Below are 1,090,000 nucleotides of genomic sequence, written 5' to 3' on the forward strand. Positions count from 1 at the left end.
GATTAACTTTAAAACACAAGTGTTTTTTAACCAAACATCTCCTGATGAACCAGAGGAGGAAATGATCTTCCTTCACTCTGGTGTCCACACACATTCGCCCCCGAGGATTGTTTTCTTCCAATTTCTGACTGAGCCGATGAAGCATTACGCTCACCTGATGAAAGGGTGCGTGGGTTTTGTTTTGATACCTTTTGAAGACACTGGTAGAAGTTACTGTGTGTGTGTGTGTGTGTGTGTGTGTGTAATTAGACTATGATCCCTTTATTAAGAAGTCCATTGATATCAGTGGAGCTCTGACTTCAAACCGCAGTCTTTACAAAGAGAGCAGTGAGGTATGAAATCACTCTGCAGCAAGTGTGAGGACAAAGTCGTCACTGTACGAACCTGTAACTGCAGACAGTGCTGGGGTTTTCTCAACCCATCAGTAACCTGGTAAAATAGTCATAACTTTTGTCCGTGCAGCCACAGTAACACAGAGATTTATTTTACTGTTGATTTTGTTTTATAAAAGCTCACCTTGTCCCACTGCCTCTCTCGGTCCAGCGTGATAACTATCATGGCGGGATTCACCAGGTAGCCGTTACTGTTGAAGGAGAAGTCGTTGTGTTCCCAGGTTACGTTCAACATGTGCCTGCCAGGAAACATAGAAAGAGATTGTCAGTTCATATGACCAACAATTCTGCAACTTTTTGTGATGAAAAACAATCGACACTGCATCCTTGTAAACTGGACTTATCGGATCACAAATTCTGTCAGTGGAAACCTTTCCTGCTCATATTTCCTTCTATTTTCCTTCCTGAGACTGTTTGGGTCTTTTTTCCTTTGGTGTTTATTAGATCAAACAGCTAATTAGAGGCAGGTAATGTGGGGACAGAGTGAAAGTGACCATGACAATGCACTGAATCATGCCAAGAATCATTCCTCCATCTGACTCTGAGTGGTGCTCCTGCTCTTCCAATAGGCTATACGAATAAATTTAAGGATACTTAATCTTGCATAAAAGTACAAGTGGATGTAGAAAGCCTGAATACTGGGGAAACACAAGGATGAGTGATAAGTGAAATTGCAGAGATTCAGAGATATTTAACATACTAAATGAAATGCATTCATGTATGGATAAAGACTTTCGAGGTTTTGTTGAATGCTGGAGAACAAAACATCCATTAGTGATTTTAAACTCTGTTTGCAAAGTCTTTTACTTTGAAAATCAGGGTTTTCACAGGCCTGTGCCTGTTTATCTTAAATGGATTTGCGTTAAACCTCCAAGATGCAGATCCAAATTATGGAAGACCAAAACTGTCAAAATTAAAAATCAATAAAAGTAAAAATAAAAACAAAAATAAGAAATAAATCTTAAAATTAAATACAAAAAGATATGAGTAAATGGAAGTAAAAAAATGAATAAATAAAAGTAAAAATAAAAAAATAAAAAACAAAAATAAATAGAAAAATAAATCTTTAAATAGAATTGAATATCAATTATTTAAATAAAAGAATTCTGCCCTTTTATATATTTATCTATCTATTTATTTATTTATTTGCAATGCTGCTGACAATGTGAACACAAAAGTTGTTCATTCAAATAAGGGGTGGTCCTAAGTGTGTCTTGGGTTGAACTGTTAGCCTTCTGGTCTAAGTAAGTGCAGAAATTGACTGGATGTGCCTGCCAACAGCCACTTTAAGAGAAAACAACACTTATCTTTTCAACGCTCCACGAGGCGTTTGTTTCCAACTGCAGGGGACATTGTATGGCCAATGCACATCTACCACAACACTAAACTAGAGTAGAAGAAGTTGTTTACACTGTTTACAACACTGCTATATCGTATGTGTTGTATTAATGATGCTACAGTTTTCAATCTGCCAGAAAAGCCTTAAAAGTAGCTGGACTTTTAGTCTTGTTATTCACTTGTTGATCTTTTAGCTTGTTTGGTGTTCGTTAAAAGTCCCTTATTTTTACCTCTCAGCATCTAAACTGTCTTGCTAACATGGTTTAAAAAATTTTCACTAAGGCCTTGTACACACCTAGCCAGGTATTTTCAAAAACGAATATCTCCCCATTAGTTTTTAAAAATACTTTCGTACACATGCAGCAGGCAAATCCACAGGTGAGAGTGGTTCAAATCATGCCAAACACATAATGAGCAGTGCCTTTTTGACATAAAACCCGTCATCCAATCGGAAAGAAACCCGTCATTCAGCTGTGATGTTGGAGAACCAAAAACTCTGCTCTCTAGCATCTGCAGGAAACCACAAAACCAGAGTTTTCCAAAATCTTTACTTCGGCTGAAGTTTTTAGAAAACATTGTTTCAGTGACTTAAAGCTGCAGTTTTGTGTTTACCAAACACCCGGCTGCGTGTGGACATGACCTTAATACTGGCTGTCTAATTGTTGCAGAGTGCAGAGGAATGAAAAGGTGGAAAAACACCTCAAAAAGCAAGCACTTCAGAAGAAGCTGTGCCTGTACATGACACACATTACATAGAATCTGTACCTGAAGCACAGGAAGCAAATGTTTAAGTGTTGCAGCTGCAGCTTCTACAGCACATCTTGAGCGTTACATCAGAATTTGAGAGACATTTCTTCTCTCTTGTCTTTCGTATAGAACTGGACTCTCCTTGTTAAAGCTGCGTTTTCCCAGGAGGTGGGCGACAAAAACTTTGCAGACGCTCTTTAGCCTCCACACTCTGGGGGCTGCTAGACGAGGTCATGACTAAAGAAAATGTGGGGCCTGCTTTATGTGTGCATATTTATGTAGATATTTGTGCAAAAAGCATTCATGTTTCAGACAGATCACAAGACCTGTTTTAAACTGGAACAAATGTCTCAAACAGGAACATACCATCAGTTCCATCGTTTTCTAAAAACACGACACAACAGGGACAGAAAACACTTCCCTGTCTCCTTTCATTCCTCCATTTCATTCCTCACATCCTGTTTTATTAAACCTGCGGAGCTGCTCTTTCACCTCAGCTGTCATACCAGCCGAGGTGATGAAAGCCTACAGGGAGGAGAATAGCCTTCAGCTCTGTCTGTGTGAAAAGCCTATTTAATCTGATAATCTGCAATAATCCCATTAACAGGTGAGCTGACTCATTATCAAAGCTTGTTTGAAAAGATCTCCAATCAGAAGCGGCCCAGTCTGAGAACCGAGGGGGATGTTAATGTTTGAAGTGGAGAAAGAGGAGAGATAGTGGACTATAAAGTTAATAGAAAGTGCTCTGTTCTGTCAGCCTGACCTTCATTGTTCTGAAAAGGAGCTGCTGCTGCTGCTTAAATCATGCCTGCTGGCTTTAGAAAGTCTAAAAGGAGGGGTTTCACAGAATCAAAGCCGGAGATAACGTTCCAGATCTCCTCTTTTTCACTGATCATTTTGGGCTTTTGAAAAGCAAAAGTTGTCTCAGTGTAACACAGATATTTGCACACAACTCATCCATCCTCCTGATGGCCTTCCTTTATGTCGGCCAAAACCTAAAGCTGGAGCACTTTTTGTTCTGGCTAGAAAAAAAAGTGCCTTTGCTCCATGTTCTGTGACACTGATGGCTCTTTTGGGCGTGCTTAAATTAGGAGAAGTCCCACCTTCACACTCGCTTGCTGACAGTCTGCAGGATATAGCCCCGAGCAGAGGGGGAGGTAGATGGCAGCGAGCACGGGACACAGTTTGGCGAAGTGACAGGCGCCGTAAAATGTTCTTCAAAACACCAAACAGATGGGAAGTCATGAATAAATAAACGGCTCTTAACCTCTTTTGGCCGGGAAGTGAGAGCTGTTGCTGTGTGTGGATGTGATTTATCAGTCATTAAAGACAACAGTTATTCCCACTTTGATCCCTGCTTGTTCAAAACAAGGATAGGTCAGACCTAAGAAATAAATAAATAAAAACTCCACTGATATAAGTCATAGCGGCACTGGCTGTTCAAACACTTTTACACACTCACAGGGATAATGTTTAGGAAACTCAACTAGCAGATTATTTTTACAATGCTGGACTGAATTTTGTCATCTGACATCTTTTCTCTTTTTAAGGTATTTTTTACCTCCCCCAAGGAGGTTATATGTTTTAACAAACAGATCTTGATGAAATTTTCGGGAAATGTTCAAGATGGGTAAGGAAGAAGTGATTTAATTTTGGAGGTGATCTGGATCATTGTTTGGATCCAGGAATTTTTTTTAAGGATTCTTTATCATTGTGAGATAGGGCCGCTTTCACCATATGTGTATATGTATATGTATATAACTCCATGACAAACAGTGAGATTGCTTTGCAAAACAATACAAGACAAGGTCTCCATAATTTCTGACAGATGTAAAAGTACGACCCAGATCCTGCCAATATTTTGGATACTGAGATCCAGAATATGAAATATATGCTGGGTCAGGAAACAAATTATTGTACAAACCTGCAACTAACACCAAATTGCAGCAGACAGTCTGCTGAAAGGAAGTATAACATTAAAGTAGGACTGCTAGGACAAGTGTTGTGTGAGGATAACAATATGCTTGGCGGATGTCTGTGCTCTCTGAGCTTCTAATTTCAGACTTTTACACTTTTATTTGTAGACGATAGGTAGAAAAGCAGGAAACTGTGAGAGAAGAGAAGGAATGACATCCAGGAAAGGGGCCCCAGGTTGGAAGCAACCCAGGCTGCTTTATGGGCTTTGGGACACCACGGGAATGACAATATCACCCATGATGTTGGGGGTTTTTTTGTACTCAAGTTGAATACGATTTGATTTTGACTTTTTTTTTTTTTCGAGTCAACAGGCGGTTCAGGTAGTTACTGTGCTCGACTTTCCGTCCCGCTTGATTTTCCCTGAGGTTAGCCAATGCGTCACAGCCCCGGCATCAGACAAAAATAGAATTGTGCCGTATCTGCTGCAACCTGCCGGAGCAGGGATGCAGTCTGAGTTGACACATTAATTGAATAGAAAATTTATCTGATATTATGCTGTGACGTAGCGGAGCCAGACCAGGAACCAGATTTGGGCCGTAAGTGTCAGAAACAAATGTGAAACAACAGATCAAAAGGAAATCACCTCTAAGATGCTTAAATTAATTTAAGTTTAAGAGTGTTTTTTTTTTTTATAACTCTTTGCATAGTCACTCTCTTTAAGCCAACACTCTGAGACAATTAAATCACAATACGCCTGCTTGAATATTTGCATTTTCCACAACTTATGCACACAAACAAAATGAGGCATATTTACCCTCTATGATCTACAGTGTTTGTTGTTAAGGAATCTGAAGATTCGTTGGAAACTTTGAATATGTGGAAAACTGTTTTTTCCAGTCTTCACAGACAAAAACAGCAACGTTATTCTTCTTTGTAAATGTTTCCAGACATGATGAAAATCAGAGCTTTGCTTTGATTTGACTCATTTGCCCTGAAGATGAGGCCGCTCAGGGATACATCTGAATGACTCAGTCCTTTTGTTTGTCCTTTTTGTTTCTTTAAGTCACATAAACTGAGATTTAATAACACTCTGGGGTCCCATCTCAAACAAATTATCCACCGTGCGTTCTTTAGCACGTCTAATGAGACACCACAGAGTAAACATGAGACCGACTTAAGGAGGAGTCTGTTTTCAGTTTTTACCATCAGCATCATTAACATTAAGCCCAAGCAAAGTTCCTCTTCCACAGGGAGCGCTTCCACCCTGTAACTCAGTCTGGGGTCCCTGGGGGCTGTTTTTTCTAAATATGAGCCTGGATAACAACTCGCCGTGCATGTGTGTGGGTGCTTTTGAATGAATATTAGGGATGAGGAAACCTGCCAGTTAACAAGCATTTGCAAAGAAAAGGACAAACAAATCATCAACAACAAATTTGTTCATGTCCTAGTTGCCAGAAAAGCAGCGATATGAAATAGCTGAATAGTTGTCGCCCTGGTCTGGCCCTTAGGTGCCAGAATTTTGTGGACAACAGGTGAATGCAAAGTTTTTCTCTGCTCCCCCACACTGGCTCACCTGAACAGCGTGTCGTTCGAGATGATGGGTTTAACTGGATTGTGACAGTCACTGTGGCCCTCAGGAACAAAGCCTCTCTGTTTCCTGAAGCTCTGCACACCTTTCACCACAATGGCCACCCCGTCTCTCACCCTCTTCCTCAAACTCATCCTCCAGCGATCCGTGATGATGCTGATCAGCCCCACAGGGAAGCTGTCAGGCGGGGGGATGTCCGGGTTCCCCACTGCCAGGCTGGGGATAATCCAGATGTAACCTGGCCCTACTAATCCGGCCTCGGTCGCCATGCTGAAGAGGTACTGAGCCTCTTCGTGGGAGCAGTACACTAAGAGCACCTGGGCATCAATCTGCTGCAGCAGCCTCCGCGCTCTGATGTCATTCATGCCGTCGGCTGACATGTCAAAGGTCAGGATGTCCTGCAGATCCCACATGAAGTAGCTGGTGTCTGTGAAAGACTTGATGTAATCCACGTAGGTTTCGTAGCCCGGGTAGAGGCTGGTGATGACCACAAAGCTGTCCCAGTTGTACTCTTCCATCACTTTGAACATGCCGTTGATCTGCTGCTCGATGGAGGAGCCCAGCTGGAGAAAGTTGGAACCTACACCCTGGAGGAAAACACAGATGGGTCAGCATAAAAGTCTTAACTCGACATCTTAATTTTGCAGGATGGACTCTGCACTTAATCAAACCTCAGTAATGCCGGGAAAAAAAACAGTTTTTTCAGTGTACACAATCATTAGAATCACTTTAGTAAAATGTTTTAATCAAAAGATTCTTTCACCGAATCATTCAGTACGTATTCCCAGCTCTGCCTGCGAATCAGAATTTAACAAGCGAAAATATGGCCGAATGTTAAGTTCTGCGATCCGAATGAGAACAGCCGGTTAGCTGAGAATTCGGACGTATAACGCTACAGTTTGCAAACAGTAAGCTGCTTAAACAATCACATTTATTTTACCGGACTGTTCTGTTTACTACATTCAGTCCACAGATCACTCACTGAATGACTGACAGCGAGAGACTCGGGGATGGAGCTTCCATTTCATATGTTTATTCAGTGAATGACTGATGATGAAAGTGTAAGACTGCATTGGACTGAGGTTGTTTAGTTCATTCAGTGAGTGAACAAACCTTTCCACTCGGTCAGTGAGTGATTTGTGTCGGAGCTCCCGTTCACTATGTTTACTGAACTGAGAGGAATTTGTTCATTACACACACTGACTGTCTAAAAGTGCGATACTGCCAGTCCTCCGCGTCAGTCACAGACACTGAGCTGAGCAAAACATGATCTGTTGAGATCGATTTTAATAGATGTTAAAGGCCCATTTATGCTCAATGTTACATACAGGTATGGACAGAGACTTCTGTCCATGCTCTGTGTTCATTTCGTCTGTATTTCTGCATGTTTCTATGAAGCTTACAGATACGGACCAAACGGAGCAGTACCACTGGAAACCGTGGGGTGCCTCAGTTTTTGTCCTTTATGCAACAGTTATATTAGCAAGACCTCCTCTGCAGTCGCCATGTTTTTTTGCGTTTCATCGTCATAAACTTTTGACTCTGGGCTGCCCCCTGGTGGACGTATTGGTTAACTGCAATGCTAACGTAAAGGACGTATAGAAGTATATGAGCAGTGACGGTAACAACGTTTGAAAAGGACGGACATTTCCATACATAGAGGGAGTATAAAAGTTTTATATATAAGTCATTTGCAAACCGAAAGCAGCTATAAAAAGCACATACATTTCGCAACACCTAATGTTTAATAATAACATTTGCTACTTCCTCAGATTTGGAGACATGACAGGGAGATGTAGAGGTAGGCTAGAGTGACACAATGCTCCCAACCAACTCCAACCCGTTTGTCCAGTCAGAAGCTGAAGCTGACAAATGAATCTTTTCAGTAAGTGATTCAGTACAGTTGGTTCACCCTGATGATTCGTTCGTTTTGAACTAATCGTTCACTAACAACACATCCAGTACAACACAGATAAATCCCTCATAGGCTGTGTGGTGCAGCTCTGACAGAAGCTAAGTGCTCCTGCTCCCTTGGCTCTTCTGGGGGGGGGGCTTTCGAGCTCATTCATCACTTAGACTCACACGTCTCACTTTTTGCCGCGCAAACAACTGCCGTCATCCGTACTTGCAAATTCAGAGGGATAGCGCTATCAGCGTGGCTGGCGCCTGCTCTGTTTTACATCTGTCTTTTCTGCAAATGTGACCTTGAGAGAGAGGAACCGGGATGCTTCTCCATTTAACTGTTAGAAAAAGATGAAGAGGAGGGAAGGGAGACTTTGTAGCCTCTTGTTGTGTTGTACTGTAAATTTTGAACGCAAAAAGCTCTTAAAAGTATAAAAACAGCAAAGAGATAAGAGGGGGGATGAGACGTCGTCTCTTTGTGGTTTTTACTCCAGCTCATAATCATAATCAAGGTGACAGTGATAGATTGGTGCTCCTCTGCGTATGAAGCCATTAGTTTCATCAGAGATTATTTATTCTCCGGCACATTCCAATTACCCCTCTTTGTCTTTACTGTGCCATGCCGCTCTGCAAAACAAACATCATTGTCTAACGGTGAATCACTGGAGGAGCTCCACATCAATGTGAAGCTGTGTGTGAAGTAATTAGGCCGTGATGTGCTAATAAAGGTTTATTGTTCTTTCAGAGCTTTAATGGTGAACATTATTTATCTTAAAATGACTTTAAAATCATTTTCCGTATGTGATGTGGGTTGAAATCTCACTTTGGACTCTCTTCCTCGCCCCCCTCGTCCTCCCCTCTCTGGAGAAAACACTCCACCATGCTGATCTGCTGGCCCCCTCAGAGCGGAGGATTTGAAGGGGTCAGGTACCCAGAGACGGCATACATGCCTGTGATCTTATTCAGCCTGTCTCCCTGCTGTCCTTGGGAGAAGTTCAGTGCTCTTGTGATGTATGAGCTTCTCACAGTTTCAGACGTCATGGTTAAATCCTCTGACTTTGTGTTTCTGACTGTAACCGCGCTCACGCCCCCGAAAACATTCCTTTTGTTCTGTCGGCTTGTGTCTCTCATCACTGCTCTTGTTTTCTCAGACTTCTCCTCTTGTATCCTTATAACGTTAACTCTTCTGTCCTCATAAGGATTCTTGAAGTTTGGCTCTATCTTTAAAGGTTCTGAGGAGCAGTACAACCCTAGCTTCAAGTCAACTCAACTCAAAAAATGTATCAATGATGATAGCGCAAAAACCTGAAGTCTTTCATTATTTTGCAAAATTAACGCAGAATATTTTGAAAATCAGAATTAGAAAAAATATTCTTAAGATTTTTTTCAAAGCAAATCACAGAGTTGTTTGTATAGTTTCATAAAAAGACATTTTGAAAGCCATCCTCTGCAGCAGGATTGGGACTGTTCCTCCAGACACCGTCTTTTTTCCTGTGTCTAATCAACATCCACCTATGACGTCCACAGTACCTCCCCACCCACAGAGAGATGTTAAAGAGGTCCTTTCACCATCATTTTGGAAATAGTCTAATTTTAAACATTGGCTTTGAATAGATGCTGCGTTTTGTTTGTTTACATTTCCTGGAAACATATAACCCCTTTGTATCTGCTAGGGATGGGTACCTTTCACATTTGAAATGATTTGGTGCTGATGCCTGGTACCTGGCAATTAGCACCGGTACTCAACAGGACCAATTTTCTGTACTTTTTTGTGTTTATGTGTTAAAAAATATACAATTTTTGAATTTAACATATTCATTCTTCAATATTTAACCTTGCAATGCTGTGTTCATGTTCAGCATGGAAATCGCCTACTCTTCCACTCCCTCACAGTCACAAGGATGCATTTAGGTACCCAAACATGGTACCTTTTAATTTTCCGTGAATTGGTACACGGCACTTTTTACAGATTTTGGTTGGTACCCTATTCGATACCCATCCCTACTATCTGCAGCTGAGAAAATAAAATGAAGCTACTGGAAAATGAAGCAGTATGCCACCTTCTGAGACTGGGGCTACAGTTCTGCTATAAATGAGAGGCAGTATAAAAACAATAAGAATGCCTAAAATGGCCACAGTGGCGGTAGTAGGGAGGATAGCTCAGTTCATAGACTTGACTTTGTAACTGGAGGATGCTGTTTCAAGGCATGGACAAAGATTTTAAAAGTCTTATGGCACAGTGGGTAGATCTTACACAGAGGTACTGTGGACATCATGAATGATTGTTCAGTAGTCGGGGAATGGCATTGTCTGGAGAAACAGTCTGCACCCTCAGGAGACCAAAGTAAAACGTCCAAAAATGACTGTAAATTTTTTTCGGTGAGAATTTTCGAAGTTAAAAACTATTAGTACGATTTTTTTTTAAATAAACAGGAACTTTTAAGGACTTTATATCAACTGCATTTACCTGGTCTTATACAAATAAATATTGAAAATTAAGTTGTAAATTGATATTTGGAGAATTTTTTCCTGAGTCTAACTGCAATGAGTGTAGCCATAAATATAGGCAAACATACATGCAAATATGCCTGACACAGATCTTCTGGACTTTTCTGGACTGGAATACAGAAATGTGGTCTTGATGGAAATGCTGTAGGCTACTGAAGTAGTGACTGATGATGGCCAAATGTGAATTTATAATCAATCATGTTTTTTTTTTTTTTTTTTTTTTTTTAACTAAAATCATTTTGGAAAACCTCCTTCAAGTTGAAAACAAGAAAAAAAAAAAAACTTTTGAAATTTCCTGGGAATTTTTAGAGAACTCGTTCACACTGACGGCAACAAAATCCTGAAAATTCCCAATATTCCTCAGCTAAAACTCCCATGGAAATTTTCAGGAAATCATTCTGACATTCAGGGAAATTTTCCACCCCTTTGCAACCCTATGCAGGATTGGGACCACAGTTGTGGCCAAAATGATCAAACACTTCAAGTATTTAAGCTGTTTCAGTTGTTGTTGTTGTTGTTTTTTAATGGCTAACTTGGCAACTTTCTGTTAAATATCTGGTTCATTCAATCAAAACCCAAAGCTCATAGTTATTTGGTCTTACCAACACTATTCCTTCCTGGTGTTAAGTTATCTGCATCTTTACTAGAAATCATTCATAGCTCAGGATCAGGGACGGGCTGTGGACTGAGATGGATTAGACTGCAGTGGGGTCCAGGCGGCTGCCTGCATACATCCATACTGTGTGCAGGGATTTATGCAGGTTAGTCACGGAGAAGCGTGTGAAGATGGTATAAATCTACTCATTTTCTCCTTCCCCTCACTGTCCCACAGCTAATCTGTCAGAGTTATTGCCCTTATTTCTGCTCGTGCTGCTGCCTTCCTGCATCTGCAACAAGCCTCAATCGCTTCATTCCCCAACAGGTACTGAGGTGTCAGAGTGTGTGTGTGTGTGTGTGTGTGTGTGTGTGTGTGTGTGTGTGTGTGTGTGTGTGTGTGTGTGTGTGTGTATGCTTTGAACATGGGAACTAGCCTGAGGGTATAGTCAGAGTAAAGCCTCCTGCAAACTCCAATCTCAACAGCTCAATTAGCGCTGAGCAGACTGATACGCAGTCCAAATGAGCCTGGGGCATTACCACAGGCTCGGCTGCAGCTCAAAGGCTGAAGTCGGTGTGCAGAGCATGTACAGTCGGAGCCAAGGCATATGTTTGCAGGGTATGAAATCAAACCAACAGTCACAGACGGTTACACAGAATGTGGAATGAATTCTGCACAAAGAACTGTGTCCTCAGTCAGAGTCAAATGCAGACAGCAGCTAAGGGTAAAAACTATTCACACCCCTTGGTCCACATGGTCTCTTAGAGGTGATGCAAAAGCTCGGCATCACTCCAAAAAGAAAACTTTGTTCTCATATTTTCACTGTCGAGATAATGAGTATAAATATAAAATGTAAAAATGCAACTAACTTATTTTTCAAATTATCCCACTTTTGATGCGAAAAATTTAAGCAGCTTGTCTTTTTCATCTGCTTTCTAGGTTATTACAATAGAGTTATGAGCTGAAACTTCACCCTAAAATAAAAGATTCCCTTGAAGTTGATTTTTGGACCTTCATTGAGCTAAATACTGAATGCCAAGGTATTCCTCCGCAGTAATAAAGTGAGACACAGAGAAATCCTCTAAATCCTAATGACGTAGATACAGAACAGCTGGGATACTAAAGAGATTGGAGAAATCTCCACCGCTTCCCAAATCTCCATCATCTGACAATAAAATCTGATCATATCCCCCCAAACTATAAATACGACATGTCAGATTAGAACCTAGGGTGTTTGAAAATGGGACCACGACTCGAGCAGGCAGTAAGCTGGAGTTTCTCAATGTTGTCCACAGAAGCTCATAGAAATAGTCAACAGTCCCAAAGAAGATTACAACCATTGAGTTGAAAGCTTAGCTTCTCAAGGCTGAGATTACATTCACAGGGGTTAAATATACCAAACGCACGCTGCTTTACAAACAGATACAGGGACTGAAGAGTCAGGCTTCCTTTTTTCAACCCTTCCTTTTGAAGCATTTTCCCAGGAGTGCTGTGAGCAGTTGCAGTTTATAGTTGACTGACTGACTGACTGACTGAGAGCCAACCAGATTAGATTGAAGATGCTTTCACTCTGGTCCAGTTCAAGATGAGTGTAAACCGGTGATTATCTCCACAGCAGATGTTTACATCAGTGCTGCAGCTATGACACTGAAACTGACACTTGCTTTTAACTCACAGAACCAACACACAACAGTCTGACTGTCCACCTGAAGGTTATCTCAATGACTCAGGTGCGACTCTATTCATAAATCTGGGAATCGTCCAAAATGTGACGGGAACAAGATGAAATCAGGAGCGAAGCTGCAGTAACATCATGTTTTTCAGTCAGTGCGTCGTGACAGTGGAGGAGAATTAGCTGTACGGGTGAGGGGTGTACGGTGCCCTCTGTCACATGACTGAGCTGCAGCCTTTCTGGAGTGACTTCTGGCCACGGCTCTTTGCTGCGACATATGTCTGCCTCCGCTGCGCAGCAGGGCATGCCCTGGCACCACCTTCTTGTGCTGCTGACGTCACACAGATCCTGCTCAGCAACCAGGAATGGACACAAAGCTCCCGGGACATTTTCCACTTCAGTAAAACTACTACACTGTATGTAAGGTGTGGAAAAACAGACTGGAGCAGTATGCGAATGAAAGCATGGGAGTTATTTCTGCTTCTGACTGATAAGAGTTTGGAAATCATGCTGTTTTTGCAGCTTAAGGTGGCTGTGAGGAGTTTGACAGTGATCTTTAAAAAGTCTCCCTTCTAGATATATGCCTGATCGTAATCCACACTTAAAAATGAGATTTTCAGCGCCAATATTGCTGGTTACAGGTTACTTTAAATTGTTACTTCTTAGCTTCCAGCTCGGGTAGACCAGGACCGGATTGATTTACAGTACGTTATGTCAACACCACGCCGGCTGACAAAGTTAAGTAGTGAGAGGAGATAAAACACAGAGATCTGTGTTTTCTCTGCTAAAAATATTTTCTTTGACTAATTTTGTAGTGATGGTGGACACTGGAGCCTGACTGGCGGACATAAAAAGGAAAGAAGGGCAGAATAAAGCTAAGTGGGAGAGTGATACAGCCCGAGCTAAAGGCTAATTAGCATAAGCATGGGCTGAATCACTCTATAACACAGGAGCTAAACTTTTTGTGATAGTGTTCATTCCAACCCACAGTTAGCAGTTATTCTGCAGTGGTCTGTTCAAACTTGAGAGTCTATCAATAAAATGAAGAGTGAGGCTAAGTTAGCTCTGCTTGGTAGATGACTAGCAGGACATAGCTAACCAAACGTCTTAGAGCACTGCACTGCCAGCTGCGCTAAATACAAACGGCTACTAAACTACTTACAAACTGTCAGTGTTCACTTGTTGCCACATTAGCCTACAGATATGTTGGAGCACCGGGCTGCTGTGTCACTACGTATAGCCGGCTTGATGTCACGTTTCAAACCGTAGCACTACATAACTGTACTAATAAGTCCCTTACCTCAGCGTGTTGTATCCAGTAAAAAAATTTCCTGAACAAATTTTTTTTTTTGATCTGATCTCCATTTAATTCCAAAACAAACACACGCCCCACTAAAAGTAATTTACAACAGAGTGTGGAGACACAAAGCCAGAAGGTGGTGAGGGAGTGCAATTAAAACAGCTCCTCCCCATAGCATCTTTAAAAAGGATAAATTAAAAAAAAAAATCACAGTTAAGAAGCATTGTCCATTCACAGTTAGAAATTCATAATCAGTTTCAGATAAGAATTGGTTCCATTAACAACCTTCAGTTTTGTGCTCACTTAGGTCCTTAGTGCACACATCATACATCATGAGAAGGAGGCAGCGAACAACGACAACTAAGGAAGTAAAGTGTTGCGATGACTATGGGTCCCCTCATCTGTCGACTTGTGTTCAGTCCGGCATGTAGCAGCACTGCAAACAGCTACAAGATGGAGGAGTTCCCGCGCTTTGCACCCAAAGGCGAGCCTCTCTTCAATCATTTTGGTCTGCAAAACCTCAAACCTGTTCCTTCTGGTCCTGCTCGGTTCATCATCTTGGTATTTTTTTGTCATAAAGATACTGAGCATCTTTTTAAGAGTTAACAGGATGTTTTAATAAAGTATCGCGGCTTCCTGTCCAGCTTAATGTGCTCTGTGCAAATTGATGAGTCATTGCTCCAGCATCAGGCGGAAATAGAAGTCTTTTTATTTGCTCTAAAAGACTCCGACATGCAGCCGACTTAAAATGACACCTGTCAGATCTGGTGCCATGATGGAGCACAGAGGAACCAGGTGTGATCATGACGAACAGGAGACAGAAGTTGCCAATTGTGGCTTAGTTTTGGGTGGAGACACAAGCAACACGCTGCACCGTTAAACGATACAGCAACAACGTTAAATATGAGGAGTCCAAAGTGTTACAGCCTAAATGCACCAGATTTACCTCTGATCCAGCTCCGCCCCATCATGGCACCACATCAGATGGATTTGATGTTCAAGTCAATGTGTCAACTCTTTCTGGATCTTTTCTGTTGTGGTCCAGCTGCGTCCCTGCTCCGGCAGGTAGCAGCACATATGCAACAATCCTATTTTTGCCAGATGTCTGAACTGTGAGGCATCAATTTACCATAAGGCTGATTGAGCGGGGCCAGAAGTTGTGCTCGTAAACCCCCTAAAAAGAGCCAGTGACTTTCAAAATAAAACAAACCACGTCCAAAGAAGATTGTGTTTATTTTGACTACAACAACAAACAGACATAATGAGCAGAGCCAGAGCAGGAGTTAACAGGTTTGACGTTTTATGGCCCAAAATGAATGAAAAGAAGCTCATCGATGGAGTGACCCCAGCTGTCTGACCGGTGCTGCTACGTGTTGGACTGAACACGCAGCTGGGGTGAGTTGACGCACACAGTGAACGCGCAATGAAGCGGAGCCTGACCAAAGACACATCTGGCGTATTCCTGGCGTTAGATGCTCTATGCCTCCTGTGTTTCACTTCAAAGAGTGACCCTGTTTTCTGGTGAATGTGTCAGTGGTGGTTTGAACAGCAATGACGCGCGTTTCATCCAAACAGATGAGAGGAGGCAACGTTTAAAGACCCCTGAGCGGACTATTTTCTCTTCCACAGACTTCATGCTGCTTCGCTGCCTTCATTCATTTACTTTACGTATGAAGCCAAACTTCCCCTGCTGTGCCATTCAACTGACATGTTTATATATAACCCCAGACCAACTCCATTTAACCAGGAGCCTTCTTGCTGTGAGGCGACAGCGCTAACCACTGCACACCATGCTGGATTCACCCTGTTAATTGTTGCATCCTGAGTCAGGTCAGGAGGTATAAAGAGCAAGGGAGGTAAACAAACAGTCTGTACCCAGATTCTGTGTCACACTGAAACTCAGCGTTGGAGCTTTTCAGTGCAGGATTAAGTAGCGGTGATGTCAGGATCTGTTTCTAGATTCTTCCCTTCTTCTTTTTTTTTTTACAAAAACTGCAACTGAGATTGGATGACTGGTGAGACTTGGAGGGTATTTTTTCAGATTCGCTGGATGTGACAGATAAAATCAGCTAGTTTGTTAAACCTGTGGTTGCTCCGTCAACCTGCTCCGTCACACAGCCTGTAACTATGTTAACTGTCTTGTCTTTCTCCCCTTGACTTGCTCTGTGTGTCTGCACTTCCCCTGTCTGACTCTCGACAGGTGACACCATTACTGTGCTGCTGGTTTTAAGATGCAGCAGGTGGAGGCAAGTGAGCCGAGGTTTGTAAAAGCAAACAGGAGAAAAAAGGAGCTGCTCCAGTTCTGAGAGAGAGCCCCGGGCTCATGTTCTCGCTCAGACAATCAGGGTCTGCTTGTGTCAGACTCAGATTTGAGCTCACTTACAGCTTCTTACCTCAGAGGATGTGATCTGTCGCACGGCTCAGTGCACACTCCAGCAGATGCCTTCACTTTCAGGTCAGGATATTAAGATAAAAGCGTAATGAGGGAACATTTATGATACTCAACGTCTGTTGAGGGATTTAGGAACTACAACAACCCCCTTGAGTGTGAAAATACTTTTGAAAGACATCACTGGATGTCTTTTTGTTGAAAGTCAAAAGTTTTTTTTATTAAAGTGTGAGCATCTCCTGCTTCAGTAGTGTTCAGCTTTGTGAATACAGGAGCAAATAATGGATCTAGGGATTTTCTGGTTCCAGTTTCATCCACTCATGTTCTACTTTAATGTCTCCTATTTCTCAACACCCAATCTCTTTTGCTTCTCAAGTTGCTAGTCCTGCTGTCAACTGGAGCAATGCATGAAAACAAAAACCCCTCGAAAAGCCATAGGGTGTCTCCTCAAGGCTTCATTATGGTCAGAAGTCGATGGGTGCCAATATTGCATGATTGATATAACAAGGCTGACTGAAGAAGGAAGCATGACAGGCGCAGTGTGGTGTGAAGAAAACCTTTGAATCTGTCATTTGTCTCTCTTTTAGTAGGATGTTTCAGTGGCAAATGTTGATGGCAGCAGATTATAAAAGGCTTGTAAATCTTTGTTCAAAGCTCAACACATCCTTCTTGAAAGCGGTGATAAGTGATGTATCCCCGTGGAGGACTCTGTGTCTCTGTATTTGCAAAGAATACACCATATTTTAGCTTGTAACTTGGGTACAGGCTCGGCTTTCTCTGTGCTTTGCAAACATTCCAGTCATTAGTTTCAGCCATAACCACAGCGATTGATTTACCAACTGTTTGTACGTTAAACAGATCTACGGGAACCCATTGATCTGCTGACGGCAGTGAAGTACAGAGCTTTGATTTCTTTTCCACCTGAAGTTGATGTATGGCTGCTAGCTTGAATGAGTTCTGAGTCTCTACATGCTTACCTTGGTTTTTATCTTAACATTAATTTATCACCATCTCAACTTTAGCATCTCGTTTCATTCCTTTTTGAAAAACAAAGAGGATAATGGCTCCTCGACTGCTCTCAATCAACAAACTAAAATGTCACGGGAACAGGGATTGGTTTATCACCTCTTTCAGGGCTGTCACTTTCAGAAAGATCAAAGTGGGCTTTCAGTAATATAAATGAAAAATGAATGAGCTCCTTTGCTTTGTTGACTACCCTTGATAGAGTCCCATAAATCAAGCGACGGGAGCTGTTCCTGTTTATTGAAGAGAGGGTTGGACAAAATCATCTATGGGTATCGGGTAAAAAGCTGTCATTTGCACCTTAATACATTTACAACTTCTGAATATTTGTAAAGAACAAAGAGCAGGATAAAGTTGTATACTTCACAGACACGACTGGCTTGGAAATAAATGTATTTTGGTCAAAACTGAAGTACCAAAAGAGCGATTTAAAGTCAGTGGGCAGATCCTAACCCTCAGACCTGAACACTAACAAACACATTGAGACAGTTACAAAGACAGCCTATTATCACTTAAAGAATGTGTGGAGGATTAAAGGACTGCTCCGTGCATTCATCTTTAGTAGGCTTGATGACTGTCTCAGTGTCTTGACAGGACTCCCTAAAAAATCAGTCAGACAGCTGCAGCTGGTTCAGGACGCCGCTGCTTGAGTCCTCACCAAGCTCCGCAACAAAACGCAACAAAACTTTTGCATTTCACCCTAAAGCTGTTATCGTGTAAATGGCTCCTAAGACCAAGAAAGTAGATCACATCAGTCCAGTTCTGAGGTCTCTACACCGGCTCCCTGTTTGTCAGAGGGTAGACTTTAAAACACTCCTGCTGGTTTACAAAGCAATGAATGGATTAGGGCCAAAATATGTCAATGATCTTCTAATCCAGTATGAAGCATCAAGCCGCTCTGGTCATCTGGTACAGGTCTGTTTTAGTCCTGAGAGGCAGAACCAAACATGGAGAAGCAGCTTTTAGCTCTTATGCTCCAAATATCTTACTGCAAAAAACATCAGGTTTGCTAAAACTCTCAGCTCCGTTAAATCCAAGTCAAAGACACACCTTTTTACGGCTGCCTTTTCTTAGAGATTTTTAACAAATTATTTCTATACTTTTTTTTAAAACTGCATAACTCTGCACTGTGATTTTATTCGTACATCTTAAAATCTATTTTAACCTTAATTTTTTCTATTTTTTTTGTATTTAATTGTTTTAATCTGCCTTTTAATTGTTTTTTTTTAATATGTTTTGCTGATTTGTATCTCTGTAAAGCACTTTGAATTGCCCTGCTATAATGTGCTATATAAGTACACTTGCCTGCCTGCTCAAAGTGGGGGTTGCAACTTTCCAAAATCAAATACTATTCACAACTGCATGTTTCATGCTTTATTTTCAAGATATAAACAGAAAGAAGGTTTAAACTTGATACAAAACCATGCTAACACAACACATTTAATCGGTTTTCCACATTTCTTTGTTGAAGACTACTGAGGAGACCAAGCCTGGATAACGATAGTATCAATGGAGGCAGATTAATTTAGGAAACACGGCAGTGTGTGTACAAAGGTAGACAAGTTTTCTACTTATCAGCTAAATTAAGTATCTTGGTACTTTTTTAAAATATGTTTGTGTGTTTTGGATTGGTCTAGTATTTCTACGGCAGGTGGTCTCTGGCATCACAGTTTTGGGGTCAAGGGCTGAAAAGTTTTGAAACCCAAGGGTTAAACATCCCAGTTTTGCATTCATGTCGTTTAAATGGTGAACAATGTTATTAGATTTCTTTATTTGGAAGAGTGAGTGGCTGGAAACTTCTAGCTTGATGCAGATTTTAACCCATTAAAGTTAATTTCCTTCAACAGAGCCCCACATACAAAAAAAAGACAGATGCACCTTGCTTCACTCAAAATTCTCAACAGGCTGGTTTTTGTGTTCTGGATTTGGGTTTTAACATCATGCTGTACTCTACTTCATCAGTGTTTACAATCAACAATTGTGAAATTTTAGCTTTTGGAGACATCAACAAATGCAACACAACATAAAACAACAAAAACAGTACAAGCCAAAGAAGCAAAAACACAAAAAACACTCAGGGAAGATTTGTTTCATGTTTAGAAATTGTGAAATTAAAAAAAAGCTTTATCATGGAGCGATGGAGGGAGGTCTTTTGGGACCTGTGTGTAGTCTGAGATTACTTCTGTTTCCAGCTGGGTCTACCATATTAATTATACATGCCCTTACTGTCCTATACGACACTTTTAACGTGTTCACTTCACAGAATATATGCATGCTCTTAACTTCCCTCACTGGCTAATTACTGATGAAGAGCAGTCATTCATTTTAATGGCTGTCAGCCTTTGTAATTACGCTCATTTCTTATAACATGTGTTTATTGGGAAATTTATGATGATTGAGTTGCTGTTACTGTCCTCACGTTCCAATAGTCAGAGTGTAAATGAGCTGCGGGGAGCATTAACGTCTGAATGACATCTTCTTTATTACCCCGAGGAGCCATGCTGATGGTGATATCCCCCTGCATGTTTTCTGGAATGAGTGAAGCTGACAGGCGAGCCGGCTACAAATCACAGGAACTTTGGGGACGATCAAAGTCGAGCGAGTGTCCTCTTGTCTTCACAAAAAGTGCAAAAAAAAAAAAGAGAAGAAGACTCCTCTTCAGCACATCTACTCACAGACTGTCTTTCTGTGGAAATTTCCTAGAGAGAAACCTATACAGTCAACTTTCCCCGTATTCCCAACATGTTATGTTGTTTTTGAGGCTGAGCTGTCGTCTTCTGCCGTAAAATGTCACCAATAAAAAGTCGTCCTAGAGGGATTACTGTGGGTCTGTGTGGCTGAGCCTTTTTTTAGTGAATGGTGATGCCCTTGTAGATGGATCATTGCTCCTAAATCCTGCAGCTTCACCTCTAAAAGCAGTTTGATGGTTTTTATGTGTCACAAGCATCCCCTGAGCCGTTTACCTTATCTGAGAGGTAACAGCATCGAGGCTCTTACAAAGCAAAATGGATCTGCAGTGAATAGCAACAACTATGAGCCTGATTTTACTTTAATGTTTATTTTTTCTTTTGCAGCCATTGCAACTGTAGCTCTTTCCCATTCAGTTTTTTTTCCTGCAGCAATGCCTCCTTAAAATGACAAATCCTTCCGGTCCATCTTTCTATTGCTGATTATTACTGATGTATCTGATACTCAAATTACAGCGCATGTGGCCTGATGCGATTTCTGCGTCTGACATATTAATCTGCAAACATTTTGATAATTGATTAGATCCGTTGCACTAAGAGTTGTGAATATCACTCACTTTGCTGCCAGATCTGCTTGAACAGATTAATTAAATAATGTAAAGACAGATCAAACCATCTGTCTAACTTCAGTGAAAGTGTGCCGACTTTGACACCTGGAGACAAATGGTGCAAACAAAATCTATAAGTCAACACTACATGGCACTGATGTATGATATGATGGTTATTGTGGTGATATCTCCAGGGTCAACAAACAGGTTTTTAATTATTTTGGCCGTAGCTGCTCATTTAATCTTTCAACATCACAACAGACTCCTGATCCACATAGGTGAGTCTCATTGTTTACCTCTGAGTTACACGTTTAGTAATTTCCTGCAAAGCACCATCCGGGGGCCAAAGAATACGTTTCCACCTCACCATCCTCTCTAGTTTTAAATCACTTACTGGATGGCTTAAACTGTTTTTGGCTGAAGGAATTAAGTTGTTCTATAAAGGTTTCAGGGAAACATCCAACAGCAGCTCAGTTCACAGCCCCCTCTGGCAAAATCCTAATAGTCCATTAATAATGTCATTGAAAAATACTGAATTACAAATGTTTGCATCCATGCCTGCTTATAACAAACTAAAATGTTCACTGCCTGGTAAAAACAAACGATCAAACAAAAAAACAATCAGCGAGGCAAACCTGAAAAAAAAAGGCTTCAATTTGCCAGGGAGATTGGACTCTGGAGCAATGGAAGAAGGTCATGTGGTCTGATGGGTCCAGATTGACCCTGTTCCAGAGTTATGGGCCATCAGGGTAAGAAGAGAGGCCGATGAAGTGATCACCCATCATGCCTAGTGCCTCCTGTCCAAGCCTGTGGGGGCAGTGCTATGATCTGGGGTTGCTGCAGTTGGTCAGGTCTAGGTTCAGCAACAGCCTGTGCTCAAAGAATGAGGTCAGCTGACTACCTGAAGATACTGAATAACCATCAGTGGAGTTTTTCTTCCCTGATGGCACGGCCATTTTCCAAGATGACGATGCCAGGATTCATTGGGCTCAGATTGTGAAAGAGTGGTTCAGGGAGCATGAGACATCATTTTTCACACATGGATTGCCCCCCACAGAGTCCAGACCTTAACCCTATTGAGAATCTTTGGGATGTGCTGGAGAAGGCTTTGCACTCTACCATCACCAATGAAAGATCTTGGTGAAAAATTAATGCAAACTGGATGGAAATAAATCTTGGGACATTGCAGAAGTGTATTGAAACAATGCCACATCGAACATGTGCCTGTCCAATGAATATTAGAGTGTGTGACCTTTTTTTTAGTGGCAACGTTTTTTTTTTTGGCCGGGCAGTGTATTGACACATGTTTATGACAAAGTAAATTTAATTAATATCAATTCCCAAAAATTTACGAAACTTGTCATGGAAAGTTTCCAACTTTGAAATTTGGCAACCCCAATTGCAGTTCCGCTTGCAGGCCCTGCAAATATTACGAAAAAAAGCAAGAGAAACAACAAACTTTTGAAGGTTGACTGCTTTAAACAGTAATCATATTGGTCTTGGTCTCCTGGTCTCACTGTAAGACTTTTGTTTGGATGAAGAAAATATCAGATCTTGATTTTCCTTCTTGTAATTTTGTGTATTAACCCGATATTTAATGGCATTTTGAAGTTTCTTTTACGCCATTTTCTAATTTTCTTTTACCTCATTGATGTCCCAGGTAGTTGAAGTGGAGAAGTGGCAGTCAGTATACTAAGTCTTAAAGTGATGACTAAGCAGTGTATATGAAGAAGCCACACAGGATATAAAATAGATACGTTTGCTCCACCTCCACCAATAAATGAGGTGGACCATTTAATTTTTCTGTTGGTCTAAAAAGAAGAGGCTGTCCCTCAGCCTCATGGCTCTGTTTTCACACTTTTCTACTTCCTGCCAGAGGGTAAGCATGAAAAATCTGAGGGTCTGATAAAGCTGAAGGCTCCTTCATAGATTCCCTGATGACACCGCTGTCCTGATTCAAATCAGAGCAGAAACTTGGGAGCCTGCTCTTTCACTGATGTATCACTGTCCCTGCTTGTATGACACAATACTCTGCAAGTTTTTGCTAATGTGCTCAGACTGATCTTTCTGCAAGCTTCAGATCCCGTCTGTGACTCCTGAAACTCTGAACTGACAGCAAACAGGAATGACAGGCTCAAAAGATAAAAAGCTCTTGGCTTGCTCCTTTTGGAGCTCGACAGTGAGCCTGTCATTCAGCCCATAACATTAGGAGAATTACCCTGATTTACAGCCAATCTCTGGTGCTCCAGGAGCAGATAATCTGTATTCACACTGTCATTTCTCCTGTGTATTACTTTCTGTTCAGACGCTGACTGTGAATGATATCGATAAAATGATCTGAAGATTTAATCAGGCTCCTTAGAGGCATTATTTACCCAAAGTGCACCTCTCAGAGTTCTTGCCTCTGACTCACCAGGCTCACATTTTATGATCAAGCACGATGCAGCTTGAATGCCTGAAATGTTGTTTCTCTGAATTTATTAGGAGTCAAAGAGGGAGTCCAGTATTTCTTGTTTCACCACTGTCAGGTGTTTATGGTTTCAGTGTCAAACAGCACACATCGTCAACTTGATCCTGCTTTGAATTATCCCAACACGAGCAGAAACCAGAGGCCTTCTGCAAAGCATTTCTTGTTCTTGTCACTGGAATCTGGCAATTTTGAGGATTGCAAAGCAGCCAACGGTGGTTTCTGGCCTGAAAACAAATTTCTTTGACAAAAAGGTCGATATTTTCATGTTTGTTTTTCACTTTAATGCATGCTGCCGTGTTGACATTTCACAAGTGTCTGAGGAGAGCTGTAAATAATGATGAAGAGGAGAATTTGAACTTTGATATGACATGAGTAAAATCTATCAAAGGCAAAGACAACTGAGGCCACTGACCTTGTACGGCAAGACTACAGCCGATCCTCCACTGATGCCCACAATAGGCACAGCCGTCTGAGTGGAAATGAAGTCCAAGATCTGTGCCACGGCCTCTGAGCCAACATTGTCTTCAAACACCACGCCATGGACGCGGTTGGTGGAGAGGGTGTCGCAGATCCGGGTGAGCAGTGCGCGCGGGTTGGTGTTGTTGACCAGCACTGTGATGGGGTTCACCTCCAGAGGAAGGTCCATGAAGTTCTCCCGACTTAACCTCCCTTTAATCTCCGTCTGGTAGGCTGAGCCGCTGAACACCACCGCTACGTTCACGGAGGGCATCGGGTTCCCAAACGGCCTTCCTGAGCAGCCGGGGAGGGCGCAGAACAGAAGCAGCAGTAGAAGCAGCGGCGGCGGCCACCACGGGGAGTCGCTCAAGCAGCCTAGACGAACGCCCATCTCAGTCACCTACTGCCTGAAGGGAGGGGACAGAGAGGGAAGGTATTCACATATTAGAAAAGTATGAGAGTACTCAGATGCCACTGCTGGGCAGGCGACCAAAACACAGTTTGTTTAGTGACGGCTTATTTTGATTAATGACGTTTTAGCCTCATCTCTGCTCAGTGTGCTGGTCAGCCTGCCATAACCAAGACAGCGTAAGAGCCCATTAACTGAGGCCAGGGTTGTATTTTTAGAGTGTGTCAGCGTGCAGCATGAGGCTGTGGCCAGGCTGTTGCGTCTTAGGGTGGCAGCTGCCACCCTGCTGCTGTTGTATTATTCTGTCCAAACCAACAGATGGTGTCCAGTGTTTAATGCAACAAATGGAGAACAAGAGGATTTATCATTTTCCTCTCGTGACATTACTTTTGATGCTGTTGCTTAATTTTTTCAGCAGCCTAAAGCATTCAGACATAATCTGCCAAAGTTCTGCATGCATGGTTTTTGGCTACAATTAATTGACATGCATAGTCTCATTATTATGATTTGTAAGCTGTTTGGGAAATTGTTCTTCTCTGGTTTTGACATTTCAATTATGCAAACAGCAAAGTCTGTATTTACAAAGGCATTCAAATCCTCGAGTCAGCCTTTGAAGAAAATCAAAGCGTTTTGTGCTGCATTGCATCACTAATGGACTGGACAGGAACCAGCACCTCTCAGCCAGACTCTCTTAATTTCTTCCAAAACCCTCTAATTGCTTTGCTTTCTGCCCCGCTGAAGGTAATGGAGGAGAAACCTCGTCGATGTCAAACCCTGTAGAGTCGTTTTAGCAGTCATGTTGTAACCAGTCGCTGGTTTGTGTTGAGCTGTCAGACGGACTTAGGCTCTTTGTCAAATCTGTCACAGTTGTGTTAGTGGCCCTGAGGGAGAGCAGCACACTGGTCCCCTGCCACAGTGATCTGATCCACCATGTGATGGAATCCCAGTGGGGTGAATATATTGTAATCCCTTGGTAATCCCTGCCAGGCGTCATGGCCTACAGCTTGATTGTAGTGTATAAACTTATCAAGAGATTTGGATAGTGCACGGGCTCAGCGTGGCTGTGTGGGACTCTGCAGAGATCTATGTAACAGCGTGGAAGCATTAGAAACTAGACAACACCTGCACTGTGATGCTTCGTTTACCTCCTCCACTCATCCTGTGATCATTTCCCCATCCACGTGCTAAATAAAGGCCATGTGCTGTGTCCTACATGTGATTCTCCAGGAAGTGTCTCATCAATCTTTTTAAAAATTGATTGCCCCCCTGCTGGGAGAGGGCATTCGCCACATTCCTCTCAATGACATTAGCCATGTTTCAGCAGCGACAGCAGCAGTCTACTTTAGGGTTAATGCCTTCGACAGGGAGAAACGTACGTGGTCAAAATGCTCAAAAGCTTCGACCTTCCACGTGTTTAATCAAGGCGAGGAAAGAGCTGAGGCAGATATATGAAGGTCAAAGACTGGATACAGAATTACACCAAACAGGGAATGAGTCATCAATAACTCTGTGGCACGGCTTTGTATTGTCAACATGCCTTCTAATGCCAAGGCGAGGAAATAACAAGAAAAAAGCACTTAGGATTACAGGAGCTTCCAATACACCTTATCTGATGTTTAGATTGTGGACAGTGGTGGCAGCTTTGTGACGCAGCTGAATTGCAGATTGGCTCCGTAGATGTGCTTGGCACTGACCCTTTAAATTTAAAAAGTCAGCTCAAACTGTACACAGCACCGCGACATAAAGGAAAGAAGCTTTTCATCTGTCTTTGCCTAAATCCTCCAAAAACGTATCTGTGTATACAACCGCTGAAGGCACTGCTCTGATGTCGGGGATCAAAAGTGGCTGTGGATGGTTGGTTTGGGAGATTTCACGACAGAGTGGGAACATTTATCCTGAATTATCACGGCACTGTCTGTTTGGCTCTGGAGCGTTTTGAGGCAGATATAAGGAACATCCTATTGATGTTTGCATCATGATGCTGCTACAAACTGAAGTCAGCATGAACCACGTCGGTGATGAAATCAATTAAGAGGAAAACTCCTCCTGTGTGATATGATCTGATGCAAGATTCTCATTTTTTATACTGTAACACTGAATTACACAACATTTATTGAGTTAACTATCAAGAATAAAAAGGACAGAAAAACATACATGACAAGGAACATCTTATACTGACAGATTCAGATCCTGGAGGCCAATACTAAATTAACAAAAACAACAATAATAATAGTAAAACCTGTAACCTCAATCTTCATTTTATTGATAGACTCTCAAGTTTGAACAGACCACTGCAGAATAACTGCTGACTGTGGGTTGGAATGAACATTATCAGAAATAGTTTAGCTCCCGTGTTATAGAGTGATACAGCCCAAGCTAAAGGCTAATTAGCCGATTAGAGTGTATCACTCTCCCGTTTGCCTTCCTTCTGCTCTTCTGTCCTTTTTCTGTCTGACAGTTAGGCTCCAGTGTCCACAATCACTACAAAATTAGTCACAGAAATCGTTTTCAGCAGAGAAAAAAACACATCTCTGTGTTTTATCTCTTCTCTCTACCAAACCTCGTCAGCTGGCGTGGTGTTGTCATAGAGACCTAGACGTGCAGTAAATCAATCCGGTCCTGGACGACCCCAACTCAAAGTGAAGAAGTAGCAATTTAAAATAACCTGTAACCAGCTATATTGGCGTTGATAATCTCATTTTGAAGTGTGGATTACGGTCAAGCATATATCTAGAAGGGAGACTTTTTCAAGATCATTTAAACTCCTCACAGCCCCTTTAAAAAAATGTCCAAATTTCTTTGATAAGCATACACTTGAACTCTCAAACACATTAAATTAGAGTCATAGTCCTTCTGCTCATTTAGCTGGCAACGCTCTGGTTTTAGAGTTTTTCAATCTAAAACAATACTTTAACTGAAAACTTCTTTTTTGTTTTGTTTTTTTATTTTATTTGTTAATTTTTTTTTTTTGCTCCAGTATCAGCCATGAGGAAAAAAATATGTTAAAAGAAAATTAAAGAAAATTGTACAAAAACTCAGTCAACAGAAATTACCATTATCATCACTAATAATCTCTTTTTTCTTCTCTGTCTTTCTTTTTTTGAAAGGGTTAAAAGTTGGTATGTTGACTTAAAATCTTGCCTAAAAGAGGGTTATTGTTATCATCATCATGCTTAATATAGTCTCTCTGATAGCTCTGTGTCACATGATGTTAGGCTCATCTAACTCTACTTGTTACAGGTGGCTGTCTCTGTCTCTGAAACCCCTCATCCAGCCTCTGTCTGAACACTTTATTTCAGCTACTGTCTAACTTTGAGGTCGCTCTGCAACAAAAGACATAACACAAAGATCTTAGCACCTATAAATATAGTCATGTTGCACATCAGATTAAACAGAAGGAACTCGGCTACAAACAAGTCATTCTTCAGCTGAACTTCCTGTTGGTTTGAGTTATTACTCTGAAACAGTGACATAAATACCGATACTGATACCTCTAAACATGTTTCTCAAGTGTTCCCTTTATTATGATGACAGAATAAGTCGAACAGACCTTGTAGATGCATAGATCTACTCTTTTTAGTTTGGTTGCTTTGCTTTTTGAACAAGGCATTCAGAGAATGAAACTTTGCTCAGGTTAAGTGTTGAAATCGAACATTTCTACACAACAATGTACAAGATAGAAAAAAGCCCAAACCACCTCTTTGACTTAACATTGTTTGAGACTTTCATAGAGTGCTGTTTAAACAATCTTGTCCCCTGAACATGTGTATTTAAGCACACAATGCTGCTTTATCTCCCAGTGACAGACTGAGAGCTAAAGTGTTCTCAAAGCTTCCTTCAAAGTTAGGAAACAACAAAAGCAATGAAACTGAAAATAATGTTGATGATGTGAGAAATAGTCCACTTAGAGATTCGATTTAATTAGACTCAATGTGAGACAACATTTGGAAGTCTTTCAGTGGCAGACTTTGTGTTTTCTGTCTGTGCTGTTGTTTGACTAACAAACATTTAAGATGTGCTTATCCCCCTCTAGTGGGTGACATATGGTGGAAGCTTTTCTTCTTCAGAATTAGCTTTCATTCAAGAGGTCTGCATTCAAAATAACCGCTCAGGCGTTATCACAGCGGCGCATAATTTCCTTTCCCGTGCTTTATTCACATTACTGAGGCGTGGACGTTTTGATAAAGTGAACAGGTAATAATGCAAATATCTAGAGCTGCTCGCTCAGCCTGTTATCTGCCGCTGTAAGTTGAATAATGTCGATAAGGTGAATTGAATTTTCTGCTCACACTGACACTTCTTACTCAGTATGTATTGCCTTTGCAGATGTGGTGATGAGAATAACACACCTGGTGGAGAGTATTATATATAGTGTAATCTCACACATTGTTTCTTTTATTTATAGCTTCCAGTTTACTTTCTTATTCTGTGCTGCATGTCTTTCCTCCAGGAAATCCTAACCCCACGTTTTCCTTTGGGCAACTTGTCAGCTGTGATTGGTTTGTTTAAATGAGACCTTTTCTAAATCCTTGTTTTAGACCCACTCCTTTGCAGGGTTAAAGGGATATTCCAGTGTTTTAAGTCTTACTTTTTACATACTTCAGGGTCTAAATGATGAATCATCCATTGCAGTGCAGCAAGACTGTAATCCCTTTGGGCAAATGTGCCTGATCAAAGTACATCTAGTGAAAGTGCTTGTTTTTGTAGCTGGCAGGCTCAGTTTGTCACTCAAAGTGATGACAGTATTATGGAGGGGTTCCCAACAGAGAGACGAAAAAAAAAGGCCTTTTTTTCAGAGTAAGAGCTTTCTATGAATAGAAAAGGTGGATCTACTGAAAGCTAGTCAGCCTCTTTTTCCAAATAGTGATTTGGAAAGCTTTTTTTTTTGTATGTGTAGATTTTATTGTCCATCTGGTAGATCTCTTTTTTGGACCACTAAATCTGCATTCAGACCCAAAGTATATATGATATTAATAACACAACTACCACTCTTCAGTATTTGCTTCTGCCCTGCCCTGAATTCCTCACTGTATAATGCTACTTCCTGTGTCTCACTTTGTTCAGCTCTTTATTTCCTAATATTCATCAGAGAAATCTCAGAAGAAGGGTGGACTAACTGCCCTCAAGTTGCTGCAGAGGTGTCAAGCCCACAGACTGATTTTCTGATCTGGCTCATTACTGTGACACCGCAGTGTTAAATACTTCAGGCGTAGAGCGAGGTCTTGTCATTGCAGTGTTTAATGACAGCTTTTATATTCTGGGCATGACGCCTCTCCTGCAGCTGTTTGACAACGTGCACCTGTCCAGTCTTCTGCTGTGTGATCAATACACCCGTGCATGCATACGTGCGTGTGCAGCTTGCAGCATTTGTCTCTCGAGTACTGATAAACTTGTCCACTTGACAATCAAAGCACGACACAGCTTCATGCTCCAACAGAGATTTATCAGTCTGTGACCTTCATTGATCTGTATTAGTAAATGTTTCCATAAACTCAGATCTCTCTTGCGCAACAGTGCTCTGTAGTTATCAAGCCTTGATAGAAGATACTTCACTTTAACCTATTAAACAAATGAGAGAGCAGAATTAACCCAAACTGGGCCTGTTGTGGCCCAGTTGCTGTATCACTATACAGAATGAATGCTGTATCAGTCTTATCTTTAGAGCTTTATTTAACATCTATGAACTAATTTCATCACAAATATCTGGAAAAGATGTCACAATGAAAAACTTGTGATGCAGAATGTAAAAGTGCAGCTCTGCCAGAAAGTCAACACAAAAAAGAAAGCAGCTAAGTCCTGCCCACAGATGTGCTGAGCCAATCACATTACGTATAGTCATTCCCATGCACTCAGACATTCTCTGCCTGGATGTCCACTGAAATGCATTGCAGAAATTCACTTTTATGAAAATTTTCTGGGATTCTAAGTTTGAAAATGGTAAACAGTGTTCATGAAGGACCTGCAACTTCAACACAAAGTATCCCTTTTCTAAGCTACATCTCAACCGAGAAAAGTGTCTCCTTTGGATAAAGTTGTGCTAAATGTCTACATCTGTTCCTGGGTAAGTCATAATTGTATTTCAGGCAACATATCGTCACTCTACTGTAACAAAATATAAAGTTATCTCAAATGCTAGATCCACCAATGCAGTCTGACAGACGGTTTGGGATTTAACGTTAGCTCCCAGCTGTATCATCATATCACTTTGTTTGATAGGGAGTTCATTGGCCTATTTTGTTCAAGTTTTTGTACTTTGGTTATTGCTAATAATTGTTAGCTGTAGTCTAAAGGACGCTAGTAAAACTAACTTTAACTGACGGGGCTTAACTTACCCATAGTAGCCGAGATAATAAAGGTTGGTAACGCTATGCTGAATGATTCAATGTGATTCAATTACTGTAGCACCAAACTATAAGAGACAAACTCATGGTAAAGATGGTAAAAAGGCTGTGATATTTATTTTTTTATTATTTGTTTGCACTGGGACTCAAAAACGTTAGCTTGTGACTGAAGATGTTTATCAACCTACTCAACAATAAAATGATTAATAAATCCCTCCAAGGCGTAGTCTGGACCTTTTTGGTGACTTCTAGATGTTATGTGATCTTTCTGTGGCCAAAAATCATTGATATTATCCTGTAAAAAAACTCCTTCTGTGACACCTGCTACAGCGCCTGCTGCTGAAAATTCATTGTTGCTGTAAGTGTGTGGAGCGGGGCTTGGCTTGGCTTAGCCATGTCAGTACATATGTATTCCAAAGTAATCCCAAAGACATATGTTCTTCTTCTGATGACACACAGATGGATTATATTAAGAATTGATTGTTTTTCAAATTATATGTAGTAAGAACCATATATTTATAATATGTATATTCTTTTTGTTTCCACCTGTATGAATATGTTTAACTAAGCTGTGGTTAAAATAAAATAAAGCCCCTCTAAGCTCCTTAAATCCACAGGCATTTAACTAATCTGAATCATGGGCATCATCCAGGCCAGTGCAAGCAAAATGAGTCAACCAAGCCCAGAAAAAAAAGCTGCCTCCAAAAATACACACCATTTGACACAGTTGGAGTGTGTCCACAGGTCACAGATAATGTCAAACCAAACTTATTTTGTGTCCACTTTCCTTTAGGGCTGAGCTACATCCACAGTGTCCCCCTCTCTGCTGGTTTAAATGTGATTTGTCTCAGGAATCTTTGACTCACCTCTTATAAACAGCACAATATCTGGAGCCATAATCATAGATCAGAGATATATCTGCCAAGCATCTGTTTACTGACCCTCCCTGCAGGTCCTGACCCATCATTTGGGGAATGATGAGTCAGAGCATCTTAAGATGGATTATGGTTATAAATAAGACTGCATCAATTTGCTTTCCCTGTTGTCATGGACATTTGCTCAGGCAAATTGAAACCCAATGCCTAATCTTTTTTATAGTGTATCTGTGAATATTTGTGTTTAGCCTATAGTTGCAATAGACTGAAAAAAAAGCAGAGACTCTGATCATTATCGCTGTGTTAGAGCTGCATTCAAACACATTGGGACAATATATAACAGTCTTTCCAGCAACATTAAAACAACCAAAAAGAAACTGCTGAGACTTAAGTAGAGGCACGGTGGTGAAGTGGTTAGTGCTGGTGCCTCACAAATTGTAAGTTCTTGGTTTTGGAGTTTGAGTATTTTTTTTTCCCACAGTCTGTGCTTTTAAGGTTAATTGCTTACTTTCATTTCCCAGTGGATGTGAGTGTGAACAGTTGTCTCTCTCTTAAAACAACCATTTCTTGACAGGACAAGCAGTAACTGGTAGATGACAATAAAATCACAGTCCAGGTTTACATTTCTGTGTATTCTGAAAAACAACTTTGAAAAAATTTGTAGCCCTAGTTTCAATCTGTCAATTCAAAACCAGTTCACAGGACTGGAACTTGGCACTTCAGCTTAAAACCACAAGTATGAGGTCCTCGACATGACCTGCCTTGTATAAATCTCCAGCCCACTCGGTGAAGATAATTTTCTTTTTGTTTAAAAAATGGCCTCACAAAACAGTGTGAAACTGCTCTTGAAACAAAACTTTGTTGTGTTTTTCTTCTTTGTCAAATTTATTTGTGGGGTACACTCAAGTGGCAATCTAGGAATATAAGTCAATGCGGAAGGGCTAAAATCTGTTGTTTCTCGAGTGTCCACTTGAAGCTGGCTCCAGAAGTACTGGAAGTCACATACACACTAAGCCAAAAAAGCAGAAATTAATCTATTTACAGCCTGGTTCAAAAAACGTCTCCTGTCCGCAGTACAGAGGATATTAAGATCACAAGCTCCCCCAATCAAAGGCATAGCTCAGGTCACATGACCGACAGGTGCCCTATAGCTGTACAAGAAGCCCCTGCCACTACCAATATGGCCGCTATAGCCGATGTGTTTCATTTACCGTTTCAGAAACAGACATCGGGGAGACAAAATCCATGTTTTATACAGTCTATGGGTACACTGTGTGGCGCTACTATGCTGTCACACTATTATGAAGTTGACGTGCTCTTCTCGACATTCGACTGCACGCCACTGAGAAGAGCACAGTTGGCTGAGGAAACGCAAACAGGATCAGGCTTTACCAGTTGACCCGTACCTAACTGTACTGCTTGATACTGGACCACTCTTTATAGTAAATAAATGAATAAACAAGTTTTTTTTTTTCCATAGCAGCAGTAATCATCACAATCACAATCACTACAAAAATTAAAAAATTAAAAAATAAATAAAATAAACGAGCCTAGGGATGCTGAACCCTTGTTTTCTAGAAGTGTGAAAAAATACTCATATGGCATTATATCACGATACTTTGACCTGTGATAAAATATTGATATTTCAACACTTAATATCAATGTATTTGTTAAAATAAAAAATCATACTCTAGGTGAGTTGGAAGTACAATATGTCATCCACACCTCCTCTGTGGTAGGCGGCGCTGAGGAGCTACTCAGTTGTATGTTGCACATATAGTGTATAATAAATATAGTATCAAAGTATATTCAAAGTATTTTATCCCTAAACTTGATGATATGGGTTTTGGTAGCATTAACATCAGTGTTTTCTCTCTGTTCTTAAGTCAAAATCAAATTAAGTTTAATATTTAAAGTTTAGTAGACTCATAAAATAATAATCATAGTCATAGCGTTTATCAATTTCACCAACTGACCACATCTTTCCTAAATTGTTTCTTTGCAGCATTAGTTTAATGTTGATGCACTTTAAGTTAAGTGTATCTATGAAACACTGCATCTGATTTTCTTTGTTTTAACTGCAACAAAATAGAAAAGCTGTTTTTAATCGAATATCACTTTATGACACACTATTGTGATGTCGTAGTTCTAATTGTATCACGACCCAAGTATCGGAATGTGTATCGTATCGTAAGGTTCTTGCCAAAACTCCCCCTCTGTTTCAGCTCTGTTACTTCAGTAAGTACTTTACACTTTAATTTATTCAAATGATTGATTAGAAATAACCAAAATTGTCAGTTTTTTGTTGAATAATCACAGTATTCCAACAAATTTGAGAACAGCTATGGCCTGACCTTGGTATGGAACATCTCTGTTGCTGTTAATGTCTTGGGCTGACCCTCACAATGTGAATTACCGTATTTGTCGAGGAGAGCTGTCCCACACTGCGGAGAGACTCTGATTGCAAACGACAGAAAAATAAAGACCCGCCATAATGTGATTAGTGTTGGAAGAGTCACAAAATCAACTCATTCCAAAGAGCAAACAGCCAATCTTGGACATTATGAAAATGTTTTGGGCAGAAATGAAAAACTAAATGGTTGTTGGGAGCTTTATGATGCACTGTGAAACAGACTTACTCCAGAAAAAGTGTGTGTTTACAAACATGAACAGCTGGTGCTATATCTCCTAAAGTCAAGGGTACGAATTTACAACATGGAAATTAACTTTCAACCTCTGCATAAAGCCATAATATGTGTCTTATAATGCCAATTCTTGCATAGCAGAAGAATTACACACAACACATTCACATCAACAGTACAAGCTGTTACATTTGGTCATGATAATTTGATTAGTCCAGGATTCCAGAGTCCTGTACCGTCTGACCCCTGACCATCTTTCCAGAGAGAGTCCCCTCACTGACCACCCCTAAAACTGTCTGTTGATTTACTGCTGCACTCTTTATGGTATTTTTTACCTCACAGTCGTGTGATAAATGGCTGCATCATGCTGTCATATTAAACAGTCCGGGGCTTGGCTGGTGCCCAGCAGCTGTGCTGATGGAGGTGCACCAAAAGTGATACCACAAGAGAAGCTCTTACATGATTTATATGTTTGTTCTAACCCCTGGGGACAAAGGTATATCAAGATTCAGCCAGAGATTGGATTCTGTCACAGACCTCCTGCCCATGGCACTGCAGACATATTTAATACATGTACACCCCTACATTAACTGTACACGACAGGTGATTGATCTGCTTTGAGATGAAAACCTGTCCAGGTGAAATCCCAATAAATCTGATGTGATCTTTACGGCTGTGTCTGAGGTAAAAGTGAAGAGGAGTCTAAAATGACATGTACATTTTCACACACTGCAAGAAGAATCAGTTGAAGGGCATTTCTGCTTTGACTGGTGTGTCTATGCATTAACGGATTTAAATATTCAGGAGTGAAGTGGAGCTGAACTGAGCAGTTGGATTTTCTGACTCTATAGAATCGGGAGCGGCGTGATCAGCAGGTTTTAAATGCCACAGCAGATGGAAAGAGATGTAGTTGTGCTTTATTGTGGTTCTATCATTGAAAGCCCGGCGGAGATAAAGCTCCTGTAGCATGTGTAGCCTGACATGGTGAGTTTGATAATGCAGAGGAAGCATCGGCACCACTCAAAGATTCAAATTCAAGGACAGGATTTTTTCACCCAAGGACACTGTGCTTGATTTTCATTGGACAGATGTTTGATGTATCTCTCTCCTGTTTGCTGTGTCACATTTATGGTGAGTGCGACACTTAATCAGACGGTGTTGGCTTTGTAGGCCTGCCGTGCAGTGAGATCGAACAGATTGTATGTGCAAGTGTTTGGAGGGTAATAATCTTTGGGAGGCAGCAGATTACAATGGCGTTGCAAATGTAATCCATTTTGCTATAACACATGGATAGATGCGTACCTGAGGCTTACCGGCCCTGACGCAGCCTCCTGGGATCAGTATTACTCTGACCTACAGACAGACCCGGCTTCAAACAGCAGTGACAGGTGACGTCAAGGTTACAAAAAGTCAGACTGTCAGCCTTTGGCGGCCCACTCTCACAGGCTCATGTGTGTCTGTATGTGGAGCAGGGATCAGTGTAAGACCCTGTTTAAGCTGAAACCATGGTTGCCCGTGCAGAACCAGACCACCCCCCGCTCTACCCCGCCATCGGTCCAGCTGTCACAGCCTGCTCTCCCTGTTGACTCGGTGGCTGCCCACACATACAGCTGATCTCTGACATACACACACACATGCACATGCTCTAATCCACATATGAGCATACCACTTTGCTTTTAATCTACCCTCTGTGTGTGTTTGTGTGTGAGTATGTGTGAGTGTGTGTTGTCCTATACTGCTCTAAATTGCAGTGTTTTCTTTCTGTCTCTGCTGCTAATGTGTTTAAAGCAGACATGTAACTAATCGAACCAGCCGCATAAATCAATTTAAAACTTGTGCTGTGTGGTTTTTTGGGGTGCATGGTGTTTATAGATTTGTTATCCAAGGATCTTTGGATGTGGCTTCATAATATTCATCATTAGTGCAGAGAAGAGAAGATACAGAGCTAAACGCAAGGTTTATTATTTCGACTAAAGGGCGAAATCAATGTTAAGCTGTATCACAATAGTCATCTAAGGCTTAGATTTCCCTAACAAACTGAAAATGTGATCCAGCTCTTTTCTTTCTCAGATAACAGAAACTTGGACTTCATGAGAAGTCCAAGTTTCTGTTACCTGGATTTCCATGTACTTATTTCAGCATCTTTTCGTAATCAACATGTCAAAATTTGGCGTCTTACTGTGTTTTCAAAACAGTTTTTAGAACCAGTTGATCATGACTTTGAGCCGACACTTACTAACCCCTAATTCACACATACAGCTTGAGCGCTGTGCCACCACGGTTTTGGGCATGCGCCAGTTCATACTGGATGTATCTTTGGAGCGCCATGCAGTGCTGGGCAGCACAGGATACCCGCGATCACCGGAGGATCACATGTTTCTGCAGGAATCACACCCATGACAATGCACTTGCATGGTGATTGATTAGTATGTTAAACTCACCTGGCTCTGCCAAACTCCAGCAATTTTAGTCCATGCCTTTTTTTCTTTTCTGTTTGTGTCCTTACAGAATGTGTGGTGTCGTATAGAATTATGAAGTTTTTCACCCCCAGGATTAGCTTTTCCGTGTCCATAATGTTGGATTCCTTTGGCTCTGACCTGCTGGATACTTCTGGCAATGTGCCAGTGATGTAGTTTCAGTAAACAAGGATGAGATTTGCTCTATCAGCAGTCAGAACATGGTGCTTTATCTTGAAATGACCGGATAGACTGATTGTTTTTGTGTCTGTTTGACTGTTTGGTACAATCTGCTCGACAGAAATTGACGCCTGTCTGCAACGCACTCCAGCCAAAATAAACTTGCAGCGTAACAGCACAGTTGTTGGTGCTCATGCCACCTGCGGACCACGGCACCTGCTGTGTGAATGCAATGATTGACTAGAGTGGTTTTCAAAGTATGGTGTAGTGCGCCGTGTGCCCCTGAATCAGGGGCATGGACTGTATAAAACTTAGACGTAGTCTCCCTGACGTCACCCGTCTGTTTCTGACACAGAACATGAAGCAAATTGGGAATTGCGGCCATATTGGAAGTGAAAAGGGCTTCGTGTACAGATATAGTGCGCCTGTCAGTCACGTGACCTGACCTGTGCCTTTGATTGGGGTAGCTCATGATCTTAATATCTTCTAAACTGCCGAGTTAGGAAAAGATTCACTTCCCGTACAGTGTGTGCCAATAAAAAAATTGTTGATTCAGACATGGGACGTTTTATGAACCAGGCTGTAAATAGGTTAAATTCTGCTGAGAAATTGGCTTTTTTTGACTTGCTGTGTGTGTAACTTCTGTTACTTCAGGAGCCAGTCTCAAGTGGACACTCGAAACAGCAGATTTTAGCACTCCCGCATTGTCTCATATTCTTAGACTGGAGGTTGCCGCTTGATCAGGGGAGATTAGAGAGATGAATGATAACTCAGATCAGATGAAAAGTATCTGGAGAGCTGTGACTAACCTAGCTGAAAAGTCATTAATGTGGGCATTTGTCAGCTTTAGCTACCTGAAGCAGTAGTTCACTTGGTGCAGACTATCTACTGTATATTAACCAGATTAGGTGCAGCAAATCACTGGTGTGTATCAAGTTTTAATTGGCAGTAGATTTTGAAACAGGACAGGGTTGAAAGCTCATTCTTTTTGCTTATAAAATCTGGGGAGTCAAACTTTCATATTGTGTTGTCAACATTTCCCAGAGCACTGTTTCCTTCCACTAATGTGCAGAAATTCTTACATTTACATTTCATCCATGACATTTCTGTACATGGAAAAATATGTGTTAAATTTTCTTTGTTTTTATGATTTATTGCACTTTTAAGCAGTTTACTTCGTTAGTGTGGACACAAGTATGTGCCTTTTATTAAAATTTGGAATAAAGGGGTTGCATTGATGTAAAGTTTAAAAATAGTGCAAAAAATAACACTACAGCATGTTAAAATGTTAAGATATACTCTGGCTGGTAGGTTATACAGGGTTAAATGGACACTTCACCTCCATGCTCCTAAATGCTTCTTTGTACGGATGCCTCCCGGACGCCTCCCTGGTGAGGTGTTCAGGGCACGTCCCACCGGGAGGAGACCCCGGGGCAGACCCAGGACACGCTGGGGAGACTACGTCTCTCGGCTGGCCTGGGAACGTCTTGGGATCCCCCCGGAAGAGCTGGCCGAAGTGGCTAGGGAGAGGGAAGTCTGGGCATCCCTGCTTAAGCTGCTGCCCCCGCGACCCGACCCCGGATAAGCGGAAGAAGATGGATGGATGGATGGATGGACTTACATCCCACTGCTTCGACGAACCAAAACGTTCATTTATCTCACCAAGAAAGCGTTAAAGATCCCTTAGATTGTTTAAGTCCAAAGCAGAACCTGTGGTTCCTGTTAGAGGTGTCCCAGTCTGATATTGATATCGGATATCGGTCCAATATCAGCAAAAAATCAAATATTGGTATCGTAGCGGAATGCCTCTAAAATCTCCGATATAAGCAGTCCATTCCAGACCCTGCTCCTGCTGTTTTTATTTGATTTATTTAGGTTATTTTCTGGGTCTTCAAATGTATTCTTTATTCAATTACTAGTATATTCTTATGTTTAATGTTAAAATTTCTGTTACCCATTGGTTAATGATAAATGGGTCAGTTTTTCCTCATACCTACTGTTGCTGAGTACTGTTCTTTGTTTGAATAACATCACTTAATCAAGCCTTTTCTAACATGACAGAAATACTACAAAATAAGTTTAAAAAAAGTATGCATGTTTAATGCTGATATCGTATCGGATTAATATTGGTGTTGGTCAATACTCAATGCTGCAGTATCAAAATCGTATCGGATGTGAAAATGTAATATCGGGACATCCCTAATTCCTGTGTTTGTTTGAAACTTTCTTTGTGTTTTCTCTTGGCAGGCCACCCTAGAAGACTACAGAGGCCTGTGTTTGTCAACACAGCTCTCAATCAGTAGTCTTTTTCAAACTCAAATAATCAAAACTTGACATTTTAGAAAAATTAACTCTTGGTCATAATTCACCACAATCAGAGTCAAACCTTGTTTGACGAAAATTCCAATGTGCATTTTTATTGCAAAGTGTGACCCATGCCCCTTCAGATATAACCTGTACTGCATCAAGTCAGTAGGGGGAGCTCCAGGTCTTTTGGCCTCACAGTCCTTGAACATGTAGTGTCCATTTAACATAGAAAGGCCATTGGTTTTATAGGGCTGTGCTTAATGCAGATGCACTATGCAGATAGAGAGATGACCCTGAGCTTCAAGTTTAAGTGACACATTTGCTAAAAAACAAACAGATTTTGAGCTTTTATCTCCTCTTTTAAAGGAAAAGATTTCATCATCTCTGTGTAGTTGCAATAATTATGCTCCTGGGGGTAAAACTGAAACACATACACATGAAGCTTAAGAAAAATGTTGGTATAGGTGAATAGATCATTTTTGCTGGTTGGATAACTAGCAGGTGGTGAAACTGTTAAACCTGGGCTACAGACGGACCCAGTCCCTCTAATTGCATCTCAAAGATGTAAAACTGCTCCACAGAAAGCAATCAGAGCATGCCATAAACAACTCTGACTCTTATATTTTTTTCTGTAAATGATGTATTGATCTTTGCTGCAACAGAAAGTAAAAACAATCCTTCATTTCTGCACAGGGGGTTTTATGCAGCTCCTGACACCAGTTTGGTGCCAAAGGTTGTTGTCTCTTATTAAAGCGTTTCTTAAGGTCTGCTGAGCATGTTGGCTGAATTTGTGAGGTGTTAACAGAGAGTGACAAGAGGCACAAGAGAAAAAGGGGGAGAAGGAAGGCAGAAAAAAAAAAGAAGCAGTCACATGATTCTGCAACAATCGGAGCTACCAGGACGCCTTGTGTCACTTATAGTTAGACTGTCCGGATGGTGTCCCACCTGATTTCTTTAGATTCATCACGCAAAGTCAAACAGCTCTCTGTGTTTGGACGCTGAGATGTCTCCTCACCCGAAGTCACACCACAGGCTCGGTTTGTAAGGTTATCATCATTTTTCATGAAGACGCTCCCCGCCGTGTCACCGCTCAGGCTTAATTGTGAAAAATTACGCACACATGCATCTTTGAATAGACTACAATTAGGCTAATCAATTTCCTGTATTACAAACTGCACATGCACCCATGTATGCAGCACATGCACAGGTTAGTGCGAGTATTCACAAGCGGCAGCAGAATGACAAGAGAGGAGAGACAGCCCCCCCATCCAGCCCGTGGCGTGTCAGTTTTCCTTCTCAACAGGGACAGGACGTAAGACGAGGTGCAAGCGACGCTGTGCCATGAATATAAATGGGCCTCAAGTCTCTGTTGTGCCCGTGAGCGCAGCCATAAACTCTGAGAGGGAGAGCAACACGTCCTGTCAGAGTTCCTCTGCCCCGAGTTTAAGATCTCATCAGATAGCTTGCATAGTCAGAGAGCACCCTGAAGACTCTTGCACCTGCAGTATCACGACACAGATCTGTGCTCCAGCCTTAAAAGTGGCCCTGTCAGGTGTCTATAAATTGGCGGGAAAAAGGCATCACGTGGAGATGCAGCATTGCCTGATTCAGGAGGAAATTTACTACTCCTCTTCCATGACCTTGGATATATTGCTCAGATATCCTGCATGCTCTGCCACTCCCCCTGCTGTAAATGTTTTACTGCCCTGCATGCTCGTGACTGGCTGTCAATCAGAGCAATATCCATCTGAAACAGTTGTCTGTGCGTTTATTCTATGTTGTTTAATCTCTTTGCCCAGCTCCCTCCCTTGTATCCCTCCTTCTGTCTGTCCTGTGTCCTGCCATCCTCCTCCCCCTCTCCTCTCTCCGTCTGCAGTGACGGTGGTGATGGCGTGTGTTCTGATTTTTTAACAATTGATTAAGCAGATCGCTTCTAAGTGTTCGTGGAAGAGCTGGACAGCTGACAAAGCAGCCGCTAACCCTGAGATATAAAACTCAGAGGTCATTTCTAGCTGCCTGGAGGCTACAAATACATGCAAAGATGTTCCAGCCTCACGTGCCACAGAGTGCAGAGTGGGCCCCTCAATTTTCTAAAGGAGCCTTAAAATAGATTAATCATCCTAATGGTTGGTTTTGGCTTTGACAAGAATGATGTTTGTGTTCCGCTTACTGCGTATGTTTCTGAACCAGTGGGGCAGCAACCAACGTATTTCACCATAATTCATATAAATCCTCTTTAATTATGACCCACTAAGAACACAGGATCTGGAGTGAAACCACACCAATTGTCCAGTTTGAAGGGAATGAGATGATAAAGGTGAGGTGAGGCAATGCAGGAAGTCTGTGTCCCCAAGTGAAATGCCATGTTTTGAGGGAGACCCCCATCGTAATGACCTTAAGCACATTACATGGATTAAAAATGGATCACTGACAAAGCATAATGTTAAACAGCAGATCAGCAAATGAGGACTTCAAACAAATCACCTCAGCCTGCTCGTTTCAGTTAAGCAGTTTTGGTTTTGGCTTGTGATCTAAAAGGAGAAAAAGATGGATGGACACTCGGGAGACGTGGAGGGATGTGGGGCAGAAGCTTTGTTCCTAAATATAAGTACGATTAACAACGCCTGCACGAACATGTCCTGTGGACGGGATGTTATATCTAACCGCAGCTGTTCTGGGCTTTTTGAGAGGCTTGTTCACAATCTATTCAAAACATTTGTAATCCTACTTAAGCAGCTGTAACTGATAATATACATCATTTATCTGCACTCAACATGCCTGATGCCACAGAGTCTTTCTTTATACTTTCATACTCCAAGGTCTAACTTTTAGTCCTGTTTGCATTGTCATCAGGATGTCATAAAGTCACCACAGGAACGAATGGACTTGATTAAGAAGGAACTTAGACACATCTTGGTGACTGTGTTTTTCTCTCTACTAATTCAACACTGTTTAAAAAGGGCTGTTAACCTACAGTCAATGCTATAGCCAGTCTATTTCCATTATGCTACCGTCATTACTAACATCACCATACCTCTGCCATTAGCCTTATCTTTGAAGAGTCATTGAAATGTCATTTCATTTTTTTCTTTGAACTGACTGCTATAGATGAAATTCTGGTTCTGAAAGTAGTACAAAAACAAACTTAGGCCTACAAAGTACTGAAAAAGTTCTCAGTAGCACATTCAACTAAACCAAGAGAAGAGCTTGTGTCAGAGTCTCTTGAAATGATCCAAAGTATGTTGCATACCTGGGGACGTCCAATCATTACAAACAGGACCATCAGTCCCAGTGTACCATAATGGAACAGCCCATTTGGCCGTAGCATTAGGCTCATGCATGACTGCCAAAAGTTGGCCAATTTACTAATTGTGTAATTAAAGTGAGGCAGGTGCAAAACGTCACATGTCCAGGGAACTTTCTGGAAAATTTGCTATCAAACAAATTCCAACAGTGCACACATACCCTGTATAAACAGCAATAAACAGGAAAAATGACTTGTTGCTCTATAAACTCTATAAACTTGCTCCCTAAATATCTGTTCTCTTTGCATATTTCGTCCCCAAACGGGACAAAATCATGAACTCAACGTCAGCCGTCTTAAAAACAGCTCAGCAGTTCAGTCATTCTGCTATTAGTTTCTGTAATGGTGTGGTCCACCACTATTTAATTTGATGCTCTGCTAGGGTGTTAGCCTGGCAGATGTATACTGCTAATCTATTTTTTTTTTACCATGAGTACAAACGGCCTGTTTTCATTGCTAATAGCTGGGTGTGCTGACAGGCCCTGCTGGCTTGCTGCTTGTAAAGTCACCTTTGACAAGTAACTAGGGCTCAACACTAACTTTTTCACTGGTTGCCCTGGTGCAAGCAACTTTCTTAGTTGCTAGCACCAACATATGATTTGTTGGCACCTTTTTTTTGGTTGGGGAGTTATGATACTGCTTAATATTTTGCTTTAAATATCAGGTTTATCTGCTACTGGCTGACAAAACAGGTTATTTTTTTTATATGATTTTAAAAGAAGCCTACAAAAATGCTTTTTAAATATAAGCAAAGCGTAACTACAGACATGCATGTGTCTACACGTCAGGGTTATTTTTGGAGAAAAAAACATTTTCACTGAAATGAAAATTAAATTGTGGCTTTACATAAAACGCTCATTAACTGAAATGGTAACGTAAGCTCAAAAAACTAAGATAACGTAAAATTATATAGAAAATGTTTTTTTCTTGTCTTTTTCACTCTGTCAACTACATAAGCTCACAATTTTTTTTTTTAACCAATACTCCCAATTTGAGAGGTCTCTCCCACTTTTTAACTCTTTCTCTAGGTGTTCTCCTGACGTGTGTTTCTCCTACCTATCCCCCATTTTACATATGGTCCCATAATCTCAAATATTTTTTAAAACTTAAATCAAATCCTCTATTTTTGCCTCCTATTGAAAGCTCCATTAACCACCCCCCCCCCCCATCCCAGTTGATTTGAGCCAAAGGGCGACTTTAAACCACCATGTCTTAAACAGTGGCCATGATAGAGGAAGCATTAAAGCACATGCTCTGGCACGAACGCGACCAGATGAAAAAATCTTACTCCCACACGCTACAAAAAGGCGGCATATGTGACCATTTTGGTCACAGTATCGAACCCTGAGTATTGAGTAACCAAAAAAAAAAACAAGAAAACAAGAAAAAAAAAGGGAATAGTTGCAGTTGTTAACCAATGACAACATATGCATTACTACAAACTCTTACCAAAAAGTTTATAAAGCTTTAATATTCTCATGTCTACATATTGTGCCTTTGACAGTTTCACAGAATGAGGCTCAATTTGGTGGTCAGTTGGAAACCCTTAGAGCTTTTTATCTGTGTTCTTGTAGGCATAAATGAAAAAGATGCAAACCCTTGCATACTTTTTAACTGGTGGAAGATATGTGACCAAGCATGTTTCTGTTCTGGACCTGTATCAAGTGGACAGCACTGACTGATGATGAAGATGAGTGAAATATTGTTCTACTTTGTGGGGGGAAATGTAGTCATCCTTATATGAGAAACAATTTATGAAATTCAGGACTGACCCACTCAGTTAGTATATGTATTGAGACCTAAGGTGGATACGAAAGCAGACGTGGGTGTGTAGTGGAGCGTGTGTGTGTGTGTGTGAAAACATGGTGTATGGGTATACGGGGGATTAGTAGAGCATCTGTTTGATCTAAAACAAATCTGCTCAATCAGAGAACACATCGGTCGTGTTATTGATCAGGCCTGACGTCCACTTCACAGCCTTCCGTCATCGCCGAACGTGAGTCACCCTGTGTGTATGTGTGTGTCTGTGTAAGATGGACTGAGATTCTTTTCCTCTTGTCTCATCTTGGCCTCGGCAGGCACAATCCTGTGCGGATTTACATATGTTTATGCCACACACACACACATGCATACCAGTACATCCAATTACAGAGGCTAGATATGGTTGGCATAACATAATGAGCAGCCATTTTTCACCTGCCTAACTGGTGCCACACTGTTCACACTGGCTCATTCTGCACCCTCATGCATCCTCAGGTGGAGCACATGGTGGTAAAACACGTTTTATCTGCACAGGGTAAAACCAGCAGAGGGGCTGAGTCTGTCTAAGTTTAAAACCAACAGGAGACATTTATGACCCTTGCCAATGCTTGATGTATTCAAAACCAATGACTTTGTATCTCAGTTTAAAGACACGTTAAAGCATTTATACCAGTCTCTGAGCTTGTGAAACAATTGAACAGACATTGAGGGCATGTCGACCCTTTGAATCAGTTTCCAGTGAAAGAGGTGTGAATGAGACGGGCTCAGAACTTAATAAGATTCCAATCTGAGCTATAGGACAGGTCCCAGTGGATCCCTTCTCTCACTGTGCTGCTGTCGCCTCTGATGTAAACCAATCAAATACCTGAGCCTGCGCCTTCTGCTGCCACGTGACCTCATTGTCACTCTCATCCCTCCAACCAACGGGTTTCAGCGTGACAGGCTTCTGACGGAATAATCTGAACGTGCTTTGAGATAAAGAGACAGTCATTGAGTCAGATACAGTCGAGGGTTACGGATGACTTCCTCCTGTGTTCAGACGCATTCCTGACACCTGGTAATGAGGAAACATGTCGCTGATAAGCAGCTGTGTCTGCACGTTGTTACGCTCTGCAGCTGATGTTCTGGTGATCCTGTGAAAGCATTGATATGAAATTGTTCTCGCTCTGCTGCTTGTGGTTTCTGTTATCTGTTGATTTATTGCCTCTGTGTGGTTGTTACTCTGGGGTAACTAAAAAGGTAGTTTCAGTATTTCTCTCTTTCGCCATTTTTATCATACTTCTGTCTTATATCATTTATAAGACAATCTTTTGGGTGTAAATGATACTTGTTGATTTTCAAAACTACAAACTACAAACTAGCTTGAGTGACCTCATGATAATCTCTGAAACAAACTAAATCCTGGTCAGAGGACGTCTATTGAGAGCATTTGCTTTAGAAGGATGTGTTTAAGACAAATAACGTAGGTAAGATAAGTAATGTAACATTCCTTGTTGTTGAAACAAATGCAATAAATACTCTTGAAGTCTTCAAAATCTTAACTAGGAAACAAGGACAAAAACATAATATTTTCCTTGGAAGAAATTGGAGTTGTTGGTCAGTTCTTCCTCAGTCCTTGAGTGTTTTTCTCTCTGTTTCATTGGTGCAAATGACACAAATGTGGCAGTACTAATAGCTTCAACTCTCTGGAATCCAAAGCTCTTTTTGCTCCATCCCCTGATTTGAGATTTTTATGTGTTTTTTTTGGATACAGAAACAGGAATAAAATGCAGCTTGCGAGTGGGTGAGGAAGTGAAGTTATTTGGTAAATTGAGAAAAACCTTAGTTCATCACTTCAGTCCAGCTTTCAGTTAAACTTTAGTATAGCAAGCCTAATTCCATGATATCATGAAGCTTAGCTTTGTGACTGACTGGAGTGAAGTTCCCCTCTTTCTTGCAAAATTTGCATATTAAACAACTCATGAATTAAGCAAGGTATTTATGGTAATAAACCCACTGAACATAAAACATTTGCTTGTTAGTGTATGTGTGAATTATCTGTCTCCATGTCTTAATCATAGACTGTATAAAACATGGACATAGTCTCCCCGATGTCACCCGTCTGTTTCTGTAACAGTAAATGAAGCACATTGGCTATAGCGGCCATATTGGTAGTGGCAAGGGCTTCTTGTACAGCTATAGGGCGCCTGTCGGTCATGTGACCTGAGCTGTACCTTTGATTGGGGGAGCTAGCAATCTTAATATCCTCTGAACTGCCAAGTTAGGAGACGTTTTTTGAACCAGGCTGTAAATAGGTTAATTTCTGCTTTGAAAACAGCTTTTTTTTGGCTTGGTGTGTTTGTGACTCCCGGTACTTCCGGAGCCAGCCTCAAGCGAACACTTGAGAAACATCAGATTTTGGCACTTCAGCATTGTCTCATATTCTTAGACCGGAGGTTGCCGCTCGGTCTCAATCAAGGGATGGAGCGCTTTTGCTGCCACCTACTGGCAGAACAAGAGTCAATGAAGGCCTGAGGGTGTAAACGAGATGGCTAAGACCACAAAAATATGACTGATCAAGAGTTTTAACACACATGGGTCATCTTTAAATTTTCTTTATATTGTTTTCGCTCTTGTAAAAATTAGTTTAGCTTGTTAAAAAATATTTTACGTTTAATTTTTACAGTGTATCAGACTGATAAGATAATAATCATAGTCATGTCTTGTGCAATATTAGATTTTTTATGAGTAACATTGGTTACACCGAGTGACTTTTATCAGTTTCACCAACTGACCACGTCTTTCATCAGATAATTTTTTTTTTGCAACATCAGTTTAATGTCGCAGTAGCTTAAGTGACAAACTCGACACTTTATGTTTGTGTATTTGTGAAACACTGCATCTGAATGTATTAATTTTAACCACAATAAAATGGAAAAGCTGTTTGCAATCAAATAGTTTACCATGTATAATATCCCAATATATCACAATATTGTGTTATTATCATATGGTGGCACAAGTATCGTGATGTGTATCATATCGTGAGGTTCTAGTCAAAACTCATCCCTACAAGGGAGCTGGGTGGCACCCTGACGCCCTCTATTGACCAAGCACCAGAAATGATCTTTACAGTTGACTAACAACTACCGCTCTTAATACACTTTTTTTTTTTACCCTTTGAATGATAGTCTGAGGCTGGTAGTGGCAGAAAAAAAGATATCTAGGGGTCTTTAATTAGCACATTGACTTCCCTGCAGTTATTACAGCCTCTTTCTTTGCCACTGGATAAAGTCAACCATAGAAGCAAAACTTGTGTTTTTGTAATTTAGACTGAAAAACATGAGAAATGAGACACAGGTTTAAAAATGTAATAATTCTCCTTGAAAGGTCACACAGCTTTTACCTCAGCACAGGTAAAATTTCATTCATCTACTCTACCTGTCAGTCACTTCCAGCTCCTCTCAGACAGAACTGAGCTTTCAGTTTACCAATTCAGCTCTCTCTCTGTTCATAAAAAAGAAGAACTGCTCTGTATTCAAGCCACAGAAGTGTCGAATGGATCCTTCAATAATTACAGGAACCTCTTATTCTCTCATCCTGGAAAGTCACTCTTCAGTGGCAGTTCAATTTCCCATGCAGCAGCATAAGCAGCAGAGGCATCCCAGGTCTGGTGGGCAGGTATCAAAGCCCCTTTCAGATGCTCTAACTATTTACAATGACGCATCGATCTGCTCTGTTTAATCCCACCGGCAGCCCGCTGAGTTAAAGCAACAGTTACAGCCTCCGTACACACACAAATACACGCACACACACTTAAAAACAAACACAGCAAGCCGTCTGATCCCCCTCTAACAAGGATGCTGCTTTTGATCGGATCCTCTGTGCTCTGATAATTTCTCTATTGGCAGTTAGAGGAGAGCAGAGGGAGGAAGAAGAGGCAGGGGGTGGGCTTTAAAACTAAAACACACCTTCAAAGACCAGAAAAAGAAGCTGTAAGCATTCTCAGACTTGGTCACATAAGTTAAAGAGAACATTTTAGGGGCTAATTCTGGGATAGCAGGTACAAAATGTGATTGATGAAACCTCAAAGTGACAGATGAAGGTGATCCATTACCTGTGTCGGCAATCCACATCCAGCCCTGTCTCGTTACCACTCATCCTGCGTCCACAGATTCACTTGTCCTGTTCCTGTTGTCTTTCCCCCCTCCCCACTTCTTTTTCTTCCTTTTCTCTCTCCTCTTTTGGCCCTCTTATCCCTTTTTTCCTCTCCTCCCCTTCCTCCCTTCCTCTTCCTCTCCCCTGCACTTGTTTGAGTCTATTTCAGTGGCAGCAACAGAGGAGCCCGCTGCGACTGTGGCATGGTTTCCAGCACTTTGGCAGAAGGTCACATTATCCCTCGCCGGTAAAAAAAAAAAAAAAAAAAAAAAAAAGGGGGGAGGATGGCTGGAGTGATGGAGGGAGATAGGAGTGAGCAGGTGCCAAAGGAGAAGAAGAGCCCGAAAGACTACAAATAATCAAACTGAGGCTGTTTGCACTCGCTCTGGTGCTCTTTGCCAAATGTTCCACGTTAAAACTGATGTTGAGACGCCTCCATCAGAAGATTTTCAGGTAAGATGTCCCAGAATGCTTTGAGCTGAAGCCTTTGAGTGTGCATACTCTGTGTGTGAAGTATTTGTTTTTTAAGGTCTTCAGCAGATGCTCACCTCTGGGGAAAAGATAAATCCTCTCTTGGCTGGAGAATGAGACTTCACAAAAACTGCCAGAAACTTACAGTGTGTAATAAATCAGTGCAAAAAACAAATCCTCACACATCACGCTCTTCAGTTTGTGGCTCAGAAAGACACATACGCTCCTCATCTTTGGCCGTGACACCTGTCCACTCTCAGAGTCCCATCAATCACAGATTCTGTAGGGTGACCCTCGTCTTCTTCCCACAGCCGCCTGTCTTCACCCTTCTCTGATTTGAGCCGCGCTCTTGTGGCCGCTCCATGAAAATAGGACTGAAGATGTTATCCAGCTGCCCGGGACGAGGGTATCAGCGGCCGGCGACAGATGGTGGGACAGATGCAAGTCAGCCGCTGGAGTTAGTGTCTTGTAAAATGTCTGTTTTCAGTGCCTGAGCTCCCCTTCAAACACACCTTGTTTGTTGTTCTCTCCAGTTAACTGCACTTGTTGTCCTGTTTATCTCTCTTCCTACCTGAGCCCCTCCTTCCTTCATCAGCAGAGCTCTCACTCTGGATCCTCTGACCAGCTGTAATCCTGATTCCTCCACTCGGTGTCACAGGAAGGGCTTGTGAGCTCTAATCATTATGTAGTAAGGATTTATCCTCTCATTCTCCCTCACTCACTCCCTCCCTCCCGTCCTCTCACTTTCCCTCCCTCCCTCCAGTTTATTTCCCTCCCTCTTCTGTCGGCGTACCGGCCGCCTTACAACTCCAACATACTACAGCCTCTTTTTCTTTTTTTCTTTAACCTCAGCAGCGTGATGCATCATCCCTCCTCACTCTTCTCAGAGACCCTTTCATTTGTCAACTCATTTTCTGGTGTTTTTGGCATCTCTCGCTCTGCTCTGTGTCTTGTCAGTCTTGCTGCAGCTCACATCAACAGGTTTGTCCTTGAAATGCTCTCTGGGACAAGCAGAGTCAGTGCTCGCCTTTTCCTGCCTATTATCTCTCTGAAAAATGAGCTGTGATTGTCTCTCAGCTTACAGTATGGATGAACACATTTATAAGCATTGGATGCGCAAAATTTGTGGATACATTTCAGGGGAAATTAATTCCTAGGCCTAATTTTGACATTTATAGAAAGTAGCTATAAAAAGGTGGATGTTTTCCACCAGTGAGTTGTGACTCTGATCTTCTTGTGGTGAAAAGGAAAAAAATAATCCTGCTCATTTCCTAAACCGACGCCAATATTCAGCATTTTGAGGCATATCCGCGTTGGCCTTTTTTTTTTTTTTAATCTAACGGCCTATAACAAATCAATTTAAAAGTGTTATTTTGACTCTAATGCAGCCGTGCCACTGTCTGCAGTCACTACTCAGTCCCCAGCACTGTCCCACTCGCAGTACCATCTGATTGGTTAAAAGCAGAGAAATGACTCAGGTACCAGCCAATCAGCAGTCAAAGCTGTGGATGCGCTCCCCCTCCGTCTCTCACACTTTCACACACAAACACACTCACACAATTGAAAGGAGTGAGTTTTTACGGAGTTGACGGGAGAGCAGATACATGTTTCGAAACGTTAAGCTAAAGCTGTGGTCTACGATCTAAAACCCAGTTTGGCTGATGAGACACATTTGAAAAACGCAGCCTCACTCACTCCCCCCCTCCGTGTTCCAAGATCCCGCCCCTCAGCTCGTATCGCCCTTCTTCGCCTCCTAACAACACGCCCCCTCCAGAGCAAGAAGCCAGCCAACAGAAAATGTAACAAGCACAACAATCATCCTCCTTGCAACACACAGTGGTAGCTTTTTCAATTGGACCGGCGCAATCATAACCATAAATTAGCCGGCGAAGCAGGTCTGGCCACTGCCAGCTGATCAGAGCAGAGCCGACTGTGGGCGAGGCTTTACTTTTCTCCGCGTGTCTTCAACAGCTCAGTTTACAATGCTAAAGATGTGTGGCTAACTTATGCTAAAATCTATTGATAGAGCCGACCTGTTCCAACCAGCAGCGTTCAGTCATTAGCCAGTACAGGCACAGACTAACCAGAGTTATTCAGCTGACATCTCCCACTGTGGTAAACAAAGTCATTACCTGTTCAACAGAAACTCAGCTGTCTCAGCGTCAGTCTTCAGTCCCAAATCCCTCTGCAGCTTTTTCCACCGGCCGTACATTTCTGTAATATTCAGTCTCTGTTGGCAACTGTATCGCTCATCATTCTTCCTTGCTTCAGCCTTTTCCTTGAAACATATTTGTTTTCTTCCTTTCCCTGTGGAGGGTAACAGTAACAGCTTCCTGGTTTCGGTCTTCTCTGGCTCCTTGACGTTTCAGTAGCTGAGCAGCTAGCTGACGTGAGAGGGGTAGTGGGGAAGGACGAGGTGGGACCATAGGCAGGGTGGTGCGGAGCAGGGGAGACAGAGGATTGGATGGACTAACGCTCATATCCGAAATGAGGGAAACGGCAGTTCAGATTGGTCAATTATTAAGCCGTTTTGCAGCTGCTGTACTGAATGGATTGTATTGCGTAGATAGGACCATCGGACCATAATGGCCTCAAAACGATGTTATTGATGATTACCTAGCAAATCGTAGACTATAGCTTTCAGTCAGCAGACTCTCTCGAAATAGTAATAAACAACCCGTTTATGACTCACAACTACTAGTTATGTGTCTGTGAGCCCAGTAATGTTATGTAAACTCAAGCGGCATCTCTGCTCACTGGCATTCCCTCCAGACGTGTCAGTTATTCACTCGAAACCAAGCAGCAACCTCCGGTCTAAGAATATGAGACAATGTGGTCGTGCTGAAACCTGCTGTTTCACAAGTGTCCACTTGAGGCTAGCTCAGGAGGTCGCTTACACACCAAGCCAAAAAAAGCTGTTTTAACAGCATAAATTAACCTATTTACAGCCTGGTTCAAAAAATGTCTCCTGTCTGAGTCGCTAATTTCACTATTGGTACACACTGTACTAGGATGAATTTTTTTCTAACTCCGCGGTTTAGAGGATATTGAGATCGGGAGCTTGCCCAATCAGAGGCACAGCTCAGGGTCACGTGACTGTGTGTGTGTGTGAGAAAGAGAGAGATAGAGAAAGAAAACCTACTGAACTCCATTCTGTCCTCCCTGAACGTGGAAGCCCAGCTCGGCATATCACTGAACAGTTCTTAGTGAAATGAGAGACCGCTGTAATTGATTTGGTCATTTATTAAGACTGAACACGCACAGAGGCACGAAGGCACAAAACAACAGATACAAAACGATACACACAACCTAATTAAGTAATACAATTTGGAAAAAAAACAAGGCCAGCCCCCTCTAAAATAATAAATGACAATTTATTTATTTATTTATTTTTTCAAAACTTTGACCAAAACAAAATGGTAAATCACACAAAGTGGACACTCCTCAGGCTCTATTTAAGAGAGTCTAGGGGCAAATAACTGCACAGAGTACATTTTTCTTTGTTTGTTTTTTCATCATTCCTAATGCTCTAAACTTACCAGTCCAAAGGTAAATAACCCCTAATGAATTGTATTAAAGTGATTTTCCATATTCATACAATTTGAAATTCAAACCGAACTAACTCCTTTGTTTTTTTTTACCCCCCCCCCCCATAAGATAAATAAACATAAAAATAAAAATAGAAATAAAAAATAAAGCATTAAAGGGGCACAGGAACAAGGTTCTATTAAGTCAAGGGTAAAATTACCCCTTAAAGAAATAAGAAAAGTTTGGGGTTAAAATTATGAAAAAAGAGGGAAAGTGTTAGTCCTTTGACTTTTTCAAATTTTATAAATTAGGAAAAATGCAAAAATGTAATTCTTTGGGGCCTAGTTTTCCCTGGACTGTATTCTTTTTTTCTTTCTAGTCTTTTTTTTTGTGGAGATTTTGAAGATTTCAAAAAACACAGCAGTCACACTTACACACACACACACACACACACACACACACACACACACACACACACACACACACACACACACACACACACACACACACAACAAAAAACAAAAAGACAAACAGACAAACAGACAAAAAAAAACAAGGCCAACGCCATTTTTTTACAACATATTTTAATGAAACATTGAATGCTGAAAATAAAAAGAATTGGGACAGTCTAATGGCTCTCATAAAGACAACTTATGGGTAAAAAAAAACACAAAGGGATCATATTTGGTGTTTTTTTTCTTTTATTTTTTCATAATTAGGTGTTTTTCAACATTCAGAAAATTTTGAAATGTCACAGTATTTTCCTTTTAACCACATCTTCTCCCATTATAAAAAATATAAATATTTTACTGCTTACTTAAGCTTCTCCACAAAACCAACTTAGCTTTGTTGTCTTTAGGCCAATAAATATCTGAAGTTGAATTCTTTAAAAGGTCAGGCTGGTATTCAGGGTATGCAGCAGCACTGAGACAACCCTGGCTGTAACAGACCAGTGCAGGCTGTCGGCAGGTGACTCATGTCTGCCCCTTCTTTTCTCAAACTCATCACAGACTGCCTGAGGCTATTTAAGCTCCATGCTTCTGTTTGGGTCAGGACGTGAGCCCCCCCTGGAGTTCAAGGACTAGAAATACGTCTGCTGATCTGCACAATGAATCATGGATGAAAAGCGACCATACCTCTACTTTCAATACTTTTTCTTTAATACTGAACATGTAGAGTTTCAGTGTCTACTCTGATTTTACCTCTTCCTGGTGCCTGAACAAATCACTTTGTGATCACCCATTGATGCGCTTCCAGTTCACATTTGCATGAATATCATTGCCAGGCTGCAAACAATCCCAGTCACGAGGACAATTGCGAACTATAGCAGAGCACAAGAAGCCATTAATCTTAATTCTTCCTCCTGTGGATGCATCCCTCAAAAAATGAATCCCTTCTCTCAGGCAGAAGGACATCAGTGTGACTTTATGAGCCTGTCAGGGCTGCACTGAGAGATGTGTCAGCAAGGCCGTATTTGTTTCTCTGCAGCTGATGGTGGAGGCAGGTCTGCATGACCCGATCGATTGCCATACCACAATAAATGTCCATGAATCCCCTGCCTGTGATCAACAGCATATAGAGTTGGCTTTCCTCGATCGATGGATGATCGATAAGGCAAACAGATGGGACTGTAAAGCATGGGGCAATTACATGTCAGCTGCTGTTGGGATGGTTTCAGGTTTGTGCAGCATGTGGTAGGAGATAACAGGAACAGCTGCATGATGTCAGCGAAGGTGGGTCACATGGTACAACAACACACTGACCCACAGATCATGCTGCTTCTTATCCGGCCCTCTTACCCAAAGTTAGACTCTCTTATTTTGTAGAAATGCGTGAGGAACACAAAGCCTCAGCAGATTAAGGCTTATCTAAAATTTATCTGAGGCTTTGTGTAAGAAAAAAAAACGTAATCTGTTGACCTGTTTAGATTTCTGTCTTTTAAATACGTCTTGATGTTTTGCTTGTACTGAACGACCCAGTAGTGAAATGAGGGTTTTATGGGGTTATACTTTGGTCTATTGAAGCAGGATGTTTACAACCTACACTGCAATAAATGAAATGGCAGACCAAGGCAGAGGTAGACCGGCAATTCCTGTCAAAGAATATGCATCTTTCGCATCTCAGTCTTAGACTCCTGAGAAATATGAAAAACTAGAAAAGCACTCAGAGAGCGCAGTCCTCCGCCAAGCATATTGTTATTGTGACACAACACTCTAGTCCTACTTTAATGTTATACTCCCTTTCAACAGACTGTCTGCTACAATTTGGTGTTAGTTGCAGGTTTGTACGATAAATTGTTACCTGACAGTGTTGCACAGATTTCATATTCTGGATCTTAGTATCCAGAATATTTCCAAGATCTGGATTGTACTTTTACATCTGTCAGAAATTATGGTGACCTTGTCTTGTACTGTTTTGCAAAGCAATCCGACCATTTATGGTGGAGTTATATCCACATATGGTGAAGACGGCCCTATCTCACAATGATAAAGAATCGTTCAAAAAAGTCCTCGATCCAGACGGTGATCCAGATCACTTCCAAAATTTAATCACTTCTTCCTTGTCCCATTTTGAACATTTCCTGTAAATTTCGTCAAGATCCATTAGTTACTTTTTGACTTTTGTTGTTCACAGTAACCTCCTTGGCGGAGGCAGGAATAAAAATTACAACCTGACATCAACACTTCACCTATGTCCCAATATTTTTTAAAATCCTTACAGAGAAAGGATTTGCTGGTAAGTGAAGAACATTATTTTGTCATTCTCTGATCCATTCTCCATTATTTGAACCCACTTGCACTCCTCTGCCGTCTAACCCTGCAATGACTGGGCTCTGCAGACTGACACACTCTGTTGCTGTAGGCTGGCAGTCACAGAAAACTGAAGGGCTTTGCCAAGCAGGTGGGCAGAGCGAGGAGGAAGTAACACATGTCCGGGGTGGCAGCAGAGGGGAAAGGCCGGCATATGCTCTCTCTTTGTGGCCTGGCTCGTCCCGCTTCGCTGGACAATATGGCAGAGGAGCACATCTGACCCAAAATAATACCCTCACAGACGGGTACCCAAACGTCACGTCAGCCGTCGCCTTGTCTCAAACTGATAGCATTTTACAAACACACTTGTGTTTCTCTCTGGGTTTTCCTGGAGCTGTTTCAGAAGTGTTTCTGGGACTGAGGGTGAGTAAAAAACAGCGAGGCAAAAGGCCAAACTTGGCTTTTGTAGATCCCAAGAGAGAGGCCACATTTATCCCCGTCGTCTCCAAGTATTGAGCGACAACATCTCAGCTTTCACCCCAACACTGAGGTTTCTCTGTTGCTTGTCAGAGCTCTCCGCTATCACCCTGGTTCTGACAACAGAAAACAAATTCAGATTAAGAAATACTCATTTCAGACGTCCTTTGCTGATGGATAGTGATCATATGTCTTAATCTCTCCTCTTTCCAAGAACAAACAGCCTGTTTTCCGCTGACAGTATGTGTGGTTGGTGTTTAATTATAGAAGCTGATAAGTTAGTATTGGTTTGGCTTTTCCAGTGTTTGTGAATGTAAAAAAGGCTCAATTTCAAAGGTTCCTGCCGTTGAGGTTACGCATGATCATTTTTCTTACTGTTGAAAGGAAATGGTGTTTTAAATTTATCTCCAAGTGACAATTTTACTAAAAAGGAGCGGGTACTCTGTAACCGTGTGCTCAGTTATTTTCCTCAACTGCCGCCTTTTGCAAATAAAGAGGGTACTTTGCAGATATTATTTACCACTTAAAGCAATGCTTTAATTCTCTGACACACGATTATTTCAATTACCTTTTCACATTCCCAGCATGTTTGTTGACTGGAGAAGAAGATGACCAGGATGCATCCAAGTTCTCAGTTAACTCAGATTTGTCGATCACAGCAAGCCAAAAATGTGCCACAGAGTTTTGGGTTCTTCTTTAACTCTCCCTATCGTCGCTGATTCAAGTCTCGAAGCCTTCCTTCAGAGAGGAACTTTGGGTCACTCCCCCATGAACCCTCTTATAGTTGAAGATCCGCCTGTTGTAGACATTCAGTTTCTGATCTGAAATGTTGTCATTATCAGGTTGAGCCAGTGATGTCTGCTCTCATTCTCCAACATCGTAGAATTGTTGTCTCCTCCCAAGGTACTTTATGTCCTACTCCCCTTGAACTCGAGGCCTGCAGCTGCATCTCCCAAGTTTCACATCAGCACACACACAAATTCTCAAAAACAGCAGTTATATTAAGCCGTTATTTGCTGAAAACTCAACAGAGATACTCAGCAGTTATTTGATAAGTATATGGGCAAACAAGATTAATCATTTACTTTTAAAACAAAACCTTTTCTGTTGATGGTGTCCATTCTTCCTTGGTACTGAGTGATCTGTAATCTCTCAGGAGCTCTCAACCTTCTGCAAGTACACATATTATCACATGGCTGCAATAAGCACAAATGAATATAAGAACTGTGAGAGTAACATCTTCCTTCACTGTACAGAGTGGGACATAGCCAAATGATGAAAAAGTCATTGATTATTTAAAGGGCAACTCTGTTTTTTTTTACACCTGGACCTTGTTTATAGGTGTGTGCATGCTCATATACTCACTCAGACAAACATCGTGCAGCTCAGAGTCCTTCAGAAGTTATTTAGATCCAACCGATTTTAGCCGCACTTAGCGGGGGCCACGGCAAGGGAGCTTCAGCGCAGGACATAATCTCTGCAAAATCGCTCATTTTGGCTATATTTTTTCATCCATCGCCAGTGTTATCATAAAGTCAGCTCGTCTACCATCTTCAGACTACGACTTCGATTTTGACGGTTGTCCTTACTGGTTTGAGCCTGAGTACACGGGCGAGGAGCTCCATGAAAGAAGGATGCAGAGGGAGAGAGACGAAGAGCTGGCTCGAGAAAAACAAACAGGAACACGTCCACGACTCAATGCAAACTGGTGGTGCCCTTGTGGACAGTGTTCGCCTATGGCAACAGAAGAGGAGTGTGTTTGTGATAACAATGGATAGCGATGGATGAAAAAATAAAGCCGAAATGAGCGACTTTGCAGAGATTATGTCCCGCGCTGAAGCTCCCTTGCTGTGGCCCTCGCTAAGTGCGGCTAAAATCGGTTGGATCTAAATAACTTCTGAAGGACTCCGAGCTGCACGATGTTTGTCTGAGTGAGTATATGAGCATGCACACACCTATAAATAAGGTCCAGGTGTCAAAAAAACGGAGTTGCCCTTTAACCCAAACCCCAACTCCAGTCCATAACCCTAAAGCTAATCCTGCATCCTAGAGCTTGGAAAACTAGTGTTTAAAGTGATCACATCTCAGCTTTATCTGTGTCACATGGAGGAGTTTTGGAGAAGGAAAAAGAAAATCCCAAAGCGGTTGCAGATACCAATTCAAAATGAATGTTAGCTGTACCTTCATTTTCATTCTGCTCTTCAACCCTTTGTTTACCACCCAGAAGCACCCAAAGCTACATCCTCTACCTACGCGGCGTGTCGCTGTGAATGCAGAGTGCTCTGGGCATCCTAAGGCTGTCTCGTGTTCCCGTCCAGCCGCCAGCAGTGTTTTCGGTCAGGGCCTGAGAGCCTGGACACAACCTGTCATGCCATTAAGCATCTGTGCTCTCTGGGAACTCATGCCAGGCTTGGACCTGTTGCCTGACGGATGAAGCAGTGACTGTAAACAACTCAACATCACTGCTGAGGCCCTTCATCTGTGTTTCTCCGTTTCCTGCTGTGTGCTGCCAAATAGTAAGATTTGATTACACTTAAAACAAAGCAACTTTTTGTTTTTACATATCTATCTACCAGTGTGCACAAATAAAAGAATACAGAGATGTTTCATTCAGGTCTTAAAACCAGAAAGTGATGTTCTCATGTGCGTTCTGCAACTACACCAGGTGGCAGACTGTTACTGCAGCTTGTAAAGGTGAAATAAAACTTTAAAATGCAGGAGAGTGAAGTACTTTTTTTGCAGATTTTTTGCACTGAAGTCTGATGTAAAGCCTCAAATAGGGATGCACTGATACCAATCCTGGTATTGGGTATCGGTCGGCGCTCTTGGCTACTTGATTTAAGAGGTTACCTTTGATGCACTTTCTTTTTCTTTTCTTTCTTTTTTTTGCTGCATTACCAGTCTACAGGGTATAAAAATTGACAATTGAATAGAAAACCTGTACATTCTGAAGCTTTGTTTTTACCAATGCTGCTAAACATTTAGATATTTTGTAGTTTAAATAAATAATAACTTCAGTTATTCCATCTACTCATATTTTTGCCTTTTACCCCCAAAATTACCAGTCTTATCCCATATTAGGGCATGCAGGTTATAATTTAACACTGGTATCGGATTGGAATAGGTATCAACCCATACCCAAAGCCCAGGTGTCAGTATCGGTATCGGAACCACAGCAAAACACCCAGAGTCCAAGTTTAAATATGTTCTTAATCTGTAATCTGTGGAAGAAAATAAAGATTGAATAGTGATTTCAGCAAGATGTTACAGGGTTATGTCTGCATATATTGTCATGCTCAGACAACATTTCCAGAGCCTCCAGTGTCTTATCTCGCTCCTTAAGCTCTGATTAGTTGGTAGTTGACTACAACAACGAAAACAATCTCACAGTCAGGCTAAAGATGTCAGACTGAGCAGCGTCCCATGTGTCAACAGCCTCAGAGGTCTGATTGAGGACGCTCTCTGCAGGCGAGCCGCTCTTGTTAGCACCATCCCTGAGACTTCACACACATGCTGCGGCCGAGAAGTGTGTCCTCAGCACCTGCCCTGACTGCGCTCCCATTGTCAGTGTGTCAGCACCCTCTACAGGTCGTACAGAGGTATAACTTTACACACACTCAAACGGTGGTGAAAAAAAAACACAACACAATTTGGGAAATTTTCAAATATATTCCATAATTTACTGTGCTCTGCATGCAGGACATCCACCTGCATGGTCTTTTCTTGGATTTGATGCTGCAAGTGCATCCCTGCCAACCAGTCCTCTAATCCACAGGGTGAGTAAAAATGGATTTGGCTGAAACAGACACTCAGTAAGCTGGCTTAAACCATAAGGCATGATGGTCCACAACACAGATTCTCTCATGTGTATCCTCGTTTTTCACAGGTCGTGCTCTCTCTGCTCTGCAGGTCTAATTGTAATCTGAAATAAGATTTAGAGAGCAACATTGTCTCCATAGAGGAGCACCATATGAATCACACAATAACAGCCAGCATGGGTGGACAAGGCAGGTCGTTTGCACAATTAAACGACACCTAGAGGAATCTTTTCATTATCTAACTGACTGGATGTGTCAAACCTCCTAATAATGATTTGAAACGCAGCATTAGTGCACATGTTTGTGCAGGCTGGAGGCTGTCAGAATGAGCGAGTGTTTCCTGGCACGGCGTCCTCTCCTGCCTACATCTCCAGAGGCCTCGGACAACAGACGGATCACAGCGTAGCCACATTTTGAAATCCGGTGTGCAGATGGACACCAGTAGTGGTTCTAAATCCTGTGCTGGGTAACAGGGAGGGAGAGGGCAGAGCAGAGTTAGACGGATGCATCACTGTGCAGCATTAGGAGAATATGTGGACGATAATTATTGGCTAGCTGCCTTCAGGTTCACACTTGAGTGTGTCTACCCTCTGAGGAGCGCATTCAAAGAACTCTGAAGTACCACATGCACCTCTAAACAGGCGTCAGAGGAAAGACTGGGTCATTATCTCACTTTGTGTGATATTCTGCTGAAGCTGCACTCCTCCAGTTACATAACTCCGCCCATCGTGGCCTGGAACGAATCAGGTTAATTTTAGGAGTGGGTTAAAAAAAAAAAAAAATCTTATAGCTGCAGGAAGGAAATCTAAGGACTTCTGTTTTTAGCTTTCTTATGAAGTGTGCATGAAAGAAGGAATAACGAGTCCAAGTTTGGTTCCACTTGATTTTGGAACTCATTAGGTTTTCTCTGTGAAATTTTCTTTAATTAGTCTTTCTAAGAAAGTTTTTAGGGATTTTCTCAGATGACGACTTTACGTTTCTTTTTAAATGGTGTTTTTTTCAAACCTCTAATTTCTCAACTGTTTCTGTTTGTTCCTTTTGAAATAAAAGTTTTTCTACTTTTCTTCCTCTTTGTTTCCCTAAAGTTTCGGCTCTTTTCACATTTTATTTTATATTTTAGAGCCAAAAGATGATTGGATATTCCCTTAAAAGGATGCTGTGTGGTTTTATAGTGAAAACTTTGTGCTGCTCTGTCATTAATCTCAAGCTTTTCTAAACCCATTATTTTCCTCCTCCTTTTTTTTCTTCGCTCAGCTTCATTTCCTCCTTTCTCTCCTGCCCATGATTCGCAGCCTCGTGCCAACAAAGTGAGTTGTCTAATGCCCGGCTCTCAGATCACCCAATTCCCCTGTCTGACCTTGCATTACCCACAATGCTTCGGGTCATCAGCGGCATGCTCGCCTAATTCCACAAATTGTGGCCGGGGCTCCTGTTCTGTTGAGCCCAGCACTTTAGTTTCCATTTTTAGCGCTGCAGCTTTTCAGGATTCTTCTCATTATTTTCCCTAATAGGCTGAAGGAGGGAAGGTGAGTTTCAGCCTGGCCGGGTTCCTAATGACGGCACCTCCACACTGTTGTAATGGGTATTAAACCACAATCATATTAAGCTGTCCAGAGGAAAGTGAGTGTCACACAGGACGGTATTTCTCTTTGCCTGTGTGCTTCATGTTTGAGGAGAAAAGCACTCTGCTGACAGTGCTGATCACACAGCGTCTGTAAAGGTGGGCCTGCAGCGTGTCCTCCTGACAGGACAGTCAGTCACTTCATTTAAGAGCGCTTCCTATTGGTTCAAAGCAGTACACCTGAGAGCAACAGTTTCAGCTTTTTATGTAAGAAATGAGACAGGCTGTCTGGGTTTGCTGCTTCTACTGATAAGAAAATAATAATATCCTGTAATATTTAAAAATGACAAAAACATGATCATGATCACCAAGATCACGATCTGCCTATTAAACTAAACAGGCATATTTGATTTAATAACAATTGGAACACAAACCTTTAATATAGTATAAATGAAAAGGAAACAGATTCTGGTAGTACTTTGAAATGTGCAGGAAAGTACGGAACTACAGATCTTGTTTATTTATTCATGCATCAATTCCTGAATAGTCATGTAGCGTCAACTGAAAAAAAAATGCTGGAGGTTACCTTTAAACATATGCACAAAGACAAAATAGAAGCTGAGTATTAACTGAAGGTTACCTGGAGGACACTGAGGTTAACTTTAAAACATTTGCTATTGGATAACTCAAAAGTGTTGAGTGTACCCTGGAACTGGTACATAATGTCCTCTTGAAACATGAAGAAAGGAAAAAAAAATCAACAGTTGCCAGCAATACTTTGTAACATAAACTGAAGAGTAGCTTGAAACAAATAGATAAGCATGTCTTTAAAAATTGTCAGCCTTATAGCATAAATACCTAGGGCAATACATTTAAATAAAACAAAATAAATAAGGAATCTAAAAAAAAGAGGATCCCTAAAAGTTGAAGATCAACATAGTCAAGTACAACAAGATACAACAAGAGTGTTAAAATATGAGAGTACCTCTAACCAATCTTTCAAATGGTGATTTGGAGTTATTTTAATCAACAAACGATATCTTAAGTCAGAAGCTATAGGTATCTTTAGCCGCATTTCCACAAGGCAGACCAGTTCGGTTATGTATATGGTATTAGCTAACACATTTTAAAATATTTACAATCACATCTACAATAAGACTAAAGTGTGAAATTGTGGAAAACATGTATAATGGTTTGCATGCTGTTCTGGGGTCCTTTAAAAGATATAAGACTGAATTTGTAATCAAATCTGCTAAGTTGTCTAAAAAGTATGGAGATAATTTTGTTTCTTTATTATTCAATCAAAAAGAATAGATTTGAAACCAAAAAAGAGATTTTTAATCAAGAGACAATAAGTAGGAAATGAAAAAAAAAAGTTGAGATCAAAACAGAGCAGGTTGCAATTGAAAAAAAAAGTTGAGATCAAAATACAACAGTTTGCATTTGAAAAAAAAAAAAGTTGAGATCAAAACACAACAGGATGCGATTGAAAAATAAAACTGAGAACCTATTTCTTTCCATTTTGCTTATAAATCAGCCCCCTTTGCTTTCAAGTTGAAAACCTTCTCTTGCAAATCATTCCTTTAGTTTGCAAACTCCAAAGTTTTGCTTGCGAATTCTACTGCACTTACTGGGCAGGGCCTACGCTGGTGGATGAGAGAATAGTTTCTATTGGTTGGTTTGACCTGGCTTTACTGAGTGCGAGTGCCGGCTACCACTTCCATATACAACGCCTGGAGGTAAGTTGATAGCCTCTGGCTAGAGTCCGCCGTACACTCACAAAAACAACAACAATATAATGAATTATAATGCCCTACTGCTGCAAGCACGCTAATTAGCATGATTGTCTCTGCTTGTCACGGCCTGAGCATAGTAACATTAGCTAAGATAGTGAGTGATTAAAACACTGTTCCACGGTACACGCGGTGGCATGGTTCCTACACAACAGTACAGGGTTTCTCCCAGTGTATTATAAGCCTGGCGGGCCCGCCAGGCTTTACCTGCCCCCCCACGACAGGCTAAGCTTTTTAATTCACTTTTGGCACTCCATTAACACATGATCTGGTGTCTTTTTCATCACCTGACAACGTTACAACTTCGTTGAGCAGAGTCGCGCCTAACTGATTGTAGTTGAGATATTGCATTAAAAACTTACCTCAGAATCAAACATCGCTGCAGAAGTTATGTTGCTTGTTGTTGTGAAGCCTTTGAGTGTTCCAAATACTCCTGACTGCAGTCTTCAGACCGAGGCATGCCAGTCAGGGGCTTCCCGAGTGTTTTGATACCGGCAGGTATTGTGTCGCGTTCGCACGCGTTCTTGTGGGGCCAGATTTGCGTATGGGCGTGATGTCAGAGAACTCAGGACGCGAGGGGCTGTGCTGGGTTTCATATCGCCATCTTACATGGGTCAAATCCGTCAAATCGCCATCTTACCTGGGTAATCCTGCCTGCAGCACCTTTAAAACAGGGGCAAAATGTTTTTTTTTTAACATGAAAAAAACGAAAGGATTGAAACAATCATTTAAAGATACTTTGTGATATAAACGTGAACAATCATAGGGTGTTTTTAGATATAAAATAATTACATTTTGCGAAAAATGGGCTTGCTGCACGGTTAGAGCTGCAGCCTCACAGCAAGAAGGTTGCTGGTTCGGTACCCAGCTTGGCCGATAGGCCTTTTTGTGTGGAGTTTGCATGTTCTCTCTGGGTACTCCGGCTTCCTCCCACAGTCTAAAAACATGTTCACCAGGTTAACTGAGCACTCTAAATTGTCCCTAGCTGTGAGTCTGTCTGTCTGTGTCAGCCCTGTGATTGACTGGCGCCCAGTCCAGGGTGTACCCCGCCTCTCGCCCATTGACAGCTGGGATAGGCTCCAGCCACCCGTGACCCTGAACAGGAAAAGCAGAAAATGAATGAATGAAAATATGGGTAAAAAGGGGTATCAAAAAACATATACCCCAGGTAGTGTTGGAATATAAGCAAATTATACACTAAAGAAGATACTGGAGATTACCAAAAACTTGATACCCAGAAAGTGTTACTTGGTGTTGCTTTTTGAAGCAAAAGGGACACTGATTAATACAGACACTGATTAAAAAAATCTTTTCCTGTAGACCTGTAACTGTAAATACCATAATACCACTTCACCTTATTTAAATTCTCATGCAGGCCTGATACCACAGCCTCGACAGCACTCACAATAAAACTTCTCACTATAAAACTTTTTAAACTCCTCTCAGAGTTCGTCACCACATCACAGGCGGCTCCCTGCTGGTGTCAGATTTGTTACAGCATCACTTTAGAATACTCAGCCTAACTTCACACAGCCGGAGAGAGCCTCAAGTTGAAAGTCTTACGAAGATCCCAAACTTTCGAAAGATGTCAAGCTGAATTTGAATGAACATTTCAATCTTACAGTGTTCCTGTTCCCTATATGGACAAACCCTGACGTTCTTAATCAGCCTGATGGGGTAATAAAACTTTTATTTTTCAGGTTATTTGCTGCTGCGCTTTTTGAAAATGCAAAATAATGTGAGTGAACAATCCTCCTCTTCAATTCAAAAATTCAAAAAGGTAACAACTTGAGCTTTCATTTAACTCCTGACCTTGTTTTCACTTCATGTCCAGATTTTGATTTATAACCATTTGTCTCCCCCTTGTGAACAGTGAGGGTAATTACAGCTTGTGAGACCATATTCGATGATCTACAGCATGCCGTGGAAGGAGCACAAAATCATTCTTTCTTCTCAAAGAAACAAACATGAACAAAAAGAGTGAGGTCACCGTGTTTGAGAGAGTCCCTCCTGATGTTTCTTCTTTAAAATCCACTCAGCATTCACTCCGAGTTCAAAGTAAAACTTCTCAGAGCCATGTGAGTGAATTTGGCTGCAGATGGCACTTAGCCGGACGAAGTGCTGTGGTGTTAGCAGCAGATGGTGGAGTGCCGAGCTGATGGATGCTCCCTCTAAAGCTCCAGACAAGAAACCTGCTGCTCCTCCTCCGTCTGAGTTACTCTGAGAGTCTGTGGCTCCGAAACATCGTTAAAGCATTAAAACTTTTTTTTCTTTTCTTAATTTGCACCTGATTTCCTGAATGATGCACACCCATTCTTGGCCTTTAGCTTTAACACACTTTCTCGGAATGTGTACACAAGATACGAGTAAAAGGGTTAAAAACACATGTAGAAACAGTTAAAAAAAAAAAAAAAGACATGAGAGCATCTGTCTGTGTGGTAAGTCAGATATTCGTTTTCCTCTCAAACATGAGGAGATAAACATCCTCAGTCCCTCTCCTGTGACGCCTGAGATAAACTGGCGCTGGACCAAACTGAAAATGAAACCGTGTCATCAGCTGCCCTGGATTTACAAGTCATCCGCCTCATGAATCATTTTTGTTAATTTTATTTGCTGCCAAAATTACACGAGAGAATCCTGTCGCCAATGTACAATGTTTTTCCAATTGGAGAAGCCTAATTTTGATGCAAAGGCAGGGTCTGGTGCATTGGTCAGGGAAAAATGTCTACAGGCAAAACAGCAGGAAGAGTCTTGAAGGGTGGAGTATTCAAGTGAAGAATCGTCTCGATATCAGGTGCTTCAGAATTTGTTCCTTGTTCCATGCTGAGTTCTGGGGAATTTTTAAAGGCACAGCTGAACAGGACCCTCTGCTTTGGATCTTGAAATATCTGGAATACAAATAAAATGGTAAGGACAACACAGTTAAGGAATCTAGATGGTTGTTAGACAAAAACTGCAGCTACATAGCAGGTTTCAGGTAAGAAGACCTACCACTGGGTCCTCTTGGGAGAAAAAAAAACAGTACAGAAGACAACTAGCTGTAGGTCTGGAATAACATCATTCTCGTTAGAAGCAAAGGCCTCTGTGTCCTCCCTTGATGGATCAACATTGTACAAAAAATATACAAGAAAAAAAAAATAAAATCCAGCTACTATAAAAAAGACAACAACAATATCAGGAGTAAACCGTCTGATTTTGCCATTTAAGCATCTACTTTCTAAAAAACGTGTTTCAGGTCCAATTTTCGGATAACCGCAGCTTTGTGCAGGCTTTTTTCTTGGGAAATTAGGCCTGTTTTTAGCCTCTCATTGAATGGGCCATAACTCCACAAAACATAGCCCGAGGGCTCCTAAACTTCTAGGGTGTGTCCGTGAGGTTCCCAGGAGCGTCCCCAGTGGGTTTTCTCAAGACCAGGTTCGGGGTCCAATTTTCAGGAAATCACAGTTTTGTGCAGGCTGTTTTTCTTGGGAAATTAGGCCTGTATTCAGCCCCTCATTAAAATGGCTGTAACTCCACAAAACGTAGCTTGAGGGCTCAAAAAATTCAAGGTTGCGTCCGTCAGGTCCCCAGGGGTGTCCCCAGTTGATTTTCCAAGAACAAGGTTTGGGGTCCAATATTCAGAAAGTTGCAGTTTTGTGTGGGCTTTTTTTCCAGGGAAATTAGGCCTGAATTTAGCCACTTACCAAACGGGCTGTAACTCCACAAAACGTAGCTCGAGGGCTCCTAAACTTCTGAGAAAACCCCCGCTCCCAGGAGCGTCCCCAGTGGGTTTTCTCAAGACCAGGTTCGGGGTCCAATTTTCAGGAAATCACAGTTTTGTGCAGGCTGTTTTTCTTGGGAAATTAGGCCTGTATTCAGCCTCTCACCAAACGAGCTGAAACTCCACAAAATGTAGCCCGAGGGCTCCGAAACTTCTAGGGCCTTCGTCAGGTCCCTAGGAGTTTCCCCAGTGGGTTTTCTCAGAACCGGGTTTCGGGGTCCAATTCTCGGAAAATAGCAGTTTTTTGCGGGCTTTTGCCGGACCCAAAACCCGGTTCTGAGAAAACCCACTGGGGACGCTCCTAGGGACCTCATGGACACACCCCAGAAGTTTCAGAGCCATCGGGCTACGTTTTGTGGAGTTACTGCCCATTTGGTGGAAGGCTAAAAACAGGCCTAATTTCCTAAGAAAAACAGCCCGCACAAAACTGTGTTTTTCCGAAAGTTGGACCCAAAACCCGGTTCTGAGAAAACCCACTGGGGACGCCCCGAGGGACCTCATGGACGCACCCTAGAAGTTTTGGAGCCATCGGGCTACGAAGCACCGTAGAAGCATTTCCTCCCCTGTCTACTTCCAGAAAGAGAGCTTCCACAACTGCTTCTGCCAAAGCTCAGTCCTGTCTGTCTGTCCGTCTTACTGCCTTATTTGCTTCTCTTTACAAACTAGTCATGTACCCTGTCCCACATCTTTTCTTTCCATTCATTGCATTTTAAAAACCTATGAGGAAAAATAGAAACAGACCCCTATAGGCTGTGTTTTATATTCAAACAAAAGCAAGTTGACACTGTATAGCCAGCATGTTCATGTTACATGTCATTTATGTCAACGGAGCACAAAACAGCTTTTTCATCATTTCATCATTTGTAAAATACTTAAATAAATGCAACATTTCGAATTAAATGTTAAGCAGCCATTATAAGCTGACACTGGTCATTTGTAGACGCCATGAGATATAAAACGTTTATGTTTGCTTGGTACCCATAGCTTATAGCAAAAAGATCTCCTATGTGAGTTAGAAAATCACTGTAATACTTATTTTAGAAAAAGGATTTCACTGTCCAATACTGATGATTATCCTCCTATTATCCTTACTTGGCTCAATTTTCTGTGAGACACTCCAGATAACTGTCTGATTTTGCTGTTTGAGCATCTAGTTTCGATTTAAATTTTCCCCTTCTTCTGCAGTGATTCTTTTTCTTTTCCCAGTAAAATGTTTTCCAGCTCTTTGTGGTACATAGCGCCAACCACTGTACAGGAGGGACTTAGCAATCGTAGGTGTCACACAATGCAAGTGGCTCCTTTCAAAAATCAATATGGGATGGGGTCCAATCAGATTTCAGGGGGGTCCAGTGCTACCCGTGCCACCCCTCTAACGCCGCTCCTGGTCGGATTGATAGCGGCTACAAATATTTGAGCTGTGTTTTCCTGTAACACGGACACATGCTCCGTTTTGTCAGCCCCCCCTCCACAAGATGTGCTGTGACTTGATATATCGGGTCTCTTAGCCCCTTGGCTCAAATCCAAGGCCCATTTGTACAGATGGGATTTTACGTGGGGCCATTTTAGCAAAGCACCCTCCCCATAAAGCCAAAGTGTCTCATCGCTTCATAATTGTGTGATTATGGTCAATTGCTGTAGATGGGTTGACAGATTCTATTGAAACCCAACAGATGCTTTTGTCATATTTTAGATCCCTGTCTGACCTTAATCAAGCATTACATGTATGAATAAAACAGGGTGGATAATATTTCACTCAGGAGGAGAATCAGGTGTCTAACAGAGGAGACTCTCAGCCAGGGAGGGAAGATGAAAACACTTCAGTGAGGGGCGGTCAAGCCTCTGAGACCTCCTGCACAAATGAAGCAGGGATGCACAGTGCCACCAAGAGGGGAGGATATAGAACTACAGCATCTAAAAGAGGAAGCATCTACTGAGAGGATTTTATTTGCAAAATTAGCAAAAGTAATAACTGACTACATTTTCCTTCCATCATCTAAAAATATCCAAAATGCTTCAATAACTCATGGTACAACTTCAAACAGGACCTGAATGTTAAAACGAAACCCCTGGGCCAAAGAATATTTTCAGGAAAGCAAAGACAAATAAGTCCAGGCAGGAAACCTCAGGTCTAAAAATATGAAGCTGATGCCCAGACTGAAACTGCAGTTCCTTGAGTGTCCACTTAGGCTGGCTGCAGAAGCACAAGAACAACACATACACACCCATTCAGACAAGCTGATCTTTACAGCAGAAATAAACATGTTAACAGGCTGGTTCAGAAAATGGTTTAGGACTGAGCTCATTTCCAACACATGCTGTACGCATGCTGAATAGGCATCATTTCCAGGTTCTTTCATCAATTTTAAAAATGCCTTTAAAGGAGGAGTTTGAAAGTGATCTTGAAAGTTTGTCAGACAGAAAAAGTACAGAAAAGCAGAAGAAAGCTTAACGGGAGAGTAATACAGCCCGAGCTAAAGGCTAGCTCAGGGGCTAAACTGTTTGTGATAATGTTCATTCCAACCCACAGTCAGCAGTTATTCTGCAGTGGTCTGTTCAAACTTGAGTCTATCAATAAAATGAAGAGTGAGGTTACGTTAACTCTGCTTGCTAGATGACTGGCAGGACATAGCTAACCAGGATTTACTAACGTTACACATAACAGACATGTCTTAGAGCACTGGGCTGCCAGCTGCACTACATACAGACAGCTACTAAACTACTTACAAACTGACAGTGTTTACTTGTTGTCACTTTAGCCTACAGATACATCGGAGCACTGGGCTGCTGATGTTGGTAACATATAGCCGGCTGCTTATACATTTGCTTGATGTCACATTTCAGACCATAGCTCTACGTAACTGTACTAATAAATACCTTACCTTGGTGAGTTGTATCCAGAAAAAAATTGTCTTGAATAAAGAAAATTTGTTTTGATCTGATCTCCATTTAATTCCAAAAAAAAACACATGCCTCAAAAGTATTTTACAACAGTGTGTGGGGACTCCAGGCCACAAGGTGGCGAGGGAGTGCAATTAATACAGATTCTCTTCATAGCATCTTAAAGGGCCTTTTTCAAACCGCCCCAACACACCCCCCTCCATGACGGAGTGCACTCCATCACAGAGTCACACTCGCAGCTGAATGAAGTTCACTTCATCAGGGCGTAGGGTATAAATACAGCTTTGGGACAGAAACTTCTCTCTCTCAGATAAAAGATATACAAAGAAAAAAAGAAAATAAAAACATAGAAAAGACAATAGGAACTTACTTACTAACCTCTTTGGCTGCATTTCTTTTTTTATTTGAGAGTTTTTCATGTTTCACTCTCGCTTGATTGAACTCTTTTGTTTTTGTGACAGTCCCTGTAAATTTAAAACACTCAAATAAACATGAACTGTCTGAACAAATTCAAGGCAGGCCTTAACCAATGACATGTACATCTAAAGTTGTGAACATGTGCATGACAATCATTAAATATTTGTGTTAGTTTAACAGTGTTTGTGCAGGCACATATGCGTAAAACTTACATTTGTACGCTGCTTCCTCCATGGCTGACACAGGACACAATTTGGCGCTGCATGTGTTCAGCGAGTCGGCATCCGTGCAGCCACTACCCCTCCCTGCGGATCAGTTTGGGGTGGCCCGGTTTGAAAAAGGCCCTAAGGGTCTGAGGATTTGGGCACCTTAAAGTGTATGTTAAGTGCTACATGTATGGCTGTTTTTTAAAGACATCCCATAGCGCAAGCTTCAGTGAAAACACATTATAACGTAGCTTACAGTGATGACTCAAGGCCAACTTTGTTCTCCTGGCTGAAAATAAGCTCACAATCACTGGGATTATAAATGGAGTAGAAGATGTTGGTATGACGGGAACAGGGGACATGAACAGCCTGTACTTCTGAAACATTTAAAGTATCAAGAAGTGTTTGTGACACGCTGCCACAGCAAAAGCTTTGACTTTAGTTTTCTTCAGAACTGAGTCTGAACTTTTTCCATTTCAACCCTGATTGTGATCGCTCAATCTCAGAGATGAAAGTCTGAGCTAAAATGCTGATTTTGTTGTTTTTGAGCGCAAAGCCTCAAGCTGTAAAACAATCCCAGTTGTAAGAAAAGGATGCATGACGTGCTCACGTATTGCAGCGACCACATTGAGTGCATTCTGATGCGGCACAGAGCTGACACAAAAACACAACAGTGTTTTCTGGCATGTCAATTTTTCTTTTCTGCTTTTTGGAGAGCTGTGACAAAAAAAATCCCATCTCCCATTGTTTGTAGAGGCTCAAAGGATTAAACAAAGTCAACAGTGATGGAAAGGCACTGATCTTGTGAAGTATTTACATTTGTGTTTTCTGCTTCCCCCTGAAGGCGTGCGTCTGTATCTCTCCTCTCTCTGCTGCTCGCTCAGAGTCTGTCTTTGCTCCGGTTAGGTAAATGGCGGCCTCGGCAACAGACAGGTGCTCTCCATCTTGTAAATCCAGAGGGGGTTTGGCTTAAGACAAATGGGTCTGAGAGTGTCTTCCCGCCCCGTTCCACCTGGCTCATCTCATACTGTGTTGCAGTGATGTTGTGTTGTGGGATTTGTAGTCCCAGTCCGCCCCAACAAGCACGCAGCAGCTCATCACTCACCACAAAACAGCGCTGAGACAGGGAGGCTGAAGTAGACAAGTTTATTAATGATAATAATGAGGATGATGAGGATGATGATAATATTAATAATTAGTCATAATTATAATAACGTTAATGTCATAATAAATAGAACTCTTCATCTGAAGCACGTAAAGAGAAGCATACAGAAAGAGAAAAAACAAAAACACAAAGTTCAGAGTACAGAGCCAGAGGAGGGGGGCAGGGACTTCTAGAGACATTTTTAACCTTTCAATATATCCATTTAATTTTTTAACATTTTTAAACTTTATTTAACTGGAACATTTACAAAAAGGAGAAAGAGATAGATTTTAGAAAATCCTTATAAATAAATTTTGTCATTATTAGAACAAAATACAAGATTTTGGGGAGTCAGAGGATGTTTTTTTATTTTCCCCCCAGACGGATGGGGAAGGAGGTGAGGAGGGTGAGGATAGGGTGAGGGTTTATTATGTACAGAACACCAGGAATACAAAAGGGGCCAGTCGACTCACACTAGAAGGCAAAGAGGGAGGGTGGGGGGAAGAGGGAGGAGGGTGTAGGGAGATCAGGGGGAGGGGTGAGGGGTGGGGGGGGGGCATCCTGCGAGTGTCACAGCTCAAGCAGTTGTGCTCAGGAAGATCAGGACCAGTTCATTACACTGAAGGCATCTGAAAGAAGGAAAGGGGGAGGGAGGGAGGGGGGAAAGGAGGGCGGCTGTAACCCTGCTCCCTGCTCCATCCCGCTGCTGAGGAGCAGGCTGGAGCTTCAGATGGCGTCTGAGGAGGCAGAGCTTCTTTGGTAAAGGGAATAAACTCAGTGGCTTGAGAGCAGAGACACACAGCCACAGTTCTGTGAGACCATAATCTACCTGGACGAACTAAAAACGCCTCAAACAATAATAATAATAATAATAATAATAATAGATATATAAATTAATAAAAAAAAAAAGCAAGATCCATGGTTTACCGTTAATACTATAGGTAGACAAATGGATAATAAATCAGCTGTGTCTGACACTATAACATTTTGTTATTGTTCACTACAAATCCCATGAGACTTAGTAAAAGGAAGAAGCCTCAAAGGAGAATAGGTTATCCTTTTTTTCCGTTTAATATGAGAAATAATACACTGGAGTTAAAACAAACTTAATGTAATGCTCATTTAAGGTGGGCGCTTTCAGCAGTTTTTGTACTGTTAATGTCCAGTAGGTGGCAGCGAACACATTACACTTACACACCTTTAAAGAAAATGATATGGCCAATGCAGTTAAGTTAAATTTAAGCACCCAAACTACTTTGTCGGCTTAGAAAAAAGATGCTGGTATGGGTTAATACAGATTTGTTTGCTGACTAACTCAAATGTAAACATCAGTTATATTTGATGGTAATGGTTTAAAAATTAAACTTCGACTTTTGGTTTCGTTCTGGAGTCAAACGCAAACTTTAACTTTCCAGTTTAATCAGAAATCACAGAAAATGACTCAAAACTCCTTTCCTGCAATCCCTGCTTCAACCGCAAGAGGTCAGCGTTAAACCATAAGAGCAGTTATTGTTTATAATTTCTTTTTTCCTGAATACAAACCACAGGGTTTTGTACTTTGAGCTGACAATGACGACTTTTTTTAAAAAGATTTTTGGTTAATTTTTTTCTCTACCAAAAACTACAAAAAGTTACTAAATCATTAACCATTGCAGTTTGTTGTTGTGTTTGGTTTGGGAGTGACTGGAAACAATAAAAGCGTTACGTCACCAGTTTTATGGATACATACAGCACACATAATGTTCTTTCTAAAAAATACAATTAATTACAATTAAATTATAAATTTACTTTGAGAAAAAAAAAGCATAATAAAGGAAAAGATGTACTGATATGCTTGCCTTTGTGTGCAGGAGCGCTGCAGGGGAAAAAAACAGCACGTTGTCCTAACTCTTATTTTGCTCATTTGGTGTTATGCATAAGTCATTTTTTTTATCAATAACTGCTGATTAAATTAACATAAAGCTATTTTCACCACTTAAAACAGTAACACTGCACGCTGACTCTAGATACTGCTACTAACTTCACTACTAGTACAACTAATATAACAAAAATAAACGTAATAATAACCTTACTGCAGATTAACTTGCTACCTTATGTGCATCAGCGATAACAGTGTCACCAAATCTTTGAGCTTCAACCACTGACGTCTTTAGACATGCTACAGACTAAACTCTGGCTTCGACAACGAAAAGGTGTTAAATTGCAACAGTAGCGTCCAACAATAAAGATACCCTAAAAAAAACTCACTTAAACAGCATACTTGGATTGATCCGCCACGGGGTAGTCCCTTCAAATACACGATTTACTTCAGTTTGAGAGTTCGTTCAAAAGCAGAATTTCTAAGTGGACCTATAGTTTTTTTTATGCTAGTTGGTCTTTGTATATGTGTATTTATAAGAAAAACATGGAGTAACAAAAGCCTTATTGCCTATGGTTGTATGAACTACTCGATTTCTAAAAAAGGAGATAACAGTAGCCGAGCACGTATGACATCATATCTGTTTTGGTTGTGAAGTGCATAGATTGTTCAGTGGATGAAATCAAATCAGGACCAAACTTAAATGCATCTAATTATAAAATCAAATGAAATCAAAACTGTGCTTTTCATCTCTTCATCTCACTCTTTTCCTCCTCTCCCCAGAGCAGCTCTGCCTCCCAGGAAGTTCCCGTCAAAGTAAAACTCCAGCCTTCTCCTGAGTCGTTTCTGACCCACCACGAGTCTGTAAGTAGGCCAGGTGGATCACGTGACTCTCAGAATCAAACCCACAGGTATAAAAATGCTAAGCCTGCATATGATCGCTGCATGGGAGAACAAATGACCGACTTTACCCCAATTAGACTTCACAACAGTTAGTTGCCATGATATAGATACTCTTTGTTATATATGAGAAGCTGTGTACAGATGAACAGAGGTCGTGTGGGTAGGAGCCCTGATTCAGAACATTTTTTTAACCTGAAATAAGATGAAGTTACTCAAGAGTTGTGAGGTGAGATTTACTGTACAGGATATTAACAGTACACACTGTAGTTTTGTACAGGAAGTCAGGAGCTTAACCGAGTGTTTCCCTCTTGAAGCAATTCACACAAAACCACTACTAGCTAAGTAGTGTACCCTGAACTCTCAAACAAAGTTGTGCTTCACCTGAACCTGCTTGCCCCTTCAGAAAAAAAGAGAACAGAAAATTTAAAAAAAAGAAAAAGTTTCTTTTCAGGGCCAGCAGGTTTTTTTTCCAATATGCAATAAAACAGCCCGCCCACCAGGGTCAGCATGAGAACAGCAGTTCACAAAGCGAGGCTGCTGCAGGAAGCTTGGCTTCATCAGTGCGGGGCTCGTTAGATTAGAACAGCGAGCTCTTCCTCCTCAGCGGTGATGAGCGAATGAAATCTGGGTCACGTCAATACACATCCGGGCTCCGCCGTCATCACAGAGTCTCACTGTCTCCTGATCAAAGAGCACTGAGACTGTGTGTTCAAATCATACTTTGGTTCAAGTAAGAAAAGAAAAATCAATATTCATAAACTTTTTATCTGACACCCACAACACCTAGCGCTAATTAGCAAGTCTTCCCAGCTCCAATGAAGGGCCGTATTACCAATTCTTTTCCTGAAGTGTTGGGGTAAAAGGAGGATGATGTTTGGCTTCTGATGGGGAAAAATGTGTAAGTCTGCAAGTGTTTGTGTGTGTTTGTTTATGTGGTAAAGGGGGGTTTGGAGGGAGATCAGTTCACACTATCACCATCACACTTTCAATCATATAACACATGATCACATGTTACAGTAAATATCAGGGACATATTTAGTTGGAGGGGGGGGGTCTGATATCTATGTTTGGGGGCCAGAGGCTTTCCTGCCCACCCCCTCTACTCCCTGACATCACCACAGCCCATATAATAGATATGTATATATATTTATATACAGAAAAAGAATACATACTTATTGGACACCCTAGACATTAATGTACATTCAAAGAACTGAACCAACATTCTTGTTTAAACACGTTTACAGTGACTCTCCTGATATAAAGAATTTTTCGCTTCCACCAAATCATTTTTTTTCCTCTTTAAAAGTTTTCAGTGCTGCATAAAAAACAAAACTTAAACACACAAATAAATATTCTCAGAATACATTGACAAAAGAAATCGACATATTTCAGCCCTCGTCCCTTGTTACCGTTGGATGGGCACTACTGTATTTCTATAATGTTTATCTAGCGACATAGTCTATATGCCTCAGGCTTGTGTTTTGGTTATGCACCTGCTGATGTAGTACAATGGGATTATTCGGTTATAATTCAATTTGTTACATGGTCGTTGATGAGTTATTCTCGTCAGGGTGGAAACGTGCATCCTTGGTAGTTGTACGCACCTTGTTTTTCACGTTGGTCTGAAAGTTTATCCGTCGGTGCAGAGTGACACGAAGGCTTGGGCTCGGAGTCTGGCAGGTGAGTAAAGTCGGCGACTTCTGCGCCGTTTTTCTCTAAGTAGTCCGTAGTCTTTGACCTCTGCTGGGGCGTGGAGAGGGGCAGACCGGGGAGGCTCGGCTGTATACCGTCTCACCGTCCCGCCGTGGCTCACCCCCCCACTCCCCAACGCTGTAAACCAGTGACGCTGCCCATTGGGGAGGGCGGGGATGCCCAATGGTGCTGCCAGGAGAAAGTGACATCACGACAGTATCCACAAGGGACGCTGCTAACAGTAGGCGCTGCCGGTCAGTGACACCGCAACAGGGAGGGAAGGTGCGACATCACAGGCCCGGAGAAGGAAGTAAGTGAGGGCGTTAGGAAGGAGGTCAGGGGAGGTTGGAAGGAAGAAGGCGAAGCAGTGAGACCAGGAGGCTGACCTTTGACTCCACCGGAAGTACAGCGTAGAAAGTGCGTCTGCCTGGATGCCGAGCTCTCCCTGCCACCTTTCTGTTTGTTTGTTTGTTTGTTTTTTTTACACAACCTCGGCGACAGAGCAGTGTGCCATAGAGAGAGGAGGGGGAGCTCCTCCCTCCTCCTTCCTGCATACCACAAAATCAGCATCAAGGGCCAACTGTTCATCTCCCTTACCAAAAAACATAAAAACAGATTTGTACATATATACTGCTTTATACACACTTTTTACCATTGTAAATCACAAAAGTATAGAAAAATAAAATGTTTTATAATAACGGGACACTTTTCATTCTCTCTCTGTCTTTTTCTACCCGGCAAAAAGGTGGTCCCTGGTGGAAACTGGCTCACTCCGTCTGTCAAGTTTGTGGCTGGTTTGACACCGCTGCTGCGGCGCCACTTTGTACGCCTCCCGTCATTCCCTCACCAGCCTCAGTAGAGGGACTCCTTCTCGTCTTCTTCTTGTGTTATTTTCTTAAAGCTAGTTCTCCTCTCTTCGTTGTTTTCATCTGTGATGTCCATCAATACTGAGTACAGCTCTTCCTTTTGTATTTACTGGAAACAGGGGGAGAAAAGCGGGGAGACTGGTAAATATGCAGAAGGTGATGTTTCTGATAGGCATACAAAATGAGAAGTGCAAGTTTCTCCACAAGTTTTCAGGAGTTTTACAGAAAGAAGAGGCAGGAAAACAGTCCTTTGAAAATAAAAATGTATGGGATAATGTTTTTAGGAAGTTCCCCGGCCTCAAATTCTACATAATTCACATTTTTACAAGACAGGAAAAGTTCACGTCGCATGGATGAGTCAAACACAGCTAAAAGGAAACGATTCTCAAACTCAGCTGCATAAAGTTTGAGCAGCGAGAGACAACAGCTTCATTCACTTTTCATCCTCTCCTTGTATAATGCGACATAACAGAAGCAAGAGCAGAGGCCTCACGCCTGCCAAAGCTAGCACTACCACTCTCCCCAGAATAAAGATCAGAGCGCGCTGTAATCGTACCAGTGGAGATCGGCACTTTGACGCTGCAAAGAGGAGAGGCTCTGAGTAATGGGGCTGGATAGATGGGGGAGAATGAAGTGGGTGTGTGAGTGTGTGTGGGGGTGTTGGGGGCAGGCGAGGCAAGGCGATGTGAGCGTCCCGGGACCCTCGTCGTGACAGATGCTCGCTAATTCAGAGTGATCCCCAGCAGCTCCACGGAGCCTCGAAAGAAAAAAAATAAATTAAGAAATGAAAGAAGAGGCTTTAATTTGCCTTTGTAGTGAGTTTCTCTCCACCCCCACCCAACTTCCAGTCCAGAGAGACAAACACTCCACCCCGTGGCTTGCTCAATCAGCGTCCACCCTGTCCCCCTCTTGTTTCTGTTCGCATCCAGGAACTGCCCTCAACACCTCCCCTATCTATTCTATACCTCAGCTTTACTGAGGCCTCACCAGGGACCCACTATACAAAAATATCCACATGCAGCCTTATAGCTCAGCAGGGAGGGAGCACAATAGCGCTGCAGCTACATATAGTCCTCTCTGACAGGCAGCGCAGAGCTCAAAGGGCTGCAGAGACAAATATATTAATCACCCACGGACGTGAAGGAATCAGGGGAGGATTAGCTCAGGTATCAGAGCCTCTGCTGCTCTCAGTTTGTTAAACAAGTCTGTCTTTAGTAATTAAAAGTTGAGCCCATTAAAAGGCTGGGTCACCCAGATACTAGGAGCGGCGATGTTCTACTTAGACTGAGCAGTTTATAGCCAGACGGAGAATTATAGGCCTATGTCACAGACTGGATGAAACATGGGTATAGTCCCAGTGGTGTCATCTGTTGGTTTACTCAGGAGCTAATTCTGATTTTCTTCAAATCGGCTTTGTGCACAATTCTAACAAGTTTTCCAACTCATAGAAGAAAACTTCTGATGGCATCTTCTTTTTTTTTAGCAATCCTGACTGAAAATAGTAAATAACAGGATGCTGATGTAGCCTTGTGGTCATGAGGATAGCCCCCAAGTGGATGGCCCAGGCTCGATACAACCTCTGCCACCTTAACCTCTTTCCTGCTCTGTCCACTGTCCTGTAATGTAACACGAAAAGTAACCTCGAGAAAAATGAATAAATAAATAAAGAAAGAAAGAAAGAAAGAAAGAAAAATAAAAAATAAAAAAAATAAACCCCCTTATAACTCTCATGTAATAAATAAATAAATAAATATATACATAAATAAATTATAAACAAAAAAATAAAAATAAAAAATAAAAAACACATCACATATTATTTAACAAACACACAAAAAACATACATTTACGGTTTCACATTGGGCTAGTACATCTTTGTTTCCCCCTATAAAGCTGCTGTGTTTGACTCATCCATCATCACTTCCTTAAACCACACTTGTCTTCATCACTGAAATGCTTTCTCTGGTCATTCCTACTATGGCCACTAGTAGCCACTGTTGTTCCAATTTTGAATATCTTTTCTTTTTAAAGATTTATTTCCATCAGTCTGCGCCTGCCCGCCGATATCTATTTCAAACTGATACATTTGTTGCAGTACAGCCATCGTTTTTTACTGACATTTCTGATAAAATACGAACATACGATCAAAATGCTAAAACTGATTATGAACTTCTGATTTCTTGTATACAGTAAGTGGTAGACTCACTGGCCTAATTTTTCTATTTCAGATCTGTTCTACACCTTTATGAATTCAAATGTGGACAACACTTCATCAGGGCAATTGTAGAAAAACAGAAACATTAAAAGTAATATAAACTAAATAAATTGTGAGGAAATTAAAATAAAATAAAATAAAATAAAATAAATGAAATAAAATAAAATAAAATGAAAAAAATAAAATAAAATAATGAGAATAAACCATTGCAAGTTTGTATGGAAAGTACAATTTTTTCAGCAAAAAGTCTTAGATAAAAGTTTTTGTCCTCACTTAGACTCCTTTAAATTTGTTCCCCATGAATTTGCAACCTCTTCCTCACAAATTTGTGCCTTTAACTTCTGAATGTTACTCTTCTTTTCAGGCCCAATTCTTAAATTTATTTTTTTCAACAACTGCCCTGAAACAGCATTGTAAGAATTCAAATGTTTTTGTTAAGTTCAGGTTTTCAAACTGACAAAGTCTTTTTTTCTGTCATTGTGGTGTTCCCACTCTGCTCAAAACAACACAGACAGAAAGAGAAAATGCTATAAAGTAAAACAAATAATCACACGTTCCCCAAAAACAAACCCAAAACAAAATACAACAACTGAGGAAGAGATAAATCCCCCGAAACATCACCAACATCCATGTGTGAAAACAGACATGATGTTCATATAAGTGCTTTATTCTGACACTCAAAACAATCAGAGGTTACTTATAAGTCACATACTGACAACAAAAGAAATCATGAGTAACTGAAAGGTCATGATATTATACTTAAAGCTATGAAACGAATCCAAAAGAAAAGTACTTTACACCTTTCAGACAATATATTCTCAATATAGAAAGTACATACAGTTCAAGAACAAGTTCAGCTGAATGTAAAATACACAGATAACCCCACTTCATATAGGAATACATATAAAACAGTTACTCAGAGAGTTGCGATATAGTGTGTGTGTGTGTGTGTGTGTATATACATTTAAATGTATTTACAGGACCTGTAACTTTTTTGCTTGGTTCTCTTTTGTACAAATCTTTTCGGTGGTTTAATAAATGCACCTGCCAGCTTATCAGGGCTTACTGAATACTTGTATTAAATATAAATAATGGATAAAGACTATTTTCTGCAGATATGTAAACATTTCTCGATACGGCTATTACAAACTAACAAATGTTTGAATCAAATAGAGGTCTGGTTGCATATTAAGCTGGTAATGGAATACAACAAAAGCAAACTCAAATATTAAAGTTTCTTTTATAAATTCACATTTAAAATTACTTTTGACTCACTGTTAGCATAAATAAACGGCTCAGACCTCTACGATATTGACTACCAGAGTATTTACACACTGTGTCTTTGACATTTAAGCCTTGATAAGCTGACACTAAAACAGTTAAACAATGCTTATTTTAAACTTTTTTTAAATATGTAAACTCTAGACAATCCGTGCAGGCTGATCTCAGACCTGTCCCTGTAATAACATGACCGCAGGAGACGTGAGCAGAGAGTAAGAGCGTGCAGCCACCATCAGGCTCCTTTTCTGTGAAGTTCACTTTCTTTTCCATTAAAGTGAAGCGCTCAACTTTTAGTTTTTGGAACAACTTAGAGCACAAAATTGCATTTTCATAATAAAACTTAGAGTTCAGGAACTAATCAGGAACTAATGAAAATGTTACAAGTCTGTTGGCTAGACTCATCAGGTAACTCAGTATGTGAGGATGAGATCTTGCAGATAGCTGCAGTTCAGTGAAATCACTGAGGAAATGCACATGTGCATAACGCAAGGGTTTACAATCATTTTGGACACTTTTTGTGCATAAAACTCAAAAATTCTTCCTTCAATCCAAATTTTTTTAAATTTCAAAACTCCACTTTTGTCCTTTGGACACCAGAGTGATCTGCAACATGACTTAAAAATGTTCAATATTCCTTATTTAACATATGTTGTCAACTTCTGAGCACATCATAAAAATATGTGCCAGCATTTTACTCTTTAGTGTGTCAGACTCATTTAAGACTTGTTTGTCTAAGAGTTGGGACACACCCGGCACTGTTCAAGCAGGCTAGAGACGGCCCAGAGGGATGCTGACCCCCTTTAAATCTGACTGGTCATCCCTGTTACCGAACCAAAATCCTGAACCATGATTGGCTATTTGTTTGGTCAAAGACAGGATCTACGTTTCAGACAAAGCGGGCTATGTTCCAACAAGCTTCCCGTAGCTTGAAAACTGTGGTTAACCATCCAGTAAATAAGAGTTTAGCAGCTAAACTCAGGTGTGGTGCTAGAGGGAGCTACACATATGCACAGAAAGTGCACATTGTGGACTTTGCTGGGAATCACCGTGTCACTTATATTCTGGATTTTACGGTTATATCAGTTTGTGCTGAAAGATGTTATTTCAGTTTAAATTGGTTTAAGGACTGACGGTTTGAACATTTGGTGATAAGGCGGTCATCTCAGTATTATAATGTTTTAAATTATTCTTTGAATAACAGATAACTTATTTGATATGGTGCAGTGAAGGATTTCCTGTAACAATGATGAAAACTGAGCTATATCTCATTGCCTACAGTAACAGAATCTACATGTATGGACTCATAACTCACAACAGTTTCTTGCACACGATCAGCCCTTTAGTATTGAAGCACAGGTGTTCAGTAGTAAGTAAGAGCAAATAGAAGAAAGGGATTGTTCATAATTTTGGGATCAGAGGTTAACTGTGGTCATGTTATCACAGGAAAAAGGAGTGGATCATGTTAAACTTTTAGCTTACGGCAAACTACACTGTGTCAGCCAACTGCATTCACTTCTTATTTCTCTCTTCTCCCTCAAACACATGAGCAGACACACCATCACACATTCTAATGCATATACTGTATATATATATATAGCACACAGGCGAACACACTCACACACATTCAGATCAGAAAACTAAATCAGTTTCATTCCAGCCAGAGTGATCACTAACTGAACACCCACACATGTTCTCCTCTTTGAAAATGATAAAAATAATATCAAATGTCCTTTAGACTCATATAAAAACCCCAAATGGTGCGCACGTATGAGCATAGAAAAGGAAGAACAATGTTTCTTTACCCACATGAAGTTTTCTTTGTCTCATAAGATTATTTTTTTGATATACATTACTTTATATCATTTTTAACATTTCGACTAAACATAACTAGCTGTATATGATACTTTTATAAATATTTTACATCTCTAAAAGTATTCAAAAACAAAGAAGAAAATAAATAAAAGTGCAACAAAAAGGCTTTTTTTCTTTAGACCACAAACACGTCTGTGAGTACATGTAAATAAAATATTATTGGCAATAGCTTTGAGTCATTAGCTGCACTGAAATCTGGACGGCTTGTTGCAGCTACACACTGATTTTCTCCTCCACCTCACGTAGCACAAAGTTGTAATAGAAGCCAACCACTGCTGCACTCTGCACACATTTACATAATGTCCTAACTCCTGGGTGCTTTTATATAATATCTGCTGTACTCGTGAGTGTATATAGCTGAAATGTTTTATACAGTATATGTCTACATAGATATAATACAGTAGTTTTAATAAGAACAACAGTACAGACTCATTTTATCACCCCCTCTTGGGGTCTCTGCGTAAATGAAAATCAGCTTGTGTTGCAAAGAGGACAAAAACCTGCTGGTTGTGTTGGAAATAAAGTTATCCTGCCTGCTGAGAAGTGAAGAGCACTGTTTTTTTTCTACTTTGTGAGTTTCTGTTAGCTTATCCTGAGGTAAAACATTTTGTGCAATGCTTGAAAAAGAGACCGGTGACTGGTAGCAGAAAGAGCCCTCTGTCAGGTTCACCCACTTTAGTGCTGTGTCATTAGTGTGTGTGTGTGTGTAAGTTAATGTGGAAAATATGAAGTGTTACAGTGCAACGTGAGTGCAGTCTATCTGCCGGCGTGTATTAGTGAGGAAACGCAACCGTGTCTCCTGCAAATTCAGCTCGTATGCAACTATTAGCATTTAGCTTTTACATTTAAGGGGAATTATGCAAAATTCTGTACTCTGGGATATTATCCTTTGAGTAAATATTTGCAAATGGAGTGTCTGAAGTGTGAAAATCATAAAAACCCTCAAAAACAAAGGTGGAGTCTGCTCACTTACAGTTCAAGCAAACAAATTCAGTGACGAATCGGTAATTGACGTTTATGGGGCTAAAAATGTATCATCAAGCCATTTGATTCAAATGTCTTCCGATGTGAACACAATCCCAATCAGACTAAAATCTATATAAAATTTTCATCATAGCACCTGTGATAAACTTCCTGTCTGTGTCAACTTTGACGACTCCTGTTGACGAAGTCGTAGCATGTGTCCTTACACTGTTTTTATCCTGTGCTCTTCTATGTCAGAGTTTTTATCCTCCTTTTAAAAAGTTTTGAAAAAATATCACTGACTTTAAATCTTGCTGGTAAATTGTACCTGTAAACATGGGTCTTGCACCCATACCTGCACTCTAAACTGCTGCTGCACTGGTTATCTCTTTTGATTTTACAGATTCCATGTGATTTAACTTGAAAATGTCACTGCTAACTTTTTACTTGCATGACAGATAATACTTATTCCTTAAAAGTGCTCTGGTTGTACTCATATCAACTGCAACATGATTGTTTCCAAGACAGTAACATCCCCTTTTTAACATCAGGATCTTGCAGAATAGTTGCATTTAAAGTCACGTAGATTTGCAGGAGACAGGGCTGGGATAAGAGTATTGTGAGTCCAGAACAGAAACCTGACCTTTATGACCCTTTAACTCTGCATGCTGTCAAACCACATAGTACAGCTGCTAAGGCTCCACTGCAAGTGCACAACAGTTGGACACTCCAATGTTTAAAGGAAAACAAAAGCAGTCAGAGCAGCGCCGCCTTTGAACTAAGAATCACCAAGGCATGCTGATCAGCCGAGGACTGACCTCTTTATTTCTGCATGTTAAACAGATGATAAACAAAGTACTTAACAGGGATGGATTATTGACCAGTGCGGCCCTGATCGGACCTCTTGTGTATTTGTGTTTGTCAGGTTAATGTGAATACCATTAAAAAGCCCTGGTATATTCTCATTCAGATGACAGCAGCTGCATACACACACCTCTGAGCATGCATCATGCGTGCTGCAGTAGGCTCACATTGGTTATGGTGACACAGCACCCAGATACAGCAATCAAGATAATGCACATGTGCATAAAACTTTCCAAAAGAAAAGCACAAAATGAATACAAAACAAGAGCAGAACAATGATGACATCAAATAGGTTGTTGTAGAAATATCGGCTTGAGAGGGTGTCGGAGGGGCAGGGTGGGGTGGGGGGCTCGGGTTGGGGACCTGGAAGCTTTTAGTTTGATTTAGCTCTCCACCGAGGACCGGCTTGTTTTGTGTTTGTATTTCTTTTTTCTTTTTTAAAGATTGTTTTTTTTGTTTGTTTGTTGGGGAAATGTCTCTGTCTTTTCTCGCTTTTTTTCTTTCTTTTAGTAGGGAGTGAAGCGACTGTACCCTCCTCTGTATAGGCTAGCCTGCAACATCAAAGATGAAAAAGTACCAATCAGTATTCAGGCGACAGCTTTAGTCTCTTTCTCTTTCTCCACAAATCTCCTTCCTTCTTTTCATGCAGTTATTGTTTTCCTATTAGAGCCTCCATATAAGGGTTGCAACTTTGATTTATTTCAGCCAATCGTCAGTGTGTGTTAGGAACAGGGTCATCAGAAGTTAAGGTGGATTGGTCGACATGGAGCTTAATTAGGGCAGAAAGAAAGAACATTTCTTGGAATAAAATTTCTTAGGCTTACACATTTCTTTTAATTAATTACAATAAGAAATAAATTAAATAAAAAAGTTCTTTGTGCTTTTTTTTCTTTGAGGGAACCATTCCTTTTCAGGCTACACAATATCAGAGATTCAACTAAAGCAGCATAAGTTCAGAGAGGTTTAATCACAGCTCCTTTTCATGTCTAGCGGAGGTGTCTGCACCTTTCTGGAGGGGGCGAACCACCACAGGATATTAGCCCTTAGATTTAGCACCATGCTCAAGATATCTAGGGCAGACACACACGGAATAAAGCATGCAAGTGGGCCTGTGCATGCACACCTGCACATGCACACACACTCACACAGAACTCCTCTCATCTTTCTGTGGCTCTGCTGCAATTAAGAATTCAGACAAACTCCAAAGGCTACTGAATGTCTTCAAAGGCTAATTTTGCCTAATTTCAGGGAGCCCTCTCCCTGGTACGAAACTTTCATCCATGTGAGATGCTTCTCTACACTAGGAGTGAGTAAAGAGAATTTCCAACCTCAGAGGAACTAATTATTGTATAGCTTTTAAATGCAAAGATGACTCCTCTCTGCTGGAGAACCATTAATCAAATATGATTAAAGAATTAAAAACCAAACTGCTCTTCTCTCTTCAGCTTGAGAGTTGATTCAGCGTTGGCCTCAGAACAGCCCTGCTCTCAGCGGCCTCACCATTTGTTCAACACCACGCACACACATACACACATACACACACACCCTCTGGAGTCTGTGTTAACTCCCTGAGCTCCCAACACACACAACATTAGCTCTGATATTTTTAGGGGCCAATTCCTGTCTTCTACTTTGATCGAGAGGACGAGCAAAGTGTCAGAGAAATGGAAGGAAATTTGGAGGAAAAAGAAGAAAGTATAAAAAACATTCAAGCACATTTTTAATTAAGTAAATGAAGAGGAAAAAGAAATGTCTTAATTAATGAAAGCTTTTAGCTAGCAGCTGCACCGGGGAACTGTACGCTTTATGTTGTTGAAAAATCGCATGCATGCCGGAATGGTAAATTTGAGTCATTTCTCAAGCAGAGAGCACGCCTCGCTTCAAGCTTCAAGCTGTGGGCAGGAGGAGGGAGGGCGAGACAACTCCCTTCCTCCGTCTTGCTCTCCCTTTTATGTCCCACGGCACACTGCTGCATGCGTTTGATGGTCCTTAATCTCGAGGTTTTGGCCTGTGAGCCTGGTCCCAACCCCTTGTCATCATCAAAACAAAAAGCAAAGAGAAACTCTCTCTCTGTTTTAAAAAAAGATGCCCTTTTATTTATTCACTTTTTCATCTTTGATGTAACAGTAGCTGCAAAAGCTAGCTAAAAACAGACATTAACAATTCAACGTCATCCCTTCAAGTTTGGTTTGTCTGAATGGGGAAAAAATAAAGATGAGCCAGCTCACTCACAGCGAGTTGAGGGATGTTGAATGAACGGAAAGCTTCTTGGAAATGTTATGTAAGATGAAAGTTTGGTTACAAAAAAAAAAAAAGAAAGACAAGAAAATACACTGCAGTAATCACTCATTCTCATTTCAGGAAGAACGCAAATGAATATTTCATGGGGTGAGCTTGCATGGCATCACACAAGTTTGTTGCACTAAATGTTTGAGCCAATTTCCACATGCTGGGTGTTTTTCAGTACTGCTCAGCGCCACTAGGGTGTGCCAGAGAGCATGGCAAAACTTAATCAATTAATGAATAGATACATAAATAAAAACCAGTGACTGCTGCAGCCTCTGGTCTTTATTTTTGGAGTGTGTTTGTGTGTGTGTGTGTTTGAGTGTGTGAGTGTGCTGGCTGGTGTTGTGAGGGTGCAGGCGGTTTCACACACTTACCATAGTCCCCACACTGTATGTGGCAGCAGGGCCAATCGTGTGGTGGTAGGGGTCTGCTGTTGCATAGACTCTGCCATAGCTGCACAACAGGAGGCACAGAGAGAACACACTCATTGATCTATCATTGACAAGGAGAGCAGAACATTTATGCATGCTTGTTTAATGCTCAGGCCCTCGAGTCAACTCTTTCAAGTCTCTAACACAATCAATTATTTCCCTCCTCGGCCTCCTGGGCTTCCTGCATTATACAAGGTGGTTCAAAAAGGGGAGTTCAAAGGTTGGTGAATTATACTTGTCTTCTCATTGTCATCTTGATTGGCTGAATGGAATAAGTAATGAGCGCAGAGAGAGAAAGAATGCTGCAGAGAGGGAACAAATTTGGTGCTGGAGGGCTCGGTCTCTCACCCTGTTCCTGTTTACCCAGGCTGCACACTGGGCTCACGCCCCCTGTCTTTTCATTGTTGCTGGTTTGGAACTAATCCTTCCAATTTCCTTCTGAGACAGGACAAGATGTGTCTGCCTTATTTATTTATTTATTCGACTTCACATATTCCTCTATTTACTTTGCTTTTTTCCCCCTCAATGCTCGCTTGCAAATGAGGGTCTGCACGGAGCAGATAAGGCACAACCAGCCAAGGACTGAGGGCACCAAATCAACCAGGAATAAAAAAAAAAAAAGGAGAAAAGGAAGTGGAGACAGAGGAAGAAATTCCCCTATAGGATGCTACAACACATACATGCTGTTTGCGTGAGCTGCACGGAGTTTTATAAAATCTAAATCTGGCTCGGTCCATTTAAGACCAGCAACTCCCAAGGTCAGTGAGCAGGACGTGAAATGGGAAAGGGCTGCCTCGGCTCCTTGGGGAGGGAGCTGGTGCCATGAGATGGTCAGGGGGAAGTCTCCGTGGTCCTCTTATCTTCTGTGAGCACTGAACCCCACAGGCCCACTAAGGCTAATATATCTACAAAATGACTCTCACCAGAGTGGCACCACTGACAACCAGCAGGTCAAACCATCCCGTGCAATGTCACAGAGCCTCCATGGAGCTGATTGGACGTCAGCAGGGACTCGACAATGTGACTGGCTTCCTGAGACGGGCAAGCTGCTTCTAAAACATAAGCTAGCAGTTCCTTGGTGTTAAATGAAGGTCCAGTTCACTGCCAGGGGACTGCAGGCAACTTTTTTTCGAACACACCGAGCTGACTTTGGTCAAATTTGTTGCTGTAAGTATTGTATTTATGCAAAAAACAAAAAATAAAACAAGGTACAGTTGTAACTTTCCAGATACAGTTCAAGGCATTTTGCAGGGTGGGAAGTGAAGTCATCAGGATAAGCAACTAAATATGTCATGAATAGATGCTAAGCTAAAGGTTTTACTCAGACTGTTGATCCATGGAAGTTTTGTATTTTAGCTTTTTGCAGTGTCAGAAACATGAATAACGTAGCCAAAGCTACTGACAAACTTTTCTTCTCCTGAAAAAGCCTCAGAATAGTCGTCAAAATGGTCAAACTGCCACTTTCTTTCACCAGCAGCGGCTTCTTCAATGCATCACATGCATCAAAATAAACTTTGTTCAGTTATTGTTCAGTTTCTCCAAAGGCTTTGGTACCGAGCCTGTAAGCACTGCAGGCTTTTGAGATAATAAGTGTTTCATATTTTCGTCAGTTTCACACGCCTTTCACAAGCCATGTGACCTTATTTTCTGATTGGCTGACGGCTCCACAGCTAAGTCTGATAAGGTATTGCTGAAACAATACCAACAAACTCCTATTGATCCAATGGGCACGACCGCTTATTCAAAAGGAAGCAAACAGACAAAGCACAGCAAACAACTTGGAGGCGAATTACATTAAATCTCAGAGAAAAGTATAGGCAAGAGAAACAGGAATTAAATCACTCGCTGAGAGAAAAAAAAAGCCGCTGTCCAATTTCTGCTCTCGCCGAGCACGGCTGCTCATAATTCGAGCCGCGGTGAGGCCTGATAAATCTTACATTATCGATATGATCTTCAGGCTCTCAGGCAGGGTGTACGTTATCACAAGTGACATGCTCAATCCTTCCCAGATTAGATTCCCAAACCAGCCCACATCCCCGGCTGACAACGGCTTTCAGGGGCCGAAATGAATCAGGGCCGCCTCCTCAAACGGAGCACACCTGAAGCAGAGTGACATCACTCAGAAGTGATAGAGTCCCTGCCGGTCCATCTCTCCCCCTCCCTACCTCCCCTTCCACAGACCTGAGGCCATTCATAAATACCGCAGTGATATACCCACTCTCCCATCACAAGCAGAGAGTCACGACATATATCATTGCTTTTCTCATCCAGTGCAACAAGGTTAGTCCTTTTTTTTCTGCCTTCTTTAGCTCCAAGCTAAAAAGAATATGGCGGTTTGTCTAATAGATAACTGGAGAGGAAGAAAAACCCATGAAGCCTTTGGAAAGTAGAGACATTTCTTGGCAAAGCATCGCCCATTTGGTTTTAAGACATCCTCCATTAACAACTCGCCAAGACGTTTCAAAACGTACTCCTTTACCTTTAGTTTTCCTATTCTGCTAACAGTTCAATCTTGTATTTTGTCTCTTTTCTCTGCTTCTCCAGATCAAAGTTGATTTAATTAATATTTATAATTTGGCAGTATATTTCTGTCGTTTTTTTTTTTTTTTTTTAATGCTCATTGCCCGTTTTAAGCGTCAGCAAATACTGAAGCCGAGACTTTTGCTCATTATGCTTTGATTCAGGATAGTTTCTGTTTTATGAAACTTATTTTGTCTTCTGATGGAATTGTGGATGTGACACCCAATAGTTAAAAAATAATACAAATATGAGTCCAAACCAACAAACACTGATTTGACTGATCACATCTTTAATGCAGGACGTGACTTTGAGAGTGCTGCGGTCACATTTTCAGTCCTATAATGACTCTTGCTGTTAAACAATGCAGTACTCACAATTCCTGTTTTTCTTTTTCTGACATCACCAAAGCTATTTCTTGACAGTGTCCTGGTTGAATCCCTGCAAGTTTTGGTGAGCCAATCAAGCAACTGGTGCCCAAAAGACCCAAAAAAGTGACAGATATAGACGACTAAAAAAATCAAGGGTTGTGGAAGGAAAAATCCTTTTTTGAGATGATGGCAGAAAAGATGTCTGCACATCTGCTTATTAAATGACTTTACAACGTAGCTTTGAAAGTGGCGTCTTGAAGTCAACATGTCATCACGTGGTTTGTTGTTGTATGACTTATTCTGCAACATAAATAAAACTTTTAAGGTGTGTGCATGAGGTAAAATGATTCTTTTTGGTTGGTTAAATATTAATCCAAAATGTGTTTATCTATAGGGATTCTTTCATGACAGTTCTTGGAAAAAATGTGACATATCAGTAATTTTAAAGCCAAGTGATATAAAAGCAAGCCCTAAACTGAAAAGGCTGAAACTCCCCTGTAATGTATCTTAAAAAGAGGATTACATAGTGACTTCTTTCAGTTTCTCATAATCAAGATTCAAACTCACCTGTCACTGTAAGCAGCGGTGGTGGTGGGCTGGGCAAATCTGTATGCTGCATATCCACCCTGTAAAAATACCACAGAGTTAATCAATGATTAAACTCAACCTGCACACAGAAAGGTTACACCTCAGAGACACAGACAAACAACAACGCAGACACACAGCTTTAAATTGCCTTAATAGTTAAATGTCACTGCACAGTATGGTGATCATCAGCTCACTTTCCCAAACTGCAGGCTCCCTACCAGACACCAGAGGGTGCTGTTTGATATATGGAGTATGAAGCCAGAGGTGGCAAACGGGGATTGACTGATGTTCCGAGAGGCTCGTCCAAGTAGCAGCAACAGCAGAACGGAGGCCATGTGAGGCAACTCCCCAAATTTAACCCATTTTTAGATTGAGGAGGTTCTGCTGCTTCATTATTGAAGAGACCCTTTTTACTTTTACACGACCCCCCTGGCTCACAAATGAAGTAAGAAGGCGGAAGACGGTCGGACCGTTGGGGAGTCAAGACTGCTGTATTCATTTGGCAGAGTGGGGAAGGAATTAAAGACCTCATTTTGGAGTGCTGCTATTACTCTCTTTGAAAAATGAAGCTGTTCTCCCACTGTTTTTCTATTAGTGCCAGTGGAGTGTGTGCCCATCTGCGTCCATACGTCGGGATAGGTGGCTTTTAATAATGCATGTTTTCATTCATTTTTAAACTCAGGGGGGATGACGTCCAATGGAGAGGCAAACGATGTGATGGTCGTAGCTGTGGCTGCACCTGAAATCAGGTCAGGGGCCACAGCAATTGAATCACTCTCACTGGATTCCCCACAAGGTTTTCCACAGAGACAGGAAGTCAGGCAGATGACTTCCTGTGGGACAGCCATGCCTTGGGACTGCACTGATTACAGTGACAGCCTGAACAAACACAGACCAATAAATCACTCTCCCACATTGTCAAATCCTGCACACAACAGTGCAGCACATTTGTTATTTTGTCGTGAGGAGTGTGTGTGTTTGTGCACTCAGATATGTGTGCAGTCATGTGTGTTTCTATATGTGGATGCATGCATGCAGATGTATCTAGAATATGTTTATAGATGCATGCATCCCTTTCTGTTAATGTGTTAGCAGGTGATGTATTTCTAAAAGGAAGCTTCCACACATCAGGTGCTCAGTTCTGACAGCTCGCCAGTGTCCACTGAATGATTGTGGAGGACACTGAGGGCTAAGGGACGGCTTCCTCTTGGTCACCTGAGACATTCACCCACTCTAAGCCAGTCTGAAGCAGTGCAGCGGCCAGTGCCAGAACTAATGGCAGCAAAGCGCCAGGGGCTGGCACGACATGTTGAGTGATGGGCCGACCTGGCCAGGCCTTGGTCGAGGGACATGGGGGTAGCAGGACTTAGCTGGAGGTGGCTGAATGAGCATGAGAGACAAACAATACCACTCAGAGCACAGCCCGGGTCTCGTCTTCGGTGGTGGATGTCACTACAATAAAAACCGGTGAAATACAGTCCTATCATGAGGGCTGGTGTGTAAGTCATATATCACGGGGGCTCAGCGTTTCATTACCAGACACTGGTTGTCACCAGGGTGAAAGTGAGAGGCAACTGTCATCACTTCTGCACCCCCGTCATCTTGCTATCAATGCAGAGAAAAAAGCAGCAGAATCAAAGGAACAAATTACATCCTCCTACAAATGTTTGGACTAATGTCAAAGTGGGGCAGCGTGGTAATTTCAGCATTATCTCCGCGGCGTCCCTGCTTTTCTCTGTCAAGGGCGACGTGCAGCAAGGCCAGCCCCTGATGTGACCCTGCCTGCACGGACAGCTCCAGAGGGATGGCTAATCCCTTTATCGGCTGCCGCTCCTCTTATCTCCCACATGGTTATGGCTGGGAGGAGCTGGCTCCACTCAGGCCTGTGCAGACCCCCTTGGGGCAGGCAGGGATATCCCAGCCAGACCCTCTGAGTGTACACAAATACAAAACATGAGAGTGGAGGAAAGAGGTATCAGGAATAGGGGGGGAAATGGAGGGCTGCAGAAGACAAGCCACCTCAAAAACCCAGACTAATCTAAAGTAAGAAATGACCTAACTTGACACGGGACACTGAGCCTGGGTTTGCCTCTTTGCCAAAGTCTGAGATCATAGGAAGAGAGGAGGGAGGAGCTGAGGGGGTTTTAAATTTTGTTGTTGGGTTTCTTGGCACAGCAGACAGAGGCCTAATCGACGCCGGCTTGGCAGCGGTGCTGAGAGAACGCTGGGGGCTGAGGAGATCACGTTTTTGTCTCCAGGGCTGAGCTTTTGTCTGCTTTACTTCTGTTTCATCTAAGCAGGAACGAGGAACAGCAAACTGTACTTACATAGATCTCTGCACCATAGAAGCCATCCTGGTACACCACCCTGTGAAATCAGAGGACAGGAAAGGAGCATTAGTTGATTTGGCGTAAACACTGCCCTGCTGAATCCCAGCCTTTCTGGTTTGTCCCTCCTTTTTGGACCATTTGCTGGTCTGTGGGGTCAGCTCTTAGCAGCTTTAGTGTACTCTAGCACAAATAATGAATGACACATTAAAGCGAAAAGTGCAACCGTTTCACATCCCAGTCCAATTTTCTGCTCTGGTAAAATTGTTTGTCTTTCCAGTTGCTGCAGTGTTGTCGAGAGGGCTGGCGGTGCTGGTGATGGGGAGGAGGGGACAAAGGAAGGAGCTCTGTCACATGGCCCCGCTATATAAATCAACCAGCTGCCATTGGTAGCAAAGGCCCCGGAGTGGGAGGGAGGGGAAAGGGGACGTGGGATTTCTAGTCCAGGCTTCAGCGCCGAGTCTCCCTGCAGTAAGACGGATCCTGATCTAATCACAGATAGACAGCTATACTGGGCCCCCGGCCGGCCTCCGTCAGACCTCTCCCACGGCCACACAGACCACTGCTGATAAGAGACGAGTGTGAGGCAGGGCTGCACAAAGCCAGGAGATCAGCATAGGCCCTGGTCACAGTCCAGTGAGATCTGCCCAGTAATACGCTATCTCAGCTCCGTACAGCTCTCCCTGTGGCTTTGTTAGCTCCCCTTTTGTCAATAGACAATGTACAAATAAGGACGGGCAGAGTGAGGGCATGTACATACCTAGATACAAACAGCGATTTCACTCCCTCAAGACATCTCTGGGAAATATACAGAGTAAATGGAGTGCAGCACCTTAAGACCAGTGCTATTATTTTGAAGATATGAGAATGTTTCAACGTAAATGAAACAAAACCTGCAATGTGTGGTTGAGTCCTTTGTTGTTATTTGTTTTTTAAAACAACAACAACAACAACAACAACAACAACAACAACAACAACAACAACAACAACAACAACAACAACAACAACAACAAAAACAACAACAACAACAACAACAACAACAACAACAACAACAACAAGAACAACAACAAAACAATAAATTATTAGTTAATACTCAATAAAACCCATAATAAGATTGTCTCCTGAATTAACTTCTGCATGCATCCGGTCCTTATACAATCTTACATTTTCTATAGTAAACTTGTGCTTGAATTGTGGTTCAGGTTGGGAAAACTGTCAGTTTGGTGGGTAGGAGCACCAATACACTTGGTTCAGTTAGGATAAACAACTATGTTGCAGGTTTTTGGACAGGCAACTTAAAGGTTGCTATGGAGGTATGATGTTCATGATACTTTTGTGTTCCCAGAGGATTCAAAAACACAATAAATCATCTTCCCTTTTCTGTAACTACACCAGTTTGGTTGCAGATTTTCAGATAAAAATGGGGACTGGGCAGAGCCAGACCATTTTGACTAGGATGGCCAAACTGGGGCACTTACAAATCAAACTTAAACTACTGATTTGAAAGTATTCCAAAGAAGTTTTAGTATATCCAATTTTTTTTTTTTTCAAAGCCAATACACTTCTTATCTCAACAGATTTTTGTTTTAAATCACAATTTGTGCTTTCAGCCTGTTGCAACACCCTCCAAATAGTTGATTTAACCCAAGATCCACCTCTGAAAAGGTAAGTAGCCAATCATTGCTGAGGGTGACCACTGGGTTAACAGGGACCATGGCCTTCTCCCGGCTATATCCCTGAACAGGGTCATCACAAGATGGAGCACAAAGGATTTATCATGTAATATTTTGGTGAAGACCTGCCAAATTTAACAACTTGATGCCTGGTGCTCCCAGCTCTAAATCTCTAGCCAGACTCTTCTCCTCTGTTGTGCCCAAATGGTGGAATGAATTACCTAACTCTATCCACAGTGTCCCTTTCCACTTTAAGAGATGTCTGAAGACTCATCCGTTCAGGGAACATCAAGCACTTAATCTGACTTGTCTCCTATTTGTCCTCAGGGGTACAATGAGCCAGAAGGTCTCAGACCCAGCTCTTAGTGAATTTTCTGCACTAACTACTGAATGTTGTTGTAGGTTGAAGTATATTTTTGCAGCAATTGATTGTGGTTAGTTGGCTAGATTATTCTACATGAATGAAAAAAAAAAAAAACTGCACTTGATAGCAGCACCATTAGCCAATAGCACTTTGTCGCACTTTGTCGCACTAATAAAGTTTTCCTTCTGTCTAAATTCTTGCCTGTGTTGTGCATTGCTTTGGACAAAAGTGTCTGCTAAATGAAACTGTAGAACTTGTGATGTCACTTGTGTGTACAGTTGTAGATCATCCATAACAATAAGTGGCATGAAAACAACAAAAATCGTCATCTGTCTGAGGTGTTTATTGTTGAATTCCACAATGAGTTTAGAGATTTGGCACTCACGCTCCGTAAGCTGGGATGGGTGGTGGCGGTGGAGCTGTGCGGAATGTGTTGTACACAGCCCGTCCCCGACCTCGCAAGTGGGCACCCCTATAGGCCACCGTAGCGCCTGTGGCAGGGTAGGGAAACCCTGTTACTATGCAAAAGACAAAAAAGAAAAAAAAAACAGGAGAGAAGAGAAAATGACTTTCACAGAACATCCTCCACTTGGCATTGCTTACCTTATGACAGAATACATTAGAGAGAGACGTGTGGCACTGCTTTCCCTATGACAGAATGCATTATGGGGACGACAAGGAAACAATAGATTTAATCTTTTCTAGGTGCGCCTCATCGAGCACTCTCCCCTTTCCCAGCTCGCTGCTTTGTGCCGTACTCAGCAAGGATCCACATTTGCTGTACGCATCCTTCCCTGATGCCTGGCGAGGGGCAGCCTTGAAGCAGAGGCAGGTAATGGATGCAATACCACTAGTTTCGCACCACAGCTTTCGCATAGTTGAGACACAATGGGCTGGCAGTGAGGAGAACTGTGGCAGGGTGGACTTGGGGAGAGGTAGAGGGCGTTTCTAGGTGTTGAATTAAACGGGAGGTGAACATAGCAGAACAACCAGACCAGACATGCAGATCCCAGCCCCGGGGGGAAATGGAGCAGATGGGCTGGACAGCCAAGGCCCAAACCTCAGAATGACCCCTATCCAGAAACCCATCTGGGACCGTCTTTAGCCAGTCACACAGGTACATGTGTCCTCTGCTGACGGCCACCAGTGAATCAAAGAGGGAGAGTTGGGATGAAAGACGTCAGGGTGAGTATGAGGGCTGGTGTGATGGTGCGACAAAGTGTCCGCGGTCACAGATTAGAAGACAGACCATGTGATCTGCAGCTCACTACTTAACCTTCAGTCAGTCCAGAGGCTGTCTGATTGCACGTTGTGGAGGTGAATACAAACACACGATCCAACACATGATTAAGTTGGCTCCCCTCTTTCAGCAATCGAAATTCCCTCACATCCTGTTCCCTCTGTTCTCCCTTCCCCCAGCCCTGGCCCATCACAACACACTCATCCCCATTATTCTTCATCCCCAGCACGCCCCCTCATCACCCTCCACTCGCCTTATTCTCCTTTATTCATTTCCATGACATGTTTTGTATGAATTCATCACAGACCGCTTCGGTTTGTCCAATCAGAGATCACTCTGACGTGGCGCTGTGGAGTTTCTGTCTGGTCGTGCTTGGATAGATGGGTGGGGGGTTGAGTATCATAGGTTAATAACATGTATCAAATGTGTTTCATATGAACACACTTCCTATGAGGAGACAACAGGCAGTCCCTCGCAATCCCAGATAAACTGGTTTGCAATAAAAACACACGTTAGCGTGTATCTTATCAGTGGTGTGTAGGTTTTTGCCAGGGGGGGAGTGGCGGCCTGGCGTTAGCGTGCCATATGTAGCATTCACCCTGCAGGTGCACGAGGCCAGTGAGCATCCTAATGAACGATGCACACCCTAGCCCCGCTGCTTCAATAAAGCTGACAAGGAGACAGATTAGTGGTGCTTTTAAAAACACAGAGAGCCAGGTTTAATGTCTTCTGCCATTAACATCACGCTCCATTAGTGGGTTCACACACATATTCAAAGTCTGCGTCTCATTTGGCCAGGTAACGCCTACACACTCGCAACACCAAGGTGCATGGCGCTTTGTTTGCTGCCAACATACCAATAGAGTGTCTGGACTCGCCGGGTGCCCCCTTTCCCCCAAGTGATTTATAATGCTGACCTTGACATTTAAATTAGTCTCTTTTTTTGGAGCACTGGACATCTGAGCGCGGTTGCTAAAGGGCAAAAACAATCCCCTTTGATGGTTTTCATGGTGTGTATTTTCCCTTCTTCTTAACAAATCACCGCTATTTCTGGGCCCCAGAGAGTCCAATTGCCTTTTCCTTTATTTTTAGAAAATTTGTATGCCATATGCATACAGTGATGTATGTGAATGTAAACTTATAATGAGTTGGCGATAGGCTACACTGCTTCAATAATAACCCATAAATCAAAGGCACTGTCACACCTTGGTAAGCCTGTGAAAAGCAACAACAGCCCCCGTGTACGAGAGCACAAACCTGGTCTAGCCACCAAAGTCAAACACCTTTTTCCGGGAGGTGGGCGCCGGAGAAAATATGAGTTATGCGCTGGAGGGCGACGGGGTCACGCTGCACCTCATATGTCATATGTGTCAACCTGAGAGAAGCTCAATACCTGCAGAGCCAGTTGGACCCGAGGTAATCCAGCTCTGTGCCAATGATGGGGTCATAACCAGCTCCCATAAAGAAAGATCTGATTTTCCACAAGGTTGATCTCTCTAATACTTCCTGCTCAAATACATCGGGCAACGAGCACTTAATCCACGCACTGGGGACCAAAAACAGCTTAATCTAATCAAGAGTCTGGAGCTTAATTATCCCCCTAACATACACTCCAACAATGAAAGGATCTGTCTACATATATTAAGATGGCAATTAGCCTTTCTTTTCTGTCATTTACACAGCTGCTAGCTTTTCACGTCAAGTCCTCAACGAAACTGCACCTAAAACACAAACTGGTGAGTTAAAGTACTCCCCTCCTGCTTACTTATGAATAAGCTGCAGAGGAGAGCCTCTCTGTGTTTGCCTGAGGGGACACACCATATGAAGGGATCTCTAAATGGCAGCTGTCCATGGTGCTGAAAACAGTCAACATGGAGATGAAGCCAGAAAAGTTTGGCAATTATTGTGGAATCTAGCTTTAGAATGCAAAATGTGTTGTGCACAGATCTGCCTCGGGATCTCTTACTATTATTTCTTTAATCTGAAGCAGACATGCACGGAAATATGTGAACAAACTGGGGCCCCTTACATTTACAGATGCTCACAGAAACATGTGCATACAAGCTATTTTGTCTATACACAGTAATCTTGTAGCAGCTAGAGCCTTAATTTATTCTGCAGTGGAAACCTAAGGCTCGGCTCTTTCATGTTATGCTGCTATATGGAAAGTGCATTGATGATGTCACTATATAATGTTTGCTATTTAAGACTTGGCGATTTTAAAAGACTGCTGGTGGCTACACTAAGAATTGCTTTATGGCTGTTTGTTTATGAAACTAAAGGAAAAATGTCCCAAATGTTGTACTTTAAAAAGCTTGTTTCTGCCACAAACTGTTTATGGACAATGGTTTTTGGAAGCGATTTTGGGACATCCCAATGATTTCCAAAACAGAGTTGTGTCTGTTTTCAATGTCATTACTGATTTTTGAGCTTGAGATTTCTCTAGATTCTCTGATTCTTTTAATGATATTATGTTCTGTAGACAATAAAATCCACTAATTCTTATTTTGTTCACTGGAATATTGTTTTAAAATTGCGTAACATTGAGCTCACGCAGTCTCTCAAAGAGAGGAAAACCTCTTCCCATCTTACCATCTCAGACATAAAACAATACTAGGGATGTTCAATAAGACTTTTTTTTCCAGACCAATAACAGAACAAGTACTCCCTCTTAGACACAAAAAATCCCCCATGAGTTTATTTGTTTTTGATAAATAAACAAAAGTGCAAAATAATAAATAAATAACAAACATCAGAGTTTTTTTTTTCCAAATAAACTGAAGTGCAAAATAAAAAATTTAAATGTTAACTCTTCCTGGTTCATTCATATTGTCTGAACAGGACCTGGCGCACATTAGCTGTGGTGTCCACCTGAAGCAATGTGGCCCCAACTACTGGTGAGAAGGACTTAACACCAGATTTTTTTGCTTTGAGTATCCACTGCTGGTATCGGCAGCCTTTATGAATACAGATACCTTGAAATAAGGCTGGTACCAGCCCGATACCAATGCCTGGTATCGGTACTCGCCCATCCCTAAACAATACAAGTTTTTAGTTTTAGTGGTCTGGACAATTGCCAAAAATTTGTGAAATGTATGGTTTTAATGATTTAAAAACTGTAAAAATCCATTTCTATAATCATCAACTTTAATAATTATTTTGTATTGGTATTAAATAGCTTAGGTTATACAGACTTCAAATACAGAAAGCATTTGAAGGTACTTCAAGACATGTTTGAGGGGTTGAAATGTAATTTCAGCATTTTTCTAACAATTTACATATATAAAGAGTGAGCCTGTGTTACATTGCTTCTCTTTATCTTCATTACCAAGCACATAAATAGACCAAAGAATCATATCAGGTGCTGGTTTTTGTCTGGATCCAGGGTGGAGCAGATTCTGGGGTTCGCTTACAGAAGTTTTCATGTAAACCAGATCAGCCCCGCAGGAAAGGAGGACAAAGGTGAGCGCTGACACTGGATGCCTACCAGCTCTCACACACCATGATTTGTGCCATTGCCATGTTTTATTGCCAATCCCTCCATTTGACTGGGAACCCAATCACCTTGCTCCTCTTTCCTGCACCATGACCCCCCCACCCTTCTTCCTCCTACAGGGCTCTGGGGGAGGTTTGGATGTTCAGTGGCAGCAGAGGACATGGCGCCACCTGCCTGTACCCTACAAACTACTCCTCCCACCCCCTCCTCCAATAGGTAGGAGGAGCCAATCTACCCTGGAAGAGGTTAAGAGCGGGGAGCCGGCATGAGGCTCTCATCCGTCATTCTCCTGAATGGGTTTTGAGGACAATAAACCTGTAGCGCCAGGACGAATGGAGACGAAGTGTGCTGTCACTGAGCCAGGATTTATGGCTCCCAATTTCACTGATCTCCCGCACAGAAATGAGGACTGATAAACAGTGATTAATCGCCTTTATATCCCATTTTACTCCCACCAAAAGTATATTAACTGTAGCTATAATGATTTTGGAATACATCCTGAATCTGGCAAACCTCATTTTTGTGTTTTCTTTTCCTGGTAAATGGAGGAACATACAAATCAAAGGCATGCTCTGTTTTTTTTTTCTGTTTCTTTTGTTTGGGGCTACCTTTTTCTGCTCATCAGGGCGGGTTCTGTTTCAAAAATGTATCTCTTATTTATGTTTCCCATCTTCCCAGCTGGCAAGCATATGTTGTCGTTTAGGCTTGGCAAACTCCAGTGCCATGTCAAGACGACTTGAAAAATTAGCAGCCAATAAATCACCCAACCCCTCCTGCTTCCCCTGCCTGGAGTGGTGGACCACACTCCCTCTGATTTATGAGATGATTTGGGAAGTGTGTGAGTTTGTGTGAGCGTGTGTGCATGTGTGTGAGTGTGACAGGGAGAAAGTGCGCATGGAAAAGAGGACTTGTATTAGTGTCTGTGTTCTACATAGGTTATCTATTTATGTGTGCTGGAATGCTTTGGTGTGGGTGTGAAAACAGGGCAGGGAACGGTGTTATGTGTTCATATAGGTCAGTGAAATGTTTCCTGATACAAGTGAAGACCTACCTAACAGGAAACTTAGACTTTAGCCCTTTAAAAAAACTGGTGGCTACAAGACTTTTTTTTCATAGAGTTATATATTTGTATCTAGAAATGTCTCTGTCCTGTCTTTAAAGAACGAAGAAGAATGAACACTGCATTTCTGATGAACACTATTACCAAGATAGAGCTTATCTTTAAAATTATACTTTTCTTCAATCAAGACAACTTTTTACAGGATGCAGAGTAATGAGGTCATGCACTGATTTCTAGCTTTCATTTATTTAATTTCTATTCATTCACAGGATCTAACACTTTGGACTAGGAATGCACCAATATGAAAATTTTGGCCCATACCGATATCCAACATAAATTTTGCTGTTATGGCCGATAACTGATATTTACAGATATTGATAAAGGGAAAAAACAAAACAAAACAAAACAAAACAAAAAAAACAATCTGAAATGATGTGTCGCAGTAGCTCAGAGAAAAAGAGAAGCCCAATCATGAGAAAAGACGGCCATGGAGATGTCAAAGGATGCAGTGCCCGGGATGAACGTGATCAAAAAAGTACGTTTTGTCTGTTTTTTGGATCAAAAGCAGGAAGAGAGACATAAAAAAGAAAGTACACTCTTCTTAGGTTGTTTTGGTGTTTACGTAGTCATAAAAAACAATATTAATGGGTCTTGAAAGATCATTCAAGATGCTCTGAAAATGCCGGCAACTGATGAGTGAATATCGTCCGATACCGATATTGATACCGATATATCGTGCATCCCTACTTAGACCTCAAAGAATATCGAAGCATTCACACATAAGCATAAACATCGTGCTGTTTTAGCTCTACATATATGTTAAGTTTCAATCAAAACCTTGACAGAGAATTTACACCTGTCAGCTAATCCATATACCGACTTGATGTTACAGTGAAAACTCCTCACTGTGTCTTTAAAACCACCAGGATGGATTTGAAAACACTTATTTCACCCAGTGGATTGTTGGGGTTGCTGGTCAGCGCCATGCTCAGTTACTCTCTGTTGTGTTTCGCTGGATTAGCACTTATTTCCAAAAACACTAGAGTTGCACAACAATCCAAAAACCTAACCAGTCGAGGCGGCAGAGGTCAACCCTCCAATGTTCTCTTCAAAGTAAAATCGATGTTTTTGTCGATGGAGTCTGGTAGGTCTGAAGAGGTAATGCTTTAGACTTATGTGAACTAAGACTGAGTTCTCCTTTATTGTCTAGGTTTCTGATTTAGTGAAAACTCCACCTGGCTAAGGCATAATGTATACATACTGTATATAAGCATAAGTGATGAGTGTGTGCATGAGTGTTTGTCAGTGTGTGTAATTATCAGGGGAAGATGTCGAAACCAATGGAGTGTTCGGCGGGGGAGGAGGAGGAGGATTGGAGGGAAGGAAAGAGGAGGCATGGAGCGGGTGAGGGGTTGGGGATGAAATAAAAATGATAGATGACTGCTTTCTGTCATGGACAGTTATTTAGAGGTTCGCCGTAAAGCTGTCCGGGGAATGAACAGATTTTAGTCTAATGAGCAGAAAGGAAAGCCGTTAAAGTGGCGCGATGTGCTCAGCACTTCTTCCAAATGAAATAGTACCATTTCCCCCTCATTAAAATGCAAAGGGTTCATATAACATACAGCAATAAAGCTGGCATGTCGAGGCAGAGAGAGATAGGGAAAACCCCACTGAGCTCATCTCATTCCTCCATTACTGAGACCAGAAGGAATAGCGGCCTTCGACAGGGTAGGTGCCAACAATATCGCTCACTCAATCTCCCTTATTCGGTTAGCTCTGTAAAAGTCAATCTGGCGCACTTGGCAAATCCATCCACAGCAGCAGCCTCCACAATCTGATAAGAGTTGCAGGGGCGCTTGCTCTTGAAATCATTTTTTTTTTCAGCTTTACAGTTGCACACAGCGCAAACAATGGCTCAGGCTCCCTCAGCCACTCAGAGAAGCTTGGATCATCCACTGCTTATCTGGGGCGCTCTTAGATTCACTTTGATTCAAGGGGAATTTCATGTTCAGTAGGTGCAGGATGAGCCCGATTGTAGAATTTCAGGGGTCAGATTGGGATTGGCTGCGGCTGATAGTGGCCTCAGGTACAGAGCGGTACATGTGGTGTTAGGCTGAGAGACACTCAGAATTCTGACTTCAGGGGCTGCAGGTCTCTTACCAGCATACAGTTCAGGACCATAGACAGCTCCTACCACTGGATTCAGCTTCCAGCCTGGTGAAGAAAAACAATCAGGACACAAAAAGAACAGCGTGAAAAGGTTTTCTTTGGTCTTAAGAAACTCTGAGGCACAACACTGGATTGTTAACCATAGTGCGAGTCTTCAAGTTTGACATTTTTTTTCCATTTACTCTTTGTGTTTTGGGGCCAGAGGAGAAAATATTAAGATGAGGGGTATCACAAGAGAGGTGCAAAACTAATTACACCCCATCTGGGGGCTTAATTTATAAAATGAACAACATATTGCTGATGAAAAAGTGACTGACAGAATAAATCATTAGAAAAAAAGAGACTTCTATACTCAAAATTATTTGTTAGACTCTCCCCCTGCTGGACACTTAAACACTAGCACGTGGTCTACTTCTAATACACAGTGGCTGTTGTCCAAACTGCATACTATACAAGCACCACCTACTATTTTGGCTGAAATTAAGTATGTAGTAGGTAGTATGTGAAAAATTGCAAAATCTTCAGTATGCCAAAAATCCCTAGATGTCCTACCAGGGCTGGACAATTAATCGGATTTTAATCGTGATTTCAATTTTGCCATCTGACAATCATAAAAACAATATAATTGAAGAAAAACAATTAATATGCCACACAGTGTAGATGTATGCAAGTTCCTGTGCTTCATAGCTCTTCTGTGTTCCATGTGCAGCCACAGCGAGTGTGTGTGACTTATGTGTATCAATAATACTGTACGTGCCACTTGCTGGTTCTTTAAAATTGTGTTTAAATCAGTACTGAAGTTTTTGAATAAATGAATAATTGTGTATATTAATCATGATTTCAATATCACTTAAAATAATCGGGATTCTTATTCTTACCATAATCGCCCAGCCCTATGTCCTACTGACCCAGAAAATTTCTCAGGATGCAAGAGACCAGTCTACCTGGCGCACTGTTTCCCATGATGCACGCCGCTAACACTGTTTGTTGATGCGGGTGACAGGTTTTGGTGAATTACTGCCATCTACTGGAATGAGTCAGTACTATAACTACAATACAACAACATTGAAGTTTGTGAGATAGAAGTGACGTAATGCAAAGGAATCACTGGTAAATCTTGTCACTTCTAGTTGTGAAAGAGGTGTTTACTTCTACAAATTCATTAAAGCCCATTTAAACCAACAGTTACCTTTTTTTAACCATACATAGATTATATATTATATATATATATATATATATATATATATATATATATATATATATATATATATATATATATATATATATATATATATATATAAAATAAACATAAAATTATAAAAAATCATAAAAAATCGATCCCTTCCAGATTTATTTTCAGTAAACAGAAAACCATTTGGTGTAAGATAAAAAATCAAACATGATGTTTCTGCTGTGGTATGATTAACAAAATAACTAAAATGTCACGATCTACCCAGAGTTTGTTTGTTCATTTTTAATAAAGGTGAAAAAAAAATCATTATCTGTAGCTGTAGCCTTCCGAAACTTGACACCAGAGTAGTATACTACAAAACAGACCCAACAGAACCGTCATACTACATACTACATACTACATGCTAAAGCAGTCGACAGTGTGTAGTAGGTGGTTTGGAAAACAGCCAGTCTATTTGTTTCCACTTACCATTCGTGTAAGGATTGGCCACTTTTTTGTTTGTCATCACTCGTGCTGTTGCGTTGTTCACCTGTTTGAAGCATTCAAACACACATCTTAGTATCACTGAGCCGCCACTTTAAATATCAGAACGGCTAAGGTGGGAGGAAAGCAGGCAGCAAACCGAGACAAATAAGGACAGATTCATAAAATAGCAGACCAATTAAAAATGATCATGTCAAATGTTTGGTTCACCTTTTTAGAAATTTATTCATCATTCTCAATTTTCTGACAGTTAACTAAATTACTGCTAAGAGGGGGAAAAGCATGCACCAATTACCCAGAGGTATGGACAAAAAAAAGCACATCCTCCAAATTCAGTAATTGCTTGGATAAACAAATGGATTCCAAAAGAAAAACACAGACAGTGCTTTGATTTTCTTCTATTGACCCGATGAGAATGACTGAGTGGAGGGGATCCGCTCGTCGTAAACAAGAGCAGAATAAGAGCAGGCAACACTAAACGATGGTGACAGGGGGATGCAGGTCTTCTCAGATTAGACAGGAACCCAGAGGATGATGGCATGCATTCATTCTGCATTGTCAGGTAATGATGGACAACTGGCGTGTCCAGGTTGACATGTCTGGATCCCACATTCTACTGAGAGCAAGTTAGATGCACCATTATGCATGCATGCATCCAGGGATGCAGATATTTACACACACACACACACGTACACACTCACACACTCCGCAGCCGCATGCTAATTCATGGCTTTAAAGGTACATTTAGGAGGCAGCAGGCAGGAAGTTTAGAACGATGTGGGGAAAAGAGGAAAAATGAAAGCACCTCTATTTTGCGTCCCTCTACGATTGTACCGTTTAGTTTCTCCCGTGCACGATCAGCATCTGTGCTTGTTTCAAAAGTTACAAACCCAAAGCCCTGAGAGTGCCACGTTAGCCACCAGCAGAAGAAAAAGGAGAAAGAAAGGGTGCACACACACACACACACACATGTTCATACACACACACAAAGAAAGAGGAAAGAAAAAAGAGAAGGGAAAGAGAGGTGAGAAGACAGGAATAGGTGTGCAGCAGCAGCAGTGGCGGCAGAGTCGAGTTGTAAGCAGCCAGATTAATTAGAGGCAGTTAGTGAGGCGTCAGGAAACAGCAAACAGAGAGATCCAAGGAGGAGAGAGGATAACGGTGACATGACCTCGCACAACAACACCAACAAACCTGCCTGCTTTACCCAATTAAACAGCACAGCTCTGGTGCCATGGGTGAATGTCAGGGAAGCAGCGGATGCAAAACACTGTTAGCTGCCATAATAGTCGTATAATTATCTACACAACTTCAGCAGCTTGGCCGCTCAAACGCCCACACCCCCCCACCCTCCTCTGTCTCCTTTGAAAAAGTGGGCAACAGCAGAGGGAGAGTCTGCAGAGACAGACTTGATCTCTGACTATTTCTAATCCACTGCTCTAATAAGTAGGACATTTTTATGGAGGCAAAATTACACCGGCCCATTGATGCGAAACAGTGAATGGTGTCACTGCAAATACCATCCTCTGTGATAGAGAAGAGCAGGATATTGCCTTAAAACCTCAACCAAAATATACCCAACTCAAGCTCTCATTTCCATCCCCCCAGCTCTCCGTCTCCCTGGCTCCCCTGGGGGGTTTGTCACTTCCTTGAGTTATGTGGACTGGGATGCTGGACCTGAGCTTTATAGTGGAAGCATTATGATATTCTGGCTAAACAAGTCCCATTCCTTTGGTTTCTATATATACTTATAGAGGCATGAGCAGAGGGGGGAGAAGCAGCTTGGCCGGCCCTGCCTGATAATTGCTTGAGGATGTAATACATGTGAGAGATGGCAAGCGGCGTGATCTGGTATGCATGTGCAGGATCTCTGGAGCTGCTATTCCTAGCATAAATAACATGGGACCTGTCCTTGGGGAAAGAGAGATAAAGAAATAAATTCAAAAAAGGAATTGAGGGCAAAATTAATCCTTTGGACATTCACCCGGCTGTGGTTACCCTCTCTATCTTTTTTTTCTTTATCATGCACAAATAATTAGCTTACAAGAGGGGAGAGAGGGGCCACCATTTTTCAAAGGAGACAAACATATTGAATGCAAATTGCCAAAGCTTCATAGGAAATAGATTGTTTATTAATGGCCTGGTCGGTTCATTATGTAGCACGCAGGGTGAGGGAGAGAAAGAGGGGCATCATGGGTAATGGCTTTGTGGGGCACAAACAATAAATGCTTGTTACGGCGAAGGAGGCAGGTTTATCCGGTGCTCAATCTTGTCTGGCAGAGGGAGGCTGAGTGCAGCGGCGTCGCCAGGTTCCAGGCTCCCCGCGTGCCTGTATACCAACCCAAACTACTCCCAGGTATGAATGGGAATCAATAGTATTCATGCCTCAACACCCGAGCCGGGGATGCTGTCTCTTTTATGAATGGAAAGCTGTGGAGCTTAGTACACTCTATTAAGTGAACAGCTGGATGGGTAGCACTCGGCTGTTCACACCACCGCAGGCTTCACCTGTCCATGGTAGGTGGGTAGGAGACAGATATCACAGAAGAGCAGAAGAGATGTTTTATCGTAGCTTGTTGGTGTTCTGGTTTTGGGGATTAAGATTTTCTTCGAAACATATGCAAAGCACACACATGTTAAGAGATGTGCAAAAATCTTTGTGAGATTAGTAGAACTTGATTTTAAAAATTCACATTTTATTTTTTGCTCAAGTTGAGTCTGTCCACACTCTTTGAAACTTGAAATTCAAAACCTCTAACAAACAAAACAAAATCTTTTTTTTTTCATTTTGTCATGAATCACCACTTAAATACCAGAAATACTACAGATTTATCCTGTATCTTACCAAAATCTTACATACACATGTACACAGCAGATGGACTCATATGGCTGCTGATTTTGGATGTTTTCCATACAAAATAAAATTAACCTTTACATGTTAATTTGGCACTAAAGTGATGGTGCAAAGGTACCCAGAAGGTTGGTAAAAGAACATTTCACATAATACAATTCTAAGCCACAGTACCATGGCAGAATCTTGGTGGCTGCCATTCAATTTTGATTTAGTCTAATTTATTAAAATGTCCAAATAACTTGTTCTCATGTTTATTACTTTTCCAAGCGACATCAGACTGAGTCTGTTGTACAATATGGTGTCAAATAATAACTTATCTGAATCTTTAATCATCCACCAATGCCCAGGTCTGTCACTATGGCATCTACTTGAGTGGAGAAATGTAAATTTTGTTCAGTCTAACACATAAACCTCAGCTCCTCTGGATGTCTACCTTCAAAAGCCCAGCTAAAAATATGTCTACATTTTTTCATATGACACAAATTGAATCCAACTGAACAAGAAAACTAGATGGTAACATGAACTCTTGTCAGATCAGTACTTTGAAACTGGACAGTCCATCAGTGTGTAAGAAGTTTTCACCAATCCAGGGAGCTACAGACGAGTGCACTTGGATCTTTAACGCTAAGATCAGTAAACGATTTGGTGAATCTTTGCATCTCTAATTGAGCAGCTTTTTGAGCTTCTACAAGAAATACGATTAGATATATCTGTCACTCGAGGATCAATGAGCAGACAGAGATAATTAAGATATGTTGAGTCTTTTTTATAGGTTTTGTTGATGCTCTCTTGTTCTTCAAAATAACAAATGAAGTCAGTGTGAATGACTGACAGCTTTACATTTTTGATATAACACATAAACCATGTCCTTTTTGTTTGAGGCTTGAATTATAATGTAAAAGTCAAGTAAAAAATCCTTTTGACTGAATTACTTGTTTGGAAAACATCCCAAAGCCTTAATTTTACCTGAATAATGCTATATGAAAAAACAAAACGGTAGTGGCTGAACAACACAGGCTTCAAAGAGAACCGTGGTCCCTAAACAAGCAGTTTAAATTCCATAAGCTGGAGGACCTGCAGCCGGCTGCTGGATTAAGTGAATTGTGAAACAGCTCAATAATGAATTGATTGACAGGGCTAATGATTCACAACTTGGGTTAGAGCTGCAACAACAAAAACAATGGGGAGGAGGGGAGAACGGGAAAAGGAGAGGCAAGGTGGATGCAGCTCTCCAGGACCAGGCTTAGGGACCACTATTCTCAGCCAATGTACACACTACACTAATGCCATCATTAGGAAACAGAAGAAGTACATGGTAATGAAGCAGCTGGCGTTCTAGTTCACTTACCTTGGATCCCCGCTCATTAAAGATAATCTCCACATCTAAAATCTTTCCAAATTGCTGCAGAGAGAAAAGAGAAAGAGAAAAGAAGAAGCAGGCAGAGATGGAGTTAGAAAAGCCTTCCTGGCTGTGAATTCATGAGAAGAACGACTGGAGAAAGACAAACCATTAAGGCAATATGGAAATGTTACTTTTGTGAGGAAATGGCGGTCAATTTGCATTTGTTAGCTCTGCAAACAGTTCTTGAAGCTTGCTGGCACGCTTTAAAAAGAGGACTACTGCCGCTTTAATGCATTTCTGTGGTTCTATCGATACTATATGAAACAAGATCACAGGATCCGGAAAAACATCGGGTCTTTGATTACATATCAGCATCTCTGATGTTTGTTTGCTCACTTGTTTTCACGCAGAAGAAGAAACGGAGATTACATTTTGATGTTGTCTTCAGATATTGAACCCCTTCACCTTCGCGCTCACCTGGGGACTTCTGGAAGTCTCCCGAGCATAAAGCTGAGCTCTTACTCGTGGAAAGTTTGCTGGATCTGTTCCGAATATACCGCTTTTTTCTATTCTTTTATTTTCCTTTCTGTCTCATCTTTATTCTCTCTTCCGCTCTTTCTTTGTGTGCTCTCACAGTCAACAGGACCTAAGGGCCAGTCCCCGGGGGTTAACATGCTCCAGCCCTTTCGATTTAACAGGCCTGCCTTCGGATCATTAGAAAACAGAGGAATGAAAGTAAACTGTAAGTTCCTCTAATGAGTGGAGTGAGAGCGACTTTTAATTGCTGTCTACAATGGCCGTATTATTTCATTAAAAGTAATTACCCTGTCAAGCGGTCCGCGTCGCCTTCATTTCAGCACAACAGGGAAGAAATGGGCCTTCCATGTGGTCGACGCTCAATGGGAATGGATGGATCGTTTGACTGAGCCTCTAATAGGGGTGAGGAGGAGCTGGCTATTATCTGGCTCGAGTGGAAGGAGTGGGCTTGGGGTGAGGGTCCACGGGTTAGAGGAAAAACACATGTTCTTTGTACTTGAAGTGGTCTGCAGTAACCTCAACACAACAAGTTGAAGAGTAACCCTGCTATTATCAACCCAAGCACTATTTGCTTTGATTTGTTTCTGGATTTTAATGAGAAATAGCTGCAAAATTCAGCACGTTGTGATGCTGAGTGCCATAATTTATTCTTTCCTTGGATGCAAAAGTGCAACTGTCTTGAACCTTATTTATGCCTTTACTGTGTTTAAAAATAAAAAGGTTTAACAGTCTGGAGACGGTATAATTAATGGATGTAGTCTCTCTGATGTCACCCATTTGTCTCTGAAACTGACTTTTACAGCAAATTGGCTATGGCAGCCATATTGAAAGTGACGAGTACAGCTATAGGAGGCTGATCAGTCACATGAGCAGAGCCGTGCCTCTAATTGGGCTTGTGATCATAATATTCTCTGAACTGACGAGTTAGAAAAAATTTCCCCCTGCACAGTGTGTCAGACATTTTTTTAAATGAGGCTGTAAATTATGGATGGGTACCGAATTAGGTACTTTTATGGGTACCGACCGAATTCCTTCAAAGTACCGGGTACTGATTCATGAAAAAATCAAAAGGTACCAAAAGGCAGCTAAACACATCCTTGTGACTGTGAGGGTATGGAAGAGGGTGTAGGAGTAGGGGATTTTCCATGCTGGACACGAACACAGCATTATAAGGTCATGTATTGAAGAGTAAATATGTTAAATTAAAAAAAAAACAACAACATTTTATTATGGAATAGACTCATATTTTTTTACCACATGAACACAAAAAACACCAAAAATTGGTACCATTACGTACCAATACCCGTTGCCAGGTACAGGGCATAGGTACTGTATCGGTTTAAATGTGGAAGGTACCAATCCCTACGGTATATAGGTTAATTTCTTTTTTGAAAACAGCTTTTTTGGCTTGGTGTGTATGTGACCTCTGCTACTTCCGGAGCCAGCCTCAAATGGACACTCAAGAAACAGCACATTTTAGCACTTCCATATTGTCTCATATTCTTACAGTGGAGTTTGCTGCTTGATACGAACGTTGAACAATCCCTCTACTAGAGGGTGCCCAGCTGGATTGTAGCAATCATCATGTATATTTACAGTTCCTCAACAAATTACTCGCTCTTTTCTCAAAAATGTACCCCATTTTCTTAAGTATCTGTCACATTTGTTTGACACTGCCTTCGTCAGAGCAAATATGCCCCCACCAAATAATAATGGCAGTATTTATGATTCTGAAAACCCATCTTGTTCATAAACAAAAAGGTCTGTCTCTTTAGGTGTTAGACTTTGGGCCGTCTAATTGCTTTACTGTATCTGTAAATAAAAGCCACAAAGACCCCTAAATATTCTCGAGTCGGGTAGAGGTTTAAAAAGAAAGAAAGAAATACCTTCCCCTTTAAAAGAGAAAACATCTTGGTAATCTAAAATCCTCCTCTGTTTCAGCAGGGGGCATCTCCTCCCCTATACATCTGTTCTGGAAAAGAGATTCCATAGATCCCGTATCCACACATCTGCCTCATATGGCGCTCAGCTTCATTGATTCGAATGGGAAGCGCCGGCTAAATCACACACACAGGCATTTATATCCCAGCGTGATGCCCCTTTCTCGCCTGAGATGACAATGCTTTCCCCACGCAATGTGCAGATGCTAATTGTTTTAACCGAGCGTAATGGGCTTGTGGCGTCGATTAATTAGTTTCAGAGGAAGTCGTCTTTGTGGATTTCCACATGGCGCAGGGGACTGCTCGCTGCTCACCAGTGATCTCATGCACCGCTATCCCCACCCACCCACTCACACACACACACACACACACACACACACACACACACACACACACACACACACACAACCACACACACACACACACACACACACACACACACACACACACACACACACACACACACACACACACACACACACAAAAATACACACACAGGGAAACAGCTGCCTCAGCAGCACCGATAAACAATAGCTTCAATGGGAGGAGTCTCCAGAGGGAGGACAAGCGAGACTGACGTCACCTGAGAGGCTGCAGCTACATCAAGCATCCAATAAGTGTTAGAAATTTAACAAAGCAACATGGAAATAAAAAGCAACATGAGTTCTCACAAGTTGGGGCACGGTTTCAAGATCATTTAAAGGTTTTTGTTCCATCCAAGAAATCAGTTTGTTTTTGTTTTACAAAGCTTTCATTTCACTGTCCTCGGTAGAGAATTCTTCAAAGAATTCTGACTTGAAATTTGTAAAATAAGGTCAGTGGCTCAAGGCTTCAACAAACCTTGAATAAATCTGTTTTGCTCCTCATAGTCCTTTCTTTAGCCTGGTTTATAGGGGTGGGAGAAAAAATCTCGAAATAAGATGTATCGGGATGTTTTGTTTGGCAATATCAAAATCAGAATTCTTTTTTTTTTTTTTTCAAATTTAAATTCTTCATTTCAGCCTTTGTTTATATACTGGATGGAAAAACGTTACTACTTCCCTCCAGCAGAGGGTGAAATGTTTCTCTCTGACTCACATGATGTGCATTTACGGGAAAATATGGCTCTTGTTATAGTCTGTAGACATTATCATCATCATCTAACTTTTTCACATGGTCTGGTGTTGGAAAAAGCAAACTAAAAATCGCAAAAATGGCAAATATCGAAGAATAGCAATTAAAATTGAATCAGCACCCCAAAAATCAGAACAGAATCAAACCGGGAGAATAGCATATCGTCCCAGTCCTACTGGTTGATACTTCTGCGATGACCCCATGTTGTAGTAGCAAACACAATCGTAAGCACGACTTACTTCTGCATTAATATTACTGTGATGCCTAGCTGTGCAATACTTTTCCGAAACACAGGGAAGCAGTGTAGTCTGTACGATCTTCAGATTGCCTGTCCTGCTATGTTTTCTGCTTATACACAGAATTCTGAATGCATCTTGTTATTAGAAGCCGATAGATTTTGTTGTTTATCCTGCAGCAACTACTACCAGAAAGGACAGGGATGAGATTTCAGGGGGAGATGAGTCCGTCAACAACCTTGGTAATAATGTTAACACAGAAAACATGATCTTGATCAACAGACCAATCACAGGGCTTATGGTCCACACGGTTTCATGGCAAAGTTACATTTGGAAGGAAATACACGTCAGACTTAGTGAGTCAGCTTCTGCTTCAGAAAAGGGCTGCGCAGTTTCAGGGCTCAACTGTGGAGCTGCTAGTGATATAAAATCAAGACTTAGCTCTTTGAACGAAGGGGCTTCACTTTGGACTGTGGAGCTAACACGGAGGGGGTCACCTGGCAACTAGCTCAGTAAAGGTGTTGCTGTTGCTTGGTTCGGTGCATTGTGAGATTAGAATTGCCCGTCTTGGAAGTGGACAAGGTTTGTTTCATTCACATAGTCTGTTCCCACCACTATATTCACTGGGGGTAGGAGAAAAAAAATGTAGTATCATAGTATCTGGATTTTTTGTTTAACAATTTTAAATCGTGAATTTTTGTTATTTATTTTTTTTTTTTTCCAAATTTAAGTTTTAGTCTTTCTTTATAAGCTTGGTTACAGAAAAGTTGAGATGTCAGATACCCTGAACAAATCCTACAAACTAACTCACATGTGATGCTCATGTTTTGAGAAAATATGGCTCCAGATATAGTCAGTAAACATCATCATCCAGCTTTTTCACTTGGTCTGGTGTTCAAAAAAGGGAACTAAAAAGTCACAAAAATCTGAATATTAAAATTGAATCAGCACCTCAAAAACATTAAAGAATCAAATCCAGAGAAAAGCTTAAAGCCCTTATATTCCCATCCTTTACATCTACGAAGGGAAAAGTAATGGAAGTGCATTTCTTCATGTTTGAAGTGCAGCGCCAGTGACCAAGCTGCAATGTTTACATCTTGGTAAGGCAGAGGAAATCAAGAACAACAAAGACACTATCGTACATCAAGGTCAACAATATGATTAGCAACTCAGTAGAAAGGGTCCTTTTCATTCACTATAATCTTGCTGCCTTTGTCCTGAATGAAATCACAACATACAGTCTCTGATGCCTCGCAAAGCAAAAGCAACAAACAAGTTGAAGGCCACAGTGCCTCCACCTTTAATCAGTCGGAATATCTTTTAGCTTTTAGAAACCTATAATTATGAAACAGCAGCCGCGTGTACTCAAACAGCAGAGCTCCAGTGTGGAGCAGCAGTGAGTGTGACAGCAGGGTGGGGGCTGGGAGGAGGGCAGAGGTCCTGATTGCTCTGGGGAGCGATGTAAGAGCCCTCACATGCTCCGGGAGAAGCACGCTGAAGAACCCGGTCGCACAAACGAGGGCACCCTCCAGCAGCGCAGCCCGGGCGCCGCACAGAGCTCGTTCGCACTTGGAGTGTTTTCATTTCCTCCACACTTGCGAGCTCTTAGAGATCACAGTTTCTAATTACTGATTAAGGTCCGCTGTGGTCGCCCTAATGAGCCCTTCATTCAGCGCCTCGTTAAAGGCTCACAGGTTGCTCCACACCCTTAATCCTGCAGTGTGCGGGGAGTGTATCGGGCCCTCCCTTCTTGTTTTAGGGTGCTGGCTTTGACACCAGGATACTCCTCGCCATGTAGGAGCAGATGGAGCTCCCGGCGGGGCTTTGCTCTGCTGTCAGGTCTTCTTGAGTGGGCTGTGCAGCACCTTCACTCCCCTGCTCCTCCGTCTTCCTGCCTGCATGTCTGCGGGTTTCACTCATGCGCAGCAGTAATGGCATATTGAGCCGTCGGCGCTCCAGAAGCCATTAGAGCTGGAGGGATGAGGCTATGCACACGCTGATCACACAAAGACTCATTGTGGAGGGCATGTCAGAGGGTGGAGAACACCGGCTATCTCTTTGCCAAGCTTTACCAAAAACAATCAGTCCCACATTTGTCTATCTGCTACGCCAACCGACAAGAAGGGCAGGGCATGTAAGAGGAGGGAAGGGGCACCATGTGGGTGCGTAGGGTGATTGAGGGGGACTGGGTGGGCTGTGATCAATTCTGTATTGTATATCTGCATGCGGCGGCCAGGCACACAAAGCCTCCGAGCTAATTACGGAGGCGATTTGGATTCCACACGACCTGCACCGGAGCTGGGAACAATAAAGCCAACAATCAGAGAGAGAAAGAGCAGCTATGTTGTCTGCAATTTATAAAGCCCCAGCCAGGCCTCTGGAGTAATTAATATCATCAGCTGGATGTTGTCTTCATAACGATGAGAATTAACGCCTCTGGCTTCTAATGGTCCAATTAGCTCATAACATTTAAAGTACATTTTTGGCAATCGTCTCCATTCACATCCATTATGGTTATTGAATTGGGGATGTTTGGTTCAATTCTTATTGAGGCTTTTGTGAGACACAAGGGTGAGCTGTTGAACTATTCATTGCCTCATTAATTGGGCAAGAGACGGGGAGAGGAAGAGAGGATTTCAGGAGAGGACCTCGAGTATGCTGACATGTAATCTGATTGCAGCAGACTGCTCTGTTTGTTTATAACGCTGTGAAGGTAAGCAGGAGGAATAAATCCCACCATCTCTATACGGGCTAACAAAGTTTAATGATGATCTTGGAGCATCTTATGAAATGTTTCATGTCAAGAACAAAGAGATCTGATGGAATACTTTGGTTTATGCAATGACTATGATGGGAAAAATGAAATCAGTTATTTGTTATTTTGCTGGAAGAATGTCCGGTTAAGTTTTTTTTTATTTTTTATATCATCTAAGTGCCTCAAATTGCTACGTTCAGAGGTTAACACTGAGTCCCCCAAAGGTTAACACTGCAGCCATAACCTCCTGTTTTGGGGAGGGGTAAAAACGCTTCGAAACCTTTTGTCCTCATCATTTATTTTGACCCCAAAATAGAATCAACAGCCCCCCAGACTCATAAACACCAGAATAACCCTTTAACTATGCTGCCTTTGTTCTGTAATAAAACCCCACTGCTTGTTATCCCTGAAGCTTAATAAGCCAAATATGCTACTTCATTATGGTGCAATAATTCTTTGATGTTAGCTATGATCTGCTTTGTTGCAAGTGAGGTGGGGCTGTTCTCATATGAAGCTCTGCAGGATACTTTTTACCACATTTCCTCAGTGCGCAATTTGATTTTTATGACTGGTTTGGTTTGGTCACCTGGCTTTTTGATCATGCATTGTGATAAAAGACGTTATTAATTCTACAGACCAGTTACGAGCAAGATAAGATCGACAGTATGATACTCACCCCAAACATTTGCCTTAGGTCGGGGTCCCGGAAGCGGAAGGGAATGTTGGAGACATGTAACCTTTTGGGTTGCTGCTTCTCTGAAGAGTCTGAGTGCTGGAGCTGGAGCTGCTGAGAGCCCTCTGTTTGCGTCACATCATCTGTCTGCCGGAGGAAACAAACAGAGAAGAGACACAAGCTGCTCATTAGCTGCTACAGTATACAGTACCTCCCGGCCCTGAAGTACGAGAACAGGGGGTTTGAAACAGGAGGGGTAGCGGGGTGCAGGGTGGGGTGGGAGGCCTGTCTAACTAACTTACTCAGCGTCTGCCATTTTTCAATCTGGCGAGAAAGCCAAAGCGATAAACAGCCGATGACTTATAGTGTCAAACCTGAGGTTGTGCATTACAAATCCACTTATTAATCTCTTGCACTTAGCTCTTGAGCAACAGGGAAGATTGAAGGTGCTGACAAAAAGGCGTGGATATAGATCCTACAGAGCCCTGACATGTCTAGACTAAAGACACATTATTGGTGACGTTTGCACACAGCCATCAGTGAGCAAGGCCCAAAGCCCTCAGCGTTGTTGTTCCCATCATTATGCGAATGCTATGCTGACATTTCTATATAAATGACGTGTCTGATGTCAGTGACAAATCCCACTTGTTTCTCTCTGTGACATTGCTGATTGATTTCTTGGAGGGTGCAGCCTGTCTGTTTAGAAGGACCTCGTTTTGGAGGCAGTTTAGTAGTTCAGTTTCTTTTTCTGAAAACAAAACATTTTGGTTAATAGCACAGCTTATCCTTTACTCTTATACACTCACTGGCCACTTCATTATGCACACCTGTCCAACTGCTCTTTAACGCACATTTCTAACCAGCCAATCACATGACAGCAACTCAATGCATTTAGGCATGTAGACATGGTCAAGACGATCTGCTGCAGTTCAAACCGAGCATCAGAATGAGGAAGAAAGGTGATTTAAGTGACTTTGAACGTGGCATGGTTGTTGGTGCCAGACGGGCTGGTCTGAGTATTTCAGAAACTGCTGATCTTCTGGGATTTTAACCCACAACCATCTCTAGGGTTTACAGAGAATGGTCCCAAAAAGAGAAAATATCCAGTGAGCAGCAGTTCTGTGGGCCAAAATGCCTTGTTGATGCCAGAGGTCAGAGGAGAATAGACAGACTGGTTGGAGCTGATAGAAAGGCAACAGTAACTCAAATAACCACTGGTTACAACCGAGGTCTGCAGAAGAGCATCTCTGAACAGAAGAGCATCTTAGCTGACCCTCCTGTCAGCTAAGAACAGGAAACTGAGGCTTCAATTCACACAGGCTCGCCAAAACTGGACACGAAGATTTGAAAAACGTTGCCTGGTCTGATGAGTCTGGATTTTTGCTCAACATTCAGATGGTAGGGTCAGAATTTGCCGTCAACAACATGAAAGCATGGATCCATCCTGCCTTGTATCAATGGTTCAGGCTGCTGCTGGTGGTGTAAAGGTGTGGGGGATATTTTCTTGGCTCACTTTGGGCCCCTTAGTACCAACTGAGCATGGTTTAAAGTCCACAGCCTACCTGAGTATTGTTGCTGACCATGTCCATCCCTTTATGAGCACAGTGTACCCATCTTCTGATGGATACTTCCAGCAGGATAACGCTGCATGTCATAAAGCTGGAATCATCTCGGACTGGTTTCTTGAACATCACTGTACTCAAATGGCCTCCACAGTCCCCAGATCTCAATCCAATAGAGCTCCTTTGGGATGTGGTGGAACGGGAGGTTCTCATCATAGATGTTCAGCCGACAAATCTGCAGCAACTGTGTGATGCTATCATGCCAATATGGACCAAACTCTGAGGGATGTTTCCAGTACCTTGTTGAATCTATACCACGGAAGATTAAGGCAGTTCTGAAGGCAAAATGGGGTCTAACCCGGTACTAGCAAGGTGTACCTAATAAAATGGCCGGTGAGTGTATTTGAAAAACACTTTTTAGTCATGCAGATCATCAATCCTGATCATAGACCCAGTGGGAAAATGTTTCCTGAGGTTACAAATGAAGCCTACAGAAGTCTTATTTTCTCATAGACTTGTGAACAGATTTTCTTTTCAACAGGTGGAGTAACCCCCTGCTGGCAGTTAGAAAAAAAAGGCCTTTTAAAGTTGTGTCCACACCTTGTGCACAGTTTTATGATTAAACAGTGACAGCTTTGTTTTTCTGGAGGGGAACCTCCACTCTGAAAAAGCACACAAATGATTAAAACAGACAAAAATGAATCCTGGTTTAGTGACTCAGAAGGCAGACTAAATAAAGAAACACTGAGCGGAGGGAGAGACTGAGGAACGACAGAGAGGAAGCGGCAGATATTGAGCACAAAAGCTGTTTGAATGTGATATGTAAACTGTGAGGTCTCCTGGGAAGTGCTCTCTGAGCACAGCAAACACACTATACACTGGCTGGGAAGTCACAGACACAGACACAATCTTGTTCTGAGATTCAGACGTGGAAAGGGAGGAGGTTGTTACCAGAGTGCAAACGGTTCAGATGACACACACTTGTGCACACACACACGCGGTGATAACCCTCGCCCTGCTCAGAGGCTGTCAGATGGCTGCAGGCCACTCTTAGTGATACATTTCCCACCATTTAGGAAATGGGGTAGGGATTTATTCATTATAATTCATCATCACAGTATTATCATTATCATCATGATCGTAATGATGATCGCCTTTATTATTCTCATTATCATAATCACAATCTCCACTGTAATGGCCGTCATTTATTTGGTTTTTATGGCCCATTCCGAGACGGTGACATACATTGTTAGCAGTGACAGTTGTTTGATTCAAGGTCCCACTTTGTCTCCCCCTGCAGCCGCACAGGTAGGCCGGTGGCAGCCTCCTCAGTCCCCATCTGGGCTCTGAAGGCTTCCAGACCACAGGTTAACAAGTGGCGAAGGACACAGACGCTGGGAAGCGCAGCGAGCAGGCCAGCCCGGCTGGTGAGGAGTGGATTTGTGACGGAGAAAGTCGGGTGGTGGGGTCTTAACTCTGCCGTGTCCTCGCGTGCTGGAGGTTAATAGCCTGAGTAGCCATGTTGGGCCCTGGGGGTGACACATTGCAGACAGATGCTGGGACCGTGGAGGGTGACAAGGTACCAGAGCCCCGTGGGTCAATCTGTTTCATCGGTCACACATGACACTATCGACCTTTAGCGTATGTTGCCAGACTACAGAGCACGGCTGTCCTCCAGCTCTGTCTGTCCGCCTTTTTATCACGGCAGGCGAGGTTGTTTGCAAACATCCAGATTAACTTTCAGTCGGTGCTCAGACAGACCGGCAGCTCGCTGACATCAGGGGCAAATACACATACGGAGAACACAAATACTGAATTGCTGACTCCCGTGCATTCCCAGACTGCACCCTACTAACTCAATAACTTGGAGTGTCACTGAGATCTGGAACGCCTGCCTGTGCGCACCGTTCCCGAGGCTCCAGCCCGCCCGCCTGCCTGGCTGTGAGATGGTGGTGTTGCAGTGGAAAATAATTACCTCTGTATTACCATAGGAGGCCACCTTCAGTGGCACTTTACTGTCCCGACAGCTGCTGTCACAAAGAGGAGGAGGAGGAGGAGGAGGTGGGATGCAAAACATGCCGTCACCGCTGAAGCCAGCAAACCAGAGAGTGAGAGAACTGTCAACTCCGGCAACTCTCCGGCTTCCTGTTCAGTCATTTCTCTAAAAGACTCCCTCGCTGTTATTTGCAAATCGCCTGCAAAGTGCTCTGCTCAGCACTTTCCCCCTCCTCGCAGAGTGGCATTACAAGAGCATAATTGAAACTATCTGATTGGAATGCTGCCAAGCAGGTAGATTACATCCGATTAAATAGTGGGGGGATACTGAGTCTTCGCTCTCAAGAATTATAATGCCTGAGCTGTAATTCATTATTTTTTTCCTCCAGGTCCTCCGCTGTTTGTTTTTGTTCTCTAAAGAAGCTGCAAATACTTCCCCTCCATCACCTGGGAGAGCCGCGGTGCACGGAGAGGGAGGCTGCTCCCTCCTCCTTCACCTGATTCACATAAAGTGACAGACGGGAGAGGAGTTATCCTGGGTGACGGCTGGAGTCCGATGCAAAGTGTGCACAGAGAACGTTGAGGTTTTACTATTGTCTGGTGGTGTCGGTGCAAAGGATGAGAAACTGTACTGTTCTTGGATAAAGAATAATACAAACATAAAAGCCGAAAGAGTCAGTTTGCTGAAAATGTTCCCATTTAACGTCCATCCTTTCCAAGAGGAGAAGAGGAACTGTTTTAAACCATATCAACACGGAAATGTGTTCCCAACATTCAACACTTCCTATACTGCACTCCCACAGGAAAGGAAGGCAAACAAACCGTTAGTGTCTCAAGAAATAAGATAAGAATGCAATGAACATTTTTAAAGTGCCCACAAAATTAGGTACACTACTCATGTGAGATGAGACATGACATATTCTCTGAAAAAAGGGCTCATCAGAAAATTTTCTGTACCTGTTTGGTATTGTTGTGTTTTGCAGTGACGTCAAATGTCTGCATCTGAGTTTCTGGGTTTGAGCAGTTTTACATTCCACATTTTCTACATTCAGCAGTGCAAGAGGTGGTTGAAACGACTGAAAAGTTATTCAAATATAGATAAAAACACACTATTTCATATTATTCTGTTTTATTCATTCATTATTGAACAGTTGTTTCCTGGAACGGGATTCTAATCCATTATCATATGTTTTATTGGCTGTGCTTTGTCTCTTTTTTGTGTTTCCTGTCTGTGACTTTGTGTTCTTGCTGCTGCCTGTCTTGGCCAGGTCTTCCTTGAAAAAGAGGTTTTTAATCTCAATGGGACCGACCTGGTTAAAAAAAGGTTAAATAATGTATCTTTTTTCCTTCTTGTAGTGATTTAACAACCCACATTGCTGCTGTTAAGGCCTCTGCACAATGAGCCATTTTTTGCATCTGAAAATGACGCAGGTTATAAAAAGAAACTCGATATCATGCTATGTTAATCATGTTTGCACACTTACACTTTCGTCTGTCGTTGTTTTTTAACAGGTTTGACTTTTTAAGTTTTTTCGCATCTGCCAGCTTGTTTCCAGGGTTTGTGACTATTCAGCAACACCATAGGTTGCTTGTAATGTCACATTTTTACATTTTTGGATGCATTTTCTATTTTATTATTATATTATATTTTGGGCTGTTTATATGATGAATGAATACCTACGTGTGTATGTTTGTGTGTGGTGACCTTAAACATACTGCTAGCCACTGCTCAGTTCTTTAACCAGCAGGTGAAACTCTTATTGCTCTGGTCTCATTTTCAGGAGTGGATGAACCCAGTGTTTTCTTTTTCTTTTCTCAAGTAGTAAAAGAACCACAAAAACATTGTCACTGCTTGATGATTCCTCTCAACTTTTCTTGTTCTATGAAAAATAGTGAAAATGAATGCATTGGATTCAGTGTGAAAGGTGTCTTTGCCTGACGTTTTTTCAGCAGATTAAGGATCCAAAAAAAGTGATTTAGTTTTTTTTTTTTTTTTTTTTGTTGCTATTTTTTCTGTCAAATTTTTGATTCGCTTATTAGCCTCTGGTACCATTATTTAAGAGGCCATGGGCTGAATTTGGCAACCCCATATGCCAGACAGCTGAGGTTGGACTCAACAAGTTAATAGACAGGTTTGGGGAGTAATGGATTACAAGTGATGAAGGATTAACTGTAATCTGTTACAGTACAGAAAAAAAATATGTCTCAGATTACAGGTATATGTGATAAAAAATAGGGATTCTTTGGTGGGATTACATTTTTAAATCAAACAGGAAACGTTTGCTTTATTAAAGCATTTTTTTTTTTATCAACTTTGTAAACAATACTGTTTTGTGGGCAAATGCTTGGATAATTTGGAATCAGTAGGTGTACGTTACTGATTAGATTCATCTTGTCTTCTCAGAAACATAATGGACTGGGATAAATCAACAATAATCGGAGCAGAAAACAACAAATACAAAAGATGGATAAAAGAATCAATGGAGATCAGGAAGCGGGGAAAGGACACCATCAACAGGGATGAAGGAGCCTTCCAGCTCTCGCACACCTGGGACACACTTCTCCAGAGGCCGTCAGGCAACAGGGGGCGTAGCTGGCGGGACAGATCGCGTGATCAATCTGTCCCGCCAGCTACCACTAGAAACAGCTGATAAAAAGACACACCACAGCTGTCAGGATGACAGCTTCTGAAGAAGACGGCATTGTTCGTTGAAACATGTCAAGGTAACCATACCTTTTTTGTCTTTAAATAAGTACACTAAAAAATTCAGTAGGTGTACGGCCTGAATTCGCTTATCATTTTAATTTTCTTTTTTCCCTATTAAAATTCAGTCCATGGACACCTGATTTGTTAAAAGTGTAAAAGGAGATTTTATCGTTGTATGCTCCTCTAACGAATACACCAAGCAGATGACATATTGTCTATTATCTCTATTGTCTTGTAGAGAATGTTTGGTGTTGAAGCAATCCAGAAGCAACTAGAAAAGCACTTAAAGAGCGCAGACCTCCTCCACGCACACGAGTGTCACACAACACTTAAGGTCCTACTTTAATGTTATACTCCCTTTCAGCAGACTGTTTGCTACAATTTGGTGTCAGTTGCAGGTTTGTATGCTAATTTGTTTCCTGACAGTGTGAAAAATTATGATGATCCAGAACACATTTCAGATTTCAGATCTTAGTATCCAGAATATTTCCAGGATCTGGATCTTACTTTTACATCTGTCAGAAATTATGGTGACCTTTTCTTGTATAGTTCTGTAAAGCAATCCAACCATTTATCGTGGAGTTATATGTACATATGGTGAACGGCCCTATCTCACAATGATAAAGAATCCTTTAAAGAAATCCTGGATCTTGGAGGTGATCCGGATCACCTCTAAAATTTAATCTTCTCTTCCTTATCACATTTTGAACCCAGCCCTCACAGACCAACGTCTGTCGTTAGTTTGGTAGTTATCTCTTTAGAGGTTCTGATTACTGTTATGTCCACACTGCAGCACTGGTTAATACATTCCTTCATTTCCAAAAAGCAAATGCTGCAGATTCTTTAAACTCCACCCCTCGTTTCCCCAGGACTCATCTGAGCACAAACTGTGGATTCATTCAGTCTTGACTCAGCTTATGAGAGACAACAGTGTGTTTGTGTGTGTTTGTGCTTATATATAATATAATGTTTGTAGTAGCCTCCTCGTGTCTTCTGTGCATCCCTGTGTGTGTGTGTGTGTGTGTGTGTGTGTGTGTGTGTGTGTGTGTGTGTGTGTGTACATGTTATCACAGTCCCCCAGAATGCCCTTTGGAGAGTCTTCATGCTGCTGCAAAAATCTGGAATTGAGTGCTGCCCTAACGCCACAGCCTTAATTTGTTATCTGAAAAGAGAATGATTACTCATGAAATTCAACCAAACCTCAGACTATTTGAACCCAGCCAGATAACGAGCTCAGTTTTTTTTAACTTTTCTTCTCCAGTAGAGCTCACTGGCAGCCCTCTGCTCCCCTCATCTCTAAGGATTTGGAGAAAAAGTTGGGGTCTCTGTGTCTCTCCTCCTCAAGCCGCCTGCTTTCAAGTCAGCTTGTTTGAACACCAGGTCCCAGAGGTCGCACTCTGGACAGCGCCACCTTTCCCAGTAAAGACGCAGCAGACTGGTAGACACAGACAGAAACAGAGAGAGGAGGAGAAGAGAAGAGAGTCCCTGCACCTCATTAAAACATACACACTCTCCGCTCTCTGCAGGGAATACACACAGAATCCATACGTTTCACTGAATTTTCACTTTCTCTTGACTCTTTTTAAGTCTTTAAATCGAGAAGATGTGCAGAGCAAAGCGTCATCGTGGGGAAGAGGAGCTGAGCGCAGCAGAGTTGAGCCACGGGAGGGAGGAGGGTGAGTGTGACGGGGGAGAGTTGCTGATCTGCTTCCTCAATCTGTGTTTCTGCAGGGTGCCCTAATCAAAGGCACCCGGGCCCGTCTGTGGAACCCAGAGCAAACAGGCTGGGCCTGTCATTAAAGCCGGGGAACACAGCGGTGGGCGACACTACAGCAGCGGCCCCTGAGGATTAGACTCTGTGTTTACACCCCACTAATCTCATCCCTCTGTCCTCAGCGAGGGGAAAGAAAAAAACGGGCAGCAGAGAGTGGATGCAGAGAATGACGATGGAGGAGAGCAGGGATGGAGCGCAGAAAAGGAAAGCAAGGCGAGCTCTCATCTCTCTGTGGCTACCATCTCTGGGCCTTCTTCACAGCGGGTGAGCACATGAAATGAAATCAAATGTAGAGAGAAAGAGAGGGGAGACGGTGGGAGATAGCGAGCAGAGGAGTGGTGTACAGCGTCTGAGGAGGAGGGGGATGAACCTCCTGCCAAGTCTCTGCTCACTTTAAACTCTCTTGTGTGTCAGCCATTACTGTAAGTGCGGCGAATGACTGTGGAGCAGTTGGAGAGCGTCACACAAATCTTCAAATCAAACATTGCTACATTATAGGCAGATGATAATACGCAACGCTTCCGCTCTGCTTGTGCTTCATAAGCACTTTTCTGCCGCCAAACGTTCTCAGCCGTGCAGTAATTGTGAGGCTCAGAGAATGGAGATATTAACAACGCTCTTTATGAGTGACCCAGATCCGTCTCAGGAGCGCCGTGGCCTCGCCGTGACCCCACCCAGCAGGTGTTTTCATGCTAAAGGAGAGACGAAGGTCTGAAGGTCTTATTTTTTCATCTCTGCCTGCATTATCTGTCTTCTGAAACGCGCCTCTAAAGTTTGCAGCTAAGTCGTCCCTCTTTTTATCTACATCTTCCTCTTGTGAAGGTAAATCCCAGGTCGAGGCATTCCATATAAAAGTATCAGCACACAAGGATGAAATGTTTAATGTATAATTTAGAATTTCACTCACTTCCAAGCCCTCTATCTCGACACACAGCATCGCCAGGGGTTTGTTTCCCACTTGGAGTGCCAATACTTTAAATATATGCACTCGTATGGAGAGAGGGGGAAAACAGAAGGACAACACGGCCAGGGACAGTCACACATGGAGTCAGAGTGGAGCCATATATGAGAACAGGAGTGAGACAGGGAAGGATGGATAGGAATATTTAAAGGACTTGTGTCATAACAAGTAAAAAGTATAAAGAAAATTAAGGAGACTTTAAAACATGAAACAGAAACATCCAAAGTAATTCAGTGACCTAAGAGGGCTTTCACTTTCAGTTCAACCTCAACCTTTTATTTTTGACAAAAGCCTTTTTGTGAAGAAGCACAGGGAGGAAAAGCAATCATAAAATATTTCTGAGTTGCTTCTGACTCATTTCCCCAGTGTTATTGAATTAAAGGCAGCTAAATAAAATGAATGCTTCACCTGAATTTGGACATTTGTGAAATTTTAAACCAAAGATTTTCTTTTATCTTCAAAAATAAACAGTCTTGACTTTACACTGTAAAACTTTAAAAACCTATCAAGGGTTTTTGTCTTATTCTAAGTAAAAAATGTCTTATTACAATTGATTTGAGCCGCATTCAACTAACTAGTCTAGAAAAAAAAGTTTTATTTCAAGTAACTTAAAGACAAAAATGAGGTCTGAAATGAAAAAAAAAATCTGCCAATGTAACGAGAGAAAAGTGACTTGTATTACGACATTAATCTAGTTTCAAGCAAATTTTATTGTTCCACTGGCTGTCTTTTTTTTCTTTTTAACTTTTTACAAGAAACTTAGACTTAAAACAATAAATTTTTCGGGAGTGATCAGTTATATGTGGCTCATAACAAGTGTAATAAGATTTTTGTTACTTAAAATTAGACAAAAACACTTGATAAGATATTATTTTGTTGCAGTGTAGCAAACAATACTTCATCTTCATCACCATGAAACTACCACAAAACCCAGGAAACAAGTTTTTTATCAAGATACAAGATTTAAAATTTCTGATTCTAAGCATCAAAATATGAAAATACCAGACCAGTCCACCCCCCTTTCTTTGCACAACAATGAGAAAATTTTCTTCTCCCAGGAATAAAACAACACAAAACAAAACCCTGGTTTGTACAGGTATGTCAAGTTCAGTTGCAAAAAAATCACCAATCACCATAACACGCCAAAATTTCACTGAGTTTTCTGTCTATATTGGTCTAAATGTTCGGAAAAAAGGTGGACTTTCCTTTTGCTCAAGGGCTGAAGCTTTTGTTGTTTTGATATGGCAGACACTGACAAGCATCAGAAAAAACCTGACTAAGGGAGCACCAAAAACAAGCAGAAGTACAATACACAATTCAGACTTTCTATCAAACTGCTGTGAAATAACATGTTCTTTTAAATTCTTACATTTCAAATCAAACATTTAAGAGAAGGTAGCTTTCAACTTTTACTCCTAACTCATGATAAGATCAAAGGTCTGAGAAACAGAAAGGTAAAATAATGGTAATAATGTGTTTTACTTGCTGACAGCGTGTTGGGAACAGTGTTTGCAGGTGATGGAGGACACTGACCGGTGCGGTCGTGGTGGCGGTGATGGCAGGCGTGCTGTTGTCAGTGCCAGCCGGCTCGCTGTGCGTCTGTGTGGGCGTGTAGAGGGTCATGGCGTGCTCGGGAACCCGGCTCTGCCCGGTGTAGTCCTGTGTCGGAAGCGGGTGCGGTGCCGCGAACTCTGCGGGGATGCCATTCTGTGGGGGAGGGGGGTACTGGGCTGGGGTGTACGGCTGGGCCATCGCTTCTGGGGGGTTGGTGGCCTCTTGGTTACCCTGAAAAACACACAAGAAGAAGAAGCAGGTGTTGAGAGGAAGATCGGATGCTTTGTTAGATTGTACAAGCAGCATGAAAAGACGATGGAGTCACGCTGTGCGAGTTGTCCTGCAGACCAACTAAGTCAAAGGAAACAGCCATCACACCCAAGCTCAGCTCACATTAGAGAGGTCCTTGATCACTGCTAATGAACAGAGTTTATGTTGTAGAGCAGGGCTCACTGTTGGAGGGGCAAGAGTCAGGGGGAATCTCAATTGCACTCATGGCAAGGCACAAGAGGAAAGATCAATTAATTGATAAAATTTTGATTAAGGCCTTTGATTTCAATGACAGGTCTGTTTAAGTAACAGCTGCTTTCTCTCCAGGCCTCACTATCTTATTTTTAATACAAACCCTGCCTCACATTAGGAACTTCCTGCTGCTGGGTCCCCTTGCGCTAGTGGCAGTCTCTGTGTCTACACCCCTCAATGTTATTTATTTTTTTTTAAATGAGGTTTCAATAGAATGAGGCCATACAAAAGAAATAAAACATAAAACTATATTTTTCACAAGTTTCCCATGAGAGAAAACTTTTCTGAGTATTTTCAAATCCTATGTATTGTCTGCTATTGTGTCCTATTTTGTTTTAGATTGTGTCATATATCATGTACTCATAAGCTTTCCACTCATGCACAGCGTGCTGTAAAAATAGAATCAAAAGAAGAAACCTGTTATTGCTGGCTTTTATTCCATTATGTACTGATTTTCATCACAAAATAATAATTAAATTCTTAATAAAGCTTGCAATGCAGCGCTACATGTCCCCTGAACTATGCTCTGACTGCACAAATTAAGCTAGCAACTACTCCAGTCGACACTCATGAATCTGCAGTCTATCCTGAAAAACACACACTAGAACACATTAAACACAACTGTGCCGATACATTCCTGCTCCTCTTAACTCAGAAAGCTCACCAACAATGTTTAATTTATATATCTTACATATTATTCTTTAGCTGTAAACAGGAGAAACGAGAGCAAAAGAAGGACATTGTTGCTAGCTATTTCAAAATACAATAAGCAGCCTTAAGCAACAAGCTCCCTCTGCTGGATAAGACAGGAAGTGCAATGTAACACCAACAAAACTCAGACAAAACTAATCAATCACTGATGTGCATTTACATTCTAAGCATAGTAGGAAGAATAACCATTTCAAAACTGAACACTTTTTTAAGTAGAATTCCAGCACATAAACTGTTTAAATGAATTCAATTATATCCTATTGCATCATACCTCATTGTACTGCAGACTGCATTGCAGCACATTATCACTTGTATTGTTTTGCATCTCTCTTTAGATTTTGTTTTTGTTTCATTTCAACGTTTTCTTTCAAGTTCGTTTTACTTTTAATTTTTTTTTCAAAACAACTTTTCTAGTTTAGATTTGTTTTTACATTTTTTAGAAGGCTTGGAGTTCGTTGTTTTTTTTATATATGGGGTAGTTGTCATGGGTTAGATTCAAGTGTGTCAGAAAGAGCATTGTGTTACTCTGAACATCATATCTTTTAAAGAAGTTTATACACTTTAGAAAGAAGAATAACCAACTACATAAAACAATTAAATGTCTCAGTGACTGTTACCCTGTCTGGCCACTGGGCAGAAAGTGAATGAGAAAATAGTGAGTTATGTGTGTGATAAATTGACAAAGATGAAGTCCAAGCATCATTTTCTCGTAATTTTATTTAACAATTTTATAAAGCTTTGTCGTTTTTTTTTTTTTTGTTTTTTTTAATTTTACTTAACAAGTTTTTTTCTCCTTTTGTTTTTATCATATTAGTTTCCGTTAACTTTAATAACTTTGTTTTGTATCCCATAGCATCCCATCACATTGTATTGTTGTGTCGTTTTGCATCACAATATATTATATCACATTGCATTGTATCATATTGTGTTTTTATGTATCATATGGGATTGCATCACACTGTATGAAATGGTATAATATTATGTGTCGTGTTATGTTGTATAATTTCATAAACCATCATAATGTTTCAAGTGGGTGCGTTTTGGGTGATAATGCAAGGTAAATTATTTTTTTGTTTGTTTAAATACCATTTTATTTTATACCATATTGTATTGGACTCTATTGTGTTATATATTGCTCCACATGGATTTAGTCTAATTTAAAAAAAAGAAGTCTTTTTCAAATTGTATTTTTTACCCTTTCGATATTAGAATCAAAAAGCATAGCAAGTATTTCAGAACACGACTTGAAATCTTGTCAGTTGTTTGTTTTGCCACTTGTCTGTTTGAAGTTACACTTGGAGACACAATTTAGTCACTTCTCAACAAAGAATGAAACCAAAGCTATCTTGATTCATATATCTCTCGTCTTGTTTTCTTTTCCACTGAGGTCTTGAACCTCAGTAGATCCCACAATATTTGATATCCACACCACATATGTTTTTTATTCTTTGCTCCTGACTTAAGTGATAAATGGCCCTTTGCAATGAAGCAGCTTCACAGATCCTTTGTCTCGTGTGGATGCTCGAGATGATGAGCTACAGAAATAATGGACTTTTCTGGCTGGTGCACATTGTTAAACTCAGTAATGGCCAGACTTACAGAAGTGCATGTCTTATTGTTGCGACTGCACTACGGCTCTGTGAATCCCAACTAATGAGCAGAACAGTGAGATCAGTGCTGCTGGAGCGGATATCCATCCCAACATTAAAAACACAGAGGAAAAGGTGAGACAATAACACCGAAATCCAATAACAGCCCCCTGCAAATACCCTCAATCAAATTTAAAGATACAGATCATGCGAGCTCAATGCATAACTCTTTGGATAACAGTGAGGGAGGAAAAAGCACACAATAGCTGCCAGAAGTAAGGGTTTATGATTGGAGAAAAACAATAACAGTAAACAGATAGAGAAGTTTCTGTCTCTTCCTTTACAAGCTGGCTGGGGATGGTGAGATAGGAGATAAATGTGTTTTATTCCTTTTTGCTGCTGTGGTGTTTGGCTTCTTGCTGCAGATTTGCACAGAAGGCTCTATATGGGCAGCAGGAAGGCTGAGGTTTTAATGAGAGAGCCGAGCAACACTGTGCTGTAAATGTAGTGGAAATAATTCTACTCTGACGTGTTGGCAAACAAACCTCGGCCTTAGCTGTGCTCCACCAATTAAGGAAATGCTCCATTATCTAAATGAAAAAAGCGAGAAGCCTTGAGAGAAGAGATGGATTGACCAGCTTCCTGAAGCCTGCAGGGCCTCGAGGCTGCTCCTGCTATACGAGCGGACCCTCACTCCTGCCTGACCTAATCCCCCTTCTCTTTTTCATTATACTGTATTTCTATCTCCTCTGTCTCTTTTTCAATTCCTCCGCCTCCCTTTTCCCTTTCATGCTCATCTCTCCCTCCCCCCTCTTTTTATGCAGAAACTTTTTTAATCTCTACCCCTGTGCTCCACTTTCCTCTCCCTCCAGTCATGGCATTATATAACACACTTGCATTGCGGGGCATCCTAATTCAAGGAAGCTCTTGATGTTGGCAATTTTCTACTTCTAAGCGCCCATTTTTACAGGAGAATGGGGTTGGTTACCTAAAAAAAGACGCACCTCCTGGTATGACAGCTGAAAGTACAACCAGATCCCGTGTCCTCCTTTTTAACTATCCTGTGCAAACCATCAACACGCCCATGCTCCACAGTCCAGCAGAGACAGAAAGCTCAGCAGCCTGGGAACACGAAGGTGCTGTGTTCGACTGTTTGTACATCAAACACTGGTCATGTCATTAAGGAGATCAAAGCGCCAGTTATGTCTTTTAGTTAGCCACTGTCAGAATCACTGCCCACGGCTTTGATTGGTGTTTTTAAAGATTTGCTGAGGAATTACTCAGCGTGTTTGCAAGCCTTCTGATACAGGGCAGAAACATGGTGCAAACAGAAAAAGTCTGGAGTCAGAATTCAGGGTAAAGTTTTATCCATTTTTTTTTTAGCTACACTCTGCTAGCATTCCTTATCTGTTTTTGAAAAGAAAATTCTTTCTTGTTCAATGAAACAGAAACACTGATACAGGAAAGGTCTCTTAATGAATGAGAGGTAAAGCAACGCAGGGTCATACTTTAAAAGTATAAAACGATACAACCATTACACAGGGTCCCACAGCAATGAGGTCAAGCTTGGCTTGTCAATCCTAAAACTGAATGAGGACCAGAAGTCAAAGGCTGAGGAACATTATTTTGGTGTTTGAAATGGTGTCAAACTCCCTGTTATTGCATCTTGACTTCAGTGTTTTTATTGTCATAATTTTAGATGAGGCAACTTAAGTGTCACACTGCTAACACTAAAATCTGATCAAGTGTTTTTATCTTATTTTCAGAAGAAAATATTTTTTTTAGACTTAATATTAGCCACATTCAACTAACTAGTCCAGAAAATTATCTTTTTTCAAGTTACTCAAAGACAAAAATGAGGTCTGAATTGCTTGGAAGTAGTAAAAAAAAATCTGTCAATGGAACAAGAGAAAAGTTACTCATAATCAGATATTGTTTTAGTTTCAAGCTTTTTTTTTTTTGTGCAAATTTTCCTAGTTCCATTTGCAGATTCTTTTTTACTTGTTAGAAGCTATTCAGACCCAATTTTTCTATTTAAATAACTTGAAACAAGACATTTTTCTGGACTGGCCAGTTAAATGTGGCTCATATCGAGTATAACAAGACAAGAAAAAAAAACAATCGTTAAGATTTCAGACATCATGACTATGTGGTGTCGTAGGCGCCATGGTAATGAAGCTAGGTCAGAAGAACTCAAGACTCCTGTTATAATATATCACATGAGCTAAATTCAGTCAGACAGCTCATGTTTGAATTGTTTATTGCAGCAGCGAATACATGTCACATGTTTGGGTGCCCAGGCTCTGACCTCATCACTCCTTGCAGATACGTTGACATGGGGACACCGAGGAGTGATGAGCTAAACAAACTGAACACAACCCCAACCCGAAGCCCACAGGTAGATACTGGGGTGGCGGTGGGGATGAACCAACATACAGCAATACAAATGCAGAGCAGCAGAGGCACTGACAGGCAGAGGAAGCGGTGAGAGACTTTCCAGTTTAAATAGACCGCAAAGAGAGGCAGAGGGCGTTACTGGAAGACGGTAATGATGAGTGGGACATGGGATAAGCCAATAGCAGTGCAGCTCGAGTCGTCTGCTTAAACTAGCTCACAGGCGTTGATATATTTCTGTTTATTGTGTAACATATATGACAATTATTAGAAGTCATTTTCTACTGAAAATAAGATAAAAACACTTGATTAGATTGCAGTTTTTTCCAGTGTGTCAAATGCTGTACAAATCAAAGATGCTTTGCAAAAAAAAAAAACAACTACACCAAAGAAAAAGCATGAAAGAAAACACTATGTCATGAATGCAAAAAGCCACAACAGAAGTTAACAGATGTCAATTTAACCGGTTTCTGACCCAATAACCCAATAGACACAAAAGTTATGGAACTGAGTTATATATTGTTTTTGATCAGCAAAGCAACTCGTGCAGAGACTTCAAGAAAAATACACATATTCTATCAGTTTAACATAAGGACAGGAAGATAAAAGGTGGCAATTAAATCATACATCTAAAGAACTGTCATACTGAACGGCACCTGTTGTTCCTGACAAAAAAGTACAAAGTGCTGAAAACCTTAAGCAACCACTCAAAGGAGGAGTTCAACTGCTAAATCAAAAATGGTGATGTACAATGAAATAAAGATGAAGGTCTACTGTTTCTATTATCTGTGATTCCTTGTGGATATATATTTGACCCAAATCCAGCTTGGTGGTTCATGCAAAGGTGTTCTGGAAGTCAGAGACCAGAATGAGTTTTCTGCACATGGTAGACTAACTTAGCTAAAGCAAAATGTAAGACTCACGTACACACACATCCCAAAGACTGTCAGAAAGGACAGAAAACACCAAGGATTCAAGTCTTCATTTCAACAGGAGGACATAAAAACACTTCATTCTGTTTGTTTTGTCTCTGAGTAAGTTTTTGGAGATCTTCTGTTCCCGGTTTCTTGTTTGCTGCTCTCTCTGCCTTCTATTTGACACTTCCTTAGTTTAGGGAAATCTATGCTTTAGTTTACTTTCCTCACTTGTTCTTGAGCCACTGTTCTGTTCTGTTCTTTTTTCACGCCTCGCTTCTGCATTAGTCATGACACGTCCTATTAAACTTGTTAAGTCATCGTCTGCCTCCGAGTGCCTCTCCGTGCTCGGGTCAGAATATGAATCGCTGCGATCACAGGGCGCACGGGCCAGTGTATCTGTGTCAGGTCTGCTGCTATTTGAGCCTTGAACAAGCGCAAAGGAGTGAGACCGAGCCAAGTGACACACAAACAGGATAACAGCCCGAAGCTGAAGTTTTGGAGAAAGAGAACTGCCAGAGTGTTGTAGCACCATGTCGTTGCTGTTTCAAAGGGCAGCAAGGCAAAAAGCAAGGAGGCGGGGAGTACAGGCCTCATTAGCGAAACACAAAGTAACACTGGCTCTCGTATGATCTTCGCCTTCCTCTGATGTATGTGACAAACGGGTTATTCGACTGGAAATGAACTGAGAGAAGAAAAAAGGCCCATGCAAATCAGGGGAGTTGTGCTCGTCCCAGTGCGACCACGTGCCCTTTTCGCTGCGGCTGAATCGCCGTCATCAAGATAATCCATGGTGCCTAATGAAAAGCCCTTCATGGCGGAGCAGTCAGGTACACAGCACATCTCATTCCGCTGAAAGAGATTGCTGTTCATTATGACTGAGAAGGAGCGCTACAAATTGTTCTTATATTGGGACGCTTGTGAGTGTTTCTCTACCTGCAGGCCGGTTTATGGGAGAGGAGCGGGTCCCTGTGCGGCACTTTAAAGCCCCCCTTACATGGCCTGCTGCCACAAGCCGCCCAAAACCTCGTCTCTGCGGACATGATGACGAAGACAACCAGAGAAAGAGCAGCTTTTATCGATCGTCAAGCCTTTCCATTCCTCTTTCCCTCCTTCACCCTTTCTCCTCCTATTACTGAAGAGCACAATAAAAAAAAAAAAAAAAAACACTGGCTCTAATCTTAAGCTCCCTCCTTGTGTAAAATTGGATTGGAAACCCTTACTTAAGGAGATCACTTTTGGAGCAGAGTTTTTGTTTTTACAGTCAGCATCAGGAGCCAAGGAGGTCAGGGAGGCCTTGTGGCGATGCCCACTGCTGAGGCTGCCAGTCTGAGAGAAACTCCCAGCATTCAAAGAGAGACGGACCAGTGTGGACGGTGGAGGCTTTATTCCATCTCAGCAGGTACAACCACTTGGCAGCTCGCCAGTGATTTCGTGATCCTCTTTAGCAGCGCTGGGAGGGGACGGTGTTGAGAGGCCAAGAGGAGATGGGGCTGTGCAAATACAGGAGCTGTTAGGAGGAACTCATATCGGCAGAGTGCTGCACTGACTCATACGTGCGATGGAGGGTCAAAGAGCACCGCCAAGGCAAAATACGGCAGGCGACTAATTGCGTTGCATTGAATCCGGAGGGAAATCACTCAAATGGGAGCAGGCTGATCAATCTCAGGCAATCTCAGCCGTGATGGAGTGGGCAGCTTTATGGCTTCAGCTCACTCACATGCAGCGGGGATCATTTTTCAGCTATGGCCTTCCTGCTTTGCATCGTCCCAACTGTACCACACTAATAGTCTCAAGCTGGATTCTTTACGCTAAGCAATTCAAACAGATTTATGAAGAGCTGTGCAGCGTTTCCACACAGAAGTTAAATGTTGACTTAACATAAAGCATCGCTGTCTCAGTCCTTCACCGCAAATGTACACAAGCAACTTGCTTTGTCAGATAACACATGACATAACGCTTTCTCATTTCAATCCTGAGCTCTCTCCGCGCCCGAGAACTGTTTGCGTCTCCTCCAAAGCATCACGCCGTTCTCTCTAGAACAACGCTCATTTGGTTTTAATGACCGCCTGACAGCGACGGTGGCAAACTTGTGACAAATCCCGCTGGGCCGTCACAGCACAAACCCGAGCTGAGTTTTTAGTGAAAAGTGTAATGCAGCTCAGCAGAGGCCAATGCGCGGCAATCAGTTGATGCAACACAAACGAAACACTGAGTGGTTTTCAGGCAGCTGCATGAAAGCCTCTTGTTGTCCCCGGCTCGGCTGCTGCTGATGCTCGGTTAATTGTAGCCCCGCGCGCAGACAGGCGGGCAGGCGAAAAAAAGACGGCCCGAGATGATTTCCACAGGCAACTGGCATTCATTTTGTCTTGGAGGCGCATAAATAAAGGGCTGTCTAGCCAGGTCCATTTTAATTAGGCGAGCCACATGATCTAACTCCAAGTCTCTCTGTTAACACTCACCAGAGGCTGCAGCATGTGTTAATTACAACCACATGCCACACAGTGGATCCAAGGTGAGCCAGAAAAAGAGCAACTCAAAGGGGTAAACAACAAGAGCAAAACACAAAACACCTTCAACCGAGTTTCTCATGATGAGGCACATATTTGGAGCTGCTCCCCTCCCCCAGTCAACCAATTACAGCACAGAGAGAAAGAGGGAAGATGTTGAGAAGCAGTCCAATTTAATGCAGATTCACAACACACCCCCACTGCAACCAAACCCCCGCTTTCCTCCCCATTACAGAAGGTTTATGATTTCAAATAGGCCGGGGGATAGGGTTATTGTTTTGTCTCACATTTCCTCCCTTTGCAAACTCCCGTCTCTCAATTTTTCCACCTCATTTGTGAAGAAATCAATTCATGAAAATAAACACTCGCAGTCTTCACTCTACGTCCGGTTCAATTTAGATTTGGTGCATGTTTCTGCTGCTCTTTTTTTTCTCCCTCCCCTCCAAGAGGCTTAATCGCTTTCACATGTCACATATGTTTCATCCCCTCTAACGTGATTTTTCCTCGTTATTGGGAGCAGTTACTTGCTCCACGGGCCTTGCGTGGAGGTATTAGAAAGAGAGTTCATTTTCCTCAATCCCTTGCTGATTTCTTCATTATGTTGCAGCGGAGGCGCCGTGCACGGATCCCGGTACTGAGATGGGACCGCTCTTAGCGATGCGACTGCGAGTGTTACTATACCTCAGAGACGCCGGAGCACCACTTAATAAACAGAGTAGACAGAGGATCACTTTGAACTCCTGTGACATGTAATGAACCTGTCTGTCTCAGCCGCAGCTCTGTCTTGGCTCGGGCTCTGCATGGTAAAAAATGCAGATAAATAAATAAACAAAGAAGACATCAGAATAAGCCTGGAGGCCCTGTGAAAAAGCCATCAGTTACACATGGTTAGACTCATAGCATTTTGCCAACGCCATAAGAGGAGATAATTGTCTGTTTCAGTGCTGTTGCCTCTTTTGTTGCATAACAGATATTTACATCTGGGACTAATTACTCCAGACTGGGTGTCAAAATTCGGATTAACTTGTGGGAAGCATCCAGTTTGGTGTTTACACTCATTTATTAGTGAGCACAGACTCTGTGCTGCTTTGACCCCCCGTCAAAAACACACCAAAGAACTTTTTCATCTACTTTTCTCCTCTTCTTTTTTTTTTGTTCTTCTGAAGTTGTCAGAACAAAGTGATATTGACACTTATTCTATTAAAAGTCCACACAAACCCAACGACTCCTTTGAGATTGCTATTGATCACCAGGATAAAGGCCTGGACGATGTGGAAACTGATAACAGGAGCGTGAGGTGTTCTGTCATTCTTGTCATACCTACCTGTAACGTACGTGCAGCCCACACAAACACACAGCTAACAATTCAAGATCACTTTAAAGTTCTGACCCTGATTCTATCAGCAGTTTGCAGCAGATTCTCAAATATCAACAATATGTCACGTCTGTCAAACTCAAACCAAGTCCAAACGGTGAATAAGAAATTGAACGTTAATGCAGGAAAACTTTTGTTTTAGCTTGGAGTGTGTGAGTAATTTGTTGTGTTCATGTTGTTGAACTTAAAGAAAGACTATTTCCGTCTGTTTATTTTCATTCTTTATTTTAGCACAAATGAAAATAGACCTTCTGTGTTGTGCTCCGGCTGTGCACTGAATTGTTTCTGCAAAGGTTCCCAGAAGGCAGATTTCTTTAACGGCACTGTGAGGACTTTATAATCCACGATTCAAAATGAGGTTATCAGCACCAAAACTGTTCATTTCTAAATGCTATATCTCAGTATCTGTGGTTGGGGTTGGAGTTTCTGGGGGAACACAAATCCATTTACATCTATGGTACCATAGCAAGACATACACGTACCTACAGTGAAACATGTCGACTTGTCTTTGCATATTGCAAAAAAAAACAAAAAAAAAACAAATGCATGAACTGCTAAGGGTCACGTCTTTATGACAATTGGTGATGGTACTCATGGGAAAGTGAGTCTTATTGTCTTGTTGAGAAACAACAGTGCACTTGTTGTCTGCTTGGGTGACCAGGTGCTTACAATCCAAATGTGGGACAAGGGGTGTGTTTGTGCGGGACGATGTGGGACAATGGGACACATTACTTCAATGCTGAATTGGGGCTAAATTTCTAAATCATGTCTAACCCTGAAACATTAATATTTCTATTGAGACCAAACTTAGACTTAGAGGAATAACAACAATTTGATTTGAGTGCACACAGTATGCACATTTATGGTTTGTTTTTTCTCCCTTTAATTGAATTTTTCCAATTCAAAGGGCAAGCAAATGCATTTGTCACAGGAAAATAACACTCATAAAACTATTAAAATATCTACTTCTAAAAATTCAAAAAAGAAACAACAAGTTTCTCAGAGCTTGTGAAAAATTGTGACTGTATACATTTAGAGTATTGGCTATTTTTTCACGTTCAGTGTATGTTCTCAACTCTTAAAAGTTGACTAATCTATGCGCAATAACACCAAAAGGCACAATATCTTAACTTTCTGCACCGTTTCTTGTAGGTTTTACATCATGACGTGAATACTGGATCAAGTTCCCAAAACACTTGCTATGAATCGCCGTGCACTGGTTTTGATCTTAAATAAACATGTTACCAACTCCTTTTTTCCCTGAAGATTCATGTTTTCCCACCAAAATCTGCAATTTGGTGTCCGAGGCTTAAACCTTTGTTTTCGTGTCAGTGGGCGGAGGTAAGGAGGGCGCAGGTGACAGGTGGATGAACTCCTGACGCCACGTGTACGTTGATATTCATTGACAGTGGACACAGGCAATGGTGATAGTCCTCTTCCAGCTTTTGGATGAAAATTATGCTTTCACAAAGGAGACTGTCGCACTTTGGAGAGCAACGTTGCTCTGACGTGGGAGAAGTGATACAAATGACGTGCAGTCCCGCACAAAGCGGGACACCTGGTCATCCTATTGCCTACAGACATTATGAATTCAGAGAGCCTAACCAGCAGCATCTAAACGTAACTGCATCGACAGAATCAGACACAATCCAAAAAGTAAAAAAAGGAGAGTTTAGGGTTAAACAAAACTTAAATAATGATCATTAAGATTCAGACTTGAACTCCGGTCATGGGAACTTGACTCAGACTCAGACTCTTCCTCAGCATCTCAGACTCCACTTGAACACCGAGAGCCCAGACTTCGCACGGACTCAAGATTTAGTGACCCGACTGCAAAACCGATCTCCAGTCCAGAAACACAACTTAAAATTCTCGGTTAGCGCTGAAACCACTTCCTCACGCTCCTCTTCAGACTACAAATGAGCCGTTTGAAATTCTAGTGGGGATAAAAAAATGCCAACATTTGTTTTAGAATCAGCTGATTGTCATGTTAATTCAGCTTTTTTCTTTTTTTTTCCCCAGAAGCATGCTGGGATTATGATACGGGGGCCAGAGTTCCTCGTGGGGACAAAATGCCATTACTTAAGCATGCAGGAATCTCGACACGACATTCGTTGACCGCTGTGACAATGGCAAACATATGCAAATGAAGGAGAGTGCCACTGTCATTATGACCCTGTCACGGAGACTGACACCTCCCACTGGACCCTGAGTGTGTTCGGAAAAGAGAAAAACGGGAGATAAACGGAGGAGACGACGAGCGGATTCCACGAGAACAGGTGTAACGTGTTGTTTTTGTTATCGTCACTCTCTCTGCGCTCTCATGTCTCTCTTTGTAATTTATTCCTTTGGCCTATTTGCCTCTCTGAGTCTTTCCCTTTTTTCCTCGCTCCGCAGCGGGGGGGGAGGGACAGGTTTACATGGGCGGGATTCTTTGAAGTGAAAATGCCGACTACTCCCTGCTGTAGCCAAAGCTCATCTAATCAGGGGCTAATTCCAGTTATTAAGATTTGAGAGATAACTTTGATTCATCACAGTCCATCTACCCCTATCGGTTAATCACTGTCGCGCTAAGCTCTTTTTTAGTCATCCTTTTGTTTCCACTCCCTCTGGCACAAGGAGAGGGAAGGGAGATAGAAGAGAAGGGAAAGAGAGAAGATATTAACAATATTAATGACCCGTGATCCTCGTCTCCTTAATGAGAAGGGTTATTAACTGTGATTATCCATGATGAAATGGTGGTAATTCTTGAAAGCTTGAGAAAACTTGTACGATCGCTTGTCTGCTGATTTGCTCCTGTGATGTTTAAGAAAGAAGAAGGTGATAGAGATGAGAAAGAAAGGAGGAGAACATGAGGATGAAGAGGCAGGAGCGGCTTGGGGAAACAGAGATGCTCGCAGCAGGAAGCCGGGAGGCATTTTTAATTTTTTTTTTTTCTTTTTTTTGGAGGCTACTGCGAGCATCTCCGGTCCCAGTGCTGCCTCTGCATTTCAGATGCTTAAAATCTGTCTTCACAGAGTTTGATCCAAACTCTGGAGTGCGCCCCCCCTCCTCCTAAAAACCCCTCAGCGCTCCAGCGCCTCCAACTTTCTCTCTCTGACTCGTCTCCTGCGGTGGCTAACGAGAAGGCCAGCGCTCGCACCCCGCCGCCCGTCTGCTGGTTGACACTGCTGAATGGCTGTTCCAGCACCTATGCCGCTCTCACCAGATTCCCTGATACAGCATTTCCCTCATTCGCCCCTTTTTTCATTCCAATTATAGGAAGTTGCATGCTTGTGGAGTCCCTGTCGGCTCCATATGATTCCCTCAACGGATTGGAGTGTGTCTGTGTGGAGGGGGCTGTCTGGTGAATCATTGATGTGCAGTCAGACTGTTTCATTGCAGATCTGTGTGTGCATGTGTGTGTGTGTGTGTGTGTGTGGGGGGGGGAAGACGGGGTTTAGCAGCAGACAGATAACAATCCTGAATTATGCATGTCCGTCCCTTGTGAGGAGGCGAGGCTGGGCGGGAGAGGGGGGAGGGGGGGCGGTGGCGACAGAGATGAGCCACAGTCTCTCATCCCCGGGGACAAATTTGGATAGAAAAGAGCTACAGTAGGTGTGGAGAAGTCGGGGACCACCATGAGCGCTACCTGACCACTTCAGATGCTCCTCTTTAGCTCCTCGAACTCCTCAAACTGTGACGACTACACACACACACACACACATACACACACACACACTCCCCTCTGTGCTGCTCAGGAAATCAGCTCAGTAAACAGCCCTGTTATGAAGCCTGATCTGGGGTAATAACGCTAATGGGCCGGAGTGGCAGATTTGCCAACTTATTTGTTGGATGCTCCTTTTAAAAGTGTCTCTGGGAATTTAACGCCTGGACCACACGAAACACTATCACCCTCCTGAAATTACACTGTATCACAGAAACACCTGCTGGGCCCATTTTAGATAATAATCCCATTTCTACATGCCAGTGCGGCTCTCAGACGGGAGAAATTGGATTGTTTGCATTACTGACCTGTGGAGCAAGGCAGTCTGGGAGAAAGCAACAGCCTTGAGGCTTTATTAGATTCAATCGGTCTTTCATAAACAAAATCTTACTTTTCAAAAAAAGAACAAAAAACGTCTAAATGTGGATAAGGCAGCACTTTGTGGACACACTCCATTTATTCACTCCAATTAAATCTCTTTAATTGGATTGAGGGCTGGCACCTGGTTTACACTCTGTCAACCACGCAATCCACAATAATTGATGCTAGAGCCGTGGCATGTGTGTGTGTGAGTGTGTGTGTGCATGCGTGGGATGTGTAGCGACGGGGGAGGGATTTAGAGCATGTCTCACTACTCCACAATCTCACCGTGATCAATTTATCAATGGCCCACCTCGCTGTCCAGCGGCGTCCACGGCTCTGAGATGGGAAATGCCTCAACATACAGCTACACAATCAGACACACAGATACACACTGATACACACTACAGTGTTTGAAGGAGCACTCATATCCTTCAAGTAACTGAAAGTCCCCAACATGAGGGTGTAAAAATAAGAGCTCCTTACTGGAACTTACCCATTTTTTTTCTATTGCAAATTCCATACTCTTTTATTTTTCTACTTCAACCTTATCCAAAATGTTTTCAAAGTGCATATGATGATCTCCACCTTACAGAAAAGGTAAGAAGGCCTCAGTTTGAGAGGTTAGAACCAAGATTCCTAAACTTAAAAGCCTGTGACCCTCAACATAGCGCTGCCAGAGACTGACAACCCCCTGCTGTGGGACTACATCAGTAGACCGATCCAAAATCAAACAAAAATGAAAAAATAAAAGGCCTAGGACACTAAATGTAAGCCAAAAAGTGAAACAATCTGAATACCTATGCTCATATTGTTGTGTTTCATGAACCAATCTGCATTTTGAGGTAAAAAAAAATGCAGGTTTTTTACTATGGCAAACAAAATGTGCAGTTGTAAACAAATTTTTGATGTTGGAAGGTGTTTTGTGACCCCGGTGGGGGTGCTGGCCTTGACTTTTGGAATCCCCAGTTTAGGTTGCATGCCCCATAAGTCAAGGCCATGCAGACTGTTCAGAGTCAGCTCCCAGCTTTGACTCTTTGCTGCACATCAACACTATTTTTCATTGGGCTGCAAATAATGATTATTTATAATTGACCAATTGATTGATACATTTTAGGATTAGCTAATTATTACTTGGCAGACTTTTTTGGACCCCTGTTTCCTACTTATGCATGCAAATGCATGTTTTAAGCACTCATGCATTGATGTAGCGCTGCCATGGAAGGAGAGTTTGACATCACAGTTTACAGTAAATATATTTCACCCGTTTGTTTTTTAGGAAATGTTATTTCCTCCATGCTCGCCGTCATAATTCATGTGAACTTCTGTTTCTGTGCATATTGTAAACAGTGATACTGTCCCCTCCTGCAGAGAGGGGGTGGAGTTTAAAAAATCCTAGTGCTCTTTGCTGAAAAAAAAAAAAAAAAAAAAAAGTTAAATCTGTAATTTAACAGTCTGGTTTTGTTTTCTTTTTTTGATTGTATGAAAAATGGCAAAGCATGTATGATCCAACAAGTTTTTATTTTTTGTCATTTTCTTTTAAATTCCTCAAATGAACATTTTCATTAATCAATCAGGTACAGATGAGTTTTAACCAGCTGGTATTTGATTTTATCACTTACAAAAACAATAATATGATGCATTTCATAGTCCATGATTATTAAATTACCCAAATTTTTGTCTCCCTGTATAGTCTACCTTCTTTTGGCTATGTGATCAGAATAAGGCAGATAAACACCCAATTTAGTTTTAATTTGCCAGACTTTGGTGCCTTTAACAAGTGCTGTAACCTCTTTATGATTCAGAATCAACACTGATTTCTATGTTTTCATCAGAAAACAATCCTAGGTCTGGATTTGAAAGGATGTCATGGAGTTAGTGCAGCAGAGCGTGCATCATGGTCACACATTACAAACCTCTCAGGACCGTCTGCAGCACAGCGCCACAGCTGAGCAGACTGCAGCTTTTCTACACTTTGTGATTTTATGCATTGATGTTGGAGTAATGTTTAAAAACAGCCTATAGGAAAGGATTATCCTTTGGCAAGCTCAGAAATTTGCAGCCAGAATATTGGATTATATATATATATATATATATATATATATATATATATATATATATATATATATATATATATATTAATCATTATTCGGTAACACTTTACTTTAGAGGTCCGCAAATTTCAGCACACTTAGGTAATAATTAGACAAAGTTTTTTTTTCTTATTTCTTTGAAATTAGCACATAACTTTTTTAAATAATGTCAACATTTATTGTTGCAAGTCACAATTGGTAGGTTACTGTTTTTTTTTCAGTTTCTTTGAAATTTACCCCAAATTCCAAGGGAAGAAGGTGTGACGATTATCAAATTATCAATTCATTTAAAATTAAAACACAACCCATCACAACTTTCTTTTAGAAGTATCCCAACGTTTCTGCTATTTCCTGAGACGCAGGTGATAAATAGCTACTTAGTTCTTGAAAACAGAAGTTTGGTTCATTGTTTCCTCTGATAATTACATTAGAAATGTTAAGTGAATAATTCAGCTTCCCAATAAGCAGTTGATAGTTAGCTATTTGTTATTTAATTTCACCAAGTTCTTTAGTACTGAGTTTGTTGATATGCATAACTGAGATCAGATGTGAAATGATAAACTTTTATGATTAGGCCTATACTGTTCAACATGATACAACTGAAGGCTTCAAATGTGATATTCACCAAGAGTGGGGTTGTAACTTGGCCTTACCTGATTGTGATAGACACTGGGAGTACAGGCACGCTGTAAATTAGAATCTGGCCAGAAGTTATGTGCTAATTTCAACGAAATAAGAAAAAAAACTTTGTCTAATTATTACCTAAGTGCCATGAAATTTGCTGACCTCTAAAGTAAAGTGTTACCCATTAATCTAGGCCCCAAAGAATTGTCTCCATGTTGGACCTTGCTTAACTATCTTAAAAGGAAAAAAAACCCTCACATATCAAGATTGAAACATATCTTAAAAAGTGACACTCTTACAGCATTAAATAAGCGTTTAGTTTGTAATGGAATGATGTGAAACCTACAGGATCAATGAATGAAGTCACCAAACACTGTATTGTTCTGCATCAGGAGTTTAAAGCTGAGCAGCTGCTCCACCATAGAAAGATACACACTCCTTCTCATGTATGCACATCTAAAACTCACACATATGCTAATGTAGCACATTTACATCCATAGTTAGGAGCTCTCATACATAGGTGAATATGCACACCTCCAGAACTTGGATCCCCTCCTGAACGCAAACACTCGCCCAGAATACAAATGGTGTGCGCCCACACGAGGAAACACGCTGAGATACAAATCCAGGAGATGCATCACGGGCGCGCTGACAGCACCTTTAAGACACTTTGAGAAACACCCGGCTCCTGAATACGGAGCTCCACCGCCGCCGTACAAATGGAGGGAGGCAGAGACAGAGCGAGCAGGAGGCCAAGGGAGACCCGACACAGTAAATAAAAATACAATTTCCTCCAGTGACATGCCCATTCTGTTGGAAGCCTGACTCTAATTATTCTAAGCACTTTGAGGGATGGCTTTCCACTGCATTAATCTACACATCCCACTAGCCCATCCACAGTCGATGCACTTTTAACTACCTAAGGACGCCCCGAAACTCTTCTGAAAACCTCGGGAGGAGGAGATTGACTTTGTACAGTGATGGGGTAAAGTGCTTTGCCTGACTGAATCTTTCTCTAAATCTCACAGCACAACACCGCGCAACAATTTTCATTTTCAATTTCAAACAGCACATCTCTCCCCCTTCAACCCAACTCCTAAAAAAGATCAGATTTCGGGAAAAAAAAAAAAAGGAAGGGATGTACGTGCGGCTCGAAATAAGTCGGTGAATTCTCATTACGCGGCGTGTGTGTGAGAGTGTGCTTGTTTTCCTCTGGGCAGGAAAGCACTCGTAGCTCATTTGGAGCAGAGATTAATCGATAAATCACCAGGGACCATCAATCAATCAATGAGCCTATCAATACTCGCAGGATGAGGCTCCTCCCACTGTGAGAGGCCATCTTTGCTAAGAATATGTCGAGCAAATGGGCTTTTAACATAATAGCTCTGTCCACTTGTGCTGAGTGCAAGATTGATGCCCTGCAATGTTTACATGTTGACACAAGCTGTAATAGTGATACACAGCAGGTCTTGTGTTTACATGTAAAATAATCAGCACACACACGCACACACAGACTGATCTCATTCTGGTCATGTTTATCAAAATCCAAACAACATCAAACCATCTTTGAATCCTCTCTGTGCTCTGATCGAGTCTGTACGCTTAGCTTTACTGCTCTGTGATAACTTCTCTGTATAAACATCTTCCTCCCTCAGAGGAGAGATGAAAAAAGAGGGATACAGGAGCAGAAAAACGGATGCAGAAATATCTCTCTCTTAATTAATCATCACTCATCTTTAAGTAAAAACGTTGTGGTAACTGCTTCTTTTTTTTTTTTTACCTCAGACTCGGTGACAAGAGGCCACGCTGCAAGCCGCATTATGAGGAGAGTGACATTTTGATGTGAACTGCAGGGCAACAACTCTCTGTGTTCAATATGCTCTTGACAAAACCCGAAACAAGGAAGAGGTTGCGATGGAAAGTGGCATTTTTACTGTTAAAAGAGGGGACAGGTGATATTCTGTTAATGTCAGCGAATCCCACGAAAGGGCCGAGAAGAAAACTGGATTGATCTCACTAACAAGCAGCGACAGGGTGCACAGGCTCACACACACACACACTTTTTCTGTAACTACAAACACTTACTGAGGCACCAGATGTGGATTACCACGACAACGACAGAAATCTCACACTTACTCCTTTTTGAAAAACACTAACTGTTGCAGGAAGTGACATGTTTTGGCAAAACTCAACAGTATCTGTGCGACATATTTACAGCTCAATATATGTAGCAAAAGACCTGATTACCTGATCATGTGACATGATGTACACAAAAGACAAGCTAATACTCATCTTGAGATATCTTGCAAAACTCTAGGAAGTAAGTAATCTGCAAGATCCCACCATCGTATGTGAGAAATATGATGATACAAAGCTCACTAGTCATGCAATCACAGGAGCAAGATGCTTTGGGCTTCACCAGTCAGTGTAACATCCAACACACAGTTGCACCAGTTTTTGGTGCAGAAAAAATCTATGAGGTGCCAGTTTGGCCTCAAACACCCAATTAAAAAAGGCCATAGTCACCATGCAAATGAAAAAAGACATATACCCCCTGAAAATGGCATGCTATCATATTTTTGCAAAAACAATACATTACTGCAAACGAGTAAAGGAGGTCAAAGAGCTGAATGAGGATCACTTTTCAAGGCATGTCAAACTAGACATGCTCCAATCAATCGGTGCTGATTTCCTTAATTTTGGGGGATTGATGATCGGCCCATCCTTACATATGAAGCTGATATACCTCCGGGAAGGTCTGACAACCAGCCATTGTTGCTTTTTGCTCAGGGACCTTAAACACAGAACACTTTATTGGTTGTATAAGATTTTATTGTTTCACAGGTATTGTTCAATGATTGGAACACTGTCAGTTATAAAAAAATAAAATAAAAATCTGTATTCGCCAAATGCTGTATCCGCAGGTCAGGCATTTTAAAGATCTGTGATCGGTGCACCCCTTGTCAAAAATAAACTATGCTGCTCTTGTTGTCTTTGTTTTCTGTGCTAAAATTAAGATAAGATAAAATACATCTTCATTTATCCCACAACATGGAAATCTATATTGTTACAGCAGCAAATTTGAAAGTGTATAGTGAAAAACATTATATATATATATATATATATATATATATATATATATATATATATATATATATATATATATATATATATATATATATATATATATAAATATATATATATATATATATATATATATATATATATATAAATATATAAATATATATATATATATATATATATATATATATATATATATATATATATATATATAACATTAAGGTAAAACTCTTCTCAAAAATAGAAGACATAAATAAAATATATCAACAAAGAACTGTCAAAGATTGGACAACAGAGAGCACAGAAGTAAGAGTGCTGACTCTGTCACTGTTTTCTAGAACATAACCTAACTTAAAGTGGTTTCTTTTCTTTTGTAACATTTGCAACACCACCTCCCCCCTAAAAAAAAAGAAAAATTCTTTGAAATTGAGTGCACAAAGAGATAATATTATGAGAGATAGACAACTAAAATTTCAGTGTCTGGTGGAAGGATTCAAGTTTTTGATATCACTGGAAGCAGAAACCTTAATTTTCTTCTCCTGTACATAATTCCTCACTGCGAGGGTTGAGAGTTGGCAGGTAAATTAACTTCCCTCTAAGTTACCATCCTCAAAACCACGTGCCCTTCAGCCAAGCACTTATCCCTTAAACCCAGCCGCTTGTTAGCCATCAGCAGAAAAAAGCCAGACTGCGCTGAGAGCCAACATGCTGTGTGAGGGAGAGCTCTGCAGGGCGACACCTGAGAAGAGGAGGGTGCACACTCAGCAAACAGGTGGGGATGAATGAACAAACAAGGGACTGGAGAGATTTATATAGATGTACAAAGAAAAGAAGAAAGGGACATCACAACTGTTGGGGAGCTTTGGCGTCAGGAACAAAACTATTGATGTACAATGTGGAAACAGATGCAGCTGCTTCCTTCATTACAACTTCAGACAGTTTGGATGCTGAAAATCAGAAAATGAGCTGTTTACAAGGGTAAAACTGGCAGAAAGGGTGGCATTAATCCATATAATAAGTGTAGATAATGGTATGGTAGAATGAGATTTGTCATTAATCTCTTTCTTCTTTTTTAAAGTGGAATAAGAAGAAATCAGCAAAAACTCTGGATCCACACCCAAAACTAATCACTCAAGATTTGGCTCCTTTCTAAGCTTTCACCAAATCCTCCTGATTTCTTTAGACACTTTGTCCAACTGGCCAAGAACCAGAACGACCACCAAATTGGACTTTAAAAAAAAGAGGATCTGCGACTTGAGGATCAGGACCCTTATCAGTTTAATTGAACACAAGTTTTTGTCCAAATGCACTAAGCCTGCATCATGCCAGACAAGCCCGTCTAATGGCATCCAGTGTTTTTTAAAGGCTGGATGTGGTTGTGTACACCGATGTGTGTGTGTGTGTGTGTGTGTGTGTGAATACAGTGCTGCTATGTGGCAGCTGACACAATGGAAACAGATTGCTGTGGTCGCTGTGCAGCTCTCCATCACATCGCAGCAGATAGAGGGAGCGTGGGGCCTAAGGGTCAGCGCAGCGGCTGCCTGCAGACACAAGGCACCGGGCCCGGCCATTACTGTTAGCTAATTGGAGTTTTCCTCGGGGTCAGGCTAGCCATCTGTGGTGCCTTTACCACCGAAGACCCCCGCTCAAACCACCCCCGAATCATTTTTAACACTGTGTTACTGCTTGACGTGACTCTCTTTCTTTCTTTCCCCCCTTTAAGGATGGGGAGGTGTGTGTGTGTGAGCATGTGAAGAAGGGAGAGGGATTAAGGGAAGAGTGTGATCTCCCTCCACCGAAGCTGGTTAATAGGAAAAGTCTCTGTCTCCTCTGTGCACCATTCATCATGTCAAATGGTAATATCTTTAAAGGTCAGGCCGAGTCATAAAGAAAAAAGAGCCTTGGCTAAACTTTCCCTGGGATTTCCAGAGGTCTAATCACCAATCACCAAATCTGAAGTGTCTCTTTTGATTGGCTTTTGATGGCCTGGTTTCAAAGTGAATCATTATGCAGAAAAGGGGGCGTTAACAGGACCAGTGGCTAATTCTTACACAGCAACATGAATAAAATCCTCCGCCTGGAATTTACCAGCTTGGGGAAAAAAAAAAGAGATATAGAGAAAAACTGCAGGCGCGTGATTTATCCAGCTGGAAAGCAGCAGGGCGCGCACAAAAGGAAGCGAAACAGCTAGATAAAATAGAAGAAGAAGAGGTGGAAGGAAATAAAAGCGAGGCTGAGGAGCTAAAGACTGCTACTGTCTGACAAGTGTCACACTTGCGCTTCGATCCAGCCTTCCTCCTGCGCTAATGACTGTCAACACGACAAGCAGGGCCGTCTGAAGGGGGAGAAAATTACTCGCTGAAAAGCAATTGACTGACCCCCATCATTTCTCAGGGAACCAGTGACCTGTGAATATTTCATTATGGGGAAAGTCGTGAGGCCCATATAAATGGGGGGCGGGGGGTGTTGATCTGTCGAGCTGAGCCGTCCCAGGAAGGAAGCTGCGGGCAGACCTGCCGAGCCGCCTTTTCAACATTTTCTCCCACAATGCATTAAGAAAGAAAAGAAGCGAAAGGAGTCTGTTTGGAATTTTCGACAGATGGAGCAGAGAGATGAGAAAGATGTTTCCTTTATCAGACTCTGGAGTGAGGATTTGAAGGGGAGAAAAAAACAAAAAAAAAACAGAGATGTTCTGTAGGTGTGGGTCAGAGCGAGCCATTCTTTTACCCTCTGTGCGACATTCGTCTTACATTGAGAAACATCAGAGGCCTCGGAATCGAGAGGGGCAGGAAGAGAAAAGAGAAGACGAGAAAGATGAAAGAAAATCAATCCCTCGGCAAGCCTGATTGATCGGTGGAGTTTTGGACAATTTCATCAGGAGACTCCACTAACCAGAGATGACACGACCCATATTGGAGGGAGAACGCATTGTGGAGATTAATACCCGCATTAGAGGCATCAGGTCGGATAAACGCGGGCTCTGGCAGTAAATACACTGGGCCCGCGTGCCCCCTCAATGACGACTTAATGCCAGAAAAATCCTCGCAACCCACACTTTACTTTTCAAACTTTGACTGGACGGGATAATTGAGTCAATTAGGAGCACCTTAATCCGTGGAAGGGATCTTCAAAAGAAAAATATACAGTCAAGGTTTGAGTTTGGTCTTAAGGATATAAATAAAGAGAGCTTTGAGATTGTCTCTGTTTATCCAACGATGGAGGGAAAGAGCAGGAGGATTATACCTGATCTCATCCAGGAAGCTCATGTTACATATTAACTTCCTCTCTTCACTCTTCTGCTCAAACTTTAATTCATCTTTTTGGTGGGAATAACAGCTTTTTTCGTAATTACCTTGTGACAGTTAAGTATTCGTCAACACTGAAGGAATTGCTAAGTTTCGTGTGAGCCGTGAAGAGATCAGGGATAATATCAGGCCTGGATTTAATTAGATAAGAGCAGGAGGATGGGGATAGTGTAATTTTCTGGTCATTCTGACATTTCTCTTTAGTCTAAGACAGGTGTGGAGGAGAAAAAAAAACAGGTCTGATTCCGCAGCCTGGGAGGATGAGATTTGGAGATATGAGTTCCTGAGAAATTTACTCTCATCTGGACACAAGTCTGTGCATTTTATTCAGGGTTGTATTGATGGATAGCAAAAGTTTTTTGCAAAGAATAAAATGACAGCATGTAAGAATGTAAAGATATGTTCAAATGGCTCAGACTTGGTTTGGTGTGTCATAAAGAGTTTACCCTTTGAACCCTGGCCTCCAAGAAAAATGACACACTCACATCCAAAAGAGTATATCTGTTCATCTATGAGATCTATTTAAATCATTCTGGTGTCATAATGAAGGGAAAACTTCTGAATTAAGTTAAACTACAAACTCAAAAACAAACATGGGGACTGTGGAGAGGTATCGCTCACGTACCTCCTGCATAAAAGACAAAACTGAAGACACAAGTTTTCGCCAACTTGCAAGGTTTTCACTTAAGAAAGTTTGACCACTGTTATTTCTTCTTTGTGTCTCACTAGAGCTGCATATCAGGTGGGAACAGCAATACTGCCCAAAGGTTTCCGGTGGTACTGCTCTATTTGGTCTGTATCCATGAGCTTTATGGATTTGTGCAGAAATATGGACAAAATAAATGCAGAGCAAATAGAAGGCTCCGCCCGAATCTATAGCCGTTTTTTTCTGTATATGATGAAGAGAAATAATTTGAATAGTTTGACATGAAGCACAGCAAAACAAGGCGTCTTGTGGCAGCAGCAGCCAGCATGACGCAGTCTAACATTAAACTCAGATATATCTCAGAAGATGCCCACCTCTCAAATGTTGGTGGTTTATAGACAATCCAAATGTAGTTTTATGAAATGTAACCAGTGTTGGGAAAATTACTTAAAAAAGTCATTAGTTACAGTTACTCGTTACTTTCCCAAAAAAAGTAACTGAGTTAGTAATTGAATTACTCATTCATAAATGTAAGTCGTTACGAGGAAAAGTAATTTTTGTGTTACTTTTTTGAAAGACTTTTTGAGCAGGTTTTGCTCTGGGACATGTTCACATGTATGTTCTTGACTTTTCATCTTTGACGGTGAAGTGGTGTCTGTTTACTCCCATCCTGAAAACGCCAGTTCTTACCCCACGGATCGTACTGGACTTGTGCATTTCAAATTCACAGCTCTTGCGTCTGGCTGAGCAAGCCAGGTCAGATAAACCTGCCAACACTCCCGATTTAGATGGGAGTCTCCCGCTTTTTCGCCCTGTCTCTGGCTTCACTCCTGACTCTTAATTTCTACCAATCAACCCCTTTGTGGTCCTGTCATTTCAAATATTTTTTCAAGTCAAAACAAGTCAGCTTCTTGTGCCTTACATCCAAACCTTGAAAAGCATCCACCCCTTACCCTGGAGTTGGTTTGACCCAAAGACACTGCAGGTGCAGGAGACTCTCTCTGACTTCGGGTTACACACAGACACACACATGTGGCTGTTTGATCATTGGCCTTAAATCAAATTAAACATAATTATCCAACAACAAAATTGTGGCTAGTGAAAATGCTGAGTGGCTTGTAACTCTGGGAAACCACTAGCCACAGTGGCTGGTAAGCAAAAAAGTTAATGTCAAGCCCTGGTAACTAGATATACTTTGGTTTTGTTTGTGCACTTGACAGAACATTTAGAACATGCTAGGGGTTGTATGAAATTGGACTTCCAGCCATAATTGGACACAGGGCCTGACTTTGGACAGGCCTGCTATAGAGACTCAATGAGCTCCTCACATCATCTAAATTTCCCTCTAATCCACCTCAGTGAAAAACAAGTTTCTCGCTCTATGCCGTGTATGTCAAACCACCGGAGGGAGGAAACAGACGGGGTGAATGAGGGGGGAAGTGCAGAGGGACAGAGGGAATAGTGCTGATCGAGCAGATCGGGCAAGAAAGCATGAAATACTACATTACAGGGGGAAAAGGACAAAAGCAGCCACCAGGGCCTGATCATGTAGGCCTGACAGGGTGGCAGGGGGTGGAAGTAATCGAGGGTCACACAGGCCAGATGACTGATCGCGCGACGGCGGGCAAAGTGACAATTTTTGTGGATGGTAAATATTTCAACAGTGCTCGGGCGCGCCGTGGAGGTCAGGCAAGCTCCATTTTAAAAACACAATAGACAGACACCTTTAATAAAACATCCCACGCAAACACACACAAACACACACACACACACACACAAACACACACACACACACAAACACACACACACACACACACACACAAGAAAGTCTGAGTTTTCTCTCTCAAACACTTAATGGCCAGGAGAAGTTTCCCTAAGAAAAAGGATGAAATCTGATCTTTGCTCATAAGCAGGTGTGGAGACGTGACCGTGACTGTCTGTGACATTTCACAATGATCCACTTTTCACACATTTTAATGCAACAAAAAGGCCTCCTCAGTCCCTGCCTCGTATCTGGTTTAAAAGCTAAACCTTTAAGAGCACGCCATCCTTTTTTTTTTTTTTTTTACCCTTAAGTGCACCGCCGAGGAGAGGAGAGGAAAAAAATAGAATTTACAACATAAAGCTCGCTGCAGCTCATCAGACTGGCGTCCGTCCAGATGAGAACTGGAGTGTCTCACTGATGTACAGCGCCGTGTCGGTGTGACGCTGCACATGGATCTCATCCACGTTTCCCTGGCTGAACATCACTTGCGACGGCTCCTGAGGACTCATCCAACTCAATGCTTTGTAAACTACCCAGAATGCCCCTGTTCTCTTTGTCCGTCAGCACAGGTAGCTCGTCAAAGTAGAGAGTGACGACAGAGTCTGAACCTGATCCAAACCCCCCCCGCACACCCCCCCACACACACCGAGGCAGCTCCTGTTAACTTGGCAGCGTATGTCGGTGGCCACTCAGTGGGGTTGGGAAAGCGATGTTCCTCCTCTTGCTCCCCATCTTCACTTAGTCGTTGATAAGGCAGCTGGGGTGGGGGTTGTTACAGTGTCAGAGATGGGATTGGCCTCCCGTCCACTGTTTTACATTCCTGCATGTCTGCAGGAAAGTTGATTAAAGCCGGGGCGCAGATGTGAACTCCTCACCTGCTCATCCTTTCATCACTGTTGGGGTGGGGCCTCCTGCCCTGCCTCGCTGTGCTGTGTATGCACCCAGATTATGACCATGAAGGCTGCGTTACTGGGCCCTCAAAGGGTAATCAGACGCTCAGGGTGGGTGGGGATAGTGTGGCCTGGGTGTGGGTGGTTGCAAAGAGCTGGATGGTGGGTGCTCATTTATCAAACACCTCCAGGATAACCTCCCTTCTCTTTCTTTCTCCTCCATCAAAAAGTGTGCCGTGCATTAAAAAATCCTTTGCTTTGAGCCTGAACCTGTGCTTTTCACAGCTCTGTCCTTGTGGCAAATTAGCACTCATAATGAGCTGGAATCCAGTCCTTCATACTGCCATTAAAAAGGGCCCTTGGGTTCTAGGTAGACTCTGTGACAAGAAGCATTGGAGTATTAAAGCAGTGAAATGCATACCCTGGACCTCAAGCATGTACCGGCTGAACTCCTGACCCACACATCCCATCTACATCTCACATCGGGCACCTCTGACACGGTTCCTCAGAGCTGTGTTTCCTGATCCCAGAACCCATTCACCCATTTACCCATTTTGAAACAATGAAATAACCACAATGACTCCTCAGACCGGATTCAATAGGTACTTCAAGAAAAGGGAAACCTGCTGGGATTGGCTTAAATGATGAAAACTATTGTGCGCAGACAGAATCAATCGGAGCTTTTCAGCGTAATTCGATTCTATTCACAAAGGGGCTCGGGAGGCAATCTTAAAATGGAAATGCCACTTTGCTTGGAAGAGATGAAGAAAAAGAAGGATAGTTTGCATGGCAAGACACCATCTCCTACACCTTTCAATCATGTCGGTTTGTGTCTTACAAACCGCTGAGGAGAGCAACACAACTCGACGTAAGTGGGTTATCATTATCAGCTAAATAATTAGGCTATTGTGGGAGGGATGCATCACACCTCTTCTCTTACATCCACCACAAAGACGCCGCGGTTCTGCTTACATTCTCCAAAACCGCAGTCCTGTAGAGGCACAATACAGAGTCAAGGCGTCAGATCAAGTGTGAAAAAGCTCGCAGTGTCTGTTTTTGTGGGACTTTTTCAGGTAGTGACAGCAGCCAGAGTGCCTCACAGGTATTTACCGTAAGGGGCTGTGTTACATATGGTTGCATAAGATATAAAAATGTGACATCCTCGGAATAACAGCATGTTGTTATCTAATCACGGCAGAGCAACAAATTGGTTCATTCAGCTGCTTTGATCAAAGATGACCAGAGGGCAGCGACAGCACGAAAATAAAAGCAACTTTTTTGGTGCCTGAGTCAAAAACAGCACTCTTGTAATTTTTTGTTTGCACCTTCAGTCAAGCTTGTGGACAAACTCCACGAACACCTCATCATGAACAAGAGGATCCTGCAGAAAAACAGCTGAATGAAAGAGCAGGAGACGAACAAACATCCTTCTCCAGCGTCAATCCAGCAGAGGGTGGCTTATCTCTCTGGCCGGTAAAGTGCGGCTGAGGCTCCGGTCAGCATCCTTAACCGCTATCTGTCACTCTAACTTCCTCCTCCCTCTGCTGCTCTGGGACCAGTTCAGTTTCAACCTGGCTGTGGTCGGAGACGGACAGGATGGGGGAGCCGGGGAGTTGGACTGAGAGTGTTGGCCGTGCAGGAGGGAGAGGAGGGGAGACATTGTTAGAGGCTAACCCATGGGGCTGTTCTGTTCAGGGGCCCGTCCTCTCCCTCTCTGTCTGACTTGGCAGGAGAGGAGGCAGCGTCTCCTGCATCTTTAATGAAGGCGGTCGACGCCCTGTACAGCAGCGCCCGGCAGCCAAAGTCTCTCCTGCTGCCTGCCACCGGCCTGGAAGTTAGAAAGAGAGCTGATGTAGTGTATACCCACACTATGGTAATGACAAAGGTAAAGCTGGGCCTCACTCCACTTTGGCAGTGCATGCTGTATAATCAGGCATGACGAATGGAACAAGGGGAGAGATGGAGAGGCCTGCTAACTTTGGGCTGGCAAACGCTGGGCTCCATTGTGAAGTTTACGAGTAATAAAGAAGGAATTCTCAAAGAGAATCCATCAAAACTTCTGAACATGAAAGCTGCTGTCTGTGTCTATAATCTCAGCTAAGCAGCGCTGAAGAACAATGAACTAATTAAAGGGTACTTTTTTCAAAATTCAAGTTTGATTGAATCCTGGATAACATGCATCTCAAAGAGAGATGGAAGCTCTGTCAGAGTCTGTTTACTGTAAAATGCATGATGGAGACAGACAGAGGGAAAAAAAACTACCTCTCTTCTCCTTTCATCTACAGTGAAGACAACCATGTCACTATTGTTGCCTCCTCAGATTTCCTGATCAAAGTGCCTTAGTTCAGTTCCAAGCCTTCAAATCACATCCATACTTCATTCCCAGAGTTCAACTTTCCTTTGGCGCAATCGATACTTCTTTTTGATTTCTGCTGAAAATTGCCTCTTCTCAGAAGTCTCAGCGAGCAGATGACAGAAACATATAAACAGTATTTAGAGGCCCAACCTGTTATTCAGAGATAAACACTGGGTAGCCCCAATAAAACATCCCAACCCGGGGACAGGGAGCTATCTATCCTGGGGCCCAATGTGAAACATCACGCTGACAAAATGTGGGACTGCAAGGTCTTGTCGAACATCACAGTTTGTCAACATTAACTTGATTAATTTTGGTTTCAAACATAGGGGGAACTCGAAGAGTGTTTAGAGTCATAAATAGCAACTTTCAGGGAGTAGAGGGTGGGTTTGTAACCTGAAGTTACCTTTAAGAAGCAGAGACCAGAACTTGGAGACATATTTGAGTCGTTCAACACAGAATTTAGCATTTAAAGCACACTGGGCATTTAAGTTTGAAAGGTACACGCTAGGGTTATTATCTATCTATCTATCTATCTATCTATCTATCTATCTATCTATCTATCTATCTATCTATCTATCTATCTATCTATCTATCTATCTATCTATGACTAGATACGATTAAAATCAAAACCTTTGGAGAAGTTTATGCAGCTTTTCTTTAACACTTAAAAGACAACAGGGAGGAACAGTCTCTGATTGTGTGACATTGTGTGATTTCTCGATTTTTAATGAACAACTTTGGAAATATAAGACAGAATGAAAGAGCCTAACAGAATGGAGATAAACACGCAACACTTAAGTCCTACTTTAATGTTATACTCCCTTTCAGCAGACTGTCTGCTACAATTTGGTGTTAGTTGCAGGTTTGTATGATAATTTGTTACCTGACAGTGTTGAAAATGATGATGACCCAGTACATATTTCATATTCTGGATCTTAGTATCCAGAATATTGGCAGGATCTGTCAGAAATTATTCTTTCTAACTCAGCCGTTCAGAGGATATTAAGATTGCGAGCTCGCCCAATCAGAGCCACAGCTCAGGGTCACGTGACCGACGGGTAGTTGTACGCGAAGCCAGTTCCCCTACTAATATGGCCACTATAGCCCATGTGCTTCATTTCCCATTTCAGAAACAGACGGGTGACATCGAGGGGACTACGTCTATGTTTTATACAGTCTATGGGTAAGACACAATTATGGTCCAGGACGAATTAGCTTAAGATGACGGTTACCAATGCAGCAGAGACTTTAAACAACTGTCATGAAACTGAAACTAGGTATCAAAGAGATGGTGAGACAAAAAATGTATTCCTAAAAATGCAAACAGTCAGAAAAATATGAACATGAACATCCATGTGCCTCTTTTCTAAGATATCAACAGGATCTGATTTGTGAGTATGTTACTGAAAACAGATTGGTATTCCCCTTTTTGGAGCCTCATAAAGCTTTATGACCTACAATTCCAAGTCCGCCAGAGCGTATCTTTACAGATTTACATGTTGTAGTGTCGTCTTTATTTATTTATTTTTTTGCATAAATCTTTGCTATACATTAATACAGCCTCTACATGTCAAACTTTAATAAAATTTACAGACTTATGTCCAGACTCAGCAAATGAATTGCTAAAAGCGCTAAAAATACAAGCTAAAAAGACAAAAATAACATTCATGAAAGAAAAAAATTACACACATTTTTTAAATGCAGAAATGTCATAGCTGCATCCCTCAGAAATGTATATATACAAGGACTTGCTCTGCAGCGGGCAGTAAGCTTTATGCAAACGTGGGTTTGTTTACCTCAGCGACAGATGGACTGGACATGACAGTATACTTTATGCTATGTGTCGATTCAGAGAATGCCATTAAATATTTTATCTCACACCACCTGTTTTTAGAACGCAGCGCTTGGGCAATCAACCTGAGAATGCTGCCCCACATCTCACAGACGTGCGTTTGCATGGTCAGCAGAGTGAAACCATAGACTGTGAAAAAACAAGTGGACGCAGACACCATGATTTTAAAGACGAGGTTTTAGAAAACATTTGAAATCCCGGTGGTTTTGGAGCCACAGCCCAAAGAAAGTCCTGATTACTTCGTTACAAAATCATTTGGAATGAGAGATGGGGTTAAATTCGTATAGACTTTGATGAAAATTTACATTTCCCTGCAACCCCTACTGGTCATACCAAAAACTGCAGGTTTAAGGATTCAAAACCTGGAAGCTAAGTTCATTTGCACATGCAGACCATGGACTAAACCCACCATTGGATGGGAAATAAAGATAGCATAAAAAATCAAGTCTGTTCCCTTCTTTAGGCTTTAAAACAGACACGTTGATAAAAGAGGAAGAACATTTTTGTGCAAAATAAGCACGAAAAACATGGCGTGTACACCGATTCACTCCTTGGAGTAAACAGAGAGATTTGAAAAGGGACGTTTTTGCAACAGTTGACAAAGTGCTTGTCAGTTCTATTCAAATGTGGGATAGCAGAGAGGACTCAATGCTAATCGACACATGAATGAAGCCAGGGAGGCGAGCTTATTCAGGAAGTGAACCACTGAAGCCCTCCACTCCCAGAATAGCCTCCAGCTTTACTGTATCTCTGGCTCTTTGTTAGCGCCTCGCCTCTAGCCTCAGCCTGCTGCATTTGTGCAACAGTGACAACAAAACACTTGTTTTTAGAGGGAAGAGCCTGAATCTGATTCAACTTCAGAGGATTAGAGTAACAATGGGGAGCTCAAGCACTCACGCTTGCATTCAAACACACACACACACACACACACACACACACACACACACACTCACACATGCAGGAGCAGTCCCTGCCCAAGCGGGAATGAACTGCTCCAGAAAGGCCAGGGCCTTGGCAAGGTAATTAACTGAGGGTGCTTGTTTCACATGGCAGAGTCCATTAAGTGCCATGTCACACTGATGTCAGGGTAAAGGTAGTGCAAGCGTGCACACACACACTCACACACACACTGCTTTCATATGGGGGCAAGATCGTCTGAGGTGGAGATACTGAAGTGAGAACGACAGAGGAAAAGAAGTGGCTGTGGCTTCTCCAGGGCTCTCAAAACCGATCCCTCCCTAATCAGCAACCCCGCTCCCCCTCCAGGTCCAGAGATCGATCGGCTGCAATCCCGCCCCAGCACTGTGATGAGGAGCAAGGGGAGAGTGGATGTGTTACCCCGACATATACCCCTCTAATTGCCCTGCCTGGGTTACCACCAGCTTGCAAAATGGCCCCCGCACCAACCACTGGAGCAACAATTCTGCTGGCAGAGCTTGAAAACGGGCCCGGACGTAAGCCCATTAGGCACGGATGACCACACCAGGCTCTCCAAGAGCAGAGGGAGGGCGGGATCGGTGGGAAGAGCTGCATTAGCTGAGGGAGGAAGTGGGCACACTCATCCCCACAACCACAACAGTGAACAAACCGCGAGGGCACCGCACACCTGAGAGCGTGTGCCTCACAAGTACGAGCACACACACACACATACACACACACATACACACACACACACACACACACACACACACACACACACACACACACACACACACACACACACACACACACACACAAGCATATACCTTTCTGTGCTTCTCGGGGTAGTGGCTCATCTCAGATAACATTGTCCCCACTGAAGAGACTTCCACACAAGCTAAGTGAGGTTTATCTCCCACTTAACAGATGAGCCAAAGGAAACAAGAGAGGCACTCAGGGACTGAAGGAGGAGAGAGGGGACAAAGTGGAGGTAGGAGCAGAGAGAGACAAAGCAACAAAGAGGCTAAGCATTAAAGAATCAAGCTACAGAGGCAAGGATGTGCGAGCGAAGGAGATGCAAAGAGGACAATCCTTGAAGGTAGATTTCCTGAGTGCTCTCAAAACGATGATCACCCTGAGCATTGCCTTAAACTTGATTGCATTGAGGGTGTGTATGTGGAAGCAGTAGACTGTGGCGGAGCGCGGTGACGGATGGATGCACGCCCACAGCCCTATGAGCTGCCGTTACGCTGCCCAGAGCAGCACTGCAATTAAAGGAGTAAAGGCCTGGATGCTAAGACCGGAGGAGCAGGGGCCACAGAGCTTTGGATGGCGAGTGCTGAACTGAGCACTGTGCTGATTTGTGCACTGACTGTCCCCGAGAATAGGGCCATGTATTTTTAATCAATGTCAAAGTGATGAAGTGTGTGTTTGCCTCAAAAAATCCCTTGACAAACACAAATAGAGAAAGACAAACTCCCCAAGGGGCCCGTTTGTGCACGCACACACACACAGATATAGAGCAGAGTGGTGCAAAAACCGGACAGAACAATCTCGTAACTGACCCAGAAGGTTCTTCCATCTTACTTTTAGGAACCACTTGATATGAAAACTATTTACTTGTTAGTAATGCATAAAAATACTTTCAGAAAACAGCCTGATTTCAAATGCAATTAACATTTTTAATAACAGTAAATACCGCTGGACTAAGTGGTTGGCTGGCCGATAATTAGAAATTGGCGGATCCATGGCCATCCCTCAAGACAGACACATGCTGACTTTTCTGCAGGTTATCTGGTATTGGGAATCATTCCTGAAGCATAAACAAGCCAGGGAGATAGGCTGGCTACCCTCCAACAGCCTGTCTCCTCAATTTTACAGGCTTCTTTTCCCCTTTCAGCCAATTCAGCCCCAAATATCGATCAGGAGAGAGCGTGCAGAGAAGAGAGGGAGAGAAATTGAAAGAAAGAGATGGGTGGAAAAAAACAGAGAAAGGGGGAAACGAAGAGATGGTAAGGGGTGAAGGGGGGAGAGTCGGAAATGGAGGCCAAAGAGGTGAGGTATGTGGGTGAGTTGCAAAAAGGCAGAAAGTTTCTGAGTGAATTCTAAGCACACAGACGGACGACTTGAGTAAAAGAGGGTATGAGGGGAGGAGGGCATGATGCAATAAAAGAGGTGTCTAAAGCCAGGTCCTCTTTAATATGTGGGCAGAGGAGGATGCTTTGGTGTGTACAGAATCAGCAAGACTGAACAAATCTGTTTAAGGTTCTAACCACCAAAATACACCAGATGCGTCTCTGGTCTGGCTCTGCTCTGTCACGGCACGAAGTCAGATAGGTTTCCATTTAAGTCAGTGTGTCAACTCACTCTGGATTTGCTCCGTTAGGGTTTGGCTGCTTCCCTGCTCCGGCAGGCTGCAGCATATATGCAACAGTACTACTTTTGCTGGACGCTGGACTGGGATGCTTCAAGTCAGGGCAGATTGAGGAAGTTGTGCATGGAAGAAGAGCCAGTGATTGTCAAAATAAAACTGAGTCAAAACCAGATCATATCCAGCTTGACAACAACAAACGGACATAATTAGCGGAGCCAGACCAGGGGTCAACAGGTTTTAGAGCTCGACATGAATGAGAAGAGGAACATTACTGGAGTTGGAAGTACAGGAATTCCTCGGTCTTGGGACTTCAGCTGTCCGTCAGTCCTGCAAGGTACCAGATTGAACGGTAGTTTGTATAAAACATGGAGGTAGTCTTCACAATGTCATCAGTCTGTTTCTGAGACTGTTAAAAGAAGCCAATCCGCGGACGCAGCCACATTTGCCATAGCGCCAGCTATGAGCTTCCTTTTGACCATCAGTCACGTGACCTGAGCTGTGCCTCTGATTGGACAAACAAACTATCCTACAGTGTGCGCCAATAGTGAAATCAGCATTTTAGACCTAAGCCGTTTTTGAACCAGGCTGTAAATCTGTTTTTCAACGCTGTAAAAGTCAGTTGTTATGGCTGGGTGTGTACGTGACTTCTGGTCTTTCTGCAACCAGCCCCAAGCAGATTCTCTATCAACACCAACTTTTAGCACTTCAGCATAGGCTTCATTTTTACTTACTGGATGTTGCCCCTTGGATTGGAAACACAGTTGGTGTGACTTAACCCAAGCCATCAATACACAACTGAGCAAAGCAAAACCATCTGATGTATTCCTGACTGGACAAATTGTGGCAGACTTTAATCCGCAAGATGAGGGTTTGAATCCTATACCTGATCGTCCACTTTAAGCTACAATTCTAGGCCCATGAAGTTTTACCCACATTATAGAGGATGAAAAAGTGTAACAGTGCTGAAAATAACAGCAATCAAAGGCTATCTTTGGCTTCTGCGCGACCAGCCATCAGTATGTGTTGGTATTTGTTTGTATTGAAAAAAAGATGAGATCATGTTTGTGTCCCAGTCTCTCATACAGAAAGCAGTGGCACTGTAATCAGATCATTGAGCCACAGACCACTGACCTAAGGAGAATGCTCAGTGATCCCTGACTGAAATGCAGAGCATTAAGGAAGCTTCTGGATGATTGCTCGTGAATTATAGGACCACAGAACATGAGCAGGCGGGCTCTTGGGCGTAAATGAAGCCATGACCACAATTCTGTGATACATTATTCTCATAAGTTCCGTCGGCTTTTATCGGACTCTTAACAGTCCTGCCCTCTGTTTGGACTCCACTGTGCGGAGTAGAATCTAACGAGGAGCTTCGAGGGTTTGATACAATTACAAGAAAATTATTTAACACACTTAGAGAGGCAAAGCAAAGCGCCTCATGAAAAGAACCAATTCTGCGTGCTTCTCAAAGAAGCGCCAAATTGGGGATGATCCTTGACCCTACAGCACAGCCAATCAGTGACAGAGCAGCCTCCAGAAGCAAGAGGGGGTGGATGAGTGAAAAGGGGGCCAGTCAAAAGGCAGCTGAACATAGTTTTACACACTATAAAATATGCATTTGCTAAGTGGTACAGCATTTTGCCCTTTGAGAGGTTCATGCATTGTTTAGGCAGCGGGGCGCAGGGGGAGGAGGCCGGATGGTGGCGGAGGAAGTGCTCAGTAATGGGGCCAAACAGGAGTGCTGATTTATGTGCTCAGTCGCCTAGGTAAAAAAGAAACAGGATAAAAAAATAAATAAATAAGAGGAGTGTTTCTGGAGTTGTCACCAGCAGCCTGGCTTCTCTGCAGTGCACCGTGTTTGTCCTGAGTATTAGCTGGTGGTTCTGTCATGATGCTAAAAGCTCAACAATGATGGAGTTGTGTTTTTAATTGCGTGTGGTCTGAACTGTCAGCAGTGACCGAGTGTTTTGGTAAAGAAGCAGACGCTGGGCTGCAGAGCCACATCCAGCAGCACTGACTGATCTTTGGTATGTGACAGCCACACAGCCTCCCTGTCTGCTGTACAACGTGACGCAAAGCCTGTGATACCGCCATTAATTTATCATGAGATTAAAAAAAGGCAAACCCATCTTCTCATCCGTCTGGCTCGTTTGCATTTGCAGCTCCATAAACCGAAAAAACTTCAGCTGGTAAGAGATCATAACAGGCCGGGGCTGATGGATCCTGATCTGTGTTACCTCCGACTGTCTGTGCACCACATGCCTCAGGCCTGTTCTGCAGCAGCCCCTCCCTGCATCCCACATTCACAACAATAGCACACGCTAATGCACAGCCAAAAGTGGTCACCATATTCCTGGCAAACACAGCCCAATCTTTAACCTCTTTACAGTGCACATGATATACTTTGCAAGCAGGGGCCAAGGGTTTATCCATTATGAATGAACCCATATTACTCCAGGCATTAGCAATGTATGAGCTGGGCTTTAGAAACACAAGGTCTGGGGTTTTTCTGCTTGCCTCCCTGCCACTCCTTCCTTCCTTCTCTCCTTCCACGCTGTGTTCTTCCCTTCCTAGCCACGTGCTGCTGCTCTCACATCGCCTCCCATGGATTCCCTGACTCCTGCCTGACAACTCGTCTCGGCCGAGCCCCGCCTGTCTGATCAGGAGCTCCGCGAAAACGGAGGGAGTTTGAGGAGGCAGGGCCACGCCCGGAGGCTGAAGCCCTCTACTGATCCTAGCTTGGCTTGCATCTCTTGCTCAACACCGCTAACCCAGCCGACCCTCGCCGCTGCTCCATCTCTGTGTTGCCCTGTCTGCCTCAGTCTGAATTTAATGCATCTTCTGCCTCCGTGATACTATCTGATTTCTCAAAGCCAGGCAACTCAAACTTTAATGAAATGCAAGCATAAAGAAAAACACATCAAGGCAGAATATAGTATTGTGCTTTTCTTTCTATTGACGTAGCTTAAAGCTTCTGGTGCATTTTTCATGAATCTATCAATTTGTTTTGCTATGCTGATGTGCAGATGTTTTTTATGTGCTTGTGGGCAGAGCTTTTGCGCGTCACACGTATGCAAAAACTACAAAAACGTCCTCATCTCTGAGCACAACAGATCAAGACGCAAGCTCTGCAGAGTAGGTATGGAGAAAGTCCTCACAGCCGAGTCTGGGACTCCCAAGGGCTGCAGCCCTCCTCTCTCAACCCCCCACTGTGGGACAACGAGATTACAACAGTCCGTTGGGAGCACCCTGCTCCCAGTAGGAGCCCCAACCCTCCTGCTGGGAGCATATGAGACAGAGGCACTTCAGATTCTGCTCCGGCTTTAACATGGGCCAGCCTCATGGAGATTACGTCTCACTTTTGAATGCACAAAATAACACACTGCAGCCATTAACCTCTGGTTTATTCCTGCTGGCATTACGACAACGCTGCTGCAATGTGATTACCAGCTAACACAGTTTGAACGATGTGGATTTATGTGGTTTCAAAGCCCATTAATGATTCCAAATGTACAGAATGTTATTAGCTCCAAGGTAAAATATGAGCACTTGTCTTGTGTTGTCCCTGTGTAAAAAGGAAATTAACATAGTTTCAGCTGTGTTTCAGCCACAACAAATAGCGTAGGACAGGAAGGAGTGCGGTGAGCAGCCGAGCGGCAAGAGGCCTGGACAAGGCCTATTATGACAGGAAGCCCGACTCATCAGCCATTCAGGGCGCTGTAAGAGGAGACATAAATCAATGGTGTGCCAATTATGACACCACACTGAGCCGTGTGAGTGCAGGGAATTAGCCGCACAAATCTCAGTATCAGGTTCAGTTAGATGGGCCGCTCTGGAGAGGGGAGGGAATGCCAAAGAAGCACCACAGGGAGGACAGAAGAGGAGCAAGGAGAGGAGAGGAGCAGGAGTAAACGCTGAAACGTGAGGCAACTTATTACAGTTGATAAGGAAATGCATTCCTGTTTATCTCTTTTGTTCTTTTCCAGCCCATAAAATCAGAGCAGTCTGTGGGAGGGAGGAAGTTGGAAAGACTCTGCAAGACCCATTATCGAGTCTGTGTCGAAGCAGCGAGGAAGCCAAAGCATCTGAGGTGAAAACTGTTAGACTGCAGTCGCCACACATCAAGCATGCTCCTCATATTTCATTCCCTCACACTAAGATTTCTCTCTTAAGAACATTAAACTCCACCTGACACCTCCCCCTCCACTCAAACACACTTACACACACTGGCAGAGTGCAATCAAGCAGGCATCTCGGGCAGTCTTGGGGAAGCTGGGAGTGTGGGTTTGAGGCAGGCAGCAGGAGCATTCAGCTGGGCTTGAACACGATGCCTCGACACCACTGAACACACAGCTGTATCCCAGAACTTAGATTCTGATTAAATGGAAACAGAACAGCCCATTAAAGTCATTAACATACATCTAGAGTATGCATGGGGGGATGTGCACCGAAGGGTGTGCATGCACAGTAATGTAGCGCATATATTAAGAAAAGATCCGCTGATAGAACTTGAAAGAGCATATCTTGCAAAAGCTTATATATATTATTTATCAGTCAGACATCAAAAAGGAGACTCTGTAATGACCTTTTTAATTCATATGCAAAGGTAATGCAGATCCTGAAACTGAAATCCTCCAAAAGGATTGTGCACAAGAGGCTGTGACATGGCTGCAGCAGCTTGTACGTTTAATTTAACGTCACACTGTGGTACAGCTTTATCTCCTAAATGAACATGCGGCACATATGCTGCTTTTAATCTCTGAGATTAAGATGTGGGAGTTGTGCTGGGATAAATGCATGAACTATAGAGGAAAGTTACATTTTTAAAAGCCCCGACAACAAAATATCTTTCTTGTAGAAATTCAATTCAGTTCAAAGACGACAACCAAATTTTGCAATACTGGAAGAAGAACATTGTTTTAGGGTGAGGGCTACAATTAGTAGGAGGAAGAAATGTATATATTTTTTCACTGAACAACACTGAAACATAAATCAACAAATAATTAGAATAAAATTAAAAAATTAACTATCTTATTCAGATTCTTCCCCTATAAATCTTCAAAATCTGACATTTAACTCTAATTTTCTAACTTCCTTTCAGAAACTCCCTAAAGTCGTCACATACTTTTTGATTCTGCACAAAAATTTCAGGCCTACAGCTCAAAGTAACAAGAGGGGCTGCTCCCATAGGGGGCACTGTGGAGCACACTGGATTCATAATTTTGAAATTTGAGGTTAAAGATGCAGACACTAATAAAATAATAGTAATCACAAAGGTTTCAAGAGGGCCACACCTGCGTTCGGGCTTGGGCCCTAACTACGGCCTTGTAAACATGTAACCCCCCATTCCCCCAAAATTGATTTTGTACATATGCAGCGGGCAAATCCGCAAATAACTGCAGCTTGAGGCATGCCAAACCCATATTAGGCATAGTTTTCTAGACATAAAACCTGTGCCAGCCAATCAGAATGAAGCACCATCATTCAGCTGTGATGTTGGAGAACCAAAAAACTCTGCTTCCTGGCGTCTACACAAAACCATGAAACCAGAGTTTTTCAAAATCCCCACTTTTGGACGGAGTTTCCACAAAACATAGTTTTTAGTGACGTTAAGCTGTGGTTTCCTGTGGATGACAGGTGTTAGCGTATGAAAATATATGTGGTTTACCAGATAACCCCGCTACGTGTGGTCATGGCCTAGATCTCAATAAACTGCACCACCAAGAGTCCTCGACTCCATGTTTATTTTAAAAATTTAATTACTTCAGAATGATGCTTTTTGATTTTTTTATTACTTTTTTTTTTTTTTGCGCAGGATTTTATTTATCTCAATCCTGGTCTGCTCCCTGCACAGTTGACGAGGGTGCTAACTCAGTGAGCATAGGGCTCACAAAATTAGTTTATAGTTTGAAATGGCTTTTTTTTTTTTTTTTCACTTCAAAGAAACTTCAACCACAATATATTGTTTTAGTTTTGTGTGTATTGGCAATCAGCGCCCTTGGTTGTTAGAACGTAAGATCTATCTCAATTAAGATGGACGAGCTGGCGGCGCTAACCCATACTGGCAGAGTAGCATCGTGCTATTCACAGACATGGCAAACAGAGTTAACACCGGACACCACATTGGAAGGATTTCACCTTCAAAGGAGACTGAACAGACAGTTGAGCACCTTGTGGAGGTGGTGGATGAGAATGATGGCCAAGCTGTCGTCTCTGATGGACAATATTTTTTTGGTGATCCTTAACATATTGGTCTATCTCATCTTTAAACAGAATGCGACTTTGAGCATCTTTAGTCTCTCATGAAATTTGATTTGAGGAATCTGGGGCTCAGACTAGTGATGTTGGAAAGGTTGCGAGACAAACCTGAGATTTAAAGTGTCCCTTTTAATGCATTCACCTCCTCTTTGATAACTCTTAGTATTCAAAATTGGAAATAAAAACATGACCGGATGTATGGATGCATTGCTGGATGTCTAGAAGCAGTGATCAAGTGTCTCAGAGAAGAAAAAGGAACAAACATCACAGAGTGTGAAGTGAAATAAAGACAGGTTGTTAGAGATGAAGATGTATAACCTCTCTGATAACTCATCACCTCCACAGTCCGCTCGCCGTGGAGCAGCAGGAGCAGCACGAGTGTCACTCTGGACTGAGAGTTATTTGATATCCCCACTGAGCCGCTCAGGTCGCACTCCTCTGCCGAGTGTGTGAGCATGTGTGTGTGTGTGTGTGTGTGTGTGGGAGTCATCCAACATCAAGGTTTGTTGCCTGCGATCCCTGCTGATTTTGGTTTCCGTTCATTGGCTGATAAATCAGGAATGTTTTAATTGTACTCTGACCTTGATGAAATGAATGGACATCATTTATCAATTAGGAGAGCAATGGGGTGATGTAGGTGAGGAGGTGTGTGCTGACAGAATTATTTCTCATCTCCTCTTTGAGCTCGCTCAGCCTCCCTCTGTTCTCTACACCTTTACAAGAGCTGAAACAATTTTCATCTCGCAGTGATGACTTTTTCTTTCTTTTATTATTCTCATTACATCCCCCCTGCTCATAAAATCCCTCCCTTTGGTACAATCCTCAGCTGTTTACCCAGAATAATTCAGAAGGAAAAATATAAAGGAGGAAATGTAAAAAAACGAAGAGGGAGCTGGTATGACCGGACTAATCTGTGCGTGGGTTGTTTCAGTGTTCTTGCACAGTATGGCTTTTCATGACACAAACATCAAATCCCCCTGAGAATACAGCTGCCACGATGAGATGTGTTTTTATGGGGATTTAGGCTCCGGAAGAGAGATTTGAGTATTACCTATTGTCAAAAATGTGCAATGTGGGGAGAGCTGTAGCGACAGAGGATGAGGATATTAAACAGGCCTGTTAATGTTTTACACAGTGTTGTTGATGCTCCTGCAGACCTGTAAAGCCCCCACAGTAACTCTTGGTGTGGAGTGGTTAAGGAGGCTCATGTGGGAGGAGGTAGGTAAAGTGAAGACAGTCCCGCTCTTACGCTCATCAGCTGTTTTCCTCCAGCGCGCATCGTTTTTCATCCCTCACAAAAGAGTCAGTGAGCCCTGTCTTTAACCAGCTAACAACAGCCCGGTCTACCCTTTAGTTCTCCAGACATCTAACGCTGGCGGCGTCCATTTCAGCCAGGCGCTGGAGCCAGCTTTCTAACCTGGAGTGCCGCGCGGCATCATAACCACAGAGACGTGTGACCACGAGCCAGAGAGGCCCAGTGCCGACCTTTTGAATGGTGGGCTGCCATTCTCAAACACCGGGCCCTCAGATTGACTTCGCCCTCAGCCAGATAAGAGAGCCTGCTCATGTGTGAACAGCCCGGACTGCCTGCATGGGTTGCCAGATCCAAATGCCCTGCAGGACTGAGGGAGCATTTTACAGCCTGTTTAACAGTAACTTCAAAAATCCCCCTCGTCCCATTTTTTTTCCTGCACACAGAGATTTCTCAGACATCAGGCCTTGCTTGCTGATTGCCTCTGAACGGGGTGTTGATTAAAAAGTCAGCATTGTTCGGGCTTTCTTGTTTTCTCTTTCTTGTGGATCCTGGGAGTACAAACAGCTCGATAGGCTGCGTGTGAAAGTCTTCGGGCCTTGTGTCTGACGAGGGACCCGCGGTGAGAGAGAAAGGGGCCTGCCTGCCCAGCTTTTGGAATCCAATAAAGTGCTTTATTCCAGGGCTGAGGCCGACGTGAGGCTAATCTTTGATCTGAACTGGAAGCCGAGGGCTCGAGAGTGGGCCACGCTGCCCGATTATTTATGGGAACTTCAAAGGTTCCGCTGATCACACTTGTGTCTCTTATCTAGCAAGCGAGAAACAGCCACAACAACAAAAAGTGACTTTGTGAGGAGGAGTGGAATTCCGAGCACGGAGCGAAAGGTAGGATAAAGGCGTGAGCGTTTGAAATAGAAGGGGGAAGGGTTCGGCGGTGCTCTGTGGGGAGATCTCCAGATTAGAAGTGATCAGGCCGATGTATATGGGCCATCTGCCTGGGAATGTGCCTCTGGCTGCGTCCGAGAGAGACAATCGGACCCGAAGAGGAGAATAAGTGCTCCTCTCTTCCTCCTGTTCCCATGGAGGAGCAGAGAGTCAGGAAACCCCACTCCCCTCCCTCCATCCCTCTCTCCACTATCACCACCACCACCTCCACATCACATCAGAAATGTGACTGGCCTCAAACTGCTGACTTGCTCACAGTCCATTGAGTTTCCTCTCCTTATCAAATTACAGCCACCTCAATAACCCACTCGCTGCAGCACGCCGGAAGAAATGAGGTTTTCTCCAGCGCCCGCCCCTGGCACTGCACTCTTTCCCTCGCTTTTTTCTGCTCTCACATTTTTCTTTCAAAAACAGCAGACATGGCGAGGAAGAGGGTGGGGGTGTAAGAGAGCAGGGGTGGCTGATGCGAACGTTGGCGTGTATTTTTCGAGTAGAAATGTTTCATACGAGCGTGAACGAGAGGAGGGGGGGGCTGTCCGGATGAACATTGCTGATTTGCAGACATGGACCGATGTCCAGATGGCAGGCGGCCTTCCGGGACTGTTTTTTACTTCCACCTCAACAACTGCTCAGTCGCAGCAGCTCCACACAGACCCCTGCTCAATCCTAGCATCAGCATCCCCGGGTCACTTCTCCTCTGAGCTACCGGTCACTGGGAAGCGGTGCTGTACCCCCTCCAACAGGAGAACTCACAGCACGTCTGGAAAATGACACAGGCTCATCACCTGCGATGAGAGAGCTTCAGGGAGCCGACCAAACGGAGCAAGCAAGGTCATCCGTCTCATTTTGTGAGCCAAGCTGCAGTTATTACAAAGTCAAAATGAAAAGCCTCATCCCCAGGTCAGCTGTCTGACAGGTGATAGATGTCATTTAACCTTCCCAGCTGCTGGTTACTGGTTTAGACACCAAAGTAAATAACACAGGGAAAGGAAAGTTGAAAACATCTCTTCTAGGCCCCAAATCCATCTTCTCTGGTTTGAAATCACTGCCTTGGAAGAGGAGTTGCTGATTTATTTTTAACGTCAGCAGCGTTGATGTTTTTGAGGTGGTAATTGCAGCCGCATTAATGCATGCAAATGAGAGTTCAGGATAAATTTACAGAAACCTGAACACCCCTACACACTACTCCTCCAATGTGAATTAACATCAATATTTATCTTAGTTCTATTATCCAATTCTTACCTCATTCACATGCTAATTGCTACAATTACCATTAAATAAGGGCCCCGGTTCAGAGGAAATAACCTGCTGCTGAGCACTTGAATTACTGACTCGTCACCTGTGCATTCACTCAAACACACACGCACACACACACCTACACAGAAGCACAGACAAGAGAATAAAGAGAGGCTATGTTAACATCTGCCTCGTGGTGGGTTTTTAAAGCCCAAAACACCTGACAAAACTACAACAAAACATATTTTTGGAAACCTATCCTGTTAGGACCGTCATGCTGCGTTCTCTGACACGAGGTGACAGCGAAAAACAACTGATTGGAAGCAGGAAGAGCCCAAATTGAGAATGAATGCTCATGTATAATGATTGGATAGGGAGCCCGTGGAGGGTTAAACATGAAAGCCCAGCACGAGTGCCAGCACCAGTTACCTGCAGAGCCGCAGCCGACGTGCTCTGCCTTCACCTGTTTTATTGGAGACGACGCCGGCGTGTCAGTGACAGCCAATGTCCAAGTTGAGCGGGAGTAGATTAGATTAACTCCCCTGTGAAAGAGCCTTGTCTGCTTCCATTGTGCATCCTGTCTAGTTAAAACGACACAGGTATGCCACGGCAATAAGCAGGTGCGCTGACATCAGAGTCGTGTTGGGAATACTGGCTCTGATTGGAAAACCTATCGAGTATTTCTCAAACACAAACACAGCGGCTGACGAGCAGCTTCTAAAACCTCCTGAGGAAGACCAGGATCGAGTCAGTGATTCTTCACCAGACTCCAAACCCCAGTCCTGAACCACTCATGAGCCACGCCTCATTATTGCTGCGTACTTCTGAAACTGATCTTGATAATCAAGTGAAAGTAACTGCCTTCATTTCTGCTGCAGCAGAAAGCTCAGGCCTCCATCCTTCGGGTCATCACTTCGTATGTGTATTGATGACCTCACCACGCTACAATACATGTGGTATGAAATTGTAAAAATGCAGAGGCAGCAGGACGCTGACTGGATCTAGGGAAGATGAAGTCATGGAGTGCACAGCTCTGTTAAAACAGTTATTCTTTCCGGCAAATGTATGGAGGAGAGATGAGAAAATGCAAGACAAGGCCGACCAGAGCCACAAAATCAATCTTTCACTCTCACAACAGGTAAAGTAGGAAAGTTATCACACCGTTCAAGTATTTAAAGACACATTTAATATATGGCATAAAGTCATCAAAGCAACTCTCAAATGTTGCTGGATCTCTATCAGATAACTCAATGTCTCCATTGTTCATATCAAATGATGGGGCAGTATAAACATTTTTACATAAGTAAAGCTATTGGACAAGGCTAATGTTATTTATTTTTGGTGAATTAGTGATGAGCAGATTCGCAGCACTTTGGAACACTTTACAGCAGTAAAAGGAGGCCCTGCAAGCACAAACGTGATGACACAAAAAACATAAACCCTGTGACTCCAGTGATTTTACTGACTCCTAAAACTCTTCTTTATTATTCCTCAAACTCACCCTGACTTTGCTTAAAGTTTTGATATTCTTGCTCCTGGATTACCATATCAGTTTACTGGGTTTAGAAAAAGGATTAAGGATCATCTGAACAGCCCTTGTTTTTTTTTTTTTTTTTTTTTTTTTTTTTTTTTTTTTGTAAAACAACCGAATGCCGCTCATTTGCCAAGGAAGTTGTGTTTTTGGGAGAGTTGGTTTGTCTGTGAACAAGACAACTCAAAACTTAACAAACAGATCTTGAAGAAATTTTCAGGAAATGTTCAAAATGGGATAAGGAAGAAGTCATTACATTTTGGAAGTGATCTGGATTACCATCTGGATCTAGGACTTTTTTTTTTAAAGGAATTGCAAAACAGTACAAGACAAGGTCACCATATTTTTTGACAGATGTAAAAGTATGATCCAGATCCTGGCAATATTCTGGATACTAAGACCCAGAACATGAAATATTATTGTACACTATCATACAAACCTGCAACTAACACCAAATTGTAGCAGACAGTCTGCTGAAAGGGAGTATAACATTAAAGCAGGACCAAAGTGTTGGTGACAATCTCAATAGGTCTGCGCTCTCTGAGTACTTTTATAGTTAATTTATTTCTCGTTATCATCTTATGCCCCATCCTTAACATGAAACTTTTTTATGCTGCCGTCAGGGCACCCTCAGAAAAGAGATTCTGTATCTCAGTGGGGAAATACTTGGTAAAACAAAGGGTTAAAGAAATACAAATTAGAGGATACAGGACTGAATTGTATAAATTAATCTGAAATGTCATAATCTTTGCAGTTTGCTTGACATTTTCTGAGAAAGGTATAAAACTGTATGACAGTTTGCTCGGCTTGTTGTATCATGTTTCATTTGTTCATTTGTTTTTCTTTTGCAAATTGCACAGTTCTTGACATTCTTTTCAGTGCACTACTTTAATATTTTTAATTTTTAGTTTATTTTAACTTATGTGTATATACTTTTTTATTCTTCTCTGTACATAGCTTTTTATTACTATTATTATCTTTTTTTTTTTACTACTTAAGCCCCATTTCTTTCCAATTTTGTAATAACAAGTGTGTGTTTATAACAGTTGGACAGAGAGAGTGTGGTTTACCAGAGTCAAATTCCTTGTATTCTTGAGATACTTGATTCAGGTGATTCTGATTCTGAATCTGATTCTGAATCTGAGATGTCCAGCAAGTGGTTTCAAAAATGCAGGTGTTAAGTTAAAATATTATTAGTGGGGAAAAGGGAAAGGTAGATAAGTGTCACTTGTATAGAAGTGGTATCGTAAGCCGGGGAAGCACATACATGGAGAAAAGCTGTGGGCCTAAAACTGACCCCTGAGGAACACCACGACTAAAATCAAACTGGTGATTGGGAAATGATCTAACAGAAAATGTATTTAACTGGCTTTTTTACAGTCAGATTTATTCATTTTATCAAATTTGTATAAACTGTTTCTATATTTGATTTATTTTTGATGCAGTCATAATATTTTATCAGCTATATCTACCGCCTTAGTCAAAACCAGAGGAATAAAACATCTTAGAATACTTGAAAATATCATGTCACAGTGAGTTTGTAGGTTCAAAGTGTGCAGCACCCTGTAAAGACCTCCATTTTGAAGCTCAACATGGTGGAAGTGAGCCGGTGTTGCTGAAAATAAGCCTCGCAGGGAGTCAGGACTGGAGGCACTCCTGCAGCCTAAAGAGAGGCCTGAAAGCTAGCCGGATAGAGACACAGAGACGGCTACTAACTGAGTTGTAAACTTCTATTGCCCTGGGGCTGCAGTCATACTCTGCTCATCGAATCAGCCTCGAACGCAGGAGAGAGGATTCAGAGCTCGTCAAGGAAACCAAAAAATAAAAACAGAAAGAGGATGTGTACGCAGAGAGAAAACATGGACAATGCAAACTAAAAAAAAAAAAAAAAAAGTTTAGAGAATCAAATCCTCCTCCAAGGACCTATATCAATGCGAGGCAAACTTTACGAGACTTTCACTGCAGCAGTGCACAGAAAAAAAAAACTGACCTTAGCAGCTGATCCCACAATGCTTCCTTCACTTTTTTTGGTCTCCTGGTTTTTGCACATTCAGAGCAATCAAACAGAAATATGCATGAAGAATGATTACCAATGTCAGGGCTGTCTTTCCCTTTGGCCTGGCCTCGTGCTCATACAGCACAATCAGGGGAGCAGATGACCTTTGCTGATGGTGGAATACCTCATCAGCAAGGCCTCTCGGTTGTAAAAAAAAAAAAAAAAAAAGTAGACACTTTGGCCAAGATCTATTCGTTTGCTCTTTTATCTGTGATAATCCTGACAGAACAAATAATATCCAGGCAAAAAATAAAGAGTGAAGAAATTATCATAATCATTCAAAGTGATGCTTTGGGAGTGAAAGTGAGAATAAATTCTGTTTGGATAAATCGACTGCACTTGCAGGGCTGAAGAGAGTGAATGAAGGGCTGTGGAGTGGATGGATACCATGGAAGCAGTGTCTGTCTTACGCACACAAACCTCCCTCGTAAATTATCTTGAGCGATGTAGAATTTATGAGGCAGAGATATCTCACTGTCGGCCTATCATTTCCATGGCTCTGTCACCGTAATTCTCTCCAAAACTGCCCAAACCCATAGATAAAAACGGCCACTGCTGCAGCTACAGATGAAAAAGCAGAGGAGGCAGCAAAAAAACGACAGACAGGAAGAACGAAACAGGGAGGGGGTTGTGGGTGAAGTAAGTGGATGAGGAGGTCTTTTTTTCAGACTCAAGCACACATTACGTCTGGGTAAAGCGATGTGTAAATATGCAGAAGTGGAGTAAAGGAGAGGACAAGTGTGACAATTAGAATTTGCTCTGTTTACGTTGCGTGAAATCAAGTGTCGGGGGAATCTGTTGAATTGGAAGATGAGTCAAATTGCCAGGCGTACTCTGCTTACATCTTTACCTCGAGCTGGCGCGGCTCCTCATCCTCCACAATAGCTTTTACCGTTTTTGAAATATGTGTTTGTGTTTCTCTGTGTCAGTGGGAGTGTGTGTGTGTGTGTGTGTGTGTGTGTGTGAAGAGATTTGGGGGAGCTTTTAGAGCGCTATCATAGAGTAGGTGGAGGACAGTGGAGTGTATCAGAGAGGGCAGTCCGCACATGCTGCCCTGTGAGATTGGATTCTCACCCGTGAAATGTAAGCACACAGAAAAACGCTCTTGCCGCAACAACCTCCTATTTACACAGCAATTTTCCACTCGCTCGCGACAGAGCTAAATCGCATTTGTCTCCCTTCGCCGTTGATACCACGCTGCCCTGGAATTCCATTCATATCCAGTTAATTAGCACGTCCTCTCCCGGCACCAGAAAGAGCAATCATTGGACACAAAATGTGCGGAGTAATTTATTACACTTTATTACAGTTCACTGAGGAAGCCAGAGAGTGCTGGATATTAGAGTGATTACTTGTGTTTGTGCTGATAGCAGTCTGTGTGACAGGAAGAGAAAAAGTTATTTACCAAAAACAGCTGGACGGATAAATTAGACCCTTTTCTCTACATGACAGTATCTCCCTCCACGCTGCTGTTTCAACATTTCTGGGTGAAAAGCGGCGTCTCTCAAGCTTTACTCCCTCCTTTGAAAACGTTAATTGCTATTCATTACTCGCTATTGCTGAATGATAACAATGTTGGGAGTTACAATTCTGAGTCATTAAATTAGAAGCGAGGGGATGAATAGGAGGAGTGGGCAACAGAAACGCTCGTCCCTGCTGAGATGTAACAGTGTGTTAGCGTTTAAAGGGTCGTTTTGCCAAAAATTAGGGAGAAAATAATCACATTTTCTGGGAAATGTGGACAGCTTTTTCAGAGTTTTCCCTCAGCCTTGCGACAGTGGGTACAATTTAATTTGTTATGGTCAAAGTTTGGAAAAGAAAAAAAAAACACCTCACTGCTGAAATAGTTCCTCCAGGAAAGCTTTGTATGTGTGGATAATTTACAGAGCACACTGTCAACAGATTTGACAGGGACTATATCTTCTGCAGAAAGTAGTTCCACTGATTACTGTTAACACGAAGGCACCACATATGAGATTTTATTCAACTTTTATTGCACTGCCTCAGGGGCGGCAATCTCAAGACTTCTTTTTTTTTTTAATTCCAAAGCTGGACAAATAAAAACAAAAATATCTGGACGGTGTTGAAAAAAGTGAAAATCTGTTGCAGGAACGTCTGCACATGCTCAGTTAGAAATCCTGTTGAATCTAAAGTTTGTCTGGTTTACTGCATGGGATAGTTGCACTGCAGCGTGCATCCTTGAGCATTCTGCATCCAGATTTTGTGATTTGAAACTCTTTGCCAGCTGGACATCCGGAACAGCCAGTGTTGTGTGAATTATTCTTTATTTTGTTAAATCTTCCTTAACCTCTCAGGACTAAATATCAACAGCCTGTGATTGCTGCAGGAAAACGCCACCTACAATAAAATAAAATAAAATCCAGACCTCTAGCAGCTGCAAACAAACACACCTGCTCATGAGTAAAACACACAAAAGCAGTTTCTTCATCAACTGGCCACACTTGCACCTGTCTCCACACACACCAATGCACAGTCGGAGGTGGATGCACGAGCCTGCGGAGGCTGTAATCTGTAATTTGTAAGTTCCATTTGTTTTTAACACACACCAAAGCAGCGCTCCTGTGGGACCTAATAAAACCTCATAAGCACACGGAGAGGAAGCCCGAGGCGCTGCTCTTTCCCACAGATCTCACCTTGATAGATGATTTTAGAAAAACACAGAGGCGTGCTCCACTAACAAAGTGCTGAGAGAAAAAGTAGTGATATTTAGACTCTGCTTCTGAGGAGAGGATAAATGAGGGAGAAGATGAAGAGGAGGAGGTGGTGGGCTCTGATTTGGGCTAAATTACACAAGCTTCTCTCCTTTCTTACCCAAAGCAGAGTTATCATTTAGATACCTGTTTGGTTGCCTGTGAAGGGGAATAAAAAATAAAAAAAAACGCAAGCCAGAGCAGTTTTTCCCCCTCCTGCTGCTCATGCAACACAGAGCTGAGATAAACCAAAACCAAGAGCTCGTTTTTAACTCTTGAGTCCATCGAGGATCATTTGTCTCACAGACTTAAAGGGAGTGGCCTGTGCTGGAATCACAGCCATCACTTCTATTACTTCTCTTAAAACAAACCATAACAGGCGATGCTGGACCCCCACCTCTGCAATCTGGGAATAATAATAATGATAATAAAAAGGCTCATTTAATCTGGAGAAACAAAAACAATTATGAATCCACCTGAGTGGAGGTCATCTCCTCTCCCCTCCAGGTTTCATAAGAATACCTGTAGACATTTTTTTCTTCCAAGGAGAACTTGAAATCAATTTCAAGCACCATTTAATTTTATACACCCGTACATGCTGACCCACAACAGCATAGTTCAAATATTGATCTTCTTAAGCGAGTGACCCATGGTGCTTCTTAGTAGTCATACAATCTGTATGGTCTCTGTAAGCAGATCAGAAACAGGAGGAAAAGTGACTTCTCTCACTTCTCAGTCCTCTTTTTTCCTTCCCTCACACTTGTTTCCCGTGCAACGCGCCTGCTGCTCCGATGAAGACGGATAATGACCTTTTGAAAAACAAAATTTCAGCGTTTGCCTGCAGATCTATTTGTCAGCAGTGTGTCTTCTAGCGGCGGAGAGAAAACACGCTTGCAGGAGCACAAGGAGGAGCGGTGATAATGCTTTGCTGTTCACCGCTGCCATTAAGCCGCTGGTGATAAAAAGGTGCAGTGCTTTTAATGGCTTGTGATAGCTTCTTTTTGCTTTCACTTGTACGGCCACTCTGTTAACTCAGCACACAGGCTAATACGTCTCATTTGAGAGGATCCCACGGAGAGGAGAATGCTTGAAGGACAGTATGAAAGTGACACTACATTATAAACATACTAATCACAGCTGGCTGGGATACTGCAGTAAAGAAATAATTGGACTCAAGCTGCTCTGGCTGCTTGAGCATTTCAGAGTGCCATTTGCAGGAAGAGAAAACCTCGGGACAGATTCTAGTCTGAGGGTTGCTACAGTGAGATTACCCTCCTGTTAGTGTACACATGTTGTGTTGTGCATCTATCCCCTCCTCCTGGTCTGCGTTTGGCCTAAAGGAGCACTCGAGCGGACTGAGCAGCAGAGATTTCCAAGCCAAGCGGACATTCCTGAGCGGCAATAAAAGGCCGGGCTGGAAAATAAGGCCACTGCATTGCAGAGTGTCAACATCCCTGTGTGACCAGCGGCCTTCAGCTGAACCTTTTCATCTCTGAGAATTAACACATCTCATAATACTTTAGTTATGGAGGAATCCAGTCAGAGCAGAGCTTCTAGTGCCATCAACAACATGTCCACAACAAGCTAAGAGTAATGTATGGAAACACAAAGCATCAAAAATAAAAATAGTGAAGCCATTTTTTTTTTTTTTTGGCTAACAGGTGATAAAACATGTTTTGCCACATGGGAAAAAAAAAAAAATAAGTATTGGATTTTTTTGTTTGTTGTGATTTTTAAGATTCAGACTGTTTTTTCTTTTCCTTTTTTTTTTTTAAAAAGAAAAGTAAAGATTGTTTATTGCAGGTGAAGAAAATGAAGCTCAAATTGCTTTATAAATGATTTTAATTGGCAACTTTTGATTTTTTTCCCGTGTTTGTTGTTGTAATTAACATGTTTTCCACTAGGGGCTGCAGTGCAACACTAACTTTTAAACAATTTTCAAAAGCAATATTAAAAAATAAATAAAAGCGGCTACACAACAATTTTTTTCCCCAATTTTGAATTAAAAAACGTTTTATGAGGCCAAATTAAGGCCACATTTAACTGACAAAATTCATACGCAGCTTATTTTAATATATGACGAGCTTAAAATGGGACCTAAATAGCTTGCAATGGGTTAAAAAACGCAATTTCGGTTCAAAAAGCTACTGTAATATGTTTTTAGCATGCAAGCCCACTCCGAAGGTTGAAGTCAGTTTTATCAAACTGTGTTTTTCTTCTTTTAATCATTTCTGTTCATATTTTGTGGACTCAAACATCAACAACAAGCTGCTCAGCAATTTCCGTTCGTTACATGGAATTGAAAGATCTACAAAAAAAAAATAAAAATAAAAAAAAATCATGAACTTTATCTAAAACTACCATCTGGAATTTGAGACCTGTTCCAGGAAACAAAATAAACCTTTTTCAGACATTTATGATCTTAAATTTCAACAGACTTTTAAGACTTTCAAGGACTTGCAGGAAGCCTTAAAACTGGCCCTGGATGTATTTCAGAGTGGGGCCTCCACAAGCCAATGGTTAGTATCTGTTAAAAAGTTGTTTCCTGAATCTTTTAGCAAGGTTTGATCAAATTTAAAAGATTTTGGCATGGGTTTAAAAATGCCTTATAGGTTTGGACGACTGTCCAGTTTTTATGACTTTTTGGAAAAAAACTAAGTGTTTCACTGGAGAAAGTTGGCGTTGTATCAAACACCAGCAAGGCATCATAAAGGTGGTTTTAATTTGAGTTTTAATGCAGTGAAGTCATCACCATAGCTGATCAAATATTAATACATATGTAAGTGACAAAAACTGAGCACAAACTGTAAGGAAACAAGAGTCAATGGCAGATAAAGCTGTTTGGCATTGACAGAGAAGAAGCTCTGCTGCTCATCCCACAAACACGTTCCCCACCAACGTGGCTCCATTTAAAAGTGAAATAAAGAAGCTTTCCAACAGGAAAAGTTTTTTTTCTCTACTTGATAAAAATTCCACCTTAAAAAAAAAAGTTGTGTCTTCATTGTGAGCCGAGTACATGTGCGACTGCAGCCTTGTTCCCCAGAAGTGGAGTATATTAGCATCAGCAGCACAGTGAATGCTAATTTAGCCACACTATAGGTCCAGAATATAGACAGCAGCACTACAGGCTAACGCTCCACATTAATGACTGGGGGATATTTAGCATTATTGGCAAAATGTAAATACACATTTATTGATGCAGTGCATGGCAGCGTGCATGCAAAGCCTGCGAGCCTCCACCTTAAGATGACAGGAAGTCATATACATGTGTACGCTCAGAGTATGATTAAAAACACGAGCACACCCCCGCTGGAAAAAGCTTTGTTGGTGTGTAAATCTCCTGCACTGTGCCATTCTTCTGTACAGGGAACAAATTTAATTTTGTTCCATTTACAAAGGTCTAGTGGAGTAAGACGGTGGGTAGCCTTAAGAAAAACACACACACACACACACACACACACACACACACACACACACTAGTCAGGCTGACTGTGAAGTCTCTGTGAAGAACAAGGCAGCACTCGCTCACACACCAAATGAAATTTCAAAATAAACGACTGAGCTGTGATTTACAATTCTCCTCCGGGCCAGGAGAAAAGTGAGAAAACATTTCAATCAGTCCCTCCGCCTTTGTTATGCCGCTATGAATCAGCTGTTTAAGGGACAAAAACAGCTGAACGGCGGTGAGAGGAGGACTCCAAATGATTTCACACACACAGCATATTGAAAGGTATATTCCAGAGCTTATGAAATTGAGTTTTAAGTTTGTTTTTTTTTATTTGTGCCTGATTGAATCTGAGTGAATTGTGCTGGGATAAATTGACTGAAAAACAACAAAGCTGGCATTGCTTTATGTTCTAATGGAAATATCTGAAATACAGCGTTTACCAATAACAGCACAACAGACAGAATCAGATAGCTTGTGATGTGACAAATGCCTTAACAATAGGATCTGGATTTGAATTACAAGTGGATAAAGTAAAGGCAGGAGTTTCTCTACACTCTCTGGCTGATAATAGTTCCACTAAGAGACTCAAACAAACGGAGCTGCTTTCAGGCAGAAACCAGAGAGAAGCCTGGAGATCAACGGAGCAAATGAAAGCAGGAACGAACAATTAGCCAAGGCCGAACAGCAGACAGCTTTAAATATTTCAACTTCTGCTTTATTCTGTGGAAGAATACATCATCAGCTTGAATGCAGAGCCTTAAATATTCAAGTGCAACAACACACCGTCTCTGATTCAAACATAAACAGAGAGGAAATCTGCTTTAACTGGCCCTCAATGACACCAAGTCTCATTCAACTGCTTTTTCTCATGAAGAGGTTTGTTCCTAAAACTTTTCTTATCTGTGATTGATTGTTTTAAAAGCATTAAAAGCATATGATAAATGGCCTAGACTTTGAGACAGCTTTCTTGGTGCTGAGTGGCGTTTGTTTTAGATAACAAAGTGTTGAATTTATATTTCAAACTTTGGTTAAAACTTGTAAAAATATCAGAATCAGCTTATGCAAGCCTACAAGAATAAAGCTTTTAGTATTAACCTAAAAGATATGGACCTGATTTTTACCAAACTAACCTAATTTTCCCACTGATCCATCACGTGGCTGCTTGTTTTTCAAAACAAAACTGCTATCAAGTTGAATCAGTTATGGACTTTAGAAAGCTGTTATTTTACTTTATCTTTACATGACAGCCTTCCCTGAACAACTGATACTGTAAGTTTTTGTTTATGTCCACATCTGGTGTTATAAAATCTGGCCAAAATTAAGACATGTGATGCATTTTCTCTCCACTGCAAGCAGCATTTCCCCCAAGTGAAGAGTTCTCAAGTATATTTTTAACAAAGCCCAAAGAGAAGGTTTTGATTTGTGTGTTATACTAATTCATTCTGTGTGCTCTTACATGGGCAATAAAGTGGCGTATACCTGGGCTATCTTGGAACATAAAGCTCAAGCTTCACACTCCTGACGTCATGAGTGAAGACAACCCGGATGTTTACCACAAGACAGCTTGAAAAAAAAAAATAAAAAATAAAAAAAGGGAAAGAGATTTAAGGAAAATATTGACATGATGTCAATGAATGGGGCTTAGCTTGGGTGGGAATCGAACATAAAATGAAATGTTTATTAATGCTCATTGAATAATCTAACAAGTTGAATTCTCTTCTCCATCAGGAGAACCACAACACCATGGGGATAAGTTTTCATTTTCTGAACAACTTTATGATTTTCTTTTCCTTTTTGTGTCTCAGTCCAAGGGATGGGTACCGAATTAGGTACTTTTATAGGTACCGACCAATAACTGTCTCAAGTACCACGTACCGATTGACATAAAAAGAAAAGGAACCATGTTTAGGTACCTAAATGCATCCTTGTGACTGTGAGGGAGGGGAAGAGCTGGACATGAACACAGCATTGCAAGGTTACATACTGAAGAATAGATATGTTAAATTGATTTTTTTTAATACTTTATTATTAAACAAATTGATATTTTTTACCACGAAAACACAAAAAAAGTACCAAAAATTGGTTCTCGCTGAGAACCGGTACCAATTGCCAGGTACCAGGCATCAGTACCATATCGTTTCAAATGTATAAGGTACCCATCCCTGCTCAGTCCTGATAAAATGATAGAAATCTTTTAAAAGTGCTCATACCCTAGAAATATATATATTTTTTAAATGTAGGCTTTTACTGAAGTGGATGATCTTGATTTGGAACCAAAAAATGTGACGCAGCATAAAGGAAAGAAAATAAACATATTTTAAATCTAACACTAACACATAACCAAAACTAACACTTACATTAAAAAGCTTCAGCTTTCTCTGTATATTTCACATCTCAAATATACAGTCTCACTGATTGGAATGTGCATTCATTTCTTTCACATGATTGCGAAATTACATTTAGCCAGCAAACATTTCTTAAGGACTACTTCAGCGGCGGATTAATCCACATTCAAGTGGAAAGCTGTCTGTGTGACTGAGTCTGAATAAAGTACAGAGTGTTTAAGGTAATGAAGGAATAAATCGCAAGGTTCAACAGCACATGCTCATGTGTTCAAGGTTTGATAATAAGAAAATAAAACACCAGCCCATTCCTTTGAGGGTGATGGGAGCATTTACACGCTGGGAGCCTAATGGCAGATCAAAATGAGCCGTTGTGTGTTAACCTTTCTCCCCAGAGGTCAGCAGGAGGAGGGGGTTAGCATGAAGGGGGTGAGGGTCTCTCTGAGTTCCATTTGTAGCCCAGAGAGGCCGTGGCTCATTTCTCAAACTCATCTCCGATGCCCACACAGCGGCCTAACGAGAGCCCATGTAGGGACAAAAACCTATTAGGCCTCCCCAGTTACAGACAGCATCTCCATTTACAGCTGTCAATAGTACAGCTTGGCCTACAATAATTATCCCCCAGGAAGGAGCCGTCTCTGTGCGGCTCGCATTAGTCCGTCCCCGGGAGACCGCCCAACCTGAATCCTTCGATATCTAAAGTCCCTGTGAATAGCAGCGCTCTGGGAGGCAGGATCAAGGCCTGAACCGAGGGGGAAGTGTGTCACGAGTATTCCCAGTCCTCTTCTCTCTGCATCCCTGTGTGTGTGTGTGTGTGTGTGTGTGTGTGTGTGTGTGAGGAGGGAAGGTTCCAGCACAGTCGCAGACAAGAGATCAGCGTGAACAGAGAAGGAGGTGGAGGAGGAGGCCCTGAAACCAGAGAGCCCGGGCGATTCCTCCCAGGATCCACCGACATAAAAGGATCGTCTCCTCGAGGTGACCTAACCATTTAGAATGATACCAGAGCCGTGTACAGTTAAGGGGGGAAATTCAAAACAGCCCGACCGACAAAGCCACAAAAAAGAAATCAATAGATGCAACAATAACAATAGACATCAGCGCAGCCGAATGCCATGATAGAAAATCCAATTACAAATCAAAGAGAGGCAATTTTAGAAAACGGCAGATCTTAAGATAAGTCCGAGGCAACGACAGCGAGAAAGATGTGACATGAAGACAATAACAACTGCTGCTTTTTCCTCTTTAGACGTAACTAACACCCTGCTTCCCACCCAACAGCATCGTCTTAGATAATAGAGTTACATTTACGAGCGCTGCCATATGCCCACCCAGTGCCTGGTAAATAGAAAATCCATGAGATGCCATGTTTTTATGGCTCTGAAGACAGCTACTAACTACCATGAGCCAACCTGAGCTCCCCCCGTCAGCTTCGGTTTGTGCCATAAATATATTTATACTTTAATACGGGCCTACAGCGGTGAGCATTGCGTCCCGTAAAAGCCTCACCACACTGTAATTCATAACTCCCTCAATATCCAGAACCATAACTCACAAAACGAGCCCCTACACTACAAATTGGTGGAAGGAGAGAAGTGACATCATGCTGCAGAGGAATGGAGCAGGTACCCCCCGAGCATGGGGCGCAGGGACGGCCTTTTAGCTGCCGTGTGACACCTCGTCTTCTTTTTTTGTAATCAGAAGCCCACAGTTCTCCCTCCACGCGGCGGGGAGTCTCTCCTCGTGTTAATGAAAACAAACATTTAGCCAGGATTTAGACGCGCCGCTGCCGACTACAAAGAGCATCAAAGCAAACACACCCAAACAGGGCTGCACACAAATAAAGGAAGGTATGCTTGGGTAATCTTTTATGTAATAAACTCCTGTCTTCCTGTGATATCATGCAGCGCCATGTTCACACATAATAAGCAAAGCTGTTCAGAGCCCAACTTAATACAGTGTCTTATTTGAAATGCAAACAAACTGCGAGGCAGAGGCTATCACCTCAATCTATTCCCCTTCTGTTCTCTGGCTGTCATCTCACACGAGCCCACGCTGCAGCCCTGCACCGAGGTGGCAGGAGGGGGGGAGGTGGGAAACAGGGGCAAGCATCCTACGAAGGATGTAGGAAGGTAGGGAGGAGAGAAAGAGGAGGGGGAGGAGGGGGGTGGTGGCCACAGTGTGATTCAGAGGGTTGTTTCCCCTCGCAGCGCTGCAGGGCGAGGATTTACCGCAAAGAGAGAAAAAAAGAGAAAGGAACAAAAGCTGCTGATACATTAAAGGGATTTGAAACAAAAAGGGATGTTTCATGAAAATAGCACACAGGAAGTGTCAATTTCAGCTCCGGCTTGGACTTCTGTTCAAGCAACGCACACACACAGGTGCACACGCTCAAGAGGCTTACTGGCCGCTCTGAGGATTTGGATGTAACAAGGATGTAGTGGCAGGTAAAACCACATAAACTCTGTTTGCTCACATTTCCACTGCAGTTCTGGAAGCTTTGCAGGAAATTTTAGTGCTGTCATCAAAATGTTTTTAATCTTTAGACAGCAGGAAAAATGATGTACTGTTCAGTAAAATGATTGAGTAATTACTCTGAGATCGACACACGCAGTGCTTCACTTTTAAAAACACACACTCTGAGATGAGTTTGTGGAGGTGGTGTTTTGGTGGCACCTGGTGGTCCACACCCCCCTTTCCCTCACCCAGGCAGAGAGTTGCCTGCTCTGGACAGATGGGTGGGAGGAGGTGAGGGCCATTACCGTGATGGTGGGGGAGAAAAAAAGGGGGAGGAGTGGGACTCCAAATGAGAAAGCAGGAGTTTCCACCGCGAGCGCCGTTATTTCCCCTCAATCAGCTGCAGTAACACACTCTGTTTACTGCAACACATGCTGCTGGTAGTAAAAACAGAATTGGATGCTCGACCCCCCTCCCACCCCACACACACACCCACAATGAACACACATCCACAGCCTGGATGTTGTGAGTGAAAGCACGTGGATAATTCAGCTGGAGTCACCTTGTTACTTTTTTTTTTTTTTTTTCATCTCCTCTGCTTCAGAAAATTGGAGTCTTCGGGTTTCACAAAAACAAGAGGATCAGTGACAGAATCAATTTCCAAAGGAGGAGGAAACAAACCTTAAAGATGCAAAAATCAATGTTCATTTGCAGAAATGTATAATTATTCTAAGCATTAGAAAAATGAAGGGGTGTGAAAAAGATTAAAGCACCCGCTGTGGGCCTTCTCATAAACAATCCTCAGCATTAAAGAAGCTTTTTATGAGTTTAACAGGGTGGAAAAACAGAGCAGATTTTTAATTTTGTCATTCAAAACACTTTAAACAGACAGATATGAGGATTAGAGACTATAAATTTAAATTCAGACACAGTTTTAGATTTGTCTCCGCATTACAAAACTAAATTGCAATCAAAGTGCAGCTGGAGAGAGATTTTTTAGCATAATTTAAACACCAGGAATGAAACGTATAATTTCCTCTATTTGCTGTTTAAGTCCCAGAGGCCTCACAGCTTGTAAAAAACTTTCCACCAGATGAGACTGGAGATCATGTGTAAATGTTTCAAGAGCTGCTTCCTGTCAGAGTCAGGCTAGGTAACAGAATTTTGCAGAACATTTCAGTGTCTGGGTAAAGGTGGGAAAAGTCAAAGGAAATACGTGAGAGCTGTTTTTGTTTCATGAAGGAAGTGAAGTGGAATGACTAGGATGTAGGAGCCCAACAAAAGTGAAAACGTTTCCAAACAGAATGAGTCATGAAGTGATTGAGAGTCCTAATTTACAGCTTTAATTTCTCTGTGACAAAAAAAGAGAAGAGTGGATGAAATTGAAAGAGGTGGACCCCGTCTAATCACCCTCCGAGGCGCAGAGACTGGGTGAGGGTCAAGGGTTAGAGGGGGTGAAAGCACTCAGGGTAACAGCACAAAAGCCAGCGCGATGCTATCACGTGCCGCCCGAGAAGCGCGCGGAGGAATGGAGAAGGCACGAGACGAGCGCGAGAGCGGGAGGGAGAGAGAAAGGGAGAGGAGGGAGGGAGGGAGCGAGGGATGGGGAGGGAGACCGAGCAAGCTTCATTCAGTCTTACCTCGGGCAGGTAGAGGAACGCGGGGGGACACTGGAGCGAGTGAGGTAGCATCCCGGAGCTGGAGAGCAGCAGGCAGCCGGAGTTGGCCATGGAGCTGAGCGCGGGGTGACGGGACGCTTTGCGCATTTAGCAGGAGATCCTTTCCGCTCTACTCTTCCTCTCTCTACTCTTCCTCACTCACTCTGGCTCTCCGATCACTTCCTTTCTTCCTTTAAAATGTCCTTTATGATGGCTTTTGTGTCTCTATTGAGGATGGAGCAGGGATGCGAGCGGTGCGCAGACAATGTGCATGTCCACCTTTATCACTAATGCTCTCTCTGTATCTCTCTCTCTCTCTCTCTCTCTCTCTCTCTCTCTCCCTCTCTCTCTTAGTATCCGTGGCGCGACTCTGTTTACTTTGAGCGTGATAAAAGCCAACATAAGCATTCAGACACAGAAGGGGAGGTTCTGTGCAAGCTAAGGAGGAGGAGGAGGAGGAAGAAGAGGAGGAGGGGTTGTGGAGCTGACAGGGGGTTGGGTGGGTTAGGGTGGGGTTATAAAAGTGGTGGTAGCACTGGGGGTGTGGGGATGTGGGGGTTACTGATGAAGTCCCCGATGGATTCATACATCAAACGGGGCGGCTGAATAACAGAGGGGATGTGAATGACATTAGAACAGCTGATCCTGGGCATTAGCACCTCGCGGGACACTGCACGCTGCCTTTTAATTGCAGGCCCCCCCACCCTGCAAACACACACATAAACACACACACCCCCTTGGTGGCCCACCACCACCACCACCACCACTTCCCTCTTTGCCTTGTGTGCGCTCAAGGACACATACTGTACAGCACGTCTAACGGATTCACCTGGAGAAGAAGCATCAAAACAAAAGAGGAGCTTCTATCAGCACAGATCCCCAAGTCCTGATGTGCATCCAGCCATGCGTGCTCCATAGCACACGCTAAACTGTATGACCAAAAACAAGCTTCCTTTCGATGTACATCTCTGATTGAGTCTGTTTGATCCAGCTTTAAAAGACGCAGACAAAGAGAATGCCCAAGATGCATCAGTGGTTACATCACAGCAGCCAGGTGGGTGTGGAGACTCAATCACCTTAAAGTTGAAGGAAAACGCGAGGAATAGATCTTTAATCTCATCCGACACAGCCTTGGCTTCAAAGGCTTGATGCCTCAGCACACCCTGGTGGAACATGGGTCATCACCGGGGTACTGCACAGCAGGGTCCTGAACACTTCTGGACCTAGGACTTCTGTCCACAAACCTAGTTTGACCCAACTTTTAAAAAATACATACACATGACACGTTCAAGCCTGAAATATCCCAGACTTCACTCTGCGGTGCATGTTTCTCTGACCAGTTATTAAAACTGATGTGCTCTAAAAGATCCCTGTCTTAAAGGAGTAAAACTGCACAAGTTTGACAAGAAACTCGACAGTTTTTACTGCTCTGTCCTCTTTGACTTCCACCAAGAACACAAACGCTGCGAGAGTCAGTCAAAGGGTTTTCCTAATTTGCCTCCACCTTGCTGATCTTGAGTCGGGCTATTCATCACAGAGTTACACAACCCCCTCAGTGCTTATTCATTTCTTACTAAATCACAAGTTCTTCTTCTTGGATCAACTTTGTTATTACTCACACTGATTACCAGAGCCGGGACTCATCAGCTGAATGAAAACCAAACCCAGACTTTGTGAGAAAACACAGAGGTGAAAGAGTGCAGGCTGTAAAGGTGTAGGTAGATCTGTTAGTGTGCCCATCATCCCAGTTCAGACGTGTTTGTGCACATATAAGTCACAAATCGCCATCTCTACGATACACTTCTTCTATTTTTAGAAGCTTTAGCGTGATGCTTTCTCGTGCCGTGTGGGATGGCCTGCGGGAATTTAAAAGGATGGATGCACAATGATCAAATCAAAAGATGCATTTCTACAAGATGGTCTTCATCTATCCTCAGCTGATGGTCCAGAGCTCACAAACATCTAAAGCTATGCTTTCTGATGCATCTTGAACTAAAAACAAGTTATAAAATGGGATCACTGGGAGGTAGAAGCAGGAATCATTTTTATGCACGACTGAGGAGGGATGCTTCCACAAAAAGCAACAATTATAAATGGAACCGACATGACTGGGTGGACTCTGAAAAGTTGCTTCTGCAAGTTGAATGCATGCATATGAGTCTTCCACTCCTGAAAATTCAATAAAATTTTCCAGGTTTTTCTTCACCCTGACTTTTTAAAGACTTTTTAAGGCAGCACTGAGGTAAAAATTTGAACAAGTCAAGATGGGTCAAGGTGTGAATGCAGCACGTTAAAGTCTGAAAAATTTACAGCAATCGAGTGACAAATAAGTGGATATTGTGACCAAGGCAGGGCTGGTACAATCTTTGTGCAGGAAACAAAACTGCCTCTCAATAACCGACACGTGAAAACAACGATTATGAATACTTCAGGGACATCTTTAGAAATTTTCTGGATTTTTTTTGAGAAATGAATGTGTGAAACATGGACAATGGGTCCTACCAAGGACAGAAACTTTTGATATCCCTTATGTGTTCAGGACAAAAAGATACCACCTTAAATAAAAGCATATTGTACACCATGTTCTCTCACCTGAAGTCGAATTAAACCCTGATCTCCTGGGTGATTGTCAGAGCAGTCCTCCCGCTGCTACCCTAAAGAGACTTTTGCTCACTTGTTACTACATCACCTAATGTTTAAGGAACATCAGAGCGACAATTTAGTGTCTGGAAGTCTCCTTTAAGTTGTGCCCGGACTGTCCGTTTTTGAAGCACTGGCCGAATGTCTGAACCGCTGTATTTGACAAGGTAGAAATGAGAACTGTCTGTATTGCAGAGCTTACTTAAAATTGGCACATTACCTGAGATCACACCTTTAAAGTTTGGTGCACTGAAAGAAATGTGGAAAAGTAAACACAAGCACAGGAGGAGATAAAGTCTCTGCAGATTGAATTATTCCAAGTAGCAGCAGCAGGTGAACAAATGACCTGTAATTACAAAAAAAAAAAAAAAAAAAGAAAAGGCAACTGTTATTCAATTAAAAGCTCCCCTCCTCAAAGAAATATCTTTTTTGTCTTTAAGAGTCTCATTCCTGCAGAATTTTCTTGACAGATTGATGCAACGATCAGTCATCCCAGATATCTGACGTAGCTTAAAGGCTGAACGGTTTGGCATTGCCGTCTAAAGACAGAAATCCATCTCCCTGTCTCTCCTCTCTGTGTGTTTTTCTGTCTCGCTCTTTTGCCCCCTCCCTACTTTTTTTTTTTTTTTTTTGCTCATTCTGTCTGTCTCACCCAGTTAATAATTCAAATGAGCACTGCCAGATCACTCCCTTCAAAGGGAGTTGCTGGAATGTTCTCAACAGTGCCTTTTTCTTTTTGTCATGTGAAATCAAAGCCCCTGAAACGCCGTGGAGAAATCCTCAGTTAACTCCCCACACTGCTGCTCTGCCAATTAAAGAAAGATCAACAACTGCTGCGATCACCAAAAGAAGAAGAAAACAGTGATCTTAATCATTATCATCCTCATCATCAGTTTTGTCACTGTCGCCCTTTGTCTTTCTCTATTTCTTCCTAGCGGCGCCATCACCACATCGCGGTGGCAGCCCTGTAATAATCAGCATAATCATTATTACCACAATCACCATCATCATCACTGTCACTGTCGAGTCTTGTCATGTCTGTCTTCTGGGCCTGTAATGCTAGTCCGCTATGATTCATCCTCTGGGACTGGACTTATAAATGTCTGACTGTGAATATGTGCAGATGTTTGGATTTTCACCTGATTCGAAGCGTCTTTGTAATCTGTTTTTAATCTCCATTCTGCAACACATGCAGTATTACCTCTGGGTGTGTGGCAGCTTTAGCCTGATGAAGATGTGCTATTTGAATGTGCTCCTCCAGAAAAGGTTGAAAGCAGCAGTTCTTGCAGTAAAAAGCCATCACATGCACAGGGAGCCACGTCAGCAATAATCAAAGGCAATACAAGCGGCGACTAATGGGGCCCAAACGATTGTCCGTGCATTCCTCTTCTCTGTTTATCGTATGACCGCTGATCAATAACATGCACTTGCACTAATCTTCATAAGAGATGACTGTTTATTTCCCTTAACTCCCATTACTCTGACAGTGGGAGAAAGATACACATCCTTCAATGAAGAGTTGTGTAAAATAATCCAGTAAAAACAGCGTCTAGCATTTCTTGGAGTCACAGCGGTTTCATGCATTAAAAATTAAAAAACAAAAAAATGTCAGTCTTACTATAGGTTATGTTAGGTTTTATATGCCCTTAAGAGGCTTCCTACACATTCACTCTCTTTACAACCAATCAAAAACTTTCTCACAGGAGCTTTAATGACTCCACTTAACGCTGTTCTGATTTAATTGTCAAACATACAACAATTACTTGACTCTCTTTTCAAACTCAAAGTCTGTACAACTTTTTTGCACGATTTGCATTTGTCATGTTTTATTCAAGTGTTAAATTGAATTCTTTGCGAGTATTCTTTCCACAGCCTGTTTCCGAAGGCCTCTCATGGCCGTGAATAAGGTTCTGTTACAGGGAAAATACATTTACATTCCTTTAAAATTAATTTATCGCCTCTAAGTATAGAAATTTAAATACATTGAGTCTAAAATGACTGATAACCGTCTAAAACACCCAAATGTGTGCTCAGTGTTTAATATTGCAATGTGAAGCACCTAAAGCTGGTTAAACTCTCCAGATTCTCTAAGAAGCATTGAGGACAATAACTCAGTGTCCTCACTTGTAGCAACAGGCCTGCTTTCAATTAATTTGTAACTATAGCTGTGAGAGAAAGGGAGAAATGTTGTCTCCTCCAATGCAGTGGAAAGAAGTTAGCAGAAACTGTACAAATCAAGTCAAATATCACAAGACAGAAGAGTGGCTGGACTGTGTCTGCACTTTGCTATGGACACAGCTCCCCCATCAGGAGGAACACTGGAGCTTAGACAACTCAAGGATGTCAGAGTAAGATGTGTGAAGTGATAAACAAGGGCTTAAATGCACAACATTTTTATGGAAGTAACTCTGATACTCTTTCATCTGTCACAGAGGTGGAAGGGGATATCCAAGAGTGGGCCTCAACCAGCCAAAAACCAACAGTCAAAATCAGTCCTGGTTGAACTTTCAGTAAGAAAACACATCTGCTAACAGGAAAGTAACAGCCACTGTAGATGAACACCAAAATCCTACAGTAGGAATGAACGGTTCGAGGGCTTTTTGACCAGAGGGTCCAGGAACCTTTAAGTTTCCGATAGATCATTCTCAAGAACTGTATGGTTCCTGTTGCCTATTGTACGTCTGTGTTTCCAACACAGGTTAAAGACCAAGTCGGATTATACAAATCAGTCCAGGAACGTATGGAGAAAAAGATTCATGTAATTGTTTTGCAGCACAAGACCAGTAGATGGCAGTAAGACAGCGATAAAAGCCAAAAACAACATCATAGAAGGAGACAGACTGGCTGACATTGATACGTGTAGGAGGGCTGCATTGATTAGTCAACAAAATTTATCACGTTGACTATAAGTATTCACTGACGCATCGTGTTAATGTTTTTTTTATATTGGTGAAATCAAAGACCAGCTGGGAAAAAACTCTACTTGCAGTTCACTACAGGAAGTGTTGGGGGCAGTATTGCTCCAACTGTTTATGTTACACATTAAAACAGGGAAGAAGAAGTTAGCATAAGTTATGGTGGAGAGTACAGAGAATACTTAAAAAAGCTGACCTAAGGCTCCTGGAAAAAAATATCAGGAAAATAACAAAATAAAATAAAATCTGGTGAAACACAGTAAGTTCAGACTGTGTGAAGTGAAACTCTTTGGCAGCACAACAGCAATGCACTAACACCTGAAGCGTGCGTGTAAAAAAGAAAAAAAATCAATAGTTTAGTCGGCATAAAAAATGATGATTGGTTGGAGTCCTAATGTGCATCACTTCTGTTAGCCTGTTAGCATGGAGTATACTCAGCCTGTGTTGGTTTTGGTCATGATTTGAAGCTGTTAAAAAAAACACCGGACTGCTCTGGCATCTAAAGCATGAAGACAGCAGAGAACAACCTGTGCTTTTGCTAAAGTCATGTGACCACTGAACGACAACTGAGAATTTTAACTACTTCCATCCCTGAAAATGAAACAACTTATTGCTGATAATTCAGTGTAACTCCTGGATCACTTAAGGTAAACCTCTTCAAATGCTCAGTGGGTTCATAGATTCTGAATTTGAACTTTCCACTTCAGTTTAAAAAAGAAACAAAACAATTCCATTAGATGAATGAATTGACTTTTGCAAAGTGACAGTCCTGGTGTGGGATATAATTATCCCATCTGAGCCACTGATGTGATCAGTCGAGCAGCAGAAGACACCATAGAGAGCCCTACTGGGAGCTGTTTGGTTCCCCTTACCGCCCCCACCCACCCTGATGGACGCACAACCCGGACCTCATGAGGCCTACTCTGCAGAAAACAAAGCAGCTCTGTTTGGTGCTCCTGGATTTCGTTGAGAAGCAGCGAGGCCTTTGGAGGAGCACCCTTGAAGTGCCCCTCTGACAGCCTTCCTCATTATCTGGCATCTCCAGAGTGCCAGCCAACCCCGCTATAGAAGAGGGGCACAAGGACGCCTCCATCAGCCCGCCCCCGAGAGCACCCAGAGAGGGGAGGGTTGTGCTCCCTCTAAAGGTCCACTGATTATATCTCAGGCCCAGAGCTTCAGGGATCCCCACTAATTAAAGGTTGTGTCATATCTGTTAAAGATAACAAACCTATGTTGGGTCCGTCTTACAGACTCCCCTCCCCGTCGGTATTTGCGTTCTCCAGCAGCATGTCAGGTTGCAGGCTTGGTCTGAGTGTAAGGCTGACCAGTTTTCTGCACCCAGGGGAGACAGTTCCTGTTTAACCTGCCCTCACCCATCTCAGCGTGCCAGCAGTGCTGTGGAGGCATCAGGGATCTTTTGTCTAGAGGCATAATTAAAGCTCTCGTTCATTATTTCTTCACTTTGAGCGCAGATCTGAGTAATTAGGAGGCAGTGCCACGGGGTGGGAGTGGGGGAGCAATCATGGGGGCACATACACATAAAATGAAAAACACAATCACACTTCTGAACATGTAGGAGAAAGTGTGCCTGAACACACACTCGAATGAAAAAAAAAAGAAGAAGCCCTTGTTCAATCTCAGCACTAAATGAGCTGCATTCATCTCCCACCTATCTTTGGATGCCAATATCTGGCACCGAGTGAAGTATGCTTTTTCTCTCCTCACAGCTGTCATGTACTAATGCATTGATTAAAAATTTTGATTAAATGGACAGTTAAAGGGAGGAACTGCAAGAGTGATCTGCGATCCATGCTGCAATTGAACGCTGGGATGGGATGCTGGGGCCCTGGCTTTTGCTGCGTATGGAGCTCAGGCACTTGCTTCTCCTAATGGATTTTGAAACAGAGCTTGGCTTTTATATGGTGTCATTCATCCTCATATGTTTTCGCCTGCCGCGTCTCAAAATCACTGCTTCTTTATGGCGAACTAATGCACCCGGTGCTAAGATCAGCAGGTTGGCTCTGGCCATCGCTCACCGAGCTCCGGCCAGATATGAGGACGTTTCGAAAGCTTCCATCGGAGGAGGCAGAGCAGAAACCGCGAGGTACTGACTCTGCCTCCCACACTGTCATACATCAACCCTGTACACACACACACAGGCACACACACTCTCACTCACCGACCACTGCTCCTGCTGCTGCTCTGTCAAGGAGGGAAAGGAGGGGGTGATGGAGCTTTATGGCAGCGGACAGTCAACGTCAATACGTCAATACATACCACCCTCTTATCCAAAGGTCTGCTTCACTTGTAGGTGTGCAACGCTGAGGCCAGAGGGTGTGTGATAGTCCAGAGTGGTGGGTGGAAGACAGGGGAGGGTTTTGTTGGGGGCATGGTGTGAGACAACAAACTGTGGCGATGGCTCACGCCCAGTAAGCCCTCTAGGCCGACGGAGGCTATGATAGAGAGGGAGCTGACAGAGCAGAGGGACGGCCAAGCATGGAAATCACATCAGATCAATGATGAAAAATTCAGTGGTGGCAAGAGTCGCTCTCGGGGATGATGTCACATGGTCAGAGGAAGTGAGTGAGTCCTGGATTTACATGGGGAGGCCAGTATGGCAGCTGGTGGAATCGTATCTGTGCAGTTTTTCTTCTGGAGTTGAAGCTGAAACTTAGAATTAAGCTAAGAGGATAGAAGAGACAAAAGGCCTTCAGAGCTTTATCCCCTTGTTTGTGCTGTCCATCCATCCATTTATCTATCCATTAATCCATCCATCCATTTATCCATCCATCCATCCATCCATCCATCCATCCATCCATCCTTCAATACTTCTACTGGTCTCAAGTTTGTCTACTACTTTCTTTAAGGTTATCTTTGCTCCTATGTTCCTCTAAATCCTCAACCTGGACAACTAAGCAATTTAGACTCAAAACCAATCTTCACCTTACCCTAATGTCTCACTCAACTCTAAACACTCTGCTTGTTGGAGTCAAAATCATCTTATAACTTCACTTTGTAGTGACCCCAAGATAATAATAATTGTCTTCTTTGTCTTCAATCAGTTTATTTTTATAACCTGAAAGTGGAAAGGCACCCACACACAACCACAACTAAGTTGTTCTGTTACCTTGCTAAGTTGCTGATCGATAAGTCAGACCAGTGGTCTAAAATCCGCCCCTGAGGGTCTAGTGTTACCGCTTTCCTTCTCAGCTACCTTTTTAATTGTATTCACCTGTTGTCCCAAGTCTAAATCAGCCCCTGATCCACAGCTTGAGTGGATTCTACCTGGTAGCAGAGGAAACCAGCAGTGCAGGACTGAGTGAGAAGATACCCGACAGCATGTGCAGCCTGACAGGCACATTACACATATCAGGCGGTTCTTTACAGCCAAAATGTCCCTCAATTCAAATCTATCAAAAGCAATCATTTTCAAAATCCACCATCCCTGTGCATTTCAGATTTCATTGACGTTCTGTCAAAAAATAAAAAAGCAACCCTAACCATAATGGCTGCTGCCCAAAGCGAAGTCAATTACACAGATTGGTGCGGTGACATAAAGTGTATTCCATTTGGGAGCAGATTGGTCATGCCCAGTAATGTTCCCTTCCAGCAGCCATACCTTTGACCATTACTCTAAACAGGCAGTTGGGGAACCAGAGACCTATTTCCCACAGCCGAGAACGCCGGTGTCTCCCAGAGAGGTCAGGGGTTCACACTGCTGCTACCAGGCTCTCATATTTAGCAGCGGCGAGTGAGAAATGGTACATCAATACTTCTACGCGCATGGGGCCATAGCAGCACTAGCACACACATATCATATCAGAATGGAGCGTCAGCCGGGCCCGGAGGTGTCGTGAAATGTGTGAATATATGTGCGTCCACAGCGGCACGACTATCAGCATCTGAAACACGTTGACAACCAATGTTCGATTGTTGGATTTAAAAATGTATCGGTGTACTTACAGTCAAACCTGATTTAAAAATCAATGACGGGGGCCTTTGTGGAACATTGGTAACCTCTAATTCAAGTTTGTGGTCATGTGTCTCCATCTTATGCCTTATCTTTACTTCTTTATTTAATCAATATCTTCTGTAGCCAATAGTCAAGGACGAGCTAGAGGTCTACACCAGAGATTTAGCTCAAGTCTGATGGCTGAAAATATGTGCAAAGACTACACATTACCTGGTCCTGGATCAAAACAGCTGCTTCTCCTCATAGCATCCAATCCAATATCCAGGAAAGTGTTAGAAGTCCAAGAAAAATCCCAGGCAGTAAGGCACAAGCTTCAAAACAGTAACAATGCTTTTGTTTTGAAGGCAAAGTCATGTTGACCCTAAAAACTCACCATCAGTAAGTCAAACAGATGCGAGAAAGCAGTAATCCCTTTCAAAATGGGCTCCCCAGACAGGACAGTTCCACCTAGACTTAGAGTTGTGGCCTGTAGGTGGTGTCAGGAGTTATATAGGTTCATGGTTCATATGTATAAATTTATATAACTACTGGCTCTACATCTATATACATACCCTTGAATACAACAACACTCTGAACACACATAACAAATGACACAGGTAACAGGAAACTCAACTGTCAACCCCCAACTGAAACAACAGCTCAGCTGTCAAGGGTCAGGGTGTTAAGTAGCCTTCAATATATAACTCCAAAAAGCCTGCTTCTGCACCTTTATTATATATATATATATATATATATATATATATATATATATATATATATATATATATATATATATATGTGTGTGTGTGTGTGTGTGTGTGTGTATGTATATTTGTCCCAAAACACTAAGAAGTGTGTTTTTATTAGGGTTGCAACTAACAATTATTTTAGCAATATATTACTCTGGCGATTATATTTACAAATAACCGATAAAGGAAAAAAATGACACAAATGACATCAACGTTATGTCACTTAAAGGATCAACAGTATGGCCAAAATAACAGAAAATACATTATAATGTCATTAGATAAAGAACTTAGTGGGCTATAAAGGCAAATAAACAAAAATGTGTCCTCAATCTTTTTACCTGCAGGTCAAACAGTTCACCCTCTCTGCCCTTCCACTGTCCGTAGCAGCTAATGCTAATGCTAACGTTAGTTTAATGAACTCCTCATGGTTTTAAAACAGGGCGACAATTTAATAAAAAGACAAAACGAGTCCCAGAAGACATACCATGCGTTTCAGAACATATAAAAGGAGTGTATGTGGGATTTTGTAGCTCTTCACCTTGCTGTTGATGAGCTCAACATATTTAAAGTTTCCGTTTTTCAATGCAGTCGTACTACTGTGCCATGTAAGGTCATTTTTGCAAATGTTGAAATCAACACCCTGGGATTTTTTGGACGAACGGCTTTCTCCGGCTCTGCCGTTCTTCACGTTTACTCATTTCCCTCACCTGCCGGATCGGTTTCTCCTTCACCACGCGGATCTGTTTACAAGTGGGGCATACAGCCCTGCAGCCCAGGTAATCTACACTCCAGTCAAGTAGGTGGCGGTAATGCACCTTCAGCTAGTTGCCAACTGCTAAATAATTTGACCTAAAGGAATAAGAAAAACAAACTGAATACGAGTGAATATAGTAGTGGCGCAGCACAGTGCATCGATTATGGCTTGCAGCCCTAGTTTTTAGGGTCAACATGTCTATGCTGTTAAAATAAAGGAATTTCTACCATAGATTTTTTCCTGGATTTCTACTGCATGTATCCTTGCCCACCTTTCGGAGTCCAGAAAGTGCCTGTCCTCCATTTTTAATCCAAGAAAGTGTTTTTATGCTACTTTATGCAACTATTTGCAAATGCCACAAACATAAAAAGGGTCCTGAGATCATCCTCACTTCATCATCCATTTCAAGCGGTCCAGCTCATTTTCTTTCATACAGTAGAGTATCAGAGACTTACTTTGTAAGATGCAATAAAAAGATAGTTAATGAAGCTAAATGACAAACAAAATTTCATTACTTTTACAACAAGGGAGCATAAGTAAATTCAATAAAGACTTTTAAAAATATCCAAATCCACCCAATCCTGGCGTCCATACAACCGATGGAGCGGCTTTATTGAATCATGGGGAGTTTAGAGGTTCATCAATGTCCCGCCCCATGCTCCATCCATAACCCTGAACAATTCCTCAAGCCCAAACTTCAAATAAAGGCTAAAGAGACTGAAAGTGACCCAGCTTCTCCATCACAGCCTGGAGGCTCTTGTTTTTGCAGAGGCTAAATCAATGCCTTCCTTTGAATCACTTTGTTCCAAAAGGCCTTTTCATAAATCTGCTGCTGAATGTTTTATGTAGAATATTTTTCCTCTCTGTGTCTTTTTTTTGTTCCATTGCCTGCATGGTAAGCGCTCGTGTTTTGTGAAGTAGTACTCAAATAGAAGCTCTAAATATAAAGTTTGTGTGGGTGCGTGCCTCTGTCCCAAACCCGATGTGTTTCCCTCAGTGTTTGGGTGTTTGTATCTCTGTTGGTGTTTCTCAGGCTGCTGTGGATGTGTTTTCTTTTTTTTGGTGTAGAAACCTGCTGGGCTATAAAACCCTCCTGCGTAGCATGAAGTGCCCCGAGCGTCGGCTGTTGTTACCTAAGATCCAACTCTGCCCTCTGACCATATCACCGGCAGCACACAACAACAACAACCCCGCCACCTCCTGCATTCATCCCATTCCTCCGCCATCAAAACATAGCTACGGGGACTCTCACGCTGATACAGATTTTCCACGGACATCTGCCCCGGAACGATGGCGGCTTGAAGAGAAAGGGCTTAGGAAATTCTGCCCAAAGGAGGAGGAAGAAATGTGGGTGTAATATCTGAGAGTGGGAATGTAATATCATACTGAACCAAAATGCAGCGATCCCTGCTCAATATTTTAAAACATGTCTGCTTTTAATGCCATCCTGTTGGGTGTATAATACCAATGGTTCCTATGGAAAATGTTAAACTCTGCAAGGCGCACATCTGAGAGAAAGGAAATTACAAACATACATATATATACATATGAAGGTGTCACAGGTAAATGTTGGAGCACAGCACCCTCAGTGAGAGGGATTGTTTTTCCTGGTCATGCGTGTCCATTGTGATCAGTCATGCTCATGTTGCTGTATTACTTCCTGTGACGCCTGCTCGCTCTTTCCCTAATGCTTCTTTTTCTACAGTCTCTAAATGCTATCTGTCAGTAGGTGTTGCAGGACTGATAGAGGCTCGTCTGTTGCCTTTCTCATTACAGCGGGGGAGACAAAACCCAGCGAGCGCAGTAACCTTTCATGGAGACAGAGGGAGGGAGGCATCCACACAGAGCCAGCACCTCCGTCTACTTGACATAACCCTATTACCGCTTCCTTAATTTGTCCCGCCGTGACAAGTCACAGCCAAAGAAACGGTTAAAAGAATGAGTGAACAAAAGCTGCATTGCATTATGGGGGTGGAGGCGGCGAGGGGTGGAAAACAATGGGGAGGAAGAGCTGATGCATCAGCCATATTGGATCATTTCTAAAACGCCACACATTATTTGGAGGTGGGCCCACATATACTCGACTTAAGCGATCGCTCCATGTCGCCACTCCTCTTCAGATTTTGTTGTTCATTACTTAACTTTTTGCATGCGTACAAAGGAAGCTCATCAACCAGGACTTAATCAAAAGAGTTTCTCAGCAGCTTTTATTTTAAAGCTCAGCTAAGGTGATCATGTTTTATTCTGTTTGGCCTTGTTTCCCTTTGAGAACTTCAACTTTTGTTAAATGCAGTAATGTGTCTTCCCTCATTTAATATTTACACCAACACCAAGGTTCTGAAGAAACCTTCAGTGCCTCGTCTTTGTTTCCTAAATCTGTTTGTACTAAATATGATCAAAGCTCCGCGCAGGCAGAGTGTACCCTCAACATGAAAATGACAACGTCTCAAAAATAACTAAATGACTGGCAAAATGAGTAACAGCTTCAAAATGGCTGATAATAAGAGCCGCTGAAGTATGAGCTCAGTGGAAAGTGCCAGACACTCAGACAAATGTGACACTAAATCCGGCATTTGGCACATCCTAAGTAAACAAAAGTGTTGATAAAAGGAAGCCAAAGCAATCTTCCATTGTGTGCAAAATTTACAACAAAAAAAGGAGAAAGAAAAAAGGCTTTTCTGTTTCTGTGGCAGCCCCACGTTTCCTCACTGGGAGCTCCTCCATGGAAAGACAGTCACAGCTCTCTGTAATCACACATAAGCTGTGACATGTTGAATATCCACTGTAACAATCTGGATCCCAAACTGATGAACGAAGGACTGGATCAACCTAAATACAGCTCCTGAAATAACCACATGCTTCCTATTTTAAACACTCCCGGGTGTCATGAACAGCTGTGATTGGAGTTGGACAGTGACTAAACAACGTACCATCATCCTTAATGAGATATCACGCACTAATTTATGCATAATGATATGAACATCCAAAGGGTTTTCCTGGTCACAGAGTGATAAAAAAAACCCTTCTTTGAGTATTTTCAAGGTATCATAACACACCATTTTAAGGCTTCTCCAAGCTTCTGAATTGAGGTACCCTCTAAGCTGCTCTTGTGTGACTGATTTTCCTGGGTACTGAATTAGGTATTTTTATAGGTACCGTCCAAATTCTGTCAAAAATACTGGGTACCGATTCACGTAAAATCAAAAGGTACCATGTTTAGGTACCTAAATGCATCCCTGTGACTGTAAGGGAGAGGAAGAGCAGGCAATTTTCCATGCTGACCATGAACACAGCAATATGTCAAAATGAAAAGAATTCACATTTCATTATTAAACAAATTGATATTTTTTACCACATGAACACAGACAAAAGTACAGAAAACTGATACCGTTGAGTACCGATACCGATTGCCAGGTACCGGGTATCGGTATAGTATCATTTCAAATGAGAAAGGTACCCACCACTATTCTCAGGTACCATCACACACCTGTAAGGGACCCTTTCAGTTCAAAGTTTTAACCTATTTTTGCACATCCCTTATGTTGTTTCAAGGTACCTTGACACCCTTTCTTTCTACTTTTGGTTGCTATTTTGAGGTATCTTTCAGCAGCTGTTTTGTGCTTCACCTTTTCAGGCTTTTTTTTTATAACTGTCTTTTAAAAGCTTAATAGCCACTGTATCAGGGTACCCCTTAGTTGCTTTTTCGTAATCTGTTTTCTGTTCATATAGCCCCATTATTGTTCTGTTTTTCAAGGTATCTTTGCACATCTTTTAAGGCACCCTCAAGTTGCTGTTTCGAAGTACCTTTCAGTTATGGTTTTGTAATCTGTTTCTTTACAGTCTATAACTATTTTTTTTGTCCTTTTAAGGTTTTTTTGATGCACCTTTACAAGACACCTGTTTAATGCTGTTTTGCAGTACCTATTAGCTGATCTGTTTTCTGTCTCCCATGCATTGTTTGATCCATAAACATCCTTCATCTGTTCAGCTTTTTTTAGTTTGCATTTGTAACTTTATTTGAGTGTCTCTTGTAAAAGGTACACAGCTTAAAGACCACTGTATTACGGTACCATTGGCTTCTGTTTTCCATCTGTCCTGTATTGTTTGCTTCATGTATGCCCACCATCTATTCATCCCCCTTTTAGGATTTTTTGTGGACCTTCATAAGGGGCCTGTACCATGCTGTTAGATCCCCCCTGCATCATTTGCCTCATTTATATTGATATATAGAGCTCCCATGCCATCATCCTTAGTTCATATACAGACCTCAAAACTGGCTTTTAGTGACATGGATAAGTTGGCTAACTTGGCACTATGTCCTGGCCAATAGAAAAAACAGTGAAAAAACAGAGCGAAAAAAAAAAAAAAAAGCTCAGGTTATATGTTTTCTTCTCATTACTAGTCAGAACCTCTGATTATAAGTTATGAAAGTAGTTACTTTGGTGGTTGTTAAAGAGTTTTTTAAAAGTTATAAATTCACCTGGTAATGATGTATTTGTTTGGGCCTATTTTTAGCAGTGGATGGAGCTAGGATTAGTCGTATTTGTTGGCACTGTGTGAAATAAGATATCTTTCTCTCAGTAAAGTAAAATTCTGAATGCAGATCTCTTTCTCGTACTCTCTACTTTTTGGCTCTGCTTTTCCTCCGTAAAAGAGGTAAAATAAGTCGTCTCCCATCCAGAGCTTTATGCATCACACAGCAGACACCGTGCTGTGTTTGGAATTCTTATTTCAGGAGAAAACAAACCAAAACAAAACATAGAAGGCAAAACAGAGAGTAGTAATGAGCTTTTTGGCTAAACAAACAAACTTCAGTGGACCAGGGTTGACCTTCTCCTTTTCTTATTCCAAGTCCACTTTAAATCTGGACTTTTGTGAGTGCTTGTCTTGCCTTTAATGATGAAAAGAAGCACAAAGTGGGGATAAACACATTAAAGTGTTGTTCAGGGAGAGGATATCAGAAAGATTAGGTTTTCAACAGTCAACAGGCGCACCTCAGGGGGTCGTGACCCCTTGTGTTGGTGGCTCAGGCTGATCTCTCTCCTTCTCTCTGGCCTCTGATCTGGGCTGCAGCAGCAGCAGCAGCAGCCATGGGTGTAGGTTCAACGCCTGAACGCGGGAGCTGTCTATGTAGAGAGATTAAAGGGCCTGTATTGATCCACAAGTGCTCATGCATTTTGCATGAGGAAGACATTGTCAAAGCAGCATCTCAGATTTAAAAAAAAAAAAAAAAAAAAAAAAACAGTAGAGGGAGAGTTTTGGAAAATCTGCTGAACTCTGTGAAAAATCTTAATGTTGAAGTGTCGTGCATGTAAACTTCGTTTTTATATATTGGATTGCCCGTGAACTTTAATTGACCTGTGATATTACTCGTTTTTCATTTCTTCCTTCATCTCACCTCCAATGCCATCACCTCCTCTACTCCCCCTCCGTTTTTTGAGTTTTATTGTTGGAGTCAGAATGAGGAAAACACCCCCCACCCCCTGCGCCCCCCAAATAAAACCCAAAACAAAACAGAAGAAAAAAGGAAAACTGGCAGCCAGAGACTGTCTAATGGCGGCAGTGAGTCCATTGGAGAATTCTCAAGTAGAGTGTGAATTATTTAGGACGTGTGGCTAGTGTGCAGAGCATGAAGCCACTCCACCCGGCAACTGCCAGGCAGAGTGGCCCAGAGAATTCAGCGTGCAACAAACATCCGTCTGTCTGAGGTCTTTATTTCTCCTCTTCAACCTCAGTTTAGAGGAGTGAGAGACGAGATTTGTGCTTACACCTGTCAGGCTCCAAACATGGAATCTACAGAAAAATTGGAGCAAATTTCCTTTTCTCATTTTGCACAAAAAAAGTGTAAAAATCGAGCCAACTTGACCCATTTGCGGATTCCAGATGATGCAGCTCATGAAGCATCATCAACATTTTATGCAGGTCATCATGCATGTTTCAAACCTTCCTGGGCTGTACAGCAGACTCAGAGGGCCTCCTTATCCTGCAAGCACATGTCAATCTCACCTGAACGACCCCGATAACAAGACAAAAGCAATCAATCTCTGATATTGGCCGGGTTGGGAGAGACGGGGATAACACAGGCGCTATCAGCGAACGCCAACAAAGACGGAGATTTTCTGCGCGCAGATGATTAGAAACACGGGGGCTGCTGTGACACGCTGATCTGCGGCGCTTTAAACAGAGGCGGCTGTCATCGCTGGCAAATGATGACGCTGAGCGCCGATAGACGAGATGTGATCTAGGTGTGGATGTGTGTGTGTGTGTGTGAGGCTCACAGGGGCTGTGTTGGTGAAAAAAACAGTGAAAACGCAGATATACAAACTCTACATGAGCACAGCTGTTTGGATTAACTTAGTCACTTATGAGAAAGTCGAAAGAAGATGAGAGTTGAATCTTTTCATCTCTGCTAAAATCCTGAAGATGAGAAATGAAACCACTGAAATGAAACTGTAGCGCTAAAATTCCGACATCCAAACGATCTCATTCAGTAGATTCCAGTAAGACTTTCCATAACTGCATGGCTGTGAAAAACACTTGATTCTGATTGGTCCAAACCTAATTACAAAAACAAAACCATCCAAATCAATTCACAGAGTTGTTGCACATGTTTCATTTCTGCCTGTTGACCGTGCAGCATTAGCTTCTGTTAGCATTCTATGCTATGAAAAATTTCGAGGATACAGCGGAGGAAGGTTAAAGACACAAGGAGCTAAAGGAAACTGACTAAATTGACAAAAGTGGAATATGAAATGTGATTTGGCAGTTTTGAAGGACTGGTTAAAAAGACAGAAGATGTTTCAGTGAGAGAAATTCTTAATCAGATGTTGCAGTCAGACTTTTCTGCAAGAATAAAGTCCAGTTTGATGAAAATTCAGCCCCCAACCTCCTTTTTAGTTGCATGAATAAATCATCTTTAAATCAAAAATCTGCTGTTACAACCTGCTCATTTATCACAAGTCCCTTAAGGGAAGGCGTTGAAAGCATTTAAACTCACAAAACACTCCAAAATACATGGATTGGTCAGAACACATGTCTGTAATAATGCAGAACTATCTGCTATTATGCATGTTCCTGGTCGGAGAATGACCGGAAGAATTTGCGTTTTTGGTGAAAGCAAAGAAGCAACTAGGAGTCTGTAAACAATGGTGGTCTGGACTCAAACTCATTCTAACTTAGTGGAGGTTCTGTGTTTGTTCAACCCCTCCATTACCAAGGTCCTCCTGGCTCTGCAAACTATACGGCCTAAAACAAAGGCTTAATACTAATTGATTGTAATGCATTTTATTCGAAAATGTGTATAAACTAACACAGAAAAGAGAAAATCAAGGATAACTTTTTTGATATCCTGTGATTTTTTTTAGGGGGAAACAATGTCAGACTTGGTCCCAAAGTGATAAGTTAAAAGAGTTAGTTTTTACTTCCGCCAAGGAGGTCATGTTTTTGGGAGAGTTTGTCTGTTTGTCTGTGAACAACATAACTCAAAAAGTAACAAACAGATATTGATGAAATTTTCAGGAAATGTTCTAAATGGGATAAGGAAGAAGTCATTCAATTGCGGAGGTAATCTGGATCACCACCTGGATGCGGGATATTTTTTAAGGGATTCTTTAATATTGTGAGATAGGGCCATTTTTACCATATGTGTACATAACTCCACCATAAATGCTTGGATTGCTTTGCAAAACAACACAAGACAAGGTCACCATAATTTCTGACAGATGTAAAAGTACGACCCAGATCCTGGCAATATTCTGGATACTAAGATCTGAAATATGAAATATGTACTGGGTCATCATAATTTTCAACACTGTCAGGTAACATATTATTGTACAAACCTGTAACTAACACCAAATTGTAGCAGACAGTCTGCTGAAAGGGAGTATAACATTAAAGTAGGACTAAAGTGCTTGGCCGATGTCTGCACTCTTTGATTGCTTTTCTAGTTTATTTCTGATTTTCTGGTGCATGCCGGGAATTTTGGACAAACAAAAATCTCTCTCCCTATATATATTTATATATATATATATGAAGAAATGCAATATCTTTTCTAAGTAGAGCCTTTCAATGAGGATTGAAGCAGCACCCAGCTACAGATTGATGACCTGATGATAAATCAGCAATCATTATTTCGTTCCTCAGTTTTCAGCTGCACATTTGATCACTTATCCAACATATAATTAAAACTAAAGATCACACAGTGCACCATCACAGCCATAACTACACGCACACACAGACATCTGCCCCCTGACTGCATATGCAGAGTGTGTAAGAGGAATTTTCCAACATCAAAAATCAAAGCATTTAAGTAGATTGTACACAAGCACGTCTTGGAAGCTTGATCTTACTAATCTACAAATGGCTTCTTGTTATTAAACTGCTAATTCAGAGGATTAAAGGATCCATGAGAACACAATCCCCTTTACTTCCTTTCCAGGGTATGCTGAAGGTGGCTTAAATATTAATTAAGCACACACACACATGTTCGCCCATATGCACACACACACAGCAGAGTGTGTGTACACACTCGTCTGCTCAGGATTAACTGCAGAATGTATATCCGGGACTTTCTGAGTTCCTTTTGTCTCATTTTGTCAAACAGCGTCCCCGCTTTCAGCCTGAAAACTCCAATTCTCATCAACAGAAACACACACACGCACACACACACACAGGCCTATTTTCACATCCCCCAAAACTACACTTATAAATTCCTTTCTTTCTTTTTTAGGATGCTCAGTACTGTCATCTCTGCACTTCTCTCCTCTCAAGTCAACGAATAAACCTAATTTCACTTCTTTTTCTGACATCATGGACCAAAGTGAGGAAACAGACACGAGTTACAGTGAATATATGAAGTATAATAGAAAAAATAAACCTGAAATGAAATTCGACAAACTGAAAGCTCAGAATTCTGACCCTAAACTTTTTTTTGTCACTTATCTTTTTTATTTCGTTGTATGGTTTGTTTTCCAACCAATTGGAAACACATTTTGTTTGCGATACTATCGCGACATGAATTCATGAGGAAATATTTTGTGCAGAATCTCAACCTGAGCCAAAAGTTGAACTTTTTTTTCCATCCGTGCACTCAAACTTTCTCTTTTCAAAAAGATAAAACAATCTTAATCTTTTTTATTGTGCTCTTTCTCTAACATAAAAAAAGACTGGAGCTAAAAAATGTTTTCATTCTGTGAGCCAAGGTTATGCCAGCTCCATTAAAAAGTACTGTAAATTGTTTGAGTTCCTTCTCCTCCTGATTTATTTCTTGTTTCCACATCATTCAAACGGCACAGATCTCATCTTTTTGATTGAACCGGTTATGTATGGCACATTATACATTATATATAGTGCATTAAGACTGACAGTGATAATACATTTTGACATGCTTGCCTTGCTGAAGCTGCACAAACTGCTGATATGCTGGATTTACAAGGTGTATCACTGCGCCCACATTAAATGAAAAGTTAAATTATGAACCAATCTATTTCTGATTTTAACAACATCCTCCAACGACACATTATTTTAAGTGTTCCTGTAAAAAAGCCATTATGAATATAAAACAGCTCAAATTATTGTAATATCTTGATGAAAAGGAAAAGTTCATCTCCTCCAATCTCTCCTGGTCTTAAAACCAGACAGTAAATTGACATCAAGTGTCAGCCGTGTAAAAGTCAAAGAGTCAAATCTGCGCCATAACCCAGAGAGAATGTACAGGGGGCAGCATGAAAAACTACTCACGGCAGATCACATTACCTGCCTTTTTCACTGAAATAAGCAGTGTAATTTATCCTGACCTTTTTAGATTACTATGAATGTGCTGTCGGTGTAATTTTAACTGAAGTCCTCAGCAGCTTTGCTGGTCTGGAAACACCAGCTATGAAACCCGAGGATCCAGCTGCTGATGGGATCAATGGGCTGATGCCACCAATACAGTAATGATACAATAGCAAACAAATATGAGGGGCTGCCTGACATTCACAGCCATTAGCATGTCACTGCAGGGAGATGGCTCTCTAAAACATGTAAGAAAGCTTGAACTGAGGGGAAAATAGTTAAATAAGCTCATAATAAAATGAAAATGTCACTTGTGCAAACAGGCACGTGAAAACAGAGTATGAATTACGCTGGTATACCCCTAAATAAAGCAGTACAACAAGCATATTTAGCGTAGCACAAGCACTGCTTTGATTTTTCCAGGAATGAATGACAGAAAGACTTTGGTCAATATAGGAATGCGCAAAAAGGCCGATTTTGTCATCATTCAAGGGATGGGGCTAAATGAAATACCATTGCTATCAAAATCATACTCCCTATTTTGTTCTTACCACTTTATTTTTCTTAATTTTACAACATTTGTAGAAGTTATAAAACAAGCTTAACACGTCGTCACCCAAGTATTATACAGGCCACCTGGACTTTTGGGTAGTTTTGGCCATAAAAGAGTCAGAGGTCATATCCAGGAAGCTTGACTTCTCTTTTTTGAGGAACCATTCAATTTTTTTCCCTTGCCCAAGTAGTTGAAGAGTTACGGTAATTTACAGAGACGTTTGTAAATGGCCGTAGTAGCTTTACTTTGTTTACAGCTCAATAAGATCTAGGGATGTCCAGATCCCAGTCCAAACGATGGGATTAGAGACCATTCAGAATTCTTCAGCTGATTGGTGATCAGCACTGGATTGGATTTTTTAAAAGGGAAGTAATGTTGTAATTTTTTCATCAATTCTGTGGGAAAGAAGTCTAGTTCATGCCTAATATTAACGTTTGTTGTTGCCGTGCTCCACCATCATAAATCATATACTGTCTCATGAGAGTTTACCTTAGTCACACAGGTATCATACAGGCAACCTGGATCTTTTTATTATTATTTTTTTTTTGGTGCAGAAATCTTTCTGAGAAAACTCATCTCTTCTTTCAGGAAATATATGAATTATTTTGCTTGCCCAAATAGGAGAAGTGTTAACGTATTTTAGGAAACATTGGGACATTGTTGCATGTGGATTCTATGCAGTACCTTAATAGCCCTTAATACTTTTTTTTCTAAGGAGCTGTTTGAATTTTCCCACTTGCCTAAATAGTTGAGTAGTTCTGTCTAATGATGTGGCCTAATATATCATGTTGTGGAAGTGCTAAAATCTGCAGTGACTCAAGCGTCAACTTGGTGCTGGCCGCAGAAAACACTGGAAACCATATAAACACCAAGCATAAGAAGCCACATTTTTACAGCATTAAAACAAGAAATGTTTTGGGTTTTAGGTATCTCACTTTAAACTTATGGGCATGGCATGTCTTTGTTGAATCACATTGAAATCAACAAAGAAATAACAGAGATGGATGATTAGTCCTGACTTTCACAAAAAATCGAGATCAACTTGGTGCAGAAAGAAGGGATTTTCAGAAAGACTCATTTCTCTGCCAAACATGTACAAGTCAATACTCTGAGATGCAACAGACTTGTACAACAACTCTTAAGACTCATGGGTGTGGAGTGGTCCTTACATTACTTTGCTTTACTGTGAGGCAGATGGAGAAATATATGATTTCTTCATACAGGAGATATGAAATTGTATTTGCTTGTGTTGATTACATTACTTTAAAAGGCTGATAAGTCAATTTAAAATCCAACTTCTCTGTCAGACAAAATAAAAGCACAGACTGGCGCTTGGATTTCCTGTTTTGCATCCAGGAGAAATCCCTTCGTTTTGTCACCATCACCGTCATCATCATCATCATTATGAGGAGAGATTCGCCCTCAGCCACTGTGTTCCTCACTGCTTTAAGTGACGCTAATAACAAAAGTAGAATCCTATTTGAGCTGTGACAAGTGTTTCAGGATTAGAATTTCATTCCTAATGGCTTCTCTGGTAACGCTTTAATTCACTACCTATGTGATATCAATTCCATTATAATCTCATTAAGCTGTTGCACACCGAGGTGATTTCGAATGAATGTGAAACAGCCAACCGTACGCTCCCCTCTAATTGAGCAATACTTTTTATTCATTATTATTGCCCATTATTAAATTAATGAACTTAATGGACTTATTTTCCAAATTGCAAAAGACCCCTGGCAACATGTTTTTAATTCCATTAGCAGACGTATTGAATGAAAAAATAAAAGGGGGAGATACACAGAGGTGTGTGGGGTAATTAGCCTACTGCTGTGACGGATCATCAGCGGCACAGTTTCTCCTCTCACACTGAGGGGAGTTTGTCCATCTTGTCCTGAGTCTCTGGTGACAAAACTCACCTTCACACACTCTTCACAAACTCACATTTCATGCTCTGCTCTAAAATATTTCATAGATAGGAGTAGCTTCTGTGTAAACTTGGTACATTCAGGAAAAGTAGGAGGAACAGATTGTTTTAAAAACAAGACCTCTGATGATTTCAGCTGCTTCTCTACGATAATCCAGAAAGAAAGAGGCAGCACTTTTAAAGTTTGGGGCTTTTCTGTTGTTTGATTCATATTCAACAAACATCTGCAGAATGTGGTGAGGCTGCATCACATTCATACATTTCCTCTTTTTCACAGTTTATGTATACAGATAGGAGGGAGAAACCCAGTCAATGCAAAAGTGTGCAGACATTCACAGATTGCAAATGAGCAGCTGCATACAGTGAAGCAGGGATGCACATTTTAAATGGGCCCCAAACTGAGACACTTTGCACCTTTTTTTGTTTGGCTTGTTGCATTTGCTTCATCATCCTTTTTTGGGGGCACATTAAGACGTATTTAGAAGACTTTAAGCTCCTGTAGGATTTTGCAAATCCTTGTATCTGCAGGCTGCTCTCCGAGCTTTCATGTTCCAAATTATTAATTATGGCACTGAGATTAATCATGTCCTAAATTATGTGTACAGTTACATTTTCTGTCAAGTGTACATTCAAATCCAAAGTATATCAAGTAACGTCTCACTAAACTGAATTTGAACGGTCCATAGGCTACCTGTACAAAGCTAAAGCTCTGTACATTATGCAGAAACTCAACAACTCTTACAGTTAAAGATGTATAGAAATAGATCAGGTTAGAAGGTTAGAAATATGTTTGCTGAAAACATGGTTTGCAGGTCAAAAAAAGTCTTCAAAACAAAATCCTGATCCTGACATAAAAAGGCGCTGACACATTTTGCCCATATCGCCCTCTAATGGAGACTATTTTCCTTGGTCAGATGATTGCTGATGTTTATGAAGCACGTAACACTGCAGAAAACTGACCACTTATCTGATATCAAGAGACACCTGAGGGACAGGTGAGGTTTTATTTCATAGTTCTGTAACGACGGCACAAGGATGTTTGATGTCACCCCGCTCTCTTCACTGGCTTCCAGAGGCAGCTCAAAACAAATTCAAAGCTCTTCTTCTGGCTTACAAAACACTGACAAGAACAGCTCCTGCCTACCTGGGGTTCCTCATCCAGGTCTACACTCCCGCTCACCCACTGCGCTCTGCTTGTGAAAGACGCCTGGTGCTCCCAGCCCAGCGCGGCTCCAAATCTCTAGCCAGACTCTTCTCCTCTGTTGTGCCCAAACGGTGGAATGAATAACCTAACTCTTAACGATCCGCAGAGTCCCTTTCTACTTTAAAGAGATGTCTGAAGACTCGTCTGTTTAGGGAACACTTAGGCACTTAAGCTGACCCTTCCCCTTTTTGTCCTCAGGGTTTTCTACGTTATTCAAAATAAATAAATGAATAAAAAATCCTGCATCAATGGCAGCACCTGCAGCCAAATTCTTGCTTGTGTTGTTTGTTGCTTTGGACAAAAGCGTCTGTTAAATGAAACTGTAGAACTATACTCAGTGACTGATATTTCACGGAAAATCAAATGTTCATGTTGGTATTATTTTACGATTACTTTCCTGATTTAGAGTCAAAAATCTTCTTTCCTTCAAGTCAAGTTTTTTTGAGTCTGCAAAGGTTTGTCTTTTTAATTGATTTCCTAAATATGTTTTCACATTAACAAAGGAATCCCCCTGCATTGTGCAGCAGCAATGCGCTACTTTACATTTTTTCACGCTGTGTGCAGCTTTATTTTCCTACACTGCTTCATAAATAATGTTAATGTTTGCATTCAGCCTGCGACTTGACTCTCTCTGAGCCTCTAATCTGTCACCCTTCGGTATTAAGACACATTGTACATGGCAGTACACCATATTTGAATATTGTATTGTAAGCTGAACTAAACATTACCTGAATAATATATGAAATAGATTTTCTGAAATGAGATCTTTTCAGTAACCAGAGGCCGCCACGCAAAATTGCCCAGAAGATGAAAGCTGCTGCGGATCTGCATAACTGAGCGGCCGATCGATACGTCTCAAAGTAAAATGGCAAGTCTTGATAAGGTTATTGAATTTTCTTTTTAATTAAAAAGCATACAACTGTGCTCCTCTGTCAAATACCACGGCGCTGCTGATGAGGAGGAGAGGAGGAGAGGGTTGTCCTTGTTTATAGGTTCATCAGGGTTTGGAAAACAGAGCGTGTTTGTCTCTGTCGTGTGTCAGGAAGAAGCTCTCAAACCACAAACACTCACTTACACATTAACTCTCACTACACTTTGTTTGTGAGCTATAAAATGATCAGTGTTATTTATCTGCTCGTGCAACATCATCACCATTTCATGTTTTCTATTAAAGCAAAACGACTCTGATCCAGATCTTCCCCCCAGAAAATGATACAACACTAAAGCATCCATATGCCAGCGCTGTTATGCAACATGTGAGACATTTATCCTTTTTGTTTAATGTAAACGTCCAAAAGTGGCACACTCTCTTCCCATATTCCAGTCATGAAAATGCATAATTTAAAAGAGCTGAGACCAAGCTGCTCCTCAGCGGCGCAGAGCGAGCGCTGCATCGTATCAGTGTGAACATCAGTGGAGAGAAAACTGTGCTCCCCGGAGAGAGTGCCATTACATTCAATCGTCAACCGCTGGATAAAACTCATTTCACTCTGCACAGTGTCTGAATGGCTCTATACATTCTGCAGAGGCCACGATGTGATAGCACAGCATGTCACAACCACACTAAAGGGATTTTAAAGCAGGTTAGTGCACTGCAACAAAAGCCAGCGCACAAAAAGCCACAGAGCTGCTGGGGCAGAACGGCGGCCAGCAGCAGGCCTGGAGGACCCGCGGGTGAACAAACGGGACAGAGCCTCTGCTTGTAGAGAGGCCCGAACTAAGTTGTTGACAGCAAGATAATGTCAGCTGCTATTTTTAGATGAATGAAAGCAGCTTTGGGTGAAGTGAGCCTGTTTTAAATATTCATTCCTTGCCTCTATTTAGCACCATCACTGTGCACCTGAAGAGACATTCAACATTTCCTCAGTCTGCTGCTTTGGAGTCACTGCTTTTATTTACATGCTTCCTGTGCAGTCACTTCATGCACTGAGGAACTATTTTAACCACCATTTATCTATAAAAATAGTTCTGTGTATATTAACTTCTCACTAGTATCACTTAAAATAATGCAAAACATCTGACCTAATAACACCTTAGACCATGTTTGATGTCATTTCTCCTTATATCCAAGTACTTTGAACTATAATTGAACGTCAGTGGTTGTTAGTTTACACCCATCACTTTGCTGTGACTTGGTTCATTAACAGTTCTGTCACAATGGAAAGTCATAACTGACAAAATACTGCAAAGATTACCTAATAGGTGAGTGAAAAAGTTTTGCCATCTCAGATGCAGAGTAAACATGGCGTTTAAATCTTATTATTTTGAAAACAAATGCCTCAGCACTTCCAAAATATGGACCATTTCATGGATATTTTCAAGGCAGAGTTTGTGCTTATTTTTTATGCATATCCCTGCAAAAGTCAAGCTGTTTCACTCATAAAAGATCATAATTGTTCTTTAACCATTTACAAAAAAGGGCACCACTTACTACCGTATTTTTATAAATACAACACCCCCCACTTTTTCAAGACTAATTCTTTGAAAAGACCTTTGAAGACGAAATCTGAACAGAATCACACACACATTAAATGCAGTGAAAAACCTTTTGATAATCAAATGGAGTAAAATCTGATCACTTGTGTTAATGATTTGTTGCATCACTACTTTAAAGAGGGGTATGATTCATCCCAATGTTGTAAACGTGGATAAAAAGTAACAATGCAGGATGTTTATACTAAATGTGTGGATAAATGTTGCATGAATCCCTGAATCTATCTGTAAACATTGCCACCAAGACAGGCCCCTAGAAGCCTGGCCAATCAGAGAGAATGGGCTCTGTAGAGCAGGGATCCTTAAAGAGACAGCAGCTAAATGAAGCATTTCAGACAGAGGCTGAAATAAGCGTTTTCTAAATCACCAGCAGTAGAAAAACTGTGATTTATCTGGCTCGAGATGAGATAAAGATGCTACAGGGGCACCAGAGGGACAAAATAAAGACTTGAAAAAAGCACAATACCTCCTCTTTAACACTGCCAATCCAAAAGAGTTGGGTCACTCTTTATTTAGGATGTCTGCATGTGCTGTTAGATAGATTTATTAAACAAAAAAATGAGTTAAAACAGAGACGCTGTAAAGAAAGAAGCTACATTTTTAGATATCTATAGAAGGAGAAGGATCTATATTTATCCATAGATGGATTTATGTGTGTACTGGGGATACAATGACATCCGTGTCACATTATACAGTATTTTAACTGAGAATTATTTATCAGCAGGGGCTCACTCATCTTCACGGCCTGAACCTTTGTGCTCTGCTGAATATTTCCGTTTCTAGTCGAAGCTTAAAGAGGAGCTTTGGCCGGCTCACACCGGGCAGCCAAACAGACACAGAGAGCTCCAAACATACAGCAGGTTGGTTATATAATGATCATGAAAAGTACATGAGAAAAAGCCCCCCCAACAAACACACTCTAAATCACACAGACAGGAGTGTGCACCAACATGTAGAAGCACATAAAACACACACACACGCACACATACACACACACGCTCACACGGGCTGACAGGGAGAGAGGCTAAACCTGACACGAGGTGAGATGAAGTAGCATATCTCATCATCGCTGAGCCGGCTGTGTCTGACCCCCAGGATGGAGGTAGGCTCGGGGCATGGCCTCAGGACCCAGGCAGCCAGAGCGAGCGGGGCCTCCGCCGAGACTTATAAAGTCCCCGCTACAATTTACTGGGGAGGCTCAAATTGTGGTGTCCAGTGGCCACAGCGCGGCCCTGCTGTCACCGCCACTCTTATTTGCTTCATTCCCTTTGACACTTCCTCTCGATTAGGGTCATAAATCCCATGAAATCGGTCAATAACCTATAACACTAATGTCACTCTGCTGCCATTAATTTTAAAGCCGGTGTGCCACATTGTTTCTTAACCCCTTTTTACGTGACAGGGGGGTTTATACTCCCCGGGATTGATTGAGAATAGTATATAACGGGGTTTGAATGGAGCCTTTGCAACCATAAAGTTAAACACATGTATGAAAAGCAGCAGCTGATATGACGAAATACAAAATGCACAATGCTGGATTACGTCTTTCTAACACCTTCATTCAAAACACATTTCTTCACTTTGCTTCAAGTCAGTAGCTGTTCTCAGAAACCATTTTTTTAGTGTGCTGACCAATCAGAATCAAGTATTAAACACAGAAAAAGTTAGGAAGACTGAAAAGAAATTGAGGTTGTACTAACCCCAACTTTCAAACACACAAGTTAAAGGTTTTGTGAGGACTAGCTTTTTTTGACTCCATTTCCACCAAGCAATCAAAGTTTGGATCAGTACAGTTTGGCACGGGTTGGATCAATAAAGCCTAATCCTGTTTGTGTTTCAACAGCCAACCGTGTCCTTCTTGGTAGGCAGCATGTAAGCCAGATGCTGATAGCCATGTTACATACACAAGCATGGCAGCACAGCAGTTTGACACTGAGTACCCTGCGAATAAATCCAAAGAAGAAGGCAAACGCAACTTAGTAAGCAAAGACAACGATGTAAGACATGCAGCATTTTGTTTTCTTAGTGATTGGCATGTGGCTCTTACTTACAATGTGCAATTATGTGTTGTTATTTATTACCCTGGTCACATGGGAAAGACCGATTATTTTGACCAATCACCCAACTGCAGTGTTTCTAGCTCCACCTTCAGTGGTCAGGATTCACTAATGTTACACGTTACAGACATGTCCTAGAGCGCCAGGCTGTCAGCTGTGCTAAATATAGACAGCCACTAAACTACTTACTGACAGTGTTCACTTGTTGTCACATTCGCCTACAGATACGTCAGACCACAAGGCTGCCGATAGCACTACATATAGCCGGCTGCTACAATGTTTGCTTGATGACACGTTTCAGACCATAGTGCAATGTAACTGTACCAATAAATACCTTACTTCAGCATGTTGTAAAATGTTGTCTTGAACAAAGAAAATTAGTTTTGATCCCATCTCCATTTAATTCCAAAACAAACACATCACTAAAAGAAATTTACAACAGTGTGCAGAGACTCCGGGTCACAAGGTGGCCTCCTCATAGCATCTTTAATGCTACTTTTCTTTGCTGCTCACTTGATCAAATCTCCTCTCACCCCTGAACTTTGATGATTGGCGAAGTGTCATCAAAGGGACTTTGGTGCCGTGAATTGATTAATGTTCTCCAACCCAAACACAAATACTTGGAATTAGCATTTAGAGATGTCCGATTTTGGCTCTGATAATTCCAGTCTAAATCATGGCTTTTGAAAAGGCAAATATCTAAAAGTGAGACTAACACAAGATCACTTCTAATGTCCTCACTGGACCTTTAGAGTCTGTGATTTCTTACATTTTCTCCTCTCACCTCCCGTAACTTCATCTCCAACTTTAATCCTTTTACTCCATAAAGTTTTACATCTATAAAAGCGGGTGTCAAACGTTTATTACACTAACCACAAATCCAATGATTTGTGTTTCTGAATTTTAAACACTTCATGATTCTATTTGAGAAAGTGAGTATAAAACTCCTCAAATTACATTTGTTGCAGTGAGAGAAACAGAGAGAAAGGAGTAGACGTGGATTTCTTATCATGCGTGGCAGCTTGCCAGTGGAAATGTTGCTGCCGCTCTCACCGGGGCTTCTCCTCCAATCTTTTCCTTATGTGAGAGCTGACACTTCGGGGCATATCTATGGCACAGGCGTGTTAGCGATGCACGCGCCTTCTGCTGCAACGCTCGCTGAGGAGAGGATGAAGAACTGCCATGAGAGACTTCTAGAGTTACTGGCAGGCGCAACAGGCCGACCGCAGAAAGTTAAATAAATAAATAAATAAATAAATAAATGAGAGCGTTGGAAATAATTACAACAACATGGCGTTTCAGTCAGACTTCTGTTAAAGTGCTTCTGAGGTGGAAGAGGAAACTTCTGTAAATGACTCGGTGCTGAGAGAAGCCGTTTCTCTCCGTACATCAGCTGAAGGGGGACGTTTTGAGGCCACAGCGCCACATTCCCAAGACTTCAATGACACACGCTATGATCCTCAAACTTACTTGTTGTTCTACTGTCAACGCTCAAATGACGCCTTCTGTTTTCTATTTTTAGACTTGGGGACGTCATGAAATTTGGGGCACAGTCTTTGAACCTCTGCTCCAAATTCAGATCATTTGTTGCAGAAGTCTTAATATTGAATCCTCAGTCGGGTGTAAAGTGTCTGCTTCACTTTACTTTAAAACATTATTCTGCATAATCACACATCCAGCTGTGTGTGATTCACCGGTGACAGTATCTGGCAAGTTGGCGTGCGCTGGCAACTTTCCATCCTACTACTCCACCGGCTCTTCTTTTCCTCCTCATTGTTTTGCTGTTTCCAGCCTTTATTCTCTCCTGAAGAGAGGAAGAGGAGGCTTTAAACAACACCGCCGCAGTTAATCATTAAATCGGACTTTTATTCTCGCCTCCTCTGGAATGGCTGGAGTTGAATTGACACGCAGCGGGCGAGGCAAAATGGCCGCTCGTGGTAACAGCTCACAAGCCCCTGGACAACCTGAGGCATGGCCATCCAATCCCACATCATTAAGGCTGGAGTCCTTTATTGTGTTGGAGGCATTAAATGGTGCGCTGGCTATAGCCCTGAAGTCACACTCCACTAGGAGAAAACAGCAGAAAAATAACGGCACAGCTGGATAATGACTTTTCCCTGGGAGGCTGACCATGTGTACAAAAGCGCTAATGATAGCAGGTGCAATAAGCGAGCGCAAGGCTTTTACTGCGTCCGGATCTATTTTCCTCCTGCTAAACTCGCCAGTGATTTCCCCCGTGTAGGTGTCTTTCTGTAGTTTAAGAACACCTCCCCCCTCCTCTCCTCCTCCTTCCCCTCCATCCCTCTCTTTCCTCCTGTATCTAATCTCTTTATCAGCTGTGCGGCTAATATCAAAGAGGACTGTGGTGTGAAAATCCTGCAAGTAAAACCTGCTGTCAGAGCCTAATCACAATTAGCTGGGCTCTAGACCCATTAGCCCCAAGGGGGAGAGACCAAAAGCTGACAGAATTATTGTTACTTCTACTACTAAGCTGCTGATTGTTAATGATCCCACAAAGAGAAGGAAAAGGAGCTAAATCAGTCTCATTCATCCCGACGTTTTCCTGTGAATTCATCCTGGATGTCGTCAGATTTAAGCTGTAAACATATACACTCTCTGGCCTGATGAAGTTGCCGCCCTCTGATTGGTGTTAGTGGATAAACAGATAACACATTTCCTGGATGTTCTCGACTCTGCTGCTTCCTTTAGCCCAGCTTTGCGGCAGAGCTCTTACATCAGCTCTGCTACAAAGGCATGTGTGCCTTCCAGATTATAAAACATTGAGCTGGAAGAAGTTAATGACTGATTGCAACAGCCGCTCCGGAAACTTGTAAGACCAAAAAAAAAAAAAAAAAAAGGAGAGCAACAACTCCCGGACAAAACAACAGCGTGCACGTGACAAACCCTGGAGTGAATCACCTGCAGTGAGAGCTTTCAAAGAGGAGCCTCACATTTGATGTTAAGCCCCCAAACTGTTCTGACTGTCGGAAGACTTGCCGGGGGAGATAGAAATGTCTAAAGTTATTACAGCAGTCAGGTAAAGTGTGTGGCAACGCGGCCCTGTAATGGGGGTGGAAAGCCGGCCAGCAGCAGCTAATGAAGGCGTCTCGGGGAGTACTAAAGAGTCTACGTGACACTACTCCTGATGCGCCTGTCTGAGGACACAGATCAATTAATACATTAACAAACGATCGCAAGCACTTCATCTGGCAATATGAAACCAGCGGCCTGGACGCGCTGCCCTCCCGCCCAGAATGGCTGATCAGCTCTGCCTCTGCTCACCCTCCGCCATGAATTTCAACATCGTCTCCGCCTGGGTTTGTAATGTCTCACCAGAGGCATGCATTGTAACCCAAACACATGCTGCACATGTATGCGCTGTGCAATAAGGGCAGATGCAGGAGCCCTTCCAGCTATTCGTTATCGCCGCAGAAACCTACAGATACAATTTGCAGTATAATGCTCCATATATGACTGGATCACAGCAGCTCTGATTGAGCGTCTGCCTAAAGGGAATCCACTCCCACTTACGACCACAGATCCAAAGCCTCAAACTGAGTCTTTCCTGTTTTTTAACTCCTCTTCTTTGGACTCTGTGTTCTCCTCTGATAAAAACAAAGCATTAATGCAGGCCAAACACACCATGTGAGCAGCCTGCGGCACACTTGAGTGCGTTGGTCGGGGAAGTCTAACGTAAACCATTGCTCCTTGCCATGCCATATATATCCAGTCTCCCCATTACCACCATCTCCACTCGACAGCGAGGGCCCTGCACTGCTAAATTATTCATCACACTGAGGGGAGGACAGAAGCATGCATGGTTTCTCCACTCCATGCCTCTTCCCTTTTTCTCCCTGGCTCTAATGCAAAGGAACAGCCGGGGTGGAGAGAATGATATACAGGCCCGTCTCTCCATCACTGTGTGGCCATCGCAGGAGATGTCACCTCCACTTCCTACAATTACCTCAGCAGTTGAGGTTGGGTTTGGGTTGCTCTGTGGCAGACCAGACGGTCGCTGGCTCACCCGCTGTGCATTCAGGGGAAGAAAGGTGGTTGGCACCCAGGGGCCCCATGCATAACGTGGGACGTCTTTGTATACACATTCATCTATATCAGTGGGCAATAGGGAAATGTAAGCCAAAGGTAATTGCCCCGGATAAGAACATCTGCTTGGTGAATAAATATTCTAATGAGGGGAGCTTGCAGGTTCCCCAGACTGATGCACGGCTGACAGGCCTCCGGAGGGACGGCAGGTAATGCACACCACCTGCAGTTCAAACAGGAGGCGGTCCCACCCTCCTCTCACAGCTAAATGCTGGTCCACACACACACGCACACATGCTGCCACCCACGCGCTGTGGGTGATACCAGGGATGAGTGGTAAATCATTGATCATGCACTGGTTGTGATGTTCTCGAGACCGACAAGTGCAATGTGAGACTCTTGCAGCTCTCGTCTCTGCTGCTGGAGAGGTGCTGAGCTGAGGCGAAACACAGGAATCCTGCACAAAATGAATTTCTTCTGCTTTCAAATATCTTCTCAGACAATCAGTTAAATCTAGACCGTCCCCACTCAACGTTTTAGGAGTTACAACATGTGACTTCTACAACACAAAGACAGGGAGATATGACTAGATTTAAAATATAATAAGAAAATGTAGTTTAACAGAAACATTACTCCATGTTTGCATCAATCACTTGGATTTGATCATTATCTTTGCAATAGTATACGTTTCATGTTTGTGCATCTCAAATCAGACCACTGATGAACCCAAACCAGTATAACAAAACATAATATCCAAGAAATACTTCTCAGACTTTCCCCTTCTCTAGAGAAAATGAGCCCAACCTCTAAATAAATAACTATACAATTAAAAATGACAACTAAAACTATAACAAAAAATACTAAAATAAAAATAAACAAATCACCAGAAGATTCATTTGAAGCTATAATTTTTTTGGAATGGCTCTGGCAAAAAAAAAAAAAAAAAAAAAAAACAGGTAAATTTACAAATACACATAAGACAGAATTATTAACTTCACAGTTCCAGTCAGAGAGACATTCATGTATGTTTGAAGGAAAGCAGGATCCAAAATTAGCAGCCAGCACTTGGTGGATTCGGATTAAGAAACGTGTTTGCACCACCGATTGCCCTAGGTGAGAAGTTTAAGAAAATCAAGTTGCAATTCCTTGATTGACCACTCATATGTGTTAGTGCTGTTGCTACTTGACTTTTTCATAGAGTGTCTGTGCTAGCATAATAAGATGCAAATAAAAACAAATCAAAACAAAATAAAAACACTCACCACAAAGATTTCTGCTATGTGTATTGCACATTGCTGGACTTATTTAATATATTATTGCTTACTTTATGCATAACTTATTGCATTTATTGCTTATTTTGTTACCCTTTTCTATTTCATTCCTCTTTTTACCTCTTACTGCTGCACTGGGTGATGAGAAACTGGTGATTTCTGCCAGAGATTAACAAAGTTTATCTGATTCTAGAGTCTAAAACGATGAGCATCCAGGTCGGTTTTATTGTTCCTACATTGTATTAACATCTTATAAAGACATGCCTTACTTCAGTGACAACACAGGCAAAAACACTGTGTGTACAACAGGACATCAAAGGTCACAAGTTTTTAAGCAACGACTCATCACTGCTTGCTCTATTTTCATGTAGGGTGTCTTCCCTGTTGTCACGCAAACCAAAACATTTGTAAGTGCGGGTCAGTCCTGAGGGTCAGGACTGAACTTGGCAAAGAATCTACAGAAAGACTTGAAACTTTGCAAATTGTGCTCTCTGGATTCTTTTCAGTGGATCATGAATGATTTGGAGGCAGATGCATCTGTTTGCATACATGTTGTGTTGGGTGTATGATGTGTATTTGTTTCTGTTGCAGCTTTGTGAATGTGCTTCTGCCTGTCTTGGCCAGGAAAAATATTTTCTAATCACAAGTCGAGTCTTTTCCTGGTTAAAGTTCAGATCAAAAAAAAAAAGAAAAAAGGAAAAGGGATTCTTAAGGTAATCCCGAATATTCAAATTTTTATTTACACATTTTGATTCAACTTTAAGTCTTAAGTAATAAAGCAAAGTTATTCTTATCAGTATCTTTAGCCGGTAATCAACTGAATGCTATAAAATGTACTTTACAATCTTAACTTTCAGATTTATTATTCTGATAAACAAGCCTGACAGTCTGAAATCAGACATTGAAATGCCTTTTCTGACAAATATAATGTTTATTTGTAGCTTTTCTAAAGGATAACACCGTTACACATAAAGAAAAATACATGCATATGCAAAATGTCCAATCTGAGTTCACGTGCTGCGCAGTTATTTCAAGACTTTCTGGAATATTTGGACATCCAGTGATTCCTGGTTAATGTGACAGCGTTTGCATTTTTTAGGAGTTCCATTTTGGTTTCTTTCTCTGTCTCTTTAAAGAAGTTTCAGCTCACACACTCCCACACACACACACACACACACACACACACACACTGTGCTGCAGGGTTTTATTATGTGGTGCCATGACGTCAGTTTGTTAGCTGCACCTGAACGCCGAGCATGTTGGTGGCAGCTAAAACTCAAAGTTTAGAGTCAAACTCAGAGGTATTTTAACTTTGTTTGAAGAGGAGTGTAAATTTCTCTGGACTTAAAAAGTAAAACGCCACGTTCGAAAGCACAGAGATGTTTTTATTTCTTTTGAACGACAGTGTGGAAATAGCGCAAAATTTTGAAATGTGTGCTTTAACTTTAATCACATGGCGATGACACTGACTCTGGTAACAAAAACTGTTTCATGACTGAAAAACTTGAATTCTTTAAGAATAAAAATACAACAAAAAGAAATATTTGAAAATCATTAATGCCCTTTTTTTTGAAAATCCCAGCTGTCATGCTAACACGGCTGAAGGTGGAGGACAAGTTTTATATGCAGCTAACAGTAGTTGTGTTTTGAATGTAGAGCAAAAGTAACACCAAAAACTAAAACCTTAAAATAATCTTGGCCCTAGAAGAGTTTTTATTAGGAGTAAAATGTTTTTGTGTCATGGTATGAGGATGTTTTATGGCTGGTTGAAATAATAGTCGCGATGTTGATCCAACATTTTATTCTGGTGTTTATCTATATTTGTTTGAATACTGTAAACAGAGCATTTCTCCATAACCATCATGAAATAATAAGAGCTGAGGAGCCTGCAGGGCTGCAGACTAAACCTCACGTATGTCTCTGTCTGAGTGGTCATGGCTCAGACCGGCTGCAGGGAGAATCAGAGCTGAAGCCGGAGGTGGAAAAAAGGTGAGCAGCATCCTCAGCGCTCGCCTTCAAAGAGGCCGGAAAACAGCGCTGAGCCTCTCTCGATCAGCATCAAGGCCCGGGAGGCGTCGCAAGACAAGTATCAGGGAGGCCTCTGAAAACACACACCACACGCTGGATTGTTTTCTTTTAGTTGTGATATTATTTGGAAATCGTACACTCCTCCTGTCACTTCCACTCTGCTCACGAAACAAACTTTTCTTCTCTTCAAAGTGCGGCTCGTTTTCTCCACTTAGAGTAACTTTTAGCCCCAAAACATCCTCTCTCCCTCTGGTTATCTGAGCTACAAATCGATACCCAGCTCCGCTCCATTCAGAGCATGCTTAACATGGCTTTGTGATTCACGGTTTGCTCTCTCAGAAAAGTGGCCTTCGTATTAAGACACATAATGGAATCGTTCAGGTAAAATAACTCCTCGCCACCCCTCCAAAAAGAGAGAAAAAGAGGCTCTTTCCTCTGAAATCTGAACTGCTGCACACACTCACACACATCCGTAACTGCATTACAGCACTAACTGCTAAACTGTGGATATGCTGGGAAATATGTGTTACATTGGAGAGTAATTTCATTCACTTTGTGTTTCTGTAAATGCAAAAAAGCAGCGAGCGCAGGGTGGGTGTTGTAGAGAGAAAAACAAACCACCGAGGAGACAAAACCAATCTGACTAATCGCACAAAATCTCAAACAGAATTAATCAGCAGCTCCTGGTTAACAATCTGTAATCATCCTCATTCTGTGTCTAACGCTGCTTAATTTATGGTAAAACAGAAAATGTTACACAGGCTCCGATTGGCCGACAGAAACACCATCACAGACAAAAAAAAGAGATTCAAAATGTGTCCCCAGAAGACCCCAAGCCGTTCCCTTCCAGACGTTAAATCAGAGGGATGTAGTTTCAAATGACAGGCAGGTTGCATGCTGGGTAGTTTAGGTGTCAGAGGAAGTTGAGTAAGAGGAGTTGTAAAGGTATTAGTGTGGGTAAGAATCACAGAGCGGCGTCCTCGCTGCTTGAGATAAATCCGAGCACGCAGGCCTCTGTAGCATCTGGCTGCAGCATCCAGCATCAATAAAGACGTAGGAATATAACGGCTGTGTTCATGCAGGGGGGAGGCGTGACCCCCACCACCTTAAACACACACACACACACACACACACACACACACACACACACACACACACACACACACACACACACACACACACACACACACACACACACACACACACACACACAGAGGATTTACAGGCTCAGGCTTTGTTTTTGTGGTACTCACCCAAAAGTACATCATCATGGTGGAAGCGGGACGGGTGTCAGCAGGCGGGCAGCTGGAAGCAGAAAAAGGCCGAGCACTGGGACCAGTCCAGCCAGTCAAGAGGAGTCCGAACGTGTGGGCAGAGAGCTCACTGGTCCCTGTTCCTGTGAGGCTGCAGCCTGCCCTCTAAACTGTTCAATGGGGCTTGACTTCAGGTTTCCCACCTTCTCCTTCCTCTTCTTCTTTTTTCTTCTTCTGCTTCTTTCTTTCAGTTAATATTTAAAGCCTCCACTCCTTTCTTTTCTTCTTCTTTTTTCTTCTTCAGCACAGAAAGCAGAAAAAGGGGTAGAAACAAGAAAAAAAGACAGAGCCAGGGAGGTGTTGTAACCTCTTTTTTCTTTTGACACTCTTCCACTCCACTTGCCTCTCCAACGCCACTCACTTCGAGACTCTCCCTCTGTCTCTCTCAGCTCTCTCCCTCTCCCCCTCTCTGTCTCAGCCCCCCCACCCCGTGCCGTCTCTTATTGGTGAATGTGAAATCAGTCGGTACGGCGCCGAGGCTCAACTAGAGCAGCAGCAGCAGCAGCAGCAGCCCGCGCGCTTGACAGCTGCCTCCAGCGTTCCTCCACCGGAGCCGTGTTGCTCTGCATAGAGGAGAGCGCCGAACAAACCGGGATCCTGCAGACGGTACTGTAAAATTCAGTGTCCCGGGGAGGGAGGGGGGGAGGGAGGGGAGGCAGGAAGCTGGTGGGGAGGAGGAGGAGGAGGGTGGGAGGGGGGCACTTGTGTTGATGATGCTGGTGAAAGTGGAGGACTAAAAGATTGCTCCTCTTTCTTCTTGTTGCTGCCAGTGAGCAAGATGTTGCAAGAGAAGTTGTGGCAGTTTTACTTCACTGAAGAGAAGAAGAAGACAATGCAGAAGACGTAGAAGAGGAAGAGGGAAGGTGTGTGAGTTAGTGTGTGTGTGTGTGTGTGTGGGAGATCACAGAGTAAACCTTCAGGCAGTTGGGAATCACTTCTTTTTCCACTTTTAGCCGCTGATGCTCTCCGTCACTGTGTGTTTTCTCTTTCAAGCACCCAGACTCTCGGGTTAGTGAGCAGATTTGGATTAAAATCAAAGATCCTCAGTGGCAGATCAGAGGCCACATGAAGTTGAAACACCTTTGTGTGCCAGGCTCTATTACATTACAAGCTTTAGCGTGTTTTCCATCTGGCGGCTGCAGTGGAGGAAACCAGGCGCAGGAGGGGAGGGGAGGTGGAGGAGAGGGGAGGGGGTTTGGCTATCTTTTAGACAGCACTGTAACAATGAGCCTGCCTCAGCAATTTTCAAAACATATCATCAATAAGCGACTGGGAGCATCGCGCTTTTAAATATTAACCCTGTGTGGACCACAGAGGGGAGGGGGGAGGCTGTGGAGAGCTGGAGCGGTTTTTGCGGCGTCCTCCGGTGCTGGATCATCCAATAAAAGATGTCCTGGGGGATGAGCTAATTTACTGTAGGATCCTAAAGAACATTTGCCAGCTATAGAGAACATTGGCGTAATGAACAGAGCAGATACGTTCAGGTTATGTTACCCATCAGTAATTGCCACATAAGGAGGCTGAGTTAAATTTGCAGCTGGCTTTTTGAGCGAATTGATACACGAGGGGCCTCGTTCATATGGCGTAACTGTCATCTTGAATTTATCACCAGTTTTATTTTTCCCGCCTCCTCCTCCTCCAGGAAGCACGTGAGCGCTAAATGTGTGGCACAAAGAATCCCAACTTTTTAAAATAAGTCACGATTTAGGCCTTCCTCTCCCTCTCTGTCACATCACAATCCAGCCTTTCTGTCATGTCACACACACACACTCACACACACACACACACACAATCTCCTCCGCGCACATACAAGACCTCCGTATCTTTAAACATGTCCACCAGAACCCAATGAATTTACATTAGCAATCACAGAGTGGGTAACCGCCCCCACTCCTCCATCAATCTCTGATGGGAAATAAAAATGAAATGCACTTCTCAGGCAACTTGGATTAAGGATCACGCTTTTATCAAATACTAAAGTCTATTTCAAGTCCTGTTCATAAATAACTGAGGGGGAGAGAAAGAGGGAGGGGAAGAAAAAGGGTGGAACACAAAAAAAGGAAAAATAAACCAGAGGGGAAGGTGCAGACAGGAAGACGGGGGCGGTGTGGGTGCAGGCAGAGAGCATCATGGTCTTGGAGCTAAGGGCACTTGGGGTTGGAGGGATTAGGAAATAAGGTAGAAAATAAGAATCTGAGGGTATTTCAGCTTCATTTAATCCCCACGACTCCTTTCCAGGAATCTCCTTCAATTACAGATGAAAAATGGAGCTCTGCTGAAGATGGCGTAGCTCGGGGTGCAGACCCAGTTCTCCCTGCTTCCTGTCTCCTTCTCCCACACTGCTCGCTGAGGATGCGAGTGGCTTTCCCGACCATTTAGATTTCCCACCATAGTCTAGACACTCCCCAGAGACTCTGCCATCCATTATAAAGATAGAGCTTTCAAAGAGAAGAGGAAGTGAAGGCCTCACACAGCGCACGCTCTTCCTAAAATGTCTCCGACTCTCACAGATTCCAGATCTGTTGTCTTAATATTTTATGATGATCTCACCTCTCCTCTGTAGAGCGCTGCTGCTTACAGAACATCTCCTGTCAAACTGCACTCACGTCTCTGTCATTACAGCGACTCCAGAGGAGACAATGAGCCGCACTTCCCTCGAGTTCTCACTTCACGCCGAATCCCAGCGGACTCCTGGGTTATAGTTACGGCTGGCTCGACCTCTCGTCCTCATTCATCAAACACTCAGCCCCGCGCCGGCTGGCCTCAGCTGGCAGGAGAGCCGATTGGTCAGTGTAAGGGCAGGAGGAGAAGCCGCTCCATCCTGAGTCTATTTGAGGTTTCTCTTCTCTAATCACACACTTCACTTTATGGAGTGACCTGTTTTACAACTGGCTGACGAGGATCCTCGGCTGTGTTCATCAGCTCCACAGGTAGGTATTGACATTTCTACGCTAAATACAGCACACGGTGAAAGTGAGGCCGTGCAGAGAGATGGAGATTCAGTCCTGGAACAGGAAGACCATCCACCGCTCTCTGTCTCTCTTATCACATAAAAATACAGATGTTTGGATAAACTTTAGTATTTCTGCAGTTCTTTGCTGATGCTAATCTTAAAAATGAACACCTGAGCTGAGTTTGAGGTGTGCATGGAGACTTTTTACCATCCAAAAAAAAATTTCAAGCTGAATTTAAGTATCTCCATCTATTAGCATCAGTGCTCATATCTCAAATGGTGTAAAAACACAGGGGGGGATAGCACTGACTGCAGGCTAAATTGAACCCATTACATCTGCAGATGAAAAGGTGATTCCCATATAATTTAAAGAAACATATACAAGCTGCTACAAGCTACAAAATCTTACTTTCAGCTTTATTTTCATTAAATAAAAGTTAAGAAATCCAAAACATGTTAAGTGGAAGCAGAGGCTTAGACACAGGGGGTAAAATTTGCTTCAAGAAGAAGCAAAGCGAGAAGCAGAGGAAGTTGGGCAAGAAGAAATGCGAGGAGAAGCATTTGAAAATGTTCAGGAAAAAGCAAAGAAGGGAGAACAAGACAAACAGGAAGAGGCACTAAAAGCACAAGATGAGGCACGAGAGGAAAGAAGAGGCACGATGAGAAGCATAAGGAGAAGTATAAGGAATAAGCGCAGGAAGAGGCAGAAATCAGAGAGAGTGAGAATTAAAATGAGGTGGGAGAAGCACAGGAATATACAGAAGAAGAAGAGGCTCAAAAGGCACAAGATTGAGCACAAGAAGAAGCATTAGAAGAAACAGGAACAAACTCAAGAAGCACATTTGAAAATGCAAGGGAAAAAAGCAAAGGTGGGAGAATAAGACAAAGCGAGAAGGTACACTGAAAGCACAAGATGAGGCACAAGAGGAGGAACAAAAAAAGGCAAAAGGAGAAGCACAGAGAGAAGTGTAAGGAAGGAGCACGAATCAGGCAGAGGCACAGGAAAAAAAGAGACGAGAGAAAAGGCACAAGATTAAGCATTGGGAGAAACAGGAAAGAGCACAAGTAGCACACGAAGAACTGCATGGAGAAGCAAAGGAAGAAGCAAAAAGAAAAAGCACACAACAACACACAAGAAGGTACACAGGAAGAGGCGCAGAAAGAGGAGCAATATTGAGCAGAGAGAGACACTTAAAGCACAAGATGAGGCAAAAGAAGAGGCACAGGAAGAAGCACCAGAAAAAGGAAGAAGAAAGAAAGGAAGAAGAAACATGGGAATATACACAATAGGCGATATACACAGAGGCATAAAAAAACAGGAAAAAACACAAGATTCACAAAAAGTAAAAGAAGAAACACATAATGATGCACAGAAAAAAGCAAAGGAAGAACAAGATGAGGCAGGAAGAAGCATTTAAAGCACAAGAAGAGGAACAAGAAAAAGAGAAAGAAGCACAAAAGGCACAAGATGAAGCAGAGGGAGAAGCATAAGAAGAAGCAGGAAAAAGCAAAAAAAGTATGTCACGTGTTGGAATAGGGTTGGGTTTATTCTAGCTTCAACAAGTGTTTGCATATTGCTCCTCTTGACTTCTACATATGACCTGAGGCATGTTGTTAGGGCTGGAGTTGCACAGCCAAGGAGAAAGAGATAAAAAAAACGCAGAAGGAGGAGAGGCAGTCAAATGCTGCAATCATCTTCTCACAGAGTGAAAACAAGAAAGGCCTGTTTACATCTCTGCACACAGCACAAGACAGAACACAAGCTGAGTATGTGAGCTGGGTTAACCAGTTCAAACTCAAAAACTCCTAAAGATCTCTAAATCTGCACAGAAACCCAAGATTTAAACATCTTATGAGCTTGATGTCTGCTGTACTGAACCGTCTGACCTGACCAGAAGAGTATCTTGTTTCTGATGCTTTGTATGATGGGAAAGCTGTGAGAATAAACACAGGGGGAGCAGGTAGACTCAGGATGGATGGATCTACTTGAACGCACCACTTTTTAGGTTTTTCATTTCGTGAAATGAAATAAAATTGGGTGATAAGTTAGCGGCAGTAACAAAGAAGAAATTACGTTAGGCCATCCAGACGTCCCTCGAGACAATAAATATGTGTAATATAAGAGTAGGAAGACCTGTTTTACGTAGTAATTTCTTTAGTCTGCATATTTAGCCTTAAAAAGCATAATGTTTTGTTCCTCAGCCCTGGAAGACATCATTAAACATCATTTGTAAGCATGCATTACTCTGTACGCTGCAAACCGCCCATCTGCTGACTTTGGAGCTCACTGTCGGGGAGACAATAAATCTATCGTAAGGCTCCATATGAAGAATCCAGCGATAGTAACACCACCATGTCGGCATACATGGAGTATGTTAAACGCAGCCGTATGCACAGACTGTATGTAGTGTTAATAATGCAGTGTTTACACCCTGGCATTAAGCAGCCAGTGCTGGCCCAGGGCTCTGCAGTAATTAGGAGCTGTATGTTGGGGATGTGAAGGCTTGCTGTGTGTCATGCTGATACCACTGGAGTGTCGGCAGCAGCAGCACAGCGAGCTACACTGGGCCACACCTTTGTGTCCCCGCAGGAAGTGACACCTTTTTGTTTCGACAAGTGCTCCGGCGGCTTCTGAGCTCAGTCGGCTGCAGGTGGAAGCTGTGGCCTTTGTCATTTTATCAGATCAAGGCATAATGTTTACGCCTTCAGTATGAATGTCTGAGGGGGTGGGACGAGGATATCTAACTTGTGTTGTAGCTTACTTGTTAAGAGGCATTACAGGGACAAGACAGATCACTGTGAGCTGGTCAAAATCGCAATGCATTGTGCTAGAGGTGGGCGGATTGATCCAAATATAGATAATCTCGATACCAACATTTGAAGTGATATCGAATGATACCAGTGTAAAAACAGTGATACTCTAGTTTAATTTTTTCTCCAGCATCGACTGACTGCTGCGGTTTTATAAAAGTGGTGACCTGACATTGTCTGTGCCGCTGTGTCACAGCACAGAGCAGCACACTCCCCCCCCCCCCCCCCCCCCCCCCTGTATTTTGCTGTTGCACCGTCATGTGACTCAGGGAAACAAGCAAGAACACTCAAAAGTTTGTTTGAAAATTTTCACAACATTTATTCTATCTTTATACTGAATCATTTTCAGAAAATGAGTGCAATAATGGGAGAACAATCTTCTTCTTTTTTTGTTTTGTATTGTAGTCTTCAACTCTGTACCTCAAAATATCTTATTTTAATTTTACCTTAAAGTGATATTTTTTTGCACTTTATTTTCTTAAGAAAAGAATTCCTTGCGTATGTTGCAATGTTTGGGGAAAATTTGTTTGTTGTTGTCTGTTCTATTGTTTCCGAACATAAATGTTTACCATGACACGTAAGTATTTTGCAATCACTTTTAAACTTTGCCCAAATTCTGTCCTAGGTTTTAACATTATAATCAAAAGAAAACATCACTGAAACACCTAAAGGTAAGCAGTTTGATACATCAGCCTCAAATATTAAAAAGTATCGACATCAGTATCGGTATCGGTATCAGTATCGGTATCAGTATCGGTATCAGTATCAGTATCAGCGATACTAGCCCTGTATTTACTTGGTTTTGGATCAATACCAAAATTCCAAGTATCTCCAACCTCTACATTGTACACCAAAATGACACAGTGAGTCACCAATGCCACTTTACGATGCTGTTCTACATTTGCAAGGTGAGGAGGGCTCAAAGACTGGTGGATGTAGGACATATGAGGGATGGGCCATGTCCACACATAGCCGGGTAAATCAAAAAACGAGTGTCCCCACCCTTGTTCATTTTTAACAATACTTTCGTCCACACACAGCAGGTGAGTCCGCCAATAAGTGTGGCTCAAAGCAAGCTGAACCCATAATGGGCAGTGTTTTCCAGACGCAAAACCTCTGCCAGCCAATCAGAATGAGCCCCCTCCATTCCGCTGTGACATTTGAGAACCTAAAACTCTGTTTGCCGGCGTCCACACAAATCGAGAAGCCAGAGTTTTCTAAAATCTTCACTTTGGCCGGAGTTTTCAGGGAACATTGTTTTCAGAGACGCAAAGCTGCAGTTTCGTGTGGATGACGGGCGTTAATGTATAAAAATATATGCAGTTTCCCAAAGACATGGCCACGTGTGGACATGGCCATGAAGATCCTAAAGAACTTTCAAAGTATTGTATGTATTGTATTGTAACAAAAAAAGACAGAAAAAAAACTGTACAAGCTTCTGCCTGATTAAAGGAAACTACTGTGTTATCATTTGTTTACCAGCTGAAGCGTGCTCTGTGCCTGCATCCTTAAGTCGACTCCTGGATTCATCAGTGATTCAGTGTTATACGTTTAATTACACATTTTCACAGCACATGCAAAAAGCTTGTCCAAGATGCACAAAACAGAGCCAGTAGCTTTTCCATTTGCAGACAAGCAAACCCAACTGGATTCCTAACAGGCTCTTGCATCTCCGTTTGACATTAATTGATAATCAAACAAGCCTTCACATTAGACATTTATGAGATCAGCTGAATTATCTATTTAATGTAACCCAATTATATGCAACCCTTGTGCACCAATCAACAGTAATTCCCGGCTCATAAATGACAGCCACAGAGACAGATTTAATCAATAATAAACATTGATGAAAACTTGCGACCCGCTTCGAAAGAGGGTAATTAACAGGAAGAAAAAAAGTGCTGTGCTGAATTTTCCCTTTCTTTCACAAAACGACTCGGTGATGCTCGCAGTTTAGCTTTCAAAAGAATCTCTTCAAGCACAAAATCCTGCACAAGTGAGTGTATGTAAAACAAACTTCCAATTTCCCTCTGACGATAACGGACATTTATCATTAATTCTTAACACAGCTGCTCTTGCTCTTAATTAAGCTCTTATAATTTTTTAAGCTGTTGCCTTTAAAAACAAGAATCCATGAATGTTAAAGTGGGTCAAACTAAACACCAGTTCAGCTTCAGTGTGTAAGAAACAAATGCAAGAATATTTTCTCTCGGCTCGAGATGACACATCTTCAATACTCCTCACATGAGATTTATGTTTCTGGATCTTGAGCCAGGAAAAGCATGATATGAAATGAGATCCCAAAAACTGGTGGGGATCCCGAGTCTCGCGTCCATGCAGAGCTCTGTCACACTTTGCTCGCTGAGTATAACTTCAACTAACACATGTCAAAAGAGGAGGCATCAAACGCGGCCCATTAGAGACTTGGGGGAATTCTACTCATGAAGCATGTTTGGGTTCAACAAAAGCTCTTCTGACAAAATGAAGGTGGGTGTGCACACCAGGGCCCACTGCTCTTACCAGTCTTGTAAAGAGGGGCACTCCCAAATGCCAGAGGTGGTCGTTCAGCAGTCCGCTGTACACCACGTTCCCGAAGACAGCAATGCTTCCTGACTTACACAACGTGTTTCCTAGAGGGAGAAGAAGAAACAAAGGCAGGCGTCATTTCAACAGACAGGAAGCAGCCAGGGGGCAAGTGCATGCTGCAAGACACTGAACTCTGAGGGGGGAAAAAGGCAATCAGAGGAAATAATGGTGAATGCATCATCGATTCTTATAAATATTGATTTCAGAGGTTTATTGACCTTAAATGCAGTGACAAATACAGATAGGTAGCTTGTCTGCGATCAATAAAGCTGCACAACCGAGTCAGGTTGATCCAAAACACAGAACGGTTTATCTACATGGCCAAATAAAGAGGGAATACAGAGATGGAGATCATGTTCTGAGGCACACAAACAAAAGTGTTGCATGTACCAGATCACTTACAGCTGCTTATTACAGAGAAAGTGCAAAAGAAAAGACTCAACAGAGCTTACAGAAGTGTTTCTCTGCACTTAGATATCATTTTAAAGTAGAGCATGTAGCTAGTTCTGTTAGCGCTACAAGCTAACAGAGTTTTCAGCCAATAATCCATCAAAAGGTATAAGAAGGGATGAGATCACACTGAATAACTTGGCTAAAGGTATAAAACACACATGAAACACACTATTGTGCACAGATAATTCAACACAGGCAGATAGACTTAGTTTGTGTTGCTAATGTTAGCATGGCTAAAACAACCCACCTTTGGCCCAGCTATACAAGTCCCTGCAAACTGAAATGTGTCTATTGCATAGACCTAGTGCTACAAGCAAGGGCGGACTGGCCATCGGGAGCACCGGGAGGTTTCCCGGTGGGCCGCTGCCTCAGTGGGCCGGTACGACCGGTGACCTCCACCCCCCGACAGCGGCGGCCGTCATCGGGCAGAAACATCCGTTGACATACAGACCTGCAGCACCGGCTGTCGTCGGGCTGAACCGATCGTTCAGTCGTTCATAGACCCCCCATAGGGGGGGGGGGGGGGGGGGGTGTTACGCGTCCCGTTGTTTTGGGCTGGACCGAGTTAAAGTCCAGGGCTGATTTTCAGTCCCAGTCCGCCACTGGCTACAAGATGCCATCTGTGACCTGTGCTTGTTTACATCCAGGTACTCCGCCATTATAGATTTAAGGCAGAAGACATTATGGGAAGCTACAGTCCCTGGTAGTGACAGGTTGCCGTACTACAGTCAACAGAATTGTGTAATCAGATTTCTCGATGCACATATCCTTGAATAAAAGATCAATAAAGGATGGTTTAAAAATGATTAAACCATTTACTAATTTTCTAATCGTGAAAATTGGGTATGCACGATATTGGATTTTTTTTGCTGATATCTGATATTTTAAGACTCATTTAGCCGATTACTGATACCAATATGTTTTTTCTGCACAGCTTATTGCTGAGATCTTACTCTCTTCTGTATTGGAAAGAAAGTATAGTTTTATTTTTGCATACTCTTATCACATTTGCTATGTAATATTCATTTTTTTTTAGCAAAATTTGAAAACAACTTAAAATTTGATGTTCATTTATTTATGAAAATTGATTTCAAACTATATACACTTTTTACTTTTGTTTTCTTAAATACTGCTGTGACTCCTGAATTTCCCCTCGGGTATAAATAAATAAAGTATTTTCTATTCTATTCTATTCTATTCTATTCTATTCTATTCTATTCTATTCTATTCTATTCTATAACAACACAGTTCTATGTAAAACTTGAATGATGCTCTCCCTGAGACTAGACAACAATTCCAACAACCACAGTAAACAACCTCTCTTCGACATGTGAAAAATCACAAAAAGTGCAAAGATTATAAGCACCTTTGATTCCCTAACAGACCATGAATGAATAGGTGGGCTCCTCGACACTACACTGCACAACTCTATGAGCTACAGTAGGTGATGTGAAAATGATAGAAAAGAAATACAAAAGATGTTAGCAGCAGTTTCAGTTCATGGCATGTGGCTGGGCATTTAACCAAGTAAGCAGCAGCTCAATATTTTATCGATTTATATTTCATTTTAAGCCAAAGTTGTCCAACCAATATCGATAACACGCCAATATTATCATACATCCCTCTGAAAAATCTTTGTTTTAAAACTATTTTGAAAACAAAACGGTGAACAAAATATTTCAGAGACTTTTGATTTAAATTTTCTGAGTTCCTTGCAAATTTTTGTTTATCGATTAAAGAAATGCAGAGACTGCATAATAAAGTTACTTTCTGTACAGTGAGTATAGTAAATTTTGCTCAAGCTATTCATTTAATGTCACATTAAAGAAGACTTTACGTTTAGGATCTCCCTCAGGCAGGAGGAATCATCTAGAATTGGAAGAAATTCAATACCTCATTAAAATTGTAGGAGATAACACTGCCTCGTATTGATTAAATGAGAATTTACAGATTTTTAGAAAACGAACTGGAGAAATATTTTTATTTATGTATTTTTGCTTCATATGTTAAAGTTAACCCCACATACACCACAAAGACCCCAGTAAACATCGGTTTCTGCTTAACACTGACTCTAAGTATGAACTAGTTTACAATCAAAGGTGGTTTAAACTTGACTGCATAAATAGTTGTGAGATCATATTCAAGGCAGTAACTCACACACACCACCGCAGTAAAATGTATAGCATCAGCTCTCCTATAGAAGTGCTGTCCACTGCCTCTGAGCCTCAGCACCCTCTCAAAGACACTCTTAATTAGCTCGGTGCCAATGAGCTGGCCTCACAAACAAAAACACATGCATGTGTGTGCCCACACACATGCGTCCCCAAGAGTGTGATGTACTGCACGCAGGCGTCCCCATGTATGTGATGAATGCAGCTTATGGAGCAGGCAGCACAGCAAACACAGGTCCCCATTGTAATTTCTGCACAAAGGAACGCTGCAAAGGCACACCAGGGGTGGAGTGAAGCAGTGCTGACAAGCAGCACATGCATTATTTAAAAACAAAAGTAAAAAATGCCCATTAAAGTGTCAGTGGTGCTTTCGGCAGTGCTGGCTTGGGCGCGGTGTGCGTATTACTGTTATTAATGGGCCAGGCGTGGGGGGCATTTCTTCAGTGTGATTGCTCTGCTGCTGTTGCTATCCGTGGTTCAAGCCTCTCCCTGCTTCTTTTTCTCTCCTCTCCTTCTGCATATGTGTTCGAGGAGGAGGCGCAGATAAAGAGCATGATACAGACAGAGACGAAGGGACACTGCAAGACCTCGAGTGCACAGTCAATGAGCTCCTACAGCTAATATCATTTCCCATTATTGAATGCATATTAAGGCAGAGAGACAGAGACCTCGTCAGACGAATAGGAGCAGCAGTGCTTATATCAAATTCTGACCCGCCGTCACGACAACTTCGAAAAAATGCTGGGAATGTAGTCAGCATATTGAGAATAAGTGCACACAGTTTTTCTTTGCAGTTTAAGATCAAGGGCTATACATTACAGCTCCTGACACAGCAGAATGAGGTCATTGTGCATGTTGTAATTACAGCTGGGTAAACACTCTGCTCCCCGCTGCAACACTGAGAGAGCATGCAGGACTAATAAAGAAAAAAAGAGGGCGCAAAGCGATGCCTTTTGATCTCTCTGCGAGCTGTATCGGAAAATATTTAATCAGCAGGAATAAATAAATTGAACAAAATGATCATTTGTGTTTGTTAAGATCAATTGGAGAGCGATGACGTACATTAGAATCAATGCTCTGGGTGTTTACTGACTGAGGCTGCAGAGACTCTTCCCTGACCTGCTCCTCTATAGGCAGTTTGTTGCTGTTATTAATGGTGTTTACATGCAGTGAACAGAGCATGTCATCTCATTTTCTATATTTGCCTGTTGGAAATGTCACACACAGGAGACAGCTTAATTTTCCCCCTCACAAACTCTGAGTGTTTTCTTGAATTATTGTTTTTGTTACGTTGATAAAAGTTTTTGCTGCATGTTTTGCACCACCTGAGCATTAAAAACAGTTTAACCCAACCTAGAGTGGTGTTGTGCTACCGATTGTTTCTCAATAAAGCGTCTTTCTTTGGTAGTTAATCCAGTTTTTTTTAGGACCCCTCTCAGCACTTGGGTGTTCTCTCATCTGCAGACTCGACAGCATCGAGCCCAGCCTCTGATTAATTATTAATTGTGTGATTAAAGTGTGCAGCAGTGTGGGTGTGTGGGTGCAGGAATGCAACCTGCAGTGTGCTGTGTGTTATCTACAACTTTTTACTCCACTGATTTTTTCAGGTTTCAGAACAAGGCATTTAACTGAAGGCATCAGATTATTTAATATGTCAAATCATCGAGCATGTACAATACCTATGAGAGCAGAAGAACGGGAGGAGAGGGTATTGTTTTATTAAGTGAGTGATGCCTGGTTGAGTCTGGCTCAATTTTCCCATGGCTGCGAGTCAGAGCTTCTCTTTTTATTTTACCTCACTGCAGACATACGTGGAGTTCTGCTGATGTAGATTTCAAGGCCGATGTTCAAGTTTGGACCTACTCATAAATTATTCTAAATGTCAATATCTAACCTTAAACTTTACACTGTTTCAAACTTTGCAACTGAAGAAAACACACAGACGTCAAGAGCTCTTAACAGACAATATCTCTGCATCACAGGAGCCTATATTATATTTAATGCAGCAGCTGAACTGCAAAACAAGTGACTGAAAGAACTGACGAGTTTGAGAGGTCTGCAGATGATGGCTACACTATAACAGTTTGCAATCCAAGTATTTTTCTTTAATACCTGCAGTAAATTACAAGGGGAAAGTTTTTTCTAAGCAAAGGATTGTGGGGAAAAAAATAGAGTAAGGATACTGAAAATGAAGATTGAGTAATAAACTGTATGACAAACACTTTCAGTTTGTGTCAACATCTGTTTGACAATTTTTTATTAGCATGTTTTCTGGACTATAAGTCACCCTGGGGTACAGGTTAAATTAGCCAAAAAATGCATCATGCAGAAGAAAAAAGCGACACTGCACTACAAGTCACATGATTTTAGAATACAGTACAATTACAATTACAGTATTTCCAGAGAGAACTATTTACATACGACTTTGATAAGTCAGTATTTGTATATAAGGAGGTTTAAATATTTTTCCTACAGCACCTAACATCTGTGACCATTGTTAGGTTTCTGTTTTTCTTCTCTACGTGTGCTCCTCTCACTAACTTTGCCCATGCGTACTCTGCCCCTCCCCCTTCCTCCTGCTCTACTGTGAGTGTTGTCGGTTGGACCGGTGCAGTGTAAGCTTGAATGGGCCCATGTTCTCACTTTAAATAAATTACAGGAGGTTTGACACTAGTTTGTAAAAATAAAAAATCAATACATCAGGATTTTTTGTTTGACGAGATCAAAATCATGATTCTTTATTGTATTTTTTATTTTTATTTTTTAATTCAAATCATTCATTTCAGTCTTTGTTTATAAACTGGATTAGAAAAAAAAAAGTTACCACTTCTCTCCAGCAGAGGGTGAAATGTTTCTGTCTGACTCACGTGATGTGCATTTTATGGAAAAATAAGGCTACTTAAGCCGCGTTTCCACCAAGCAGTCCGGGTCGGTTCGTCTCGGTACGGTGCGCTTTTAGCGGCGTTTCCACGGACTCATCCCGGGACGCATCCCTAAAAACCGAGACGAGCCGTCCCACTTTTTTGGGACCCTTTCGTATGGGTGCCAGACTGAACCGATCCGCTCTCGGGAGGTGGAGCAACACACTGCAGACGGTTGATTGGTCAAAAGAATCATCACTCACCCCGACAGCGGCTGCATTTCTCCTGGCGGCTCACAGACTTCTCTGAAACAAAGCTTGATTGCACTTTGTAACAGAGAGTTACATGAAAATCACAGAGAGGACGAAATGCTGCATGTCTTCCATCCGTGCTCTTTGTTTACTGTGTCGCGTTTTCTTCTTTGTTGGATTTAATCGCGGGGTAAGCTGCTACGGCGTCGCGCTATTGTTTACCAGCTGTGGCTTCCGGCATGCTGCTTACACGCCGCCCACCAAGAGAGGGCACAGTTTGCTGTGGAAACGCAAACGGGATGAGACTTTACTGTCCCAAACTGTACTGAACCGACCCGTACTGCTTGGTGGAAACGCAGCTTTGTACAGTCTGTAGACATTAGCATCATCATTTAACATTTTCACATGGTCTAGTGTTAAAAAAGCAAACCAAAAATAGCAAAAAATGAAAATATCGAAGAATCAGAATTTGAATCGAATTGGTGCCCCAAAAGCATATCGGAATCGAATCGTGAGAATAGCATATTGTCCCAGCCCTGCTGGTTTGTGACTGAATCTGTCTACAACGGAGAACACAGGAGACATGAGTGAACTTTTATTTCTCTCAATCAGGCTATCACAGGCTCTAAACATCCGGAGCTGTCAGGCTGTACAAGCTGGAGATGCAGAGCCTCCATCGCCCCACAGCGCCATCGGAACCGTAAAGATAATTCCTCACTAATATTCTCATGTATGAATTTATCCATCTTTTCCCATACAAGTATCAAATAATGGCACCTGATTTATTATATTCATTTATCATATTGATATATAAGTTGCAGGAGCAGCCAAAATGGAGCGAGCCTGCAAGCTAGTTGAGGCAGACAACTCAGGCTGCGCTATGCACATATCACATGTCCCACTTGTCATAACCACCTTTCACTCAGATCCTCTGCCTCTCAATTTGGCGGTCTATTTGAACTCTCCCATCCCTCTCTGCCTGTCAATGCCTGTGCTGCCCTGCATCTGTATTGCTGCATCTTCTTTTGACCCTATCGCCATACCAGCAACCACCTGCAGGCTCCAGTGGGGGATTGTGTTCTGTATATTTCCCTCATCACTCCTCAATGTTGCTATGTAAACTTATCTGCGAGGATGAGGCCCGAGCCTGGGCGCCAAATATAAAAATGTTTTCCACTAAAATAACAAATCAAATGTGAGGTGTCTGAATTAACTATGAAAACGAGTGTGACCTATAATCAGGAAAACATGGTATTTATAATATTTTTTTGTATCTAAAATTTTGCCCTTCCTTTTTTAACAGCAAAACATGAGAGGAACAGGAAATACTTGAAGTACAGAGTTATCCAAAGCTATTACAAGACTATAGTCTTTGTGTATGAGGCTCCTTTAAACATCAACCCAACCTTGGACCACATTTTTGACTGATTTTGGTGATGAAATAACGTATTATTGGGGGTGCACAGAACTGAGAAGCTCTAACAACATAACAATGAGCATCAAACTTGCTGCTTGAGATCCACAATATTTGTTGTTTTCCTCACCAAGAGGCTTAAATTTGACTCCAAATGTCTTTTTATATTACAGACAGTTTCCCTTGGATGTCTAAGGGGAGGTAAAAACTAAATTCATTCCTCACATTGCTTCCTTAAAGCCACCAGACTGTACTAAAGCAGCTCCAGACTTGCTGTTTTACTGCTGCCTAAACCGGTTAGCTTTGTTTTGGATCCCGACTAACCATTAAAACACCAGAGTCCCACTATTAAATTATTAACCAATCGCGTCGTAATTTTTCATGCAGTGTGCCAACTATTTCCACTTTTTAACAACTCAAGTGAAGAAGCAGGGCGAGGAAATATTGCAGTTTTGTTGTCCTTATTTTGGGGTCACGGACACATTTGGATTCTTGTAAATTCTTCTAAAGAGTAGCTCCACCTGTTTTGTGATGAAGACGCTAAGAGCTGCTCCACAGTCTAATCTTTGATGCTTTCTGTTCACAGCCTGCTAAATTTAAAGAAGGAAACCACAGGAGTGTGGAGCTGGCTTTACAGGTGACTGTGGTGATTTGGATGCATGTATTAGTGTGTGCTGCCCCCCGGCCTCCTGCTCTCCAGCCCCACCCCTGGCTCTGTGCCGCTGGAGGCTGATAGCTTTAAGCATTTAAACTCCAGAATGTGCAGCTCACTTCTAGCAACGAGGCACATTGCTGCAATGCAATAAGGGAAAACAACACTTTTAATAATTCAGGCCCTGAGACCGTGAGGGGGGTGAGGTGGAGGGTGGGGAGCGGGGGGATGGGTGGAGAGAAGACGTCTTAAAGTACCGCAGAATGGCTCATTTAGCTCCTGCTACGCATTATTAAAGTTGTATCGAACCCCCTCCTGGGTCTTTCCCAAAGTTTTTTTTTTTTTCATTTTCCTTTCCTCTTCCCCAAAAGCCTGCGAGGTAACCAATAACAGCTAGCAACATTTATAAACGACAGAGTATCCTGCACCTTAGAGGAGGAGGTAAATAATGGTGTAGCTCTTAATCTCTCTTTCTCCCTGTCCTCCCCGCTCACTAGTCCTCCGGTCCGAAATTTGTCAGTGCTTTATCCTGTTTGAAGCGTTATACACAGCCCTTTGCTGTCCAGATTATTTTCTGCCTGAGCTAAACCCACGATGCATAAAAAATGTGGGGAATGAACCTTGTATGGAATCAAATTGAGTAATAAAATCGTGTTCGCTGTGGCACTGATGGACGCATGATGGTACCGTTAAGGACGTGTTCAAAGGTACTGTAAATTGCCTTGGAGCCTGACGGCACTTTCCTGAGCAAAGAAAGAGGATATGAGGAGGGGATACAGAGGAAACACTAGTATAAGCTGATTTAATCACACCTTGTCATACTCAGACAACATGCAGACACAAAAGGTTAATCTGACCTGCATTTCAAACAAGAAGCAGATGATAACTCTTCAGCATCATGTTTACATACTCCAAATAATTATCTCTATGGGGAGAAAAGTCCTCTTAATCCACACTGTGGCTGCCTGGAAGCATGTTTCTGTGTATAAAAAATTCTGTATCATCTTGTTTTGGCTGCCAATGGTTGTTTCATGATGCTAACACTTAGAGATATGTTCAAACCAGGACTCCATGTTTTGGAGTCGACATCTGAGAAGAGTGTAACAAAAATCTACCTCATGTTTTCACAAATGTTTCTGAAAACTTTGTAACCTCCACTACGAGTAAATTGAGATGTTCTGTCTATGAGAAGGTCTTTACCAGCTACAAATCATGAAAGCATGTTAGGGTTGGGGTTTGCATAGGGATTGGGGTTAGAGTTATTTTTCGTAGAGTCTTGCCACCTGACTTTTAGAATAAAATAAATAAATAAATTAAAAAAAAAAAAAAAATTAAATTAATATCATTTTTAAACTCCAACATCAGCCTCCCCCTTCCTTGTGAAAATCTGACATTTCAAAGATACCGTGTAAGGTTTTCAGCCCCGCAGCAACAAATTACAATTATTATAATTTATGATTAGTGCTTACATTGCACAATACAATGAAAAAAAAAGGAGTAAAGGCCTATTAAAACGTCCATTTAGGATATATACACCATAAACTGCTGCAGAGATCTTAAATCAAAGTGTGCTGAGCTGTGAGAGACGCAGAGACAGAAGACAGGAGGTCAGGAGAGAGGAAGACAGGGGGTGTCAGGCGCGTTATGATTGGCTGATATATGGGTCTTTAATGAGAAATTAAAGTGGACGAGTGAGTGTTTTTCATGTTGAAAACTGATGGATGTAAAAGAGATGAAATATTCATTGTAGTATAAAAAGGTTGATGCTTATAGGTCGCTTTCTTTTAATTGATTACAATGCAAATAATGACAAAGATAACTTCATTCAGCACCAAGATTCAATATTTTGGAAATGTTTGTTTTCTTTCACCCATTTAGAAAACGGGCATTATTTTTTCTGTGCAATAAATATGAGACTGTAGAAGTCAACAAGCATAGGATTAGAAAAGGGGGGCCAATACAAAAGCTTTACTCTATCACCTGACTTCTAGACAACTTAGCCCCAGTTATATGTACAAAAACACTGTGCAATTCTAAGCTAGAAAGCTGCTAGCAGTTGCTTCATGTTCAATAAACAAAGGCAAAACAACAAGTTTCCCTCCAAGGGGAACCATACTTTCAAAGATAAATGATTTTATTTAGCATCTTTTAGCCTCTTAGCTTATCCATCTGGCTTCTATGATTTGAAAGATTTCAGCTACAAAAAAAATAAATAAATAAAAATAAAATAAAATACATATATACAGGCAAATATACAAAAAAAGGCTAATATTTGTGTTTATTGAAAGCAGCAAGCTACAGTTTTGGATATGAAAACTTTGCTTAAAATGTGCTTAAATTGTTGCTGTCAGTCAGCTGGCTACAAACCTGTCTCAACTTTGCCTCTCTGCTTTTTTCTAAGCAGACTGGGTGAGGTTAGTCAGCATTTTCAGTATGGCAACCAAACTTAAGGGTGACATCACCATGACTACCACCATGTTTATACAGTCTGTGGTTTACACATGTGCCTTAACATATTTGATAATCAATCTATGCCGCTACCATCATGGTGGAGAAAGAGCAGCAGACTGATCTACAATGTTTGGAAGCTGTATTTGTTACTTCTAATCTATCAACCTCATTTTCAGCAGATTCAGCCTGAAAAGGAAGCTCTCCACCTCATAACTGGAGTCTGATAGTGAGCTTTACACATCAAAGAATACCAGTAAAGCCAGCCAGTTATCCATCGGCCCAAGCGTCAGACAAACCAGTCAGCCAGGAGCTCCATTTCCCGCTGAGTGTCAGACTCTGACGTTCTTCCTGCTTCTACCATCCAAGCTGACTAAACACAGCCCCTGTTTTCTTCAAAGCTATGCAAATTAGCCACGTTGCTAAGTGGATTCCTCTTTTTTTCTGCTGCGAAGCCGGGGGGCCGATTAGGGCCAATTTCTATCTACAGAATGTATACACACCTACATACAGTAGAGAGCAGAACTCCCTGTGGGGGATTCTCTGTGGTCTTTCCTTTCTCATAACACGAGCCCGCTTTAATAGAGCGGTTGTTGAATTTAAAGTGAAAATAATGTGCTTTTCTCTGCTGCAAGGAAATTAAAAAGGGCAAAAAAAAGACAACAGAGGGGGGAGGGAGCTTATAAAGATCAAAACAGCAGAGGCACAGAGCAGCAGAATAACACAGTTGTTCTTTCCAAACACAAGGTGGACAAAATTATGTGGACAACCCTCTGCACCTTTTGTGCTTTTGGCACACTCTGTGAAATATGGATATGATGCCAGGGAATACATTATATTTATTGTTTTGAGTCATCAAACAGGATGTTGCTGTTCAGGCTGGAATTAGAAAATAAATACATGTGACAGGATGTAGATTTTGGTTGACAAACACACGTTGAGTTTTTTTATACTAATGTGTAATCATAATAATGTGGCTTAAGTGTTTCTGCAGGCAGCCCCTAGTGGACACTTAAAGAACTACAGCTAAAAACTCTTGGGCTTTAACAAGGCTCAACCATAGACTGTAAAAAAAAAAAGGAAGTCATCTTGCTCAGCTTGTAGTGAGGTGGCCACGAAAACTGCTCCCCCTGGTGGCTGGCGGCAGTATAGGTCAAAAAAATCCAACTCCCCAGTCATTCCAGATGAGCTGTGGTCAAACTTTAAATAATTAATACACCTCGTAGAAATGTTTCTCACGTCTGGTAGTTCTGGTGATTTGAATATATCATTTGGCTGCCTTGTATTCAAGTCCTCTTTTTTCTGAGGAGTTTCATTGTCATTAGTTATAAGAGGTTAAAAACAAGGTTTTCTGCATATTTAATGATGATTGACAGCTGCCGTTCTTGTGTATTTTTTGGGGGAACTGTAAAATATATAGGGAGGTACAGTCAAGAAGTGATTAGACTCTCGAAAGAAAACGGCTCCACTCAGATTATCCCAGAAACCCTAACAGTCTCTACTGCGCTGACTCGACACCTGTGATAGGGGTATTTTGGCTTCAAAACCATACAATCGTAAATGGCAGAGCCACACTGTCCACTCTATTTACATTGTATGGGCTTAACTCAAACAATTTTAATGCATCAGAAGTCTCTCCAAACAGTATTGATCTGCAGGTTTGTGTTGTGTGATGTCCTCTTTGATTGTTCGCCTTGCATCTTTGCGCTCCGACTTTATATGTAATAATTTTAGATTAATGCATGTTTTAAACATGTAATTCCTCATTAGTGTCAATAGTTTGCATGTTTCTGATTACTTGTTGTGCGTTCCAAACAGGATTCTTTGTCTCTTTGTCCTTGCTTCCCTTCATTTGAAGCTCCATCTCTCAGAAAAGTCGCTACTCATTCTCTTTAGTCTTTCCTCATTAGTGCCCAGGCCTGTTCACTTACAGTGGACAGATTAATAAGTCATTCACTCTGGGTTATATTCACCATGTGCAGGCTGGGCTGCATAGAGTGGGAGAGGTGTGGAGGGTAACTCAAATGAGCATCAGTCCTGGAAGGTGTGTGAATGTGTGTGTGTGTGTGTGTGTGTGTGTGTGTGTGTGTGTGTGTGTGTGTGTGTGTGTGTGTGTGTGTGTGTGACAGGAGGAGGGGTGAATCTGTAGACATCACCATCATTATAATAATAATTATCATTGGTGAAAGAAAAGAGTTGTTTTTTTTTCTGTTGTGGAAGCACACTAAAAACAGCAACCCTATTTACTACAGCCATTTCCATTTCTTCTTATCGTTATCTCTTCATTATCATTATCACCATTACGATCGGTCACAGCATTATTATCCTAATTGTTCTCAGCATCATCGCAACATACTGCAGCTAATGACAACCCCAAGATGTGCAGAGAAGTGTGTTCCTTTTTTTTTATAATGCCGGAATAAATAATGCAAATGCAAAAACGACCAATGAAAATGCTCTGAACTGCCCATCTGGCTGGAGATGTTCTGCAGAAACAAACAGGAGGATAGAAACCAAAAGCTGTTTTGATGTCTCAGTCTGGATGTGCGCTGGCTACGAGCGGGGGCCTCAGGATTCCATCAGACTATTGATTGTTAGCAACGCTCCAGTCCTACTTTACCACCCTTATAAACAATCTCTCTGTCAAGCACACTATAGGGCAACAAATGATCTTATTTCATAGATTTTTGGATTTGACTGATGAATTATTCATTGCTGTTCTACCCTTGGTGCAGGAGAAAAAGGGGGCAGGGGGTGTTGGAAAGGAAAGACAAAGGCATGTATTGTGCTCCAGCCTGTGTACATGGATGGTTTCTCCAACAAAAGGGATTTTTTTTTCTTTTTTCTTTTTTCCCGCCTCTAACCTACATCAGCCGTGCTTTGTCAACATCAGCTGAGTGAGAACTCCCAGGGGCCGACAAATCTCCTGTAATCTTCTAGACCTCCCCTCCATGTCCGGCGCTGTTGCTTCCTGTAACCCTCTAAGTGTTATTGAGTCTGCAAACTCTGAAAAATTGTTATCAATTTGGATCCAGTCCAGCACCTGTGAGAGGCACAGTGTGGCTGATTTGTTTTTTGTTTTTCTAACAATGGCTTAAGCACCATGCACTCTTGGCCCAGGTGATGGGGACAATGGTGACAGTAAAGCTATAAAGAAAGATGCTCGCAGGTGGTAAAAATTACACAGTTTATATTTTGTTTGGTAATGTTTATCTACAGGGGTCAATTTACTGCTATTTTGATAGAGGTGCGTGTCTGTTTGGGGACAAAACAGAAGTGCAAATATCTTTAAAAAAAACATCATTGCAAGAATATGATGAAATTCTAAAAAAAAGAGAAAAAAAGAGAAAATGGCCCAAATTAAAGTCTAAAGGAAAGATATTCAGATATTAACTAAGAGTTCCAGACATCACAAGGTAAAATCCCTTACCAAATAGAAATCTACCTTAATCCTGCAAATCTATGCTTAAGCTACTAAAGTTTGTCCTTCTGACTTCTGAGTCAGGATCCTTAATTTCTGGACAAATACCAAACACCTCCCCCTGTATCAAGTCTTTGACTTTAAAATTGCTGTTGAACATCTATTTTTAGGTTCCTTGGGAAGAAATACCACAAAAGGCAGCTTTAGCAAGTAGAAAAACATACATTTGTGTGGATAGTCATATCATTTTTTTTAAAGCATATGCTTGATTTGCAGTTTATCAAAATTGTGAAAGCCTGGGGATCTCATTGAAAACTTATTTTCACTGGGACACTAAATGCCAAGTCACAGCAAGTTCCCAATCAATATGAAGCAAATGGAAATGTTAGCAGTTGGTTCGAAGTTCCTTAAAAATGTGTTTTTTAGCTAACGGCAGAAACTAGCTTAAGTCCTAAGAGACTAAATTTCTGGTTTCAAGTTTAAACTTCTCTGATCGTAGAAAAATTTCTTCCATTTTCGAGATTAAAACCCTACAAAAACTTGCTGCCATGCAAGATGCTATCTGTTGTACATGCTTGTTTATATCGAGGTAGTTAATTCAGCATTAGCCATGGCCTAGTCTAGTCAACACAAACACAACAATTTCCAGCACTTTTGGTCTATAGTTGTGTGATTTGCTGAAATACACAAGAGGAAAAGCAGGGATGTTACAATAACTTAAGGACAAAGTTCTGAACTATCAAAAAGTTTTTGTTTCAATCTTCCACCAGAGGCTGAGATATAAAGATTGTAGTGAACTTTGACAACTGATTTTTTTGTTTTTGTTTTAGATATCGTGCACTATATATGCTTAAATCTTTAAGGGTGTTTTAGCAGGCGTCTTAGGTCAAAAAGGGTAAAATGCTGAAAGTAAGAAAAAACACACTGTTGTACGAGATGCTATCTGTTGTATGTGCTTGTTTATATCCAGGTAGTCAATTTAGCATCAGCCATAGTCTTTTCTAGTCAACATTAACACATCATTTTCCACCATTTTTGGACTACAGATATAAAATTACAGATTATTTGCAGTCTAAGTAAGGGGCCAAGTAAGAGGGTGGGGACATTTTTTTTGTTTGGTTGACAGATACTCTAAGATGAATGATGCTGTTCAAAAAACTATGATTATAAATGTAAATATTGCCTCTACAAGCTTGGTTAGGATTCGAGTATAACAGTTTGTTTTTGTTTTCTTTTTGGATTGTTTGCAAAAGGCTCAAGTTCTATGATCTGACTTTCTGTTTTCTGTTGATATTTTTCAATCCTTTGCTTATTATTTTCTTTGATATTTTTCAAAATTAACATTTTTCATTAATCAATCAACTAGTTAGTGACACATTTTTAGCCGCTAAAAGCTAGGAGCTGACCTATGTGCTTAAGGTTTTTAGCTTTTGCCAGCAGTTAAAAGAGACCGGGAAGCTCATTCTCACATCTGGGTTTAGAGCCTGATGGTGTTGATGGTGTAAATTCTTTACCTGAAAATTAAGACTCACAGAAGGGTCACTTAAATATCAAAGCAGATTTAGTCAGACTGACCTCATATCATATCATATCATATCAAACCAGAGCTATACAGGGTTCAACCCAACCAAGAGGCACAAGCAAACACTTCACAACAGCTGATTTTCCATCTGAACGTATTTAGCTACTTACTACACAAACACATAACAATACAGCTTCTTTGTGCATGCAACAACACCGGCTGGAATATTAACTTTAATGTCATTCTCTCTCGTCTGTGAGGCAGAGGCTGAATAATGTAGCAGTGGTAGCTCACTTCCTAAAAAATGGCCAGAATCACAGGGAATAATGATTGTTGCATTGCGCTTGGCATTTCAGTTGTATCCAGTATCGGACCAAGGCGCTCTCAATTGCACCCTGGGGGCTGAGGCTCGCTAACTGAAGAGAAACCAGGTCAACTGATAGGGGAATTGTGCCATTATCTTTATATGTGCATGCTGCAGATACAGTGGCACAGCTCTCACTAGCAGATCGCTACATTTTACAGAGCAATCAGGGCCGGTTATCGACGCATGGGCAGCAGGGCTAAACTACAGTAATCCACTTCATGTTTACTAATGAACCGCCATTTAGCGAGGCAGCCCCGTTCTGCATCAGGCTGATGTCAGGGCGGGGCCAACACTTGGGTGAATTCACAGAAGGGAGAAAGTGAGAGCCTGAGGGGTGAGCGGCAGCCTCCTGGACTTGACATCCCATCATGGGTGGGGGGGTGGGGGGGCTCGCTGGCCGGGCCGCTTGCTGGCGATGCAGAGTCTGTTTGTTGTGCATCCATCAACCCCGGTGTCCTGCCCAGGAGCCGATCGATAGCCAACACAAAAGCTCATTGATGACAGACAGCTCTTGACAAACATATAGCATTTTTTCTGTCTAGTATAGCAATAATCTCCAAGGTCACTGTGAGACATTCAATGGCAGTTGGGGTGCGAGGAGCTCATACCAAGTCTTCTCTGTGTCTTTTCACGTGAGGGAACAAAAAAAAGGTTGATGCATTTTAAGTCAGTGCTGAAAGCTCTTGGCACATTGTTATCCAGCTGTAGACAGAGAGAATAAAAGCTCAGGCTCCTGACAAGAAGTGAAGCTTCCCTGACATGTCCCTGACTGACAGCAAAAGCCCCTAAGGACACGTAACGAACCTGGAACTTAATGGGGTAATGGCGGACCAAATTAGTGGTTGGTCATGGTCAGCACAAGCTCAGATAAAAGCAGCAGTTAATATTTTAAGGTTTTGTTCAAATGAGGAATGTGAACGCTCTGTTTGCCTCTTGCAGAAGTTAGTTTGTGTGACAGCTGAGAAGATGGACAGCCACGCATACAAGCACACACACACACACACATGCACACACACACATGCAGACTACAGGTGTGTTAGGGCACAGACTTGGAGTTATAATAGGAGGGCCAGGCTCCCCCCCCCAGGCCATCCTGCCAGCTGGCCAGACTGAGTGTGAGTGATGCCCAAGCGAGGCAGCCCCATTAGGGAAGTGCTGGTGGTGAGTGCAGGATAGCTCAGGTAATTAAAGCCAAACCAAAGCAGGCAGGCGAGGCGGGGGCTCCCAGATTTATGTGGCTGAGTAATGCACATACTGAAGGCAGCTCGCCATCCAAAGGCCTCCCTCACTCACAAACAGTCTCGAGAGGCATTAGCTCCCTCACCACTCTGATGCAGCCTATTACTCCTGCTCTCTCCATCTTGTTCTTCGGTTTTGTTTTGGATCTGTGCTCCACTCGGAGAACCTATCTAATAAAACATCCACTTCCACACGGTTAAGACTAGATTTGTTTTTTCTTAATAGTCTGACATTATTAGCCAACCTTTCCCTTGATTGAATTTGAGACGCTGGGTTGAATAATGGATGGAGGAATTCTGAATTTCTGAATTTCTTTGAGCCTTTTGTTTCAGTGTGAAACAAAAAAAAGCCACAAACAGTGTCTGTTTGTTCATCTGTTTGTCTGTGAACAACTTAACTCAAAAAGTAACGGACAGATCTTGATGAAATTTTCAGGAAACAGTCAAAATGTGATAAGAAAGAAGTGATTAAATTTTGGAGATGATCCAGATCAGCATCTGGATCCTGGCTTTTTTTTTAAAAGGATTCTTTATCATTGTTAGATTGGGCCGTTTTCATCATATGTGTATATAACTTCACTATAAATGGTCAGATTGCTTTGCAAAACAACACAAGATAAGGTCACCATAATTTCTGACAGATGTTAAAGTACGTTCCAATTCCTGCCATTATTCTGGATACTAAGATCTGGAATATGAAATATGTACTGGGTCATCATAATTTTCAACACTGTCAGGAAACAAATTATCATACAAACCTGCAACTAACACCTAATTGTAGCAGACAGTCTGCTGAAAGGGAGTATAACATTAAAGTAGGACTAAAGTGATAATCACAATATGCTTGGTGGAGGTTCGCACTCTGAGTGCTTTTCTAGTTTATTTTATTTATTTATTTATTTTTTTTGGTTTCTTGAACTCAACCAAGTATTTTTTGTTCCTGAACCTAATGAGTGTGTTTCATTAACCAAGAGCAAGAAGAAATACCCTTTGAGAGAGGGGCCCTTAAAGGATTGGGACCTGTCATTTCTGCGGTATCCTGTAAACCAGGAAGGGGGAGTACACTGCTTTAGTGTGGCTGCTGTAAAGTGTTGTGATACACTGATTTGGATTTGGTGGCATTTGGATAAAACCTACATGCATCTCTTACTCCAAAGACTCTCTTACATTCATTGGCCACTGTCTACAGTGCGACCAGTCACCTGAGACCAGGCTTTTGGCTGACTGTTATGAACAGCTGTACAAAGATATCTTAACAAGAGATCTACAAAACTGTTGACGGCTTGTCAATTTTTTTTTTTTTTTTTAATTAATTAATTAATTAATTAATTTATTTATTTATTTATTTCAGCCAATGTAATGGACTGCAGTATTTCGCACTTTTGCATGCATACAATTAAACAGATTTTCATAATGTTTGGTCAAGTTTACCCAAACTGCAGAGATTACCATTACAGTTGAGGCCAAAACTATTAGCCCCTCTTATAAAATCAGACAAAACTCCTGATTTCTCCATGGAAATGACCATAAAAAACAAGTGTTCAAAGTGTATCTGTTTCCAAAATAACGAATACATAATTTCCATTAAGTTAGTTTAAGATATTTTATTGATGCACTGAGTTGAAACAGAAAAAACAGCAAAAATGAGATGTCCAAAATGATTAGCTTCCCGGCCGTTAATAGCCAATAGTGTACTCTTTCTGTGCCACAACTGACTGCAACCTCTCATAGTAGTTCTTTACTAGGTTGGCACAGGTCTCCTGAGGGAATTTTGCTCATTCTTCCATTGCAAATTGTTCCAGCTGGTCCAAATTTTGTGGTTTCCGAACATGGATATTCACTTTGAGCACCTGCCACAGATTCTCAAAAGGATTGAGATCCCCTGTGTGAGTCACTCCAGGACCTTGGTGTTAGTGTCCTTTGGGAACTGTTGAACCAACTTTGATGAAAGCTTTGAGTCAATGTCTTTTTGGAAGACCTAGCGACGACCTAAGCCTAGACTATGGGCAGATTTCTTCATGTTATCCCTCAGAATCTCAACATAACTTTCTTTGTTCATGATGCCATGCACCTGAACAAGGTTCCCTATACTCAAGGCTGCAAAACAGCCCCACAGCATGATGTTCCCACCACCATGTTTGACTGTGGGAACTGTGTTCTTAGGGTTGAAGGCCTCTCCTTTTCTTCACCAAATATAAGCTACATCCTTGTGCTCAAACAGTCCCAGTTTAGTCTCATCAGCATCAAGCTACTAAAAAGCACTTGTGAATGTTTGATTATATCAAGTTTCATCAATGCTGCAAACACTGGGCAGCATTTTAGAAAAAAGTTACATAATTCCTGGGGGGCTAATAATTTTGGCCTCAACTGTTTGTTTGGTGAAGAAAAGGAGAGGGCTGCAACCTGAAGAACTTCAACTGTAAATTAAGACTGGATGCAGCATTTATGCATATATACCTTTAAGACTGGATGAAATAGGTAGACCAATTCAGACAGTGTCATCATTTTTAAGACATGTGACAAGTAAGATGTGCTGTGATTTGCTGAAATACACCAGGGGCAAAAAAAAGGATGTTCCAATAAATGAAGGACAAAGTGTGAACTGTCAAAAAGTTTTGGTTTAAATCTGCTCCAGAGGCTAAGACATAAATATTTTTGTAAACTTTGACAACTCAGATTATTTTTCCCAGAAAACCTTTAGATTTTCAGAGATTGTACACATCTTATGCTTAAGTCTTGCAGGGCCTTTTTAGCAGACGTCTTAGGTCTGAAAGGGTTAAATGCTAAAAAGTAAGAACTCCTCAATAATGTCCTCTGTTACGTTTCATCAGGGATACCGATACATTCTTTCGAGACCTTGTCAATAGATTCCACACATTCTTATCAGTATGGCAGCATTGCACAGAAGCATTCCTATCTCGTGTTCTTCCAGGAATGGACTGTATTTCTCCCTGCTAAGTGAAATGTTATCCTGTCCAGGCAATGCAACAAATAATTATCCACCTCAAAGCCAACTAACCACTGAACCCTGGGCTGATAGCGGATCACTCGTCCCTATCCTTCGTATGAACCCTGCTTGATCTTTACACTGGATTAAACTGACAAATTTAGAGTCGAGCCAGTTTAAGCGCAACTATGATGTTCGCAGCACCTTGTCACATTCCCCTGACATCAATTAGCATGATGTTGAACATTCTGGAAATGATAACAGCGTGTCTGAGGCGGAAACACACTTCTGAAGTCAAGAATGTCAGGAAGCTGTCAGAATAAAATCTTAAAGATGAAGCTCTCAGAGGGAACCGACCACACTGTGCGTTGAGGTTTTTGGTCGATCTCACCTGTCAGGCGGTACATCACTTACTTATGTGGGGCCTTGTTAGCTGTCTGATGATGGGAATAGCTTCAGACTACCTGCTACAGCTGATCAGCTTATTTCTGATCATTACATAGGTCGGATAGAGAATGGACCAGCTCGGATATTTAACCAGAGAGGCAGAGATCAGGAGTGACTGTAAGAAGGAGTACAGTGAATCCAGCCGGCCGTCAGATCACATTTCAATCCCTGCTCCACAGATGGAAAGATAGCTCTGGACGCACAGACGTATCAGATGGACAATGCTTAGATTGTCAAACAGAAAAACAGATCAGCGGGAGAGCGACGAGACGAGCCAATGAGAGAGAAGCCAGATGGGCAGACAGGCGTAGAGTAAATCATGGAGGAGCTCCTGAATGCCGGGGCGGGATGGAGGATGGCAGCACCGGTTGGGAAGAGTTAGCCACAGTGTGCTCCAGCTAGCATTATCAATGCTGACAGGCAGACAACCCGTTTATAAGGAAAGGAAAAAAAGCATCAAGGAAATCCTGCTCTTGTCTATCCCCAATTGAATTACTGCCTTGATCTAAAGATGGGAGGGCTGAGGTGGGGTGAGGAGGGGGGGTAATATTCTTTGACGAGAAGGGCCGCTCCAGAAAATGTACAGTGCGTCCCCGAGGGCTCACATCTCACAACTTTGCTCATCTATTTTTATTTGTTCCTCGTGCCTGTAGTTAATGCAGTGCTGCAGCCCACAAAATGGAGAAAGGAAGGAAAGGGGGGGAGGAAGGAATAGGGAGGGGGGGTAACGAGATGCACTGCTGGGAAGGAGCAGGGCGTAGATCGCATGACCCCTGCGATGTTGTTGGAATACTAATGTCGCACAAAGTTCCCCTGCAAAACACGAAGGAACAAAGTGCATGAGTGAGTTTGGAAAACACACAACACACTCAGGTGTATAAGCACTGGAGCACGTGAAGAGATCTGTGCACAACAGCATCCCCCCTCTTCCTCAGAAATGGTGAAGTCGCAGGAAGCCTGAAGGGGGGATATGGCCCTCAAATGAGACCCTCTGGGCTTCTGGAGATGACAGGAATTTGGATGAGACGCCTGGTCCTGTTCCATCCAATTTAACAGAAAACACTATCTACTTTGGATGATTTTATGTACTAGAACTTACATCTGTGGTAACAACACTACTGTCTCCAGTGGAAGTTAAAATGTAAACACAGAGAAAAAGTTAGGCCACTCTGTTTCAAAGTATTTGGAGGAGAAGCCAGAGGGTGGTGCTCCTGAAATGTCGATAATAATCTCATATTACAAAGGAAAGCAGTGTGAACAATGATATGAGTGCTGTAGATTAAGTAGAAGTTAAAGGCAGCCTTCAGACTGTGATGGATGCTTACAGTAGTGAGTTAACAAGTTATTTAACCCTATAGAGCCCAGCGCAGGGCAGGCACTACATTTTCATCTGGGGCAGATTTGAAACCAGACGAGATAGATCAATCATTCTTTTTGCATATAAAATCTGGGAAGTTAAATTTATATTTCACAGATTTAACACATCTCAGAGCACTTTTTCATTGCAATGATGGGTTTGTAAAAATTACACAATGAAGCGTACATAACAAAAATTTCCATAGACAAGACCAGGGGTATTTGCAGCACTTTCTAGACTGAAATATGCAGTGAAGTTTGAAGTCATTTGTATTCCTCTATTCTGAAGTTTCAACTCAGCGCAATATATATATATATATATATATATATATATATATATATATATATATATATATATATATATATATATATATATATATATATATTCTATCTTTGAAAGCAATTTTTATGGATGACTGTAGGCTTGTACATGTGTTCACAAGTATCTGGCACACTTAGATATTTGATTGCATTACTATAAATACTTTGTTTTGATGTTATTGTTGTCTCTTTGCAAATGTTGCACTGATTTTATTTCCTTCCCCCTTTTTTTAAGGTTACAAAAATCACTATATCTGACAAAACTATAAAGTTAAGCCAAAAGTTGTGTACAAACAAGTTTTCCTGTGATTCCAAACGACAATTTTCTTATCTGTTTTTTAACTTTTAAGGGACTGTGAGGACTATCTGTTTTAATTGGATTGCAGTGACGCATATGATCCAGAATTGTGCACAAACTGTTGTGATGATTTGACTCTTAAGGTGTATGGGTTTTTTTTTTTGGTTGTTTTGTTTGTTTTTAGAAATGAAAGTAGATTGGGTCTTTATTTTAACCCTACTTTTCTTTGTTCAAGACAACTTGAAGTGATGTATTTACTAACAGTTACGTAGCACTACGGTTTGAAACACAACAACAAGCAAACTTTGCATGTTTATACCGTAGTTTAGTGGCCGGCTACATATTTAGCCTTACTCAAAGCCCAGTGCTTTGAGATGTGTCCGTAATGCGTAATGTTAGTGAATCCCGGTCATGTCCTGCCAGTCATCTACCAAGTAGAGCTGACGTAACCTCAATTTTCATTTTATTGATCGACTCTCAAGTTTGAACAGACCACTGCAGAATAACTGCTGCATGTGGGTTGGAATGAACATTATCACAAACAGTTTAGGCTGTGTCTTAGCCAATGCTCTATCACTTCCTGTTCAGCTTTCTTCTGCTCTTCTGTCCTTTTTCTGTCTGACAGCACAGCTCCTGTGTCCACCTTCACTACAAAATTAATCCAAGAAATTGTTTTCAGCAGAGAAAAACACAGATCTATCTCCTCACTGCTAAACTCCGTCAGCTGGCGTGGTGTTGTCATAAAGACTTCGCCATGCTGTAAATAAGTCTAGTGCTGTCTGACCTGGTTCAGAGAGCTAAGAAATAAAATTTAGAAATAACTTATTTTGGTGCTGGTAATCTAAATTTAAACTATGGATTGGACATATATCTAAAAGTGAGACTTTTTCCCAGTCTCTTTAAGCTTTTTATTGTAGTAGTTAAGACATAAGTCTATATGTGCTATTTAAACTTGAGATACAAGGGATATGCTGATGGAGAGCAAATTTAAATTATTTAAAAATAGAAATGCTCCACAGTATGGAACAGTGTAAAAATATGTCATGGTGGACTTGGACAATGTTTGTCTAAAAGGGTGAAGAGGGGTTAAAGGGAGTTTCTCTCGTTTTAAACACAGGTACTGCTTTGGTTGGTTTGCAGGGCCCAGAGAGGCCTCTGGTAGCTGCAACCAAAAATAAACTTAACAATTCCAATAATAACTGTTTAGAAATTATTAGAGATAATATCATAAAACCTTGGCTAAAAAAAATAAATCAAAGAAAGCACTAAAAGGGTTTGCTTATGGAGGCCAATAAAAGTACGCCACCAGTGCTGCTGACAGCGGGCTTTTTGTGTCGTTGCACCTCAGAGCTCACTGCGTTAGCCCTCAGAGAGAATGATGCTCCAGCAGAAACTGTTGCACAACTGCCGATACGTCCCCCCAGTCGTCATTAAGCCAGAAATAGGAAATGATGCATAAGTACGGAGGATTTACTGTCACATGCAGTACGGCTGTCATCACACAGAGGTGCATCATGATGATCTACGCCTCCAATCCTCCGTTTCTGCTGAATGTCTTTATAACTCTGCATTAACCCAAATCCCTGGCTGGCACTGGGAGGTGTCAGTGGGGGTTTGAAGGTGGGGTACTTCCTCAGTCACACCTGACTATTACACTTGCTTCTCAACTTAATGGCACTTCCAGGCAACCTGGATGTCTTGGTCGGGATCATTTTCTTGATAAAATGCTCAACTTAGGAAGCTCCTGCAATATTTTTCCGACGACCTGTGCAGGAGTGTGTTTGGTTGAAAAACCAACGCCAGCAAAAGGAAGCCACACAATGGCTCTCATTATTATCTATTTCTTCTTACTCAACACCCCGGCTGGTATCAGTAGGTGACACAGCTTGAGATATATAACAATAACAAGGCTGCTTTAAAGAGCGAGGAAGCCCCTTGCAAACAGGGAGAAGACGCATTGAATAAATACAACTCCCGTTCATTTATATTTCAGATATTAAGAAATATATAGACTCTGTGATGTGACTGTAGCCATTAACACAAAGATACTAAGTCATTAATCTGGATGGACAATTTGGAATGAGCTAATTGAGCACATGCTGCTTAGCTAATCCCACGCATTCCTGTACACCATTGATTTCATTTGACCATTATCGTCCGAGGTTGTGACCAAAATTAGATGCAGCCTGGCTAATTATCTGACAGTCGGCAGCTAATTATCCGGCTGTAGCGAGACACAGGGACAAGAGAGGGAAGAGACAAACCTCCCACCATCTCGTGTAAGCTTGCAAACTAGTCATCTGCAAGAGTTGTGATAGGGACCACAGCACAGAGAGGAGGGAGGGAGGGAGGGGGGGGATCAGGGTTTGGTGAGTCCATGTGAGACGCAAGAGTGGAAGTAAACCAAAAATAAATCTGGCTAAACAACAAACCAGGAGGAAAAAAGAAAAAAAGATGAGGAGTGATGCCTGGCCTGATTCTCATCTGATGAAAATTATCTCCATCATTCACCTGACGGCAGGAGGACTCCGCAGACCGAGCCAGCAGACCGTAACACACACTGTGTCGTCAGTCAGCCAAACAAATGACTGCAAGATAACACATAATAGCAAATTAGCAGTGGAGCTGCTACCCGCGGATCAAATGCTGTTTGGTCTTTTTCTTGGCTGACAGTCATGAGGAGATGACAGCGCCGACGTGGAGGGCAGGAGGGGACGGGGGAGGTAAGTGTTGGAAGATAACTCCTGGGGGTCAGGGGTCAGAGAGACGAACCTGCTTCATACACTAATTACCCAGGAGGCTACGCCCAAGCCTGATGCTCACACACAGGGATGAGCTTCAGTGCACATACACACACACATACACACACTGAGACAGAAGTAAGATTTTCATATTACTGTCTTAACGGTGATGAAGTGTCTCTTTAGGCGACTTATGTTGAGCGTTTGAGCAAAGTGACTGATCGATCAAACAAAGCAAGATCCTCAAATCTGAAGATGGGCTGTTATTTTGCATCAATTTGACTTTAATTGCTTTGATTTCTGGACAAAAAGGACATTTAAAAATGTCAACTCAACAACCAGACGTGGTCAAATTAGGCCTGGTCATTACAGCAACTGCCCTTTGTCCAATTATCAAGCCTCATCCTTTCTTCACTTCAGCTGTGCTTAGCCAACAAAGGTAAAAAAAAATATGACACAGAATTTTAAAAAATGAAAATAAAAAACCCCTCTTTACACTCTTACAGTAAACAAACCACAGGCATTCATAAAGCACCCTATATAATTCGAATAAACCTCCCATGTGTTACTGCACGCCTGACCCCGGAAGTACTCTGACAGGAAGCCCCCAGCAGGCACAGGTTGCCGATGGGCTCGGCCGCCTGGCTCTCAGTAAACAATTGGCGTGTTTGTGTGAGCGATGGGCACATCGTTTGTTTTGCTAATGGGTGTTTTTCTCCTTCACACTCCGCGGGGAGTGCTGTCTAATGAGCCGCCCACCCGCGCTTTCCCTCCTGCAGCCCCTGTGCCCTGAGTGTGCGGCTTTAACCCTGGTGCAGAGGAGGATGGATCACAGGGGCTGGGGCTACTTATACACTCAAACACATTTTTATATACACATATAAGACAAAAACAGGAGACACATACTCAGCTCAGCTAAACACACACGCAAAGGAAGAGAGACTGATCTAAAAATACACTTTATGGAATATGTTACACATCTTTAATAATTTATAAGCAAATGTGGAAAACATACCCACGTGAATATCCTGTGTAGCTATTCCCAAGCTAATGCACAGAAATCTTTGCTAACACATGTGGACATTGTGAACCGACAAGAAGTTGGTTGCTCAGCTGTACCGCTCTCTAATGCACCAGAGAGGACATTAAATATACATGTGAACCTATGAAGCCAGGGCATTGGCTCCTTGGTAACATATCACACAGGGGGATGTCACGCAAAGGCTGCGGATGATGAAGGAGGAGCAGTGATCAAAGCCCTGGCCTATATGTAAGTGCGCATGTTTATGTGCAGCCATTAACGCTGCCTCTGATTGGATAATGTGTATTTTTCACGGCATCAAGCTGGATGTGCTTTTAAGAAAGATAATGAGTATTAAACACAGTGACCCAACGTAAAACTGAAACGGCTGCATCACCGTGCCTGGAGGCTGTAACAACGTGTCCGTGGGTGCATCAATCAATCACTGTGTCATCGTCTGGGCTTTTGCTCGTCTATGATTTATATGCAAGCTTGCAGCTCTTTTCAACACAACCTGTGAGGATCCATGCAGAAAGTCTGCCTTTAAAAAAAGCTTGAAGAGGTTCACACCTTTTCCTCATAAAGAAGCAGCAATGAAAATTCTACATTCATGGGAAAAGTGCCCCTTATTCTGATGCAAACAACTCTGGTTCCTGTATAAGCACATACAAGATGGTTTGCAGCACGGTCATCTAATTGCAGCTGTAAGGCAGCTCTTTCTGCAGAAATATTTCACCGAGCACTTGGAGAAAGCATCAGAGTGAGAGCTCTAGGCTCTACTGCATCGCCATTTCTCACAGCTTTTAGCCCATTGTAGTTTTTGCTCTGTGTGCTGGAATACAGCCGGAAAATATATCAGAGGCCTGTGCAACTTTCCGAAACACTCGACACCGTTACGGCATATGGTACCAAAATATACGATGTAGGGATAAATCAGAGTAATTTAGAGAAAAACCCAAAAAGATATCTTAGCACATTTCTGGGGTGATTAGGTGTAAAATGAAAAAGTCTTCTCCTTATATGTTTGACTTCCTTCTGCCTTAGTTACACCGTCTGTGCAGGCAACATACTGCCATAAAATAGCATTACTGTAAACATGTTCCATGTATGATGGCATATGGATGCCCGCGTCACCACCTAAGGCATAGGTTTTGATGTGCACGCCATCCTATATTCAGATTAGTGTGACATCATATAAAATGCATTTAGATTTGCTAACCATCTGGAGGGAGGCTGAAACAGGTGTTCCTCCAGAGTGGAGGCGCTCCTTCAACCCAAATCTCTGCATCGATGAGAAAACACATCAATAGTGAACAGCACATAGGAGTGCAACAATCCTACCGTCCCTCATGCAGAAGTAAATCCTCCTCCGCCTCGCTTTAAATGAACGCTCCTGCAGAGATATTATGCTTCTATTCTCTCCTCTAAATGTGATGTTTTTATTCAACCCCAATATCTGTGCTTCTCAGAATAATCTCAAACGAGACAGATTCAGCATCAATACCAAAAGACACTGGCGCTTGAAATAAATTACATATTGGAGTCAGTTATTGTAGCAGAGTGGAGATAGTTCATCCCACTCAGTTCGCTCCCAGGGTGTCTATATTCACATGTCAGATGATGAACCCCGCCGAAGCCACCACAGATGAGGTGTCGCAGACAGACAGGGGCAAAGTGCTGTGGGAAAGAAGACGAAGAAGGAACAGCTTTCCAGGGAGTGCTGAGGGTATATGGGCCTTCTGTAAAACGGTGGCACAAAGGAAAGGCAGAACTCTTTTTTTCTTCGACCATATGCTCCTGTTCTGCTCAGGAGCTCGCCTGAATGGGATATGAGGTCCGGAGACACTGCTGGTCCAAGCCTAGCAGGTGTGCTGCCGAGGCTTTCAATCACACACACATACACACAGACACACACACCGGTGCAGATATATACTGCTGTTTACACTCCGCAGAGTCGTAACGCAACAGCTCTCAAAGTAGCAGCTGCCCAGATTGGCCATCTTGAGTTGGGACGTTGCATACTTACACTCTTAAGCAATTTCAAGTCTGTAAAATGAAAGTTTTACGACTATGACCGTTTGAGACGACATCAGCGGAGTAATATAAGATGGCTGTCAGAGCTGCAGCTGTGTCGGGAAGCAATATGGTTCATCCAATCAGCATGGAGTCTGATGATAGGAATAAAGGACACATGTGTAGTCCAACACTTTGGTCTTTACTCAGTTTTTGTTTCGTAACTGTCACTCACTTTGTCTTTACATTTCATAAAGATGATTGGTCTAATGCTGGTCTAACTCCAAAGACATTAAAGCCTTGTTTTCACCAAACCCTGTTTGTTAGATGGCCTGTAAGCCAGATGCTCATAGCCGCGTCAGCTACGTAATAGCGTGATGGCATAGCAGTGTGACACAGTGTAACCCGCTTATAAATCCAACAATGAAGAAAAACGTGACACAATTTTGTTTAGACAGCAGTTTTACTGTGCTTCAAGTCACCATTTCTCAAACAAAAAAAAAAAAGTTATCTTCACAAAGTCAGCTGGAGATTCAAACATGGCAGGGTTATGTGTTGTTCTTTATTACCGCTGTGACACAGGACGGAACAATTCTTTCAACCAATCAACAAACTGTTTTGTTATTCTTGCTACGTCTTCTTGGGGTCAAATCAGTAAGCCTGGCACCCTGACAGAAGGTTAAAAGTGTGACGGGTATGGGTTTTACTCAAAGGAAATGTCACATACTATTTGCTGTGCCGGGACGAACTGAACTGAACTGAACCACTTGGTGGAAACAGGGTTTAAAGTGATACTCCAGGATGGAACAAGTTGGGTCCTATCACAAGGTTTAGGGCAGAAATTACCCCTACAGCAGTGATTTTGTGCAGCAGAAACCGCTCGCACCAAACACGGAGGGATCTGTTATACAGGAAACAACAAAACAGGTAGAAATGCCGGAGGTTGGACTCTGGGTGTTCACTGGGACACAGTAACCCTTTCCCAATTGAAACAACTGTGCAAAAATGTAATGTCCGTGTCTAAAACCCTCTAAAAGCATGCTTGTACTTACTGTAGAAGTGACTATTTTACCCTGTTAAGTAGGGGAGGAAAATTTCAAGAATATTCAAAATTGGAAACTTTCCATGGGAATTTTCAGGAATGTACAATCACTACAGTTACCTGGTCATATGCATGTATTAATATTAGTCATTTTGGTTTGTTGTGAGCAGACATGCATGCAAACATGTCCAATGCTATAGTTTTAAACAACATCATAAATGAATTTTTATTCCTGAGTCTAACTGTCATGAATGTAGGCATAAATCTTTGCTGTAGCTAGCCTCTAAAACTTGTCACATTTTGTGTGAACTCCTTAAAGTTAAACCACACCATCAGTTATATATTTACCTCAGCACTATCATGAAAACTCACTCTGGCATGACTTCTAGACCCCAAATCCAGAAATGTGGTCTAAATGGAAATGCAGTACATTAGTGAATCGGTTTCTGTTGTTTTTTTTGTTTGTTTTTGTTGTTTAGGTGGAACTTTAGTTTTATGTTTGTGAATCGTTTTGCTATTTGTTTTTCTCCAAGACTGATCCAACAGGAGGTTACTAGGCACGCTGGCCAAATGTTACTTCTTTTGTGAGTGTTTTATCAAATGTTTAGTTAATGTTTTGTAAGAGAAGGGGCAGATGCACTACAATTATTCTTCTTTCTGCTCCTTTTCATTCAGTTCAGATTTTTTTTTAATGTGTATTGCATGTATATATTTATATATTTATATATAACAACATGAATGAAATAAAGATCAACTATAAACTATTAGCTATAAACTATCGAACGTGCTGGAAATTGCTAGCTCATGTGAATCATGGTACATTGTTGAATTAGCCTTTAGTCATGATGATTCAACCAAGATCCCATTTGAAAACCTTGTTCAAGGTGATCAGAAGAAAAAAATAAATCCATAATTATCCAGATTTTTTTTAGGAAAATTAATTTAAGTTGACAGCAACAAAACCCTGATAAATTACAATATCCCTGAACTAAAACACTCGTGGAAATTTTTAGGACACTGTCTTGAAATTTATCACTCTTTTGCAACCCTATCCTTCAGCCAAGGTACTGTAACCAAAGCACGCTCAGTGGTAGAACAACTTTGCTTAACTTTGCTTAACTAAAAAAGAAGATATAGTTTGAGAAACCAGCGGTCATCTGTAGTAAACTTGCACTAGTTGAAAGTTAGTTAGTGGTGGACAATGGATTCGCAAAAGACATACTAGCTTGTTACACTAACCCAGATAATGCGATGACTTGAGCCACTGAGGACAAAGACAAAGCTAGAGGCCAAGTCTTAGCAAAATCGTCATCGAAATGAGAACTTTTTTTTTTTCTTCAAGATTGGGTCAAACATTACTCTTTCCAAGTCTCTAATTAAACTGATCTTTTGGTAAGACTTGGCTCGAGATGTTGAGGAAATCAAGCTCTCTCTTAAACTCGTGAATACAGCCACTCTCACACATTCCTACTCCAAATACCTGCAGCCAAGCGCACACATCCAACTTGAACATTCAGGTACATACACACACCAAAACTCACACATCCATTAATGCATCCCTCCCCTTCCTTCTACTGAGGCTCCAGTATTAGTGAAACCCCAGTCTGCTGGCAGCCCTATCCATCATCGCACCACGCTAGACAGACAACAGAGCACACCCTCACGCAGCCCACGGTACCGCATTTGCATTTGACCACCTTCATTAAATTCAGCAAAGGTAAGACTAATTTAGACTCTTGGAGGCAACTTGATCTATCTATCTATCCCAAGTTTTTGTCCTCTAATAGAATTAAAAGTAAAGGTCATGAGCAGTGTATTAGTTTTGATGATTGAATTAGTTACTTCATCTCTGTGGCTCTGCAGCATACGCTGACATCTCAATAATGGGGAAACTGGAGGTTTTCTGTTTATGCTGTCACATGAAACCTGAGGTTGGCATGCAAAATTAACCAGGCAATTCACTTCATTTATTAACCAGGTAATTATCTCCAAACAGTGGGTCCTCTTGAACGATGGTTAGTATCATCCAACAGATAATCATCCCGGGTGGGATTTTTTTCTTTTTCTGCCTCTGGCTGTGAAACTTCAATGAATCAAAACACAGAGACAGATTAGATTCTGTTCTCTGTAAGAGTTGTTTTGAAGTAAAAAATCATTACTTCTTTATACTCCTTTATGAATGTGTGATATAGGTTCTTTCACATTACAGAGGAGGGTCACAGTAAGCGTATGTAATATTCCACGGCCTTGAGGTCTTCTTCCATAATGTGGATTTCTCCTGTTGAATCTATATGATCTAGAAAACCAGTTAATACATTTTTCATATATGTGACCTGTTATTTCATAATCCAGGAGTAAAGTTCTGAATTTTTGGTGCTGATCCAAACTTTTCTTTTTTCGAAGATTTCTCAACATGGCATTAAACACTTGGCACATGTGCGGTATCACATGTTGTGTACATGTCTTACAAAGTGCGGCACCATGTTTTGAATCAGTCTGTTATATTATTTTAGAAATGTTCTAGCTCAATCTGCCATTTGCATAAAATAAGTCTTTGACAGAAAGCCAACTCTCGTCTGTTTATAAGAATCAGCCGGGGGAGGACCACGTCCTCGTGGCTGTACTCTCAGCTGACCTTCTGATCTTCGACTACATCTCACACTACTTTTGTCCTCCTGTTTGTATTACTAGGTGGTGTACTCCTGCACCAACCACTAACAGCTTGGGGCAATGTGAATGCAGCGCGCCAAACAGCAGCCCAGAACTTGCATGCTCGCATCATAGGAGCGTGTTCTCAGTCCTCTGTTGGCCTCTGGCCCGACTAACTCCTGGCTGCTGCTCCGACCAGGCTCTCCACAAAGACCGTGAGACATCTCCTTCGCTGTGCAGCGGAAAGTAGTGTTCATTTAATCTCACATATGCTGAGCAGTGGGGCTGTTAACAGAATCTCTTCAATCCCTCCCCCTGTGTACGAGAGCCTGCAGGTAAATGAAAACTAAATTTATCTGTAACTCAACTAACTGAGACAAACTATTATTTGTCTCATAACTGATGCTGAAAGGGAGCGTTTCAGCTATTATTAAGTCTTTGCCAAATGTTTACGTCATTTAGTGTCTTAATGACTCAGCACAAAAAGTTCTGGAATTGCTCCAGATCATTTTTTCAGTCAGCAGACGTGAAACAAGCTCACAGTAATCCTCTGCTGCAAATGATCCAGCTTCATTTATGTCCAATAGAATTCTTTGCCACGGACAGGCTCAGATTATTATTCCAACAGTGTTTTTTTTTTATTTATTTTTATTTTTATTTTTTCCTGAGGAACGGTGAACACGCTCCTATGATGAACACCTCCAGTGTTTCCTCAGCAGGGGGCTGCCTGCACTGGGGGCCGCTGTTGGCTCTGGCTGGGATGTCTCTGTCTGTGGCGGGCGTCGTCTTGGCCAGGTGGGGGTCTGCAGCAGCGTGTTGCTGCAGTGGGCCCCTTGCTGGTCCTGTAGCGAGGCATGCCCGGGTGGAGGCGTCCTGGCTTTAGACTGTGGACGCCGCCCAGTGCAGTCGGCCTCCTGGCGTTTCCTGACCTGGCTCCTCTGTACTCAGCCACACGATTTTTTATCTACACATTTAAAATCATGTATTGTGTGTGCATATGTATGTGTGTGTGTGTGTGTGTGTGTGTGTGAGTGTGTGTATATATGTGTGTGTGTGTGTGGGTGGGTGGTGCTTTGGGGTGGAGTTTGAATGGGGGGGCGGGGACTGTTTTTTTTTTTTTTTTTACATGTATAGCACTTTGTGCTGCATTTCTTTTAATGTATGAAAAGTGCTTTATAAATAAACTTGATTTGATTTGAACCGAATCGCTCAGTTTTTGACTCATGAACATGAATGTAAGCAAAGTTCACTCCTGGGGCAGTCAACGGCTGCTAATGATCCAGGTAACGGGACGTGCCGAGCACTGTGATCTACGACAACAGATCTTCTGATTTACTACAGCTACTACGACACCTCTTTGAGCATTTAGCGTGGCTCATCCCACAGACAATTCACATAATATGGTCACGTTTTTTCTTATGGCTGGGATGATACGCTATTCTATTGATTCGATTTGATTTTACAAATTTTGGGGTGCTGATTAGTTTGCTTTTTTGAACACCAGACCATGTGACAAAGTTAAATGATGATGATAACATCTACATCAGGAGCCACGTCAGTCAGAGAGAATCATTTCAGCCTCTGCTGGAAAAAAGTGGAAACTTTTTTCCAATCAGGTTTATAATCAAAGACTGAAATTAAGAATTTAAATTTGAAAAACAGAAAAAAAAATCCTTCTTGACAAATAATCCTGATTCTAATGTTGTCAAACAAAAAATCCTGATACATCGTTTTTCTGTCTGTGGTGCTGACAGCATACAGGGATTCATATGTTGGGGGAATTAGCTCGAGGGATATGGATTGAAGCACAGATGACTCTACTAAAAAATAGAACTTGTAGCAAAAAAATGAACATGAACTAGTTCATTTTAATTGGTGTGAACTGAACTTTGAGCTGGCACAACACTGCAAGCCCCTGGGTGGCATCCCTTACATGTGTCCCTAATGATTAAGGTGTAACCATTACAGCCTGTTTCCCAGCTCATGCAAGACACTGAAGCTGTTATGCAGCTTAACTCACCTGTTCCAACCCCCCCTCAAAATTTAACTATATTAAATGAAATTTACATGAGCTTGAAAATAGCTCTTATGGACTTCATACAGATAAAAAACTCGTGCACACTCTGAGGCTGCGTCAATCACTCTCTAATAATTTCATTTTCATTCCTCAGGGAAACAGAAATCAAGTCGCTGGCTGACAGTGAGCTCTGGCTCAAGCTGTTCAATAACTGTATGTGTGCTCGACAAGCTGCGAGTTTTCACAGCGACTTCTCCAGAAGCCACGAGAGGCAGTTAGAAATGACAATCAGATATAAAAAAGAATCTCGGCGTCTTCACTTTGAGTTTAAAACTTTCCATTACACATCAGTGTCGTCATGAGAGAGAGCAAACTCACTGAGGTAACTCTGCAGTTTCATTCTTTATTGATTTTGTCTTTGGTGATAAGAGGTCATCGCTGTTTTGTTTGAGTAACACCAGGTCTTGATCCATAAAGGTTTAGTGACTGTTAGCGTTCCTGGATTCTGTTGAAAATAATCCAAGAGAACATATATACACGGTGCCATTCGTCAAAAAAAAAGAAAGAAAAAGAAAAACAGGGGGGGCAGCAATTGAGGTCTAATTCTTTTTAAAGCTAACTGTAGGCCCCCTTGAGTTCGAAACAGTTGAACATGCATCTTTAATGCAGACTAAAAGACATGAAACATTTAACCCTTTATTGCTGAACGTATCATTTTTTAATACTTGAGTTTCAAAGACCTTGATTGCATTAAGATGTTAAATAATTTCCACAAAAACCTGTCAAAAAATGAAAAATTATCCTTCTACTACAGGCAGCTGATATTATATTTTGGCTCTTTTCAAAATAGATGCTCTCATGAAATCATCCAAACACTTTTTTTTTTTTTTTCAAGAAAATCGTTGCTAATTTTCAGGAAATTGCAGGACGAATAATAAAAATTGTTACCTTTTTTAATGTAAGTATTTAATGGGTCAAAAGATTTAATATTTATGGGCGTGGATGGCCTAGCAGTCTAGGTCATACCCCATGTGGTTTTAATCTCGAGCGGGTGGCCCGGGCTTGAATCAAGCCTGTGGCCTGTTTCCCACATGTCGTTCCCCACTGTCGTCTTGTTTCCTTCCTTATCCACTGTCCTGTCGTCTCTAAAAAAGGCACAAAGAAGCCTGAAAAAAAAAAAGATAAAAAATGAAAAAAAATAAAAAAAAATTAAAAGAAATAATCTTAAAACTTCTCTAAAAAAGTTGCAAAATGATAAAGCAATATTTTCATTATCATCTCAGTTTGAAAAATAAAACAAATTCTGGCTTTTTTTTTTTTTTTTTTGATGCGTCAGGCTTTACAGAGTTAATTCCCTGCAGCATCCACATCTGCAATGTGGGAGATGTCCTCATTAAGTTTCAGGACCATGGATAGCGACCGATTACGTCTACATGCCTGCAAACAGTTTGGTTCAGGTGAAAGTTTGTGCCAGCAATGTAGGCGATACATGTAAGAGAACTCTGTCACAACCTGCCTGTTATTGTAACTGGTTTTTAATCATTGACATCATTGACAGGGTAGTCCCACCTGAGGATGACATTCAGGATAAAGGAGCTGTTGTTCTCCTCCATCCCCCTAATCAAATCGCACCCTGCATGCATCCTTATGTATGTTTCATTACATCAGTAATGTGCCAGACTTTTGTCCAACACTCATCTCAAGTCCTGAAAATGTCAACAACTTTGCTTCCCTTTGATGCATCCTTTTAAATACCAATCTGGCGAAGAGATACAGATCTAAAAAGCTTTAAACTAATAACACAGTGAAACATTTGAAGAATGTAGAGCCATTGAATAATGCAAACAATGATCAGATGGTAATCAACCAAGTGAAAACATTTAACATTGTACAAATACGAGGCTTAAACAGATAGTCTTCACTTAATTGTTGAATGTGTGATTGTTCCAGCTGTTGTGGCTTGATTTGGTTGTGAAAGCGTTTCCCGTCACAGAGTAAGATACAGATGTAACTCCTCTCTCCCTCTGCAGACTCAGTTGTGCATACAGTTTATATTTCAGATTTAAATGAGCGAGAGAAAGCAAAAGGGAATAAGACAAGGTCGCTAGCTGACTTATCACTTGTCTCATTACTCGAAACAGCGACTGTCAGCACCTGCACATCTTTCCTCCTGGTCCAGTACGTATCCGCACTCCAGCAGAAAGGGGATCAGTGGAACAAGGAAGCTAAATAACTCATTCTGCTCGGGGTCATTTTTTACAACACTGATGTCACTTCTGCTGAGCTCAATTAGCAGAAAAGGAACTCAAATGTGTACGACTGTGTCTGTGTGAGTGTGAAAAGATAGTGGAGGATATTTTTACAGGCTCATAATAGCAGTGAAGATATTTTAAACTCTTTTTGAGGATACCGAGGACACAGAGTACATTAGCGAGTATCAACCACCAATGATGGGTTATAAGTGAAAGCCAATTATCTCAGCATGGTGCACATTACTGTACCGATGAGCAGCTCGGCCTCTGAAAGTTCTGTCAAGGTTAAAAAACAATGGTTCAACCTTTCACACGCCGAAAGAATGAGACGGCAAACAAAAGGAGTTCAACAGGGAGACACGCAGAATGCCAAAGAAGGAAGAGGAAAAATCTGAGGGGAAGAGAAAGATGAGGGAGGGAGAGACAGACAGAGCGCCAGAGTGAGAAGGAGCAAACACAAAAGTGTGGCCCTCCTGGGTTGGATGCTGACACCGGTGAGGGATTACTGAGGGGAGGAGCGCGGGCCATATGGCTGCATGGCAAAGTGGAACCCACGGGGAGGCAGCGGGCACATTAGCTTGCACGGGGCCCTCCATCGCTTCCTCTGCACTGCGGTTTGCGGGACGCACAGGAACATTGACAATGACATCAGGCTCTCCCACCTCTGTGATGGCTCCTGGATCCCAGCTGACACCGCTGGCAAAAGGCCAGGAGGAGAAAAATCACCTGCTCCGCCCTGCGAGCACAGAGTTACTTATGCCACTCAATAATGACCCGGGGAACACTGCAAAAACAACAAGCTCGACGGTCATGGGAAAGCTGAGACTGAAGGCGTTCACCCGGCGCTCTGTATCACTGGCCCCTTTCAAACAACAGAGGAGAGAGTCATAATAGCACCACGTTTCACACCAAAAGCGCCACTGTCGTTAAATCAATAAGTCATTACCTTTAATGGGATAAGCACTTTGAAAACTAATTGAAAACAGCTCCATTTACTCCAGCCAGGCCCTTAATGCAAACAATACTGTTGTTGCAGCGAAAAAAACAAAGAAAAAAACAGAAGAAAGGAGCGGGGAGAAACACAAAGGGTGCAGCCAGAAATCCAGTGTCTGATAATTTGGTCAACTTTGTAATACACCCCTCTTAAAATCCATTACAGCCATTTAACCCTCATCACATTTTGAGAAGGACTGTAAACACCAAAGGAGACAAACCAAACAAGGGCTGACACAAACCAGCAGTGCCATCCACAGCCGTGAGCCGGCACATGTTCCTTCCTCTTGTAGGAGACATATTCTGGAGTTCAGCGTGGATCTGAAACTTCTTACTTAGTCAGGTAATATGATTAAGCCTGAGTGGTTCTTAAGTGATTTGTTTTTCCAACATTTCACAAACAGACTGATCTCCCTTCTCAGAAATGTGTCAACAATTTGACTGTTTCACTAGTGCTCCAAACTGCAACCGAGCAATAGTGAGCATCTAAAATGTGTTGTGGCAGGTTTGCAGAGTATTGATTTATATTAGAGAAAATGACTGTGCATTCAATTCCAATCAAAAGCCTCGGTGGCAGGCAGCCAGTTCTGTTACTGGGTGAAAGACACTGTATTAAATGTAAAGCAAATTGAATGCGCAAAAGCCAAATATAAACCTTGGCAAGTGGAGCCTAATCAGAAATGGATTCTCATCAACACAATTACTAAGAGGGAGCGTCACTTGGCTTTTTCATCATACGTACATATTATCTATCTTCCTTTGTTATAAATTTATAACATTTAAACTATTAATATTTTAAATTGGTTCAATAAAAGACAAACAGTTACAGCATGGCACAATGAAAAATGCATATGACTTGGTGGCACATTCTTTTTTTTAAACCAGGCTTTGTTACTACGGAAACAATGCAAAAGTCTTTTGCATGCGTCCTCTGCTTGGCTTGTGGTTGGAGCCTAAAGATTAGTAAAAAAAAAAACAAAAAAAACAAAGCACCCTCTCCTAAAGTTTACTAGTTTACAGCTTGTTACACAAATTTAACCTCCTGTGAGGAAGTTTTTGCAAGTGTTGGTTTTGGCGCCCCTTGTGAACACGTTATATCTATCCCAATGGTACGGTCTAGCAAAAGCTTCTATACAATTATAATAAAATAAACCACTATATATGGTAAAACTAGGGCAGAACAACTTTGGAAAATAATCTAATTGCAATTTTTTTGGACCAAAATTGCGACCGCGATTTAGCGTTTGATTTTTTGGGGGGAAGGTTATCTTCTGCATTGTTCCCTAAACACAAGCTTTACTACGTTCTATAGTATGACCAACACGACAAAGGATACTGTTGACGTTTAAATGAGTCTTTCCTTCTCTTTCTAACTGAAATGAATAGATGTACTGTATGGATCTCTGTAGCTCACAAGGTTTTTGCCAGAAAAAAACAGCAAATTGACTTTTGCTGGTTTTAAGGAAGAACAAGTAAAGGTTACTGTATTTCCTCCAGGTGTGTGCATGAAACTTTTTTTTTTTCCCCCAATTTCAGCCTTTGCGATTTGAAAATTGCCTTCCATTACATTGCGATGTCGGTTTTAAATAAATTAACTGTTCGGCCCTTGTAAAAACTGATGGCATGTGACACACAGACTAACATCACCAAGAAAATTGATTAATATGACACCCTACCAAGTCTAAAAACAAAGAAACAGAGTTTAGTTATCTAAGAGTGTTTTGAAAATGATGTTGAAACTTAAATAAACCCTGCTAAGGACAAACTAAGTGCGCCTCTTTTCTAGATTTTAAGATAAATTTATCCTAACACAATCTGGTTTCTGTTAACTTTATTCATATACTTTTATCCTAGATATGTAATAAAATGTGCATGCTGCTTCACTAAAACACTAATTTCACCCGAATACTGTTTTTATTTTCTAAACAAAGTGGATTTGGTGTCCAAATAAGCAGTTATTGACAGTGGCCAATTTTGAGTAGCTACCAGAGGAAAAAGGTTTTAACTCTGTTCGTACATGGAGACTTCCAGTGCATTCTGCAATGTGCAGTTTCTACGCAGATGTGTAGCTTCTTTCTATTACCATCTTTCCCATATGGTGTTTTAGCCCAGCCTGGAGTATCATTGTTCCTAGCGTGTTGTTTTCAGTGTAAAGTCCTTTCAATCACCACAAGGTTGACTTACTTTTTACTTATTATACAATCATTTTGATCAAGTGAAGTATTAAAAAACAGTAAAGGGCAAAAGTTGCACCACTAGACTGGTCCACCTCAACTCTACCATATGATACTATAACACAGTGGGATACTTCATAGTGTAGAATTGGCTGCTCTGAGGTAAAGGAGGCAGAGAAATGTATATTTAGTTGCATCTAGTACCTAAACGTAACTACAGTCATCACAAGTACAGTTCTGCCACACACGTAATCCATTTGTGTAAGTGTAAACAATCAGTGGTGTGTACAGTTGGTCTGATAACTAGGTTAGCTATTAGGCTGTCGGAGGAAAAGATGATCGTGCTGACAGTCCAAGTCTGAAGATTAGTTAACAGGTGGGAGTCCTGACCCCTGCCACATACACACATACAAACACTCCCTCTATCCCCGCTTTCTTTTTTCACACTTGGAAGAATGACATATCCACATAAATGGGTGAATAAAAGAACGAGGGCACCATCTGGTTGATCCCGGTGCTAATGGAGCAGCTCAATTACGCTTTGACTTTCAGTGGACTGACCGGGACAGCGCACTAATGTTGCTGTGTGCTGTTTGTGTTTAACATCAGACACTGAGTGGACATGTTGGATCGCTGGAAGGCAAAAGTACTTTTAGAGGCTTCTGCCAACAATGTGTCAGTGGTGCTCTGCCATCCAGGAACCACTTCCTGTTGTCTTGGAGTTCCTCAGGAAACACAAAATGGAGGGACAGCAGTGTGAGCGGAGGAGTGGTGGAGGGGGTGATTCGACACTTGTTGTTCTATCCTTGAACGAGGTGCTCAAGCTAAATTGGCTGCGCAAATGGCTAATGTGTATAATGGAATTGAGAGTTGCCCTGCATAAGGGCGTCTGCTAAGCAAATAAATAATTTAATGCAAATCCCAGCATCGTGCCTCCTGCCAATTAAGCTAACCTGTTTTAGCTGTAAGTGATTTTATTACATTAGCATGCCGTAGCTCTGACTGCATTAGGGAGGGTTTAATCAGTCTGTAATCAAATTAGAGCACAAGACAGAAGGAGGAAGTGCCATGCTTCCTAAAAGCACCTTGCTTGCGCACCTGCAGGTCTCATCTGAGAAATCTAGATTTAAGATGCTTTTTTACATATGTAGCATCATGTTACATGCATGCATATACTTTGTGCTGGAGTGTAAAGGCATATTAGTTCACTTGGACTGTTACTGCATTGTATGCTGGGAAGAAGGTTTCAGTGGCAGCTTTCACACCACAAATAAGACACCTGGATGTTTATGAAGAGCTCTTTTATTATTCAGGTGACATGCATAAAGGAATCGATCAGAAATTCTCCTCCTTTTGTTTTTCAGCACTATGTGGACGGCTAACTACATGTCATCTTATCCCTGTTGATGTTCCCTGTCACATTCAATAAAGCATCACCAACAAGCAAACTGCATTACCAGCCTGATTAACATAACATGCTCATGCAATCATCCACGTTGCTCATCAAGCTGACCAGAGGAAAGGCACCCAGAGATGATCTATGGCTACTTCTCACACAGCGTTTCAGAAATGCACAGTGAGGTAGCTGCTGTGCTTAAGCTGTCAAGGAGCAGCTTCGCAAAGCCTGACAAATCTGCCTCGCTGAGAGTGAGCGCTCAGAAGGCGCTGCCAAAACTGATACCCTCATTGCCTTGTTTTCCAGCTTTTGTTTTTCCTGTGCTTATTGGAGGCTGGGGTTGGTGGGGGGACGTAGGAGTGATAGTAGGAGGGGGGTAGCAACATGAGAAATGTGTTTGCCCTGAAGGCAAAGTGCAGAGAACAGTCTTTAAAGATTCTCCAAGCTGACAGATGGTGGTGATGGCTGACAGACAATGTCTCACATGAAGGAGGGCTGCCGGAGACAAGTTCACTCATGATCGCCTTACGTTCCCATCATCCTCGGATCAAAATAAATAATAAATAAATAAATAAATGAAAACATAGCATAGCCCTTCCCAACGAGATGTGCAGAACCATACATCAAACACATGTGCAGACGGTCCACTCCAATGCGTTTCCATACATTAGTGTTGTCAAGGATACTAAACCAAGACCAAGACAGGCGTAATAAGACCAAGTCAAAACTAGGACTAGGATGAGTCCATTACGTTATGACACCAGCCATAAAATGTGAACAATGTAAACCATGGATGTATGTAAAACTGGATACAGTCGCTTTACTTTAAACACTTAAATGGTGATTAGATGCATTGTTTTCAAAAAAGAAGAGCAGCATTAAGGACAACCTGATCCCCTTCACCTCTGACTGTTGAAACTGTGACAAAAACATAACGTCTGATAGGATCCTAAATTCCTGAACACCAAAATGAAAATGCTAGTTTCCATCTCAGGCTGGTCCAATAATGACGGCTACCACACAGATGTGAGAGCAGCCTGAGGAGCTATTTGGCCCCTGACCGTCTCTAATTCAGAAAAGTGGAGCAGCATCCTGTTCTCAATCCAGATGAGCATGAGGTTTCAGTGAGAGAAATATCAGGGAATACTCTACAAGATGATCAGGACAATTCAAACACTTCTGACAAGAGTCAATAATATTCCGATTTTATGATGGTTCAGTGGAATATGTTAGATTTTCGATACTGTGAAGTTTCTTAAAGTGATTCTACCTCTTCTGATGTGCTCAGAAATCAAGCTGCCAAGATTTGAAATCGTAGACATTAAACATGTTAAGTACTCAGGTTACGTTTGCCTCAAACAATTGTGCTACAAAACTCCAAATAAATACATTAACTCATTCCAATAAAAAAGAAAGAAAAGAAAAAACATGCCTTGGCAAAAGTCATGTCTTTACAGCAGTGGGTGATGGTGCTCATGGGAAATGGCGTCTTCATCCCAGAGAAAAAACACTACTCAATGTAGACACTTAATCGACATATAACTGCCAAGAGGCAGGGTCATGATTTTGGACCAGTCAATTGATCCTTATTTTTTGTGACTAATAGGGATCATTTCAGGTAAATAATAAAGAGATTTCTTCCTCCTGTCATATCTCATAACATCTCAGACGCCAATAGATTTCAGTAATGAAGACAAGCTGTAAGGAGTGAGTATAATAGAAAACAATGGGCTCTGTTGTCAGAGCTACTATCATGACTTTTTCAGAAGTATGTCAAAGCAAAGAAATCTTCTGGCCCGACCCGATCAAGGTCAGCGTTAAGCCTCATGTGTACATTACTGTAGGCAAACATTAGCGTGATGTCATACATTTTTACATGCACTTACTCATGCACCCAGCCCTCTCCACCCCTGCAGCCTCTCTCATGAATTATGGCCTCGCAGTTTGAGAAGTCATTGACAGGAAGGCCAAGCAGGAGTGGAGGAGGAGAAAGAGGAGGAGGTGGAGGAGGAGGTGGAGGGAAGTGAGGGGAGAAAAAAAAAGAAAATCAATCGGAAGCGTCTCAATTAATCTGGCGAGTGGCGGATTGATTGCAGCCCTAAACTGGGTAAACAGGATTGTCTATTTAAGGGCCATGATCCCTTAATCATCACTTTAGCTCAAATAGACCAGGATCGCCACATCTGCTGGCCTGGCCGGATGCAGATGCCAGGGCCTCGCCTTTCGACTTCAGCCCACGCCCCCTCCTCCCCTTTGCACCGCTCCCTCTTGTCCCTCTTTACTCCTCTTCACCTGTGATGGACGGACAAGGCGCATGTGGCCTGGAGCGCTGTAGCCCCCAAATTGCCACCGTGGGACCGCTCTGAATGGTCCAACCTGAACCCTGACCAATGTGCAAGCTGGGGCCCCTGGTTTGTGGCTGTGCTGAAATGGCTGCTATCGGGTTTGAATACAAAACACAGCATTATGACTTGCTCAGTTCGCCATGAGGACCGTATTATAAGGCTGTGAGCGAGGTGGATGGAGGTGGAGGAGGAAGCGGAAGGGATGGGGGGTTGTGAGAGCCCGTACCAAAGGCCCAGGCTCTCGGAGCATAACATGAATTACAATAGGGAATGTTTTACGGCAGGATGCAGAGTGTAGAGGACCTGAGGGTGCAGAGATGCAGCTCTGAGAAGATGGCTGAGCCCAGATGAATGGTATACCTCAGTGCGAGAGTTGTCATCACCATACGGGAATATCACTGTTTCCCCGCCTCCTCCCTGCCTCTGTCTCTTATTGTCTAGAGTGCCGGAGTTGCCCGAGCTCCATTCTCTAGAGCCTGATTGAAGAGGCTCTCCTCTCCTCCTCACCGGTTTGATTTACTTAGGCTATCTGTGGGAATTGGGCTGGAAGCTTCCTTATTAAGAGGAGACTGTCTGAAGGGTCCACTGACTGATTGGGCAATTGAAGGCGAGGCACGTGAGCAGAGATACAACAGCGATCGCTATCCCCATAACACACACACGCACAAATGCATACAAACACCCCAGTGGTTTATGTATGAGGTCTAGCAAGCACATGTCTGTCACAATTCTTGGTAGCCAGCTTCAGCCCAGTAAACCGCTTGGATCTATCTCTATAAAAGGCCCTTAAATCGCTCCCCGGTGGTGAGTAGCTGCATTCAGCGGCTGCTCCCACGGATCCTGTACACGCACCGACACACTTGTGAGGAAAAAGGGAAAACAAAGAGGAGATCAAATCGTGAGGCTGAAGATAGAAAAGACAAAACCTGCCTCGTCTGTATGATGCTGGCTGTAATGACAGCTCGTCATTTACATTTTAGACACAGACACAGTCCTTTGGAAAAAAAAAAAAAAAAAACAGCCTCACATGGTGGGCAACACGGGCTCAAAGAGGGGGAACAATGCTGGAGGCAGCCTGAACACACAGATCCCCTTTTCTTTTTTTCTTTTTTTTTTTCCTAAAGTCACCCAGCCCTGCGGTCACACGGACGAGCCGGCATGAATAGCAAATTCCACCACTCTCACTTCATCTGAGAGACAAAAATACAGCCAGAGAAGAAGAAGAAATCTGGTTATGAAACGGGTGGAGGGAGCGGGGAACGCATTCATCAAATTATCCCTACCCATTGACGGCTGTCTGTGCCCAGAGGCCCGTCCTCTCCCATATGCGCTGAATACATTTGCGCCAAAGACACCTCTTTAAACAAAACTGCTTCCTTCCTTTACACCGACGCCCGACGTCTTGAACGCACGATTCGCAAGACCTGCTCGATGACCTCAATTTGCTTCAGTCTCTGTATCTGTAATAGCCCATCTGTTTCTTCCGACTCATAAGCAAACCGCCGTCTTCACAATCTAATATCAGAGCACTTATTTCAGACACAACAGATAGATATGGATTGCAGCAGTAACTGTGATTGTGTTTTCCTTGAGTCTAAAAGAGCAATGAAGCTATAAATAAGAATTCAAAGCAGATCAGACTCGATGCTTTCTGTGGCAAATTAAGAAATGGAGGTGACATATCGTGAGGGAGGACCGCCGAAATCTCAACTTCCTCTGATGTTTCCATGATAACAGACAAACGCTGTTTTATCACGCATCCATTGCATGACAGAGCACGGCCAGGGAGCATTCATATGCAGCCGTATATGCCTGGTAAAGATTAGCCTTCATCTTAATCAATTCTGTAAATTATTTCATCATTCAGGGGAAATCACATCAATACAGCCTGGATGTATATTTTTTCAGCAGGTCGCTTGCTATTCTGTTTACAGAATGTGTTCGTGTCATGAATATTTATATCTCCTGCTGATGAATAATGTTGTCTGTTTATCCCAATGAAAAGGATTGTAATGATCAAACAAAATTACCATTTATGACAGTTATGGTTCCCTACCAAGAGCGTGTGAATTATTAATGAGTACCATTGATTGTTGGGCCTAAAGAAGGTGAGCTGGGTGATTCCATAAGTGCCACGGTGTAGATTGGTCCGTTAGCTCTGGCTCTGTTTCCTCACTCCATCTCATCCTCCATTTGTACCTTTCGCCAGTGCGACCAGGGCAGGGTCTTTCCAGTAATTCCATTACTGCCGCTACTATGGCATCCCATCATCCCGCAGGACAACTTAGAGACCACTTAGAGACTTGCGCACGTTTAGCTGTGTTACAGTAATGCTGCCAACCGGGCAACAAGCTCTATCTATCTCCAGCTAACAAACAGGAGCTGCAGAGTGTGGACGGGTTGAGTGTAGGAGACACAAGTGGGATAAAAGTGTTCAGAGAAAAATTATTAAAAAGTGAGGAAAGCATACAGCTCGATTTCTCAACAATTATTAGAAAATAACGCAAAGAAAAAAACAGTTCAAAGTTTTGCTTATCAGCTGCTCGGCCTGAACCCAAGTCGAATATCAACACCAAACCTCAGCAAAATGTTCAAAATGTGAGGTAAAATAATCCCAGGATGAGACTGCAGGCTGCTCCAAACAGCTTTTTGCAAAGTCATGCAAGAGTTATGGAAGAGAGAAATGAGATTTGCTCAAATCACGCCATGACTGATTGGTGAATCTTGTTAAAGCTGCCAAATAAACAGAAACAGCTCTGGTTTTGCTCCTGATGATTCTTTTGATTTTGATTTTGGGATAGTTTTACTTTGGGTTCCCCTCCTCACACAACCATTGGTTTGAGGACTTGAAACCCTCCAGTTGCTGAGTAGGAAAACTGCCTAACCACAGCCAGAGAATATCTGGATACAGTGTCTTTAGCACGGATACCTCCGAACATGAACCCTCGGCCTTCCAAATAAGAGACGATGATCCTATCACTGAGCCACAGCCACGTACAATAACATGTCTTATAATTTGTCATTTTCTCTATACCAGGGGTCGCCAACCTTTTTTTAGGATGTGGCCTACTTTCAAACAATAAGACAAGTTGTAAGTTACTTCTAGTCCCATTGGTTACTTATTTATTCATTTTTTGCTGGGTACATGTTTGGCACCTTCCCATGGGCTTACCTTTAATATGATGTCCAACACTGCATGCACTCGACCAGGGCCTTGAAAATTTTCCTTTTTGTTTTGCTTTTTTTTAGGGGGGGTGTGGGTGGGTGGGGTGGGGGGTTACACCTGGTTCACGTAACGCTTATCTGCAGACAGTAGACTAGCTTTAATAACAGTAAAAGAAAATTCAAATATGTAAAGATAGTTCTGTTCATATTGTGTTTGAAAGCAATAGTTGCTGGCTGTTGAGTCCACACACTTGTCACTGCTCTTTAGGACAGGTAATAGAGTCATCGATTCAAACGTGATTGGCTGATAGTCTTTGGGGTGTGGGGCAGGGGAGGTTGGATAGATCTAAAGTTGTAGTCAGTAGACAAAGTTTGCTTTAAATCTTTGTATTTTTTTCCTTATTATTATCTCTTTTTTGAGCTGTTTATTGAGGGCCTGTTGGAGACCACCACTGTTCAAAAATGCAACAGTGGAGGAGGCTTTTGGAGTGGTTTTTTTTTTTTTTTTTTTCAATAGTGCACACAGGAAGTGGTGAAATGTGCCAAACTCTGCTCTGTGGAGTGATTTGATAAGATATGTTTGAGCTGGTTGCCCCCGGTCATCTTGCTGTTACACGGTCATGACCAATCAGAATCAAGTGATAAGAAAGAAAGCAGAATGTCAAAAAATAGTAATACACCATTCACAAAATGAATCAAAACAATTAAAATATAAATCACCACAACATTTTATTTCTCGATACTTAAGGAATGACAGAAACCATTTCTCTGTGGGTTGTGTTGAATTTCTTCCCACAGTGAAACAAACTAAAAATTAATTATCCAGTTTATAGTTAACTGATTAGTTTCCAGGTGATATACAACAACACAGAGCCACAGTGCAGAACCCAGCACAGGACCTATCAGAGGATAATGGTTTATTTTAGTGCTGTGATGGCTCAGTGGATTAGAGTGTGACCACAGCAGACTCTGTGATGGGCTGAGGAAGTGTACACACACACACACACACACACACACACACACACACACACACTGGGCTCACTGCTGTACTCAACAGATTAGCAGCCTTTGTTACACAAGTGGTGTTTTCTGAGAAAGGACAGGGTGTCTGAGAGGTTGGCTGAGAAGAGTGTGTGTGTGAAACAGAAACACACACAACAAACTGAGTGGTTCAGGCCAGGATCTCATCGCCACCAGCCCACTTTAGAGACTTGATTCTTCCTCCATCTTCCAGGCTCGAACCAAGTCATCTTTCCCAGACTGCCTCGGCTTATCACCCTCACTCATCTCCACCTACGCCAGGAAGGGTAAACCGGGCCGGAGGAGGGGGTCAAGCGTGGGCTCACCCAATAAACCCGCCCCCCCCCTAATCACCCTTCTCTCACTCCTCCCTTCCATCCCTCCATCTCGGAGCCAGAGTGCATAAATCTGCTCCTCTTGACAGCTGCAATCAACAAGGGCCGTAGTGAACCATGCGTAATGGGCGGTTAAGACAGGGGCGTAGGGGAGCGGCAGAATTTACAGCAACAATTATAGCCCCCATACAACGAGATGCCTGGGGGCGGGAGCAGCTCAGGAAGGGAATGGTGGGTTTAAGTGAGACGCAGGTATGTTCTTGTAGAGCTGGCCACTCACTTATAGCACTTGTTTTGCAGTGAAGGTGGAAAACTAGCTCAGAAGTAACGCGTAAAGTGATAAATGATGATGAAACTGAGACTTGGACAAGCCTTTTCTGCATATTTCAGATTTTTTTTGTTCTTGCAACATCTCATAACTTCCTCTGCATGTTCACTGTACCAAGTGTCACATGAAAAATGTGAAGCTTTTTTATATTTGTTTGCCTGACCTGCTCCCCCTAATTCATGTATCTGCGGCCCTCTCTGCATCCATCCATAACAAATGCCACTATACACCGTTGGACATGACCTGCAGATATATGTGTCTGTGTGTGTGTATGTGTGTGTGTGTGTTACCGACGGATGCTTTTAACGATCAGTCATTTTAATCAACACGTGACCTTTTAAAAGCCATTATGACAAACAGATCAGCCATGAAAGCCGGTGACCTGGTGTGTGGCCCCCGGACGTCAGGCCGCTGCTTCCCAACATGATCCCTCCCCCCTTCTGCCATCTCAGACAAATACATGCTCAGGGAGTGAAAGCAGAGCCAGGGAAGATGAGTGAAAACAAAGCAGCCATCTTTACAATGAAGGGGAGGAAGAAGTGGTAAAAAAGGACAGTTCCTCTGGTGGCCACTTGAGGCTGGCTGCAAAAGCAACCAATCCACTTTAATCTTAGCTTTTTGCAGAGCTATATGCTGCAATTTCTGGTATCCTATTCAGGATCTTGTTTCTTTGTGGTGTTGCAACAGGTTTATAAATGGTACCTTGACTTTTTCTTGCTCAATTTTTTGCTTGAGTTAGAGATTAAATTGGAGTAACCAGTCAGCTTTGGATGCCACAGAATGCCACAGCAAATGCGACAGTGAATTCCACAACATCCGCCCAGCATCCTGCGTCTCACTTTTAGCAGTTAGCTCACAGTGGAAGCATCAAGACTGCGCTAGCAGTTGTGCTTGCAGTTATTTTGCAAAACTTTCAGACTTAACGCCTCTTGAAACACCCAGAAATAAAGTTGCATCTGGGCTTTCGAGTGCACCATTGAATAACATTTGCCTGACTTGTTTCAGAAAAGAAACCAGCCAATAAGCTTCAGTTATTCAGTTGAGCTTTTCTCCTTCAGCTCCGTCAGGATTTTAAAGTCATCTGATCTCCAAGGTAAACGCTGATCATTATACTTAATAAAGATAGTTTTTTTTCCGTACGTTGTGTGTTCAAATAATATGCATTATTTATACAAACATTTTTTCTTATTTAAAAACATGTAACAAAAAGAAACTGCTGTGTCTTTTGGCAGCTGGAATGGTTTAATGGCATTTCAATTCATTCCAGTGGGGAAAATTGATTTCACATACAAGTTATTTGTGTTATGAGCTCTGTCAGGGAACGAAATAAACTCGTAAGCCAAGGCACAACTATACATGTACCACCAAACTGGTTTTGTCTTCAGTGATATTTTTATTAATTTTGCTCCTGTGTTTGTCTGGAGATCCTCCATGTAACCATGGCTGCATTGTTTAGTTGAGAAATCAGCTGATAGCAGCCTTTAGCATGTCAATGCTAACTGGTGCAAGGCCTGATGTTTCCCCACAAGGTGAGGAGAAGGATGTAATGGTTCTCAGGTGTGAGCTAAGAAGTGACGACATGAACCTGTCCCATCCGTCGTTATTGGGAACCGAAGATCCATCTCCAATAAGATGGACAAGCTAGCTGTGCTAACCAAGCAACAGAGGGAATACCAGAAGGCAGAGTCACAGAGTCATGCACAGACATGGCTAACAAAGCTAAAACTGGACATGAATGCCCCATTGGAAGAGCTTCACCTGCGGTGAGCAGACAGGATCCAGGAGACAGAGACTGAACAGACTGCTGAAGAAGCTCAGTCCTGGACCCTGTGGAGGTGGAGGCTGGCTGAACTGGACAATGATGGACAAGCTGTCAGCATCTATTTTCTTATGGACCTTTTGCACTTTCTATACACTTTCTTACTTTTGTTTTCTTGACTGCTGCTGTGACTCCTCCTGAATTTCCCCTCAAGGATAAATAAAGTATTTCCTTTTCTACTCTATTCTATTCTATTCTTTAATGCAAAGTAGAATGTCCTCACATGACAGGTTCAGCTTAAATTGATTAATAAATAACATTCAAATGCACAGAAAAGTACTAATAGCCTATTGTAATTATAAGTACCTCCTCTAGTGATGCAAATATCCAGTTATGGCTAAGAGGGCTCAGTTCAGTTATGGGTGGGATACGAGGGGGCCCATGCCACCTCTATCTCCCCCCTCTCTGGACACGTCTGTTGCTCCATGCAGTGTTGATGGTCTTATTTATTTCATAATAATCAGTTTATGAAAGGCTGGAAGCAAACCTCGTGCATTTATTTAAGTCTGAATGGAACCACTCTGTTTTCCTAAAAGCATACACCAGGAACTGTGACCAGCCTTACCTTTATGATATCATCTTTTATTGCACGGGAGCAGACGTGAAGTAAAGTGAAATAAAATACCTTCTAATTAGTGATTCAGTGTGCAAATTCATTTAGCATGAATGTGTGAAGAAACTAACAATATCAGGGTTCAATTTCAAATCTAATTTTTCTGCTCTACGGATTAAATTACTGAACTGAAGAGGGGGGCTGGTGCTGGTTGGAGGGGGGATAAATACTTGGTCATTACTTCTAAACAAGGACTGAGATTCATTAGGATTCAGGGGGAAAAAACGAGAGAGGGAAAAAGTTTAGATAAACTTTAGGGGAGAAAAGAGAAATTGTAATTAGACATGAAAAATATTCCCAATAATCAAATCACATTTTGTACTCGGGGCTTTGAAATTAAATTAACTGAGTTCATATACTGGTATATCTCTCAGCCACTTTCTTCACTCTAAAATGTGTTGCCGGAACACCAGTCCCCAGAGACTGGATAGGAATCTAATTAACTAAGATCAATATTACTCAGAATTTTCTCTGTCTTTCCAGCTCTCCAGCTACTTGTGTCTCCTTTGTCTTGCCAGTCTGAGGCTCAGAGGAGTTTTATTTCTGCAAATATTCTCACTTTGAAGAGGTCAGCATGTGAGCCAGTGACTCTGTCTTGGGGTATGCAAACGTCAAATTAAATCCTTGTTTTTTTCTGCCATAAAATGTGAACGAAGGGTGTGTTGACAAGGAAATGTATATCCTTTCTTTAACAAGGTTATGCAATTACATGACATAAATACATGTCTTATTACTACAATTAAATTTTTCTAATCCCAAACATCCTCATTTTTCAAAGTCTTGCAACAAATCTTCCCAAATATCTGCATGTTTTTGACTATACATCTGCCAGTTTATGTATTTGTTGTCTGTCTGAGAAAACTCCAGCGCCAGTCTGAGTAACATCTTGATTCTTACACCAAGCTCTTAGTGGGGGTAAAGTTCCCCAGCTGTTTTGCACTGCCAGCGCACTCTCAGTTAAAGCACACATGTGATGACTCTGATCTCCAGATATACTTTAATCTGCTTGTTAATAGAGAACTGATGAGTTAACATATGTTGTGGTCAAAAACTTCAACACTCAGTGTCACTTTTGTTGTCATACAAGAGCTGTGGATTAATTTTCACCTGTCAAAATGCTTTGTCATATTTTTTTATCTTTTTCATGCAGTTAACAGAGGTTATTTCCAGCTGTTGGTCTTCAGAGACAAGACAGGAAGCACTGGAACGGATACTGCGTTTAAGCAACAGTAAGGAATTTTTGACTGGATGTGGAACAGATTGAAATTACTACTGATACCACAGCAAGCTAGATCACAAGTTATAAGATTACTTTTTTTTATTTTTATTTTTAACCAAGATAGGTGATCACACATGCACACAACAATCAGCAAAATGACAAGATGCATATTTTTGTCCACAGGGGGGCCCCAAAATGAACACAGACTAAAAGTTCCTTCAAGGATTGATGCATTGATCCTCCAGAAAATGTGATTTCTGATACAACATTTCGCTTTGTAAGAGCATCAAGTCAAAAGTTACAGCTTTAGGCAGGCAGTTTAAATGCACGGTTTTGGTAAGACTTTGCACAAGCGGCAACCTCCGGTCTAGGAATATGAGACAATGCGCGGGTGCTAAAAAATCTGCTGTCTCTCGAGTGTTCGCTTGAGGCTGGATGTGGAAGAAGATGAAGTCACAAACACACCAAGCCAAAAAAAGTCATTTTCAAAGCAGAAATTAACCTATTTACAGCCTGGTTCACGAAACATCTCCTGTCTGAGTAGCTAATTTTACTAATAGCACCCACTGTAGAGGGGGTGAATTTTTTTCTAACTCAGCCGTTCGGAGGATATTAAGATCCCGAGCTCCCCCAATGAGAGGCACAGCTCAGGGTCACGTGACCCACAGGCGCCCTATGTCTGTAGGCGAAGCCCTTGCCACTACCAATATGGCCGCTATAGCCGATGTGCTTTATTTTCCGTTTCAGAAACAGACAGGTGACATCGCCGAGACTACGTCCATGTTTTGTACAGCCTATGACTTTGCACCATGACTAAAAACACAACTTCTGAAAAGATGGTGCAAACATATACAGCTCTCTAGTCTTTCTGCAATATCAAAAAGAAAAAAAAAAAACATTCAGGAAGCTAGGAATCATTTTTGAATTTTGACAGTTGTACAAACATCCACAACTAAGCTCATTCAAAGACTGATGGGTCGTCACGATAACTCAAACAACACTGACATAGTAAGAGGAATCCAGCACTCTTCTTCAAGCGTTGATGATGATGTAACATCAGTTTGATGGTATCATAACGATCACCACAGAGGATAACATTGTTTTAGCTTCCACTAAAGCTGAACAAAATTTCACAGTGAACAGAAAACAAGGTTTCTAAACCGAATTTCATTTCGTGAACCAGATGAAGGTAGAACTGTAAAGAGAAAAACAGTGCAGCTTTTGAAATGCGATCAACTGTTGCAGACGATATGATATGACCGACTTTTTTCATCGTGGAGAAGAAACTTGTTTGTCTTCAGACGGAAAGATTGGATATTGTGTTGAGTTTGTTATCTTTAAAAAAAGATCAGAATGAGAATACTCATTTCCATGCCAGCACATCCAACGCAGAATGATGCAAGATGCTCCTGCTTTCACATTTAATCCAAAAGGTGCTCCTTCTTTTTGTGGAAAGACCTGTGTTTCTAGGTTCACATCTTTTGAAGTGGATGTGGGTAAACAATCCGATGTGTTAAAGAGTGATGACCGGATGACTACAACCTGGCAGAGCACTATCGCAGAGGAAAGCCAAAGCTGCTGATTCAGGTGAAAGACGTGAGATTTGGTGCAGGGAGAATAAGATCCCTCAGCCATATGCCGTGTACAGATCAGTGGTTGGCCTTTTCCTCTCACGACGGTTCAGATTAATTACGATCATCACGTCTTGAGTCTGGGCCCCATAAATCACGCTGACTTTAAAATAATGTAGTAAAATAATATTCCATATATGGCATCAGTGGAAATTCAACACCATTATCGCCCATCTTCAGAGACGTGGCAGAATTAGATAAAATGTGAGACTCCTTTATAAAATCTTGTCTCTACACTGGAGCATAAATAATTACATTTCTAGTAAATGGCTGGAGGTTGAGAGCCACTCAAAGCAGCACGACACAGCCGCATGGACACGGAAAGTTCATATAAAGTATAAAGTGAGGCTGTGTGAAGCCAGAGCACCCCCACCCCACCCCAAACAACGCGGGCGCCCACTGAGCATAAATCCGCTCCGAGGAAATCTACAAGGCTGTCTATCAGCAAGATAAGTTGGACTGGACACAAATCCTCTCAGTCATAAATCTGCAAAGGCATATAGGGACAGCCCCTCAATCAAAAGTCAGCGCCCGTCAACATGTCCCCCCCAGGTGACTGCACCGCTTACATGAGTGTGTATGTATATCACAAATACTGCAAATACTACCACCCAGCAGCCCGGCAGCCACTTTCCCGGCGGACAGGTATGGATGCTGACACTATTGACATGACGTGGCCCTGAAGTCCCAGAAGATGATGGAGCTCAATACCAAAGACGGGAAACCTGCTACGTGTTTGGAAATGGTTCTGTTGTTAAATCGTTTTAGGTCTCAATGACTTAAAGGTGTTAAAGCTATAGAAATGCTCTTTTGAAACCTGAAACCTCCTCAAAGTCCCTGGTGGACTTCAGAATTCCCATTAAACCTTAAGGTCATGTTTTGCGGTTGCTGTTAAGGTATCAAGAAACTCTCTAACCAGGTTAAAGAACCAACAGTTTAACCTGATATGTGTTTCTGTACCATGCTAAGCAAGTTTTCTGAGCCTTATTGGATTATGGTGTTGTTTCCTAACACATGAATTCATTTCATCATGGTTTAATTCATGTTTCTTCATTCACCGTTCTTTAAATTAATAATTCAGTCAGAGTCACATTTTCTCTCTCAGATTGTGAAATCCTGTCTGAAACTATGAGCTTTTCCTTCATTAGTCTTGGAGTCCTTATTAAGATTTTGAGAGCGCGTTTCCTTTAAGCCTCAAACAGCGGTTCAGGCGTCTGCTGCAGAGGAGACAGCGTAATACCTACAATGTAACAAACAGGAAATGTTTGCTGTCTGCTTCATTTCAGAAACACTGATGCCGCCCGGGGAAAACTGAATGCAAGCAATGTTTGTGTATGTGGTGTACACAGGTCTAACACAATATTGCATTATGTTTTCCGAGCAAATAACTGGATTTGGAATGAGATCCTCCACATTTTACACATGTTATGATGAGCATAAAAATCCCTTTTGACTGGTGTTCCATAATGTGGTCCACTGTAAATGGTGCAGAGACCTGTTATGATGTTATTCCTTCATCATGACTGTGATTTTAAATAGCACTGTGAAAAACGTCACACTGTTGCCATTCAGTTATGGTACAAATACCATTTAAGGTTTAGCTTCGATTATGATATTTAACACATAAACCCTTAGTAATTTAACATTCTAAGCTATTAGGTCACCTCAAATAGTTATTTAGTGTGAAAGGGGTACCTTAAAAAGGATTCAAAGAGAACTTGAAATAGTCTGAAATATGCCACAGATATGATACTAATGGATACCTTAACAAAAATTTAAAGGTGTCTAATGAACAAAAAAAAAAAAAAGAAATAAAAACAACAGCTTTTGGTCTTTGAAACACACCATAACATTTAGTGAAGATGCAGTGGGCCAAAAAGAAAGGTGAGAGAGGTATTTTATTTTCATCAGAGGTACACTTCAACTATGAGAGACTAAATGAGAAAAAAAAAATCCAGGAAATTACATAGTAGGAATTTTTAAATAATATATTTTTAAACTATGGTGGAAAATAAGTATTTGGTCACCCACAAACAAGCAGGATTTCTGGCTCTCACAGACCTGTAACTTTTTTCTTTAAGAAGCTCTTCTGTCCTCCACTCGTTACCTGTATTAATGGGTTATTAATTAGAGGAGAACTTCAAAACCAGTGGCTGACTAAATACATTTTTGCCTCACTGTAGGTGTTTTAGGGTACCTTGAAAATAGAAGGTTATTTATACTAATGAGTGTGAACTAACAGATACTAAGGGTACCTTAAAACAGTAGTCCAAGGTGCCTTAAAGCATACATCATACGCTACTGTAAACTCATACTTGAGGGTACCATGGCACAGCTGGGAATGGGACACTTGAAGTAAATCTAACTTAAACCAAAAACGAAACAAAAAAAACAAAGAAGGGAAAAAACTAAAAAGAGAGATTTAATGATGTGTTTAAGCAGACACTACAAACTTCATTAAATAAATACTAAAGAGTGCAATGGAAGAGATACTACAGGAAACTTTGTAGCGCAAGACCCTCTAACGAGTCCTTCAATCATGAGACAGGGCACCATGAAACAGTCACTAAGCTGCGCTAAGCAGCAGATATGTACCTCATTGTACCTTAAATTAGATTTTAAAAAAAAGCAATCTTAAAGCAGACTTATGTCAAATTAGTACCAACGGATGCAGTGTAATAGATAGTAAAGGGTACCTTAAACAATAATCCGGGGTACCTTAAAGCAGACATCACAAACTACTGTAAACTCACACTCGCAGATACCACACAATGAATGCTAACAGGGAATTTGAAGCAAATGTTGCTTAAAAACAAAAAGGGTACCTTGAAAAAGAGACTAAATGATGTGTTAAAGAAGACGCTAAAAGCTACCTTTAACAAACACTAAAGAGTGGAAGAGATACTAAAGAGAACTTGTAAGAGCCTCTACAGTGTCCATCAATCAAATGCTGAAAAGTACCTTAAAACAGATGATGGATGCAATTGAGTGGATACTGAGGGATCAACTTTCATATTTTGCTTAACACCTTTTTTTGATTCTGACTTTGGTTCGCAGCATTTACATTTTGAGGACAGTAACAATGAGACGGTTATCATTTTACTCCTGGTGTGATCCAAATAAACCAGGCACCCTGTTTTTTTTTTTTTTCATTACAGCAGAGTAGCTTATCATTTCCCCTTGTCCTCTGGAGACTATAGTTTTAACTGTTGAATAGGAAAAAAAACTAAGTCCAGCTCAACACCCACATGTCCTCTCCATCTGTAAATCTTCTCAGCATCTCAAACGACAGATAAAACCAAGGAGGCATCAAACTCGCTGTCAGAGAGCCAGTGGCCACTCAGATCTGCTTTCAGGCCATTGTTCTGAGAGACACTCTTTATTTCTGGATCACAATCCTTGCCCCCACCACCCGCCCCTTAACTGGCTCACTCTCTTCACAGAGCAGTTCTGTGCGTTCAGCACATTTCAGCACAGTGGATATTTGAAATGTCAGGACATTTACTCTGCTTATGTGTGGTGGATCTGAACTTCCATACTGCTAGGCACAATTCCTGAACCGGCCACATGTATTATTCATTCGGGGATGTATACAGTGGCTGGTGCACTTGACTTTGTCAATGTTCTGTAAACACATGCACTAAATTATTGAGGTTTGTAAAGGAGGGCCTGTTGCCGGGCCTGGTGGGCCTGGTGCCATGACAGGTTGGATGGGCAGTAACGAGGAGCTGTGTAAGCACCCAACAGATTTAAAAAAAAAAAAAAAAAAAAAAGCATTAAAAATGTATGAATCCCCATCTCCCTCTGGTCGTCCCACCACCCACAGCCTCCGCTCACCCCCCTGCAACAAGATACACCTGCCAATTCCCTCCTGTCACCTGTCTGAGCCACATCACTGTCACCTCCATCGGCTGGGGATGGATAAAGGCGACTGTCACTGTCAGCTGTTTGATTCTGATACCAGGGGTCATTACACTAACAGTGATGTTCACGACAAACACCCTGAGGGCTAATGACAGTGCAGTAAAGAGCTAAAATAAAAAAACAACAACAAAAATCCTTTCGGCCTCATGTGAACTGTCTGGATGATGGTTTTCTGACAAGTGTTTGTTGAATGGTTCCTCGATATGTTTATTCTAATGGTACACAATCCAATAGGTAGTAATTTCCTGATGGTCTAATTGGTCCCGGGGGGAGTTTTCTCTTCATCTTTTATGAGGAGACCCCCAAGACCTTAGCTTTATTGGATTTATGACAGCAGAGAGAGAAAAGATACTACAGGTATAATTTATTAACAGTTTCTCCTTTTTTTAATTGAGCTGCTCACTGCAAGATGCAAAAAGAGACAATCCAGTTTGAGTCTCAATAAATTCAAACAGCAACCAAAATACTGACATATGTAGAAAGAGATACAGAAATGAAGGTTGTTACCAGCTCCTAAAAAACACACACTGCACCACTTTCCTTCTGTGAATGTTAATATTGGTGGTTTTGTGTATCAGTCATATCACACACTCAAAAAGAAGTTGGTCCAAAGTCCTCCTCAATGGATCGATAAGTTGGTTTTAAACATCAACAAATCACTAATTCCTTTAACTGTTGAAGCGTCTCTAAGTCAGACTAAGCCGTCAATAGCTGAACCTACCTGTCAGAGAACTTTGAAGTTAAGCGCGCTCACTCAATTCCCACCATGAATCTCCGCCTGTGTTAACCCTCATAAATAAAACAACAGCACAATCACAGACTCTACCTTAACCTCTCCCATTGACAATTTCTGAACACCAGCCCAGCTCATCTCCCACAAGTCCCTGCTTCCTCGGCCGCTCATTGGCCCCTGGTATGCATGCTTGAGGACCGAAAGGCAAAAGTCAAAGCAATTAGAAAAGCATCTCCTCCCCTAAAGAGCGAGGTTGATCTGCAGCACCATGACCGGTCCCTGAGGTGTGCCGTTTAAAGCTGAGACACCATAAGCTGGGACACAGTTAGGCGCTGCCATTAAGGCTATCTGTTGTGTAAAAGGATGGTCATCATAATTTATGTGTTTTTAAGCTGCAGTTGAGTACTTTTCCACATCCATCTTGGCGCACATTAGAATTTCAAAAGCATCTGTGAATCAGGGCTGGAGACCGGCTGAGATGATTGCAGTGGTTTTCTATAGTCTCCTGTGGTGCTCTCCCTGACCCCGAGTCTGTAATCTATATTTTCAGAATAATACAGAGAACCGGAGATGTTCAAGGGCATAACCCTCTAATCTACTCCACTTGCCATGTACTTGGAATGTCCACAACCGCTCTCGAGCTCAGGGAAGTAAAAGCTGCTTTTAAAAAAAAAAGCGACTCCTCTTTCACAGCAGCAGAATGAGAATGTGACAGAATGCAAATGTCCACCAGTTTCATCATGCGACGAGTACCTCTTACAGAAAAGAAGAAGACATATGCACACATTGCGTGTGACAGGAGCAAACACGAGGCGTGAGACGGACAAACACAGAGCATATGCTCCTTCCACAATGATCAGTGACCTCCCAGGATCGCAACACAGTGCTAAATGAGCAACTTTCCTCTGTGGAGTAGTCAATAACCACACAGCCACAACGATCGTGTCAGCGTCCAGCCTGGCCAACATCCCCCATAATTAATTAGTTCATGTCTCCTCCGCTCAGAGAGGGGGGAGAAAGAAGAGAGGGGGAGACAGCACAAGGCATATGTACTCATCCATTACATGTGCTATCCAGGGGTCAGTGGCCCTGGCAGGAGCAGTCGGCAAGAACGCCTGCAGACTTCAACCCAGGCCCATTTTAGAAAATTGCCTTTTGGGTTAAAGAATCGTGCCTCTTGGCTGCTGTGTCAGTCAAAGACAATTTGATTAATATCAATCAGCATTAGAAGACAGCAGATCTATATGCTGGAGGACAACTTGTCCAGAAGCAGCAGGTCTGAGCGGGGTCTCTGGGCTCGGGATGTTTGGACTGAAGCAGCCAACCGACCCCTCCAGTCTCACAGAGCAGGCCTCTGCTTTTCCATCTCTGTCTCAGTTTTTCTCTTCTCTCTCAACTCCAATCAGCCTTGCCTATCCCCACATCACCATCCCGTCATCTCCACCAACACTGATCCCACCGCCCCTGCACAATACCCCCCCCATTCCTTCCCCCAGACCATCTCTGAGAGTCTCATATGTGAAAAACAAGCCCCATCACTGGGTTGTGTGTGAGTGTGTGCGGGGGGGGGGGGGGGGGGGGGGGAATCAATCTCTGTTCGCTCCGTGGATTCCCTGACCGTCAGATACGGAGAGGAGGGAGGAGGGTGAGGAAGAGGAGGTGGGTATTCTGCACATCAGTCTTCCCTTCGGTCACATGCTGCCTTTTTGACTTTGTGCTGAGTCAGGATAAACACCAAAGACAAAAGCCGACCCCCTCGATCACAGAGCATTCCCTTTATCGATTCCCACCGCAGCCACCCTCTGCGTCCGAACGCTGTGGAGGAGCGCAGCACATCTGTATCAATCTGTATATTCCTATAAGTCTGCACTTTGAGCATCTGCGTTGTCTGTGTGGGGTAGCATTTTAATCAAGGCCTGCACATCAGATTAATGGAGAAATTTGATAAACGTCTTCTATTCGCGAGCCGAATTTTGCAAACTCAGGACTTCAGCTCGGAGCAATGGGAAATGAAGAATTAAAGCGGAGATGAGAGAATGAGATGTTTGAGGTCATCTCTTTAAAAAATGACTTTTAATCAGAATTAAAACCGTCTGCAATATCCCAGTGATGATTTCATTACCGGGGAATCAAGATGTCATCCATTTTGAGGACAGGACGTCAGAAGTTTCGGGGAATGGATCATGAGTGGCTTTGCAGAATTTGGAGCTGCAGCTAGCAGAACGAGTCAAAGTCGTCAAGACGGGCGGGAAAAGCCTTGTAAAGTATTCAGGTTTTATGTTTTCGCTCTGCAAAGTGAGTCCTCCCACGTGTATTTTTTTAATGAGCGTAAAATTTCCCCAACAAAACTTGATTGACGTCCCTTTAACTAGCAGGGTTTAGATAATGCACAGAAATTGAAATCAGGAGCCGTATCTGTATAAACTTGTAAAACTCAGTGCATTTGCATGTTCTGAATAATAAAACTGCACCGTGACCAACAGCAGTGTAAGTCAAATGTGAGGCGAACATGTGAGGAAAAAAACCTCCATTTATCATCAACGTCCCCACACAACATAGAGAGGATGACAAAGTTTCAGAAGACAAATAGACGGGTTGTTTTTTCACTCTCTTTTGACATTGTCACAAAGGGAGAAATATATTGATGGTGAAATTATTCGATTTATTAAGTAATCTCTGTGAGGCAGGGCTTCAATCGTACGCCGGTTCTGCAGACGACCAAAGTGGCACTTTGCGGGCACATTGAACCTTGTCACCGCTAAGCGAGGCTGACACATTGGGAGATGAAAGTCTTGTCATTCATTTACCCGTGACAACCTGTGTATGCTAATGTCCGAGCATCTTTAGCTCAAGAGAGAGGACAGTTCTGCTCAGGCCTGGAGGGGGGTTCTACACCAGGGGGGTGTAGAGTGCAGCCATGATCCAGCATGTGGATCACAATGGCGACATCTACTAAATACTTGTGCACAATATGCAACACCAAATCTTTGTCATGACCATAGACTGTATATAGAGTGGACAGCGAGGCTTCACCATTTACCATTGTACGGGTTGGAAGCCAAAATACCCCCGTCAGAAGCACAGTCATTGGCAGCAGTTGTGCAGCCAGGGTCTGCGCAGTAGAGACTGTGAGGGATTCTGGGAGAATCTGAGTGGAGCCGGGTGACAAAAATAGTTTTTTTTTTTTTTTCTTACGAGAGTCTTATGCCTTCTTGGCTCTCCCTCCCGACATATTTTTACAATCCCTGAAAAAATACACTAGAAGGGATGTAAATGTGATGTAAAATCTTGTTTTTAACCTCGTATAACGAATGAAAATGAAACTCTTCAGAAAAAAGGGGACTTGAATACAAGGCAACCGAGTGGTATCTTCAAATCACCCCAACAATCAGACGTGAGAAACATTTCTACGAGGTGTATTCATTTTTTTAAGTTTGGCCACAGCCCATCTGGAAGGACTGGAGAAATTGATTTTTTTACCTATACTGCAGCCAGCCACCAGGGGGAGCAGTTTTTGTGGCAACCTCACTTCCAGCTCAGCAAGATGACGTCCCTTTTTTTTTTTCAGTTAATGGTTATGACTCACGCTGCAAACATATCTCCAGCTCATTTGTCAGCATGTAAATGTTGATGGACACAGGTGTGTTGAACTTAGTTTTTGCATGCAGGGTACAATTCCAGTTAAAAAACAAAGAGGAACTTGCAGCTTTGGTGGAAGTGTTATCATGACAGATGCTAATGCAGCTAGATGGATTTAATACCAGGGAATTGGTATCAGGCTGATACCAGCCTTTTTTCCAGGTATTGGTACGTGTGAATGCTGCCGATGCCAGCAGCCGATACTCAAGGCAAGTAAGTCGAGCAAGTCCCCTAGCTTTACTACCACTTGCTGATGTTCAACACCGTGGCAAATGTGTGTCAGGTCCTGTTTAGACAACACAAATGAACCAGGGAGAGTTAACAGTTAAACTGTTTTATTTCACATTTCAGTTTATTTAAAAAAAAATACTTAAACTCTGACAGTTGTTTGTTTCATCTTGACATAAAGGTAGAGTGATTGTGCTGTCCTAGATCAAAATGATCTGTTACTTCCAATTTAAATTTTGAAGAGCAGCAAATCTGACACAACACCACCTACATTTTCAGAAAAAATGTTTATTTTCTCTTATTCTCTCACTGCTTTCACGTGTAAATATTTCTACATTTTTGTCTCCATACAGCACAGATTCTAATGTTGCAGAACACTGAGAGGCTGCTAAGGCTCGACAAGTGGAGACAACTAAACCTGATTGAACTAAGGCTCTCAATGAATGTTATATGTGAGGATTCACTGATGCTTCAATGCTGTTATTGTTGGGAAGTCCAACCTTTCACATCATCTCAGAAGAAATGTAGCAACACTTGTTTGATGAAGAGAAACATTCAATACAGCCACCTCAGCCAGCCCGTCACCTGGCAACCAAGCTAAAGCTAAATTCTTCAGATGCTGCGCATCAATAGGATTCGCCTTTGAGCGGTATTGACATACAATTAGCTTTTCAAGTATTCACAGGGGCTATTTAGAGGGCAATAATTGCATAGTATGGATCTCTGTTTGTTCAGTGAATTCATTGAGTGGATTGATAAATTCAGTGGGTGGATGAAGTATTTAGTGATTCATGTGAAATCCATCACAGATGGTGATTTTTTTATTTTTTATTTTTAACAGAATTACATTTGCCCCCCTTCTTCTAAAGATTACATCACGAGAAATTCATTAAGAGTTCAATTATCCGAGTGTGTTTTTTTCCCAACTATTCAGCGTGTTTAAAAAGCAGAGTTGGAAGAGGAAAATGTTGAGCATACATTATGTTGATTGAGCACATCTGTTAAGGCAGTGGGACATGGGAGGGGACTCTGAGCCGATGCAGATGACAGATTTTCTGGCTAATTTCACAGAAGATTATGGCCATCAGTGTTTTTCTCATTTCCATTATATAACTGTGCAGTTGTTGCTGATTTTAGTCCCCATGCTTTTTGAAAGTGGTGCTCTGTGATCAGCCAAAACTGTTCAATTTGTTCAAAGTTTTCTTTCTTTATTTTTTCCAATAGACCTGGATGGGCTGGAATTGCTAGGGAGATGGAATTCTTGGCCTATACTACAGTCAGTCACTAGGGGGAGCAGTTTTTGCAGTTTCCGAACCAGGCAAGATGACGCCTTTTTTTTTTTTTTATTATTTATTTTATGTTTCAGTCTATGGTTGGAACTCTGTTTTATTATCTTATTTATTACCTCCATATGCTTTTCTTAGCTTTCTATTTTCATTTTTACATTTTATTTTATCCCAAGTGTTTCCTCTTTGAGTCCCTAATGTTTGGTTTTCGCAGCTTAGCTCTTGTGTCTATTGTGTCTTTTTTTTTTTTTTATTAGAAAGTTTCCCTGAGCTGTTTTTGCATTGTAGCGATAGCTGGGGGGAAAAATGGATCTTATGACTCATTTATCTACTCTTTCATTATCCTACTTTATTAACATTAATTTTTATTTATACCAAGCACTAATTCTTATATAAAGTGTGTGTTATTCTATTTTATCTTTTTTTTAATCTTTTTGTATCTTATTATCTTGTGTTATGTTGAAACAAAGTTCCTGTAGTTGCGAAACATATATTTGGGGTACCATCTTTTTTTTTTGTGACTAAAAATATTGTTTGACAATTGGTACCTTAAATATTTTAAATCTAAAAGATGGACGTAAATTTGTTTGAAGCAACAAGAGGCAATAGGGAACCAGCACAAGCATGTGGATACTAACATGCAAGGAGGACTGAAGACTGCTGGTGCTAGCTCTGCTAATGCTAGCCACACTCAGTACAGCTATTTGGCAATATTAACCTTCAGATTTCATGTTTAGCTGGGTAAAAAAAAAAAAAGGTGTGTCTTCTGACCTTCATACTTGTCTGTTTACAACAAAAGTTCAATTAGTTCGCACCACAATGAGATGAGTTACATCTAAACATCCACACTCAGCTACTAAAAGTTAGCACTGTGTTGAATCCCAGGTTTGAACATCCTTTTGAACAATCCAACACCACATTCCTTTAACTGTAACAGCTCTCCAATTACCGGCTTAGATCGACCCAGTTAATAAAACAGTCCATTTGATCTGCTGAACCCCCGCTCGTGTTTTGGCTCTGAGCTACAGTGTGTTGTTGATGCTGTGATCAGATGTATCCAGGCAGACACCTGACATGATAGTGTTACTTCCACAGCAGCTGTCACTGCGCTCTGTCAGTGATTGACTCGCACCAGATCTGCTTTGGTATTAATATTTCATCTCTCACTTAATAGAAAAACAGATGTTCTGCAGCCGTGTACACTGGGAAATAAGCCGGTGGTAATGTATGCATTACTTACAGCCAGCTAACTAAATTTAGAATGAAATATGCATCTGACAGATGCCTCACAATCAAGTTCCAAAAGCCTATAATGGGATATCGACAGATTTCATTTATGCAGGGCAGACTGACCTCATTGAGGGAACTAATAAAACTTTTGGTACATTCAACCGGAAAGATGCCCTGGCTGTATTTCAGTCTTAGGCAGCTCTCTGGGTGCCCTTTAAAGCATTGACCTCTTCACAGAGTGAGGGCTCCTATGTGATTAATACTGCTAGGCATTTATTGGCACGCAAGGCACTTTTACCAATAGGTCACCTGCTTGACCTCAGCGCGAGCACGGGGATCGAAACCTACTGGACAGGAAGCAAAATGGCTTAAGGTGGTAACAACAGGCAAAATATTAAAACAGGCAAAGTCATAACCACACCACTCATATAAAGCTACATACACACACACACACAAACACACACATACACAGATCCTTAGTCTCTATCACATTCACCAAGACCCACCCACACAACACACACAGCCCGGGGCATAAAAGGTTTCTGCGGCCAGAGCACAAACAAACTCATTTGTAACCTGCCATGACACACACACATGCAAGACTACACACATACACACACACACAGAACAGAAAAGCCAAGTAACATTATCCCCCAGTGCAGCTAGATGGATCAGACTGTTTATCAGAGGCTCTCCACCAGCACACTGTAAGAAGGATCATAATGTCAGCAATCGATTCCGCGACAATCAATACAGATACCTATTCAGATACCCATTGATGCAGTTTAACAGGGATATTAGTCCAAGCGCAGGTAAATGTCAAGAGTTCTGCTAAACAGTGTTTCTTGGTAATAACTGGATTGAAAGGTGGCTAAATGACACTGGGCTGTTACACAGAGTGAGTTTAAGTGAACTGAAACGCTGCTCCGAGGAAGAGAATAGAAGTTTGAGACCGTTTTGTTTCTGTGTCAGGTCAACAAGCTTCTTAAAATAGGATACAATTTGTCTTACATAAAGTAGGATAGATGGAGCATCAGAATAAGAATAACAAGTAACCGAGGAACGGCTCTGCAACACAACAACATACGCACACTCCGGTTTATCAGCAGTAAATAGCTGGTGCCATGTTCCCATGCTCCTTAATCATACTGATGCATGTACACAAACACACAATACCATAAAGGCATGTGCACACACACCCACACACACTCTTCTTCTCTATCTTCCACAAGCAGTCGAGCGGCGAGCACGCGCGGCACACTCATTCGCACATATTTTTTTCCGGGACCAAAGGAAGAGCTGACTGCAACATTTTTCTCCACTTCAAAAAAGTAGCCAGTGTCAAAATGATAAATGAGGGATCATGAGGGAGAGCGTGCATACTTACATTAGACTGCACAAGAGCTTCAAGAGCTGCAACAGCACGGACCAGCGCGGGTTTCAGATGGTTTCTGCACAGCTTTGAGGCTACTGTTGTTACACAGAAAGAGTCGACATGCAAATTACATGCCACGGTGATGATTAGCAATGAAATTACTATCAACATAACAATAACATTTTCGACACAACGGGCTCGCAGGGTGTGTGACCTGACATTACGAGCAGCAGGCTGAGGGGGGTGTTGTGTTCCTTATACAGGTGTTGGCTGGTAAAAGGTTGATTGCTAATTTCCCGGAGGTGAACACAGCTCACAGATGTGTGCGGAGAACATCTGATCAGGCCTTCAGACTGCTGATGCAGGGCGGCGTGGGGATATTTTCAAACATCATTTATAACATCATTTCAGCATCAGTTACAAAATGGCGTCAGGAAGATTGATGTGTGGCGAGAGCTGGTTAATATGCGTGATTGGAATGATACACAAACCGTTCTGTTTGTTGTTGTTGTTGTGAGAGTGACGGCGCACATACTGAAGAGACAAGCTCTTGGATTTAAAGGATCAACATTAATTCCAATGGCGGCAGTATTGACATCGAGGCAGTTCTGTCTCAGGCTTTTTGAAATGATTACAAATGTGCACATGGGAACAAGTCTACATTTGTTATCTTTGAATTCAATGCAGGTTTATGTTTTGACTTTATCTGAACATTTAGTCCTGATCAGACTGTTTTCATCCTCTGTCTGGATTCATTTTTTATTATTTGTATGTAAGCTGTGTAATCTTGAGTCAATATGGACACATTTCAGAAATATTAACAATCTAAGCAGGGTACCCAATATGCTGGAAAAAATGTAGCCTGACCTAAAAAAAACACATTATTTTATATTAAACTTGTTAAAAAGATGGAGACAGATGCCAAAAAGGACAAAGAGGGTACCTTAAAACAGACATAGAACACTGAGTCTCTGAGGGAAACATTTTAAAACAAGGGACCCTTAGTGGACATATCGAAGTCTTGAATCAGATACCACAGGGTACCTAATAACATAAATCTTTGTAAGGGGTACCTTAATAAAGACATTATTTCCATTAAGCTTTTAAGTAGTGTTTTTTAATGCTGCAGGGATTGTGCAATATTTATGTGGTTTTCTTTCTTTTATAGCTGGGTATGTACAATATGTGTATAATGTGCAATTTCTGTATGTGCAATACTGGTGATGTGCAATTCTGTGCTGTTCATTTCATCAGATTCTGGAGACAGAGAAATTTCCATAGGGGGAAAATGAAGTATTTCGTATCGTATCGTATCGTATCGTATCGTATCGTATCGTATCGTATCGTATCGTATCGCATCAATATAGGTATGGATTAGAGATAGACCAATATGAATTTTTCCAGGCCAATACCGACTGTTTGTAGTCAAGGAGGCTGATATTTGAAGCTGATATTAATTTGCGGTCAAAGTGAAAATATTGGTGTCAAAATTTTGAACAATACAAACTCCAACACTTGACTTTATTCAAATACCTTTAAACATGAGTTTATTAAACAGCTCCTAGGCTTAGCAGCATGTTTTATAAAGTTAAATTAAAACTTAAAAAAAAAAAAAAAGTAAAGTTTTCTACAGTAAATAAAGTTTTCCAACATAACCGCAATAACTTTAATGACTGCACTGCTGATTGGCTGTTTCCCAAGCCATGGCTCTGCTTGTAACCAATCAGATGGTACTGTGGGTGGGACAGTACTGGGGATTGAGTAAAGGATGGCGGAACGGCTGCATCAGAGCTGCAACAACGCAGTTTTAAATTTGTTTCTTACCCGCCGTCAGATTAAAAAAAGACCAATGCCGATATGCCTCAAAATCGACCCTGATAACTGGCCTGGCCGATAATTGGTCCATCCTTTGTATGGATAAGTGGCTTGAACCAGACATTATTAGGAGTTTGAGAGGTACCCAAAAGCGGCAGCTCAAGGGTACCCTGACAAATACTGCAGTAAAACTTAAAATAGACCTTAGAACATTATGAACAGCCTGCTAAGGGGTACCTTAGAACAGACAGCGAAGGGAACATTATATGAGGCATGAGGTATTATACTACCTCAAAAGGCGGCTACTCAAAAAAGTGGCATAATTCTAAAAATATACAACACAAGGAAGGAAATGCTGAAGCTTAAAGGTGCCTCAAAATTGAAACTTGGGGTACCTCGAAATAGATGCTAGAGGCCACTTGGACACAGACCTAACTTTCTGTTATGGTTATTGAAAATATACCAAACAGAAGCTGTGGGTAACCTTAGAGGAACATTTTTAAAAGGTACCTAAATCAGAAGCTTAAGTGCTCTTTAAAACAAACACCAAAGGGGACCTTAACTTCATTGCTGAAGTGTGACCTGGAACATTTTATGGATCATAACTTGGATAACTCTCCAGACAGATGCTTACCAGTGCTTACCAGTGTGGTTATGATGCTTACCACTAAGAGGAAACTAGCAGCAAATGGAAACTTTCAACTGTGTTAGAATTTATGAAAAACTACCCTCAAACAAAAGACACTTTGTGCTCCTCTTAGGGTTGTGCACATTCATCATTTGTATCACACTGACCACATATTGCAGATACTGAGGCTCGATAAAGTGTTGTCTAGGTTTCTTGCAGTTTGCCTTGTAGTCATGTTTTTATGTCTTGATTAGAGAGGAACTCAATCAGGCACCCAGAGGCTGTAAATACCATCACAAGGTTTGCTTAGAACGGAACTGTAGCACTTCTCCAGATAACAAGAGGAAAGAAAGCTGTTGCAAAGTTACTGCATGGGCACTGCCCAGCACAGCCCGGATCAATTACAATGTAATTACAATAGCAGACAGAAATACAACCTGGGTCTGTGCTCTGTCTGCACTGATAACTGATAGATAAGCACCTGAGGGATGGCTGAGAGAAGCACCTGGCCAGAAACACATCTCAATGCTGTCAATAAATTACTCTACTGGGACTGTTCTTTCCTGGGTAAGGCTACACGATCAGCGGCCACCAGCCTCATCCCCACCTCCTGAGCAGTCCATCTAGCTGTCCACTGGGAACGGCAAGTGGGAGAAAAAAGCGGCAGATTCGGATACTGCGGTAGAAAAAGGTCTCGCTTTCCACCGTTCCACCACCAACACCGCACGCTCTCACTTTCAACGAGCCCTCCGGTAACCTCGCGAGTCGCTGCAATTTCAAAACTCTGATCAACCCTTTCCTTATCAAGAGGCACTCAGAGCTAAAATGTGTGACACTCGCGCAGATGTGGCAGTGATCTGCGGTCAAAAGGATGAGTGGAAGAGCAAATTTCACTGCAGAGAGTGTACAAAGACAAAGAGATCAGCGATAAGACAGAGAAGTGCACCCATATCGACTGCTGTCAGTTAGGAGCATGTTAAGGAGTGTATTAAGGATTAGAGGGGATTAGTCATATCAGATCACTAGAGGGTTATCAGTGGTCGCAGCTCCACAAAGAGGAGCTCCCAGCCGCTCTGAAACAAGCACTCCACCATCCTCGTATAAGTCTTAATATTAACCCATTAAGTTGGACGATTTATGAGTTTGGAAAAACAATTAAGCCAGGGATTTTTATTAGGAGCTTGATTGAGTGCCTCCTCCCCGATGTCTCGACTCTACCAAACTTTACCCCCTCAGGAGAGCAGGGGCTCGCTCCAAATATTGCCGTGATTTAAGATGCAAAACCAACACACATTAAAACAGCTCAGAGCTTATTCCATGTGCGCTTCCACACAAAACCAATTTAGTTTCCATTGATCGCTTTTCAAGCAATTAGATTTCCATTGATGGAAAAAGTAGAGGCTGCTTGTATGAGGTGGGGAGGGTCAGTGGTTGGGCCCTGTGATTTGCACGTTTACTCAGGCCGCTTGACCACCTCCCTTAACCCCCCTGACAGATCCCGAGCTCCCTCCCTCCTCCCCCTCCACGTCCCCAGCTTCCGGACAACAAATAATTCACCCAGCAGGAAAAAATGCCTGGCGTCAGATTATATATCCGTCTTTATTTCCGATATTGCCTCTTTGTTTCTGCAAACTTGGCTGATTTTCTAAATTGTGGAGTATTGACTGTTTCAGGGCCTGACCAAGCGAGTCTGATGTAACACACTGGAGGTAATGATATCCCAGCGACGGGAGAGGCAGTGGCTGGGGCAGCACTGGACGTTGGCCAGGCACTGTAACCATTAGTCTCCTCAGGAGCAGGAGTCTGTTCTGTTCCAGGGCTCACCGTCAGGACACATGGTAACCCAACTCAACTGGAGAAACCACCAGAACCCCGTTCACATGCCCGCCACTGACAGAGATGTCATCAACAATTACTTCCACTCATACAGGCAAGGTCAGCCCTCGTCTTCCTGCAGAAATCCTCGACATACCTTTACCCAAGCTGTCACACTGCAAGTGCTTTTTTAAAGTGAACAATTCCTTATTCAGAATACATTGTAAAGGTGAAAGGGTGAGAAGTAGATTCAAGGTATAAAATAGGAACACTGAATGCCATTAATGTGAAAGTAGGGAGTAATTCCCAGCGTGTTCCCAGAGGAAATCCACCTTTCGCCAATGCCTGGGGATTTTGACAAATGCCTTTCTCAACAGCAGCAAAGGAGACAAATGTTACATTTAAACAGAAATACTTAATTTCCGCTTTTGGTGACTTGCAGCGGATATCATTAATCAACAGAGGCCTACCACGCTCAGTGAGCCTGCTAAGAACCAGATGATCGCCCTCTTCCACTCAATCCATCAAGTATGATTGGAGAAAGAAAAGGTTCAAAAATTTTGAGTTGCACCCACGCAGGAAGAGTAATTACCCTTGTGCCAGTCGCTGAGGTGTTCCCGTGACACCTCGACCCTCTGTTTATCATGCACCAGATTACTCATGGGGTTGTCAGCGCGGCGTGACAGAACCAGCACCTCCACCTATGTTCCCCTCACTCACTGCACCCGGGGAAGACAAATATGACGTACGAGTGCCCTGAACTTTTAACGAGCAAACTTATCTCATGGATCCAGAAAACATAATGCCCTTCATGTTTGGAGGGATCAGAAAAAAACAGGAAGGAATGGATTTGAAGGATGATATCTCTTCTCCATCTGTAAAGACCAATCTGTTGATTTTGGTCATTATCTTGCTCTGTCACATCAACCAATTGTTGTGCCTCCAGGGTATTACTCACTGTCTGCTTTATGATAATATGCATTGAAAAGGGGTTTTAAAGGTGCTATGTGCAGCATTTTGAACATCTATACATCACTGTCAAATTAATTGTGATACATTTGTTTACCTCACTTTCAAACAAATGAGACCATTACAGCCTCCAGCTCATTGAAGTGTTTGTGGTAGTGGTTCAGAAAGTTGAGCACAGTACTTTCTGAGAATATTTACTCTTTAGGATATTTTTCCTATTAAAAATGAAAAAAAAAAAATGAAATTATCACTTTTTTATTGTTTGATGGTAAAACAGTTGATAAACTTAATTTTTATATATATATATATATATATATATATATATATATATATATATATATATATATATATATATATATATATATATATAACAAACAATATATAAATAACAATTTAATTTATAACAAAGTCAAAAAGGTCCAGAGACCCAACTAATTAATTTAGAGGGCTGTAAAAATTCAATTCAACTGTAAATAATAAACATATTGATAAATAAATATGAATAAACATGCTTATTTGGGATTTTTGGCTGACAGCCTCAAGTGGACACTCAAAGAGCTGCAGTGTTTTTCACTACTACACTGACTTCTTCTTTTTAAAGAGCGGGTATTGTACTTTTTTGTGTTTTATAATTTAACTATGGTACCCCTGTATCCCATTTCCAATATGAAAAAAATAGAAATTAACAATCTGTTTCTCTCTTACTGGAGTTTTAGGAAACACTTATTTCAGCCTCTTTCTGTAACAAATGGTTTCCTTAAAGCCCTGTTTCTGTAACGGCATGTGGCGTGACGGCACAGTGTACACCGCCAATAAATCCAACGAAGAAGAAAAACGAGACACAGTTAACCAAGAGAAATGGTGGAGGACATCCAGAATTTTGTCTTGACTGTAATAGACATTTTCCAAACAAAAAGAGTTTTCTTCAGAAAGTTGGCTAGAGATTTAAACATGGCAAGTTTATGTGTTATTATTTATTACCCCTGTTGCACAGGAAATGACGATTTTTCTAGCGACACGTTTTGGGGTATGTCTGGCACCCTAACAGAATGGCACCAAAAAGTGGGATGGTAAAGGTCGTGTTTTTGGAGATCAGTCCCAGTTTTAGTAAATGCCACAAAATGCGTGCCATACTGAGACAAACTTAACTGAACCTCTTGGAGTAAACAAGGCTTAGGACTCCTCACTTCACTTTTCCCTTTGATTGGAGAGGCCTCTGGAGGCTTGTTGGGGCAGAGCTAAGGTCTGACCTTGGTGTCCATGGTTTGCCCCTCTTACAAGCAACCTCGAACTTATGATGATTTCATGCAACTTTTAGAACAGTGTTTGATCGGTTTACAGATAGATTCAGAGATTTATGAATGAATCTGCACACGTGGAGTATATACCTGCAGCACGGGTCGAGTATCAAAGATAGAAGTGAAAGTGGTAGAAACCAATGGTTGCAACAAAAGGGCTGATTGAATAAAGCCCACTGACACGATTTAACTTAAAAAAAAAATTCAATGTTAACATGACAAACTATGCAAATACACAGCCTAGAATAGCTGTTTGATCATTTACAGAGTACATAAAATGGGAGCAAACTCCTAACAAGCTGCTGGTTATGCACAAGAGTCCATTAAAGGGGAAAAATAAGCCTGGTCAAATCACAACTCTCAACAAAACTAGAACTTTTTACTTTTTTGAAACATCTTTGACCTGTTTTCTGAAAAATCAGCATAACAGAATCACAAAAATGAGGCCAGCGATGTGAATCAGGCCACAGTTTTTGCACAATGTTTTATATCCCACACTGGTTTCTTACAGTTTAGGTTGTTAGATTTAATGTGCATTAATTAAATGAAGTTTACCTTTAACGTCAGAGATATATAAACTTAGTGTAGCATTTAAAGTGTCCAAACAGGAGGTGAGTCAGAGCAGGATGGCCGTGCAGAGGCAATAACAGTAAAGCAAACAGGCTGCTGCCTTTGCACCACTGCCTCTTGCCTCCCCAGTGATACATGCCAGAGATAACAGCTTAATTTCAACCTCAGCACTTTTACTGCACTGTCCGAGGCATTCACTGCATCAATGTATCAATGTACCGCCATGCTAGTCACTCTCCACTGCGACAACTAACAATTTTTCCATGATGGAAGCTTTCAGAAAGGTGCCACGATTTAGCTCACACACAGGCCGCCCTCCTCTGATGGCTTTGGTCTTGGGAGACTCTGCTGGCTGTTTGTTTCTCGGAGAACAGGTCACAGGGCAGACTTTTGATTGAATCCCCCACACTGTGACTGGTGAAGGGGGCGGAATCGTTCTTGATTCTGCTGCAGAGGCTCCTTCCTTCTGAAAAACATTTCCTCCTTCCCTTTGAAAAGCAGCTGCTGGAGCTACTTCAAGTGTTTGAGATAAAAAATGACAACATGAAGAAAAAAAAAAGGAACTAAACGACGAGACTGAAATTCTTTATCTGAAGAGCTCTTGGTGTCTGAGTCCAGTAAATCATGCCAGAGGAAGGGGAGAGGTTGTTTTTCACGTTTAATGAGCATGATCAGATCCATAAAATGATATATTATGTACTTTTACAAAGTCTACAAAAAATGAGTCAAGTTCCTGTTTAATCAGAAATGTAAGACTCTTTTTCTTTAGTTTTTAATCAGTGGCTCCAAAAAGAGTAAGGGGGAGGGAGATAGTGCTGAAATCCACTTTTTTATAGTCACATTGGTGCTCAGAATTCAGCGTCTTCATAAAAGGATAATTCTCACACGACTCTGCAGAGAGCTGACATGTCAGCTCCCTAAACACACGTTTCATAAACATGTGTTTTTGCTAAATTTAATCTCCAAATCGTATAAACTGTAGCCTCACACACACAAACAACGCTCCAACTGAGACTATTCTCAGAGCAATTAAAATTTAAAACGTGCTAAGATAGATTACACTCATTGCAAATCCTCTTGTCAATTCACATTCATTCTCCCGCTCCCTGTGAAGCAGGGAACCCTGCACCCTGCTGGCTGGGGTTTCCCCCTTGAAAGCCCTGGATCCACAGAGCCGTGACCCTGTGTGTCACAGGCGGCACGGCAAGCGTGCCGGACAGTCATTAACACTGACACAACAGAGGCTGGACTGCGCCCGCCTGGAGCGCCGAAGCCATCGAGGAATCCGGGAACCAGAGGATATCCACCTTGTTGGGGGCGTCACGGTGAAAAATCGGTCACATCATGCATCACCTGGAGCTGTAGGGGGGGCGCGGAGGGGCAGCTTTTAAAAGGGCAAACATGAGTTGAATGAAGAAAACGCTCTGTAGCATATCTCTCTGCCCTCTGATACAAAACATGAGGAAAATATTTGCTTTCAGCTGCTTGGATTGTTAAGATTTCAACCACAGGAAGGCCTTTGTCATGGAACATATAACATGAAACGACATGCTCTTTTCAGCGCTCCCCACGCTCACCGTCCTCTGTTATGACAGCACATCCTCTCCCTCTTAGCTTGAGCATCTTACACATGAGTAATGATCCTCCAACTTAAAAATAACACCACTATCCTACGCTACATAGGGTGAGCTGCTGCAGCGCAATGCATGCATGTCTCCTGTTATCCATAGAGAAGGGCAAAATGAAATGTGCTTTTTATCATGTACCATGAAGGCTCCTCATGCTGTCCCTCCCCCTCTTCACTCATATCCCCGTTGAAACTCCCGTCAAAAAAATATTGGCAAATGTTGTAATTACGTGCCGAGTATCTGCGCCTTACATGGCTCCAGGCTGGGAGCGGTCCCGGGCCTGATATTTCAGCTTTATCATATTTTAGTTTTATTTGAGGATGGTGGCAGCACCGTGCCTCCAGTCAGCCATAATTGAAATGAGGGAAGGAAGATGTAGAGGCTGTGTGCCCCACTCCTTGTAATCAAGCCCTTAGTCCTGTGTGCTTTGCCATTTTTCAAAGTGAAATATCCTCGCAATCTTTGTAGTAATACGCAGCGAGTCCTCTTCATGCCTTCGCCTGTGGGTAATTAGGCATGAGAAAGTGTACTTTTTACATGCAGAAAAGAGCCATGCATCGGGAACGCCGAGGCCACAAACCAGGCCTCAGATGCTGCAAAATCCACTGGAAGCATTGGATAAAATTTATGATCACATACAGAACAACATCAGGCTGGTTTGTTGCTAATTTATTATTATTTTTTGTGGAAGGCATGCAGCGTGACATCAGTATGCAGCCAGCGGTGCTATCTGTTTCCTGCTCTCGCCATACATGTGAGCGTCGTGTGTTCGGGAGGCGAACGGTGGAAAAGTGAAGCCGGGGGACCCATGGAGAAGTTGATGTATGATCCCTGGTGGCTGAGCTTGTTTGAAGCGTGGAGCTGGGCAGGTGATTCGAAGGCGCCGGCTCTTTAAACAGCGTAATGAGCCAGAGAGGACGCGGCAAACCCTCCCCTTCCCCGATCCAACACCCTATCCCTCCTCTACGTTATATCAGGTCGAAATGATAAGAAACAATTTTTAAAACAGAATAAATCATACTCTATTGAAAAGATAGGCTCAAATTATCAACACAGTTTCAATACAAATGATTGAATTCACCACTATGATGCAGCAACGCGGGAGATTTTTTGCTCTCACCTCAAGTTTTACTTCCTCCCATCATCTAAATTAGCCTTTGACTAATTTTGAAAAGTGTTCTGGTGTAAAGCCACATTTACTGAGTGGTCCTCATCACTTTTTCAGCAGTAAATAAGTTGTGATAAATCCTCTTTAGGCTACCTGCCCAGTGCCAAACAGCAGACAGGAAACAGCCAGAAAGTGGCTGGTCAAAATCAGGGATTGACAACTTGTGTTGAAAGAGGAACCAAGGTACGGAATTTGGTTCATATAAACAAAACAAATAGGCATAGTTACAACAAACTGCAAGAAAATAGAAGCTGATTTTCACATTTTCTAAATCCCAAACAGTAATTTTCTTCCGTGCATCATCTTCCTATATGAAGGTAAAAATTTAGGCTGACTGAAATTGCACCAGTAATTTCTCTAAAGCCGGTTTCCACTAAATGGTCCAGTATGGTTCAGTGTGGTTTGGTATGGGTCGGATCAGTAAAGCCTGATCCACAGCCCACCGTGCCAGTCTTGTGAGTGGTGTCTAAGGGGCCGTCTACACAACAATGGTTTTAAGGTGAAACACAAAAGTTTTGCTGTTTTTCAGCATTTCAGCCGACATAAAATGCAAACTTTTGAAAACGGCCTCCAGAGTGGGACGCTCCTGACACCCTTGCAGTGTAAACAGTAGGCCAGTTTTTTCAGTGGAAACGCTGATATCACGCCCCGCCTCGCGCAAGCGCATACAACAGGACAACAGTTCCGTTGTTATGATCGATGCGATGTACCGTGTTGTGCTTGTGCTGCTAAATCTGCTGTATCTGCCGACTGTCATTCAACAAAATGTGCATCTGCCGCACCACTATTGCTTAGTATTCCCTGATACACCAGATGATTGGCTCAACTCTACCTCTTGGAGATCTCCCAAAGCGGCTTCTGGACTTGACAGTTATAGCGTCGACTACAGGCCTGGCATGCTTACTACAGCTTTTTCAGTTCCTCTCTATTTCCATGTAAACACAGATTGTTTTCACTGCGTTTTAACGTTTTCAGATGAAACGTTGTTGTGTAAACGGGGTCTAAGTTGGATAACGATAGCCACATCAGCTACATAGTAGCTTGACAGCATAGCAGCATGACACAGTGTACCCACTAATAAATCTGATAAAGAAGAAGAATGAGACTCCGTAGGAGGAAGGAACTTCAGGAAGTTATGATTCTTTCGACCAATCAACAAACTGCAGTGTTTCTAGCTCCATATTTTGGGGTCTGATTGGTATGTCTTGCACCCCAGCAGAGAGTACCAAAAAGAGGGATGGTATGAGTTGGTAACTTGGGGATCTGTTCCAGTTTTAGTCAAAGGAAAAGCCACAAAACGCATCCTGTACCAAGACAAATGGAACTGAACAGCTTGGTATAAACGGGGCTTTACACATCCAGATCATGCAACTCTGCATCAGTTTTCTTTTGCATGTTAATCAGCTCCAAACTGGTCCAGACATTCAGCGCATGCTCCACATCTTGCATGCTGGGCTTTGACCTGGAAGTCCAACAGCATGAATGTTCGGAGGGAAGCCGGGTGTAAACAAATGCTCGACAGAAGAGGATAAAGAGAGGAAGTAAACAAGATGACGCTGTCAAATGCAAGAGCGTATAAAAGCTGAAGAGCTAAAGTGATCAGTGATGTTTTTGTGTGTGACTGAAAAGGTCAAAGGTGAACAAGAAGAAGAAGAAGGTTCAACTTAAAGGCTCCTACCGCCACCTACAGAATCAGAGGTGGACTTACTTTTGTCAATGAATTGACAACAGTAGCTTGACTTATCTCAGAAACATTACAAACAGATTCATTTACAAGTCAAAACAGTTTGAAAAAGAGGAAAGATGTTTAAAAAGTGATAATTTCTCCAAAAGGGAACGTGTTTAAACATTTTAAAAAGCAAAAGCACAAAAAGAAGCAGAGTCTAGGTGTTTGCTGCTACACCTGCTTCTTCTTCTTTCTTCTGCAGAAGTTCAAAAGTTAGTTCACGCCTGTGCTAACATTAGCACAATGGAAGCAGGCTGTTACAGTTTTTCTGGCAAAGGCCCGCAGTGTGGGGATTAAACACAGTGGTCACAGGGGGCCTCCTACAAGTTATGCTTGCTGGACACCAAATAACATTTTGTGCAGTGCGATGTTTGTCCTAGGAGTCTTGAAGTTAATTCCTATTGTCCACATTTAAGTGGCTTGATGTTTATGTTTTGTGTTTGGGATTTTAAATTCCCAGTGTCCTCTGTCTGGCCGTCTGTCTCTGGCAACACTATCTTTGTGCATTGTTACAGACAAACACACCAACAGGTACACACACAGAGGGATGTCAGAGCGTGAGGGTAAAATATGACAAACAGAAAGTTAGCACAGATACTAAATGTGTTTACATGAAATAAGCACGCTTCCTGAAACTGGTCCTCATGCACAATTCACCGTGTGTCTGTTTGCAGACATATTTCTTGCACTGAAACAAAGACAAGGGGGAGCACGGGAGAAGAGAGACGGGGGAAGAGAGACAGGCTACGAGCGTCTTCGCAGCATTTCATTGCAGCTGATAATATATAAATGCATGCACACATGGATGCTGCTTGTAAATGAATAAACACATACATCAATTTCAAAATCCAACACATTTGAAATTCAAATGCAGCAGCGTCTTTTTTTTTTTTTTTTTTTTTTTTTTACGATATGTCTCATTTCTCTTGTGGAGATATAAAAGGAGAGGGCTGAGAGGAAAAATTAGAGGGGTGGGAGAGAACAAACGCTGTATGGAATTTGAGATTATGTATTTGGTTTGTGTGTCTCCCTCCTGTTTAAATCAAAGGTGTGGGGGCCGCGCAGCCCTGGGCTTGTTGCTGGTGACAGTTTCAGTGTTTCTAGACTTCTCTCCTCCCCCTTTTCAGTCCTGAATTGAGAAGCGGGGTGGAACGGGGGTGTGGGCTTCTGGCGGTGGGTGAATTAAATAGTCACTCTCTCCTTCCCTCCCTCTCTCTGTGTTTCTCCCTCTCTCTCGTACTTTCTCTTTTTTTCAGTGGCGTTTAAAATCAATTCATTCAGTGGACTGCTGACACAGCCCGGCCCAGAGAGCCCAGGATTTATGGCTCCCTCTAATGGGCATGCTCTGAACCAAAGCCCTGCCGTCAGCACAATCCTGCCAGCCACCCGTCCGCCCCACTCCCTCACTCCATCTCGCTTTTAAAGACGCAGGCACCCCACCTCTTCCTCCCTCTGCCCCTTCCCCCTCCTCTCTTTTCCTCATCATCCCTGTAGTGGTTATCCAGGGGGGTATCGGAAACACTATCTGGAGAGTTTGGCACAAAAAACTACAAAGAAAAAGCAGTATGTGACACTTGTTGTCTTTTCTTGTTAACACTTGTGCTTTCCTTGTATTTAGGCTCTAATAATGGTGGATTTCAGAGTCAGATGTTACTGTTAAATAAGACAGTATATGATTTTAAAGAGTTAGGGTGTCTGCTGTATCACAAATTTCCACATGTTGGAGAATAAATGACTTATAGAAGTTAGAGTAAGTTTTGGAATAGCCCCTGCAGATGCAGATAAATCTCTTGAGGGAAACACATCTGATCAAGTTTCATCCTCTAAAAGTTCTTTCTTTGTCTCTGACAGCCTCATATTGTTGTTTGAAGTGTCTGACAACATCACAGGGACAGACTCTTTCTTTGAAATCAGAAATCACTCATCTCAAGCAGTGAGTGAGTTTTAAGAGAATAATCACCTGATCCCTCCTTTCATCACCTATCTGCATTTTTTTCCTGTTCAGCCAGTGTCAGTTAATTAGTCACGTCCTGAATTTCCATAGTTAAAAGTTACAAAAGGATCATTTCCCCAATGTGTGTTCTTCAAAAATAAATTGGGCACTAATCCAACACAAGACGGACTTACAAGTTCAAGACAGTTCGATGTTACTCTCTGGGAAAACCAGGATTTCATGATAGCCAAGACATTAAACAAACATCATGCTGAACTCTATGGATAATGAAATTTTGACATTTATAAGAAAAGGACGGGAAAGGGTGCTAGCATCTGGTAAGAAGTCCTGGCTCACCAAAAACATCTTGCTATGCCAAGAGGATAAATTTAGAAGTGAGCATTTTTGAAGAAAGACACAAGGCAGAAGCTGTTTTCTACATTAGTGTGTCCAGGTGTCCCTCCTAAATTCTAACTGGCCACTGGCCCAAGGCCCTCCGTAGACTGTTTAATTTTCGGATGTCATTTATTTTAAAGCCAATCATCAGTAGGTGCAATACTGGACATGCTGAACTCATCCTCACTTTGTGTGAGTTAGGATGAGGTAAAGAGGTGGACCTTTAGCCTCTTCACAGATAGCTACGTGGTACCTACCTGTCAGTCCAGTCAGACATGCCCTACCAAGGGAAGAATAATGGGTTATAAAAAAAAAATTACTCATTGTACAGTGTGTGTAAAGAAATTAGATATTCAGACATTTTTTTAATTCAATGGGGCTATTAACTTGGTTTTTTTTTGCTGTAAAGATTGGCTCATTTGAATGAGTGTGTTTGTGTTTTTGGTGTTTCTGCAGCCAGCCTCTAGTGGATGCTTAAAGAACTGCAGTTTTTAGTACTTCTGAAATAGATTCATAGTTTAAGCCACTTGGATGCCACCCCAAAGTAAAAAGCTTTATCATTGGCTAAATGTCTTCTCAGATGAAGTTTTTAGACAGTGTTCAAACAAACTGCTGATGGCTTTCTTTCTTTTCTTTTTTTTGTTTTTGGTACATTTAACTGTAGCTTATAAACAAATGGTTACACTTTCATTTATCTATTTATTTATTTAAATATTTAATTATTTATTTATCTACCCATCTAAATTTATTGCAAGATGAAAAAAAATGCAGTTGTTTGCAATATTCTAAGTTGTCAAACTGTGATTTTAAACAGTAATCTATTTTATTTATGTTACAGTATGTTCAGAGTTCCATTCTCTGTTGTCAAAAAAATGTACACAGAAATATAAAATCTATACAGTTCATACACCGTACACTTCCTGCCCACTGTATGAGCTGGAACCAGTTGGGCTTGTGATCTGTGATGTATCTCGCGTCCCACTAAAAAAAGACCTTACCTCCACTTAAAAGACGATCTCAGTCTGTGTCCTCTCCTCAAACACTTAAGTTAACCATTTGAGCCTGTCACTAGAAAAAGTGAGTACTTTAAGAGGACATTTCAGCCATTACAAGCCATTTCGTGGCTCCAGACTAAAGTAATATCCCCAAAACTCAGAAACTTTCTTCTCCTTTTAATCATTTTAGACTTCAACATTTATTTAAGTTGAAAAATAATGAAACAAGGTTTGTGTTTCAGTGGCTGAAGTCTCTCTGAAATGTTTCTCTTATTTTCTCTCTGAGGTGCTTGAAAAAGATTTTCTCACACAGAGAACTAGTTTTAATACCCCCCTCCTTTCTGCTATTAACTGAAACAGCAGGAGGGAGGAAGAGGATGACTGTATGGCTCTGTCAGCTTCAAAATAAAACTCAATCTTCATGCGTTTTTTTATTGTTGTGGGCAGGGATTTGATGTTAAATGTTTTCTTATGATTATTAAAAATCCAAGGAGCACCTCCCTGAGCTATATGTAATATCTCTCTATCCATTACCTCGGGTGACTAGTGGAGCTTCCTCAGGTCCTGGGAGTGTATATATATTCATATATTCATGACCAAGTCTAGTGTCACAGGATCTGAAACAATTTATGGCGCAAGAGGAGGGAAAAAAAGGTGATTGAAAACACTCGGCTCTGAGCCCAGCCAGTGTAAAGATATATAAGAAGGATCATGGCCTGAATTGTGATGACAACATGAAGTCACTCCTGCGAGTCACTTTGAGCAAGTTAGCGAGTCTATCGTCTGACTGAATGTGTTTCTGTATCATATTTATGTCTGCGACGCAGCTGTGTACACTCAGAGAAATGTGCTGCGCTGCTGTTGACCCTGTTATATCCTCAGGCAACCTGGCAATTTGCAGACAAATACAGACCTTTACTTCAGCCCCGGAGCCGTAACGTACATCCTTATCAGATATTCCGGCTCTGCTCTGCGGTCTGTCAAGGAGTTATGGGCCCTGAATTAGCCTCCCATTACAGCAAGGCTCCGCTCCCCCTAAAGTTAACCATAACTGACCATTTGGCGTGGCTTCATTATAAAGCCATGCATGTAAAATCAAGTCATGGTCCCCAGCCGTCACATTCGATTTCAAAATACAATCACAGCAACCCATCGTTGAATCTCCATCTTTCTCTCTTACTTAAGTTCAACCCTCTCCTTGTTTCATAAAATATGATCTGATTAAAATAGATTACACACCTTGTTAGCAGAGCGTTTCATATTTGATACAGCTTAGCTTTAAGACGGGCAACCTCCTTCATGATTCAAAGGGATTGTGGCCTTGTTCTCTGGCCTATTTGTTTAATAAGCTTTGCTACATCAGTGGGCCTTTTAAGCGAACACAAGCCCCCGCAGCAAAGGCAAAAGATCAATACCCACACCTGTAAAGAAAAGAGAAAAAAACTACAGGAATCTCGGCCAAGGATTTTCTCCTTCCAAGGAACACAAGGCCGGATAATCGGCCACAATCGCACTGTATAGGAGAGGAAATCCAAAAACAGGAAGCAGCTTTTATGAGCTGACCTGTAGGGAGAGCTACAGGTCAGCTGTGAAATATTCAGCAGCTTAAACTGAAGCTTTGCCAATGTCTCGATCATAGGAGACTATGTTATGCTAATGGGGTATTATAAACAGAAGAAGAAAGGCAGAGTCTTTGAGGGCAAATTAATTCATTATAATCCTCACCTCGTCTGCTGACTGATGGAGGACCCCTCGTGTAATCGCTGATGAAGGGGTGGGGTGGGGGGGCTTCCACAGTAGGAGGAAGCTCAGATGTGGGAATAATACCAGGTCATATCGCCTCAGAATGAAAATAATACTCCCTCCATTTAGCGTGAACAAAAGTCCATGTAAGAGGGTAAAATGTAATGCCGTGCTTGAGGAATGTAATTATCATTTAGCGAGTCCATGAGCTGTGTTTGACAGGGCCTGAACTGCGTGAAAAACTCATTTTCATTTTTCTTATTATATCATGATTATATAAACAGTCTTAACCAGTGGCCACAGCAGCAGCAAATTATTCCAAATTAGCCCCATATTGCCAGTTTTTCCGCAGCGGCGAATGAACAAGCTGGAGAACTCCAGTGTTTGTTCCATAAATCAAGCCAAATGCTGCACCTGTTGAGAATGTAAATAGCTGGGGCTATTTGATTAAACTCTTACATCAAAACATTTGAAGAGCCCCCCTCTCTGTTTCGCTTGCTCTTTTGTTGTTTATCCTCCTGTTTTCTTCTCCGCATTAAGTTTGTTCTCCCTCCTCCTACACCCACTGCAAGCAGAGTTTCAATGGGCGGTGACGGGGGAGACATAACACCCACCAGCTATATGTGGGGGCACGGGAGGTCCATCATTACCAAGCCGCAGTGGTGATCACGGCAATAATATAGAACTATAACCGAGCAATTAGACTAATGGAAAACGTCCCTATTTCTCCCGGTGTGCTGCAGCGAGATGCGCAGCGTGCCCCGCGGGCCCCCCCTGGAGATGAGGCTGGAGATGTGAAGTGGAGAGGAGGTAATGGCGGAGGCCCATTGATCCTCACTGCCACCTGCTATATGGCTCCGCTGAGGACGGGAGGGGAGGCAGAGGACTCCATCTGGGGAGAGATCATGCTGGCTCCTGGGCTCTCAGGCATATGGATAAGAGTCTTTCTCTAGTCTTCCGCTACTTAACCAGCACACATTAGCACAATATGGCCGGATAGGGGAGAGTAAGGCGTGCATACATACAGGCTATATTACAGTAACGGTGCGTCCACAGCGAGAGGGCGTGAAGCAGTTTCCTCAGACTCTGGAGCACCTCGAGTGAGGCCGGGTGAGAAGAGGAGCGCTCAAATAGCCGGGCTGAAATTTGAGTCTCGCTTCCAAATGAATCGTGCATGAGAGAGTGGATCTATCACGAAACGTTTACTCGAAGGTGCTGCAGACGCACACAGCCCTCTCCAGGTATGTTGCACCTCTATGGACTCAATTCCAGCATTTACTAAAGTTTAACCGACACTGACCTCCAGAAAACATGGAAACTATTCACTTTGACTAACAGGAGCAGACGCTGAAAGCCCGACACAATACTCATCTGCACACACAAAGTAAAGTGATGCCAAAAACAATACTTTCCAGGTTGCCACTTCAGTTTAAGAATATTATTCACTAAAAGAAGCTTGTGAGTGAAATCCCTGGAAAAGTAGAACATGCATCTGCAGATTTGATTCATTTCATAAATATGTCTACTTTGAATGTTGTGGATAAGGTTTGGGGGATTCAAGAGGCGAGAAATCGAAGAACTGAAACATTCAGAGTGAGTTGATCTCCTCTTCATCTCAGCGTTTTATCTTCTGCTGCCTTTATAACCAGAACAACCATAAGCCATGAATGGAATAAACTTTTGCACCAATGCGCATGCCAAAGAAACTAATATTGACTCAGTTGCGCTAGTTGTTAAAAAGAAAAGGCTCATGCAGAAAAACAGTGATCACAGAACTCGACAAACAGCCATGATGAGATGAAAGGTCTGTTGAGAGTCTTACCTGCCCAGCTGGGGGTCTCCATGTACAGGTAAAGCCGGTCGGGCTGAAGCTGGGTCACTCGACTCGCTGCTGCTGCCACAGGTGCTGCTGAATCCTGCAGAGAGGGGATAAAAAAAAGGAGGATTTCTGTTAGAAACAGGGAAACAGAATTATCCTGTAGTCACACGTGCGGGGCACCCACACTCTCCAGGAGGCTGAGGGACACAAAGAGCAGATTTTTGAACCCTCACTTTTCTCACACTGCAAAAAAACAGAATCTTAGTAAGTGTTTTGTCTTGTTTTCAGTAGAAAATGTCTTTTTAGACTTTATGTGAGCAACACTCACATGACTAGTCCAGAAAAATGTTTTATTTGAGGTTATTTAAAGACTAAAATGAGGTTTGAATTGCTTGAAGCAAGTTAAAAAAATCTGCCAATTGAACAAGAGAAAACATACTCGTATTAAGACATTATTCTAGTTTTAAGCATTTTTTCAGCAAAATGTTCTTATTCCATTGGCAGATTCCTTGTTACAAGCAATTCAGACTCATTCTTGTCTTTAAACAACTTGAAAAATGTAATTTTTCTAGACTGATGAGTTAAATGTAGCTCTACCAAGTGTAATAGGACATTTTTTTACTGAAATTAAGACACAAACACTTGATAAGATTTCAGTTTTTTGCAGTGCTCCCTCGGTTATTAATCTTCATTAAGCTCCAGGTGTGGGTGTTCTAGGCCTTGTACATACGAAGCCTGGTATGTTCAAAAACAAATATCCCCCTCATACATTTTCAAAAATACTTTTGTCCATACACCGGGAAAATCTGCTTGTGAGTGCCGCTCAAAGAACACCAAACCATATTGTGTAATAACCGTATTTGCTATCCAATTTGGATGAGCCCCATTCATTTGCGGAACCAAAACCTCTGTTCCCCAGTCTTTACACAAAACCACAAAACCTTGGCTTTCCAAAATCTTCACTTTGGACAAAGTTTTCAGACCCAAAAATGCAGTTTGGTGTGGACGACGACAGGCCCAAATACCTGGCAACGTGGGGACAGGGCATTGGCCCATCTGGGAGAGCAGAGCTCCATTCTGATCGGTACAACAGTGAAATACAAATACAACACTTAAATGTCAGAAACTTCAAAACTCTGTTATTCAGAGCTCAAAGTGATGTCTTTTTCTTTTGTGCTCCAAAATTCACCCCAGATCTCAGCTCTAAGACACCTCATTTGATCCAACAACAACAAAAAAAGCAGATAATGCATGTTTCAAAGCTACTGTAATGTGTTTTTTTTTTCCGTTGGTTATGAAACTGAATGATATTATTATAAATATTTCTTTATATTTTCCAGTAAGACAAAAAACTCAAACAGCAGTTATAAGGTAAATTACATCTTTAATAGTTGCTATTTTAATGTCTCAGAATAGTTGCTTTGGGCCAGGTTTTTTTGTTTTTGATTTTGTTTTTTTTCAAACAGTAAAAACTGTCAATGAGCAATACAATGGAGCATTCAAAAAAAAAAAAAAAACTCCTTGCAAGGTCAGCAAAAGACAAAAAATTATAGCTGTATCCACATGGGGGCACCAAAATCAGTACAAATCTGAAGTTTCTACCAGGAGCTTTTAAAAACCGGGAGGCTCAGCTTCCATTTAAAATATGATAATCCCTGAGAAGGTTCGATAAATGTGATTATATCCTACGTCAAAATGTTAAGTATAAGTTGAAATCAAGATGCAGTTATCCTAGCTTAGCATGAAGTCTGTGAACTATATCCAGTGATGGGATCTACACATTGAAACTACATCTATAAAAATAATGCATCTTTTCTCTGTCACTTTTGTGCAGCTTCCTTCGAATATGGGCAGCAGGGTTTAGTTTATGAATGCAAGTTGTTTGTTTTAGTCTCAAATCAGCATAAAAAAATGCTGTCTGTTGAATCAAAGAGCATTAACAGCAAGTTATTCTTTCGATTTAAGCGACTGTAAGTAATCTGAATTCAAAAAAGAATCCCTCAAGTCTGTTTCCAAATTAGGTTTTGAACAAAGAAATGATGCTGGTGCTTTTTGTTATTAGATTTCAATCCTGAACATATGGACTAAGTTCATTTTCATTAAATCCAGAGAGGTGTTATTACATTTATAGAATAAAATTATCTTTAATTTCTGCTACAGAGGGAGTGACTGAATGATTGCGCCTAAATGTGCATCTGCATCACTGTCTGAGAGACATCTAATCTGGTAAGCGAACATAAAGCCCGTCGTATACAGTCGTACGTCTGTTCCCTGGCCATGCATATGGTGCATATATTTGCAGCGTGTTTATGCCTCAGTGTGTGGCTGCTCTCATACAGCGGCGGCGTTTCTGCTGACTGCTGTATCTGGTGCAGGCCTCCGGTTGGCTGTTGCCCAGAAGCCCAGCCGGTGAACCGCGGAGAAAGCGCATTGATTTCATCCCAGCAGAAATCCCTTCTCCCCGGATCCCGCCTCCCTTCCCCGCCCAGCACCTGATTAAGCATTTGCAGGGAGCCATGCCAACACAATTTGTCATTTATCAAAAGTAATTAAAAGCAATTTCTTTTCTCTTGTTGATTGGGAATTGACTAATTGTTGAGTCTGTGAAAACCGGGGAATAAATAAAACAGGGAAGGATGAATTTTACATAAACTCGGAGGAAAACATAAATGCTGTAAAACGAGGGCCAGACATCTGGCTCTGTGATTTCTCTCTACATGATTATGACTGGGAAAGCGAAACAGTTGTTTAGCTCACTCTGATATACAGCCCATAGGCAGTAAATAATATATTAGAAACAGCATATTGACTAGCTGACTTAAGAGGGTGTTTTCACTTCATGTTGTGTGAACACAAGAGTGGGAGGAAAATACAAACAGTGGTTGTTAACAGAAAATGAGAAAAAGCAGCTCCCACTTGTGCAAAAAAAAGAGACTGGAGCCGGTAAATATGAAGGTCTCATTCTGAGAGGAAGAGGAGGAAGAGGAGGAGAGCAAAGCTGAAGCCATCCTACAGCAGAGGTTACAGTATCCAATGAAACCAAGCAATACCGTTTCAACATTATCGGTAACAACCTCTGAATGCACCATTACCTTCTATAAGGGCAGAATGAAATGTCAGAATTGATTCGAGAGGGGAGGGTTGAGATATAAGTGGGCAGCTAAGGTGGCCATTTTGTTTCAGCGGCCCTTTATTTGGTGTCCCTGGATCATTAGCAGACGACGAAAAAAAAGAAAAAAAGGAGCTGGAGGAACATGAAGGAGGTGTGGGCGGCCATCACGGGAGTCTCCGGTGACAGCAGGTGAAATGGAAACTGCAGAAAACCCCAAACACACACACACACACACACACATTCAAAACCAAAAAAAAAAAAGAGGAGAAATCAAAGAAAAAAAAAAAAGGCACGCGGAAACGCCAGAGGAGTCGTTTAAATTTCCCACCACTTCGTAAATAACTTTAGCTGCACAAATACCTGGCTTTGCTCTGAGCGGATAAAAAAAAAATTCCAAGCCAACAATTTATTCTCTGCCAACAAATGGAGCCGTTGCTTCAATGAGACGATTTGAATATCCCTTTGAAGGCTGCAGATGGACAAGCAACGCTATCATTGCCTGGGAATACAGAAATAATTGGGCAACGGTGGGAGAAGCCGACATAGAACGTCTCTGCTGAGACACAGCCCTGCTCGGAATATCTAATTGAAGCTCTCACTCTCTCCTGCCTTTTGTTTACATTCCCATTCATCATAAAAAACTCAATTACTTATGTTCTCTAACATGTATGGTTATTAATGTTCTAATTATGCTTCTCCTCTCTAATCTTTCGCCTCGCAATTTGGGTGATATATGTCGAAACAGCAGCGCCGGTCTCCTGGATGTGGAAGCTGAATTAGGAATGTACGTGCAATAACACACCTTCTCCTGGGAGCCATCTGACGAAGACAGGAAGCTTGTCATGGTTTGTCTATACATGGAGTTTTATGCCAGCTCAGTGAGCGCGTCTCGTAATATACCGCCGCCGTTCGACAAGTAGGAAGTTGACTAATCAGCTCTGGTAACTTCGGGGCAAGATGTAGCATGGGAAAGCTGACAAGCACAGAGGAAAAAACAAAGCAAACTACCTCTGGCCAGCTCTTCTTATTCTTCTTGTGAGAGGCTATAGGTATGACAGCTTTAGAGGGGTGAAATAATGTCGGTGAGAGCCTTGAGGAGCCCCTGCAGAGAGGCTGAGAGGGTCCTGTACTGCCTCAAGCAATGAGTGTTCTTCAAGGCTTTTTCCTCAGAGCACTTTTACAAGAGCACAAATTAGGTGTAAGGAATGGCTGTGTGTGTAGGCAGCCACACACACACACACACACACACACACACACACACACACACACACACACACACACACACACACACACTGCAAAGAGGGGGGAAAATAAAAAAAGGGGCAGAAACTTGGATGACAGTGAAGAAACGGAGGGCGTCGTAAAGTGCGGAAAATAAGCTCTCACTTTCAAACGTTTACGGCGGCTCAAATATCTGATGATACCTCTCATAGCTTTTAATCTTTAATGTGAAAAATTAATCATCCCATTCATTATTTTAATAGCTGTCATTTTTCTCTCCCCAAAGTGATGATTTATAACCATTAAGCCCTGCGTAGGCTTGTGTGAGAGGGATTTATCGTAATGTTTGCACCAGGTAGCCTCCAACCATATTTCATTACTCTGACAAGCCATTAAAATGCCCTGGTGATTAAACAACAGCTCTGAGGTCAGCGTGTATGCCTGTTTCTTTACCCATGCAGGAGCACAGCGGTGCAGGCAGGCGGGGACTCGTAGCCCAACAAAGCCCTCTTCTCCCCCTGGTTCCCCAGACCTGCGATTGCAGTTATAGATCTCTATCTGTTGAGCTGTGAGAGGGCAACCAGGGCGTGTGAGAATAATGTCCATGCACAGGAGATACGATGAAATGAAGTTAAGAATGGGGCTATTATGCTTTTTTTCCCCTCAGAGGTTTGACACTGTGATAACTGTGCACTTAGAGGAAAAACTCCAGCCTCACTTACACTGAAATCCATCTGTGTGAGGTGTTCACAGTGTTCCAGGAGTTATTTTGTGATCATGTAATCTGCCTCTGGTCGGCCCACTTTACTCTCTTCTACCTTTTATTTCAGGTATCAACTCCCTGCTGAAGTCCTGCCATAGTGCGCGAGTCCAGGAATCAAGTCTGAGTTGAGTCATGGGTTTCAGGACCTGTGACTCAACTTGGACTTAAGCACTGATGTGTCAGACTTGGACTCTGATTAGTGTGCCATGTCTTGGAAAATGTAAAGGAGGACTCAAACGTTTCATGTTGAAGGCCTAATAAATCATACAGTTTCAGAAGCGTGTTCTGCTGCATGTGTGGTCAGACGCCATACTAAGCCATTTGCACACCAGACGCGTATTTTTCGCTCAACCATTTTGCATGTTGTTGTTGTTTTTTTTTTAACCTACTGTTTTTCATTGCAAGCTTTCACACCAGCAACCTTTTATTTTTTTCGTACCAAGGTTGATTTTTCCAGTTTCACTTGCGTCGAGTACAAATCCAGCCAATCAAAACACTTATTGTTGACACGTCACATACCAAAACATTCAACGTAGCAGAACGCATGATTATGGTCATGTTCCAGGGTTAGCACCTGGTTGGCACCTGGTTCTTTACAACAAAGGACATAAAAACTACAAAGACAATGATTATAAAGAAAACATTTGGAGGCTGCAGAGATTGAGGTCATGTCCACACGTAGCCGGGTATTTTCAAAAACAAGTATCCCCCCTCATTCTTTTACAATACTTTTGTCCACACGCAGCGGGCAAATCCGCAGATAAGTGTGGCTCAAGGCATGTCAAACCCATATTTGTCATGTTTTCCAGACGTAAAACCTGTGCCAACCAATCAGACGTTTGAGAACCGAAAACTCGGTTCCTCAGCATCCACATGAGACCATGAAACCAGAGTTTTACAAAATCTTCACTTTGGTCAGAGTTTTCAGAAAACATTGTTCTTAGTGACGTAAAGCTGCAGTTTTGTGTGAATAACATGCATAAACATATCCAAATAATGTATGCAGTTTCCCCAAATACCCAGCTACCTGTGGAATGTGACACCTTCAATTTTTTTCGCTATTTATTTGCATCACTGTTGGGGTGCAAAGGCCTTTAGAAGACAGGACAAGCTCAGAGTCCTGTCACAGGCGTCTTTTCAGGATGCACCCAAAAAGTTGAACAGCTTGCTCAAGTTTGCCTACTTGGACTGTTGTTTACGTCAGTCTATCGTAAACATTTGCTTCTAATGCCAGAGTTTACCTGATGCGTCTCAAGTCTGGGTCCAAAGCGGATTAGATAAGCTTCCATTCAAGTCAATGTGTCAAATCTAGATGGGGTTCAACTTGACTAAAACAACAAACTGACACAACGAGGGCAGCGGGGCCAGGAGTCAACAGGTCTGAGGTTTAACAGCCCAACATGAATGAGGAGGGGATCATAAATGGAGAAGGAAGCACAGGAACTCCTCATTCTCATGACCTCAGCTGTTTGGTTTACTGCGAGGTGACTGAGCTCAGACTGAACACACAGCCAGAGTACTTCTGGTGTAAAATTTAAAATGAGTTTAAAATGATAAATCAGGTAAAACTCAAATTAATAACAGTTGGGCTGCAGGTATTCTTGAGTTGAAGTCATAGGCTGTATAAAACTCTGGACGTAGCCTCCACAAGGTCTGTTCCTGAAAGAATGAAATAAAGCCAATCCGTGGGCGCAGCCACATTTGATATGATAAAAGTGGTGAGTTTCTTTTTGAACAGCTACAGGGCGCCCATCAGTCACGTGACATGAGAAGTGTCTCTGATTGGATAATCAAATGATTCTTATAACTACTAAACCGCAGAGTTAGAAAAAATGTACTCACAGTACAGTGTGTGCCGATGGTGAAATCAGTGTTTTTGACCTAAGCCATTTTTTTAACCAGGCTGTAGATTTTTTTTTTTTTTAATGCCATAAAACTCTGTTTTATGGCTGGGTAGGCTTCATTTTTACTAATCAGGGGTCGCCAATTGGTTGCAGTCCATCTCTGCCAAGTGGCGACCTGTCTAAGTGTGCAGCTGCAGTTCATTGAACGTCGACGTGAGACTGGCTGCAGAAACACCAGAAACTACATACACACACATTCAAAAAGCTGATCTCCACAGAAAAATCAACATATGTACAGCATGGTTCAAAAACAGTTTGGATCTGAACAGCTATTTTTTGTTACCTTTTGTTTTGAAGTTTTTTTTACTTACAAATGTCTTGACTGTCAAGTGGACACCCTGTAGCTGTCTGCAATGAGGCTAACTGGACATACTCCTGGTAAGATGTTAAATGTGGACAGATGAAAATATAACGGCCGAAAACTTTGTGGATGAAGTATCAGAAAGAGGAAATGCCCTCTATCTGTGTGTGTTGACGTTTGATTGACACCAGTATGTGCTCACATTGCTTCATCTCCACTGTTTTCTATCGGTGTAGTAAACTGAGACACCTTTACCACACTTCTGACTGTTTCACTGCATTTGTCAGTTTTATTTATGTCTCTCTCACACCGGGAACCTTCCCGTGTTGCAGTCTGACGCCTGTGTGAGATAATAGTCATAGAAAGAAGTCTAAAATCCCAAAACCTGACATCAGTCTCTGAATTTTGGACAGTAGGAGTTAGTTTCCTTTTTCACAGTCACATTTAAACATTCTGACATTTATATTACAGAAGCCAGACTAGAAAAGGAGACGTATGGCCCAACACAAGGCACACAGTTTTGATAGTAAGTGTTGGAGTTTTACGTGTGAAAGAAATTGGTTGGTGTTTTGTGGGTTGGCATACACAGATGTTACTTGAGAAGTAGCCAAAGAAACAGCAGCCGGCAACACAAAATGGATCCACGGTCAATCCCAGCGGAGGAAGCTGGCTGAACAGCCGGCCAGGGAGCAGGGGGAGGATTTAACTCCCCTGCATGTATGTTCATGTCTAATGTCCTGAGTCCAATGGGCTGGATTGATCACCGATGCCACATCTGACAGTGACTGACAGCGCCTGTAATTGCTATGTTAGCTTTGGGAGAGCAGCGAACTGCCATGACGGGGCGGTGTAGATGAAACACACCGGCCTTTTTTCTATCACATACAAATTCAGCTGTAAAAGTTACAGTACACAATGCTCACGGCTGTGCATGTCGGTGAGCTGTGTGATGAATGCGTGTGATCAGCGTCATGTGTGGTGTGATGGTGCCATGAAAGAAACACCTGCTGTGAATCAGGATTGTGTGACTGCACTGAAAAAAACGGAAGTCTTATCAAGTGTTTTTGTCTTATTTTCAGTAAAACATGCCCTTTTAGACTTAGTATACGGTACATTCACCTGACCAGTCCAGAAAAATGTATTGTTTTAAGTTTTTTGAAGACAGAATTAGGTCTGAATTGCTTGTAACAAGTTAAAAAAAAAAAAAAAACTGCAGATGAAACATGACAAAAGTTTCTTGTATTAAAGAGGCTGTGAGGAGTTGGAAAGTGATCTTGAAAAAGTCTCCCTTCTAGATATATGCCTGATCCTAATCCACACTTTAAAAATAGATTATCAGCACCAATATTCCTGGTTACAGGTTGTTTTAAATTGCTACTTCTTAGTTTCCATTATTTGATTTACAGCACGCCTAGGTCTCTATGACAAGGATTTGGTTGACTATTTTTGTAGTGATGGTGGACACTTGAGCCTAACTGTCGACAGAAAAAGGACAGAAGAGCAGGAGAAAGCTAAACAGGAGAGAGATACAGCCGGAGCTAAAGGCTAATTAGACTTAGCAGTTATTCAGTTATTGCTTATTCAGTTATGCAGTTATTCTGTAGTGGTCTGTTCAAACTTGAGAGTCTATCAATAAAATGAAGAGTGAGGTTATGTTAGCTCTGCTTGGTAGATGACTGGCAGGACATAGCTAACCAGGATTTATGAACGTTTCACATTACAGACACGTCTTAGAGCACTGCACTGCCAGCTGCACTAAATATAAATGGCTACTGAACTCCTTACACAGTGACTGTGTTTACTTGTTGTCACGTTAGCCCACAGATACGTCCGAGCACTAGGCTAACTTGTAGCCAGCTGCTACAACATTTGCTTGATGTCAAATGTCAAACTGTAGCACTGTGTAACTGTACTGATAAACATCTTACCTCAGCACATTGTATCCAGTAAAAAGCTGTCTTGAACAAAGAACATTTGTTTTGATCCAATCTCTATTTAATTCCAAAACAAACACATGCCTCACTTAAAGTAATTTACAATAGTGAGCGAAAACTCCAGGCCACAAGGTGTCGAGGGAGTGCAATTAAAACAGATCCTCCTCAAAGCATCTTTAAGACATTATTCTGGTTTTCAGCAAATTTTTGAGCATTTTTTTCCCGTTCCATTGTAAGCAATTTAGACCTAATTTTTTGTCTTAAATAACAAGATGTTTTTCTGGACTGATAAGCTGAATGGCTTATAACAAGTATAACAAGACAGTTTTTACTAGAAATAAGACAAAAAAAACTTTTTTACAGCGTGATTTAGCGGGGACTTTGTTTTCAGATTTGTTAAATGGAGACTATAGTTATCTCCAACCTGTCCTGACTAAAACTTGTGCAAACCCTGCAAACAACAACTGACCTACAGATCTTCGGCTCCCTAAGTCAGCTCTTCTTGATCTTAAAAGGAATTTCACAACATTTTTCAGCACATAGAAGCCCTAACATGGTCTTGTTATGCTTCACATCCCTGAGTTCTCCATCCCTATTCTTCCTCCAGGCTGCCACGATCAATCGAAAGGTATCCCCGGTTTAAAAGTTGATTCCCTGCTAACCAAGAATAAACGTTTCGCTGGATTTTTGGATCATTTGGTCATCTTTGTGAGTTATCAGTTAAGGAAAAAGCTACAACCAGGTTGGGATTCTTACTGTGAACTCATCCTCTTCTTTAGGGCACAAGAATCAGTTTTTAATTGCTCATTTTCTTCATTGTTAAAATATAATTGAAGGTCTAAATGACTTTCCCACCTCCAGTTTTTACTTAAGTCAACTCCAATGAACAAAAAAGCTCAGATACTTTCATCTCTCCTAGTTACGATTGGTTAAAGCGTATTAAACAGCCGCAGCAGATAGATATATTGGGGTTGAGATGGGATTCCAGTCTGTGCCAGATTCTAACAACTCAGCGTTGTTAACATTTACAGCTCCTGTTCCTGAGGGAGGGAAGTGATCATCAGTAGAAATCGCTCTCGTAGATTTGAAAGCCCAAACTGGAAATTGGGACATATACTGTAGGCCATGATTTCTACAATTTTATTTCTTCCCACCACCGCCGCCGCCTGGATCCACTGTGGATGAATGTTATAACATCCTGTTTGGCTGCCTCTGCTCGCTGGGCCCATCCAACAGTTGCCACTGCGACAGAACAAAAGCTGCAGAGGGGGAAATTTGCATTCTAATGTGTCTAACGTCTCGTGTTTGTTTTGTCCCCGATGAGAGGCAAACAAAAAATGGTGCTAATTTGTAATAGGTATCAAAAATCCCAGCATTAAAAAGTTAATTACCGCAGCAAATACAGCGGTTGTAAATGGGAGATAATGCTATTTCTGCAAATGATTGTGGTTTCCGCCAACCAGAAAAATAATATTTAGTATCCAGCTGTACTTCTGGATGCAAAAAGAGAGCAAGGAGGAGGAGTAGGAGGAGAAGGAGGGGGGAAGGTACTTATAATTCAGAATATTTTTTTCTGCAACTTAGCAAGTTTTTCATCTATCAGCAAGGCACATTAAATCCCAGCTGGTCAGATGCTAGACTCCTGATGCTCGGCTTTAGACTTGAAACAAACTACTGCTGAAATGAAAGCAGTTTTCAGAGCAGAGGAAATTCGACTCCTACAAGAGTCTATTAAAAATACATGTTCAAATGAATCTTGGTGCGGATGACAAGTTTTACCATATTCTTCTTGAACTTTTAATGTGGAAAGCCGCGACTTCAAAGAGAAAAATTAAATATTAAGGCTATTATCTAAGCTGTTCCCAATATTATTCAAGCTTAGGTTATTTATATAGTACAGTAATAATTATGTTATATAAGCCAGATTTCATTTCAGAGTCAACATAATGATCAAGAGGTGGCTGGTTTGTAAGTTTGCTACTAAGAGGAGTAACCTCATTTATATATCTGCTGCAGTTTACTCAACAAGATTATGTAGATTTACTGTAGCAGTCCTAGGTGGATTTTGTTAATGTAAATATGTTTATAATTTAGGACTGCGGGGAAATAGATCATTTTTAATACTGGGTGTATATAAGTTCCACTTTTGGCACAGGACGGCGCACACTCAACATATTTTTTTGTAACTGTGTGAAAAAAACAAGCACGAAACCGTGAATTATTATGTGCACTGAATGAGAAGAATCCCAGTAAATCTGGAGCTACCTAACCCGGATCACCACTGTTTACCCACCGGTGAGACAGTAAATACTCTGGCTGACATTTGAGGGAGGTTAGTGTGCGCAGAGAGCCGAGTGGAAGTGGAGGCTCAGATGAATTTGTCTGACAAATGCTCCTGGAGTATGTGTTGTCGACAGTGCTTCAGCAAGGCCCTGGACTGGGATTTGAGTCTGACTGAAGCCAAGCAAAGCATGCCAGATCACTAATTGCACAATTTAAAACCAAAGTCCCTGGCAGCTTGTCATTTGAAATGGAGAGAAGAGCCATTGCTTAATCAGCGAGCTCAACATAGATCTGCAAAGCTCTCCACCGAGGAGCCCCCCAGACGTACATGGCTGAAGCTCAGTGTCAGCCCGCCAAAGCAAAGACAAAGCGATTGGCTGGCTGCTGCCGCTGCAAATGAAACGTTTTATGATCCGCCGCATTCCTGTGATTGGTTGATTGAATCACTGTGCATCAAATGTTGGTGTGCTGACAATGATTTCATTTTCATTTAATTGACCAATATATGAGCAGTCAACTGTTGCTCCCAGTTGGTGGTGATGAAGTTCACAGCAGCGCTTTGATGTCCCCTAAAGGCATCAGACAACTGTCTGAACATTATGTAGTTTTAACAGCACGTCTGCTTCCACTTTAATTTGGACTTCAGAGTTTCTCTAAAGTCATTTTACTAAATATTAGTTCATTCCTCTTCAAAGTTTATACTGTTACCAAAAAAAAAACAAAAAAAACACCAACGGGTACCTGAAGACAGATAATAGAGAAAGTAGAGGGTGCATTATCACACACAAAAATGAACACCTTCTTCAAACATTGCTAAGAGTACTTTGAAACAAAAACTGGACATTTGATTACCTCCACCAAGGAAGTTATATTTTTGGGAGAGTTTGCGAGTTTGTCTATGAACAACATAACTCAAAAAGTAACAAACACATCCTGATAGAGATTTTCAGGAAATGTTCAAAATGGGATAAGGAAGAAGTGATTACATTTTGGAGATGATTCGGATAATTTTCAACACTGTCAGGTAACAAATTATCGTACAAACCTGCAACTAAATTGTATCAGACAGTCTGCTGAAAGGGAGTATAACATTAAAGTAGGACTCAAGTGTTGTGTGACAATCACAATATGCTCAGCAGAGGTCTGCGCTCTCTGAGTGCTTTTCTAGTTTCAGTTTTGGAACTTAAAGACAAACCTTAGTTATATGTTAAACCTAAGATAGGAATCTTAAACAGACACCAAAGTAAGACTTGACACAAACACCATAGGTACCCTAAAACAGTAAAACATAGCCTGTCAGTTAAGAGAGCTTTTAAATGGACACATACAGTATCTTCAACTGGGAAACCAAGGTACCTCAAAACATACAATAGGTTATTCTGAATGTCGTTTGAGAAACGGACAATGGTGAGGGCCTTCAAAAGGGGTACTTAGAACTATACTCAAGTATTAGAGACCATCATTGCTCAGATTAAAGTTAGAGGGTACTTTAACACACAAAATAGAGATAAACCTTCCAAAAAGAATACAAAAGGTACCTCAAAAGAAACTTGTGACATCTAACGTATTATAAACTTCTTAGGGGTTCATTGACACATAGCAGAGCATATATAAGAAAAAAGGGAAACTTAAAACAAGCATATCCTTTGATAAGTTTCACCTTTCAGTAGAGTTGGGACGTTATGCTTTTCTCGCGATTCAGTTCTATTCAGATTTTTGGGGCCGGTTTTTAGATATTGCCTTGAGAAATAGAAATTACGATGATAATGTCTACAGACTATATCAGGAGACATATTTTCCCATAAAATGCACATTACTTGAGTCAGAGAGAAATATTTCACTATCTGCTGGAGAAAAGTGATGTGTTTTATTCCAATCCAGTTTATAAACAAAGGCTGAAATGAGGAATTTTCATTTGAAATAAAAAAATCTTTTTTTTTTTTTTTGATAAAGAATCCCAAATTTTGATATTGCCAAACAAAAAATTCACGTTTTGATTTTCATTTTTTTTTCTCCCACCCCTACCTTTCAAGGTACCATTCAGCATTTCAGTTAAAGTTGACATGAATCAGAGGGTAACATAACCTAAGTGGTGAAAGGTTCTTATACACGACCTCAGAATGTTCTCTGAAAACAGATAGTGATCGGAACAAATGCGTAAGAATACCTTCCAACAAAGCTAAAGCCCACTTAAGACTAATGCCACAGGGTTCCTTGAAACAGACACAAGGTGAGCTTTTGAATTGTATTGGGTTTGATGTCTGTGTTCATTATTTTGATGAGTCTAAAACTGTATGAATTGGTGACTCCATACAGTTGAATGAGCAACAATCATATGTTCACTTCGAAAGAAATCAAACTTAAATCTCTGGTAGCATATTACATCATTCAGACCTCTGCAGTGCACAATAAGCCTCAATCTGCATATTCTAATTCTACGCCATGAATTTCCCAGGACCTTCCAGCCCTCAATAAAACATCTATAGAAATACATGTTTGAAACAGGCTGCAACACAGCAAGCTATGTTAAAAATACCAGTCTCCTCTTGACTAAATCTCTTTATGGCATGATGTTTCAGAAAACAACAAAACATCAGCAGCTGAACTCCTTAGAAAAGAAACACCAAAAGGAAAGACATCCTTCAGTCCTCATAATACATAATAAAATATCTATTTTACTGCTGCTGCAACGTAACTCTACGGGGCATTAAATTCTCCATTTCCTGTTATAGCTATGTTACAGGTTCAGGCAATTCTCCTCTGGCTATTGGGAGGAGCTGTAAACATTATTACTATTGAGGCCGGGTTGTATTTTGGTGAGAACATTAGCAAAGAGGCGAGTTACTCATCGCCCCAGCGACATGAAACTGAAGTGGAGTTTTTTTTTTTTTTTTTTTTTTTGTCTGGCCTAACGAGAAAGAATGCACACACACATGTACACACACGCAGCATCAGGGAGGCAGCAGCTCACAGAGGAAGGGGTGGAGCTGCACACACACAAACACACACACACTCACACAGATGCACAAAGTCAGAAAAAAAAAAAGAGAAAATAAAAAACACTGCCCTGAAGTCAATTCCACACTCAAGCAACATCCGTCTCTGATCTGGGAGCGTTCTTGCAGTGGCGGCACAACAAGAGTGATGCGGCACTGAGGGCCATGAATTAAAAAGTCAATATGTAAAACCATAGAGGGATGCCATTTTGAAAAAGTGTTCCATCAATGGAAATCATATTAACATGATAAAGGGCAGATTGGGAGGCAGGGGCATTGATTCAGATGCCGCGCTGCTGCCCTGCCACGTCCACCTCAAACATGTTAATGAATTGTGCTGCAAAAAGAGAAGGAATGAAACAGAAATGGGGGGTGGATGGGGTAACATGAGGCGAGAGGCTTGCTTTAAAGCAACAGGAGGTGGTTTTGGGAGCAGGTCAGTGGAGTCCTGGTGAGCTGCACCTCTGGGTGCTGTATCAGTGAGAGTCTCAGGACTGTTGTCTGAAGATGAACTTTTGATGAGGATAGGTGGCAGACTTGCAGAGTTGTTTTTCAGGCAAGTTGGGAGTGGGTCCAATTAGAAAGAAGCCTGGGAGAGGGAGATGAAGTACTATAATGCCACCCAGAGACCAAGAGTGCGAGAGCAGAGAGCGCGGAGGATTCACCCCCTGTTGACCATGACTACAGACACATAGCCTGGGGGAGGGAGCATCCAAGGCTTCACACTCACACACACAGGAAAAGAGAACGCGAGAGCAAGAGAGAGGGAGTGACATGAAAGCAACAAGGCAGCGCTGCGAGGCCAAACAGATGAATTACTTATCAAAGACGCGCACAGCAGACCAGCTATGAGGCTGCAACACACAGACAGCTGGGGCATTATCAATTCACCTTCAATTAGCTGTCCTTGGCACTGCCTGCCAACTGGACCTGGAGTATCAGTACATTCACAACACACAAGCTAATACAACCCAAAAAACAAACAGATCAGGTGGATTCTTCTGAGGCGTTCAATTAAAAGTGTGTTAAAAAAAGAAAAGAGGCACAATTTCTATAAAAGGATGAAAGCAGAAGGATTATTTTCAATGCCACAGGAGGGGGAGAAGAAACAGAAAATGAGGGTTGGAGAGGGGGAAAAAAGGAAAAGCGCTCCTTCTTTGGAGTCTGATGGCACAGCACCTTTGTTAAATATGAACTAATTAAGTGGAAAAATGAAAGTGTTTCATCTTCATTAGCATCAGACAATAGGACTATGAAACATAATTGGGAGTAGTTCCACTTTAATAGAATGAACAGAAGTCATTTGGTATTGAAATGTGCAGGGTGATTTAGCCAAAAGAAAGTGTATTATTAGATTTAATAGAATACCTACACATGATCAATGCTCAGAGCACAGGTGGTAGTTTGTCTCGGGTTCTTCAAATGATTAGGCCAACAGAATAATGGCCAGCCGAAATCACGCTGCTCTCGCGCATTGATTACAAGGAGCAGCCCATTTTTCATGAAGTGGAGCTACACACACCATTTATTAAGCCTTTACACGTGTGACATAACAACTGGTGGGTGCTGAGCTTACCTTGCAGACTGGATTTGGTGGAAACAGGAGGCAGGCTTAGAGGCTGAGGATGATGATGGATTGCTTAAAGGAGCACATTCAGAATAGCTGATACAAAAAGAAAGTAAAAACATTTAGCTATGTTTAATTATTCAAAGAGTCATCATAAAAGATTTTGTTTGATGTGGGAGAAAATTAATTTTGAAGATACTATGAGGAGGATCTGTTTTAATTGCACTTCCTCGCCACCTTGTGGCCCGGAGTCTCCACACACTGTCATAAATTACTTTAAGTGAAGCATTTTATTTTTTTTTTAAGAATTAAATGGAGATCAGATCACAACAAAATTTCTTTGTTCAAGACAACGTTTTACTGGATACAACACGCCGAGGCCAGTACGGTTATGTAGCATTACAGTTTGAAACGTGACATCAAGCAAATGTTGTAGCAGCTGGCTATATGTTAGCCCGGTGCTCTGACGTATCTGTAGGCTAACATGACAACAAGTAAACACTGTCAGTTTGTATGTAGTTTAGTAGCCGTTTATATTTAGCAGCTGGCAGCCCTGTGCTCTAAGGCATGTCTGTAATGAGTAATATCAGAAAACCCTGGTTAGCTATATCCTGCCAGTCATCTACCAATCAGAACTAACGTAACCTCACTCTTCATTTTATTGATAGACTCTCAAGTTTGAACAGACCACTGCAGAATAACTAACTGAAAGCTAATCAGCCTTTAGCTCAGTATCACTGTATCACTCTCCCGTTTAGCTTTCTTCTACTCTTCTGTCCTTTTCCTGTCCGACAGTTAGGCTCCTGTGTCCACCATCGCTACAAAATTAATCTCTTGTGTTTTATCTCTTCTCACTATTAAATTTTGTCAGCCAGTGTGGTGTTGTCATAGAGACCTAGACGTGCAGTGGCTCGATCCGGTCATGGACCACCCGAACTGGAATCTAAGAAGTAGCAATTTAAAATGACCTGTAACCAGCAATATTGGTGCTGACAATCTCATTTTAAAGTGTAGATTACGATCAGGCATATATCTCATAGGGAGACTTTTTAAAGATCATTTTCAAACTCCTCACAGCTCCTTTAATGCTAAATACACATTTAACTTATGTTTTAAAAAAAAAAACTCTGCGTCTGTTTTGAGGTACCCCTTAGCTGCTGCTGGACCTTTAGAGGGCTCAAAGTGTAGATTTTTTTTCCACAGGACTGTCTTCTGAGTCAGTGTGACTAAGGTTACAAGGGTCGCAGTTGATTTTCCTCATACATAGGCTTGAATTGTGTATAATTTCAAGGTGCCAAACCCAAGCCTTAGATGGTTACAGTGACCAAGGTGTTTAAAGACTTGAGGACATGTGTCTACAGGCATGCCAAAACCCAGATACCCCGACTTAGAGCTTGCAAGAACAGGAACTCATGCAGTCTGTGCCCCTCGCCCCCCAAAGAGGCTTAGTGCGCAGAAGCAAAATGGTCATTTTTGAAAAACATGAGCGCATCACAGAGCCTGGCCGTATTGAAACAGCAGTCTTGAGAAACAGTGGGTCTTTATCACTTCAAAGGCTGACATCCCTCCGGCGTCTCGGGGAAGCCGTGACTGGCACTCGTACAGCCCTCTTTCTGCTGCATTTGTCCAATCTTAGAAAGCCCAGAGTCAGGAAACACAAGGTCTTTTCAAAGTTAGTCAACAGGCCTTTGAAGCGCAGCCAACGGAGTCAGCAACCCAGCGACAAGGTGCCGAGCCATTATCATTCAATAGACAGCCGGGATTTTGCATATTTAACAGGAAATTTCACTTTGCTTTTTTGACACGGGGCATTATGCATCCTCTGTACATAAAATCCATCAGCACCTTGCCAATTGTGTTTGTGCTTTTTCCCATTTGGCTGGGGAAATGTGTTTCTCTTGCAGTGCACACTACATTCAAAACATGCAATAGAATTAAATTATATGTCTTTTTGGACAAATAAATTGGTCCACGCATTCAAGGCAAACTGTTTTACCAATTCATTTATTCACTTTGTTATCCCGTTTGCTTTGGAGCTGATATAACCACCGGGCAGAAAAGTCCTAAACTCTGACATTTGTAACCTTTGCTTGTTTGTCAAAGTATGCATGAAAAAAAGAGCTAAGTTTAGATTTCTCCTAACGAAGGAGCTAAACAGAGGTTATAGTGACGATGAAGCAGCCAGTGAAAATCAAGGGATGCCGTGTCTGCAGGACTTGGCTGTTAGTCCTGTGGAATCAAAGAGTGAACGCCTGTTTGTAGACTAACCATGTTTGGAATGATGTATAACAGCAATAAGAAAAGTCAATCGAGGGGGGAAAAGGGATGCTAGTTCCACATGCAAGACGGCAACAGCAGCACAGAGCGTGTACCAGAACGAAAGCTTCTGTTTTCAGAGACTCTGTGAGCTAATGGACATCCCCAAACACTTTCTCTGGAGTTAAATATCGAAGCCATGTGCCGTCCTCTCATGAGTTGGTGCTTCTCCTTTGGGATGGATAAAACGAGGAAAGCCAAACTTGAACATCACAGATATTTTTTGGTCTATTTTACCACCAAAACTCGTCTTTCATAAGCGTTTCATTATTTTAAACTATTCAGAATAAACTCAATCCACAAAACAACCCACTCTTGGCATTTATTATTTGGAGTCCCGGGCATCATGTTGTCTCTATGGTGTCTTTTGGAACTTTGGTGTCCCTCGGCAGTCTAACAGTCACAGTAATAGCCGCAGCGTTCTCGCCCTCTGGGATTTGCTCTGATGACCCAACTCAAGTGCATCCATTCCTAATGAGCAGCAAGCCGGTGCCCGTCTCCTCCTGTGGGCTGTCAGCTGTCTGTCCCCTGGTACAGAGGGAGAGGAGAGCACCCAGAGACCCCTCGGCTCTCCCTCAGCTCCCCCCAGAAGGGCGACTTCGCAGGACGGGGTCCCATGGCGAGCTGCTAATGATCCATATGATGGCCTGGGCCAGCCATTGTTTGGGCTACATTACCCAGAGAGGGACAAACAATCGTTCGCAGTGTCACTTGATAATGGCCCAAAAAGCAAATCTCACAGACCTTCATTCTTCACAAGGGTAATTAATTCGCCGCTGTGCTGGGATGCTTCGCCTCTTCCAGCTCCTCTCACACTGCCCCCACTATACTCTCGCAAAGATTTCCAATTGTTTTGCAGACAATGGTTTCAGAAGGCAGTAAAAGAGCATTGATCTGAGGGCTATTTGCAAATACCCGTCTCCATACAGAGAAATGCATCTTACTGTGTTGCGTTAAGCAATTCCACATTTTAATGGGTGGACTATTGATGGTTGATGCCAAAAGAGTATGGTATTGACGCACTCAAACACATCCACAATGAGGTCTGGAGGGGATAGCACCAGCTCAGCACAATAAATAAAGGAAGGAGCATCAAACTGGGGAGGAGGGATTGCATAACGTTGCAGAGCCCTCATAAAAAAGTTACTATAATGTGTGTCATGATTGACTTTTATGATCAATGCTGCTGCTCATCCTAAAGTCTGCAGCAGCACAGCTCCCAGTAGGCGACTGCAGATCTATACCTCTCAGGGTGGAATACATAGTAATTACAATTGCCGATCAGCTACATGTGCATTATTAGACGTAATTAGGTGTTGATTAAAATTGGAACATTACTTGTGATAGTTCCAATGAGGGTGATAATAGCAGGGCCGAAAGATTGGACTTATACATCTCCATTCATCATTTGAAAATATACAGAGTGCATAACAAAAAGCACTCCCTCCCCCTGTTTCTGTTTCACCAATAAATCCCACGCACTGAGAGAAATGAATGATTTTTCGACAAAACAGAGACAGCACAAGACAAGACAAATGTCTGTGCTTACATCAAATGTTCCCAGATACGAAACAATCCAACCACACCAATAAAGCAATCAATGCTAACCTAATCTCTGCAGCCTCAGCGGCACTTGCTTGCCATTTCTTAGCCCCAAAATGAAGAGGAAAGGAGAGCCCGAAAGGCATAAATAAATAAACCTCAAACCGCTCATGTTCTATCGCTGCCGCTGAGGAAGGAGGGGGGACACAAAGAGCCATCACACATCTACAGTATATAAAGCTCATTTTGAGCAGTGGCGTGGCTTTATTGGAGCGCAGAGGTGAATTACAAACACAGTCGCTTTCAAATTTGGTTAAAGGAGAGCGATGGAGGAGGAAGGGAGGCTGAGGATGAGTCATCTCTGCCGGTCTGGTTGCCCTCACTCCTCCAGCGAGGGGCCAGCAGGGTGGGGTGGGGGCGCGCTTTTCTTTCTTCCACCAGAGCCCGGCCCAGTCAAAGGTGCTTTCGGGGGTGGGGGATAAGCTGGGCACTGTGTCTCAAATGGGGACACTCGAGTGGGTAAAGCCTATCTTAAAGAGCGCTGCGCCTTTTTCCCCCACTGTGACTCTTCATACCTCCACCCAAGCAGAACTAAGGGCGCCGCTCGCTGAGATACAAAAGGGACAAAATCACTCTTTTACACTTCCACACTCCCGTCTCTGCATACCCGTGTGTGCATGTACTGTACACACACACGCACACACACACACACACACACACACACACCCAGGCACAAGACTGCTCCCTTCTGGTCACACCATGTGGCTACATCGCTTCCCCCACAAGCCTATCGTCACATCACTTCAGGGTGAAACGTGGATGGATATTGTCCAGATGCAGTTGTAATTTCACTAATGCTCACTCAAATGTCAATGGGGTCCGGTGACAAAGGATTCTTAATCCCTCATATGAATTTAGCACCCGAAGGCAGAACAAGAAGAGGCGGTGTGTGTGGCGAATGCATGAGGGGGCATACATTACACACGACTTGTCTCTGGCCTTAATGGGAGTGTTCAGTGAATTCAGCTGATATTTAAATCATCGCGCAGTAAGAGGAGAGAGAACGCCGAGAATGATGAGTGTGTCGAACTATTGAACTTTCCTTTATTCACCTGTCCCTGCCCGGAAACGTCCACTGCGAGTAAATGCAGATTTGTTGCCATTTGAGCCCAAATCTGCACACCACACAAACACAACCGTCCCATCAAGCTAAATCACCTAATCGGGGCAGGAACAGAGAAGAGCTTCCTCCTCGTCTCCTAAGTGAGATGCTGTACTTTCACTCTATTTGCCCAAATCATACTCTTGCTGTCTGTAGAGCTGCCTTGTCCTTAGGAAGTGATGAATCAAAAGTGAAAGCTAAAACTGCTGCAATTTCACTTTTTTTTGCCCTTTCTGTGCCAGAAAAACCTGGAAAAGTTGAAACCTGACGATGTATTTCAGAAACTGCATGACAGAGTGTTGGGCTGCAGGTTTGAGCCCCATTGCTCCATTAAAAAACAGCTTGCAGAGCCTGACCACTGCAGTCACAAACGTTATATACCTCAGGAGTTTGATTGTTTCATCAAACAGCTGAAGACTGATCTGATCAAGACTGGTTCACTCTGTTTCCTCACTATTGTGTCTGGCAACAGTGTGTTAAAGCCATCTCCATATTAAATTTGGCAGCACTGTGGGAAATTTTATTTGACATGCTGACTGACAAGAAGTTGTGTTATTCCTAAAAATGAAAAAAAAAAAAAAAAAGAAAAAAAAAAAGTTTTAATTCTCAAGTTTGAGCATTTTTGATATATAAACTTTGTTGAAAAATAAAAGTAAAAATAAAATAAAACAGAAAAGAACAATACCTGCAGTGACAGAAAATGTGAAAAATTTATTGAATTAAAAATAAATAAATAAACAAAAATCAATATGACGTCCTGAAGTGGGATTATTCTGTAAAATGGAACCATGTGGCACATTTGAAATGATGTTGAATTAGTTAAAGAAAAAAAAAAAAGTTTTTTTTTTTCACTTTCTCTTTATGTTTTGGGAACGGTTAACAATATTTCCCTAATTTGAAAATCCTTCCTCAAACGTGTCTTTTTCTTTACCTGTTGTTAAACCCTAGAAGCAAAACTTTCCTTATGATTCCTGATGTTTCAGTTTTTATTCACGACATTTAAACTTTACTCTTTGACAAACACAAACAAGACAAAAACCCTGGATTATTTTTTATCTTTTTTTCTGAAATTAAGGAGATTTCAAGCCTGGACGGCTGCTGCCCTGGAGGTCGTTTCATTCAAAAGAAACATTGTCTATAAAATGCAAAACATCTCCAGACGCAGGTAAACATTTTGGTTTGGGAAATTAAAAAAGCGTGCGGTACTGGTGTGTGTTTGTTAGTTTTTAAGTGTTTTTTTGGTTTGTTTGTTTGTTTATTTGTTTTTAACATTTTTTTTTATTTTTACTGAATTTGGTCTTCTCCATCTTGCAAAATATTTTTCTGCTCTGCTTTCTGAAACCTGTCTTTGACCTTCACAGTGTTTTGTGTGTGTGTGTGTGTGTGTGTGTGTGTGTGTGTGTGTGTGTGTGTGTGTGAATTGCTTTTGCATTTCATGAATTTTTTTCTTTCATTTCATCAGATATGTGTGGTAAAACATTTTCTTATCCATCTAATATTTTGAATACACTTTTTTTTCAAGCTGGTGATATATTTGTTCAGTTGACCTTCAGGGCCAGCAGTGTGATGAACAATCAGATCTTTTTTTTTTTCCTGTTTATTTCTGTTTAAAGATGTCTGCTTTCCAAAGTTCAGATGTTCCAAATAGTTGCTGTTTAAGTCTGTTGGAGTTAAATTTTGAGAATGTTCACGTCCTTTCATTGTGAGCCTGTCAACACATCCACCCGTCACATTTGAGGGATCACTTTCATGAACAGCAGGATTCATGTTAAGCTCTCTTACAGCCTGACATTTAGTTATTTCTCTTATTGCTTTGAGCATGAATTACCTTCATGCTCACTCTCATCACACACACACACACACACACACACACACACACACACACACACACACTAACACACACAGGGACCATTGTTTCCCCGTAGTGCTGGCCCTCATCAGAAGGGACAGCTCCTGCAGTTTCGGCACCAATAATTACTTGACTTCATGTCATAATCAAATCCCTTTAATAATGGGAACAATTCAGCGATTGCCTGCCATAATCAAATTAGCCCGAGTCTTTTTGGATTTTCAATTATCTCCAGTCGGCGGAGCACTTTATCCGGGGCTCTGGCTGCGGCTCTGGCTGGGGGAGCTGCGCGCTGCACCGGGGCTGACAGCAGCAGTCTCACAATTACAATGAGGCCCAGGCTAATGTGATGACAAGATCGCCTGCCTGCCTTACTTAGCCTTTCATTTGTGCTGGGTCTCCTCAGCGTCCCTGGTCTTATCATCGTGTCCGTGTACCTGCTCTGCTCAGCCCCAAAACACACCGCTCCTCCTCCTCCTCTTCCTCTTCTACTTGGCTGTCTCTTTACGGAGAGGCCAGGTAGCACTGAAGCTGTGTCCCTCCAACGTTTACTCCTCGACACTTTGGAAAGAAAGGGTTTGTTGAACAGGAGTCTTTTTATTCACACAGCTCTACACATGCACACTCAGGGACTGCTCTGTGCAGCTGCAGCCTTCTTCTGTTTGCCACCAGCTTTGAAGTGAAGTCAAGCCTTTGACACTGGCAGCCACCGGTGGGGCGAATGGTACCGTACCAATAAGGGAGAGTTAGCACACAGTGCTAGCAGCAATATGGCAGTGGGGTGAAGCTCTTCAGTAAAATGAAATCTGTTGGGGTCTAAGAGATGTTTCACCTTTTGAAGAGCTCCACATTGACTAAATTTGACTATTGGATGCATTCATGACATGGAAAGACTGTAATTTTATTTAATCCAAGTAATGTTTACCTCCGCCAAAGTGGTTATGTTTATTTGTCTGTGGAGGACATAACTCAATAAGTAACAAACTGATCTTGATAAAATTTTCAGGAAATGTTCAAAATGAGATAAGAAAGACGTGATTAAATTTTGGAGGTGATCCGGATCACCGTCTGGATCCAGGATGTTTTTAAAGGATTCTTTATCATTGTGAAATATGGCCATTTTCACCATATGTGTATGTAACTCCACCATAAATGGTCTGATTGCGTTGCAAAACAATACAAGACAAAGTCCCCATAATTTCTGACAGATGTAAAAGAACGATCTAGATCCTAACAATATTCTGGATACTAAGATCTGGAATATGAAATATGTACTGAGTCATCATAATTTTCAACACTGTCCGGTAAAAAATCATCGTACATACCTGCAACTAACACCAAATTGTAGCAGACAGTCTGCTGAAAGGGAGTATAACATTAAAGTAGGACTAAAGTGTTGCATGAGAATCACAATATGCTTGGTGGAAAGAAATCTTTCCATGTCCTTCAAATACCTTTTTTGCCACAACTCTCTGGACCCTCTTTATCACTCAATCCTCCAAATAAAGAATAATTGCAACATAAACTTTCCCCCAGGAGCACAGCAAGTTGGCGTTTTTAAAACTCGCTACTCATAACAGAGAAGAAAACCCTGTTACAGACTGAATCTACCACCATAGAAATGTTATATTCTTCCGTCCAAATCTCCAGACGACTTTCTTCTTGACTTTATTTGTTGGTATATTTATGAAAAAGTCCCTCATGGCTCCCAAACTGTTTATTTATGAACGTTTGAATCCACTTTTGACTGTCTTATTGAGCAGAACTTGGCCCACACACTGAGAGCTGAGACATCATCTTAATTAGCTCCTGTGTGTACGGTGTCATGTTTGATGTGACCTCTGACCTCTTCGGTGCTGATTTACCCGCTAACTGCAGCGCTAAAGTGGTGAGAGGCTAAAATTAAAATCTCCCTGCATGTCAAAGGAAACACAACAGAGTCTCTGGACTCCTGCGGGGCTGCCGGTTGCTGCAGACGTCAGGGAAGCTGACAACACGGCACTTAGTGCTGTGTTAAAACACTAATGGGCAGTGACATCACAATGTTTTACTTCTCTTTTAGCTCAAACAATCTGAAAGAGAAGCTTTGAAGATGACCACACTGTTGTAGATGGACGTAATCTCCTTAATCAACATGGTCAAACACAAGATCATAGGTTCTGTGGGTGAATGGTATCAAATTGGTTGGCAGAGAGTGGTTAACATTAGCAGAGATAGCACAACAAGTCATCAGTCCTACAGCCAACAAAAAACTACCTCCTTTTCTCTCAATCAATTTACTGAGGTACTTTGACTTACCATGTTCCAACTAACCATATCTCTGACAATTTTTGGCTCTGTGTTGAGAGCTTAAACCGTAGTTACAGGCCAGCTTCTGCTGCTCCACCGCTGGCGCAACATCCACCCAGCATCCTGTGTCTCATCTGTTTATTTTAAGTGGCTCACTCACAGTGTGAGAAATTTCACATTTCTTCTTTTGCAAAACTTTCATACTTTATTCAAAAGAAACACCCAGAAACCCCCCAACAGGACATGTGAAGGCTATTTAATGTCACTAGCCAAACTCATTTTGGAAACATTCTGAAAGGGAGGATGAAACAAACTGAAAACACCTGCAGATGAAAGTGAGGAAGCATGGCGATAAGGGCAAAAATCAGCCAATAAGATTCAGTTATTCAGTTCAGCCTTTCTTCTCCACCTTCATCAGCATCAATGTTCCTCACTTCTAAGTAAATATTCTTATCTAAAAACATGTAACGAAACAAATTGTGTAGTGATTTTGGTGATCCAGAATGGATCAATGGAATTTCAATTAACTTCAAGGTAGCCCTTTATTATAGAGGTCCACACATTTCATCGCACTTAGGTAATAATTAGACAAAGTTTTTTTCATATTTCTTTAAAATTACCCTCGAAATTTCATGAGAATTTGGTGAAAATTAGCACATAACTTCTGGCCAGATTCTGTTTTGGAGTGTGCCTGTACTCGCAGTGTCTATCACAATCAGGTAAGGCCAATTTACAACCCCACTCTTGGTGAACATCACATCTGAAGCCCTCAGTTGTATTATGTAAAACATGATCTCAGTTATGCATATCCACAAACTGGGTACTAAAGAACTTTGTGAAATTAAACAACAGATAGGTAACTATCAACTGCTTGTTGGGAAATTGAATTATTCACTGAACATTTCAAAGATAATTATCAGAGGAAACAATGAACCTAACTTCTGTATTCAAGAACTAAGCAGCTGTTTATCACCTGGTTCTCTGAAAACAACAGAAACGTTGGGATACTTCCAAAAACATTTTGTGGTGGGTTGTGGTTCAATCTGATATAAATCATTTGCTAATCGTCACCTTCTTGGAGTAAATTTCAAAGAAACTGGAAAAAGAACACTTACCTACCAATTGTGACTTGGGATAATAAATTTGCACAAGTTATGTGCTAATTTTAAAGAAATAAGAGATGAAACTTGCGGACCTCTAAGGTAAAGTGTTACCGATTTCAATGGGGAAAGCTGATTTGACATACGTGTCATATTGGTTCTGTTACAGAATGAGTCAAACTTATAAGTTAAAGCCCAACTGGACTGAATAACTCCTGCACCTAAGAGACAAGATACATGTCAGCTGCATCTGTTTACATCTGGGTAGTAGAGTACTGCAGTGATATAACTGTCGTCCTACCAGAGGTGCATCTTCGTCTACTGGAGATAACTTTGCTACAACTTAGACACCAAGTTTCCTTCACATCTCAGGCCTAAAATGATGAAAGAAATGTGACTTAAATGTTTGCAGAGGAGTAATCCAAGTGTGTACTAGCAAAGAACACAGCATTCCTTCATCCCAGGTTAACAGTTGAAGGAATTTTGAACTCAATCTGGAAACCCCCAGTATATCACAAGTTCTTACATGATACCACTGAAGAAGGAAAACCAAGTAAAGCACCTTTGGTAGCAAACAAAAAAAGCTTTGAAGGCACTGAGAAGACTGTTTGCCATTTACTGCAGTAACACCTGTGGCTGGAATCTGTGTTTTTCCAGGATAAGGATATCATCCACTTTTGTAGCAGTGTGAGGCATGCCAAGGTGTTGGTTTGTTTGGAAGGGAAAATCCGACTAGACTACAGATACTGAAAAATGGCAATCAGAATAAAGGAAACAAAATTTGGTTCGCAGCCAATGAAATTAAAGGCAAAACAAAAACCATCTCTGCTTTTTCATGCTCTATGACTTTCTTTTGTTGCTATGCTTCACGCAATTTAATAATAACCAAGAGGGTGCAAGTCTTTGGAAACACCTCATAGATTTATAATTTAATGCATAAGAATAATTTCATACTTTTCCTAAAGCAGCAGCTGTCTGGAGGTTTTTTTTTTTTTCTTTTTTTACACAGAAACCCAAATCAGAGGAAAACTGTGCACAAAGGGATCTATCTTTAGCAGCAGATTTGTCCACAGCTCGTTGTATATTTGTATGTGATTGATTTAAAATAAGCCAGAATGTGTGTGTGCTCATGGGAAAAACAGGAACATGTGGACAGTGTGACTCACTGATGTGTTTTAAATAGTTTCTGGACAATAACAAAGCTCCATGGCCCCGAGGAAGGAGATAACACACACATCGTACTTGTTAGCAGGATGTATTCATTGTTGCTTTTTGTCTGTCACAGGATTTGTTGTCAGCACAAAAAAAAAGTGTGGAGCATCACCAGGCTAAAACTAAAGGATCTTGTCGCCGTTTGCGAGAAGCCTGATTGATGTCTCTGCGATGTAAAGCGCCGCGCCTAAAGGCATGTCAAAAGTAGAGGAATTCATTCTCTCCCCCTACCTGTCTGTCTGAAGCTTCAAAGCAGCAGTTTACAGTCACGGGCCTGCAAAACGCAACAATGCACAATCAAACATTTCCATAATTTAAACATTATGTTTTAATCATGTAGTGTTGTGAAAAGGACAAACGGTTAAGTACAGTCATCTCCCTGTTTACTGTAAATATTCATCATCTCTTTTTCACTCATTGACAGTTTCACTGAAGTGATTATCCACCCCTGTAGAGCTTTTTCCTCTCCTCCTGAATGTTCTCTATTTGAATATTATTCCATAATCAGCACAACATGTTGCTGCCTGTCTGTGTTTACATCACTGATTTGCATTCAAATCATATTTCCTCTTTCTCTCCCCAAGCATGCTCAAGTGCAGATGCTCCAGAGGTAACTGGGAAAAGGTTGCTTGTGCCAAATATACTGTAGGAATAAATAAACACTTTATCAGTGCATGAAAAAAAGAAGAAAAACCTATGTACGGGGGAGGAGCGGGAGCAAAAAAGGAGGGAAAAGACGCCATTGTCCTCTTTGGAAACGAGCAGTGTGAGAAATGATAATTAACCGGTAATTAATTTGGTGGTCTTTATCTCAGAGCAATGTGTGCTCTGTGAAAGATTAGGGAGCTTTTTAATAAGCGGCATAGAGTTTGATTCTGCCTATTTCCTCCCGCAACAAATAAGCTCCGTGTTTGTTTATTCCAGACAGGCAGCTGGCAGAGAGCGGCTGATACATTCACAGGAAGGCTTTCCCGGTTTATTCTCAGTCTGCTGCTGCCGCTGACGGAGGCCTGGAAGCCTCCATGTGTTGTGCACATGACATCAGAACAGCCCTGATAATCACACATGAATGAATGAGCTCTTTTTTTGTCCCAGCTCCTGCAGATTTTGGGGGTTTTAAAAGAATAAAATTGTGTCAAAATTAAATTTTGTCTTTTTTTCCACTTGGGATGCCAAAACTCAGATCTTTGACATTTCTTCTTCACTTTCTGGAACATTTTCAAACTCTGTGCAGTGAAGACTTATTCCCCAATTCAGCTCACACACCCCACAAAAAACTATAGTTCACCTGCAAAAAGCTGTGACTCACCTGTGACCGTGACTCACCTCAAAATGAGGGATTTTTGCTATGTGAATAAGTCAGTGCCACGGCAGGCTGCACAATGCATCCATCCTAATCCGGCTCTAAGCTCCTACAATAAAAACGTCAGAAAAGTCTGATTTCATTGCAATGCATAAGAAAATTTGTTTTATGTAAACAGATAATGCTTCCTCTCTCAGAGTGTGTGTATTTGAAGAAGTGGAAACCTCCATCTTGCACGAAGGCAGACTGTAAACAGGGTTGGTACCTTTGGTGTCCTCATCAGAATCTCTCAGTTATCATGAAAATGTTGCAGAATAATGAAACTCTGAGGTCTTAGTGTAGTGTAGTGCAAAGATAAGTCTCTTAAAATGTGTGTCCTTCATTTTATACCACTGGATGATTTTGTCACACCGCTCTGTGAACGACTGTGTGGTTAAATAATACTAAATCAATCATTTCACACGGTTTTAATGCCCTAACTAATTGTTTAATAAAACAAGTCTTTTTAACCATGTTTGTTTCTCTTTTCATATTCATACTGATCATTTTGCATGTGTCCCTGAAATTGCTGCCCATCCTGTCATTATGGGGTAACTGCCCCTTTGAGAAACCCTCAGATGTTTTTATTGACATAACCACCAGCTAGTTGTCTTTCTTCGATGAAGGCTTCAACTGTGGCTGGTTGCAGAGTTACTATTTACACTTGTGTTTTGTAATTTTTTAACATATTATGTGTAGCTGGATGTTGTGAGGCTCAACATGTCCAGTTTTTCTTTGCAAAATATCAGCATATATATGTGTGTGTGTGTGTGTGTGTATATATATATATATATATATATATATATATATATATATATATATATATATATATATATATATATTCAATATATATATATATATATATATATATATATATATATATATATATATATATATATATATATATATATATAAATGTATACTTTCAGAAAATTTTAAATATATCTGTCAAACAGTTCACACTCAGCTTGCTAAGTGCACCATGTTGCTAAGTGAGTGAAGAATGTCCACTCTGTCACCAGGCCTAAGGGGGATGAATTTTTTTCTAACTGGGCAGCTCAGAGGTTATTAAGATTGCGAGCTCGCCCAATCAGAGGCACAGCTCAGGTCACATGACTGACAGGTGCCCTATAGATGTACGCAAAGCCCTTGCCACTACCAATATGGCCGCAATAGCTTTATTTTCCATTTCAGAAACAGACGGGTGATGCCGGGGAGACTACATCCATGTTTTATACAATCTGTGGGTACAGCATGCATTTTAAGGCATTTCCATTGACTAAAACCAGGACAGGTCCCCAAATTACCAACCTGTACTGTCCCACTTTTTGATACCCTTTTGTTTGGGCACAAGACATTGATCTGACCCCAGAAGGTGGAGCTAGAAACACTGCAGTTCATTAATTGGTCAAGAAAATCGTCACCTCCTGTGTGACAGTGGTAATAAAGAACAAAACATAACTCTTCCACGTTTAAATTATCAGGTGACTTCATGAAGATTTGATTGACTTGATTTTTTCTAAAAATGGTATTAGGAAGGAGGTGTCTTCCATCCTTGCTTTTTGTTTTCTGTGATGTGTTTTTCTTCTTCGCTGGATTCACTAGCAGGGTACACTGTGTCATGCTGCTGTTCCGTCATGCTATTACATAAATAGGGATGGGTACCAAATAAGGTACTTCTAAAGGTACCGACCAAATTCTGTCAAATGTATTGGGTACCAATTCACAAAAGATCGAAAGGTACCATGTTTAGGTACCTGAATGCATCCTCATGACTGTGAGGGAGTGGAAAAGTAGGCAATTTTTCATGCTGGACATGAGTTTGTATATCAAAGAATAGATATGTAAAATTGAAAAACTTGTACATTTTACTATTGAACAAATTGGTATTTTTCTCCCACATAAACACAGAAAGTACCGAAAATTGGTACTGTTGAGCACCAATGCCGATTGCCAGGTACCATGCATAAGTACCGTATCGTTTCAAATATTAAAAGTACCCATCCCTATACATAACTGATGCGGCATCCAGCATCCTGCTTGCACACTGCTCAACAAGAAGGGCATGGTTCGGTGTGGAAATGCAAACAGGATCAGATATTGACCGATCCAACCAGTACCAAACTGGACTGACCTATGTAGGACTGCTTGGTGGAAATGGAGCTTTAGATGTAAGTCAATTTATGAAAGTGTGGAAGCTTGACCAGTATTTGGAAGTTCAAAAAGCCCTTTACATTGCTACTGACCAAGCGGACTTAAAAAAAAAAGTGAGCTTTGCATTAAAAATGGTCAGCATTTATCTACAGATACAAAAAGATGAAATTCAAACACATTTAGGAGTATAAAGAGAGGAAATTAAATCTACTACAATCCCAAAGACATATTCTGACTCTGTTTTACTAAATAGTGCTTAAACATTTGAAAGAATTGCTGTTTCTGTTATGTTTGAAGACTGTTTTCAGCCGTCATCTGAAAATTACACAAACCCAAAGCAAACAAACTGCCACATTTTCTGGTTTCTGTTGTATTTAATTGAATGTATTCAAGTTTGGAATTGTTGAGTACACAAGATGACCAATTTGAAGATCAAACTTTAGACCTTGAAGGGCTCTGATTGGTACTTTTGGGAGTTCTCTCACATTTTTGTACAAAAGAAGCAACAGATTATGAAAAGAACTTGTAACTGAAGCTCTGGTGGCCTTGATTTGATTACGTCACAAAAGGTAAAAACTCCATTCAATAACTTCCATCACATAGAAGTTGATTTATTGAAGTGCTACTTTGATTTCATTTTGTTACAGCCAGTTTTTAAGGAGTGCACCTGGTTTCTTAATTTCTTGAGTCTGCTTCAGTGCAAAAAAATATTTTGTGTGAAAACCATCATTCAGATTTTTAGACTTTTTGAAGATGATTATTGCCTTTAATTCATGTACATTTAGATTTGTGTGTGTGTGTGTGCCTATATTGTTAATTTATTTTTTAATTTGTTTTTTTGTTTATTTATTTATCAAGCCAGTGCCATTTGTAAGGTGAATAATCCCTAAATAAATCAAACAGAATTAGAAAAATGCTTTTAATCCAACTATGTAAACATCTCTGAGTAATTTCCTGCTGAAAATCTGTTTTTCCCACGCAGGAAAAAAAGATGAATAAGAAAGGATATGAGATAATTTCATTACCGTATTATTTCCGTATTATTTCCTTTGCAATACAAATCAACACAATGTGTTTATTGTATTAAATTAATGAAAAGAAAGCACACACACAAAAGCTCAAGAGTGCAGGAGAGAAACACACGCTTCATTCCTTCACACACGGTTCACAGTGGTGCAAACCCAGAGCACTGCTGCCATCTACTGGCCGAGACTGACATCAGATTTGCAGCCAAGTGATGAGAGGACAGTCGATCAGAGCAGCATCGAGCAGATACTTCACATGAAGAGATAGAGATTTGGGCCCAGAGATGTCAATTCTAAATATCTAAAGAGCAGATTGCAGAAATTATTTAATTAATCTGGTAAAAGTTGAAACAGTCATTAAAGAATGTGTGGATGAGCGCACAAACTGAAGCAAAGCATCCATCCATCTCTGGACAACTCCTCAGTCTACAGTGAAAACCTGCTGCAGACTCAACATCCAGAGGGAAAATAAGGGATTCATTTCTCACGTTGCAGTCCTACCTCTGTCCACCAGATGTCCCTGTGCAGACAGAAATGCCACCGACTCTCACCACCTCTCTGTCCTCAGCCGACCCCTTCCAAAAAATGCAGCAACAAACCACCCCGGCTCACCCCCTGCCTCCCAATACCCATCAGCCCCTGCAGCATCAGCGGAGGAACGGCATCATGTCACCTGTCTGAACCCTGCAGAGGAAACAGATCCAGCCGGTTAAACAGGAGTTAAATCCTCCCGAGGAGAAGAAAAAGAAGAGGAAGAAGAAGAGGAGCATCTCCTGGATTAGATTTAACGCTGCTGCACACGCTCATAGGGGCCGTGTCCAAAACGCCACACAAATCCTCACAATTTCCCATCGTACGTCCTTCAACCGAATGACCTAAATCAATTGTCAGCACCTCACGACGGGGTGAGCGCCCCCTACTGGAGCTTGACCTTAACACTCCAGCCTGTAGTTCAAAGAAAGCAGACGAAAAAAATAAAAAAGATTAAATTAGACCGCTCGCTCACAGTCGGCGTGTGAATAATGAATAGGAGATGAACACTGCTCTAAACAATAGACGCCCTGGTGGCCGTTTCTGCAGCTGTTCCAATCTCTCCCAGCATGCACTTCACTCCTGGGCAGTCCGTGCCTTTATAGCCACTAATACAGTAGCAGAGAGAGGCCGCACCTGCTGTCCCTGCGGCTGCCCCGGGCCCTCCACCAGCACCAGCACACAGCCAATAAAAGAAATATGAGCAGGATGTAGCAGGAGGGCAAACATTCCCACACAAAGACACACTTACACACACACTTACACACACAGACACACTCCCTCTATGAAGAATGAGGATATACGAGCACACAAAATCCAACTCTATTTGTCTCCGCTACCCCCTCCCTCCATCTCCATCCTCTCCCTCTACACTCGCTCTTCATCTCCCCACGGCAGAACTGACTAAAAGTAATTATACATGTTTAATAACTTCAAGGACTATAAAAACCGCTGTCGGGGGGCGAGGAGGTCCAGTTTAACGACGGTGATAAAAATGAGGGTAAGGAAGAGGGGACAGAGGAGGAGGGGGAGGGTGACGGTTAGAGAACGAAGTCCTGGGAAAATATCCAGGGAGTTACACCAGCATGAAAAGTAGTTCAGGCCCATTTCGGCGCCAAGTGTAAACCCTGCTGGCATTAACTGAGCTGAGTGGCTCCCAGTCAGAGGCCGGTGTCTTCTGTGTTACCCACAATCCTCCTCTTTGCTGTCTACCAGTAAAGCCGTGCCCGTATTCCTCCGGGGTATCATCTTTAAAAGTCAAACAGACAATGGTGATGAGGGAAAAACCTGTTTCAAAGGCGCTGAAGTGAAGCAAATCTCTTGTAGCTCCGCATCCTGACGGAGTCAGACACTCGTGGGCTGGGCTTGTATTAGTTTGAATTCTGGGAGTGTGGGATTGACGAGACAAAGCTACGCTGTCTGCTGTGTGAGAACACAGGGCGGTGAAGGAGAGATCCGGCTCCTTCCTTTCTTTCTTTTTTTTTTTTGCTATAGACACTGAGTGATCCCGGGGTTAGTTCTGAATTCCTCTGCCTGCTCTGACTGACTGTGGTTCTGCCTATTTGGTGTGCAGCACAGCATGAAAATCCCCAGAATAACCCCCCGGTTCACTCATTCCCACAGCAGCCCCGGCACAGAGAAGACTCGCCGTGTTGTGGGGCGAAAGAAACACACATCAGAACACGCTGCTCATCTTCTTCTACTGACCTTGGCTGGGTTTCATTTTGTGCTTTCGTTTTGTTTCCACTGTAACTTCCTGATCATCGAATTATTGGAGAAAGTGTAGGTTTTTCTCACTCTGCTCTGACTGTTCGCAGGAATTCCTTATGAAAAGGAACAGAAGGTCTGCTGGGTTCACGCTGCCTCTGCTCTTCCTCGCCCCAGGCCGCAGCGTCCTGCGCTTATGTATTCTTTCCTAACTTCCTGACCTTGTCCAGGTCCAGGTGAGTGCGGATGGGTTCAGTCGACCCAGATGCCCGGCAGGTCTGTTTGGCCCGGGCCGAGCGGAGGCGCCCGCTGCCCCGCTGAGGGCGTGGGCGAAGAGTGTGAGGGACGCTGGGAGGAAGAGGAGGAGGAGGAAGAGAGGACATTCCTTGGCCTCAGGTGAAGCTGGGCGCAGTGCCGCAGTGCCGGACACACACTGAGAGCAGGAATATATAAACACACTGAGCTGCAAGCTGCACCCGCTGACACACACGCACACACACACACACACACACACACACACACACACACACACAATAGAGTCAAGAAAACATGCACAGGCATGCATATGCACAATGAGCTGCTTGGATACTCATTCAAATCATATTCATAACCAGGCTGAATGTAAACAAACAAATTGAGTAACATACGCACGTCTGGCATCAAAACACACAACCTCAGAGTGTGTACACAGGTATTATTCTCTGTATTTATATCACAAATAAAACACCAACACACACTTGGCTATTACAGCACTCTGCCGTCCTCCTGCTGCTACTTCCGGTAACAACAGCCAAGGCCCCGCTCTAAAGAAAGAGCAGAGCCATGGATCAGGAGCTGCACGCCTGCCAACACACCAGCAGCACCCCCCTTCCCTACAGGACCATACTGCCCCACACATAAACCCACTCAGCTCCAGCAGCAGAGCACAAAAGGATGTGGGAAGACTGTGGCAGGTGTCCCGAAGTGGAGTGGACACACATGCACGACAGAATATTTTGCTGATACCAACACAAAGCAGAGAACAGAAGAAGACGTAGGAGCACACGTTGCACATCGACATCCAACACTTGTCCAAAAGAAAGAAAAAAAAAAGTCCAAGAAGAAAAAATACTCCTCCAGATTCTTATTTCTGTCAGGCTGGGAAAGCCTCTGAAACAGAAGTGGGATCATCTCAGGACAACGCTTACTCAATGATAATAAAACTAGCATTCAAGATCTTCAGGTCAATAGTTTTGGGAGATTTAGAAAACTTCTAATGGGCTCTCGTAAAGACAAGCCCACGAGGACAACTTTGGAGTTTGACTTCACTTTTTAACTTCTTTTAGTCTTAGTTTTCAATTAACAGCTCACTCCCTGATCCGTGTTCAGTTTTCAAAGCTCCCATGTAGCCCGTTCTCACCATTTACAAGCAGCTGTTGTCATGAGGAAACTCAGAAAAAGCTGCCAGGCTCCAAACAGCAGTAAAAGACAGAGACAGAGAGCCATCACGGAGCAGCAGAGGAGCTTGATGTTCCAGAGTCTGAAATCCACTCAGGTACGCATGAGCAACAGGTGCTCCAATGCTAACGCCTCAGAATGCTAACTAACATTAAGTAAGTCTGTGTATTCTTCCAGACACCCCAGGAACTGGCTTCAACTTTGGGTACATTCTTCAACATTCATTTATTTTATCATCAGTAAAATCAGAGCTTTGAAGGTTTCTTTCATTTCAAGGGATCAAGGATATCTTTGTTATCCCTGAGAGGCAATTTGTTTCACAGCCAGCGGTACACAACAACACACTGAAGACAAAAATACATGGGACACAAAATAACACCTTCAGCTGAATGAAAAGACAAAGACTGAGAATCATAACTGAGTGGTTTAAAAAGCAGCAGAAAGTCAGGATGTTTCAAAATGAATATTTTCCTTTTTTTTGTCTGGACATCATTCGAATACTGAAAGCTGACGAGTTAAAAGGTAAGAGAGCGCTCAGATTTATTCAGCATTCCGCTCATATTAGCAGAGCTAGCACCCCGAGCTTTTGGGCCTCTGTGGTTATAAACCAGTTTAACCAGACAAGACATGTTTAACTTCATCTTCATTTTCTAGATCAAAACAGTTGATGCTATATGTCACCTGTGCTTGTTTACATCTGGGTAGTAGAGCATCATGGTGGTGGGGTAACTGCACTACAGCTAAGACACAACATATAGCCAGCCATTCAAGCCTTCACTAATAAATATATCAATCATTGGATTCACTGATTGACACTCTGTTTGATGGCCGGATGTGGTTTATTGACTAAACTCACACTCTTATCTCCGTTCAGGGCTTGTTTGGTTCATTTAGGATCATTTTGGTCTTTTTAAAAGTCCTGAGTTTAAATTCATCAGTTGAGTCTTTGAGAGTGGTTCCAGTTTTTCTCATCTGTGTTTACATCTGGAGGTAAAATTCACCCACAGAGCTTCTTTTGACAAATGAATCTTTTTTTTTTTTCTTTTTGGTTGTTGTTGCAGTGCAGCTCAAGTGTCGGCTCATTTCAGCGGCTCCCTCTTTCTTGTCCTTTTACTTTTTATTCCCCTTTTTTGTTGATCTTTGCATTTGGAATCTGTCATTACTTTTTAATGTCTCGTTTGTTGACCACAGACATCAAACGGGTTATCTTTGCAGCTTAGACTGTATAAAACATGGACGTAGCCTCCACAATGTCACCCGTCTGTTCCTGAAACAATGAAATGAAGCCAATCCACAGACGAGTTTCCTTTCGAACAGGGGGCCCGCAAGTCACGTGACCTGAACTGTGTCTCTGATTGGACAATCAAATGATCCTAATAACTTATAAACCGCAGAGTTGGAAAAAAAATCACTCACCATACAGTGTGTGCCGAGAGCGTTTTTACCAAAGCCATTTTTTGAACCAGGCTGTAAATATGTTTTAATGCTGTAAAAGTCTGTTTTCATGGCTGGCTTCATTTTTACTGACTGGATGATGCCCTTGGTTTACGGTGGTGTTTTTTACTACTTTTTCCCCCCATGTTCGTCAAAGCATCCTACATATAACCATGGTCATATTGTTTACACACAAGATCAGCTGTTGGCAGCCTGCAGCATGTCAATGCTAATCAAAAGGGAAGTTTAAAATACTTCTTTGGAAATTCATTCTTTGACATTTTAGCACATGGAATGTTGTACAGTTTCTCGTCTTGCGGGTCTTGATACTGCATCAAAATGTCTTCACTAAGTGTAACATGTAACATGACGATTAAATGACTCGAGACAGGAGACTCGGCAAAATTAAGATTTGTCTTTCTCTGAGGGGGTCTCCAGAATTTGGAGGAGACCAAACCGGAGCTAAAAACTAGCCAAATATAGGACTTCACGTTGGTAGGTGAACATGAAATAGGGTGATAATACCGCTTTGTGACAGAGAAGAGTGTTTGTTCTTATTAATAGAAAAGTTTGTTAATAAAATCAGCTTTCTAGGAAAACTGTTGAAATTGGTGACCTAGTTTTTTTGAGGAAAATAAAGTTTAACTTTGAGTAACACATTCATTACAGATATTCTGTCATGAATTCTTTGCATGTGTGTTTTCTATAATTCCCTGGCTTGGATTGAGTGTAATTTATCAAAAACAAGGAGCCTTATGTCCCTCCTACCACAGCAAGGCTCAACTGTGGGTTCAAAACTTTGGGTTAAGAAATAACTCGGAGAAGCACCTGTCAAAGAAATATCTGTGCATAAATATCTGCCAATCTGACAGGTAAACAATAAACCATATTTCACCAACATTTACAACTAATCATTCTATACTTAAACTCTGTATTTCTTTATCACATGTAGACTCAGTTGGCTGTATCAGAGCTGACTTTAATGAGGGTTTGTGTTCAGTCGGAGCAGACATAGAGAAAAACAAACACGCCCTGACACAAACACCGCCGTGCCCGCTGAGTGACAGAGGAGAGGGATCTGTCGAGGAGACGTTGCCTTGGCCTCGGACGATGGCTTCCCCTCCAGAGCCGCGGGAGACAGGAGACTCAGCACCGGCTGGCTTCGGGTTAGCTCCATTTGGCAACCACCAGGCCGAGCTGGCCTCGGCGTGTTCACAAACGAGCGTGGAAGGGCAAGGTGATGATGTGTGCGCCACAGCAAAGCCAGCGGAGTCATTATGAGGATCCATCATGACTTATTATCACCGCAACTGATCATATCGTACACACGCATGGTTGTTCTCTTCTTGGATGACAGCCTCTTATTTTCTCAGAGCAAACGCTGATAGAAATAAGAGGCTTGTTGTCGCCTGAGCCCGCCCCCGCAGCCCCCAACCCGGCCCGAACAGGAGAAACATGCGCTAAAGCTGCACGCCTGCTCCTTTGATGACAATGACCTCAACAACTCAGCCGCTTTTATTCGGGGAAGCTTTCAGGAAGTGTCTTTTTGACAGGATGACACGCTGCCGCGCCTCGTCATGAAAGACAATTCCAATCAGAGCTACACTCAGATAGCGCCATTCACAAACCAGGAACAATAGAATAACTGAAGTCTATCATGTCCTGCCATGTAAAACAACCTTTGGGCTAATTGTTCCCAATTAGGTTGCTGACACAAAGGGAGGCTGACAAGCACACAGGTGCCTGTCTGTGTGACAATCTCTCAGAGGGGGTTTATGCCAGCTACTTAAGCTTTGTTAGTGTCACACGGCTCTCAGTGCATCTCAGCACATCAAACCCGAGCCTGAGAAAGAGACACAGAAAAAGGAAACAAAGTTGTGTGATTTATAATGAAACAAAAAGGAAAGGAGGAGGAAGAGGAGCCGCAAGGACTTTTTCTTTCTCTCGGTTTCTTTTTCCAAAACATGTTGATAGAGCAGAGTGAATTATTCAGGGTGTCAGCCTGACTTCTAGCTGGGATGCAGCTGCTATGTACTTTAGCTTCGGGGCTCAGGGAAAGTTTGTGGTGATTCGGACAAGAAGTGGAGAAGTAACTCCTGTAAGAAAGAAGCTCACTGTACCGCTCACTGTATCTGTGTCTAAAGAAAGTCCAAATGTATTCACAACGTGTCTCCTTTCATGCTCAAATTTACCTGCTACAGGTTCCCAGGTTAGTAAATGTGCTGCAGGGCCTCCATAGACCCCAGATTCTGCCATCCAAATTCACATTAAACGCGGAGCTGACAGCAGACCGCACTCTGCAGCTTCATTATTTGTTCAGAGACCACAAATCCAACCAGCGCTCTTGTTCTGACAAACAGTTTTTACATGTGACATAGCCTCCGGTTTTCAGTGTCAGGCCTTTTGTGGTTATTTAACTAAACACACTTTATCCAAGACTCTGTAACATTTGAGAGGAACGTTTACAGAACAGTACTAACATCTACAATGTACAAGAAGACTGAAATGAGACACTGAAAACAGATTTCAGGATCGGGTCTCTAATTCTTTCAAATCTAAAGATCCTTTGGTTAAAGAGTTTAAGAGTCACAGAGACTGAGAATTGATTCTAGAGACCAGAACTGAATTTTCTGACGTTTTTCCCACCATTCATCGTAGACTTATAGCTATGGTTGATTTATATTTCATTCATGTTGTTATATAAAAAGATGTATACTTGCAATATAAATATAAAGGAAAAAATCTAAAATGAATGAAAAAGAGCAGAAAAAATAAAAATCTTATTGCGTTTGCCTCTTCTCTCACAAAACGTTAACTAAACACTTGACAAAACACACACAAACCAAGGGATACTATTTGGCCAGTATGCAATATTAAGCTTCTATTGGATTACTCTTGGAGCAAAATGAAAAGCAAAAGAATTCTCAAACATAAACTAAAGTTTCACCAGAACAAAGAAAAACAAAACAGAACAAAACAAATAAAAAACCAAAACAAATTAAAAAAAAAAAACAAACAAATAGGGTTTAGTTTGTCGGAACTTCCCTGTATTTGTCCAACGTGTTGTTTTTGGAAAGTTTTATGCTACTTTGCAGAACTCCACCAGTTTCTGATCTTGTTGTCTTCTCTGCTTGTTTTTGCATGTGAAACCACCTGACTCCATGCAATCTGAGCATATTACGTAGAAGTTAAAGCTGATAAATTTAGCGCAGTAGCTGATTATCTTAGAGTTGATGCAGAAGGAGAAAAAGAGCTAAGTTGGGGAATATAATGTGTGGTTGATGTATCTGCCAAGTAGCCCAACCTGCATTGTTTCGAGGTGTTGTTACAATTTGAGAATGTGCACATCAAGCTAGTTTTTCTGCATAGGTTTAGGACCTATGGGATCCTACGTGCAGCAGGTTCAAAACTGGAGCTTAATAGTTGAACTGCACTGGTGGAGGCTAAGTCATGCCTACGAGAAATTAAGATGATGCAGAAGTGTTTAAAACTGCAGTTCCATCATCGTCTACTTGAGGCTGGCAGAAACCACATACACACATCAAGACACCCTCCCCACCCCACCAAGATATATCCTGACAGCATGAACTACAGTTTAGAAGATTTTAAGAATGAAGTGTTGCATGATCAGAGGCAGAGCTGATCAGATTGATGGGTGGGAACACTGTAGCTGTTAGCAAGAAAGCTAAAAGCCGCTTTACTTCACACCACCTCAACCGTAGCTAGGATTGCACATGTCGATGACAGGGTTCAAAACTCAGCTTCAGAAACAGATTGGGGACATCAGGGAAACTACGTCTGCATTGTAGAGTTTGTGGTCCTTAGCTAGGTTAGCATCCTAACTTAGACTTAGCTCGCAGGAACCACACACACACATTAGCATCTATTTATAGCAGTGGTTCAACTTAGGACACAAAGTTTCTAAATGAAACTACACAAGATCACACCATTCATAGAAAGTATAGCATCATATGTGCATTGAGATTTAAAGTTGGGAATTTTTGGAAATGCAGAAAAAAAATCAAATTTACCCAGAATGCACTGCAGCTCTTCAAGACAACCAAGAAATTTAAATTCACATGAAGTTTTACTTTGTTAAATGTCATCGGAATGTCAAGATGAGAAAAAGACTGAGTCTGACCTCAGGTCTGATGACAGACTGCCACAAATCCAGCAGGACTCTCGTAATGAAGATACAAACACAAGCTACGAAGCAACTCTGAGTTATGTTATCAAAAGCTAGTCTTTGACAATTCAACTCTAACTGGCTTGTCCCGAGAAAAATTGGAGGCACAGCATGTTCACAGCAGAAAAAACGACTCAAAGATGTTGAAACAGTAAAGAGAAAAACAATCAATTTAGTCCCAAAAACAGCTGACAGCTTTGCCACAGTAACGCTGAAGTCTACCATCAATGATTTGATGCATCTAAGAGACAAAATCAACTCCTTTCCCATCATAACTTCCCATAAATTGTTTAAAGCCATAAATCTTTTCTCCACATCCACTCAAACATGTGTCTTGTAGCTGTTTTGTGTTTTCTGCAACACGATGCATCAATGTTGAAAACTTCTCTTTCAAAGTCGTCAGAAACCTCTCATCCCTGAACTCTCCTCCTCCTCAAAAAACTCCCATCTCCCAATTTGAATATTGACTTGACATGATGAGACCTTCCCCTTGAATCCGCTCAGCAGACACAAACTGGTGCCATTCATCACTAAAGAGGAGATATAAAACGAAGGCTGACATCTAAATGATTCCGCCCAATCCCCCATATTTCACAGGAGGCCTGCTAATATCAGTGTTGACATTTAAATGAACATTCTCATCTTCAGGAAGGTCTAATTTGATCAATGCAAAACTCCAAAAAGAGGAACCTCCGCTTCACACACACACACACACACACACGGAAACACACACCCTTGCACACAGTGATGTGCATCTCCGGGTACATCTGTCACCTTCATGAAAGGAGACCTCCCGGTGACCTGGCCCCCATAAAGACAAGTCGCTGCTCACCAATTCACCGCAGGCTGCCTGCATCTGAGCCTCATCCGCCACCAACGCCGCTTTCATCCAGCAAGGCTGCAGGCAGCAGGAACACACAATACAGCAGCTTCACAGAGACATGTGACGGCAGACAGAGACAAGTACACAGAGATATGAACAAAACGCTTTCCGCTGCAGCCATGGTGGCACAAACTGAGATAAAAATCCCGCAATTCTGCAATAAGCCTCCCCCAAACCTACGACTTAATCTCAATATTTATCCCAAAAGGTGTGATTTAACGAGGCCACTGTGGTGCAGTATTTCTCCTTCGCCGTCTGCAACTTTCCACTTATTTTCCCAAATGAGCCACTACACAGGAAATGATGAAATCTCCTGATAATGTCATCCGTGATGCACAGAGAAGAAAACAGAAGAAACTGGAAAGCATCCCCCTAGAGAAGATCGACAAGGCTAAATTATACAGTAATAATTCACATTCGGATGATACACTCTGTTTAAATCGTCTGCATTATTCACAGCCTCCAACCTCTCCCCGTCTTTCTCCATTATATTACTCCTTCCTTTGTCATGTAGCAGATGGACCTTGAAACCTTTGACGTTACACACTTTCAATAACCCACGGTGCTTTTTTACATCAGTCACAAAGCTTCACAAATTTTACACAACCCAGCCACCTTTCATTCATCTAATGAAGAACAATAAAGCAGAAACAGACAGTTTTAGCCCAATGATGTCATTGTTTATGTTTTCTGCAGGGATTTAATGTTAGCTAGGTTAGCATAACAACCTAGCAGGCTTCGAGCTAAGCCTTCCTGACTGTAGCTCACTGGAGCAGCCTGTCATAGAGCAAACTCTGGACTTCATTTCACAAACACGCTGAAGAAAAGATTCTTTTGAAAACATTTTTCATGTATTTATTTTCTTATTGGCTGTGATGATTCAGAATCTACCAACACCCAAGAACTTTTAAAATATGTTTGACTACTGACATTACGGGGCAAAATTAGAGTACATTGTGTATCCTTCATCCTGAACTTGTATATACAAACCACATAATGTGATTTAAATTAACTGTTTTCATCACACACTGCATGGTCTCAGCTGAAATTGTCAGTGTTCTAGTAACAATTTTGGGAAACCAACATTATGATTATAAAAAAGAGAGAGATTTAATCTTTCAGTGTGCAGAATACCCCCCCCCCAAAAAAAAATAAATAAATAAATAAAAAAATAAAAAATAATAATAAAGATAATTAATAAAAAATAAATAAAATGAAACATAATAATAATAAAAAGAGGTCATTTAAATTACAACTATTTAAAACTCAATAAAGACACAGCCCCTCCTCTCCTGCTGGTTTAGCATCTACCTGGTTTGCCTCTTCCTGTTTTGTGCTGGAGGGAGTGCACCAACTGGCTCCTAACTTTATCAGAATATAGTGACAAGAAAAGTCTGAAAAGTCTGACTCAATCAAACCTGTGACTGAGTTCCTTGACCACCTTTCGATAGACATTTTTTTAACTTTTATTTACTACTTTCATACAAAACCTAGACAGTGTGTGCTGTGCTCAGTGGTGGAATCTTTGTCTCTCATCGGAAGTTTGGGGCTCGATTCCAGCTCCTGGGGTGTCCTAGTTGTCCTTGAGTAAGACACATAGGGGCTGTTTACACGACAACGGTTTTATGTAAAATGCAAAAGTTTTGTTGCATTTCAGCCTTTTGAAACAAACTTTTGGAAACGGCCTCCAGAGTGGAATTTTTCTGTAACGCTGCTGACACCATTGCTGTGTAAACAGTAAGCCGGTGTTTTCAGTGGAAACACTGACGTCAAGCTCCATCTTGCACAAGCATATACAGTAGTCCAACAGTACTGTTGTTACCATTGTTGTGAACTACTGTGTTGTGCTTGTGCTGCTCAATCTGCTGAACCTGCTGACTGTCTTTAACAAAATGTACATCTGTTGCTGCACTTTTGCACTTACTATTCCCCAATACACCAGATGATTGGCTCAACTCTACTTCGGTGGAGATCTCCCAAAAGTGGCTTCTGGACAAAACAGTTATAGCACCAACTACACGTTGTCAAGTAAACGGGGCCTGAACCTCACACTGCTCCCACTGTTGGGTAGTGGTATGTGGATGGGTATGAATGTGTTAGCTCAAACTGATGGTTCCCCGCAATAGAAGTCTCCACCATCAGTGTATGAAAGTGGTGTGGATGGGTAAGACTAAAGATATAAAGCACTTTGAGTGGCCAGAAAGACTAGAGGAGCTAGATAAGTACATGTCCATTTACCATGAAGTCAACGAGCAGCCAAATCAGACTCGATATCAGTGTTTGCATAATGAAGGGGCATGAATTTGGTTAAATGAGTGACCAACAAATTGCAGGGAAACTTTGTATTTGGTCACCAGTAATGTAGGAATATATAGCTTATGTATGCATGTTTTTTTTTATTAACAGTGTTATAAAAATGTGCTTTACTAACTTTGTTGTAAAGATATGCTCATTGTGTTGGTATGCATTGCAAGACATATGGAGCACTCAGAGTAGGGAGTGACAGCATGTGAAGTTAATATTTTAGCCCAAAAATAAAAATAATCAGTTGTGTGTGTGTAACTCTAATAATTCAAGTTATTAATTTTCTTTTGTAGAGGTAAGGAATATGTTTCACTTAAAGCAGTTAAGACAAAGGAGCAGAACATAGGAAGATATGTGTAAAAGTTTCTCTGCAGATAAGTGAAAGAGGGCTGATCACCCACCTTGATGAATGCCAGTCGCAGATTGCAGACAGAGACAGAGGACGGCCAATAAGAGGGGAGGCAACACCTGAAGAGCTAATGAGAAGACGACTCAACCTGCATTTTTTTTAGTACTATCTGTTAGTTTATAAGGGTTCAAGGGACAGGAGAGAGGGCTCAGAACTCATGAATTAACCACTGAGCAAATGGTGTCAGGGCTGTTTAATCTGAACCCAGAGATCTCTGTAAAACCATATTTTTGACGTATTGTTAACAAATTTGTGTTCAGCTGAGAACCAGAAGGCCTCCTGATGTTTCTTCCCCATCAACAAATTGCACGGAAAGAGGTGAGAGGAGTGTGGAGTCAGAATAATGAATATTAAGGTATTTTGGTCGGACAGACAGCACTTCATTTCCGTCAGTAACTCCCCCTTGACACTGAAGTTGTTTCAAGATTGATGAAGCCTAAGGCAGCCATGAAAGTAAAATAAAGAAGAAAGCTTGTTGTTGATGTTTTGATCATCTACTTCGAGCAGTTATTTGGAGGAAAACAGGAATCGACACCCAAAAAGAAAAAAAATAATCTGCTTTTTGGAGGATGAGGTGATGCTGAGTCTGACTCTTGCATTCTTTAAAACATGTATATTTTCTCTACCTTGGAGATGAAGGTAGATAGTCACCACCTCAACACCAGACCTGACCTGAGAACACATGGTTTGGGATCCTCTATTCTTCATCCTTCATCAGAGGTGTTTCTAAATGACTTAATTTCTGGAGCTGGTTTTTGAGACAAGGTTGTAAAGTGTAGAGCTCAACATGACTTGTTCTCGTCATCGCTCAACTGCTGTTTAATCTGACAGATCAAACAGTTTGAAAAGATTAGTCGATTTAGTGAACAGCTAAAGTCGTCCCATTAATGCTCAGAAAGTGAGGAGTAAATTGGATAAAAAGTGCATAATGCTTTAAATCTCTCAGTGAGATATAAACTGCAATAAAGAGTGAAATGATGTTAGAAAAGTTTGTGCTGCAAATGGTGTTTTCAGTGGATTTTATCATGATTTAATGACCTTTATGCATACACAGTCTCATAAAAAAGCCAGAGCACTTCACAGAAATACTAAAAAAAGAATGACTTGAATTATAAATCAAAGAAAATAACATAATCTGCCTTAAATTTATTCCCTTCCTCTTTGTTCATGCTCCCCCTGCGTGTAATAACAAACAAGAAAAAGCTGCCGTGTCTTCTATCACTGGATACAAAAGCCTGTTTCCTAAATATAACATGTATCTGCAGGAACAGCTCACCCTGCCTCACCTCACGCACAGCCAGACACACAAACAGAGCCACACACACATCAATCGACAGCGTATCAACACCCACTGCGGCCTCCCGCCTGCTTATGAGAATGTGTCACCTCTTGTGGCACCCGGAGCAGATAGCAGGAGGCCAAACCAGAGTGTTTAACTCGGGCTGCGCTGAATGGCTGTAGGTCACCACTGTATCATCTCCTTGCCGCACACACACACGAGCTGCCAGGTGGCTTTTATTTGACTTTAATGTGGAGAAATATTAGATTTTTCCTGGGCTGGCTAAATCCTCCCCCTGGGCTCGCAGATAGCCCTGAGAAAAGCGTACACAGAAGACGGGTCAATAAGAGCCCTGATGCCAAATCTCCTTAAACTCACTCTTTATTCATGAATATGTGCTGAAACAATCTTTTGGAGGTATTAGGGAGTTTGTGAACAGAGTACAGGCCTCTTTAATCCACTTTGGTTAACACTTTGGACTGAAATTCAAACATGCTCACTCCTGCACTTCGAGTCCGTAAGGAGGATAAATGGTGTGCTACCTTTGGCCACGCCGGCTGTGGAGGCAATGTTTTTACTTTTTTTAATCATCACTGTGTTATTGTTGGAGTAATTAGACGACCTACTGCTGGTGTAATTACTGCAAACAAATGAGACTATGGCTGCTATGATACAGAGGCTCTAACTCATGTTCTTTTTTTCAAAACTCATTTTTAATAGATCTTTTCTTTGCATCATTAAAAAACAATACAGGTTTTCTGGCCTTTATCTAAACGTATTGATACAAATACAGCAGTAATTATCATACATATATATGATTTTAGGCTTCTATGGCCTCTCATGAAAGACCTTGAAGGCAAAGTAAGAAAAATAAAGCAGCTGATTAAACATTCTCTGTCCTCTTGTCTGATGTATGGAAGAGTAGAAAATAAAACTGTGTGCATAAAATTAAAAGACCTTTTTTTTTTTCCCTGTCTAAAAACCATCTAGATACATTTTTAAGTGTGAACAATAAAATAATTCCAACAGCTAATTGCTTTGAATCACATTTAAACTCCATTATTATACTTGAATAATGCATTACATTTTTGAAAAATAGTTTTAATGACCTCAGAGTGCAAATATCATTCAATTATAGAAAAGTTAACCTGCTAGTCTCAGACCTTAATTGTATCAGTTCTTTTATTTGATTCTTTTTTTTTTTATTGCAGTTTGCATTATAAAGTGTTTTAAACTGTGATAAGCTTTTTTTTTAATTTGATTTAAGACTTTTTCAATATATATATATATATATATATATATATATATATATATATATATATATATATATATATATATATATATATATATATATATATATATATATCATTTTAGTTTTGTGGGGGGAAAAAAGGAAACCCAGAATTTTATAAGCATCTGATTTAGCAGGATATATAATAACAAACAAACAAACAAACAAATAAATAAATAAATAAATAAATACAAATATAAAAAGACAGAAAAGAAAAGAAAAGAAAAGAAAAGAAAAGAAAAGAAAAGAAAAGAAAAGAAGAGAAAATAGGATTAAATCAACTTTGTAAAAACAGGTGAAAATAAAGTGAAAATGCTGTTGTCATGATACTGACATTAGCCACAAGGGGCAAAATCGTAAGGCAAAATCAATCTCAATGCAAAAAATTCTCAATGAAAAAAAAACTGTTTGGACCAGAGTGTAGAAATTAATCTCCAGACTGTGTTTTCCCCCTTCAGGCCTCCATATCTCCTATTTAAATCAGAACTTTTTGCTCTTCCATACGAGTCCAATAAGAAAACACAGGTCGGCTCATATCCTCAGTCGTCTAAGCGAATGCCCCCACAGTTCACAGATTGGCCTGGTGTTTGCGAAAATTGATTCTCAGATGGTGTTTTCTGAACTCAAATCTTGAGTCCAAACTTTCAGCTTCACTCCTGTAACAATAGCACAATGTAAAAATGCGGAGGAGGCTGTCAGTCTTCTCTGCACACCGCCTGCTTTCCCTCCATTGTTTAATAAGGAGTCATAGCTCATGCAGTAATAAGTCTTAATGTCAAAATAATGCACGAAGAACCTTTTAAGCACAATCTCTCCTAATCAGAGCAGAATGGCTCCTGTGACAGGATTGGACACAGGTTTGGTTTGATTCCAGAAATAAAGAATTATTGCATTAAACTAAATACAGTGCCGTCATGAACACCTGTATTTAAAAAAGGAAACATAAAGAGTGAAGAGAGGAAAAGACCCAGGCTCAGCTGCAGAAACAATCAGTCTTCATTAGGAGACAATCCAAGAAGAGATACTTGGCTGATTACGCCGATTGATTGACAACTTATCTCTGGAAAATGCACAACAATAATACAACAATGAGTAATCACCTCAACAGGAAAACACTCACAGACTTCAATTTAATTTAAAACTGGAGAAATAATGATTCTCGTGCTAAAAGTAGGTCCAATTAGCGGGTGACGTGACTGAGAAGATGGAGTGGAAGGTTTTGCGACCTGTGTTTATTGGTTTAGTTCAGTTAAGTTTAAGTGCTTACAGTTAACAGTAACTCTTCCTTGTTTATGTCTGCTGTGTCGATTTGTTTGTCTTTGCACTGGAAGTTATGTTAAAGCAGAGTTAGATCCAGTACATGGGCTCAAAGTTCACCAAATAAAAATCAGATTGTGACTTGGATGAGTTTCTTATGCTGCTCCAACTTTCTGGATATCTAAAGAGGCTTTTTTTGGCAAAACTGCTGACATTCAACAACTTCCGAAATTGTTACGCTGCCCCCAGTGGCCAAAAAAAAAAAAAAAAAAAAATCTGGTTGTAACAAAGAGTCTTAACAATGTGTCCTGATATCTTCAAACAGTGTGCAAAATTAGAGAAGCACAACACAAATATATCTGTTTAAAATGAAGAAAATTGGCCGTCAGCAAATGTCTCATATTTACGGAAGCCTCAGAAGGTCTTGGTTAAATATGTTTCACTTTCTCAAGATAATGAGTTCATTCCAGCTATTTTCTCAGGATCTCAAATCATTTTTCTCATTATCTCAAGAAAGTAGATCTTGCTTTCTTAATTAAGAAGGCTAACATATCCTTTCTTCAAGGAAACAAGACAATTTCCTGGTGATATATGAATCAAATCAGGAGGTAGTTGATTGTCATTCTCCAGAGGAAAATGTGCCGAGCTGCATCTGAAGCTGCCCACGTGATCGAGGTAAGAAGCCTATTTCTGTGCGGGGGTTGTGCTTTTTCTATTTTATGAAAAGCACAAAGAGATTGTGAATAATAAATGATCACGTTATCAGAATCAGAATCAAGTCTTTATTGCCAAGTCCATTCACACATGAAAGGAATTTTTGACTTGGTGTTGTTGCTTAACAATTATCACTGAAATTACATGAGACTAGCAACCACAGAATTAGAAGTTGTAGACTCTATAAAACAGAATATAAAAAAGCTTTAGATATTAAGTATAAAATAAAGAAAAATGTAAGAAAATTAAAGAACATAAAAACTGAAAAGCACAAAATATAGAAGGTGCAAATTATCTGAAGAAAGAAAAATATTGTCTTGCAATGCTGAGCTGACCTTGAGAAAACAGCTGACATTAACCCTCAAAAATGTAGAAAAGTGTGTTCAATCATGACCTCACAGGGCTTCCGTACATAATCACTATATCCGCAGTTAACCAGTTTTGCCCCACTAGCAACAATTGTCGCCGAAGTGTATCACTGTCATTTTCTACTCACAATAAAAAATTTCAGCATTACTAATTCAACTTTCTACTTATATCCTAATAGACAACTTAGAGAAAGATTTTGATTTAGCAAAAATAGTTGTTGAGTGTTTCCTGTCACATGACATCATCAGCTACCTGCTCCTTCCAGCAGAAGACATGGTGGATACCAGTCATGCTGGAAAGAAGCAGTTTTCATAAATTTCTTATAATGTTCCCCCAAGCATATTTTTCATTACTTAAATAGTCAAGTCTCTAGAGCAGAGGTGGCCAACCAGTCAGAGACCAAAAGCAACAAAAATGACTGTGGTGCCATGGTGAGCCACATCACACACGTGGTCTTACAAACACACTTCCTCTCACACATAAACAAAATGACATAAAATGAAAATCAATACATTTATAACTTTCAAAGCGAGATTTATTGTGTTTGTGAGTGTGTTTAAATTTGTACCAGAGAAGAGAAACTGAAACTTAAGTATCAATCTGTACACCTAATCATTGAACAACACTGATCCCATGGCATCAATACATCAATATTTTAGATTGATCGGCACACCACTACTCTTAACTATATGTATTTATTTTTAGGAATGGATCAAAGAGCCACACGCTGAAAGGCAAAGAGCCACATGAGGATCCCGAGCCACATGTTGGCCACCCCTGCTCGAGAGTAACCTCCACCAAAAAAAATTGTATTTCTGAGATAAATATTGTTTTGTTCATGGGCTTATTTCTGTGAGTGGCAATAAAAGTTGTTGACACATAGCTGGTCAAATACAACTGTCTGCAACATTGCTTATATTACCTATTAGGTGCAATTTTCTTGACAGACAAGTACTCACCATAGCCAATGTCCACACCAAACACCCTCCACACACACCCTACCTTTAAAAAAAAAATATTATGACTATATTATTATTTTTTAAATAACTTTATTAATTCTATCATTATTATTTATATATAATTATAAGGTGACCAAGTGACAAGCTGTGTGGCCACTGGCAAAACATATGAAATGGAAAAATAAAAAATACATAACATGATTCAGAGGGACTCAACTAATAAAATTATGCACAACTCTGAAAAAAAATGGGCATAAATGGGTTAAGGATACGTGATTTGCAAGTTTTAAACCATGTTTAATGACTAAATTATTGGAGTTATGATAAAAGAACATATCATCAAACACAAACAACAAATGTCTGAGACAACTCTGATGTAAAGACATGAGTCTTTACTGATATTTTCAGATCAACTTGTGCTTTTTGTGTTGCTCTTTTTCTTCTAATGCTCAATATTTTTGAATTTCATACAAAGAAACATTAATGATCAACTTAAAAGGAAGGCTCACAGCCTTCTCTATGTACTCAGGTGACTCCTGATATGTATATTATACTGCCTGGCAAGAAAATATGACTATTGTCCCTAGCCATAACATATTCATGTTTAATGCTGTTTTTAGACTTTATCATACTACAACTCATACAAGCAGCATGTGTCACCTCACTAACAGTTTATCCAGCACATTTTGTCGGCCCATCCCCCAGCAAACACCCAGCAGCCTGTGTGCAGCATTTAGACGAGCACAGCAGCACAGTGGAGCATTAATTAAGCCTGAGCATATGCACTGCAGGCCTCTGTTAATGTAAATACACTGTCAGACTGAGGTGTGCGGGGTGTGGCTGCTAATGTGAGTGAGTGTCTGTGGGTGGGAGCACATGTGTGTGTGAGTTCATACTTGCACACACACATAGACACAAACACACGGATACACACGCATGCAGGGAATCTCATATTGTAGTGATTGTACTCAGTGACCTCAGGACTCCGACGCCCCGCCCCCTCCCTGTGTGTGTGTGTGTGTGTCTATCAGCCAGCTCGGCGCATCTTTCTGTGTGTTTTACACTCATAATAAAATGCTCCATCCTGCTCCTACACACTCCTCCTCCCCCTCCACACGTTCCCCTAATGAGATAAATTAGCGCCTTGCAACAGATGCATGGAATATACACTAATGGCCACCATCTGTCACTCATCTCCGGGAGATGGAGTGAGAACGCCGTGCTAAATCCGATCACAAGCCCCTGGCAGAGCCCCACCGCGGCGAGGAGGAGGAAGAGAGACGGAGAGCGAGGAAGACAAAGAGGGAGAGATGAAGAGTACAGTACAGAGCCAGGAGGGGGTGGCAGTGTGGGGGTTTGGTGCAGACTGGACCGAGGAGCTGTACAGTAAGTGGTGGAGAGGCGTTGGCGCTTTGGTACAGCGGGTTAGACCTGTCGGTGATTCAGCGAGCACAACGAGATCTGAAAAAGTGTGGAAGGGGGGGTCGTCGGGCTCCCTCTGGTCACAGAAAACAAAGATGCTGGATTGTTCTTTTTTAACTTGTTTGGAGTTTCTTTTGAACTGATGTGCTCAGGAAGGTCCTGCTGCTTTCGCCCCGCTAATATGCTCGAGTGTGGTGAGCCAAAGGAGGCCACAGAGGAGATCTTTGGACTGGAGCACTTTCTCATCCATTTAGGGAAAGCTCCATCGTCTTCTTTTAGTGAGCCCCTCTTAAATTCAGTTGTTGCATGCATTCAATGAGTAGTAAAGGCTACAGGACGCCTTCTCTTGAGCCTCATGCCTCAAAACTAGATCATTTTTATTCTTTTACATAACTAAAAATCTGTTTTACTTGAAACCAGCAACAAGAAACACAAATTGATCACTTTGCAGCCTGTTTTCTGAACTTTTCTCTGTTTTTAACACTTGAAGGAATTTAAATGGTTCAAAAAGCTGGAAGCAGGGAGAAGAAAACTAAAAAATCTCTCCTGTGCATTTCTGACACAGAAATCTAACTCCGATTTCAAAAAAACATTATTTTTAAAGGATAAGCTCCTGAATTAATTAAAGATCTGCTAATTCTGACCTGGAGTCACTCAGGTCTTCACTATAAAAAATCCTTATCTCTTAACATTTCTCATGAGGGGGTCAAACTAGCACCAAGTTCTGGCAAATAAGGCCAGATACTTCCTCTGGCTATGCCCCTTTAAAAGCTGCCTCTATAACAGTACGCCATCCTTGCTGGGGATGTCCTGAACAGTGTTTTCCAGCAGACAACACTGCAGCTGGCCAACTGGCACCAGAGGAGGTGCCACTAGCTAAAATGCCAAAGCAGGAAACAACAGCTCACCTGTTAAAGATCTGGGGTTTCTGGCTACAGTGTGTTTCTCTCCACAAAAACACAATCCTTCAGGAAGCAGGAAGCTTTTCTGTGATAAGGTAGCACTGACATGTTGTTGTTTTTACTGTGCCAAATCTGAACTGAGGAGGAACGGTCGCTTGTAAGATGCTCTCATGTGCTTGGTAGCAAAAGTCTTACGTTAAAATTTTCAGTTTTCAGAGGTTTTGACACCAAACTGGACTCAAAGTGAGACTGGATTAAAACACTTTCCTGAGGTGAAGTGAAAAAAAAGTTAAGGTAAACATGTGTGCAACGCTTTAACAACCAAATTGATTCCTCTTTAATTTCACACATTAACAGTGATATCACCTCTGACTGTAAAAACATGAGTTAAAGCCTGGACTGGCTTCCACAGGAGCCCTTAAGTAATGCAAATGGTCTTTTCTGAGAGTGCAGGTTTCTGGGAGCAGCACGGCTTTGCACTTCAGTTCAATGTCAGAATGAGCAGGGAGGAAATTGTGTGCAAGAGAAGACTTAAGCACCTCTGCAAAGAGCTTAAGTAGCAGTCTGGATTGCACCATTTATGCATAGGGTACCTAAAAATCACTCAGAGAAAAAACGTCTCAACGTCAACTCTCACTCTGGGATCCATCACAGATATTCTAATAGAGCTTCCCCGTGACGGCCGGTAATTCCCTCAGCAGCGCTCGCCGTCAGAGCGGCGAGCTGCCGCAGAGCAGACGGACACTCTGACAACCTGCTGCTGGTGTACCTGCGCCGAAAAAGTCAGCTTTTCATATCTAATGTCGCCGTGACACTTCCTCTGTGCAAATAGCCACAAATCCATTTATAGAATGTAATCAGAAAATGATATATTCCAGCCACTACGCCAGCCGCACTGTACATTAGCATGCGGCTTATGATGAAAGTGAAGGGGAACAATGAGAAACAAAAAAGGGGCGATGAAAAGGCAGATGAGCTACGTATCTCTGGAAGCAGGAGAATGAATCACCCAGGGAGCTTCCCTGTACAGCTTCCATGAGAACAAATGGACTAAAGCCAGCAACAATTAATCACTATTTGCATGGTGTTGGCCATAATTCTTTTTTTTAACTGGTTTAACTAATGACAACATGTGGAAATTAATTACTTGTAGAGAAGGAAGAGTTGGGGCCAGTAGAGAGAGAAAAAAAGGCTCGAAATAATGAAACTAAGACCAAAATATTTGTTCAGCACAGCAGGAGTTTAATCCGAAAGAAATTAGATTCAATTCAAGTTTAAATGATGAGCTCAGAGGAACTGTTTCTTTGAAGCTTTTTTTTTTTTTTGTTAAACAGACTCAGTGTGCACTGGACAGAACCACTCATCCCTATAAAGTTCACCAATCCAACAATCATACCGCATCAACATTTCCACTGAAGGCTTCACATAAAAAGTAACTGGCCTCATAAAAGCGATGTCAAATACGCCCAACCTCTCATAAAAGCACTGATCAAATTCTCAGACAAAACTATAAATGGCATCTGTAGAGAAAAATAAAATACTGCACTTTATAGAGCAGAGCCGGGCTGCTTTAGTGCATTTTTTTACAGCTTGATGGGTAGACCCTATGACATGCGTTTGATCACTAATAGCAACCACACAAACACACCGCAGCCTTGACCATGAGATGCACAAAAATCCAATCCATACATCATGTTTACATCTTTATGACGCATGAACTTTGACCCCTTGTATTCACTTTAAAGACAGTGTTTTATCAAGGCGTGAATGTGCTGAAGCTTGAGTTAATCAGGAGTTCACCTCTCAGTTTGGGTTTGAAGTTTGTTCATTATGCTCTAATACACCCAGACTAAGCTTTGTCTGGATGAGGATGAAGTGTCACCCAGTGGTGACCACTGTGGCAGTGCCAGACACTGCCGTACCCCAAGCGGCCACTTGAGGCTGGCTTCTAAAGTGAGTTAAACCCCATGTGGCCCCCCTGTCTGAAATGTTAACCTTGCTGACTGGAAAAAACATGTCCAGAGGTTTTGATCTCATTTGCTAATTTCTATTCAACAGACAGAAGACTGTCTGTATCTGGAGCCATATTCACCATTGAGCATGAATGGGTCTTTAGAGCTCATAATCATATTAATGAAAAAAAAAAAAAAAAAAAAAATTGAATTGTTTGAAAAAAATCATTGGTTTCTCTGTGTTTCATTACTACTAAATTTAGATTATTACACATGTAAAGTCAGTAATATAGACTGGAGGAACTAGAAAAAAATTGACCCCCTGTACAGTGTGTGCCAATAGTAAAATTAATGATTCAGACAGGAGATGTTTGTTGAACCAGGCTGTAAATACATACATTTTTGCTTTGGAAAAGGCTTTTTTTGGCTTGGTGTATGTGACCTCTGGTACTTCTGGAGGCAGCCTCAGGCGGAAACTCAAGAAACAGCAGATTTTAGCACTTCTGCATCGTCTCATATCCTTAGACCGGAGGTTGCCCCTTTGCCAGTAATCATAATCCCAACTAAACAGGGCTTAAGGTATTAAATCAATCAATCAATCAATCTTTATTTGTATAGCGCCAAATCATAACAAACGTTATTTCAAGACACTTTGCAAAAACATTTCCAGGTTGAGACCTGTTTATAAAAAGAGCATCCAAGAAATTAAAGTTTTTTGATCTTTGAGTAAAATTCAAGTTTGTTTATCCTTTGTTTTCAGTCTCGATGGTTACTGCTTACACATATAAAACTATCTCCTAGACAGAGATGTCTTGGCTAACTGAGGTACCCAAACTGCACTACCTATACTGTCCACTTGAGGCTGTCCCCAAAAGTGAGTCAATTGCCTTTAGGCTCCACATTAAAAAGTCCAACTTCACAGCCCACACTGACTGGTTTGAGACTGGTTCACATTTTCTGTGTTTATACTGCTTCTATATTATGAAAATCTGTACAGTGATTCATTTTCATTCAGAGTGCTTATGTATATATTTCATTTTACTCTTCTACTGACTCTGTCAATTGGTGCTGTTAACATAACAATTTCCCAGTTTGGGATCAATAAAGTAATTCTATTCTATTCTGTCCTATATTCAATCTTTTTTAACTCATCTTTTTGAGATTGATTTAAGGGTCAAATTTACGATTAACAAGGAATGAGTGTGTCATTGTAAAACAGACTGGAGACATCTAGGCGGCCTCATCCACCCGGGTTTAGTTTCCCTCAGCACTGTGTTTATAGACTGAGCTGCACCTAGCATGCAGATAATGACTGGTGTGTTTGGCGCAACCTGTTTATATTAAGCCCTGCTTAAATCTTCATCTGGTAAACACTTGAATTATGAGTAAGCTTGGTTTAAGCTGATAATAGGTGAGCAATCAGTCAGAGTATATTAATGGAATAAAGTGGCCCTGCAGAGAAGTGTGAGGCTTTTTTTATCGAGCATATTTTCCCGAGCTTAATAAAGCATCAGTCTGTCTTCTCTCAGCTGATTAGTAAGACTGGTGAGCAGCCACGTCCTTTCAACACACTGTTTCATTTTGTTTTGTGATTGGCTCCTGATTAGTTGGATGTAATTGGATTTTTTTTTTCTTTTTCTGTCTTTCCTTTTCCTTTTTTCCCCTTTAAAGACCTTTGAGACCTCTCAGTGATAAAGGGCTATGGAGATAAATGTCCTTGAACTTTAACTTGAACTTTGTCTGCCTCTCTGTCTTCTTTCTCCCCCCTCCGTCTCTCACTCCATCTTGCTTTGCCTCATTTACATGGCCTGGGCTGCAGAGCTCTAACAATCCATTAGCTCTGCGAGGATGTTGAGGGGATCCATGCAAATAAGTGTGAAATTACACTCTAATCAGTCATGTAAATCGCACTGGTTCTCAATCTGGGCATCATTATTGCTTTGTACTTGTTTAGGAAATGGTGTGCGGGCGATGGGTGAGGTTTAGGAAGAGAGACAGAGCGAGAACAGGGGGGAAAAAAAGACAATAACAGACGAGTTTGACATGGAGGATATGAAAAACACTCGAGAAAGCTTCAATTTTTCATTCACCCAGAAATGATTTTCCTTGTCGGATTTAGACTTTGAGATTCAAACCATGATCCAAATTGTTCGGCAATACAAGATTTCAAGCACAAAGGCTTTCTGCACCTTCTTTGATAGAAATAAGAAGAGAGTGAGGAGATATTTTGGTTACAATTTGGAAAAGCAACTGCAGTTTTGTAGCAGTGTTAATTCATGTAAGCTTATTTATAAAAAAATAAAATAAAATAAATACTTGGGTAAAGTTTGCTTCACTTCTACTAACTTTACTCTTGCTGTTTCTACAAGTGGTAGATGGTCAGCATTTGGCCCTCAGTTGTTAAAGTGAAAAATAGGAATTTCAAGGAAAGACTAAGAAGCAATAAACTGGCAGGATTGTGGTGCAATGATCTACTGTATTTTTCATCAAGACTAGTATTTGTAAAATGCCTCTCTGCAGCAAAGTGATGGCACGTCATGTGACACAACATATAAGCCAATCACAGGTACAGGAGCGTGGAACAATCAAGGCCAAACTTCTCTTTCCTTTGTGATTGCTAAGATGAAGGCAAAGAGATGTACAGTGAAGCTTCTGGGTGTGAAGGAGTGGAGCAATCTTGTGACATGAATGAGGTGTTACATCATTGATGCCTACAGAACGGACCAGACGAAAGGCGGCTGTGGCTTTCTATCAGCTTGATCCAGGCAGGTAAATGCTGAAGTGTCCTTGAGCAAGACACTGAACCCCCAAATTGTACCTGCTGTTGTTCATAATCCCCATAAAACAATCAACCACCAATTTCCAGTCGGGGTAAAAAGCATGATTGTGTCAGGATTGATGTAAATCAGTGGTCCCCAATCTATGGCCTGGGGGCCTGATACGGCCTGCCTCCACATTTTGCCCGGCCCCCTAAACAATAGCATCATGTTCTGTATTTTTTTATTCTGGCCACGTGATCGAGACTTACACATGCATAGAACGTAACTCTCTATTCCACCCTTCTGCAGTTTGGGCCCTATCTGAAACCCCTCCCTAAAAAAAAAAATAAATAAATAAATCCACAGCGAAGTTAACAAAAGACAGAGTTGCAAACAGTGGTGTCTTCAAGAAAGTTAATATTTCATGGTCTTTATTTCTGTGAAAAACCTAATAAGGGTTATTTATTTATTATTTATTTCATAAATAGTGTTATATATTTCATTAACAGAGCTATTTAATTTCTGATTTTTTTCTGTCAAGATCCCAGAAAGGGTCATTAATGTTTGGTTATGTGTGGCTTTCTGGGAAACAATAAATATTTACGTTTGGACACCTCTGCGATTGTCACACTTGTTTTTTTTTTTTACAAACTGACCCTGGCCCCCCATCAGAATAGGGGAAAGTTGTTTGGCCCAGACGGGAAAAAGTTTGGGGACCCTTGATGTAAATCATTGTTGGTGGTGGCAGTGCAGGATGACAGCCTTGGTGGTCGAGGACCCTCCCCTTGTAAGAACATAAAAAGCTCATTTTAAAGGCTGATTTATGCTTGATATGTCGGCAGGGTCCACAAATGACATCATTTTGGCACGTACGCCCCGTCATGCAGTCCCTTTCATGCAGGATGATTTGCGCCTTGCACACTCGAAAATTTCTAACCTGCCAAACGCAGACAATTTGGAAGAACAGGATCTCCTAGTAGTAGTACAGGAATATAGGCTTCTGTATGACTCTTCACACAGAGATCACCGTGATAACTGAGTGGTAAATAATTCATGGCGTGAAATTGCAGCCACTCCCGGCAGAGAAGAGAAATCTGTTAAAATAACCTGGAAAAATCTCCAGGACAGATATGTCATACTGTAAACAAAGGCAAACTTCTTAGATTCTCAATCAGTACTCTGGTAGACATAAGTTTGTGATACACCGCCCCCTGCAGTTTGGGAATAGACACCAACGGACGCAACACAGGGAGTTAAAAAGCATAAAAGCCTTGTGCGTTCTCTTGCACAGATCTTGTGCGTCTGATTTCCACTTGTCACCTTTGCGCAGAAAGCACAACACAGCCTCAAGGTGTCACAAAGGTTACAATACACTCATCGAAACAAATCTATCACACACCAGTTCCACCAAATGTGCTCTTTCTTGGCCAATCCAAGCAGAGCGAGGCGAAACAACACCTTTACTAGTGTATACCTTTTTGCATCAAGCTCCTAAAACACATAGAAAGCATCAGTTTATGTTTTAGTTGTGCATGTTTTTCATCACATTAAATACGTAGCCTGTTGGAGTTGCTTTGGTTACACAGAAAATTTCTGTAAGTAGGATAAATTCATTCATTTTCAGATGGTTTGACTCCTGCTCCTTGACTTGAATGTTGTCAGCTGAGAATCCCCAAAGAGGCGCAAGGCCATTGAGCCACTTGATGTTGGATTAAGAAGCCTGAACTGCAGTAAATATGTCCTTTAACAAAAAGGAATAACATTGACTCCATATGACAGGCAGTGGTTCAGTTTGTGGAGAATCAACGCGGATGTGAAGCCGGATCCAAGCGAGCTTGTTGAAGTCATCGCACAGACAAGATTTATTGTGTCTCCTGTTGAATCCCACAAGCTGTAGCACAACATACCGCCCCGTTTGTGTGTGTGAGCACTTGTATGTACATGTGTGAGTGTGTCAGCATATGCATGTCGACAAGCTGGGGGAAGGAGCGAGAAAGCAAAGCACGAGAGGAGCAGCACGACGAGGGATCAGGATTTTGGCTCAAATACAATCTGCGGAGGAGTCACTCAATGAGCTGACAGCCGTCAGTGAATCCTGGTGGGGAGAGGAGGGCTGAGCCACTGTGGTCAAACACACACACTCTCTCTCACACACACACGCGCGCTCACAAACACAAACACAGAGAGACTCCATCAGCACCGGGGAGCTCAAACAGACAGATGGGCTAATTCGTGACTGACTGTGTGTTATGAAACATTATCTCTGTGTCAGTGAAATCAAAATAACATTTTGGGTGTAAACGCCGCGCTTGTAACTGCCAACAGAACACCACATGGCCGTGATGGATGCATATGGACCGTGATGCATGGCCTCGGAAAAATGGTTTGTTGCTAAACTGCTGCAAACGCTGTTTATGGAGTCATCTGGGGTGAACTGCGTGCAGCCGTATATGTTTGCCAATCGTAGCTCCACCTGCCAGTCGCCAAATTAAGCCATCGAATCAATTTCAAGAGTGTGCAGGAAAAAGAAGCCCATTACAGGCATTGGATTTTATTTGCTCTCTATTCAAAATTAAAGGCTATTGACGGATTGTTTTGTTCTCTTACAGCCACTCCACGCGTAGAGTGGGGATAGGTGGTTGCATTTTAATGGCCTGCCCCTTTAACGTTGGGTTTCTGAGCCACTTGATAATCCTCCCCTCGCTGGGTGTTTGTGTATGCGGGGAGTGTATTGTGGCTAACTGAACCTGGCTCGCTGCTCTCCGCGGATGTTTTGTTGTCAAATAATGGGAGAGTGATGGGGTCCTACCCCGCTGCGAGCCACCGCAAAGATTAGACAGATCTTCACACTGGACGATTGGTGAAATTTATCACTGTCACTGGGTGCCAATCCAGACTGCTCCCCCCACCACACCCCCCACCTACACTGTTTGTGGTGGTTTCTCATTTGGAACCTGCAAACCAGTTGTCATGTGTACTTTCCACTCCAATAGTGATAGCTTTAAGCAGCGCCTCGAAAATCACCCTCTGCTTCATGCTCCCCTGCACAAATGCTCATCACTTTCTCTGTCTGGCCTGCATGAGGAATTCTGGTGCTGGTGTGAATGTGTGCAAGCAACATGTGATATGTGACAGGTAGGCTTGTAACACCTTTACCTTTTTTCACTTATCAGAGCCCTTTGCTGTCAATTCTTCATCGAAAAGCAGAAAAAAAAATTGAAACATGCTGAATTATCGATGAAATTTGTATACAATTAGCACAGCTTTTGTTCTCCAAAAAGATGCACTTTCTATGTTTAGTCAAACTAGAAAATAACACCTAATCTTGAATTGTAAAGTGTAATCACTGTAAGAAGCCAGCATAAGTAACTCACTAACTTTGAATGTTATACAGCTTCCTGAAAACGTGCAGACTTGCACCAGGAAAGCAGATTCTTTCCTTCCTTCAGTGAGTGGAGAGGCCACGTTTCTCAGCCTGCAGATTTTGATCCCTTTCGAAGCGCTGCTCTGAATTAGCATGCAGAAGAGAGCGCTGAAAGGTGCTCTGGCCCTTAACTCAATCTCTCTCTCCCTCCCTCTCCATCACTCCCCCCCTCTGCTCTTCCTCAGGTAAAAGTAATGGATTGTAGCTGGCTCTGGCCCTCCGTCCTGTCGCGTCACGCCTGCTAGCCAGCCCAGCCAGCCGGCCCGGGCGGGGAGGCCAAGAGCTGTAGGCTCTGTTATTTAGCGTCCATTCCTCCACAGTCACACTCGCTAACTCTGAGGCCAGCTGTCCAAGCACACCAGGCCTCGAGGATGGCAGCGCCGCCTTAACTGAGAGGTGACACCCCCCTCCACGTTCTTTAACAGATTGCCACCTCAGGCCAGCATATATCTGAATACCAATGAAGAGGAAAAAACTCCTTACTGCAGCAACAGACAGGAACACTGAGGTAAAGTTAGAGAGACGTATGTTCTAATAAACAATACAGAGACTTGCCGGAGAAACTTTCCTATACCACACGAGGTTCAAATATAAAGATATGTGTGCTTCTCCAGACTGATATCTTTCATTCCTGTTTGCCGTCCTTTTCTGTTCGTGCCTCGAACAAATTTCCGAATCCCAAGGTGACATTTCCAAAAGTCATGTTTTATCTGACCAACAGTCCAAAACCGAAAATTACCATTTTAATTATATAAAACAAAGAAGAGCGGAAAAATCAGAGAAGTGAATGAAAATGAGTAAATAGTGTGAACTGCAACATTAAACTTGTAGCAATGGAGCTTTACCAGTTCAGAGCTCTAACGCTGTACCTCATGTCTCATGAAATATATGGTATCCTCAATGTATAGTTTAGTCTCTCATCAAGAGGAGATGCTGGGAGGATATGCTCACAAAATGCTTCGGCAGAGGACTTTGTCTTTCACCTGAAAGTGTGTTATGATTTAGGGTGGTGGGGGCTGATCAGAGAGGGTCCACTGAAGGGGACACAGAGACCTGCATTTTACTTTTTGATTTTTTGACTTCAAAGCAGCTGAAGTGTTTTGTCGAAAACAACATTTTGACCTTGCATGAGATGGGAGTTGCAGGTCTACCTCTGACTTTGGTGTCAGACACAAACTTAAAAACGAGTATGCTAACCCACAGGTTCTGTAATGTAACCATTTAGACACCACAGAGAAGGGGATTTGAAGCCACATATGTCTACTGCTAAATCAGCATTACTTGGCAGAACACGAGGGTTGCTGAGCTACCGCTGCCTCTTTATCACTGTTTTTTTTTTGTTTGTTTGTTTTTGTTTTGTTTTACTGAGTGAATTTTGTGTTATAGATTTTAAGTTCTGATCTGTTTTTTTTTTTCTCTCTGTGAAAAGAGATGCAGTCAGAAAATTGGTAGACAACCAATCCCTAGGTTCAGGGTGGGAAATAACCCTGCACTTTATTTCAGCTGATCTTTTACCTTCATCTCGTTTTTCATGTTTCTGTGTGATATTGTGTCTGATTTTTTTTTTTTTAAACATTGTATCTTGTTTATTTATTTTTATTGAAAAAAGACTATCGATTCCCTGGTCCTGTGATGAAAAGTATTGTTTGGTGAATATAAAGGGACAGTGACCCTTCAACCCTACAGAGCCCAGCATAGCACTGGTGCTACAGTTTACAAACAAAGTTTGGAATGGCTCTGGATTTTAAACCAGATAGATGGATCTTTCTCTTTGCATATAAAATCTGGGCAGTTACACTTTCATATTGTAGTTTCAGCATGTTGTGGTGCACTGGTTCTTTTCATGAATGTGTTTATAGAAATTCAGTAAAAAAAAAACAAAAAAAAAAAAAAAAAACAAACCCTGATTAAATCATCCCTAATACATGTCACAACTTATTTTACATTTACAATTTTTGGGGATACATCCATGACATTTCACAGCATTTAGTAAAAAAAAATGTGGCAAATGTTCATGTTGTCCATGTTCATCTGGTCAATCTGGACATAAGTCTTTACATTTTATTAAAGTTTGGGATATAAAGGTTGATATACAGCAGAAGTTTTAAGCAAAGAGGAACACTACAGAATGTAAAAATGTAAAGATATGCGCCGGCAGACTTAGTATGGTAGGCCGTTAGGGGTTAAAGCTCCTGTGAGGTGTTTTCCTCAGGTTATAAAAAAGACAGAAATAGGCAGCTATTTTTCTTTATAAGCAACAAAAGCAAACACAAACATGACAAATTGTATCTATAGTGCTATTTTTTGTGCTTACAAAATGACAAAAGTAGCTAGTTAATGATAAATGAGATGGCCTTAAAGAAAGAAGGATGAGGTGTTTTTCTTTTTCTTTTTCTTTTTTTTTCAGAATTTTTCACTGAAACAAGAAAATACTTTGTCCACAGAGGGCGCCAGAATCGGCACAAACTAAGTTTCTTAGTTTGAGCTTTAACATAAAATTTTCTCTCTCTGGGGTGAAGAGATCTTATTGGAAGGTTTTTAGACAGACAGAAACAAAAGCTCTAAGTAGTAACATACGTTGGCACATTTGTCTTTATGAAGCTGATGAAGCTCCCCTTGATTTTTAACTTTTCAAATGTTTGCTAAAATTTTTTGGGATGACAACTACCAAAAGTAATTATATGAAAGGTGACAGCAGAACTCTTCTGCCTCCATATGGCCAGCAAATCTATTAATACCACTCTGAATTGCTCATTTCTGCACGAAGATGTATAAGCATTCATTTAAACACAAACGTCAACCTGTCCAGTCCTGTCTCGGGGAGCCAAAGGTGGTCTCTGTGTAATTGGTCCTGACAGTCACCCGGCACTCACACTGCAGCGGCTCGCTGTTGACGGGTATGTAGATGTCGGAGTCAGTATATGTATGGTGCAATGTGCAAGTCGGGGTGAATATTGATGTACAATCAGTGCTGGAGTCCCTCCCTGAACTGACAGCTGTCTGTGAATCCTAGTGAAGAGAAGCCCAAGCCAGAGCGCTTAATGAATGTGAGCTGCCATGAGCTCCGGGTCTCAACCAAAACAGACGAGAGCTCCACACACACACGCACACACACACACATACACACACACACACATACACGCACACACACACACAAACCCCAGCATGAACTGGATCACAACAATAGCCAAAATGTAAGAGACCACCTCATTTGAAAAGAATCCTTTGTGCTACTTAATAACAATTAGAAAAAGTGCTCCAGCCGTGAGTCATGTTAGGTTGAATGCCAGTGAGCAGCAGCGTGTCATCAACAAAAAAAAGTCTGGCAACCAGCACTTATGTGACTTTCAGAGTTACATATCAGTTCCAAAGAGGACAAATCGTGCCCACGTAACAAGTGCATCAGTTATGAAAACACACACACTAAATGATTAATATCTCAAGGACTGGAAAATGAACAAAACATCTGACTCCAACCAGAAGACAGACACAGGCGGAAAACAAGACTTTGACAATCATAACGTTTCTTCCTCAGCAGACGGTTATTAAAAAGTGCTAATTGGAACGGAAATCTACAATCATCCTCCTGTATAGAAACATTTGTTCTTTTTCTAACATAATACAGCAGCACAGCGGCACACCGAGTAAGAAACACCATTTAAATCTGTTTCACAGCTGGAAAGCATTTGGATAAAACAAACAAGCTGCAATGCTGTTTTTCTATAATGGCTTTGAATGGCCTATATTATTAATGTCTTTAGTCTCAGGGGCTTTGGATGGCACAGCCTCTGCGTAAACACAATATTTAAGTACAAATACGTTTTATACACAGAACAGAGACGCTTCCTTTGAGTTATGATTCCACTGTAAACTGATGAAGAAGAGTTTTTGCATTACAAGATTCTCTTTCCGCACACAAAGTCCAAGCATGGCGACTTCTGTTTGAGCAGTGAGGCGTGACGGAAAAGATGAAGGTTTCTACAGCAATGGTTATTCTGCTAATTAAAAAAGGATCAGGCCTGATGCTGGATCCTGGGTTGCAGAGGGGTGGAAGTTTCCTGAAAATGATCATGGGAATTTTAGCTCAACAATGTTAGAATTTTTTAGGGTTTTTGTGCTGTCAACTTAGATTTTTTTAACAACAAAACAAAACAAACAAACAAAACATCTGATAGCAGAAAAAAAAAATCTTTATTTTACATCATTCATGTTTTTTTGTTGTTCTGTGAAAGAGACAAAGTTCAACAACTTTTAAAACTAACTGGTATCATTCATACATGATGTATCAGGCATATTTGACTCCGCCAAGGAGTTTATGTTTGATGAAAGGTTATGTTATGTATGAAATTTTCAGGAAATGTACAAAATGGGATAAGGAAGAAGTGATTGAATTTTGGAGGTGATCCAGATCACCGTCTGGATCCAATATTTTTTTTCAAAGGATTCTTTATCAATGTGAGATAGGGCTGTTTTCCCCAAACCTGTATATAACTCCACCATAAATGGTCCGATTGCTTTGCAAAACAATACAGGACAAGGTCACCTTAATTTCCGACAGATGTAAAAGTACAATCCAGATCCTGGCAATATTCTGGATACTAAGATCCAGAATATGAAATATGTACTGGATTATCATAATTTTCAACACTGTCAGGTAACAAATTATCGTACAAACCTGCAACTAACACCAAATTGTAGCAGACAGTCTGCTGAAAGGAAGTATAACGTTAAAGTAGGACTAAAGTGTTAGCTTTACACATGACAGACTCAGTCAGAGGAAATTCTCTATAAATCCATTTGTAAAGTATTTGAAAATACTGCATTAGACATGTTAGCATGCATGTCTGCTTATAAAAAATAATAATAAAAAAAATAACATTTACACATGTATATGACCAGGTTAATACGGTTTATAAAAATTCCTAAAAAATATCTGTTCATTTCCAAAAATTCCCATGGGGAAAGTATCGAAATTTTAAAATTTCTGGAATCCTGAAAGACATATTTAACCTCACGTTCATACAGCATTGAACTGCCCACGTAGAAAATTACCTAATAGGTTTGTTTTTGTTAATGGATATTGTGTTCTTTCTTTTCAGGTTTCAGAGTGAAAGAGAAAAGTCTTACTTACTTACTTTTTACAAATGTTTCGAGGTCTAAGGCTGTCGTGGTAATCACAAAATAATACATCCAATATGTCCACCAAAACAGCCTGCAGCTACCGTCTTTTAAGTCACTAGACCACATTGTTGAAAAACAATACCTCTACAGGAGTTCCTCATCTAACTATCCCTCACTCATTTCCTAAATGACTTTTGCCTGTCACTAATTATCTATGACAAAATCTCACAACAAAAAAGATTAAAGCAGCAGCAGAACAGCAACTCATGTGGATTTCATGGTTACATAACTTTTCTAGATGGAGTCTGGTGGTTTTGTAAGAAATCTTTTTCTTCTAGACAAAAAAGAAACAAAAAGATCTCATGTTGATAAAAAGGTTTGTCTCTGTGGGTTTTGGTGTTTTCATGACAGAAACAAAGACATAAGGAGGACATCAAGGTGCATCAGCTTCATTCTAAGCAGCAGTACCAAAACTTTGATAAGAGTTCTTTGATTTACATTTAACAAGCCAACACATACTGACACAGGAGATGGTGGTCTGCAAACTGCCTCTGCATACAAGGGAGAAGAACAAAACACAAGCTGATGAGAGAGTAAACACACCATGACTAGCGTGAATGTTTGTCACTGTCAGAGAAGGATGACATGGCTACAAGTATTTAGAGAGGAGAAATAAAAAAGTCCTTGACTCTGAAAGCAACAAATCTTTCAAATAACCCAATGATGAAAAGAGGAAATTCAAAGGAGTAGAATGTAGAAAGTTTCATCAACAAACCCAAAACTAAATAAAAGTCTCTGAACTTTCTGAGGTAGGGCTTCATCCTGAGTTTCCTGAGACTTTACAAGTCGCAGATTTTTGTAAGAATTGGTAATTCTAGGATAACTGTGTATGTAAATCTTAGCACGCTAAATCTAAGCTTTTCTTACCCTCGGATGTGCAGAAACAACACATTTAAAAATCTCATCTGTATCAGCCATCCAGTGCAGGTGTGTCCCTATTTTTGACTGTAGTGCAAAAAAAAAAAAAAAAAAAAAAGAGCAATGTTAAATGAGTATAACAGTGGTCTTATAAACGATTACTTATAGGATGCAGGTGCATTTGCAGCACCTTTACTTGCACAACATATCTGAAACCAGAACAAAAAATACTCCCTGAATCCAACACAGCAGATTCCTCCCATTTCCTCTGAAACCAACTCCAGGGAAATGTCTCTGCTCACTTAAGGTGACAAACAAAAGCACAGTCCATTAGAAGGAGCACGCAGAGACATAGTGCAGCATTAACAAATGTAATCGTGTTGAGCGGCACATGTATTCCTTCGTTTCTCCTTCCACTGCTCTATAAAAGGCCACAGTCACGCAGCTGCAATCATATCACAAGACAAAATGAGTTTGAAGAGCTTGCTGTGTGTTTCTGCCTTCCACGCTGCCTTAACTTCTGCTCTGACTCCTCGCTGCCAGCAGAATTAAACCATAGTGTGCAGTAATGGCAAAAAGTGAAAACAGTCCCCATTAAATGCAATAATAAGCTGTGGGTGATAATAAAACCACGTTCAGGAAAATTCACAATACATGTGTCGTTCAACAAGATGTATTAGTTCAGGTAGTAATTTGTCCCTGCAAGCTGTTGTTTTAATGGATTTTCAGAGACAAACTTCCGGAAGCGATGGCAAACGTGCATTAGAAAAGACAGTATGAGCTCCGGAGTGGGACATTAGTGGTTTCAGATGTTTCCCGAGCAATAATAGCTAAAGCACAACAAAATGCATCATCTCATAAACAACAGGAAGTGAGCTCCACATCCAGAGAAAAGCTGGCTGCTGTACATCTTAGCTTCACTCATCCATTTATTCTGTTTGTACAAAAACACATTGCAGATTGGCCTGTTTGCTAAACATGGGTGCTGTGTACAGATTACTGGCATCATCTTACAGGAGGCACCTCTGCCAACATTCACAGTTTCTGCAGCATCAGTCCTCAGATGCTGTGAGTGGCCGAGATCATCGACGGGATAAAAAGTGAAGGCAGGGCAAGGTAGAAAACTATTCAATGTAAAAAACAAACACTAAAAATGCTCTATTCGGGGCCAAAACATGCTTCAGTTCCCCCTGGGAGCCAAAACATCCTACAGTGCCTTCTCAGGAGCCAAACCCCAAATCCCTACATGATTCTTCAAACCTTCACACATTTAGGGTGTATTCACACCTGTTGCTTGGTTGCCTTGTTCCAGTTCAGGGGCAAAAATTGATACAACTGTCGTGGTTGTCACTTTGTTTGTTTGTGTTCACAAGGCAAAAGTGTTTTGAGGTCCAAAGTTGTAAACAAATGCCACGCATGATCCATTTTTTTTCTCTCATTGGTCAGAAAGCACACCCGGAAGGCGGGGAGTTTCCTTATCGTCATTCATTCATGTTCTTATCCCCTTTCCACAGGGAACAAAAACAGCTATGGAGCATCGACAAAGTGTGTGGCTAGTTAGCATTGCTGTGTTTATTTTGGCTAACAGTGTGCGCTATATGATCAACAAATCAAGTTTTTTGAAGAGTCCTGGCTCCAGTATGGCATTTGCATAAGGCGCTTTGTTTCTTTACTGCTCCTGCACGTGAGCCCACGACTCATTTTCCTCAGTTTTTCAGCCTTCTCTTCTTTTGCTGCTGTGGTTGATTCTTCTTCTTCTCCTTCTTCTTCTTCTACTGTTTTGACTGTGCAGTTGTCAGGCTCATTTCTGCCCCCAACACTACAGTGTGAGCCACAGTTATGAGACACTTGTGCCTGTAGAGATGGGTACCTTTCACATTTGAAACGATATGGTACCGATGCCCGGAACCTGGCAATCACTACTGGTACTCAACAGTACCATTTTTTTTGTACTTTTTTTGTGTTTATGTGGTAAAATATATATATTTTACATATATATTTACATATTTTAATAATAAAGTATATGTGTTTTTTCAATTTAAAATATTAATTTTTCAAAATATAACCTTGCCATGCTGTGTTCATGTCCATCATGGAAAATCGCCTACTCTTCCACTTCCTCACAGTCACAAGGATGCATTAAGGTACCTTAGAATGATAACTTTTGATTTTACGTGAATGGGTGCCCAGTATTTTTAACAGAATTCCATCGGTACCTATAAAACTACCTAATTCAGTACCCATCCCTATGTGCCGGTTGCTGGGGCAGTTGTGTTCTCACACTGCAAAAAACTGAAATCTTATCAAGTATTTTTGTCTTTTTTTCAGTAAGAATTGTCTTATTATACTCAATATGAGCCACTTTCAACTTATCAATCCAGAAAAATGTCTTGTTTCAAGTTATCAGAGTACAAAAATGAGGTTTGAATTGCTTGTAACCAGTAAAAAAATCTGCCAATGGAACAAGAAAAAATTGCTTGAAAATTTATTTGAGACTAGAACAATGTCTTAATACAAGTAACTTTTCTCTTGTTCCATTGGCAGATTTTTTTACTGGTTACGAGCAATTCAGACCTCATTTTTGTCCTTAAATAACTTTAAACAAGACATTTTTCTGGATTGGTCATGTGAGTTTGGCTCATATTGAGTCTAAAAAGGAATTTTCTACTGACAATAAGACAAAAACACTCGATAAGATTTCAGTTTTTGCAGTGCACTGCAATGGAACCACTACGAGGCTCAAATGGAAGCGAGCAAAGACACCTGTTTTTGGCGATCTTGGCCCGCTTGTTTTGTCCCACATCCAAGCGCGATTGCTGTGTTCACATATGTCCAAATGAAACCGGTGTTTCGGGGGGACTGCTCACCCAAACAATCAAAGTGTGAATACACCCTTAGAGTGTGTGTTGTGCACTCCGCAACAAACCACACACTAGCCAACTCTTCAACAGAGTATCAGCTTCGTCACGCTCAATATTCCAAATCTTGTGTAGTAAAATGTGACTTCTGTGTAAACAAACAAGACAGACGAATGTGAGAAAGCAGTGATGGTTGTTTTTGGCCTCTTCAATTTCAAGTAAAAAAAAACAACAAAAAAAACCCCTCAAAATACATAAAAATGATCATAGAAAAAGTAGTGGAGACGACATGGATATGTGGTGTATGCATTACAGTGCAAGTTGGTGGTGAGTAAAGTCGTAACAAGTATTACAGATAGATTTCTTACTTCCTCTTTGGTCAGTCAGCTGAGTCAGCTCGCGTCTTGATCGGCTTTGCTCTGGTACATGTGCCATTACACAATGTGTGTGCCCCACACACTACAGGATTTCTAGTCGCAAATATTTAACATGTTCGTTATCTACAATCTCACAATCCAAGGCCTTCTGAGCGGCTCAGACTGGACAAAATCACACTTAACACACTTCACACCACAGGAAAATCACAGATGATGTCATTTGCAGACATCAGACAATCGGGCCATTGCTGGCTTTCATTGTAAGGTGGAGATCAGAACAAAAATCAGGGGGGCAAAAAAAGATGGCAAAGTGCCTTCCTGGGTGGAAAAATACGCTGTATGTGCCTTTTTTCATTTCGCCCTGCCCTTCAAAAAGTCTGTGCACGTCACTGTTGTAAGCTGAAGACCAGTGGGCTCAAAGAATGACTCTGTGGCCTCCAATTACTACAAAGAAATGTCTTTTTATTCCACTATTATCATTCACAGGGTTATTCTTCTCTATGATCAGGAAATGTGACATGCAGAGGTGCTGCAGATGAGGACTAGCTCTGTGCTAACTCTGAAAAAATTCAAAAAAATAGTGACTTTCATTCTCCACATGCATGCAAAGTGAAAAGATAAAGTATGTGTAGCAACAGCATCACACAAGAGGGGTTAAAAGGACAAGTCAGGCGTCCGTCGTGCAGTGACCTCCTCCATCTGGAACTTAACGCTGCAGCTTAAACTTCCCATCCCTCCAAATCTGTCCCTCCTCCACTTCACCGCCATTTTTCCCCTCAAATTGCCCGATACGCAGGCAGCAATGACAGTCATCTCAGAATGTCATCTGCGCGAACAATTAACAGAGCAGCAAAAATGTGAGGTCAGATATAATTAACATATGTGCTGCTCAGCTATAATTGCTCAAGTCTAAAGCAAGTAATTAAATCATTCAAAGTGAGCCATGCAGACAATGACTGACTGAGTTTCTCCACATCTGCTGGAGGAGGAGGAGAAGGGGGGGACACGCAGGGAGCTGGAACGCTCTGCTCCTCTCCGTCACACCACCCATGGGACCCCCCGCCACATATTCACAGCACACAAAATAAAGGAGCTATAGACGCTAGCTGGGAATGCTACGTGTACCTCGAAGGAGAAACTGTGCCCAATCGCACAAGCCTGAAGAGATCCTTCATCTCTACCTTGATCTGAGGAATCACAGAAGTTCAGTCTCACGCTTTAGGTGCTTCTAATTGACGGCGTAGAGACTGGCTCATTATGATACATGCGTCGGGCTGGCCTGTCAGACCAAAGGAGGTGGAGGGGAGCCGCATTAAGCGAGTGGCAGGAGCATTATCAGTCTACATTTCACAGGTGTCAGTGGGGACTTGTCCCCGTTTCGTCCTCTGGGTGTCATTTATTAAAAGAAGGAATGAAAGGGATGTTTAAGGTGGAGACACAGGCTTGCTTGGACAGGGATTATGCATTCTTATAGGAAGAAAAATTGCATTTGAACCTCTGATACAAATCCAGGCTGCGGGGTTTTTCATTTATTTATTGTCCTTGCAGCTGTTCGTGGTTACATAGACCCAGCATGCTAAGTATTTCACCAGTTTCTGGACAAATCACCCAACTAAGGACTTGTCCAGCTCAGTCTGGATGTCACAGCTGTATAACATTCCTCTGAATTCCTCCAATCTGTGGGTTTGTGCGCTATGCTTCTGACAACAAACATGACAGGAATCTGTGTAGTTGGAAACTGTTTGACACTTCTGACCTTTTCCAAAGGGAAGAAACTGGAAGGCAGAAAACTAGAGGAGGTAACAAGGTAATCTTACAAGAAAGACTTCAAATTAAATGACAAAATATGTTGTTTGTAACTGCCCTACAGGACAACACGAAGATTGAATCTGGTCTGAGGCTGCTGTGGAGAATATTTGCTCAGATTTTTGCATAAAACTGACAAACTATGATCAGAGAGAGATTGTGAGCTGAGCTGTAAGATTACACATCTACAGTTGAGATAAACCCTTTGGCTGTGCCACCATGTCACTTCAACAGACTTACACATTTGTTCTCAAAGGCAAAACACTTCCCATTTCCAGCATCCACTTTAAATATCTTATTTTAACCAGGGGGTCCACTGTTTTCTTTTTTCTTAATACTGTAGGTTTGGTATTTATTTCACGTGCCTTTGCACTAAAACTAATTGCATATGATACAAAAAGAACCTGCTGTTTTAGCTGCACTTGGTAAAAAGCCACCAGGAAGGGAAATGTGTCATGTTACGTTCAGAACATTTTAGTGTGAATAAACATGATTCAGCGCTGAGTGAAGCTGTGTTTTGTGGTCTTTGATAACAGGCACTCATTCAGTTTATGGGTTAACTATCACCAGTTTGCACCTGGATGTGGATTCATGAGCTTTTACCTGCAGTCGTCAAACAGTGGAAGAAAAAACAAGGGGAAGAGAGAAATGAATGGTTCACACCTTTTTGACCATCCGTGTTATTTTCGTCATTTTCATTCACAATTTTGCTTCAGTACCGTATTTGTTCAGAGCACAGTTGAGATATCTGGACTCTGTGATCTACACACGTCATATTTACAGTAAGTTGCATTAAATGTTGAAACATTTTAATTTTAACTGTCTTTGGCGTTGGGGATCTATTTCTTCTCTAACTCCATAAACTACAAGACTCGTATGTCTTACCTATACTGCAGGGCTTTGTCATCTGAACTCAAACATGTTTCAATTGAGCAGAAACCTCTGGTGCAATAATAAAAAGGAACAAATAAAACAACAACAGAGAATGCTGTTCCTTTGGTGTCCACTAGAGGCTGGTTCCAAAAATCAGAGAAACCCCATTAGAGTCTATATCATGATACCTTTTCTTACTGCAGAATTAAACTTGCTTATCTGTTTGCAAAAAATATGTTATTAGTCTTTAGGCCTCTTTTTTTTTTAAATAATATTTCTAAACAACTTTTGGTTGGCACTGTGACTGTTTTCCACCAGGCTTTGCTCAACCCAAAACTCCACCTCTGCTTCCTAGTCTGGGTCATCTTCAAGTCAGTTGAAGTCAACATTTCCAATATGAAGGTTGGCTTCATGCTGCCTCTTAAAAAAAAAGAAAAAAAGGGGTGGGGGGGTGGGGTGGGGTGGGGGGTCCCATGTTTTTGGTAGACTTTGGCCTTTGCTGAAGTAACTAAAGCAAACATTTTTGTGGCAAGATGAAAATATTTTGAAAACTTGTTCCCATTTGTGTTTATCAAATAGGAGTCATGAACAAGACCATGCCCATCCAACCTGTGTACAATGCTAACAACTACGGACCCACCGCCCACGCCACCTTCTCGTTATTTCTGCAGCGAAGCTTCCTGGTGTGACCGAGCTCTAAAAAAGATAAATTCATACATTGAGGGATCTGGGAGTCTCCAGTCCAGCAAACTTGAATATCTTTGGACCATGAGGGCAGACTGGGGCCCCCAGGGGAGACCCACACAGGCGAGAAGAGCGCTCAGCTTGCACACGGGAAAGGGAGGGCCACTGAGCCCTTCCTGAGGATTTGTTTCTGTCAAATGAAGAAAGGCGCTTGCAACTTTTGACATTATGTTCTCAGTGGACCACGGATGAGGTCAGAAGCAGTATATCATCTTTTTTTTTCCTCTCCTTTTCCTTTGGTGAGACCAGGCGACAGAGTGCCCATGTCTTCTTTCCATAACAAACCAATATGCTTTCAACCTGTCTGCCCTCAGAACTGAGGCCTTCCAGAGCAAATTCACAACACTTTGCGTGCACTCTGTTCTTGACATTTAAAACCACATGAAAATGAAAATGGATCCCAATTAGAGCCGCAGGAAGCACAAGACCCTCGTGGTTCTCTTAGTAACCAGCTGGTTTAAACATTTCCCCCCATGAAATGCCTTGGAAATTGACCTTCTCGTTCTGAGAGTGGCGATAAAAGCAGCCTTTGAGTGGCCTCAGATCAAGCTATTTTGATAGTCGTGTGTGTGTGTGAGGATGAAAATGTGAGAGTAAGGAATAAGGCATGGTAAAAAGGAGCATAATCACAGAGCGCATTACTGCAGAGGTAGTGCCGCGCACTCAAACGCTCCACATACTCTCAGTGAAGTAACATGACATTAACCACCGGGTATTAATGTAAATCACAGGAGTGGAAGACGCTAATAGCCCCTTTAGGACAGGTGATTATTATTGAGGTGATTGACATTGTGTACTGAATAAAGTCTAAAAATATAAGAAATAATGTGAGTACATCCTACAGAGCTCTGACATAAACATTCAGCAGTGCTGTAACAGGCGAACGTGAAAGGAGGGAGGGGGACCAAAGAGATGCTATATTTAAACTTGAGGGTGCAGAGGCAGGGATGTCGGTCGGATCACCTGTTGAAAAGCATTCATTTCAACAGGGGAACAAAGGTCAGCATCCTTGCTCGAGCTTTGATTGGCAGGCGGGGGAGCTCGATGCCCACAGCAGCGGCCCAGCGGAGCAGCCAACGGTGGCGTGTGGCTTGGCTGGGCCACATTTCTGACTCAATGCTGACTAACTGAGTGTGTCTGCTGACAGTGTGTCTGACTGATAGGATCACCCCGGGAGGCTCTTCCAGGGCCTTTACAAAGTGTCTCTGATAGGCCAGGCCCGTAGCACTCGCCGCGAGGGCCCGCCGACAAATTAAATTTAAGCCCTGCTAATGCAGAGCGTAATCATAGAGTGAGGTGGTGATAAATTTTTCAGCGGGGTTACCGTGGGCGCAGCAGCAGCAGCGGCGGTGTAGAATCCGAGATGGCAAAAGAGAGGAGGAGCAGCAGAGGGAGAAATAGTCGAATGTGACCTCAGCTTGGCTCTGAAAAAAATCATGCACTCAGAAGCCAAGGACTCGTATGAAAGAACAACAATAACACGCCATTATGAGATGTAACATTTTTTCTGCAACGACCCGCGTTTCCAGGGGGAAATTTGAAAGAAAAGCAATTTCACATTAAACTATCTGACACAATGCAGGTCTGTGGAGTAGAGGAGAGGAGAGAGGAGAGGAGGGGAGGCAGATAGAGAGGAGCGTGTGTGTGAATGGTTGGAGGGGTGGCGGCAGCGGTGCTGCTAGTGGTGGTGGTGTTCAGGAGCTTTCCTAACAGCCATTGGCCGACTGGAGCGAGACACACACATTCCCCTCTGCAGAGTTAAAAGGGATGGAGTGGATGAAATTTCAAAGCCTCCCCTGCAGACACACCACTCTGCTTTGCACACATCAGCACTGAGATGTTCAAATATTCAACTCTGTCGTTCCAGCCTGGTTCCATCTCCTGTACGCTAATATCAGACATGGCTCTGCTGCGATTAATGAGAAACCCCCCCCCCTTTAAAAATGTGCACACTTTCCAAACACTGCTTTTTTCCTATGATGCTAAAAACTGCCCTTGATTAAAAACGGTGTCTCTGAGTCGTATATACTTCCTGTGATTACTTGCTGCAGGCTGTACAAGGAAGTGAAAGTCACAGGGAGATAAGAAGGGAAGTGGCAGACGTTCACCTATTAAACTCCATTCACTTATTACGGCCGACAATGCCGTTCTTATTAAGCGGGCACATTGACATCGTTATGAGACACATTTCAGCAGCGTAACAAAAAGAGACAAACTCTGCTGCCCTTGTAGAGACAATAGGGAGCCCTCAGAGCTGCAGCATGTTCAGCTCATCCCTCCTCCGCTTTTTATTTCCCTGACTTGACAGCCTTGATTTGACCACTTGCCTCCTTTTCTTTACGAGCATCTCTCACAGCGAACATCTGCCGGCGTCTGTGCAATATAACAAACGTGCCTTAATTATATTCCAACATACTAAATCAGGAGATAATCCCGAGATCTCTTTTTGGTTGTTTTGCCTTGTTTTCCTTTTTTTTTTTTTTCTTTTTATGTTGGCAACATCTTTGTTGCTAAGCAGTCGTTGCTGTGGTGATTTTGCGCTGCACTTCCCAGAGATCACAAGTCGGTCAAAAGAGTGTGGCCAAAACGGTGACGTCTTCCTCTGTGAATCTGATGAAAGGGAACTTTGACTCTTTTTTTCTTTTCCTGTGTTGACTTGAGTGCTTCACATCCTGTTTATTCTCTCATCACTTCATGTGCATCAAAGGACACAGCAAATTTTTAAAAATGCAGCATACTTTCAGATAAATAAAAAGGTGAGAGGAGAGGGGGAAAAAAGCCATGGTGTTTTGTTATAATGATAAGGCTTTATTAATAAAGCACCTTTCACACAGGTAGAAGAGCTCAAAGTGATTTCAAAGCAACAAAAGTGACACGAGGAAATAAATTGGAGTGCAAATACTGCAGGAAAAACCTAAGAAAAGAGTTTTACAAACAAAATAAGCTCCAAGGAGCAGAGACGCTTGTGCTATGAACAAAAATATGCAGATTTCCAACAAGAAGAAGAAAGTTGTTTTCTTTTTACCACAAAACTTAGTGTATGAGACACTTTTACTCTTTGTTTTGTTATTTAAAAATTGGGCTGTGTCATTAACTACTGGTATAACTTCAGAGATTAGTTTTTCATTCTGTTACAAGACTCCATTCAGAAGGTGGTGCTCGCATTGCGTGATTATATCATGATTGCACATTTAAAGTAACAGATTTAAAGAAACAGGAAAGTATTTATACAAACCCTTCAGTTGGTAAACTTGCTCTGTTTCAACGCAAATCTCAAAGAAACTACTTAACAATTTGCTGCACTCAACTGCTTAGCTGTTAGATGGTTTTAGGAGGAGCTACGCGTCTGCACAGAAACTGCTCATTGCTGAGTGATGAAAGTTCTCACACGGGAACAGAGATTAAACCTTTTCACCCCAAACAGTGTTACTTATATTCAAAGTTTTATGGTAAAGTGGTCACACAGTTTGCATCTTTTCCAGCTTTATAGGAAGCCACGTACTTTCTGTTCTGAGTTTTAAAAGTGTTGAGCAGAGATAGCCAGGACTCAAGAGGCCAAGGCAGATTATAAAACACCAAAGAACTGGTGATGTAGAACAATCAACAACAATTAAGAGCTCAGTAAAAAGGAGGAGTTGAAAATCAATCCTAAAAGACAGAGAAAGCCATCGCAGGTCAGATCAAACTTGGCTCTTTCTTTCTTCTTCTTGTTTAAAGCCTGGCAGCAGAGTCCTGAATTAATTGTAATGTTTTAATAGTTTGGTTTGGCAGCATGTGAAAAGATCATCACAGAAGTCTCATCTGTTTGAAAGACAAAAACAGGTTTCACAGACACGTCTGGATGGAAAGAGCTGAACCTTGCTGGTGTATAGAAAACTACCCATGCCTCTGATTTAACCTGCAGGCCAACAGGCCGTAACGTTGGACATAATATCATACCTCGTGAGATGGATGTGAGGAAATAGCTCAACTTTGCTGACACATCTCTGAGCTTCTTTTCATTCCTTCCTGACCGGAGATGTCTTACAATAGCAGGAGTCAGGTTCACCTATCGACTGGTCGACCATCATCACTACCACCATCATCACCCAACCCCCCGGTCGTCCACTGGTGTATATACTCAGACGCACCTTCAGAATCACTGTCACCTCTCTGAGTAATTACAGCGATTAATGCACGGACAGAGCTCGCCTCTGGCTCCGGACACTCTATCAAGACTCCTGCGGTAATGGATGAAAGTAGATTCTTAATAGAGAATCCATAGTGTCTTAACCAACTGAGGAGGAAAAAACCTTAATGTGTACCTTTTTGATCAGGACTGACTTTACCCACAGTCCTCTTGGGGAGATCATTTACCAGCCTTGAAACAAGAGAGAAAGCGGTCAGGTTCGTGTGCCCTTGTCGCTGCGCTGACCTCTAAAAATGGACAACAAAGATCATATCACGACACCAATCCGAGCGCCAACAGCCTTTGCACAAATTGATTTAGCCACCCAGAACTCACTCCCATCTCAATGAGGTGGCAGGATGCTCGCAGCATATATCACTGTCACACAAGCACCCTCCAGTGAAATGTGATTTTTATCTTTATGAGCCTTTCCCCCCACTTTTCGGTACGGCATGTAGCGGGCTTGTGATAAGTGATGAGAAATAAAGGGTTGGCACATTACACTAATACAGGTGCTCCGTGTGCATATGGGTGCTATCACATGGGGGGAGAATGACATTGTTGCCGTCCTGTGCATTGTAAAAGCGGCTGGTGTGGCAGCAGGGGGCCTGTGGTATATTGCTCATAGATCACTAACGTGTGGGTGAGAGTTGTCACCAACCAGCGCCTGGCTGCGAAGCACAACATAGTTTATGGCAACACAACCGCGAGACGTAAGCATGAATTGTGGCCCAGGCAACAATGAGGAAAAGTGCACTAAAAATAGATGATAAGCTCTTTTTTTTGTGCGCTCGCCCCAGAAACAATGGCTCCTTTTGATTCTTCATGTGCTCAAACCGCTGTAGAAAGGATAAGGAAGCTGCGTGTTACGTCTGAACGGGCCTGTAGTAAAAGATCTGGATAAATACAGCTCAGCTTACCTGAGACGCACCCTCGCTGAAGGCTGCAAAGACACGATAAATGTTGCACTTTCAAGTGTCTTAATGCACTGAGATAGTCTGGGCTTTCTCCCTTCTTTCCAACTGACAACCTCTGTTACTCAGTTAATTACAGCCAACTGCAACACAGCACTGTGTCAATTATCATGTGCTTTAGCTCCCTCTCCCAATGGATATTTTTACCGCCTGGATCTCGCTGGTAAAGTTTCTACCTTCTTTTATTACTATTCCGCCCAGGTCTCCAGGCTGAATTACATTCGGCAGACAGAGCTGTAAAAACAGAAGGGATTTAGATTGGTGGAGGGTAACCTAATCTTCCGTAATTGGGGGAATGGTTCTCATTTATATCAGCCTACTTTAGAAAGCAAGCTCATCGGCAGGCTGCGATCATCCCAGGCATTTCACTCCAACGATTCATTTTCATAAAGGCCGGGGAACGGGGAGGGTTAGCACGCCACTGCTACCAACACATATTAAAGCTAATCATCATTAATCAAAGCACTACTCTTACCGCGCAGGTCGCGGAAATCAACATACACAACATAAACGCCGCTCAGAGATCCCTCATGTGCCGGTGCTGCTGAAGTGCTGCGAAATAACACATTCTGGGCTTTCTCGAAATGGAACTAAAATGGTAATCCTCTGCCAGGCGAAACGTTCTCGCCTCGCCAGATGCTTAGTTCTGAAATTTGCCTAATTGCCACGCTCAGATCAATCCCTTTAACTCTGCCAAATGAATCTGCCAAAGTGTGTTCCGAGCGTTTTTGTTGGCCCAATATGCTTTTTTCTCTTACAAAGAATCGTGGTTTTCGTCATATCCCCTGAAAAGTCAGAGTTTTATTTATTTATTTATTTTTATTTATTTATTTTTGTTGGTGACATATCCGCACAGCCGGATGCATGTTCAACCCCTGCTGACCTGGGTGCCCATTAGCAATGGCGTTGCAGTGGGGGCACCGGGTCTATCCATCTCTGCCTACACACACACACGCTCAGAGTACGCCCACTCTTCATATGGCTCAGACACATCGCGTGGGCGGACTAAATGTGGCCCTTTGATCAAAGGGCAGCGTGTGGGAACGGACACTGACTTACTGACCTCTAATCACTCACTCACACACACACACACACACACACACACACACACACACACACACACACACACACACACACTATACATTTAATGATACACTCTGTACTCATTACTCTTTATGCATGAGGAAGCACAAGTTAAAATGTTCCCTTCTCCAAGTAAACAAACTCTTACAGCCACACACACACACACACACACACACACTCACACATGAGAACAAATAAATGAAAAAGGCTAATTTGTGCAGCTGCTACTGAAGTCATTAAAACTAAACACATATTATGAATGGCACACACATATGCTTAGCACATCTTGGCGTAGGTACGAACCAAGACAAACATCCCTCAACGGCTGATCTCCCATCTGCACAGGATGAGGCTCGCACCATCACAAGGGATCTGTGTTTAATATAAGAGCTCTTATTCCAGGAGGATGAGATGTCAGTTAAAAACAGGACAGAAGACAGAGGAGAGGAGCCTCTGGACGAGTAAATATAGAAAGTGACGGATGAATCAGAAGTTTAGTCAACAGAGAAAACCTTGGTTCCAGCTGCCCGGCTGTCTGATGAGCCACTCCATGCTTGTCAACAACATCGCCTATCATTCTCACACAACTATCTACTCACAAAACCAAGACCCGCCCCCTTTATCCCTTCGGCGATTCCTCCATCCTCCGAGAGAAACACCTCTGAAAGCAGAACGGGATGCTCGCAGCAGCAGCAGCAGCAGAAGCAGCAGTAATCTCTCTCCCCCCTTGTCTCCCTTTTCCCCCCTTCGTGGTTCCCTTTCCCTCCTCTCTCTTCTTCCTTTTTGTCCCCACTTCTTCTCCTTACATACCGGCACTGCTGCTGCTACCGCCGCCGCGTTTGGCGCCATGGATGAAAACATGAAAGAGGCAAAAAGCTATGAAAAAAAAAGGAGCGACAGAGACAAACCGACGCTGGAGAAATTAGCATCAGAATACTCACAGTTGTTGTTGCTGAAGGAGCGCGGGGATGGGGAGCGCGGCAACCAGTCCCTCCGTCAGATACAACCTGCACACACGAGATTGAAGAGGGAGGGAAAAAAAAGAAAACTAGGCTGTGAGAGCGGCAAAGAGGGGAGAGGAGGAAGAGGAGGAGGAGGAGAGAAGAGCAGGACACGGAGGAGGAGAAGAAGAAGAAGAGGGAGGAGGAGAGAGCAGAGCATCCAATGCACAGAGCCCAAATAAAGAAATAAAGGATTCCTTGAGGAATGTGTGTGTGTGTGTGTTGTGTGTTTGGGCAGTGATGGTGTGTGTTGTTATGAGTGAGGAGGGGGTTGAGGAGGTAGGTTGTCTTTGGGAAATATAAAACACACACACACACACTCACATGCGGGGTTGCACTTGGGTGCGCAATCACATCTGACAGGTCTGATCTGCGGTCCACCTACCTCCTTATCGCTACCTCACTCTTCCACAGCTCCCTGTCTCCCCCTCTCTCATGCTATCTCTCACTGGCTTGCTCTCTTTCTCTCTCTGTTGCTCACACTGATGCCTGAGATTCAGCCGCTACAGGGGAGCTATATCGCCCTCATCGCTGTGTGTTACAGGAAAGGAGGGGATGGCACCGTCGGATCTCCCAGCCGCCTACGCCACCCGGCCCAGCACCCCCAACGACAACCACTAACCACGCGCTCGCTGCTTTCCCACCTTAAAATGTACGGAGGAGAGAACGCTTCAACTGAATGAGAGTAATCCCAGCGGTATTGAGGCAATTACAAAGGCTGCTGGCGCTGTTTTCTGCTTTTTTCGTCCTGCCTGTCCTCTCGCAGGCCGGTGGAGGGGTCTATTTCTCCTCTCTTTCAGTTTCTCTGAGCTTCACACATATGCCACTATTAATGAAGCTTCTGTCCGTTCAGCTGTTTGGGTCGGATCACTTCTTGCGTCTCTACTTGCTTGAGCAGCTGCTCAATAAACGCTTCTGTAAATGTAAAAAAAGTTGTGCACAAATTTGCACGAGTGATCCGATAAATGTCCAATGCACTGTCATCTTCAGGTCAGACCTCTGTCAGGCCTTTGCTCTTTGTTCTGCTTTGTTTGACCAAATCTCTCTTGGGACATCATCACCAGGGATGGGTTCTGGATTAGGTAGTTCTAAAGGTACCAACTGAATCCTGTCTGTAGTACCATGTAACAATTCACTTAAAATCAAAAGGTACCATGTTAAGGTACCTGAGGACATCCTTGTGACTGTGAGGGAGTGGAGAAGAGAGAAGACGCTCTTCCATGCTGGACATGAACACAACTTTGAAAGTTCATATATTGAGAAAAGGTGTTACAATGAAAAACCGTGAGATTTTATTTAAAAACAAATTCATATTTATTTCGACATAAACACACACAAAACTATTGAAAATTGGTACCGTTGAGCACTGATACCAATTGCCAGCTACTGTTGTTTCAAATCTAAAAAGTACCTTTCCCTAATCGTCACTGAATGTGCATCTAGTGCAAACTGGTATAGGATGTCCTGTAGGTGCATTTACAATGACAGGATGTAGATGGCCCCAAAAAGCTCTTCAACACTGACTCCAAACTCCAGCTTACACAGCCTGACAGCTACCAAGAGGTAAAATATATTAATCCTCCAGCCTTATCGGGTCTTGCAAGGTTAGAACTGTGTACCATGGCACGGCACAGCACAGAACAACCCAAACATTTGAAGCGGAGCTTTAATAACCAACTTTTAGCTTCTGCTTTTTCATGCATCCTGCTCCAGTGTTTTTTGTTCCCCCCTTGAAAAGCCAGCAGTACATATATCACCAAAACGAAGAGCTGTAAGTCAAACACCTCTAATCAGGTAGCCCTCCCTCCTTCCCCTCCACCCCCGCACATCGCATCCCTCCAGCCACTACTGCACTTTATCTCCCCTCAATTAACATCTTCTGAGCGAGCCTCTATTATCTTAACCACACAGAGCGGAGAGGTCCTCCGAGGAGACGCCGTGGAGGACGGCTGAGCTGTGGACAGAGGGCTCCCAGCCCCTGCTGCCGCTGCTTCAATTCACAGGCCTAATTAAAGCCCGAGTCAGACATGACAAACTGCGAGCGGAGGTGCTACAGAAACAAACACCGGCAGGAGCGCTGCCTGCGCGGGTGCATGTAGCCCCGAGGATTCTCTTTGTGAGGATTATCTGCCAGAAAACAGGCACGTTCACGTCAACGTCATGACAGCATCATCTAAATCTCCTCTGACTGTTTGATCGAGTTTATTTTCTACCTTGTGTATCGGCATCTCCACAGTGTCATTGCATCCTCTATAAATCACTCTCCATGTGAGCAAGGCGTAGAGTGAGACAGAGACAATGGGATCTCTGTTAAATATCCATGATACAAAATGTTGACGTCACGCTCCTATATGGCTAATTTCTGTTCCATATAATGCCCCTTGTACCCTTTTTCATTTGTTTGCTTTGCCCTCCCAATCTCGCCCTATGAAGCCATCAAACCACCCATTAAGCCATCACACTGCCCTCTTTGTCCTTGCTCCCCCGTCTGACAACAACAGCGAGCGCCGGTGTCCACCCCTGCACTCTCGCACTGAGGTATCCTGGCTGTTTGGCCAGCCCTGCCGCCCACTTTGGCTCAAGCCAGACTATTAAGACTATTCTATTACTGTTGGGTTAACCTGTCACGCTTGGCTGTGGCTCTCTTTATTGTGCGGCCGCTCTGAAAGGGCAGGGGATAAAACTCTATCAGCAGGACAAACGACCATGCATGCCGACATTCATCAGACGCCCGGGGTTTTCCCCTCGCGGACGCTGTTCATTGCAACCTCTTCAACTCCTTGAGGGTATAGCCTTCGCTTCTCCTGAAAATGTAGGCTCCCAGGGGCCAACCCGCCTAGCTGAGGATGGACGGAGTGGCATCTTTGGTCACATAACATTTCCGTCCTTAATCATGACTCTGGGAATAGCAGTTCCATCAGGGCTGAAGGCACTAATGTATTGACTAAGATCAGGTAGTGCAGCAGGCAGTGTGAGGAAGTGATTAAGAAAGCAGGCTAGTGATCAGCAGATGACAGGGGTCAATCCCCTGTTGGGCAATTGGGTAGTGGCCTTGGGCAAGGTACTTAGCCCCCAACACACCAGCTAGACACTCAACTGTGAGAGTGGATAAAATGTCAAATCCAACTTCACCCTTTGCAAAAGGTTCAAAGCAAGGAGATGACAGTGAACGCTTTGGTTATTAAAAAATTCATATCGTAATGAAACAGCCGTGTTCCATCTTCACACATCCCCCTCCAGCAAACACGCCGCTCCTTTTTTCATGGGATCCATCAAGGGAGGGCCACAATTAAGTGACTAATTTGATTAGGAGATAATGTGAGTCCCACTTAATGGAAAGGACAGACTTCACAACACAGGCAGATTAGTTTGGTGGATGCCTGCTTATTAATTAAGACAGCCCTCAGTGCCCATATTAAGTCAAATGCACAGATGCAGCTTTAATGGGTCAGGGTTTGCAAAAGTAAGACAAATGGAAACGTGGAAAAAGAAACAGAAGCTCGTAAAGCTGGAAATGACCACAGATTCTGTTAATTAAATTTGAAATATTTGGGTGTACACTTGCACTATTTACCCATTCATAATGTAATAGGTAGCAGGGCTGCTTGTTGAAAATGCCAAAGTACTTCTCATCTCAGATTTCAGTGCGCTGCGGCTGAGCTTCCACTGTGTGTCATTGCACACCATAGCAACAGCAAGTCATTATATTCCTCCAAATTATACCTCTCTCTGGCTGTCATTCACTTTTTGTCTCCGATACGACATAAGCCCTTCAGAAGAACTGCAGCTTTTCATTTATGATTTCATCTGCATGCTGAGACACAACTACAACCACAGCTCCGTCCCTCAGAAGTTTTCTTATAAACATACGGTGAATAATTCATTAATAAACTAGTTTAATGTTTGAGCAAAAAGCAAATAAATGGGGCCAATTTTCTCTTCTGTAAACTGAGGTTTGGGCTGGATTCTTGCTTTGACTGAGTGGCTAAAAGGGTAATGCTGGTATATCTTATCTGAAACCTTATTTCTTCCATTATTTTGTTATCTGTATTAATGAACAGCCATGGAAATATGTCACATTTTATTCTTTCAGGGAAAATGTCCCTGACTAGAATACATCCAAGCTTTAGATCCTGAAAGCATGGCAGAAGAACCCTGCAGTAGTTTATAATTAGTATCACATTCTGGCAAAAGCAGACAATTAAGTGTCTTTTATTGTCGGCAAAAGGACGTGCCCATCTTGTAGAGCGTAACTGGTGTCGATGTCAGGTGCTACTATGAACAGCGTGGGCCCATTACTGAAAAAACGTAATGTGTTACTCATTACTGTTTTTACAGTAACATTTCTTTACTTATTACTCCCTGCTATCAGCAATATATTACCTTACTGATTGTATTACTTTTCTTTACACACACAAAAAATTGGTAACTGCCTTTTTCCCCATTAATCTGAATTTGAACATGGCCTCTGTTTTAATGTTATCAGTGAAATTGCCAGCTGGTAAGTTTTTTTCTGCCACCTTTAAATGCATCAGTTACAGGCTACATTAAATACACATCTGGTTCGACCAAGGACAAGAGACAATTTTTGAAATCTAGTCTAAGATGACTTAAGTTAAAGGGACTGTGAGGAGTTTTTTAGTTGATCTTGAAAAAGTCTCCCTTCTAGATACATTGGATCGTAATATACAACTTAAAATGAGATTATCAGCACCAAAAAAGGTTATCCCTCAATGCTACTGCTCAGATCCCTGATTAGGTTGGGCAGGACCAGATTGATTTACGGCATGTTTAAGTCTCTATGAGAACACCACACTGGCTGAAGAGGTTTAGAAGTGAGAAGAGACTTCTATGTTTTTCTCTGCTGAGGACAATTTCTTGGATTAATTCTGTAGTGATGGTGGACACAGGAGCCTAACTGTCAGGAAAAAGAACAGAAGAGCAGAAGAAAGCCAAACGGGGGAGTGATGAAGCATGAGCTAAAGGCTAAGACACGGGCCAAACTATTTGTTATAATATGTGTTCCAACCCACGTCTAGCAGTTATTCTGCAGTGGTCTGTTCAAACTTGAGAGATTCACTAGCGTTAAACACTGGGGACATGTCTCGGAGCGCCGGACAGTGATGAGTGTTAAATTTAGCCGGCTACTAAACTACAGTGCAAACTGACAAAGTTTGCTTGTGGTCATGTTTCTAACCGTAGCTCTGCGTCACTGTTGACAAATACCTTACTGTGTAAAGCTGTATCCTGTAAAAAAATATTTTGAACAAAGCAAAGTAGTGTTAAAAAATCTGATCTCCATTTATTTTTCAAAACAACACATGGGTTGTTGAGAGTCATGTCTTCACGCCAGTGTGCGTGAGACTCTGCGCCAAAGGTGTCCTCTTCAAACAGATAGACCTCAGTCCTTTTAAAAGGTACCCAGTACTGGGACACAGTTCACATCCGACGGCGATGTTGCTGTCATCTTTCATCTTGATGAAACTAAAGTGATGGACATATTTCTGAACGCTAATGTGTAATGCTCATAGACTGTATAAGATGGACATAAACTCCCGACATCACCTGCATGTTTCTGAAACGGAAAATGAAGCAAACCGGGAATCTTAGCCATATTGGAAGTGGCAAGGGCTTCGCGTACAGCTATAGGACGCCTTTCAGTCACATGACCTGAGCTGTGCCTCTGATTGGGTGAGCTTGTGATATTAATATCCTCTGAAACACAAAGTTAGAAAAAAAAAATCACCCCCTGTACAGTGTGTGCCAATAGTAAACCAGGCAATTCAGACAGGAAACGTTTTTTGAACCAGGCTGTAAATAGGTTAATTTCTGCTTTCTTCCCTACACTGAATTTATGAGTCACAGCTCCGCATCCGTCATAAATAGGATGGTTGCACATTACCTGCAACACCACGGAGCAGCCACGCAGACATACTGCAACAGAAAGGACCCAGTGTGAGTTAACACATTGATTTGAATGAAACCTATTTGCTCTACTTGCCGTAATTGAACGGAAACACACAGCAGACGCGTCTGGCATATTTTAGCTGTGCAGCAATGAACTTTAAAAAAATAATAATTGGAAAAAAAAAAACCCAGTAAATTCTTCTTACAGCACACCAAGAGGTTCAATTTGTAACTGCACACCAACTTAGAACAAATATCCTTCTCTGTAGGGAGACTGTTAGTGTTATATTTAAAGCAATTCAAGGCTGTCAGTGTATGAAAAAAAAATCCCTTCCAGAGGAGGTATTTCAGCACAAGGCAATCTTCAAAACTTTCTGCTCTGTCAGTGCTTTAAAATCCAAAAATATGCTCAGCTATGCCCAGGTTGTTAAGGTGGTAATTTCTTTAAACTCAGAGGACTGCACATGTGGAGTCCAGGGGTCTTGAATCAAAATAAAACTTTGCACCACAGTTATTTTCTTCCTGTCACCTCATGTGATATATCTTCCTGATGTCCAAGAGATTTTGTTTGTGGCTCACACTCTACACACCCCAACAGTTACCCACTGTACATTGACAATCAGCCAGACAGATCTCAAGTGCAACCATTTCTGAGCCCCCCCCAGACCCCTCAGGAAAAGGTTAAAACCACAACCGAAAGCATGAGAGATTACTGTATTTGCGCGCAGTCCTTGAAGTTGTGCTTGGCGTCTGGCTGGCGTGCTCAGCGGCTGCGGTGCTTTGTCATTCCGTGCACATCGCGCACTCCCAAGCGCTCTATTTACGGTGGCCGAATCCCTGCTGCGTGGAGCGGGAAGGGTATAATCTCCCAGCGGTATTCTGGGTGGTGAATCTGCCAGTGTTGTCTGTGCATACCAATGGCAACCTCACCTCTGTGTAAGGAGTTATGATGTATAAAGGAAGTGTGAAGGGAAAAAAAAATGCATGCCAGGATATGATGCGTCAAGATGTTGCAGGGGGAGACAGAGGTGTCTGGAAACCCTGGGTGGAGAGATGCATTCACATCACTCCCATCAACACCACCAGCGCCAGTGTTACGACTTTGGTGGGCTGCTCCTTAGCGCTCACACTGTGCTCTATTCAATCAAGGCAGCCATGTAAAACAGCCACAGCTACGTTGTGTTGATGCACGCAGCCACCTGCAGACACGTGGCTCATTCTGAGGGCTACGAAACAACGAGATGCAATTTCATTTGACAAGTGGAACATTTCTGTGAAATAAGAGGTTATGGAGGTTTAGGTTCAACCGCATTGAAACCTTTTGTTTTTGATTTACACAGAAAAGATGAAGAGACCACACATGGCTCTGGGGAACTCTTTAGAAAGCGCGCACGCCACAGACATGAAGCTTCCACACTCACACACATGGTATGATAAAGCCCCAGAGCAAAGATGCGTAATGAAGCCACACGAGGGGCTACTGTCTGCTGAGTGAGGTGTCAGGTGACTTCCCTCTTGGCGATGTATGCGTCTCATTGGTATGTGCGACACGATGAGGCCTTGGCTCTCTTCTGATTATGATGTCTGCTGAGAGCCGGGCCAGCCCAGGGTGAGAGCCAAACCGACGAGGCTGAGATGGAGGGAAGATTCAGAGAGCCTCTGTTCTCTCACCAGGGGATCCCCCACATCATTTAGCGCCTCATGCAGATCGCTGCTAGTGGCAACACAGCCCTCTGGGCCCAAGGAATTAATGTACCAAGCAATGGCAGAAGTGATTTATTAAAATAACACACCCTGATGGGAGAGAAGAGCCAGGGTTGCTCTTTCTCAGTCATCCCCACATGCCGCAGAGGGAGGAAATGGAATCATATAGGTGCTGTGCTGAAAAGCAGCAGAGGGGAGACTGAGAGAAAGTGGACAGCTACTACACAAATTGTGCGACAGTCCTCGCTGTCATTGCTTATTTATTTACCCTCTTTCCATTTGAGTCAGGCCTTGTATTAAATTGATCCCTCCTGCCGCGTTTTGCCTTGTTGAACAAGTGCAAAGCCCCGTTAAGTGTCTGTGAAAGGCTGGTGATTGTGTTTGCGGGGCCCCGGGTGCGCCTCAGCCGTCCGCTCCCCTCTATCTCCCCCGGACAGACGGGATTAGAAGCTGGAAGAGGGGCTGAATGACCCTCTGGAGGGGACGGGAGACAGGCAGGCAGTGAGCAGCTTGATTCAGGGAGCTCACACACACATAAACACACACACCAACAAATACAAGGCTTTGCATGCTCCTGCACACACATTCTCTTAGCCTTATGCGCATGAAGTGTTTAAGGTTGAGCTTAGCTTGCTCCCCAGACAGATGCAAGCGGCTCGGACACGTGCAGAGGTAGACGCGCATTAATCTATGAGCTCACACGTTAGCTACTGTACAAGCAGGGAAACAGATCCTGGCTCAGATATTTCACTGCTCTGACTGTTTCTTCCATTAAACCATCTTCATGTGTGTAAATTTCCTCTGACCTCAGCCCTGAATGGTGCGGTGGAGCAGTGGGGTACTGAATGAAAGGAGCTGATATGATTCCCTACTAGAGCTGCTGATGCATATGCACAGTCAGACATGGAGTTGTACACAGGAGGTCTCAAATTTACATACATTTACATGTTAGACATTTAGCTAATATCCAGAGTGGCTTACAGGGAAGTGCAGAGTTATTCTCAATGACTTCAAACAGTGACAATAAGAGAGCAAAGGTTGGGAAGGAGCAGAGAGAAAGGGAAAACCTTGAATTGCATGGGTGCCAAGGACAAAATGAGTCCAATAATTTCAAATTTTATAATCTGTAAAGTATCTTTCTTTGTGATATTACATGTAAAAGTGAAGCTTATTTAAGTTTGTGGTATGGTGGCCCATAAGGATACTAGGGGTGGGTGATATAGCCTCAAAATTATATCTTGATATTTTAATGAATCATTCACTACTACTGCACAAGCTTGAAATATAAACAGGAAGTAGGTTAGATCCAGAGGAAATCTGATGTTTTGGAGAAGGAAAAGTTCATCTTGGAGGTGAAAAACTTCATAATTCTATACGACACAACACAGTCTTTCTAAAAAGACACCAACAGAAAGGAGAAGGCATGGACTGAAGGTGGTGAAGTTTTTTTGGGGGGGCAGATGACGCTCCAGAGAAGCATCCAGTTTAAATTGGTACGCACCCAAAGCCCGCGAAACTGCACTGTGCGCCGCTCAGCTTTATGTGTGAATTAGGGGCAATGCTGATATATGGTACGGACGTTTGGCTCAACCACACGTCCATCGTAGAGGCAAAAAATCCACTGATATTAGCAAAGCTTTCATGTCCTCCTCACGTCTGGTTGTATTCAGCTGTGTGTTTCAGCTTTAGGTGCTGGAACATGTTTGTGGTGTTGCCACGCTTTGCAGTAATAGTTCTTCTGCACATTTTGCATTTAATGTGTTTTGCTGCATGTCTGATCTTTGGTCGGCCAAACAACCTCCATCATCAGGTAGCTCCTCTTTTAGGCACTAAATCCTCATGCGACGACTAAGTTGATGCTGCCATGCGACTTATTCTGTGGCTGGTATCAAAGTGGACGTGACTGCCTGAGCAGAGGCAGACACTGAGCAGCCTGCACAGTCCAACAGTCCTCCTTAGTGGAGGTTTATTTACGACAATTCAAAAATGAAGTCAGCACACTAAATGTCCTTTAGTAATCGATCGGTGCCGATTTCCTTAATTTTGGGAGATCGGTGATCGGTCATCGGACTATCCTTACATATGAAACTGATCTTATATACCTCCGGGAAGTCTGACAGCCAGCCTTTGTTGTTTTTTGAGACCTAAAACTCAGGACACTTTATTGGTTGTTTTAGTTAAAGTATAAAGATGTTATTGTTTCAAAGGCATTGTTCAATCGTTTTCAATAAAATAATATTGGAAGATTAAAGGCATATTCTGTCAATTTTAAAAAATAAAAATCGGTATCGGCCCAATTCAAAATCAGCAGGTCAGGCTTTTTAAAGATTGATTGACATCAGAGAGCATCATAGGTCATTGCGTCTCTGCACTGTAAATATCGCGAAATGACAAATGTAAATCGTCAAAAAAATTATACCAATATTATCGTAGATGATTTGATATGGCAAACCCTAAAGGATACTCTTGCATAAGAGCGAGTTTCCATGCTTCTGTGATTGAATACGCAGCTTGTTTCTCTTTAAAGCTGTTGCACATCAGTTTTCATCTGTCACACGTTGTAGTTCATCTACTTTCCTGTCCCTTTGTGAAGTCATTGTGTAAATGGGATCTTCAGCAGAGCAGATTTTTTTTGGGGGGTGGCGGTAAAATCAGGAATGAATGCTTCAGGAGTCTGGGATTTGAAGTGTTCCTCCTTGAAGAAAAATGGACTCTGAGAAAAAAAAATGACCCAAAAAAACAAAACTGTATTCTGCACCTCAGGTTTTCAAGATGGGTGCTGCACGCATCTCCCATCTGCTCTACAAGCCCAGACTGCCGCCCCTCTGGAGGTGTTACTCTACGCCCCCCTCCCCTGCCAAAGCTCCGGAGCAGCTCTCATTCACATAAAAAGGAGCGCGCTTTGAATCTATTCAGATCAGATGATTACGATGCCGGGCACCTTCCTCGGCGGGGCAGATAAGTGGAGGGGCTCCGTTCGACATTTACATCTCATACACCTCATCAAACACCAGGTCTTTGTAGTCAGGTGTTACATTTGAATAAAGCAAAGTTAGAATTTTTAAGCAGCGTGAAAATTCATCAAACCCTCCTGGCCAGTGAGGCCCTTGTCTCTCCCGGCAAATAACTCTTGGTTACCTTATTCAAACTGAAAGTGGCAGGGCTCAAATCAAATCAAGTCAAATCAAATTGTGCTCGGATGAAAAAGTGAAGGGGGGAAGGTGGAGAAGAGGAGAGGGGAGAAAAGGGCTCAAATTTTCTCAGGGAGTTCACGTCGGCTCTAACCTTTAATAGCGGTGTGGCAATTTACTTAATAAAAGGGGGAATTTACAAAAAAACAGCTTTATGGGAAGGTAAAGAAGTCGGCGCTGAGAATACAAAGATCGGTGAAACCTTGCAGGGTTTTGTACACAAGGCTCTCCACACTGTGACCTTTCTCTGTGTCACAGATTGTCTGATAAAGGAAATATGAAAGCAAGTGTTTATCTAAAGACCTGAATAGGACAAAGGGAACCTCAAACTCATGCTGAGGGAACCCATAAAGAGCACTTACTGAGAATATGTTGTTCAATGACATGCCGTTGTGTTATATAAGCGTTTTCTGTAGCATGAACGGATCCAGACAGAAGAGAAGCCGAACGCAGACAAAGCCCGATGAGGAAGGCAGACTCAAAGAGCAAGAGGCAACCTCGATTCAGACTGCCTTCTTCTGCCTTCAGCTTGAACTTTTGTGGCAAAGATGAAATGAAATAACAATGGGTTACCATAGCAATAACAGTGGAGCACATAACTAAGTAGTATGAGAGATGGGGCGCTGCTCGCAGAGGAGGGGAGGGAGGGGGCATCCAGCTTTTATCTGTCAGCCGCAATCCTCCATCATCAAAGCTCTTCTCCACTTTCAGTGCCAAAACTGAAAGACACCAGTGGATCATTAGTCTCCAGTGAAGAAGACAGTCATTTATCCGATGTGTGTTTTTTTCCCTTTTTTTCCTGCAAAAGTTGAGAGTGAAAGAGCTTTTTTTCCCCCGTTTGAGTTAGAAGAAGAGCGAAAAAAAATGAAGAGAAAGAGAGTAAGTCAATTTCTCTGGGCACTAACCGAGCTCCCTTTGGGCTACCTGTGCAGGTACCAAGCCTGGGGTCTGACGGGCTCCTCTCTCTGTGAAGCCGCAGCCCTTTGCAGCACATCAATACGCTGAACTTTTCCTGCCGAGTACCTGGGCTCTCCTGCATGACCCACTCCTTCCTTTATCTATTCTGTTTAAAGATACCGGTTTGCGGAGAGAGAAGGAGCTTGATTACCTCCTGGGACAACCTCGCTCCTCTTTAAGTTTGCCGAGTGAGAAAGTCCTCAGAAGTTTGTTGACAGATCTCTGCGGCGGCAGGAGGGGAGCCATGGACACGGTAACCTTGTCTCTCCAAAGGACAAACGCAGAGTTTTGAAGAGATCAGGCAGGAGGGGTTTTGTTTATGGAGGAGACGGTTAGAGAGTGTGTGACGTATAGTCCCACACACAGAGCTTTCTTGTTGTTTTATGATTAAACTAACTGTCCATTCCTGTTTGGAGAATCCAAACAAAAGGAGTGAGACTAGCTTTAATTCTTTTCCTGAATTTATAAATCCTGACGTTACGTGTTCCTGCAGTCAAACAGAAATCTTTGACCCTATATTTCCAAACCTCTGACCATACTGTTTCTGAAGTAGAGGAACATTTAAGTGGTGTAAAACTCACTCAAAGAATTCAGCATTCAGATGATTTAGCCTCTGTGTTTATAAAAACATTCCTGTTGTGAATCTTTTGACAACATTTTCAAAACAGGAACGCTTAAAGGAGCCTTCAGGAAGGAAAAACTATGCTGGAGTAACTCGGCATTCAGGGAATTCCTCACGCATGGTAACAGAGAAATGCTTCTGACATCTCTGCAGATGGTTTATCAGAAAGCTCTCTTTATGTTTCTTTAAAGGAATGCATAAAATGATCCTTTGATGGACGGACACTCTCTAGCAAGATGCTAACACTCTATTTTTGACCCAGAGGAGTAATGTAAGACCTCAAACTGGAGGTTGTCAGTATCATTGTGTCATAAGTTCTATTGAAAGGATTTTTCAGGATTTTTATTTAGATCAGGCACTCTTGTTAAACAGCCCATGGTCCTTAACACATGCAAAGTTGCAGGTTGTATTTACGGCTTTTAGTGTGCCAGGCAAGAAAGATGGAGAAAGAAAAGAAAAACTAACAAAATCCTGATAACAGGAACAACATTCATTAACATTTTCATGAACAGAGATGAAAAAATAAATAAATGAAAATTTAAAAAATAAGGCTGAACACGATAATATTAGCTAAAACTGTTGTTCATGTTCACAGGTGCAGCATGCACCCTGTTTGTCACACCCTACGATCTGTCTCACACGTACCGCAAAGAGTGAAATAGTATCTCCATCTCTCTGAAACAGAAGTTAAAAGCCTTTTTAAAGAGCTTGTTCCAGATTCCTTTCTTAAACATCAAGACAGCTAGACACACAGAATAGCCTCTAAAAGTCTAGTATGAGTATGTTTCGTACTTTGAATTTAGATTCCCCCCCCCCCCCCCCCCCCTTGAAATAACCTTACACTTTTTGGAGAAGGTGAATCCGTCTTTAAAGTTTCCAGGTGCTGACTACAGACAAACAAATGTTTGGATTTTGTATCCCACAGGTGACAAAAAATCCAAACATCCCGCTGAATGTCTTACAGCCACATTGTTCTCCTGCTCAGGTTTGTGTTATTGTTTCCCTCTAAATTCGGATTTATTTGTTCATTTATGGTGCTGAAGGACACACAGCAGCTCTTCACTTTTGTAGCTTGTGGTTTGTTTTCTCCTACAGCGATCTGGTGTCTTTATGGAATGCTAACTGTATCGAATGAAAATGACCTGAACCGTTTTAATATTGTACTTTTACATTGTGTCTTAGATATGTTTTTATGTATGACATGTTTTGTATTTTAGCGCTGTCTGTCTCTTATGCTAGACAGCCAAAGTCAATTTTCCACTTTGGTTGACAATAAAGAAAATTCTATTCTATTCTATTCGATCTTAGGGGTCCATCACCATGTTTCTTTTGTGAAAAGGTGTGGTCATTTATCTTTTTCACAGCAGTGCCAACCCCTCAGTCGAGGGAGTCACTATCAAATGTCCCAGAAGTTGCTTTAAGTTGCTAAATTACGTCATAGCCCATAGGCAATGGATGAAAAAATACAGCCGAAATGAGCGATTTTGCAGAGATTATGTCCCGCGCTCCCGACTCCGAGCTGCACGATGTTTGTCTGAGTGAGTATATGAGCATGCACACACCTATAAATAAGGTCCAGGTGTCAAAAAACCGGAGTTGCCCTTTAAGTAAAGACTGAAATCAAGACTTTAAATTAAAAAAAAAACAAAAACTGATTTTGGTATTGTCACACAAAAATATCCCAAATCCTGAAATGTTGATTTTCGATGTTTTTCTCCCACCTCTAGTTGTAACCTTTGACATTAGCAGTGAATGTGTTTGTGAAGAAATCAGGCATAAGCAGCCTTACTAATAATTTCATGAGGTTACCATTGATTCTTGATTACTGTTGGTGTTAAAAAGTTGTTTTTTTTTTGTTTTTTTTTTTGTTTATCATTTGTTTATCACAGACACAGGTTGTTGATCAAAAAGCCTGTTCCAGGATTTTTTACTCAAAGCACAAAGCAGCAACTTCACTGGAGTTTACTGGTGAACAACTTTGCATTGCAGCCGCTCTGTGCTCAGACTGGAGTGTGTTTGGACATGATGATGAATACACCATACATCCAGTCAGGCCTGTATAATGGATCCATGTGTCAGGGTGTGACTTGAAGGTGTTTCCCGAGGAGTGCTGCGTGTCTCCTGGCCTTTATGAGCTCCGTTTGCTTGTGTAAGTGTGTGTGTGCGTGTGGCTTTGTTGCTGCTGGGCTCCACAGGTACACAGGCCATCGATCACACGGCACGGCCATTATACACAGGCAGGGGTGGAGGTGGATAATGCTCCCACTGCTGCCACCGCTGGGGCCTCGACCGCTCGCGGGTCAAGCGTTCGGCTGGCCAACGGTAATCAAGCTAACAGCGGGCCGCCTGTCTGCGTGACAGATAACGTCACCGGCTCTCATCTGTACACACCAGCACGCAAATGCACCCACGACACATGCCCACACAGCCTACGATCTGCTGCTGTGGTGTTAAAGTTTAGAGAGGAACAGCTTTAGGCTAAAATATGGCAAACATTACTTTCACGGACATCTTTGCTAGCTCCACACTGCACAAGGTCATGAACTCTGGATCTCTGCTGCCAACAGCACGCAGCGATCATTTTTGGCAACATGTAGAAAATTCAGAGTCAAGGTGAGTTTCACACCAAGACTTTGAATTTTTGATCCTACTTTTTATCTGCCAGCTTTCAAGAAGAAATTGTCAGAATGTGTGTTTTCATCCAAAGCACTTAAGAGATGCCCCTGGTTAGTTTTGTGACGACTCGCTGCTTCATACCACTGACGATTTTTTTTTCCTGAGGAGAGGATTTAAGATCCCTCAAGAAACTGAGGTTCAAGGTAACATCACTTTCATTCTGCGCAGGTAAAAGTAATATCTGATATTTTTGAATTACAAACAAGACAACATTTAAACACAAGACTAAACATCTAAACATTTAACATCAATCATAAAGAAGGAGAGAAACTTAAAAATTATTTATTCTACTTAAAAAAAATGACTAATATGTCATTTTTACCAGATTTCGGAGCTCCAGATGCTTTAATGCTGTTATGAGAAGTATTGTTTCTTGCATGTGTTAAGCATTTTGGCTCATATCTGGACCTGTGTGCCAAGTTTTATTTACTTTTATGCTCTGAAAAGCAGATTTCCTGGTAGGAGGAGAAAGATGGAGAAATGGAAATTAGCAGAAAAAAAGCATCTGCAGGAGGCAAGAAAGCAGCCCAGCCAATTCTGATATTACTCAACTGACAAGGATCCATGTTTCCAAAGATGACAGTATTTCAATCTAAATTTGACCCGAAATGCCAAAAAACAAAAGAAGGATCATAGTTTGAGCTGCCCCTACATGGCGGCTGAGAAATCCAGTTCACTTCATTCCCTTTTGATGAATCAATTAATCCTAAAATCTAAATCTAAAATATGCTATCAAGTCTTGTTCATAGAGAAGTTCTCTGATTTTTTTCTTTTCTAAATTATTCCCTGAGACAAAAACATCTCTACAGCATGGAGGCATTAACTCTAGCACATAGCAGGATAAACTCAGTGCTGGTTTGAGTCTCTTCAGGGATTTGTTTGTGAATCCAAAAAAGAAAAAAAAAGATGAAATAACACCAGCATGATCCTTTAAAGCTGCTCTATGAGGTATTTCTGCAATAATACACTAACCTCATTAACTTCAAACCAGGAAATGAGGCAGAAACAAAGACGAGTGTTCTGCTCCTAATTGTGAGAGGAGCCGAGGAGAGTTAAATATAAAACTGTCTCTTAAACAGCAGCGAGCTCTCAGAGGTTCACAGCTGGGCTCACCCCTGACGGCTCCACCTGTTTAACACCTCCGCCCTCACATCTCAAACTGACACTCAGGACCAAAAAGTGAGCATTTAGCCTGTTTGGTAAAATGATGCATTGAAGAGAAGTGTAAATGATCAGTTACATCCTGCAGCTGTTTGCTATTTCTCATTTGCAGAACTGCACGCTGGAAAATATTTGTAGCACAATTAAAATGAAGAATGCAGGAGCGCTGTTAGGGAGGGTACAGTCAGCAACCACTAACCCTTAAACCTGCAGACTTAGTGTGATATAAGTTGTCTTAAGTTTATTTTTCATGAGTATTCACATAGGATATTGGAAAGCAAAGTTTTGCTGCAGCTGGAGGCCGACACCCACACAATAAGAGGCAATCCTGAGAGTTGGAAAATAAGGAAAGCGTGGGAGTCCAAAAAAACTGCTGTACCCTGAGTGTCCACTTGAGGCTAGCTCCAAAATCTCAGAAGATGCCATTAAACTCATGTTAAGACGCCTGTTTGCACAGCAGAGCATATTTGCAAAACTAGAGACACAGCGGAGATGACAAAGGCCTTTTCCTCTGAGCGTCCAAAGCATGCTGTACCTCATATAGACAGATTATTTGTTTATAAACAATGCCAGATGCGCGCTCAACTTGGGTGCAGAAGCACTGCGAGTATAATGGTTTGTCAACTGACGTGGAGGAGTTAACCACCAAAAAACACATTTTTAAACTAAATATCATCACTATGACAGATGATAAACAGCTCCCAGGTTTGTAAAATAGCAGTGAGTGGACAGAAGAGATCAGCGAGTGGACAGATATTAAGGTGGACAGACGTTTTTAGTGGAGAAATCCGGCATGTATCCAGGGAGCAATTTAAACACACAACTGTCACTCGATGCTCATGACTGAATTATCCATGGACACTTACCAGACTGTGACATATCAGGACATAAACATGTGTCAATAAATCAGAAATCCTCCCAGACCAAAAAAGCACACAGACTACTGAGTCTGAGACATGGATCATTATAAAGAACCAGAAAACTACATCCAGCAGACGTCGCTGGTGTTTCAGTGTAAGGTGTGACCCTGTTAACTGGCTACTCTCTGCCATTAATCACTGATACTGTTGACTGAGAGTCACCAGTTAGCATGGTCGCCATTAACTCCAAAACACCGGTTGCTCTGTGACGGTCAAAACTTGATAGTTGTTGGCTCCATTGTATAGTATTGTTTCTAAAAACTGACGACAGAACAATCGTACATTTTTTTGTGCTGATAACAGGATGAATTTAGTGTTTAAAAAACACGTATTGGTCTGAATGAAAGGAATTTAACGCTGCTTCTGCGGTCAAGATGTGTGCGCATCTTTATGATGACGTAGACTGATAATCCCTCTATAGATCTTAATTTAAGAAGAATTCAAACTGGATTATGCAAACAGTGATCTGATCTCCTCCAGGTACTTCACTTTAAGAGAGTTAACTCAAACATAACTGTATTTGTTATATATTTTAATGCACTAAAGTAGTCTACATCCACACAAGCCTTCACATCACCATCTCCTCCATGGAGGAAAAAAAAGAAAAAACATCTGCTGCTCGAGCTCGCCAAATGGCAGGTGGAAGGCCGAGCGGAAGGAAGGAAGCAGGTGAGACACAGACAGGGGAAAGGAGACAGAGAGAGAAGGAGACAGAAATAGAGGAGAGCAGATAAAGAGAGGGGAGAGGATGTGGTGAGGAAGCGGAGCGTAGTAGAGCCGGCCGCTGGGACTGTGAGGAATGAGCTGGCTGTGCTATAGGAGGCCTTAATGAGCATTCTCTCTAAACCCTGGAGAGTCTCTCTGCGGCTCTCACCCAATCTCTGTCTTTTCTCACAGCCAACGAGGTACAGACACGAAAAGATGGCTGCACGGTGCCGTATGAGCCGAATCACACAGAATGTAAAGACAGACTCTCTTAAACCTGCCTGAGGAAACAATCAGACGGAGAGAGATGCTCGAAGTGATGATACAATGGAATGAAAAGACATCAGGACTTCATCACATCTAGGGATGCACCGATATGAAAATTTTGGCCGATACCGATATCAGATATTAATTTTGCTGTTATGGCTGATAACGGATATTTACTAATATCTATATTGGTAAAAAAAAGAAACAAAACAAAAACAATCTAGAGAGAAAGAGTGGCTCGATCGTGAGAAAAGATGAACGGGGGGGGGGGGATCCCGGGATGGATGTAATCAAAAAACTACGTTTTGTCTGTTTTTTGGATCAAAAACAGGAAGCTAGACATAAAAGAAAAGAGTCCACTCTTCATAGGAAGTTTTGATGTTTACATAGTCATAGAAAACAATATTATTTGGTCTTGAAAGATCGTTCAAGATACTCTGAAAATGAGTAAATATCGGCTAATTTTTATGCATCGGCCGATGCTGATATTGGCACAAGTCAGATCTGTCCTGTCCAAAAAGAGCTTCCCTGCGAGTCCGTGTGAAAATCTCAAACATATGGAAAATAATTTGAGAAGTGTTCATCGTTATTCAAAAAATGACTCTCTAATACCCCGTTTCTTTCTGAATTGGCCTGGTTGTAATTCATTGTCACCTCTGCAGGCCACACACTCACATCATCCAAACCCTCTGTCATAATGAAACAACATTAACAGGCTTCACTCCTCTCCTCTTCTGCAGCCTAATATCTCACTCTGTTTCATATCCATTGCGTCAAATTGGTGCGGTGCAGTCAGCGTGGGTCCTAATAAACCAATAAACACCTCTGAACCAAAGGAGAAGAATGACCGCTGTGTTCTGATAATGACCACTTTATGCATTAGCTAAACACCTGTAGTAATAATGACTTCCTACTGTAGGTCTGCCTCTCTCTACAGAAAAACGTGCCCTTGGTTCTATCACTTATCACTACTTCCAGCTGTAGATGAGGGGACCCATGTAAGCCTCAGAGTGTAAAGCCCCAGGTTTCTTCTTTCATCCAGACCCCTTTAAAAAACAAGCCTTTTGCTGAATGACAAGGTATCTGCCGATCCTGAATTATAGCCTGACGCATGCGGGCCTGAAAAATGGAAAAATGATGAACAACAGGGCAAGAAAAAAATTCATCGGGAACAAGTTGGCAAGCTGACGGGGACAGCTGTAAATCTGGCTGTGAGACAGGGCAGGAGATGAGGCAGGAAGGAGCGTAGGAGTATCTATTGTGTTTGTTTTCTGTTTTATTGCGTGCAGTGGGGACAAAGAGAAGGCCATCTTTATTTAACAAAGTGATTAGACCTCTCTGTTGCCTCTGAGTAGCTATAAGGCCACTGCCCCCGAGCCCAACAGACCTTGGAAACCATCAAGAGTCTCCGAACGACTCACTCTCATTAACTATTAACCAGCGACTCGGGCCTTAAATCATCTCGCTGATCCCCAGCCTGCTGACCCCGCCGTGGATGGCGGAGCGGCGTTTCATCAGAGCTTGCCCACCGGACACCCTGCTGATTTAATGGGCTACAATTACACCGCTTCTGACACAATATACGGCAAACATTTATAGATTTCCCTCCCACCAACTCCACAGCTAGCAGCACCAGATCTCTTTTTTTTCTTTCTGCACCAACCTGCTTGACAAGCAGAGAGTCTGAATGACTAAATTACATGCTGTGGATTCAGCTTTGCACTGACCTGGAGGCCTGTACATATGGTTAATGCTGCATTGCCGGAGGCAACTGTACCTCATATACAGAGCATATACAGTAGGCCATCCTATACTTATAATGTGCAGCTGTTTATTATTTATTTCAAAGCCTCCTGGAGGGGCTCTGAAGATACCTGCTCACTCATCGGTTGTTTAAGAAACAACCGATGTAATGAGGACTAGCCGTCACACTGGAACCATATGGCTGGCCTGCTATTTATGTACATCTGGTCTGATTAAGTCAGGTCTAGGGGCCCCAGAGTACAGCAGTTAGTTGATGGTGACTGGAATGGGCTACTAGGACGCCACCAAGCCCAATCAAGCGCAACGGAGAAAGAATTAGACAACAGCCCCCTGAGAACCGTGCCTTGTTTCTTCCTTTTTGGTTCTTCCCTTAAAGACGACATGCTAATTTGGATCCAAGTATAAGTGGATCACAACTGAGATAGAGCTCTGGGTCTTCATCAATCATACAGATGATGTTTATTGATTCCGTCCAGACTCATTATGACATCCCAGAGCCGCCTCGCTGCTAACATGTGGCATCATAGTTGGTGTTGTTTGGGGCCAGAGATAGATGATGCTGGGAGAAAGACGGATGTGGTGGATTTGAGTCATAGAGCTGCAGTGGCTGAAAGATATCCACCAAAATATCATTTACATTAACCAATCATGCAAAAAAAAAAAAAAAGACTTGTTTAGACAAAGAAGAGGATGATTGTCTGCTCTAAGTACAGACACCACAGATATACCTACCAAAGACAGTACTTAAGTGTTCTGAATAATTTATATCTATAACTATACCTTTATCTATACAATGATGATGATGATGATGATGATGATGATGATGATGATGATGATGATGATGATTTGATTTATTTCGGTCATGTCAGCACACTTATACAATATCACACATTTTCAATAGATCATATTGTACATGTCCGAAAGGGAAGATGGGAGAAGCAGAGCTTATCTAGTCCCGTCCCCATTTCCTCAATATTTAGTCTCCTCTTTTTCACATATCATCAGATTATTATGAATTTTGATTCCATTTACAGACGTATGACATAATTCTTGATTGTCTTTTAGTGTCCATATTTGATCGTTAATGTCCATCACTTGTCTTATGATGCGAGGCAACTGGACAAACTGGTGAAAGGTTGGGCTCACTGCTGGCTGTGGTTGAGAGATGTAAACAGAAGAAGGTTAAGGCTATTCTAAATTACAATGACCATCTACTTCACAACATCTTTGCTGGCCAGAGAAACAGAGGCAGTGGCCGGCTCATCTTTCTGCACTGCAGGACTAAGAGATACAAAACATCATTCATCTCTATAAGCCATTGGGCTTCATGGCGAACGAATGGGAGATGAGCCGACAGACACCTGAATTTCTTGTTTTATGCATTTTTTTTTAATGATTTAATTTGCCAAACACCTGGATTTCCCTTTAGGAATTAGAAAGGTGCATTCTATTCTATTCTATTCCATAAGGTTGGGTTTTATTTTGAAACTTTGAATCTGTTCAAGTCTTAGACTTTAACAGTGATAAACATTATTCCAGACATAAAGGGAGGTCTAAAATTTCCCTGCATGAAAAGAACATAAGAACATAATCTAAACTTTTGGTCTGATAGAACTGCAGACGCAGCCACATTCGCTATGACGCCAGTTGTGAATTTTTCTTCGAGCAGCTATGGGGCGCCCGGCAGTCACGTGACCTGAGCTGTGCTTCTGATTGGAAAATCAAACGATCCTGACAACTTCTAAACCGCAGAGATAGAAAAAGATTCACTCACCGTACAGTGTGTGCTGATGGTTTGATCAGTGTTTTAGACCCAAGCTGTTTTTTTAACCAGCCTGTAAATATGCTTTCTAATGCCGTAAAAGTCAGTTTTTATGACTGGGTGTGTACGTGACTTCTGGTCTTTCTGCAGCCAGCCTCAAGCGGATTCTCCACAAACAGCGACTTTTAGCACTTCTGCGTAGGCTTCATTTTTACTAACCAGATGATGCCCCTTGGATAGAACTGAAATTTATGTCTCCACTTGATTTTGTCTGTGATATGTGATTATCCGCACCTTTAAGAAGAATCTTTATTTTCATTTTATACGTAATATGTCCTTTTTTTTCTCGGATTGACTGTTACTTATTATTATTACAGACTATTATTCTATTTCATGTCTTTTTTATTGTTTCTTACTATACAATTTCTTGTTGCTGCTGTAACTCTGTAAACCTCTGTGTTGTGGGATGAATAAAAGAGTATCTTATCTTATCTCATATCATTTTATAAATAACTACAGAGTACTGTCTTTTTCATTGCAAAACTAGCTGTATCAAGAGGATTTTTGAAGATAATGGGACCAAATATGAAAACATGTTAAAGGAACAGAGCAGTTAAAATCATAAATATGTACATTTTCTATGTATCTCTATCTCTCTTCTAAAGCATGGAAAGAGTTAATTAAGATACCTTGGGAACAACAAAAAGTGGCTGTTTTCCTGACAGGTGATGTCAATGACATCTCCTTGAAATGTCCCTGACCCCGAAAACAGACAAAGACACTCACACACACACACGCACAGACACACACAACCCATTACCCTCTAACATACTAATCTTGTCGTGTCACTGGCTTTTCTCTGAAGGTCATCTCAGTGAAATGAATGTCTCCTGGGGTGAGACAGCACACTGGAGTTGTGCTTATCAACGGCCTTTTCTTGGAGAAGGAGGGGAGGCAGAGAGATAAAATAATCACTTTGATGATCTGAATTCATTTGGACTTCATAATTTAGTCTGACGTCAAGTTTTTATTGGTTAATTTATGTTTCAGAGAGGATTTGTGATTTCTTTTTATAGATTAGTTGACAAATCTTCTGTCACACCATCCTATTTCAAAAAAATAAAGTTGAAGTTACCTGTTCTGAAAAAAAAAGACACTGTGCTCATTACTTATTCTGGATTATATCAAAGTAAAACACGTTGGCGACAGTTCAGATGTCAGAAACCAGGCTGAGATATAATTTCATTACTGTTCAGAAAAACAATATCATAAAGGCAGAAGCCTAAAATCCCCAACGAGAAAAAACACTCCCGAAGCAAGATAAAAACGAGGAGAGAAGATTACATAATGAAGCCGTTTTACATCACGAGGCTTCAGAAAAACGCACTCAGTGAAATTGGTGGTTATCATGCTCTGCACATTAAAGTATTCCTCAACCAGTGATTTCATCCCTGCCTGTAGAGCTTTTTACCGGTATTATATCGGGCAGGAAGAAAGAGAAATCCATCAGATCGCTTTCGAGGATGTAAAGCAGAAATCAGCTCATCAGAGAAAAGTGAGCCTCTTTTCTGTCAGAAAAAAAGAAAAAAAAAACAATCTGAGTAATGTCAGAGTAATAAAGGAGGGAAATGACGGTCACCACTGCATTACCCACTGACTGGCTTCGGCTCTGTCGACACAGAGGAAAAGCCTCAGAAAGAGTTAATGATTCAGACGGGATCCTGGTGGGAGGAAACCTGCTGGGTACACCGGCCTGTAGGAGTTGGCCTCCAGGCACGTAGGAGGCCTTTTGTGGCAAACACAAGGCCTGAATCCACCACACCACCGCACAGTGACAGGAAGAGGGGAAGAGATGAGATAGCGGGCTTGTCCTCCTACTCTGTGCCTCCTGAGATGAGTGTGTGGTGGCGGTGTATGTGCTTACACCTTCTATGGGCTGCTTTATATATACACCATGTATATACTGTAACGTCTACTGTAAACAGAGTGCCCCTGCACAAACACAGCGTGTGTATGTTGTATAATATTACTTTGAGGTTTTGTTTGCTCGCTCTCTGGGTTTTTGTTTGGTGGATGTTTTGGGAGCAGAGCAGTGTGGAGGCGACCGCGGAGTTCTCCACGGCTCAGGGCTGGCCTTTGGACCAGGCGTGCGGTGTAGGCTCGCTGACAGGAATGGGACTGTTGCACTTCACAGCTCCCTGTGACCCTCACCCTGCCACACACACACACACACACACACACACACACACACACTCACAAACCTAGAGAAGAAGTGTGTTCGTCTTGGCCCCTTGATTTAGCTCTGTGGGTGGCAGCAGCCAGGAGACAGGGATGTAAAAGGAATAGAAAATGGCCTGACGTTTCTGTCATACGTTTTTGAATTTCACAAACCCTTGCCACTGGGTATGAAACCTTTGTCTAAGTTCTTTGGACTTGTGGCACGCTGAATATCATTTCAAAAGTATTTCAATACCAAAGCCAAGCAGAGTTCCAGCATAACACCAAAATCCCCACTTTCGTTATTAAACTTTGAGTGACAATATATAAAACTTCTGGAAAAAATACCTAAAAACTACCTTAAGACAGACCCTTTAACATCTTAAGACCCAAGCTTTTGTATGGTGTGCAATTTTTAATTGATCTTGCTATTCAGAATAAGTAAGACGGTTAAATAAAAAGGTTTAATAAAAAGACCTAATAAGTAAAATAACTAAGCTAGGTCATTGTACAGGAAGTTTGATTATTTGTGTTATGAGTTCTCTTTTAGTTGTTTGTTAGTAGTGTTCATTGATTTTTTATTTCACCAAAAGATGATGTGGGCAGTGTCCTTAATGTGGCTTATTTGTCAAAGATTAAAATAATGAAGTATCATAGGTCTGAGAGGCAGAAATGTAATGTTCACATATGTTGACGCTGGGTCTTAAGAGGTTAGGTACCTGAAAGCATAAGAAACCTAAAAGACATTAAAGGGTACATAAAGCCAGAGGCTAGCCAGAAAACAGATAAAACCCAGCATGAGAGGATACTTCAGAACAGATGCTTAGAATTGTATAAATGTTGGCTTTAGGGAGACGACAGCTACTAAAAGGGTACCTAAAAACCGACGCTCACATGTTATTGAAAATATCTTAAAACTTGAGTAGTGGGTACCTTAAAACAGATGACTAAGGTTGACTTCACAGAAAATTACCTTGTGATGACACTAAGTAGATGTGTGGATGTGTTCAGGTAACTCAGGACAGAACACATTGGGCTTAGACAAGGTGTACAAGAGCTCTCTCAGATTCTTAAGTGTACCTCAGAACAGCTTCTACATGGAACCTGAGAGTAATGGCTAAGAAAAGTCTTGGCAGTCACTGGAAGGTTTCTTTGACATCAAAGAATACTGATGTCAGGTTTAAGGGTTCCTTAAACCAGGTGATACATTTAGGGTTCCTTGAAACAGACACTAAGGCCCAGTTTACACAACATCTTTTCATCCAAAAATGCTAAAAAAGCAGTGAAAAAATCTGTGTTAACACCGAGGGACTGAAAACACTGTAGTAAGCATGCCAGGCCTTCAGTTGGTGCTATAACTGTATTGTCCAGGAGCCACCTTAGAGAGATCTCCACCATGGCCCGCCTCCGTCATCGTGAAGCATCTGTTTACATGAAGCGCTATCTCATCAGAGTCAGCACAATGACGCACAGAGAGCACTGCTGCAACTTTTGGACCAATGGTGAGTCGTTTTTGCCCGACACAGCCCTCTAACACCCCCGCTTTGTTTAAAATGATTGTCGAGAGATGCGCTCGCGGCAATCATATGTCATGGATCGCACGCGCTGTCCGCGTGCTTGTGCTCATGCATGAAGTAAACCGTGCCGAAGCCCACCTCTCCGAAACGTGCCAAAGCACTTAAGTGAATCGTGCTTGAGCACGGCACGGTTGCGGTCACACTGGCCTTTCCAAACGTGCTTTAGGGCTGAAGCGTGCTTAGGCAGGGCATGGTTGGCCAGTGTGACCGCGTCCTAAGTGCAAAAGTGGAACAACAGATGCACATTTTTTTGAAAGACAGTCAGCAGATTGAGCAGCACAAGCACAACATGGTCGTAACAAGGGTACTGTTGGACTATTGTATATGTGCTAGCACCAAGTGGACTTAGCACAGTGTGACGTCAGTTTTTCCACTGAAAACGATGGCTTACTGTTTACACGGTAACAGTGTTGGCAGCGTTTCAGAAAAATTCCACTCTGGTGGCCGTTTTCAAAAGTTAGCATTTTGGGTTGGCTGAAACGGCATTTTCATGTAAAGGCGAGGCAGAAACGCAACAAAATTTTTGCATTACCCCCTAAACAGCCCCTTACTTGTAAGGAATCCTGCCCCACAAAGCTTTGACTATTTTGAAGTGGGGTGTTTACGGATAGTAGATAAGTGGCATCTGGAGACATGATGTGAAAGCACTGCACACATGAGGGAGGAACATTCAGAATATTGTAATCAACAAGTTTGGTACAAAAAAAAAATAATCTTGAGCTGAATGGGAGAGTAATACCAGCCAGAGGTGTTTGACAATCTTCAGTACTCTGTGCTATCAGCACATTTTGATCACAGACCTTAAGTCTTGGCAGAATCTAAAAACAAAGTTATTGGATTTTGTTTAGCACCTGTGTTCTGAGGCAAGTGGAGAAAACTCCAAACAAAAAGCAAACAACTTGTTTACAGAGCTAATAAGCCCATAAAAAGTCCTTAAAATATGCTCCGTGGCAATGATTGGAGGACGCACTTAAACTGTTCAAAATTTAGTTCATATGAGATCAGAGTTTTGCCAAGAAATGCAGCACTTTTGGTTCCTGATAAGGTGGAGCAAACAATCAGAGCATCGGCTCAGTTTTTATGTCTGAGATTGTCTGCACTCACTCTGTTTCATTTCCACTCAAACGCTAAGGGAACTTGTTTTTCCCATACCATCCATTCATAAATTATACCCTTGGTTGCAATTGTTTTCATAACCCAGATGTGTTATATACTTGATTTGCATGTACAGCCCCATGATTCTCTGTTCTTTCATTTTCTGAGCTAGTCAGAGTAGAAAAGCCTCTGAAACCAAATTCTGATGCAAGCATACTTGAACCCTCCATTCAAGTGTGCAGTACACAATTTCACATTGCACTGTTGCACAATACTTCATCACAACAAAGGACTCAAAGAGGCAGGCTGCCTCATGCTTCCTTACAAGCCTGAATCTCTCAGGTTTGTTTAGTGCTAGGACTATTATTTACATGCTCTGAATGGTCGGACAGTTATTTTTCTCCAGTTGCTGTTACAATAGGCCCAGGGAAGTGGTAGGTGGCAGTCCCACGCATGGTTTTTAAGGCCTGCTTGCTCATTAAAGTTATATTACAGTGACTGGAGGCTGTTTATTTTGACAATAAGCTTTCCCAGGATTTGTTTAAGTTGTTTTACATTGGTGAGACAGAACCGTGTTTCTGTTTCTGAAGGAAATCAAAGAACAGCCAAGTGGATGTCTTGAAGTTGAGGCACTTTTAACAAAAAGAAAACATGTTTGCTTGAAAAAGACCCAAGCAAAATTAGAGCAGTGTTCCTCAAAGGGGTCACCAGGGGAACAGCAGTCTAAAGGATTGAAATTACAGGATATAAATAGAAAAATGGAAACTAAAGAAGATTATAAAGTTTGGATCATTGTCATAGATTCTTTATTACATTCAGTTGCATATGTTGATAGCTCTTTGTGCACTTTCAGCTGTATAATTTTTTAAGGGACAATCCAAAAAACTCGAGATTTACAGCATCTTACTTATATTAGCCAGCAAAGGCTAAAACTAAGGAATGTCTAGCAGTTTAAGCTGCCAGTTGTCCCCCCTGAGTGAACAGAATCGAAAATAACGGAATGACAGGTGAAAGACATTGCTTTCAATGTCTTAAAAAGTACAGGGGATGAAGCTGGATACTGCCCAATGGATGAGCTTGCTGAATGTAATAATGTTGCTGTTTCCATCAATAAGACCACAAAGGAACTCTGGATTCTGAGTAACATTTTCACATTTAAAGATTTCCTCTTTCTGACTGGCAAACGAAGGCATCATTATGTCTCCTGTCCACCAGTGACAGAGCCATTCTCCCTCCTGAAGTGTCGGCTGACATGCAGGTCCAATGCCAGCTATGACAGAAATAACTTGGAAACATCTGAGGACACTGAACCCGAGCCTACTCCTACTTGAGTTGCAACAGACGTTTCTATTAAAAACTCAAAACTGACTACCAATGCACAACTTTTAAATATGTACCTACTGACATCTGTAAAAAGAATAGCCAATCACTATGTTGTACTGGGGAAAGGGATGGCTTTCAGATCATCTGGTACAGAAGGAACGCCCAACACAAGGGTTGAAAAGAAGCTTGCTGCCGCCTTGGAGAGGAGCTTTTTGGAACTTTGGGGGGGAGGGTTTTTAGGCTGTTAGAGGCCTAGGAAGATGAAGTTAGTTGATTCTCAGCAGACCTCTGACCTCACTTTGTTCAAGATGGCTTGTTTTGAATAAAGTTTTTTGGATTCAGGCTGACTGATCTCCTTGGCTGATTGGACTCTGCGTCTTCTCCCTCAATAGTCTAAGATCAAGGTATTAGAAATTCAGTTACAAAGTGTTTAGACCGAGGAATTAGTGGCCCATCCTGACAAGGCCTGCAGAAGGCCCGAAGCACCGCAAAATTTACTGCAGTTTCACGAGGTGCCGATGCTCAGCGAGGTCAGGTCAAGTCCAACACATCAGGGTCCAACACAAACTTATCAGCCATCAGGGTGAGCAGTCTTGCATCTGTGCATTGCACCTTTAAACATCTTTACAATGATCTCAACTCACATTTGTTTCAGCAGATACACAAGTAAGAGTCGGTGAGACTGTTTGCTTTCACCATCTTTGCATTGCAATTTGTATTCTGACACCATCAAAGAGTCGACTGCTTGGCACAAAACACTGAGAACTCACAAGCAAATTTTAAGTTTTTGCAGTTTACCGTGTGGATCCTGCACCACCTCATTTCTCCTCCCTGGAACTTGCAGCTTCAATTCGATTGAGTGGATGTGCCAAGCAAGTGGTCTGCAGGTTTGAAAAACGTCTGCAGAAAGGTGGGCTCTCAGCTAATTTAATGACACCTTACAGGTCTGTCCACCCAATCTCGAGTCGCAAACCGCTCTGGCATCCTGGCAATCAATTTTCAATTGGTTGAAGAAACATTTTTTCCCCCTTAAATGTTATTTGGGTGGAAAAACAGAGGTGAACATTACCTTGGCTGTTTCGATGTTGGTTCAGGAGATATGGTGCAAAATAAATGTGTTGTTCGGTGATGGCTGCATTTCTCAAATAATTAAAGCTAAGAATCCACACACCAAGTTGAATTCTCTGGGAGCAAATCATCCCAGCTGTTTTTATTACATTGCGTCATGTATATTTCATAATAAGTTCAGTTCTGAATAACAACCAGCCAGCTCCCTTTTTCCAACCTTAAAAAAGCTCCCTCACCATTTGAGTCAATAAGAAAACAGAAAAAGCACATCTCTTATTAAAAATGTACCAACTTTTCTCTATCACCTGCCACGGGCCTATTAAATAAACTGCAGTGGTGCAGCCATGACAACACACACAAACAGGCTGCCAGACCTGCCTCCCTTCCCTCCTCTTCCCTTCTCTCTGACAGCTGGCCTGAAATGACAATTTTAAATGTAAAAGATTTGGAAAATCACTTAAATCTGATTACCTATCACCTGCAAATCACCACACGGGGAAATTTTATCGACCAAGGAGACTGAGAGAGGAAGTAAAAATACATCTAGTGCACATATTTTGACAAATGTGATGATAAATGGAAGTTAACTGGTGGAGGGAAAATAAGTGTAAGAGAGCGGCTGCCTGCTGCTCTCTTTTTTTTGAGGGAAAAATGTTTTCAAAGATATTAACACTATCCATCACTTATGTGTCACCATTACTCATGCATGATCCATCAATCAGATTAGCTATCATGCAGCTTCTATAATAATGTTTACTGATGGTGCTCCCAGAAGGAGAAATATATACTATCCTTTATCAGAGGGCGTTAAAAAAGTACAGAAGCAGCAGAAAAAAAAACACATCAGTTCAGATGGTGGACCAACTTGGTTTGTGTTTGTGTTCATGTATCTACCTGATGGGGATCACTGTCTCTAATTATTCTCAAAACATCGAGGTTCTGCACTCTTCCATCCTTCAGATGGGGTCCAATCAGTGCTGCCAGGAGGCTCAAATAATTGCACAGGCGTTTGACTTCAGCAGGCTGCCCCTGACAGTCAAGGTTCCTTCTTCTTTTGTTTGTTTGATTTGTTCGGCTTTTCATCTCGTCCTTCCTCGGTAACCAAAAGCTGCAGAATAACGCCAAGCTGTGTAGTTCTTTTTTATTCAGAGATTATGAATGAAATGTTATTAGGCATTTTGATTTTCACAAATTTCTAAATGACATTCAGGCCAGCCTTGGCAGAGTTATTCAGGAGGCAGCTGTACCTTCAGAGTCAGAACACAAAGGACGAGCAACCGTTTGTGTTCTGTGACTTTGTGGAGAAATCAAACCTGAATTTGTTCAGATTGTGAAAGCAAGTTGTTATCGATTGATGGATCTGATTCTTCCAAAAATTCTTTGAAGGAAAAAAGTAAACTTAAGACTCCAACTCCAATCATTTAAATACAGAAGATATCTTTATTAATCAAAAAAATAAAGTAATGCTTCTGTGGGGCTTTTACTATTTATGTCGACTTCGGCCCCTGGAGAGCTACTTTGATCAAATTGTACCATTTTCGCATTGTATCATATGATTAAATGGTATGTTGCACTGTGTCACACTGTATTGTACAACAGGCTATCACATCATAACATGTTGTGTCGTCTTGTGTTGTGTCATAACATGTCTGACCTAATCCACCCCCACAGCCTGCCCCTTAGTATTTGCTCCTCTGACAGTAACCTCCTCACCCTGCTGTATAGAACCAAGAACCGAACCTGGGGTGACAGAGCCTTCACCGACCTTACCACATTTAAATCCCAGCTCAAAATGTATGATTTTAGAAATGCTTTTAACTGTTGATGCTATAATCATTGTATTATCACCTTCGCCACTGATGTTATGTTTTTGGGAGAGTTTGTCTGTCTGTTTGTGATCAGCATAACTCAAAACGTTACAAACTGATCTTGATGAAATTTTCAGGAAATGTACAAAATGGGATAAAGAAGAAGTTATTAAATTTTAGAGGTGATCTGGATCACCGTGTGGATCCAGAACTGTTTTTTTTAAAGGATTCCTCATCATTGTGAGATAGGGCCATTTTCACCATATGTGTACATAACTCCTTGATAAATGGTCGGATTGCTTTGCAAAACAATACAAGACAAGGTCACGATCATTTTTGACAGATGTAAAAGTATAATCCAGATCCTGCAAATATTCTGGAATATGAAATGTGTACTGGGTCATCATTATTTTCAACACTGTCAGGTAACAAATTATGATACAAACCTACAGCTAACACCAAATTGTAGCAGACAGTCTGCTGAAAGGGAGTATAACATTTAAGTGGGACGACAGTGTTGCGTCACGATCACAACATGCTTGGCGGAGGTCTGCGCTCTCGGAGTGCTTTTCTAGTTGTATTTTGTTCATAATTTGTCATTTTATATATGTAATATTGCACCCCATCATTTCACGCTGTGCCATAACCTCTCATATAGTTGTTTTGTGCCTTGTTGTATCATACTACACCATATTGTATCTTACTGTCAAATCACACTGTACCATACCCTGTCGTATCATATTGTGAATTGCCTATAATTTCGTGATAATTCCATGTTGTACGATGTCCTACCATATTGTTACATGTTGTACCATACCCTGTCTTTGTATCCTATTGTATCTTATTGTAGCACAGTAGATCAAATTTCATCCTACCATTCCTATCATACTGTACATAACATCACTAATCATGACATCAGTAACAATACACATAAATACTGTACTGACCCAAAAATAGGGGGAGGTGGTTTCTTGAAAATAATTTGAAAAAGTGGGGTTGTCTTATAACCAGCATCTAACAATTGACATGCTGATAGTTCTCTGGTTGCTACAAGACCTACAGGGTCAGGTTAGTATAACAATCACTATAGTTTCATATTTTAACCTATTTTGCTTTTCTTTGTGTCTTCCTCTATCCCACTTTCTTAGCTTGTCCAGTTTAGGCAGATGACTTTTACTAATTTGTCTGTTTTTGTTCCAGATTTCCACCCGCTAAGGTTACGTTTTATTCTTATTCTTCATTCCAGGGCTGCCTCATTTAGCCCTTTCCATGGCTGATTACTGCTGATTTTATGTAAGTAATTTAACAAAGAGTTCATTATGGTTTTGTTTTGTTTTGTCTTGTTTTTTTTTTTTTGTTTGTTTTGTTTTGTTTTTTCTTTTGAAGTGCCAAGAGACTGATTTGGTTATGGTTTAACACTTCATGACAGAGAAAAAAGATCAGTTGATGGATTAATGAGTGTAGGGAACATGGAGAAGTCTGTAAGGATGGTAGTGTGGTGTCGGGTGTAAAGACCCTGGTTAATTGTGCGGCTGGTCTGATGAAAAGTTCAGTCCACATGTTAGAGAGGCAGCTGTTTGTAGCAACAGCTGAGTGGGGCAGGTGGTATTTTAGTCAGAAAACACTTTGAAACAGTTGACTGGTCGGAGTGAGGATGTCACCGACTGGCGCCGTATCAGCCTGTTCCACAACTCATTAGTCAAGGTACAGAGACCAGCCAAACAGCTGTGGAACATTTTAATTCCAGCCCCAAATCAGCGGCTTGGACCTGCGCTGCTGCTTTCAATGACCTCCCGCCAGCTTCCGCCGCCGAAAACTAACACTCATACAAACATGACTCTACAGTGAATAATTCTCCTGTCCCTCATTTCCCTTCAGCTCTATCCCCCGCCATCCTCCTCACCCCCCGCACCCCCTGCTTATTCCAGCAGCTACTTCCACAGCCCAAGGCCACGGTGTTGATATTGCTTACCCAAGTCCCAATGAGCTAATTAAGGGGGCTGTTTCTAAAGTGCTCTTGCGTTTTGTTTATTTGTGTATCACCGGAGCCCCACAAATTACACAGACCAAAGGCTTGTCTGAACTTTTAATCTAATCACGCCTACCGCAAGACCCGGTTTCCTGGTGTCAGTTTGCCTTAATGAGGCCCGGTCTGAGCCGTGGCCATTAGTGGAGCTCAGTAGTGGAACAGTACCACGACGAGACAGGCCTCGGCACAATGCTGCCACGGAGCCTAATCCCCGGTTGCTCCCTGTGGACCTGCAGCCATGAAGCGGGTTGTAAAACCCCCACCTGTGTGAAACATGGCTGACATCTGAAAACATACTGTATCTGGGTTGAGAATTAAGAGATAAATGCATGAAACGCCGCACTTAAACAACCTAAAAACGACTGACAGGTGTGGCGTGAATACATTATTGGGCCATTTCCTTGCAGAGTAGGTGCTCAGGCATCACGCTGGGTTTAGACACTATCATTCCATCACTGAGTGCAGAAACTGTTGTGTTTAAACACATATTTATGCAGTGGTGTTTATTATCACAGAAAACATGATGGTTTGATGTCACTTCTCTTTTATATCAGCTTGTATTCTGTGAGCTAACAGTATTTTGCCTTGGACAGTTGCACTAACATCCCCATTAGAACAATAATCGTGTGAAGAAGGTCCCTACACTCTTCATTTTCCATGTAACTTTCATTAATTCAGACTCTGAGAGAATTTAGTGCACTTTCCCATTTCCAATTTGGAGTGCTTTGAATTCAGCTCACTGCACCCGTTTCTGTGTCATCAGCCCACTCAGAGCCTGAATAATTCATAACAATATTTATTAGCACTCTGAGGTACAATTAGATGAATTGGGATTAAGAATTGGCTTGTCTGTGGAAGAGAAAGTAGAGCAGCTCTGCCGATGGATTTGGGCAGGCGTAGCTCTGAAACATTATCAAAATAAAGCCAAGCGGATTAATTCCCTTTCTCTACTGTTTCTTTTCCCCTGTTTTACTCCCTCTTGTGTTTAAAAGAACATACTTAATATTCCATCTGCAAGAGTAAATCAGAGATGACAAGTTAAAATGAGGGCTGTGCAGGGGCAGCATGTCTTCACTTACACTCCAGTTCTTCAGTCACATGTATATAAAGATTTTTTTTACCAAAATCCATCCAGAAAGGGGCTGACCTTTTTTTATATATTTATATATATATTTGAGGCTTAAGTTTACATTGCTTTCCCGAGTGACCTCAGGAAACTTCTGTATCAGACTAAAAGTTGTGTATTTGGAAGGTTTCTGTATTACTCAATTATCTTTTTACTCCAAAAAAGGAAACAAAAGTGAAGTTTGGTCAAGAAAAACAAGTCGAGTCAAAGTCAAATAGATTGTCTGTGTTGGTTTTAGGGTTTTACTTTGATACGATCTCTGACAGTTCACAAACATTGTGACAATGATACTCTTAATCCACTCTCATTAAGCATGTACAGATTTAAGGTTCGGTTAAGTTGATAGAGCTCTATCCACAGAAATCTTAAAACATGTTTCTTTTCTTTCCATTTAGGCCGTTTGTCCACACCAGAGACATGGAGACATGGAGCTGGGGTTGAATTACTAAAAATAACTGCGATTCTAAAAGTTTTCACTTGAGGCTGGCTCTGAAAGTACTGGAACCTGCATATACAAAACCAAAAAGACTTATTTTTTTACAGTAAAAATAAAGACTTTTACAACCTGGTCAAAAAAAATAACTTCAGTCTGATTTTCTCGTTTCTCTGACAGCACACACTCTTTGTTAGAACCCAGTAGCTGACAAGATCTTGAAGAAACTTGTTGAAATAATGAGGTTGTCATGTAAGGATCTCCTCTCGCTGGCCAATCAGAATGAAGGGGTTTCTTGAGCTGGGAGCCTAAGGCCCTATTTACATGACAACGTTTTACCTTCAAATGCAAAAAACAAACAAGCAAGAAAAAAAGTCAGTTGAAAACAATCAAACAATCAAAAACTCTGTAGTATGCATGCCAGGCCTGTATTTGGTGATATCATAGACTATATATAAAGTGGACAGTGTGGCTCCGTTTTTTTACCATTGTACGGTTTTGAAGCCAAAATTCCCCCGTCACAGGCGCAGCCATTGGCAGCAGTTGTGCAGCCAGAGTCTGCGCAGTAGAGACTGTGAAGGATTCTGGGAGAATCTGAGTACAACTGGGTGACAAAAATAATATATTGATATTTTTTTCTTTCGTGAGTCTAATCACTTCTTGACTCTACCACCCGACCTATTTTACAATCCCCGAAAAAAACAATACACAAGATTGGCAGCTGTCAATCATCGTTAAACATGACATGAAGCCTTGTTTTTAAACCTCTTCTAACTAATGAAAATGAAACATTTCCGAAAAAAGAGGACTTAAATACAAGGCAGCTAAATGATATCTTCTAATCACCACAACAATAGGACGTGAGAAACATTTCTATGAGGTGTATTTATTTTTTAAAAGTTTGACCACAGCGCATCTGGAATAAATGGAGAGTCGGATTTTTTTTAACTATACTGCTTCCAGCCTCCAGGAGGAGCAGTTTTTGTGGCAACCTCACTTCAAGATGCACAGTCTGTTGAACGACAGTCAGCAGTTGAAGTAGATTCAGCAGTAGAAATACAACACAGCAGTCTGTCATTGTTAGTGTTGTAACAACTGCAACATATTGTACAGTTGTATGGGCATAGGCTAAGCAGAGCATGATGTCAGCGTTTCCACTGAAAACTCTGGCTTGCTCTTTACACGGCAACAGTAGCTCTGGCGTTCCAGAAAAAATTCACTCAGGAGAAAAGTGGTGGAGAAATTTTCAAAAGTATCTGTTTTTAGATGGGCTAAAATGCCTTTTCCATTTAAACAAGAAGCAAAAACGGAATAATAGCTTTGCATTTCATGCTAAATTCGTTTTTGTGTGAACACCCCCTTAAAGAGACAGCAACGAACATGAGGTGCTACGGACAGAGGTTGAAATAAAGGTTTATTAAAACACCAGGGAGAGAAGAATGTCACAAATATAAACTGCCACAAAAACAGGCTCCTTTAACATTAGTTTACCTGCATTTTCAGCATTCATCCCATAATTCCTAAGGCTGTTTACACCAGCCATCATTTCTCACTGAGACAAATGTTATTGAAACACCTAATCCTTCTTATAAGTGCAACAGGTCAAGCAGCGTTTAAAGGCTAATTACACAGTGTGTTATTCCTCAGTTATGTTGCACTGCAACAGTGACTGAATGTCACATCGTTCTTTTAATTCTGGAAAAAAATAAATAAATAAAAAATGCTTTTTATTATAAAATACTTTGCATATTTACTCTATAAATATTTTCAGCCATTGTTGCAAAAACAACAATAATATTTCCCTTTTTTGGATTAGCAAAAGTGAAGCTTTCTGTGCATCAGTGGTCTGCATTACTCTGTGTTTATGTAGATTAATTCTGTAACTCTAAGAACTACCCAGAGAGAATTAAATAGATTCATAGCATAGCTCCCTGATTACCTGAGTCACCTCCTCCCTCCTCAGGTCACCACAGCGTCCACATCACTGACTCATCTTCTGCACTAACAAATTGTAAATGTACCTTATGTAAGACCAAGGCGGAAATGGAGAATCTATGAATTATAGTTCCAACTCTAAACTCATTATCTCAGCGTGTGCAAATAGAAAATGAAGCTGTGACAAAGTTAATCATGCTGTGCTGGAGAGAGGATCGGAGGTTTCTATGAAAAATGTTGACCTTAACGTGTGACCCGTCTACTCGGCTCAATTGTTTTTTTTTCTCTGCTTCTTTTTTTTCTCCCTCATCCCCAATTAAAGCAGCTTCAGTCTGCCCATCTCCGTAACGGATGAAGCCAGCAGTTCTTGAACTCTGCGTTAATTAAACATAAGTGCACGTCTCAGTGTAACTTATGGTGGTTCAGAGTCCCCCACGTCTGTCCACTTAATACCCTTAACTCCTCGGGGTCACCACGTCTCTGCACGTCATCACAAACAAGGACAAATCTCTTAAGTTTTATTAAAAAAGACTCACTTTTAAGGATGTATCTGGAAGCTTGTATGCAACACCCGAAGCTCAGCAGAGGCAAGGGCCAATTTATTTGATGTGTGTGTGTGTGTATGTGTGTGTGTGGGCAACAAGCTGACTGTGCTGTCAATTAAAAATCCTCGGGCTCATCCTGGGAGTTGAGCTCATTAGGATTCATCCACGGCTAACTTTTATCCTTTATTTTAAACATTTTAGGTATTAACTTGTGCCTGTGTTGATAAAGTAAAGGTGTTTCAGGAGATGACTCACACACACACACACACACACACAGTGAGCTGACTGAAATGTGTGTGTGGTGCATAAATCCTGTAGCATGCGGTGGCTAAACTCAACTTTATGGCTGAGCTGGTAAATTCTGAACAAATACAGCTGCTAACAGCGTCAAACAGGTTATCCCAGCGTGACTAAGAGTGCTCAGGCCTTCCTGACTGTGCTGAACGGCATTGTGGGTATTATTTCTGTTGTTATCTCAGAATAACAGGAGAACAAATGATGTTACTACCTTCGATTGTGCTCACGAGATGTTCTGTAGAAATGTTTCTGGTGCATTTAACACTTCAGATAAAGGGCATTTTGCAGGTTAAAGACAACTGTTAAGAAATTGATGGGAAAACAACTTTAAAATAAATATTATCCTGAGAGAAATTCCTAAATTAATAAACCACAGGGGTCTCCTGGAGACCTCATAGTACACGTTTTTGTACTTCCCCATTACAAACCGGCATTTGAACATGACGTCACAATCGGGAGTCCCGCTGCTTCTGCCTCTGTTTAACATTAAAAAACATGGATCAGACTGTCACTCCTGTCACTCCTGTCAATGAAGAGGAAGGAAATCTCAATTCCTATACATGTGATGGTCCTCAGGGTTATAATTATGAGCCTGTTAGGAAAGATAGAGACTGGGACATGGAACGGAGCAGGTGTCCTGGTGAGTGCTGTAAGCTAGTGCTATGTAGCGTAATGCTGTGTTTACATCAGTGTATTTAAAGTTCGAAATCACTGACTTAAAGACTAAGTAGTACATGCAAGTGGTGATTATAGAGCAACACGCTTTGAGCCATCGTGATAAAGCCCGTAGAGATAAAGACAGAGAGGTCTATCAGAGGTCTATCGACTAATCTAGAGTCAGAAAAATAAGATTTAGCTACAGTGCTTTACTGCAGTTGTCTGACTGGATAGCAGCCGCATCAGTCTCACCTGGCTCTATCCCCTCCTGAACTCCATCCACTTAATAAAATAGACTCCATCATATCAATCTTCCTGTCCAAGAATGGACACCATGAACGACTGCGTTTTTTGTGGTCGATGCAGCAATAAAGTCCCATCTTGTCAGTTGCACAAAACGAATCCGAGCACAAAAGCTAACTGAGGTGGACTCGTTGTCCCGTTCACATACTTACAAACGCATTTGAATCATCTTAATGGAAGGTCAAATTAAATAATACTTTGGAAGAAACACAATAAACACGACCCAAAATGCCGTCACATTAGCTCAAAGCAGAGTAAGAGAATGCGAGTCCCTATTCTCACGTCAAATGATGCGATGTTGAAAAAAAAGCATGTTAAACAGACACTTCTTTCTCTAAATTTGTGCCTTTTTTGAATAACATACAAAATCAGTGATTAAACTTTTCTACTGCCATTATCAGACCATGATAAGTGTTAATTAAAAATATTAGTAATGAGAACCTGCAATATGCCCTTTAATGCTGCTGTAATTAACGAAGAATAAAACTTAAGTTCAAGGCCACAAATCAACAACTCCAGCAGGTATCTGTTTTATTTGATCTGTTTTATAAAAAAAACACCAGTGGACTCTAACCCGTCTGGCTGTGTCGGGGCTCCAGCAGGCCATGGAGGTGTGCAGCTCTTTGTTATCAATGGAACAGTGGTAGGTAAACACAAGATAAAGGGGCTGAGTGAGGCTCTGCCATGTCTGTTTTCCCATCGTGTCAGTTAGAATGACTCAAGCCATTAAGGCAGTTACCACAACATGCTGACAACATGTTTGGATGCCACCTGGACCCAGATGTGCCTCAGCGGTGGGTAAATGGAGAGAATGATGGAGAGGAAGTTTAGGGGCCATGTCGGCGCTAGCATATGCCCCAACCTGCAAGTCCTATTACTCTTCCTTTGATAGTCCCTGCCTCGCTCGCAGCGAGACACAGAGACAATCATCCATTGTTATTCTTTATGAAGAGAAGACAAAAAGCCACAATAAAGAGAAAAAAGGTGAAGTCTTGGCAACTCTCCTGCATTTTTTCCCTGTGTTGTCTTTTGATGTGCACGGCGGATTGAAAAGCCTAAGGTATTGTTGACGGCTGCCCTTTCCCGTGCCTGAATACCAGGAACATATTTTCATACAGTGTCCGTGGTTCAATGAAAGTGATCACTCGGGAGGCGGGTTTTGTTTGCGCAGACAATCACTGGGTCTGTGTGGAGCAGACAGGGGACATCGGGATCATAAAGAACAGAGCAGCGATGAGCACAGAGACAACAAAAGCCCTCTCACGCTCTTATTCCATCTGTGGCCATACACAAAAAAAGAAAGAAAAACAATGGAAGATGAATCCAATCACTGCGTCGGAGAGAATCATCCGTAATATTCAAGTCCATGTCACTCAATCTCATCTGTGATACCCGCAGATGAGCCTCTCCGCCTGCCTCCGCCTTAGTCACTTTCTCTCTCTGTCTGTCTCGTGTTAAGCAGGAGGGTATAAAGCAATTACAGACCAAGGTCTTCACTCGGTTGGGGATTCTTTCATCCCATAAAGTTTTACTACAAAGACTGACAGTGACCTTCATGGGGTCAGAGTCGGGCAAGAGGCATCCAGTGTCTATTTAAACCACTCTTTATGGAGCCTTCACAAAAGGTTTAGTGGAAGAACACGATTTAGATAATGCTGTTGATAAAGTAAAGGGACATCAGTGTTACTGCACAAACTCAATGTTGGGCTTCCACGACTTCTTTACTTATGAGGACATCTTTAAAAGGGCGGCTGTGGCTCGGAGATAGAGTTGGTCAGTCAGTTAAAAGAGCTTGGAGCTTAATTGTAATTTGCAGAAAATATGCGACAGAAAGAAGGTCTAAGGATATTCAAAGAATTTTATCATGCAGAAACATAAGATATTGTGCGATTTCAAAATGCAGCAACTGTAGAGCAAAGGTAAAATTTCTTAGCAACAGCAGGGACAAGCTATGTATGTATGTACACATCACATCAATCCACCAAACAGGACTCTACCTGTTGACACTGTGACAAAATCGTTGGCATTCTGAAGTGCTCAACAGTTCTTGTATTTCTTGTGAAAGCAGCCTGAGGAGCTACCAGAGTCCAACCATCTCCTAAACATTCTGTCCTGCAATCCGGACACCATCAGCAGAGCAGTCTAAGCTGATAGTGTAAGAATACATGGCTTATGTACGCGTGCTCCACTAACCTTGTTGTACAGATGTGCAGGACACCTGGGAGGTTATAGAGCACACGACAAGGATGAGACATGATCACAATTTAAGTTAATTCTTATGCCAGATAATAAAAGGAGTTGACCTTGTATAACTCAATTCAGTAGTTTACTTTTTTAGACTTTTGGTGTATGTTTTATTTGAAGTGAAGAAAATAAATAAAGTGAGAGTGAGATGTGAATCTAACAGTTTCTCCTGCAGATAGTGATCAACATCTCTTGTGAATGAAAGCCTCAAATTGCATGGGACAGAGAACAACCTGCAACCAATGAGAGTGGTGACAACATCCGAAGAGCCAATGAGAAGATGACTCCATGGACATCCTTAGAACTAACTCTCTCAGCTTTATAAAGGTTCAAGGGAGAGAAAAGGGGGTTTGAGCTTCATGAACTGACTCAGCACATGTTGTCGTCAAGGATATACATATTCCTGACATATTGTTAATAAATTTAAATTTATCTGAGGATCAGTATGCCTCCTGTTCTTCCTTTCCTGTCTAACAATCTACACGGAAAGAGGTGAGAGGAGTATGGAGTCGGATTAGTAAATTTTAAGTTACGCTGGTTAGACAGATAGCACCTCATTCGATCAGTAGTGATAACAACAATGTTCAAAGCTGTGATTTTTGCATCATTTATATTTGGAGGTGAGTCAAAGTTATTTTTTTTAAAGGAAGGAGAGTTGAATGAGGGTAGAAATGTCAACAGAGATACTCCTAATAACGCTGTTTGATGTCACCTTCAATGGAAATGTTCACTTTAATATGCAACTGTATGACTAATTAGAAATCAGCTGTTGGTTTAACTAGATGTTCTTTGTTTTGTTTTGTTTTTGTTTTGTTTTTGTTTTTTTTGCTTTTTTTTAAGCATTTACAGATCAATGACTTATTTTTTGTCTTCAAGCTTTTTCAGTTGTGTGGATTTTTGATGCTGTGTAGAAAAAGTGGAACCTTGAAAAAATAATAATAAAAAACATAAATATGTTGTATTTTAATAGTCTTTTGCACCATCATTACTATAGATAAAATGAACTTATCCTCTATGGTAGTATTTGCTTTGGAGTTGAACAGGACAATCAAAATAAATCCATGTTTGAGAAAGGTTTGTTTCCCATTATGAGAAAGATATTTTCCTGTGGTTTAACTTAATCACTGTCTCTCTGCAGAAATAAGAGTGAAACAAACAGCTGTGGTGTGAGAGAGAGGCCCAAACGTCGCTGTATCTCTATCACAGTGTTCTTAATGTCATTGGCGGAGACACAGCCCCCTGTGACTGCCGTGATGCTGCTGCACTTAAAAGAGGTTTAGAGCACAAATCAATCACTGTAGCCTGACAAATGAAAAGTATCACAAACTTAGACTTTTAATCTGCCAAACAATCTGGGCTAGGTCACCTTTCTGATTTGGGGAAGATTTTGTCACTTTTTCAATCTACCCAACAGGCTATCTTCATCTTTCCCCCCAACACGAGGCCAGTGGGGGCTTGTTTCCCAGCGCCGGGCCACCCAGGGGAAATGTAATTCCCTTCCTCTGGTCTTCCAGGGGAGTGAGGACTAGAAAAGGGAAAAGGAGGAGGAGGAGGGAGGCTGCCTGGCTCCCTGATTAGGAGCTGAGGAGGTGACTGGCTTGTTGCCGGTGTGGTTTCACACCCCCCGTGCATGTTTAAGGTGATCAGAAAGCCGGCTGTGGTGCTCACGCCGCGCTACATAAAGCAAAACAAATGACCAGCTGTGAGTCGCAGGTAAGGTGGGGCGAACATCAAACGCTCGCAGCCCTTCCTCCGCCTCCCCCACCTGCTGCCGTGGCTCACCCTCCCTCCCCCCTGTGCCTGCCTGCAGGGCAGTGGCAGTGTATAATGGAGAAGGGGGGTTAGAGAACAGGGACCCCACTCTGTCCATTACTCATAAGAGTCCTGGTGTTTCCAATCCCCATTCACAATAGGGTTTTTGAGTGATCACACAGCAAACACAGTGATCACATACTGGAGTGATTTAAGTGCACTGTGAGGGGGGCCTGGCTGGGGGCAACCTCTGCTCCTGTAACCTTTAGCAGCACAGCTCCGACTCCTGCACACTGTAGCTCCATTAATGGATGATCTTTGAATCTTTGTTTCCACCTTAAGGCTTTCTCACACCTCTATTTCTTCATCCCCTTCTCCTTCTTAAATTTAGATTAGAATCTCTCTCCAATCCTCCTGAGTCATATTGCCACAGCTTTGGCCACTAAAATAAATATTTTCCTCGTAAAATATTCCTTCCCCTCAGTGACTCACGCTATTAGCTTCAAATTTTAACCAGAAGAGTGAAATTGCAGCTCCAAGTGGCCAAAAAAAGTTCCTTTAACAGGGAGTCCGAGGTCGCTCTTAGATGGGACAAGGAGCTCAGACATTAAGGAGGTGCTTGTAGTTGAACCAGCACTACTTAGTCATGAAAGAGGCCACTTAGTGGATTGGGAGGCTGATTAAGAAGGCTTTTGGTGGAGGTATTAGGGGGAAATGTGAGTGCTTCAACAGGACCTCACACCACATCCACAGCAACAAAATCAGAATTGGATGGTTTGTGACTCATTCCAACTCTAGAAAATTGTCCAAAGGCAACATGTCATATACTGAATATTGAATTTGATGCAGCCACAAATTTTGAAAGTTGGAGCAGAAACAGGGTGAAAGATGTAGTGCGTTGGTGAAAGTGACAAACCAAAGTTTCTGATTAAAAAAAAGACATTGGGCAAAAATCTGATTTCAGCTGTTTGCTACTTTTTACAAATGGGATTTATGAGGATTTTAAACTAACTGACCAAAAAAATAGAAAGGAAACAATGTCTACAGCATACTGATTCACTCAGTGCAACAAAAACCCATTTGATCAAGATTATAAATAAATTATTTTTCATACACTTTGACTTGATATTTCACAATAAACAACTTATTTCATCAGTACTCGTATAAAATCACAGATCTTCGCACATCTACTCCTCGGGCAAGTGCATCTGATGAAGACAAAAAAGTCCAAATTTACCAGAACAAAACAAAAAATCCTGCAAACAGGCCAACTTTCTGAGAGAAAAAAACTTTATTGCAATGTTTCAGTCACAGCCCGATATCAAGCAAATGTTTGTGCTGACCAACAAAGCCATCTTAAATAGGAGTGGCTGTCTGGCTTCAACCAATCGCTTCTCTGCATGTAAAATGTTTGAAAAGTGAGAATGGGGCGAGCCCGCGAGCTAGTTCAGGCAGTCAACTCGAGCAGCACTGCTATACACATACCACGTGTCTCACACGTCATAACCATCTTGCAATCACACTCTCTCAATTGGGCGGTCTATTTAAACCGGGAGTCTCTCATCCCTCTCTGCCTGTCAATGCCTTGGCTGCCCTGCGTTTGTAATGCTGCATGTTTCTTTGCCCCCACCACCACCCCAGCAACCACCTGCAGGCTCCGGGGGGATTATGTTCAGTATGTTTTGCTCATCACTCCTCAATGTCACCATGTAAATTTATTGTGAGGGGTGATGAGGCCGGAGCCTGGACGCCAAACATAAAATATATTTGCTGCTAAATAAACAATTCAAACGTGAGTTGTCTGACTGAAATACCATTACGGCAATGAGAATTCATTGATAAAATACAAAACATCCTCGGGATCCTCAAAGAACGGCCATTTTTTCGTGAGGGCTCATTGGTCAGTGGGCGGGGTTTTTATAGTCCGCGAGTTCAATCTGGAACCTAACCTGCCCTGGAGCAGGTTAGCCGTTCAGCATATGTTGCCATGGAGGCTCGCCTCGCTGAGGAGTGATCCCGTGTCGTAGAACAGGGAATCCTGAACCTATTCTCAAAGCTACCTTGCTAGGCAGTAACCCTGCTTCATAGAACAGGGCCCTGGAGGAACATCTTCCAGCTAACTTGGTAAATTGGGAACTGATTAGTAACAGGAAAAGGTAAAATATGAGACAGTGGGTGCATCTCAATGCAGTAATTTCGTGCCTCCTCTCCTCTCTCCTCCACAGCACCGGAAGTACTTTGAGTCTGAGTCGCCATTTTGAAGACTGAAGCAATAATTGTGCTTGGAGGAAAGAGGAGAGAGGATGGAGGAGACTGATTGGAGGAGCTTTGATCGAGGAAACACGAGAGCTGGCACAACAGAGTTCAATGAGAGATAAAGACTAGCTGAGGACAGGCACTGGAGATTGTTCAAAACGGATCATAAAGCTGGCAATAAAGTGTTTGTTGTGAGTTTAAAGCAGAAAATACTGAACAGAACCATCATCAAATCAATATAACGAAGGATTAATACCGCAAACTTAAATCTAATAAAATTTTCCTTTATTACAATAAACTAGGTTATATTAATAAGTTTCAGAGTTCACCATCAGATGAGCTCTTGATAAAGGCTAAATAATTCATAAATAATCTAACAATCACGTATTTTACTGCTAAAATGATCCATGTACTTCTAAGCAGCACACAAAATAAACAGAGCAAGCTTTCTTCATGGTAACATGTTTTTTTTAAACAGGTTAAAGGAACAGACAAATCACTGTTACTGTTTATATTTTATTAGTGTTATTACAGCGCACATGTGCAGACACACAAACAGCTGTTAGAGCTGACTGACAGATGATCCAGAGGTGATCAGCTGATGCTGTCATCACTGAAACAAGTCACTTCATGTGACGCTCCGGAGGAAAGGACGTCTCATTGCTCTAAAAACAAATCTCCTCCATCCTCTCTCCTCTCTTCATTTCCTTGCATTTCTCTCATGCATCTCTGGTGGGAGGGGCTAAGACGCAAGTGAACATTGCAAGTGGAAGAAGGAAGGAAGGAAGGAAGGATGGAACTTTGGAGCTTTGAGACACACCCAGAGAGTGGCCGAGAGGGAAAGGTTCAACCCTCTGTGACAGAATAGTTCAACAATCTGGAAGGGAAGTGTACATTGGGAGCTGGATGCTAACGCAAGGAAGGGCAACTCTAATCTCTCCAAGGAGGCTGCCACCTCGGTAAAAGTAAGCGTAGCAAATAGATGAAATTGTGTGCATCATTTAAGAATTTTACAAATAAGAAAATTATTGGAAACTTGACTCAACTGCCCATTGAAAATATGCAATAACAGTTAACCTTAAGCTTGCAGGAGCAGCATGTTTGGGTGCAACAAGTTTGCTTCACTGTTCCATGAGAAATGATGAAGTTGAATGTGCAAACTCTGAACTTCCAACACAAACATTTTGTCTTTTGTCCAGCAGACAGATGAATTAAATCTATCACTGGCTGCAAGAAATTATAAACTTACCCATGTTTGTTTTTGAATCCAAAGAAAAAGTGAGAGAGTTGGAATGAGGCTCGGGGAAATCGTTGGCTCTTGTATGCACAAATTGTTTTGTGAATAATATCAACGGGACCAAAAAAAGCTGTGTCAAAAAATGAAATCATGATAAAGAAAGTAGACCCCGATTGAAGCCTATCTCATAAACATCCTCTCGTCATGCAGAGCCATGTCGCTGATGTTTTTAAATCTGTCATCATCACAGTCTTCCCTGTAAGTAAGTGCATGTCTCAAGACGACGATTCCTCGGCAAGCCTCTCACCGATTAATCCGGCAGATTCTCCTTCAATATCCAATGGCACCAATACATTTTAATGCAGCCTGAGATCTGGGGATGAGACCTGTCCTTAAAACCTCCCTCTCCCTCCAGGCTTAAAGGAATGCGTGTCCTCTCTCGGTGTAATTGAAAAAGATGGATCTCACCAAGTGTTTCACCGACGCAGCGGGGAGGAATTGGATTGGGAAATGTGTTCTGTATCATATTGCTATGTATGTGTTCGCCAGCGGCTCGCACACAGTTGGTGAGAGCAACGTGTTGGGCTGCCTGCACTGAAAGGCAGCAAAACAGAGAAGGAAGACATTTGCAATTTTATTACTACTTTAATGGCTTTCTCTATCATTCAGGAATTGCACTTTCTAATGCATTGGGCTCATAAATACAAGGTTCAATAGACAGCCGCTCTGCTCTCCTCATTATTCATACATTCAAACAAATTAGAACAGAAGGTTGAATAACATATGCTGTCCGTTTCCGACGTGACACCATCAGAGTTTGATCATGCATACAATCTAATCGTCGGCATAGGACGGAATGTAATCTCTAAAGCTCTCTCACACACATGTCTCTAGAAATACTAATCATTATGATGTCACACACACATAGCTTGGAGTGATTATGGAGAGTCTCAGGTGAAAACTGGACCAACTGCTCCGCCCACATTGTTATAAATCAGAGTAATATGGCAGCAAAAAGGACTAAACCCCCACATTTGTGAAGTTTTGCCAATTCAGGTTCACTGGTGTCAGTCTGAGCTTTCAGGAATAATCTCTACCAATTACGGGTAATAAAAGCATTCAGTTTGATTTCCACTGATGGTTCACACAGGGACAGTTAGACAAGAAAGGGAGATAAACACTCCCACTTATTTCTGATAAAAAAAGATAAAACGATTATTGCCTTTTTGATGATACCGAGAATGCCATTATTGAGTTCAGAGATAATCAAACGTAGCCTGCAAAATAAAATAAATTTAAAAAAAAGAGTGTGCACTACTTAAATGGGATTTAATGGGAAAGATGCAATTGCAGACTCTGGATCCAAAACATGGAGTCAAACTACAGTTGCATTGCAAAAACTGGTACCACTTTTGTATTTACTACACACTCTTTAGCATTAGTTAATTATTACTTAATAGTTAACTCACCATCTGTAAAGCATTGTTCATATATTAATCCTCATTTCAGTCAGTAACACTTTTGTCATACATTAAACCATTTGTTGCCAAATGGATACAGTTAGAATTGGCGTTACAGCTCTGCTTTTCAGAGTACTCCCTGGGTTAGCCGAGTAGCCTGCTTGAGCTTTCCAGGAAGTGCATAGCAAACCCCCATATGTACATACAGATTATAAGTATGCATGAATATCAATTGGATACATACAGATTCTTAAAAAGAGGAGGATGGGGTGGAGGAGGAATTACTAAAGCTGTGTTCAACGTTTGATCTTAAAAAAGGTTAAAACGCAATAAAAAAAATCTGCGTTTACATGGAAACGCTGAGGGACTGAAAATGCTGTAGTTAGCATGCCAGGCCTGCAGGTGGTGCTATAACTGTCTTGTCCAGAAGTAGCTTCTGGGAGATCTCCACAGAAGTAGAGTTGAGCCGATCATCTGGTGAATTGGGGACTACAAGTGCAAAAGTAGAGCGACAGATGCACGTTTTGTATGAAAACAGTACTGTGTGTGATGTCAGCGTTTTCAGTTTCCACTGAAATTGCTGGCTTACTTTATACATGTCAATGGTGTCAGCAGCGTTTCAGTAAAATCCGGAGACGATTTTAAAAAGTTTGTGTTTTAGGTCGGATGAAATGCCGTTTCCCTGTTAACGGGAGGCTGAAACGCAACAAAACTTTTGCATTTCACCCTTAAACCATTGTCATTTAAATGGACCCTAAGACAGCAGCAGCTGGGTAGCATAAAGGTAGAAGGGATAAGACAGAGTGATGATGTGATGTAAATACGCCGCCTTGTTGTTAGACACACAGTGTGGTTGGTTGAGAGGGGTTAGAGATTGAGCATGGGCGTATGACTTCTGTGTCCTGCATGAAGTTATGCTATCTCCTTTTATTATCATTTCCAAACAGAGTTATAAATGTTTTATTACTGATAAAATGACCTTCTATGATGTGTTCACTAACTCTTTGTTCATACTTAATAAATGATGGATTCACCAGTGACAAATGAGCTGTATGGTCATAATGGACCAGCTATTAACGACACATAAATCTAACATGTAATAAGAGTTAGTGAAAACCTAATTAATAAGTCATCGTAAAGCATGATTAATCAAGGTTGTCATAAGGACTCTGTTTTTTCTGAGTTTAGTGAGCTGGTCTAAAGTAAAGACTACTTTCTTTATAAAGCATTTATTAATGAGGTTTAAGACCAGCAGCACCCTCAAAATATAGAAGATACATATTTAATTTTAACAGAATTATATATATATATATATATATATATATATATATATATATATATATATATATATATATATATATATATATATATATATATGTACAAATTAACATTTAAACACTGATTGTATAAAATAATTTGTAAGTGACATGAATTATACGACACAGTAAATTTCACAATTTTCTAGGTCAATATCTGGTTCATAGTGACCATTCAAGTTCATTTGTAATTAGTGAATCCATCATTAATACAGTATGAACAAAGAGTTAATTAACTGATCATAAAGGGTTATGACAATCAATAATAAAACATTTATAACAGTGTAAAATCTATGAGCAATGCTTTACAGATGATGATTGAGGTATTAACTTATTCTTAACTAATGTTAAAAATTGTGTAGTTATTGTAAAGTGTTACCCAAAAACTACAACTTTACAGAGTCTATTTTTTCTAATCTCTGGTCAGAAAATGTCAACAAACTTAACTCAAGTCACCTTGACTTGTCAAGTCCTAGAGTAATCTTGGTTTCAAGATCAAAAGTTTAAAAAGGTTTAAGGTGGCCATATTTTATGCATTTTAGGTAATTCGAAGCAATTTTGTCCTCTTCAATCGAGGCATTTGTTTTACTTTGCCACAGATGAATGCTTCTAAAAAATGTGTAGTGAAGAGAAAAGAAGAGATACATTTTGAGCCTGCACTCTTTGAATACACCAACAGACACACTGTGTATCATCCATACTAAAAAGCTGCAGAGAAATAAGCTCTAAATTGTCACGGTATAAATGAGCTCCGTGGCAGCAATGACACTTCAACCTGACTCGGTCAGGAAGGAAAGAAAGAAAGAAAAAAACAATTTCCTCTAGCTTTACACCACATCCACCAGCACTTCCTTGTGGGAGGATAAACTTACTTTTTGGCAAGTAAGCAGGGCTAAATTTGAGCCCAAGTCTTCAGCTGGTGGTAGCATGCAGACAATTAGGCGCTAATAGGATGCCAAGCGGAGATGCCGTGCTTTCAGAAGATGCAAAAAGAAAGTCTGACCTGTGGGCTGGCTGACCCCCCCTCCCCTTTTCCCCCACCACCCTCGACGCCACCTCGCTCCTGTCTTTCAAGTATAAACTGTTTTCATAAAGTAAAGCTCCATGGCCAGCCAACTGGAAGGAAGGAGGATGTCAGGGGAGAGAAGAAATCAAGACGTGGTGATAAAAGAGAAAAAGATCAAGTGTGGATAAAAGAGATCAGCTTATCCGTCTGACTAAAATCGAGTGACAGCCAAAGACAGAGGATATGAGACAGGAAAGGCTGGAGGAAGACAACAAAATGACTCTGAACTAAATAAAAAAAAAGAGAAAAAAAGAAAAAAAAACTGCAGTGCAGAAATGGGCACATTATAAGATGGATGGCAAATTGAACGACTCCAAATGGACTCATAACACGTCTGCTGTAGCTGCTGCATGAAATCATGTTCTGAAAATGGGCCCAGTTAGATTTTAACACTTTCCTCTGAGTTTGACTTTAATCAGTTGTTGTGAATTTTACTTTGAATGCTGACAGGACACAGAAAGAGCTTTACGGTGTTAGATTATTCTGTAACTGATCACATAGGTTGTTTTTCCAACTCTCAGATATGACTCACACAGATTTAATCTAACCAATAGCAGGTATGTATCCTCATACTGACGTGATGTGTCATAAATGTAGCTTTAATGTGAATCTGACCACTGCCAAATGAGTAAAGAAAGTGTATTTACATGAGTTTTTCAAAATTTGTAATGATATGGGTGAACAATTTAGTCAGATATTCTGGGGCCTGACCGCATAGGGATCTGTAAGTGGGTGTGAGAGTCTTAAACTGGACTCTTAGAGAAACACAGAGGCCTTGAAGGAGTCTACTATAAGTATTTGGGTGAAGTGTGACCTTTTGTTTGACTTTGTGACTACTCTGGCTGCAGAATTTAAGCAAAACTTGGGGGCTTTGCTGGGTTTAAATGAGAAATTAAGTTGCAAGACATCTGAGATTACATATGACACATCAAATATGATTGATAAGACAAAGGGAAAAGGCCCCAGGACAGATCCCTGGGGTACACCACAACCCATATACATTTACTGTAATCTACAAATTTGAGGTATGTAATACTCAATGGTTTCACAGTATGTTATAAAAAATAAAGCTGACAGTGATTGGTAATGGATTTTAAGAGTGGGTACTTTTAAAATCTTGCTTACACTAGTTTCGTCATCACTTGCTTGTGGTTTCATGAAATCTCTCTGCTTTGTCCCTTTCAGAAGTGAGCACCTGACTAAAAACTGGTACTATGCTATGCTGTTACAGACACAATCATAGTGGTGTCTGCTTGTGTCAGATAATCCTAAAATAGCTTCAATGTTTGATTTATGTTTCATGCAATGAGAAAGAATTGAATTGGTCAACACAACGCCGTGTTTTTCTCACAGAAGCAGGATTTTTTTGCACAGCTGCAATCATCAGAAAACCAAAACAGCCCCAGCTCTTTCCAGCATGTTGTACAACATGAATCCTAGGTACAGCGCTACAGCAGCAGCTATCATTAGACAGTAAAAGTGTCATGGGGAGCCTGGAAATGGAGTGCATCTAATCAGGGCAAAGGAAAGAGTCCCTTCCTCCAGCCTCCCAGAGGAGGCAGCTGTTCCCAGGCCCTCCACCACTTGTTCATTAATTACTCTGAATTAATGCTTTTCTGCCGCTGAGAATAAATAAAAAGATTGTGGTTAGGCCTCGCTAATCAAGACTGGCTTTTATTAAATACTGTGAAAATGTCAGCTGGTTGTGGCTCAATTGGAAGAGAACAATCTGATCCGGCTGCACTCCAATCACACGTTGTGTCTTGCTGGTCAGGGCTAAATTGCCAGCACCTGTTTCACAAGGCCACAAGATGTATTGTCTTTGTCCAAAGAGTGGGGGGGCAGTGGTTTGTATCCCGAGCCAACCTTCAGTCAGCCTGTCGGCGAGTTCAGCCTCTCAGGAATCTACATCAAATACGACTATTGACTGCCGGCGCTCGCAATGTTCCACCAGAGAAGCCCTTTGTTTGGTCAGTTTTCTCTGTGTCTGCTTGATCCAATACGCCTGAGACTCAGTCAACCTCAGGACCAGACTATCAGGGTTTTTCTCTAAAATGTGGTCCTTGTTGTGACTAGAACTACTCGTAGTAGTTCTTTCCTCTGATCAGTCAGATAAATGTTTTAAGGTGTTTATGAAACGTTCATTTTCCAAAACCATGATTAAAAAACTAAAGCCATGAAATAAAGTATAAGCTTGTGTTTAGTCCAAACCAGCAGGCTGTTTCACATTGTGCTCAAAAGGAAGAAATACAAGTTTAATTGGATGGTACAGGGTTAAACAAATGCTGAACAAAAGTCAGATTTTATGAGCTTGAGCCTATTTGTGTCGATATAATACAGTTACAATCTCAGACACTGCCAGTACAAGCCTAAAACACACCAAGTGAAGCTGTAACAGCAAAAAGACAACAAGAACAAATGAGGAAAGAAAAAAACATGTTAATTCTACTTTCAGAAGTCGCAGTCTAACTTCAAAATCTCATTCCCAGTAAAACCTGCTCTTCTATAAACTTGTTTGTGTTGTCTAATCGTCCAAGTTAAGATTCCACCACGAACGCACACGAGGACGGGAGATGGATGAGGATAAATCAGACAGCAACTCGACTGATGAGAACAAATGAGGAGCTTGGTGATTCATCGTGAGAATGACACATCACATCCAAAACAGTCTATAATACAGAGCCGCTTCAAACAGATGGGAGAAAGAACAGCTGTGTGCTTTAATTGGTCACACATGCGGTATCAAGCACGCAGCCCATCTCAAACTGTAAGGATGCTACTCTCTGTTCAATTTTCTCCAAGAGAACTTGGAAGCGAGGTTTGCCACAAGGACACAAACAAACACTGACTTGGCTTTCTTGTATTTGATGCTCCCCCCTCTGTATACACACACCAAGAGAACAATACATGCTTCCTGTTCTGGGGCTGTGAAGCAATCTGTCTGTGCAATGAAAAAACTTCTGTAGATTTACCACCAAATGTAACCATGAGAGGCTGAGGCGGGTTTTACGGCGGCAGAGGAGACGATGAAAAAAAAGTATCATTCTGGGTGTGCAACAAGTGAGAGCGAGACTTTAGAGACACACGGTATTCAAGGAAATAAAACAATATAATCATTAAATTAAAACCCCTTAATGTCCTTCAAATGTCACAAGTTTTAGTTCAAAGGAAAACTTGTTATCAGAAGCTTTTAGTAGAATGTTGATTAATCAGAATGTACACCCCTGAAACAGACAACCCTCTTTCTTCATGTAAATACTTTCTGAAAATCATTTAAACCACCATCGTCCTGTTTCTACAGTTGTAAAGAAGGAACAAACTAAGGGTTATTGGCATTTTTGTATCTAGAGATTTTTTTGCTGAAAATGCACCAGTTAGAAGGGGAGGAAGATGAGGAAAATGGTACAGTTTTTGTAAAAGCACCACAAATTGGAAATGATACTTAATGTGCACTCAGGAGCTTTTTGTCCAGAGAAATCATAGACTGCATAAAACATGGATGTAGTCTCCCCCACGTCACCCGACTGTGTCTGAAACGAAAAATGAAGCACATCGGCCATATTGGTAGTGGTAGTGGCAATGGCGCCGTGTACAGCTATAGGGTGCTTGACGGTCACGTGACCCTGAGCTGTGCCTCTGATTGGGCGAGCTTGCGATCTTACTATCCTCTGAACAGCCGAATTACAAAAAAATTCACCCCCTGTACAGTGTGTGCCGATAATAAAATTAGGGATTCAGACAGGAGACATTTTTCTGAACCAAGCTGTAAATAGGTTAATTCCTGCTTTGAAAACAGCTTTTTTTGGCTTGGTGTGTATGTGACTACAGGTACAGCCTCAAGCGGACATTCGAGAAACAGCAGATTTTAGCACTTCCACAGTGTCTCATATTCCTAGACCAGAGGTTGCCACTTGAGAAAAAGCCACTGTCGCTTCAGGAATCTTACCACAATTAGGGATGGGTACCGAATTTGGTACTTTTATAGGTACTGACAAAACTTTGTCTGTAGTACCAAGTACCGACTCATGTGAAATCAAACAGTACCATGTTTTGGTGCCCAACACATCCTTGTGACTGTGCGGGAGTGGGAATTTTCCAAGCTGGACATGAACATAGCACTGCAAGTTTATCTATTGGGAAATAAATATTTTTTTAATTGTAACACTTTGAGATTTTATTATCAAACAAATGTATATTCATTGCCACACAAGCATACACAAAAAGTACAGAAAATTGGTACCTCTGAGTACTGATACTAATTGCTAAGTACCAGGCATTGGTACCATATCATTACCAAGGAGGTTGTGTTTTGGGGAGTGTTTGTCTGCCTACTTGTTTGTCTGTGGACATCATAACTCTAAAAGTAACCAACGGATCTAGATCAAATTTTCAGGTTATGATCGAAATTGGATGAGGAAGAAGTGATTAAATTTTGGAAGTGATCCTTGGAAGTCATCACCGTCTGGATCCAGGAATTTTTAAAGGATGCTTTATCATTGTGAGATAGGGCCGTTTTCATACGTGTATATAACTTCACCATAAATGGTCAAATTGCTTTGCAAAACAATAAAAGACAAGGTCGCCATAATTTCTGACAGATGTTAAAGTATGATCCAGATCCTGGCAATATTCTGGATACTAAAATCTGTACTGGGTCATCATAATTTTTTAACAAATTATCATACAAAGCTGCAACTAACACCAAATTGTAGCCGACAGTCTGCTGGAAGGGAGTATAACATTAAAGTAGGACTAAAGTATTGGTGACAATCACAATATGCTTAGTGGAGGTTTGTGCTCTCTGAGTGCTTTTCGAGTTTCAAATGTGATGGGTACAATGGGTACACATCCCTAACAACAACAGCCAATGAAATACATTGGCTGTTGATAGGGAAGTACATACAAGGACTGAGCAACTGACTCTCTACCAAGCAACTGTCAACTTTAGCTTTCCAGGCTAACTGTTCACATTAAAGGTGCACACACTTCAGCAACTTCTTTTTTTAACAACTGGCAGGCGAGCAGAGAGGATGTGTTCAAATGATTCTTAAAAAGTTAACATGAATGATCCGGTCAATAAATGATCTCAGCAGAGCCAGCAGGATGTGTGGAAGTTGCCAAGATCTCCTTGTTCAACATTTGGCAGATATTTCTTGCCCTCATCTTTCCAGTCGATATCTACACAAGGGTATCTTGGCAACGAAATCCATACAGGAAAAGTTTTGTCAGGAAAGAAATGTAAGGTCAGGTTTGGGTGAATTAAGAGCTTTGGTTTGGATACATAAAGGTGTAATTTGAAAGGTCTGCATGACAGAGCTGTTAGTTATTCTATCTGATCAAAACAAAGTTTGAAATTCAAAAAGCTCCAAAGAAAGCCAAAATGAAACCTGAATTTATTACACAACCCTTGCCTCATCACATAACTGAGGTATGGAGCATTTTACCACTTTACTTTTTTGGGAGCTTTGATGACACTTTCGGGCATCACTCTCAGTGAAGTGTTTGCAGAAATGCTTCTCTGCAGAAACACAGTTCTTAGTTTCATAACAGGCTGACTCCATCTCTGAACCTGCACGGAGATAACTGTTGAGTAACTAGTGATACAGGCAGAAAAAACTCACTTTGAAGTAGCCTTGGTTACTTTGACAGTTTGGTCGGCTGATAGTAAATTGCTTAAAGCTCAACGCAAACAAAGCATTATGCAAAATGCATGCAATTAATCACCAAGAGGGCGGTTCATATTTTTATGATTATTAATGGCCTTTGCCATGCTGTGGGGTCATCTCACCTCTCTGAAATATTTACATCATAAACAGCATGAATTATGGGGGTTGCAGGAAGGGCGCTGCTTTAAAATACAGTTTCCTTTATTTTTATCAGCTGGGGCGTTTAGGAAACTGGTCATCCGCAGAGCTCTACATGCAAATGAGATGCTCCCTTTTGGGTCACGTGACGCCTGAAGGACGTTGTTAGGATTCAGAAGTCCTTTTGGTCAGTCAGCATGGTGGGAGAAGTGAAGGGAGAGTATCGCTCCCAGCTCATTAGCCACAGTACGAGATCAATATGATAATTCAGTGATGGAGATGTAAATCAAAAATAAAAGTTAGGTTTTTAAAGCTCTGTGAATAACAAGCAGGGCGGGCTGGGCGCTCGCTCCACACATCGTTGCTACCTCTTGACCTTTTGTAGCTGTAAACTTTTTCCACGGTGGTATAATGAAACAAGTTTACTAAATCCAAACAGCTGTAGGGAGCGCTTTTAAATTGCTGTCAGTAAAATATACAGAACAATACAGCTGGCAGCAGGATTTCTGAAGCTTTCATAGATATCATTTGGCAGCGAAAGTTTGTTAATTAATGCTTGTAGCTGGCTGGTATTCTCTCTGAACACCGAGACAGGTGTTTACAGGATTTCTAAGCTGAAATGTTCTGCGGTAAGTTTGTCAAACTTGAAACAATTGCTGTGAAGGTTTGTGATGCTCTGGTTGTTCAAATTCAGACTGATAGTGTTGAATTTAATGTTTACAAAACACTTCCTCTGCAGAGAGTGTGCCATACACTGCCTGCCAACTCTGTTTTTTAAACTTAAATCTATTTTGTGTAAACATTATTTTAATTCATGCATGGCAGGATGTTACTAATGCACAAAAACATTCTGAGGTTTGACATTTTGACCCTTTTATTTGCACAAATCACACACTCCAAGGAGCATATTATTCTATGAAAGTTTATTTGCCAGTTGTACAAATTTGGGATGAATTCATCAAATATTTGATTCCCTTTTAGATGTTGTTATGAATTATTTTTGAGGCATGTTTTAGATAGATAGTAATTGATTTAACTTTAATATATTCTTTTAGTTTGTCAAAGAACAAAGAAGGAAAACATTGCATTTCACTTTGTGAACACGTACTTAACTAAATACTAGTTAACTCATTGGATACCACATATTTTCACCAGAGTTTGCTGCTAATGTGAAATCAGGCTTGGGGAGCAACAAGTACATGTAATGGCCAAGTGGTAACCTCCGGTCTAAGAATATGAGACAATGCGGAAGTGCTAAAATCTGTCTGGTTCAAAAAACGTCTCCTGTGTGTGTGTCGCTAATTTTACTACCCACACCCACTGTTCAGAGGGTGATTTTTTTTCTAACTCGGCTTTTAAGAGGATTTTAAGATTCCAAGCTCGCCCAATCAGAGGCACAGCTCAGGGTCACATGACTGATAGGCGCCCTATAGCTGTACGCGAAGCCCTTGCCACTACCAATATGGCCGCTATAGCCGATATGCTTAATTTTTCGTTTTAGACTAAGACAGGTGACGTCGGGGAGACTACATCCATGTTTTATACAGTCTATGGTAATGGCGTTATGTAATAAGGAGACCAAAAATAATTAACTGTAATCTGTTACAGTACAGAACAAAAAATGTTATCAGATTACAGGAGTATTTGGTAAAACAGGGATTTTTTTAGCAGAATTACACAAGATGTACTACAATGCAGCAGACGCATACACAGTGGGCACTTGCGACACTTAACTGCGCAACACCACAACAAACCAACATGTTCAGTGATCACCCACATAGCCTCGAGTCGTATGCAAACATAATGTAAGCTAGGGTCATTTGTCATTATGGCCACTACTCGGCAAACTGTGGCATCATTTGAGATTAAAACAAAAAGGGGGAACAACATTACAATACAGTGCAAACTATCATCCAGGAACTCCATGTCCGACTTAAAGAAACATCTACAGGTACGAAGACAAACTGCTAACGTTTGCTGGAACACACAGATATCCAGTAAGCTTAAGTTCAGGTTCGTTGGCTTGCTAACCTGTCGATATCCACTGTACTGTGTGGACACTCCTTTTCAAAAATTCAGTTCACAAACACCTGATTTGTTAAAAAATAATGTGGGTTATCTTAGTCTATGTGTTCAACTGAAACAGCATTTCCTGCTTGCAGTGTAAAAGGAGATTTTATCGTTTGTTTCCCGCAATAAATACAGTGAGCAGACGACATATCTTTTATACTCTCTTGTCTTTATGTTCATGTTTAGTATTACAATAATCCAAAAGCAGATAAAAGTAATCAGGTACATTACTTTAATATTGTGATACTTAGAGTAAGTTTCTGATTACATTTTTTACCAGGTAACTTGTAAATGTACTGGATTACATTTTTAAAGTAACCCTCCCAACCCTGTGTGAAATACAAGTACACTTACATGAACAAGAGACTGAAAAGTGGAAGTCAGCTTACGAGAGATTTAAAACCTGCAATCTGTCTAACTGCCAGCAGGGGAAGACCCATCCGACTATTACAAAGTCTAAGTCAAAAAAAGTCATCAGGTCTTTGATTTAAGAATTTTCCTGAAGAGTATGTGAGAGTCTTCTTCAACATTAACAGGACAATAACTTACTCATAGGGTAGACCCAGGGCTTTACTACTGTGTATTAACTCAAAAGTGGTTTAAAAAAAGATGGTAGGCAGGTTTCTATAGGTTTGTTTTATATCTGATTTGAAGCTTTTAAAGCAGAAAACACGAGTAAATTACTCAGGGTTGCACATTGCTATCCAAGCTAGCACTAACATTAACTGACTGCTGAGCATTTGTTAAAACATAGCCCCTCTCCAGCTCCCCTTCTCCTCGAAATATGGTCACTTTGGGATCCAAAAATCCAAGATGGCACTGGTTAAACATGCCAGATAGGAGGCTTCAAAATAGCAGGACACAAACCAATTTATCAGACTAAATAATGCAGTAAATCAGAGTGAGTTCAGCCCGATTATGAGGAGAGTCTCATCCCGGCTGTGGCAAACATGCCATTAGTTTATATTCCGACATTAGCAGATATGGAGAAACCTGGCAGATATTTTGGCCTCTGTGCTTTGGCAAAATATTTAGCTAAAGCACAGAGGCCAAGGCACAGCCACAGATTCTAACACATAATGCAGCTCCAGCGCGTCAATGTGTCTGCTTCAAAACACGGGCACTATTTAATTAGCCTGGATGTGATTCTTCACAATATGTTTGAAGCAAATCAGACATATTCCCTCAGTTCCTTTTTGTTCTATTCTATTCCTTTTGAAAGTCTGTAAACGCTGCTGCTGCTGTTGTGTGCTTAACCGCAGCCAGTTTTCAGAGACGGGAAATCGTCCTTGGAGCAGATCATCAGGAGAGAGAAAGAGCGAGGATGCCTCCACCTCCTGTTGTTTGTCCGGGATGCCAAGCTCATGCTCAGCATGCCAGGCCCCATGCGGCCGCTCAGGCCGGCCCGGAAAAGACAGAGCTCTTGGAAGACTCGGGTCTACTCAGAGCCAACACCGTGCTCATGCCAGGCAGAGCAACTGTGGCCAGCGTCTGCTAGTGCATCTCTCCCCTTTGCCCGACGGCACACGGCGGACCTCAGGGGAAAGGATGCAACCATCAGGGGACCACTAGTCCATCCGGGCCAGGCTGGAGGACAGGCCCCGTGTGGCAGAGAGTGGGAGGTTTGTTGCTGTTACTGGAAAAACAGCCAGCAGCCTGGTGTCTTGGTTTACTTTCTTTCTGTTGATGTCTAATTTAAGCCAAAGCGTCTCCCCTCTGCCTTTAAAGCTATGGTCTACGATTTTACTGCTTGGGAATTAATAAAAACACAATTTATGAGACTGTTAGGGTCAGATGGTCCAATCCACGCAATATAAAAAGCAAAAAGAACGAAAAAATCCATTCAGTAGATCAGATGCAAAACAGCATAATAATTGACCAATCTGAACCGCCGTTCCCCTCATTTCGGATTTGTGCGTGAGTCCATCCAATCCTCTGTCTCCCCTGCTCCGCTCCACCCTGCCTATGGTCCCGCCTCATCCTTCCCCACTACCCTGCTCACGTCAGCTAGCTGCTCAGCTACTGAAGCATCATGGAGTCGGAGAAGACTGAAACTAGGAAGCTGTTACTGTGACCCTCCACAGCGAAGGGAAGAAAACGAAAAAGTTTCGAAGAAAAGGCAGAAGCAAGAAAGAATTATGAGTGATACAGATGCCAACATAGACTGAATATTGGAGAAATGTACGACTGGTGGAAAAAGCTCCTGGGGGATTTCAGACTGAAGACTGACGCTGAGACAGCTGAATTTCTGTTGAACAAGTAATGACTTTGTTTCCTACAGTGGGAGATGTCAGCTGAATAACTCTGGTTAGTCTGTGCCTTAACTGGCTAATGACTGAATGACAAATGACTGTTGCTGGTCGGAACGGGTCGGCTCTGTCAATAGATTCAAGCACAAGTTAGCCACACATCTTTGGCATTGTAAACTGAGCTGGTGAAGACACGCAGAGAAAGGTAAAGCCTCGCCCACAGTCGGCTCTGCTCTGTTCAGCTAGCAGTGGCAATGCCAGACCCACTTCGCCCCGCTAATTTATGGTTTTAATCGTGATCCAGTTGAAAAAGCTCCCACCATGTGTTAAAGGGGATGACTGTTGTGTTCATTACATTTTCTGCCGGCTGGCTTCTTGCTCTGTCGGAGGGGGCGTGTTGTTCGGAGGCGAGGTAGGGCTATATGAGCTGGGGGCGGGATCTTGGAACACTGGGGGGGGGCACTTACAGCATAGAGATACAGTCCAATTAATTGTAATTCCATTGAGGCTAGGGGTAACTGGTGTTTCACCACATTTCCCAGAAACCCCAGCATTCCTGCCACACAGTTGATATTTGCTCCTTAAGTGTTTGTTTCATGTTTCTATTCACTGAGAGATGCATGCTGGACACTTCATCTATTTCCTCAACCTCCCAGCAAGAAACTGCTTATTTCTGATCACAATAAATGAACCTCTGATGATTATTAATTATTTTCCTTCTGCATACTGCTGTTTTAAGGTACCCTCAAGCAGCTTTGTAAACAGGTGAAGCATCTGCGTGGGTGTAATTTCCAGATTCAAATGTAGCACTTTTCCGAGATAAACTGCACACAGATAATGGCAAAAGCCTGCAAGGTTAACATCTGCATCTGAGCTTTATGTATGCAAGATGAACATTTAATGAGTTTTTATTCACCAGAGAAACATGTCAAGTCAAAATAAGATCAATGTCTTCCTGTACACCTGCTTTTTTAAACACACAGAAGCAGAGACGGGCTGAGAGAGACGGAGAGAAGGAACTGATGCAACCAGCCTGGGAATCCTGTGATTATTCAGTACAAAAGCATTAAAATGTGGGTGTTTTCTACTGAGGACGCTTTTAAAATATGCATACATTTATATTTCTATCATGGAGTCGATCTTGTGGGTGATGAGAGCGCTGCAATTTATGTGGCTGAGATGGAAAAAAAAAAAAAAAGAGAGAGAGACTGAGAGGATGTGTGACATGAAAACTAGCCGCTTTTAGCTGCTGCTCTGAATTCAGAATTAGTGGGTGCATTTTGAGGAAATCCTGATGAGAAGAGGAGTGAACGGAGCCCGCATGCAATCACTCTTTCTGCAGCTGGCTGACGCCGCTGACGCTCTCAGCAGGCGTTACACAATATCTCAGCTGTGACCTGCATGCACCTGAGTGAGGGACCGGAGGACTGCAAAGCAACAGGCGAAAACACAGGGTTGAATTAAGTTTCTGCTTGACACACAGTGTGATATCTCTGTCTTTCGGCATGTTATTTTCACTATTTGTTTTATTTAATGGCGGTACAGTCGGAGGCAGATCAGGTTGCCACGCTGCTTTTGAATGATAGTACTGCAGTATCATGCTTCACATCGACTCATTCTCAAAGAGAGTAAGTATTTTTTTATTGATCGCCTTTTCTTTATAAACAAAGATGATATATAGGCCTAGTAATGGGGGGATTAAATTACATGCCTTGGAAATAAGCCGGATCAATGAAAAAAAGTAATTTAGCACAATTCAGTTCAATTTGTTAGAGAGCTCCTGCGCCGCGTGCGTGCGTGTCTGAGTTAGCAGGTTGAGGTGAAATGTCACAGACGGTGATTGAGCCAAGCTTCAAACTATTTCCCCGCTTTACATCATTTCCCCCCTCACGTTATCAACGCAATCCGACAGTTTGAAAGTTTGTAGAAGTTAAACTAGTCGACGGGAAAACCACTGATACTGCAGTAATGTTGTATCACTCGACAGACAGTTGCAGCTGTTGATGAAACCCTCACATCATCATGTTCGGCGTGTGGGAGGAGGGCTGGAATTAACATAACGGAAGAGCAGGAACAGATTCTCAACACATACTAACCAGGTGTATATGAATGCTGCTGGAATGAACCCCCCCTCCTCCTCATCCACGTCCCCCATCCTCATCAGCTAAACCAAATGCTGTGGCTCTCTCATTTGGGGCATTTGTTTGCATGTGTGAAAAATAATGGCGGCAGGAGCAGGTGGAATATTGCTTCGGCAGCTAACCCATATGGATGCAAAAAGCTGCTTGCCAAGTCCAAACTCCACTTTTACAAGCACATCTGGAGCAGAATCACCATATTAATTGCCAGTTAATGTGTTTACACACAGCAAGGATTAATCCCTGAGAGAAGTTGGTTGACCCGGGTCACACGGTCAGCGGGAGGGTTGTGTTTTTCTGGGTGGGGAAACTGTGGGGAGAGGTGTCGAGCCAAATATGTGGACAAAGGCACATCCATAAGCTGAATGTGGCAGCTGAAAGCCATCTGTCAGGCTGCTTTTCTGGTATTTTGACAGCACTTATGTCAATATTCTTCGATGGCTGCAAACAGCTGAATGACAGTAAAAGTTCACGCGGGGATTTACGAGGCTGCACCTGCATTTTTTATTGTTTATTTTGGATGTGTGTTCGCAGCAGACGAGAGATGAAGTGTTAAATGATGGAGAAGCCCAGGAACATTTCAAGGATGACAGATATGTGTCAGGTTAGAGCTGATGCTTTCTATACCAACAAAATGTCTAGACTCTTCTCCAGACTCTTCTCCAGACAACTGAGATGCCACCTTGTCCACAAGTCATGCAAACCATTTGCATCACATATTTATATTTCAAAATAATTTCCTGGTTTGTGTGAAGGAAACCTTAAAGAGTCTGTGAGGAGTTTGAAAGGGATCTTGAAAAAGTCTCCCTTCGAGATATATGCCGGATCATAATCAACACTTTACACTTACAGGTTATTTTAAATTGCTACTTCTTAGCTTCCAGTTTGGGTCGTCCAGGACCGGATTGATTTACGGCACATCTAGGTCTCTATGACAACACCAGGCTGGCTGACCAAGTTTATTAGTGAGAAGAGATAAAACACAGTGATCTGTGTTTTTCTCTGCTGAAGAAAAGTTTCTCTAATTATTTTTGTAGTGATGGTGGACACAGCAGCCAAACTGTCAGACAGAAAAAGGACAGAAGAGCAGAAGAAAGCTTAACTGCAGAGTGACACAGCCAGAGCTAAAGGCTAATTAGCCTTTAGCTCTGGCTGTAACACTCTTTAATACAGGGGATAAGCTAGCCAGCTGACCAGGATTTACTAACGTTACACATTACAGACTTGTCTCAGAGCACCGGGCTGCCAGCTGTGCTAAATATAAACGGCTACTAAACTACTTACAAACTGACAGTGTTTACTTGTTGTCACATTAGCCTACAGATATGACGGAGCAGCAGGCTGGCAATGTCGCTGACATATAACCAGCTTGATGTCACGTTTCAAACCATAGTGCTACATAACTCTACTGATAAATACCTAACCTCAGCACGTTATATCCAGTAAAAAGTTTTCTTGAACAAATAAAATTTGTTTCTATCCAATCTCCATTTAATCCCAAAACAAACACACACCTCACTAAAAGTAGTTTACGACAGTGTGCGGAGACTCCGAGCCACAAGGTGGTGAGGAAGTGCGACTAAAACAGATCCTCCTCATAACATCTTTAACTTAGAGATTTAAGTCAAGGGCAGTAGGATATTGTTGGACAGTGAAGAAAGGGAGATGAGAGATGTGCTGGTCACCTTCAATTCCAAAATAAAGACAGGAAGAAACAGATATTTCACCGTGTTTGGCTAAGACAAGAGCAGACATACTGCTACTCCTTAATCCGCATGTTTTTATTCCAAAAATGTTTCTTTTAACACAATTTGAAGATTTATTTACTAAGTGCACATTTGATTTTTACCAATGCTAGTCTCAGTCAAGTAAATGGCATCCAAGCTGTAACCCTTACCCCTTTAAAGGACCTTGAATGCATCACTGCCAGCCCTCTGAGCCCGCTCCATCTGATAGCAGCGCTCGGTGGCCCCTCAGCCTCCGTCCCCTCCCTCTTCATCCAGGAGATAGCCCTGTGTCTCTGAGGGTCCGCTTTAGAAGGACCTTCTAATGAGAGATTTACTGTATGGAGATAATTATGGGGGAAGGCAACATCTCGCTCAGGCCTAATGAGTAAGATAAGAGCTCTTCAGTGGTTGTTCAAGCAGCACCCTCCGCCTCCCGACCTGTCACAGTATGGAGCTTCTAGTGGTCACACACAATCAGCTAGGAAAACACTAAGGGCACGCATACACGCGTGACAAGTGCTGACACTTGGCAGGCTCGTTCTCACACTCACATATCTATAGGAATCCAGAATAATCTGGTGACTCGCAGGTTCAAGGACTTATCACATATTTACAATGTTTACAGAGAGAAGAGGGCACTAGATATTTGTGCTTATTGTGATATTGTCTGTGAATGTTTCCTGTACCACTTCACAAACACCAGAGTCATTCATCATGTGGAAAAGTGAATGGAATCACATAAATGCATCTTCTCTCAGAGTTGCATTCACCCTCTCAGACTTATTTTTTTTAAGTGATAAACCAGGAGTTAAATATTACCAAATTTATCATTTTGAGCCCAAACAACAGACCTTGGTAGATGCAATGAAGTAAAGTAGAGTGGTTTCCCCTGTAACCATCTAAATGATTCTGAATTTATTTTTTCCCTTCATAATTTAAAACCATTTTGAGATTTTAAACATGTCAGAACAAAGCCTGTCGTTGGAAAACAAATCTGTAGATATATAAGTGCAGTTCCTCAAATGTCCATCAAGGGTCAACTGCAAAAGCAAAGGAGACCCAATTAAAGCCAGTTTTTATTCATTCATTCATTTGTGGTAGAATGTTTTGGTCATAGTTAGACTAAGATTGATGCAACATTTGAATAAATAAGGAAGTAGCTGGGGAGACATAAATGCTTCAAAAACCATAGCCTGTATAACAAATGGATGTAGTCTACACTACATCACCTGTCCATTTCTGAAACTGAGTTTTGAAGCAAATTGGCTGGCGCGGCCATATTGGCTATGACACAGGCTTTAAGTCTCCACACTAACCGCTTTAGGGTGTCCACCAGTCACGTGAGCTGTGTCTCTGATAGGAGGTACCCACAATCTTAATATCTCCATTTAATACCTTGAAGCGCGCCGATACAGAAATTCAGATGGGAAACTTTTTTTTTTTTTTTTTTTTACCAGGCTGTAAATAAGTTTATTTATGTTGTGCACACGTCTTTTTTTGGCTTGGTGTGTATGTCACTTCCAGTACACCTGGAGCCAGCCTCAAGTGGACACTTGCATTGTCTCATATTTTTGGACCTGTACCCGTAGGAGTTCCAACTTTTTGCCACCCAGTAGCCAGAAGCACAGTGACTGCTCTCTGTTTGCTTTAGCTTCACTAAAAATTGGTTGGGGGCAAGCATTTCCAAAATTATGACTTCTAATGCTTCTTTACAAACCACAAGGTAATCTCACTGAAACTGCATCCATGTCACATTTGGTCAAGAGTAAAAGTACTTTGATTATTGTGCTATTGTGCATTTCAAGACTAAATGGTAAGGTAGGGGCTTTCCATTTAACATCATCATAGATGCATTTAAAGGGATATTTCAGTATTTTAAAGTGGGGTTGTAAAAGTTTCATCTCACTAGTGATTTTATTAGCATCAACAGACGCTGATCAACTTGGATCCCTAAATGAAAACCTGTCAGGAGGAACAGCTCACAGGTTAGGCTACAGGTTTCTGTCGACGAGGCCAACACAGAGATGCTCCTCTGCAGGCTGTAAAGAGACAAATTACAACCAAACTAATTCATGAGTGATTCTTACCAAGGCAATGACATGCTATGGACAAACATGGGGATGTTTGCGAGCTAGAGTTTACAGAGGTAAAGGCGACTCCATGCACCAAAGGAGAAAGAAGAGAAACTTCTATGCTAACTGGAGAGATGGAGAAACCATAAGTTCATTGATGGTGCAGGTGTGTAAATAGCAAACCAATTCCCTAACATCATCAGGGTAAAATTAACGTATCTCATGACAGTTTTAACCCAGCTTGGGGTCTCGATTTGTGGGTAAACAATCCAATAATTGGCAAATCTGGTGCCATAAGCGGCAAAAAGTCACAAAGATCATGGGGCCCTACTTTCATGATCTGTAAATAAAATACTTCCTGTCAAGGCCAAAGTTTGTGACCAACTTTTAAAAAAAATACTAAATTATTCCTTTAAAGCATAAAAAGTATCAAACATCATGATTAAATAGAACAATTCCTTGTTGTGTATCTAGCTTCAGTCTTTTTCAGGACAGGCTTGTTTCTCTAATGTATTGGAAAACAGAATCCCTTCAAAGATCTTGTGAGAACGGTGCCAGATGTGCAGAACACAAACACATCACTGTCCTGCACTGAACCATGTTTCTGTGTTATTTCATCCAGAGGAGCATTTCTTCTAAATCAAAGCAGAGAGGACAAAAACACAGCTCCCTGATACCTCTGCCATCCTCTGAAGCAGCCACCTGGCCGATTAAGGGGAAAATGAGTGAACAGAATCAGAAACGCGTGCTCTTGTTTATTGCTTTAGAGAGTGAGCTGGCGAGGAGGCAGCCATTGTGTGATGATGAGAGTGGCCCCTCTGGAGACGGGCGTTCACACACTGGCGAAGGAGCTAATACAGACTTTCATTAGGAGGCACACTTCAACACACTGTCATAGTATTTACAGTCTCACACTGGGGAAACAAATAAACTGCGTGATTAACAAGTTTTCCTGATGCCTGGCGCTTCGCTGTGCGCGCATCGGAGTGCCACCTCGCCGACTTAATGATTCTTAATGGTTTCTTAATGACTTCTTAATGACTTCATCAGGAAGATCCTGCAACAGCACATTCTGACAAGCGGGAGCCTCCCCTCGAGACCCGGGATCACACCACAGCGCGAACCCTCTCTTCACTTTTCTGCTCAAATAACACACACTTTAAATCTGCTTATCTGAGGCAGCATCTCCGACTCGGATGACACAAGCATTTGATCCGCGGTTAACTACGGGGATACGTGATGTAATGTGATGTGAAAGCGTTCGAGCTGATGTGAGGAAACGCACTAAAAGGCGAACGGGAATGTCCACCTTAGTTGTGGGCAAACGCAGTCACATCAAACTAATCTCAGAACATTGGAGTGACATCTAGTGTTGTGTAACCAGAATTAAACTGCATTGTGTGAGGCTATCTAGGAAAGCCATTTGGTAGCATTCAGAGCAAAGCTGGGACTGTGATGCAAGAGCAAAGGGAACAAAACAAATGGGCCTGAAGAGCAGAGTAATTGTAGAATTTCCTTACAGCAGAAGGAAGGAAAAGATGGCACAAAAAAAAAAATCTGTGGTCAAAAGTGAAAAAATCCTTCAAACATTTAATAACAGACTCTTCTGGGTCACATCATTGTCAGTAAGTGGGAGCTCAGGGCCTTCTCTTGTCAAGCATGTTCAACAGGACAAAATGAAAAGTTCGCCTTTCTCTGAACTAAATTGATTAGTCAACCAGCCAATTAGAACGGTTGTGAAACAGCCTGCATGAAAACAGTGAAAAGTGAGGAAAAGTTATGCAGAAATGAAGCACATCTAAGAGTCATTTCATGCACACACACAGTCTCTCACACACATTTAACAAGTGGTTAACAAATGGTATTAGCAGAGAAGCGTGACTGCATGGCAAATTACACCTGTCCTGATGGATGTCCCCTTTACAGCCGGTGGAAGCAGCGCAGAGGGGCCATGGAGAACGGACACAGCTTCAACCAAACACTGAAAAAAAAATGAAGCACAGCCGGCCATGTGTCACCACTTGGCAGGGGCGGGCGGGAGGGGTGTGTCGCCCAGAAGCTAATACCCAAAACACAGAGAGACACCGGCTTCAATTAATCCACAGCAATCAGGAGGACGGGAGATTTACAATTAATCTTTCAATACTTTTCAAACCCGAAACGACTGTTGTTCAGCCTTCACTGCCAGGCACCGAGGCATCGTCATCACACTTGTTCCCTGGACGTGCCATGAATCATGTTTCCACCAAGACTAGTTGTGTTAAAAAAGTTAAACAGCTATGTTTTTGAATCTGATGTGTTCTTCCATTTTAGGTAACAGCATTTGACATTTATAGATAAATTCCTCACAAGTGCCCAATGTGGTCTTGGTTCAATACTGGAGATGATTTGCATATTTAAAACGCAGACTACATACATTAAAGATAAATTAAATTACTGTCACAGCATATATTTACATTTCAACATGCTTTAGTGTCATTTTTTTGCGTAAAACGTTTGCTGTGCATCAATACAGCCCTTCTATCCCAAGCTTTAATAAAATGTACAGACTGAGGGCAATATCCAGTAAGTAAAATGAAGCCTATGCTTCAGTGCTAAAAGTCGCTGTTCGTCAAGAATCTGCTTGAGGTTGTCTGCAAAAAGAACGGAAAGAACATACACACCCAGCCATAAAAACAGACTTTTACGGCATTAAAAAGCATATTTACAGCCTGGTTCAAAAAATGGCTTGGGTCTAAAAGGCAGATGTACTATTGGCACACTGTACAGTGAGGATTTTTTTTCCATCTCTGTGGTTTAGAAGTGGTTTAGGATCGTTTGATTTTCCAATTAGAGGCACAGCTCAGGTCACATGACCGCCGGGCGCCCTGTAACTGCTCAAAGAAAAACTCACAGCTGGCGTCACAGCAAATGTGGCTGAGTCCACAGATTGGCTTCATTTCATGGTTTCAGAAACAGATGAGTGACGTCGTGGAGGCTTCGTCCATGTTTTATACAGTCTATGGTACAGACTCATGACCAGACTAATTGAGATATTTGCTAAAAAGTCCAATAATCCATAAAAGAATGAAAACACGACATATATTTTTCTAAATACAGACATTTGATGGCTGTTTCCCACAAAAATATAAATGTAAAAAAAAACATACTGAACTTGTGTTCAATTTAGGAAGCGATGTGAACCACCAGAGCCTGGATCGTTATGGTTTTGTTGTTGACACGCTATACTGAATTTCTGCAAACACATTAGTGGAAGGAAACAGTGTCTCAGAAATGTCGGGGTAATATGAAAGTGTAACTCTCCAGATTTTATGAGCAAAAATAATGATCCATCCATCTTATCTGGTTTCAAACCAGCTGCCAATATGGTGGGCTCTGTAGGGCTAAGAAGGAAAGCGTTATTTTCTTCTGCCGGCAACAATGCAAACAAGTAGATTTTAAACTCTGTTGCTAATGTTGATTAGCTGTAAGATCTTCTATTGAGTCATAACTGGCGATCACAATCACAAAAAAGAAATTAATCAACTAAAAAGAATAGGATCAGATTTTAACTTTTGATTTCACCCCTGGAAACAACCCTACCCTGCTGGGGGATGGGTTTTGGATCCCACAGGCAGCCAAACTCATCCTCCTGCCAAATATCCTGCAGCTACAAAGTTCTCCCCCTCGGCTTTGTGCTTTTAAGTTTAAGTAAATTTCACTGTAAACAGATATTTCAGTTCAGACTGCTCTGCAGTGTTGTAGCTAGTAAAGATAATAAAAACACATTTTATTTCAATGCGCCTTCCTCAACACTCAAGGACACTTTACAGTGTTGTTTGTTTTCTTCCACAATACAAACTGAATGTGAGGTTTTATGGCACGCTTACTGTATTGGTTCCATCCTTCTTCATTTTTGATCAAATCCTCAGTGTGGTGGAAAAAGTCAAATACCTGGAGCACATTATCAGAAGTGATTTGTATGATGATGATGATGATGATTATGATGATGATGATGATGATGATGATGATGATGATGTTCAGCGTCATTGCTGTAAATTGTATGCACAAGCTAATATGCTTGAAATTTTAGTAAATTTCAGATGTGCACCAAAATGTTAAAATCAGCTTTTTAGAGCCTACTGTACTCTTCTGTAAACTGTTCATTTTTTGTGCAACTACAGTAAAGCAAAGCAAAATGAATAAATAAATAAATCAAGGTAGTTTTTAATGATGCACATAGAATATGTCTTAAATTACCTTGATAGACGAGTGCAAATGTAACATGTTCGTTGACAGTATTGTGCCTGCATTTTACGCTGTTCTTAGAAACTGTATGTATGTATAAATGTATGGGTCGACTGGTTGATTCAGACAATAAAATAATAATGCCACTCACTAAGCCCAGAATGTGTGACACAGGGTTTACATCCTGGTACTGGAAACATTGGTACAAATGTCTCGCTGTCAATACATAAAATGTGTTTTTCTTTTTTTAATTTCTTTTAATCCACTTTTTGGTGTTTTCTACAGTTCTACAGTTTCATTTAGCAGATGCTTTTGTCCAAAGGGACGTCGAACATGAGCAAGAATTAAGACAAAGAAAAACGTAGTTAGTGCAACAACAGCGCTGCAAGTTATTGGGCTGCAGGTGCTACCATTAATTGCAGATTTTTGTTGTTGTTGTGTTTTTTTTTCTTTCCTTTTTTTCCCATTGTTGTTGTTGTTTTTTGTTGTGTTTTTTTGTTTGTTTGTTTGTTTTTTTGTTTTATTGCAAATATATGTATATGGACTTAAAGGTCTGAAATAGAGTATAAAGTAATGTGTATTTATACAATTTGACAATGCTGAGGGGGGATGGTAAGAGGGTTTCAATCCTTTTAATATTGATCTTGTTGCACAACTCTACACTTCTTTTTCTGCCATTTTCATCACTCATTCATTACGTCCACCAACAAGGTCATGTTTTTGGGGGGTGTGTCTTTTTGTCTTCGAACTACATAACTCAGAAAGTTACGAATAGATCTTGATGAAATTTTCAGGAAATGTTCAAAATGGGATGAGGAAGAAGTGGTTAAATTTTGGAAGTGATCTGGATCACACTCTGGATCCGGGACTTTTTTTAAAGATTCTTTATCGTTGTGAGATAGGGCCGTTTTCACCATATGTGTATATAACTTCACCATAAATGGTCGGACTGCTTTGCAAAACAATACAAGACAAGGTCTCCATAATTTCTGATGGATGTAAAAGTACGATCCAGATCCTGGCAATATTCTGGATACTAAGATCTGGAATATGAAATATGTACTGGGTCATCATAATTTTCAACTCTGTCAGGAAACAAATTATCGAACAAATCTGAAACTAACACCAAATTGTAGCAGACAGTCTGCTGAAAGGGAGTATAACATTAAAGTAGGACTACAGTGATGGTGACAATCGCAATATGCTTGTCAGTGGTCTGCGCTCTTTCAGTACTTTTCTAGTTTATTCATTCATTCATCTTCCACTGCTTATCCTGTCCAGGAGCTTAGGTGGCTTAAGTCGAGACTGGGTTATCTTGACTTTAAAAAGCTTGTTTCCACATAAAACACAGTTTTTGTCATTTTTAATTCAATACAGATAAAATCTCAGGTTTTGTTTGCAAAGATTAAATGAATGGCAACAATTAAAACGGTTTAACATCAGAATAAGCATCAGAAACAAGTAAATTCAAGGCAAACCAGGTGAGAGGTCAGATTAAGGTTACAGGGAGAATTCAGGTTGTGTACTTTGATCTTTTTCAGAGTGTTGAAATGTGTGTTCAGGTATGTTTCTGGTGTGGGCGGACTAAAAAGACACCTTGGCTTAGAGCTGCTTCAGGAGCACCTGTTTTGATGTGATTTTCAAAGATTTATGGATGTTCATCTTCAACAAACACAGAACAAACTGCAATTTCTTATCTTAAATACATCAATGAGGCTCCAAAATTAAACTCAGGATGAGAAACCAGCTGGTAAATAAACCAGAGGAGGTCCAGGAGGTGTCGATGAGAGGGAAATCATTCAAATACACCATTCTGTCAACATCTAAGAAGTGGGTCTGAGTGTAAATAACACCTCTGCTGTGTTGTGTATGTCTCGGCGGTGTGTTGGACTCGTGTGATGTGACCTTCCTCCAGAGTTTGGAAAACACATCCTGTATCAATTAGACCACCAGGGAGTTTGTCTGGCTGTGGAGCTCACAGGGAAGCAGCCCATGACGTGTGCTCACTGTGAGCATCGACCACTTCCTCTGAAGCGTCCAAACACCATTTTGAGAGAGAACAGAGAGAGATGGAAACAGAGGAGGATTTACTGCCGCTGGGATTTACTCCTTGTTCCAATTTGCAAGGGGGATTACTCATTTTTTCATCATCCTTTTATTTATTTATTCTATTTCCAAATTCATTTCTAATTCACCTGAAGGAAAACAAAATATCAAGCCAAATGCATAAATACTGTCAGAGGAAATAGATAATGACAGCAGGTCAAGATGTGAGTGAGTCACGTCGTTGCTCCCAGAAGAAAGTGATTACTGTAACACAGAGCAAACAATCACGACCGAGATAATTCCATTTCTCACATGGAGCTCAAAATGTATTATGTCACATTGTATTCCGCATATGCTATCAAAAACTGGATTTAGATATGCAAACTATCTGGAAAAAGCAAAGCTCTAACTGGAGGAGTGGGGGGGAGAACATGCAGCCACAGGGCTGGCATCCAGGCGTGTCACTTTGTCAAGCTGTACGCTTTCTGGGAGAGCTCGCTGGTTCCTGAGGGAGGGGAGAAAAAAGTGTCGCAAAGGCGTGCTCTTCTCCAAGATGAACAGATGGTGGAGTCTAAGTGTGGGGATTTGTTTTATATCTCCATCCCATGTTGCGGTGCGATCGATGTGGGCTTCCGCTTTCTTTTTTTCCCTCCTTTTAATGTTATCTTACAGGATAACGGATACACGCAATGTTTAAGCTAATGAAGAGTGGGTGTCGCTTTGTCTTTTCCTTTATTTCTTCCCCTCTCTCCCACTGACACATCCTCTTGCGCTCCATTCTCCCTCAAACCCACGCTCCGAGCAGAAACCTATATGCCAAACAATTATGAAACACTATATTGAGTGCAGCTCCCAGCCCGGGTGGCCGTCTGAAAAGCACAGCTGACTGCTGAGCTCCCGGCAGCTACTGATGTGCAGTAACGACACTGAGAGGAACATAAAGCTCATGGAGCTAGAGATTAAATCAGGACAGTGCGCTTGTGTTTCCTCAGTGATCGTAAGAGGAAGAGTGAAGTTTCAGTCTGTTTGAGTGTCTACGAGGATCTGCTCAGAGTGGGACATCTCCTCCTTTTTACATTACAACACATGGACCGTGTTGTAATACCTAAAAAAAGATCTTAAAGACTTTGAACTCTGCGTGACTTTTCATCCAGCTGCACCGTCTGGTCTAATATTCCACTTGTTCAACACTTCAGTTCATGACATGATTCCTTTTTTGCACTAATGGCAGAGCTCTGATAAGCCCTTCAATATTAAAAACCTTAAATTAAAATTAATGCTGACATATCATGGCGGCTCAGGGTGAGTCAGCTGCTCGGTCGGGGGCTGGAGTGGTCAGTGTAAATGGTGATGTTGAGAAAATCCACAGGATCAGACAAGCGCTGAAGGTACAGAGAGATCAGGGACGAGAATCTGAAAAACTTGATCTGTAAGAGAACTCAATGGGTTTAATATAAATCTAAAAGCAGCAGGAGATGTATGTAAAGACTGTTTTTCTCCATGTTTGAGCTGATGCACGAGTTTAAAAATTGCAGCAAGTTTTGCCCTATAAATGCCAGGTCGAGGCGTTGAATTTGGTCTGTGAGCTCTTCTAAAACATCACTTTTTTATGTATTGTAGCTTTTGCAACTAACTGCTTAGATAATAATTAGATTTTTAAAAAAAATCATGAGAATTTGGTGAAAATTAACATAACTTCTGGCCAGATTTTGTTTTGCAGTGCGCATGTACTTGCAGTGTCTATCACAATCAGGTAAGGCCAATTTACAACCCCACTCTTATCGAATATCACATCTGAAGCCTTCAGTTGTATCATGTAAAACATTACAGGCCTAGTCATAAAGGTTTATCATTTTGCATCTGATCTCAATTATGTATATCAACAAACTGGGTGCTAGAGAACTTGGTGAAATTAAAAAACAAATAGCTAACTATCGACTGCTTATTGGGAAACTGAATTATTCACTTAACATTTCAAAGGTATTTATCAGAGGAAACAATGAACCTAACTTCTGTTCTCAAGAACTAAGCAGCTATTTATCACCTGATTCTCTAAAAATAGCAGAAACGTTGGGATACTTCCAAAAACATTTTGTGGTGGGTTGTGATTTAATTTCAGATAAATTATTTGCTTAACGTCACCTTCTTACCTTGTAATTTGGAGTAAATTTCAAAGAAACTGGGAAGAAAACTGTAACCTACCAATTGTGACTTGCAAAAATAAATTTGGACATTACTTTAAAGAAGTGATGTGCTAATTTCAAAGAAATAAGAAAAAAAACTTTGTCTAATTATTACCTAAGTGTGATGAAATTTGTGAACCCCTAAGGCAAAGTGTCACCAACTAACCACATATCTAGTTTCACTTCAACTATTTGTAAACTTTTTAATTAGTTCTATGTTCTATGAATATCTGTCCAATAATTCATTTTTGCGATACTTGTGATTAATCAAACTTTTTCCACAATTTTGCATTCAAAAGCAGTTTTTGAAGTCAAACCAACATTCCTTTCATGAGTAGGGGGTGTCAGATGTTTTGCAAAAGCTACAACACAGATGAAAAAGCAACAATACAAGTGCAAACGCCACAACACAATGGAAGTACAGCCATAACGGAGGTCAAAAGTGATTAGTTATCCCAACGGACACAGAAAAGTCGTGAAAGTAAGTAAATGATTTTCTTCTTTACCTTATCTATGATAAATGTAGCTTTGTAGGGGTCCCACCTTGTGATATCCTTCATAGTACTTATATTTCTTTATTTACTGGTAATATGTCTTCTTTTATTTAGCTTTATGAAACACTCATGTCATAATGTTAGCATTTGAGCTATATTTAGCATAGCTGAAGTTGTAAAAGAAAAAAAAAAATACTTACGAGGATAACTGTCCTCTTAAATTTCATTGCGGCTGTACTTTTGTTGTGTTGTGTCTTTTGCAAATTAGCTGACACCTTGTGGCAACCGTAATTCCTCCTCAGATGCATTTACAAGAGCAAAGTTGTGAGCTGTTTCTTCAAACTAACAAACTTAAATTCTTCAGTCAACTTCATTTCAGAAGCTATGAAAGATACAGCTAAAATCCAGGATTGGAAAATTAAACTGGAAAACAACTTTTTAATTAAAGAAGTGATAAAAGATAACTCCTCCTCTCAGTCATGCTTTTAAAACCCAAAAGAAAACTTGAAAACATGAACAACTTTATATGTTCTGGAGGAGACTTTAGACTAGCCTTGGCTGGGCTGAAATGACAGGCGATGTGATGTGTTCTGACTTCTAACCTGCCACCAAAATCTCTGCCATGGCAGACTGACAAAACACAGCCCCTCAGACGTCCACCAGACAAAATAACTTCTTTTGAGTTGGTGAAACTTTGGCTCAGGAGCTGGAACTTTGAGAAATTCAAACAAAAGTGGGGTCAACTTGTGAAATTTTGGTGCCTACCGAAACAGAAAGTCGAAAATCTCTGAACCAAGAAGGAGAAATGAGCCAAATATACCCCTCAGCTCAGAGAGCGGCCCTCACACCTGTGACCAGGTAAACTTTCCTCACACTCCTTAATGGACACGGCCCCTGTTGTTTACTGAAGACTCCCCACAGAGGAGACTAGCTGACCCATGTCTGCAACCAGTGAGTGGGACAAATGGCAAACATCTCTTGGAGTCATTATTTATGCAGGAATGCCCTTGGGAGTCTTTGCACTTGTTTACACAGTCACGGCACAGTCCATTCATGACGGCTCCGAGTAAATGAGCCGCTTGCTACCAATTTGTCCTGGACGACGAAGCTTTGGGGCCCGACTACCCACAGTTACCTTGGGGTGTGTGTGTGTGTGTTTGTTTGTGTGTGTGTATGGAAAGGAGGTTAACGCAGCATTGCTGCGCTGTTGGGAACCGACCTGGAACTACGGACACAGAAGTCCCAAGGGTATAAGGAAGCACAGTGTCACATTTGGAAATAGATGAGGATGTTTTTTTGTTGTTTTTTTTAAAGAGGAAGCGCCATGGACTTTCACCTTTGAAATAGGCTGCTTGTTTGTTTGCCCGAGGACGAGGACAGTGGGCAAAGTTAGTGAGCGACAACGCCCCCATAAAACCAAAACCAAGACAGGAGTTTTATGAGGTTAAAGTCAAAGGCAAAATAACAAAGTGAGGCCTGCACAAGTTTCAGGGACCAAGAGAGTTCTCTTTACGAACAGAGTGAACAAACAGTCTGTGAAAACTTTACTCTGCAAAGTCTGAAAGATGAACTCTGGATTAATTTGGTGCTTTAAAGGGAGTGCTGATGTGCTAAACACTGGTACGGCTGTGATTCCAATAATCCAATAAAAGCAACCCTTTTTACTGCATGTTACACCGTGCCGTAATTTACAACACATACAGCAGACAGCTAAAAGTTCCAGCACTCACTAAACGCTCCTTGTCCAATCAAATGGCTCAACTTGAACTCATTTGTATATGAATTTAAAACAAAAGCTGTGGCTGTTTTTTTTTTTTTCTTTATTTTTTTTTTGCTTGGAGGAAACCCAACTCACTCTTTGTTGATGAAAAACAACAGTCCAAACCTGGAATATATGAATTATGAACAAAAATGTATAAAATAAAGTACTTCTCTTTCTTAAGCTTTAGTTACATTTCAAATTGTAGCTTCCCTCCAAAAGATTAGTCCAACTGATGTTTTCTAGATTTGTTTCACATCCAAAAACAATCTAAAAGCTTTGCCTCTTCTTGGAGAAATTAAAACAGGGATGGCCAACCATTCAGAGACCAAGAGCCACAAAAATGACCGTGATACTACAGAGAGCCACGTCACGCACAGGGTCTTACAAACACACTTCTTCTCACACATTAACGAAATGACATAAACACACCACTACTCATAACAATATATAGATCTATACATATAATTTATGTATGGATTGAAGAGCCGCACACTGAAAGGCAAAGAGCCACATGCAGCTCCCGAGCCGCAGGTTGGCCACCCCTGGATTAAAATTTTACTTTGTTGGCCTTTTTTTTTTTGCTGTTTTTCATCAGTCCAGTAACTTTTCAATGTCTCAGAGACTTTCAAAATAAAAGCAAACATCATCATCCCCATATGCACCACCATGCAGTCTGAGATCCTCTGGCAGTGCTCTACTGGCTGTTCCAAGGTCTAGATTTAAGACCAGGGGTGACAGAGCTTACTTGGTGAGAGCCCCTAGACTTTGAAACAGCCTGCCAGAGGAGATCAAACTTACACAATCAGTCCCTTGTTTAATTTCTCAACTGAAAACTTATTTTCACAGAAAAGCTTTTATTTTGTGAATTTACCTACTTTTATCTGGATTTTATTGCTTATTTGCTCCTATTGATAAATTTTATTGCTTGGCTGCTTGTCTCATTGTTTTAATTTGTTTTTAATGTCAGCTGTTCATTTTTACATGTTTTTACTGTACATTGTCAAGCACTTTGTTACCTGTATTGAAAAGTGCCATACAGTAAAGTATTATTATTATTATCAAGGCAAAAAATGAAGCAACAAATGCATATTACAAACAAAAGCAGTACAAAAACAGTGTGAGAGGAAAATGACACTGTAGAGATTTATTATTCACTCGGTCAAATATCCTTCAGTAATAATTTGTTGGTTTTTTTTTTGTTATTTCTGCAGCCTGCAATGATTGAAGTTTGACAATGATGATAACTTACAAATACAAAAATCTGCTGACTTATTTTTGTTGCATTAATGTACATACAAAAATATCACATGTTGGTATTTATTCCAGTTTTGTTAAATTTAGTAAAATAAAGAAATATTTACAGGTTAGTTTTGAATAAAAATGTTGGCATGCACGTGATATTTGATCAGCAAAGCATGTCCTTCTGCACACCCCTCATCAGTCTTACATGAAATAATCAAATACTGCATTAATGTCTGCACTTTGTTATATTTCAACATATTTTTTTCTTATTTGTTGCAAAACTTCCTGTTTTATAAAAAAAAATCGATATTAAAAGCAACTCAAGGTTCCTACAGCACAAAATTTAAAGGCTATTTTAACAACTAATCTTATAAGACGTGTCAGCCTTTAATGATGCAGATAAAAGGTGTATTATGCTGCAAAGTTCATGCATGTCTCAGTAATGAGGGTCCTTTGAAAGTAAACACAACCTGAGAATCACTCAGACCTGTGAATTAGTCCTCTAAAAATAAACCTTCATTTTGTGTTAATTGTGACAATTTTTAGAGTTTGAATGTGGTGTTTTTTAAAACCTGTGTTCCTTATTCACAGCTGCCATCAGCTGGCAGCTCCTGGCATTTTAAGAGTCACTTTTTTCTCCTCAGATTCAGGCTGTTTGTGCAGATTTGTCTCATTTTTCATGCATTCTGTTTGTGATTGAAAAAGATGCAAAGAAGCCGACGGTGGGTGATTCAATAAAGCAGCAAAGTATTCAAGGAGAATGACTCCCCCTGTAGTTCTCAGGCTTTTCTGCAGTCGAACAGTAAAAAGGGAAAAAATAAGAGAGAAGCAGAGTGACTGAGAGAGAAAGAAGCGATGGGATAATTTAACAAGCTTCCTCCTAAACCACTCCAAAACCTCCAGAGTTTAATTGCTGGGAGGCAACATTATCCCTAGCAACACTGTGTCTGTCTCTTGGCTGGGATTCGGTGGGTACCTGCTGTATCCTCTCCCCACACAATGCAGCGCCCACTGAGCCATATAATCCTCTCAGGGCCCTCCTCTTCTGGAGAACCACATTCAATCCTGTCGTGACACGGGAAAATCTCCTCTTCTCCATTTTTGTGTCAGGGTGCGTGCTTCAAATAAGCCCAATCAGTAGGCGCTGTTATGTGTGTGCAATGCTACAGGGAGCCATCGAGGAAGAGGGAAAACAGAGGAAGAGTTAAATAAAAAGACGTTTGATTTGCAGCTGTGAAATTTGGGGCTACTTTCCATTCCTCTGCGGAGCTCCCGGGAGCAGCCATATTTCTGTTTATGTTTAAATGTGAATCAGTCAGACGGGCTGTTGGGTTCCTGCTGAATCATCCTACACTCCCATCAGAAAAAGCACCGGGTTACTTTTGAACCGGCTGCCTCTTAGGAGAAAACAAGAAACTAATGCCACTTTCTTCGCCAGCTTCTCTTTCAAGTTGCCCTTGAAAAGAAAATTACAACAAACGGCTTTGATGCAAGTGTGACATGCTTCGAGATATCCTCCCCAAGTGCAGACACACACCAGATTATCATTCCAGTGAGTCAGTCCTGATGTCTTTTACTGTCTGCATATAACACGGGCTGACGAGACAAAAGTAGTCTGAGCAACGTGCCGAGGGATGGAGGAAGGAAGCCGGGGCTCATTACGCAAAATGGCAAAAGAAGAAAAATGAGGTTTCTCGTTTTGTCCAGTGGATTGTAACTTAAGTCAATATGGCATTTCAAGACCTGCTGAGACATCTTTTAATTACAAGATGAGACAAATAATGAGGAAGTGGAGGGGCAGTACACTGAGAAAGATTTCTACCCTTTATCAATTTTACTTTCTGTTTGAGGAAATGAGTTCCTTCACTTTAAACACAAAGTTTTTTAAAGTAAAAACAAGTATTTGTTATTTCTTCCCTGTTTTTTTTTTCTTTTTTGGTGCATCCTTTCATCAGATTCCGCATTTTGTCCTCTTCCTGTTGTTTCCAGTCAGCAAGCTCTCTTCAGTATTGTGTCATTTCAGTCTGTTTTCACTCCTCATGTCAAATACAGCAGCAGGGTCAGCAGCCAAACACCTTCAAAATATGAAGCTCTAGGCTCTACTCTGGCATCCTGTCCTGACCCTGTCGTCTAGTTTATTGTTTTTGTGTGTCATTGAAAAAATATGATGTTGTATGAAGGCCTTCAGTGTCACAGTTTGACTGAACTGTGGGAAAAGTCTGTTTTCACATCCTTCAGAAAGTTGCCTTCTTTGATAACTTAAAGCTCCTGTGAGGAGATCTTCTTTTTCTGGTTATAGAACAGAATGGCATTAGCTTTGCTGTTCATTTATGACCTTTAAAAAAAAAATAAAACTGGTGATAAGGCTTCAGATTTCTATGCTGTTTTATTTCTGCAATGAGGGGGGTAGGTGTCGGCTGAGCAGCTACAGAAAAAAACAACATCCTTTTCACAAGTTTAAATATTTAAATGACAAAAATGTGGCAGTCAAAAGTCCATGAGCACCATGAGATTGTCAGAATTAACGAGAGAAGAGGAGAAAAATTCCCAAGGGGGGTGTCATAACTAACCCAAAGCCAAGTTCCATAAAGGAGCTTTAAAGTGATACTCTAGGATGGAACATGTTGGGTCCTATCACAAAGTTTTAGGGCAGAAATTACCCCTACAGCAGTGTTTTTGTGCTGCAGAAGCCCAGGGCGCACGCACCAAACACCCCCTCCCTGCTCCTCTGCACTCAGACAAGGCCATACTTTACTTGACCAAAAACACAAATAAATGGACTCCCACCGAAAAAATCTCATATCGGTCTGCATTCACGCTTTATTTAAAGAATTTTCAGTGCGTTACTTTCACACAAAAACACCGCTAAATAAGGCTCTAGTTCTCATCGCGTCTCTTTGTCTTGGCAGACTACCTGAGTTTGTTTTTATCTGGCACGCCACACGCACAGACTGATACACTAAGCAGCGAGCACCTCGTAGCCAGCTGTGGCTCTGCAGCGGAGGTAGCGCCGTTTTACGACACGATTAGAACTGGAGCCTTATTTAGCTGTGTTTTTGTGTGAAAGTAATGTGCTGAAAATTCTATTAATAAAGCGTGAATGCAGACTGATATCAGATTTTTTTGGTGGGAGTCCGTTTATTTGTGTTTTTGGTCAAGTAAAATATGGCCCCGTCTGAGTGCAGAGGAAACCGGCAGAGGAGCAGGGATGGGGTATTTGGTGCGAGGGCTCTGGGCTTCTGCTGCACAAAATCACTGCTGTAGGGGTAATTTCTGCCCTAAAACTTGTGATAGGTCCCAACTTGTTCCATCCCGGAGTATCACTTTAAGGTTTTATGTCACGAAACATTTTTACTCAAACTATGAGCTCCTTTTGTTAAATTAACAAGGGTTTACAACTGCTTTAACACCAGTTTAAAGCTCCTGTGAGGCTTCTTTACACCTCTTTGTGACAACAGCTAAAAAAAAAAATCACCCACAAGAGGGGGTACATTTTCTTACATTGATCACAGGGGGCATCAGATTTGGCACAACATAAAAAGTTACTCACTGAAGTTTGAATTATTGATTCCAGATGATTAAAAAAATTCTCAGCAAGCTTGAAATTAAGTGTAACCGGGCTTTTATTTTGAAAAGATTTTAAGAACTTGTACATACAGCATTGGTTGTTCTGCCATGTAATTCTTGTATGAAAAGAGAAGAATGCATGTGGAGTCTTAGTTTGAAGAAGTGTGGGTTTTTTTTTGTTGTTTGTTTTGTTTTGTTTTTAATGGAAGTTAGAAAATGTTAGTGGTGCTGTTTGGAGTGTAGCCCTCGAAGAATCCTTTATTCAGATGCAGGTCAGATTGCTAAACTGATGGTTGTTTAATTTCATTTCTTGCTGTTTTTCTCTGACTTAGAGCTACAACATGAGGACTTCTATTTTTATCTATGTGGCCGGAGCGTCTTGTGAAAGAAAGTCATCCTACCTGTGAAAGGTTGAGGGTCAGAGGTTGAAGGTGTCAGGATGAGGAGAAATCACAAGTGGCAGAAGCCGAGGGTGAAGTTCGGAGTCAACGCCACACGGCAGCAATCAGTGTCTGTGGAGGAAAAAATAGAAAACAGTGTCAGTGGAGTAAGACATCAAATCAGTTTCCTTAGTGTGGCTAACATTAGCAGAGCTAGCACCAGCAGCCTTCAGTCCTCCTGAGAGGTCTGTGTACATATACCAGACACAGCCTTAATACAGCTTTATTTCTGTTTACTCGATCAATATTGGTGACGGACTGACAAGATGTAATTCATCCACAGTGCTAGTTTACACCTAGGTAACTGAGAATTATAGCCATAAACAGGAGCTACAGCCCCAGCGAGTGGCAGAAGTCTGCACTACGGCTTAGATGGAATAAATTACTTTTACATCAGGCCAACAAAGATGAAAATATTACTAATTTGTTCAGCAGAATTGTAATTCTGGTGAGGTTTGATCATTAAGTTGACTAAAGGTGTACAAATCTTTTTGCAAATATCTCTTGGATGAGAAAAAATACTATTTTCTTGAGCAGAATTAGGCAATTATTCCCAATATCTTAGCAGTTTTACGTGCATTTTGGGGTTTTAATAAGTGATGGATAACAAAAGAGCTCTATGAAAAAAGACAAATAAAGGTTTCACATAAAAACACATTAGTATGTTCATTTATGGCCTCAGTCTTCTACTTCTGACAGGAGAAAATGAAGATTTCCAGCACTCAAATCCCAGAAACTTTTTTACAAAAGCCCGTCATCTACTGGTAAAACCACAAAGACAGAAACAGATAAAACTTTACAGACATGGAGAACTTTGTCTGCGTCTGGTTCTGAGCAGTTGTTCTTTAATGTTTCTGCTCACATTCATAAAATCGTACAAAACCTTTCACATCCAGCTCTGCAGTAAGAAATAAGACGGAGAGGTGGAAGGTTAGCTCATAATCCATAACAGATAGTTAAAGCTTGGCATCCAAGCCTTATGAAAATTGTAACGGGCCTTGGCACGAGCTCCCAATCCGACAAATCAAACACAGCGAGGCTTCATTTGTAGTCGAGCCATGAAGGTTGTTCCTGAAGTCTTTTGACAGAGAAATGTGGTCAGCCGCTCGCCCCCCACCTGCTGCTTCATCTCTTTTTTTTTTTCTTTTTTTTTTTTTTCGAAGGATTTGTAGCATCATAGCGGTATGAATGAGAGCTGCTTTCAAAATAAACACATTCACCAACACAGCAAGTGATTCAAGTAACATTAGATTATATAAATTGTCAGTAATGAGGCACCAGGGACAGCATCTGTGATCTGCAGAGGTCAACCGGAACATTCTGCTCCACTGCTGAATAAAACGCATCCTGAGAGCGATTTAACAGCCTTTTACATGAGCAGGTACATACAAAGAGACAAGCCGAGGTCCAAGAGGGCGAGGCAAGCTTGTTGTAGAGGTCAAAACACACACACACACACACACACACACACACACACACACACACCGATACACAAACACTGCTGACAAGAGGAAAATATGAGGACTTGTGAAGCGCTGTAAAATGTATGAAGAAACGGATGTGAGGGTCATTTTACTGAGCAGCACCATTAACATCGCTGCCCTTGTCTGGACTGGAGCTCGGCTCAGTCACTCACACACACACACACACACATACACACATCCCAACAGAACATACATGCGTGCGCACACACACACACACACACACACACACACACACACACACACACACACAGCAGCGTTTCTCCTCTTTTTACATTTTCGCCCTCAGAGAAACGAGAGGTCGACATTTAACTGCAGCAGCGAGGAGATGGCTTCCTTTCACCTTGACGGGCATATAATGAACATTTTTCATTTCGGGCTTAGCTTCACTTACAGAGTCAGTCAGCTATTTTCTCTTTGAACCTTTTTTCTCTCGCCCTGACATTTCCCTCTGTGGTTTTGCCAGGATGATCTTCACACTAAATTTGTGCCCCCTTTTAAAGAAATAGGATACATGTTGATTTTTTTTTTTTCAAAGAGCTCATTTCCATACAGGTCCCCTGTAAAACACAAACAGGCCTAGGGTGCAGCGTGAAACACAAACAATATGCTAATCACACCTGTTTCAATTAGAGCCCCGGTGTCCATGAAATCCATATCGCTGTTTGCTTATTGTTTTGCATTTTGCCTCAGAAAAGAAAACAGTGCACTTTGAAGGAAAGTGACAAAATGTTTGAATATTTGCATTTCATTAACCTCATTACGAGGCTTATTCAGCAGCATGGTCAGAAGCAGCTCTTTGTTTTTCTGAAAACAGAACCAGAGTCAGTAAGTAAAGGGTGAGGATGAGGTTACACTTCTTTGCTGGTTGTGTCTGAAATACATAGGTTTATTTATTCTGGCTTCTTTTTATGCTAACATTTGGATAAACCGTTTGGTAAAATGTTTTTTATTTATTTATTTTCCTTTTTATTTTGAGGAATCTGAGACTAAGTTAAAGTTTTTGTTTTTGTTCATTTTTTTTTCCTCTATGTGTTTTCCTCTTTTGCCCTTTGTAATCAGTCATCTCTAAAACAAATCATTTAATATTCAATATCCAAACTTAATTAAATAAACAAAAGTTACAACAAAAATAGAAAATTTCCAGTTTTATCCAAAGAATTTCAGAAACGGGTGAGGCTAACAAACAATTCAAACTAAACTAAAAAAGAAAAAAAAAGAAAAAAAAAAGAAATATGCAAGCATGTAGTCCAAAAAAATAAAACTCAGAGTGAAGAAAAGATTGAAATAATTCCCCTAGAAAAAGAAACAAACAACCAAAACAACTACCAAAACCATGAGTGAGATAAGAAATATAGCATTGGCGCCCCCCCTGGACGAAGTGACAACTCCTACTTCTTTACTTAGTTTGTCCTGTGCATGTGTAAATTATGTTTTCTGACAGAAAACGTCAAATTTATCTCTTGGTTTGAGCATTTCCTGTCTAGAATCAATGTGAAAAGGTTTTTTTTTTTTTTTTTTTTTTTTTTCTGACTTCCTGTTAGTGTGGTCTGATGCCTACCTACCACCCTCCCTCTCCCACCCCACAGGCACATCTGAATTATTCATTATATAAAAATTATTGTAAACCCTATTGTTAGTGGTCCTAAACTGTTAATTTCGGGCTGTCTTATAACATTTCAAAGTCTCTTACAGGAGCTTTAATACATCTTTGTTTTTGCAGTTAAACATGACATATCTCAGTTTATTCCTGAATCATTCCTGGATTAAGTGGGGACTAATATCTTGGTTTTAACACTGAGGACATTTTGTTTGTTTGTTTTGTTTTTCCAGAATGTTTAAACATATTTCTATTTGATCTATAGCATGAACAACGCAGGCAGAGAAGTAGTGTAATAGCTGTCAGCCTGCCTCTGGATGGGTGCAGCTCTCAGAGGCAGTTTGTATATAAAAACAAGAATGTGTTGATAATATTAACATTGTTGCAGAATGAACATAACTATTAAAGCCCTGTATGCTTGGCATAACATGGTGTTTATCCTTGCTTTCAAAGAGATGGATTAACTTCACTTCTGAATGTGCATTTGTTTCAGAACTTGAAACAGAAAAACTGCAGAACATGCAGATTTGATTGAATGTTCTTTAGCTCGAAACTTAACAAACATCATCCACGTATGAGAGGCCAAACTAAAATTCAAAAGAGCAGTTCGTGTGTGTGCATGTGTGTGTGTATGTGTGCATGTGTGTGTGTATGTGTGTTTGTGTGTGTGTGTGTGGTCGGGAGGAGGGTTGGCAGGGTGCATTCCAAGACAGCTGGTGAAAAGCGGGTGTGCTCTGGCTGCTAGAAGGAGCAGATTCAGGTGACATCTGTGCCTCCTGTTGCAGCGCAATAGTAGAAACACTAAAAGTGAATTACAACATTAATGATAGTGCTCTGCAAGCTGTCGTTCCATATTACGCATCCATTATTCCTTGCATGGGTACTCAGAGGCATCGTGAAGGAAAAGCGCCCCCCCACCGCCTCCACCACCACCACTACCACCTCCACCTCTACAAAACCGCCACCTCGCTGTAAAAGGAGCAGTCGTTGAAAGGATCGCTGCTTTATAGACCTTCCCTCGCTATACCATGTCACCGCATGGCACAGGCCTGACTGGATGACTGATTCTCTCTCTGTCTCTCTTTTTTTTCCATCCCTCACTTCATCTTTCAAGCAAGCAACCTCCCACCCCTGACCCCCCTCTACTCCCTCCTCCTCTCCCCTGCACCGCCGCCGCTATTTCAGACAACATTTGTTTGATCTTGCCGCCCTCTACAGCTGAATGAAATCAATCTGGGAGAGATGTCATGTGTGAGCAGAAATGATTGGCCGCAAGAATAACATGTATTTGAGAACATGGAGCCGGTGCCCTCTGCCTCACCGCCTGCGAGGGCTGGACTAGTGCACGCCTGTGTGCACACACACACACACACACATGTGGAAACACAATGGCCGGCACATGCCCGATGGGCATCACATAGACGTCTCCTAGCTGTCACCCATCCCCAGACTTTCAATAACTTCAAATCCCCCGAAAACCTGGAGAATAAAGGCAGAGTCGATCACTCATAGCTCCCTTCACTCTTTCTCTTCTCTTTGGGGAAATAACAGCCGAAGGAGAAAAACAAAGTCAGGATTCCATCCTCTCCTGCAGAAAAGCAGGAGCATTCCCGCAGGACATGGGGAGAACACTTCTTTCATCATTCTGCTTAACACGCAATAAAAAAAAGATTCATTTAAGATGTTGTGACATGAATAGCTAGCAGGTATAAACCAGCCATATGGGAGGATCAATGCTAATCAAAGGTGGATTTTTTTAGGAGTGTGTGTTGGTGCGTTCACGTCAGCCTACACACTTCTATAGGAGTCTGTGTGTGATTTGGATTGGTGCCACGCCGGATCGAATAGCGGGCGTTCCCTCCACAACGTCTCCCGAGAACACAAACAGATCGTCGGCACATCCGACCGCAGCTCTGCTCGGCTGCCGACTGTCTGTGATTTCTTCATTCAGGAGCGAGCGCCACAAAATGTGTCGTACTTGAAGTGTTTTACAATTACCAGCTGATTATATCAGCGACATTAGCATATTAAAAGGAAAGACTACTTGAACACAGAGATAATGACTGAGTGTTAAAAATAATTTCCCCACTCATTATCAACCGCAGACACTGAGATCGGGGAGAGGAAATGTCGATAAATACCCGTAAACCTTGGCTGTGTAAATAACAACAATTAGGAAGGAATGAGATCAGGGTGTGCTGCTGAAAAAAAAGAGATAATTCTAATTAAAAACTCGCAGATATCTGGGGAAGAAAGCAGAAGTATGCACGTCGATCCATGGGAGGGAATTATTCTGCACTCGTGTGTGGAGAACTTTTGTTTGTTTACAAGGTGTCACTAAACCACATCCCGCTCCTCTGTGGTGTAAAAATCAACCTCGGGATGTGTCGTGTTCCTATTGTGAGGAAGTAACTCGAGGAAAGTGTTCAACAAAAAAGGCCTACATACAAAAACAGCATTTATTTCAACCCTGTGTATTTTTATAAGCCTCTCTTTGCTTGTTTTAACTCTTGGAAAGTGTTTGTCTTTGTAGAGAGCAGTGTACTTGAAACAAATACAACACCTGTAGTGTCTTTCTGAGCTTAAGACTCCATTTCCCATGAGCACCATCACCAACTGTCCTAAAGAGGTGATTCTTGCTAAGGTGTGCATTTGTTTTGGAGAGCAGATCTTTGTCCTTGTTCAAGACAGCTTTTTTCAGGATTCAAAGTGACACGGTATGTATCTGTTGTTACCTAATGTAGCTCAACTAACATTTAACTGTATGAAAGTATGTAGTCTAAAGACAGAGGGTCCTGTGTGTAATAACCTCTCAGTGTATTTAAGTGGCTGTGAGGATTCTGAGAGTGATCTTGAAAAAGTCTCCCTTCTAGATATATGCCTGATCATAATCCACACTTGAAAATGAAATTATCAGCCCCAATATTGCTGGTTAAAGGTTATTTTAAATTGCTACTTCTCGGCTTCCAGTTCGGGTCGACCAGGACCATATTGATTTACAGCACGTCTAGGTCTCTATGACAACACCACGCCAGCTGAGAAAGTTTAGTAGTGAAAAGAGATAAAACACAGAGTTCTGTGTTTTTCTCTGCTAAAAATGATTTCCATGGCTATTTTGTAGTGATGGTGGACACAGGAGCTCGGGCTGTATCACGCTACAGGAGCTAAACTGTTTGTGATAATGTCCAACCCACAGTTAGTAGTTTTTCTGCAGTGTACTGTTCAAACTTGAGAGTCTCAATAAAATGAAGAGTGAGGTTTCGTTAGCGCTAGGACGTAACCAGGATTTAATAATGTTACATATTACAGACATGTCTTAGAGCACCGGGCTGCCAGCTGTGCTAAATATTAATAGCTACTGAACTACTTACAAACTGACAGTGTTTACTTGGAGCACAGGGTTGCCGAAGGCGCTAACATGCCGCTACATGCTTGATGTCACATTTCAAACAAGTGGCAACCTCTGGTCTAAGAACATAAGACAATGTGGAAGTGCTAAAATCTGCTGTTTCTCGAGTGTCTGCTTAAGGCTGGCTTCGGAAGCACAGGACGTCACATGCACAACAAGCCAAAAAAAGCTGTTTTCAAAGCAGAAATTAACCTATTTACAGCCTGGTCCAAAAAAACATCTCCTGTTTGAGTCGTTAATTTTACTGTCGGCACACACTGTACAGGGTGCAAATTTTTTCTAACTCGGCAGTTCAGAGGATATTATGATCGCAAGCTCACCCAATCAGAGGCACAACTCAGGGTCATGTGACCAACAGGTGCCCTATGGCTGTATGCAAAGCCCTTGCTACTACGAATATGGCCACTTTAGCCAATGTGCTTCATTTTCTGTTTCAGAAACAGATGGGTGACGCCGGGGAGACTACATCCATGTTTTTTATATCCCTTATCTTCGCGTGTTGTATCCAGGCCTTGGCAAAGAAAAGTTTAGGAACCCTTGCTGTATGTTGCAGCCTGCCACCAACAGGACAAAGCCATTGACTTATTTGGTTTTTGCAACGTTAATGACTAATCACATATTCAAAACACCATTAGCCAACCCTTGTTTGGTTATAAGCTCCAACTTAAATGATGCAATGCAAACTTGCCCAGAATAATCAAAACCAAAGAGTGGAAAGGTTGAACTTGGGATTAAAATATTTGTCGTGTTATGTGTAGTAGTTCATTCTTTTCTAAAGTTGGTCTTGTTCATTCATTTGCATTTGAATATTTGGTAATAGAGAACAATAAAGGCAAAGATACCTTGCTTGTGTGTTATTGCTTGGTGTTTCAGTTATTAAGGTGATTTTTACGTGTGAGTTTTTGTGTCATTACGGCTTAACAAACCTGAGAATTCCCATCAGCCTCTCATATAAACATAGTGCTTTCATTAGTAACTGAGAGTTTTTACAGTTTGATGTCTCTTTCACTAATTGCCATTTCACTTGTTCTGTGAGGGAACAACTCACAAGTCTGATGATAAAGGAGCTGCATGTATTTCTAAGCAGACTAGGATTATTTAAGGTTTATTTTTGTGGCTAAATTCTGCACGTTGTCATGCAGCGCACATCACCGGCGATTCAAAGCCACACTCTGTGCTGTTTTGTATAAAATCTAAAGTAATGTGTAGGTTATCTCAGCAGTTATCCGTCAGAGATTCTGGATGAGATTCTCCCCTCTTGATGGAAGTATTGCATTTCATTTTCCTTTTCCGTTTGGGGCTTGAAAACAAGCCAAAAGCTTTCATCACTGGAGTGTTGCTCGCTCATACTGAAGCTCTGTCCTCCATTGCTGAGCAGCTGTAAATGCGTGTGGACGTGAAGGAGACTGTGAATGTCATGAAATTCATCAGGCTGGGAGTTTTTTTTTTCTTTTTTTTTTTTTTTTGTCCAGAGTACTGGCAAAGAGAGTTTTCACAGGGAGAGATCTCTGCACCGGGTCGAGAAATCATTAAGTTATTAACATTTATCAACAACTTTCACAGCCTCCCTGCAGATACGTGATGGTCATTTGGTGATTGCTGCCCCCTTTGAAGTATTGTGATGCCTTCAAGTAGTGTGAAATATTTGGTTTGACAACAGTAGGTAGATTTTTTTACCAGCCTCCCTCCCCCCTGAACTCCACCACCTGCAGCACTGTTAATCAATACACACTTTTCTTGCCCTTTTCCTCCTTGGTACACATATCTCCCTGTCTGACCAAACTGGCAAATTTGTGCTCTTAATCAGCTTGCCAGCCTTGTCTCCTCACTGGAGGCTGGCGACACGCTTCCCTTCCCCCTTAATTCCCCGGCTCTCTACAGACAGGCGCGCTGATTAACATGCACGCCCAGGTAGAAGCTCCCTCCAACACCACCCCCGCTGCCCACCAGGTCCACACACCATTATCCCCGCTACTCAATAGCACCCATCTCAGTGCACATCTGTCGGGCTGCCGCATCCCCGCTCTTTAATTAGCTTTACAACTTTCCCCCCACTTCTGGACGGAAAATAAGGGAGAAATTTGTGGCCGGTGTGCTGATAGAACAGGGGAGGGAGAGGTGGGAGACAAAGAGGGAGGAGGACATATGCTGAATGCTGAAACGGAAGATGAAATATAGTACGTGTGTGTTTGAGGGGGCAGATGAATTAATTCCCGTCATGTCCTTTGCCCCTGCATCACCAGGAAACCCTGTCCATCACACCTCAATGCTACCATCGCCCTCCGAGGGATAAAATCCGCCTCTTTTCTTATCACTTTTTGCTGCTTTTTAGTCACCTTTCATAGGCGGCTTCAAAGCTGCTCTGACTCCCTTTGGATCCATCAACACGTTCCTCGTCCGCCCAGGTGACGGCATAATGAGCGCGTCTCTCCCGTCCGACTCTGTGCTGCTGTTGCTAATGCTAATCCGCTGCCCGTCCTGTTATTGCACCGCGGCGCGTTTGTCAGCAGCCTCGGAGAAAAAAAAAAAAAACAAACGGAAAGAAACAGACAGCCAGAAAGTAGCGGCATCCAATTAATATGAAATTGTCTCCAGAAGTCAATAAGGTTTTAGTTCCACTTGAGTGTGTCTAAACGCGCAGAGTAAGGCTAATTATAATCCCATGGAGTATTTATACTATTTACGCTCTGCCCCTGTCATTACTACAAGCTGTAATCCTCCGACCTGCGTTGTCTCCACGTGTTGATGAGCCTTATGCCAGTTGCCAAAAATACATAAGCTCGTTTCCCTATTCCTGAAGGCTCCAGCAACTATTTCATGCACAAACAATGTGAAAATAATCACCGTTACTATGGGGATGAGCATGGAACAATATCATAATCAGCGCTGCCATCAAGAATGTAGTTTCAATCCAGCGGGGCAAAGGTTGCTGTGGAAAGAAGAACAATGAGCTATTTTAGTCAATCTGCTATTCTGCATACACGGCAGCTTCATTAGAACTACCCACTGCGTGCATAACCTTCTGCAGGCCTCCCACCACCGTCTCCAGTATTAGAAATACTAATCTCCGACGTGTATTTCACCCTCCATCCTTCCTTCCATCCAGCAATTATGCCCCCCGCCATCAAAAGCCATCAAAACAGTAATTTCACTTTTTCACAGGCAGGGCTTTTTCACATTTCCTTGCGTGAAAGGCCTGAATCATCCCCTTATCTCCATGGCTATTACACAGTGTGCATGAGAGTGAAAACAATGGGCTCGACGTGATGAGATCACGGCACTTCATTTCTCCGAGGCCACTCCGGTAGACACAAAGACAATCCACCTGCAGCACGGAGACGGGGACAGCAGGTAAGGGGACGGAGGATTTCTCGGTCACTGAGCTCAGGGCCGCGCAGCAGGTCAAACATAGAAATAAGAAGTAGACGGAGGAAATAAGGAAGAGGAGGAGGAGGAGGAGGGGAGGATGTAATGGTGGTCTGGCTGCCTCAGTGGAGGCTTTCGAGGCCCTGAAACTGAGGAACCAAGGTCAGTGACTGGAACTCAAACGCTGATTCTTTATTCCTGCTTGTGTACAGAAACCCTCAGAGGATTGAATGATGCTGCCGCTGCTTGAGCTCTGTGTTGGTTGCTGTCTTGCAGAAACAGAGAGAAGAAGGGAGAGTTCGAGTGAAAGAGCAGTGAAGTGACAGGTCGGAGGAGGGAGGAAGAGGAGGTCGAGGCTGCAGGGGGGAGCAGCTTACTGGTGACTAAAGCGACAGGTGTAGTGTCCCACTTATTCTTCACCTGTTTTTTCTGTTTGTTTTTTGTTTTATATCTGGCTAGAGCTAAGTGTTCCTTTCCTCAACTTTTTTCTTTTTTCCTACAAGTGCCACATTTACTTGATTTTTAACTTTCCTACTCCACAGTCACATTCCATGCCCTTTGATTCTTGTGCCTTGACTATCGCTGCAGAAACTTCACTTCCTGCTGTTTTAAGTTACCCAAGTCTGTGATCACCTCATCTTGTCTCATCTACCGGATGAAGCATGCTCCAACATTTGGTAGCATCAGTGGCATGTAGCGACTTTCTGAAGGGCAGGGGCAAAAAAAGGGATAAATTAACCTGCCAAGGTAACAGTTTTGTGTGGTTTTTTTGGGACTCAAGAGGGCACTTTAGCGCACATTTTCTCTTCTTTTCTTTTCACTTTCTTTTACGTCTGTTTTGTTTTTCTGCACATGCTCTGACAGATTACACTAAAAATATACAAAGACAAAAGGGTAAGACTAGAAAAGTTTTCTGACTTCATCCTACACCCTTTCAAACAAGGTATAAAGATTTGTGTTAATAGAGTTCTTTCTTTAATTGTTTTGGGTTCTTTTTCTGTTCAAACACACCGTACATCTTATTTATCTCTGTTCTGTTTTTGTTTTCTTTTGTTATGTCTTTCACTTGTTCCAATAAACAAATAAATGAAATGAAAATGAATTTGGCAACAAGGAGGGACAACCACCCCTCACCCCCCTCTATGCACACCACTGGTTATCATCATATTGAGTCAGGCCATACTCTGCAATTTAAGACTGATCCTGATTTTTTTTTAGTTGAATCCAGTTTGTAAGCATGTCAGGCAACATGAAAGCTGATCACGGGTTTGGTCAGAATTTCTCATGTAGAGCTTTTAAAAGGTGGTTGAAGAGAATCAACATTTTCAGAACAAGAAAAAACTTGGCATTACACCCAGAATCATATGTTTCATTGCAGTTTTGCACAATTTCTGCACAGTCCTAATGATGTCATTATTGAATAACCCCAAGTCACAGCAAAAAAAAAAAAACTCTGGCTTCTTACAGAAACCCACTATGTTGCAACTACTCACTGTTTTCTGTTATCATGCATACTGGCTGCAAATAGCATTTTTTTTTTTTTATGAATGAGACTGCATTGCGCCTGTTGCTTAGAGTAAAAACAGTGACTTAGAACATTCTGGTGCAAAGCCAACTGCTTCAGAGAACTGTTTAACCTCGCACAAGGCTTTTACTTCCTCCATTACAGACATTATCGGAGTCTTTTGGGTATTTTTTATGACGTTGACTTTGAAGAAGGTGTTCTGTTTTACCCGACTTAACCCAAGTCAACTCATACTTTCTTTTTAGGTCACACAGGTCAACATCAAAGAGGACGACACAGTTGTAGTGTTGCAGAGTCTTGGTCCATCATCCAACACTGACCTTGGTATCCTTGGAGACAGAGCCTGTGTAATATAATGGATACAGCTGTGGAGTCTACAGAGTCTTTGAAGACAGAGACTGGGTGAGAAATCATTTTTGCTGCAGAGATCAGCTTCTTACAATGGGTGTGTCTGTGGTTGCTGGTGTTTTTGCAGCCAGCACCTAGTGGACATTCAAGGAAGTGCAGCTTTTAGCATATTTTGCAACCATTTGGAGTTTTTAGAAACAAACTTCTTGCAATACAGAGGAAATAAAAGAAAAAAGTTGAATAGAATTTGTAGTTTTGAAGCCAAAAATATATGCACACACACTCATCCTTTATAAGACAAACCAGCTCAAAACCCTCTGTATGCTGAAAACTTCACACACATATGACACAAACTGAATCAGTGACAAATCTCCCAGCTTCCACTCCCATTACCAAGCCTGTGTCTCTGTCTTTAACCTGCATTTGTCGCTCATGCACACACACACACACACACACACACACACACACACACACACACACACACACACACACACACACACACACACACACACACACACACACACACACACACACACACACACACACTGTATCTCTCACTCCATCTCTCTTCCTCTTTTTCTCATTGGAAAGGGGGGACCAGGGTGGGGTGGAATGATCGTGTTAGGGGGTTCACAGAAGACTGACTGTTTATTATTGTCTTCGGCCCACTTAACTCTGACAGTAACAGAATGAGATGGGGAGGGAAGCGAGCGCCATTAATCACGGTGTGTCGGGGAGGGCCTGAGTCGAGTGGAGACGCATCCGTGCCGGCATGTGCCTGCGAGAGGAACACAAAGTGATTTTCAGGCCAGCCGGCCTCGTAGCGCCACCGTGCAGCCTCCGAGTTCAGGCTGCTGGCGGAGGAAGAGTGCAGGGGGGGATGAAGGAGTGGGCGGCTTTTCACACTCAATCTTCTTCAAATGTTCTGACACATTGCACCTACAGCCACCCCCTGCTACAGCGAACCTAAACACGGATCAGCGCTATTTAGAACTAAAATCTGCTCCGCAGAAAATCAAAGTGTCACTGAAATTGGAGTCGTTTAGTGACGCTTTTTCAAAAATTACTATTTAGGCAAGTTGGTAACTGTATAGAAATGGAAATGCCATCATTCTTAACTGGACTTAACTCTCACATAGAGCTAAAGTTCTTGCAGAATTGCTAAAGTAGACCAGCAACTCCAAAGTCCTGGAAGGCAGAATCACTGTTTTGTTCATAGAGTCAGCTGGATTCAAGTTAAAAAAAATCAAAAATAATATTTATTTTGCTTTAATGTGCAAAATAGTCAATATTAATGATCATTCTTAAGTTTAAGGGGAAAACTCCTCATCCTTTTTAATTTATAAGAGTTGTTTAAACTCTCATCATAAACAATGTAAAGTTTTATAAAAGAAAAAAAAATCAAGTCTATGTTTAAAAAAGTACCAAAAGTTGCCCCGAGCTGAATAAAGCTAAGAGCAGGTTGAACTGATGTATTTTTAAAGTGTAGCGTGAGGCTAGTGACAACATTAGCATACGGTCGTCCTCACCAAAAAGTGCATTCGGCTCAGACGTCAGCCTGTCAGGCATCAGTCTGTGCGAGCCGGGCCCACCATGCAGGGATGCTGTGAAGCCTCAGCACCCGTTGCCACCCGTCTGATTGACAGCTGTGTCTCTTAAGTCCCCCCCACCCCCTCCTCCATAGCAACACCAGCCACACACCTTCTTCTGCTATCAGTGACACCCAGATGTGCCACAGCAGCTGTCTCCCAGATTATTCCTCCACGTCTCCGGAGCCACCGCCGACATAGACAGCCGTCTAAATATTTAATGGAGCCAGAAGGCGCTGCTGCACAGTGCACTTTAACTGGGGAAATACAGTATCTCCAAGTGAAGAGATAGACTGTGAGAGATGAAAGGAAGGTGAGGACAGAAAGGGAGAGGTGAAAGGATTGCGGGGTCACGACTGGGCCTGGTTGAGCTGAGTTACAGGTAAAAACCTAAGATGACAGTATATGCCACAATAGTTTGGTCAAATGACAGCGGTGCAGGAATAGATGACAGGCTGTGTTTTGGATATACCCTGAGGACGATGTCGGCTGACATCAAATGTCTAACAAGCCAGACAGGACCATCCTGATTTCCTGCACTACCTTCAGGGAGAGACACAGGCCCTCTTGAATGTGACATTGCTAACCATGATGCAAAAATTACATTGTGTACATGTGCATGTCTGTCTATCTGTCTCCTTCTCTGAGCTGCTTCTCCATGTGCGTGTTCATCTGAGTGTGTCATCACTGACAGCTGATCAGAATACACACAGCGCCTGAGGTACTTTCTGTAATTCTGACTTTTTTTCCCCTTTTTTTAAGACTTGGCTCATTCCCAAGCAACAGATTGCTGCTGTCGCTGGAGTTGCGCCTCACAGATGGAGCAGCATCACTTCCTGAGGAGCCTGACAGGATCAATCCAGGAGCTCATTCGCTCGCAGTCAATTAAGCCATGTTAGTTTTGACAGGAGCCACGGGCGAAATAACAGCCGTCACTGTCTGGGAGGAAAATATTGTGACCAAACAAAATATGAAAAAAAAAAAAAATGGAGGACTTGTTTACTCTGAGGGGGGGTGGGGTTGGGGGGTGACTTCTGCTAGAGGAAAGGGCTGCTGGCTGCAGCCAGCCTCAGCAGGAAGTCAGGTAGATAAGAGAGAAAGTGACGGTGAAAGCTTGGCAGCAGAACAGAGTTTAATTTGTTTGAAAACATGAAGCACCCCGGGAGATTTAATGAATTACAAATATGGACAAATCATGAGCATCATTGGTTCTGATTGCTGGGATCCGTCCGACTCATGCCCTGGCCTCCTAAAACTCGCAATGCGTACTTCAAAGCCAGCTGACTCACCACCACCTGACAGAAACAGCAACTTTGTTTCATCTGACTTAAGATATTTGTAGCTCTTTAGTATTTGGGGTTTGACCTTACACTCCCTACTGCAACATAATACAGCTATTTTTTTTGTTCAATAGCTGATCTGAAACCCAACATAAAGGACTGTATCTGTGGAAAAGTTGCACGATTCTGGGAATTTTTAGAGTTGAAATTTTTCAGAGAAGTATGAAAATTTTCAGGGAATTTTCAGAAATTTATATTAACTGCATTTACCTGGGCTCATATGCATGACAAGCCATTAGCGGGGAAAACAGACTTTTCGTTCTAACGGTGAAAAAAACTGATCAGTGCAATGCATGAGCCTGGTTAACGGCCCAAAAGAGTGTTTGCTTTAATGGAGGTGTACCCCATCATTTCAGGCGCTAACGGCAGGTTCGGCTGTTTAAAGGTGGACATAGCACAATTTGTTACAATTTGTGACAAAATATGCAAAGACAGTGGACAATCCTTTGGAAAGGTCGCGATGTGTAGCCATACAGCAACTTTAGATTTAGGAGACACATTCTTTCAGTGAACAGATGAAATAAGGGCCAGAAACTGGTGAGGCTCACTGCTGTCAGTTTTATAAGTTTGATTCACTTTTTGCTTTAATGCATCTGGGTCCTTCCAAGATGTGTGTGGTGAAATGTTGGAGTCTGTGAACTGCTTTAAAAGTTATTCATCAACGTACTGGGGCATTGCTGCAGGCTTGTTCCATAAAGCAGTTTCCATATTCCTGATTTTATTATTGAGGTTTTCTACTGTGTGCTCAGAAACACCTCTCACATTTACTCTGTTCAGCCAAACTTTCTCTTTCTCTTTGTTTGCCTGATTGACTCACAGATAACAGCTGTTTGTGTATTCTTGGAATAAAATGTCAATATCTCTGGCTAAGAAATATTTTCTTGTTCTTCTCTCAGTCAGTAGAAATGTGCAGTTCAAGCTTATTTGATGGGTTTTCCAGGAGGTTCCCCTTAATTATGACGCAATCTGCACCTGCGTTGCTTTCATGGTGTTATTAGTTAACTGGACAATTATTTGCAGTCGTGCATGCTGCTAACGCTGCAGCCAAACAGGCCGTTCTATAACAGAATGTTAGGATTAGTGGTCCCATTTGTTTAATGACTGAACATGCATACAGGCCCTGGTCATATACATGTATAAGAAATAAAAATTTTGGTTACTTATTAACAGACATGCATTCAAACGTGTCTAATGCAATATTTAGAAAATCTAGTTGATAAGAGAAAAAATATCTATAATTTCAAGCAACAAAATTTCCAAGGAATTTATAGAAAAACTCATCTAAGCTGAAGGAAACAAAACCCTGAAAAGTTCCAATAGTCCCTGAGATAAAATTCTGTAAATACTTTAGAAAACTTTCCTGATCTGTGGGAAAAGGACGGATCATGATTTTCAAAGCGTTGAACAATGCTCACGACTTCTTACCACTGCCTGGCTGTAATATTGTGTTCTCACCAGACGGTGGCTGCAGCTCATCTTAAAGCTGTTTGCCTAACCACATTACACAACAGTAGAAAAAGAATGGTAACTGCATCAGATAGCAAAAGAAAGAGCATTCGCTTTACGCAAGAGAGAAATGCTATGAGATCCAAAGCAGGAAAATAGTTTAGAGACTCAGCATGGCGGGAAAATGCCGACACACATGCAACCCTGAAGCATTACAGGAACACTGCTGATGGATTGCATTTAATCGACCAATCACTAAAAAGATGCTACTGACCATCCAATAGTATTTTGGAATATTTTTATGTCAAACACTTCACATAAAGACTACTTGAAGTAGCAGATCCTAAACATTGTTTAGTCTATCCGTCCGGTTCATGTTCACATACTTGTAAACTTTATTTTAAAAAAAATACTGCATTGATTCTTACCATTGATTTCAAAGATCAATCAAATAACCAAACAAAGGATCTGAACAATATCAGTGTAAACAAGCAATTCCTCTAAAATGCCGTTTTTTGAAAATGATTTCTGGTGACACGAAAGAAAGCGATGTAAAGGAATAAAAGGTATGAATCTGTACAGATCGCTCCTGTAATGAGGTCAGACTCTCAGGATAACAATTAGACAAAGCGACTTCTGCAGACGTTTGTTCCATCCGTCTGATTCATGCCTTCTTTTCATGCTTTCTTCTTTTTCACTCAGACGAGATTATCCGTCTGAAGCTGCGACTTCTGATTTGCAGCACAAGTGTGGTAAAAGATCTCTGATTCCTTTACTAATCAAAAGGTTCTGTAAAGTAAAAAATACCACAAAAGGAAATGATTTTTTCTTCATTTATTTATTTATTTATTTTTCTGTATTTCTATTTATTTTTATTTGTTCTTGGGCTCTTCCTCTAACTTCTGCATGTTTTCACTCACAGAGTTATTCAACCTGCTTCTCGTAACACTAATTAAAATCAATCATTATACCATAAATGATCATATATATCAGGAAAACCCACAAAAGAGAGGAGACTCTGAAAACTAACAACAGTCGTATCGCTGTCTCTCTTCCCCCACCAGACTCCTTTGACATGAATAATAATTTTATTTGATATGACATGAGCATTTCTGGTTTCACCCCCTCATTCATTTAGGGGTTAATTCTATTTTACTGTTTGGACAACAGCAATTCAGCTGTGTAAACTCCAATGATTCAAACACCAGAATCACATAAGTGCAGAGAAAAGAAAAAAAAAATTGGCGGTGGTGCAGCAGAAACTTCTGTTTTCAGTGAGGCTAAATTCAAGTTTTAATTGATGGAGTTTGGTGACTTGTAGCAGCTGTTTCTGAACAAAAAAAGCATCTTCCTCTTTCATAAAAATCCTTTTAGTAATATACTCAGCCAATAAAAAACTCAATCTGTCTGATTTATGCCTCCATCTTACTTTAGCGCCAAGTTTCCCCCTCTGCATGCTTTCACTCACACATGTGATATAGGTCATTTGAGTGGCTCAAAAAAGCTGCTAAAATGCCTCCTCTGATTCCTTAATAAAGCAAATTATTCTGAAGTGAATTATACAATAGAGGGAAATGAAACAACCCAGAAGTCTGTGTGCACCACCCACTGAGAGAGGAGCCCGAGCTGCTCTCTTTGAACCTATTGGAAGGAGAGTGAAACTCTTTGATTAGGACATGTAGGTAGGTAGCTGTGGGCGATGGACTGAAAACACTTGGCATCTGCTTGTAAGTCTCCACACACCCGAGGTGAGGGACACACACACACATACACACACACTTTTCCCTGGCTGAGCTCGGCTTTACCCTGGGCATCATTACAGACACTACACATTCCTCCTTTGAAGGGTTATCAAGGCTCCTCATTAAAGATGTCCCTGGCTTTCTTAGTGATGTGGGCCTCCACAGGGCGTAATATACCCCCTTTAATTAGTTTGCAAACTCATTAGTGTGTGCCGGGCAATTAAATGTCCTTCCTTCAGAATAGTTTACAACAGGACAAAGGGATCCCAGGGGCTGTCAAGAAAGTGGGGCTTCAAGCCCAGACGACTGTCCCCTCAGCACAGGGACTGTTATGAAGGAGCTGTGGTCCCTCTATCCATGTCTGCGTCCAGGCTGCAGCGCAGAGGAACAAGCTGCTGCTCCTGACCGGTCACTGGATTGTTATAAAGAAAACACAGACAACAAATAATCCTCCAATGGCACAGAGGACTGACTTATTGGAGAGGATTCCATCTCCTCGTTCATGAAGTTAGAGGATGTTTTTTCTCCCGGTGCACATTTTAAACCTTAAAAGCTTAAAAGGTAAAACTTGTTTCATTACAACACAATGCAAAAAAAAAAGAAATCTAAACAAGTGTTTATGTTTTAGTTTTAGTTTTGGTAAAGAATGTGGTTTGAGACTCCATATGAGCCACATTCACCAGACCTGTCCACAAGAGTGTCCTATTTCTAGTCATTTAAATTAAGACGTCTGAATTGCTTGTGATTAGGGCTGAACGATTTTGGAAAATTATCTAATTACAATTTTTGGACCAATATTGAGATTGTGATTTAACATACAATTTTGTATTTTTACTTTTATTTTTATTTTATTTTATTTTATTTTATTTTATTTTATTTTATTTTTGTTTATTTATTTTTTGGGGTGGGGGATCTTCTGCATTATTCACTTAACACAAACACAAAAAAAAAACATTAAATAGTAAGACCAACGTGACAAAAGATACTGTTAACATATAAACTATCCTTTCCTGTAGGCCTGGCCTACATGTTATGATGAAATAAGATGAATTGATACATGAATTGATAAGGATAATGTATCTTTATCTAACTATTAGAGCCACGGTAGAACACTGACTGTTTGATTTAACGTCAAGCCTTGTATACATGTAATATAATTATCATTAATTACCATTACCATTAAATGAGGAATACATATGAATCACCTCTTTAATGAATCTCACGATAAATAAAGTTCAAAACTGTAATAACACCAAATCTCTGACAAATTATCAAATACATAAAATATCTCACTGATCTCTCGTCAGAGCAAAAACACAAACTACAGCTCTGAAATATAAACAAAGTTTTGGCTCAACTACTGAAATATGTAAAAAAAAAAATGTTTGTATTTCACTCTTTAAATGCACTTAAATGCATTTTTTTTTCTTAGTTGTACCCTTTGCGATTTGAAAACTGCATTCGATTACATTGTGATGTCATGTTTAAATTCGATAAATTGTTCAGCCCTACTTGTGATGAGTAAAAACTGTAAAAAAAAAAAAAAAAAGAAGTAAAAATAGGGTAAGAAAAAATACTTTCTTTAGTTTCTTGTACTAAGAAATTATTCTAAATTCAAGAAGCTTGACAAGCAAATTTGTCTTATCCCATTGGCAGTCTTTATTTTTTACTTGTAAGAATAAATTCAGACATTTTAGTCTTTTACCATCTTGAAATAAGACATGATTCTAGACTTCCCAGTTGAATGTGGCTCATATCAAGTATATTAGGACATTTTTACTAAAAATAAGACATAAACACTTAGTTTTCAGTTTTTTCAGTGCAAACAAACTGAAATAATTTGGTTCATCCATTGCTATGAACCACAAACTTCACTACTTTGTGTTTCAAAACAGATCTTAAGTTTATGTTAACTATGAAAAGACAATTCTTATCACTGTCAGGAATCAGGAATAAATCAACGTAATTAAAATGCACGGAAGGATTTTGCTTTTTCAGTTGATAATTGAAGCACACACTCACAATTATCGCACCATTTTTTTTTTTTTTTTAATTCAAGCACTTCCCACTGCCAATAATAATAATACCAAATAAACTCTCTTTCACACTGATGTATCACTGCAGCACAAATTTGAATAATACATTTAATTTGGATATTTTGGATTTAAGAAATAATCATTTGACAGCCCTATTTCTGACCCTTCAGACATTTCAATAACCTACACAATAAACATGTTATTAAGCAGAGCTGAGGCCTGAAACCATCCAGGAAAGAAGATTAAAAGGAGGAAAAAAAACTCCTGCAGTAATCTCCAAACATTAAACATAAGAGTGATAAAATATTCAATAAAGGGGTAAAAGTATTATTAGGATGCTGCATGATGAAAATGAAGGCTGAGGAGCTGCGCTCTGAATGATGTGAAAGTCACAATAAAAAGAGCGGCCTCTATTTTTAAGATGGCAGAATGTATTCATACTTTTTATGGGTTTATATTTGGTTTATCATCTGAAGTTCACAGCCCTGTGCTCTCTGTGAAACTGGCCCCCAGAGGAGCCCGCGGCACATTCCCCTGCACTGTGACTCTCTATAAATCCAGCCAGCATGAAATCTCAAGGAGCTAACGTCGAGCAGAGAGCCAATCTGCCTGTTTACACCATCTCATCTTACACAGAAGCCTTGGCGCCTGCCCCGCAGACCCCCCTTGCCACCCACCCTCCAACATGTTTGCAGAAGTGTTCATGCTGAACAAAGTGATTGTATCATCTGGGCCTACTCTTCCATTTGTGTTGCTGCTTCTCCTGAAAACCGTTTCAAGCTGTGTCACCCCCCAACTCAGGCGAAGTTTGAAAAATGGAAGAAGGGAACCATGCAAAGTGGACATATTCTCCAGCCTGCCGTAAAATAACCGGGGGATGGACCATTAGCCATTTGCCGCTGCAGACCGGGAGTTGCAGATCTTACATCTGTACAAACAGAAGGTCACAAAAAACTTAACAAAAGAACGGCACAAGGAAGAAATAATATTAAGAACAAAAAAACATGGAGAATTTAGCTGAGGGTGAACAAAATACTACATAAAAGACAAACAGAGAAACCAGGAGACTTAGTAATGTCTATGGAGGAGGTGGAAATCTTTGGGAAGGGGCCAAAAAATGGAAATCAACCACTTGGTGGGAGTTCAGATTCATTTTTACAAAACCACCAGAAGAGTTTCAATGTGTCGCAAAGTTGAAACCTCCAGACTTGGAACACTTCCTCACAACTTGGTGAAAATTCAGCTGGGACATTCAAAACCACTGCTAATCACTGCCTGTTTTTCTCTGTTTGGGTTTTTAGAAGTGCTGTCAGGCGATTAAAAAAAAAATCTAATTAATTACAGGATGTGTAATTAACTAATCTAATTAACTGCATTTTAATCTCATGTCTGCTTGAGGTCCTCAAATAAAGAATTTAAATTCTAGGACATTACAAAATTGTAGCGCATGACTAATCAAATAAATATATAAGTATAAGATTTTCAAATCCATGTTTTTTTTTTCTACTAGCTGATAGTGCCCGTGTTAACTGCTACTGACATCGAGAGACGCCATTTTGACCACCATTTACTTGGTCTTTACGAGTATATTGTGTTTTTTCGGCGGGGGGAGGCGGAGTTTGTCAATCAAAATCCTGCTCATAAACTACTGTGGGTGAGAGCGGTGTGCTCTTTGGATGAGAGCTCAGCATGGATATAAGGAAAAGATGTGAGACACTGCAAGTCAGAGAAGTTCAGGCAGCTCACACTCAAACTAAGAATGAGTCGCGGTAGTTCAGAGAGAAAGAGCGGCGCCATTGTGAGAGAAGACGGCGGAGATCATGGAGAGGATCAAAGGATGGAGCACCCAAGATGAGCGCGATCAAAAGAAGTCTGTTCTGTCTGTTTTTTTGGGGATCAAAGAGTCCACTCTTTTTCGGTAGTTTTGGTGCCCACACAGTCATAGAAAACAATATTTTTGGGTTCTTGAAAGATTGTTCTAGATGGTCTGGAAATGGCTGGCAGCCAATGACTTGATCAGATTAATTTTTATAATGCGTTATTTTGTGGTTAATTAATTGACGTGTTAAAGTGACAGCCCAAATATTTAGTTATTTTTTAACAGGCATCGCCCCTGCTCATTTTCCTTTAAAAACTGGACTCTATACATTTTGTGGGCAATCTACGGCTACTTAAAGAACCTGCCAGCAGAAGATTGAAAAGATGGATATAATTGTGTTTTATCTGGCCCAAGAGATCCGTGCAGTGGATCATCCAGCTCCCGCTCTGACCTCCCTCGCGCGCTAAAATGCCAGCTCTGCCTCCCTCTCCTCAGTGTTAGCCCAGCGTCAGCGAGGGCCGAGGTGGACTAGACATGTTCCTCCACTTTTCCGAGGCGCAAACCAGTCAATTTGTCATCCAGTGAAGAGGTTGAACCTTTAATTAAAGTGGAGAGCTGCCGCCATCAGGGCCCCGGCTAAATGTCACATGATAAATAACGGCAGAAGATCTGAAAAGCTCCCTTGGAGTTTCCTTCACTCTGGGAGGGATAAAAGGCCACACACATTACAGGGTAACTGCATATCAATATGTTAAATAGGTTCAATTGTATAAATTGATTAAATGACCCAATTGCGGAGCGGCCATGCTTCAAAGAGCCTGTTGTTTGAGCAGTGAATGTTGACAATGTCACGTCGGCGGGCTATTAATGGGAACCAAGCAGAGAGAATGTGGCGCTGAGTGACATTATTAAAGCAGATGATGGGTTTCTGAGCAGATCATTCACTGAATGCAATCGATAGCTGTGTGTCTAAATGCTCAGCCAGGAATTACACTCCAAGGCATATTGCTCGGGGTAAATGACACCACCATGAAAATGCATTGCTATGGACACTATTAGAAACGATTGGCTAATTACATCCTCGAGATTCTTTACCGCTCCCTCACATTTACCGCGCAGAGGCAGCGGTGTGCACGAGGCCTGATGCAGCCCTGAATTTGATCCATGCATAAATATAGTGCGGAAGGCAGAGAAACTGTCTGACTGTACAATCCAATAATACCAAAAGCCTGTTGTCTGATACCGAGTCATTTGTGGGAGCACTGACAAGCCTCCCTTTGTCTCCCCTCCTCCTGACTGCATCAGCATATATTTTCAAAATTGGTTCATTTCACTCTGCTTATTATCAGGCAGCTTAATCTTGACCCTTCAAATCTCTAAAATTATCGCCCTGTCTCTTGTCTTCTCCTCCTCTCGGAAACCCTCGAACGTGCTGTCAATTCCACTAAATTCCTCTCTCATCTTTCAGCACTTGATCCCCTAATCTTGCTTTTGTGTCACTCACTCGACAGAAACTCTTCCTCGGTAACGCAGAGCTTAAACACAGCTTCACCTTGGCTGTTCTTAATATCTGACTGTTTCAAAAACAACGCTGATCTTTGGCTGCAGATTATTTGATCATTTGACAAAAACATTTATTACCATTTTAAGGTTACGTCGCTTTTTAGAATCTGAAGATGAAGCAGCAAAATTTCCTTTTTGCAGACGGATCCGTGAGATGCAGAACTCCTACTCTGGTGACTTTGTCGTATGTTGTTCTCTTTCTATAACATCTTCATCAACTGATACAAATATTGTTAATAATTCAAGCCTCATTGGTGTACTTAATCTACCTCATTTTCTAATCTTCCTAATAATTCATTTGTTGTGTGATTAATTACACTCATTTGTGTCGTGTGGAAACAACATTTGTTTTTAATTGTGCATGTCAGAAGAATTTTCCAGTCAGCCCATTTGTGCTCGCGCTGGGTGTTTGGTGCTTTGGTCGCGGCGGGGTTTCTCGTGTTCAGTTTTTCTCCTTCCCACTTCGTCTACATCCGCCAGCAATCACATTTTTCCACCACGGCGCCATATGTGGCATCACAGTTAATTACTCAAGAGGAATTGGCTGAAGACGCGGCGTAACAGCAGGTGAGGAGCTCCAGCCCAGAGCTAAACCAAACACTAACCGGTCAAGCTCAGCTGCCCTCGCTCCTCCGCTGCCTGAGACGCGCAGGATGAGCTCGTTCACGCTGTTTGGCCTTCATTACAGATCAGGGAAGGTGCAATTAGCAGCAACCCCCCCACCAGTTTATAATTACCTTAAGACACCCACTTAAACAGGCAACCTTATAAATCAGCTCCTGTTGCCTATCACAGCGCAGGACGCTACTTTATGCCAGCAGATGTCAGCTGCAGTCGTGGACGGGCCCCTCGGCGGCAGTGACAGCCAGCAACGCTGCGAGCTCCAGCTAATGAATAAGAATGGCCTTTAGATTTGGCTCTTTTGCCTCCAGTTTATGGCTATATTTCTTGTGAATTGAGAATTAAAGAAGGAATGGAAAGAGGGAATGGAACAAAAGGTCAATTAAGAGTTGCTGGAATGCAACAGATTACAGTTTGTTTGATGTTGTCGGTGACATTTCCGCTGAAATATTATTTCCAATTTACAAACCTGGGCTGCAAAGTGAGCCGTTCTGCCCCAATTCCTCAAAAGAGGTGTCAGATGAGGTTTTTTAGGGACACCCGAGTGCATTTGCATTGGGAGAAGTTAACAACGTGGTGATAAAAACATTTGCAGACACAATGTTGTAGACTGAAACTCAGTGTTTCTCTCTTACATTTAAGTATTTTAGATTTAAAGCGGTGAGGAAAACGTACAGAAAGCAAACAGAGAATCATACAGACTAATCCGACAGAAGACTCCCGTAAACAAGGAACAGATTTATCTTTAAGAGTGTGGCGGAGAGTTTCTGTTTAGCAAGATACTCGACACACGGCATTGAATCAGAGAGAATACTTTCCTGTTACTGGGCCTAACTTTCCAAAATCAACAGAAACCCACAGCTCAGGACCTTTAACCTCATCCCACTTATGTTGCTGCACCCTGGAAACAAATTGCAACTGAATAAAACCCACTAGACTGAGCAGAAAATCAACACAGCAATAACAATAAGTATCTCTCTAAAAATAAACCTCAATGAATCTCAGAGGTTTAATGAAGAAAGTTGGAGCAGAGGAAATTTATCTTATTGGAAAGACAGAGACTCTTTCAAGGGAGGCATACTGACAAGATTTGAATGTCTTTTCCAAACAGTTAAGAGGCTTCATAGCTTCCTTTAGAGAGGGTTTGTTCTGAAAACAATTGCTTTGATATATCAGTTTGAACTCCCAGAACAAGAAACGGTAGAGTGAGGAGGAGAGCAATATGCAGGAAGCAGATCTGGACTCATCCTACAGGGTGTTTGGAGTTCTGCCTTCTTACTGTGATCAAAGAATTCAGGGAATATCACTAAAAGAGCTGATTGTTAAACATTAATAATGTATTCCAGCTTGATTTGACTTCATCTAAGTCTTTAAGTACCATTAAGCACAACTGCAAAAGGAGTGGTGCATTATCCTATACTATCTATAACGAAGGATAATATCAAAGCACTTTGCTGCATTCAAATGGAGGCGGCTTCCTTTCCTCCATCCTTAGCCTCCTTTGTTAGGCGCTCTGTTGGTTGTGGCTGCCTGTTGCAGCATCTCTCTCTTCCTTGTCCGTTTCTTGAAATTTTTTCGTCATCTTTGTATTTGGAGTGGATCATTACTTTGTATGGCTCATTTGTTGGTCATGGACACCAAACTGGTTGTATCTTTAGTGATATTTTTACTACTTTTCTCCTGTGTTTGTCTGGAGATCCTACATGTAACCATGGCTGCATTGCTTACATGTGAACTCAGCTGTTAGCAGCCTGTAGCATGTCAAAGCTAACTGTGCAAGGCCTGATGTCTTCCCACAAGGTGAGGAGAAGGAGGTGAGGATGACGTGCTGGCTCTCAGGTGTGAGCTAAGAAGTTACGACATCGACCTGTCCTTCCATACATCATGATTGGGAACATAAGATCTATCTCCAATAAGACGGACAAGCTAGCCGTGCTAACCCAGCAACAGAGGGAATACGAGAAGGCAGAGTAGCACCATGCTATTCACAGACATGGCTAACGGAGCTAACACTGGACACTAACGCCATCTTGGAACAGGTGGACAGGATCTAGGAGACAGAGACTGAACAGACTGCTGAAGAAGCTCAGTCCTGGACCCTGTGGAGGTGGAGGCTGGCTGAACTGGAGAATGATGGACGAGCTGTCATTATCTATTTTCATTTGGACCTTTTTGTACTTTCTATACACTTTCTTATTTTTGATCTTGATTGCTGCTGTGACTCCTCCTGAATTTTCCCTTGGGGATAAAGTATTTTCTATTCTATTCTATTCTATTCTATTCTATTCTATTCTATTCTATTCTATTCTATTCTATTTTAAATATTTGGCTGATTTAGGTTTAATCCATTGAAATTTACCTGGTTCAATCTAAAGCACAAGTTCTTATTACCTGTATTTTGTACTTAAAGGAAAAATCAGCACAATTTGTGACGACAATGGGATTTAGCTGTTGGCTGGATGGATGGATGGTTGGATGGACCGACAAAATTCACGCTACTTTTTACCAGTCAACAAGGATTTCTGTCAGCACAACCTAAATCTGAGTTAATACTACAAACATTATTATAGTGGTCTCCTAATCTCAAGGTAGAGGTGTTTCCAACCTAAACCCTCAATAATTCAATCAGTTGTGGAAGATATATAATTCACCACCAGGTGGCAGCAAATCAAACACGTCAAAAGTTTTTTTCTGTCTAAATTCAGTAATTCACAGTGTATCGGATCTCAAAACGGCAGCAATGAGATACAAAACATTGTATATTAACCTTATGTCATCAAACTATAGGCATCCTCTTTGAATTCCATTTAAAAGTATTGCAGACCTGAACATAACTCAATTAACACAACAAGAATCTTCCCTTTGTTGACGTCCGTCTGATACAGTCAGAAAGACTGAGCTTAATTTCACCTTCCTGTCATCAGAGGAATGAGAATCCATCAGGGCATCGGGGTGGAAAAAGAACGTCCTCCTGTCATTTGTATAAAAGTTTCGAGTTTACGCTCCCGCCTGGATGCCTTTCTGACTCTGACACTTTTTCTTTGAGAGGCTGCAACTGAGATTGCTTTCAAAACGGCTGCTATTCTCCCTGAAAGTAATGACACAGAGACATAAACATTGAGTGTTTTCTATTCACGGTCTAACCTGCCTGTATAGCTGTAGAGCTTTTATTTGGCCTTGACGGCAAATATCACAAAGATAAGAAACGCTTCAATGTGAGAACATCTGGTCAGCTCAGTTCAGCTGCTGATTGAACACAAACTCAAAAATCTCTTCTGTCAATCCTCGGCTTTATGTTTTCTGTTACTTTTAAGACTGGATATCAGAAGTGATTCTTCTGTTATTTGACTTTTTTTCCCAACATTTTGGTTTTTCAGTTCCGTTTACAAAGTCCTTTCATTAACTGGTGTTGAAGTTGACAGTTTGATAGTTTCCAGGAGTGTTAAAAGTAAAAACACAGCCAGCACTCCATCCAACTGCTCAGTTATCCATCAATTTACTCATCCATTCATTCATTATCTAATTCATTTATCAATCCACCATCCAAAGATCCATCCACCATCCATTCATCTATTCAACATTTAATTCATTCATTCATCAAATTTACTCATCCATCATTCACCACCTAATTCATTCATTCATCCACCATCCATCCACCATCCATTCATCTATTCAACATTTAATTCATTCATCCATCAAACTTACTCATCCATCATCCATCATTCATCACCGCATTTATTCATCCATTCACCATCCATTCATCTTTTTAACATTTAATTCATTCATTCATCAGACTTACTCATCCATCATTCATCACCTAATTCATTCATTCATCCGCCATCCACAGATCATCCCTCCACCTATTCATTCATCAACTCAGTTATCCATACATCTGCCCAACAATTATTCATCCATTCACACATTGATTCATCCATCCATTAATCTACTTCCTCCCCCACACATTAATCATCTGTTCATCATTTAATTAATTCATCTAAATTCCATAAATCAATCCACTGATTCATCTATCCACTGATTCATCTATTCATCCATCCATCCATCCATCCAGATCATTAATCATTACTCACATTTTTTTTTAAAATAAATAATCTATCCATCAATTATCTCATCCATTCATCCATCCAACTGCCACATTCATGGCTTAGTTATTCATTTACCTGCTATTTTTTCCTCCAACTGCTTGATCCACACCTCTATGAACTCAGTATCTATCCATCTAACTACCTACGCACTCATCCATCCATGCGTCTAACCACCCACTCACCATCCACTCATTCATCTACTCATTGCTAACGTTGGTATTAAGATTAAAGTCTTCAAAGTGTTTAAGAAATTAGAGGGAATAGAAAAAAAATATGTATCCATGACAACAGGTTCTGCTGATGAACCGCATGCTGACACACATGCTGAAGGTCATGATATGAGGCGTATTTATGGGTCTTTGTAGTAAAAGACATTCATGAAAACACATCAGGGTTCAGGGAAAAGTCATCAGAGGAAAAGAAACACAGTGTAAAGCCATGCAAACAGGTGACAAGTTTGGAAAGAAGAATCTGAGACCTGACTCAAACTTGTAAGACACATGATCCCCTTTTACATGTGCTTCATACTGTTGATAATGACCCAACAGCTGCTTTTTGCAGAATATCAAAGAATTTGCCTCTTATTATACAGCATAAGAGTTTTAATCCAACTATAAGCCTTTACTTTTTGATGCTGTCACTTTACACAGAGGGAAATCTATGTGAAATTAAAGATCTACCTTGAAATGCAACTAACTTCAAGATCTGTCAAAATTAACATTTCAAGCTTATTTAAAGACGTAAAAGGTTGAGAACATTTCCTATTTCATGCATACATGCTACTTACACTTGAAATTATTTTAATTTTGTTGTGGCTGTCAGTGTAGGAGTCTGGTGTAAGATAAGGGCCACATGTTCATGTCATTTATGAGCTGAAGTAGTTGTGTGAGAAGCCGATTTCATGTCCTTGGTTAGCTGTTGCATGGGATGAGAAATATGCTGCTCTAATAATTATTCAACCTCACATCACATAGATACATTTGGAGCTGCCAAATGCTAACGCAGAGTTTGGGTTTTAGAGTGAGAGTACTGGTGACACGTAACCAAAGTGAGAACTTCACGTCGTGACTGTGAATGAGAGACTTCTGAAGCTTCTTCGAAACGTTCTTTGTGTTGGCGTCGACTGCAGTGCAGACACGTCATTTTAGCACTTAATACAGGTTTTTCTCTCTGAAACTTTCTGTCCGAATCCGTCCAACTCTTTTTGTGTGTGTGTGTGTGTGTGTGTGTGTGTGTGTGTGTGTGTGTGTGTGTGTGTGTGTGTGTGTGTGTGTGTGTGTGTGTGTTATGACTGTGGCTGGTTCATCTGTCACAGTTACTCTTGCTGGACACTTCACATTTGGAGGTCAGTGAGAGGTAAAGGCTTTACACTCCCGTTGATTCCTGGTGACACTCGGTGTCGTGCTCTGCGTCCCTCCGACAGAGGCTAAAGCAATTTATTTTACACCCGTCCTCCTCTCTTTTCTCCACACTGTTGTTCTGATTTACCAAATTCATTCAATCCTCCAATATGCTGTCATTGTATAATTATTAAGGCTGGCTCACCTTCCATTAGCTGATGTTAGAGATTTCCCATCATCTGACAGGTTAAAATCTGACAGATCAAACGACAGCATTTAGCAGCAGCAGACTCGTCAGACTCCACAACCTCTCAACCTGTTATTGAGCTCACAGTCCGTCTGATGTGAGATCTGGATTCTTTTTTCCGTGCTCTTTTGTCGAGGAATGAGTCCAGCTTTAGTCAAGCCTCACTTGCTCACCGTATCAACATCATTTGTCATTTCTCTTTTTTTTAATAACTCGCTCAATATTAGCAAATTAAATGAGCTTTTTTTTTCTGCGGCCTTTTCTCGCAAAGTTTTGTGAGGAATTATAGGTTTCTATGGTTGACAAGACAAAGCAGGACAAATAAATCAATACGAAGCAAATGAAAGCAAATTGAATCTATTAAAGCAAAATTACTGTGGGGAAAAAAAAGTCAGCCAAACGTGACGTAACCCACAGAGTCACGGCCGCAGACAATTAATGACAGAGGGAGCAAAAAGGTGCTGGCTCATTAAGCCTGGCCGGGGCCTGAGCATGCAGACAAGGCCACCAGCCAGACCAGCACAAACCAGTCTGCTGGAGCCCCGGAGGCACCGCAGGGACAAGGCCTTCTACCTGCATCCGCTGGAGTCCAAGCACAGGGGATGTTTTGAATAAAATTGGCCCAAAACAAAGGAAATTAGAAAAGATGAGCTCCCCTGTAGCCCCCGCCGTCCCCTCAGCACCTTGCACGTCCTGTACCTGAGGAATGCCAAGCAGCGGGGCGCCACGGAGGACCTTCAGATCAGCGTGAGCCAGTGAGGGGGGCTCTCCCGGGCAGCCATGAGTAATTAGCACTAATTAGTGGCAGTGATTAACCACGCTGGGGAACGTGGGGGCCGGAAGGGAGCAGATTGATAGAGCTGGCCCTCCTAACCCATAGAGGCTCCACTGCATCTTAAGCAGGGGGGGCGGCGGGCTGTGGCTGGCGGCCAGATGCTACCACGGCCATAAATAAAAGGTGGAACATGCATGGAGCATCCGAAAAGCCATTTCAATAACGGAGAGGTGAAGTGTGACTACTGAAGCAAAACCTCAAATCAAAGGTTGTCCATTCATTACACCCAGAGGCAGGGTTATTCAAATGGTGGTCCTTGGGTCGAATCAGGCCTGCGAGTGATTTCTTAAGAGTCCTTTTAGTGATTCTAACCACTTTTTGAAAACACTATTGACTGATGTATCCAATAAAAAGTGTCCTTCTTTTGTAAACTCCTAACAATGGCTGGATGAATGATTGGTTGAACATTGTTATTCTTGAGCTGTCTCTGCTCACAGCAAAAGTCAGAATACGACAACAAACACTTCACTAAAGCGGATTTACATGCACACGAGAAACAAAGAGAGTGGTAAAAACAAACAGGTAAAGTGAGGCATAAAGGGAGATGAAACCGGAGCTGAAAGAAAAGTAAATACTGGACACACTTCTCTGGGGGGGGATTTGTTTTTCTTAGACCTCTACAAGTAAGGTTCAAATGTTATGAAACTGTGTTCACAAAAATACAGAAATTAAGCTGTGTAACGTTTCTTATACTTTTCTCCATAGTTTGGATGTTGAATCCAACAGCCATTGTGGTTGTTACCACAGACTGTAAAAAAAAATAAAAATAAATAAACAACATCTTGCTTGGCTTAAAGGGAGGTTGCCACGAAAACTGCTCCCCCTGGTGTCTGGTTGCAGTACAGGTCAAAAAATCAAGCTTCCCAGTCATTCCAGATGGGCTGTGGTCAAATTTTAAAAAACGAATTCACCTGGTAAAAATGTTTCTGACATCCAATTGTTGTGGTGATTCGAGGATATCATTTGGCTGCCTAGTATTTTTAAGTCCTCTTTTTTCTGAAAAGTTTCATTTTCATCAATTTCATTAGTTAAAAACAAAGTTTTGCATCACATTTAATGATGATTGATAGCTGATGTTCTTGTGTATTTTTTTCAGGGATCGTAAAATATATCAGGAGGTAGAGTCAAGAAGTGATAAGACTCTTGGAAGAAAAACAAAATATATTATTTTTGTCACCCAGCTCCACTCAGATTCTCCCAGAATCCTTCACAGTCTCTATTGAGCAGACTCTGGCTGCACAACTGTTACCAATGGCCTGTGACGGGGGTATTTTGGCTTCAAAACCTTACAATGATAAATGGCAAAGCCACATTGTCCACTCTATATACAGTCTGTAGTTATTACATGTCCACTTGTAGCCTTGGGTCTACTTTCAAACAGGCCCAAGCTTTCTTCTTAACAATGTATGAATCATGGCACTGATGATGTTCTAAATTTTGTGTACATTTACATTTTCTCTCACACATAAAACTAGAGTATATCTGCAAAAACTCAAGACACCTCAAAAAACTTGTTACAGGACATAAGACTGGATTGAAGTAATAAAATGGTGCAGAAAAGGCAGAAGATGGTGCGTAGAAATTGTTCATATAAGAAACATTTAGGGCTAAAAAATGTTGTTTGCAGGTCAAAATATTCTGAGTATGAAAAACAACCCTGATAAAATACAGATCCTGATCTTGCTAAAAAAAAAAAAAAAAAAAAAAAAAAAAACCTGACGTAATCTGGAAAAAGTTTATACACCCCTTGTTTTGTTCATGTGAGAAAACAAAGACACCAAAATGTGACAACTCCAGGAATACATCAGCCGGTCTGATGAAAAAAAAAAAAGATTGAAACACTGCTCTCCATAAAACCTGAAAACCAATAACATTCACCACTGTGAAGAATTTCACTTCTTGTATTTCAAAAAAATGAATGGAGCATGAATTATGTCAGCGCAGTCAGCTCAGAGGATAGAGAGGCTTTTTATAAATAGTCTTTGCTATTTTCATTTTGCTCGGCTGTAATAAAAGCTAGATTAAAGTTTGACTCACTGAGCTATAGCATTACACCTCACACATAAGCAAATGAATGCCCCAGCTCAAATTAAAATGTAAATAGCTGGAGCAGAGCTCCACCATCTTGAGGTGTGTTTTATTTTTAATGAAGTGACACACACACGCTAGTTTCTCCACATGGCTTGAAAACAAATGACATGATAACGACATGGTGGGGGCCAGGTTGAGGAGCTATCTGAGCTTTTGTGACAAAACAAGTGGGACGCGCGGGGTTTGATTTTTAACATCAATGACTTTAATTAGTGTCATTCTACCAGCACCAATAACAGCCGTGAAAAGTGCAGGCCGTGTCTCTGACAGCCGCGCAGATCTGCAGCGAAGCGGGGGGCTCTTAACAAGATAAGCCCTGAAATCAGGCAGCCTGAAGGAACATTACCTGAACAAGAGTGCTGATGAAAATGACTGTAGTGTCAGCCTGCTTGGAAACAACTGAAGTGTTGTTGACGCGTCTTATGGTGAAAACAAGCCAACAGCACAAGTAGCACTACAGCAGATAATTCCCATCGCTTGTACGGGCGGAGGAAGGCGGATCATCCCTTTGTATGTAAATGATCTGTTTGAATCTTTGGCTCTCCAGCTGAGAAAGAGAGGAGATAAAAAGTACTTGCCATTTAACAAGGAAAAGATTACAAATGTGACTCAAATCTTGTCAAAGGGAAGGAAATGCCTTTTTTCAAACATTGGTGTTACTTCCTCTCAGTGTTACACTCTTTCTGTCTTTCAGGGGCTGAGATATGAAGCTTAAACCGGTGCTGGCAAAACAATCTCACCCAAGGTTCCTTTTCTGAGCTTCCTATCAGATCATTTTCACCAGCAGAGCTAGAGTTGAGATCAACATTTTTCATTCTTTTATAAAGCTTTTAAAGCCCTCTCACCCATGTTGACTAGATATCTGAGTTTCAAAGCTCATTATCGATTTACAGGTCATAAAACCATCTCACCTCATGGGCCTTTCCTCCTCTCTGTGAAGCTTTTGACCGCATTACACAATCTTTATTAGCTAATAGAACTGAACGACCGGAGATCATCTCAAAGGTGAAAAAGGTTTTGAAAGTTCTCAGGAAATTACTTTTAAATATGTACTTTTCTAACTTCCTCCATCTGCTGATAAAGAAGCTGTGATGATATTGAGTAAAACAGTAGCTTGACCTTGCAGAACATTATGTCCTTATATCAAGTCCATTATTGTATCAAACTGGAAGGAGAAGTGTAAAATGTCTGTTAAACAGGACTGAATGTACTGTAAGTCTCAGAAAGAAAAACGTTTTTGAAGCATCTCAAGAGAAGATAAGTTCTATTGTTCTCAATTTCCAGCCATTAAAGAGGTGATAGGATGCTTTTTCATACTTTTGACAACAAGTGTTTCATCTTAATACTGAATGTGAAATTAGCTCCGAACAGCAAGTGAAAAAAAATATATATATATGCAAGATGAATGCAAAATGTACACAATTTGTGTCACAAATTGGTAAATCTCTTTTAACCTTTTAACTTTGAATGTAAGGTTTATGAATTCTATTTAATTCCAACCCCCTAAATGTTCCATCCAAGAAAAAAAACTATTTTTGTTATTTTATTTTATATATATATATATATATATATATATATATATATATATATATATATATATATATATATATATATATATATATATGTATATATACGTATATATATATATACATATATATATATATATATATATATATATATATATATATATATATATATATATATATATATATATATATATATATATATATGTATATATATGTATATATATATATACATATATATATATATATATATATATATATATATATATATATATATATATATATATATACACACACACATAATTCAAGCTATAGCGTTGACCAAATAAGTTTTAACGCAGTTGAACAGATTAAACTGCTCACAAAATGCTCTACGAAATGGTTGAGCAGCAAGTTTAAGGGTTAAAGAACACGAGACTAACATGTATCAAACAGAAATGCCCTGATCTGTATGTGTCAGATTCAAGCCCAAAAGCACACAGACATGTATTGTAACAGGTAAGTTTCAACAGGAAAACAGTCATTGACCTAATGATGATGACTTTTTAGCACAGCATTGGAGGAGGAGGCTTTCAGAGCTCACTCATGGGAAGAAGCAGATCTTAAATCGCATACAACACAAGTAGGACAATATAAATCCTAAAGATAGCCTGCCTATGTCCTAACGTGAGCACCGTGCAGTTTGGTGTAGGCACAAACTGTTTGGTTGAGTTTCATAAATATGTCTTCATTAGCTCCTTGTTATGGAACAAATTCTGAGAGCATTGATGGTCATAAAGAGGATTTCTCCCTCTGCAATAGCTTTCCCCTCTGATGTGATTTGTAATACTTTTTGGACAACAATGAAGCATTGTGACAAGCAGGAAAAGATATATCAGAGTTTTATGCACAGGTGATACTTTTCTATAAAGCAGAGTAGACTGCATGTATATATTTGTGTTTTGCAGATAAGGGCTCTCACAATGACTCGTTTCAATATCCTTCACTCTGGCAGGCCATTTCATCTGCAACTTTGAAAAAGCAATGGCTATTGTGTTGAGTATCCAATGTAAACATCCACACATCACTTTCAGGTCTTACATTTCTGTCGAATGAACCAAGACCTTTGATAGAAAAAAAGAAGAAGAAGAAAAAACGGGTTCTTGTGCAAAAATAGGTCTAATCTGCATTAAAATTACCCACAATCCCAACCAAAGTGTTCTCCGTACAGTTTGATGTAAAAAGTAGCAAAGTATGCTGGGTGGTTCGAGCACTGTTGGCGAAACAGATGAAGAAAATGTTCAAGCATAGTGGTGACACTCATTGAATTACATGTTGACAGCTCTGTGTTAGTGAAGAGATGAAAGCAAAATGAGATTTTCAAAAGTGAATATGGGGAATGACAGTATTGCTTTCTCCACATTGTCAAACCTGACAGTGCTATTACCATCACTATAACATCAGGTGCCGGCATACGGTATTCAGTTAGCAGGAATCAGCCAGCTCGTTTGAATATTGATTACATTTCAGAGGAAGACGGCTTAGTTTTATTACCTTTCTTTTAAAAATTGATGCTACACTATTATGGAGAGCGGAGGGGGAAGATAGCATGAATTCAAGCTGCAATCAAACCAGTGGTTTAATCACTGGTTGACAGGGTGTGTGGTCTTTAAATTCTCATTTATTGTTAAAGGGTTAATTGAAAAACTCACAAATGTTGGGTACTGACCGAGTACACTTCAGCCACACAATCCATCTTTCTTGAACAGGACAGTCTGTCGAGAAATTTGAGAATAAGATGCTGATTTTCACCCAGTTTGCAACCGCAGTGAGCCTTTTCCGGTCGGAATAGCAAGTTTTTGGTCCTCAGTATAATAGCAGAATGGCTATTTAGGATGATAGAAACAAAACAGTAGGATATTTTTTTTCAACCTATCTTGATTGTAAATGATGAGCTGCAACATTTTTATATGCTGAATCTAACCTAATCTAACCTTGGTGTTTCCCCCACCATTATAAAGGGGGGCCAGACACCCCCGGGAAGTCGTGTTAATTCTATTTTCCAAACAGTGCCAGATCACAGCAGAAGTGATTGAGAGCACTCTCATAAGTCAGGGTTATACCTTGTTTTTTTTAATCTTACCAACAAAAAAGTCATATGTTACTCATCTAGTTTTCATGATGGGATGTCATTTGTACACATGGGTTCACATTTCTCCGCACAGAACTTCATCAAACATCTCCTAACGCTTTCTCTGTGAAGATGCAACCCCCCCCTGCTGCCGAAAACATCATTGACCCCCCAAGGCTGTAAACCTATGGGAAACACTGCTAACCTGAATCTGTTAGCTGCTCAAAACCAGTGGCAGACTTTTTGAAGGACAGGGGCGAAAATTTAAAAAAAGCAAATACAGTGTGTTTCCACCTCTGAAGAGAGCACTAAGTTTGGCATGTTTTTGAGGGCACTTTAGCACGCAATTTTGCCTCCTAGGAGGGTAGTTTATAATGTTTTACCTGGACAAGGAGGCACTCAACCAGCTTTGCCAACCAGCAGAGCGCTTACCCACACACTTTGGCTCTCAAAAAGGCACTTTAGCGTGTGTTTTGGCACCTGACTGGGCACTTTAGCTCGTCTTTTTCTACGATTAGTCCACAAGAGGAGGCCCCTAACCCCCATCTGTGCACAGAACTGCTCAAAACACACTGTTCTGGAAACAAGAACGACAGCATCAGGAGATCCTGCCCCTGGTAGGCCTTCAGAGGGCTGGCCAGTCAGAGGGAAGGGGGTTTGTGGAGCAGGGTGCCTTAAAGTGACAGCAGCTAAACAAAGTGTTTAAGAAAGAAGAAGAAAGAAGCTAAGAGTTTCCTGTTTTATTGTTGTTGTTTTTTTTTTTTTTTTTTTTTTTTTTTTCTATTTAATTATTTTTATTTATTGATTGATTGTTTTATAAGCTGTAAATTATGTAGAGATACCACAGGGGTACCGTGGAGATGTAATAAAGATTTGAAAGACGCTATCCCCCCTCTATGAGACCCAAAAAGCTAGATCGTAATAACATCAATTTGAGGACTAAATCGTCTGAGAAATCAAAGCTTTTTAAAAAGTTTTTGTAACCATGGAAAACAGTAAAGGCAAAGTCCCAGTGAAGTGTAATACCATAAAACTAATTATAAAATATAGAGATGATAAAAAAAAAATCATTATTTAAAGTTAATGACATCAAATTAGCTTAATGTGCTTTAAAATGTATTGATCTTCTAAGACAAAATTAAATTGAAGAGAGCAGCACTTCATCATTTATGTAAACTATGAATAGCAAGTAAATGAAACTTAAACTTAACCAGAACTTAAAGGACCCAGAAGTGAGTGAAGACTTTCTTTTCTCAGAGAAAGGTGAGACAACGCTGTCACAGACAGAAAAGAGTCAAATGACAAGAGTTGTCTAATTATCCAGGATCTCTTCATTAAACATTTGTGTTGGATCCCTGCTCTAATTAGTTATCTTACTCGTCTCTTTGCGTTGGGAGTTGTGTCAGTTTCGAGTAGAGCTGTCACCAAGCACAGCACAGGAGAATGACGTTTAAGGAGCGAGTTTGTCGGTGCGTTCACTTCGACATCCCCCTCTTTGGTCACAGCTGCAGTGTTTAAGATGCCCTAACTCATCACAAGCCGTAACGCCTCCTGCTCCAACACACACGAGCCCAGTCAGCCACTGAAAGTACAGCAGAACATCCAGCTTCTCCTGTCATGTCCGGGAGAAATTTAGCATACAGAGCATCTCCAGCGCTGTGTTCATCACTCCAGGAAACAGGAAGGGCAGGAAAGGACTCAGAGACAGTCAGTGTGTATGATTCCACTTTATCAGCCATGCACGCCAACTGCTGCTGTTGCTTTTTGAAGCCTTTGGTTTTTTTTCCCCCTAAAATGTTCATTTTCTGTCAGCATTTTTGTCTCACTGTAGCTTTATGTAGCGCTCATCCAAATAACATAAAGGCCATGTTAATTGGTACTAAGTCTCTCACTATCAGGTGATGTAACAGGCAAACGTACACCTTGAGAAATCTTTAAAGGTCCCATATTATGCAACTTTTCAACAGGTTCAAATAGGTCTCAGAGGTCCCAGGACAGTCAATTTAAAGATTTTTGCCTCAAAATCCAGTTATTTCCTGGACTTCAGCCACTCTGTAAATCCCCTCTCCCGAGCGCTCCTGAGAACAAGCTGTTCCTGTGGGCGTAGCTCTAAATGATAATGAGCTGCCCTGTCCACGCCTCCTTCACAACTTCTTTGGATGAGGGTGTGGCTTTCGCTCAGGTACCATGCTGCAGTGTTTACACAGAGTGTATAGATATGGCTCATAGAAGTGCCATGGTTCAGTCATACCAGTTTGATCCAGAGTCTGACCCAGAAGGAGAGGCGCCTGAAGAAATCCAAACTCTATGGCTGCAGCAGGACTTACATGAGTGGTTAGTAACAAATATTATGTGTCTTGATATCCTGCTGCAGTTACCATCAGGTAAATAAAATTAACATTAGCAGCTTGGTGCTAACCAGAGTTATATGACCATACCGAGCAGAAAGAACTGTGTGCAGCCTGGACTGTTAGTTTTTTGAGACAGTACCATGAGGGACATCTATCAAGCAAACTAAACTGCAGCAGTAACACACACATTAGTGGTGACTGTGGTCTTAGTGTCCATAATATCAGCTGAGTGCATTTGCTACCGTGTAGCACGACATTAGCTCCGCCGGGGGCTTCCGCGACAAGGAGTCACATCCGTCCAAACAAAAGATAACATATATATATATATGTATATATAGCTAGCTTCACGTGAAACATGTCCATATTTCTTCTCTTTAATGTCCCCTGATATTATTTACTCATGTGTGTTAACATAGTGTAAGGAAACTAAGTTACAAACTGTAACCTAGGTTAGCTGCCATGCTAAAACCACATTCATCAGGCTATCGCACTAGGTAGAGCATATGGTAAAGCAACATAAAATAGTAAAACCTACAGCTCCCATGGATGTAGCTTGGTAATCTTGCTTTGTACTGGCCCTCGTTGAGAAAGCAGTCTGAAGTGAAATGATGAGCACACACATACAACATTTTAGGAGTTGTTGTGTGTGCATCTACATCAAAAATAAAATTAATCCACTGCGTCGTCAAAACCTCAGATGATGGAGTTAAAAAAAAAAAGACTTCTGTGCTCTTTTGTGAAGCCAACAACAGAGCAACTGTTGCTTCGCTCGTACCTTCGCCATGTTTATTTTACCGAAGCAGCTGAGCACAGAAGGGGAAGTACAAGAGGCGGGCCTGGAGGAGCTACTTTTTTAGAATCATGACGTCATGCAGGGCAGATTTCAAATCCACGTGTTTGATCACACATGTCCTGAAAGCAAGCTTTGTCTGGAGCAAGCAAGATAAGGAGACAATATAATTTTCTCATTTCGGGGGTGTTTGTAGACAGGCTGGGGACGCATATTACGGTCACAAAACCAGTTTAAAGTGAATTTTGCATAATATTGGACCTTTAACCTGCAAGTGGTAAAAACAAAAGCTTATTATAAAATCCCTGCCATGATGAATACATATTAATGGCCTTTGATCCATCATGAACCAAAACTGAAGAGAAATTCCTGTTTTCTGCAAACAGGAAGTCAGACACATTTATCTGGGGGGTATATTTTCATAGTTTGCAAGCGTTCAGAGAAAATTTGAGCTAGAAGTAATGACAACTGTCATGGCAGATCATTCTGCACATCTCAGTTCATCAAGGTTTTGGGGTTAGAAATATCCAAAGTTTGGGGGGATTCCATATCCTAATTTCAAAAAGTCCAAAGAGATATTTCGAAGTGCCCTTAACATTCTAACAACCAGACTCTAAATTCAAAATGAGTAAGACTAATTCAATAAAAGCCAAACTACTTCCAGCCTCACCCTGAACATAGAACATGGCCTTAAGATTTCTAAACAAAACTCAAAACTCATCTTTACCAGAAGGCCAACTTGAGCACTTGATGTCTCTCGAGATAAAATGTAGAAACAAACCCTCTTTTTTTAAAGGAGCTTGACTTTCAAACCACTGAAATCTATAAATAGAAAAGCAACAAAACCTTCAATTGAGTTTATAACAAGCTAAAAAGGCAAATGTCTGCTTAAAATGATCATCTATGAAGGTATTTGATGAGTTCTTTTCTTTTGTTGAGCATTATATGAAGAATTAATCCCCACAGCGGGAGTCCACAGTGCTTTGAGCGGCGTAGATATGCAGCTTTGTCTTGTACTGAAGTTGTAAACAATAAAAGCGCCTGCATTAGTACAATAATATCTGCAACAAATTGCTCCGTGCTGGAAACTGAGCTCATTATCTGATCATATTTGACCGGCGGTTCTTCAGTCCATCCAGCTGACAAAGCCCAGCACAAGTGGGTAATGCGTCGGCCCGCGCTGACCTCAGACCAGGGGGAGCAGCTTTCCAGCACTCAGCGACTCCTCTTTCCTCCCACTTTGGAGTTCTTCAATCAGGTCCACCGCAGAGACTTCATGAATGGGCCTTAATGTGACGGAGAAATTGGGGATCACTTTCTGTGTCTGGCTCTGCCAACAGTCTGATGATATCGACGACTAGATGGCGTGAACGCGGGAGACTCCAAAGAGAGGATTAGAGAGGGGAGATAAGGCTATCCACTGTAATTAAGCCCTATCTCTGTACAGCCACTGAAGAAAATAAATCACCCTTCAGAGCCTGCCAGTGTTGAAATGCATGAACAATTATTCAATAATTAATCGTTATACATGCAGGCTCCAAACACTAATAGGACATATTTTAACTACAGCGTTATAGCACTGTTCAATTAAATTAAGTCTGAATGCATTTAAGATCAATGTAATAGATCACCTATTTAACCTTTTTTAATCACTGCCATGTAATTGTATTAGCTCTCTTATCAAGCTTTTTATGATGTGCCCTATGTTCATTTCCCATTCCAGCCATGTTTAATTGAGAATGGAGATATATAGGGTGTGGCACCAGACAGACTCGTGAAGACATTAAGCAGGGCCCTCAAGGAAGATGGCAGACATACTGAAACAATCCAGACCTGGAGCCGTAACAGGCGGGGGGAACACGTAACGAGTTTCAAAACCACATTAGAAAGTATTTAAGTCCTGCAGAGGAGTGCTGCTGCCAAAACAACTAAATCCTTTCCACTCATGACACCTGTGAGGTCATTTCTTTGAGTGCAATGGATGTAATGCTGCACACGTGTAATTTGTGATTATTTCAAACAAGACTGCAAATATTCTGCAGCCTTGAATCAGATTTTTACTCGGTGAAGCATAAAGAAACAACAATTTCTATCACATCACTCCGTAAGAAGTTTGTTTCTGGTAAGGTGACAAATAAGGGCTTGTATCATAAATATGCTTCAAACTTGTTAAAACAACATGTTAGATATTGGTTTAAATGTGTAGTTTGCATTTCTGTTGGTGCCATGGTATTATACATGACATTTCTAACATTTTTAATTAATTGAGGAATCAACCCCTTTAAATTATCAAATAGTGTAACCACAAAAGCAGGAAAAGCATTAAATAATTCACCCTACTAGAAGTCATGCAAGTGCACCAATGAAAAATGTTGTTCATCATGAAATATCATCTCGAAGTATAAATACAATATTTCATTTCTGAACTTGATAAAATGGATTTGTCTTGTACTGGGCCAGTAAGTATGCTGTAGACATCAATTGTCTTTCTGTATTTTTGAGTCAGTTGGTTTAATAATGTAAATTTCTTTTTTTTTTTTTTTTAACAGTGTAGTAGACTGCTAAAATCATATTCATAGTAACTTTTTGTGCAATATCAGATTAAAAAAAAAAATTGGTTGCACAGATTGACATTTATCAGTTTCACATCTTTCACCCATCTGCACATAATCTTTTGAAGGTCCATCATGGTTTTGCAGAGCAATTTAGCAATTCTGTGTTAGAAAAATTAAGCCAGTGAGGAAGGGCAATAAGAATTTGCACTTTCCAGTGATATTTTGTTCTTAATGGTAATAACTAGCACATGACGTAGCCCCACGTAGCAAAACAAGCAAAGTATCCCAAAAATGCCAAATGGCTGTAACTCGACATTTACAGAGAGCTGAGAAGCTCTGCTTTCTGTCAATTACAGTGTGCTCTCCAACTAACGTATTTAAAGATCTATTTTGTTTCTGTGTTTTCTTTTTTTGTACTGTCAATGCTTCCACACCATGTGCATTAATCATCTACCAGATGTTAAAAATTCAGGTTTATGTACAACTGAAAAAAAAGCAACAGCACTCAGACATCTTGCATTTTCAAACCATTTTACAGCCATAATAACAGAATATGTCCAGACTATTCTTTGCCTCAGTAAGCAAAGGGTTAAACTCTGTGAATGAACATGTTTACAATCTGGTACATGTACAGTTTTGGTCACAACCCCATAAGGGAGGGGCAACAGGAACATCTGATATGGCTGCATTTGTGCAGACCAAGGGCCAATCCCAGTTCAAACCTGCAGCCCTTTGTTTTGCATTTTCAGATTTAGATAAGGGGTATCCCATTTCTCCCTAAGGTTAAGGGCAAGGCTGTCCAATTTGGGGCCCAGGGGCAAAAGTTGGCCCACCAGTAATTTTGTTTTGACCTGCTGCCCATGTTTGAATTCTATTTTTTAATATATATTTATTTATCACTAATAATTTCCCACTGTCAACAGCCTGAATTTTTCATTCATTATCTATTCATTGTTGCACTTCCTCATCTGGCCACACAGTGCTACATTGGGAGTAGACTGGCGCTAGTCCTATCAGCTCAAATCTGGAAGTCAATGACCACAGAGTCAGAAGATACAGAGTCATTGCTGGGATGGAGTGTATGAGACAGTGACACTCTGACAAGAGAAAGTTTAAAAATAGTTGGGAACATGAGTACCTTTTTATAGAAATGAATTCCACAGTAGTATATCTAATATTCAGGCACAACGTTACTGTTTTAAAAAAGTATAATCTTTGTGAATTGGTGTTAATACAACAGGCATTCAAAGGGAAAAAAAATAAGCAGGTGTCCAGTTTTATTACTATTCCTTATTTTAAAACGATGGACAATGCACTATTTTGGTTTCATAACATTGTGTTGTTTAGGTTGTATTGCACTAAATGTCATTAAGGACACAGGTCTGGTATTTGTGAAATATGGATTTTCAGTAATTTCATGCTGGGAAATACAGTAAAGAAAGGTTTTTTTTTTTTTTCATTTTCAGTTTTCACAAGTATTTATTTTGCACAGTTATGCCATAAGTATATTTGATATCATGCACTGCAACGTGAATGTTTAGTTTTGGGCCGCAACCCTTCACCCTGATTAATTTTGCCCTTCACTGAAAATTTGAATTTGAGCACCCATGGTAAAGAGGAAGGGCTACACAGCTCTTTAAATGAAGACAAACCGGGACCTCACTTGAAAGGAAGGGGTATGAGAATTTTCCCATGATACACCACGCCCAGTGACAAGATGGCAAAGTGGAGACTAAAGGGAGATAATTATTGATTTCCATAGTAATGATACAGGGTATTTGATCCTTTGCTACCCCATGTAAATATTAAAGCAAATCAAAAGGGCCGAAGCAAAGAGAAACATCATGGGAGACGCCATCTTGGAAGCAAATAAATAATTGTTGCATCTGCCTATGACACAGCCAGCAAAGGGCTAGGGGTAATGATGTAGCAGAAATTGAGTGGCATCTCTTTTCTTAAAGACAGGTAAAACCTTGCGTCACAGACTCCTGTAAACTATGGATAAGAAAAAGCTGATTTAATACAGGTGCAAACTTTAAAACTGACCGTCTTTGCTCCATACATGTTGAAAAACTGGTTCTTGTCTCATCCCTTTAGGTCTGATATGATACTAAACTGTAAAGTGTAAGCTTTCGGGTATTTTGTTCGTCATCTTGGGTTAAAAATAAAGTTTTGATGCATTTTCAGTGTTTCTGACATCATCTGATTGCATTGCTCATCAATTAATCAAAACAATAATAGAGAGATTAATGATAGTGAAAATAATTGTAAGTTGCAGCCCGAGATAAATTATCGTAATTATCTACACATTCTTCTCTAATGGCTTCAAGCTATCTTGCTTGAGTACAGAAACTAATTACAATGTCATCAGCTTTGTGAAAATTATAAATGTTCAAATCTTGAGAGAAGTAAAGTGAAATGAAATTGTTGAGTAGCGTACGACACAGAGACGCTCCTGATGGCTGCTTCAGTCAGGAAACCAAGCTACTGTCTGTCTGTAGCACAATAAGCAGAGACAAGGGGAATATATCTTAAAGTGTGAAACTTCCTCCTGATCCATTCTGACGGAGAACATTTGTCTCAAAATACAAATACAACCCGTGGAGAGAAAGAGTTATATGTCTACTCATAAGGATACAAATATATCCTATTTTTTCCACATTACAACAGAACAATTGCAGCCGCAGCGCACTGTATCTCCTACAGTAAAGCTTTATTTGCTTTTTTTCTTCATGGCAACCCTTCCAGGTCAGTGTTACACAGCGAGACATAGAAAAGGATATTAGACTTGAATAAAACAGAAGTTCTCTTTGAAATGACGTGACATTTCCATATCAACTGGAATAGAAAAACACTGTGCCAGCCTTGATCTGTGTATGTGAAACTGAGCCAAGCAGTGAGATACTGTGATGTTTGATGTTCAGCTGAGGGGTTTGAGCCACTCGGCCAGCTCGTGGTTACTCGCTCAAACGGCTGAAATGCCCCAGACCGCGGAGGTCAACGACATGTCAGGGGATGCATATGGTGTGTGTGAGACGCCAAGACAGGAAAACACAAACATCACACTGCATTAAATGTGGGTGTTTATCTGTTTTAAATGTTAACATCATGGTCACATCACCTGAGACACAAAGAGGGATTTTTAGACCACTTAATAAACCCCTCAGTAAGTTTTAAAATCTCTGAAAAGGTCAGAATTTAAAGTTTGAGTGATTTATTAACAAAACCTTAACTATATAACCAGCTACTGGCCTCAATTATATTCCATAACCATCCAAACACTCTTCTAAAACTTTTTTTTTCACCTTCTTTCTACCTTTCCCTGAGGCGGTCGTTGAGTTCGGTAGAAAGAAGGACAGAGAAGCATTTTGCCAGGAGCGTAGAATCACTAGATTTAAGTCAGCGGCGGCTCGACTCCTCTGGAGAATGACAAGCACAAAGAAACAAAGACGGCGTGATGGCTTGACTGACAGCCTTTTAATGTCTGCTCGCTACAAGGTCAGATGTATCCTAAATAGAAAAGGGAAGCGAGTGATCCTGAATTTCTTAAAGAATGCCCTTCGTGTCGGATTCAACGCTGTGTGTTTTGGTAAAATAAAGACTATAAATCATGAGTGGGAGAGGAAAACTCTCCTCTAACGTGTCGACAAAAGGAGGCGAAGCCAAATTGCAGGTAGAGTGGAATAATCTAAATATAATTGTGTGACTGCTGGCATGTCAACTTCAACCTTGTCTAATAAATGCCATAAGGAAGAAATGTTCTCGGAGGTTAATTTCACTATATTACCCAGAGAATTAAGGCAATTACCAACAAATGACGAAAAGGGCTATTCAGAAGCAATTCCGCGGATAACTGACCGTGCTATGTCCTCTCAGCAGGTGGTTATTCATAATACAGCAGGTGATTCATATGAATTATTTCCTACCTGTCATTCACTTTGCTCCGCAGCCTCAGTCTGTCCAAGTAATTGTAGTCCTGTAGATTTCACTTTGGCACCTACGGCGGGATTCTTGGCTGACCTTCCTGGGCGCTTCCTTCCAGCAATTATCTGTGGAAAGGTTTGAAGAGAGGAATAAATATTCCAGGGGGGGAATCCCAGACAGATAGCTTTGGTTCAAAAGCAGGAAGGAAAACATGGACACATAAAAGCAGAGCAGTTATTGTGGAAATGATGTGCAGTCAGATGTGTTCTGTTTATTCCCACTGATCATTTAAGTGTCGTAAGCAGAATAATAATAAAAAAAGCTCACAAACTCTCAGCTGAAACAAAAAAATAATGACAAAGTTTTTAAATTTCACCATGAAATTTTATCCCCTGAAGAGAGCCGAGGATATCCTTTTGCTAAAACAAGAATCTAACATCAGTCACATGTGTTCAGCGCTGCATCGAGCGCTCTGTTTCCACCTGATAAAACGGTGCAGTCCCCCTGACATTTCAGGTGTAGATATCCCCTCAGAAGCACTGTAACACATCATAATCTGCTTTCAAATGATGTGTTACAGTACCATGGTATTTTCCCCACGTATGCCTATTCAATATCCCAGCAATAAAACCAGCGGGGCCTCAATTTGCCTTCGAACATTTACTCTTGAAAAGAAAACACTTCCACACAAAGCAGCGAGAAGCTAAGTAACAGTACAGGGTCATTTGGCACCAATGAAATATTGGTAAAAAGAGTTACCATGGAGACTAATATGCTTGCAACGAAAGACACAAAGAGTGGCTTTTTAGAACGAAAGAAGCAAACTGTGGGGCACAAAGATGACAGGCTGAGACAAAGACCTGGAGTCAAAGAGTTGCACACGTTAGCTTTAACCGGTATTGAACATGCACAGCAGCTGCCGATTTCTCACATAAACGAGTGTCGAATATAAATAACGTGACAGAAATCAAAACATAATACTCTGGCATTAAATATTGCAAAGCCACATGCTCCAGTCTGTTGAAGAACAAGTTTTGATGGCAGCACAAAAGAACATTACGATTTTAAAGGTGCATAATGTAGTATGTTTCAAATCCCTGGTTAAAGATTGTGTCAGTATTTGTCTGATGTGTCACAACCCTGACCTCAGTTTAAGACTTCTGCAGCTGAGAGCAGCATATGTGGGCACATGTAACTCATTCAACATATTTTAAAATAGAAAATGTAGCACCAAAAAGTTCTGCAAGAAACATTTAAAAAAAAAAAAACTGACCTTTTCCTCTTTTCGCAGAATTTCTCAGAGGAGAATAAAAAACTAATCTTACGCTGCGCTCTGGTTAATGTGAATTTTAAGGGCCAAGGTTGGTTTTGCAGAGAGGAGCATGAAGTCAAAGTAAAATATGGTGCAAAAAATCAATTTGCAAATTGCAAATAAATCACACAAAAGTCATATTAAGTAACCCAGAGGCCTTGACATTGAACTATTGGTTAAACAGTTATCATATTTTTTAAAGAACCAAGTAAGATTTGAGAAAAGGATGAAGCTTTTTCTTCTTTTTTTTTACTACATCTTTAGAAGTGCTTGATGAACAGAATACAGAGTACAAAGCTTAAGGGAACATCTTTCTAACCCCCAACAGAAAGGAGACTGTTTGGATGAGCATGTATGAAGTCACTTGTGTTTTTGTTGTTGTCTCTTTAAAACTCCCTGCTCCACAAAACCCCTTCCCCCTGATTAGCCTGTCAGGAGACCTTTGTGTTTGAGGCTCACACCTCTAGCTTGTCATGGTAGGAGCGTATTGGTCAGTTTACAGACAGATTCAAGGATTTGTATAACATATGAATATGTAGAGGATTGAAAACCCGACCATGGACTGTGTATAGAGTGGACAGTGTGGCTCAGCCCATTTTTCATTGTACAGTTTTGAAGCCAAAATACCCCCATCACAGACCCAGCCATCGAAGCAGTTGTGCAGCCAGAGACTGAGAAGGAGAGACTGTGAAGGATTCTGGGAGAATCTGAGAGGAGCCGTGCCACAAAAATAATATATATTTTTTTTCTTTCAAGAGCCTAATCACTTCTTGACTCTGCCTCCTGACATATTTTACAATCCCCGAAAAAAACACACAAGAACATCAGCTGTCAATCATTGTTACACGTGACGTAAAACCTAGTTTTAACCTCTTATAACTAATAAAAAAAAAAAAAAAAAAAACTTTTCAGAAAAAAGAGGACTTGAATACAAGACAGCCAAATGATATCATCAGATCACCACAACAATCAGACGTGAGAAACATTCCTACGAGGTGTATTATTATTATCATTATTATTTTTTTTTTTTTTAAGTTTAAACACAGCCCATCTGGAATGACTGGAGAGACAGATTTTTTGACCAATACTGCAGCCAGTCACCAGGGGGAGCAGTTTTTGTGGCAACCTTACTTCGAGCTGCGCAAGATGACGTCCAATTTTTTTTACATCTGCATGACACTACCTCTTTAATAGATCATGTTCTGAATAATGTAGATAAACAAAGTCAGGTAGAACGTCCAAAGGTGATTCGCATCCTGAAAGTGAACAGCAGTAAATCTACAGGTTCCTTTAAAACAGGTACAAAAGCAATAAGAGCTGACCTTTATTTTGAAGAGCCGCCGTGTGACATGCTGCAAATTAACCGACATCAATGCGTCAAAAATGTACACCCCTGTGCGCCTTGACCTCCAAGTTAACAGAATGCAAAGAAGGACCAAACGACTGAAAGGAAAACAGAGCGTGCGAACACAGCAATAAAAGAGACGCTGTGATGCCTATCTGCTGGCGAGCCACTGCGTGCACTGTCATTGGTTACAAGGTGAGCCACCAACATACAGCTGAGAAACTTATTGATGTGATCGAGTTGGGATTTTTGCTTATCACGACAATATCAAGTCACCTTGTTCTTCTATTTTTTCTAATCAAAAGTCAACAACAGTGCTATCTAACCCTGATATGGAGCCAATTAAAACCTGGTCTCGATCTATGGAGCTGTGGAGTGCATTCTAATCTGTTTTCATCCCTTTATTCATCCAGGTCTCCTGTCCTAGCTTTGGATTCACAAAGTTAAAGTTTTGATTAGAGGAACAAGCCAGGAATAAAATAAAAAGCTGTCTCATTAAAATCTTGTCATAAAGGCAGTTTCACAGATGTTCAAAGACTGAGAGTTAGCACCATGAGCTCTTGTTTTATCACAGGGTTAAGGCAGAGGGGGAATGGTATTGACACACAGAGGTAGGGCTAAGCCACCTCACATCCCAATCGATCACAGGTCCACTCCACTTCAAGTGGCGTTCCCCTAAAAAACATAAGACTTCCTCTCTGAGCTCACTTCCAGGATCCGGACACCTCGCTGGACTTTGACTCCAGACTTTCTTCAGCTTTTGTGCCGCGAAAGCACTTTTTGTCCCTTTTTCTTTTGTTCCCACTCAAGTCGACTCAGTTGGTTCGAGAATGTTTTCTTGGCTGGTGTAAAAGCAGGAAGCAGATGGCTGGCTATTTGTGAAAGGTCCGGTGCACAGCTCACAAAACATTCCTTCACAGAATCTCAGTGTCTTTTAATGCCTGCGTGGGGAACTTCAGAAAGCCTTGGACCAAGAACTTTCAAATGGCCCGTGACAATGAGAATCTGGAGGAGAGGCTTTTAAGGTATTTGACATTATTACACTGAATTCAAATGGTGCCCTCCTTACTTTCTTTAACTCCGGCTAATCCCTCCCTGGAGGATGCCTATTAACCTGGGCCAACACTCTGCCCCTCCTGATGAGGCCGAGGACAGGCCTCTTCTATTTGCTTTCCAGATCTCTGTCACTCAAACGCTCACATAATTATCGCGTGTCCTCACAGGTTATATAGCGGATATTAGCTGCATTGTAAGCAGACATTAATTACACGAGCAAGTGGACTCAGTTAATAAGGCTGTTTAAAACACTACCCAGGATGCACCTCCATTGGCGGTGACCAAAGAGCCATGTTTATGGACGGTACACAAACGAGCCCAGTTCTTGGATGTAAATAAAATCATGGCACAATGATAAGCCCGTTCATGACATGCCATCTGGCAGCCGCTGACAGTTTGAAATTACATTAATCCTTATCTATTCATTATGAAATTTGTGAGTACAGGTGTAGCCATGTCTTATCGAGGTATAGAGCCTCAGCTGAATTCGAATTGATCTCTATCTACCTGGAATCCATTGCAGATTCCTCTCATGGCCGACTGCTGCTCACAGGTCAAGTCAGATTCATCAGATCAGCCCATCCCAGGGCTGTGTACTATGTGTGAGAAATAGCACATTTTAGATTACAGCGCTGCCTCTAAAAGCCTTTAGCCTGTAGCACACGTCTTTCAATAGTTTGGTATGGAGCATTCATTTCATCTCTGGCTGCTTCTTTTAAAGGCTATCCCACAAGGTCCTATCACGAGGAGGTTCAAGGGCAAAATAAATCAGCGATGACACGTCCCATCGTTGTTATGTAGGGCGCAGAGGTCTCCTGTCTGCAGCAGGAGCTCAGGTTGAGAGATCCCCTTTGTGTCTGAGGCGGGATCACATTAACAGCCTGACTCATTACATTAATAGCAGTGCCACTGCCACAACATGAATAACGCCGTTCCTTCAGTGAAGGGGTTACAAACCAGTCTGACAGCAGGGAGAAGCATTCGGCTATTATTAACCATAAATCCTGAAATGACACACACTGTCCACACAGGAGCATGTATATATTTAGAGCTGAACTCTGGTCTCTGGGTGAAACCATTAATTCAGGAAACAAGATATAATGAGGAAAACCTTTGCACAGAATTAGTCGACAAGCTGCCAGGACTGAAGTGACGCGTTCAGCTGTGGGTTTTAATTCAAGCTGCCACAAGAAGTTAATGATCTGTGTTTTAACCAGGATGTAATCATTACAGACCGGTCAACATGAGGAAGATGAAATATCAACAGAATGAATGTCTTTAAAAATGTGTGATGGTGAAATGTAGCTTTGGTTAATCCATTGAGTAAAAAATGTAGCTATGTTAAGTTCTGCATCAAACTTGTTGTGCATGGTGCTCTTCAAGTAGTGATGCCATCACACAAAAGAAGCCAAAATCAGCCTCTACTGGATAAAAGGAGTATTGCAGTATAGAGGGATTATCAGTCTATGTCATCGTAAAGATGCGCACGCATCTTGACTGCAGAAGCTGTGTTTAGCTCCATTCATTCAGACAAGTAAGCGCGTTTTAAACACTAAATTCAACCTGTTATCAGCATAAAAATGTACAGTAGTTCTGTGGTCGGTTTTTAGAAACGATACTACACAACAGAGGCAGCGTCTATCAAGTTTTGACCTTCACAGAGCAACCGGTGTTTTGGAGTTAATAGCGACCATGCTAACTGGTGACTCTCAGCTAACAGTAGCAGTGATGAACGGCTGAGGGTCACCAGTTAACAGGGTCACACTTAACACTGCAACACTAGCAACATCTGCGAGTAAATAATTAACTCTGGACTTAGTTTTCTGGTTCTTTAACTATGAAACGGGTCTCAGACTCAGCAGTCTGTGTGCTTTTTTGGTCCGGGAGGGTTTCTAAATTTATTTACACACACACATCCTGGTATGTCACAGTGTGGTAAGTGTCCACGGATAATGCAGTCATGAGCATCGAGTGACAGTTGTGTGTTTAAATTCCTCTCTGGCTACACGCAGGACTTCTCTGCTAAACATGTCTGTCTATACTTGCTGATCTCTTCTGTTCACTCACTGCTATTTCACAAACCTGGCCATTTACCATCCATAAAAGTGATGCTATTTAGTTTAAAAATGCATTTTTTGGTGGTTAACTCCTCCACATTAGTTTAAAAAAACATTATACTTCACAGTGGTACTGCACCTAAGTTGCGCACGCATCTGGTGTTGTTGATAAAAAAATAATCCCTTTATAGATTTAGCATAAGAAGTAAGGATACTTGGGTTTTGGATCTGGCATTGGCAGTGGAGATTTGGCAAATTTCTTCATGGGCACAACCCACAAACCTAGCTTTGCTGCTCATCCCACTACAACATATTTCCTACAAATGTGGCTCCATTTAGAATGGAAATGAATAAGCCTTTCTTCAGTAAGATTTATGCCAAAAGCATTGAAAGAGATATAAAATAAATTATAAAATGGAACCTTTCTTGTTGTTTGAATGTTCAGAGTTAGTCAATGAATGGTACCTGATCCTTAAATGTCTGGGCCAGGACTTCTTTCCACACTCTTGTTAAAGCAACATCCTGGTTCTGGGTCCTGCCCTGGGACTCTTGCCACACGCCTATTCCTTGTTGTTGTCAGATAAAGCAAAGATGACAGAAATATAATCTTAGAGAAAAGGAGAAAAAAAAACGTCAAGACTGCAAATGCAGCGCTCTTCCGTGCCCTTCATTGTTATGAATCTCAGGAAATGCTTGTGGCAGCTCTACCACATCAGCAGAATTTGGGAATTCTTCAAAAGCTGATTCTCCTCTAACCTCACCTCCCCTCTCTAGCACCTTTCCCACCTACCCCAGCACCAGGGGATCTGTCACAAATCAAGGATAGGAAGGTCAATAAAAGCAAACCATGCCAGACTCTCTGACTGACACATCAAAAGTTCCCTCAGCAGTGCTCAACACTCTGCCTTCCTTCCCTTCCGACCAATTTAGCCGAGTCCGAGGGGAGCCCCCTAATCCATGCCTCTGAAAGTGCGCTTAATCAACCTCTGATTAAGAGGGAGCACGCCGAGGTGTCCAACAACATCTCCACCCGAGGAAACAGGATTTATTTGTCTTCACTTCCCTGATGCTCCCTTTCAAATGTCTTAAGTCTCCTTAGTTTAGGTCTTCAGTCATTTCACTCCCACAGATAGCAAACACAAAGCAAACATTTAGTTCCTTCTAATTCCTCCCCCCGTCTCCCCCGCTCCCGCTCTCTCTTTTTGTTTTTTTTTCTGTTGTTGTTATGAGTGTCCCCCAGGTGTCCGGGAATGAATTAAACATCAGTATGTTGGTAGGAAGGGCACAGCTTCTCCTGAAAAGATTGAATGCAGAGTGTTGTTTGAGAGGAGAGCCGCAGTGGAGGTGACAGGGGAGGCTTTGCTCAGCACGAGGACGCGGAACCATCAGGGAACCACTTTGACCTCTAACATCTGACCGCCTTCATGAATAATCATTCCAGTCCTCCTCAAGTCTCTCACAGTAATTGGGGTTTTCCAAAGTTTAAAGGAGGGGGTGGGGGGGATTTGGCATTTTGCTGTCTTGGAGTTAGTGTTTGGAAAAGTAGTCAAATATGGAAGACTTTTCTTTGTTTGTGTTTGCTGTTCAAGAAACTCTGGTGATTTTATTTTTTGTTGGTATTAATTAAAGTGTGTATATAACAGCCAGTAGTCAGATTTCTGCTGCCTGTGAAACAGATGTTTCATCTATGTCAACAACAATTGTCTAGTTTCTTTCTCATTTGCTTTCTTTCAGCCACAGGTTACTGTCTTCTCTTTTCAACTCAAGACTCATTCATAGTCACCTGTCAGCTGTTACAGAAACTATAAATCTACTTATCAGGTAATAATTCGCACAATTGCAGCATCTAAGATGAAGATGCTTCAGGATTTTCAAAGTTTTAGGATGCATCACCTACGGCTATTTAGCTATTATTGTTTACCTGTTGATTCTATTTTGCATAAACAGCTCTCTGCAGAGGATGCACAGGTATAAAAAGGCTTGAGTAACTGGGCAATTATCAACAATTAACTTCACTGGCAACATTTTTTGGTGATTTAACTTTGTTGGCTCTATCGACCAACTTGTTTTTATTGCTGCTGTGTTTGTCCGTCTCATTCCAAGTCTGTCTCTTTCAGTCTCGTAAACACATAAACTCATATGGACATCAGAAATGCAGCACCCAGTTGTTGATGTGCTTGGTGAAACAAACCAAAATCAAGCCAGCTTGAAGAGGAGTGGAACGGGAGCTGCTACCAGGGTGAATGTACAGGAAAGTTAGCTCCTATTGTCCACCATCTTTGTTACTTCTGGAGTCTTATCTAACTTTAGGAGATTTTGCAAGGATGTGGGGGTTTTGCATGATGATTTGGGGATCTGGGATTTTGCAAGGAGTGTAGTAATTGGTGAGTTGGATTCATCACCTTTCTGCTCTCCCTCTATAAGTATTAATCCTTTATCTCATCAGAATGATAGTTTCCTTAAAACCACATTTTGTTGTTGTTGTTGTTTGTTTGTTTGTTTGTTTGTTTTTTCAATTTTTATGTATTTTTGAATTATTTTTCCACTACAGGCAGCTAGAGGTCAATTTTGGCCCTTATCAAAATGGCTGTTCTAGTGAAACCATCCACACATTTTTTTTTCCAAGAATAACATTGCTACATTTTTAGAGGCTGTGGAAAGAGTAACATCCAAACTTTAACTTATTTTTTAAAATATATTTTCTGCATTAAAAATGCACATTTATATTAATTCAAAACTTTACTTAAAGAGTTGCCTAAATTGCCCAATTTATAAAATTTGCTACAAAAACTACATCAGAAACAAAATGATACATTATTTCTTAGTTGGTTTTGTTAAAAGGGTTAACAAGGGTTGCCAGGTGCCGCCCCGTTGTGGCTACCTGTTACAGAAACTCTTCCTCTCTTGTCCATTTCTTGTGATTTTTTCATCTCTTTTTCATAATCTTTGTATTTGGAGTGGATCATTACTTTGTATGGTTCATTTGTTGGTCGTGGACACCAAACTGGTTTTGTCTTCAGTGATATTTTTACGATTTTTTTCTCCTGTGTTTGTCAGGAGATCCTACATGTAATCATGGCTGCATTGTTTACATGTGAAATTAGCTGTTAGCAGCCTGTAGCATGTCAATGCTAACTGGTGCAAGGCCTGATGTTTCCCCACAAGGTGAGGACGACGTGCTGGTTCTCAGGTGTGAGCTAAGAAGCGACGACATCAACCTGTCCTTCCATCCATCATTACTGGGAACGTAAGATCTATCTCCAATAAGATGGACAAGCAAGCCATACTAACCCAGCAACAGAGGGAATACCAGAAGACAGAGTAGCATCATGCTATTCACAGACATGGCTTACGGAGCTAACATCAGACACCAAAGCCACATTGGAAGAGCTTCACCTGCTGTGAGCAAACAGGATCCAGGAGACAGAGACTGAACAGACTGCTGAAGAGGCTCAGTCCTGGACCCTGTGGAGGTGGAGGCTGGCTGAACTGGAGAATGATGGACAAGCTGTCATCATCTTTTTCTTATGGACCTCCTCGCACTTTCTATACACTTTTTTACTTTTGTTTTCTTGATTGCTGCTGTGACCCCTCCTGAATTTCCCCTTGAGGATAAATAAAGTATTTTTTGTTCTATTCTGTTTTATTCTATTCTATTCTTTTCTATTCTATTCAAAACATCTCAGTTCCAAATTTAAATTTTCTGGGTTAAACTATGTGTCACAGGTTATCGATGAGAACAAGATAAAATTTTTGTTAACCACAAAAAAACATTTTAAAGCCAAGCCATGACCATGCACTTATTGTGCAGTCCAAGCTTTGGTCAAGACAAAAAGAAAATCCAGATTAAGACCACACAAGCAGGAAAACTCATCCTTTAGTGTGTACTCTACAATCATAAGGGTTACCAACAGAAACATGAACAGTTTCAGCTGTACGGTCTGATATATTTTGCCCAGCAAGGTGTTAATGTGTCAAAACTCAGCATCTGATGAGTGTTTCTTGTGCGCTGAGTGGTTTACTGCCTAAATAAAGTGTGAAACCAAATAAAGATTAGTAAAAGTCATAGATATTTTGGGAATCCTGACAGTATTAGGTGTGATTTAAGCAAAATTCCCAGGTCCTCCTCCTTAAAAGTGCCAGAAACAAGTTCCACAATGTATTTCTGTTTTTACCAGTGTTTCATTTTTAAATCTTGTTTAACTGTGATGCAAAGAAAATAAATTCTACTATCAAAGGGTAACAGAGCTGTGAGACGATTAAAAACAGGGTTGGTGACTGATTCATAATCACAAGAGAAAATTATGGTATGAATGCATCTCTGGCCTCTTTTGCAGGTAGCTTTGTCCAAAATATACACCACGTAGTCCAATTTTGTCATCTGCTGTCAGCTCAGAAAGAAGGAAAACAACATTTCAATTAATAGGAGCTTTCATGTAGATTTATTCATTTGCTTGTTGGCATTCACACTGTGGCATGCATGTGTTAAGAGAAAGCTGTGCTGCAGAATTCCAGCTCTTTATTTCATTAGTTTTCTTTCAGCTCGGTATAATCAGGCATGAGCATGACGACTTTAAAACCCCAGCAGCAAGTTATGAGGCGTTTCAAGGTGAAATATCAGACTTCTTTTTCTCCCCCTAAGTTGATTATCCAGGAAGGAGAAATGAGACTCATATTTCAAGGCAGAGTTCAGTGAACTGTGGTCATGTGATTAATACCCCTGTCTGAGACTTGCCAAAGAGCTAATGCCTGGCTTTAGGTTTACAACAACAAAAAGATTTGTGTTGTGCGTACGGTCAAAACCAGAGCAGGAGAAGTCAAAAGATTTTTTCCTGAGCGAGAGCCGACGGGGTAGGAGTGTGGGTTAGAAAGTAAACATCTATCTCTTCTATCTCAACTCCTCTGTCAAATATCTGTGCTACTGCAGAGCGACTTTGATCAACAAAGTACTGAGCTCGTCCATGGCAACACCCACATAAAACACACAGCCGAGGTTGTGTAAGCTCTTTTGCATTACATATAAGAGAAGAATCTTTCCCGTTTGCAGCACTTAGCTTCAGACAAAATGTCCATTGATGATGCTGACCTGCGCAAATGGATGCCACGCTCACCGGCTGCTCCATGAGATACGTTGCTGTTGAATTAATCGCAGCTATAATGTATATCAGAGGTTGTTAGGAGTGTACTTGAACAGGTGCTCAAAGCAAACAAAAGTTTAAGCGAGATGTCAATCAGTTGCAGTCTTCACACGCCCACAAGGTGAGAACAAAAGACTAATCAGCGAAAAGAAAGTGAGAGCAGCTGTGAGGCTTCTGTTTGGTTGTGTAAGAGCACAAAAGGTTAAGTTCACCCAAATCTCTGGTCCCGCAGATCGGTGGAGGTGGTTTAGAGAGTCTTTACTCAAACTATTATCTTTTGTCTTCAGAGTTATTTTCCATCAGATTTTTCAAACAGCTCAGTCTTACATGAAAGGACGACTATCGAGACCAACCAGGACCATGATGAGTGCTTTAACTCACACCCTCTACCTTTAACATTCTCGTCTTGCACAAACCTTAACTTTGGCAGTCCACCAAAGCTTTTCCAAAGATTTAAACTCATGAGTCATTCAGACAACCAAATAAATACAAGGTTTAAGATGCCAGCATTTCCCTTTCAGAACGTTTCATGTCCTTGATTGGGTTAACTGCACATTCAACAGCTGAAAACATCTCTGTGGGTGGTGAAGATGTTTAAGCTTTAATTAAAAGATTTGCTGAAAGTATAGAGAACATCACACCGAAAAGAACAATGGGAGTAACTGCTGCAGATATACCATAAGTTGAACGTTAAATGGGTTTTAAACAGGGACGGTGAAAGAGATTGATCTGGTTTTGTCACGCAGCCTTGCTCTTTGTGCACAGCTGTGTTTTGATTGAATATAAAACCCATGCATTATGTAATGTTAAATAAGAGTTGTGGAGGAAGACATCACCTCCCACATCTGCTCAGCCCTCATTCTTTTCAATCCCTGCTTCTCCGCCTTGTATCAATTTGTTTTTTTTTTTGCATGTCAAGTCAAAGGGAGGTTGTCACAGGAGACAGCTCGCTTGTCTCAAGCACATGATTGAGGTAGCTGCAATTTATAACGTCCCAGCCCGAGCGACAGACCTCACTTATCTCTGGCCGGCTCCTCTGCCGATGCCCTTTCACTCAGCCAACAAGGATGAAAGTTGCAGGTTGGGTTAGTTTGTCAAAAGACAGGAGGAACCATTACAAATCTACACTATCCATCCTTCTGCAGGGCATGGAGCCTTTTCCCCTGGTGCAACGCTGCAGCAGACCTGCCTCTCCTCAAAGCTGCCTGTCTATCTCACACAGCCGAGGAGCTCACAGGGGGGTTGTTATCACAAAGGGCCAATTTGTTATCCCGGTTTCACTCCATCACAGAAGCCATTATTTGGGACTTTTATCTATCAAGAAAAAGCTGTTAATGTGAGAAAGAGAGTGTGTACTCTGTCATTATGCCACTGAGGCTACCGGCTTCACCTTATACTGATTCAAGCTGAATGAACCTGAGGCAATTACTCCAAGAAAAAGGATCACAACTACCAGCGATGTGAACTACCTTGAACTTTTAAGTTGCGCCCCGGTGGAAACGCCACGTCTGATCCTTATGTTAATATTTTGTGTACTAATTGCAGAGCAGCACAAAGCCCTTGATGGAGTAGGCACTTCCACCGTAGGCGGATCCTCCTATTAGTGGCAGCACTGTGCTGCCTACGTGCTCTGACACCAGCACCTTAAGCCCGGGAACACTGACTGCTAGATAATGCATCCACACCTGCAGGATGGAACATATTTCATAAACCTGAGTGCAAAGCTGTGATTTATCACTTTCGCTTATTACTTGAGACACTTGGAGTGATCGATTGGTTTATCCTCCAAGAAGGAGCTATGTATATATATCAGGAGGGGAAAAAGGAGGGAAAAGACAATTACCTGGCTAGGTACTGAGGTGGGAGGATATTTCCTGAGAATCAACCTTCACACGACAGTCTCGTGCCCTTTGTGTCTCCATCATGCACTGTGACATCGCCGTCATTATGAGACAGGAGGCTGCTCTGTCTATGCAAATGCTCCCAGCTCTGTCTCCTGCAGGTCTGACTTGATTCAGGTGGGTAAAGAGAGTCAAGTTTTGCCGAGCTCCCTGCTTTTATATGACACAGGAAATGTCACGAAGGTGTTAAAGACATTAGCGTGAAACAATATTACAGCTATAACCTGCAGAGTGGAATCTATTGGATCTAATCCTGCTGTAAAAAGGCCTTAAGGTCTTCACATCACTAAGAATTGCTTCTGCCACTTGAAATTAGAAGCTTGGTTTCTTTCCTGCATCAACCTGTAACTTGTCTCCTTAGCTACCTGACATGTGAACCAGAGAGTCCTGACATCCACAAACCATTCTGAGTCCAGCCCAATCACTTGTCACACACTCAGTGTGGGCTCTCAGGCCCCCTCTACACTCATCACAAGCCATCATTACGCCACAAGCTGTCAAATTAAAACTTTTAAATTGTGTGAATGCCTCCTCGGAACTTTCCCTTTTTCCCAGCAACATATTGCCGAGATAATTGAGGATATTAGCAGCCAGACTGTTACCAAGAGATGAAAGGCAAAGGAGGAAGCGGTGACAGCTCCTCTCGCTCGTGGCGGTAACGAGGGACTGTCAAAAGTCTCTCCGTGTTTATCTCGGATCATCTGGGGGGATTTAAAACCCTTACCTTCACAATTCCATTCTTTATGGCGTGTCCTTTATCCACAGTGATTTACGGAGGCTCAAGCCCTGTGCCGCGTGATGAATGAGCACTCTTCACAAGGTGTCAGGGCCAGGCAGCAGTGGGCGGCGGTGACTCCCTCCTCAAAACACTCCCCCCTCCCTGCTTCATTCATCTTTTCCTCTCCCTGTCTTCCCCTCATTTAATTTCCAAATTAGCTGATTAGCAAAGACAAACCATGTGAATTCTTTAGGTAAGATCTTCTCGCATGTCTGAGGTAGCTTTGGATGATTGTTTCGATGAATGCTTGGTGACATGTATGAGTTCTTAGTCGAGGGCTAGACACAGGACTTGACTTATTTATAAAAGCTTTTAGCTAGCTTCAGCTAAACAACAGTGAAGTGAAACAGCTTCAGCTTGCTAACACAAGTTTGACTTGAGCCGCGTTTCCACCAATTCAGTCTGGCTTAGATCAGCACGGTTTGATACGGGTTGGCTCAGTTAAGCTTGGTCCTGTTTGCATTTCCACAGCCAACCATGCCCCCTCGTGGTAGGCGGCATGTAAGCCGGGTGCTGATAGCTACATCAGTAACATTATAGTGTGATGCCATAGCAGCGCGACACAGTGCACCCTGCTAATAAATCCAACGAAGAGGAAAAATGCGACACAGTAAACAAAGAGCAACAATGGAAGCCATCCAGCATTTCGCCCTTTTTGTGATTGGCATGTGGCTCCTTGTTACAAAGTGCAATCAAGCTTTGCTTTAGAGAAGACAGTGTGCCACCAGGAGATTGCAGCTGCTGTCACACGGTAAGTGACGATTCTTTCGACCAATCGACGGTTTGCTGTGTTGTAGCTCCACCTTTTGAGATCAGATCGGTTTAATCCGGCACCTATACGGAAGGGGGCTAAAAAGTGGGACAGCTCGTCTTTGGTTATTTAGGGGTCTGTCCAGGATTAGTCAGTGGAAACGCTGTAAAATACGTGCCAAGTCGACACATACCAAACTGCAAAGGAGCCCCCTTCATTGGTGATCAAAATCAGTCATCGCTCTAACAGAGCCTCCTGACAATAGCTGCTGTCTTCTGTTTTAGCTGCTGTCTCTTTAAGGATCACCGCTCCACATACCCCCTTCCCTCTGATTTGCCAGCCCTCTGGAGGCCTATCGGGATGGGACTGTTGGAAAGCCTTGACGTTTGAGACTTCCCCTGGAACATGCCTTGAACCAATTAAGAGATCCTGATCATAGACTGTATAAAACATGGACGTAGCATCAGCGATGTCACTTGCCTGCTCCTGAAACCGTGAAATAATGCCAATCTGCAGATGCAGCCTCATTTAATATGACGCTGGTTGTGAGTTTCTTTTCGAACAGCTACAGTGCACCAGCCAGTCATGTGACCTGAGCTGTGTCTCTGATTGGACAATCAAACGATCCTTATAACTTCTAAACCGCAGTTAGAAAAAAAATTTACTCTCCGCACAGTGTGTGCTGATAGTAAAATCAGCGTTTTAGACCCAATACGTTTTTTGAACCAGTCTGTAAAAATGCTTTTTAATGCCGTAAAAGTCTGTTTTTATGTCTGGGTGTGTACGTAACTTCTGGTCTTTCTGTAGCCAGCCTCAAGTGGATTCTCAATGAACAGCAACTTTTAGCACTTACGCAAAGGCTTCATTTTTACTAACCGGATGTTGCCCGTTGATCCTGATGCACTGACATCATCGATTCAGCAAGTCTCACAAAGATCTCACAAAGATCTCACAAAGATCTCATGAAGATCTCGTGACGATCTCGTGAAGATCTAATGCTACATTTTTATTATTTCACAAACAAATTCAAGGATTTCAACCTCATTTGAATATCAAATGGTTTGAAAATCATCATGTTAAGTCTAAACATCCAGCATTGTTACTTGATATACATGTTTCAGATACACACAGCAGAACACACACTCTTTACTCCATCACTAACCTGCAGAATAGTCTGATATGTTGCCTACACTGTGAAAATATGATTAAATGAGATGCAGAAAGCATAGGAACACTGCACGTTAAAAAAGAAACTGGGCAAGGCTCCCATAAAGCTCACGTTAGAGCATCTAACCTAATTTCAACATGTCACAACTAAACCTCACAAGAGGAGAAACTGTCTCCAGCAATTACAGAGTGATACAGAAAGTAAGACGCCCAACTCTGAAAAGACAATTTCTCAAACTTTCCTTCAACTTGCCAATAAAAATAGTTTGAAACATTAATAAAATATGCCTCTGGGTTTGCCCTTCGCAGCGTGAACGATGATTACAGCAAACATTTAAACAACAGAAACTTTCTGAAATGAGTTGGATTTCATTTGCATTTTTTAGTTCATACATTTTAATTTGTTTTAGGGCAGCTGTCAGGCTGATTGTAGAAATTGTGTCACAGATTTAGATAATGTGAAACGCTGGAGGGGGTAGAAGGGGGGTCTTATTGAAGCTTTCCTGTTCGGGGGAATGAGAAATACCTCCCTGACACAGAAAGTGAAGTGTCACTTTATTGACATTGTTATGCTGACAACATGTTAAGATTTGTTTTAAGAGTTTGGAAATCCAGCCTAAGATCCTCTGGGAGTGCGTACGTGACTTTGCATAAACATCGCGTATTTAGCATTCAAGGACGAAAGTAGATTCTGCCTGACAAGTCATGGCTCAATCATTTTAAAAACAGCAGGTCCTTTGTGTTTGTGCTGCTGTGAGTTTGGCAGGTTAGTCCATTAAGCAGAGTTCAGCTATGTATGAACAGTGAATATAATACAACACAAACATAATAAAACACAGCGCCGCAGAGCAAGGAGAGAAATCAAATCAAGGTTACCTCAGTTCCACGTTTTTTGAATCGGCTCTGCTTTGCTTCAGAATTTGATTTTAGTTTCACCTCTGTTTTTACTTTCCCTCATTTCTGTTTCGTTTTATTTTAAATCCCTGTTTCGTTTCAGCTCAATCTGGAGGAAGAAGATATTTTCACGTCTTGGTCCAGCATGTCCTGGAACCTTTTCAGGGCTGCTCACTTCACATCATCTGGTAAACATCAGAGGTAAAGAAACATCTCCTCTCTCCTTCTGTTTTTTTTTTTTTTTTTTTTTTTGACACAGCAGTTTTTTAAGAAGGATGTCACAGACTCATTTTTGCAAGTGCCCTGTTTTGCTGTTTACATTTTTATGTAATCCTCTTGAAAAAAAAAAAAAAGTGGGTTTTCCTTCAAGTTTCAAGTCCACAATTCATCTCTTAATTACAGGGAAATACAAGCAAGACAGGACTTGTGTGCTTCTATCATTTCTAAGTATGCTACATAAAGTTTTGTTGTTTTGTTGTTGAAAATAAATATATCAGCATTTTTTGTTTGACAATATCAAAATCGTAATTCTTTGTCAAAAAGTTACCTTTTTTTCCCCCAAATTCAAATTCTTCATTTCAGTCTTTGTTTATAAACTGGATTGGAAAAAAGTCACCACTTTTCTTCAGAAGAGGGTAAAATTTTTCTCTCTGACTCATGTGCTGTGCATTGTATGGGAAAATATGGCTCCTGATATAGTCTGTAGACATTATTATCATCATTTAACTTTATCACAAGGTCTGGTGTCAGAAAAGCAAACTAAAAATACACCCCAAAAAATGTAAATATCAAAGAGTCAGCACTCCAAAAATCGCAATAGAATTGAATTGCAAGAGGAGCATATCGCCCCAGCCCCAATTATCTTCTGACAAAGCCTGCTGAAAGTTCTTTTGTTGTGGATCAAAACTAGGCTTGGGGTTGCAGATGGTCCAGCAGTCTAGGTTGCACCCAAAGAGGTTTGCCATTGAGTCAGGTTCGGGTCCAGCCTGTGTCCTGTTTCCTACATTTCATTTCCAGCTCTCACCCTGTTACCTGTGCTTTCCACTGTGCTGTTCTCTATAATGAAAGACATAAAAACAAAAAAGCTAGAGAAAATAACTTTAACCAAACCACAGATGCTAAATTCTGGGAATTTTCAAGTCAGAAACTTTACACAGGAATTTAACAATGAGGAAATTAAATATAGTTTGAGTAAGTATACCTGAGCATGATTTTGGCTAAAACAACCAGATTAATACAAGTTCACTAGAATATCTTTGCTTTTCCGTAACCACGTTTGGAGTTTGGAGAAAAAAAAAACAAAACGAAAATCTATATATTAGGACTTTTTGTTTGACAATATCAAAATTGTGATTCTTTGTCAAAAAAAAATTTCAAATTCAAATAAAAAAAATAATAAGAAATTAATTAAGAAGATTTGATTTGATAAAACAATCAAAAACTTTCAAAATTTTCCAAGCATAACTTTCCATGGAAAGTTTCTGGAAATTAACACAGTTTCTGATAAATTTCCATCCCTTTGCAACCCTGATCAAATCAAGGTGTCTGTTTTATATCTTATTAACAGTTATATCCATTATATTGTATTTCCAATGATTGATTCGTTCTGTTAAAAAGTTAGACACTGTGTTTTATTTTGAAATTTAGTGGATGTTACATGCCAATCCTGTGCCAAACTTCCTGTCTGGCTCTGTTAGGTGAGATGGGTGTAGGTCCAACCAAAAATGGACTTGCATATCTTAAATGTTTTTAACATCAAACACATTTAAATCTGCAGAGACTGAGCTGAGTCTGGGACTAAATGCGCTGACAGAAAGCAGCGCAGAAAGCAGTGCACACGTTTCCTGTGGAAGTCAGGAGTTATTATCACGCTTTGAAAAATATTCAGCTACCTTTTTCACCACTAATAACTTTGAATCAACTTTATAAATCACTTTTGTATAAAAGTGGACTTTACTGGCAGATTTCAACAATAAACTCTAATCAAAGCAGCGGCAGTGCTCTGAAAAAAGCAGCTAACAAGTTTGTTCTTTGCAATAAATTCAACCAAAGCTCCTGCCTGTCTGAAGGGCATCCATTCAGAATCAAAACGTGTTGTACACATCCCTCAGCTTCTCTTTAGGTTGCACCTTTGTCTGCAGCTTCCTCTCTGACTTTCAGAGACATAATTTAAATACAGACTTTGAATACATCTACCAAAAACCACCTTCAGTAAAGAACTTTCTTATAGACAGTTATTTTATTCCTAATGACAAATAAAATGTAATATGACAAAGACATCCAGTACTTTTTCTGGTGCTTGTTTTTACGGTATTCATTTGACAGCACTGTCTCCCTGTCTATCACCCATCATCCTCCTCCATCCAGAGAAAGACATATGAGCCTCTCCATCCATCCATCTCCTTCCCTTACTGTTTGTCTTACTGAGTGTCAATGTCACATGTTAGGGCATTAGCTGTGAAGACATCAGAGGATGAGGTCAGTGCTGACAATGTGCCTCTATTAAATCAGTGGCCTCTGAAAGTGTGCGAACAAGCCTCACTGTCACACCGGGTCCAGGCACGCTCAGAGCCCAGGGTGACGGACGTTTTATCCTCCCTGCTTTAAACCGGGTGTGGCACAGGGAAAGCTTTCCTTCTCCACACCTGGCTTCAGCACAGAGCTGCAGCAGCCATATGTTGCTTTGCTGGCATCACAAACATGGAGACAAAGCTCACTTTGATCCCTCAAACCTTCAGCTGCTTTTTTATCCTCCTGGATCAAGCAGCAAGCGTATGGTTAACTCTTTGAACACAGAGGCCAATTCTTTTTATATGAGATTCTTTGAACCGATCATAAATCAAAAAAGCTTGTAACCTCTTTCGTTGAGCAGCTGAAGACTTCCATCTGCCATGTTACTCATTCTTCGTTGATGTCTTTTCTCAAGCCCTCCAACTTTGTGTTACATGATTTTAAAGGTTCTGTGAGGAATATCTGTTGGTGTTGGCTACAGTGACACCTGTGGCGAGAATTGGTAGTGCTTTTCCAGGATAAAGACACTGTTTTTGCCTGCCAAGGCGTGCATTTGTTTTTGAGAGTAGATCCTTTATCACTAATTTCCTTTGTGCAAGACAGCTTTTGGAAGGATGCAAATGGACAAGTTGATGTATTCATTTGGAGTTACTTCCAGTAAAATCTGATCTGAACATGGAAACTGAGAAATAACGTCTAGATTTAACCAAATTTAGTGTAAATAATCTCATTTTAAATTGTGGATTATGAACAGGCAACGTTACTATTATTACTATTTTAAGATCACATATAAGCCGCGTTTCCACCAAGCAGTCCGGGTCGGTTCAGTACGGTTTGGGACGGTTTGGAACAGTTAAGCCTGATCCCGTTTGCGTTTCCACAGCAAACCCTCTCGTGGTAGGCGGTGTGTAAGCTGGATGCCGGAAGCTGCAGCTGTTAAACAACAGCCTGACGTCGTAGCAGCTTACCCCGCTATCAAATCAAACAAAGAAGAAAAATGCGACACTGTAAACAAAGAGCATAGATGGAAGACATGCAGCATTTCGTCCTCTCTGTGATTTGCATGTAGCTCTCTGTTACAAAGTACAATTAAGCTTTGTTTCAGAGAAGTCTGTGAGCCGCCAGGAGAAATGCAGCTGCTGTCGGGGCAAGTAACAATTCTTTTGACCAATCAACAGTCTGCAGTGTGTTGCTTCACCTTCAGAGAGCAGATCGGTTCAGTCTGGCACCCATACGTAAGGGTCCCAAAAAAGTAGGCTAGTCCCGGTTTTTAGGGATCTGTCACGGGATAAGTCAGTGGTAACGCCTTAAAATGTGTGTCGTACCTAGACGAACCGAACCAAACCGGTCTGCTTGGTGGAAACGCAGCTATGGAGTCCTTATGGATAGGGATGGGTACCTTTCACATTTGAAACGATACGGTACCGATGCTCGTTCCCTGGCAACCAGTACAGGTACTCAATGGTACCAATTTTCTGTTTTTTTTTTGTGTTTATGTGGTAAAAAAAATCAAACTGTTAAATAATAGAATTTAAAAAAATGTTCAACTTAACAAATTTATTCTTATATATAACATGTCAATACTGTGTTCATGTCCAGCATGGAAAATCGCCTACTCTTCCTCTCCTTCAAAGTCACAAGGATGCATTTAGGTACCTTTTGGTTTCATGTGAATTGGTACCCGGTTCTTTTGGCAGAATCCGATTGGTACCATAAAAGTACCTGATTCGGAACCCATACTTACTTACAGGGCCTTCAACATCATTTTATAAACACGCTGTGTATAAATTATCATCTCTCTACACGGCACATTATCTCTGTATTTATTAAGTTCTGTCTAGCTCATCGTAAGTTTCTACCGATCTTGACCCTCTATTCATACAAAAAGCAGCACAAAAAAAGAAAACACCAAAGTTTGCCCTGATGGCCTCAATTCTGATGCAGGACATTGTGGTTTAAATTTGATGTGAGGTATTAGTCTTACATATCAAAATCTATGGAAAGAGTCTATTTAACAGACTGAACCAAATGAGCTATGAGAGTCACATCGCCGCGTGCCCTTGAGTGGGGAGGTTGGTGCTAAGTTCTGCCTAAATACGTCTTGCTTAAATGCACGCCGCCCCATCTCTGTACAATAATCATGCCGTTAGTGCTGCAGAGTGTTGCAGTGCATTAAGATAAAAGCGCTAAAACAGTGTTTGTGCTGTATCCCAAATGGAGGCTGCTAAGTGAAGTAGCTTGCTGTTATAGGAGTCGAGGGATGATGGTAGCATGAGTGCTTTTCTGAGTGGGAACACTTCACACTGCAGGGGTTTGCACTGATGCCACAGCATAAATTTGTCATATATCTTTCTTTCTTTTCTTTTTTTTTCTCATGCTATTTTTTCCTCTACAGCTCGAAATGTACACTGAGATGATTTGTCACATTTGCTCATTAAGCTCATATATGGATTTCAGCCACATTACTATTCATAATTTTACATTTTGCCGATTTTTTATTGGATAAATGATTCAGAGACTGAGAACTAAAGAGTTTTTCAGGGATGGAAAAGAGTAAAGTAACTTGTGATAGAGAAATTCACAGTCAGAATGTTTTTATGTGCTCTCAATACTAAAAATCTGAATCAAAATAGGCAGGAATATAAAAGCCACATCAGAGGAGTGAAAGGGGGCTGGAGCAGAAACTACTGTTCCCATAATCCAGTAAGTCACACCCTCAGCTGGAGAGAACGCTGAGAAAGACTATCGGCTTTACACCCTAATTCACCTTCTATAGACTCGTTTTTTCTTTCTGAGAAGCTTAAAATGGATTTAGCTCATCGGCCCTGAGATGAAAAATAACAGAAAGGTGCGTCTCATAGAGCTATCAATCTGCTTCGTGTTAAATGACGGAGGCTAATCATCTTGAAAGCTTGTTTTCTGGCCAAGATAAACACCACTGAGGCTGAGGGATGATGAAGGCAGATGGTGAGAGTCCTGTTTGCGCGCCTGTTGCAGACTGAAACTGAAGGCCCTCCCATGAATGTTGTCATCCAGACAGACAGAGGTCCCTAACCCACCGTGGAGCCGTTTGGTTACAGGGGTCTTAAAATCTCTCGGACCTCTCTCCTGACGATTCAGAAAACATTCTTGTAAAACGGAGGAAGATGAGGAAAATAAATTTGTTGTGATGTTTACGAGTCTGCGCGGTTAAGGGCATCGGAGCATTGCATAATGTCGTCCTACAAGAGGGGACGGGTAGGGGACCTTGGCCCTTACTCTCACACACAAATGCATACATGCACCAAGCCTGATAATGAGAATCCACCTCACCAAATCTTTCAATTCAAGGACTTGCTTAGATTGACTGTAATGCCTAAGTAATCAGCCTGTTCTGACCCACCTTGTCCTCGGCCAGGATTTATAGCACCCAATTACTGATCTCTATTACCCGGTGTGCCAGGGGGATGGAAATCAGACGTGTGGACAGACGGCCGGCGCTCTGTCTGCCTGTCTGGGTGACCAGGTGATGAGAGGTTGGCCTCCACTTCTCACCGCTTTCCGCCCCACCTTTCATATTGTATTACACGGCCTCAGACTGGCAGATAGATTTTAATATTCTTTCAGGTGTTGAAGCACTTCTTGCATGTCTGGCTCTGGTGACATTGTGATAAATGTCTTTTCTCATTGCGTCATTTATAGAAATATGTTCCCCAATGCTCAAAGAAAGAATGGTTATAATGAGAAACATTAACTGCATCACAAGTGGAGACTCACTCTGCAGGACTTTGCAATCTTAGTATCACAAATATCTAAAAAAAAACAAAAACTTAATAACATATCAAATGTTAAAACTGAAAATGTTCCCATGTTCTCTTTTAAAGCAACAAGTTTCATAACAATTTAAGGGACAACTCCCTGCTAATGAGGCTAATTTACAAGTTAGCATCATGATTGGATGGGATAAGCTTCTCAGAAGCAAAGATATAAAGAGGTTCACCACCCTGTGAGAGTCTGCGTGAGCAAACAGCTTCAGAAAAGTGAAAAAGAGTAAGTGGATTACATCATCTACAGACTATAATATCATCAAAAACATTCTGAGAATCTGGAGAAATCACTAAAAAAGGGACCAGACTGAAAACCATCAGGCCCTAAGGCAGCACTGCATTAAAAACAGACACGACTCCAGAGTGGAACTCACCGCATGGGCTCAAAATCACTTCCAAAAACCACTGTCAGTGAACATAGTTCGTTACAACAACAACTAATCTAAACAAAACATGATCCAGAGAGCTCAGAGGCCTCTGTGGGACTTCAGTCTATTTAAGATGGACCAGGGAGAACAGGAAAACTGTCCTGAGGTCTTGCAAATCAAAATATAACATTCTTTTTGGAAATCATGGAAGCCAAGTCAACAGACAGACCACACGCCTTGTTATAGTGCTGTTGCAACATGTAATACACCATCATCCAGAGCCACCTTTTTGAGTCGGGACAGAAGGCATACTGGTGATTTCAAGTCCTCAAATAAAGAAGAAAGATTTCCTAGCTGCAGAAGACGACAGCACAGCTTAGTGTGCTGTACGAAGTCACCTGATGGTAGAAAGGAATCAGTGTTGAAGACGTTAAAAGTCAGTAAGGTAACGTCTGGCTTTATATAACATCTGAGGCCTTGACGTTCCTCAGACTCAACATTGTTGTCTGTGTGACTCTTTGTGCTTCAGTGTCTTTGTCTAAAGTTCCCTGAGAGCCGTTGAATCAGACTGCGAAACTTCCAGTTGGTTTTACATCACCTGCTGCACACTATTACCTGGAGCTGTCCAAAAGCATTCGAAGAAATCCACTTGTCAAAAAATGTCACTTTCACTTTTCAGGCCTGTTACACAGCCATCACTCCTCTAATCAATAATTAATGCTTTCAGTCGGGGCCTGTCGAAGCCACTGGATTGTGAGAGTGAGCCACTTCAAAACGTAACAATGTGATGTGCCCCTGGCTCCCCGTGTAGCTCTGAGATAATGTTATATTTAAAAAACAGACATCAAAACTGAGTTTGAAATATCAAAGAAAAAGCCCACAAAGCTTTTATTTTTGCATTTGTCATGCTGAATGAATGACAGCTCCACGATGGACACTTGCGTGCAAAAGTCTGAAGTTAGTGAAAAGAGTTTCATTGTATGTGAAGCATGTTTTCAAAAGCTTCATAATATTTCTTACTTTATCTAAAATGTGCACCACAGTACCTCCAAATTATCTCCTCAGCTGCCGCTCCTCTTCCAAGTAACTGACAAACACTTCACACAGGCCTTTCATATCTGAAAAGGTTTTTTCATGACTTCAGAATCTTGGAAGTTGGACTCAAATGCCGTCCATGAATGAAGCATGAACTAAACTTAAATATTTTAAAAGCAGTGTGCACGCCCTGCCACACAATCCAATTCAATACTTCCATATTTAAAGGACCTCATGAGGGTTTTGATGTTACCAATCAAAACAACGTCAAAGCTGAATTTGCTTTTACACAGATTCTGTTGGAAAACAAATCATTTTCTAAGACACTACTCTGTTAGGGAACAGTTCCCAGCATGCTGTGGTTCAAGGTGGGGTCTGCCTTTGATGAATCAAGCTCAAACTCAGACAACCAGAAATTCTTCCTTTGAATGAAAGCAGCCCACCTGCTCATTCCCCAAAACGGCAGAGAGGATGCTTTTTGTAACCAAACCAACACCACCCTTGGTTGCTGGACTTTGCACAACAACCTCATTGTCACAAGTTCTGATAAAAACCAGAAAAGTGGGGAGGCCACTTAGGGGCTGTTTACACAACAGTTTTAGGGTGAAAAGCAAAAGTTTTTGTTGTGTTTTGACCTCGTGGTTACACGGAAATGGTGTTTTAGCCAACCTAAAACGCAAACTTTTGAAAACGGCCTCTGGAGTGGAATTTCTCTGGAACGCTGCCGACATTGTTGCCATGCAAACAGTAAACCGGCGTTTTCAGTGGAAACACCGACTTAAGGCTCCGCTTCGCACAAGCACATCTAACAGGACAACAGTACCGTTGTTACAATCATTGCAGATCACCTTGTTGTGCTTGTGCTGCTTAATCTCCTGAATCTGCTGACTGTCTTTTAACAAAACGTGTATCTATTGCTCAACTTCTGCTCTCAGTATTCTCCAATACCTCAGATTATCGGCTCAACTCTACTTTGGTGGGGATCTCACAAAAGCAGCAAGACAGTTATAGCGCCATCTACAGGCCTAGCATGCTTACTACGGCATTTTCAGTCTCTCTGCCTTTCTGTGTAAACGCAGATTTTTTCCACTGCATTTTAGTGTCTTTAGAGCAACGTTGCGATGTACACGGGGCCTAAAGTGCCCACTTGGAAACCAAAACAACACATAGAAGTGCCCTTCGGTGAGCTGAAACATGTGCTAAAATGCCCTCTTTAGAATCAAAACACACATGAAAGTTTCATCTTGGGACCTAAAACTCACACTTAAGTGTCCTCTCTTGAACCAAAAAAGTTAGTGCCCTCTTCGTTTGCAAAATATTCTACACTGCCCTCTAGACTGTAAAAAAAAAAAAAAAGGACATCATCTTGCTCAGCCTGAAGTGAGGTCACCACAAAAACTGCTCCCCCTGGTGGCTGGCTGCAGTATAGGTCAAAAAATCTGACTCTCCAGTCATTCCAGATGGGCTGTGGTCAAACTTTAAAAAATAAATACACCTCTTAAAAATGTTTCTCACGCCTGATTGTTGTAGTGATTTGAAGATATAATTTGGCTTCCTTGTATTCAAGTCCTCTTTTTTCTGAAGAGTTTCGCTTTCATTAGTTATACAAGAGTAAAAATTAGCTTTTACGTCATTTTTCAGGGATTGTAAAATGTGTCGGGAGGCAGAGTCAAGAAGTGATAAGACATTTGAAACGTACAATGGTAAATGGCGGAGCCCCCCTGTCCACTCTATATAGAGTCTATGGTTAAAACATGATAAACTGCACTCTTGTGTGGCAACAACCTGCGCTAAATTTTCCTCGAAAACATGCAGGACATAGTGCCCTCTTTAGTGGCAAGAATGTGCTGTATGTGGCTTTTTTTTTTCTTCTGCCCCTCCCTTTACGTAGCGTAAAGCTGCTTCTCCTGACCTATGGCGGGCAATCGTACCCCTACTTACTGATGACGTTTAAGTTCAGTGTGCACGAGGATCAGTATTTAATTCAGCGTGGTGGAGTGGATAGGCTGGAAAGAAGACAACGGGAAGGTTGCTTTAAAACATCCAGAGGATGCAGACCTGAAGTATATTTAGTTTTCATAAGAAGGACCTCATATTAGATAAAAATCATATGAAGGGAGCAGTGTCTACAGAAAGGAGGTAGCTGATATGATTAGACATTGATTGTGCAGGACACTGAGTGAAGTACTTCTATTCAGAGTATTTGCCAAGAAAAGCTCTGAGAGGAAACATATTGACTCAACAGGAGACCTGAATCCTCTCTGCCAGACACTGCAGAGCTGTTAGAAGAAAAGTCTCGCCTGGAAGACTAAACTCATAAGATGCTTCTTATAATTCCTTTCATAAACTCAACTCCATCTAAAGGAGCTTTTTGTGCCTCATCGATCCTGTCAACAACAACAAGATGCTATCTGGAGTTCTGAGGTAAGGTTAATGTTTTGAGGTGAGGAAGTCCAAGTCTACAGACACCGACAGGCTCTTGTACTTTGCCAACAAAGGAGTGGGTCACCAACACAGCTGACACCGACTCCCTGTGCACCAAAGAAGCAGCAGTCAAACAATTTTACACTACACACCTGAAAAAAGACAGCAGATTACATTGTGCACAGCCTGCTTTTGTTCTTTTCAGAGCAGCCTCGGTTAGTAGTTGACTCTATGCATGAGTCGGGTAATGACACTGAGATTACTTCTCAAACGGACTCTGCTCCAGACACCAATTCAGATACAAAATGCTCGAGTTTTTCTTCTGCAAGAAAGTTTTACATAAGAAAATCTTCACAGTGAGGTCTGTAGAGAAGCAGCTGGGACATTGTTTCTGGATGACTCTGAGCAGAAGTAACACAAAGTGAGTCACAATACGAGGTCTCTAAAAACAGAAATTATAAAAGGTCTACTGTATTTATCAGCCCGTGAAGTCTTCTCTTTAGCACTTTGCATTTACACAGTTGACCCCACACGCCGTTTCCGAACTCCAGGCCCTCGACATTTAACAGATTTAATTACATGAAACAAAAGACCGGAGCAGTCAAACCTTTTAGGATACCCTACAACATCAGACAAGTCTTCATAAACGGAGATTTACAGACTCAGTGCTTATTCATCCAGCGAAGCAAACAAACAAATTGAATCTAAACTCGATCACAGACCAACAAATGACGCCATATAACCCGAGCCTGACAATCCAGCTGGATTGCCATTTGCTTCCACTTCATTATTCAGGCTGGCATTATAGTTTCCTGTTTGGGAGGGGTCATTACTCTGTCCTAACCAATCAGCAGGGCTCAATGTATCCGCTGTAAACAAGCAGTTTGTAATTGAAAGCATAAAGTGAGATCTTTTTGATCAGGGAAGTTTCTTTTGAGACAGCTGTGCCACTTGAAAAATACATTTTTCAAGTTTTCTTAAACAACTCCATCTTGCAATTTTCTGTTGAGTTTAATTTCTATTCTTGGATAAAAATCTTACTATTGCAGATTTGTTTTTTGTTTTTTTTTATCTTCCAATAAAAGTCCAAACAAGGTGGGTATTTTTAAAGAGCAAAACCAATCGAACACAAGCCAAACCCAAGAATCCATCTGCTACTGATAGGTGACTCTTTTGCCTCTTGGCCTGAAGGTGAAATGCAGATTGGTGCTTGCTATGTGCCGCCCTGTTGGTTGTTTCTCTTCCTTGTCTGTTTCTTGTAATTTTTTTCATCTCTTTTTCATCATCTTTGTACTTGCATTACTGTTTTTTTCTTCAGTGATATTTTTTACTATTTTTTCTCCTGTGTTTGTCTGGAGATCCTACATGCAACCATGTCCTCATTGTTTACTGTGAAATCAGCTGTTAGCAGACTGTAGCATGTCAATGCTAACTGGTGCAAGGCCTGATGTTTCCCTAAAAGGTGAGGAGAAGGAGGAGAGGACAACGTGCTGGTTTCCAGGTGTGAGCTAAGAAGTGAAGGCATGGACCTGTCCTTCCATCCATTGTTACTGGGAACGTAAGATCTGTATCTCCAATAAGATGGAGGAGCTAGCTGTGCTAACCCAGCAACAGAGAGAATACCAGAAGGCAGAGTAGCATCATGCTATTCACAGACATGGCAAACAGAGCTAACATCAGACACCAACGCCACATTGGAAGAGCTTCACCTGCTGTGAGCAAACAGGATCCAGGAGACAGAGACTGAACAGACTGCTGAAAAAGCTCAGTCCTGGACCCTGTGGAGGTGGAGGCTGGCTGAACTGGACAATGATGGACAAGCTGTCAGCATCTATTTTCTCATGGACCTTTTTGCACTTTCTATACACTTTCTTACTTTTGTTTTCTTGATTGCTGCTGTGACTCCTGAATTTCCCCTCTGGGATAAATAAAGTATTTTTTATTCTATTCTATTCTAAATTTTAAAGCCTGGAAAGGGGTGATTTGATCCCCCTGTCTGTCTTACTATTCTTGGCAGCTTGTGTAGCTTTTGTATTTATGTTTTCAACTGCAGAAGCACAAGATGTGAAAGATCCAGAAAATGTGGTGCATCTGCATTTTCTTTGCACTCCCAAACTTCATTGATGACAAACAACACACCAACTAAGTGCGTCTGCCCACTGAGGAAATGCCCGGTATGCCAGATTTGCAGCCTAGGCCGTGGCTCCCTCTCCTCTCCAAAGGTATTCTATTTAACTATTCTGATAACAAAAGTCAGACCAGGCTTTGAAAACCCAATACAAAAATCAATTTCCTTCCATTGTATAGGCGGAGTGAAAGCTCTCTCAATGGCTGAGCACATCAGAGAAGAAAACCCAAATGATTTGCATGGCTAGATACCAACAGGGATAAATGGTTAATTCCACTCTTAGGCTTCAGAGCTGTTGTCTTGATAACAGGATTCCAACAATGTTATTCCATCATCAAGTGGACCATGAAGGTAAAAAGTTCATGCTATTAATTGCAATCCATTAGCTGCTCTTACAGTTTGCAGAGTAAAAAGATGGAAAGAAATCTCACCGGCTCCTCTTTAACAAGCCTTTCTGATCAGCTTGAAGCATCTGTGTTTATGTAGCTGGAGAAATATTATGAATAATTGGAGGAGTTGAGGTGCTGGATTCCTCCAGCATTAATCGAGCCTCTGAAATCTCTGATATTAGCTTCGCATGAATCATTGTTAATTCCCATGAATCCATTACTGTTCCATGTGCAACTAAAAATAGAGTCCTGATAAATCAATGGGGACACTAGAGAGTGAAGACGGGGGTTGGTGCTGCCTGCTTCTGAAGCTTCCTTTTTGCCATACAGCTCTACGTCCTTGCTTCTCATCAATAATTATTCTCCATAATTCACAGAGAGATTTCTGCCTTACAAATGACGAAGGAGGTACGACAGTCCTTGGGTAGTTTCAGCCCATCATTTTTAAAAGAGTGCGCATTCATCAAGGCTGTGTGATAGTGCACAAAAACAGCTTTTTCCACTGGCAGCATCCTTGACTTGAGTATTTCTGTAATGACAGCCACCCATTCTTTGTTTATGCCAACAATGACAGGAGGATTTTTGCCAATTTTCTTTTATGCTGGAAGGAATTGTAATCCATTCGAAACGGCATGGCGATCTTTTCTACCGATTGTATTGGTCACATCTCGGCAAGCACGCAGCCTTGTGCGGAGACAGTGACCCTCCGGACCTGCCCTCCTCTCTGCTGCTACAGAGAGCCTCTGCAGACGATGAGCATTGCACGGCCTCACTCATGCACGGGGTGCAAGGGCAGACAGGTTCATCTGCACACAATCACAACGGACGGCCGCATCCCATTCCAATTGCATTTCCGCTCACGGGGAGGGGAAAGATCCTGCGGTGCATATTACTGTGGCTGAGGCAAATTTAGCCGAAATGGAAGGGGAGATGGAAAAGGCTCACCTCTTACACTAATCGAGGCGAACAACACAGCACCGGCTTCCTATGAACATCCCCTCCATAGAAAAAAAAAAAAAGAGTTTCTAGATGACAGAGCCGCCCTGCCTGTCTCTGACAGAAGACAGTGAATGAATTAAGATAATAAATCGCACATGTCATATTTGTAATCTTTTCAATCTTACCTAATGAGGTGGAACACGTGCAGGAGTGTTTAAAGTAAAAGTCTTTTTCACGGAGACGAGACATTTTAAAATAGAAACATCCAGCACAAAAAAATGTGTGATACTCAGTGGTGACTGATATTTAATATATGTTATGTATACATTCACGATTCCCAGTCCGGAGTGGATTCACTTACAGACATGAATGCTAATGAGGCCGAGGAGGAAGGCGAGCAAGAGACAGAGCGAGGGACTCTGAAGTCTGCATATCTGATAGCAAAGCACCCTGATTAGAATTTTGTCATGCCACAATTTACAAATTAAAATGAATTAGATCTTCCATGGCCTGACCTCCATTAAACACACTTCATTGTTGATGGGCCATGATAGCATCTGCTATTGATTGGAGGAGCATCAGTACGGCCAATCCTGTCTCTGCTGGAGGAGGGTCATCCAAAGCAATTTAGGCATATTGAGAGATTGATCAGAGCTACAGAGCTGCTACTTGGGTCCACTCAAGGCACGAGTAAAAAACGAAAAAAAGAAAAGATGTCTGAGGTGTGACGCAACCGCTCCCTGCTGCTCAGTGGGGGGAGCGTCTCAAATCTAAATGCTAATGGTTTCTTTAAGAGCCTGGCTGCCCTTTAACCACTACAGTCAGACTTGAAGGATGGCCCTCAGTGTTTCGACAGCTCTGTCTTGTTTTGACCCCTCCTTGGTCTTCTCCAATACAACCAACATCAGGACCCCGTTCTCTGGATTTATCATCCAATACGAGAAATTCATGGTTTTGTTTGATATATTACCAACTTGCCTGATGACAGACAGTTCATTTTACCACAACAGCAGCGGATCCTGACCCTGTTTTTATACATTTATAAAGAATAAAAAAAGAACCTTGAGATGTTTAAAGTTTTCATGGTGCTGTATGCTCTACTTTTTGTTTGGATTGAGAAAGCAAAACATTCAAAGCAAAATATCCCACTCTGGATCACACTTTTGGAGCCACCAACTACCAAATAGAGAGAGAAGTGACTCCATCATGATGTGCATACATGAAAAGCTAATACAGGGAGAGCAGCAGCAAACAGCCACTCACTCCTCATCTACAAAGTTGAGGTAGAGAAACAACACGAGTTAAGAGGCTAAGGCAGTTTAGAGAGGGGGTATGGGATTATTTGGTTATTTGGAGTGTTTTTTTTTTTTTTTTTTCTAACCAGCAGGACGGAGATGCACGGACAAGATAGCAGAAGAACAGGATCTCCTAGTGGTCAAATTGCAGAAATACAGGCATCTGTATGAACTTTCACACAGAGATCACCATGATAACTTAATGGTAAATAATTCATGGTGTGAAATCGTGGCTACTTTAGGCAGAGAAGAAAATCAGTTAAAATAACCTGGAAAAATCTTCGGGACAGATATGTAATGTTGTAAAGAAAAGGCTAACTTCTTTGACTCTTGTTTAGTACTCTGGTAGTAATTTGTGATACACCGCCCCCTGCAGTTTGGGAATGGACACCAACGGACGCCACGCAGGGTGTTGAAAATCATAAAAGCCCCATGCATTCCCTCGTGTCTGATTTCCATGCTCACGTTAAACCGGGAAACATAAAACAGCCTTAAGGCTCCCTTACAGAGGCGGAGCAAAACACCTTGATGTTTGAGGCCCCGCCCCATCCAGGATGTCATGAAGCAGTAAGGAGATCCTTATGTGATGACCTTATCATTTCAGCAAGATCATGTTAAGAACTCATGAAGGTCTTGTGCTAATTTTTTATTAGTTTACAAACAGTTTCAGGGTTTCCTACAACATATAAACACATAGTAATACATATAAATTTAGTACCTAACATAGTTATACGGACAGTACTGATGTCCAGTGTTGAATCAATAGAAAAGTTTGTAACACTATGCTCAGACATTCTTGAAGTTTCTGTCTCTTTAAACCTTTAGTATAAATGAAAATACTCCAGGTCAAATACAAGCTCAGAGAATAGTTGAAACTGGTCCAGATAAAAAGCTGGGGGGGTCACAGACAGACAAGCACAATGCTTGAATTAGCATTTTCCTGCCAAAAATGTTGCTAGGATACTGTTCACAGTCTTGGGTGCTGGGATGTGAAATGTTGTCGGTGATACAGTTTGGATCTGATTATGCAATCTCCAAACTGTGGGTGCCAGGGTGTGTGCCGAGTGGTCAGGGGGTGGTTTAATGCCCTGAGAATCCACAGTTCACACGTGAGCAACAACCTGAGATCATCTGAGTTATCTCGCCTCGTCTCAAACATCTCAGCAGCGTTATTTTTACACAGTACCTGCTGCAAGAACATCAAAGGCCCTGTGTGTTACTGTTTCATACGTCTATTGTGGCTGAATTCACAGCATTGTGAGCTTCACCATGGTAACTGGGATCAGAAGGCAAAGGTCAAGCAAAGCGTTGGTAGAGGTTTCGTTCAGCAAGGGCAAGGTGGGGGCGGAAAAACCTCCACATAGGCTTTTTTCCATACACTGAGCACGCTCATCATCTCCTGTCCTCCAGCAGTTCCCTGCAAGGTTAGTGAGAGTCAATAAGCCTTCCGCAAAGGTTAAGGAGACCTATAAGGAAGGTATTATGCAAACAGCGCTCTCTCCGGTTTCAGCACAACCACAAATAGAGTGGCATAACCATCTTTGTTCGTTTTCCATCTGAAAATGAATCACAGAAAGGTGCTCTGTTCTGCTGCATGACTGGCTTATGAATTCAATATGAGACATCTGTGTTTTTCAACACAAAGTGCGAAGTGAAAGATAGCAGATCAAACAGCAACAACTGTAAGTCTCTTTGGTGACGCCCCTTTCAGACAGATTATATGTTTTATAATAGGACTCATCGAGAAATCCTGGAGATGTCTGATACAGATTTCTGTTTCTAAGTTGTCTCCAAACTGTAATGACAAAAAAACAGAATAGGAAGTCTTTCACTGTTTTCACTGTCCCTTTCCAAAAATCAATCCGGTATTTTTCTTCTAGACATCACCAAACACAGAGTTCCTGTTAAACACGTTAGAAAGCCGAAAACAGACCTTGAATCAGACACTAAACCTTTGAACAAACTCTCGACAGCTGCATCATCTTCAGCACCAAAACATTTACAGAACCATGAGTAACATTGAACTGCTGCATGAGAAGTTATTGACTAAGAACTTTCACTAATCACTGAAAGTACTTGATGCTCAGAGGAAGCACATCCAAACTTCTCAAACTTTAACAACCTTGGCTGCTGGGTTATTTGCACAAACAGAGAGAAGGACAAACATGATGATGTCCTCCATCTGAGATTTACTGTCCTGTAAATGTCAGAGGATTAATTAGCACATTTTTAAGACTGTAAGTCATACTCATTACTAACATGCTGATGAGTCATGACAAACCCAGACTGACAAAAACTCCATCAACCTTTTATCCCCTCATCTCACGATCAATATTCCAACTTAAACACGTCCGGATCTTTTACCTGCTTGACATGCTAATCCAACACTTGGCACGGAGAGTGCTTCTGATCAGTCAGCAAGCAGTTTGAAGAGAAGGCGACATAAAACACACCAACAAACTGTGAGATTTTCTTTTCACTGTGTTAGATTTTTAGAAACTTATCTGATGGACACAAGCTTTAAACAAAAACAGAGATAGAATAAATATCACTGAATGTTAAAGAGAGTATTTTGCTTCCCTATATTGTAAACATGTATATAAAGCAACAGTGCTCAAACTCAACATGTGCAGATTGTCAAACCCCTACATATTCATATGTTGTAGAAATCCATCTGTCTGTAAACTGATGAAAACACTCAATTCTAGACTTCCTGAAATGGTGACATCACGCGTTGGAGGAGCAGGCATCAATCATCGAGTCCTGTTCATAGCTCCGCCCCTAAAAGACCTCAAGAATCCTGACCAATCAGAGCAAAGGAGGGTTTGTGGAGAGAGTAGCCTTAAAGGGACTGTGAGAACTTTCTTAGTGATCTTGAAAAAGTCTCACTTCTTGATATATGCCTGATTGTAATCTACAACTTGAAATGAGGTTATCAGCTCCAGTATAGGTTATTTCTAAATGCTGTTTCTTAGCTTCCCGATCGAGTCAGACAGGACTGGACTGATTAATGGCGTGTTAAACTCTCAATGCCAACACCTTGCTGGCTGACAGAGTTTGGTAGTGATAGGAGAGATTGTTGTATCATTTTTTTAAGGGATTATCCAAGAAACTCAAGAATTGTACAACATCTTACCTATAGCAGCTAGCACTAGCTAAAACTAAAGAATGTCTTATCAGTTTAAACTTAGCTGCCAGTTGTCCCTCCTGCCCCCTTAGCTTTGGGGTAGCTGTAAACAGAATCATAAATAATGGAATGACAGGTGACAGACATTGCCTTCAATGCTTTTCTTGCTGTTTACATCAATAACACCTCAAAAAACTCTGGATTTTAAGTATCATTCTCACGTCTAAAGATTTCCTCTCTCTGACTGACAAATGAAAACATGATCACGTCCCGCCAGTCTCCCTCCTGAAGTATCGGCTGACATGCAGGTCCAAGGCCAGCTATGACCGAAAAACATGGAAACATCTGAGGATGCTGAACCTGAGCCTGCTCCAATTCAGGGTGAAACAGGAGTTTCTCTCCAAACTGACTACCTTCTACACACCTTCCAAATGTGGACCCAAGAAGGATAGCTTCTGTAGCTCAGAAAAGAACAGCCGATCAACATGTTGTTCTGAGGAAAGGAATGTCTTGCAGATCATCTGGAACGCCCCCTTTAGGGGTCTTAAGAGGTTTAGAGGACCAAGGGAACTCGCTTTGTTCAAGATGGCTTGTTTTGAATATAGTTTTTGGATTCAGGCTGACTGAACTCCTTAGCTGATTGGACTCCACGTCTTCTTCTTCAATAGTCCAATATCAAGGAATTAGAAAGTTCAGTGATTAAGTACTTAGGCAGAGAAATTAGGGGCCTATCCCGACGGGGCCTGCAGGAGGCCCGAAGCACCAGAAAAAGTTGCTACAAGATCTGTGTTTTTCTGAAAACGATTTATTGGATTAATTCGGTCATGATTGTGGACACAGTAGCCTAACTCAGACAGAAAAAAGGACAAAACAGCAAAGGAAAGCTAAACAGGAGAGTGGTAGAGCATAAGCTAAAGGCTAAAACACAAGCTAAACTGTTTGTGATAATGTTCATTCCAACCCACAGTCAGCAGTTATTCTGCAGTGGTCTGTTCAAACTTGAGAGTCTATCAATAAAATGAAGAGTGAGGTTACGTTAGCTCTGCTTGGTAGATGAGCGCTGGTAGAAACTAAGGAGGATTCATTCATGTTACATGTTACTGCTGCATCTCAGGGCACTGGGGGTGTGAGTAGTGCTAAATATAGCCAGCTACTAAACTACGGTACAAACTGACAAAGTTTGCTTGTTGTCACGTTTCAACCCGTAGTGTTATGTAACTGTTTAAAGTCACCTTGCCTTGTTGCGCTGAAAAGTTGTCTTGAACAAAGAAAAGTGGTGAAAAAGAAAATACAATCTCCATTCATGTTAAGAGTCACATCATCACAACAGTGTTGCAATTGGACAGTCCTCACAGTCACTCTAAAGAGACAGCAGCTGAAGCCGTTCAGGCAGATATGGCAGCTCGAGGCTCGGATTACATTATCACCCCAGGAGCAATAGCCCATGACTCATAGTGTCATAATTTTCAAGGGGTGATGTCAGAAAAGATGAGTTAATATTCAACCAAAAGTGACATAGTTGTAAAACTCTGAGGGACAGGAAAGTGTTGCCTCTAAACTAAGATGTCGTTTAAAAAAAACTTGGTGCAGAGTCCGACCTTGCTGGAGGTCCGAATACTTGAAACGAGAAAAAGCAGAAACTCAGAGCAGGGTATTCAGCCTTTGAGGTGACTCAGAGTGTGCTGCTGTAATTGCATGTTTGCATGTAATAAATGCTAGCTTATGCAAATAAAATCTATCAGTTTGAAGTACATAAGGGAGTGGTTTTCAACTTTCAAAAGGCCCAGCTATTCCTTCGTCAGAATCTGTTACTTATCATCCAACCCAGCCAGTAGCTTTGCTATCTTTGCTCTGTAACCCTAACTTCTAAACCTCCGACTGATGCAAACATGTTGGGCTGCTTTTTAAAGAAATGCTCCAAAGGTTAGTATAAAGCCTTTTTCATACTGTGAGTGCTCTGCCATCATCACACCTTTCTACTTGTGTATTGATCTCACATCGGTGTCCCAGTGTGTGATTTCACATTGCGTTACTGCGTTGTGAAAGTACGAGGGTAAACACACAGCGGTAACTGTGACACCCTGCCTGCTTCATCGGTTCTGAGTGATCCAGACTCAGTGGGGACAAACTGCCTTTATGTTCATCATGACTGGAGAGCTTGAGGCTGGATTTTCTATGGACACTATCATGCATCATATTTAAGAGATAAAGAGGTCAGGAATAACAATGATAACCTAGTGCCCTGTGTTTAAAACTACAACTTTGCAATTGTGAATTTATCATAAATTAACAAATTTTGTGTGAAACTGTCTTAAATAGCTCCCATAGGCAGTCTTAGATAGCACAGCCTTTTAAATCTCCATCAACAACATGGAGTACAAAGATCTCAGTTTCTGCAGATTGAACACGTTCTGCTGCTGCAAAGACACTGGAGGTAATCCAGGGAAACTTTGTGAGCTTTTTTTAGTCTCCATATGTCTGCGATGGAATTATGTGTACTGAAATTAGAGTGCAAATTCAAATCAAACCTCTGAGCAAGATCTGTGGGTTCATTTGGCAGTGAGGGGGGAACACAACGGGATCCTCGCACATATGCCGCGCACATCCGCGAGGAGCTCAGCAGGCTGCCAACACCAAAGTGTTCATCACTCTCCTCCCACTCCTGTTCATAACACAGAAAAGGGGAAAAATTCCCCACAGTCGTGGAGGGAGCCCAGCCAATCGGTGACGGGGATCAAAAAGCAGGCGTTCAAGGAGAATGAAATGCCCCCATTGATTGGCCGTGGAGCTTTGGTCTCCCCTGCAAAGTCCTCCAATCGATACCTGTGAGATAAGCAGCCATCAACTACTGATATTGGTGATGTATAGCCACCATTGCTGCTTGTCAGCTGATGACTCTTTGGCGTCTTGGTTAACACTCAGAGGAGCAGCTCAAGCCATCGGGTCAAGGGCAAAAACAGACGCACCAACAAACCTCCACCCATTCATAAAAACTGCTTCAAAGCACCAGCTGATAAACCAAAACAACATTTCCCTCCTGTTTTACACGATACGACCCTCCTCTTCTGATTGGCCGACATCCCACCTGTGCACTCTGTAATCAGCCGGGGTTAAAGCAGTGCCAGCAGTAACAAGGCAAGCCGGATAAATTACTTGAAAAGGAGCTGCTCTTATCGCTCTGTTTGTTTTTCAAAAGACAATGAAATAAATAAATGGAGGAAAAAAAAGGGTTCAGAGAAAATGAAATGATGGCGTGGCGGTGTTTTGTGAAATTGTGCTGTCAAACGTTTCTCCTTTCTAATTTCCTGGAGCGCAGATGATGGAGCATGTGTGCTGACAGCTGAATCTGATAAAAAACGCAGGAAAAAGACTTCTCTCTTCTCAACCTGGTGAGGGTTTTAACCAGCATTCATAAATATAATAATAACGAAACAATTAGGAAGTGGAAAATGACAATTGACAGATAATGTGTCCTTGTGTGCACTGTACTGTTTTTTTTTTCTTTGAGTTGTCTTTTTTTACTGTGGTCATTTGTTCATACGTCAAAGCTGACAGGACGTAAATAGAAAACACTAAACTGAGAAGAAACTAATGTTTATTTTATAGACTTCTTTGTGGAAACAGGTAGAAGGTTTAAAATATTCAAACAATAGATGAAAATGGATCAGATTTCTTTTTTTTTTTGATGAATTGACTTTTCAGCGCCGGTTGAAGCTGCATCTCTGTTTGTGAAGGTCTGAGAGCAACAATCCTCAGTGTGCGTCGTCTGCGTCTCTGTCTGTGTCTGAGCGTTTGATGGGACCATCCCAGCACAACTGTCACTTTGCTCCCCTGTTACAGGTGCTCCACACAGGGGAGCTGGCAGCTCTGACGGACGCCCCCTCCTAGGGATTTATGGGAAATGACAGCTCCCGCTAAATAAAGCCGGAGTGGTCGGGGAAGGGGGAAGACAACGAAAGTTCCAAACCACGAGTGCTCAGGCTGACACTAGCTGGGATTTATTTCCTCAGCTCTGTCTGGCAATTTAGGTGGAAATGTGCTATTCATACTGAAAAAGAGAGAACGACAGAGAGGAAGGAGAGGAGGGGGACAGACCCGCCCTTAATCTACTTCCTCTGTTTGGGGTAATGGTCTACAAGGTTTCTCTGCGAGTGAAAATCACATTTCTTACATGGCTGCCTCTTGATGAAGTATTTCACATTTCACTTACTTACCTTTTTAAAAGTTAATCTACATCAATAACGTTAAAGGAAATTTTCACAGCTACAAATGAACAGTTCCTCTTATTCAAACTCGAAAGGTGTGGAGCTACTTTAGAAAAAAAAAAGAAAAGTCCATTTCAAACTTCATCATTTAACCATTGGACAGCATGTCTGAATGCACACGGGCCCCCGCCGGCGTTCTATGATTTTCTACATATTTAAATATGGACCATCTTTAATTGAGCAGAAACGGCGCTGGAGAACAGTGCTGAACTAATACTGAGGCTGAAATATCATTACGCTGATGGAAGCCCGGGCTCTCTGACTTTTATTGGCAGCTCCAGAGCTAAATGTGCGGTTCAATTCAGAGGCGGCCATCGCTGCGGAGGCAAAGTAATCGACTTTGGGACAAAATGGTGTGGAAAATGACGTGTAGGCCCTCGCCTAAAGCCAACCAGAAATCTGTCAGTCAGGTGCACACCAACATTGGCATTTTCACAAATGTGATTTAGTCCACAATACTGGAGCGCCGATGTGCTGGACCAATGCTTTGAGAGGAGGAAAACTACTATTTCCAGCCATGCAATCTGCTGCTCCTGCTGCTGAAAATGTCTCAGCATTGGGTTCACTTTGACTCCGTCATGTTCACATAAAACAATGTTTTACTTGTGAAACCCTGCAGCACATCAGAACAGATTTAGGTCGAAGTACCCTGAACCTTGCAAACATTTGACTCTGAATTTTAAAAAGCTGGTTCGAGTCAGCCTGTGGAAAAAAAAAAATCCTGCCTTTGTTTTGAGATGAGCACAAGATGCACTGCTGCTCCAACACTACTGTGCAGAGTATTTTTGGCTCAGTGCTGCCAAAGTTTGGACACAGCCATTTATAATTCTCTCACAAGCAAAGCAGCTTGCTTCTTTTTCCAAAACAGACTCCATGGGATGCAGACGAGTCCATGCTGTCATGTGGTCTGCTCGCAGAATCACATTATTTTTTAAGCAGCTCAAGCTTTTAGCCCGGACCAGTAAAGCAAACATTAATCAACACAATACGACACAATTAAACAGCAATTATGTAAAAGACCTTTTCTGCTTTGGGAGTGTCTTGCCTCTTACATCAGCTCCTAAAGCTCACATTCACAGTGTGTCTCTGCTAGCTGCGAGCCTGGAGGAGCAACAGTCACACCCACACGCTTGTGAACACACACACACAAATACACTTGCAGAGGCACGGAGCAGATCAAGTGTGCCTGGAGAGCTCTATAGAGAGGCCAGTTTTCCTCATTAGACCGCGTGTGCAGCACTCACCAAAAAAACCCTCGTTCTAATCACTGTCACCAGACCTCGGCTGAAAAACAGATAATTAATGTTGGGCGCTGCCTCAATCGGCTCCCATGCTAAACAGCTCTGTGTACATATGTGCGCGCATGTGTGTGGGTGTCTGCATGTTTGTCTATTTGGAGTCTGTCGATGTAGGAGGCCCCCCCAGGGGAGCGAGGATGCTCAAGCCATCCACAACAACGATTTCTCTCAGGCTCGCATAAGCTCTCAGAAGAACAATTGCACAGCAGATAATGCTCAAATTTACACAAGAACTATCCTGCTGCAGCACAAAAGATGTCTGCTGCTGCTAATTCGTAGCATCTCCATCTTTTAGTATCTGGTTTTGTAACGCCTCGCCCCATTTTTTTCCTCCGGGGCTGCCCTTTTATTTCCCTGCACCCCATTTATTAAATGGAATGGACTTCTTAATCGCGTGCTTTGCCCGGCAGATTTATTTATGTTCCTTTTTTTCCTTCCTAAAGGCAGTTATTAATATCATAAATATTTGATGATACTTTGCATGACCCTGCAGAGAATGACACAGAGAGGTAATGAAGGTTAACGCTGGGGGTAGAGACTGATTAAATAGCGACTGAGCGGCCAAAGCCCACCCAGGGCTGCCATAAACTTTCTAATAAAAGGGACTGAATAAACACTTGCACGGTACAATTTAGGTCCAGGACAACTTTAACAAGGTAATTCACAAACACACTCTTCCATTCACCTGGAGTTATATCCAATCAGGTAAACAGTTGCTTTACCTGCAGAGTTTGTCACCTGCCTTTTTCTTTTCCAAGGTTTTAACGGTGAAAACATGAATAAAAGTCTTTAAAATAAATTACAGTCACCATTGGACATTACTGAGAATATTTTACAACAGCTGAGATAATCAGACCTACAAAAGGCTGCACAGTCAACAAGTCTTTGCATCTCTAGTTTGGCTTAACCGGCTGTCTTTTTTTGGAATAATTTCTGAAGGAGCCCATTTTACGAAAAAAGCACATTCCCACACCTCCAAAAGGTCTTTGTGCACAAATACATTCAAAGTATATCTCCTAATGCCGTACGAAACTACATCTGTACTGTGGATAGACTAGCTCTACAAAGCTACAAAGCTCAGCACATTCTGCACAAAATCAACAACTCAAAAAAATGGAGCTTAAAAATGTTGCTGGATAAGAAATATTTGGGGCTAAAAATGTTGTTTGCAGGTCAAAATAGTCTTTGCAAACAAAATCCAGATCCTAATCCTGACACAAAACCATCATATTTCCCTCATATCGCCCCCTAATGGTGTTTTTGCAACACATAACACTGCAGAAAACTGACCAATTGAACACACCTGAGGGACAGGTGATGTTTGATTCATCAGTCTGTAATTGTGGAACACGGATGTTTGAGCACACTGAGTGACGAGGAATCACTAAAAGAAAAAGTCAACAAAAATAATATAAATAATTATAAATGTGTCAGTTTGCCACTTTGCAAGTCTGTCCGAAAGCTTGAAGCACGTCATTACTTTTCTTCACATTCAACTATTCACACACTGATAACAGAGGATGTAATAGCAGGGAACCATAGGCATTATCTAACCCCATTAATGCCCATTCACACACGACTGAGAGGGGTGATTTGGGGGTATTTCTTAAGGACACTTCAGGGGCTGGGATCGAACCACTGACCTTTAACCGCTCAACCACTGTGCCACAGTGGCCCCAAAGGAATGGAACATCGGTAAACCGAGTACAAGGTCAGTGCTGAGACATACCAGTAAAAATTTGGACATTACTTTTCAAAATTTTAAATGCTTTGCAACAACTTTAAAATGTGTTTTTTTTTTGAAAATCAAAAAAATCTCTATACAACTTCTTGAAAGTGGAACAAATCCAATTTTTCAGTCTTGAATATCCATAATTGAACATTAATTTAACATATTTGGGCTTTGGACTTCTGTTGGTGATTTCTTTCTTTTTTTTGTTTTCCTTTTTTTCTATTTTAACATTCTTGCAAATGGACAGTATGATTAACATAACTCATTGTAAAATCTGCACATTAGTCGATCAGGAAAGGAACATCCTTTTGCAGAAATTTGGGATAAATAGTAGAAAAAGTAACCAGGTCAACTTGAACCCAAGTACCCAAATGAATTGTTCCGGTTCGTTAGTCTCCAGGAAAAGTCAAAACATGCAATAAGCTAACCCTCACAATTCTCAATAAAACTTCACTTTAGAGCTCCGCAAATTTTATCGCACTTCAGTAATAATTAGACAAAGTTTTTTCTTATTTCTTTGAAGTTACCCCCGGAATTTCATGAGAATTTGGTGAAAATTAGCACATAACTTCTGGCCAGATTCTGTTTCACAGTGCCCCTGTACTCAGTGTTTATCACAATCAGGTAAGGCCAATTTACAACCCCACTCTGGGTGAATATCACGCCTGAAGCCTTCAGTTGTATCATGTAAAACATTATAGGCCTAATCATAAAGGTTTTTCATTTTGCATCTGATCTCAATTATGCATATCAACAAACTTGGTACTAAAAAACTTGGTGAAATTCTATAACAAATAGCTAACTATCAACTTCTTATTGTGAAATGTAATTATTCACTTAACATTTCAAAGGTAATTATCAGAGGAAACAATGAACCTAACTTCTGTATTCAAGACCTAAGCAGCTATTTATCACCTGCTTCTCTGAAAATAGCAGAAACATTGGGTCACTTGTAAAAAAAATTTGTGGTGGGTTGTGATTGAATTTCAACTAAATAATTTGCTAATCGTCACCCTCTTACCTTGCAATTTGAGGTAAATTTCAAAGAAACTGGGAAAAAGTACATAACCTACCAATTGTGACTTGCAACAATAAATTTGGACATTATTTTAAAGAAGTTATGTGCTAATTTCAAAGAAATAAGAAAAAAATGTTGTCTAATTATTACCTAAGTGTGATGAAATTTGCGGACTTCTAAAGTAAAGAGTTACCCAATTCTCTCCCGTGCAGACACTCCTTTTTTCAGATAAGAATAATGTTTTGGTTGATATCTTTCAAAACCTTGCTATTGGAATCTCCCACTAATCCCCCTGTAGCTCTTTGGCCTGCAATTACCATCTCCCTCACAATCTATTCTTGACAAGAGGCCCTCTTTCCAAGGCTTTTTCCTTAAATCACTGCTGCTTTTTGGCTTTCTACCAACAGAAAAAAGGACTTTAAATGTTTCCTACACACGTCCTTCATCGTTGAATTGTGAAATTCATGAGTCTTTGAATGGGCTCCATTGTCCAAGAGCATCAGTGAGAGCAAACAGCCCGGCAAAGCACCAATTATGACTCCAACTTTTCATCTCTGCAGCAACACAAGAAGCTCTGGAGCACATACAGTGCGATGGGTTTGCAAAAGCAATCAGTGATGTTTAAATGATAACAATGTGGCAAATTAGTCGATTCCTTCACTCATTTATTCAAGATGTGCAATTAGTTGCATCCAATGCCCCAAAGTCAGGTGGAAGAAGCGTCTATTCCACTCGACATGATTTAATCAGCACAGTATGTGAATATTTAAAGAGCTCCAGCTACAACATTTATTGACTCTTCCTCTTCCTTTTTACATTCAGATATGGCCGAAAAGCCGCGACGGTGCGATTTGAGGCTGACATGTATAATTTGACCTTGTCAGGAGCCCCCACCCCACCCCACCCCACGTTTCCTCGTTGCTAGCTGTGTAATTGAGCCTTCAGGGAGAGTGGAAAGACTATCTGCCCTCGCCTTGTAAGGATCTCTATTGATGATCAGGACTGGTTACCAACCATGTAATCAATAAGTGGAGATACAAGAGCAGATAGTCATAAATATGGGATGGCAGTAACTTCTCCTCGCCTTCAGGAGGGGTTTTAATAACTGCACAGTCCTGAGCTTTCTCTACCAGCAGCACCTCCGGGGTAAAAGATACATGTAATTAAATATCTGAGCATAAAAAGCTATTAACTTCCCTTGGATTTATTTCTCAACAATGACACAAACAACTCTGAGGAGGTGAATTTGACAGTGAGTGACCAAGTAAGGGGGGAAAAAAGGGCTTTCCACATTTAAATAAGCTGAATTTTCAATGAAAGCCACAGGCGAAGCTGAAATGAAACTTTAAGGGAGAGAGGTTTAAATTACTTTTTGTGATGTAGCTTTTGTAATCTCCCTGTGCAAAGAATATCAGAGCTTTGATGGTAGTTTTAGGTGATGCATGGTCAGTGGAGTTATGTAGGACATGAAATGAGTTTGCCTTTTAGCTCTGACTCTAATCAGTCTTTTCCAATAAGTCCAAGCCGCCTGGGAAGAGAAGGGGGGCAACTACAAAGGAGAAAAAGGCGGATAATTGTCTTGTTTACCTTGATTTAACGTTGTGTGTCAGTGTGTGTGTCTGAGTGTGAAACCACAAGGGTTCTGTAAATTTGCCAAGGCCAGACTGAAGAGGGAAGTGAGTCTCGGGCTTTTTCATTCACTTCTGCTGACACACGGGCGACCAGAGGCTTGTTGGACCTCGAGAGCCATTGATGTGTCACTTCACATTTCGAACAGTCGGAATCAATCCCCTCGTTTAGGTTCCGCATCGTGGAAAAACAAAAGAAGTATCACCTACAGCTGCTAAACATGTCAGGAAATCTATAGAGTTATAAATTAATAACACACCAAAAAAGGAAAACTGGGGGGGAAACGTGGAGTATGAATTCAATTTGGAGCATAAAGAGGCGCTGCAGTGCATGTTAAACCGAATCATTAAAATGCAAATACTGTACTTCTCACTCCAGGAGTTTATAGGGCAACAACAGATCCAATATGCTCCTGGGTGTTTAACATATATATCTTTTCATTTCTGTATTTGTACATCGGATTGTCAAAGCAAAGCGAGGCGCCACGCAATATCCTGGGCCTGGCAGACGTAATATAACCTGGATTGCAGCGGGCCGGCGTGATGCAGCTGTGGCATTAGAGGCCAATGGGAGCTCTTTAAATGAGAGAGTGGCCGTAAACACCGTGTCTACTTTCCCCCCTCGCCGGCATTACTAGCGGTGGCTGATGACAAGTGGCGAGCAGCCCTCCAGTGCCTTTAATACAGCGGGAGCATTCTCCAGGGGAAATGCAATCTGTGTCCTCTGTACGGATCCACTGTCTGCACTTCCCCGCTATCATATTATACTCCCTGCTCTGGAAATGGGAGAAGGAAATAGGAAATCGCCTCAGCCAGAGATGAACCAGGAACATAATCAAAAATAGTGTGGCGCAAACGGTGCAGATCAGCCCCGGCGTGCATGCAGACCTCCCCCTGGCTGAGCGCTAAACAATAAGCAGTGCTCGGGATTCTTGTGCTGTTGTGAAGAAAGTACGTCCCCCTTTTTTTCACCCCGCAGGCATCTATTGGCTTATAGCAGCTTATACGTTTAAGATGGGAAGATAAGAAGGGGGACGCGTTCCTGGCGTGGAGATCCAGCGTGCCTATATTGCCAATAAAAACAGCAGACAAAAGAAGCTCACAGCATGAGGCGCAGCGTGTGAAACATTACTCAGTTGACCTTGCATATTGCCCGAGTGATTTTTCATCCAAACAAAGAGAAATGTGCTGCTGACTTTTGCAAAGAGCAGGAAAAGTGTGGAGGAACGTCACACACTGATTGGAAAGTAGCAACACACTTTTAGTAGGGTTGTTTTTGTTTGCATTGTTTGAGACAAACAGCAAACATAAAGAAACACACGCTGCAAAAGAGACAAAGACACTCATGAAACGGACGGATGAGTTCTGGATGGAGAGTCAAGTCACCATGTGTGTTTGAAGTAAATGTGACGAACACGTGCAAGTGGGAGAGTGTGTGTGTGTGTGAGTGTGAGTGGAGGTGTGTGTGACAGCGTTAAGCCTGAGTGAGAGGTGAAAGGACCGCTGTACTCACAGTTGTGCTCTTGTTTCCCTGTGGTCTGTCGGCGTGTCAGAGTTTCATCCTCTCAGCATCTCTCGCTGGGCTGGGCTTCCTCTTCCTCTTCGGACCAAAAGGTGTGAGGAGGAGGAGGATGTGGAGGAGGAGGAGGAGGAGGAGGGGATGCACGGATTGAGCGCAAAGGAATGAGAACCAGAGTGAGAGAGAAGAAGAAGAGGAGGAGGAGGAGGAAGAGTGAGAGAGCGTGCTGAGGGAAGGGAGGGCGAGTGGTGGCCTGCGATTGGCCTGTCAGTCCGGGAGAGGGAGCGTCGGTCTCGGTGGTGTCAGGGTGGCAGGCGAGCACCCCGGTCGCTCTGCCAGCGTCTCCGATTTAAACGCCTCGAGAGCCTGGTCGCGCGGATTCCTACGGTGCACACAAGCTTAGCTGGCTGCCTCACGACTCACACACTCTGCATCCACATCACACACACTGAAAGAGAGGCAGAGAGGAAGAGGGAGAGGGTGTGAGGGATTGAGGATGAGGAGGGAGGGATGATGGAGTGAGGCAGACACATTCAGAGGGCCGATGACAGCTTCAAGCTGAAGCTTCTCCTTGGCTCCTCATCAATGACAGGTACTGAGGAACAAGAGACAGAGGCACCCCCACCCTCCTCTACTCCCATTCACACACAAACACACACACACACACACTCACACAAATCACTCCCTCACATCCACAACCCCTCTCCTCCCCTCCCTATCTCAATTACCATGGCCACGGCAGATGTATTGGGCTTGTCAGCTCTCAAGCAAGGCTGTGCAGGAGACGCGGGGCTAACTTATCTCATCTAATTTAACCGAACTATAATCAGACAACACTGTGGAGCTCATTTATGGCCAGCACTGGGCGGAGGGGTGAGGATGGAGGGAGGAGGTGCAGGAGCAGACACAGACAAACTGCAATTAGATCAAGCCAGGTCAGGGAGCAGCAGGCTAAAGATTCACTCTAAAGACATTTTCAGGAGGAAAACAAAGCAGGACAACACACAGACACTGAAGTCTGGGTGATTAATGCTTAAACTGAAGGGGGACTGTTTTAAAATCCTGATATGTTTGCGTCTCCTGTATGTGTGAGCTAATGCAGGAGCCAAGCTGGAGCTGAACAATTGCACTCCAGGGGGCTAAAAATAGACTGAGAAAGAAAGTTTTATTTTGCTGCACAGAAATGAAAGAGTAGTCTTATTAAACAGTTTACAGTTTAAAGAGGTTCAAATATTCATTTTAGTGTAATAAGTAGGGATGCACCGATATGAACATTTTGCTTGATACCGATATCTGATATTAATAATACTGTTGTAGCTGATAACCGATGTTTACCAATATCAATACTGGTAAAAAAAAAAAAAATCTGAGATGATGTGTCAAGGTAGTTCAGAGAGAGAGAGTGGCGTGATCGTGAAAAAAGACGACTATGGAGAGGATCGAAGGATGGAGCGCCCCGGATTAACACGATCAAAAAAAGTATGTTTTGTCTGTTTTTTGAATCAAAAACAGGAAGAGAGACATTCAAGAAGAGGGTCCACTCTTCTTTGGTAGTTCTTGTTGAGGAAATTTCAGGAATCTCAACACTTTATGAAGAAGACTCAGGAGACTCAGATGGCTTAGGTTGAAATATTTTATATAGCTTGGCCAAGGAGAGGTGATAGACAGTACACATGGGTACCCAGTGTAATGCAGGGTCAAATCTAACAGACCAGTCCATGTGCTCAGTATTTATCATTCTTGAGATTTGGGATTGCTATGTCTATCCATGAGCCAATGGGTTCAGCTTAGCTTGGGAACTCAATGTGAGAAACAGTTTTCAAGGAGACAGGAACGTGTGGATCAGATCCAACCCTGACTAGAAAAACAGTGTCTCTGTGTACAGATAACTTTAATATTCCACCACAGTTTTGGTGTTTACATAGTCATAGAAAACAATATTATTTGGGTCTTGAAAGATCGCCATGAAATTGGCCAACAGCTAATGAGTAAATATAGGTCCAATTTTACACATCGGATGATGCCTAAATGTTAAAAAAAAAGACCAACGTCGGCCGATTCCAGTAGTGATACAGATATATCGTGCATCTCTTGCAGGGCTGACAATAACTTTTTTAGCTCACCAACCACTGTGGCTAGTGGTTTCCTAGAGTTACTAGCCACTCAGAATTTTCACTAGCCACAATTATGTCGTTGGGTAATTATGTTTAATATGATTAAAGCGGATGATGACATGGTTAAGGTTACTTGAAATAGATTTACAACATTTTTAAATGTAAATGGACCCTGTGTACACTCAAATAAAGACTACATAAATCAGGTATTCAGCTCTGATACGGTTGAGCTTCTTGAATGTGGAAATTTGCAGACTACTTAAGCAAAGTAATACAAGCTGTAGTTTATTGCGTTTAATGAAAGTAGCGAAGGTTGAAGATTAATTGAAAAGATAAAAACTAAACTGAAAAATCAAGCAAGAAACGCTGTCTGCTTAATTATTCATTTACATCAGTAATTTTTCAGTGATATTGAAAGTATCATACTTTCTGGACTAGAAGTCACTCTGGAGTATAACCATTCTCTTTTTTTTAAGTTGTATCAGTCAAAAAATGTGTCACACTGGACAATAAGTTTTATTTATTTACATTGACTTGGTTTTTTTTACAGTATTTCCAGAGTGAAATTTCTACATATAACTTTGATAAGCATTTGTAGTTGTTCCTTAACACCTCATATCTGTAACAAGTTTCTCTTCTCTACATCTCTCCTTTAAAAAGTTACGGGAGTTTTGGTGCTAGTTTGTGAATTAAACCCCGGAATCTCTTTACAATAGAGAGCAAAAAAGACGCGAGTGAATTTTTAAAAAGTTATCAGGCGCTAAGCACCGGGAGCTGTCACTGTGTCCAAGGCGGAGGCTGGAGACGAGTGCATCGGTCTAGGTGCCTGTCAGCAGACGACTTCACAAATGGACCAATGAGCTAGCACTGTGTGCAGGCAGTGCTCATGGGAGTTGTAGAGTCGTAGTCTCATATAGCAATGGGTTTACTATTTCAGATGCCGTTTCAGAAAACCACAATTAAATAATTCAACCAGTAGCTAGTAGGAGTGACAGTGTTACCTGCCACAGCTGAAATTCACCCGCATTCAACGGGTTGGCGGGTGTTAATGTCAAGCCCTGATCCCTAGTAATAAGTATGGTGGCATCCATGGCAGCCAACGTCATATATTACCTGGCTTACTGCCGACTAAATAAGAGTTACATCTCTTGTTTATTTCAATGAAGAAAACAGAGAACAGTTAAATAAAGCAAGCATCCTCACGCTGTCGGTCTCATTTCAGCGCCTAAAAGAAGTCCCAGGCTAAACCAGGAACACAGCACAGGATATCAGGCCTGACTTTTCTGCAGTCAACGCCCAGATTGCAACTGAAAGTCAAGCTCTGGTATTTTTTTCCCCTAATTAACCCTCGTGTCCGGTCAACAGCAGGCCGACTCCAAATCGGCTCTGCACAAAGTCCCCTGAATCCTATCTCTGCCTCTTCACTCCACCAAATTCAATTAAAAAGAGAAATTGGCAATTAGATCACTGTTATGATCCTGTAACAATGATCTAATCTGTAATTCATTGGCTGGTGTTCCCCTGGGGTGGGGTGGAGGGGGGATGCTTGATGGAGTGGCTCGGAGACTTCTTGGCATTCACCTCGGGCTGTAGCAGCGCACAAGGGCGTGGGCAGAGCCATGGGACCCGGTTTCTACCTGAGGCCTCTGTAGCAGCACTGCCGGGGTCTCTGTTGGCCCGCGGCAAGAACGCAACCTGTGACACACACTCGTTTGGCTTGTGTTCATATGCATGAGAGCTCATTTCACAGGTTGTTATATATGTGGGAGCATGCACAGGAGTACGAACAACACACACATACACACACACATATACGCAGATGTGTAAAAGCAACAAATGCACACAAACATCAGCTCATCTCATGGGAGGGAAATTTTACTCCTTAATTGAATTAAGTCAATTCCATTTGGTTAATGAAGGGCTGGGGGGCAGTTTGCCCTTTCAGGGGCATCAGGCTAACAATCACATGGAGACGAAGAGGAGGGGGTGTTTGGAGGAGGGTGGGTGGGGTCACACTCTCCACACCGGAACCAGTGTCTTGTCACCACCTCTGAGACTGGAGTCGCAGCGCTGCAGCTCCACCACATGTGGACTGTCTGCAGCACTTAGCGTCACCGCACTGACCTGCAGCAGCGGCCATGTTTGTGTATTTGTTATTTAAAAGCCTTGTTACCAGGCAACATTTAATACATTAAAGGCCTTTTTATCTTATCATCCATCTCGTCCCCACTTATATTTAGTCCGCTGATAAATGCAGTGTCCTTTATAGCAGACACGCACGCCCACGCAGACACAAAGCCACTGGCAACAGGAAAGCAGGGATAGGTGTGTGCGGGCTTGCGACACATACACATGCACACACACACATACGCTCAGGAAGAGTGTGATTGCTCTGCTTCGCTCGTTTAGCACTTCTAAGGCAGAGATCCCCAGAGGCCAGCCATCACATCCAGTTACTGTGGCACACAGACACGACCAGGGCCCCACCTGGCTGCTCTCACCTCAATCTGTAGGAGGCAGCAGGCACGAGCACCATGTCGCCTTCTTCCTCACACACGCACATCACTCAGCAGAGATCAAAGATGTGGTCGCACACACACACACTTACATGCACACACTCATATCTCATGTCAAAAACCACAAGGACTGCGCAGCTTGTTCAGACTTTTACAAACTCACTGTCACGCACGTAAACTTGTCGGGAATTGCCCCCCTGGTCCTAAATCACAAAGGTACACGGCTATCACACCTGGGAATGGACTGTATTGTTGTCGCTCTCAGACTTTTCATGGGAGGCGTGATGAAGCTTTGTGATCCACTGTATTATCTTTTATCTCAGCGCCTCTTTTAACAAATTTGATGTCAGAAATATAAAAGTGTGTTGTTGGCTTCATTTTCTTTGAGCAGAATAAAACAGAAGAGACAGACAGTTTAGCAGCACAACATAGTCAAACTTTTTTTAATCATCTGGATGTTTCCAGGACTAGATCCTCCGTGCAGAAATGCTTGCTTGAACATCCATGATGAGAATCTCCCGTTCCACCACATCCCAAAGGTGCTCTATTGGATTGAGATCTGGGGACTGTGGAGGTCATTTGAGTACAGTGAACTCATTGTCATGTTGAAGAAACCAGTCTGAGATGATTCCAGCTTTATGACATGGAGCGTTATCCTGCTGGAAGTATCCATCAGAAGATGGTACACTGTGCTCATAAGAGGATGGACATGGTCAGCAACAATACTCAGATAGGCTGTGGACTTTAAACCATGCTCAGTTGGTACCAAGGGGCCCAAAGTGAGCCAAGAAAATGTCCCCCACACCATTACACCACCAGCAGCAGCAGCCTGAACCGTTGATACAAGGCAGGATGGATCCATGCTTTCATGTTGTTGACGCCAAATTCTGACCCTACCATCTGAATGTGGAGCAGAAATCCAGACTCATCAGACCAGGCAACGTTTTTCCAATCTTCTATTGTCCAGTTTTGGTGTTGCTGTGTGAATTGTAGCCTCAGTTTCCTGTTCTTAGCTGACAGGAGGGTCACCCGGTGTGGTCTTCTGCTGCTGTAGCCCATCTGCCTCAAGGTTGGACGTGTTGTGTGTTCAGAGATGCTCTTCTGCAGACCTCGGTTGTAACCAGTGGTTATTTGAGTTACTGTTTTCTTTCTATCAGCTCCAACCAGTCTGTTCATTCTTCTCTGACCTCTGGATTTAACAAGGGATTTTGTCCAACAGAACTGCCGCTCGCTGGATATTTTCTCTTTTTGGGACCATTCTCTGTAAACCCTAGAGATGGTTGTGGGTTAAAATCCCAGTAGATCAGCAGATTCTGAAATACTCAAACCAGCCCGTCTGGCACCAACAACCATGCCACGTTCAAAGTCACTTGAATCACCTTTCTTCCCCATTCTGATGCTCGGTTTAAACTGCAGCAGATCGTCTTGACCATATCTACATGCCTACATGCATTGTGTTGCTGCCATGTGATTGGCTGATTAGAAATTTGGGTTAATAAGCAGTTGGACAGGTGTGCCTAATAAAGTGGCCGGTGAGTGTATATCCTTTATAGCTTGTTCCAAAATGTATATTTAATGTCTGCTAACTGTGTCCCATTCCAGGGGCAGCAGCTGTAGTTTTAGCAAAGACCAACTGAGGCCCAAAACAATGTAACAAAGCAAAACTAGACCCCTGTATGTGAGGCTATAACTCCAAAAGGGATCACGTCAGAAGTCAGAACTGCAACTTTTAAGCACCCAAGTCCAGACACACCTTGAGAAGAATCATGTCACCCGAAGAACTTGAGAGACAACAGGAAGGGAAGTGTTGGAGAGATGTAATGGGGGAAACATACAGACTCAATAGTGATCTGTACAACATGGGAATTACTTCACCACACCCTCATTTTGCGTCCCAACTAAACATAAAGTGAGGAACTTGCCGGAGCAGCGCTTTAACAGATGCCTCTGAAGCGATGACTCATGAGATAGGACTGCTCTGAATGTTGAGTAACACTGATGATATCACACTGAGATAAAGATATAATGGCTTCCACTTCATCAGATGCAGAAACAAAGATGGACGCAGGGAGCTGGAGTGTGAGATGAAAGTGAGAACGGGTGAAGAACGAGAGGGTAAGGAGGGGGTGGAGGTCGCCTGGCCGCTGATTAGTGAGCTCTTGTGCTGCTTGAGCCTGACTTGTCACAGGTTGACATGAGATGCAATTATAGAGGGGAAGTTTCCCGGCCCCTCAGGCATGTGCCAGCCATGCTGTCAACGCCGGCTGATGTCCCGGCTCCTGGCACTGCCAAAGGTGTCACCGGCGCTTATGTGTGCTCAAAACTGCTACGCTCCCATGAAAATTGGCCGTCCCCGATGCTCTGGGTGATGACTGGGAGTGAGCACATGTGCCTGCACACATGCTCAGGTACCTTTGTTTGAGTATTAGTTAAACCCTACTCCACTCCCAGCCTCCTCTCGGTCTCACTCTCTCTTATTTCCTCTGAAGCCACAAGGCAAAGCCACAACACTTGTGATTCTGCTGGCTTCTCATGCTGTTCCCACATCTTCTCCTTTTCCCGTATCAGCCTGCATATGACTCTGCCAGCAGTCTGAGTAAGCTCTATAAGACCCAAGGCAAATTACCTCAGCGGGACACTACACTTCTGTTCCCTTAGCTCCTTCTTCCTCTTCCTCTTCTCTTTTCCACCCGTCTCTGCGTGTCACAAATCAAAGTGTGTAACTCAGCACTGGCTGCACGTTGTGGGAGTGTAGCTTAAAACAAATTCAACGTCCTCCACTTGCAGATTCATGTCGATCCAACAGTGTGAGGAAAGAAAAGCTCCACTCGTCCGCCTCCTTCACGATGAGAAGAGAGAACACAATCTTTTACCAAAGGGCACAGATGGTCATCTGAACTTTTGTCCAGCATTTCCTTTTTTATCATTACCCCTTTTTATCAGGAAACTGATTTGTACAAGGATTTCTGTGCTACCATCTAGCGGCTTGAAAGCTTCGCCAGTGGGCCATCAGGTGTGATTTTCCACTTCAGACAATTTTTTAGGGGAGGAAATGGCCTGAAATTGGATCCTCTGGCGGCTTACTCTTCCTCCAAACTAGCCTTGGGCAACACAATACTTCCCCCTCTTCTCTGCTATCATTCCCAGAAAGATTCAAGTCCTAAAAGACTCATCGAAGTAAGACGGTGCAGGCACAGAGTGGAATCTGACGGTCTCTAAAACCCCACCAACGTGAGCACAGTATGTGTCATGGATTAGGGATTGTCTGGTTTGGCTGCAATTTACACAAATGCTAATAAAACCCTATGTTAGTGACATAGACTGTATAAAATATACAGTCTATGTTCATGATAACTGTAAAGTAAAATTCTGACACTGGGATATCCCTTGCCTGAATATTGTAAAAAATTTTAAATAACTGTATAATACGCACACAGTTTAGTTCCTTTACCTTCAAAGAGCAGAGAAACGTTCACACAGACACAAACATTCAATTATGTTTGTAGGCATTTAGCACTTTCAGCTAGTAGAGTTTCTCTGTCTTGAACAAAACTTTAATGGAAAATCTTTTTGCTGATCTTGCTCCAATATCAGCCATGAGGATGAATCATTATGTTGTAAGAAAGTTAACTAAAGAAAGAAGCACAAAAGACCTCTGGCACTGAACAGTACAAATAGGAGGGGAAGTCAGGACCATAGACGGTATAAACAGGGACGTAGCCTCTGCGACGTCACCCGTCTGTTCCTGAAACCGTGAAATGAAGCCAGTCTGTGGATGCAGCCACATTTGCTTTGACGCTGGCTGTGAGTTTTTCTTCTAACAGCTATAGGGGGCCTACCAGTCACATGACCTGAGCTGTGCTTCTGATTGGACAGTCAAAAGATCCTAATAACTTCTTAACTGCAGAGTTAAAAAATAATTTACTCACCACTCAGTGTATGCCAATAGCGAAATCAGTGTTTTAGACCCAAGCCGTTTATGAAATATTCTTTCAATGCCATTAAAGTCTGTTTTTATAGATGGATGTGCCAGTCTTTCTGTGGATTCTCAATGAACAGCAACTTTTAGCATCCTCGCATAGGCTTCATTTTTCCTAATCGGATGTTGCCCCTTGGGTCAGGCCCCAAAACAAAGTTGAAGCATCCGTTTGATTTTCAGAATTAAAATGCTGTGTTTACTCCAGATCTTATTTCACATCAACGACACACTGTCATAATGAGCAGAGCCTGGAGTCAAGTGCTCAGAGGTTTTAAGAGGCAAAAAACAACTGAGTCAAAGGAAAGCTATTAATTGTCTCCTTGGTCAGAAAATATGCTGTACCTCTACAAACCAGAGACTGAGCTGTAGTATTCGACCAGCTGGGAGTGTAAACAGGCTGCCCGTGAACCATCACACACAAAGATAATTGTATAACGTGTTTAGAGGACTGTAATTAGAGGGCTAACCCTTGTTAAGAGAAGTCATGGAAGGTGTTAGACGGCAACCTGTTAGCAGACTTCCAGGAGTCGGCGGGGTCTGCGACTGTGCCTTGTTAGTGTTGTTAGCAATAACTGGAGCCAGCCGTTAGGACGTGTCCCCGTGTCCTCTACCTGGGGCCCTGCTGTGATCACACAGCAGGCCACCATATGATACTTCCTTGCTGCTCACAGTTCATAGCCCAAAACCCCAACCAAGAGGGCCTGATTAAATCGACAGAACAAGGACTAATTAAATAGGGTCTGATCAGGGAGCAGTAAATTATTTAACACTGCCCACACACATATTGATGTCTCCTCTTCTGATCCTGAACTAGACTTCTTTTTGGGGCTTTTGTCTCCACTCTTTCATTCTCCCTCTTTGTCTGTCTTTAAAGACATTTTGCTCTGCTCTTTCCTTTTTATCCAGAAATTGGTGCCATTCAGGAGGGACGGCTCAGTCATATAGTAGTCACAGGAAACAAACGCAGGGCCAGAGCTGCTGGAAGATAACATTGTGTGTTGATTAAAGACAAGAGGAAGACACCTACACCATCCTTTCAAATCAGCACAGAAGAGCTGACAGAAATACCCTCATGGACAAATACAACAATGAAACGGAGTAAAGATGTTAACTGTTTGTTCCTACCGCTTTCACACCAACATTTTTTATGAAGGCATAGCCTCTGCACTGTGCATTTTAGAATAAATTACCCTCCCTGTTTTATTATACCCTTTAGAAACCTGTAGACTGTTAAGAGTGCTTTTCGCTGATGCTGTGATCCAAGCGGCACGACCAAAAGTTCACAGAGAAACTCATGTATTCATTCACTCAGCAGGGGATGGCATTTTCCATTTCGTTTCTTCAATGCTGTGGTCTTTTTTCTGACAGCCGCGCTCTCTCTGGGCCAATTTCAGACTTTCTGATCACCCACTGCACCATGCACATCTTTCAACTGCTACACTGTGCTAACTACAAAAACCTAGGGCCCACAGAAAATCACTGACCCGTGGCAGTGTGGACTGGTGGGAAAAAATGTGGCTCATTGCCTTGTAAACATTGCATTTGCAATCTGTTGTCATGGAATAAAAAACCTTGTCAAAAGCTGCAAACTTCCACGGTGAGGAGGCATTCGAGTGATGCACTCATCATAGGGGTTCTACCAAACAAATTGAAAGAAATAATTTATTTACTCAATCCAAGATATCAGCATATGAACACAGAGCATGTTTGTAAGGGTAAAGATATCATAGTAATGGAAATGCTCCAGTTTTCTTTTGGCCTGGTCAAGCAGCAACATCTGGTCTCAAAATATGAAACTGTTGCAGAAGTTTTAATATCTGCAGTTCCCCAAGTGTTCATTTGACGCTGACTCCAAAAACACTGGACACTCCAAACACACCCTTTTAATAAAGCCATGTGTTGAATGCAAAACTAAACATATTCACAGCCAGAAATTGAAAAAAACACAACTCTCAACCGGTTATTTCTGGTGGGCACCCAGTAGACAGTTGCAAAGAGGCTTAAAGCCATCAACCACGGGCTTCAAAACCACATTTCACGAAAAAAAAATAGATGACAACACACCAGGGATGTGTGATCAGGTGATGCAGAGCCTCAACTGTCATCATAGAGAGTACTAAATAAACACTGACTTTATTTATTTATTTATTTATTTATTTATTTATTTATTTATTTTCAATTTTATTTCTCTGGTATGTGCCTCACAACAGATTTTGCAATCCCTCACTAAATGGGTTGAGGTTTGTAAGACTATGGAGTTAAAAGTGACCTGAATCTGACTTTTCTGCTCAAATGTGACCCATACCTGCTTTGTTTCTTACAGTGTGAACAGCACAGGTCACAAATTTGGCACAAATGACGCAACTTGGACCTCATTCTGGAGAAACACATGGCACAGTTCTGCACTGCACCTAATCTGGTGTTTCACACTCTAGTCCAGTTGGTGGCAGAAATGCACAAATAAGTTGGTTTGCCAACCTAACAAAAGCTGAAGAAGAAGAAAAAGAAGAAGTTCTGCTCTGCTAACAAAAACATAGGTAGGCGTCACACTTTAAGTTATTTTTTTTACATAATCCATTCGAAAATTTGCCGATTGCCACCACATGTTTCTAATTTAAGACTGTAAATTAGATTACCAACTGCAGCCTGGTCTGTTTCTGGTAAGGCAAGGCAAGTTTATTTATATAGCACATTTCAGCAAGGCAATTCAAAGTGCTTTACAGACAGAACAAATTAAAAGAAAAATATGAGAATTCAGTTTAAAAGCAGATTAAAATTAAGAAGATACAATAAAACAAAATAAGATTAAAAGAAAAAAACAGATTAGAGTCGCAGTACAGAGTTGCAAAATTGTGTGATTTTTTTCTAAAAAAGAAAAGTTATTAGAATGAATTGTTAAAATGCTCCAATAAAAGGCAGCTGTAAACAGTAAACACTGATCCGAGCACAAAGGCCTGAAGTGTGAACGTAGCCTAATTGGCATGTGCCTGTTTCTGTCTCTTGTAACATCTTAAGTGTAATGTTTTCACAAACCTTCCATTAACTCTCTTATCTTTCATCAGGCTAAAGCATTTAGTATTAATGTCTAACATATTTAGTTTGGTTGATTGGATAAATACGCAGTTAAGAAAAAACATGTGGTGGGGCAGACAGTGCTCTGTCTCTCTGAAAGGGGGCGTACGTGAGCACATAAGCTCACGTTGCTTCTGTTCTTCTACACATAAATGAAGCTGGCTGCAATTCCAAAATAAAGTGCACAGCTACGGTCAGTTCATTCTCAAATTTTGCTCTGGATAAAGCAAAATATGGAAGATGATTTATATAACTTCAAGAACATCAAAACAAGGCCTAATTAATAAAAGAAGACCAAGACCGGAGCTTGATGGTCTGTTTCAAATGCAGGTTAGAAAACAGTTTCCACCAAGCGGTCCAGTTTAGATCAGTACAGTTTGGTTGGGTAAAGACTGACCCTGTTTGTGTTTCCACAACCAACCATGCCCGTCTTGGTAGGCGCTTGTCATACTAGAGACGTACTAGCATGACAGCATAGCAGCGCGATACAGTTAAAGTGATTTTCACAAAATCAATTGGAGATTTCAACACGGCAGGGTTATGTGTTGTTCTTTCTTGTGTTGCACAGGAAGTGACAATTATTTCGACACATCAATAGAATGCAGTGTTTTCAGCTCCACCTTCAGGGGTCAGATGGTTGTTTGGCATCCCAACAGAAGGGTACCAAAAAGTGGGATGGTACGGGTCAGTAATTTGGGGACCTGTCCCGATTTTAGTCAAAGAAAATATCACAAAACGCATGCTGTACCAAGATGAACTGAACTGAACCACTTGGTAGAAACATGGCTGAAGCCGTCAGTGCTGAGTCCAAGAAGAGACAAGAGTCCTCTACAGCCATAACAGAAAACTATAAAACAGGTCATGTCATTGGTGAGCACCATATGTTGACCTCAAGAGAACCCCAGAAATAGTTATTCAACACATATCAGTTCAGGAAGAGGCCTCAGTTCAGGTCTGTTTTAAACAGCGTCTCCACCTCAGCATTATTTAATAACAGATGGCTTCTGAATAGCATGGTTAGCTGTAAAATAACACTGAAGTAAAACTGAGTTTCAGAGTTTTGTTAACAAAGCTATGCATTTGCTTTGTGATGTGCTTTTGCTCCCTGGGTTTTAATGCACTGACTGTATAGGCTGTGTTGTGTCTGTGCATAATATCGGGCATATTCATTATGAAAACAGCACTTTACTCCAGTGGCAAAATGATGTTGACCTTTGCAAAATCGAATACTAGCAAAGCGTGTCTCATTGTTCAAAGATAATAGCTGGGCAACATTCCTTGTAAGGCAGATGATGTTGCTGGCATGCTGAGTGCCAACCCTGCGACTGGGTGGGTGTCGTGCTGCTGATGACTCATTCTTCATCTGCTTTAGAGAGCCCAGGGTGACAGGTTTCTGTTTTAGCTGCTGTTACAAAGTGTTTCCTGTCGTTGGTGAGTTTTACTTTATATAGATAAGTGATAGCGCAAAAAAATCTCCTTTTGTCTTCGCAACACCTACCTGAGGTTTACTCAGCGCATGGCGTGTTAGCATGGCGTGTTAGGGAGGAGGAGGAGAAGGGAGAGACAATGGGCCAGCCATCCCAAAGAAGCCTGCTTTATTCCTCAGGGAAATTGCATCATATATTGATCCATGTTCCCCGCATCTAATGGACACAGAGGCTGGAATTGCTGGTGGCAATTGGGAAATAGCTATGAGAGTAACAAGGAGTCATTAAGGCATAAAAGCCAGGTTAGTCACCTGAGGACCTCTCACCTGCCTTCACACAGTCCTCTCAGAGCAGCCTGCCTCCACAGCTACATATAGAGAGGAGTTAGATTGCCAAAGCAGCAGGTTCACAGGCTCAGGCGAGCATTTGTCTCCATTACAGCCCTCACACCGGCAAATAAACAGGGGAGACAGACAATCATTCTACATTACATCCATGACTATAGCACTTTACATTTTCTATCAGCGTAACAGACTCCCTGGGCCATCTTGCAATCCTCACATTCATTTTTTACTGCCTGGTTCACGTTCTGCTCCTCGTGTGCACAGATGGAGCTTTAACCAGGGAGGGATTTCCACTACTGCTGTAACATTAATGGTCCTTTCTGCAAGGCGAGACTCAAAACAAGGTCTGGATCCTAACCCAAATCTGTCATGTCATCAGAGTCGTGCTGTACCACTTCAAAACAAAACAAAAAGCTGAATGCAAAGTGCAGCCTTCAGCACCAGCAGGCACCTTCGTTGTTGTTTCCCCTTCAAGCTTAAAGTGCGACCGGTCCACGTAAAAGGGCAGCAGGTAGATTTCAACCCACCGCGGATTAGTTCCCCTCAACAGAAAATATATTCAAAAGGTTTTGAAAGCAGCGAAAGCAAAATTGAAGGCTAAACAAGAATAAAAAGCAAGAGTGGATCAGCCTGTAGAGAGGGAATCTGTGATTATCATTGAAGTAGAAGGAAGTGGGAGGACCAGCTTCACACTGATTTTAGTCTGTTGGTCTCACAGTCTGATTTAATGCAGAACCTTAAGGCTGCACAAAATAAGAAATGTTTGTCTCACATCGTCTGGCTTTTCTCACACCATAAACAGGCAAAACTAAATATTCTATAACAACATATTTTCCATGGATCTTTTCTGCTAATAATTCAAACATCCTGCATTGCACTTCAAATACTCCATTATTCTCCAAGCTGGCAGGGAATTTCACACATCTAAAGCACTTACCTGCATGTAAATTATTGATCACCTTTCAGCTGCTTAAAAAAAACAACAATGAGCTCTGTGCATGTAAATAAGGCACTGCACTTAGCCGAGGTGTTTCACCCCGGTGTCAGGACAGCTGCTGATTTTGATTTGGTGCCATTTGGATATTAAGTGCAGTGGATATTGAGTGCTATTACAGCTAGGGACAGGCAGCACATCAATCTCTGTCAAAGAAGTGGAAATGTGTCTTGAGACAGGCAGCAGCCAGGAAGGAGCTACAGAGGCTAACGTCAGCTGCATAAAATACTGGAATCCCAGGAGTGATGGGAAAGCTAGTTCTGTATAATGAAGCATATAGGAGCTTAGATTTAGCATCACATCTCGGACATGTACTGTGCACTGTATACATGCCAAAGAAGACTCTATCTAACAGGTATAGTAGGGGCAGACTGGGACAGAAAAAAAAATTATAAAAATACTTCCAAAAAGTGTCATTTTTAAAAAATATTAGCATAAAATACACCACCACTTAAACAAAGTAGTCAATCTTAAAGCAGCACTCATCCTATTGGGTGAGTATATAAACAGTCATTAGTGGTTAGGAAGTTATTTGCAAATTTCACCCGTGTTTACAATACAAACTTGGCCAAGAATATTAGCTAAAATTATCTGAAGGTGTTTTATAGTTCTATCAGAGTGGTAAGAGTTAAAGAGGGGGTATCGTGACGTTTTCTGGTCTTTATTTTGTCCCTCTTGTGCCTCTGCATTAGCTTTACATGACTCGCAGCTTAAGAAAAACACTATTCCTCCTTCACTGGTGTTTTGGCTAACTCTAATTCAGCATCTGTCTGAAACATGTCATTACAGTTGCTGTCTTTTCAAGGCTTCAAGGCACAAACCCCCTTCCCTCTGATTGGCCAGCCCAAGCTCGGCTATGGGCAGAGCTTGTTGTTTGAGGCCCTTGTAAGATCATAAAGTCTCGTGCAATTTTTAGATTTTGCTCATGTTAATAAGAACATCCAGCACTCTTACTTAAACATGTTTTAAATATCAAAAAACACAATACCCCCTCTTTAAGACTAGACACTCTTCTGGCACAACCACCAATTCCAACAAGGCCCTATTTATTAGTCGAGTTTACAGAGTAAAAGTAGAAGAACATGATGGCTTACATTTATTCCAATCAGATATCACTGCAACAGCTACCGCCAAACATTTTTCTCTTCCTAACTCCAGCTTTGCACATCACATTACTGGTCAGGCAGTATTAGGGATGGGTACCTTTCACATTTAAAACAACTCAACAGTACCATTTTTTGATACTGTTGTGTGTGTTTATGTGGTGATAAGTATAAATTTGTTTGATAATAAAATCCCAAAGTTTTTCAACTTAACATATTTATTTCTCAATATATAAACTTGCAATGCTGCGTTCATGTCCAGCATGGAAAATCGCCTACTCGTCTACTTTCTCACAGTCACAAACATGTGTTTAGATACCTAAACATGGTACCTTTTGATTGTATGTGAATCGGTACTCAGTACCATAGATGGAACTGGGTCGGCACCTATAAAAGTACCTCACTCAGGACCCATCCATAGACCATAAACAATAAAATTGAAATAATGGAGGAGGTCTTGGCTCAACCAGTGTCTGTTATCCAGATATTTGACTGCACCAAAATCTCCAAAATTAAATCCATCCACCCCATGAGGCTAAATCTTCATCACAGGATAGCTAATGAGTTCTGCAGCTGACAGAGCAGCAGCATATGTGGAGAATGCTGTGCATATTTGTTGAAGATCTGCAAAGCTCTGGCTCTCTTCTGGCACGGCTACTTTTGGCTTCAAACTCTCTCACGGGGATCCCTCCTCCCCCCAAAAAAAGTTACCTGATGAGCCACCGTCCTCTCAGGAAATCTGAGGAGGGGAGGGAGGGAAAGGGGAAGGTAAAAACAGAGACAGAGCGAAAGAGAAAGCTCTCATTATTTCTCCCTAATTGCCCACGAGTGACCCTCCTGATTCCCCCCTCTGCAACCAGGTACGGTGCCTCATTACAGGCAGCCTCCTCAGTTCTCCCAGGAGGAACCCATGAAAAGGCCATGAAAGGCCTCGTCTGACAGGGGCCAGCCAGACTGGACCAATTAACAGGGTTTTTCTGTGCTCTGACTCGCCACACTGCAGTTTGCAACTCATCTATGGTGTGAGACTTGCAGACGTCCTAGGTCAGGTTGGGATGGTTTGTTCAGAAGGTGGAGGGGATAAAGGATAAGGGCAGCGCCATCTTGCCAGTGCTTCTGCTCCATTAACATGTTTCTCATGCCTCCTTTCACTTTTCTTACTTTCTCACAGACTTTCAAAAGCTTTTCAGAGGGGGAATTAACCAATAATTAAAGTCCAGACATTTTAATATTCCGTCCAGGCTTTAAAAAAAAAAAGTGTTGAGAACTTTGGATACCACTTAAACTGCGACAGGCTATTAAAGGTTTAAAATATAGATGTTTTCTGGTGACCTGGCACCACTGCTCCGTGAAGGCTAAATGCAATTGTTGCCCAGCCTCCCAGTGCCAGGTGACTTAGTGTGTGTCTGAATAAATGACCCAGTCAAGGTGAGTTCCCCGTGTCAAACCAGGAGCATCAAAGACAAACCACGCAACCTTGCCAGAGGGACTGTTTTCCTTTCACCTGGAGAACTCCATTTTCTCTCTTCAAGGCTCGATGCATTCAAGCTCGTCCTGATCTTTGTAATGACTGGTCAAAAAAGGGAAAAAAAAGTAATTCAGACAGCCTCCTGTCTATTAGTGACATGAAAGACAAGACTTTCAAAGCATGTTCTCCTTCCTCTTCAGGTTTAAAAGACATTCTGTTCAAGGTCACATCTGTTTCCAGTGGAGTGATTCAAAGCAAAAATCACCTGAACGTAAACAGAGCTGACTGATAGAGTGGAGGACAATGATGGGGCCGCTGACAACGATACCACTCAGAGAGTGGGTCCATGACAGTTGCAGAGAAGTGTATTTGGGAACGAGGGCTGCGGAGGGTGGGGCTGGATGGGAGAGGGGCACTGATTGGCTTGCCGTCTCCTGGGGTGCGTGTTTGCCTGCAGGGAAAGGTCATAGGAGGGAACAGGAGTAACGAGGTGTGAAGGGAAGGCACTGTCCTCGGCTCCTGGGCCTTAGGAGACGTCCCCGGCAAGGTGTTAATGCAGATGCTGCTTCAGCCTCCCCAGGTTCTGTTTATTACACCTTTTTTGAGGAAAGCCAGCCGAGAGTCTCACCATCAGTCAATACAGCTGAAAACATGCTAATCAGAAGCACAAACTGGCAGCGAGTCTGACTCATCGGCCCACAGACAGATAAACACAAAATGTGGGAAAGCTTGGCTGTGTTTTTTTAATTTTGGAGTGTACACTTTATACTGTGAGTAACATATTTTACTCAGAGACAAGGTGCTGTGATGGTGAGAATGATGCAATCCTGATGTGTGATTTTTGTTCTTTTTGCTATCACACTCATCCAGTTCTGCATGAGTCTGTCCAACCTTCAGCTCCTCTGAATGATCTGTTACTGACAGCATAAGTCATATTCTTAGACACATGCTTTTCTTCTCCAGTGTCGGCATTATGGTTGTTAAATTACATGTGACACATTGGTTTATTTATATTCATTATCTGGCTGTTGGCTTTTATCTCTCACTACCAGTTCTGTTATTGCTCATGTTTTCACAGACCGCACTTCAATGCTACTTTATGTCACAAATATCTTTTTAGCTCGCAGCTCTGAGTGTTTGGATGTGTTGTCAGGTTGTTTTTCTGTATTGAGAAGGCCAAAAGAGTTTTTACTTTATTGACCTGAGTATGTGAGATGTTTTACACCTTGAAATACATCTGACAAAGCACGATGCTCTTCCAATTCTTGTGCAATGCTACTTGGGTGGGCAGCAAGCGACCCTCAATAACTGAGACCTGTCACAACTCACAGCTTAAGAGCCACAGGGATGACAGATTGAGAGACAAAGTGATCGTCTGCAATGAAGCTCAGACATACACCAGAGTTATAATGATGATTAATAAATTAGCAGAGACATTAAAGAATTTTCACAGAAATGAAATATAGTCAACATATAGGAACAATGTACATGGGGTTCCTCAGGGCTCTATATTGGGTCAAAGACTTTTTACACAAACGTGGTATAGAAATCTGTAATAGTGATTGTTTTGCAGATGACACTCACTCTTTTCTCAAAAGAATGGGCAAGTTTTGAAGGTTGTTGCCCCAGAAATGACTAAATAAAAGAAATTGTTTGAAATGTATCTTTTTATTTAGACAAAAAGTTCAGACTTTTTCTTGCTCTGTGTTGATTTAGTAAAAAGTTTTTGAAGTAAATGTCTTAGAAGATTAATTCCGTTAAAAAAAAAAAAAATCCTTTTTTCATAAATAAATTTTGAGATGCTTTTTTTTGTTTGTTTTTCTTTTTTTTTTCTCTTTTATATGGGGGCGATGTCTGGGTTAGGGCATTGTATTTTTAAAGGAAGTCGGCCATTTTTGCTATCATAGTTCACCGTTTAATTTGTTAGTTGTTTCACAGTTTTCATTAGAGGAAGCTGAAAGTGACGATATTTAAAAATTGTATTTCAAAAATATTACAGGGTGGACACGAGTGGCAACCTCTGGTCTGAAAATATGAGCCAATAAAGGAGTGCTAAAATCTGCAGCTTCTTGTATATCCACTTGGGGTTGGCTTTGAAAGTACCAGAGACCACATACACACCAAGTAAAAAAAAAAAGCTACTCTCACTGCTTAAATAAACATATTTACAGCCTGGTTCGAAAAATGGCTTCAGTCTCAATAGCAAATTTCTCTAACAGCACACACTGTGTGGGAGTGAATTTTTTCACAGCTCATCTGGTTGATGTGCACACACCCAATTGTTGTTGGAGGGGGGCTAAAAGCCTGCCCCATCTCCAATATGGCCACTGCTGATGATATGCTTCAAAACTCTGTTTCAGAAACAGACTGATGATGTCACAAAGGCATTGTCCATCATTACTGACGTGCAAAAAGCGAATAAGTGTATCCATTACATGTTTGTATAATACATAGAGCCTCATTCTGGATCTTACTTAAGGCATATAGAGAAAAATGTGTTTCAAATGGACAAAGTCATAACAAAATGACCTTAACACAACCTGACACAACCCCTGTTTTGTTTCAGGAACGTCCCCTGCAGCCACAGCAAAATTGCTGTCCCTCCATGATCCCGACCTGAGGGGAGACCACATGGGACAGTGACCCTCATTATGTATAAAATATCATTAATTAACTTTATTGAATGAGTCGCAGTATGGTTTCCACCCCATGGCTCCCTCAGGGTCCCTCGCCATAGACCCCACCTTGCCCTCTTCAGAGCGAGTGAGCCAGCATCCTTCACAGCCGCCCCGTTCTCCTAGCCCCGGCGGGTTCGAGGTGACTTTCTCCCCTCGTGTCATTGCTAAGAGAGCTGCCAGTAATTTATAATGTTGTGACAGTCAAATAAACAGGGCTGCTGCTGCTGCTTGCTGGAGTGAGAAAGTCCTGTATTAAAGGGAATCAAAACAGCTCCAAATGGTGCCGTGAATGGAAATAATCTCGGTGTAAGATCTGTTCTGGGGCTGGCTAATTTAAATTTGTTCAGGGTGACAGCTTACTGGGAGAGGGGACATAATGAAGTCCATTATCATCAGTGGTGCAAATTCTAAAGAACGAGAACTCTCATTATCAGCGCTTTCCTGTATACGAAGGAAATATGTTCATCCATTATGAAATGTGCTGAGAATGACAACATGGAGCAAACATAAGACAATGTAAGCCGTGACTTTAGCTGGGGAAAAAATGTAATGGTACTCTTTGGAGACTGGACAAGCCTTTTTTTTTCTTTGTACAATGCCTTCACTTGATTTATTTATGGATGAGGTGATGGTGAATTTCACCGCGCACCAGAAGGCCATGTATTGGATTTGAACAGAGTCAGGACTGTAATAGGCAGATCGTTTTGATATCTCACAATGTTGTATAAAGTGGTTTTCAACAGCAAGACTGCCTGTGCTTTTATTTACAGTGCCTTTTCTTCTGCTAATCTGACATCTGGTAGACCACGGCAGACCTTGAACAGTGTCTTCCCGGGCATTATCTCATAAAAACAGAGACTCGATAATGCTGTTCCATTAGACAAATAGCGGAAATAGCAATAAGTCATTTTGGCCAGAATTAACTGATAAACAGGGAAATGATGGAAGTCTCCAGATCCGTAACCCATGATAACCACAGCTTTCACGAAACACAGAGAGCGAGAGGACTTCAAGCTGCTCCTAAAATAAATATATTCACTTCAAAGAGTATGAAAATGTTTCTGGTGCCAAAATACTCATCAAAAGTTAGTTCAGTGCCAGCATAATGTGTCGCTGAATGAAGTGGAGTGCAGGAAATGGGAAAGGCAGGTGTCAGGGGGAAGTCTCATACACATACTAATGTGTCATTAAAAGTCAAGTGCACACGTTGAGGGACAAGAGACTAAATCAAACACAAAGTACTATTCATTTAGAGGTGCTGATTGAAAACATGCATTTATAGTATTAACATTAATTCTACTATTACAGAGTCATTAGTCTCTTTGTAGACTGGAGCTTGCAGAGAAAAAAACACACACACACACCCATTCACCATTACACAGCTCACGTCTATCTACAGATTCTGCATCAAAATATAGGATATGTTCTGAAGGGTCTGTATTCAGGAAGAGCTTCGGTGTCTGTTTACAGCAGTGTTTTTCAACCACTGTGCCGGGCCACACTGGTGTGCCATGAGATACTGTAAGGCAGTGGTTCTAAAATGGGGGTACGTGTACCCCTGGGGGTACGCAATGGCACCCCAGTGGTACGCGAGATTCAAAGATGTACATTCAAAAAGTAGCAACCAAGCAAAATTCCTTTATTACCAGTTATTTAATCAATGTTATATCCCATTATTAGTTTAAGTTCATAAATTTAATAGTATATCCAATAGTCACTTAGAGTACAGTGCTATGTTCAATTTTATTTCCATCCAAAACTGGTTTGTGCTTGTTAGGGGGGCACTTGGCGGAAAAAAAAATGGGGGTACATCACTGAAAAAGTTTAAAAAACACTGCTTTAAGGTGTGCCATGGGAAATAATCCAATTTTACTTAATTTTTTTTTTTTTTTTTTGAAAATACTGATAACATGCTATTGTCAAGTTGCTCTAAAAGTAATGTACTTTCTTCCATGTCAGTAGGTGGCAGCAGGTAACTAATTGCCTTAATACTCAGATTTAGCGACGCATGAAACAGGTATCCTTCACAGTAATGGAGAAATTTTCAAAATAAATAGTCCAAACTCCGAACAACGCCTGGGACAAAATTCAGACTCTGATGAAGGCTCTAGTAAGGAAGATAGTCAAGGAAAGCAAAGATGGTGAACTCAAGGCTGTACCGCAAAAGCTGCCTTTCATTTGGATTTACTTTTACCAATGACATCAACTCTAGTGTGCTTGGTGTGGTTAAAAGTTATCCAATAATGCCATGGTCCCAAGTAAGCGTTAAGTATTTCCAGATGAAACACCTGATGCTGTAAAACAAGCAGGTGGACGATTTTGTTTGCCTGTGTGAAAACATGGTGAAACAGACAATTTTTGTGGAAAATACCACAAGGGAGCAAACCCTCAAAGCTAGCTACAGCGTTGCTGAACTTGGTGCTGAATCATAAATGTCGCACACTGTAACAGAGTCTTTAATATCCTCTACCTGCAAAGCTATCGCTAAGGGAGTGCTTGACTCTGACGTGGTAAAAGAAGTCAGGACATCAGCTTTGTGTTCATCTAAACAGGCCCAGATTATGCAGTGCTTGAGTGGAAAAGACTATTATCGCTAGGCTACAGAGTGTTATTTTAATACTTTTGGTTGGTGATGTGCCATTAGGAATTTGTGGAAATAAACAATAATTTGGTATGTGGAGCTTAAATAAAGCTAGGGTAAGTATATTATAGCATAATCTTGGCTGAAACAACTAGATTTAATGCAAGTACACTTGAACATCTGTGCTTGTCTTTGACCAGATAGCAGCACTTTGCTAATTGCAGTCTGGATATTGAGGCCACACTCTCTTCATGCACTGTGCATGATGCCCACAGCACAAGGTTATTAAAAACACCACCTGAGGACAACATTAAGTCAAGTAAGTTCTGATAAAACAATTCAGAATATTTCCAAATTTCCAAAGCTTCCCATGTAAAGTTTCTAGAAACTACTGGGAATTTTCCATCTTTGCAACCCTAATTGACGGTCATGTGCAGAAAAAAACAGCATGGATGGACATATTCGGATGTCATGACGTCTCAGCTTCTTGCCGCAATAACTTATTGTATCTATAAACAGATAATGCATGCACTTACAGACAACATCTAGTTTAAACTTTCAACTTGCTATCAAGCTGCTTGATACTGTAAGAACCAACTGCACTCAGATTTCCAAGCTCCATGGGACGCATCAGAAATTATCGATCCGACCTCAGTGCTACAAACTTTCAAAGTTGTTTTCCTCTCTTTAGGAGAGCCTGAGCATGCAAACTTCAGACTTGTTAGTTGTAAGTAAATAGCAAGAAGAAGACAAACATAATAGTTGAAACCAGCCGTAACTCAGTGATGAAATGCCAGAGGGATGGAAGATGAAGAGACATGGTGACCGATGCAAAGCAGTGTAAAAGTAGACCAAGTTATCCTTCAAGTGAGGCGGTGTTATGATGCTTTATGTTACCAAAATTGCTATCAGTCCAGCAGAGATGCTTAACAAGTGTTCAAGTACCTTCGTCTTTAACTGTAAACTACAACAAGGAGGTGGTTTCAAGCTGTTATTGGATTAATTACAGATGTTCTAGATGATTCAACACATAGTGTCATGCATCTGTATCTGATAGCTTTGTCACCCAAACCCCAAACAGGCCCATGATTGCAAAACATAGGGAAGGTCTCTCAGACTGCTTGTTGGAGGAATAAGGTGTTAAACGCAGAATAAAAAAGCCTTTAAGCAGACACATGCATCCGTTTAATAAGCAGACTTGGAGGTACAGTGTACACTGAACTCTGTCTAGGCTCATGTAAAAACCTTCAAGCAGTGCTGAAAGACCTTAAAGTAGCTTCATCACCTTCATTATGAAAATCAGATGCTAAACAAAAGTCTTGGATATGTGTGACTTTCAAGGCAAGAAAGACAAAGGACACATATCAAACACAGACGTCCTCTAACAATGTTCACTGCATTCGGTCCCTGTTCTATCTCGGAGGGATCTTCATGTCCCACACGTTCCTTTCTTCACCCTTTCCTTCAGGTCAATATTAGCACAAGGAACTCCAGCTTCTTGATGTACCCCAGTCAAATTTACCAAACACTGTTTGACTCACGCTATTAAATCTGAAGATGAAAGAATCGCCAAGGGCAAACAGCTCCTACGGCTATACACCAAATACCCAGACTCTCTGCTTTTAACAGTAACGCACAATTAAGAATTTAAATGGATCCTGCATAAATGTGCTACTGCTGTGAATCTGACTGGCTTTGAAAATATCATAATTAGTGTCAAGCCTGGCTGACACTGTGCAAAGTGTAAAGTCTAGATATGGTTACAGATGTACTGCAGTGATAAGTCTGTCTCTGTGATTAAAACTAAGAAATAAAACCACGGAAGAAAAATATAATGAAGTCAGGACATATAGATGTGATCCCCAAAGGAACTGCTCTGAAACCTACATCTGTTCAACCACACTGGTATTTGCTTTAAAATATAATTCCAGCTCTATTACAGGAGACAGAGAAGGACAAATACGACAGAGAAACAGACAAACGGGATGGTGAAGTAAAAGAGAAAAGGGGAAGAAGAGGGAGAGATAGACAGAGTTCGGGATGATAAGGAATCACAGATAAAGCCTCCAGGGTGCCGACGTGTTCCAGAGAGGAGTGACCAATCAAGATAGAGTGAAAGAGGGGCTAAAATTGTGTGATAAGAGTGATGACAGAGTGTAAAATGACTCAGTCAGCCCAGGCATCGGCTCTGACCTCACGGTCCTCATCCCGGTTCAGTGAAGGCCTGAGGTTTCAGGACAGTTTAAGCAAGCTGATTTCAACCAAAGCTAAAACTCTACAACGCTCCAGCTCAGAGATTTTGCAGACAGTGAATTTGTAGAAATGATATGAAACAATTCTACTGTTTGAATTCTCACACTTTAATGTAGGGCTGCAACGATGAATCAATAAAATTGATTAAAAAAAAGATTAGTATAAGCATCAACAACGTTTTTTTATAATTGATGCACTGTGCTGCATCATTACTGTATTAGCTTCTCTTCAGTTTGTTTGTCTTCTTCCTTTTTGTTGGATTATTTTGTGGTTGGCAACTAGCTGAAGGTGCATTACCACCACCTACTGGACTGGAGTGTAGATTACCTGGGCTGCGGGGCTGAACGCGTCACATGTAAACAGATCAGCGTGGCAGAAGAGAAGCCGAGCCGGCAGGTGAGGGAAACAAGTAAACACACGAATAATGGCAGAGCCGGAGAAAGCCGTTCATCCAAAAAAATTCCAGAGTGTGGGTATATTTCACGCTGAGTAAAAGCACACACCGCTTTAATTGACAAAAACAACCTCCCATGGCATGGCAGAAATGATCCAGGACTTAAAATGTAAACATGTTGGGCTCATGGATGACGAGCCGGGAGCTCAGCAGCGAGGTGAGGAGCTACAAAATCTCACATACACTCCTTTATGTGATGTGAAATGCATGTTATGTCTTTCAGGACTTGTTTTTTTTTTTTTTATTAAATTGTCACCAGGTTTGAAAACCACAAGGAGTTCATTAAACCCACGTAAGCATTAGCGTTAGCTGCTACAGAGGGGGTGAACAGTTTGACCTGCAGGTGAAAAGATTGAGGACACATTTTTTTTATTATATATTTGCTCTTTTGGCCCACTAAGTTCTTAATCTAATGACATTACAATGTATTTTCTGTTATCTTGCCCATACTGTTGATTCTGTAGGGGACAATACATTCATATCACTTTTATACTTTATAAATTAAGCATCTGATCATTTAAATAATGTTTAAATATGTTGTTTCTTTGAATATATCATTAAGCAAACAATAGTCATCAACTGAAATAACAACGCATGTTTGGTTTTGCTAATTTTACTATTATGCAGTCTCATACTTTTTTTCCAGATTCGATTAATTGTAAAATTAAAGAAAATAGAAAACTAAATAGTCTTAGTTGCAGCCCTACTTTGATGACTGAAAAAGTTTTAGAAATGAGATTACAGAGTAAAGAAACCCATGTTGGCCTTTAGTAGGAAACTGCAACACAAACATCTTTTCCATCTCCTTTCAAAATTTTGCAAATCTTCTAACCTCCTGGTAAAAAGAGCTTTTTAGGCAGTGAATTCAAAAACACATATAGCTCCAAACTGATGGTGCTCATGTTTAAAAGAGCCCATCCTCATAGGTTTGAAAAGGAGCGTGCTTCAATGTTGGGTTCAAGGAAAGTGACACTGACTCATATTAGAGATGGGATGAAGTCTGCTGTGTCAAGGTAACTCATGCACTGCCTGCCTCTGAAAGATCCTGGTTTCTGATTTTTTAAGAAAGGCTAAAACATCAAAACCCTCAGACAAAAAAAGTCTCTTCAGGCTCTCCGAATGTTAGAAAATCAGACACAAGAAGTCAAGAACTTTTTCTCTCAGCCCTCCAAGAAAACTGTTCATTTCTGACCATCTTCTCAAATGATGCAAGATCGTCTGATCCTGCTCCTCTGAACGGTACAACACTCTTTCAATGAACTACATGATTTGATACAAGTTTGTTAAGATCCACTGCGATGCCAGTATGGACTGCATTTAGTTATTCAACTGTGCTGTGGTGTTTTCAGCAGAAGACAAAGCTAGAAAAAGCAAGCAACCACTTCATCTCAGACATCGTGCTCCACACACTGGGAGGCAGCATGTAGAGCGGTTTTTGTGACTTGAAGTATTTTTCAGTTCAAGACAAGAGACTCGTGATGGTAGGTGGTAGCTGGTGGGTTGCTCCCACCTGTCAACACCACCATAGGTCCAGCTCAACTACAGTAGGAGAGCTGCCAGGGGGGCAAGAACAGAGGGTTCACGCAAGAGCTACACATCTGCACAGGAACGGCACATTGCTGAATACTCGTAGCAGCACAGTTTAGATTGTTTTTCTACTGGAAGGGTGTGACATATATGTCAGATTTTACAGTAAATAACTTGTCTTACCGGGGACGCAGAGGTTGCCCCAGAGGAGGAAGGTTCCTTGTGTGAATCTCTGGCTGGGCAGGTGCCTTTCTTCATAGAGGTAGCATGTGTTTCCCCAGCATGTATGGCTCCTCTCTTGATACTCTGTTGAAAAAAAAAAAAAGCACATCAGGTTGATTGGCCACTCTGAAATGCCCTAGATGTGAGTGTGTGTGTAATGTGTTGCCTGTTAGCCCTGTAAAAGGCTGGTAACTTCTCATTCCAACTATCTCCAGACATCCCTGAGTGACACGCTTAATTTAAGGTTATTTTGTGTATTTTGCTGAAACTGGCTTCCTCTGATTTGGAAAGTTTTCATCTTAAAAAGGCAAAAACATCTTTTCAAAACAGACACAATTTGAATGAAAAGTTTGAGTTTTAAGTAGCTGCAGTTTCATTGACCTGTATTAAGACACTGAGGGAGGATTCACACTGTAAGTGGGACAGAAGCTCTTCCCTGAGCAGACAGGGTTTTCTAAAAGTTGCAGAAACATCCATCAACACAACTATTTGATAAATCACATCCTCAGCAGCATCAACAAGATTGAAAGTGCTACAGGACCCTGTCATATATCCCACTGAATAGCATCCAGTGTTGTCAGAAAGTTGCTGAAAACAAATGTTTGCACGTCACCGTGAAGAGTTTCTGGACACTAACCTTTTCAAATAAACAGGGAGTAAAACAAACCGGACAGGGATGTATGGATGTCACTGTAACAAGGAGCTGGCAGAGTTTGAGGAGCTGTTTTCTTTGGCGTCAGGAAGGTGACATATTGAAGCCTTTTTAGAAAGATCCTGAAGAGAAATCTGAACTGAAGGCGGCAAAACTTTCTTTGCAGACAGGCAGAAGAGTGAGGATTGAAGGGAATTAAGCTGACCTGAGGCTAAAGAAGAGACTTTTTTACATCAAAGGAAAGTCGTCTTGTCTCCTCTCCCTCTTTTTTGCACTGATTGGAAAGAAAAGAAGATATTTAACTGATCTCTGAGTCAGATGGAATATGACAAAAGATTTCCTGTGATGTAAAGCACCTTTCCTCCAACACACGTGATTGAAAAACAACCCCGGCTAATAATACTCCTCAGGTAAATACACTGTGAACTCTCCATTTTTCTGTCTGCATCATAAATTTTCATAAGCAGCCTAAGCGGGGGGCATATTTTGTTTTCTGAATAGTTGACAGTTGCAAAGTGCACACATATTGACAGTGATTAGAATCTGTGAGGGCTGACTGCCAATGAATATTCAAGAGCACCTGTCTGTAGCCGAACCCGCAGTTCAACAATGCGTGGTCGAGGCGTTCAATTGCAGTGTCTAAGATGGAGTCACTCTGCGAAATGAGGAATCAGAAGCGTGTGTTTGGTGAAACTCTGGTGTGCATGGAGCAGAAAACAGTTTAAATATGGTGGATTCACTGGTGTGTAAAGAATCCTGTGAGTATATTTGTTGATATTCATTTTACACTGTTTATACTTTACTTCAGTTCACCTGCACATGTGACATGTTAGAGGTCTGATTTAAAGAAAATGCTCATTTGTAGTTCTCGCTCCTGCTTGGTTTTGCAGCAAGTTAATAACAATAGATTGTAACATTACACGATGAATTTTGACTTTCGAAGGCAGGTGGTGTTGGTTGCAGAGACACCTGTGGTCAGTTTATCACCATGGTTATAAAGACTCAACGCTGATCTTTTTTAAAATCTTTTTATTTATTTTCCACACTGCACGGATTTGTTTGAGCCACTTTTCCCAGGATGCAAAACAAGAAGGTATTTATTTGTCAGTTTGTACCATAGTAGAGAGCTTAGCACACTGAGTCTGTTTCCTTCATCTGAAATTGGTGTACGTTAAAAAAACAAAAAATTGATCGCATGATTCAAACTTTTTTTTTTTTTGGAATATGTTCAATTTTCCACATTTTTTTGCATGCTTTCAGGTCATTTCAAGAGTTATTCAACAACCCAGAGATTTTTCTTGTACTGTGAATTTTCACAAGTTGTAGAAAAGTGCACATATTGGATTCAGTGTGCGAGGTGTCGTTTCGTGACTCTTTTCGTTTTTCTTTTCATATTGCAGGACCAAAAATCATGTTCTTATATAACAAACTTGAAGCAGGGTGTCCGCGGGGTCTTAAAAAGTATTAAAAGTTGATAAATCAATTTTGGGAAAATTAAGGGCCTTAAAAAGTATTAAAAAGTCTTACTTGTGGTTTTATGAAGTATTAAGTTTCATAGGTATTCAAGCTTTGACCCAAAAAATATCCATGAATATTTATTTTCCCCCTTGCAACTGTCCCCTGATTGGGACGTTAAACATTCAGCCGATAAACTTCTAAAATAGAATAGAATAGAAAAGAATAGAGTTACTTTGTTGATCCCAAACTGGAAAAATGTTGTTTTAACAGCGAAAATTGATGGAGTCAGTAGAAAAATACAAATACAAAAATGAATAAAATAAAAAAAAATACAAAAAGACTCTACTTACAATAAAATACAACCAAGCAAGTTGGCCTCGAATAACTGCTGTTTCTTGTTGTGGGAGTGTCGATAAACCTGCCTTTAATTTAATTAGTTCTTTCAAGCTTTATTCCTCCTTAGCTTACATCATGTCTGTAAAAATGTAAACTACAACTGTTAAAAAGTGGATGCCAACAACTGAAAGTTGCAATAAAGTCTTAAAACTTTTTTAAAGGTTTTTGAAAAAGTCTTAAAAAGGTATCGAAATCAACCTCAGGATTTTAGCATATACCCTGTGAAGGTGGAAAGACCTTCAGTGTAGCACAGGACAGTGGTACCTTGACTTAAGTTTTTGAGATTCAAGCCCTCTCTCTGATGATTTTTCGTTTTGAGTTGTGAGCCAACTTTGAATACTGCTAGCACAGTGACCACCACAACATCCGCCCAGCATCCTGTGTGTCACTTGTTCACTTTAACTTTACTTTAGCCCACAGTGGAAGTATCACTGAGTGCGTTCACATGCAGTCAGTAACCCTTTCATATTTGGAATACTAGCATTAACCAGTTTGCGCAAGGGCCATGTAAACGCCAATAACCCCTTTGAAAAACCAAAATATGTTCATATTACGGTTTTTAAAAAACCCCAAAACACCCCTGGGATACTTTCTAACCCAAATATTTGGTAATGTATACACCTATCGGTTCTGTTTGCAAGGAATCTTGGTCTTTTGAGTGCAGGAATTCTGCAGTGATGCTGCTGTTGTTGTTGATGTTGCTATAGATACAACAAGGTGAAGCGGAGATGATGTGCATTGCATCGTAATGTTACCCATGTGTCGAGATGTTGTCCGTGCGTCGCTGGTTGAGCAATGCACCATGTTAAAAGGAATCACTTTGATTGCTCACGAATGTAAACCAGTTGTTATCTCTGCCAAGGAGGTTATGTTTTGGAAAGAGTTTGCCTGTTTGTCTGTGAGCAACACAACTCAAAAATTAATAAATGGATGTTGATGAAATTTCAGGAAATGTTCAAAATGGGATAAGGAAGAAGTGATTACACTCTGGAGGTGATCTGGATCACCGTCTGGATCCAGGACTTTTTCAAAGGATTTTTTACTATGGTGAGATAGGGCCGTTTTCACCATGTGTATTTAACTCCACGATAAATGGTCAGATTGCTTTGCAAAACAACACAAGACAAGGTCACCATAACGTCTGACAGATGTTAAAGTACGATCCAGATCCTGGCAATATTCTGGATATTAAGATCTGGAATATGAAATATGTTCTGGATCATCATAACTTTCAACACTGTCAGGTAACAAATTATCGTACAAACCTGCAACTAACACCAAATTGTAGCAGACAGTCTGCTGAAAGGGAGTATAACATTAAAGTAGGACTAAAGTGTTGTGAGACCATCACAATATGCTTGGTGGAGGTCTGCGCTCTCTGAGTGCTTTTCTCGTACCAAATGTTTCAGAAATTTAGAATATTGGCCTTAACCAGAATATTAACTGCATGTAAACATAGCCAGTGTTGTGCTCTCATTTGTGCGAAACTCACAGACATTTTTTAAAAGAAACACTCAGAAAAAGTATCAACTAGGTATGCACCCTCTAGGCACCCTTTAGAAACAAGAAACAAAATTAGTTCCTTGTTATGTTTTTTTATTATTATTATCATTATTATTATTATTTTTTTTTATTTTGTTGTTGATTGTTTTTGGGGGGTCTTAAACGGATTAATGTAATTTCACTTCATTTTAAGGGGGAAAGTTAAGTTGAAAAATGAGTAATTTGAGTTATGAGCTTCGTCACAGAATGAATTAAAACCAATAAGTCAAGGCACCGCTGTATCATTCAAAGGAATTTCCAACCACATACCTACATACCACAGAAATAGCTTTTACAAATAACCAACTTTGGCTCTGACAATCTCATTTTAAATTTTAGTTTACAAACAGGCAGATATATATAAAGTGAGACTATTTTAAGATCACTTAGAAAAACCTCACAGTGCCTTTAACATCACGAAGAGGCAGTTACAGAACATCTCAGTAATTTTCTGTATCAGTGTTTGACCCGACCAAGCAGACAAAGAAACCAAAAGTGTTGTTATTCTTGACACCAATCTGTCCCAGTTTTGCTGACTCGCCCCCCGCTGTGCCTCCCCCTCACCTTTGGCGCAGGCGAAATTATGATGAGTCACCCAAATATCAAACAGCACAGGCATGACTGTGCCTGCGAAACGAAAACAACAAAAGATGCCACCTCACCAGTGAATCCGACTCCAAACCAGGACATCAAACTTCACCGGGCGAGGAAACATGCTGGTGATCATTACATGTCGCAGGTCGAGAGCTGCTGCGGTCTTTTATCATTACATGGGTTTAATTTTATTTCAGTCGACTCATGTACAGTGATATTACCTAGTAAATATAGATCCATGTTTTGGATCTCAGCCTGACAAAGCCAGCTGGTTCAATTTAGTGTGTGATGCTTTCTCTGGCACAGAGAGGGAAATAGGTGGGTGTGCAGCAGAGAAGCACTTTCAGGGTTTGGAAATGATATCATTGTTTGTGCGATTTAAATGATGATAATATTCCCAGAGCAGCGATGCCAACCCTTATCAAAAGCAATACGTCGTCATTTATCACAAATATTGAATTTATCAAAGAGAATTTGATCTTAATTTATGAAATCTGAGCTTCAGACTGCTGAGTGCTTCAGTCTCCAGCCGCAGAGTGAGCAGCGTTAACACAACGCCGTCTTTAAAAATCAGATTATCACGAGGGGCTTTTTTGCAATTTAGCCGATAACCACCATCATCTGTGGAAAAATGCAGTATTTTGTGTGAAGTGAATACAGCTATAGATAGGAGCTGTAACCCTGCCATTCTGTAACTATGGAAACAATAATGAGGTCACTGTGCTATTTTAGCTGGGTTTACTCTGAGATCATTACAGACAGAACCACAGTTTCAGCTCGAGTTGGTGGAAGTTCAGTAAAAACAGAGCCTCCGTGGAAGGGAACTGTCACACACACACACACACACACACACACATCCCACTTCCCCCTCACACACCCTCACAGCTGAATTAAGCTGTAATGCTCTCGGCTATAACCTTGAGTGATCTCACATGGAGCTCATTAGTCTCTGCACACAGTTCAATCCTAATACCAGTCATGTCAGAATCAGAAAATAATAATAATGTCAACACGTCTTTCATTCACAGACATTACATTTAGTTTGGCCTTCAGCCTACTACTTCAACAGTCCTTGTCGAGTCACAAAGTGTTCTCTCAATCCAAAGCATGTCGGTCAGAGGTGAGCTGGGCAGAGAAACAATCGAAATCTACTACTCTTTATTTTAGGATGAACTGGTCTATGGTGTGTTTCTGCTTTAGTATCAGGGCTGTTGTGATAATCCTGGCAAGAATTCTTTATAATAATGAGATTATCGCAGCAAGTCTGATTCTCACCTCACCTAATTCATCGCCTCAGTTTAGGCTTCAATCCAACCCGCTACAGCAGAAATTGAAAAGCAAGCCGAGGTCTGGGTTTAGTGTTACACACGATCGAGCTGAAGGTTGGATGAATTCCTCTTCTCCCTGAACCTCAGGATGAGTCATAGAGGGAGACACTGACTGTTAGCCAGTGCTTTTAATACCGAGGAACTCAAAGGTTCCTGCAGGTTAACTTTTACTACCATTTTCTACACTTGTGCTTTAAAAAGGAACACGGTGTGGAAAAAAAGGACACATTCTTAGAGAAGACTTTCCTCAACATTAGAGTGTTTTTTTTCTATCACCTAGAACGACCTGTATGTATGATGACCTGAAAAGAAATACCTGAGGACGAGCACATCTTAACAGAAGCTGCTCTAAAGGAAAATAAAAGTAGTTGATGGAGCGAGAGCTTCACAACACTTTATCTACAACAAGCAAATTACACTGAACTGTGTTACCAAACTGTGGCACAGCAGGATGCTGATTTCTGACTTTATGCCACAACAGGGGCTGTACAAAAAAATAAAAAACACACCAAAAAATATGGCCCAGAGCCCAGAAGGTCTGAGTGTCTTATGGTTATATTTTTCATCACTTTACAGTGGATCAAGCAGGGACTGAAGGAGTGCCAACTATCTGAGGACTATATCCTCCATACCAGGGACTTGGGACTGAACAGGCTGAACTAGCACCTACAAAAAAAGCTTATTTTTTATTTACTGTGGTCTCTTTCTCTATTCTCCAATTCCATAACACATTAACCCAATTTTTGTTATATGTGTGCCAGTAAAAACTATTAAGGCAGCAAAAAATGGTCAAAATACCTTAAATACCGACATCTGTGGCTGCTCTTTCGTTTAGTCTTTTCTGCAAAGAGATCAAATGAGAGCAATTTTATTAGGGTGCCTTATTGAGACAATGTGATTGAGACATATTTTATCTATTTATTTCTTATCTTCGGTTATCTTTACTTTTAAAACTTGTTCTTTGTCATGTACATTAATGTCTGACCAGGTGGGTTTGATGTAAATGGGTCCATGGTCCTTGAACATATCCCTTGTGAGCCAACATAAGTCAACTTGCTTTATTGTTTTGTTTTTTATTTCTTTTTTTTTTGCACATGATACAACCCTCTTATCCGATAATTATAATAAAAACAGAAATTTCAGTCTTAAAATTCAAAGAAAAACATGCATCCAGGTCTGCTGTAATCTTTGCAGAATGTGGTTTGACTAAGTTTTGAAATGTGACGTCTTTCCAGAAAAACATGTATGGTGATAGATTGATAGATAGATAGATAGATAGATAGATAGATAGATAGATAGATAGATAGATAGATAGATAGATAGATAGATAGATAGATAGATAGACAGACAGACAGACAGACAGACAGACAGACAGACAGACAGATAGACAGATAGATAGATAGATAGATAGATAGATAGATAGATAGATAGATAGATAGATAGATAGATAGATAGATAGATAGATAGATAGATAGATAGATAGATAGATAGATAGATTGATAGATAGATAGATAGATAGATAGATAGATAGATAGATAGATAGATAGATAGATAGATAGATAGATAGATAGATAGACAGATAGATAGATAGAAGATATTTGTCATTGCAACAAGTACAATTGCATACATCCCTTCCAAGACATATAGGAAGAAAAACTTAGACAAGGGAAGACTGGAATTGGATAAACCTAGGAGCCAGCTGCATGGCCCTCCTTTGACAAGATAAGAAATAACACCATTGGGAGAGAAGAGGGGTTAAAAAAAAAAAAAACATCAATTCCAGACTATACCCTAGAGGGGCCCAGTTTTTTTGACAGACAAAAAAACTCGAAGACTAGCACATACATGTCTGCGCTAATGGTGTTTAATCAGATATGTTAGCTATCGTAAAACTTGTCTGATTGCGCCTTATGTCTTATGAAGACTTGTTAATGTTAGTGGAACAGCTTCACAAAGAGGGCAGTTACCAAGTAAATACCTTGAATGTGCACACATATCCCGCTGTTGCTGTTGTAGACACGAGTTATTATGTCAATGAACTATTTTCAAGTAATACAGCTTTGAGTAATGTAAAAACACAAAAAATGTCTATTAATCAACATTTTACACATTGTATCAACTTTTTTGAAAACCAGGCAGAGGTGAGGGCTCAGCGTTCAAAACTGTCACATACTGCCAACATTCAAAATAAAGCGAATATTTCTGTCTGATTTCTTAAAAAAGATGTCTTTTAGACTAATCATGAGCCACATTCATCTGACAGGGTTAGAAAAAGTCTCATTTCAAAGCATTAAAGCCAAAATGAATTCTTATTAGGAATGTTTACTTTCTTGTATTGAGTCATTTTTAGAGGATTTGCAGATTTGTGAGCTCTACAAGCTGTGACGGCATCATTCTTATCTTTCAGTATCTTGAAATCAGACATTTTTAATCAGACATTTTTTGGCTAGGAATTAGAAATAAACAATAGCTTAGGTTTGAGTTAATGTTCTTTGAGCAAACAAGGAAGCAGGACCCACAGATTAGTATTTAATGAACTAGAGGTAAAGAGGAAAAACACAACTTACTGACAGAGTCCATGAAAACTACAACCAGAAATGTCCAACGGAAAACACAAGAGACCCACAGAGAGCTGGAAAAGACCAGTGACAAACCAGCCAAGAGAGGAATCAGAGAGTGAGCAGACTCTGGCTAACGAGCTGCAGGTGTGAACAGTCCACAGGTAAGACCAATCAGCTGCAATCAAGAGCTGTGTCCCGATTCAGGGGCTGCAGCCTATGAAGGCTACGTCACAGCGGTCTGTCGAAGGCTGTCCCATGTCAAAGGCTCCTGCAGAATACGGCCAATGCAGCCCTAAAGGACGGATTCGTTGAATCCTCCTTACAATCACCTATGCCAAGATTCATTGCACGTGAACGTCGAACATGATGGACACAGCCAAACTCCAGAAATTGTTTATCCAGTTGTGAAGGATTTCTGAAAACAATGATGTGTTTGTATTTCGAAAACATTGAAGAAAATTGTGTTTCACTGTGGAACAATGTGTTCTTTAGGCTCTTTTAAGTAATATACTAAGGAAAAACAGTTGTTCTTTATAAATCTTCTTATCATGGAAAAATTCTATGTTCATAAATGTAAATTCTCTAAAAAAAAAACAAAAAACTTTACCATACATACATGCACACACACACACACACATATATATATACATATATATATATATATATATATATATGATTTTTTTTTAAAGGGAATTCAAACAATAAAGTCAATCAACTCAGTAACCTATAAAAAAGATTAAAAATAAATAAATAAATAAAAAGCTTGCATTTTATACTTAATTTTATTATTATTTGATCCAACATCCCCTGCACTTGTTCAGATTTTTAAAAAACGTACACTGTTGCTTGACTCTTACATGTACACGATGGTTCTAAACCATCAATAAAGCAAATAATAATAACTAGAAAAGCACTCGGTGAGCGCAGACCTCCGCCAAGTGATTGTCACACAACACTTTGGTCCTACTTTAATGTTATACTCCCTTTCAGCAGACTGTCTGCTACAATTTGGTGTTAATTGCAGGTGTGTATGATAATTTGTTACCTGACAGTGTTGAAAATTGTTCATATTTCATATTCTGGATCTTAGTATCTAGGATATTGTCAGGATCTGGATCGTACTTTAACATCTGTCAGAAATTATGGTGACCTTGTCTTGTATTGTTTTGCAAAGCAGTCTGACTATTTATGGTGGAGTAATATCCACATATGGTAAAAACGGCCCGATCTCACAATGATAAAGGATCCTTAAAAAAAATCCAGGATCCAGACGGTGATCCAGATCACCTCCAAAATTAAATCACTTCTTCCTTATTCCATTTTGAACATTTCCTGAAAATTTCATCAAGATCAGGTTGTTAGTTTTTGAGTTGTGTTGTTCACAGACAAACTATCCAAAAAGAATAACCTCCTTGGTGGGGGGAAAGTAAAATATATATCAAAAAAAAAGTTAAAATCATCCTGTTTCTAATGTAAGGTTTTGGTTTACATGTTTAAAAAGTAATGAAAGGCTGACAGGTGAGGGCGGTGCTGCGTGACGTTGAGAGTGAAAAAAAAAAAGATGCTCTATTGATCAGACCGTCTCAATTCGGGTTTGGCCTTTGTGGTCTACACAGGCTACAAAGGGGCTGCAGACCCTGAATTGGGACACAGCTGGAGAGGAGGGAGATGCAGAGGGGACAGGAAGTGAAGGCGAAACAGGCACAGAGGGGGGAGGAATTTCAAAATAAAACAGGAAAAACCTTACGCACAAGTTCGAACAAGGTGGAACAAGCTGAACTATAACATCAGAAAAAAGAGCCAGAAGAAATGAAACATGCCTCACAAAATAATACAGGAAATGACAGAATGTGTGTGTTTTGTTTTTCCAATGATATATTTGGATTATTTCAGCCGATGTGTTGCATTTCATTAAAAATTATAATGAAATTTGATTGAAAAAAACAATCATTAAAGCACTTTAATGATAACATTAAGATGAAACAAAAAAGATGCCTGTCTCAAAAAATAAAAATAAAAACAACTGCCTTCATTTTTTTAATTCAGTCTTGCTCTTTTGAGTTAATTTACATCCAGAAATAAAATCAGGGGCAGTTTTGTGAATCAGCATTTCTCTTGTATTTATCTTACAGTCAGTCAGGTGCACTAACAGCAACACATCTCAGATCAACAGGAGAATAACGCTCCTCATAGCTGGAGTAAAACTCTGAAGCATAATGATAAATAAAACATTCTGCTGTGGTTCATTATTTGGGCATAAATGAGAATCATGTGAAGGAATGAATTAAGTCGACAGATTCACATTCCTCCTCTGAGCGGCCCAGATTGTGGCTCACAGATAACAACAGCGAGCAGTTTGCACACATCCTCCGAGCATCAGACTGAATGTTGTCCCCCCCCATGTCTCAGCTCTGTCCTTAACCATTTGTACTCTGGTAATGACTCCAACACGCTGTGTTCACTAGATCGAAAAGGAAGAGACGGTGGGGGGGTGGAGAGACGAGGCTTATCGTACAGTTAAGCTGCAGCTGCAGTTTCCATAACAACTACCTGCAAAAAGCCTGCTCCCTCGACCATCATTAGAATAACATTTTTACTCGTCAAGTAAGCATTAGTGGAATCTACATGAGCAATGAGGAGGGAGGAACGCTAAAAAGTGTCCGTGTCCTTTAGAGGTATCATTTTACAGCCGAGGCAGGGGCTGGTTTTTCTGCAGAGCGGTGTAATGGCAGAAAAGTTGGGTTACTCCTGCAGATTTAAGGGCACTCCTGCTTTTACTTTACACACCAGTCTAAAAAATTAGAGCCTTCAATTCCTGAGCACAGATTGTTCACAGTATATGTTGTTTTTCAACTGTGTGTTGGAAAATGGAGAGGCAGTATGGCTGATTCAGGTCCGGGAATGATTTTTTTGCAACTAAAATATAACACAAAAGACACATTTCACATGTAAATATCTCCAAAGGGAGTTTCAGGGAGTTAAATCTATTTTTTTACATTTCTGCCTTGTGTCTGTGTGCTTTTGAAACCACCAAACACCGCATTCACATGCTCCTTAAGAATGTGGTCACATGGCATCTGAGACTCCCAGAGGCTGAAGTTCAGCCCCACAAATTATTTACACCCCGGCTTGTTCTACATTGAAACACTAAAATGCACAAAAAGAAATCCTGTGTGAAGCTCAGGGCTTAAGCGGCAGGCCCTTGATCATAACCTCCCCTTTTTCTCTCCCAGCAGGAACTCCAGCGACCGACTCAAGGAGAAACGCGTCTTCCCCGCTCAGCCTCTCCTCTGATCATGCATTACAATATCGCGCTGAAAAGGGGATAATCAAGAGTTTAAAGAAAAAGTAAAAGGGAGACGGAACACATTAAGTGGTGGCTAGTCCAGGGTATCATTTAAAATCAGCAGTGATGGCTTCATAGCTGCCAGGCGGTACAGGCTGTAACCTTGAGCGGGGGCTGGTGGGGCCCTGGTGACCACAGAGGGGATGGGGAGAGGGATTGGCTCTTTTTGCATTCACATTCTGCTCAGCAGGCACCCGGGGGCTATAACCCTGAGAATCCGTATTAGGTGAGCCAAAGTCACCATTAATATAGAGCACTGGGCCATACTATAACCTTACACTTCACATCTCTGGGGTGTCCTGAACTGAGAAAAAATGGTACTTTCGAACAATCACTTGGGAGGACTTTCAAAAGTGACCTCTTACCAAAGTCAATCCATTTGCTTTCCCCCTTTTTTTCATTCATTTTTATCTGTGTTTGCTGTTCCTCCTCAATCTCTCCATCACTCTCTGACTTTGCGCGGCTGTTCGGGCCTCGTGCTCCATGGCCGGTCATGTCACAGAGGCTGTTCCTTCTTTGCTGGATGCAATTACAGATTAGGGCTAAAACACAGGTTGAGGTGACGCTGCGACCACAGCTGCCTCGACTCAATATGCAGCAGAGTGAAGAGGATCCCAGAGAAGTAACGTGGATAAAGGTGAGACATGTATACTTCAGCCCTCTGTAGCTCCAGAAGCTGCTGCTCCTCACAGTGACAAACAAAATCAGCCACTTCTGTAGATTCTGACCTTTTAAAATGTTGTTAAGTTCTCCACACCAAACAGGAAAGGAGACACTGCTTCTTTATTTTGACTTTAAAGTCAATATTTGTAGTTAGAGCGTGTGTCACACACATACACACATACATTCACAAGAACACGTTAGCTTGAGGAAAGATTCCCATATGAGAAAAAGATGAAGAGCAGAAACATGTTGTTTCAGCTGCGGAGGGTTTGAGGTCAAGTTAGACAGAAGGATCCCAAAGTACCTTTAGCCCTGTTTCCATCAAGCGGTTCAGTTCGGTTTGTCTCGGCACAATTTACGGTGTTTCCACTGACTAATCCCGGGACAGACCCCCAATTAACCAAGACAAACCGTCCCACTTTTTGGCACCCTTCCGTAGGGGTGCCAGACCAAACCAATCTGTTCTCAGAAGGTGGAGCTACAACACTGCAGACCACTGATTGGTCAAAAGAATCGTCACTTAACGTGCGACACGGCTGCATTTCTCCTGGTGGCACACAGTCTTCTTTGAAACAAAGCTTGATTGTTCTTTGCATCAAAGAGCCATATGCCGATCACAAAGAGAAAAAAATCGCTGGATGTCTTCTAGTGCTGCACGATTATCGCAATCGCAATCGCAATGTTGGCACATGCAATTACGTAATCGCAAAAGAGGTGCGATTGTGCAATTATTTTTTTTAAAAAGTGTAAAACAAATGAGTGTGTTTGTGTGAGTGATGTGTGTGCGTGTGTGTCTGTGTGTGTGTGTGTGTGTGTGTGTGTGTGTGTGTGTGTGTGTGTGTGTGTGTGTGTGTGTGTGTGTGTGTGTGTGTGACTGACTGAGTAAGAGAGCGAGCGTGAGATGACTAATCAGTCACTGTTTCAACTGGTCATGTGACTACCTGCCCCCCTGGTACAGCAGTTTAAACAGACAAGATGGAGCACAAAGAAGTAAGTGAGGCGCTCAAGGCGAAAAGAAACTCTACCTCTGTTATTTGGTGTTATTTTGGTTACCGGTTGAATGACACAGCAAAAGATGTAATTTTCAAAACATGCAAAGCAAAAGTGGCATAAATGTGCTATTTTGAATACAAACAAAACAGTACTGTTGTGCTGTACATTGTCGTTTGTATACAGTAAGTTTGGGTATTTGGAGAATTATTACACAATTAAAATCCTCAGTAATCCATCTCTACTTTTTTCTCGATTTTTCTCATATGTTAACCAAGCAAGTCTGTAGACTCATGACACAACTTTTTTTATTAAATCGCAAGCACAATAGCAATCGCAATATTGTCCACCTAATCACTAATCGCACCTTTTCCCCAAATCGTGCAGCACTAGTGTCTTCCCATTGTTGCTCTTTGTTTACTGTGTCACATTTTTCTTCTTTGCTGGTTTTATTAGCGAGGTTCACTGTGTCGCGCTGCTATGGTGTTACACTATTACGTTACTGATGCAGCTGTCGGCATCTGGCTTACACACCGCCTACCACAAGGGGGCAACATTGGCTGTGGAAACACAAACAGGACCAAGCTTAACCGAGCCAAGCCATACCAAACCGTGCTGATCTAAACCAGACTGCTTGGTAGAAACGGGGCTTTTGTCTGCATGCTAGCACGGCTTTTGACTGAGGACTATCAGGTTCACCTGCTCACAGGATTATTCTCTGGTTCCTCACTTGTCATTATTGGTATTATTATCATTTTACACATTATTTAATTTTCTATTTCAATTGTTTATAACTTAACTTTTTCTATATTCTATTTCACAGAGTGTAGCTTTTGATTCTGTATTACTTAAGAAGTTGCTAATCTCAGGTTATCCCCTTGTTAACTGTTAGCACTAGTAAACTAAGTCAAATTGCTTGAATGTGCAGATTTACTTGGCAATAAAACCTAATTCTGATTGTTGAGCCTCTCTCTGCACTTTGTAGCCCCGCCTCCTTGCATAGTGTCACTTATATTAAGTTTGAAATGTGGGTGTTTTTTTGGCAGCAAGAGATAAACACAAAAATGCTGCAGCTGACATTATTCTTGTTTCAAGAAGTTTGACAAGAAACTTTTTTACCTTGTTTGCAGATTTTTTATTTTATTTCTGCATCATTTTTGTCTTTTAATGTTATGAAATAAGACAGTTTTCTTGATTTGTCCAATGAATATGTCTCACATTAAGTCTGATAAGACCATTTTTAGTGAAGATAAGACAAACGTTTCAGTTCTCAAAGTTTTCCCTTTGCCTCATATACCAGCACACTGGCTTTTGATTCTACACACTATTCTGTAAAGTGGGTTATTTCCGGTAGGTTTAGGTATGAGCAGTGATGGGCGTCATGGTGTATACTCTTTGGAGTAGGGACCATTTTTGATAAATCAAAGATTACACTTTGATCTGCTGGTGCCAACAAGAAGAAACAATAATCTGACGGCAAAACAGTCCAGATGCTCTGACTTCACCACCACCAACAAGCTAGATTAAGCAATCTCACCAGTTTTTCACCAGATTTTCAGAAATGAAACAGCATCAAAAACGTGACAAACAGGAGCAATCAGCTGGCCTACAGGTTTTCATTAAAGGTGAAGCTGCCTTTGGCGCCTGTTTGCCCTGATTTGATCTGGAGTTCAATTTGATTCCTGTCGTGCTGTCATTGGTTTAACACTGACCAGTCTGTGTGGGAGAGCAATAAAGTTAGTAATTCATCTCAGAAAAGGGCAGTGTCAGAGCCAGCCAATCTCTAAATATAATCTGGAAACCGCGCTCACTTTTGACCTTTGCTCTTTTTCGAAATGGGGAACCTTTCCCAGGTGACCTGTTTGAATTCTGGCACCAGCTGGAGAATGTGTCCAAGGTTCATGAGTGCGGAAAGCGCTGACTTCTAAAATCATTAGCTTCTGCTGTCATGATGCTCCGTCACGTGACAGGCTTGATTGGCAAAAATGTGCCTCAGATTTCCACTGAAGACTCTTAATCTTAAGAAATCTTTGGTGAGGAATAACACTGCCATCTGGTTTCAGTGAGGGTCAAAGAATATGGCCTGAACTCCAGAACAGGGGGCAGATTAAACTCTCCTCTTCCTCGACACGACTGTTGTGGAGCCACGACGTGCCCTCAGGGGCTGGGCTGGAGATGGGGTTGGGGCTGGAGGATAGAGTTGGGGGGTTGGAGAGCTTGATTATAATGATTGGCACCTGTGAAAGAGGGCTTGGGCAAGTGCACGGACCATATCAAAGAGGATCAGCCGGGGCACACTGTGACCTGACTGTTATTAGGTGCCAAAATGAAATGGTCGCTCTATAGCCCTTCAAGAAATCATTTAACCAGACACAGCCGAGAGAAATATACGTGTGTGCGCTCACGCACAAAAATACACAAATGCAATGGACAGGTATGTATGAAGCTTATCTTAAATTTGTAAAGTATCTTAAGAATTCAGTCGACAGGAATGGAAAAAATCTACATCTTAAATGTCACAGGCGTCATTTACAGCTCAAACTGTTGAGTAAACAGTAACTTTCTGTTGTTTGTTGTGAATGTTTAATACAAATATTCTCAAAACAGTTCATATTATGCTGGCAGAAGTGTTTTTTAAAACACCTGTTCAGATAAAGTAAGCTTTTGGTCACCTTAAGAGAAAGATGTGTGGTTTAAAATGTTGTAAATTGGAAGTATTTTTCAAAGGTGAAAACTCTTCTTTTAAATGAGCACACGTTTTTTTACTGTTACATGCTTTGTGGAAATCACTGAATCTGTCTGTTAAGTGATCAAAACAGTCTGTTCCAAAGAAAATCATAATAATAAAAAAAAAGATAATAAGTAGCACATAGAGTGACACATAGACTGTATATGGAGTGGACAGCGTGGCTCTGCCATTTATCATTCTACAGTTTTGAAGCCAAATTCCCCCTTCACAGGTGCCACCATTGTAGTAGTGGTGCAGCCAGAGTCTGTGCAGTAGAGACGATGAGGGATTCTGGGAGAATCTGAGTGGAGCTGGGTGACATAAATAACGTTTTTTTCTTTTTTTCTTTCGGGAGGCTAATCACTTCTTGACTCTACCTCACGACATATTTTACAATCCCCGAAAAAAATACACGAGAACGGCAGCTGTCAATCATTGTTAAATGTACGTAAAACCTTGGTTCTAACCTCGTATATCTAATGAAAACGAAACTTTTTAAGAAAAAAAGAGGACTTGAATACAAGACAGCCAAATGATATCTCCAAATCACCACAACAATGGGACGTAAGAAACATTTCTATGAGGAGCATTAATTTTTTAAAGTTAGATCACAGCCCATCTGGAATGGCTGGAAAGATGGATTTTTTAACCTATAGGGGGAGCAGTTTTAGTGGAGACCTCACCTCGAGCCGAGCAAGCGGATGTCCATTTTTTTTACAGTCTATTGAGTGACACAGGGGTGGATTTTCACTTCAGTCCCACCCCACTCCCACAGAAAAAAATCATGTCCCGTCCCAACCCTGGTAAAACAACTCCCACTGGGATCCACATAAAGCATACAGGTATTACAAAAATCAGGAAAAAACCTGAACTCAAGTAAAAAAAGAATTGCACTTAAACCACAAAATGCCAAAGAGTAGGAATCAGGCAAAACCCATAAAGTGCATTCAATAATCAAAGTGCTGTGCAGTAGAAAAATCAACAGTAATGAAGAACATACAAGATAAAGCAGATAAAAAGAGATTCAATAAAAGTCAAGAAATAGGATTACAGTCTGAAAAACAACGATCAATTCTATCCACAAGAAGCATAAAGCACCAGAAAAGAAAAATAAACTGGTAAGGCAAATGAATTAAGGTTTTCAATAGCAACTAATAAAAGTTCTGGCTCGCCTGGTTTTGGTTCTCGGTATTCTGTAATAATACGAATACGTCATGAGAAGGGGCCTTTTTTTTGCACAGTTATCTTGGAATTCAGTCCGATACCTTTATGACATTGAATTAAATAAAAGTATTTAAATAATTTCTCATTTGAAGTATGCATTTATTTGGAAAGAAATAAGCAAACAACAAAAAATGTAAAATAAAAAGACATTTTCAGAATAAGCACAAAGCATTTCTGGAAAGTATCAAATTAAAGAGAACCAAAGGGGTCATTTTCCAAACTGCTTTTGGAAACTGAGATCCAAGTCGCATCTTGGCTCTAAAATAGAGAACATCACACAGCAGACTGAAAAAGAGTTTAGTCACAGATAATCCTACTTCATTTTACATTTTACAAAGCTGCTGAGCAGCTGTTATGGTTTTTTTGTTGTTTGATTTGTTTTCATATACTAAAGTGGGCTTTTTTTATTCTATTAATTTTACATAAATATGGAAATGACTCAAATAGGCCTGCATATTTCAATGTTGAATTCATTTCAAAGTAGGTCTACACATGCACACTACACTTCTGTTTGGGGTTTTCTATAGTGATAAGAGGTGAAAATAGACAAAGAATAAAACTTATAAAACTTTACAAGCTCTGTTGTGTTTTGTGGCTCCAAACCACTTTATTTTCTGAAAAGATGAGGTCATCGCACAAGGATTTTCTGACTGGTTCATGTCAAGTTGGAGGGGTAGGGCCTCAGACACCAAATCTGCCAACATTTCTTTGCATGTTGTCTTTTTTTCCATCTGGTCTCCTCTTGTGCTCAGTGCCCCCTTCTCGGCTCATCAGCCATTTCTCAGCTCCCTCTTCCTCATTTGTTGTGTCTCCACATTGGCCGAGCCGGCCGTCCCCTTAAGGGACCGCTTCACTCATGACTTCCACCGTCGTGTCTCAGCAGTCCTCTGCCTTTTGCACAAACATATCGATCACTTCCACCTCTCCTCCTTTGTCACCTTTTCTGTCCGGGGCTAAAAATACATTTTCACCAGCAAACCGTGACGACGATGCCCTCCTCCAATCCTCTTTCCCTCGTCCTTTGACCTCTCTGCTTTAGCTTTAATCCTTTTTGTGTCTGTATCCAGAATGTTTGTTTCATCGAAATCCATCTCGTGCCCCCCTCAGGACTCCACGACCCTCAGATGTGACCGCTGTTATCCTGAGGTCAGATCATCTGCTGCGACGTGTTTGGCATTGGATTTCTTTGTGAGAACCTACAGTGGTAGAAATCTGCAAAGTCCCGCCTCCAAATAAATGCTGATTGCTGTGTTATTAAGTTCCTTTAGCTCATAAAAAACATGACAGTCCCCTGACGTTTACAGAGCCTAGCGCTTTACTGGGGTCAATAAAAGGAAATTGCCGCTCTGAGACGCTGTGGGAGTCAGACGTTAAACTCAAACGTTGAACTGATCCAGGGCAGAATAAATAAAGAGCACAGGCCTTCAGCACCTTTAAGTCTCATGTCAGTGTTTAATTGTATGACCAGGCTCAGTCTCGTGTCCAAAAGGTGTGTTTTAACTCTGCCCTCATTTAGCCTCCGTGATGAAATCTCACCTGTGATCCTCTTATCTCTTTGACAGGACCGGCGATAACAAGCGCGAAGGTCACCGCAAAGACACTGCTTCACTCTTGAAATAACAAGTTTGGGTTTCAAAAGGCTGGAGTAGTGGCAATAATGTCCAGATCAGTGGACCACACGCGCACCCTTGGCGGTACAAGAAAGGTCTATTTGCAGGGAGCTTTTGGAAGGTCACTGCGGCGCCAAGGCCTTGACTGAAGTGTCTCAATCACGGCTTTGCAGAGGCAGGGTCACCTGATGGCCGGTGCCGTCTGTTCCAGAGGGTACTTAACCCTGGATGAGTAGCTAATGGAGGGAGTCATCCAGAGCAGATTCGCCTAACTGATTTAAATAGGCATCCACTCACAAATACGTGGATAAGCATGAGTGCTACGAAGAGGACAAAAACACTCAAAACAGGATCAACAAAAGCTGTTTCAGTGTGTCAGAGTGGAATATTAAAACTTTTGTCGTCATGTTTGGAATTCGATCTTTGTTGGTAAGACAACGCGGTGAATTAAGAAGTTACAAACCGCTGAGTGCATATTCGAAGAACAACCCGACACCGACTTAACAACACAAACAGAAGTCTTCGTAAAAACGGGGGGAAAACATGCAGTAAAAAAGTCGACAACATATTAAATCTGATCGTGCTGTAACGAAAAGCAAGCAGTGATAATAATAAGCTCTGATGGGGCCCTCTTATGGCCCATCGATTTCCAATAGCTGAGATCATAGAAAGCTGGGTGGGTAATTACACTGTGCAAGCAGAGGTCGTCCTGAGCAAATATCATTATCATCAGATTAGAATGAAAGGCTGGAGCGGGTCGAGCACGCTGGGGTGAAGGAGACCCAGAGGAGAAGCTCCTCAGCACACGTTTCTGACCCTTCATCTGTCTCAATGTCCCCACCTTGCTCCCACCTCCACGGGTCAGCCCTACATCACACTGACACAAACAAGAGGGGGGGGGTCACTGAGGCGCGGCCATTCATCAGTGAGAGACAAGGCGGATGATGAGGATGATACCTCAGAGTAGCAAACAGATAAACAAGGAGAGAACAGGAGATGGCATGTGTGCTCGGAGCAGAGCTGAGCAGGAGCAGTGAGATCTTTGAGGAGGACGGTTTGGATACGGTTTCAGATACTGTGCACACTGCAAAAAACAGAAAGCTTATTGAGAGTTTTTGTCTTATTTTAAGTAAAAACTGTCAAATTACACTTGATAGAGGCCACATTCAACTCATCAGTCCAGAAAAATGTCTTGTTTCAAGTTGTTTAGAGACAAAAATGAGGTCTGAGTTGTTTGTAACAAGAAAAAAGTTTGCCAATGGACCAAGAAAAATTTGCTCAAAAAATGTCTTGAGACTTGAGTAATGTCTTAATTGAATAATTTTTTTTATTCTTTTTTAACTTCAAGCAATTCAGACCTCATTTTAGTCTCTAAATAACTTGAAATGTAACATTTCCTGGACTAGTCAGGTGAATGTGGCTCACATTAAGTCCAAAAAGACGTTTTCTTCTGATAATAAAAGAAAAATACTTGATAAGATTTCAGTTTATTTGCGGCGCATGATAAACAAATGTGCCACGGTTGAACCCTTTCAAAATAAAAGAGGATAGAGAAACAGCTGGTATGAAAACACATATATTCAGAGCTGGGTACATTAGAAGCTGAACCTCTCTACTTCTTTTTTCATTTGGGGTTTAAATGAAGTGTAAAGGAGTCGATGACGCGTCTACAAATAAGGAGGGGGGAGGGAGGCCTCACCCAACTCATCTCCCTCACCCCAGGTACCCTTCAGCAAGTCAGCGACCAATCCCAAACATGCGAACTCAGAGATCCTGAGCGTCCCTGCAAGGGGTGAGAGTGCCACTCTGACGCCTCTCTGACGTCTCTATCTGTGCTCTCAGTGTGGGAGCTGGCCCGGGCCACCTGCATTAGCATAAACAAGGCGTGCTGCTGGGGTCCGCCTGTCAGGGGGCTGTCACCGCCGAGGACGGAGCGGAGACGCCTCTGCATTAACCTCCAGGCTTATCTCACTCTCTGTGCGTCCCACCAAAAAAGGGGGGATTAGTGCTCAGTCAGGAATTGCTTTTGGGTCCTTGTCACTCCAGCACGATTATTGAACTCCCTCTTCTGTACTCAGACTATTATTCTGATCCCTCTCTGCCACTTCCCTGAAGGAAGGGATTCCCTTAGGTTTTAAGACGGCACCAGCACGATCAGAGAGTCTTAGAGTTTGGTGACATCTTTGGTGATAAGTTGCCACTTTGCTGACTTCTGTGTTTACATCAACCAACAGAATTTATGTCACTTCTGATAAATCAGGCATCATCTAAAGACCACATGGTCGTCATCTATGAGCACACAAACAAATCCAGAGCTCCAGCGCAGCCTTAAAGAGACGTGTCAGGAAATAAACCCATAGATAATTTGACCACATCCAAAATGCGCTGGACCTGAACAGAGAAAGAACACAGACACTGGCAGCTGTGTGATGCTCCAACCAATTATCGAGCAGCCGTGGTCAAAAAGAGCACCAATTTTCTCCAGCACTTCACATTTCACACTCTCAGGCTCACCTGTGAAAACAGATTTCTTTTTCTTCTGTGGTTATAAGGACAGGTACGTGATCAGAGCTGAGGGATACATATTGACACAGCAAACCAGGACTCTGTGTGACCAAATACACCTGGATACAATGTGACCCTGAGTCCTGATTCATGGGGCTGGGTCTCTTTAAGACCCCACTCTCCACCTTCTTTATCAGAATGTTTCTGTTTAATTTCTCCAGTTTTTAAAAATATATTCCTCTAACATGGATACTGTTGTAATGATAAATGTTATGTGCATAAGCATCCACAGACAATATTTAAGTTACAGCAAATACGTTTTGGATCTGCAGATTTGGGTAAATTGTCTCCCCAGCATTAAAAAATGAAGCATACAAAAACTGCTGTTCCTGATATTACCACTTGGGGCTCTAAAACTGCCTATCATATTAACCGTATGTACTGATGTGGTCAAAATGTAGTGTTATATGTTTTATATGTTGCTAGATGCTGCCTTGTTGGTAATGGCTGCCTGTTGCAGCAGCTCTCTCTTCTTTGACTGCCTCTTGTAATTTTTTCGTCTCTTTTTTGTAATCTTTGTATTTTGAGTGGATCAATACTTTGTTTGGCTGATTTATGATATTTTTACTACTTTTGCTCCTGTGTTTTTCTGGAGATCCTAAATGTAGCCATGACCATTGTTTACATGTGAAATCAGCTGTTAGCAGCCTGTAGCATGTCAATGCTAACTAGTGCAAGGCCTAGTATTTTCTAGTATTTTTAAGGTGAGGAGACGGAGGTGAGGACGGCACGCTGGTTCTCAGGTGTGAGCTAAAAAGTGACAACATCGACCAATTCCATCGTTATTAGGAACGTAAGATCTATCTCCAATAAGGTGGAAGATCTAGCCATGCTAACCCAGCAACAGAGGGAACACCAGAAGGCAGAGTAGCATCATGCTATTCACAGACATGGCTAACGGAGCTAACATCAGACACCAACGCCATGTTGGAAGAGCTTCACCTGCTGTGAGCAGACAGGATCTCGGAGACAGAGACTGAACAGACTGCTGAAGAAGCTCAGTCCTGGACCCTGTGGAGGTGGAGGCTGGCTGAACTGGACAATGATGGACAAACTGTCATCATCTATTTTCTTATGGACCTTTTTGCACTTCCTTACTTTTGTTTTCTTAATTTCTGCTGTGACTCCTGAATTTCCCCTCGAAGATAAATAAAGTATTTTCTATTCTGTTCTATTCTATAAGTACTTTGGAAAAATTCTCAGTATGCAGCAGCCGGTCTACAGCGCATAGTGTTTCCTACAATGCACGCTGCTGATCAGTGGCGTGCACAGAGTTTTTGAAGGGTGGGGGCAAAAAAAAAAAAAAAAAAAAAAGGTGAGCACATACAGTGTGCATTTTTGTCAACCAGGAAGGCACTTCAGCACAAGTTTTGCCTCCAAAAGAGGCAGGGTTCGCCCCAGACTGGTCTCCAGCCAATCACAGGGCTGAACCACAGACACAGCCTTTCGCGTGCACACTCACACCTACTGGCAATTTAAAATCACCAATTAACCTGATAAGCATGTTCTTGGACTTTGCAAGTAAGCGGGGGTACCTGAAGAGAACTCATGCAAGGATAGGGAGAACATGCAAACTCCCCACAGAAAGACCCACCTTATACAAACCAGGACCTGAACTGGTGAACTTTTTTGCTGTGAGGCAACAGCACCAACTACTGCACCACCTTTCAGCCCACTAATATTTTTAAAGTATGTTTCATTTACAGTGAAGTAATGCAAAAGAAACATCAGTGATTTTTGTCCCTTCTGGACTAGACTTGCAGAGTAGAAGTAGTGTTCTTTTCTGTGGGAACCTGGCTGTAAAAACATTTTGTTGGTGATAAATTTCCTCCCAAACAAACTAGTTTTTCACCTCTTAGTTTTGGGTGATGGACTGCAGGGTTTAACAGACTTTCTTGTAACTCTAACAGAGCACTCTTTGGAAGTGATCGCTGAATAAAAAGCTCCTTGAAAAACACAGCTTCTGTAGACAGAACTGTTTTACAAGAGTTCCAACTCAAGGTCCATTCTTATTGAACTTGCAACCACAAAAGCTATAAGTGAAACTAGAGAAATGACTTTTTTTTTCATGAAGCAATTTTTACGAGGTCAAGAATGAACTTTCACACTCGGCGCTGTGAGAGTCTCTTTACTTGATTTGAAACTTTTACATTGAGAAAAGTAACTGAATCACAAGCATTGATTTTCTTCTTTCACGGGGCTCTCCTGCAAAAACATTATCCTCTCTTCCATCACTGCCAAGGCAAATCTACAGCACCTCCACCTAAGTATCCTTTCAGCAGATTCTTGACACCCCAGCATTGGGTGATTTCCGTGTCCTCCAGCTCCTGTGTCACAAACAATGATGTAGCATGAGAGGTAAATGTGTTTCAACTCCTGCAGGATTGTCTGCTTCACTCACAGGACAGGTAAGTAGCAAGTTAAGCTCTTTCCTGTCTTCTTCGCTTCCTTTTTTCTGTGCAGGTCCCGCCAACAAAAGACGGTGCTGTGGCGTCCTCCGTCTGCAACGCAGTGAGAGATCTAATCCATATCTGCAGACCTCAGGCCTAATCAAAGAGGCCGAATGTAGGGAAGGAGTCAATAGCTGCTTAATTACTAACGAGAGTAATGACAATAACTATCGCGTTCCTCTCCGGCTGACGTAATTAAGCGAGGCATTAAAGGCACACTGAGGGAGCGCCACCTCCAAGCAAGGCAGCAATTAGGGCCGGAGCTGAGGAGGCAGCTTTTGGCAAAGACAGGAGACGAGCAGCAACTCTGCCTCTCGTCTAACACCTTGTCTTCCTCTCAGGCATCAGCATCATCAGTTGGTGCCATACACTGACAGCGCCGGGCTTCATTATATCCATCCTGCCCATCGGTGGCGCGCGAAAAAACACTGTGTTGTTGGAGCTGGCGTTGCTGGCGGCTGCCATGTTTAATGACCCTCCTCCTCCTGTATCCAGCACTCAGCAGGCACAGCGTGAGTCGTGGGGAAACACTCAATTTCTGTAATGGCTTGAAATGGAGTAAATATCACTCGCCCCCCTGCATTTGTTACTCATTCAAGCCCCGTTATCGCTTGCTGCCTAATTTCCTGGTGCACTGACAAAGGCAGAGGGCGTTTCCATGGAGAGGGAACCCTTGCGGTTTTCCGTGCTTCTCTCAACTTGGCACTCTGTTCATTTCACAGCAATTATCCTGAGTCATTCCACACATTCTGCCACAGAACTCAAGGGAAGGACCTTTCAGCTAATTGCTTTCAAATGGAAATAAAAAATAATCACACGGCTACTTTGTCAAAATGACTCCTGTTATGCAGCATTTGGTGTGGGAAATTGATGTGGGATTCCTTTTAATGTCCCATTTACAATGCCTCCCGCTCCATTTCCAGATGAAAACCCTTTCTTTAAATGCATCTGGGAGAAAGACCTGACATCACACGCTCTGTTATTCCTTATTCCATCTGAAACCAACACGTCTGTGCAGACAACTTCTTTAATGTTGACGTAATGTCCTCTGATATTTGATTTTAGTTTTGCTAAAGCAGCTTGAATAACTACAGAATTCCACCTGTCAGAGTAAACTATCATTTACGTACCAAGATTATTCAATTTTAATAATGCTAAGAATAAAAGCTGTCTTTTTTTCTTCTATTTCATAAATACAAGACACATACAGGATCATTCAGTTATTTAACTGATCAAGTTCATCTTTATTTTGCCAAATCACTCATGGTTTTTAATCAAGAAATATGTTTGAAAATAAAGTTTTTATGTCTATTAATATCCAATAAAATTCAAATGTCAGGGAACAGACTGCTTGATCATGTCCTTGTGTCCAAAAAGACCCTAAAGTTATGTCGTTAAGTTTTCTTCCAGATGAAGCAGAGACATAAACATCAAGCTGTGAGATTAGGACCACCTGGAGACATCAGCAGTGGATCCTTTAAAACTCCTGTGAGGATCTTTGAGTTTGTGATGAGTTTGGCGCCCCCTGTGTGCCCCCTTTGGCATTTTCTCCAGGTCAGAAGGGGGGCTTGCTGTGCGTTTCATTTTGTGTTTTATTTTCAATCCGTTGCCCTCATCCCCCTGAACACCTTGTGCTTGAACTGTCTGTTATTTTATTCTGTTGTATTCCTGAAGTCCAGTTTTACTTCCTGTATGTTTCTTCTTCTTTGGTCATTTTTTCTTCTTCTGAGTATCAAAACTGCTCCATGGTCCAGTGTCGCCCATCGTAGATACTTTGAGAGGTGTACAGGGGTCAGTATGCTCGGTTTGCGGCTACACATCCCACACATTCACTCCTCCAGCATTTTGAGCACCAGTAGCTCTTCTTTTGGAGTCCCCACACACACTATTGAGCCGTGACCGCCCGCGACCCTGTCGTCTGTCACTGGTTTTCCCTCCTCTGACCACTTTTGGTCGACACTGACTGCTGCGGAGCGAGGAACATTTCACAAGTGGAGATGCTCAGACACCGTTGTTGAGTCACAGCATTTGTCTAAGTTGCTCACATTGGTAGACCATTTTCTCTCTCCTACAACACATCAAACTTTGAGTGCAACATGCTCAATATCAGCCTCAAGTGTCTCTTTCACTCACAGGTGCCACTGTAAGGAGGTAACCAGTGTTTTCCACTTTTCTTATGGTTTGACATACACTCACCGGTCACTTTATTAGGCACACCTGTCCAACTGCTCTTTAACGTACATTTCTAACCAGCCAATCATATGGCAGCAACTCAATGCATTTAGGCATGTAGACATGGTCATGACGATCTGCTGCAGTTTACTGAGCATCAGAATGGAGAAGAAAGGTGATTTAAGTGACTTTGAACGTGGCATGGTTGTTGGTGCCAGACGGGCTGGTCTGAGCATTTCAGAAATTGCTGATCTACTGGGATTTTAACCCACAACCATCTCTAGGGTTTACAGAGAATGGCCCCAAAAAGAGAAAATATCCAGTGAGCAGCAGTTCTGTGGGACAAAATGCCTTGTTGATGCCAGAGGTCAGAGGAGAATGGACAGACTGGTTGAAGCTGATAGAAAGGCAACAGTAACTCAAATTACCACTGGTTACAACCGAGGTCTGCAGAAGAGCATCTCTGAACACACAACACGTCCAACCTTGAGGCAGATGGGCTACAGCAGCAGAAGACCACACCGGATGACCCTCCTGTCAGCTAAGAACAGGAAACTGAGGCTACAGTTCACACAGCAACACCAAAACTGGACAATAGAAGATTGGAAAAACGTTGCCTGGTCTGATGAGTCTGGATTTCTGCTCCACATTCAGATGGTAGGGTCAGAATTTGGCGTCAACAACATGAAAGCATGGGTCCATCCTGCCTTGTATCAATGGTTCAGGCTGCTGCTGGTGGTGTAATGGTGTGGGGGATATTTTCTTGGCTCACTTTGGGCCCCTTAGTACCAACTGAGCATGGTTTAAAGTCCACAGCCTACCTGCGTATTGTTGCTAACCATGTCCATCCCTTTATGAGCACACTGTACCCATCTTCTGATGGCTACTTCCAGCAGGATAACGCTCCATGTCATAAAGCTGGAATCATCTCAGACTAGTTTCTTCAACATGACAATGAGTTCCCTGTACTCAAATGTCCTCCACAGTCCCAGATCTCAATCCAATAGAGCACCTTTGGGATGTGGTGGAACGGGAGATTCTCATCATGGATTTTCAGCTGACAAATCTGCAGCAACTGTGTGATGCTATCAAACTCTCTGAGGAATGTTTCCAGTACTTTGTTGAATCTATACCACAGAAGATTAAGGCAGTTCTGAAGGTAAAAGGGGGTCCAACCCGGTACTAGCAAGGTGTACCTAATAACGTGGCCAGTGAGTGTATGTCACGTAGGCTATTGGTAATGCTGTTAGTTCTGCGAGTACGTTTGTCACCAAATTATTTGGAGGTCCAAATTTATAATTCATCCTCTAAGAATTATGAATGACTCTACATCAGCTCTGAGTTATTAAGATATTTCACTGAGAAAACAAATGTGCGCGCTCTAATGTGGCACAAAAGAAGAATTCAAGTACAGCCAAAGCAGGGTGGCGTAGCCTCTGGGGAATGAACAAGTTGCAACAATTCATCAAAAATTTTACTTTCATTTTGTGAACCATAGTGGCTGACAGTGACCAACTTTTTCACCTATACAGAAATAAACTGTGCTCATTCTTGACTCCATACCAACCTCTGCTTTATTTCCATACCTTTTCCTCTCAATTCTGGGACTATGACACAAAATCCTCCCTCACAAGCTCTGTCTGGCTGTAGCTAAGGTATTCTCAGGTAGAAACCTTCCTGTCGATACATATCAACCACTGTAATGTGAGCTGCAGCGGGTTATTTTTTGGGGGGGTTTAGCGAGGCCTCATTTTTTTGGTGTTTGAAGGCAGCAGGCAGCAGCAGGCAGGCAGAGTGGTGCTGATGTGTTGACGTATGGTGGGAGGCAGGAGGAGGCAGCTGCTGTTCATCTCCATGAGAGGAAGGCCACTCTGTGAGGATGAGTGGAGAGGGGCCGCTCAGAACATCTCTGAGTCAGAGCGAGTGGGGAGGCATCAGGATATTATTAGGGAGGTGTGCCTGCTGCCCTGCTATTATGACTGAAATAAATGGTTCTGCTGCTTTGGACTAAAGATACACCTGCCGTGTTTGATTCCAGCAGCTTTTACAGCGAGATGTAAAAAGGACGTGACACTGCTAAACCTGTAATTCCAATCAGATTATAGGGCTAATGACTCTCTTAATGAAAGTGAGAAAGGGCATCAAGATGAGGCTGCTAAATGAGAGTATGAAGACAGTTTAAAGGGCAGTTCCACTGTTTTCATACCTAGTTTCTTTTTTTCATAGGTTTCAGAGAGGAGGTAGATTGGTGTTGTATAGTCCAATAATTTAAATTCTTCTTTTGCTACTGAATTCCAATTCAATCTAAATTTATTCATAAAGCACATTTAAAACAAAATAAAAATGCTGAATAGAGTGCTAGACAGTGAAAATTAAAAACAACAAAACACAGACACAGGACAGAAGTCAAAACTGGAGGATATAAATGGGTCATTTAAAACAGAGTGGAGCTACTGAGAAGGCTCTGACACCCCTGAACTTCAACCCTGACCTTGTCAGAAGACATTCAGGTTTAAAGAAGCTGGCACCGAAATAAAATGTGTTACAACAATTGAGATTAGTCATGATAAAAGCATGCTCACCCTTCTCCAGAAAGATAAAAAGAACTTGACCTTGGATAAAAGAGGAAGATTAAAAATAAATAATAATAAAAAAATAATAAAAAATATATATATACAACTGCACTTATCTGTGGATCCATTTTAAATTCTCTGCCCATTATCACCTAAAAAGGCTTGGGTTGGGAATTGCTTGTCTACCACTCTCCTGACGGGTGTTTTAAATATGTTTGCAGGGATGTAATTCAATTAAATACCACGTTAAAAGTGAGCAAAGTCACTAAACAAGAAAAAACTGATCAATCCAGGTTATTGCAGATGAGCAACTCCCTCACTGTTTTAGACTAAAGTGACAGTTTTCTTGTGGAGTCTGGTGGAAATAAAGGGTTTTGTGTTTGGTTGCTGTGCGCTTAACAAATGGTTTCCTCAGAACTCAGGGATGTGTTATGGTATTATGTCAGATGCTTAGACTTAACTCAACAGACTTAAAACATTGTTTTCACCAAGCAAAACCATAGAATTGCTTGTCTACCACTGTTGTTGTTTTTAATTGTGCTACTGAATTACAAACCTTTGAAAGGTCACAAAACATGAACTTGAAATTGTATCTGAGGTTTAAAGCTGACCAGCAACTCACTCATAGGATATATTCACATATATATTCAAATAAGTCTGTGGACTTTAACCTTATCTGTATTAGCCAAGATAACAAAGGCTGGGGAATGTTTTGTTGAATAACTAATGCATATACTGTAGCACCTAGCTAACAGAGACGCACTCCTTGGTACAGACGTAAAAAGCCATTACTTTTTTTCAACTGATTCTCCAACGTGTTGTCTGAAATGGTGATGACAACGTAATGCAGTTTATCACCTTTGCAGCGAGACCTGTAAATTTTAGCTTGTAATTTAAGCTTTTATCAACCTTCTCAACAACAAAATGAGAAATATATCCCTCTGATGTGTATTTCAAACCCCTTTGGTGACTTTTACATGATATGTGATCTTTCTGCCTCCAAAAATTATCAATAGCATCCTGTGAAATGTTTCCCACAGTGACACCTGCCCAAGCAGCAACCTCCAGTCTAAGAATATGAGACAATGCAGAGGTGCTAAAATCTGCTGTTTCTCAAGTGTCCGCTAAAGTCTGGCTCTGAAAGTACCTGAAGTCACAAACACACCAAAAAGCTGTTTTCAAAGCAGAAATTAACCTATTTACAGCCTGGTTCAAAAAACGTCTCCTGTCTGAGCCGCTAATTTTACTATCGGCACACACCGTACGGAAGATGATTTTTTTTTCTAACTCAGCAGTTCAGAGGATATTAAGATCGCAAGCTCACCCAATCAGAGGCACAGCTGAGGGTCACGTGACCGACAGGCGCCCTATGGCTGTAGGCGAAGCCCTTGCCACTATCAATATGGCTGCGATAGCTGATGTGCTTCATTTACCGTTTCAGAAACAGACGGGTGACATTGGGGAGACTACGTCCATGTTTTATACAGTCTATGCACCTGCCATAGTGCCTGTCAATAAAAGTTCAGTCTCTGTCCAAGTGAGTGTAGGGGGGCATGGCTAAGCCATAGGTCAGTTGGTCTCTTAATTTTTGTTTCTGATTTGTGTTTCATAACACTGTCCCTTCAAATAACAGAAAACACACTACAATACTGACAAATTAGCAATAAGGGTAGACCAGCAACTCCAGTGTTCTTCACATTAGGTCTGAATTTTTCTGTCATGAAGTCTGGTCACATCAAAAAGAGCTGAGAGAAAGTTTAGGGACCTGTACGCCACAAAAAAGTGTTGTTTTACACTGTGTAGTGTGTCACAGTGAACAAAAAAAGCTACACCTGGGATTACTCACAACTTCCAAACAAGAAGTCGACCATGTGTGAATTTTTTGTGGACTAAAATCTGCAAGAAAACAGGCACCATATTTAAAAATACAAGAATAGCCCTTTAGCAGAGTGATGAATCGGACCTGAATCTTTACCTGACATTCACTGCAGCTGGTTCTATTACCTCATTGTCTTCAGGTAAACTGTAGTGACCTGAAATAGTGACAGTTTATAACAGAGCTTCCAATAAAAGACAACTCGTGGTTCTCTTTTTAATTCTCTTGACTTCCTCGGCTGACTGCAGCTCGACAGTCTCTGTATTATCTCGAGTGAAACAGCCACACTGCACTTAATCTCTAGTTTAAATGCACTTAAATAAATGATTGAATGTATATAGCGCAGGGAACCCGAAATGTCACTGATGAGCTCCTTTTTGAAGCTTTGTGTAAAACATAAAGGCAAAAAACGAAAATGTTAATGAATTGTCTGTGGAGTAGAAGATCAGAGGAGCCAAACGAATTTCATATCACACCTAAAGACCTGGCATTTAATTAAAGTGGCCCTGAAAAATGGCTGCCTGCTTGGCTGACAACAGTTTCTCTTGAAGCAAATTAAAGAAATCAATTACTGCCGTGTGAAAGTGTAACGCCAGCAACACTGGAGCCCCACAGCGCCACAATGAGACACCAGGCCAAGGGGAGAGGAGCGATGAGGAGGAGGAGGAGGAGGGCGCCTCCACCGCGCCACATCTGACTGGCTCGGCTGCAGAGTTTATCACGTCAACCTGTTACAGGCAACAGAGCCTGAAAGGGCCCACGCGCTGGAATGAAGCCGCAAATCAGCCCTGCTGCCTCCACAAGCCTGAGCCTCCTCCACTCTGCTCCAGGCTCTTACTCATGCTCTCACCTCCGTTCTCCTGCTCTCTGTCTTACACACAGGACGCACACATGAACACATGCTAGGGTTAAAGAAGGTATTTCAGGTTGAAAGTGGTTGTTAGCAGCATGCTGAATGTCGCACTGTGACTGTGCGCCACTTTAAAGAGGGGGCATTGTGCATTTTTTAGTCTTTATTCTGTCCCTCTTGTGCCCCCATAGAATCTTACCTTTGCTTACAACACAGAAAACTCTTTTTTTTTCTTTATCTTTATCTTCTTTCACACTCTAACTTCCTGCTTTACAAACCCCCTTTCCTCTGATTGGTCAGCCCTCTGAAGTGCTGTTGTAAAGCTATGGGCAACCCTTGTTGTTTGAGGTGACTCCTCAAATATGTCATGATGCAGTGAGAATATCCTTTAGTGATAACCTCAATATTTCAGCAAGTCTTGTGAAAATCTTGTGAAGATCTCACACACTGTTACTTTAAATCTATGTTGGAAACCACACACCCCCTCTTTAATTACTGAATTTGGTGTTTGTTTATGGTACTGGTCCCCACAATGAGTTAGCTTTAATAAGCTATCTTATGACAACCTTTAAATTACTTGTTGCTTTTGAAAACAGATTTTAAAATGTACTGTTTAAAAAATGCTCAACATGGCGCTTAATATCTTACATTTTTAATACAAGAAGAAACTGACTTTATTACTGTTCAATTAAAAAAAAGTTTTGAGGGATCTTTGGGATTTAAATTTGGCTTTTTGAGTGACCAACTGTAGCTAAAGGATTTTTATTTTTATTTTACAAAGCATGGTTCAGTCTACTTGTGGCATTCGCTGTTGTGCAAACTTCAGCGTCTCTGATACAAAGACACAAACTTGTAAACAAAAGAACACGTAGTATTTGCTCTGCAGACTTGTCATGTGAGCAGATAAAGAGCAACTAAGGAAGAAAACTGATAGCCTGCAGGGTAGCAACTGGACTGAGTACAAATGTAAAACATCCTGCAGCAGAAAAGCAACTGCATTCTTATAACGAGATGGCAATGAGTGCCATCAAATTCCTGCTGTTTTTCATTTTAATACGGTACGTTACAGTCACTGTGACGTTTGGACAGAACCCACCGCCTCCCACTCTTAATGTTAATCTCAATGTTATCAAATCAACGTCAACGCACATAACAGGAGAGGAATTCATATATGGGCTTGATCCAAGGATGCAGAAAAAACAGATCATTCAGAGACCGTTTAAGCTTGAAATATCATGTAGGAGGGAGGGGAGCTCTACCTGATCCCTTCACCTGGATATTAGCAGTGATCATTCTACTGTGAGGAAGGCACAAACCAAGAACCCTCAACATCCACCACTTTATCTACAATAACTACCACGGCCACTAGAGGGCAGCATCGCATACAAATGTAAACGTGGGTTGACAGACTTGACTTGAAGACTTATAGCCTGACTCTTGGAGCAGTTTTTCTTAATTTCATTCATCCTAATTGTTCATATTTACCTCTGCCTCTGTTTGTTTGTCTGTGAACAACATAACTCAAAAACTAACAAACTGATCTTAATGAAATTTTCAGGAAATGTTCAAAATGGGATAAGGAAGACGTGATTACATTTTGGAGGTGATCTGGATCACTGTTTGGATCCAGGATTTTTTGAAAGGATTCTTGATCATTGTGAGATAGGGCTGTTTTCACCATATGTGTATATAACTCAAGGATAAATAGTCAGATTGCTTTGCAAAACAATAAAAGACAACGTCACCATAATTTCTGACAGATGTTAAAGTGCGATCCAGATCCTGGCTATATTCTGGATACTAAGATCCAGAATATGAAATGTGGGTCATCATAATTTTCAACACTGTCAGGTAACAAGTTAACGTACAAACCTGCAACTAACACCAAGTTGTAGCAGACAGTCTGCTGAAATGGAGTATAACATTAAAGTAGGACTAAAGTGTTGCGTGACAATCACAATGTTTGGTGGAGGTCTGCGCTCTCTGAGTGCTTTTCTTGTTGTATTATAAAAAGATGGAAAATGGAAAAGGTGAAGGCTCAAAACTTACAGGTCTGCTGCACAGTATGGATATTGAATTACTGATGCTATTACAAGAGGCCAAATTTATTTGTAATAAAAATTTGCCTCAAAAATATGAGGAATAATAAAACTCCTCTCATAAATGAATGCAATTTCTCAAAAAGTGCACGTCAGTTTGGATCAATATTTCATATTGTGCCTCCTTTCAGAGCTGTTAAAAACACAACCCTCATTTTTTCCAGAGTGATGGTCTAACTACGTTGGACAGACTGTTGTAAAATCATACAAACACGTGTAGGGTAACACACCTCCAGCAGAGCTCTCATGCAGTTTGAGGTTTTACGCCTGGACCTGCTCCCATGTAACTTGATAATAAGCCGCTCATGCATTAAAAGTTTGTTTGCTCACAATTCAAAACACATTGATCCGTGCACGCTGGCATGGACCTGATGGTCTACTTCCCGTCACAGCGGGGAGAGAAGCAGCTCGCCTGTTCAGCTTGGAGCAGTGAGCAGAATACAGATGCTGTTCAGATTTTTATATGTGCTTTAAAACATAACTGTTTGTGTTCACTGGCAATTCTGAGTCAAGAGTCTCAGAACATCTTTTATGTAACATTACTGCAGGAAATCGAGTGTTAAGCAGTTTATTGTGGCCTAATTTTCTTCAGTAAACCAACAATGATTGATTCTGTAAGGACACCTCTCATTTGTTTGTCAATTCTGCTGATGTTATCACCACTGCGCTTACAGCAAAGTTGTTGTTGTAGTTCAGTCACACATTTCTTTGGTTCATCTTTATAAACTTGACTTTGACATTTCACTTAAAGTGTTCCATTCACACACGTAGAATCTTGGCACAAAATAATCCATCCACAAATGTTCTTAATGAGGTGTAATTTACTAAAACATTTTGTACTTTGTCAAGTATTAAATATAATCATCTATAGCAAGCTCAACAATCAAAACAGTGTGTAGGAGTTTCAGTAACGCTCCAAAGTTTTAGTTGTTATTTTCCCTTTTCTTACATTTTATTCTTGTTAATGTTAATTTTAGACATTTTCCTTTGATTTTCATTAAAAAGAAGTCAAACTGTGGCACATCTGTCCTCAAGAAGAGGAGAAAAACATCTTTTAAAGGCATATAATCCATGCGAATGACGCATCCCAGGAGGCTGGGAAATCTTAACACTCACTGAAATTACATAAATACTATAATACTACCACTTCTACTTCTAACCCAAGGGAATAAAGAACTGAACAACATGAACTGACACCAAGAGTACAAAAGATGTGAGGTACCCTCTGCAAAATGGAAGAAAAAGCAGTAAAATGAGATAAAAACAGTAAAACGAGATAAAAACAACCTAGACGTGAGACATACGTGATAAAAAATAGTTAAGAGTGAAAAAAAAAAACCTAAAAGCAATAAAATACATAAAGGCCGTCAGGTTAATTTAAGGTCAAAGAGGCATTAAGAGATTAAAGTGTTAGAAAAAGAGATGAAAGAAGTAAAATCGACATAAACGACAAATAGAAATTAATATGGGTTCCAAAAATACCTAAAAATGAAGAGGAGTAAAAAAAAAAAGAAATGTAATCCAGGAGAAGCACAGAGAGATATGAGAAAGAGAAAAAAAGTGAGTTTTTAAAGATGTATCTGATTCTTTCGAGCCTTATCTCCTCAGGCAGCTTGTTCCAAAGTCGAGGGGCCCTGATGGAAAGAGCCCGTTCACCTGAAGGTTTAAGCCTTGACTTTGGACCAACCAGGAGTCCCTGAAGCTGCGAGCTGGTTCACATGGGGTCACCATTTCAGAAATGTAGCTCAGAGCCAATCATGCTCTCAAACTGATCAGTTAAATCTTAAATCTAAAACAGGAAGCTACTGCAAAGGGAAAGAAAGTCTGGAGAAGATGAGGATGTGGACGACTTTTTCGAGGTATGATTGTGAGAGCATGAGTTTCACATTTGTGATGCTGCATTAATAATGAAAAACCGTGTTAAATGAGTGATTCAAAGTTAAGGCTGCTGCTGAATATCACTCATCATATGAGGCACAAAGGCTGCTCTGGGTGAAACGAGCGCGGTCCCTCAGACTGAGCAGTATTATTTCTGATTTTGAGTGGATCAGCTGAAGAAGATTTTCAGCCTTCCCGAAGCTGACATCACTCAGACAGTCTGTGACAGCAGCTCGGCTTCCAGGGTCCTCAGGTCTCAAAGGAAGAGATATCACTGTGTCGTCTGCATGGCAATGAAAGAAGACCTTGTGGGGCTGAATTATTTGGCTGTGTGGCAACAATGGAGAATAAAACTGGGCCTGAAACAGTACTCTGTGGCACACCACAGGCAATGTTAGATTTGTAGCATGCAAAAGAGAAGAATAATGCTATGATATCATAAAAATAAAGTCGTGAAAAAAAGTCAGATGGTCTGCAAAGGCCCAAATGATCATAACTAGAAAGAAAATGCTGCAACACATTTATAGTTTAAAAGAATGAATACATTTAAATTAACATTATCTTCACATTTGCAGCATTTTTCTCTAATTCATGCTCACTTGAGCTGTTGCAGATTGTGTTTCCCTTTTCAGCCACAACATAACAGAATATTCCCCGTTATTATTCAGTGATTTATACAGGTAGGTTTTCTGGCCCATCCTGATGAAGCTGTTGTGGTCTGGGGACGGCAATCTGCAGTGGTTGTGTACCAGCAGCAGAGAGTGCTAAAGGCAAAATCCTGACTTTTCTTCTTCAAGAATCTGAGAGGATCCCTGTGGAGTTCCTGAGCAGTGAGTGAGAGGGTCAGATAAAGTTTGCTCGCCCCTCAAGTTCAGAGTGTGTGTGTTTGATAAAGTTCTCATAGCAAAGATCTGAGACTCACGGCGGTCTCAGCAGTCCAGAACACACTCCTCCGAATCTTGCTGACATTGGACGACGAGCGTATAGAGTTAATACGGGAAAGCTAATGAATATGAATGAGGTAAATGAAAGCTGATGAATGTTATCCCTTATCTCCATAAAGATTGGACGATTCCCTTGAACCTCTGCCAAGGACACACACAATAAAGAGCCAATTTGAAGAGTTACCTTGTCTCGCAATTTGATGGACGTTGATAAGATTACATCACAACCAAAGTGATATATAATGTGTGGATGAGCTGAGAGTGATCTGAGCTGAAACACTGAGGAGGGTGCAGTTTGAATAGTTTGTCCGTGGTGGAAATCAATGTAGATTTTAAAAGATCTTTTAGGAATATCCTGGGGCTAAAATACACATTAGGGTTATTAAAATGAATATGTCTATTAAGGGTCCCTTCTTCCCCAGAGACCACTGCAAGCTGACGGAGAGATATACGCTCTCATTTTCCTCTTCATTTTCCCAGTGTCAGATCAATCATGCACCATCCCAACTCAAGGTGAAACCCATCAAAGTGCCATTCCCCCATTGTCAATGATATACAGGAAACTGTGACGCACAGACGGGCCGGCAGACAAACAGAAAGACAGCATCAACAAGCGAGTTAGAGGGAAACAAACAACCGCGATGCCCGGGGAGATTAATCTGCTTTACTGCCAGTCCTCAAGAGCAAAACAGGGAGGTTGAAATTCACTGTGAACACAACAAGCAGCTGTAAAAACGGCTCATAAACGTCATCAGGCTGCATACACAAAGTCCATGCAATCTGTAAGATAAGATAAGTTGGAGAAACTTTGCTCAGAAGAATTCAGGTATAAAGATACAAAGAGCTGGATCCTGTGTCAGAGCTGGATCGGTGAAGAGTCCGTGTCACCATGCTGTGGACCGTGAGTCTCTGCCTCCTCTGGGCCTCGTGCAGCCTCGCAGCTCCAGCAAGCAAACAAACCAGGCAGAAGGTGCTTCTGATCTCCTTCGATGGTTTCCGCTGGGATTACGACCGTGGTGTGGACACGCCAAACCTGGACAAAATGGCCCAGGATGGAGTCAAAGCTCTGTATGTCACACCTCCTTACCTCACTATCACCAGCCCTTCACACTTCACCCTCTTGACAGGTAAAGTGTTTCATTTCCTACAACAGTGCTCCCAGTTGGCAGGGGGATCTGCATATCATGGCAGAGTAGGAAGCAGCTCTGGGTTTAGCTTGGGAAGGATTGAAAAAAGCCACGGGAAAAAGGAATTAGTTGTAATTGAATGTCCCAGGGTCCAACAGCTTTTATAGCTGAGTAAGATAATTATGCTTGGATGACTGAGGGAAGAATTCTGTGCTCTCCTTTCTTATTTTGACTCTCAAATCATCAGCCCCAGCTAAAAGAAATTTAACTTCCTTGAAATTAAATTCCTCTAATCTCCGGAGTTGGTCATAAGACCTTGTCCAAAAGCGTCATGCCACTCAGCCCGTTAAGATGATAGAATTTTTAATGTGAATGTGTCACGCTCTGAATAATGAGTGCAAGCAGACTGACAGCGATTCTCTTCTATAGGCCGCTACATTGAAAACCACGGGGTAATCCACAACATGTGGTTCAACACAACCACCACTCAGACGAAGCCGTACTATCAGACTCAGTTTGTGAATGAGTGGTGGGACAATGGCAGCCTGCCTATCTGGATCACAGCGGAGAAACAGGTCTGTGCTGCACCATTTTCAGCTTATCTCTGTCAGAGACTGTTTGTCTGTTTACAGCACAAGAAACCATTTCTCTGGGCGAAACACCTCTGAAGGCCGGCTGAATCATTTCAGGCAGATCGCCGCAGTTATATTGCAAATTATTTTGAGGCTGTGGATGCTAACTGCATGCAAATGGCAGCTGCTGTAAGGCCGCTTCATGAGAGCTGTGGATTCAAGAAACCACTGACAACTTAACCACTGCAGTTTGGTTTCCTTCTTTGTTGATCCAAAGTATGACTGAATAAAACTTTGGCATGCCTATTAACACATCAGTTAAATTATTCAGCTGCTTCCCCATATTCAGATTACTCTGGCAGCTTAGTTAGTGGCCGTATACTTCAAAGATGATACTTTGGGAACCCTAAAAGCTTTCGTTTTGAAAGAAATAATTGTACACAAACTCCAAAACATCTCAGATGTTGTATAAAACAATATATATAACACTGGAATTGAAAAGTGTTCTATAAAAAAGTTTCAAGACAGTTGAGACTGCTGTTGTGTTACATCACTTCTTTTTTTGACAACACTGTTTAGGTTTTAGAGCCGAGGGATCAGTTTCTGGAGTTTTAAGGCAAAACATTGTCCCGTTCTTGCTTGATTGAACAGTTCAGGTTTTCTTTGTTGTATCTTTGTTTCCATGGTTGACGAGTCTGGACTGCAGATGGGCCACTTTAGCACCTGGACACTTCTCCGACATGACCATGTTGATGTAACATAGCTTGCATTGCCTTGTGAAGTTTGCAAGGTTCTTGCAAACTGGATATTGATTGTTTTCACTAGTAATTTCAGGTTTAACGTCCTCTCTCTTTCATAGAGAGAAGTGTCTTAGTTTAAAGCCTAAAGTCCCCTGTTTGGTGGTTTAGGAGTGTGAACTCGTTGCATACTCATTCATGTGATGCTGATCCGTGTCCTTTTTTCAACTCTTCCAGGGCCGAAAAGCCGGCTCACTTCACTTCCCTGGCACAGCCTCCACATACCAAGGACATGCTGCTTCAGTGAGAGAAGTAGAGCCACTTCTGTACAACTACAAGAACGAGACAGCGTGGAGAGAGAACTCCGACAAGGTGATGGGCTGGTTCAGGGACCTGGATCTGGACTTTGTATCGCTGTACTTTGGTGAGCCAGATGGTACAGGCCACCGCTACGGTCCTGACTCCCCAGAGATACGAGAAATGGTAAAGCAAGTAGATCGAACGGTTGGATACATCCGACACTCAGCTGAACGGCACGGGCTGAGTGATCGCCTGAACATCCTGATCACAGCCGACCACGGTATGACCTCAGTGTACCGCAACGGTCTGGTGGAAGAGATCACGCTGTCCAAGATCCCAGGCTTCTCTTTTCAGGACCTGTCCTTTCACCTGGTGGACTTTGGCCCTTCTGGGATGCTGTTGCCAAAACCGGGGAGGCTGGAGAAGGTTTATAGTGCTTTGAAGGGAGCCCATCCACACCTCCATGTGTACAAGAAGGAAGAGATGCCGGAGCGTCTCCACTTCGCGAAAAACGACCGGATCCTGCCAATCATTTTATGGGCTGACCCTGGATATGTCATCAATGGGGTGGGTTGATAGATAACAAAACAGCTACCAGCACACTAGAGCTGCACGATTTGGGGAAAAGGTGCGATTTGCGATTAGGTGGACAATATTGCAATTGCGATTGTGCTTGCGATTTAATAAAAAAAGTTGTGTCATGATGAGTCTACAGACTTGCTTGGTTATCATGGAGAAAAATCTGAATTGCATGTGCTGACATTGCGATTGCGATTGCGATATCCTCTTTTGCGATTACGTAATTGCATGTGCTGACATTGCGATTGCGATTGCGATTGCGATAATCGTGCAGCCCTACAGCACACCTAACCAAAGAGTGTCACATTACGCCCATTTAAGGAGGTGTCAAAACTCACATTAAAGGAGATTTTAAATAAACACAAAGAGGGACTGTAGTCTTTCGTTTGGGGCCCCATTTGTGTGGCCAAGCATCAGGACCAGGCATGGAAAGATGAGGATTATACAAAATATCAAGCATTGCCATAGATTTTAGGAGGAGCTGTAGTTTTATGACGCCTATCTATAATCATTCAAAGCGATAACTGTTCAGTATCATCTAATGAGTGTGCAGCAATGACCAGGCAAAGGTCATAATGTTTCCCCTGACGTCACTGACCTTGATTCGGCTGTAAACAAAACATACTGGCAAGTTTGAAACCATAAAGAGATGTGCTGCAGCAGTTTTCTGCCCACTGCAAGTCCTATTGATTTACCCTTTAAAGTAAACAGTTACCTCAGCTTGCCATTTGTGCCCCCATCAACATGCCGAGCTGCAGAGAGCAGCTCTGAAGCAGCAGCAGAACACCGAAAAACAGCACTCTGAGGGGAGCACCAAATACTTATTAACCACATTTATTATTTTATTCAACTACTATTAAGACCCACTTTAATGGATGGCTGGAAAGAAATTGAATAACCTTCTAAGAAAGAAGAGAAATAAGTGGGAAAAGTGTGCACACATTGCCTAGTTTATTCAAGAAACGTCCTTCAGGCTTGAGTACAAAAATACAAAAGTTACCAGTTGTATTTCCGCTCACTAAAATGGTGAAGCTGGACTCTTTAAGCCAGTTAAATTCTAATCTGAGTACATTACAATTTTAATCAAGTGCATTTGCATGTCCTCGGGATAATCCAGGCCCGGCTGATGACATGCAGGGCTCTCAAATGCTTCATGAAGCTATTCATGCCTCGGAAATTCAAAATTAGCATTTTCACTTGGCTCCACGCTCGCTCAGTCGCTCCACTGTGCGGTAACTTTGCAAGTGAATGTGTCAGTCAGTGCTGAGAGACATTAAATCAGTATTTCAAAGACTAAAGTAATTCAATCATGAAATGGCTTGAAACGCTGAACACAAGGAAATTAATCTGTCCCGTGGATCCTGGTGTGATGTGACGGGTTATCTATAGTCTATAGGTCGAGGCCCTGGTCATAACTGCATTATCTCAATGAATGTTCACGCTCTTTATGGTTACTTTTAGTCCAAGCATCTTGAGAGTGTTTCATAACAGCTAAAGATAAATAGGCATCCTATAGTACAGTACCTCAATCTACACTAAACCTCATTTTAGTGGGAAAATATGTCTTCACAGAAAAATATGACCTGTTTCCCTCCTGTTTCAATTCTAACTGAGCCATTTCTGTTGGTTGGCAGGAGTCACAAAGAGAAAATAGGCCTCTATTCTTCTGTGTGGACATGTTTTTTACTTGGCCTATGCCACCCTCTGCTGACTGAACAGGAGCAGAGTGTGAGGTGTGAGCTCTGATGCAGATGGGCTCCCGTTTCTAAAGCCACTGGCTTAGAAAAGGTTCAATATCCAGGAGCTGAACCCAACTAATTTAGTCCTGTTAACTGGCTTCTCTGTATTTATACATTCTTAAAACTACTGACAACACTTGACACATACTTTTAATTTCAATGTCAGGCAGGGTTTTTAGCTTGTCAGGACCAGAAAAGGAGCCTACTCTCAGTATGATGAGCTATGTTAGCCACATGGGGGCATCTTCTCCTCCAACTAATCCAAACCCCGTCACGCTTCTCATCTCTTTGTCTCCCTGCAGTATTTCCCAGTTCAGTTCCACAAAGGCGAGCACGGCTTCGACAACCAGGAGCTGGACATGAAGGCCTTCTTTAGAGCAGTGGGTCCAGCGTTTCGCAAGAATCTGGAGGTGGGACCCTTTGAGACGGTGAACATCTACGCCCTCATGTGTCACATCCTGGGTATCACACCTGAGGTCAACGACGGACACCTGAACGTCACTAAGCACATGCTGGTTAGCAGTCCAAGAGCGGGTAAGTTTCTAACAGACTAATGAGTCTCTCCCTGAGGCTGAGAAAGTGTGTCACTTCAGCACCTGCTCCTCTATTACTGGGCCATTCATCCATCATTTCGGACAATATGCACCCAGATCAGGTGAAAGTTTGAAAAGGTTACAAGAAAGGAGGGCTGAAGAATTAAATCCAAGTGTCTGATGTCAACACCAGTACAAAAAAAAAAACTTTTATTTTTAGTTGATTAGGCATTTTTTGTAAACGCTGCAGTGAGTCTTTTTTATTAATTAGTCCATACATGCAATCTATTTGAGAGCCAAAAAGCACAGATAAAGCACTCACATGTCACAAAAATGTAAACAGAAGCACTGCTAATTGTTAGCACCATTACACCAAGTCAAATTAGTTTGGTGTGCATATGTACTTGGCAATAAAACTGATTCTGATTTTATCCTGATTGTGCTAACATGGTGCATTTTCAAGGCTAAAGTGATCAAAGAAAATGTGCAGGGGAAGTTAAAAAATACAATAAATATCTAAAAAGAGTATGGAATAAGTAAGAGAGGAAGATTCAATAAATGCTTGAAGGAGTTTGGCTCACTCGAAAATAATTACAGCAATGTAAACAGTCGAGAGGAATACAATGTTGTGAAGTTTAATTAGGGCCCGAGCCCGCCAACCGCAGGTTGGGCGAGAGCCCTATTGAAACCCTTGCGATTATTATTATTATTTGTTTGGGCCGAAACAACCCCAAATTGCGTGCCTTTCACTTGGAATAAACGCGAACGCGCGTGTACCCAAAATTGTGAATGTGCGAAAATCGCGTGATTCCAGTGCTTGCACAAAAATGAACGCTCCATAGCGCCCCCTAGGGCCTAAAAATTGCAGCCCCTCAAACTACTTTCAGCTATAGCCCTGAAACTTGGTGGTCATAATGAACATGCCCAGACCTAAAAAAAAGTCTCTTACGACTTGCGTGATTTCTGAACACGAACTTTGCTATTTGCACCTAAACTTCAAAATTTAGCGATTTTGGGCTAGGTATTTTAACGAACTAGTCCTAGGTTTTTTGACTTTTCAACTCCAAACTTGGCCTGAGTATACTACACGCACTGAAGATCAATAATCATAATTAAATTTTTTTTATTTTTTTCGCTGTCGCTACGACATTGCCTCAAAGTTCGGAATTTTTCAACTATGTCCAATTTGCACGAAAATAGACATACATGTTCAGTGTTGCACCCCGGACACAGCCATGTCGTTATTTTAACCAGAAAGTACAGCGCCCCCTAGTGGCAATGGCCTGAATTTGGAAAAATTGCATTCAAAGGGTACATATTTGAACGAACTAGTCCTACAATTTTTCTCAGATCAACTTCAAACTTTGCATGTGTATACTACAGACATTGAAGATTAATAATCATAATAGAATTGTTATAATTTTTTTGGGCGTGGCCACAAACGACCGCCAAAGTTGGCCATTTTGCCACTTTTTGAAAATCTTAATAACTCTTCTGTAAAATGTTTGATCAGGACAAAAATTCACATACGTGTGCACTGTCTGATGCTGATTCCATTTCCATCATTAGTTGCGTTAACATTAATGCTCCATAGCGCCACCCAGGGGCTCAAATTTTTTGCCTCCCCGGCTACTTTGAGCTACAGGTCTGAAATTTATCAGGCATAACAAGCATGCCAAGACCTACAAAAAATTGTATTATGACCATAGTCAATTCCGAACAGGAAGTTCGCAATTTGCCCGTAAACATCGGATTTTGACGATTTTTCGCCTCAGACAAAATGCAACAATTCCTTGGTTTTTTATCAGATCCACTCCAAACTTGGCTTGTGTAATCTACACACACTGACAATGATATATTCCGAACGGATTTTTGCTACGTCCATGGGCGTGGCCACAAATGACAGTCAAAGTTGACCATTTTGGCTGCTTCATTAAAATCTTCATTTCTCTCTGGTGCAGTGTTGGATCAGGGCCAAAATTAACACAGAGGTTCAGTTTCACAGCCTCAGTGCATTTCTATCACTGGTTGCACTAACATTTATGCACCACAGCACCACCGGGAGCCTCATATCTGCAGCCTGTCCAGCTACTTTGAGGTACGGGCATCAAAAGTTTTGGGCTAAGCCCTCGTGCCTTGACCTAAGGCTTTTGGCTGAGCCACATTTTGCTGCTCATGCGGCAGCTGGGACATGCTCCACTTGGCAAGCCTTGAACGAGCGCATGCGGCGGCTAGCACACGCTCCGACTGGCGCGCACAGGGCGAGGGCCCGTTCATCGCTGCTTGCAGCTTTAATTTCACATTGTTTTTGTTGTTGATGACAGCTCTCAGTATAACTTTGCAGAGAACTAACAATAGTTTTTCTCAGCCTGCATGTTTTGGGGATACGGGTGTGAAAAAATAACTCAACAAAATTCTCTCTAGATGTCTTGAGTGTGTTAAAAGGTCCGACACTGAATGCTCACCATCGGGATAAATTCACATGGTTCTTTTTGTGGTATTTGTCAACAGTACACAAAAAAGTTGAAGAATTAGACCCTATTTCATAGTTCAAGCTCAACATAAATAGAGGATTTTATTTTATTGGCACATATGTAAACTATAGGATAAAGTTGTTAAAGCACCCTCAGGTGGTCAGTTGATGCACTTTCTCCACATAGGATTGTTGGCTGAAGGTTTTGTAATATGTTGTGGTCTTATATCATAAAATGAAATTATCATTTTAATGTTTTTTCTGTTCATTTGTTCATTTCTTTCTTTAGGTTCGAGTGAAACTATAAATTACCCACAAAATGTCTTCACTGGACTGTCTGCTGTGGCTGGATTTCTTCTTGTTGTTTTTATTGTGCTCATGTCCTACAAATTACTGAAGAAGAAACAGAGGGATGAAAGGTAAAAAAGAACATGATTTAATTGTATATAATTGTTATATTTATATAAGTTTTTATTTATTGCATATTCACAGAGTTTGTCCCTCTCCTTTTTCTTCCTCTCTGTGATTCAGGCCGGGGAGCTCTAAACATCCATACGAAAAAGAAGAAACAAAAGTTACTTCATTTTAGGGTACGACCACACTCATCGATAACTCTTCTCCAGTTTAGGACTGCAGACAAGAAAATGAGAACAGCACTAACCAAAAATGTTGCTAAGCCATGTCGGTAAATTTTTCTTGAGGAAACAAAAATAACTGCAGAACAAAAATTATAGATCAATAGTTCAGTTATTTTCTTTAGTTCTCTGTTGAATTGTCTACATTGTTTGAGTGATTAAGGGTTGTGTTATTAGCTGCCTAACTGTATGCTGTAATTAAAATCTAAAATGAATACACTAAGTCTACATGTCTCCTTATTTTTCTGTGTTCATAAAGTTAATATAGAAACTGATCCACTTAGGACACCTGAAACATATAATTTAAAACTGTCTGATCTATTTTGGGGATATTTCAATCGTGTTGAACAACAGCAATAGATTGGAAAATTACACAATGATGAAAGTTATTATTCTGTTTATAATTATATTATGCCTCAATCAATAGACGGTGTCTGCCAAGGGACAAATTTACGCCATACCACTCACGGTTCCCCGCTTCTCGTCGTGAAAACTAAACAAGTAGAACATCATTGCTTCAAACTTCCGGTCTTGACTTTCAAAATATAATGCTTCTTGAAAGGGGGTGGCTCAATAACACCTACTTTTTGGGAAGTTTTATAATTCCTATCATAGATATTATAATAACAAAAATAGTTATAAAAATAACAACTATTGCCATTCTTTTATGGTTACTCATGTTTTAATTAATATGAAACGATGACTCCTCTTTTCCTTGATATGCATTACTTGATTATATTTAAAAAATGAAATTCTCAGAAAACATTCAACAACATAATACCCACTTTAAGAATCCTGAAGCAAACTGCTGTGTTACACAGCATAATCAGCGAAGGTAACAACTACATTATTTTAGTTATAAAATAAATTTGAAAAATATATATCTTAAAAAAAGAAGAAGAAGAAGGAGGAGGAGGAGGAGGAGGGGGAGGAGGAAGCAAGCAACTAAACAAATGATAGAACGTGTCAAAGTTGAAGTCCAAACTTTTCCCTGGCTTTAGTTGGATGACTCTTACTTTGAAAGGCATTGCTGGGTTTCCGGTCCCGCGCGTGCTTGATTCTGGTTGGCTGGCATGGCCTCTCGCCTCTTGATAGAGGATCGTTATTCGGGGCGAAGGCAGACATGGAGGAGCTGAGCGCCGTAGGAGAGCAGGTTTTTGATGCGGAATGCATTTTAAACAAACGACTGAGAAAGGTAAGCGAGCTGTTGAAACATTTAAACTCTTAGCTTACTTTTAGCGGAGTTAAATGTTGAGTACAACTCTTCTTCGTTGGTTTTCTTTCAGGGGAAGTTGGAGTTTCTGGTGAAGTGGAGGGGATGGTCATCCAAGTAAGTACAAGTGGTGCTGCCCGAAACAATGAAAACAACAACAACGTGTCGCTTGTTGCTTTGCGAGAAACTGCTAACGATTTTTCCGATCAAATAACCCAAACTATACAAATATATAACCTTCGTTTGATTCTTTTGCCATTTCGATCAAGTAAAGCTCACGAAATTTGTTTCAAATTCGCGTTCTTTTGTTCATAACACTAAAAATGGGAAGTTTAGAGAAAGCTACATAAAATTGGCTATGTGGGCTGTATTTTTCACTTCTCAACGCGTATTTTGCCGATGGTTATGTAAACGGTTATGTGAATGTGTCTACGACGTTAAACAAGTTTATTGTGTACGACGAGCCAAGCAGTGCGTTAAAAATGCGTGTTTGCGTGTTTATTATTCCAGTCATTACACTGTTATATAATATATAGTTCATTGTATATCCCCAAACTCTGAATAGATTTAATTTAATGTATTTCTCATCTTTAAGGCTCCACTCTTCCTCCATTTCTTGTCACTTGCCCTTTCTGTTCACTCCACATTGTTGCTGTAATCCACCATCAATGCACACTGTTGCCTGCCAGCTCCATGGCTTTCTGTTAGACCCACATCCTTTGTGTGTGTGTGTGTGTGTGTGTGTGTGTGTGTGTGTGTGTGTGTGTGTGTGTGTGTGTGAGAGAGAGAGAGAGTGTGTGTGTGGGTGGTTGTGTGTGTGGGCAGGGAAAGGGTGGGGGTTGATTTTTTTTTTTTTCACCAGGAGCTGCTGATCAGAAAAGGCTTTTCACCAACAAGTGATGGGGAGAAAAGCCATCACACACGCATGTAGTTCAGACACAAGTAGAACAGCAAACCCATTTCTAGTCCCTTTTTGCAACAAGGAGAGACTTAACTGCCTTAAAAAACAATGATCCTCACCAGAAAAGACAAACCAGATGCTTCAACTCCAAATGAAGAAAGACTAAGTAAGAGTTGGTTTTAACTGAAGGCCAAATGAGGCATTTTTGGTGTTCTGGCACTGAAGGGTTATTTTCCACACCTGATACTTAAACACCAAAGTTATTTTCACAACTTCATAAGAATGTCAGATTTATTTCCTAACCTGAAAAATCTTTGTTTTTCTGTCCCAAACTGCCAAAGCTCGAAACTGAGCCTGATTTCGTAGCTGTGGGAGGCGAAGCTCTCTGTGATGTTTCACCCAAATCCTCAAACTTCGCCCCAAAAATTCCCCAATTACTTCTGTGGTGGCACCAAAACCGCTCCAGTTTTTCCCCTTGCCTCCTTCATTGTCTTTTCCAGCAGACTGGGGGAGTTCTGTTCTTTCATTTTGTTGAAGAAAGCTCAGAATCTAGCACAGGTCTCTTGTCAAGAGGGTACTATTTTTACTGACTCTTAAAACTTTGCTTCATTTCAGGCACAACAGCTGGGAGCCCCAAGAAAACATCCTCGACCCCAGACTGCTCGCAGCGTTCAACAAAAAGTGAGTGTTTGGATGAATATAAATTGTTGAAGACTCAATTTCCCATGAAGCATTTTTTGACTTTTGTTTTAATTCACACAGAGAGCAAGAAAAGGAGCTTCTGCTGCGTAAGAAAGGGAAAAGGCCAAGAGGACGACCACGGAAAATATTAGTGAGTAGAATTTGAAGAGGATTTTTTTATTTTATTTAAAAAGGCTAAGTACACGGTGTCTAATATCTTCTGTATATTTTAGGAAAATGTGCCGGAAGTCCCCAAGTCCAGCAGCTCTTCCTCTGGTTCCTCATCCTCCTCTGATTCCTCTTCCTCCTGCTCGTCCTCCGACTCCTCATCGGACGACGACGACGATGACACCCACGTGAAACCAGCAAATCCGAGTATAAGAACACGAGACCTTCACCCTGTCCCCCAGAAGAAAGCGCAGATCGTCATGGCAAAACAGGAGCCACCAAAGAAACGAAGCAAGAAGCCGGACATGAAGGATTTCCCACAGAGCAAAGGAGCTCGCAAAGTCCTGAAGACGTCCAAAGACATGGATCTTCCAGGAACCATTAAGAAACCAGTTCACCCAGGGAGCTTTGCCTTCATGGGTTTCCATCGGGGCTCGCCTCGGGATGCAGTGAGTGGTCTGAACAGGAGCTCTGTGACGCAGGGAGGGGCAGTTAAAAACTCAGTAAGCTCTGCGGTGTCTGTGAGGTCGGTCCAACCCGCCTCACCCTCCATGAACAAATCCATCCCGAACAGGAGCGTCAGCGAGGGGAAACTGTCCGTCTCCAGTGTGAACACCGGGACAAGTCTGGATTTGAAAGCAGCTGCGAGTAAATCAAAAGGGGTCGCAGCTTTGAATCTGAATACTTCCAAGCACCCAATTCAAGGGACCACTCAGCACACGCTTAGTTCCCCCAACGGACAAAAGAAACCCCAGACCCCTGTGTCAACAATGCAGCGGATACCCAATACTAAAGGGATGGCGTCCCTACCAGCTAAGACCGCCTCGTCTAATCAGAGTCCTGGACTCCAGCCTCTCAACCTTCAGAGCAAACAGGCACAGGGCAATAAAGCTCCTGGAAATGGAGCTGCTCCAGGGTCAGGCCTTAGAAACACAACAAACCCAGCAAGGAAGACCACCGTCTCCCAAAACCAGGAGTATACTCTCCCAAAGAGTCCTGCAACACCTGGGAGACTTCCTGCAAGGAAACCCCAGCCTGGAGCCGACAAGGTTCAAGCAACAGAAATCCAGACCCAGAGAGTCCAGGGCCGACTGGAGAAAAACATCCAGAAATCTTCAACAGAGCTCCAGAGCCAGCAGGAGAGATCAGCTCCAAAGGAGGGCAAGAAGATGAACGACATGAGCACGGGAGAGGACGAGAGCAGCTCAGAGTCGGATCAGGACTCTCCTTATGCTGGTACAGGAGCTGCTCAGAACCAGGACTGGAAACCCACGAGGAGTCTGATTGAACATGTGTTCGTCACGGACGTCACTGCTAACCTGGTAACGGTCACCGTGAAGGAGTCGCCCACCAGCGTGGGCTTCTTCAGCATCCGTAACTACTGAAAGAGCAAACCAGATGTGCTTTGAAGCAAACAGAGCAGAGTAGATAAACCTTCAGGAATGTGTCGAGGAATCTCGAGATCATTTACCCTGCCACTTGTTTTGGTGAAGGCTCAGTTTTTAGGGTGCAAAAAGTTCTGAATACCAGTTATTTTAGCATTTATTTATTTGTCTGCTTATACTCAAGTAACAGCAGCAGAGGAGAATCATTACACATCATCTCAAAGAGACAAAGCTGTCAAATCTGTTTCATCACTGGGATTCTGGAGAATATAAGTTATTCATTATTTTAATCTGTTTAGTGATCAGCAAAATGGTCGAAAGAAAAGTGTAGCGCGAGCAGGTTTAGCGCCCTTAGCAAACATTTAGTTCTCAATCTCTTGACAGCAGATGTAAAGCAGTTTTTTATTCTTAGTATAGTTCTGTTGTTCTATATGATAAATTAGCTACCTCTTTTTCCTACATTTGCTGCATATGTTTACTCATATCTCTTGGGAGAGGAAGAGCTCTCCCTCCAGGGGTATCTATCACTGTGTCCTTCCTTTAGTGGTTACCTGAGACCACCTCCAGCTGCACACGGCTAATTCTTTTCTGTGTCATAAAAAACTCCCTTAAAGAAGACTTCATTACAAAATCATGCACATGGATATATCACCACAAAAAGCAGCTCTGTTCCACTTTCTTTTTTCTCAGCACCGGCAAAATAATTCATCAGCAGATTTTTTATTCTCAGACTCCAGAGTTAAGCGCTAGTCTTAATTCCACTGTTTACCTGGGTGTGGTCAGGGCTTGACTGTTCAGCGCCGACCACAAAACTCCAAACTGTCCGTTGGTGCATCAAAACAAAACGTTCAGTTGCTGTTACTCGCTGCAGCTGCAGACGTCTGACTTCGCCCCACCCCGCCTGTGTGCACGGGCCCAGGAGCTGCAGGCCCGGCCCTCCCATAGAGAGAACAAACAGAGAAAAGGTTTTTATCTGATGTAACGGAAAAGAAACCACAACAATGTGCGCTACTTTCTGTTCCCTCGAGAGGAGTTCAGCAACCAAGCACTTCAACTGAACTCCTGTCTGACCCTGCTCTGCAGACTGTGCCTTTCTTCCTCTCAGAGACTAAACACAAAAGGCATTACCCCAAAGATAGCTAGGATTTCAGGTTGTTCAATAAAAGGAGAGCCCCTAGAGTAAAGCACCGAGACGGACCATCTATATTTCCTCGCCTGTATTGTTTTGAAAAAGGCCCTGCTGGTAGACTAAACATGTGAAGGACGAATATCTGAGACGATGAGCCTGAAAAGATACAGGAGCAGGTCGCAGTAAGGATTGAAAACAAAATAAGGGCTTCTTGTTTTACAGGAAGTTATTATTGGGCTACATTTCAGAAGCATTTACCTGTTTGGACTCACCTAGAATGTTATTATTTTGTTTATAAGACTTTATTCTATCAGCTTTTTTCACTGATGGGGAAAGTAACTCGGCATAACCTTGTTTCCAGTATTGTTTTAGATTTACTAACCCCCTGAAGAGAATGTTCCTTCTCTTTACTATCTATTTATTTTAAATCAGGCGCCTTTCAGGGTAGGACAGTGCCGTTAATCCTTGTATTGTGCCTCCTGTCAGATGGACTAATAAATGGTACAGCCTTTTGTCGGACTCTGGTGTCCTTTTGTACAGAAATGTAATTGATATGTGTGCTACTGAAAGCAGAATGGAGTTTCAGCTTCTTAAAGGTGCAGTGAGGAATTCAGATATATGATATTTATAAGTATTTTTACATCAGTTAATGATTTCCTGGGTAAAGTGAACAGTGTGGGAAAAGAAACAGGTGGTATAGATTTTCATATTTAGTGAGTCGCCAAGGAAAATCAATCAACTAGAGAATGGACGTAGAGAAAGTAATTGATATTATCCTCAAGATAATTTGTAATAAACAGTTTGATGGTGAAAACAGCAGCATTGGATTATAACACTTATCTTATGCCTCTTACAATATAAATTTCCACACACCATACTATTAGATGTTAGCTTGTGATGTCTTTGTGTGCCTTTGATCAACACTTTTATTATTGACAAATGTCTGTTTCTGACATTTACACCATCAGATTTAAGACTACATATGATTCTCATATGAACTCCATGTTAATACAGCTGACAGCACAAATTTTGTCCTAACTCCTAAAACTTCTCCCAACTGCCACTAGATGGTGCTGTTGTACTTGAAGGTTAATGCATCCGATGTATGTGATTAGTTCACACTCTTAAGATGAACATCCTTTAAGTTTTATGTATTATAAATGTCAGATAAAAAAACAGTCACTTGTTCCATCAGCAGATTTTTTTAACTTGTTACAAGCAATCCAGGGCCTCACTTTTGTATTCAAATAATTTGAAATAAGACATTTTTCTTTACTGACCAGGTGAATGTGGCTCATATTAAGTCTAAAAAGACATTTTCTAAAAGAAATCTGCCAATGGAGCAAAAGAAGAGTTGAGTGTATTAAGTCATTATTCTACTTTCAAGCAAATTTTTCGTGTTCCATTGGCAGATTTTGTTTTCCTTGTTGCAAGCAATTCAGACCTTATTTTTGTCTTTAAACAACTTGAAACAAGACATTTTTCTGGACTTGGCAGCCTCATTTTAAGTCTAAAAAGACACAAAAACACTTGATAAGATTTCCATTTTTAGCAGCCTGCTGCTAAGTGACCAAGCTAACACTGCAGCCTGTTACAGAAACCATTAGATGCACAGTAGGAAAATATCTTTTGTTACGTCTCCATTTTAACAAAAATGCAGCACACATTGGAGTTTTTGTCATGTGTGGATTATTTTTGCAGGCATTTACTGAGTTAATTGACTTGCAGAGGACATCCAACCTCCTTTTTGCTCTCTCTGTCACTCTGTGGAAGTGATGGTTACTTAATCTGTTTTTTATCCTCTGGAAGTATCAGCATCACATCACGGTCAGTCACCAAATACCTGCAGGGTTTCAGCACAAGCATGGAACCTAAAGGCATCAGGTCAAGGACACGAGACGTGTATTAACCTGAATATCTGCAGCTTTTAGGAGCAATAATCTCTGAGTGTCATCACACGTAGGGTCATTATGCATTCCTCTGCCGTCTCTGAGTGCTAAAGATGTGTTAAAGCGGTGTGAGGAGCTCATTTGAACGTGTTGTTATTGTTCCGCTGAAGAGCCTAAATGAACAAGAACGTCTGCAGCACCTTTCAGCACCCAGACGCCCCCCACCCCTCCTCTCAGCACCCCCTGTATTTACACACTCTTAAAAACACTGTCACACAGCCGGAGCAACTGACAGAAGTTATCATTACACAAAGCGCTCGATTCCGTAATTTATAGAGATCCCCGTCCCGGTCATGTGGAATTCTCCCAAAATAAATTCAAGTAAACACTTACGCGACAAAGAGGCACTCACAGTGGCCTGGTATGCATAAACAGTAAGAACAGTGTGACAGTGTAATCCCAGCCCCACACTGCCCCCCTACTCCAACACACACACACACACACACACACACACACACACACACACACACACACACACACACACACACACACACACGAACCAGACCCAGCGCTGACTTCAGACCTGGGTTGGAAAGTAGCCTAAACCCTTCCTGCTCTGCTCAGCGCCAATTGCCTACACCTGACTCCTGGCAAAAGAAGCCAGGCTCCTATCCATCTTCTATCACAATAACACACACACACACACACACACACACACAAACACACACACACACACGCGTGCGCGCACACACACTCAACCACATTGTTTTTGAAGAGCATTCAGCGGGTTCATCTCCGGGGATGTTTTTCTGTTTTTCCCCAGGACGTTATATTGTTTTAGCAACACAAGACACCATAAATCAATCAGCTCCTGTTTCACTCCCTGCTTTGTTTGAAAGCCAGAAATAAGATTTTTCCGTGATGCATCCTTTAAAGTAAGCAGCTGATACAAATGATGCAAATAAAACCTGATGGGAGGCAGGGACCAGCTTCACTAGGACAGATTTGACTCACCTTTGCTGGCAGATAAAATCCCCAGAGCATGAGCTTAGAGTACAATAAAAGTGCAAAGTTTTAGGATTTTTTGGCAGTTTTATTGCTTCACAAGAGCTTCGTCCCAAACTTGTGGAAGATTTTAAAGAGAGGTCATAAAAAATAGAATATTTAACATTTTAACATTTTAACAACCACAGAGAGGATCATCCAGATCTTAAAAAATTAACAAAGGGTTTTCATCTGAGCTTTTGTCAGCAGAGGACTTTCTGCTCTGCTGTACCCAGATTCATGTCTGGATGTAGGTTTATCAAGCAGGTATTTAAAGGCTTACACTGACACTAGGACTCTCACTCTGCTGGCCAAAACCAAATGGGGCTGCTTGAGTTTAAAACGCCTGGGATGGTCCCTATTTGATTTCAAAGGGTATGTTTGGAAACCTGATCCGACCCTTCAGTGAGCATACCTTCTGCACCCTCGTCCCCTGAGCCCCCTCACTCTAAATCACTCCACTGGAGCAGTGTAAACAAACTTTAGTTTGCTCTCTGATATTGAGAGGTTAAGACAAGCGGCAATCCTCCACTATGACAACACGGCCTCAGACAGACGATGTCATCTGTCTTACCTCACTCTCCATCCATCACCACGCCGGAGTCGACATGTCTGACAGACCCACTCTCGCTTTTTCTCGCTGGCACAGGCCCTCCACATCTGTCACATTTTCCCTCCGAGGTTACTTTTATGACACGAGATGAACCCCGCCTCCTCTCCTGTGGATTTACGGACACCTGAAGGGCAAGCAGGCAGGGAGAAAAGCTATTGATTAGTCATGATATCTGATCTTCTGGAAGGACAGAGTCAAATTAATTAGTTTGAGGATCCAACGTGGAAGGAAAAAATCAATGTATGAACCAAAGGGTGTAAACCTGGAGAAAGAGGAAAGTAAACTTGTAAATGATAACAGAGATGAGAAGTTGGACCTCCAGCACAATGTTTACAATTTTTCTCTGCACTTGGAGGCCGTGATAAGCAGGACATCATGTGCTGACTCCAGAGAGATCAAATTTAGAGCGTACACGTCCAGACAAAATGTTTTCCTTCTAGCTTCTGTGCATGGAGTAACCAGAACATAAACTTAAAGACAACAAGTAATAAATCACAAAGAATAAAAAACACAATGAGTGACTGCTAATGTTGGTCTCAGACCATAGACTTAGTAGACTTGGACCATTGACGTGACGTCACCTGTCTGTTTCTGAGTTTTAAAGCAAATTGTCCACAGGAACCATATTGGATTGGGGCAAGCTTTGAGCAGCTGGGCTTTGTGTACTCGTGATCGGAATATCTACTGCCCAGTTAGACTAAAAAAAAAAATCAGCCCCTGTCCAGTGTGTGCTGTTAGAGAAATCAGAGATTCTAACTTAAGTCATTTCTCGAACCAGGCTGTAAACATGTTATTTTCTGTGGTAAAATAAAGTTTTTCTGGCTTGGTGTGTATGTGGCTTCTGGTACTTCCAGAGCCAGCCTCAAGTGGACACTCCATGAACTGCAGATTTTAGTACTTTTGCATGTTTTTAGACTCAGGCTGCTGCTTGTTTCAGACAAAACACAAATAGAGATGAAAAAAGACCCACTAGAGAGGCTGAGTCTTTCAGAGGGAAAGATAGGAGGAAGTTCATCTCTCTGTGAGAAACTGTATGAGCAAAATGTTCAACACTTTCAGAAAAGGAAAAAGACTGAGTGGCTTCCATCATCGACAGAAAAAAATTAAACAATTTGGGGAATCTGTAGAAGTCTTTGTAAAAAAGCACTCAGAGAGCGCAGACCTCCCCCAAGCATATTGTGATCCTACTTTAATGTTATACTCCCTTTCAGCAGACTGTCTGCAACAATTTGGTGTTAGTTGAAGGTTTGTACGATAATTTGTTACCTGGCAGTGTTGAAAATTAATATGATTCAGTTCATGTTTCATATTCCAGATCTTGGAATCCAGAATATTGCCAGGATCTGCAGCGTACTTTTAAATTTGTCAGAAATTATGGTGACCTTGTCTTGTGTTGTTTTGCAAAGCAATCCAACCATTTATGGAGTTATGTACACGTATGGTGAAAACAGCCCTATCTCACAATGATAAAGAGTCCTTTGAGACAATCCTGGATCCAGACAGTGATCCGGATCACCTCCAAAATTTAATCACTTTTTCCATATCCCATTTTGAACATTTCCTGAAAATTTCATGAAGATCTGTCGGTTACTTTTTGAGTTATGTTGTGGGTTAAAACTGGTCTGATGGATCCAAAGCTGAGACTCTTTTTGGAAATCCTGGATGCTGTGTCCTCCGCTCTAAAGAGGAGAGGCTAAACCACATTTTGCACAGATCACAACAGCAAGGCTCTGTAGTAGAAAAGTCCAGGTGCTGAACTGGCCTTCCTGCAGTCGTCACCCACTAAAAAAAAATTGTGCATCAGGAAACAAACTTTTACTTGACAAGAAAGGAACAACATTTCAGAATCAGAATCAGCTTCATTCGCCATGTATTTCCAGAATACAAGGAATTTGACCCCGGTTTAAGCTGCACTCTCTTGGTACAATTGTTGTGAATAGAAAAGCACTGAGAAACACTAAATATTACAAAAGTACAAAATATAGAACTTAAGTAGTAGAAATAGAACGTAAGTAGTAGAAATAGAACGTAAGTAGTAGAAATAGAACGTAAGTAGTAGAAATAGAACGTAAGTAGTACTTCAGAAACAGGTCTTCTCACTTCCCAAACTTTTATGAGCCTTGATGACGCAATATGAGGAAACATTAAACAATTGATTTATTGTCTTTATTTACAACGAAATGTGTGGTCAGGGCATCAAATTCTGTTTTTAACATTAATCCAAGCATACTATTTTATTTTGGATTGGGTTTGTAGGATAAGGTCTGTTTTTTTCACAGGATCTGAGGAGCGATTGTACTCAACATTAAACAGTTTTCTCTTACAGCGAGCAGTTTCTCGAGCACCCGAGGGGCAGGAATAAGGAGGGCTCTCCCTCCGCTGTGAAGCCGAGGTAACAAAGTCAAACTGTATCTCGCAGACAGAAGGTGCCAGCGGGGAGTTTGCCCTTCTGATCTTTGTATAATCTGCTCTGGGGAAGACACCGCTCCTCTCCTTACCACCTTCAAAGCTTTGACTCCTTTACTTTCAGCCTCACATCCTAATCTGATTGAGGAGGGGAGAAAATATTGACCATTTCACAGACAAAGGAGTGTAAATATTTGAAGCCATTGCTGTGATACACTGGAGGAAATGGAGCTCAAATATTTGGGAAGCTGAAATGTTACCTTTGACAGGTTTCATCAGATAAGTAACAGGTTTAATGTCCTGTTTCAACATCTCACTTTATGCAGATCTGGAGCTGTGACACTGCATCAATTTTCCCCAAACTGGGGTCGTTTGGTCGACCCACATAAAAACCCCACAAAGCCCGTGGCACCAGCAGAGGCGCGCTGATAAATCAGCGGCAGGCCGCGAACAAGGCCCGGTGCCGGCAGACCTGTGTGCAACAGGACAAGTCTATCGGTGAATTTCACAGGTCATTACTCTGGCTCCAGCCCTCGCTGCCTCCAGTGGCTCTGGAGACGGCCAGCTTTTTTTCTCAGAGACAACAGCTTACTGGGCTTTGTGCTAGCTAAACAAGCGTGTCTGTCTCACAGCGGTAGATTAATGTCGAGATAGTGGGCCTGCTCCTTGGGGAGACCTGCGGAGGAGCCATCCTTCAACCTTCAGAGGCCATTACACAATAACAAAATAACAAAATCTGAGAGAGGGGCTCATTGCCTGAACCCTCATCCTCTGGGGGACGCACAGAGCCGGGCTGATGGGGGAAGAGGGTTCTGAGATAAATCCAAGCAAAGAGAGGACGGATGAATTTCTGAAAGGGAATATTTCAAGCATCAATTGCCTTCTTTGAATGCCTCTATGAATAGATTATAAACTTACGTCCAAGGGAGAATCTTGGAAATTCTTTATTCCAGTTCCTATGTATCATCTCGGCTGAAACTTTGATGGTTTTGACACATTTAACAGACAAGGATGCAGTTTAAATTTAACTGTTTCCTTCTTATCCGTTTTTTTTTTGTTCTTAAAGCGCCAATATATGGCTGCAAGTTACAGATAATAAAATTTCCCATGGTTTCCAAGACATATAACAGAGTATTGGTATGATAGGTGATAAATATGGAAGCACTGAATTCTAAAGATGTCTAGTTGCAGTTAATACGGACAACATTACCAAATACTCTGTTTTGAAAGATAAGAATGGAAACTAACACAAAAGTTGCACATCAAAGAGAAACTTTTGATGTTTTCAACAGTTTCCTGTTTTTAAATGCAGCATTCAGGGGCCATATCATTGATTGCAGTATTTCTGAAACTTTCTAAAACAAAAAATGGTCTCCAATCCGTCAGGAAGCTTCAGAGTTTTTTGGGATAAGACGATTGGAGGTTTTTGGAGATAGCATCATAACAGAGTTTGTTTTTCTTTTAACCTCATTAAAAGCTCAGTCTGACCTCAAAATATAACCTTTCAGCGACAAAAACATCTTTTAAACAGAGCACATTTGTCAACTGCAGCAAGTGACTCCATAACTTTTGTCCCTGAAGTCATTTAGACCCTAAAAATGAAAAAGTGCATGTTCAGGAACAAACACATCCCACTGCTTTGAGACAAAGGATGAGTTAATTAATGATGCAGCTCTGCAGACATGGCGTCTCGCTGCTGTGTGGGCCTGACTGCCATGTAAAGAGCGTTTTCATTGAGTGTCATCTGTGAAAGCTTGTGTGTGGTAAACACACAAACCGTCAGCCCTTCACATGAATGACAGTAAACAACACAGGATCTCCGGCTGCGACCCCCCACCCACCCCCACCCCCGGGGAGAAAGGGCTCCACACAAACAGCATCCGAGCGGCTCTTAATTTGTTTAAAGCGGCCCTTTCAAACGGGAGCGTCAACAGAGGGAAAATCTCGTTTCCAGGGCTGTCGCCAGGGCCCGGGCTATGTTGTTTGGGAAGGAGATCAGGACGCCGCTGACGACTCAGCTGACTTCCAGCTTCACAGAGGCGCCAGGTTGTAATTAACACTTTGCAGATTACGTTTACAGGACCAACATGGTCTGCCTGAGTTTTATTACCGCCTGGGTTGTGCTCCTGCCCTGCGGGGACACAAAACACTCTCCGTTTGACGTTGGCCTGTCCTGTTTGAGAGCGTTTGACAGCTTTCTGAGGGTGCACAGATAATGAGAATCTCCTCCTGGTGCCACCAGTTTTCCACACAGCGTTAATCTATTTCTGTCCCTCCATCTGCAGCTTTCATTCATTTATCTGAGCTCACGCTGTCGCTCTAACAGTCTTATTAGAGGAGCGCTGAAACTAATCCATTTCTTGGCAGCAGGCAGCAGACAGCTGGGCAGCGAGGAGTCGCAACAAAGTGGCCGAGATAATTGCGCCGTAATCATTTTCATACAGCTCCTCAGCTTCTTCTTAGGCGGCAAGCGGCGTTTCAGGTTAACACGCTATGGTAATAAAGCGGCCATTAACGTGCCAATGACCCCGGGATATAAGGGCTGAGTGATTTCATTTCTCAAACATGTCAGTTAGTGCAGGTTTCTCACTGCTGGGCCACAGGAGCATGTTTTCAAACACACATCAGGGGACATATCTAAAAAAAAAAAAATGTGAATGCAGCTTTTTTGATGCAACACATGCAGCAAATCTCCAATTCTTTGTTGTTTGCATTCATCATTTTTGAAAGCAGGCCTGCACATGCAGCTGTGGGAAACATCTGCACACATCTGCACCACTAGGGGGCAGATATCCCCTGAAATCCTCCAAAACACACTTTTTCCTCTATGAGCAGAGTGCAACAGCTGTGGGTGATATTCCAGGGATGGAAACACAGAGAGTATTTCAGCATCTGAAAACAAATCTGGACATTTATCTGAGTTCAAACCCAAACTAAGACACGCTTGAAATCCTGAATCAACACGCAGCAAATTAACCCCAGCAGCAACCGCTAACTGAGCGTTCATTAGAGATCAGGATACAGAGAGGTGTCGCTCTGTGTGGGGAGAGAAAAGCCTGCCTTTTCCATTTATCTTCCTCCAAACCATGCTCGTGTGTCCCGAACACTTCACACTGAATTAAAGTGAAGTGGAAAGCGGCTCTCCAGACGAGCTGCACTTCTTTCCACTCGTCTGCTGGGTGATAAATCTGCGGGCTGCCATCTTCCCGTGCTCCTCGATTTTATAAGCGTTCTTCATCCCTCTCTGTGCACAGAACAGAGGAAACAACTGACGCTTTGAGAGGTTGGATCTGCAGAGCTGCATGGGTGACACAAAACTCAAAGGTGTTTCAAAAGTAGAGATTTTGTGGAGCTTCTCAGCAGGGTGCATCATGGTCTCACAGATCTTTTACTCCATTTCTATCTCTGTGTTTGATCCGGAGCAGCGACTTAGCAGAGATTGGTTTAACTTATCTTCAGTATGCACGTGTGGGGAAACAGTGAGCCCCGCTCTCGATAATTAACGTGCTGCGTCTTGTTGCTTTGACTCTTACACAAACACAAATGTAAAAACACCAATTTGCGGTCTGAGGAGGAGTTATGTCCTGGAACAGATTCATGACTAACAATAAGTCCAGAAACGCCTCCTACAGCACATCTCCTCACTGTAAGCGTTAAATCCTGCAGGTTGGATGTGAGGAACTTGTCCATCAGGTTTCCAATAAGTGAGAAACACACAATGAAGAAATGCTCCATTGTGACGAACAGATTTGCTGTAATCTCTTTACTGAAATGTGGGATTACGTCCTGCCCATAAAACACACGGGATTTATTTACGTGACATGTTTGTGCAGCACCTTGACAGAAGGCAATTATAGCAGCAAACCACAGGCGTGTTAATGACGGCGCTCAGTCATCAGGATGGAGCCGTGAAGTTCTGCTCGTCTCATTTTCTGACGCTCCAGGGTTCTTGCTCCTGATAACCTTTAAAACCTTCAATCTCAGATCGTCTCAGGCTGTCCCATCAAGATGACCACCTTCCAAGTCTCAGAGGAGATGCAGGATCAGGTTGTTTCTTTCTTTGTCCCAAGCGACACTGAGCTGAGATGTTCCTTCAGCATCATGTTGTGCACCAGCAAATGGCCCCCTGAAAAAATGAGGATATACATCCGGAGGACTCAGTTCAAACTACTAGAATAACACTTGGAGAGCGTCCAGGTGAGACGGACGATCCAGCTGAGCCTCTCTAGTCCAGGAAAGCTGCCAAGCACACCCCCCATCTCCTAGACTGGATCCAGATTCAGGTAAACATAAGGGTAAAGTTCATACCTCTGAGGAGTTAGGTGAATGTATTCTTCTACAATGGTGGAAATAAATTTACACACCAGAGGCCTCATGAACAAAGACTTGCGTGAATTTCCGACAGAAACTTGGCATATGCTCAAATTCAGAAACTGTTGTACGCACAAATATATCCAGATGTATGAATCTGTACGCAAACATGAATCCAAGCACATTTCTTTTGTAAATCCCAATCAGCGTGGAATCAAGCACACATGTTGGAATCCCAGACACCTCCTTATCCACACCCCCATTAAATACACAAATCACATGTAAATGACTCCTGCATCTGAGATTTTCCTCTCTGCACGATCAGAAAACTAAAGAAAGAATAATATGAAAAAAAATAAAAATATGAAAGGCTAATTGGTGGTGCTACATTCTAAAGTTGAGGCACGCAAAAATGTGTTTTCTGGCACGCTGTCCTTCAGCATCAGTATCAAACACAAGTGAAGTGAGTGGGAGAGTGTATGTGTGCAGATGAGGCTGCCTAAGACATTTCACATTTTAAGCACAGGGTTATTAACATGAGTATTTTGCACACAGATCAAGGGCTTATTGGAAAGATCTTGAGCTGGAGCACAGGCGGCCTAGCGGCGCTCTTTGAGGTTCACCCTGAAGCAGGCAGCCTGGGTTTAAATCCTGTCTGTGGCCACTTTCTTGCATGTCACTTCCTGCTCTTGCCCTGTTTCCTGCTCTATCCACAGTCCTCTTAAAGGCATAAAAGCTCAAGAGATAACTTAAAAAATGAAAGATCTTGAGCTTTAGTTTTACCAGCAAAAAACAGAAAGTCACAAACTTTAACCACTAATGATGCTGTGAAGACGGGATAGAATTTGGGGACGCACATGCTCAATGTGCAGCACAGGAATGAACCCATTGTGCCCCACCAGCAACAATTGTTGCCTAAGTGTATCACTGTAATTTCCTACTCACAATAAAAAATCTCAGTGTTACTAATGCAACTTTTTTCTATTTATATAGTAGACAACTTAGACAAAGATTTTGGTTTATAAAAATAGTTTTTAGAGTGGTTCCTGCCACATGACATCATCTGTTTCCTGCTCCTTACGGTGGAAGACACGGTGGATGCAAATTGTCCTGGAAGGAGGCATTTTTCATAAATTTCTTTTGATTTTTTCCCCCCAAAAAATATTCATAATTATTTAATCTTCAATTCTCTAGAGTGACCCTCCACCAAAAAATGTACCCTGGGATAATTTTTTTTAATTAACAGGCTTATCTCTGTAAGTGGCAACAAAAGTTGCCGGTGGGCACACAGCTAGTTGAAAACTAAGGCAAATACTGCCCGCAACATTGCTCTTAATTTACTCATTAGGTGCAACTTGACACACAAGTACTTACCATAGCCAATAGTGTTTGCACTGATGTCACGATTTGGGTAAATACCCGGATGTGCGGCTGCACTGGAGGCACACGAAGATATGTATGTAGATAGACGGAGGTAGAAGTGCGCAGTAAAATATGATGTTAAGATGTCTTATCCACCAACAGGTGAGGAAAAACGCACAGAGTACAGTAAAACTCTTTGTGAAGGACTCATCCAGCAAGAATAAGAGAGATATTTTGAAAAATTACACTTAAAAGCAGGAGTGACCCATACAAGGAGTTAGCATCCTTATCATCATCTACCCAAAGGTGTGAAAACAAAGATGTTACAACTATACTTTTCATGGAAGAGGTGGTCTATGGAATAAATGATGTTCGACTCAAATGTTGAGATTAATGACAGATTATTGCCTTGGAAATCCCGATGAATAGCTTAGCTAGCCAAAATGTTCTCCGTTCTTCAGACAACTGTTTACACTCCTCATGCCGATCAGGGATAACTTTTAGTAGTCAAAAGCATATGAACTGTTTTTTCACAGTCGGACCATTTAGTGCAGCAAAAAACATGGCAGCAATTTACTATTTTGTGTGACAATACTCCTATATACCTGCAAATTCAATGCTGTTCTGTTGTGAGAGTGCCTCCAACATGGTCAAGCTTGAGTTGATTACGTCAAGTGAAAACACTCTGTGCCCACACCTACCACTCCCCACCCCCCACACCACCTTTTTTAAAAACTTACTATGACTATATTGTTATTAATTAATGACTTATTATTATTTATATATAATTATTAAGTGACCCAGTGACAAGATTTATGACCCCCATCATAAAAATCCTATTTTCCTAAAAACAAAGTACAAAATGGACATTCATAACATAATTCTGAGGGACTCAACTGATACAACTATATGGCTTACAACTCTGAAAGAAATTGGGCATAAATGGGTTTATATTAAGACAATTATACAAATAAATTTACTCACCAAGAAGCCACCCATCCTGCACAATGCCATTTTGTAGTCTGGATTGTCCTCAGGAAACCTAAAGTGTCTGATGAGCCAGTTGTCATCATGGTCCAGTAAATCCTCTCTGACCCTGAACACGTGCTCTCTTCTTACCGTGTCCTCTCAATCTGCTAAAATAGTCGCTGTTTTAACGCTAGTTTTTGCATCACTGTGCCCATGCTTTCATATCCACTAATGTGATCGCAGACTTGTGGATGTGTTAGACGTGTCGACAAAAGTCAACAGCTGTAGAAACGTGCATACGCCAGCCATGAAGTCGGAGTGAAGCACAGCACACTTCCACGGTCATTTCACTCTTGAAACATCTGAACTTTGTGGTGAAAAAAGCGTACAGCACGTTTTTGTTTGTACGCACTCTTTGTACATGAGGCTCCTGATACCTGTGTCTTTGTGAAATCTTGTGGTTATAAATCCAGAAACTTAAGATGCAAGAACAGTAACACAGATGATGAAACTCGCATGATGAACACCAAACATTAGTCACAAAATCCAGATCAAACAGCTTCATCTCTGCTGGTTTCAGCCCCTCGATGGTCACTTCTGTTTCAATATCACACTGCCGCTTGTGTGAGTGAAAACTGAATATTTTAGGAAGCAGGAAAAACATCAACAAGAAATCCCCTGTTTAAGTTTCAGAAAGTCGTAGGTGAAAGGAGAAATATCAAGAGCTGGATCTGGAAACAATCTGCACAGATATCACAGCCCTCCAGAAAACATCTCTTCAGATATTTAACTTCTGATCAAAGCTCTGCCAAGTGTGAAGACAACGAATTAATAAATAACCTCAGGGCTGCTTGTTTGGTTGTGATGAGAGAATGATAGGAGAGGCTTGGCATGCACTCGGAGCAGGTAAACCTGACTCTGTTTCAGGCTTGAGGTGCCAGTGGAGAGGAGAGGAGGATGGGGGAGAAACAGGAAGATATGGGAGAGGAATGATGGACGGCTCACACGCCAGCTATTGTGAGAAAATTATAGCTAGGTGCCGCCAACTGAGGCAGAGTGGCATGCAGCCAAAGCCCCTGAAGAACAAAGAGCCAGGATCCCTGTGTGTGGAGCCCCAATCCTTCATATTTACATGCGACGCTCAAGAGTTAATTGCGCTGAATTCCTGCTCCGGGTGCAAAGTGGGGGCTGTTGGTGCTTTATTTTACGTAACAAACACACTGTTTCGACTCATTCCTCCTTGTTTCCAAGGAACTAGAAGCAAAGATGCAAGAGGGATCTAAGCTCTCGTAAATCAGGCACGATTATGAGACGAAACTTCACCCAATGAGGAGAGGTCATTTATTATTCCTTGTGTTAAGGTTGTTATGAGGTCTTGAGATGGCAGAGTTTTTATCAAAAAGACAATCATGCTAAGTCCTGAGAAAACAAATGAAAGCTGAGGGTTAATGCCGGCTAATATTTGGTTTATATGCTCAGTGTTATCATGGAGCTTTCATCTTATAAACTGCTTCAATGCCTCCCCGAGGAAAACATGAAAGTTCCACACATTCCTCCAATTACCCTGCATGCCCAGGGAAAGATTTGTATTCGATTCTCAGGAAACGTTTAGCTCTGAGGCCCGTTGACAAACCAGACCTCATCCTCGCAGGAGTTAATGGACAGAGGCCGAAATGTGTCCAGGGTTGCCACAGTTCCTGATCTTTCACAAATGAACGCTGCCCTCTCCACCCTCCAGACTTGGCAGCGCTGGCCCCATGCACTTCAAAAGTTTTGGGTCTGACCTTGCATACCAGATGAGGTTTGGATTAACGAGCTCTGGACATCAAACAGCAGGATCACCCCCGCACAAGTCATCAAACCCAGCTCAGAGAAATTTACAGCAGACAAAAAAATGCAGGAAAAAAAATCAACATCAAGCTTGCCACGCATCCCGGTTTGAACATCGTGACCAGGACGGCAGCGGCAGAATGAAGATTTCAAAAGCCTCCTAATTATCTGATGAGTGGGAGAGCACAATGAGCTGGGCTGCATGCCAAACAGCATCCTTTACCAAACAAATAAAACTTTTGACAGGACGCGTCTGCCTTTCAGGGGACTGGACACCAACGAACTGCTCATGCAGGGCTGCGGCTAAAGCTCCTTATATTATCTGTAACTTAATTTAACAATAACTTAAGAGGCCCAAAATATCATACGATAGGGAAAAATTAACAATGCTTTAGAGGAGGTAAATATAATTGTGAAACATGCTGCAGGTTTTAAAACTGCAAATCTTAAGAGCCATCTTTTATAGAAGTCGTTATTGCAACGAAGATGTTCTGGAGAAACTCGAAGCAGCAGAAGATGGAGCCAGCACAGGCTCCAACACTTGAGACCAATCAACAAACACCATTCTACAAATGTGAAGTCTATGTGGAAGTTCTAAAAAACTGCAGTTCCTTGAATGTCCACTTGAGGCTTGCTGCAGAAACACCAGAAACCACATACACACCCATTCAAAAAAGCTGGTCTTTACAGCAGAAACAAATATCCACACAGTCAGGTTAAAAAAAACAGCTTGGGTCTGAATATCTCATTTCTATATCAGCACACTGACTTGACTGACAGGTGGGCATGCTGTAGCTGTCTGCAAAGAGGCTAAAGGCCCACCTCTTTACTTCATGCTAACTCGGATCTTGGTAGGTTGAGTTCGCAATGGCCACCGTTGATAATGAGCTTCAAAAACTTTATCAGAAACAAACGGGTGACGTCAGTGAAACATATTATACATTTTCCCAGAAACAACCCAAAACTTCAATAAAGCAAGTTGGGGGTTTTGTTTTGGTAAAAGAGGCACAACATCTGGTTAGTAGAAGTGAAGCCTATGTGGAAGTACTAAAAGTTGCTGTTCATCAAGAATCCACTTGAGTCTGGCTACAGAAAGACCGGAAGTCACGTACACACCCAGCCATAAAAGCTGACTTTTATGGCATTAAAAAGCATTTTTACAGTCTGGTTCAAAAAAGGCTCAAGTCTGAACCACTGATTTCACTAACAGCACACACTGTACTGTGAGTGATTTTTTTTTCTGACTCGGCAGTTCAGAAGGTATTAGGACTGTTGGATTGTCCAATCAGTAACACAGCTTAGGTCATGTGGCATGACTGGCAGGTGCCCTGTAGCTGTTTGAAAAGAAACTCACAACCTGGGTTATAGCACACGTGGCTGTGTGGTCTGTGTTTCAGGAACAGACAGGTGACGTCGCAGAGGCTACATCCATGTTTTATAGACCATATATTTCAATAACCCACCATGAACAGTGTTTTTAATCAGTTACATCATGTAAAGTCAGGTAAAACCTGAAAGAATGAGGCAGTTTGCTATTTGATACATCATTAAAGCTGGATAAGACATTGCTAGTCTCAACATTCCAACTCCACAGTAAGAAAAGTGGCTATTGGCTGTCCCTGAAGTCGCTAAAGAAGTCCAGGATTTATTTCAAGAATTCCTTATCATTGTGAGATAGGACCATTTTCACCATATGTGTATATAACTCCACCATAAATGGTCGAATTGCTTTGTAAAACAATACAAGACAAGGTCACCATAATTTCTGACAGATGTAAAAGTACGATCCAGATCCTGGCAATATTCTGGATTCTAAGATCTGGAATATGAAATATGTACTGGGTCATCATAATTTTCAACACTGTCAGGTAACAAATTATCGTACAAACCTGCAACTAACACCAAATTGTAGCAGACAATCTGCTGAAAGGGAGTATAACAATAAAGTAGGACTAAAGTGTTGGTGACGATCACAATGTGCTTGGAGGAGGTCTGTGCTCTCTGAGTGCTTTTCTAGTTAATGATTGAAAACACTTTTAATACAGCTTTTCAAGTTTTCCCAAAAAACCTTGTCATGTCTTCATGTGGCAGATGAATGTACACCAATGAGTTTGGGTCAGCTCCAGGTTTCTGCCTGTTACACTGAGGTTCATCTTACCAAGGGCTTGTACATAATGGATTAACATTTAGTTTTAGACCTGCTGACTTCTAAATACAACTTGGTATTTAGTAACTTAAGTTCAAATTTGGTCTGCTTCTGGTTTAAAAAGAGCTTCAGAACAAAAGTCCTTAAACCAGTGGGTAATACTCGGCTCACTTTCATTAACATTAAAATGGAAACCTGCTAATATCCCCGATACAAGACGAAAAAACACTGGCACTGGATATTTTTTTATCGGCTCCAGTGACAGGTTCCTCTCAGAGCTGTGTGAACAACAGAAGCAGCTGTTCCCCATGAACACCTGCCTTTATTCAGAGACTTTCCCCTGAGGACATCTGGACACTGAATGAAAGCATCCCCTTTATATTTGAGCATACTGACAGATGTATGCAGACAAATCACTCAGGTCATTAAAGCAGGGTTTGTCCACACTGACACATTCTGAAACACTGAGGAATAAAGGTCCCTTAGGTTTGTGACAGAGCATTATAAAAGAAATAGTTTGATTCCAGAAAGACTTTGATTAGATTCTGTATTTAAAATAAAGGTGCCGCAGAGGTTACCTCCAGCCTATAATGAGCCGCTCAGAGTTATTAAAGCTAATTCTATCTTCTCTAACATGAAATGAATGACTCGTGTTTGATATTGTTGGCAAAACCAACAAGGAGAAGTTTGCTTTGATCAGGGAAATATCTGAACCCTGTAGGAGAATTTAATCAGCAAGGTTTGGCCTCAGAGTATCTCCAAAGAGAAAAAAGGAAAAGTTGATTAGGTTAAAAGAGGGAGGGAGCGCGAGAGCAATAAAGTGAGTCCAAACCCAAAGAGATCATTAAGTTAATGGATCACCGGTGGGTGGAAGCACTACAGCGCCTGCTCGGGGCACCTCAGGCCGCAGAGATCTGTGGACGACGTTCGGAGCTCTGAAAGTGACAACGGGCATTAGCAGCTCAGCATCCTCCGTCTGCAGCTGGTATTAGCAGGCACCGAGCACCCTGTCAACACATATTACTCCACTCACAAATCATCTGAGCGACATCAACACTCAGCCTGAGCTGCAGCAGAGGAGAGATGGAAAGTGGAAGGGGAAGTTTCACAGATATGAGAAGTAATGTGTGTCAGAAATGAGATGTGAGATGATTGCATGCATCCTTATTCAGAAAGGACGTGAAGAAGACAAGAAAGACTGTTTTTTCCCAATCCCCATTTTGGTCAGAATGAACTCAGCAGACACTTTCGGTTTAAGAAATAGATAAATTCAGGTCTAAATTGAGCAGGAAGTAGAAGTTTTGCATGAATCCTGTTGCAGCTGTTAACGGTCTAGCCTTTAATCCCTACAGCGGCTTCAGCTGTGACACACATAACCTGAAATAGGTGCATATCCGTGGAGCTTGTCAACTGCAAAGCCAGATCACAGGGTGCTGAACGCGAAGGGACTAACAGTATCATGGAATAGACAGAAGGATCAGTGTCACACACCGAGGATCACACACACACACACTCATCAAAGGCTGTTTACTGTGTTTGTTTAAGCTGTATGGTGCAGATCTTCACCCTTACATTGCTATCCAGTGACAAGAAGAGGGATTTGTCTGCAGCTTGTGTACGTGCAGAGCTGGCTCTGAGGCTAAGGAGCATCATTACGGACTAAACACAACTAAAACAAAACACAGGCTTTCTGGTGCCCCACAGTCTGCCCGGCTGAGGCTGTGGAAGAACACGGGGAGGGGGGAGATGTCTTTAGGCAGCGGAAGAGAAGAAACAACGTAAAACTCTAATGATCAGAGCAGCCAATTTATGAAAAAAAAATCTATTAATTCTTACTTCTTAAATAGCACATGACCCACCGATGGCTCCATCTTTACAAACACACAATGCTCCAACTTTACTCGAACCACAAGATTTTTTCCTGATCACGCTCCCAAAGTTTCCAAAAGTGCAAAAACGTCACTTTAGATTTTCAGCTAATGCTAATAAAATAATGCACCGTGACTTCTTTTTGAAGTGACAGTGCAGACGTTAAATGTGTCTTCAATAAAAGCGCTGGAACAAGCTGAAACAGAGTATCTGTGCCGCTGTGGAAAACAGAAAGTGGAGGGAAGAAGTTGAAGAGTTTAAGAGATGAATTAGCATCATCAGAGTCCGAGTCAGTGGGAACAGCGATTATGTGGTGGTAGTAAAATGAGAGGAGGGTACCTGACTGCCAAGAAGAGGAGCAATTACTGATGTTTGAGGCCAGAAGATGTGTGTTACAGAGCTGGGGGACACAAATCAGATAGATTACTTCAGGGAGAGGGGCACTACTTGACGTTAAGATGACAAAATCCAAGAGGAAAGAGCTTTAGAGAAAGATGTTTTCTCACTTTTTACTCCAGTTGAGTGAATAGATAAAACGTCATCCATCTGATCAGTCTGAGTGCAACTTTTCTCTTCCCATTTCCCAGGATGTTTCCCTATTATTGATTCATTAACTTCAAAATATTTTGACAGTTTTACAGATTTAATGTCAGAGACCAGAGGAGCATCAGCCTCTTCGTCTACAATCCTACAGGTGCAGAGAGCTCCTCTTCTTCTTCTCCTCAGCTCCTGCTGAGCTGCACATCAAGGAGGAGTTTAGCAGATGAGAGGGTGAGAACTGTTAGCAGCTGATTCCTTCAATCACTCTGTCACTGCTCTTTCTTTATCAGCATGTAATGGCTCTGATATGTGACTGACAGATTGACAGAGATAAGATAGCACTGGCTGATTTGAGGCTATCATATAACCAAATTGATTGGAATTAAATCATAGTAAATTCTAATCATACATATCCATTTCCAAACACTTAATCCTCTTTTCTTTGAGTGTTATGACATCACTGCTGATAAGGATTAACTCTGACACCATGGAGCCGTGTATAAGTGCGTGATTGTGAAAAGTAGGTGATGCGTAAAATGGTGTTAGCGTGACACTCCGTGCGCACCGAGGCAGGTGACCGCGTAAAAGTGACCCAAAGGAAGACGAGTAGGCATTTGAAGTCGTTTCAGTGTCGTTTTATTATACGAATATAAAGAATAAATAGCAAATTTCCTTAATTTACAGGATAAAACACGTCACAGATACATGGCAGTGTCAATAATCCACTCTGAGGTTGATCTGCTTCATCCAAATATGGAATAAACAGCAAGTCCTTATGTGGCTCTGTGCGCCATATCTCCATAAATACAAAATATAGAACCAATACTCTCCACAAATAAAGTAGACTCTGGTTACAAAATAATACTGACTTTGTACAGGGAGCTATATAGAACTGCATGGCACCGCATATACAGAAAATACATTCCTACACTCGGTAGTGCACGTGAGAAAGAATCACAAAATGATGAGCTTATAATTTATTTTCAGTCTTTATTTTCAACTCGAGCACGAGCATTTACAGTCCGTGATGATGGGGTACTGCACCGGTATCCAGGCGCACTTCAGGCCCCCTTTCCTCTGCACGCATCTCCATCTGAGCACCGTCAGGTGGGTCGAGTTGGCGGGTTTGCACACCATCCCCTCCGGCACAGAACACGACCTCTTGCTGAGGCAGCTGCCCACGCGCACGAACCGCGGCCAGAACCTGTTCCCCAGGTCGGTCCACGTGTACACGACCGGGCAGAACGAGTAAGCCCACAGCCACTGCTGCAGCCGTCGCTTTAGTTTCTTACTCGGCTTGTGCTTCTTGCCGAGCTGGACATCGAAATCCACAGCGCGGATCTCCTTCGGGAGTACTCCACCGGGTTTCTGGATGTCAAAGTCCTCCAGCTCATCATTCCCGGTGAATTTGTCTTCCACGGGGGGCAAAACGGACAAAAAGCGGCTGTCAAAGTCCCCAAGTACGCTTTTGAGTTCTGTCTCGTTAAGGTCCCTCTCCTTGGGGTCGAAAACCGGGTCCGGGTCTTCTTTTAAATCCACAAGCGGCAGGCTGTCACTCGGGATGGGGCGCAGGAGGTAGTAGTGCTGACAGATCCCTCTGTCCATCAGGAGTCCGAGGGAGAGCACGAGCAAATACATGGCAAAACACTGCTGAGGCTGATCCATGACACGGCCCGGAGGTGAGATCAGTGCGCACACGGAGCTGTTAGAGGGCCACTTTCTTGTGCGTAATTACGCGTGACAGGTATCCAAACCTACGTCTTGGATGGCCCCTAAAAGTTTCCCATGATGAAAATCCCGAACAGAAATGAAAAAACGGGCCCCACTCAGCATCAGTGGACACTCTTCTTTAGTTCAAAGTGCGTGACAAAGCTTAGATGTCTCCCCGGAGTTCGCGCGCGCGAGCTCGGCATGATGCTCCAGGTGTCTCCTCCACAGATTCAGTGAGTGAATGAAAGCCGCGACCTCCGTTTTATCCTCCACGCGCGGCGTGACGTCACTCGTGTGCCCCTCATTGAATGTGGGTTTGTTGTCTAGGACGAGATCCCCAAAACCTCCTTCTTCCCCCGCTGAAGAGGAGGAGGAGGCGAAGGGGGAGGAGGAGGAGGCTTGCGGGGTGAGGAGACGCCCCCTGTCGGTTTTCCAGACTTCCTTAAATCAGTCTCACAGTTGGAATGATTGTTGGAGTCTTTTCATCTGGAGAATCCCTCAGTTTGAGCTGCAGACTCAAAGAATCCAGAGAAAACAGGAGAGTTTGAGCAGACTCCAGGACAAAAATTGACACAGTGACTATTAAAGGGAACTCTCTAACCAAGGAGCTTCTCTTTCATTTTCAAAAGTTTCAAGTAGTTCACGATTTTACCTCTGGACTATGAGAGTGTTGAGAGTAAAGGTCCTTGTGATTAAGCCAAAGACAAATACCTTTTGATAGGAGGAATGTCAGGCAGTAGCGTTTCTCCTCTGTTATTATTTATAAAGTAAGACATAAATAGAATAGAATAGAATAGAATAGAATAGAATAGAATAGAATAGAATAGAATAGAATAGAGTTACTTTATTGATCCCAAACTGAAAAATAGTTATTTTAACAGCAGCACTTGACAAAGTTAGTAGAAGAATGCAAAAATAAAACAAAATGAAATGAAATAAAACACATACACGAGCACTCTAGCTACAAAAAGATAGAACAATAAGATTGTGAGAGGTTTATGCACCAGCTATAAATTAACATTCCTACTGGTTTTAAAAGAGAAATTAAATACAACATTAACTTAACTTAGATTTGTTGACTGAAAGTAAGTAATAAATGTGTAAATAGAAGCTAAGATTGAAAAGTGATTAAAAAAAACAAAGTGGTGACCTATGGTAATATGAAATGGTAATAGTAAAAGTAATAATAATAATAGCCAGGTAGAAACAGTAAAAACTTTTTGATTGGCAGCTGATTTTATGCATTTTTATCCCTGGTCAGGTTCTCAATACATGTCCGAAGATGTTTTTGTTTGCTGCCTATAGCAAATTGAATTTATCGCAATTACTAATAGCAAGTCTGGTCTGAAACACTCAATTTCTCTAAAGCTCAACAAACGACAGCAGCCTTGGAGGTCAAGCAGCAGAGTAAGTCTCCACTGGACAACTTTTTACAATTAAAAACATTTAACATGAATTCTTTCGTGTTAAACAATCATAATAATCAATTTGTGACAAAAATTACTCTTCTTCTTCTTCTTCTTCTTCTTCTTCTTCTTCTTCTTCTTCTTCTTCTTACCTCTACATTTTACATACCCTCTCATGAGGTTCAAAATCATCACTTATCTTGAAGAAAACCAACTCCTCTGTATATATGGATTGTTCAAACTGAATGATTTTTACACTAAGGTCAGCAAAGAGGCAGAAAAAAACTTTCCCTTCAACAGGAAGTGAATCTGAAAAAGGAGCCTGGTTTGTGAGGAGAGTTATTTTCAAAACAAAGGAAAACCTTTATGAGCAACACTTGGTGATGTATAGCTTGTAAAAGCTATATGCAGCCACAGGTTGTTCAACTCCATCAAACTTTAGTTAAAATACCAGAAGCAAGCCCAAAGTATTTAAGGACTTAAATATGCAAAGTCGAATAATACAGAAATATTCGTACTGTCACTTCACAATACTGCACCATGAAGAAAAACTGGAGAAATAGAAAAAACATCTTATTTATGAGTTAAAACTACAGGAGTGATCCCGTGGGATGTTCTAGCTACTGAAAGCCAAAAGCATCCAGCGACAAACCTGAGGAGAATTAAGTTCCTTCACATTTCTTCACAAATGTCGTTTTCATTTAAGATAGTGTCAAAGATAAAGAAATGCACACTTCTCATGAAAAAAAGTTAATTCCTATCACCCAGTTACCAGAAACTTTCACTCCTTTGAGCGAAGGCAAGATTTAGAGCCTGAATATGAAATGAAACGGCCTGTTAAGTACACTTTTTGCAGCGTATTTACAGCTCGTGTCCAACTCAAGTGGGACAATATTTCTGCCTGTAACGCTGCCACAGCGAGCCTCTCAATAAAGCCGGCCAAATTAGCGCCCAAATAAACAACGCTCAACTAAGCAGCAAGCCATGGAAAGTATCACAATTTGTGAACCTGTCTAAACTCAAGCTCAGAGAATCATTCTCTGAAAAAATAATTTAATGGAAGAACTTAGCCAGCTGCTACATCAGCCATAAACCATCCGCTTTAGATAAATGCATCTCTGTTTCATTTTGAATGAGCTAATTCACACAAGCGCTCGAAGCACACAACTCATTTAGTTTACGGTCAAATGATGGTGAAAAGTCTGGAAAATGTCACCCTTATATTTTTCATCTGACCAGCATGTATCATAAATATCGAGCCCCAAAAAACACCTGACAGATCGGCTCAATCCAGCATTCACATGTGGGACGGTGCTGAGTAAACTCCACACACATGCAGACATGTATAACGCTCTTGTCAGCCTCTTAAACGGCATGAAATACACAAGAAAATATTGATTTTTAAAGCATTATGCAGCTAAAGATCAACACCAGGACTGCACTTGGAAAAGGGCTGAGATGGATGCAGGATAAATGCTCCCTGTCATCAGACGTCTGTGAAAAGTTCAGTTTTTCTGACACCAATTGGCTCAGATTGTTCATTTTGGTGTCTCCAAAGAAACAGAAAAAATCCCTACAAACATGGACCCTTTTTCCACCAATATGACTTTTTCAGCGTTTAAAGCTCTGCTAGTAATGCTTCCTATAGAAACAACCATATCCCGAAAAAACAAGGTGATTCTACCTGTTTGAATCTGGGAGTTGTTGGTCTGTCGAGAAGTCATTGAAAGACAAAAGTACTTAAAATGGGGCCTTTGTTAAAAAGAAATGAAACTTAATTTGCTCATAACCCATGAATGTGAGATTGTTAAGTGCAGGGTTTGTTTTTGAGAGCCACAGTGGATGAAATCCAGTTTCACTTCTGGACGGTAAATGTATTTCAGACACCAGACTCCCATAATTTTTGTCAACAGAAAAACTGAGTTGATTATCTCCAAGCTGCTCCAATTATCAAACTTTCATGTTAAGTCTGGCATGTTGTAGGACACCAAACATCTGGAGTCACAAACTGAGGAGTTTCTGCTTTCCCTCTCCATCCATGGTTCCTTCCTTGTTCATGTGGAGCTGTAAAACCTCCAACCAGTCGACTCCTGGCCTGGCTCTGCTCATTGTGTTCACTTGTTGTTGTGGTTAAGCTATATACAATCTGGTTTTGACATGCTGTGTTTTATTTTGAAAGTCTGTGGGCATTTTCAGGTGGTTTCTGTGCACGTCTTCCTGTCCTGCTCAAGCTGCTTTTTGTTAAATTAGTGCACCACACCTCAAGCATCCAGAAAAATAAGGATGGTTGGATATCTGCTGTGACCTGATGGAGCAGGGATGCAGGAGGACTGCCACCGAATGGATCCAGTGCTAATTGACACATTGTCTTGAATGGAAACTGATCTGATCTGGAGCCATGGCAGAGCCGAGCCAGACTAAAGGCCCATCTGGTGTATTTTGGTCATAAGAGGTGAGCCTTCTTTGGCACAGGTACTGTTTCAGCTTATTCTTATGAGCTGCCAGTGCGCTTTCTTAACCTCTCCATCTTGCAATTTCTCTTGGTGGTATGTACAAGCGACAACTTCAGGTCTAAGGATATGAGACAATGCAGAAGTGCTTTTTCTCCAGTGTCCGCTTGAGGCTGGCTCCAGAAGTACCACAAGTCACATACACACCAAACAAAAAAAGTCATTTTCAAAGCAGAAATTAACATATTTACAGCCTGGTCTAAAAATGTCTCCTGTCTGAATCGCTAACTTCACTATCGGCACACACTGTACAGGCAAAATTGCAAGCTCGCCCAATCAGAGGCACAGCTCAGGTCACGTGACCGACAGGTGCCCTATAGCTGTATGCAAAGCCCTTGCCACTACCAATATGGCCGCTATAGCCGATGTGCTTCATTTTCCATTTCAGAAACAGACGCGTGACGTCGGAGAGACTACGTCTGTGTTTTATACAGTCCATGAGTCTCTTATCAAGCCCAAAGTACATTTCCCATGAAGCACCACGTGACAAAATCTGAGCAGGGAGACTGCAGTTCTATTCTATTGGCCTGGCTACAAGAAGAGGACAGAAACCGAGGCAGGTTTCAAAACTTAGGAGACAAATGAGCAAAGGTAGCACCAGCACATGTTCACTTATAGCACCACTACTACTGTAGAAAAAGGGAATCAACACAGGCAGTGGTAGATCAGCAACTCCTGTGTACTGTCCTGTAAAGATACTTTTTTTGGTTCAAAGAGACTGATGCAATGGCTACTTCTAAATTCAAAGAAGCATATTTTCAACGGGTAGTCAAACTTCGCTCAGGTGTGCAGTTAAAGGTTTCTCTCACAATGCTTCCTTCTATGAAGTCAGTTAGACTCCAACTTGAGTCAAAAACGATCACGGTTTATTATTAAAGGATTCCCCTCATTGCTCACTTGAGCTCTGTTCAAAGGGAACCTGACATGTTTAGTTATGTTTTACTCGTCAGAATATTTCATTTCTAACCTGGAGGCCCCGCTCAGCTCCAAATATGGTTCTCATTAAGTGTCATCAGGATTGCCAGGCTCATTTAACGCTGAGTTGTTTTTGTTTCTTCTAATCCCTTCCTACTGTTTTACCACATTGTGAAATATTCCCCCTTAAAATGACAGGTTATACTTGAGACAGACGCCTGCAGAATGGAGTATTTTTAATTCAAGAGTTAAGCAAACACAGCTTCTGTTTGCTAATAAACCCGCTACTGTAATGACCTTTTTTTAAAAAAAAAAAAAAAAAAAACAGGGTCTGGTCCCTGAGAAGACGTTTAAACCTACACTCAAGGATATGTATTTAAAATGAATCTCCTCCTTTGAGGCGAGCGTGGGTTGCTGTGGACTTCCCTGCTGATTTCTCATTTAGTGAAGAAAAGCAGACTTCTCTACTGGCAGAGAGCTTCAGCAAAGGAACCAAGAAACAGCACGCTCAGGTAGAAAGAGCAGAGTCAGAGGCCGTGATCGCTTTCATCCAGAAACAGATACACATACTCAAAGACGCTCAAAGCTTGGGTTATCGACGACAGTGAAAGAGCCAATCAGAAACACCTTTCACACTTTATCTCTCCACAGTTTGCCGTTTCACACCTCGTGCTAATTGGGCCCACTTTGCCAAGCTGAATACACACAGGCATGAAGTGGGTGCTGGTCTGTTTACTCTGGCACTCGGGGAGGTGTGCGACTCGCCAGTTTGTTTCGCACTTTCTTTCCATTCCCACACAATCACAATAATCACTCCTGCTGTGAGCTTAATTGGAATTAATTGCTGCTTCTGACTGCTGACCGGGAGTGAAACAGCTGATTTGCATTCTTGCAGGTCACGCGATTTCTGTTAAGTGTTGAAATTTAAAGGGTAATTCTGCCAATTTGGTGTATCAATTGAAAGACAGTTTCCACGTGAAATATTTAGATTTTTAAAAAATCAGACTCAGAAAGAACAACACAGGATTGGAGGTTTTGATGAAGCAGTGACCTCTGAAAATGAAGCTGATGCAGAAGTTCCTCTGATCGTACCACGTACAAATCTCTACAGATCCATCCGCAGGTTGCTGAGAAACTCGTAAATATCTGTGGTTTAATGAGCGACGTTTTTTAGCTCATTTTTCCCACAGGTTGCAGAGTCCTTCCATTCCTCCATAAAACTTTTCACAGACTCAAACTCTGCATCCAAACAAAGTCGTAAAACCAGAGCAAACAGCCTGGTGAGAGTGAAGTTTGAGTCCAGGCATTCAGGTGACAGGCGAGCGACACAAGCTAGACGACTCCTGACTCCTATTCGTCGCTGAAGCGAAGACCCCAAGCTCTAAATCTCTGATCCGAGTCCAAAGCCAGAGTCTGTTCTTTTTCCACTTTGACCACCTCTTATAATCTGAACATTCACACAAGTTAGAGTTAGTCAGCTTTTTGCCTCCTCATTCCCACATTGACTGCAGCCTGTAGGTTCAGACCCTGGTTGGTTTCACCCAGGAACAGCGCCAAGATTTCAGTTTTGGGCAGGCCAAACCAATTTTGTCTGGGCCTTCAATAATAAAAATGAATCACTGCTCATAGTAACAAAAGCGGGTGTTAATGTGTATGGCTTCAAAGTGGATTTAGTTACTTTTTACTTGATTGCATTTTTATAATGTTTTAGTGCATTAAAAGGATCTACCTACCCACACTCCTCATGGTACTGACCAAAAAGTAGCACTCTAAGGCACCAGCGGGCTGTCTGCTATAACTTTCCATTTGGCTGTAAGAGCAGCGATATAAACCACTGTTAATCAAAAGACCAACGATCTACAGTCTTTTCTAAAACCATTCCCTAGTCCGGCATGTTTAACACAAGGCTGAATGTTTTCTGACAGTTTTCCTATCTAGAGAATGTTTGAATATGGCGTTAAATGCAAATAATTACAATGGGACAGAAATGATTTAAGGAGGATACAGAGTGGTGGAAAACAAAGTCAAAGAACGCAGCGAAAACATAAGAAATAGTGCTAAACAATGTCTGTAGCCAAGTGATACATTCTGTTTAAAGATGCTTCGAGGAGGATCTGTTTTAACTGGACCTTCGGGCCCAGAGTCTCACGCACACTGTCGTAATGACTTTGAGTGAGGTGTGTGTTTGTTTTAGAATTAAAAGGAGATCAGATGGCAACAAGTTTTTACTGGATACAACACGCCAAGGTAAGGAATTTATCAGTACAGTTACGTAGCGCTACGGTTTGAAATGTGTCAACAAGCCAGCGTAGTGGTAGCTGGCTGTATGTATCTCGCTAGCTCGCTATCGTCAGCCCGGTGCTTCGAGGTATCTGTAAGCTAACGTCACAAAAAAGTAAACACTGTCAGTTTTTAAGTAGTTAAGTAGCTGTTTAAATTTAGTGCAGCTGGCAGTGAAGTGCTCTTCTCTAAGACATGTCTCTGTAGTGTGTAACGTCAGTAAATCCTGGTTAGCTATGTCCTGCCAGTCATCTACCAATCAGAGCTAACGTAACCTCACTCTTCATTTTATTGATAGACTCTCAAGTTTGAACGGACCACTGCAGAATAACTGCTGACAGTGGGTTGGAACGAACATTATCACAAACAGTTTAGCCCCCGTGTTAGCCTTTAGCTCATGTCTTAGCCTTTAGCTTGTGCACTGTCACTCTCCTGTTTAGCTTTCTTCTGCTCTTCTGTCCAATCACAGAAGTTGTTTTCAGCAGAGAAAAACACAGATGTATCGTCTCTCTTTTACACTTTGTCAGCCGGCTTGGTGTTGTCATAGAGATTTAGAATCAATCCGGTCCTGTTTGACCCAAGTAGGACGCTAAGAAGTAGCACTTCAAAATAAGTGTAACCTGTAATACTGGTGCTGGTAATCTCATTTTAAAGTGTAGATTACAATCAGCTACCTCCCTCGCACAACAAGGAGTGCACCTACTGGACTCCCCAAAACAACAGAGGGATTTTTGTTCCTCAGATTTTGACACTTTTTTTGTGCTTTTACCTGCTGTACTGATGTGTGCTTAATCGGCGTCAGTGGTGTGGATGGCTTCTGTTTTCTTCGGGAGACTGACGGATGTTTACGGACAACAGAGCGAGGCAGTGTTACTCATCAACCTTGTCGATTTTCCCAGTGTAGAAGTAACTATTCTCAAAACCAAAAACAACACACAACTTAGGGTCCAATTCAAAAGGTGCAACAATTTCCTTCAGGTCATTTTGGATCTCATGGTTGAGTATATTTGCAAGGAATTGCCTCCAGTCTTTTTGGAGTTTCCTTGTCCTGCCTGCAGTCAAGTCTACACAGTTCAAGAAAATTGCCAGCATTTTTTGTCTCATCGTCTTCCAACTTTTCACGCAGTGGTATTTTCACTGCTGGCTCATCTACAGTTGACAGTTAAGTGGGTTAGGTCGTGGCTATCATGGACTCTTCCAACCATGTGTCCATGGCATGAGCATCGGTGTTACCGCTAGCATCCTGAAGAGAAGCCAGCTGGAAAGAAGAAGAGGTGCCTGGAGGCGCCAATACCGTTTCTCCTTCAAGTCCCGGTACAAGGCATTTTACACGTTTAAACGATTGGTGTGCCATTACAAGAATAAATGCAAACAGCAGATAATTCAGGCTCCAATACCTCTCTTATTACCTCAGCCTACCGGTATGCGACACTGAGCTCAAAAACCTGACATGCTTGACGAACTTGGGCATGTGCATGAAAGATAAAAAAAAACAGATTTTTTTTAATTATTCATTTTGTGTTTAGCTGTTTTTGAAAAATTCATGAAAAAGTTTACTTATATATAGGTATAGACGCTGTATAATTTTTATTAATTTGAAGAAAAGTGGTCAGGCCTGGGACCGTTAGGTCCACCTATACCGCTGACACCGGTTTGGACCAGAACTCCCAAAGCCAACAGAAAACGTCTTTCTTCCGAGCCTTCCTGAGCCTTGTTGGCTCAAATTCAAGCTCTCAGCACTTTTCGATCAGTCTTTATTTTACTAGAATCAAAGTAAACACCTGAGCTCTTGATGGATGACTCAGCACTCCATCAACCTGTCGTATGACATAAATGAAGCCTGACAACCATGAAAGAAACACAGCAGCTCACAGGCGTCTGCAGCGTTTAGCAGGGGGCATTTGGCGGATTTAACTGGCCCCTGCTCTGGCCGAGGCACTGATCCCTGTGTAGCGATCCGGCTGGATTTCTACGGATCATCAGGAGGCAACACTGCAGCCGTACCAGAGGCTCCTTGGAGCAGGCGAACAGAGTCAGAGCGTGGAGCTGCTGGTGGAGCTGCTGGTGGAGCTGCTGGTGGAGGTGGGGGATGACAGGAGGTCGTCGTGTCTCCAGCCCCTCCAACACAGACGCCTGTTTGTGCCATGCAACCCCCTCCACCAACACCCGCCAAACCCCACCTTGGTCTCAAACTCTCAGCTCCTAATTCACACTTCATAAATCAAGATGTCCATGTGTGAATTCATCTCTCTCTGAACAGGATAATAGTGCTGCTATTGTTCCAGAGTGAGGATTCATTTCATGGATGTAAAACATCCCTGAGCACCGTGTTCAGGGTTTGATATGTGGAGCAGCTCCTGGACGCCTGCAGGCCTCCTCCATGTCAGGCCACGTCTGCTCCGTTATATTTTCAGCTCCTCTGGCAGCTCCGACAGTTCCAAAAATAAGAACACTAATTGGCGCGTGTTTATTTCTGTTTGGGAGAAATACTCTAAGTGTTTTTAGCAGGTTGTTTGTGGCACGATGGTTTAACAGTCGGGGCTCTCTGGGAGGTACAGCTCAGTCCACAGCATGGAAAAAGAGCCGACTCTCCCCCTTTCTTTAATAAATAAGCTCTTTTATACGGATTTGGTAATACAGTATAGTTGTGTGTTAGGCTGGCGCGGCGGCGTGTGACATCATGAGTGTTGACTCATGAGCAGATGAGTGATGCACACTGAGCTCTCAAACTTTAGTGGCAGCAGTAAAGCCTCTCTTTGCTCCTGTCTGTCTGTCTCCCCGTCTCTCTCTCGACTCAGGTAGGGGGCGTCTGGTGGTAATGAAGCAAGTGTTCCTATGCTTTGAGAGGGGAGGGGGCTGTCAGCTCTACACACAGCAGACCTCTGTCACCTGTTGCCACCAGCGGGAGGCTCAGGGCTCAGGGCGAGGAGCCAATGCTGGCGGCCAGTAGCAGGGCTCTGAGACTCCACCTATAGACAGCTCAGCGGGTGATTTACTCTGCTCCACGCCGAGGTGTCTACGGACACTCAGAGGAGAAAGCATGCCTGATGTTTTCAACATGAAACCGTTGGCTTGTCTAATTCTGTCTCTCTTCAGGACATTAAACGGGAGCACAAACGTTGGCAGGCAGCTTAGACCTGGACACTCTCAAAAAGACCCGTTAGGATTCAGAGTCCTTGGGAGAAACTCGTCTGGCTGGCCATCAAGTTAAGAACAACTTGTGGAGCAGAGGATTGGAAGGCTGTGCAGCCACTTGATGCTATTTTTTTATTTGGTTGTTGCTCCGAGTGTTTGCAACAATAGACAGTAGAACAGAAATATAGTTAAAGGATGTTGGACCAACCACAGCATCTCACAGACTCCTCTTTTACTCAAGTGGTCCCAGTGCTAATGCTAGTAAAAGCCCTGTTTCAACCAAGCGGTCCATTATATATCATTTTGGTTTGGTACCGGTTGGATTGGCAAAGCCTGATCCTGTTTGCGTTTCCACCAAGTGGCAACCTCTAGACTAAGAATATGAGACAATGCGGAAGTGCTAAAATCTGCTGTTTCTCACAATTGTCCACTTGAGGCTGGTTCCGGTAGCACCGGAAGTCACATACACACCGAGCCAAAAAAAGACGTTTTCAAAGCATAAATTAACCAACGTCTCTGAATTGCTCATTTTACTATTGGCACACACTGTACAGGGGGGTTAATTTTTTCTAACTTGGCCGTTCAGATTAAAATCCGGAGCTCGCCCAATCAGGGGCACAGCTCAGGTCACATGACCAACAGGCTCCCTATAGCTGTACGCAAAGCCCTTGCCACTTCCAATATGGCCACAACAGCCGATGTGCGTCATTTTCCGTTTCAGAAAACAGACAGGTGACGTCGGGTATACTACGTCCACGTTTTATTCAGTCTGTGGTTTCCACAGACAACTGTGCCCTTCTAGGTAGGTGGTGTGTAGGCCGTTAGTCATGTAAGCTACATAATAGCATGACAGCATGGCAATGCAACACAGTGTACCCCACTAATAAATCCAACAAAGAAGAAAAATTGACACAGTAAACAAAGAGCAATGATGGAAGACATCCACTAATTTGTCTCTTTTGTGATTGGCATGTGGCTCTTATTTTCAAAACGCAATCAAACTTAGTTTCAAAGAAAGGCTGAGTGCCATGAGGGGAATACAGTGGTATTTCTTTTGGCATATTAACAGACTTTAGTGTTTCTTGCTCTACCTTCTGGGATAGTTTTAGCCAAAGGAAACGCCACATTTTGCGACCGAACTGAACCACGCAGTGGGAAAAAAAAATCTGCGTTTACATGGAAACACAGAGGGACTGAAAATGCTGTAGTGAGCATGCCAGGCCTGTAGGCGGCGCTTTAACTGTCATGTCCTGAAACTGCTCTTGGGAGATCTCCACTGAAGTAGAGTTGAGCCGATCATGTGGTGTTTTGGTGAATGCTAAGAGCAGAAGTGGAGCAACAGGTGTACATTTTGTTTAAAGACAGCGTGAGTGTGACGTCAGTGTTTCCACTGAAAACGCCTTATGGCAACAGTGTCAGCAGCGTTTCAGAAAAATCCTTCTCTGGGGGCCGTTATTAAAAGTTTGCATTTTAGGTCGGCTGAAACACCGTTTCCGTGTAAACGCGAGGCTGAAACACAACAAAACTTTTAAGTTTCACCCTAAAACTGTTGTCTTGGAAACGGCCCCTCAGACTGATGCAACTTTGCTGCAAAAGTCCATCCACAGTAGGAGCTACATGTTTTTTAATGAAGGTCTTTTTACTGAAAATTTGCAATATACAAAAAAAGAAGCATATAGAAAAAAAGAAATATACAAACTATCAAAGAGAGCCCCACCCATTAACCCACCCACTATACAGGTAATGTCCTGTATTGATCAGTCATCCTACATTAGCACTCGCTAACACAGAAAGAAGTACAATAAATGATGGGATTATACTCATCGCTCATTACTAAAAAATCAAGAAAGGATTCAAGGTTTCATAAAATTTTAAGGCAGAAACTTTAAGAGAGTATCTTGTCTTCTCAAGCTCGACATATTGCATAATCTCTTTAATCCAGTGAAAATATTTAGGGGGAAGAGGGTCCACCAAAACAGTATAAGGCGCCTGGCCATCAAAGTACAGAGAGCCAAGAGCTGCATGTTTATTTAAAATGTCTGCATCCACGATGGATTTCTCTACAGGATACAATGTACCACATATATAAAACAAATGCAAAGCTTGTAAGGCTCCTTGGTGTATAAAACAGTTCTGGCCTCATCTCTGCGCCCACATGACACAGCTCCTCCACTCTGCCCAGTGTGAGAGCAGAACACACAGACTTTCTCAGATGAGCTCGCTGGCTCTCCGTGCAGCAGCGAGAGGAAACAGCAGCAGAGTCTGAGACAGAGAAATGAAGACTGACAGCAGGAGGAATGGGACCAGAGAGCTGCGGGGAGGGGGGTGTTGTCGGGGTTTAAGGCCCTGCCAGCAGCTGCAGTAGCAGACGGGGGTGCAGAGGAAAGGGTTAACAGGAGACAGTAAAGTGAATCCAGATGTGCTGTTATTATTAATATCTCTGGCTGATGAATGGGAAGGTAAAATTACAGGCGCCAGCCAGGGAGGCCCCGTGTGTTGCCCTGCCACCCAGGCACTTCCCAGCTCACCTCCGCGGCTCAGGCAGCTGATAGGGGTGAGGCTGGAGGACGGGGGGAGACAGAAGAAGAAGAAGAGAAAGCAGGTAGACAGGCGGTCACTTTCACCGCCGATTTAGCAACAAGCAACAGGCACATGACATCATACTTCACCTTCATCTCAGTCTGCAGCTCTGAGTCCATGAGCAAATGAATGGAGATTTCTGAGCTAAAAACGGCCATTTGTAAAGCTAATATTACTGGACTGATGGTCAACACGGCTGTTGAAATATAACAGTGCAGATGACATCTGTCTCTATTTTGTTAAAAATAAGCATGTGATTAATATTTGTAAGTATTTGGTTCATAAAACGTAAAGACAACGAAGAAGAAACATCAACATGGTATTTAAAAATCAATTCACTTCCAGATCCAAGAGATGTTTTTATCTCAAATGCAAAAAGAAAATACCAAAATTTGTATTAAGGCTTATGAAATTTAAGGATCTCCAAATAATAAAATTTCAAATCTACATTAAAAATAAGAATGTACCGATACCGATCTTGGCAAAGCTGGATTGGTATTGGTGGAACGGGGCCAATCCATGGTGCCAATCCAGGAAACCAGCTCTATGCCTTTTTTTTAACCTGCGCTCTTAGATACTTGATTTGAAATGTTACCGCTGATGCAATTTCTTTGTTTTTGCTGCATAACCAATCTACAGAGTATGAAAATCTACAATTGAAAAGTGATTTCTGAAAGTTCTGAAACTTTCTTTTGCTGACTAACATTCAAATATTTTATCATTTAAATAAATATTAACTTCAATGATTCAGTCTACTCATTTTTTGCCTTTTACCCATATCATTACTAGTGTTATCTCACAGTACGGCATGCAGGTTATTTTTTAACACTGCTATCGGATTGGTATCATAATCGGTCAATACCCAGAGCCCACGTATCCGTATCGGTATCAGAACCAGAAAAGTTGGATTGGTGCATCCCTAATTAAAAGGCAGGGATGGGTACCAAATTAGGTACTTTTAAAGGTACAGAATGAATTCTGTCAAAAGTACCAGGTACCCATTCACGTAAAATCAAAACCATGTTTAGGAACCCAAATGCATCCTTGTGACTGTAAGGGAGTGGAAGAGTAGGTGATTTTCCATGCTGGCCATGAAAAAGGTTATACACTGAAGAATAAATATGTTAAAAAAAATATATGTATTTAAATATTGAACAAATTGATTATTTTTTACCACATAAACACAGAAAGTTCCAGATATTGATACCGTTGGGTACGGTACCAATTGCCAGGTACCGGGCATCGATACAGTATCGTTTCAAATGTGAAAGGTACCCATCCCTATTACAAAGCCAATTTTGTGATAAATCAATGTCTTATTTAAGTGGTCATCCGCTGTAGGTGGCACATTTCTACCAATTTAGGGTTTTAAACAATGAATAATACATTTTTCATTATTTAAATCAGTATGAAAAAAGCTATCTGAAGATCAAATTTGAAACTTTTGTGCCAAACGTATCATTTCCCCTACAAAAACAAATGACTAAGACAAAAATGAAGCTCTGAAAGCTATAAAAAAACAAAAAACAAAAAAAACATCATTAGTTTCAGTCTGACGTAGATGAAGAAGAATCTTACAGTTCATTTAAAAGAAGATTTGACTTATATCAGATTATTTTCCAGTTGGATAAAAAGCTCTTTGTTGTGTACCTTTCACACCTGTGTGTGTGTGTGTGTGTGTGTGTGTGTGTGTGTGTGTGTGTGTGTGTGTGTGTGTGTGTGTGTGTGTGTGTGTGTGTGTGTGTGTGTGAGCCTTGACATGTTTGTTTTATTATCAGCTGCTGTTGAGTTTCTCTGTCAGGCGGCTGCTGCTCGATAGGAAGGAACCTATAATGACTTTATTGGCTCTGTTAGCTTCTCACACCTCCTCTCGTTCACACCTTAGCCCCTCTGTTGGTTCAATATGTGACAGTGTTGTTGCTGTGGACTCGAACAGACGTGGAGACACACAGGAGTTCATACAGCTTCTGGCAGACAGGAGAGTGTTTCTTTCTCTCCTTTCATCAGAGAACTTAACGGAGCGAGGCGCTGAAGGTTCTATGTTCTGGTATTTAACGGCAGCTTGGCTGGTTTGGATCAGGAGTTTGTCAAACATTGTCAGAAACTCTTAAGTAGAAACATCAGAGCAGCTGAGCAGTGAGTTGATCAGAGAGCTCTGCCTTTGAAGTTTTGATTTGTGTAGGAGTTAAAACACCTAAACAAACTAAATACTCACTGGTATGTTTTGGTAAAGTTTTTCATTAAGCAATGGGAAAAGTTTCCATTATCTCTTTCACAACCACAATTTCATCTCAATCTCATATATTTTTCAGGGCTATGATGCCCTGGTGACACCGTAACGTACCTCTTTTTGTCATCTGTGTACTTCTGTTGTATAATTTATTTTGATGATTTAAGCCGGTGGGAACATAAGAATGTTAAACCAAGAAGGCCCCGATATGGAGCCTTGGGGAACACCACGTGTAGTTTTTATCTGCTCAGATGTGAAGTTGCCTAAAGACACCAATACACCTTTTTCATTAAAAGAACCAGGTACTTGTTTGGTGCTGGCGCTTAGTTGGTAGATAGTAGTTCTAATTATGTTCTCCCCAAGAAACATTTTGGTTTTCTATCGGCACAGAGCCAAGTTGGAGCCATGTCGTTGCGTTGTAAATCACCATAAGGCGTCAGGACATCACTGCATTAGTAGCCTTTTACCCCAGGACACTTGCGCCATACAGAAACCCACAAAGCAACAATGAGGACCTCAACATATGCATTAGTGCTGCTTTAATTTCCCTTCCATTACAAGTTTTAATGAGAAACTCCAGATGACTCCTTGAGCAGCTTTTCTTTTAAAAAAGATGTCTTTTTTTCTGATTGCTGATCACGGTTACTTACCGTGATTACTTACGGCCCAGCTAAGAGTTGGTGCTTCAAAGCACTAGTTTTTAGCACCTGGAGCCGGTGCTCTGTCAGTGGAAACCCAAAGAACCAGTGCTAAGTCAGGCTCTGGCCTGGAACCAGCACTGGCACCAGCTCTGTCAAAAAAGTGTCAAAGAACTTCATCACAGTCCTCTTTTGTCTATATGAAACCTTTGCACCATGTTTTATTCTGATTTTAAGAATTAAGCTCCAAGGAAGGTTTTAATTCAGCTCCTAACCGTTTTTCTTAAAATGGTAAGAAGAGCATCAACCAAGATCGCAACAAGAGGTTTCTGAATGATCCGATTTTAACTTTACGTCATTTTAACTCTGGTTCCAATATCAGGTTAATGTGGCGACAGAGTTAGAGATCACGTAACCAACAATAGATAACATCCAGTTACAAATAAATGTGACATTTCAACATATTATGGTGAGGGTGTAGATGCTCAACTTGTGATGTCACAAATTGAACGGGAAAAGACATTCAGGCTCCAAAAAATTGACCAGGGTTTTTTTTTTTTTTTTGCATTATTTTGGCCAGAGAATTCTCCAGTCACTTAAAGTTATGAACAAAAATGATTTTAAAAAAGTACTGTAAATGTCTGATCCCAAGTGGATCTATGGAGACCCAGTCAGCTCTAATAAAGCTGTCATGCAAACACAATCCACAATTTCAAGTCACTTATAGCCTCCATCAGGGCTTTGTTTTGATAATTTGTTGTAGTTTTCTGCTGCAGGAGTTCACACATCAAGTCATCAGTAGTTGTAGGATAGGGAAGAAGAAGCAGAAGGAGGCAGAGGGGTTTGGAGGTGGAGAACAGGGTGTTGAATAAAGAGAAACAAGCGTAAATCCAGTAGGGGAGATGGAGCCTTGGTATCCACAGGGGCTGTTGTTCTAACGTCAGACACACGGCTGCAGGGAGGGGGTGGTGCAGAGGTTGGAGGTGGTGTGGTGGGGGAGTCCCTCTCGGGTTGCTCCTGTCCCCAAACAGTCCTGTGGGAGCTTCCCTCCTCCCCTTCAGCCTGCCAGCCTCTCTGTCGCTGTCTACCCCCCAAACCACCACCTCTCCACCACCTCCACCCAGCATGGGGCCCCCCCTCCATCCCTCCTCATGACAGCTCAGAAGACAACCTCACGCTGGCTTTACTCACTCTGCTTTGTGCGTTTTCTGCACAGGGAGAGCAGACAAATTATGCTTAATGACCGGCGCTGCTTCCACAGGAATGGCTGCTGCTTTGTTGCCGGTGCCAAGAGTGTAAATGTTAGAGAGCGACTTTACACAGACACCAGAGTCCTACTGAGCAGATGCCCTCTGTGGGGCTGGGGTTTACTGACTGAACGGGGTCTTGGTCCACAACCTGGAATCAAAAAAAGTCTCCAAATTTAGAGTCCTCTGCTGCTGAAAGTAGCACCCAAAACTTTGTTTGGATTTTATCCACTGATTATCCCATGGTGTGATATTAAAGTTGAGTACCAGGCCTCTTTTGCAAGAATTAGTGTCTGCAATCCTCAGAAAAAGTTACTCAGAGTCTTAAGTTCCCAGCTCAGCTTGGTCTCCGATTACAAAGTGACTTCCACAAACAGGAAAATGTTAATTGATTTCTAATCAATGTAACCGAGCCGTGTGGGGAAGCGAAAAACTACGAGCTAGGATTTCGACTAATTCCAGGAGTCTGAAAAATGAGGAGAGGCGGAGAGAGGAGACTTTTTAAAAGCTGGAGTCAGTCTGATTGCTCCCCAGGGAGACATTTCCACCCCAGTGTCCCACAAATGACATGTTTGTGTGTAACGTAATCTGCTTTCTTTAAGAGGTGACGCTTTAGACTGAGACATTCTTCCCCAGGGCCCCGCAGACAAACGCACGAATGTGTCGGTTTCTCTACGTCTTCTTTCTTTTATTGAAGTAAAAAACACTTGAGGGAGATCTTACCTGCTCAGGTGGATGGTTCACTTTGATTCACAAACACTGACAGCTCACAGGATTCCTCTACGGCCTGCAAAAACATAAAGAAGTCACCGTACGTTCACTTCATCTGCAAAAGGCTTAAACACAAAAAGGAGAATTTAGTCAGTTTTTTTTCCGACTAGATGCTCCCAGAAATTCTTTAGAAGCTGAAACACTCATTCTAAAACTCAATATAAGAACAATTCAACTTAAAATAAAAGATTTTAAGTCCTCTCTCACAGCCTCTAGTATCATCATGACCTCTTTAAACTCTCAGTACAGTCTCTTCTGCTTCATCTTTTGTACAATAAGGGTTTAAAGTTAAATATTACGGTTCCATTTTCCAAGGGATCTCTGAGGGCACTTTTATTGGACTTTGAGGCAGAACATCTGCGTTGCACACAAACAAATTAACAGGCAATTTGTACCAATGAGTTGTGTTTTGGTTTAAATTAGACCATCACATAAACACACAGAGAGAAAGACATTTTCCAGTGCTGCGGGCGGTTCACTGTTTGTTTTCTGAAGCATTTTTCTCACGCACGATGAAACATAAAGACTCACACAGGACACGAGACATGGCACCTAGTGCATGGAGATCCACCGCAGAGTGGACAGATAGATCATCTCTGTTAACTTTCAGTCCTGGCTGTGAAACTGACATTTTAGGAGCTTCCAGGTGGTTCTTGAAATCTGCAAATATTTTATTTCACAGACCTTTAAATAATCAGACATTTAACCAAGACCCTCCTCAGCTCACACTCAGTCTGCTGTGAGACATCACAAGCCAACACATCTTCACTCATTGAACAGATTATATCATGAAAATTGATGGTGTTGATCTTAATGACTTTCCCGGGACGTGGAAACTTGGATCAAATGAAGTCATATTTACAAAAAAGCCTCACACACCCAGAGCACATATCCTGTGTGATCGCTTCTAACAATAAAACAATAAAATCTTCATTTACACAAAACAAGGAAGTACTGACATTGTGTTTTTAAAGAGGGGCTGTTGTTATTTTTTTAGTCTTGCTGCCCCTGTAGTATATTTATAAGATTTACAGTTCAATAAATTCCAATTTTTTTCTCTGGTGTTTTAGAAAACACTTTTTTCAGTTTTTGTATTAATATTTTTTCAGCTGCTCCCCACTCCAAAAACCCCTTCCCTCTGATTGGTCAGCCCTCTGGAAGCCTGTTAGGGGTTGGTTCAAGGTATTTTAGGTCCATCCTTCTTAAGGCTGTGTTTTGCTTTTCATGCAAACATGACGCACAGAAATGAGACGCACGAGATCCGCGCAAAGGAACATGTGAGGCTTTTATGCTTTTGAACTCCCCACGTGGTGATCGTTGGTGTCCATTCCCAAACTGCAGGGGGCAGTGTATCACAAACATACATCTACCAGAGTGCTAAACAAGATTTTAAGAACTTTGACTTTGTTTACAACACATTTACATATCTGTCCTGGAGATTTTTCCAGGTTCTTTTGACCGATTCCTTTTCTCTGCGAAAAGTGGCAGCAATTTTACACCATGAATTATTTTCCACGGTGATCTCTGTGTGAAGAGTTATACAGATGCCCTCATTCCTGCACTTCAACCACTAGGAGATTCTGTTATTCCACCATGTTGTCCACAAGTCTCTGTCCAGCAGGTTAGAAATTTTTGAGTGTGTGCGGCGCAGAAATTTGCCACGTGAAAAGGACCGCGTGAGGGGCGTGGGTGCAAAAATGATGTCATTCGTCCGCACAAATCAGCCTTTAAGTGTCATCATGAACCAGTTAGGAGATCCTTAAGCAATGATGACCTCCTCATTTCAGCAAGTCTCGTGAAAATCTTGCTTTGTGTAAAGATTAATTTAATTAATCAAAGTATGCAGAGGTTTGAAAATGTGTCTTTTATTCATTGGACTATTTTGGGGGGTGCAGGCTGCAGCTGTATTACATTTCATTTCAAACGTTGCAGAAAGAAATCTGAGGAGGCCCAAATGCAAAAATTGCAGCACTTACATCTGAAAGAGACGTTCTCAAAGATCCTTTTAAAGGAAAATAATCTGTATGTGTAAAGTTTGTTTCCTTTCACAACTGAAGCTGACACCTTACCCTGATTTTGAGATAAAGAGGACAGCAGAGGTAAAGTGAACCAGATATTTGAATTGTCGCCTCATTTTCACATTCCCTCATTTATCAAACTAATTAGCTCCACCGTGTTACAGATAGCAGCTCTCCGTTTTCTCGTCACTTTTCAGATCCGCTGCAGATAAATGTCGTTCCTTTGAGGGAAATCTAGATTGATGGATGGTCTGCCATGTTGTGACACAGCAATTTGGCCTGGACCTGAGCACTGTCACCGTGGTCTGCTGATCAAAGGGGTCACGGGGGTCAGCAGGACAGTTCACAGTCTTCACGCCCAAAACCAGCCCTCCTTCAGCACCCTGCACATTTCTGCAGCTCGTCTCCTGCTGGGTGAACTCTGGAGGCTGCAGACCAGAACGTTTTATTCCAAGGTACTGAGTCTCAGACAGTTTATATTATGAATAAGATATAAACATGTCTTACTGTCAAACTAAACTCAGTGGACATCATTTAACTGTGACTGAGCTGTTGTAAATACATGTTTTAGTCCAGCACAGCATATCATCAAGCTCCCTGGTGGATCAAAGAAGATCAAGGCCAGCACGAGTGTGTTTTGACTCTGAAAACTCCACATTTTGTCCCCGACTCGCAGGGATTCCCCTGTGAGACAGAGACCAGGAGATCAGTGGTCTGCCCGGTTGAAGCGGGGGTTGAAAGCAAACAGCTCTCTGCCAGTGTGATATATGTGTAAGCCCACTGGGTGCAGAGCAGAGACACTCAGCTTAAGATCTTTAACTCGTCTCTGAGACCAGGATGGTCAATCCCCGTCAACTCTGTGACTGGAGCTGCAGCTTTATGAAAGAAAAACAGAGGATGTGAGTAAATGCCCTTATGGAGGCAGACACAGGAGCATTGTCTGTTTGAAAAACTCACTTATTACATTAAATATCTCTGAAACAAACACACACACTCAATATAACACTCCAAATTCCATTCCTACAAAGAAACGTCAGGAGTCTCCTTGCTTCCTTTGAAACGGTTAAATTATGCTACTCGTGGTGAGGACTTAAAAGGCCAAAGATATGCTGATATTTTTTAAAAGAAGACAAACTTGAGCTGATTAAGACAAAAGTGAAAGTTAAATTAAAAGCATATGTTTTTTTTTTTTTTTGCAAATGGAAGTATAAAGATGTTATTTTACATGATAAATATGACTATACCTGGTTTGTCTTTTTTTTTTTCAAACTTTGTTAATGGAATGGTGTTTGGCTTTTACAACATTAAAAAAGGAATACTCCATCTGCTAATGTCATACATCATCATATCACAACTTGATAACATCACTTTATTTCCTCCTGTTTGTTGCCGATTTAAAAAAGTATAAATATATATATATATATATATATATATATATATATATATATATATATATATATATATATATATATATATATATATATATATATATATATATATATATATATATATATATATATTCTGCTGGTGCAGCTATTTATTTATTTATTTACTTATTTATTTGTTTATTGCACATATAAGAAATTAAACACGAAATGAACCATACATAATGATTTAGTAAAAGAATGAAACGAAACCAAACAAGCAACAAACCAACCTCAGGAAATGTCAGGAGGGGCCAATAAAACCCATAGGGGCTGGTCGAGTGGCCCTCCTAAAACCCTCCTAGAGCGAAATATACCTATACATTCACACAAATACACTAATATGTTACAGAAATTCAAACAAATAAAACACAGTTAAACAGGGGAAAAATCGATATAATGTCAGCAAAAGAGTAATCGAAAGATGAAAAAAGGAAAAAAATAAAAAGATAATGGTGGTTAAATGATTAATTTATCCCGAAAAACGGTGTGGTTTGTCTTTTGAACAACTTCAATAAGCATGGGCAAGTACTGATACCAGGTATCAGTATTGGGCCAATACCAGCCTCTTTTCAAGGTATCGGTACTCGAGAAGGGAACCAGCAGGGATACCAGCAGCAAATACTCTAGGCAAGACAATCTTACATTGAGCAAGTCCTCCTCGCCACTAGTTGCTTCTAATTGCTGCGGTTTAACACCACAGCAAATGTGCGTCAGGTCATGTTCAGATAACATGAATGAACCAGGGAGAGGTAACAGTTAAACTGTTTTATTTTGCACTTCAGTTCACTTTAAAAAACACTTAGGCCCCGTTTACACGGAGACTCCCGCAAAGATTCTTCCTTTGCGTTTCCAAAAGCCACCCGCGTTTACATGAGGACGGCGTGAAAATGATCCGCGTTCATACGACTCCAGGAGGAGAAGTCATTTCTTCTGTTCTTTCTTTTTCTGCCGTTTTGTTGTGTGAGACGGTCGGCAATCCAACCATAACGCGCATTACCGCCACCTACTGGACCGGAATGGCTCAACTGGGAATGTGGCTGAGCGCGCAGCCTTCACCTGAAACTGCGAGTGCGCATGCGGTGACATCAGCGTTTCACCCTGAAACGCTCCGCTCTGTGTTTACACGAAGCTGGATGGAGGAGCGGATTCAGATCTTTCCATTCTGGGGAGCGTTTTCAAAAGTTTGCCTTTTCACTGAAAACGCAACTTGGTCACGTCTAAACGGAAGGCCAAAATGCAACGAAATGTTTGCGGAATCGACCGTTTTCGGCGTCATGTAAACGGGGCCTTAAACTCTGTCGTTAGTTGTTTTTTTTTTTCTTTTTGAGTTTTATTTTGGACATAAAGGCAGAGTGACAGTGCTGTCTTTGATCGAAATGATCTGTCACTGTTAATTCAAATTTTATGTATGAAAAGTACAAGTTATATCAGTACTCAGTATTGGTGAGTACTCGAAATGAAGTGCTCGTACTGGTATCGGTCTGCATAAAAAGTGGTTTTGTGATGTGACTTGGTAGAATGGTCCAGCAGTGGGGTCCTCTGAATCTGGCTGAGAATTGCGAGAATAAAGTCCTGAAAAAGGCTGAATGGAGATTATTGACTGACCTTGTATTATAATGATGGATTTGAGAATTAAACTGAAATAAATTTCTAAAACAAACAGGGAGTAAGTTATTAACAGACTGGAAAATAAACAAACACAGTTGCAGAGGGCTAAGGTCAAACATGGGAAGAACTCTGAGTGATGCAAACAAAGGAGTAGAGCTGCTTAATCTCTGGGAGAAAGTGATAGTTTTAATAAAACGTTTCTTAAGACAGAAGATGATGTTGAAATTGCTTTTAAAGGTACTGGCCCAGACAATATTGCAACATGAGATATATGGATAGATCAATGTATATATAATGATATATGAGTTTTCCAGGTGAGATTTTCATCTAAGGCATGCAACAAGTCAACCTGGCTGCCGCCGCCGCTTGACTGACGCCACATGGTGTCGAGCAAGCACATGGCATATTACTGAGAAACTTATGCACCAAATGCAAAATTAGGGCTCAGTTTGTGCATGTTTTGCAACATGTGTTATCCATGCACAATATTTGAAGGATCTGCATATGAAAAAAATATTAAATTGAATTCTATCCACATGATTTGGGCTCATAACTCACAAAAAGAGGCTCGTTTAAATGTCAGAGAGGAGTCTCAAAAATGGACTTCATTTTGAGTTGATGCGGTTTTAATGTCCTTCATTCAGCCAGTTTAAATAGACTGAAACCGCGATGAGACTTTATGATAAATATGACATCAATCCTCCATCATCGTCTGCTCCATCTGTTTTTACATTCAGCTCTTCTGACTGATTCTCCGCTCCGCTGCAGAAATCCATTAAAACCGTCCGTCAAACCCATTCAACTTTACAGACATGAGACTTTGCACAAACTCTTTCTTCCCGTCCCTTCGGTGCACAGATTGTCTCATAGCACAGTGACACAGGACGAGGAGCTGTGTCTCTGCAGCAGTTGAAGCTCTGACAGTGAAGGATGTTCTGCTGGTTATTCAGACTCTCTGGGATCGGCGTCTCCAAAGGCTTAAGGAGCAGAAGAAACACACAGAGGGTCAGACTAAACAAAGCCCCGTCCACCCTGGACCCTCTGGGGACTACAAAGGCAGAAATCTGCTCCTCTCAATCCACCCTGAAGTCCAGATCAGTGCTGGGACCAGGCAGCAGGTAAACCACTTAAAGGGCTCAGATTAGACGGTAACACCTTTAATCTGTGGCCGTAGATCTTTAGAGGAAATAAGTGACACCTGTCACTTCAAAGACATGTAAAGTGAATAAAAATCCACAGTTGGACAAAAAGAAAAGCAACCAACTTATTTGTCCTCAAAGAATCCTTTAAAAAGGAGACAAATGAGGAATATTAAATAAGAGCTGCTTGAACTGTTGGGGAAAAAAAGTCCTACTGAATGAAATTTTGTTTTTTCAGGGTCAAAGCAGTCTGTTAAAGCTTTCAAAGTAAGATTTCCACACTTCTTGCAGCAGCACATGAATTATACCTATTACCAGTGATTTGAGTCAGCCGAGTGAACAAAAGCAGAGTGATAATAACAGTAATATTGTCACAGCCATTGTGAGTCCTCCCCCGACTCCTCTGTGTTTGTGAAGGCGACAGAATGAGGGTGATGGCCTTTGTAAGGGGAATCACTAAATCAGTCTGCAGGGCTACAATGAGACATCTCATTTGAGGTATTTGTGTATTTTGGGTTTATTGGTCCCAAACTGCCCCCTATCCATCTCTGACCAACACTTTTTCTCTCTTTACTGGGGGATGCACTGTTGGGAAGTTTATAGAAGAGCACTTAAGTTCACAGACGGGTTTACTGCTGGCTCCGTGCGCTTGGTATGAAATAACAAACAATTCTCTTAAAACTGTTTCACTGCTCAGTAGAAAGTGTGGGGTTACTGAAACACAAATAAAAGAGGAGACACACAGATTCATATCTCACAACAACAACAACCGCGGTGTCGACACGCACTGGAGCAGCGTGTCATTCTTGGTTAATTTGATAATTATGGTTTAAAATGACAAAAAACCACAGTGTGAAGTGTGTCCTCAGGCTGAATGAGACATTTAAAGAAAACAAAGTGTGAAAATGAGACACCTGGTCATAAATGGAACTACAGGATTGCTTTAATATGACAAAATGACAACCGTCCAGAGATCACCAGTTCCATTAGCCCCCAGCTTTCATCCTACAATGTATTAGGAGTGGCTCTGCGTGTATTTACATTTACAAAAAATATATCACAAAGGCAATTGATGAGATATCTTAATCAGACTTGTTGTACACACTCAGTACTTATCAAAGTTTTTAATCACATGGCTTTTGTGTATTTCAAGTATTAGGGGTGTAAGAAAAAACTGTTTTACGATACATCGGGATTTTTGTTTGGCTATCATAATGAGAGTTTTTTTTTCCTTTTTTTTTTTTTTTTCAAATTCAAATTCTTTATTTCAGTCTTTGTTTATAAACTGGATTGGAAAAAAAGTTACCACTTTTCTCCAGCAGAGGGTGAAATGTTTCTCTCTGACTCGTGTGACGTGGCTCCTGATATAGTCTGTAGACGTTTTCATCTTTTTAACTTTTCCACATGGTCTAGTGTTAAAAAAAGCAAACTAAAAATCGTTATCACAATTTAAATCGATCAGCACCTTGAATCGAATTGAATCGAATCGTGAGAATCATATCCTGTTGATGATAGAGGCACCGTTAAATCAAACCCTTAAAAATGGCTACTCCTCAAGAAAAGGCACAATGTGTGCAGAGGTGTCAAAAGAAATTTCATTCATTACCCAAGTAGAAGTATGGATACTAGGGTTTAAAAAGAAAATTTTGTGGAAGTATCAACTCAAGCTTAAGCAAAAGTATAAAAGTACTGCTCTTAAAACTACTTAAAGTATAAAAGTAACTTAAAGGGGAGGAAAATGCCATTCAGGTCAAACGCTCAGGCTATGCCACAGGGGCCTATAGGTCATATAGTTCATACAGTTCATCCCCCTCCTGAGTCTGGACCCAGGACAACTTCATACTATGCTACATACGTCTGTTATGTCCTTGCTTGCAGGTGTGATGGATCGCGTACAAACTAATGGGGTGTTGGAGTGGTATTACGTTTATACATCTCATCCATCCATAATCAAATTCACCCTTTCCAGATGGCGCTATTTCAGCGATGTTAGGATAGGTTGTTACTTTTTTTGAAGTGTGTCTTTTTGAATACTGACAAGCTGGAATAAAACAGGAGTAATGAGGCTGTTTTTAAAGTGTGCCGGGTAGAAAGTACAGCTATTTGCCTGAAAATGTAAGAAGTACAAGTAAATAGTCGGCTAAAAGATATTTACTCATGTAGAGTATAGATACCCCCAATTTTTTACTAAAGGTAACAAAGTATTTTGACTTTGTTACTTGACACCTCTGAGTGTGGGTCATGGTTTATTAAAACAAAGTGGGATACACACGCAGATCCACCTTCATGTCCGTCAATCTGTGCATGACACAAGATATTTATGGACACAGGGGTACACCTTTTTATTTTCCCTTTACGCAAAAAAGTGTATATGTTTTTTTCCAAACAATTTTACCGTCACTGCACACATACGTCCATAAGCTCAGAGTCGAAAGTTTGACAACAACACAAACTCAACTCAAAAACAAACATAGCTGTAGAGGAGGTATTGCTAATGTACCTATTGCATAAAAGACAAAAACAGAAGCAGCGTAGTAGGAGGCGGGGTCAGTGAGGCCGTCTCACAGCAGAAACTGACCACTCTTCACCTGGTATCAAGAGACACCTGAGGGACAGGTGAGGTTTGACTTAATCAGTCTGAGATGATGGTAAAAGGATGTTTGAGCACAAGAAATCGCTGAAAGAAATCCTTGATAAAGAGCTTTTACAAGAATTATCCTCCTTAGCTAAACCTGCCGACTGTATCGTTACAACACTTTTTCCACAGCCTTCCTGAAAACTCTGAGATATACGGCCTCCAGCCACAGGTCACAGATTCATTCATTTTTCAAAGGGAAAAACTTCACCTTGTTTCTCTGCTGCTCTTGTATTTCTTCAGAGGTTAGGTTTGATTTAGTGTTATCCAAATAATCACAGAAGGTAAAGCTTTGGTCCAAGAAAAGCACTCGGATGGTGCCAGTAAAAATCATCGCTATTTATCATTCCTTGGTAAACATGTCTCTGCATTACAAGCATTTTTAACCGACACTCTTATTTTCTGGATGCTTTACACCCTCTGTCGTTTAAATGAGACATTTAGCGAATCAGCACGTACTTTGGTTTTATGATTATGGGTGAGAGAAGGAGAGAAAGGAGAGGCAGGGGAGGGGGGAGCAACATAATTTGAGGTTGGTGGACGTTTTTATTTAGTCTGTGATGAATCAGCTCAGGAGCCAATCGTAAATCACACACAGGATGGAAAAAATACTCATATTTTTAAGATAGTGTTGAAAAGTTCATCATCTGAGGATTGGCTGATGGAGGATGAGATGAAGGACTGTCCTGAAGATTCTGATGAAGCTGAGAGGAGAAAAAAATTCAGTCTTCCTCTCAGGATCCAGAAAGAAACGCTTCACCTCCTCTGTGTTCAGCCGTTCGTGCTGCTTTGTCTCAAGCTGCTTGGCTGACTGCAGGTCTGGCCTGCTGATTGCAGTGATAGACACGGAGGAATCTGGTGCTGGCTGCCAGAAACCACAGAGGGAAAAAAGGAGGAGAGGACCCTCAGTCAGTCTGCCGTCGGTCTGAGGTAAACACAAGTCGTCCCTCTTTGGTATGCACAGCTTCATGCTGGAGCTGCAGTGACTCAGAGGAGGTGCCAGCCTGTGGTGTGCTCGGGTTAAAAATCACAATTATTTTTAATGAACACAAGAAAAATACTCACAGGAAAATAAATCGCTTGCATTAAGCAGCTCGTGAGTGTTTCTGTTACGCAACCTCAATTTAAACAAGCAGAGACAGGCTGCAGAGTTCAGCTTCATAAATACAGATCTGCATCCAATGGAGGTGTATGGAGGAGTCGTCTACAGTGCAGACCTGGTGTCATTTTTTTGGGAACTGCTTTCAGAAATCATTGTACTGCTTGTGTTTTTTAAAGCATCACTCAAAAACTAGATCACATGAGACAGAAAGTCTAACAAGAGAGGCCAAAGGATGGTGGTACAGCAACTGTTCTTAGGTCTCCGAAACATTTCACGCTGCTTTAGGAGCTTTTCAACTACAGGAACTGGGGTTGCTCTGAGGAACTTTAGGAGGCGGTGCCCCTAACTCAAGGGTCTGCAACCTGCAGCTCTTTGACCCCTTTGCAGTGGCTCCCTGAAGCTTTAAAAAATATTACTGAAGTAGAGAATTTTTATTTTTCTTACAGTGGGTATTGATGATTAAAGACACAAAAAATGCATTAACATTTTGTTGAACTAAGTATTAATCGCAAGCATAATCATTGAACATGAGAGGGCAACTTTTGCAAATTTTTGAAATTCAGAGAATCCCAAACAATTTTGGCAGAATTTTCTAAATTTCAAAATTTGTTTGGACTTTGTGTTATTTGCTTTTGTTTCCCCTCAAATTTTCAAAAAATGTTTACAACTTAAACATTTTTGAAATTTCGATGAAATTTAAAAAAAAAATAATAATAAAAAGCAGATTTCTAGATAACTTTTGTGAAATTTTTGAAAATTTTTGGAATCACAAAATGTTTGCATAATTTTACAGTTTCACAATTGAAATTTTTGAAAATTTTTGAAAATTCTTTTTTTTTTTAAATGTTTGCATTTTTTATTGTTTTTTTTCACAAATTTTTCATCTTTATAAATCATTTTTGCACATTTTTGAAACTGTTGCAAGTTTTTTACATTTTTTTAAAATCTAATATATCTTTTGCAAATTTTGAACACATGAAAAAACAAGGCATCACATGTACAATTTCATAAATTAAATAAAACTTCTTGTCTGGATAATTATTTACTAGATTTTAACCACACATAGAATTTATCCACTTTGTTGTCTTTATTGTGAAGATAAAGTAGATTTTGTGGCTCCTGAATGACTTGAATCCAGGTGCGCTGAGGAAAAATGGCTCCTATTCAACTAAAGGTTGTAGACCCCTGCCCTAGCTGAATGTTTCTTATCACCCCCAGCTCTGGTTGACTGGGTTTAATAACTACTAACCAGTGGTCTTCTTTGATCCTGATAGTGTGAATGTGTCTCTCATAGTGTGACAGTTTGAAGAGTGACCCTGAAAACTGAGGACCTTCAGCTGAACGTGTCAGGGAGTATCCAGTTTACAACAGCTGTTCAAACAGAGGAAGTCATTGGTTTTGCATCATAATAGCTTCATCAGATAAGTATCTAACGATAATCCAAAACTGTTGCGAAGGATGCATTTGGCTGAAAGTCCTCAATTAACAAGGTCACTATTTAACCCAAAACACCGGTCAATCTCTGACGTCTTCATGCTTTAAAACAAGCATTTTGAAACATCTTCACCATGAGCACTTGTTTCTTTCGGCAGTGCAATAAAACCAATCAAGCACAGCTTGCTGCCCTCTACTGGTCGAGCAGTGCAGTGCAATTACTTTTATTTTCTCCAAATGTCATTGGCTAGATTTGCCTCTTCATGGGACTTAACGAATACGCAGGCAACAATGAGCCACAAAAACAATTACACTCCTGGAAAAATCTGATCGTACAGCATCTTTCATGTAGCTCATAAACGCAGACATAGATCATGAGTAAATCACAGCGCCTGAAGACAACTCACTCTCTCACAGGAAACCTCTCATCTCAAATAACCGCTAAAACTCAGAACTGTTTGATGAATTATGATTCACTGAGGCTCAACATGTTCATCGTCTGATTTATTTGACTGGCTGAGAAATACAGGCACTGATGTTGACGTCAAGCTGCTTGAATGCAATGAAAACTGAGTTATGTAACTCATGAGGCCCGGGGATAAATGTCAGAGATATGTCACAACATTATCAGCAGGAGTCCAAGTGTTTGATGTCATATAACTTTACTAACATTGCTTTGTCACTACACCTTTTACTGTCCCGAATGAGGTAATCAAACAGGCCAACTCTGAGCTGAGTTTAGCCCCATCAGGTCTCCCTTTCTGCAGAATGTGGCCGCTGAGTCTTCATGTGAATCTGCATAAGCAGAGCTCCTCCCTCTGAACAAAGCTGATTAGTGCACAAAAAGAAAAAAATGACCAAAAAAAATGTGGTGAGGGTCAAAGACTCCCCTGTGTAAACTCATATCTACCACACAGATCTATTGAAAATCACTAAAAAAAACAGGTTGAAAAATCGCTTTCCAAGCAGAGCCATTATTTTGTTACCTCTGGCAGACAGCGAGGCACCTGGGAAATCTGAGCTGACGTGAAGGGGGGAGCACGAGTCCAGTAGAAAAACTAGATCACTTTCTTAAGCTAATTAGCCCGGTGTATTACCAATCAAAAGAACCTCGCTCCCAAACACAACGGCCGGCCAAGAAATATATTTGTCTTCCATTCGTGAGCGACTGGCAGTGGAAAGACTCCAGGACGGAGTATTATTCACCCGAGACATTCCAGAGGATAAAATGATGCATTAAAGGAGAATCTGACGTCTGATTTTTGTCACTGCTGCTGCTGCTGTCTCTCCCTGAAAATCAGACGACAACTGTAAAGGAAACAAGATCGCAGCGCTCAGATCAAGTCAGTTCACATTACAGGCTGAGCTGAGCACTGTCTGATGAGATAAATGGTGGTAAAAGATGCTTTTCAAGCAAATGAAACCACAGATATGATCTTTTAACAGGTCTCAAAAAATGATTTGTCACCAACCTGGTCTTTAGCGCAAATTACCCCAGCCAAGGAGGTTATGTTTTTGGGAGAGTTTGTCTGTTTGTCTGTGTACATAACTCCAAAACTTACAAGCGGATCTTGATGAAATTTTCAGGTAATGTTTAAAATGGAATAAGGAAGAAGTGATTAAATTTAGGAGGTGATCCGGATCCCTGTCTGGATCCAGGATTTTTTTTAAAGGACTCTTTAACATTGTGAGATAGGACCATTTTCACCATATGTGTATATAACTCCATGATAAATGTTCAGATTGCTTTGTAAAACAATACAAGACAAGGTCACTATAATTTCAGACAGATGTCATCATATCTGGGTCATGGGTCACCATAATTTTCAACACTGTCAGGAAACAAATTATCGTACAAAAATGCAACACCAAATTGTAGCAGACAGTCTGCTGAAAGGGAGTATAACATTAAAGTAGGACTAAAGTGTTGGTGACAATCACAATATGCTTGGTGGAGGTCTGCGCCCTCTGTCTGCTTTAAATACAATAAAAATGAGGAAAAACTTCACACCAACACCTCCAGATCTCCCGGATAAGGAATGAAAACTTCACTTAATAACACATCTTTTCCATTTTTTACCTCTAAGCACTGATTTGTTTCTCATCATCTGCATCTCTGTACATCCGCAATTCCAAAGAAAAAAGTGCTTTTTCATGTGACTCCAGACTTCAGTTACAATGCTGTGTAAAGTATAAAGTCCCCCAAAGAGACTAAAGGCAACTCTTTAAACTTTCAATTCATCTCTCCGACCAGCAGAGGGTGTAAAGACATCAGAGTTCTCCCTGAAATGAGCTGAGAGAAACACCCTCAAAGACTGCAAGACCCTGTATTAGAAATCAGGAAGCACACCTCATCTGAAAAATAAAACTTCCATACATCGATTAACTTAATTATACAAGAAAAAACTGAATTATCTCCTCCTATCAAATCCTATCTATGTCAGATCCTCACAAAATACGAGCAGAGCACACAGTTTACTACAACATCAGAGTTACTCGACGATGTCTGAATACGGCCAGTTCTTGATATTCAGCTTCATCAGTAATGTAGCCAATAAAGTTTTTGGATATCAGTCACTGTCAGAGACCAATACTTCTTCAGGAAAGATCTCGTCTTCATGCATTTCTCTGCATTGCATTTCCAAAACTAAACCCCAAAACTCTGAAATCATTCTAGATTTCCAGTAAAATGTGGGCACATGATGGGATGTACATGGAATACACGCAGTTAACATCAACCAAAACATTTCATCCAAACGCTTCCGGAATTGTGCTAAAGTGACTTAACCCAGTTAATTTACTGTTTTGCTTGAATTGTCTTGAGTTTGAATTCAAAAAGAATTTTCCCACTGCCCTCTTATTTATGAAGGCATAGATAGTTTATGTGACAACAAACACACTGTTTATATCTACCCATCCACAACACTTCTACCATAACAGGCTGTTTGACAGGCTGGTGACAGACAGTGAAGCCAGAGTCAATTGTAACACCCTGCTCAGAAAGGTGACCTCACAGGAAACAACCACCATCGTCTTCCTTCAGGAAACATCTGGGCCCACACTTCACAACTCCAACAAACCATCAAGAGAGAAAAAAGCCGCTGTGTGCGGGTGTGTCGCGGTGGTTTCACTTTTATCGGCGCGAAAAGGGAGAAATCAGGAGGAGTATAAGGGCAGCAAGGAAATGACCCAACAATTCATTGTTTCCAATGAGAACTCCTCTGAGGCTTCATGAGGTGGGCTGGCACTGAGTGTAGGATAAATGATAACATACCTGCCAATACAACTGAAACAAAGCCTCTGGCCCCCTTCCAAAACACAGGAGCAATGGCTGCTGTTGATCATATCATTTGTATCTAAAGAACAAGAGTCCAGCAACACTCTGTGATCTTCATGTGCAACAATTATTATTTTTTATTGATGCAAATCAATTAATCTCACTCCTCTTCATCTATCTTAAAAGTTCCTACACATAGTTTACCTGTGTTTCCTTAGTAGTTCTGTGCATATTTTTCTTTAGATACACTTCTTTCTATTTTACATCCCACCTCTCGCCCTAGGACAGCTGGAAAAGGCTCCAGCCACCCAGAACAGGGTAAGCGATATGGAAAATGAATGAATGAATATTCCTAAGGTAATGTTTGCAGCGTCCACTTTGCTGTTGTAAGACTGCATATTTTCCTCTTGAAGGATTAATTAAGTATTATCTTACACCCATCACCATACTGAACGTAAATAAACATGGAATTGTTGACAGTTCAAGTTTGCATTTTTTTGGCATATTATTTTGAATTTTAAAAAAAGGAAGTCAAACAAATACACAAATAAATGAATAAATAAATGAATGAATAAAAAGGTTAGGTGAATACCTGTTCATGCACCACTGGCCTCCTCTGCCTCACTGTCGCCTCTGACGAAAGTTAGCTCCAGTGTTATCTCCAGTTGGTCCTCTGACTTTCTCCAGCCTCGGGTCTCATTTCTGCTCCTTCTCCTGCTCTGTGCAGCAGAAGTTGAGCCTGAAACTTTAAACGTTCTTCTTCCACCGTTGTTATCTTTTGGGTGTTTTTTCGGCTCATTTATAAACAGTTGTTTGTGGCGCAGAACGTGTGCAGAACAAATCCATCGCTTCCAGTCACGTGACCCACGCGGAAACGTGCAGGTGAAAGAGCGCAGGAATATGACGGCCTGACTCTGAGCCCCTGAACCCCAAACCCTAAACCCTGAGCTGCTATGGCCTTTGTTGACGTCACCTAATGGAGTGCACGACGCTGCAGGGACACGAAAAGGTGAAACAATGAGACAAAACTTCGATGATGCTGCTCTACATGATGCCATGCAGGTTATTTGGGAAGTTCCAACATAGTATCCACATCCAAGGCACTAATGAAGAAATAACTGAATGTGTACCAATCAACTCTTTTTCAGTCAAGAATACAAGAATACATGTATATTGATTTAGACTAATTAAGCTTGTCTTATATTTTATACTCACAGGTTAGATGATTTTTATTTTTGAATTGTCAACACTGGTTTCAATTTCCGTACAATTTGCTCAAACTGTGCCATCACAACTTGGTGAATCTCTTTATCAAAATGAGAAACACTACTTTCTTGCATGGCAACAGTGGGGGATGCTCCCAGAATGTTAGGTTCTGGGAAGCATGTAATCATGCATGCTTTTAAAAGCAAGAGAAACTGAAGGGAGTGGTTTCAGACAGCAGACTGAGCCGGTTAAAGTATTTTTTTTTAAACTGTGAATCATGTAAAGGTGCTACAGAGATATATTGAATTTACAACACAAACCCTCAAAATAATAAATTCTCTTCATCAAATCACAGTATTGATTTCTCTACTATACCATTTGTTAAATTATCTATCATTTATTCATACTTCTAAACTAAATTCATGATTCCCATCACCACAAAGCTTTGTCATGAAAAAAAACGGATGAAAGACAATTACATTTTTTGATCTTTAGGAATTAATTTTAAATACAACTTTTCATTCCAGCAGTATTACACAGTAATAAGTATTTCATGTCTACATTACATTAGTACACCTGATTTCATAGAGGTACTGAGGTACAGTCAAAATCGCTACAGTACAGTATAATCCCACGTTCTGTTTCTTCCAGCGTGTGAACCAATCATAAATCAGGAAAACGTCATCATAATCGTATTGTGACCTTTACATGACCTGTGCAAGGCTCTTATAAAACTGGTTTTCACTTTAAATGAGGTACAAGATAATGCTTTTGTATCAGTGTTTCAAGACAGACACAGCTTTTACAGAAGCTCTGAGAGAAAAGTGAGGGTAACACATGAAATAAAAACATCTGTTGGTTTTCTTTTTTGTTCTTAATGACATTGAGAACTCAAAAAAGCAAAATAATCCGATGGAATAAATTATAATTTCTAGGAGTGCATAGAGGAGAGTGCTTTAATGTCTCGGGTTAGAACACTGGGGAGTGGTGCAGCCTCTAGTGGCTGAAATGAGAACTACAACAACAAACTCTTTCCTTTTTTTCTCTTCTACAGCAAACAGTTTTGTTTTTTTTTACCTGCTGTTAAAGAAAATTAAATTTCCAAAAAACAGAACTTCAAGAGAATTAAACTGTTTTTTTCTGATTGTAAATTTAAAACAAACAGCAGAAATAAAATTAATAAAATTATGATTTGACGAGTACTATTTTTTTTTCTCTCAGTTGCTCTCAGGGCTTCTGTACAAACATTACATTTAATTCATTTCTAAAAACAAAGCTCAAAACAGTGCAGGACCGCTCTGACATCCTGAGCTTACAGTGATTGCACATGAAAGACAGTAAATACAGATTAATACAGCATTGAGTTGATTCCACTCCAGCCTATACATGAGGGCGGTTGGCCATGCTCATCATGCCTCAGTCAGTCGACAGCAACCCACAGCATGCCCCATTCACCCCATTCACAAAACAGATTCAATCATACAGCTTTTAAAACACCAGACTTTAAACAGGACAGTTAAACCAAGCCCTTGTGCGTGAACGATTCCGTCAGCTGCTTCACTTCCCCTGGCAGAACTTCCCGTAGTCGCTGCAGGCTTTCTGCATGTTTGTCAAGAAAGCTGGAACTCCAGTCTGTCAAAGAAATACACACATTCACTGAGGGACACAGACACATGGACCCACAACACACATCTGCAAACAGTAATGATGGAAAACCCATAAAGCAGGCAGAGATGAAGGTCTATGAGGCCTGAGAGCAAACCCGTCAACATGGTTTTTAATACCCTCGCCAAAGATCTCTTCAAGTAGGTCGACAGGAACATGTGCAAAGTTGAATCATCTGACATGACTGTGGGAAAAAGTTTTTTACCAAAACTTCCAGATGTCACAGAGAGACTAAATTGTTGTTCACTTATTCTCCACCTGATTTAATAAAGTTAAAGAAATACTGCATAGACTTACTTTAGCTGCCCAGTTCACCAACCAGGTCGGGATCATGCCTCCAGGGTTGTCAAAGTAATTTAAAAACACTGAAACCAAGCAAATTTAAAAATCAAACAAAGAAGAATATTAGCTTCTCACTTTTAATAGCAGTCTTTTTTCAGGTATTACCTTTAGTCCCACAGGCTCCATCGCTCTCCAGGGCGACGCTCTGTTTGTAGTCTTTCACCCGCAGGATTCCTTTCTTCTCTGCACACGGCGTGTCTGGAGAACTTCTGGCCAGGATCACCCAGATCTTTCTGCCGTCCACATCCAGGTCCCTGCGTTCCCTGACGTACACATACTGAAAGTTAAGCTGTTAGGGAATACAGCAGTGCCCTTCATGATAGCCTCATCTCGATTGTGTTAGCCACGTGGTACACGGAGAAGGATACGTCTCTGTTCGAGAGAGGAAACGGGTAACTGACTTCCCAGTAGATCGCAGTCTGTCCGTTGAAGTCCTCCTCATTGAGCTCTGAGGAGAAAACAAATCAAATAAAATATTAAACCTTCCAGTATGCTGCCTGAAAACATTTTTTAAGTTCACTTTTCTCTCTTATTATGAAGAAGCAGAGGATATGGTGTTGAGACAGGTAAAGGCAAAGCAGCAATTACAGGCAATGGTGGGTGATGGATGTGCACTACTGCCAACAAATTCAGATTTTTCTACCAACACAGATCACAAAAAAACTACACCAAAACAGACTCCTAAATTACCTGTTACATCTCAAATAACTGGTGCAAGTGGTTCATGGACCAAGGAGCTATGAAACAGTTTGTAACTACAGACTGGAACAGTAATGTGTTACCTTTAGGCTACTGTAGAGTCACGCAAAAACAAGAATGAAAGATAGAAAAGGGTTACTCAGTGTATAAAACCATGCATTTATGTAAATGAAGATGAGGGACCGTTAGATGTGACTGGAAATGACAGCATGGACTTGATTTCGGAAGGTCTTTTCTCACCTTTCACATACCCATCCCATATTTTCCGATATTTCAGGTCCATGTACACGTCCGCACACAGCTCTGGAGAGCAGGTACTGAGTTCACCAAATACTTTGTACTCATAAAGTCCAGTTTCCTGAAAACAGAGCATGAAAGTTTCCCTGTTTCAAATGCAGGCCAACAAACCACACCCACCCAGTGTGTTACTAATCCCCAAAAGCACACAACTGATTAGAGCCAGTCACAGTAACACCCTTTCTTACTGAAACAAGTCAGAGCTGGTGGGTTGTTTTCAAAAGAACAGCAAGTGCAAGCAGTGGTTTTAGAGATTCAAGCACGACTACCTGAATGAAATCAAAGTTCATTAATGCTGGAGTGGAAAACCACATGACATAGCATTTGATTGCCTCAACACAACCTTGTCTTATCTCTGCAGGTAGCTTTCTGTGTCAACATGAATTAAAGGTATAATATTAAGGTGTCAAATATACGCCGATTTGAAGACCATATCCTTGTGATTTCATAGAAGTGTTAGGTCCATTTAAAAAAAACAATAAATGTTCAGCCACAGAGCTGTAAACATAAATTCACGAATTTGCGAATGAAGTTTGGTTCGACGCACAGCTGGTTTTATGAGCTCCGTTTTTCTCCCTCAGTTTCCGGATATTTCTCACCTTGGCCGCTAGGAGATGACAGGTGTTGTGTTTTTTCATGTTGTGCATTAATAGATTATTCTATATATACTACAACATCTCATTTTCAATGACTGCACAATGATGATTTTGACGATGAAAGTGAGTCTCCGCGGTGGAAACCCAGACCTCCATTGAGAAATCCATTCAATCAGTGCGCCTCTCGCTTCTGCTTCCGTTTTAAAAGCACCGCGTTCATATTTCAGGTTTATTGTGGTACCTTGTCATAAAGCCGGTATATTTTCACTCCCATCGTCTCGGTAAAAAGCTCCCATCCTCCCTCCAGCTGCGGCTCATCCAGCTCCTTCCAAGCGCTCTGAAACTCCTCATCTGTAAACTGCAGCGACATGACGGCTCCCACCTGACGAAAACACGGAAAGAGCCGAACAGTGAGAGCGCATACCTCGAGTTTAGACTTTCAGAATAAAATATGAAACGCTACAGGGATGATAGGACATTTTCCATTCGTTTACATGCAGACTGAGACCTCAGCCCCAGATTTTTTCAAATAACAAGTTATTCTGTCTAACTTTTCTTTTTTGTTTATCATATTAAATTTTATCGGGCTGTTTTTCAGTATTGTTTTGTTGTCCTTTTCTTTATCCTATAAATTAGTTTATGAAATATAATTAAATAAACAATTACGTACATAATCAAAATGTTGGCATCTAAATAAATGAGTAATATAAGAATGCTTGTTGATAAACAAATAAAAAAACCGCAATAAATAAATTAATTGATAAGTTGATATGTAAATAAATTAATGAACCACTGGTTAGCTTGTGTTTTATTTCTTTGTTCTGCTTAATTAAGCTCAATTGTTTTTCTTAATGGTCTTCAATTTTTAGAATTAATTATCAAATAAATAAATTCATTTTTTCTGAACCAAGCTCCAAAATTGGTTGCACATTCACATTAAGGAGAGGTGAATTAAAAAAAAAAAAAAAAAAAAAAAAAGCAAATGACCAATATACAGCAGATCAATTAATAAAACAATGTTGGTCAGTAAGGTGTTAAATTATGACCGAAGTAAGCTGAACTTATTTCTAGAGTCAAAATGTGTTTTGCTTCATAGAAAATAACCAAAACATCAACTTTGTAGAAATTGGTAGAAACACGAGCTCTATTTTCCAAGGGAAAACCGGAAGTGGGTATCCTCCTCTTGTTTCTAACTTCACACTGCAGTCATCGATACTTGAAATAGTTGTTCTCAATGGGGATGGCAGTCCGACCCGCAGCCCTGAACCTGAGGACTGAGCAGAGGGAGTCAGGTTCCAGCCCGGCTCACAGACACTGTTGGTTTGTTCGAGTTTACCTCAGGGGAAGAAAACAACATCCACTTTTTGTTGAATGACTCTGAATGAGAGTCAAACTCTGAGATAAGTTTCGTGCTGCAGAGGAGCGACATGGAGAACTTCAGCTGTGAGGTAAAGAGCGTCTCTGCTGTGTGTCGAGCGTGGAAAAATAACTCTGATTACCAGAACAGCCTGACTTGAAGGGGAGCTCTTGCACTTCAATCAGCTTCTGATTTAATTCGTTTATATTGGGGTGAATGGGATTGGTTTGCTGGTCGTAATTACAGAATCTTACAATTTCAGCAGAATTCAACAAAAAACCATTTCCTTCACATTAACCATGCAATTTCAGTGTTATCATACAAAAACGCTTATCTTTAATAGGTTTTGTACCAGTTGTGAATATTTTTTATCTGCAGTCTCTCAGCTTCAACATAACATTTTTTCCTAACAAAAAAGAAGTGAAGTTACATTACAAATGTTACCATGGGATGCAACAATTTTCCAAATTGTAATTCCTTCAGAGAACATTGGACCTCAAATTGGAACCACAAAAAATCTTGTAATGGGTTATAATGTGGACAGTTTTAACTGGAGACAAATGTTTTCATTGAATCTCCCCATGCCAAACCTACTAAACCTAATTTCTAACAGGCTTAAACTTAAAGTTTTAGTTCAACATCATTTCTAATTTTTAAACATGTTTCTTCTTTGCACACTTTAAAATGTAAAAATGAGGTACCATAATAAAAAGGCACTGTTGTGATATTGTAAAACTATATCTGTCCTCAGAGTGATTCTCCAGGACAGCAAATGTCAGGTTATTTGTAATATTGTAGATCATATGAGTCTAAAAACAGTTGTCTCACTAAGTCTGTTTTTCTTCACAAGTTTCAATGCATAAATTTATTTCTAAGAAGTTTTGTTGCACAGAAATGAACAAAAGCATCTTTAACTACCAGAGCTTGGCTTCAAAGCAGCGTCTTCTGCCCCACTTAAAACATGGAAATAAGGTTAAATTTTAAAGGTTGTAGAAATCAAGGATTCAAGAGATGGTTCAAGAGTTCCTTTATCGTCAATTTTCACTCCGCCAGAAAACGAGACACACAGAGAGAATAAGGGAGCACAGTTTTCTTATGATCCGAACAATTGGTGCATGAAACCATCTGGAAACAACGATCCTTTAAGAATATGTCAACTTGTGCCAGCAGATCATGAAAAGCTGGAGAACCACTGCTCTAAAAGCCACTTGGATTTATTTATCAGTTTAAAAATGTAGGAACACAGCTTTAGTTTTGTTTCTTAACAAACACGTAAATATGTTACACCAAAAAGTGATCTCTCATGTTTTTCATCTTTAATTGCTTCATCAAAATCTAAATTGGGGGGAAATAACATACATACTAATTGTGCGTTTGATTTATTGTAATGGTAATAAAATTTCTTGTTACATCAAAAAAAGAAAAGAAAAAAACTGTATAGTTATGTTCAGTCCAAAGAGATGTTTGTTTTACTCCTCAAAGAGTTTTCCACTCCTCCGTCCATGAAGAAAATTAAAAAGAAAAGCTGCTGAACATTTTTTCTTCTATCAAAAATAAACCCCAGTTTAAAATGATGAATGATCTTTTAATTTGGAAATCTGAACATCAAGATCAGCCTCAAGGTGGAGAACCCAAACTTAAAGGACACCACATCAGAACTGAAGAGGCCTTGATACTAAACAATCAAACACCCATCAAGTTGTGACTAAACGTTTGTTTTTGTCCTCGGACTCTGAATCCCAGCTTTCCACGCAGCAGACGTGATGAAGGCCCAGGAATGTGTGCTTGTGAAATTGACGGTGATTTCGAGGCTCCTCGCGTTTCACGGAGCAGTTTGTAATGTCATATCCTGCGCTCTCCAGGGAATGTCTCAGCTCGTGCTGGGCCCAGCGCTCCTGCGTCATTCAGACGGCTCCTCCGGCTGGGTCAGGAGGCGGCTGGGGTTGTGCAGAGAGAGGTTACTTTAAAGCAGCGTGTGGTGTTGAGGGACTGTTGTTGGAATTGTGAAATGTGGGTTGAACTGTAACAAAAAGCATCTGCAGGGTCAGTTTTTCTCTCCTGGAGAGCTGAGTCAGGCTCTGATCAAGAAGTTTAACCCATCACTGCCTCCAACTGTTTCAATTCAGAATAGATGTTTTGGATTTTTAAAACTCATTTTTACATAGTCTGAAATCTGAGCGTTAAAGACATGAAACATCTTGCATCTGATCAGAATTTTCTCACTCTAGACTGACTGTCTTTCTCTGCAGACTCGGAGGCCTTAGTAAGAGAAAGAGACAAAAGGCCAACAAGAGGAAGCGCCGGCAGTTGGTTAAAGAAGTCCCCTTGATCCTGCGATGCCAGAAGAAGCCAACAAGGACGCCATGAGAACACCACAAACCCCCGAGAAACCGAACAACAACGATACCCCTGCTGCCCCCCGTGATGCGACGACGGTTAACGTCCCTTTGGTCAATGAAGTCCAGCTGACTGCAGCCACAGGCGGAGCAGAGCTGTCCTGCTACCGCTGCATCGTCCCATTCGGCGTGGTTGTCCTCATCGCCGGGATCGTGGTCACCGCTGTAGCTTACAGCTTCAACTCACATGGGTCAACCATCTCTTACTTTGGGCTCGTGCTCCTCTCAGCTGGACTCGTGCTCCTGGCGTCAAGCGTCGTCTGCTGGAAGATAAGGATGGATCGAAAAAAGGAGCGCAGACGGGAGAGTCAAACTGCCTTAGTCGCCAACCAGAGGAGTATTTTTACTTGAACTTGAGCTCTTTTCCTCCCAATCTTTGAGATGGATTTGGAGACCCAGCAGTGGAAGGATGTTGTGTTAGATTTCTGACCTGTAAAAGCTTTAACCGCAGACTCCCACGGCCCAGAACTGAAAGCTTTGAACACATTTTAAGGGATTATTTGTCAAACAGACACGGAACATCTGGAGAGCTGGGAACGCAGCCAGGAGGAGTGTATCACAATTAAAATAAATTACAACCGTGCAAAGAGACAAGGAGGAAGTCGACCATTAATCTGAGGTTGTTTGATTTTAATGGCAGTGATTGCGGTTTCAAAACCAGGCCGCTGATTCACGACTCTTTTTCTCTGCTGCAACTTGGACATATCTGCTTATTAACTCTAATCTCACAGGGATTTATTGTGAATTTCCTGTACAAGTATGGTACTAATTATGAGGATTGTGTTTAAAATCTGCGAGTATACTCTGTCAGATTGAAGAACACATGATATTATACATAGAGAGACTATACATGTTCTCTAAAGGCACTTTAAGTCTTCATACTCAGTCATTAATCACAACTATTAACAAGCTGCATCAGTAACACATCCACGTTGACAAAGTTTAAACTTCTAAATGCTTCAAATTGTGTCTTTACTGTAAAAATGTAGCATATGTGTTATTTGATGTAATCCTTTGCATGTACAAACTGTTACCTGACGTTATGAGATTTAATAAACTCATTGAAATGAACATAATCATTTGGGAAGACTGTATCGATCTTCATTCACACTCTGTTGTTGGAGCGGATCATTAAGGTTTCCGTTAGTTTTCACTTTCAGAAGGGACGCACAAGATAACCACATGAGATTTGCTCAATTTGTGACATCACTAATTGGTGAATCTTTTGAAAATTATGTCAGCATAAAACTTGCTCCTTATAAAACTTTGTAAAACATGACCATGCTTTGTTGTAGATCAGAAATTTTCCATTTTAGATGGAGAAACCCCGCTTGTTTCAATGACGTCAACTTTTGCAACAGTGGAGGAGGCTCCTGGAGTGCCAGTTCCCTTAGCAGCCCATAATTTTGAAAGAATTTTCAACAGCTTTCATTTAGACTTCACTGACATGTTGTTTGGATAGATCCTCCACAAGGACAATATAAGCCTAGCTTAGCATTAACACAGGTGATAAGAGGGTATAGCTAGCATAAAGTCCAAAAAACACCTCACAAACATTACACAGATGAGTAAAAAGTCATGTGAGAACTGAGATTCACACAAGATTTGTGCAATTTGTGACATCACTAATTGGTGAATCTTTAAAATTGTGTTAACATGAAACTTGCTCCTTGCACAACTTTGTAAAACGTGACCATGCTTTGTTTTGGATCAGAAATTTGCCATTTTAGATGGAGAAACCCTGCTTGTATCAATGACGTCAACTTTTGCAACAGTGGAGGAGGCTCCTGAATGAATCCTGAATCTCTTTAAAGCAGCGTAAAATGACACTTGTTCCTTTCCAACCTGCTTGAAATGTGACCATGCCATGATTGGATCCAAAATCTGCCATTTTATGCCAGATCCCCAAGGTTTCCAATCATTCTCACATTCATAAAGACAAATTCAGCCTAGCTTAGCATAAAGACTGGAAACAGGGGGAAACCCTAGCATCAAGACCATAAATCACCTCTCTGTCCTTTTTTTTTCTGATAGTATCTTGTCTTGATTGTTTACTTTTTTTAAACCTCTGTTTTATTTTTCCTTTTGGAGCAAGGCAACAGTGGAGGAGGCTTCTGGGTGGCTAGTTTTCGAAGCGACTGGGATGCTTTCAAGAGCGTAGCTCAAAATGAGTGTTTTTAGACACTGTTTTGAGGGAGGTAAAGGATTTCTAGCTTCAAATTGTTAATAAGGGCATTAGAAAGACAACATGAAGCCTGAAAATAAGCAGAATACTTCATCTTTAAAGACGTAATAGTAACTTACACTGATGAGAATTTTGAAGCATCCTACAAAAAAATGTGTGATCTATTTTTTATGTTTCCAAGTCATTGTTTCCCTTCAAATTCTTTGATTTCTGTGATGAATAAGCAATGCTCTCTTATAATCTAAATTGTGGTTATTCTTACAGTTTCTTTGGCTATACCTTTACAGGTTTACATAATGCTAAGTCAAAACACTCGTCAGCTGATTTCTCCACATAATGAAACATTCAGGATGTAAATTCTCGGTGGTAAGAGGAAGTTGAACTCTCCTGTTTGACCCTGTTGGGTTTTAAATAGTCTGGACGTGGAAGTGTATTTATAGGCAGCATTTGCGTTGCTATGTGACACCAGACACTACAACTAAATGGTTTTCTTTGCGTCAGAGGAGACCCTACAACACACTTTAGGGAGATCACCACCACACACACCATCAGCTACAGACCGGGATCAGATCGGTAACACTTTTATGGGTCACATGACACCTTAAGGCGTCTCCTGCCTGCGTCTCGAGTTAGAGGGAGACAGACTGAAGCTGGAAAAACGGGTGACTTGATATGAAGTTTGACAGGTGCTCTCTCCGCCAGCGTCTTTAGCCTCTTCACACACGGCTGGCACCTCCTGCAGGGGCTGCGTGCGTCACTTTTTGTGCCTCACGTGGTTGTCATTCCACTCAGTGCCACGCTGCTGGGTGGGTTTATCAATAAACAGAGGGGACTCCAATCCACAGCGGGGACAACACTGCCTCAAGGAGAAGATAAAAAAAAACTTCTGTAGGGTTGTGTGGACTTAAAGAAAAGAACAAAAAAAGTAGAGAATGAAACATTGAGAGCTGAAGAGGAGTGAGGGGTTGGCTAATCCCAAGTCATGAAAGCTCAACAGTCAGCAGCCATTGCTAATTCATTAGCTGGTGAATGAGCTAATTATCCTCGTGATAATCACAACATGAATTAATTTCCATGATGGCAGCCAATCAGAGTGTCTTGTTTTTTTCATCAGGATACAGAAGATAAGACAACAAATGGAAGTTAGCTGACTTAAAAGAAGTTAAGTCATCCCTGCGGCTGATGTTTCTCATGTAATGATGTTTGAAACTATTTCTGAGTCGATTTGTCCTGGTCATGAGGCTTCTGTATCTCCTGTTAGAGGGTAGAAGACAAACCAGTCCGTAGCCAGGGTGTGAGCAGTCTTAAAATCTTCTTGGCTCTTCCAAGGCAGCGGAGGTAGAGATGTCCTCCAGGGTGGGCAAAGTGCAGCTGATGGTTTTCTCCACTGTCTTTGTCACTCTCTTGAAGGGAGAGGCATTGCGTTAATAAACTCTCGATGGCGAAGTGGTAGAATGCAACCAGCAGCTGTTGGTTGAGGCCATTTTTGCGCACAAGTCTCAGGAAGTGCAACCACTGGTCAGCCTGTGGTGTTGGCTGACCAGTTAAGATCTTCTGAGATCTGTACCCCGGGGATTTTGAAGGTGGAGACCCTCACCATGTCTCCTGAAGCCCCTAATCTGTGCTTTGGTTTTGTTTGCGTTCAGTGACAGGTTATCCACTGTGTACCATAAGGTCGTCTCCTCTCCAGTGGTATCATCTGTGAATTTGATGATGGTATCAGAGGGGTGAGCAGGAGAGCCGTCATGGGTTCGGAGTAAAGTAGGGGGCTTAGCACTCAGCCCTGTGGGGAGCCTGAGGGAGCTGGTGGAGAAGCAGAGGGCGCCAATTTTCACTCTGTGGATGGTTTGTGAGGAAGTCACTTATCCAGGTGCATATGGTGGTGGTGGGGGACTCCAGGTTCCAGGTTCGGCAGTTCATGGATTAGTTTGTTGACTTCTAGGTGGGTCAGGACCATGTGGATGGCTGTAACAATGGCATCTTCAGATGATCCATGTGACCTGTTTACCTGTTTCTTGGGGTTGGGAAAGATGGTGGCTGACTTAGAATAGAATAGAATATAATAGAATATAATAGAATAGAATAGAATAGACTAGAATAGAATAGAATAGAACTTTATTGTTATTGTAACAAGTACAACGAAATTGAAGTCACAGCAGCAATCGAGAAAACAAAAGTAAGAAAGTGTATAGAAAGGGCAAAAAGGTCCATAAGAAAATAGATGATGACAGCTTTTCCATCATTCTCCAGTTCAGCCAGCCTCCACCTCCACAGGGTCCAGGACTGAGCTTCTTCAGTCATGCTCCATCTCTGTCTCCTGGATCCTGTCTGCTCACAGCAGGTGAAGCTCTTCCAATGTGGCGTTGGTGTCTGATGTTAGCTCTGTTAGCCATGTCTGTGAATAGCATGATGCTACTCTGCCCTCTGGTATTCTCTCTGTTGCTGGGTTAGCACAGCTAGCTTGTCCATCTTATTGGAGATAGATCTTGTGTTCCCAATAACAATGGATGGAAGGACAGGTCCATGTTGTCACTTCTTAGCTCACACCTGAGAACCAGCACGTCATCCTCACCTCCTTCTCCTCACCTTGTGGGAAGACATCAGGCCTTACACCAGTTAGCATTGACATGCTACAGGCTGCTAACAGCTGAGTTTACATGTATACAATGTGGCAATGGTTACACGTAGGCTCTCCAGACAAACACAGGAGAATAAGTAGTAAAAGTAGCACTGAGGCCACAAAAAGTTTGGTGTCCATGACCAACAAATGAGCCATACAAAGTAGTGATCCACTCCAAATACAAAGATTAAAAAAAAGAGATGAAAAAATTACAAGAAACAGACAAAGAAGGCAGAGCTGCTGCAAAAGGCAGCCATAGCCAATTGGGTAGCACCTAGCAACCAACCATTTCAGACAGGAAGGGACGATGGGGATGTGTACAATGAATTTTGTGAATAAAAATGTTCATTATCATCTTTAAAACTAGAAAAGCACTCAGAGAGCGCAGTTCTCTCCCAAGCATATTGTGATTGTCACGCAACACTTTGGTCCTACTTTAATGTTATACTCCCTTTCAGCAGACTGTCTGCTACAATTTGGTGTTAGTTGCAAGATTGTATGATAATTACCTGACAGTGTTGAAAATTATGATGACCCAGTACATATTTCATATTCCAGATCTTAGTATCCAGAATATTGCCAGGATTTGGATTGTACTTTTACATTTGTCAGAAAATATGGTGAACTTGTCTTGTGTTGTTTTGCAAAGCAATCCGACCAATTATCATGGAGTTATATACACATATGGGGAAAATGACCCGATCTCATAATGATAAAGAATCCTTTAAAAAAGTCCAGGATCCAGACGGTGATCCGTATCACCTCCAAAATTTAATCACTTCGTCCCTATCCTTTTTTGAACATTTATGAAAATTTCAACAAGATCTGTTTTCTACTTTTTGAGTTATGTTGTTCACAGACAAACTCTCCCAAAAGCATAACCTCCTTGGGGGTGGAGGTAATTAATTTTCAGTGGTCAGATCGTTGTGATTTATTTCAGTAAGATGTATTTCTGTTGAGCACAGCTGATTGGATTTGTATGCAGGGAGAGGCACGAGGAAAGCAGAGCTAGGGGCTGGAACTGAGACTTTGTTGGAAACAGATGCTGGGCCGTCACACTCTGTTCTCTCCCAGATACGAAGAGTTTATCGTGCAGAACAAAAGCTGAAAGTCACAAAAGTCTGTGGCAGATCTAGAAACATAGAGAGGGGTATATACGGCCTGTTCTCAGCTGTTCATCTGTAAAGGAAACCGATCGCTGTGAAGAAGCCACTTCCCATGACATCAGTGTGTTTGTTAAATGACCTCCACAGGCGTGTCAGACACACCTTCTCATTTCCTCCCTGAGTGTTTGGATTATTTACTCAATTTACAGACTGGAGGAAAAACAGTTTATGTATCAGAGACTGACCCTGAAACACCCAGAGAGACACTGATGGAAATGAATCTCACTTTGCAGTCACAGAGAAACGAAATAACAGCTTTTGGGTTTGTAGAAAGTGGTAAAAAGTCTTCTTTCTTTCACAATCGGATGACAGAGACCACCCTCTGCTGCTTAAAATGACCCATATTGTAGCGTCTGATCGCTGACACAGTAACATAATTTCCCAAGATGTTTTCTTCTAAGTCAAGGGACATCTGCAGACTTTTACAAAAAAAGAAAAAACAGATTCTAAACAGATTTTTAATCATTCAAACACCAGAGCTAAATATTTTTCTTATTAAACAGATTTTCACAGGTGCTAGTCATCCATCTCCAGCTCCTCATCACTCCAACAAACTGGGAGGATTACTACAGGCAGAGGCTGACACACTGACCATGTATGCAACCTTTCCGATTTTTGCAACACATGTGCGTCAGAGGAGGTGAACCCAATCACGATGCGGCAAAAAAGACAAACAACTGGTGGTTATTTCTTCGCACACATATGGATGTAATCATTCTTGTTTGATGAGACTGACAGCTGGGTGTTGACTTTCCTTTTGTTCCCTCATGTTTTATAAGCTCCACTTCTTCTTTCTTCTGCTGCTGACCACAAAGTTTAAAGCGGAGAAAGAGGATTCAGATGTGGAGTAGCAGTGGGTAAAATGGGTTCAGTTATGAGCTCTGTGTCCGAAAATCTGAGGATGAAACTTTATGTTGTAATGTAGGCTTAAGTTGAACAGGTGAACTGTAGAGACAATAGAAAAAGGGATTCCCAGTTAACAAAAAAGGGAGGGCTCACTCAGGATGAGATTTCTCTTTATTATGTGATGGAACAGGGCTAATGGAGCCTCTGGGACTCAGACACTCCAAGAACTGCTGGCATCACATGAAAGGGTAAAGACAGTGTTTCGTGCGGAGCAGCTCTGTCACACTGTAAAATACTGTTTTTCTGCTTATTGGGAGGATTTGGCACCACACACCCAGAGGAAAAGGTGTGAAAAGACCCTAAAACCTGACAACTAATAGAGAAAGAGCCATCCCCAACAGCTCGCCCTCATCCTCCTGAGTGTAAACAGGCCTGAGGGGGTGGGGTATGTTGTGATGGGATCTGTGAATTTATCAGCCGTGGACATTCCTCTGCACGCTGCCTGGGAAGGCTGCTGTGATGACGTACACGGGACAATGGTGAGGAGGAGGTTTAAGAGCTCCCTGCTGCTTTGGACTGGGTGTGAATGTGAAATACAAGCAGAGAGAGACACTTACACTGAAACCCAGGAGGAGGAGACGACATGTGCATCAGCAAAGGAGATTTATGATTCTGCGGAAAAGAGAATCATTAAGTTATGCAGATTCATTAAGTTAATGCAGCCATGTTTCAGAGAATATAGTTAAGTATATGTGTGACCTCAGTTTTAGCACCTGTTGAAATGTGCATTTCAAAATGCATGCTGACGTCAGAAGAAATGTTTTTAGTCAATACATTTTGTCTTGCGCATTTCTGAGAACTCCAGCATCTCCTAAAGGAGCACAGAGTTGACGTCAGTGGCAGCTGCAGCATTGGTTATGCTAATGCAAACAACATGTGCGTGACCTGAGCTCCCTAAGACGGCATGTAATTGATCGGATATGAAGCATATGTTTAGATTCTGGGATTCGAGCCGAGGTCAGAGACGTTATTGAAACAGTTTGGCCGAGCAAAAAGCTCAGCCAAACCATCAGAAGTCAGAAAGGAAGAAATTTTGCATCTTTTTAAGGAAAGGAGTAAAAAATAAAGAATAGAAGGTGAAGGGAAAAGAAGATGAAGATGTTGAGGAGTGTTAGAAACAGAAGAAGAAGGCAGGGCCTCAGCTGTCACACAGCTGTGGATGACGGACAGGGTCGAGGGTCTTGTAGATCTGATTAAGGCCCAAAGAGAGCCCTTTCCTTCCTGAATGTTCCGGACTGTTTGTGTTAGAGCGTCTCTTCTTCTGGGTGTGGGAACCGGCTCCTCCCAGAGCTCAGGGTTTCCTTTCCACGAGGACCCAGAAACCATCCTGTGGTCTGTCACTCAGAGTCTGACTGAAGCATGAAGACTGTAAAACCACATCAGCTATCCTGCTTTTTCCCATCAGCACATTAAAACATTCTGTACTTGACTTACTTTTGGAAACACCCCTTGTGGCCACTCCAGGAACTGCAGTTTTCACTGCGAAAAATGTATGGATTTCAGTCTATTGATGATCCTTTCCCTCTCAGCTCTCTCCTGGTTGTGTAACCACACCTCCTCTCTGACCTCACAGAACATCTCAGACAGCACCAGGAGACGCAGGATCACGTTCTCCACATCTCCTCCCTCCTCTCAGTGACCTCTGACCTCCAGAACAAACTCAATACTCCCCTCCCTCCCACCTCGGCGCTGTCAGGGGGACGGGATCTGTTCCAGTTTGAAAGAACAACAATAGATGAAACCAGAAAAGCAGAAAGGCTTTGTTGTGTAACTGTGACTCAGGAGTTTTCTGATTGTTTCAGATTTCTGTTCAATTTTTTTCTCCACAGGGAAGAAAACAGACTTGAGAAACTTGCCTGATGTTTTGAGAAAATGTTTCTTCCTTCTCATTACTAGTTTCTGGGATGCTTGATTGTTTGGGAGTCAAGGTGAAGTCAGGGACCTCAAACAGCCTGTCACGCTGTCGTGACACAGAAACACGAGGAATATCAGACGGACCCTCACAGCATTCTACAGGATTTATTGACAACACCTCCTCCTTTCTGTCTCCAGGTCCCAGGGAGGCAGCCGGACTCCCTGGCACCAGGGTCTACCGCTGGAGGAGATCTATATCCAAGATACGAGCAGGAGAAACTCCACCCAGGGTCCTGGTGTACACAGAGACAAACACACAGAGACAAACCTGTTACATCCTCTGAGCTAATCGTTCCCTGAAGCCGCCACAACACAAACATCCCCCAGGACAGAAACGCCACTCTTCCTCTGGCTCACTGCTGTTTTTAGAGCTTTAAATCTTAGCTGTAGCTGACAATACAGGTACACAGACTGGGGGGAGGACTTTTATTTTGAAGGAGTAAAATGTAAATGCTTAAGTATCAAAAGTGAAATGTTCCATGCAACTTCTGACAAGACTGAATGCAAAATGTGGAATCTGCAAACAAAATGAAATAAAATAATATAAAAACAAACAAACAGCAAGCATCGTAAAAGTATCAGAAATCTGACTTAATTCAAATTAGACATAAAGTTGGTGATTCTACAGTAAACTTTAGGAATGGTTTACCTCAATTAGATTACAAAGACAGGTGTTGAGATCAAGAAATGCAGCAGTATTTCAAACAAATTTTCCAGCATTCTTTTGGTTTTTGCTTAAACTTAAAGCTGATGCATAAAAGATGATGTTAAAAAGCCAAGCATTCAAAGCATCAGCTGACCTGCACCAACCCTTGAGGCGTCACGTATCCTGGTGTTTTAAAGTCATGAGAGTTTTTTGCTAAAATTTAAAAAATTGGTGAAACTAAACTAAAGCACGAGAGAACACAGCTTGTTTTGAGGAGTAAAAAAGCAAATGGATCCAGGCAATATAGCTTAAGATAAAGCATGATGGATGGAAATGTCAACTGGAGACAACACGAACAAAAACACCAGTGAAGCTCTGCAGCTCTGTGCAACTTGCTCTGTTTTGTGTCTGATGGTGGATGTAAGCCGTCTGCATCTCCACCTTTTTCTGTGCAAAGCTGCTGCTACTGAGCACCTTTGTTTTGACATTACTCAGTGTTAAAATTTGAGCCTCTGGATTTGTAAATTTCCCATTTATGGATCTGAGACAGAAAAACCTGCCTCTAAGAGGCAGATAATCCAGAGTTATGTCCTTTAATCCTTTATTCAGCGTCCCTGTTTTACATGAAAGGCGATCAATCACCGAGCCAACGCTGACATGTGCCGAGCAGAAGCCGAGCGATGCAGCTCTCCAGATGTCGACTCCTGGATCATCTGTGACGCACACAATCTCTCACAGATGATTCTGCAGAGGTCAGAGGTCGCTGTATGTTGAGCCTGACTGAGCGGTTCTCATCCCGAGGCCAGAGGCAGGATCCGGGTCAAGCTTTTCCTCTCTGGCATTGGTTTACCGAACACACACACGCACTGGTGCAGTGTCGTGTATTATTTACTGAAGAATCAAAGTGACAATTCTTCAGTAAATGGACTGCAGTGTTTCTAGCTTCACCCTTTTGGGTCGGATTGGTATGTCTGGCACCCTGACAGAAGGGCACAAAAAAAGAGGGATGGTAGTGTTTAATTTGGGGATATGTCCTGATTTAAGTCAATGGAAACGCCAGTAAGACCAGATGGTGGAAAAGGGGCAGAATCCCACTTAGAGGAAATAACACTCAAAAATCTATTTTGTGGATTTTTGATGGAGCCTTTTTTCAACACAAACTGAAATATTTTGCTCTCACGCTGACTTTTTGTACATTTTTGTCCGCATCCTGTCTTGACTCAGTCTGCAGGCAGTATTTCTGCAGAAAGATGCTTCCTGAAGAGAAAACCGTGCCTTTATCTTCATTGTCACTGTCTCTCTTGAGTTACTGCTTCATTCCTGCTCCATGTGCACCTCCTCCCTCTCTCCTCAAGTGTTTGTCTGGGTCAAAGTTCACCCTCCAGCTCTGCTCCTCCTATTCTCCCCTCACTGCTAACAGCTTATTGCTGCCCTCTGCTGTCTCACAGTAACCTTCACTGCAACAACAGCTTCACTTCACCTGTTGAAACACCTATGAGTAGAATTTTAACTAACAGATCATGTGACGTTTTCTTTCCCCCAGAGAAACAATCGTGTGCACATGGCGTGTGCATCCACATGCAGATTACACACCCAAGGAGTTTGCTGATCACTGTGATAATCCTGTCTCTGATTCCCTAGCGGCTGAGGAATGAAGAGGAGAGTCTCACAGAAGAAGGAAAAGATAGCCACTATAACATGTGCAGATTACATGTATGACATAAAATAAAGGATGAAGTTATAGATTTTAACATCTTTTGTGGTTCTTTAAAGCTTCTGTTTGCTTCCTGAGTGGCTTCTTTGCAGTGCTGCTTGGCCTCTATTAGGCCAGATGGCTTCCCCCAGCAATCCCCACTCACAATCAAGATTAAGATTACACACACGCACACACACAGCGAGAAACACATGTACTGAGAGACGTCACATACTCTGTAATTAATGTGCACTTGCATGTAGATGATATAACATAGCATCCCTTCGGTCAGTTGACACAGAAGCTTAAGTTATTAAAGGGAGCCATCGATCTCAGCAGCCCGAGGCTGGAGGAGTGACACGGATTAAAGTATTTTTATACCACAAAGCCACGTATCCACGGCACTCATCTGAAAGCGAGAGGTGAGAGCAGACGTGAAGCAGAGACGGTGTAAGGAGGGGGAGAAAGCCGCTGTCAACAGGCATCCTTCCAGGCCTGCTCTTCTTCTCCGAGGCCTCCGGGCCGCACAGCATGAAGCGAGCACCATGGGCTTTCTGGAAAACTACCAGGAGATCGACCCAGTCACTTTGAACCTTTGCATCCTAATTGCTAGCTACGTTATCTTGCTCCTGGTCTTCCTGATATCCTGTATCATGTATGACTGCAGGGGCAAAGATCCAACAAAGGAGTACGCCCCGGACCCTCAACCTACGACTCAGTCTCCCATCAGGCTGGTGGTGATGCAGAGCTCTCCGGCTCCGGTGACACGGTGGGACACAGCAAACATGATCACAACCTACCACGAGCCTGCTCACTCGGACTTCAGGGAGAGGAAAAGCACTATGGTCTAACCCAGACCAAAAACACTCACTTTTTGTAAATGTTTGACTTTTTTTTTTGTACCGTTTGCACCTCTTAATTTCTATTTTTCTCTGGAACAATGTTTGGATTTGACCTGAAAAGGACCAAACTTGGACGGTAAGCCAATGACATGCATTGATGTCTGTAAAGGTTAATTACAGATATTCTAAACGTGGATCCTCATGTTCAACAAGTTTAAAGATTAAGGTGCTCAAAAGTGAAGAAAAAGTTTATTTAACTGTGAACAAAAAAAGCAAGCTGTTATTCTTTGAGCTGTTGCACTTAATGTTTTTTTCTCCCCATTGAATCAAAATGATTTCCAAAGTGTGTGACAACACCAAAGAAAGGTTAAACAACAAAAATAACCTTGTTGTAAATTTAATAAACTTATATTCATACCAAAAGCAGCTGTTAAAATGCTCTCTGCACTGGCACCAAACTCCATTAAAAAAACACTAATTTAACATTTGCAGGATGGGAAAATTTCCAGCCAGCCTGTGCTTTTGTTTTTCTCATTTTTAAGGACTAAACTGAGCAGCACAAACATTTTTTAAGTATATGACAGAGCCGTTTTATACAACAGATCCACTCAATGACATAAAAATGCTAACTTATCCCAGCAGGTGTAAAGCAGCTGCTCTCATGACCAAGAAGTTTAATTGTTGTTTTTTTCCATGGGGTTTGGTGCATCTGAAGCAAACGCTATTAAAGCTATTTATAGAGGAGAAAAAGGATATCATCTAAGCAGACAGGGTCTATTTTTTAGAGGATAATTTCTGTAGATGTAGTCACGCACTGAAAATAATTTCAGCTGGGCAAAACCAGAATACTTGAAAGAAGATCATCAATAGAAATAAACCTGTTAAATTCCAAGTTTGTGTATGTTTGATCTGAAAGCTTTATAAAAAATAGGGCCCAGGTGTAAGAATATACAAACTGTCCTTTAGGTGCTGTGTGTATGCAGGTAAAATCCCTCTTTATCTCAAGGATCTCAAGCCAAAGCCTTCAGACTGCCGTGGAGAGGAAATGTCAGGACTGATAAAGCACAAGGAGGACAGACAGAGAGTGGGTGAGGTTTAGGATTAAGGTTAGGTCGAGAAAAACACAACGAGAGGAGTAGTAAAAAGAAAGTCAGATAAAGCCTGAATGTGTGTGTCTGTTCTTTGACCTTAAAAAAGTGAAGTGCTTTTAAAACAAGAGAAACACTCCTTCACACCTTCATGTGTTTGAACTTTATTCCACCATAACACTGTTAACTCGAGCTTAAACACTTCACAGAAATGAAAGCTTGATAGCTCTTGATTGGCTGTGGTTCAAGGATTAGAGTTCAAAAATTGGTTAAGTCAGACTGGACTGTAACCTCTTATATAATTCAGTGAAAGTAATGAGTGGAGTATGTGAAGCGTCTTCGTTCTTATTTTGAGACATCTTAAATCACCTTCCTGTGCCAACGGGAGGGTTATAAACCTTTTGATTTATGCAGCAAGAGCTCAGAGTTTGTTGTCAAGTGAGAGCACTTTCACAGGCGGCGACGTGACCCTGTCTTTCGTAACACTCAAGAGGTGATACGGGTGAATAAACAAAGTTTAGTGTAAACAGAGAAAGGCATGTGGTATCTGTTGGGCAAACAAAGTACAGTTGGGATAAGTTTCAGATTTGTTTCCCTCTCTGTCAATGAAGAAACTTTCATCAGTTTTTCCTCAAAAGCCCTTTACTCTCAGTTAGCTCCTACATGACTTCATCTGACGTGTTTTTGTCTTTGTGCCGTTTCGTTCTCTGCAGAGGTCACTCATTTTGAAGGACCTTTTTTGCGTGCATGCATTGTGCTGTAATCTGCATCGAGCCAGACTGATAAGCCTGTCAGAGGGCCTCAAACCAAAGCAGAGGCAGTTTTTCTTCCAAGGTGAAGATACCTGAGAGACAAATGTCACTTCTGAAACATGGTCTGGAGAGACGTTTCAAAAGTTTACGGTGCTCACAACATGAAGTCAAAATGTTCAATTTGACTCTCTTTAGCTCGTTTCTTTGTCCTTATCAAATATCCTTGAAAGACTTGGTACGACTAGACTGCAAGATCATACCAGCGCCTGGGGGGTTCTTTGTAGCTGTAGCCTTGGCCTCCGCTTCAGCTCTGGTTTCTTTGGGTGAGGTCACTAAGACTACATCCATGCTCAGGTCTCTCTTCACCTGTCTACCTATCAATCTCCAAGATACTTAACCTCTTAAGACTCAAGCTTTTGTCTGGTGTGCATTTTTAATTCACCTTTGACCTAACAATAATAATGATAATAACTTAACCTGGTCTTTGTACAGGAAGTTTGATTATTTGTGTATGAGTTCTCTATTAGCAGTTTGTTAGTAGTGTTATTGTATTTAAATATGTTTGTTTTTTTCCCCTAAAATTGGTTAAATGTTGCGATTTAACCAAAAGATGATGTGGGCAGTGTTCCTAAATGTGGCTTATCGGTCAAAGTTTAAAAAAATGAAGTATCATGTGTCTGAGAGGCAGAAATGTAATGTCCACATATGTGGACGCTGGGTCTTAAGTGGTTAAAAAAGCAAGTCCTGGTTAGACTTGGGCCTTGTACACACATAACCAGGCATATTTAGAAACAAATATACCACCTCATTTGTTTTAAAAAATACATTCAACCAGGTATATCTGCCAGTAAGTGCATAGGTACGAGGCATGAGGCATGCCAAACCCATACATGGCGGTGTTTTTGAGGTGTGAAACCTGTGTCAGCCATTCAGAATGAGCCCAGCAACAAAACCAGCTGTGATGTTAAAAAATAAAAACTCTGTTTCTTGGTGTATTCATGAAACCATGAAACCAGAGTTTTCCAAAATCTTCACTCTGGCTGGAAATTTCAGAGAACATCATATTTTGTGATACTACGGTTTTGTGTGGATGACAGGCCTCAACGTAAAAAAAATATATATGTATGTGGTGTCCCTGATACCTGGCTTTGGCCTTAGAGGTGCTGGCTCTTACCCTCACTGAAAACTGACCCAACACCTTCTTGAGTTACCCGCCTGATGAAGCAAATGAAACCACATCATCTGCATACAGTAGAGCTAAAACTCTGAGGCCCTGAAACTGGAGACTCTCCTCCAAAAATCCTCCCATTGGCAGGGGAAAGAATTGGTTTTGCAAAAATATAAGCCAGAAGACGAGAGAGGTTGAAGCTCGTGGTTGGTAAATCTGTCCAGGCAGGGTTCAGAGTCTGTCCTTCATCAGCAGTTTAAACTAAACTAACCTGTAGATCTCTTTTACGAAATTCATTTAAACCAAAGCTTTAGAATTGATTTGAGACATGAAAAACCCAAACAAAAAGTCAGATCGATTATTGTGATTAGAGTTCATTATCTCGTACTTCAAACTTCAAAATCTCCTTGAAAACTGTCTGATTGTTTCATTTTTTTCTGTTATTTGTTGCACACACTCTGTTTTTCTTGCTGCTAAAATTTTGGCTTGTTCTTGGTCGGTGATGTTTTGGCTGATCTGCTTGTTTAGCGGGGAAATAGAGCGACCACAAGGTCAACTGACTCACTTCTTTGTTGGTTCACAAAAGCCGCTACGTGTCTTAATGCGTGATTATTCAACAGACTGCAGCACCAGTCTTTGCTGCCAACGCTCAACAGAAATAGATCTGGTTCAGCAAGCACCAACAGAGACTTGGATGAGACTCAGTGTAATCCTGCTGCTTCTGAGAAATGTGCAGAAAAAAGATGCGATTCATAAAACAGACAGTGTTTTACATTAACAGCCGTTTGTTTTGCCTGTTGGGAGGTTAACGGCAGGAAGTGCATTCTAGCCTGAAACAGTAAACCAATTACAGAGCTGTTTAACCCCATGTCACGTGTGAACAGAAAGCTTCTATTATTCTCACACATATGTCTGCCATACTCAAACACTTTCACACAGACGCTGAGGTAAAAATACTCCAAAATGTCCAAGTCTTTAATGATTTGGTGTTTTCAGCAGAAAATGTTTGGGTGTGTTAAAACAGCTAAGGTGTTAAGTGTAGGTCAGCAGGTGTCTAATCCTGTTGTGAGAATGAGTTTGAGTCAGCATAAGCATAATCTGACCTCTGACTTTTCAGACTAAATAGATCATTTTATTTCAAAAATCTTGGACTTGTGGACTTATCCCCATCCCCATCGAAAGGAACATTAATTTGTGTTCTGCACATGTTCTGTTTGGAAGGAATCTTGGCCTTTTGATTACAGGAAGTCTGCCATGCTGTTGTTGTTGTTGCTGCTGCTGCTGCTGTAGCTATGAGTGCAGTAAGAAGAAGCGGAAATTACACATATTGCGTCATGATGTTGTCCGTCCGTTGAGATAATGTCAGTGTGTCACTGTTTTGATTGGGATACCATGTCAACAGGAATAACCCTGTTTCCTCAGGCATGTAAAGGGGTTATTCCGAATGTTTCAGAAACAGGAATATTGACCTATACCCGACCATTGACTGCATGTAAACATAGCCACTGACATCAAAACTAGGTGATGAGAAAGCAGCTGGTATTCATAAACTCAGGCTTGGTGATGAAGATATGAGGGTCAGGTGTGCAGCCAAGTGAGGAGGATTAAAAACATTTGGATGAAAACAGGAAGTGGTCCTGCAGACTTGATTTGTTGTATCTGATCATTCATTTTTCATTCATCATTCACTTTTTATTTTTGACTAATTAAAGCCCACCTGTGGATGTACTGTCCTTGAGTTTGAGTACAAGACACCCAACCTCCACATTTTCTTTTAATATGTTTAAAGAATAGAGCAAACTCACATATTCCCAGACTTCATCACTCAGTTCAACCTCTACAACTGCTTTTCTTCTAAGTGTGTCATTTATTCTTTTAACTGTGCAGCAAACACTTGCCAAACTGTCACACATTGCATAAAACATAATTTGCATGGTTTATATTGTTTTCTTTCAATGCAAGAAATAGTATGCAAAGAACAATTTTCTTACTTTTTTTTTTTGGGAAATTACTTATTTTGTCATCTAGTTTGCACTGTTCTCTAATTTTGTCCAATTTTTAAAAATTGTTTTAATCAAGAGATTCTGCACACTATCTAAAACTTTTCCTAGATTTTTGTAGGCCAGCATTGCATGAACTGGAAGCTTACAGTATCCTTTCTTATTGTGCAAAATGTTTTTTTTTTCTTTTGGTTCAACATGTGTTGTTAGTATTTGGATATATTTTTCTAGTGGTGCAGTACGTTTCACTGGTGCAATGAGCTTAGTTCAGCAGGCACTGATTTAATGTATAACACAAAATGACACAATAGGTCTAATGTGTTTATAGAAACGTTTAGAATAACAAATCTGGGAATGAAATGAAGCAGAAGAAGTCAGACAAATGTCATGAACTGGTTTACATAGAAAGCGTTAAGTGTTGCCGCTGGTTACACAGTCAAGCAGGTGAGCCACTTTCCCCAAATGTTCTCAAGGATTTCATGATGTCAAACTGCCAAGTGCACAAGGGCTTTAATGCTCAATTTCAATGCCAAGCTGCACCCTACCCAAGTGTGTCTGCAGGCCTCCATAAAGACATGCCAGTGGATGTCAGTGGATGTAGTTTCTTCTGATACAGTTATTTGTTGCTTGCTTACTACCTTGTCTGAATTTCCTTGCAGAAAATCCACAGGAGTATGAGCTTTATTTGACTTGTTTAACCCAAAACCAAATACACATTAGACAAGCAGCTCTGTCAGTTATATTTTTTAATGTTCTGAATTCTCATACACAAGCCCTATACATTATAGGAGGTGTAGATGAGGCTAATCTGCCATTAAATGTCAGACGCTCCCACAAAGGTGCTCTCAGTTATACAATTAGAACAACACCCAGGCACAGGAAGAAGAAAATGAAGCAGAATTATGTTTAAAAATTACTTTGCTCCCTAAAGACATTGATGTGTATAAAGTAATACACCTGCATGAGGTGATGGTGCAGGTTAAGCTCCATCCTCTCCCAAACCAGAGGCTGCAGACTGTCACAGATACAGACAGTTAGCTGCCAGGATAGAAAGATGTCCTGACCTGCTGAGTCTCACTGCTGAATATCCACAGCTCTTAAGTCTGTATCACATAAGAAAGCATAGGAGATAAAACAGACCAAAGCTAGAAGCAGAAAGAGACACCGTACAGCCTCTGGCATTTTCACGTTGTCTGTGCTATGTTGTGTGTATCACATGGACAATGACCCTCTTTTTCTGGAACAATCCCATTCTCTGCCTCTGTTTGTGCATCAATGATCCAGATACCTTTTATTTAATCTGCTCAACAACATTTTCTATACATTTCTGATATAAATGTGTCCTATTTTTCTGAGCCAGCTTCTATAATCCTGGAGAAAATGCCTGTAAAACATTTGTAAAAGGGTTCAGAGGGTTTCCTCCTCTGCGCTGACGGAAAACAGCGTGAACTTCATTAAGCCCCAGGATTGCACTTTGCTCTTACATAAAGGCTCTGTTATATCTGAGAGTCCCTGATCAAGTTACAGCGGTCTTATGTAATAGAGCTGTTCCAGCGTGACACTCTTTGTGCTCTTCATCATCCGCCTGTGTCACTGTGTCTGCGGGAACAACAATCTCGGACCCCAAAGCCACAAGTTTCTGGTTTTCTGAAAATTCTATTGCAGGACACCTACTTCAAATCTCTTTACTAGCTTTCAGCCTGCATCAAAAGAAAGCTGAGTCTCAGATAAGCTGTTAAAACAGTCTCTGTGATTTACATTTACTCTGTTTATTTCATTTTTTTAGGTACACTTGTATTTTAGTCTGTTTTTCATGGCTTCACCAGAAAATGTGTTTTTTATTGAGTTGCTACAGAGCCCCTCAAGTCCCCAAAATAAAAAATACAAAAACAAACAAAATAATCTGTGCTCAAAATATAGATACATTTTGTGAACAAGTTATTGTTGTGTTTCCCATGTATGCCTAAAATAATAATATATTCTGAACTTTGGGGCTCTGACAAAAAAAAGATACCTTTTTTTCTTTACATTTTTAAGAATAAAATTAAGAAGACCTCATAAAAAAATATTTTTTATATAGATCAATACTACTTGAAAGGGGTTAGTTTAGCTTTGAAACTTAACTTCATAACTAATATGTTTAAAGTAAGAATATGCCCCTTTTTAATCAGTATTTTCTTGCATAACCAAACAAAACACCATTAAGATTATGTAGTGGTTTTATTTATTGTGTGTGACAGTCCGTGGCTAATTTTCCTTGCCTTAATCAATGAATACAGCCTTAAAAACCGTTTTGGTTCATACAGAGACATATTTTAAATAACATTAGTTTTCCTTTGTCAGATTGTGGATACTTAATTCATTTGAATAAATGTATGTGTCTCGTAGTTTAAAAGAGTACTGATACATCAGTTTCAGATGTATGGATGAAAGAAGACAGATACACTATAGCACAACATAAAAAGAGGATAAAAAGATGTGGAAACTGTCTTGCAAGTTAAAGGAATATAATCCAACATACTACGATAAAAAGAAACTACTTTCTTAATACTCACGGCACACGGACTGAGTTATGAAGCTAAGTAAATTTAAATGTACGTCTTGGGTTTATTGATGTATTCACATCGCGTTTTAATTGTATTTCGATGTCAATACCACAGACTGTATTAAGTCACGTTTCTGTACGAGTCGAAGCCTAACTTTTATCTTATTGGCCAGTTTGTTTCGCTGCTTGCCTCTCATTGGCTAAACCAGCTGTCAGTCACAATATTCCCACAGTGGGCGGCTGGGCACAAACAGAGATCAGCGGGGTGCTTCCCGTCATTAGCCGCCGGCGGAGCTGCTTGCTTGCACAGGGGGGGACTTTTCGGTTTGGCCTGCCTCTCACTGATACTCATGGATATTTTGAATCAACAGAAGAGGCAGTGAGCCGATTTTCGATCCAGAATGGTCTTAAGAAAACGGCTAAAACAGAGCTTTGTAGCAGGAGTGTTGATGCTGCCGGTGCCTTGTAGCTGCAGTTGCAGTTAGCTTATGGTTAGCATTGGGTTAGCTGATGCTAGGCCTTCCTTTTCCTTTCGTTTTTCAGGACACTTTGTTTTATTCTTCTCTTTGAGAGGCGGGTTTTGTTTGCTGATTTTTGTATTGCCTCCTGCTGTAAAGAAGATTAAAATGAAGAGGGTTAACAGCTTCCAGAGGTGGGTGGGTGAAGTCCGGCTTATCTTTCTGTTAAAAATGCGGCTAAAGTCAACTGTATGAATATTATAGTGCAGTTAATAGTATCAGGTAATGACTCAAGGCTGGTTCAGGTGTGACATCTTTTTGTGTGACCGTTAACAGAAACCTGTTTCCTTCCCAGGTGTCACCCAACAGTTCTAGTTATTATGCAGCTAAATGTATTAGCAGATGTTACTGCAGATCAATAACGTTTTTTAGTTTCTCTACACTTTGACGCTAAAAAAATGCTTTTAGGTCTTTGATTCATTGGTCCATCAAAGGAAAATTATCTGCATAAATTTTGTTCACAATAGTATTTCTTTAAAGTCTGGAATCACAGCTTGTTTTTATCTGTGTATGTCACTTTGAAATTATTGTGTGTTTGGTCTCAGTAGTTAAAGATATCATTCTGGACTCCTACACACTTACCTGGTATTTATCATCAAAGTTGGAAACAAAGATCTTCTCAGAGCAACAGGCTTTTTAAAAGATAAAATTATTCTCTTGAGATCTTTGAAAGGCGGACTGGCTTCATGATTCAACTTATATCTTAAATTCAGGTTGAGATTGAATGTCAATGTGTATTTATAGTAATAACTGTTTGACACTGGTGACTCGTTTGCTATTGTCCTCTAATAAACTGTTCTTCCATGTGATAAATTTTGGTTTATTAACACTTAAGGAACATATTGAGTTATATGATTCATGGGGAAAGACATTGCACTTATACTTTATTATACCACGCCACAATCTGGTCAGGAATGCAGGTGAAGTTTGCATTCCAGGTCATTCTATGCTAGAACAAGAAGTACACCAACCTGTTTATTGTAGTTGATGTTAAGTGAGAACACTCACAAATAAGCTTCTTAAAAATGGTGTGAAATGTTTCGAAGATTTAAAACAGCAAATGAAGTCCATCATGTGTTCACCTCCAGAACTGATTCAGTGTTCATTTAACCAAGTTCATGTAAGTAGAGTTAAAGGATTTAGTGTTGTTCAATGTCCTCTGTTGGTTAAGGTTAGAGATTATTTCTATGTAGAACCTTTGGAGTCAGCTGCCCTCCACATTTATGATTGTTTACATGAACAACTTCTTTTTACTTGCTCACAATGTCCGTTTTTACTATGATCAACCAAAGTTAAAGAAAATTAATTTGATTTAATTTTACAGGGAACAAAAAATGTACATGCTGCAACTGGAAGTGTCAATATGTGCAAAAACAAACCCAAAAAACAAACAAAACCCAGAATTATCCAAATTAGATGATTTATTTCTTTATTTTATTGTGCATCATCTTCATTTCTTTCCAAAAAGCAGACTGCTACAAGGTTGTTCATTTGAATCCTATGTTTCTGTGGGTGTGTGTTTCAGGTACATGAACAGGCGAGCCTCTGCTAACTGCCGATACCAGCCCACCTGCTATGAGCACGCTGCAAACTGCTACACTCATGCGGTAAGAGGTTTAAATTCACCGGTAAATAACCTCTTTAAGTTCATTTTTAATGATTTTGTGTTAATTTCTCTGCAGCTCCTCATCATACCGGCCTTTGTGGGCATGACGCTGCTGCATCGTCTGTCCAATACCGGCTGGGAGAGAATCACCGCCTGGATTTATGGCTTGGGCCTGTGCGCACTCTTCCTGGTCTCCACTGTGTTTCACATCATCACCTGGAAGAAGAGCCACTTGAGGTAAAGAGGAAAAAACCTGCTCTACCCTATCTCATCTTCAATTTAACCGTGCCGGTCCCTGTGGGAGTAGAAGTTTTTATTTTGGGAGAGGCCTGATCGAGAATGACTTTGAATGTCCTTCCTGTTGTTTCAGGTCTATGGAGCACTGTTTGCACATGTGCGACAGAGTGGTTATTTATTTCTTCATTGCTGCCTCCTACACACCTTGGTGAGTGCCACAAAGGGCTGAAATTTACCTCAGATAACCGGCAGGTATGATTGATTTTTGGTGTCATGATGATTCCCCCTCCTTAGGTTGAATCTGCGTGAGCTGGGTCCTCTGGCTGCTCACATGCGCTGGTTTGTTTGGCTCATGGCTGCTGCTGGGACCATTTACGTCTTCAACTACCACGAGAAGTAAGTTAATGCAACATCTGAATCAAAGAGGGGTAGGGTTGTTGCACTTAAATATCCCTAAGTTATTAAATGGGATACCTATGAATTAGCTTACACACACCACATCTAAAGCTTTATCTGCTTTTTTGAATGTTTAAATTGTTGTTTAACTTTGAAAAACTTTTTTGTTTGCTGGCCAGTGATTGACCTTATTAATGTCTCTGTTTCTACAGGTATAAACTAGTCGAGCTGGCCTTCTATTTGACGATGGGGTTCTTCCCGGCATCGGTCGTGACCTCGATGGTAATTTGAATATTCATACACATCACTTTATTTGCATTAGCCAAACCCTCAAATATAATTTCTTTCTGCCTTGGTGGAGACTTCAGATTACTTTAAGCTTGAGTAAAACAAGTTTTATGAATTAAATCAGATCAGTTAGACTGATATAAGAGCTGTAAAAGAAGGTAAGGGTTAAAAAGTAATATGGTTTTACAAATTTGCAGCTAAAAAAACAGTGTTTGAATGTCTTCCAGCCCTCAGATTTTTTACCAGCTTGTTGAGGCCACAAGAGCCTGCACACTGAAAACAAGCCTGACCATCCTGAATCTGTAGTGAATGTGCTGCCCTCTTGTGGTTGTAATCAGTACAGCATCCTGTACATGGTCTGACAGCATGGCCTGTTACTTGCTCATTCTTGATATTTCAGTGACAATTTCCACATTATTTTTTAATCTTCTTTTTGAATGTGAAAAGTTTAAAGGATTTTGTCTTCACTTTTCTATGTTTTTGTTTTGTTTCTTTCAACATGTTTTGCCCTTTTAATGAAGAATACGTTCATGAACCCGCTGATTACGTCTTGCACCATTTCTCAATTTTTGGTTATTTTGTGCACTTCTCAGAGTAACACCGAGGGTCTCCACGAGCTCGCCTGTGGCGGCCTCATCTACTGCCTTGGTGTTTTCTTCTTCAAAAGTGACGGCATCATTCCCTTCGCCCACGCCATCTGGCACGTGTTTGTGGCGCTGGCTGCAGCCGTGCACTACTACGCCATCTGGAAATACCTCTACAAGGCCCCCAGCGCCGATTCCCTCCTCCAGACATAATCCACACCTTCACACCTGACTTGCCCGCCCGCTGGCGCTGCAGCGACAGCCGTAAAGTTTACGAAATAACGACCAGGAATTGTTTACTGTTTTTCTAACCTGGAGGAGAGAATATTTGTCTAACAGAGCTTCTTTAAAAGCTGTTTTCTAAAAGTCACATGAGGGAGAGTTTTGACTTTTTACAAAGAATCCTGATGTGTTCGGGAGTATTTGAGAAATTTGATAGCAGTCTTTTATATCGCTTAAACACATTCCACATCAAGGTTGTCTGTGTGTCAGAAGCTGGAGAATCTTTGATTTCACCACGTGGGTTGAGTAGCTGTGGCTGGGTGTCAATGAAACAGATTTGTAATATTTTTGATATTTTTCTTTGAAAAAATAAATAAAAGTGTTCTCTACCAAAACATCTCAGTCAAAAGAGAAACCAAAGATCCCAAAAAGCTGCTGAATAAGAGAAAAAAAAGCTTAGATTTGGCTAAAAAGTGAGACAAAAAATCAACTCTTGTACCAGAAAGTTTAATTCTCAGTCCTTATTATCACTTCAATGCACCTAAAACAAGCAGTCACAAGGTAATGACAAGAAAAGGTGCAACAAAAGTTTGTTTCTTTATTTTGTGTTGTAAATATATATTTTTTTACAGTGATTTTAACAGAAACCCATCCGTTACACACTGCCACACACACACACTGCCACACACACACACACACACACATACACACACACGCTTAGCTTCTCCTTTTTTATACAACTTTTTGATTGGTTTTCATTTGCAGACTTGTACTGAGGGTTACCAGGACCAAGCATGAGGAAAAAAAAGACTAAGGCTTTGCTTTAATGGAAATATTTCTATTATTATTCTTAATTAAGAAGTTTTTAATTAAGTTAAACTTCATTTCCTAATCTGAGAGTTATTTTTTTCTCATTCTCAGGCCTGATTTTCCTCCTGGTCTTTATTTTCAGTCCCCTCTCTAAGTATTGAGCGCCCCCTGCTGGCAGGCTGCTGAAACACCCATTTCAGTATAGCAGACAGAGCCAAATGTGAGAATGTGGGCTGAGGTGGTGAAATAACCTTTTCCACTTTCTTACTACTGTGAACAGTGCAGTATTTGGTGTGTATGTTTGTGCGTGTGCATGACCTCTGACCTCTGCAATCCTGTATCACATTTCCATCACACCACTTTAACGAGCCGTGTTTGTAAACTTGCTCGATGGCTTCTGATGTTCCATCAGTTTTGTTTTGTTTTGTTTTTCTTGTAACCACTCTGTTCTGTTACAATTGTTGATTTTCTGTTGTTGTTTTTTTTGTTGTTGTTGTTGTGTTGTTTTATGATCCTCGCCTTTTTTTTTCCAGGAACAAAAAATCTGCTTCTTGTTTGTCCTGTTGGTTGTTAATGGTGCTGCATAATCATGAATGCTCATCCATGATCGTACTGAACACCAACTTTCTAATGTGATAATAAAACATGATGATGCTCCAAAACACCTCCTGGTTAAGTTCATTTTTTCACATGAAAATGAAGGATTTCTGAGCTGAGTGGATTGAGCTCATTGAAAATTTGCCAAATCTTCTCTGCTGTTGCCAGACATCTTATTCTGCCGCTTCTGGTACCCCCGAGGTGCTGACGATCAGGTGCTTAATTGGCACCTCAATTACAAATGTCCCAACTGTTGTGCCAAGTTTGTTTAATAAAGCTCAGACTATAAATGAAGCTATTACTGCTCTGATGGTTTATGTGGCTTGTTCTGTCTCAAGGGAGTGCTCCTGGGGTTAACTTTGAACTCCTGCATCAAACTTTTCAAACAGGCTTGAAGTGTTTCCTGGGTCAACCCATAGACTGAGTTCTGTTTCATCCCTTGTGACCTCCAGAGGTGCTGCTTTAGCACTGGATGACTCATATCAACAATGTCACGAGGAATCAACAGGATGGATGGCTAATGGCACCTAGCTTAAAAAATGGAGTCAGGAGGGTGTTGATGCAGGACCCCCTCAAATGGCTGGGCTGCCACCACATTTACCCTGTAGAACCTAAGAAAAAGTAATGTGTGATTTTCTAACCCCGGATGACGGTGTGTGGCCACCGACCTCTTATGTGTGGGAGTTAGTGCCAACAACCCAGCCAGCCAGATGCTGTTTAGAGACAGCACGGCCCTTCTGTAAACCCCCAAATCAGAAAAACAGATATTCCGATTGTTGAATGGTTGTGGTGGCATTGATTTAAGCCTTCAACGTACGTACTGGGCAAAGAGGCTTGGAAGGGGCCCTCGTGTCAAAATGAGCCAGGCGTAGTGGCTAACTGAGGGTGGATGAGGACAGCACCTCAGGGAGGAAGGAGACATCAGGCCAGAGTGTGATGCCTGATCTGTCAGGGCTCCACCTGAGACAGGACTCATTGATTGACAGAGCCTGCAGCTTACCTACATAATTAGCTGATACCATAGCCAGGAGAAACGCAGCCTTCATTGACAGTCACTTGAGATCCAGATGCTCCAAGGGCTCAATAGGAGGTAAACGTAAGGCATCCAGCACCAGTGATAGATCCCATAATGGTTTAGTGGGTTGTGGTGGAGGATGTAATCTACGTGCACTCTTGAAAAAAGGGTACGTGTTGATGACTACCAACAATACCACCATCCATGTCAGAATATTGCAGTAACAAACACCTTCAGTGTAGTCGGGGACCGTCTCTGATCTGAAACTCTGGCAAGAATGCCTTAGCACCAATAGTTAAACAGTTTCCACCTGTTTGCATACAAAAATCAAGCGGATTAGGTTTGTGTGTTTAAAATAGTGTCGGACACATGCGATTAATGCTTTTGATGCCCTTGCAGGGGCCATACCCAGAGCCTTCCATCTGTGACAGAAGATCCCCCCTGGTTGGGAGGCACATTGTGAGCTGTAGCAGAGCGTGCACAGCAGATAAAACCAAGTCCTGGCTGGTCAAAATGGGGCCACCAGGAGTAGTCTGTGGCCCTCCTGAAGAACCCTCAGGAGAGCTGGAAATATGGAGGACAGTGGAGGAAGCATACAGGGGGAGATTTGGCCAGTTGTGAACCAGGGCATCCTGGCCCAGAGAATTGGGATTTTCTGTCCTTTTTTCTGTCTGACAGTTAGGCTCCTGTGTCCACCATTACTACAAAAGACAAAAAAAAAAAAAAAAAAAAAAAAAAAGGGACATTGTTTTCAAGCAGAGAAAAACTAGACCTCTTTTCTCACTTCCAAACTTTGTCAGCCGGTGTGGTGTTGTCGACTTGGGCATGCCGTGTATCAATCCAGTTTTGCTTGATACGATTGGGAAGCAACAAAGTAAAATTTTGAAATAACCTACATTGGTGCTAATAATATCATTTTAAAGTGTGGACTATAATCAAGTATATATCTAGAAGGGAGCCTTTTTTAAAAGATCACTTTCAAACTCCTCACACCTCCTTTAACTACGAATAAATACACCTCACCTCGTCTCCTCACTTTGCACTGCAAAAAGTTATCTTGAACAAAGAGAGAAAATAGGAAACTGTGGCCTGGTACACATGTAGCCAAGTATTTTCAAAAACTAGTACTCCCATATTCGTTTTTAAAAGGACTTTTATCCACATGCACCAGGAAAATTTACCAATAATTGTGTCTTGAAGCAAGTCAAACCCATATTTGGCAGTGTTGTTTAGATGTCAAACCTGTGACAGCCAATACTAAAAAAGAAGTTATATATTGGCTCCAAACCACAAGGGCCGGCCCTTACATTCTGAGATTAATTTGGGAAAACCGGAAACAGAGGTTTTAGCCCTCAGACTTGATTCAGGATGCATTTTGTCACCTGGGATGGCATGGGCTTTGAGGGGGGACACATATTTCATGGAATTTCAGCATAAACTGGAAAGTCAAAATTTGGCGCCAAATTTCAGGTCTGTACCTTGCGTTCTGAGCTCAATTTGGGAAAACCCAAAACAGAGATTTTAGCCCTCAGATTTTTTTGTCACCCTGGATGGCATTGGCTTTGACGGGGGACACATATTTGAATGTGGCTGTCATTCAGCTGTTACACTGGAGAACCAAAATCTGTTTCCTGGCTTATTCACGAAATCATACAAGTGGAGTTTTCCAAAATCGTAACTTAGGCTGGAGTTTTCCGAAAACAACATTCTGTGTGGATGATAGGCCTAAATTTATTAAAAAATATGCAGTTTCCCGGATACCCAGCTACGGGTGGCCTGAGTCTTTATCCTGGAAAAACACTACCCATTCTGTCCACAGGTGTCACTGCAGTCCACCTCAAACAGATAAGCCTGACAACTTCTTTAATGAGGGTAGATCCCTCAGCTGTGTTTGACTCTTTTAAGACATTAGAGTTCTGAAGGAATAATCAGAGAAAAACAACATGTCAGAAAAGAACTGGGATTTTATTAGACACTACAAATTACAGAGACGGAGAGGCTGAGGGCTAAACAGCACAAATAAATGTTGTTTTCCATTCCATGACAGACAGATAATACACCCTCTGTGTTGGTTTTAACACTCTGAAACAGTCTGTTGGTGTTGCCATGAATACAATGGTTACAAGTCTGTTGCAATGTCCAAAATAAGAAATGAAGAGTCGCGCGCAGTGAGTTAGTGTAATAAATCAGTTTTTGATGCACTAAGAAGCCCTTCAGTGCAGGTCTGAAGCAGAACCGATTAGTAATGAGAAGTTTACATTGCTGAGAGACCGGGGAACAGTCAGTGTATTCAAGGCACTGGAATAGACTCAGAATTATGGTTTACGTTTCCGGGTGAGGTAGTGAAATTACTGGACAGTGAGGTAATTTTGGGATACGCGTGGATTAATTATTGGCTTTTTCCTATAAACGTTACGGTTACATGAAAAAAAAAAAGAAAAAAAAAGAAAGAGCGTTCCAGTCGTAGCTCTCCTCAACAAACCCTGCTCACTCTGAGTGCATCTGTGCAGAAAGGATGTAGAAGGGAGACACCCCTCCAAAGCGCAAAAATACAGACATTTGTGATAAGAAAATAATTATTTTACACCAAACACACACTCTTAGACACACACACCTTTGGATCAGATCATCAACCAGACTAAGCCAACAAATCTTCCTTTTTTCTTAGGCTGATCTTGGTCTTTTTTTTATTATATGTTTGTTTTTATAAAATCTCAGCGCAGATGTACGGAAGTTAAAGGCTGCCATTTTTAAACTAATACCTTAAAGTTTTGTCTGGCTAAGCCTAAGTTTTCTGTTTTATCTTGAAACTATTTTCAAGTCTTTGGAAATAATGAAGGGAAACATGGCGCCTCAAAGTGTAAGGCCTCAGCACAGATCTACGGAAGCCAAGGGCTGCCACTCCTACAAAATAAAAACACTCAAACTTGGGTGGAGTGTGGTTGCGCTGCTGATGACAAAAAAAGTCTGATACAGCATAACAAAGTAGAACAAATAACATCTGGCCTTTATTTATGATAATTTTAAGAATCTGAGAATCTGAGTATTTTTCTTGTGCCTCTGTGAACCGAAAAATCCAACGACCAAATATATTGTTCCTGGCAAGAGTAAAGAGTAAAACAATCAATAAAATCAAAACAATATTTATTACTTATTTGCCAAGAATTAAATATCCAAAGTTAATGCTACAAAGAAATGCAAATCTGTGGATTGCTGTCAAGCAAAAAAGCATGAAGTTTAGAAAAAAACAGAAAAAAAAAAAAAAAAAAAAAGAGTTCTTGATTCATTGAAATGAATCGACCATTTAAGTAGACTGTCCGAACAAAAAGAAAAAAATTAATGTTTGTACTCGGCAGCTCAGCTAGGCTGAGTTTAAAGTCATTCACACCCATCTGTCAACAACAGGGATTCAAATCTCACAAAGTCAAAAAAACCTAGAAAAACATTTTAATTTTAACACTGGCAGCTTCTGACCTCCGTACAATCGTCAGAAAAGACTACATCAGCCTTAAAAACAGGAAAAAAGTCACCTCCTCGTCTTAAACTCAGTCAAAAAAGCTTTGCAGCGTGCAGCTAACATTCAGGAGGGGTGAGGGTGGAGGGTGGGACGTTGCTGGGAGCTTTAATACGAGCAAACAAACTAAATCCTCCCAGCGTCCATCACTCAGGCTCAGGGAGACGCTATAACTGCATTAAAGGAACCGAATCACACACAGAGCAGTAGCAGCAAGAGTAACCAGCTATAGATTTCCCTTCCTTCATCGTAACTTCATCCCAGAAAGTAACACCAGCCGCGTGGTTAGAAAAAGAAAGAAAGAAAGAAAAAGAAAGAAAGAAAGAAACCGGCGTCAAAGTCTTTTTTTTTAGTTGGACAGATTCCTAAAAAACGGGGCGATGTACGGTACATTCCAGCATCTGCTTCCGTGGAGTTAATGAGATTTTTAACGACATGTGCAGGAGAATAACGCTTGTCGTGATCATGATAAGAAGAATAATGCCCAGGAGGTTTGGGGTGCTGCTGAATAGCCACAAATCTCTGTAAAACTACCACATTTCTCTAACTAATATAGAATATCAAAATACCACTATATGTCTTTGAGTTATATACGTGTATTCTTTAATAATATTCTGGATCTGTTGTGCCTTTAAAATACATAGTTCAGTAATGTATAGGAAAAATACTGTACAAAAACAACAACTTATAGTCGGTTTATATAAACATATCTCTTGTAACCAATATATCATCTCTGTGTGAATCGTTTTGGTCTGCAGTAAACAAATTGATTGGGTTAACCACAGTATTGGACAACACCATCCAACTTTTGTTTTTTTTGTCAACATCTTTTACATTCATACAGCCATCTTTAAAAAAGAGGACGAACATAGAGCTACGATGAGAGACTACAGACATCTGTATTGATTTCTAAAATAAAACACTCATATTAATCATGCTAAAGTTTAACAGAAGCCAAAAGAATTATCAACAACTTTGCAAAATAAAAAGAAGAAAGGATAAGCGAGAGGCTTGAAAGAAAATCATGCTCAAGTCTGGAAACAAGGAGGCTAAACAACAATGTAAAGAGTAGTATTACTACCAACAATTATATCAACAGAATACATACATATATATATATATATATATATATATATATATATATATATATATATATATATATATATATATATATATATATATATATATATATATATATATATGAAAACAACAATCTTCCATCTGAGAAATAAAAGGTAGATAAATATGAGGAAATTCTGAGTGAGGATCAGCGGATCAGATTGTGAGACACGCATTAGTGCAGAGGTTAACTAAGGGTTAGCTTAGTCAACGAAGTTAGAGAAATGAGAAGGAGAGTGCGAGGGGCGTCAGGATGGGGTGAGGAACATGTATGTTAAGTTCTGGACAGGATTTATTATTGCTCAGTGTCCGGATGATGAAGGAAAAACAGAAACCAGAGAGAAAGTTCAAAATGCAGGAAAATTTACAGAAGCCAAAGAGAGGATTGGTGGAGCGTGTTCAGACCAAAAGTAGCAAATATTTGTGTAGCTTGATAAAAACAAAGCAACGTTAATGTGTTGCTCGATAAAAAAATAACAGCCTTAACAGATGAAATCACCTCAAATTTTACATTTTGAGCAGGAATATAAAGGCCCAAGGCTCAAACATTTAGATTTTCAGACCTGCAGAAACGGTTACACCAAACTCCATTCGCAAAAACAAGTATTTTAAAAGACGTTTTCCCTCTAGCTAACAAATCAGAGAAAGCAAGAATTTGTACCTTTAGAATCTGCAACAGCTAGAAGTTAATTCAGCTTCATTTTCACCAGTTTATAACACGTAAAATAATCAAATACTGGGGTGTAAGTGCTGTTTTAGCCCAGATTCAAACCACCACTCCTGTAGGAGATGGATGATTAGGAGTAAAAGCTTTGCTTACTTTTGGTCTGAACACTCTTTCAGAGCAGTAGGAAGATTAGATGAACCAAAAACATCTAGAAAAAGGTTCAAAAAGGGAGATGGTGCAAGAAAACAAGGTTTTCCAACAGAATATATAAGAGGTTATAATCAGGCTCTCGGACACGTCACACAATAAACACAGAAGAAGAAGAAGAAGAAGAAGTAGAAAGGAAAATGGGGAACAACAGTTCTCAGTCCTGATCTCATGTATAAAATTGGTATGAAAGTGAACAAACAGCATGGCATCGTTTTCAAAAGTGGAAAGTAGCGTCGGGCAGGCAAGGGGAGGCGGGGACTCAGCTGGTGGGTTGGCTCATAACTCCTCACAGTACATTAAAGTGGGAAGTATGCATGTGTAAATACATATATTTATCTATGTATATATATATATATATTTATATTTAGTCTAACAATGTGTACAGAAATCAAAGAAGGAACAGATGAATCGAAGCTTATGATAGAAGTCAAAATGACAGTTATAATACCAGAATCATACAGATGTGTGGAGGTCAAAGGGGAGGAGTGGGGGAGGTGGAGGAGGACGGGGGCAGTGCCACAAAAAGAGACACATTGTCCTTAAAACTCAGGGATGATGGGTCAGGGGGAAAGTGGGTGTGGGTCGGTGTAAGGGGGTCGGGATCGGGGGCTCACAGGGGCCCATGTCGGGCCTCGTATTTAGCCAGAATGTTCTTGCAGCGACCGAGCTCCTTCCTTATGTCTGCGACCTCCATGCGGAGGGCGGCGTTCTCCTTCTCCAGGAAGCCAGCGCGGATGGCGATCTGGTTCTCCTTCAGCCGCCGAGCGTCCCGTGATCTCTTGGCTGCCACGTTGTTCTTTCTGCGCCGGGCCCAGTACTTATCGTCCTGAGGAGGAGAACGGAAAGATTAACAGAAATAAACAGCAAATCCAAAAAAAGGCAGGCTTTCAGGAAGCTGGGGGTTAAAAATTCAGTTTTGATCAAGACCAATTCTGCAAATGTATTTGATAAAAGCGAAACGACTACAACAAGAGCAGATCAGTGCGCTGATCCTCACCTTCATGTCCTCTGGGATAAACACCTTGCGCGCTTTCTTGATCATAGGCTGGGGTTTCAGCTCCTCTGCAGAGAATTTGCGTTTCCTCGGGTCGAACATCTCCTGCCCGGGGACACTGGACAGAGCAAGGTCTGCTGGGTCTGGGTCGTAGCTCATGGGCACCTGGATGGACTCTGGATCGATGGGGCTGGGGGTGTCTCGGGCTGACGTCACAGAAAGAAGAAGAAAACAAAATGTGAGCTGCATGTTGGAGCACAAAAGGAGCACAGTGAGCCCTTTAAGTCCCTCTGATTTGATGTCTCATTAAAGAAAACTTTATTGAAGGGAAGAGGGAGGTCTCCATTATTGATTATGTAACGTCAGATCATGTCTGAGAAGCTCTCACTGCCTGACACAGACATAGGAGGAGGAGGAGGAGGAGGAGGAGGAGGAGGGGATCTGAGGAGAGTCTCCCAGCAGGAGGCCTGTGACGGGGGCTGAATGCTTCTTTTATTCCCTCTCTGCTCACATGCTCAAGTTTAGCTGCTGATCCATTAAGAAATGTCAGACACCAGCCTGATGTGAAATGAGGTGACTGCTCTGCATGAGGCAAAACAGCCCACCAGCAGGGGGTGCTGTTGTACCAATGTAAAGCAAACAGCAACGGCTCTTCTCAACTGGGGATTTGGGGTCAGACTTGACACTTGGATCTAAACATGTTGAGTTAAAAGATGTGACTGACTCTCATTTCAAGACTCTGAATTGCACGGACAAATCTTTTTGTCCCTTTTTGAAGAAAAACTTCTTTCAGACTCCACACAGTGATTACATAACTCCTTCAAGGACACCAAACTCCTCAGATAAAACCGCACAGTTAATCTTACAGGCACATGAGTCCTCGCCCTGCCTGATTAAGGGAGCGTCTTTGTGATGTTGTGCAGCTCTGGAGTGAGTTTTCAGCTCAGACCCCAACCCCTGACTTTCTGTCCCCACAATAACACAAAAAGGAGAGGCAGCGACTTCAGAGACTCCTGTTTTTGAAAGCTAAACTTATCATTTTTGTTTCTCTTTATGAGACAACCAATGCAGAGATTGACCAAATAAATTTGAGGGATTGACTTGAAATTAATCACTAATAAGACACCAGCTGGAGAGACGCAAATATTCATCCTGGTGCAAACACAACAGGTACAATTCTGCCTCTTTTGTCCAGCAGGTGTCACTGTGACACAAGCTCTAAAGTCACAGGTGTGGATCATTCCCTGGCCGGCCTTATCTGAAGCTCTGCAGCTATCAGCTGCTCCTGTCACTGAATTTTAGATCAACACTTTCCGTCTCTAAAGCGTCGATCTTTAAGCTGAAAAATGCACCCATTGATCTGACGCTAAGTGGGCCGAGCAGTAAACGGTGACTCAGTTCATTAATCGTCCTGAATGGAACTATTCCTGCGTGATTCATGACATTAATTTGTCTCATTGCTTTCACACACCTGCATTCCCTCTGTGTGTGTTCAAAAGCTCAACAAGCAGCAGTTGGGAGTATTATAGAAAGCTGGTTTTCATTAGTGGCTGATGTTCTGGCAGCTCGTACATCATGACCTACATTTCTGTTCGTGTGACAGCAGACAGTCGATCAGAGTGTGAGCACGCTCAGACTGTTTTCTGGAGGTTTGAGACTCCGCTCTCTGAACAAACAGGAAGTGTGAACATCAGCAGAAAGCGTCCCACCCAGAGGAAGCAACAGACTTCTCTATGACAACAGGATCAAAACCTCAGGCGAGGGTCGGACTGAGCCGAGCTGCTTCGAAAGTGAGCGAAATAAAACCGAGAACCAAGAGGGACTTTTATGAACTGCTCATTAACACCTCATAAAGCTGTGGAAATCTCCCTCAGGCAGACGTGACAAATGAACAACTCAGACTGAACAAAAAGAGGGTGTGGCTGGGTTTGAAAAGTTTCGATTTGATAACAAACTCAAATTTCATTAACATGAACTCAAACTTTGTCACAACAAGACATCTGCTAAAACTGATGTTTGATTTTTGCAGTCGGACAAACCACAAAGATAATTCATGGATTCGACTGGGATATGTCCATGCTAAAGGGATCCAGGAGGCTGCTTCTTCTACTGGAGACGATGCAAAATAATGCTCTCTGCAACGTGTGCTACTAACACTGAGGAAACTAGACCTCTGGAGAGACTTCTTTATTTGTTGACATCTCTAAATCACCCCAGTCTGTCTTCTGTTTGTCTTCACACTTTGTGGACTTATTTTGTCACTTTATCAAGTTTTTAAGACGACGTGTGATGGGAAATCAGTCACAAACAAGGTTATAATAGTAAACTAAAACAAAACTAAAAACAAAAACTAAAATTTTAAATACACTGTAGTTAACTCAAACTAATAAAAACTAGAAAACAAAAACGATAAGTAAACTAAAACTGTCTCTTGTGTTCACAAAACTAACTGAAACGAACTAAAATGATAGACAAAATGTCCTTAGTTATAGTTTTTGACAATATTAACAGCCTTTAGGATTTAAATTAATCCGACACATTTTTCCAACCAATTTTAGACAGTTTTAGGCAGTTGTCAGTCTCGCACAGCACCATCATAGCGACGTATAGGGACGAGCTTGTTTACTGCACTGACTGGTTGTGCGCTGTGCTGCGACAAAACGTAGTGGGGCAATGAATTAGAGCATCTGTAATAGTTTAATTGTTACAGAGTCCAAGTTTTTATTTATTGAAGCTCATACTATATTATTTTTTTATAATTTATGTTAATATTATTTTTATGTAATATATGTCAACATAATTTTATATACTTTATGCTTATATTTTTTATCCTAAGTTTATATTATTTTCATGTGTTTAAGGCAGCAGCCAACAGTTCAGTATCAGCATTGACTGAGCAATGAGCACTATGTTGGACTGGAAAATAAACAGTATGACAAAATATTTACTCTGACCTTTTTGAATCCTGCATCTGGTTAATAAGGTATTAAAAAACTAAAACTAAACTAAAACTAAAACTAAACTAAAACCAAGCCTTGTTGCAAACATCAAAACTTAATTAAAACTAGAATGCCTGCTCTAAAACTAATTAAAACTCAACTGTAATGGAAAATAAAACGTCAAAACTAACTAAAACTAAACTATAATGACAAATCCAAAACTATTATAACCTTGGTCACAAACTAATGCTGGGACTTTCTGAGGCAGAGAAAAACAATCTGAAGGTGGACAAAACCCTGACGTGTTCCTAAATCTTGACCACATCAACAAGTACAAAATTAACTCAATCAGATCTAACTTTTTCTTTTTTCAAACTATTTTTTCAGGTGTTTTAAGCCTCAAGTCAGAGACGACAGGACCGTGGATAGAGCTGAAAGGGGGGTTAATATCATGGGGTGTGACCAACTCTGGGCCTTGGCATTCAGATAGTTCTGCTTCTTCTTTTGCAGTTTATTATCTCTTGTTTGCTTTTTAACAGTCTGTTTTATCACTTTGTAACCTTGTGAGTGTTCCCTCTTATCCTTGAAGGATAAAGGGGATTTTATTTTGAAAGGGCTTTCTGGTTAAAGTAAGCTTCATGTCCCTCACTCACTGGTTGTCTCTTTGTTTATTTACTTTTTCTTATGATTCTTGAAAAATGTGACGCAAAACAAAATGCACTCCATGATATTCAACCTTTATTCTTCATATTATCTATAAATGAGTCCACTCAGGGTGGTCTATTCTCCGACTTAGGAATAAAAAAAGCTTTGAAAAATTGCATATAAATTGAATATTTTCCGTTATTCTTGTTTTTTGTCAAGTTGTGCTAAAACTTTACCAGCGCTGATTAATCTGGTGATTATTTTCCAGATAATCAAACGTTAAGCTTTCTAAATTGAAACCAAATCCTGCCGATCAACTCCAAATGCCTCCACTACCCAACCAACCAAATAAGTGTTTAAAAATGACAACTTTTTGGCGTTTTTTCAACATTGACCACTCGATAACCTGTGCCTGTTTCTGAGGATCTTTCTGGAAGCAGCTCCTGAGTCCCATGACTCCACGCTCTGTTGTTGTCCCACTAATCCACTCCTGCATATTCAACGCTCATTCATAAAGCGAACAGCGCAGACAGAAAGCTCCTTACTGACTAAAACTAGACGCTGTCGTAGACAATCCGTCAGGCCTGAACTCAAACCTTCAATTAGCCGCCTCTCCTCGTCCTAATCACCTCCACGGGTCGTTCTGTTCTCTGAATTAACGCCATTAAAGCACGGCGACTTGGTCATGAGCTAAAAGTAGACGTAGGAGCCGTTCGCTGACCTGCAACAGCCACAAATAGACTTTTTTTTTTTCTAGTGAGGAAATAATCATTGAACACTTGAAGTCTAAATTTAGCAAAGTCGGACCTGAGCTGACCCACAAAGAGCTCCTCTCTGAACACCCGAAGAACTGGTTTTTATTTGACGTGAAGAGATTCATGGGCTGACTCACGCCTGGCAGCAGGTCTCTGTCACGCTACATGTTCATATCAGAGTCAGTGTGAGTGTTGTCATGTGGTGAGCAGCTGAACCCTGACCTGGGTGTGACATGGGACAGAAAACAACCACTTCTTACTTCTGAGAGGCGAAAAAAGATCCTTGTCTTAGTTCAAAAAACACTAACTGGAACTGGGTTGACTGGTTCACTTGAGACAAAAGAATAAAAAAAGTTAACATAATATTTCTTCTGAAGTCACTAAACAACGAAGGAACAAGGATTGTCTTGCTGCGTCAGCTGATATTAACACAGAAAAACACAGTTCTTACCTCTCTACACTTGCTTAAACCAAATTAAGTCATCTGTTTAAATTTTTGATCATGCATTTGTAATTCTTTAAAGCATAACCCTTTGCAATGTCTGAGCAAAATGAGACCAAAAATAACACAAACTGCCATCCTTCTCTCTGAGCTTCTCCACCAAACTGTACCCAAGAGATAGAAATTAACCGAACAACCTCATAAAAGTTTTTCAGCGTCAACAAATCTCACAAAGTAACAAAACCTGCACATTTAAACACACTTGTAAGAAATTTGAGTACTAAACTTTAGATTGTGTTTTATCTGAAAAAAGGCTTGTTAATATTTTTCTATGCTTCTTCAAACCTTTTTTGTTGAGATCTACAGCGTCAAAGATCAGAGATGTAATGGCCTGTATGATATTAATCACTCTTTGCATCTGTGGTTGTTTTTCCTGGTATTATTTTGTTTGAATCGACCCAAAATAAAAACCTTCATTGCTGCAGGGTAACTACAAAACCTGCACAGTGATGAAGTTGCACAAATTTAAATGACAAAAATGCTTCTATCAGTGGTTCTATTTATCTTTTCTTCTCATGAAAATTTTAACACTGCACTCACAAGAACTTTAATATTGCAAAACATATGATGATAGATGATACATTTTGTGGGTTTATTACAACAGAATTTCACAAAAATGTCATTTTTTCGCCATCTTGACAGTCAATTTTAATGTTTTTGTTCAGCTCTGAGTGCACTTTGCACCAACTCATAACCAAAAAATCAAAGGAAAACCTTCATTTAATGACGCGACATGACAAAGTCCAAGAGTTCAAGTACCATAAGGTGGAAGAACATTTTGTTTTGCGTCTTTCATGACATTTCTAACCACGAAAAAACATGTTTGATGATTCTTCTTCTTTTTCATCTACAAGTTACTCAACTCCCCTCAAATTGATTTATCCAGCAAACCCTGCAGAATTAACTGCAGTCAGGAGGACTTTGTTCCTCCAGATCATGCAGGACATGCTGATCCTGTCTCCAGGCGTCCACATGACGAGACATCTGAGAGGACCGCTGCTCCGTTTGCATGAAACGGGGCCAGAGGCTACTACGACGGACTGAAAACACTCTGTGAGAGAGCGCGGGTCTGATAAGGACTCCACGATCATTCCTGCTCCATGAAGCTCATATTCAGCTCCTTGAATCTGCTGATAAGTCTCCCAGCGGGGCCTCTTTTCCTTCACTAACACACAGGAATGCACCACAACAACACGCCCTTTGACCCCCTCCTACATCTGACTTCCCCTTTGGACCCTGCCAACAGTACACAGGAGTCCTGCACCACACCTGAACCCTGAACCACAGGAGCTCAGTGAAATTTGCGCTCGTTTGTTGGTGTTGTAGTTATGCTGTTATCAGGAGCTTTGCTGCGATAGTTACAAGCAGCAGGGAGCGGGCACAGAGGGTTTTGTGGTTGTTGTGGTGCAGTTAGTGGAGAGGCTGGTTAGACGAGACTTGCCGAGCTGGAACAACATTGCCCGCACGTGACAAAAGCACACCAGAGTCCATGTGATCTCTGCAGGGTACAGCCTGTGCCTTGGCTCCGAGTCCGGCGCTGCATCGTAGCCAGGCTTGGCCGGGGAGGGAGAGGAAGACCGGACGGAGGAGATTGAGGGGAGGGGGGGGCGGGGTGGGGGGAGCTACATGCCGTGACAAGCTCCTGTTTGCAGCTCGCCTCTGCACACGGTGTCTGCATGTGTCTGTCACATGGCCCCGCACACTGCAGGAAACCCCAGCTGCTTTCACGTGAGAGGTAAATGTGAAGACACAGACAGAGACGGACCTAAACACAGAACAAAGACCGCGCACACTCACAGTCCACACGCGCACGCTTACGCACACACACACACGTGCACTGTGGCTGGAATAAAGTGTACTGTACACACGCATCTGTTTATCTCTGACTGCTCTGTTCTCACATCCGAGCTCAAAGTCGCTGGGCTCCGTCTGCACAGCTCTGCAAGGCGGAAGTAATACGAGCGACCCCGGGAACATCCAGGGAAAACAATAAGGAACATGAAGCTTTCATTTACAAGTTACAACGTAATGCACTGGTTTCTAAACATACGGCATTCATCCAAATACTTCAGCAAATTTAACCTCATTACTAATACATAGGGCAACTTGTCACAAATAATGTGAGGAACTCCAAAACGAGTCCTTGCTGGGCTCTTGCTCATATAAATAAGAAAGTTTTACTCAAGAAAGTCATAATTTCTTCCATTTCTTTGTAAAAACCTCAACTTTATGTGTTAAAAACAACAGTAAGGCTTAATATTTTTAGACTTAGGCTGCAAAGTTTCTGCAGGAAAGGAGACTAATACAATATCTTACCTTTATCTGACACACACACACATTTCCTGTCCTGTTATACACTTACTTGTAGGGCTCAAATGAAAGCACAACATCATCAGTTTCTGAAGTTTAAATGGTAAGATTTCTGTTATTTTTCTTGCACAGGCAAATTTTATGCCTTAGAATTACATTATAAGACCCTGGTGTTAGGAGGTGTTAGCTGGAGGCTAGCTTTTTGGCTCATTGTCACAGAAACGTCAGTGTGTAAAATAACCTGTTTGAGGAGGATGCGTGTCGTGTTGACTCGGACATTTTTCTTTGACTTGTAAGTCGATAAAACTCAACCCGACACTTGTATGTCTTTGTGGACTTTCGGCTCTAATCCTTCCCTACAAAACAAAACGCTTATTTTTGGATTAATGTTTATTGTAATGGAGGATTTTCCATCTAAGCTCACTTATAGTCTGTTTGATCTCTGCACAATATTTCTGTTACATAACAAGGTTTGCGCTGAGGCAAGAATGGGGTGATACAGGTGGAAAAGGTAGCAGGATACACTAAGGTAAAACACAATGTTGTGTTAATGAAATCATTCGCTGGCCTTTTTCTTCCATCATTTATCAAAGGTTCGATTTAAACTCCTGTGAAAAACGCTTCAAAGACTGAGACATGTTGACTGATGTTCAAATCGACTACTTTGGTTTACTCGCCTTGTTTATCAGAAAATTATTTATCAATGTGTGACTGTGTCAGCAAAATCTGGCAATACAACTTTTTATTTTATCGTCATTTCATTCTGAATTTCCTGAGGGAACCCTCCCAAAGGATTAATAAAGTTCCTATCTAATCTAATCTAATCTAATTTTTTATTTAAGACTTTAAAATTACTGTTTTTAAATGTGAAAATAAACTTTAATTTGATTATTTTTTTTGTTTTGTTTTAAGAAAAATAATTCATTTCCAGAAATTTTTCATACATTAATAGCATATATTTTTTCAAATCATTCAAGTGACATTTTTGTCTTTGAATATGTTGAAATTATAACATTTTTCTGCACTTGTCAGTTGAATGTGGATCATATGAAGCCTTAAAATACATGTAGTAATCCAAATTGGATGTGGAAAATTGCTTAGATTTCAGTTTTTGCATTGAACTTCATTAAAGAATTGATCTTAAAGGTTTTTAAAGGTAAAACTGTCAGAAGTTTGCCGGCTTGGGCTTTACTTTTCTGCTGTATTTTGTCCCTGATTGCAAATGCAATTTCAAATCAGAATATTCTTTTTTTTTATTTATTTCTTTTTTTTTGAGGAAGTAGCTTTTATTCTCCCCTGTTGATGGACTCTTTTATCTTCAAGCTGTGCCGTGAATAAACTGGTATTGTTTGGTTTTCTGGCGTGGGCTGTCAGCTGGTGACTAATCACTCACATAGAGCGTCTCTATTATAAACAAAGACTCGATTTCGTGCAGTGTTTCTACCACACTGCGGTGGTTATGTTTACAATACCTCTGTAAGGTTTCTTCCTTCCTGACCTTCAAAAAAAAAAAAAAAAAGACACAACACACCATCAGGAAGTGTTTCAGCGGTGGCGGTTCACCAGCTGTGAAGGTCGACGAACACTAGGTCAACGATTGGCACGAGGGGTGCTAGTATTGGGTGTGTCATGGCAAAGAGTTTGGGGAACTATTGGGGGAAGGCGATGAGGATTTTAAGTGAAGTTTGCAAAATAGTTAAAGCACAACCATCCTTAAAAAATAAATCTATATTAGGATTAAAAATGTTGGTAATCCTGCAGAGAAAGATAATTCTCCATCTCCCAAACGGTGCCCTCTGCTGATTTCCCTCTGCACCTTTGCCAGGTAACACACATTAACTCGGCCTCACACACACACACACAAGCACAATTATTTTGGAATCAAACTGCTGAACGTCTCTAGAGGCAGTGTAGTCGTGTTTCTGCCTGCTGAGAGTTGGCCCTGTTTGTGTTTACAGTGAAGGTCGGCCTTTTAAATGATTCAAATCGCTCTGGTGTCTGATGAATTAAAAACCCAAATAAATCGCGTCTGGCAGCAGCTCACAGTATTCCTTTCCACAGTTTAACACTTCAGACTAAATACCAACTGCCTGCTTAATGTCAGCGTGTCTTTAATACGAGTTTACACTTCTTAAAGCTGCTTTTACACAAGAAACGTGTAGCTATGCAGTAAAAAGGCATTTATAAATCCAGGCCTCAAGAATCACAAACAGTACTATTTAGTAATGTCTTACATGAAGTCTTCATTTCTTAGAAAATGTATCACATTAAATTACCGCAGGATAAAAAAAGGCACCGATTTGTGACTCAGACATTTGACTAACACGGCATTTCTCTGTAATCACTTATCATCCAAAACCCTGCAGGGACTCTGAAAATGAAACCAACAAATTAGGCCGTAACAGTGGAAAAGTAAAACTCATAATCCACCTTTCTAAACACAGCACAAAGACGTGAGTCACACAGAGGCCTTTTCCACCAAGTCGACTGTGCTGCTGCTTTGGCCTCATCGTGCTGTACTCTGGGAGTCTAAAGTCCAGCTCAGGCTGTAAATCAGAGCTGAAGTACGTCAGAGCGAAGCTAACCTGTGCTAAAAAGCTCTAATGAGGAGAAGCTGAAGCAGCAGGGGGTGAACATGAAACACATCATGATGCAGACAAAGCAGCTTGTTCTGGATTAACATCTGACAGTTGGAAATGGGGGGTGCGCTCGCATGTATGTGTGTATGTGCATATGTGTTTGTGTGACAGGTGAGTCAACAAGCCTCCCCTGTCACCGCTGAGGTGTGAATAACAGCGTGAACCCACGTGTACAGGTGTGCACATCAGGCTGCGCCGCATGTGATTCCTACCTGCTGTGGCGGGGCTGTGGAGGCAGGGCTGAGGTGCCATGCCCGTGTGAACTGAGGTGGTTGCGCGACTGCTCAGGTCCACCACAGAGGGCGTGGTGGGGGTAGGTGGGGCAGGTGCCGGGGCCTGCTGTGCCGGCTGAGGAGCCTGCGGGGTTTGGTCGCTCTGGGCTGTGTTGGCGGGGATGCCGTTCTCTGAGAGGAACTCCTCCAGGTCCATGTACTCCAGTTGAAAACTGTCCCCATCATACGGCAGGGTCTTGTCCCACAGGGTGGGCCCAAGGAAGGCGGACTGTGGGTGGTTGGCGGCGGAGGCCTCATCGTCAAGCTTCTTTTCTTTCTCCTTGTCTTTACCAAATCCTGAAAATGGTTCACAGTCATTTCATTGTCTCAGAGCAAAAGGAAAATCCTAGGTCCCTTCAGCACTAGAAACATAAAAGGCTTCCTGAGGTTTGGTTTTAAAGGGTCGGTGCAAAAGTGTATTAAAAACAAGAAATTTAAACACAAATTGGTATTCTTTCAGGATGAAAACAAGTTTCCTCTAGTTTAAAAACAGAAATCAACATGACATTCAAAATACTTCAAGACTCTCCCTGTTTTTTATTTCTTTACAGTCCGTTCCTTAATCCATTACTTAGACTGATCTTGCAGTTTATTTATCAGTGCAGTATTTATTTTTGATTTCCTTCTCACATTTGGCTTTTATGCATAATTTACCACTATTTTTATATTTATTAATGTCTCTTACACACAAGATGCTGCCAACCATCTGCCCTGAGAGAGATTGCTTGAGTTATTTGAATAGATAAAATGGGCTTTTATATGAAATAAAGCTGTTATTGTCCCTATATTGGAAGAGTGCCCAAACAACATGAATTTCCCTCCGGGGATTAATAAAGTATATATCTTATCTTATCTTATCTTATCTTATCTTATCTTAGTTTTTAGAACCTTACACCAAATTGTGACATGTTGTTTTGCTTGATTCCTTCAAAATAAAAGCTTTATTACTGTTTAAAAAAACATAAATGTCTCTCTTTTTCTTGTTGAAATGGTAAAATAATTTTTGGAGTTATCTGGGAATAAGCTATAGATTAAAAGCTAAAATATTTGCAGCCAAAATTAATTCAAAACCATTTTTAGTTTTTTTTTTTTAAAACCTAAACAAGCGAAACCCCGAGTATCTACAAAACATACAATTATACAGGTGAATGGATATTTGAATGATTAATGAACAAACAAGAAAAACTAGTTCTCCATTTATGTACTAACAGTGAGAAGACTGAAAAATGCATTCAACAATACAGAGGGAGCATTGCATGCATTCACAACAGCCACTAGATATAAACACGCCCTCTATCGGTAAATTGTGGTGTTGTTAATGTAATCCCATTGTAGCCGTGAGGGTTTAAAGGTTACAAACGCAACAACGAGCTAAACAAAGCGCAAAGATGGAAAAAAAGAAAGTATATAGTTTGCTAGCAGGGTTAATAAGTAGCCTATCAGCTAAATCAGCTCGTTAGCTTGAGCTGAAGTTCAAGCCAAAGTGACAGTAAACAAATATTTATCCGAGGTAATCATCGCTCTAATTTAATTATCTCTGAAGAACGCTCAACCACAAGGCTTGTCCACAGAGATCGTAAAATATTAAGATGCATCACTACAAATTAATTAGTTTAGCCTGTGTCCTTTGGTTGCGTTTCATCTGTCAAAGCCATGTAGGTATATTGGTCGACCAAAGCCAGCCGAGACACCACAACAACAGGGACAAAAGCAGTGCGTGCAAATTAAGTTTGAACCCTCATCAAACATACCTTCATCATGATGAAAAGGCAGCTTCAGTGGATTTTCCAGCAGGGATTTCAGCACGCCATGGGTCGGCGGCAGGAAAGTTGGATTTAGAGGAAGAGGTCTGGCCATTTTCTCCATATGTCTTGAAGGGCAACTGGAGAACAAAACTCGCACAAACGAGACAAGAATTCCCCCCCTAAAAGGACGCGACCAAACTCCGTGACCGGCCCGTGGAAATCCTCGCAGGCGGTGTAAAGCGACGCCGGGGCTTGAAGGGAGAAGACGAGAGTCCGCGCAGCAGCAGGACGGTGAGCGGCTGGCTGGCTGTCGTTGAGGCTGTCTGGCAAATAGCTGCCGGAGGAGGAGGAGGGCGGGGGGAGCTGAGCTGACGGAGCCTCTACTTCTCCATCCATGTGCGGAGACGGGCGTCGGTGACGTCAAAGCCCCGAGAGGGCGGGGTCACATCTCGAAGTGCCTTCAGGGAGTGTCGGAAAATACAACTTCATTTCTCCGAGTGGCCGTCTGGACTACGCTGCCTTTTGTTTTAGTATTTTGGGTGACCAACTTCAAATATCCGGTGAAACTATAAAACAAAGACGGAGTTTAACATTAAATTATATCATTTGAAGTCACTTTATCAGTTTGTTAAATACTACTTTAAGTTTGTTTCATTCAGACTTTATCCATTGCTGTCGAAATTAATAATAAAAAAAGATCTACACAATGAATACAATAGAAAATTTTATATAAATAAAACACATTTGCGAGGCTAAACCTAAGAGTTAGGAAAATGTCCATGCTAATGATTCAAATTTGGGTGTTTGGTACTTTATGCATGTTTCATCACACTTCCCAAGGGTTAAAAACAAAAAACAGGAGGGGGACTCTCTTTATTTGCCTTTGTCATTTTTAACAGCATCTTAAATGTATTATAGTCCTTCACATAGTTTTAAGCTCTCTCTGTGATCCATAAAGGTCACAATGTTTGCAGGAAACAAAACAAAAACTTAACACATCAGTACACAAAACCAGTTTTATGAGAATCTCTCCAGGTGCATGAGTTTACATATGTGACAAGTTTTCTTCCATGGAAGCCGATTTGGATGGAAAATGTGCTTTCAAAGTCAAATCAGCAACTCTTTCTTTATGAAAAGTTGTTTTGTGGTTAACCCGTGACACAGATTCTATCACTGACTGGTGCACTTTTTTTTCTCTCTCAGATGAGATGTGTTACAAAAACGAGTAAAACCAGTGTGACTTTATCTTTTCTTTTCAGTATGCTTTACTTTTATGCTTTCCTGATTATGTGGGTCTTTGTGACTTTAAGAACTGAGCCTTCAAGGGCCGTTGTGATCAGCAGTATATCTGTGCAATGAGCATACAATCCACTGTAGACAGAAATGAATCTAAACTTGACCTACTTTCAGCCAATGGGTGTTGTCAGAGCGCAATTCTATCTGAGCAGGTCGTGGCACATGGAAACTCATGCTTTCCAGTGTAGTAACGGCTGAGTCATAGTTTGAAACCCTTGCCGTGTGTTTGTTTTTAATGATTAGTCAGAAAGTTTCAACATACTTCTTGTTTTAAAAAGGAGAGATCCTCCGAAAACAGCTGAAAGAATGAAAGAGGAAGTAAGTGTACAATAAAAGTCTCATGAAAGGAGCTGCTTGTGCAGCCAGGACCAAAGTGGGACGAATCCACTTATCCCAAACTGTCTTCATGTCTATGGAAACACCACGGCATATCAAAACTAAGATCTTGTTTTAATGCCATCAAAGAAAATCTTCCACAGCTCGAGGTCAGAGCTGTGCTGACTCGTGTTTGGAGTCTCAGACAGGTCAGCGCTGCTCCTTGAATTTAAACCTTTTATCTTAATGAGACTCTGCAGGGGCTCTGTGTCTGCGTGAAGGCAGTGACCTGCTGGATCATTCTGATGTTGGTTTAGTAGGTTAGGATGTTCCTTATCTGAACTGTCTTTGTAGGAAATTAGTTGTTTGGTTATTAACCAAAGAGTTTTGGTGCAAACCCTGTGTTGCATGCTAGTGTGAAAACCACAGACTGTAGAAAAAAACAAGGGTGTGGTGGCAGAGACGTCAGCCATTGGCTTCCACAGAAGCATTTATGGTAGAGGAAATATTGGAAATGCTGACTCAATCTAACTGATGAAAAAGACGAGACGGAGGTGGGCCTTAAAGCGTCCAAGCTAGCAGCTAAAGTTTGCCCTTTAAGCCAACATGTTATACACTGAATGATGTAGAAATGGTGCAGTGTGTTAACTCAGGAAGTTGCCGCTTGGCAAGATTCTGACAGAGGGAGAGGATGCAAGTGCAAACACGACTACATGGTTTCTAGAATCCTCGGGACGGCGCCATGTATGGCAGGTGGATTAGTAGAATGGGTTTGTATGCAAAACAGTTTTACCTGATCTGACCCTGAACACAGCGATGAAGCAAACGCTAAACTTTGTTTGACCTCTAATGAGGAGTCACATTAGGTCCTCAGCCCTCTAAGGCCCAAACCGTCAAAACACTCCACTTAAATCTCATTCTTTGACTCTGGAGTCTCTAAAAAGGCTTCTGACAAATTAAAAAATCCAAACACACTTTGTCATTAACTTTGTAAAAACTCCTGTAGGGAGATTTCACTGGGTTACAAACCCTTCCTAATGGATTATTGGTGCTCTGCATGTATCTGGATGAATTTGTTTGTTTGTTTGTAAGAATATTTGCAACTCCATTACACAGATTGGTTTCTGTGCTGTTTGAAAACTAGCACAGGCTTCTGTCAAAACCAATTTCACCTGAGTTGCCCCTGAATGCTACGATGATGCAATCTGTGTTTGGCCTTAAATTTGGATTGTCAGGATTCATACATAACCAAAACACACTCAGCGTTTATGAATTTTTAATCAATTCACACAAGAGAAAACTCTTTTTTGATCAGGAATGGCAGAGAAAAAAAGGAGAATAGTTTGAGATCCTCTGCATACCGAGGGTGAAAAGTCAGGGCCTTGCATGGAGGGATGGAGTTGGACCAATCAGCTTTATGCACCAAGTTTTTCCATTTGGTTTGTTCAAAAATAAACCTTTTTAACTGAGAGAAAAATCTGTGCATGGAAATTTGTGACGTATGAGCCGAACAAAATGTGTGTTGTATGAGAGCGGTCAGCTGAACAGGGCAGCCTGCCACCAAATCAGTGCGTTAGAGTTAATCAAGGACGCATAAAAACAGACGATTCAAAGGAGCCTCTTCTCTATGAAAATGTGATTTCAGACTGTGACAGGGCTACAAAGATGTGTGTGTGGGGGCACAGGACATTAACAGTCCTACTGCTCAGTGTCAGGGTTAGACTTCATAGATTTGTTCAACATGACGCTGGCAGTACAGACAGAGAGATATATATATATTTTTTAATTCAGATAAATCATTTTAAAGTGACATAAGGGGTTATAAAAGAGGTTGTCCTCGTGTGGTAAAAGACTCTCTGGTCCCTTGTCCATGTTTTTTCCTTTCCTCTTCGGTCAAACAGCAGGAGCAGCTGCAGGTGAGTCTTCTTTTGGCTGGCATGAACAGAAACCTAAACACCCCTGACTCTCTATGCCAACATGTCTCCACCTGAACCGAGAGCTAACATCACATGACGCCTCTGTGTTTGCAGACGACAAAGAATCAGTCGACTCTGAGTCATTCCAATAAGGCTTCTGTGTTGGCACAGCAGGGGTGTGACAGCAAAGCTTTTGAGAATTAATCAGGAGGGCTGAAAGGTAGTGCTTTGGCTTTCACACCTAGGGACCTTAGAAAAATGAATTTCATTTTCACTTACTAAAATGTTAATTTAGAATATGTGTGAAAGATTTTTCACTGTTTAAACTTTACTTTCCAATGTAAAGATGAAGAAACCACGGCTACGGAAATGACCGTAACAGGAAGCAGGAAGATGCAGCGGTTTTAAGAGGGGATACTCTGCTTTCCCATTTTACTGAAACACCTCTGGATGTTCATAACAAATATGTTCTGATTTTTCGACCTCTACATCACAACAAGATCTAAACAAGACTTGCTGACATGATGATGTCATCACCCAAAGACCTCCAATCTGGTTTATAATGGTGCAGTCCATTTGTACTCAGAAGTCGGAATTTTCAACTTGTAAGTTGGAGCACCAGCACCAACCCCTTGTTCCCAGTAGGAAATTCCGAGTTCAGGGGTAAACAGTAATTAAGCTCCCGTTATAAATTTTTTATTTTAGAATTTCAGACTAGTGTTTTTCACAATAAATCAGCCGTATATATAGTATGCTGTGATGTTTATATACAGAAATACTGCCTTTACAGCAGGTTTTTCTGACTTGGCAACTGGAACACTTGACTCAGGGGCCATCTACATAACAACGGCTTTGGGGTGAAACGCAAAAGTTTTGTTGCGTTTCAGCCTCCCATTTACACAGAAACGGCGTTTCAGCTGACCTTAAACGGAAACTTTTGAAAACAGCCACCAGAGTGGAATCTTTCTGAAACGCTCCCGACACCGTTGCAGTGTAAACAGTAAGCTGGCGTTTTCAGTGGAAATGCTGACGTCACACTCCGCCTCGCACATTCAACAGTACCGTTGTTACGATAACTACTGTGTTGTGCTTGTGCTGCTCAATCTGCTGTATCTGCTGACTGTCTTTCAACAACATGTGCATCTTTTGCTCCACTTTTTAACTTAGTATTCCCCAATACACCAGATGACCGGCTCAAATCTACTTCTATGGAGATCTCCCAAAAGCGGCTTTTGGACAAGACAGTTGTAGCACCATTTACAGGCCTGGCATGCTTACTACAGCGTTTTCAGCTCATCAGCGTTTCTGTGTAAACACAGATTTTTTTTTACAGCGTTTTAGCGTTTTCAGATTAAACATTGTCATATAAACGGGGCCTCAGAGATTACATCATTCCCAGTTCTGAGTACAAATGGAACGCAGCACAACTCTGTCCGAAGCTCCACCCCCCAACAGGCTTCAGGAGCACTGGCCAATCAGAAGAAAGAGGGCTAGCCTCTTCTAGCCTTGAAGAGACAGCATCTAAAACAAAGCACTTCAGACTGAGGCTGAATTGTTTGCTAGGACACCAGTGAGAGGAAAAATAGGGATTTTTTTTTTTAGCTTCAAATCTTGTAAACATACTACAGGGGCACCAGAGGGACAGATTAAAGACATAAAAAAGGAGAATACCCATACAGGAGGTGCAATGCTCCATATCCAAGTGCAAAGACATGAGGATAGGTGAGACATGAAACCATCTAAAAACAGTAACATGTTATTATCTGACCTTGATTAAAGAGCAATTAACCCACAAGTGTCCTAATTATCTATATTATCTTAAATACCTTTGCAGTGCTGGTTTTATGGAGTTAAGAACTGCAAGTGACCAGTGCAGCTGGACTACACATCTTAAGACTCACAAAGCAATCATCCCGAGGATAAAAGATTGCAGATTATTTCAGTGTGCGCTACAAATGGATATTCAGGATATGGGTGAATCAGAGTAGATCAAACACGGTACTGTGCACAGGGCTTTTCCTACCAGCCAAAACAAGTGCCTAAAACATCATGATATCCTAAAAGGCCTCACCCAAACTTAAAAAAAGCCTAAACATACGAGGAAGTTAAAATTCTGTTTCTTCTTCCCAAGGATTCAAAGGACAAACATTTCTCTTGACTAAACAAGATCTGTGTAAACATAAACACCTGAAACATTCAAAGCAGTAATCCTGTCCCTGAAATGAAGTGGGTCAAAGACGTTGTACATTTCCTCTTTTTTGTAAACATGATGGCATAAAGAGAAGGGAGTCAGATAAGCTTGAATATAAAGGAATAATCCAGCAGCACTGAGGTTTTAAGCCCACCACCGCCACTGCTGCTGCTGAAATGATCCTGATTCTGCAACAAAACTATTCCTGTTACGTAACACTTAGAGAAGCAATTACATGGACTCAGGCTGTTATCCCTCTCTCCTCGCAGTGTAACAGCCGAGTCTGAAAGCACACAAGCGTCTCGGCAGATACTGTGCAGTCAGACGGAGCTCTGTGAAGCTTCAATCAGGGTTTGTTTGCAAAGCGTGTTCTTAAAAATCTCCCTGAACACAGAATGTACTGAACATGATGCAGGTTAGAGGCGTATTTGTGAAGTTACTGCAGCAGGAGACTATCAGATTAAAGAGGAAAGGAGAAAGAAAGTGTTTTTACAATCAAATTTATTATTTTGTGCATTCTTAATTTGTGTCCAGAAACAACCTTTGGGATGACCTGGGAGCAGAACTGTCTTCTCTCTTTGGGACTGAATTTGAGTAAATCTCTGCAGACAGGTGAAGGAACCTGTTTTTCTTTTCTGTTTTTTCCAGAGAATTGTAAATGTGAAAATCAGGAAGTTAACAAAGGCAACGTCAATATGCAAAGCTCCTCAAGTCAGGGTCCATGAAGCATGTCTGCAAGACAACACGCCCTGTTTGAAGAAAGGGAAATTGAAGCGTCCATGAAACCACTTCCCCTTTCTCTAAATGTGTTTTCCAGCTCTCCTGCATGATCCGACTCTCCACCTACCTGCTCATCATCTCCCCTCGCCAGCAGGTGAGAGATGTTGAGGTGTAGGGCTGCTCATCTCCACATCCCACACACAGCATTAAACACTCACATCCCTCTGTGTGCCCACACACGTCGAGAGGGCTGCAGGTGAAACAAGTGGCTGACAGATTCTGTGTATTTCTGGTAACGTTCGTTTTAACAGAGAGGAGGGGGAAAGCGATGCATGCATCGATGGCCTGCTGGGTCTGCAGCCTCTTTGAGATGAAAAAAAGTCAAAAAGTAGAGTCGAGCAAAACATTGTCTGTTCTTTTAACATCAAGATATTTGGAGAGAAATGCGTTGCGAGGTAAGCTCAGATTCTCTGCGACAAAGTACCGCAGCGGGCAAAATGATGTGTGGAGAATTTTCATCCATTTAAGTGATTATTCTCTCAGGGAGACGCTGTAATTTTTGTTCAAGGGGCCTTGAATGAGTGATTTGGCAGCTCTGTTGGGAGCCAGTCACTCAGTGTTTTTGAAATTCAGTTTCACAGAGCTCTGTCAAAATGAGACCTTGGCTAATGTTCCTTTTTGGTCACTAATGCAGGAAAATAACCTGAAAACCTCTGCAGTGTTAACACTGTGTACAGTACATACATGCTGTATTGAAGTTTCACTCATTTGTCTTAAATGCATGATACAGGAAGAGCAGCTAATGAAAGAAAATGAATTGGAATGAGAAATGATTACAGCTTTTGTTGTTCAAGTTTGCACATCGTAGAGGTGATCTTTCAGCTTCTAAAAAAACAGACTTCTTTCCAAACACCACGGGAGATTCTGCCACACCAAACTGAGCTGATATATTTTAACAGGCGGGTGATGAATTAATGAAAAATCTGTATAATTAAGTACGGACACACAATGAATCTTTATGCGTCCATTAAGTGCTGGAGAGCTCACTGAATGGTTTGATGAAATAATAAGGAACATGTTGGCCTCATCACTGGATCTCAGCCCAAATGAATACCAATGGCAGATTTTGTAAGACAAAGTATTAGACCACTATTACAACAGCGATAAATATCTGTGATGAGTGCTGAGGCTGCTCTGGAGGATTGAAGTGTGAATAACAATCAGTTATTATGTCTTTTAGCTCAGGTTCAGCTAAGTTAGCATTAAACAATAATGGTGTCTTCATATTAAATGTGTTACATATTTGTATGTTGAAGAAATCCTTCAATCTGTCTGCCTGAGATCCTCATGGGATCCATAGGATCTCCTACCTGGTTCATGACATGTTTGAGGACTCAATCATCAAGGTCTATCCATAGGCCCGCCCCCACGAAAGGCCTCCAGAGGGCTAACCAATCACAGAGAAAGGGGGTTTGCAGCAGGGAGTCTTAGGGGCCATTTACACAACAACGGTTTTAGGGTGAAATGCAAAAATATTGTTGCGTATTGGCCTCACATTTACATGGAAACTGTGTTGTAGCCAATTTTTTAAAGCGTCCTCCAGGGTGGGGTACACAGAAACGGCGTTTCAGCCGACCTTAAACACAAACTTTTGAAAACGGCCTCTAGAGTGGGATTTTTCTGAAACACTGTCAACACCGTTGCTGTGTAATCAGTAAGCCGGTGTTTTCAGTGGAAACGCTGACGTCACACTCACGCGAGTGCATACAACAGGACAACAGTTCCGTTGTTACGATCGTCGCGAACTAACGTGTTGTGCTTGTGCTGCTTAATCTGCTGTATCTGCTGACTGTCTTTCAACAAAATGTGCATCTGTTACTCCTCTTCTGGACTTAGTATTTACCAATACACGAGATGATCGACCCAACTCTACTTTGGTGAAGATCAACCAAAAGCTGCTTCTGGAAAAGATAGTTATAGCGTCAACTACAGGCCTGGCATGCTTACTACAGCGTTCTCCGTCCCTCTGCGTTTCTGTGTAAACGCAGATTTTTTTCACAGCGTTTAAGCATTTTCAGATGAAACATTGTTGTGTAAACAGAGCCTCTAAGAGACAGCAGCTAAAATAAAGCATGTCAGACAGAGGCTGAAATAATGGTTTTTTTAAGCCCCTTTTCCACCAAGTGGTCTGGTATGGATCAGTACTGATTGGTACTTGGGTTGGATCAGTAAAGCCTGGTCCTGTTTGTGCTGCTACAGCCAACCTTAAGGGTGCATAGCGGTGTCAGATATGTAATAGTATGACGCTAATAAACCCAGCAAAGAAAAACCTGACACAGGTTCATGCTGATTTTTCAGAAGCCATTTTCCAAACAAAAACAAAATTATCTAAATGACGTTGACTGGAGGTTTAAACATGTCTGGATTATGTGTTGTTCTTTATTTCTGCTAAGGGAAGTGATGATTATTTTGACCACTCAATGGACTACAGTGTTTCCAGCTCCACCTTCTGGGGTCGGATCAGTAAGACCAGCACCTCAACAGATGGGTACCAAAAAGTGGGATGGTAATTTGGGGATCGGTCCCATTTTTAGTCAAAGAAAACTCTACAAAATACGTGCATTACCGAGACAAACTTAACTAAAACAGGTATTAAAACACCAATGAGAGTAGAGGTGGGATTTAATTTCTAGCTGTGAACCGTGTGAAGCCACAAGGAAGGCATCAGAGGGACAAAATAAAAACTAAAAACATATTCAATCTAAGTTTTGCACACAAGCAGAAAATACTCAGCGGTTTCTGGATGTTATTCCCATATTTAGTATTCATGGACCCAGTCCTCCGTCTTATTATTTGCTGTGCATCATCCTCTTTTGTTATTGCATCCTGTCTTCTCCACCCTGTCACCTCACCATCCTTCATGTAGCACTCAATATTTCCGCCTGTATGTAGCGATAGTGAGGTGTGTGTGTGTGTGTGTGTGTGTGTGGAGGGGGGGTTCTTGGAAGAGACACCACACGGGGAAGCCTGATGGAAACAGCCTGCCAAAACAACCCTGTGAGGATGAAAGAGAAGGGCTGGGCCTTCTTCTCCTCTCCTCTCCTCTCCTCTTCTGCTTTCATCATTTCCTCCCCTAAACAAACTACACTCAGTCTAACATGCACAGTGACCACACTTTGTGCTCATATTTAGTTTGTGAATCAGCAGAGGAAACGTAGTATCCATGCCTGCTCACACATGCAGAAAGACGGCCTGAATTTCTCACACACGTCTATGAAAGCATGAATCACACACAAACACTCCCCTGCTGTGCTCCCAGATTTATAGAGTCACATGCTGTCAGCGTGGACAAACACGTTTCACATGCCCCTTCTATCTCCCTCTTCTTTTCCCCTGCCTCCTTTCTTCTTAGCCCCTTGTTTCCGGTCATTAGCGCTCTTTTGTGGCGATGACGTTACTCATCTGTGTGACATCTTATCTCCACATTTTGCTGCCTTCAGGGGGACAGTGTGACACGGAAAACAGGAAACAGGTAGTGTACGTACAGCCATACATGGCACGGTGGACCATCTGAATTCAGCCGTCTCATTTTCCATGACACAGAGCATCAGCAACATGGAGATTTTTTTCAACTGTGGATCTGTTTTAGAGTCATGGTAGTTATTTTCACATTTGAGTCATAAATTAGACAGAAAATGTCATTTGATCAACTTTGAGAATTAATAATTTGTCTTTTACTTCTTTCTTCTTTGACACACTCGTGCTTTAACTTTGAAGTTTGCTTTTCTGCACTCTCCTTTCCATCTGCACTGACTGAAGCTCATACAGGAAGAAATCAGCTTTGCATAAGATAACACAGCACTGCTTCATTTGCCTCCTGTACTTCTGATTTGTTTGACAACAGACCACACCACCCTCATTGTTTAGACCAGCCGCCGCAGCCTCTCTTCAGTGTTTCACTAACCAGAGGGAATGTTCTCGAAGGCTTGTAAATATTCACTGTGACAGATGGATGCGCTCAGTTATCCATCCCCAGGTGAAGTCCCGCTTCAGCTGGACCAAAGGTGATTTAAGTTCAGTGCCAGTGTGGGAGTGGGCCAAGTATCCTGACCAGGCTGCTCATAATCCGATAATGTTTTACGCTCCTGCAAAGAACCAGGTTGCTTTAATGAAATGGGTTAAGACCTGAATTTGTCGGGCATATAGTGAGCTATGCAGAGTGAAATAACTGAATCACTCGCCGTCCTTCAGGCCTGTCTTGTTTCCGCTGCACCAGTGTTAGTACAAAAATAGCAGCTGCTTCCCTCGCTGTACTGTCCTCAAGCCGTTTGGCGACCAGAGCAGAGCCGGGCCAGCGTCTGCGGAGTCATCTGAGGCTTCAGAGACCAGAGGGTGGGAAGAGCAGGAGTGATGTGTTGATCCTGTGTGTTTGGGGGGGGGGGGGGGGGGGGGGGGGGGGGGGGGGTGTTCCTCCAGTTTTTATCACAGCAGGCTTTTGGAAGCTCTCCATCCAGCCTTTGGATGCATTTATCTGCCAGGGTGCTGGGTCGTCTGTGACAGAGTTGGACACAGGACTGAGTTAGGGTCAAGTTAGGCTGAGGCTGCACTTTCAAAGCAGATGAGATGAAACTTCAAGTCCATGTTACCAAATAGCAGAGACAGTGACACAAATTAAACTTACATCTTTGTTTTGAGTCTGGTTCTGCTCAAGGTTTCTTCCTGTAGAAACTAAGTTTAACATTGAAACTTTTGCCAAGTGTTGCTCTCTGGTAGATCTCTGTAAATGATGAAGGAGAGTTGGGTCCAGACCTCAGGAGGCATTGGATTAGGGGTTGGGGGGCAAGGCTTTATTATAGCACGGCACACCATTCTGCAACAAGAGACCAAGAGGTGTGATGCTAACATCCTTACGTCAATTCCTCCTGACATTGGAGGGGGTCTCAGGGTTGAGCCTCCAAGAGAGTTGGCTGAGGGTGGAGGTCTGCAGATGGACCCCTCTCAACCTAGAAGACATCTCCATGTCCTGCTGCCTGGGGAAGGCTATCACAGGAGACCCCTCACACCCTACCTACCCCCTGTTTGACCCACTGTCCTCTGGGAGATCAGTCCACTGTAAGGTCATTTTCCTCCAGTTTCTCTTCCAGTTTCAGCAGAATTCGAAAAATAGTCTGAGTTTTGATGCCCGGTGGACCTTTAGCGTCTTTGCAGAAAGCCACAGGGTGTTTTACGACTTAGGATATAACCAGCTATGAAAAAAATCACACTGTTTCAGACCTGAAACTTTTTGGTACTAAACTCCATGAACAGATTGTCTTTTTTGAATAGGTGTGTGTGTGTGGTCTCTGCTGTTTCTCCAGCCAGCCTCTAGTGGACATTTGCTGAACTGCAGTTTTAAGCACTTCTGCATGGGCTTCATATTAAAAAAATTGAAGTTTCTGCTTAATTCTGATTGAGATTGAATACTGAAAGATGAACCTATGTCACTGTTAGGAACCAGAATGCAGGAACATGAATAAATCCATCAACCCTGGAAATGTGGTGCCCATGCTTCAAGCCTAGCCGCATGTCATGATGCTACTATTACATCTTTTCAAAGTTGCTGATTGGTTGATTGGTTTTAATGTTGCATGCTAACTTTGTTTTTCTTTAAGTTTTGCAGAAAGTGTTCCAAATAGTTAAAGAAACACATGAATTGGTGGAAAGGATGTGTCTGAAGGCTTCAGAGAATGCATGGATGTGCATCATGAGGGGGGAGGGAATATTTTCATCCACCTAAAATGAGGCTCTGCAAACAAAGCTTAGCATCCACTGGCATCTATCTTTTCTACATTTGAAGGATGAAGAGATTACCTTTGTTGATTCAATTTAAAAATTTTATATCTGTCATGTAAAAGCAAGCTAAATGATGTGAGATGCTGAAGGTTTTGAAATTTTGCAGGATAGGTGAATTAAAACACTTATCAACAACACTTAACTGTGAGTGCTGGTTTAACTGGATAAAGAAGTGGTAAATGTGACCTCAAGAACACCCAAAGGCCTCACTGAAAACCTGTCCACCTGCTGAGGTGAGCTACCAAAGTCAAAACATCACTGGAATAGTGCCGTGTCGTATCACAAGGGCAGAAAATAGTCGACCACTCGCTTTGACCAGCTGATGGGAGGATTACTAGTAAATCCACCAGTGTCCTGGAAATCTTAACAAGCCACCTGCATGTGTGTGAGGCTACTTTAGATCATCACAGTGACAAAGGAGTGGAAGTTACTTAAAAAAGGGAAAATCAGAGGTTTTATTGTTTTATTTAAGCTGATAAAAACCTGACAAGATCTGTTTCATGAGGCTGAAGTGGTCAGGAGATCGGCAACAGACGTGAAAATGAGTAATAATAATAGATCTGTGTAGAATAAAAGTCACTAAATCTTGGTGGTATAATTGCATCTCACTCACATGCTTCACACACACACACACCTGCAGCTCCTATTTAGCAAGAGTAAATTGCACCCAGAATAAGGGATTAGTCTGTGTTCTCGTAACCCACACTTATGTCACCTCATTGAGAAAAATCATGGCACTAACATGTGACTGACATGGAGATAACCTCTCAGAAGGCAGGAGTGCAAACATTGTGAGACCTGATTTTTTTGAGAACATGCCCTCATCACGTCAGGTCAAAGAAACCCAACACCTTTGATGGTTTTCATTGTTAGAATGGCAATTGGAAGCAGTTTCTCTGTTTCCTGGCAACATCATCCTCCAGCCGGGGTGAGTTTAAGACACGAGGAGCGAGTTCATGCTGTCACTCTTACATACTCTGGTTTTACACGACCCAGTTTCACACGCACTCAGCCAATCACCTCCTGACTCCATGGCTTATTTACGTGCTTACTTTAACCCGCTCTGACCATTTCTGTCTCTGCAGAAATTAGCAGCAGAAAGCGACGAGTTTAACCTGCAGCTCTGAGCAGTCATTTTTAACCCTCTGCCTCAATAACAAAGCTATTTCTGTCAGCCTGACCAACACAATAATCACAGCACAGTGTGGGAGGATGTTCCTCAGCAGCTCCTGGCTGGAGGAGGATCAGTCTGGAATAAAACATGCCTCACTGCATGTTTGATATTTTCTTACATAATTCCTGTTGGCTTCCCACAATGCACTAAAAAGCATCCAAGAGGCTTTGAAAACATGACGAGAAGCTTGTTTTGCTGCTCTGTTAAGGTGAAGAAATCTATCATCAAGAGTTTTAGATGACATCGTTCAGACAAACTGCAGATATGGCGATGAAAGCCACAAACATCATAGATACATTAGGAGAATCATGGGATTATGAATAATGCACAGTATCAAATACTCTGCCACAAAAGCAACACATTCATAAAACTAGAAAAACACTCAGAGAGCGCAGACCTCCACCAAGTATATTGTGAATGTCATGCCACACTTTAGTCCTACTTTAATGTTATACTCCCTTTCAGCAGACTGTCTGCTACAATTTGGTGTTAGTTGCAGGTTGGTACAATAATTTGTTTCCTGACAGTGTTAAAAATCATGATGACCCAGTTCATATTTCATATTCCAGATCTTAGTATCCAGAATATTGGCAGGATCTGAATCCTACTTTTACATCTGTCAGAAATTATGGTGACCTTGTCTTGTATTGTTTTGCAAAGCAGTCCGACCATTTATGGTGGAGTTATATATGGTGAAAACAGCCCTATCTCATAATGACAAAGAATCCTTTATTTAAAAAAATCCTGGATCCATACGGTAAGCTGGAACACCTCCAAAATTTTATCACTTCTTCCTTATCCTATTTTGAACATTTCCTTAGAATCTCAGGAAGATCAGTTGGTAACTTGTTGAGTTATGTTGTAAAAAATGTGTAAAAAAAAAAATTGGTAAGGAAAAAGTCATGTAGATGGCAGAAATGTGGGTTGTATGCATTACAGCGCGAGTGGGAGGTGAGTAAAAATTGTCTCAAGTATTCAAATGATTTTGAGAACAAGGCTTCCTTCCTCTTCCATCAGTCAGCTGAGCCATCTCGCGTCCTGATTGGCTTTTGTTCTGGTACACCTGACGTTACAAACTATGCATGCTCGGATACTCTCAGAGAACCCCACGCACTGAAGGATTTCTAGTCCCACATATCAAACATGTCCATTATTTACTATCTGTCCTTCTGAGGCCTTCTGGGCAGATTGGACCAGACAGAATCACTCTTAACACACCCCACACCACAGGAAAATTAGACACCATGGCCACCACTTGCTGGCTTTGATCGTAAGGGACAAAAAACAGCCTGATTATCCTGTAGTGTGGACTCACTTTCAGGCTATGCAAACTCACAGGATAATCCAGAACGTTCTGATTCAAGAGAAGATGGAAGCAGTGCTGGCCCAGCTCCCAAAGGGCGCCTTGAGGACACAAACAAACCCAGGTAGAGCTGCATGATGACACAGGTCTGAATTCATCTTCCATGTTATGTGACTTCCTCTCTGAATTTATTTCCACATTTATGAGTAACTACAGTGATCCTAAGCTGCTTCACGGCATCTCCAAATCACCTCTGCTTTTGATTTTCGATGTATAAAAATGATGGATGCACAACAGTTAAAGCTAAACTAACCTATCAGCAGTTGGTTGTTGGATTAAGTGATGGGTATTACCCATAATGCATCATTTCTGCAGAATATGGTGAAAGAAATTTGCTCTTAGTTAAAATCACAATCTTGCTGCAGCTTTTGGTGCAACTGTTCTTTGTGCTCTGCAAAAAAATTTCAATTTTTTTTCTCTTAAATTAATTTCTGCAGGACATTTCAACACTTAGAGGTTTTAAGCATCTTAAAGCGGGAGACACCATCCATGCGACTCTACTACTCCGATTAGAAAAAGCCCTGCCGTTGTGATGTAATGCTATGACTTTGCGATGATGCCGTGCACTGAGGACAGTCTGATCTCATCTTGTTTATCCGCCTGACTCTCGAGGCAGGAACAGGGTTCGCGAGCATGCCAGCATGCATAAAAGCAGCAGAGGGGGTTGTTCGAGGTGAGACGCTCTTCTTGTTTGTGCAGCTTTAAGGGTGGAGGTCAGGATGGTGCTCTGGGGACACGGCAGATGGCAGATGTAGATTCAGCACTGAACTGACCACGGGTTGACTGACTCCAGTGTGTCAGCAGATTTTTTCTGCAGCAGGAACATCTTGCAGAAATGTTAATGCAAGACTGCAGTGAGAGCATCAATCTTTGATCATACAACTCTTCTTTATCACTGTAAAGCATGCACGATCACAGCACATAGCTAAAACCCTCTGCAGATACAAGAACAAAACCCCCTCTGCAGAGAGAGGGGATCTATTATGGATTTAGTTTGAAGATTTCCTATCCTTATTTGCCACAGAGCTATTTTTCATCCATCAAAGGCTAAAGGGTGCATATTCACCAGAATTTGTGGATAATGTGTTTTTAAAGCAGCATCCCTCCCGCGGAGAACATTATTCTCATCCCTTTTAAACCTTTTCTTTTTTTAAAGCAGACACTGCCCTCCATCTCCATCTCTGCAGGACATGTTGGATGAGTTTCTGTTGTTCCCAGCGGAGGATGAGCCAGAGAACAGCATCATCTCTAAAACCCACCACTGAGCCGGGCAACAAAGACACTGAAACATGCAGGCAGCTGTGTGGGCTGCATGTTCCCACTAACACCGGGATAAGACGGTACATGCTCTGTGTTATCTACAAGAAGGATTCTCATGTACATGCACTGCATTTCCATACGATTGAGTCAAATCTGAGTGAGTTATGAAATGCTGGCTGCAGATACAAAATGTTCCAACATAAAAGCGTTTGGTGGCCTAATGTGTTAACACTTCAGCTTTAATTTAGACACTTGAATAATATCTGTGCTCTCTTAATTGACATTTATTCAAAGGAATGGAAAATAAAGTGGTAGTAAAAATGCTGGAAGTCAAAACTAAATGTGAGCAGATCTTCATGAGGTCTTCTTTCACAGAAGGATCCCCTAACTGGGCCTTAAAAACCAAGGTCTTCCCATAGCTCAGCTCACAACAGACCTCCAGAGGTCTGGCCAATCAGAGAGCGGAGGTTGTGGAGCAGGGAGCCTTAAAGAGGTAGAAGCTAAAAACATAAGGTTGAAATAAGGGTTTTCCAAAAACACTGGGGAGAGAAAAATATGGAAGTTTTTCAGCTTCAGCCATGTGAAGCATTTACAAGGGCTTCAGAGGGACAAATAAAGACTTAAAAAAGCACAATACCCCCTCTTTAAGATACTACAACCATTAAAAATGTACAATAGGAGGAGTGTGTGCAATAAAATCTACAAATTCAAAAAACATGAGGACAACACAAAGTCATAGGTACGTACTAAAGTCATATACTGGTTCAAGATGAGCTAGGGAAGGAGATAAGAAATGACAATTTGTCCACATGAGGCGCCAAAATCAACACAATGTGGAAATCCTCTTACTTTGCAGAGCAGAATTCAGAAATCCAATTTATCCCAATCTTTCTAGAAAGACTGTAACAAAAACTGGAATTTGTCTTAATTTAAGGACCAAGGTTTGGTGCAGAGTTTGCCTGGTGGTTAAAGTGTGAGCCATAGTCTTCATAGCAGCCTTAAGTGTGTCTTCCCAACCCACAGCTCTTCTTACTACCTTCGCCAAGGAGGCTATGTTTTTGGGAGAGTTTGTTTCTTTATTTGTCTGTGAACAACATAACTCAAAAAGTAACAAACAGATCCTGATGAAACTTTCAGGAAATGTTCAAAATGGGATAAGGAAGAAGTGATTACATTTTGGAGATGATCTGGATCACTGTCTGGATCCAGGATTTTTTTTTAAAGGATTCTTTATCATTGTGAGATAGGGCCATTTTCACCATATGTGTATATAACTCCATGATAAATGGTCGGATTGCTTTGCAAAACAATACAAGACAAGGTCACCATAATTTCTGACAGATGTTAAAGTATGATCCAGATCCTGGCAATATTCTGGATACTAAGATCCTGAATATGAAATATGTACGGGGTCATCATAATTTTCAAACCTGTCAAAAAAAACAAATATCGTACAAACCTGCAACTAACACCAAATTGTAGCAGACAGTTTGCTGAAAGGGAGTATAACATTAAAGTAGGACTAAAGTGTTGCGTGACATTCACAATATGCTTGGTGGAGGTCTGCGCTCTCTGAGTGTTTTTCTAGTTTCCTGTTTTTGCAAGGATTTTGCACACTTCTACTGAGTGATGTTGTGCTTTCATGTTCTCTTTTAGAAATCTTTTGGATTTAGCCTGGAAGAGGCCATGAACAGATTGACAGCCTTGTGACAAAAAATCTGTATGAAATGAATGAGACTTAAATCAACATAATGCACTGGGTGTCCAGTGCTTTAATTCCTCTGGCTCAGACTGATAGAAATCAGAGAAAGAAACCAGGCGTAGCATCACGTGTAGACACTCGACCTCTGTTTCCTCCATCGGGGGAATTTTATCCCTCATCGAGGTTCCTGAGTGACTCTTACATCACATTCACACGCTGAGGAACTTTAATAATAGACTCAGTGAACTATAATGTTCTCTGACACATCACAAAATTTCTTGTAAAAAGAAACCACCTTATTAAGTAGAGGCTTATAAAGATCGTCAGCTTTGCCAAACAGGCCTGTTATTTACTGTTCTCGTCCACACCTTCATGTCAGTGAGGTGTGGCGTCTTCCCTTTTCAGATACTGACACCAGGAAAAGACAAGTGATCTTTTTGTTTTGAAAAAACATCTTTGGACTCAGGTTTCTCTTTTGAAAGTCAATGTCTTTCATCTTTATCAAACGTAACGGCAAAAGTCAACACCAAAGATGAATCCATACGCTACAAACTGCAAGACGAGCCAATCAGACGTCCTGTTTGATGGGTTTTTATCACACTGAGATGAAACCATGACATATTTCAGAACATCCGTTATCTCCATCTGTTAATGAGGAAAGGAAAAGGTTATCAGAACCTCAGCAGGAAACGAGAAGCTGATTTATTCCCGCTCATACGCCGTCTTTATTCTGACCAGAGTATCAATTTGAAACCTGCAGGCTTTGTGTTCGCAGGCATTCAGCCTTTCAGTCAATGGCATTAAGGCGACGACAGCTTACATCATCTCTGCTTATTATGTGGCTTATTTATTCAGCCCAGAGAAAATGAGAAAATTGTATCAGGAGGGAAGAAAGGGAGACAATGAGGGACCGTATGAAAACAGTTAAGGTTGGGGAAAAAGCAGCTAAAAGCACCTTTTAGAAGGAGAGGGAACGATAGCTGAATACAGTCATATATCTTTAACTCCAGCCAAGAAAGTTTTGATGACACATTTTAATTGAAATCTGCCAGATTTACAGACCTTTTATCTTTCATTTTGTGTCCGTTTTTCCCCTTTAATTTAATTCTTTGCTCTAGTTTTGTTCTCCTCCACTTCCTCAAAGAAATATTTGTCATTTAAGCTGCAGAAGACGCTGCATTGAGCCTCAAACTCCATCTCCTGGTTTTCAGCAAGCTGTCGCCAAAATCTAGTCACACTCTCAGGAAAACACAGACAAGAACCCACACTTTACGACCTAAGATCATGATTTGGAGGTTTGATAACAATTATTTAAGATTTGTTTTCATAAAAACTGAATTTAACCTAGTACAAATTATTTTTATCGACTAAAACAGCAAAGAACAAAAAACAAAAAAAAAAGAAAGAAAAAGAAAAACATGTTGTCTAATCTTTTTTTTTTAAATTTCCTACAGCCTCTTTGTTTATTTTTACCTTTAAAGCATCAGTATTTGTTATTGGTTTGATTACTTTTGTTCATCTGATGATGTGTAAAAAAATAATCAACTGCTTTTGTTACTCAGCTTTTGGTCTCCACCACCTAATAAATGACATAACTAGTATTTTTGGGGAAAAAATCGGTCTCTTTAATGGGACATTCATAACTCGTAAGAACTGAGCCCACTGTCGAATAGTTGCTGAACCTTTTTTTTTTTTTACTTCTGGAAATGTTGTGGTGTTGGTTTGACTTTGCATGGCTAAGGAATATGAAAAATGAATGAATAAATAATTTGATAAGTTAATAACATAAAATAAAAACATGAAACATTTTGGAGGGAAAAGTTGAAGCTTAAATGGGTAAACGTTAAGAATAAAAATTCAACTCACAGTTATGAATTCTTTTTCACTGCAGCAAATGCAACCAAAATATAATGATTCTAATTTCTTGCCTGATGCATGCCAAAAAGTGAACTGCAAGCAAAAGCTTATGACTTATATCAAGTAAAAAAAACAAAAAACAAAAAAAAGCTGTCTTATTAGAATAAATCAACTTAAAGCTGGTACACACTGCAGGATAATCATCAAGCTGATTTTTTTCCTGATCTTCCCCTAAGATTAAAGCCAGTAAAGGCCCGACTGTCTGATGACATGGTGTGATTTTCCTGTGGTGTGTGTTAAGAGTGATTTCCTCTGGTCGGAGCCGCTCGGAAGGCCTCGGATTCAGAGATCGTACATAAAAAGCATGTTTGATATTCGTGACTAAAAATCCTGTAGTGTGTGGGGCCGAGCAGGTACAGTGTGTAATGTCACGTGTACCGTAGCAGAGCCAATCAAGACGCGAGCTGACTCAACTGACTGACTGAAGAGGAAGTAAAAAATCTATCTGATACTTAAAACGGCTTTACTCACCTCCAACTCGCGTTGTTATACATACAGCCCATATCCCTACCGTCTCCACAACCTTTTCCATAATACTTTTCTTCTGAGTGTGTTTTTTTCCCGATACTCTAGAGTCCAAAAACAATCTTTGCTCTTTCCCGTACGTCCGTCATGTTTGTTTACACCGAAGTCACGTTTTACTTCGCGAGATTTGGGATATTGAGCGTGAAGACGCCGAAGCTCTGCTGAAGACACTGCGAGATCAGGAGAGAGAAATCTTGTGCGACTTGGCTTTTTTTTTTTAATCATCAAGTGTGTGGTCTCTAAATGTGTGAAGTTTTGGAGAATCCTGTAATGTTTATCAGCCTTAACTGAAGAAATTTACCAGAATCCAGTCACTTTGGGCCTCATTCACTAATAAATGCATAGAAAATGATTTAGGCACAACTTTGTGTGTACGCATGGTCTGAGGAGGTTCTACATTTGTTCCCAGAGTAAGAACAAATTCATGTAAGAACAAATCAATAATCACGGATTTGTGCGTTAAATGTTCATAGGCACGATTTAGGCACAAATTTGTGCGTACGCACTGTTTGTGAATAAGGCCCGTTGTTCTGGAAAGCACAATCTGGAAAAACAAGATCCAGACGAGTTCAGGAAGTAAGTTACTTCTGGCGCATTAACCCACTTTACAATGCCCGTAAAAATGTTTTGCTCCTCCTTTGTTGACTGTAAATTTTAAGATAAGACAGATTGGATTTCAAGATCACTGTTTGGGGACTTTTTGAGAACGTCTAGAGCCAGATTTCAAAGTTTTGAGGTTTATTATCCTCATCTGATTATCGAGGTTGAAAGAGAAGCAGCAGCAGATACTGAGCATGTCTGTGTGGTTTGAACTTACAGGTATGATGTTGTGGTGTCTCATGCAGTTGCATGAGTCTGCTTATCTGCTTTTTATTGTGCATACAGAAACAGATATGATGTCCTGCGATAGAAAATATTTCACATCGAGATTATGGACACAGGCTGGTGCTATCCAAACATACCTAAAGATGTATTTTGGAGCTGCTCACTGAGCATTTATTTGCACCTCAGTGATTAAATCCATCCTGACAGGCTGCAGCTCAGTGCCTCTAAGTGTGCCGTAAGTAAATATAAATCTGAGGTGAGAGACCCTGAGAAGACTGAAACCTCTCCAGGAAACCAAAAACAAACCTCTCCTCCTTTTCTCTCGATTCTTTCCTCACTGTCTAACTCAGAGAAACACGGATCAAAAACACACCCATCATTCAACAGATGGTTCAGCGATTCTGAAAGCCGAGCTCTGCTACTTATAAATTCAAAGTGTTTGTTTGTGCCGTACTTTCAGATGGAGCCGGCTCAAGAAGAAAAACATGCCACAAAGTGCATCAATCACAGATTATCCAAAGTCCTCTGAGTTACGTAACCGCTCTGCATTCCAGGTAGGATCCCAGCCTGGGCTAATGCCCCTGTGGATTGAATACAGACTCATTTGGCACAAATATTTCATAGCAAGAGGGCTAAAAAATGCTGCATATACCTGCACGCACACAGACTGTACGCCTGCCAGATTTTACTGATGCCCCTCAGGCTGTGTGACATCTGATGAACTCACTCTGAGTTCACCTTGTCTGGGTTCATTTCATGTTAAAACATTTCCTGATCCGCCCTCCACAGCCTCAGAGGGTTTTTATTCATTGCCCCTCATGCCTGCTCATCCAGGGCCCATCTGTGTTTCTGCAGCGTGACATTTGGAAACTTGTCTCTGAGGTTGCAGTTTTAGGCGTGAGAGTGAATAAACCAACAGTTTCATTTTAATCTCCCCAGCTGAACATTATCTCAGGATCGAGCGGTTGGTGTGTGAGAGTGTGTGAGAGTGTGATGTTGCTAGGTGGGTTCCTCCTTTAGCTCTGCACACCACTGGGCTGCCTGCATGTCACCCAGATCACAGACAAGAACCCTCACCGCACAATCATTCCAGTTGCTGAATAATACAAAGCAAACAGTGACCTACTTTCGAAGTAAGGAACAAGCTCCAGAGAAGACCCGGAGTGGAGTCAGAGGAGGAGCGGACTCGAGGAGGAGTTCAGGCGGATCAGGAGGCCGGGTTTAGAGTGAGGACAGAGGCGGGGGGAGGCGTGACTGTGCTGGCAGAAAGCATGATAAGCCATGTGAGCTCTGAGTCCGCTCCACACGGCCTGCAGCTCCCCAGCCACGGCTTGTCCCCGACTTTAAATGTGATTAAACAGGCAGGCACAAGAATACTGCAGCGAGCCCCTATCCTGGAGGCCTCCCTGCACAAGGAATGCAGTTCACAGGAACAGGGCCTCACACATGTGTCATACGATCAATCTGGGCTATGAAAACTTTCTGACCCCCTCCTGGCTCCTCTGCATTCTCACTTTATTTCAAACTTTTGTTTCAGATCTCTCTGGGTCCTGCAGGTACGACGTGATGTTTCCGAGGAACTTTCTGCTCCTCGACCTGGGGAAGAGAAGTCAGGGAACAAAATCCTCCTCTCTGTCTCAGAGAGATTAATAGTTGTCATCTCTGAATTTACAGTCATTAAAACATTTCTCAGTCAGTAATTAAGGGGCTAATTACAGGCTGATCAGGGCTGGTTATGTTTAGTAATGATGCTAATTAGTGAGTGCTGCTAACGGCTAATTACTCTTAATCATCTAGGGCTCTCAGTGAGGCTGAACACATTATGTCTTCAAAACAAAGACAGTTATTCAGTTTATAACTTATAAACTTTAACATATTCCCCTCGGCGGGGGAGGATTTCAAACATTTAAACTTTGCATTTAGGTTGAAATGTTGTTTTTGTACTTTGACCTCTGCGCATGTTTGCAGTGATTTTAAAAAGTGGTCTCTGAAGCATTCTTCCTTTTATCTCTGATTCCAAACATTACACGCCGTCTTTCGCTGGTTGTTAAACATGAAGTCCTCTCAGGTCATCAAAGAACCAAAGTTCATTATTGTCACACGTGGAGTGAAACGAGTCGCACAAGTTGTTGATCCACGGGAGGAACGTGCAGGACAAGCAGGGACGAGCGGGACAAGACATCCTGAGGTGTTTCTGTCTGTGTTCTTTGTTTATTCCCTTTAGAAATCAAATTGTAACACTGGAAGTTGCTGCAAAATTGGTCTCAACCAAAGATGAACCAGTCCTTAGCCTTTTTAAAATTTTATCTATTAATATATTTATTTGTGAACTTGAATTTTTTTGAGCAGAGAAACCAACAATGAAGTTGGTTTCGTCTCTACTGTGGTCAAAAAGCTGATGTCGTGATGTCTTGTCAATCCCCACCCCAACAGAAGCATGTCTTATGAAATTCGCATCATAATCCATCCAAGAAAAAAGTAAAAACTAAGATCATTAAACCATCAGGAAAGTGTTGACTGTGATATCAGATCCACTTAGAGCAGCTCTATTCAATTAGCGGCCCGTGGGCCACATGAGGCCCAAAAGCATCCCTTGAGTGGCCCGAGAGCAGATGCCGAGTGATTGAGAAAAACAACCTTTACTACCACTGACAAGTTCTTACAAAAACTCCAATAATGATGGCAACACCTATCCTAACCGAGCAACTTACCCACAATGCATTGTGTCACTGTGCAGGTGCATTTGAAAAGTTAACATTAACAGTCCTACACAAGTGAAAATAGCATGTCTCTTTCTACCTTAAAATGAAAAATAAGCAAGTAAAATCATCAGTGGCTAAAATGCAGAGCTTGACTGTGTCTTACAACCAGAGCTGTACTACAATAAAGCAGACTAGCATAGCTGAGGAGCTGCTGCTAATAATGTGCGGCTCAGCTCGTGTCCTTAGTCTGAAAACCCAGCTAACTGAATTTTTAAGTGGATAGCCCTGATTTAGAGGTTTATTTTTCCAATCTCACTGGTAGAGTCGCCCCCTGCTGGCCAGCAGAGAAAATGGAGGTTGAAGGTGCAATTTTCTACACGCAATGACTCTGGAATTCAGAATTCATAAATACAATTTTCAGATGCATTTAATGTACTTAAAAGATCTTTAAATTCATAATACCACCAGTCTGAGTTGAAAACCTAGTATGATTGGTCGATACTCAACAACTGCGTGGTTTTCCTCAACAACAAACTGTTGCCATGGACAGCCTGATCCTCCCACACTAAATTAAATAAACCCATGGAAATTCAATTGGCATAAACACACTGGATAAATGTTTATATTTGAGGACTTTAAATTGAAATGAACCTGAAATTAATGGTGGCAGCAGAGTTGAACACTAGAGCGGGAAATGTCGAACATGTCTTCAGCGCTCAGGACGTAGAATACGTGGACTCTCACTGGGTAGTAAAAATAGACAGCTGTACACACACACACACACACACACACACACACACACGCACGCACACACACACACACACACACACACACACACACACACACACACACACACACACACACACACACACACACACACACACACACACACACACACACACTCACACTCACACACAGGCCAAACATGAACTGGACTGAAGGTCATGTTTGGAGTATAGCTGGGCCCCTTCCAGAAACACCACTTGGAGTCAGTTCAGTTCTTTCTCTTTAGCAAAGACTCTGACTGTGGCTACTTCCAACCTCTGATTTGCCCTGAAAAAATCAAGTTCCAGAAAGGGGTGTTACAATATCAGAGTTTCAACACAAAGCCAACAAAAATGTACCACAAAAAGGGGAAAACTGCATCAAAAAGGTAAAGAAACATATGTTTTGTCCATACAGTGATCAGAGAGCTCTCTTTGAGGTGTGTTCACTTTTCTCGAAACACAACACCTGATGATCCTTTGCTGATAGCCACACTTCATTCTTTGTGGATCAGCTCAAATACTGCTCCTCTATAATGGACTTAATAAGAGGGCTTGACCTTTGACCTTACGTAGAGGCTGGTTTGTCTCATGCAGCTGTCCATGAAAATTCAGAGCTCATGAATACTAATATGTAAGCATAACATCAGCAGAGGAGATGGATAAAAACACACAGAAAAACCTAACTAGAGCACAAAGATCATTTTCTTTAAACCAGAAATGATTCACAAACCTTTCTTCACTCAGTTTGCTCAGAATAAACCAAAAGGTTTTATTATTGATCACCTAGTTCATGCACTTTTGGACACCCTACATTTCTTCCTTTTCAGCACAGAAAGGTTGATTTTCCCGCTGATCTGAAGTTTTTCTCCCCCACTGATTTAATCACCAGTTAAGTAAAGACAAACTGGCAGCTTCAGGATGACAGTCCATGCTCCTGCTGTGAAAGAGGATTTAAAATAAAACATCACAAAAGAAAGACTAAACTCGTCCGTCTTTGTTTAAGAGACAAAAGAAAGCAGGTCCCGCTCACATGGACAGAAAGAATCAGCGTGTCCCTGTAATCAGGATTGCTCAATCATCATGGAAACTCAAGTGTGTTGATCACAGCTTTGAGGAGTCCACTTGTCATTATGAGTGGTCACTGTGGATGTCAGGGCACGTGGATGTTACATGTCACCGTGATGCTGGTTGTGCAATATGATCTCATAAGACAAAGAATCATGTAGTTTCACATGTTTCCTCTGTCGGTTTGAAGGTGTTTCATGGCCAAAAAAATGAAAGTGCAGTAAAACAAAGCTGGATGAGCTAAAATCAAACTGCAGTTCTTTGAATGTCCACTTGAGGATGGCCCCAAAAGTGAGTTAAACCCCTGGGAGTTCAATGCAATAATGCCAAACTTCACAGCAGAAATGGACACAATCAAATGTAGATCTCTGTATCTTATTCATATTTCTATCCATTAGCGAACTTAATTCTTGTTACAAGAGCATAAATCATCCATTTTAGGAAAAGATTCTAACTGACCAAGTCTAAGTACCATCCTCAAAGGCCATGAGCCTGGACGCCTATCAAAATGCATTGCAGAAAGTCAGTTTTTTTTTTTTTTTTAAATGAAGATTTTCTGAGATTTTTAGCTCAAATATAGGATACATGCAACTACAACACATAGTATCCTGAGGGGCATCCCTTTACCCTTTCCTAAACCACATCTCAACCCAGAAAAGTGTCTTCTTTGAATAAAGTTGTGGGATAGACCCAACTCAACTCAGCGTGAATAAAAAAGAACAAGGACGTCTATGTCCGTTCTAAGGTAAGTCATCACCGTGTTTGAGGGGACGTATTGTCACTTTGCTGGAAAAGAAATGTAAAGTTATTTCAGCACTAGAACCACCACTGCAGTCTGACAGCTAGTTTAGGATTTTCTCATACGTCAGCCCAAAGTTAGCTTAATGTTGACTCCCAGTTCAGTGAGATCGCAAAGGTTGGCTAACGTTATACTGGATGTTTTAATGTAAATACTGTAGCACCAAACTAACGGAGAGACACTCTTAAAAAAGATGGTAAAAAGACATAATATTTTTGTCATCACCAATGCTGATCCTCATTTTTGCATAAGGCTCGATGGGGTATGGCTCATTCTTGGCGTCAGCCTCCAGTGGACACCTGAGGAAGTCCATTTTCTCTAATAGAAAATCAAATTACCCACAAACCTACTGGTTCCAGCTAAAGACATATATTTTTTTGAGCAGCAACTTTCTAACTAGCATTAGGCTCTGCAAACATTTCTTAGTTCATTCTAAAAATGTACAAACTGTATTCAGAGCAGTGTGAGGCAAACTTAACTCCAGCAGGAGTAAACAGTGGATTTGATGGGGACTATTTTCAGTGGCAGATTAGTCCACATTTGGTGCTCTAGTGAGTATTTGGGCCGGCGTGACGTGTATGGGATTGAGTTGAAAAATAAACAGGAGTGTGTGTGTTAATACTGAAAGAACATGGCATGCAGTGCAGCAATATATTTGTTGATAAGGACTGGAGTCTGGAGTATTTGATATACAGTCTTTCATGCTTTGTTGTTATGATTTTTCCACCGATACAAGTTTCCAGCCAGCCTCAGGTGAACAGGTGCTTTTTCTCTTGAAAACATGAGCCGTCTCTGTGTTATGAAAGGTGCTGTCATCAGAGAATTGGTAGTCCTGGAGACGTGATGCAACAAATTCAACCGAGTCTTTATATCATGTTGTGAAGTGAGCATTACAAAACGGTAACGTGGTGCGAGATGTGATCTTTGCAGCAACAGTAAGTCCTGTTATAGGACAGCGATGGTGGCAGCGGCGGTTCCCTCAAAGCTGCGGTGCATTCGGCTCAAAAATCAATTACTGGAGGAAAAATCATTGCCTGAAACACATTATGTCTGTGTACCAGCCGTGCTTAAGCCCACGAGTGCTACACTGGCAGCAGCTGCAGTGTGAAAGCAGCCTCGTTGTTTCCTTGGGAACTGAGAGGAGGCTTTCCATCTCTGAGCTGAGAGCTGCAGCACAGTGACACTCACCAATTAAGGGGCCACAGGCCGGCGGTGCTTTGCCTCTTCCCTTGGCCTGGATAAATTATTTTCAAGAGCCTTTCCAGCCACCTGAGTGAAGAATGCAATTAAAACACAAGGAGGGAAAAGCTCAGGGAGTTATTAAAGCTTAGGCTTCAATTTACAAGACGTGCACCCTACTGATTCGTAGCCTATCAACCTTTTTTGTCCACATAAAGGTGTCTGTGAGGGTGTTTTGTCTTTCTGCATTAGTCTAATGCTCTGTTTCCACCAAGCCACAGTTTGGTACGGGTTGGATCGATAAAGCCTGATCATGTTGGCGTTTCCACAGCTAACACTGTACCCAACTAATAACACAGTCAACAACAAAAAAAAACAAAACAATTGAAGACATTCTGATTCACAGTATCACTGCAAAAAGTCTTTATGAAGTTGACTGGAGACTTACACATGGCAGGGTTATGTGTTCACAATTACCACTGTTGCACAGGGAGTGATGATTCTTTTGACCAATCAACAGGCTGCGGTGTTTCTAGCTCTACTGTCTCGGCCTTGCTCTGCTGAAAATTCAATGCAGAATGTAAAAGATATGGACACGGAAGGGTCACATGCTGCTGACACAGATTATGTCGGAGTAAAGTCATGGTACCCAGAGGATGGTTTATTATGTTCTGAAAACTGTAATTTAAGCAAATGTTCATGTCTTTTTTTTAGGTTAATAAACTTATTATTCACAACATTCAAGTCACAAGTCCAGAGGAACGTCTTATTTCAAGATTGACACCATAATTTATCCTCCTAGGGCCATGAGTATGCTTCTTAATCCAGTGCCAAACTGATGTTGAACATTTATCTGGCATTTAACTAAAGCTTTTCCACATCAAGAATGAAACATTGCTCTAACTAGTGAGTTTATTGATTAAAAGCCGAGGTTATACTTCCTCTCTGGAGTCCAGAGGTTTTTAGGTCGGTGAAAATGTTTCATGGAGGGCATCTAGTTCATATCATTTATTCTAACAGGAAACATAACTCACTGTAAGAGGAAACGTCACTGGGTGAGTGAATAGCTGATGGTGGAGATACAGCGCTCTGCTGCAGCGTTTCAGACATTCTTGTAAATGAGCCAAGTGGACATGAGACATTGGGCTGAATGTTATGAAATAGATGAATGCCTGGTTTAATCACCTCACCCACCAGCTGCTGTTCTTTTTGGACGTATTGACTTAAAATCAAAACATTCAGCAGTGAGTGCTGATTGGCTACAAGATTAAAAAACCCAGACTTCAAAAAATCTGTACCAAAACTTAGGTTGCCAATGGCGATGCTATCTTTGTTTCGGGCAAAAAGCAAAAGTCCCCTGACCGATTTTCCTGGAAGCCTTCCTGAAATAAATTTTCCGAAAGGGAATCCATCAAATGTTTACAGATAAAACTGGTCATGACGGAAAAATTATAATAATTTGTACCAGTGTCATTCTAATTATATTTTACACAAGGTTTTTTGACGTCAGCAGGGAAAATACTAACCTTGTTTGAGCAGATATTACAAACCAATATTGTCATCAGACTTGAGTTAAATCTGGCACAGATTCTGGCGACGTGCTGAGGTCAGGGGGAGCTGTTTTTGGCACCAACAGAGGATAGTTTGGGAGATTCCTTGAAAGAGTGTTATGAAAACTTCTGGTTTTCTTTTATTTGGAGAAATATTTTTCAGCTTCAGATTCGTGGAATGAAATAACTGCATTGAGAATCAGTTGTCGAATATTATGACATTATGCCCTTATTGGGCTTTTTTCTCATTTAGTTGATGTTATTTTTCCTAAGCATCAACTGATAGGTGAAAATTATCCACCCCCTACTGGAGATATGAGCAAATGCAGGTTTAAGATACTCCTGTGCTGGCTTCATGATTCAAAGCAGGAGTCTATGTTCACTTATAACAATTTATGCTCCAGTTTGTGTCTTAGCTTGAGCTTTAATCTCTGTTTCTTGGTTTGTTTCTGTTGTCTGTGAAGTGAAATCCTCCCTCTGCGCTGCCAGACATGTTTTATGAAGCTACAAACGCCTCATAGGACAGACAAACCTCGCTGCACTCCTTCTGAGCTGCCTCTGAAGTCAGTCCAAGAGGATCTCATGTGATGTTTTTGGACCACTTGTTGACCCGGAGGCACTGCTTGATCCCGGCCTTAAAACACCTTGAGCAAGCTGCAGCTGGCCACATGTCTAACCCAATCCACCCCCTGTGACCCGAGACAGAGACAGAGACAGAGAAAGTGAAGACACAGAATTCCACTCATAATGCTGACACAAAGCAGGAGCAGTGTGTACTTGGCGTGTCAAGAGTTGTTAGCATCTGATTAGCATGTTATCACCAGCAGAACAGAGTGTGCATGTTCAGGGCTTTCAGTAGAAGTGCTTTTAGCATCCAAATGTCACTTCTTCTGGTGTGGAAGAAATTTTTTGTGGGGGCTCTCTGAGTTCAGGTTATAATCTCCAAACGGGGTCACCTGCAGCACGATCATCCTGGCTCGGTAGTAAAAGCCTCCCTGAGTGAAGCATCTTTCCTCTCAGCACAAACCACCCACATATCCCTCTCTTCCTGCCTCCTCATCTCTGTCACAGCTTTTTCCCCCTCCACCCCACCTTCATCCCCCCTCTGTCCTCCTCTCCCCTCTCTGCTGCTGAGAGAAAGCGCTACAGCTCGGCTGCCAGAGGACAGCAGAGAGAGTGAGAAAACCTCCATTAAATTTAGCATGGATGACACTTCTGCTGTGCAGCGAACACTCTGGTATCCGGTGCAGCACTTGTGACTTTGTTGTTGTTGTGTGTAAGTGTGAGCGTGGGTGGGTGAGGGATAAATTTATGGATGTGTGAGGTTGCATGTTTTGCTCTGCACTGCCATCATGTGGTCTGGAGAAGTACTGCATTATTAATACAGAAGAAAGAGACAGTTTTTCTATTTTTATCCTGCAAAGATAATCCTCTATCAGAACACTATCGTAAGTGATTTTTATGACTATGTATTTGGGTTTCTGGTGCTTTTCGTTCTAAATCTACAGTCTGAGGAATCACCACTCAAGGATCTGGTTTCTGTATGAAGGACATTTCAATTCCAGGTTGAATTGGCTATTGTGCATGAAAAAACAGGGCAACATTAAGTTAGTAAATGTTAAGCCTATGCAGAAGTGCTAAAAGTTCCCGTCCATTGAGAACCCACTCGAGGTTGGCTGCAGAAAGACCGGAAGTCACGAACACACCCAGCAATAAAAACAGACTTTTATGGCATTAAAAAGCGTATTTACAGCCTGGTTAAAAAAACAGCTTGGGTCTGAAACACTGATTTCACTATCGGCACACACTGTACAGTGAGTGAAATTTTTTCTAACTCCGTGGTTTAGAAGTTATAAGGACTGTCTGATTGTCGAATCAGATACACAGCTCAGGTCACATGACTGCAGGGTGCTGTGTAGCTGCTCAAAGAAATAATAACAACAGGTGTCATAGCAAAGGTGGCTGTGTCCGCGGATTGTCTTCATTTCATGGTTTCAGGAACAGACGGTGACTTCCATAGACTGCATGATATTTTCAAACCACCAAAACAATCGGACGCGAGAAACATTTCTACAAGGTGTATTCATTTTTTAAAGTTTGACCACAGCCCAACTGGAATGACTGGAAAGCTGGATTTTTTTTACCTATACTGCAGCCAGCCACCAGGGGGAGCAGGTTTTGTGGCGACCCCACTTCAAGCCAAGTAGGATGACGTCCATTATATTTTTACAGTCTATGGTGACGTTGCGTAGACTATGTCCATTTTTTATACAGTCTATGGGAAAAGAAAACAATCTGTGCGGAGAGCAAAAACAGGCAGGCCACAGCCCATTTTAAAGCCAATCAGCGTTTGAATTCCCTGACTCCCTTAATAGCATCAGAGAAGATCATTCCTACCTAAATCAAGGAACCGATATTTGAAAAGATCTTCTCTTGAGGACTGACCTGACAAAGCTTGAAGTTTTAAGCCCTCTTAAAGCTGCATGCATCGTTGTGAAATCAAAACTAAAGCCAAAGTCAAAACTAAAGCAACCCAGAGTTATTTACACACATCCCCAGCAGTGTATATATCATTATTTCAGGGCTGGCATGGAAGTTTGAGAAATCCAAGTCTGAGTGATCGTGATGTATTTGTCATGGATGTCACCTGATGAGGCCAACAATTGGTTTTTGTAAAACTTTTTTGGGGGCTTTTTCTTTGGCAGTTTGGCTGTTATTGTGGTCTTCGTTTTCGTTACCAGTCGTGATTTGGATCAGAAGAGCAGGAGAGGAGCAAGGGGTCAGCTGATGCTTGTTTTTGGATGCTTGTATCAGAAATTGGGAAGCTGATTTAATGCCATAAACTGCAGGGACACCTGTGGTCAGGATCGGTGGTGTACTGTAAAGACCTGACCCTTGTCAAGGATTACATTTGTTTTTGGAAGTGGGATATTCTTCTTTACGCTACTTTTCTGAGCCTGGACACTGAAGACAGGATTTTTGTTGCTACTGCAAAAGCAACTTGTGAAACCTGGTTAACCCCGCCCCCAATTCCTCCCCTGGTTTAGGCTCTGTCGGACAAAACATTTAGAAATCTGAGAGGGCTTTTCATATCATTATTTTTCAGGCAACACAATTCTTTTCATGGATAAAAGTGTCTTTTTGTGGAATTGGAAACTGCATATGACACAAAAATTTTCAGCTTTTTAATTTAAATGTCCCAAAGAGTTACTAAAAATTTGACCAAATGAACGACAACAAATATGATCTTCTCAGACTCTGCCTTTCTTGGAAATCCATCAATTCTCACTTATGAAACTTGCAGCACCCAGGTTGTGTAAAGTGGTGCTCGGTGCACTCAAAGGGCCCTCGAGTGGCTCATTGTAGAAAGAGAAAATAAGCTAAAAGAGCATCAGGCTTCAGTGTTTCTACACCCGACGATACAAACTTAACTCAGTGAGGACTGAGAGGCTTGTTGTTTTCTGCAATGTTATGTCAAAACAGGGATTGCAAATAATTACCAAATAACTGGATTTAGGGTCTAAAAATAGCCGGATCACAAGAGGAAATCTGCAAGGAGAGGGAGTTTGTGTAACAAGGAGTGTGGTTCTTCAGCTCCATAAACTACATGTCTTATTTCTTCCTTTTTTTTTTAAGTTCTAATTTTGAAATGTTAATTTCTTCATGCATTTTCCCTGATAGGTCTTAGTGTCTTGAAGGCGCCACGGCTCCACATGCAGGACAGATACTATCAGAGGATCAGAGTCCTGGAATAGTTTCCTCTGGGAAAACTCTCAGTGAGCAGCCTCATGACCCCAGAGTCCGGCTAATAAAAGACACCCGGCCCTGCTTTGAGTGTTTTTTAGTCAGAATCTCCTGAAAGAGGAGGCAACATTCAGTAGGTAAAGAGTGAATCATGTCGAGCAGAATTTGGATGTTATTTTAGGACAGATGGCACACTCTTCATCATCTCTAAACCAGCTTCCAGAGCACCAACACTCAACAGTTGCTCTAAGCTCCTGGTTTCCATGACGACGACACCTACACATGCAGCAGTGAAGGCTACATTGATGTGTTCATAAGAACAACCCCCCCCCCTCAGTCGGTTCAATGCTGCTGCTGCTTCCTCTGCTTTTATCAGGCTGCATGCTGTTCAGTTATCAGTTATCAGCCCATCAAACCCGTCACTGTTACCAGCGTTACATAACTCCTTTTATTTTGAAAGGGTTTGAGGGGCTCTGAGTGCCTCCTGCTGAAGGCCGAGCTACAAAACCACAAAAACATTCCAGCACTTTTCAGTACCTGAGAACACATATTTAGGTGAGTTTGGTTGTCAGATACTTTTATTTTTCTTTTGGCAAAAAAATACATGTAAAGAAAATAACTTCAATTAGTTATTTTTTGCACAGAAACAGAAAAAGAGACTCCACATTAAAAGGACTTCACTTTGGGTGAGGGGGGGCTATCTGCTGTTCAAAGACAAGTATCAGGTTTTACACCTATCAGCTCCTTTTGATCCCAAGCAGTTCAGGGAAATGCATTACCAACCAAAGCTTGGTCTCAGGAGGTTATGGTGTGTACAGACACAGGTGAGACTACTCGATGTGTTGTACGGTAATCCTGCTCACAAAGAGAGCAACTGCAGGCTTGACGATTTCTGTATGTATTTGGCTGAGGAGCCAAAGCTACTGTCTGTGGGATTATGACTCAACACATTAAAGTCAGAATCCCCCTTAGATGTAACCATACCCATTCACAAGGGATTTACAGGCGCCCCCCTGGGCTGGTGAGTAGAGCCCCTTACCTTTGGCATCAGTTGGTTCTCACTTGTCTCGCACCTCATGTTTGGAAAGAACCTGGTGTTGAAAAGCTTACAGTCAACCTGATTTTGCATCCTGGTTTTGTAGGAAGCACAAAAGCCTCTCACATTTTTATCCATCCAACTGTTATCTTCTGTTTATCAGGGGTCAGGTTGTGGGAGCAGCAGTCTAAGCAAATCAACCCAGACATGTCTCTCCACAACATTGTGTTCAAGCTCCTCTTGGGGAATCCTGAGGTGTCCCCAGACCCAGAACACCTCTAAAAGAAGGCATCCAGGATGTACCCTTTTCAGTTGTCTGAACCACCCAGACTGACTCCTCCAGAAGAAGAGAATCAGCGGCTCAACCTGAACCCCTGAGAGTGTGGTTCATAGGCTGTCAAAAAATGGACATCATCTTGTTCAGTTTGAAGTGAAGTTGCCTCAAAAAATGCTTTCCCTGGTGGCTGGCTGCAGTATAGGTCAAAAAATCTGTCTCTCCAGTCATTCCAGATGGGCTGTGGTCAAACTTTGAAAAAATAATACACCTCGTAGAACTGGTTTTTACGTCCCATAGTTGTGGTGATTTCAAGATATTATTTGGCTGCCTTGTATTAAAGTCCTATGTATTTGGAAAAGTTTTGTTTTCATTTGTTATAAGAGGTTAAAAGCGAGGCTTTACGACACATTTAACGATGATTGACAGCTGACGTTCTCGTGTATTTTTTTCAGGGATTGTAAAATAGGCCGGAAGGGAGAGCCAAGAAGCGATTAGACTCTTGAAAAAAAAAAAAGTTACTATTTTTGTCACCCGGCCCAACTCAGATTCTCTCAGAGTCCATAGCCTCTACTACACAGACTCTGGCTGCCAATGGCTGCGCCTGTGATGGGGGTATTATGGCTTAAAAACCGTACATTGGTAAATGGCGGAGCAACACTGTCCACTCCTAATGCAGTCAATGGTGCGGTCACACTTGTTATTTGTAATGTGCCCAAGCATTCTTCAACCGGAAAGTCAAGTTTATTTGGCCAGTGTGACCCCTCCATACCGTGCTTAGACACATTAAACATCCTTTCCTTTTGGCACACTTCATGCACAAGCACAAGCACAAGCACATGTACGCAATGAGGACATGGCCTGTAACTGCTGCGACCGCTCTTCTCCATAATCATTCTTAAGAATGGCTGCAAATGGTTCATGTTGGTGTGATGCGAGGATGAGACATTAGAAATTTGGGTGGATTCGAACATACAGGGTCAAGTGGACAAGACACTAAATCTCAGAGGTCTTTGGTCGGATCAGTGACCATCTTAAAAGTAAAGCAGTAAACATATGCGTCATGGTGACGGGCCATGTATGTGTCATATTACATGTGATGATGCATGTACAAGAGACAATTGTGTTTATGTCTGGTTCATATTAGAGTAGTGTGACCATGGGATGTACCAGCCAGCAGGGGGCCACTGCCACCAACTTCCAGATAATACCAGAACTATCCCTTTAAATAGCATGCTCTGTGAGGACATTTTCAAAACACTGGTATTGGTATGTTTGTTCATCATTGAGCCAGAACATGACATGCAGTAGAGGAGCACAAATCATATGCAAAATATCTCCCATTCTTATTTTTCCCAACAAAGATATCGAACATAACCAAGCTGAGCTGAGCTGATCGGGATCTCATGAGGATAATCAGTTACTACAGACAGTCACCTCACACAACCTCAATACTAAAAAAAAAACAAAAAAACAAAACGGAGCCATCCCCTCAAAGTTCATCCTAAAGGAAGGATTTGTGAGGACATGTCCAGAAATAACTCATCGACTGTCTGAACACATAATGTGAAGTGAAAGATGAGGTCAGAGCCTTCATATCAGGACAGTTACCAAAATGTTACTACAGGGGAAATGTGGAGTTCATGGCCTTACTATGTTAAAACATTCAGGTACTGTAAGGTTAAATTAAAATCGTCGGGTGTGTTTCTGTGTTTTGTTCAGGTAGAGCTTGCTGTGACTGGTGTGTGACGATGCTTTCTTCATTATGAACCTGATGAAATATCATCTCAGAGCAGCCCAGTGTGTAAAATCACTGTAACGTTCAATGCATTAAATGCGCAGCACCTAACGTAAACCTCTGATTCAATCCTTGCCGTCCCTCTGTGTACCTGAGAGTATAAACAGCCTGCAGTGCTCTCTTGTTAATGAGCTTCTCGTCCGTTAATAAGTCAGTAAACTGTGTTCTGTTTATTTATGTAGATCCTCTTATTCCCTGCAGACTCTCCTTATATGTGTCTTTAATTGGAGTTTGTCTGCTCTGCGTTCCCTGCAGGATCATTATAAATATCTACTGATAAACCAGCAGCTAATGAGCATCCTGTCATTTTCTCCATACAGAATGTGTTTGTCAATTATATTCTTCTTTTTTTTGTAATAATCACAGGAGATGTTTCAGGAATAAATGTCCGGGGTGAAAACAATTTTTCGTTTCTGGAGTTAGACTCCCAACAGGGATATTCTGATTCTTTCAAAGGAGAGACAAACAAATGAACTTAGCCCCACACTAAACGAAATGGGAGTCAATAACCAGGGTTAAGAAATTGAGAGCAGAACAAATGTGGACAGAGAAAACCCACTGATGGGGCTGAACTTTCTGTGAGCAGAAACCAAACGGAGCAGGTTGACTTCAGCCTCCTTATATTACCTCTGTCGACTGATTGGCTCCAGCTGAGAACACAGCTGATCTTGATACCTGCTGATTGGATTTCTTTGCAGCAAAACATTTTGTTTTATTTAAAACACACTAGATCTATATCAAAATGCAATTATGAGTGTTTTAGTTTTGCATCTTAAAGGTCCCATATTCTGCTCCTTTTTCTGCAGTTTAATATGTATCATTAATGTCTTCATGAAATGGTAGCAACATGTTTTGGTCCAAAAAGTCAATAAATCAAGCACAGCAGCATTGTTTCCAGGCTCTCATAGCCCCTCTGTTCAGAACGCTCTGATTTAGTGGGCATGGCCTTCATATGTAAATGAGCCACCGCTGATACCCCCCCGCTGTTCAGCGTCACTGAGAGTGGCGCCACGAGCTTCGAGTGCACAATGTTTAGAAAACAGCGAAGGTCGTTTACCGTAACATTACAGGCTAAAACAACAGGCTAACCGCAGCTAAAGTTAGCATCCTGAAGCTAACACAGAGACAGGGGGGGACACTGAGGAAAAGCTCTTACATCTGCTCCACAGCACACAGCATTTAACATACTCACATTTCCAGGGTCTGAGGTTTGTTAGCAGATGGTTGGTAATGTGCCTGGATTCAGGACCAGTCTATTGGCTAGCCCTCTGTTGTACTGTCCAAAGTTAGAAAACCAGTCAGCAGTGAAGTGACTAGCACACACATGCACAGTTTTACTGAGTGTAGCTGGCACATTTCCTTGATAAATGAACTCTAGTCACTTAGTCTTGTCTTCTTCCGAGATGGGAAGCTTGAGCATGGAACTATGTGGCTGTTTACAGCCAAAAACAAAGCAGTGATGGTTGATCAACTTTGGCATTCTCTCCAGCAGCGGGGAGGGGAGTGGAAAGGGAGGGGGATCATCTCCTGTGAACCAATAATTTCAGACTTGCTTCTGATTGGTCAAAAAAGGGAATTGTTGACATCGACAAATCCCCCAAATCCAAACAGCTCGTTTTATGGCAAGATTTTACATTCAGAAGCACTACTAAGTACAGGTTTTGTCATTAAATATCACATTTTGTGGGCTGGGAGGAAAGCCAAAGACCCACAAGTTTCACTAAAAGACTTAAAGTGATTTTTGCATAATATGGGACCTTTAAAACAAAATATGGTGGCCCTGAAGGTTGCACAGTCATTTCATGATGCAACAAAAACACAAACTGCAAAATTAAAAACATGAATATTCAACATGATGGAAAACAATTTGATGAAATGCAAAATAAACCTCATGACAGTAAAAATTAGTCTACCAAATATAAAAATCATTTTGTAAATTGAGTCTTTTTGAAAATTGTTGTTCTTTTTTTGCATAAATTAAGTGATTTATGTTTTTTTCTTTGGTAAATGTTTTTGTGTTCAGTGAAATATTGTTTGTAGCCATAAAATAATTTTAAAAAAGTTAAGTTAGTTGAACACGAATTGTTATTATACTGCACTAAAAGTCTCCCTGATCAAAACCAACATTCTAGAAATGAGAAATAACAGAACACTCTCGTTATTTATTTCCTTTCTTTCCATCAAATGCCTGATATTTTTTTCTTATCTCATCTTTGGCAGCTGACTTTATTTTTAAAACGCAAATACAAAACCACACCATGCCTTATTCCTCTGCCGTGCTTTCATGAGATATTTATTTCAAAAAACCTCCTTCAAAGCAGCTGAAAATTATCAGTTAGGTTTGATATATGCTAAACTTACTTGATCTTTATGCTCAGACATGGGAGCAAACTGTTTTATACTTTGTGTTATTTGTGACAAAAAACAACCTCACTGACCCTATTTGAGTCTAATTTCTTAAAATGTGCTCATTATTTCATATTTTTTGTTGCTTTTTAGTTGTGGTCATCTTAGAAAGCAACCAGACCAAACCATATTCTCAGGAGGTGTCTATTATGAATGAGATACACATGTTGGCTGTTAGAGTTTGTTTAGTTTGTTCGTCTGCTCTCACCTTTGGGTGAAGAAACTTTGAATGAGCTAATGCTGTATTTAGACTCAGAGGAGGAGTGTTAGAGCTTGACTGGGCGCACAATAGAGAATTGTTTCAGAGTCTTCTGATTCAGACCCAGAGCGGACAGCGAGAGCTCCACACTCTGCTGACTGCAGCACCCTCTGCTGGCCTTTTCAGGAACATCAAAGAAAACCTTTTATTCTCTGGGACATGCTCCGTAAAGTTTAATAGTTTGAAGGTGCAACGCCAATTAGAGAATTTTAAGCACAAGTGTATAAATTAAGTCTCCTTTATTGAAATGATCAACCTCAGAAGTTATATGTTTTTGATTCCCCTCTTCGTACTTTTTTATTGTTTTGTTGTGTATTCATTAAAAAAGGATTAAAAAGATGAAATAAGTAAAAATATTCAGAAGTGTTGATAAAAGCTCCCTGTTGATGTTTGAACCTGACCCTCGTGTGTTATTAGGAGGCAGCCATGTTGTGTTAAAGGACAAAGTTAATCTCCTCATCTAACCACATACAGCCTGCAACTCATCCTGCCCTCCAGTGGACAGGAGTGAAACTACTTCAAAATGACTCCATGAGGCAAAGGCGCAGAAAAAAGGGCTTTAAATTAATTTATTAAAAAAAAAGAAACAAAAACAAAACAAAAAAAGCATTTCTCCACTTAAGCAGAACAAACATCGATTTTTTTTCTTTACTATTGTTGGAACGTGTACAATCAGAAAACAGACTCCGGGTCGCCAGAACAGAGTAAAATAATCGAGCAAAAAGGAGAAGGAGAGGGGTGAGGAGGGATCTGCCACACCACAACGTCAACACAGCCTGAAGGGAGGAAGAGGAGAAGGATGGAGGGAGAGACATAAAAAGAGGAGGAAGAAGAAGAGGGAAGAGGAGGAGGGAATGAAAACACAAACACTGAATCAAGTGCAGGTCTGGTTTGGACAAAGCAGGTTTTTTTCCTCTGTTCAATTTTACAACTTTTCTCTTACATGCAAAGGTCAACATTTGGAACTACACATGGAGATTTCATATGCTTATATCGGTTATCTGTGCAAGTATTAAAATATGTAGGTATAACTAAGCAAGATGTCATACGGATATGTCAGAACGAGGGGGTAAAAGAGGAAATATTATGAAAACTAGTACACTGATTCACCGAACAGAACAAAAAGGAAGTCCACGTAAAAAAATGTCTAACTTAGTTACCGAAATGTCTCCGACCTTGTCGTTTTGTACGCTTCCTTTTGTTAAATTATCTAGATAAGTGAAAATACATAAAAAAAATCCTATGCTCCACATTTGGACAACAAAATACTGCATATCTACGTACAGCTGCAATAAAGGACGGACAGTATGAGAGAGGCTAGCTGCCAGAGTTTCAGGAATATTGGCTCTGAGTTTGATCCCTTTCTGGATTTCTACGTTTTTCTAACCGTCAATTCTCGTCTCAGTCGCCGCTCCATTGGTCCAGAGCTGTCCCGACAGGTCCGAGCGGGCAGGGAGGGGATGTCCTCCGCTGGCTGCCGGCGTCTCCGATCTGCTCTGAGGTAGAAGCGACAGAAAGGCGGCGTCCAGCCTGAGCTGGGCAGGCTCTCCTCGCTGCACCATGTGAGGTCAAAGGTCAGCTCTTTAAGGGTTAAAGTTGTTAAGGCTTCCTGTGGTCGTGGTTTCGAGTCACTCTCCTCTTTCAGTGGCTCACAGGGGACACCTTTGAGTTCTTTCTTTTTGTTATCAACCCAAGTTCCAGTCTTTAAAGGGGTAGACTTTGTCTTTTTTCCTTTTGACACTCTCAAACAGAAGTGAAATGAAAGAAACGTCTCCGTTTGGCACCTCGGGAGTCAGTGGGAGAAGAAGAAGGAGAAACAAAACGAACGACAGAAACAAGAGAGACTGTGAGAGAGGAGAGGAGAGGAGAGAGTGATGGATGTGGATGTGGAGGGGTTTGTGGTGTGTGCTGTACAGACTAATCGAGGTGGCTGCCGGGGTTAACTGCGGACGAGTCCGAGTCTGCGTTTGCGCTGGAGGGCGGAGCCGCCTCGTCATTCTCTGATTTACTGCGCTTGGCGTCCGGTTGTTCGCTGGCTGGCTGGTCCGCGTTCTGTCGTTTCGTGGGGAGGGAGGCCGAAGCTGAGGCATGGGTGGCCAGCAGGTGGAGGGGGCTCGCTACAACTGGAGCTGAGGAAAGAAGGGGGCAGGGTTAACATAGTGACCAGTGTCATTACAGAGGCCAAGATGAGGTTATTGACCAAAAGCCTGAAAACAAGCATCTGATTCCTCACCAGCACTGGCAGCTCCCTGGATGGCAGTGGTGAGGCCGTGGGTGCCATTCTGTGTGATGGCCTTGATAGGCAGCTGGTGCTGACCCAGAGGGGCTGACTGCACGATGGTGACGGTCTGCAGGGGGCCGGCGGACTGTGTGGTGCTCTGGATGATACGACTGGAGCCACCTATAGAGGTGATGGTGGGAACTGTCTCCACTTTCACTGAGAGGACAACAGACAACAGGCGCTTACTCTCTGGCACTCTGTCACAGCTTAACTCTGACTTTAATAAGACACTTATGACACTTTTTGGGAAATGTTTGATCTCTTCCTCTCACCTTTGACCTCTGAATGCTCTCCGTTCTCATGCAGCTCGCTCTTGTTGATGATGGCAGCCGGCTGAGCAATGACGGCAGTGGCGGGGCTGAGCGAGCCTGCAGGGATCTGCTGCAGCACATGGACTGTCTGGACTGCCGGCTGAGAGGTGCTGGTGCTCACTGGGGACGCCATAGTATAGGTCACGGGTTTGATGGTCTGAGGTAACTGACGCCCGACTGCTATGAGGACCGGCTGGTTGCTGACAGGCGAGCCTGGGGAACACACACAGAAGGGTCAAAACAATTTTTTTTGCATCTTTATTTTTTGATAATTTGAAGTAAGAAAGTGAAAACGTGGAGTTTTAAGGAATTCAAAGTGAGTCACAGATTTAATAAAAATTAGAGGAAAACTGTAACTACCTGGTGTGTTTGGTGCAAAGCGTGCTTCCTGGATGACGGCCAGTTTGGGCTGGACTGCCTGGATGGAGGCCGGGGCGGGAGCAGAGGACGTGTCCAGCTCCAAGGGTACAGGGGAACCCTCCCGAGACAAACTGTCGGGGGTCTGGACGCCGCTGGAGTGAGCAGAGAGGACGCCCGAGTGATTGGGAGACGCGGGGGCACTCCTGAGGGACACAGACAAGATTTGAGAATCAAACATTTGAATCAAACACTTAGATAAGACTAATTTAGAGTTGAAATTAAAAACGGTTTTGTTTTATTGGCATTCTGCCTGTGATGGACTTAACATAACTTTGGTTTGTTTTAATCATTTTCAGCTAAATTAAAGGTACTTTTCTACCAGAAGTTCCAGGAATTTAATTATCAGGTTTATAACAGCCACTAAAAACTAAGTCATCAGTAATGCATCCTAGTTTAGTGAAGTATAAATACATCTCTTATTTTAATAAACCCCTGACCTGGAAGAGAGGGGTCCGTGTGGGGTCCTGAAGCAGGGGACACCCCGGGGCCTTCGTTTCCTGAAGGCCTGCTCGATGAGCTTGGCCTCTGTGGACGGGTCTATCCTCCAGAACGAGCCTTTTCCCGGCTCCTCCTGCGACCTCGCCACTTTGATGAAGTAACGGTTCAGAGACAGGTTGTGACGGATCGAGTTCTGGTGGACGAATGAAAGAAAGACTGTCAACATGTTGACAGTTTTTGTGACTTCACGCAGGTGTTTGTGTCTTAACCATCCTCACCTGCCAGCCTTTGTCTGCGGTCCTGTAATAGGGATAGTTCTTTGTGATGTGATTGTAGATTCCATTTAGTGTGAGCTGCTTGTCTGTGGCTAGCGTTATAGCTTGAACAATCAGCTGTGCATAGGAGTACGGAGGTTTGGAGTCGTCCTGTGAAGCAGAGCAGACATGCAGATTTATAAACACATGTAAAAAGAGTCTTTATGCTATCGACCAGCTTAAAAACACCAAAGCAAAGGAGGAAGTGGAAGATGCAAACATTAAAACTTGAGAAAAAGCTTTAGAAGAAAGAGAAACTGAAACTTCCCAATTCCTTATCATCAAGGTCTGAAAGAAGCAACTATGACTGAGAGAGACAATTATTACCTACTGATCTTTTTTTTATACCTGTTCAGATGATTTGTAGACTGGTTAAAACATACCTTATGCAGCAGATTTATCCTTGTTCTGTGCATTCGAGGTGTCTAAGACTAAAAAGTTGAGTTCATATGATAAAACTTTCAGTCGTTTCTGGAGACTAAAAGTTATCAAGTCGAGAAGCCTTTGGCAATAGATTTTATTTGCACAAGTAGTTTAAAAATAAACTGTGCAAGAATCGACTCTGACAACACAGCACCCTTTGTGTTTCCGTTCTGATATTAAAAAAACACCAGTGAAGAGAGTCTGCAGCCTCCTTTTATAAGTGATGAATATGTTAAAGGTCAGACTGACTGACAGCAGCCGTCCTCCGGCTCTCTGCTCACCTTAGGACTGTCCCCTCCGGAGGCGTCTTTGTCATTTTCAGGCTGAGAGTTGTCGTTGATGAGCTGCAGCTCTGCAGAGCTGACCATACGGCCGCCCATCCTGTAGCCTGAGGAGCCGGCGCCCCGTGGACTGGAGGGGCATGAGTTAGCAGCACTGTAGGGCAGGAGGACAGGACAGTCAGCTGGTGACTGAATATTAAAGCACAACAAGGGGACACAACCAATGAGGGATTTACATTGAGACTGGAGTTTGATTCACAGTGTATGATTCCCACCTGTCATCTTCTCTGTTTATTAACCAACACTTCACACACTTTATCAAATAACCTCTACATCTAGGACAAAGGATGTCAGTGTCGAGCCATCTGTCTGAGATCAGAGGTTGAGAGGATCTGAGTGTCTGAGATGGAGGGAGTCCCTCTCTGAGCCCTGCACTCTCTGAATAAGCCTAAGCTGATCACCACGCAGGGCCCATGTCAAGGTCAGGTGACAAGCTGAAGGTCAGCTAAGGGCGGAGGGGAGGGTCGATATGACACAGTATGGAGGGATTGTAGTGCTGCTTTAATTTTTACAACAGTTCCAAAAAAGTTGTTGTTTTATTGTTAACACGCTTAGATTGCGGTCTACAGTGTCTGACAACATCTTTGCAGAGATAGATCTTCATTAAACAAGGTGTTGCATCTCTGTTTGTAAAGCCACAAAACTCTTTTGACCAAAACAGTAATTTGGCCTTGAATCACACAAGACCTGTTGATTTGCTGCAAACATAATCACCGAGTTTGTTGGTAGAGTCATGTGACTTTGGTGTTTTAAATGCTAGGTCCAAATCCAACACAAATTACATGCAACAATGCAAACAAACAAACCCATGAAGGCAGAGGAAGCTTAACAAGCTCTCAGGTTTGGTAAATGAGTGTTTTTGTTTAGCAGCTTTAAGAGTCAGAATAGCCTCTACTCGGCAAGTATCTTTAAGAATACAAGGAATTTGACTCCGGTTTGAGAGAGGAATACTTTCTGTTTAGCTGTCACACACTTAGAATACTAAACAGAGTAAGTCAGAGAGAAAAATGAACGATACGCAGATAAATCTTCACAGGAACAGTCAGAATTTCTTAATATCTGATCTTTTAGCTAATTTTTGAGGGAGTTATCCTCTGTGTGTTTTTATGGCAGTGATCAGATAGTTATTCGCTGCGTACCTGATGGTACCAGTGGGCGATGGTAGCGGGCTCATGAGGTGAGCGATGTTATCTGGAATGTTGATGGTCAGGGGTGAGATCTGTGGCTGAACTGGTTTCACTGGAGACTCTGGAGCTTCACGCTTCGCCTTCTTCCCGCTGGACAGAGCCGTGAACGTGATCTTGATATTTGTGCTCGGGAACCTGAAAGTGCACCTGAAAGAAAATGCACAGAAGATTTAAAAACAAAAAACAGCTTCACAGAAAGAAAACAGAATCAAATCAGCGAGGATTTAAAAAAAAACTCAGCTTTGGAGGATCACTGAGGATGGGCTGATTCTCTTGCGGGCCATAATTACCCGAGAGAGACAACATGTACGTTAATTAAATTTGAATACTGATGAAACATCCTTCTCCAAACAGCGGCGGAACAAGAGGAGGGTTTATCTTGGTTAATTCTTAGTGAAGCACGCGTTGGAACTGCTCTGTGTTTGTAGGAGAAGAGGTCTCAGTGGAGGATTGGCCTGAATTAAGCAGAGCAGTAAATATAATAAACAGGTTTGTGAGGAATTAAAACTGCTCAGTCCAATATTCATTCAGGAGTTTAAGAGCACCAGGCGCAGCACTCTGCTTTTTCTAATCGGGCCCTCGCAGAGCTGGCTGACAGAACCGTTTCCCCGGCACCTACATCTCAGATTATCTCTGGCACTCACAGGAGGAGACAGAAACACTTCCGGGAGTTAGACTGGCCAAGGGGAGACAGTTTCATTCTGCACGTGGCCTTTGAGCGCCCTCACAGGGAGGGGACAGACTTTTCTCTGGATGAGACTGAGCGAGAAGGATCCTAAAATAACTCCAGAGAGGTTCAGTATGTAAGTGACAGAGTGGGGACGTGAAATCTAAATATATCTATAAATAATAAAATATCTGGAGCAGGATTATTCTTTTAAGTTCCTCTCTGTATGTCAGCTTGCTGTCAGCGAGCACCGCTGTATGTTCCAACAAATACAGAGGAGCCGAATCATCAGCTGCTGAAGCCGGTTATTAAGAGGATATTAAAACGTGTGGAGTGCTTTCTGAAGACAAGCGGCATATGAAAAGACCACGACCTGTCACTTGTACGAAACACTGCAGGCACATTTAACTTAACCAACGCTTGGTACCCTGTCTTTCATGCAACAGGAAATGTAGTTTCTGCTGGTTTTAAAAACATCAGAAATTAGGAAGAATTTAGAAGACTGGAAATTGTTGCAGAAAGAAACAATCAAGTAAATAGAGAAATATGGACAGCATTTTAAGAACAAACGTCTGTTAAACCCTACAGGGTTTTATTTTCACTCTAGTCCTACATAAAGTACCATCAAAACAAGATCAATACATGTTTTCCCCTCTTAGTTAAAGTTTAAACGGGTTTAAAAATCCTCAGTGTGCATCCAGTGTTTAACCCTCTATCAAACAAGCAACGTTAGAGCAGCATTAAATTCAGATTTAAACACTTCTGTGGCTCATTCAGAGGTAAAGCTGTGTCAATGTTGTTCTGCAATTTCCTTAAAGTGTGAATTAACTGAAACCTCTTTTTTCCCCCCTTTACAAACAAGAAGGCCTGAACTCCAAAAACACACAAAAAGATGTTGCTGAGCTGCAAGGATGGCAACAAACACAGCTCATTCAACTGAAAACTTTCACTTGATCTTCTCCCCCACCCGCCCGCCCGCCCTGTGAAAAACAGAATGTAAACAAAAGAGGATGGCAAGACAGGAAGAGCACCAAGTTGGAGAGAAGTTGCGGGGTGTGGGAGAGGACAGGGAGGGGGAGGGAGGAAGAAAAGAGGGGAAGGGGAAAACTGCTCCTTTCTGCTCAGTCTGTTTACATCACCAAAGAGGAATCCCTGGAATACAAGCGAGCCGTCCCCCGGGCCGCAGCCCTGCGAGTCCTCTCATGCTGTCAATCTTTGGCTGCAATCATGGCTGTTTAAGTGAAGCATGAGCCCATGTGTGGAGTCTCACTTATGGGAGTGAATGTGGTAAAGACCTCTGCTGATTAAAAGCTCTTTATTGTGTGCCAACCTGATCGATCAATGGCAGTGCACGGGTTGTGAGTAGTGTGGAAGCATTTCAGAAACAAGCCCAGCTGCAAAAATATTCATGTGCAAAGAAATTGCATCAAGTCAAAACATGTTTTTCTCTTTGCACTTAAAAAATGTGGTTTCACATTGAAGGATTGCACAATAGCAGAAAGCAGAGCAGATTGTTGGCAGAGGCAAACTGGGAGGTTTGTCTACATTACAAAACGCTCGGGTGAAAACTGCAGACACTTTCCAGTGAGCTAAAGGTGGTCAAAATGTAAACAAGCTTTTGTCCAATTGGATACGCAATCCCCATACTCTGCTTTCCTAGTTGTTATTAATATTTCAACACGCTTTTTCAATATATTCATCCATCAATAACTTCTTTAATTTCCAAACAAAGTGAATGGTTTAAGCTACTTGCATTCTGCAGTCAGACCTTAAGAAATATATAACCAATGGTAAAGGAGAGCAAAAATGTAAATACTTTGAAAAATTGAGGAGCTGGAAAAAGCATTATTTTGATAAAATTGCTTAATTTGCACTTGGTGAAGGGGCTGATAGATATTTTGGTTTGCTTACACTTTGAATGTTGATTTTTTCAGACATTTGCCAAAGCCTGCGAAAGCATCTTAATTGCACAAGTATGTAAATGTTTAACAGTTAATCCTCAAAAAATGTGGCATTTCATTAGTCAAGTAAAAAAAAAAACACAGCAAAAACCCTCCAATACATGTGACAAAACTGCAGATTTTTTTCATGCTTCAAGCACATATGTTTATAATGTTTCATCAAAATTTAAACTGTTTTTTTTTTTTTGCTTTGCCAGACTGTTTGAGACAATATGGTCTGTGGTTTTATTGTTTTTTAGTTATATTCTAGAGGACAGATAAAATAATTTTATTAACAAATTTAAGTAGACAAACGATTTTCTTTAAATGTTTTCATTATCTAAGGAGTAATTTGTTTTTTTCAATTGTATTGATTGCATATGACATTTAATTAATCCCATTATGAAGTATATGGAAAAAAAGATCTTTCAAAAATTAACTATATCCTGCAAAAATGTTTGGATTAAAAAAAAGAGGAAAAACAGCTTAAAAGCATTGCATCTGAAAACTATTTTTAGCATTTTGACACACTAAGTTTCAAGTTGTTAAAACATGATGGCTCAGACTATGATTAGAAAACTGATGATTAGCTCTGACTTAAAATTTTGAGAAACATACTGTACTTATTTAATCTATTTCTTATTTCATGTTTTGTTCATGTTGTCTTTTTAACACTTCATCAAATAGCCTTCTCATAAAGTTACACATATCTTTGTGCAGCAGCATTTTAGGTTCGTGTAGGGAGCTCTAGGAGCCAAAACCTCTGGATAAAACCTAAGCATTCCATTATAAGACAAATATTCGAGCACAAATTCATTTTCAATTCTTAACTGAAGTATACTGTTGTTGAAAAACATTGGCAAGCAGGACCTCAGTGTATTTAAATGGAGGCCAAAGGTCCCTGAGGCTGTGCTGTGTGAACCGGCAGGGCGGGGACGAACTGGTTTGTTTACGTTTAGGGGTTGAGAGGAGCTCCATTCACAACTACACACAAGCTACAGCTAGTTAGCTCAAAGCTAACATGTATGCATGCATAACAATAAAGGCTGTTTACTGTTCAAGTAGATATACGTTTCTGCCTTCAGTGAGTCCAATTATTAGAAAAACCACCACTTATCAATATCAGTAGGAACTTCCCGAAAGATGAAAGCTAACTTGCTAATATGGAATGTGTAGAACTGTATAGAAAGTGTGGTATACACGCTAGTGCTAAGCTAACCACAAGAGGGAATGTGGAATGACGACAGCAGGCTAATTTGCCGTTCTGTTGACAAAACACAACAAGAAAATAACATTTTGGACAGTACGCAGACTTCACCCAAACACGCTACATGCGTGGTCCTCTCAACGCCACCGACCAACACACAACCAATGTTGTTAGTCTTAGCTCACAGGTGTTGTGCCGAAATGTGCTACCGATTAAAATGTGCAACAAAGCGGCTTTTCGCAAATATGCACATGCGCAAAGCCAAAACTGTGGGCTTGTGTGGTTACAATAAACTAATAACTCACTTCAAATTGTTGGAAACCCATTTCTTCAATGTGGATTTTGGGCTATTAAACGTGAAGATAGCTCCCTTGAATATTCTTTTTATCTCATGCAGAACGGGTAATATTGCTGGAAGCTAGCATGTTCTCTGTAAACAAATGCAGCCTGATGAAAATACATACGACAGTTTAGCCTCTTCTTATTACAGCCGAGTTGAATAAAATGTTCCCCATGCTTTGGTTATTTCAGCCTGTGTTACATGATTATGTGCTACTATTCAATGGGAGTTGTCAGGTAAACCAAAACATGTTCGCCTCATTCTTGTAATACACCGACCGTGTTTTTTTTATCTAACACATAAAAATGATTCAGAGTAATGTTTGAAATATATCTCAATGTGGTTTACACGACTGGAAATGGAAACCTACAGGGTAGCGCCTTTTCATAAAGTAGCAAAACTCAACAGAACACCAGCTAGCATCGCTAGCATCCACATGTTCACTTACATTCGTGGGAGCTGCAGAGGAGGGGCGCCCCGTCTGAGGAACACTCCGTCTACAAACACCCCGTTTTTACCGAGACACCTCAGGTAGAAGTCACCGCTGCCTGTGCCGTCGTCGCTGGCGGTGAATATCTCCAGATGCCTCCGTGAGATGAAGCTGGAGTGGCCCATGCTCACATCCACTGAGCCCTGAGACGAGTTCCGGCCGATGGTCACCGAGCGCTTTTTCATCATGTATTCGAATTCACGGCCCTCAAGCCGGGCAACCGGCCCAGACGATCCGCTCACCACCGCCATGCTCGGGTGTGAGTCTCCAAACGATAAATGCAGGGGGGGAAACACCGGTGAGAAGGACGCCCGAGTGTGGCCTGAAAGAGGCGTGAAAGTGATCAAATGTAGAACAGGGGCATCGAATTCAAAACAGGAGTTTAGAGGGGAACATGCGAGGAGGCCAGGGACAGCGGCTCCGACCCACCGCCGAGAGAAAGGGGAGCGGAGAGATCCAACCAAACAGCGCAGGAGGTGTATATCACATGATTGACAGCGCCCTTGGCCAATTAGAATCCAGGACACTGATGCAGCGCTTCTACGCCAACCAATCAGAGGTGAGAATTAATCCGAGGACACATTCAAGGTTGGTTGATGAGCAGCAATACACGCATATGGTGCGTGGTAGAGATGAAAACACGGAGTTTTACACCACGCAGGAAAGGAGTGGAACCACCGGTTTACACGTGCAATCTCTCACCGAAATCTCTCCACGAAAAAAATCATCACACCCCAATGTTCCTGTCTCGATATCACTGTCTGGGTTTGTTTTAAAATCAAAAAACAATCAAGTGTTTGAGGAAATACTGCAGGATTTCGCTTCTTTATGCTTCCACGGCGCTGCAGCGTGAATCCACATTACATGCAGATCATCCTCTTCCACTACAGAATCCATTCCTTGGCTTACGTTTTGCCCTCTTTGCAGCATCTTGTTACTTTGCAATGATGAGGTTATTTCTTTTCTAAATGATAATCAATGTAGTCAGTAATAAACAGTACAAACAGGTTTAGTGACCATGAAGGACACAGACCTGATGCATGTGAGGATCTCAGGCTGCAGGTTTTGTAGTCCTGAGCTTTGTGCTCCTAGCTGCAGGTCTTGTTATCACCAAGGTGACTGACCCTGCCATCTGTAGGCCACTTGTTTGTAAACATTGAGGGACTGTCTGTGCGGAAGTTGTGTGTGCGTGAGTGAGTGCGTGCGTGCGTGCGTGTGTGAAATCAGCCAGGCCACTAATAGACGTTAACACCTTCAACAAGGTGTAGAGTCGTGATCAGGTGTGACAGTACGAATGCAGCATGGAGGTTAAACCAGAGGTAGTTTACACAAAAATGACTGCATTACAAGGAAAACAAGGAGATTAACTAGACAAGTGACTGTCAGTGTGCACATAAATGTTTGGTAAATATAATGCGAAAATGTCAAATATCTTTTCTATTCAAAGACTATAATGGTATTTACTTCTTGGTGCATAACCCTGCACTTTACAATTTGAAAATATTATTTCATTTAGCGGACACTTTTGTCCAAAGCAATGTACAACACAAGCAAGAATTTAGACAGACGTGAAAATCTTAGTGTAAGACAGACAGTTCAACAAGTTATTTGACTGTAGGTTCTGCCATTAAGTGAAGAAGAAGATTTTTTTTTCATGTTGAAAAATGTATCCATAACTAACCACAATTAATCGCTGCAACAATATAATTCAATTTTTAACAATATTTGATAATCAGGCCTAAATATTCACTAAGAGCTGAGTCTGAGACCTTCTGACTTATTCTACCCCTGAGGAAAAAGAAGAGACGGGGTCAGCTCAAGTGCCTAGGTGTTCCCTGAACAGATAAGTCTTCAGACATCTCTTAAAAGTAGAAAGGGACTCCGTGGATCGTATAGAGTTAGGTAATTCATTCCACCAGTTGGGCACAACAGAGGAGAAGAGTCTGGCTAGAGATTTAGAGCCGCCCCGGGCTGGGAGCACCAGGCGTCTTTCACAAGGAGAACGTAGGGGGCGAGAAGGAGTGTAGACCTGGACGAGGGATCCCAGGTAGGCAGGAGCTGTTCTTTTCAGTGTTTTGTAAGCTAGAAGAAGAGCTTTGAATGTTATTTGAGCTGCCACTGGAAGCCAGTGAAGAAAGATTAACAGCGGGGTGACGTGCTGTTTTGGGCTGGTTAAAAACCTGCTAGGAGGGAGCATAGACTGTGGGAGGGAGTTGCAGTAGTCGATGCATGAAATCACAAGGGCCTGTACCAGAAGCTGTGTGGTCTGTTGTGTCAGGTAGGGTCTGATCCTCCTGCTGTTATAAAGGGCATATTGACAGGATCGGGCAATGAAGGCCACATGAACTTTAAAAGTCAGCTGATCATCAGTCATGACACCCAGATTTCTGGCAGAGTTTGTGGCACAAGTTGATTGGAATCAAACAGGACGCTGAAGAAGAGCTTGAATTTGATGTGGCTCAGTGGCAGAGTCGTCACCTCTCAATGAGTTGAGGGTTCACTCCCAGCTCCTGCAGTCACATGCCGAAGTGCCCTTGAGCAAGACAGTGAACCCAATTTGCTCCCACTGTTGGTCAGTCGAGTGTTAGTGGGTATGACTTTGTTAGTTAAACAAATGGTTCATCAGTGTTTGAATTTGGTGGGGCTGGATGAATGTAAAGCGCTTTGAGTGGGCAGTTAGACTAGAAAAGCGCCATACAAGTACTGGTCCATTTACCATGACCTGTGGTTGAACCGAGGAAGATTGAACAGTTCATTGGAAGGAGAATGAGCTCAGTTTCAAACAGATTTAACTGAAGGTAGCATTACCTTTATCAATGTGGAGATATCGGCCAGACACGCTGACATCCGAGCTGAGACAGTTGTGTCATCAGGAGGAAAAGACAAGAAAAGCTAAGTGTCGTCAGCATACCCGTGGCTGGAGAAGCCATGAGAGCAGATTGCTGCGCCAAGTGAGGTGCTGTAAAAGGAGAAGAGTAGGGGGGCCGAGCACTGACCCTTGGGGTGCCCCTGTCAATAAGCCATGTGATTTAGACACTTCTCCTCGCCATGACACTCTCAAGGATCTGCCTGTGAGGTAGGACTGGAGCTACAACAGCACTGAGATGCCAAGTTCAGAGAGTGTGGAGAGGAGAATTTGATGGTTTACTGTGTAAAAGGAGGCAGCCTGATGATGGGGGTCAATCAGGTTGTTTATCTACAGAACTTTACCTTCATATCATATCATATCATATCATATCATATCATATCATATCATATCATATCATATCATATCATATCATATCATATCATATCATATCATATCATATAGAGCGCTGGTACAGCTGGACCATTACTCCTCAACCCACTTGTTGCTGGTTTGAGTTTCGGCTTTGATCCTGCTGCATTTTATCCTCCAGTCTCTCTCTTCTCCACATTTCCTGTCTCAATCGTCTTGTCTAATGATGGCAAATTGCCCCAAGACTTCATGAAATGCCTTGATACATTATTATATTATGCTTTTTAAATTATTTATTATCACAAATCTGTTTCTTGCCCAACTGACGAATACCCCCCTCAACGATTTTTTTTTTCCAGTGAAACGACATCAGAATGGCCAGGTTTCAGGCCAACATTCCGAGAAAAGTGGAAAAAAAAAAAAAGGATTTTACTGATTCGTCATTCTGGTGCAAATCTGTTATTGCTTTTTGCATTGAAATCTGGCAAAATAGGAAGAGAAAAGAAAATCTCAAAATGCCAATGCAACTGAATTAAATAGCAAAGAAAAAAACTATTAGGAGCAAATATTTTAGGGCCTTTGTCTATCACCATGTGGCACCCTGTGAAGGAGGTCCCAGTCCTCTCCACACTGATGTTAAACTGGATTTAATGGTTTTAATTTTGTCTTGTGGTTCTAACTTCCATGGCCACTGGAGGGAGACATGCACCAACAAAACCCTCCAAAAAGACACCCTAGCCTCACCAGCCATTTTAAAGCAGAATTAGTGATTTCACAAACAGAAGAGAAGAATAACTACTGTTCATAATACTCAGATTGACACCTAACAACATTCATCTATCAATAAATCATGGTATGGAGCTTACGGTATCATAAAAACAGTCGAGCATATCATACAGATTGCCGTCAGTGCTTTTGTAGCAACAGAAATATCCTCTAAAAAAACTATTTAGCATGTTTTTGAACAAATCCAGCTCCTCTTATATTAAAACCATCCAAACTTGTGTTTTTTATTGTGTTTTCTGGTAAGCACTCGTTTGTCCAGGAAGAGTAGCGACCGCTGTGTCACTGCTAATGGATATTAACTAAGAGTCAAAAGCTCTCTAAAACCACAAGATAGGATTCAGAATCTGATGTGAGCTCAGCAATCCTACAAAACAGTCCATGCACCATCATAGTAGTATTTACTGACTTGATATAAGACATTTTCTAGACGTGTGAGCTGAACGTGGCTCTTGTTAAGTGATTTTTACAAAAAGAAAAAAAAGGCAGTAACTCCTGTTTGGATTTCAGTTTTCACCGTGCAAGTATATAATCCTGCTTTATTTTCTTCTAAACATGACATTTCATGCATGCACAAAGGAGTCACAGGTTCCTTCTTGAAGCTGCAGAGCTCCATAAATAATTACAGGTGTCATCCTGTTTGCAGTTTACAGGAAAAAAAAACAAACTCTAAACTCTGTAATCTGTAGCCAAGAGGGAGGATGAAACCAACACTACCTCCACCCAGCCCAACTCTCCTCCACCTTAATCAGCACTCAAGGCGCCATAAGCTTCCCCAGACATGGAGAGTGTTATTAATGTGTCCATTTGGATGCTACCCCCAAGAGAGGAAATAGAAGAGAGGCATAATGGAGCTATCTCTCTACCTCTCTCGGAAGCGATGGAAACCCTGCTGCTCAGCTCCTCCCTCCCCTCGCAGGATGCCGCTTGTATTTGTTGTGTTCAAATCCCAGAGTTGTCTTGATGGTATCTGTCATTACACTGATACTCACAACTGCTCTCATCAATGCTTAATGACACATCCTCCTGAGGACAGCAGGTTATTCACTGCAAAACATGGAGTCAAAGTGAGACAAGTAACTTCAGTAAACATGCTCATTTTTGATGCTCAAGTGATATTTTTAGTCATTTATTCATTTTTAGTCATTTATTATACGTTAGAAGTTTATCTGATCTGATTTATTTCCAAAATAAATAACGTCCTGTTGGTTAGACTTTATCAGCAAAGGGAGAAATGTTCTGGAGCTCACATCTTACTGATACCTTCTCAACCCCATGGTTTTCAGCAGAGCAAGATACATTTCTCAGTTATGTTCTCAGACAATTTTCCATACATTATGTAACATTTACTCCTCTCTATTGCCATACCCAGCCACCCAGTGCTGACGTGGCTGGGTGGTTCTTGCTAAAATAACCATGAGCACAAACTAGGGCTGCCTGTTTGGCTAGTTCTGGGAGCAGCCAGAAAATATAACAACTGTCATTTCAAAAACAGTTTAAAGGATGATTTTCTGTTTCTCATTTAAGTTTAGATATACAGACATCATGTCACGGTGTACACACACAGCCTTGAGGTCAGTAGAGGTCAGAGGTTACAGTTACCTTTGCTCAAGGCTTTTTAGGGCACATGCAACAACAACATAACAACATATTTACAGACACTCTGAGCACATCGTACATGTATTTTCAAAACTGAGGTGTTAAAGTGCGCAGATGGACACATGCCTGTCAGTCAAACTGATTTGCAAAGATAAAAATCAGTGTCCGTGGAAAAGAAAACAAACTCAGAGCACACACAGAACATGAAACATGAGCACAGCCTCAATAAGTGCAACAGAAGCCAAAGTATGACAGGCAAAGTGACATGTGGCAAAAACCTTTTAGCTTTTAATCGACAGTGACATGTGGCAAATGTTAAATGAGGTCAACCTGATTGAAACATTAGCTCAGCATCAGTTAGATTTAACAGTGTTTTGTGCTCTTGTGAGGTACAGATGTGTGTTGCAAAGAAAGAGGGGACACACTCCCCACATTTTGGTGTACAACTTCAAATATATAAAGGATCAGACTTATATAATTCAAACATACAGCAGCCTTCAAGTGCAGCTTTTTGTGCTGAGGAAAACTTTCCACTCCGACAAAGTCCTTTAAGTCTCTGCCGTCCAGGTACAACCAGATGAGTTGTTTTCAGCCTGGAGTCAGAAAAGTAGATTCTTTAATCTCCAAGGATTAGTCAAATGTGCTCCTGCCGGTGCTCAGGGCTTCAGAGAGTTTCATGAATGCATGATTTCTGATGCCTCAGAGCCTCCTCCTCCTCATCACCACGAGGCCGAGCAGCAGCAGCAGCTCAGGCTCCTGTTGGGTCACAGTATGTCCGATTTGGCCAGGTTGAGCTCCTCCTCTGACACCGTTAGGTTCCCCATGTACCAGAATATCCAGAACACCAGGCTGAGGAAGATGAGCAGAGGCCCTGAGAAGACAAAAAAGTCCCAGTAACTCAATGGGGCGAAGATCCCGATGAGGAGGAAGGTGAGACCAATGATATCCAAGATCACAGCCAGGGAGACGAAGAAGATGGTGTGCTTCCCCTGCTCCATCTCTGAGGTGACTCCAGGTGAGACGCAGACTTGAGAGTGTCACCTGGAAGGACTGGCAGCAAGTGATCTGAACCTCTGTTTTTCACTGGGAACACACCTTACCGATTTCCTTCACAGTAGTAAGACTGGAATCTAACCACAATAACCTGCTGACAACCCAACTGTCCATCCTCATTCCTTCACAGGGCAGACTCGTTTTACACCTTTGTGTCTTTAATGTGGCACATTGGGCTTGTTGTGTGTAACCAATGTGACAGATTTATGCACATAAATTTAATAATCAGCCTCCTCTGAGCTCCTGTTTACACCAAGATAAGCTGCTGTAATTAATTGGACCCCCTCTGATCTTTTTTGTTCAGCTAATGAAACCAAAGAGATTCAGGGTGCATCAGTTTGTTAAATCTCTTATCAGCATCCTTCAATTTTTCCTCTTGTATGGTGAGACCTTTTAGCTGTTAACCAGCAACATTTGAGATAACAATAGTTTTTTTTCCCAAGCCAACAAACCATAACGTTGATTCAATTAACACAGTCCTGATTAAATGTGTAAATTTTGAAACATTTTTTTTAAGTATAATAATTTCTCACATCAAAATATTTTTTTTATTCATAATGTGGAAGTCTTTACCATTGATTTCCATCCAAATCTAATAATTGAGCGTCAAATTTGACACATCCCAGTGAGAGACCGGACCAATAAAAATTAAATCACGCCCCACTCGTTACACATTTCGAGGCCCTACCTTAATCCTTATCAGAGTGCACTGGTTCACCTCAGGTAACTTATTTGCCTTTAATACTTGACTTTGCTCTTCAGGGTGGATACACTCCATTCAAATATTTAACCATGCACGCTTCATGCTTCTCTATAACAATACCTTTTGTGCCACAAAGAGGAAACAGACGTAATGGAAACTTCTCTGTGTGTGCTTGTTTGACCAGTCAAGCTGCTGCTATTGTCTCTGCTCTGTGGCTTACTCACTGTCCGGCTTGCCATACACGAAGCAGGGAGGACTTCAGTTACTGTATCACCAGTTTGGTTTCAATTGATTCTGCTGTGAGTTGGTCTCACTCTGTGTTTGTTGGAAACAAAGGCTGTCAGAGCTGAACATTTGCATAAGGTGTGACGTTGATGTGTCTCTGAGGCACCTACTCCAAAAAGAGTGATAAACAAACATGCTAAAAATATCTAAGCAGGAGTAAAGTATGTCGCACAGGTTCCCGTGTGAGTTTCCCATGATCCTCTGCTGAGGACTTTCAGGTTTGTTTACCCAACACCACACTGCAAACACAAACCAGTCCGACCAGTGCTGACTGCTTTGACAGCTAATCAAAAGGCCAACATGACTTGACTTTATGAAGTCAGGTGGCATCTGCAACTCAAATAAAGAACCTCAGTAAGACACGCTGAAATACTGGGAATGTGTGGCTCTTAGGAGCTGTCGTATAAACTGATTCTGGTTATATATTTTCATTCAAAACACAAAATACCCAAGTTAAAACTCTTAAAGACACCCATAACCTGCAGCAATATAAACTCAAGATTTTGTAAAGTTTGATGCAGTTTTCCAGCTCCAGGTGACAACAACCAAACATTACACGCTGGCCATAGCACTCAGGAGTTTAACCCACTCTATTTATTGTCTTTGAGTCTTGTAAAGTTGTACCAAACATAAAGAAATAAAGACATTAAAGACGAAAGGCTGTCTCAAACAGAGCTGGCAGTCCCTGCTGACTCTCAGGCTTTTCCTAAATGATTGTTTGGGTTATCCGATGTTAAATCCTGGGGGATAGTTTTTGAAATGTCATTTTTTGGAGGTCATAAAGTTTTGAAAGTGCTTCAATAGATTTCTCATGGCAGCAGGTGTGCTCATTAAAAATAGTTATTGTTTTTGTCCCTCAGATTGTGACTCGAAGTGTCTGACAACATCACAGAAAGGATCCCTTAGAAAACTCAGATTTTACCTCACAGGACACAGAAGATACAGACTGTCTAAACTAGTGTAAAACATCTGAGTCATACAATTAAGAACTATCTTTTTATTAAAGTGATAAAGAAACAGTTTGTTTACAAAAAAAAAACATCATGCAAGGTAGTAAAGGTAGTAAAGCTAGCATACCATCTACAATGAGAGTATTCAGCTAATCATCATTTGTATGTTTAATGTGCTTAAGTGCTAATGAAGCCTCAGGATTTGACTCATAAACTTAAAGCCAAGTAGTGAACCTGAACATGTTTGAATGACAAAAACAGCAGGTAGAAACTCTGCCAGATGAAAACAGAAATCAAATCAAAGGTTTGAAATGGACATTGTGACGTCATCGGCATATAAAGATTCAAGAGCAGGTGACGGATCTGTAGAAATGTAAAAATGACCTGGTTTAAAAGTTATGAACAGTTCACTGAGGTGTGGTTGCTTATCCTGCTGATTCCTCAGAGTTATCAATCATTCTCAAGTCTCTGTCTTTGAAAACTGAGACGATTGGGTGGAATATTTGTCAAAAGATGAGCTTTAAGTACAACATCAGAAAGACAAATCTCATCTGGTGAGATTCTGTGGAGAAACTTTTGCTAAGACATGCGCACTTTGCAGCCACAAATTCTTCTTCATAAAAGTCTTCAGTTCGCAAAGTGCAGAATGAAATCACATCATCTTAAATTATGTTATCTGTTTTCAACGACTCATCCCTTAATCAGATCGTAACCATAGAGAATCAGATCATCTTGCAAAGGAAAGATGCAAAGTCTGATTTGTAGCATAAAGCCTCAAATTGAAAAGAACATAAACATGTCAAATAAGAATAAAAAACAGCAACATTCTCGAAAAAAAATATCTGAACTTCCTCTCAGTAAACATTCATACTTCAGTCTCTATATCTCATGAATTATTGCGTTTCTACAATGATGTCTGCAGACTATTTACAAACAGCTTAACCACAGTGCATTTACTGAAACTATTAGCTTAAAGAAATTAAGGACCTGCCCCTGAAAGTGGACCTGAAAATAACAACAATCACATAGGCCTTTTACAAGTTTCAGCTGCAAGTTAAAGGGACCTGAAACCCACTTCTGCAGCCCTGAATGCACAAGATATTCTTCTCTGGATATCGGTGTCTGCAGCAGAGATTGGAGTTTGCGTGTTGCCAGCAGCAGACAGAGTCATGATCAGTCTTCATATATGAAGGTCAGAATCTAGTTTCTCGTCTTTTCCTGCCTCCACTTTATTCACCTCGTCCGGATCGTCCAGGCCGTCCTCGTACCCTCCGTTGTGGTAGGCTGTGTTCCTCCCCCAGGTGACCCTGCTGGCTTTGTGGGGACCTGGGGCCACCTCGCTGCCGCCGTCCTCGTCGATGTCTCGGACGCACTTGGCTCGCTCCTCTCCCTTCAGCTTCTGGCTCAGCCTCTCGGACAGCTTTCTGGCCAGACGCACGATGGTGCTTCTCCTCTTCTTGGAGCCGTCATCCACGGACACCTGCACGTTCCCCACGTACCACATGAGCCAGGGCCCGAGGCTGAAGAAGATGATCAGGGAGCCTGTGTAGATCAGAAAGTCCCCGTAGAAGCGTCCATCGTAGCGTAAATTGGCGAATATTCCGATGAAGAGGAGAACAAGCCCGACGACATCAAAGGCAATGGCAACAAAAAACAAAGTCACACAGCCTCCGATACACTTAACCTGATTCATGGTGGAGCATTACAGCTGCTTACTGCTTGTATAACGGGAGGATGCTTCATCCGGTGTACCTGAAGACGCAGCGCACCTGCAGAGCCCCGCCCCTAGGAGTAGATAAACAAGAAGTCTCCCCTCAGGCTCTGGCAGTGTACACACACACACACACACACACACACACACACACACACACACACACACACACACACACACACACACACACACACACACTGAAACATAGGCTGTGGTCAGGTGTGCCAAGTGTTTACATCAAATTGAGCCACCATCAGTGTGGAGAGGCTGAATCCAGGTGAAGGTCTATAAAAGCAGAAAGGTGATGCAAACGATCTAGAGCAGGCAGGACGACATTTGACATGCAAATCCAGATCCAGACACACAAAGTAACACTGACTCAGCCTTTTTTTTTTTTTTTTTTTTTTTTTTTTAAAGAAAGCCTTTTGAATTCAGAAGCCACCAACAAGACAGTTAGGGTAATCGTTTTAGATTCTGAAACTGTCTTGTATGTTAAAAGGGGGGTATTGTTGTTTTTTTTTTAAGTCTTTATTCTGTCCTTGTAGTAGTTTTGCATTATACAGCTATAAAAAAAAAACCCTACTTTTTTTTATGGTGTTTCAGAAAGTGGAGCTCATAGCTGAATTTCAGGAGCAGGACCACACCTCAACCTCACCCCTTCCGGTATTTAAACCCTCCTAACCTTTCATGTCCTGTTTGTTCTCGCTTCATACGCCGAAACACGCGTCTCAAGCCGAACGAGCATTTAATCGATAAAACTAACTCAAACATCACTTCGTTAATTGGTTACTCACCATCCGAAGGTTCCATGGATTCCATCACTCTTTCGACTTCTGAGGAAGATCTTTTCGAAACCCAGGAAGACATCAATGAAACGTGGACACTGCGAAAAGACTCCATGCCCGAAGCTGATCCAGCTGTGCCGGAGACCCCGCTCTCAGCTGCGCCAGGGCCATCCAGCAACGGACATACTCCACCGACTCGTCACATTATATCCTCCGTGGTCCACGTGTCGCCAGGTTCGTCTCTCAATAGGATTCAGTGTTATGGTTCCGACGAAGAATCCACACCATCTCTCAGCCCCCCTCCTTCAACAAAGAAGAGAGGCCGCGGGAAATCGGCTACCGCTCCACGCCGCCGTCGGGGTTCCCCTACTCCTTCACCCCAGAGGCTCTCAGCTGCCGCCCGCCAGAGTCTCAACCCTCGACGCAGGTCGGAGCGCCATCACGCCCCAGCCAGGTCTCCAATTCTCCTACCCTCGACCAGAATTTCTGATTGGACTGTTGCCTCTCTCCAAAAAGCTCTTAAAAACAAGAAAATTCCATTCAGCCGGTATGATAACAAGACGAAACTCTTCAACACTCTGTTGTCTTCCTGCTGCTCACCGGACTCCGTCCCGCCTCCTCATGACGTCATCACGCAAGACATCGCTCCGCTGGGTGAATGCAGCGCTAAAGGGCCATCACACTCATCTCCAACTCGGAAGAAGCCAAGGAGAGGACAATTGAATAAAAGCCACATGGCTTCAAATACTTCAGATGGCATTTCAGCTGCCATACCTCATTCCCATGCCAGTCAGTTTTCACACAGTAATTACCTTCCAAGCACCCAGGATCATCTTCATCAAAATGTTCAGCCTAATCACCAGCAGAAATCTGTCATTTCCAGGGCCATCTCTTTTCTTCCACATCAGGTCCCTCCTTCTCATGCTTCTAACTCAGGGCAGCATGCCTCCACAGCAGCATCCCACCTGCCCTTTCAGCCACCCACCACTTCAGGATACCTCGGCACCCCTTCGTCAGTTTTTCCTGGTTTAAATTCCTCCCAGCCTGTTTCAGCCAGAACTTACAACACTGGGCTGCTTACGACCTCAGCAGGTCTTTCCCACCAACACCAGCTAGCATCAGTCGGGGCATCGGGCACCGGGATGTCAATGCCCCCGGCTGTTCAAAATCAATTGCATCAACTGTCAGCGTCAGTCGGGGCACCGGGCACCGGGATGTCATTGCCCCCGGCTTCTCAAACCCAACTACTTTTTCAGACAGCACCGGTCGGGGCATCGGGCACCGGGATGTCATTGCCCCCGGCCTCTCAAACCCAACCACCTTTTCAGACAGCGCCGGTCGGGGCATCGGGCACCGGGATGCCATTGCCCCCGGCTTTTTATTCCCAACAACAGCAAGCTTTAGCTGGAGTGCCAGGCACCGAGTTGCAGATACCAGCAACTTTCATTCCTCAGCAACAATTTCAGTCAGCTTCAGCCGGGGCATTGGGCACCGGGATGCCATTGCCCCCGGCCTTTTATTCTCTACAACAGCAAGCTTTAGCTGGAGTACAAGGCACCGAGATGCCGCCACCAGCAATGTTCATACCTCAGCAGCAATTCCCGCCAGCTTCAGTTGGGGTTTCAGGCACCGGGTTGCCGCTCACTCAGCCGATCTCTACCCAGCGAGCACCTCATGCTTTCACTTTAGCTACAGCTAACCCACCTTGCCGTCAACCTTGCTCTTCAATTTCACGCCCCTCTCCGGTACCCAATAATCTCCGCAAACAGATACTCGACGGTAATTACATAGATCTAGCTTTACTTATCCTGCCTTCCCTTCGTCAGTCTGGTGCAGATAGATTTCAAGACGGTTTCGAGCAGAGTCCCTCTAAAAAAGCTACAGTTTCCAACCGTTCCAAAGACCTTTCACCAACCGAGTTCGCTTATGCTTTTTCCCTTTTTAGGGATGTTCTCTGTTCTCAATTTCCTGGCCGCCGTCAGGAATTAGATGATTACTTGTCTCTCGTTCTAAATCTAGCCCTTCGCTTCGGAGGCAATGGCTTCTATCAGTACCACATCCATTTTGCTTCAGAAGCAGCAGCCCGGCTTCAGCAGTTTAATGAAAATACCTACTGGGGCAGTCTCGATAACGAGGTCTATTGCCGCATTTTTGCATCCCGTGCAGCCACGCCATGTTGTCTCTGTGGCGCCCCCTCTCATCCTGCCTCCTCTTGCTCTCTCCCTGCCCACACAAAGCCTCGACTAACCACACGTTCTTCTGCCTTCTCCCGGTTATCAACAGTGGCTCCACCGGTTCCTCAGCCCCCAGTGCAGACAGCTTTTGCATCAGTCTTCCCCTCAAATAGTGGGTTTGACAAGAAAGGCAGACCCATAATGCGTCAAGCAGGTCGTGCCATTTGCAATAATTTTAACGAGTCAGGGTGCAGCATGTCTCAGTGTCGTTTCCTCCATGTTTGCTCCTTTTGCGGGGGCAGCCATGCCCGCTCGGCCTGTCCTCACAACCCCGTGACAACTCAGAAACAAGGTAAGAACCTATCCTCACCCATCAATCTTTCAGCACTAGCTACAGCACTTAAAAATCATCCAGACCAAACCCTTGTGCAGTTCTTAATCCAGGGTTTTAAGTTTGGCTTCCATCCAGGGCTTTCAGTTATGCCTTCCGTCTCTTATGAATGCCGCAATCTCCTTTCAGCCATCAATGATCCTGATTCCGTAGATAGCCTGCTCAAAAAAGAAATCAATAATGGTTTCATGATTGGCCCATTCTCCACCCCTCCTTTTCCAACATTCCGCATCAGTCCTATCGGTATTGCAACGAGGAAATACTCTGGGAAAAAACGCATTATTATCGATCTATCTGCACCACACTGTACTACAGTACCTAGTATCAACAGCCTGATTCCTAGCGAGGACTACTCCCTCAACTACGCAACCATTAATCATGCCATCTCACTAATCAAACTTGCTGGGAAAGGTTCCTGGCTCTCAAAAGCAGACATCTCCAATGCTTTCAAGGTTCTCCCTCTTCGTCCTGATTTCTGGCCATTCTTTGGTGTCAAGTGGAGAGGCGCTTACTACTTTGCAGTGAGGCTCACTTTTGGTTGCAAGTCCAGCCCTAAGCTCTTTGATACTTTTGCAGAAGCTCTTTGCTGGATTCTGTCAAATGTTCACAAGCTACCCTTCTTAGTTCATCTCTTAGATGACTTTTTAGTCATAACCTCCCCCTCATCACCGCCAGCTTCTGGGCTGACCACACTGACCGCTGTCTTTTCGGATCTCGGGGTTCCTTTGTCAGCAGAGAAGACACAGGGGCCTTCCACATCACTTGAGTTTCTGGGCATCACTCTGGACACTAACCTGTCCCAAGCCTCACTCCCATCAGACAAGCTCAAACGCATCTGTCTTCTAATCTCTAACTTTCTCCTCGCACCGAGTTGCACCAAACGTCAACTCCTCTCTCTTCTTGGCCATCTCAATTTTGCCATGCGAATCATCCCCCAAGGTAGAGCTTTCATTTCCCACCTCTTGTCCATCGCCTCTTCTGTTCCATCTCTTTTGACTTCAGTCTCTCTCGACCGTCCAAGCCAAGCAGAACTACATTTTTGGCTGATCCTACTGGCTAACTGGAATGGAATTTCCTTCTTCTATGAGACTCAACCAACCCTTTCAGCTGACATCCATCTGTTTACAGATGCGGCTCCTTCTGTCGGTTTTGGGGGTTACTATAATGGAAGATGGTTTTCAGGAGAATGGCCCCCCGAGTTTAACAGCAGTTGTCAGCAAGGATCTTCTGCCCTCTTTGAAATCTATCCCATCGTTGTAGCAGCCATTCTCTGGGGTCATGAATGGTCCTGCAAGTCCATCCTCATTCATTCCGACAACCTTGCAGCTGTAGACATCATAAACAAAGGTCGTTCTAATGCTCCCTCTATCATGCCCTTCATCCGTCGTCTTACTTGGCATTCATTCACACATCATTACATCCTCCGAGCAGTTCACATTCCTGGTCATTCTAATGCAATAGCTGACGCGCTCTCTCGGTTCTCTTTCCAGAAGTTCAGAAGCTTGGCCCCATCTGCAGACGAGCACCCAACTCCGGTTCCTCCATATTCGGCACTGATATTCACCCTTTAAATCCAGCTCTCTTTCCCCTGCTGATCGAGTCCCGTAATTACATCATAAACAGTCTTTCTCAAACAACTCTGTCTTCCTACTGGTCTGCATGGACATGCTTTCGCAACTTTCATCTTCAGTACCACATACCTTTCCCGTCCTTCGACCTCATTACCATGACCAGTTTCATAACCTTTGCACATTCCTATCTTAAAATCACAACCCAGACTATTAAAGTCTATCTCAGCGGCATCAGTTTCTTCTCCAAACTCCTTACCGGCAACCCAGGCCAAGCTCACAACCACCATCAAGTAACCTCGCTTCTTAAGGGGCTCTTGCGTCAAGAGCCTGCTCAAGTGCCTCGCCGCCTCCCACTCACCTTTGATATTCTTTCCACATGCATTCATACCATTCAATCACGTTACTCTAATCGTTTAGTCGCACAAACTCTAGAAGCCATGTTCATCCTCGCCTTCTTTGGTTTCCTGAGATGCTCCGAATTCACTACTTCTACCCTCCGCTTCGATCCTCTTCGACACCCATGCATTTCAGATCTGTCTCCCTTCTCATCAGATACCATCGTTTTCTACCTTAAAAGATCAAAAACAAACCAGTTCAGTAACCCTACTCCGATCTTTTATTTCGATACCCAGGCACCCGTCAATCCTTTCATTACACTCTCAAACTTCCTGCAGGTTAGGAAATCCCAATGCAAATCCCTACAGGAACCTCTTTTTGTCTCCGAATCCGGTCAAGTCGCCACACGTTTCTGGTTTCACCTTCACCTCCGTCAGGTACTATCTCAATCAGGCATCTCCCCCACACACTACTCAGGACATTCTTTCAGAATCGGAGCCGCCACGTCAGCCGCACGCAGTGGCATTCCAGAACGCGTTATTCAAATCATGGGCCGCTGGTCTTCACAAGCGTATCACCGCTACATTCGTTCCGATCTGAAAGATCTGAAGTCAGCACAAGCTCGCTTCAAATGATTAATTCTCACTGTTTTTTGGGGGGTCCGTCGTGCCCGGGAGCTACGGCGGACTTCCTTTCGGAGTTTTCCCCACAACGTCTTCATTAATCTATCTATTCAAATAAACCGTTTAAACGCATTGTTGATGTGTGGTCCTTGCTAGTGAAGTGGAGCTCATAGCTGAATTTCAGGAGCAGGACCACACCTCAACCTCACCCCTTCCGGTATTTAAACCCTCCTAACCTTTCATGTCCTGTTTGTTCTCGCTTCATACACCCTCCCTCCCTCCCCTTCTCTCTTAATCATCTTCTTCTTCATTCATAGGGCCTTAAAAGGGGGGTCCGTCGTGCCCGGGAGCTACGGCGGACTTCCTTTCGGAGTTTTCCCCACAACGTCTTCATTAATCTATCTATTCAAATAAACCGTTTAAACGCATTGTTGATGTGTGGTCCTTGCTAGTGAAACCATTATTTCAACTTGTGTCTGTCTCTTTAAAGTTTCCTACTCCACAAACCCCCTTCCCTCTGATTGGCCAGCCCTCCTGAAGGCTGTATAAGGCGGGGAATGAGCTCTGTCCATCCAATGTTTCAGGAGATCTTTATGTGATGATCACACCACCATTTCAGCTATTTCTTCAACGTGAATATGCAGCAGTTTAAAAATCTGTTCACGGTAAATATGAACTTCCAGCATTGTTACTTCTCAATTTTGTGAAATAAGAATATCCTATCACAAAAAAAAAAAAAAAAACAAATGCTTGCCTCAAATGCCCCATTGCCAGTTTTTTATTTTTATTTTTTTTTTTTACACTTTATAAGCAATTGTGGTGTAATTTTTGTCTTGTAACTTCTCTGAATAAGACATTTCTTAGACTTGTCAGGCAAATGGGCTCATATTTGGTCTGATTAGACATTTTTTATTAAAATAAGACACAAAAAAGTTCTGAAATTTGCTTCTTCTGTGATGACTATCAGTTTGAAGTGGATTGCAGCAACACCTTTGGCTGGAATCATGGAATGACGTGACTTTTAGCAAGGCATGTGTTTGTTTTGAAAAATGGAGGGAAAAAAGATTTTTTTTTACACCACTTTTCTTTGTATAGACAACTTTTTACCAGATACAACGCAACAAGGTAAGGCATTCATCAACAGTTATGTAGCAAACTTTGCAAGCAAGCAAAACAAGGAAACTTTGTCATTCTGTACCATAGTTTAGTGTGCTACATTTAGCGCTTCTGGCAGCCAGGTGCTCTGAGATAGTGTTGGCAATCTGCAATGTTAATGAAGCCTGGTTATGTCCTGCTAGCTGTCTCCCAAGCAGAGCTAACATAACCTCACTCTTAATTTTATTCACAGACTGTCATATTTGAACAGACCACTGCTGAATAACTTCTGAATGCAGATTGTAATGAACATTTTCACAAACAGTTTAACCCCTATTTTAACAGTTTAACCCGTGTTTTAGCCTTTAGCTTGTGTTTTAGCCTTTGTGCTGTGCTTTATCACCTTTACATTCAGCTAAACTGAGAAACTCATTATAACTTGTGGATTACGATCAGACATGTATCTAGAAGTGAGACCTTTTCAGGATCACTTAGAAAGTACTCACAGTCCCTTTAACTCAAATGATATCACTTGACCACTTCCCAGATTCCCTTTCCTCTATTTGGCTTTTCATTAACCCAGTGCTTCTCAATTATTTTCTGTTACGCCCCCCCTAGCAAGAAGAAAACAATTCGCGGCCCCACCCCACCACCCACTCTCAGCCGCAACTATAAATAATAGCATTTGTCTATAAAATAGTTATAGGTACACCTCTGCATAACATCGTATCCTTGTTAACATAAAGAAAACAAAAAGAAAGAGATATAGTTCAACTTACAAGAATAACCTTATTAACATTGTTTATTAGTCTGTAAAAGAAAAGATTTTAAGTGCATCAATTTGCCTGAAATTCAAAAAATAATAATATCCTTGTATAAGCTGTAAACATTTTTGACAGACTTATTGAACCATTTGCTGCTGAAAATAAAATTAAACAAAATCAATAAATAATAACAAATTCAAAAAAATAATTATTGTAATTTTTGTAGTACGGCGGGACAAAAGCATGTTCCCCAGGGTCACACGCGCCCCCTCAGCATCGCATTGCGCCCCCCCAGCGGGGCCCGCCCCACTATTTGAGAAGCACTGCATTTACCTGAAAGCTTTGACATGACAGTTTAAGGTTATCAAAACGGGACATGACGTGAATATTTAGCATTTAAACTCATCAGTTGTAATCAAAATATAAAATTTGACTCCCTTTAGATGATTTATGCAAATTAAGCTCATTCAGTTAAGATTTTAGTATTTACAGCAGCCTCAGATACCAAATACTGATCATAGGTTTCATTTTAAGTGCTTCCTAAAAGACATGTTAATATATCAAGTACAAATGTTGAAGACTCAAACCTCTGAAAGGGTTAATCAAGACTTTCCTCCGCGTTATTTAAATCTTATGAAAATGTTCCTTCAGGTCTCAGCAGTCAAATTTCTTCCATTGACTCTGCAATAAGACAATTTGAAGGAGACAAAGCAAACGCAGGATTATAAGCTCTCAAAACTTTTAATTATTCATGAATTGGCATATAGTGAAGCACACAGCATTAGGTAATCCCCAAAGTCCACTTCCCCATCATAAATATTCATGAGGACTGTATACTCTCTGCTGTCCACACTTAATTGTGTGTAAGTAAGAAGTGCATGTTGTCCTCGTGCTTACACCTTTCTTTCTTCTTGGCAGCCACGGTTATGAAAACGCTTTCATGCACACTGTGGATTGAGATAAGAGCAGCAATCCTGTAAAAACCACGGAGATAAATGTAAACGTCATCAAAGTCTGTGAATAAAACGCTCCATGCAAGAGAGGATTCTCTGCAGTCCAGTTTTTGTGTCACAGGTTGAACATGGGCGGCCTGTAGTAAGAGAGCGGCTTTTTCATACTCAACCGCTTCCTGTTCTCCTTGGTGATGGGGATCAGGACCACGCCCACTACGAAAACCATCAGTCCGATGGACAGCAAGGCCGGGCCCAAGATGTTGGTTACCTTTTTGCAGTGTCCAGCAAAGTACAAGCCGCTGATGATGATCCCGCACGCCAGGAAGCTGCCCCCAGTGGACATGAGATGGATGGGGAACCAGAAGATCTCACGCTTGTCCTCGGTGCGGGGGTTCTCTGCTGTCCAGAGGGACTCGCTGCGGGAGAGGCTGAACACGGTGGACTCTGTGCGACTCGGTGGAGTCAGCTGGTCCCTGGATTGGGAGAGGGTGCACTCCCCCAGGGGGATGTTTTCTGGGCTGCCCGGCATGACCTCCTGGAAGAGTCTGAGGGGGGATGGATTTAAATCTTCTGTCAAACATGAAATCCTGATGAACTCATGACTGACAGGTCCTAAAATTTTCCAGAACTGCTCCTTTTTTCTTTTTCTATTTTTCTTTTTCCTGAAAATCATTCAGAAAGAGTGGTCAAACATCTGTGGTCCATTGTCACAGCCCTATGAAATCAAACCTCACCTGTCCCACAGGTGTCTCTTGATACTGGATGATAAGTGGCCAGATATCTGCAGTGTTACGTGCTGCGTAAACATCAGCAAACTCTGCTTCTCACCAAGGAAAACTATCTCCATTAGGGGACAATATGGGGAAAATATGTTGGGTTGTTTTATGGCAAGATCAGGGTCTGGATTTTGCTTTTAAGACTTTTTTGACCTGCAACCTTTTTAGTCCCAAATATTTACCTCCATGAAGAAGGTTATGTTTTTGGGAAAGTTTTTCTGTTTGTTTGTTTGCCTTTGAACAACATAACTCAAAAAGTTACGAACAGATCTTGATGACATTTTCAGGAAATGTTCAAAATGGGATAAGAAAGACGTGATTAAATTTTGGAGGTGATCCTGATCACCGTCTGGATCCAGGATTTTTTAAAAGGATTCTTTATCATTGTGAGATAGGGCTGTTTTCACCATATGTGTATATAACTCCACCATAAATGGTTGGATTGCTTTACAAAACAATATAAGACAAGGTCACCATAATTTCTGACAGATGTAAAAGTACGATCCAGATACTGGCAATATTCTGGATACTAAGATCCTGAATATGAAATATGAACTGGGTCATCATAATTTTCAGCACTGTCAAGTAACAAATTATCATACAAACCTGCAACTAACACCAAATTGTAGCAGACAGTCTGCTGAAAGGGAGTATAACATTAAAGTAGTACTAAAGTGTTTGGTGACAATCACAATATGCTTGGTGGAGGTCTGCGCTCTCTAAGCGCTTTTCTAGGTCTTATCCTGCACCATTTCATAACTCTAATCTTGTCTTGTGTCCTCTTGTGTGTTTGAAGCTCATTTTCATATCATGATAAATACATTAATTTAAGAATCCCCATGTTGATGTCCAGCTTTACTTCACATCTCATTTTTTGCTCATGAAAACTGTACCGGTATGATTCTTTGCAATAAATGTCAATTTGATCTCATGAATGTCAAATAAAAACATAGTGCGCAGTTTTAACTGCTTGTAAAAGTATTACCACTTTTCTAAAGGGCTGCAAATGTCACAACATAGTATGGCCTTGTAAGCGGCTCACACATTAAAAGTTCAGATTTCTATTTTATAGAATCACCTTCCACTGCTTTCTTTTAAACCATGACTTGTTGTTCCTTGTATTTTCTTGCAATACTGTTTCAAATGCATTTAAAACTAGAGAAGCACTCAGTGGGTGCAGACTTCCGCCAAGCATATTGTGATTGTGACCAACACTTAAGTCCTACTTTAATGTTATACTCCCTTTCAGCAGACTGTCTGCTACAATTTGGTGTTAGTTGAAGGTTTGTATAATAATTTGTTACCTGACAGTGTTGAAAATTATGATGACCCAGTTCATATTTCATATTCCAGATCTTAGTATCCAGAATATTGCCAGGATCTGGGTCGTACTTTTACATCTGTCAGAAATTATGGTGACCTTGTGTTGTATCGTTTTTCAAAGCAATCCATCTATTTATCATGGAGTTATATACACATATAGTGAAAACGGCCCTATCTCACAATGATAAAGAATCCTTTTAAAAAATCCTGGATCCAGGCAGTGATCCAGACCACCTCCAAAATTTAACCACTTCTTCCTTATCCCATTTTGAACATTTTCTGAAAATGTCATCAAGATCTGTTTGTTACTTTTTGAGTTATATTGTTCACAGAAGAAAGAAACAAATAGACAGACAGGCAAACCTCCTTGACTGAGGTAATTACAAGAATTTGTTGGTATATGATACGTCAGAGGATGTGCCTTTGCCTGAAAAAGCAGTGTTTCCACTGCACAAACTCTCGCCGTTGATTAGGGAACTTGGGGTACACTCAATGCTTTTTCAGGAACTTCATTAAGCATCAGGAACTTTTTTTTACACTCCTTTAAGGAAGCCATCAAAAGTGTTTGGGGAAATAACTGCAGGGTGGAAGCAGAAGTCCATTGTTCATATTATCTGAAAACAGCTTTACGATAATAAAGATGCTAAAATGACAAAAATCTTTCTATGTTAATCAAAAACTGACATACTTCCCATCTGACAGTCAGGACTACATGTATTGTGAACCTCATTATAACAATGATCTATTTTTGCTGAGAACAAGGAGTAAACACCTACCCTCAAAGCAGGATCAAGTTCAGTTTTTAAGCACAATCCGTAAAAGGTTGAAATATTCCTAATCATCAGAAAAGATCCAGGAATATGAAGAAAGAGCACCCAAACCGTCCGCCCAGAGAAACCAGTACAAAGCAATGCTTAACAACATCCACCCACCCATCCTATCCTCTCCCCACCTCCTCAAGAAGAGAGCCCTCTGACCAACATCCTCTTACCATCATTTACCATCCCAACCGCTCCGACCTGACCGAGCATCCAGGGCGAGCCTTCTGGTTCCCCAGAGGATATCCATAAAGACCCCCAAAGCACTCAGACAGGCGTTTCCATCGGTCCGTAAAACGATCCAAAAACTTCTGCCAACAACTCTGCTGTTTGAGAGCCTGAACCGTCCAAACTGTGGACAATGAAAGGAGGAATTGGATCGTACTCTTTCCACACAGAGAAGCAGGGCAGGGCAGCTGCTAGGAAATGACTCTGTTTGTTAAAGCTGGATTGATGTAGCAAGCAATCATCCATACAGAGACTTTCCAATACAGACTGATATGTAGGCGAAGCATTGATCCCAAAGTACCCCGCGGCAATTATCTGCAAGTTGTAGTTTTGTCCCACTGAACATGGGATCGATGGGATCTGTGTGGCATAATTAACCGCAGAAAGTGGAGCAAATCTTACAGAAGTTTGGACAAATTCAGGAGGTGTTTGAGGGCTTTTAATAGGTTTGGGTCCACAGGGGGGGATGCTACTGCAATGAGACACCTCTGCTACACTAACTCGCCCTGATATTATCCTGTCTTTGTGCTCTTTTGCAAACACAAGTGTCAGTGTGTGGCCATCGACCCGAACATGAGCTCACCCTCAAACGGGATTACGTTCTCCACTGAGACCCTGAACCTGACTCCTCTGCAACTGCTTCTTGTACTCAGTAAACACTGAAGCTCCTGTCTGATCTCATTACTGCTCTCATCTGTTTCAAATGCATCTTTCTGTGCTACTATTAAACCAGCTACTGCACGCAATGAGCCTCTCAGCCCACCAGAGGGCGTTGCTTGCATACTCCTTTACACATGCTCCAGTTTGGCTATATCATTAACTTTTAGTGGAATATTTCATAGAAGAATAAGCTAATTAATGAGATAATTCAGCATTTTTTACAATGGCTTAGCAGGCTTATGGATCAGTGTCTGTTCTTCTGCAGCCACATGTGAGAAATTAACCAGCCATCCAGTCTAATGTGCTGCAGTATCTCGTGATTATGATGTGCTTAATTCTCCTTAATGGCCCATTTAAGTGGGTTGTATCCTGTTCACTTGATCACAGTCATATAAGGAGGTTTGACACTGCAGAGCAGAGCTGCTGAAGGAGGAGAGGGAGGAGCTGCAAAGTTTGGTTTTAATGTGTTTGACTGCAGATATTTGGCTACATGAAGAGAAATATTTCAAATGTAGAGGATGATAATGCCATTGTTACATTTTGGTATGCATGTCCAGTCATTACACAAACGGGATCATTAGTCATAATGGCCCATTTGGCTGTAGCGTCAGAGGCATGCATGACTGCCAAGAATTGGCCAATTAACTAATTACACCATGAAAGCAAAACTGGGGCAGAATGTCATAAGTCTGGGTAACTTCCTGGAAAACCCCCGTCCAGCGAATTCTAATTGCACATGCGTACTCTGCATAAACAGCAATAAAAATGAAAAATGTTGTATCTCCTAATCTAAATTCTCTGTATATCTCGACATCATCATACTTTTCCAAACCATTCATTCCTTCCCTGAATATCTGTTCTCCTCACTTATTTTGTTTTGAATAGCAATGCATGTGCATGACATTCACCATCTTTCACAGCCTAACAGGGATCTTGATGTTAGCACCTGTAACAGTGGGATCTACCAACATTAAATTGTGTCTTTTGTTGGTGCATTAGCCTGGCTCATGCATAACACTAATCTGTTTTATTTTTATTTTTTTCACCATTAGCACAAACGATCTTTACCTCTTATGGCTGGACCTGCATACGGGCCCTGGGCCGCGTATGCAGGTCCAGTCATGAGCCAGGTTAATGGGCAAAAAGAGAGTTAAATTCTATGGAGGTATAAGCCACCATTACAGGCCCTAATGGCAGGATTACAGCACCTGTTCGGCTGTTTCAAGGCGGACATCGCGGGATATGTTACAGTTTGAGACTAAATATGTGAAGACTGTGGACAATCCTTTGAAAAGGTTGGGATGTGTAGCCATACAGAAAATTTAAAATCAAGGAGACATGACATTTTTCAGTTAACAGATGAAATAAAAGTGACAAACGAAGTCTCAAACTGGTGAGGCTCGCTGTCGTCAGTTACAAATTTGATTGACTCTTTGCTTTTATATGTCTGGGTCCTTCAAGATGTGTGTGGTGAAATGTTGGAGTTCATAAAAAGCTTTTAGAGTTAATCATCAAGGTACTGGGCATTGTTGCTGTGCTTATTTCACAAAGCAGCTTTCATATTACTGATTTTATTATTGAGGTTTTCTACTGGGCGCTCAGAAACACCACACACATTTACTCTGTTCAAGGTCACCAAACTTTCTCTTTCTCTTTGTTTACATCTTTGTTTACCATTGACTCATGGCTCTGGACTTTATCCTATCAAGGTTGAATGGTATGTTCCATTTGTACTAAGAAGTAGGGATTTACAAGTTCAGTGTGGGAAATTTCAACTGGATTGCCCCTCGTGGTTGGAATTTCCTGCTAGGAAGTTGACAGATCCATACCACTCCCAAGTTTAGAATGAAAGATGTCTGCCCTGGTTGTAAACAGTAATTAAGCTCCTGTAATATTCCATTTATTTTCACATTTCTGGCTAGTTTTTGTCACGCTAAATCAGACATATACATACTATTGTTCTATTTTTAATTTCAAATATATTGAGAAATATTGCTGCCATGGCAAGTTTTTCCAACTTGGCAACTTGGACATTTTTTAACTTGAAGATGACGTCATTCCCTCTCCCCTCTTCCGAGCTCTGATGTAAATGGGATGCACCATAAAATCGCATTTATTTGGAAATATGTGTTATTAACTTGAATGCACTGTCAAAGACCAGGATTTAGATTTTTTTTTTTGTTTGTTTTATTCAAGCCAGAACATGGGACACAAAAATAATCTTGTGGTCCCTCAGTGGAAAACCACACCAGGGACAAAGATTTGTCTCTGTGTACAATGACAAAAACTAAAACCTGAGCTGCTCTTGGTCCACACCTTTTGTATCAGGCTACCTGATTACTGGACCAATCAGAGAAGAGCTCTGCAATCAGTAACACCTGAACCCAGGTAAGCAGATCAAACCCACCTGAATTCAGATGAACTCAGGCCTTGTATATATGAAACCAGTTATTTTTAAAAACTAGTATCCCCCCTCATTCTTTTAAAAAAACATCTGAAACCGCTGATAAGTATGACTGGAAGCATGCCAAACCCATACTTGGCAGTGTTTTTCAGACATAAAACCTGTGCCAGCAAATCAGAATGAACCACTGTCATTCAGCTGTGTTAGAGAACCAAAAACTCTGTTTCCTTTTGTATACATAGGTATATGTATGACTCAGGAAAAATCAGGAAATTACCGTGGAAATGCTATAACTTAAGTTTCATCAGTAATACCATAGTCTATAATGAAATTTTAAAGAATTTGGGTGGTTTGCAGGGCTGCTATCTTTATTGTTCAGTTAAATCATCACTCACTGCAGTCAGATAAAACTCTTACATTCACATCATTTATAAGAGAAGTGTTATTTTCATGTTAAGACTGTAAAAGCTGATGCAATGACATTAAATGTTTGCTCTGTGCCTGTATTTACAGGAGGCTCCCCTCTCCCAGCTGGATTATTAGACTTGTAGGTGTTGAGAGTTAAAAGTTGACTCTGTGTATTGGCAAAGCGACACACAGGTATCAGTCTAATCCTGTTTGATAACACAGACACAGAGGGCTGCGCGGATTAGAGCTAATAAACCTCGTCTTGAGTCAGCGTGCTGAGTCTGTGGGTTTGGCAGGTTTCAGGATGGATTCAAATGATCTGTGGACTCTGAGGTGCTGCACACACACACATGTACAAACACTCACACACTCTGCGGCTAAAGCCTCCTGAACTAAGATGCTCTAACAACTCCAGCCCTTAGTCTTTTTTTTTTGACTATGGATTAAACAGAAGAGAATTTTTGGCCAAATGAAGCGCTACATGGAGCCTTGTTAGCTTCTGAGTAAATACCAATAAAACCTTCAGCAGATACACACTCAGGCCTGATTTATTAATATACACACGACCCTTTTCTCTACAAATGACCTTGGAAACTAATTAATCTGCTTTGCATATTTACAGGTTTTTGTAAGTAATCCCACGGGGACTTCATGCAAACAACCGCAGCACACAGGTTCCATCAGGCGTGGAAATACAGAGATCTGAGAGATACTTTTCATCCGTCAAATGAGCTCAAATAGGAAAAATACAATCTTACTTTGACTCAACAGAGGATCACTGCTGTCATGGTGTGTGCGTTTAATTAATACACACTTCTCTTTGAAACTTAGGAGGGGTTTCATGAGTTTTTCTGGAAGTGATAGAGAGGTAGACGAGCATTAATGCAAATTCATTTGCAGGAATGCTATAAACTTGTGCATTTTGATTTTAGGGAATGAGTCTACTAAGTAAACAAACAGGTTTGAAAAGCAATCAGTCAGTCAGTAAAGATATGATTATGTCTCAAATTCTAACCTTCCAACATGAAAAGAGTGTAAGGAAATAGCCAAAAGCACTGTAAAGCCTTGGTTTAAAATTACAATCTGAAGCACATGTAAAATGTGTCAAACTGCTCCATTGAATGAGAGAAACAAACCAGGTAACACTTCACAAGCAGTAGGCAGTAATTTGGGGCTTTTCAAAAATGTTCAGTTCCCCTTTATAATTCAATTGCAGAACTTAATTAAAGTGCAGCTCCAGCTTCATATTTTCTCCGTAGGCAAATTGTCACCAAGGTATAAATTTCAGTCAATTACAAACAGTAATTTAAACTCACCGGCCACTTTATTAGGCACACCTGTCTAACTGCTCGTTAACACAAATGTCTAACCAGCCAATCACATGGCAGCAATTCAATGCATTTAGGCATGTAGACATGGTCAAGACGATCTGCTGCAGTTCAAACCGAGCATCAGAATGGGGAAGAAAGCTGATTTAAGTGACTTTGAACATGGCATGGTTGTTGGTGCCAGACGGGTTGGTCTGAGTATTCCAGAAACTGCTGATCTACTGGGATTTTAACCCACAACCATCTCTAGGGTATACAGAGAATGGTCCCAAAAAGAGAAAATATCCAGTGAGCAGCAGTTCTGTGGGACAAAATGTCTTGTTGATGCCAGAGGTCAGAGGAGAATGGACAGACTGGTTCCAGGTGATAGAAAAGCAGCTAAGAACAAGAAACTGAGGCTACAGTTCACACAGGCTCACCAAACTGGACAATAGGAGATTGGAAAAACGTTGCTTGGTCTGATGAGTCTGGACTTTTGCTCCACATTCGGATGGTAGGGTCAGAATTTGGCATCAACAACATGAAAGTGTGGATCCATACTGGGAGATATTTTCTTGGCACACTCTGGGCCCCTTAGTACCAACTGAGCATGGTTTAAAGTCCACAGCCTACCTGAGTATTGTTGCTGACCATGTCCGTCCCTTTATGAGCACAGTGTACCCATCTTCTGATGGCTACTTCCGGCAGGATAACGCTCCATGTCATAAAGCTGGAATCATCTCAGACTGGTTTCTTCAACATGACAATGAGTTCACTGTACTCAAATGTCCTCCACAGTCCCCAGATCTCAATCCAATAGAGCACCTTTGGGATGCGGTGGAATGGGAGATTCTCATCATGGACGTTCAGCCGACAAATCTGCAGCAACTGCGTGATGCTATCAAACTCTCTGAGGAATGTTTTCAGCACTAGTACCAATAATAATAATAATTATAATAATAATAAAATATTGGACTTTATTTATTCTTTTTTTTTTTAGTGGCCCTTATCCTCCTCTGTTACTCCCCGGATCAAATTCAGGGGGAACACTTACCAACTCCAGTCAAAGGTGTCACAGTACCAACACCAAAAGGATAGTTCTCACAGAGCCTCTAACATCTGTTTTAAAGGAAGGGAAGAGATGGCTTGACTCCTTCTCCTTTGATGATTGCTGAGATCAGTTTTTATTAATACATGTTTCCATCCAGACTACTCACAGCAGATGAGTAAAAATAGAGCGATGATACATGCTTTCAGCTGTTAAAAGAGTGATGTGGCCCTTGGTGGACTCTGAGCCTTGGTGATGTCAACAGCCCACTCGGCCCCCCCACCTTAACCCATCGTGTCAAGTCAGTCAAGAAGGCGCTTGGGAGATGAAGAGACGTGGATCATATAAACAGATTGAAACATCAACCACAGCCCATTTCTGACACTTTTGGTCTTCCTGTCTGATAATTAGTCTGAAAGAAAAAACATGTGTCCCATGTCCATCAATCAGAATTCAGTGAGAAAAACTCAAATATTTTACAACAAGACCAGAGCAATTCTCAGAAATTCCCATCCTCTCCTTTTGAATTCATCAGTTTCTTCTCTTTCAATGGCCTGCATTGTGTTTTCCTCGGTGCATGCAGTGAGGAATGATTCATAACACAAACTGAAGAAAAAGCTTCTTTGTATTCAGAAGAAAGGACAGTTTTTAGAAATAACAGACATTTCAAATGGGGGTAAAAGTGACAAACGTGACCTGAAAGTGTCGTCTCACTGATGGTCTCGGCTGGTCCTCATGATGCTGGTGCTTTAGCCCCGGATTAACAGGTCTGTGCCTCTGATGACAGCCTGTCTGTGTTTGTTTCTGCAAGTCTCAGTGGGTGAAGCTCACAGGTCAGAAGAAAACACTCAGAGGGAGATTTTCACACTTAAAATGAATAATTTGAAGATATCTGCTGAACGTTATCTAATAATGAGTCTGTGGTGAGTCATGTGTTTTCCCGTGTTGAAGTGGAGTGCCTGCAGCCTTCAATAGACACAGATGAATGACAGAAAACTGAGTGTTTCACGTATATTGAAGACGTTCACATTCTTTTAAACACCTACTGGAAGAGACTTCCTATATGCACTCATTGTTCAGTCTCCTTTAGTTGATATATGCAGCTTGGGTGATGTTTAAGAGAGCATAAGTGTGGTAAAAACTGTGCTGATGCTCTCTAAGAGATATATAAGAACCTCACTCAGCGTCCAAGTTTTAGTATTAAGTGCATTAAGGAAGCTCTCAGGAAAAAAGGCAAGTTATGCCACCTGCAATCAACTCGTGTTGCACAACAGCCCTCCAAAATAACCAGTATCAGCGCTTTAATTTAGAGTGTAAGTGATGACTTTACATTGATGTGTGGTTAGGGTTAGGTGAAGGATCATTAAGTTGAAGTTAATTTTAAATGTTCACCACAAAGTGATGGAAATTATATTCACAGGTGACATGTTTGTGTACAAGAACAGCCAAACTTTGAACACTCTGCCTTACTTTGAATGATTTACATTTCTATCTAACCCATGTCTTTGACTTTATTTAACCCTTTATCATCCAAGTATCATACAGGCCTCCTAGACAGTTTTTTTTTTTTTTTTTTTTTTTTTGTATTTTATCCTTAAAAAGTCAGAGATCATGCCTGGAAAGCTCATCTCCTTTTTTTCGGGAACTGCTTGTTTTTTTTCTCTTGCCTATATAGTTGAAGAGTTACAGTAATGAGATGCCCGTGATTTGTGCTGCATTCCATCTGTACTCGAACGTCGGAATTTCAGAGTTCTGAGTGGGAACGCCCCCCCCCTCCGAGGTTGGAATTTCCTACTTGTAAGTTCCCAGTAGGAAATTCCAAGTTCGGGGGTAAACAGTAATTAAGCTCCTGCTTTCTTCTTTTTATTTTAGAACTTCTGACTAGTGTTTGTTGCAACAAATCAGCCTTATATAAAGCATTATTGAATGGTTATATACAGAAATACTGCTGGTCAGGCAAGTTTTCCCAACTTGGCAACTGGAATGTCGAACTCGCAGATGACGTCACTCACACTTCCAACTTCCTAGTTCCGAGTACAAATGAAACGCAGCATCAAACATCATTGCAGTACTGTAATACCTCCTATTTTGCCGGTAAAGCTTGTGTATTTTCTTTAAGGGACCCTTTGAATTTTTTTGCTTGCCCAAATAGTTGAGAAGTTACGGTAACTCAAAGAGCATGGGAGCACTGGTGCTCCAATGGGTTTACAATACTCTCCCTTCTTCTCTCTTTACATGTTTATTATAACTTTTGACTGAAATCAATTAAAATATACAGAAAAGAGAATGGGCTTATAGCAGAACATACCTCATGGCATGTGGAAAAGAGGGATATTTAACATCAGGAGGTGGAGGAGACCAAAAGCTAAGCAAAAAGGCTGTAAATATTTAACTTAATTCATCTGCTATAAAACAAACATAAAGAACTGTATTTCTTTTTTTCTGCAAGGAACCACATATTTTAAAAAGTTTTCCAAATATATTATAAATTATGATGGGTCATCAGACTCAGTTGTGGTAAAACCTCCTCTGCTGCCATCTAGAGACCAAAAAATGAGTATATAGCAGCTCTTACTTGTCTATGGCCTTTTCTGATTTTCTTTCATTTTATTGACGTTCTTTCTGTTGTATTTCTCTCTCTCTCTCTCTCTCTCTCTCTCTCTCTTTCTGTGTGTGTGTGTGTGTGTGTGTGTGTGTGTGTGTGTGTGTAACAGCCGACTTATGCTGTAAATAAATCAGCACAGGTCAGGAGGTCTTGCTTCCTCTCACTCAAGGGCTTGTTTTTTTATCTGTGGTGGTAAATAATTCAAAACGAGCATTTTCCAGTGACTCGTGGACTGATCATAATAAAAACAGAACATTTTTTACCAGACAGAGAAAAAAAGGCTGGAAAAACTGGAAGAAATCCCACCCGTGGGATTAGCATGTGCATGTCAGAGCCATCAGAAGAGGATCCAAGGACACGTATGTCACAGGTGTGAAGGGTTATTGATGGAAAGATGACCTTTAAAACAGAAACAAAAAGGAATTCGTTAAAACATCAATATAAAGATTTTGTAGTGTTTGCATATGACTCAGGTTCACCTCCAACCAGAGGACAGACCAAAGGTGAAGTTCCTGGAACTACAGGGTTCCTATGGCTTGTTGATTATTTAAATTCAGCCATCACCAGACCAGCAGAGGGTAGCAAGACAACAACGGCATCGTTATCTGCAACACCACAGTTAACCTGGAGGGTATTCAGCCTGTGCTGGTAAAGATTGGCTCCGGTGTTGAAAAAGCACATAGTATCTCAAAAAGTTCCTTAGTAAAGTTCCTGTGGTTAAAAAGCACCTTTAGTGTATAGATGATTGTTACAGTGCTCAAAGTGCTGTACATAAGCTCTCCCTTGTGGCTGAATCACACGAGGATCGAGCAGAAAGCATCAGTCTGACTTATTGACAGCGAAGAGGAATGCAGACAGAAACAGTCCCCCGAGAGGCTCCTGCACTGCTGAGCCCCTCTTTCTTTAACAAGGTTTGAGGATTAAATACCCAAAAACAAAAGACAAAGACAGTGAAAAGACAGAAACTTTGATGTCTGAAAAACCCTGAGGTAACTGAGCACTTCACGCAACCTTAAAACACTTCCATCCCTCGCCTGTGTGATCCACTTACAGGCAATAAAACTCTAATGATGTCAGGTCTGAATCACAGTCCAGAGCTTTTGGTTGAGGTTACAAACCAGGTAAGGCAATATAGAGCGAGTTATGAGAGTGCTTCACAAGAGAGACTCTGACATCTCATTTAAGAAATCAGGAGGGCCCGGCTTTTTGAACCAGGGGAAATAAGAGCAATCTCATGGAGGTCAAAGGGATAAAGATGGAGCTCCTCTATCCCTGCACGAAGACACAGCTGAGGACCCGCGGTCAGCTCTCTATAATGGCTGGGTTTCCATCGCAACAAGACTTTTAAAAGACGCACAGTGTGTCGTACAGTCTGTCTTCACTGAGATCACAGGTCAAGGCTTAGACGTGTCGCACCTTTGATGGAGAAACCCTCAGGTCGATTTAATTCCTCAGCCCTGAGCTTGAGTTCCTTTTGAAATGCTAATTCCCCTCACAGCTGCAGGGACCAATCAATGCCATCGATCCACACAGCCATCAGCTGGAAGGAGGAGAGCCTGCAGCGTGTGGAGGAGGATTTTACATCCCTGCCTCTAGGTTTTGTGTGTATGCAGAGCAGACCCGACATCTGATGACACCTTGATGGTCGAGGCAGCGTGGATGTTTAGGACTAATAAAGATAAATGTGAGCTTTTTGTAGCACGCAGGACGTCAATAAAGTGGTCGGACTGAGTCACCTGGAGGAAGTCCCTGTGGAGCGCAGACAACAGCGAGCACTGCGAAAGTTTCATTGTGTGTTTACAACTCTCACTGTTTTGCCCTGTGGCCTGCTGGGAAAAACATCATCTTACATTCCAGTGATGAACATTATCCCCCTCTTCTCTTATTTTCTGTGTGATGTAAGAACAGTTTGTTAGTGTGACCGTGACCTACACCCAGCTCTCACAAACGCTCAGCCTGATGGGCAGCTCTGGCCTCAGAGACGGTTTCATTAACTGGTCCTCGGCGTGGAGACGGCTCAGTGTTTGATGAAGTTAGACCACATGCTCGCCTCATTTGGTTCACACGTCAGTCTGAGGAAGAGATGAATTACTTCTACGCAGTTTGCTCGATGTGGTTGTTATTTCCATGTTGCTTGTTATGCAGACAGAGTACAGAGGTGGTACGGAGGCATGGGATCAAGGTCATGAACACTCATGACAAACATCATCTCTTAGACAACCGGATATTGAATCAGCTTTTTCAACATAGCGACTGTCGTCAATAAGCTTTGGGCGCCAAAGCTTGACATCACAGAGACTGCATCCAGCGTTTATAGAAGGATAAAGCCAAAGTCCACCACCACCAACTCTGTCCTTGCTCCCACTGAGACACTTTCCTCCGAGGTTTGAATCATCTTGTAATTTATCAATAAATTCCTCCGTGATGACGGACGCCTCACATCCTCTGAGCTGAAAAGATTTCATTCAGAACAAGCAGAGGAACACTCACTCCCTCGGATTACGTCGATACGATTGAGTTTTTCCTCCTTTTTTCATCTTTTTTTTTTTTTGAGACAGCCATTGATTTCTTTTTACTCGCTTCATTTCAAAAAAGGAGCAGAGATATAATTACAGCAGCTCCTCAAAGTCGGAGAATTCAAATAACAGAGTTTTTCTCTCCGAGACGGTGGCCTGTGTGAAAATCTTCCTCGTGCACGGTTACAATCTCAAACTGTACGTCTGATTGTGTTTGACACCTCAGTTCTGCACGTTTGAGTCTGTAATTGCCTCAAACGTTGTCAGTATCAACACGTTCTTGGCAGCTTTATTTTCTTACACTCATAGTTCATTAGAAAGCGCCATTCGCTGAAAGACTAACACTCTGAATTATTCATGAGTGTGCTCTTCTTCTCCCTCTCTGTTTTTGTTTGCTCCAAACTGTCATGCCACATTTAATTATCCAGACTCTGAGGAAACACAAAGAGGTTTGACCTTAGCGGGCCAATCTTTTTGCCATTTGAGATCAAAACATTTATGAGTTTCTTTATTTTCTCTTTTAGCAGATTACTCACTGCGGTTTGCAGACACTTGAGGGGCCAGATGAGGTGAATTCACAGAGCGGGAGACTGCTCGTCTCCTTAGTCTTTCTCTCTTTAGCCTGGCAATCCTCAGAGGGGTAAACATTTAAGGATTTGGGGGAGTTATTCCTGCTTTCTTGTAGGAATCAGAGGTGATGTGAACATTTCTCTTCAAATGAGAAACCAGAGAGGGAAATGTTAAACCTGTTTTATCACCAAAGATGGTACATACATGGACTGCTTGGCTTAAAGAGTGGGCATTGTTCTTTTTTGAGTTTTTATTCTGTCCCTCTGGTGCCCCCGTAGAATCTTTACATAATTTACAGCTCAAAAAAAAAAAATTTTTTTTTTCTTACCGGTGTTTTAGAAAACCCTTTAAGAGATAGCCTCTGCCTGTCTCTTTAAGGCTCCCTGCCCCTCAAATCCCCTTCCTTCTGATTGGCTGGCCCTCTAGAAGCCTGTCAGGAGCAGAGCTTTGGGTAAGCCTTGGTGTTTGTGGCCTGCTCCTCCAACGTGTCATTAATCAATTAGAAGATCCGTATGGTATGACCATCATTTTAAATTTTGTGAAGATCTCATACTATTTTTTAAAACGGAGCATTCTGATCAGTCTATAGACAGATTCAGAGATTTCTACATCTTAACATGTAGAGGTTTGTCTGCACTCATATAAGGCCTTTACACACTGAGTCGGTTATTATTGGATGTGTTTTTTGAATCTGTACCCCACCTTGCACAATGAATGCGAGGTGTCTGTTTTCTAATAATTGTGAAAAATTGCAGTATGAGAAAAATGAAATCATCAAGCAATTGATTCTGAGTTTTTGCCATCTTAACATAGCTCAAAATGACATAAAGAATGTGTTGGCACATCTCACAGGACATTTTTGTTGTTGATAATTTAATCTGCCAGCATACATGACATTATAAGTAGCCTGTGGCATATCTTAAAAGTCAAACAACCCTTGAGACGACCTGGTAGGATGTGAAAAAATGCAGAAAACCAAACATGTTCCCAAAAACAAAATACGACAGAAGAAAGTTTCTGCATCATGGCTGAAACACACCAGATGTGTCTCCACCTGCGTTCCACCATCAGACAGGCTCAGAAAGGTTTCCAATCAAGTCAACCCATCAGCTTACACTGGATTTGTTGTGGTCCATCTGAGTGGCTGGTCGGGCAGGTCACAGCTAATATGAAGCCATCATACTTTTTCTGGATGGCAGAGCTGTGATGCCGTAATTCATAGGGAAGATTGAGCGGGACAGAAAGTCATGCATGGAAACAAGCTAAAAACACCCAGTGACTCAGCTGGACTACAACAACAAAGGGACATTATGAACTGAGCCAGACCAGGGCTCAACAAGTTTGAGGTTTTACAGCCCAACATAAATGAAGAGAGACTCATCAGAGGAGTGGGGAGTGTGGGAACCATAGACTTTTAAAAAACTGTTAAATTGTCATCTTGCTTGGCTCAAAGTGAGGTCGCTACAAAAGCTGCTCCCCCTGGTGGCTGGCTGCAGTATCGGTCAAAAAACCTGGCTCTCCAGTCATTCCAGATGGGCGATGGTCAAACTTTAAAAAATTGATACTCCTCGTAGAAATTTTTCTCACATTTGATTGTTGTAGTGATTTGAAGATATCATTTGGCTTTCTTGTATTCAAGTCCTCTTTTTTCTGAAAAGTTTCATTTTCATTAGTTATAAGAGGTTAAAAACAAGGTTTTACGTCACATTTAACTCTGATCGACAGCTGCCGTTCTTGTGTATTTTTTTCAGGGATTGTAAAATATGTTGGGAGGTAGAGTCAGGAAGAGATTAGACTCACAAAAAAAAAAAAGAAAAAAAAAAAGATTATTATTTTTGTCACCTGGCTCCACTCAGATTCTCCACTCACAGTCTTTACTGCGCAGACTCTGGCTGCACAACTGCTGCCGATGGCTGAGCTTGTGACAGGGGAATTTTGGCTTCAAAACCGTTCAATGGTAACATCCAGTGTTGTTGAAACCCAACGATGGTGGTCCCCATATTAAAAACGCCAGCTCCACCTTCCTTTGTAACAGCTACAATTGCCTCCACTTGTCTAGTCTTAAATGAACACTGAAACAACTTCATCTAATGAAACAGAATTTGTTCTTTTTCAAAGAAACAGCTTAGAGAAGAAAACAATCCCATCACTACCTTGCTTTATTGCAAAATGGGCTTTGCAGCAATTTTCTGTAGAGCTCGATAAAAACTTTAGTAAACGGTCGAATGGGATGAAGTTCTTAAAACTTATGTCAGCTGTAAAGTGTGATAGCTTCATATCCTGAGTTTGATATCAGACACATACTTTTATCTATCTGCCTGGAGGGACTCTTTTAAAACCAACACATCTACTTTGTCTCTTTGTGATACAGAATATAACACCAAAATCTGCTGCTCTGACAGTCCCCTCTCCTCCATTTTCAGGCGTTAAACACAAAGTTTGAAGCCAGCTGCAGGGATTTACTCCCATTCAGCCTCAAGAGCATCGTGGAGGTCCAGTGCCAGCTGAAAGGGGATTATTCTGACCCCGCTTCAATGCTTTGATATCAAAATGAGCCCTCAGAGGGAAAGCAGGGATCCCTGAGTAACACTTCCGCATCAGGACAACTTAACAGCTCTGAAAGTGTTCCTTATCTCACTCCGTCTCACTTTCTGTTTTGTGCATCACTGCAGCATGACAGCAAACACAGAAGTTACCCGATAACAAAACACTCTTCCTCTCTCTTCAGGTATCCGGTGGGTGTCGGGTGAAATTAGCACTCTGTGATTTGGTAAATCACAGGAGGGGAGGGAGGCCGTGTTAATTAGGTTAGCAGGTAGCCTGGTTTCCACATCAGGGGACTCGATGCTGCACTTTCCTTTTAGCAAATTATGAAGTCTGGTTCTGCCTTTTCTAGAAACTATTTCACTTTTTTTTTTTTTTAATTTGCAGCAAAATCTACAAACTCATCCAAGTCTGCAGACTACTTTCTTTCTCCATGAGCACATTTGTTGCTCATACTCCGACCTGTTATCGGGTCAGAATCCAGCATGTCTACCATCCTAACTCCTCCCTTTATGGCCTCCACACTAAAGTAGGCTGCACCGCATCACACTGCAGCCTCTCCTTCAGGCTTCAGGAAATAAATCATGGCTCTGTAGGTTTCTCTCCTGCAGAAATCAAGGTCATACAGTGTCTTAAAAATCTGGGACAGTTCGCCTCACGAGACGAGCTGTTCATGTACCTCGTAATACCGGGGTGGCAGAGACGCCGGCTCTGTGGATGGAGCTGAACCACACATGAAGAGAGGTCAGAGAAGAGCTGAGTAGGTCTGAGGTATGAGTGTGAAACGAAGACTTTGACGGGTCTTGATACACCCTGTTTGGATCATCCAGGTTTGGTTTGGATGGGATTTTTCTGAAATATGTAGGAGAAACTGGAGGTTTTATCCAGACAAATATCAACCTTTCATTTGGTTTGTTTCATCATCTGACTGTAAGATCCAATCCAACAAGTCAGTTTCTGTATCTGGTTGATCCAATCCAGTTTTTCCTGGAAAAAAAGACAAAAAATCTGGATTATCTGATCCTGGGAAGCGAAAACCAGAAAAGTGCATGTACCCTGAGCGTCCTGTTTTGAACTCTGCAGAAGGAGCCTCTGATGGATGAATTTCTTGTCTGCTGGGGGCCTCAGAGCTGCTTCCTGCAGAAATTTATGGAGCATGGTGAGCATTTTCTCTTCTCTTGGTGCGTTTACTTCATGCCCCTCTAAAAAAACATCCTCAGAGACTCTTCAGCCTACTTGCCCAGATTAAGCGCCACTGCTTCTAAGTCGCCACATGCGCCGACTCTCAGAAATAACACTTTCACGGTGTTTAAGAAACGATCAGAAACAGGCGAGCAGATCGAACACACATGTGAGCGCACACAGGCATGTGAGTAAACAGGCGCTAGGCTCGGCTGGTGGCCCTCGCTGTCAGATAGCTCCCAGCAGGATTCAGTCAGATCAGCAGCAGCTCGTTGATGACTGCTGAACATCCTCGTTTCATCGTGTTACAGCAGCGGGGAGCCTCACACCTCACCTCAGCTTGCTCCTCATGCAGGAAACAGGAGGTCCCACATCGAGTTCCTGTTCTGACACCAGGAGCGAACAGAATGATAAGAATAATTGACAGGTCTCATAAAATACTTTTCTAAATGCTCAAAGATGCAAGACAGGGAGTTGAAGCCATGAGGTATTGGATATTTTGAGTCCGAGTTATGCAAAATTACAGAGGTAAAAGAAGGAAAGTGGATGAAGTTAACCTTTCAGATGCAAAAAATCTGTGGATGGAGGGATTTGGGCTCAGATTTATTGATGTCAAAGTTTGAGAAAGTTGCTGTTAATGCAGTAATTGATGTCAGTTTAGCCCAATTTCCACCAAGCGGTTCAGTTTGGTTTGTCTTGGCACTGCACATATTTCACGCGTTTCCATTGACTTATCCTGGGACAGATCACCAAATAACTAAGACCATCTGTCCCACTTTTTGGCACATGCAATCTGCAAAGTCATACTTCCTCCCACCAGTACCAAAATAAAGGTTGGAGGAAGCGCCCCAGCCAAGTGGATTTTGAGAAAGTCAAACACAGTCAGCTAAATCAGCTGTTAAAATAAACCAAGTAACCAAGTGCTGCGATGGCGCTGTTGAAGATCCAGTGGCCGACATCGAAGAAGTAGACCTTGAGATTGAAATGTGAATTTGTATCATAGCTAAATATTTAGAAATCTTAGCAAATATCTTTGAATCTTTGCAAAAGATTTATAAATCTTGACTTGATATTCAGAAACATTTGCTCAAGATTTAGAAAGTCTAGTGGCAAATCCTGCCATGTTTTTTAAAGCTACTTACATGAGAGGAGCCTTAGCTGTTGTCATGATGCGTGTCCACTTTTCAACTTTTCAAAATAAGTCTATTACTCACAAATCTGGTTCATGGTCCATTTATTTTACAGATACAAGCTCCATTATTGTTGTTCATTTCTTAAGGATCTCGTTTGCCCAATTGAACACACAATTCACACAGTGTCCTCAGACAAATCCTGAAGAGTGTCTGTAACCAAGTTCCACTCGTGACAGCAGTAACACTCAGCATCCGTAGGCATTGAGTCACAGCTCAGACATTTACACCACTGAGTATTTCCGACTCTGTCTTGATGTCCAGTGTCCGTGGATGTTTCCTCTGTATTCATTTCAGTCGCCATCTGTAGCAGCTCCTCTTCTGTGTGCTCCGGTTCATACAGGTATCCTTTTGGTTCCGAAGTGAATGGAACTTCATCGTCGCTGTCATAGTCACTCATTTTGAATTTTCTACGCTGCCTCACAATCCTTAGAGTACAAACAAAAAAATTACGATATTTGATCAAACTTACACGAGGCTACAACCGGCGCCCGAAGCATAGCTTGTTTACATTCCCTACAGCTGAAAGGAGGAGGGGGACTGAGCGCAATAGCGCTGTGCGGAAGGATACATGACCAGTTAGTTAGGTCCGGATAAATGTTTATATTTCTGAAGACTTAATGCACGTAAAAAATGTTTTATGTAGCGAACTCTGAAACTGTGGTATTACTTTTTGATTTTAGTTCTTGTAGGCAGAGAAAATAGCCTTTGAATTTGGTACGGTCTCTCCCTGTTAGCGCCTATTTCCTCATCACCATCGATTACAGTCTGTGTCTTACTGAGGGAGAGGAGACAACTTTCTACTGTATCTAATGTCCTTAGTGGTCACATAGAGCACATACAACCCCACTTCAAAAAAACTTAACTATCCCTTTAAGCTCCACTCACTCTGCACTGACTGCCCTTGTTAACAAAACTCCACCCATAGTCAAGCACTTCAAATGGTGGAAATAAATCTATATATTAACATAAACTACCTACTTAACTGTTCTATAGTTAATATATTTAAATGAATTTGATCCCTCGAGCATAAAACTGAAAACTCTGGATGATTTGCTCTGTAAGAAACAATTTAAAATGGCCTCTACAGAAACGTTTGCCTCAGATTTAGAAATCTTGACTGAGTATTTGGGTACCTTGGTAAATATTTATAAATCTTTGTTTAAGATTTATAAATCTTTGATAAATATTTAGTGTTAGCCAAATATTTAGAATGAAGACTAAATGTTTAGCTAAATATTTAGTATCAGGACATTTATTTATAGCATTTATAAATAACATTCAATATTTAGATATAACATTTCACATTTGGATAAAACATTCAACATTTATATATATTTCACAAATATTTCTCTAAATCTGCAGAAAAAGTGATGTTTTACAGCTCAATGTGGAGGAATGTTGTTAATTGCAGTGTGTGCAACTTTACGATCAGTGCCCCATAAAAAACTAAGTTTATTTATCAGAGATTAACTCAAGGTTGAATGAAAAATGAACTGATGGCAAATTTAAGAAAAATTTAACAATGCCTCTGAATAAAATTGAATATTTTCAGTTTTAAATCTTCTCAGAAGAGGCCTAAGATGTGTGTGACAGACAGTAAACATCACCCTCTGATGTTTGTACACAATGACAGACCTACAGGATCAATACATCGTCTTACTGCTGGACAGGTTGTGTACAGTGACTCTATCGGAGCTCGTTTGCTGCAAACAGACACCTGCTGAGCCCGGACACAACAGTTTAAAGCAGGGATTTAACCAAGCTGGAAAGTTGAAGAGGCTCGAAACCCGCAGATTTGCTGCAAGCTCCCCTAAACTCCCTCTGCTGTGAATTTCTGGGAGTGAAACATTTGGACCGGCAGGTTTAACCTTTAACTAACAGTCTGATCAACATTCAGCTCATGTCGTGACAGAAAATAAACTAGAAGTGTTAAAGGTGTCCCACAGATTATTTTTTTAATATATATTTCCTGAGCTGGTCTCTGCAGACACACACTGATCTCTGCTGAGCCTCACATTGATCTGCTTTGTGGCCCTGAAGTCTGAATCTCAGCTTGGATTCATGGTTTTAAACCCTGGGAGGAAAAAGTCAAAGTGACATTGACCAGGAGATGAAAAAAGAGGCTGAAGGTGCAGAGGAGCAGGACGGATGAGAGGGAGGAGAAAGAACCCAGCCTGTGGAGGATTTAGAAACCTCTTCCATTGTTATCTGAGCAGCAGATGGAGTCTGAATTGTGTGAATGTTCTGTGATTAATGGAGGTGCTTGTCAATAAGACAACGCAGGCGGGATTTTAATTCATCAGTCTGGCAGGAGGCTCTGACTATAATTGAAGAATGTTTTCTCTGGATGTGGAGCTCATAGAAATGGGACTTTTTGATTTCCAGAGCAGGAAAAATAACCATGTGGGATATTTAATGTGCAGAATGTAACATGGCAGATTTTCATTTGATGCATGGATCTCACCCTGGGCTCCATTTATCAGCCCTCACCGTCTCTGAGAGCAAAGTTATCTGTTTTCATGAAACTTTACCTCCAAAAGTGAGCACCCGAAAAACTTTGTTCTTGGGTTTCAGATTGTGTCAGAATCTCCTTTTTCTTCTTCTACCAGGAGGAAAGGTTTTAGTGTTTAGCAATTAAAATAAGAACTTGTGCTTTGTGAGCTCTGTGGTCTTTGTGCTGAGCTGAACACCGGTCTACAGTCTCATGTTACAGATATTAAAGCAGATCGTTTGGATGTACAAACTTTAACTCTGAAGTAAAAATCCACTGTGCTGTAAAACTCTCCAGCTGCTGCAGTAAACATTCAGTAATGCCTCCTCTGAACACAGTTTTCTGCAATAAGGATGTTTCTTCTGTATCTGAGGAGATTAAATAATGACTTCTATACTTTCTGGTTATGGTTATGATGTAATAGTTGTTTTCTGGACAGTTCCTGCTGCTCCGCACGGCTCAGCTGGACGGTAATTTCTCTGAGCACGCTTAGGGTGTAATCATATTCATATTATGGATTATTACCTACAGGAAGATACCTTTGAAACACTCTCTTCTTGAGATGTGAGGGTTATAAAAAATGTGGGAGTGTGGACACGTCTAACAGGTCTGTGACTCTTTGACTCTTCTTCATTGTAGCTTTAAAAAATATTATTGAAATACAGAATTTTTAGTTTTCTTACAGAGGGTATTGATGATTAACAGCACTGACAAAATAAAACCAGTAGTTTACATTTTGTTGAACCAATACAGATCACATCGTGCGATAAAGCTCAAGTTTTACACCTCTGGTAAGATAACTGAATCAACAAAAAGAGAAATCTGGAAGAAAATAGAGATTTTGATTTTGTGGATGAATTCAATAAACTGCCAATGTGCCAGTTCAATATACACGCTTGACAAGAAATTAGCAAACGAAAACAATGAGTCAAGATAGATTATCAATATATGTTAACAGATTCGAGTATTCTTTTTGTAAATATACGTTTTTGTAATTTCAAAAAACTTCTTGTTAAGATAATTATTCACTTTATTTTATGTACAGCATTCATACACTGTATTGTCTGAATGACTTTAATCCAGGTGAGCTGAGGCAAAATAGCTCCTTTGACAGTAAAGGTTCTAGATCCCTGTCTTCGATAAATACCTTCCTGGTTATTCAAAATGTAATGTTTAAATGAAAAAAGATAAACAACAATCTGAAGGGACAGGTTTTTTTTGTTTCGTTTTTTTTCGAGGTTGTAGGATGTATTTATCAATATATTGTATCACCCACAGGAGGTGATGTTCAGCTGTGCCTCCCTGTTGAGAATCAGAACAAATGCTAAACAATAAACCGCTTCAGACAGAGTCAGCTTGATTACTTAATTTATCCTTTTTTAAAAAACTATATCCACTCTTGAACATTTGAGTGAGAAAACTGAGTAAGTTATCTTTTTTATTTTCAGTGCTCAACTTTCCTGTATGTTTTGTTTATTTTTTGCACTACCATTCCCCCTGCAGGTGAACAAAGATGCATGCATCTACAGTCCTTGAACAAATGGACTCTAATCCAAACAGACACATGTTGTGAATGAACTCTTGCAGATTTCAATTTATCTTCTTTTTATTTCACTCATGTTCTTTTCTGGTTCAAGCTGGAAATGTCCCTCTAATCCTTTTGCTCTAATTTTTTCCAACACAGTACCTACACACATGGTCTGACATAAGCCTCCTGTCCTGTATAAATTTGTTTAAAGATAATCAGTGTAAAACAGAGAGATTTAAACTCCACTGGTAACCAGCAGATCCTCAGAACAACACAGTATTTAAGTTTCCTCTGGACATAGTCACTTTCAGGTGGATCCTGCTTGCTCCCTCTACGTCACCAGTATGTTTTACCGCTATTCAAAATCTGTGATCAGATTACTGAAAGCTTCTTAATGATCCTTTTATTTTCTGATGCCACATATCTGTCATCTTTTAATTATTCTTTTATTAAGATTGTGTTTTTTTTTTTTTTTTTAAGTATGGCTGACTTTTAATTGTGTCCACCATCACTCAGTGCATTTACATGCAGCCGTTCACCCTTTCATATTCGAAATATTAGCTTTGTTGCACTTGGCCATGTAAACACCAATTACCCCATCCATCTAATTTCTATACGGCTTATCCTGTTCAGGGTCGCAGGTGACTGGAGCCTATCCCAGCTGTCGTCGGGCGAGAGGCGGTGTACCATGCAGACAACCAGACAACCATTCACTCACACACAATTTCGAGTGACCAATTAACCTGGTGAGCATGTTTTTGGACTGTGGGAGGAAGCTGGAGTACCCGGAGAGAACCCACGCATGCAGGGAGAGAAAATGCAAACTCCACACAGAAAGTCCCACTGGCCAAGGTGGGGATTTGAACTAGTGACCTTCTTGCTATGAGACTGCAGTGCTAACCATTGTGCCACCGTGCAGCCCACACCAATTACCCTTTTTGAAAAAACGTGACAGAATATGCTCAAATTCTGTTTTTTAAAAACCTGAAAGACACCCCTATGTTACTCCTTTTCGAACCTGAATATTTGTTCATGTTTACGCCTATTGGGATATGCCCATCGGAAGGAACATTAACTTGCTATGGATACAGCACGACGAAGCAGAGAGGACGCCCATTGCATCATGACGTTTTCGTGTGTCAAGATGTTGCTCGTGCGTTGCTGTTTTGATTGGGCTACCATGTAAACAGGAAAAACCCTCTGTTCCAGAAACCGGAATATTGACCCAAACCCAAATATTGACTGCATGTAAACGTAGCCATTGTCTTCTTTAACTCTTATTTGTGTTTTTAACTCCTTGTGTTGGTCGTTTGTTGCTTGTGCATTAACTTTTCTTTGTTTCTTTCTAATGTGTATGAGCTGCTCCTTCTAACTGGGGGATTAATAAAGTTGTCTGAATCTGAGGGTCCAGGTTTTAGCTGGAAACTGGGCCCAAAAGCAAAAACTCCCAATGCTCTAGATTCAGCAAGACACTGGATACAAGTGAAACCCTCAATTAATCCAGACTAGTCTGTATGAAGACTCAAAATAATCCTAATTTGTGGTTCAGGAGGCTGACTCTGAAATACGATTGGTGAGCAGACAATCTGGCGAGGAGCGGGTGAAAAGGAGCTGGTGTTCTTATACTGCAGGCTCGATTGCAGATTTGAGGCAGGTGTGCAGAGAGGAGAAAGGCGTGGGGGGTTTTAACTCAAGAAGAAGCAAGGCAAACACACACACACACACACACACACACACACACACACACACACACGCACACACACACACACACACACACACAAATACAAATACCTTTGTTAGACCATTCTCTATTAAGAGGAGCTTATCAATCAAGAAGAAGAAAATGTCTCTGTAAAGCTCTCAGACTTTTTTGTGTTTGCTGAGCAAAACAATCGATTTCTTGGGGAATTTCCTCCTCAGTATGTAGTAACACAATTCCCCTCTTTCTTTTTCTTGTTTTTAATCTTTGCGTCCTTCCACATTCACCACCGATCCATCCCATGGCAGAAACACTCGAGGCCGTCTCGGAGACAGCTCAGCAATTGACTCCTCTCATTTAAGCACTGCTGAAGCAGTGTGTCAGAGCAATCAATATAAGCTTGTGTGTATGAGTGGGCGAGTGTGTGTGTTTGTGTGTGTAGTGTCGGCCTATTAGCTGCATTCATCATCAGGCTCCCATGGTGGTGTGGTAACCGGTGAATGCCGTGGTGTTTACACATCCAGCCCCCTTAAACAACCCGCTCTATTACCTCTTTGCATTTACATGAAGCCCGTATCCGCTCCTTCCTCCCCGGAGGAGACGCGCTCGAGCTGTGAACCATAAATAACACAAATTGTCCAATTTCTGCTCAGGTTGGTTGTTGTTGGTATAATTGCAGCTCAGATAATGGCTCCTGTTTCTGCCTGGGTGGTTAAGTCAGCAATAAATGAATGTTTCGACAAGTAGTGTCTCGAGAAATGCTACAAAAAAGGAGTCCACACGAAGGATTAACTAGAAACACACAACTGGGGCTAACAACTTCTTACAAAGAGGTTAAAATTAGCTTCAGATAAAGTGAGAGTGCTGTCTTTGCCTTTGTTACATTTGCTAAAAATGAGACAATAGATGGGGATAACGTCACCCAGCTGGTTAAATATTGACTGATTTCTGTCGTTATAAAGTCTTATTTTGTGTCCACCTTAAATGTCAGTGCTTTCTCTTTTGAGCTCTGTATTTGGTCACCACCGCCAAATCAGGGTATAATCTGTGCTGAGATTGTCCCCTTGGACTCTAAACCCCCCAAAAACGCTTAAAGAGGCTAAAGCCGGGCTTCTATCGAGCAGTCTGGTTCTGTTTGTCTCAGTGCGGCACACATTTTACAGCGTTTCCACTGACTTATCCTGGGATAGATCCCAAAAAAAACAAGACAAGCCGTCCCACTTTTTGGGACCCTTTCGTATGGGTGCCAGACTAAACCGATCCACTCTCGGAGGGTGGAGCTACAACACCGCAGACCGTTGATTGGTCAAAAGAATCGTCACTTACCCTGACAGTGGCTGCATTTCTCCTGGTGGCACTCAGACTTCTCTGAAACGAAGCTTAATTGCACTTTGTATCAAAGAGCTACATGCCGATCACAGAGAGGATGAAATGCTGGATGTTTCCCATCTGTGTTCTTTGTTTACTGTGTCGCATTTCTCTTCTTCGTTGATTTATTTGCAGGGTAAACTGTGTCAGGCTGCTGCGGCGTCACGCTATTGTTAAACAGCTGCTATCGGCATCCGGTTTACATGCTGCCTACCACGAGAGGGCACAGTTTGCTGTGGAAACGCAAACAGGATCAGGCTTAACTGTACCAAACTGTGACAAACCGTACTGAACCAAAACGGACTGCTTGGTGGAAACGCGGATTAAAACTCAGTCAATCTCAACGTAACAACACATTCAGGTAAAAACATCTAAGCTTATCACAATTGACCCCAGAGAGTCACACGTGTACATCGATTCTGTGTTAATACCAAACTATCGATCACTCCAGCGTCGGGTTGATGTCCCTCAGATGTTTGTTTGTTTTGTCTTGTGTACAGCTCTGTCCTGCCCAGCTGCCTTTTGTCCTGCTGTTCTTTGTTTGGCACATCAATCAATCAGAGCAAAACTTGTCCCTCACGGTGCCTTGGCTTCTGATCGGATCAGGTCCGCTGTGAAATATAAGGTCAGAAGCTGCTTTTTGAAATTCTTAAAGAGTAATCCTTCACTCTGCCAGTCAGCTCCACCAACAGATTTCAGGAATAATGAAATAAAAAGTGGAGAAAAAAAGAGAGAAAAGTTCAGGCTTTGTCCCAGAAGTCTGCATGTTTTGTTGTTTTCTTTTTAAACAGTAAAGGTCATCTCATCAGAGCCGCTCAGAGCAGGACATCAGCGTTACACAACGACTGAGCAAGAGGATTTATGGGATGCGGGTTCTTCACATTGTTGGCGTGAATAGCCAAAGTGTTTTGTCCTGCAGGCAGACAGACCCTCTGGATGGTCAGATCGCTGATAATAAAAGTGCACGTTACACTAAAAACAACAGCTCTTTGCTCCGTGGTCGTTTCTGATGATTGTAACTTCTCAAGCAGAAGAATTAAATTGTTAAATGGCTGAACATTTTACCATTGCTCCTCCATTTTGTCCAAATAACCTTGTTCCTTTTTCCATCTAAATGCAAATGGTCCAGTATTGAGGGAAAAACCACCGTCATTCGTGTGCACAGTGTTGGAACCATTGAGTTGTGTTTTGGTATTGAGAGAAATGCATCAGCGACTATGAATTTCAAGAAGGCTTCAGATGGAACACGATGTGAAGGGAGCTGTTAGTATTAATGCATGTGTCATAAAAATAAAGGGAACTTTTGGTGATGATGTCTTTCCCCATTGACCAGTGAAACTTTGGTTTGCAAGGCAGTTCAAGGTTGGCTTTTGTGCTTCCTGACATGTGTTGATTTGTGCTTTGATAAAAGCTGCAGATGGTTGCTGGAGAAAGGTTTCCCAAGAGATAAGACGAGCAAGAATAATTACGATTAGATCAAAGAAGACGTCTGAGCTGAAGTTTTATACTTGTTGGTTAAATGTTCAAAAGTGAAAGATCTTTTCTCCAGCACTAAATGTTGATGGGTAATTTGACATTGGGGAAGAAGGTGTTTCGCTTCAGTCTTCTGAGGTGTGAGCTAAGAAGTGAAGACATGGACCTGTCCTTCCATCCATCGTTACTGGGAACGTAAGATTTATCTTCAAAAAGATGGACGAGCTAGCCGTGCTAACCCAGCAACAGAGGGAATACCAGAGGGCAGAGTAGCATCATGCTATTCACAGACATGGCTAATGGAGCTAACATCAGACACCAACGCCACATTGGAAGAGCTTCACCTGCTGTGAGCAGACAGGATCCAGGAGACAGTGACTGAACAGACTGCTGAAGAAGCTCAGTCCTGGACCCTGTGGAGGTGGAGGCTGGCTGAACTGGAGAATGATGGACAAGTTGTCATCATCTATTTTCTCATGGACCTTTTTGCATTTTCTATACACTTTCTTACTTTTGTTTCCTTGATTGCTGCTGTGACTTCAATTTCATTGTACTTGTTACATACAATAAAGTTCTATTCCATTCTATTCTTGATCCAGCACTGTAGCCAGACCAGAGACACATCTGGCACATCTATTCTAGCTCTCAGACTACGATGCCAAAAACAGTCAAATCTGATAACATTTTGTTGCATTTTGGCCTTACGTTTAGATGAGAACGCCTTGCGTTTTGGCCGAAAACTTTTACAAACGCTCTCCAGAGTGGAGAGTTTTCAAAATGCCTTTCAATCCAGCCTTGTATAAACACAGAGCAGAGCGTTTCAGGGTGAAATGCTGATGTCACTGCATGTGCGTTCGCAGTTTCAGGTGAAGGTTTCGCGCACAGCCACAGCTTCCAGTTAAGCCATTTTGGTCCAGTCGGTGGCGGTAACACGCCTCAAGGTTGGATTGCCAACCGTCTCACACAACAAAATGGCAGAAAAAGAAAGAACAGCCACAACAATGATGGCTGATTTCCGAGCAGCATATACATACACACACATATATCCACATCGCCAACTACTGGCCTGGCATTGACACTACATCGTTGTGAATTGTCCTCTTAGGTTGCATGAATGCAGATTGTTTTCACGCCATCCTTATGTTAACGTGGGTGGCTTTTGGAAACGCAAATGACGAATCTTTGCGGGAGTCTGTGTATTAACGTGGCCTCAGACACATTAAGTTGCACAGAGCAGTAAACTGGGAAGTCAAACTATGATAAAACATCCTGTGATTCCTGGAGAAAAAAAAATCCAAGCACGCTGACTGTAAGTTCTGTAATGAGATCAAAAGTATGATTTCACTCGAGGTCATTGAGTTCCTCAACCTTGGGCTAACTGCTTGTCAACGTTTTCAAAATGTGATCTTACAAACATGAAGGCATCGTGAAATAGTTATACAACACATGTGATGTGCTTTAATATGTTGTAAACAAACAGAGAATGAACAAGAACAGTCATATTTTGTTGTTTTCAAGCTTTTCAATGAGTCTCCACTTATTTGTGCAGTTACACAGACACCTGTTCATTCATATCACACTAAGCTGTGTATAGAACAGACTCCTTTAATGATCAAAGACCACGTCTCTAAATGAAAGGACAACATATCCTTTATGGCAGCAAATGAACCTCACAACATTTCTCGAAGTGGCTATAGAGTTATGGAGCATGAGTAGGAAATATTGCACATAGATAAAAAGGCTCTCGGGATGACATCATTATTAATTAAGTGAAACAAAGAAGACGTTTGTCAGCAGAGCAAGGTGAAGGGGTACAGATATCTGCAGAGGCCCACTTGACACTTAACAACCCTCTTACTCGAAGCTTCAAACTCTACGACCTGCAAGCACTTATGAAGAAAAAAAAATATTTTACGTACAAAGAGCAAAGAAGACAATCTCTAACTGACATCATTTAATGCAGACCCAGCATAAAACAGGAAAGTAGCACATCAATTTTAAATTAAGTCAAAGGAAACTCATCTGGCTGACTTTCCGCCCTCAAACAAGGTCAACGATCTCTTCGTAGTCCTTATAAATAAAATACGACTTGAGCTCATGGATATCTGGATATGGAAACATTGCTTTTCTGCTAAACAAAGATTCAATCACAAACGGTGTTGCATTTAAGTCATTATATACAGAAGCATGAAACTGACAAAATAATAAAAACATCAATGTAAATGAAGCTTTGTTGGACTCTGGAGTTAGGTTTCATTTTAACTTTTGTTTGATAAAGAGTCAAAAGAAGTACAAATGATTTCATACTGAATACAGAAATTTGAGCCTCAGGATGAGAAAAAATAAATGTTCGTACAAGCCTTGATCTGGCTCTTTATAAACTTGACTTAATAAGAAGCTGTCCTGACTTAACAATCTTTACTTGAGGCTTCAGGACTGTTTCTGAGACTGAGTGTCCTGACTTGGAGCTCAATTGCCTTTACCTGGGACTGAATTGTCTCAACTTGAAAGAGGTCTTTCTAGGTCTTTAATTTGGAATATAACTGAACATAGATGTTTAAAATTTAATGAAATTTGAGGGGTCTCAAAATAACTTGCCATTTCTACCATGACTTGGAACGTGAAGTGTCTTAAGTAAGGACAGGATTGTCTTGACTTGGAAACAGAGTGTGTTAACTTAGGGACTTGTTTTGGAACAGACTTGTTTTCATCCATTTTTTTTGGACTACTTTAGAAATGAGCTGTTCGAAAACATGAAAACACTCAAAACCTTTACTTGGCACATAAAATTATTCATATAGCGTGGTTTTTTCCTCAATTTGGTAGTATCTCTTTAATTTGGGACTTGGTATTTGATCAGGGCATGGTTCAAAAAGTTTTGTAAAGAAAACAAGAAGTAACTCCACCCTTTACAGACTTCAACTGAGACAGAGATTTCTATAATGTTGTTCACCAGGGACTGAAGAGTCGTTTATAAATGGACTCAACTGGGTTCAACTGAAATGTTCCCACATAAGTTTAAAGTATCTTGACTTGGGGATGAATTTTCTTCACTTGACTTGTTATCTGTATTACCCTACCCCTCCAAAGTCTTCCCTTTAGGACTTGACTTGAAACTGGGTTATCTTGGTTTCAGACTCAACTGTCTTGCCTTCAAGGCCTGATCAGGGACTGAGTTATCTGGACTTGAGATTACCTTCTTAATTCTGTTCCAGTGCCTACAGATTGATCTTTCTGACATTAAGGTCTATATTGTCTTAACTGATATTTGTCCGCCTACTAGAGATCTTCAGGGGTCAAGAAACCTAAAAGCCTCAAAGGAGGGTTTTAGGTATCTGATAAATATGCCTTAAGGTCTTCAAGACATGTGTAACTGGGAGGCATCCAAGGTGTAGACCCATCTTGCCTGGAAAACCTGAAAAATGATGCAGGGCAGAGGGATGTTTAAGTAGACTTGTTTAGTCTGCTGCCACTGACACCCAGCCCCTGGTGAACAGATGAAGATAGATGGATGGCTCGGGCAAGTTGTCTTGACTTTGTACTAAACAGTCTCAGGGCTTGACAGTACTCTTGATTTGGGACTTGATGGTTTCAATTTGAACTTTAACTTAGGTGTCCTGAAGTGTGACGTGTGTGTATTGACGAAATAGTCCAATGATTGATTTCCTTTAGATAGTTGAAACTTCTCCAATTGGAATTCTTCTTACTGAGGTATGTCAACCATAAATTCTATCCCAGAACAAATCTTTACAGCTGGTAAATTGTACTTGATAACACTGCACATAAAGCAAAGACAGTGATAGTGATGAAAGCGTGATTGTTCAGTGAACAGCTTATGGGATTCAATACAATAAGGCATTGCTTGATAAAAACATCTAGACCAACATTTCACAGTATCATTTAATGCTTTATGTCCTTTTTTTCAGTTCTGATTGTTTCAGCCAACACACCAACACAAAGCTACGACTCCTAACCTAACCATTCCTCAGCTCCTACACCGAGTACCTGACATGATGAGATGGAAGCAGCTGGCCGATCACTACCCAAGTAGAGAGGGCGAGAGACGGTCATCCCTTAGATGACAAAGCAGGAAATATGTGGATGGAAATCAAACGAACTTTAACAACCATCAGGCTCCAATGAAGCTGCCAATCAACACTGATAAAAGCTTTTTTCATACACGATTAGTCTATGCTACAAGCACAGGAAACAAAAGGAAAATACACTTCCCATTTAGATATTACATCCACATATTTCGCAGACATCTGTGGAAATAATATTTGTGTGGGATTTTTGCCTTATCTAAAATTGAAAATATTAATCTGGAATCCATGATGGATTCAAGGTGGGAGGAATAAAAACAGAACGCAATGCCAAGGCCAGCTTTTTGTCTTTAAATGCTCCTAATATAGCCTATTTACAATCGTCTACTGTATGCAACGGAAACAGCCTGTTTGCACTAATAAGCTGATATGTTCTGGCCGTGTACCAAAGAAGAAGAGTAAAATAAAGAGAAAAAAAGTGGGAATTCATAAATTGTGCTTTTTAACCCACAAATCCACTTCATCATAGAAATGGGACAATTTCAAGAGGCACTACTTGAAGTGCTAACATCAGTCAATGAGAATCTCTAAAGCTATAACAAGGACTGAAAATACAAGTAGTAAATATAGTATATTTATATATTTATAAAGTCGATACAATTCCCTTCTAGTCCCATGTCCTGTTTAAAAAATATTTTCTTCACGTTTCTTCACATGTGTCTGACGTGAAGGATCTCTCTTTGTGTCAACACGCTAAGCCCTTATGATGCTCTAAGAGAGATGTGTCTTTGCCGGAGTTGAATCTAGTTACCCAAAACCTGGATGACAGAGGAAGCTTGTGCTAGAAAGCAGGAAGAGTTAAATAGTTGAATGTCGGAGGTTGTTGTAATAAGAAACCACTGCTGACTTGCTGATTTTGAAGAAGTCCGTGTTGAGTCTGGGGAATCCTTCAGCTCTGTGGTTAAACAGTTACTTCGTTTTTGCTGGCAGTGCGGTATGTGTGGTGGTGGCCAGGAATGTACTGTAGGTGGTCCACCGTGTGAGTTCGTCGGGAAGCAAAGGCCTGCCTCTTAGACGTAGTTACTTGGTGGTTGACTGTCAGCGTGTTGTAGGAGTCGTTAGAGGCACTGGGCTGAGAGTGCATCTTGGTCATCTTGTGGCGGTCCATGACAGGCGTTACAGGCATCAGCATGTCAGCATGAGACATAGCCCGTGCCATTGCCTTTTCGCGGAACTTGTCACGCCTCATCGCAGGGGATAGCAAAGGATCCTGGGAGTGGAGGCGGTCTGCTGACAGTAGCTGCTCATCTGAAAGGTGGCGGCTGCTGCTGTATGCCGCTGCTGCCATGACGCCATATGAGGATAAGCCGTAGTCTCCGCGACGTGGTGTCCTGGGAGGAGACAGGACGTGGTCCTGGGACATGGCCCTCTGGACTCGGCGGGGACGCTGCCTCTGCTGGTGCTGATGATCCGCATTCAGCTTCACCATGTGGGTTGGTCCCCTGCCGCCAAAGTCAGGATGGTGATGCTTCCTTGTGTAGTAGTCATCCATGTCCTTATCACCTGAGGAGGAGGAGGTTCAAAGGTCACCACAGAGACACGACTCTTATCAAACCCACATGACACTTACACGGTTTGAAGACAGACAGTTGGTGCAAACAAAGATTGATTGTGTCAGAAATCTTTACTTTCAAAGATTTGCTCAATATCATGCATCCTACTCTGGTTAGTGGTGTCACAGGACTTCCGGATTGGTCCTTTTTGGATAAACTTGAGATCAGTTTAGTAAAGTCCAAGTTTTTTCTGGCCTTCCCAAGAGATAGACCATTAAGTCTATAAATCTAGACACACTGACTGGACCAGAGAGGCTGCAAAGCAATTGGACGGAAAAAGTCAATACATCAGTCTTCATTATATTTGTCCCACGCCTTCTGGCTGCTTTTACAGGAAAGAGCTGGTTACTGTAGCCAACAGAGAAGTTGTTTTTTGTTCATTGTGTTCTGAATTGTTTTGTCCCTGATAAGTAACGGACAAACAGCAAACTTCCATCAGCTTAGTTGTCTCTCTGTGTCGATGGGACTCATCAGCATGCTTCAATACCCATCAGATCATCGGCTGGTTGTGCCTGAGCGGGCAACCAGTCGTTTAATTCCTCTGCCACAAATCAGGTCGGTGTCTCCGCTGGGTGCACACATGCTCTTAATGGTAAAGTCATTCACAGCTGTATTAACCACAGGCGGCAATCAGCTCTCAGCAGACTTTTATCTACCTGTTTTTGGCAACACTGGCTCACAGGGGGATGCTACCACAGAGGCTCTCTGATTAACTGATGGGGGCGGGGGGTCGTTACCTCTGCAGTAGTTAATTATCACAGAACAAAGAGGTTGAATGGCCGTTTTAGGACTATACTTCGCTTCACTGAGTCGTGGAGAAGGGGGATGATGGGAATTGGTTGTCTGGATGCTCGGCTCTCTGGGAGCGATGTCATGCCTAGATACAGAAGGTCACCCTATTGTCCCTCCATCAGGGGCTTCATGTCCAGCACTCCGTGCATTCCTAATGAAAGAAGCCCAGCTTTATCCTGTGGCGGTGTGCTCCAGTGTTTTTCCCTGAAGGCTCGGTTTAGATGTGACATTATGGCAGAAAATGTCAACCGAACTCCACCAGAGGCGACAAGTATACAGACAATCGACAAGTCATGGCCCAGAGCTCCATTCATAGGTCAAACTTGAGTAGCCATTCTGGGAAATCTGTGTTGATTATACACTTAAATGTTAAAGAGTAGATTATGTCTTGCTATGATAGCATGTGAAACATACTGTTAACAATCAAGTAAAAGACAAGTATAAGATGATATCTTGTGTTTTCTTCAACAATTTTTTGAAGTTGCTTTCATTCTTACATGAAAAGAGAAATCACGATACCAGCCTTGCTGGACGTAGTTGTCATGGAAATATAATTCAAAGCTCCCCAATTTGTCCCTTTCTACACACCATAGTTAAGCTACTGCAGTTTCTTTCTGCTTCCTACTGCCCCTACTGTGCTTTTTAAAAAGTACAAGCCTTTTCTGTCGAACTGAAGAACAATATCATCAAAGTGCTTTGAATTCCAGTAGCCACCTTCGAACTAAGTATACAGGTGCAGAAAATCAAAGTACAGAAAATGGGCAACTGCTTTGCAAAAGTCGGGGGAGTAATTTTTGCATCCAAGAAGTTGACAACAATGCAAAATAGGTTGCAACTGGTTGCAGGTCAGTCAATATTGTGGAGGACTCAGATCTAAGGGAGGTCTTTAGGTTAGGAATATTCACTTTGGGACCTTTTTGGCGCCCTAGTGGGCCAAAGGGGGACATCTTATAACCTTGCTGATCTCATCCTGAAGATGCCATGATAGTATTCTCTAACAAAAAAACAACAAAAAAAAAATCTCACACTACTTATTTAGCAGAGGAGCATCTGATTCCGAAGATTTGTTGCTGCAGATTGAGTAAAAGTCTCTTTTTGACAGATCATACTGCCCACTTTTTCTAGGACATAATTTTTAATAGCAGGTTTCTTTGCGACTTCAGAACAGCCCACTCCCGCTTCACTTCCTCCGTTTGATTTAAGACCTGCTCTCGCTGAGTTCACACTTGTTAAACTGTTTACACTTGAAATGATTTAGTAGCTGGTGATGCATATTGCCCATCTCTGGCGGCATTGATAAAACACAGTACTTTACAATTACTATGATTGCGAGGGGGGAATAGGTCCCACGCATTTAGTGGGGCTATGAACACAGGAAGCTGCTAACAGCCGCTAATTAAACTGGAGCTCCCCACTCTGCTAGATTACATCTGATACAAGCAGTGTATTTATGTGCTGCTATTGATCACAGAGCGCTGAAATCATATAATGCACTAAAACTCAGGAAATTGGTGGAACATCTATTATAAAGTGATCTTTGGAGAGGTTTGGAGAGGGAGCAGAGAAATTAAAGGAGGAAGATGTTTAATACGCTCTTGTCTTGGGGATTAAAGGTGACTTGTTTGTTTTGGGAAGCGATTAGATTCATTTAAGGGTGACCAAAGAGAGATTTAAGAGAGATTCCTCCTTCCTTTTCCAACTCACTTCTGGGAACAAATTACTTAAGTATAGCGTCCTCAATCTCTGCCTCATTGACATCACTGAAGGTCGCCTTGGAGGGAGGAGGTGGTCATTTAAAATTGCAAACAAACCATACTAATTTGATTTGAAGGCCGTCATCCCTCCAGATGGTTCGATTAAAAAAGTATCTAATTATATTACTCTTGGGCTTGTTTCCAAACACTTTACTCATGCTTCAACCTTCCACTTAATGTTTCTTCTTCAAGGATGACTCTGCCTGCTGGTTTGACAAATTCTGCAGAGCCCTCCGTCTCAGACTCGAAAAAGCCTCTTTGTTGTTCAGCGTGATTCATCTCTGTGGTTTTCTGTGTGTGAACAAGGCTCCGGCAAGATAAGAGCAAAGCCCAGAGTTGATAAGGGAGAGAAAAGGCAAGGAGGGAAGAAGAATGTGGGATACGCCAGGAGGAGATTGCACCAATGCACACAACCGTGCCATGAAGACCAAGCAATGGTACAATTTAATGGCTTTCGCTCTGTGTGCTAGCTCTCGGAAGAGTCAAGGACAGAGAAAATGGTTCTCTTATTCAACAAGTGCATTCATTATGGACAAAAGCAGTAAACTTATTCCTGTAAATAACACTTTGGAGGAAAAATAGAAGCAGTGGGAGTGAATGAAAGGAAGGTTTTCAATTAACTGATGTATTAAATGTGATAACTCGACACATTATGTGTGTCTAATGCCTGAATCACCGGGCTGACATTGAAACCTTGTGTACTCCAGTTTATTAGTGTTTAAATACCACAGTTTTAAGAGGAAATGCGCAACTGTTTGCTCAATGAATCAACTTTTTTTTTTTTTCGTTTTCAGACTAAACATCCCTAAACATTAGATCTGTAACTCACACTTTTAAGCCTTTCTAGCTGAAAACTGATGTATGAAAAATGCATCGGTCTCAAGTGGACGATCTGAAGTGGAAGTCATCGACTGCATATGGCTGGTTTTAGAAAATATTTTAGTCCCTGCTGTTTGAGTCCTGTTGGTAAAACCCTCCAGAGCTCTGTATGAGCCTGAGACAGAGGACATATAAAAACACGGCATTCACATTAAAGAAGAGTTCAATCCAAGTTCTCACAGAACATCATGAACAAGCCAACTGTATTGTGTCTATACCTGTCATCTGTGCATTCTTAGTTCAATAAACTCCTGTTTGATTTACGTTTAAGATAAAGACACCAATCAATCCTAAACATGCAACTCATCAAAAGAAAAACAAGGCATGCTCCGGTCATGAAGTTAAAACAGCTCCACCCGCGTCATCATCAAGCTGAAAATGTCACAGCGGAGATAATGACCTGTAGAATTGCCGGGTTATCAAAGCCCCATCTAGTTGGCGTAGAGAAGCCATTCAGCTATAAAAAAAACAGCTCTTAATATGTCATTAAGAGACGTTAGCAACATGACATGGGCTGCAGATGGAGCCAAATTACACGCCAATTAGCTGCCAGTCGATGGGCTCGTAGATGAGTTGGTGGGAATGAGTGTGGAGAGCGTCGTCATGCATTTTAAGAAGTTCGTTTTTCACCCAAAAGGTGAAAAAGTGCGAGGACTATCAGCATGACGAGCCGCCAAACATCTGGAGATGCTTATCATGATGCATTTCTCTGTAATGGACATTCAGGGGGTGAATGTGGCGACCCTTAAATGCACGGGGCAAAACAGGGTGACGTCATTCCTTGTGATCTTTCAGGGCATCAGGCAGAACACGGCGATGGAGGGCGAATGAAGGAGCACCTACTTAATCTGACGAGCGAGGACGAGTATTTACTTAAGTCAGACTTGAGGGCCAGCTCGTGGGAGGGCGGCAGATGGCTGAGGTTCTGGAAGGATCTGGACAGGGACAGGTCGTAGGGCTCCGTGGCCGAGGTCAGGATGTTGTTCATCCGCTGGGGTCTCTCTACAGGGGGACAAGGGAGGAAGTGGTGCGCTCTGGTCAGTGTGCTGTCAGTCAAAAAGATGGTTTATACACTGGGAGTCTTTAGGGGGAGGGGGGTGATGTAGGTAGGAGTGAGACAGACTTTTGATAGGTGTAGGGAAATTTTGAGTTTGACTTTTCAACTTTAAGATGAATACTTTAGCTATCACTGGAGATCAGTGTCAATCCAGAAAACGTAAGAACACAAAGGGAACCAAATGAGTACTCAGGTTCTGGTTAAAAGGAAAGCAAAAAGCAACAAACTTGCAGACTAAGGCCTGTTTATCAGAAGAGTTGATGCAGTTTCCCCAAAGTCAGAGCAAACTGAGGCATCTGATCTTCTAATGGGGAGTTTGGTGACCTTCTCCTGTTCTGTTTTTCACCAAATAGTGAGTTTTTACATCAATAAAAAGCATGAATGTTGGATCTTTGCTTAAAAAAAAATGACCCAGCATCTGTTTGCTGCATCTAAGGAGCTCCGTTGACACACAGGTCATTGTGAAACGCTTCAACAGCTCTGTTTCTGCTGTCAGTGATAAGTGTGGCACCGTTAAGGCTCCCCGCACTGCACGGAGCTCCTGTGGCTTCAGTATTTGGGACGCCCAGTCATGGGTCAGGAGGCGCAGCGGGTGGGGAAGGCTGGAATACGGTCAGGGACTCTGGTGCTGGATTTAAAAATAGGACGGGGCGACTACTGCGGCAAGGAGGACAGGGACACACAACACGGAGGAACATATGGCGTAGAGGGGACACAGTCAGTGAGTTGGAGAAAGAGTGTCGTGTGTGTGTGAGAAAGAGAGAGGGGTGTTTGGGAAAGATAGAGCCAGTTAGGTGGAGTGAAAAAGATAAAATAAAGTGTGAAGAAAGGATTTTCAGGTCGGAGAACAGGTCATGGATTGTGAAGCATTGGCGTGAAGTTTTGTGACTGCAAAAAATACACAAGCGCTGGAAGAAGAAAATAAAGATGACTCCCAGTGTGCAGGTAAAACTGTTAGGCTCTACGTGATGTATGTGATAAGAAGGTGGGGAATAGATACACATAGACTTTTTGTGTATGTGTACTACTTACCGTGTCTCATATCTCTGTGGGCTAACAAATCCAAGTGAGAAAGAAAGGATCAATGACAGTCAGTGTGCACAGATTGGTCATTCCTAGGCTGATCTCATTCACTGTTCAGACACTTTTCTATGACAAGAGATGCTCTGTAATCATTTAACCAACATTATTGTCTTCCAGCATGTTAGAGGAAGTAAAAATTCAATTAGACTGATTACGAAGGATGAATAAATGAGAGACTGACAAAAGAGACAAGAGATTGAGCCCCATGTGCGACAAGTCATCAGATGAAATACTCTGCTCATTTATTTCTAAACACAGGTGAATAGGAAAGGAATTAATCTGTCTATAGATGTGGAGAAACTTCTGCACACTGTCCAACTTAAAAAAAAAAAAACGACATTTTTTTGGTTCTAGCTTGATGGAGGTCTAGTGCCAAAGCATTGCAGACTCTTTCGCCCCATTTCCACCAAGCAGTCTGGGCACACAATTTGTGGCACTCCCTTTAGCCGTGTTTCCACCAAGCAGACCAGATCAGTTCGTCTCGGTGCAGTACGCATTTTGTGGCGGGACAGATCCCCAAAAACCGAGACGAGCAGGCCTACTTTTTTGGGACCCTTCCGTATGGGCTCCAGACTAAACTGATCCGCTCTTGGAAGGTGGAGCAACATACTGCAGACCGTTGATTGGTCAAAAGAATCGTCACTTCCTGTGTGACAGTGGCTGCATTTCTCCCGGCGGCACACAGACTTCTCTGAAACAAAGCTTGATTGCACTTTGTATCAAAGAGCTACATGCCAGTCACAGAGAGGATGAAATGCTGCATGTCTTCCATCCATGCTCTTTGTTAACTGTGTCGTGTTTTTCCTCTTTGCTGGATTTATTAGCGAGGTAAACTGCATCACGCTGCTACAGCATCACGCTATTGTTTAACGGCTGAGGCTTTCGGCATCCAGCTTACACGCCGCCTACCACGAGAGGGCACAGTTTGCTGTGGAAATGCACATGGGATCAGGCTCAACTGTACCAAACTATGCCAAACTGTACTGAACCGACCTGGACTGCTTGGTGGAAACGCGGCTTTTGAGTAAAACAGGAACAGGTCCCCAAATTACCAACCCTTACTATCCCACTTTTTGGTACCCTTCTGTTGGGGTGCCAGCATACCAAACGACCCCTGAAGGAGGAGCTAGAAACACTGCAGCCCACTGATTGGTCGAAAGAATCGTCACCTCTTGAGCAACAGTGGTTGCTGTATTTCCCCTTGTGGCTTGATTGTGCTTTGTAACAAAGAGCCACATGCCAATCACAAAGACAACGAAACGCTGAATATTATATCACATTGCTGCTACTTGTTTACTGTCACATTTTCTTCTTCGTTGGATTTATTAGTGGGGTAATCTGTGTTGCCCTCCCGTGTAGTCACCTTATTACATAGCTGACATGGCTGTCGGCATCCAGCTTACACACTACCTACTAAGAAGGGTACGGCTGGCTGAGGAAACGCAAATGGGATCAGGCTGGTCGCTTATCGAACCAAACTGTACTGATCCATTCCAGACTGCTTGATCCAAATATGGGTAAAATTCAGGGCCTAAACCTGTAAACCAAGAAAGATGGCAAGCTATCTTCTCTATTGTCCAACAATGTCTACGTCCTGTCCCAAAAAACAAGTTGGAGTAAGGCCAACATCCAACTCAATGTCCTTTAACGGTGACACACAAACCAATGGTTGGCCTAACATTGGCCTCATACAATTGGATTTGGCCAAAATCCTAACCAAACAATCTGTGATCAGGGAAAGATATTAGTCTACCAGTTCTTTCCATATGCAGTCACCCCCCTTAAATATTTACGGTTGTATCAGGCTGAAAATGATGACATGGCCAACACATGCATTTTCTCTCATGACCAATAAGAGGTGGAAAAAAAAGAAAGAAAGAGGTGACTCAGCTGACTTTATGGTCTCCACTTCTATGAATTATTACCATTGGCCAAAAAGTAAGCCAGGCTAAGCCAAACATCCAAGACCTCAAAACAGCAACTCACAAACCAGTGGTTGACCTTACATTGCCCTCATCTACCATATATAAACAGTCCTTGCCAAGATGAGTTTCTTCAACTCCAAAAAGCTGAAATCCAAACCAAATGATCAGGTATCAGTGAACAGTTGTCAGTCTCCCAAGTTTGAACAAGTAAAGTTGACTATCCAAAGTGTTGGGGGCCCCCAGGGCCAGAGGTTATTTGGAGAAAGCTAGTAGTTAACAGCTAGCAACGTGTGACGAAAAAGCCACTGGATCCAGAAAAGATGGAAATACACTTTGAACATCATGACTGTCTCTGTAGGGTACGTTAACACAGAAGCTCCCTCTGTGCTCTGTTTGAGATGTGGCCCTCCAGAAAACCAATTCATCTGATCACACGAGGAAAAAATGTGCAGAACTTTTTGTTCCCACATGACCCACATCTCACAACCCAGAGTGTGCCCTTGTTCAAAGACAGTATTGCAAAAATGCTGCCACTTTTTGAGGACAAAGTCCAAACCAGGAATTATGCAGAACAGCCATGATCCTCATCAGATGCTAAATAGACTTCAAAAGTGCTCTTTGAAGGGTTTTATTTGGTGCTGGAGTACTTTTGAAACCCATTTTCCTCCTAAAAAGCCGTCTTGTTTAAGAGGCAGACGAGCTCGGGCAGGATGTGGACGACAGCACTGCATTAATGGAAGAAAAGTTTTCATAATGACTCAATGACAATCTCTCAGCTTCATCCTGAAAACACTGAAACAAAACATCGGCCTCGGCAGCTTTTTAGAATATTGTGGAGAGCATTTTTGTAACAAGTGAGGCCTGATTCCCTTTTTTAATTACACGGTGTTTCATTTCATTGCCGTTTAGATACAGGAGCTTTCAATAACTCCACACGTAAAGCTGCTCTGCTTTCACAGAAAATCACATTTAGAGAAATAGATGGGATGCTGTAACGGTAATTGGGCTTTCAATAACTCCAGCAAACTGCTCAGATGATGCTTTGATTATCATACTCTTCTTTTTCATTTTCTCAGAGGACTTCTTTATCAGCGCCTCAGATTTTAATTTCCCCAAGAAAGATATACTTTTTCAATCCACGCTTTCCAATTTCAAGGCCGAGGTTTGTTTGGCTTAGTTTCCATTTAGACAAAGATAAAAGCAGATATCAGTTAAGGTAGAGTCAGGTCAATCATCTCTTTAAAAGTCAAACTTAAACTTTAGCATTTAAAGGAGACAGCACGTTCTGGTGATGATCTACAGATTCTTTATGGGTTTGGATACGATGACTTCACTCATAACGTCTTTACTGTCCTACATGACTCTGCTTTCTTACCCAGTTTAGGTGTGAGCGCGGTCAGATCCAGGTGGCTGTGCTGGTAGTCATGGTGGTGGTTTCCTGTTGAGAGAAGAACAAAGACTTAGTTTGAGCTTCATCTTGAGGGCCCTGACTCACCAGGAGGACCATCTGCTGTCCACCAGAGTCTGGCCGATGGCAGATCTGCTGAGTTTTGGTGGATTGAACATGTTGTGTTGGGGGTGGAGGGTAACAGTCGGTGCACAGGAAGAAAAAATAAGGTCAGGACAGCAATGACATCACTTTTTGTTTTTGAGGAGCAAAACACCAAACTTTTCAAGGAGGTTTGATCTGGTATGATTTGGAGGCCATTCTTTTCCATGTAAGATCAGGTGACCCAAAGAAAAATGAATAAAAGGAGAATAGGAGAGAAAGAACAAACTAGCTTTCTACCAGCTCGAAAGGCTAAGTCATGTTTCTGGGAAAGAGATGGAATTTGCAACAGCACTTTCAACAGAAACACAAATATTTAAGGATGAGATGTAGAGACGGAAAAACACCAAAACACACAGCAGAAAGATGTAGAGGTGGAAAGCCACTGAAATGGACAGATGAAGGGGCAGAAAAATAACAAAATAGACAGGTGTCGAGATGAAGAATCACTAAAACAGGCAGCAGGAAAATGTAGAGGCAGAAAAATGCCATAATGGATGTAGATGCATTGTAGATCCATTTGTACTTGGAACTGGGAAAACGAGAGTGGAAATGCTGTCATCTCCGAGTTCAGTGTTCCAGTTGCCAAGTCAGAAAAACTTGCCGTAAAAGCAGTATTTTAGTATTCTTTCATTAATTTTCTTAACCACTTATCCTGTTCAGGGTTGCAGGTGGCTGGAGCTTATCCCAACTGTCATTGGGCGAGAGGCAGGTTACACCCTGGACTGGTCACCAGCCAATCACAGGGCTGACAGAGACAGACAGACAACTCTTGCACACACTCACATCTATGGGCAATTTAGAGTGATCAATTAACCTGATAAGCTTGTTTTTGGACTGTGAAGGGAAGCCAGAAGACCCGGAGAGAACCCATGCACAAATGGAACGAGCCAAGAGGCTGAGAAAACAACAAAGCAGACAGCAGGTAGATGTAGAGGTGGAAAAACACCAAAACAAACAGCAGTAGAGACAGAAAAACACCAAAACAGCATGCAGATCTAGAGATTGAAAAACGATGAAATACAGATGTAGAGGCAAAAAAGAACAAACATCAGACTTGCCACAGAAAGCCCTACAGAATAACCAGGGATCCAGATTCAGACAAGCCTAAAGGGTTGCAGCCACAGTTACATTTGCATGTCAACATATTTTTTAGTATACATGTATACATATACATGTATACGAACAAACAACATCTTTAGACAGCCAGTTTTTGTAAAAAGTAAAAGCAACCTCTGATTTCTTTGGCTGAGGCATTTGCACTCGGCCTGTCTGGCTCTGAAACCACAGAGGTGTAAAAAGAAATGGGATGCTCCAGAAGTGGAAGTGGTTTTGCATGAATACCCAACCAAATCCTTCCTCCCATTTTGTCACCACAGAAACAGATTCTGTGGCCTTGGAGAAACTGTTTTCCTTACTCACTGGGCTGCAGACACAATGTGGAGGCTTTTTTGCTTCCACCTTCTCAAGGATGTTCGGCTGGATCAGAGTAGGTGCAGATGAATGGGTGAGGAAAAAACATGATTTTCATTTCATGTGACCTTTCAGATTTCAAGGATTTGGCAGAAGTTATATGTGCTGATCTCCTGTGATTCTTTCTGCCGACACTTTGAGTTTCCAGATGACACAGTTAAGCTGAGATTATCCACACCCTTTGGTTGATCTAGATAGAGTGTAATCACAGACAAGAGGGTGACAAACATGTCCAGGGATTTATTAAACTGACCCTTCTTCAAAAGAGACTCTCTGTGACTTCAGAACAACAAGCAGCACTCTGTTCGCCAGAGGATTGGTCGGCTTTCATCCAGAGCCGTCTGTGTTTGCCGTGTCCCCTGATATGAGAGCTTTGATTTGTTCAGTGTGTCTCGAGTGAGCAGTAAACTGTCACCGCTCAGTAACAGACCTGTGAGTGTTTCTTCCATTTGACAGAATCCACAGAGTGCCACAGCTTGGCACGAAATGATTGATTACAGCGTCTTCTTACGGAGACGGGGAAACAGCTGCGGCTTGTGGTGATCCATCTTCTCTGTAAGTGAGTCATTTCTTGTTGCACTAATATCGTTATGTGTTGTTTGAGCGGTTAAAGAACAAAGCAATGTCAGACGAGGCCTCCGTCACTGAGCAGCGATGGGAGTTAAATAATTTTCAGAGTGAAAATATTACCTCTATTCAATTAGGCCGGCTGTTTCTGAACAGCAGAGCATACAAAACATGGATCTGTGATACTTGTACCTTATTTGCATTTAAATATGTTCATCTATCATCCTAGGAGAGTGCTAAAGTCAATGAAAAAGCAGCTCTGATAGCTGAAACTGTGGATATGAGCTCTTTGAAGTGACAACAGGGGGCTGCTTTCTGCTTTTGTTAAAGATCAGCGTCTGTATTTTAATGATGATGCTCTCCCAGCGGGTGGATCTGACATTTCTGACAAATGTTATTTGACTTCTGATGAGATCGGAGCCAGCACAAAGATTAATCTTAATGTTTTTCCTTGTTAATCTCAAGTGGAATTGATACGCAGCTCAGCAAAGGAACATAAAGATTCAAGTTCAGTGGATTTCACTAAAAGAAGTAGGATAAAATAATTAGAAAACAAGCCTCTGATGTTCTCCCTGCAGCGTATTTGGCTGTCCGTGCACACACAGGTTTTATCGAGGGACTAATTATAACAACCACACCAAGCTCGGCCATATTGCCCTGCCATGAACCTGAAATCGAAGTAAATAACAACCTTTTACGATCCGAGTAATCCTGTTTATTTCCCTCCACCGCAAAGAGAACGGCTGCTGAATAAATTTCACATATAAAAATGTACCGCACGTCTTTAACTGAGGTTCAAAAGTTTATCACCCTGAGAGGACAGTTTTTCTCTGAGGTAATCTCTGCTTCAGGAATTACATTTGTGTGATCCACTTACCCCTTTTATGTGACACATTGTGCAGCAACTCTTGCACCTAAACTTTGCTTAGATTGTACAGAAAATGAAGCCAAGTTTGTGCATGACAAAGGTGAATTTCACAGAGAAGTTTGGTCCCACACCTGCTGATGAAGCCGGGCGTGAATCAGCCCGGGGGGAAGGTGAGCAATCATGCAACCCTAAGCTGCAGAGGGAACACATTCACTACAAATACAGTTATTTCTCAGGCTGGAGTGTTTGCTGCAGGAGAGCGATGTCACCTGAGCTCAAGTGGAACCAACAAAACTGCAGCAAGATGCCCACAAATCTGAGGCTGTGTCCTCAGGTAAACTGGATCTAAAGCGCTGAAGGGATGAGTGAAACAGAACGAAAGACAAAGAAAAGACTGCCATCACCCATTCACACTACATCTATTCACTAAGACCAGTGGCGATTGCTCTAAGACTGCAAGGGAAGCTCAGTTTCCCCTAAAATGTCCTCAAAAAAGTGGTGATATGTTCTGCTGTGTGTAGATTTCATTGACAAAATATGCTCTAGAATTCCTTCATCTTTTGTTCAGAATCAGCTACCTATCACAGGTAACTGGCTCCACCTCCTTCTCATTCACCTCAGCAGCGTCTCAGCACTTTAACACAGTCTGACGCTGAGCGTCTTCTGACTTTAGCGGGGAAGCGTAGAGTGGGTTGTTCCACTGTGGAAACTGGACGGTCATTGGATAGACGCTTGGCTTTGTCCCGCCCATCGGGCGCTCAGCGTCTCTGGGGGTCTATGAGGCAGAGGACGCTGCCCCTGGACGCTGGGCTTCTGCATGATGATTGGATGATCTGTCTGAGGCCGATTCCCTTTTTGATTGACAGTGAAATGAGCCAGTCAGCGATCTTGAAGTATAACCCTCCTCAGGAGCGTCTTGTGAGTTATACATTCAGCTGTTCTGGACTGATCCGGAGGATTTATCGATCCCCAGCGAGTTTACCTTTCTTAAAAACGACGAGCTTTGTGTTAAAGACTCTCTTTCTTTTCACCAATAAGCAGCTACAGCTACAGCTGCGGAGCTTCTCCCACTGTCACTCACACTTACAGCCTGTCATATAGTCTCACGTAGCAGCTCCAGCTGCTAACAAGCTAACACGGAGGGTAGAATTTAAGTTTAAATAAATAAACAAATTTGTGATGTAGGCCGGTAAAAAATGAGCTTCCCCTCCTTGACTGACCAGCAGCCGCCACTGACTAAGACGCACATTATCCCCAGAGCACCCAGGGTGGTGGTGCACTTTGGTGAAGTTTTCTATTTATCTGACTTTAATGATGATCCTGGCAGGGACACCAGGTGAAAAACACAGAGGTGTCAGCTTAAGATGAATGATCAGAGCTGTTTTCCCTCGCTGACCCCTCATGGTTTCTGTAAACCCGTCAATCTGAGTCAATAACATCGATTACGCAGCTGTTACAGTCTGTTGCACAGCTGTGGACGGATGGATTCTTCTTCTATTGATCCTGTCTCTCCGTGTCTCTCCATCATCACCTCACTCACCTTCTTCTCTGCAGGCGGAGTGTTTGTGAGGATGCAGGCAAACAGCACGAACCATGCAGTGGTAACTCATGCAAACGGCTTAAAACTACCCCTAAAGGTACAGTCTTTTCTTCATGACTGCACGATGCTAAACGTATTTCGAGTTCTGATTTTATGAGGTTAAAGGTTTTAAACTGCAGCTTTCACAGTGACGGCTCAGTAAATGGAACAAATGTCCAGAGATTTTTCCCTCTTCCTGATGTATCACTTTTGTCATTCACACTAAGGCGTTGACATCCAGCTGACACGGCGCCCATGAGCAGCGTATGGAGGACGGCGTACCTGCTAAGTGTTAATGCATAATGCAGCAGCTCTCACTGACTGTTAAGCGCGTGGCAAGGATTGGCTGCAGTAACTCCGACGGCTGTGTCACAAATGAATCGAATGCTTCAGGTTCCAGCGGGCAGACGGAGGGGATCCCACTGTGACCCAGATCCATTTTAAACGGCTGCTGTCAGGGGGTTGGACGGACGGAGGGAGCCCGGGCTGTGTCATTATGGTGGCAGAGTGTGAAGTACCATGTGGACCTGGTGGGACTCATCACCTCACTTTGCCCTTGTGAATATTTGTGTGGAGGAGATATGAGAAATAGAGATTTCAAGAGTCTTTATCTTTTACCTGATCAGGAATATGACCTCGAATAGATCTGAGTTGAAAAGAAGTTTTAACATTTAACCAAAATTTACATCCAACGACAAACAGTGAGACAATTAAATCTGTTTTTCAGCTCTCAGCAGAGAGGCAAATGTATGTCATGCATGCTTTAATCTATCTGTTAATCATTGATGTCTTGTTGTGCCGTCTTTTCTTCTTTCAAGACAAACCCCAGAGTCTCAAAACGGCGTATTTCAGCTCACTGGATGTTTGAAAAATCAACGCCTTCCCAGCAGCACTTTCCAGTTTCGTGCACTCAGCCCGATAATGGTGTTCCTGTCTACACATGACAGAGTCTTAATGTAGTCTACAAGTGAACCACATCTTCCAGGAAATACAACCACGCTTAAAGACCTTTTAAAAATATGTTTTCTTTTTTTTCCAGGAACATCCTCTGCTGAAGACAAATCAGTTAATTTTCCGTCTCACAGGCTGCAGCTGTGAACAGTCGGTCAGAAACAGAAACACCCTCAGCCTCACACACGCACACACCCGGCGTCTCCAGATCCAGGACGGCGTCTTGAGCAGCTTCTGGAGTCTGTGATTTACTAACAAGGATAAGCACAGATTTATCTGATGTCTTCTCCGATATGTCAGAAGTAACATCACACAAAGCTGCCGTTATCCTTGCCGTAGAAAAAGGGGACTCCATGGAGAAAGGAGAGAGGAAAAAGGAAGAAAAATGCAGGATCCATGTCTTGAGGGAAGGAAAAAATCTGTACTTTCAAAGAATGAAAATAAAACTTTAAGCGGAGACTCCAGCTTTTGTTGGCTTCATGATGGAACTAAATACGGCACAACCACGAAACAATAAAAGGAAAGAATTAAGAGAAGACACACCAAGCATTACAAAGACTCTTATCACTCTTGGCGTGAATAGAAAAGCAGCAGACTATTCCAAAAATGGATTATCCAGTTATTTCCCATAATTACTTTCCATGTTTTCCTGTAATTGCGTTAATAGTTTGACACAAAGCAACTGTTGATAAGTAGGTTGATGAAACGATTGAAAGGAGAAAATGCAAGCCTTGGTGAGGACAATGATAATGGAAAATCACAACAGAGGACCTTTAATGCATTTTCAATGATGATCCATGCTCTGCTGTGTGTTTGCACAGACGACAGGGAGTGCAGCGTGCTAAATGTTTGGTAATCTCAGAGCACATTTAGACAGATGCATTACAAAGTTGTGCATCTTTCACTAGAGAAAGGCCTCAAGTATTTTTTATTGCAGAAAAGTTGCTCCAATCATTCCATCTTTCACCCTTTCTGCATCAAATCTTTAACTTGGCTCAATGAAATTCTGCAGCAGTGCTGGAGTAAAGTTTTGGGCATCAGCAGCAAAGACCTCCTAAAAAAACCTAGTTCAAGACAAAGACCAGAAATTTCCAGGAAAACATCCACGACATCTTGATACCACTACTAAACTAGAAAAGCACTCAGAGAGCGCAGACCTCCTCTAAGCATATTGTGATTGTCACTTACACTCAAGTCCTACTTTAATGTTATACTCCCTTTCGGCAGACTGTCTGCTACAATTTGGTGTTAGTTGCAGGTTTGTACGATAATCTGTTTCCTGACAGTGTTGAAAATTATGATGACCCAGTACATATTTCATATTCTAGATCTTAGTTTCCAGAATATTGCCAGGATCTGGATTTTTCTTTTACATCTGTCAGAAATTATGGTGACCTTGTCTTGTATTGTTATATACACATATGGTGAAAACAGCCCTATCTCACAATGATAAAGAATCATTAAAAAAAAAAAACTGGATCCAGACAGTGAACCGGATCACCTCCAAAATTTAATCACTTCTTCCTTATTCCATTTTGAATATTACCTGAAAATTTCATGTAGATCTGTTTGTAAATTTTCAAGTTAAGTTGTTGACTAACAAACAGACAAACTCTCCCAAAAACACAACCTCCTTGGCGGAGGTAATTAAGACCAAAACCAGTCTGCCCAAAAGTATCCTGCTGATCCAGTAACTCTACGTCCAATCACTGCATCAATAAATCTCCATGTTTTACCATCCACCCTTCATCACCAGGAGCTGATTTCAGGGCATCTTACAGCTGTGATCTGTTGGTTTTAGTTTCTGCAAAGCTTGTGATCAACAGATGTTAAAGGTTAAAATTCTCTCTAAAGGCTGAAACTAGATGGACTAAATTGGGGTCCAAGACTTGAAATCCAAGAATCTCTGTTTTCTGATCCTTGACAGATCAGTGTTCATCCGTTTTCCAAAAAGATAAGAGTGAAGAGAACAGAGCAGACCAACTCGGCCTCACTCACTAAGACTTCCCACCACGAGCCCCAGAGACTCCGGATCTTTGTTACTCCCTCTTCGATTAGGGATCTTGTGTCACAGCTCCCAGGCACATTTTGTACTCCTGACATGCTTTTTCCAGTCAGGAGGAGCTCGGTCCTTTCTCAGAGCTGACCTTGTGACTTAGCAGAAAAACAAAATTCAAAGAAAAGGAGGAGGCAAGAAGTCTGGGTGTTCTTTAAAGAGGGGGTATTCTGCTATCCTATATTTCAAACATGGATACTGAACATAGCAGATCAGGTAATCCACTTTTATTTTAATCCTGGTAAACCACTGTCTTGTCAGAAAACTTTGTTGGAATTGAGATAACTTTGATCCAGTTATTTGAGATTGTTCAGGCTCCAGTGGAGAGCTGGATTCAGGTTGGACCAGTCGTTGCCACCCCATGAACAGAGAATTGTGTGGATAAAGTTGGTGCTCTGAGGCGAAGGTGTGATGGAATCCTAATCCTCGAAAGCAAAGAATGGGATTACCAAATTATAACCATTTGGAACCAGATTCCTGGTGAAATAACTTAGTTTTAGTAACATCTGTTTCTGTCTAAATGTTGTTTGTGGGAGGATTTCTTGGAGGCAGTGTTGGTGGCTTCTGCTCCGCACCTCTTTAAGAGCATTGTGTGAGTGAAAGTTCCCGAGTGTGTCAGTCAGGATTATTGCAGAGTGTCAGAGGAGATGGAGGCTCAGACTGACCCGGGGTCAAACCTCCAACCACACGCCTTTTGGCAAACACTTTGCACCTGCAGCCCACCATCAAGCTGCTGCAGACACGTTTCAAAGAACCCGGAGGCTCCGCGGGCTCCGAGCCAGAGTTTTAATAAGCAGCCTGAGTACGGACCTGTTGAGGCGTAACCTGACTGCAGGGCATGTTTGACACGCGGATACACAGGGCGAGCAAATGTTCTCAGCACCTTCACCTCCACGGAGCTTCAGGCAATTAAAAATCACAGCGTGCAGACAGAGCAGACTCTTGATTATATCTTAAATTTATGAAAACACATTCACGATGTTGTTATGAAAATGTGATTTAAAAAAGGTCCTCCTTCTTTGACACCGTTTGGCTCCGTGTTGACATTTCCAAAAGTCCCTCTGTGCTCACATTTTAACGAGCGCTGGCATTATCACTCCACAACTCATTTGAGATTCTTATGAGGGCGGTCGATACTGAGCATGACAGCACCTAATCAATTAGGCCCTGCAGCCTGTCAGACAGAGTGCAGGGCTGCTGTCGCTCCATCTCTGCCGCTGGAAAAACACATCTCTCTCCTTCTCTTTATGGAGGCGTATTAATCGTAAACCTCCACATAAACGGCGTCAGATGAATGCTACACATAGCGCCTGTGCCATCTTTAATTAGCTTCATCATGCACAATTGTTTACTCGTCGTGAATGATGATTTAATTAATGTATCTTCACATGAAGGATCCAAATATTATGGATGGATTACAAAAAGATCAGCAGCAAACATATCCTGCAGCGGCTTAAGGAAGCTCAGCTCCGTAGGACAAGTATCAATCACATTTATATGTAAATAGATGTAATTATCTGTTCTAATCATCACACATTACTCATAAGAAGGCAGCTCGGTGCTTCAGTTCGTTGAAAGATGTAAAAATGTGGAGGAGACAAAGCTTCTTGGAGGATCTTTTCCTCTGCAGGCTTTTAGTGGAAGCTGGTGTTGTTTTACAGCCGACTGTGTCAGAGGAGCACCTCTCCAGTCAATGATGAGACGCTGAGGCCATTTCTCTTTTTGTTTCTCTCTGAGAGCACCAAGGTGAAATTAGCTCTCATTGGAAAGAAATCTAATGATGCATCACACCAAATGCGACTGACATAATTTGCACCAGTGAGTTAAATGTAAAGAGGAGAGTATAAACAAGATCATGTCAGACGGTGCAAATGTTGGTCCCTCTGGTGCCCCTGTATATTCACAGCTAAAAAGAAACCCCTAGTAGTGTTTTAAAAACCTTTCAACCAAACCACATTCTCACTGCTGTCACTCCTTTTCTGATACTTCCAAACCACTTTGACCTAAAGCAATTGTAAGGATCATCCTTGTTGATTTTTGGGCTCTCTAAGGAGAATCTAATTAATCTTCCTGTCTTGTATTTGTGTTTATGTGCCCATTTCTGCAGCATGCATCCATCCCCCTGACATCCCCCATCAGCAGAGGTAACAGTGATCAAAAATACCAATGCCGAAACGATCCGTCTAACTCCTGATGGTCTCATTTGCTTTTATAACCCATCCAGAGGCATTAGAGGTAAATCGGTGCGTTTCATAAACAGCTAAAACTCCTCACAGTACTCTTGAAAGTAACAACCTTCCCCTGCACTTCTAATGAACCCTGATGAACGCTGTGCTAACAGGAAGTGGATACCTGCTGTCTCCCAGGGGTCAGTCCTTGGCCACCTGCTGCTCACGGTGTTTAGACGTTTAATTTGAGAGTCAAATTATTTCCGCAGCAGCTTCACTACTTCACAGGAAATATCAGTGTCAGACTCCTGTGGTGCTTACCACAATCTAAAGAACATGAACCCACAAAACCAAACAGATCTCAACACCTCTTTCCAAGCAGCTTTTACAACACATCATGAAGTGATCCTGCATTGTTTGATTCAGTAGTTATTTTGAACGGTAAAGCATCAAAAACAGAGAAAGTCTAATCCAAAACCTTATTTTGAGGGGCATGTTAGTCAGAAATCATTTGTCTTATTGAAGTAATCAGTCTGGTGAGTCCTGAATCTCAACCCTAAACCCTGAGCCATAAACCCCAAATAATGAGCCTTACCCTAAGCTCTGATCATAAACCCTGAATCCTAAGCCAAAACCCTACACCCTGAACCCTTAAACCTAGGCCTTTAAACCCAAGCTCTTAGACCCTGATCCCTTAACACAAAGTTATAAAACCATAAAATTCAAAATCATAAACCCTAAGCCCTTAGTTTTAAACCTCAAGCCCCAAACCCTAACCTGCAATGTGTAAGCTCAAACCCTAAGTGGTAAACCCTAAGCACTAAAGCCTAAATCTTAACCATTTAACTCCAAACCATTAGTACTAAACCCTAAACCCTCAGCATAAACCCGTAGACCTATGCACTAGACCCTTAAAGGTCTCATATTGAGCAAAAATTCCTTTATTTAGTCTTTTAGTGAAATTTGTGGGTCTTTGGCTTTCCTCCCAGCCCACAAAATGTGGTATTTAATGACAAAACCTGTACTTCGTAGTGCTTGTGAATGTAAAATCCTGACCTGAAAGAGGTGTTTGGAATTTCCGGGGTTTGATGACGTCAGCAATTCCCTTTTTTGACCAGTCAGGAGCAAGTCTGACCTGATTGGTCCACCAGAACAGATACCCCCGAACCATCACTGGCCATCACTGCTCTGTTTTTGGCTATAAACAGCCACATAGTTCCATGCACAAGCTTCCCATCTCAGAAGAAGGATCTTTAAGTATCAAAAATGATAGAGAAATATGGCGCTAGCTTGATGCTAACGTACATAGCGAATTACATAGACATGCTAACGGTTAGCATTTATTGAGCCTAGCTTACATTTCTACAGATCCCCAACTTTCATCACAGGATTACATCATAAACACTTAAAGAAATAACAGAACTGATCTTCTTAAAGTAAAAATACTCGCAAGTGTTTTTTCCAACAGGAAGAAAAAAGGAAAATGTGTAGAGCAATGGCTGACCTCAGAGAAAGCTTAAGTTTCTAAATAAACTCAAATCGTGCAGTAACCACTTTCAGACACCAGATGTCTCACTTCTATCATCAAGATTTACTGGACAAGACAAAAACCTATTGGATCCGTTTGCGGTAACGGAACACAGACGGACTGTAGACACATCCAGTGTGTTTTAACCATAAGACCTAAGCCCTAAATCCCAGCCATGAGCCCTGAATCCTTAACTCCAAACTCCTAACTCTGAGCCTAAGCCATAAAACCCTAAGCCCTGAGCCCTAAGTTTTTTTCTATATATTCATACAGACAGACTTTTATTTTAAAGAGTCAACATTAGCTAAATCTTCTAGGCTTCTTGTTTACTGTCTCTTGACTGTAACTCGCCAGGCTTCTGAGGCTTTCTATGGGAATCCTGAGTTTTATGTCACATTGCTATGAACTCTGGGTAATTTCCTCACACAAAGTCTGCAGATATGCCCACTTCTGGAAAATGTGCAGAAAGCTCAAAAAGTCTGCAGGAGATCCCTCACACACTCCACGATCTGACAGCACCAAACCCTTAGCTGACTCACCGGGAGTGAGTGTGGACATTGAGATACAGCCATAACAACCAAAGCTACAAACCATTACCTAGCATTCCTGGTGTTTGACAGCGAGCTGCACAGCTGTCCTTTTATGAAGCAGGTTAATTGACTTGTTTCTCAGGGAGGTCTTGTTCTGCTTGGCATGTGTCCACGGTTTCTGGTCGTCTACCCTGAGCTCAAAGTGCCCCCCCACGGTCCTGACTGCAGGAGGGACTGCTAATTAACAACAGCAGGGAGGCTCGCCGTGGAAAGGTACCTTCCATGGAATAACTCCAAAAATGTAATAACTTTCAAAGAGCTACGAACTTACGGCATGTGGGTGTTAGAAACATCAAAGAAACTCTTCTTCAGGATTAAGACAAAGTCAGATTGAAGAAAAGACAGAAGAGATTCATTTTGATGATTACAAGTGAGTTTTCAAACTCCAGAAGGAAACAAGGAGACAGGAGGGACAGGTGAGGAGATGATGGATCTGGCTGAAGGAGGGTGAACATGTGAAGCGGTGAAATGATTGTGGAGCTTTTGAAGAGCGTCTGCTTCTTACAAAGAGGAGAGGTCAGAGAAGAGATGAGGGCAGAGGAGGTGGACTGTCAGGGGGAGAAATCCCTCGCCACCAAAACAAAGAGAATGAGAAATTCAGGTGAGAGTGAAGGATGGATGCAAACCTCGGAGGGACGGAGACATTTCCGGAGAGCAGAGACTTCAAAGAGGTGAGAAGATGAGCAGGAAGTGAAGGAGAGATCAGGTGGCGATGAGGCCTGCACTTTATTCTGACCCTACCGCCTGACTGTGGCAGTGAAAAACAAGACTCATGCATTTATTTTGCTATTTTTACTGTCCTTTGCTGGGGTTGAATTCCAGCTTGGATTAAACGTGCTTTTATTTTGAAAGGTACAATGAGCAAACTGTGAAACAGATCTGTAGCTAAGCTTATTGTTTACATCAGGGCCCTCAATAATCACCCTAACTTTCCTCCTCTGTGGTACTCTGATCCTTTGTGTCTGTTCCGCTGTGTCTCTAACTTCTTCCTCAATGTTTACTCCTAAGAAAACTGTCCTTAATCCATTCTGCTTATTTTGCAAACACTAAAAACAAATCTAAGTTCCTATTAACCTGACCCGATAACATTTAAATTTTCTGCTGCTCTGTAATTGTGCCATTAATCTACGGCCGGATCCTCCTGTAGAGGCTTGTTTCCCCAAGCACGCCTCCTGCTGTAACGACATTTGAGATGCGATTATTAAACCCTGCTACCTTTACTCCTCTCAGCTGCTTTCTTTTGTTAGTTTTAACACCTGAAGTGAGCTGCTATGATATCCAAACAGAAGTCTTTCTCTTCTGTTGAATCTAAAAGCTTCTTTTTGATTTGCATTCCTCCGTTTTGAGCAAACGTACACCGGGAGACCTTGGGGCGTTCATTTACAGTCGCAGATGAAGAGGAGATTTCAAACAACAATTTGTGTGATTGATTTGCTCGGAGCTGCGTGGTGCCTTCGAGTGTCTCGCACGGCAGAGTAAATGAACTTCCTGCTACCTCTTGTCTCCATCTGAGGACTCCTGCTGTCAGAGAGCCACCAGCACTCACATTCTGATCTCTGCTTTTATGTCTCTTCTCTCCTCCGCTCCCCCTCCAACCAAACACATCTCGCCTTTTAATTAGAGCCAGGAAGAGCCAGCTCCGCTATTCTGATGTGCATCTTTTCTTTCCACTTCAACCTTAAATATATTATTCAATCTAAGGGGAAGATTGCATTCAGCCGGGCAGGAATCCTCGCTGTGTTTACTGCAAATACGACCCCGTGGCTTATACACCAACAATCACACAGACAGCACTTTATATTTATTAAAAAACAAACAGGAAATTGCACTTCTAGGAGCTGATAGATGAAAACTAAATAAAAACCGATCCTGGCCCAGAGTGAGGGGTGGAAATGCTGAAGGATTTGGGTTGCAAGGGAGTTAAAAAACACACCTCTGCAGGTATAGAGCCACAAACACCATCCAGCACTTCTCACAGGACAGAGAGATGCACTAACAAGCCCCTCAGAGTGCCACGTTTTTCCACCTCTTGCTGTTACTGTTCATTTCAGGTGCCAGACGCATCAGTCTGCTGCTTCGCAGGGTTGTGACTGCTCGGAGATGAAATCCTAGCGGGCATTGCATGACGGGAATCCATGTAGTGATTCAGTCTGCAGTGTGTGTCGGCTTTTTTCTCCTGACAAGTGAAACATGATGTCAGAACAGCAGCTCTGAGGATAACAAAGAGGAGCCGTAAAAAGGCATGCTGGGGCTTTTAAAACGTGCTGCACAACAGAAGAACAGATATTGACCAGACAGAGTGTTCTTGAATCTTACAAAACCCCAGACCTTTTAAACTTGTGTCAGTATTGTTTCTGTGAATTTGTTTGGCCCCAATTATTGTGAAATCTGCTTTAGGGACTCCTGACCAACCCATAAATTCAGAGAGCATCTGGTCACATCACTTCTCGGACTTCTGGACCCATTTTTCTGTCCTCACTGATTCCAAACTTGTATCTCCTGGTTCCTGCAAATGTCGTGCTCTCCTTTCACAGAGTGATTCTCGAGTTCTGCTTATAGCCAGGTTGTAAATGTTGGCAGCGTCACAGATTACTGCTGCTCGCTAACTGCAGACAAATTAGTGAGTCACGCAGATTTCTCACACGCCAAATGAAAGGGGCACAGGTGTGCCGTTAGGTTTGATTAGTTGATCGTGTAGAAAAGCGCAAGAGGGCATGTGAGAAATCTGGAAACCCAGTGAAGACGGCTTTTTCTCTAAGGAATGCATCAGATATTTGCTTTGAGTGGAACTTTTCAACAAGAGTGAAATATTTATGGCGTTGGCCCAAAAGAGGCATATTATAAAACAATCCAGCACAAACTTTTCAAATTCATAATTCATTTCCGGTGCCGGTGTTTGATGGATGAATGTTTGAGAGCAGCCAGTGAGAGCAAGAAGAGCGAGTCGTCACATCAGGTCACAGAGAGAAGCACAAAATAACACAGCGCAGCGGGAGAGGGTTCAAATAATATCCTGCTAATTAAATTTCTCCAAAAAGTCGAGCCAAAGCCATTAAAGTGACTCCGGAGCTGTGTGAGTGGAGCGTTATTGAAATTGCATTCATGTGAAAAACATCAAAAGATAAAACGGTGATAAGAGGGGAAAATTAACAGTGAGCTGCCGCTGGGTCACGTCATTAAATCATCGTGTCACCGCTCCTCTGCGCTCAGCTATCAGCATCAGTTTCTGCACAGTGCAGGTACTAAAAGCTGCTGCGAGTAAGTGTCTTTTCATGGAGTCTAAAAAGGCCACAAAGTACGATCAAACATTTCAAACTTTATCACATAAAAGGTTTAAAAACACCAGATATAGAGTAGAGGATGAAACGCTGATCAAAGCACAGCAGGGGGCCGGGTGTACGATGCACCAAGCTAAGTGAGCATAGTCTCAGTGATGTCACCCTTTGGTGTCTGAAGAGGCGGTCGCCATATTGGAAATGATGACTCAGTGTAGCAGTTTTAGCCTCCTGGCAAACAGCTCAAACTTGCCCACCTGTCAGTCAAACAGACACGGCCCAATTATGCTAATTTATGCAGAGTCTAAATATGTCCAACGGGATGGGCTATAAAAATCACCCTCAGTGCAGAGTGGACAGGGAGAGCGGACGAGATTCCTTATTTTTGAAGACAGCCTCAAGTGGACACTCAAGGAACTTCAGGTTTGCTTTAATTTCAACATTAGAGGTTTGCTGTTTCAGATTAAAGCCCTATCTTAAGTGTGCAGGTGCATGAGGATGCAGAAGTGCAAAGGTTCCTTGAAAAACTATTTCATTGTGTCACACATGTTTTAAGAAGCTGCATCAGGCATTTTTTTTATTTTTTTATTTTCTTTTTTTTTCTCAATGGCAGAAATATGTAACGTTAAACAAATGCTTTACTGATACTGGCTGCATGATACACATGCCAAAAAAGTGACTTAAGGGAGTACCAGCACTTGTTTCTACCCATTTGAAAAACTTTTTAGGTGGCAACGATCAAAAAGGACCCTCCTAGTTTGGTCATATCTCAGGAAAAGAGGGAACTAACGACCAGCATGTTTAATGCCCAAAAATTGGCGTACACCACCTACCTCCAAGAAACTTCGGTTCCTGAGATTTGGGCCAAAACGTCCATGACCCTCATGGGGACTTTGGGTGTATTTAGGGAATGAAGGAACATAGAGACATAGGAAAAGACCAGCATATTCAAGGGCTACATTTTAGTCCTACTTCTTAGTTTCTACAACCTTTTGTTCCCAAGATTTGAGCCAAAAGGTCCCTAACCCTTTTGTTCCAAGTGGCTTTGGAAGTTTCCTGGGAGCAGAAGGTGATAAAGTCTTGGGTCCAAGATGAAGCATCTTCAGTTTACCCAAATAAGTGTGCATGTCACCCACTCCCAGGTCTCTATGTTATTTGGTTTGTCAGAATTCATAGGTCAAAAGCTCCTGGGCAGTTATGGATCACCCAGTATAAGGACAGGAATTCTAAAAACTCTACTCAGGGATTTACTTTTGTAGAGTTTAGGTGTTTGTTTCATTTCAAGTAGTTAGGATAAATGAATAGAGGACAGGGAGATGTGTGGTTTATGCAGTTTGTCTGCAGATGATGATGCAAGGACGGGTCTTGATAAACAGTGGAGGAATGCCGGTCTCACCCAGAGACAGAGATGCCAACAACCAATGATGAAGAGACGACACTCATGGAGACTCATCCCACCCTTAGGAAACCATTATTGGCCTTTACAAGGGTTCAAGGGAGAGATATACAAGGTCCAGACCTCGTGAACTGACCCAGCACGTGTTGTTGTCAGGAACGCATAACTGAATCCAGAGACTCTGTAACTGCACTTTCTCGACTTGTTGTTAATAAATCTGAATTCATCTGAGAACCAGGACGCCTTCTGCTCATCCTTCCCCATCAAACGATTGGCATGGAAAGAGGTAAGAGACGTATGCAGTTGGATTAATCAATTTTAAGGTATTTTGGTGGTACATATGGCACCTTATTTCCATCAGGTTACCGAGATTTGAGACAAAGAATCCCTGGTACTCATGAGGACTTTGGGTGGAAACTTGAATGAATGGGGGTCCCACCTGGCTCTTTTAAATTAAGTTTACCCCCTCACCCAACATGCATGAGCCACCAGACTTTCTACTGATCTTTTTAATGTAGAAACTAATTTTTTTTTAACATGCATAATAATTAACAGTTATCAGAGGGCGGTGCAACGATTGTCTTGGGCTGGTTTTTCCAGTCTGACACTAACGGATGCTTCAGAAGGAGATGAGGGCAAATGAACCCATGTGGGAAGTCTTAAAATAGTGTTTAAGTAGGGCAGCACAGGAGGCTCGGGCTGTAGCACACTGCATCGCGAACCTGTCCACACAGGCAGGACACGAGTTACAGAAAGCAACAGGACACGCTGCAGGATCCAGATAACAAAAAGACTTGGCGAGGTGACGAAGTGATCAGGACAGAAAGTCATCATCCCACCTGCAGCATGGCGACTCACATGACTGAGCAGGTACGGCACACAAACCGGAGGATTAACTCCACAGCTTCCACTTTGAATTTTGAGCACTGCCAGGGAAGCAACTTCAACAACCCGTGTGTTTTAAAACAAGCCAAGTGAGCAGCGCTGGTTAAAGATTCATGTGCTGCATATTCACCACCATCCATCCCACCATTCAGGTCTACAGCAAGGGATTAGGAGAGCCTTGCATATTGTTAAGAGTAAATTGGTGCCTTTCAATTCTGGCAGCATTATCCAGACAGTGCTGCACACATAATGAATTCAAGTAATGAACTGGCCTTATACAGGAGAGCACAATGTGAGCTGTGAAGTGTTGTTCTATGCAGGCCACATTTGTCACCATTACAGTCAATATTTGGTGACTGCCAAGATTTATGTGGCCCTGGGGAACGCTGAGAGAAGGCCGGTGTTATCTAACGTGACTCATGGTGGACTCAGGTAATGGTCTGCATTATGGGACGCAACCCCAGGTATCACTTCACCTTGATGCTCTTCACTTTCATTCTTTTTCAAAGCAATGACAATAAAGTTTAACCAAAAAGAAATGCTTTTGTGTTCTAATGGACTCCACTTTTTATTCTTGAGTTGAGCCTGACCCAATTATTAGAGACATAATCACCTCCTTTTCTATTTGTGCTGTTGTCTCTGGTGACTGAGCCGAACATGGAATCAATTCAACTAATTGGAGACTTTAAATGGAATTGTTCTCACCTGCTTATTTGAAACATTGCCAAAAGTGCAGCCTTGTTCAGTCAGTGGAAAACAAATGACTGTGTTACCTCTAACAGCTCCGACTTCAATTAACTTCTGAAACTCTTTTGGTTTGAAAAGGAAGGAAACTCAAAGAACGGGGAAATTTAGTCACATTGTGACCTCGACTCTCTGGTGCATGTCCCAAAAACTGGTCCAAAGCTGAAGTTAAAGCGTCTTCACTCAGGTAGAGCTGTGTCAAATGAAAGTGAGTTCATTTGCTTTTACTTCACTGATGGACTTGGTTAAACACAGAACAAGAGAGCCCACTCTATACTCTCTACACTCTGATTCTCTAACCAAGTAAATTCAGCCACAAACAACCAGACTGAAGAGCCTGTTTCTCCTCCTAATTCAACAATCTGACAGACAAACCCGACCTGAAGCTTGTCAGCAGCCTGAAGAAAACGCCTCGGGCGTCTCCAGCCGAGGTCCAGCATCAGCATTCACTGACCATACCCAGTCCATGTCCACATCACACCACATATGTGTGTGTGTATGAGATCTATACCCTCAGTCAAACACACTACAGGCCTCCATTTATGAAAGGTGTGTTACCATGGTTACCCCATATATCGACCAGAGTGTCAGCTCTTTTCGTGGCATGGAAAGCTGCATCTGATGGGCTTAAATCTTAATGTTTTACACATTGTTCATGATAAGGTTTGTGCAGGCCTCACACTGGTGATATAAAGCTGCATTTAGTTTGAAAGTGATCTTAAAAAAGTCTCCTTTCTAGATATATGCCTGATCGTAATCCACGCTTTAAAATGAGATTATCAGCTTACCAAAATGAATGGTTGAAGGTTATTTTATACTGCTACTTCTTAGCTTCCTGATCGGGTTGACCAGGACTGGGTTGCTTTACAGCACGTCTAGGTCTCTATGACAACACCACGCTGGCTAACGAAGTTTAAAGGTGCGAAGAGATAAAACACAGAGATCTTTGTTTTTCTCTGCTGAAAACGATTTCTGTGATTAATTTTGTAGTGATGGTGGACACAGGAGCCTAACTGACAGACAGAAAAAGGGCAGAGGAGCAGAAGAAAGTTAAACGGGAGAGGCTAATTAGCCTTTAGCTTGGGCTGTATAACTCTGAAACACATGGGCTAAACAGTTTGTGATAATGTTTATTCCAAACCACAGTCAGCAGTTATTCTGCAGAGGTCTGTTCAAACTTGAGAGTCTATCAATTAAATGAAGAGTGAGGTTACGTTAGCTCTGATTGGTAGATGACTGGCAGGACATAGCTAACCAGGATTTAATAACGTTACATATTATAGACATGTCTTAGAGCACTGGGCTGCCAGTTGTGCTAAATATAAACAGCTACTAGACTACTTACAAACTGACAGTGTTTACTTGTGGTCACATTAGCTCACAGATACCCTGGAGCACTGGGCTGCTGATGGCGCTACATATAGCCAGCTGCTAAAACATTTGCTTGATGTCACGTTTCAAACCGTAGTGCTACGTGACTGTACTGATAAATACCTGATCTCGGGCGTTGTTTCCAGTAAAAAAGTTGCCTTAAACAAAGATGTTTTTTTTGTTTTGTTTTGTTTTAATCTGATCTCCATTTAATTCCAGAACAAACCCATGCCTCACTAAAAGCAATTTACAACAGTGTGTGAAGACTCTTGGCCACAAGGTGGCAAGGGAGTGCAATTAAAACAGATCCTCCTCATAGCATCCTTTAAGAGCTTACTTCTAAGTTTTGTGTAAGAATTACTTGAAAGTGAAGGACTAAAACCTGGAAAATTTCAACAAACCCTGGAGTTGTGAATAGGGATGGGTATTGATAAGACTTTATTGATACAATACAAATGCCATTATCAATTCCTCCTGAAAATTATCTAAATACAAAAAGTCGGCCCTACAGGTTTTCTGTGTCAACAATATTTTCTTAAATTTATGAAAATATATGACCTGACACTCTTGGTATTTAACTTCTGCTTCAGCAAATGTTTTGATTTGTTGATGGTGTTGCCACCCTTGCATGATATTACAGCACTTCACAAATTGCACTTTGCCTTGTTAGTGGCATTTTTTTGTAAATTGAAGCCAAGCTCTCCATCGCTTCAACCTCTTTGCCATTGTCTTGGAAATTCTGCTGCTGACTGACCAGCGTGATTGACATGTGGAATGTCAACGTAAGGTCCAGTCACTCTGGCGTAATGTAAAGAATCGACAAGGCTGTCATTAAGCATAAAGGTGAAGGATGTCGATGGATCGAACCACTTTGAATCAGTTCTTAACAGGAAGAGGTTATCAATACCCATCCGTGGTTGTGAAGCAGAAATATTAAAATACTAAAAGGAGGCTGTGGAGGCCCGTTTCTGCGCCATGATACAGTAAGTCTGAGGGTTATTAATTCAGCGTGTGATCCTGACAGTGTGGATATCAGAGCACAAAGTAGGCCATGAATCCCAACCACAGATCATGTAATTTTCCGAAATGAACATCATCAGAGCAGAGGCCAATAAAGTAGACACACCTCCGCGCTTGCTCTCTGTAATGGGGTCAAGTGTTAAATATGCCGCCTCTCAGAGTGAATTTCATTTCCTTTCTTCCTCCCCTTCTGATCTGCTCTTCATCGCTCTGCCTTTTACTCTCCTCCTCCTGCTTCATCTTCTGTGACATTTTAATTGCGGTGGAGTAAAAACAGTGCCAGAGAGACATCAGTTAGCATCATCATAAATCATGTTGGTTATGATGCAACTACTTCAAAGTCTTCTGTTCTGGAAAAATATGAATGAATGCTGACACCAGCGCAGAAACATTACATCTTCAAAGTTACGCAGTGTTACAGAGTCCATCCCTCACTGTGAATGAAGTGTTTGTCTGCTCCCGTTAACGCTGTTTACCTTCTTTAATGCTTCAACAAACATATTTTAATCTCAGCGACATTTAGTTTGGCTCAGGTTTGAGTTTCTCATCGGTGTGACATGTCCCCCTGAAATCGAAAAACCTCATCAGAAATGTGACTTTTCATCCCAGATCCCTGCTGACTGCTGGGCTAATTGGATTTCCCTCCATGGATACAAATCTCTCAGTAGAATTAATGTAAATCCACCCAAGTGCATTTATTTAATGAATTTAGAGTTACATTATGAATACTGTGCTGACAAATGTAGTCCACCAGACTTCTTTACATGCTCATTAAAGAGGGGTGTATTCAAATTATCACTCAGCAGAGGAGTTAAGGGCCTGTGTTCACTAAAGCAGCTCATTTAGCAGAGTGTGGGTTTGATTGGTCGATAAGGGAGACGTGACAACCATGGTTGCAGATGAATGATGACAGTTATATCAATTCTACACTGAAACCAGCTTATCCACAGCATCACTGGGAAAAGAAAAACATGTTTGATGGCAGAGTACGTGGCAGCTTCAGTACATGCACTAAGATTACATCAATTGCTCACTGGTTGCATGATACAAAGGTCATCAGCCCGCCCACTCGCCTGCTGGGACTCCTTCCTCCTGAATCTTCACTAAAAACCTCTTCCCAGAGGGCTGCCAAGAAAATACTGTACCGTAAGGATGTGTTCACACATTCATTCCAGTTCGTTTTCAGAAGAGTGAGTGCATGTGAATACAGCCCTTTACCATTTTTTCTCTCTCATCTGTAGAGATGATGTTGAACCAAAGTTTTTAATTCAACTTTTAATTTATTTCTACTTCAGACTGTTTCTCCACCCCACCGGGATTCATGGTCTGATATTTGGTTTCAGAAAGGTTTTGGTTTGTGAATACATTCCCGAATAGACTTAAAGGGACCGTGAGGACTATCTGGACTATATGTCAAAAGTGGATTAGAGTGACACCTTTGGCCTGGAGTCACACGCACACTGCTGTGAGGATGTGACTCATAACAAGGCATGTGTTTGCTTTAAAAAATGAATGGAGAGCAGATCTTCTTTTTTAACGCTACGTTTCTTTGTTCAAGACATTTACTGGATAATACGTCACGAGGTAAGGTATTTATAAACAGTCACATAGCGCTACGGTTTGAAATGTGAAACCAAGCAAACTTTGTCAGTTTGTACCACAGTTGAGTGGCTGGCTCTATTTAGCATTCTCCACAGCCTGGTACTCGATGTGTCTGTAATATGCAATGTTAGTGAATCCTTGGTATGTCCTGCCAAAGCTCATCTAGCTTGTGTTTAAGCAGCCTTTAGCTAGTGCTTAAGCCTCTAGCCAATATTTTAGCTTTTAGGCCTTAGCTAATTTTTTAGCCTTTTGCTTGTGTTTAGCTTAAAGCTTGTGTTTTAGCAGCCTTTGCTAGTGCTTATGCCTTAAGCCAATGTTTTAACCTTTAGGCTTTAGACAATTTTTTAGCCTTTAGCTTTTGATTTAGCTTTTAGCTTGTGTTTTAGGAGCCTGTAGCTAGTGCTTTAGCCTTAAGCTAATGTTTTACCCTTTAGGCTTTAGCTAATTTTTAGCCTTTAGCTTGTGTTTTAGCAGCTTTTAGCTAGTGCATTAGTCTTTAGCCAATATTTTAGCCTTTAGGCTTTAGCTAATTCTTTAGCCTTTAGCTTGTGTTTTATTTTTCAGCTTGTGTTTTGGCAGGCTTTAGCTTGTGTTTAAGCAGCCTTTAGCTAGTGCTTTAGCCTTTAGTCAACATTTTAACCTTTAGGCTCTAGCTAATTTTTTAGCCTTGGGCTTGTGTTTTAGCGTTTAGCCTGTGTTTTAGCAGCCTTTAGCTAATGTTTTAACCTTTAGGCTTTAGCTAATGTTTTAACCTTTAGCTCCTGTTTTAGGTTTTAGTCTGTCCTCCATCACTCTCCTATTTATTTTTCCGCCCTTCCGTCCTTTTTCTGTCTGACAGTTTGGCTCCTGTGTCCACCATTACTACAAAATTAATCACAGAAATCATTTTGGCAGAGAAAAACTCAGATCTCTCTCCTTACTACTGAACTTCTTCAGCCAGCGTGGTGTTGTCATAGACACTTAGACGTGCAGTAAATAAATCTGGTCCTGCTCGACCTGATGGGGAAGCTAAGAAGTAGCCTTTGTAATAACCAGTAACCTGCATATTGGTGCTGATAATCTAATTTTAAAGTGATGATTAGTATCGGACATATATCTAGAAGGGAGACTCTTGCAAGATCACTTATGAGCTCCTCACAGATCCTTTAAAGAGACCACAGCTAAAACAAAGGTTTTTTAAAACACCTGTGAAATAAAAACAGGATTTTTTTTGGGCTGTAAATTTTTTTTTCAGATTTCACTGTTAGACAGTCTCTCCTTGGTGTTTGTTGACTTGGTTTCTCTCGCAGTAGCCTAAATTTTTCAATTTACCTTGTCACCAGAGTCCTCTTACACCGACAAAAAAAGTTTAAGAAAAAACTTTCCCATCACGTCTTGCTCTTTTTTAAACCCTCATTAACCAGAGTGCTGCCCCTCATCAGCCAGCAGAGAATTCAGCAGCTGAGGTTAATAAAGGAGCCTCGCTGTTCATCTGCATACAGCCCAACAGACTGCGGCAGGAAGAGTCTCTGTCACACAAACAAAACTGAGGCTGAGCCAACAAAGATCCTGCAGGTGTCAGAGAGGAAAAACCATCTGTGCAACATGCAGGAGACTGTGGGCCCAAGGATTACATTAACATCCTTTATCCAACAAACAATGGAGGCAAAAATCTGATTAACACTGTGTTAGCTACAGAGTGGCAGCAGGATGAGCCTTTAATACTGACAGAGAGTTTAAAAACTTTTCTGTGTACCTGCAGGCTGCACTTTGAGTTGACACAGAGAGGGTTAATCTGATGAAACGTCATCAGTATTTCAGCAGCTTGATTCAGGCCTTTATTTTGTAAACACAAAGGTTACGAGATGTTTTCTCAGAGAGGAAAAACAGACGAAGCATCAGAATTCAGCGAGTGGGAGGAAATGAGTTTGATTGACAGATGGATCGTGCAGATTTTTGATTAGAGACTCAAAGCAACATGCTGCTTCCTCCAAAACAGGGTGAGAAACAAAAGGCTTTGCTGAGAGACAGTCTGAGGACTAACAGCTGATTTCAGCTTCAGATGCCCTGACAGATTCTGGGTCGAGCTCTTCCCGGGTTCAGAGGTTGTCTTGGGTCAACGTTTTGTTGATTAACAGGCTGCGTTCAGGTGAAACACTCTGAGTTGGATTTATTGCTGCTGTGCAGTGTTGCAGCTTGCTAATGATCTCTGTGTGAAACTTTGATGAGGCGTCTGTTTAACCGCTCGATGCTGGGATCCTGTCCCCCTGTGACCGCAGATGCTGAGCTCAGGTCTCATGAAAACTTGTCGCTCGTGCAGTCAGAGAAGTGAAGTGCAGTGATTTCTTTCTTTCTGAGTTATCTGTGATTATAACATTTGTTGCTTGCGTAAATAACCCATGTCTGCACTGATATTTAAATTTAAATGCAGCTCTTTGAGGGTTCCTTTAAGCCTACATTGAGTTTTAAAGCAATGCATAATTTAACATAGTTTAACACGACTTACACATGTAAGAGCATGTACAATTCCAGAAAAACTAGGTTGTATAAAGGCTCTAGTTTCTGTCCCTTGAGTTTCTGTGTTGACAGCCATGTTGAGAACTCTTGATGTTTTGTTGTCAAGGTCCTGCTGAGGCCAAAGCGATGAAATTATCAAAGAAAAAGAGCAGAAATGTCCTTTAGTTTGAAACCTTGACAGCAGAGGGAAAAACGTTGAATATAATGTTGTGAGGAGAAAAAGAACACATCCAAGGTCTGATCCATCTCCAACAAAAGGTCGAATTGTCTTTTCCTTCTTGTGAAAGGTAGCCGATGACGTGTTTTGAACATAAAGAAAGAAAAAGTGACGTTTCACACAGTTTGGGCAGACTCCACATGCAGAGACCTCAAACCAGCTTCTGTTTCCACACAGTGTCTGGTTTCTCAGTCGCAGCCTTCCAGTCTCCTCTCTCCATTTCTTTCTCCTTCTCAGCGACTCTGAAGGAGAAATTACGAATGACAAAAGCGCATTTTTTGCATCCAATCTCCCTAACACACAATGCTGTCGCCTGCGGTAATGAGGTCATTATTATTCATATCACAGATATCAAGAGGAATGAGCTTAAAAGCTTAGACGTTTAATTGATTAAGGCGGGCAGGCAGCCATGGAGCTTTTCGAACAATGAAGGCTGTTTTCTTAAAGGTTGTGATATTTGAACCGTGGATCCAAAGAGTTCTAATTAAATATCCTCAGACTTTGACTTCTATAAATAAACCAAAGTCATGCAGAGGTTTGTCCTGGAAAAGCAAACAACTGCATGATCTTTCTCAGCTGGAGACGGACACGATCAATTCAAACCCAAATCCATTCACACCTCTCCAAAAAACACTCCGTGTTTGATACGAACTGGGAGAGTTTTGACCTTTTTAGCAGAAACATTTAGGTAACCCGGCCACCAGGGGGTCACGAGCTACTGTTCTCTAGCGCCAGTCCAAAACCCGCATAAATGGGGAGGTGTTGAGGATTCATCCAAAGTGGATTCATTTAGAGTGAACTACAGAGCAGCCTGCAGAGGTCCAGGGGCCTGCAGGAGCTAACCTTTGACCCTTGGACAAGTTTAGCCTAGCCGTGTACTTGAGATGACTCTTCATTTCGCCAGAATTGAAAGATTTAGTGCCCACAGCTGTCTTGACCAAGGTCTGCTCAGTGACTACGTTACAGGAAAACAACCTACAGACACAAAGTCTGTTTGACATACATGGGTAGCTTGCATGCATTCATGGACGCCCCAGTATTATAAAGGGGGCTAGGACATCAGGTTTTAGAGAGGGGGGAGAGGAGGGTTTTGTCTGTGTGCCATCATTGTGTCAACTTCAAATAAAGATGTTGGACTGAAGCTGCCATTGGATCTCCTCTTCTTCACTGAACTCTGTCTGTTCTTCATGCCAGTATTAGGAAAGTGGCCCACAAATTTATTACGCAGTCAGATCAAGAGGACCAGGGGTGAATCTCACTCTAGGAAAAACACGTCAGAGGGTTTCGACGTAAAGGGAATCTGGTGGAAAACTTTGCTGCTGCTCCACCTGTGCAGCAGCATCAGCATGCAATGTGACCTGGATGAGAGCTGGAGGATACACAGCTAATGTGGGGTGGCACAGATTGCATTGTTTCCACAGTGCTGGGAACCGTGGTGCCGAGAAACTTCAGGAAGACAAACTGTTGAAGGAGATGGGACTCTGCTCTTCACTCTCAGAGCCTCAGTCTGTTCAGCTTCACATCTGATAGAAGGCCAAATGAAAAAATTAGAGACATAAATTGATTGTAATACTTTCCACTGATTAATCTTCATCAGACAGGCTGATAGCAGTTTAAGCAGATGATGTTTAACCTTTGTGTCTCATGTTTTTAACGATTAACATCAACTTCTTTAGCCTCAGCTGGAATCTGCAAATAATATCCGCCTGTGCATGTTTTGAAGTCAATCTCAGACAGGCAAGAGCCCTTCAGAATAAAAGCTCTAATCTGCATTCTTTACTTTATTTCCTCAATTTCAGGCATGATTAAAAGAAAATTAGAATCTTACAAAAAAGGCCAAAATTTGGTGGAACTAGGAGTCATCTTAACTTTATTTTCCTCAAACTTTCTGGATTCATCACACACATGCAGTATTTGTAAGTATACTTCTCTTCTCGTGTGTTTTTGTCTTTATTGAAAGTGTAAATAATTTATAATGACTCTAGACACAGAGCGTTAATCCAGCGTTAAGCTTACCTCTAAAGAAGAATAAATAAGAGGCTTAATTTAGACTCTGATCTTCAACTAAATCAGATCATGGTATAGAGGATGAGCTGTTAGTGTTTGTGGATAATCACACAGATCGCTCGCTGTGAATCTTTGCTGTAGAATAAAGTCTTTTGTTGTTAATCTCTTGGTCTGATGCCTACAGCGGCGATTACAGGCATCAAAAATAACTTTATCTACACTTCGAAACTTCTCAATCATTTTTTGTTTTAGATATTGGTTTTGCCAATAAGAACCAGTTAATTCTAGTCTGTTTCAAAACCAGTGAAAAACTCCTCACTGGAGCTTTAGGTCTGAATCAGATAAAGTAGTTTGTGTTGATGATGTGTAAAATTTGAGGCCTTACTAATATATTAGATGGGGGTGACAATAAGATTCATCCTTTTTGAAGTGGATTTGTATAAACTTGCAGGGTACTCTTTTGACATGCTCAAAAAGATGCTTTTATCGGCCACGACTTTGTTTAGACGCCGCAGTTTGAGACTTCCAAAAGCCAAGGTTCCCAAATGGATGCGCCTTTACAGTGGCGAGCATAGACGTTTTACAGGGCAGGGGCAAAAAGAAAATAAACGGACAAATACAGCGCTTTCTCGACAATGAATAGGCACTACATGCTGCTTGTATTCCAGGGCACTTTGGCGTGTTTTTTGCCATCCAAGAAGGCCCTTCAGCACGGGTTTTTGCCCCAAGAAGGCACTTTTGCACACTTCTGCCACCAAGTGGTGCTTATTTTTAACAATTCCACCACTAGGGGATGTGAGGTCTGGGGATTGGTACCTTTCACATTTGAAATGACTTGGTACCCGGCAATTGGTATTGGTCCTCGATGATACCAGTATTTGGTACTTTTTTGTGTTCATGAGGTAAAAAAAATATCAATTTGTTTAATAATAAAATGTATTTTTTTCAATATATGTATTCTTTGAAATATAAACTTGCAGTGCTGTGTTCATGGCCAGCATGGAAAATCAACTACAGATGATAAACTACAGAGTTTTCAGTTGATCTTTGAAGCTGTTAGTTTGGAGCCAACAAGAAGAATCTGCCACTAAGTTTTAATGGCCGAAGTCTCAATACGACAGATAGAGCTTGGTGTTGTCAGCATAGCAGCAAAATTTTCCAACTGCTACATGCTACTCTTCAGCCCCCTTACCTAAACATGAATCGGTACCCGCTACTTTTGACAGAATTCGGACATTTCGTATAAAAGTATCTAATTTGGTACACCAATGTACCTTTATCTGCATTGCTTATTGGACACATCTACATTTCCTGATATTATACTCAAACAGACCCAAAATTGAAAAGTTCAAGGGTGCATAGACTCAAGTGTTACAGGTGCCAGTTGGTACCTAGACACCAGCTCAGTAAGGAGCATTGAAGTGCATACACGAGGGTACCTTGACACAGATTCTACATGAGTGTGAAATTGTGGACATACCATCAAGTAAAAAAGATGAAATTAGAAATTCCCACACCTGACATTCTGGTCTGAGTTTCCTGTTAAACAGAATAGGTTGCTTCATCAAATCTGATTGGTTAAAGGTGGCATCTATCTAAAGGAATTCTACTCCCTGCAGATATTGTTTGTGTGAGTTATTGTTGAAGTCAATGGTTCATCATCACTGATAAATATGATGGTGGAAAAACTGACGTATAGAAATATCGACCACACTGTGAAAAGAGAGATTATCTTTTGTCGCCCACACTGGATCTTGTCGATTAGGTTTAACCTCAGGGCCACCGAACCCTTCATGGACACAAAATCATTATCTCCAGCTTCACAAGATGGATCCATGAACAAATCCCATTTTTAATCCAAAACAACGCCTCTAACAGGAGCCAACAGCATGACAACACGCCTCGCACACTCTGCTGCAATGTCACGCAAGTCAATGAAGCTCAGCCGCGTCCAGAGACATCTTGTCGAGGAGACTGACCACAGATCCAGCGAGCGCCTCGAGGCTTGGCTGTTCCCTTTGTCACGAGGAAATGTAAGAGATGCACAGTCGCCTCCTCGGGCCGGATGCTGGTCTCTACCCTGCGTATCACAAGTTCAATTAATTTCACAGTTGGCGGCACCCACAGTCATTTCACCGGGGCCTGATGTCTGGAACTGGAGAGAAATGGGAAGAATATGATGCAGGCCTAATGCCCCTCCTCCTCTTCCTCCCATGAAGGCTCCACTCGCCCGGAGCATCATCTGATCTGATACGGCCGAGGCTCTACAGCATATTAAAGCTCACATCGCAGCGATAAGGGAGAGGAAAGACGAGCTGCATGCATCATTACGGCTGCATGAAGACATCGCTTTGCCGTCTCATTCAGGAGGAAAGAAAAGGGTTTCTTTTCAAATGGAGCTGACCGAATGTGCAGATCAATGAATCAGGTGGTTTCAGTGCAGACTACAGTTCACCAACTTGTGAGTGGGTGTTGCAAACATTTCCAAACACATTAACCGGGTTAGCTGCACTCCAGAGACTCAAATCACGGCCTCTGCGTGAAATTTGCTTTTGGATGTTGATGTGTTTGCAAAATAAAACTCCTCTGCATGCAATAACTGTGTGTTTTTGAACGTACTAGGAATAATCTGCTTAAGTTAGTAAAGTTCATGATGTCAAAGTGTCATTTACAGGTCCATACGTCAACCTGCAGTCCCTCTGACAACCTGCAGGGGTCAATCCGACATCTTGCACAATCAATTCTCATCATAAACAAACATTACTCCTTTCAATCCTCCCCTCCAGTCAGATTCTGATCACTCCTGGCTCCTGATCAGACGCCAAACCCGAACTTGGACCAGTCAGCTAACAAACTGAGCACTGACGTCAGCGCAGCTACATTTAGCTCTTAACTACAGCCCATGGATCAGGAGCAGAATACACCCTTGGCTGGACACATGTCTATAATAGGATTCACTTTCCAATTTACTTCACCTGCATTTCGGCGATGGACTGAAACCAACTTGAGAAAAGTCCCGGAAGAGCCGAACTGTCTCGCTTCAGAACCTTTAATACTGCGGGGCAAATGAGCTGCTGTGTGCTGCTCTGCTGGCTCAGTGGTACACACTTATATTAACACCTCATGCTTATGGCGCTCTGCAAACCACATTATCCCCGATGATGAATGAGGGCAAACTGTGTAAATATTATAATGAACCATCATGCATTCCTGCCGGCTCCCAGCTGGTGTCTTCTCTTAATGAGCGCTGAAGAAAAGTGGCCACACAGCTTGTTGAAACATCTCTGATTGATGTTTCACATTACGGGGGAAAAGGCCCCCTGAAGAATATCCAAACCTTAAAATTCAACCTGCTCCTCCGACTCTCTTTCCTCTCCTCTTCCTCTCTGCGTGTGCAGGTTAATTTTCCAGGACAACACTCTGGGGAAGGTGCTAATCACAGAGCTATCACTGCTACCCCACCCTCAGCTTTTACACCTCTGTTTTACTCCACAGATTTGCACTTTAGTGCGGCTGTAATCCCCTGACTTTCTCACAGCACGGTGCTGTTTGGGTACAGCATCTTTATATTGCTTCCTCACATCTGTGATTCTGTGAAATGAAAAAAAAAAACAATGAGAAAAGCACTTAGAGAGTGCAGACCTCTGCCAAGCATATATGATAGTGACGCAACACTTTAGTCCTGCTTTAATGTTATACTCCCTTTCAGAAGACTGTCTGCTACAGTTTGGTGTTAGTTGCAGGTTTTTACAATATATATATATATATATATATTTTTTTTTTTGACAGGTTTGAAAATTATGATGACCCAGTACATATTTCATATTCAGGATCTTAGTATCCAGAATATTGGCAGGATCTGAATCGTACTTTTACATCTGTCAGAAATTATGGTGACCTTGTCTTGTATTGTTTTGCAAAGCAATCCGACCATTTATGGTGGAGTTATATACACATATGGTGAAAACGACCCTACCTCACAATGATAAAGAATCCTTTTAAAAAGTCCTGGATCCAGACGGTGATCAGGATCACCTCAAAAATTTAGTCACTTCTTCCTTATCCCATTTGGAACATTTACTGAACATTTTATCAAGATCTGTTTGTTACTTTTTGAGTTATGTTGTTCACAGACAAACAGACAAATTCCGCCGAAAACATAACCTCCTGGGTAAAAATAACAGATTTATGAATGAATAGTGGTGTGTGTATGAGCGTGTGTGTGCTTGTGTGTGGGGATTCATCACTGGAGCGATTTGCAGGTCCGCCCAGAGGGTCACAGGAAGCAGGTGGGCGGCTGCTAGTGGAGTGTTCAGCCCTTCCCGTTCTTGGAAAGCACTCAGAGGCACCGGCTAATGATGCATTTGGAGGAGTAGACTCCAGTGGTGTCGTCAACCAGCAGATGAGTTGGGATTGTAATTCTTGCTGCCATCTTACATACAATCACCAGCCATTTGTGCACTGAGTGAGAGCTCGACGTCGTTCACCGTCGCTCGCAATTTGTCACTTCAGCAGCAGCAGCAGCGTGCAGAGCGGAGTGGGAGGTTTGATGTGGAAAGAAAACCCCATCTCCTCTGAACTGGGGGCTGATTTGTTTGTAGAACAGCTTTCTGTGTCTCTGATGAGCTCATTGTGTCTTTACCGAGGCCTCAGTGCCACATGGGAGTGTTTTCTTACTGTACATGTGAGAGCGCCTCAGATTGGCATGCTCACAAACACGCTTCAGTTAACAAGACTTAAAGTGCATTCCTTTCCACTTTAAAACACTACTTCGATTTATCATGAGCATCTCAAGGTGGCTGTACAGATGCAAGAATAAAATCAAATCAAAACAAGGTGCATGTGTTGTAGGTACATGGCATGTGCAAATCTAAAAAGGTGATTTTAAGGCTGGCTTTAAAACTTGGGGGATAAAAAGAGTCGCTGATAGGCTGCATGGCTAAATGATCGAAATCTCATGGACGTCAGACGAGCATGAGGTACAATTTTGACAAATTGTTTCAATTTTTTTAACCTCACAGCTATGCAACTCTGCACTGCTACTTTTATGCTTATATTGTAAAATCTGTTTCAACCTTGTTTCTTTTTTCTTTATTTATTATCTGCTTTTTAATTGGATTTTGATGTTGTCTTTTAATCTGTAAAGCACTTTGAATTGCCTTGCTTGAATGTGCTGTATAAATAAACTTGCCTTCTCACAGTGGGGAGCACAGAGGAGGAAGATTTGAGAGCACGAGGAGATTCAAAGGTGTGAATGAGATTGCATGTAAGAAGAAGGATCTAGAAGTCTTGAAGTCAGTGGCAGACTGAAAAACAGCCCGGGACTCAGCCGACTGGCAGCACCGGCCGTTCTGGTATTCTCCAAAACGTCAAGATGACTAGTCCACCCCTGACGTCATGTTAGTTTGGAGCCAATAAGAAGAATCTGCCACTAAGTTTTAATGGCAGAAGTCTCAATACGACAAATAGAGCTTGGTGTTGTCAGCATAGCAGCAACATTTTCAGACCGCTACATAAGAGAAAAACAAGGAATAGGAGTGGGCCCAGGAAAGATCCTTGGGGGACACCAGTAGGGTTTTGATCTGCAAGATTTGAGCCAAGTTAGTCAAGTGCTAGTGAATCCAGTGAAAGCTAACCTGCCAAGAAAGATGTCTGCAAAAAACACTGAAGAAGACTTCTTCAGGGCCTCGGTTACATTTTCCAGTGAGGAGGGAAACGTGTTTTTCTGCAGCATTCAGAATTTTTTTTTCTTCTTCGTGCAATGCTAAATTCTAAAATTGACATGATGCTCTTAAACAATCTCACATGTGACGTCTTGTCCAGGTTGATCTGCTCTATTCAGCTTGACAGGTGCTGGCCTCAGGCTGCATTGAAAAAAAACTTCAAGGAATGGACGCAAAAGATCTCACACATACTTGATTTATTTCCTGAGGTCATGAACTTTATCTCCACTGTCTAGTCTTCTCCAATCCGGCATGGTGAGCACTTTGCAAAGACAATAAAATAGTAGGTGCCTCAGTTTGTGGCTATCATGTGATCCTCACAATGTGAAGTCACCCGTAGGTTGCTATAAAGGTGTCATGAAGCCAAAAGATGGTGGTCACCATGCTGCAGGCGATGCAGTACTTGGTGCAGAAGCTTCCAGAGAAAACATGGCTGCAGGTTTGGTCAGTGGGAGGTCAGGGTTAAACTGCACTCAGTGAATTGGAGGTGTGTGTGTGTATGAGCGTGTGCGAGTAAGCAGGATGTTAAATTTTCCTTTCTCAGTAAGTAACCTTTGCTTAGTTTAGATTTTCAGATGAGAATCAATCAGTGAAATGTCAGAGTGTGTGAGTCTTTAAGAGACTGAGAGTACTCTGAGATTGATCCCCATTTGTTTTCCAAATGAGGACCTTGTCCTTCACAACACATGCATTAACACCCAGCCTCTCCTCGCCACATCGAGGTTACTCCTCGTCCTTGCTTGTCAGCTTTTCCTTGAATTATTCTGTTGTTCCTGCAGCTGCTCGGTTTGAATACAATCCCTCGTCATTGTTGAAGGAGAATTCTTTCCTTGTGATAGAAACAAACGGCGGACGCGGCGCCTCAGGCCGGCCTGCGTACTGTATCAGAGTTAATTCTCTGCATACCAACACGGTCCCTCCTCTTAAGTATTGGTGTTTGTCGGTGCTGACAGAAGCAGTTCTGTGTCCAGCCCTGCCCCCGTCCTTACCCTCAAACCATAATAGATATTGACAGGTGCAGCGTAGATAACGCTAATCTGCATCCTAACAGGATTTCACGTGTCATATAAAGCTTTCTCATCATCGCCTCATTCAATTCACAGCTTTGTTATGCTGCTAATAACATTTCACGGTGGCATAGCCCACGGCCTTCAGGGGAGGATGAGAGAGGAGCGGATTCAGTCACAGGTCTGCTGTCTGAGCAGGTCAAAGAACGCTGATTGGATTCAGTATTCAGGGTTTAAAATACAACATCAGCTGTGAAAAACATGGACGAATGCTCGTGATGTAAGGGGGAAGGACATATTCATACAAATTCATCCATCGGCTGTAGTCTGGGGGCTGGTTTCTCAGAGATCTTTAGAGAAATTTCATGATTCCTGACAAAAATTACGCAGCAGCTTCAATAAAGTAAGATTTATATTTCCAATTAGAGAAAGGAAACATTCAGAGAGGGTGTGTAAAGCTTTAATGTTGATGCATCGTCCGCTCAGCTCTTCAGATGGGCTTCAGTGTACAAATATGCACTACATAATGCATGAGGAAAGCTGGAACAGAGGAGGTATTAACACGCTATCTGTGTGTATGTGTATGCAACTGAGTGTGTGTGTGACGTATAAATCTTCCATGTGGCAGAAAAGGCTTGTGGGATTCTCAGAGTGTGAGTTCCATCAAAACAACCTCATCAGGTTCATTAGCCCGGTGTTTAATGGACAGGCCAGATAAGGAGACGAATCGATTCATATTGTGCTTTTGGCCGTCGCAGATCGGAGCTGGGAGGGAGGAAACGTCTCCCCGCTGCTCTGAATCTCACTCATTGAGAGAGAGGCGGAAATTACCACTTCTGTGGACGCTGCGTCGACTTCAAATGACCTGATAAAGACCGGGCAGAGCGAGGAGGCTGCAGGAAAACTGCCCAGAGACTGAGGAGAGGATTTCAGTTCATGTTCAGCAGCTCATATCGCGTCTTTGAGGCGTGTTGAGTTGAACCTGGGGTTTAAAAACACAATGTCCAACTTCTTAGTCCAAGTGAAGCCAGCGTTTAAAGAGAGACTTTTCATGATTCACGCACTATTTTAACACTTAAAAGCAGCAAATATGTGCCTCAATTCATAAAATATTCTGTTTTTGAGTGGGAAATTAAACAAGTGTGTAATACTTTACACTAAATTTCGACAGGAAGAGGTAAATGCTCCTCATTTCAGCTCGGGGGCAAAAGTTTTTAATGTTTCTGCTTTCCAACCAAATTTTCAGTGAAAATGAAATTCCATAGTTGCCTCAAACTTTATGCAAATACACCAATTACTCTTTGGAATAAATATGCATTAATTTCTTGTGGAGAGGCACTAAATGCAAAAAGTGTTTCCTTTGACCTTGTCGTCATTCTACAACTGCACAAAGACCCGACAAAGTAATAAATATTTCACTCTCTGCTGCAAGGTCCTCGACCTTTAGGGGGACAAATTTCAGCACGGGGAGTGTTCGGTTTGCGTCAGTAGAGCAAAAAGTCCTGAGGCACAAAATAAAGGTTTCTGGGCACGGGAGAGCAGGGTGTGAGACGTCATGAAACAGATTTTGATTCAGCAGAAATGCACAAAAATGAGAGTAGTGTGAGTCTGTTAAATAAATAATGCCTTCATGATCTACGACTGTAAAGATAGCAACACAAACACCTTGTTGTCCACACAACCTCAAACTTCAGAGCAGAAACTGATCCTCAAAGCTCGCCTCACTGTTCGATCTCTCTGAATCAATAAAAGCGTCACTGTCTGGTCCGTAAACATGAGTGTGCAGCACGCGATGATGTCACATTACGTGATAGTATCGATCTGTGATTCACAAAGTTTTCAGTTTCCTGCTCGAGTTCAGAGACAGAAACAAGTGAGCCAGTGATACCTCCTTGGCACGCTGCAGCTCGCCTCCATTTGCACACATTCACACTCACACACACACACACACACACACACTCACACACACACACACACACATGGTGGGTCTGCAGGGATCAGGGCGCGGGGAGGTGGGAGGATACTGCAGCAGCTCTTCCCAGTAAGACAAGGTCACCTTAAGTGGATTGGGATGAGAGAGGGGTGGGGAGGGGGGCGATGATGAATCCCCCCAGGACAAAAACAGGGAGCGACTCATGAAAAAGTAATTAAGCAGGATGCACATCGGTGAAGGCCACAGGCGGAGGAGGCGAGGAGGGTTCTGAAGACGCCCCGAGGAAGAGGGAAATGTTTGTACTCAAGATAACTGGGAAACAGGAGCGTTTGACCTCGGACTGTTCGCGTGTGTCGGAAAAGTTGAGCCCAAAGTAAAAATGTTTGAGTAAAAATCTTAACCAACATTCACCAGCTTTCAAACCCGTACAAGTCTTTCGACAGCACACAGCAAGACCAAGCAAGCATCATGGTAAGTGTGTCCTAACAGTGTGCAATTAAAGAGACTGTATGAGTGTGTGTTGTCCTCATCAGTGTCATGTCGCTCTGGTGTGTTCTCATTTTCACAGAGCAGGAAAAGAGCAACATGTTGTATTTCAGGCCTCATAATTGATATTGCACATCTCAATGTGGCTGTTGCACTAGTGTACATCACTGCTGCAATGATATAACAATTATACAGGGCCAAAACTAAAATCTAACAAGTGATTGTGTCTTATTTCAATTAAAAAATGTCTTATTTGACATAAAGGTCCCATATCATGCAAAAATTACTTTATTTAATCTTTTAGTGAAATTTGTGGGTCTTTGGCTTTCCTCCCAGCCCACAAAATGTCACATTTAATGTCAAAACCTGTACTTAGTAGTGCTTGTAAATGTAAAATCCTGACCTAAAACGAGCTGTATGGAATTTCCAGGAATTACCTACGTCAGCGATTCCCTTTTTTGACCAATCAGGAGCAAGTCTGACCTGATTGGTCCACCGGAGCATATACCCCCGAACCCCCCCACCCCGCCAACTCCCCTCCCCAGGAGGAGAATGCTAAAGTTGAAAAGCCATCACTGCTTTGTTATTGGCTGTAAACAGCCACATAGTTCCATGCTCAAGCTTCCCATCTCAGAAGAAGACAAGACTAGACTGTGGAGCAGATGTAAGAGCTTTTCCTCAGTGCCCCCCCTGTCTCTGTGTTAGCTTCAGGATGCTAAGTTTAGCTGCGGTTAGCCTGTTGTTTTAGTCTGTAATGTTACGGTAAATGAGCTTCGCTGTATTCTGAACATTGTGCACTCGGAGCTTGTGGCACCGCTCTCAGTGACGCTGAAGAGCGGGGCGGTATCAGTAGTGGCTCATTTACATATGAAGGTCACGCCCACTAAATCAGACCGTTCTGAACAGAGGGGCTATGAGAGCCTGGAAACAATGCTGCTGTGCTTGATTTATTGACTTTTTCAACCAAAACATGTTGCTACCATTTCATGAAGACATCAATGATCCATATTAAACTGCAGAAAAGGAGCAGAATATGGGACCTTTAACATAAGCCACACACCTGATAAGACCAGAAAAGTGTTGGAATCTTAAAATATTAAAGACAAGAATGACGGACTGCAAAAGATTCAACTAATGTTCTGTACATAATAACATCACTAAAAGCACAGCGGTGTGTGTGTGTGTGTGTGTGTGTGTGTGTGTGTGTGTGTGTGTGTGTGTGTGTGTGTGTACGGATCCACACACAGCTCACTATGTAGTGTTATATCACACCAACATGAATATTAATGTCAACATTACTCTGAGCTCTTTGTTTAGCAGCTTGTTAGTCCTGACGTACATTCAAATGTGCTCTTCTACAACAGCGTGCCCACGCAGACAGAACAACGTCTAACAAACACAAACAAACACAAACAATTACAAACACAAGCAGACACAGGCAGGTCAGGGGAGTTCAGGCTCAGACGTGGTTTGTCTCAGGAAGTGGAGGATGTTCTAAAATGTTTTGTTTGTGTAAAGAATCACACTTTGTTAAGGGAAAGAAAAGAAATAAAAACACACATATCTTTCGATGTACAGCGTAAAACTTTCACAATTCAGGTCAGAAGTTCAAGAGACAGACATCAGATGGAAAATCCACCAAGAGGAGTTTGATTTTGACTTTCAAGCAGTTCTTAGGCCTGAAGTCCAACAGTCTCCTTGTCCACATAAAACAATATTACTACTACATTTGAGTTTGTTTTTTCCTGCTTGGTTGGAAATTCCAACTCTAAAAGTTGGTTTAAATTTGTTAAGTAAAAAACTGTTGGAGTTAGAACAACAAAAAAACCCTGACCAATCTTATTTCCACTAACACCCGACATATTTTGTGATCCACTGAACCAATTCCCTCCCCAAACCAGGAATGAGCACTGATCTCTGCTCTTATATCACAAAGTCTCTGAAATGAAGCTGTCAGGTTACAATCTTTGGCACAATAAAATACACCTCCCGCTGCCCTCCGCCCGTTTCCTTCAGAGGGAACGCCGCTCAGCAGAGCAATCTCTGGATATTTATGTCACCTACTGTAGAAACTGAGTAACCTGTGTGGAAGGAGCTGGAGCTCCAAATGAAAGACTTGATCTGACAGAGCACCGACACAAAACAGACTCCACAAGGAGGCAGGAGCAGTCAGCTTTTTCTGAAGGTATGCAAAAAGACGCTTTTGTGATTGGACAAAGATCACAGAGGAAATTATCCATAAATATATACACCTGATCAAAATTTGAATTTGTTGAGAAATTGCATAAATTTACATTTCATACTGTTGGGTCTTAAAAAGGGTCTAAGTAGAGTTTCAAAATGTAAAATAAAGAAACGGGATAAAGACCAAAAATTTAGTAAGAAATGTATAGAAAATGACAATTAAAGCAAAGCCTCTTGAAGCCAAAGTCTACACAAAAATGTGGATTTAATGTCCTTTTCTGTCAGGTATTCACTCTGTAATGACCTTTCTGATAGCAAAGGCTAAAAAGCTTTCTTTCTTGACCGTGGTCAGATTGTTGAGCTGGACAAGCAAGGCCTCCTACAATGCATCATCACTGCTAAGGTTGGATGCAGAGAGACAGCCATGTTTAATTTTCTTCTAAGATCCTGAGGGATATGAAACAAAAAAAGTTGAGTGGTAAACCCCCCAAAAAATCACCAGAGGATCTGATTAGCTGTCTGTCAAGATATAAAGCGAGCCCAGGAAGCCTGGTGTCGACTGCAGCCCAATCAGACATCATACGAGAGAGAACAAAAAATGTCTTCAAAGGTCTCGTCTCCTTCAAAGACACAACATTGCACATTTGGACTTTGACAGCACCAAAGATAGGACACTAATAGGTGGAAAAATGTTTGATTCTCTGAGAGAAGAAATTAAACCTTGACGGTCCTGATGGCTTCCAATGCTACGTTACTTTCAACTGGTCTTGATTCTCGATATCTGAAACTCATGAGGACTCCAGTATGTCCACCGAGCTTGAAAAGACTTGAATGTTAAAGGCCTGTTGTAGCTGACATTTGTAAGCTCTCTAGCCCCATAAGAAAAATGCATATATTTTTAACCCATTGCCTCACTTTTGAGTACACCTGGCTCAAAAAAAAGTTGCCACCTTGAAAAAAGTCACGCACTCTAATATTTCATTGGACCACCTTTCTTACACAATGCTGTGGCATTGTTTTGATAAGCTTCTGCAATGTCACAAGATTTATTTGCATCCAGTGTTGCACTCATTTTTCACCAAGATCCTGCATCACTGATAGTAGAGTCTGATTGCTGTCAGTCAGCAATCATTGAGGCTCACTGAAAAATAGGCTTCAGTTTACTCAGAAGCACAAAGATTGGACTCTGGAGCATGGAAGAAGGTCATGTGGTCTGATGAGTCCAGACTGACCCTGTTCCAGAGTGATGGGCCATCAGGGTAAGAAGAGAGGCAGATGAAGTGATCACCCATCATGCCTAGTGCCTACTGTCCAAGCCTGTGGGAGCAGTGCTATGATCTGGGGTTGCTGCAGTTGGTCAGGTCTCGGTTCAGCAACAGTCTGTGCTCAAAGAATGAGGTCAGCTGACTACCTGAATATACTGAATGACCAGGTTATTCCATCAATGGGTTTTTCTTCCCTGATGGCACGGCCATATTCCAAGATGACAATGCAAAGATTAATCGGGGCTCAGATTGTGAAAGAGTGGTTCAGGCTGCATAAGACATCATTTTCACACATGAATTGACCACCACAGAATCCAGACCTTAACCCCATTGAGAATCTTTGGGATGTGCTGGAGAAGGCTTTGCTCAGCGGTCAGACTCTACCATCATCAATGAAAGATCTTAGTGAAAAATTAATGCAACACTGGATGGAAATAAATCTTGTGACATTTTAAAAGCTTATCAAAACAGCGCCACAGTAAATGTGTGCCGTAATCAAAGCTAAAAAGGTGGTCCAATGAAATATTAGGGTGTGTGACCTTTTTTTTGGTCAGGAAGTGTATTTAAGGGTCTGAATGTCTGAAAATAGCGTTGGAATAACTCCAGCAGATTGTTTCAGCCAGTAGCCATGGAACAGGCTGCAGCATAATAATCCTTACAGAGAAACACACCTGACCAAAAGCAGTGGAGAAAACGTCTGCTAAGCGTCTTATTTCTCTGTTTTTTTCCATATTTCTTTAGGGAGGACAGAGGATAGAGCCGGAAACAGGAGGAAAGAGGAGAGATCTCAACTTGTGATGAGATTCAAAGCAGAGCGTCAGACTGAGTGTTACCAGACACAACAGAGGACATGGATGGCTTAGTTCACATTTATGGGGAGGAGAACACTTTTGACTTTCAAGAAACCAAGTGACAATACTCAAAATGTATTTTTTTTTTTTTTACTAAACTGTCTCCTCAGAGTCATAAAAAGCAACATCAAATGTCTGCAGAAGTCTTAAAAAGAAACCTGGACTGAGCAGCTTTCATTCAAACCTGTCACAAAACCACAAGTAAAGATATTTTGGCAGAAAATCCATCCACTGAAAAATATGAATAAAATATAACAGTGCTGGCACACACGCTGCAGTCGAGGGCCAAGTGCACTTGTCTGGTGTGTGTGTGTGTGTGTGTGTGTGTGTGTGTGTGTGTGTGTGTGTGTGTGTGTGTGTGTGTGTGTGTGTGTGTGTGTGTGTGTTGTGTGTGTGTGTGTGTGTGTGTGTGTGTGTGTGTGTGTGTGTGTGTGTGTGTGTGTGTGTGTTTCTTATCAGGTGCAAGCAGAAAGCAGGTCTCGTGACTTTTTTTCATGCAGAACATCTAGAGAGACGTACCATAGGCGAGAGGGATGTCCAGGTCGCCCTGCCAGGACATCTGCCCCGACTCGTCGATGGAGTGTTGCGCTGTAAACACACAACAACAGGCCTCTTGTTTACAGCTCATTCTCACTCCACTGATTTATTCAAACTCCAAAGGAAGACAATACTGTGTCGAAATGTACGGCTGTGCCATGCTGCACGCACACCGGCTGCCTACCGAGTGTGACTTTTGTGTTTGGAAGTGAGGATTTAATCATAGATAATAAATGTGCGCGCGGACTTTTTGTGAGATGTCACTTCAAGCCATTATGAATTGTGATGTCCAACTTGCACCAAGCTGAAACTAAAGTCACAGTTTTTTGTCTTTGGCAGAAACACAATGACAGCATGACGCAGTAGCTCTGAGGGTGAAAGATGATTTCTCTGTTCTCTGGGGGAATCTGAAAACAGATTATAAAGATGGACCGTACCTTTCAAATGGCCTCGTCCGAGTGTCACAAACCCAGAGGAGATGAAGTTGTGCATGTCCTGGCCTCCACTGCGCAGATTTTCTTTCCCATAGTGCCCTGATGAGACAATGCATGAAAGTTTCAACCAAATGTTTGTATGCAGGCAAACTAATGATTGAATAAAAACAGCGTCAAGTCATGTAGATAGAAATCGTCCACATGGCACTGCATGAATAACACCTGTTCAACCAGGCACTGCTGGATCCAGAGGGCAACATTAAGACAACATCTTGATACCGACTTCTGAACACAGCTGATTTAATAACTTGGCATTAGCTAAACCCTTCCAACCAAATGCAAGAAACCAACATAAGGGTGGCTAAACCCAAAAATTGAGTCTTTAAAGAAGTGGTACTCAGCGTTTCTTAGTCTTTATTTTGTCCCTCTGTTTTCCCTGTAGTGTCTTCACAGAATTTAAAGCTCAATAAAATCCCCATGTTTCTCTCACTGGTGTTTTAGAAAACCCCTATTTCTGAATCTTTTGTCTGAATCATTTTGTTTGAGCTTGTGAAGACCTTGTGCAGATTTTTTATGAACTTGTGATCAGTTTACTGACAAATTAGGGGATATCTGCATCAGATGAAGATGTAGAGGTTTGAAAATGCTTCATTTGAAACACTGGTTGATTCAGCCTCAATAAAACAGATGTATTGAATCATAAATCTCTTGGTTTGGTTCATTTTTGGTGCTACAGCTGCAACAAAACTCAGTTCTGGGGACTATTTTGTGGGACTATTTTTATTAGGATGTTGCTAGGCGCCTCTTTTTCGTAAACTTTGTATTTGGAGTGGATCATCACTTTGTACGGCTCATTTGTTGGTCATGGACACCAAACTTTTTGAGTCTTCGGTGATATTTTTACTACTTTTCTCCTGTGTTTGTCTGGAGATCCTACATGTAACCATGGCTGCATTGTATACATGTGAACTCAGCTGTTAGCTACCTGCAGCTTGTCAATACTAACTGGTGTAAGGCCTGATGTCTTCCCACAAGGTAAGGAGAAGGAGGTGAGGACGGCGTGCTGGTTCTCAGGTGTGAGCTGTCCTTCCATCCATCGTTATTGGGAACGTAAGATCTGTCTCCAATAAGATAGACAAACTAGCTGTGCTAACCCAGCAACAGAGGGAATACTAGAAGAGGCAAAGTAGCATTATGCTATTCACAGACACATTGGAAGAGCTTCACGTGCTGTGAGCAGACAGGATACAGGAGACAGAGACTGAACAGACTGCTGAAGAAGCTCAGTCCTGGACCCTGTGGAGGTGGAGGCTGGCTGAACTGGAGAATGATGGACAAGCTGTCATCATCTATTTTCTTATGGACCTTTTTGCACTTTATATACACTATCTTACTTTTGTTTTCTTGATTGCTGCTGTGACTTCAATTTCGTTGTACTTGTCACAATGATAAAATTTCTTCTCTATTCTATTCCATTTTGATGAATCCCTGGTTATTGTCGCTTCTCTAAAGAAGAAGCCATAAGAGGTGAGACGACTTAATAGGGCTTTAACTGAACAAACTGAACCTCAGGCGGGATCATCGGCTCACTTAAGGATTTAAGAGCTTCAGTATGAAAGTTTGAGGGTTTTAAATCACTCATTGATCTTTCATTTCCTTTGAATTAAACTTAATGAAGACAAAATGCAATGTTGTCTTCCCTCTTTAGAGCCAGGATGATGGGGCTTAATCAACCTGATTTTACCCCCATCTTTGAGGAGCTACCCCCAACCATTACGTGCCTATCCCTGTGTTAACAATCATTCTGTAATTCAATTTGTACCACAACAGCGTTAGCTCAGTTTTCAACCTGTAATTGAGAGAATTGCCTGCATGGATACAAAGGAGCAAGGCCAACAAAGCACAAGTGTCCTGCCTGTCTCAAACAAGTCCTACACAGAAATAAAGGGATGTAGTATTGATGTAAAGAGAGAGGGAACAAAGAGTCTAAAATCCAGAGAGTAGGTTTATAATCCCCTCCTCTCATCGTCTCTTTTCTCAGTTAGCGCTGCTCCAACATTAACCAGCGAACAGTTAAATGCCTCTTTCTCAGAGGAACCACTTCAAAGTCAATAACATCACTCAGACCTTTGGGCCTTGGGAAGCCGGGATCGAACAGCATTTCAAATTATCATAATGAGATGAAACACCCAGGACCACTAGGCCTCCTCACTGCACCGAGGTTTGACACTCCAGAATCAGCAGTTAGGCTCGTTTGTTTCCTTTGATCAAACCCACAGAAAGAGATTGAAGTGGTTACTAACACACTCCAACCATCCCTGGATGTCTTCATAAGATCCCACATTAACAAAAAAAGGACTGAGCGTATTCATCGGCTTCTTTAGCCGTGCAGTTCTGTCTCTATGCAGATGATACAGTGGTTTATATCCGTATGTCACCTCCCGTGGATGAAACACTGATGATTCATAACCTCCACATACCCCAAGGACGGCACAGTGGAGCTGGAATCAGGTATCTGAAGATGCTGACTGTGAGATAAATTGTTCCCATGAGGCGGTACAAGCCCGTGGCCTGTTATTATCTCACAAAATGTTCCTCAAAATTGCCTTATCTGCTCTGCATAATGAAAACGGATCTAACGTCTGTGAAAGAATAACCACTCTATTAAAGCTGTTCATCATGAATGAAGGGCAAAGTGTTTTTATTTCACAGATAAATCTCAAATCTCCTGATGGAGGTGAACAAAGCACAAAGTAATTTCTGAACGGGCCCGTAGGGAAAAGTAAACAGTCATCAAATTAGTGACTCGAGTGTTCGCATTTCTGCTCTCCACTCGGGCAGAAGAAGGGATGATCTTAATGGGAGGTTGTGTATCGAGTCTGTAAACAGTCATCTTCTGCTGATAATGGTTGCAATAAACTGTAAAATGCCTCTGCTCACATAATGGTGTGGTTCTTGGCTAACATGGCTAGCCCTGCATGAGTCAGAACGGGATAAAAACTATATGTGGGAATATGAAAGATGGCAAAAGGCTCACAATGAACGGTGGAGTTGTGTTGGTCCTTTCTCAGTAATATATCAGAGAGGGCAGTCCAGAACTGCTACTGTTATGATTTGGAGCTGTACAAATTAAAAATAAAAGCATTCATAAAAAGTTTTCGTCAGATTTTCATCCTGCCTGACCCAAAAGATTTCAAGATATTGTTATCAAGACATTTTTAGAAAACTTCGACATGAAAGCAACATTTAAGGAAAGCCAAGGGTGGAGCAAAACAGCTCTTCACAAGCTTCGTGACATGGACCATTTTTAACCCTGCACACTGAGTCTGAATTACACACATTAAAAAATAAAGTCAATCCCATGTTCTGTCAATCATGCTTGCACACTCGATCCAAAACTTTCATCAGTCATGATTTTTTCGGTTCAAGGTTCAATTTTTTCACGTCTGCACCACTCATTTCCTGGGTAGTTTGACTATTCAGAGATGCTTTAGGCCACTTGCAACATAACATTTTCACATTTTCAGATATATTTTTTCTTATCATTATGGGGGATGAAAAGATGATGAATGAAGACATGTGTATGTATGTGAGTGTGCGCGACAGTGTGTCTGTGTGTGTGCACGCCGCACATACAGACAGCTGCAGCTCAGGATCAATTGCTTGATCACAGTTTGATGATTCAAATTTTCTCGTACTGTGAATTTTCCTAATAATACAAAATAAACACATCGGAGACAGTGTGCAAGGTGTCTGTGCGTGATTTTTTTTTTTTTTTTTTTTTTTCAGATTACGGATCCCCAAAAAAACCCCTAAAAAATGGACTCCATTGCATTTTTACTGCGTACATTACCTGCTGCATGTTTTGTCCAGCACGTTACAGGACTGCCAGGCAGGTGGACTTGAGAGCACAAGGAGTTCCCACTACTGGTGATCCTGTCTTTGTTCATGTTGGGCTGTAAAACCTCAAATCTGTTGACTCCTGGTCTGGCTCTGCTCATTTTGTCAGTTTGTAACTGTAATCAAACTAAATATGATCTGGTTTTGACAAGGTTTGTTTTATTTTGAAAGTCAATTCACAAGGCTATTGCATATTTGCTGCGACCTGCTGAAGTCACTTAAACAGACTGGATCCAGTGAAAGTTGCCACATTGCCTTGAATAGAAACCTATTTGAGCTAGTGCAGGGATAGAGTGGAGCTGCACTGGAGACACATCTGGTGTATTTTGGCCATTACATTACAGCACCAGTCTCCCATACCCTAAGGAAACTGGTTTTGGAAGTACATAGAGCATCTTGCTTTCATCTGTAATTAACCAAACACAGTACCATCCACAGTCCAAGTGGCAGCATCCACAAGGGGCAATATCTGTCAGTAAAAATGATGCTAGTGCGGAAGTGCAAAAAGTTGCTGTTCATCAAAAGTTATTAGGATGGTTTGATTGCCCTATCAGAGGCCCAGCTCAGGTCACGTAACTGACGGGTGCTCTGTAGCTGTTCGAAGAAAAACTCACACCCAGCGTCATAACAAATGTGGCTGAGTCTGTGGATTGGCTTCATTTCATGGTTTCAGGTACAGACAGGTGACGTTGTGGATGCTATATCCCTATTTTAAACAGGGCCTCCAAATGCTAGAAATCAAGCCCTTGCAGAAAATGCAGTTGGAATCACTTTTCTGTCTACTGTCTGCTGGACTGTTTGTCTCCTGATTGTAACATCTGAACCAAATGTCAATGACAGTTGGTCCAGTACAATGGCTTTTTAACTTGACACCACTCACTCCAACTGTGTCTGTGGGAGTGTGTCCGCGGGTGTGCTATCGGCATCTGACTGAACTGATGAGAAACTTCCTCACCTCTCTGATAACTTCCTTATTTTTCTTTACGTCTGTTTTGGTTAATCAAGCAGATTTATAACACTCTGGGATCCATGCATGTTTTCACTCAAGCTGCTGTGGATGCATCTGTGTCCTCTTTTCTCATTGCTTTAGATGCATTTCCTACATAGCGCAAAGTATTAATCTATTTATTTATTCATTCATTTTTAGCCATTTATTTATTATTTATTTTTATCTATCTATTTATTATTTGTTTTTAACATGTTATTATAATTCTATTTTTATTAATTAATTAATTAATTTATTTATTTATTTAGTAGTATCATATTCTCAGCAAATGTTCATGGTTATATTTCATGGCTATATTCAATTTCAAGTGCAATTTCGCTTCTTTTTTTCCCACTTCCTACACTTGTAGTTTCTTAAATCTTTACTTTTATAACCTCTTATATTCATGTTTTTTGGCATTTCTTGAATCTTGAAATTCCTTATTTTCTACTTTCTATTTACAACTTTTTAGAGGAGTAGCAGTTACAAAAGAGCAATTTCCCTTTAGGGATTAATAAAGTACTTCTGATTCCGTATTTCTGTCAAATCTACATGTAAGTATGATTGCATATCCACTCAGTGAGTTTTAAACATCCAATAGAAAGATTCCCGCCACAGCTGCAGATTAACACCCTCAGATTTGGAATGACATGTCAAACTCAGTGTCCACATCCATACGGCCATGACGTCCATACCATCCGTCAAATGAACTGATGGCAGCAATTAAAGAAGGGCATATGGTTGGAACAGCTCTCACTTTGATAAATATGGACGGAAACAGTCTCTGAGTGTAATTCTTCAGGCAGACTGACACATCCAGACTCATCAGCATCAACAGTATGACGTCAGGCTTCTAAAATACCCCAAAAGTTGGTCCTGTCTGGTTTTATGGACAACATCTGCAGATTTTTATGACTCAGAGTGCTTCCTGCTGTTGCTGCGAGTGTCCCACAGAGATGACTGTGGAAGGCATGTGTTAAAAATTTCTGCAACCTCATGCAAACTACCGAGGACAAAATAAAAGTGAGTCACAGATTTGTGAGTTATTGAGGTGATAATCCTTCCTCTAAGAAGCCACACCAAGGAAAACGGCTCAATGGCATCACACTGAGGTTTGATATCTCTTCTCTAACGTCAGGTGAAATACAGCCAGGTGATGTTTGGATCCAGGAATGAATGATTTATGTCCATCAGGAAAACGTGTGATTGTTTTCTGCTCCAGTGCTTCAATTGAAAATGACATCGGATTGAAAATAGTCTTAATTGTCATCTTTACAGTTTCCGTTTTTTTGAGTCGAGACATTTTTCAAACACCTTGAGCTAAGAGCATGACACATTCATTATAGATACGATGACTCTGACCGTTCCTACACTTAAAAAAGCGCCTCTTTAATCCACCCTTGTCATGAATTTGTCATAAAATGTGAGTCACGCCTCCCCTGGAGTGCCTCCGTCCCTGCTTGCACACCCTCCTCCACCCTCCTCCCTGAATCTCTCTTCATTCACCCTGCGACGTGACATCCTGTTACTCCTCACTCGGCACACACTGAAAGGCTGGTATGACACAGGTTGGACAATGAAGACATCTTTTCTGTGGGTGGTATCATATCAAGAACAATGTGTGGCTCTGTGAAACACTCTGAGAAATGATTTCTGCTCTGTGTTTGCACTTAAACAGACGCACTGTGGCCTGCAACGTGCAGCAAATTATCACAGGGCCAAAGCTTTGGGAACTTTAACATTTGCAGATTGATCCTTTGACTATTATTTAGAATGTAAAAGCCACATGGGACATGTAAGATGCTCAAACTGTATTGTGTATTGTCTCGATTGCGTTCCCACCCCTGTAAACATGGGGTAATAAAACCAGAGACAATCTTTCTGCACTTCAGTTTCTGCCTCTCCCTTTGTTAAAGAAAAATAGGAGCTTATGGATGCACATTTTTTTTCGTTGGGGTACAGATTTTGCTGGTTCATGTCGCCCCTCATGTTTTTCCTCTGGAGGAAGTTCGAGTTCTTTTAAATGGGGCTCAGGGTCGGATTAGCAGACCAGCTCACCTTGAGATGAAATTGAGCCGAGGCCCCCTGTGGATGCCCTCAATTTTGCCCACTATGAGCACAATGCTGCCTACAAAATAGGCAGGGTGAGGCACACAAGGCCATCTGGCAGGGACTTTTCTGCATTTGTTCAATTGGTTGTTCAGTTTTGTAACGCTGGATGCTCAGATTTTCAAACCTCATCATATTTATAAGTTGTATAAATGATGAGATCGCGTTACTGGGCCTCAAACATCAAGGTCTGCCCATAACACTGCTACTGACAGGCCTCCAGAGAGCTGACCAATCAGAGGGAAGGGGGGTTGTCTTAAAGAAATAGAGGTTAAAAATTATGTTTCAAACTGAAGCAGAAAAGAGAGTTCTTCAAAACACCAGGGCCTGAAGTATGTGAGGACAGCAGATATTTAGGGATTGAATGATTCCTATAGAAAAGTATGACAATGTGGAGCTTTAAAACAAATTCAGATTTGAGAGACACAACATTTTTCAGTTAACAGAAGAGATAAGGGAGGCAATCTAAGTCTAAAACCAGCAAGGCTCACTGCCGTCACTTCTATAAGTTTGCATTGCTCTTCACTTTTATGCGTCTGGGTCTTCCAAGATGTGTGTGCTGAAATGTTTGAGTTCATCAAACAATTGCTTGTAGAGTTATTCATCCAGTTACTAGGGCATTGCTGGGCTGCTTGTTCGGCAAAGCAGATTGCATATTGCTTGTTTTTTTTTTTGAGGTCTTCTACTGTGCGCTCAGAAACGCTGCACATATTTACTCTGTTCTTTAACCAAACGTTCCCAGTCTCTGTTTGTTGTCCAATTGACTCGCTAGCAACAGCTGTTTGTTCATTCTATATTCTTGTAATAAAATGTCCATTTCTTCTACTGAAAAGACGTTTTTCTTGATCTTCTCTCAGTCACATTGTTACGGCTTGCCAGGTTTATCTCTGTTTATGCATAGTCGGCATGTGCAATTTGAGTTTGTTGGACATGGGTTCTCTTCCTTACCTTCACTTGCATGATGTAATGAGTTAACTGGTCACCTATCTCTAGTCGTGCATGCAGCTAACACAACAAATAAATGGGTCATTCCATAATGTACCAGTCTTGGTTATGAACCCATCTGGGCTCCAAAAGTCTGACACTCTCCTCAAAAACTCCCCAAGTTCAAAGTGACTTTTTCCAGTATTAGCAGTAAGATTTACTTAAAGGGACGCTCATTATTTGATTTTAATTCTGTAAACAATGCAAAAAGACAAACAGAAGATCATCGAGGACATCGTAAGTGGCTTAATCTCCTTTCTTTGGAGGAACAATAACTCCTGATATCTGGGCAGTATTGTTTCCAACACTTCCACTGTTGGATTAACATTCTTCTGCAGAAACGTGAGGAAAGAAGCTCACGTTCCCGAGGACAGCCTTTATTAGCTCCACATGTTCCTCCATGCTGGGTGGCGCTAGCGGACATGCTGGTGTTGGAGGGTTGGAGGCAGGGTGACACCAGAGTGAAATACAACACTGTTGAATCTGGGACACCATACTGGGCCACTTAACAAATGAGCTGATCCCTGGAGCCTGGATCTGGAGACCGCCGGATAAAAGTAGGAGGAACAGCGTGGCACGACAGAATTATCCCCGGACAAAGAGCTCGGCAGAAGAATATGAGGATAATTTGCATCCCAATTTTCAGCCAATGCTGAGTAGGCTTATGGGGCTGCAGAGCAAGGGATACGAGGACTCAGCCTGGGCATGAGTGCTCTAATTTACTATATATTTCTCCTTTTACTGTATGCTCCCACATAAGGAAGATTGAGGGCAGAGCTTATAAATCTGGGCCTGCTCGTGTATTTCAGTGGATGTCAATCAAATGCAGCAGATTATGGAGAAAACAGAATCAGAGCAAAAACATGCAGAGATGTCTCTGTGTCACTTACCGTGGTTGGAGTGAACAGGTGTGTAATGATTCTTCAGAGTTCGCACCGGCGTCTCGTCTTTGGGCGACCCATCCATCGCTGGGATGCTTTCATGCTCAAACTGAGATATAGGAACGGGCCCTTGTTGCCTCAGGATGTCTGCCAGCGCTCTGAAAAAAAAAAACACACAAAGGTTAAAAAAATAAACTGAAAAGGTTTTCCAATTACCAACATTTCTTTTCTTTTTTTTCAACAGCTCACAACCCCCCTAAAGGTCCCTCTAATTCATTTAGCTCCAGCTCCAATTTGAATCAAAGAGGCTGGAGCCATGCAGAAAGGAAATCCTAATTACACCCCGAGTCACAAGGGGAGGTAGATTTTCAATAGTGTGGTACACAAGGTACAGCACAGTCCTATTTAAGTGTCCAACTCACGCTCAAGGCCCATTTATTACAAGTTAAGGTAATGTCCTGCTTTTCAAACCACAAATAAAAGAGAACCTCCCAGTATTCTCTGCTTTAGAGGCGACCGCGCAGCACCATCTTAAAGCTATCTAAGTGTGTCAATGTCAACCTAAAGCAACCACACATTCCACTCCTCCCTAACTCTGTGACTTTGGGAGATATTCTGTATATTAATAGCATCTCCCTGCCAGGATGAGCACTCTTAAGCCTTTTTCTTTCACAGATGGAGGCGACCTGGTTTGAATTGTCCTGGTTGGCTGCTGTAGTTGGAGCAAAAGGAGTTTGCTGACTTTAATGTGTTTTAAGAACAAAGACTGACCTGACTGATTTGATATTTAGTCAAACGGTATTTTGACCTGATCAAACTAATAAACCATCCATGTGTCCCATTTTGGTTGAAAAGAAAGTCAAAGAAAGGACAAGATGAAAATACCAGTGGTTTAAAATAATAATGCTAATAGTAGATAAAAATAAGAAAGAACATAATAAATATTGACAAATGCATTCCCCTTAAGACAAGGTGTCGAGATGGTGGAGTGTGTCTAAGTCTGGAGACACTAATAATGCAAAGACCTCATCATCATTTGCAATGAGCTCAGAATAAGCAGCAGAGTCTCAGCAGCTGATCATTGAGGCGATAGATGAGGAAAATTCCCCTGTGCTGAGCCATTTCTGGCCTTTAAAGTAAGAAACAGGGTTCAGGATACAGCAGGGGAGCATGTCAAGTGGAAAGAGCAAGGAACCAAGAATGGATCCTTGGGGGCCGCCAGAATTAATTTGTGTGACAGAGATGCGAATCTGGTTTGACAAAAGGCTCTGTAAAGTGTCTTATCAGTGAGTTTAAGCTGGGGTTGAACGCTGCTGCCTTATTGCAAGAAGATTACCATTTCAAATCCCTTTTTGGGTAAGATGAGCCCTTTCTGTGTGTGGGTTCTACCCAGGTACACAGTCCAAAAACATGCTCATCAGGTTAAATGATGATTCCGAATTGCCTTTAGGCGTGACTGTGTGTGTGTGTATTAAAGTTGTCTGCCTCTGTGTGCCAGCCCTGTGACTGACTGGCGACCAGTCTAGGGTGTACCCCACCTCCCACCCTAGGACGGCTGGTATAAGCTACAGCCACACCCTGGACTGGATAAACTGTAGAATAGGGGTGGCCAACGAGTCAGGGACCAAGAGCCACAAAAATTACCCTGATACTACGAAGAGCCACAAAAAACGGGTCTTGCAAATGCACTTCCTCTCACACATAAACGAAATGACATAAAATGAAAATCGTTTTATTTGCAATTTTCAAAGCGAGATTTATTGTGTTTGCAAGTGTGTTTAAATTTGTATTTGGAGAAGAGACAAAGTTCTATCTATCTATCGATCTATCTATCTATCTATCTATCTATCTATCTATCTATCTATCTATCTATCTATCTATCTATCTATCTATCTATCTATCTATCTACAAGTACATGAACCATTGAGAAGAGCACATGTAGAGAAAAGAAACTGAAACTTCAGTATCAATCTCATCACCCAAGTACTGATCAATACTGGTCCCAACATTTGCAACAATATATCAGTTGTATGAGTGGATCGAAGAGCTGCACACCGAAAGGCAAAGGGCCACAAGCAGCTTGCGAGCCACAGGTTGGCCACCCCTGCGGTAGAAGATGAAAGGATGGATAGAGTCCTTTGATATCATACTCAGGATGGAAAAATAAAATGTTTACTTCACTTCTGTAAGTCTGCAAAACACACCAAGGGATTAGACCAATCACAAGTGTACAGAAGACAGGACCAAAGGAATAACTGGCCACAGTCCAAGCTCCAACAACAAATTTGAAAACACTGGATGTAGGAAATCAACCATATCTTCTCGCACAACACTAGCCAGCTTTGCTATGAGCTTCAAATTTTCTCCCTCCTTTCCACTTCTTGCAATATTTCTGTAATAAACTAACTCAGTTGAAAATATTGGCTAAGAGCAGACTCCCTTTGCAAACTTTGACTCTAACTTCCTGTCATTCTTCTGCTATTTTCGTCCATCCTCGAGTACCTTTGCTTTGCTTTGCTTTTCCCTCCTGCACTTGGAAAACAAAGCATTATCCTCACCACCTAGCCGGCATAAATTGGTTCGCTCTGCAGAAGTTGATCAATACGGCCTGTTCAAATCACTGGCTTTAGCTCTCACTCCACATTTCTTGTGTTTCGGTGAAGGTCACAGACCAAACAGCAAAGGTCTGCCAACAGCTCAGTATTCTGCTCACATTCCTGCCTCTCAGCCACAGAGGTGGGCGGCTAAATTACACTAAAGAAGCTCCAGAAATTTACAGACTCAAACATTTTTGGAGGAGTAGACCCTTGCCAAATATAAAGCTAATCCCATGTTCCACTCCTTCTTTTCGGTCACGGTTTGTCAGGATGAATGTCTGCTTCCAGCCTCTGAGGTCTATTCCAGCAGACATCATTATAACAACTCCATGTGCCAAAAAAGAGGAAAAAACATCATTGAGCATTCAGTAAACCATGTCTTCTTATTCAATCAGCTTCTGTAATCTCTTGTGGCTACTGCTGATGGCTTTTAGCACTCGGATGTACACCCCATAGCAAGGACAGGAGGAAAATTAAGACATAAACTTCACTTTTTCTCAATGCAGAGTAAGAGAAAGTGATGCATCATGAAACAAACACAGTGTAAAGAAGTCTCAAGAGTCCATGCAGCTATTATAAGAGTGATCAGTGATCTCCTGATTGATCACATGGTGTTGTTGTCTGTGCAGGAAGTTCAGGAGTTCAAAGTTGAATGACTGAAGCACAACAATGTAGTTTATATCTCTAGGCCAATGCCAGACGTCCTCTGCTCCTGATAATGGACAGTGACTCAAAGTGACTCTTGAGTAAGAGGATGACTAACTCAGTATCATTATTTTTTACAGGTGGGTTGGAAAAATGCTGTTGAAAGATACTTCTCTCGTCAGACTCACAAAAAGTGGAAGATAATCAGTCAAAAAATGAAAGTCATGGTGGAATTTATTTGTGGCCGGCCTCCTGGTGAAGAAATATTTACAGAGGTGCCAAAAAATGTAGTTACCATAACAAAAATCCCACAACGGCTAATTAATACACTCTCAGGACATCAACAATGGCAGGGATACGAAACACAGTTACCTTCAGTGGAATCAAACCAAGAAAGAGCTCAAACTACTCATTTTTCACCCCCAATAGCTCCTCCCACTTCAAAACTTTGACAAAAACATCTAATTATGAAACATTTTCAAATATTAATCTTGATAACCTTTTTTTTAGATTATATTTAAACATCATATTCAAACCAAGAATGCACATAATTCAGGAACCATGATGATAACAAATCAGATGATTTAAGGTCCCATATTTTGCAAAAGCCACTTTATTGAGTCTTTTATTGAAATTTGTGGGTGTTTGGCTTTCCTCCTGGCTCAAAAAATGTCACATTTAATGTCAAAACCTGTACTTGGTAGTGCTTGTAAATGTAAAATCCTGACCTAAAACGAGCTGTATGGAATTTCCAGGATTTACCTACGTCAGCGATTCCCTTTTTGACCAATCAGGAGCAAGTCTGACCTGATTGGTCCACCAGAGCAGATACCCCCGAACCCCCTCCCCGCCAACTTCCCTCCCCGGGAGGAAAATGCTAAAGTTGAAAAGCCATCACTGCTTTGTTTTTGGCTGTAAAGAGCCACATAGTTCCATGCTCATCTCGGAAGAAGACAAGACTAAGTGGCTAGAGTTCATTTATCAAGGAAATGTGCCAGCTACACTCAGTAAAACTGTGCATGTGTGTGCTAGTCACTTCACGGCTGACTGCTTTTCCAACTTTGGACAGTACAACAGAGGGCTAGCGAATAGACTGGTCCTGAATCCAGGCGCATTACCAACCATCCGCCAACAAACCTGGGACCCTGGAAATGTGAGTGTTTTAAATGCTGTGTGCTGTGGAGCAGATGTAAGAGCTTTTCCTCAGTGTCCCCCCTGTCTCTATGTTAGCTTCAGGATGCTAAGTTTAGCTGGGGTTGGCCTGTTGTTTTAACCTGTAATGTTACGGTAAATGAGCTTCGCTGTTTTCTAAACATTGTGCACTCGGAGCTCGTGGCGCCGCTCTCAGTGACGCTGAAGAGCGGGGCGGTATCAGCGGTGGCTCATTTACATATGAAGGTCACGCCCACTAAATCAGACCGTTCTGAACAGAGGGGCTATGAGAGCCTGGAAACAATGCTGCTGTGCTTGATTTATTGGCTTTTTGGACCAAAACATGTTACTACCATTTCATGAAGACATCAATGATCCATATTAAACTGCAGAAAAGGAGCAGAATATGGGACCTTAAAGAGTCTTAGACCATGTGACCACTTTTGCCCGTTTTTACAATGAAAAAATGATGTGCTCTGTTTCCTCTTTAGGAGACACACATGGGACGTGGTGGAGCACATAAATAACTCACCTTTACAGGTTAGTACACCTGAGGTTGTAATAATGTATGTTTAAAGAGAGAGATCCAGAGTCTGCATCCTTTAGAACTCTGGAAAAAAAAAAAAAAAAACAGGAGGCAGAGAGAAATTTCTGGAACACTGGCAGAAAGGGAAAAGTTTGTTGCGTGTCTGCAGCTCCATCAGACATGCGACAGCCTTCAGTTTTCTCATTTAGACCTCAGATAAAAGTCCATTTATCCTTCCCAGCATGCACCTGCATGAAATAATACCCAGGTAGTCATCTTTCGGTCTTGCATAAATAAGAACACACTGTTCTTTTTCACTTCCTGCACAGACACCTGAAAGAACTCCTTCATATGTTGCTAAATCTCAGGTAATCACCTCATTATTTTGTATCTTATCTCAGATAGAGATCTAGTAATAGTCTGAAACTTCCACAAAACTCAGGAGACCCTTTTTTTGAGTCCAGTGAGAGACAGAAAGTGAGAACATCTTCAAGCAGCACTCTGCATTAGACAAACCAAATCATTTCAAATCCATACCTTGAAATATAATAATGCGATGTAATAAAATGCCTTTGCACCTCTAAAGACATAATTTCCCTCCTCTGTCAGGTGAAAGAAACCAACCTTTGAACATGTGTGACTCCTTATATGGACCTGTGCACATGATGGAAAAAAAATTAACAGACTGGTTTCTTCCAGGACACAAAAGCAGAATGTCGAACAAAATAAAGATAATAGTCAACATTTATAAATCCTTAGTGCCTCCGTGATGTCAACACACTGCACACAGCCATTTGTTTAAAACCAAAACAGCCACAGGATGTGTTTTTTTATGCTTCTTTCACGCTCATCGAGCAATTCACTGACCACTAACTGCACCCTGAGGGCCTGGAAAAATATTGTCAATGTAGAAGCAAACACTCATATCAGGACCATCACTCATTATGGCTTTCAGTGGCATTTACTCAGACCCTCTGGGGACACAAAAACAGCGCCCATCCCCCTCCACCGGGACCGCCACAGAATGGGAACTGTGCTGCTCAGAGAGGTATTCAGTGGTGACATTTTTTGACTGGACAGCTCTCGGGAGGAGAGTAATGGCATGTGTTAAAGGTCATGAACCGTTGTGAACTCATGATAGAGCGGCTGTAAGTATACATCACTTCTGTCTGTGGGATAGATTTCTTCTCACATGTTTTAACAGGAGCATATGAGGTAAATAAATAAACAATACGAGCCGTTTTTCCCTCCCAAGCAGTTAAATACTGTAGCTTTGTCGGCCTGATGCTTCAGAATTCAACTTTATAGGTTTGATTTCTGGATGCCAGCTTTTTAAAGTCTCAGACAGTTCTCCTGAAAAGACTCACTCAGAGTTCAGCTTTATAAAACATTAAGCTCCAAGTGCTTTAATGTGAATAAATGTGAAAAGCTGCAACAAATTGTGCAGAAACTGAGCTCAATGGCTGAGTTTTCGACCACTTTTTGGGTTGGATAAAAATCAGTTTTTGGAAAGATGAAGGTCTGGTTACCAGCACCGTCAAGGTGAAAGTCTATGGTTAGCATTTAAAGAGGGGATATTGAGAATTTTTAGTTTCTATTCTGTCCCAATGGTACCTCCTCAGTAGCTTTACATGAGAAACAGCAAAAAAAAAAAAAATCACTCATAAATGTTTTGTTATAGCTGCTGTCTCTTCAAGGCCCCCCGCTCCACAAGCCCCCCTTCCCTCTGATTGGTCAGCCCTCTGGAGGCCTGTCAGTCATGAACCAGTCATGCAATGACCTCATCATTTCATCAAGTTTCATGTAGATGTCTTTAAGATCTCGTACTATTTTTAGAACAGACTGTTTTGAGCAGTTTAGTACAGATTCCAGGAACCAAAGGCCTCATCAACCATGAGTTTGCTAAAGCTAATTTATGCGTCTAAACATTACCAAATTGGGACCATTTTAGCATTTAATGGTCACCAGCTTTGCACAACTTCCAAAGCCACAGCCAAGCTTCAGTAGACCTAGCTATAAACTGGATGGTCATATGGACGTTGACCTCACTACATGTGTGCAGAGTTATGCGACAGGAGCCAGGAGTCCCCGCCCATGCAACTGAGGATTAATCCAACCCTCAGTAAGATGATACAGGAGTAACACAGAGACACAGCAGACAGCTCCCAGAATATAAGGGTCAGTATCATTAAACATCCTGCTGGCCCACTTAGAGCTGACAGACAGGCACATCGCGTACTTTTAGGGGATCAAACCATGTGTCCTCGGGCGTGTCTGCTTTTTAAACAGTTAGACAAACAGAAGATGACTTCTTGTGGAGTCAAATACAAATTTTGACGTCATTTTAAAGGTTAAACTCTCTGATTGAATCTATAGAGTCTAAACTCATTGGTGTCAATAACATCAGAAACCTGTCTTTGTATTTTTTTAAGATGGGACAGATTTAATTGGTTTTCTGTGGGCCTGTAGATCTTTAACCCTTATAGGGTTCTGGGACACTCCCTCAGTTATTTGAGGAGACAGTTTTTCACATTTTTTCTGTCACACAACATTTGCAAATAAACTCACTTCTCAGGGATTGATTTGCTTTTTGTGGCGTTATAACACAACTTATAATGTTTCCAGGAGTAAAAAAGTTGCTCACGTTGTTATTTTTACACTTAGTCGTCTAAGTTTATGTGAGTTGGAACAGAGATGATGGTCTTCTTACCTGTGCACGTTCATCTCCTGAGGAGGCTTGGTTGCTTTATCATAGGCAACTTTGGCACAAATCCCAATGGCGATGATGAGCGCAATGACCCCACACGTGATGTACACCGTGGTGTTGGTCTGGTCCAGCTCCGGGTCGTACGTGTCACCTGTGGGCGCGGGTGACGGGGGCTGGGTTTTGATCCAGTCTGGGGTGTTGTAGTTGGTGCAGATCCTCTGCTCCAGCCGCTTGCCGCGGTCCGCGCAGCAGAAGCGCAGGAAGCAGCTGCCGCAGCAGAAGCGGTGGTCTGTGTTGTTGCACGCGAACTCTTTGTCGTACTGGCCGCTCACGTCGTAGTAGCCCAGGCAAGTATCGTGCTGCACCGCGGGAGCCTGGACCTGCGTGATCCTCCCTGGCACGGCGGCAACCAGCGGGATCGCGGTGGTGCTGCCGTTGACCTCCTTCACCTTCGTGTTCCTCCGCGGCGGTGTTTTGTTCTTTTTATTTGCGATGGAGGTGCACAGGACATTCAGCGGGTCTAAGCAAATCAAAAGCAGCAGAAGGAGCTTTATCCCCATCATTTGAGGACGCGCTGGTGTTTGTTCTTTGGCCTCCACTCTTTCCTCTCTTTCCTTTGAGTCTCACTCTTCCACTTCTTACCGAGTGGAGCTTCTGGCTTGGTGTTTCTTCATGGCAGGTACTCCTTTACGCGCCAACACGTACTTGAACTGGCAGATTTTGAGCGCCTCACAGTTAAAACGCATCCTCTGACTATGCTGCTATCCAGTGCAGATTTTTTTTTAGCAAAAGTTCACTTTTACCAAAGTCTCTCTTGATCTTGGTGGCAGGGGCGCAAAAAGACGGAAAGTCCTGAGGGGAAATTTCTCTTTCCTCAAACAGGAGCTGCTGGTCTGGATCGAAGCTCTGTGGAGAGCAGAGACATGCAGGAAAGGTAAAACATGTATTTATCGCAAGATTAGAATCAATAAGAAACTTTTTCATCAAGCAGAGCTCGTAAAAATGAGAGTATAAACCATTAACTGTCTCTGAGAGGACTGGACTATGTCAGCACCACGGACAGCGCCCAAGTTTCAATTTGGATGGTTGGAGTGTTAACGCGTCAAAAAGTCAATGTTTACACCTTTTCTGTTTCTGCTCCACCAAAAACACAACAAATATCCACAAAACTAAAAGAAACGAATTCTTAAGATGTAATTTATGCAAAAAAGAAGCTACCTGGAAGCTTATTCTTCGCTTTCTTTACGCGTAAACTTTCCTTTAATCTCACTTTGGAGCGGAAACTTCTCACAGGAACAAATCTGAGTCGAGAGAAGGAGACGAAGCTGAAAGACTTACCGGGATGTCGGTGTCCAGTAACAGGGTTGTCTCAGCCTCTGCCACTGAATCCAAGAGCCTCAGCAAGACAAGAGGCGAGACCCCTCTCCCTCTCTCTCCTCTCCTCTCCGGCCCGCCTCCCTCCACCTCCGTCCCTCCTCCCCTTTTCCCACGTCACACAAACAGGTACTTCAGTTGATCATCAATCGGCTTGTTTCGCTCACGTGCCTTATTCTATATCTCGTGGAGGTGTTATACAGACGGTAAGTGTGTTCTGCACGCGGCGCTGCTGCTGCTGCTGGTGTACAACCACGCGCCAATAAACACAAGCTGGGTCCACTCACCAATCACCAATCACGCCCGGTGTGTATGTGTGCGTGCGTGTGTGTGTGTGTGTGTATGTGTGTGTTCAGGCAAAATATGCCTGAGCGGCTTTGCTTCAGGATCATGAATCTTGAGCCCTGACAGAAGAGGTGGAAATTATAATTTTGACTTTCAAAATAAAATCACTTGGAAGTTGATCGAATGAAGGGCTTTAGGGTGCAATCCTGGAATGAAACAGAGATTTTGTTTTTCATATTTTCTGGTCAATTTCTTCTCTTTTAAGTTCTGAAATAAGAATCTAACTTTAAACAGCTGGACAGAGTTTGTATTTTTGTTATGCTGAAGGGTTTTGTTATTCGTTTCCTTCCTATTGGGATTATTGGTCTAAAATGTCTCACCGTTTTCCCTTTGTCTTATAAACTTTGACATTAAAGGCCATTTATGATTCCATAAATGCAGCAAAAATTATTAAATGCATTGAAAATAAGTCATTTTCTGGGGGCAAGATGCCATTTTCATATCGTCATAAATGTAGTACTGAAAGCTTTTCGTTATAATCTTAAACCATAGATCAATGATTAGAACAGTGTATCTTCCTAAAGGCCTCATTGGTAGAAAGATTTGCAGTGAAAGGTTACAGTTAGCATTTAAAAAGTCTGTTTTTCACTTCTGATGGCGCTTTAATGTGATTCACTTACCTGGTGAAATCTGCTCAAACCAGATGGTGAATTCAGCCACATTAAAACCTCTCTCACAGGTAATGTGACAGCATAGAGAAATCATTTTGAACTGACTTTCAGATACTTTGCCGTCATTGCCTGAACTCCTCTGTCCTCCTCTCAGTTATTATCTGGCATGTCAGAGCTCATCCATCTGCTGCGCAGAATAAAACCTCTGCCAACATTTATTTGTCTTCAGCAGCTCCAGAGCTGTTTGATCAAGGTGAACGCTGCTGGACCGAGGCCTGCTGTTATTACTTTTACAGCTGAGGTTCAACCTGGGCCAAGATGATTGTATTCATGTGAGTATTGAAGCACGTTGAGGTTACATCCTAATGAACCACAAACTACTTCCTGCAACAAGGATGTCTTTAACAAAGAGAATGACTCGAAGAGTACTTCCTTCTCGTTTAGTCCTGTCTGGTTCCTTTTTTGTGTAACATGCTTCCTCTTGCGTCCTTCTTTCTTGCTTTGCATGCTTTCTCCTTATCTTTAATTCTTCCTTGTCATGCATACATGCTTCCTTCTTGTCTTTTATTCTTTCTTTTTCTCCTGCTTCCTTCTTGTCTTTTATTCTTTCTTTTTCTCCTGCTTGCTTCCTTTTGTTTTGTGTGGTTCCTTCATGTCTTGCATGGTTCCCTTATGTACGACATACATCCTTCTCTCCTTGCATGCTTACTTTCTGTCTTTCATGCTTTCTTCTTTTCCTTGCTCCCTTTTTTGTCTTGCATGCTTCCTTTTTGTACTGCACACTTCGTATTTGTCTTCCTTGCTCCTCTCTTGCCTTGCATTCTTTCTTCTTGTCTTGTTTCCTTTCTTCTTGCTTTGCATGCTTCTTTCTTGTCCATAATGCTTCCTTCTTCTTTTGATGCTTCCTTCTTGTCTTACATCCTTTTTTTTTTTTTGTCCAGCATGCTCTTTTCTTAGCTTACATACTTTTATTGTTTACTGCATGCTTTTTCCTGTCTTGAGTACTTCTTTTTTGTCTTATATTCTCCTTTTTTGTTTTTCTTGCCTTCAAGTTTTACATGTTTTCAATTTTTTTGTCTTGCACAGAATCAGAGGACTCATGGCTGATTGAATCATTCACTTCTGTACTCCAGTTTTAGACAATCAGCTAATTTTACTCTGGATGAAAGACTATTTTACCTAAATTGTGAAACCACTCTTTCTTCCTCCCATGTGACCGACTCATGCACACTTTGGAAACCAGGTGTGATGGACTCCCTTGTGGCCCTGACAGCACCGCACTGATAATATGACAAGCAGACAAGAAAAAGGGCACCGAGCTTTTGATGAATGTCTTTCCACACTGAACGCTCCGGAAGTCAGCTCTTGCAAATTGGCCCTCCGTTCTTCTGTCAGTCAAAACGGCACATCAGATGGCATGTTGAGCACAAAGGGAAGAGCGATTGTCCATTAGTGTTAAACAGCTCAGAGTGCTCCACGCTGGCCTCAGCAAAAAGAGCTGACAGGTAACGACGGGGTCGACATTGGCTGAAGAATAATGGTGCTGTGTTCCAACAGAAGAATGAAAGAAAGGATGAAACCAAAGAGAGATGGAGCTGCAAGCTGACAGAATGAAACAATGGAAGTGAGAGAGGAGGAAAAACTGTAATATTTTAAACCACAGGGCTGTTTAAAAGCACTCCATCAGAATACAGGACTGAGTTCAGAAAGCAGATGTCTTAAAGTTTTCTCAAAGAAACAAACGATCAGTTCAGCAGACGGACTAACATCATTCTCTGAAAGGCTGGATTGTTGTTTTTGTCAATGGAGTCTGATGGCTGAGAGGACAGAGATGAAACAACATCAGAAAACACTCACACAGGGAGAGAAACACACTCTTTACGGCTCCGTGGGAAGGCACTTGACAGCGCTTGCCTAGTAATTGTCACGTTGATTAGTATCACAGATATTTGCCCCACATTCCGTCTCACTCGCTCTATATTTTGTCTTTCAATCAGGGATTTTATGTGGGTCTTGATTTGGCTTAGCTCAGAGCACCAACAGAAATGTCTGCCCCAGTTCCGGTGCAGAGGGGAATAGCTCTCCTCTGACACCAGGCCCGTTCGAGGGTCCGCTCCATCGCCTTTGTTAATGAGCCAGCTCCTCTCAACGTGTTTCATGCAAAGTGAATCTTTAACATCGTTTTGGTATGGCTGCATCACTCAGGGGACCACGAGGCTCTTATCCTGCCGACCTTGGAGGTGTCTGATCCTCCATACTGTGCCTCTTGACTTTGAGTGCTTGCATTATGATCTTAACTTTGCTTCAAATATCATGAAATTCTCACCTTTTTAAAGCATATAGAAAGCATACTGTGCAGCTGAAGAGGGAGGAAGGAAGAGACAGAGTGAATGAAGAGTGCAGAAAGTACTCAGTATGGATAAAATGAAACAAGAGATCTCTAAGAAAAAGAATCCAGTTTTTTTAATGTGTCTTTCAAAATAAAACTCAATGTTCTTTTTTCTTTTAGGAACACATTTGGTCCGAGACAAACATGTAGCTGACCACAAGGTAACCTTATGGTGAATCACCATAAATTAACTGTATAAAAAAAATAAACTATTGCTAGTTAACTAAGGAAGGGGCGGTTTACTTAAAACAAGGTGTACAGTCAGTTAACGCCTTATTTTAAAAAAGACCAGCAGGTTGATAGGTTCTTGTGAGCAAGATCTTAGGAAACTTTTCCATGGGCATGCAAGTTTCTCATGAGCACAGTTTAATTCATGGTGCACACAAGAACCAATTTTTTTTTTCTTTTTTTTCTGCAAGGTCACCTTTTGGGCTTCATAATTTCAGCATTTACCTAAAGTAAAAAGAATTTTGATTCATTTCTTTTACTATTTCCTCCTATTTCTTCTTTTCCTGCAAGCTTCCTTTTTGTTTTGTCACACCTTTTTATGTCCACCATGCTGTCCTCTTGTAATGCATACTTCTTTCTTGCCTTACATGCTTCCTTCTTGTTTTTCACGCTTCCTTCTTGTTTTGCATGCTTCCCTAGTCTTGCATCCTCCCTTCTTGCCTTACATGCTTACTTCTTGTCTTGCATACTTCCCTATTGTCTTACATGCTACCTTCTTGTCTTGCAGACTTCTTTCTTGCCTTGCATGATGCCTTCTAGTTTTGAATGCTTTCTTCTTTTCTTGCTTACTTCCTTTTAGCCTTACATGCTTTCTTTTTTTATGCTTCCTTCTTCTTTTGCATGCTTCCTTTTATTGTCTGGCATACTTCATTTTTGTCTTACATGATTCCTTCCAGTCTTGCAAACTTTCTTCTTGCCTTGCATGCTTCCTTCTTGTTTTGCATACTTCCTTTATGTCCTGCACATACCCTTCATGTTCTGCATACTTTCTTTAAGTCCTGTATGCATCTCTTTTATCCTATTTCACTTTAAAAAAATCTTCTTTAAGAAAAAGGACACTTTGTCAAACTTTGAATCTGATGATTGTTAATCAAGTCTCTCTGGAGGCCGAAGCAAACATTTTGTCTAATAGATGAGATTTAAACTGGTGACAGGGTCCCTGTACTCTCTGACTGCTCCACTCTGCAAACCCACCTGTCAACAAAACTTTGGTTCCCAACGGGAGGACCTCCTGATGATCTGATGAATTATTTACTCAGTATTATGCAGATGATGAAAATCTTTGATGCCCTGTTTTCATGGAGAGTGCTCCTCACACCCTGCTGGGAATATGTCAGATTGAGAAAAGTGAAGTTTATTTGGCGTTTTTGATGAAGGATGCTGTGATGTAGCGAGGCCTTCTTAATTCAGACTTGTTTCAGTCAGAAGGAGGCTCATAGTCCACCTGTCTGACACACCTGACTGCTCTGTGATGCATAGAGGAGGATTATACTCTACATTTACACCCCAGATTTGGACCCCAGCGACTGGATTAGTTGGACCTTATAGAATACTAAATGAATTTCTTAAGAATGCAAAGTGGGGTCAGGGGAAATTAAAACTTTCAGCATCTTTGTTTGTTTCTATCTCTGTGTGTTTGTGAGGCCTCGCTGAACCTCAGATGGATGGAGTGAAAAGCTGCAGAATGTTCTCAGAGGGGACTGAGGAAGTGAATACCAAATTACAAACTCGAGAAGCAGACTTTGTGTGTGTTTGTGTGTATGTGTGTGTGCGCATCAAACCATCACAGGTGTTTTGTGACACATGTTTTTATGAGAAGACATCTGGCCGTCAGAGTCGGAGCAGTTTTAAGAGTAAACACTGTCTTAAAGAGGGACGTTAAAGTAAAATGATGCATCACCGCTCTGCGTCAAAGTCAAATAACGATAAAACATGTTTTTTTATTGTCGCAGAGGAGAGGCTCATTCACACAGGCTGTCACGACTCCCCCTCCTCGTCGTGCTGGTTTGCATGACTGAGAGAGAGATTGGAGTGTGATGAAAGACGCCAGAGGAAACAGAGGCCTCGGAGAGCCCATGATCTCCTCCTCTTCATCACTCGTGCAACACTAATGACCAGGAGGGACTGCATTAGAGGGTGTGAACTGGGCTGCAATCATCTTGTTTAGCTCAGATTGAGAGGCTAAGCTAATTTCAACCCCAAAACCGAGCAGACGGTAAGTGGTGAAAGGAACCCGTTAGTTTGTGCTGTGTAAGGTTAAATCTGAGATCATTTGATGCTGTGTGTTGGGCTCGCTTACATATTTATGTTCCAGTCAGATCGCCAAGGTCCTCAAATGCTTCCTTTTTAAATATCTTCCAAAGAGCTGACAGTTTTTTGCCTCGAAACACTCAAACTCTGCATCTAGGGAATACAACAATGAGCAGCACTTTAAAGATAAACAAACTAAATCATTTCTCAATCTAGTTGAACAATTCAGCCTGGCCAACAATGAGTTTCGATAATATCCTCAACTGTGACACCTCCTTTTTACCACTTCTGGCTCTACACACTCCACCCCCAGGGCATGAACCTCATTAAAGAGATCTTGCAGGTTCCAGAGACATCTTATGAACAATTCTGGCTCTCTGTCCAATGCAGCTCTGAAAACTTTATGGGGAAGGGATCTCAACATAACTTTTGAAGAAAACGATCTGTAAACATTTGGTGGAATCACTAAATAAGTCTCCAGGGATATCAAAATAAGGCTGGTTCAAAATCCTTCATTGATTCCACTAGTACCCAATAAGATTATTCAAACACTGGTCTGTTGGAGGTGTGAAGGGGAGTTGGGTACCCTCACACATGCCCTATGGCCATGTCCAAAGATTCAGACATTTTGGAAAAAGGTTCATGAGATTATCACAAAGGTCATAAGAATAATTTTTGAGTTCTGCCTCAGTCTTTACATATTAGGCAACCCTAAACCCATGGCCCATACCACGAAAACTCTTACCCAGTTTGATTCAGACCATAAACTGTAAAAAATAATCTGCCAATATCTTGCTTGGCTCAATGTGAGTTGCCACAAAATATGCTCCTCCTGGTGTCTGGGTGCAGTATAGGTCAAAATCTCTGTCTCTCCAGTCATTCCAGGCAGGAAGTAGTTAAACTTTAAAAAATAAATACACCTGGTGGAAATATTTCTCACATTCGCCTGCTGTGGTGATGTCAAAATATTATTAGGTTGCATTTGTTCAAGTCTTACTCACAGTCCCTCATAGTCTCTGCTGGACTCTGGCTTCACAATGGCTGCATCTGTGACGGAGTTGTATTGGCTTCAAAACTATACAAAGGTAAAAGGTGAGAGCCAAACTCTCCAATCTTAAGACAGTCTATTATTCAGACAAGTAAAATGATTAGTCATACAAACATTTGATATTTAGAAAGTGGAAAGACAGAGAATGCCTGGGATTTCAAGACTGGCTCACAGAGCTAGGTAAAGTAGCCATTTCTGAAGGAAAAGCTAACAGTAAAAAAAAATGATGAAATGGTGAATATAATAAGAAACAGAGAATGTTTTTAAGATTGTATTCTTTACAGGGTAGCTAAAATGTATCTGTATACACTCTGATCACCTTGGTCTGTTTTCATGGGGTTAGCCTTGAAATGGAGATGGAGGTGGGCTGGGAGTAATAGAGGGATTACATGGGGCAATGAAGAGACACGCAACAGTGCTGTGGTTGTCTCCTAGAAAGACTGTTTAACGTCATCGAACATAGACTATTTTTACCAGTCTTGGAAAACTAAGCAGTCTGCTTAGTTATTTATTACATTTCATTTTGTTGTTTTTATTTTGATGTTTCATTTCCATAATAAGATTACGCATCTTAATTTTGCCTTATTTTCTAATTATGTTTTCAGAGTGGTTTTGTAAAAAATTAAAACTGAAAGCTTGAGTCGTTAGAAAAAAGTTTGTCCTTTTTATTTTTATCATTTATCTGTTTGTTTTTGTTATCATAATTTTTAAAAAATATTTTTTGTGAAGCAAATTGAGGCTTGAATGTATGAAAGGTGTAAATAAAGATTTATTCGAGCAAATCCTAAAAAATAATTGTCCTCTATAACAGAACCCACCAAAGAGGGGCTCTGGGTCCTCGCCCAGCGCTGTACTCATGTGTGACATGGTGGTGTTTCTCTAGGACCCTCAGCTCATGGATGTGAGGCCATTATTTGTGTTCAGCAGGCCTGACAGTATCCGGGGAGGATTACTGCAGCGTGTCGCTCCCTCGTGTCACTGCTTTTGTTGTTGTTGTTGTTGTTGTCCGCGCTCGTGTTTGTGCCTCGACTTCACAGGTACGACGCACCAGTAAACACCGCCTGAGAGAAGAGGACTGCCAGTGACAAAGTCCATTCTGCTGGTGGCATCCAATCAATAACAGCCTCAGCAGCATCCCACTGCACAGGCTGTGTGTGTGTGTGTGTGTGTGTGTGTGTGTAGAGTCAGGAAGCGAAAACGTGGAAAAACAAGCCTCTTTTACCAATCTTTCCTCTCATCTCGAGGGGCGGACGGCTGCTTAAAACACTGAAAACAACAACAGAAAAATCTTGTCTCCCCTTTCCAGGGCTTGATCCCTCCCTCCTCCTCCTTCTCCTCCTCGTCTTCCTTCCCTTCCTCCCCTCCAGAGGAGTGTTGTTAAATTGTAGCTGCATACTAACAGCTTCCTCTGAATCAATTACCATTTGGATATAAATGTCACAGCTCTGGAAACTGTCAGCGGGCACGGACTGAGAAGGGAAAGCTGGTTTATGAAGGACCAGATTTAAGCCGAGGGTTTCCCTAAACACAAAATAACCACACATTTCCAATTAAAGCCGCATCTGTCACACATGCAGATGCATCGGAGAGGCCAAGAAGAGTAAATGTAAAACCCACAGTGCTCAAATCTCCCCAGAGACACCACACTTGAAGATCTATAAATTATCATGAAACCATAAATGCACAACCCACAGATAACCTCTGCTCTGGCTACACCAGCTCTGCATGTAGCCGAAGAAGAAGAAAATGTGCTCCAATTGGAGCGGTCACTGTCAGGTTCCTGCAGAAAGCAATAAGCCTGAGTGATTGAAAAGTCAATATAACATTTACTTTTAATAACCTGGAGGCAATAAGGACTTGATGTGTATTATGAGAGGAGGAATCTCTTAAGCCTTCCTCCTCCTCCTCCTCATTCTCTTGTGGAGAGTGGTCACAGTTTGGTAAAGAGGAGGAGGACAGCCAATACTCAGACTCATTCACAGGTTCTGTTTCCTGTCTCGGGCTGCAGGAACAGACCTGGATTTGGCGAGATTTTGAGGGTCTGTGGAAATGTCTGAATGCAGCCCATTCACACTCAGAGCTCTGCAAATCAAACAGCTCTGTCAGGGGCCGGAGAATCCAGAAAACTACGCTATGGGGAGCCATCTAAGGTCATTTTCAGAAGCTGTGCTCCTGTTTTGAGGACAGGAAGGAAAGAAAAAGGAATGACTGGTTAAAGGCTTTATGATGGCTTTCTGTTTGGTATTGGTTACAGTGACACCTGTGGCTGGAATCGGTATTGTTTCTTCTGATGGACTTTTTTAAGCTGTATCACTCCTGAGTATGCAGCTTCTTGTGCCACATGAAACTCTTAACAGCTTCTTATAGTGTAAGCTTTGGTTTGCATTTCTAATGTGACACTTTCCACAGTGGTCACATCTGTCATTTACATTCTTACCTTTTCCCATACCTGCTTGGAGTGACAAGATCAGCCCCTTGTCATCTAAACTAATATCTGTGTGTGAACTCTTTCCCTCCAGTCGCCAGTTAAACACAGCACATAAGCTAAAATTAGAACCAGGAAGAGAAGACACCCAGAAAGTCACCATACCTTTGGTTTTTGCGCTCACTTCTGTCTCATTTGATGATGTTCCTGGTTCAATAACATGTCGCTTCCTCGTGCCCGTGCTTATAAATCCATTTTAATGCTGTTAGGTGGGAGGATTAGCATTAAGTTCTCTCTGCAGTTTTAATATTCTCATGCCTCCTGCTTACCTGGAATTACCGAGCTAATTCCTTATCGCGACTCATGTCCCAAAATTACCCAGCAAGACTGACGATGTACAACATGAGCCTCTGACAAATACATAACCCTTGTGTTTGTAAAAGTGGGTATGCATTTTTAATGCAACATCCAATCTTTTGTATACCTCTGTTTGCAGGGTGTTAAGACTTCTCACGTTTGTTCATTCAAGATGTGAAGGTGAGCTTTACAGATGGAGGGGCAAATGAGTGACACGTCACCAGAGCTGGAGGAAAAAAGCGTCTTCTCTTCTGTGTGGTTTGTAAACCGAGTTAGAGCAGGCGCCCTGCAGAGCCACACCAATGTCTTTGGAAGTTATTGTTTTTAAACTGGATTTAGCTTGTTTGTGTGTCTCCAAGAGAAAAAGAAATCTAATCATTTTATTGTACACATCGTGGGGCTTAATATCGGACTGTGCATATTGCAGGAGGTGTGAGGAGAAATGTTTGGGTCCAGCAGCATAAACACCTCAGAATGAAGAAGAATGAGACAATTAAACTGTGGCTGAGGAGGGAAATATGAGGTTTTTAAATTGTCCCAACATCAACCGGCTATTCTGTTCAGGCATTTTTTGGATGGGTGTTTTGGTTTTCAAGTTTAGAAGAGGCGGGCTTTAACCCTTCAAAAAACAGAAGTTCTTAAAGCTGCTGGTCCTTATTGAATAACTTGAACTATAATAGCAAGAGCAGGGGTTGCCAATCAGTCTGGGACCAAGAGCCAGACATAAAGTAAAAATCAATACACTTCCAATTTTCAAAGCGAGATTTACTGTCTTTGTAAGTGTGTTTGAATATGTACTTGAAACCGTGTCAAAGACAAATTTCTGTTTTAACTGCAGAAGAGACAAAGTTCCATCCATCTATCTATCTATCTATTTATCTATCTATCTATCTATCTATCTATCTATCTATCTATCTATCTATCTATCTATCTATCTATCTATCTATCTATCTATCTATCTATCTATCTATGAGCACATAAGTGATTGAGAGGATAACATATAGAGAAGAGAAACTGAAACTTAAGTATCAGTCTCATTACCCAAGTATCAATCAATGCTGATCCCAACGCTGGCATCAATATATCAATATTTCAGATTGATCATCATACCACTACTCATAACAACATACATATACATTTTTTTTATGAATGGATTAAAGATCCACACACTAAAAGGCAAAGGGCCACATGCGGCTCCCGAGCCGCAGGTTGGCCACCCCTGAGCTAGATACATTCTCTTTGCAGCTGAGAGCTAAGACTACAAATCTGAGTTACCATGAGTTCTTCTGGAGCACTCGCCAGGTTTGTTTTGGTGTTTTTCTGCCTCTGCATCCTCCTCAAACAATATCTAAGCAGCCAATCAGCAAAGCACCTCTTTATCGCAGCATCCCAGCCAAGTGGCAACCTCCTGCTGCGAGAAATGAAGCTGTTGACAAAGTGCGCCGTGTCCACTTGAATGTGGCTCCGAGAAGTGCCACAAACTGCCAGTCAGTTTAAGAGCTCCAAATGTTAAGGTCTCTTTTTTGAAGGAGTTGCCATGTCATCCATCTTTCACACAGCCTATAGCTCACACTCTGAGCATGTGTCAGTCTGTGAGTGACTGAAGCAGGACAACACACATGGACGTAGAGGATGATGACTGATACAGTCACATCTCTGCAAAGACAGGCAGCTCGTCCAGCCAGGAGCTAACTCTGCTGCACTTAACGCTCGGCAGCCCCCTGCCAGCGAGCCTTTATCACCTCCATCACTCCACTTAATCAGAAGTGCTGGCTTAGGACTCCCTCTAATCAGACCAATTAGACTTTAAAACCTTGTCTTTTAGGCCGATGTCCTCTTAGTTCAGGAGACTCAGGCTGTCTGGCTCAGCCCCAGACGAGCTCTCAGAGTACAACCTTGAGCTTTTTTTTTTCCATTTCGTATCCTGTTTCAACCTTTACTGAACATACATTCAGAACAAAGGTCTGTGAGGGAGAGTAACACGCCAAACAGATAAATAACTCACAGGAGACAGCGTTTGGCTGTACTTTATCAAATTTATCCATTTTGTTTCCATCACACACTCACAAACAGAAACCTCCACATCACCGGCTCTGTCATCACATCTCTAAAACATCCGTCACGGTCCTGGCAGGCTTCAGTCAGATAAGCCTGTGAAACCTGTCTGACTAAATATCAGATGTGTGTGTTTTCCCACTCTGCGCCGTGACAGCCACGCTAAGAGGATTAATCATCACAAACAAGGCACACATGGTTTATTAGGTACAAATGACACATTTTCACACCTCCAGTCAAAAAATGGCAGCTCGGTCAATGGCTCTCTCATCAAAATACGATAAAAAAAGAGCGTCTTAAGTCAGGTATAATACACAGAGCTCATCGGTCAACTTATCAGAAATTAACACAGGGACATTAAGCCATCAGATATATGAAGGTTGTTACAGTGAAGCAGTCAGGTTATGTCGACACACCAAGAACAGCTCGTAAGGTTAAGGCCCTATAAGGACTCCAGTACATATGCACAAAAAAAAAACATGTTAATTTGAGCAGTCAACACTCCTGTTTTGACCCAGTTAGACCAGACACAACATTTATACGTGTATACCTTTAAGGTCAGATGAAACATGTGGGTGATTCCAGAAGGTGACATCATTTTCAAGACATGTGACCAATGAAATGCGTTGTGATTTGCTAAAATACATATGAAGGTGGGAAGTTTGTGTTAATCTTCATCACTTTTTACAACCCAATCCAAACCGCCTACTACACTGGTAGCACCTACTATTTTGGCTGAAATTCAGTCTGTAGTAGTCAGTATACGAAAACTTGCAAAATCTGCAGTATACTAAAAATACCTGGATGTCCTACTGATCCTGAAATTTCTAAGTATGCAACAGACCAGTCCACCCGGCATACTGTTTCCCACAGTGCAGCGCTAACCCTGAGTGTCTATGCAGGTGTCAGGTTTCAGTAAACTATCGCCATCTACTGGAATGAGTTGGCAATATAACTACGACACAAAAACACTAACGTTATACGGTCTGTGAGAAAGAAGTGATGCCAAGAAGCACCGGTAAATCTTGCCACTTCCAGTTGTAAAAGAGTTGTTTACTCCCACAAAGTCATTAAAGCCTATAAAAACCAATAATTACCTTTTTTTAACCATACTTGAATTATATGGAAGTGCTTATTCCAACAGCTATAAAAGTAAAAAGTCAATCCCTTCCAGAGTTGAATAAAGGATATAACTTTTAGTGTAAGATTAAAAACAATTATGATGTTTCTATTGTGGTATGATTAACAAAATAACTTAAATGTGATGATCTACCCAGAGTTTGTTTAATACATTTTTAATAAAGGGTGAAAAAAAAATAAAAAATCATCATCCGTGGCTCTGCCTTCCAAAACTTAAAACCAGAGTAGGACTCTACTAAACAGACTCAACACAACAGTCAGAGTGCATACTACATGCAAAAGCAGCATGCACTGCCCACTACATACTTAATTCACACGTAGTATGTCTGGGTCTGGATGACTGAAATGACCTACATGTCATATCTGGTCTAAATGGGTTAAGGTGCCAAATTTGGGTTTTTTAGGTTACAGGGTCAAAAAGGCATGGACATGGATTGGTTACTGGACAGCACCAAGAGAACTAGATTTGGTTTAGGCTCCAAACAACTCGGTAAATACTTTGATAATATCAAGACACCATGACAGACTTGAACCTATAGCATCTTTGGTCATAGCGTTGGTAAAAATGAAATAAAAAAACTGGAGTTGGAAATACGTTAAATGCCAAAGTCAAAAACTTATAACAAGTGCAAATTTTATCCATTATTACAAAAATGTAAAAAAAATAAAAAATCGAGGTCAAATGTAATATAAAACCATGCAAACATAAGTCTGATTCATCACAGATTGGCTAAATTAAATTATTACGAGTTTTTTTTAATATTCTTGTCTGCTTTTGGATTGGCTGACAAATGTATTATCACAGCAGGGGCCTGCTATTCTGGGGGTGAAACATGTTTTCTCTTGGCAACTGCTACTACACCAATGGGAGAGACAAGCAAGGAGTGTGTCGGTCACTAAATATTGAAAATATTAAGATATTAAGGTACCAAAGTTTCTTGACACCAGGAGAACTTGGTACCAAATGGACCAGGTTGGATTAATGAACTGAACTAACTTGGTAATCTAAAGGTGCATTATCATCCCAGGATTGACAGCTTTGTGTCAGTCACATGACGACCTGGTAAACATCAGGAACAGTAAAGTCATTTCGGTGTCAAGTTTACATTGTGAGGTTTTCAGGATGAAAATATAAAATCTTCAGTCACTTCAGATAAATTCAGATCAGAAGCATCAGAGGAGCGTCTCTTCCTTTGACCTTGTAATAGTTTTTGACATTTTGGATTTCTGAAACATGTTTAATCTCAGTATAATCAAGGTAAATCTGACAGCACTATCCATCATAGCCAATTGTAATTACCTGCATATAGATCACTGTCACATGAAAAGGGGCCATTAAGGGGAGTTCCGTGTGCGAATAGAAAACATTCAATCAAAGTGCCACAGGAAACACGAGCAGCAGCCTGGAGCAGTGATTGAACAAGGATCCTAACCAGGACAGCCCGCTCTGACGGCATCGTTCCCAGGTGGGCTGTTGTGTGACAGTCACATTAACGGGTCTATCAGACCTGGAAGGGTTTTTGCTCTGTGTTTGAGCAGCTTTGTTCAGTCCTGATGGAACAGCTGCTGGAAAAAAAACCAACACAGGCTTGTTTAGCAAAGCTCTCTGACCATGAGACTCTGAATATTACCGTGGTGCTGGTTCAGTGCTCTGGTGAGTGGTATGACAGCTAAAAAGAGAACAAAAGAACAATTATTTCCTCATTGCAGTTTTCAGTTGGTGCGTTCCAAACTATAGGATTAAAGAATTTTGTTCTGTTTCATTTTAAGCCTTTCTAAAAAAAAAAATAAAATAAAAAAAAAAAATCTTGACCAACGGCAAGTTCAGTGGTAACAGTCTGAGACATCTCTGTAGACACTCTCTTACAATATATTTGACTCTGGCTGTCAAGCTGAGTGACAAACCTCAAGAAAAATACAATGAGGAAAATCAGAACACATGCAAATAACAGACAGGTAAGTTAATAAACAGCAGACCTGATAGACTGTAAAAGCGAAATCCTGAGCAAGGGGGTGTAGACTGGAAATGGAAAGACGACCTCGTCCAGATGCTTTGAGAGGGTGAGGAGTGGAACAGTAGTCAATAGAGTGGTGCAAGGACGAGGGAAATGTGGGACGTGGCTATTGGCATCTAGTTTAGACGCCCTCTACCAAGAAGGACATGGTTGGCTGTAAAATCGCAAACAGGATCAGGCTTTACTCATCTGACCAGTACTTAACTGTACTGATTCATATCAGACCGCTTGGTGGAAACAGGACTTAAGGCCATAGACTGTATGAAACATGGACGTAGCCTCCATGACGTCACCCGTCTGTTCCTGAAACCGTGAAATGAAGCCAATCCATGGACGCAGCCACATTTGCTATGAAGTCGGCTGTGAGTTTTTCTTCAAGCAGCTACAGGGTGCCCGCCAGTCACGTGACCTAAGCTGTGCTTCTGATTGGAAAATCAAACATTCCTGATAATTTTTTAAGCGGCACAGTGTGTGCTGATAGTGAAATCAGCGTTTTGAACCCAAGCCACAGCCAGTCAAGTGGATTCTCAACAAACAGCAATTTTTAGCACTTCTGCATAGGCTTCATTTTTTGTAACTGGATGTTGCCCCTTGCTTAAGGTAGAGCCCAGACACCTTGCGGCGAAAGCTCATTTCAGGCAATTGTATTCACGATCTTGTTCTTCCGGTCACTACCCACAGCTTGTGACCATAGGTGAGGGCTGGAACGTAGATTGAGCGTAAATTGGGAACTTTGCTCTCTGGCTCAGCTCTCTCTTCATCCACCTTACTGCTGACACCGCCCCCGATCTGTCTGTCAATCTCTTGCTCCATTTTCCCCTCACTCATTTTTTACCAGGTCCAAAGAAAAGTACTTCAGAATTGAGAGGTTTTAAGGACTCCAGTAAAAAAAAGTTCTGGAAAGAGGACGACTGATTCAGGTGACTTGTTTTATCAGAGAAATAGATCAGAGTATCATCGGCATCGCAGTGATGTAAAACAGAGAACTGACAGGAAAGATCACACCCGTTTTCAGCACAGATGAAAAGCCTTTAAATATTTCAGCTCAAATATTAACAATAACTAATGAAATAATTAGTGCTGTCGGACAAATTGAAAAATCTAATTAATTACAGGTTTGGAATTAATTAATCTAATCGCATATTAATCTCATATCTGCTTGAAGTCACTAAATAAAGAATTTGAATTCCAGGACATGACTAATCAAATGAATAATCAAAGAAAAGAAGATTTGTAAATCTACATTATTTTCAACTGGCCAATAAGAAATTGTCTGTGTTCATTGCCATGGACGTCTAGTCGCGGGGTCTGGCAGAGCTTGTCAATAAAAATCCTGCTCATAAACTACTGTGGGTGAGAGCGGTGTGCTCTTTGGATGAGAGATCAGCATGGATATGAGGAGAAGATGTGGGACGACAGAGGCATGGCGAGACGCTGCTCGTCAGAAAAGTTCAGGCAGCTCAAGCTCAAGCTCAAGCTGAGGATGTGTCGCGGTTCAGAGAGAAAAAGTGATTGTGACAAAAGACAACAGAGATCATGGAGAGGATCAAAGGATGGAGCGCCCAAGATTAACACACTCAAAAAATAAGTACTCTCTTCTTAGGTAGTTTTGGTGTTTACATAGTCATAGAAAACAATATTATTTTGGGTCTTATTTTGCAGTGTAATTAAGTGACAGCCCTAAAAATAATAGTAATGATACTTTTATATTTTATTTGTAGAGGGCTTTTCCAGATGCTCAAAGACGTGTTGGGTCAAACCAAACTGAGAGGTCAGAAGCTGACGAAAGTGTCAAAGAAGAGAAACTCATATTTTAGGTGATCCAGTGGCCGTATGACAGTTGTGAACCTCTGCTGTAGATCACTTGGTTCAAACTGAGACGTAATAAAACTCGTCTCCCTCCTCGTTACCTCCTGAATCTATGATGTTACACTCATGAAAGATTGAAGGTTACTGTGCAGGTTGAATAAAATCTGTTAATAAAAAGGCTCTTTCACGGATATTTTACAGACTCGAACACTGCAGCCTATAAATTAGTGAAGGGGGATCTCTGGGCTCGGAGACAGAGGAAGTGAGAAAGACTTTGAAATTGAAAAGGTGGCTGTTCGTTTGGGATGAATCAATAATAAAAGATTCAGATGGCTGCATGGTAAAGTCATAAATGGTGGAATAAGGTCGGCAGAACAGGTTCTCTCTGTTTCCTTCCACATGTAACTCAAGTTTTAGTGCGGTGAGGGAATCCAGACGGCATGCAGATGTGACTCTGCAGAGATGATATCAAAGAAAAATACGATGTTAAAGGCGAGAGAGCCCCCATATCTGAAACACTCTCTGCTTCCATTTACACCTGACAGGCAAAATAAGTGCTGTAAACCGCAACTGTACTGATGATGAGTTTGTTATTGCCTCCAGCAAAAATACCCAGGAGGATATTCTTCTCTGGGATTATGGCTGTGATGTCGGAGCAGCACCACAGCACCCATAATCACCCAGAACGACCTGAAGGTTATTGTAGCTTAAATACAAAGGCTGCAAAAAGTCTGTGTGCCTTTTAAAAAGTTTCTACAGAGTATCAAAGAGTTAAAAGTAAACAAAATGTAAATAAGGTGAGCTGGTGAGGAGTCAGAGAGCTCAGCCCAATGGGAGCACGATCCTTTAAAGCTGCAAGAAAAAAAACAAAGATTTAAAACCTTTAAAAACGTCTGGTTGCTTTCTGCCAGCACAACTGCAAACTATTCAGGCTGGGTGGACATTGTTCTGTCCTCTAAAGTCGTTTGGACTTTAAACCATACTGAAATTTCTGTCTACCATGTCCCAAAGTAATGAAGTGAATATGGATGGCCGAGGGAACATGTGGGGCCATCAAAAGCGATACCGAAGGGTCTTTCATCCAGAAGTGTTTACCTGGTGTAAGTATCCACATGCTGGTCCCTGATTGACATTTCAGGTCTGAGGTTTCAGGGCCCCGTTCAGCCCAAGCCATCCCCATCAGGTTTGGTTTTTCGTGCTTCATTCCTGCTCCCTGCTGAGGCTGCTCTGGAGAAAAAAAGTCTCTGAACTGGGTCACAGCTGTGCTGCACACAGTGGCACCGTGGCACACTTCTCTGAGAGAGAGGCCTATCTGCAGGCCGAGGGAGTAAAAGACAGAGAGAGTGCGCTTGTTAAACTGCCCCCCCTCCAAGTGAGATGAGAAGACGCGAGATGCCAGAGCAATAAATCATTAATTCTGTAAAGGGGAAGAGAAGAGGAAGGGGGACGTATGGCTGTCCTTTAATGTGAGGCCGGTGCATGGTATGGCAGCTCGTAGCTGTCACTTCAGTAAGGCTCTCTAGAGATGCAGAGGGACAACAAAACGTTAGAAGTCTTTGAAAGGACCTAAAGGCTCTCCAGGAAAGGGCACAGGCAAAGAAGAAGCAGGGGGTCGCTGAAAAGAAGCCTTATTCTGTCCCTCCATCCATCGCTGGGGGCTGCAGTGGACAAACAGCAGTCTGAATAATGTGAGAGAGGGGAGAGGACAGCATGCTGTTACAGCTCCCAAACAGATACAGATGGCTTTAGGGTGCTTTATTCTGTCCCTCTGGTGCCCTGTAGCATCTGTACATGATTTACAGTTTTCTTTTTAAATCCCTATTTTTCTCACACTGGCGTTTAAAACTCTTCATATTAGCTGCTGTCTCTTTAACAAACCCCCTTCTCTCTGATTTGGTCAGCCCTTTTGAGCAGGGCTTGGTGTTTGAGGCCCATCCCTCAAACATGTCTTGAGTCAGTTAGGGGGTCCTTATGTGATGACCTCATCATTTTTAGCAAGCCTTCTTACAATATTGTGAAGACCTTGAGCTAGAACTGAGCTTTCTGATCAGTTTACCGACAAATTTAGGGATTTTTACAACACATGAATATGCAGAGGCTTGAAAATCAGCACATGTTCAGTCTAAGGCCCTGTTTACATGACAACTTTTCCTCTGAAAATGCTAAAACGCAGTGAAAAAAACTGTGTTTACACAGAAATACTGAGGAACTGAAAATAGAATAGTAAGCATGTCAGGCCTGTAGATGGCGCTATAATTGTTTTGTCCAGAAGCTGCCGTTAGTAGATCTTCACCCACCAAAGTAGAGTTCAGCCTATCATCTGGTGAATAATAAGTGCACAAGTGGAGCAACAGATGCACATTTTGTTAAAAGATAGTCAGCAGATTAAGGAGCACAAGCACAACATGGTAGTTAGCCACGATCGTAACAATGGTACTGTTGGACTGTTTGCGCTTGCGTGAAGTGGAGGGTGATGTCAGCGTTTTCACCGGAAACACCTGCTTTCTAGTTACAAGGCAACGGTGTTAGTAGCATTTCAGAAAAATTCCACTCTGGAGGCAGTGGCAATTGCTCTAAGACTGCAAGGGAAGCTCAGTTTCTCCTAAAATGTCCCCATGAAAAAGTGGTGATATGTTCTGCTGTGTGTACATTTCATTGATAAAATATGCTACAATTTCTTCATCTTTTGTCCAGAATCAGCTCTTATCACAGGTAACTGGCTCCACCTCCTTCTCATTCTTCCCCGCAGCGTCTCAGCACTTTGAGACAGTCGGACGCTGAGCATCTTCTGACTTCAGTGGGGAAGCATGGAGTGGGTTGTTCCACTGAGGAAACTGGACAGTCATTGGATAAACGCTGGCCTTTGTCCCGCCCTCGGACGCTCAGCGTCTCTGGGGGTCTCTTTGGTTTGGTTTGGTCGATCTTGAAGTATAACCCTCCTCAGGAGCATCTTCTGCAGAGAGGAGCTTCTCCTGTTCAAAGCGGCTCAAGTCTTACACCCGCAACACAATGGGCCAAGGCTGTTTAAGCAGTCTAGCACTGGCCATTGAGGGAACACCGGTAAAATCCCAGTAAAAAACACCTGGTTGGTTCGACAGGGTCACAGATCATTTTCTTGAAAAGGAACAGAGGATAGAATTTACATTTAAATAAAAAAAACAAATTTATGATGTAGGCAGGAAAAAAATGAGCTTCTCCTCCTTGGCTGACCAGCAGCTACCACTGTCTGGAGGCGTTTTCAAAGTTTTGCATTTTAGATCGGCTAAAACGCTGTTTCCATGTAAACACAACAATACTTTGGCATTTCACCCTAAAATCGCTGTTGTGTAAACGGCTCCTAAACACTTAGCATAGATACTTTATGTCCACGTTTGGGGGATGAGAAATCAGAAAAAACTTCTTTAAGGAGTTTGTAGCTGGTTATGTCATTGAGACAAAGTCTCCATCCTTCACACTTTGTAGAGGACAGATGAAAATGCATGTTACAAACTTCAACATTGCAAAGTGAACTTTTAATTTAAACATGTATGTATGCAAAGCTAATTTCCCTCAGTCCCTGCAGCCCTGACTCTGTGAGCTGGAGGTCTGGCATTAAGTGACTTTGTGTCACCCTCATTAACTCAGGGAATAAAGATCAGCGGAGTGATGCAGACGCCCAGGTTATAAATTTGTATAATCTATAACTCTGTTGGCCCTGATTGTCATTAAGACACGCTCTCATGCACTCGTTGTGTTAATGGCCAAATTGAAAGCGTGACCACATCCCTGCAAAGGTGTTTAAGCAATCTTCAGGATCAGCATTAATGTGGAGGTCTGGCGAGGTTGGGTCCAAAAGGTCTTTAAAGTTGAGCTGAAGGTTTGTGAGGAGAGGAATCGGTTTCCCTCGCTGCTGTGGAGGCCTGATGAACTTTAATGCTCTGGTTTTCTCCAGGAGCCTGGTCTTTTGGGTCGTTTATGAACATGAGGATTTGAATCATGTGCTAATTTTCAGTTTGTGTGGGACAAGGCGCTGAAGGTTCAATAAGATGAGAAGGTACCGTGTTTCCAAAAGCTGTCGAGAGGAGTTTGAATTCTAGCGCCTCCTGTGGACAAAGTGAAAAGCAACACTTGTCAACGAGCACTTATGATACCAAAATCTGATCCTTGTTGGTTCAATATCCTTTCTTCCTCTGAAAGTCTCAAATTCATCAATCCATCGTGAGGTTTGCTGAAAGTTGCAGTGACTCCCTGACAATGAGCTCAGGAGCAGAAACATTGGAGAACAGTTCTGTGAGATGAGTTTGGAGGACTTAAAAAAGACTCCTAAACCAGGATGCTGCTATTTTCACTCTGTTCCACTGTTGGGGCTTTCATCATGTCCTTTAAAATGGAGGTCAGGTCCTCTGCTCACTGTCAGGCTCTTTGTTTAACTGCTGGATTAAAGGGCTCAAATTATGTGACAGCTCTGGAACTGAGCAGCTTTTTTTATTTATCCCTGAACACACAGAGCCAAACAAATCCAGGGTCAAAGTACGCTTGCCGGAGAGAGTTTTTTGTGGGAGGAAAAACTCTTAAAATCCTCTTTCTGTGGAGGAAACCGACTTTCAACTTTAGGTTTTCTTCTGTTCCCTCAAACGGCAGCTTTTGTTGAGAATCAGAGATCATATTATTTGCAAATCTTAGACTATATTTCATCTTCATGTGGTGAAGCATACATTACATGTGAATCCAGATAAACCCTGAACCTGGTTTCTCATGAAGCTGAAGTCTCCTCCAGCTGTGCCTGAAATCAGCAGCTAATTGCAGCACGACCTGGCTGTTTTACGCCATCCTCGGCCGGGTTTCCATTAGCTGATTACTGCACACATACCATCTTATTAATGTAAATCCCTGCGAGAAAATATTACTCTGGCATAATATTTATTTTGCAGGCTATTCACACGGTGCTCTGTCTCAGCTGGCTCTGAAGCTTTATGGAGATTTTTAATGAGTCTTAACCAACTACCAAAGAGCACGATTTATTATTCCATCCTCCTGCCGGCATCAAAATAAATAAATAAGTAACTGAATTAAAAGAGAGAAGTTTTTGCAGCAGGGGGAGGTGAATATGCTGCATTTTAATGTACGGTTTGTGAGCAGAGGTAATCCATCTATGTTTGTATCTCAACAAATATAACTCTGTGTTTGTCTCGTCTGACGCAGGTGATGTACAGCGCTCTTTATTCTGTCGACTCTTCAGCTGTAGATTAATCAAAGAGTGTCTCTCATCCCTCATCGTGTGGCCTGTGCAGTCGCACTGCATCCTTAGCAGAAACGATGGTTATTGATAACAGAGAAACTTTATTGATTCACGCAGGAAAATGTCTTGTTCTCGTATTTCAGCGGGCAGCTGTTTAATGCTTGTACACGACAACGCTTGTTTGTCATTTGTTTTCCTGCACAGCTTGTTTTTCTCAGCAGTGTTTGTTTAATTAAAATGTATTGAACATGCACAGAGTAACATTAGATTTCTGCGAACATACAGACATTTACTGGCTGAGGAGACGTTGCTGAAGCTATTTATTATAAAGGTCAGCACTGAAAGAAAGAGAAGAGGAAAATAATTTTTTAAAAGGGGCAAGTTTCTGCAAAACCAGCAAGAGGAAATCATCTGTCTGGTTCTCAGAATCTACAGGTATCTTAAAACCACCAAAACAATTATTTGATTCCATTAAAAAAGGATAAAAAAAAAAAAATTCCTTCATTGAGGCTGCTGTGTTCAGGGCCAATCAGTATTAGCTCATCCTATTCACGCACTGATGACAACATGGGCAGTTGAGGGCTCTGGGTGTTGCCACCTCAACATATGGACAGCAGGACATGAGACTGTGCTCAATCTAAGCGACAACAGACTACCACTGAGCCCTGTGTTTTTCATTTTTGATTTGATATTTATTTCACCAGAAACTTCAATGAGATTAAAAAACGTCCTAGCGAAGATTGAAAGCAGCATGCTCCTTCAGAGTTACGACAAACACATTATTAAAAAAAGTTCGACATATCCGAAGATCACAGCACAGGAAGATATAAGTCAAAGCATCCACATGCTGAAAATTCCAGACAATTCCATTCCTTAGTTTGTGTCCCTTGTGGTTTTGATTTGGTTCTTGTCATGTGTGTGTCTTTTTGTGGTTATCTTTAGTGTTTCGGTGTCTTTAATGTATTAAGTCTCTGTCTTGAGTTTCCCTGTGTTTGGTTTGGTTCTCCTTGAGTTTCCCTCCTTGTTGATTGCTCCTCATGTGTTTCACCTGTTTCTTGTTTCACACCTGTGTTGATTACTCCCCTGTCTATATCTCTGTGGCCATGTCCACACGTAGCCAGGTATTTTCAAAAACGAGTAGTCCCCCCTCGTTTGTTTTTACCACAGCCAGGGAGTGCGGCTCGAGGCATGCCAAACCCATAATGGGCAGTGTTTCCAGATGTAAAACCCGTGTCAGCCAACCAAAATGAGCCCCCGTCATTCAGCGGTGACGTTTAAGAACTGAAAACTCTGATTATCGGCGTCTACACGAAACCATGAAACCGGAGTTTTCCAAAATCTTCACTTTGGCCAGAACTTTTAGAAAACATTGTTTTCAGTGACGTAAAACTGCGGTTTCATGTGGACGACAGGCGTAAAGTATAAAAATATATGTAATTCCCTAAATACCGGGCTACGTGTGGACATGGCCTGTGTTCCATGTGCTTTCTGTTGGTTCATTGTAGCTGTTAGCTGCCACCATGTGCATCGTGCCTCATATCTCCTGTGCTTCTTGTTTTTTTTGAGGGTTTCCTTGTGTTTTTGGTTTGTTTCTTTTGTCAGGGTTTTTTACTTTTTGAATTTTGTGTTTGTTAAAATAAAAGTTATGTGTTATCTGCATCTGGGTACTCCTCCCTTGTTTTCCTGGGGTTTCATGACAGATTCAGTCCTAAAAAGAGGAAATGCCAAAAGAAGAAGAAGAAGTGAAGAGGTTGCCATCCAAAGACAGAGGAAAAACAAGTATCATGACCGAGGCCTAGTTTTTTAAGAACACGCCCTAAAGTGCCCATTTGAGAGTTAAAAGGTGCTCCCAAGTGCCCTTGAAAACACACGTGACTTACAGATTAAATACACCAGATGCGTCTCCGGATCAGACATGTTTCCATTCAAGTCAGTGGCTGTTTTCGAATTTGCCTACTACATACTGCTTTCATAAGCAGCATGTAGTGTGACTGTTCAGTTGGGTTAATTTTTGTAGTATGCTACGCTGGTCTTCAGTTCGAAGAAAACGGAAGTTGGCTACGGATGACTTTTTTTCCCAAAAAAACTTTACTGAAAATGTACAAAATAAACAAAACACGAGGAACTCATCTGCAAATATATTGCCAGAGAGAGCATTTTATATTAACTTCCAGTGGTGGAGATGATGAGGATTTAAAGATAAAAAAGAAATGGCTCATACATTCATATTCCTCTGCTACTCTGGTTGTCGTTGCTCTGCTCCCTGCCATTTTCACTTCTGATATGGGACCAGGCGCGTTGCATTGTGGGTAACAGTAGACGAAGCAGACTGGTCCGATGCATACAGTGGATTTTTCCCGACAGTACGTCATCCGGGTGTTTTTCTCATACTACAACTCTGACATTTATTTGCATATGGCATACTGCACACTACATTTTGGTCGAATCAGTAGGCACTGCTAGTATAGTATGCAAATTCGAAAATGGCCAGTGTGTCAACTCACAACGGATCCGCTCCATTGCAGCCTGGCAGGTTGCAGCTCGTATGCAGCCATTCTATTTTTGGCAGATGCCGAGGCTGCGATGCATCAATTCACTGTAGGGAAGATAGGGGAGCGGGACAGTAAGTTGTGCAAGAAAACTACCTAAGGACGCCCAGCGACTTTTTAAATAAAACAAACTGTGCCAACACCAGATTGTACTTAGCTAGACTGCTACAACAAACAAACATAATGAGTGGAGCCAGACCAGGAGTCCACAGGTTTGAGGTTTTTAAAGCCCAACATGAAGGAAGGGAGACTTAACGATGAAGTGGGAAGCACAGGAACTCCTGAGCTTGATGACTTCAGCTGTCTGTCAGTCATGCAGCTTGCTGGACTGAACACACACCTGGTGTGAGTCAACAAGCGTGCTGTAAGTGCCTTTTTTTTTTTTCTTTTTTTCCAGTGCAAACAAGACAGAAGCTACTTTAGTTGTGCAAACATTTAGAAGTATTTGCATGCATTGCACTGCATTTTTACGTGACTTTTTAAAGACTAGTCTGAAATATCCAATAGTAAAGGCAACGAACTAATCTCTGTTTGATTTATAAAATGATGTTAACATGCTAATGTTTGCATCTGGGATGCAATGAAATGCATTGTGCATTTCATGTCCTCTAAACCCTCAAAGTACATTTAACTCAACACAAACATCCATCCGCTGAAGGAAAGTGTTGAACTGCCCATCAATTTGAGGCGGTTTGTGTTGTTCTGTGTCCTACACAAGGACACTTTGACATGTAGACTGCAGAGTCAGGGGCTGAATCACAAGTCTGTTTATTGAGAGACAACCCACTCTTCCACTGAGCTACGGTCACCCCACAGCCACGCATCTGCTCAGAGATAACCAAACAGCTTTTAAAAGGCTAGTTCTGAGGATTTATTCAGCCCAAACTCAGAGATATAATCTGAGTACCAGCTATAAGAGGCTACAAATAAAGAGTGAAAAGCCTGATCAGAGAGGTGTCAATGAATTAAAGCAGCGTGTTTCACATTAAAACTACAGAAGTGTCTCCTGTAACCTCTCATCCACAGCCGACATGTTGTCTCCGTCCTGTCTCTCTCTGCCTGGTCACCTGCCAGCCCGTCCTCATTTAAAGAGAGCGCCCGGCCTGATAAATGGCAGCACTCTCTGTCACCATCCTAACAGAGAGCCGGCCACACAGCGGGTCAGCAGTGAGCTGCTCAATCTGCTGCCACAAAATCACATCTCGTGTCTGCCGGTGGGAAGAGCGCCAAAATTACAACAAAATCCTCCCAGCTGCATCCTGGGTAATCCTGCCTTACTCTCTAACAATGTTATCTCATCAGCTGCAATCCCTCTCTGAAAAAAGTAAGCGGAGAGGAATATTGATCAATACCTCATCAATGGATCCCTCATCGACTTAGTGTAAAAAGAGGTTTTTATTACGAGCTTTAACGTCCTTCAGATCAGGAGATAATAGATTAACGAGCTTTAATTAACTGTTCATAATAAATTCAGCTCTAATAACAGGACAACCTTAGCAGTAAATCTTACATGCAGACAAACGCTCCAGAATCAATGACTCCTCACACTGCGTTAACCTTTACCATGAATGAGGGATTTCTTTACGTCCAAGCAGAGACTCAGGGGGAGATTCAGGACAGGGTTTTCCTGCAGAGGGGGGGAAACTGGGCTAAATTTGGTGTTGTGTTAATTTTGGACACTGCTCCTGTCTGCTGGACGGGGTTGATTAATGCGGCCCCTCGTCACTGTGAGCTGGCAGAACCAGGACAAACAGACCGCCCTCTTTCTGCACGACTGTAAGTTTATGGTTCTTTAAAACAGAGAGGGAGAGGATCTGGACTCTGTGAGCAGCTGGAGAAACACGGTGTGAGTCTGTGGAGAGGAAAGTCGGCTGATTAAGATGCATTTTTTTAAGGTCTGGTTTGCTCTATAGCAAAACTATAAGTAAAGGAATGTGTCACAGACAAGCAAGATCTGGAGTACCACCAGGGGCAGTTTCAACAGGACCCAGCTTTGTGTAAGGAGTCCAGGATTTACCATGGCACCCAATAGAGAGTACTTTAATCATTGGTACTTTAATCTGGTAAAATAAAGTTATTTATACATGAGGGAAGCTAAATGAGTAGCAACACCTTGTATTGTTGTGAATATGGAAAATAGTGTTAACCACTCAGATTGTGATTGATCACAAGTGCAGAGGGAAAAAAATACTGAGCTGGTGATCAATGGGCTCCTTGAAACAAAAACAAACAGCTCCGAAAATGAGAAACGGAGCCACCAGAAGCCCTAAAGATGGCCAGGCATGCCTGACACAAAGAGCTGGGTCTGAAACAAGGCCCAGAGACTAAAAAGACTTTGTAGATGACGTTCTAAATGGCAAACTAGGCATAGAGGAAGTGTAAGGTGCTTAACAAGACAAAGTATACTGGGAACAATGGGAAACACGAGGGAACACTGGAAATCATCGGAAACAGACGAGCAAGCGCTCACTACCTCCAAAGGTGAGATAATGAGTCAGCACTGGGAGCTGGAGCTCAGGAGTGTATATGAGCTTCCTCCACCTACTCTAAATCAGGGCAATCAGGCACACACACACACACACACACACACACACACACACACACACACACACACACACACACACACACACACACACACACACACACACACACACACACACACACACACACACAAACACACACACCTGGTCCTGCCCTCTGATAAACACCTCACCATGTCAGGGGCCTTTTACATGACAACAGTTTTGTTGCGTGCATCTGTTGCTCCACTTCTGCTCTTAGTATTTGCCAATACACCAGATGATTGGCCCAACTCTACTTCAGTGGAGATTTCCCTCAAGCGGCTTCTGGACAAGTAGTTATAGCACCAACTACAGGCCTGGCATGCTTACTACAATGTTTTCAGTCCCTTAGCGTTACTGTGTAAACGCAGATTTTTTTCACTGTGTTTTAGCGTTTTCAGATGAAATGTTGTCGTGTAAACGGGGCCTCAGAGTAGTGAAACTGAGGCCCCTCGTTTTTAAATACTTTGTCCACATGTAACTGGAAGAAAATCCACTGATAAGCACGGCTCAAAGCATGCCAAACCCATACATAGCAGTGTTTTTCAGATGCGAAACCTGTGCCATTTGGAGTGAACCTAGGTCATTCAGTTGTGATGTTTGATAAACCAAAAATTCTGTTTTTATCTGCTGTTTTCCCCAGATACCCAGATACCTGTATATATGGCCTAAATCTTGGTGGGTCTGTGTTGATAAATGTGCATCAGAGGCTTTGTATCCATTATGGAGGTTAGAAACTGAGTGGGTCAGGATGCCCTGCCCTGATTGGCTGCCTGAATGATGAGTGGAAGATGCAGAGGCAGAAAAACACCCAAATATAGCAAGTGCTCCAGAGGAACACACAACAGACTCCTTCACAAACTGTTTGATTTGATGAATGCAGAGGTGAAAAAACACGAAAACAAACTCGGCAATAAAGTTTGTTTTTATTTAATCCTATAGGCAAAACTGATGACCCCAAGTCTGACCCCATACATGAGGAGGCCAGTGTCTGAGTGTTAATTTTTTGCACAAACCAACAAATTTGCACCAAGTTTTGGTGTTAACTGCATACATGAACAAGGAAGTCACTTGTGTCTGCAGAACATTCTTTGCTCCCACATCCTCAGGGTTATTAGGCTGAAGGAGGACTAGAAGATAAAGGTGAGACCTTAAAATGGGCTCAGTTCAGTTTGCGCTTTGATGGAGAGTAACATGCAGGTTGCACATCCTCCTATTTACACTCCTCACAGAGGGGACAAAAGGCACCAACACCTCACTGTGTCCTTTTCCTTATCTGGCTCAAGTACGGGTGTGTAATTGTGCCACAGTGCAGCTTACACAGAGCATTATGTGAGCAGAATAAACCAAGTGGCCCCCAGACAGCCGTTAGCTGACGCACACAATGCTAACAGAGTGAAGGTAAACACGGGCACCTGCTCATAGAGATTAATGTGGGCGCTGGGGCCAGTAAAAACATCATTATCATTCAGTCTTATTTAGTCCGCTCTGCAGTACAAGGTCGGCCCAGATGTTCTGTGGACGGAGAGCAGCATATCAATAGTGTTGCAGTCTCATTATTAGGCAGGAGTGTGTTGTATACACACAGATATATACCAGAACATGGCCTCTCTGAGTGAGCTGACTGCTAATAAAACATTGTTGATCTGTTTCTGCTCCCTGGAAAACAATTAAATACTTCCTGTTTGTGAAATCAGCTTTAATATACTCAATCTCATTACCAAACTTTACTTTGTTCCAGAGAAAGCAGCTGCTGGGGTCGATGTAGGTGACTGTCTCTGTCACAGCGAAGTGAGAATAATGATAAAACTCATTTGTTAATGAAGAGGTGCAGTTGACTTTTTCTACTCTTTGACGCCCTTTGTTTTCCAGCAGGCAGTCAGTAAAGGATCTGTACAAAGAGCAGAAAGGTAAACACACCTGTATGAGACAGACAGCGCTCCTCTCTCCTTCGACAACCTCTCCATCACCGTCTCTCCTGACTTGTGATTTGTCTGGATGGGATCTTGTGTGGCAACCTCATCCATCTTTATCCCTGCTTGGAGAAGCGCACCGTGACAGGCGCAGGATGACAAGTGTTGGAGAGTAGAGCCGCCGGCGTTTATCTCTCGGCGCGTCTCGTCAGCTTCACCCTCTGAGAGCTCTGAAGGGCAACTTCCTCAAACTGAAGCTGAGGAGATGAATGCTGGGATACAGAGACCCGCAGGCTGTTCTGCTTCCTCCAACATGGTTATCCCATCCCCGCTTCATTCATGACATTCATGTTCAGGGCCGACGAAGTGTCTTGAATATTCTGTTTCCAGGTGGATTAAAAACAAGCATTTAAGTTTTTAAAGAGATGAAAGTAAGGAAAGAGGTTTTTGAGCTTCCAGCGAGTGACGCTTTGCACCCGGCAGCTGATTTATTCATGTTAAACCCTCGTAATGAAGATCTGATGAAAGCTCTTGTTTGATTCATAACAATGATTTATTTGTCAGGCACATTTTATTCCGTTTTGGTGGATTTTTGAAGCCTTTGTCTGTCAGGTCTTTGACATGTATGGTAATTTTTCACCCATGTTCAGCCCACTATAAGTCATCAAACATGCAATTACTGATGAAAAATAAAGAAACAGGCTGCTCAACCACCTCCCTCCCATAAAACATCCACACAGCAAAGTGAGACAATTCAACTGGAGCTATTAAGATATGCAGTTTAATTATGAATGAGCTATGTGTGGGCGTAATAAGCGTGGCTAATACAATGGCTCTTTGCACAATATGCGCCTCAGTGTATAAATTAGAGCCAGTTTAAGAAGAAAAGTGGAAACACACCACATTACACTTTAATTATGAGGCCATAATTACATTATATGGCTGCAGGTCACAGGTTGGGCTCTCATTTGTTTCAGCGATAAAAACAAACTGAGTGTGGTTCAAAAGTACGACCATCTGTATCCACCCGAGTTCATCAGATTCATCAGGAGGCCGAGGCTTCATTACGTCTAATGTTGGTTGGATGGACAACAGAGTGATTATAGTCAGAGAATGTGCTAAAGAGCCATTAATCTGTTTCCCCCCCACTACAGGCTAAATTAAAAAATGCATCCAACACAACACGTGTCATTACTGTAACCTTCAAAAGCCCCTGTGTTAGTTTATACACAAGTGAGGAAGTGGTCTTGAAGTAGCAGTAGCCTGTTTATAATTAACAATTCAAAATGAGATTATTGGGTTATTAGTAAATGTTATTCCTCAGTATCAGTGGTTAGGTCAGATTTTTCCAGGAGAACATGAATCCATTTCAGCCCCCCTCCCCCCCCAAAAAATACCAATTCTGGCCACAGGTGTCACTGAAATCAATGGATCAATCAAACAACTTTTCAACTTGCAGTGGGTGGCTATTTAAAAGTCATTTTCTCCTAAATGTGATGATTTCTATGGTGAAACTTCATATCAGCCAGTAGAGTGCTCTCTGCTGCCACACTGCTTTGAGCTACACTCAGTGGTCAGTTGTTGTAACTGCAACTCAGTTTTCTTGCTGGCATATCCCGCAAATCCTTCTGTTTGAAAGGAACTCCCAATAAATAAATAAATATATAAATAAATAAATAAATAAATGAATAAATAAATAATCTAAAGTAACATCACATTAATGGATAAGTTCGGTTTATACAGCTTTTACATTGTTTATAGAATGAAGTAGAATAAAATACTCACCCAGAAGGTTTTCTGATCCAAGCAGTGCTTCGGGAGATATTTAGATCCAAAATCGTGCAGCGGACGTCCGTATAATGATCCATCGGGGCATAGACAGCGCCGCTCCTAAAACTGCATTGATCGTCCAAAAACTCATGTTTTTCACCAATATTCCATCATGGTCCGCTCCGTGATGCAGTCTGCTGCAGTCTGTGTCACTCCAGACAGCGGTGTGCGGCTGTAATGACCTCTGAACTGTCGAAGACTTTGTATATGCTTTTCCCTCAAAGAAAGGAGTCAGCTCTCCAGAAAGCACTGCGCATGTGCAGTACTCTCTGGAGCCCTGACTCCTTTCTTTGAGGGACAAACGTAAACAAAGTCTTCGTGAGTTCAGTCGTCAGTACAGCCGCACACCGCTGTCTGGAGTGACACAGACTGCAACAGAGGACTATCTCGGATCGGACCATGATGGACTATTGGTGAAAAACACGAGTTTTTGGACAATCAATGCAGTTTTAGGAGCGGCGCTGTCTATGCCCCGATGGATCATTATACGGACGTCCGCTGCACGATTTTGGATCTAAATATCTCCCGAAACACTACTTGGATCAGAAAACCTTCTGGGTGAGTATTTTGTTCTACTTCATTCTATAAACAATGTAAAAGCTGTATAAACCGAACTTATCCTTTAATAATATTATTTTTGAACATTGTGTTTAATTCAAGCTGTTAATACCATTAGCCATGTGCCCACTGAAGTTGACATCATGCTACAAGAATATTTCAAACACAAAGTTAAAACATTTTTGAAGCATAAAAATGAATAATTTATCAAACAATCAGAGTTGAGTTCATTTTTTCCGTGAAGTTCATACTGTTCATTGTAAAATATTCAGGCTTATGTAGTCCACTGGAGTGAACATGTCTGAAACTTTCCCAACAGATCAAACATTTAAGAAAACAAATAGATAAAACTAAAACATGGAAAAAAATGGCCATTTTTTTGTTTCTTTGTTTGTGAATAGAAACACTTGAGAAGATATATATATATATATATATATATATATATATATATATATATATATATATATATATATATATATACAAGATATAAATCTCGGCACAGGTTTTCATGGTTTTGCATCAGAGGGTTAATTTTACCACACTTGTAAAATCTGAATTGAATATTGTGTCGTAGGAAACTCTCTGGTAAGACTCTTGTTGCTGACATTAAATCCTGAGCAGCTGTTATCGTATTTGCTCTCCAGTCTCTTTGACGCCTCAAAGGGACACACACAGCAGCACTGTCCTATTAACAGCCCTTTTTTTAAACATGCTGCTGGTCTATTAAGAGATTCCCTGGGTCAATTTTCTTCGCCATTTCACGGCGGCTATCTGTACGCTTGTCAGCAAGAATTAATGTGCAAATTAAGCTTTGAAAAGCAGCTGTAGGCCTAATCCACAGGTCAGTGTGTCTAATGGTCTAAGGTGAGTTTTAAAAGAGGCAGCTGGAAGCTCTCAGCGTGAAGCACAGAGGTTTGGGGCTTGTGAATTACAGATCAGACCACAACAAATGAGGCTCCTTGGAGCATCTGTGAGAAGTTTTTCTGGTTATGTTAAACACCAGATGCCTCAACATCCCACATCTGACCATCATACCTCCGGAAAACTGAAGCATCCCTCCATACCCAACTGTTTGGAGACATTTCTGGCCCCAAGAGTGAAAAGAAAACTTAAACATGTGAGTACAAAGATCAGATGTACTGTTTTTGTCCACAGGGGGCGCCAGAAACAACCCTAACCCTCATTTCAGAAGTTTTAAAAACTAGAGCATCCTTTAACATTTATAACAGAAAAGAACAACCTTGTTAAAAATAATTATTCACTCCAAATTTAACTGTATGAAACTACTTAGGTTTGAAACCTGGAGGGGTAATGATCTAGAAATGGATTGCGGACCTTTTTTCTGCAGCAGTTCAAGGAGCATTCAACTTTTTGCACATTTTGTGAATCAGACCATCTCTTTTTGTTTCTTCTGCACATTGTTGAAGCAAATAAGCTGCCAGTCCTTCAGTAAACTAGGCCCAAAGTCTGCAACCAGAGAATAAAAGCCCTCGAAGGGGAATCAGAATTCTTTCTGGCAGTTTTCGGGATATTCGATGTTCTGGATATGACCCGTCATCATTTGTCCTCCGTGTCTCAGTAAGACATTCGTCCTTGTCACAACTCTGAACAATGAGGAGAGTAAAACTTGGAGGAAGCTGTCAGCCATGGTCATCCAGAGGTAGAACATGTCCAAGCCGGCACACAAAGAGGATTTATCTGCCCCTTGACGAATGGAAACAAGCGTCTCAGCAGAACATTTGGAAAGTAATTAGTCATCTAACGTCAGGAGGAGGTTGTTTTATGTGCCAGATCCCGGGGTGGCTGCAAACCTGCTGCTTCTTAAACAAGCTGTGAGTGAACATATGAATCTCAAACTTCACGGCAGTAGGGTGGAAATCAGTGGCGGCTCTGGTCTGAACTTTGACCTCAGATTGTCTCAGAGTCAGGAGGAAAAACTTCCTGAGAAAGTTTCCCCATTATCACGACACGCAGGTCGAAGAGGGGGACTGAGTCATCCCCGGGCTGCATTATTTGCCCTTTATGAAATTAAGAGAGGGGGGAAAACAATTCCATCAGTAATTCCATTTTCCACTTTGCAAACTGCATATTGCTCATTAAATATTAACTGACAGGCCTGAGCTTCCTTGCATTTTGATTGTTGTTTTCTATATGATGATTTACGGCCTACAGGTTGTCTGCAGAATGTCAATCAGAGCATTTCAGTGGATGTTTTTTTAAAAGGCAGGAAAACAATAAATTAAATGTTTCATGAGGGATAATTACTTTTTAATTCAGCAGGAATGAGTGATTTCTGACTCTGGCTGATTTATGGGATGAAGTTAAGCTTTATATTTTCCTCCGAGGGATGGCTCGACTGGTGAGGGGAGTGGGGAGCGGAGTCCAGTTGGCAGGCTGATTAGTCAAACATAAAATTGAATGCATTAATAATAAATTAGTCAATTTAATTATTTTAATGGACAATATGGTGATCAAGTTTGTGTTTTCTCTGAGATTCGAGAGTCAGTTTGTTTGCAGTTCTACTCAGAAATTGATTTTTATCATATCGTTGCATTCACTGCAAGAATGTTTGACGTCACTCTTCTCTTTGATATTTGTAAAGATTTGTAAATTATGAGGTTATATCTGTGCCATCAGAAACTGAATTTGAATTAAAATATTTAATTTGAAAAAGCATGATGTGTAACCAAATTTAATGATTTGAAATTGAATTTATTTTTTTTAATTGAATTTGAAATTGTATTTTACTGATGAAAATTCAACTTTTTTCATACTTTAAATTCAAAAACACAGAATTCAACTTCAATTCACAAAAGGCAGATTCAGTTTGACAATTTAGTTTCTATTCAGAGCGGGAAGACCATTACGTCACCTTGTGCGGCACGACCATCACGTCATCTTGTGCCTCTAAGGGAGACTAATCGAGCACAGATTCACAGACACCCTCTCCATGTCCCCGGACTCTCCTGTGTTGTGTCTAGCTGTGCTCCTCCGCCCCTGAGTGGGACGATCGTCAGTTCAACGATGGCTGAAGACCAGCGGTTAAATAATCAAGTTTGAAATCACATACACAAGGTTGTCTGTCCACTTTGTTGCCCTGTGATTGACTGGCGACCGGTACCGCCTCTTGCCCAATGACAGCTGGAATAGGCTTCAGCACCCGCCCGCAACCTCAAAGGGGATTGCCGGTATAAAAATGAATGAAATCACATACACGCCCCTTTCGTCAGAGCAAAACAATTGGAACACCCACCAGAGGTTGGATTTTCCTACTGGGAACCCGGAGGATCCTCACCACCCCTGAGTTGACAATCGAAGATGGCTGCCCCCCGTTCTAAACAGTTATCAAGCTCCTGTAATAATCAGTTCAAGCACTTCTGAAAATGTTTGTGACACTAAATCAGCCTTATACATAGTATTGTTAAACTTATATTTGTAGAAATGCTGCCACAGTGTTATCTACATCCCTTGTGTGGTATTTGGGAACTAAACGCAGGGCGTGCTAACAACAGCTAACACAACGGCCCTGGTTAGTCGGCACGTTTTTTTTCTGAATTAACGCTGATTCTGAGAAGACGTCTCTCCCAGTTCCTTCTTCCCAGTTCAGAGGTTAATGGAACGCTTTACCACAGGAGAGTACGCGTACGTGTAGAGGGCGTCTGTGAATCTGCTCAATTAGTCTCCCTTACAGACACACTAGATGTAATGGTCATGCTGCTCTGAATTGAAAATGAATTGTAAATCTGAATCTACTTTTTGTGAATTGAAATTTAATTCTGTGTTTTTGAATTTAAAATATAAAAAGAGTTGAATTTTTCTGTTTTTGAATTGAAAGTATAAAAACAATTGAATTTTCATAGGTAAAATACAGTTTCAATTTTAATCAAAAAATAATAATTTGATTAAAAAGATATATTCAATTTCAAAAAATTAAATTCCATTACGCATCATGCTTTTTTCAAATTCAATATTTCAATTCAAATTCAGTTTCTGATGGCACAAATATAACCTCATTGTAAATCTTGAGGCATGTGAAAGGCAAAGACAGGTCCCCGAGTAAACTGTCAGCAAACCCGCTTTTCAGCCTCCCCAGACGCCCCATGCTGCTCCGGGTATAACAGACTAAAAGACATGCTCAGTGGCGAGGTTTGATTATCAATAAGCAGTATGTGTACTTGCCGTAGCTTGCTTGACAAGTCCTGACCAGCCGCCGTCTCCCAAACCGGTGAGTTATGAAAACCACTGGTGGATGAAATATGAACATCAATCTTTCTCAGCCTCCATCTGCTGAATAAATGACTTTAAAAAGTTTGCTGCCATGTTTGCAGACATGTGACGCTCCGCGCTCCTAAATGGAGAAACGATGAACTCAAAGTGAGTTCAAATGAGGAGATTTTCTGGATAAACGAGGGCTTTGTCCTTTTGAGTCTATGAGGCGTGAAGGCCGGAGTCAGGGCTGGTGATTGGCCTTATTGTAGATTAAGACACAGTGCTTCAAAATGTCTCGTATGAGACACAGCTCACAGTATTTGTGCGGCAGTTCTCAAGTTTTATGGCTTAAAAATGGGGCCGCTCCTCCTTTTTCCTGCCAGGAGAAGTTGTAAATAAAAACACATCGACACGGCAGAGTAAAAGCCTCTGGAGGGACTTTTTAATCCCAGAGATGCTTTGTGCTGCGGTAGATTGGGTCTCATACAGTAGTAAAAGGCAGATGTGGAAATATCAGGGGGCTTAGGGGAGCCTAAACCACGACTAGTCAGGTGGTTATTATCTTTACCTCTTGGTCAAAGCTCGTAAAAGTTCTGCATCCACTTGGGAGAGCTCTTATTCTGCCAATTTGCTTTGCAGGCCACAGTAAAAGTTGTACATTGATGGTTTAAAACAACTTTTCTACCATCCAGACAATGTCTTCTGAATAATTCTCAAAGTGAAATTGATTTTATGCTGCTAACTCTGAATCATCACTTCCACCTCATCCCTGATTAAAAGATAAAGTATGTGGACAAAATGTCTGGAGCTGTAACGCTGTGTGTGGTGGTCCGGTCTGACAGAGTCCTCCTGAATTCTGTGTGAATAGTCGGTCTGAACTCATGAATTTTTTATGGAGTAAGCACTTCTTAAAATGCAAATACATGTTCTGTCCACAAGAGTGGGAGAGAGAAAAACAGGGAGAGAGACAGGTGGTAGTTTGAGACTGTGAAGAGGAGAGACGAGACCTGGCTCTGATACATCTGTTGAATTTTTACCAAATGAACTGAGTCCAACTACTCACTGGAGCTTGAAAAACTACATGCATTAACCAGAGCAAGTGTAAGTCTTTAGATTTACAAATGCAGACAGCGTTTACCCACAATCCTCTCTGCTTCTGAGCCAGCTGATATATCAGAGCTTTCTCAACTCTAGCAGCTCTTGTCCAGGGAATACATAAATATGCATTTCAGACAAAAACATCAACTGGATCATAGCAGACTCCTCCAGGGGAGCAAAACCATTAAAGAGGGGGTAGAAATGCTGGATGTTCAGACAAAGCATGTGCAAATTTTAAAGCTCTATATGTTCATATGTTAAAAAAAATCCCTGAATCTGTCTGTAAACTGAAAAAAACAGCCTGTTCTAAAAATCTTTACGAGACTTGCTTAAAGGAGTGGTCAGCAGCCTGGGAGAAAACAAGCGGAAAGGTTGTTGATAAACAAATTTGAACCCGCCTCTCCCTTCATATCCCACCCCTGACTCCACGCCCGAAAGATGATGGATGTGAATCGTCATGGAAACGACTGTAGAAACTGCGTAGCTGACCAACATGGCGCAGGCCAGACCAGCAAACACTCAAGGGTCAGTTCGCTATAATAAGTGAAGCTGTATTTAGTGCTTTGAAAGTAGTAGTGTGACTAGATTTAGTAGTATTGTGGCAAAAGATATTATAATATTTAGACATATGAATATTTTACGATCAAAGATGTGCAATGCTCCACAATAGAAAGGCCAAGGTTGTTGAGCTTGCCTTTGAAAGAGACTTGACCCGCAGATGTTTGACGGAGTTGGAGGACGCTGTCCTCAGGAGATTTAGCTGCAACACTCGCCAGCTCCAGCTGTTTTAAAGGTATTTCTATCTGAAGCTCGCTACTATTGTTTGGGTTTTGTGGTTCTTTGATTGCTGAATGGTGTTTGATGTTCACTCTAATCTTGGTGCGCTAAAGGCGCATGGTTGTGTGCGCACCAGAGGAAGAGAAAAGACAGGGAGGGATGTGGCTTTCGTTGTGGTACAGTGTCTTGTATATGTGAGTTAAAACTTACACAATGGTTATGAATCCAGTAATGAACAAGAATTTGTGGCCCCTGCACCTGTCATAATGCCCCCCTGTTTAATTTTGTCCGATGCCGACTCTGGGTTAGCACACTGCTAAGCTGCAAAGCTAAGGTAACCTTGACTCGTCAGACAACAGTAGCCTCAACTCGACTGCCATAGTTGATAACGTCACAACAACAGTATATTTTGGAAGATTAGACAATAAGATGAACGCCCGACGGCTGCTACTGTTATGTGAAGCACCACAAAGCTAATCTTGCTTACCTGTCCCGCAGAAAGACAGCGACATCCGCGTCCGTTTTCAGCTCTGTTAAATCGCAGAGTTCCCTCCACCGTCAGAAAGCCACACCAGTGTTGACCCAGGTCTTCCCTCTATTATGATCATAGACCTTCTTTTTCATTTTTTGCTCTTCTGTCCTTTTTTTGAGCTGTTTCTCGGCCATTGCTACCTTTAGTATTGCACTGCTTTCTTACGCTAACACAACATACTACTCCCCCCCCCCCCCGTCTGATCTGCACATTAGTATGATCCGCCCCCTGGGTGTGTGGATGTATACCCTGTTTTGGTGGCTCGGTCCGAGCCACAGTATTTACCTGCTGAAGTTCAGAGCAAGGCTGTGTATTCAAACCGGACTTTTTCCAACATGCTGTCAGTGATATCTTGTGGATGGAGAGGAGAAATATGGCGATTTTGACAAATAGTGCAGATTAGATCGCTGACTACACCTTTAAATGATGTCACACTTTGCAGAGCTCCTCCCCCAACAGGCCTCCAGAAGGCTGGCCAATCAGAGGGAAGGGATCCTTAAAGAGACAGCAGCTAAAACAAAGTGTTTCAAACAGAGGTTGAAAGAAGAGTTTTCTAAAACACCAGTAAAAGAGAAAACGTGGAAAAAAAATTTTGTGCTGTGTAAAGAAACCAGCGGGCACCAATAAAAAATCATATTTAAACAAAGCTATTAAATATGTAAAGCTGGGTATCAGGCTGTTAGTGTAGCTGTGCTGCCTAATGACATTCTCTCATTATGAACCTGAGAGCCTTCATTAAAGCATGTCAGGCAGCAGTGTGGCTAATCATGTACAGATCTATATTTTCATTACTCGGTGAGGAGTCAAGGGCCTCTTCACGTCAGTCTCCGCGTAATCCAGCGCACATGAAAGCATCACTGCACCTCATTAGAAACATACATGTGAACTGTTATTTACCCTCACATCAGCAGCTGCAGTGAGTACGCTGAACGAATAACTTACAGAGTGAGAAGTTTCTCCCTGGTTGCAGCTTCATAAACCTGCTGTTGTAAAATTACCTCATTAATTAAAGCCTCATTCAAAAGGTAGCAATGCATCCCCTGAGTGTTCCTGTCATTGAAACAGTTTGAGGTTACCTCGCTTCAAAAAAAAAAAAAAACAAGCAGCCACAGGAGAATTTATTTCTGAGGAAGCTGGGAGATGCATCAAAACTAATCGTTCATCTCTTTCTCTTTTTCTATTTGTTCTGGTGTCAGTGGTGTCAAGTTAATCATAAGCTTTGACACTTTCAAGCACTAAAACCAGCCAGATTTACCTCCTTCAACTAAAGATGCACAATATAGCGCTACCAATATCGATATGGGCCGATGTTGGTCATTTTTTTAGCATATCGTCGTCGGCCCATGTGTAAAAGTGGGCTGAAATTTACTCATTAGCTGCTGGCCATTTTTAGAGCATCTTGAATGATCTTTCAAGACCCAAACAATATTGTTTTCTATGACTATGTAAACACCAAAACTGCCTTAGAAAAGTGGACCCTCTTCTTTTATGTCTCCTCTTGTTTTTGCTCCAAAAAACAGACAAAACATACTTTTTTGATCGCTTTTATCTCATGCACTCCATCCTTTGATCCTCTCCATGGTCATCATTTCTCACGATCACACCGCTCTTTCTCTTTGAACAACCTCAACACATCATCTCAGATTGTTTTTTTTTTTTGTTTGTTTTTACCAATATTGATATCAATAAAATTCAGTTATCAGCCGTAACAGTAATATTAATATCAGATATTGGTATTGGCCAAAATTTTTATATTGGTGCATCCCTACTATAAACCAGTTATTTACCAATCAGTTACCTCTAATTTGTCTGTCAGGACAAAGCAGGAACCATAAGACAACTAGTGAAATCCCACTGGTGACAATAGATGAAGCATTTTCTGGAATCTCTGGAAGTGTTGGTTTGACTTTGGGTAGCTAATTGAAATTTTGAAATTCAAAAGAAAAAAGAAATACTTATATTAAAAAAGATAAATTACTATTATTATTATTATTATTATTATTATTATTATTATTATTATTATTATCATTATTATTATTATTATTATTATTATTATTATTATTAATCAGAGAAATAGTGAGATCTAAGAAATAAAAAGCAAACATATTTTCATGGAAAAATTGGGGGATAAAATGTTGAGCTGATGCAAAAGTGCCAAAACTGCAGTTCCACAAACATCCACTCGAGGCTGGTTCTAGAAATACACTAAACCCCATACACATCCTTTCAAAATTGCCAATTTTTATGCAAAAATCAAAATAATTGTTACAGCTTTGTCCGAAAAATGACTCAAGTCTAAATGGATCCTTTTCCTGAAAGCACACACTGTACAAGATGAATTTTATAAGGTACAATTATCGAGTTTTAGAATTTGCACAGCTACAAGTGCCCTGTAGCTGTCAACAAAAAAGGCTAATTGTCTGCCTGATTATCTCACCCTACTTGGACAGAAGTTTGGGAACACATATAGGACAATTTCATCAACATATAGATTGACTTTATCTTTTAGTTGGGATGTATGTGGTTTGTCTAGTGGACACTTGATGAAATGCAGTATTTAACACCTCCATATCAGCTTCATATTTTAAGGACAGACAGAGATTGCAGAGCAAACAAGCATAATAGCAGAATCTACTCAGAGATTTAATGAAGAAAATAATGGTGCAGGTAATTTTACAGACTCATCTGGAGGGATGAGTTTCATTTTGCTGCTTCTGAAGTTGTTAATTTGACTTCTTAAAAATACTTTTGGCTCAGTTTAATCTAATATCCAGCCTACGTTTTGGAGCTGAAATGATATCCCTCACTGGGCAGCGTCAGAGTCGAATAATCCAACATATTTATAGAAAATCATTTCATGAGTTGATTCCATTACAGCTCACAGATATTTGATTACTCTGGCGTCCCTGACATGCTCCCTGATGTTCAGATAGTTTTCTTAATAACTCAGAAACAGACCATAAAACCCCCACAGTCAGTGTGATCACAGCCTCCTGACTCTGAAAGCCCAGCCTCATCACAGCTCCTCTTCCCGTGTTCAGGAGCAGAAACTGCGGAGGCCAAAGCTCTCAGTAATCTATAATTCCTTCAGCCCCAGATTCACACTGATACGCTACTTTGATGTGGACAGAAGTGCCGGGGAGAGAGGCCATCCTGGGGGAGAAAATGTGAGGAAAAGAGGCTTCATTATTTCAGACGCCTGTCAGCGGGTCGTTTTCAATTAGCCGAAATACGTCTGGCAGTTTGGAAAACAAAGCAGTCGAATGGAAGAAAGGCTTGATAGAGAAATAAATATATAAATAAGTCAAATCTCTTGTAATTTCGGGATCCTCTCTCTCAGTGGGACTAAGACGGAGCAGGATGCTCAGCGGGCGGCCGGAGGAACATCAGAACAGGAGCATGTGGTGAAACAAAGAAACATAAAAAACACGAAGCAATCTGCTGAAGGGCGTCAAACCCAAATACATCTGACACCAACACAACACTTCAGCTGCAGTAAAACATGTTTCTGTTCCTCTGATTTTGAGACGCCAATACTTAAAGTTTAAACACGAGAAAAGTTTGTGTTGTGTTGTGTGTGTAAAATGTAACTCTAAGGTCAGAAGAAGAGCGTTTTTCAGCAGATTGAATCATTTGATAATAAATAGTTCACCCTGTGTTCCCTCTGTGCAGACAGAAAGTGGATGTAACGTTTGATAATTACCTTGGTGACGGATGCTGATTCCAGAAAGCTAATTTAGCTTGATTAGCAGAGTTTATGAAATTAGTTTCCTGTTTTATCAGCAATTCATCAAAAGAGCAACTTAACCTGAAATGACTGAAATAACATCAGCTTAATCTGGGTCTCATTCACATGAGCAGCTCAACAAACAGATCCTTCTGTCACAGCATGTGTAAATATTCAGCTCTTCTTTAATTAAGGCAGCAGCTGTCTGCTTGGATTTAAGGTGGAATATTTTCTTTAAAGGCAGTGATGAGAGCTGAAAGAGGTAAACAGTCTAAGAGAATCTGATCTAAGGGCCAAGAAGCTCTCACCGTTCAAAGATAACACCTTCTTTTGCTTTCCATAATACTATCATTTGCATACAACACAACTAAGTAGTGGTGTGCAAAGGGGTAGGGGGTCCCAGTGTCCACTCCGGAGCCGAGCCTCTAATAGAATGGCCGTGTGGGAGGAAAATAGTGCCCTCCTGGTTCGCAAAACACACTAAATTGCCCCCTTGGCCGGTAAAAAACATGATATGCTCCCTTGGGTGTCAGTAACATGTGCTTTAGTGCTAGCTTCAGAGCCAAAGCACACTAAAGTGTCCTCTTTGAAACCAGACCCAGGGCAAAAATGGGACAATGTTGAGGCAAAAACAGGAACTTGTGGTCCAGAGGAAAATCCAGTACATAGAGAGTAAAGGCTGTTACACATTACAGGATTCTCCAAAACTTCACCTATTTAAAAACCACACACTTGATGATGACAAAAGACAGATCGGACAAGATTTCTCACAGTTCTCACAGTGTGTGGTCTGCACTCTGAGGACACCACACACTAACAGATTCTTCAGCAGAGCTTCAGCTTCTTTACGCTAATACTCCAAATCTTGCAAAGTAAAAAGTGACTTGGGTGTAAACAAACATGACGGACGAACAGGAAACGGTCTTGATTGGCTTTGCTCTGGTACACGTGACATTACACGCTGTACCTCGGCTGCTCTCTGTGGACCCCACACACTACAGGATTTTTAGTCGCAAATATTAAACATGTTCATTATCTATGATCTCTGAATTGTAGGCCTTCAAAGCGGCTCCGTCCACAAAAAAATCACTCTTAACACATCCCACACCACAGGAAAATCACACATGATGTCATCAGACGATCGGGCCTTTGCTGGCTTGGATCATAAGGGGAAGATTGAGACAAAAATCAGCCCCATTATCCTGTAGTGTGTACTCACCTTCAGACAGAAAGCAAAGTTCTTTACTTATCAGTTTCAGGTGGTCATACACAAAAGGTCAATCCAGTAAGGCAAACAAATCCAAAAGTACAGTCCCAAAATCCAAAACCCACAATCCAATCCAAGAAAGTAAAAAGCAGTCAAGCACACAGACAAGCACATGTCAAGGCTGGAGAGCATGAACACATGTGGGTGACAATGACCGTCTGGCAGAGGACAGGTGAAACACAGGGGTCTATGTACAAGGCAGGCTAATGACAAACAAGGCACGGGTGTGGAATTAAAAAAGAAAGGAAACAGAACAATGGAGGGAAGTACAATCCACCAGAATTACAAAATAAACAGGAAGTGAACACACAACACAAAAGATGGCAAAAGATATCACAAAGAATGCACGCTAAAGTGCTCTTGTGGTTGGCAAAACACACCAAACTGCACTCTTGGGTGGCAAAATATGCCAAAGTGCCTTCTTGAGAGCCAAAATATGTGCTAAACTGCCTTCCTGGTTGGCAAAACAAACTAAACTGCCCTCTTGAGTTGAAAAAACATGATAAACTGGCCTCTTGGATGGCAAAAGCACCAATGGAGTCCAAGCTTCTGAAGCAAAATGCACGCTGAAATGCCCTTTTGGGTGGCAAAACAAACTAAACTTCCCTCTTTGAAAGATACAACGGCACTCTTGGGAGCCATGACCTTTACATAGTTTCCCCTTGGGGAGCCAGAATGGGTGCCAAGGGACCTACTGGTTGACAAAGTACAGTTGCCCTCTTGGGAGCCAAAATCCAAGCGGACATCTCTTCCTGGTTGGCTAAACACACTAAACTGTCCACTCTGGTCGAGAAGAAAAACTTGATAAAATGTTGTTATGGATGGCAAAAAGACATGCTAGAGTGCACAGCTTTGGAGCCAAAACACACACTTAAGTGCCCTCCTGGGGGCCAGTAGCTGTTGTGTGTTGTGTATATGTATATGACTATGGCCATGTGTTTTTGTTGGTGTATGGATATGTGGGTATCTTGTTTGATATGTATGAGTCTTCTTCCTCTGTACAGACAGCAGAAACACATTTCCTGTCAAAGGACAACAAAAATATTTCTATCTATCTAAAACACACTAAAGGGCCCCACTTGTTTGGAAAATACATAGTTTTGCCATAGTGGCAAAAACACACGCTAAAGTGCCTGCTTCAGAGCCAAAAACATGCTGTTTGTGCCTTTTTTTTTCTTTTTGCCCCTGCTCCTCAAAAAGTCTGAAACAAAGCCTCATTGGTCAGTCATACCTGGACTGCAGATGTACAACAAATACAAACCACTTAAAACCCAGCCCCCTCTGACCTCTGTTTGAGTGCAAACAGAAATTAATGAGAAACTAAGCGAGCAGTTTGTGAAATAAGAAAACACATATTCACCTCAGACAGTACATGAAGCACGTCTACAGTACGCAATTAGAGTTTGTTTCTAAAGGGTGTCAAAGAGCCCATTACTGCATGTGAAGCACTCTGCGCTGGAGCACACATTACTTCTTGGACCTCGCGGAGCAATTAGCCCCTTAGAATTTACTCTCCGACTCTTCAGCATTCTCGTGGATAAAAACAGAGCTTCAGAGCACTTTGTCTTCTCGGAGGTTGTTGTGAAGTCGATGAAGAGACTGAAAAGATAAAAACAGTCTGAGAAGAGCACTTAAAAAAGGTAATGGATATGGGGAAAGTGTTTTGTTTGAAAGTGCTGCACATTTGAACCATAAGCACTCCCTGAGAGGTAAAGGTATACATCATGGAGAGCCTATAGAGGCAGAAGTTGGAGGAGTGAAGTTTAGAGGCATGTTTAAAACATTGCAGCTTTGAGCTCTTTGTGATGAACATTTATGTGTCTGCAAAAAGAAAAGAAGTCGGACGATTCGCTCCTGATGTGCTGCATCTTTTCTAACCCTGAGTAAGTTGTTCTCAGCGTCTCCATTCTCTCCTAACTAATGGCTCTGACGGCCTTCTCTGCCTGATTGGTATTCACGGGCGGTCCGCTCGGTAGCTTTCATTTCATGTAAGTTCTGCTCCGCACCCTCGATTCAAATGACTTTCAATCTCTTTGTTCTGGGCAGCGGTCCAGGCCAGAGGGCTGCAGAATGATGCATCGGGGTGGTTTATTAATGTGATATGCTGCACAACCACCGACGACGACGCTCATATTTCTGCCCTGCCACCTCTGAGCCGATCTACTGCGAGAACAAGATCAGCCCGGGGTTCAGCTTCTGTCAAACGGAGCTGGTTTCATATAAAAGGCCCCAAATCCTGGTTTTGAGTACCACACATATTAAATCCAGTCACAGGTTTCAGACATACTTCTATTCAACTGTGATGAATCTCACTGAATCTTATTAAAAGGCTAAATCCAATGTATGAGTCTGCATGAACATGAATTCTAAATGCATTTATTCCAGGCAGGACCTCTTGTACAAAACCCTGCAGTTCCTCAAGTGACCACTAGTAGAGAGCCACTCCCCTCATGTTAAGTGATCAAACTTACAGCACTAATACGCACGTTTGCAGTCGTCTACAAAAGTCAGCTTTGGGTTCTGCTACAGAGAGGTTTAAAACTTTAACACTATCCAATCAGTTCTAAATATTTATCACGTCTTTGTTCTAAATCAGGAACTTCATCTTCTCTGGAGCTTTTCCATACTTGGCTCAGTCTTCCCTGTTTCACATCAGCAGACATGAGGAGCTGGTTAAAGCCGCAGCAGCGGAGTCCATTAGTGTGTGTAGATGTTTAATGAGCAGAGAGATTCTCACAGGTGGAGCTGATCAGGATGTCCGAGGTGGAGCGAGGTTCGGACATCTGTCGACTCCGGCGGCAGAGCCAGGGAAGCTCCGTGTGGACATCTGTTCATCACCCAGATCCAAATGAGCTAAATCTCCTCCAAAGTGAACATCAGCCACAAAAATCTCAGGTCTAATCTCTCCGATCAGGGTGGATGATTATTTATCATTCAGCAGGTTTCTGTTTGAAGCTCCACATCTGCAACATTTCAGAGACTATCTGTGAAAATAGAGGAGAGAAGCCACTATTCTGCCCATTATCTTGCTTTGATAGCTTTTTAAAAAGTTTAAGTCAAATTTCATCACTTGAACTTAACAGATTTTACTTTTCTGACATTTATTTGTTCTCAGGATTTGCTCGACTTCCTTGCACTTTTCTTGCACGATCATCAATTTTTCAAAATGCAAACTCTCAAAAACTTCCCTCTTCTGTATGTAAATCTTTTACTCCACCATGTTCCTCCTCTGTGCGCACACACACATTCACACACTTCAGTGATCAGCAGCATGCAGGCGTCAGGCGGGAGTGCACCCCCCCTGTGAATCTGGGCTGTGTTTCAGTACAGTGTGCGTCTGCTGGAGTGATCCTCAGCGGAGGAAACCCAGATCCACCAGCGATAACCTGCATATCAAGCTCTCAATCTGCCACGCGCTGAAGGGGGAAAATAAATAGCCTTCATCTTTGTGAAAGTGTGCAAAGTGCTAAATCTCTCCTGTCGTGAAAGTGGGGCACGCTGGAGCAGAGACGAGGAAGACGACAAGGGCACTGGACCACGGAGAGGGAAAATCACGACAGTTCCCCTCCCTCTCTCTGCCGTTTCACTTACATTATCTGCATTATTCAGATTCTCCCTCGGGCCATCTGCCTGCCTGACCTTCCACTCTGCAATACCAAACTGAGATTACATGTTGACAAAGCAATCAACAGGAAGTGGCCGGGGCTGCAGATGTCATTTCTGTCTCTGTGTGTTTGCGGTTTCTCATCGCGCCCTTATTCTGAAGGAGCCAGTCATCCACACCAATTCAGAAGTGTCCCATAATTACAGACTTGTCAGTACTGATTTTCATCAACAACTGTGCATGTGATGATCCGGCAGGGATGTTAATGAGTCCTCAATTGGAGTTAATCAGCTGCAGGCCGCCTCAGCATTCCCCTGAATCCTTTGTGCTCCAGCGCGGTGCCTTCAAAGACGAGGCCTGAGGATGGTAAGACAAACACTACACGACTCTTTGCTCCCAGGCTCCATAAAACAAAAGTGCCTCCTTTGCAGAATCTTTTATTTTTTAGTCAAAGTTTATGTCCATTTTCACTTTGCCGCTCTCCGCTCGGCGCACGATTCCTTCACTTAATTAGGAGAGCTATTTCTCCAGCAGACAGGCCTCCCACAGGGTCACCCATTCAGAGAAGTTCTCCAGCTAATGGGAGCCGGTGAGCGCTTTGTTCCTTTTAATGCTCCTCGGCTGGGAAAGCTTCTGACACTTTGTGGAGCGAGCGTCCTGACAGAGAAGTCTGAAGATGTGAAAAGACCGTGACACAGTGCAGGGATAAAAACCTGAGAGTCACTCGTCTCTGTGAGCGTGATGAAGAAGAAGTCTGTGTGTGTTTTTACCTTTCTTCAGCTGGAGCTCAGGAGTAAATGTCACATGTTGTTGTGTTTTGTGTTTGAAACGGATCCCCTAAAGATAATGAAGAGGTGACAGCGCTGAGGTCTTTCTGTCTCTGTTGGTTTCTATCCTTTAGTTTTTTCTCTATCCAACTTTTTCATCCTGTCTAGTCGAAGTCAAAGTTGAAAAAACAAACAGGAGTAAACAAAAAAACTACAGGGAAACGTTTTCTTTTCTGTTATCTTGATATATTCCTATAAAACTATGAAAGAAGTCACACAGTGTATAAATATAATTATGCAAGTAACTTGAACCATTTATTAACTTTTCAAACGTCGTGTACTGATTAGATGTAAATTGTCTAACTGGGTACGAATGTTGTTTCTGGTGTTTCTGCTGCCAGCTTCTAGTGGAGATCTGAAGAACTGCAGTTTGTTTTTTCTTTGTTTTTTCATACTTCATTTGTTGTGTCTGCTACTCATGTACACAAGCCAGTTTGAAATAAGATGAATGTCATGGCACCCTCAAAAGAGAAGCCAAAACATTCAGAGCTCCCTCTGCTGACTGGCTGCCATACGGACCATGACACTCACTTCTGCCATGTCAGCAGATGGGTCAAAACTTCTCTGGCATATTTACGTCCAGTTTCTATTTTCTTAGAGGTTTAGGTTTTTTTCCTCATTGAAAGCAAAAAAACAGTGGTATAATGGCACGATTAATAGCTCTGTTCATGAATGAGGCTCCAGCGGCCCTCTGTGCGCTAGTTAATTAAAATAAAGGACTGTACAAACAATTTCCAGATGATCTTTGACCCTAAATTATGTCACCACTGCAACATGGTAGAAATATTTTGGCTCCCAGCAGCACCAAGAGCAACAGTGGTATCTGGCATGCCACTTGTAGCTGAGTGAAATATGCCAGATCCTTGGCATAGTGGCATATTCAAGTTCTTAAACAAGAATGCCAGTTCCATCAGTGGTATGCCACCCATCTAAGACTGGTATTTTCTGTTTTTCAATGCCAGGTGCCGATCTAAAAAGGCAAGCCTTAATCAGACTGACTGTCATATTTTGTTTTTGTTGATAGTTATAATTTTAGCAGCAATGAGGGCCCTGAACTGCTTTAAAGCAAACTTTTTGAAGGTTGGCGCTATGTCTTTAACAAGAATGGCTTTATCAAAAAAAAAAATGTGTTAAGCACTTTGTTCTTCAGTTTAAACTGTATGAAAACGATAAAGTTTTATTGTTGTAATTTAATGGTACAGGCGTGTGGACAGTGGGTGGCGATAAGCATCTTAATTGTTAACAGACCAAGAAGAAGAAGCAGTGCTCTTCAATTCAGTCAGACTGGACACAGTGGCTAGGCTCGGCTGGGCTAATGCTAACCACGTTAACTGATCAACCGCAATCAACAGCTCACTGTAATACTGATAATAAGCTGCAACTTTCAGAACACTCAGTTACACAGTTAAAGGAAAGACAGCTATGGCAAAGGTTTGGCCCAAGCGGCAACCTCCGGTCTAAGAATATGAGACAATGTGGAAGTGCTAAAATCTGCTGTTTCTCGTGTGTTTGCTTGAGGCTGGCTCCAGAAGTACTGGAAGCCACATACACACCAAGCCAAAAAAAAGCTGTTTTCACCGCAGAAATTCACCTATTTACAGCCTGGTTCAAAAAAACGTCTCCTGTCTGAGTTGCCAATTTCACTACTCGCACCCACTGTACGGGGGGGTGAATTTTTTTTCAACTCTGCCGTTCAGAGGATATCAAGATCGTGAGCTCGCCAAATCAGGGGCACAGCTCAGGGTCACGTGATGGACAGGTGCCCTATAGCTGTACACAAAGCCCTTGCCACTACCAATATGGCCGCTATAGCCGATGTGCTTCATTTTCTGTTTCAGAAACAGACTACGTCCATGTTTTATACAGTCTATGGTTTGGCTGTAAGAATGTTTACTGTTTTCTCTGAAATATACATACACGTAAACAACACTGAAAGCTATCATAATACACACATTTGCTTTCATTGCTTAACTGGAATTTTCCATTCAGGACAGGTAAATTCCACTCAGCTGTAAGTGATATACCAGATAGCACTGTTAGCTCTAGCTGTCACTCATATTTTGGTTTTATTTTCTACAGTAGGATTTAAGTAAGATCTTTAAATACAGATGCTGATTCAGACCTGAGGGAGGATATTTGACACTGTCTGAAACTCATATTTAGCATTTCTATTTTTAAACTGTATTAAGTTAATAATCTTATCCACTTATTTCTGCATTACATAATAGATTTAATTAACACTGTGCTAGAGAAGTTGCTGCTTTCAGTCTTAGCTTCAGAGTGATGGAGTAAATAACGTGTCAGGGACCTCCCCCCTTAGCCTGTGTGTGTTTGCTGCCCTCATCACCGTCTGCCAGGCATAAGTATGTTTATGGCATATTTAAAAACACATCACAGTCACACACACACACACACCTCTCCTGTGTTTGACATTAATCAGTGAAGCAGCTTAATTACCTTTCTGTAAGTACACAGTCTGACACTTTTCACTGAGTAAACTGCTCTCCTGGTCCTAGATGTACTGTATATATTATTCTGAACTGCGTTAAATCATCAGACTCAGCCGTTGTTTTAATGACTGGCACAGTGTGTGTTCGACACGCTGGCTCCGGATCAGCAGCAGTTGACTGCACACGGAGCCCCGGCGTCGGCCATACTGACAGTGAATTCTAAGTAGGGCACGGGCTCCTGAAAGCTACTCCTGCTTCAGTTTCTACATTTTTTTTTACGATTTTTTTTATTTTACTTCTCCAGGTCAAAGCAAGGATACAGAGAGGAAAAGGGGGAAGGAAAAAAGTTATGTGTCGTCTTTTCCTTCTTCAGGTTTTGAACCTTGTTGTTTTTTCATCTGGATCAAAGACAGAGCTATTATGTAGCTATTATTGTGACCCTGAAGCAGAAAACGTCTGTTTCGTCCCTATGTAGCCCTCCTGAGAGAGTGTGAAGTCACAGCATTGGGGTTAAGTAGAAATAAGACGCCTCCTCACCTCAAATCAGAGCCTAGAAACAGTCTGACTTTCAATTAACACACCCGTGCCCTCCCGATCGCTCCACATTTCCGTCACACCTCACAGCCACACACACACACACACACCGCCTTGTTTACGATGGGAGAAATTGGAAACTGAAGTATGACTTGACTTTGTGGAGGACAGGCTGTTAGGGGAAGAGATCCACGCACCGTATCAGCCATTACCCTGAAATAAAAAAATAAAAAAACACAGTCCCTCTCCATAACGAGGCCAGGGGCGCCGCAGATGTCACAGCCCTCAGACAGAGGGTCAAACTAGGGTGAAAATCCAGAGAGCTGGGGCGCATATGTTTCTGTGTCAGATTCCACGACAGTTTGAGTGTTAGTGTCGGGTCAGTGTGTCCAAAACCAGGCAAGTGACACACACATCATTATGAGGAGGACGCTGCAAAACGTGTTCTTGTCTTTTGCTTCTGTCTGGCATTTTTTAGGCTTATTTTTTAAAGTTTGTCTAGAAAACTGATTTATGAAGATCTGGCATATATTCCTTTACAGTTTCGAATGGAAAACGTCTTAATCACAGGTCAGTCGAAATGTTGAAATTCAAAGTTTGAGCGAAGCATGCAGGTGCATATTAACCAGCGCTGTGGGTGAAAGAATAAGAATGAGCCAAGTTTACTCCTGAGGCAGAGGATGGCCGCTCATAATCCGAGGGGTATGAGAGATAAAAGGAGTTGCTGAGAGGTGACGGGAGGTGCCGAGAGAGGTACCAGTTTAATTACTTCCACCGAGGAGGTTATAATTTTGGGAGAGTTTGTCTGTTTGTCTGTGAACAACATAACTCAAAAAGTAGCAAGTGGATCTTGATGAAATTTTCAGGAAATGCTCAAAATTGGATAAAGAAGAAGTGATCAAATTTTGGAGGTGATCCAGATCACCCTCTGGATCCAGGATTTTTTTAAGGGATTCTTTATCACTGTGAGATAGGGCTGTTTTCACCATATGTGTATATAACGCCACGATAAATGGCTGGTTTGTTTTGCAAAACAATAAAGGACAAGGTCACCATAATTTCTGACAGATGTAAAAGTACGATCCAGATCCTGGCTATATTCTGGATACTAAGATCTGGAATATGAAATATGTACTGGGTCATCATAATTTTCAGCACTGTTAGGTAACAAATTGTCATACAAACCTGCAACTAACACCAAGTTGTAGCAGGATTAAAGTAGGAATGAAGTGTTGCGTGACAATCACAATATGCTTGTCAGGGGTCTGTGCTCTCTGAGTGCTTTTCTAGTTCATTCTGTGGCAAAGCCTGTAACTGAAATTACTCATATGTCAAATAACTTTTTCCCATTGAAACAAATTGAAATACATTTATCCATCCCAGACCCCCAAAAAACATCACAGTTTTGTTTTCTGTTCCATGTTTTTAAATATTTTAAGTACGAAATATTCAGAATGCAACAGAATGTACGGTTCTGCAATAAACTGGTTTAATTAAGTATATAATGTCCAGCTTTTACCTTGGAGATCAGATGTCTTGAAGATTCTGACTGAGGTGGAGGGGAATGGCTGAACTGAATAACTGAATCTTTTTTTGCTGATTTTTGTCCTTATCGCCACATTTCCTCACTTTCATCTGCAGCTGTTTTCCATGAAAACCTGTCTGACTGCAAGCACAAATGTGAACACAACGCTGATGCTTCCACTGCGAGCTTACCGCTTAAAGTGAACGATTGAGGCAGTGGATGCTGAATAGATGTTGCCATGGCTGAACCAGCAGTGGTGTATCTGAAGCCGGCTCATAATCTAAGCGAAAAAATTGTCCAAGAGATGGCTTGTATCCTGTGAAACTCAGTAGTTGGGACACTTGTAAGTCAAGGCACCACTGTCATCATCATGTTCCTCAGATTTGAAAAGCTGATGGAGCTCTGACATGTTTTTATTTCTAACGCTCTTCATTGACCATTAAACTTTAAAATCTGTGTCCTTCAAGTTTACCCTGGGGTTCGGACATTAAAACAGAAAATAAACTTTGTGAAGCTTTGAAGTTTATTTCTCTGCTTTCAGGATCAAACTCACAACCAGCCGCAACACAGATAAGACTCCCTGCTTTTGTTTAAGAAGCTAATGGTGCGATTAGATCTGTTGATTTAGCCATCCCAGTTTGATTTAGGGGTGGAATGATTACAAACCCGGCAGGTGTGTTCTCAAAGTGTCAGCTCCCCTCCTGAAAAAGTTATCTACCAAGACACAGGCGGGAATTTAGTTTCTATCTTCAGCTTTGTTTTAGCTGAAGCTCAAATTGAATTCCATGTATACATAAGGTTAGAATTAGTGTTTGATTTGGAAACTGCAGAGACATACAGCTGCGAACAAAGCCTCCTGTGTGAGGATGCTACAGAGCTCTGAAGGTAGAAATCACCAAAGAGAGAGAAAGCACGGGGATAATCTGATTGTCTATTGATTGTGTATGTTCTGCTGTGCACACATTTAGCATGGCCAGGGGCACAATGTGCAATAAGAGCGGCGAGCGGTGTGTGGTTACTCAAGAAAACACAATTTCCAGCGTAATGTATTTGTTGTGCGTCCCAGTCACAGATAAATCTGCTGAAAAAACTCACGTCGACTGAAAAAATGGACTGGTGTGTCGCTCCCTCACTTAATGAGGCATGTTCTCCCTCCAAACGCAGACACTCTCTGGGATCAGCAGGACTTTGATGTGATGGCTCGGCCGTAATTTCAAAAGAACATTCTTCTCTTGTAGTTTAGAAGATGAAACGCAAGCACAATATTTATGCTCCATTATTTAACAGTCCAAAGAAAGTGTGTTTGCTTTGGCTGCAGCAGCGTCTCAATGTGTGATATTAATCTCAGTTCCTGTCGCAGCCTAAAGAGGAGAATCTGTGTCCCCATAAACTCGCCACACAGACCGGCTCTGTTTGAGAAATGGTGTTTATCTCAAAGGTCTGGTTGATGAAAATGTTTGCTCTGAAAAAGAACAATCTGAAAATGAAAAATCTTCCTTTCTTTGTTTACCTTTTCCATCTTTTGATGTGTTTTTATTGTCTTAAAGAAGTGAATTACATCAGATTATGTCATGACAACTTGATCTGGATTACCACTAATCCAAATGGGACAGCATACATTGTCCACAGGGGGTGCCAAAATCCACATGAATCAGTCATTTAAGACCTTGAGTTAGCCATTTAAAGGTTTTGGTAGCCCTGAGGACACACTGTTTTTCAAATGACTATCTTCAGCTGTATTTTTTACCACTTTTTCTCCCGTGTTTGTCTGGAGATCCTTCATGTAACCATGCCTGCATTGTTCACATGTGAACTCAGCTGTTAGCAGCCTGTAGCATGTCAATGCTAGCTGGTGCAAGGCCTGATGTCTTCCCATGGGTTGAAGAGAAGGAGGTGAGGACGATGTGCTGGTTCTCAGCTAAGAAGTGATGACATCCATCATTATTGGGAACGTAACATCTATGTCCAATAAGATGGATGAGCTAGCTGTGCTAACCCAGCAACAGAGGAAATACCAGAAGGCAGAGTAGCATCATGCTACTCACAGACATGGCAAATGGAGCTGACATCAGACATCGGACACCGGCACCGTGTTGGGGGAGCTTCGCCTGCTGTGGGCGGTCAGGATGCAGGAGACAGAGATGGAGCATGACTGAGGAGGCTTGGGCCTGGACCCTGTCGAGGTGGAGGCTGGCTGAACTGCGGAGTGATGGACGGGCTTTCATCGTTTAATCTCTTGTGGACCTTTTTTGCACTTTCTGTACACTTTCTTGCTTCTGTTTTCTTGATTGCTGCTGTGACTTCAATTTTGTTGTACTTGTTACAATGGCAATAAAGTTCTATTTCATTCCATTCTATTCTATTCTATTCTATTCTATTCTATTCTATTCTATTCTATTCTTATAATAAAAACGACGACAGAACATTATAACATCTACACCTGCAACATCCACATAGCCAGCTGCCGTTTTTTTATTTTCTTCTCAGAGAATCAAACTTTCTTCAGCCCAAATGGGTAATTTTGTGCCTTTGAAAGAGACAAGGTCTTGGGAGACAGTTGTTCTTAAATCCCTTCACTCACAGATGCCGCCTGATGGTTACCAGGCTGCAGTCGGCACCAGTAACCGCCTTAACTTGGCCCGAGGATCGCCCTGTGTCTTGGCAGTTAGCCAAACAGATCCTCCAGGTCAGCGCTGTTTCGTTTTTGGGATCTATCACTTGACTTTTTTGTTTGTTAACCTCCAGGATCTTTAAGAAATTCAAATTGACTGTCTCACTACGTCCAACTTCAGCAGCAATTGGCGCGTTGTGAGAGCCCTTTAGCCTTTGCCATCAGGAGGTCATGACAGTTTGAATACCTGATAGGAAATCACATTGAATCCACATTTTTGTGCAAATTTTAGCTGTGACCCAATTCAGGGGCTGCAGCCTACGAAGGCTGAATTTGCGGATCAATTACGTAACAGTAGTTTGTCAAGGGCTGTTCAATTTAAAAGGCTTCTCCAAAATGCAGCCTATATGTCCAACAAATCCAGCCTCTCTTTAAGGCACCGCAAAGGACGTATTTGATAAATCCTTCTTAGCCTTACATATCCCAAAATTCATTGTGCGTAAACGCTGAAGATAATGGGCATGACCGAATTCCTAAATTATCTAGGTGTGAAGCATTTGTGCAACATCTGTGGTTCTATTTTTGCAAACATCGCTGAACATTTCAACTTACTGTGGAAAATGGGTTGTTTGGACTCGTTTTAAGTAATTTAAGGAGGAGAAACACTTTTCATTATAAATCTTCTCATTATGGCAAAATTATTTTCTTGAATGTAAATTGTCTGGTAAAAAAAAAAAGCTTCCTTGATTGATTTATTTGAACAGGGAATTCAAACTACATTCAATGAATTCAGCACTTTGAAAAGCAGAAGCAGTTTAACTTTAACAGCCGGCACCTTATACAAATTTTTTAAATTGACCTAACAAACCCCATGGCACTTGTTTAAATATTGAAAATGTATGTTTGTGCATAAATCTGTTTTATGAAATGAATGTGGTTCTATACTCTCAATATAAATAAATAAGGTAAGATAGTGACAATAGTAATAGTACAAAAATCCCATCCTGCTTCAAATGTAAGCTTTTAGTTTACTTGTGTTTGAAAAGCTTGCTGTACCAAATTTATGTGACATTACTAATGTAAGCCTGATAGGTAAGGTGCGTGACAAGAGTGACAAACCGGAAATGCTCCGTAGACCAGACGGTTTCAGTTCAGTTTGGCTTTGCCAGGTCCTCTGAAGGCTGCTGTCTTCTTGGACTGCAGATCCTGAATTAAGTCACAGCTTGTGTCTATTAAAGGCTGTGGTCTTAAACTGTCGATGAGCTGATTACATTTCTGAGCAGCACTTTGTCCACAGGAGGTGTCAAATTCAAGATCTCTAAAGTTGTTTTGCATTGAATAGTTTGCAGGGGGGTTTCATTTGGATTATGCTTCAGAAATGGAATTCATTTCATTTTTTAATTCTACTTTCTTTGTTATTTTTTCAAGTCTCAAACATGGAAGACACTGTACGCTCTTATTGAAGTGTTTCCTTACACTTAGTTTCTGTAATCTTGCATGAATCCAGTCTCCTGATGGGATTTGGATAACACAGATGTTCTGAAACAAAGTAATCTGATTAAGTTTTTGGTTTTCAACAAAGCAAACTCAAGGTTTCATCCAGATGGGGAACAAACCTAGATTACCTGATCTAATCCAATCTCATAATCCTTTGTCTTTCCAACATCCCACCCTGAAGATTGAATTCAATGTGACATCAGTAATCCGATCAGATTACTTTGGAACACAGGGCCCTGATTTATCTCTGAGCAGATGTAAGCGTGTGATTTTAAACCCAGCAGGACCACGCTCAGCTCAGCTCAGCTCAGCAGCGTCTTCTCCTCTGACCTCCACAGGAGCCGATGACGCAGATTGATTTTGTTTTGTTGTGAAGCTTCGTGATAAGTGGAGGCAGAATAACGAGCATTGTCTTATTAATGGACAGAGGATGTATTACAGGTCATACATTTCTGATGAATTATGTATGGGGAATAAATAGTCACCACGCACCACAGCGAGCTGTACATCATCAAAGAGGCAAAATCATTTAATGGCAAATGTTTTATGGTGTTTCTGCACCTGACTCACTCTGAATGATGTCAAAGAGAGGAGGTGTTGAAGTTTTTAATAAACAGATTTAATCTGATATCTCAGATGGTTTGAGGACGGGTGGACCAAACAGCTGATGTTCAGAGTGAGTTTCTTTGCTGTAGTTTGGAAACAGAAGGAGGTTTTAATGTCTCAGTTTGATCAGAGCGGCGATGCTTTACCTGCTTTTAGTATTCAGAGATGGTTTCACTTGTATAAGAGCAGAATTTAAAAGGAGTTCATCACACAAAACACTTGTTTCTGTCAGTTCAATAAAAGTCCCCCAGCTGTTCTGAACTATCTCTGCTTTTTACAGCTCAGTTAATTTCCTTTTGTCAAACACATTAAGTGTAAAAGTCAGTGAAGCACCACCGACAGGTTGGTTGAAGTCCAGGTTATAGATTTGTAGCTTTGGGTTCTGTCTTTGTTCTGCACAAGGTCACTACAGGACCTTTGCATTTCAATCAGGCATACACAGAAGCAGCCTGTGACCTCCACTTGAGCCACGCTTGGAAATGAGAACATAAAAGATACATAAGACTGCTGAATAATAACGACTCCTTTCAGTTTGAAGACCAATGCATTTAAATAGTAACTGAAGAGCAATTCTGCAAACCAATTTCCTTCAGACATTCATGCTCCCACAAAGGGTACGTCAAACCTTTTCTGACACCAAATCAGAAGCAGGTGAAATGACCGAGAGAATAAATGCAGTAAACAGTTACCCTGCAGCAGAAAAACTTAATGCTCCTCTTGTGTTTCACAGATTTATTGAAATGCACTCCTCACAGATGCTGTATATTACACAGTGAAACCTAATCTCATCGTCCCGGCAGAGTTATCAGCCTGTCATCCTCTGACTAACAGCAGGTGAGCGTGTTGTTGCAGGAAGAAGTTCATCTGGAAGAACAAAAACTCCTGCTCAGCCGACCGAGAGATTTAGTCCATCAAATCCTGCTTAGAGGAAATTTGATGGACAAAAATAAGGATTTGTGCTTTCCTTCCAATAGGAGAAGTACTCTCTGATCCAGCAGCCTATTCTCTCTGAAAAGTTTTCAAGGAGCAGAAACTCACTCCAAAAGCTTCAAAACATGACCTCCAGGGTCACCGTGGTTTAGCATGATGTTTGATGCACCATAGAGTCAGAAAAGACCATGGCCCCTATGCATGACCAGCCATTAGCGGGGAAAACGGACCGTTTGTACTAACGGTTGAAAAAAAGTTGATTGATGGTATGTATGAGCCAGGTTAACAGCACAAAAGAGCGTTTGCTCTAATGACAATGACAGTGGACAAACCTTTGGAAAGGTGGCGATGTGTAGTGATACAGCAACTTTAGATTTAGGAGACACATTCTTTCAGTGAACAGATGAGAGGGAGACAAACTGGTGAGGCTCACTGCTGTCAGTTTTCAAAGTTTGATTCGCACTTTGCCTTTATACACCTGGGTCCTTCCAAGATGTGTGGTGAAATGTTGGCGTCATAAACTGCTTTAAAAGTTATTCATCGAGGTATGGGGGCATTGCTGCGGTGCTTGTTTTGCAAAGCAGTTTTCATATTACTGATTTTATTTTTGAGGTTTTCTACTGTGCACTTGGAAACACCACACGTATTTACTCTGTCCAAACTTTCTCTTTCTCTTTGTTTACCTGATTGACTCATGGATAACATCTGTTTGTGTATTCTTGTAATAAAGTCTCCTTTACCGGCAAAAAAACCCATTCTCTCAGTCATACCGGTACCGCTCTCCAGGTTTATTGCTGTTTATGAGTGGTAGACAGGCCCAGTTCAAGTTTATTTGATGGGTTTTCCAGTAGGTTCCCCTTAATTATGACATAATCTGCACCTGCATTGCTTCCATGGTGTAATTAGTTAACTGGATGATTATATGCAGTCGTGCATGCAGCTAACGCTGCAGCCAAACGGGCCGTTCCATAACAGAACGTTAGGACTAATGATCCCGTTCGTTTGATAACTAAACACGCATACGGGCCCATATGAAGAGTGTTTTCAGTGGTAGAGGGTGCAGATATGAGACAAACATGAGACTTTAATCATCTGGAACAAGGTTTGGTTCCTTCAACTTAAAGTTGAACTCTTTCAAGAAGTTCCGAGCTGCTTCAGTAGCCACGGTCACATGAGGAGTTTTTTGTCTTTCCAAATGACTTCTCCAAAAACAACAGTATACATGGAAAGGAATATTCCAATCTCTGGGCTACATGCGCCGCAAAAATCAAACAGACTAGCCAATGGGGCATGCGCAGAAAAAAGTAAACATCTCGTCATTTATCCATTTATCAAGGAACGTCTCTAATTGTGTCTTGTGTCATATCTGAGCATGCGCTGAAAGAACACGCCCTTACAAATTTCCGTATGAGTGGCTCCATGATACCTCAATAGATTTGAGGAAAGGAATATTCCACCCCTGTGAAACCGATTAAATGTCCATTCGGATTGGCACTTTTCTTTCAGGATGAGGTGTATACAAAGGTTAAATTCTTTCCGTTTGAGTAAATAAACAGAACACAAGCGGAGTGTTTGGGTCGGTGTATACGTGGCTACTTTTGAAGAAGGAAAGAGCTTCTACCTGAGTTTGGTGAAGTAATCATCTCAGAGCACAGTCAGGTGTGTGTGTGTGTGTGTGTGTGTGTGTGTGTGTGTGTGTGTGTGTGTGTGTGTGTTCGTGATTGCACCTGATGGCGAGCAGGTGTGCAAAGTCCTGGTCTTCAGCTCCCTGTAGCGTGTCTATAGGAGCACTGAGTCCACCTTTAGTATGTTTCTGGTTTCTTTAAGTAGTTTTGGTCGTGAGCCTCTTTAAGTTTTAAGTTTTATTTAAGGATGGATTTCTGTCAGTTTGCTTTTTTAGTTTGTCTTCTGTACAGTTTCAACCCTCACAACTTTGACAGTTCTGCCTCTGGGAAAACTTTCAAAACCCCCTGATCCAAACACATCTGCACCCAACTTTCTCCAGAAGTTGAAAATTGATTGTTGACTAATTGTGCACATTCAAGGAAGATGGATCCTGGGAAATAAAAGAAATCAAACAGTATGAGACAAAAAAAAGTATTTTTTGTGCTCTAGCTATTGTTAAAACTCTGCCTATCACTTGGGGAATGAAAACTTGAAGTTGGATCTGAGAGAAGTCTGGATGGTTGACTGGTTTTAAATCATTTAAAATGTGAATCCTCAGTTTGGTTCAGACAAAAATAAAACACTGACGATACAGAAATAATACAAATACAGACTGCTTTCATATGAAGATGTAAGATCGTCTTTAAACAAACTTTGACCCTTTTTTAGTCTACCGCAGTAGTTTGGTGCCTAACATTAACAGTTTCTGCGTGTCCAGAACTCGTGGTATGAAATGATAATAAATGTCATTAAGCTTGTCTGAAAGTCTTTGCATACATTAATTAAAGAACATATCATTTGCCAATTATTCGAACAAGTAACCCGATGTTTGCTTGGAAGTGAAGCCAAAGTCAGATTGAGTGTTGATATCAGTGGATAAGTCGTATAAAAGTGGATCGGACATTTGCTCTCATTTATCTGAGAGTTTGTGTCCATGTGAGGAAACCACAAACTATCAGCAAGCAGAGCTTTGTTTTTTACTCTGTGTCTCTGTGTGTGCAGCTATAGAAGTAAAAACACATTATCCTCCCGTCTCCTGCCGCCTGAAACCTCCTCCTCTGATTTCGTCTTGTCCCAATACCTGCAGATCGAGCTCTGATTGCCTGTCCCCTGCCGTCCCGCAGCCTGGGAGTGATCTGCCGGCGCGAGGACAGCAGGCCATTATTCAGTCTTTAGATGTGCTGCTTCTTATCAGGGTGACTGAGGCAGCTGCTCTTGTCGACATGCCAGCACCCGAGCATCCTCCAGGGAACGAGAGAGGAGAGAGAAGAGGTGGGGAGGATTAGACGAGGTGCTCATAAAACAAAAACAATCAACTGTCTCCAAAGTGTCCGCATCTCAAAGTGATCAGCTCTCAGTGGGGAGGGGGCGTTCACAGGCAACCACGGCAAAATGGGGGTGACGAGCTTTGGTGGGTTCAAACAGATGAGTATCTGGGATGAACGCCCTCCCAGCTGTGTTTCCTGGATTAGGAGATTGAGGCTGTGATTCCACAGGCTGTGTTTACCTCCACAGATTAACTCATCATGGTTTCATGTCCTGACATCGCTTCACAAGAACACAAACAATCAAAAGTTTTTTATCTGCCGTTAAACAGCTGATTGTGTGACAAGGTCAGGAAGTACGGCTGCTGCTCTGTGATTGGCTGATTGGATATTCGCCTTAACAAGCAGTTGAACAGGTGTTCTTCATGAAGATGCCGCTGAGTGTATTTCCAGTGAAACATTTTCTTCCTGATGGGAAAACTTCTCCCAACTGCAGCCGTCCTGTGTGTGTTTCAGGCTATGTCCACACGTAGCCGGGTATCTGGGAAACCGCAATTATTTTTATACTTTTAGGCCTGTCATCCACACAAAACTGCGGGTTTGCATTGCTGAAAACAATGTTTCTGAAAATTCAAGCCAAAGTGAAGATTTTGGAGAACTCAAATTTTGTGGTTTCACCAGGAAAATGAGTTTATAGCTCTCAAACATCATAGCTGAACAACCAGGGTTCATTCTGATTCGCTGGCACCAGACCCTCTTTTGCCTTCAGAACTGCCTTAATCCTTGGTGGCATAGATTCAACAAGGTACTGGAAACATTCCTCAGAGAGTTTGGTCCATATTGACATGATAGCATCACACAGTTGATGCAGATTTGTCGGCTGAACATCCATGATGAGAATCTCCCGTTCCACCACATCCCAAAGGTGCTCTATTGGATTGAGATCTGGGGACTGTGGAGGACATTTGAGTACAGGGAACTCATTGTCATGTTGAAGAAACCAGTCTGAGATGATTCCAGCTTTATGACATGGAGTGTTATCCTGCTGGAAGTAGCCATCAGAAGATGGGTACACTGTGCTCAAGAGGGATGGACATGCTCAGCAACAATACTCAGGTAGGCTGTGGACTTTAAACCATGCCCAGTTGGTACTAAAGGGCTCAAAGTGTGCCAAGAAAATATCCCCCACACCATTACACCACCAGCAGCAGCAGCCTGAAGCGTTGATACAAGGCAGGATGGATCCATGCTTTCATGTTGTTGACACCAAATTCTGACCCTACCATCTGAATGTGGAGCAGAAATCCAGACTCATCAGACCAGACAACGTTTTTCCAATCTTCTATTGTCCAGTTTTGGTGTTGCTGTGTGAATTGTAGCCTCAGTTTCCTGTTCTTAGCTGACAGGAGGGTCACCCGGTGTGGTCTTCTGCTGCTGTAGCCCATCTGCCTCAAGGTTGGACGTGTTGTGTGTTCAGAGATGCTCTTCTGCAGACCTCGGTTGTAACCAGTGGTTATTTGAGTTACTGTTGCCTTTCTATCAGCTCCAACCAGTCTGTCCATTTTCCTCTGACCTCTGGCATCAACAAGACATTTTGTCCCACAGAACTGCTGCTCACTGGATATTTTCTCTTTTTGGGACCATTCTCTGTAAACCCTAGAGATGGTTGTTGGTTAAAATCCCAGTAGATCAGCAGTTTCTGAAATACTCAAACCATCCTGTCTGGCACCAACAACCATGCCACGTTCAAAGTCACTTAAATCACCTTACTCTATTCTGATGCTCAGTTTGAACTGCTACTGATTGTCTTGACCATGTCTACATGCCTAAATGCATTGAGTTGCTGCCATGTGATTGGCTGATTAGAAATTTGCATTAACAAGCAGTTGGACAATGGGTGCCTAATAAAGTGTTTGGTGAGTGTAGGCTTGGCATGAGTCGCACTTATCAGCGGATTTTTCCGGGTACGTGTGGACGAAAGAATTTTTAAAAACTAATGAGAGGGGTACTCATTTTTGAAAATGCCTGGCTTCCTGTGTACAAGGCCTCAGAGAACCCTCCTTGAGTGTGTGTCGCCATGTTGACATGAATATTTACACACAGCGACCATTCGATCGATCCTTTTACCACTCGTTCTCTCAGCATCCGTCACTGCCAGCTTCTCTTAAGGTGACCGCTCAAAGCGCATATTAACCATGTCATTCAGCAGCTGTCCCCGACTCGCTCGGCCCTTCACTCTCACACAAGTCAGAGCTTTAAATAGCAAGTCCTCTTGTCAGAAAATCCAATCTAAAATTAAGCCCCGTTCAATCATACATACGCCAGAAACTGAAAGGAAGGCGCTTAAATAATGGAGGGAGAGAGATTTCCTCATGCAGCTTTTGTCTGAGTGCTGGATCGTGAACATGTGTCTCCTGACACGTCGTCCTGCATCCACACAGAGAGTAACGACATTATTCACACTTCAGGAGGAAATCTGAAGCTGCAGATGCATATTTTCTGACTTCTCCTGGTTTCTCTTTGCGTTTTCCACGACTGACGAAATGCAGCCTGTCTGTGATACTTTATTGAACATGTTAAAAGGTTAAGCAGTCTGCACCAGCTGCTTTGAAATTCCTCTTGAAGATTACAGTTTCCTGTATTCATAAGTCTGACTGAGAGCCTGCTGTATTAATAATGAACATGCGGGATGGAGACTGAAGAAAGACTCAACTGTCAACGATGAATTAACAGAAAGAAACTTTAAGCAAACAGTTAATTGATATCAGTCTGTCAATGACCAGTGCAACAATTTAGAAAGTTAGCTCGCTGATTTCTGGTTGTTTTCATTTTGCATTTAATCAAATACGTCAACTCCAACATGGATTAAGTATTTGTGTAGATTCTGCAGTATGGGACAAAAAACAACCACAGAGTTTAGTTTCTTCATAAGTTGATCATCAGTTTGCTCTTGCTTAAACCCCAAGCAAAGTCAAACATCAGAAGATGAGACCCCAGCGTGCAAATCTGGCTCATTAGCAGCTAACTACAGCTATGCTAGTCGTGCTGTTTTTTAAGTTTGTTAACACTTACCAAAGACAGTAAAACACTCAAACTGAAAACATTTCTCATTAGAGTCACAATATGTGATGAGTTTTTACACATTTCAGGCTTTATGTGCACTTTTAAGACAAATAATGACAAAGATGTGACAGAGTGAACAGGAGACCAACTTACCCCGAGCAAAGACATGAAAGACTGCACCGAACCATGTCATGCGCAGAAATTACAACAACACCAACTTCCGCTGGGACTTTCAAAATAAAACATTACAAATATAGAAAAATAATACTTGTGTCCCAAATGTATCAGATATTTAACACAATTGTTTACACTGTTACACATGACTTCCTGTTCTGCTCGATCTGCTTTAGCCAGGGATTGGCTAAATCAGGCGACTCATATCTAACACTTCGCACTCTGACTTACCAGAGCAGGGACCGCAACAGAGCTGGTCCAGCATGAGCTAACACATACCCCTTGTCCATCGAAATAAAAAAAAACAGTTGCTTTCTTTTTTCTGCTCGTGTTGTTCCTAAGAACTGGTTTGGTTTTCCATCAGCAAGAACAGGTGCTAATCCAGGCACTAGCCTGGAGCTAGTACTAGCACCAGCTCTGTCGAAAGGTGGTATCATTGACTAAAACAGAAACCTATCTGATCTGGTGCAAAAATGAAGCAGAAGTGGACTGGAGATGCATCTCGTGTTTCGGTGTGTTTCTCACTCCAGATCCTTTTTGTCTCCATTTCGTCACAGCCTGCTCCCTCTATCATCCGTCGCCTCACGCTAACAGCATGTTCTGGAGTCACAGACCAAGGAGTCACTATGCAGCCCACCCCCATGATGATCCTCTCCTGGTCCATAGTTGGCTGTAAAACCTCAAACCTGATTACTTCTGATCTGGATCCTTTCAGTATGTTGGTTTGTTGTAGAAGTTAAAACGATCTGGCATTGATACAGTTTCTTTTATTTTGAAAGTCAAACAGACATTTTTGGGGGTATTTTAAGGGGTTCCAAAACCCCACTCCCTGTCTCATTCAATCCACTCTTTGTAAATTGATGCAGAACCAAGAAAAACAAACTAAAATAAAATTAAAAAGTAAATAAATCATGTTCTTTGTTAGTAGGTTATTATAAAATTCCTTTTTTAATGTATGAAACATCGCCAATCCTGATATATAAATATATATACTGAAAGCCATTAATTGTTTTGTTTTGTTCTTATTGTTATTGAATCTAAATTTCCATACCTGTACTGTCTCTTTAAGACGTCGATGTTTATGTGACATACTGCTGAGCCTCCCTCAGTTAGCGCTAGGCTTACTGAGAGGAGGTAAGAAAAGTTTTCTGTATTGGCATTATGCACTTATATTTGTTTAAAGCATTGAAAAATGTATTAACAGGTGGTTTTATTTGTTATTAGACTGTGAACATGCAGTAGAGCTGCTCTTGTGTGCTCATATGACTGTTTAAACGTATTTTAAAAGGTAATTCATAGCTGCATGTATTCAGAGAAGCTACAGGGTTTCCATGTGTTTGTCAGCAGAGGCTGAGGCCCGCGAATGGCAGACTGAGACAGACTGCATGTGAAGGTTATTTTCTTTGACTTGTACGGGAGTGCAGCTCCATATTAAAGAAGAATCAGCCCCAGCCCTGGTCCGTGTCCTTCCTACTATCATCAGTGTCCTATCATCATTATCAGAACACAACGCAGAAAGAACTTTTAGTGACGGATGTGCACTCAGTACAGGCACACCCTGTTACATCTAGTTAGACAAGTTGCACAAAGAAAACCTTTAAAATGAGATGACAGAATCAATCAATAAACAAAATCAATAGATAAAAGAATTGGCATCTGAAAGACGTCACATCCACAATGGAGTGTTTTTTGTGTCCAAATCAGAAAAATTAGCTAAGTATTGGGTCTGAATTCATATCAAGACATTTTAGGGCAATAATAGAATTTTTAAACAGGAAAACTTTGATCCATTCATGAAAGTCTGGTTCTCGTCTTTCACCGGCTCGTTAAGAAAAACCTAAAATATCTCCCATCTCGTGCTTTAACTCAGGATGCAAATTCGCCTTGAGAAAGGAGTTTTAAGAAGTGTGCAGACTACAGAAACACACACATATACACACTGTCTGCAGCAGAACCCAGCTTCCCCGGCTGGCGCTCTGACAGCAGCATCTGTGAGAATCGGAGCGCAGCAGCCAACGACACTCTGCTCTGAACTGTCAGGAGAGCAGATGGTTTATCAGCTCAGGAAAAAAACAAACAGTCCTCGTCTCAAATACACACAAAACCAAAGATTATATATAACCAAACAGGCGAAACGAGGAGGTGCTGAGTTTCCAAATGTTTGATTCTTTCAGGAGGACGGCAGAATAATGCAGCCCAGGCGTCTGGAGAGAAATGGTTTCATTTGTGGTCTGGTCCGTCTGAGTTTTCCAAAACCTGCCAGAGAAATGTTCAAAGAGGATGAAGACTGAGAATAATCTCTCATATTTCACGTCTGAGCTGCTGATTTCTGCAGCTCCGAGTTTATCAGTCAGCTCCTAACAAGCGCGGCTTAAGTCCTCTTCAAAGGTCAGCCATCCATGAGAGGTGTGGACTTTGTGAATAATTTGTCTTCACTGTCATCCTTCAGAAAATGAGAGCAGGAAATCAATCGTTCACGCTCTGCAACACTGTCCGAAACTTCCCACCTGAGTGTGTGAGGCAACATTTAGCTTCTAATGAGGAGATAATCAACAAGTATAATGGATTTAACGGGTGAAGGAGGGCAGAGTTGGGAGACTTTAGCCTCTCAGGACGGACTGGAGAAGACGTCATGAAACCAAAGCTTTGAGAAAAAAAAGGAAGGCAGTATTTTATTTGTATCATTTCAGAACTTCTGTGTTTCAAATCCTGTCTCTCTTTGCTGGATCCGTGACCCATTTTCCTCCCAGCAATCATTAAAATTCATTAAACTTTCATCTGATCGGACTCTAAATTAAGAGACACATGAAAAATCACCTTTTAATGCTGCTGAGCGTCACCACGTCCTCAGAGGAACATCAGAAACCCTCGCTGCTTCATAGCAACCGGGCGGCACGGCTGAGCCAATCCCGTCCCCGCATCTTGTTTAGTTCAGAGCTCTGTGTCGTCAGAGAGGAAGCAGAGAGTGGAGGTCTGCGCCACGAGGAGCAGAGGAGTGGGAGCTCTCTGGTTACCTCGGGATGTCCTTGAAAAGACCGCTGATGTCATTTTTCCACCCACAGACCACCATTCACTTCTCTCCCGGGCTTTTCTTCCCTCTTCCTTCAGAATGAACACGACTGACCTACACATTCACACATACACAAAAACACACAAGACAAAGAGCGTAAGGAATCATTCTGCTGTCAAGGTTTCTTTCAAAATGCGTCAGGGAAACATTCTAGATTATGTCATATAGCAGAAGATATGCTTACATCCTGTTTGTGCAGAAAACTGTCGTAATCATTTTCCATTTATCCAAAATAATCAGCAGAATTCTTGATTTTGTCCCTGGCCTTGGTGGTAAAGTCTGACATAACTTGATGTGAGCTCCAAAACAGTTAATAAAAGCTGCCTACATAAGCTTTAAAGGTCCCATATTGTGCAAAAATCACTTTATTAAGTATTTTAGTGAAATGTTTGGGTCTTTGGCTTTCCTCCCAGCCCACAAAATGTGATATTTAATGACAAAACCTGTACTCAGTAGTGCTTGTGAATGTAAAATCCTGACCTAAAACAAGCTGTTTGGATTTTGAGGATTTGCCGACGTCAGCGATTCCCTTTTTTGACCAATCAGGAGCAAGTCTGACCTGATTGGTCCACCGGTACAGATACCCCTGAACCCACTCCTCTGCCCGCTGCTGTAGAGAAATCCTTCCAGCAGCGGGGAGGGGAATGCTGAAGTTGAAGAGCCATCACTGCTCTGTTTTTGGCCGTAAACAGCCACATAGTTCCATGCACAAGCTTCCCATCTCAGAAGACAAGACTAAGTGGCTAGAGCTCATTTATGAAGGAAATGTGCCAGCTACACTCAGTAAAACTGTGCATGTGTGTGCTAGTCACTTCATGGCTGACTGCTTTTCCAACTTTGGACAGTACAACAGAGGGCTAGAGAACAGACTGGTCCTGAATCCAGGCGCATTATCACCCATCCTCCAACAAACCTCAGACCCTGGAAATGTGAGTATTTTAAATGCTGTGTGCTGTGGAGCAGATGTAAGAGCTTTTCCTCAATGTCCCCCCTGTCTCTGTGCTAGCTTCAGGGTGCTAACTTTAGCTGCGGTTAGCCTGTTGTTTTAGCCTGTAATGTTACAGTAAACGAGCTTCGCTGTTTTCTAAACATTGTGCACACGGAGCTCGTGGCGCTGCCCTTAGTGACGCAGAAGAGCAGGGCAGTATCAGCAGTGGCTCATTTACATATGAAGGCCACGCCCACTAAATCAGAGCGTTCTGAACAGAGGGGCTAAGAGAGCCTGGAAACAATGTTGCTGTGCTTGATTTATTGTCTTTTTGGACCAAAACATGTTACTACCATTTCATGAAGACATCAATGATCGATATTAAACTGCAGAAAAGGAGCATAACATGGGACGTTTAAACTTCCTCTACGGGAAACAAACTTTCACACTCCACCACTTATACCCTCAAAAACAGACAAACGCTGGTTGTATAAAAGATTTTAATACCAGCACGAGGGAACATCTGCCTTCAACATGTGGCCTTAAATCTCTGCTCAGTGTGTCTTTTGTATCAGATCGGTCGCTCTAATGTGGCTGTTTTCCATTTCATTACTCACTTTGATGTTTTTCTACTTTCCTGTAGCTTGACTCTAATTTGTTGTTATTCCATCGAATTTAAATTTCAGCATTTTTTAATGCACCCTGGCGTCTTTCCATGTAATTAATTGCTTTACAGCCTCCCCTGGCAGCTAATACTTCCACATTCCTGCAGCTGAACTCTACGACTCCCTCCTCCTCCTCCTGCTACTCTTCCTCCTCCTCCTCCGACAGCTCGCCTGATGAAGTTAACCTGAGAATCCGAGTGATAAATCAAGGCACCTCGCTTGTCCGCTTGATAACGCCTCATACTCAGCAATTATCTGCTGAATCAGATTGGTCACCGCAAAGACCGGGGAGCCATAAATCTGCAGCACCTCCTGATCCCTCAGATACATCCGAGGGAAATGAGCTCAGGAGGAAGATGCTGACTGGTCACTGTTTTGTTTTCCTCCAGGAACAAGGGGAAGGAGGGGTTTACAGGATCTTATGATACTTTCAGACAACGGTTTGGCCTCCATTCCTCAGAGTGATATCATCAGGAATTTATGGACGACTTTTGGGCCAACTGTGCAGCAAATTAACTTCATTCATAAATGCAGAATAAAAACATTCACTAAAGAAAGGTGAGGATTTTTTGCCTTTCTTTAATGGTATGAATTATAAAGAATTTCTAATGAATTGATCGTCAGTATCAGATTTTTAAAAGGTGAAACAGTATTCATTGGAGTTGATGAGTTGTCCGATTGTTTTCTACCTGCTTTTGCTCTACATACTTCTGCTCTCTCCTAAGTCAGATGATGATAAGAAAGAAAACTAAATCGAGAGACCAAAACACTTCTCAAACCAGGCCCCTGGAGTGCAGATCTCACGCAGAGAATCCAGATTACACGTCCATCAGCCTGACTCATCACCGTCTTCTGAATTCTCGGGCCCTTCTTCCTTTAAGTCTGCACTTGGGGTTTTACTGAAGTTGTTTTTGTGCTCAGTGACAAAGCGCTCCCAGTCCCACCTCCTCTATTTCCCCACTGTACGCTCCACTGGTGCAGTTAGAGGTGATAAATGATTTATTTTCCTCAGCGTTCACAACAGTTGCTCAACTTTGCCCGGGCTGTTTCCACTCATAACACAGTGTGATTTATGTGTGGGGGCGTTCACTCCTGTAACTTCGGCTTTTTCTGTTAATGCTCCGCTGCTTGGACTGCAGAGGGTGATGAGATATAAAGCTGAGACTCTGAACATGAGGATAAAAGTGCACTCCTTGAGGTCAACCTGCACCAAACTGCTGCTCCGTATCTTGCAGCGTGCATCACGAGGAATCAACACAAGAATTTTACCTTAAAGTTGTTTGTTACCTGAGGACAAGGAGGAGGAAGAGGAGGACAGGTGGTGATGTTAGGGACGTTCTTTCATGCCATTATTTCTGTCACTCTGGCAGTTAGTCGTTCATTAAACAGGTCCAACCACTCGCCCTGATCCTGTCCGCTGTGTCACTTAACATGTAATGTGATTTCCAGGGTTTGAATATGATTATGTCGTGTGACAGACAGTGGAGGGCAGGGTAACACATACACTGACACACACACACACACACACACACACACACACACACACACACACACACACACACACACACACACACACACACACACACACACAGAAGAAGAGAAGGAGGAGGTCATGCATAATGAGGAGACAGAGCAGAACATCTCCGCCGACAGGACAGCTCTGACAGAAACAGGATTTTCAACACAAAACACACAAAAAGCAGGTTCAGAGAGAGGGTGTGTGAGTGTGTGCATACTTTACCTCACTGCTGTACAAAAACTGTCCCTGTGCTTCATTTCTGATCCAAACAACACTTCGGATTGAGTCGATTTAATGTGATACACATGTCATATATGCTTGATCTGCAAAAGTCTTATTTGGTAACTATTGCCTCTTACTCTCCTCTCCTCTTTTATTTTGGAACTTGACATCCTGTTATTCCACTTCCTGCCCTCATGGGTTCCCTCCCTGGATTACCCATCTTAACAGTTTTGACCCTGCATGCTTTTGGATATGAGGGGCTTGTCCTAAGGCTGATTTTTGCAAGTCCGCACGGTGCGCGCGGCTTCGTGTAGATGAATGACGTCATTTCAGCACCTACGTCCCCTCGCATGGTCTTTTCACGCAGAAAATTTACGCACCGAGCATACTTGTAAAATTTCTAACTGGCGGGACAAAGACGATAGGGGGATCTCCTTATAGTTCAGGAATACAGGCATCTGTATGACTCTTCACACAGAGATCACTGTGATAACCGAGTGGTAAATAATTCATGGCGTGAAATTGCGGCCACTCTTGGCAGAAAAGAAAAATCGGTCAAAAGACGTGGAAAAGAACCTGGAAAAATCTCTGGGACAGATATGTCATGCTGTAAACAAAGGCAAACTTCTTCGACTCTCGTTTAGTACTTTGGTAGACGTACATTTGTGATACACCGCCCCCTGCAGTTTTGGAATGGACACCAACGGACACCGCACAGGGTGTTGAAAAGTATAAAACCCTCATTTGTCACATTCGCACAGAAAGCATAACACAGCCTTTAGACATGTACAATGCAGAAGTGCAACAAACTGCAGTTCCTCAAATGTCCACAAAAGGCTGTCTCCAAAAGTCAGTCAATCCTCATAGAGCCTCATGTTACAACATCAAACTCGTCAGCAAAAAAAGTTTGTTTGTTTTGGTAAAAAAATAAAATAAAAAAGTTATTCATGTCTGAAGCTTATTTTCTCATTTTTTAACTCACATAATAAGGGGCGTGGCTTCTTTGAGTGCCAGGTGAGAGCTGCAACTTTCTCAGCCATGGTTTTGGTGCTTAGATTTAAAATTCAGACAAAATAATGTCTTTATTTGTGGTGTATGAAACTGAATGAAAGCATTAAAATCAGACTTTTTCTGAGCGTGAACTTTTTTTGCTGTTTTGTTTTTATGTGTTGTCTCATGCATAGGAGCTGAATGATTATCATCTTGTCTCTGAAGAGATTACAGAGGATGCTACAGGCGAGCGAAGGGATTATGGCACATATTGGTTAGCTCCTGCTGCTGATCTGTAGTGGATTGTTTTAGCTTAGCATTTGCTAACCCCTCACTGCCCCTCAGAGTGAGGCGTCACCTCTGGCTGCTCCTGAAAGCCAATACAGCAGGAATGTGTGAAAACAGAGGCTTCACACTCACAGCTGAGGAACCAAACTGTGATGTCTGGGTTGTTGCATATGGCCAGCAACAAATAGTGTCTGGTGTCATGACCCCGAACACTGTCACACCCTTTGGTGACCTGACATCAATATTAGTCTCCTCCCTGGAGAGGTGTAGAGATGGCAAAACATCACGCTACATCTGTCTGTGCAGCTTGTAAAGGACGGATGAGCAGGAAATCACAACAATGCTGCCACATTTAACAGCAAAAACTTTTCTTTTGATTTCTTGTGCATGAGAGTTTGTTGAATTTGGATGTTAGTCTTTAAAGTGTCGCCACAGAGCAGATCATAAAGTCAGAAGGTCTTGGGTGTGTGTGCTGCAGTCTGACGGGGTCAACGTGATCACTAAAGCAAAGCTCACATCACCAGGACGATCCAAAGCCTGCTGAATATTCATTAAACCCTCCACAATAAGAGAGAATTTAATCTGCCAATTTAATTACGAGGCCGGCGCACTGGAAGGCTTCGGTCTAGATTCTGTTTCCCCAGGAGATTCACTCTCCATCCCTGACTCCCACGATGCAAGAGAGACGATAGAGGAGAGGAGCAGGAAAGTGAAAGGCAGCAATGGAGGCAGTCCTGGCCCCGGCTGAAGGAGGAATAACGAGCAAAGGATGAAACTCTGCAGCAGCGTGGCCATTACTCCTCTGCAAGGTCCATTATACAGAGAAAACAGGCAATATGGCCGCCCTGCAAATTAGGACACCAGAGAAACAGCAAGTTATTGAGGCTGGGAGATGATATTCCTGCAAAGGATGCAGGGTCAGTAATAGCTTTCAAATAGACTTTTCACAGCTTCTTCTTCTTCGCGCTCTGCTCTGAGACGTAAAGGGAGATGTTCTAAACATGGAGTGAAGCTCTGAAAGAGGCCAGCAGGGAGCGGAGTGCAGGGTTTTAATACGTGAAGCAAACAATACTGCTGGAACTGAAGTCCCAAGAAGACAGAAAGTCAACGAAATGGAGCAAGAGACGGTGCATGAAGCTTAACTTCACACCACAGGAAAGTTCTTTGATTCACTTCTTTGGGATTTCACTCTTTTGATGTTCTTTGTTTTGTTTTTGTTTTTGTTTTTTTGTTTTTTTGTTTTTGTCAAAACACATCTAGTGTGAAAATAAACATGCCAGAAAAACACCTGTTGCCTGAGGGAAAAGTTGGTCTTCTAACATTAAATCCAGCCAAACTCAAATAAAGTACACAAAGTAGACGTCAATTCAGAATCCTGATACTTAAAGAGGGGGTATTTCACTTTTTTGAGTTTTCAATGCGTCCCTCTGATGTTCCCTGTGTCATCACAAGATACACAAAATAAGACTTACCCTCATTTCAGCCTCTGTCTAAAACACTTTGTTTTAGATGCTGTCCCTTTAAGGCCCCTCAGTTCCTAAAACCTCCTTCTCTCTCATTGGCTGTTCTTCTGGGGGCCTGTAGGAAGGAGGGGCTACGGGAAAAACTTGATGTTTTAGGCCTGACCGTCCAGCATGTTATGATTTACTGAGTCTTGTGAAGATCACATGAAGATTTTCTAACTTTTTTAGTGTTTTATTCATGTTTAGAACATCAGAAATCTTAATACCCCTCTTTAAGACACCCTGGCATGGGCTTCTCTTTCAGTCTGCCCCTTCAAAATAAAATACAGGCTCTCACAGCCCAAAATGTTGATGTTTGGTGGGTATATTACAACTATATTCTCCTAAAATCCATCCACTGTTGATCTCAGAGCCTTTAGTTGGTAAAGGGGATGTAACAAGGCCAGTGATTGGTCAAAACTCAAAGGCAAGAATAAAAAGAAAGAGAACGAGGAGTGTTGATTTTTTTTATTGATTTTTAAGTACTACAGACTCCAACACACAACTTACTGCCCCCCCTCCTTTAACTCTTATCTGAACACGTCTGTCATATTCAGCCTCCAGTGCACCACATCCCGTCTCCCTGAGCTCTGAGACAGCTCTGTGATTACTCTGGACAGGCAATACTCTGCGTGTGCCGAGCGCCTGATTGTAAGAGGCACCGAGAAGAGATTTGTAGCGGGGGTGATTTACTTCAGTTGTCTGTCTTGGAGGGTTTCTGAGGAAGTTGTTCTTTCACTCTCTTGTCCTGATCTGTGAGCTCTCTGCGGGAGACCAATCAGAGGTTTTAATCAAGGGAGGGAAAACACAACGTAATATGATAAACATTAACCCATCTGAATCCCAGCTCCTCACTCAGCTGTATAAATAGAACGACTTCATGTGAGGTAAGGCCGACTGCAGAGAAACTAACGTCTCTGTTTGGACCACCTCAGGTCTGCCTCCACAGCCCAGGAGAAGAGAAATAATCCACCACAAAGACGCGCTATCAGATCTACAGTTGTTAGGGGTTCACTCTCACAGAGTCCAGATTAGAGGAAGTAACAGGATGACCCGCTGTGCTTGTAGAGATTACACACACACATCTCTCCCTACTGTTATTTTTGACTCAATTCCACCAGCAGGAGTCGGATTGTGTCGCCAGCAGCTGCAAACATCTTAAAGAAGATCACGTAAGGCTGCAGAGAGAAGAATCCGGATCGTTCCTCTATCTTTCGTCCAGAACATCTCCTTTCTCTCCCATGAGTCTCCTCGGTTTCTGCAATAAATCACCTCAGGGATACAAAGAACAACAACAACAACTCCGAGAGACACGATACCATCTGATTGGATTGGGAGGAAGATGAGGCAACGAGGCAGAACGATCATTTTCACCCTGTGGGCCGAGCACGGAGGAAACAGAGAAATTTAATCAAATGCAATGAAACTGTTTTTTATTGCCTGTAGTCAGGAATGAACAAGTATTTAAGTTCCTCCAAACAAAACACACATAAGACAAAAGTTTGAACACCTCTGGATCTATGAAGCTGCATTATGTGCATTCTGTGTTTTATTGACCCCAAACGAGAAACGGTCTCAGGGCAGCTCCAGTTTTTATTGCTTTGTTTGACATCCAGACGTCCTTCTTTCCTCTCCTCGTAGCTTCACCTTGAAGGAGTCACAGGGTCTTCTCCCTTTATGGGTTTCTTTCAGTATTCAGAGGAGGTTTACACGTGATGATATAACGTCTGCTTTTTGATTGATATCTGAGCAGGGTGTCCTTCTGTCCATTCAGAAACAGACTTTATGAATCTCAAGGTTACCCACCAGTCCATGTGATGTCTGAACAATGCTCTGTACATTGGTGGTATTTGGTGTTTAAAAAGCCGCACAAATGTCTCTGTGGGGTTTGCATTTAAGTGTTACAAACTGCAGTTCCTTGAGCGTCCACTAGAGGCTGGCTGCAGAAGCATCAGAAACCACATACACTACCATTTAAAGAAACAGAAGTAAACATGTTTACAGCCTGATCTAAATAAAGATTTAGGATCAAAAATCATAGTGTCAAACCATATTCAGCAGACTGTAGCTGGGGCTGCACACTAATGTCACAATGAGGGGAGTTGGACTCATTGGCCAGAGAAGAGGCAGCTCTGAAAGTTATCCCAAAGGGATCAGCACTAAGATCACAAACCACCAATTGTTCAGAGAATTTAATCTGGATAAAAATGATCCAAATTTGGAAATCCCATTTCTTGCTATCCAGGATCAGGTAATTTGTCTCAGTTTTATGGCGGTTTTTCAAAGCAACATTGGATTGGATCACCCTAATCTGGATACACAGTTACCACAGTTGTGTTTTTTTGTTTTTTGTTTGTTTTTGTTTTTGTTTTTGTTTCTGTTTTTTTGTTTTGTTTTGTTTTTTTGTTTTTTTGTTTTTTGTTTTTTTGAGAAAAATAAATAAATAACTTAAACATTCATTTATATTTTTAATTTATTTTATGACCCCTCATCTGAGCTACAACAAATGAATAACAAATATACAAAAAAAAAATATTAAGTGAATATTTGAAAATGTCTGTAATGTTTAAAAATAGGTGGGGGGGCTAAATGTCTAATACGTGGCAAATAAAAAAAATGTTTCTTCAGCTGTAAAGGAGAATCCAGCATTTTTAAGCTCTGTTTTTAGAAAGCAAATCTGAAGTTTTTCTCTGGTTTGCTGCAATTTGGTCAGCTTGATTTGTTCCTCTGCCAGGAGTTTCTCTGCTTCTGCTCTTTCAGTTTCCCTTTTTTTTTTTTACTTTACTATACTGAAAGGTTTAATTAGTAGCCTAAGTTAACTTTATCTACTTTATCACTGTAATGGTTAAACAAGTCAAGGGCAAAATACAGTATGGAAACTAAATTGTACAAATGTTGCACTCTTGGACAAATGAACGACGTTTCAGTTATGCATGGGTTTTTAGAATTAACTTTTACTCAAACTCTCTGTAAATACAGAAACACAAGCACAGGGATTCAGCTTGGCTGCATACTGCCTTCCACCCTGGTGTACTGAATGACACGCTTGTACCCATGCATCCTAAAGACTCTAAAACTGCCCCAAAAATACCTTAACCACCAAAAATTACTAAAATATTACATTAGAGCCTTAATATTCATCTCTTAACAGCTGAACAAGATATAGTACAAAATGACAAAAACAAACATGACAGTAGGGGGCTATCCGTGTTCATGTACATGTTTCACACCATTATTACGGGTCCCACATTGTATTATTTGACCAATTTTAAAGTTTTACTTCATTTTCTTCCTGAAATCCACCTTGAAATCCTACCCCCTGTTCGGATCAGGGTAGTCCTGTTATTTTGGATCAAAGTGATCCAAATCCTACTGAAAAGTTTTGAACAACACAAACTAAAGGTTTGGTCCGGATTAAAACTAGAATTGGATTAAGTGATATCCGATTTTGAAATTCTTCTTTCCCTTATGAACAAACCATTTTCAGAATTTAATCCAATCTGATAACCAAAATCCGATTGGATTACCTCTGAACAACTGGACCCTGATGATCACTTCACCTGAGTCAGAGTAGCATGAGCCCCTGATGACTCATAGGATGGATTTTCATATTCAGCCCTATGGGTGTCTTCAGGGATCAGACTCAGAGCTCATATTTTGGATTCATGTATGGATTTATATTTTGCTCAGAGCGCTGAAGAACGAGTCGATTTTGTAGCATCCCTGCAGCTGAAGCCCCACAGCTGAAGCCACAGTCAGCAGCGAGGACCAAAAGGCCCATCAGTTTTTAGCTGTGCCTTCCTGAACAAGCTAATTTATATTTTAACAACTGTTGTAAAGCTTTTGTCCTGCAGGTTAATACTGCTGCACTTAACAGGTACATGCAGAATGTGAAACCTCTGAATAAAAGCCGCCCTGCGCTGCTCTGCAGCTGTAAAAGTTTTTGTTGCATATAGTAAATTTAACCCAAGGACACAGGCAGGGATTTATGGAAAGACTGAGATTATATCACCACACTGTTCGATGATAATAAGCCTCCACCAATTCATCACCACAGCCAGGAAGCCTTACCTCAGCTAAAGTCTCCATTCATTTCTGTTCAATAGAAACACCCTCACATCCGCTTCTCTCCCCTGATCCTTCGCCGTGATAAATGAAAAGTTCCTCCTGCTCAGAAAGAGCCGGCCCCCTTTTTCTTAAACTAAAAACATCACAGTTCATTCATTTGTGCAGTGAGCTGACGTCTCCCCTACTTTAAAAGGAAGCCGGGCTGTTTGTGTGCCCTCAAATAAACGCTGTCATCAGGGATTCGTCCTCTTAGGAACATCATTTTGACTTCTATGAGGGAGAGGTGAAGGCTGAGAGATGGACTCCACAAATCCCTCTGCTTTCTAATGACGCAGCATTCTTCTTCTTTTTTTTTGTTTACTGCAGAACAACACGCTGAGAAAATAACGTGAAGTCAGATTGAAGTCAGGGGAAGGACGGAGAGGAGACGGTTTGACTGGATGTTTATTCCAGAAAATACAAAGATCAATAAACATCAAGTGTGAGAGTAGAAAAATACAAGTGTTCACCCTTTAAAGAGTGTACAAGCAAGAGAAGCAAGAGAATCCTGAAATACAGCCCGTCTGAACATCTGGCTGCAGAGCAACCACAGACCAAGGAGGTGTGGACGCTGGGGGTTTAAAAAGAAGCATTACTTGTCTGAATAAGACATTTCCTCGTCCTCAGCATGATGGTTCTATGTCACATCTGAAAGCAAACATTGGTTTAAAAAAAAATAAAAGCTACTACTGCTATAAAATAACCTAGACATCATTTTTACTCTGGCTTCTTCCTGCTGAGTTTCCCCTCAGCATTCCCTGATGTCACCTGCGCGCAGTACAATGCTGAGTTTAGTTAATTTTATAAAAACACTGAAGAAACAGGAAATGCCTCCCACATGACTCATTGTTGTCTGAGAGGAAACACTAAACTCAGGTGAATCCTAATGAGAGCAGAAACAAACTCTGTGATTTGTCAGGATAATAATGCTCAAAGACAGCCGAGACCACAGAGAGCTCAAGGCTGCATCTGTCACAGAGGAAGTCGTTAAAGAACGTTTATGTTTTTACAAAGCCCTTTACAGATTTCTCTCCTGGAAACTTTAAAGTTACCTGTTTTTTTCTCACTGCTGTTTTTAAAAAAAAATATTTCAGCCTGTGTCTGAAACACTTTGTTGAAGCTGCCGTCTCCCTGCTTCACCAACCCCCTTACCTCTGATTGGACAGTTCTCTAGAGGCCTGTAGAGGGCGGAGCTATGAGCAACCTTGGTGTTTGAGCTCACCTGTCCAACATGTGACCTATTTGATCCTTTTCCATTACATCCAACCAAAACTGAATAAAATGCAGTGATTTGGCAGGCGCAGAAGGTGTAGCGGTCTAAGTCAAGCCCCATGAGGTTCGCTCAGGTTTCAATCCATTCTGTGGCCTGTTTCCTACTCCATCCAATGTCCTCTCCTCTCAAATTAAAGGCATAAAAAGTTAAAAATAGAAAAAAAATGACCTAAAGAAAATAAAAAATAAATTCAGTTATTCAGAATCCTGATACTTATGACAGGTCTTGTGCATTTTTTGACTCTCTGTTTTGTCCCTCTGGTGTTCCCGTAGTAGCTTTCTATGTATTACAAAAAAATAGACGCGTCTGTCTTACACTTTTTTTTTAGCTGCTGTCTCTTTAAGGCTCCACACTCTGCCAACCCCCTTCCCTCTAATTGGTCAGTTTTTTTAAAGCAGAGCAGTGAGCAGACCTTTGTGCTTGAGCTGACCCCTTCAACAATTTGTAGAGGTTAGAAAATGTGCACGTCTAGTCCGAACATCCTACATTGTTTCTTTATATCCATGTTTAAAATATGGAAAAAGCAGAATACTCCCTCTTTAAAGTAACTCGTCAAAGGTTTTTAGGCTAAGGAGGGAAACAGGACATTCCAAGCATGGTGTCCTGCAGGATAACTAGTGAGGCCCTTTTTACACAATGTTTCATCTGAAAACGCTAAAACGCAGTGAAAGAAATCTGGGTTTACATGGAACGCTGTAATAAGCATGCCAGGCCTGTAGGTGGTGCTATAACTGTCTTGTCTAGAAGCTGCTTTTGGGAGATCTCCACAGAAGTAGAGTTGAGCCAGTCATCTGGTGTATTGTATTACTAAGTAAAAAAGTGGAGCAGAAGATGCACATTTTGTTGAGAGACAGTCAGCAGATACAGCAGATTGAGCAGCACAAGCACAACACGGTAGTTCACGACAATCGTAGCAACGGTACTGTTGTCCTGTTGTATGCACGCCCGAGGCAGAGTGTGACATCAGCGTTTCCACTGAAAACGCTGGCATACTGTTTCGCTGGCTTACGGTGTCGGGAGCGTTTCAGAAAAATCCCCCTCTGGAGGCCGTTTTCAAAAGTTTGCGTTTTAGGTCGGCTGAAACTGTTGTCGTGTAAACAGCCCCTAAGAAACCAGAGGATCTGAAGATCAAAACATCATGTTTTACAACTTCTTCCCACCCTGTTGGCTTCAAGACAAAACTATGTCGTGCAAAAACAGAAACACATGAACCCATCACAAACGCTGATTTCTGCAGCAGACCTACCTGTGCTAAAAGCGTCTGTAAACCCTGGATGAAGACACGTCTGCACACAGCTGCCAGCTCCTGCTGCCTGCTGGCTTGTAGCAATTAACTGGAGCATTGTGGATGTGTGAGAGTGTGTGAGCCGGAGTCAGACAGGAGCAGGGTAACGGCAAATTGCACATCAAAACATCGAGTCCATCTGCACTCAATCCATGAATCCTGAGCGGAGAAGACGCCGGGCTGTTTGTCTTTGGGGAGCCGCAGCATCGATGGAAGGAGAACAGAGAATTCACCTGCTGAACAAAAAGGTTTTTATGTGAGACTCAGACTTTTTATTTACTGCAGACGTTTTGGCTTGTATAGCAGGAGAGAGGCTCAGGTGCTATTAACTTCAATCACTGTGGCTGCATTCCACTTCGCGTTTTGTGTGCACTTGCTTTCAGGAGCAGGAACCTGACGTCACAAAGTTATGTCTAAACTTTCTGCAACTTAATGCGCTTAACGTGCCTTCATTTGCACGGTTTGAGAGCTTCCCCGCTACTGTGTCAAAGAAGCTACGAGTGCGTCCTTTAAATTGAAAGTTTTTAAAATCACATGAGGAGATCAGCAGCTCACTCTAGGTCACCTCTGCAGAGACACTCACAAACTTTTCTTTCTACCTCTAAACCTCGTCCTGGTGGTGTGTCAGAGTTATAGAGTCGTGAAGTCACCCACCGAACCGATCTCAGCCATTAAACCCAAAGACTCAATATGATGAAATCCTGCTCAACAAAGCTCCAGAGGAGGAGAAGCCTGGTTTTAAGGAGAATCTCCCCGATGGGAACTTTGATACCAGAAGGTAGGAATCAGCACGTCGAGCACATTTTCTGCTCCAGTGTCGTCTCCTTAATCCTGCCTAAGTCTTTATCTGGATGCCAAAATAACAAACAAGAAAAAAGAGGGAATCAATGTTAGTTCACGCAGCATTCTGTGTCAAAACACAAATGTTCAGCGCTGCCATCTGTCTGCTGGTTTGTTTTTTATTTACAAAGCAGCAGGCAGATGAGATCTGTGCAGAGAAATCTGACTGTTTCTTCAGGTGTTGGAGGATTTAGACTTGATGCACATGCAGGGACGGGTAAGTGTTGGTGCTTTGGAGGCTCTTAAAGCGAAGCTACGTGGAGCAGACTTTGACAGCCTTCTTGGATGAAAATGTAGATGTGCACACAATTACAACCTGTTTACCAGCCAGGACTGTGACCTCCAATCAGAGTGGCTAAGATCCCTCGGGCCTCATTTTTTTTCTCATCACCACCAGAGTCCCATCGCTGCACCGCCCTCTTTGATTCCTCACAGAGCACGGCGAGAGCGCTCTGAATCAGCAGCCGGGCAGAAAATGCACGGAGAAGGAAGAGGGCTGCATAATTGACTTTAGAGTGAAGCAGAGGATTCAGGTGGAGAGGTGTGTCTGACTGCAGGTGACCCGCTCTGCTCTGATCTGTCTCTCCTCATTCCACGGCAGATGAACAATGACAAATATGACGAGTGCCGGCGTCGGGGAGTTTGATGAGGTCGTATGACTCAGCGAAGTTTAAGGGTAGCTCTTCCTAACAGATTTGTCTCTTCAAACCAGATGATAAGTAGTCCGTTTTCTGCTGTAAACACCAGCAAACTGCTTCAGACCAAGGAAAATTTCTCCACTAGGGGGCAACGTGGGTTAAATATGTGAAAACGTTTCTATGGCAGGATCAGGTTTTTGATTTTTTTAAGACTTTTTTGACCTTCAAACATTTTCAGCCCCAAATATCTCTAATCCTGCTATGTGTCACAACATTAATCTCATTTTGTGTCCTCCAATGTGTTTTTTGAAACCTCACATTTTCAGATTGTGATTGAACCATTTATTTAAATATGTCAGCTGTAAGAATTGTTAAGTTTCAGCAGAATGTACAGAGCTTTGAAGCCTATGCACTAGGGATGTCCCGATATTACATTTTCACTTCCGATACGATACCGATACTGCAGCATTGAGTATTGGCCGATACCGATATCAATCCAATACGATATCAGCATTAAACATGCATACTTTTATTACTTATTTTGTAGTATGTCTGTCATGTTAGAAAAGGCTTGATTAAGTGATTTTTATTCAAACAAAGGACAGCAGTCAGCAACAGTAGGTATGAGGAAAAACTGACCCATCTATTATTAACCAACGGGTAACAGAAATTTTAACATTAAACATAAAAAATACTAGTAATTGAATAAAAAAAAAGAATAAATTGGAAAACCCAGAAAATAACCTAAATAAATCAAATAAAAAAAAGCAGGAGCGGAGTCTGGAATGGACTGCTTATATCGGAGATTTTAGATGCATTCCGATACGATACCGATATTTTTTTTTTTTGCTGATATCGGACCGATATCCGATATTAATATCAGACTGGGACACCTCTACTATGCACACTGAGTCTCTTAATTTCAGTTGCGTTTTTTGGATCCATAATCCACAAAAAGAAAAAATGTCAGGCAAGACATGTTACAAAATGAATCTGGTGTGTTTATTACCTCCGCCAAGGAGGTTATGTTTTTGGGAGAGTTTGTCTGTTTGTCTGTGAACGACATAACTCAATTAGTTACAAACGGATCTTGATGAAATTTCAGGATATGTTGAAAAATGGGATTAGAAAGAAGTGATTAAATTTTGGAGGTGATCCAGATCACTGTCTGGATCCAGGATTTTTTTTAAAGGATTCTTTATCATTATGACATAGGGCTGTTTTCAACATATGTGTGTATAACTCCACCATAAATGGTCGGATTGCTGCGCAAAACAAAACAGGACAAGGTCACCATAATTTCTGACAGATGTAAAAGTACGACCCAGATCCTGGCTATATTCTGGACACTAAGATCCAGAACATGAAGTACGTACTGGGTCATCATAATTTTCAGCACTGTCAGGAAACAAATTATCGTACAAACCTGCAACTAACACCAAATTGTAGCAGACAGTCTGCTGAAAGGGAGTATGACATTAAAGTAGGACTGAAGTGTTGGTGACGATCACAATATGCTTGGTGGAGGTCTGCGCTCACTGAGTGCTCTTCCAGTGCTTTATTAATTGCAAAAAAAAATCCTCATATGAGAAAAATGCGATCATCAAGCAGTGACAATGATTGTGTGGTTCTTTCAGTACTTGACAAAAGAAAAAGAAAACACTGGGTCCAACCACTCCTGAAAAAAAGACAAGAGCAAGGAGAGTTTCTCCTGCTGGTAAAGGAGCTGAGCAGCGGCTGGCAGTATGTTTGAGGTAGGCACACACACACACACACACACATACACAAGTCTACATTTATCGTCTAAACATAGCCCTAAATTACAGAAAATGTGTTGAAAAATGTGACACTGCAAGTAGCCTACGGCATCTCTTAATAGTTAACTGACCCTGGAAACGAGCTACGTGGGTGCTCAAAAAATCTAAATCAAACCTGTTCTGAAAGAAATAATGACGAACTTAAGTTTCAGTGTGAGTGTGCAAACATGATTGACATAACATAGGATCCATTTTCATTTTTTATGTGCCTTGAGTTCAGAAAATAAAAATGGACTCAGTGTGCAAAGGCCTTGAGCTTTAGATAAGCAGACGATGCACCGCCCAAATGTAGTGAGACGTTGGAAGATTGACTTTGGTATTTGACATAAATGCATCTTCATCTCCAGACAAAAAGCCAACCACCAGCTCGTAGTTCAACCAACTCACAGTTCCTGCAGACTGGTGTCTTCTCCATGTGGACGGATGTTTCACCTTTGACCCTGGAGCTGGAGCTGAACCGCTGGAGCTCAGAGAAGTTTTGTTTCAGTTTAATCTGAGGAGAAGTGCAGCAGAACAAGGTTCTGCAGAATGTTTCCTCGCCGCTCTATAATTGAAAGGTCAGACTCGGAAATCAAAGTTCATCCATGCCTGCAGACTCCGAGGATGACATATGTGTTCAAAGGTTATACAAACAAGCTGAAACACATTTAGGAGCTCTAACAATCCTCCCACACAGACAGGGTCTCCAATATCTGCTCCTGGTTCTGTCAGAGAAGGTAGTGACCGCTCCTCTTCCTCTTCTGTAAGTGAGCCCAGCACAGTCCTGCAGCCAGCGCTCCCCCAAGAGGTCAGAGATAATAAATCCTGACTTATGAGCTTCAACAAGGTGTGGGCTCAGTTTCTTTCAGTTATGGCTCAGTGGAGCCTCATTGTGGATCAGAGAGGGAACTGACTCTTAATGGTGGTCCTGCTTGAGCTGGAAAGATCGTTTTTTAAATCTGGAGCAGGAAAAAGTCTGTTAAGGTTTTACTGCAACGGCAGCTGTCTAGGTTGTTTGTTTTCATTTTTTCTAAACAATGGGGTGGATCATTTACTTTTTAACATAAGATAATAAATTTTGTGATCAAAATATGTGAAAGAAATGAAGAAGACTGAATCAATAGGACACAGCTTCAGCGTTTTAGCTGTTTAATGAAAAACAAAAACTATCTCTGTCAGAGCTCTTCAATACTCCAACATATTTTCTTAAATTCATCCACACAAGCAAAATAAAATCTCAGATCCATTAAATAAAACAACTCAAGAAGATCTTAGTGAAAGTCTCTTTGAATCTGAGCTCCTGAGACTCAGCTGGTCTTCAGCCTCTTTGCCTCCACCTTGTGCTCTGCTGCCTCCTCCTGGTCTCTTTTAGCTCCTGCGCTCTCCATCACCTCGCAGCCGCCTCCTCCTCTCGGGTATCTCTGCTCTCTCCTCTCTCTCCTTTCTTCCATCTCTTCGATCTCCTCTGCAAAAAGCGCTTTCAGTGCTGGGATGAGGCTGGGGACGATTTTGAGGTCCCTGAAGCGAATCTGAGGATGGAAAATGGAGAAAGCGGTGAAGGGACTGACAGAGAGAGGCTCACGAGTCTTAAATCACAAACGACATCAATTCAGACAGTAAATATTTGATCCATAAGCGCACAAACAGGAAGCTGTTTTCTAAACCAGTCACACAGCATGTATAGGAGGAAATGAATGACTCACTCTCATGTGGTCGAAGGAGATCCCCACCCTGTCTGTGAAGTCCTCACTGAACAGAGGGATCTTAGCGTAGCGCTGGCTGAAGTGGTTCAACATGATGAAGTCGGCCCTCATCTTCATGCCGATCCCGATGGCCTGAGAGGTCGTACTGATGAAAAAAACAGACGTCAGATATTTACGCTGCGCAGCTCTCAGGAGAAAAACTGACAACACCTTCACTCTGACACCATTAAAAAAAATCAATGTTAATACCAGAGGAGGGTGAAGAATTCGACAATACAGTCAAATGTAAGTGCAACAACAAACAGACAATAAAGAGCGTTTATCCTGCAGGCTGATGGGATCTTTACGCCTCCTATTTTTAACTTTTTATCATTTATTTTATTAGATTTCATAAAACACACTCAAGAGTTCTAGCTCCATTTTTTACACATTATGCTTTATGTGGCAAATAGTTTCAGCAGACAGCTGGGGAACAGGTGGCAGCAGAATAAAATCACCTGATCAACATTTGTTTTTGTCCCTGAGGCTCAGGTTTTCACTTTGAATGACAGTAATTCCTGAACGGTTTGCACATTCAGAAAAGTTTTAATGGTTTGTGAAGCTGACATGTTGGTGTTTCAGTAAATATGTTGTTATTACAGTAATTTCACTGAGGCATTTAAGGAAATCGACAAATACACACAGAGAGACACAGAGAGACACACAGAGAGACACAGAGAGACACAGAGAGACACAGAGAGACACACAGAGAGCAGAGCAGATGGATAAAAGGAAAGCACAGAATGCTGGAGGTTCTGGTGATGCTGTTTTTAGGGTCCTTACCAAAAGGGCAGGGGCACTGTTGTTTTTCGTCCATTGTTTTCTTATTATTCCCTCCTCACCTATAAAGCTTATTAGACCCCCTGAACATGCTCAAAACTTACCAAATTGGCACACACATTATGAGCGCCAAAAATTTCAATATCATACCAACCATGACCCCAACATCCCATAATATGCTATCTAGCGCCACCTAGGCACTCAAAAACACACTAAAATGGCCTTAACGGGTGGTAGGAATGTCATAGAGAGATGAAACCAATGTCAAAATGTTTGTCGTATCGAGGCGCACAAAAAGTAGGAGACACCACAGCCCTATCTTGCACAGGAAGCCGGCAATTTGCCTTTCAAAATAACTTTTTTTTTCTTTTTTTTTTTTACAAATTATGAGACAAATACTGATAAATGTCATTGTACTTGTGTTTTTTTGATGTTCAAATTTCAAGTTCTTGTAACGTGTTGTTTATGTTTATTTGCAGTTTTGTTTTCCTCCAATACACCTCTAAAATCAAGTTCTAATTTTTTTTCTTTTCATTTTAAACTGTTAAACTCTCATATATTGCAGTAAATTGAAAATAACTCCCAGATATTAAAAGTTCTGAGTATGGGCCAGTACTCACTCACAGGACATTTTCTAATCCTTTTATAGTCAAAATAAGCAAAAAAAAAAAAAAAGGCCAAGCAGGCATTTTGAGGCCTATGTGTTAAAAGGTAAAATACTCCTACAATAAGATTAAAAACCTGAATCTAGAACATGGATTTTATTTACTAAAACAGGTATTAGTGTGTTTTTAAAACCTGGGACAGAAACTTCTTAAACAGAAACAAATGTTGCAGCAAAATCAGGCAGAAACTTAGCAGCCCTTTGTCTACTGCTGCTTCAATCTTTGGCTTGTTTTCAGTTGTCATGTGACTTTTTTCAGATTGTCGTCCGAATCGGGGCTGCAAATTTTTAGGATTCTCTGTGATTAGTTTTGGAAATGTTTACAAAACTTGGATTTATTCTCAGGTACTTTTTGCAACACATTGCTTTTGGCTGAAGAAATCTGCTCCTGCAATTCTAAAATTTCAGCTCCTTTGAGTTAAAAAAGCTGTGATGTGCTGAAACAGGCCTTAAAATACAGAAATGCTCCTTTAATACCCTTCATAGACAGGTTGTGACTGTCTGTATCTCACCTGTGTCTTTTCTCCACCGCCTCCTCCTCCAGCCCGTCTTCCAGCGTGGCCTCATGGATCACTAGAGTTGCATCCTTTCCTGCAAACACAAAGGTTTGAAAAACTCAAAGATGTGAATCACAGAAAGCCTCAGAGGAGACCAATCCAGTCATCGGTGTAATCAAAGAGCGGCACGCCCAGTTTGTGCTGCAGCAGGCTGTCCATAATGAACAGAGGAGGATTCACTCTTCGTCTCTGAAAGGATTTGTTGGACTGAAGCCAGTCAAGCAATTTAAGGAGAGTCAATGAAGAGGGATCCCTCAGGAGCCATTAGACGGGGCTGTGAGAGTGATGGAGAGCATTCAGAAAACATCAGATAAATTATTCAGGGCCAGCCTAGCCGAGATGACCTCGCAGGAATCTGTGGAAACGCTTGCTCAGTTGTCTGTTGGCTGGAGTATGTGAGTGTGTTGGTGTGTGTAAACATGAGGGTAAAATGTGGACAACATTCATGGAAACGAGGACTAACCGATGTCTACGAAAGGATCGCATGGCATGGTGTCACCAGAGAAAGCCAGCTTCCAGCCGGAGCGGTGCGTGAAGCTGCAGGCGAAGGCGTTCTTACAGTGATGCACAAAGCACGTCTGAAACTGATAAACAGACGACAACAAAGAAACTGTTAGAAGACATTCTAAAGCCAATAAGGCTTTACATAAATAAATTTAAAAAACAGAAGATTTCAAGTCTTTTTTAATTGTTTTAATAATTATAATTATCTATTATATAAAGCAGCAGATTGTCACCTTTTCCAGATCGTTCTTCTTCAGCAGAGCTTTGATGAGTGATTGAACGTTCGGTCGGGGAATCTCAGCATTTTCAATCAAACTTCTGTTCGGGATGAGACTGAGACAAGACGGTAAACACACAGGCACATAGAAATCAACACTAAAGGGAGAGGAAGAGTGTGTGTTGTAAATGTGTGTGTGTGTGTGTGTGTGTGTGTGTGTGTGTGTGTGTGTGTGTGTCCTCATACCTGATGTGGTGGAGGATCTCTTCACAGTTATAATGATATTGGTTCAACCAGCTCATGATGGGGCCTGGAGCCACGACGTACACAGGGCTGAAAGCTTTTCCTAACGCCGTCTAAAGAACAAACACAAGTCATTAAAATGTTTTTACTGTCCTGATTTGATTTTAAGAGGAAATATGCAAACAAGAATCTGTTTTAATGAAAGAAACAAGGTCGGATTTCTGTTTTAGTGACGTACCAGCGCTCGCTCCCTCTGATACAGCAGCTTCAGCAGCCCCTGCAACACAAAGATGAGCGTTAGCGCTGATAACACACAGAGATGATCGCGCAACATAGTATGAGGAGCTCACAGTGTGGTGGTCAGCGTGCAGGTGTGAGATGAAGACGGTGGAGATCTTGCACAGAGCTTCATCCACGTCGTCCCCAAAGTGTCTGCAGAGCTGACCGAACGTCCCCTCTCCACAGTCCAGCAGGAGGGACTGAGACGGACTGCGAAGGAAGAAAGTTACAACAAAACCAACGACAGAATGTTAAAATTTATTATGTGAAATCCATATCATCAGGTTTTAGTTTTCAGGGTTTGAATTTTACAAACCTGATGTTGATCAGAGTGCCGCTAACGTTTCTGATCTTCATCGGGAGAGCTGATCCAGTTCCCAAGAAAATCACCTCAGGGTATTTTTCTGTTTGTCCTGTAGCAGAAAACAAAGGGAAGACATTTTTAAAGACCAAAAAAAAAACAATAACAAACAACCATCACTTGAAGATCTCTCAAAAAACTGCTGATTATTTTCTCTTTGCTCTAATTTTTCTCCCCTTTGTCGTGATGGTTATTATATCTTGTGTGACCCATTTTAATTTCCCTTGTTGCTTAAATGTGCAACAAAATCGTTTTTCCTTGTCTTGCGTTGACAGATGCTGGAGACGAGGACTCACCTGAAGTCTCTGCAGAGCGAGCCGAGCAGATCCTCCTGCACTCGTCCACTTCCTGCAGAAAGTTTGGGACCTCAGACGCCTCCTTTACAAACTCGTCAGTGTTGCAGGCGGGGATGGCATCTCTAACGAGTCAGAGAAACACATACACACACACACACACTGTATTAAAAAAAAAACACAGTCAGGGGTAACAGACTGACCCTGATGAGCCTGTGCAGCTCCACAGAAACAGGAGGAGAAACTTTGACACTTTTAAGACGAGGTTAAATGAGAAGAAAGAAGAAGAAAGCGTTGGAGTGCATCGACCCGCTGCAGGTTGTTTTGTGAGGCGAGGCGTTGCTCCAAGCTGCAGAGCAAGAACGGACAGGTAAATTGGACGGACTGAAGGACAAACTAACCTTTGCCATTCCATCACAGGTCTGAGCTGGAACTTCAGGAGACACTCTGCTCGAACGTTTGGGATGTGGAGGCTGGCCTGAGGCTCCTGGAGAATAAAAAACAGAGAAAGAACAAAAGCTTTTCATGTTTTCTGACAACTAATCTTCATGTCCAAAACTTTATCACTTATTGAACTCCACCCCAAAGAAACAAAGGAAGTCACTCGACTTGAAAGTGAAGTTGCACTCAAATCTTTTAACCTTTGATCTGTAAGACTTCAGCTCTGGAAAGATCTGAGGGTGGATCATGTTCAGCTGGGCCTGGAGTTTGTGGCTTCGGATGTTATGGACCGTGCAAACGTGTTCGTTCAGGATCAGGTGTTCTGTGGAGGATGGAAACCTGCAGAAAGCAGAGAAAACTCAGCATCGGAGAGTGTAAATGCAGCAGAAACCAGATCTAAAGAAAGAATCCAAACCTCTCCATCCACTTCTTATATCGATCAGAGTTTAAGACAGACTCTGGAGTCATGTGGACCACAAGTACAGCAGGGTCCTCAGCTCCACCTGTTTGGAACCTGAAGAAGATACCTCAGTAAGCTTAGTCTTTATGAATTCAGAGTAATTCAGAGAAACAATCAGGAAGTGGTTACCTTCTCAGCTGCTGATTTGTGCAAAGAGCCTCCACAAACTCCTCAGATGGGCATTCAACAACCATAAAGACCGGGCCGGGGTCTGTGGGAGTGCAAACCTGCTCGGGCCGGATCTGTAGGGTGACAAAGAGGTTTGACTCTGGATCAGAGCTGCAGCCTCACGCAGACACCTATGGGGATAGTTTTTACCTCTTTTCCTTCATACGTGATGCTCCGTCCATCTTTCAGAGCTGCTATAAGTGGACCGATCCCTGCTGTGCCTCTGAGGGGAAATGAGTAGACATATAACTCAAAGTGTTAAAATTTAATTCAATCATATCTCATCTAGAAAATGACAGATCCTCCTTAGGAAACATTGTATCTTTGTTTTTGTTGATTTTAATGAAATATGCACTCACACGGGCAGACCGAGCGCTTTGGCTTGAGGTACTAAGAAGTTTCCTTTCTTTGGGTGAAGCTAAAATCAAAGAAGAAAATCAGACACACACTTCTCCATGTGTGTGTGATGAAAACAAGGTGTTACATGTGTTGAGTTTTATTACCTTACATATGAAGGCAACGGCCAGAGAGGGATCTCGGGTTGCAGTTTGTCCTCTGCCTAAAAACATCACAAGTTTAAAAGTCACTCAAACACATGAATACCTGTAATCTATTCAACTTCACCTAGAGAAGTGTGGATCTCCGACACTTACCTGGACCTGGGTCCTGATCTGAGTTGTCTGTCCTTGATGGGCTGCTTCTGCCTGACTGTGGGGATAGTTTCCTGCTCTCTGCCTTAGACTTAGCTACAAACAAACAAAAATAGAAAAGTGGATTTCAGAGAGAAGCTAAACCACAGTCATAAAAAATACAAGGATAAACCGAAGAGTGAGAGCTCACCAAACATGGGAATTTGATAAACTGTCATCGTCTCATCCGTGTATGTATCTGCAGTGTACGGACGAACCGCTGGAAACAAATCAAACAGTGAATGCACTCAAAACAAAACAGAGACATAATTATTTCTATTGTTGATTAATTTCTTCATACACAGTTTGATCTCATCCAGAGGTCCAGAAAATGACTTGATGGCACTCAGGTAGCTCTCCTGCAATGAAAAAGTAAGAAGAAGAAGGAGATAAACATCAAAAATTCCTGCACACAAAGGTTTGAGAACCTTTGGTAGAGAAAAAGAAGAAAAAACATTTACAAAAACATGGTCATTCTGTGCATCTCACCAGCTGTGGAGGTCCAGAGAGGACACACTCCTGAACACCAGTGTCCTTCAGGGTTAAAATCATACCTACAGAAACAAAACATGTAAATCAAACATCTTGACTCCCAGGTTTTGTTAATTATGCCAGGTAATTTGGAAGTCTAAATGTGGAATGCAATTTTTACATTTCTGACCTGACAAACCTCCCACATTCTCCCAACTAAGTCTGGTCAAGAAGATGTTGTCCAAGCGAGCAGCTTTCAATCTGAGTGAGAAAAACACAAGTTTAGAAATAAGGTCTCTCTGATCTTGAACATCCAGGCTGATGCAAGATGAGCTTACTTACTTATGTTCCTGCATGAGTCTCTGAGTCCCTTCACCGCAGTTGAATAAATACCTGCAACAAGGAGAAGCAACACTAAAGCACACGGGTATAAATAACATCCTTTCAGATGCCAATTTATCTTTCTTCCGGCACATAAATGTCAAAGTCAAATATTGAGCTGCTGCCCAATATATCCCTCCCAATGACAGGTGACATTATCAAAGATATATAATGATATCAATAATCACCTGCTAGGAGTTATCTTATCAGCCAAACGTTATATAACGTTTGGCTGATAAGTGTAGTTTATTCATATAATTATTATAATATCTTATGAGATTCTGTTCAGTCGAATTTAAAAGCTGGGGGGAAAAAAATATCTAAACCTGTACCTGTTAAACTCTGAGAAGACGTATAGTGACGCAGCGTTATCTCTGCTCCCAGCACCGACCACCTGGACGTACACCGTGGACGGTCCGTGAGTGTCCCCCTTTCGGGCCCGGCTCTCTTTGGTCTTCAGCCTCCTCAGCGGCTCTTTCTGCTTCGCTTTCTTCATCCTCGGGTTATTCATTTCATTATTATTCGAAGCCATAGTTCGGAAAAACTGAAAAACAGTCCGGTTTGAATGAGAATAACAGCGTGTGGGATGAGGAGGAGGAGCAGCAGCAGAGAAAGATCTGCCTGAGAGGTACAGAAATGTAAAGGACCTGAGCTTCAAACGGACCGTATTCATAATAACAAAGTCACCTTATAAATTCATCTACCAGCGCCGACGAGTTACATCCAAATCATTCAGTTAATACTAACATTTACATCACAGGACGTTATTTTAGAGTATCAAATCTCAAATCCCCTGACTGTAGTGTCTGACTTCAGAGGTAGGTTTACACATGTGACACTTCTTCCGGCATCTAATGATGACTTAGCGTGATCTTGTCGCTGATTGGTGTTTGGAAGTGTATACCAAGTCTGAGGGCCAATCAGTGCTGTTTCTAAGATGAGGAGGCGGGGCTTGATTGTGCCCCGAAAAGCTCTTCAAAATAACAAAAATAAAAAGCACAAAATAACTCATCTGCATTTATTCAGGATAAACACCGTATAAGACCTTAAAAAACATTGTTCTTAAGAGATATATGGGTAATAAAATATTCTATTCAATTCGATCACTGAAAATACTTATTTTTTAAAGAATTAATCCAGGAAAAGTACTAAATGCATTTTAATTTTGTTGCTTTTCAAAGCCATAAAATAAAACAAATGAATGAAAGTTCAACAAATAATAAATATCAACAGAGGCGTTTTCTCCTATTTTTTATTCTAGTAGTCAGCAGTGTTGCATGAACTTTTTTTTTCAAAATGTATTACTGAATAATTCTTCATTAAAAAAAACTCTACAGTTCAGGTGAATCCAGGATTTTTGTTGCATATTTTATTTCACAGCTCTTCCAACATGTTTGTGTCTCATGTTGTTACCTCATGGTGGCAGTCAAAGAAAGTAATGCTAAAGGAAAAAATTACTGCATCAATATTGCAAAGTTATTATATCTTTCTCGAGTATAGATTTATAATGTTAATTAGAGACTGTTTTGACAATTAACTTGTGACTCACATAATAAGGCAGCATGTCATGGCTAGAACTTAGTAGTTATTCTTCCACTAGGGCCAAATGTCAAATCACCTTGGAGTAAAAACTCAAAAAAAGGGACAGAAGACGGTTCTCTTTCTCTTTCTTTATTCTTATATCCGCATTAAGTCCACTGCAGAGCGAGGACAGCAGCCTCAGTCTGCAGGTCCAACAAAATTCTGACCAACCACACTTAAACACGGCTTTATACCCAGAGAAGCAAAGTTCCATTAAGATAGCAAACACGATGCTTTTCATTGACGTACATGGAAGAGGTGGGACGATTCACAAAGAGCACGATTCCAGTATGTCGCAGAATCTCCAAATCAAAATACTCCACATGATTTTGGTTCTATAAAACAAAGTTCCAGGCATTTCTTTTTCTTTAAATCACTGTACTAAGCACTGAGATGTGTCCATGATTGCTTGATTTACTGAGCTGCTATTATACTTACATGACCGTGGGTTTGTGTGTGAACAAGAGAGAAACAGAAGTGTTGATATATTATACAGACATGACTGAAAGAAACACCGTTGTAACTGTGAACGGTGTTTTATTCTTAGGCTTTACATTTCTCTTTTAACACTGCAATAAGGGACCAAGCTAATTTACACAAGGTTTTCTCTTTTGTTTCTTTGTTGCCTTTTTTCTTTTGTGTCTTTATTGTTGCAGATTTGTGAGTTTTATTTATTCATTTATTTATTTATTTGTGTTTATTTATTTGTTGTCCCATCATGCCTCAGTCCATGTACATAGGGGAGCTTGGAGATGCCGGCATCTGATCGAGGAGGCTGCAGACGTAACCGGCTACATCAACTGAGCGCTCCTCGTACATCTGGATGAACGGGTCTTTCTGGAGTTGGGAAGAAACGCACACATCAGCTCAAAAGTACAGAAAAATACAGAAAATAAACGAATATTTTGGGGGTCTTGATGACTAATAGGTGCAGTCTGTTTCAAACTACTGGAGACATTTCAAGATTTCAACTGATTTGGAAAAAAATAGCAAAGATATACACAACCAGTGTTTTAACAAACTGCAGAATTCCCCTTTAACCACAGAAAAACCTTCATTGGCTATTTAAAAACAATATGCAGAGAAGTCACTGAGGACTAACCAGCAGCTCTTTGTACTTTGGCCTCTTCGACTCATCCTTTGTAAGGCTGGAAAGAAGAAAAATATGAAGTGTTACAAAGGAAGAGGGTGCAGTTTAGTCATCTGTCCACTAGAGGGGGAGAGAACAGCAAGCTAAAACATGAAAGCTTCTGTTCTCTCCTTTTCCCTAACAGATTAAATCAAGTTTTTTGTTTTTGGTTTTTTTTAACTGCTGTTTTTATATTTCTGAGTTTCCTTACCACAGGTTGACAAAGGAGATGAATTTAGGGGAGAAGCGCCTCTCCTCAGAGTTGCTGAGCTGCGGCGGGTCTCCTCTCACCACTTGAGTCAGCTGGTCGAACACGCTGTTCCACTTAGGGTACGGAAACCGTCCTGTGGCCAGCTCGTACTAAAAGATACATGGAAAAATCAAACTTTGAAGTCCTAAACCTCAGAAAGCCCTGAAGACAAAACTTGAAGGTGCAAAAATTGCATATTCCTTTTTAATCATCTGTGAAATTACACTAAATATAATTTTTCTAACTGATCAGTGTTCAGCTTAAACTCACCAGTGTGATTCCCAAACTCCAAACATCTGAGCGGACGTCGTAGCCTTGCCGGGATGCACTAGGATCTATTCGCTCTGGCTGAAAAATCAAACAGAAAAGAGGTGAAATTCTGGGTTTAGAACGTGCAAAACAAAAGATAACTGGTAACCAGAATGCTGAGTGTGCAGGAAGTTTCGGTTAGAAACAGCACGTCCATGGGAAGTAAAAACTGCATCAGCTGATGCATGAGAACGTTAAAATCTGGGCTGCAACTGGAGTTTTTTTCCACACATATCAGGTCTGTGATGTTTCAAGTAAAACTGCACACAGGTAGAATAAGACAATAAAAGCTCAATGAAGTCAGATTCTTTTATCAGGTTTGGGGGAATCTTCATGTTTTTATAATGAGACAGAAACAGCTGTTCAGGCCCAAACTGGGACAAAACAAACCCTGAGAGAATACCAGACAGACTCCTCACCTGTGGGCATGTTTCCACCTGCATTACTCTGTTTTTCAGTACTGTAATCCCTGCTCTTTGTCTCACAGGACTGCAGTGCGGCTCTGCATGCTTTACTCAGTCACATCTGCAGCCTCTCTCTATCCCTGCGCCACTCCTGCTTCATCACTGAGTGCAAAGAGGAGGAAGCAAGACGCTGGCTCATCTACAGGCCTGGTTTAGACGGCAGCAGAGTGAGGTGCTCTGTGCTGCAAAGGCTTTGTTCTTTACTCTCTGCATGTTTTTTCATCATTATTGATCACAATAATGACTATTGTGTTGAGTCTGAGTCTTCATGTTAGGTAAGAGAAGTGTGTCAAAGGTTTTTAAGAAGTGAAGTGAGCAAAGAGGAACTCTGTAACTAATCAAGGCTTCTGCTAAAACAAGCAGTGAGTGAGAGCTTCTGTTTCTGCGAAACCTCCCTCCAGCACCTGCTCACTGCCTCAGGTGAAACACATAATGTGTGAGCTCTGCAGCAGCATACAGTCAGACCTCCAGCTGCTCTGAGGTCAGATGTGTTCATCATTAAGGGCCTGACTCAGCGCTGCGGTGATCGAACACCTGCAGAGTCAAAAAAGTGGGGCTGAGATTCCTGCAGAGTGAGCTCAGTGCTGCACCGTGACTCCGCCCACAAACACAGTGACATGAATGAAGTGTGTGTGTGAGCATGTGAGTGTGTGTGTGTGTGTGTGTAGGTTCTACTGCTTCACCAAATCTAGAATGGAAACTGCTGTGAGGAGGAGGAGCAGGAGAGGAGGGGGAGACCCCTAAACAGAAAATAACCCGAGTGATGACGAGGAGGTGAGATCAGCTCTCTGAAGCGACAACCATTCAGGACTCTTCAATTATGTTACACACACACGCACACACAGTGACACAGTAGCTGCTGAAAACATTCATCCTCATTAACCAGCAGCAGAGGGTTTAATATCATCCAAGCACACAGCCCATGATTTTTAGATACAATGATTTTTGCTTTTAGTGAAAAATAAAGTTTTTTTATTCTGATTCTGTTTTGTTTCTGAAAAATGTTAATCATTTAGAGCAAATTAAACAAATAAAACCATTTTCCAACATAAAATGCTTATTTTTCCTATGTATGGAAACTTATGGCCCACCCTGTAAATGCATCCTTCACTGTGTTTCTCCCTTCAAAACGACAACCTTGCAATTTAAAACTTCACCCATTTTCAGGATCATCACTGAAAATTTAAATACATTATTTGATTTTAATGTAAGAGGAAAGAAGACTTTCACCTCTATCAAAAGGCAAAACTGCAACTATGTCAGTCTTTTTCAGCTTCATCAAAACACAACGATAACTGAAATTTTAGACCAAAAGAAGTCTAATAAGACAGAACGAGAGGAAAAGATTACATTTTTTTTATTTTTACAACTCGTCTTTGTTTCTCAGTTTTACTCACCGCCATGTACGGCCTGCAGCCCGCATCCCTGGTTTTGGCAATGGAGTCCACCAGCTGACCACTGATGCCAAAATCACACAGCTTTATGTTCCCGTTCCTGTCCAGGAGGATGTTTGATGGCTTTATGTCTATGGAACAAGATAAGATTATAAGAACAGGTGGTTTAAAGACGCCTGAGCTTATAAAGTTGAATGAAAAATAAGTTACTTTCTTACCTCTGTGTATTATTTTCAAGTTTTCCTTTAAGTGGTTAAGTGCCTTCACAGTCTGAAAAACAAAACAAGTTAGACATCAAGGTTTTTGGATTCTTCAGTTTTTAAAGTGACAATGAATTCAGGAAAAAACTTACAGCCAATGTTATTTTCCCTAATATTTCCTCTGGAATCACGGTGTCTAATGAGCAATATACAAATTTGTAAAACTTGTCTAACGAGGTAGCCATAAGTTCCATACAGATCCAACAGTCACCCTAAAGACAAAGAGATAAAGACATGAGTTGAAGAAACAAAGACATGAGAAATGTTTGGGGGAGATTCTATCAGAGACAAGGTGACTTCACCTCTCTGAACAGAGCGCCATAAAACTGCACGATGTACGGACAATCACTACTCCTCATCACCACGTCCAGATCCATCAGCAGCTGCTTCTGCTCCTTCTCATCCACCGTGGACCGAATCCTCTGTGGAACAACAAACAAACACAGCATATCTGTCTTGACACATATATCTGTCCGTTTGTGGAGTTTTTGACCTATGACCGGTGGTTGAACTACCTTCACTGCCATGATCTGGTTACTGGGCTTGTGCACCATCTTGTTGACGGAGCCGTAAGCCCCTCGGCCGATCTCGCCCAGATCTTTGAGATCCTCTGCTGTGAAGTCCCAATGCTGCTCTGGGGAGATCTTCAGCTTCCCTGACGACTCGATGCTGTGTGTTCTCAGTCGCTCTCTGCGGGGAACAGAAAAGAAAATGAAGCAAAGTCTTTCCTTCTGTCACAGTCAGTGCCCAGACACCCTCCAGATTTATTTCACTACCTTCCCAAGGAACTGTGTCAATCCAAGAAATCTCTGATCGACAGTCTCCAGGTTTACTCACATGTGTGGATTCTGAAAGGGCGGCCCTCCTGTGTTCAGTGTGAATCTAGTCGTGGGTTTGATCGGAGGGTTGGCAAAGTTCAACTTCAGGGCTTTGCGTTTACCTGAGAGGGAGGAGAACGCAAGACGTGATCAGATGACACATTGAACAACGAGAGTGGAGGATGTGGAGCAACAAAATACAACAAGCTCATCCCGTGTGAAGAGTCAGAACGATGAGTGAGTGAAAAGACACACCAGAAAACCAGGAGAGAATAAAGGAATAGTTCACCAAAATGTCTCAACTTACAGGGCCTCATGCTTTGGAACAAAAAAAGAGGATAAAAAGTAGAACTCCCGCATCTTCTTTTAAAAACGTTTCCTAAACAGAATTTTCTGGAATGATGAGGTCATCACATAGTGAGGTTAACACCAAGGTCAGGCTCCAAGAGGACTGGCCAATCAGAGTGAAGGGGGTTTGTGGAGCAAGGAGCCTTAAAGAGACAGCAGCTAAAACAAAGTTTCAGACAGAGGCTGAAATCCAAGTTTTCTAAAACACCAGGGTGAGAAAACTGTTTTTTTTATGCGCTGTAAATCTTGTAAAGATACTTCCAGAGGGACAGAGAAAGGCATTCAAAAAGCACAATACCCCCTCTTTAAACTTTATTTGGATCATTGCGGATGCAGCCAAATAAATTCAGCTCCTTATCTGCCTCGTTGTTGCTGACAGTTGTATCTAAATCTATCTTTGATGCACAAACAGAAAAAAAAGCATGCTGCTTCAACCCAAAACACCTACATCCACACCGCAGACACAACAACCCACATGAAAACACCAAACTGACAGAAAAAATAAAGCAAACTCAGGAAAAATTCCTCAAGGCCAACTGCTTTGATTTCACCTCCACATCGTAGCAGCACTCTACTCATCCCCACGCCCCAAATACCACAAGAATGTGCGTGTTTGAATTCCAATCAACTCGGATGGAAAACACAGCTTGAAATGACAGCTTTGGAGTGTGTGTGTACCTTGTCTCAACAGGTAAGTGCTATGCTGAGGTGCACCCATGCCAAAAACAAAAAGACAAACCAGCCGAAAACAAATAGACGCGTTCCAGGCGATACTTTAAGTTGTTAGTTTCACTCTGAAAACAGTAAAGGAGAGCTTCCATTAGAGCGCCTGAACAGAGAGTTTATTCATAAAGATGATTCTTTTGTGAGTTTGGTAAAAATCTGATGATCTGACTCCTGATAGTGAGTGGAAGCTTAAAGTTTTGGGCTTGTGCCAATGAGGGTGGATTTATCTCACCTGGGAGAGTCTCAAAACTACTTTCAGGGAAATTTCTGGCTTAGATAAAAACCTAAGAGTTTTGTTACTGTCAGGATCCTTGCTGTAATCTTATCAGACACTTAGAATAAAATCTCAGCCTATCAGGGACAAAAAAATAACTCTAAGATTTATCTATCAGCTACAAGAGCCTGTTTCAAGGCCGACTGCAGCAATCTTGAGCGAATTCAAAAGTGGCATCACCCTTTCAGCCCTTTATACTCCATAATATGCACAAAATGTTTTCAAAAATCTAAGGTTTAAAACGTCAGAATGCCCCTTTAATTCTTTAATTGTTAAGCGAGTGGCACAAGCCTCTGTGAACCCATCGGAAGTCTCGATGTGGGTTAGTTGAGAGCAGCAGGACAGACTCCCCCATACCAGACTGTCAGGCGGAAACAAAGGGATGAGAACTGTTGGTGCTGAAGCAAAAGAGGTTTGGCTTACTTGGGGGAGCTCCAGACAGGTTTATCTGAAACCCTAGAGGCGAGAAGACAGCTTTTATTTTCTTCATACTTCAGATTCAGTTCTTCAGCTTGTTATTGTGTTTTATCAGAGACTGCTTTGTTAGTCAGACGTCCTAAAGTCACCACTTTCTGCTGTTAAAGGTTTTTTATCACCCAACAGGAATCTGTTTTTAGGGGCTGACACACAATCACAGAAATTGGCCTTGCTTTGCTAACAAGTTGTACAAAATGGGACAGGAGGGTTAGATGCATCATCTGCAGGGGAGCATGCAGAACAAATGGCCTGCAGGTGAAACATAAAGGAAGTGGAAATGATCACTTTTTGATGGCTTTATAAAACATTTTCTCACCATGAGTCAGCATCATGTCAGGAGTTAGGAATGATTAGTTGGAGCAGCATTAAGGTAAAAGGTACAATACGGTCAGAGAGAAATGAATAAAAGAGCAGGGTTACATATTTATAACATTAAATAACACCTGTAAAAGCTGAAATAGAACTCAATATAAAATTAATATCAGTACTGAATTAAAAAAGAGGCCCTCCTTTCATATGCACAGAAGAATTTTACATTGGTCAGTAAAAATGTGTAGCTACCTGTTTCACTCTGACATCTCCAGCAGGTGTTGGACTCTGAAATTTAAAATGAGACAAAGTTTGTACAAAACACAACACATCACTGTTATCATTATTTATTATAACTTCTGTTTCCCGGTAAAGGGGAGACACAGTTCTGCACATCAGCCCTAATAAAAACAGGAACATACATGAACAAGCTCGTACATGATTGAGAATAGGTGGAAGCAAACCAAACTTCTCTGTCAAATCTTTTAATTCAGTTCTGTTCTGTATGTTTCCAGTTACTGACACCTAATGCAATATAGCTTCTCTTAATTCTGACCACACTGAGTGTTTTAAATATGTCAAACATGCCAGGGGAACTGAATGTCTAATACACAACACAATCATTACATCTATTCAGAATAATGTAAAGGTACAGTTTAAGAGACATTTAAAGTCTCTGACACCCTTTTCTTATATTTTCTCTGTTTGCTTCCTTTCAGATGTTTTTTGTGATTAAAAGATGTGTTTATTTTCTAACTGGGGATTTAATTCCTTTCAAAGAAAACATAGAACTTAAAATGTCATTATTCTAAAAATAAAAATTGTTATTGTGTAATTTATTATTTTTCTACATAAAAATAAGGTTTACATACCCTGGCAGAATTTGTAAGCTCTGCCCCATTATATAAAGAAAACGTGGTTGAAAACACATTTTTTTATGGATAATGAAAATCACATTAAATTATAAGGCATTATAGAACAGTCAAATCATCAGACAATTAATAAGAAAGAAGAGATGCATGATCAGTCTTATTTTCAAAGAAATAACCGAAATGTCACATCTTCTGCAGGGGTATGTAAACTAATGGGCACGGCTGTGCTGTACGTATCTTAATGTATTTATCTTAGTATATCTGTTAAATCTAAGAACGAATCTTCTATTCGAGGAATAGTTAGGAGCTAGTCCGCTCCTGTGGGGATAATTCTCCAGGCTGGGAGTCTCCTGAGCCTCCCACGGCTAACCCTGCTAACATTAACCTTCATGCATCAGCCTGAGCCCCAGCAGCAGCTCAGATACTCCCCGTTAGCTGCACTCACCCTGCAGGCTGCTCATCGTGGTGATGTGCTGGGTCTGGGACTGGTGGAGGAGGTTGGCTGCGGGTCCTGCAGAGCTGTTGTTGTGGCTGCTCGGTGTTGTTGAGTTGTTAGGACTGGGAGTCGCCATTGTTGTGTGTTTGAATTCCATCAGCAGCGCCGGGCTGCAATGCAGATACTCGGAGAGCAACTTCACCCTTCCCTCCCTGCCTCAGTGATCACTGACGGAAACTTCAAGCCGAAAAACTGATTGAAAGCCGCTTAAAGAGAGCGTTGGATACGGAAAAATATTAGTATTTTTAAAAAGTTGGGAGTTACGTTTAAAGCTACCTGTGTCGTAACGTTAACAAAAACAAACCTCCAGCTAGGCTAGGCTAACTAAGCTGGCTAACAGTTCTAGCCGAGAAGCTTCACGTCCCGCAATCAGCTGACCGAGTGACACCGAGATATCCACACCCACGGCGACCCGGAGCCAGCAAGAAGCTAGCGGGAGTTTCCACAGAAAAACAGAATAATCAGTGCTACAGAATAAAACACAGGAGCGCTTAAATTTAAAAAAAAAAAAATCACAACATGTTAAAAAACTGACAGGTCATTACAAAATCAGTTTTAAATATAAAACAGTTTTTTTTTTAAGTTTAAGATTTTTTATTTTTTAAAATCAAGGTTGGTATTACAAACGTTTGTTTTATGGCTGATGTACATTTGCAAAAAACTTAGTAGTTGGACACAATATAAGATAAAATCAACATTTGCTCAAACATTGATTAGTAGAAACCACAGACTATATAAACCACAGTCTATGGTATAAACAGACAAGCAGTTGAACAAAAGTCACTCCTCACTGGAGTTTTATTTTGAAAGGAGTTATCGGAAGTAAGTTCTTCAATACATTGACCTTGACGTCATTGCGGGCTCGGAAGGGTGTGCTCGTTTCGTTGAACGATGACGCCAGGATAGAAAATCTTTATTAGAAATACCTGGTAATATCTTGTTTTATGATTGTATTATTTTCAGCATCAAAATAAAAATTTTCCTTAAACAAAAATAAAGACAATTCAGGCCATAAAAAAGAGCCATTGGCTTGTTTTCGAGAGTTATGCAACCAGAACTTGCAAAAATCGATACACATGCCTTTAATAAAGGTCTGTGCGCGTTGAAATACTTCTTAAAAGTGGTGTAACAGACAATAGCATTTTTAAATTATGGTTGTCTTCCTTATAGGCCAGTGCATTACGTGTACGACGTAGTTAGAATAAAGCAAGCCCATAATATTTATCAACGTAAGGAGAACGGTGATGTGCGTCTGTTTTGTTTCACCCGTACTTCACGCCGGGGTGGATAGATGAACGGTTTGGAAACAGCAATGGGTGAAGTTTGTGAGAAGTCATGGCTCTCTGTGATTTGGAGAATCTGCAACGCTTTCATGTCTTTATTCTTCGCTCTTGCTACATATGTGCAGGTGATGCAAAGACACACTTCATTAAATTAAGTCTCTTCTCAACCCGTCACATGACAGAGTATTGTTTTGATTGTAGATCAATGATCCAGACGCAGGGCTGTGGATGGTAAGTTTATCACAAAAACATTGTATTGTATATTAATGGTGTCATATTTACAGCAGGTTTGTGTTGCAGGTCGGATACGGTGTCCCTGCGGTCCTCTGTGTACTCCTGAGCTTGAAACCACACGTGACAGGTAGAGAAATGAGATTTTATTTATATTGTTCATCTTTGAGTGATCATGGTTTTAATATTTAAGAATAAAAACTTTCCTGGAATAAGTTAAAAAGCCAAATAGTTTGTTTTCCTGTAACAGTTTTCGTGTTCATGCTTCCACACTTTTCCTGCTCTTGAATGTGAAATGTGCAGATCCCTCTTGTGGCTTTGTTGTGTTATTACATCTCATATCAATGAGAAAAATCTTCTTTTTTTTTCTTTTTTGCATGATTTTGCAGAGGCTTTACCATGGAGGCGTGTCGCAGATTTGCATGTGATGATCTCCAGCACTGTTGTTTTCATGTTGGGATGGAAAGTTCAGAAAGAGAGAATAAGTGAGATCTTCCAACAGGAGGAGGGCAGGTAAAGTGTTTGGCCAGTTACTCAGAACAAGTGTGGAACACAAGTCAATCTCATGAAGTGCACACCAAGATCTTGTGAAGTTCTTGTGCTATTTAAAGAATAAACTAACTCTATAATTCAAATATTTTTTTTATATTTTTCTCTAGGGAATTTTCTGGCCTTTTGCTGACGCTTGTTTGGCTCCTCCTGTGTCGTCACTCTGGACGGTAAAATGAGGACTCATTTTATAACACTGTCACAGAAGAAACTTGACTCATTTGCATTCACAATTTGTGTCTTTACCTAAACTTTTATTGTACTGTCTTCTGTCAGGGCTCCGGTGGGTTTGCTTAGAGTATCTACAGCTGCAGCCATCACAGTATTCCCCTTTGTGGCCTGGCTTTATTATCACATCAACAAAGAGCTCAGACTGAACTGGCCTTCACATTGTAAAACTGCAATTTAGACATCCACCTATCACTTCTTCTTGACTGAATACATGTTCTTTTTTTGTTGTTTCTTGATGAAAATGGACCAAAAATGCTGCTGAAATTACCTTTTGAGGTATTATTACATGCTGTTGTTTCATAAAAAAGTATTATAATAAATGTTTTAATTTTGGACAAAAGGCTGAATAAACTTGATATACTGGAACTTACTTTCTTTTATTTTTATGTATTACATAGTGCCTTTGAAATGTTAGTTTACAAAGTGTTCTTCAAAAAAAAAAAACAAGAAGAAGAAGAAGAAGAAGAAGAAGGACGTTAAGAAGGAGATGGAAATGATCAGTAAGATGATGATGATGATGATAATAATAATAATAATAAAGTCAATAAATAAGTAAAAGGAAATAGAAGTTATGACAATGGCAGCAAGAGACATTAGCAATAATACTGTGATGAATAAATATAGATGCAACAAAAAGATAAGACAGTCATTTAACATACAGCAGAATGAAAGTGAAGTAAATGAAACACTTAAAAATAGTAAATAACCTAATGAAAAAGCAGAAATTGAGCAAAAGAAAAAAGGCAGTAAGAATGCAAAAGGAACACCATAAAAAAAAAATAAGAGAAGGTCAAAAAGTGATGCAATATATGAATATATGTCAGCTTAAAGCTATCAGATAAGTGTGTACATTTGTTCTCGAAAATATTTAGATGTTATTTTGGCTTAAAAAAATGGCAAATTATTATGTCCAATTTTAATTCTAAATTGCATGTTCAAAGTTTTTCGCTCTTTAGTCGGCAGCAGAGAGCAGGAAGAGATAGTAGAAGAAAAATTGTACGTCATTTCCTGTGTTTGGTAACGGTTATTGGGTAACTGATTTGAGATCAGTATTTTCTAGGTTAGCTGTATCACACTTTGTCACATAAGCTGTGACGAACTGACTCTAGATCAGCAGCTTTAGTGCTGTGGTTTCATCACGTTTTACGAAGTTGTAGCCGCTTCCTCGTTCGAGCAGCGGGTCTGTCAAGGTCCAAACATGGCTCTGAGTGTGTTTTATCACAGCTTCGGCTGTCGGACTTTTCACAGTAACGTTAAAATATTACAGAAATGTTCCCAGATACAACCGGTCAGACTGTCACACAGCGCTATACGGAGGGAAACTGGACTTCAACACAGACTTTCACCGCAGAGACTTCACTGCTGCCTGGTAGGTCAAAGCTTTGCATCTCTAGCACCAAAAATTAAGGCACTGATTTTCACAAAATTAATTAAAATTTGTTTTATGAAATATTGGACGGGTCATGACTGCTTACCCGACTTGTAAAAATCCTTCTGTACCTCTTAAAATGTAAATTCAATTCATTGAAAGCCGTATCATCAGAAAACTTGAGAAATATAATTTGACACTTTGCGGCTAGGTAATTAAAACATGCTAAATGAACTCTGATGGTCAAAGCATCGTGTATATTGAAATGCACTGTGCAGTACAGCACAGAGCCTATAAAAACTGCACCAGCTCCTGAAAGTGAGCACATATCTGAATGTAGTTTTGTGTCGTTCTTGATTTCTTGCAGACACTCAATAATTTAGGGGACATCTCTCATTACACACACTATCCCTCCATTATTCTGCCACACCTTGAATTGTCAAGTATCTGGATGCTACTTGGTCTTCTTTGTTATTACTAATACTTTTCCCATCATGCAACAATCCCTTAAATTTCCTGGATTTCCTCCCACACACCGCACTGTTATACTTATATCTGTCAATTCAGCTCAAATTAAAATATTTTTGTGGCGGAGTCTGTAGGACAAGTGTTGAATTATCGCGTAAACATCTCTTACAGCAAACAGCTTGCTGCAGTAACTTACAACAAATTGGCAGACACCTGTAGGTGCAGCATTTTTTCATGCAGCAAAGCTTAACTTTGATAATATTTGCATGGACTGTGGCACAACTAATAACGAAGCAGTCTTGCTGCACAGTCTTAATTTCTCAGACATTTGAATGACTTTGGCATAATGCCTGGTGGTCTAAAGGTTATTGTGATTGTAAAAAGTAAAGCAAACTCCAACTACATTATTTGTTACTGGTTTTGCATGCCACAGGTGAGTGCGAGTTGCTGGCGCACCTACAGACTGGGTCAGCATCTGAATCAGCTGTCCTTAAGATCACTCTCCTCGCTACCACCTCCGCCTTCATCACCAAATAAGCAGAAGAAGTCTGGGGTAGGTGGAAAATAGTTTAAGGAATTAAAAGTTTCGTTAACAAGCTGGTCATTACAGCTTAAATGTTTTTGATTGATTTATCTGTGGGGTTTTTTTCTCTTTTAAGCCTGTAACATGGAAATCTTTAGCTATTACATTTGCTATTGGAGGTTCTTTGCTTGGAGGGATGAAATATTTCAAGAAAGAAAAGGAAGAACGTAAGTATTTCCCCTTAATGTGACATGGAACCTTTTTTTTTTTTTTTTTTACATGCAATCATAACTGAAAAGTATATTCAACTTCTTGATGTCACAGTAATAGAAAAAGAAAGGACCAAATCGATCGGCAGACCGGCACTGGGTGGTCCGTTCTCGCTTGTCGATCACAACAACAAACCGTCAAAGAGTGAGGACTTCCTGGGTCAGTGGGTCCTCATCTACTTTGGGTTCACTCACTGCCCTGATATCTGCCCCGACGAGTTGGAGAAGATGATCGAGGTGGTCGATGAAATAGGTATTAAAAAAAAGTTTCTATCTGGAAGATGGAAAAATGTATTTTGTCTTCTTATCTGCTGGAAAAATTGACTGTTTTTTTTGTTTTTCACAGATAAAATTAAGTCCATTCCAAACCTGACGCCAATCCTTATTACCATTGATCCTGACAGAGACACACCTGAGGCTATGGCTGCATATGTCAAAGGTATTTAAAAAAAAAAAAAAAAGACCTGATTATGTCTGCACCAGCAAAGCTCTGATAGACAACAGAGTAGTAATCAAATTTTCAAATAAATGAGGAATAAATACTTAATAAAATAAAATTATTTAGGCAAGAAGTATAATAGTTGGAATAATCTGTGTTCAAATTCTCTGATGTTAGTTGATCTTGGTCTAAATCCAAACAGTCTGGAAGCCTTCAATCTGTCTGACTCCTTGAATGTGATGTTAGCTTATTCATTTTTTCCAGATATTCTACTTTGCCCATAATGAAATGAGAGAGGAGACATGGCTTATATCTCCTCCCCAAAAGCTTATCACCGTCCCCAGCTCTTTCCCCTTAGTTTTTGCCTCCTCCGTACCCCTGTGCGTCTCAAACATGATGAGTAATCTGCAGCAGTTTGGCCAACCTTCTATTTTAGAGAGAACTCAGAGAATCAGTAATGTTTTTATTTGTTTAATCAGAGTTTTCACCAAAGCTGATCGGCTTAACGGGAACCACCGCTCAGGTGGAGCAGGTCTCCAGAGCCTACAGAGTCTACTACAGTCAGGGACCAAAGGATGAAGACAACGACTACATTGTGAGTTGCACGCACAGACCATTCATAATAATACAGGCGACAGGAAATGTCTCATCTGTTCTCTTCTCATCGTGTGCAGGTGGATCACACCATCATCATGTACCTGGTGGGACCTGATGGAGAGTTTTTGGAGTACTTTGGACAGAACAAAAGAAGTGTGGAGATCACCACCTCAATCGCATCTCACATGAGGAAGTACAAGAAGGCAAATTGAGCTGTGAAGAGCTAATTATGGACTCACTGAGACTTCCTGTCTTCAGGTGATTCTGGTCACTACCTGTATTTATTCTTAGAGTGTCTGCGGTGCCATTTTTTTGGAAGCTGATTACTCTCCATTTTTACCCATAATGCACTTCAGACCTGAGCACTGTCAAACTGATCATACACATCATCCCCAAAGTTCAACACTTATTATTTGGAAAAGCTGTAAATTAAAGGATTTTGTGATTGAAAAAGAAAAAGTAATAAAAAATATAATTAAAAAATCTTTACATTTGCTTTTTTGAAGCTGCTATGAGGAGGATCTGTTTTAATTGCACTCTTTCGCCAATTTCTGGTCTGGTGTTCCCGCACACTGTCACAAATTACTTTTAGTGAAACCTGTTTTTGTTTTGGAATTGAATGGAGATCAGATCAAAATTAATTTTCTTTATTCAAGACAACTTTTTACTGGATACGACGCGCCGAGGTAAGGTATTTATCAGTACAGTTTTATAGCGCTACAGTTTGAACCATGACATCAAGCAAACGTTGTAGTGGCTGGCTACATGTAGCTACATCGTCAGCCCGGTGTTTTGACATATCTGTAGGCTAACTTGACAACAAGTAAACACGGTCAGTTTGTAGGTAGTTTAGTAGCTGTTTATATTTAGCAAAGCTGACAGCCGGGTGCTCTAAGACATGTCCATAATGTGGAATGTTTGTAAATCCTGGTTAGCTATGTCCTGCCAGTCGTCTACCAAGCAGAGCTAACGTAACCCCGCTCTTCATTTTATTGATAGACTCTCAAGTTTGAACAGACCACTGCAGAATAACTGCTGACTGTGGGTTGGGATGAACATTAGCACCAACAGCTTAGCCCCTGTGTTATAGAGCGTAACAGCCAGAGTTAAAGGCTAATTAGCTTTCTTCTGCTCTTCTGTCCTTCTTCTGTCTGACAGTTAGGCTCCTGTGTCCTATATCACTACAAAATTAGTCATGGAAATCATTTTCAGCAGAGAAAAACACAGATCTCTGTGTTTATGTCTTTTCATTACTAAACTTCGTCATCTGGTGTGATGCTGTCACAGAGACCTAGACATGCGTAAATCAATCCTGTCCTGGTCAGAGTAGCAATTTAAATTAACCTGTAACCAGCAATATTGGCGCTGACAATCTCATTTGAAAGTGTGGATTACACTCAGGCATATATCTAGAAGGGAGACTTTTTCAAGATCACTTTCAAACTCCTCACAGCCCCTTTAAGGTGCTTCTTCATCTTTTCCATCCATTTGAACTTCTGTTATCACACCAGTAGGGGGCAGCATCAATCAGAAAGTGAGCTGTGATGTATCCCACAGCACCACGTTGGGGGAAACTGGTTTGTGTGTTGACAGTGAACTGAAATGTTCCCAAATCCAGGTTGTGGATGCTGCCAGCAAAAAGAAAGCTTTTAGTGGACACAGGCCCTTGTTGAATCTTGCAAACACTGACCGTTTCATGTCTTATTGATTGCACATGACTACAGCCTCTGATAGTTACAGACTTCTTTTTACACATTTTGTTCAGTTCAGTGTTAATTTTGAGGCCTGTGTTCAATCCAACACAATTTGCTTGATAGTGTCCAACATATTTGCATGTATCATATGATATATGTGCAGTGATCAATGTTTGAATTTTATGCATTAGTATGTTTACAGACAGATCTTTGCAAATTTACATGTAAGCTACATTAGACTGAATTAGAGTAGTGCAATTATAGCCCTCAGAATTTAAGCATTTAACTTGTTTTAAAGATCCTGACAGAAGCACAGGTGAGCCAACAGGTGGGGAGTCAGATGTTCTTATTCACTGCTTTTGTCAAAAGGTAAAAAAAAAAAAAAAGGCTGTTTGATTTTGACCTTAAAGTAATAAAGCTAATCTTTTCTATATTTAAGTAATGATTTGAAAAAGGCCTGATGGTAACTACTGAACATGTGACTTCACGTGTGTGTGTGTGTGTGTGTGTGTGTGTGTGTGTGTGTGTGTGTGTGTGTGTGTGTGTGTGTGTGTGTGTGTGTGTGTGTGTGTGTGTGTGTGTGTGTGTGTGTGTGTGTGTGTGTGTGTGTGATGATACACTACCTGACCTCTCGGGTTTCAGTCAGGGAGGCGAAGCAAGGCGAGGCCAGAAGACACCAGACAGACAGCGTGAGAGACAGACAGGCTGAGAGAGAGGGACAGAGAGAGAGAGACACACACACAAGCAGACAGACAGGTGGACGAGCAGGTGGATAGACAGGTACAGACACACGGACCAGTTGTTTTTTCTGGATTTATTCAGGAGGCGTAATTGGCGGAAGCAGGTAAGACGGACCATCACCTGTTTATCGAGAGCATGGGGGCTGTCAGAGTGTGTGTGAGAGTGTCTGTGATGGCAGGCATCAAGACACACACACACATGAGATTACATTATTAGGAAAAGTAGTAACAATAATAATCATTTTACAAGAAGGTGTGATGAAGAGGAGCTGTTTAAATAAAGTTACCTGAACCAAAGGTCTAAGAGGTCCTGGTGTGAACGAAGGACCTTATCAATAAAGTTGACTCAACTCAAGGTGTCTTCGTTTCTGTCAGACATGTGGAGTGAGGGTTGATGTTGGTTTCATGTTGAAGCTGACATGAGAGCTTCTGTCATCATGACATGAGAGCTTCTGTCATCATGATGGACTCAAATACTGCTGACTTAAAGTCTGATAGTAACTCTTCATGTCATGATGGACTTTGTGGATACAGTTATTCTGGCCTGTGTTCATAACAAAAGGATTAAAGAGATGGTGTTGCACCTTTTTTAGTGTTTGTACTGTGCCTCCGGTGCCCTTGTGATAGCTTTACATTACTTGATGCACCAGATTTACAATCCAATTAGATAAATTATGAATATTTTCCACTGTTGCCTGAAATTGTGCCTAAAACGTCAGAAACAACTAGCCTTGTTTACGACCATTATGCTGTAAAGCTATACTGCTCGGATGAAAACAAACACAGAAGACATCTGAATGGATCGGAATCAGAATCAGAATAGCCTTTATTCCCCAAGTACCTTGAAGAATACAAGGAATTATACTATGGTTTGAACAGCACTCTCTCTGTACAATGATTTTTGAATAAACAGCTAATATTACAAACATTGAAAAAACAGAGCTTGAGAAGTTAACCCCTTGATGCCTTTGTTGCAACATACCCTGTTAGGTCTTGATGCAGCTAAAATGACCTTTGTATCTCATTATTACCTATTGATTCATATTGTACACATACAAAAGATCATATCAGATCCACTATGTTATAAAATATTGTTCAGGGGATGAACTTTCATGTCTATATATATAGCATAACTCAAATTTCCAATCTCCACTTAATTTAACATCAGCAATAATGCAAAAACACATAAAAACAATCAATTTTTATGATTGTTAATATTTCAGACAGTAAGGGGTTCATAATAATAATAATAATAATAATAATAATGATAATGATGATGATGATGATGACAATAATAATGAACTTTGTACAGAGGAGAATAAACATATATACACATTTCAGTTAAAATATTAAACTGGATAAGGCATCAAAGAAATTTGCAATTTGCAAAAGAAAAATGGATCAACTTATTTGTGAGCTGCACCTGGTTAAACTGACATCTAACCTTTCATTCAGAGACATAAGGAACCAGCACAGGCATGAGGATGTCAACCTGCAGGGAGGATCAAAAACTGGGGGTGCTAGCTCTGCTAATGTTAGCCACAATCCGTAAACCAATTCCTCAAAACTCTGCAACCCCATCTTTATTTGATTTACCTTCAGTCTGTTTTCAGGTCTTACAAGTGCTCACTGCAGGTGTCTGGTTCTACAGGTGTTTAAAGTGCAAACAGACACAGTGTGTGGTACCACTGAGAGTACTTTGGGAGGTCAAAGGTCGTGTAAACTGATGATATAGCTTTACCCATAATCCCTGAGTGGTGCAGGCTGCAGGCTGCAGCGTTACTCTTGATGTTGTTGTTGTTATGGAGGTTTTCATCTCTGTCAGTCCTTTAATAGTTTTAAAGAGCAGCTCTCCGGCTCCTCGCTGAGGTTCAGGTTTGGTTTAATACGCTGACTCGAGGCGGCTGGTCGGGGTTAGAGTTTAAGACATCCAGCAGACTCAGTATTTATAGGACAACTGACTGTGTTCAACGAGCTGATCAGGGATCGGATACTAACAACTGCTGCAGTCGGATTTAGCTCAGTGTGGCTGCGGCCAGGCTAACGGCTGGAGTAGCTGGGTCACATGAAAAGGTCAGCAGCCTGCCAGAGGAAATAGCAGTTAGCTGGTCAGATTAGCACTGCTAGCTTCAGTTCATGATTACATTCACACTATAAGACGGGATGGGGGGTCCTGACGCAGGAAGGCTTCAATTTTCAGGGATTATCACACATATCTGGTTGCAGAAGATATCTGTGACATAGCAGTGATGACAGACGAGCTAATACTGTCTAGCTTGGCTTACACATCTGTGTAAACTCTCTGTAAACATCTTCTGTTAAGATAATCAAATTAGAACGAAAGGAACTCAAGTTAAATCTTACCAACAGGTCCAAGTCTAGTGTTTCAGTCTTAACATGATTCACACATCCAACTTGATGTAGTTACACAGCACGCCAGAGTTCAGCTCAGTGAGGGAACAGAACAAAAGTGAAATCAGTACAAAACTCTGTTCAGTACTTACTCAATACTTCAAACTCACAACCGCACAACTCTCATGATCATGAAAAAGCAGATGAATCAAAATTTCTGTGCAAGTGTGATTATAAAACGTATCAGGGACATGCGTTACAAATTTACATAGAAACTGCACACATATGAGGCAAACTTGAAGAACAAAGTCTGTTTCAGATTTCTTTGCATTGACTATTTGAGTTCACCTGTTAATTTTATTCTAGACACTTTGTTCTTAATCTAACAGATTTTAAAGAGGGGGTATTCTGCCTGCCGATATTTGCTTTTCAGTCAATACTCTGTCCCTCTGGTGCCTCCACAGTATCTCAACATTATTTACAGCTCAAAAACTCATTGTTTTTCTCTCACTGATGTTTTTTTTTTCTTTCAAAAACTAATTTCAACACTCCATTTTAGCAACTGTTTCTTTAAGGCTCCTGGCTCCACAACCCCCCTCTTCCCTCTGATTGGCCACTTGCTGAAGGCAGAGCTATGGGCCGACCTTGGTGTTTGAGGCTCACCCCTCCAAGGTGTCACGAACCTCTTTGGAAATCCTTATGTGATGACCTCATTATTTAAAAAATCTCATAAAGATCAGGTGCTACTTTTAGGAAGAGTGTTTTGATCAGTTTACAGACAGATCTAGGGATTTCTACAACATTTAAATGTAGAGGTTTGAAGATCTGGATCCAGCATTGTTATCTTATACCCATGATTAACATGTGGGAAAACAGTAAAACTGCCTCTTTAAGAACTAATTCCAGAAACAATTTGGACAGATTTTGGTAGATAATAGTTTCTGTGAATCTGACCCTGAGGAGCAGACAGCGTGGGAAGTTCTTGTTCTTTTAGTGGAAACAGTGAAATTACTACAGTGGAAACTACTCATGAAAAACTTCTTCAGAGAGGCTTCCAAAACAACTTGAGTAAACAATGATTTCTGAGCTCTGTCCTAAACGCTCCCTTACCATGAACGACATTTTGACACCATCTCTGAATACAGTGTTAGTGCTCTGCTAACTGTGTGTATACTGCTGACAACTAGCTGGTTTTCATTGAGATAGCTGGGTCCGCATATTTCACACGTATCAGATAATTAACATGTTTCATGTCGTTGAAATTAACCTCTGACATGGAAATAATTTATGGACTCTGAGCTGTTTACAGGATTACAGAAATCATCTCTACTGGAGGCGGATGTCAGCTGTAGTCTGTCATTCACCTTCTGCAGGATGCTGCCACACACACACACTGTCACACACACATTCATACGTATCGTTTTATTTTAGCGTGGAGAGCTGACAGAGGAGAGGAAATGCCGGGCGTCTCTGACTGCGTCCAACAACATTCTGTGGTCTACAGTTGCAAACACACACACGCACACACACACAAACACACACACACATTACAAGCAGAATGACTTTTCTTTATCAGTGTGACACAACATCACACTCTGCTGGAACAACAACACCGATAACAGCTGTGTGTGCGTGGGTTTCTGTGTATGTGCAAGAGTGTGTGTGTGTGTGTCAGAGCCACAGCTTTGTGTCACCTGTCTGTCTCTCTGAGAGAAAGACAGCTTTGGTTTTCTAAAGGAGCAGAACACCATGTATTGATTATGAGTTTTACGTTGTTGATAGAAGGAATGGGAGCTGCAGGAAACTGCTAGCTTAGCTTAGTTTAGCCTAGCTTAGCTGAGCAGCAGGGAACTGTTACAAGAGCTTTGCTTTGTGTATGAACCAAAAACTGCAGCTCTTAGAATGCTTTAATTTCTAATTTTGATGTTTTTTATCCATCTTATTTATTATTTGCAATAATTCTGATTTTCTACGGCGCCCTCTTCTGTTGATTAACGATTTTGTACCTACTGTTTCCAGTGTTAGACAATGTGAGTCTCTGTGTGGCGCCTTTTATCACCAGCACAAGAGGCTTATTGACATGTTAGTGATGGAAGCATACACACCAACCCACACCTTACACACACACACACTCTCATACAGCATAAAGACGCCATCATGTAAAGCAGGGAATGAACCTACAGCAGCTGAACAGAGTAAGACTTATATTTTCATGCATGATTGTTTTTTTTGTTTGTTTTCTGCTTGATCAGTGGTGTGTTCAGATATGTTGAGTATCAGTTGTTGAGTGCCGTGTGTGTTCAGATTCACTTGTGTTGATACTTGTGTATGGAGTACAATGAATGGTGTCCTATAGGTGCAGAAAGATGCTTCCAGATATCTAACTTAAACTGTCAGCGCTGTTCCAGCTGTCAAGCTGATGATAACAAATATGTGGGCTTGTTTCTTGTTTTGTTTTTTTAAACGCTATGTAAACATGTTTGTGATGATATACCTCAAAGACCTCAAAAGTGCAGGGGAATTTCTATGGCTGTTCAAAGTCATTAAATCTATGAGTTTTGCCTGTATAAGGGCACTACTGAGCTGTTAGCAAGGCTAATCTTAGATATACTTCTCAATGGGTTCTTCCCTGAATGTTCAGCTCTGCTCGATCTGGATACAACTACCTACTTTGACCACAGGGTGCGCCAAAATCAACACAAACTATGATACCCAGGCATTGACTTTTATGACATTTTACATCAATGGATTTTAGTTGTTTATTTTATCAGATTTTATTTTCTTTTAAATTGGATTTTGTGGCAGGCTGGGGAAATGTGCTTTCAGGAGCATCGCTGTCAGTGGGTACAGTGGAGGCGCCAGCACTCTGTGCAAGACATCTCCAACTTACAGGGCTTCTCGATCTCGCCCATAGACTGTTGAAAATATGGATGTAGTCTCGCCGACGTCACATGTCTGTTTTTGAAACGGAAAATGAAGCACATCGGCTGCAGCGGCCATATTGGCAGTGGCAAGGGCTTCGCCTACAGCCATAGGGCGCCTGTCGGTCACGTGACCCTCAGCTGTGCCTCTTATAGGGGGAGCTCGCAATCTTAATATCCTCTGAATGGCCGATTTATTTCAAAAAATCACCCCCCATACAGTGGGTGCGGGTAGTAAAATTAGCGGCTCAGACAGGAGATGTTTTTTGAACCAGGCTGTAAATAGGTTAATTTCTGCTTCGAAAATGGCTTTTTTTGGCTTGGTGTGTATGTGACTTCTGGTACTTCCGGAGCCAGCCTCAAGCTGACACTTGAGAAACAGCAGATTTTAGCACTTCCGCGTTGTCTCATATCCTTAGACTGGAGGTTGCTGCTTGATCTTGCCTTATTTGGAAGATCATACACACCCTCACATGGAGCCAGGGTTTTGGATTTATTTTTTTTCTCTGGTCCAAATTTGATGGGATTGTTTCAGTCTAATCAGACTACTCTTGATCAGCTGATCCTGTGGGCTCAGATTTGTGCCACTAGTAACTGAATTTGAATTGTGTGATCTTAAAAAAGTATGATCAAAATTTGAATGCTTTGAAATTGTTTTTTCACCTACATAAAAATTTGACTCTATTTGACAGAGTTGATGACTTCCTATCTATCTATCTATCTATCCATCTTTCTTTCTATCTATCTATCTATCTATCTATCTATCTATCTATCTATCTATCTATCTATCTATCTATCTATCTATCTATCTATCCACTCCTTAAAATCAAAGATACAAAATTCTATTTCAAATTCAATTTAGTGGTGCATGACCATTATGCCATCTACCTCCATGAGGGAGAGAAGTCAAGCACAAATTCACAGAAATCTTCACGACTGTGACAACTTGAGTTTCAAGCAAACCCGGTTATATGGTCCCTTCAGACATCATGGAAATGGAGCTCAGGGGAGAAGTCTCTTTTAATGGACGGTAACATAATGGATGTGCCACACTGAACTGAAATTAAATTTTGTGTTTTTGAACCTTCAAAGCAAATAAATTCAGCTTCAAAACATTGAATTCAGTTTCAGATAATCACTTTCGAACTTAATTCCAGTATTGAAGTTTAGTTTCTAGTGGCACAAATCTCAGTCGATATGATCCATGTTGGTGCCTCTTCTTGCCTTTCTGTTTTGTGCTGAAGTGATGTTATGCAAAGCCACTGTAGTTACTGTCAATGAGTACAAATACCATACATGGTGTCCTCGACACTCAAATATCAGGGCTGCGTATCCCGCTCTGGCTCCTTGACACCTTCTTCTAGGTCTGAGGTCCTCGTTGTTTGTAATATCTCTACGACACCATCCAGACAGATACGTATCCCGGGTAGTTTCAACTAACAGTGTCTCCTTTGGGGAATTCTGTGGTAGCTGCAGATGCTTGTGGCACACACCACACCCACAACTGAATACCGTTAGACGTCTGTGGGTTTGGACCCAACTTGATCTGCCAGCGGAAGCCATTAGGAGGTATTCGGGGCACCTGCTGTAGCTGTTGGCAAGGTACCAAAACACCTGTCAAAGAAAAGTGGCAGCTGCCATGATTGAAATGTCAGAGAAGCAGAGTTTCACAGTAAAAGCCACAGATCATGGAGCTGGCACAGTCTTTGGAAACTGATGAGATACCGTGATCCATCCTGAGCCAGCGGGTGCATGGTGGCAAGCAACGGCTGGCTCTGCGCATTGGTTACTGTTCAAATCCCATCGTAACTGATTTGCCTTTTAGTTCCTCCGCTCACACAGTGGTTACCAACCACAAAACCACAAGTTGACTGTTGACCTTTGCTTCACCAATACATAGAATTGGGTATTATCAGCGTAACGTAACATTTCTATATGTCCAAGAACTGTACCGTGTGGAACTCCTTGACTCTGATTGATACCCTCTGATTACAGGCTACTGGTTCTGTGTGTAAACTTTTTGTTGCTTTCATCCTCTTTAGGAATCCACAGTCCACAAGGACAGCGCAGTGATCTTCTGTCTCATTGTGGCACATCTGAATTTAATTGCTGCAAAATTTACTACGGCACGTAACATAAACCACAAGCCATTTTCTCTTTTAATGCCTTGAACTCTTCTCATCTATCCTTACACCCCCTCAGTCCCCAGAGTGTCCTCACTTTCCCCTTGAGTCCCCAACTCCTCCTATAAATCCTGACCATCCTTTAACTTTCAGACTACAAAAGTACCTGAGGAAGCAAGCAGGTGCTCAAAACAGGAAGTGAATTCAGATTATCAGTTTTATTTCCAGATGTTTAAAGCTTCAGTCCCAATCTTTGTCCCCCTCTCTGGAGAAAAGTTGATATCTCATATTTTAGAGTTGATTTGTCCTCAACATGGCTTTCATCAGTCATAAGAAGTCCCCATCAGTCTGTTTCATAACCAGCAGAAAACCCTCACAGGAGCTTTAAATGGCAGAATGTAGAAATCCTTCAAGTGACCTCCTGGTGTCTTTGCTTTTAATTTTCATTTTTTAACATTTAAAGAAATAGATTTGTTTTAAAAATGATTAAATATTTTCAGGTGAGCTATTAAAGACCAAACATAGATGGAAAAAATATCACATTTCTGCTCTTTATTTAATTTTCCCGAAAGACATTCTGATATTTCGTCATTGAGACCTTTGCAGCTGATGTTTTCATCTTTGACTGACTGACAGCTCAGGAAAACACGTGTGTGTGTGTGTGTGTGTGTGTGTGTGTGTGTGTGTGTGTGTGTGTGTATGTGTGTGTGTGTGTGTGTGTGTGTGTGTGTGTGTGTGTGTGTGTGTGTGTGTGTGTGTGTGCTGTATTTAGCTGCCTGTAGCCTAATATTTGTGGGAACCAGCAGAGTCTGATAGATGATCTTAGAAAGACAGACAGATGAACGGACGGTCAGAAAAACAGGCAGACAGACAGAAAGAGAGACATCAAACAGAGGGACAGACAGGTGCACACATGGAGGAAGACAGACAGGCTTTAAAAATCTGAGAGAATAATGTATGACAGACACAAAGAGACAGACTGAGAGAAAAACAAAAACAGAAAAAAATGGCAAACAAACAGAAATTCAGGGTACTGGTTAGACAGACTAATTAACATGAGAATAGTCTGATGTACAGACAGGTGGACGGACAGACCATGCAGAAACGCAAACAAATCTGGGAGATGTACAGACAAATATTCAGAAAGACAGACAGAGTGATCTACTGGCAGGTAAATAGATGGAAAGACCAATGAACAGACAGAAAATCAGGTCGACCCATGTTTGAGATTTCTTTAAATGTTTATTTCAGTGGCTTATTGTCTGGTGTCGAGATGCCAACCTCCTCACAGATTCATCAGAAATGTGATGAGGTAATAACACCTGAAGCCTTCAGGTAGACGCAGGGTCCCAGAGAAGAGCTGGTAAAAGGTAGCAGAGGAAGGAAGAGGGCTGAAATGCTGAGACCGTCGACCAGGGAGAACACACGTGTGTGTCAGGTGATCGAGGGATGACTCATGCCTCAGTGCAGCAGAAGCAGCCAAAGCCTGAACCAGCGAGTAAGTGTAGCTCTATTTATGAGTAAGACTGATCACTTACACCGTGTACAAAACACCCGATCCTGAGAGCGTAGGCTCAGTTATTATACTTTGAGATCAAATGGTTCATAATCACAAGGAGAGGAGAGAAAGTTAATGTGGATCAGAGGACGACTCTGAATACTTGCTTCCTCAAAGCCTTACCTTAATCTTCTCTCCGTTTCACATAAAAAAAACTTTCTAAATCTGTGAAATATGATTCACTCTTAACTGAAGTGGCTTTTTTATGATGATAATTATCATCTGGGCGTTTTATTTGATTTATTTGAGCTCCTAAAGTTCAAACATCTCCAAGAAAGACATCAAACACGGAGAGGAGAAGAGGTCAGCGGTTGATCAGAGAGAGGTGAGGAGGGGCTGAAAGAAAATCATGTAGGAACACAGAAAGGAATGATGTGTGTGTGTGTGTGTGTGTGTGTGTGTGTGTGTGTGTGTGTGTGTGTGTGTGTGTGTGTGTGTGTGTGTGTGTGTGTGTGTGTGTGTGTTGTGGGAATGAGCTGGGTCATCGTAGTGACTGTAATGTTACACCCGAGGGTTAAAATGATGACTCCAAGCAGCTGCTACTGCCATGGCAACGTGAGGGTGGGGTCATGCCTGGCAACGCTCAAGTGTGTGAGTGAGTCTATGAGTGTGTGTTGTTCTCTAGTGACACTCTGACATGTGAACATCTTGCCAGGTGGCTTCAGACTGGTTGCAGCTCTGCCAGGTGTGTTTAGATTACTCCTGCCTGGGTAACAGAGTGATGTGCATCAGAGAATTTGGCAAAACGTAAAATGTGAGAGGCGTGACTGTGAAGTCTGCAGACTTTGGTGCTGGATTAAATCATCTGGGAATAAATTTAGGGTTAAGTGCATTGTTTTTACCTTCTCATGTTATGTTGCTTCACCTGCCAGGAGGTAGTTGCTCAGTGACGGTGGAGTTCAGGTGGTGTTGCATGATGCCAGGATGGCAACCCTGCTGCCCCCTGTTGGTCAAGACGTCTTCAGACCCTTCACGCCGGCCTCATTGGAGGAAAGCCAACAACGACATGAGGAGGCAGAGAAGGAAAAGCAGCGGAGGAAGGAGAAAAACATAGAGGTATCCAATGTGATTGGCACTGAAGCGTGCGTGGTGTCTGTCTGTCACTGATTCTGATTGGCTGTTCCTGTGATTGACAGATAGCAGAGGAGGATCTTCCCAAACCTGCCAGTGACCTCGAGGCTGGGAAGCCCCTCCCATTCATCTATGGAGATCCACCTCCGACGCTGCTCAACACGCCGCTGGAGGAGCTGGATCCTTTTTACAAATCACAGATGGTCTCTGTCTTTAATCTAAGGCTGCAACAATTAGTCTACATAATCAATGCCGACTTTAAAAGTTCATCCACGCCAACATTGGTAGTCGACGCATCATCGTTTTAATGTTGTTGGCATACGGTCAAATCAAATATCAGGCGGTAAATGCTCATCTGTAACTTCAGTTCACTACATGACTTATCAACTCATCAAAGTTACTGTATGTGTAAATAGTTCTGGAAAAGTAGCTCTGGAAATCCTGTAAACAAACTTTAAAGTGTATGAATCGACAAAAACTGACCTCACTGTTAAAGCATTCATATAGAACGGGACTACGGAGTCTAAGGGGTTAATACCACGTAGATTTTTTTTTATGTTCAGGTGTTGACCACATTGTGTTTTAGACAACTGACAATAATTGATAAAACTTATCATTTTGGTATGAAATGTTAATCTGCTAGATTCACCATCCTTTAATAAATTTCTGTTACACTACGTAATCTGCTAAGTCATCTGTTTAATTATTTGAAATTAAAAGGAAGGGGAAATGATGTCAACATCCATCACCATGGGTAAAATTTACAGGTGTGGACTCTTTAGCCACTGAGGTAAAAAGGAGTCGTCAAAAATAATCATTAGTTGCAGCCCTGTTTAAATCTACAATACTTTAAAACAGTTATACTGATGTAACAGTCTCTCATCTGTCTCTGCCTCTTCAGACCTTCATCGTGCTCGGTAAAGGAAACGTTATCTACAGGTTCAACGCCGAGCCAGCCTGTTACCTGCTGAGTCCATTCAGCAAACTGAGGCAGATTGCCATCAAGATCCTCATTCACTCATATCCTTTACCATGATACAATATAGCCTATTACAGTTTTTCTCCATTGGTTGGCTCATTTCTTGAAACAGAAATTGCATCCTCAAACTCTAAGATCATATGGCAAAGTCTTACAGTTCAGCACAACATAGTAGCTCACTAGTAAAAGTGCACATCTCTTCCAAAACCATTAACTAAAGATCTGCTGTTTGGTCATTTTGTGGTTTTGTGTCCTTAAAACTAAAACTTTATTCAGTATGTTCATCATGGTGACCATTCTGACAAACTGCGCATTCATGACGATGAGCGATCCTCCGGCTTGGAGCAAGACTGTTGAGTGAGTTACTGCATACAGGGTGATGCTCTCTCTCTCACACACACACACACACACACACACACACACACACACACACACACACACACACACACACACAAACACACACAGTCTCAAGTGTTTTAGCTCCACGTGTGTTTTTCATCAAACAGATACATCTTCACCGGGATCTACACGTTTGAAGCAACAGTCAAAGTTCTGTCCCGAGGTTTCTGTATGGGTGGATTCACCTTCCTCAAAGACCCGTGGAACTGGCTGGACTTCATGGTCATCAGCATGGCGTGAGGCTCAGTGAACCTCCTTATGATGATGTTAATGATAAGATGATGATGATGATAATGATGAGGTTGATGAGCCTCTCTGTGTTTCAGGTACCTTACAGAGTTTGTAGATTTGGGAAACGTTTCTGTGCTGAGGACGTTCAGGGTTCTTCGAGCTCTGAAGACGATCACAGTCATTCCCGGTCAGTACCAATGTTTCTAACCCCCAAATAGCATTTGGCGTTGAGTAAAACCATCAACATGTCTGTGAAGCTCCATTTCTGTTTTTGACAATACCTCACAGGTCTTAAGACGATTGTCGGGGCACTTATCCAATCAGTGAAGAAGCTGGGCGATGTCATGATCTTGACAGTGTTCTGTCTCAGCGTCTTCGCTCTGATTGGTCTACAGCTCTTCATGGGAAACTTGCGGCAGAAATGTGTCCTGATACCACCCATATTTTTAAACAACCAGACATCTGAGAGCGATCTGGACATGGGGTACCCAGGAAATGACACCTATGGCAACTTTACCTCTGGCAACTACACCAATACCAGCAATATGAACTTTGATTTCAATGCGTTCATCAACAATCCAGGTACTACTGCTACTTGTACTGCTAATACTACTTTGAAAACATACCATATACTTCCTGTAAAAGGAAATAGTACGACAACAAAAAAGGTAAGTTGGTGTTTTTTGACCTTGACTGAAAGAAAAGTATCTCCACCTTATCAGGAATTGTCCGGCTTCACATATTTAATAACAGACAAGCATTAGCTGCCATTTAACTTCTGAAAAAGATGCTTTTGGGCCAGGAACTATTCTTCCAACTAAATGGTTCCTGTGGCCTATTGTTGTACGTAGTGATACAGGAAGTGAACTCAAATGACACACCTGCCCACTTGCTCGTCTTTCTTTACAACAGATAACTACTACTACCTCCCGGGTCAACCTGATGCTCTGCTGTGTGGGAACAGCTCTGATGCAGGGTAAGCTCTCATCTTCATCCCTTTAATAGTTTCATGATGATGATGATGGTGATGGCAATAATACCAGTAATGATGATGATGATGATTGTGGTGGTGTGTTCAGGGTCTGTCCAGAGGGTTTCATGTGTCTAAAGGCTGGCAGAAATCCAAACTATGGCTACACCAGCTATGACACATTTGGATGGGCATTCCTGGCGCTTTTCAGGCTGATGACTCAGGACTTCTGGGAAAACCTCTTCCAACTGGTTTGTACTCAAATATTCCCAGTTCAGACCCTGGTACTCACTGGACTGAGATCCATCAAAGCCCTTCTGTTGGTCCCTCTCCACAGACTCTACGAGCAGCAGGCAAAACATACATGATCTTTTTCGTGGTTGTCATCTTCCTCGGCTCTTTCTACCTCATAAACCTCATCCTGGCGGTGGTGGCCATGGCATACGCTGAGCAGAACGAGGCAACTATCGCAGAAGCCAAACAGAAAGAGGAGGAGTATGCTCAGATCCTGGAGGCACTGAAGAAGAGGGAGAAGGAGGTCTGATCTGAGGGACGACACAGGTGACTATATCAGCATGTAACCCCACAGTCAAGCAGCTCAACTTGTGTTGTTTCTGTTACAGCAGGCGGCCTGCAGGGCGGCGCTGTCTGAGAACCAAGATGCAGAGGAGCAGGAACATACTGCAATGGATGGTACGTGTTTTATTGTTGAAGATCTTATTAGCATGTTGCTTAGTTTTACAAATAAGGCAAAAGAAAGGAATCTAAACCTTTCACTGACCCTGCTGTGTGTTTCAGACTTTGAGGAGGATCAGCGGCCCTGTCCTCCATGTTGGTATGCCTTCGCCAACATCTTCCTGAAGTGGGACTGCTGCGGCTGCTGGCTTTGGATCAAAAAGGGGCTCTACCTCTTTGTCATGGACCCGTTTGTTGACCTTGGCATCACGATCTGTATCGTCCTCAACACCGTCTTTATGGCCATGGAGCATTATCCAATGACAGAGGAGTTTTCAGATATTCTGTCCATTGGAAATCTGGTCAGTGATGAAGTTCAATCTGAGTTTGTTTTATCAGCGCAGTGACGTTGACTTAACTTAAATGATACCCTCCCCAGGTCTTCACAGGGATCTTCACAGCCGAGATGGTCCTCAAGCTTTTGGCCATGGACCCATACTACTACTTCCAGGTCGGACCTTCAGTTTGTCTCAGCTCAGAGTTAAAATTTGCAGGTTCTGTTGGGGTAACTCACTGCTCTGTTTCCACGGGGACAGGTTGGTTGGAACATCTTCGACAGCATCATTGTCACCATGAGTCTGGTTGAGCTGGGACTGGCTGACGTTCAGGGCCTGTCTGTGCTGCGCTCCTTCAGATTGGTCTGTATAAATCTTCCTGTATACATGTCCCTCTGTCTGTCCGTCTACATGTCTTCTTACCCATCTCCCTGCCTGTCTGACAGATGCGAGTCTTTAAGCTGGCCAAATCATGGCCAACCCTCAACATGTTGATTAAGATCATTGGGAACTCCGTGGGGGCTCTGGGAAACCTGACTCTGGTTCTGGCCATCATTGTCTTCATTTTCGCGGTTGTCGGCATGCAGCTGTTTGGGAAGAACTACAAAGACTGCGTGTGTCGCATCGCGGAGGACTGTGAGCTCCCTCGCTGGCACATGTACGATTTCTTCCATGCCTTCCTCATCATCTTCAGAATCCTGTGTGGGGAGTGGATTGAGACTATGTGGGACTGCATGGAGGTCTCTGGTCAGGCCATGTGTCTAATTGTCTACATGATGGTCCTCGTCATTGGAAATCTGGTGGTGAGTTGTGATTTGATCTGCTTTGGATCCTCTTCTACAGGTTTCTGAGTCCTTCTGATGTCTGGTTTTAGGTCCTGAATCTGTTTTTGGCCTTGTTGCTGAGCTCATTCAGCGGGGACAACCTTGCAGCTCCGGAAGAAGAAGGAGAAAACAACCTGCAAATCGCAATAAACCGGATCAGTAGAGCTGTAACCTGGATGAAGACTTGGATCCTGGAACAGATCTGGGCTTTAATGGGAAAGAAAGACCATGTCAATCCAGTCCAAAATGGTATGAAAAAGACCTGTTTTTTGTTACAGTATATGCAAATAATTTCATACATTTTACATCTCACATTTTCTGATTTTAGCATTACCAGTCAGTAGTGAGGAAGACAACAGTCCAACAAAGGAGGTCTTGGCATTGACCTATGTGACCCCAGACCCACCAGCACCAGAGATCAAGGCTAGAAACTTTCTTCATGGCAACATGACAAGCAACTACCACAGCATTGCGTCTCTGAGGGTCCCAATTGCCGAGGCAGAGTCTGACTTTGAGACCCCTGACAATGAGGATGATGAGGAGGAGGAAGAGGAGGACGGGGAGGAAGAAGATGATAAAGAGAAAAAAGATGATAAAGAGGAAGGGGAGAAAGAAGATGATAAAGAGGAAGGGGAGGAAGAGAAACAAAGCCAAGTAAGCACGATAGACACAATTTAACAACAAAACAGCTGTTAAATGCTGTTATAGCCCTGCAAAGTAACATGAACGTGTTTTCTAACTTTCAAATCTACTCCATGTGTTTCTTTAGTGTGATGACTCATCAATCTGCAGCACTGTTCAGAGACTTCCAGAAGTCCAAGAGGAGGAAGAGGTTGAAGAACAGGATGCCAACGCACCTGTGGACTGCTGCACTGAGAGTATAAACACACACTAACCCACACACAGACAAACACCGTTGTGGAGGCATCATAAAAACTGTTCTGTTTTTATTCCAGAGTGTTACCGACGCTGCCCGTGTCTGGACATCGACACGTCCCAGGGAAAGGGAAAGCAGTGGTCTAACTTCAGGAGAACCTGTTTCTCCATAGTAGAGCATAACTACTTTGAGACTTTCATCATTTTCATGATCCTGTTGAGCAGCGGAGCACTGGTGAACAATCCTGTCTTCTCAGACTGCCCTGTGCATTGTTTGTTTGTTTGTTTGTTTGTTTGTTTGTTTGTTTGTTTGTTTGTAGTCCTGCCTGCTGATTGGTTTGTTTAATCTTAATTACATGACTCAGCCAGATCTGATTGTGTGCACTGTGAAAACTAACTTGTGGAGTGCTGGCATGGTGATCAGTGGACAACCACAATGGGTGACTACTAACAGGTAACACAGGTAGTTAACAACCCAGAACTCATTAACACTACAACACCCTGCATGTCCATCATCCACCTGAGCAGGGGTGACTTAAGTCTGTGTGTGAACAGGCTTTTGAAGACATCAACCTGGAGCAACGTCGTGCCATAAAGATAATTCTAGAGTACGCAGACCAGGTCTTCACCTACGTGTTTGTGGTGGAGATGATCCTTAAGTGGGTTGCCTACGGATTCAAGACCTACTTCACCAACGCCTGGTGCTGGCTTGACTTCCTCATTGTAGACGTAAGAGCTTTAGCAAATTCAAGTGTCCATGTCCATGCCACTGGAGCTTCATGAAGATTGTGTTGTTGACATGGCCAGGTGTGGTGTGTTTCAGGTGTCACTGATATCTCTGACAGCAAACATCCTGGGGTACTCTGACCTGGGAGCCATCAAATCTCTGAGGACTCTGAGAGCTCTGAGGCCACTGAGGGCTCTGTCGCGCTTTGAGGGCATGAGAGTAAGACAGGTTTCAGTCATTCGAAATTAGTATAACATGGTCAACACTCTCCACTCACATTTCTGTCCCTGTACCTGTCCACAGGTGGTCGTGAATGCCTTGGTTGGAGCCATCCCCTCCATCTTCAATGTCCTGCTGGTGTGCCTGATCTTCTGGCTGATCTTTAGCATCATGGGAGTGAATTTATTCGCAGGCAAGTTTTACCATTGTTTCAACGAGACGTCCGGGGAGATGTTTAGCCCGGAAGAGGTCGACAACAAGACCGAGTGTTTGGCCCTGATACAGCAAAACTTCACAGATGTCCGCTGGAAGAACGTTAAAGTCCACTTTGATAATGTGGGAATGGGATACCTGTCGCTGCTGCAAGTGGTGAGTCTCAAATGACCCAAGTAAGGTGTTCATATTTATCAGCAGCTTAAATTAACACAAGCCTGTTGTCTTTCAGGCCACATTCAAGGGCTGGATGGACATCATGTATGCAGCTGTGGACTCCAGAGGCGTCAGTACACCAACAAGCACATTTATTCACAGTAGAACTAACCTACAAAACTTGACTTGTCTCTGCTTTCCATGTTTCCCCCACTGTAGGAGGAAAAGCAGCCAATGTACGAGGATAACCTGTACATGTACATTTACTTTGTCTGCTTCATCATCTTTGGCTCCTTCTTCACCCTGAACCTCTTCATTGGTGTCATCATCGACAACTTCAACCAGCAAAAAGCTAAGATATGTTTCAATGCTGAGGCAAACATTGTTTTAACTGATTGAAGTGATTCAGTTATGACTGCAGATATTCTTTATCGTGAGAGTTTCTGTTTTCTCTCTTCACATGGGGGGGCAAGATCTTTTCATGACTGAGGAGCAGAAGAAATACTACAATGCCATGAAAAAACTGGGCTCCAAAAAACCTCAGAAACCCGTCCCACGACCAGATGTGAGTGACTCCCCTGCGTGACTTCCTCAGTGACAGAAACTTTACCCTGTTTTGAGCTGAAATCATCTCTTTTCTCGCTCCAGAACAAGTTCCAGGGTCTGGTCTTTGACCTGGTCACCCAACAGATCTTTGACATTTTCATCATGGTGCTGATCTGCCTCAACATGGTGACCATGATGGTGGAGACAGACGAGCAGAGTCAAGAGATAGAGCTCCTCTTGTACAGGGTTAACCTGGTCTTCATCATCGTCTTCACCGGGGAGTGTTCTCTGAAGATTATTGCGCTGCGGCACCACTACTTCGCCGTGGGCTGGAACATCTTTGACTTTGTGGTCGTCATCCTGTCCATCGTGGGTGAGCTGGCTGATCAGTGTGTGATGATGTCATCATGTGAAGCTTGAGGAAAAAGAACTAGGAGAATGCCAGTACTCACATGTAATCACTGTGCTTTCCTTTCTCAGGCCTCCTCCTCGCTGACATCATCGAGAAGTATTTTGTCTCTCCTACGCTCTTCCGTGTGATTCGATTGGCGCGTATTGGCCGGGTCCTTCGACTAATCCGTGGAGCTAAGGGGATCCGGACCCTGTTGTTCGCCTTGATGATGTCTCTCCCTGCCCTCTTCAACATTGGTCTCCTCCTCTTTCTCATCATGTTCATTTTCTCCATCTTCGGCATGTCCAACTTTGCCTACGTGAAGAAAGAGGCGATGATCGACGACATGTTTAACTTTGAGACTTTTGGGAACAGCATGATTTGTTTGTTTACGATTACCACGTCTGCTGGATGGGACGGTCTCCTGAACCCCATCATGAACATGCCACCAGATTGTGACCCTGACGTCGAGAACCCAGGCTCACAGGTGAGAGGGAACTGTGGCAGCCCAGCCATCGGTATCGTCTTCTTCACCACCTACATCATCATGTCCTTCTTGGTCGTGGTCAACATGTACATCGCCATCATCCTGGAGAACTTCAATGTGGCGACAGAGGAGAGCGCTGACCCGCTGTGTGAAGACGACTTTGAGATGTTCTATGAAACCTGGGAGAAGTTTGATCCTGAGGCCTCACAGTTTATCCAGTACAGGTGAGTCCAAACCTTCTGGGACGTGGATCCTGGTCTCGGTCCCTGGTGTTTTATGCTCTCTCTTGTCTTCTACAGTAAGCTATCTGAGTTCTGTGACACTCTGAAGGATCCTCTGAGGATCCCCAAACCGAATACCATAAAACTGATCCAGATGGATCTGCCTCTGGTTCCTGGAGACAAAATCCACTGTCTGGATATTCTGCTGGCCCTCACTGCACAGGTAAACTTACCTGGACACAAACTTGGTCAAGAAAACTTCCCTTACATGACATTCTGTGGGATGACTCCTCCTCTCTTGCTCTGCAGGTTTTGGGTGAATCTGGAGAGATGGATGCTCTGAAAGCCAGCATGGAGGAGAAGTTCATGGCCAACAACCCCTCCAAGGTTTTATTCTGTTCTTTTCTATGGTTAAACTTCTGTATTGACTCAAAATGCGCTTGAGTTTCTGTACAAATATCAGGAATCTGTTCACTTTGACCTCATGTGAACAGAATCTTTACACTGTGTGCAGACTATGCCACTTTCTATCTTTACCTCCTTCCATGACAGAGGGGGAGATCATGTATCAGATCATCTATCTGTGTGAACTCTGATCTTGGTTTTGATTCACCAAAATGACATATTATTACCCACAGGTGTCATATGAACCAATCAGCAGCACTCTGAGGAGAAAACAGGAAGAGGTGGCCGCGTCGGTGATCCAGCGAGCGTACAGGAAGCACCTCCTGCAACGGACGGTCAAATTGGCATCCCACAAATACCGAGAGAAGACTGAGGGACGGCGAGACAACTTACCCCCACCGGAGACTGAAGGACTTCTATATAAACGAATCAGTCAGCTGTATGGAGACGAGGAGGAGGACACAGAGAAGCCCAGTGTTTCGGGTGTGTCAGGTGAGGATCCTCCCGCCCGGGTGGAGCTGCAAAGCGAGTTCCTCCTTCATGCTGCCCCTCCCCTCAAACTCCCAGACTTCCTGCGAGACGAGGACCTGAAGGAGTCCATTGTGTGATGAAAGCTTGAGTGCAGCGTGCTCTCCTACTTCTGTGAGGTGTTTTGATGTGAGAGGAGTGAGGACTCGACAGATCAACAGATCAACAGACAACTGTGTATCTGATGAGGGATGATACGAACCAGACTTAGAGACGGATAAACGTTTCCATAAACTGTCGGTGGATTCTGAGCTCTTCATCTTCTGGCTTTGCACTGAAAAGATTTTATTGCTGCATCTTTTTTATGATTTGTGCTCTGCTGTTAAAGTGATACTCACCTTACCCATTCATAACACAGATAGCAGTTCAAATCATCGGCCCAACACGACACAGTTTGCTCTCACACTGCTGTGATGAGGCCATCGAGCCAATGAGAGCTTAGATCGGACCAGCCAGCAGCCATTAGGAGCCACCCAACTGAACTATTCCTTGAACAGATTTGGGGATTTACCTCCACAAACATGTTTCTCTACTGCAGTGGTCCTCAAAGTGGGGGCCATGAAACACTGAAAGGGGGGGTCATGAAATGTCTTTGAACATCAAAAACTTGTTACTAATGCATATTTTATACATTGATGTAAAAATATAATCTCAAATAGAGGTTATATTTGATATCAAACCATGTAAACAGAAAATGTTTGATCTGTTTTTTATTTTTTTCTTGGAGACCCTCAAGGTGACTAAACCAGGGTAGCAGCAGTATCAGTGGAAGCAGGTTAATTCAGGAAACAACAACATGAAAGCTTAGGTAGTCTGATTTTCTACCAGACAGCTAAATGAAATATCTTGTCTGTTTTTGGTTTGGCCTGTTGGTATATTCCAACAGCAAGGGGTGGCCATTCTCCAGCACTGATATTTTCAGGGTTAAAGGCGGAAAAGTTGTGGAGGCTCCAGCCCCCATGACCCAGAAATGGAAGGGGTAAAGGTGGATGGATGGATGGATGGATGGATGGATGGATGGATGGATGGATGGATGGATGGATGGATGGATGGATGGATGGATGGATCAATGGATGGATGGATGGATGGATCAATGGATGGATGGATGGATGGACGGACGGACGGACGGACGGACGGACGGACGGACGGACGGATGGATGGATCCAACTTTTAATGAGCTAACAAACATTTAAAAACTCTTTCAACATCTGGGGGAATGGGTCTGGTTTTGCTCTTAACTTGCTTCTCAAGTTGCTATCGTCGCCAGAAAGAGGAAGTGTTGACTGGCAGGCGTTAGCAGCTAACTATAGTCATGACATGGCCCAGAGGTTTCTATTGCCTTCAGACAATCACAGTTTGTCTCTGAACCCTTACTGACAGGTGTGCTGTTAGCTGGAAAAGAGTCCTATTTGGGTTTCCCTAGTTCTTTTCAGCTCATATTGCTTTTCAACCTTGGCATTAAGAGGAGGCTAGAACTGTGTCTCTTGCGTGAGCAGAAAGCTCAGTTTCTTTCTTTCTTTCTTGATCTCCTCTTTTTATTTCTGTCATTGATTTTTTCCATGAACTCTTGTATATCACAAATGATAATTATGAGTGTATAAAATATGCTTTGGGATAATGAATCAACCTGTGTAGTGACTATTTTTCAGTCAAAACATCTTGATTTTCATATTTGTGTGTAAAGAGTAAGGGCATGTGTCCACAGACAGAGGTTGTTGGACTGCATGGCTGATTTATGGAAGCAGATCTTCCCAAAGTTGATCTCATAAGACTCTCCCATCTTGATTTTGGATGTAAAGGAGGACAGACAACAAACTGCATTGGGTTTGTTTGGGAAAAAAATTGCCATGCAAAAGAAATGCAATTGGTGGAGACAGGCCCTTGAGTTTGTTAAACTTGTTGCTAAAGCAGCCAACTCCTTCTGTGATTGGTTGATGAGCTGTCAGCCTGCTAATTGGTCATTTTGAAATGTTTAAGAAAAAGTTCAAATCTAATGTGAAGAAAAGACCATTAAAGCTTCAAACACCTGGCGATGTTTCTGTTGTTCTTCAAAATCACCTGAATTCAACACCTACACATGTGTACACGTGGATTTACCACACTTTCATTCAGACAAGATTTCGTTATTAAAAAAACATTTTTTATCAGTGAACCATGATCATTAAACTTAAACTTAAAACAAATAAATGAACACTTCACCTGCACATAAACTGTATTTACACACACACACACACACATACATACACACCTATGTATTCGTCCATCCCTGCACCTGTGCACACTCAGACTTCTTCAACTGTGCACCTGTTCTTGTGCACATCCTGCGTTCCACCTCCTGCCTGGCTCAGAGGCAGGGCAGCAGCAGCTGTTGTCAGAACGAAACGGCCAAAGTTCAAAGAGAAAGACAAGAAGAGCAACAGCTGCCAACACAACTGACAAACTAAGTGTTACGTCACACACACACACACACACACACACACACACACACACACTCACACACACACACACACACACACACACACACTCTCTCTCTCTCTCTATCGCTCTCTCTCACACACACTCACACACACACACACACACACAAAGACACATGCTTCAAGCCCACATTTTGAGTTTCCTGTTTCAGTCAATGTTTGTTGTGAATCTTGCTGCAGACGAAGAACACTTTGTGTTTAAATGAGATCAAACAAAGAATAATGAAGCTCTGATGAGGAAAGTTGAGTGGCTAAATATTAAAGTTAAGACACTGATTACATATTAATGTGAACATAAACGTCCCTGCTGATTAAACTTACTGTGTCTGTGTGCAGCTGCCGCCCTCTGCTGGTCATCCATTGACTTACATGTTGCTCCATTTTTTAAATCTCGTTATAGACAGGTGGAAGACTCTCTGCATTTAATAACAATATCTTATGGAATACATCTTGTTTTCTTTAAACACCATTGATCTGCAAGTTAAATCTTGGTCAGAGTGCCCTTAATTTGAAAATTCACTTTTTTTGTATTCCAGGGTAAAGTAACCCATCTTACTTTAGTCCTGGTTTCAAAGGAGAGACTGGATTAAATCCTCTTGATGCAGTCACAGATTACAAAATGTGGATTACCGAAGCTCTAATGTTGTGTTTCAAATCACTGGCACAGATGAACCACAAAGCCAGCTGTTTGCATTCACTCACAGCCCACAACCCAAAAATTTGTGCAGCATTGAGGAGATTTGTGCAAATGGGAACACAGCTTTGTTTTTTTATCCTTATCCCAGTAAGAGTTAGAACAGCACTAACAGGAAGTTTTCGCTGGATAAAAAAAAACAGTTTTTAAAATCTTTTTTGTCTTTTGAATATTAGAATTTGAGAGGAAGCAGACACAGTCAACACAAGCTCAAAGGACATCATGAGTCCGTTTTCAGGGAACACTTTCAAAATGACATGCACCATCGTGTCTCACTCCAGCCTGAGGTTTGTGAATTATTACCGCAGAGATGAGATAAATGGGCTTGCTTCTCTAATCAGAGAGTGAATATTTAAAGAGCAAAAATGTGTCAGAGAGAAGGTCAGATCACATACTGAATTAATATCCAATAATAAGAACGGCATCTCATGAGAAAACATCACAACAGCATCTTCAATATGTATCGAGAAGGTGGGCCCATGATAACACAGTGTAATGCATGATTAACGTTTCATTATATCATGTGTGCAGGTTCGTCTCTCATTACAAACAGAGGCTTACTGTGAGTGGGCCATTACACCACTTCTAAATTTAACCCGTTGGTGTACCAGGACTTCTTACCAGCTGCCAGTCCCCCTTCCTGTCCTCTTCACCCCTGGCGTTACATGATGCTCATCTATAGCCAGAAAGTTTGCTACCTTACCCAAAAGTAATGAGATGCAGAACTTCTTTGTTTACAGATTTTATTGAAGAAATGTGTTTTACAAAAATCAGCATCATCTACCGGTATCTTTCAGTCTCATGAAAGACCCCACAATGAGATTTTCTCCAACCGTAATTTTTCTGAAACACTCTGTCTGGACTATCACTGTGTCTCTCCTTCTTTCATCCTCTCTCTCCTGTGGTTGTGAGCAACAGCTGGTCTCAGTCATTGGTGATACGTTTGCTTGACAGTAGATTTTGTTTACAAAAACCATGAACATCAAAACCCCTTTTTTCCATGACAAAGAGATAAAATACTTTACTCATGATAAAAACTCCGAAGGTTTTCCTTTAAAGAGGCCAAGCTCTCTGAGGTGGACTGCCAGAGGTTCAGTATCTTTGATCCTCTTCCCGCTTTGTTTCTAACAACTGTCTCTAACCCGATAAAGAGGCACCTTTGGACCAACTCGTGTTTGTCGTCTCTGCTTGTATCGCTGTCACAGAGCCATGAATAAATTCAGTTTTCAGTTCCAGTGATGTTACTGTGAAAGGTCTGACCTCAGATCAGTGACAGGTGTGAATAAATTCAGATCTCTGAGGACAAAAACATCAAACATCTGACACTGTTTTCTAAAAGCAGATCTGACATTTTTACGTCAGCAGCGCGTTTCCTGTAAACAAGCTTTTAATAGTCAAAAAGTCCTCGCCTTAGTTTTGTTTGATGGAGATTTGTTCTGAGTTTAAGCTTTTATCTTTATCAATACAGAAACTTTACTGTTTTTAGCTGAACTGAGCCTGGTGTCATCTTAAAAACTTTCTTTGTCTGTTAACTTGAAGAGACGTTTTTAGGTTTTCATTTTGAATCACAAAAAGTTTGATCTTTACAACTCCATAAGACTTTAAAATGTGTTTCCAGGGCTACAGCTTTACTTTTATGTGTTGTGTTATTCTGGAACTCTGAAGTAAAAAAGTATACGTATTCTTTTAACACCTATTATATGATAACCATACACTGCAAAATTTGAATCAAACACGTGTTTCTAAGTTTTTTTTTTTTTTTTTTTGTCTTATTGGACTTAATATGAGCCACGTTCTCCAGAGAAGTTCAGTCCTAACTTTGATGTGTTCTAAATTTCTTCTGTTTCAATTTGTACTTTTTGGTTCTTTTTTTGATTTTCCTTTGACAGAAAACTTTCCCCATTCACCCAATATTAATATTAAAGTGTTGATGTTGAATAGAGGTCAGCACCACTTACACACACTTACACACACACACACCAACATGTATAGTCTCATGTTTCTGTGATGAATTTAATCATCAAGTTTTCGTCTATAAAACTGAAATATCGAGCCGAAAACATCAGACAACTCTGAACTCAGATCAGATTAACAAGAACCTGAACCCAAACTAGAACCAGAACAAGAACCAGAACTGAATCCACGATGGAAAAAGGTTCGTGTCTTTGTGTCTCACTTCTGTCTGTCTCTCCTCATGTGTCTGCCTCTTACCTGTCTCTCACCTGCTTGTCTTATCCATACCTGTCTGCCTCACCTGTCCAGCGCCCTTCGACCTGTCTGTCTTCTGAATTAAGTCCTCCGTCATTTTTTTAACCTGTTTTTCAGACACATCTGGCTTACACCTGTTCATCCTCTTACCTTTTGTCTCACAGTTATCTGTCTTACACACCTGTCTTTCTCATACATGGCTCTAACCTGTCCATCTCACTCATTGGTCAGTTAGCTTTCAGTTAACCTGTGTGTCTCACCTGTTTGTCTCTCAGTGCTTCTCCTGCTGTCCGTCTTGTGTCTGGGAGTCATGTCTCAGCCAATACCAGAGAGCGACCGTTTGTTCTCCATTGCCATTGGCAGAATCCAACACCTTCACCTGCTGGCTCAGAGGCTCCTCTCAGACTTTGTGAGTGAGACAAAATACAAATAAAACACACACTCTAAACACACACAACAACTAACAAACACACCACAGATCCACTGGAGTGCTGTAAAAGACGCCCTGTGTGTATTTCTGTGCATTGTGTCTGATAGGAGAGTTCTCTGCAGGCTGATGGTCAACGTCAACTGAACAAAATCTTCCTGCAGGATTTCTGTAACTCAGACTACATCATCACTCCAATCGACAAACATGAGACGCAACGCAGCTCTGTGGGTGAACTGCACACACAGACCTATTTTAATATATTCCAGGACAAGAAGGAGATGTGATGAGATATTTAAAGATCAAATTTGAGTTTTTTGATGCTTCTGTCTGATTCATTTTAGGTCCTGAAGCTGCTGTCAATCTCCTATCGACTGGTTGAGTCTTGGGAGTCACCCAGTCGTGCTCTGTCTGGAGGTTCTGCCCCAAGGAACCAGATATCACGTGCACTAGCTGATCTGAAGACAGGAATCCTTCTGCTCATCCAGGTGAGAACACACACTCATGAATCATATAACAAACACACCACTTTAACCAACTTACCTGAAAAACTACCTGACTCTTCAGACCAATCAGGGTGGAGGAGAAGTCTTCTCTGATGGCTCGACCCCACAGCTTGCACCTTTTGGAAACTTTTATCAAAGCCTGGGAGCTGATGATTCTCTGAGACGCACCTATGAACTTCTGTCCTGCTTCAAGAAAGACATGCATAAGGTAAGGAAGGAAGAGGTGGTGGAGGAGGAGGAGGAGAAGGAGGGTTAGGTTGGTCATGATGATGAAGGTTGATTAAACAACATTTTTTTGTCTACAGGTGGAGACCTACCTGACTGTGGCTAAATGTCGACTCTCTCCAGAGGCCAACTGCACCTTGTAGCCAGGCATCTCTGCCATGTAGATGATGTCCCTCTGTATTTGTTCCTTGTGTTAGCTTAGGATCTGCCTGCCTCTAATGAAGCCTGTTTCTGCCTTTAAGTGTCTTGCTGATGTGAAATAAAGTTTTTTCTGTGTTGCATTAAGAAAAGTCTTGGAGCAATATTCTTCTCTTGCTGGGAGTCAGAGGGTTACATCTTAATGGCTTCAGATTTGTTTTTCTTAAATTCAATTTCAGTTGGACACCAACAGTGAGAAAAGTCGCTTTATGGGACTTTATAAAAAAGGGATAATATAGCAGTAAAGCTTCAGAAATATCCTCAGTAAAAAAATAAATAAAATAAAATAAAATAAAATAATAAAATATAGAATCAAGAATACAAGTCAGAAATTTTGAAAGACTATAATATTCAAAAATACCCGAAAACATTACCTCGAACTCCACCATGTGCTTTAGAAAACTGTTAAAAAATGGCGTTATTCTACCATCTCCCCAACTTGCTGTTCATCTCACCAGTAGAGGGCTTCGGCTCTTTTCGTATGTGTCTCGTTATCTTCGACTGGTCTCGACTTCCTCTCGGCTTTCTTCGGAATCACTCGGCTGTTAACGGTCGGTGTGTTCAAATGTTCGGCCGCAGCTCCTCCTGCAGACTGAACTAAAGAAAGACCCGAGAGAAAAGAGGGAAACAGACGACAAGAGCGGATAGACGGAGTGTGGAAGCGGAATGACGGTGCTGCAGGAACCTGTCCAGGTAAACACACAAGTTAAGGTCGTTGTCATGGACGGGGTAACTCTTATTTCTTATCGCCGTCCTCAGTGATCTGTCCCGGCCTCAGCGGCTGGTCCAATCCGCGGTGTGGGAGCTTTCCCCCGCCACAGGCCCCGCAGCCCGCCGCTAGCAGCTCTAGGCGTGTTATCTATAGTAGTTTTTTATTTTTGTGTTATAACAGCACAAAGATGTAGTCCTTAAACGGAGTCAATATTTTATCACAGCGCTGGTTTGTGTTTTATCTCTTTGCTTCCGTGCCGTGCTGACAGTCCAGAGAGGTCACACCAGGCCCTTTTAAAAATCTGACACATTTAGGTTTCCGCTGGTGTATTTTTAAAAACCATCTGGGAGCAGTAATTTTTGTTATATTTTCAGATCTCTAAGGCAACACATGTTGATTCGGCATATACTTTTCAGATACAGTTTCTTTTGGTTGCTTAATATAACATTTATTTTACGCATTGGTCTCATATTTCTGTGCACAGGCTTTGGTCAGGTTGAGTACGACGGTAACAACGCAAATACTTAATAAAGTTTATATTCCACTTCTGTTATCCATAGCTGGTTGAATGTAGACGTGCCGAATGTATCAGTTAAAAATGTAGATTCCTCAGATATCACTTAAAGAGGTATGTGGTTGATTGTGGAGCAGGGGGAGACTAATTACCTGTAATTCAAATGGAGTTCTGTGTTTGTAGCGATGCTAATGCAAAGATGCTACCGCTTTAGTAATGTTAGCCGGCTAGCACTCAGGCTAAAATATAGCCGAGCGGCTACATTCGCCAGAAACCTTCCTTTAAAGTTTCTGAACCAAAAATAGAAAAATTTATTGGGCAATATCTTTTCTGATTTGAGTATATCTTCAATACAGATGTTTAATCTGACGAACAACATTCTTAGCTTGTTTATCACTAACGTTAAGTAATCACAGCTAACTTAGCTGGTTGTTGACATTATTAGCATCAGCTGGTTAGCTGCCATGTCAGCCATTCAGACCAAATAAAACAGGGTAAAAGAGAATATAGTTTAATATTATGGTTCAAGTACTGTAGACATACCTTGAAATCACAGGTGTGTTTGTGATATCGTGACAGGAATTTGCACTAGCTTCCCACATTTGAATTGTTAGCTATGACAGTGACAGGAAATGAAGCGTAGTGGTAATCAGATTCAGTAAACGTCACATATCTAATCGTGGTAAGAAATAAATAAGTATATAAATAAATTATGCATCTTTTGAGGCTATTCTCTTTAGATGTTCCCTGTACTGTTAACCTGTACAAGCAAGGTGCTTACAAGTTAGCAAAGTCTGTCACTGTGTGGGTAAGATGCTGGTCATACATCCTGATGATTATCATGGCATTGCAGCTTGTTACAGACTGTGTTTGTGGAAATTGTAACTACAAGACATGCATGACAACAATAAATCAGTGTAATTGTGGTTGACATAACATTTTGCATGGGGCTCGCTTTGTGCGCAGGGTTCTGTACTGTAGGAATCCAAAGGGCTAAAAATGCAGTAGTGTCTATTACTTTCCATGTATGTCATGGAGAATATAGTTGTCTGGGGAAAGATTGTCTGTAGGGAACACACTCGAAGATAGACTTCAGTTTGAAATCCAGACTCTACAGAGCCTGTCCCTATCGCTTTTTCAAAGCATTTATAAGATCATTTAAGACTAATATGGGATGTTGTTAAGTGCAGGCTGGCTAAGCCTTTGTAGAAACAATGCAACAATGCTCTAAAACCTGTAATTCCCACACCCTGGGTCAAACCACAATGGCATTTTAGCCTCACTGAGCAAAGTGCAGGTCAGCTGCCCAGTGGGCGTCAACTTGCTCACCGCACAGTAACCTGCTCAGTGAGTGCTGTGCCCTGAGTTTAATCTCATCAGAACTTGGGGCGCGGGGAATTGCATCCAGGTCTTGGCTTAGAGAGGACACGGTTACCATGTATTATCATTAAAGGGGACATATCATGCTGATCTGTGATTTAATACTTACATATAAAATAATGAAGTTGAAAACAAGACCTTTCACCCCCTGGATTTTCAAAAAATGAGATGTTGTATTTTTTCTGATATCCTAGAACGAGATTTGATGCCTCTGAAAATAGGTCATTGACATTTGGCTTCAAGATTTCGACCTTCGTGATGACACGAGGATCCTTTCTTTTTATTGGAGTAATCTGATAAAGCAGCTCCTCCTCTGTGATGTCAGTTAGTCACACAACCGCCACCGAGGGATACACCCACCAAGAGCCGAGTATAATGGCGGTAATAACATAGTGACGAACTGACAGTAGAGGCGATCTTTAGACTACACTTTCAGCATGATGGATAAAACAGACAGAGAAAAGTGAAGGAGCAGGATGGAGCCCTGTTATAGAAATAGTTTATTGGTGAAGTCTGCCTATATTTCCACCATACATGTTACAGTACCGGTTTGACTCACCACACTGAAGCGTCCTGAGATGATCTGTGTCGAGGTGGATTTTCTTCCTCCTGAGCTGCAGAACCGTCCAGGTCTGACTCAGGGTCCAATACAAAAGGACGTATCCTACACTCTGCCTTTTTATTACTGCTGTCAATGCCTTACGGTGAAGTTTTGGCAAACAGCAAACTTGCTCGGTCTGCTCCATTCAATGTGGCGATTTTGTAAATACTGCCATGCTGCAAAAACCGCCCCCTGGCTCTACCCCCTCCACCCCTCTGATAGAACTGACCAATCAGAGCACATAGGGCTGTGACGTTGCGAGGTTACTGGAGGTCATTCTGGAAACGGAGCGTTTCAACGAGATCTTCAGAATGGCCTAAAATGAGGATATTGAGAACGCTATTGTGGGGCAATGAAGGAACTAAATGACTTGTACTGAGGGCAGAAATGCTTTACAGGCATCCTAGTCTGGCATAGTGAAAAGGAGAAACAAGCATGATATGTCCTCTTTATTGTTAAATTTGAGTGTGGTGGATCACTGACATAAACAGGGCTTGACATTAACTTTTTTGCTCACCAGCCACTGTGGCTAGTGGTTCCCTAGAGTTACTAGGCTCTCAGCATTTGCACTAGCCACAACTTTGATAATTGTGTTTTATAATGATTAAAGCTGACAATGGTATTTTAAAGTTTACATAAACTAGATTTACAACCTTCTTAAATGTAAATGACTACTGTGTACACTCAAATGAAGAATACATAAATGTTCAATGCACAGGTTATTATCCGGTATATAGTTTTGAAACCGTTGTGTGTAAGGTTGTGCTCCTGTGATACAAAAATACACAGTGTATTAAGACAGTGTAATAAAAGCTGTAGTTCATTATTACATTTAATGAAAGTGGTAAATGTAGACGATTCATTGAAAAGATAAAAACTGAACTAAAAAAGTCCTAGTAAGAAACACTGTCTGCTTAGATATTTATTTACAACAGTAGTTTTTCAGTAATAAAGTAAGTACCATACCTTCTGCCTCAACGTTACACTTTGACAAAGAGGGAGAGGGCTGTTGTGCTCTGCACATCGATCATCAAACTTACCTCTTTAGGTGACAAAGCATACCGCCCACTGTTGATCTGCAGACAGCACTGCACTTTCCATTGCACGCCTCGCTCTCACATGGCTGTGCAGTTGTTGACAACTATTGATTGACTAACCTTGCAGAGCTTGCATTGTACCTCATTTTCATTCATTTTTTGAGGGAATTCCTGCACTTCCCAATCCGTATTTGAACGTTTCCTTGTTTTTGTTTTGGCTGTCACTCTCCATTCAGTTCACTTCTGGTCTGGCTCCATTCATTATGTCAGTTTGTTTTAGTGGTCAAGTTAAATCAATCTGGTTTGGACATGTTTGTTTCATTTTGAAAGTCAATGGGTGTTTCAGATGGTTTCTGGGCTCACCCTCCTCTCCCACCTGACCTGCTTTTTGTGAAATTGACGTATAGCAGCTCCGGCATCTTGCGTGAAACTGTAATCTGCCGCAGACAGGACAAAGCAATCTTCACACGAACCATTTAAGTTTTTTTGGTTTAACAACATAGACTGTATAAAACATGGATGAGTTATCCTGGACGTCACCCGTCTGTTCCTGAAACCATGAAATGAAGCCGATACGAAGACGCACATTTGCTATGACGCCAACTGTGAGTTTTTCTTCGAGCAGTCACGTGACCTGAGCTGTGCCTCTGATCGGAAAATCAAACGATCCTAATAACTTCTAAACTGCAGAAATGGAAAAAAAATCACTAGAAGAATAGATAAGTCATTTTTTGAACCAGGCTGTAAATATGCTTTTTAATGCCATAAAGTCAGTCTTTATGGCTTGGTGTGTAAGTGACTTCTGGTCTTTCTGCAGCCAGACTCAAGCTTATTCTCGACAAACAGCGACTTTTCGCACTTTCACATCGTCTCGTATTTTTAGACCGGAGATTGTCGCTTGATTACCAGTTTGGAGGGGTGCAGGAGATGACACTCTCTGATTCGCTGCAGGAGACCGAGACCTTTCTTGTGCCATGATGCGGAGGTAGAGAGTGAGGGGAGGAGGTCCGTTGTAGTTTAATGCAGAAGGCGATCTCACATGGACGTAATGGTCAGCGAACATACTTTGAGTGGCTGTAGATATACTTGGGCTGCCTCTTCAGGTATTTTTAGGGTTTAACTAGCTGCCTATGTGGGGTCTGGTCCAGAACTTGAAATAGACCAGTTGTTGATCCAGAAGTAGAGGAAGTTTCAGACACAGGCTCGTCAGAGTAATGTGTGTCAAAAAACCTACACTTAAAAACTCTGAAATTATCAGCCGATGTTCCAATCATCATGAATGTTTATGGTTTAAATTATTACCCCAACTAGGAACAGCTGATGGTTGAAGGTCATAGTATGTTTTTCTTGGTTTGAGATGAGTCAGTTTGTCTCATAGTAAACCCCTCCCTCCTCTGTTCTTAGGCTGCAGTGTGGCAGGCTCTGAACCACTACGCCTACCTGGACGCCGTTTTTCTCGCTGAGAGACTCTATGCTGAAGGTATCACCTCTCAGTTTCTCACTTCTGCCTCTCTCTCTCAGCAACATCTGCACATTGATCTGTCTGTTCACCTGTCTGATCCCTCAGTGAGGCTAACGTGTGCCTGTTTGTCTTCCAGTGAGGTCAGAGGAAGCCCTTTACCTGTTGGCTACATGTTATTACCGCTCGGGGAAGCCATACAAAGCATACCGGCTGCTAAAGGCTCACAGCTGCTCCACACCACAAGTTCGATTCCTCTTAGCAAAATGCTGCGTCGAACTCAGCAAGTAAGCACACACAGATCATTAGATTCTGACTCTGGGCATCTTTTAAGACATCAAACATCAAATCATAATCCAGTCTATTAATCTCATGAGTTTACTGTCTCTTTGCCCCAGGCTGGCAGAAGGAGAGCAGGTTTTGATTGGTGGAGTGTTGAATAAACAGAAGAGTCAGGATGACATCATCACAGAGTTTGGAGACTCCGCCTCTTTCACTCTGTCGTTACTGGGACACATTTACTGGTAAGAAACTGTTCTCATCGACTGTCACAGATCTGGGACTTTCTGTTTGCCAACCTCTCTCTCTCTTTCTCTCTGAGCAGCAAGACAGATCGTGTCGCAAAAGGTGCTGAATGTTTCCAGAAAAGTTTAACCCTCAACCCGTTCCTGTGGTCGCCTTTCCAGAACCTTTGTCACCTAGGTAACACAGCTTTCACCTACTCCGATGCATGTGTGATTTATCCTTGTGATCAAACTTTCAATACATCTCCCTTTGTGGTCTGTATTCCAGGAGAGAAACCAGATCCAGATCAGGTCTTCAGGTTGTCTGCTTTACAGAACTCCTCTATAGCTCCTCCCCCTCCTTCTGTTAGCCCCGCCCAGAACCCCTCACACCGCCTAGACACTGCCCTCATGGAGACGCCACAGGACACACTAGTACGTATTAAAAAGAAAAACCTGAGTATTCTGACTGTTTTGCTCTCAGGATTTAACTGATTTCATTTTTTTTTCTCTTCAGGAGTTGAATCGTTTGAATCTAGAATCTTCTAATGGAAAGCTGACATCTGATTTGTCAGTCTCCTACATTGACTCCTCACTCATATCACCGGAGACCGGCTCATTATTGGGTAACACAGTCTCCATGGCATCAGCTGGCTCTTTACTTGCAAAACAGAACAAGCCGAAGAGTGGGCGGAGTTTACTGGGAGGACCTGCTGCGCTCAGCCCTCTGACGCCCAGGTGAGTCTACAGTATGGTTCCTCTGTCACCACTCGCTGTAAAGCTATCAGTCAGCCAATAAGAACACTGCATTCACACTTAATACTAATGTTTGAAATATGGATATAAACAATAACCACTGTGCGATTCTCTTTGTCTATGTAGTTTTGGCATCCTGCCCCTCGAGCCCAGCCCTGGAGACCCGACATATCTACAGAACTATTCAGCAACAATGGAAACACAATCTACAGCTCCAAACAAGAAGGTACTGACACTTTCTAGACATTTGCTAAACACAGTTCACATGTTCTGGCAAACTAACCCCCCTGTCCATCTCTCTGTCTCTCTCAGTCTGTCTCTAGGATCAGTCAGTCAAAGTCTGTCTTCAGTCAGAGCGGGAACAGCCGAGATGTTCTCCCCATCCCTTTCAACCAATCACAGACCACTGCTCCTCATACCAGGTAACAACAGCAGCCAATAAAAAGCTGAGCGTCTTGAATGTCTCACCCCCTGTCTGTCTTACTGCCTCTAACTGATGACCCTTTTCGTCTTTCAGTGGCTCCCCTCAGGTTCTCAGTCCCAGTATGTCTGGTCCTCCAAACGTTCAGCCCAGAAGAAGTTCCAGACTGTTTACAAGTGCCAGCTCCACTGCCAAGGTAAAAAGATAATCTATAATAATTATGCTGTTAGTTTTAATACACTACATATAAGTTATACAATAATCTGTGTTTATGTGTGTTTGTGTGCCTGCAGGAGAACAGTAAGAAGTTAAAGATGAAGTTCCCTACAAAGATCCCAAACAGGAAAACTAAATGTAAATCAGCAAAAACGTCAAACAGCACCAATCTGAACGAGAGTCTCGACATCCTGAGACTGGATCCCAGTCTGAGTCTCCCAGACACCAGGATCCCCCAGTACCAGAGAGCTGCTGCAGGTAACACCAAGTACCAGAACTTCAGCCCGGTTTGATGTAGCTTGGATGTAGAAGTGTAAATCTTATGATCAAATTTCTGTGTGTATGTGCAGACAGTGTGATGGCGTTGCTTCGGGAACTGGGGCGAGGCTACCAGGCCCTGTGCTCGTACAACTGCAGAGAAGCCATCAACATCCTGACCTCCCTCCCTCCTCAGCACTACAACACCGGCTGGGTCCTCACACATATCGGCAGGGCCTACTTTGAGCTTGCTGAGTACACACAGGTAACAGCACTGACACTTGAAGAACTTGTTGTATCTCGTCTTTTGCTCAGATAGGTCTTGCTGACTCATGACGATGTGTGTGTTTGCAGGCGGAGCGTCTCTTTAGCGAGGTTCGCAGGATCGAGTCATACAGAGTTGAAGGGATGGAGATCTATTCGACCACACTATGGCACCTGCAGAAAGATGTTGCACTGTCTGCTCTGTCTAAAGACCTCACTGACATGGACAAAAACTGTCCAGAGGTACAAGCTGCACCTCCCCAAAGTCTCCTCAGAGTTTTAAAAAAAAAAACAGGGTTATGAATTGGCTTGAAACCAAGACAAACACATGCCTTAGCTCTCTGTCTGTCTCTCTGCAGGCCTGGTGTGTAGCAGGTAACTGTTTCAGTCTGCAGAGGGAGCATGACATCGCCATAAAGTTCTTCCAGAGAGCCATCCAGGTGAGGAAAGCTGTCGATACTGTCCTCTTGCTGTCTGTCTATCAAGCTGTGACCTGTCTGCCTCTTCAACGAGTGTCTCTCTACCCTGTCCTGGCCATCTGTCCCCTTCTCTGTCAACCTGTTTTTCTGTCTCTTTTTTCATTTTCTCTCTTTATTCTATCTATCTGACTTGTCTCTCATCTCTGCCTCTATCTCTTGAGTTCGCCTGTCTCTATCCCTCCCTCCTGAGGTTCCTTTTTTTATGTTCTGGTTTCCATATACCCGTCTTTCTCTCTAAGTGACCTTTTCTATGCCTGTCTCTCTTGTCTCCTGTTTCTTTGTATCTCTCTGACCTGTCTGTACCTCTAACTGTTTATATCTGTGTCTCAGGTGGACCCTGGCTTTGCATACGCCTACACCCTGTTAGGTCACGAGTTTGTCCTGACAGAGGAGTTGGACAGAGCTCTCGCCTGCTTCCGTAACGCCATCAGAGTCAACAACAGACACTACAACGCATGGTATGGAAAGGACTAGCTGCACAACTCAGGATCATGTCATCAAAACTCTGTGTCACTAACTCTGTCTGTGTGTGTGCGTATACAGGTATGGTCTGGGGATGATTTACTACAAACAGGAGAAGTTTAACTTGGCAGAGATCCACTTTAAGAAAGCTTTGAGCATCAACCCTCAGAGCTCTGTGCTGCTCTGTCACATCGGAGTGGTATGTTAGCACGTAGTGTCCACTATCCAAAACATCGCATGTATTGGCATTTAGTAAAAGCCTGAGTGTGCAGAAGTTACTGAGTCTGAGTCTGTGTGTGAATGTCCGTGTGCGCAGGTGCAGCATGCTTTGAAGAAGTCTGACGCAGCTTTAGAAACTTTGAACAGAGCAATCGGGATTGACCCTAAGAACCCGCTCTGCAAGTTCCACCGGGCGTCCATACTGTTCGCAAACGACAAGTACAAGGTAACCAGTGCTGCTCTGTAGTGATCAGTCACTTTCAGATTTGTTTCATTGTGATCATACAGTATAACGTGTCTCTTTCTTAGCTAAGGTGCAGTTTTGTCACTACTCTGTGTTTGTCTGACCTGTCTTTATCTGTCCTGTCTTTTTCCCCCCTCTAACCCATCTGTCTTCCTACAGGCGGCTCTACAGGAGTTGGAAGAGTTGAAGCAGATCGTTCCCAAAGAGTCTCTTGTTTACTTCCTCATAGGAAAGGTAAAAAAAACACCTGCTGACCTCTGACACTCAAACCCCTCCTTAAACACAGCTGATCTGAACTCTAGCCTGTCCCCCCTCAGGTGTACAAAAAGTTGGGTCAGACTCATCTAGCCCTGATGAACTTCAGCTGGGCAATGGATCTGGACCCTAAAGGAGCAAACAACCAGATAAAAGAAGCCATCGACAAGAGATACCTGCCAGAGGATGAAGGTGAGACAGGTAGGGGCATCTGGGAGGTGGATTCAGTTAGCGTAAACTGTAGCTATAGCTAACACACTGAACTGCTAATTATAAGTGTAGCTAAACAACCTCTCTGTGTGTCTTCACCTGTCTGTTTGTCCAGCAGCGGAGGTGGATGACAGTCAGGACAGCAGCATCATGACAGACGCTGATGACACACAGCTTCACACAGCTGAGAGCGATGAGGTCCTTTAACCCTGCCCCTCTCATCTAACCTCACCCCTGCTTGAACCAAGCCCCGTCCCAACACTGATGACCTGGAGGAGTATTGTTGCTAGGCAACAGTCCGACAAACAGATCTTCAGTTTAACTCCGCTCCCGCCCTCCTTCCTGTCCTCTGATGGCTGAAACAGACTGCTGCTGCCCTGAAGCCCCGCCCCCAGCCTTTCTCTTCCTCCTCGTATGTCATCGAGCTTGTCCTCTGACATCACAGCTGTTTTTTATGTTCTTTTTATCATCGTTATGGAAATAAACAATAAAAACATGTAAACCCCTCCTCCTGCTGTCAGCCTGTTACTGATGAAAGTAGCCATTAGGAGCTGATCTGATTGGACCAGGTGAGTTTAAGCTCTGTCACATATCAGCTTATAGACAGCATGTTGATTAAGGGGGTTAAACATGATCACTACCTTTGGAAAGCTTAATTTCCCTTAGAAAGTTCTTGTTCAACATTCTGATTTTTAAACTGAAGTATTCTCAGAGCTGTGTGTAATCATGAGTGCAATTTAACAAACCAACACCCTGACACCATCACGCCTCAAATGTTCCTTTATTTTTCCAACAAACATGTTCAATCCAAGAGAAACTTTATTGGTACAAAGCACTTGACAGCCGACGAGCAGTGAGACAGACAGCATGGATTTGGCACCTCGTATCAAACTGCATTCTGGGTGTTTTTTTTTAATGACAGGGATGGGTATCATGGGGACGCACGGCATTCAGAAACACAGAAGAGGTGATGAATGATGAGAGATGTGGCTTAATACAATGGAAGGGATTTTATGAAGGGAGCTAACATGCTAATAATGAGAGATGGTGTGTTTTCATCTCCCCAGGGACTCCTGGAGGTCCAGAGGCTGAGCGCACCAGATGAGGGGGAGGTTACATCTCTATTCTATGCTCCTCATCAGACTCAGAACATCCCATAGTGTCCATGTTTTGGTGTTCCAGGTTGAGACTAACTAAATCAAACTGTTAGTTAAAGCTCTGCCATGATTGGTTAGTGTATGTTTTGTTTCTCTGATGCAACATTTTTTACACCAGGAAGCTTTTCAATTGTCCAAACCTTCCTGGAAGATTCCTTTAAGTCCATAGCACCATTTCAAGTTTTTTTTTCTCTTTAAAGCACGTCTGGAGCCAACTCAGGCCCCTTGAATGGCTTTTCCCCACATTAACAACAGCTACATTATCCTTTGCATAAATACCTGTAACTATTAGCCTAGCTTAGCACAATGACTGGAAGCAAAGGGAAACTACTAGCCTAAAATAAGCATATAAACACTCACATTAGGGTGAAGATGCCAGCTTTTCCTAGAATTACGACTAAAAGCAGAGGGGAACTAACCTAGCCTAGCCTAGCACAGACAAGGGGAATCTACAAGCTTACACTGGCAGCAGGTCAGTCCTTTCTTTATTGTCTGGATTCCTCTGAGGGTGTTTAACTGTCACCTGTTTCACTCTCAGGTGATTTACTGAGCTCTGATTGGCTGTTTTGTCTGTTACTCTGTTATTTTTGATGAGCTGCGATCAGAAAGCTATGCTCTAACTTCATAAAATCTCTCCGTTCTGTTTGTGTGATATCGAGTGAAGGTCATGAGGAAATAGGCAGAATGAAGTTTCTTTTTTTTTCTTTCTTCCATCAGGTAGTTTCCTTGGTAACAATAGGGGCGGGGTCTGTAGGCACACACTCATCCAATCACAGGCCTTGTTTGGCGAGGGACGCAGACACCTAAACAAGAGAGAGTGTTTTCTGTTAACTCATGTTTGATGTTGTGGATGTTCCAGGTTGAACCACCTGACCTCTCACCTGGTCAGCCAAGCCGTCGAGAGGCGGAGCTTCAGCTGCGTTAAGGCTTCCAGGGGAGGAAGTGTTGCTAAGGCGAGGGGGGGAGGTGTCAGGCTGGACCATGATTTCTGCTCCGTGGTCAGTACGAGCTTTGGCAGTCTCTCTGAAGTTCAGTTTCTGACTCTCAATCTGTGGACAGACAAGCACTTAATCCCTTTAAATCTGAGGTGAAGATGTATGATTTTCTACCACACCAAAAGAGTACTGTGGAGCAACAAAGAAATATCTTGTGTTTTTGTGTCAGTTTGTTTTTACGTCACAGCACTGTTAGCTTATTTTTTCAGCATGAACTTAGCATTTACCTTCTTCTTCCCTCCTCCTGGAACATGAGCAACGTTGTCCATAGAGCCGACTTTAGACTGAACGCCTTTAAACTCCAACTTCTCTGACTTTATCTCCAGCTTCCCTCCACCTGAGTCACAAACACACATAACGTTACACTTAAGTACCATACCTGTGCAGTACCCCAAAATAACACCACAATCCATACATGTTACCTGGTTTGTGGTGGATGTTGTCTTTGGAGCCACACTTTGATGTCACGTTACTGAGATCCATCTTTTTGTGGACAATCTGAACCTGCAGAGAGAGACACACACACAAGATCTCACTACCTGGCAGAACTCTTTCTGTCCTCACAAGTACAGAAAGCCAGGTGTGTTACCTTGCCCCCTCCAGGTGTGTGCTTGAGGTTCTCCGTGGATCCGATCTTTGACTTCACGTTACTGAGATCAGGCATGGGATGGGAGGGCAGAGGAGGTGTTCCTCTTCCACGAGCAGAGCTGGGGGACCTAGGAGGGGTTCGAACCACTGCCACCTACAGAAGATTCATGTGATAGAATCAGAAAAAATAAATTAAACTGTACCATTTTTTTTTTGATAACGATACTGCACAATATCTGGTTTTAGGCTCAGACCTTCTTCACATCTCTGTTTGGAGTGGAGGATCTGCTGGCAGGAGAGCGACTTCCTGGGCTGTTGACTCCATCCACTGACTCTGACAGACAGACAGGTGGAGAAATAGACAGGTTATGGAGGTCATACTGGTTGAAATTGAGTCATTATTAGACAGCTAAAGCAGTGTACCTGTACTCTTGGCTGATATCATCTTGGCTGCTCTAGCACCCCCTGCTGTTCTGGAGGCCTAATCACAGACATTTTTACTGATATAAATCCATTACGTTTTTATTATTATTACTATTGTTAGTAGAAGTAGTATTGGGTAGAACAATAACACTGCAATATTTCAAATGTACCTTTGAGGTTTCTTCAGAAGTTCCTTTTCCAGCTGATTTTTCTGAACAAGGAATAAGATTTGAAGGAAGACAAACGTCAACATGGCATCAAAAATATTCACATTGGGCTTTCAGTTTTTTTTTCTTTTAGCTTCATTTTTGAAATTGAGAGCCATCTAAATAAGAGATTAAAGGAAAAAAAACTGATGTGACTGGCCATTAAAGTTCCTATGATGCAAAGTAAACATGTCAAGGTTTCAATTTAATTTTATGTCAGTTTGGTGAAATTTTGAATTTGCTTTGTTGCATCATGGGGACTTTAACTGCAGAGAAAAGACAGTATCTACAAACAGCAGGGGGCAGCAAACAGGGAAGACTAGTAAAGGTGAAAGATCAGACTACCATACGGTCGAAGGTGAGCGAGTGCGCGGTCTGTCACTTTCAAAACAAGGAAAAGAAGATGAGAAAAGCCCCTAAAGCTGAGGAGAAGGAGGAGGAGGAGGAGTGGGTGGGACAAAATAAAGAAGTGGGAAGGAAAAGGGGAGAAGAGGTGAAGAAATATTAAAGTGAGAGAAAGAGAGGTTCAGAAAGACAGACCTTTGTTAAGAGGAGGGGGGGCGCCTGTTTTCCTAACTGGGGCAGCCTTTTTAGTCGAGGGAGCGCTTGTTTTCTTGGGTGGAGCAGCTTGTTTTGGAGAGGAGGAGGTGCTTGTTTTCCTCACTGAGGCAGCTCCTGTGGTTGGAGCTTCAGCTCTAGAGGGAGGTGCAGTTGCAGAATTCAAGCGTTTCTTCTCCTTGGCGCTGACTCCATTCGCTAAAGGAGTGTGTGTTTTACTTACAGGGCTCTTCTTGTTGGAGAAGGATGGAGGAGCAGGAGGAGCCGAGCTGCTGGGGGTGCATGTTTTTGTTGTTTCTTCTGGAGGATGGAGCTCAGAGGACTCCTGCAGCTTCTCAGGTGACATCACGACTGCACCTGAGCCCTCCATCATCTGCTCTTCTTCCTCTTCTTCATTAGCTCCTCTTTCGTCCTCAGGAGGAGGTGCAAAGCTAATAGTAGAGCTTGTTTTTGTTACCTCCTGAGGAGCATGAAGCTCAGAGGACTCCTGCAGCTCCTCAGGTGACATCACAGCCCCACCTGAGCTCTCCTTCATTGTCTGCTTCTCCTCTTCATTTGCTCCTCCTTCATCAGGAGGGGTGATAGAGGAGCAGGGGGACTCTGCCTGAGCCTCTTTCTCCTCCTCCATCACCATGTTGGCATCTTCTTTGTCTTGCTGTTCCTCATTTGTCTCTAATTCAACATCTTTGTCCTTTGTAACCTCCTCTTCTTTTTCCAACATGTCCTTCTCTCCCTCTTCTTCTCCTGTATCTTCTTTCTCCTTCTCCTCCTCCTCCTTCTGTTCTTCAGCTCTGGCATCCACCACCTCCTCCTCTTCTCTTCTGATGTCTATCTTCCCTTCTTCTTCTTGCATCTCTGCTGGCTTCTCATGTTCCTCCTCCTCCTTCATCTGTTCTTCAGTTCTGGCATCCACCACCACCTCCTTCTCTTCCCTCCTGATGTCCATCTTCCCTTCTACTCCTTGCACCTCTGTTGGCTTCTCCTGTTCCTCCTCACCTGCTCTGTTCTTTTTCTCCTCCTGTTTCTCCTCCTCCTTCATCTGTTCTTCAGTTCTGGCATCCACCACTACCTCCTCCTCTTCTCTCCTGATGTCCATCTTCCCTTCTTCTCCTTTCACCACTGTTGGCTTCTCCTGTTCCTCCTCATCTGCTCTGTTCTTTTTCTTCTCCTCTTCCTGCTCCTTCTCTGAAGAATCTTGTCCTCCTTGCTCCCTCTGCGTCTCCTCTTCCTTGTCTATTTCATTTGAAGAACACCTAGTCGGAGAGAAAGGAGACTGCTGCTCCTCCTTTTTCTCCTCCTCCATCTCTTTGTCCCTAGGTTTCTCCTCCTCCTCCTCCTCTTCTTTCTTCATCTCTGTTTCCTCCTCCTTATCCTGCTCCCAGGGGCTGCTCCTGATCACTTTACCTTCATCTCCTTGCTTCTCTTTCGTCTCCTCCTCCTCCTCCTGCTTTGCTATGCTCCCATTTGGAAGCTTATCCAGAAAACTGTGGGAGTCAAGGTCTGAGGGAGGAGGAGACGAGAGGAGGAGAGGAGAAGACAACAGGAGGAGACGAAGACAAACACTGAGAACAAACAAACTGACTGGAGGTATTTGAGCACATCACCATGGTAACGGTGATGCTAGCGGTAACAGGAGGCTGAGACTTTCCATTCATAGGAGTAACCACTGTTACTCTTATGTCAACACAGGCCTACTGCACAGACTCAGTTAACATCATGACTACATCATAAACAACACACAAACAACAAAAAAAACAAATAACCATAAGGAAGTAAAACATGTTTTAATGTTGCACAAATCCATGCACACAAGCCTGGCACCAACCTCCCATGTTCTGCTCTGCAGGGGCACCACCTCCGAGGGGGGCGGAGTATCCATCCATCTTTACTCCTTTAGAAGAAAAAGAGGATGGAGAGGAAGAGGCAGAAAGAGATGGAGGAGAGGAGGTGGAAGCATGTGTGTAGAAGAGAGGAGATGAGGTGGAGAGAAAGAGGAGGAAAGGAGGGGTGGAGAAAAAGGAGAGTTGAAGAGAAGTAGAGGAGGAGTCAGTGCGCATGCTCAGTAACACTCTAAATCCACCATGATGATGATGCAGCAACAAACCCCACAAATTCAGCTCCACTCCAACTCTGCCCCTTCACCTGTCAATCATTCTCTCACACAAGAGCTAGCGCGTTTAAATGACCCTCCCAAAATCTCTTTTGTGTTCTTCATGAAGCCATACAAAAGCCCCAACAGTTCCACGCGGCAACGCAGCGGCACCAGACAGTGCAAAGTTACACTAACGGGCGGTTACAGAGCGGAAAGTACCGCAGCACGAGTCTACCGCGCCTGTCAGCGCAGCCGCCGCCCCCCAACCTTCAAACACATGGAGCAGAGATAGACGCAGAGAGAGAATGAAAGAGGAGGTGGAGGAGGAGAAGAGAAATAGATGGAGAGAAAGGAAGATAGAGGAGGAGAGAAAGCTTGGATAGACTGCTTCAGATCTGTAGCTGAAGGATGTTTCAGTGTCTTACCTCCTGGCTGATGTCCGTCTGTCTGCTGCTCCACCCTACTGCACTTCCACCTGCTGCCGCTTTTGAAGATGGGGCGCTCTGACGCTGCACGCCGGGAGAGGAGGCGGCTATTACTATGGAAACCTGCTGCACATGCGTACTGTGAGTCAGCAAGATGTGCTCTTTCTCTCCTGATGAAAAAAAGTGTTTTGTTTTGTTTTTTTTGTTTGTTTGTCTGTTTTATAACCGAGCACATTATGCAGATGTTTGGAGTGGACTTTATAAACTAAATAATTCAGATGAAACATACCATGTATTTATTTGTTCAGGACACACAAAATAAAAAAAAATCAACAAAGGACAATACCTCCATATATTAAAATAGTCTATTATCACAAAAAGGAGACAATTTGATTCATTTTGATAAATTTATTCATTGATTAAATATCCAACATCAAAAAATACAGTCTTACACGTACAGTATCTACTGTAAAATCTGCTCCGGTCTTCATTTAACTTGTCTCATTCCAGAGTCTGGTGCATTAAACAAGAACTTCTGATACCAGATTATAAATCATATTTAATCTGAAATGATTATAAACATGTATTTACAAAAGTTTCTTCAAATCAGATGGTTATCAAGCTTATCCAGAGAATAATGCCACTTATATTAATTCTAATAGTATTTATACACATTCTCCCATGCACACACACTTTCGCACGCACACACTCACACATAATAAGGACAACTTTAGGTAACAGAAGAAAGAAGGGGGTAGCAGTTTGTGTTTCATCCTGAGAGTTTCCTTCTACACACGCCTACTGCTACTAACTATGCTACGGTTACTATTTTCACTGCAGATACTGGAAACTGTTAGTACTACTGGTCTCTATCTATGAGGGACACTGCTCCTCTTTAGGGCCCCAGAGTTACCCTTTCTAATTAATCCATAGACTGTATAGAAAGATGGACGACATGGCAGGTCCCTAAAGTAATCGGCCTGGATGTGGTTTAGGTCACAGAGCCCGCCTCCTCCCCGTTAACAGATGGGACAAAGTAAAACAAAAAAATCATGTTTACTTCAAACCGAGCATCTGTTCTGCCGAGGATCTCTGACACTTTATTTGTAGGTCAAATAAGTGTTTAGTTGTCCACACACATTTCAGAGTCTCACGCCATCCATATTTATTTACAGTCAGTGATATAAATTATGATACAGCTAACTCTGCACTGTGCAACCCTGCACAACATTACAATTAGAGATAAATCTATGTTTTATATATTATCAATGTATATATATATGTATATTTTATAAATTGTGTGCAGCCCCCATTGCATGGAAAGTGCAATTTGTCAACATACAAAAATAATGTCAGTAACATATCAAATGTGAACTGGTTTTCTGATGTTTTTATGTTTCTTCATCCATAGCTGAGGATTAAGTTATCATAATCCCACTCAAAGTAATTGATACTTTTAAAAAATAATTTGATTATATATTAGATATTTTGCATCATGATCACTTGTTGTTGCACAAATCAGCTGTAGCATGTGAATTTATAATTTCAGTTATCATTTTAATCTGTGCTTGTCTTACTTTAACAGCCACAAAGTTTGTTAAAGTGCTTTTGGACCATAAGTACAAGAAACTATGTGGTATCTATGGCCTGTTGTTGTCTGTTTGTGAAGATTTTGCAAATCTGAAAACAAAATTAAAAGTAATGAGAAAAATTATGGTATAAACACAGTTCAGCTGCATGATGGGACATCTGTCTGTCACTCCATGGAAGCAGCTGTTTGGTCAAGCCCAGTGATTGGTCAGTACATAATAGGAGGTGGCAGGGGTGGGGCGCATAAACCTGGTCTCTGTCAGACTGGCTCCACAAGTCTATGTCCCGCACTGTTTTCTGTTGCCTGGTGCTGCTTCTGATTGGTTTACTGCAGTGACATCACAGGTTGTACTTTAATGAGTTCAAGTGTTGGAGGTCAGAGGTTGGAAGACTGTTTGATGCTGTGAAAGGAGACTCTGCTCGGGGAGGTGGGGAGGGATGTGGCACGCACTGCCCGGCTCCGGAAGGAGTGACGGTCCTGCCATCGAATCCAACGCTTCCTGACAGCAGACCTCACCTGAACACAGATAGATAGGTAGCAAGAGTAAGATGATAATATGTACTTAAGTAGGCGTAAGATCTGATTAAAGTAACAATAAAAAGGCTGGGGGTCTAAGTAAGGATCCCTGCGGCACACCCGAATAGGAAGGTTTATTACCTCACTGTTGAGGAAACAGTAGAAAACAGAGACAAAGAAACCCTGCAGTGACAGAGGACAGAAAGTGTTAGCTGCTAATTGAGGTAGCTTCCATATAAGCTGGCTGCTATGCTAATTTGTGCCTGAGTTGCTTGTTAGCTTGAGTTCATAGTTATTGTCATTTCATGTGTGCAGGTAAACGGAGATGAGGCCAACCTGGAAGGACTCTAAGATGGAGTTAAAGTAGATAAAGACGATCTGAGCAACCTCGTCCTCTCCCCCGGGATTTACAAAGAACAACATGTAGGTGATTCCCAGAAGGGGCAGCAGCACCAGAGTCGCCTTCACCGCCTTCCTGCAAGTGACCACCATGCATAGATATCAGCATCAGGTAAACATCTTTAAATCTCTTACAGGAGAGTCCTTCAGCTTTTTAAATTTGTTGTAATCCTCCTTTTCTCTGTCTCACACCTGTACTGGATGGTCTCTGAGGTGGTGGACGCCCTTAGTTTGGTCATCAGTATCCGAACAATGTTGAACAGGAAGACAAAGTTGATCTGAAGACGGAAAGAGAGACGGGTCTCATGTCAATGTTTCAAAAGTAGCGAGATTGGTATTCTAAGTGGACCTGGACTGTGAACTCACCAGAAGGACCAGGATCATGGGACCTTGGTAGATGTAGTCCGTATAAACTCCCGCCCTTTTCCCAAACCAGCACCTGTGAGTCATAACAACAGGGTTTGGTGAGGAGGTTGATGACTGAATAGTTAGATTACTGCAAACTGGACTCACTTCTCATTGTCGTAGTAAAGCTTCCCAAACGCCCAGAAAACTATGATGGGGAAAGGAATACCTGGAGACAGATAGACAGACAGTAAGTGAGTCAGGTGGGTAGACAGGTAGAGAGACAGAAAGAGAGGCAGACAGGTACCCCAGCCGATGCAGATGAACATCCACTTCCTGAGTTTGTCGGTGGAGTATGTGAGGACGACAGCTGTGTGGAGATAACAACCCTCACCAAACATCCAGAAGAAGTTTGTGACGTGGAAATAATTATAACCTGCTGTCACCAAGCGGCACCACACCTGAGGAAGAGGAGGAGGAGGAAAAGAGCGAAGAGGTGAGGTTTCAGTTTCTGCATGGTCATGAGTGATGTTGAGAGACATGAAAGAAGCTCGAGTGTGTGTCACCTGGTTGCTCTCGGTCACTGCAGGGTTCATGGTGAGCTGGACGATGAACCAGGTGGCGTTCCTCAGGATGAACGCTGAGATCAGATTCCAGTGGATGATGTTTCTCAGACAGCGAATACTCCTGTTAAACACACACATCAGTTTGCCACAAGAGGGCACTGCAGCCTGTGCAATGTTTAATTCTCTGAGTTCAGCCAGGGAGACACTAACACACACACGCACACACACACACACACACACACACACACACAGGGTAGATTACCTGAGTCTCATGAAGAGCGTAAAGGCGAGCAGCAGAGCTCCTAGAGAGATGCAGTGACCCAGGTAGTTGATGATCACAGCGACCTGATAATGAACTTTACTCTTCCTCTGAAAATCACACACATATACACAAAGAGGTTAAAAGGTCAAAGGTCATTTCAGTGGGAATAAGAGAGGATCTAAACCAAGTAGCAACAACCGGTCTATGAATATGAGACAACGCAGAAGTGCTAAAATCTGCCATTTCTCTAGTGTCCGCTTGAGGCTGGCTCTGGAAGTACTGGAAGTCACAAACACACCAAGCCAAAAAAAGCAGTTTTTAAAGCAGAAATCAACCTATTTACAGCCTGGTTCAAAAAACGTCTCCTGTCTGAATCCCTAACTTTACTTTCAGTACACACTGTACAGGTGGTAAATTTTTTTCTAACTTTGGCTTTTTTCTGTCTTTGGCTTTCCTCCCAGCCCACAAAATGTGATATTTAATGACAAAACCTGTACTCAGTAGTGCTTGTGAATGTAAAATCCTGACATAAAACAAGCTGTTTGGATTTTGGGGATTTGCTGATGTCAATGATTCCCTTTTTTGACCAATCAGGAGCAAGCCTGACCTGATTTGTCCACCTGAAGCAGATACCCCCGAACCCCCTCCCTGCTGCCATCACTGCCATCACTGCTCTGTTGTTGGCTGTAAACAGCCACATAGTTCCATGCACAAGTTTCCCATCTCAGAAGAAGACCAGACTAAGTGGCTAGAGTTCATTTATCAAGGAAATGTGCCAGCTACACTCAGTAAAACTGTGCATGTGTGAGCTAGTCACTTCACAGCCGACTGCTTCTCCAACTTTGGACAGTACAACAGAGGGCTAGCGAATAGACTGGCCCTGAATCCAGGTGCATTCCCATCCATCCGCCAACAAACCTCGGACCCTGGAAATGTGAGTATTTTAAATGCTGTGTGCTGTGGAGCAGATGTAAGAGTTTTTCCTCAGTGTCCCCCTGTCTCTGTGTTAGCTTCAGGATGCTAACTTTAGCTGCGGTTAGCCTGTTGTTTTATCCTGTAATGTTACGGTAAACGAGCTTCTCTGTTTTCTAAGCATTGTGCACTCAGAGCTCGTGGCGCCGCTCTCAGTGACGTGGAAGAGCGGGGCGGTATCAGCGGTGGCTCATTTACATATGAAGGCCACGCCCACTAAATCAGAGCGTTCTGAACAGAGGGGCTATGAGAGCCTGGAAACAATGCTGCTGTGCTTGATTTATTGGCTTTTTGGACCAAAACATGTTACAACCATTTCATGCAGACATCAATGATCCATATTAAACTGCAGAAAAGGAGCATAATATGGAACCTTTGAGATCGCGAGCTCGGTCAATTGGAGGCACAGCTCAGGTCACGTGACCAACAGGCGCCCTATAGCTGTACACAAAGCTCTTGCCACTGCCAATATGGCCACAAATCCCAATTTGCTTCATTTTCTGTTTCAGAAACAGACGGGTAATGTTGGGGAGACTACGTCCATGTTTATACAGTCTATGATCTAAACCCCAAACTGCTCCTTAAAGCTCTACCACCAGTGTGTGAGTGTGTGTATTTAAAACTGCAAGGTTCTGCTTGAAGTGTATGTTTGTATGTGTCAGGTTGAATGTGTCATAAGTTAAAAAGCTCTTTGAGAGGTTGAATAGATAAATGATGGTAAAGAGCAGTCCACTTAAGCACAGCACTTTTAAAAACCTGACTAAAAACTGCACAGCGTGTCAGCCGAGTCGCTCCGGACCCAGTTCCTCAGCAGTTCAGGGTTCAACTCAGCTCCTCCAACAAAGTTTCTCAGCTCAAACTTAGTTATATGAGTGTGAGAGAAGTTTTTATGACTGTGACAGTCAGTGTGTGTTTGTGTGTGTGTGTGTGTGTGTGTTGGCATCATGAATATTTCTGCAACAGTTTTCTGTATTCTCATATTAAAGTGAAAAAACTGTTTCCACGTGTAGATTTTAAAATGTGCTGAAATTTTTAAGGTCAACAAACAGTGAGGAAAAAAGAATCTCTCCCTCGGAGTGATTCATTATAGATGGCAGGATCAGAAAAACACATTATCACCCAATAGATGTGTTCACACACACATACACACATACACACACACACACACACATACACACATGTCCTGAAAGTGTTTTCTTGTCACACGTCTCTGAGGACAGAAGTGTGTGGAGAGAAAAACATGAAGACTTTTCATCTTTAAAGAATGATCCGTTCTTCAGATCTGTCTCTGTTGCAGCTGTTCGTCCTCTATGAACAGGAACACATGAGGTGTGAGTATCTGTCCTGCTGTTCTCTTTGTTCAGAGAAGCAAAATAAAAAAATAAAGATGCAAGAAAAACTTTAAAAAAGGAGAAAGACAACAATTACGACTTCAGAAATGAAGTGTATGAAGACCACAACTGCCTGAGCTGAGCCTGAGCAGGAGTTTGTTTAACTTGTTTTCATTGATATCCACGTTTAATGGGCTTGTTACCCCACTAAATGCTTCTGAAACCTGCTGCTCCTTACCAAGCCTGCGTCTGTGTCTATGGTTACCTCTTAGCGACAAAGTCATTGATTAGTTATTGGCTGAGGTGTTAATCAGACTTACCAGAACAATGATCTCAGTGCACTGACTGTAGTTTCCCCGAGGAGCCCAGCTGCCGTTGGACTGACACTCTCTGTACACTCTGTCTACACACACACACACACACACACACGCACACACACGCACACACACACATCGAGTTAAAGAGACAAATATCACTAGACATATTTCAAAGCAACTAATTCAAAGTTGTATATTGTTCAGTCAGTAGGTGTAAAAAAATTTAAGAATAATCTGAGGAACCAGGAGCTGAGGAAACAGACAGACAATAACAGAAAGCGAAAATGACAAAGAGGAAGAAAAATGAAAGTAGAAAATAAAGAATGGAAAACAAAATGGATTAAGACAAGAAAAAGAAAAAGAAAAAGGGGACTTAGAAAGTAATAGAAGAAGATATGGATAAAGGAAGATTGACGAGAATTAAGTGAATGAAGACAGAAGAGGACAATACAGAGCAGAAAGAAAAAAATGCAAAAAACAGCAGAAAAAAAAGAGAATGAAGGATAGGTAAAAATTAAAAGAAAGGAGATGAAGGAGGATATGAAATAGAGATACCTGACAAACAGCTACCCCTCCGTCTCCACCTCTACAGTTCTGTTTTCAGTACATGTTTCTGAATTTTAAACTCTATCTCTTCAGCACACCCTTCCTCATCATCTTCCTCCTCTTCCTGTGTGCATTATTTCTGACATGTGCTGCCAACTTGAGCAGGACTCCCCATGAGGACAACATCTTGTGTCTCTGCAGGACTTTCCTGCCTGAATGAAGACTAAATCAAAAGCAATAAAATCAACATGCATTCATTGAACTCTTTAACTCGTTCAGACACTAGATTATACTTTGTGTGTGTGCATGTGTGTTTGTGTGAGAAAGACTCTGAGCTGTGATTCTGTCTTAACTGGAGTCACAGCCTCCATGGGTCCTGAAGGATGAGGAAGGGGCGATCTGACGCGGCAGCAAGAATCGATTAGTCCAGGCTTAGCCTCTCTGCTAGCTGATTAGCAGTACGGATCAATACACCCACTCAGGTAGCGTCACTTAGCTACTTAGCATATATGTTAGCTAAAGCTCGGCCAATCAGATGTGAGATATTTGATGAAACTGGAATAGAGGCAGAGAGGGCTCTTACAGCAATGATGAAGACGGCAGAGTGAGACTAAAGCTCCAGCTGGTTCAACACACACACACACACACACATACACACATACACACACATTCACACACATTCACAGAGAGACACACACTCTGATGACTCATGGTATTAAGTCAGATCAACAAATAAACCTCTAATTAAACAGGATACTTAATGCCACCCACACACACACATATGAATACACTCATACAAACATTTTAACATGAACACACACACACACACACACACACACACACACACACACACACACACACTGAGGGGTTGATGTTATGAAGCCAGTTGGCAGCAGATTAGAAGTCACAGGTTTGCCGCTGCGTCTCCTTACTGTTTGCTATGGCTCAGAGAGCTCGGCTGTGATTGGCTCAGACTTAATTAACTCCTGACAGGCCAACGAGTGAGGAGCGATGAAGATCAGAGTATTGACAAGCCCCACTGTTTAGGTATTCAATACAGGAAGCAAGACTGGTTTTTATCTACAGCTGATCACTATTAGCCCTGCCAACAAATATACTCTTAGTCATGTCGAGCCCCCCTAAACTTCTTAAAAATATACAACCTGTAGGTTTTAAAAGGAGAAATGCCATGCTCTTTGTTTGTCATCTACAGCAGGGTTCAGTGTCTGCAGGAAAACAGTGTGTATGGAGAGCAAAAGCAAGCAGAATATAACCCACAGTATGTCATATTAAAGAGGGTTTTTCAAGGCTTAGTCTGTCCCTTTGGTTCCCCATAGTACTTACTGGTGGTGTTGTAATGGATGCCATTGAATTGCTCAGGACAGGGTCTAGATATCAGCTCTCCTGCTGTGCTGCGGGGCCAACAGGTCCCTATACCATCCACAGAAAGGTCACAGTACAAACCTGCAGACACAAAGAACGTAAAAATGAGCTCTGAGACCAGACTTTGTTTTTTCTCATAATTGAAACCTGGATGTAAAGTATTATTGTTTAAAGATGCTATAAGGAGGATCTGTTTTAATTGCACTCCCTCGCCACCTTGTGGTCTTCCCACACTGTCATAAATTACTTTTAGTGAGGCGTCTGTTTTAGAATTAAATAGAGATCAGATCGACTTTCTTTGTTCAAGTTAACTTTCCACTGGATACAACACACTGAGGTAAGGTATTTATCAGTACAGTTAGGTAGTGCTACGGTTTATAACGTGACATAAAGCCGGCTATATGTTATCAACATCAGCAGCCCGGTGCTCCGTCGTATCTGTAGGCTAACGTGACAACAAGTAAACACCGTCAGTTTTTAAGTAGTTTAGTAGCTGTTTATATTTAGCGAAGCTGGCAGTCTGGTGCTCTTAGCCATGTCTGTAATGTGTAACGTTAGTAAATCCTGGTTAGCTATGTCCTGCCAGTCATCTACCAATAAGAGCTAACGTAACCTCACTCTTCATTTTATTGATAGACTCTCAGGTTTGAACAGACCACTGCAGAATAACTGCTGACTGTGGATTGGAATGAACATTAGCACAAACAGTTTAGCCCCTGTGTTATAGAGTGATACAGCCTGAGCTAAATGCTAATTAGCCTTTAGCTCAGGCTGTATCACTCTCCCGTTTAGCTTTCTCCTGCTCTTCTGTCCTTTTTCTGTCTGACAGTTAGGCTCCAGTGTCCACCATCACTACAAAATTAGTCACAGAAATCGTGTTTAGCAGAGAAAAACACAGATCTCTGTGTTTTATCTCTTCTCTCTACTAAACTTCGTCAGGCGGTGTGGTGTTGTCATAGAGACCTAGACGTGCCATAAATTAAGCCAGTCCTGGTTGACCCGACCTGGAAGCTAGGTAGAAGCAATTTAAAATAACCTGTAACCAGCAATATTGGTGCTGATTATCTCATTTTAAAGTGTGGATTACACACAGGCATATATCTAGAAGGGAGGCTTTTTAAAGATCACTTTCAAACTCTTCACAGCCTCTTTAAATTATGAGAAACCCAGAGTGGTCCATCAAACACCAAGGTACACCAGTAGCCGGTAGCTCCTCAGGCCTGGCCAATCAGAGGGAGAGAGGTTGTGAAGAGGAGTGAATTAAAGAAACAGAATAGGGTGACAGAATTAAAAAAAATGACTAAAAACAGCCTGATACCCCCTCTTTAAATTCTAACAGTTTGGACAGAAATTATGAGCAGTAAATCATGTGAAGACACTATGGAGATACCAGAGGGACAGAATAAAGTTAAAAAAGCACATTATCCATCTTTGATATTAGATTGATGAAGAGCTACACCTTTGTATGTGGTTTTGAGCTGCTGTACAAACCTGAAGTGTTGCTGATGGTGAACGTCTGGTTTAGCAATGCCAACGTCCTCGCTAATTCAGGAATAAACAAGAAAAGAAGCATCAGCTCTCACACGTTTGTCACGTTAGATTAAATTAAACGTGACACAGACAAAGTCCCACCTGTCAGATTGGTGGACAGCAGGATGAGAGTCTCACAGGTCAACTCAGCCGGAGAAGCTCGTCCACTGAACAGCACACAGACACACACCACCTGGAAGACACACACTTAGGGTCAGGACTGTTTACAGACAGCTGGAGAAGCAAGAAGACAGACAGGCAGGTAGACAGACAGGAGCTGGTCTGTCCACACTTTAATAAGCACATTAAACATCTCGCAGACAGACAGCCTCCCAGGATCCAGGACAGGAATACCAAAGTAATAAAAGTCAAAAATAAACCAGATATTAAAACAAAGTCTGGGTTTCATCTAATTTATATCTTCGTCTCCATTTTTCTAACTGACATGCTTTTGTTTCTCCTCACTCCATCACCCACTCTGTGCATAAATGACCCTTCATCACATGACTGAGGGGGGTACTCATCAGCTGATACTCCCCAGACGCTCTGGTCTGACTCCAGAAGATATTCACTCGACTCTGACTCATTAATTCAATGATTAGAGCCGTTAAATAAGATCAGCCTGTTAATTATTCTCTGATTATGATTCAATAAGCATGACTGCACACACACACACACACACACACACACACACACACACACACACACACACACACACACACACACACAGATGATACTAAAACCGCGAGAGCTAGGGGCAGCACTCGCTCATCCTCAAGCTGTGGAGGCCTACAGGTTCAGAATCTCATTTCACTTCAGTGTCTCTGAGTCAAATTAAAAGTCATTATCATTTGAAGAGTAAAGTGAAAAATGCTTTTATAAAAAGAAACTGGCTGAACACAGCAGGAATGTGTGTACGTGCGTGTGCATGTGTATTTCGCTGTTTTGCGGGCAGAGTGATGAAATTGGCTAAGAAGTCCCAGGAGGTGTCGGCCATATGGCTCTGCTCTCCACTACTGCCTCCCCTCACATACAAATGTACATCAAGTGTAGCAATACCGCTTAAATATGTTGTTTGTTCTCACACACAGATAAACATTATAAACAAAAACAGAACAGACTGTCTGCATATCATGAAATATAACACAAGACTTGTGTTCCTGCTAACACAGAATCATGTGACGGCTTCAGATGAGAGACGACATCTGCCTGATCATAACACATCTGCTCATGGAAAATGGTGTTCATTCATTTGTACATTTATATAACCGTGACGGCAGATACATGTGTGCCAAAGTGGAGTCAGGGCCCCCTAAGGGTCATAAAATAAGGGGGTCAGTTCAGTTTTCCAGGATTGTACTTCAGAGCCCTGACCCTCTATCTCTGTTTATCATGTAAAACCCTACTGTTTTGGCTTTCTTTCCCCAAAAAAGCACAGTTTATTGAGTTTTTATTTTCACTGTAGGCATCAATCAACAGTTTTACTAATAGTGGTGTGTTTCTCTGTGTGTGTGTGTGTGTGTGTGTGTGTGTGTAGTACCAGGTGGTGGTGAGCTGACTCACCGGTGTATCAGACACAAACAACACATTTCTCCACTTTCAAATCTTATAAAACATGAAATGTGTGATGTTTCTTGGAGGTGTTATGAATAATAAAATCAGCCCTCCACCTCGTCAACATCTTCATCTCACTGTGAACAGCAGGAGGCTTTTATTCTGAAGGGACAAGTCAGTCTGCACCCACACACTGAAAAAATAGATCTCAGCAATGATAATAATAAATAAACACTGTGGTAACTACCAATCAGAAATGTTCAGCTTGCAAGTCTGCCCTCCCGAAAGTACTACCCCCCTTAGCAGGACCATTTGTAGGGGTAGAGCAGTTACTCCAGTATTAAATCGAGAACCTAGTTCCTGCTGTGGTAAAGCACTTAGTTCCTCCTCTTTTCTGGGGAAAATTCCTGCAGTTGAAAAGCATCTTTTATGTAACTCATGCCGCTCCTCGTCTGCCATTTAAACTGTAGCACTATCATCTAAATAAGGACTTCATTACCCAGACTCCCCCTCCTTCTGAGCCTCTTTGTCTGTCTGCAGTATTTGGAGATGAGTTGAGGAGGAGGAGGAGAGGGAGGAGAAGAGGAGGCGGATGGAGGGATGAAAAGACGAGACAGAAACAGGAAGTGATGGATGAGTGTGTGTCGATCGCCCCCTCAGGTGCTGCCACTCATTTCACATCTCTCTCTCTTCTTTCTCTCCATCGTCTCCTTCTCATTTCATTTTCTGTCCTTTAGACCTGAATGAAACAAACCTTAGCTATGATTTTGTGTGTGTGTGTGTGTGTGTGTGTGTGTGTGTGTGTGTGTGTGTGTGTGTGTGTGTGTGTGTGTGAGAGAGAGAGAGAGAGTGTTCTAAATATAGAATGATGTATGTTGGTGAAACGCCAGCACCCTCCTGCTTTAATGCACCTTCCTCCCTTTCGCCCTGGATGACAGCCAGACAAAAACAGGAGAAGAAACATAAAGTTGTCTGAATTCTTCTACATCATCGAAACACAACAAACACCAACATGTTGCGGAAAAAAACACCTAATCTGAGTTTTTCAGACACTTGGAGGGAAGAGTATCTCCAAACAGGTGTCTGGTATGAAGGTTCAAACATCCTTTCAGCAGCAGGTTTGGGCGCAGAGAGACGGTTCCAAGTTTCAGAGACTCACTGATAAGAAATGTGCATTTAGTTCTGCTTTTGAGCTCCAGTGACATAAATCTTTCGGGATCACACCTTAGTGAGAAATCTGCAGTCCAAATCAAGTTTTTCCTGCTTGTCAACAAAGTCGTGAGAACAGAATCATGACCACAACAACAATCGAAAGTCTGGTTTAACCTCGCTAAAAATGGTTCTGACACTAAAAGGGAGGAAGCACATTCATTTTGACATTTACTTTAACAGTGTGAATTTAATGTGCTGCGGCCTCTTGTCCAAATTGTCCAACCCAACCCTTAATGGTTCCTCTGGGTCCCAGTTGGCTCCCTCTGGGTTCTCTTTTGGTCATCTATCTTTAGGCCCATTTCAGTCTCATGGTTCCACTTGGCCCTCTTACTTTCTAAAGATTTTGGTTCCTCTGAGTGTATTGGTTCCTTCTGGACCCTCCAGAGCCACAGAGGCCGCTGATGGTTCTTTTTGGAGCCTGTCTTGGTTTCTTGAATTATAGCTGTGGGTTCTTTTGGATTCCTCTGGGCTCCTCTAGGTTCCTGTGGTGCTCTCTACATCACTGTTGTTGGATCCTCTTGTGGATGTCCTCTGGGTCTTGATGGTTTCTTTGGGCCCTTCTGGGTTCCTTTTAGTCTGTTTGATTCCTCAACCCATAGACTGCTTTGCTCCATGCTCCTGATACCTGCTCCTGAATGTGAGCTAACTGGGTATTTATGTATTTAACTGGTTTATCTGGACCCTACATGAGCAGTAAATTAAGCAGTCTGAGGCTCAATATACTGCTCTAAGATACTCCAATGTCATAAACTAAATGTTTAGTATTAAGGAGGAGAACACCCCACTCTGCCTATGAGCCACAGCCAACCAAAAGGTCTTTAATTAGTAGTCAAAGCGTTTCTTCACATGCATTTGTAATTCAGTTAAAAATCTGAAGCCTTTAAGGGAGAGAGGACGAGAGGAAGAGAGGGACGTAAACACACTGTAACACACACACACGTGCGCGCGCTCTCACCTGCTTCAGTAGTTTTTCCATCTCTCATTCATATGGTCGCGTGTGCTCTGGCACGCGGCTCTACCCTCCGTTCACGGTCTCGTCCCCCACATTCCGGTCCGACACACCTTCCTCTTCATCTCGGTCCGAGCCCCGTCAAACGGACCCCACAGATCCACAACAGAGGAGCACAGCTCCGAACCCAACCGAACCGAGCCGAACTAGACCGAATAAACTCCTACACAGTAAATAAAAACAGGCAGAGAACACAGATCTGGGTCAGCCAGTCCGGTTTTGCGCGCAGCTATCCAGGTCGGGGTCTGACATTAGTCCTGCGTTCAGGGAGCCGGTACTGCACAAGAGCGCTGACAGACCGGAGCAGCGCGTGCTGCTGAGGGGAGGCTGCTGCAGAGCGCGAGCCAATCACAGAGAGAGCCAATCAAAGAGAGAGAGGGGGTGAAGCGTAACATTTCCATTAAACCTCTGCAACTAATCACCAAGTTTTTGTATTATTGTATTACTGCAACACCCCAACTTCTGCAGCTGTCTCCCATTAAATCCATACAGACTCAAATTTCTTACCACAATATCCTCTAAACTCTAAAAACTCGGATTTATTATATTTAGAGGTGTCAAGTAACTACGTAAAAATAATTTGTTACTTTACAAAAAAAAATTCTGTATCTATAGGCTACTTGATTTGAGTAATTATTTTAACTTATTTTATTTTATTAACTTGTTTCATTTTAACAACTTTTTACATGTACTCCTTACATTTTCAGGCAATCTATATCTGTACTTTCTATTCCACACATTTAAAAATATAGCTTCACTACTCCTGTTTCTTTCCAGCTTGTCATTGTTCAAAAAGACACACTCTAGAAAAATTAAAAACCTATCCTATAATTGTGTCATCCGGATAGAGTCAATTTGATTGTGGATGGATGAGATGTATAAACATAATACTATTCCAACAACCTACTGGTTTGTAGGCGTTCCATCACACCTGCACATGACACAAATCACGCCACTTCAGAAAGGACATAACAGATGTATGTTATGTAATAAAAGGTAGTGCCTCCTCTTGTACTTTATTTCCTTTTCATTTTAATTCTGATTATTCAATGTCTTCTGTTCTGTTTTGTATCCCTGTTGCTGTTGTGACTTTACAGTATCTTTAATTTACAGTTTATTTATATATAACAGTAACTTTATTATATGTTTCCTCTGACAGTGAGATGTGTTTCCTCAGCCGTTTCAGCTAATTGGCTGCTGTTGGTTTTAACAAGATGTCTGTTTTGATCTGAATCTCATAAAACATCAAAAACATTCCTAATTTAACGTGATGTGTTATTGTCACCCAGGTCATTGTTTATACTCACATATTTTAATTAAAATCCATTTAATGAGATGGTAATGCCTCATTAGCAAACAGGGATAATACAATGACTCCAGCAGATAGTCAGAGCCGCCAGCTAACAAGCCTAGCAATTGTCAGAAGACGTTACTGTTTCACATCCCAGACCTGTTTGTTTCTCTGTTGGAGGAACCTGCTCTGACAATGTGTCCAAACTTTATTTTTATCCTGTTTCTTCTCATTCCAGCTCCCAGGAGACACTGCAGCACCTTATTTTACCTGCAAGATGGAAGACTCACCTGTCCTCTGAGTAACTCTCACACTCAGTCTAAAGGAGGAACATACTTAACTGGTGCAGTCAAAAAAAAAACTGTCACTGAAATGGATTTTTAGTCATCCTGTGTGTGGTGTAAGAACCCAGAGGGTGCATGGTGTCTGCAGGAAGTACACAGATGTAGAAGAATGTTCACAAGCACAGGTCAAAGGGGAAAGTCTTTAGTCCCAACCTTGACTCTGCAGTGACTGCAGGAAGTAAACAGTGAGCCTGTGGTAGGTTTGCATTGATTTCCAGTAGCTTGGGATTGAGTTTTCAATAAATATGCAGTAATATTTCAGAAGCTTTTCGATAAATTTACAGTATTACAGTAACTTAACAGTAACAATAGCTTTACATTCTCTTTTACAGTAACTTTACATTTTGATAACAGTGACTTTACAGTAACTTTACAGTTATTTTACAACAACTTTACAACAGGTTTTCAGAAAATTGACAGAAGCTTTATAGACTTAATAGTTTTATGCTGGTTTCGAAGTAACTCAACAGTATATTTACAGTAACCTACACAGTAACTCTTTACTCATTTTACAATAGCTTTACTGTGATTTTACAATAACTTAAAGTGACTTTGCAGCAATTTTACATATACTTTTTAGGCACTATACAAAAGCCTTACAGTTGCTTTACGGTGATTTAAAATAGATTTACAGTATCCTAAGAGTAACTTTTCAAAGACTTAACAGTGACTTTACAATGACTTAGAAACTTTACAAAAACTCTACATTGTCTTAACAAAATGTTTGTGGTAACTAAACAGTCTTTTTACAATGACTTAACAGTGACTTTACAGTACAATGGCAAAGTTTTAAATTACTGTCCCTTGCTGATTTTAGGCCCACTTATTCAAACACACCCTGCAATGGGTAAAATGGACAACATTATTGACTAAGTGACTTTGCATTCAGACCTGGTTGACCCACCAAACTCTCCTGCTTGTGTGTGTGTGTGTGTGTGTGTGTGTGTGTGTGTGTGTGTGTGTGTGTGTGTGTGTGTGTGTGTGTGTGTGTGTGTGTGTGTGTGTGTTTC

General features: G+C 41.7%; 21 protein-coding genes and 2 long non-coding RNA genes across 45 annotated transcripts in view; 10 read left to right on the forward strand and 13 right to left on the reverse strand.

The window, feature by feature from the left end:
- Nucleotides 1-49,152, reverse strand: part of grin2ca (glutamate receptor, ionotropic, N-methyl D-aspartate 2Ca) — an 81,598-nt gene extending 32,446 nt beyond the window's left edge. Inside the window, exons 1-4 of one of the 2 annotated variants that reach the window (XM_074697060.1) lie at nucleotides 47,961-49,152; nucleotides 23,549-23,995; nucleotides 5,968-6,569; nucleotides 517-631 (exon numbers count right to left, since the gene is read on the reverse strand). In XM_074697060.1, the coding sequence (XP_074553161.1) occupies nucleotides 517-631; nucleotides 5,968-6,569; nucleotides 23,549-23,983 (1,152 nt within the window). In that variant the 5' untranslated portion in view covers nucleotides 23,984-23,995; nucleotides 47,961-49,152. Of the gene's footprint in view, nucleotides 1-516; nucleotides 632-5,967; nucleotides 6,570-23,548; nucleotides 24,000-47,960 lie in introns of both variants that reach the window. The other variant, XM_074697059.1, reaches the window with a different exon arrangement.
- A 21,660-nt stretch (nucleotides 49,153-70,812) lies between these two features.
- Nucleotides 70,813-570,001, reverse strand: LOC141809421 (RNA binding protein fox-1 homolog 3-like). Of its 10 annotated transcripts, none has more exons than XM_074696426.1 (17): nucleotides 569,541-569,994; nucleotides 523,668-523,790; nucleotides 477,873-477,983; nucleotides 396,451-396,516; nucleotides 315,300-315,393; nucleotides 231,373-231,482; nucleotides 125,464-125,766; nucleotides 114,986-115,129; nucleotides 107,735-107,788; nucleotides 104,338-104,430; nucleotides 103,518-103,578; nucleotides 101,849-101,902; nucleotides 94,278-94,410; nucleotides 91,856-91,895; nucleotides 89,508-89,566; nucleotides 85,996-86,074; nucleotides 70,813-76,252 (listed from the first exon to the last, which is right to left on the reverse strand). In XM_074696426.1, the coding sequence occupies exons 5-17, from the start codon at nucleotides 315,319-315,321 to the stop codon at nucleotides 76,250-76,252; spliced, it is 1,155 nt and encodes a 384-aa protein (XP_074552527.1). In that variant the 5' UTR covers nucleotides 315,322-315,393; nucleotides 396,451-396,516; nucleotides 477,873-477,983; nucleotides 523,668-523,790; nucleotides 569,541-569,994; the 3' UTR covers nucleotides 70,813-76,249. The 10 variants fall into 10 exon arrangements, with proteins under 10 accessions (XP_074552527.1, XP_074552526.1, XP_074552531.1 ...); XM_074696424.1 differs by lacking the exon at nucleotides 70,813-76,252 and adding an exon at nucleotides 79,016-83,886 and having other exon boundaries at nucleotides 94,278-94,404; XM_074696421.1 differs by lacking the exon at nucleotides 70,813-76,252 and adding an exon at nucleotides 79,017-83,886 and having other exon boundaries at nucleotides 569,541-570,001.
- Nucleotides 570,002-596,245: 26,244 nt separating this feature from the next.
- LOC141809424 (uncharacterized) lies at nucleotides 596,246-604,919 on the reverse strand. The gene is made up of 3 exons (XR_012600003.1): nucleotides 604,816-604,919; nucleotides 603,047-603,089; nucleotides 596,246-596,362 (listed from the first exon to the last, which is right to left on the reverse strand). It is a non-coding gene; the product is annotated as an uncharacterized LOC141809424 (long non-coding RNA).
- Nucleotides 604,920-633,666: 28,747 nt separating this feature from the next.
- Nucleotides 633,667-641,554, forward strand: LOC141809420 (ectonucleotide pyrophosphatase/phosphodiesterase family member 7-like). Its single transcript, XM_074696420.1, has 6 exons — nucleotides 633,667-633,904; nucleotides 634,334-634,479; nucleotides 635,451-636,080; nucleotides 638,134-638,369; nucleotides 641,134-641,256; nucleotides 641,369-641,554. The coding sequence occupies exons 1-6, from the start codon at nucleotides 633,667-633,669 to the stop codon at nucleotides 641,424-641,426; spliced, it is 1,431 nt and encodes a 476-aa protein (XP_074552521.1). The 3' UTR covers nucleotides 641,427-641,554.
- A 992-nt stretch (nucleotides 641,555-642,546) lies between these two features.
- On the forward strand, nucleotides 642,547-646,172 carry cbx2 (chromobox homolog 2 (Drosophila Pc class)). Its single transcript, XM_074697520.1, has 5 exons — nucleotides 642,547-642,667; nucleotides 642,759-642,802; nucleotides 644,202-644,267; nucleotides 644,349-644,418; nucleotides 644,501-646,172. The coding sequence occupies exons 1-5, from the start codon at nucleotides 642,596-642,598 to the stop codon at nucleotides 645,818-645,820; spliced, it is 1,572 nt and encodes a 523-aa protein (XP_074553621.1). The 5' UTR covers nucleotides 642,547-642,595; the 3' UTR covers nucleotides 645,821-646,172.
- A 20,392-nt stretch (nucleotides 646,173-666,564) lies between these two features.
- nog1 (noggin 1) lies at nucleotides 666,565-667,868 on the reverse strand. Its single transcript, XM_074697065.1, has one exon. It carries the CDS (start codon nucleotides 667,591-667,593, stop codon nucleotides 666,925-666,927), a length of 669 nt encoding a protein of 222 aa, XP_074553166.1. The 5' UTR covers nucleotides 667,594-667,868; the 3' UTR covers nucleotides 666,565-666,924.
- Nucleotides 667,869-701,650: 33,782 nt separating this feature from the next.
- On the reverse strand, nucleotides 701,651-705,212 carry pctp (phosphatidylcholine transfer protein). Its single transcript, XM_074696644.1, has 6 exons — nucleotides 705,037-705,212; nucleotides 704,143-704,260; nucleotides 703,572-703,651; nucleotides 703,309-703,480; nucleotides 703,159-703,226; nucleotides 701,651-702,828 (listed from the first exon to the last, which is right to left on the reverse strand). The coding sequence occupies exons 1-6, from the start codon at nucleotides 705,163-705,165 to the stop codon at nucleotides 702,754-702,756; spliced, it is 642 nt and encodes a 213-aa protein (XP_074552745.1). The 5' UTR covers nucleotides 705,166-705,212; the 3' UTR covers nucleotides 701,651-702,753.
- Nucleotides 705,213-706,012: 800 nt separating this feature from the next.
- On the forward strand, nucleotides 706,013-709,627 carry tmem100a (transmembrane protein 100a). Its single transcript, XM_074696715.1, has 2 exons — nucleotides 706,013-706,243; nucleotides 708,402-709,627. The coding sequence occupies exon 2, from the start codon at nucleotides 708,489-708,491 to the stop codon at nucleotides 708,897-708,899; it is 411 nt and encodes a 136-aa protein (XP_074552816.1). The 5' UTR covers nucleotides 706,013-706,243; nucleotides 708,402-708,488; the 3' UTR covers nucleotides 708,900-709,627.
- Nucleotides 709,628-720,477: 10,850 nt separating this feature from the next.
- Nucleotides 720,478-733,413, forward strand: mmd (monocyte to macrophage differentiation-associated). Of its 2 annotated transcripts, none has more exons than XM_074697468.1 (7): nucleotides 720,478-720,656; nucleotides 730,117-730,198; nucleotides 730,274-730,434; nucleotides 730,568-730,642; nucleotides 730,729-730,830; nucleotides 731,043-731,112; nucleotides 731,712-733,413. In XM_074697468.1, exons 1-7 carry the CDS (start codon nucleotides 720,619-720,621, stop codon nucleotides 731,913-731,915), a joined length of 732 nt encoding a protein of 243 aa, XP_074553569.1. In that variant the 5' UTR covers nucleotides 720,478-720,618; the 3' UTR covers nucleotides 731,916-733,413. The 2 variants fall into 2 exon arrangements, with proteins under 2 accessions (XP_074553569.1, XP_074553568.1); XM_074697467.1 differs by lacking the exon at nucleotides 720,478-720,656 and adding an exon at nucleotides 728,319-728,725 and having other exon boundaries at nucleotides 731,712-733,411.
- A 2,879-nt stretch (nucleotides 733,414-736,292) lies between these two features.
- hlfa (HLF transcription factor, PAR bZIP family member a) lies at nucleotides 736,293-753,004 on the reverse strand. Its single transcript, XM_074696640.1, has 4 exons — nucleotides 752,664-753,004; nucleotides 750,853-751,209; nucleotides 740,854-741,056; nucleotides 736,293-740,682 (listed from the first exon to the last, which is right to left on the reverse strand). The coding sequence occupies exons 1-4, from the start codon at nucleotides 752,776-752,778 to the stop codon at nucleotides 740,467-740,469; spliced, it is 891 nt and encodes a 296-aa protein (XP_074552741.1). The 5' UTR covers nucleotides 752,779-753,004; the 3' UTR covers nucleotides 736,293-740,466.
- A 38,826-nt stretch (nucleotides 753,005-791,830) lies between these two features.
- On the reverse strand, nucleotides 791,831-802,089 carry foxk2b (forkhead box K2b). Its single transcript, XM_074697171.1, has 9 exons — nucleotides 801,590-802,089; nucleotides 796,940-797,134; nucleotides 795,741-795,894; nucleotides 795,001-795,147; nucleotides 794,722-794,915; nucleotides 794,225-794,427; nucleotides 793,826-794,077; nucleotides 793,506-793,709; nucleotides 791,831-793,401 (listed from the first exon to the last, which is right to left on the reverse strand). Exons 1-9 carry the CDS (start codon nucleotides 801,880-801,882, stop codon nucleotides 793,190-793,192), a joined length of 1,854 nt encoding a protein of 617 aa, XP_074553272.1. The 5' UTR covers nucleotides 801,883-802,089; the 3' UTR covers nucleotides 791,831-793,189.
- Nucleotides 802,090-820,405: 18,316 nt separating this feature from the next.
- pirt (phosphoinositide interacting regulator of transient receptor potential channels) lies at nucleotides 820,406-823,869 on the reverse strand. 2 transcript variants are annotated; one of them, XM_074697251.1, is made up of 2 exons: nucleotides 823,715-823,869; nucleotides 820,406-821,169 (listed from the first exon to the last, which is right to left on the reverse strand). In XM_074697251.1, exon 2 carries the CDS (start codon nucleotides 821,151-821,153, stop codon nucleotides 820,740-820,742), a length of 414 nt encoding a protein of 137 aa, XP_074553352.1. In that variant the 5' UTR covers nucleotides 821,154-821,169; nucleotides 823,715-823,869; the 3' UTR covers nucleotides 820,406-820,739. The 2 variants fall into 2 exon arrangements, with proteins under 2 accessions (XP_074553352.1, XP_074553351.1); XM_074697250.1 differs by lacking the exon at nucleotides 823,715-823,869 and adding an exon at nucleotides 823,500-823,692 and having other exon boundaries at nucleotides 820,408-821,169.
- A 26,350-nt stretch (nucleotides 823,870-850,219) lies between these two features.
- Nucleotides 850,220-922,744, reverse strand: LOC141809624 (shisa family member 6). Of its 4 annotated transcripts, none has more exons than XM_074696726.1 (9): nucleotides 922,498-922,742; nucleotides 921,163-922,065; nucleotides 913,542-913,690; nucleotides 904,677-904,772; nucleotides 904,222-904,290; nucleotides 863,287-863,349; nucleotides 859,936-859,956; nucleotides 858,690-858,848; nucleotides 850,220-854,371 (listed from the first exon to the last, which is right to left on the reverse strand). In XM_074696726.1, the coding sequence occupies exons 2-9, from the start codon at nucleotides 921,720-921,722 to the stop codon at nucleotides 853,770-853,772; spliced, it is 1,719 nt and encodes a 572-aa protein (XP_074552827.1). In that variant the 5' UTR covers nucleotides 921,723-922,065; nucleotides 922,498-922,742; the 3' UTR covers nucleotides 850,220-853,769. The 4 variants fall into 4 exon arrangements, with proteins under 4 accessions (XP_074552827.1, XP_074552829.1, XP_074552828.1 ...); XM_074696728.1 differs by having other exon boundaries at nucleotides 858,720-858,848; nucleotides 922,498-922,738; XM_074696727.1 differs by lacking the exon at nucleotides 859,936-859,956 and having other exon boundaries at nucleotides 922,498-922,744.
- An 83,473-nt stretch (nucleotides 922,745-1,006,217) lies between these two features.
- elac2 (elaC ribonuclease Z 2) lies at nucleotides 1,006,218-1,014,026 on the reverse strand. The gene is made up of 24 exons (XM_074696432.1): nucleotides 1,013,682-1,014,026; nucleotides 1,013,311-1,013,361; nucleotides 1,013,159-1,013,229; nucleotides 1,012,987-1,013,051; nucleotides 1,012,799-1,012,856; nucleotides 1,012,649-1,012,717; nucleotides 1,012,462-1,012,554; nucleotides 1,012,312-1,012,367; nucleotides 1,012,168-1,012,226; nucleotides 1,011,959-1,012,031; nucleotides 1,011,770-1,011,882; nucleotides 1,011,596-1,011,694; nucleotides 1,011,381-1,011,519; nucleotides 1,011,141-1,011,226; nucleotides 1,010,743-1,010,864; nucleotides 1,010,402-1,010,498; nucleotides 1,010,157-1,010,295; nucleotides 1,010,045-1,010,083; nucleotides 1,009,810-1,009,919; nucleotides 1,009,580-1,009,679; nucleotides 1,009,306-1,009,426; nucleotides 1,008,798-1,008,876; nucleotides 1,006,803-1,006,947; nucleotides 1,006,218-1,006,628 (listed from the first exon to the last, which is right to left on the reverse strand). The coding sequence occupies exons 1-24, from the start codon at nucleotides 1,014,020-1,014,022 to the stop codon at nucleotides 1,006,407-1,006,409; spliced, it is 2,547 nt and encodes an 848-aa protein (XP_074552533.1). The 5' UTR covers nucleotides 1,014,023-1,014,026; the 3' UTR covers nucleotides 1,006,218-1,006,406.
- A 982-nt stretch (nucleotides 1,014,027-1,015,008) lies between these two features.
- map2k4a (mitogen-activated protein kinase kinase 4a) lies at nucleotides 1,015,009-1,023,450 on the reverse strand. Of its 4 annotated transcripts, XM_074696567.1 has the most exons (13): nucleotides 1,023,006-1,023,450; nucleotides 1,021,941-1,021,976; nucleotides 1,021,326-1,021,358; nucleotides 1,019,574-1,019,676; nucleotides 1,019,252-1,019,426; nucleotides 1,019,039-1,019,158; nucleotides 1,018,829-1,018,948; nucleotides 1,018,695-1,018,746; nucleotides 1,018,480-1,018,607; nucleotides 1,016,580-1,016,657; nucleotides 1,016,271-1,016,419; nucleotides 1,016,033-1,016,078; nucleotides 1,015,010-1,015,767 (listed from the first exon to the last, which is right to left on the reverse strand). In XM_074696567.1, the coding sequence occupies exons 1-13, from the start codon at nucleotides 1,023,151-1,023,153 to the stop codon at nucleotides 1,015,654-1,015,656; spliced, it is 1,302 nt and encodes a 433-aa protein (XP_074552668.1). In that variant the 5' UTR covers nucleotides 1,023,154-1,023,450; the 3' UTR covers nucleotides 1,015,010-1,015,653. The 4 variants fall into 4 exon arrangements, with proteins under 4 accessions (XP_074552671.1, XP_074552668.1, XP_074552669.1 ...); XM_074696568.1 differs by lacking the exon at nucleotides 1,021,326-1,021,358; XM_074696569.1 differs by lacking the exon at nucleotides 1,021,326-1,021,358 and having other exon boundaries at nucleotides 1,019,574-1,019,664; nucleotides 1,023,006-1,023,449.
- A 450-nt stretch (nucleotides 1,023,451-1,023,900) lies between these two features.
- tmem220 (transmembrane protein 220) lies at nucleotides 1,023,901-1,025,708 on the forward strand. The gene is made up of 6 exons (XM_074697081.1): nucleotides 1,023,901-1,024,464; nucleotides 1,024,541-1,024,570; nucleotides 1,024,640-1,024,700; nucleotides 1,024,960-1,025,083; nucleotides 1,025,230-1,025,289; nucleotides 1,025,396-1,025,708. The coding sequence occupies exons 1-6, from the start codon at nucleotides 1,024,348-1,024,350 to the stop codon at nucleotides 1,025,526-1,025,528; spliced, it is 525 nt and encodes a 174-aa protein (XP_074553182.1). The 5' UTR covers nucleotides 1,023,901-1,024,347; the 3' UTR covers nucleotides 1,025,529-1,025,708.
- Nucleotides 1,025,709-1,026,426: 718 nt separating this feature from the next.
- sco1 (synthesis of cytochrome C oxidase 1) lies at nucleotides 1,026,427-1,029,435 on the forward strand. Its single transcript, XM_074696880.1, has 7 exons — nucleotides 1,026,427-1,026,719; nucleotides 1,027,621-1,027,740; nucleotides 1,027,847-1,027,937; nucleotides 1,028,035-1,028,232; nucleotides 1,028,326-1,028,418; nucleotides 1,028,898-1,029,013; nucleotides 1,029,093-1,029,435. Exons 1-7 carry the CDS (start codon nucleotides 1,026,549-1,026,551, stop codon nucleotides 1,029,225-1,029,227), a joined length of 924 nt encoding a protein of 307 aa, XP_074552981.1. The 5' UTR covers nucleotides 1,026,427-1,026,548; the 3' UTR covers nucleotides 1,029,228-1,029,435.
- Nucleotides 1,029,436-1,035,948: 6,513 nt separating this feature from the next.
- On the forward strand, nucleotides 1,035,949-1,050,736 carry scn4ab (sodium channel, voltage-gated, type IV, alpha, b). The gene is made up of 31 exons (XM_074696227.1): nucleotides 1,035,949-1,035,996; nucleotides 1,041,276-1,041,459; nucleotides 1,041,540-1,041,677; nucleotides 1,042,376-1,042,494; nucleotides 1,042,721-1,042,810; nucleotides 1,042,960-1,043,088; nucleotides 1,043,179-1,043,270; nucleotides 1,043,372-1,043,665; nucleotides 1,043,996-1,044,059; nucleotides 1,044,163-1,044,304; nucleotides 1,044,391-1,044,591; nucleotides 1,044,677-1,044,746; nucleotides 1,044,852-1,045,090; nucleotides 1,045,168-1,045,239; nucleotides 1,045,325-1,045,426; nucleotides 1,045,510-1,045,866; nucleotides 1,045,938-1,046,136; nucleotides 1,046,216-1,046,485; nucleotides 1,046,658-1,046,765; nucleotides 1,046,844-1,046,998; nucleotides 1,047,319-1,047,492; nucleotides 1,047,587-1,047,709; nucleotides 1,047,794-1,048,078; nucleotides 1,048,155-1,048,208; nucleotides 1,048,298-1,048,435; nucleotides 1,048,539-1,048,643; nucleotides 1,048,727-1,048,997; nucleotides 1,049,105-1,049,726; nucleotides 1,049,802-1,049,946; nucleotides 1,050,033-1,050,110; nucleotides 1,050,362-1,050,736. The coding sequence occupies exons 2-31, from the start codon at nucleotides 1,041,328-1,041,330 to the stop codon at nucleotides 1,050,734-1,050,736; spliced, it is 5,343 nt and encodes a 1,780-aa protein (XP_074552328.1). The 5' UTR covers nucleotides 1,035,949-1,035,996; nucleotides 1,041,276-1,041,327.
- A 5,164-nt stretch (nucleotides 1,050,737-1,055,900) lies between these two features.
- Nucleotides 1,055,901-1,057,402, forward strand: gh1 (growth hormone 1). The gene is made up of 6 exons (XM_074696232.1): nucleotides 1,055,901-1,055,979; nucleotides 1,056,308-1,056,441; nucleotides 1,056,570-1,056,686; nucleotides 1,056,804-1,056,947; nucleotides 1,057,027-1,057,173; nucleotides 1,057,271-1,057,402. The coding sequence occupies exons 1-6, from the start codon at nucleotides 1,055,970-1,055,972 to the stop codon at nucleotides 1,057,331-1,057,333; spliced, it is 615 nt and encodes a 204-aa protein (XP_074552333.1). The 5' UTR covers nucleotides 1,055,901-1,055,969; the 3' UTR covers nucleotides 1,057,334-1,057,402.
- Nucleotides 1,057,403-1,057,924: 522 nt separating this feature from the next.
- Nucleotides 1,057,925-1,067,881, forward strand: cdc27 (cell division cycle 27). Of its 4 annotated transcripts, none has more exons than XM_074696228.1 (20): nucleotides 1,057,925-1,058,081; nucleotides 1,063,037-1,063,112; nucleotides 1,063,231-1,063,378; nucleotides 1,063,490-1,063,615; nucleotides 1,063,696-1,063,793; nucleotides 1,063,884-1,064,029; nucleotides 1,064,112-1,064,332; nucleotides 1,064,477-1,064,576; nucleotides 1,064,663-1,064,772; nucleotides 1,064,868-1,064,967; nucleotides 1,065,065-1,065,245; nucleotides 1,065,338-1,065,510; nucleotides 1,065,600-1,065,752; nucleotides 1,065,869-1,065,949; nucleotides 1,066,319-1,066,446; nucleotides 1,066,532-1,066,649; nucleotides 1,066,767-1,066,895; nucleotides 1,067,073-1,067,147; nucleotides 1,067,231-1,067,369; nucleotides 1,067,494-1,067,881. In XM_074696228.1, exons 1-20 carry the CDS (start codon nucleotides 1,058,055-1,058,057, stop codon nucleotides 1,067,583-1,067,585), a joined length of 2,421 nt encoding a protein of 806 aa, XP_074552329.1. In that variant the 5' UTR covers nucleotides 1,057,925-1,058,054; the 3' UTR covers nucleotides 1,067,586-1,067,881. The 4 variants fall into 4 exon arrangements, with proteins under 4 accessions (XP_074552329.1, XP_074552330.1, XP_074552331.1 ...); XM_074696229.1 differs by having other exon boundaries at nucleotides 1,067,497-1,067,881; XM_074696230.1 differs by having other exon boundaries at nucleotides 1,067,231-1,067,360.
- A 262-nt stretch (nucleotides 1,067,882-1,068,143) lies between these two features.
- On the reverse strand, nucleotides 1,068,144-1,073,910 carry maptb (microtubule-associated protein tau b). The gene is made up of 11 exons (XM_074695823.1): nucleotides 1,073,823-1,073,910; nucleotides 1,073,131-1,073,196; nucleotides 1,071,288-1,072,805; nucleotides 1,070,712-1,070,752; nucleotides 1,070,542-1,070,599; nucleotides 1,070,373-1,070,452; nucleotides 1,070,120-1,070,272; nucleotides 1,069,953-1,070,034; nucleotides 1,069,758-1,069,867; nucleotides 1,069,417-1,069,584; nucleotides 1,068,144-1,069,338 (listed from the first exon to the last, which is right to left on the reverse strand). Exons 2-11 carry the CDS (start codon nucleotides 1,073,186-1,073,188, stop codon nucleotides 1,069,306-1,069,308), a joined length of 2,301 nt encoding a protein of 766 aa, XP_074551924.1. The 5' UTR covers nucleotides 1,073,189-1,073,196; nucleotides 1,073,823-1,073,910; the 3' UTR covers nucleotides 1,068,144-1,069,305.
- On the forward strand, nucleotides 1,073,478-1,089,276 carry LOC141809028 (uncharacterized). The gene is made up of 4 exons (XR_012599976.1): nucleotides 1,073,478-1,073,963; nucleotides 1,076,245-1,076,440; nucleotides 1,076,542-1,077,169; nucleotides 1,088,885-1,089,276. It is a non-coding gene; the product is annotated as an uncharacterized LOC141809028 (long non-coding RNA).
- On the reverse strand, nucleotides 1,074,280-1,087,665 carry crhr1 (corticotropin releasing hormone receptor 1). 2 transcript variants are annotated; one of them, XM_074695825.1, is made up of 14 exons: nucleotides 1,087,302-1,087,664; nucleotides 1,083,683-1,083,773; nucleotides 1,083,542-1,083,592; nucleotides 1,082,012-1,082,131; nucleotides 1,080,125-1,080,207; nucleotides 1,077,502-1,077,608; nucleotides 1,077,240-1,077,360; nucleotides 1,076,981-1,077,134; nucleotides 1,076,842-1,076,902; nucleotides 1,076,695-1,076,767; nucleotides 1,076,521-1,076,606; nucleotides 1,076,266-1,076,404; nucleotides 1,076,071-1,076,112; nucleotides 1,074,281-1,075,929 (listed from the first exon to the last, which is right to left on the reverse strand). In XM_074695825.1, the coding sequence occupies exons 1-14, from the start codon at nucleotides 1,087,320-1,087,322 to the stop codon at nucleotides 1,075,789-1,075,791; spliced, it is 1,290 nt and encodes a 429-aa protein (XP_074551926.1). In that variant the 5' UTR covers nucleotides 1,087,323-1,087,664; the 3' UTR covers nucleotides 1,074,281-1,075,788. The 2 variants fall into 2 exon arrangements, with proteins under 2 accessions (XP_074551925.1, XP_074551926.1); XM_074695824.1 differs by having other exon boundaries at nucleotides 1,074,280-1,076,112; nucleotides 1,087,302-1,087,665.
- Nucleotides 1,089,277-1,090,000: the final 724 nt, after the last annotated feature.

The sequence above is a fragment of the Halichoeres trimaculatus genome, unplaced genomic scaffold (assembly GCF_033239565.1).
Source record: "Halichoeres trimaculatus isolate MK-OKI-2021-1 unplaced genomic scaffold, fHalTri1.1 fHalTri1_scaffold_20, whole genome shotgun sequence".
NCBI lineage: Eukaryota > Metazoa > Chordata > Actinopteri > Labriformes > Labridae > Halichoeres > Halichoeres trimaculatus.

Coding starts and splice junctions, on each gene's coding strand:
- sco1 (XM_074696880.1), top strand. CDS start 1,026,549: ATGGCTCTGAGTGTGTTTTATCACAGCTTCGGCTGTCGGACTTTTCAC. Junction 1,027,938..1,028,034: donor CAAGAAAGAAAAGGAAGAAC/GTAAGTATTTCC, acceptor TTGATGTCACAG/TAATAGAAAAAGAAAGGACC. Junction 1,028,233..1,028,325: donor CGAGGTGGTCGATGAAATAG/GTATTAAAAAAA, acceptor TGTTTTTCACAG/ATAAAATTAAGTCCATTCCA.
- crhr1 (XM_074695824.1), bottom strand. CDS start 1,087,322: ATGGAAAAACTACTGAAGCAG. Junction 1,083,593..1,083,682: donor GCTGTCCACCAATCTGACAG/GTGGGACTTTGT, acceptor TTCCTGAATTAG/CGAGGACGTTGGCATTGCTA. Junction 1,076,903..1,076,980: donor GTTCATCTGCATCGGCTGGG/GTACCTGTCTGC, acceptor ATCTGTCTCCAG/GTATTCCTTTCCCCATCATA.
- LOC141809421 (XM_074696421.1), bottom strand. CDS start 315,321: ATGGAGACCCCCAGCTGGGCAG. Junction 103,579..104,337: donor TAGAGGGACGCAAAATAGAG/GTGCTTTCATTT, acceptor TGCTTCAAACAG/GTGAACAACGCAACAGCACG. Junction 86,075..89,507: donor ACCGCTGCTTACAGTGACAG/GTGAGTTTGAAT, acceptor CCTGTTGTGCAG/CTATGGCAGAGTCTATGCAA.
- mmd (XM_074697467.1), top strand. CDS start 728,562: ATGGTTAGCATTGGGTTAGCTGATGCTAGGCCTTCCTTTTCCTTTCGT. Junction 730,435..730,567: donor TGGAAGAAGAGCCACTTGAG/GTAAAGAGGAAA, acceptor CTGTTGTTTCAG/GTCTATGGAGCACTGTTTGC. Junction 730,643..730,728: donor GCTGCCTCCTACACACCTTG/GTGAGTGCCACA, acceptor CCCCCTCCTTAG/GTTGAATCTGCGTGAGCTGG.
- tmem220 (XM_074697081.1), top strand. CDS start 1,024,348: ATGAACGGTTTGGAAACAGCAATGGGTGAAGTTTGTGAGAAGTCATGG. Junction 1,024,465..1,024,540: donor CTCTTGCTACATATGTGCAG/GTGATGCAAAGA, acceptor TTTTGATTGTAG/ATCAATGATCCAGACGCAGG. Junction 1,024,701..1,024,959: donor CTTGAAACCACACGTGACAG/GTAGAGAAATGA, acceptor ATGATTTTGCAG/AGGCTTTACCATGGAGGCGT.
- foxk2b (XM_074697171.1), bottom strand. CDS start 801,882: ATGGCGGTGGTGAGCGGATCGTCTGGGCCGGTTGCCCGGCTTGAGGGC. Junction 795,895..796,939: donor TCGCCCACTGGTACCATCAG/GTACGCAGCGAA, acceptor CCTGCCCTACAG/TGCTGCTAACTCATGCCCCT. Junction 794,916..795,000: donor CCGCAGACAAAGGCTGGCAG/GTGAGGATGGTT, acceptor TTCGTCCACCAG/AACTCGATCCGTCACAACCT.
- nog1 (XM_074697065.1), bottom strand. CDS start 667,593: ATGGATCAGCCTCAGCAGTGTTTTGCCATGTATTTGCTCGTGCTCTCC.
- LOC141809624 (XM_074696726.1), bottom strand. CDS start 921,722: ATGATGGGGATAAAGCTCCTTCTGCTGCTTTTGATTTGCTTAGACCCG. Junction 913,691..921,162: donor CAGGAGATGAACGTGCACAG/GTAAGAAGACCA, acceptor TTTTTTTTTCAG/AGCGCTGGCAGACATCCTGA. Junction 854,372..858,689: donor GTCCTCGCTCGTCAGATTAA/GTAGGTGCTCCT, acceptor CCTCCTCCTCAG/GTGATAAGGACATGGATGAC.
- cbx2 (XM_074697520.1), top strand. CDS start 642,596: ATGGAGGAGCTGAGCGCCGTAGGAGAGCAGGTTTTTGATGCGGAATGC. Junction 642,803..644,201: donor TGGAGGGGATGGTCATCCAA/GTAAGTACAAGT, acceptor GCTTCATTTCAG/GCACAACAGCTGGGAGCCCC. Junction 644,268..644,348: donor CTCGCAGCGTTCAACAAAAA/GTGAGTGTTTGG, acceptor TAATTCACACAG/AGAGCAAGAAAAGGAGCTTC.
- elac2 (XM_074696432.1), bottom strand. CDS start 1,014,022: ATGAATACGGTCCGTTTGAAGCTCAGGTCCTTTACATTTCTGTACCTC. Junction 1,013,362..1,013,681: donor GTCTTCTCAGAGTTTAACAG/GTACAGGTTTAG, acceptor TCCTTGTTGCAG/GTATTTATTCAACTGCGGTG. Junction 1,013,052..1,013,158: donor GAATGTGGGAGGTTTGTCAG/GTCAGAAATGTA, acceptor TTGTTTCTGTAG/GTATGATTTTAACCCTGAAG.
- maptb (XM_074695823.1), bottom strand. CDS start 1,073,188: ATGGATGGATACTCCGCCCCCCTCGGAGGTGGTGCCCCTGCAGAGCAG. Junction 1,070,035..1,070,119: donor ACACACCTGGAGGGGGCAAG/GTAACACACCTG, acceptor CTCTCTCTGCAG/GTTCAGATTGTCCACAAAAA. Junction 1,069,585..1,069,757: donor CAGGAGGAGGGAAGAAGAAG/GTAAATGCTAAG, acceptor GTCTGTCCACAG/ATTGAGAGTCAGAAACTGAA.
- gh1 (XM_074696232.1), top strand. Junction 1,056,687..1,056,803: donor ATGAGACGCAACGCAGCTCT/GTGGGTGAACTG, acceptor GATTCATTTTAG/GTCCTGAAGCTGCTGTCAAT. Junction 1,057,174..1,057,270: donor TCAAGAAAGACATGCATAAG/GTAAGGAAGGAA, acceptor TTTTGTCTACAG/GTGGAGACCTACCTGACTGT.
- hlfa (XM_074696640.1), bottom strand. CDS start 752,778: ATGGAGAAAATGGCCAGACCTCTTCCTCTAAATCCAACTTTCCTGCCG. Junction 741,057..750,852: donor CCACAGCCCCGCCACAGCAG/GTAGGAATCACA, acceptor CTGTGACGTCAG/CCCGAGACACCCCCAGCCCC. Junction 740,683..740,853: donor TTATCCCAGAGGACATGAAG/GTGAGGATCAGC, acceptor TCTCCTCCTCAG/GACGATAAGTACTGGGCCCG.
- pirt (XM_074697251.1), bottom strand. CDS start 821,153: ATGCCGGGCAGCCCAGAAAACATCCCCCTGGGGGAGTGCACCCTCTCC.
- pctp (XM_074696644.1), bottom strand. CDS start 705,165: ATGTCGCTGCAGTTTACAGATGAGGAGTTTCAGAGCGCTTGGAAGGAG. Junction 703,652..704,142: donor ATGGGATGGGTATGTGAAAG/GTGAGAAAAGAC, acceptor TTTTCTCCTCAG/AGCTCAATGAGGAGGACTTC. Junction 703,481..703,571: donor TTCCTCTCTCGAACAGAGAC/GTATCCTTCTCC, acceptor CTTAACTTTCAG/TATGTGTACGTCAGGGAACG.
- tmem100a (XM_074696715.1), top strand. CDS start 708,489: ATGCCAGAAGAAGCCAACAAGGACGCCATGAGAACACCACAAACCCCC.
- cdc27 (XM_074696228.1), top strand. CDS start 1,058,055: ATGACGGTGCTGCAGGAACCTGTCCAG. Junction 1,063,616..1,063,695: donor TTACTGGGACACATTTACTG/GTAAGAAACTGT, acceptor CTCTCTGAGCAG/CAAGACAGATCGTGTCGCAA. Junction 1,064,030..1,064,111: donor AGACGCCACAGGACACACTA/GTACGTATTAAA, acceptor TTTTCTCTTCAG/GAGTTGAATCGTTTGAATCT.
- scn4ab (XM_074696227.1), top strand. CDS start 1,041,328: ATGGCAACCCTGCTGCCCCCTGTTGGTCAAGACGTCTTCAGACCCTTC. Junction 1,045,240..1,045,324: donor ACCCATACTACTACTTCCAG/GTCGGACCTTCA, acceptor CCACGGGGACAG/GTTGGTTGGAACATCTTCGA. Junction 1,047,493..1,047,586: donor TTGACTTCCTCATTGTAGAC/GTAAGAGCTTTA, acceptor GGTGTGTTTCAG/GTGTCACTGATATCTCTGAC.
- LOC141809420 (XM_074696420.1), top strand. CDS start 633,667: ATGCTGTGGACCGTGAGTCTCTGCCTCCTCTGGGCCTCGTGCAGCCTC. Junction 633,905..634,333: donor ACACTTCACCCTCTTGACAG/GTAAAGTGTTTC, acceptor TCTCTTCTATAG/GCCGCTACATTGAAAACCAC. Junction 634,480..635,450: donor GGATCACAGCGGAGAAACAG/GTCTGTGCTGCA, acceptor CAACTCTTCCAG/GGCCGAAAAGCCGGCTCACT.
- map2k4a (XM_074696567.1), bottom strand. CDS start 1,023,153: ATGGAATTCAAACACACAACAATGGCGACTCCCAGTCCTAACAACTCA. Junction 1,019,677..1,021,325: donor CCTGTCTGGAGCTCCCCCAA/GTAAGCCAAACC, acceptor CCTCCCTCTCAG/GTAAACGCAAAGCCCTGAAG. Junction 1,019,427..1,019,573: donor CCCTTTCAGAATCCACACAT/GTGAGTAAACCT, acceptor TGTTCCCCGCAG/AGAGCGACTGAGAACACACA.